This window comes from Prorops nasuta, unplaced genomic scaffold (genome assembly GCF_024137725.1).
Source record: "Prorops nasuta isolate Cenicafe-Biocafe unplaced genomic scaffold, Cenicafe_Pnas_1.2 PNAS00003, whole genome shotgun sequence".
NCBI lineage: Eukaryota > Metazoa > Arthropoda > Insecta > Hymenoptera > Bethylidae > Prorops > Prorops nasuta.
In genome coordinates, this window is record NW_027116800.1 from 11,681,969 (window position 1) to 12,679,689 (window position 997,721).

The 997,721-nt window shown below is 36.2% G+C and overlaps 54 protein-coding genes, 1 long non-coding RNA gene and 3 other non-coding genes across 100 annotated transcripts; 27 read left to right on the forward strand and 31 right to left on the reverse strand.

Moving 5' to 3' along the window:
* Positions 1 to 945: 945 nt before the first annotated feature.
* On the reverse strand, positions 946 to 31,633 carry jing (AE binding protein 2 jing). Its single transcript, XM_066747603.1, has 9 exons — positions 30,623 to 31,633; positions 5,733 to 6,135; positions 5,315 to 5,640; positions 3,741 to 4,197; positions 3,156 to 3,335; positions 1,606 to 1,747; positions 1,359 to 1,489; positions 1,219 to 1,286; positions 946 to 1,124 (listed from the first exon to the last, which is right to left on the reverse strand). The coding sequence occupies exons 1-9, from the start codon at positions 31,117 to 31,119 to the stop codon at positions 947 to 949; spliced, it is 2,382 nt and encodes a 793-aa protein (XP_066603700.1). The 5' UTR covers positions 31,120 to 31,633; the 3' UTR covers position 946.
* On the forward strand, positions 12,771 to 30,741 carry LOC136786110 (uncharacterized). Its single transcript, XR_010824755.1, has 3 exons — positions 12,771 to 12,850; positions 13,018 to 13,315; positions 30,432 to 30,741. It is a non-coding gene; the product is annotated as an uncharacterized lncRNA (long non-coding RNA).
* Positions 31,634 to 31,770: 137 nt separating the features above from the next.
* On the reverse strand, positions 31,771 to 39,641 carry LOC136786103 (bestrophin-4-like). Of its 5 annotated transcripts, none has more exons than XM_066747604.1 (9): positions 39,451 to 39,641; positions 36,572 to 36,845; positions 34,940 to 35,260; positions 34,093 to 34,654; positions 33,731 to 34,020; positions 33,593 to 33,628; positions 33,290 to 33,513; positions 32,958 to 33,219; positions 31,771 to 32,892 (listed from the first exon to the last, which is right to left on the reverse strand). In XM_066747604.1, exons 2-9 carry the CDS (start codon positions 36,640 to 36,642, stop codon positions 32,529 to 32,531), a joined length of 2,130 nt encoding a protein of 709 aa, XP_066603701.1. In that variant the 5' UTR covers positions 36,643 to 36,845; positions 39,451 to 39,641; the 3' UTR covers positions 31,771 to 32,528. The 5 variants fall into 5 exon arrangements, with proteins under 5 accessions (XP_066603701.1, XP_066603702.1, XP_066603704.1 ...); XM_066747605.1 differs by lacking the exon at positions 39,451 to 39,641 and adding an exon at positions 39,187 to 39,431; XM_066747607.1 differs by lacking the exon at positions 39,451 to 39,641 and adding an exon at positions 38,203 to 38,394.
* A 187-nt stretch (positions 39,642 to 39,828) lies between these two features.
* Positions 39,829 to 52,932, reverse strand: LOC136786100 (phospholipid-transporting ATPase VD). The gene is made up of 13 exons (XM_066747600.1): positions 52,401 to 52,932; positions 49,152 to 49,814; positions 48,807 to 49,067; positions 44,896 to 45,171; positions 44,629 to 44,797; positions 43,769 to 44,562; positions 43,361 to 43,637; positions 42,867 to 43,299; positions 42,111 to 42,796; positions 41,772 to 42,023; positions 41,582 to 41,686; positions 41,323 to 41,510; positions 39,829 to 41,246 (listed from the first exon to the last, which is right to left on the reverse strand). The coding sequence occupies exons 2-13, from the start codon at positions 49,802 to 49,804 to the stop codon at positions 41,030 to 41,032; spliced, it is 4,311 nt and encodes a 1,436-aa protein (XP_066603697.1). The 5' UTR covers positions 49,805 to 49,814; positions 52,401 to 52,932; the 3' UTR covers positions 39,829 to 41,029.
* A 245-nt stretch (positions 52,933 to 53,177) lies between these two features.
* On the forward strand, positions 53,178 to 57,525 carry Gdi (GDP dissociation inhibitor). The gene is made up of 5 exons (XM_066747611.1): positions 53,178 to 53,309; positions 53,386 to 53,770; positions 55,145 to 55,558; positions 55,646 to 56,042; positions 56,125 to 57,525. Exons 2-5 carry the CDS (start codon positions 53,610 to 53,612, stop codon positions 56,476 to 56,478), a joined length of 1,326 nt encoding a protein of 441 aa, XP_066603708.1. The 5' UTR covers positions 53,178 to 53,309; positions 53,386 to 53,609; the 3' UTR covers positions 56,479 to 57,525.
* A 20-nt stretch (positions 57,526 to 57,545) lies between these two features.
* Positions 57,546 to 61,247, reverse strand: Aasdh (Aminoadipate-semialdehyde dehydrogenase). 2 transcript variants are annotated; one of them, XM_066747602.1, is made up of 8 exons: positions 61,012 to 61,247; positions 60,688 to 60,951; positions 60,157 to 60,609; positions 59,693 to 60,081; positions 58,734 to 59,559; positions 58,505 to 58,656; positions 58,006 to 58,433; positions 57,546 to 57,939 (listed from the first exon to the last, which is right to left on the reverse strand). In XM_066747602.1, exons 1-8 carry the CDS (start codon positions 61,029 to 61,031, stop codon positions 57,562 to 57,564), a joined length of 2,910 nt encoding a protein of 969 aa, XP_066603699.1. In that variant the 5' UTR covers positions 61,032 to 61,247; the 3' UTR covers positions 57,546 to 57,561. The 2 variants fall into 2 exon arrangements, with proteins under 2 accessions (XP_066603699.1, XP_066603698.1); XM_066747601.1 differs by having other exon boundaries at positions 58,734 to 59,634.
* A 139-nt stretch (positions 61,248 to 61,386) lies between these two features.
* SkpA (SKP1-related A) lies at positions 61,387 to 63,307 on the reverse strand. The gene is made up of 3 exons (XM_066747615.1): positions 63,153 to 63,307; positions 62,549 to 62,827; positions 61,387 to 62,477 (listed from the first exon to the last, which is right to left on the reverse strand). The coding sequence occupies exons 2-3, from the start codon at positions 62,825 to 62,827 to the stop codon at positions 62,268 to 62,270; spliced, it is 489 nt and encodes a 162-aa protein (XP_066603712.1). The 5' UTR covers positions 63,153 to 63,307; the 3' UTR covers positions 61,387 to 62,267.
* An 11,992-nt stretch (positions 63,308 to 75,299) lies between these two features.
* On the reverse strand, positions 75,300 to 82,366 carry Ltn1 (E3 ubiquitin-protein ligase listerin). Its single transcript, XM_066745556.1, is given in 15 exon segments — positions 75,300 to 76,295; positions 76,385 to 80,065; positions 80,133 to 80,259; positions 80,330 to 80,517; positions 80,584 to 80,938; positions 81,016 to 81,104; positions 81,107 to 81,133; positions 81,207 to 81,233; positions 81,235 to 81,312; positions 81,315 to 81,404; positions 81,406 to 81,590; positions 81,593 to 81,686; positions 81,813 to 81,853; positions 82,121 to 82,166; positions 82,265 to 82,366. Coding segments are annotated over 15 exon segments (5,190 nt in total). The 3' UTR covers positions 75,300 to 76,235.
* A 169-nt stretch (positions 82,367 to 82,535) lies between these two features.
* On the reverse strand, positions 82,536 to 84,011 carry TfIIFbeta (transcription factor TFIIFbeta). The gene is made up of 5 exons (XM_066747613.1): positions 83,648 to 84,011; positions 83,410 to 83,561; positions 83,247 to 83,336; positions 83,044 to 83,168; positions 82,536 to 82,970 (listed from the first exon to the last, which is right to left on the reverse strand). The coding sequence occupies exons 1-5, from the start codon at positions 83,794 to 83,796 to the stop codon at positions 82,824 to 82,826; spliced, it is 663 nt and encodes a 220-aa protein (XP_066603710.1). The 5' UTR covers positions 83,797 to 84,011; the 3' UTR covers positions 82,536 to 82,823.
* A 108-nt stretch (positions 84,012 to 84,119) lies between these two features.
* LOC136786104 (regulator of nonsense transcripts 3A-like) lies at positions 84,120 to 87,139 on the forward strand. 2 transcript variants are annotated; one of them, XM_066747610.1, is made up of 7 exons: positions 84,120 to 84,730; positions 84,912 to 85,326; positions 85,408 to 85,559; positions 85,634 to 86,210; positions 86,292 to 86,563; positions 86,633 to 86,794; positions 86,871 to 87,139. In XM_066747610.1, exons 1-7 carry the CDS (start codon positions 84,674 to 84,676, stop codon positions 86,871 to 86,873), a joined length of 1,638 nt encoding a protein of 545 aa, XP_066603707.1. In that variant the 5' UTR covers positions 84,120 to 84,673; the 3' UTR covers positions 86,874 to 87,139. The 2 variants fall into 2 exon arrangements, with proteins under 2 accessions (XP_066603707.1, XP_066603706.1); XM_066747609.1 differs by having other exon boundaries at positions 86,633 to 87,139.
* A 45-nt stretch (positions 87,140 to 87,184) lies between these two features.
* On the reverse strand, positions 87,185 to 93,567 carry Cap-D2 (CAP-D2 condensin subunit). Of its 2 annotated transcripts, XM_066747598.1 has the most exons (16): positions 93,521 to 93,567; positions 93,350 to 93,377; positions 92,854 to 93,154; positions 92,639 to 92,773; positions 92,380 to 92,558; positions 92,164 to 92,306; positions 92,005 to 92,086; positions 91,843 to 91,905; positions 91,542 to 91,775; positions 89,530 to 91,467; positions 89,333 to 89,454; positions 89,004 to 89,258; positions 88,658 to 88,930; positions 88,443 to 88,585; positions 87,810 to 88,229; positions 87,185 to 87,696 (listed from the first exon to the last, which is right to left on the reverse strand). In XM_066747598.1, the coding sequence occupies exons 3-16, from the start codon at positions 92,975 to 92,977 to the stop codon at positions 87,395 to 87,397; spliced, it is 4,413 nt and encodes a 1,470-aa protein (XP_066603695.1). In that variant the 5' UTR covers positions 92,978 to 93,154; positions 93,350 to 93,377; positions 93,521 to 93,567; the 3' UTR covers positions 87,185 to 87,394. The 2 variants fall into 2 exon arrangements, with proteins under 2 accessions (XP_066603695.1, XP_066603696.1); XM_066747599.1 differs by lacking the exons at positions 93,350 to 93,377; positions 93,521 to 93,567 and having other exon boundaries at positions 92,854 to 93,276.
* Positions 93,551 to 96,487, forward strand: LOC136786108 (glucose-induced degradation protein 4 homolog). Its single transcript, XM_066747614.1, has 4 exons — positions 93,551 to 93,779; positions 94,099 to 94,266; positions 94,343 to 94,575; positions 94,642 to 96,487. The coding sequence occupies exons 1-4, from the start codon at positions 93,633 to 93,635 to the stop codon at positions 94,703 to 94,705; spliced, it is 612 nt and encodes a 203-aa protein (XP_066603711.1). The 5' UTR covers positions 93,551 to 93,632; the 3' UTR covers positions 94,706 to 96,487.
* Positions 96,488 to 96,631: 144 nt separating this feature from the next.
* Rab40 (RAS oncogene family member Rab40) lies at positions 96,632 to 100,767 on the reverse strand. Its single transcript, XM_066747612.1, has 5 exons — positions 100,356 to 100,767; positions 99,944 to 100,254; positions 99,677 to 99,870; positions 99,384 to 99,606; positions 96,632 to 99,312 (listed from the first exon to the last, which is right to left on the reverse strand). Exons 2-5 carry the CDS (start codon positions 100,101 to 100,103, stop codon positions 99,071 to 99,073), a joined length of 819 nt encoding a protein of 272 aa, XP_066603709.1. The 5' UTR covers positions 100,104 to 100,254; positions 100,356 to 100,767; the 3' UTR covers positions 96,632 to 99,070.
* A 292-nt stretch (positions 100,768 to 101,059) lies between these two features.
* LOC136785735 (developmentally-regulated GTP-binding protein 2) lies at positions 101,060 to 102,755 on the reverse strand. The gene is made up of 5 exons (XM_066746970.1): positions 102,463 to 102,755; positions 102,082 to 102,389; positions 101,582 to 102,012; positions 101,324 to 101,525; positions 101,060 to 101,253 (listed from the first exon to the last, which is right to left on the reverse strand). The coding sequence occupies exons 1-5, from the start codon at positions 102,524 to 102,526 to the stop codon at positions 101,167 to 101,169; spliced, it is 1,092 nt and encodes a 363-aa protein (XP_066603067.1). The 5' UTR covers positions 102,527 to 102,755; the 3' UTR covers positions 101,060 to 101,166.
* A 179-nt stretch (positions 102,756 to 102,934) lies between these two features.
* Positions 102,935 to 104,119, reverse strand: ND-24 (NADH dehydrogenase ubiquinone). Its single transcript, XM_066746658.1, has 4 exons — positions 103,961 to 104,119; positions 103,784 to 103,846; positions 103,243 to 103,701; positions 102,935 to 103,169 (listed from the first exon to the last, which is right to left on the reverse strand). Exons 1-4 carry the CDS (start codon positions 103,994 to 103,996, stop codon positions 102,996 to 102,998), a joined length of 732 nt encoding a protein of 243 aa, XP_066602755.1. The 5' UTR covers positions 103,997 to 104,119; the 3' UTR covers positions 102,935 to 102,995.
* A 245-nt stretch (positions 104,120 to 104,364) lies between these two features.
* LOC136785562 (uncharacterized) lies at positions 104,365 to 108,550 on the forward strand. Of its 5 annotated transcripts, none has more exons than XR_010824690.1 (4): positions 104,365 to 104,733; positions 105,217 to 105,488; positions 107,765 to 107,850; positions 107,932 to 108,550. XR_010824690.1 is itself a non-coding variant. In XM_066746663.1 (4 exons), the coding sequence occupies exons 2-4, from the start codon at positions 105,426 to 105,428 to the stop codon at positions 108,069 to 108,071; spliced, it is 273 nt and encodes a 90-aa protein (XP_066602760.1). In that variant the 5' UTR covers positions 104,365 to 104,733; positions 105,217 to 105,425; the 3' UTR covers positions 108,072 to 108,550. The 5 variants fall into 5 exon arrangements, 4 of the variants coding, with proteins under 4 accessions (XP_066602760.1, XP_066602757.1, XP_066602758.1 ...); XM_066746663.1 differs by having other exon boundaries at positions 107,781 to 107,850; XM_066746660.1 differs by having other exon boundaries at positions 107,781 to 107,850; positions 107,937 to 108,550.
* Positions 108,551 to 119,390: 10,840 nt separating this feature from the next.
* Positions 119,391 to 132,663, forward strand: LOC136785758 (probable ribonuclease ZC3H12D). The gene is made up of 7 exons (XM_066747009.1): positions 119,391 to 119,917; positions 128,178 to 128,415; positions 128,517 to 128,988; positions 129,101 to 129,386; positions 129,466 to 129,805; positions 129,894 to 130,167; positions 130,281 to 132,663. Exons 1-7 carry the CDS (start codon positions 119,900 to 119,902, stop codon positions 130,633 to 130,635), a joined length of 1,983 nt encoding a protein of 660 aa, XP_066603106.1. The 5' UTR covers positions 119,391 to 119,899; the 3' UTR covers positions 130,636 to 132,663.
* Positions 132,664 to 132,754: 91 nt separating this feature from the next.
* Usp16-45 (ubiquitin specific protease 16/45) lies at positions 132,755 to 136,054 on the reverse strand. The gene is made up of 9 exons (XM_066747008.1): positions 135,938 to 136,054; positions 135,710 to 135,877; positions 135,412 to 135,633; positions 135,066 to 135,328; positions 134,791 to 134,990; positions 133,910 to 134,703; positions 133,570 to 133,839; positions 133,308 to 133,480; positions 132,755 to 133,223 (listed from the first exon to the last, which is right to left on the reverse strand). The coding sequence occupies exons 1-9, from the start codon at positions 135,953 to 135,955 to the stop codon at positions 133,151 to 133,153; spliced, it is 2,181 nt and encodes a 726-aa protein (XP_066603105.1). The 5' UTR covers positions 135,956 to 136,054; the 3' UTR covers positions 132,755 to 133,150.
* Positions 136,055 to 136,717: 663 nt separating this feature from the next.
* LOC136785748 (frizzled-9-like) lies at positions 136,718 to 149,025 on the reverse strand. Of its 2 annotated transcripts, XM_066746998.1 has the most exons (9): positions 148,887 to 149,025; positions 148,652 to 148,792; positions 147,639 to 147,778; positions 144,853 to 146,206; positions 138,814 to 139,033; positions 138,559 to 138,728; positions 138,175 to 138,459; positions 137,907 to 138,111; positions 136,718 to 137,838 (listed from the first exon to the last, which is right to left on the reverse strand). In XM_066746998.1, exons 4-9 carry the CDS (start codon positions 145,048 to 145,050, stop codon positions 137,249 to 137,251), a joined length of 1,668 nt encoding a protein of 555 aa, XP_066603095.1. In that variant the 5' UTR covers positions 145,051 to 146,206; positions 147,639 to 147,778; positions 148,652 to 148,792; positions 148,887 to 149,025; the 3' UTR covers positions 136,718 to 137,248. The 2 variants fall into 2 exon arrangements, with proteins under 2 accessions (XP_066603095.1, XP_066603096.1); XM_066746999.1 differs by lacking the exon at positions 144,853 to 146,206.
* An 816-nt stretch (positions 149,026 to 149,841) lies between these two features.
* LOC136785745 (recQ-mediated genome instability protein 1-like) lies at positions 149,842 to 154,788 on the forward strand. Of its 7 annotated transcripts, XM_066746992.1 has the most exons (9): positions 149,842 to 149,979; positions 150,762 to 150,818; positions 151,716 to 151,784; positions 152,622 to 152,765; positions 152,825 to 153,028; positions 153,098 to 153,919; positions 153,988 to 154,314; positions 154,382 to 154,477; positions 154,546 to 154,788. In XM_066746992.1, the coding sequence occupies exons 3-9, from the start codon at positions 151,767 to 151,769 to the stop codon at positions 154,708 to 154,710; spliced, it is 1,776 nt and encodes a 591-aa protein (XP_066603089.1). In that variant the 5' UTR covers positions 149,842 to 149,979; positions 150,762 to 150,818; positions 151,716 to 151,766; the 3' UTR covers positions 154,711 to 154,788. The 7 variants fall into 7 exon arrangements, with proteins under 7 accessions (XP_066603089.1, XP_066603090.1, XP_066603092.1 ...); XM_066746993.1 differs by lacking the exons at positions 149,842 to 149,979; positions 150,762 to 150,818 and adding an exon at positions 151,458 to 151,580; XM_066746995.1 differs by lacking the exons at positions 149,842 to 149,979; positions 150,762 to 150,818 and adding an exon at positions 151,464 to 151,547.
* Positions 154,789 to 155,429: 641 nt separating this feature from the next.
* On the reverse strand, positions 155,430 to 173,393 carry fz4 (frizzled 4). The gene is made up of 6 exons (XM_066746997.1): positions 172,774 to 173,393; positions 172,250 to 172,493; positions 171,646 to 171,892; positions 170,834 to 171,071; positions 160,535 to 160,725; positions 155,430 to 156,934 (listed from the first exon to the last, which is right to left on the reverse strand). The coding sequence occupies exons 1-6, from the start codon at positions 172,968 to 172,970 to the stop codon at positions 156,186 to 156,188; spliced, it is 1,866 nt and encodes a 621-aa protein (XP_066603094.1). The 5' UTR covers positions 172,971 to 173,393; the 3' UTR covers positions 155,430 to 156,185.
* Positions 173,394 to 174,765: 1,372 nt separating this feature from the next.
* Positions 174,766 to 174,836, forward strand: TRNAG-GCC (transfer RNA glycine (anticodon GCC)). Its single transcript has one exon. It is a non-coding gene; the product is annotated as a tRNA-Gly (tRNA).
* Positions 174,837 to 174,923: 87 nt separating this feature from the next.
* Positions 174,924 to 174,994, forward strand: TRNAG-GCC (transfer RNA glycine (anticodon GCC)). The gene has a single exon. It is a non-coding gene; the product is annotated as a tRNA-Gly (tRNA).
* A 111-nt stretch (positions 174,995 to 175,105) lies between these two features.
* TRNAG-GCC (transfer RNA glycine (anticodon GCC)) lies at positions 175,106 to 175,176 on the reverse strand. Its single transcript has one exon. It is a non-coding gene; the product is annotated as a tRNA-Gly (tRNA).
* Positions 175,177 to 176,019: 843 nt separating this feature from the next.
* On the reverse strand, positions 176,020 to 176,699 carry LOC136785589 (uncharacterized). The gene is made up of 3 exons (XM_066746717.1): positions 176,545 to 176,699; positions 176,331 to 176,454; positions 176,020 to 176,256 (listed from the first exon to the last, which is right to left on the reverse strand). Exons 1-3 carry the CDS (start codon positions 176,598 to 176,600, stop codon positions 176,197 to 176,199), a joined length of 240 nt encoding a protein of 79 aa, XP_066602814.1. The 5' UTR covers positions 176,601 to 176,699; the 3' UTR covers positions 176,020 to 176,196.
* Positions 176,419 to 180,772, reverse strand: LOC136785588 (calcium uptake protein 1 homolog, mitochondrial-like). 2 transcript variants are annotated; one of them, XM_066746716.1, is made up of 13 exons: positions 180,450 to 180,772; positions 180,010 to 180,273; positions 179,755 to 179,932; positions 179,010 to 179,169; positions 178,691 to 178,728; positions 178,502 to 178,616; positions 178,267 to 178,427; positions 178,074 to 178,190; positions 177,864 to 177,988; positions 177,677 to 177,804; positions 177,513 to 177,602; positions 176,694 to 177,437; positions 176,419 to 176,614 (listed from the first exon to the last, which is right to left on the reverse strand). In XM_066746716.1, exons 2-12 carry the CDS (start codon positions 180,267 to 180,269, stop codon positions 177,283 to 177,285), a joined length of 1,527 nt encoding a protein of 508 aa, XP_066602813.1. In that variant the 5' UTR covers positions 180,270 to 180,273; positions 180,450 to 180,772; the 3' UTR covers positions 176,419 to 176,614; positions 176,694 to 177,282. The 2 variants fall into 2 exon arrangements, with proteins under 2 accessions (XP_066602813.1, XP_066602812.1); XM_066746715.1 differs by lacking the exon at positions 179,010 to 179,169 and adding an exon at positions 179,395 to 179,554 and having other exon boundaries at positions 176,429 to 176,614.
* Positions 180,773 to 181,044: 272 nt separating this feature from the next.
* On the reverse strand, positions 181,045 to 183,086 carry LOC136785728 (U3 small nucleolar RNA-associated protein 15 homolog). The gene is made up of 5 exons (XM_066746962.1): positions 182,891 to 183,086; positions 182,180 to 182,762; positions 181,897 to 182,117; positions 181,391 to 181,826; positions 181,045 to 181,316 (listed from the first exon to the last, which is right to left on the reverse strand). The coding sequence occupies exons 1-5, from the start codon at positions 182,978 to 182,980 to the stop codon at positions 181,147 to 181,149; spliced, it is 1,500 nt and encodes a 499-aa protein (XP_066603059.1). The 5' UTR covers positions 182,981 to 183,086; the 3' UTR covers positions 181,045 to 181,146.
* Positions 183,087 to 183,178: 92 nt separating this feature from the next.
* On the forward strand, positions 183,179 to 188,031 carry LOC136784909 (metaxin-1). Its single transcript, XM_066745864.1, has 5 exons — positions 183,179 to 183,584; positions 183,849 to 183,941; positions 184,196 to 184,446; positions 184,534 to 184,699; positions 184,786 to 188,031. Exons 1-5 carry the CDS (start codon positions 183,534 to 183,536, stop codon positions 185,170 to 185,172), a joined length of 948 nt encoding a protein of 315 aa, XP_066601961.1. The 5' UTR covers positions 183,179 to 183,533; the 3' UTR covers positions 185,173 to 188,031.
* Positions 188,032 to 189,614: 1,583 nt separating this feature from the next.
* LOC136783961 (intraflagellar transport protein 20 homolog) lies at positions 189,615 to 190,510 on the forward strand. Its single transcript, XM_066744383.1, has 3 exons — positions 189,615 to 189,769; positions 190,136 to 190,290; positions 190,372 to 190,510. The coding sequence occupies exons 1-3, from the start codon at positions 189,646 to 189,648 to the stop codon at positions 190,483 to 190,485; spliced, it is 393 nt and encodes a 130-aa protein (XP_066600480.1). The 5' UTR covers positions 189,615 to 189,645; the 3' UTR covers positions 190,486 to 190,510.
* A 725-nt stretch (positions 190,511 to 191,235) lies between these two features.
* On the forward strand, positions 191,236 to 193,563 carry Pngl (N-glycanase Pngl). The gene is made up of 6 exons (XM_066744355.1): positions 191,236 to 191,457; positions 191,545 to 191,786; positions 191,862 to 192,089; positions 192,155 to 192,329; positions 192,395 to 192,814; positions 192,891 to 193,563. Exons 1-6 carry the CDS (start codon positions 191,236 to 191,238, stop codon positions 193,458 to 193,460), a joined length of 1,857 nt encoding a protein of 618 aa, XP_066600452.1. The 3' UTR covers positions 193,461 to 193,563.
* Positions 193,564 to 194,036: 473 nt separating this feature from the next.
* hop (tyrosine-protein kinase hopscotch) lies at positions 194,037 to 200,722 on the reverse strand. 2 transcript variants are annotated; one of them, XM_066744341.1, is made up of 14 exons: positions 200,493 to 200,722; positions 198,665 to 198,869; positions 198,277 to 198,575; positions 197,820 to 198,179; positions 197,546 to 197,749; positions 197,165 to 197,442; positions 196,554 to 196,887; positions 196,310 to 196,466; positions 196,106 to 196,227; positions 195,866 to 196,019; positions 195,454 to 195,781; positions 194,948 to 195,378; positions 194,538 to 194,875; positions 194,037 to 194,398 (listed from the first exon to the last, which is right to left on the reverse strand). In XM_066744341.1, the coding sequence occupies exons 2-14, from the start codon at positions 198,764 to 198,766 to the stop codon at positions 194,038 to 194,040; spliced, it is 3,468 nt and encodes a 1,155-aa protein (XP_066600438.1). In that variant the 5' UTR covers positions 198,767 to 198,869; positions 200,493 to 200,722; the 3' UTR covers position 194,037. The 2 variants fall into 2 exon arrangements, with proteins under 2 accessions (XP_066600438.1, XP_066600428.1); XM_066744331.1 differs by lacking the exon at positions 200,493 to 200,722 and having other exon boundaries at positions 198,665 to 198,941.
* A 125-nt stretch (positions 200,723 to 200,847) lies between these two features.
* Positions 200,848 to 211,408, forward strand: LOC136783956 (SPEG neighbor protein-like). The gene is made up of 6 exons (XM_066744369.1): positions 200,848 to 201,791; positions 202,823 to 202,989; positions 206,390 to 206,600; positions 207,043 to 207,170; positions 207,313 to 207,481; positions 208,727 to 211,408. Exons 1-6 carry the CDS (start codon positions 201,752 to 201,754, stop codon positions 208,831 to 208,833), a joined length of 822 nt encoding a protein of 273 aa, XP_066600466.1. The 5' UTR covers positions 200,848 to 201,751; the 3' UTR covers positions 208,834 to 211,408.
* An 887-nt stretch (positions 211,409 to 212,295) lies between these two features.
* Mat1 (CDK-activating kinase assembly factor) lies at positions 212,296 to 213,893 on the forward strand. Its single transcript, XM_066747004.1, has 2 exons — positions 212,296 to 212,625; positions 212,700 to 213,893. Exons 1-2 carry the CDS (start codon positions 212,502 to 212,504, stop codon positions 213,539 to 213,541), a joined length of 966 nt encoding a protein of 321 aa, XP_066603101.1. The 5' UTR covers positions 212,296 to 212,501; the 3' UTR covers positions 213,542 to 213,893.
* A 1,838-nt stretch (positions 213,894 to 215,731) lies between these two features.
* On the forward strand, positions 215,732 to 245,699 carry LOC136785965 (protein Wnt-4-like). Its single transcript, XM_066747356.1, has 7 exons — positions 215,732 to 216,763; positions 239,169 to 239,337; positions 240,317 to 240,440; positions 241,148 to 241,305; positions 243,488 to 243,665; positions 243,806 to 244,037; positions 244,299 to 245,699. Exons 1-7 carry the CDS (start codon positions 216,687 to 216,689, stop codon positions 244,498 to 244,500), a joined length of 1,140 nt encoding a protein of 379 aa, XP_066603453.1. The 5' UTR covers positions 215,732 to 216,686; the 3' UTR covers positions 244,501 to 245,699.
* Positions 245,700 to 245,837: 138 nt separating this feature from the next.
* Positions 245,838 to 248,960, reverse strand: LOC136785964 (2-hydroxyacylsphingosine 1-beta-galactosyltransferase-like). The gene is made up of 4 exons (XM_066747355.1): positions 247,843 to 248,960; positions 247,424 to 247,766; positions 247,001 to 247,259; positions 245,838 to 246,658 (listed from the first exon to the last, which is right to left on the reverse strand). The coding sequence occupies exons 1-4, from the start codon at positions 248,205 to 248,207 to the stop codon at positions 246,105 to 246,107; spliced, it is 1,521 nt and encodes a 506-aa protein (XP_066603452.1). The 5' UTR covers positions 248,208 to 248,960; the 3' UTR covers positions 245,838 to 246,104.
* Positions 248,961 to 254,229: 5,269 nt separating this feature from the next.
* Positions 254,230 to 257,485, forward strand: LOC136784863 (facilitated trehalose transporter Tret1-like). The gene is made up of 3 exons (XM_066745780.1): positions 254,230 to 254,485; positions 254,747 to 255,009; positions 255,150 to 257,485. Exons 1-3 carry the CDS (start codon positions 254,404 to 254,406, stop codon positions 256,227 to 256,229), a joined length of 1,425 nt encoding a protein of 474 aa, XP_066601877.1. The 5' UTR covers positions 254,230 to 254,403; the 3' UTR covers positions 256,230 to 257,485.
* Positions 257,486 to 323,007: 65,522 nt separating this feature from the next.
* Positions 323,008 to 404,380, forward strand: LOC136772160 (transmembrane and immunoglobulin domain-containing protein 1-like). Of its 5 annotated transcripts, XM_066724926.1 has the most exons (9): positions 323,008 to 323,577; positions 332,180 to 332,228; positions 363,194 to 363,255; positions 383,034 to 385,042; positions 399,023 to 399,192; positions 400,292 to 400,502; positions 400,838 to 400,949; positions 401,035 to 401,213; positions 402,480 to 404,380. In XM_066724926.1, exons 4-9 carry the CDS (start codon positions 384,958 to 384,960, stop codon positions 402,587 to 402,589), a joined length of 867 nt encoding a protein of 288 aa, XP_066581023.1. In that variant the 5' UTR covers positions 323,008 to 323,577; positions 332,180 to 332,228; positions 363,194 to 363,255; positions 383,034 to 384,957; the 3' UTR covers positions 402,590 to 404,380. The 5 variants fall into 5 exon arrangements, with proteins under 5 accessions (XP_066581023.1, XP_066581026.1, XP_066581025.1 ...); XM_066724929.1 differs by lacking the exon at positions 332,180 to 332,228; XM_066724928.1 differs by lacking the exons at positions 323,008 to 323,577; positions 332,180 to 332,228 and adding an exon at positions 333,305 to 333,378.
* On the reverse strand, positions 391,390 to 392,531 carry LOC136786157 (uncharacterized). The gene is made up of 4 exons (XM_066747693.1): positions 392,469 to 392,531; positions 391,947 to 392,350; positions 391,462 to 391,782; positions 391,390 to 391,393 (listed from the first exon to the last, which is right to left on the reverse strand). The coding sequence occupies exons 1-4, from the start codon at positions 392,529 to 392,531 to the stop codon at positions 391,390 to 391,392; spliced, it is 792 nt and encodes a 263-aa protein (XP_066603790.1).
* A 6-nt stretch (positions 404,381 to 404,386) lies between the features above and the next one.
* LOC136772159 (ras-specific guanine nucleotide-releasing factor 2-like) lies at positions 404,387 to 419,941 on the reverse strand. The gene is made up of 26 exons (XM_066724925.1): positions 419,803 to 419,941; positions 418,928 to 419,150; positions 418,721 to 418,851; positions 417,167 to 417,298; positions 416,644 to 416,750; positions 416,404 to 416,551; positions 415,992 to 416,311; positions 415,647 to 415,876; positions 415,375 to 415,571; positions 415,164 to 415,289; positions 414,975 to 415,077; positions 414,644 to 414,895; positions 414,438 to 414,565; positions 413,964 to 414,346; positions 413,791 to 413,897; positions 413,610 to 413,693; positions 413,297 to 413,527; positions 413,058 to 413,228; positions 412,671 to 412,972; positions 412,443 to 412,582; positions 411,343 to 411,363; positions 410,269 to 410,665; positions 410,105 to 410,202; positions 409,703 to 409,985; positions 409,183 to 409,380; positions 404,387 to 409,092 (listed from the first exon to the last, which is right to left on the reverse strand). The coding sequence occupies exons 2-26, from the start codon at positions 418,953 to 418,955 to the stop codon at positions 408,874 to 408,876; spliced, it is 4,536 nt and encodes a 1,511-aa protein (XP_066581022.1). The 5' UTR covers positions 418,956 to 419,150; positions 419,803 to 419,941; the 3' UTR covers positions 404,387 to 408,873.
* A 2,034-nt stretch (positions 419,942 to 421,975) lies between these two features.
* On the forward strand, positions 421,976 to 424,863 carry sip3 (septin interacting protein 3). 2 transcript variants are annotated; one of them, XM_066746793.1, is made up of 8 exons: positions 421,976 to 422,493; positions 422,560 to 422,652; positions 422,724 to 422,876; positions 422,958 to 423,248; positions 423,335 to 423,549; positions 423,636 to 423,844; positions 423,972 to 424,296; positions 424,391 to 424,863. In XM_066746793.1, exons 1-8 carry the CDS (start codon positions 422,365 to 422,367, stop codon positions 424,692 to 424,694), a joined length of 1,719 nt encoding a protein of 572 aa, XP_066602890.1. In that variant the 5' UTR covers positions 421,976 to 422,364; the 3' UTR covers positions 424,695 to 424,863. The 2 variants fall into 2 exon arrangements, with proteins under 2 accessions (XP_066602890.1, XP_066602889.1); XM_066746792.1 differs by having other exon boundaries at positions 421,990 to 422,493; positions 423,939 to 424,296.
* Positions 424,864 to 426,210: 1,347 nt separating this feature from the next.
* On the forward strand, positions 426,211 to 427,692 carry 140up (RPII140-upstream gene protein). Its single transcript, XM_066746796.1, has 4 exons — positions 426,211 to 426,536; positions 426,613 to 426,864; positions 426,950 to 427,186; positions 427,418 to 427,692. Exons 1-4 carry the CDS (start codon positions 426,391 to 426,393, stop codon positions 427,530 to 427,532), a joined length of 750 nt encoding a protein of 249 aa, XP_066602893.1. The 5' UTR covers positions 426,211 to 426,390; the 3' UTR covers positions 427,533 to 427,692.
* Positions 427,693 to 427,694: 2 nt separating this feature from the next.
* Positions 427,695 to 435,735, reverse strand: twf (twinfilin actin binding protein). Of its 2 annotated transcripts, none has more exons than XM_066746794.1 (5): positions 435,452 to 435,728; positions 435,251 to 435,328; positions 434,422 to 435,081; positions 434,242 to 434,360; positions 427,695 to 428,140 (listed from the first exon to the last, which is right to left on the reverse strand). In XM_066746794.1, the coding sequence occupies exons 1-5, from the start codon at positions 435,474 to 435,476 to the stop codon at positions 427,958 to 427,960; spliced, it is 1,065 nt and encodes a 354-aa protein (XP_066602891.1). In that variant the 5' UTR covers positions 435,477 to 435,728; the 3' UTR covers positions 427,695 to 427,957. The 2 variants fall into 2 exon arrangements, with proteins under 2 accessions (XP_066602891.1, XP_066602892.1); XM_066746795.1 differs by lacking the exon at positions 427,695 to 428,140 and adding an exon at positions 433,584 to 433,965 and having other exon boundaries at positions 435,452 to 435,735.
* Positions 435,736 to 456,587: 20,852 nt separating this feature from the next.
* On the forward strand, positions 456,588 to 469,012 carry mtRNApol (mitochondrial RNA polymerase). Its single transcript, XM_066745716.1, has 18 exons — positions 456,588 to 456,919; positions 457,078 to 457,185; positions 457,252 to 457,424; positions 457,517 to 457,743; positions 461,312 to 461,670; positions 461,974 to 462,314; positions 462,424 to 462,693; positions 463,682 to 464,017; positions 464,099 to 464,275; positions 464,391 to 464,516; positions 465,396 to 465,599; positions 465,733 to 466,008; positions 467,533 to 467,778; positions 467,849 to 468,008; positions 468,075 to 468,315; positions 468,397 to 468,568; positions 468,634 to 468,719; positions 468,779 to 469,012. Exons 1-18 carry the CDS (start codon positions 456,790 to 456,792, stop codon positions 468,876 to 468,878), a joined length of 3,732 nt encoding a protein of 1,243 aa, XP_066601813.1. The 5' UTR covers positions 456,588 to 456,789; the 3' UTR covers positions 468,879 to 469,012.
* A 79-nt stretch (positions 469,013 to 469,091) lies between these two features.
* On the reverse strand, positions 469,092 to 482,531 carry LOC136784790 (serine-protein kinase ATM-like). 4 transcript variants are annotated; one of them, XM_066745689.1, is made up of 12 exons: positions 482,216 to 482,531; positions 479,869 to 479,956; positions 479,022 to 479,212; positions 478,821 to 478,958; positions 478,318 to 478,735; positions 477,484 to 478,246; positions 473,047 to 477,395; positions 472,625 to 472,945; positions 472,036 to 472,553; positions 471,010 to 471,347; positions 469,440 to 470,947; positions 469,092 to 469,283 (listed from the first exon to the last, which is right to left on the reverse strand). In XM_066745689.1, exons 3-12 carry the CDS (start codon positions 479,094 to 479,096, stop codon positions 469,105 to 469,107), a joined length of 8,607 nt encoding a protein of 2,868 aa, XP_066601786.1. In that variant the 5' UTR covers positions 479,097 to 479,212; positions 479,869 to 479,956; positions 482,216 to 482,531; the 3' UTR covers positions 469,092 to 469,104. The 4 variants fall into 4 exon arrangements, with proteins under 4 accessions (XP_066601786.1, XP_066601796.1, XP_066601781.1 ...); XM_066745699.1 differs by having other exon boundaries at positions 479,841 to 479,956; XM_066745684.1 differs by lacking the exon at positions 482,216 to 482,531 and having other exon boundaries at positions 479,869 to 480,008.
* Positions 482,532 to 482,672: 141 nt separating this feature from the next.
* LOC136785992 (transcription activator GAGA-like) lies at positions 482,673 to 486,878 on the forward strand. 2 transcript variants are annotated; one of them, XM_066747399.1, is made up of 6 exons: positions 482,673 to 482,911; positions 483,277 to 483,466; positions 483,525 to 483,707; positions 483,818 to 484,049; positions 486,148 to 486,429; positions 486,616 to 486,878. In XM_066747399.1, the coding sequence occupies exons 2-6, from the start codon at positions 483,278 to 483,280 to the stop codon at positions 486,870 to 486,872; spliced, it is 1,143 nt and encodes a 380-aa protein (XP_066603496.1). In that variant the 5' UTR covers positions 482,673 to 482,911; position 483,277; the 3' UTR covers positions 486,873 to 486,878. The 2 variants fall into 2 exon arrangements, with proteins under 2 accessions (XP_066603496.1, XP_066603495.1); XM_066747398.1 differs by lacking the exons at positions 486,148 to 486,429; positions 486,616 to 486,878 and adding an exon at positions 484,350 to 486,091.
* Positions 486,879 to 488,191: 1,313 nt separating this feature from the next.
* Positions 488,192 to 494,750, reverse strand: LOC136785991 (uncharacterized). Of its 3 annotated transcripts, none has more exons than XM_066747396.1 (7): positions 494,544 to 494,750; positions 492,486 to 492,589; positions 491,601 to 491,976; positions 491,290 to 491,530; positions 490,326 to 490,669; positions 488,490 to 488,771; positions 488,192 to 488,409 (listed from the first exon to the last, which is right to left on the reverse strand). In XM_066747396.1, the coding sequence occupies exons 3-7, from the start codon at positions 491,901 to 491,903 to the stop codon at positions 488,218 to 488,220; spliced, it is 1,362 nt and encodes a 453-aa protein (XP_066603493.1). In that variant the 5' UTR covers positions 491,904 to 491,976; positions 492,486 to 492,589; positions 494,544 to 494,750; the 3' UTR covers positions 488,192 to 488,217. The 3 variants fall into 3 exon arrangements, with proteins under 3 accessions (XP_066603493.1, XP_066603494.1, XP_066603492.1); XM_066747397.1 differs by lacking the exon at positions 494,544 to 494,750 and adding an exon at positions 492,780 to 492,870; XM_066747395.1 differs by lacking the exon at positions 492,486 to 492,589.
* Positions 494,751 to 497,137: 2,387 nt separating this feature from the next.
* On the forward strand, positions 497,138 to 613,808 carry LOC136784706 (uncharacterized). The gene is made up of 7 exons (XM_066745569.1): positions 497,138 to 497,735; positions 574,843 to 575,069; positions 588,378 to 588,522; positions 602,403 to 602,522; positions 603,427 to 603,615; positions 611,524 to 611,759; positions 611,845 to 613,808. Exons 1-7 carry the CDS (start codon positions 497,603 to 497,605, stop codon positions 613,459 to 613,461), a joined length of 2,667 nt encoding a protein of 888 aa, XP_066601666.1. The 5' UTR covers positions 497,138 to 497,602; the 3' UTR covers positions 613,462 to 613,808.
* Positions 579,367 to 581,922, forward strand: LOC136785719 (uncharacterized). The gene is made up of 7 exons (XM_066746948.1): positions 579,367 to 579,502; positions 579,812 to 580,064; positions 580,654 to 580,757; positions 580,968 to 581,084; positions 581,223 to 581,372; positions 581,498 to 581,557; positions 581,657 to 581,922. Exons 1-7 carry the CDS (start codon positions 579,421 to 579,423, stop codon positions 581,830 to 581,832), a joined length of 942 nt encoding a protein of 313 aa, XP_066603045.1. The 5' UTR covers positions 579,367 to 579,420; the 3' UTR covers positions 581,833 to 581,922.
* Positions 613,809 to 632,704: 18,896 nt separating the features above from the next.
* On the forward strand, positions 632,705 to 771,943 carry wb (wing blister). The gene is made up of 43 exons (XM_066724823.1): positions 632,705 to 633,071; positions 662,019 to 662,320; positions 683,300 to 683,542; positions 687,325 to 687,555; positions 691,143 to 691,379; positions 692,066 to 692,227; positions 692,629 to 692,925; positions 693,075 to 693,335; positions 693,445 to 693,692; positions 693,772 to 694,006; positions 694,926 to 695,152; positions 695,218 to 695,405; positions 695,547 to 695,828; positions 760,675 to 760,781; positions 760,968 to 761,151; positions 761,234 to 761,589; positions 761,665 to 761,862; positions 761,943 to 762,113; positions 762,273 to 762,436; positions 762,528 to 762,662; positions 762,925 to 763,180; positions 763,410 to 763,581; positions 763,683 to 763,904; positions 763,993 to 764,246; positions 764,324 to 764,435; positions 764,514 to 764,658; positions 764,768 to 765,080; positions 765,160 to 765,320; positions 765,757 to 765,895; positions 766,034 to 766,274; positions 766,356 to 766,529; positions 766,598 to 766,764; positions 766,849 to 767,007; positions 767,394 to 767,542; positions 767,611 to 767,898; positions 768,007 to 768,175; positions 768,570 to 768,989; positions 769,450 to 769,638; positions 769,729 to 770,060; positions 770,377 to 770,683; positions 770,778 to 771,216; positions 771,301 to 771,669; positions 771,778 to 771,943. Exons 1-43 carry the CDS (start codon positions 632,951 to 632,953, stop codon positions 771,918 to 771,920), a joined length of 9,669 nt encoding a protein of 3,222 aa, XP_066580920.1. The 5' UTR covers positions 632,705 to 632,950; the 3' UTR covers positions 771,921 to 771,943.
* A 999-nt stretch (positions 771,944 to 772,942) lies between these two features.
* LOC136772114 (patronin-like) lies at positions 772,943 to 816,867 on the reverse strand. 10 transcript variants are annotated; one of them, XM_066724824.1, is made up of 27 exons: positions 816,502 to 816,867; positions 815,166 to 815,638; positions 792,504 to 792,599; positions 791,299 to 791,514; positions 790,773 to 791,227; positions 790,388 to 790,503; positions 789,696 to 789,806; positions 788,740 to 788,821; positions 787,916 to 788,135; positions 787,343 to 787,853; positions 786,328 to 786,494; positions 785,289 to 785,459; positions 784,026 to 784,153; positions 783,804 to 783,957; positions 783,541 to 783,739; positions 783,199 to 783,431; positions 782,255 to 782,429; positions 781,882 to 782,165; positions 781,505 to 781,801; positions 781,164 to 781,400; positions 780,888 to 781,065; positions 780,275 to 780,394; positions 779,764 to 779,859; positions 779,221 to 779,319; positions 777,604 to 777,795; positions 777,244 to 777,526; positions 772,945 to 777,130 (listed from the first exon to the last, which is right to left on the reverse strand). In XM_066724824.1, the coding sequence occupies exons 2-27, from the start codon at positions 815,388 to 815,390 to the stop codon at positions 776,986 to 776,988; spliced, it is 5,190 nt and encodes a 1,729-aa protein (XP_066580921.1). In that variant the 5' UTR covers positions 815,391 to 815,638; positions 816,502 to 816,867; the 3' UTR covers positions 772,945 to 776,985. The 10 variants fall into 10 exon arrangements, with proteins under 10 accessions (XP_066580930.1, XP_066580928.1, XP_066580927.1 ...); XM_066724825.1 differs by having other exon boundaries at positions 772,946 to 777,130; positions 779,764 to 779,847; XM_066724831.1 differs by lacking the exon at positions 785,289 to 785,459 and having other exon boundaries at positions 772,944 to 777,130.
* A 1,165-nt stretch (positions 816,868 to 818,032) lies between these two features.
* Positions 818,033 to 837,046, reverse strand: LOC136785989 (protein 60A-like). Its single transcript, XM_066747393.1, has 7 exons — positions 835,657 to 837,046; positions 835,231 to 835,579; positions 828,183 to 828,366; positions 825,092 to 825,246; positions 819,066 to 819,254; positions 818,887 to 818,963; positions 818,033 to 818,785 (listed from the first exon to the last, which is right to left on the reverse strand). The coding sequence occupies exons 1-7, from the start codon at positions 835,735 to 835,737 to the stop codon at positions 818,525 to 818,527; spliced, it is 1,296 nt and encodes a 431-aa protein (XP_066603490.1). The 5' UTR covers positions 835,738 to 837,046; the 3' UTR covers positions 818,033 to 818,524.
* Positions 837,047 to 839,267: 2,221 nt separating this feature from the next.
* LOC136784918 (protein CWC15 homolog B-like) lies at positions 839,268 to 843,154 on the reverse strand. Its single transcript, XM_066745875.1, has 4 exons — positions 843,023 to 843,154; positions 842,786 to 842,930; positions 842,353 to 842,623; positions 839,268 to 842,281 (listed from the first exon to the last, which is right to left on the reverse strand). The coding sequence occupies exons 2-4, from the start codon at positions 842,914 to 842,916 to the stop codon at positions 842,039 to 842,041; spliced, it is 645 nt and encodes a 214-aa protein (XP_066601972.1). The 5' UTR covers positions 842,917 to 842,930; positions 843,023 to 843,154; the 3' UTR covers positions 839,268 to 842,038.
* Positions 843,155 to 848,340: 5,186 nt separating this feature from the next.
* Positions 848,341 to 852,568, forward strand: LOC136784712 (venom protease-like). The gene is made up of 6 exons (XM_066745581.1): positions 848,341 to 848,384; positions 848,690 to 849,022; positions 849,670 to 849,884; positions 850,437 to 850,629; positions 851,441 to 851,718; positions 852,219 to 852,568. The coding sequence occupies exons 1-6, from the start codon at positions 848,341 to 848,343 to the stop codon at positions 852,512 to 852,514; spliced, it is 1,359 nt and encodes a 452-aa protein (XP_066601678.1). The 3' UTR covers positions 852,515 to 852,568.
* A 588-nt stretch (positions 852,569 to 853,156) lies between these two features.
* LOC136785972 (synapsin-like) lies at positions 853,157 to 865,418 on the reverse strand. 2 transcript variants are annotated; one of them, XM_066747363.1, is made up of 11 exons: positions 865,395 to 865,418; positions 863,901 to 863,952; positions 863,591 to 863,808; positions 862,852 to 863,179; positions 862,445 to 862,698; positions 862,248 to 862,383; positions 859,805 to 859,909; positions 858,827 to 859,032; positions 858,200 to 858,464; positions 856,990 to 857,215; positions 853,157 to 855,871 (listed from the first exon to the last, which is right to left on the reverse strand). In XM_066747363.1, the coding sequence occupies exons 4-11, from the start codon at positions 863,110 to 863,112 to the stop codon at positions 855,693 to 855,695; spliced, it is 1,632 nt and encodes a 543-aa protein (XP_066603460.1). In that variant the 5' UTR covers positions 863,113 to 863,179; positions 863,591 to 863,808; positions 863,901 to 863,952; positions 865,395 to 865,418; the 3' UTR covers positions 853,157 to 855,692. The 2 variants fall into 2 exon arrangements, with proteins under 2 accessions (XP_066603460.1, XP_066603459.1); XM_066747362.1 differs by lacking the exon at positions 865,395 to 865,418 and adding an exon at positions 865,003 to 865,375.
* A 582-nt stretch (positions 865,419 to 866,000) lies between these two features.
* On the reverse strand, positions 866,001 to 868,394 carry LOC136785807 (caspase-8-like). The gene is made up of 6 exons (XM_066747087.1): positions 867,595 to 868,394; positions 867,324 to 867,523; positions 867,052 to 867,256; positions 866,843 to 866,968; positions 866,365 to 866,499; positions 866,001 to 866,307 (listed from the first exon to the last, which is right to left on the reverse strand). The coding sequence occupies exons 1-6, from the start codon at positions 868,157 to 868,159 to the stop codon at positions 866,099 to 866,101; spliced, it is 1,440 nt and encodes a 479-aa protein (XP_066603184.1). The 5' UTR covers positions 868,160 to 868,394; the 3' UTR covers positions 866,001 to 866,098.
* A 14,109-nt stretch (positions 868,395 to 882,503) lies between these two features.
* PolE4 (DNA polymerase epsilon subunit 4) lies at positions 882,504 to 883,406 on the forward strand. Its single transcript, XM_066747042.1, has 2 exons — positions 882,504 to 882,903; positions 883,038 to 883,406. Exons 1-2 carry the CDS (start codon positions 882,667 to 882,669, stop codon positions 883,176 to 883,178), a joined length of 378 nt encoding a protein of 125 aa, XP_066603139.1. The 5' UTR covers positions 882,504 to 882,666; the 3' UTR covers positions 883,179 to 883,406.
* Positions 883,407 to 919,289: 35,883 nt separating this feature from the next.
* Positions 919,290 to 922,555, reverse strand: LOC136785749 (G-protein coupled receptor Mth2-like). Its single transcript, XM_066747000.1, has 2 exons — positions 922,125 to 922,555; positions 919,290 to 921,883 (listed from the first exon to the last, which is right to left on the reverse strand). The coding sequence occupies exons 1-2, from the start codon at positions 922,357 to 922,359 to the stop codon at positions 920,799 to 920,801; spliced, it is 1,320 nt and encodes a 439-aa protein (XP_066603097.1). The 5' UTR covers positions 922,360 to 922,555; the 3' UTR covers positions 919,290 to 920,798.
* Positions 922,556 to 924,002: 1,447 nt separating this feature from the next.
* Positions 924,003 to 925,316, forward strand: LOC136784719 (G-protein coupled receptor Mth2-like). The gene has a single exon (XM_066745593.1). The coding sequence runs from the start codon at positions 924,003 to 924,005 to the stop codon at positions 925,314 to 925,316; it is 1,314 nt and encodes a 437-aa protein (XP_066601690.1).
* Positions 925,317 to 997,721: the final 72,405 nt, after the last annotated feature.

A 997,721-nucleotide genomic window follows, 5' to 3' on the forward strand; every position in this document is an offset into this window, starting at 1 on the left:
CAACTACTATCGAAAAATCGATAAAAATCTCGTTGGCACATGCTCGTCCAATCATCCTCCTCTTTGAATTTCATGCCGAGCTCCCTGTGACGACTGTCAACCCCATTTGGATAAATAACGGCTGCCGTCTTTCTCTCTCACCCTATCACACACTCATTCACTCGCTCGCAACACAACAGGTTTACATATTCTCTTCCGCTGCATCGTAGAATCCTTGTTTCCGTCGAGCTTCCTCTACCCTGCTGAAGATCGAGGTAGATAAAAGTCTTGTCTGAGGTTGGTATATCTTGTCGCTGAGGGACTCTCGGTTCCCGGTACATCGAACCAAGGGACACGGAAGTGCGCCATAGCCGGAATTTAGATATTAATTGATTCTTAAGGCCACCATAGTGATTATCTCCTTATAATCAATAAGCTTAACTTGTTTCTTTGCTTTTTAGTCTTGTAATAAGTCGTGTTAGGTTTCCGCCTGCTCGTCGTCACCAATCGCTCTCCAATTCTTCACACATTAATTCTATTCTATCCGTTCTTGACTTTTCTCCCCCTTTCCTTTGCCAAGGACGAGCAGCCTGTGTCCACGATATGAGGCACTTTTGTCCGGTTCGACACTTCCGTGGCTCTTCAAAATCAGAAATCCAGCTTCAGGAAAATATTAGCCCTTCTCAAGAAAATCTCTTCTATCTAAGACGCTGATTTCTGCATCGATTAGGCTAAATAAATTAGGATTATTTTTTTGCTCATCAAGCGATCCTTTGCTCGTTTCCTTAGTCGAATCTAATCTATCTAATCGTCTCCTAAGAGAGTCGTCTGCCTTACTCTGTGGTCCTCTTGAAACTACAACTCTTCAGCATATATCCTGCTATTTTTCTTTTCTCTTTTCCCGTCTTTTTACATCTTCACGATTACTGAGAGATGAATATGTTATTGAGATATCTGACCAGCATTATCACGTAATCTTCAGTGGCTTCCGTCGTTGCTTTACTCGATTCAAAGGCGGTGACCCTCCATTGATTGCTGGATACAGGGCCAAGCAGACTGCACCACCAGAATTCACCGATGCCTTGCGAATCGGCACAGTTTTTGTTTCCTGAACATCAGACTCTAGCATCCATTCATCCGGCTCTCTGTTTAAAGTCAAACATAATTGTTTTACTCTCTTTTGTCAAAATTCTACAAAAAAAGAACTTGTTGTTTGTGGATTATCAAGAAGATACTCACATGTCTTCAGGATACCATCGTATCAGTACTCTTACTTTCCCATCTATTTCTGCTCTTCGTGCTAAAACCTGAACACAAGTATTGATTACGATACAATTGTATGGAAAAATGAGAAATTACAATGTAAATGAAATATTTACTTGACTAGTTAGAACCATCGCGTCCCCAGGTGTATCTGCCAGCCGACCCTGCGTTCTCAATTGCTCTAGTTTCAAAAGCCTATGTTGAAGGCCCTCCATAACTCCATTGTCAAAATAATCGAAAATCCTCGCTGAAATTGTATACTTGGTTAGTAAAATTCTCCCCGTTTATTTTGATAGATAATTTTACAATTGTTGTTTAATCTACTAGATAGATTAAAGCAGACACATTAAACTGGTAACCTACCTGACCATGGTTGTCTTCTATATCTAAGTTTCTTTCCATTTCTTCTAACAAGCTTTCCCCCACTTTCACAGCTTCGTCTTCCGTTGCTGCTAGTCGTTTCCGGCTGATTAAAGTGTCCATTCACGTGCCTTTCCAGAGCAGTCTAAAAGACAAATTTTATTCAAGTTAGTGATACAGATTATCACTTTCCAGGGAAAGCTTCTTCCAAGTTTTAAAAGGGTATCATCTAAAATAACTTTCTCCATTAAAATTATTATTTAATCGTTATTAACACAGAACAGAGAAGTTGCAAATATATGCACAGGGCAAGGTACTCACCGCAACACTTGAAATTATTTAAAAACTACTACTTTTATAAGAAAGACAAAATCAAAAGTAAAACGGAGCCAGAGGAGATTGTGTCATTTAACAAATAAGTTAGTGTTATATTGTACGCCTTCCTCCATACCTTTCAACTTTTGGTAAAGTTTCTTTGTTTCTTTGTTTTTTTTTTTTTTTTTTTTTTTCTACAAAACCAATAGTGTACAAGTAATTTAAAGTAGTTGCTTCAAGTGCCTCAACCTGCAGTCGAGATTTGGAAATGACTGGAAGAGTATCCCGTCAAGAAAATACGATTTGATTCCGTAAGAGGGTAGAAGAGACTTCAATTACTAATGAAAAATGCTTTCCAGAAATGCGTTGGACGACGGTGGCCAGGGACAGTTAAGAAAAAATCCATGAAATCCGAAAGAGAGAAAGTCTTTTCGTATAAAATCAGGAATTCTTTGGATCTTAACCGACACATGACAAACTTACGGGAACGATGGTGCAACCAGGATTTAAGCTAAGTTACACAAATAAAATCGTTATCATGCAAGCGATGATTGCCCTCAACTTCTCAATCGTTCACAGCTTCTTCAAGAGCTTCCTTCTCACATTTGTGAAAATATAACATACTTTACCCAGGATAACGTGGAAAAGATACGAGAGAAATCGAGATTGCCTCGGGTGATCCAACGAGTTGGCACGATCGTTGGTGCAGAAAAAAATTCATTAGTCGATATTCTTTGAATCGTAGAAAAATGGGAATGGCAAAAAATGTCAGTGGTGCCCTGGAAGAAGGCGACCAAGTGGTACTGGCATTTTTCATTTCGAAGAAACTGATACAATGACCGAAAAACAGAGTCCTGTCAACCTCTGACAAGCGAAGCACACTAAACGTTAAATGATAGGAATTTGTGACGACGAACAAAGACGACAATCTTCAGAATGCTGCGATCACCGACCTCCATTGGGCTACCACGAGAGCCGGCTGGTCTTCGGCAATGAAAGACCACGAGAATACGCATTCACACACCTAATACCAATTCAGCTATAACGAACCAACGAGATTAACAATTGCAAGAATCTCAAGAAGGACGACCAGTTTAACTGGGATTAATTTGAAGCCTGGAGCCCTTCGCGTGAAGTTCCAAGCGAAGACGAGCCACTTCTCGTGTTGACATTTCAAACCATCCACGAGGAAAGAACTGTATAGAATCCCATTGACAGATTGAAAAACGGATCGCTACCTGCGAGCTAAATCTACTGCCGCAGCCATCGACGATGCAACGAAAGGGTTTGTTGCCTCCGTGGGACAAGACGTGTCGCTCCAGCCATCTTCGGGAACACGAGGTCCGTCCTTGTACTTTGCAGCCTTGCCACTGGCACACAAAATTGTCCCCACCAGTCTGCGTGTTTATGTGCGCCATCTGAAAATAGAATTCAATGTATTTTTGCTGATAAATTACTCTGGCAAGGGAGACACAGTGGACTGGACCAGACGTGGAAAATAATGAAGGAGGGATAATGCTAGCCCGAAGAAACTATCCTAGCAGAAGCCGCGATAAGGTTACGGTAGGCTAGCAGGATGTATGGTGGCTAAACACAGTGCGCTACCGGGGACTAGTTATGTGTAAAACGAAACTGATATTGAGCGTAGGTATAGCTATAGTAGCAAAGTAGTGTAGCATAAAATTGAAATTCGATACGCGACAGGTTTAATCAGGGTGTCTAGCATTACAGTCTAAAAGCATGGTTTGGACTGGGTAAAAAGGTGGGAAAGAGGAATACGAAGATGGGGAACAATTTGAAACTCGTGGATCTTGGATGTAGACCTGTAAATGTTCCAGAAGACTGCTGCCACACTCGAAGCTAGCCTCGCACTTGTCCCATCTGCAGAGGCCACTATCTGCGGAGTCTGCCCTGTTCTTCCTTGGTACTTGTGCGGGAAAGCGGATGGTCGTTGGAGCGGACAAGATGGGCGAAGGCGTAGCCTCGACTTTACTGCTCGACGAATCATCCTCTTCCTCCTCGGGCTCCTCGTCGTCGACTGCTGATACCGGTGACACTGGCTCCTTCTTCTTTTCCTCGATCTCCAACGTCCTCGGAGGACTCACTCTGCACAAGGCTGACTGACCTAGCGACCTCAGCGATATCAATGACGTCAGATTGTTGTTCTCGTTCACGTGTGGTTTCGCCAGGATGCAACTCTTCAGCTCCAACCCTACTGACTCCTGCACCGGAGATGGTGCTTCTGCCGAATCCACTTGTGAAACCTTGTCTGGTGTTAGCCTAAATCATGTTACTTGCATTAGAAACGAATTTTGTTTATAGATTTCTTCTCGACTATATAATTCAATAAATAGTTCATTACTTAGCTAATTCCAATTATACAAAAAGGGTACTTCACCATCGTACGTACTTACTTACTGTGGTACTTACAGTACTAGCGTAGAGGATGGATAAAATGAAATGTGGCATATGCTTACGAAGATTCTACGAGGATGTGCGAGAAGAGTCATTTTGTGAAAATGAAAAGTGGTTAATCGGTGACACGTACTCTTAGAAACTCACACTTGGAGGGTCCTTTCAAATTCCAGTATTAAGCAAAAATTCTTGCCTTGAAAACTAGAATTATCTTTAGATTCATAAATGATGTAATATTTTATGAAGAGAGAATTTAATTTTGACATTTCAAGTGTAGAAGATGTGAAAATAAAAGAGTTTATATTTTGGTTTAACCACCTGAGAGCAGTTAAACTACCATTCGAAGTATTCTTTCAAATTTTCTCAATGATTTTAGGATTTTTGTCATTTGGATTGCCAATTTGTGAGCCAGTAAGCTGTATTCTGTGTCTGTTTAGCAAAACGACGCAGTTCACATTTTCCATTAAATAAACTCATCGCCACTAACACAGGTAGTTCTTACATTTTCATATCGTAAATGAAACGAAGGAATAATATAGTCGACAGTGAAGGAAATTAGAAGAAATTCGATCATTTTAAAGCAACGTAAGAATGTTGAAATTATATAACGCTTTAAACGGAAGCTAAACGACGCAAGCCAAACGACGCAAGTTCAAACAAGATAATTTATAAAAAAATTAATTTTTAATCTTTCACTGCACCATTTCACAGGAACGTACAATATGAGACTTATTCAACATTGATGATGCATTGCCCGCAATGCATCAACAAAGATATTTCAAATTTAACATGAAATACAATTTAATCATATATATTAGCCTTTATAGAGTCTCGTACCAATGTGCAGTGAAAAAGTTAAATAAATATAAAATTTAAAAATGAAAAAGGTGACTTGCGTCGTTTCGCCTTGAAGCCACAGAAATAGGACTTCGAATGATATACCGGAAGAGAGAAAAGTTTCCTCCGCAGACATTCATTCTACCTGAGATTGGAGATTTTGCTAGATTGCAGTAGATGACTTTTTAATAACTGATCGGGTAGACTCGGCAATGATTTGGGCATCTTCTTGTCGAGTTTACCGTTGGGCCTCGGTACCATTGGCTGTAAGGTATTTTTTACAGGAGGCGGTGACATGGTCAGGGCCCGTACTTCCCAATCGGAAGTTATGGCCGGCGTGGTAGAAGCACCAAGATACTTGGCTAGGCCTCCCTTGTTCCTCTGGACTGTCGGCGGTCGTCGAAACTCTGGAGAATTTTTCGCTACGAGGACTGACATGGCAGTGCTGTTTTCCACGTTGGTTTTCTTCCCCTAAAATACACAAACAATAATGAGTACCATAACGACTGATGAATGTTCCTCCTAGGATGCATTTATCAAGAGAAAGAGGGACGGTGTTATACCTTGGCCTGCTGCGGTTTGATCTGAGTCTTAAAATACTCCGTAATCTTTCCCTGAGTCTCGTGATGATAATTATTGGCGTTTCGAGTGGGGGGCTTCCTGGGCGCGGGGTCCGTCGCTACGGATCTCGCGAGGGTACCAGCTTCCGGTTCCACCTTGAGGCGCTTGTAGGTCGAGCAGGCGGTGGCTGCCAAGGGTGGCGTCCAAGGCCACTGCAACCTTTGAGCAGTGGACTGGGATGTGACGGTGGCTGGCTTCGCCGCCGGGCAGCACGGCGGCAGAGGACTCCCCGTCACTGCCCGGACGGCTACACCCTCGTCGCTGCTGGTGCTGCAAGGAGATCCTGGCTCGGTGATGTCGCTCGTTCCGCTACTGCTGCACTCTCCACAGGATACAGCGACGCCACTGTGGAAAATTATCATAGATTAGTGCATGGAGGAGAACGATCACCTCGATCGAATGTTCCCGGGGAAGAGATCACCGCCGTCGACGGTTTCTATTATTACTGTCCCTGATCATGCACGGCGCTACCAATTTTCTCCGGGATCCGGTGTCATGTGCAAAAAGTCAAAGGAAACGAGCGATGGCCATGCGCATGTTTATTCAACTTGTACGGGAAAGGTCAAGAAACGCGCGGGAAACCGAGTTAAGAGCGGATGACCCCAAATTTTACCATATTGCCTCTTCTTATAATTAACTATACTGTATATAATGTTTCTGATGTAATATTCTGTGTGAATTAAAAGCGTGCGGAGGTTAATATATATATATATATATATATATATATATATATATATGTTGTTTTTCATTTGGCAAGAAGGATTAATTAGCAGTGTTGAAACGATGGTTATATTGATTATTTTTTCAAGAAAGTACAAACTTCAATGGATACCGCCACTGTTATATACTGTACAGGGCTTCCAATTAAAGTCTAATAAACCTCTCCATTTATATAGACCATTGGATTTTCTTCATTTCACGCTGGAAGGGAGCTAAGCAAATTTCGTAAATGAGGGAAATATTGAAATGAGATTTCTCCGTTGAAAATTGTATAAGGACAAGATGGCGCGAGTTGATCGTAAGGAGGGTGAGAAAGGTACATTCGACGATTTTCTAACTTTTTTCAATTCTGGATTTTAGCAAGTGGAGGAAGTTTTGGTTTTTGAAAGGAGATGGGAAGAATTCGAGAAATTACTCTGCAAATTCTTGTTGAATTCTGATGAAGCGAGATTCTAGAAATTATTATTTAAACTTTGAATTTTGACTAGAATAAAGATGAAATAATCGAAGAAATAATTCTGAAGACTCTTTGATATCACAACCAACGATATTCTACAGATTCTCAATTCAGAAACTCGTAAAAGTTTTTGATTTTAGGAAACATAAATATCAGAAAACTCCTGTAAATTCTCTCTGAATTCAGAAGCAACGAGATTCTAGAGATTCCAAATTAAATTTGGATTTTGAGAAAGACAAGAAAACGAAGAATCAAAGGAGGAATCCTAGAAATTTTCTTTGAATTCAAAAAGCGTAGGAAGTTTGTATTCGAAGGAAGAAGAACGAAAGAATGGATTGTGGTGGTTCCGAGGAGTTGAGAAAGAGCCAGGTGAAGTTTGTGTAGGGTTTAGGAATAACGAAGAAACGAAGGAACAACGAGAGAGAGAGAGAGAGAGATTTGTCTATATAAGCTAGCGTGTCGGGCTCCCTAGAGTTGGCTCCACCTTGCGGAGGTGTACCGTAGTAGTTGCCATGCATCTATATAGTATATATATCTATATTCTATAGGTCTATATACATCGGGTATGCCACCTCTCTCTTTCTCGACGGTGCTCAACTACACGCAATCCCCGTCAGAGTCCTCAATTTCCTCTCCTTCTTATTCCCAACGTGCGTCCTTCTCTCTTTTACATCTCGCATGCGAATACTTTTTCACTTTTCTCTTTCTCACTTCGACTATTATATATATATATGTATATCCCTTTCTCTCTCGCTCTTTCACTTTTTCCCTTCTATATTCGCTGGCTGAAACTCTCCTACTCTATTCTACCGCGTGCTCTCTCCCTCCTATGGCGATACACGTTCCCGAACAGTCTCTCTCTCTCTCTCTCTCTCCTTCCGCTTATATCGATTCTCCTCATCCGAAAGCCAGCCCTTTCTTTTCCCCGCTTTGTCTCTTGCTTTTCCTCAAATTCCTCCCCCCCCCCTCCACTCCTCTCCACCCATCAGCACATCCCGCCCCAAATTCGATCAATACTTTTCACCGGACGATCTCGCTAATCTCGTCGATCGAGGGATTAACTCGATTGCACGGCAATCAAGAGAGTCGAGCAGCCAAGAGAGCGGGAAATGAGAAAATCTTGGCGAACGGATCGACCGACTCTCGACGAAGATTTCCAGGAATTTCCTGTGGAAGGAAGAGTAGTCACGTGGGTTAGTCTCCCCCCCCCCCTTACCCTCCTCCTTCGTCGAAGATCGAATCGGAAAGGGCACACTGAAAAAATATAGCAATTCTTCACTCGCGCTTCCAATTGCGCGAATATAACCAAAGGTATTTAGGCGAGCCTGCATTTCCGCTCTCGCGCGCCAAACAAAGAAACCTCGGCGACGAATAGAAACGTCTTCTCTCACCACCAGTCGCCACCAGGAATATTACGAGAGAGAGAGAGAGAGGGAGAGAATTTACTGCGAGAAACACGGCAACATAGCGTTAATGTAAATTTCGTTAGCAAACTCTTACTAGGAGACAAAGAATTTAGAATTCGCTCGAGCGAATCTAAGCGCATTGAGAGAATCGATCATTATCACAGAGCGCAGTGTATAATCAAATCTTATGTAACGTTGATCCTGGAATAGCAGTGCACCGTGGCATCCGTACGACAAGATTCAATTGTATATATTAAGTATGTCTTGGTAAATTCTTCTCCACTATTTTTCTTTCAAGATCCGTCCAGACGAGGATGTATATATATATATATATATAATACTCGAGGTCATCACGAGCATGGAGGAAATCATTCATCCGTCCATCATTATTTACGCGAGACTCTTATCGCTGTCGAAGAAGAATTTCACTGTTTCCGTAACGAGAGCGTTCCAATTGAGACTGGAAAGTGACAAGAAGGGGGGAGTAGGGGGGAGGCATGGCATAACTGACCTACACCCACCCACGTTGATCACGCGAGTGCACGCAAAAGACCCTACATCAACAAGGGTTCCAACATCTTCCAGTTCACTCATCCAATCGAACCACGCGCGTTCCCTAGAAAAAAACTCCCTCGACCAGATCTACTAGTTTTACCTGACACGCTCTCAGAGTTTTTCTTTTCACTCGCTACGCACACTCGTATTACGGAAATCACGCGTTTGGTGCAAGCCAAGAGAGACTTGGTCAAAATTTTCCCCTTCGACTCGCACCGTTCGTGAGATTTTGTTTTGGTAATATTCTAGTAATTTCTAGTCCAACACGTTCTGGGAAAAACGATTAACTTGTTTGTTTTTGTTTTCGTATTGAACCAGGTGAGAGAGAGAGAGCGCGATTTGAAAGCACGCTGAATAACATTGGAACTTACTCAGAGGACATGCCGCTTCCCGAAAACCCGTTTCAAAGCGAATCGCTTTTGTGGAGGTGATCGATCGATGAAATAACTCGCTCTTCAACAGCTGTCCGTATTATTCGTCGGGGACGCTCGAAAAGACTTGGAAAACCCGCTTGAAAATTTCCTCGAAGAGCAGGAATTCTAAACACTACACTCAACCACAATTCTCCATCACAAACAGCAATATAATACTGATAAACAATAAGAAATCTTGTAAAACCACTCGATTCGTCCAGCAAAAACTCTCGCACGTTTCTTTGGTAATCCAACTTGGTAAAATCCGTTCTGGGAATCCTCGGCGAATAACGTAACTGTTTTCTAGAGATTCCGTCAATTTCAACTTAACTTTGTGTCCGGCATAGATTTTTGGGGAATTTATACATGGGAGAAAAGTGGAAATTCTCGGTACGTGTGTATGGTTGAAAATAACTGGAGAAGTGTAGCTTGGAGTAAATAAATTCTAGTCTGTCCTATCCTAGGACAGGACTGGGACTGGGACTGAAAACAGAATTGTGTGGGTCCCTTCGTCCTACGTGGCAGGCTACGATGGAGATTGGGGGGACAGGGTGTTTTTCGGGAGGGGTGCTCGTGCCTGAGGGTCGCATTATCCCATAAAGTCCCGTAAGATGCCTTCCCCAACCTCGCTGCAAACTTCAGGTACGAACCATCCAGTTTTCCTGGAAATTTTTCACTCTCGTCTATTGACTTACGCGAGTACGCTGCTCATAATTGCTTAGCGTCGTGAATTTATGTCAATAAGGAAAATTAATCTCTCAATATTCCAGTGAATTTTTTATTATAATAGAAAAATTAATGTATAAATACAGCACGACTTCTCACAGAGTAATATATATGTATATATATTTTGTAAAAAATAAGGTAGTTTAATCAATGAGTCGAGTGAACGAGAAAAATACTAGCGCGTTGACGCAATTATACGCGCCACCCTGTAGAGAGATGGCATCGGTAAGAAATGAATGAGGAGCGCTATACCGGGTGACTATTTCTACCGCGAGGAACCGTCACGCGTGACGTATCTCGTGTTGGCATTGACGTAACGCAGGGGCGTTTCCTGCTCGACGCAGCCACTTCCGGTTTACCGCCCATGTTCCACAATTAAGAAACCGTGTCCCCCTTATAAACGAAATCCCATCACACGCAACAGTACGATAAATTTATTCACGATGCCCATCGTTTTCTTATCACCAAAATCTGATCCATTTATGAAAAGCTTCTTGTGAAAAATGGTGGATTGAAAAACTCTGGTGGAGCGTACGAATTTCATACAGATCCCAGTGGAGGTGTGTCATAAATTTCGAAAGCTTACCTGGAATGGAGAAGAGGAAGAAGGATTGATTAGAAGGCAGTTGTAAAAGGCATATTTTGTTAGGAGTTTTTCGATAAGCGTTGTAGAGTCTGAGAATGAAGGAAGAGGGAGGGTGGGGGGGGGGAGAAAGATGTGGGGGAGAAACGAAAATAGGCATGGAAAGTTGTGTGCAGGAGAGGCCGAAATGGAAAAATAAACAGTAAACGCAGAGCCCTTTGGCATTGGGGGAATAGAGGGTTTTTTGTTGCCTCGCTTCTCGTCTCCAGCTTAGAAAGGGGAAGACCGCGTGCTACGCTGCGTTCTCTCCTGTATTTTGTTTCGGACTCTCCTGCGTGGGTGGCCTTCGCTCATTTTCAGAATTCTACATGTTCCAATTTACCCTCCCTCGATGAGACACGGAGAGAAGAATGCTTGGACGGATTGGGGCGAGGTAAACGCGCGAGGAGAATCATGCGCAAGAAATATATAAATTCGTCGAATGTTTTCTTTTGCTATCGGGACAAAAATAGGCAGCAGGTTGCACTTGCCAGTATCCTTATTAGCAGCGGTCGAGCAAGTTTGAAAGTGCCGGTTTTCCTATCGACATCCGCAGCATCACCAACAGTGAAATTTAATCACGTCTCTTTACCGAGAAAAACCTTATTCAACGATTATTTAACGTTCATGCGTGTCGCGATCGATCATTTCTCCTGCTCGTCGCAAAACATTGGGTTATTCTCTTCGACGAAAATAAAGTTGAGAGAGAAAAAAGTAGGAGACACGTGTTTCGTGTTATTGTTTTCTCCAAGTTGATATTTTCGAGAGTAGCTCGAGCGTTTATCTACCTACTCAACGGCACACGATGAGTCTTAATGTATGCGCAACGGGAAACAATATGGTAGGCATAATAAAAGACCAATTTTCTTCGCTCCACGCACCTCGACTAAACATTTGAGCGACGGAGAAAAAAGGTCGGGAAAGAGACGAATTCTTCGTAGTATTTCTCATGGTGGGCTTAAATCGATAATTATTCGAGTTGTTATGAAGGAGGAAAAGGTGCTGGTGTCGCTGAGGAATAATGCAAGAGAGAGAGAGAGAGAGAGAGGGAAAGGGTAGAGGGGGGGGGGAAGAGGGGAGGGAGGGAAAATGGAGCGCAGTTACTGACCTGGGTTAATGGCCTGCGAGAAACACAATGTAACATTGTTTGAAAGTGTTGGGGGGGGGGGGGGGGCAGCAGGTTATTAAACATCTACCGTATTTTTCTAGCGATCCGATCGAGTTTTGAAAAGTAAAGTACGAAGCAAGATGGAGAGAACCCCGTGTAGAATATTAATTAGTGCGCTTCTACGATCGAACGTGATAATAGGCAAATGAGCGTACGACTTGGTATTCGTGCGAGTTGCACGCTTGTCCCTGGCCCATATAGTATAAACACGCCGAGCTTCATCCGCAATTGCGCAACAGACACGGATACTCTGCAATTCTATGCCTGGTGAGAGAGCGCAGTTTTTCTTTATTTTCATTTCTCTCAGGCAAAGCGTATAATCACGCGCGAAATCTCGTGTTTTCCTTGGTACAAAAGAGCTCGGTGTCAATAAGCGCGAGAAGGTAGGAGAAACGCGCGAAGTATGACTTAACTTGTGCTGTTACAAAATGCTCTGCAAGAGACTACTTTCAATTTGATTCAAGTCCAAGTGCGGTAGTTCCGTCCGATATCCGTGGTACGAGACGCGTGAATAATGTCGCTTTTTTCTCTTAGTTCCCGGCAGTGACGAGAACGAATCGCAGTGAAGCAGCGCGCGCATCGCCCGAGGGCCGAGAAACGAGCATCAGGTGAGCCGAGCGAGCGAGGTTGCCGCTCTGTGAAACGGGTCGTGCCAATAATAGTAACCGAATAATGAAATCGAGAGGCAAACTTTCCGTAGTTATGCCAGGCTCGAACTCGAACGGAGATTTCCTCGAAATTTATTAGACGCTTGTTTATATTATATATTCGACGAAATTCGTTCCCAGTCAGGCGACGAACAACAACAGGTGAATTGCTCTGCACGGTTTTTAGTACGGCGGAGGCTCGACGGTGGCGCTAGCGTCGCTAGAACAGGATTGGATTTGGCCAAAGCAAAGCAAACTAGTATGTGCAACTTTGCACCACTCTTATCGCGATTACGACTTTTCTCTCTTCGCCATTGCGTTCTCAGCAACATTCTTTCGTCTCTCGGTGAGCCAACTCGATCCTTACCAGCGTGCGAATCTTTGTCCAATCGATCCAGCTGAGTTTTTCATTCGCCAACGCTGTCATTAATTTTTCAAGTCCGTCTCTCGTTTCTCGGAGAGGTTAGAACGAGAGATCCTATCTCCTGCGCTGATTCGATTTCGATGTTTCAGGAGTGAAAGAGACGCAGACTGGGGAGAGAAGTTTAGTCGAGCTAACATCTCGATGAAGATTTAGTCGTAACGTAGGAGGGCCCAGTCCGACGAACGTGCTACGCGAGAAGGTCAACGCACCACCTCAGGACGCCAAGGACACATTCTAGACCCACACACATCTATGCCTGCTCCCGACTCACAAACACACCCATGTATCAACCGACACCCACACAAACCGTCGATGCATTTCGTAGAAATAAGGCCATCCTTAATTCTCGCAGTTTTTCAACTTGGACCGAGTCTTTGGTAAGATAGGGTAGGTATATCATTTTGGAGAGTAGAATATATCGGTGGTGAAAGAGTCGCTAGTATTGTTTCTCTTCTCTCTCTCTCTCTCTCTCGATGCGCACACGTGTGCATTGGTGTATACAGGGAAAACATTCCTACTGCGAAAGGAGAATCCGAACAAGCACTTCTGTACCGCTGGTCATATGAATAATGTAACACACGCCTCCGCAGGAGTAAAAGACTCAACTTTGTCCACGTGTACGTGTAAAATGCATGTATCGCGACGAGAGAGTAAAGGGCGCAACTACGTGCGCCAGTGTTGTGTGTGTGTGTGTGTGTGTATGGCGAGGCAGAAGGGAAGTTTATGCAGTCTGACTGTTATAGCTATATAACGCTGTCTCTATGATGCTGCTACAGTACAGTACGTGGTGCAGCAGTACAGTACGGTACTCCGCAGCGAGAGAAACAGGTTGCGAGTCCCTACACATTTCCACGCACGCGCTCCGCATATTACGAAACACGCACGAATACGAGCGAGCCAGCGAGCGTGGCTAATGTACTGAGAAGCGTATTACTATACGCGGGAGACCGTCTGTAATAACAGAACGCGTAATAACGCTCTTTCTCTCTATTGAGACCGTAAACGAACGGCTATTTTTGCCCCTGAAGACGCACCTTCTGGGAAGTCCCGGGCAAAAAGTATCAACATCCAAGAAGGCTCTCTCTAATTCGTTGATAATTCGTCTCGTTGAGGTAGCATGCGAAAAATTGCGGGAAGAAGAAGGGAAAAACGAGAATAAATATATCCCAAGCGTGAAGAGAGACGTGCGTGCACACACTCGTTGCTCATCGGGGGTATCATCGCTGATCTTATCGACAAAGTCCTCGCGTACCTGCCTAGCATGTTTTCCTTTTGTCGAGGGTCCTTCACCCTGCGTGCGCAGTCGCGTGAGTGACCCCGTCCTGACCCCCGATCGAGCTTAACCCAAGGTTAGCTTTGAACGAACCAATAATCCTCGTCTAATTCTCAACCAACCGAGCTTTTATTCACTGTCAGCGACGTCGAGAGTAGTTTGGAGGGGGGTGGTGGAGGCTCATAGATATATACATAGAAGTTATAGTAAAAACGAAAGGATGGAAGGTGAAAAGTTGCAGCGAGGTTAGTCCGGAGGTGGACGTACCCCCTCTGTACCCTCTGGCCCGTTTGCTCGTCTCGAGGTAATTGCACCCTGCCAAGGCCGACAGCTGATGTAGCTACAGCTGTGTGCTGCGAGCACGAGAGAACATCCTGTATCTACGAACATAGGCGCTGCTACTCCAACTAACCTAACTGCGCGAGTGGGGCTGGGGTGGGGCCGGGCCTTGCCTCCTCTTTGTGACGGCCTGCTTGTGCCTGCCTGCCTGCTGCTGCTACGGGGCTCCTCACTACGTCGTCTTTCCCCGACAACATTGTCGCGCCCCGCATCTTCCCACGGGCCCTTCCAGGTGGCGCTGCCGTCCCGCGACAGCCCCACCATCTTTAAACACCTCGCGAAATCACTCGGCTAACAGTTCTCGCAGCACGCTAACCTCAACGAGACAAAAAGCGCTCTACAATCGCAAGTACGAGTGTGATGTCTCTGAGAGGTTATGTCTTTCAACAGGATCCCAGGCATCGAGTTGCCACATTGATAACGTTAGTATCGGTTTGCCAATAGTTATTTATGAAGCAGTTGGTCCGATCGACTGTCCATCATCGACCGGCTGATATGAAAAATTTCGTAGGGCACAAAGAAAAGGTAAAAAGGTGGTTAGGCAGGCAGGTAGGCGACCTACTTTTATACAGCCGGCAGGTGAGCTTCGTGAAAGAGAAGGAAGTGAAAATGGCGGCGGTCATTGGACAAGACGACATTGGCGTTGTTGTTTAAGAAACGTAAGAGTATTATCGTAGGTAAGTGCGGAGTCAATTACACAATGCCCCGTGGAAACTTAGCACGAGTGTCAATTAGACCGAGTGAGAGGAGAAAGGGAGAAAAGGGAAAGAGGAGAACTCGCCACGAGGTTCAGTTATTTCCAGAATACCCCATGGACGGAGTGGTGGCAGCAGCGTCAACAGCAGAAGCAGCAACCCAGGGGGCTCCCCCTCGCGTCTATTTTCAAACAAATCCCGCCACGGCCAGTCAATTCCGCTTCCAATTTAAGAATTGTCTGCGTATACGCGACGAACGTATTAATCAGCATTAATCATCGATAACCCGATCGAGTCTCTAGAATAAAATGCAATAAATCGTAGCAGCTGGTCGGGGGTGTGTCGATGGTAATCCAACGCTTGTCTCACTGACTCATTAAGCTTACAAGCAAAAACAAACCTCCGTTTATAGCCTCGCGTATCTGATTAATCGCGCGCAACAGAGAGATACATTGGAGACACATACAGATTCCTATCGAGCGAGTGTCAGCAACTTGACACTGTCGTGTATCATCGCCACTTCTCAAAATTCATGAAATTAATCCCGATGAATTTTTTCATCGCATTTCAACGATCAACCATGAAATTATACGGTATCATCGACGTAATAAAATAGCCTCTTATCAGTCAGATCGTTCGATTAAAACACTTCTCTCCCGCGCGCGTTTTACACTCTCGTGTCTCATATTTTTTTTTGTTTCAGGGTTTTCGATAGTTTTTCAAGCGCACTGGAATATGATTCAAGCTACTATTCAATGTCAGCCGCTTCCACATTGGCTATAGTTCTCTTGTGCAACGTGTTTGCATTTACTCTAGCCTTGTGCCTAATGACACGAGCATTAACGACGCGCGTGCGCGCACGAGAGAGATGAAAAACGCAAAAGCGAGAGAGAATTCTCCCAAATCACGTTTCAGCGAGTAACGAGAAACGCTCGAGTTTCGTTGTTTACCGGATGACTTTTCCCCGAATTTCTCAGCGCAACGGTGAATTACAAGTACCTCTGCGTATCTCACGCTACTGGCAAGGCCGTTTTTGCATAATAGCCGGCCATCTTGTAACGCCGGGGACCTTGAAAAGCGACGGAAGGTGGAAGAGCGGTAAGCAGAACGTCGTTAACATTCGTTCTGTGCAGCTTTAATGGATGTATCGACGAATTTCAATAGTCGAGTAGCGTGTTTGGCCCGGCTTTTCGTCAATACCGATGTGAATTTTTAACGATTCGCCGGACGGGAAGGAATTCGAAGGGCTTAGGCTTGGATATTGCGTTCACGTGTCTCATTTCCGCTTGACGTACGAATTCTCCGCTCGCAGGCATAGTGGTTTTACGAAAGCATTCACCGCCGGAAGTCCGCGCGAGGGTGTGGCTTTCCGTCGTTGGATGCACGCGACAAATGCGAGCACGTGCACGCTTCTTCAAATCCATAATGGAACTTATTCTCACGTACGATAATAATCTCCAACCCCCCCCCTGTCGATTAATCAATCAAGCTGATATCTCGGTAAACTTTCAACAGTTGATCAGTATATAATATAATTATAGAACTCTAGTAAAAATAAATACTTAAATTCTTAAATTTCGGAGAAGCATCGTCGAGTGAACTGTGTAAGTGGAAGCAAAGAGTTTGTTTACGTCTGACTCGTAGAAAAACGCTGGAAGAAGGAGAGAATTTTTGTTGTCGAGGGGCAGCAGAGAGAATTACTCGAGCGATGGTAAATATTGCTGGATATCTCATGAGTTAGTGGATGAAAAAAGTAAGCTATAGCGATAGTGCTTATCTGGAGAATTTTTATCAGTGCCACAGATAAGGTAAGGAAAGCGTGGAAGAGGGGGATAGAGCGAGAGATGGTGGGGGAGAGGAAGAGGAAGAGGTTGGAAGGGTCCTTTGGCAGTATCTGACGTCCTTCCGGCACGAAAGTAGTGCACGTATCGCTCGGAGGGTTCTTCTTCATCCCCTCTTTTCACTCCCCTTCGGTCCTCTCTCGCAATAGCCGACCTGGTCGATACGTCTGCACCTTCCCTCTCTCTCTCTCTCTCTCTCTCCTCCTCTCACATTCCCTCCAAAGCGAAAATTCCAAATTACCACCAGCATTCCAAACATCTGCCTATAACGATTGTACAATTTTAATCGAGCCCCTATCCACTCGCTCGCTCTCCTCCTTCAAAAATCCTTTCCTATCAAACTCTCGCGTCAATTATTTTCCAGCAGCTGCCAGCGACTCGCGGTTTCTGGAAAATGGCAGGATTATTTTCTTTATATATATACATATAATATAACCTTAAATGGTTTATTGAATAATTGATCACGGAACGTCTCCCCTTCACTCTTTGGCTTTTATCGTATTCAACGATCTCTCACGTGTTCTCTCGTACTCTTCGAGAGAGAGAGAGAGAGAGAGAGAGAGAGAGAGGGATAGGTGAAAAGAGAGGAGCCGTCCTTTTCATCCTAGCTGCCTCCGAGGCACTTTTGTCGTCGTCGTCGTCGAGTTACAACAGGAGAGACCGCGCCCTTTCAGAATCCTCGTGTCCAGATTGGATTCCCTCAGCAGACATTTTCACAGGCTTTGCTTCTTTCTCCGAAAAACCTACCTCGTGTCAATTTTTCCCCATCCCCCCCCCCCCCCTCCTCATTCAATCCCGACGAATTCAATTTCACTCGATCCTAATACCACCACCACTACAGCGATTCTCTAAATCTTTTACGTGTACGAGAGAGAGAAAATGCTCTCGACAATTATCGTGGAAATTAATTTTTTGCTGGGAGAATCGATCGCAGGTCAGATTTTCTCACAGCTCGTCGGCAGGGCATTTTTTGCGTCACGAATGATTTTTATATCCTTGCACTCGCCCCTGGTGTGTCAAGATTTCTTTTGGGAGAGACACGCGCGTCCCTCTTTATCTTTCCTCGCCATGTGCTGCTCCGCTTGGCCTCGTGCAGAGGGGGGAGGGCGCCACGTGCAGCTTCAGAAGGGTCCACCAAAACTCTCCCCGTAACAAAACCATCGAGCTTCCAGTTGTACCAATTCGGTCATGAAAATTAAGATTGACGCCGAATCAGACATTCAGGAATCCATAGAAAATCCTCTACAAAGACTCTTGGCAAATCCTCGTATACACATATGCATACACATGTATATGTGTATATACAATTTTAGCTCCGTCCGTGAGCGAGTCGAGTCGAGGAAAAGTAAAAGGTTTCGACGCGACTTGATGCATGAAATATGAGAGTGAAAATTTTGCCAATTTTTTTCCATCGGGAGGCCTGTAAAAAGATGGAGACAAAAAAGATTGTTGTTTTTTTCTTTCAGCGAGAAGCTTTTTCGCGACCCCTTGCATGGGAGCCATCACGTGTGCCTCGCATTAAAACGGAAATGCTCTCGTGCTTCTAGCAGCCATTTCATCGATCCCCCTCCCCCTCCCCCGCCCCCGACTACCACCACCCTCAACAGTACCACCCCTCTGAGCTATGAGAGTTTCGTGAAAAAAAAAGAATGACTCTGAAAATTCATCACGTAATAATGAAATTTTTCATCAAAACCCGTCAAGGTTTATTCGTCAAAATTGATTAAACATGGAGAAGCAACATGAAAAGTTTTCCAATCGCCGAACGAAACGAGTTTTTTATGCGTTTACGCCGGTTCCGGAGGAAATTTTGATTTCTCAATGGATGCCTGCAATTTTAATCCCGAATCGATTTTGTTATAAGATCAGTCGAATGGGTTTGGAAGAAAAAAAATGTCAGCTGCAAAAAAGGCAGAACGATGACTATACTTGGAATCCTCTGTCGGAAGAGATCATGCATAGCCAATGGACAATCGTTAAATTAGCTCACCCTTGTGGTGACATCAATTTCGGGGCCTTCAAATCTCCAGACAAAACCACCCTCTTGCTCGGTGCAACCCTTTTGTCAATTCCGCACCCCCAGCCAACTACTGCATTCACTCATATTTCTCTCTTGAAATCTGTCAAACGCCATACGAGCTAACCTCTATACTGTAATTATTTGTTAATAATAAAGCTCAAAGCTTCAATTATCTTTGGCTACACTGCATCATCGATCTTCGAAATCATTTCAACGGAGAATTTATACTTCTTAACATCAAGTCGATCGATTTAAACGTTTGCAGTCTCATTCGACAGCTCAAACTTTATTTATTTGTTTATGAAATAAATTAATGATTAAATTGTGTAAACATTGTGTCATTGGTCCTCGAAATGATTGAGGCAGAGAATTTAAGCTGCTCAATTTTACGTAAATCAATTTAAACGTTTGTAGTTTCATTCCGGAACTTCAACTATACCACGTTGTTTATAATAAAGATAAATTCTTGAATTTCTCTGTATACACTGTATCTACGATCCTCGAAATGATTGAAATGGAGAATCTAGACCTCTCAGCATTACGTAATCAAATTGAAACGTTTGTAGTTTCATTCGAAAGCTCAAGCTCTATTTATTTGTTTATGATAAAGATTAATTATTAACTTGCGTAAACATTGTATCATTGATCCTCGAAATGATTGAAATGTAGAGCTCTGACTACTCAACATTATGTAATCCAATCGAAACGTCTGTAATCCCATTGAAAAGCTCAAACTAACTTTATTAATAACAAAATTCTATTCAATATTCAATTACGCAAAATAATTTTTTAAAAATGAAGTACACCGGCTGTAAATTGGAAATTAGTGAAATTTTGGTTAAAAAAAAATAGTATTGTCTCTTTGTTCATACAAATCACATGTAATTAATGGGAAGAATAGGTGAGAGTAGCTGATGAAGAATTTGGAGCGACGAGGGATGATGGTGGCGCGTGAGTCATGCTTCGCGGGGGGTTCTTAAATCCCGTGCACTGCTAATGATGACCGTAGAACCCCATGGGGCTGTGTTGTGCTCCCAGCCGGGATAATCCCTCCTGCCGAATGTTCGCCTGCAACTGCGTTGCGCTTCGAGCTTTGCATCGCCATCGCCTCCATCATCATCTTTCCTCCAGAGACAATCTCTACCATCGAATCCATGGACTCGGATTCCTAAAATTAACCACTCTTCATCTTCTACTTTTATCACACTCAAATGGCCAATTTTAAATATCCTGCAATTCGACCATTCTATGACTTTTCATAAAACTCATATTTTCAAGTAGAGTTATGAAACAAAAAATTGATCGTAACCATCGCAGGATATATAAAAAAGCTTCGTTTATTATGACTCGGAAAGCTCGCGTTGCCTCGATAATAGTTTGTTGAAACACCTCGGTGTCTATCGGCATATATAGCATTCCCTCCTGCACCATTTTAAAAACAGTCATTCTTCGTCTTCCTGTTTATTTTATTCCGCCTATTTCCACATCTAACTTTGCAATTTGATCGTTTGACGATCTATATCAGAGTGATACTTGGACGTAAAATTACAGAAAATTGTTGATCGTATCGCGAGACGTACAAAGCTTCTTTTATCGTCATAGAGACTCTTGTTTCACAGTTAAGATGCTTCTTCCTGCGGAATTCATGCCTGCATTTCTGCCTCGATACCTTGCATTTTTCTTCGTGTCTTCTTTTCTAGACTCTTTGCCAAATACCCCCACCCCCCCCCCCCTCCTATATATAATTTTGAAAAAAGTCAAAATTTATTTTAAATTCCACAATTTTGCTTCATTCCAAAGAATCTCGATAAATATTGCAATTCTTTGAGTTACTGCGATCGAAGCTAAACCGATACATTGACGCAGCACGAGAAAAAGATTGGTAATCGCTGTGGTGGAGCGCTCGAAGCTTGTCATATATATAGCATCGTATAAGAAGAGGAGGGGGGAGGGGTGGGCTTTTGGTTCCCCGAGTGATTGCAAAATTATCGATCGAGGGTGGAGATGCCCCTCGGTGGTCCACGATTAATGCAGGCCGCATCTGTTCCTCCTAACACCGGCTTATAGATCAATATTGCGCACGTGGACTAATTAAATTGCGGAAAAAATCTCTAGCGCACGAAACGCGCATTTATTTCATCCGATCGACGCGAAAATCCGAAGGAAAAACCGTTTGCACCTTACGACATTTTGTTGTCGTCTTTTTTTCTCGAAATAAAGACACGTGGAGTCGAAGGATAAAAATGACGAAAATTGTCCGGGAGATTAGCGCTGTCGTTGAAACCTGTCAGCATGGCAGATTGAGAGTTGGAAAGATAAAGAAACCGAAAGGGTCAGAGAGAGAGAGAGAGAGAGAGAGAGAGAGAGAGAGAGAGAGATAGGGAGAGAGGCCAGTTTGCAAGGTGCAGCTATCAAGGCCAGGTGCAGCGGTTCTTATAATACATATATATAGAGTATATTGGCACGTCCCTGTAATTTAGCAGAGTCTGACAATAACACCGAGTCGTCCCAGCTGATTCTCCATGCCAAAAAGACCAGTGAGTGTATCATACTACGATGGACGAAACTTTTGTCAGCGGCTGTACATCGTGGTCCATATCAAACTGACGATATCGATTAGGGCGAAGGCTAGTTTCCTAGGGCAGAATATATATATATATAGAGTGGATGGAGGGTGCTGCTTCGAGGGTGATTCCATAGGGTGCATTCTCTCTCTCTCTCTCACTCTCTGTGCACTCTCCCACACAGTTCAAAGACACTCGTGACCATCGAGAAGAACCTCCCGTCAGCAGTTTTCTCCAATGAAACACACGAGAGTTCTCCGAAAGCTTTTTTCCGAGATCGCCTCGGGCAGGATTATTTTAATCCTCGGCTCCGTTAATTGGATAATTGCAATTTATAGACCGAATATTATCTCGATACGTGCAACAAGTTTCTCTCACCGGTTACCTTCGACTAGCTGCACCTTTGCGAGTCTCTATGCACGCGAATAACGGTGGATTATACGAAGGACAGCGCGCGCGCACGTGTGTGCGTGTTTCGTGGAAGGAAAACTCAAGGTTTATTAAATTTCATTTCCCACTCGTGAGAGAGAGAGAGAGCTGGAAGCGGTCCTCGGAAATGAAAAATCAGCTGATATTTATATATATATATATGATTGGGGGATCGAGGGGGGGGGGGGGGGAGAATAAAAAGGTATTTCCGGGATGCTGCACTTTCATTAGCGACTCTCGACCAACTGGCGATGCCGCCACAGGCGGAGGATAATGGTTCCCGAAGAACCACAAGCCGTGTTATTGTTGCCCGTCGAACACCGGACATTACGAAGGCCACCTTCGGGCCACCTTCGAGCCACCGCTTTTCATCTTCCAACGGATGATGATAATGACGTGAAACGGTTTCTGCGCTAATTACCCTATGCAATAGTACACTTTGTGTATTTTAGTGTTTTTTTTTTGTTACGACTCTCTTCGAAAGGTCAGTTGGCTATAAAGCATTTTTTATTGCTAATTCAGTGATAAGAGTGGAGAGAATCTCGTGTAACCCGAGCATCTAGAAATCTTGTCACAATTGTTCACCAAAATTCGTTGGACGCGACGAATGTAATTTTTCAGTTTTTAATCTTGGAAAGGATAAAATTAAAAATATAACTTTTTGTTATCATTTTATTACAAATAGCGTCAGAAACGTTCCTAAAACGTTAGAATGTCTGAGATTAAACCTTGGAAGGTTCAAGAGACACTTTTGTGACGTCGCATCTTTTATTCGAGTCATCTATAGAATCGTTTTATCATTTATGGCTTATAAATAGATAAATCGAGTAAAATTGGCTGACCAAAAACCATAGGACAAACTTAGCGATAAGAGAGGAGCATAAGAATTTTGCCATTCAAATACAAAAATAGATAATCAAAGTCCGTTGCTTCTTTGAAATATAGTCCAGAAACGTTCCAGAAACGTTTCAGCGACACCACATGCCTTCCTCGAGTTACATAAACACCATTTTATCATTTACGATCCTCGAAGAAGGGAATCGAGTAAAATTGGTCGCGGCTAAAAACCACAGGACAAACTCAATGATAAGATTGGAGCATAAAAATTACTCCTAACTGCCATTCGAATACACAAATAGAATCGAAATCCCTTGGAACTTTGAAAAATAGTCCTGGAACGTTCCAGAAACGTTTCAGTGACACCACATGCCTTCCTCGAGTTACACAGACCACCATTTTATCATTTATGATCCTCGAGGAGGTCAACGGGGCAAGATGGTTGGAATAAAAATCACAGGACAAATTCGGTGATAAGAGTGGAGGAGAAGGCAAGGAGGGCCAGAGATAGGAAAGAATTATCTCCGGATAGATTCGTGTAGATGATAGATCGAGCGCGCCGGGGGACCGAGAAAAAATGGTCCACTGCGAGGAGGGGGGAGAAGGGAGAAAAAAAAAGAGAGGAAAAAAGGCAGTTGAGCTCGTTCCTCGGCATTTGACGGAAGATCAAGATCGATTGTGTAGCTGGCGGTGGGAAAGAAGCCTCTCGCATAGTGGAGGAAAGAAGAAGAAAAAAACTTGAGCAGCGAGCGAACAATAAAAGCTTCCAATGGGAACTCTAATACCAGCAGTATATTTTTTGCAATTAGAGAAAGCTCGTTGAAACGGAAAATTGTCAATTCCCAACGCGGTGCTCTCTCTCGAATTTCGTAGTCGACTATTTAAAGGACCGTGTGTTCCGTTTTGCGAAGGGGAAACCCAAACCAGTTTTGGCCGTAAGATTGACCGGACGGACTGTGAATCGGTGGTTTTCTTCTGCTTTGTAAACTACGGCGGAGCCTGCACCACCGCGCCTCCTCGCCCTTCTCTATACATAGACACACGTAAAAGAGCGATGAATTTTTATTCATGGCACGATGGAAAAACTGTTGAGAGGAGAGTGAAATAAAGGCGCGCGCGCGGAGGTCGAACGCGAAGTAAAAGGAATGAATTGGAGCTAGGAGATAATGGATAATCCGTATAGCTTGAGGTTATCTCGATCGAGGCATGCATGCAAGCGCCAAGGCTAAGCGCGATTATTCTCTAAAAGGAGAGCTCCAAGGACTCTCTCCCTCTCTCTCTCTTTAAGCTAGGACATCCTTGGAGGATTCCTACGGAGGTTCGTAGCTTCGAGAGTCTCGTTCCTCCATAGGAGAATTGACGCGTCCGAGTGGTGGTGCTGCAGGTACCTGGTGGATCCATCCGCGGAGGATATCCTACCTCCAGGAGACCTGCAGGCTCTCCGTCGGCCAGGCATCCTTTTTGCAATTAAAAAACCGGATCGACTGGTTCCAGGTCGCTCGCTCGCTCGCGGACATTCCGCAAATTCTACCCGCGAAATCGAGCGGGGATAAATAGCGGGCTTAGGGATCCACCTCTCTATACTATATATATATATGTAGAGAGAGAGAGAGAGTCTCTCTCCTCTTCATTCACCTTTCTAACCTCATCCTTCGACTTCTCTCGCGCATCCTTTTTCAACGCTTCGCCTTCCACCCCTTGTACTCCTCCACCTCCATCTTACACCACACTCAAACTCGTTCTCCAGAGAACTATATCACACACACACACACATCACAGTCTTCTTCGAGACCAAATAGTGCGGAGGATCCCGCTCGATTTCGCCAAATTGCGCTCGGCTCCCGATCCAATTGCCAGCCAACCAGCGTGTTAATTACCGCCAACGATTAATTGATCGTTAAACGCCTGGGAAATGGCTTACGAGCGTTTCGGAAATTGTAGGAAGGATTTTGCAGGCGGAAAATCCTTGCGCAAGCTCGAAGTGGAGGTGGTGCGACAATTTCGCCTCTATATACGAGCCAATTGACGAACAAACGCGCACTTTTTCCGATAAAGCATTTATGATGCGTCACGCGAACCTTTATTTGTCTTCCTCAAAACAGGACGTTATATACTTTGCACATTTTTTCATTCTATTTACTTTTCTTGTTGGCTCTAGCCTCTATCCCACGACTACCATCAGTTTTCCAACGTCTCTCGCGGTTCTTCCAAATTTTTCCTAACGGGGCGAATAGCCATTTTTATATATTCGCATGTCAACTGTGAATAAAAATATTATCGAAATTGTAAAATCAATGTTTCGGATCGAAAATCCTTACGCAAACAGAACCTTTTCTGACGACATCCAGGCTCACGTGCCAATAACTAAACAGCCGCGCACTCCTTTCGACAGATGTAAGATTAATTTTGAAAAAAAAAAGTAGAATTTTCAAAATTTTAGAATATACGTTTCAGGTAGAAAATCCTTGCGAAAAGTTATAGAAACTATACCGTGACAATTAGGCCCACGAGCCAATCGCTAAACAGCTGCGCACTCCGTTCGATAAGCGATGCGTCGATTCTGAAAAAAAAGGAAAAAAAAGAAGGCGGGTTCGTTAGTGCGGATAAACGAGCGTCGTTCTTATCAGCACGCGACCTTTACTCGCGTGCATTGCCCCGCGCACTGGGTTAGCAGTGAATGCGCGATGATGTAGACTTGTGTTTTAGTCGAGTGTATATTTCGGTCTATGTATATGTGTACGTGTGACACGGATGCACACGTGCAACCAATAACGCAGCTCTGTCTCTTTCTTCTGCCTACGCGAGCGCGGATCGAGAAAAAAACTATTATTTTTCTCTTTTGCTGCAGTCGACGTAGGAGAATGAAAGCTGCTACTTGTATATATATATATATATATATAAACACACGTATGCCTTAGCGTGTTACACGTACACACCTCACCTTACCTTGCATGACTGCATCGCTGCTTCACCTACACCTCTGTAATCGATAAAGAAACAAAGGAACCTTGCGTCACTATATTTTTATCATCCACCAAATTCAGTTTTAATCCCATTAATTCCGCCTCCTCTTCCTCCCCCCTCGAAACGTCATCTATTACATACTACTCGCCGTATACACGCAGCTGCCTCTCTTTCTCACAACTAAACTAGTCCTTGTGTTTTTTTTTCATCAATCATTTTCGTAAATTCTGCCACGGCTGCTACGAGAGCGAGCAATACGTTTCGCAAGATACTTTACGAGCTCTCTAAATTAATCGGAAGGCAAGCATAAATTTTCTACGATATACATAATGTAGCTGGAGTGAAATCTGCAGTGAGATTGCAAGGGGCAAAACACGGCTCGTGAAAGAGTCGATTGCGAAAAGTATCGTTGCAAAATGCCCTAGGCCTAGGTTGCCGCCGCCACTGTTGCGGTGAGCTGCCTCCTGAGCGCCGCAGCGGCCGCCCGTGTGCGCGCCCGCCGTCCTCTATATGTGTGCGCCACGAGCCAGACCAGTCTCTTTTATACCGCGAATATACGCCAAACACATCCGATCCGGAGACTTTTATCCCGCGCAAACACCAGGCCGAATACCAACGCGAAACCCGTTAATGGAGAACTTGGCAATTTTAGACTCGTTCCAACTATATATATACCACAAATAATCCACCGCACAATTTTCTTTCCTATATTTCAACAACTATATTTTTCTATTGCAATAATTCATTCACATCTTGAGTTTTATATACGCTAGCTGGTTTACCAGTAGCACTTTTCTTTATTCTTCTTAAAATTCAATTGCTTCGGAAGAATTCTACGTAATTCTTTCCTTTCGCTCTTTTTCGAGAGCCTTGGAGGAATTGTGGTTTAGATATTTTTGAGGGTTTTTTAGTGCAGAGATATTTTTCTTCTTCGTAGTTGTATTCCGATCGATGAGAATATGGCACGAATGAATATTTGTTATTTTAACGAACCCCGGTAATATTGCAAGAAAATTATCATGATTATTTTGCTTCTATGCCGAGGCTCGTGAACGTTGCAATTTTTCATTCGCTGCTGACATATATGCTTGGAAAATGGTTTTCTATGAATATCGCGTGGGGAGTCTCCTTCGCGGATAATTCGTATACATTATAAGAATAGCAAAGAGACAGCTCTCTCGATTATTCGCCATTTTGTGCCTGAGATGCATAAACGAAGCTTCGCTTTGGCAATGCGACATCCATCGAGCAGCGAGAGAATCGTTCGATCGGAGAACTCGCGAGCGTTGGAAGGATTTTTCCACGGAGTATCCTTCGTTTGCGAAATGGCGAAATATGCCGTAGCGCAAATGTGTAAAGTGAAGGGAAGCATTGTAGAAAAGGTTTGCGCGGAGGATGATATTCGTGCTGGAGGCAAGAAGAAAAATATGCAAGCGTGACGACTGTGTTGGATCAATAGACTCTCCCTTCCACACGAGCTATAGACCCTTTATGCGGTCGATTTGCGCAACAAGTTCGTCCCGCCTTGTTTCCAAACAATTTTCATCGAGCTTCCTGTGCACCAATCCTGCCCGCGCACCTCAACCTTCCCTCCTAAAACTCTATAAACAATTTTCACCCGGAGCTCGACACTTTTTCCAAGAATTTTCTTCGAGCTTCTTGCAGCAACGTTGTCTGCGAGGCTCAACGTTGCTTTCTAAGAGTAAACAATTTTCATCCTAAGCTCGCAAGCTTTCCGATGAATTTTCATCAGGCTTCTGTACAGCAATTTAACCCGCGCGACACAATGTTTATTTTTCAAAACAGACATTCTCGGTTGAAGCTCAATTTTTCCGAAGAATATTTACCCCCAAGTTCATACACTAATTTCTCCCTAAAACTATACACTTCTCATGTGCAGCTCACACGTTCTCCAAACAATTTCCGTTGAACTTGGCGAAACAATGCTATCGACGAAGCTCACCGAGCGCTGTTTCTGTCGAAAACCAAACATTTCGCATCTGGAGCTTGGCGAAACAATGCTAGCACAACGAAGCTCTCCGTTTTTCTGGCCAAAAGCAAATAATTCTCAGCTGCAGCTCGGAATAATTGTCTCGCTTCCCAAGTGGTACGGTGTGCGATCTATCTGAAAAAAATGTCCGACGCTTCACGGAGAGTTGGCTTGGAGCGCTCATAAAACTTTATCTAGAGCTACGCTAGAACAACTATATCACGCCGCGTTTGCTCGTAATATCTTTCTTCGTATTTCGAGAGTGTTTCGTTTCCCTTCTCCTTCACGGAGCGCCTTCGAACGCCTCGCTCCCGACCGAATTGCGAAAGGACCAACTTTCCACCGTATATCGATTTTTTCAATGACTCTTTGGTAGAAAAACCCCTTCCGCAATCATTATATCCGGTGCATCGACGTTTTTCTCAGAACCAATCTCTTCCTCGTAGCCCATCGACTTATCGCTCTTATCGACGTATCGAGTTAAAATTCGTCATTTAACCCTTCTCGGTACTATCTATACATGAAAAACTCAATGGTACAAGCTATAACATGCATTCGAATAAACGTATAGACTTTAGCCGTCGTAATTTCGTTGAAGAATCATTTAAAGAGGTCAATGACCCTGCTAATAAGATAGCCTCGCCTTTAAATGGACTAATTCGTAAGAATGAATTTTCCGAATCTCGGGCGTGTTTCTGTGTGTTTGCGATAAACGAAGACCTTGGGACACTGAGCTTTCGTTTATTTCGGAGAAAGAAGGAAATATCGACGAAACGCACGCTTCTATACGGTGTATATATTTACGAGCTTGTTTTATTAATGTCCCCGTATTTGTTTCGTCTTGTTGCGAAGCGTTGGCCGTGACCGTGAAAGTGAAATTCGTGAATGGATGACGGCGAGTGGAAGAACCGGCACTCCGAGTGAAGGTAAAGGTTGCCGACGCGACGCGACGCGATGCGACGCGACGCTCGAATACGGGACTTTTTCGACGACGACCAACGGCAAAAATCCAATCCCCGATTGAGCTGCTGCCGCGCCAGAGAGAAAAACCTCTCTTCCAATTCTAGAGAGCCAACTGTCCGCGATAAATATAATAGTGGCGTTTCATAAGAGCGCGCGAGTGAATCAGGCCAGGATATTCCGCGAAGAGAAGAAAACGCCAATCGCGAATTCTCGCTGTGCGAGTGTGACGCAATCGATAGGCGCGCGCGAGAAGCGGCGATACAGAAGCGGAACAGAAAGTTGGAGGCCGAACAAAGATAACCGCTGAAAGGCTCATCGCGTTTATGAAATCTTGCAACATGGCCAACAATCGCGCCGCAAGCTAATATTCCACGCACATCCTTCGCTAGAGAATTCACAATTTTAAAGCAAAGCGTGTACGAGGCTTATTTAATAGTGGGACGATCGTATCTCTAATGGTGTCGTAGTTGGCTTTCCAATCGATGCGTTTCCGAGGATAAAGAGTCGTGGACAGGAAGCCTGGAGAGGTTACAGCGCGAACTGAGAGAATCTGTGAGATGGAGGGGGAAGGGAGTGGGGGAGAGGGGGGAGCACAGAGAGAAAGAGAGAGAGAGAGAGAGAGCCAGCCGGGCACCCTGCCGAATCGCAAACATTGCACGCTACGAAACTGCGACGCGAAAAATATGGATGCATTGACCCCACCAAGATACGATTAAGACGATGACGTCCCCTCAATGGAGACGCTAAAAACAAGAAAAAAGAACGGAAACAATTCTCTAGCTGTTACATTATTTGGAGAGGCTTCAGGAACGCAGCAATTAAACAGCGCATTGACTCTGTCGACTAAATTTAGGCATACTTATCGCGCCAACTTTGTAGATTTACATGGTGTATGTATATATACATTTATATATCTATATATGTATACCATATATTGCGGAGATCTCGAGGAATATTCATGTTAATTACGTGCAGCGCCACTAAGTCTATTTTGAGGATTCTCTTTTATGAGACGCGTCTCTATAGCTAGAATTACAAGAGCGTGCAAGCTATACGAGGCCACAGCCTACGAGAGTTTTACTCGTGTGCAGAGGGATCGGATCGGATCGGATCGTTTCGGGGAGCTCCGGGAAGGTTAGGACGACTCACGGCAAATGGGGGCTGAGAGAAAGATGGCACCATCTACGGACCTATAAACACGACGCAGCGCGCACAGATCGAACGCAACCACGGTTGTTGGCTCGCGTAACACGGTACAACGACCCCTAGCCTCTCCTCCACTTTTCCCCACAATTTTCCAATCGCTTCTTATCTCCAAACGATTCTTCGACGATCATCATCCTAATTTCCAAATTCAAATTCTAGCAAATATTAACAGCACCTTTTCAAACGCTTCGGAGAATGACGTCTCTGCAGCTACTGTGTTTTATCTGTTTACTTTGGAGCGATTAACAGCGCTCCCTCGAGTTTGTACACGTAAAAATTCACGTTAAATAACTCTATTGTAATGGAGCAGATCCAGTAGTTTCTCAATCGTTCGGTAGATAACAATGAAATATTAAACCGAGTACTTTCGATTTCGTTGTAGGAGAATGGGAAAATATGGATGGAGGGGCGTGTGTGTGTGCTGATGTTACAAAGGGAGTCTGCCCGACGAATCGCAGAGTAGAAATGGTTGGAGGCTGCTGTAGAATGTCGAGGATCGAAGAAGAGGAAGAGGAAGAAGAAGAAGGTGCTCCACCGTTTCTTCCTTCTCGTGCAGCTCTCTCGCTCACTTACCTGTCAGAACTCTCGGAACTGTCGTATCGATCGGCGCACCGCTTCTTGCCGCAGGGTCCGACGAGGGTATCCTCGGCTACTCTAACTCGTCCTTTGTAGGAGCTACCCTGGTGTCTCGTGGAATCTGCACCAGCACCGATATCCTCCGACGAGGATGTCGAAGAATTTTCAACTTTGTCCTCCATTTCCATCGTGTCCTGCGACACGGACGGCGACTCGTCGTTCATTACACTTTGTTCATCCGCGTGAACAACATTGGCAGCATGTTGTCCACTGGCAGTGGGTTTCGCGGACGGATCTTTGTTCGGATTCTGCTCGGATTTACGCGTTCGAGCAGTATCCATGACAAGCCGTAGGAGCTCCTGGGGGACTCGAGACACTTCCTCGGGAAGGTGTTTGGCGTCCTGTCTTTTGTGCCGCTCCCTCGGGACACGAATGTCGGCGCCCTCGGGCAGCTCAGTGGCCGCCGCGTCTTCCGCGGACGGACCGTCTGCCATCTTGCCAACCAACTATTATTGCCGGCAGTGGCCCACGAGCCACCTTCTCGGCTCACGAACCTCCTAGATTCCTTACTCAACTTGATCGCGATCGGACGCACCAACTTTTCTACCTTCGATCCACCGAGTGACGCTTGCCTCGCGACCTCTTCTACACGCCTCACGACACCTTCTTCTCCTCGCTATTCCACACCAATCAAATAATAGTCTTTTACACACCACTCCATTTGTTTCCTTTCTCTCTTTCACTCTGTCTTCTCTTCCTCAACCTTTCTTCCCTGCCTGCCTACTTACTTGACTTCCTAATGCCTACAGCACGCGCGATATTCGACCCACCGGAGCCACCGCCACCTCTCGCCGACGGCTAGCGTCAGCCACTGACAAGACCCCCACTACCCAACCGACGCCTCTTCCCTTCCCCCACGAGACAACCCGATTATTCACGGAAATACTCGAAATCAATTCGAACGACCTCGCAACACGTCGGGCATCATCGTAACACACCATCATTTTTCCCCGCACCGCCAATCGAATCTCATCCATTTCGCGCCATCTTTCGGATTTTTTCCACTCAATTTATCCAACGAGTATCGTCACTGTGTCTGCAAGATTAATAAACAAACAAAGGAAAGTAAACAGGTTTTCAGAGGGTACTGTGTATTATCAGCAGAATTTATTACTACAAAAATATAGCACCATAACAATCCGTTCCTCGACCGTAATACCATCAAACGATCAATTTACTAATCGACATCGATTCGCAGTGCATGATTGACTTCTCCAATTCTATCTATACTGTATATTTACAAGAAAAGCAAGTATATATGTACAAAATAAATATGTACAAATACTTTATAACATGTACCACCCATCATTCAATTTCCTCTATCTTTCATTTTCCAATTTACCTTGTGCGAGAATTTCGATAATGATTAGAATAACTTTTCCCCTTATTGTATTCGAAGCTTTGTACGACACTTAAAAGAAATTCATATCTTAGGCCAGTTACTCTCATCGTATAAATTGACAATATAAAAAAATACTTATTGATATTTATGCGAGGAATGTGTACGCGTGCGATTCCATCAATTAATAAATGTTATGCAAAAAACCACATAGGCACGATTCAGGCACTTTTGCGATGCTTTGGAGCACTTCATTGACTAAAATAAACAATAATTTCAGAGGCATAATAATACAAGCAGATAAGGATGGGCAGTTACAACGATTAAACGACAAAACGTCGTATAAATGTAACAACTACTATCTAGAAAACCTTAAACTCCTCCTAATGCTTCTAGCTCATCTACTCGAGAATAAAATTCACTAATTATAGCGGAATGTCTTTTATGAATGAGTAACAATTTCGTAGTCCTCGGGGTGGAATTTTTATGCTGCTAAATTTCCGGTCAAGGAATATCAGCTTTTTGAGATTGCTCTTGATTTTTCGAAGGCTGCAAGGAGCGCCTTGAAGCATCCGCCAGCTCCGCGAGAAGCATAGTTTCTCTATCCAATGATGTGGACGGTTCTCCAGTCACAGCAGAGGGTAAATTCTCCCCACTTGCCGTTCCACTACGTCCCAATATTCTCATCGCTCTGTCCCTCCTTTCCTTTTCGCGTTCTAATTTCAATTTCGTAAATTCATCGTCTGATGAGCTGTTGCTTCCATTCGTTGAGTTCTCAGGACTGCCCAAATCGTCGGCCGAAGTTCCCATGTAACTTGTCACAGGATCGTAAGCAATACTGGAACGGGCAGACTGTGTCGATCTTTGTCTGCAATTGAGAATTATCGTGAAATTATGTTGAAGCAATGAAAACTACGATTATTGAACTCTGACCTCGCAGTAGTAGAAAATCTTCTTTCTTGTCCATTTCCTGTGCTCTCAGGATCCACATTGCGATGGGCAGACACAGGAGCACTAGCAGAGAATACTTGTCCATTTCTATGACTTCTAGGAACATCGACAGGGGCACTTGGAGGCGGCGGACCTTGGGGGAAAATACTTTGAACGTGGGGTCTATTCTCCGCACGTACCGAGGTCATCGTCATTTGTTCGTCGACCTCCTCGATCACTCCTATCCTCATGGAACCTCCTCCACCTTCAACAAACGTTTGATAAACAAATCTGCCATGACACAGAAGTATCATTGATGAGCCGCTGCTGCTTACCAGGGAATCTGTTAGCGAGAGAGGCAGCAGAACTAGAATTGGCTAATCTCGCTGGTGTCTTTGTCCCACTGGACGATGAGGCGCCATCGGGTCTGTCTTCTTTACTGAAGAGTCGCTTTAATACGCTAGTAACGCTATTCACCCTCGTCAAGGATCCACCTAAATTGCTCGGTGTAGAACCACCGCTCAATGTTCTATCCCTGTTGCTAACTCTGCTCGCACTCCTACACACAGAAACGTTATTAGCGTCAAGTTCTCACTGTCTAATCAGATTAAATGATGAAAAGCATGGGAGCAAAGTACCTGATCAGTTTATTGGTATTAACAGCTGTAGCACTCCTAGCGAAGCATAAAAAGCAGATGAGGATGAATGTGCGTGAGATAATAAGGTGCGAAGAAATTAGTACACCCGAGAATGATCCTAGACCCTACAACTCCTACCTGGACATTTTCCCCGTGGAGAAATGGATTCCTGACACGGCATCGTCGGCTATGTCCGACCTAAATTTCGACTGATACTCCGGAGCCATTTCGTCTATCCGGACGGACGATGGAAGCTGCTGGGCAGCGGACAATTGTATTCCAGCCGTGGATGGTTGAGGATGCTCCTCTCTGAAAGGCTGTGATGCAGCTGTGTACGGAAGCTCCGTGGGGAATATTTCGTCCCAGTATTGATCCCGTATGAGCTCAGGGTGTTCGTGGTGCATCTCGTCCACTATAAGATAGCTCACCTGTCGTGTGCACAAAGGAGAAGATGAAATTTTCATAGTGAAGATGCAATAATAAAAGAAAAACTTGCGTACTTGTAGGTTCCTATCGATGATCCAATTGACCTCGAAGTCATCGTCGTCGTCTCCGAAAGGATTGATCAGAGTCTCGGCGACTTTGAGCCAGCCCATGTAGAAAAAGAATTGCAGGGTGGTGAACACGGGGAAGTAGAGATCTATATTGGCGTGAGTCGTGTTATTTTCGACCCATTGTCTACCCATGACGCTAGTTAAGAAATAAGTATAAACTGCCAGTGTGACCACTTGAGTGTACACCAGAGGAACACTTATGGTGTCGTAGTGAATCAGAGTACCGCACAATCCTCTGAATTTATTCAATTCGTCTATCAATGTTTTCACAGCAAAATCATCTCGGATCCTTCCCTCCTTCCTTGCCCTCGTAACAATGCTCGATGCCCAGACTATAGGCAGCCAGTGCTTACTGGGCTTTGGAAACTTTGCGTTCAAACTCTGAAATATCGCTAGCTCGTTCTCCAGTAACAAGCCCGCGTCCACAAAGTGCTCCAAGGTCGGGAATCTCTTCTTCACTTTTGGAGAAACGTTGGAAAGCACCAGAGTCAGACACACGCAAACGTATCTGAAAGAGAATTGGAGTTAATTGGAAGAAATGAAGAAGTCTTCTCTTAGATTAATTATTATGCCAGCCATAAACATTCCAAAAAATCTATGATGAATAGCTCTGAATACAATTTAATGAAGAATAACTGTACAATTTAATCCTTGAGGATTTTTCGATTTTCTATCAGTGTCCACATGGGGGTAGTAAAGGAATTTCGTCTATATTATCATAAAGAATCCTCAATGTCTGGTCTGTGCAGTATTCAGAAGATATTTTCAGGAATATTTGTGGCTGTTTTTATACCTGACGATGGTCCTTCTCATGAGTCGACCCCTCTCGTCGTTGCCATGAATAGTGGCAGAAACGAAAACTGCTATTGGATCTGGCCAAGGTATCGCTATGTACTGGTTCCACCATCTGGTCATAACGATGCTCACGTAAAACCCAAGCACGAAAGATAATGGAATCAGGTCGCTGTAATCGTTGCAGTAAGCCACGACGGATTCAAAAATTTTCTTCTGTTCTGCATCCAGTAACAATCGGTATATCCCCGATAAGGAATAATAAATAAACAGGAATAGGGCCAAATCTATCCACACCAGCTTGTAAATGCTCGCTCGCCATCTAGAAAGATTCACAAACAATTATATCCTTAATCTTTCCAATAAACGCATTTTCTTTTTTCACGTTAAACGAGTGACGAAATTTGTCACTCGTTTCCCAAGTGAATTTTATCTTATTTGCAAAGTCTGTCGATGCACTCAACAATTGTGTGTCCTGTAATAGATAAGGGCTTGCTGGAAAAGTGTTATCTATACAAGCGCCCCTGCATGGGACTGAATCGCGCAATGAGTACAATGAGATTCTTGATAATGGACACAAAACGGTTGATTGCGTCACGCCGGAACGAGATAACGCAATTCCAAATTTGATGAAAAAACAGCTTGTACGAAATAGCTCGCAAATTATTTTTTGTTCTCTGACATTTTTCTTAGACCAATCGATAGCCCGGAGTTATTTTCAGAGCTTCTGAGGTTATTGTCGCGTGACGTGGTAATTAGCGTTAATAACGACGAATGTGGTACAAGGCTCGGATGTCCAACAATTTATTAGCGATAGATGCGCGTATAATTAATGAATCGTGTCTCGAGGCCAATACTGAGAAAGATTTCCATGCAGTGGACAATCATCTTATCTTGTGAAGAAAAGCGAAATGAAAATTGCATTTTCAAGAAAGGACTCGTCGTCACCTCAGTAGGAGCTGCAAGGAGCAGTATTCAAGATCATCATAGTTAATCAACGGTGTACTTGCATATCCTCTCTTCCTTAGCTTCCTTCTTAAGGGACTTACAGTTTAATTTCTTAAACTATCCTTTGCAAGACTCGCATGTCTAATGAATACCTATACACTATAGTGCTTTAACAGTAAGTATACATAAAGAAAGGAAATTCAAAGCTTTGTGTATCCTTTTGGCCACCTTTCTGAGGGAAACAATAAAACTGTGCAATTCGAATGATAACTAAAAAAACTGTACTGTATCCATTAGGAATGCCACAACCAAGCTATAAATAAGTTTAGCACTTAGAACGTTTACAAAGCTATTGGCCATAGCGAATAAAATCTTTTTAAGAAAAAAATTGCAAATTTGTGAAATTGGTACTTGGAAAAAACGTTTGGAATTTCCACTCTTCGCATATAAAATTACATTACACCATTGTTAAGATGCTATTTCTTTAGAACAAATGACAAGACATTTTTAACAAAGCAACCGCAATTATTTACAAAAAAAAAACAAGCATCCATAAGGTAGTTGCAAATTTAAGTATCTTTGCGCATTTTGATAATGAATGAGAATTAACGAGACTTATAGATAAAAGCGGAATGAAAGCTGATGGATTGCGCAATGCTGTCCCATGAAGAACTCGTCTTGTCACCTTAGCAGGAGCTTCAAGAAACAGCCAAGGCCACGGCAAGAGGCAACTTCAGCTGTGTATGTGACGGTCATGTTGCGTTCATGCTGATAACCCGGATCCAAGGTCAGCAGTGCCAATCAGCGCTGCATCTCGTTATCCTCGCTTCTTCAGCATCCTCCTTGAGGGACTCGCCGCTATGCAACTTGGCGAATTCTCCTTTGGTCCACAGTGCCAAAAACGCACACATGCTAATTTTTTGGCAAACGCTACCACTCCATACTTTCTTCGAGTACTCCTGTAAATCAACAAAACATTATTACTCAACGTACGTAATTAGCATATTGCTCGTAAAATCACTGTAAACCGTGTAAGAGTAAAAAAAAGGGGAGGGGGGTAAAGTTGTATATACATCTCGAGGAACGACTAATCGAATTTCACTGCTCGTACAGTAATTGGAAAATTGTTTTGTTCGAATTAGAAGCTAATAAGGTTGTATCTTCACCGGGGTCGTTGAAACAGTACATAAGTGTAAAACGAGCATCGTGCTTGCAAAGACCGTGATTCTACCGGCTTTTGTCGTTACATAAGCATCCAACGATTCGCCTTGAGCTTCTCTTAAGCGTACGCTACGGTTTTCCAAGTAAACGATTAGTATAGCTCGTTGAATATTTTGCGTTCATATTTCATTGCTTGATTTCTTATTATTACGAACGTTATATGCCTAGCACGTCCTGCAGTAAAATTATCGTATTCCTTGTACGACGGTGGACGGCTAGAGTGAAGTTGTGCTGGATGATAAGAATTCGAGTATTTTATGGCTCGTAGAGGGACGATGAGTCAGAAGTCGTGCATTGTCATTTATTTGCAGTAAAAGCGACAAGCTCTCCTGGTCAATGAGCTCCTAACGAATATCAATCGCGTTCGGTTCAACAACTCGACACTCTCGCGACTTTATCACTGAACTCTCAGGTCTCTCGACTCAAATATTTATCTGCTTTTTTGTCGCTAATGCAACGTCATGAATCCTTTATAACGTCTGGCAGTAACGCTGCCGCGTGCCAGAAATAGTTTTTCGATCCCAAACTGTCTGACATTAATTGCTAGCAAGCGTCTCGGGCCAAGAGGCATCATCAATCCGTCCTTTGTCTCTTTAACTTTATTGCCTAGGTGCAAATCTCATTTAATCATTGGAGGTTCGACAGGCGGAACTGTAAGTTAAAAAACTGTTGGAACTCGATGAAGGATAGGCTTGAACAGATGTTTTCAAATATATCTTGGACTTACATAATGGCGTTGACAACAAGTAGGGAATGAGTGAGTAGTGTGCGTGCTTGTGTATGTGTGTGTGAGAGAGAGAGAGGAGCTCGTAAATACCGCAAAGCAAGCGCACTCTATGCTAATTGAATCGCGACATCGTCAACTCCGCTGAATATCAATTATCCTCCTCATGCCATAAACTTAACCTTTCTTTACTAACTCTCTAGAGCATTAATCACAGTGATAAGTAACTCCAATAGGATTAATGCCTTCTCCAAAAATTAATCCCATTCGTCAAATCGATCGACATACGAATTAACTACTTGGCTAAACAAACGGTGGAGCCGGATGAATTAATATGTTGGTTTAAGTGCTTTGAGTGAGTGTAACCTTACAATGCAATATGTGGAAAACTAGCGGCCAGCGAGTAAATTATTAGTAAGCCGACTGTTCCAGTATCCTCGTTTCTCAGGCACTAGCGAATCGTTATCTAAACATTCTAGTCACATGATCCGCCTGGTTTCATCAATGCTCGATAAGACATTATTTTCCAGTAGTTCGTGAACCGTGCGAAATATCTACTTTTCGTTGATTTATTGGTGCAATTGGGAATACCCTGTTGATACTGTTATCAATCAGCTGATGAGAATGGACCAGGGTAGTACATACCCCAACCGACTCAACGACCTATTAACTATAGCGAAATATCCGTGAAAATAGTCCCTAGGAATATTTTATGTAAAAGTTTGAGCCTCATGCTCGTGTCACTTATGAATTAAAATTGCACGATTTCCACCAGTTATTGCACTGTCGAAATAATGATTGTATATTTTTAGTTTTATGATTTGTTTGAACAATATTTTCTGTCAGAGTCTTAATCGAAATATAAAGTATAGTAGATCGATAAAACGATCATACGTCATAACGTCACTGCGACAACTCATGGGATTTCCAAGTGGCCTTTGCATTCTCAAAAAACACGTATTCGCTAACAGAGCAAACGAATGAGATATGTACTTCCTTCATGGCAAATATTTTCCTTCTCATTCCAGAGGACGTCAAGTGTCAGTCATGAGAAGGACAGATTTTTTCTTAGGAAGATTCAATAAGAGTGATACTTATACTTTTCTTCCTAATTGTTGAAAAAATTACAGGAAGAAGAGAACATATTTCAGTGTTGCCTAAAACTGAGATTATTCTGCTACATGACTAAGCTTCCAGGAAGAAATCTTGTTTATGAGGGTCCTATAACTACAGGGAGGTGAAAAGAGTGGAGCTCTCACTCAAGCTAAGGATCCTACCAACTCTAGAGAAAGGGGCATTCTATCCTGACAAAGGAAAATAAAGCATAAGATGCGTCAAATCAAAAACACTCTCACCAAAACTTAAAACGTTCTCTCATAAAAACATTCCAGCTTCTTCACTTTCTAGAATTTCTCCAAAACAATCTTCACATTGACAAATGATATATTAACAAAAAATTAAGTGCGTAAAATAATTTTGTCGATTTATGAGTTCACAAATAACTGCTGCTAGGTGAGAAATCCATATGTGGCAAGGATTGTGCAAAATTTTGAACGAAAGAGTAATATTTACAGGCTCTACTGAAAAGTAGACTGTAATGTTGCTAATAAATAGCTCACGTTTTTTGAATTTTCCACGTGCGATGATTGACGGCAGCCCGAGCAATAACTCTTCGAGTACCGAACGATACTGATTCAATTCAGAGAGAGCAGACTCGGGACTGGCTGGCTGGCTGGCTTGAGCTGAGCTTGAACCAGCAGCTATAGCCAGCCTAACGGACGTCGATTGGAGTCGGAGTCGGATGTATCGTGCCAGCACTGCTAGCCCGGCACACAACCAAAGTAACCAAACCTCAGTTTTCCCCCCACCAAGTACCAACCGCGTTTCCGCATCAAACAGTGACTCTCATTCATAACAAATCTTGGAACATTTCTTATCCACATATAAACTCATTAAAATGTAGATGGCTTTAATACTTTATAATACTATGTATTTATTTGTCTTACATTTAGGACAGTACAAAAGGGTTGTACAAAAACATTTGTTAAATTATAACATAGATTTCTATATTATATTTCAATTATTTTACAATATATTCACACAACTGTAATTCGTCCGTTATCAAAATACTAATTAGGGCACGACCAACGTGGCATCGGTAACATTTAATATACATTGATCAATTAAACCTTTAAGTAGATATCTAACATTCGTTGAAATTACAATAGTAATTAATAAGATAATGGCGAATGTAACAAAGCTGGTATATAATACCGCGTTGTAAAAACGAGGTAGCTTTAAAGGCTACCAGGGCACATGAAGAATCGTCACTACCATTTTTGTCTATTACGTATCAATGAATAAAAAGAAAAATCGAAACTTATAATGAATGGTAGGTACGAGCTTCTTTTTTGTGCGATTTGTAATACAGACTTGTATCAGCTTCAAAGTATTTTACATTTAATTAGTAAAGACGCAACAGCGTCCGTTCCTTCTTTCTACTTCGGAAAAGAAGTCAGTAGGTACTGGTATATCAGAAATGTGTATCATTATCATTTCTGTAACACGCTTACTAATTCTAGAAGACAGGGAAAAATCATTTCCAAACAATTTTTTGTGGAAATTATTTTTCTCTGGTAGTATCCAAATATCATCGTTTGAAAATAGTATTTCTTTCGTTTTTTAATTATAATAATCCATAAATTCTGCGATATCACGAACTCTACGAGTTTCTATATTATTAGAGGATTATTCGTGACAGGCAACACCAACATTACTGCCTCGACTAGCAGTCTTGGTCCCTAGGTGTCACAGCCAATAAATGCAACGAACTACATTCTGGGATTTAAGGCCACTTGCTTAAATTAAACGAGACTGTATTCTGACATCTATGAAGAGATTGCATAGATGTAATGTTGCTAACTCTTACGATTGTTTCTTAACTGAGTAATAGCATTAAAATTTACTTCATCTTCCAGAATAACTGTCGTGGCTAATATTACAGAGGATATACACGAGTTAAAATAAAACTGAAAGTAACCAATGGGTTGTTCTTCTAGTTTGTATTGGCAGCGCATTAATTAGACAAATAAAAAATCATACAGATTCGCAAGAGACTCAAAAACGTATAGTACACATAAATATTATATCTTCGCTGTGGCAGTTTTGTCAGTCTTCTTTCTGACATTCGGACACATATCACGCGACTATGGTTGTTAAGGCGTCGTTTTTGTTTGCATAGTTTCTAGGCCTGATTGTCGCATGCTGAGTCGTGCGAGACCAATCGGCTATGAAACTGGCCTCTCCTTCTCCAGAAATACGTTGCCCGTGAGAACGAATGCTCGACGATGCCTCGAATGCTGTATATTGAATTATATCCGGTGCTATTGTTGATTTGGCAGCCTTATAGGTTAACCTGATGAACGTAAGAAATATTTGGTTAAAATTTTGACAAGTTATTATTCTTTAAGTAAAGAAGCACAAATAACCACCTTGGTAATACAGCCGCCACAGCAGCTAGTCCAACGGTCAGCCAGTAAGTGTATCTTGTTATGGCCACTTCCATTACCCAAAAAGACCCAGGCAACCCCATACAATTCAGACAAACTGCATTGTAAAACAAACAAAATCCGAAGAATATACAGAATGATCCCAATATAGCACCAACGTGAATTATTGTCTGGAAAAATTATTCATTGACTAGTGACATTTACTCTGGAATAGTATTGATAAATATAAATATTAACTTACCCATGATCTAGTCTCTATTGCAACATTGATCAGCATGACGACGATGCAAGCTGTGGCAATTGTCGTTCCAAATTCCCAAATATCCACAACGGAATCGTGATAAGCCTGAAGACAATAATAATGAATTAATCCCTTATCTCATTTTTGATTAGGAAGCTTTTAAAATGTATGAAATATTTAATGTACTAACAGCTTCGGCAATGAAAAAAATGATAATGCTCTGATAAAGAGCATCTGCCATTGTAATCCAAAAAGAATGTGGCTTGTATACCAATCCTAAACGTCCTCTTCTATACAATTCAGGCATCGATAATAAAGTTCTCGGAGAAGCTACTCTGTCATAAATTCCAAGGGCAAGAGGAGGCAGTGAGGTGAACAGTAAATTGTACAGCATCAGATAAATTTGATCTATTATAACTGCACCGGAAAATCCACAGTACAACTGGACAAAGAATTTATCAAACATTATTTTAAAGTTCCATCGATCGACAAGAAAGTATATTTTAATCAATTGATTAATAGCTTGTACCTGAAACCAAAAAACCAGAAAGACAAAGGTGGCATTTTTGTAGAAAAAATAAAGAATCATTCTTGAAAGCCTGTCGTAGCACCAGTGTCCATGTAAGAGAAGTAATCTGCTGAGCATAGAGAACCTCGCAATAGCGAAATCTGACGCCATGACTGCTTGGGTTCCTTCCCTTCCTGATATGCCAACACCAACATCAGCAGTTTGGATCATACTAACGTCATTGGCACCATCACCAATCGCCAAAGTTCTCACTCTTAAAGTTTCTTTCACCACTCTGACTATGTAAGCTTTCTGAAGAGGAGTCGCACGACATGCTAGTACACTCGAACACATTCTTGTTAACTCTAAAAATGGTCCAATCAATCCTGACCTGGGATCAAGTATCACTGTTAATGTTTTTCCATCGACCACCAGTCCTCGTTGACGGGGCCATGGACTTCCTATTCTGTGAGCATCCCTTTCTGTCGATTCATGCCTCATTAAATTAGGCAAGCCTCGGTTAGCTTCTCCCATGGAACACTGAACGCCAGCACTCAAAGCGGTTTCTCTGTGAATCGCGTCCAGGTAGCCATGAATTAACGCTTCCGCGACTGACTTTGACCTAGCTTGAAGTCGCAGCAACTGCATAGCTGGTGAAAATAGACGAGCCGAATATGCTATGTTAACAGCTGTCTCTGGTTTATCTCCTAAATAAATTTCACACGTTATAATTGATTGTACAAGAATAAAACACGAGACAATGCCTAATTACAGTACCTGTAAGCACCCAAACAATAATTCCTGCATCGACAAGACTGGCAATGGCTTCGGGAACACCTGTTTGAAGTTTATCTTCAATGCCAGTGGCCCCAAGTAGAGTCAGCTGGGACTCCAGGCTAGCATAAGAGTCGCGAACTCTCCTCTCACGATTTTCCGTGGCTACTTCGGCTTCGGCGTGCCTCTGTCTCCATGCTTCATATTCTTGAGCACTCAAAGTTCTACGGGCCATCACCAAGGTCCGTAAACCTTGACGAGCATACGAGTGCAGCTGTTGACGAACTTTGGCAGTTGTCATAGGGTCGTCGTCGGTATTAGTCAAGGATCCCAGAATAGTGGAATCAGCACCCTTGCTGTAGAGGATGATTTCACCACTTTGAGGGTGCCTAACCAATATCGACATGCACTTCCTGTTCGAATCGAACGGCAGCACCTGTTGACAGAGCTATCGTTTAATAAATGAAAAATGCCAATTTGTTATGTTTGCCACTTACGTGAAGAATTTCAAAGGTCACGGTAGATTTGTCAGGCAAAGAGACAATAGCACTTCTTGGTGTACGCCTGAGTAGTTTTACGTCATAGGCTCTAGCAGCATTGACCAATGCCAGCTCATCAGGACTCTCCGCTTCATAAATCGCAGGTATCATCGGTATCTCTTCTACTTTACTATTCTCAGGACTGACAGTGCTCTTCTGAGCAGAATTAGGCGACATTTTTGCCAATAAGCCCATACCCAAGCTAGGAATCGATGTCACGTTTAACAGCTTCGGCCTGCGATTGAAAAATGCAATTAAATATTTTGTTTCATAAAAAATAAAACACACACACAGTTAACGCTACAAATAGCTGGTAGTGGGCACGTTAAAGGAAACCTTACGTGTGTAGCAGGGGAGAAAGTTTACCTGACTAGTTTGACTCTAGATCTTGGTGTATTGCCAATTGGCGCAATACCGCTGACTGATGAGATTGGTGAAGTTGATTCGTCGACGGAGTCACTCAGCGAAGGTAGACTCGTAGCTGGTGTATTGACGCTAGCATGTGACATTGCGTATGTGGTAGTACCATTTTTTCTAGGCTCCTCGATGACGCCACTGGAGTTCATAGAGTCGTAATGAGGTTGAGAATTGACCACTACGGTATTGCAAATAGCGAGTAGTAACAGAAACTCCTGAAGCCTGTGTCTGAACGTTCCAATCAACAGGTCTTCCTTCAGTCTTGGACAAATCAATAGATTTTCACTATCATCCGAGTGGCCGTAGTCTTGGCCACCGACGGTACACCTCCTGAACAACATTTTGTTCTCCGTCAATGTTCCAGTTTTGTCGGAGAACACATATTGCACCTGGCCCAGCTCCTCGGTTATATTAAGAGCCCTGCACTCTGCCCTCCGGCCAGTTTCCATGTCGTACAACGCGTTATCGTGGCCAATATGGTACACCTGGCCTACCTTTGCCATCTCGATCGTCACGTAAAGACTCAAAGGGATCATCACTTGTAAAATAATGACAAACGTCCAAAAAGTCAGGATCCCTTCGTACGTTGGATCGTTCATAATCGGCAGAAATGGCACATATGTTGACATTGAAAAAGTTGATAGCCAGAATCTGCATCCTGCAGCACCAACTATACATAGGACTATCAGGATTACAACGCACCATATTATATCCACGTTCATCTGGCTTTCTAATTTGGAGCGCTGCAAAATTAAGCACGCTATAAGATTTCCTTTAGTTTCTATTAGCTTGATAAGAACACTGCTTACTTTGTATCGAGGGCCTCCGTTATTCAGCATAGCTTTTGTCTCGTGGCCTGCGTACACTACTATACCCTCTACAAAGTCTGTATTCTTCAACAAGCATTCTCTTAAAAGCAAATTTTCCGTCGATACTGGTACTCTTCCTCCGTTTGGATGAACGACGGCACCATGAAATCTACGAAGGAAAGAATCCATTAAATATCTCTCTTTCTCCCTATTATTTCTCCACTTATCTTAGTTCTCAAAATTCAAGTAATAACAAAGATCAATTACCTATAAATTTTTGTACTGGGCTGATCCACTTCCACCACAGAACGAAATTTCGCTGGCAGAAAGGTATCTTGTAGGTCTTGAAAACCTCGTACAACTTGTCGTTGCTTGAGATTTGTTTCGCCATCCAAGTTGCAAGTATCCAGGCAGGCAAATCCATGTGGATCGCTGCTACGCAGCAGTAGTACATCGGCCGGCACTAATTCGTTGTTGCTCAGGTGAACCAAATCTCCAACTTTTACGTCCTTCCACGCCACTTTCGTGTATCTATCTCTTTCACTGCAAAAATACAATTTTATCAGTTTTATCGCTCTTTGCATGACAACAACATAAAAAAATGCTGAGGAAAATAGTATCTCAAGATATTTCAAAACACGTGTTTTCCTCATTCCTTTAATCTTCCATATACACGAAGGACTATAAAATCGTTGATCGAACAACTGTCCGCAACGGTGCGTTACAGTTAGGTGATTTGTGGGTGCGTCGCGAACGAAGCTAACCACTCGTCAAGGTAAGACGATCATGCAAAGCCATGATATGAGAAAGAAACGCGAGATCGAGCTACATTTGCATAATACCGATCTCCCATGCCCAGTGACGTCAGAATATATTAAAGATGACTGAAGGCATTTTCAAAAACTCTATGCTCCTCGATGATATCACCCCATCATTATGTCAAAAGAATGGAAAATGTGACTTGGCCGACACTCTATGAAAGTAGCGTCATGCTTATATATAGGGAATGGTACAAAAATGTTGAATGAAAAAGCATTGTTGTTGAAGAGGCAGAAATGACGAAAAAGAGCCTATGGAAAGTTTTGAATAATTAATTTTTAGGAACTCCATGTTGCAGCTTTTGCTCTTAAGAGGGTATATACGTTTATCAAAAGAATACTGCTTCATCGGGATAAGCAAAGGAAACTATGGAAAGTTTTGAATAATTAATTTAGGAACTACATGTTCCAGTTTTTGATGTTAAGAGGGTTTATACGTTTATCGGGAAGAGAACGTTTCATTGGGATGAGCAAAGGAACTTATGGAAAGCTTTGAATAATTAATTTAGGAACTGCATGTTGCAGTTTTTACTCTTAAGAAGGCTTATACGTTTATCAGAAGAATGACGTTTCATCGGGATGAGCAAAGGAATCTGTGGAAAGTTTTGAATAATTAATTTAGGAACTGCATGTTGCAGTTTTTGCTCTTAAGAGGGTTTATACGTTTATCGGGAAGAGAACGTTTCATTGGGATGAGCAAAGGAACTTATGGAAAGCTTTGAATAATTAATTTAGGAACTGCATGTTGCAGTTTTTGCTCTTAAGAAGGCTTATACGTTTATCAGGAGAATGACGCTTCATCGGAATGAGCAAAGGAATCTATGGAAAGTTTTGAATGATCAATCCAGCACAAGTGCATGTTGAGCTTTTTGTTACCGAGAGACTTCGTTTATCAGAAGGAAGACAACGTTTCATCGGGATCAGTAATATTTTACCCTCGGCTGCGTTTGAAGTAACTATAAACCTCTGACAATTGCCTGATATATTCTCAAGTAAATCTTTTTGCCGTAAAGGCCTAGCATGTTTCCTTGGGTGAGACGTAACTGTGCTGCTCATAAATAAATAGTCGATCCAGTCGGCTTCACTGGATCTCATATGTACTCATTTATTTTCCATTAAAGTCACGGTCAGCCGTTTGCACCAGAGTCCTCGAAAAGCAAACACTACCGAAAACATCTATGAGCAAAACTATTGGACGATACTAAGATGAAACGTGACTAAACTATAAATAAACTTAGGCGATAAAGAGTCGAGTGGCTGGTCTCTATGGGAAGTATCGTTTGCATGAAAAAAGGAGATTGTAATGTATATTATTCTTGTGGCTATCGTATGAGAGAAGGAAAAGAACTGGGAGAAGGGAAACTCGCGATTCGCGTAATAGTTATTACGCCGAGGTACACGTAACAGGTGTTACAGACTGAGAAATCGCTGTGGCTAGGTGCTCTCCACTCAATGGAAGCGCAAATGTTTAAACGGAGGAGTCGATTCGTTTCTCCGTGAATAAAAGTAACAGGCAGAATCGATAAATGACATCACCTAGCATAGCCAATTCGTAAAGCGACTGTACAGGATCATGTATAAAATTAAGGATTGTCTCAGTAAGGCAGAGCCAATGTTTTCTCTCTCTTTACATTTTTTTATCGCTCTGACAAATTTACAAGCATGACTTTAACTTGGTAGCCAATTAGTAGTGTAGAAAGGAAATCTTTAGTGTGTTTCTGTGTGTGTCTGTGTGTTCAATCGAGAGAGGCTCTTGATAGAATAGCAGCGAGGCGGCTTGTTAGAGTTGCTCATTGTGGGCAGTGTCAAGGCTAGCATCGAGTATGCAAAAAAATAGAAAAGTTTCGCTTGCACAACGCCGATAAGGTAAATTAGAGGCACATGGCTCGAAAAAAGCTCCTGTATCTGGATCAATGAATTTCACGTAATGCTCGGTCACGAAAGGCAGACCGTTCCAAGTGATTCGCGTTTCAGTTGTGATTATTAGCAAGAGGAATAATTCCTCGCTTCTCAGGCATTATTTTTTTTCCTCGTGGAAATCGTTCAAGCGTAAGGATCTTGCTTGACAAACTTTATTGAAATCGGTCAAAAATTGCCACTTGCACCACTTGCTCCACGATACCAATTTCGTATCCAGTCATTCCCAAGTGTAGAGTCTCTTGAAAGAAGTTCGCCAATTCGAATCAATAAATCCTACGTAATAATCGATGATGAAAGGAGGGCAAACCTTTCGAATTGATTCGCATTTCCATGGTGATTATTACAGAAAAGGGTAACTCCTTGATTCTTCGAGTGTTATCTTTCTTCTTCGTTCCAGAAGATCTTGATAGTAAAGGTGAAATGCTCGAAATTTGGCCATGGATAAATATGCACAAGACACCCACTGCCAAAAACATCCACGTGCACCATTTGCTCCATTTCTCTCTTCATGCGAGAACATGATTTATTGCTCTTTAGCCAATCTTCATCGACTGTGAAAACAAATAAATCTCACGCCTTTTCACAGGTCACAGGTGCGAGTCTTCCATTGGCTGCTACGTTTAAATGTTTTCCCTTATCAAGAAGCGTAGCACAATTGTTGAATAGAAATTGATGAACGTAACACTGGCTCGACCTGCTAATCGGCTCTCATGGCGTGCAGGAATCTAATGTAAAAGTTGACTCACTGTAATCGATAGCAATTTTATCTTGCGTTATCTTGCACGTGTCACTGATATATTAACAGCGATCAGTTGGCAAGTTTTGTGCAAGCCCCGATATGCCCTTATGCACGTTCCAGCAAATCAACGCATTGCCCTTGAAAAGGGTAAGAAGGAACAAAACCCAGAAGCAATGGTGTAGAGGAGAAAGATGAAATGAAAGGCCAAGGCTCTTGCGATATTGGCTCTGAAAACGCGACGCATCGATCGTGACTGGCTTCCGGATTAAACTGCATTATGAATTACCTGGATAGCATCAGGCTCGACCATCGTTATAATTAAGCTATCGATGCACCAATTTATATGTAGGAATTTATTCCGTACACCTCTTTAGGGCCTGAAAGTGAAAGGGATCGATTAAGATATTCGCGGTGGCTTATTAGACTGTTACGGTGAGCTGCAAGGACATCTGGATAATTGACGAGGCAAAAATGGGCATTGCGAGGAAAACGAGGAAGAATTAATGTGTTGGAAGTAACGAGCCTGTACGTGTGGAACGTGGTACAACACAAGCGTGAGTTATGCCAGTTGAAGAGGGTCATGGGCGTAAAAACTAATGATGTCAATCGAGGAAATAGATCCACCGGAGCTTCTCTCCTCTCCATTGCAGAACAGTCCAATAACGAAGCAATTAGTTTCAACGAGAGAGTCGGAGCCTCACCTGACGTATACTCTACAAGTCGAGTTGTTGACTCGCTTGTCACTGGCCAATCGCCGTCTGTCCTCAAAGTAATCCTTCAAGGCCGTGACCCCGAGCACAAATACAACCGGGATCATTGCCACTTCCTTGCCAAATGCGTTTATGGCTGGCACCCAGTTGAGCAGGACGATAAAAATAAAGTACAAGTTAGCCACTCGGTGAAATTGTTCCAGGAGGTTGCGAGGTAGGAAGCTCAGAAGCGTGTATTTCGTTGTGCGTACCCTGAAGAGAAAGTTGGAATTTGCAGGTTTAGCGATGAAACTTATTACGCACTGTACATGCTTTAACCGTATATGCTTTATATACCTGTTGTCGATTCTAGCGCCGTTGGGATGTCGCTTCTTGGGAGTCTTCGGAGGAACCAGGTGATTCGGGACGATGGTCCTAAGTTTGGGTTCATCCGGAAGTGGCCCGAAACACCTGGACCAGATCCTTCTCCACCAAGGAGGCGCCGCGCTACGTCTGATCGTATAAATCGATTCGGACCTGGAGGCCTGTCTTGAGTGACCTCGGAAGGAGGGTGTTTTTGCCGTGACGGGCCTTGGCTCCTCCCGGTGTCCAGGAGGTAGGATGAAATCCGTCCTGGAACCGACTCGGCTGTGGCCCGTCACGGGTTGACCTTGAACTTCGACCACCTGACCTTGACTGAAGGCCCTCTGGTGGCCGGGCTTCTTCAAGGCGGATGGTCTGGTCGATGGCAAACCGGAAGTGGTGCTGCCCCCTCCCGTGGGACCAGCCAAAACACCCCCATGGCTGGCGGATCTTGCGTGTGTCCTTGAGAACTGTCTCCAGGGTCTTACAGCTGACGTTTCCTCCTCCTGTGGCTTCGACGCAACGACCACGCAGCCTGCACCCTGTTGCAGCGGTTGCTGCTGCCGCATCGAAGACGGAAACACGTACAGGGAAGATTGTCTCTCGGTACCGTCGGTCGCTGCTTCCTGAGCACTGCTCTCCGACATACTGGCACATCTGCAATAAAACCACATTTATCTATTTCTAGCTTACAAAAAACCTCCATACTAAACTGATAACTCTTATCAAAGCGCTTCCAAGAATCCTCGATACTCTACTTCCGTTCGATTGATTTCAAATATTAACCTCCATTAATGTTTTGGCGCCAAAATAATGGTCAGGCTAAAATGGCGCTAAATAATTCAGGGCGACCATTGTTCGAAAAGATGAGCATTAATAATGCGGCGCGACATGCAAACATGCCCGAAACTGAATAAATCTCCATTATCGCTGCCAGATAAGCACGAATGTCAGTTTCGCGTGGGTTATCGACTTCCGAAGGACAGGTGACGCACCTCTCTTGATTACGACTGTTTGCCAAAGTAGAAATTTAACCTGACCGATAGTAGCGCCGCTCGGTGTCGAAACCTAACAGACCAATTCTAACCCCCATTAGTCACATTGGAAGGAGTTCAATATTTACTTATTTCTGGTTGGGTATTCGAGGATGCACAGTCGAATATATTACGTATAGCAAGTATACATTCACAAATTCAATCTCCATAAGAAAGAATCGTGCTCGACTTTGACGATTTCATGGAAATAACCTTGAACTTTCTTAAAGAGAAGTCAATCGATGGTGACCGAATGGTACAGGCTGCAGATTATCCGCGAAAAAATTTATAGGAAAAATTGCGAGATTGATTTTCCTAATAGGGACAGACTATACAGCATGACGGTAAAATTGTTAAGTAAACAATTAGCAGAACTGGCGGGAAACGCTCGTTTACGATTTGTTCGCTGGCGGGGTATATAATGGTGCCATTACCAGGGTTACTCGTGTCAAATGCGTGACACAATTTTTTTTATTGCATTATCGCTGCTGCTTGAACACATGACACGACTTGGATGTGCCTATACTTTCGCGTGCACGCTCGAGGATTCCAATCGATTTCAGCCTGCTGGAAAATCTCTAGCTTTCGTATACGAGCGAACAATTCAAGGTCGTGATGTAAACGCCCTGAGAACGAGAAAAAATACTCCCCCATTTTCACTTTTCAAGATTTATTTTAAACGAGTCTAACGAATGGATCGCCGTCAATTTTTATAAGACTTGTCAACGCTGTTTTGTTATCTTGCAAAACGATGATGTACCTACCATCAGAAAGTATTACACTCGCTTTACTAGGTTTAAACAGAAAAATGATTCATTCTTTCATTCTTGCCCCCCCCCCCCCCCAACTATACGCTGCATCATTCAATTATGCATTGAGCTCGAAAAAAGATTTTCAGGTCAAAGGTCACAAAAGATTACACAAACCTGTGTTAGTAGAGAAAAGAAGCTTTCAGCGTAAACACATTAGCGATAGCAACGTGATTTTTCCACTGGCTAGTGGCTGTTGCATCAGTGTAAAGCATCCCGAAAGCGTTGAGGATAAAAAATATTATTATTGATTAATCAAAGATGACGTTGATGGGAGACCATTTTCCCAGGCGAGCCATATGTGTTGATATATCTGGATAACATCGATTTTTCGTAATGGCGGATGAAGCTTTAGCAGCCATTCCCATCAACGATTTAGATAAAAATCAGAAATAAAGGTTAACGCTGGACGAATATGAAATGGACAAATAAAAGAGACTGGTCGAGAACGCAGCGTTTATTCGTGAAAAATGAATAATTTGCAGCAGCACTGACGGCATGTGAAACGAAAGCTTCAATCGATATACTTGCTATAAACAGTTTAAACGGTGTACGACTGCTCCTTCCATGAGACAAACTTTATAAGCTGTACTTTGTCAGAATAGTGAATTAATCGAAAGATATGCGCTTATTCTTGAATATTCATTCATTCCAATGGCTCGAATTTCTGTTTACCGAAAATATTGTTCTGAATATCTTCGCAATGTCGGACAAGGATTTTTCGTCGATTTCCTTCGGCAGAAGTCGTTGGAGTGTTGATAATATCTGGCCTGGATTCCCTTAATTGCTCAAGCACTCGGCTATTTAACAAAATAATCATGAATACGGTTTGAGCACTACCCGCATATTATCTAGCCTGATTTGTGGCCCCATATGCACCTCGGTAGCATTCGCTGGATGTTCCTTTAACGCACAAAACACTTCCCAGATCGACAAAAAATCTGACTGACACGTAAACGGTTTCATTGCCGTCGGCCTGGAAACTCGAAAGGATGCAATCAAGCAAATCGACCTTCGGTACCGACCAGGAAAGCGATCAGCTGTGCGACGGCTCTAGTGTGTGCAATGCCTCTCCAATCGCATCCCTTGATTCGCTCAATGTCTCTCTCAAAAAACGTTCCAATCTTTCTGCCACGATCCAGAACTAAACGTGTCAAGCATGAGAAATATATCCCGTTAAGACGAGGAAAGTATTTCGATAGAATTACGCCGTCGATTGCACGGAGATGGATAAACAAGCTTTTCTATAAAACTAAAAATAAGGATGCTGCGCTGTTGCTCGCTAGAAACGAGGTTGTAGCGAGCGCCGCGAGAGGATTCTCTGTAAACAGGCCAAACCGTCCAATCCAAACAACTAACCGGTCAGTGGTACTGAACGTAGAGCAATTTCGGAAGCTTACATTTTTTCAGGCTCCCTACGCGGTCCACGTGGCCTTGGTTTATGCTTCCTGTAACAACGATGGGATTCGGACCCTTCGCCAACGTCTTCTTAGCTCCTTCGAAGAGACATCGGAGCCTGGTGTTTTGCTCGAAAATCCCCCTCTTGCGGGAGATCTCGCCTGGATATAGTTCTCTAGGCCCCCTGTTGTCAAGAGATCTCTCTTGAGCTCATCGCACTCCCGCACATCTTTCTACGGCAAACTTGGACTTTTCACGTAAATAATCGGATTATCCTGGCGCTAAAATCACTGCCAGGCGATACACGTTCGAAACTGTACTGTTAACTCGAAACGAGTAGATCGTATGACCTTATCGCTGCACACGTATTACTGACAATTTGTACCATATCAGCAGAAATTTATTTGCTGACCCGCTGTAACTGTTGTCTGCCTGTCTAGTCTAGCCTGCTACTGCCTATTCTATTATACCTTTATACCATCCGACTCAAACCGACGAAGACCGACTAGCTATTTCTTGCGTGTTGCGTGACAGACGGACAGACATCAGCAAAACTAGCGGCCTCTGTATAACTCTATACATAACTAAATTCTCGTACCAACCAAACAAACTCCCTGTTGCTACTACTATTATCCTCAGAGAAATTCCTATTAAAAATCATTAAAACTTAAACCAAGTATTGATTTTCTAATTCATCAATAATACATTTGTTGTTTCTTTTTAACAATAGATAAAATCTCTTTTTCTTAACGGTTACTGAAACAATTTGCCTTGAGTGCTACAGATACGAGTTCGTTTGTTTATCAAGTTAAATGAGAGTGACACGCAATTGACCTTATCAATATAGAATCAAGTGTTATTCTTTAAACAATAACAATCATTTCATTGTGATATATCCGAGTTGGATTTGAGTAAAGCTTAAACTTATTAAAGTTGAAAATTTGAAGCAGCTCTTAAAATAAATTTTAAGAATATTTATTCGACTAGGGATTGTAGATTCGTGAGCAGCAACACTTGGCCATCGGTTGGAAAGGAAGATAGAGGTCTTCATTCGTGGTCTTCCGTTTTCAGCTGGTTTTGCGAGTTGGCAGCGCAGACAAGTCGCCTCACCACCAGAGAGCAACCATTTTCGCTTCTCCGAGTGGAGTATCCGTCAAGACTCGAGAAGAAAACGCCAGTTCTCTTGCTTCGTTAATCTTCCCCTAGACAACATGAATGAAGAATACGATGTTATCGTGCTGGGCACCGGTCTCAAGGAATGCATCCTCTCGGGGATGCTGTCGGTCAGTGGAAAAAAAGTGCTACACGTAGACCGCAACAAGTATTACGGCGGAGAATCCGCCTCCATCACACCACTGGAGGATCTCTTCGAGTGAGTCTTTTAAGTTATTTCGCTAATATTCTTCGATGCATAATATTTTTTCTCTCCTGGAAATAATTAGAAGCTTTTTTTTGCGTGAAATTTCTCAATTGGTCAACCATTATTATGGAATACGAATGATTTGCAAAACCGGTATCAGGCTTCAGCGTGTCATATGACGCGTTAGATCCATCAACTCTACGTCACTATCGCAAAATATTGATTCCTCTCCCGCGGCGATTCTTCGAAATTCTCCATCGCAGGAGGCAGCATTTATTGCCACGATCGATGTACCATAATTGTACCGTTGCACAAAGTACGCCTTTATTCGCTTTGCGCCCAATGTTCTAGATAGAAAGGGTGGAACCCGCCCTCTTGCAATCAAATCGAAACTTACCTCGTCCTGAATATATCCGCACACTTTTCCGCATGCTCTCATCAGTTACCCCGATAAGGTTTATAATTAAATTACGAAATAGGAAACATTTTATCAAATCAAACCGTTTCTTTTCAATTATCGCCAAGACACTTGTTCGCTTTATTCGATTATTCGATATCTCGTAATTTATGTTGATCCAAATTAAAGTCGATCCGAAAAATATGGAATTATTTCTGGAATGCTCTCAAATGGACTTGATTAAACAGAAGAAGCGAGGAACTTTTTTCTGGTTCTCTTTCGAGAACCTCGCTCGTCGGTGAAACTTTTTTCACCGATCAGTGCTGTTCACGGTGCCTGCATTTCTCGGTACATAGTCTGAAACTTTCAAGTTCTCTGACATAACGGAATGTTAAAGTAGTTCTTTGCCTTCCTTCCCCTCCCACCCTCCGTAGCTCCTTCCCACCATACTTGCGGAATTCGCAACAATCCGCCATTTTTATTTTCTTTTAACGACCGAAGGAACAAAGACTCTTGCCCCCTTTTTTCTCTGTTTATCTTATTCTCGCGACGACTCGCCACTTGTTTTTGAATAAGGAGATTCAGGGTGATCGCGTGTTTATATGTCGTTGCTGAGTTTGAGGGGATGAAAGTATTTGGCACTCATGAATAGTTTACATGCACGTGCATGTGTGCGAGTATTCAATGGGTTTGGGTTTGCTGGCTGGTATAGTAGACGGTATAGACGAGTCAGGGAGGCTTGTTAGTAGTTAAGGACAATTGTTGTCATTGACAATTGCAGCACTCGTGTATCGGACGAAGGGTCATGGATGTTTTCGCTTGCTGCTAGATAGACGCAATTTCACCGCCCACTCGCGTGCTACCTTATCAATTCTTCATGTTTATTTCCACATCGTGAAAAACGATGAAATAATGCACCGAATAATCATTATCGATTTATCCAATGATAACGAGATTGATTTTACATCCCTTGTTTGTTTATGTTTTAGGAAGTTTAAGGCGCCATCACCGGATGAATCGTACGGCCGTGGCCGAGACTGGAATGTGGATTTGATCCCTAAATTTCTAATGGCTAATGGCCTGTTGGTGAAGCTTCTCATCCATACGGGAGTGACGAGATATTTGGAGTTTAAATCTGTAGAAGGATCCTACGTATTTAAATCTGGGAAAATCTCAAAGGTTCCTATAGACCAGCAAGAAGCTCTTTCAAGTGACTTGATGGGCATTTTCGAGAAGAGACGTTTCCGCAACTTCCTCCTCTGGGTTCAGAACATGCAGGAAGAAGACTCGAAAACCTGGGATGGTTTCGATCCTTTCAGCAACCCTATGAGCGCTCTTTACAACAAATTTAGTCTAGACAAAAATACCCAGGACTTCACTGGGCATGCCTTAGCTCTTTATAGGTAAATAATATCTCTTTCATGAAACAATACTGCAAATTTTTCTAAACTACCTTTGTTGTATATATGCGACGTTTTTTTTTGTGACAGAAATGATGATTATATTAGCGACAGTGCAATAACAACGATTAAGAGAATCAAGCTATACAGTGATAGCTTGGCTCGTTATGGAAAGTCGCCGTATCTTTATCCCATGTATGGTTTGGGTGAGCTTCCTCAAGGATTTGCGAGACTTAGCGCTATTTACGGAGGAACGTATATGCTGGACAAACCAATCGATGAAATTGTCATTGAAAATGGCAAGGTAGTTGGTGTTCGCTCTGGGGACGAAACAGCCAAGTGCAAGCAAGTATTCTGTGATCCTACGTACGTACCTGATCGCGTCAAAAAGGTTGGCCAGGTTATCAGATGCATTTGTCTGCTGAACCATCCAATACCGAATACAGGAGATGCTCTCTCAACACAGATCATCATTCCCCAGAAACAAGTAATTTGTTTTTACCGATAACGTTTTTCGAAATTTACAGTAATTTAGGGAAATAATTGAAGCAATTTTGTATTTTTTGCAGGTAAACCGTAATTCCGATATTTATGTTTCCTTGGTCTCCCATACTCATCAAGTAGCGGCGAAAGGCTGGTTTATAGCGATGGTATCTACGACAGTAGAGACGAGTAATCCAGAATTGGAAATCAAGCCAGGCCTAGATCTGTTGGGGCCGATCAGACAGAAATTCATTTCGATCTCGGATTATATGGAACCAACGGATGATGGTCTCAACAGCCAAATCTTCATATCAAGAAGTTACGACGCCACAACGCATTTCGAAACCACTTGTTTGGACGTACTCGATATCTTCAAGCGTGCGACTGGCGAGAAATTTGACTTTAACAAGGTCAAGCAAGAATTGGGCGATGAGGATTAGTAACCGTGATTTCACTTGGCATTTTTAGCTAAACCGATGCATCCAGGAAGAACGTCTTTTAACGTGTGTAGCCGAACCCCAATGGCGCTCAATTCAATTAACCGGAGGCACAAAGTTCGTCTTCAAGCTTGCTGAGTTTCATGCTCTCTTGAAAAGAGGCAGAACTGAACTATATCTGTCATATAGCTTTCCTCCCTGATTTTTCAATTAAGCTTTTGTTACAATTAAATGTCGATATCATTCTTCATTCTGTATGTTTTTCTCTTCATACATTTTACGCCCCAAGTACGCAGACCTGCGCTTTGTCATAAATCTCTATATTTTATCAAGGGAGAAAAATAATTATCAAGAATTAATTAAGTAAAGTGTATAACAACATGAAAGAAAAAATCGAGATGCAAACAGCCTTGTTCCACTAGTATCAGAGATAAAGTTATTCTCTCATAGTCGTAGAAATCTGGTAATATTATTTGAGAGTTCAAGGGTATTTTAAAATAAAAATAGAGAAACAAGGAGTTATAAGGTAAAGGAGCATACGAATGCATATTAGAATTTGACATGGAATTCCAATGGCTATTCTGAATGATCTTCAAAGGCAAGGATAACATTTACAGGGATAGTTAATCCTGTCATTAGAATTTAGGATTTAAATTTATTATAATAGATATATTGATGATTTATTGAAAGGGCTCGTTAACATGTTTTCTGTGAGCATAGAAAAAGTGTTCTTCTCGCCTAAAATGGGTGCATCTTCATACGATTGTGATTAGTTAATGAAATAACGAGACAAATGGACAATTCGTCTGTGCTATATGCTCATGAATGTATATATCGCGGATTTTAGTTCACATTGGTGTCTGAGCGATTCATTCCCAAGTTTTCTTCTACCGCAATCTTTTGCTTTAAAGAATACATGGTTCGTACAAAAATTGCCAAGGGCAATTTGTTCACCCTGGGCAAACACAAATGAACTTTGTTCATCCTGTTATTCGTAAGGTAACTGTAATGCGAGAGAGTACGAAAATAAATTATATTATATTATACTGATATTTATGTATATTATATCATTACATGTATTGTTTTTTATTCTCGTTGCAGTTTTAAAATGTACAGACAATTATCTCTACAACCAACGCCAATGAGCTGGTTATGCATAATGGGAGAAGAAAATGTGTCAGCAGGTAATTTGATATTGCTCAAACGTTCGCCAGTCAATAAGTTCATAACTGTACAAGAACCGTTTGTAGAATTAACAATTATTAGATCGTCATCTATCCATGGTGTTGCGAAAATTGGGCCATCTAATTGAAATATTTTCGTTTTGGGCTTCTGTTCTACATTTTCCAATATGTATACATTTTTATTCATACTGGTAGCAATTAGTTTTTCAGAGTCTCTTGTGAAGTCATATTTCAATACCAAATGGGCAAAAATATTTCCATTTGTTCGATAACTCCATATCTACAAATGGAGTAAGATGATTTAAAGAAAAAACAAAAACTTATAAATTCCATTAGTATTTCATACCTTATAATTAGCTTCGATATTAAAACAAGATATAGTTCCATTGACAGAACAAAAACAAGCTAGTCCATTTTTAAAAACTACTGGAGCTGAAAATATTGGATCTTGAAGCTTGTGTTTCCAAAATATTTCTCCCGTAGTCTTCTTTAAAGCCACGCAAGTACCATTTAATGTACCGAATAGTACGGTATTGGTCGAAGAATGGAAGCATCCATTGCACGTGATACTGCTGTTACTAGGCTTAACTTTCCACACTTTAGATCCACAATTCACATTGAGACAATACACATGATAGTCGTAAGAACCAAAAAATATTAGTTTAGTTTTCGCGCATAATATAGCTGTGCACTTGATAATATTTTCCGTTTTATAACTCCATATTATCTGACCTGACTTAATATTTACACAGTATATTTTATTGTCGTAGCAACCTAAATTAAATTTTACAATTTTTTTATATAAATATTTTGATATTTTAATACATTAATGAAACAGAATTTACCAATGATCCCTATGAAATCATCAATAATGAGAATTGACGCTTCGATTCTATCAGGCAATTTCATTTGATATGTTTCTGCATCTTTTTCATCACTTAATTCACATGTAAAAATTATACCACTATGTGATCCAACAGTCACATATTGCTTCCCTCTAAAAAATGTTATTATAATTTGATATATTTACATAATTTTTATTTACAAACGCTTTAAATTTTATGAAATATTTACTCTGAGCTTTCAAATAATGTTGGTGAAGCATCTACACACTTTTTCAAATCATATGAATGGCAAATTGCAATATTAGATATTTTTCCATAGGTCTCATTTTTCTTGTTTTTCCGACTACCTATACTTTTACCTCGACATTTTTGCCATGGATGTGAAAATTTTGCTTCCTTCAAAAGACTATTGTAGCTGTTTCCATTATCGAATCTTATTGATTCCTCTTTACAGTAATAATCTTTTTTTTTAATTTGATTTATAACATAATTAGAACATTCTTCAAATGTGGAATTTCTCAGCATCATTCCGATTAACTCGGGAAATGTCAAATTTAACATTTCAGAAACTGTTGACGATATTTGCAAAGCATTTAACGACGTACCACCTAACTCTAAAAATCCTTTACTACTCCTTATTAAAAACTCTTCCCATAAATTTCTGAAGCATTTTTCTGCATCTTTGTTAATTGCTGATTCCTCCTCTTCACATAATTGTTCCAAAAATTTGCCACAGACCTTTCCATTTCGCGTAAGCTTAATATTATTAATAAAATGAATTTTATCTGGTTGGTATATGGATGGTAATTGTTTTAAGTGGTCCAAAATATTTTTTCTCATCTCTGATATATCATCAAAGTCTTTCACAGTTGTAATAATTAGGTGGAGCTTATGATTACATTTATCCCAGATAGAATGGCACTGCTTTATGTGGTCTAATTGTGAAACAATGTCTTCCAGCTTTTGCAAATTTAATTTATTACCAAATCTTTTTATTATCATGCCCTTTCTGCCTCTATAGAAAATTTTACCTTTAACAACTTGTACGAGATCACCTGTATCGCGAAAAACGAGAGAATTTAATGAAGTAACAGCTTCATTATCCACACTGCAGATTCTAGTATGACTGCCTAAAATTAGTCTTGTTAATTTTCTTTAATTTAGAATTGTTATGCATTCTTTAATTACCTATATAAAGACTGCCCTCTTTGCTACCATCCTTAATTATTTCGTTATTTTCATCTCTTACTTCAAAAATAGTCTCTGACAATGTTGTTCCTAAATCAGATGAATGATCTTTATCACTTAATAACAAATTAATCTCATTGATGCTTGCCCAACAAGAAATTTCTGTTATTCCATAAATATTAAATATTCGAGTAATATTTTTAAGGTGTTTAATTTTACGAATTTTATTTATGTTTGGAAAAATTTCTCCACCTAACAAGAGTACTTTTAAAGAACTGTTCTCACTGAAGATTGTTTTTGATAAAGATCTAAAAGACCATCTGTGAAATAACAGTGATGGTGTAATTTGTAAAAATGTAACTTTGTTTTTATACATAATTTGCAGCAGTCTGAAAATATTTTTCATTATAGATTCATAATGTTTAATTTACGCGCGCGCGATGTCCCTATTGACTCTAACTTACCTTTGTGGATCATTTCTTAAATTGTCAGATGGCAAGAAAAGTGTACTACCACAAGCAAAACTTAAAAAAATTTCTATAAGGCTTGGATCAAATTCCAAATTTGTAATTTGAGCAATTTTGTCACACTCATTAATTTCAAGTATTTTTTTTAAGTCTATAATATTTGGTAATATACTACCATGGGATACTTTAACTATTTTTGATTCGCCAGTTGAACCAGACGTTGCAATAGCATATGCAAAGTTAATATCGTTCTTTACAAGTTTTGTACAGTCATGTTTTAACTTTATAAGAAAGACTTTTTGTTCATGAATCACATATTCACAAATAATGTCTGCCTCATGCAAACAAGCTTTAGCAAATACGTAATTTACATTTAGCAATTGTATAAATTTTCTGGAAATAGATACCTCTAAGGGAAGATATACAAATCCATGGCCTTTAGAAAGTATCCTGTTAATTTAAAAAAATTTTTTCTTTTATTTAATAGCTCAAAAGTAAAGAAATTGTCTTTTAATATAAAAATTTTACCCCAATATTAAGGAAGGTATACAATAATTAGGAATGTCATAATTTATTCCAATAAATTGGTAATCAGTTAGGTCTTTTAAAATTTCTAATGCTTCTATGATAGCATTATTAATATCTGAATATTTAATTATTTTGCTACTTTCTATATCATAATACTCAATCGCTACATGTTCTACAGCATGTAATTTAAAAATATCTATTAAGTTCCGATTAAAGCTTTTTTGTTTTCCATTGCAATCCAATTTTCGTCGTTTATTTTCAAAACTAGAATATAATTTAATTATTAGACCATGAATTATTATTTAATCATTAAGAAATACTTACTCTATTTTATGTTCATCCATTTACTTCTCAATTATAGTCAAGTAAAATGTAAACATCCTCTTTACAAATAAGGTTATGTGCAAGTATTAAGGGTAAGCTAGGGTAAACTGTGGTAATATTTATCAGTTTGACAAAAATTGTAATCTTTAGTAAATTTTACTGAATTTCAAGCCCTCTCAAACAAATAAATTTACTAAAACATCTACCAATAGGTGGAAAAAACGACCCTAAAGCTTACTTTGACATATTTGAGAATATAATTTTTTTTCGTAAGATATATAACTATACCTCAACTCTCTTTAATCGGCAAAAATCTAAGATGCTCTTAATTAGGTGTCAACAGCAAAGTTAGCCGAGAAATGTAAAAAATGAAAAAATTTTTTAAATATTTTTATTAGTCAACCAATTAGATATACAATCAAAATTAAACAAAGCTTTGGCCCTTATTTATAAATAGAACTTAAGCTTATCACGGCTAAAATTAACTTGCCTCCCTTTCACTTTATCCTTCAATTACTATGCTTATCTCAATTATTAATAAATATTTGTAGTGCTGAAATTCGAGCTTACTTTCGTTTACAGATTAGGACTTTTATGTTTCTCTTTTAATACAAATAAGCACTGAGTAAGAATCAATTTAGATCTATAATTTATGAAAGCTTAATTTAACTGATATTATTTTATAAGCTAATATAAACGTTTCTTAAATTTCTATTTTTATAAATCTGCTGCACAGCAAGTACACTTCATCATTTATCTTATAGAATTTAAGATTGTTCAGCAACAGAGCTATCAAACACTTTAAATTAGTAATAAATGTTGCCATATTTGCAAATATGAATAATTGTATTTCATTATATATTGTGCTACTAAAATTAAAACCTTAAAAAAAAGCAAATTTGTAATATGTGTTAATTTTGTTTATTTGACCAAAAATGTTTTTTGACTTGTATTTAAACTATTTTTGCACAAGAGTCAATCTACAAAACTACAAGTTTTTTATTTCTGTATACCAATTATTGATTCTTCTTTCAATTTTTATATTAAATTTCAATTTCAAACATGATATTCTTAAGAAACTAGACTTTAGATTTAAAAAAACATTCAGTACATCAGGGGGACTTTAATTATAACAAGTAAAACTTTTCATAATATAGTCTGTATTCTTAAAAACCAAACCACCTTAATTGGAAATCTTATATTTAAAGTGATTTTACATATATGTTAATTTAGGCAGAAAAAAATATAATAGTAGTCTACTTTTCCTCACACCATTCATTCTCTTTACGAACTTGCTCTTCTTCCGAAGCTGTAAAATCATTCTTAATATTAAATGTTTTTCGTATTTCTTCCGGAGTTTTGTTCTTAATCATGTTAGCAACCGTTTTGCACGTAACATCCAACAATCCTTTAATATCCAGATAATTAGCTGCAAGTATGAGTTCAAAAAGTGTTCCTTGGTCAACCTAACAAAAACATATTAACATAGAAATCAATAATTTCAGACATGTAACATAATTTGATTTAAAGGGTTTACTTTTAAGAAATCAGCATCCCAAGAACTGATATCATCTGTACGTTTCTCTTTATTTTCATCATCTTCAGGTGGTGGAGGATCATCCTTATGATATGTTGCCCATTGAATCACTTTCCTAAGGATAGCTGAGTTTACATTTGGCAAAGGTACAATTTCTTCTTCATCCTCATCCATACCCAAATCTTCCAACATAGTTTTTATTGTTACTGAACATTTGGCTATGTCCACATCAACTTCAAAAACTTCTCCATCAGAGCTTTGCAATTTTATATTTGGCATCTGAAACAAAAGTCATGAAAGAAGGTCTATATGGTAATCTTCTGGAGACAGGTTTGGCAAGTATCATCAAGAAAAATTGTATTAATTTTTGATAGAAATAAAGCACACTATCAGTGAAAAAACACCTTTCTTTAAGAGACAGATCTAATTACTATTATTATTTTAATACTAAAAACTCAATTTCTATTACAATAGATATTTATAATTAATTAAATTCTTAGCTTTCAAATTGAACAACACTGAAAAACCGACATTTTCTCAAAATATGTTGTTACGCATTCAATAATCAAGACGCCACAGAATAAGTAAAATGTTTTTCAAATACCTTTGGCTTTTGAATATTCCGATGGATACGTGAATTTACTCACAGCAGCTAGTATCTGCCAGTATCTTGAAGTTTAAACTGCTTTACTGCTACTGCTTTACTGACTGTTCGGTTTTGTAGGTTTTGTGCAGTTTTGTGTAGTAACTAACTAGGGGTAACCAAGAGGGGTGGGGCAGAAAAGACGAAGGGAGGTAGAAATATGGCGTATGGCGTATCCCAGCGTGACCCGCCCCCAGTGTTGCGATCTGATGGGAATTTCTTCCCCCCACTCTGCTGCCAAGCGTTCTTCACCGTATAGCGTTTGGGTCATATAGTGGGGGAAAGAAATTCCCATCAGGTCGCAACATTCGCAATACTGATCCTCCCCCACCTCCCGCATTATTTGCCATGCAGGCTGCATGCAAGCGCGCTGCAGTAGTAAAGTAACATCTTTGGCTTTGGCCGCTTTGGCTATTGGCGGCGCAACGCGTAATGCTGTCCTTGCGCCATCTATCAAGACTGATGCGAAGCAACAATTGCAAAGGTTTTAACCAGATTTTTTCTATTTTTCTGAGCTTGTATTTTTCCGTGTTGTACCATTAAACGAAATTTAAACTTAACTTTGGCTTCTCTAATATTAATTTATATTATCTTAATCCTCAATAAATGTTTAACTCGGTGTTCGTTTTAAATAAGTGCTTAGCTGAGGTTCGATTTTACTTCTGTTTATTATGGTATGAGCGGACATACGAACCCTCTTCGAATAGAATACAGCTTACACGAAAAATATACTATGGTTTGCGTGAATTATTTTCTATTCTTTCTAATAGAAAATGTAAGAGTTATTAAATAGCCCTTTGCACTCGAGCGGTGGAGATACAGCGCCCGGCCGATTTGAAGTGTCAACTAGAGTGGTGATGCTGCTAGTCCATGCAGTCAAATTAGAAAATTGAATTGCAAAAAATACTTAAATGGACTTTTTTTTATTCAAAAGGTTGTCCCCCGGAGAATCGGAATCCGCAAAGTTCGAACTCCTAGGGGTTGTGCTACGGCCGCCATCTTGAAAAAGGGGTGAATTTATAGAAATAAGGATATCTCGGCCAATATTAATCGCAGAACATTGTTTTTTTTTAGTTTTATAGAGAAAAATAAGAACTAAAAGTTTTATTTGAAGTATTTGTTTGTAACTTTCCTTTAAAAAAAGTTATTAAAGAAAAACTAATACAAATTTGAGGGTTGTTTTGTTTTCCCTCTATTATCGCTCCCCCTGTTGATTCTAATAAAAAAAGTTAAAGTAAATGTTGTAGAGCATAAAATTCTCTACAATTTTCATATTTTAAATATTTACATACCTTTACAAATGTAGAAAATAAACGGCAATATAATAGCTATAAAATACTATTTTAATTTTACCCTTTTCTCCCGTGGGCCTAGCTTCCTTAGTATAGCATTCATTATATTAGCATAATTCGATGATGTGTTAAGTGAGTAATATTCTGTCAAACTCGAAGTGTTGGTGCGTTATTATATTTAGTCTGAGGATAAGGAAATGGGGAAGGGGAGCAATATACAGAAGTCGAACTGTAAGCCTGATTGTATGAAACGTTCTTGCTTCTAAAGTAAATCTGAAACTAATCTGCAGTTGCAGCATAAATTAATACATCTTTGAGTGATTGTGTTTTCATTACCAAAATTAAATTGTGAATTTGTGATAAGTTAATACAAGGGAAAAGGAGTCGAAATTACTGGAAGGATATTGTTTAAAATGAATACAAGGAAAATCAGCAGAATATCGAAAACTAACGGAAAGAATCAAGTTAGTCTGAATTATTATATTTGACTATTGTCTTTGCTCACATATTTTTGTAAAGCTTCAATTTCACTTATTGTAAATCTTTATATATACACGAAGAGATCATTATGAATAACAATATAATGTAAATTATATAATGTAGAATCTCTATTCAGTATAATTCTTGATTAGTAGTTTTATAATTTCTACATTATTTGAAATACAAGGTTTATGTTTCTTAGGAAATATGAGTCTATTTCCTAAGAAGCATAATTTTAAATTAAAATACATCTTCATTACTTGCTAATATAATATAAATAAATCATTTTCTTTTAATAATAAAATTTATCTATGAAAATACACGGAGGAAAATTGCTAACATCAAATTAATTATAATTCTATAATGTAGAAACACTAAACAGTGTAGTCCATGATTACTAGTTTCTTATACATTAATTGAAATATAATATTTATGTATGTCAGGAGATCTAAGTACATTTTCTAAGAAGCTCAATTTTAAATTAAATAATATCTCTATTACTTGCAAAATAATGAATAAGTATTTTTGTTAAACAATAAAGTTCCTTTACAAAAATACATATTCATTATTTTGCAAGTAATGGAGATACTATTTAATTTAAAATTGAGCTTCTTAGAAAATGTACTTAGATCTCCTGACATACATAAATATTATATTTCAAATAATGTAGAAATTATAAAACTGCTAATCAAGAATTATACTGAATAGAGATTCTACATTATATAATTTACATTATATTGTTATTCATAATGATCTCTTCGTGTATATATAAAGATTTACAATAAGTGAAATTGAAGCTTTACAAAAATATGTGAGCAAAGACAATAGTCAAATATAATAATTCAGACTAACTTGATTCTTTCCGTTAGTTTTCGATATTCTGCTGATTTTCCTTGTATTCCTTTTAAACAATATCCTTCCAGTAATTTCGACTCCTTTTCCCTTGTATTAACTTGTCACAAATTTACAATTTAATTTTCGTAATGAAAACACAATCACTCAAAGATGTATTAATTTATGCTGCAACTGCAGATTAGTTTCAGATTTACTTTAGAAGTAAGAACGTTTTATACAATCAGGCTTACAGTTCGACTTCTGTATATTGCTCCCGTTCCCCATTTCCTTATCCTCAGACTAAATATAATAACGCACCAACACTTCGAATTTGACAGAATATTACTCATTTAACACATCATCGAATTATGCTAATATAATGAATGCTATACTAAGGAAGCTAGGCCCACGGGAGAAAAGGGCAAAATTAAAATAGTATTTTATAGCTATTATATTGCCGTTTATTTTCTACATTTGTAAAGGTACGTAAATATTTAAAATATGAAAATTGTAGAGAATTTTATGCTCTACAACATTTACTTTAACTTTTTTTATTAGAATCAACAGGGGGAGAGATAATGGAGGGAAAACAAAACAACTCTCAAATTTGTATTAGTTTTTCTTTAATAACTTTTTTTAAAGGAAAGTTACAAACAAATACTTCAAATAAAACTTTTAGTTCTTATTTTTCTCTATAAAACTAAAAAAAAACAATGTTCTGCGGTTAATATTGGCCGAGATATCCTTATTTCTATAAATTCACCCCTTTTTCAAGATGGCGGCCGTAGCACAACCCCTAGGAATTCGAACTTTGCGGATTCCGATTCTCCGGGGGACAACTTTTTGAATAAAAAAAAAATCCATTGAAGTATTTTTTGCAATGATTTGCCACTTTCCTGTCTATTTTGACTGGACTATGAGGCGCCCGAGTGAATTGAAATCTTAAACCGAGCGACGCGCGCTGCTGGGACATTATGGTTTTTTGTAACTTGATCTCCTTATTTACGATGTGTGATAAGATATTTTTCTCGGAATGCTGAAGTCGGTCTCGGCTTGCTGGTTCGCGCAAACGAGAAAGGTCTCAAATGTAAAGGGTTAACCCTTTGTACTCGAAATAACTAATTATTCCCCAAAAATTGGTGACTGACTCGAGAGCAAGGGTTAATATATTATATTGCAACTACAAAAAAATATCTTATATGTATATCCATAGTATATGATGACATAATAATTATAGTGAATTCGCACACATGCACCACTGCATATGTACTAAATGTATCAGTTTAGCGCCTATAACCTGCACGCCAATTTGGAAAACGTAGTTGTAAGATAAATGTTTTTAAAAGTTTTAGCATCCAAACAAAACAGTGATTAAAACTATTGACGGATGAATCTCAGTAATACCTATACATAAGCCCATGTAATAAAAGCCTTCCGTTTTGTTCGAAAACTTGTATTTCTTTCCATCAAAATTTTTCCTCGTGCTGTTAAGATACTTTAGACCTTTTGATTTGGAAAACTCCGTCATTCTTACAGAGGTTTCCGTCTTTCATCGTTATTATCAGCGACAGTTTTGGCAATAACCGGTTCTATTTGTAATTCCTGCTTATACATTACTTTGAGAAAAACTGCGAAGCTTTCCATTTAGTTGTTCTGCTGTCAGAAAGTTAATAATTCTTAATACATTTTGAATTGAAAATTTAGCTAAGAAGTTTCGGTAAGGTTGAAGTATTTATTTCTATTTTACAACTTAACAGGAAATTTCTACAAGAGGATTACAAAAGAAAGGTTCTCATGACTCGTAGTTGTGTCTATCGTAAACCTCTCCCCCCTCTCCCTTAGCGCTTTAATACTTTATAGGGGAGACCGGGGTAAAATAGGGTACCGGGGTAAAACAAGAACCCATTAATATAACATAAACTACATTTCTGATTCAGTCATTAATGAAGGTATGTAATGGTGCCACTTGAAGATATTTGTCAGCAAAAATTTGTAAACATTGGCGCTTGATTACTTTCCAAACGCTTTATTTTTCATTTTTGCACATAATTCTTAAAAGTTTCCGATCATTTCGAAGTGTTCAGTACAAAATCTGGACTAATAGAGTAAATTTTCACTTAAGTCACTTAATTTGAAATATTTTTAACTATAATTTCGTTAGTCGTATTTTTAATTTACATACGATATATGTCTGTATAATATTTAAATACACTTTGTATGGTTAAGGGGCAAACCCGTACGGGGTAAAATCGGACCTCATACCTTCATTAATGACTGAATCAGGAATATAATTTTTGTTATATTAATGGGTTCTTGTTTTACCCTGGTACCCCTATTTTACCTGGGTTTCCCCTAATAGATGTATTTATTGTAAAGAAATATGCGCATTAACAAAATTACAAGAAGGATGAGTACAATGCATAAAAAATTTTAAATGGGCTCATGAAGGACGAACTGACTAGAAAATTGAAGATTTACATAATTTCTCATGTAATACATGCTAAGTTTGTATCAATTTTTTGTATCAAATTTGAATCCGTGGAGTATCCTATTTTACCCATGGTTCGGGGTAAAACCGTAAATTGTTATGTTTTTTTTAAATTAAGATTTGATTGATCAAAAATAAAAATAATTATTTTATTTTGTGTCACCACTTTAAAGAAGGTTTATATTAAATCAAAGTCGTTTTATTTTCAATTTTTTTTTTAATAATAACCTAAATATCTTTTATCCTTAAGGGTACCGTTTTACTCCGGTCTTCCCTACCTGTCATGCGTGGAACCGCTTCAATAAGTTTGAATTGGTTCGAACGACAAAACGCAGCGCAAATTCACAAGGCTAAGACTGCAATTTTATTAATTCCTTTCGCGTCTTTTTTTTTCCAGCTGTTTTTGCCTTTACTTCTGTAGTTTTGTCAACAATTCCATTGAATCGAAAGGTCTATTACTCGATGACGAAGAAATATCTGAACTATTATGAATCAGAGGAAGTACAGTATAAGATAAGTAAGGGATGATAACATTCCTTTACAAAAATAAAGCTGACCCGAAAATGAACGTAATGTGTTGATGTATTCAATAAATATAATTTTATTATAAAACAATTCTTTTTCTTCAGAAAATAAAGTGTTACGTAGCTTTAGGCAAATGGTAGAAATCCTCTGTAAAATTTTCAAGTTTCTTCATGAGCGATAAGAGAGTAATTTGCATTTTTGCACACGGTCCCCTATTCAAATTGCCTCCACTTCCTTTCTGAGAAAGTGAAATAATACAAAATCTATTGCTATTTGTCTTTTTGGCCACATGTATTGTCTCACAAGGGCTGGCTGGTATTATTAAGCATTTATAACTAAAGCTTAACGCTGTCTTCCTTAACCTTAATTTGTCTCACTTTAACTTTCAATACAATGCTTTAGTTAAGTGGTCTTCTTAGTAAATACTTAGCTCCATTTAAAGGTATTGGCCTTTGTTTCCGCATTTCTATACACTGTGTCTGGATTGTCATGATCCAGGAGGGGGTGAGGTATTGGACTAGATTTCCAGGTAAGTCCCCAATCTCTATGGCGGAAACGATGGGACGCCTGGGACCAGGCAGTCGTGATCCGCTATTGCCTAAGGGCCTGCAGTAGGCAGTCAGACGCTACATTTGATTACTATAGGAAATTAGAGAAGGTCTTATAGATACGCATGACCGCCGAATCCGAGCCGAGCCCGGTTTGCATTGTTCGCGACCTTCGACAAACCATAAAACAAAGGGATTCGAAGAAAACGGAGTCGGCTCGCGATAATATGTAACTAATCCAAACGGTATCCCTCGACTTGTACCGATATTACAAAGAAAACATTTGTCCAGTCGAATGAGCAAATCTACAATATTGTCGCTAAATTTCTCATTATTTTCAAATCCCCATAACTTTTGGCCAGAGCACCCAATTATGACGATCTCTTTTTTACATTAAAGGTCTTTTCACGTACTTGAATGCCCATATATTTAATTTTGCAATCGGGATTTCAGGTATAAAGTACACGACTTTGAATATTGGCCGATTTTTGGTAATTTTATACGTGTTATAATTGAGTTAGAAGATTTAGGAGTGGCTACCAGATAATTTTAGCACATTGTACACTCAGCTATTAGTTTTTCATCGGTAGCTCGAGATACACAAAATTGAGTATAAACGCGAAATTTACGTTATTTTTTACAAACCGTAACTTTAAGCACTTCGTAATTTATTCATAACTTTTTAAGAGATTATTCTGTTTAAAAAATAACTATTGGATGTTGAAGGTCTTGTTGAGAACTACCGTTCTGTAGTTTTAGAAATGTTGTTAGAGTCCATAAAAGCCGAGTAATCGAGCACTGAAAAATTGTATTTTTCGCTTCATTTTTTCTTTTTCAACTTGTTACAAAATAATAAATTGGCTCAAAAATATATTTGCAGGTGACTATTTTCCTGTTCACGCTTGGTTTTTCTGAGTTCTTTACCTAAAGAGCAGGATTCAATCGGTGGGATACCCGTAGCTTTCAAAAAATCTTTGTGCCGTTTTTCACCGGAAAAATATGGCTTTTTTTGTAAATTTGCTCATATATCTGCATGACGCAGCGTGACAAGTTTTGAAGCATAGAAACACTTTCATTTTTTAGGGATATATAAAGATTGAAATGCATACATTCACATAGTAATATTAAATTTCTCATTTTTAATAGGAAACGTACTAAAATTTTAATTTTTTGTAGCTCATCACAGCATCTTGAATGATGGAGGACGTCAATTCACTTTGTATACTTTGCGACAAAGAGCTTCTGGAGGAAAACAAACGAACAATTGGAGAACGCGCCATTGCTTCGTTGATCAAAGCAAGTAAGGACAGGAAAGATAAGGAGCATTTGCGTATGAAAAACCTTACATCGTTGGATATACACGTTAATTGCCATTGAGCTTATGTACGACAAAAAAATATAATTGCAGCAGCGAAGAAAGTAGCTTCATCTGCTTCGCGGAAACGTCAATTAACCAGCGAAGCACTACATTTCGATTTTCATTCTCTGTGCTTTTTCTGCGGCGAAGATGCATCCGACGAGTATATAGAAAACCGTAAGTTAAACCCGTTAAGATTTGTTAAAGTTGTATATGTCAGTAAACGCGAAACAGGTGATAATATTTTAAAAAGCATAGAAGACCGTAAATTACAAAGTGACGACTACATGGATTTAATTATTAAACGACTTAGTACCGTAGACAACATAGCAGATATAAATGCACGATATCATGTTAATTGCATTACCAAATTTTACAAATATCAAGAAAGTAATATGCCAGTGGGACGTTCTTCAAAAAATTCAACCTTATTGTGTTTAGAGTTTATTATTAATTATCTTATTGAGAATTCAGAAGAGTGCCAATTTTCTTTAAGATATATTTATGATCAGTATGAAGGTGAAAAACCGACTATTAAATATATCAAAGAAAAGTTAATTGATTATTTGGGGAAAGAAGTGGCAATTTACTCCGTAAAAAATGATTACATAATATGCTTTTTGGATAGTAGAAATAAAATTTTATCAAAGAATTGGTACGAAAACTGTTTAAAAAATGAAGAAGAGGAAAAAAAAAGAATAGTGAAAACTGCTGCTGAAATAATTGTTCAAGAAATTCGATCTAAATATTATGACCTTAGTAAATATCCATCGCCCAATTGCTTTTTAGATAGTATTAGTTCAGACGTTTCAGACAACTTAAAATTATTTCTTGAAATAATAATAAAACGTAGTAAGAAGACGAAAAATGGTGAAAAATGGGATAATCAAATCGCGACATTTGCGCACTGCATTACTTCCTCAGCAAGACCGCGGTCATTTCTATCACCTATTTTATTAGGATTATCATCCATGATGCACAAAAACACGCGTCTAAAAGTCTTATCGATAGTTTACATAACGTAGGTCTCTGCGCTTCGTATGAAGAAACGCTACTTTTCGAAGCTTCGATTGTTCATGATCCACAGCAGTATGATTTAACTGATTCGTATATTCAATTTGTATTTGACAATGCTAATCATAATACAAATACAATTGACGGGCGAAATACCTTTTATTCTATGGGTGGCATAATGTGTGTATCACCTTCTTCATCAGTTCAATCTACAAAAACAATTACTTGCTTAAAAAAATTCCTAGCGTAAATTCTACTGGAAAATTCGGTTTTATTCCTCTGCAGCATTTCGAGAAAGGTAATTCAGCAGGTCGTAAGAATATTATAATAAAAAATTTATATATAGAAAATCAAATTTCAAATGAAATAGGTATAACGTCAGCACACTTTTTATGGTTTTACGGAAAATATAAAAATTTAAACAAAACTGCCGGTTGGAATGGATTTATGGAACTTATACCGTTACAGAAAAAGAGTATACATTGACAAAAATTATTCCGTTACCATTTGTAAATGCTCCACCAAGTCAATATGACACAATTTTTACTGTATTACTCGAAGCTGATGCCAGGTACAAAGCAAATAATCAAACCCACACTTTTGTTACTTTTGATCAACCATTTTATGATAAAGCTCAAGAGATTGTAGCTTGCTCGAGAGGCGCAGAAAAGCAAAAAATTTTAGATTCTGTAATTGTAAGACTAGGAGGTTTTCATGTAGTGGTTTAAAGGCAGCTTTTAGTGAAATATATGCGGAAATATCAGCTGGGAAAGCTCTGACCGGGCATGCATTTTCGCGAGCAGTTCGAGGGCACCTTTAGTCCAACAATCATTAGCACACATCATTTTATCTAGTTTGAATTTTGATGAAAATGAAATAAACGATTTAAATAATATTCTAAGTAATGTGGGTGAGGACAATTTGCAAAGAGTTATGGAAAATAATGATTACCAGCAATTAAAAAATAAATTCATTTTGAAATTAAATAGTCTAAAAAATAATGGCCCTACTGCACAACTCTGGGTACAATATTTTACGATGCTAGAAATATCGCGAAACAGTTTATAAAAGCAGAAAGAACCGGTAATTGGCATCTTCACCTAAACAGCATGCAGAAAATGTTGCCTTACTTTCATGCAAGTGGCCACTTATTGTACGCTAAATCTAGTCACTTATATTTACAAGAAATGTATACATTATAATCTTAAATGAATGTTTTTGAATATGAAAAATTTACAAACTCTGGATACTTTACAGTTAGGCGTACAGATAAATATCGTTCGGGAATTTCGTCAGATATGACTATAGAACAAATGCTAATAAGACCTATGAAAACAAGTGGTGGGTTGACACACGGACACGGTATGACAGAAAGTGTACTTTCGAAATGGATCCTCTCAATGATAGTTTTAGTTGAAGTATCTGATGCAATGGAACAATTTTGCAACGTTTCATATGCAACTTCTGAGCAACATATTGATACAAGAATTTCCAGAATTTCTCGAGATGCTGCAGACGTACAGAAGCTCATTAATTTCTTTGATACACATGACCCGTTCCCCATAACAGACAAAATTCAATCATTTAGCAGTGGTGTGATTGGCAATGAAAATATTAATTGTCACAGGGCATTATCAATAGGCTTAGCTGCGATGGAAAAAATGATTGGCAAAGATTTTGGCATAGTGAAATTACAGAGAAAAGATAAAATTTTATCTCTCAAGGCAGTAAACTCTTCAGTAAAATTAAATAACAGCACAGAAGTCATTGATCCAACTTTGATTTTTCAAAGACTGTCATTAAATATTGAGTCAAAAAGCGATATGAAAAAATACCTGACGTATGAGCTGTCTCCTTATCCGCTGTCATTATTTCACGAAGGAGGAATGCGAAAGACTCGCAAATCAGCTTTTTACGAGAATTTCAATAAAATTTCTGTACTACCATCTGAAAATATATTTTACGTTATCGATGGTGGATTTCTTCTTCACCGAGTAGTATGGCATATTAATGAGACCATTAGTGCAATTTTACAGCAATACGTCGCATACGTTTTAAAGTATTATACAAATAATTGTTGCATTGTCTTCGATGGATACTCAAAAACCGGTACAAAATCTGCTGAGCGTTTACGTATCGTCAACAAACAAATGCAAGAACAGATTTAAATTTTGATTTGAGTACGAAAATTACTTTTTCGCAGGAAAAAGTTATACTTAGCGACCAAAATAAGTCCAATTTAATTAAATTATTATGTGTAGAATTTAGTAAAGTAGGATGCATGACCAAAGCCGCCGAGGAGGATGCGGATTGTCTTATAAATCAAACAGCTATTGATTGTAAAAGTAATAATGACAACGTTGTAATCGTTGGCGAAGACATTGACCTTTTAGTATTACTGACAGGATTGGCATCGTTAAATTCAACTATTTATTTTTTAAAACCAAACAAGGGAAAAACTGAACAACAGATATATTCAAATCATTCTTTTAAATATGACGAGTTGAAAAAATATATTCTTTTTATACACGCATTTACAGGTTGTGATACAACATCCTGCTTTTATAAGCAAGGAAAAAATAAGTTAATCAAGATATTATTAAATGACTTATCATTACAAACACTATAGCTTATAACTTTTATAACGCGAGTGCAACGCAATCAGAAATCGAGAACTGCGGCAATAAAATAATAGAAGCATTGTATAGTACTAAAAAAGAGCGAAAGGTATTGAATGAATTAAGATTTGTACATTTTCAAAAATCGACCATAAAAAAAATTTGTAAATTAGAATCGTTACCACCAACAGTCGGTGCTGCAAAACAACACTGCTTCAGAACATTTTGCCAAATTCAAACGTAGTTAGGTAATGCAGTAAATGCTCAGCAATGGGGATGGAAATTAACTCAGCAGGGATTAGAAGCTATTTTCACTGAAGAGCCATTAATTCCAGACGAGTTATTAATATCTATTACGTGCCGATGTGAAAGTGGGTGTAAAAATAAAAATTGGGGATGCAGAAAGCATGGATTACGGTGCTCACATTTATGCGCTGGTTGCCATGGCGAAACTTGCGCAAATAAAAACGATACATCGATATAAATAATCGATGAAAAGGATTTAAATGTAGATAACGATGCCGACAGTATCTTAGATTTATTACCTTCAATTCAAATATAAATGATAATGAAAACAGCGAGTTTTATAATGATAACGAGGGCGATGACGATGACCATGACGACTACGATGACGATGACATTGAAGAAAACGATAATGATTTAAATAATAGCAAGGAAGTTAGTATATGTAAAAAGCGTAGGATAAATTAATATTAGTGTAATAATTTAATAATGTAGAATAAATTGGAATTGCGATTTATATGTAATATGTATATATATAATGTTATTATTAAAGTCTTGTAATACTATATAAATAAGTTAAGTCTTTTGATACTACATAAATATTATTTACAAGGATGTATGGACCAATGTAATAAGTTATATAAAAATTTTCGATAAAATAATTTTCTATCATACGAACACCGTGGTTGTAATCATTTTTTCATTTTACCCTGAATAAAATAAATATCATTAAAATTGGATTATTAGTTCCCGAGAAAAATCAATTTTTTTTTTTATTATGCCCTTTCAATGACCTACCGAATTACTTTTTTTAGTAAAATAGTCAGATCTTCAAACACACGAAAAACACGTTATTAAAAAGACTATATTTATATAAAAATAACAAATAACTTTTGGTTGTCACAAAATGTGACTATTTTACAAGAAAGAGCAGATCGGGGTGTGTCACTAAAAATAGTATGGTGAGTTTGAAATCAATTGTCAAATAACGCCGTACTGTTGACATGTATTTACGGACTCGTTCTATAATGTCCATTTAAGGAATCTCGTTAACTAGTTTTAATCCAAGGAAGACTAAACAATATTGTTTAAAATTTCAACAAATATTCTAAGAGAGAATAAAATCGTCGATTTTCAATTAATTATGCTATTTTATATATATGTCACATCATATAGGATTTTTAAGTTAATAGGAAATTGTTTTACACTCCCTAAATAATCTAATAGCTCAAATAAAGATGATGGTTAATTATTAATAAATTATTTTTATTTCAAAAGTTTTGTAGAAAGTTCTAAGTTAACAAAATTGGTTTTGCCATCCGCAGATTATTAAAGAAAAACTGAAAACAAAAATATACAAATAGAAATTTTTATATTAATATACACGCGTCTTTTTATAGATTATTATAAGTATAACCGCTACTGTGTGAAAGATAAACTAAAGCGGAAGAAATATGCACAACCGCTACTTACTTCATAGGAACTTTCGCATAGCGTGCCATTGATTCTTTATATGAAATAAGAATAATTTATTTAAGATGTATTTTTGATTGAACATATAACTTATAAAAATATTATATCGCTTAATAATATAAAAGATTTTATTTATTTTCTTATTTTTTCTATATATAACCATTATGGAGCTTTAAAATACATTTCTGCAAATAGGACATGTAGACTTTTGACTGGTACTGAACCATTTATACTGAAAATAAAAAGAGAAATGTAAAAAGATTTCTATAATTATTGGATTTTTTAAAATGATTAATCAGAAACTAATTAATGTAAACTTACCAGACAGTGTGTATGAAATTTCTTTCTACAAGTGTGGCATGTTAGTTTTGGAATTTGATATGTGCTAATATGAAAAATACTGAAGCAAATGTAGCACTCTTCGACACCTGCAAACTTTTTATCCAAGTTCCTTTTCCACAATAAAAGCCCATCCCATATAGAACCATTTTGGTGTGTTAAAAATATAAAAAGCTGCATATGACAATTTCTCCAATTCGCTGCACCCCCGGCATGTTGACCTGGCTCAACAATAATTTGGCCTAAGGGGTGATTAGAAGGTAAAATGATACTAAGCTCTAGTTTCGTGTCGTCCATTTGGTAAATAGCAACAACTTCTCTCGCTGATGAATGAACTTTTATCTGCATATTTTTTACACCACCTGAAGGACAGCTGCAAAGCTCTTCCTGACACAACATAGGACTTACGTAATGCGTAGTAATTTTATCAACAGCTGCACTAACTCTACTGTCAGCTGTACTCCACCATTGTCTCACTAATACAGGTAAATGTCTCAGACAATTTGTATATATCCAGCAAACAATGTGATCCAGTCTCCATTCTGTCCAGCTTTCTCCAAAATTAAACGACGGTGGAGTTGAAAATATTTTTATCAATTTTGAAGATTTTGTTTTACTATCTTGATGAATCTCCACTGGCATCAATCTAAAAATATTATTCAATAAAGACGAAAAGAGTTCAGTTTTTAATATTTCTGCATATTGATAACGCAAATCCCCATGTGCATATGCACACATTTCTAGTACTGTTGCCCAGGTTAATAAATAGCATAACGTAAATGCATAAGAGTCTGTGAATGGTTGAGTTGTACAACTAATGGTATCGCATAGCTTAAAGTCCATCAACATTGCATTTACAATAAATTGTGTACTCGAGAGTGTCTCTATAAATCTCTTTATGTTCAACTTATTTGAATCGAAATTTTCCGTCTCTGTCAGCTCTTGATCTTGTTTAACAAGATTAGATATTGAATGTTTTAAGACCCAGTGTGCTCCAAGTTGAATAGATGGAATAGAAGATTTCAGCAACTTCAGTGATACATTAATCAATGTGTCTGGCTTTAGTTTTACAGTAATATTGTGTTTATTTTTATAAAATAGATTCTCATCAAATAGCATTAACGCGGAGCCCAAGTAATCAAGTATAATCAATGAGCTTAAAATAGGTTCTTTTTCATCGTACAAATTACAATAGAACATCCATGATTTTCCTATTCCCATATGAATATCGTCCGAATACACATTTTTCCATTCATCCAATAATTCTGGAGGAAAACCAGTTTCCTTATGAGCCTCATATTTATTCATTGTATTCTGGACAGCAATAAAAAGTTTACTGATTGCAACAGTAAACGCAATTACCGCTACTTCATTGTATTTGTACTGAGATTTGTTAATAGAAAGCTGCCACGATGCCAAACAAATCAAAATAAAATCCCAATTATTTGATTGTAATTTTAAAGGGGCTATGTTTAGAACTGATGTTAATGATCTTATAATTTCCAAGCATAAAATTATTTCCCCCCATTTTTTGTCGGAAATATCACAATCCAGTAACAATGATCTGTAATACTCTTTCTCATTTGAAATTATTTTTTCCAAAATTTCGATTATAACAGAATCATCCATTTTTGCTTGTAATAAGCTTCTACCTATGATCAAAGTATTTAAATCATTTTGTTGCGGTATAATATCTCCTTTATTTAAATAAGGACCTAAAATTTGAATTGCTTGCAAATATTTTTCAGATGCATCTTCATTTTCTAAAAGTGAACTATTATTGTTTATTGTATTTAAATATTCAGCACAATTGTCGTTTGCACAAATTTCAGTATAATAAAGCCTGATCATATATGGTAATATACAACTGTCTTCATAGACTTTTTGAAGCTTTTGTAAAATACCTTCACGCATTTCGTCAGAAAGTAGAATAGGCAAAAGCTGAAATCGATTTTTTAGTATTAGAAGTAGTTTGCTAACATTTTCATAATGTTTCGTCGATCGATAATGATCGCTGTAAGCATTACTTAGAATAATAACATGCATAATGCTTAATATAGGATGTGTAAAAAGAGGATAGATACTTGATATATCTGAAGAGACAATGGAAAGAACTTCTGTTACGAATGAAGCCCAATTCAAACAATTCTCCATTGTATCTGAAACTTTCTGTTGTGTAATATCAATATTGTTAGCTTGCAGCTTGCAGCTAGGACTGGCAACAAAAAAATTTCCACTGACTATTTCAGCATACATAATAACCCCAGTCATTTCTGACAACCATTTACATATATTGGATTCTGTTAAAAAGTTATTTACTATTTCATGTTTATTTTGAATATCCAAATCATTATGATTTATAATATATTCAACAAAATCAGTAGCTATTACTTTTAATGAATCTTGATTTTGGAATGTCAATAGGTTAAATATTTTTTTCCAAATAATAGCAGAAAATTTTTTAGTAAGATTTAAGAATTCAATATGTGAAAGCTTACAATGACTTTCAAACAATCCCTTTTTCCAAATATTACGAAGATCATCAACATTTACATCATTTTCTGCATAATCCCTTGTGCATAATTCAAATAATGTTTCTATTAATTTTAAAGCACCGCTTGTTGGTTGTTTATGAGCCCAAGTAAGGGGAACCAGAGCTGAGATTAATTTTATCAAATGTATTACATCTACTTCATTTGTTATGGTTAAAGAATTACAGAGAATTTCTGAAATCTGATTGATTCCCTCTATGCTTATTAAAAAGTCACCAGTGTCTGATGTTTCAAATGCTAATAAAATCATATTTTGATCCTTTATGAAATTGGAAGATTGATTATTAGCAATCTCTCTAGCTATATCAATTAATAGTTCATTTACTTTAGGTTGTGAATACCAATGTTTAACTATTTTGTTATTTCTGTTATCTTTTGATAAGCAAAATTGCACAACACTTCTGGTGACTGCTGCATCATTGAGTAAAGTCAAAGACTCTAACATTTTGTCTTTTTCAAAATCTGTTACATATTTCATTAGACTGAAAACCATTTGGATTATATCCTCCGTTTCTTCTGATGTCTCTTCTAGCCATGCTTTTAATATATCATTGTAAAAGTCAAATAATTCAGCATCTGCCTTTATAGTTTTCGAAAGTTCGATAAAAAGATCTTTATTCTCAAAGTTATTTATTAATTTATTAAGGAATTTCATATTTCTCTTAGAACCTGTTGTGCTAATATAGTTAAAATAAGCTACGCAATACTTATTAACGAATTCTAAAAGTTCGGTGTCAAACATTTCTGTTTCCACAAAATTACTTTTTACTGGTTCTGCAGCTTTTGCCTTTTGATTGGGTTCAGAAAATTGTACTTTTAAGTTTTTACGTCTATGAGTAGGATTATTTTTCAATAGAAGTAATAGATCTATTTGTGAATTATGAGCTTCGATAGCTGAAAAAGAATTTACTAATTCTCTTTCTTTGTTCATAAACTTCTCAAATGTAATTCCAAGTTCATTCCAAAATAAATTAATTAAATGTAAGTAACATTTGTATTCTATATTGTTTCGATTCTTACTCCAATATCGCACTAAATGCGAAACTTCACAAAAAATCGTTTCTTTGGCTGGAGTTCCTTCTAAAATACACATTTCTATAACAGATATTAGCTAAAACAATTGAAAACTATTAGTATATTTCTTGCTAAATTTGGATGTATAATTTATTGATACTTACTTGCTCTTTTACAAGTTTTGAGCAGAATTCTATATCAGAATTATTACAAAGAATTAAACATTCAAAGAAAGAAGTAGATACTGCAAATATTTCGGAACGACTAATTTGTACGCTTTTCACCAAAAATCTGAAAAAAAAATTGTAAATAAAGAAAAAGCAATTGCTGAAATAAATGAAATAGAAATTATTTTGTTTACCCTTGGCGCATATTATCGAAAAAATTAATATAAAATTGATTTTTATCAATATTTAATTTTGGAAATTGACTAATAAATGGCAATAAATTTGGATAAATAATAGATGCGGAAGATTGTCCACCACTACGTAAAACTCGCCATAATTTTGGCAACACAAGCTTTTCAACATTTACATGCTGATACCAATCCTACAAAATATACTAAGTAATTAGTACCTGCAACTGCTTTAAATGTAATCAATAATCAATATTTACCTCTAGTTTAGTTACAGCTACAAGCATTGCTTCCCAAACTGCAGATAATATACTAGGTTCATTTTCATCTAAGCTATTCATTATAGCTGTTAAGGCTTTTTTCTTTTCATTTAACAAAACTAAGTCAGCATGTCCAATAACAGAAGATAGGACATTGAAAAATGCTGTCTTTGTTGGAAGTGCTTCACTTCTGCTTAATTTCCAAAACTTGTTACTACTCAATATACTGTTATGAATATGGATTACTTTCTCAATTTCATGTATAGGAATTTTATTGAAATAATAGCTATAAGCTAATAAACATGATGTTAAAACTTTCTGATACCTAGCTTCTTTTTCTTCTGGAGTTAGAGATCTGTTGGTAAAAATATTACAAATAATTTGCTCAATAAATTTTAAAAATCATAATAATTATGGTTTTTTTAAATATACTTTTGTCCTGCAAATGTTTCAGGTGTTTGAATTGTTGTAATGTCACAGATATAGAATAATATCTCATTCTGACAATGAACAATTGCATCCTACAATTTTTCTTTGGTGGAAAAGTATTCTGTGAAAAAACATTGCATACAATAATTCACTCCATTATAAAATATTAAAAAGCTGTACAATTATCTACTTACATTAAAAGAATTGGTTGCAGCTGAAGCCAACAGGAGGATAAGGATCAAACTGAGAAGTAAACCATGCACCTGCTAACTGTTTCAAATACATGGCTATGCCTTTTTCCTACACGTTTGACCAACTGCTGCATGTGCTAATTGAGCAGCTTCTCTTACTCTATGCTCAATATCAGTAGCTAATGTACAATAGAAACGAGGCCCAAAATGGTAAAATTCCTTTCTACTTTAGATAGATCAGATTCTTCGCAAAGTGTAGCAACTCTTGCAGTGCCTTGTATTTGGTTGTTGCATCTTTCTTATTCATTTTTTTTAAAACAATTTGAAAGCTAGCATCAACACTACTTATTTCAATATCACTTAGAGTAGAAAGTGATAGCCCTGGTATATTGGTACATAACCCCCATCTTTTGCAGCTGAGAAACCAACAAAATTTGATATAGATGACCCTAAAAGTTCTGCACTTCTACTGCTGTTTGATGGCTACAAGCAAAATGTCAAATTAAAATTTGAATGAATATAAATGACATCTCTTATTTCTATTAAGGTTAGAAACATATAGAAATTTATGAAGATTAAAATGATAATGTTTTTTTTATTGAAACTTACTCGTGCATTATTTTTTGTTCTTTGAGCTTTTTTTGTTTTTACTCATGATAATTTTCAATTAAAACACTTTATATTATTTATAAAACACAAGTTTAAAGTAAAGACTGAAAAGCAAAATCGTCATTCGACAATCCACTGGGTGTAATGGTGTAAATGAGTTAAACAGCTAGTCTGGCAATTTGGCCAATAGCATTGGATTGTGATCGGATATTTGGTCTATTCGGGACATCGGTTGACAGCAGTGAGCAGTCAATGTGCCAGAGTGTCAAATGTATCACTGGTGTATATTAGTGATGTCTGTAATCAACTGTAATATATGTCAGTCCAGATGGTGGTGGTGGACCCTCGGGCCCTCTGCGGCAACTGCCCCGTGTTCACTCATTATGGCCTTTTAAGCCCCTTTAAGTTACATTCCATTAAAAGCCCAAGCATTTGCATGTGTATAGTGTTACATTAACTATTAAATTATAAGCCATTTGTGCCTTAAATAGAACGCGTCTATCAGAAGGCATAATGAAAGCCGTGGGAAGTCTGAGTGTTTCTCGATCTGACATAATACAGTTAACATCAGTGATAATAGAAATTAGCCCCAGTTTGGAGCAGGGATGCCAGTTTTAGCTCTTTTCACAGCCAAAATACATTACGTATCCCGTTTATATGTGATTGTGAGCAATGTAATATATATGCATGCAAACGCATATAAAATAATTATCTTATAATAAGAAACTAGAAAATTCTTTATTCATAAATTACATTGTTTATACATATAAGCTTCATGTGAATACATCAAGAAAGAAAATAGTTTTACTACTTTTATCAATTTTTTCTATTTGTCTCAGCCAGTTTATCATCCTCTTTATAATGACGATATTCAGGTTTTAATTCCCCACATATTCCTATGTGGGTTTTTTAGATTGTAATTACACACTTCGTTAAGAATTTCTTTTAAGTATACCTAAAAAATAAAATTATATAGTAGCAAACAAAATTTTCTAAAAAATATATATTTGCTTACAATGGTTGGCGAGTAATTTTCACAAGATCTCTGATATTATAATATTGATGTTTTTCGAATGCAGCAAAAAGCATATCCAAAACAGCATCTTTATCATCTCTCATTTTCTTTCCTTCCGCCTTCTTCTTCTCTGCATATTCAATCTATAATGAATTTTACTGGATGAGAAAACAGTTTTCTTTTTAAGTATAAAAGCAATTTTAAATTTGTACTTACATTGTGTTTATGATCTGATATTGGTTTAAAGTTCTGGACTACCCTATCCAATTGTTGAACTTGCTTTTGAGGTACTGAAGCTTTCTTAATACTTTGTAGTTTAAGTTTCATGTAACAATCATCCGCTTAAGTAAAAACATTTTAATGAGAAATTGGTAAAACCTAATTCAAAATAAATACAAATTTAAAATAAAAATAAATACCAAAAGGACGACATTCTAGCTTCTGTACAATTCTACCTTCCATATAAAGCTTTTCAGTTTCTGGAACAATGGCATCCGAATTGGCTGAAGCTAAAATTGTTAAAATATCACAACTATTAATATTGTGCTTTTAATATGAAATATATTTAGACAATGTACTAACGTGTTATATGAGAAAACACTCCAAGAGTTTGTCTGGTTACTGTGGTCACATCTAATCTGTGCTGTTTAGGAATCTCTGTTTCTCCTGGTTCTTTTAAAGCTAAAACAGCTTCTGATAATTTTAGAGAAACTTCTACTTTCTGTCCAGGATTCCTTAAATTGGACAGATTTTACAACTAGTTTTTGCAACATGTCAAATCATATCATAATAAAATCTTTTAAAAATCTCATGAACTCACTTAGTTATTTTCAATTTGCCTACTTCTATATTTCCAGGAGCTTTTTCCCATTTGTTAGCTATATACTTAGGAACTTTAACAAGCCATACTCCTCGTCCTGCATTACTCAAATCCAATTCTTTTTCCGAATGGAAAGTGCCTCCAGACATGATTGTCTACTTGTCCCAGTATACGGCGTTGCGGAGCAGCACTGAACAGTCAACAATGGTCAACAACAGTCAACATTCAACAACACTGATCGATCACGAATATCACCGATCACGATTCACGGCAATTCACGCCTCAGCCTCACGGGCCACAACGGGCACGGGCGGCACAGGCCGCGGACGGTCGGTTGACATCAGCGACACTCGTGCTCACTCGTGCTTGTGCCAGTGCCAACTGCCAATGGGAATTGAGATTTGAGAAATGGGATGGGATGATGGGAATTGGGGAATGGGATGGGATTTCGCAGATTGATGGCCGATTGCGACCCGAACTAGTGGAAACTGGAACTAGCACCTGACTGAAGTCCCGAACATTCCGAACCCAAAGAAACTATAGATAGCTATTTATTTTTTTATTGCTGTTTTAATGCAATAAACTAGAGTGTGACATACATACATACTACTATGTTTGTTTTATATTCGTAGTATTTCAATTAATTGCACCAGTTGAGTAGTGCAGCGAAAAAAAAACAAATTCTAATTCCTAGATCTCCTAAATCTTATACCTATGTAATACTATGTATACCTACAGAATATAAAAAACGAAAAAGGAAAATTGAATCTGTAGTAGTGAGTGCCTCTATAGCGGCGCTAGCGCTACATCTAAAGTAATCTGAAGTCTGAACATATTTCAGTATATATTGTTTTTAATGTACCCAAATTGGCCAAATTACCCAATCCATCACTCATCATCCACACTCGTCTACCCACCCACTCTAATGTACTCTAACCTAACCAAACCTAGATTAAAACTCGTGTTTTTTATGCCTGTTTTGAATAAAGTAAGATTTTACAAGATCTTATAAAAGCTTCATGTAAAATGACCGAGAAAATACAACAAGATAATAAAAAAGAGAAATGTCGGCCTATGACCAAGGTATTTCATTTAATTTTATTATATATTTCTAATTTTATTATTATTTTATATTAATTTCTAGCCTTAACAAGACAGTGAAGCTCTTTCTAATTTACTCAACAAATTATAAAATAAATTTTAAAAATCTTTTGTTGTACATATTTATTTGGCTTAGTATAAATTCTATATTTCTATTTGTTAGGTGGTTATACGCAGACTACCTCCAACTATGACTCAAGAACAATTTTTAGAGCAAGTGTCTCCTTTACCAGAACATGATTACTTATATTTTGCAAAAGCAGATTTGTCTCTTGGGCAATTTGCATTCACTCGTGCATACATAAATTTTATTGATCAACAAGATATTTTTATATTTCGAGAAAAGTTTGACAACTATGTTTTTGTTGATGGAAAAGGTACAGAGTATTCTGCTGTTGTAGAGTTTGCACCATTTCAAAGGCTGCCTAAGAAAAGGATAGGAAAAAAGAAGGATCTTAAATGTGGAACCATAGAATTAGACTCATATTATATAAGTTTTCTAGAGAATTTAAAAAATCAGGAAACTGACTCAAATGTTGCACAGCCTAAAACAGAATATTCATATCAACCTTCTGATAGTAAGTGTATTGTATTATATTTTCAATGTGTACAAATATTTTTAAAGAATACTCAAGCTTTATATGCCCTTAATCATTTAGATACAAGTAAAAAGATAACAACAACACCTCTCTTGGAATATGTAAAGCAGAGAAGACAAGAAAAGCAGAGACATAGAGATGAAAAAAGGGAAGAACGTCGACGTAGGGATCTTGAAAGACGAAGAACAAAAGATGATCCAATTATATCGAAGGTAGATCAAATTTTTTAATAGTTATAAAAATTAGGTCTGAGAAATTGATTTTTATAAACACTTCTTATTTCTAGGTATTAAAAAATCCAGATCTTGAAAAGGATGAGAGCAAAGATAACAAGGAGAATAAAGAGGATAAAGAAAAAATTTCCCCCAAAGATATAAAAACAAGAAATAAACGAGAAGATAAAATTCGTGAAAAAATATCTCGAGATCGAGATTCGAAAAGCCTAGGAAAAACTTATAGAGAAGATTGGGGTAAAGATGCAAAGCATCAAAGAAGACAAGAAGAGAGAAGATTGTATGGAAGAAGAGATGAAAGGGAAAATATTAGAGATGAAAGAAAAGATATTAAAGATGAGAGAAGATACGAATTTAAAGATGATAAGGAAACAAAGGACAAAAAATTTGAGGAAAAACGAGGTAAAAGCTACGAGAAGATGCGATTGGAGAAAAAAAGACTTGCAGAAACAAAAAAACAATCTAGTTCAGGCGGTACTAGTAGTTCTCAACAAGACTCAACACACGAAAAAGATGAAGAAGTAGCTTTAACCGAATCTGCTATGGAAAATACTGAAGATATAAGTTCAACAGTAGTAAGCAGCAAAGTAACAAGGGATTCTACTGAGATTGAAAAACAAAACGTGGAAAGTAAGTGTACGAGTAATGTTTTGAAGAAAGATTCTCAATATTTCCTTTAAAATTCTTTATTAAAATTAAACTTTTTTACAGCTGAAGAAACGCCAAGCGGGACTGAGAAATCTAAGTCCAACGAACATATAAATAACGAGGCTGTCTGTGATAACGAATCTGATGACAAGAAAGTTGTTAAAAGACGTAGCTCCCTTGAAAGCTGTGGTGAGGGAGGCACTGGAGATGGTAACTGCTTAAGACGCCATAAATCTTTGGATGGTGGTGAACAAAATAATCTTCAAAAATCTGAAAATGAGGATAAAGAGAAAGATAAGAAGGATCCACGTTTGGAACGTCGAATTAGGAATAAGGTATTCACTTTTTTGTCAATGATTAGTTTCTTAATTTGAATGTATTGTCTCAGCAAGCTCAATTTAAAGGATCGGCCTGCAATGGAGATTTATCGACCTGGAATGGGCAAGTTTAGTAAACAACGTTTAGAGCGTGAAAAATCGAGTAACGATGAACGTTCATCCCTTTCACAAAGCCCTACGCCCAGTGGAGCAGCTTCTGTATCAAAAACTGGCAAGCCAGGAAATGAAGTACGTTCCATGATGTTCAAGCGTAGTGTCAGTCGTGATATGGCATAAATTCCATATTGATCTTCGTATGTTCTAGTGATACATTCTCGTGAGGGAGCTATGAGGCTTCACCATTAGGCTTTTACATAAAATTAATAACATGTAAAAATGTATTGTGCTTGAACTTATAATAAAAATTAGCACATTACTATATATCATGTGAACTATACCATTATATCATCCGCTGTCTTCATTTTTAAAAGTTCAAAAATTAATATCATTTATCTAATGATCTAAACAGGGTATGTAAATCTTTAATTTTTTGTGCATTAGTCATTTTTAAATGGAGCATTCATTTGAAATACCTTTCTTACATAAAGACTAATTATTTTTATTGAATTTTTATGTATATAACTATGCATAATAAATTTCTAATATAATTAAATAATTCGAATTATTCTATTATTCTATTTTCTTGTAATAACAGTTTTTCCTGATTATAATTATATAAAAAGTAAAATTCTTTTTATCTTTGTTTAAAAATTATATCTCTTACTAGGAATATTGCTTTCAAATTGATCAATGCAATTATTATAGTTTTGCTTTTATTTTAGGCAACAATCAACGATCTTCTGAATTTAATTTTTTTGACGTTCTAGTTGACCTTGCTGACGTTACAGTTGACCTTGCCGGTGTTGTAGATGACCTTTCCGGTATTTCATTTGACTTTACTGATGTTCTAGTTGATCTAGCTGGCGTTTCAGTAAACCTTGCTGATGTACCAGTTGACCTTGCTGATTTTCTAGCTGCTCCTACTGGTATTTTATCTGAAGGCGAAGTACTATTTCGTTTATTTTTTTTTTGTAATGGGCTAGCGTCAGGTGATATATCATCATACTTCTTCTTTAGTATACGCGTTGAACCTAAATTAAAAAACAAATTATTTAATTATTATTAAACGTTCAATTGTGAGGTAATAATTAAAAATTTAAATATACCACGAGTAATATAATGTTTTAAATGACTTGCTACTTACTTCTTGGGGGATTTCTTCGGGGAGTATCAATGTCCGAATCGAGCAAATTACTATTGGCTTTTGAAAGGTTTCTTGGAGTTTTCAGATCGTTCTTATTTTTCGATTTGTTTTCTTTGGGCTCATCTTCGTACATGTCATCTTCTGATTCATCTTCTTCACTACTACTTTTACGTCTTATTCGTCGTACTGTTTTCCTACGAATTGTTGGTGGTGGCATCATTTGAGTATCCGTAAGTGTAAGCTCGTTATCTTCATTCATCTCCATAAGCTCTTTCATCTTTTCTTCCAATTCAATGCATGCCGCTTTGGCTTCTGTTTTTTTCTTTGTTTGTTCTATTATATTATTTAAAGCTTTCAAAACTTGCCTATTATGAATTTTTTCTTTTAATAGCGGTAAACTTTCTATTAAACGACGTATACCTGAAATAAAATTGATAGTGTTTTTTTTTACCAAGAATTAAAGTATATACTCTCAAGCGATCGCTAACGTCAAATCGATCACTATTCCTAGTGCTACAATGTCGTGAGAATTTCGTTCTCCCACTTTAAGTGCCAGTATCTGACCAAAAGTAGTCAATTAGACGTTGCTCGACGACTTGAGGGCTATTAAAGATATTTCAAAGTTATTCATACTCTTTGAATTAAATTGTAAAAGCGACAAACAATATGACAGATTACGCCATTGCAATTCTGTATTTGCTAATTTGAATCTGGTGCATATCTTGTCTATTATGCTGTCTACTTGTTTCTCTTTTTGCATTAGGCCTAAAATATATCTGAAATTACATTAATATATTATTTTAAGCTTATGTCACATAGAAAGATAATACATTAAAGGAACAACCTACTTGAGAATTTTTTGGAAGTTTTCTTCGCTTAATTCAAGTGAAGGATCAACTAATCTAGATAAAATATCAGGCATTACATTATACAATGCATTTCCTTTTCGAGCTAAGTCTTTAAAGAGCTGTTTTGTGTCTTGTGCTATTTGCTGGTTGTTATCAACAATACAAAGAGCCAATTCTGATACTTGTCCTTTTACTCTGATCATTTCTCTCATAATAAGATTTGATAACATTCGAACACAGGTAGTCCTCACATGATCATTGTTATCCCGTAATCTAAAAAAGAAAATATATTTTATATTAAATATAATCTCTCTGGCAAATGTTATGCATATATATTTTGGTTTACCTTGCATAAATGTATTTTGTCCAAGGTTCAATTTGATTAGGAAATCTAATAGTAAGATCACTTAAACCAATCAAAACATTGGATCGAATCTCCGGATAGGGAGATTTTTCCAATATAGTGATTAAAAGCTGTAAAGCCTGTTCACATAGTATAGAACTTACTGTCATCATTTTACATAATGCCATTGCTGCCGATGCTTGCAAATTTTCATCAGTAAATTTTTCTGGGTGTTGACATATCTCCAAAACTAAAGGTCTGATTTATAAAAAATATAGGGTTAAAAATATTGAAGTATTTAAAAATAATATAAACATAAAAAGAATACATACAGAAATTTCGTTAGAAGGCCTTCTCCTGTTACAATTTCGTTTTCAAGCGTAGAGTTGATAAATTCAGCATCCGCGTCATCTGCGGCTCCTAAAGCTTCTTCTCCATTATCCTCTATTATAGCCTAAATTGAAGAAATTGTCATTAATATAATATAGTATAATTAAGACTATACTTTCAATAATATTTGCTAATTGACCTCTTTATTCCGAAGGGTTTGGCCAGCACTGGATGGTGTGGAAGCTACACTTCCACCATCTTTACTAATGCTTTTAGATCTTTTACCTTTTTTCAATTCCCGTAAAACATTTCTTCGTTTTATCTCTTTATATACATTAGTGTCTAAATGTACCATCTGCCTAATAGCAACATGTCCAATAACATAAAGTAATCTCGATAAAAGATAAGACGGGACTGTATCTTCCACACACAAAGTTTCTTCTTTCTTTATAAATTTTCCCTTCTCTGAGATTTCTATAATTATGCGTTTCATCAAGTGATCTGGTTGATTAGCTATATGATATATTGCATTAATTGCATGAGTAGCAAAGGACAAATACTCATTATTTGTGGAAGTAAAAAAATGTTCTACCATCAAATCATATAATTCCTTAAATATCTCATGATCATTTGTGTATTTAATAGGTTGCTTTTCTATATCAGAGCAATTTTGATTTATATTCATGAATGCCCTACAGGTATCTCTGGCTAATAACAAGTTAGATTTTGCTCTTGATCCCAGTCCTACTTTTATTAAAACGTCCAAATTATCAGTGATTATACCAGACTCAGATTGTGCAATCATAGTTATTAATATTAAAGCTGCTCTGCTTTCTTCTTCTGTGGTATCTGGTAACTTCATAGAGAATTTTTCCCAAAGAACTTGTAATGTTTCATTATCAATCTCCTGATCTTTGTACCAACCTGTAATGAGCTGTTGTAATGCAAGGCTTTGACCAGACTCAAGCCCTTTTAATAATGTAATTAAGCCTCTGGCAGAAGATAAAGCTTTTTGACGGTCTGTTCTATTAGTTTCATGAATATTGAGATATATATCTTTGTAAACATCACCTACAGCTTTTTGTACAGACTGATCTCTGTTAAATACAAGAAGAATAGCCTTATGTACAGATGACGCAGCACCTTTTATACCAAATTGATAAGCTACACCTAAAAAGGTAACTGCTTCAACAGCGTCTCCCGGCATTATTGAAAACAGCAAGTACTTTACCATTGATATAGCTTTTTCCAACTCTTCTGCAAATTCCAATGAATTCCTTAAGTATTTTACTAAACGTTTTTTCGCCTCTAATTGATGCCTCTTTTCAATTTGTTCTGGATTTTCAACTTCTTTCGAGATCGCTTCTTCACCATTTTCTGCAATCGCAGTTTCTGGTACATTTTCAGAGTCCATAAATATTTTTAATAAAAACACAAATAAGCACTCTTCTTTAGCATCTTTATCTAACCCATTCATAGAAGGTGCATCTTTTAATTTTGTGCAAATTTTGTACAAATAAGTTACAGCTATTATCACTTTTTCTTCTAGCATAAGTTGCCTTATATGCTCAAAGGCAAAATTTGGATCAATGTTCTCATCATTTTCAATCTCTTCTTCATTTTCTTCTTCTTCCATGTCCTCAATCACCTTTTTAATTGCTTTACGAACATCAGGAAGCAGAGAATTCCAAAGATCCAATCTTTCACTATCACCTCTAGAACTATTACTTGCTAAAGCAGTTTTTAATTCTTTTAATTTTATGGTCTCTTCTTCTAAAGATTTAGAAATTTCAGATCTATCTAACTTTGCAGCATATGGATTACTTTGCAGCAATGCACGTAGTAATTGAAGAGCTTGTTTACGAACACTTGCACTTTTATCTTCAAGTCGTAATGTTGTGGTTGCTAAAAGTCTGCCTTGTCTTGCTAAAGGAACTGCTCCTTCAATGCACAAATGCTGCCACACCTGCAGTGTCTTAGAACGAACGTATGCATTGCAATCTGAAATGTGATCTTCCAAATTATTAAGGCATTCATCTCGTTTTTCTTTCTGTTCCTCTGTAAGATCTTCTCCAGTTAAAACTTGTTTTATTAAAATTTCTAATACCCCAATTGCACCATTCCTCATCATATAAAACTAAAAATATTGTTAATGATAAATAAATTTTAAATGTATGTTTCATAGAATAAATAAAATGCTAAAATTGATACCTCATTCGTTAGATGGTCAATTATATTATCTAGTAAAGGAAGTAAAAGATTAGCGTCTGCTGAAGCTATAGACTCTAAAAATATTGATATATTGCGACCATCTGCTTCTCCTGGTTCAATTTGGGCAATTTCTTTTACTATTTCCTTTATTAAACCTTTGCAGCCACAATTTTTAGCCATATATACAACACCTACTCCTAAATGTGCAGCTAATGGCTCGCACATTTTTACAAGCTGCAATGTGATCATTTTTATATAGTTAAGTTTTTATAAGAATAATATTAAATACAATAATTAATACCTGAACAAGTCTGACAACACAAATAGTGCCATAATTATATTTTTTTATTAAAACTACTAAAATCTAAAACAAAGGCAAAATTATTCAAAATAAAATTCATGAAAAAAGACTTATACTTATTTAATATTATAAGAATAAAATTTTTAATCTTATATATCTTACCTCAAAAACACTTTGCCTGACTATTTTCAACTTAGCATCAGTTGCTCTTTCCAATATTTTATAACATATTTGGCTGAAGCATCTATAAAGGTTTAATAAAAAAGTTTATATTAATTAATTTAAATAAATTTTCTCATTGGTCACAAGAATAGTGCTTACGTTATAAATGCTTCTTCAATAATTGGAGGATTCCATAATTGATGCAATGGTAACTGAAGCCACTGAAATATGATTTCTAAAGCTTTGCATCTTATATCTTCCCATTGCTCCTCAAAGTCTGACTTTTTCGCATTTCTCTTACCCTATACAAACAATATTTATATACAAAATGCATCAAATAAAACCTGATTAAAATATGCATTTGATTATCCATACTTTTGCATTAAGAAAATCATTTGATTCTGCTTGAAGCCTATCTTCAATATGTAACATATGCCAAGATAATAAATATGCCAACATTTTATTTGTACATAAAATTTTAGATTTGCTTTGCTCTTCCAACTCTTGTTTGTGATCAAAGACTTTCTCCAAATCAATAACAAGTAATTCCACAGCTAAATGCACACATAAAATTATTTATTTTAATACTTTCAAATATTAAAAAATCAATCTATAACTTAGTAATAAAACATACCTTTTATAATTCTACCAATTGATCTTTGGACAACAGGTAATTCAACTTTATTTGAATGGCTAACAACAGAAAAGAACTTGTCAAAGTGATCCAATATAAAATAAGCTCCATTTTTATTTAAACTTTCACGAGTCTCTGTTTGAATTGAAAATGTATAAACTTTAATAAATTCTCACATTGCTTAAGAAAAGGATATTAAAAATAACGATAATCACCATCAAGACTTTGAGTAATCATACGCAGAGGTGTTATATCTTCGACGCAATATTTTGTGGCATAGGAGGTTAACAAATCATCTTTGTTAATAGGAATTACAAACTCCTTGATTTCTTTCACCATTTTCTTAAAACTGTTTTTACTTTTGCAAACACTTGAATATCCTATAACTACAGCTTTTAGTTACAAAATATACGTAACGTTCATTCGCTGAGCGTCATAAACAAGCTCTTGTAAGCAAAGTGCAAATGTAAAGTAAACGTTAAAAAATATTCAAATTCACTACTGCCAACTTTCAATCTGCAAAATAATGTAAAATGTCCAATATTTATTGACTCCAAAATATTTTGTTCTTCAAATTTTATTAAAATAGATTTTGTTGAAATTTTAATTTAATGGTAAGGGAAGATTTATTTTTGCCAGAGAGAAATTTATTTTTGAAGGACCGAACCAAACGGAGTAATATATGTATTACTCTACTATATTACAACTTACAAGAGTTACAACTACAAGACCTATTCACCTATATAAACAGAGTTAAAGATACGTATGTACATATGTACATACATAACTACATAAGTGAGTATACGAGAAGAAAGAAGAGCGAAAACGGAAAAAGGAGATAAACAATATTGGCAAAACTGACATATGTATTCGCGAAAGTACCGGTAATGTAGGTTTGGGGGGGTAGTAATCGCGAATCTCTTATATGATAGTTGTGATGAAGGATTTTGCATTGAACGAGGGCCGGGATTAAGAGCATTCGCTGGGGGTGAGAATGCCGGTGAAAGTGGATGTAGTTCCTCCACCACCTGCTAATTCAAAGCAGCCAGGTGTCACGAAATCTCTCTTGTACAACGGATCCCGCTTTCAAGGCTCGCAAAAATCTAAGGGTAACAGTTATGACGTCGAAGTAGTTTTACAGGTTAGATCAACGAATTTCTTAAAATTACACTTTAAAGTCTACAAATTTACTTTGTTCTCTTCATATTTTAATTTCTCTGGAAACTATTCCCCTTTTTGCGTCCCTTTCCATTCTAGAGATGTTACTGATTATTTTTCCAAATGGAAAACATTTTGAAAGAACATTCTAGCCTTTCATATAATTTGAAGTAAACAACAGCCATATAATGCCATATGACGTTACCGTAATGCATAGGCTACAGATTTAAATGATGTTTGCAAAAGAATTTTTACTATAGGTATGCTATGTTCATCTCTTTTAGCTTTTTTCATTTTTTCAGCATGTAGATGAAGAGAACAGTTACTTGTGTGGTTATCTAAAAATTAAAGGTCTTACTGAGGAATTTCCCACACTGACAACTTTCTTTGATGGTGAAATCATCTCCAAGAAGTATCCATTTTTGACACGTAAATGGGACGCTGATGAAGATGTTGACAAAAAACATTGGGTTATTATTTCATTAATATTGGTAATCTTGGTTTGTGTAACTTTCTTAAATTTTCTTGTTTTTATTAATATTGCAGAGTAAATTTGAATCATTTTGTCAATATGCAAAAACCTTTAACTCAGACACATTTGACTATGAAGCTCTGAAAGGGACTGATTTTGTATTCATGAGGTGGAAGGAACACTTTTTGGTTCCTGATCATACAATCAAAGATATTAATGGTGCCTCATTTGCTGGCTTCTATTATATTTGCTTCCAAAAGTCTGCTTCTTCGATTGAAGGTTTTTATTATCATCGTAGTTCTGAATGGTAAATAAATATAGCTTACAATGATTATTTATAATCATATATAAAATAATTTTCAATGCATTATAGGTACCAGTCCCTAAACTTAAGGCATGTTCCTGAGCATAGCATACAAATATACGAGTTCAGGTGAAATTAATGCCAATCTCAGAATTTGAATTAACTTTTGACATTCACGGTCAAATCCATTTAGCATACAGATCTCATAGATATAAACAAATTTATTTATCTTTTGAGCAAAGTTCTCCATAAAACAGATATTTTGCCTGATTGTCACCACATTTTTATCCTATATATATGTAATACATTATTCTAATTCCCTTCTTGTATTTATTTTTCTCTTTTTTTTATACAAAACACTTTTCCATAGATTTTTCAAATAGTTAGGAGGATTCTAGTGCCTCTTGATAAAATACGCTTCCTGAAAAATATTCTTTGTAAAAAAAGTTTATAAAAAAAATCCATTTATTATTTAGAAGAATTTAATATATTCTTATTAATTCTTCAAATGTATTCTTATTGTAGTTTTAATGTGGAATGTAGAATCATTTATGATTTAATAGTTTCTTCTTGTGTGACTACTGCCTTGCTAATAACCACCAAAGCTTTGTGAAATAAATAATACAAGTGGTATACCAGCTTTCCAGATTTCAAAATTAGTATGATTAAAGAAAAACCAGTCATTTTCAATGTGTATTTCTTTTGACAAATATGAGATCTGTGTGTATGCTTTTAAAATAAAAAATATATCTTTAAAAATTGAGCAATTGACTGAGATTATAATGAGATGAGAGCAAGAAGAAAAGATATGTTGTTTGACAGTAATATAATAATCATAGAAATTAATTAAATAAAATTTAACAACTCTATACTTTCGATTATTGAAATTTAGTGAAAAAAAAAATATATATATATATATATATATATATGAATATATTTATTGAATTTGAAATTCGATGTTTAACCTCGTGACAAAAACCATTTCTAATAATACTCTGTTAACTTAATTAGAAATTAGATAATATACTTTACAACAATGCGTACTACTACTTTAATCTGGCAGCATCTCTGCTCTAACTTGTGATCAAATGAAACATTAACGTAATTATATTGTAATGGGCTAATTTCTAAGTTATCTCTTAGAATTACTATTAGTACAGGATGTAATTTCGTAAGTGTATATTAATCATAAAATTCTTCCTGTTTTTATTAGCGCATAATACGTTTGTAGATGTTACAAGAAATTGTATATTGAATCTTATTCTAAATTTTATAAGAATATATTATCCATTAGGATCGGTATATCATGTAGCAAAATTTGATGTTCGAATGTTACTTTATTTTATTATTAATATAAAACTAAATGTGACATATGTTATTAGTTTTTCTTATTTATAAAATGTAATTAACGAGAGAAATGGCGCGGATAGTACTTTTACAACGAATTTTTTATGAAAATAAATATTGTTTGTAGAACTTGCGTTACGTTATCTTTTCACTATATTTTCCGTAGAGTCCAGCTGTGTTTGTACAACAAGATATACATATATTTAGCATAGCGCTTTTTAAATTTATACAAATATTTATCCATTTGCTTGAATGTGACGAAAATTCCAGAATCTTTTCTCTTTTCGTATATTTTGATCAAGAAACCCAGCATTATACCATTTCGTTAAACTTATGTCGAGTAATTATCTCGATAAAGAATTAAGAATGTTTGTGATTATAAGATATTTTGTTGAATGGATACATAAATGATATTAAATGTGACTAAAGTGATGCGGAAAAAAACTGATTTCCCTGTAGCACAATTGCAGCAGATATTATGTTGTAAAATATAAAGATATATTACAACAATTGTGTAACTATTAATAATTTTCAAGTAAATTTAAAATAAAAGCAGTAATAAGATCTATCTATATATGTTATTTATTCACAGAGCTGATATCGTTATTCTGGAGAGGAAGAAAAGAACATTAGGTTTGATTATAATGTTATCAAAGGTCATATAGACGCGCACAAATAAGTTTAAAAGTAATATTATTGATTGTTATTACCAAATTCCAATATTAATTTACGATCGTGAATCAATCTCCGATCTGATTGCAGGATAAAATTTTATCGGCCCTCCTCGCCAAGATTCGTTTTGATCTTTTTAAGCGTTTATTTTTCATACTCGAAAGAAAATTTACCTCTTTGTTCCTTACCAGCATCTCATACCTTCTTATCATCCTCTATTTCCTATAAGGGAATTGTTTTAGAAAAACAAACATCATAAAAAAAGATATTGATCAGTTTACTCGTGTATTTAAAGAAATCTGGCAGGTAGGAGCATTCAAAATCTTTTAAGACGGAATTTTGGCTAAACGCATTTTCAAATCGCCAAAATGATGTGCCTAGATTCAAATTGGCTTCAACTACATTCGAAAACTGATTATAAGTGCTATTTGTATCACGTAATATGTTTGAAACGTTTAGTTCATTTATATCCGAGGGGTTTTCATTGAAAACTTTTTTATTCTTTGTTTTTCACACTCTTTAACGAGGGTTAAATAAAAATTTATTGATTGTGAAACGTATTTAAAAAAAATGATCAACTTAAATGCGCTACTAAAACAAATATCAAGTACTTATAAAATTGGTGAAACTGCTCGTAAACCTCTTCATGGAAAATAATAAAATTTTAAAAGATTTGTCCAGAATAGTATTGGTAATATATTGTTGCACAATTAACGAAGGATTCTCATTCTTTGTTACAAAATTTGATTTCATACATTCTCCTTGAAGTCGAGAAGTTTTGGCTTTTACTTCAATTGCATAATCTTCCAATAAGTCATTGATCGAAGTTACGAAAAAGTTGGCGGCTTCTAGTTTTTCAAAATCACCAATCTGATTTTTCTCTATACGGAAACCTTCTGTATTTCCTTGATCATCTGTCATATTTTAAGTCTTTTGGCTTTTACAGGCCTAATTATTCCAATAAATTCTTGATAAAAGATTAATCTGACCAAACCAATCATTAAAAAAAAGAAAATAAGCTGCTTCAAAAGAAAGAGTCGGCGTTGTCAACTTGTCAACACTCCCCTGTTTTTGTTCTTTTCTATTCTTTTGTATATTAATTAGCAGACAGCAGTATGCTCTACTTATATATGTACAAATGACCGTTCCGATAGATCGTGTTTTTTTCAAAATAAATTTATTCATAACTTGGTACGAGCTAATCTTTCTTAATATTAAAAAAAAACACAATTTATTTGGATAAAAAATGTATTCGTTATATACAGTAAGAATATATAAGTGAAATTTTGTTAGCTAATCTAACGAAGAATCAAACGGTTAATAATAAAAAAAGGACGGTATTATTATATTTAACTGCATTTTAGTGAATTGACTTTAGGGGCCTTAACAGATTTTCTTCAGTTTTCAATAATTACTGTATAACAAAATTTTTACAATTCTCACTTATATTAAAGCTTTGTTCCTCTACCTACATGCACACTCCTGACAATATTAATGTGATATTATACCAAATAAAACTTGACAACCTCGTCATAAACACTACCAATTCTTTTTTTAACTTACATACTCAAGGTATTTTAAGTTTATTGTTGCATTCCTTGGACACAAATGTGTCGATATTCACACACACATATAAAACAATATTAATATTTATTTTATATACACACACATAATTTAATTTGATTCTACACAATATAATTACATCTTATGTGTTTTTCTCTGGCATAATGTTCTTTGAAAGACAGTTTTGCCATACCAATCTTTTTATACAACCAGATTATACCTATCTATACAAGACATAAACATACTCTGTGCATCATTAACACCATATAGATAAACATGTTATAGCAGTTTTAAAAATAATAGCACGAAAAGACAAAAATCATGCCATTTTCTATAATATCTAGTGTCAAAATAGTTTGAATCTGGTTTCATTGCTAGTAAAGCACACAGACATATGCTTAAAAAATTCAATCAACAGCCAAAGGACCAGTAGTTTCAGCACTCTATTGCTTCTTTACCTTATGCACACTATTTTCATTCCTTAAATCGATAAATCCAGTTTTTTAATACAATAACCAAAAATAAAATCTCACTCATCACAATTTTAGGCCTATAGTCTATACAAAATAATTTTCATCTTTGTAATCTGGACATGATTTAAGCTCGAAAATTACTATTATCAAATTCAAACTCAAAAATGTAAAGAAACGCAATATATAAGAATATGAGAAATTTTTTGGTAATAAATGCTTTAAAGTTTTTCTAAACTCAAATATCAAATGCGAACTTACCACTGTTCTTGATGACTTATATCTGAATATTTATTTAGAGAATAAAGCTTATATAAACAGTACTCTGCATCGTCACATTTGATATTCAGTTCTGATTAATTTGTGTGCCACAGTAAGAAAGGAAGAACTGTGATATTTATGCACTTTATTAATAAGTGCATTGCATTATATATAAATATATATACTTAAGATATAATACAGGAGTTACGACCAGTACAACTGGTTCTAGAATTAGTGATGCTGCCTGGGGATTGCTGATTATACTTGTCATATCTGATCTTAGTATTAAGCCTGAGTTGTGGCGTTGTTGTCATCGCATAAGATTTTAAGTAAGACTTAATTGGTTTTGGCAAAGGTAACTGATTAATACCATATACCGTTGTTCTAGCTACTATTGCTCGACAAGCAAGCTCCTGAAGACTCAATACTGTACCAATAAAACATAATAAATTATTAAAAGCTACTTCAAATATTGAAATAATAGTTGTATAGTATTACCTTTATTGGATCTCCATAATCTTTCCATTCCATTACGATGTAGAGCCATTCTGGAAAGTTCAGAAAAACTTTCTCTAATATTAAAATCACAGAGAGGTGATACTTCAAAAAATGCCATGTGATTTTTAGCTGCATATATTTCTGCATCCCTTTGTCCTACTTGACGTTTAAATGCTAGATGAAGGCGGTTGCCAACCAATATTTTTGGCACACCGGGTGCATGCTACAAAATTTAATTTAAAAATTAATCAATCTATATGAAAATATTGTGGAAGAAATAATTTGTCACAAACCTCTTCAACTTCCTTAAGCCACCTATCAATACCATCAAAAGACCATTTATTAGTAATATCATATACTAAAAGTATTCCTTGTGCACCTCTGGAGTATGATCTGATTATTGTACAAAATCGACCTTGACCTGAGGTGTCCCACAACTGTAATTTGACTCTTTTTCCATCCAATAAAATGGTAGTAGTTTTATATGCTGAGATTTAAGCACACAATTAAAAAATAAACTGTGATATTTAGAAAGGAATATTACTTTAAATATTTCTTACCACTACCACTGCAGAATGGAGACTCTGAAGCTCCATCCTCTAGTCCACTCAGTATCTCTTGTTTACCTACATCACTATCACCAACTAAGAGAAACTTCAACAAATAATCGTATTGTTTTTCCTGACGAGGCTTTGCAATACTGGCCTCACCTGCAGCCATAATATCCCTGTATTGCAAACCCTTGGCATACTGCAGAAAACCTCTGAGCAATGCCTGCTTTGTTTTTCCTTATATCAGGCAATAAAAAGTAATCACATAGTATCAAAAATCCTTTGCATATTGTAGAAATCCTCTAATTAATTCTTGCTCCCTTTTATCAAACAATAACAATTAATTAAAAATAATTGACAACCTTTGAAATATGCTATGGATACATTGAGCAAATCTCTTTACAGACTTTCTATTACTTACAGATAGCAATAAAAATGATTCAAACAAAGTAACAAATCCTTGGCACTTAAAAGCTTCCAATAAGCTGAATCCTTTTTGCCTTGTATCGCACTTTTCAATCTTCAAGTCAAAACGTCGATGATTATTATTTATCGAAAAATTCAAAGAATAAACTTATGAATTCACTAGCAATGTTTGTGTTTATAACTATCTCATTGACAAGTGGACAGCTGTTCTGCATTTTAACATGGCTTTTCCCAAAGATTTTTAACCATTTCAACTTTAAAAGCACAGTAGCTCAACCTTTCCAAAAATAATGGTTCATAAAAACTTACTTAGCTATGACAAAGTTTTACTTTTGAAAATAGTGATCAGACGGACACTCTACACTACTAACAAAATACACAAATAGTCACTGCGGTTCGCCATGACCAAAATCTTGGATCAATTTTCGAAGGTCGTTTACGTTCGCAAAACCATCGAGATTTTACTAAGATAGAGTTCTTGAGATTATGGCTGTATCTCATCGTATTTAGGAACAGATGGAACAAGGAACACATCGCATATTACAATATACTCTTTTAAAAGAATTAAACGACAAAACTCTTAATTATCACGTGAAATTATTTAAACTAAAATATAATTTTTATTGTATAAGATTTTAATAAAATATTATAGGTTAATAAGTTATATAAGAGTTTCTCATATTTAAATTTGGAAATTAATATAGTTTTTCTTATATTGTATACAAAAAATATTACAAAATTGATGCACAAATGCACAATTTATTTCTTACAAATTTTATTTAATCTTCATACTTAAAATGAAAAAATTATTTTTTAAGAACTTGTATAACATCTTCATCATGCATTACATGTTGCAGCCCAACTCTTTGTGGTGAATATTTTGTGCTAGTTCCCTGCAAATGTTTATATGTTAACATAATGTTTTGGAAAAGAAGGAAATTATTAATTAATATAAACACTTACCCAAACTAGAGCATATTTAAATTGTTGGGCAAGAGTACGGTGAATTGCATGGCAAACATGCTCAACAGTGACACCTCTTCTTAAAATCAAACCATCATCAAAGTCTGGTGGTTGACCAGGTTTTTTTGTGTAAACTCTGATTAATGATAAAAATTCCCACAAGGTTTCCAAGAGAAAATCTAAATTCAGCTTCATGTTACAACTGGAAAATGTTAAATCATTATTGTAAACTATATTTAATTTCTTAATAATGCTTACCTAACTACAACACTGTTAGGCTGCCTGGCGATTCTATCAACTTCCTCTATAGATATTTGATCAATTTTATTGTAGACATATAAACAAGGCAGATAAACTCTATTGGCATTTATAACATCAATCAGTTCATCTGCACTACAATCTTCACGGAATAACACTTCAGCATTAAAAATTTTATATTCATGTAGAATCATTTGTACTAATTTCTCATCTACTTTCGTTAGTGGACATGTAGAGTTAAATGCCAATCCACCACCCTTTTTAATCTTAAAATAAATATTTGGTTTTTTCTTATTTAATCGAATCCCTACAGACTCCAACTCTTTTTCTAAAAGCTGTCTTTGTACATCCTGTTTAGTTGCGTCAAGCATCATAAGAACCAAATCTGCTGTTCTAGCAACTGCTATAACCTGTCGACCTCTTCCTTTACCCTATTTGATCACAATTAAATTATTCACAAGGTAAAAGTTGATTAAAAACTCCTTATCCTGTGAGCTTACCTGAGCAGCACCTTCAATTATACCAGGTAAATCAAGAAGCTGGATATTTGCTCCTTTATACTCGATTACACCAGGAATACAAGTCAATGTTGTAAATTCATAAGAAGCAGCTTCAGATTCAGTATGAGTCAAAGTACTTAACAGTGTGGATTTTCCTACAGATGGAAATCCTATTAAGGCTACCCTGGCATCTCCAGATTTTAAAACATCAAAACCTTCCCCTTTTTCAGATTTTTTGGAAGGCTCTAGTAGCTGTGAGCGATACTTTGCAAGTTTTGCTTTTAAAAGACCTAAGTGATACTCAGTAGCTAAAATATAAAATTAACTTGATTATTTTTGAGTTACAACTCTTAGATTGAAACCTTATTATGTTTATCCAACCTTTATTCTTCTGTGTCCTGGCAATTTCCTTCTCAATTTCAGATATCTTTTCTAATATACCCATTGTAGATTAAAATTATAATTGCTGTGTCTTAGATGCTCACGCTTATTTAATTTATAATATATGATCTTCTATTTAACGTAAATTGATATCTACTTTAAAAGCATTAAGTTCATAGTTTAAATTGCTACAAGTTAATTCTGTTCTTCTACCTTATAAAACAAAACTAATAACGCCGAAGAGCCAAGAGATGCCAGATTGCTAAATCTAGTTAGACTGCTGATGCTGAATGCTAGGTTAACTTTTTAACATCTGGGGGACATTGGATTGGAGCATGTTGGGTCAATTGCTACCAACTTTATCATTCGTAATACTAATATTGCCAACTGTACAAACTGCTTAATTAAGCAATTTTATATCTTTTATATTTTTTAATTGTGTTAATGGTACGTGAAAAATAAAACTTCAACGTTCTTAATTGATCTGCTAGCAATTTTTATATTGATATATTACACACTATTTAATTAAATTTTTATAAGTCTGCTCTAACTCCAAATCCAGGACCAGGTGGTTCACTTTTCAAAGATGTAAGTCCACCAGCAGGATCTGCTGCAAATCGAGGAGAGTTCTGGGGACCAGCTTGGGGTTTCTCACCTCTCTTAAAAGCGTCGATAATAGCTGTTGCACTTTCAGGTGTCAAATCCTCCTGTTTAAATAAAATATATTATTTCCATTCTATTAAAAAAAGAGTAGATTTGTATTAAATCAGTTATACTAACATAGTAATCATCATTGACTTGAAACATAGGTGCATTGGCACATGCTCCAAGACACTCCATTTCAGAGACTGTAAATAATTTATCATCCGAAGTACCACCTACTGCACAATTTGTAGCTGCTGTTACTGCTTCCACTATTGAATCAGAATCCCTTAGCCAGCATGGAGTACAAGTACAAATCTGAACATGGTATTTTCCCATTGGCCTTCTGTTAAACATTGTGTAAAATGTGGCTACTTCATATACTCTCATACGTGGTACATTTATAATTTCTGCAACTTTGTGCATAGCTGAAATTGGTAGCCATCCGTGCTGTCTTTGAGCCAAATCCAAAAGAGGAATCATTGCTGCACGTTTATGTCCCTCTGGATAAATTGCCAATAGGGCTTCAATACGTTTTTTATTAGCATCATTAAACTCAAATGGAGTATTTGGATTATCCTGCTCACTATCTCTATGCTGAATTATTAAGCATTTGTTATATTTCATTTATTTTTTTTATAAATCATAAAAATAATTTTAACTAAGAGAAGATACTCACAACAAAAAGTTGATCAGATGCTCTAATGCTAGATGTGTAAATACCTCTTATATTCTTAAATCCCTGCAAAAATTATAATTGATTACCAATATTTATTTACAAAATAATAATTTATAGTTATGTAAGTTTTATAGGTTATGATTTGATTAATATTTAAAATAAACAATCATGATTTACCAGTAAATTTCGTACTATGCTCATAGACGATAGCATTTTCACAAATAAATAAATATTCGATTAATAGGAAAACTATTTTTTATTTAAATCATTAGGTTAGCAATTGGGAAACATTGACATATCAGTGACTTACTAAATTATAGAACAGTAAACGATGGGATAAAAATGAATGAAGGTTAAAAGCGTCATCTAGTGACGAAACGTATGTAATTGGATTGCAATTTTCCACCGAAGAGTGATGGAATGAAGAAAAATAGACGTAAGGAAAAGGATAGGAAACAATGAAGAATACATAATACATACATATGAAAGGAATCTACTTATTAAAACACAAGCATAATAGTATATGCTGATTATGGCTTTTGTCCTTAATTCTAACCTATAAATAAGTGTCGTAAAAAGAAACACTACTGCGAATTTCACATTAGTGCTAATTAAGTGTATTGGACCATATTTTTGTGTTGTCATTTGTCACTGTTGTCGCATAGTATGTATATTTTTGATAGAAATAATGAACGGGAATCAGCATTATCGATGGAGTAAGCAGTAGGTTAGGAGATGGTGTGTTTGTTTGGCCATTTGTATTAGTGAGATGTACATATATTTATACATATATCTGTCAGTATACTGCTGACATTAAAAAGTAACAATACCAACTTCCCCATCTACGTGATAATAATACATGTATATTAAAAATGCAACGATCAGTTAGTTATTTTCCAGCAGTTTTCTATAGGTCAACAGGTGCGAATTCTTGCGAACGAAACGTTATGGTAATAGTTAAAAGTGGTCCAAAGTAAAAAAATATCAATAATCAAAAAAAGTGAATTTCATTCTTGACAAATGTCAATGGCGGCTGCTGTAGTTCATCAGACCTAACAATTATTATACTCATAAAGAATTTTAAGCATTAACCTTTTCAATACGTATATAATATGTTCGTAAACTCCTTCAATTTTTGTAAAAGTCAATAGATTTTATACTACAAAATGTTTTAAAATAAATCTATACATTAAAATATAGAACATTTTTCCATTTTCGAAAAAAAGTAAAAAGTTTTAAATTAAAAAATACGAAAACAAAAACTTGCTAAATAATATATAAACACCACGACCAATATTTATTACTTCTTTTCACTATTAAGACATTTAACAGTATTTTTCTTTTATTATTTTATTAAAGTTAAACGAGATTATTACAATATAGTACATTGTTTTGATTTGTCTGTGAAAATACAGAAATTTCGATGATTTCAGGAGTAACAGCAAGTAACAAAATGATAGCTAGTTCTACTAGAACCGAAAAGGTTAATGAAAAATCAGCTGGTGACTGCTCGCAGCATTCGCTAGGCGGCACTGTAAAGTGACAGTTAATTTTTGCGATTCCTTGAACTTTTAACCACCAAAGAATTTCCCTGGATTATTTCCCGTTTCATCCCTTGGTAGAAACTCGTGCCTGTGGAGAGATGCAAGCAAGGGAAAATGATTTTAATCAAATCCGTAACGAGGAATTTGCTAACAAAGTTCAGGTTAGTGCAAATAAATAAAATATATACATTTTTTTCACATCTATCTACCATTTTTTTTATGACAAGATTGTCCATAAAATAGTTTGGAAATAAAGGGATAGGGAGGCAGGGAGCGTGCATCACACAAGTACACAGTTACAGTAAAATGAAAATGTTCAGTAGTAGTAACTATGCATACTATTGCATACTATATATATAGCAGTGCAAACTATCGGCTAATTTTTGTACTTTTGAGGAAGAACTTTTTACATACGTATGCAGCTACGTGTTGACGCTTCATTATCACTGTATTTGCTGCACGTTTCCTTCCCGATTATAAGAACGATACGATCGCTTAATAAACGCGAAGATATTCCTTTCCACATTTTGTTAATATATATACATATATGGTTATCAAATAAACCTAATTTAGTGAATAAAAAGGACTATTTTTATTTCATAAATAAGCTTTTGCAGGTAGAAGCTAGTAAATTGAATTAATGAACAATTTCTTTGCAATTGCGATATCATAGCAGTAGTGAATAATTGTTTACAAAATGAGTTGAGCTGTGAACTGTGAAACTCAAAAAAACGTCACAATGAAATGAAAAAGTAGTAAGCAAATCGAACGAGGAAAAGAACAATGACGCTCTACAATAATTAATAAATTATGTTAAAGATAGTATCGATTATATTAACTTTAATAATATATAAGATTAAAACTATTATTGTATATTCACGTAAATAAACAGTGCCAATTTTACAAATATTTAAGGTTTAACGAAACCAAGGGTTAAATAATACGATGATAACAAAAACAGAAAAAATATACTTATAAAACGGCAACCCGCGCGATTTGAATGAAAAAATTATATACATTTTTACACTTTGTTATTCAACCACAGTAAGTATACACTATATAGCTCTTTAACCTTTTTTTATTACAACTATATATATAATCCACAATCTTCTACATACTTATAAATATTGAAAAACCACAGCCACAATTCCATACAAGGTAGTTACTTTTAATGACGATGACTGTTGATGCGGTCTTAAGTAAAAAAAAAAGAATAAAATCAGAAAGAAAAAATAATCGTAATGAGAGTTATATCCGTGTCACAGTTGGTCGTGCCATTAAACCCCATCGGTTAATGGAGTGAGGAGGTTGTATACGAGATTATAATGGTTTGAGTCAGGTCGTGCCAGATTCAGGTTTGTTGACACGGATCTCTTCTCATCGCGAAGTGGAAAGGGGAACCTTCCTACGTTCGAAATTGCCCGTCCTTTCGCGGATACTTGTATACGTGCTGCTACGAAGTAGCGTCAGAAAAAAGTAACACTTTTTCTTTTAACGTTCAACTCGCAACATACAATTTGTATAATAAAAAAATCGTAATCTTTCTCACTGTATATATATATATATATATATATATATATATATATCAATGGAGAAGCGAAGTATTCAAAGTGGGACCATTTCCACTTGCAGCATTTGAAACGGAAACTCGATCCAATCTGGACTGGCCACATCCGCTCCACGTGTTTTCATCCTGCTGTATACATAAACACATTTATGTATATGTTTGTTTTGAATATTTATATTTTTTACTTCCCCTATCCACTCTTTCATCTCGCCTGTTATATCTTGCGTCTGTTTGTTGATTCTAGGTTTTGTTCACTCCTCTCAAATATTACACGTCACTCCCTGCCCTTTTTTCTCTTTGTTGCCATCACATTCCCTCTCTTTCTCTCTCTGATTCTTTTGTCACATAGTATCCCCCCTCCATTGGCACTTCCGAGTCTCCTGCTCTTGCATGCAATGTGCGACACGAACGAAGCTCGTGTGTGTCCGGTTACATTCGGGTTATTAGGCTGGGGCCGCGCCTTACAGGTATAAACACTGGCTGCACTCACTCGTCTTTTTCTCCTGCGAGTGGAAAAAGAACGTCGTGCCCCTTCTCGATCCTTTAGCGATAGAAAAAGACACCGCTCTTGCGCCCCCCCCCCTTGCTCTAAAGAATTTTATCAGAATCACGTCTTTGCTCGAATAAAAAATTCCAATATTTTTATACATATATCTCTCCCAACGTATTCCGGTCGCTCGCAAAATCTATGCCAGATAAACCAGAATTCTCCCGCCATTCACTATAACTTCTGGCAGAGTGAACGGTTAATCGATCTATCCGAGAATGTCGCGGGATTTTTCCCTCGAAATTCTTCGTTGATTTTATTGGAAATAATTGCGGAGAAGAGTGTGCGAAAGGTTGATGAGGAAATGAATTATTTTTTGGCAGTGTTAAATGATTCTAGGCGAAGGATGATCGAGTGACGTTAAGACTGGATTTAAACTGGTCGGTTGGAGGATTTATAAGGGAAAAAGGTAAAAATGTCATGTATAAATGCAAGCTAATTGGGAATGCCAGTAGATCAATGCTGTTTACATTTTCTTTCTTGTTCGCAGAGCAGGACGAAGATTCTATCCTCACGATTCTAAGGAAATATCTACGCGAGCGGCCAGTTGCTTCATCGCTCTTAATGAGTACATTACAGCGAGGGATCCAACTTCTAGCGCATTCGAAGAGCATCGTAATGATGGAATAAAATTGCGAATTTTCTCGAAGGACCCGATAATTAGCTCATTAGACAATTCTCTACGAGTAATCATCACTGTGGGAAATTGTAAGAGTTAAGCTCAGTCCACACAGCAAAGGAAATTCTCAAATAGGAATTTTGCTTTATATATGTTTTGTTTTTATGTTCAGCAGTATAAATGCAATGAGAATAATGTATATAATTGCTTGTTCAGTGTGTTCCTTGTAATTTTGCATAGAACGTCAAGTTTAAAAAATAAAGGTGTATTGTTTGAACTAGATGTTTGAAGAATATTGTAATATAATTATGTATTCGCAGCTAGTGATTATTACTGCAAGAAATTGTAAGAGTTAAGCTTAGTCCACACAGCAAAAGAAATTTTCAACTAGGGATCTGGTTTATGCATTGTTTTTGTGTTCAAGAGTATAAATGCAATGATAATAATGTGTCGTTACTCGTTCAATGTTCGTTGTAATTTTACATCGAAGGTCAAGTTTGAAAAATGAAAAATTTATCGTTTATTGGAACTACTTGTTTTAGGAATATTGCAAAATTAGGTTGAATTATAGTAGGTAAATATTTTGTAGGAATAATTGGTTTTTAGTAATTCTAATGATTCGTGCTGTCGGAATAGCTAGGTTGGTATTGCAGGCAATATTCTCCCGGCACTTTCTACGAATTGCGTAAAGTGTAAATTCTGCGTGAAGTTACGTGCGTGATCTGCGTGCAGTCGACCGCCTTCGGGCGTGTAAATAACGTGAAGCAACGCGCCAGTTTTCTGTTCAACAGGTGTTCGCCTGCACTCCACCTTCACTTTCCACAATATTACTTTTCTTGTCAATTTCTTCATTCTAAAAAGAGCAATAGTACCTTATTATTATTATTCTAATTACACGCGAATGCAAATTGCAATAAAAATTGTGATGGTAAATAGAGTTTATTTATTTTGTAAAAATCTCTACGATGTAATTGTATAAATTTCCATGAATGCAGTATGGTATATAAAATTGGATCAGAGAGAGAGAGAGAGAGAGAGAGAGAAATTTGAATGGAGTTCTAAGCTTTGCGGTGTGTGTATTAAGAATGGGTTTCTGGTATGGGAGATGAAATTCCATGGGTAGAAAATGAGAGGGGAAGATTGCATCGTGGCAAAACTATATAGAGACGTAGGTCGAGCTTGAGTTTCTTGGACAGACGTGCACCAGGGGCGAGGACATGATGGACGAGGCTACTCGCGCGACTACCTCAGGAGAAAAGAGGATAAAAGCGATGAGAGAGCAGGAAACGTGACTCCTGACGAACACTCCTCTCTGCAACACCGCCATTTTTTTCCACTTAATATTCTCATCGCCAACATTTATTCCCTCCCAACTTATATCCAATTTATCATCTCTCTCTCTCTTCAATATTTCTGTTTTTACAATAATATCCCCCAAAATCTCCTCTCACTGCACAGTATTATTTCCAAATTTTAAAAAACCTTTATTATATGCGTAAATCCAAAAAAAAGCTCTTTCAACCATACCAATTTAAAAGAACCGCAGTTTATTTGAATTCAATGAAGAAATATAATTGGAGAACGAATATCGACGAGGGAGAAGATTGATAAAGGAAGATTAATAGGAGAGGTGGAAAAAGTATCGGTCGGTGTTGTTGAACAACTTTCAGCGAGCTTTTCATGGATGCGCGTCATTGTCGAGGACTGGCGTGAAAAGGTTTTCTTCAATGACAAATTGATCGCTGACGGTGTTCGTTAACCGGAATGAATAATCGCCAGACCACCGCCTGTCTCAAAGAATCATCAGACGTTTCATCGTGTATATATATACAGAAAGATTCAAGAGCACAGATACATGTAGGTAAATCTCTCTCTCTCCCTATGTATATATATATATATATATATATTTAAAATATTTTCTTCCTTCCAATTATACCCAATTAATTCTCAAGGATTTTTGGAAAAATTCTCAAGAAACAAAAGAAAAGAGAGTCGACTCTCATGGGAGAGAAAAGTTTGAAAGCATTGGTCGTGGGATTGTGGAGGATTGGAGGCAAATTCTTAAATATTGCATAAAGACCGTGAGTGGCGGTACGCAGGTTGCCTTATACGGATCAACGAATAAGACTTTAACTATCTTTCACCGGATGTTCTCCCTGCTGCAGGCACTGGGTCAAAATCAAGGATCTACCCAGCCAAGCGTTTTTCTACGTTCCTTCTTTTGAACTCCTCGTCGCAATAACCGATTAACCCAGAAAAAATGCGAAAAACGTTTCGGATCTATAAATAGAATCGACATGGATAAATTTAATCGAGCGTGGCGATTATGCGTGAGAGATTATAATATGAAATTTCGAGATTACACATATACAGACACAGAGGTTAATGGAATTATTGGGATTTATCCAAGTGGTTGCATGGCTGTGGCTCGTTGTTGTTGGGTGTGGGTGTACGTGTAGAAAGGATGAAGTGCATTTTAGAAGAGTGTTGGTGCTCCGGTTGTACCTGCTCTGGTGCTACTCAGGTAGCCGGACTTGCTGGTGGTAACTGGTGGATACGCCCACGATAATTGTGCCTTCGCTACTCAGCAACTTGCCACGAACTTGAAGCATCGATGAATAATTGAATTCTTAAAATAGATCATAGTCCAATTATATATATATATATATATATATATATATACAATTAAAAAAATTGTCTTTATAGCATAACTCGATAATCCTCTCATGGTCGCAATGCTAATTGTTAATACATATATGTCTAGTTAAAAGGTGGAAAACTAATCAAAGCTGCTTTAATTAATTAGGAAAATAAAACTGCGACAAATTTAAAATCGAATATTGAGTAATTCTATTTTGATTTGTTAAGGACTCTGTGTGGATTGACAATAAAACTTAGCGTATCCTTGAGCTCGTCTGGCAGGTATCCTGTTCTGGGAAGAATTTAGTGGAGGGGGACCGGATCCTGGTGGGTTTGACGCCTACGAAATTCGGCCTTGGAGTAGCCCACGACCGTTCATGGATTTCCACTCGACTCTTAGTCCTGAATTTTCAATCTCGTTGTATCGATCGCCTCTTAATTCTTGCAACAACAAGTGTCGGAAGAGTACCTAAATTTCAGTGAGATATTTCGATAAAATTGAATAAAATGGTGACGTAAGAGGAATAAAAATTATAAGAAGCGATGAGGTTCAGAGAGAAGACGAAAAAGGAAAGGGGTTCAAAATCAAGGTGCGAGCAACTTCAAAGAGTAAAAAATAAGCAATGCTTTGATTTCATTAGATACGAAGTTTTCAAATTATTAAATTGGATCAATTATTTGGAATCATGAGAAGGAAAGGATTAAATGTAAGGAGAAGATTGAGGTGAATGAGAGGGGGGGGGGGGGGGGTGAAAAGAAGAGGAATATCGAAGGAAATTGGTCGAAGGGTGAAAATATTGTGAGTTTATATTCATTGGTGGACGAGAAAAGAGTAGCTGGCGTGTAAATTTCCGTTGGAGGCGGAGTGCTGGAGTCTACCTGGAGGGGGTCAACGGGGTCAAGGCACGCGTGGAGGGCGGGCACACGAAAAAACGTGACGATCCTCACCGCGGAGGGTCTGCTGGCCTCATCCGCGGGCCCAAAATCGTGATTCGTGAGCCCCCCTCTCCCCTCCCCCTCCCTCCATCTCTTCGTCTTACTCTCCTGCCCCAACCTCACCGTCGGACAACCGAGTTTACTTCACCGTCGAATCTCCCTCGATTCCGGATCTCGCTAAATCCTGAGAATTGAATTTTGCTTATTCGTCAAAAATTTCTCCTTCCAATTATTTCCACGTTTGTCTCTTTTTGCGAACTGTGAGTCGAAATAGGCAACTTTTCGAGAGACGATATGGATCGTATTGAAGAGTTCCAGGAAGTATAAGGGGGAGGGGGGGGGATTGTTGTTGGTGATCGAAGAGTCGAAGAAGGTGAGAGAGAGAGAGAGAGATAAGCGTAGGAAACGCGTTTAAAATCATACACGTGGCTCGGTGCGACCTTTGACACGAATGCTACACGCTCTTCCTCTTCTTTCTCCTTTTCTTCTCACATTTCCCCCTCCCCCCTCTTTTTCCTATTCTTACCCGACGAACGACTCTTATCTATTTTCTCAGAGCAGTCTCGTTGCATTAAAGATTAATTAACACATTCTTTCAAAGTAATACTTCATTTTTTATGCAACGTAACACAACCCCCCCTCCTCATTATCATACATAGTGAAACAGCATTGTTGAACGCAAAAGAACAATTTTCCACGCAAATTATGTTGCACATTTTTCACGTGGATCTTTCTCCCTCAATAATATTCCAAATTAATCCTAGCAGCATTCGCGAATTGTTTTCTCGAGCAAATTAAGGTCCACGTTTTCCTCGATTAATTAACCCTTCTCCGATGTACCTAAAATTAATCGTCTTTTTGCACGGGTGAATCGAGTTTTCATGCAAATTTTTCAAGATGCTTTTCATTTCCTCCTGAAATTAATGCTCCTAGCGTTTTCCAATTGATTTTCCACGCGAATCAAGATCAACGTTTCCCTCCGCGTCTTCGCTCCCTTAATTCGTAGGCTCACTTGGAAACCGGTCACAACTCTCGATTCGTTTCAATCGCAAATTAATAGTCGTTGCATTGACGAATTTAAATTTTTCGCATACGTCAAGGCGGCTCGCTTTTTTTCTTCATCATCAATCCACTCCCGGACATCGATTGATAAACTCGACGATCATTCGAGAGCCTCGGATCGATAATTCATTTATTTAAATACCAAGAGAAAAAGACGAATAAGGGCCGTGCGATTGTGTATATAGGTAGCATCTGTGCTCCATCATTTTTTTACTCGTCTCTTCCTGCATCAATTATTATGATTATGATGACGATGACGAGGAGGTGGGGGCGAGAGGCACATGTGCGAATATGCGCACAATGCAAGCTCGAGCGAGTCTTCCGCGCATCCGGGATCACGCATACGCACAAACTGATGCGTCACTCCCCCCCCTCCCCCTCCCACTCCCACCAAATACCAAACCATGCATCATGTAGCGAGGAATATTCTCCGAAACCCCGCGTTCTCCAAAATTTTCATCGATGTTACTGAAAATTTCTATTATTTTCTTCCTTTAATTCCGTAACCTTGCAAGAATAATTCCCATTATCGATCAATTGTGAACGTCGGAATATTTTTTACCAATTGCAAATAATATTTGCCAAACTGATATCGGCCGGTATTTGTTAATGCTACATCAATAATTGTTCATTCGAAACGTCGAGATTCGTGTGTCGTTTATGAGTTGGTTCGATTACCTCGAGGATTGAACGTGGGGGGTGGAAGAGTGGGGGGGGGGGGGGGGGCTGCGTGAGGGGCAAGTACGAACTGGTAGCTGGTCGACCGGTCGGCAAAGGTCAGCCGTTGGTTCCCTTCCGTACAAATCGATTCGTTGGAAAACATACGAGCACCGATACCACTCGACAATTACACGTACCAGTCTAAGCAGGAGTAAGTTTCTACACTGTACATACATACACACTTACGCTCACAACCCAAGCAGGAATAAGCTACTCCATTATGCGAACCCGTACACGTTCCTCCCCCCCCCCCCCCCCCCCCCCACTCTACACTCTCTCAGTAGTAACCGACGGCCGACCAGGAACTTCAGACACCCAACAGTGGCCCCAACATCGCTATCCCTATCTACTTCACGATGAAATTATTTCCACCAGCCACTCACGAACCAATTCATCAAATCCGTTATAACCGAGAAAATTTTCAACCATTCGCACCTTCAACGTTCCGAAAGAAACTATTAATGGAGAATATTCGTATGGCAAATTTATTGTGTAATTAATTAATAAGAAAATTTGATTTGAAAATTTTGCTTGAATAAGTAGAAGAGAATTTTTGTTTTTCGTCGGTGGAATGGAAAAATTGTTTAGAAAATTTGTTGAAATTAGAAGGGTTTTTTTTGGTTTCTACTGGAGGAATGGATAACATTGAATAGTTGGCAGGATTAATTTATTAATTGATTTGGATAAATGGACTTCTGGTTGGAGAGACTGGTTTTAATGAAAATATCTGATTGGCGATAGAGAGCGGTCGATTGGGTCCAGTGTTGCGTGACGAGAAATTGAGAAAAGAGAGCGCCAGGAGAGCTAGACTGGGTCTCTCGCGGAAGTAGATCTCTCACAATCGGCTGAACTCTAGCGGACCGGAAAATTCCGTTCCGAGAACGGCATTGCCTAATTGATGCAGTTTGCCACTCTTAACGAGTTAATTCTCTTCTTCGTACGCGAAAAGATTCTATAATTTAAATGGAAAGTCCTCCTTATAGTTATTTATTATAACACCAGAGAAATAATTAATTATCCACTTATCACACGTATTATGCAATTTTCTAGGAATATTATTTATTAATTAGTGGAAAATTTTATTTTAAAAACGACGTTGAGTAACTGATACACTGTAATAAATTATACAAGGATTATTTACTGCATGCAGTTTTTTATTATCTTTCAATTATAATATTACACTTTGGGAGAGTTTGACTAATTATTCGCTTATCAATTATATTCTTAATTAACCAATGTAATTAAATGCATTATTTAGCTTCACAGGTTCTTATGGGACTTTTCTACTTGTAGGTCGGTTTTAGCTTGCATCGAATAATTTTGTAGGTTTAACTTTGGTGTGTATATATATATATATATATATTATTGGACGTGTTTGGTGATAAGAGATAAGCAGCTTTTTCCATATTAATAATTGACTCTGGTGAAATTGGATGCATTAATTAGTTTATAGAGCGATAATTAAAGGTATGCGTTAAGTAATGAAAGTAGGCCTGAAAAGCAGTAATTTTGCAAGATAACTGTTTATTAATTACGTATGAAATTCGTGAGTAAAGTTGGCTGGTGTTTATGGGACTTTTCTACTTCTAGGTCGATTTTATCTTGCATTGAAAAACTTTGCACGCTTAACTTCGGTATTACTGGACGCGGCTGGCGAGAAAAGATACGGTACCGGCGCTAACGGTGTTGCACCAGGAAGTGAAGAGTACGATCACCGCCCAAGCGTTTCCAGGAATCCGTTCTTTCGCTACGAACGGTCGCCTTTTAGCGTCTCCAGCTGCGATTCTTCTGCTTTCACCAATATCGATCGTAATCTAATTCCAATCATCGTCAACTGCCCCCCCCCCTCTCTTTTTCTGGTTCTCTTTCTCTACTTTTATCAATAACAGTCGTAATCTACTTTTTATCTCAACCAGTTGTGATTCTTCTGTTTCTTAAAATAAAATGTTCAGTTGTTGACTAATCGGTAACTACTAAAATAATTAAATATTTGATATTTAATTTTTTTAAGTATCGCAATATTTTTAAAAAATTATATTGTTGGTTGAAATAGAAACTTGTATACTTATTATGATTAATTATTTCTACAGATTTTATAACGATTGTTTTTGTTTTCTTTTAAATCGCAATTAATGTTTTACAGCTGAACTTTGCGATCTTTAAGATCGAGGATCATTTCTGATTCGAATGTGTTAGTGAAGGTTTAAGAGATGCAGTGAGGTACAATTAAAGTTTCCCACTAGCTTTAAAAAATGAAATATTAATTTGAAATTTGTAATTAGTGATCGATTATTTCTACAGGTTTTATAACTATTGTTTTTGTTTGTTTTTTTATCGCAATTAATCTTTTTCAGCTGAATTTTGCGATCGTTAAGATCGAGGATCATTTCAAATTCAAAATTATTAGTGAGAACTTGAGAAGTGTAATAAAGAAAAATTAAATCATCCCATTATTTTTCAAAATTTATATTATTGATAAAAACAAAAATTTCTATTTAATGATTAATTATTTCTATACAGGTTTTATAACGATTGTTTTCTTTTGCATCGCAATCCTTGTTTTATAGCTGAACTTTGGGATAGTTAAGATCGGTGACCATTTCAAATTTAAATGTATTAGTGAAGGCTGCAAAGGTGCAGTCAGAGGCAAAAACCACAATGAGCATCTTTGTAGCTTTGAAAGAGGATCCTGCAGGTGTAGGTGTATCCATTCGTGGGCGTCGCTTTCTTCGATAAGAGTGAGTCAGGCTTCCTTTCCTAATAAATCTCGGAAAAAAAGAAAGGGAAACGCGTAACTTTTATTTTTGCCAAAATATTTCAACGTTATTCAAATCTCAGTTTAATAAAAGAATGCGAAATGATTTCATTCGTGTCCAATTTGAAACATCCATCTAGAACCGATGTCCTTGTTTAATATAAATCTCGAGAAAAAATGTCAAAGAAAATAATTAGTTATATTTTCAAAATTGTATATTTATACATTTGACTAAATATTTAATTATTTTTCAAATCTGAAAATAATTAAAAACGATACAGAAAGATTGTCGTCACATCCGTTGGTAAATCGATCTGAAATAGGATTCATCTTTTAACAAACAAACAAACAAAAAATAAGCTTAAAAGTAAACAATTGAGTGATTTCGAGATAACATTTATTTTTGTCACCAATTTCAGTATTCTTCGACATTGAATTTGATAATGGGAGATCCGGAATGGGGATTTCCTTCACATCCGGTTGCATATCGACATCGAATGGATTCAGCCAGACTTTTCGTCATCGAATCTCGTTCCGTGAGTGGCTTGTGATTTGAGGTAATTGGGTCGAGCGTCATTATAGTCAATAAAGTGAATTGGTCGCTCGCTCTCTCTCTCTCTCTCTCTCTCGTAACCGGATTCGTCGCCCGATAAGAGATAACAGAATGGCCTACTTGTATCACTAAACTCCAAACACCCGTCTTGCCAAAGTACCAGTTTTCTCTACAAAATAACTCACGTCACTCGAATTAGTAGCTCTATCTCTTTCCCCATAAATTTGCTGTTTAAATAAAACAAAAGAGAGTTGATCAAATTTTATTAATATTGATAAAAAAATTGTGGATCTATATATAGAGTAATTATTAGGAGGCGAAGAAATAAATTCTAGGTTGACGTTGATTGGAATTGCGAAATAATTGAGAATAGGAATAGATTGATGAGAGTTTTGACGGGTAGGATTGAGATTTTTCAAAGGGCTCGTTTATAGGTGGATGAGAGAAAATTTTGTGACGTCGTACGTAGCACTGACAGGAGGGTATTTCTCAAGAGTGGCAGCAGGAGTAACGGAGGAGGTAGGGGTGGGGGAGGTGGCGGAGGCGGGAGGAGGAGGCGCCCGCCCGGGTCTTTGACCGTTTGCTCTGCCAGCTCGGGCAGGTGGCACCCTGGAGTAGCCAGTCACACACGCGTCCTTCTGCAACGTCTCACGCACACCAACCACCATCGACTCTCACCTACACCAATACACTTCTGATTCTGACTTTCTCGGAGTTTCACGCACACCGACACGCACCTCCGTTCAACCTTCCACTCCTTCCACGTGTTCTCCTACTCAGCCGCATAAGAAATCAATTAATTTTATCACAGACTGTAAATTAATTTCATTCATTTCAACGCAAATGCACTTGATCTCCTTCCCATTATTCTCGTTCTCTCATTCTCTCGTAGTAGTATGCTGGATAAAGACATTTGGTTTGAAAATATTTCACTGGTATGCTGCACCGAGGATACATCTTTCTTCGGCTAGAAGTGGATATTATTTTGTTAATTTGCACAATTTTTAAGTGCCTCCTTTTATTTGATCGTGGGCTGGAAGATAAATTGAGACTACACGTAGTTCGGGAAGACTATGTCGTACTCTACTTAATTCTCCCTCAAAACGGATGTGACGTGCGGACGATTTCATTGCAAACTTTCGACGCAGCTCGAGATTAGCTGGAAAGTCCAGCGAAATGCGAGAATCCCCCTGATGACGTCAGAACACATTCAACTATATTTCTTCCAACCTTTAAACTGCATTCATTTTGAAAAAAAAGTAGGCTAAAATTTTAGAAAAATAGTTTCATGGTGGAGTTTTTTTTTAGGGAGAATTATTACTATTGATAAATGGGGAGGGTGTGCAACATATATACTTTATATTAGTAAAATGTTTTTTTCGTCTCCATGGAAAAATATGGCGTTGCCAGATCGCGTGACAATCTCGTTGTCCGTTTGTGTTTATGTTTCCTCGCAATTTCACAGTCCGATGCTCTCAAGCCTTTTGGTATGGCATGGCAGCAATGTGTATCTAGCATGGCAGTGAACGTCTAATTTCCCGGCAATAAAATGTATTTGAGTCTTGTCGCGCGCGCAAAATGCATTATTGCACTTCGACTATAACCTTAACCGTGCAATTACGCGATTCCAGATTGCACGCAAAGTGGGCGTGCATAAAGGATCCGGTGCGAATTTCACGGCAAGACGGGGAATGGAGAAACTCTCCTACCTGATAACGCGAGAATTTTCAACACGCGGTCTCGATCTTGTCGCACCTCTGATAGGGAGTGTAGAAAATCGCAGGTGAAGCTGAGAAACCGATTACATAACCTTCTAACGTACCACGCCTCGTTCTCTCTTCGTTATAATGTGCACATTTCTCGCGATAGTTTACTGACTTACTCATTTCTGATAATATCAATATTTGTTTAACTGGGAAAAAAATTAAAATGCCCAAAAATGGTGTAGTATAAAAGCGAATACAAGTCTGCACGGCGAGGTGCAAAGTGAAGGTGGTCAAAGAAGTTGAGCGATACTATAACCTAAGTTTTCTGACATGACAAACGAAATAACTGCGATTCCGGGAGACTAGAGAATGGGCCGAAAAGTTGCGCAAACTATTCTTAACGCACTTAAAAGACTTTCCACGAAGGAATATCCGATCACACACATGTTTAGCTTGGGTTTGGATTAGATAAACTGTTGTTTATTGATGACCGAACGACATTTCAATAGAGCTCGGCTGCTGAATGCTCGCCCATTCGTTTCAGAGCGGAGATTGAGATCATTATCGACGGCGATGCTGTCAACAAACAGTGCGTCGTCGTAATAATGTTAAGGACAGTCGTGCATCGGATAAATTACGAGAAACTGCACTTGTTGTTCCCAACTTCCCAAATGGCTTGGTTAAGCATTTCCATCTGCGTTTAGCCAGGACAATCGGCCTATGTTATTTCTTCCGCTTCGATAAATAAATAAAAGAAAAAGATTTAAGAACAATAAAACATTTTTTGGTAATTCGAATTTAGCGCCGATCATTCTAACGAGTCGACAGTACTGACATGACGATACACGTAACAGTGGCGCTTCGGGAGAGTTCGGTTGATTCCGTGTATAGTCAGGTGGAGGGGTGGGGCAGTGACGTCGTCGCTCTCGCGAGTCGCGTCGCGAATGAAGCGCCCCTCGTTCTCCATTCACTCGTTGGCCGTTACCGTGACTGGATCGGATGTTACCGACGATCCTCGTCGATTCTACGTCTCCGGTCTCCCCGCCTGTTTTGCATCCCGAAAAGTAGCGAATTCGCCCGGACGATCCCGAGAACTCGAATGCTCTGTGCCTCTAACGGGATACCGGAAAGTGACGCGGGAAAAGCACATCCGTTATTCGAAATTAAGTCAGAGCTTCGTTTACATCCTATTTTCATCGTGAAAACTAACGTGTGAACCTAAAAATTGTGTATCCCTTTTCCCTACGAACAAATTTGATTTCTTTCTTCGTTTACCGTTCAAATTCACGCGAATCCTTTGCATTTTCAGCGTGTATCACTCTGTGTCGTTGCAGCAACGGAGAAGCTCTGTAGTTTGGTGAAGTGGAATAAGAAAAATTGCTATGCGCTAGTCGAAAATTATGTGAAAGTGGTCTCGTCTGGTTCTACTGGCAGGTTTTACCACTGGATCGTGCAACGAAATTGGAAATGACGGTTGCTGGAAAGGTGAATATATTTCTCTGCCTTGGATAATTACGTAAAGCGCGTTTCCATATTTATCTTTCTCTCTGCCGGTTTAGCGAATTGCAATGAAAAAGAACTCTTTCTATGTATTTTAGGTACAAAGATCCACGTTTTGGTAATAAAAGTGGGCAGTGAGAGTTTTTGTCGTTCTTAAAAAGACTCTCGATATCTCTGACGTCGGAGATAATAAATATGGAAAATGAACTGTGAATGATATGGGACGACGAAACCAGTGAGTTTTCCGGAGGTCAACGGACTATTACGATCTTCGATTGACAGTCATTGATCGTAATCAGATCCGAGAAATGAATCGTATAATCCTGATCGTTGTAGCGAGGATTATGCTGATCGACCTTTGCAATGAAACTGCTCTTTTGCGGCTTCTCACAGTAGTAATAGAAGACTAATAATATGAAAGATTACAGCTTCAAATCAAAACTACACGATTTAGTATTGATATCAAGATATTCTTCACTATCGCCTTAATTCAATTTGCAATAAAAATTTCACTTTTAACCAATATTATTGTCGTAATAAAAAAACTTACTTTTCTACAACAACAATAAGATCGATTTTGGATCGGTAAAAAATTTCTCGGTAATATTCAGACAAGGGCCGAGGCTTCTTTATTGACTGGGAGCCTCCAAGGAAATTCAGTGTGCGTGAGTGTGTGTATATTTGTGTGCGTTTAACGACCTGAAATGAGACGAATCTTTTGCGTCTTGCCGGATGTAAAAACGTTTCATTCCACTGGCGATCCTAGACTCGCCTGAAGTCCTTCGATACTCGTTCTGCCGGTTGCTTCAAATATTCTCCACTCCTGTTAAACCTTAGGCTTTTTTCTCTTCGTCCATTCTCCTCCCAACGATTTTTATCGCTAGAATCCCTTGTTTTTCCCTCATCCCCCCTCCCTTTCCCCTTTTGCCAGAAGCATTAAGCATTTCAATTCCCTCTCTAAATCCTTCGATCCTTTCGACGCGTGGGTGTTGAAGCGAACAGGAACACAATTCGTGCTCGTTATCCAAGATAATTAATAAATTTCTCATGCACTCTTCGATAAAGATCGATATATCGTTCGACGCTAACGCCACCCGCCATCCGATCGGCCGATCCAACTAACCTCACTTTTTCAAAACGTAAATTTCTAGGATCTCGAAACACGGGTGAGTCACGAGTTACAAAAGTATCAAAGAACTGTGCTTGTGTTTGTGTTTAGGACGAGAGGAGAGGGGGAAGCGTCGGGGAAGAAATAGAAATGTATGGGTTTATCGGGAGATTGTTGAGAACGGCTTTGAGGGGTAATCTCATGGCGTGATGCTACGAGGCGTAATCGCAGTGACGTTAAACGAGTCTATAATTATCCAGCCGATTAGCTGTCATCCGGTTTACATCGAATCGTCACTCGGCAAGTCGTTCGCTAATTGGTTGCCCGATGCGCCGATAACAACGGTAAACGGGGTCCGAGTTCATCCACTTTGCAATACCACGCAATTCCAATCGTCATTCTTCAACGTTTTTACATAATCGACTCCCCCCATCCTCACCTCTTCTACTCCTCCTCCTCCCTCTCCCTCTCTACTTCCCCCACTCCGCGAATTCTGTGTCCCCGCTCCCCCCACTCCTTCTCGCCATCCACGGCTCTGCCTCAACCGGATTCGGTTATTTATTTCACCGATTATAGAGATTCCATGGACTATATTTCCACATTAATCACATCTTCATTTATTAATATTATTCCATTCCTCCCTAAATCTCAATATTCCACTCTCTCGTTACTCCAAATCCATCCTTCCACAATAATAGCCAGATTTTCCGAAATTCTCGAAATTCCAAACGATGAAAACATAAACACAGGACGAATTCCATGAATGGATGATAAATATACTTGGTGTTTTCTTTGTTTTTCTTCTCTCTCGTGTCACGTACCCCTGCTTTATGTATACTGTATCACAATTATGATGTTCCTCGACTGAAATCTGCACTACGACGTCACGCTGGCTTCTCGTTCGATTTCTATCTGTTGTTTTTTTGCCCACGAGTCCCACTTGTGTGTTTGTTTTACCAAACTGTACTTTCTCCCGGGACTGCGACGCGCGCAGCCACAGTTTCATTGAAATTCATTCATTCAACGAATTCGTCGAGCGAGCCTCGAGCCTGAAATTATTTATGCTGCTTGATTTCGCACGAGAAAATTGGATTCAACGATGGTGTCCCTGTCGATCTTATCGGTACTCGCCGCTTTCGTTATGCCAGCTCCTCGGTCCTCTCTCGTCTCTCTTTATCTCCACCGCTTTTTTCCTCTATGAATGAAAAACGTTCGAATCGGTCAGTGTCGCAACGCATCCCAAGCGATCTCTAAGAGGGTCCCCGATTCCGACTCGTTTTTAAAACACTTCCGTTTACGTAAGCGGGACGAGTTTTTACGACTCTTTCATAAACCAACTAATTTTTTTTCATCGCATTTCTGCCACGAGGGTCTCTTGCTCATGTTTAATCAAGCAGGTCGATCCGTCCTGCAATAATTCACCATTCGACACTGTGTTTTTAACAATTACATCGATGATTCGTTGATATTACCCGGGGCCATTTTTCCTAGAAAATCTTTGCTGAATGAGCCGTTCATTTTCTATTTTTTTCTTTTATGAAATAAATTTTCTTTTTTCATTTTGTCCACCATGAGCATCTCGTGCTCATGTTTAAGCGATCAGGCCAATCCGCTTTGCAATAATTTATCGATCAAGTCGGTATTTTTAGGAATTTTAACAAAATTGTTCACGATAATATTTTGTCTATTGCTAATTACCGGGTGAAAATAGAATTTTTCAAGATTAGTGGAAAATATACGTAACAGTGTAAATGATTTTTCCAGGGAAAGTTCGGAAAATAAAGCATCAATTTTTCATCTTTTCTTTCACAAAGTAACTAATTTTAGTCTGGCTACATCGTGGATTAATGAATTCTACCAAATATTTAATAATATAATTAACATTTTATCAATTGTTTATTACGAATTAAAATTTGAATTTTACACGATTAATGTAAAGTAAGCAAGATTTATTGTATCCCAGACATGATCGTAAAACGCAATTTTTCCAGAGAAAGTTCGGAAAACGGAGCATGAATTTTCTAGTCTTTTCATTCATAAAGTAATTTTTTTCAGCTTATGTACTACAATGTACTCATGTGTAATCAATCAGGCTAATCTGTCCAGCAATAATTATCAATCAAGTCCGTGTCTTTGTACAAGAATTTTCTCAAATATTTGTGAACAATGATATTTGATCAATTGTTTATTACGAGTTAAAAATAGAATTTTACACGTTTGATGGAGAGTAAGCGAGGTCTATCGTATATGCCAGGCATGTTCGTAGAGTGCCATTTTCCTAGAGAAAGTTCGGAAAAGGAGGCGTCAATTTTCCAAAGAAAGTTCTCTCCCGTGAACTTTCTCTCTACGGCCCTGGGAAGATTCTCTCACGAGACTGGTTTCTGGCTCGTCATTGTATCCGAAATTTACCCCCCTTTCCACGCGGATTCGTCACTAAATATAACCCAAACTGGTTCCTGTGCTAGAGCTCGCATTTACCTCCATTCATTTCTCTTCTTTTTATCCTCTCCCCTCTCCCCCTTTCCCTCCTTATATTTTACCAACATCCCATCATTCTGCAATCGACCAATTTTCGCAAAAAACTCCTCTCCTATTCAACTCTATATTTTCAACTTGCTAAGAATTTTCTAAATTTTTTCAACATGATCACAAATTAATTAATTTTTTTTGGTAAAAAGCACTATTTTTTATTACTAGTTTTAGCTTTCTAGCATTTTTTTTTTAATATTAAACGTAATGCCGAATACAAAATGTTCTTTTTTAGTAATTTAGTAAATTTAAAACTTTAAGGGGATTGTTTTGAAATTTCGACTTATCGTTGTTGTTTTTATTAGAACAATAACGCGATTACTGTTTGATAGTGGGAGCCGTTTCTCCCTCTATTACTACTATATATAGCATACTACTTCCGGATGTGACTCTTGCCACGGAGAAGTCACTTCGGGGTCGTAGTCGTGCCGATCAATTCCGGTATCGACGATATCCGGGATTCTTCCACGCCAGACCCACTTTGCGAATAATTCCAGCGGCTCTGCGATTAATTATTGAGAAAAATTGCAATATGCTCATTTCCCCCTAATTTCCTTATAATTCGTACCGGATGTGCGATTGATTCGTATATTTAATCCGGAGAAATGGTTCTAAAGAGAAAATATAAACATTAAATCCAGTCGTTGGTTAAAAGTTTAGAGTTTACTAGAATTTTCTATTCGCTGCATCCTATTGGCCAATCAAATTTAGGAAAACATGGAGACCTCGTTCTGTTAGCCAAGAATGCCTCTTAGTTGAAATAAAGTACTTGAAATTACAAATTTTTAGAACCTAATAACTTTTTATTTATAGCAAGTGTACTTGTATTATTTTGCAATTTTTCTATTAATCGCACACCCTGCATATAATTATAAAGCTTCATTAATAGGATCGCTAAGTCTGCTGTTACATCACTCGATTATTTCGTAGATTATAATCAGTCGTGAAAACTGAAGATTCGCGGTATTGCTGGTCGCGTTTGGGAAGGCGTGGTGCGTTAAAAGGCGGATTCTCGACACACTTAGCAAGGGAACCGGGCCGTGCGCGCGTTTCTATGATTAATGCCAGCCGATCGGCTCTGTCCACTTTGCGCGTGAAAGGCCAGAAAACGCCGGCACTATCGACTACCCAACCCGGAAGCCCCTCTCAAACATTAACGCTCAAATCGTACTTAGCCTGTTCTTGCGAATCATTCGCTTCTATCGAGATTTCGTGTCTCTCCATTTATTTAATTTCAATATTTCTTTTTTGCAAATATTTTCTTCCCTCGCTTTAGTTTGCGCTAGAATCTTCCACGATTAAAACTGACTTCGCTACTGAGCTTGCGTTAAGTCGATTGACAATATTGGTTATCGATTTGAATTCTGTTATTTTAATTTTATCCGCTTTTTATTTAACGATTTTTTGCTCCATTCGAGCATGCGCTAGTATTTTTCTCTTCTATTATTAAAACTGTCCTTACTAATATACTCGTACTGGGTCAATTTGATCGTTGTTAATTTAATTTTAACTATTTTTTTAGTAAATGTGAATATTCTTTTCCTCGTTCGAGCTTGCACTGGTATATTCTACGAATAAAGCTCTAGTGATCGAAAATACCAACTCAGTAAGCGCAAAGCTTGAGAAGATGCTATGTGTGCGTTAGGTGACGAAACTTAGCAAATATTTCCGTACAATCGCGGAGTAAAGCTGACACTAAGGCGGAAAATCTATTTTCGATTATTACCCTCTCGTATTTACCGTGCGCTATGGTAACTGACGATTACGCGAACGAACTAGCAATAGTCAGACTCGCGACCCGGAACTTTCAGAAGCCGCCATATTTGCTAGGGAAAGTCGATCGCCGGATTTCCTCGCAGCTCCTCCAGCCATTACCGATTTAACTATCGATATACTCGTATCTATCAAAATTTCCCTTCATTTTAGTGCGCGTATGGATGGCACGAAAATCAATTGAAATTCCACCCACGTCGCTATATTCGTTTAAAAATATAACGTATGCATTGGAGAATCACTTATTCACTTAATTATTGAAAACAGCATTGAATAATTTTAAACCAAAAAATATTTGTAATTTTTTATTCTCCCCTTCAGTCCAATTTATCATGTTTTTTTATTTATACGAATTGGAATTCGTTATTTAATGGAAAAATCGATCGTCCGGTTTAATTGGATCGCATCAATGATCAGCGATGTTTTCCAGCAATTATTTCATTAATGGAGAGGATAGGACCGATCGAATGGAGAAATTCATTAACGCCATTAATTAAATTACGACGATCGGTGGAAATATCTCTTGGTAATTACAGGGAATGAATGGGGATTGGCTGGTATCTCCGTTTACATTTTTTCCCGCGGTTACTTTCGCGCAGGCTCACATCCGTGTTTGCAGGTTATTGCGTAGCGTGCGCACGCACCAACATTTCGTGCGCATGCGCGTTTCCATCGCTTTAAAGCTCTCCCGCTTTTCAGTCGGTGCACGCTTCGCGTGCATGCTTCAGAATTTACAGAGGTTAGCTTTAGTTGCATCAAACTGTATATACTTACAAATGCAGGTGTGATAGAAATTTTTAGAGCTTTTAATATTATTAAGAAACATTTCCACTTGCTACGTTCGATCATATCGATCGCCTGCGTGTAATTTGTTCGCAAGCAGCGTAACCTACAAACAAAAACAGCGATTCGAACATTTTCGCGCAACGTTCTTTTGATTCATTTTCTGAAAAGTGACAGGTTGATTATAAATATGTGTAAAAGGAATTCTTGGATTTTTAAACACTACAAAAGATTTTCAATGGTCTCAAGATTATTAATGGTAGTTTCGTGTTATGCACGAAGGATTTTCACTCTTGCAAAGTACACGCGCATGCGTCTTTCGATTCGCTTAAAAGCACTCGCGCTTTTCTCTACAACGACCTATACACTAATTACTCGCACATGGCCTGTAAAGATTGAAGATTCCAATTAAGCTACTGTGGTTAAAAGAAATTTTTTATGAATTAAAATATAACAAATATAAATAAAAATCGGTAAAGTGTTAAAACACTATTCATGCTTTTCAAAAGAGACACGCGCACTGACGGAGATTTCAAAGAGTCACGCACGCATTCGCACACGCCTATAAACGCGCGCATTAAAACACGCACGGTTACGCTAGATCCGGGACTGGTGGGCGACCACGCAAGGTTGCTCGGGAGATTAATCGCGGCCGCGAAATCCTAAGCGTTTTGGCTCACGAACACTCTCAGGATCCTCTTCTTCCTATCTCCTTCTACATTTCTCTCTTCTCTCTTCGCTCGTCTTCAGGATTCTCCTTCGAATAGCTATATTACCTTCCTTTTACACTAAAAATTCACAGCTCCTTTTCACCGATTTTTCAATTATTCCTCCAAGATTCATTGATACTTTATGTGAAGAGTGATACTCGCTAGGTCCACTTTGATTGATCCTGGATCGCCCCCCCCCCCCCCCTCTTCCAAGCTACTTTCACCCGAACCTCCGTTAAAGGCTACATCCGCTAACCTGACAGCAGATCTATGTCCCGTTTACACGTCGTTTTTCGAGCAAAGAATCACCTTCGAAAAGACACGAAATTTCTTACCCCAATCGAGGTTTGTTGATTAAAAAAAAAAGGAAACATTTCTTTAGGGATCAAAGTTCAGTCGACTATTCAATAGTCAGCCTGAGAATCTATATCTTGTTTACACGTCGTTTCTCGAGCAAAAGATCACCTTCGAATAGATACGAAATTTCTTACCCCGATCGAGACTCGCTAATTAAAAAAAAGAAAACATTTCTTTAGGGTTCAAAGTTCAGTCGACTATTCAACAGTCAACCTGAGAGTCTATATCTTGTTTACACGTCGTTTCTCAAGCAAAACATTACCTCCGAAGGGACACGAAATTTCTTACCTCGATAGAGACTCGTGAATTTTTTTACAAACAAGTCCTCTTAGATCCAAAGTTCACTCGAGTTTTCGATGATAAATCAGAGTGGTCGTGATTTCTTTGCGAGTTTTTTTCTTACTTTAATAAAGCAGGCGCAATATATTACCGGGATAATCATACGGTGCCCTCGCCAGGGTACAATGGCGCGAGTTATCTGCAGCCCACGCGGCAGATTCCGAAAAATTTCACTGCGAGGATTCTGCGTGTGCATTTGCGTGCATTCACGTGCGTGTAGCTATAAATCCGCGAGTCGTTATTTACTGCCTCCTACCCCACCACTTTCTCTTCTTCCCTGCAAAATCCCCCCCCCCCTTTTCTACCACCTTGTTTCCTCATCTTCTTCCACTTTATTTTCCTTCACCAAAACATTCTTCCTGCGATGTCCATTTTTTTAATGCTCTACGTACCCATTTCTGGTTCTCCAAGCCCGATCGTTGGTATCCTTCGCGATGTTGATATCTTATTGATAAGATCACGAGATACCTCACCCTTGTGCAAGGATTGTACCCAATGGGAACACTCCTCCCTATTTTATGGCAAACGCAAATTATGCTAGCTTTGACTTTTTTTAATGTAATTTTTAATAAATCCCGTTTATTGGTGTGGTAACTGTAATAATTTAATTTTAGAGAATAGTTAATGATATTGATGATTTTTTCAGAGGTATGTGGACTGCACAGTGCTGGGAGCAGGTAACACAGCGGAAGCCGAGGATTCGTCATACGACAGCGACTACGAGGCTGAGGATTCTCTTAGCACAACGACAGTGCACGCACAGCTGGAGCCGCAGGTCTCGACCTCCTTACATTCTGACGTATCTCGAACGACCTCGGACACCCTGGCTGCGGAATTTGCGGAGTATGTCACCGTCCAAGGGCCCTCGGCCACCCAGGATCCTGGTAAAAACCTATTTTATATTAATCTCGTTTTTACTCTTTTCTATATATTCTATTGTATAATTTTATTGATAATATTGATTCTATTTTGGCATTATTTGTAGGGTACACGGCTAGAGTGGAGTTTGCACTGAAATTAGGCTATACGGAGAAACTGGTACAGGCAGCGTTGCAAAAACTGGGCCCAGATCCAGGTCAAAACGAACTGTTGGCGGAACTGATCAAACTGGGAGCGAGCTGTTCACCAAAACTGATGGATGGTCCTGAGGAGGATGGCCTTTTAGATGGCGAATTGTCGGTAGACGAGGGCGGAGGAACGCAATTGACCAGTGCAGCTCTCAGACCTGTCGTTATTGATGGCAGCAACGTCGCCATGAGTCATGGGAATAAGGAAATTTTCTCCTGTAGGGGGATCAAGATTTGCGTTGATTGGTTCAGGGCCAGGGGACACAGGGAAATCACGGTATTCGTTCCTAAGTGGAGGAAGGAGGCATCCAGACCAGATAATCCCATTGCGGATCAAGAAATTCTTGGAGAACTGGAAAGGGACAGACTCCTTGTATTCACTCCCTCGAGGTTAATATTACAAATTTATAATTTTTTAATTACGTGCAAAAAATGTTCGATCTCTCTAGTTATATTGATTAGAGAGATTCAAAGATTTTATTATACATAATACAAATTTCAGGCTGGTAGGTGGTAAACGTATGGTCTGTTACGACGATCGGTACATATTGAGATTGGCAGCAGAGTTAAACGGCATCGTTGTAAGCAATGATAACTACAGAGACTTGGCGCAAGAGAGTCCTGAGTTTCGAAGGGTTGTAGAAGAAAGGATACTCATGTACACCTTTGTCAGCGATCGATTCATGCCGCCGGACGATCCCCTTGGCAGGAGTGGACCAACTTTGGAGAACTTTTTGAGAATTGGACCAAGGAAACTGGACCCTGCCCAACCATGTCCATATGCAAAGGTAATTTCGACAAAAATGAACCAAAGATTATATTTAGTATATAATCAAAGTCATCACAATTAATCTTGATATATTTTAGAAATGCACCTATGGGAATAAGTGTAAATTCCGTCATCCTGAGAGAGGTCCACATCCGCACAAATCTGTAACTGAAAGGCTGGTGGAACATGCGCAACGTCATCTGCAAGCACGTGGTCCAAGTCTAAGCTTGCCTTTACCAGCAACAACTTCAGCTTGTGTGATGACCTCTCAGCATCCTCCACTTTGCAAAGCGAGGTCCGCTGTGCCACCCAGCATTATTCACCAATCATTGTCATCCGTCCCAAAAAGTAGATCAGTCGAGAATGTTACTTCTGATCTATCCAATACTAGTCCTCAAATGTATACACACAAAATATCACCTACGCACGGTGCTCAAGGTGCGATACTTATTATTTCTAATAATGTTTTACCCATTTGTTCCACTGAATGATCGATACATTTATCGTTGATCATTAATGATTGCAGGATACCAGTCCCCGAATGGTCCAGTTGGCTGGGTAGCGCCACGAATAGCAAATGCAGAACCAGAGCCCGCTAATATGCACCGGAAACTACAGAGACAACTGACCTTGAATCCTGCTTGCGACCCAAGACTGTACCAACTGAGGAGATACCACCAACAACAGAATCCGCAACAGCAAGTTCCACAAACAATCGTCAGTCCATCGCATTCCACTCTTCAACACAGGCCACTTACGAGACACGCCAGCAACGAGTCTTCTTATCCAATGAATATGAAGTAATCACGTTTACAAAATTGGATTATTTAAATACTTGCCTACTTCTCTGACTCATTAAGTAATTCAATCAATGTAATTTATGTATAATATTATTTACTTTTTTTCTTATTAGCTGGGAACATCCTGATCGTTTGCAACATCATCAACACGTGACAAGAATAGCCTCAGCACCAGATTCGTACAGAGCATGGCCTCCAGTATCAACTACGGGTCTTGTTGCACCTTCCCGTGCTCAGCGATTGGGTGCATCGGATCCCCAGCTGAATTTACTGCCTTCGCCGCCGTCATCTGCTGCTTTGCATTCACCTTGGGGTACACAGGCACAGGACGCACGGAGACGTCTGCATTATCATCTAGCTAACATCTTCCCTGAGGAACAAGTTCAAGCGGCTATGGCTCTAAATCCTCATGAAACTGATCCTCAACAAATTTGCGCCGCTATCTTATCCATGTTCCCTAAAAATTAAGATACTCTCAGCGGGTAAATGTTTTGCAGGAAGTAAATCTTACTAATTCATTGGTAAAAGCTCCTAAAAATGTCCATATTTGGTATTAGAAACTCATTCAAGTTAGAAATTTAGAATCTTTCCATAAATCTTATCTATTGAGCCACATTTATCTTAAAACAGCAATAAGGCTAAAGTTTTACAAAATACTTATTGAAGATTTGTAAGCCAGTATACCGTATATCTAGACGAACCCCAAATTTAATTTGCCGTATAAGTTTTGCCTTGGATCCATTTATCTTAGGCGAAAGGGATATTATTAGATTGATAGCTCTCTATGAGAGCGAACATGGATAAAGATAAAATGTCATTGAGCTTAGTTGATATATTTCTCCGTTGAAAGATCTCCGAGATCCGGACCTTTCTGCGAGATATCATTAAGTTCAGTGACCTTCATAGGGCCAAAATGTTAAAGAAATCATGTCTGTTAACGAAGTCTTGTAAATATTAATCTCCGTTGAGAATGTATATTTTTTCCGTCGATACGATCAGAAACGTCTGCATGATTTCATTACGAAAAAGTCAAAGAATTCTCGTGAATGGGATATAGTGCAGACGTTTTATTTTCCTTTGTTTTCCACAAAATGCGAGTATCGCAAATGCGTATTCCCCCTACTAGCCGTTTAATGGCCAGTTCTGAGATGGAGAACGCTATTTAATCGACGTTTTACCGGTCACTGTTTCAATTGTTATTGTACCAGACTTTCACTATTTTTTTTTAAGGAGAAACATTGTTCCTTCGCGAAGTTTTCGCTTCAAGATCGGTAAAACTCTGTTTGCCAAAAATGCATGGAAAAATCCTGACGGACCTGGGCATTATATTTGTGGATTAAGTGAAACAAGAAGATAAAATATTGTCTGCCACAACAATTTTTAAGGTGGTAATTTCTACATTATCTGTTCTTTCTTTAATTATAAAAACGAACGTTGTGTATGTCTAACGGCTCACATTGAGCCGTTTGACATTTTTCGGAATGGCACTGCGTCTTTAATGTGTGCATGTGAGAAAGAGAGGGTTGGGGGGGGGGGGGGGGGGAATGAATAAACCAAGATGGAAAAAAATTGTTCTTCACTTACGTTGCATTTTGTTTCTAAACAGTTTTCATTGAACGATTCGCGTTACACGATTGTGTAACTTTCTTTACGCAGTGCCATTTTTGCGGCTGTGAACCACATGGAAAGCCTGTGCGACATGTGCAAATAACAGTTTAATAGAAGTTGCTCGAGTTCGTATAGCAATTACGTAAATATGTTGTTTATGTCACCTATTGATGAATCGTCATAAAATTATTCAAGTTAAAATTTAAATTTCAGTAACAAATGTTAATTGAATAACGGAAGTAAATAATTGTTACGAATTTGTTGAGGAATTTTTTTGTATGCAATCTAACGAATGATCTAGCAAAATATACTTAACACACCTTGCATTATTACTAAGCACGATTATTAAAAACAATTGATTATTGGTACATTTATTGGTGTATATTATATTATTCATGGGGACAAATAGGAAACTGATTTGCGCGCGATGTAAATGTTTATGCCAAGCAAATTTTTTGAGAAAATTATACAATTTTCTTCATTGTTTGATATTGAAAAATATAAGATTTTAATATATATGTGGCATATATCCTACATGTCATGTATGTTTACTGGGCAGCCAAATGGCAATACTATGTATTGCCGGACTGAGCTGTAAACTTTTTTTAACTTGTACGTTATATCTAACAAGGAATTGTTGTTTATTATTACAATGACGCATACAGCCAAAAAACTATTAGCTGTAGAGCGTTAGTTCGGTGTATGACGAAAAATATTACAACGTTTAAATTTGTAATAATTTTCACGGATTCATTTAATAACAATCCGTGTTCAGCGTATATTTGATTATTATTATGTTAATATTATATGAAATATTATATCTCGAGTTTGTATCAATGTTATTGCCTATGGATTGCGAAATAAATGTTTTCTTTTCTATTTACATAATTTTTCATTGTAAATAACTATTTACATTATTCACAAATTGATCGACAAAGGTTTAGTAAATAATTCTACTTATACGTAGATCTAGACCAACTACTTATAATGGTAAATTTATTATAAATGCAATCGATTACACACAACGGTTTTATTACACAGCTGGGACAATCATGGCGAAGATCTCTCAGCAGATGCAATATATTTCTTAATTGAGTCAGAGCCGTCAGAGGTATACAGAATTAAGTTAAAATATACTAAAAGTGCCTCTCATCTTAGATTTGGATATAGATGCACTCCAATTCCTTTCTCTATTTACCTATGTTTAGTTTTGCAAAATTATACAATTGAATGGTTGCTAATAGAAAGCCCAGTTAGATAAAAAGTGAGCCCTCCTTAAGCATTTCCAGAAAAAAAATCTAGTCTCGATCCTATATTGTACAAGATATTGCACCAATTTCGTAGGCTTCGCCAGATTTTCGGATATTTTTGGAACTTAAAGAATCCTCTCATAAAACAACATGTACGCTTGTTTTTCAAGTACCGATTCTTCATCAACTTCTGACACCCTGCAAGTTTGATAACGAATTTATACTTGTTTATTTATTGAAATTTATTGTAATATTTTAATAATAAAAATAAAAGATATTTACCAGCAGTCGGAAGCATAGTACCACTTTCCTGGCGGTGGTTCTATCGAATTCGTCGCAGTTGTTTCATCTTCAGAGTCAGAGCTTGAGCTACTAGATCTTTCAGCTGTTTCCTTTTCATCCATCGCCGGTAAAAATGACCAACGCGGGTCATCGGGAGTTAGCGGTTGACGAGACTAAAATTAACAGTTTTATTATTATTATTATTTGTTAGTATATGTCTATCATTACTGCTAGTAATATTATTTCTTTGTTCTGAAAGTACCTTAATATAAGCAACATAGTGACCAGCATGCAACGTGCCACTATGAGCTATAACTCCATAAAGAGAATAAATTCGGGGATGTTTGTATCCTTTGCAGACAGGAGACAAATCCAACATTAAAGGAAACTTTACGTGTTTCGTGACTTTGCGAAAACAATCCCTTTGAGCTTGAAATCGTTTCAAGTGTAATATTAAAACAGCTGGAACTTGGGAAATTAAATATTGTTTTGTATGGGGTGTACAGACTGTTTTTATAGGTGTATCTTTGCTCTGAAATAAAAAAGTTTTTTCTAAAAACAATTAAAAGAATTATCTACTATTGAAGCTGTAAGATAATTACCTTTTTCTCCTTCTTAGTACACGATTCACAACCAACTTTATTACATCCACTCATCAGTTCCAATGCTGTAAATTGATTTAAGCACGACTGTACAGATCTCTCACCTTCATTAGTAGAGTATCTTGTAGGTGATTGATTGGCATTACCAGCGATTCCTAATCTCGATAAACCAGAAGTAATATCACTGAGGCCATTGCACTCGTGATCCTTCCGCGTTTTCTCGGAGTCAGGACTGCCTTGTTCATTATCAACATTATTTCCTTCGTAATTTTCTTTGTTGTTCAATTGTTTCTCCGTGCTATTTAACAATGAAAATCCTGATTCTGGTAAAAGTGGGCCAATAAAGCTGGTCATGACTGGACTGCATGGACTCCCCTTTGAAGCCTCCGAATTGCTGAAGGAGCTCATTGTTGGCATGTCGGGACTAGTGACATCAGAATTTACATCCAAGGAACCTGACAATGATAGTCGAGTTCTGGCTTCTTCGTTTTCCGGACTGCCAGAATTCCATATCCTGTCGGTTTCAGAAGACAATCGTCTCTGTGTTGTATCACCCACGAAAACCTCCGTAGAGTCTCGCTGCTCTGAAGGTGGCCAATTAGCACTGATACTTAAACAATTGTCCTCATTATTACGTTGGACCGATACCAAATCCGTCAGATTTATAACGATCTTCGCTGATGACGTTGGACTTTCAACGATCGATGCTTTCTCCGAACCATAGCCTGATTCACCCATTTCCGGAGCTGGGTCTTCCACTTCGATATTATCCTCTATGTCGGCGTCGCTCTCTTCTATATTAAATGATCGGTAATAATTAAAAAAAAAATTGTATGAATAATTTTCCTTGGGGTTAAATAATACAATTTTCATATTTTTACCTGATTTCTGAACACTACCATTATTATCCTCAGTGTTGCTTTGGTTGTGAGAGTTGCTAGTATTAATATGGTTGTGCTGACGGTTTTTTCTATTTTTTCTTGCAGCTTTTCTTTCTTTCTTTAGTTGATGCTTTGAAGGAGGACTTGAGATACTGTTTCCCATTAAATCAAAAATGTCTCCATAGCCACTGTTTTTTCGTCTAGACAAAGAAACTCTTTAGATTAATTTGTTCTCTACACAGAATCAATATTATTGTTATTCACAAAAGCCTTACTTCATTACTGGAGGTTGAGGTTTGTCAGCCATGATTGGTAAACTCAAATCGAGGAAAGCTTCAGTTCTTTGGGAAATATGATGACAATCCAAACACTCAAGGGTAGAAACCAAAACACCTCTAAAAACTGGCTCAGCACCTAATAGTCTTGCACTAGCTTGACTACCATAAAATTTCACTTGAGACTTTATATTGCTCTCTACACAATCAGGTTTAGTTTTCCCACTTAATCCAACTTCCTTTAAAATTACAGCTTGGTACCTCTGTTAAACAATTGTTTAATGAATATTCTTTAATATAGTAATTTAAATATTATACTGTTATAAATTATTCATTGTATGCTTACTCTAAGATCTTCATTACGAATAATTTCAAGCAATGTTCGGAGCAATTCATGGGAATCGTGTTGACCACCATCAATGCAATGAACAGTTTTCTTTCTATATGCACTGAAGAGGTCTCTGGGATTTAAACTATCCTGACCATTTGAGTTTTGCATTAATTTAAGAGTCTTGCTTAAAACTTCCGTGAACCATCCTATTTTTTCTAAGATTCCCTCTATAGGAGCCTAAAGAAAATGTATGTGATTATATTGTCTTAGAAACTTTTACACAAATGTAAACATTGATTAATATCTTCTGTACCAGTTCAATTTCTTCTTCATTTTCATTAGCTTTGTACTTTCCTCCAGGCAAAACAAACTTCTGGTCTGGTGCTTGCAAGTCATCCAATATCTTGACTAAGAATGGAGTTTGTGCTAAACATTGTAGCACTGAATTGAAGAAACAAGTATTACCTAAATTTCTTAATCCCTACAAAAACATTTAATTTGATAATTTCATTGAGTAAAATTTTAAACCTTTGAAACTTACAGAAACTTTGGTGGCCATATTTATAGTCGTTACTCACACTCATTTCAGACTTGAGGGAACCTCAAGTCGAGTCTACTCGAAATTGAGGGAGCCTCCGTCGGGTCTACCCTGAGGGAGCCTCTGTCCAGTGATGGTAGATTGATGGAGAAATCAGAAGCTGATTCCGTGCGCCACCTATTATGTAAGGAATAAGCGCAGCGTAGCAAAATTGGCTGGTTGGATTTTTAAATGGTAAATAGTAAAGTATGAGACTGATACAAGGACGGGAAGGAAGAAATAATATCAAAAGGTCTATAATTTATAACCATGCTAATGTAATGCTGTCATATACATTTTGATGTTTAGTGTCTAATACTCTTTCCTTCTCTTTTCTTATACGGTTTTGAAAATGCGAGGGTCTTTGTTTATCTTCTAGTCAGAACATTTTTCAAGTTCTGTTTCCTCCTGATAGATGGCGCGAAGAACCAATTGTTCCAACGATTCTAAAAATGGATTATTTTAAGTTTCGGAAGCAGGAAAGATTCTATATTCCTTGGCATCGTAAAGTTATCAAATTAAAAATTAATTTATATTTTCTACGTCCTGTATTAATTTCATTTTGATTTTGAGTCTCAGATAAAAATCGAGGAAAGTAATCACTGCTCTATTTAGTTTTAGAAAATCTATAAGGTCTATTTTGCACGGATAGTCTATTGAAGTTTTAATAGTCGAAATTAAATTGAACGCTGGAAGGAGAATGATAAAAAAAACAGTTTTATATCAATAAAAAAGTTATCCTTTTCATTAAAATTATAGTTTATTTTTCACGTAAGAACTAACTGTACAGTATTTACAGATAATTTACAATGTAAAATATATATTCAACTTTTTGTTTTAGAAATTAAAAATACTATATACATCTTGCAGTCGTCAAGGGTCGAAGATCAAAAAAATATTTAAGTTTGGAAAGACCCACTTTGTGAGATCCCTTTAAAGCTTTCAGCTTTTCACTGGTATAGATTATTGAATGAAATATATTAACCTTGTTTAGTTTTATCAGACTTAAAATCTTTAGCACATTTTTTTAGCCAGCTTGCAATTGTTAAAAATTGATGATAAAAGGAGATCCAGGTTGTGATGGATAAATCTTGCAAATTAAATTTGGCAGAAAGTATTACAAAACTATAGTCCAGAGCTACCAGAATTTTTTTTCTGAGCTTTACAGAGGACTAGTGGATTATACGCGTGTGGCCTCCAAATATTGACAAGGCGTAGAGCAACGTAAAAATGGCCAATCCATTCACTGGTATAGATTTGTAGGTAAAAAAGTAATTAAGCTAGATTGGCCATGTCGGGCTTAAAGCCTTGAAACATATGCTGTACAATTGGCCGACCAGATTGAAGAGGCCTGGAGGGTTTGCTGGGTGCTGAGAGCAATTTGCTCCAAGCCCTACAGGTTTTGCCGGACCAGACCCACATTCCTGAGGTGACACCGACCACTAGTGACAGAAACAATCTTAGCAAGGCCACTTCGAGACCGGCCGCCCTGTAAACGGGGCCTGGTACACAATTTTGCGAAGCTCTACAATCCAGTGCTGCTAAAAGAGCTAAAGTTCTCCATCGGGGTCTAACGGAGGACTCGTGGATAACACACGCGAGACCTCCTAGTGCTGGTAAAGCGTATAGCAACGCAAAAATGCCCAGTCTTGTCATCAGCCTTTCAAGTTTTGTAGCACTGCGTCCTGCAGATCGAACTGCACGTCGAACACGAACCAAGGCAGCCCCTGCGAAGCTCCCGAAAATACAGCCTAGCAAAAGCAAAGTGGCGTGAGGCAAAACTTCTAACCATAGAGCTGATTCGTCAGAAATTTGACAAAGTCCTGTCAGTTCGTCCGCTACTATGTTCCTCGAGATTAAACTTCCTGAAAGACCAATTCATTTTTGGCGAACCATTTTTTTATATCATTTGATTGAATTTATAATTTCTTACCTCCTGTGATCAAAATAGGCAAGCCCCAGGCAGTGGCATGCAAGTAAGGAGCAATATTGTGCAAGGCCTCACTGCTCCATTCATTTCGGGCACTCAAAAGCCAGCATCCACACAACACAGCCCACCAGGTACTGCTGCACAATCCCAAATAATGCCTGGTTAGCCACCATATAGTACAAGGAATGCTTCTCAACCCATCGTGAACCTGGATTGATAAAATTTAATTATTAAAAACATATATAATTGATCAACTAATTTGTAAACCTACCGGAACGTAGCTGGGTCCGTCAGTTTGACTGGCACACCCTAAATTTTCAGGTCCAGCGGCTCCCCTAACGATGTATGTTACCGATAGAAGATTGTAGCAAAGGGCAAGAAAAACGATGGGCCTTTCCGGGTACCGGAATCGTGACGGCTCCACCCAGAAGGTAAGTAAGGTGAAGAGGGTCGATAAAAAACATAGCCAGGCCCAACCGGTCATCCATCTTTCTGCAAACCTCTTGTCTTCTGCTCGATAATAAGCATCAGTGCCACAACGTGGGGCGCAAGTAACCTGCAGAATTAAATTTTTAATTATTTTTCTGGAATTAAATGAATAAAAACTAGTTTCACGTTTCAGAAGTATGGGCCACAATTTATACAAATAAATTACCGTAGCCATGTTCGGTATCTGTACAAAATGCGGTGGACACTGATGATGTTCTTTCGTTTGACTCGAAATACTTTGCGATTGCTCTTGTGTAGGCCACGTTTGCTGCAGCGGAGGAACGGCAGGGACATCTGGTAGCGTTTCGTCTGGTGGTTGAACGCACAAGGTATTTCCTGTGGAAAAGAAAAATTATTATCTTCATAATAACTTATAATACAAGAAAGAAACAAATTTCTATATTATCGATAGAGAACATACCGCGATCGAGAAATCTGTCGCAATCGAGAAGATGGGGCCATGGTAGAGTCAGACTGGTCAATGCAGGTTCGCAGTCCTTTCTGACCGAGAGGCAAAGGGATTTGCAAGCTGGAATTTGCATGGCCACGTGTTCCGAGCATACTGGAGCAAATACCGAGCACAGAAACAACCTCAGGTGCTTCGAGCAATTATAATGCACCAGTGGCATGAAAGTCGCAAGCTGAAACAAAAATACGAATAATATTATTATATAATCTATCTGAATAAAAATTTCATTTATTTTGAAGAAACATATCCATGAGAAAAGATGTTTCTAAGGGTGAAATTATGTATGATCATAGTAATGATTATTTCCAATGCGACATCCATGACTAAAAATCAGATATTCGCTGTAGATGGGATTACGGAGTGAATAAGCAAAAAGAAGTAGACAAAGACGAAGAAGAAAAAGAAGAAGTGGCGAGAGCATGGATGAAGAATAAGAGGGTAATGCACCTAACGGGGCGGAGGAGAGTGTTCCATGAGATATAACGAGCGGTGGGCATCAGGGGTAATTATCCCGCCCATTCTTCCCGCCTGTATTCCAATGTGCCCTCGTCGGATCCCTTCTAGATTCGCCCATTATGCCTTAGTCCCTTCCCCCACCCTCGCTTCCAAATTATAGCCCCATGAAATTACGTGGTAACCCGTAACGTTGGGCCTCCCCCCTCTTTAGGCCTTCGGGCTCAGAGTCCCTCGGCTTCTCCACTTTTCATCTCACAAAGGCCACTCTGGACCACTCTTGCCAACGGATTCGCCCACCAAATGTACTCTCTGACGGCTAATTTTCTCTTTTTCCAGATTTTGTGCCGCGTGGCTGATGAGCGCTGTCGATCCTGTATCTACTGGGTAGGCCCCAGTTGCCGATTCTTCACGCGTGGCGGCGCTAATGTGACTTGCAGTAATTCTCCTGTTGATGCCGAGATAAAGCGTAAAGCTCTCTTCCTCCTTCCTCCTTTTTTTATACTGACGATGACTCTTCAATACTTGGACAAAACGTGTTTTTCAAAATCCTCAGCCCCGCACATGACTCGCGGGTGAGTAAATGTTTATCTCATCGTTTGCACTTGGAAAATGACTGATTCGAGAGTAATAATTTTATCCCTTGGTAGATCCAGCAAAATGAAAACAAATATAGCGAGCATAAATAAGATTCATACAGGTAACTAGAGGGTAAACAGAAGTGCAATCGTTCTTCGTGCATGATTTTGACGTATGTTGGAATTCTAAAAGGCTTCCATGAAGAGACTGAAATGTGTTTTAAGACGCTGATGTGAATATCGAGAGATTTGATTGTTTCGAACGAGAAGAGAGGGAAACTCGTGGCTGTCGAGGAATAAAAAACAATGGAAGAATCGAGTTCCCCGAGGACACGGGAAGACGAATAGGATCGGTGAGCTGAGTGATGCGTGTCCCTTGAAGGGAATGAAAGGTAGGGAAGGCGGGGGACATAAAGGGGCACGCGGGACAGAAATCGACTCGGACCGGTTTCTTAGGGTCGGTTCCTTCATTATTTTGCGTTTTTTCACCAGCAATGGCCAGCGCGACTGGCGGGGGCCGCATTTCAAAGCGGCTTGACGGACAATCGCTCGAAAACAGTCCGCGCTACCTAACCTCCGCTACTCCTCCTTCCATTTCTTTCCTCCGCCTTTTCTTTCTCCTCCGCTTCTTCTTCAGCTTCCCTTTCATTGCAGACATCGCGAGATTCGTCAGACTTTCCAGGATTCGAGCAAAAACCTCGTTATACTTTGTAGGAATTTTTGCTTCTACCAAATAAATGGCTTCCGATTCTCCACGATCATCAAAGGAATCTCGGCAAAATTAACGAAATGATTGTGAAAAAAAGCAACGACTGAAAGAGCCTTAATCTAAATTGAAATTGTATTTCGTTGGATGAGGTTTTTAGTTTTTTAATTGCTGGACGATAGGCCGGCCATTTTTCACAGGAATTTCAGGCCTCGAGCCCGGGACTTATCGGCGAATAAATTTCATTTTCTCGAGATACAGTGAAGATGATGCAGTTGGAGGGAGAGTCCATTAGGCACGCTTATCTCGCGCGAACACGAAAACCGCATTAAGACGATCGACTATCGATATTTCTCAACAGTGATTCTCAACCGTCTATTCGAGCAATAACAGCAATTCTACACGCAGTATCACGTAAATAAATATGTTTCAACAATAATCCATAGGATATCGGGGTATAGCTCGTGCCGATAATGATGAAATGGGGTAGGGGGGGGGGGGGTGGGATATTAGGAGTTTTTGGGTTCCTGGTAATTTGTAAGTTTCCGGGAACTCAGGATAGTTTGGAGAAGGGAGGGGGAGAAGGTGTAATTGAGAATGGCGCCTTCTCCGGATCGAGTCAGAAGGTGAAACTGGGCGAAACGTGTTCGAGCCGCAAGCTAATCCCTCTGTAATTGTCCTGGCTCGACTGCCAGCCGGATGTGGTCGTGCCCCAGGATAACTATTATCCTTCGGCTAGCTCCGCAGATGCTTTTTTGCTTCATTGAACAACATCTCTCCAACAAAGAGAAAAATCTGCACTATATATTAATAAAATCGGCCGATCCACCTCGTAATCCGAATCAAACGATTTACTCGTATTGCTGTTGGATCTCTTTGATCTCAAGATGGGATCTGAGATTGTCAGTGGATGATCTATGATCTGTCACTGATCTATGCCCGATTCGGGATCGTGAAAAGTTGATACAATTTTTGACCTTGAAGCAGAGGATATCCTAAGCTAGATGGACACGTGCACTGCTGGAGGTGGGGATAGACCGGTAGGAGTCGATTAAAGCCGATGCCAGCCCCGAGGAAGACGCTGAAGGGCCGAACGTACGCAAGACAGGTACTCGTTGAAGCACGTAGGCTTCCTCAGCTTCTTCGGCTGGCATGAAGGGGTCGGCAAGAAGTCGACGTTGCTGGATTCTTTGACTTCTCACGTTACCCGCTCGCCATGTTCCCACGGGACACCTTTGGACGTCTGTCTCATCCTCGGGAAACCAAGGTCACTCACTTAGAGTCCATCAAGTTGCTGAAGAGTCGGCGAAAAAACTTTTCATCCAATTAAGTCGCCAGTTTATCAAGATTCCAGCTCAGTTATGGTATGAAACGATTGGTTAAATTTAGAATTATTATTCGTAAAAACTTTATTTATTGCAATGCTTGCTCATTGTAATTTGTAATTGTTTCTAGGTAGAACCAGTTTGATGAGTTTGAAGAGGTAAAAAAATGGGGGGTATGATTTTTAGGATGAAGTATCTTCAGTGTGACGAAAGAAGTTAAAATCCGTAGACTAAATATTCTCGCTCGGAAACAGCTGGAATATTTCAGCAGAGTGCTCGTAGCCGCTTCTTCTACTCTGGGTTGGGAGAGGAACGTTAAGAAAGCCGTCTCTTTGTCGGCTCGTTCCTCCCCTCCATTACCCCGCAACTCCCTTTCCCCCTGTACTCGCTGAACGGAGAAAGAGAGAGAAAAGTCAAAGGAAGAGGGAAGATATTATTCCGCACGATACAAGACGACGACAAGTTTCCTGGAAGCTTAAAGGATTTTAATAAAATATTTTTTATCATTATTTATATCAATGCAAAATATACGTCTCGGAGTGAAATATATTTAAGAATTATTAAGACTTTTATCAATTCTTCCAGGATCAGGGACTTTTTCCAAAAAATTTCTGTTTTCTATATGAACGCTGTTTTTAAATACAAATGTAAGCGCCTGATTTAATGATATTCACTTCTTGCGTGCATGGCAGGAGTATTTATAGCAATCGTATATTTATAAAGTGAATTAACCTGCTTTTGGCCTAAATATAAGAGCGGAATGTCGAGATCAAGAAGTGAATTTACGATGTTTTAATCTGTCGCAGCTGCTTAAACCGCGTGACTTTGAAGAGTGTGCAACTACGAGATAAAATCCATAAAGGAAAAGCGTGTGATCCAATAACGCCTTTGAAGATGAACGAGACTAAAGTTTTGGGAAAGACTCGAATTTCCGAGCTCGTTAAGATAAATATAGAGTGCATAAGTGGCTAGACACTCCAACGATAAATAAATCAATGTAGTTTAGTCCACCTTAGGGACGTACAACTACAGATACTCAAATACATTGATTTCACGAATCCAATACACTGGAGAATTTTTTAGGAGAAAGATTGATGGGAATAGAGGAAAACCAGTTGCTGTAATTAACGATCTATTTTTAATTTAAATCGTCTAAGTGTAATTGAATGAGGATAGTGTTATATCATACGTAAAGTGTGAGTTTCCTGCTAATTAATCGGTGAATTACACAAACACAGGCTTATTACCAGTTTACCTATGTATATATATATATATATATATATATAACATATAAAGATTTGTACATTGTATTTCTATTTCTTTTATTGCAGGGGAGCACGGAACAAAAGTTATATTATTTCAAAATTAACGTAAAACAATACTAACAACAGTGGTTCAATTATAATCCTGCGAATTTACTGGAAGATTTAGTTGTAAACCGTCGCAGGATCCTGGAGGGGATTTCATACGAAAAATAGTTATGGAGGGGGGCAATGATGGCATCATGGCCGCATGAATGCTCGCTGTTAACGCTTATCGTTGGCCTTATCACGAGAATGATTTACAGAGACGCGGCTTGCTTTGATCTTATCGACAGGACTATAAACCTGCTGCGGCTGAATTCCTGTCGAGCCCAGATATCTGCCAGGCCGCCTCTTTCTCAAACAGATTCGTTAATCCAGACGATTACGACTTTTCCGACTATAGCTAGAAATATCCCTCGATAGACTTTGGTGGCTCCAGCCATTTACAAGAGACCTTTCTACAATCTCATTAAATCTTAAGAATCATACCATAGCTCTCCAGTTATTTCATATGTTCAATTAATTTCTTTTTCTCTCTGTTTATGTTTTTTTTATTCATCTCTGGTTTCCGTTTATCGGCATAGCTCGATAGGTTTCACTTTTATAATCCCTTCGTGGATGAGGAGAAAATTTGTAGCAGCAATTTATCGCGTTAATTAAGACCGCTAATTAAAAGCCGAATTAACGTTGTGCTCGAGTTTTTGTTTTCCTATTAAAGATTGTGTTTGGTCTCTTTTTGCTTATTTAGATGGGATCGAGGGTTCATTCATCGAGAAGATGACGAGAAATACACGTGTTTCTCGAAGACCCCCGTGGCGAGGAGCCACTGGGGAGGGGGAGGGGCATTGGCCAACTTGATTGTGTTCGTAAAATCTGATGAAAATGCGTTTTATCACCAGCAAATCTCACGATTCATCCATTTTAATGCCCCTAATTTTATTATAATTTTTGGCTTTCTCCGTAAGATTCGTTTGGTTCTGCAATTAGCTTGCTAAAAGTCCGCTGACGTAAAAATTAATCGATTTATTCGAGAAATGGTCCTTAACCTTACAAGACGAGCTAAATTTCCGGTTTTAAAATTCTTCGCCTTCTGTATTTCATTCGTGGCTGTAATTACGTTTGTTTCTCGGGTCGAGCATGCATAACTCGCTGAGGAATGTGGTAGCAATAAAAATTACTATCAGCCTTTTAGGTTGGAAAAAACTCGCAGGCCATTAGTGCTGCGGAAATTACAAATGGCGGTTTTTAAGGTAGAGCAAAAAAAATGGAACTTTTAAGCTGGCATAAATTTTAGTTGAATTTATTTTAGGTGAAGGGATCGGCAGGATTTGGTCAAATCCGATTAGTTTTCGGCGCGGATGTTAGTAAATCATTTTGAGACCCAGTTTTACGATCGGTCGTAATTCCTGCCTGCGTAAAGCCACAAACTCTTGACCCGATAATAAGTTTCTGTGGGTACATGTGTAAGACGGGAGTAAAATGAGCCTTGTCTATTGTAGCCGTGCAAATTAAGTACGTTATTAGTCTAATTAATTTTTTTTTCGAGCTTCCAATTGTCGTTAATTTAAATTCAATCACGTTCTACTGAAAGGAAAATGTAATTAGCTTTTTATGAGCTTAATTACCGTTCTCTCCGCCTGGTGCTGGTCCTCGTGCCCCATAAAATTTGGCATTGCTGTAAGATTGTATCGCAATCCCCTGCAGAAGGAAACACTGAGTCTCTCGCATTTGACGTTTTGCCCAGAATTCCCTGCATGATGAATTCCCCAGCCTTGTACCAGACATGTTGCAGCAGATAAAACGATAATCGTTTGAGCAAACATTTTTACGACTTGCAGCACAACGGACCTTCCCAATTTCTCACCGAAAACAACACTTAAATTTCGTATCCATTGTCTTTCGAGTCTTCTTTAATTTAATTAATACTTTATGTAAAACAAAACTTTTAGATATTTTCCATTCCTTTGATCAATCTTTTGACAATTTCTTTTGGTTTCACATTCTGACTTGTATTTGTAAATTCATTTGATTATTAGTCCACGGTCTTTTAGTAAATACGAATAACGAAGACCGACTTTTTACATGGATGCAAGTTTCTTGAACAGCACGTCCAAGCGGATCGGCTGACCGGACTGAACTGGCAATTCAGAATTTCAGTATATTCAGTTTCACAGTCAGCGCCCAGCGGTTGGCCGATGGATCGGAGAGTGGAGAGGTGCACAACAAACTTTCGTTCGAACTCGGGTGCGCTCGGCCGTTCCCGGCCTCGCTCTTGTTTTCCCCCCTATTTCTTCTCCTCCTGGACCCTATTATTTTGGGCCTGCCAAGGATATAGCGGGGTAATTTTCAAGTCGTAATTATAAACAAAGACCACGACAAGCGAATCTCTGTTAGAAAAAATTTTCCCTGGAACTCTATCTTGATTCTCGATCCTTATCTACACATCTGAGCTATGTTTACATAGTATCGTATTTTTTTCAACTATTCTCCTTCACCTCCGGATTGCTACCAAAGCATTGATAACGACACAATAGTTTTATCAGCCAATTCTTGATTGTTATCGTGGGAATAATGCTGACAGAAACGGGTTTTCTTTTTTTTAGAAGGTTCCTTCTATTTATAGGGCCAGATGTGTGTTGCAATTTCGAAACGGACAAATTTTGAACATCTGCTGTTTTCCAGACATTATCAATTTCACATTTATTAAGTTAACGTCGTAATGATCGAACTTTTCTCATTGTGAATCCTACGTAGAATAAAGTTAACGCATTTTGATTACCCAGCTGGTGTTCATTGGATCGGGTTGCCTTACATTAGCCAAACCCTTTTACCCAGTATCGTCGACCCCTTTTCCATTGGTCCTTGAATATCGTGGGTAGCAACCCTTTTGTCATGTTTTCTCTGCCAACATGCATTCAAAGACCAAATAGCTTCTAATAAAATCTATCAAGTTTGGATACGACCTTGGATCGTTTTTCCCTGCAATAAAACTTTTAGTCAAACCCAAGCTGTATAGATGAAATTAAAAAAATAAATATAAGATTACTTAATACTTATTTGGAGAATAAACTGTAAATGAATAAAGTTTGTATATAGGTGATAAGACAGCGAGAATAGCAAGGAAAGTTGGTATTTGGATGTCTTGAAAGACACAGTGGATGCCGGTAGGCACGAACGGCACAAAACGCATAATTAGCACTTTTGCGTTTGAGGGAAAATGAGACGGGGCCTTCAAAGGAGGCACAGGGCCCAACCTGCCATGCCGGTTTCTTTATTTTCTTTATTCACCGGGCTGCGGGGAGTTTCTGTCGTCGCTTGGAGTCCGTTCTCGGTCCGATGGGCGTAACGGATCCCCAAAAAGATCTCGAGAAGGCCCAAGGAAAAACCCGAAATTGTGTTAACACGCATAATGGTCGACTGTAACAATTCAAAATCCAAGCTAGCTCTCCCTAGAATTTTGACCAGGCGTCCAATATTTAGGTCGACGGCCAAGAAATTCCAGCATCCAAACCATCTTTTACGCAAACTAATTTTTTTCAATCGAGATACACCATTTGCCTTTTTCTGGAACTCCGAAACTCATTTAAAAATTCATTAATACACATTGAGATATAAAAAATTCCGTTACTTGGCGGTTTTTTTATAGTTCAAGGATTACGTCGAAATACTGCAGGAATAGCACTGTAGCGAAATGCGTATCGAAATCAGATCCTCGGGGATTAGTTGCGAAAGCTCAAAATGGCCACGCCCCCTGCTAGGTGAATCCTAGAAGGATACTTTTCAACCAAGACACGGATGTTAAGAGTGGATAACGCGAAGCGACGAGGTGTGAAGAAGAGACGGCGGTCGGCGCGGCGCATCATTCGGGCCCATTGGCCGTTGCTCACCGAACTTCTTTCTCGTCCCTTCCAATCTTTTACGGTCCCAAGATCGTAGCTTCACGCTGCATCAAAGTCTAATAAATTACAAACACTTTTTTCACTCTCACAAAATTTTATAACTGTCCCTTCCACCATCCAACACCATTTGTTTCAGAAAACTTTTTCGCTTTTCAGCGAGCACACAGTCAGTATTTAGGTTATGATTGATACGAAGGAAGAGTAGCAGAATTTTTTACGCAGCCAGCCTGGGATATTCGAATATTCCGAATTGAGCAAGCCTGCTCTTTCTTCTTCGCTGTACTCATTAACCAAGCTTCGCTGAGCAGAAAAACCAGAATCATTCCACTGTACGCCAAATTTGTGCCTTAATACCGACAGGGAAAAAATGGCGGTGCCCATACAGCGCCCAAGGTAGGAAAAAATTATGATGACGAACAATCCTTGCTCTTCTTTCGTGCGGGATGTAATTGCGAAAAGTTTTTATAAGCGGTTAGCCTGTGATATTTTTATAAATTTGAAAGTCTACCGGCCTCCTGCTCATGCAATTAGTTCCAGATTCCGATCCGCAGGAATTTCCTTTGATGCGTGGAAGACCAAGATTTCATCCGTTCCGTACCGTCAGGTAGCTGCCTGCTGCAGTCCTTCTTTAGTTCGCGTTCCAAAAATCAACCTGAAACAATAATTCATAAACTCATCCGTTAGATGGATGCGCGCTTTATGCAAGTCTTGATAAATTTTTGATTCACATTACCAGCATAAACTAATAAAATCCTTTAATATTACGTAATATCCATGCAGAGAAGAGAAAAGAAACCTAATTCCGATAGATCGTCATTTCTATAATTACGAAGACACGGGAAAATGGCGGCAGTGGAAAATTATGATTAGAATCTGATGGTTTTAAGAGCTATCAAATAGAGAGGCTGGTTTTGCGAATGAAAATTGCAAGATTGGCAAGGGAAGAGGGGGGAATCCCCTGCCTCGTTCGGTGCTCCGGTTGGCCGCGCGGCACATGCGCGGCTAATTACAGTCCCCTTTGAGAATTCGCCGACACTAACCTAACCGGCCCTCCTTCTTCCTCTCCGTCGTCGTAACAGCTGCAGCTGCACTTGGAGCGTAAAGATTGAACCCGTCGCGATAGGCTCGACCAGCTCGAGTAACGCGAAATGTTACTTCCTCTCTTAATTATTAATTTTCTAGATAAAAAAACTCGGCAAAAACTTTCAAGCAAATATTTACGATTTCAGGAGAGATCAAAAAGCATCTACGTAGCTAATACAGAAGTTGCGACGTTTTGAGAATACGAAGTTTTGATTAACCTAACCTCTCAAATCTGCCGAACATAACCTAACAAAACTTGCAGTAATGATGATTTTGTCGGTTTGATCGAACAGGTGAATGGACGTGTTTCGTGACTTGTGATTTAAAGGAGAGGGTAAGGGGGGGGGGGGACAATTCATTAAAATTGCCGAAGGCGGCGAACGATTGCTTATAGCCTGTACTTGAAGCCACGCATTAAATTCACGTTATTACAGGTTATTACCGAGTAATGAGAGGCCCCCTCGCGCCATTTACGTATCTGCTAACCCTCTCGGACTCGGAATAATCCCATCCTCCCCACCTCCCCCTTCCTTTCTTCAATGGAATATATCCTTGGACGAGAATCCTTTCCCCTTGACTGCGTCTAAAAATAAATAATAAAAGTAGCCAACAATATGAAAGTGTTATTATGGTTTAATATTCTTACAACATTTTTACTGTTTTAGGTTAGTACGTACTTTTATCGCACCAAATTGGAGCACTCTACAATTTTTACCAATAAATTTTCAACAGCAGCTTGTTATGGCTCTCACTAGACAAATCTCAGCCATGATTCGAAGGTATGGAGACTCCAAAAACTTGTTCTCGTTTTTCGCGAGCAGAGGGAACAGGATTTTCGAGCGACAGACGCAGAAAAACTTGGAGATTCACGAGCGCTCGTCCCAAACCCCGAGCACTTTTTATTTCTCACGAATTCGCGGTTCGATTGTTCCTGTGAGAAGCTCCCATCAGTAGCCATCAGTTTCGTCAATTAAACGAAATGAATGGCAGAGTTGAAGAGAACGGTTGTCCATCTTTTTGCACATTCAAAGGTAATATAAACAAAAAATTTAGCCTTATTTTTACTGATACATTTGTTGCATATCCATGTATATAATACTTAATATGAATGCAGAAAGTTGGGTGTAGTAGACCTATAGCCAGTCATCTTCTTGAGAGCTTGGACCCTTCGAGTCCCGTACTCCTCCCAAGCTCCGGTAATGATGGGTCTGGGCCTCACGTATCTCGGAGGTGTGACCTTCCATCCTTGCGGTGCGATTTTATACTAAACTCCAGCGGCGATTCGCGATCAGCCTTGCGTGCTTGCACGCGTTTAAAATTCGATGAGCTCGTGATCCTTGTGATGGCAATCCCTTCTTTCTTGATGCAAAAACAGTTTACCTCCTGATCTTCCTTGTGAATTTAAAAAATGCCACATTTTTGTCAAATTCCATTCTACCTTCCCAACGTTCAACTTTACCGTTAATGTAACACTCGGAAGAATTGGCGAGCTGATTATGAATTATAAAGTTGGTTATCAAAATTAATTTACTTTTCTGCAATATATGTTATAACTGAATCCATAATTGGGAATTTTCAGATTATATTTACCTGTGATATGTGATTTTTGTGACGTGGTATCCATCCTCTTTGCGACAGCGCGATACAGCGGTGCGCTAATAAAACGCAGCTGAGCAAGAAGCAATAAATCTCTGACGTGCCAGCGATTCTCCATAGTCTGATGGTCCTCACAGTGGAGAGTTACCATAATAACGTATATTCTCTTCAAAGGTGTGTTCATGTCTTACGGTAAATAATAAATAAAATCATATTATTTTAGTCTCCTATGAAATAATTCCATTTCAAATTTATCTTTAAGGTGATAAGTCCTAATTCAAAAAGCTTATAAAATATAATAATTTAACCGTGTAAATATTGCTAATGGCAAGGAAAATATTGTATACGAAACTTAGCTTCATCATTGTAATTTAAATTATCGTCACACTGAGAAAAATAATCATTTGATTTAAATAACTGTTTATTTGAATAGCCACAAATAAATATTTACTTGATATCGATAAAATTTAATGTAATGAATTAATATTAATTTAATTCGAGTAATTTTTGTTTCATTAAATCAATCATTTAGTAAAAATCAGTAAATATTTATTTTCGACTATTCAAATACAGATTTATTTGAATTAAAGAATTTTTTTCTTAGTGCACCGTGCACATTTTTTCTTATATTTTTATCCCATTCCCATAAAACGCAATTCGAGATATAATTTAACTCAGGGATGCGCACGGGATGCTCGTGCTACCGGAAGTACAATTAAAGTAACATTAGCGCCGCTCATTTTGCCACAACATTATTTTCCAGTAAAACATACCAGGAAATTTACTGTGACGTAATTACTATAAAAAAAGTGCGACATTGTTTAAGAATATTAAAGAAATGTATTATTTTTTAATTTATATATTTTTTTTAATTTATAAATTATTTGATTAGAGGTACATCTAATATAATTTGCGGTTAAGCGTATAGATATTCACATGAAGTATCGTCATTCCAGAGTCGAAGGTCATCAGGAAGTGAGAACGAGAGAAATTCAAAATACTCTTTTCTATACGTAAGAAAGAAATTCATTCCATTTAAATTACACTATTAAATTCTAAACTAAAATGAAAAATATATTTTTAATTATTTGTAGTGTCTGTAAAAAAATTTTTTTTAAACAAAATATGTTCGAATTTGTAATAATAATAGTTTTTTGTCAAAAAGCTGAAATAAAAGTTTTTTAGATTTTTTATTAAGAAGCTTTATAATAAAAACGCTACGAACTTATCTTACAATCAATACACGATTATCGTGTGAATTAGAACAGGATCGTTGTATATATGATTTAAATTCGTTATCGACTTGTAACTTAATAGACAAAACTCTGAAAAGCGTAAAATTTGGTTAGCAGTTCTTCAGAATTTCATTATTTATGCAATTATGCACAAGACACCTGATTTGGGAACATAAAACAGTCCGTAGAGAAAATTGTTTAACATTCAATGATAAAAATAGTTATTTTAATCGCGTATTATCTTATATTGATAAGAATCTGCTGTTACCAACTGAGGCTCAGCGATGACCGACAAGGGATAAAAACTGTTTCGATACTTTGATGATCAAGCTCGGGATTGCTGGTTTTACATGAGTCCAGGTTACAGCCAGTTACAAGCAACATTTTACTGCATTTTATTTTCTACATTTGTATACTAGAGCTAGGACTTAGAAATGGGTAGATTACGGTTAGGATGTTCAAACTCTTCCAATTTGATAATACGTTATATTCTCGACATAGAAGACAGTGAGTACTGCAACAGCATTAAGCTGTACCAAGGTAGAGGTCGCTAACTATCTAATTATGAAAACAAAGAGAGTAAACGATTTAAAAATCATAGTTGTAATAATTAGCCACAATTATTTATATATTTTTTAAACAAAAAGATCATATAATATTGTGTGAAATTTTCAGATCATCAGAGAATGAGGATGACGATTTGAATACTGAAGAAGATATTGAAAGATGGAAAATGAGAATACGGTAATGCGTTAAAAACTCACTTAACAGATCTTTAAGCAGACACTGCGAATAGTTAGCATTGCTAAGGGTCACTGTAATGTGAAGAAATTCAGGGCTAGAAACCTCAGAATTTGAAGAGAAAAAGGCAGTAATCGTTCTAGATAGACGGCTATTGCATGTATCAATGATAAATTATCACATAATTTATCTAATTTTTCTTCAGAGTGTATTCATTTCCAGCTCCCGAACATGGAAACTGCTTTTTTTTCTTCAAATCCTGAATTTCTTCACGTTACAGTGAACCTAACTAATAGAAGTATTAGAAGTGCGCAGCACAGTTCAATACTCAGCAATCGCTAACTAACGCAATTCAGCGCTGACTTGAAATGCTGCGATGGATGTTGGCAGTTGGATTGGTTAAGCGAGAAACAAGACGTCAACAGTAACCAGTAACGTGATTTATTACAAATTTTACCGCGAATTTTCACCAATCATTAATAAGGAATTTCCAAAAATATAATTCGTATCTATATATACGTATACATTTAAACCTGTCAATTTTTAATAATTTAAATTTTAATGAATATTTACAATTCATTGGAACAAATTGTTATATTTCGTGAGGAGGGACCTATGATTAGTAGTCTTAAATGATTTTTTTGTTTGATTAAATGAAATGAATAGTACATTACTCAAAAACATTAAAAATAGATTAAAAGCGGAATATTATTTGATGAACGATTCATGGCTCGCCGAATGTGTGGAGTATTATTTAAATAATGAGACTAATGTTCGTAGTTTCTGTATTAATCTAACCTAAAAATTCTGAAATTAATAATTTCAATGATACATTTTTAGGCCACAGACGATGAAATACTATTATTTGTGAAAACTCAATGGAGGCTTAACGATCTAAGAGAAACTAATAATGAACATGGATCTTTGCCAAAAAATTTAGCTCAACAAAAAATGATTATTTTACCAGGAGCATATATTTTACAGGTACGTTTTATTGAAATTTTTATACGAAGTAGAAAGTTAGAATTTCTTTGTCTTTTTAGGTAGATAAAATGTATGATATAGGAGCTCCAAAGTATAAACAATTGGAAAAAATAAGAAGTATATCAACTGCAAACATTGAAGTAACAGAAAGCGAAAATGCAAAGCCATGGGAACCTGTTAAGAAGAGAATGTATCAATTGTTTTTAACGGATGGTGTCCAAGATATTTTAGCAATAGAGTATAGTGAATTAAACTTCTCTACTGTAAATAAATACTTTGGAACTTATACAATTGTGATGGAACATAGTCCAAGATATCTGTTTTTTTTTTAGGTAACATTGTTACCTGGTTATAAACTATTAATAAAAGGACCGGTAAGATGCAGAAGGGGAGTAATTTTACTAGAACAAAAAAACTTCCAAGAAATAGGAGGAGAAGTTGAGAGTATGTTAGTAACAAATGCTGAAGAAAATGTTCTTGCTGCAGCTCTAAATCTTCCGTTAAATGAGGATCCATATAAACCTACACCAGAGAATAGCCAGTCTGTTCAAAATCACATACAGGATTACAATTCAATGGATGATGAGCTTGCAAGTAATCTGGAGTCATTAAACACTATTGAGGAAAACAGTTGTAAACAGACAACCACAAATCATATAAATAAAGAACGAAGTAGACCTACAAATGTTGCTGTTTCTAACCAGGAAAATGATTTATTGAATTTAGAAGACAATGTTTTAGAGATGATTGATTTAGATTTTAATGAGCCCATAACAGAGAAACCAAGTCATAATTCTAAGAATTTAAATGAGAAGAAATCAAATGAAATTTCTATTTCTAATTCCAATAGTTGGAATTATAATATAAATAAAATTAATTCAAGTCAAGCACATCATAATTCTACAAAGGGCACTAAATGTAATTTACAACAAGATATAGACAGCCCAATGCTAAGCCATGATTTTCCTGATGATGACTTTGACTTTAATGAATTTGAAATACAGTCAAATATTCAAACACCCCAGGCTTTCACATCCACTAAAATTAATACAGAGAATAAGAAAGAAAAACAAAATTATGGAAATTTACCATCAGCATCAGCAGTAACTATTAAAAAAACTGAAAATTCAATTAATGGATTTAAAAGATCTGCAGTATGTTATTAACAATTTAAATGATATTATTATTTTAAAAGTCGATTATAACGAAAAAATATTTTCAGCAATCAGTAGTGTCACCTCCACCATCATGTTCTACTTCGAAAATACGTTGCGTACAGACTACGCCGAAGATCAGTAAAAACCAACACAAGAAAACGCAAAATCGAAAGATTTCTGAATTCTTAGGAAAGAAGCCTGATCCTCCAATTCCAAAAATTTGTGACTTTATCTGTCATCTGGTAAAAGACCCAGTTATAAATGTTATAGTTAAGACGGTTAAAGGTAGAGTGATAAAACACGAAAATCTTGTAAAAAGATCTAATCTTTGGCATCTCGATGCAACCATTACCGATGAGACTGCAACTTTAGACATAATGTTTTCATCACAGGTAAATAGAAACATGAATCGTACTTTATAATTTGAGAAAAACAAGTAAACAACAAAACATTTTCTAGTTATTAGAAGAAATGCTTGGCTTCAGTGTGCAGGAATTCGCTGAAAAAAAGAAGCTGAAAAAAACTAATCCTAAAATAGATCAAGAACTGAGATTGGTGATTATTTCTTTTTATTAAAAGATTACACTATTCTAAAAATTAACCATTTATCGTTATATTTTTAGACTTTTCGAAATGTTGAGAAACAAATAAAAAATTTAGATGCGCTATTGAAACTGGAATTTTCGCCAAATACAAAGCCCAAACTTTTAACTATCAATCAATTGACGGAGTCAGACAAAAATATAATTACTAAAAGCTTGAAACTCTTAAAAGTGCAAAACAAGTAATAAATATTGTATAACGGTTTTTAATCGTAATGTGTTAATCTAAACAACATGTTTTAATAAATTTACTTTTAATAAGAACTTTATCAAACCAATGTTTTCCAGAATAGGCTTTTAGAATATGGGTTGTAGTAATGCATAAAAAAGTGGAACAGTTCTTTTAGTTTTATACACTTCAAAATTTCACGATTATTGGAAGGGGCGGTAAGATCTTAGTAATACAAACATTTATCTTACACATCATTTGTTAAAAAAACCAAGAGGTAAAGTTCTTTGAATGTATTTCTATTAAATTTTTCGTTTTAATTACACTTTTTACACTTTTGTTATTTTTGTTATTATCCGTTGTAAATGCTGACATCGTCAAAAGTGCATAAAGGGTAAAAAGTTTAGCTTCTTTTTGCTAAAACCAAGAGCTACAATAATTCTTAGCAGTGGTGATATTTTACAGCCTCTAATCAGCCAAATGGTGTCAAAAAGTAGAAAGTCCAGCTTTTAAATTGAATAGATTCCAAAAGGGCAAGATGCATTCAAGCGATTTTTTTTCTCTCCTTTCTTGCACTCTCTTGAATGCCACGCCTCGGTTATTTAAATGCATTGTACCAGAATGCAAGACAATCACACCTCAAATTCAGTGGCGTAAGACTTTAGATTTAACGCATTAGCATAACATTCCCAGAATCTGAGTTAACGCCGTCATTTGTACACATACAATATAGGTATACGTTTAATAATGTTTAATCAGGAATATACAAAAATATCATAAGACTCGTTAGTAATACAACATTCCTTACCTACTAAATGAACTACTTAGTAATATAATCTTATACATAATAAAAGTATTTTACAGTTTATTTTAACACATAACTTCATTAAGACTACTTTTACATACAGTTTAAATATATACAAGAGTTTGGATGTTTAACCCTTAAAGTTCCATATGGGTGTTTGACACCCAGTAGATCTTGCATATACTAGCCAATTGTGCTGAATTAAAAATGTCGTAGATAATTTACCACCGAGATATGAATTTACATTTTCCTTAGTGTAGTTATAAATAATTTAATTCTTTAATTTTATAGCAAAAAGATATCCCATAACCACATTAACGTAGATAATGAAATACCCTTAGGTGTTAAACACCTAGCATACATTTATGTAATTTTAAGGTGTGCCCTTTAAGGGTTAACATCGTCCAGATTTTAAAAATAAATACATATCCAGCACGGTGAGGTTTTCATGCTTGGCACCTTTTGTTTGTACGAATATTTTTTTTAAGCCTCAGTCTTTTGAGTAGATAAAAATAAAAATAAAAATAAAAATAAAATAAAATAGCAGGTTTCGTTTGGTAATGTAACAAACAAAAAGCTTTAATGGCAGTGAACTTTTTAAGCACTGGTTTGTTATTCATCTTTCCAGTAACAACTATCACAGTAAAGTTTACAACAAAATTGTATAAAAGTAAAGCTTCTCATTCCCTAAACTTGAGTTTCACTACCACTATGATGTTTTCTGTATTTTCTGTGTTTTTTATGAGGTCTATGAGGATTATGGTTGATTGAAGGATGAGATTGAAGAAGAGGGTGCTGAGCAGGTGGAATATGAGTAAGATGATGGATCTGATGAGGTGGTGGGCTAGCAGGGGGACTGTAGCAATGCATTACTGGAACTGGGAGTGCATGTGGATGACATTTGTGGGGTGGTTGCTTGCATGGAGGAAGTCTCTTCCAGACGTGCATCAAATTTGGCCACCAGATCCATGTTGCCGCCATGATACCAGCTCCCAAAGTGGCCACCAAGCGTAATACGAAGAATTGTAAAATTGGCCGTGCGGGTGATCTTGGTGCTGTAGAGGGTTCGGGTGCTCTTAGCCACGCCTCCCTTCCCCACCATTCGTAAAAAGTAGTGCAGGTCAAACACGCCATTACCAAACAGTAGACGCAATTAAAAAAACCAACTCTACTTAGCAAAGATTTTTGTCTCTTATAAATCTCTGCTGGGGATTTGGTCTCCCGCGCTCTACCCAACGCATTTGGATGGCTGTTATGAATTCCATTCGGATGTATCGGGTTCAAGGACGATGCTGGTCTTGCTGGCCGGGATGGCAACAAAAGCGCCGCCATTCCTATTAGCAGAAATGTCGTCCCCAGAGAAAGATACACGAACTGCGGAATCAGCACCAAAAATAGCAAAGAACGTGTACTTTGTTGGCCCACGAAGCAGCTACCTGAAATACAAATATGACAAAAATTAATCGACATTGTTCTCGAGCTGATTAGGTAAACTGCGAAGAAAAATCTTTGTACATAATTAGATTTGGTAAGAAGACGGAGGAAAAACGAAGGATTCAGGGAGTAAATTAATGGAGGAGGAAGTATAGTAAATTGACGCCATATTGGAGAACGCGTAAAGCCAGGTTTTTCAGGAATGAACGAGAAGGGTCGCGCAAAAACTGAAATAACTGCGTGTGACGTAATTCTCCTCGTCTTCCCTTACACGTATGTCAATGACAAAAACTTGTAACGCAACGTCACGTGGCGTCACGGCACGCGACTTTGTTTCTTTTACAAGGGGTCGGACAAATTCTGAGTATCGTTATAAATTTTTCATAGAGAAATTTCACCGAATAACTCTGAAACATAAAATGCGTTTATTATTTAGCATAAATTTAACAAATGAAATAATTTCTTGGTTAGAAAAGGAAATAATTGGTGGAGTAAAACAAAGTGGTCGTTGGAAAGTAAGGCTGGATAAATGGAGTCGTGCAAGGGAAATTAACATGCTCGGCCGAGACCATTTATGCGATCGGAATTATTCTCCTAGCAATTAAGGATTTCACGGAAGATTTGCCTGGCCTCGAGACAGCGCGTTAAACAACGCACAAGAAAATTGGTCAAATTGACCATGATAAATTAAAGTGATACGCGAAGATACCGAGGAATACGTGCCAACAACACTTTGTTCAATTAATTTGTTACGTCTCTTCGATTAATTCGCTACGCCCGTTATGCCCTTCGTTTGCCTCTGACCCAAAGTCCCTCCATGAAGTTTTATTACTACAATATTTCAGACGACAGCGTCATTAAAATTCTACGAATTTTATGCAAAATAACATATCAATTAAATTATCAAACTACATTCCTTTTTATAATACAAAATTCATTTAAAGAATAAAATTCTTAAATTACAGTGAGTCTCGACTGATATAAAAGGAAGTTCCTAGGTTTGCATTGTTATTGGTGGACAGAGGTATTCAAATGGCAGTGGAGAAAATTTTCTTGCCAGGCTGTACAAGAAACGCAACTAGCAAGGCGCATCTCATGAATAATTCATGAGTACCAGGCTGATCCAGGGAATCCAGGGCTACATGCCTGGATCCCGACCAAGTCGATTCAGGGAAATCGCGAGAAACCAGGTGGGCGTCGCCCGTTAATGAGCACAATGCCCACCGATTATGGCACAACGCGATAACGATCTTGCAAACTCGGGTCTACGATAAAAGCCACAATGGAATATACATCTTCTCCTTCTCGCTTTCTCGATTTCCTTCCTATTATCTCGTTTCAACCAATAAATTCAATATTTGCTAAACCAAACTTTCTAAATAATGGAAATGTGGTCAAAAAATCTTCCAGACGTTAATCGACTTTCTTGACAATAAAGCTTCAATCACAAATTACTTAAGACCATTGAGTCAAAGAGTCTTTTAGGGTTTCATTTCGTTGAATTGTCGTTCCAGCGAAGAATGCGAGTCTTCGAATTCCAAGTGGTGAGGAAGAAACTTCAGAAATAAAATGCCTGACACGAATCCAGGGAATTCTTGTGCAAAAAGGCGACAGCTGACACTCCGATCCGAGTAGTAAATGTTAATAATTTATTTTTCAAGAAACTAGATTTACGTTGAAGTAGGAAGAATAGTTGAAGAATCTGCTTGACTCTTGACTTGATTTGCTCGAACACTCGGAAGCTCGATTAATGAATTTTTCAGGAGCCACGTCGATTTAATTATTGCACAGAAGGTGGTGGGTGATTTTTCGCTCGTGCCAAGGAGGCAAGTGGCGAGTTGCACGCGGGACACCTCGGTGGATGTTAACGTGAAAATTGATGCCTCTCGCGTGGATATAAACACGAAGCAAACTGGTTTTTCGGCTCTCTCGGTTGCCTCCGGATTACTGTCATTACGATGGTGCCCTTTCTCTCTTTCTCTCTGGCCCTTGTCCCTCCCCCCTCTCCCTCTTTCTAAACTAAGCATTACAAAAAGATGTAGAATATGTATTAAAAAATATTATAAAATAATTATCCAGTACAAAAATCCTTTCTCCCTTGTTGCAACACAATCGTAATTTACAAGTGATTACTTTGTCATTTCTCCAGATGAAAACTATATTTAAAACAGAGATTGCATTGGGTCGAAAATTTCTTTGGTAAGGGACGAATTTGCTTTTAAGAGGGAATAAAAGTAGCGAGGTGGGGAAGTCAAGGCGAGGAGAGAAAACAAAAGGGATGAGAATAATTGATTATCGATGGAAAATGGAAGATAGGAATAGAATTATTTTGCATACAAGGCTTGGAAGGCAGTTGCAGGGACTGCTCCCAGGCTTAGCTTCGGACAGTGACAAGTTGCGGAGCTGGTCCTGGGATATTTGCATTGAATGTCGACAATCCCCAAGTGGTAGAGCCCAGCGTTACACAGTCCGTGCAGCTAAAAGCTATTCAAAGATTCCCCACCAAATCGCTGTTAATCCAATTTTTTTGCAATTAAATTAATTTTAAATTAAACCACGTGTAAATTAATTTTGATAAATTGAAGACTCGACAAAAATTACTGTCGTTTCATCCTTCTGTTGAACAATGCTTGGAACCTATGGACACTAATTATTATCCCATCCATTTAAAAATGAATAATGTAAATTGTGTCGAGATAAATGAACTGATAGGAAAACGATACAGGTGGGAATTAATTGATAAATGATCGATAAGATTTAATTGAAAGGAAGGAAGGAGGGATGGAAAAAATATATTGCTGTCAGCTGGAGTAATGTGAGAAAGTAGTAGGCAAATATTTGTTTGGAATGGTCCGGTAGCTGGGCATCGGAGACAAGGACATTCCCCGGCAAATTCCTCCCTCCACCTTCGTCGCGGCCCTGTTTGATCCTTCCAAAGGACCAGCGGGCCTTTCGTGTCTGATTCATTTCGCTTTTCGTTCTCCGTACCAAAATATCTTGGACCTCTCGAGAATCTCTGGTGCAACACTTCAAGAATCTCTTGTAAAACTGCGTATATATATATATCAATTTCCCACGTTTCAAATTCATATAACAAAATCCGTTAAACAAAAAAAATCGAATATTTTAAAAGCAAGATCAAATTCTCCTCAAAGTAACTTTGAAAGAATTTTAAATGATCGAAGAAGAAGGAGAGAAAAGGAATATTTTTTTAAAATAGCTTCCTATGGCGTATCGAATAATTGCGAAGCGTCAAGATTGACGGTACAGTCAATGATGCCAGAATTTGCGTTTTTGCAGTCAAAATACAATCAAGCAATCAAAAAAACGTCTATTTATTATACATACACGTATCTCTCTCTACTATTGTTTTTATTTGCAAGGTTGCTAATTCTGGCATTACTAAGTACATTAGTCGGCTAAAAGAGGTTATTCGATGACGTCATTGTTCAGGAGCGTGAAATATTGGGTCTTTGTAATACTGCGATTGTTCTGTGGGAAGATACTCAATCTTATAGAGCGGTAAATAAATACTATCTGTGTACGGTTTGTATAAAAATATTCTAATCATTCTCAGGCTTAAATAATTTAGGTCAACCGACCTGTTAATTCATCGGCATCGACGTCTCTCGTAACAAGAACTGCTATAGTGTGAGCTGCTGGGAGTCCCCATGCTATCACTGCGGCCACGGTTGAGAGCCCCTGTTGGATTCCAAAGTCCTCCTTAACACTGGTCACGGTCCTCGTCCACTTTCTGGCGACTATGCACCACCAGGCGCAAACTATCACCCACCTGTTGAAAAACAAAATGGTGTAATTTAAGCAAATCGAAATTGGAAATCTTCTTTACCGACCGAATTAAATAAGTTTCGCAGTTATAATCATATAAAATCCTAAAAATTCAACATTTCTTCGTTATCCAATAAGAGACTTGTGTTCGGAAACGTTATAAAATTAATTCAGCGTTATTTATCATCAGTCGAGCATACTTAACCTCAACGCACTAGTTATTCCTAACCTCAAAAACGAGCCAGCCAGCTATTTATCTTCGTATAATGTTTTCCTGTACAAAACCTGATCGCATCAGTGTTTATTCGACGATAAACGTTACTGCGAGTTGATTAAATCGTTTAAGAAAGGATTTTCGTTGAAGAAAATAATACGTCTACATTATCGACTGAGTTCGTATTGTTGTCATTTATTCGACAGCTGCCACGCTTTTGCGATTATTTGCCAATGATTGGAGAGAATGAAATAATTAGAACAAGGGTATTATGAACAAAAAAGGATAAAGTGATCAGAGATCGGATTAAGGTAAAAAGGCTTCTCATTTGGCTCCTAATGGGGGGAAATAAAGAGATTCTGGAGAGTTATGGTGTGAATGGTGGGATTTTTTCACGCCAAATACCAGGCGTGACACGCGAGTGCGTTTATGCGTGTTGCTCCATTCATCACAGCGAGATTCGTCGGGCAAGTTTTTGCTTTTCCACTCGACGCCAAGTGAGAGAGGCCCCCTGTCATTCGATCAAACGGGCCCCTCCGATTTTTCGACCCTCGATCCGGATACCTCCTTTGTCAAATTATTCTGAAAATCATGGCCTCTTAACGGACTCTAATTTCTTCATTCACATTTTAAAACTCCCTCGCGTTGCCTTTATTTAAATAAATTTCTTTTCGATCCATCTCCTATATATTATGCTTGCCTAAAAATTAATTTCCTACGCTTTTACCCATTTCTTTCTTTACCCTCAAAAAATAAATACAATTCTCAATCGTTTTCTCGTATACAAAAAATGTCTTGTTTTGGACATTTTTTTTTCATGTTTATATACCATATAGATTTATTTTCGGATATATCTTTAACGGTTCCCAATGTTTACCCTGCTGTTCCAAGCAAGTTTCAGTGGAAAGTTCCCGGAGTGCGAGCGGGACAATTGTTAATCGTGTAGGAGCGGAGGATCTTGGCTAACGTGTGAGCAAAGGACTACTGGTCGACAAATAACACAAAGGGGGGACAGGTCTTTCTCTCACCTCGAGTGCTGAATAAACTTTTAAGGCGGTCCCAAGCTCACTTTGTCCACTCGATCCTTTTCACTTCTAATTTACAGTTTGATGAATAAGTAAATTCAACGCTTCGCACAAAGAAAACAAACGAATGCAATAAAATCCATCTCATCGAGAGATGACTGGAGAATGAATTATGGAAAAATTTTTAATTAACAAGCGAGCAGATCAATTGAAAAGATTGCGAGTAGGGTTGCTGAGGTGAAGGGGAGGGGGAGGGAGTTCTCGGGGCCTTTTCTTGATGGAAAAATTCCTCTCAAGACCCGAGAATATTCACCCGGGGAGATTGTAAAACAAACATGCGGTAATTCGTCCATAATTATTGGTCCAGCCTCCCCCCCCCCCTCCACTTATTTCAAGCATCCAGCAATTTTCTTGCCAGCGAAATAATCGGAGATCCGGTTATTGGTCGAACATCCTTACGACCTCCACACGTACACGCATACAAACGAGTATACACAAAGAAGTGCACATATACGCACTTTATCTCCAGATGCAATTATTAATTATACCGGGCTGAGTTACAAAGCATGTGATAAGATTCGATTGAACTGGAAGAAATTATACCTTGACGAGTCATGTTACACTGCTCGATCCTCATTGAATATTTTTCCAAGAAATGATCCTTCCTTTCATTACTGACAAAAAGATAAAAATGGGGCAATTTCCTACGAATAAATGTAAAAAGTAATTAATTGGTAAACAAAGAAAATGGAAAACACCTGAGAAATATAATTAGCGAGCAGTATTGCTCGATCGATTCCCAATGAATACTTCTTCAACAGAGAAATTGGAATTTGGATGCACGAGAAATGAAACGTCACGACCAATAGCATCGCTCGATCCTCTATGAATATCTTTACGAAGGAACGTTCTACGATGTTCGAATGACAAAAATGAAGAATTCAGAAGAAATGCAATTCTCAGAATCGAAATTCGTGTGTTGCTTTTTTTCTATATTTTTTCCTGTCGTATATGCAAATCGCGTTTTGAGAAGGCGACAAATTCGAGGAAGGGAAAGGGAAGAAGTTGAAAGGGAGGGGGGGGGGGGGATATTTGTCGCCCGGAAGTGGCTCGAAGAGGAGGAAACTGAGCAGACAAACACGTGTGTGACGTGGCGGACCACCCTGGGTTTGAGCAGTCGCGAGTTTCTTGCGCAATTCCACGGGGTGCATACGCACGCACACACACACACACAAGTGCATACAATTCCTGGTGCGAGCGTCGACTAATCGTCCGCGACAACCGGACGCCGTTGCCTCGGTTTCCCGAAGGCCCTGAAGCTAACTTTAGACGACCAAACGTTATAAATCATGCTACCGAGGAAAATTAACACTCTCTCGCTCTCTCATCTCCATAATTTCTATTTTTAACAAAAGAAATCATAACTGCCGTTTCACTTTGCATCTCCTCGACCAAATACGAGTCTTTGATTCGTTAAAAACAACTTCTGGAAGGATCCTGATGCTTCTCCAATAAATCCTCTCTCCTTCTCTCTGATTGGACCCGCAGGAAACGAAAAAAAAAAACGCGATCGAGCAGATCTGCAACGACTCAATTATGAGTTTATCAGTGGGTCGCTGACGGGCGTTATAAAAACAAGGAATAAAACAATGTTATACACGGCTTGCAAAAGCGGTAATTGTATATAGTTTCAGTTATAAAGTGGAAGTACGAGAGGAATTAACCCGTAAAAAAGGGAATTGGACGATAAGAATGGTTGAGTGATCGGTGGAACAATAAGTCGCAGCTTTCTGGTAGCGCCAAAGCGACGTTGATTATTTAACCGATACTTAAAACAGGCGTCGCGATATGATGGTAGGATAATAAACACGCATTAAAAGTGGAAACTATAAAAATATTATTGCCTTGTAATAGCACCGGTCTGGCGAACTTGCTCCATTAGCTCCTATTGCGTGTTAAGTAAAAAAAAGTCCCCCCCCCCCCACCTTCTTCCCCCCTCTTCATAATACGTCCGGTATTCTCTCTTTCAATTCTGAATTGCAATTTTTCTGCTTCACACTTGACCCAACTTCTAGCTTTATAAAATTATACATATAATTTTATGTTTGCCTCCTGCAATCCTGGCAAAAAGTGTTTCGATTCTTAAAAGTTTATTGTTTCTCGTACAGTATTTTAATTAAATATACAAAATATGCTTCGCTCCGTTTACAATATTTTACACAATATGCTCGTCGTTTCTTCAACTCTGAATATCAATTTTTCTTCGTCTCGCTTGACCCATGCTTCCGGTTGCATAAAATTATATTCTCGTAGGATTTTATTTCCGTTTGTTGAAGCGGATGGATTCCGAGAGACTCGAGGAGTTTAACGGGAACGCGTTACCCTGGCGAGTCCCGAAGGCAAACGAGAAAAGGAGGTGGACGTGTGGATCCCGTAATAACGAGTCATCCTCCCCTACTCCCGACACTCCCTCAAACTGCGGCGAAATGTTAACGAGTTACCAGCCATTTTTATGACGCCCCCTCCCCCTTCTCCTCATCTCTTTCGCTCATTCTTCATCCTTTCCATCGCGAGCCTCTTACCCTGTGGGAGATCGACCTTCGGAACGCGGTTTTACATAATAATTGATTACCAGACCCGAGTCTCCCTATGGAGATTTACCCAGTGTTTTATGGGAAACTCCCCCCCCCCTTCACCCCTTCAACCACGACTTCCATTCTCATATTCAAAAGGGTAATAGCTCTAACGAGCAAAGATTTTCAAATTATTTCGTTTGGAGGGGGAAAAAGGTTTGGGGCGCAGCTGAATGATCTGTCAGGTTTATAGTTCAAAGGGGGATGCACGGTTGATGAGGATACAGGTTTGACGAATTTACTTGAAAGAAAAAGAGCAAAACAGAAATTCAAGAAAGGGAGGTGCTACTGAATAATCAGTGAAATAGAAGAGATAAAAGAAGAAAGTATACATGCATATATATATTATATGTGGAGAAGTATCTAACGAATTTCGTTAAAATAGATAAATAAAGATGAGATAAATTTTTGATAAATTATAAGATTTACGATACAGTGTAAACAAAAATGGGCAAATTTACTTAAAAAAGAAAAACGAGAAAAAAAATGTATAAATTCGGTAGGTGAAGTATAAAGATAAAAAGAAGCGGTGGAAATTGCGGGGTAATCGGCGGCGATAAAAGAACGTCGAAGGAAGGAAAAGCAGAGTTGAAGTTGGCACGGAATCCGCTGCGGGAGTACGGACGAACGTTCCCGGACCAGTTTCGATTTTACGATCCGAACGCGTACCTGAGCCGAGCGCGCTGCGAGGCAAAATGGCAAACTCGATATTACCACCTCCAAGGATCCCACCCCCCTCCCCCTCCCCTCCTACCCTCGACCCACCATCATCATCCAACCGTACCCCATCGCCAACTGCAGCTGCGTCCGAAACGAAATGCATCCACAACAACAAAAGCCATCGAGAAATCAATCCCATCGTAAACAAAATCGCTCGACAATTAAATTCCGCGAACCACTCGAACGACCCGATAAATTTACCCGCAAAGCTGAAAGAGCTTCGTGGAACGAGAGAAGCGAATAAATCAATGGAACGGATATGATTAATTAATTCTGGAAATAAGTCGGACGGTTTATGGCGTTTAAATGCTGGAAATTGGATGAATTGGGAGGGTCGGGAGAAAAAGTGGAGAAAGATGGATAGTGTATGCGGGGCCGAGCGAGATGGAGGACCGAGGAGAGGAATTCCGGGGAAGAGAATCAAGGGTCGTGCAACGTTTGCTGCGGGGTATATAATCAACGAGATGGGATGGGAGAGGAGAGGCATTGGTCACCTCGTGTTTGTTTTGTTAGTTAGCGAGTCGTTATCCCCCCTCCCTCCTCACTGGACCTTTCCTCATCTTCTTCGGCTTCTTCCACTTACCCCCTACTCCCCCACCTCCTACAAGCCCCCCCCCCCTCTTCCTTACCACCTGACCTCCAGCACGCTCATTTTTCTGATTACACGCATTTTAAACCTTCCATAGTCGCGTGGGCCCCCCATTCCGCATTTTAACATTTCATTCTCCCAATCCCCCCAACGACCGAATATAAACATCTCTTCGGCAACGAGTCTACCGTAAGACTCGCTGTTGGGGACCCAAGAAAATATTATTAATTAATTCCCCTTATTTAAGTCTCATTCTTCTGGTAATTCATATTTGTTTACTTTTTTCGTCGTAGAATTTGTAATTGTTTAATTTGCAACAACGGAAGTGGGAATATTCTTGACGATATTCGAGATCGATTATTAAAGGTATAAGCGAGATGTTTGTGTGTGTGTGTGTTGGGGGAAAGAGAAAGCTTATCTGGGATGAGTTATCGAAGAATTCTCGGATCCGGGTTCGGGGCTTAGGCCCCAGTCGGGGCCCGCGAGATGATGGATCAGCTACCTCCCCCTCTGACTTATCCTTTTTCCCTTGTTCGAAAGGCGCTCGCGAAACCCGACTCAGTAAGAGAAAATAAAGGGCCAACTCGAAACACGAAACTCCCACCCCCCTTCCCCTCTCTGCCGAGCCAAAACATGAAGAAAAAATGAAACTCTTTTGATTCCCAGTTAAGCCACTGGGAGAATCATCGACCGATTGGATCGTCGCCAAAAATTGCTGGAAAATTGTCCAAGTGGTCAATTCCGCGAAGAAACGACCGCCTTCTCTCTATACGGAGAAATGGAATTAATCGGCTCTGACGCGTAATTTTCCAAAAATGGACGCATTGCCATTCGCGACTCCTACTTTCCAAACGCTGCCCTGCCATATAGAGCCCAATTGGCGACCTACTTCATTCGGAAAATAAACAGTCCGTCACTTCCCCGAAGGAACTCTTCTAGAAAATTTTCACGAAATAATTTTCTTGGAGACAATAACTCGATCAGTTTCCTGTTTTTTCAATAAAGTTTTTTTCTCGCTTACATCGAGATACTCGGTAAATAATTAATATAAAAGCACAGTGCACAAAATTGATTCGCGTAACTTTCGGTTAACTTCACTTTGTACTTCCTCAGTCAAATTTCTATATAAAAAATTATAGCTGATAGGCCCTCGACCAATCAATTTTATACAGTATTCACAATGGCAAATTAAATCGTAATTTTTTCGTGCTACAGTGTAGTATAAGAATTTGGCGGAGAAAGTACGAAGTGAAGTTAACCGAAAGATCGTTCATTCAATTTCTCACAGTGCAAATACCAAGTTGGTAAAAAATGTGGGAAAATCGCGTAGGGGAAATTGATGGCGTTAAAAGCGAGGATTTTTAAGAGGTGAGGGGGAGGGGGTACTTTTCAAAGGGCGGAGTTTGCGACAGATATTAATTTAAGCGTCTAATTGATCCAGTTGCTCGACTGGTTCGTTGCCAAGGAAATTAACGCGTTCGTTTCAGTCTGGCCGATTGGCGCAGATTTGGGCGCCCCAATCACGTACGCCCCTGGAAACCGCTCGCTTCTGTATTGGTATTCGTGTATCTCTCCCTGTATTTGTGCGCGCGAGTGTTCCGTACAGCCATAATTTACATCGAAAGAGCCGATAAACATCGCGCCCTGCGGACACGAAGCTGGTCCACCCCCCCCCCTCTCTCTCTCTATACACCACACTTTTTACCTTTTTCCTCACTCGCTCTTCGCTTTTTACAATCTCCCCTTACAGGGTCCTCCCTCTCGTTGCTCGCTCTTTGCTCCTCGTTCGTAGAACCCAATAAACCAATAGTACAAGCCATAAATTCGACCAAAAAATCATCCTAAATTAGTGGAAAAAGAGAACGACAGAGGGGAACGGAATGAAGCTGTATAAAAAGATGTGCCGCAAATTATAGAAATACTGGCAAATCTTTCAATTCTTTCCACGAGCTGAACGGAAGTAACAGATTTACATACGGGGTACTTTGAGCGTGAAGAGAAAAGGGGGAATAATTGAATCGCGTCTCATTTATCAAGTAGTCCCTTTATTATTCATATTATCGCTTTAACGAGATCGCATTAAATCCTACACGACAGATAATCAGGAAAATCTTGTGAGGGAATTTTTTTTTATCTAATTACTAGATCACCTCCCGTTCACCCGGTAAATACTATAATGAAAGAAATTAATTGGCATGCTTGAATAAATTTATGGAGAAAATAACGATTAGAATCGATCATTTAATGACGAAAAAATTTTATAAGTATATATAAATAAATATATATGTGTGTATATATACAGTTTATTAAATTTTAAGCGGATAGAAAACACGTTTTACCTGGAAGCCAAGCAAGGAAAATCGTTTTGACATTTTTCGTTCAATATTATACTCGATAAGTAGAAAAAAAATGTTTGGTCGAGAAATTCAAGCGAATTCGACGAGAGAGCACAAATGTCTTGCGAGTTTCTGGAATAGGTTATTTCGGTCACGCGAGACCGAGGAGTCCCCGCCGCCTGCTCCTGGCTACTTTTCGCCTCAGCAAACTCGATTATCCTCACCTGCTTCACGAAATTATTTTACTACTCGGTCCTCTATGATTCAACCAGCAGACAAAACTGATTTGGGTCGAATGTCGAGTTTTCTTGCTTGCTTAAACGAAACAAAAAATCTCTATTCTTGTTTATTTTTACAGTAAGAAATTTAAGAAGCGTGAGATATACAAAATATGAACTGTTTAAATTGTCAGAAGAGTAGAATTCTTGATTTTTGTGTTTATTTGAAAGTGGCGTAAATGGTAACACGAATTTTTTATCGATTTGCACAAGTGCAACCGCAAATTGCATCCGAGTGTGTGAATCATCTTGTTGCGCGTTTCCCCTTGGCACTCGTGCGTTTCTCCAGGCTCTCCCCCCACCCAAGAACTTCGCGAAGCATCTCACCCCCACCGCAGCCCTTCGTCCTCCCTCCCCCCCCTAACTCTCCTTTTCTTCCCATTTCCCTTCTCATCTCGAGTTTCTCTCTCTCTCTTTCTCTCACTTCACTCTACCCCTCCCTTTATCTCGCAAAGTTACTCTCTCGAAGATGGAATGCCATTGACTCCATGCATATCTGGCAACAAGGTTCCTCCCGACCCTACTCCCTGCACGTACCACCTAACGGGTGGCCCCATCAAAATCCAATCATTTGCATCTTTCCATAAAATCATTTACATAAACATTAACTCGTCATTGTATTGCTACTTTAAAATCATCCGAATAAAGATGATTGACAATCACGAGTGAATACAATTGATAAACAATTAAGAAGTAATGTTAAAAAAATTCAAGAAATTATTATTTTTTACACAAAGGTTCGTGGTCCTATGTTTACATTATTTCTCATACTGAGTAAACGACGTGAGGAAAAAGTTAATTAATCGGTACTTGCGGTAATAATTTAAATAGAGCTGTAATGAAACTTGTGAATTATTTCTCTAACTGGATTGGAGATTAATTTATTTTTAAATAGACGAGGTCTTATAGAATTGAAACGATGACTTGTGAATATAAAGCTGCGTTTGTTAATTGGAAGCGGCGGGCTGTTTTCTCACGAGGTGCCTATGAGAAATTACAAGCTGTTCCTTTTTCTCGCGCGAGCATTCGAAACGAAAACACGGCCTGGATTTACGATTATTGCCAAGTACTCGATCGGCCAGGAATGCAAGATCTGCTTCGTTATATTATTCCATCCCCCTCACCCTTGGGCGGTACAAGGGCATTCGCCTACGCTCTGCTCTGCAGAAAATAACGGCTTCAATTTACAAATCCATTCTGTACAATTCAATTTCTCATCAGTTTTGATGGAAAACAAAATAATTAGAAGCCTCAAACTCACATTTGTTCAATGCTATAAGAAATAAAAAACATTAATACTGCAAAAAAAATTATAATTAAAAAATTTGCTACGATAAAATTATTATTATCCTAGAGTAAAGAATTGTTATGGAAATAAATAAATAATGTAGGACATCACTGTTGGTACGTGAATGTAAATAAATGGCAGTTTATTTTTAAAATATTATGAATTCAGTTAAAAAAAATAATAATTAGTTAATGATATCTTGTGAGAAATATAAATTTTTCTCTGCAGACGTCATCATTAATAAAGTTGTTAAAAAAGAGGACACGCAATTTTAAAATAAAATAATTGAATTATTTTTTAATATGGAATGATGGTAAAAAGTGTAGTTTAAAAGAAGCCACCCGTTACATTTACTAAGATGAACCTCTCAGCATAAACTGGATGGGATGGGACGAGATGGGAGTCAGAGGCTCGTTAGCGGCACGAGGGGAGTCAACACTGTTGCCAGATTGTTATCCCTTCCTCTCCCTCCCCTCCTTGGAGGGCCTCATCCTACACCATAACGACGGACCCTACCTCGCCTCGCCTCGAGAGAGAATCGTGTTTAGTGCTCGCAACCACGACTCCTGCACGAAAAACTGACCGGCTATCGTCCAGAAAAAATCCCATGCTACTCGCTGAATTCAGATCTTCCCCCACCACTCTACACCCTGATAATTCTCCTCCCCCCCCCCTTCTCTTCTCCCTTACCAACAATCATTACACTCATCCACTTACTTAGCGCCATTAATTAATACACCGAATTAATATTAATTAAGCCAATGCAGAAATCTCCTTCACCTATATTTCATCAACCAATTCTTAGGAATAATCATATTGCTTGGTTGTTGAATTTTCTTGGAAGAGACAAAAAAATTTCAAAATAATTCTGAAGAAAAGGGACCATTGTATCTTCGCTCTTATATTTATAAAATATAAGTTCACATTTGTAGTGATAATTATTGATGAGCAGATTGTGTTGTTAAGTTAAATAATGAATAATTGAGGAATTGACAAAAAGATGTTAATTATTTTCCAGAATAGACTTACCAGACATTGGCGGCGATACCGAAGTAATACAAAAGTAAGAAAACAATGGCACAATAAGGATTGGCGAGGCCGTCCTGAGTGAGGTATTGTTGCTGTTGTTGCGAGATGATCACCTGATCCTGAGGGTGCAGGGGTATCGCTGGAGTACACGCGACGGACAACCTGCCAGCAGTCAATCGGATCACGTAACCCACTGCGACGGCTGCGTGACAAATAGTCAGGCACGCGATTGCTTTCTCTACAAATTGAAAACAGAAACAAATTATTCCTAACCGACTTATAAAAAATTGCTATATTTAATATATTTCTGTCGAGAAACAACGACCATACACTCAATACAAATATTATTTCATGGTGGAATATGACCATAAATAATGTAATAATAATTTGAAATATTTTTTTAAAAAGTCAGAAAATTAAATTGCTAATTTTGTATACATATACTGTGAAACAGGGATTGGTATAATAATAATACATTGAATAAAACTACTACGAAAATGAAAAATGTGTAATAATATAATGGTAAATTATGCGTTTATGTTAATTCGCTTCAAAGTGCTAACAAACAATTAGTTTATCTTTGTAATTACAGTAGATATCAATTTTTTGCACAACAAAATTTTAGATCTATATGAAATTTGAAAAAGATTCCTGACAAATAATTGTGAAATCTTTTATAGTTACTGAGAGAAGTAAATAATCATGGTAACGCTCTGTAGCGAATTAAACACCTTGTATACATACAACATGTACAGTAGAAAAGGAATTGTTGGGGTATTTGTAATATGCAATTGAAATTCTGCGGTATTTACCGGCAGTGCTAGTGGTAGAACGTTGTTTGCGGGGTCTCATCAGGGTGAGTACAGCCACCGCGACGGAGATGAGGCAAACCGTGGCAAAGGCAGTCATCCAGGCCTCGGCGAGCTTCTTGTCCTTCTGGGACCATAGAATGTCGGCGTCGCAAGCAGCGGCGCATCTCCCGGAACGATTCAGGAAGATGTACAATCCAGATTTGGCGTACCACGAGCAGCCCCAGGGCCCGTTCCCGGCCCCCACAGCCTGCAAAAGCAATCCCCAAGGTCAATTCCCTTTTTCTCTCCCCTCACCTGTTCCTCTTCCACGAATTAATCCACACGAGAAAAACCTGCCACTTCCATTTGTTTTACAGAGTTAACCTATCATCGTTGTTTTATGAACACGCGCGCCACACTCCCCCCTCCACTTTATAACCTCTTCGTTTCTAACAGTGGTTTTCGAGATTTATCGTCGTTTATAAATCAGTCAGTGGGCGAGGCGAGAGAAATCTTACATAGTTTTATCTTGGCAGATTGTAGTCTAGTGGATATATCGCTTTATGGCTCGCGATTCGTTGTAAATATCTACGAATAAATTGGATGGTTGGCTGAGAGCGCTTACCTGAACCGGATTGGCTGGCCCAGGCTCCCCGGGACCCTCCATACACATGTGCTCGTGATTGTTGGCAGGTGGAAATTTAGAACAATTTAGGGCCGCTGGCCATGGAAAACCGAATCCTTGAAGGACGGGGAAACAACGGGCTCGAACTTGTTCGCATAACCCTTTGCATGGGCCAATGGGAAATGGAACTTTTTCCGTACACATTGGCGCATATACCGAGCACAGGAACAAGTGTAGTTGTGCGCTGAAAGATCGTCAAATTTGCGATAAAATCAAATTAGTTCAGCGCTTAGTAAAGAAAATATCATACCCGAGATATATTCGATCGAATGTTTATACTAACTGGGCCTAATTGTTACTTTTTGTACAGTTAAAAACTTTGTAATTCTATCTTATTGGTAAAATGTATTTTCAGTTTAATTTATCTTAACACTTGCAATCCTAATAAATAGATAAATTTGTTGAAAGTATAATGGATATTTTAGGGTTTAGTTTTCGAAGAAAATGAGAGCCACTGTCCTCACCTGCATCCGTACTGGATCAAAGGACTGAATGTTTGCAGGGTAAAATCTGCATCACCCTGAATCTCGTGTCCGACCAAATTTGGCATTGTAGTCTCATTGTAGCCTAAACCTCGACACATTTCTATCCTGATAGGCTCACAAACGCCATTAGCACACCACGTTGTTTTCACAAGTATTAACAAAACAAACCACCACATTTTGAATTCCTCTTCTTTCCCAACTTCTTAACAAGTCTCCTGTTCTTTGGTACTAACTAAATCTCAATCACCCAAACCAATTCCAACGAAATTTCTCTTGGTTTTCATCGCAGCCAATGAAATTCCTTTTCTGCTACACACCGAGTATTTTTAGATATTTTAATCCGAGGCACACATCACCACGCAACTCTATTCACTTCTCTACGGGATTCCGTGAAACATCGTTTATATTATTCCTTATTGCATTGGTAAACTTAAATTAAGCACGTGTTACATTTTCCTCATTGACATAAAGCTTTCCAAATTTTTAGAACTTTAAAAACCAGCCAATACGAAGAGTTTTAAAAAAATTGTAATGCTATTTTTCCTTTGACAGTTTGAATTTGAGAATATTTTGGCAATGTAGTAAAAAACACCCAACCACTCTAAAAGTTCGCGAGCAACTGGCGAGTGGCGACTGGCGCGACCGAACGCCGGACGATGGCATAGCGGCGGCCACCAACACCAACACTTCGCGGTGCTTCGCGGAGTCGCCGAGCGCGCGCCTCCTTCCTTATCCCTACCAATCTTGTAGACAACCACCCCCTCCCCCCTCTCCCACATCTATTTTTCAGCTCCAGCACACTGAAAACTTAATTTAAGGTAGTTCATATAGTATATTCAGACTGTAGTAGTCAGACACACTTCAAATTTAAAGGAATCAAAATTGCGTTAAATGATTAAATAAATTAATGATGAAATATTCAAAAACAGATAAAACCCAATGGAAAACAACATATTTGAATATTATATTGTCATCCATCACAACGGTATATAAAATCTATATTTTTTATTGTTTTTATTTTGCAATTAAGATTGTACTGGATGCTAATATGCACAAGTACAAGTCAAATTTCTTATTTTAATTAGGAATTTCTAAATATTTTATAACTAATTACTTAGTTATACTTTAAATTAATTCAAATTTAAAGAGTGTGTGACTTGTTCTGTCTATATTTTATATATCATCCGCATGAGTTAATTATTTTAAAACATATATACTAATTTTTTGGAAGGAATATGAATAATAAATAATTAGATTTTAATTATTTAATTCTGCAAAATTTAAATATTTTTTATTTAATTTTTAAAATATCCGGGTTTTTTTATTTATAAAGAACTTAAAAGGTGAATTTTTTTAATTAAAATATAAAATAAGTTTTTTTCGAAAACAATGGCGGCGACTTGCAGAGCACAGGGGCACTAATAAATTTTGCTAGCGGATGAAAATAAAAGATAGGTACAAAAATATAAAGATAGCTAGGTGGATAATAGATGTCGGGGACCGCAGAAAGAGAGCAGAGACCCGGAGTGGAGGGTGAAAGAGAAGACCGTCTACACATGCGAAAACAGGGGACCAAGGCCCAATTATACTAAGAAAATACAGCCCATAAAACCAACCTTAATCACCGCCAAACAGTAGAATATGATAATGAGTTCCCCGCAGCTCGGCTGCCCCATCCTTTGCGTTCTCCTTAACTCCTTTATCTTAAAGTAAAAAAGAAAAAATATCCTTATCTTTATCTTCTGTATATTCTAAAAACATTAATGGGTACTCTTTTTTGTTAATTTAAATATATCTTTCAAATTAAAATAACAATAGTTATTTTTACAGGTAGCAAAAAAAGAAAACAATTTTTTGTATTATCAAGAATTTTCGAAAGACAATGACGTTTAAAACTAAATTTCGATTTATAGTATACGTTGACAGATTGACATTCCATTATAATTAAGTTTACTTCATTTATTACCGCTCGCATCGGTGGTTCAGTGGTAGAATGCTCGCCTGCCACGCGGGCGGCCCGGGTTCGATTCCCGGCCGATGCAATTTTTTTTTTTTCCGAAAAATAATGATATGCTGTTATATGTTATAATTGACCATTATAAATTTCTCAAATTTACATATTATTGTCAGCATCGGTGGTTCAGTGGTAGAATGCTCGCCTGCCACGCGGGCGGCCCGGGTTCGATTCCCGGCCGATGCAAATTTTTTATCAATTTTTACACAATTTTTAATATGATAAAAATAATAATTTTATCTTCTTTATAAATATGAAAATTAAAATATATTATGGATTTAAAAAAAAAAAAAAGATTGCATCGGCCGGGAATCGAACCCGGGCCGCCCGCGTGGCAGGCGAGCATTCTACCACTGAACCACCGATGCTGACGTTTATTTTGTTCTAAAAACTTCACAATACTGTGAATTACTATTAAAAATAAAATATCATCAATTTTTATTATAAAATATGACATTAACGACATAAAAAGTCAAATATAATGTTTTACATGTCAATGAAATGTAAGGACAATTTTTTCTTAATTGCAATTTGTATTTAAAAAATTCAAAATTTTGTCATATATCTTCAAATCTTTCTCAAATTTTGTATACCATTTTAACATGTTTCGTCAAACAACTCCGCATAAGTAAAGTGTTTGCTCTTGGCATTTTCATCCTTATTATGGACATGCTCGTCAAACATTTGGTCAACATGATCCATGAATTCTTTTACTTCTGCTTTGCAAAATAGTGTTTGACCTCTATTGCGTTCCAAGCAAGCGGTTAACTTAAAAATAATTATGTTATTATGATGAAAACTAATATATTTAAAAATTAGGTAATATACAATATTTTACTTTATTTGTATCAAAACGATTAGTCTTGCAAGGTTTTTTTGCTTTATTAGTTAAGCGTTTCAGGCAATCGTTAACTTCATTAACATCTAAATTTTTCTTTTTCGAATAATTTTCGCTCATATTATTTAACTTTTCTTTCCAATAATTTTCGTCTTTTTGATTACATCCCGTATTTACTTTAAAAATATTTATATATGTATTTTATAATATCGTGAATCATTAAAATTTAACTTCTGCATTATAAGAAATTAATATTACCAGATTTAAGTCGTGTAAACAAATTTTCACTAATGGCCATCACATTTTGGGGTTTTATTATGTCCGCATCTTTATCGAAATTTATAGATGTATTTTGATCATTGATAAAAGTTGTTCTTTGAGTCTGCATTTTGAATAATTCAAATTTTATTACTTAAAGCTTCCAGCAATAGGTTATCGTTATAAACCAAAATGATAAGATATATAAAATACTACATGATTCGTGATCGTCGATTATTTGACTTATCTACACTTAAAAATGTTAAACATCTACAATTTTAATTATATAATATCAATGATTTAAATCCCAATAATGTTCTCCGTAATTTCCATTTTTGTTCCCCCATTTTATCTGAAAAATTTAATTTTAATTTACTTATAGTTCATTATCATTATATTAAAAGAAAGATATAATCAGTACTTTACCTTGCCTCTGTACTGATTGCCAGCAAAGTCTTTTTCTTCAAATCGTTGCTCCCATTCACTAGGATTTTCGCAAACATGCCCGAATTGAATTTTGTAAGGCTCTAATTGTTCAATGAAAATATCCCTAAACGTTATACCAGCTATCAGATTATTCGTTTATATAAGAATATTCCATTTCTAAAGTATTATATTATTTATAAAAAATTATACTTACTGGAAGAATTGGTTCTTTTTAATTTTATTAGAAGCTCTTGGTTTAAAAATTGCCATAATATTTTCGATATCTATAACGAAAAAAGAGAAGACAATTAAAAATAAAAAATAAAATTAATCTCTAAAAAAAATTAAGTTTTTAATAATTACCTGAACTCATAGGTTTTACCTGAACACTAGTTACAATGTTAAACAGAAATATTTGAAAAAGTATCATTATTAAATAACATTTTAAAAACATTGTAAAGATTTTCTTTAGTAAAACCTTTCTATGACGATCTATTAAAGTTCACTATTCTCAATGAATTCAGAACCTTTACTGAATTCGATCTGAAGTCATTCTGGAGCTCCATAGTTTTTGTTAGATATGCTCTGATAAGCATTGGGAAAGCAAGTATATTATTCATGAATCCGACGGATATATTTATTTAACGATAACTTTTAATTATTTATATATGCATAATGTTAATAAAAAATAATATTTTTTAAAATTCGCAGCGTTACATATTTAAATTATTTAAATGTTACATTTACAGCAGATATTATTCCATTACTGTTGTCTATAAATTACGTTAAAGTAAGCAATAAATATTTTTTAAACTAATGGTATTATATAGTAAACAAAAATCGTTTCAAGCAATCATGTGCGTTATGACTAGAAGAACAGAGTATTAATTATAATTAATCATAAAAGAGATTCTTTCCTTTCTAAACAACGTAAATGGCATATGATATTAAATTATTTGTCAAAATTTAAAAAGTATGTATTTCTAGCACATTTAACTACGGACTGGATTAATTTTATGAAACCAGTATCTTTTGGCTTTTCTAATCCTCTTAAAACTCTATTTTTCATTACTGCTACAAACTCTCGATTACTCAATTGGCCGTCCACTAGAAAAAAAAATTATTTAACATTAAGTATTATTATGATATAAAGTAATCTTAGTCAATTTATTTAAAACTTACTATTTTCATCAAATATCGTATAAACCACTTGTATTACGTGGTCACTTAATTCCACGTGCGCGACGGTTCTTGCTACATGCTTTAAGGTTGCTGAAAATAAAAAAAACTTATACCAATTTCCCCTTATTCCTTATTGAACAGTATGATACAATTACAATAAATACCTTGATCAATTGATGCCCCGGCTATATGATAAAATGTCAATGCTGTATCCACATCGTTAATATTGTTAAGAAAGTGGAAAAATTTCAAATAATCTTCTTTGCTAATTCCTTTTGGATTTTCTCTGAAACTATTATTCTTTATTTTTTCAATTGCTCTAAAATTATATAGACTATTTTAAGTACTTACGTTTTTTTTACTCTTTTTATAATTCTTGTCTTTTTGTTGTCAGGGTAACCAGCATAAGCTAACAGAAGCTCGGTAAAGTCGACTTCGGTGATGTTTCCATTTTCATCAGGATTTCTACGCTCAAACTATAATTTTATATAATTGTAACAAATTACAGTATTTAAAAATACAATTAAATGCGGCGAAGCTAAAATTTAATATTTTCTTTACCTCAAGATTTAAAATTTCTCTCTGCAATTGCTGCTGGAAATCCAAAAACTTCTCTATTGTTAGTTTTTGCTTCATATTGGGACCAAAGAAATATGTGGTTAATGCTGAATTTACACCCTAAACAAATGGTTTTATAAATATTATGATCTTTTTATGCCTTTCACCTTTTTTTCTTTATTAACTTATAATTTACCTTAAAAGTATTACCAGTATTAGCATGATCTCTGTGTCTATTCCCAATACTTGTTTGTTGTCGAATAAGAGTTGCAACTTTACCAAATTCCTCGGAGTCAACATCACCATCTCCATTAAAATCAAACATTCTAAATGCTATTTCAAAATGTCGTCTAGAAGCTAGAACAGTAAGCTTTATATAATTTTTTAATAATTGAAATTTTGGTAACTTATATAATAGTATAATAACACACTTGATAATACTGTTAATAGAAAGATGTAATCTGAAAAAGTTATGAGACCAGAGCTTCCCAATTTGTAAAAAATACTGTCTTCATCTAATTCTAGTTCCAATTTGTTGTGAATGTTCTGTGAAAAGAAAGTTAAATATTAGAAGAATTACCAATTAATTCTAATTGAGTTTATAATTTTGCCATTACTACCTTAGGATCATATCTCTTGTACTGATCTAACCCTAGACCTAGAAAATATGTTATTGCAATAATTAAATCATATTAAATATCATGTGTAAATATGTATATAATTATTATTACTTTTGTTAATTTTAACTTAAAATTAAATTACACTTAAAGCACATTAAGCACTATACTACAAGCACATTCAATAGTCAGCAATCTTACACATTGCCAAGGAGGAAATATATAATTAAAGCTTTGATAGAAAAATGAAAATTAAAACAGAAAATATAAGGCTAAAGTTTAAAAATAATTATGCAACAGGAGATAGATAAGGAAGGATTACCATCAGGTTGTTTTACACCAGGAGTCATTGATCTCAAAAAATCATCTGGAGTCATAAATACTTCGTGCACATCGTTATTGGTCACTTGAAGAGTAGCAAAATATCTGAAGACTTTATCCGGTGTTGAATAATGCCTTATTCGATTTTCATATTCTATTATCTGAATATTAATAGAATTTATTTGTTATTGCAAAAAAGTTGGCTATTTCATGCATCTATAACAGCATGCAATGAATAGAAAATAGTACATGAAAACTCCCTTTGGTAAAGTTTAATTGATTGGAAACAAGTTAAATTGGTAAGCCCAAAGTAACGCATCAGTTTGTTAATTGCATTTGTTGTTAATAAAGTATTTATGAAAAAATAAAAAATGATATAACTTTACCATCTGGTTGTTTCATGCCTGGAGTTATGGCTCTCAAAAAATCATCAGGTGTCATGAAGACCTCGCTACCCTCTGTACTAGTAACTTTTACCGTTGCAAAATAACGAAAAATTTTATCTGGTGTTGAATAAGCACGCATTCTATTTTCATATTCTATTATCTGTAATGATATCTTAATATTTATTATTTTATAATATTATTGTATGTCTGGATATGGTAAAAGTTTATAAAGGCATCACTTTATTTATTTCTACTAGTTTAACAGAAAACTATGATACATTGTAAGTTATAGTATCTTTAACTTATCCTACATGAAAATAGAACACTAAACAAATAATATGTTTAAAGTTTTTCATCAACCTTTCTGTCACGGAATCCAATTTTTTGCTTCTTGGTTTTCTTTTTCTTAGGTTCCTCTTCTTCAATATTTTCAATTTGGTTCTCCCCTTCTATAGATTCATCATTTTTCAGTGCAATTGCCTTTGCTGAAACATTCTTCAATTTTTTTTCATAATAATCCCCTACCACTTCAATGATACTAAAAAATAATTTAATTAAAATTACATTTTGCTATTATTACATTATTAATTTTATTACTTTCACACTTATACTTACTAATCTAATGGAGATAATATAATTAAACAGCTACCGATGACAATAAAACTTAATAAATATCTATAATAATAAGGCATTTCATCCAGGGGATCTTTTTTATGTGCAAAATTTCTGTAGTACATTCTTTCACTTTGATACATCATAGGAATCTTATATTCATATTGTTTATTTATCATTTGAGTTTGATAAGGTCTTAAGCGGAGCATTTGTATTCCACACCTCTTTGTCTCAAAAAATCTCAATGCTCGTATAGTATTCATTATGCTAAAACAAATTTTAGTGAATTAATAAAATTTTCTTTAACTTTTAATATCACAACAAAATCATTAAATAATGTAACATTATATGAATTTTTATAATAATAAGCTAAAAATCAAAGTATATCTTAGGTTATAAATTTAAAATAAGTAAAAAAACTGTTAAATTTTAATTAATAATACCTGCTCTGATAATTATAATTGCAGTTTTTTACAACAATTATTTATGAATTTTATGCATATACTGCATGTAATTTTGTCAAAAATTACGCTATCATAACGAGAGGAAAGACCTGTTCGACGTTCGATTAAGCTGATTGCAAGCTTGTATGGCTTGCACTAGTTGCACTGCACTGTTGCAGACGTTGCAGTCCGTTGCACGGAATTTCACTGGCTTGACTTGCACTTTGCAGTAGTAGTTGCAGTGCACTCAGTGCAGTGCACTCAGTGCAGTGCACTCAGTGCAGTGCAGCCTTGGCAAAGAGTAGTCTGGACTCTGGAGTAGCCGTTTTCCAGCAGTAAAAACACAACATAATTAAGTTCCTATGTAGGTGTGCTAAGTAGTAGGTATTCTTTTCTACTTGTTTTTCTGCTGGAAAATCGCTTTCCAAAGTGTAATGCCTTTACACCTACTGATAAAATATTTTTACTTGGTGAAAACAGATGAAAATTCTCAAATTGTAATAAATTTTATTTAATTTCAAGCTTTACCAGACAAATATATTTACCAAAAATTTTATCAATAAGTGGAAATCAATAATTCTAATGTTAACTAATAGACTCTATAATAAAAACACTATTTTATTTTTACAGTATATACAGCCTAAATTAAAAAAATTCATTTTATTTTACATTATTCACATTTTGAAAATTAAGTTAATCATTTTATTTCTAAATGATGTTCTGCTGCAGCTAGTATCATTTGAAGGGAACCTTGTAGTTCAGATAAAGATAAAATTAACTCTTCTTCCTCTTGAAGCCTTTTTGCTAGTAAACTGAACATTGTACGGGATTCTGTGGCAAGACCATCCAACTGTCCATCGTACACATCTAAAAATTTTGTAATTGTATAAACATTTCAGTTGCTTAAATATTAACTATGCTTTAAGTATCGTTTAGCATACCCATTAAAATATTAGCTACATCAAGTATCACTCTGCCTAAACGTACGCTTCCAATATATTTGATTATAAATTTCAAGATATTAACAAGAGGTTTTCCATCTCTCCCAGCTACAGCTTGTCTTAATCCTTGTCTTCTAATTAACTCTTGAAATAACGCAACAGTAACATGTGGAGTTTTATTGACTATGTATGGTAGCATAACACAGTCAAGGGCCTTTGAGTATTGAAATTTTCTGAGAAAGGCATCGTGTTTAGACATGGTCTGTTTAACTTCTTCCTCCACGACTATATCAATACTTGGTATATGCAAATTTTTACCAGCATTTCTATATGAAACTTTTTTTTTCTGTAGCTCTAAAGGATTCCTTTCTTCTTCCCTCCTTCTAACAGAAATTAAACCATCTACCATACCAGTAACTATCATTTCATCATCAGCCTATTAACAAAACAAACGAAAATTAAAACTGAACAGAAAAACAGAAATTTTTATCTTTAATCATGCTTACACTTATTCCCAAGCTAAGAACTGAATTGGGATAATCTAAAGTATGAACAGTATTGAAAGTTCCAGCATCATAAATTTTAACATGTCTGTCTAAAGAGCCTGATAATATTCTGCGTCCCTTAGATGCTATTCTTAGGCAAGTAACTGTTTTATGATGCTGTGAAATTTTTGCAAGTAGTTTTCCTCCGGAGAGTACATCCCATACTCTAACTTCAGTTCCTCCTGGCATAAAAAAATTAAATATTACTTTTCTAAAATAATTGTAATGAAATAAATAAAATTACCTGCAGACAAAAATATTCCACCAGAAGGCAAAAATAATATACTTTCTACAGGAGCTTCATGATTGACAGTTAGTACTTTTTTTTGCATTCTTGCATCATACATTTCAATAATTTTATCATAACCACCTGATACTAATATATTTGGAGAATTAGGACTAACTGCCCCTGCTCTGATATAGTCTGTATGCTCATTAAATGAAATAATTTGTTTTTCACTGGCAATATCCCATAAGGCTACAGTCTTATCGTCAGAAAACGATGCAATATGTAAGTTATCATTTGTGAAGAAAGTTCTATGAACAGCAGCTTTATGGCCAGAAAAGACTCGCAAAAGATTTTTTGTAGCAACATCAAATAGCTTGACTACTTTTTCCTCTCCTCCTGCACACAATAATTTTCCATCTCGTCTGAATGAGCCTCCATACGCCGCTTCCTTAAACTTGCTAAGATTCTTTATAACCAATTTAGTTATTGGATTATAAATTTGCACTCTTACAGAGCAAGTTATGGCAAAATAATTTGGCTCCACTGGTGAAAAGTCCACATAATCGATTTGTCCAAATTCTTTTACTAATACAGGAGCCTAAAAGATAAATTATGTAAAATTAGTATACTCATAACAAAACTTTTGAGGTTATACTTCGAACACGTGTCACCATATTACCTATTACAAGAATTTAACATTTTTATGTATAGACTAAGAAGGCTTACGGTGTATTTTTTCCAATATATGTTATCTGGTGTTAAATCTGGTCCAGCTCTAGTAAATATTTTATTATTAGTTTTTTTAAATGATGCCATTTCTTCAGAATTTTAATACCACATTAACCTGATCTGATGTGATCTGATCTCATGCAGTGCTGTGGCCAGCCAGATCGAGCGTGGTGGGGATAGAAACCGTCCTCGATCTGGCCAGTGGCCACACACTGATGGTCGTATTCACAGTCGTTTCTTCACCTCGACTCGAACTCGACTCAGGCTAAAATACTACAGTATATGTCACGTAAACTATAGTATTGAAACTCGAGTCGAGTTGGAGGAACGACTGTGAAGTGTGAAATCTGTGAATACGACCGTCAGACTTAAATACACATATAAGTAACGACTTGAATACCGGCCAAAGTGATGTGTGAAGTGTCAGACAATAATATGGATAATAAAAATTAATAGAAACTAAGCTTGATTTTCACACATTATTAAAGAAAAGTTAATAGCATCAAGAGTAATCAGTAAACCAAATGAGAAATATATCAAATTTTCATCATGGAGCCCATGGAAGTTGCAAAAGTTACCTCCCATGTCCATGATTTCCATACGCATACATACTATACATACATACAATGAATAATTAAAGATGACGGATTTGGGCGATTTGGCTTCAGATTTTATCGTAGTGAATGTAGCGGTGAATATTTGAAATTTGTTTATAGATATCAGTTTCAGTCGTCGATCTTTCAGTTAACTTCATTTCGCAATTTCTTTGCCAAATTTCTAGCTGAAAGGTCGCATGGGGATGGTCGGCGAAAACAAATTTTGCACAATTACATATAACAGTTATAATTAAAGTTTCGGTAGTCATGTGTGTTTAGTTTTAAGCAATTAACATAGTTTAAGTAATTTGTTTCTATAATTCTACCTTTGATTACTTAGTCTTTTTAACATTGTGTAGTTGAGAATGAGTGTCAATGAAAAACTAGAGCTAGATATTTGGAAAGGTGATTGGGGCTTACCATCAATTGATGTAACATGTCTGCAAATTTTGGTAAGTTAGGTTGAAGGTTACATTTCTTGATAAAAACTGTAATATTTCCTACATAAAATACAAACTAATAGTATTCTAGCCATAAAAATGAATGGGTCCATTATTTGATTTTAAATTCATTATTTTTTTTTTAAATTCTATTTTTTTGCAATTTAAAAATTGCTATTTACACATGAAAGCTATTTTATCATTGATCTTTTTTAAATTCATTAAATTAATGCAATTTAATTAGTAAGTATATATTGTTATTTCAGGCATATTCTAAATTTAGTAAAGCTTCCTTGAAAATAAATACAACATGTAATCCATTCAGATCAAAAAATGGCAATTTACCAGTACTCAGAACCAATCATATAGCTTTTAATGATGTCCAAAGTATGAAAGAATTTCTTAAATCAAAAAATTATAATCCAGATTCTATATTAAGCCTAAAGCAATGTGCTAATGTAGTAGCATATGAATCTATGTTATTTGAAAAACTTTATCCAGCTCTTCAATATATATGGTATGGCTATAGTATGAGTAACTTAAATACTCAATATTGTTTTTATATATCTTTGCTATAACTTTAATATCTTTTATTTATTTATAGGTGGGTAGATCAACAAAATATCAATGAGTTAGTAAAGCCATGGTATAGCGAAGCTGTACCATTTCCATTTAACTTTTATTATCCAGGAAAGTTTGAACGCCAAGCTAAAGCTATGTTAGAATCTTTATATCCTATGGAAGATGATAATATTGTTTTAGAGAATAAGGTAAAGTTTTGTACTTTTTTATTATAATATTATATATTTAGAGTAAAATGATAATTTGAAACTATCTAAGTTTTATCATTTTTAAGATATATGCAGAAGCACAAAAATGTATAACATTATTGTCTGTAAGACTTGGAGAAGATGATTTTTTTTTTGGATCTCTACCTACTTCTTTGGATGCAATTGTCTTTTCGTATTTAGCACCATTACTTAAAGCTCCTTTACCACATGCTGCTCTACAAAATCATCTAAAAGCTTGTACAAATTTAGTGAAATTTGTATCAAGAATATCACAAAGATATTTTGAGTATGAATATCAAGTGTATGAAAAGAAAACTGCAGAAAATATTAAAAAATTAAGAAGAAACTCAGAAAATGAATATCCTAATAAAAGAAGAAATCAAATATTAGCAGGGATTTTTGCAGGATTTGCAATGCTGGTCTATGCCTTTTCAAATGGAATGGGCAAGTGAGTTATTTTAACAATATTTTTATACAGGATGTTCCAATATTTGTGTACTTCTTAGGATGGAGGGCTTTTACTCCTCCCTTGAACCTAATTTAGGATTATCCTTCCTTAGACCGCTTTGTACAAAAATGGTTAAATTTTTATATATTAAAATGTTTAATTTGCAAAGTGCGTGAAATAAATTGACGTTTTTAACGTCACGCTCGACGGATAACTGTGTCCGGCCGTTATCGTCGTAATAAAAGAGAAGAATATAGGCATTCAATCAATAATTCTGCTTTAAAACCAACAAATAAAGCTTTAGCGTTAATTAGGTGGTCTACCTCGTTCCTCTTATGCCTTTGTAAAGTTGAAGAATGAATTTGATTGTTCTCAGCAAACATGGGATTATTTTCTTACATTTAATACTAGGAATTAATATTCATCAACGTACTTATTATCGCTAGGTGTTGACGACCTAAATTGGTATATATATATATATAATTAAATAATTATTATCTTTTTACGAAGCTAAACACGAATAGCAGACATTTTAATGACCAACTGAAACGATTTATTGGATGTTAAAGTTTTTTATCGCTTGTTCAACCATTGGTTAACAAATGTATTTAGATTTTATTTATTGTAACATTGCAAAAAACCTAGGAGATTTGTTCACGAAACGGTTAACTTTTTGCCCCGCTGTTCGAATTTATGTTCTATGTGTAAATGTGATGGCTTCATGAGCTATTTTTGGTGATATTCGAACGACCATTTAGTCTTCATTAAAAAGAAAATGCAAGAGAGCATGAATGAAAAAAAAATCGTTTAAAAATAAAGATCTTGAGGATTAAAGCTAAGCGTTCAAGAGATTAATTGCTTGAAATGAACTAAGGCTGTGTTCCGTTATTACTGCAAGTTGGCTGCAACTGTTGCAAGTATGCAGAATCTATACTTTATGTAACATAACTTATAGATCTTTAGTAATTGTAGCTTACTTGCAGTAACAATGGAACACGGCCTAAATAGTTTTATCGTTAGTGAGTTACTGCCATAAATGGTTGGATTCGTAAGGAGATGATTATTTTACAAAGTGACACGGTAAGCGTCTCGACGGCAAATATATACATGTACAAAGGCTATACATTCCGAGTCACGTGTATGAGCGCTCAAAGCGCTCAATTCTATAACAAATGTAACGTTAGCTATAGTATACTATTAGCGCTTTATGCGCGACTCGGAATACAGCCATAATAATTTAGGTAATTTCCTGTTACCGGCTATAGCAGCAAGCAGCAGAAAGGTGCCAAAATTCCCGAATGCTATATAAACTCTAGGTGTACTATCCATTCAGCACAAACATCAGGTTGGTACAGACCAGACTAGCCAAAGTCATCCGAACCTGTAATGTAGAGTTACACATGTAATGCTCAAGTTTAAAAACGGCGCATGTTGAGTCTGTGATCTCTGTAACTGCCATTCGAAGAGGGTTTAATAGTAAGGGACGAACCTCTTTCGGACGAATACAGAAAATTCACTTGGATCCGTTCCACTATTAAAATGTGGACCACGAGAAGGAATAACAATGATTAATATGTATATAGTTGTGCTGATTTCCTTCCAAGCATCATCCTTTAATTTTTTTAAACTATTTCTTTTACTTAGGATTCCATAAAATTTCTTTATTTTGATCAATTTCTTTGAAAAATAAACCTTACTCCTCGCTAAAATTAATCATTATTAGACGTGTTCGGTTTGCCTAAAGTTATCTAATAAAGAAAACTTTACGAAGCTAAACGGGCGATTCTCTTTGCGTTCGCAGCGGGTCTGAGCAATACTTATAATGTTATATATTACACGTTTGGCTAGCCTAGTCTGTGTCTACCTTAATTACGGCACACACAAATTGCGATCATCCTTTTTCCCCATCTCGATAAGTATCGATATTCATGAATTGATCATTTGTTCTTTTTTGTTTAAATAAGATTCGGAATGAATGAGCATTCGAAATGGCTGGATCAATCCTTATATATTCTCAGTTAAAACTTCCACAATTTTTTAAAAACTTCAGTTTTTGCTGGTATCTTCCTACACACATTTTCGGTGTTGCATCTGTCTCCTTACGTTATTACGGATACCTGGACTCTTAAGCAGCCTCTAGTGACCTCTACTCCACATCTTCACCATCCTCCTCTCCCACCTAATCTTTTACATCTCTGATCTCCTTTCCCCTGCTCCGTACTATTAAATTGTTGGTACAAGCGAGCATTCCTTTCTCGTGAACATGAGTAATGATCTCGCAAGTAGATGAAAAAACGTATATCGTCTGAATTATTTTTTAAAACTGACTAGAGACAATGTCGGGTAATTTAACATAGATAGTCATTAAAAATTGTACGTGATCCTCTAAAAGAGTTTAACTTTAAAAAACAGATACTAAGTGCATAGAGCTCCTTGCAGGAATGGTAAGCTCTAGTAAAGAATAGTGTTGTTGTTAACTGGATTTTTAAACTGAAATAAACAGAGAATTTTAAAGTAATCCCTCTGACAAAAATCTACAACACATGTACCAATTCAAATAAAAAATTTAAGAAATGTGTGTGATTATTGATAAAATTATATATTTTTAGTAAAAATATGCGAGGATTTGATATAAAAACTTATACACGCGCTAAAATGTTTAAGTGTGCGTTAATGTTGTGGAACGAGAAATCCTTCCAGTTTGATGATATTTCAAGATTTTTAGAAGAAAGAGAATGATGTGCATGTTACGGCACAACCATTTTATTATATGACTAACAAGAATATAAGTTAATTATAAAAACATTATGTTAACTTATTTTCACAAATTATTTATGTAAATAAAAATAGTGTTTTACAATTGTTTAAACGCTTTTTGTACTGAGTTAACTATTGATAAGCTGTAATGAATGATACATCTGTTTTTTATAGTGATGGTCATCGTGGGATGTACCAGCAATTCATATTCAACAACATCTAATTCCACTCAATTGGATGAAATTCAACTTTAAACAACTATTTCAAATAGCAATAATAGCTCCATACTAATAATGCATCAAAAAATTCAGTCATTACTATTGAAAATTTTAATAGTTTAAAAGCTGCTTCCATATCGGTGATAATCAGTAATCATAGTATAGGGGCCATATTTTCCTTATCCAATAAACTTAAACAATCCTAGAGAGAGAGAGAGAGAGAGAGAGAGAGAGAGAGAGAGAGAGAAAGTTCCTTAACCTTTAAATTGTTGGGTGGCAGTTGGCACCACTTAACACTAGATATACCAGTCCTTTTGTGAAGCTCGGGTTTTATTTGTTATTAAATTTCCACATACGAGTGGTCAATGAAACGCGCGTGTGTTGTGTGTGTGTGTCTTTGCAGCGGATATAATGGCAAATGTCTCAAAGACTCCCATAGACTATAAATTTCATGATTTTTATTTTAAACCTTATGATAAACTGTGAAATAGACTGAATAAAATTTAATAGAATAATCAGATTCTAAATTTATAAGGTCATTTTGTTCACGCATGATTTTTAACTTTTCAGTTATCAGTTTGCATTATTATTAGTTTTTCCTATAGAAAACTTTCTTTTCTAATACGCGGGTCATTTTTATAATTTTTGTCAAATACATTTTCATATAGCAAACTAATTGCAAAATACGCCTATATAACAATTTTTTAAAACAAATTGTTTTATTCATGTATTTAAATTTTAAACTTAACAATTTCTATTCGATAATACTTTATTTTTCTTCTAATTGTAAAATTATATTTCAACAAACTAGGTAAAAAGCTCGCATCCCTTAATAAGTTTTATATTGGCATATTTTGCAATTCATTTACGACAAAAAATTTAATTAATCAATATTTAAAAAAAAATATGCATATTATAATAAATGACGTTCTGTTAGAATTGACTGTTTTTGACACAATTATACTTGTAGTTCCCGCTTGCACCCGACGTGCAACGAAATTTACCGAGCTCAGCCGAAACTCTTTCGGTGGGAACTGGGATTACTGGGAATGACCCACATGGACGGTAAATCTGTGTGTGTGTGTGTGTGTGTGTAATGTATGTATTATGGTTGCGTTCGTTTATGTACTGCCAGTACTGAAAACTTATATTTTACGTGACATACATTGTAGAATTTTAGTACTCGCAGTTAATAAACGAACGCAGCCTATATGTTATAGCTGGATCTTTTCTTTTGTCTCTTAATTGCTTTTGTCTCAACGGTGCACAAATCAAATGACTGCGTTCCAAACTTCCAAATCCTTAGCGCTACGGTAGCGCTATATCATGATTGGTTAATTGAACCAATTTGACCAATTATGACAGGTATTTTGTCTAGCGCTACCATCTATACTATAGTGTTAAGGATTTGGAATGCAGCCAATTTCTCGCTTTGTAAATGACTGTCTAGTAGTCTAGTCTACAGTCTTCATTCAGTTCATTCTTTCCCTGTCATTTTTAAAATGGCGGACCCCATGGAAAAGTATGGCTTGTATATTGATGACTTATGTAAAATTCGCGTTTTAGAGCCTACAATCGCCAATGAGACGAACAAACTAAAAGAGGAATGTCAAAATTTTGCGTCTCGTAAGTTTATCCAACGTGTATTCCTACTTTATAAAATTAAATACTATCATTAGTTTTTTCGTTAAACCCGAAATCTACCATAATTTCGTGCACCTTAACTCTTTGAAGCACTCAGAGTTGATTCAGAGCACTTAAAATTTTCGTGATAGAGCAACGTTTCTTTCCTTTATTCTCAAAAAAAAAAAAAAAAATAGTCCTATTATGAATGGTTATAAATTAGCACCTGATAAATAAACCTTTGCAAATGATCTTTAAGCACAATATAGAAATATCAGTAAGGCTACACATTTGGAGTTTTCTTATGCACTTATACTGTGTTTCAAATGAAGTAATATGGTTCAAAATGTTATGTATTTATTTTTATAGAAATTACAGATTTTCAAAAGTTTTCGGACGAGTTTATAAACATCATAGATAACTTGGCGAATGAGGTGGAAAGGGAGAAAATGCGAACGATCGGTGCTAGAAATTTGTTGAGGTCCGTTTCAAAACAGAGAGATGCTCATAAACAACAAATCAAGGTCCATTTGTCTCCTATATAGAACCAAGAAAAAAATTGTTTGAAAACAACAATTCTGTCGAAATAATAAATTAAATTGCAGGCCCTACTGGTTGAAAAAACTGTGGAACTAGAACGGTTACGCATCGAGTTCGATTCTTTAAAAAAGATAGAGCAAGATCAATTGGAGACTATTGAACATCTAACTGTTAATTAAATAATGTTATGATATAATAATTAAACTTTTATCTGTAAAAAAGAAACGAGGGAAGGAGTTTTATTTTCAACACTAGTATACAGTATATACACAGCGCGGGAATAGAGATTCGTGTGTGATTCGTCCAGTGATGACAATAATACTCAAATTACAGCTGTCTTCCAGAGAGAACACATCACAATCAAGTTTTCATGTTCATGTAGGTGTGCGTTTGTTTGGTGCGTCCATGTATATGTATGTATCCCCTTCCACTCGTCTTTAGCTGGAAAACAGCCTTTATCAAGCTGTCACTGGGTTCGGCTAACTTCACTCTGCATTTTAACCTTTAACGTCATTATAATCTGTGCAAAATTAATGCCTTGGCATTTCTCTGTTAACTTCACTACGTATTTCCTCTGCTAAATTTCTCCATTATATTTATAACTGAAAGGTCCGCTAATCAATTTTGCTACCAATGATATTACCAGAATGGAACTTTTTTAAAACAAAAACACATTCGCATTCCCATGTTATACATATGCAGCTGTGGTATGTATCTGTGTTCGTGCATATATCTTCTCCTACCACTTGTCGCTTTGCTGCAAAAAAGTTCAATTCTGGCATCATTGAACAACACACGAATCAATTTCCCGCTGTGTATAGACATAGTAATCTCTGCCATTTATGCACTACTAAACATTCTTTAAATGCACTGTTTAGTATGCGCGGAGCGAATATTGTTTGCTTAATTAATAAACTTTAAAATTTATCATGGATGAGTATATAAAACGAAGTGTTGAATCATTAAGAGACAATGAACCTTTAATATTTGTGGAAGCTTCCAAACATCTCTCAACTATATGCAGTAATATATTGAAATTTCCTACTGAAAGAAAATATCGCCAAGTTTACCTTGGTGACCCAGTTGTGGAAGAAAAACTGTTTCCAGCAGCAGGTGCAATAGAATGTTTGCTTAATGTAGGATTTATAGAGGTAGGTTTTTTTTTCTTTTTTTCATCAATAAAATAACGTATTATAGTATACAAAATACATTTTAATTTATTTATAAATCAACAATAGAATGGAGATCATCTGTTGTTGCCGCAGAATGTATCACTATCTAAATTAAAGGTATTGTACAGTCTTGTCTCTACAAAGCCAACAGATCTAGTGGATAGAAGAAAATTTTTTGAAGCTTTGAACCACAATAAAGAATATATTACAATTTTTGAAGATGAAAAATTGCAAGAAAAAGCTAGACAAATAGTACCTATCACAGAACTTGAAATAAGATCAATGAAGACTATGAGACAGCTACAACGGTAAACAGCTGATTATAATATTCTTGGGTTTTTAATAATTGAATGTTTATATATGATTATTTGTTGATAAAATAGGAATATTAAACTAGATCAATCCAATAAATCAAAAAAATCTGATTCATCATTAAAGGAGGATGGATTTATTATTAAAAGTCTCTTTCTTTTGGAATTAATGCAATGGTTTAAATATGAATTTTTTCAGTGGTTTGATAGTCCTATATGTACAATATGTAATTTAAATTATAAACTTGAGGACACTAAATATTCAGACAATAATTTATATTCTAGAATAGAAGTTTTTAGGTAAGTCACTTTATCCTTATTTCATTCTAAAATATATGTAAAGACTACCTTTTAAATAATTGTAGGTGTGAAGGTTGTAATAAAGTAGAATATTTTCCTCGTTATGATCATCCAGAACCTTTATTAAAAACTAGACGAGGGCGTTGTGGAGAATGGGTTAAAGTATTTACACTTCTTTGTAGGTCATTTGGATATGATACAAGATTCATACTAGATTATACAGATCATGTTTGGTCAGAGGTAATTATGAGATTAATTATAATCAATATCATACAAAAATCATTAAATAATAAATCCATTTATAGGTGTGGTCTGACACAGATCGGAGATGGCTACATGTAGACTGTTGTGAAAATACTTTAGATCAACCATTAATGTATGAGAAGGGCTGGAATAAAAATTTAACTTATGTAATAGCATTCTCAAAAGATGAAATTCAAGATGTTACATGGCGGTACACACGCAATCCACAGAATGTGCTTAAAAGAAGAAAATTTTGTTCGGAGGAAGAGCTCTCTTTGTATATAGAATCGTCAAATCGTCAGCTACAGTCTGCAGTAGGCTACAGTATAGCACGAAGAAAATTTGTCTTAAAACGAAGGGCTTTGGAATTAGCAGATATGTTATTTATGCCAAATTCAAATTCAGAAAGTAACAAAAAGTATCAAGAACGTACTTCAGGATCTTTGGCATGGAGATTATCACGTGGCGAATGTACTACATCGGTAGTGTTCCTTATTCATAAGAAATACTTCAAATATTTGGTCTAAGACATTCTCATTATTTTATTTATTGTTTTAGGGAACTACTGGAAAAAAGCATGTTTGGAATATTTCTCAATATGGAGAAAACTTCAAAATGATTTATAATATAGTTAAGGACGTTTATAAAGTATTTGGAACTGACGAATCCATTCTGAATGAAGTATCAGGTTGGGAAAATGGAGTAGAACTTGCAGAAAGTATATTTCGAAAAGTGGAAAACGATTGGAAAATGGTTTACATAGCTCGTACCGAGAAAGCCGTAACGGGTAAAGTAATGTGGACTTTTGAAATAACACACTCAAATTTATGCCTGAAATCTTTTCATTTACAAGCATCGTCTAGAGTTTTCCACAATGCAAGTATTCTTTGGAAAATTGAAGCTGTTTTTGATAGAAAAGATGCAAATCAGTCCATTATAATTCCCGATTGTACAAACTTTTGTACAGATAGTTTAAACGGCGCTATAAAACTTAGTCTAATTGCTATAATGTCTGATGGAGAAGGCGATTCAGCATGGCAGCATGCTCAATTATTTCGTGAAAATTTGAACAATCTCAATAGTCAATCAATGTTTATTGCTGTTCAATTAAGAAAACGATCCAATTAGTTATTTGATACTAATGGTAGAAATATGACATAAAAATAAACTAAAGGGCTTGCTTAACGTATTGATAATATCATTTCTTTTTAAAATAAAATTTTATAAAATATTTGTACAATCTTACTTCACATTTTTTTTCTCAGGTATTCTTATACGTAAGTATATTGGTTTCTATTTGTTACGAAAATGTAGTATTCTTTTATTACAAGAGAATAAAATTTGTCAACGTTTATAATACAAAGTATATTTTTCAGCTTATAATTAGAGAATAACGTAGTTAAAATTGGTTTAAACTAACATTGGACAGGAAAAGTGTCACGTTTCCTATTAGGAATAATTTTTACTATGTATTTGCACAACACTTGTTTCAAGACAAAATTTAACCATGATAGACACAAAAATAGTTCTGTTTTACATTTAAAAAATATACTGTACATATGGACAAGAAAGTATATGCCTAATATCTAATAGTAATTTATATGTTACATATGTGGAATTAAAAAGTATAAAAAAATTGTTAAAGAAATCATAGACTAGCTGCTCTTTTAAAGAACAAAAAGTGTCTTATTTACAAATAGGAATCTCAGTATTGAGTAATCAATTCTCTAATATAGCTACAAAGGGTAGCGAAATCGGGTCTTTGATGACTGTGTAAATGCCAACAAGGATACATAAGCTTAACGTATATTGCTTGGGGGCAGGTTGGGGGACAGGGAAGACGAATACCCCTCTCTAAAGCTTCAAGTAACTCCGCACCGCCTTCCTCGACTGTTCCGTTGCCATTACTGTTTGTATCGTGACAATTTCCATCTCTACAGTTGATCCCTATACCAGGCAATTTAGGATCTTCTCCAAGACCAAAAGTCTCATACATTGTAACACCGAAAGACCAAACGTCTGACCTAGGAGAAAACTTTCCATCCCTAAGACTTTCTGGAGCATACCTGGTAATATTTTAACGTAATTATTGTTTTCTTTTTTTTTCTCAAGATATTGGTTACATACAACAAAAGAAACAGCTTTGTAGTTGCTACTTCTACTGAACGAAACCATTGATTTTCATCGGAAAATATTTAGGCTTACCATTTTATTGGTAGATCTCGATTGGTTTGTAATATATAATAATCATTTTTTCCTGTGACCTGTGCAAGTCCAAAATCACTGATCTTAACTAGATTCTCATCAGCTACTAATATATTTCGTGCGGCAAGATCTCTATGAACGATACTCTTTTGTCCAAGATAAACCATGCCTGTAGCAATATTCAAAGCAAAACTAAGCAACTTTTTATGAGTAAGACTTTGTCGATGAATCGCTAGGTAACTTTGTAAAGAGCCATGTTTTACATATTCCATTACTAGACATACTTCTGGCTCTGATATTACACCCAAGATCTCAACGACGTTGGGATGTTTCAATGTCTGGAATAATAGCAAACAAAATATTATTCAAATCAGTCAGAATAATCTATGTATAAATAATTGCCTATTTACCTTCATAATTGATATTTCTCTTTCAAAATCTTTGAGATCAGCTTCTAAAGCCCGAGTCTTTAATTTTTTTATCGCCACCTGCTGAGGCTCTACGTCCTTTGCATCGTCTCTTTCAAGTATACCCCTATATACTTCACCATAAAAACCTTGGCCTATTCGACCTTGTAAAATAACATTGCAATCTTCATTTAGCTCGAATATACCTTGCATTTGTCCCAGAGAGCCATTACCACTGTTATTCACCCCAACACTATCGTTCATACCGTTTCCACTGGTACAGTTACTATTTTTATGATCCATACAACTAAAGCCACTTGTACGTCGATTAAAACCGTCCGTGTCTCCCCCAGCTTCTGTTAGCCAGTCCAGATATATTGATAGTTCTTCGGCACTGCCCGTGTATGTTCTTGTATTGATCAATTCTTTCGTACCTGTGTACAATGTACAATTATGGATTATCTGTTGGTTATGTTTGTATAAGCTCTAATTATTGCAGCAATACGTACTATCATCCAAATCGTCCCATGGTAGGCTTGTTCGATCAGTAAACAGGCTACTGGTCCGCGACTCGCAGTTTGACGAATTATTATCTTCCGTATCGCAATCTTCTTCTTCAGTTCGTTCAAGATCGCTGAATAATTTTGGAAATGCTGTTGCATAAGCATGAGTACGTCTAGAATTGTAAACTTGATATAAAATTTGATTTATGTCTCGCATTATAGCTTGTGGCTGTTTTCGCAATCCATTAGACTCTCCCCAACATTCCGTCATTAATTTATAAACTTCTATCGGGCAGTTATTTGGAATCGGTAGCCGCTTGCCGCTTGCATAATACTATTTAAATTAAAGTCATTGTAAATTTAACAGTGTAACAAGGAAATGTATAATAGTATAATGATAATCGTATAATCTACGTACTTTCCTTACAACATTTATATCGTGATACATAGGAGGAGAAGCACCTTTTGAAAATATTTGCCAAATTGTAGTACTTAACGCCCAAACATCTGCTTGAGAACTTCGTCTTGCCAATTTTGGATTTATATACAGCTCTGGTGGTAACCAATGTACACTAATTAAAAAAGAAACAACGAATGTTGGTATATAGGTAAACGCAAAGAGCTGTATGTAAGTAAGAAGTTTAGGACAGAAACTTACTCTGTTTCCGTATAACTGAAAAGACCGGGATCTGCCAATTTAATAATAAAACTGTTGTCCGTATGTGCATGAACAAGTAGTTTTTTACATCTAATGTTTCCGTGTACAACCCCATTTTCTTCCTTCAAAATAAAGTAAAGTTGTAGGTGATTATGAATTCATCATAATAATTTTTTTTTTATATACACCGAAGAATTAACTTACTAGATGCCATAGAGCAGTGGCAAGGCAAGCCGCAGCTTCAACTAAATCAACAGTTTTAATGGTTTGTGAATTGCTTCGTAAATATGTATCCAATGGACCTAATTTTACTAATTCTAATAACATTCCTACCGCCGGCGTCACCGTCAGGCCATACAATCTTGAAATTATGTGCAAAAAATTTTATTTTTTAATTAAACTTATTGAGTACTTATTACTGTGTCAAGACTCTATCATAAATTTGTACCTAACTAGTGCACCAGATCTTAATTGTCCCCATTTACCGGCAAGCTCCAAAAATTCTTTAGTGTATCTCCATTCATCTTCTTTCAATAGTTTAATGGCCCCTTCAAGTTTTCGACCTTTTGCCACTCGCCACATAGCTCTGTAGACATTTGTAGATAATGACCTTCCTTCAGAATTGTTTTCGGATTCAGGAAACGGCTGCGCCTTGTAAATTTGTAATTGATTTGGAGGTACACAACGTGGTCCGCCTTCCAAAAGACTCGTTATTATTTCTTCATCAACCGCCACATCATTTCCGATAGTTTCGGGCAAGCAAAGCAGTAACGGCGATTTATCTAAAATATTAGATTAGCAAAATATAGCATTAATAATTTTAAAATTCATAATTAACACATTGACAGACGGCCCCGTGAAAACGCGGGTTTTAAAATGTACTACTTTACGGAAATATATAATGTTTAAAATTTTTTTTTGGCTATTCAGTGATTATAAACAAGCGAATAAGGCCGGCGTTCGGGGTGGCCGATACGCTGTCAGCGCCAGCGCTCAGGCTTTAAATGTCTCTTTGGTCACCGGCTGTCAATGTGTTAAGTATTTTTAATTTTGATATACCATATTCAGATGGAGGTAAACATTCTGCAAAATATATGGGACGTTCAGTGTCTTGATGTGAACTAATGTAATGGTTTAACGATTTATATCTATTAACTGAATCTGACACAACAAAGTCATTCAACGCTATCTGTTCTATCCTTTGTGTTATCAGCTTTATTTCTTTGCAGCAAACATCTAAATAGTAAACATTATAATGTGTTTCACTTTCCCGTAAAATATACGTTCCTGGTCGGTTAGATCTTTTTTCTTCGAGTTTTGCATAAGCAAATTCTCCCCTGAAATAATGATTTTACTGCTTTGTATCTTTCTATAATATTGGTAATATCATTTGAAGAAGGGAAATGATACCCCAGTTTTTCTCCAACTCAATTTACTCACCCTACTGGTCCATGGCATTTCAGTTTATGCAATCTTTCTAAGCTCGGTGTTACAACATCTCTACAAAGGTTAAATGTCCACTTAACTGTTAACCGGTAATATCCGTCCAACGAAGAGACAAATGACATTAATAAAGCAGCGGTTCCAAATTTTAAATAAGAAGGTATTCCATTTTTCCTTGATACTTCAACAGTATTATCTTGTCTGCAATAAGAAAAATTGACTTATGAGATTAAACAATTTAATTGAAAATGAAGGCAAGTATTCAAACTACCTAATTGAAATAAAACAAAGATCCTCAATAGCACATAAAGTATACCACTGGCCAGTCTCTGTTTCAACATATTTTACTTCTTCTGCATTCACCCTTAGTAAAATTTTTGATGGTGGGTTAGGAATACCTTTATCCATTAATGCCTTGTATTCCTCGTACAAATAATTTGGAGCCATGCTCTCAAATTGTTTAAGATATTGTTGTTTAACGTATGATGCGTCATGTCCAGATATTTTACTCAAAGCGTTATGTATTGGCTTTTTAATAAAGAATGCATGTCTTTTAATGCATTCTTTAGGTATGTATTTCTTATAATCAGATTCTACAATTTCTCTAGGAACATCTTTTTCCAGCATTACCCTATTCCAAAAGTTAATGATGTAATTAATCTTAAGTTTATCCACTTCTGAAAGTATTATATATATTATTTATTTCCAGCATATACAATCAATATTACCTGTACATATCGCTAACCCCCAAACCAATCAATTCTCTCTTATGCTTTTCATAAACAATGTCCGGTACTTTATTATTCATTACATCTGAACGAGCTTGTTGAAAATAATAATCGTAAGCATTTTCATCGACTTGCTTTAGTCTTTCTAAATTAGGAGGTTTAAATCTTAAGCGAAAATCAAATTTGGTTTTATCTTTTCCTTCTATTACATGCCCTGGTGGATACCAAAGTCTTGTCGAATGATTTCGAATACCAAATAAGTGTCTGGCCACTGGACCTATCCCAATCTGCTTGCATATCTACAATACAACATGAGAAGCAAAGATTGATTGTATTTAGAGTAATTGCTTGATACCAGATTGGTCCCATTCCAATATATTAATAATACCTTTATACATAGGTCTTCTATGGTACATCCAAATGTAAATGTTACATTCAATGTTTTTTCATCTATTGCCAAATTGATTATCGCATATCGATCGTCATCCATTATATGTCTTTTACATTAATTACTTTTTCCGTTATAACTTTGGTTGCACACTATTTTTACATTTTAACTCTACTGGTGCCTGTTTGATGCAAATCATGCCGAGCTAAAAGTAGTTAAAACTTTTAATTTAGAATATTGGTTTGTTTGTATCTTTAAATGTTTAGCATGTTCAGCTATTTAAGTCCTTGCTTCATGAAAGGGGGGAGCTCGTATCGCTGTAGGAAAAACTATAGGAGGAGGTAAACCCTACTACCATGCAGACGGTGAAGTAGTACAGGTCGGTGTAAAAGTAGAAAAAGACGGTCAAGCCCGACACCGAGTTTGCTAGATGTACACTAGATGGCAGCTCTCTCTCCTTTTCTCTCCTCTTCGTTATATTAATTATCTTTTCATTTTTTAATTATTTCTTAAAATCTTTCTCATTAATTGTAAACTCAATAGAAGGTCGTTATTAATGTTGATATTGAAAGCTCCGAGTAAATGAGTTTTCTGTAACTATATAATATAGGAAACGTAGAAAAATGATCGCATATATATTTACAATTTTAAAAGTGATTTATTTCTTCTAAGAAGACGGCTTATCTGATCGCAATTCTGCAAAATCTATTAAGCTTGATAAACCCGTCGTAATAATTACCGAATTACATACTTTTGGAAATTAGCGGTTTAGTTGACACTTTGGAAAGCTGATTGATTCGAGAGTATGAGTATTCTGAGTATCGTTGTGACGTGCAATTTACAAGCGGTATTTCGAACGACTGAGAACTTAATCAGCACCAATTTCAATGAGCTTCATAGATTTAGAATCATGCATAATGGAAGAAAAACTTGTTATAGACCGATATGGTCATTACACCCATCGTGGTTTATTAAAGATTCAATAAAAGTTTAACACCGCGCGAACAATAATAAATAAAATAAGTATATAAAAGCTAGCGTAGTAAGGTTTATTTATTTTAAAAGTAGATTTAACTATTTAAAATGATACAACGCAAAATTTTATACGAATTATAAACTCTGGAATTTGAAATTTACATTTTACTAATTGTTCATTATAATTTGTAAGTCGCTAATTAATCCAGCCTCGCTAACTTTAAAACAAGCATATAATTCGTGAAAATAATTGTAAAAAACTATAATGGAAAATATGAATGAACCAACAAGGTTGCAGAAATTAGAGAAAGATGTAAGGAAATGAATTCAGGTTTCACGAGGCACACGATTGGAGCAGGCAAGTTTTTTACAGTCAGCATAGTAAATAACATAATAAAATAGCGGATGGAAAATGAAGAAGCAAAGCAATTCTAGTTTAAGCCGCTTTGACTTTCTAATTTGAGGGTTGCTCGGCATGAATGGTGGACGGAGAAATGTTTGCAGAAGAGCTAGGAGAACTATAGCGTGCGAAGAAAGAGGGTTGTAGAGGGTTGTTGCGACGGAGGCTGCGTCTGGGGTGTCAAGAGATATTAGATAAGGCTAGGTTGAGTCAGCGAGGAGGGAGAATTTCCTGCTTTCACCCAGCCTAACCTTACTGACAGGGAGTTGCGAAGGAGTATGTACTATGTAGTTGTAGTATTAGTACTGACAGAGAGAGAGAGAGAGAGAGAGAGAGAGAGTGAGAAATGGCACACCCTGTGGTATGCTTTTGATCGCTGCTGTCTGTGCTCTTGGAGTTTATATAGGCAGGACGGGTCCTTGCGATATATTCATCGTCGACATTGGAAACTACCTAACGAAACCTCTATCTCGCTCAGACAGCTCGACGGACGACGACTCCCTACTCTGCGCGAATGTGGATGCTCGCTCGGTTCCTCCGATTCGAGATTCGGAATTGGGATTGCTATATTCGGTCTCTGATTCGACCAACGAACGTATTCCGCCATTCCTTGTTTCGTATCCCCGCATTTCGTCAGATTCCATATTCCGTGGCCAGGAGGTGTTTGTGTTTGTGTAGCATGTACACATTGACGTACACATACACGCACGTAACACGCACACGTCCGGTATCGCACCACCCTGCACACCCTGCACCCAACCCAGGATCCATCCACCACTGTGAGAGGAGAGAGTCGTGAGTGTAGTGCAGCATAAGGCTAACGACGCGAGTCGGTCGGTAGTGAGCACTCGGCACCCGACTCTGCCACCAGTCGCCACTTGTCGGTCGTCTCCGAGTAATACTCCCAACACCCAGTGTGTCAGCCTAGAGGAGAATCTTGCTTTTGCGTACTCCTTCCTTCTGTACCTACCACCCTATAGCCCCCTCTCACTCTCCGTCTTTCTCCCTCTCTGTTTCGTAGTACCAGTAAAGTTTTCACTCACTTTGACCAAGTGCGACACTCGACGGAGTGTGAGGGAAAATTCATGTTTCGCCGGGGTGCGACAGAATGTTGAGAGAGAGAGAGAGATAGAGAGAGGGAAGGAGAAAGAGAAAGAGGGGCAGAGAGTCTGAAAGGCGTTTGTATTGAGGAGAGATAGAGGAGAGGGGAGAAAATTAGGGAAGGAGAGAGAAAAGTCAGTGTTGGAAATCGAATCGGACTGGATAGCGGATGGTAGTACGGGCCGGGTCGAGTCGGGTCGGTTGGGCCGGGACGAACAAAAACGCATGGGGCAGGGGCACGCCTCAATTCGGCCGAAAAGAATTCGGGCTCGGCGTGTAAGAGGCGAAAGACGAGCGTCCTCTGTGCAGAATAATGTTTATCCTTCGAGTTATCGTTGTCTGCCTCGGTGCAGGAGATTCTTGTATATACTATACGACGGGAGCGTCTTTCGAGTGGATGTAATGCTCCAGGTCTGTGTTATTGTTGATACATGTAAAGCTCGCCTTCTTTCCTCGCCCTTTCCGAGGACTTTGACTGAAACTTCGCCAAATGATCTCTCTTCGTTAAGAGAAACCAGTGAATGTTTCTTCTCTCCTGAAACGGAAGAATAAAGAAGACAAGTTGATCGAGCGTTATCTTGAGAGCTGACTATGAGAGAGCGAAGCAAAACATGAAGGGTTTAATGTTGACCCTGGCTTTGCTTTTTGTTGGTAAGCGATACTTCACGTCACGATTGGACGATTATTGTCCGCATTTACTTGAAAATTTCATTGCTATATACCCTATACAGACGTTTCGTTTAACATCGCGATATAGAACTATAGGCAAGGAAATGGTGGAATTAAATTGTCGCCATCGAGCTTTTTACTTATCGAGAGAATCTTTATTACAGAGATTAGTTAATTGAGCATGGAATAGTGGTAGAGCTATTTATCATTTTTCGAAGGCTATTTATATATTAAATAAATGAAGTGCGCGAAGCATGTGTAGTTTGATAAATACATATTGGACGCTAGGAGAGTCTCGTGGGTGCGATAAGTCGATAATGAACAATCGATAGACAGGGTTGGGCACACGCGTACTTTAAACTTGAACGATAATCCGAAATCAAAGCTTAATCGATGATGGAAATTCATGATAGCGATCCGCGCTGTTAAAGTTTTTCATCTCTGTTTGTTGTACAACCCATTTGCAATAATCAACTTTTTGAAAGGACCGAATAAACAAAAAGTGTAGAATCCGTGAAAATTCGCACTTTGATTTGTGTCCAATTAAGAAATTCCGGATGTGAATTGTTGGGAGAAAAGCAGGCTTCTTCTATAGGTCCCTAATTATAAAGTCTACGGTTCGTTTGTTTGCTGTTGATTTCAGTAAAATTTCACTCGCGCGGTACTCGCTATATGCAGAGAAACATTCGTTTTTAATCCAGTCTTTAATGTGAGGGATTTCAATGTTTTTGCGCAATCCGCTTGAGTTTTATGAATGAATAAATAATTTTAACAACGCGTGATAGCCGTCGATATTGCGGGCAGATGGTATTAAATCCATATATAAACAGCGCGATACGCGGTGTAACATGATTGATTTGACGAGAGTGTGGTATGTAAAATGAATCCATGCGATTGAAGTTATTTGAGAATGGGGATTTATCTTTGATCCCCTATTTTTCTCTCGATAGTTTAAACCGTATAAAATTTTATACAGAGCATAGAATGTAATGGAATTGAATTGTTGTGCGAAGCTCAAAGGCCTGGTCGGTGCACGAACAATCAGGAGCATGGGAGTCGTGCTTTGGAGCCGTTGGATCGAGGACCTTACTTTGACATTTCTGCCTCGCGTAACGTGACAGCTCTGGTCGGCAAGACAGCTACTCTCACGTGTCGCGTTAGAAATTTGGGCGATAGAACGGTAAGCATAAATCGATAATTACTCTCTCTCTCTCTCTCTCACACACACTCAAACCCCAATTACTTTCCGCCCCACATCGTTTCTCTCCTGCCCCCCCTCCCCCCCCCCTCTACCCTCTCCCCACGTCCCACCTTAATTAACCACTCTCCTACCCCTTTATGGCTCTCTAAACGATCGCAATTTTTCCCCATATCTCTCAGCTTTCAATTTTCTCGAATAAATTGTTGAAATTTCCACCCACGGTAGAGGTTTCTTAATTAATAATTTAACTTTAACTCTATTTCACTGATAGAGCAGCTTGCCTCAAGCGGCTCTGTAATGCAGTATTATATTATTTTCTGATAATTAAGGAGGTTTTGGAATGCGGCTTTTCTTTGAAGCTGCACTGCTGCTCGACGGTTAAACGTTTTTAATTTAGCCCTCGATGCTTGAGAAGCTTTGACGTGTACTATATATACGGGGGAGGATGAAAAATGTATTTTTCTTTTATTTTTTATTTTTTTTGGGTTTATTCGTGAATTTGTCGTGAAGGAAATATAACCTGCAGTTATGTTTTATAGAGTATTCTGGTCCTGAGGCAGAAATTTCTTGCTTCTCTCTCTCTCTCTCTCTCTGATATTAAATGTTGCTTTTGCACGAGGAAAAGTTTGAGATATCAGCGTAGTATATGCATCAGGCAGGTGGATCAGAACGGCTAATAATAATCTCTTCGTTGTTTAGAATTACGAGTCTTTTTTAAAATGACAAAATGGTCAATGGCATGTATTATACGTCATGATTGCTGCATGATATAATTACTCGTTAAGAAAGAAATCAGAGTATATATATATAGTATTACATAAATATAAATATAAAAAGTAAAATGGCCATAGTTAATTAAATGGATGCATTAGGAGCAATAAAAGGTGTAATATTAATACTTTCTCGACTAATCCGCTGGGCAAATACAAACGGAGTTGCCCGAAGCGAGAGAAATTTCAAAGTTTGCAGAGTATTTTAAAAAGCTTAGCGTGTACGCTACGTGAATATTAAATTTTCGCAGCTACAAAGCAAAGTAAAATTCTGACAGCTCAACGAACCAATGAGCCTCGCAGGAAGCATAAATTTAATCTATCGATTTGTTTTGGATCTCGTTAATTGTGATAATGCTTTCGACGAAATTCTGACGTCGGTTTATTTTGATTTATTAGACGCATGGGAGGAGAAATAAATTCAATGAAATTTGCTCGTATTAAAGGAAGAAAAGTATATATATAGTCATAAGAAGTTTAATTCCGCAAGGCCCATTTGGCAATATCCATCTTCCTCATTTTTTCTCAGCGACGTGTCGCCGGTGTCGCCTTTCAGCCACCATCACACGCTCCCCCCCCCCCCTCCCCCTCCCCTCTCCTCTCCATCCTTTTCCTCTTTGCAACAAAATTCTCCACTTGTGATTTAATGCGACTCTTGATTAATTATGGAAACGATTTTAACGAATATCACCATAAATAACGGATTACATCATTGTTTCCCCCAGAAAATAATGAATTCTAGTCGTGAGACGGGGAATCGAGGACAGCAGTTTTCTTGTACTACATTCCATTATTAAATCATGAATAAGCTCGTTGAGTACCAGTAACAGGTTACATATACTATTTTATACATACACAAACGCGCAAATATACATGCAGAAATATACACATATACAGCAGGAGCGCGCATAATAAATATACACAAAGTTATGTACGTATATATATATATATATGTACATAAGTTTACACATGTATACTATAGCTTGTGTATAGTATATAAAATACGTGTATATAATAACAATGGAGTGGTATAAGTTTGTTTGCACAAGGCAAAGTACTGGAAGTTAGTGATCCTGGTCGGAATACGAGAGGCATGATTTCTATGAAAAGAGAACTGCTTCACCCATCCTCCCCAAGTTTGCCGAGTTCACAGAACAAATAAGTTGGTGGTGCATTCACGCCAAGAGGAAAATATTGCCGAGAGTAGCGAAGTAAAGAAGACTCGTCCGAAGCACCGGCATCAACCCTCCAGCTTTTTCACACTACCCTTTACATATTTCTCTACTATGCACATATAACATCTATAACATTTATATATATCTATAGCGTATATCAAACTAAACCAGTCCACCAGAGTGAAAAATTTTAGCCATACCATATATGTATATGTATACTAATGCATCGTTTCAATAGCTTATACATATATATATATATATATATATATATATGTATAAGAAAAGTAATCTTGCACGGTTACCTTTGACGCCTTTGACTATATTTTACACACAGACTATTGAAATTTATTCTTCTCGCGCTAATTCTTCCTCCTCGGTATTATCAAGAGAGACCTTAGTGTCTCGAGTGTCTCGAGTATCTCGGCGGAACAAGTACATGAAAAAATGGCCGTTGAGACGCTCTACCACCTTATATATATATATATATATATATACAGAGTGGCGCACCGAAAAAGTAACATATAATTGCGTATTCTCGGCAAACGCGTTCATTTGCAGAGAAATTCTTGCGGACGCGCGAATTTATGCTTCGAGGGGGAAATGACGTAACTGGATAAAAAAATTCTAACCGGAGTGTAAGATGGAGGAAGTTGCAAAGGTGCATGACTTTGACTTTTTTCAAATGTGAAACCGTCTATTTTTTATCGCGTATACTCTTGCAATTTAAAACTTTTCAAAATAGCGTATTAATTTATCATTTGGTCGAGTGGCGCGCTAGATATTTCAATTTGAAATTTCTCATAGATGTGGGTTATGGGCGGAGTAGTGTGCGCGACTCTTACGCATACACGCGTAGCATCGCTCATCCATAAGCCATAAGTTTTAAATTGAAATATCTAGCGAACCACTGGGTGAAAAGATAAATTAATATAGTGTTTTGGACAGCTGCTGAGATAAGCTGTAAAAGTGTGCAATAAAAAATGGGGGGGGGGGGGGTGTGTTTCATTGAAAAAATTCGAGATGACCTTTGCAACTCGCATCTTTCTCCTCTATAACTAGAATATTTTTATATAGTTATTTTATAGTCCCTCTCGAAGAGCATAAATTGATACGTTGGAATATTTTTGTGAAAAATGTTTGTTGTGTGCAAGCTTGCTGGAAGTACATCTGTTACTTTTTGGGTGCACCGCTCTCTCTCTCTATATATATATATATATATATATATAGAGAGAGAGAGGCACGTACACCAAGTTAGTAAATCCCCAGCTTTTTTAAGCGCTGCTCGAACATTCGTCTGACAATTTACTTTAGGAAAGTTCAATTAAACTCTTGGCAAGAGGAAAGTTAACTGTTGCTTCGAGATTGAGAGGTCGAGTTCTCTCTTTGAAGTTGATCAGGAGAAAAGTAGAAAATTTGTATCCATTCGTTGCGCAGGTATCCTGGGTGAGACATCGAGATATTCACCTTTTGACCGTTGGAACGGAGACTTACACTTCTGATCAACGTTTCATCGCTTCGCACTCGGCGAGGACCGAGGACTGGATTCTGCAAGTTAAATATCCACAGAAACGAGACTCTGGTATATACGAGTGCCAAGTGTCAACAACGCCCCCTATCGGTCACTCGATGCATCTCTCCGTAGTTGGTGGGTAATATATAGATATAATATATACACTATAATCTTGCAATTACTTTGAAAACACTCGAAAAGCTCCTGTAAACTCCTTCTGGAATAAACCAGACTCGTTTGTGTGTGCTGGGGGCAATCAATTATCCAACCTTACCACGATAACACTTTTTTTTCTTTTCTTTAAATAACTGCTCTCTCTCTCTCTTCCTAGCATTATAACTTTGCCACTTTTAGAGCATTCCGGAGTTTTTACAAGTTTGGCCATTAATATAATGATACAGTGGTACTTGCGAAAGCTTATCGATCGCAGAGATCTTTGCTGAATCTCCCTGCACGGGAATCAATTGACTCGATTTGCCGGCGGTGTTGCGTGTGTGCACGACCGCGTTGACCCGAATTTCCGGCTAAACTGTCGTTTCCCCCGATCGATAAAAATGTTTTTCTTATATGAATGCAGAGCCAGTGACTACAATCGTCGGCGAGCCAGAAATGTATATAAATAAAGGTAGCACGATGAATTTGACATGCGTCGTACGTCACAGTCCAGAGCCACCACCTGCTATTTATTGGACGCACGATCACGAGGTACGTTTCAATTTGATCCGATCAATTACCGAAGCTCCGCCGTATATATATATGTGTGTGTATACGACGATCTAGCTATGAAGAGCGATTAATTACAAGAGTGAAAAAGCTTTAAAAGATGTGATTTTCTCTGTCGGAACAGGAGATCAATTACGACAGTCCACGTGGTGGGGTTTCGGTGATCACGGAAAAGGGCGAAATAACGACATCGTATCTTCTTGTACAACGTGCGCAGCCTGCAGACAGCGGACATTACACCTGTCACCCGAGTAATGCCAATACCAAGACTGTCTCTGTTCACGTGCTCAATGGTATGTACATCTTGTCCCATCTACTTTTATCTCTCCTTCCACACACACACACACACACATGCATAGAATGGAATAGAATACATCTCTCTAACGTTCCTTCTCATCCGCCCCCCCTACCCAACCAACCAACCAAATCCACATCCCTATATATACCAACCAACTCCTAGTCTCCCACACCCACCCACCCACCTAAAGAAAATCTTTGGAAATTCAAGCTGCGTTCGAATTTCATAGCTTTTTAAAGTCATGACCTTAAGTCAATCGATAAATTGGAAGTCAGCCAGGACCTGTACTCCGTTATCAAATCTTCCTCCCCCTTCCGACAATCTCAGTTTTCTTCTCTCGATGCAGCAGAATGGCGGATATGGTGTATAGAGTAATACTGTATATATACCACGTCATATTACAATCTACGTACACTGTATATATATATACGTGTCCGTGTGTGTGTGTGTGTGCAGTATTCGTGGCTGTCCTAAAACGCCTGATCTCGATCCAGACGTTGATTTATATTTCAAGCTGTTGTATACTCTATATATATGTTGGATGGATCGCTGGCCGAAGGACCGATGACCGAAATTTCTTCTGTTTACTTAAGCATATATCTGACAAGTTCCAAAGTGCTTCGATCCAGCACTGACCTATATTCGATTATGCCTCGGCACACTGGATCAAACTACGACTGCTATTGTAATCGAGCTGTAGCTTTAAAGCCAAACCTCGGTAATCCCCCGGCTATTGACAATAACAACAAAATCCCGATACTGTTCCGCTTCGCTACTTTTAGCGCAAAAATTCAATATTCCATTGAGCGCTTTAATCGCAAACTACAAACTGCTCACTTTTCCCTCGTGCCCTTGCACTTTTTTCAGCCCCAGAATCCACTTTTCCACTCGACTCTCTTCTCTGCTCTTTTGCTCTTTTGTTTATTACTTTTGACAGATTCGTCTCGTAGATTAATTAACGATTCACGAACAGCTTTCAAAGGATACTTAATTCTATCAACGCGAGCTACGAGAGGAATCTAAGCTCCTTACAGGATTATTCAGGAATTAGTGATATAATTGTTAGAACGCTTTGGCTCCAAGCTTCAACGCTCGAATATATAAATTATAATATACTCCATCTTCGTTTGTATACTGCCCTTTGTATATATATATATATATATAGTATTAATTAACGTGCGGCTGTGTTTAGTGTGAGTATCTAACATTTTTTTTATTTACACGATCAATCGAACAATAGGAGAGCATCCAGCAGCCATGCAGCACGGTGGTCAATTGAGGATCGCCAATCCACCGTTCGTAATTTTTCTGACGACCCTACTGGCTTTTCTGAATCATCGAAATTGAAATTGATTGACATCCATTCCGGAGCTACTCTGCAACGGGTTCCATTAACCGGAATAAACGAAATCAATATACATATAGAGATTCTGTACATATATGCATAAAAATACGTATACACGCACGAGTGCATGTTATTATACATATACGTAATAAGACGTCCATATTAACGAATCTGTATACCCACGGTAAGCACATCGAGATGTAACGAGGCGTCCGCAAAAGCATACGAATCTTCCAAGTCTCTTCGATCGTTTTCGAGCACGGTGAAAGTAAATCGAAGAAAAGAACCACAATGTAAAAATACCAACGGCAGCCTGCTGCAACCTAAATTAAGCTATAATTATATTGTTAGTTGCGCGAGCATTGATAATTTACTCGACGGAGGCGAAAATTAAATAAACTGTGTTATGCGAAGAAACGAAAAAAAAAGAAAAAAAAACAAGAAATTTCATTAAATAAAATAAACTCTACAGTGTTATTACATCAATGACTCGCATGCATTTTTAACGTGTACATATATAATAATATATATATATAACTTTTTAATAATTATTTTAGTTATTTAGCTTTTATCTCGTAATAACGATGTATGAATTTAATTAAAAAGTAACTGTATGGAAAGGGGCGTGCATATCGATCCAGAGTTCACTTACCAGTTTTTCCTTTTAAAAGATTTCACCAGGGAATAACGTTTTAATTTGACTGTATTTCGCTGCTCTTAAGTCGACGATGTGCACGTTTCGATAGATTCAAGAGATTTCTCGACTGTTTAAGTATTATGTCACTGTATATAAGTCTGCTACATACCCGACACGAAACAACATATAACGTTAAGAAGATTTAAGCTGTACCAATTTCAGTCAATTATTGACAGTAATTGGACGTGTATATACTCGATAAGGCATCTCAAGACCACTTTTAATGAGCGGATTACTTTTATGATAATGATGCTGCACTGCAGTTTATTTCCCTTTTGTTGCAATTTTCTCCAAACGCCATATTATTAGACATTCTGTTTGCTATAAAAATCGATTGTGCACCGAATGACTTATTTGTTAGTGATAGGGAGGAAGTATCAAATCTTTATTATGTAATTATGATCTAACGGAGAATGTTGCCTTTCTATTTTCTAAATAGAAAAATATACTGAAAACAGCGTACAAAGTGGAAAATTTACTTTTATCGGAAGCTCGTTAGAGTATTACACGTGAGTCTATAGTGAATAGAGATATGCATATACGTATACGCGCAGAGGTGTGAGCTACGTTATTTATCGAAGATCTTGAAGATACGGTATATATACATATATATACATATATATATATATATATATATATATATATATACCAGTATATTATAGTATGCACGGGGCCCTGGTAGAATATCCTTTTTCTCTAGGCAAAGGTGGGGTGGATCTATGTATATGGGGGAAGGTGGTATAAGGAAGGCTGATTTACGTTATCCAGCGTATTCAATGAATTCCAATGTACCTTATCGTGAATTTGGATTTACACGCAGTTTCCATTTCTCTAGATACCAAGCCGGCGCTGGAAAGACTTTGCCCTTCTTTCATTTGATGCAACTTGCTTTACATGCCTGTCACGCTATAAGTGAGTGAGAGAGTGAGTGAGAGAGAGAGAGAAAGAGAAAGAGAGAGGGAGAGAGAGAGAGAGAGAGAGAGAGAGAGAGAGAGAGAGAGAATACAATATCAGAGAGCGCCGAAAACGCGCGCTTTACTCCATTTTCACACAGGCTAGGCAAAAATCAAATAAAAATAATAATGACGAGCTCACTTGGGGAAAACTGCGATAATTATAGCTACGGCGACAATAATTGGCAATTTTGGAATATTCAATCGTTTTTTTTATCGAATCCATCTAATTATAAGCTAACACCGCTAAAAACGTACGTACAATAATAAAATTGAAATTTTAACTCGACTATCGATTTCCGTTTGTACGCTTGTTATAAATTTTAGATTATGAGTTAAAGAATATTTGGGTAGTTTCCCTCCATTTAATTGTTAAAGATTGAGTATTGTTAAAAACGTTATACTCTTCGTTTATATGTATATTTATTGGTAATAAGAGTTATTGTAAAAAAATATAGTACTATAATGTATGGAAATGGTACAATTTCCGCAGGACGGATGTAAAAAACTAAAATATTTCTACAGTATACATATATGTATATATACATATTGTATGGTAGCGTATACTTAAATTAAATTTTGTGTAATGATGATTTGAACCACACACATTGGGATGTCTTTGGGCTGAAACTGGCACTGTTTTTGGTTTTGCGCAATGAAGATTGTGAAACGGTAAATTAAAATCTGATGGTTAAAAAATTTCATGGGAGAGCGTGAAAGATCTCGTTTAATTCTTCTTTGTTATTATAGCATTTGCATACATACCATAGATACATTGTTTATTTAAGAAAATGCTCTGTATTTGTGCCCTCTTTGATAAGAGTTATTTTATTTGAATTATACATACATTTTTTAAAATTGATACTTTAAGGTGACGAAACATTCGACTATAAAAAGTTATACATAAACGTGTGCCAATAAAGTGGACGAGCAGTAACACTATTTTATTATATTATTTATACATAAGGGTTTCATATACCACCCTTATCGCCTCTCCTTCCGACTTCAAAGTTTACTCCTATCCATATTGATTAAATTCAACCCGTTCTTTTTGAAGTTTTATATCGTTCAATTCCAATGCAATTTGAACTTCGTCGGTAATTAATTTAGATTAATTGTAAATAAATACACTGGAAAAGAGTAGGGATCGATGCGTGTGTGGTTCGGTTATCTTTATTTTATAACCAGAAATTATGCGGGAGATTGCTCATGGTCAGATTGGCTAGCCATAGAGTGTACAAAAATATATTCCTTGTACGGTGGCGCCACCATTTCAAACTAAGTTCAGATGAGAAAATATCCGTATGGCCATCTATTAAAAGTGATGCAAAGTGATGCAAAGTAGCGATCCGTAAGTTTCACCATACAGCAGTAGTATATGTTTGATATGTATGTACATACATACTGGTACATACAGTAGTTGTATGCATGTACTACATACACGAGTGACAGGACTAAAACAAAAGACGTATGTATGTAGTGCAAGGTCGGTTCTAGGAACATTCGGTTGTAATTTAGACATATTTCGTTAAAAAAGCTATAAAACAATAGATTTCAATATGGAAATGAAATTAGATATGTAACATTAATTACGCCCGCCGCCAAGCGCGCGCGTCGACGACGACGACCACAAGGATTTCAGTTACCTTTTGTGTGCATTACCATGTTGTATACACGAAAGAAATGTAATGTTTCAATTACTTCACCGGTAGAGGGCGCTGGCAAACATTCAATTAATCACTTTCAAAAGACATTTGCAGCGCCGGCTGCTCGTGTCACCTCGTGCGCGACCACGGCGGCTAACCACGGTGCGCAAACGTTCATCAGCGATCTCCTTTCTCATATTTATGTCTTCATTGGTCTTCGTATTTGACTCTTACATGTCATACTGTAGTGTATAGTACTGTATAGCTCTATTGTATAAGAGCGGTATCGGTAAATGAAGAGATAACCTCCTCTCTCTAGTGTTTATAATAGGTGAGGTTAGTTGAGGTGGTTTAAAATATATTATTTTATAATCATGGATGATCAAGCGTGTCCAAGATGCAAAACCACCAAATATCGAAATCCATCATTAAAAATGATGGTAAATGTATGCGGACATACATTGTGCGAGAGTTGTGTGGATTTGTTATTCTTGAAAGGTATGGTTTACGCAATTGTTATCATAAACTTGATGTGGATAATGCAACACTTTAAATTGATTAAACTTTCACAGGTTCTGGAGCATGTCCAGAATGTCAGATTCCATTACGAAGAACCAATTTTCGTGTACAGATGTTCGAGGATGCAATGGTAGAAAAAGAGGTTGATATAAGAAAAAGAATTTTGCGTGACTTTAATAAGAAGGAAGAGGACTTTGAAACATTAGAAGAATACAATGATTATTTGGAGGAAATAGAGACTATAGTATATAATCTATCGAACAACATTGATGTACTAGAAACTAATAAGAAGATAGATCAATACAAGAGGGATAATAAAGAACAAATAACAAAAAATAAATCTAAGCTTGGTAGAAGGGAATTCGAATTGGATGAAATGATCGAATTAGAAAAGCAAAGGGAAGAAGAGAGAAGGTTAGAATTAGCTAAGGAGGAGGCAGAAGTCAAGAAGAAAAAGATTCGTGAGAAGGAGGCACTGATCGACGAATTGATGTTCTCCGAAGGAAATGCCAAAAATATCGTTGAAACTTTTGCACACGCAAGGCAGGTCTCTATGGAAGAAAGTAAAAATCCAGCGGCTCCTAAAATTACTCAATTCAGTACTGGCATTAAGTTTGGTAAGCAAGGAAGTCAAAACTTTATGCCATTACCAAAGGTCGAGGAGGGTCCTTTGTACTCTTACAAGCCATTGCATCAACCAACTGAAGGTCCTACCGCGCCTAACTGGAGAGAAATTCAGTCCCGAGGCTACGTTGCACACGTTCGTGCCGAAACCACAGCTGAGAGGGCAGGCGGTTTTAAGGCTCACGTAGCCTGTCTGAGAGTTTTGCAAGAAGCCATGGCTGGCTTATACCATAATCCTTCCAAGCATCAAATAGAGCTAGCCTCTATATGATTACGTATATTTTTGTAGAATTGGTTGAAGCAATTGAATAATTTCGCGCCTCCCCAAACTATTTGCATTACACCTGAAAGAGAGCAGTGTTACCGACGGAACACGCACAAGTCACTGGAAAGATGGGGTGGTAAACGATGTGCTGTTATTGGCCGAGCAAGAGGATCGAAAGAATTTAAAACTGCTGGAAAACGCGCGTCGAATGTGTGCGATGAAAATCAAGTGCCTTTGCGCCAGTAGGGAACGATGAAAATGCCAAATACTAAATATGATTACAGAAATGTATATAAAAACGATCACGACTCACAAGTATTATAGAATGTACAATAAAAATGTAACGTGTTAATTTGTATCTCAGACAAGTCTACTTGTAACTTAAATTCCTACAATTTCCTAAAAACAATTATACATAGATCAGTCATCTACTCTTATAATTATTATATACATAGTAGTAGTAGAAGAAAGTAAAGGATAAATAGGGGCAGAGAGAGAGGGATTTAAAATTGAAAATTTTTTTTGTTTCGTCGGGCGTTCGCGCGTTTACTCGGCAAATGAACTCTACGAAAAATGTTTTCGCTTGCTTTTCTTCTTTTGGTTTCGACCGCATTGTCATCGCGGTGGTTTACACACAAACGTACAAACCATCTTTACCATTACTTTGTGCGAAGCGATGTTCACCTTCGCGCAAAGGTAAACATTTCGATACATCAAAGCAGGATCTCTGAAAATACATACACAAGAGCTTCGCGCGTGTCCCGGTCTTTCGGTCTTGGTTAAAGTGGGCGATAAACATTATTGATATATATGAGAGGGGAAGGGGGGGGGGGTAGTAAACTTTTGCGATTTGGCAGAAGATGAAGGAACGTAGGCTCGAAAACACAACAATGACCGAGAGGAAAGTGAGCTTTTGCTTTAGCGCGGGGAGCCTCGGGATTATCGAGTCGTGGGTCCGAAGGTCGGTTTTGCGTAGTAGGAAATCACGGTTAACTCTGGACCGAGAGAGAAGATTTTTCGAAGAATAGAGAAGAGGGATGCGACCGCGCGGGTCGTTACGGCGGAGCGGAGAATTACCAATTCGATGGGGATAGGAAGAATCGCGTAAACTATGAAGAGAAGAACTTTTCACATCCATTGGCTGGCCGGCTCTGCGCTTTGATAGCGACGAGTTTTGTCGGGGTTCGTTTTGTTCTACGCGGTCGTTCTCCCTGATCGGAGGAGGAATGTTAGAGGGAACGGAGAGAGAAGAGCCGAAGGGAGTGAGGCGAGGAGGAGGGGAGGGGGCGGGGGGGGGGGGGGACAAGTTGAAAGTTGGTTCTCGAGGTGTTTGAGCAGCTTCGACGACTCTGGCTCCACCAGTAGTAGAGGTATCCGAGGAGCATTGACGCGGCTTCACAGAGCAAAAGAGAGTCTCGGTGCGGCGAGAGGGCTGCGCCACATGCCTGATTAGCTACGCAGAACGAGTGGCTGAGTTTCCTTAGGGCTACAATGGCCATCGTGCCCCCTCCCCCTGTTCTGCTGGAATAATGTTTCGCTGGTGAAAAAAAAAAAAAAAAGAAGCAAAGAGTGCACTGTGGGGATGGCACGGCATGCAAAGACGGAAGTAAGCGGAAGAGTCGATGGAGAATGATGAAGGAGGAGAGGTAGGTTTGTATGTGTATGTATAAGCAGTAGAGGTATAGGGAAGGCACACAGGTAGGGGTTGAAAACTGGAGCATATCGAGTCACCGAGATTGCGTCGAGTCTGGTTTCGTCGAATCGAGTAGCTTGCTCGAGTAGAATGGAGTGGAGTGGAGTGGCGTGGAGTGCTGTAGAGTGTATAGCAGAGTGACGTGGAGAGCGGAGTGAACGGGGTGCCGAAATGCCTAATTAACACGAGTCTCGGATTCCGAGTGGCGAGTTCGGGCTTCGGAGGTTCTGTCTTGGGAGGGCCAATGGCGATCGTTCTAACCGGCGGAAGCTCCGCCTATCGAGAGAGCTCCGTTGCGTCGTTGCCCTTTTCCTCGTGACTGCTCCGCTACGTGCTCCGTTTACTCCGGTTCGCTTCGCACTGGTCTGGAGGCAGTGCAAGTTGGCGGCCGCTAGCCGACGCTGCTCGCTCAGCACAGCTCGACCGGACGGACGAGTACTGGAAAGACTGCTGCTGCCCTGCCAGTAGTGCTGGCAACTATCGCTCTCTCCGTGGCTCGGTGCTAGTGTGTGCTACTCGATTCGCGCTCTCGCTCGCCAAGCAACGTCCCAGCAGCCAGCCACCAGGCCACCACTCACCAGTCGCATCGCACAGTCCGCACGCGAACCTTCGCCGCGCGAACCTCGTCTCGTCGCGACCGCCGGAGAAGGCTCCTCTCTTCACGCCTCGCGCGCGCGCGCGCGCGCTTCCACTCTTTCTCTCCGTCAATCTCTCCGACCTTTCTTTTCGTTCCTCTCCTCTCTCCTACCCTTTCCTATCCTCTCCCCCTCCCCCCACCCACCCACCCGCTCTTTATCTCGATCGAGTGGATGGAGAAACGTGTCCGGTGTGACGGAGGATCGAGGAAAATCTTTCTTTCCGTTGCTTCCACGTTCCTTCTTCTTCCCAAACCGTACCTATCCTCTCGTTTCATTAAACTTTCTCGCGGGGGCGTAGCGAGGAAACGGCAGAGCGAAGAAGGAAGAGGAGGCGAAGGATCTACGTGGATCGATGCTCCCTGGCTCGATCGCGAGCAAGCATGTAAAACCTCGGTGGAATCGGCGGAATCAGCGGGATCAGCGCGATACCGGAGGAGCTGAGTGTGCGAGCGCGCGCGGGCGCGCTACAGACCAATGAGAGTGGCGAAGAGAGTCGCTGGCTCGGGAAAGGTAGCGGCGCTTCGACCGAACTCTTGCTGAAATCGTCAAAGTGCGACGCAGTTTTCTCGGCTGGATCTCATCTCCGTGCACGGAGCGTCTCGCTCTGCTCGATCGACGTCAGGATGAGAGTTTGACCGTCGCTCAGGATCTCTTTTCTTTCTATCTCTCTCTCTCTCTCTCTATCTATCTCGTGCTTCCTCCTGTGCGGGCGGCCGCATCTCTGGAAAAACTGCAAGGTTCTCCGCTCGATCCGGAGGATCGTTGGACGATTCGCCGTTATTATTGTTAAGCGAGGCGTGTATAGCAGGTTCCGAGGAAGATGCGAGGACCGACGAGTCTGCTGCTATTGGCTTCCGTCTTCGTCGTCTGGCAGAACGGCGCACGGGCCAACTGGTGGTGAGTGTACCAAGCAATATCCTTTTCCATACTTTTACCATTCTGCTGCTGCTGCTCTGCCACTTACGGCTCTCCCCCTCCCCCCTCCACGCTCACTAATCGCTTACTTAGTAGCCCCATTAAACCTCCAATTAATTAAACGAGCCTCCCTGCTCGACCTTCTTTATCGCTCGCATCCTTCGCATCCTTCGCTTAATCCTCCGCGCGAGGAAATAGTAAAAGAAGACTTTGCTGAACAAGGCTAAGGCATTAGGCCTTGCTCTCCCCTCCCTCTATATCTATCTATCTATCCATCGTAGAGATTAAAATACATTTCTATATCCCCCTGGCAGAGAGTTACCTTCATTAGTGACTCGGCCCATTAAACATGGTCCAAAGGGAAAAGAAAAAGCTAGCGGTTGATGGGAAGAAAAAAGGAGAGAAATCATTTAATAAGAAGAGCCAGCGATGCATTTATACTCGCGGTCGCTACTTTAGTTTAGTATATATATAGAGTCCCTCTGGTGTTGCTCGGCCTCGCCTGCAGTTAGAGCTTTGCCAAAGAGAGAGAGAGAGAGAGAGAGAGAGAGAGAATGGCATATCGGATCGCGCGTACTTTTACCGTTACACGCATGACTTTTCGTTCTCAATTTCGTCCTTTCGCGTTTCTGTTTAATTTCTTAGCCCCTCCCCCCTCTCCCCTCTTCCCACGAGAAATCCTTCGTCCCTGATGCAGCGAGACGAAAGAACGCTCTCCGAAAAGAATCAGTAGAGCCGATGAAATCTCTGGCCAGCGGACGTTTTATTTCCCGTCGAGAAAGTTTATCCTTTTTAGCGAATTTAAATATTGCCATTACTGTCAGGACGTTTACCAATGCACTTATATCTAGAAATAAGACAGCACTCGCTCGCACTGCCTACGTCGATTGCCTATTGGCTGCAGTCGGAGAGACCAGAGTGACCGGAGCCACCGGACTGTCCGGAGGGACCGCGGAGACCTTCGCGTGGAAAAAGTGCAGACGGAACACGCTCGTCGAGCTCGATGCGCAACTCTTGCATCGCCCAACATATATATATATATATATATGCGTTTCTCTCTCCTACCGCAGTAGTCTGTGAAAATCATTCCTATTAGAGATGAACGACGACGCTGCACATATGGCACTCTTCGTCTCTATCTCGTTGCACCGTGTGCTTATTCATTTTATCAAAACCCTCCTCCTACGCGAGCACTCCGTGTCCACATCCCATAAATATTTGCAAGGAAAAATCTTGCGCTTGCAATAAACATTGACTCTGCGCTGTACGTTGTTTTCTTATATATATATACGAGTGAATGACGTGGCTTCGTATTATGCGCAGTATATGTATATAAATATAAATATGAATTACAAGTTGCACGCGTCGCTTTACGAGAAATATACAAGATTAAAGGAACGTTAGCGATGAAAAGTAATGGGCCAATTTATTTCACATATTAATCGAGCAACATTCCACAGCCCGGGCAGAGTTGTTTGCACTGAAATCCGCATACCGTATTGACATACTTTCATCATTAACGCGCTCTCGGCCATTTACATGGAATCGAAATCATATGAAAATATGACACCTAGGCGCCTTATCTTAATTACTAATTTATTCGGATTATTAATTAGTCTGGGATATAAAGCGAGGGAGAAAAAGTGGTCGATACTTTATTGGAAATCACTGCTGATGGCTGCGACGGCCGTTGATCGTATTTCCTGTGCAATGCAATGATTAAATGTTAAGAGTACGATTTTCATTTAAAGCTTATTCCGATAACGGATCGTCTATGAATAGACGGCGTATCGCACCGAGATTTATGGCGAATCGAGTTTATGATTGTATAAACGCTGTGTGTATAACGTGTACACTAGCTACATACATATATATATATATATATACTAGCTGCTGGATGGACGAATCAACCTATGCCGTTTAATTCCTAATTAACCTACTGTTTATGCAACAAAGAGGATTAACCAGGTTTTTTTAGAACAATTTCTCATGCATAGTCCATCGTTTGTCGAGCTAATGCTCCCTCGATAATTTCGTAGCACCGAACAGCAATCCCTGTAAGAATAAATGATACGCTCTTGTATAAAATAGATTTCGGTGATTGTTAAATTATAATTAGAAGTTTGATCGTTCTTCGGTACTGTTGAATTTCACGTGGACGTGGATGTCGCGCGCGCGGGTCACGTGTCGCGTTGTTTATATAGAGCGTATAGGGTACACAATTATTTCCATCTCTCTCTCTCTCTCTCTCTCTCTCTCCCTCTCCTATTCCATATTCGACTCGTACACATATATATATATATATATATATATACTCCGTGTCCTACGTACGTAGCAGCAATCCCTCCTCCACCTTGGGCGAGCTCAACGTTCACGGTGCGATCCTACCGTGCGGCAGATTTTATTTCCGACAAACTGGTTCCATGGGCGATTAATCGGGCCCCGCTATCATTCTCCCGTCGGCTAACCAGCCCTCTGCCTCTGCACCTTTATACATGCACGTATACGCACTCTCCTCCCCTTTCGTTTTCTCGCAAAAACACGCGCACTCGCCTAATCGTTGCTAATTACCTCCCGAAGAATTAACCAATCTCTTTCCACCCTATTCCTGTACTATATCTTCTTCTCCTGCACGCCCTACACATTCCACCCCCTCTCTCCGACTGGATAGCAACGCATTCACACACACACACACATACGCGCGCATACACAGAGATTGCTCAGCATCGACTTTCCATTTCTCGCATGGAGGTCGTTCGTTTCTCTGTTATTCGTTACCGTGACTCTCGCGTGGCAGCCGGCAACCGATCGCCTGATTAGTTTCGCTCCCGAGGCTGACATCGATCGAGCAACATGCTTAATTTTCCACCATAAACGACTGGCACAGAGCGAAGGGTGGGGAAACATGCTATGTACACTACATAGTATTATATACATTTCGGAAGGGGACTTTTACCATAAAATACGGGAGAAAGAAGAAGAGGAAGAAGAAGAAGAAGAAGAAGAGTGAGTTTCATTGGTTGTTTAATGTCCAGGTGTAGTGAAAGAATGTGGCATTGATGCTCTTCCGGTGAGAAGAATCATATATTGGGGTGGTCGCGAAGAGAGGATAATGGTAGACGATACGCGAAGCTCTACGATAAAAGATTGAACGGTCGAGGGGGGGAAGGGTGGAGGCATAGGTTATGGGACGCACGTGCGAATCGCGTTTACGAGGACGATTAAAAATCGTAATAGCCTTCGTTTTGTAGGAGAGAGCAACTGGCCATATTGCGCAATACACGCCACTCTCCCTTTTTTCATATAGCAGCAATGTGCGCGATCCTTTTTCCAGCTGACGTATACGCGTATTATCCGACGCGCACGCACTTTCACCGTTCAATCGCCGCTGAAACTGCGCTTTTAACGCGAGCTCGTAACCTCCGAAATGTCCTCAAGTACCCGAGAGCTAGTATCCTCATTTTTATCCCCGCAGTAGTGGTGCGCGGTACACGCGGCGGCCTCCGACCAAAGGGGATATTTCGTTCGTTATCCCCCGTGCACCCGTGCAGTCATCCAATCGACCGATCGACCAATCGTCATCCTTCGCGTGCTCCGCATGCACGCTGCGGCCAATCCTCTCTCGTCACTTTTAATTCCGTTGCTCGATCCTTCCAGATGTCCTCGCAATTTTCCCTACCATCCAACCATTTTTTTCCTCAAAATTCTACATTTTTCTAAGCGTTCCATTTCTTTCTCTCATGCAATTATTTACACACATATATATAAAGATACGAGGCTGGAAAGCTATACGGTTTGATATTGTCAATCGTAAATAAGTGGCTGTCCTTGAAGGACAGCAAGCTCGGAGAAATTTTTATGTAACGATTAACGTGAAATGCTAGGTTCGAGGGAGTTGATTTAAAAAAAGGAGGACTATAATGGGGAAGAAAAGCTAGAGAGAGAGAGAGAGAGAGAGAGAAAGCGTTCCGAAAAAGAGGACCCTCGGTCTACGCGTAGGCATAGATGCTCCGAGCAGTCTTCGGTTTATGGGGCCATTGGCATTTTAGCGGCCAATATGGAATATATGGTACATATATATGTATATGTATGTGTACATACACGCACGCCACTCCCCTCATCGCTGTGTCTTCTCCATCTTTCATCCCCTTCCCTCATCGCGTTTATAATCCTCCCTCCCTCATATCTTATTCCTTCTTACAGAACGCTCGTGTTTCTTCGTCATCGAATCTACGTGCCTTATCGTTGGCCAATCAGCTCAACCCCAAAGGCGCAACATCTTCTTGAAAGGTGTTATCCTCTCGCGTGCACCTATATACGTATATGTACACTAATTTCGCGCTCGTTACCCGACAATGGCTCAACTCTGCTGCTGATTCTGCTCGATTCTCCAATGTTGTTATGTGTATATATACCTACATATATAGCAAGCATAATTGCTCGATTTATACGTGTTTTGTCTGGCTCGTGGAACGGAGCTCATTAGCGGATCATGATACGCGCGCAGGACGAGGACTTTGGCCGAAAACAATGGAATATTCGAGAGAGACGCGACATGCTGGATCCTGTTATACATTGTATAGGTGCACCCTCGTCGTCATTGACGTCGTCGAATTTTTTATAAGCCAGATATAAAATGCCCGCTATATAATGTCCCTCCATCTCGTAAAAATAAAGAAATATCGCCGATCGGAGGGTCTCCCCGAATTTCTCTCTGACGGACTTTTATTTCTACGAGACGAAAGCGATATACGTATATAGTACATGTTGCGCGCGTGTAAGGAAAACGCATTTTCCAGTAAAACTTTCGGGTAAAATATGGTAGTCCAGTCTAGACTAGGGGGGGGGGGGGGATTTATTTTCACGCTACCTCTCACTCTCTCTCTCCCTATATACCTATATATATATAGAAAGGAGATATTAGAACACACGGACGGATGTGTTTCGGTTATTTAAACAAAGGCAAAGGCCTGTCGGTTAACCAAAGCTATCCTGTAGAGTAGAATTTTACGCGTGTACTATAGCTATGGTATATAGGGTCTCCCCCTCGTCATGGATTATTGCTTAAAACGCAATACAAAAGGGAGGAGAGAACGTAACGACTAACTCGTAAAAATCTAACAATATATACGTGTGATCGACTACCGAATCTTTCCTATATAACTTTTACCAGATGCCTACGTATATATATATATATATATATATATTTATACGTAAGCTTGCTCGAAGGAGCCTCTATATCATGGCTATAAGCTTCTATAGGGAGATGAATAATAATAATAATAAAAGAGTAGTGGTAGAATTTGTTGTAATTTGTAGAGAGTGTGCGTTACGAGCGACGGAGTTTGAAATTCGCAAAAGTAAAGTAAACGCATGGGTTATTTTCCTGGAAGGAAGGAATGTTCCACGAAAGAGGAGGGGGGAGGAGGAGGAGGAAAAGAGCGTGGTGATGGCGACGATCCGTTGCTGCTGTGGTCGCGCGCGACCAGCAAAAACCTAATGGCATCCTTCCGTCTCTACTTGGTTTAATGCCTCTCGTTTTACGTGAAAAAATGGTAGGACGAGGGGCGGGAGCGGGAATAAAGAGAGAGAGAGAGATGTGGATAGCTTGGGTTAAGGGGGGGGGGGGAGGGACAGGGGCGGCAAGCCTTCTTTTTCTTCTCACTCGCTTGCTCGAAAAATCTCCGACAAAGGAGGCCGCCGCCTTCGGCTCTCCGCGCGCGATGGCCTCTCTTCTCCTCTCCCTCCTAGCAATGTTTCTTCTCGGCCTCGGATATATTGTCATAACGAACAGGCCACAAACCCTGTACCGACAATCTTCCTTCCTTCCATTCATCCACTCGTCCTGTCCGCAAGCCCTTTCCACTCATTTTTATTCATATTTCCCCCACCCTTCGGAAGAATAGCGACACATTTTCGTATTAATGTTTAAAACGAGTGAACGCGCGAGGGTTTTAGATGGGGGGGGGGGGAGAGAGAGAGAGAGAGAGAGAGAGAATCGGGATGAGGACGCGTGTAGTAACGCAACTCAACGCAACGCAACTTGACGCGACGCGTATAAGGATAATGCAAATATGTGCAATGTACGCGGTCGGTTGGAGGATGTACTATCGGCGAGGCGCACACTTGTTGAACGCGTGGTTTATCTTTGGTTATAGATCACTCAGGGTGTCTTCCGGGCCAGCAGCTCCCCCCCCCCCTCCCCCACCTCCACCGCCGCCAGCGTTTCGCTTCGATCGCGCGCGCGCACGCCCCTCTAGCGATAATTAATTATAAAGAAAGAAAAGAAGAAGAAGAAAAACACAATCGATATTATCATCGTCGGAAGGTTCTATCGATTTTCCTCGCGAAAGAATATTTTAATTAAACGAAACGATCACACATACATATATGTATTACGTATCGGACATAAAAGGGACCATTAAATCTTGTGCAGCCGCGCGTCCCTTTCGTCTTTATTCTATATATATATATGTATATACATATAGTACGTGCGTGTGTATATATGTATATACATATAGGTATACAGCGACGACACGATAACTCTGCAGGGTGGCCATAAATTGCGCTATCTTTTTATTTGCGCGAGGAAGCTGCGGAGAGACTCAAGTAACTAGATTTGATTCGAGTTTGCTGGTAAGGGAGACAGAGTTGCGGTATCGGTAGCTCTCTGGATGCGAGCCACCCTGATTCCTCGCAGAAGCTGAAGCAGAGCTAGAGGGCCACAGCCCTTCCTCCTCCTCCTACACCTCTTCTGCCGCTGCTGCCGCTTGGCGAGTGCTTGCACCCTCCGCCACCCTCGCGCAATCTCGCGCACCCTACTCGTACACCCTCGCACGCACACGCACACACATGCAAGCACAAAGCCTTAACTGGCACGCAGGGACAACGGTAGAGAAAGAGACGGCAGATGCAATTGCGTCGTCCCGCGGGGCCCAGAAGCCGGACCAAGGGCTCCTCGCCGCTCCTCGCCTCGTAACGTCAACCTGAATAATACAGTACAGCGAAACATCCAAGGACAAACCGCACTTCAAGCCCCCCCCCCTCTCCCAACCCTCCACCTTTTAACTCACCAAGATTTCACCATCCCTCGCATTTTTTTCTTCGAAACTTACGAATACACAGGTATACATATATACATATAATATAGGAGGGAAGATTTAGAAATTGAGAATAATTTGCAGGAGAGAGAGTCGGATTGCAGAGATTTTGTATGGTTTCGGTGCAGCAGGAGGGGGGATAATTTTCAGTTTCAAGAATAGTTAGGGGGTGGGATGGAAAAGTTGGACAGAAGGAGCTAGGAGGATGAGCGGAGGCAAAAAGGGGATGAACAAATCCGCCGGACATAAATTAGTCGTGGGTTAAAGCCCGTTCTAATCCATCATAAATAACTTTGTACAGATGCGTGTATATGCAAGCGCGTACTACGGGGATTCCGTCCCCTAAATTATTTCGAAACGATCGCAACCCGCGTGCAACATCACCGAGCGCGTACGTGCTTTCTCTCTCTCACATTCGCTTTACCCCTCCCCCTTACTCGCTGCAAAACTCTTGCGTTTTCTCGTTGCGAGCTTTTTGTTTTCAACCTCCGAGCCCTGCCTCACCCCCCCCCCCCCTCTCGACTTTGCTTCCCGCAATCGCAAATCTCGCTTGCATTTCTGGCCAAAAAACCATCACGTATAAATTATTAATGGATCGTATATATATATTTCTGGCTAGATTCGCGCTATGCGAGTGTAAACGTGCGATTGGAGAATTACATATAGTATATATATATTATGAAGGAAAGTACGGCGTGCGTATATAATGAAATGTCGCTTTTCCGGCAAGTTAGTAGTTAGCGATGAGCGAAGGAGGGGGTTTAATGAAAAACATACATATGGAATGGAATTGGAAGCAGTAACCAATATGAGAAGTGTAAAACAAGCGGCAGGTGCTGTCAACATTGGTTGGTAGCCAGTGGCTTTTCCCGGCATTATTATACACCGCAGGGGTAGAATCACATCTACTAACTCGGCCATTAATATTAAAGATCCGCGGGGAGGGCGCACACCGCTGCTATATATTTTGTCCTCGCCATTCTCGACGTACGTTTCACGCGTGTGTCCGCATGCATGTGTGTGTGTGCGTGTGCGATCGTATACGTGTAGCAGCCAAGTATAAGCAAACCAGTGCAATCCGAATGATTCAGGAAGCACGTCCTATCGAATGAGCTACCGGACGAGATCTTTCGCACCATCCCCATCGGTATGTGTGTAAAACATGAGATTTCCATTGGATTCTCTCGAAATATGAGCCACGCAACTTGGAAACATAAATGTGGTATTAGCAGCACGCTTGAGGTAATTCGTTATCTCGTGACTGGGGCTCCCCGTACTTTAATATAATGAGAGAAGGAAAGAGAGGCGATGTGTGATGGTGGAGAAGGGTGGGTGCACGTTTCGAAGCAATGCACGCATGTTTGGATATGGAGAGAATGAGAGGATGCTCCGAGAGAAAACGTCCTGGTACGTATGAAAGGAGAATGAGCTGAGAAAGATGCTCGATGCCGCGCGCGCGCGCGCGCGCGGGCAATGAATTCCGCAGTTATTGTTCAACATTCTTGATCGAGGGCTGAAGAAAATGTTGAAAATACAACGGGGGCAAGAGGGGCACAAAGCAGAGCGAAGAATAGAAATTCGTGTGGTACGGTAGCGGGAAAAATGGCGAAACTCGTTAAGAAACTTGGAGGCTCGTTCTACGCTCGAAGAGTTCTTCAAGAGACGAGAGGGTAAGAGACGCATAGGAGAGGGGTGAGAATACTATGTAAAAAATATATAAATGTAATGCGCGTTTTACAAGTGCATTCTACTCCTATATATTTTTTATATATATGTAACTTGTACATACATAGTTGTAGTATTCTCTCGAGATTCGCTCGCTCGCACTCCATCACGATCCTCGTCTCTGATCTTAATCCTTCCTGTTTCTCGATTCCTCTTTGGCCAATCATCGTGATTCTTTCTCCTCGCCAAATGCACGTAGTACAAGCAGTTTGGTCCTTCAGCGAGTTAGCTCTCTCTCTCTCTCTCTCTCTCTTTTGCTCTCTTTGGAGTGATCTCGAGCGCCCTTTGGCGCTCCACCCTTCCACGCACGATCCTTTCTCGAGAATCCAACCCTTTTCTACCGTCCAGCCAATCGGTGCCGGCCTATGCACACTCCACACGCGGCTTCCTCTCTCTCTCTCTCTCTCTCTCTCTTATTCATTCTCTTTCTTGATGAAAGTTTTTGCAGCAAGTCACGTCGACTCGAAGCTGATATTTATTTAACTGCAAAAAAGCATTTGGTCTGTACGTACGTCCTAAGAGATAAAAGGTAAAAGGGGGTGTAATCGCGCTCGACCGCGGTGAGAATCGCACGTGCACACTCCGAGAGAGAGAGAGAGAGAGAGAGATAATCTCGGAGATAATTGGGGTCGAAAAGCAGCGACGGTTGTTTACACACAGGTTGCAAACCTCTTGCCAGGGGCGACGTTAGGCTCGTTGCATATAGACGACGGTTTGAGGGAAGGAATAATCTGGCGAGACGGAAGAAAGGCGAGCGAACGTGAGAGGCAGCCGAGTAGGAGCGATTTTCGTATATATTTGGGAACGAATATGAGCCGGTCGAGGGACGAAAGCGCGCGGGGAGGCACTGCAAAGAAACAAGCAAATAAATAAACAACCTCCCGTTGAATTGTCTCGTGAATTTTGCAGAGGCCATATTCATTTCTGAGATTGGCTTCTTGCAGTGCCACGCCACTGTTGCTGTTGCTGGCTGCTGCTTCTGCTGCTCGCTACATAGCTATCGCTGATGGTGGTTGCGTTCGCGCACCGTCCAAGCAATTCGGACGAGAGCTCCGGAGTACTTCCGGTAAGCGAGAGGGAGAGAGAGAGGGGGGGGGGGGGTGGGAGAGGAGAAGGAGGAAAAATCTTGGAACAAAGAAAAGAGGCCAGGAGAGCGAGATGGTAAAGACCGTAGTTGGAGCTAGGAGCCGGATCAATTCATCCTGCCAAAAAACCTTTCCCGCCGAGTCGGAGCTCTCGGCATGTCGATAAGTCCAAGATGCTCCCTGCCAAAAACAACCCTGAGCTCTCCAACGACAAACATCTCCACCCCGACTCGTCGTTCCCCAACCTGCAACTATATTCCTACGTATGATACACTGCAAAAACTTTTCATCCCTCCGTATATGGAATGAAATCCTTCCATTCTATATATTTATATAACCAAGCGGAACAACTGTATCGCTTCGATTGATTTCCAATCAATTAACTATATATATATATAGCCTATATCAATGGAAGAAAATTGATGGAAAGCGCTAATTAGGAGCAGTGTACTCGTGGTTGATTCGGGGCAAAAATAAATTGCGTAGATTAATTTCGTTTTGAGGCTCGGTGCAGAATGAAGCGTACGAGGGGTGGGAAGGTAAAAATATGGAATATAGTGGGTAGTTGGGAGGAGATAAAGTTATTCGGGAAATGCATAACCGCGGGCGCTCTCCTGGTACTTGTTAGGACGGGGCTGCTTTTATCCGAGCGTATAATCCACGAGAAAGCCGAGACGGGCGTGTGATTGGTTGTAGCAAGCTCCGCCCTTAGCTAACTAACCCTCTTTGCTAATTATCGCCTATATGTGTACTACCTTCTATCTCCGTCTCACGCACACGGATACACATACAGAGAGAGAGAGAGAGAGAGAGAGTGATTCTCCACCCCTGCATTCCCTCCCATATCGCATATGCGTGTAGCTGCACGGGCCGCGTAAAGCTCTCTCTCTCTCTCCTCATCTCTATAGAGAAGAGCACCGCGTGCAAACTGCGAGCCTCCTGTTCTCCCTGGCTGTGCTCCATTGTGCTCCATTTGGTTCGCGCACGTCACGATCCGGACCATTTTACCCCTCTCGTCTCTCCTCGCTCGCTCGACGCTATACTATAACCCACCTTGTAGTACCACCACTACACGCGTACACGCCATGCTCTAGACGCATCTACACGGCTCAATTACCGCGATTCGCTCGCATTTCCCTCTCCTAGATACCATAGGTACACGTTTTTTCCCTCCTGCACCGCGCGCATCATCCTTTCCACCTATCCTACTTTCCACGCGCCTCTTCTTCGATTCGAAACGCGCAACGTTTGGACAGGCCGCCGCTGTCTCACGTTTATCTCGAAACTATAACACGACCAGAGAGCGATAGAAATATAAGATCGTATTCTCTCTCGCGCTTGTAACATAAAACCCGACTCTTTCGCGTGCACTTATATATATATGCTTCTCAAATTGTATAGAGTGGATAGCGATAAGGATGTGGTCATGATCGTCTGTTGAAACAAGCTTATTCGGCTGAAGTATAAAGGGAGAAGGAGAGGGGGGGGGGGGAGTGACGATGATGGCGAAGCACAGTGTTTGGAAAGATAAAGCGAGAGGATTATTGCTCCGGTGATTACGGAGCGAACGGATTTCTATGGAATCTTCCAAGTACATTGACATCCTCCGGCATCCGCGATTCATTGGAGATTCGCGTACGGTGATTTCCATTGGAGCGTGGAATAGCGTTAATCGAAAGAAAATTCTAATAGAGGCTAATACTGTTAGGTCGTATCGCGACCGATATGCGATCCAGCTACTGCTTTGAATCACTCCGGCCACGCAAGTGCCTATATATATATATAGATAGAGAGAGAGATTAAAATCTGAAATAGAGGATTTACTGTTGAGAGTGAAGTGGCATGGAAAATAGATGCTCGTTGATTATATTATATATGGAGCGCATCCGCATCGAGGGGGATTTTCTTCTGGGAGAAATTGGAGGATGAACGGGACGAGTTAGAGGCGCTCATCGAAGCGTGGGAGAAAAAGAGCAAACTTCTCGGAGTTTCGAGCTGGGGTTGTGTGTGCATGTCGCGGCTGGACAACTAAACGTTTAAGAGGTTTTTCATTGATAATTATGCGAGGATACAAGTTGTAGTATATGCGGCACTGGCGCGATTCCATTTGATTCGCAGTGACTCGGTGCGAGTGCAGGCCGTGCAGCCTATGGCAGCGCGCGCGCTTCCACTCGACTATATAATTGCGCGTATGTGTGTTGGCGTGTTTGCCGCGTGCATGCATGCAGCACAGTGTCGGCCGCTGTCGGCTCGACCGTCGAGTCGTTTAACGCAGTTGCCAACGCGAGTTGTGGAATTCTTTGCTGCGCGAAGCACGCGCACAATGCAGATGTGCTCATGATTTATACATTCGTCGCTGCCTGCGCGCGGAAGATTGTAAGCCCCATCGCGCTAAGATCCCCCCCCCCCCCTCGAGAGATCAACGCATAATTTATCCGAGTAAAAGGCGAGCCTCGCGCGCCGCGTTCAATGGCCGTGACGTCGCGGAAATAATTAGCACTCGATTCTTAATGAAAGTCCACGCAGCGAAACACGTGTACATGCGGGATCTCTCATAAATACAGACGTGTGCCTCTTATATGTACGCGTGTGTGCGAATTATGCTCCGCTGCATACGTGTATATGTACACGCGCGTGCTATATACTCTATATAGTATACTGCGTCGTGAAATCTTTCATTAAACGCATGGGCAGTCAAAGTTTTATCGTCCGAGGGAAAAAAAGTGCTAAAAGTTGCCAATCTAACGTTTATGAAATTACGCGAAACTGCTGCGTTAATTCGGTCGTTTATGGAGAGAGGGAAATAAAAGGAGGGTGGGGGTGGGGCGAGGAACGACACGGAGCACGAAAAATGTGGTTACGGGATCTTTGGGTGCTTAATGCCGAAGAGATAGCGGAAAGAGGATTCGTATGTAGCCGCGGTTGGGGGAGGAGGATAAAAAGGAGTTAAAGAATCAAGTAAGAAAGTAGCGAGGAATCCGGGGAATGTTTGGTCGAATTTCAAGTGGAGATTGTAGCGCAAGCTATTGGCAGGCAGCTGAGCCGAAGCGAGAGCCAGTCGGTGTGGCTTTTTTTCTTCTTTTTGCTCGCTGGTTCGCGCTTGCACGTGTGCGTCTGTGCGTGTGCGTTTGTGCATCTCTCTCGGACGGACGGACAGAGCGGTAAAGGCGAGTTGAGCGCGCGAGCGAGCAGAACAGGCGAGTTGGTTTTATGGTGAACGCGTTTTATTAGGCCCGACAGGCGCGGACCTGGCGGCAGCCTCAAAGGATCCAGCGAAACAGTAAAGGCTAGTTTAACGGTGCTAACAGCACCCATAACACGAAATGTATTACTATACCGACGATCCCTTCCTGCCTCGCCCTTCCTGTCTATATACTCTCTCTCTCTCTCTCTCGCTTTACCCCCCACACCTTCGCTCTACCTCTCATCTCTCACCACTCGGCTCCCAATCTCTACTACTTGGCTACGTTCTCTCATCTTGTGCCTCTCTTTTTCCTTTTACCTCCACGCACACACCCCCTCAAAATCTTTTAATGCATCTCTCACGATTACCGCTATATGGTTTATCTCTCATTGCCACTTTATTAACTCGCTCGCTCGGTACACGTTTCACCAATTTTCATGAAAGATTCGATGAAATTTTTCGCCGATCCTACACTGATTAAACCGGTTCCTTGTCATGAGAACCTTCCGTTAAGCTGCCTCATAGCCGCGTCCCGATGGGATGCCTCGAGAGAATCTGAAAAACTTGATTGAAATGAAAGCCCCCAATTAGCATGGCTCGTCGTATACTCTCCGAGGGACTGCGATGATAATGCTTATTCATTGCTAATTTACGAATAAGACTGTGGCATTATCCTAGATTGTTTCTACATACAATGGCACGAACGAAGATTGAGGAATTAATTGTAGCAGATTTAAATACAATGCGATTGCGTCGTGCTTATATATATATATATATATATATTGCTTTATACATAAATAGAGATGGACTCTTCTTGTCCGGCTGGGTAAGATTGAAAGCTACACGGTATAGGTTAGAGGTCATCCAGATGGATTTGTAATTGATTCGATGTTTGCCAAATGTCCCGGATAGTTTGACACTAATACGATTAAACACTCGCCTCGCGGTGTCCTCTTTCGAGACAGATACGACGACCTTTTCCACCACTTCCGAACACTCCCCCCTGAGACGTACCCCAAACACGTATCAAACCACCCACCTAGCTATTCCTGTCCCTGATGGTTTCATTCTGATTCCGAGAATAACCACTCGCACCCTCCCTCCTGGCCTTCGTTTTGCGCGAAACGCGCAGTAAAGCCTCACCCTCTCCCATTCCCTGTACTTATATATATATACCTACCATGCAGCGCTCGAATAACCAATAGATATAGGCCAGATTTTCAATGAATCCACTGGACCAAGTCCGAATATAAACGAGCCCGATGCGATTATGGCGCACCGCCGCGAGTCTCCGATATGCCAGTTTGTCGCTACGCCAATGAAAAGTATTGTCCGCCTCTGTCTCTTTCATTATTATTATATCATTAACGAGTGGTGGGTGCAGTACTCGTGGCGCGCGAGCGGATCTCGAAGGAGAGATTTTGCCTGTGTCGGAGGACAGCGTCCAACGAGCGCGTGCGCGCCGCTGTGTTTTGGTGAAATTGAAAGAAATAATGAGAGTGGAGAGCGCGCGCGTTAGCAAAGTAGCGGCCTGTGAATTTGATCTCCAAAGAGGAGGGGGAGCTGTAGCAGAAACCCCATAAGACCCGTCTCCTACGGGATTCGGTATGTCCGTTGCCCTCGAAGGGGGTAAAGCGACTCCGGCATTCGGGTAGCGGCGGCAGTGGGTATAGACAGTGGTATTGGTGTATAGCAAGGAAAAATAATGGCTGAATTAAAGAACACGCGTAAACAGAGAAAGAGGAGGGGAGAATTGGCGAGGAGGAATTTTAATAAGCACGCGAGTCGGCCAGGTATAGGTACATAGGGTTTTCGCGACCGGGATCGGCTTTATTGGGTAAATATTCGGGTAATTGGGGAAAAGCATAAAGAATTTTCCGGTAAATTGAACCGCTTCCGTCGAGATGGAATTTGCTCCCCCTACGCCCGGCGGCTTCTTGCATCTTGCGCGCTCCGAGCTAAAGTTTTCCAATAAGAAACAAAAGGGGCTAATCAGACTTTTCCGGTTAGCAACCTGGGCTCAATGGCCCGAAATACCGTGTAGACCCATACCAGAGACCCCCTCCCTGTCCCCTTGAATTCTTCTCCAACGCTCGCCCCATCTTCCTCCTCGGACGTTTTCATCTTTTGCTTCTCCTCCGACCGTTCTTTTTCCATCCCCTCCCCCCCCCCCCCCCCCCTCCTCATACTACAACGACGCGACGCCGCGCGCGCCTCGCCACGCGATATTCTTCTTCCATTCCATACAGTCTTTGTGGGATTCGCTTCATTCCGATTGGCTTCGCAGACTTCTGATCTCCTCTGGCTTATCGTGATCACGCTCTACCTCTTCTTGCCGATCACCGGCTAAATTTGCCATTCCCCAAGCCTGCTCGCTCTCGGCTCCATCTCTTCCCTCAAACCTATCCCAATCCTATATTTAGACTCTTAATGAAAAAAAAATACCTATAATGCCCGCTCTCCTCCAGAGCCAATTTTCCTTGGAGAGCAAAATCTTGCGATTCTCTCTCTCGCACAGTGGTAAATATTACGGGAGAAAACAGCTTTCGTTGCGTTTATCTCATCGGGATTATTTTATTCGAGCGAAGCGTAAACTGATTAGATGCGCGTAAATACGGAATTAGAGGCGTGAGGAGGAGGGTGCAGTACGGTACGCGCGGTGCTGCCGAGACGAATTTAGTATAATCCGAGCAAGAGGGAGTTTTTACGTTACACGCGCACAGCGTCTCTTTGTTTACTCGAGCCGTGGCGTCGTCGCGTCACACCTAGGCGTGGATGGAAAGGTGATAAAAGAACCGGTAGCTTGGCGCGATCGAAGCAAACAGTCGAGTATTCTTCCCCTTCCCGCGCTTTGACATTTTCCAATAATTACAGTATACAAACAAGTTTAACCGCGCGGCTTCCTCTTTTTCGCCGAACGCGCCGTTTCACTCGCCCCGGCTGCATTTCTATATATTATTCGTCGGATCAGTCTCGGAATTTCGCGGCTTCCCTATCAGCTGTCTCTGGCTCGTTCTTTGGAGAGTCGGTTGGTGAGTGGGCGGCAAACGGCAATTAGCATACTCGCGCGATCAAAGCGGTAGAGCACGTGTGGCGCGGGATTTAACGAGCGGCTGGCCGGAGAACAACTCTCTTTCTCTCTTGGTACGCGAAGCGCGAGGGTCCAAAGGAGCCGAAACAGGAGGAAGGGAAAAAGGAAGAGTCACTGTGCAACGTTGAAAGAGAGAAAGGAAGGAATAGCGAGAGAGAGAGAGAGAGCGTAAGAAAAGGTGCAGCGAGCGATGCATGGGCGGTGTCGATTCCTCGATTGGCCCGGCCCCGCTACGCAATTTGCCACTCGTACAATTTTATTTCATTCGACCCGCGGCTACCACAACGATACACGTTGCACGCACCTTCTTAGAATACCGAGATATTGCCGCTTTTCGAGCTCCAACGACATTTTTCTTACGTCCCGGCTGAAAAAGATCAAAGTCTTCGCACGGGCGCGCGCACTTGCCGAGATTAATCGAGTTTCGCGCCAAGTGAACGACTCCTTTCAGGGAGAAAGAAAAAGAGGGATGAAACGCGCGAGAGAGCGAGAGTGAGAGAAAACGCTCTTGGAAGATATCTGTCAAATGTCCCAAGTCGCAAGCCAGAATAAAGTGCATTTTCGACCTCCGTCGATAAAACTTCTTATATACCATTTTACAGTTATGTCTCTCACATGTTTGACTTTTACGATAACTTACGATGCCGATAATCCTTTTTACCGGCAAAATTACGGATCCTCGCTGCGTGAAACGCCAAGGGAGGAAACGCGCGATTTAACCTTAATACTCTAATTTTCTAATTCATATGTAGAGATTCTTGCATTACACACTCGTTATTTTCTGTATTATTTCCTCCGAGGAATTTCAGCGTTCTTTTCTCAAGTGCGTTTGACATTGGCAAAGAGTTGGGGGTTCCACGCGACTTATCGACATTGTTGGTACCGTAATAATAGACTTCTCCTTACTGCGACTTATTCGATCGATGGAAAATTAAGAGTTTTTGCTTTCTTCGTTTCGCAGCGTTCCTCTCTCTCTCTCTCTCATTCGCGGAGGAGCGATGCAGATTTTTCTTCGATCCGCGAATGATTATAGAACGTTAAGCGAGACGCAGCGAGCGAAAATGCAATAGAGCGGCCGGCGCAACCTTTATGGTAATGGCGAGTTTGTACGCAACTCGACGGTGAAAGGTCGAGGCACCAGTGTGAAGTTAGCACCCCAAATTTTAAAACTGGAAAAAAACCAAACAGTTCTGGTAGAACCCGGACAAGTTCTACAGTTCCTTGTTATTTTTCAAAAAAGTTCTCCAGATTGAACTCGACAAACTATAAAAGAATTATTTGGGGTGCCAAAACTTCACATTCTCTAATATTCAAACGCTAATATCCTTTAAACTAAAAGTCCTATCGATAAAATCTATTAGACATATTTATAGAACTCTTTGGGGTGCCACTGGAACTCTAGTTAAAACTCGTAAATTAAACAAAAAATTTTTTTTTTTAATTTTCCATTTTTAACTAGAGTTCTGGTGGCACCCCAAAGAGTTCCACAAATATGTATGTCTAATAGTTTTCATCTATAGGACTTTTAGTTTAAAGGATATTAGCGTTTGAATATTAGAGAATGTGAACTTGGCACCGCGCACATCATCTTTTTCTAGTTTTTCGAGTTCAATCTGTAGAAGTTTTTGAAACATAGCAAGGAACTGTAGAACTTGTCCGGGTGCTACCAGAACTGTTAGGTTTTTTTACCATTTTTAAAATTTGGGATGCTAACTTCACACTGGTGGTCGAGGCAATTGGTGGACTGGAGCGAACTCGCGCGCGCGAGTGCGGATCAAATGGTGCTTCCGGTGTACGTTGTTAGGCTCGTATGGGCGATTGCAGAACGAGGTAAATACGATACGGTGTACAATTACCTGCTACGCATAAAAGGGCCAGTACTCTATTTGATATCCCCAGGGCTTGATGCGTGCACTTTTTGATTTACCACAGGCACAGCCACCGTGTCCGTGTGCGCACAGCGAAAGGGAAACAATACTGGCCTCGGGGGAAGTTTTGCATCCCCTAATTAAGATCAGTCTTCTTTTTACCGACCCTCTGCTTACAATATTTCCCGAGAAGGAATTTCAGCGGAGAGATCGATCGTTGAATCTCCCCCCCCCCCCCACCATCGTCCTTTTACCAGTTTCAGTGGAAAACCAAAGTTTTTCCCAGCCCACGTTATACATACAAATGTGTGTATAACGCACTGTTTAGCAATAATACCATCTGCAAAAGGAATTAATCGAGCGCGAGTGTACAGGGGTATGGATTTATTATTGCGCTGCGGTAATAAGGAGAATGCGAGAGATTAGGTTTTTTGGTTTGAAGGGGGTCGAGGGAGGGGGGGGGGGTGAGAATCGAAGGTGCCCCGCGGATCACTATTATTCTAGGCTGTCGGTGGTTTGTACCTTCATCATATTCCTCGCAGGCGGTGAATGTTCCCGACATAAATAGGCCCTATCGCTGTCACGTGGACAAAGCATCGAGCGACGTGGTTATGACGGCAACGCGATACTCTTGAAATAATAATAATAATAATAACAATAATAATAATAATAATCGCTCGCGCAAGCAAGGTTGATATAATGCGGCCCCCGTATCGTGCGTGTGTGTATACACATATATATATATATATTTAGTTGTATCAGTAGAGTACGTGCTCAGGTTTACAGCATTTAGTGCTCGAGTCTCGTTGTTACAACGGCGGTAACGCTGGTTTCGCAGGTTTCGCTTACCCATGAGCTATCCTTCGTAAGGATGGTTGGTCCTCCCCCTGCACCTCCACCACTCCTCGTCATCCTCGCTATATTTCTCCTTATATCCCTACCATCAGTCACAGAAGCTCGATAGAAACGTTCGGCCTGTACCGAGCGAGTACCAGCGGCTTCCGCGCTCCGTACGTGCCTCTTCTCTCTCTCTCTCTCTCTCTCTCTCTCTCTCCGGATGCATCGTCGCATCTCACCGCGAATCACCATTCACTTTACTTTTCAGCGTCCTTCCACTCTTTTGTCGACCTACTTATAATTCATATTCCCTATTACTTTTTTTGAATTCTTCCAAGGCGACCCTAACCGTTGCTCTCGCTCCGCCATCCTCCGCTCTCATTTGTTCTCAGTTTCGAACAACGCTTTATTATTTCTTCCCTCTAAGGTCATACTTGCACGGCTACTCCCTGCATATGTGGTGCCTATTATTATTGCCATTATTACGTCCGCAATGACGCGACGATATCGATCGAATTATCGCTCGCGTTACAGCTTGACGGAATGTTATTTTCAATATTATTGGAAAATTGTGTGTCGATGAGTTATATCGGTGCAAGTTGCTCGCGTAAACATTTGCATCGATAGCAATATCGCGCAATCGTAATGGAGGCTGACGACAATGGAGGGAGCGGCCGGTGCCCATATCTCTTATATTTGGCCAGAAGCTCATCCTTCCGGTCAACATATGGTGGTTCGCCTTGCGATACAGGGAACCTGCAGGAACACCCTTCCTTCCAGCCACTTTGACTCTACACGTGTGTCAATGCCGTACGTCGATGAGTTTTCTCATTCGAGACATTCAAGATGCAATAATGATACGCGCGACTCTCTTACACACACACACACACGCGCGCGCGCACGCGTATATATGTGTGTGTTTATACTCAGAGACGCGCCCCCGTGCATAAATTCAGCGAAAGAGGAATTTTTGTTTCTCGATGTATATATATGTATATAATACACACGCTTGATTCCAAGAACTGGCACCTTATTGAAGAATTTATCGCGGTGGGAGAGATTAGTGGAATAAAAGTTTTCATGGCGTATTTTTGATGATTACCGAGAGTCTCTTGGGTCGACTAATAAAGTATATGGTTGACACGTATACAGCGTTGGCGAGGAGAGGCTTTAGGATTTTTTTCTTGGTACGAGAGAGAGTTTCGGTAATCCGTGCAGTGCGAGCCGGCCAGGGCGTTTAGGAGTACACAAGATAACAGCGGCCGAGTTGGACGGATCTTGTCAGAGTGGCCGTCAAACGCCACTCTCCGAAGGGCCGTAAAACGTAGCTAAACAAACTCGAAATAGCTAGGTCGAGTATCAGTCTCGAAAATCCCCACGCGATCTCCTCTACGCGCGCGTATTCTCACAACGATAAATAAATAATACATTACTCTGCAGGCCGTCCGGCTCTCCGTCTATCCTTATTCCTCTATAACGTCATCCTTCCTGGGAGATGATATCCATCGTCACTCTACATTTTCTTTATTTATATACATATCACCGTTAAGAAAATTCGTCCAGTCGGATAAACAGCTCTTTCACCACGGTGTGCTCTTGCTGTAGAATATAATTAAATAAATTCAGGCCAACCTTCCCATTAGCTCTTGTTGAAAAACATTCTACCACGACGAGAATTAACTATCATTATAATTGGATAACGATATTGTTGGTAACGAATGAAACGAAACAATGGAGTGGTAATTGTTGTACTACAAGCGGCTTAATTAAACTTTATAACTGAAATTTCATGTGACGATAGGTAAACAATACATTTATCTATATGTTTATATATATATATATAGTATATGTAGACAGCAGGTCATAGGTTTATAGAGGCATTAGGCAAAGCTTCGTTTAACAAAGACAGCCGACGGATCGACTATCCGGTGGTTTGCCCTGGGCCATTAACCAACGCTCCATATACTCGATAGAGAAAAGAAGCGAGGCACGACCGATAGAATTTCACGCTGACTGCATTAAGGATGCGACATTCGATTATCCTTGTCACCAAGTGGAAATCGATAGTGACTATAAAAAAATCGGAATCCTTTAACACATTAGAGTTTTATAGGACTGGGCATCGATCGTTGCGTAATTTTACATTTCACACACTGAGCGCAAGAAAGCCCAGACATTTATTTTTTACAACGCTTGCTTGGCTTTACGACAAACTGAAAGCTTATCGGAGAAAGCGGATCGTTTTAATAAGGATTCTTCGACAAAAATATTAATAAAATTTCATCGATTTTTCTTTTACGACGAGCTAATTGTCCGTATCTCTTATATATATATATATATACAAGTTGTGCATGGAGCGATAAATTTTGAAAGCTCCCAGCGTTAATTCAATTTTAATGAGAGGCTCCGATGAATATCCGTGTGTTAATTATTATCGAGAGAAAAGTAGAAATATGAGTGGGTTGTGTATCGCGAGTACACGAGGATAATATTAATTAAACGAAGGAGAGTGGACTCGAGCAGAGCATAGCGAAGATTGGCCTGAAATTCTGGAGCGGCGCGCTCGCGTCTTCGGTCTTGTCTATAAGAGAGCACGGGGTTCAGCACGAGGCAAGGTTAGGGTGGTCTCTCGGTCTCCTTGTCTAGCCCGAGTGCGATACCAGTTTGCAGCAAATGGCTTCTTTCGTTCGTCCCCGCGACTTCCGCGCCTCAGCCCTTCGTCCTTCCTTCACTCTGTAATTTTCACCCGAATACCTCTTGTAATTATAGGTGCTCCGGCTCTCTGCATGGCCCCACATTGGGAATTTCCTTCGGTTCTTTTCCTCTTTCGATCCTCTGCGACCTCTCTCTCTCTCTCTCTCTCTCTCTCTCTCGCGTCCTTCTCATCCTCACGACCAGCAAGCTTCTCTCCTCTCTTTCTCTCTCTCTCTCTCTCTCTATATATATATATGTATACCACCAAAACAGCGTGCTTTTATCCTGCACGGGCTTAACGATAAGATTCTGATAAATTGACCATTCGCGCCCAAGATTTATGGCGCGGCTCAACAGATGTAGTTTCGTCTTTCAAAAACACGCTGCGATGATGTCCATCAGAGGTTGATCGTTACATCTGCGCTTTATAATTTGCCTCGTACACCATTTACCCTGCCTATCTTTACGATCCATTTTATGAGGAATTCTCGTGACAGAGAATATCACTTTTGTTTTCCCAAATGAAATACGAGAGGCGAAATAACATTGCTCATAGGAGGTCGAGCCGAGTCGAGGCATTGGACGCACACAAAGAGTTACTCCACTAATAACGTCGTGTCTGGTCGTGGTCATCCCTTGGAGTTATTTGAAAAATCCTCGGGAGAATTGGGATGTATGAGATAGTCGGTAAAATGTGGATGAGAGTGAGGAGGGGAGGGGGGGAGGGAAGGCGTACGCGTCACCTTTCAGAGCTGCGAATGAATTTGAAAAGCGCATTAAGCGGTGCCATTGTATTATTTCAGGTATCTCGGTCTGGAACCACGAGTGGTGGGAATAGAAGGAAGTGCAGGCAATACTGTGGTTGTCGGTGCGGGGGTGGTGGGACCTGCCAGCGCCGAGAGAGGTTGTAAAAGCCTCCACTTGACTCCCAAACAGCAGGCGATATGCTCTCGATCGCCACCTGTTTTACAGGTATTTCTTCGCTTTTCTCTCTTATTCTCTCATGCCACTTGTTCGATATGTAATAGCCTGCAATATATATCATTTATAAACTATATATATTCTACTTACTATATATATATATATAATTATATATGTGTGTGTGTGTATGTGTAGAACGTGACGAGGAATATTTTTCACGCAACATTGGGAAATATACGCGCGATAGAGATATCTCCAATAGGCATCTAACGTGTATCTTTAATACCAACGCGATAAATGGATAATCAATCGAGCTGACAAATAGGAGCTAATTTTTCTAGCGTAACCATCGACGGTTCGATATTTATTGCGGTCGGATTATCTTGGATGGAACGGAGGAGGAGAATTTTTCGGTTGGAAGGTATACACAGACGCGTTGAAGGGGGGAGGGGGGGGGGTGGGTTTCCAAAAATCGCGTTTATCTTTCCCTTTCCCTAATGTAGGAATCTTGTAGGCGTTTAGGGAAGGTATCTAGAAATCGGTGCCTGGGCAAACTCTCACCGGCACAGGCACGCATCTCTTTGAGCTTCGCCGCTTTTCCGTCAGCAAACGTCCGACAAAAGTCCCGTCATGAATATTCATACAGCAACCGCTCAACGTGTACCATATATCTTCTTTTCTTACACCTCCGCGCGCGCGCGACTACCCAATTTTTCTCTCCAATTTAATCCCTAATTAAACTCACTCGGGAGAGTTCCAATCGCGTTAATTAATTTATTGCTGTATATCCATGTATATATATATATATATATATATATATATGGTATAGCAGCTGTATATAAAAATTTCCATAGAAATTTTCTTCAAGATTGAATTACGTAAATTGTATATATTTTTTTTTATTCCAAGCAGTTTCTCCTTTTTTTATCTGTCTCGCCGCGCGCAGATGCTTCATTTGTCACGATACATCTATAATAGGATAAAGCATGCAAGAGGCACGTAACGTACTATTTTTGCCATTTTTCAACAGGCAGTGAGCGCTGGCGCCAGGCTGGCCATCGAGGAGTGCCAATATCAGTTTAGGTCCTCAAGATGGAACTGCTCCGTCAATCCAGACAATTCGCATAATGTATTTGGCGGTGTGATGCTAGTTAGTGAGTATCGGAACGAATCAATGAAAAAACTATACAGTCCATGTGCTGAATGTATAATATATAGAGCAGTAGACACACATGTGTTACACTATATATATTAGGATGGTTTGTAAAAATGTTTTTTTTTTCCATTTTTGTCGAGGCACCGTCCAAATTTACCTCAAATAAATAAAAGAAAGCATTCCTGAAATATGGGCATTGAGAAAAATCCTATAGTACTTCGCGAACCTCTTACTTTTGTCCACTTAAGTAACGTGAGATTTTAACGGATTGCGGAAATTAATTTTGAATTTTCCAAAATTGTTGCCGTAAATATTTGTCAACCTCGTTAGACTGTCGAGTACAAACAAGTTCTAGTATTTCTATAAAATTCGCTAAAAGTTTCTATACTGATACTGCTATACTCACACTTGACAGATTGATAAGCAATTTAAAAATGTCTAAGATAACAATTACGAAAAATTCAAAATTAATTTCCACGGTCCGTCAAAATGCCATGTCATTTGAATGGAAAGAAGTAAGAGATTCGAGGAGTATTTTAGTTTTTTTTCTCAGTGCCTCGGTTTAAAGGATATTTGGTTTGATTTATTTGTAGTAGATTTAGAGGCGGTGGCTCGCGGTCAAAATGAAAAAACACCATTTTCAACGACCACCCTGTTATACATATATATTTATTTTGAACATTATTTCTTGGTGGCATTTTTCAGATAGTCGCGAAGCTGCTTTTGTGTACGCGATATCAGCAGCGGGCGTGGCTTACAGTGTAACAAAGGCTTGTTCGAGAGGCGAGTTGACGGATTGTTCGTGCGACAATCGTGTGAGGTCGCGAAAACCGAAGAATTGGGAGTGGGGTGGTTGCAGCGAAGTAAGTAAACTTTCTTTTTTTTCTCTGGTTTCACCGCGTTTCACTCTCCAGCGCTATATATACATGCATATGTATATAGCACTCTAACGAGTGGATGATGCTGAAACTGCTATATATATAATAATTGACGTAACAGGCTTTGGAGTATCGTCGACGGTGATTCGCATTACGTAGCGAAAAGCACATAACGTACCCTTTCTTAAACACGATAGGTTGGTCTTAGCCCTGCTCCAAGACGAAGCGCTCATTTTGTAAACGGATGCATTTCATGCGCACGGCTGAACCCTTGTAGACATTCCGAGCTTACAAGGGGATTTAGAGAGCTAAGCTTGTTAAGTTGCATCAACCCACCCCTACGCAGTGCGCCCCCTTACCCTCTTAAGCTTCGCTACGTATATGTGTATACGTGTGCAAAGAATCACTGGACGACAGATCGCGCGCTTGCACGCTTATTTCCGCGTCACAGAATCACCTTTTCTTTCGTATATGTGCGCACATATGCATACATATATATATATATACATATATGCTAGAGCGTGCTTATTTATTATAATAACGTATACGACAGGAATGATGGTTATTGATTCGCGTGGAGAAGAAGGTGAAAAACGGGGTAAATTCAAGCGTTTTCTCCGAGTATCGTTAGCCGAGGTTGGTTTTAACGAATGTCAAGGCCCAGATTCCATAACGAAGGAGATCCCGTGAGAGAAATCTCCCTGGTGGCCACGGTGACAAGTACCGGAGATAATGATGTTTGCTTTTGCTAGTCTCGTAGCGTTGAAGGGTGAGATGGTGAAACGGGGAGGGGTAAGCAACGTAAACGCAGCTCCGACGTTCATCCTTCCAACGAATCACCGTTTGCCAGCCAGTCATGCGCTGCAACCAGCTTTTTCCCAGCCTTGCATCTTCGACTCGAACCGTCGAAACGACCGATCCTTTTTATCACTGCGATATTTTTCTACGAAGAATCTCCATCCCCACACTCCTTATCCGATTAACCGCGCTAACGAAGCTGCTCACGCGAGGATCCCCTTATTTCTTCATATATTTTATTTTACTCGTTAAAGGTTTCTCCGTTGAGTGGCTATATGTACAGGGGGTGTTTCAAAAATAATAGCCATGTCGAGACCATCGGATAAGGGACGAGATTTCGAGAGAAAAACTTTAATAAAATTTGTTTCCAACACCTCTGGTTTAAGAGTAATTAGTGATTAATATGAACGTTCTGATTGACGGGGCTTATATTATTGGTTGGTATTCAAGCGCGTAGGAGGTTTCCGACGTGGATTCTGTTGGTTTAGTTAACTGCGGCCTATAAACGTTAAGATTCCATATCTCTGGGATTGATAAACAAATACACAAACGTGTTTGGTTGAGTTTGTGCCGATCGAGAACCATAAAATCTAGCAAGACAAAAACACGATCCGATAAACTCATATGGAAAAGTAAATCTTTTTCATCTTCTTTTTAATGAACTTATAATTTATATTTCTCAATCGCATGCATTTTTAAGAAGAAAATGATACCAAACATGATATAGTTATGATTTTTTTACAGTTGAATCTACAGTTTCAATTAAATACACATGTATTGCTAAAAATAGTCGAATTTACGTGGTGCTTCGACTTAATTTTACCATTAAAATGCATTCAAATAAGAAATATAAATTATACGCTTATAATACGAACGCTTAAACTGCTTTAATTTGTCATATCGGTTTATTGGACCGTGTTTTTCTCTTGCTAGTTTTTTTGCCACTCGCTCAATACTCGCTCTTTTCGGTTATTACACAACTCTATCAGCCATATTGTGTATATTTATGTATATCCATCCCATATATATAGAATCATAACATTTATAGACAAGGTGATGGAACCAATAGAATCACCACCTCGGACAATTCCTATAACAATGCCAAAATATTGATCGCTAACTATTACTAAATTAGAAATGTTAGCGTAGCTAATATTTTATTACTTTTGTTTTTTTTTTCTTAAAATTTCATCCCCTATCCAATGGTCTCGGTGTGGCAATTGTTCGTGGAACACCACCCTGTACAGAGTGAGAATCGTAAGCACATTGTATATATATATATATACCTTTAAAAATTGCTGACTCCCTTGCAGACTTCTTATCGTACTGCAGCTATTTCTCAGAGTCTCAATTTAACATTTGTTTGCAGGACATACACTTCGGGGAGAAGTTTTCGCGCGAATGGTCCGACGGGGGCGAGGAGCCCGTGAAGGATGGTATTGTGCACGGGCCGAGAGGATTAGCGGGCCAATTAATGAGGAAGCACGACAGCGAAGCTGGTCGAAGAGCAGTTCGTTCTAGAATGGAGCGCGTCTGCAAGTGTCACGGTATATAAATTATTCTTCTATATATATATATATATATATATATATATACATATACAATATAGAATGAGAAACTATACCAACAAGACTTTATTATATAATTTATCGTTAATATATTCATCGTTGCTATTATCCCGTGAAAGGTATGTCAGGTTCGTGCAGTACTCGGGTTTGTTGGCGAAGACTACCACCGTTCAGGAAGGCAGGTGCAGCGTTGGCTTCGCTCCACGAGGGTGCAGCCCTCGTCAGATTGTCCCAGCGAGGTGGAAAGAGACCAGCCAGGTTGAGACCAGCCCGTCCAGATTTGAAACGACCCAACAAGACGGAGCTGGTGTACCTCGAGGACAGTCCTGATTTCTGCGAGAGCAATCTAACGTAAGAGCTTTCACGCGCATGGAGAGAAGCGTTGTCTAATATTGATCCAAAAGATGTCTAAAATGAGTCGAAATAGGAATCGCAGAGCGACACTGATCGAGATCAGTGAATGTTGATGTAACGAAGAATATAAAGAATACCATTCGCAGAGTCTTTTGCTATAATTGATGAAAAAATGTCCTTGATAATATTTTGTTAATGATGCGAGTGCGCAATGTTCTTATGACAGCTCGGGGGATTAAAATGTCTGGATTTCCACAGGCTCGGTATCCCTGGCACCAGAGGAAGGCTCTGCAATCGTACGTCCTTTGGACTGGACGGCTGCCGTTTGCTATGCTGTGGACGAGGCTATCAAACAAGAATACGGAACGTCACCGAGAAATGCAAATGCGACTTTGTCTGGTGCTGCAGCGTGAAATGCCAGCTGTGTCGTCAGACGCGCGAGGAGCACGTCTGCAATTAAAGCCCGATTAAACTGGTCGACCTGCTCTCTAGGCGCTACTGGCGCGACTCTCGCGAGACGCTTTCGCTTCGCGCCAAATGCCAATTGCCATTATTGGCACGCGTCGTTCTCTTCTCATCAACGAGACTCGCGTCGATCGTCACGCACCGTCGTCTTCTCCCTGCATGACTTTTCTTCCGAATTAATCGCCGGGACGAGCAGAGTCGAGGATCTTTCGCCATGAGAGGCTACAACATCGTCATACATAAGTTTCATCAAACATCTTATTTCCACTGCCTGAGAGACCGTCGGAGCAAAGCAACGTATATTTCGGCCACGAGACAAATTAACGTCGCGCTAATATCGATAACTGACCAAATTTCTACCAGCCTTTTCTCATTTTTCTACAATGGTCCGACTACTCTCAGGTACCACGATATCCTCATCTAGTTTTTAATTTCTCGCATATTCTACGCGCTAAAAAGTCGCAGATATATAGAGAAATCCTGATGGCAAAGCGATCAGCTCTTTTCTATATATATATATATATATATATTACAGAGACGCGAAATGCAGCAGTCGCTTAATCGCATGCATAGACCGCAGATCTTGTCCCCGTATCGATCAAGCATTACGTCAATAATCGTGTTTTTACAGTATCGTAATACATAATATATCAGAATTTATAGATATCGTTTCACCCTTTGCTCGTAGTGAATCCTAGATAAAGGACTGATTCTTACAGATATGTTTCGCTTACGAGAGAGAGAGACTGTGAAAAAACTGCCGAAACTCTGTCGACAGCATTAACTCGATCTATTATTAAGTAGAGCGAGCGAAGGCGCGCGCCATTACATAAATGTTTCTCAAATTCGACAAAGAATTTCTCTTCTAATTTCTTGCCTCGAATCGCTTAGATTGGGAAGAATTCTGCCAATGAATGTAAATATATTTTATCTTTTACGCTAAAGATTATCGTATTGTATATACGTAAATATTTATGGTTTATATCGTTCAACTTGATTTTTCTTGTATGAGAGAGGTGTGTGTGAGCGATGAGAATGAAGTGCGGAAGCAGGTTCCTCGCGAACGACTTTCGACGCAGTCTGCAGCTTCGCCAAACCGTCATGGAGGGGGGGGGGGGGGGGAGGCTCGATACGTAATAGGGATGAAACGGGCGCACTTTGGAGCTGCCTGTGCGCGTGTACTTGGATCGTAGATTTCGTCGCACTCTGTATTATTATTCGCGACGAATTTACTAGGTAAATTCGTTGCCATTGGCGATAGAATTAATAAAATTGCGCATGCATCGACGAGCACGAAGAACCGCTGCGCAATCATATATATGCAGAATGCAGTATTGACAAATTGTAATTTATTTTCCTCATAATAATATATATCGTACTGTAATCCTAGCTTTTGTCACAGCAATTACAATCGAGTATTCTCGTAAGCATAATCATCAAGTCTCGCCGTAATGTAACTCGTAAACACTTGTATATGTATGATCATGGTAACCTATATATGTGGATTTATATTATAAATACATATGCTAAGACATTGTCGGTGTAATGAGTAAGAAAAACTGAGCGGATCTTTCCGTGTACGGCGGAGCGATGTTTTCCTCAACTCTCGTATCTTCCCTTTAGCTTGCGCGACCTGCCGCTGCTGTCACTGTTATCACCGACGCATCTACCAAAGGAGAGGAAGACGTTTCGCAGAAGGAAGCAGGCCACGGTGGATGCTAATCCCAATGCGAAGCCATAAACGAGAGCTTTCGCAAAGTCCGTGTCTTCGCGCAAGGTTACAGCCGCCGAGGCCTTCCTGCCCGCCAGCAAATCGACCTCCTCGCCCTTCGTCCTCGCCAAACGACCAAGCCAATATATCAATCTGTCCGAGGCAGGATTCTGGCTATCGCGAATGGCCACTGATACGCGCCTCGCCTTCTCGCGATACTCCGCATTCTCCTCGATCCTCTTGATCCACTGGACCATCTCCTCGCTCGAGATGGACCTTCCACCCTCCAATCTCTGACCAATCCGTAATTCCTCCACGCGTAAACCATTCTCGGACTCGCGTGCGTCCCTCGCCAAGCAAATAACTGGTGTCCCATGAAAGGCCGCTTCCAAAAGCTCCGAATCCCCACAATGACTCAGCACCACTCTCGTACGACTATATCCTGAAACACGAATTATTAACGTAACGTATAGTCCCTGAGTTATTCTCTTCTCTTGGTATTCGATGCTAAACTCTCTCTCTCTCTCTCTCTCTCTCTTTATAACACAATCCATGTAGAAATATAGAACAATCAGAATCTCAAATTGGCTCTCGTAACATAGCCTATAAAAATCCTTACGACAGCTCTGAAACTTACTACTAGCGACATCTTCCGGACCTGTAGCGACCGTTAGGTTTAACGCAGCATTATCGACGCTAAGAGAGGAGCGTGTCGATTTTGGAAACTGCATAGAATCGCATTTGGAAAGAGATTTTGTCCTTTTCGTGAAATAAATTCTCTTACCTATTAAGTCTTGTCTGTCAATGTCTTCACGGATGAACAAATTTTCAGGCAGCTCACCTCCCTCCTCATTCTTTATTTTACTTTTCCAAATTACCGCTTGGCCTTGCCTGCCCTGCGATAATCCCTCAGCTATTTCGCGTACGAGCGATTCGTACACTTGGTCCAATAAAACAGCAACCGTACCCGACCTGAACTCTATTACGGGTTTGTGAAGACTTCCATCGAGTGGCTGGGCTCCTCTGCAGTGATGACATCCAACCTGCCAATGACCCAATCGGATTAATTTCTATCACTGTTTCGTTACAACGCTCTGTACAATCTTGCGATAAAATATAAACTCATTTTGTTTCTACTTAAATCGCAACGTCAGGAATATTTGCTTTGTGACATTTTGACAGGTAAGTATATATACATTATATTTACTTGGACGAGTAGCTGAGAGAGCTGAGCGAAATCCGAACGTATAATATTATCGGAGCCCCAGAGGACCAATCTTACGTCTCGGTATAAATCATCAACTTGGACAGGGAATACTGTGTGTTTTTTCACTAATTCCTGGGCAGGAAGAACGTAGTCGTTTTTGGCAGAGGAACACGTCGACCTCCAGCCAAGTCCTGCGGAGAGTCCGGACCAAAATCCACCGTGGTGGATGGGTAAAGCCAATCCAGTATTGTGAAATACGTAAAGCTCCTCGTCCTTGTTCCGGATATAAATAACCGGTAGAGAATCAAAAGATTTGGCCCATGGTAGAAGACAAGCGTCGTGCCTGAAAGAAGAAATCTCTCATCGGCATAATGCAAAATTGTGTCCATATTTTCTTACGACGATAATTAAGATTTTACCTTAACGCGGGGAATATAGTGAAGGTGGGCTTTAATTCGTCCACTCTCTTGAACAATTCATTGCTTTGGAGCAACGACTCGCAGGCTTGCAACGCTTTCCAATTAAGAGATAAAGGTTTGTCAATGCTGCAGTTCAATTCAATCACCTCTACGTCCACCAGATTCTGATAAACCTCTTTAGAATATTTCGATGGTATCAAAAGAGTGGAATCTATGCCTTGATCCGATAGAGTGTTTGCGAGAAGCGAAAAATCGTAGATATCCTCGAATGCCACGATCAAAGCCGATTGTGGCGGTTTTGTTAAAATCGAGCCGGTCGATAGTTTTATTAAAGATAAACACAAACAAGTTTTTATCAACCACATTGCTTCGCATGCATCAAACTACTACCATTAATTCGTTAATTTAAATATTAATATCTAATTAATAATAATCTATTGTTTGCCAATGTAACCAAATATATTACAATTTTCTTTTCATCACATCGCGTCTTCTTATGGCTTGTTCAGCGGCACTACACTCCAACCAAATCATCAGATTTATCCGCAGCTGTCCATGTGGAGTTAAAAACGAACCGGTAGACGCAGAACGTTCACGGTGAGAAAACGGTCGCGTAGGAACTATCTACCGGCGTAGCATTGGGACTTGATCATCCAATCATCTCCCATTCGTCGTATGAATTTCTCTTTTAATCGTACAGCACAGTTGGAAGCACTTGATACAAAGATTGGCTCGCAATTGAAGCACGAGTTTTCGGATGCACTCAAAAGTTAAGACTTGAAATAATAAATCAACGCATCGTTTATAATAGATTGTATTATTTTGACAGTTTACATGAAATTTCCTGCATTACAGTTATATAAGACTAGATAGATAGAGATATGAGTTTTCTAACGTTTCACACGAGAGGCCCCGTCCGTATGAATGCTCCAAGTGTAATGTTTTAACGATAAGAAACCCTTATTGTACCACAAAATAGCTGTTTACCAAAGGGATTTTGGAAGAGGAGCGTACTTGACTGAGGTTAGTTGAAATCTACGATGTTTGGGTTAGGTTAGGGTGTTATTGGCTGCTGAAAGTCCAAACAACGTTATTTACCGACTGTAGGTAATGTAGGTTATTATGACCTTTCGTCGGTACTGTACCATTCCGCCCCCTCCCCCTCCCCTTTTAACAGAATGTTATGGTCGGTAAATCTTCAAGGTGGTGGTATTATCATCCGTTTGTTAGCTTCTTACGGATGTGCACCAGAAGAGGACCAGTGCATCCGCTATATCAGTGTAAAACAACGCAAAGGAACGAAGAATTAATAAAATAGGCCAATACACATTTATTTAAGGCACGAAGTCGTTGTAGACGTCTTGACAATGTCAAGATTTTCTGGAAAGAAAGTTAAGCGTTGCAATAATGCATCCTTCAATAGCCGTTAAGGGAGAATCAATTTGCAGATGGGTTTGTTTGTTTTTTTTGTTATATAAATTTACAGTGAATGGGACGCATTATGCATTTACACTTTTTAACAGGCGATAAATTAAGGAACGAGTGGGGTAAGAAGAGGACCTTGACCTCATTAAGCGCGAACTATGCAAGTTTATTAAGCTTTTAGCTTCGCTTTGTGTCCAAATGATTAAATTACTGCTATATAGAGAAAATTAGATACTCCGTTACACCCTCGGTTTATAATTACCGCTATAATTTATCCGCTATTCAAATCACTACTTATTCAAATGTACGAGACTTCAGTCTACCCTGTTAGTTGACCCAGTTTGTTCAGCTCTCCTGTATTCTTCTTCAAGACGAGTTGTGCACTTGCAAGCTTCTTGGTGACAAATTGGAATTAGTGGTAATTGCGTTAGTTTAACGTTAGTTGTTAACGAAACTTGCCGGTTAATCGAATTTATCTGACTCCCTGCTGCTATACTAAATTCTCGTCTGCATTTGGAAATTCGACTAACAAGAACGATCAGGGATCGAACCACACGATGAAATATTTGCAAATACCGGAATTCCTTTTCTCGCGGTTAATTTATCACGGGTCCTCATTGGCAATGGATTTGCAAATTTGCCATGCAGCGAAATAGCCCGCGGATGGAACGAATAGGAGGTGCAGCAGCAGCGTTTTAAGCAGCCTCTTTTTAAATATTCATGCAATCGCGTATGATTGGAGGATCGGTTTTTGTAGGATGTAGCACTTGTATGCAATCGCATCGGTGTATATATTCGGGCCGCGGCGCCGTATAGCAATGAATTATACCTAACCGGCAAGCGGGACGAAAGGATTTCGCTATCTACGATTAGAGTTGAATTACTCAATCCGATGGTAATCTGCTGAATTACACGTAAAACAGTAGATTTAGCGTAGCGCGGGGCTGTATTATTGGAAGCTATAGGTTCGCGGAGAGTGCTGACCGGGCGGGACTCGGTGGTTTGAGATTTGAGGCCAACGCGGCAAACGGCAAGCGGCAAACGGCCAACCAACCAACCAACCAGCTCAGCCAGGTACTGCTCAACTATACATTGTGCTCACGCTATGGAAAGCATAAATATCCGCTTAGCGCATACACATCGCGCGGGGGAGCGCATCCATACATTACCAACACATTTGCTCGTACATATATATATATGTACGTGAATTTCACGTGGGCTAGTTCCGCTAGTCGCCGCGCCGTGCCGCCGGCCCGCCACTATCATCATTTCTTATGGTTTCTAAGCACGCTATGTATGGCTTGATTTTCATAGAAACATCCAACATCCACCACCGATATCTCAACCCATCCGTTCCGCAAACCTCCCTGCGTGAACGTGCAAACCAACACATTCGCCTTATTTATTTCTTGCTCAGCTTCAATTCTGTTAACAGCGGATACCCCGTTGACTTATCTTTAATCAATATCGCCCGGCGTCGCTAACACAAGCGCTTCGCTTCAATTGAATTTCACAGCTTTTCCACCCTCGCGCGCGTCCTCTTTTACTATATGTTTATGCAAATTCATCCAAGACACACGTTCTCTCTCTCTCTCTCTCTCTCTCTCTCTGTCTCACTCCATCGAACCCCCCCACCTACACCACGCACATACATCAGCACATTGTATGCACTTTGCGAAACGATCGTTTCTCTGGAGGCGCGAATAACTCGACGCTGGGCAAGAAGATGACTGCACGTCGAGTGCGTGTGCAGTGTGCGATGATTCGCCGTCATCGTACGGCAACATTTGGAATCTTGCTACAGTGTGCGTGATAGATCTACGCAGTAGAGTATATAGGGGAAGCCCGGGCAAAGCGGGTACCCCGCCTAAAGCGGGTCACTGTCCTTACACTTTTATGTAAACAATAAGTGTTAATATTTTGATTTGGTGATATTGATACAACAGTTATGAATGTAAATTAGTAGCATTTCGTTGGCAGAGACGTATTCTATAAAAGTCCTGGCAATTAAATCAGTTTTGTTGACGCCGATAAAAATTTTATAGGTTAGTTTTTTCTAGATCATTTAAAAAGTATTATAATTATTTCTTTATTCTTGATACTATTTCGAACCAACGTTATTTAGCTTTAAAATAATATGCGAAAATATTGTTTTGGATAATTTTCTTAAAAGTTATAATTATTTAACTAAAAAGTGTACTCTCGGGCAAAGCGGGCCGGGCAAAGCGGGTCAAGTAAATTGATAGCTTTTGTTGAATAATTTACAGATGGTGAATAAATACCAAAGGAAAAAACAAATCAGGCGTCTTGGAGTCAAGACATAATGCAAAAGGCAATGGACGAAAGTAAGAAAGCTCTATTAGAACCGCCTCAAGAAAATATAATATAAATTACCCATACAGCACACTTGACTAAACTTTGTCTTATAGACTTCTTTTAGTCATCCAATTGACTAAAAGACACCTAAAAGTTGTCTTAAAGCTACTAGGTGCTCTATGGGTACTCCACTTTACAAAGATATATCAAAAAAGGGAACTTGTGAAAAAAAGCTCGATAGATTTCATAGGGTATTCAATGACGCTGAAGAAATTGAATTGTTGAAATATGCGTTGCAGATTACTCTGGTCGAGGATCTTATTTTTGTAATTTTTGCCAAGAATGAAATTAAACTTAGAAACTTCGTTCAATAATATACTTCATGTTAATGTTAATATTCCATTAACTTAAAATTTGATAAAATAATTATAACATAAAGTCAAATATTCAAAAAAGTTTTTTTTTATGTATCTAATAACATTTGTATGGTTTATTATAGCGGTAATCCGCTTTGCCCAAAAGACTGACCCGCTTTAGGCTTACTTATGGGGCAAAGCGGGTCAAAAACACTTTTTTTTATTCTTCGCATAAACAAAAATTATGAAATTAAATGTTGTTCATTGTTTTATTACTTTATAGTCAGATAATTACCCTGACTAATGACACCGAGAATGTTTGATTATCAATTAAAAACGCAGTTTTCTTGATCTACAAAGCTTAAGTGGCCCGCTTTGGGCTACCTTCCCCTATAGGTTCGACAGAGAGTCACAAGGACATTGGAGAAATAATTTAATTCTCGTCAGTTTAATGCATGTATATCCCATTCGGAAGCAGGCATATTAAGCGGATTAGTGAAAATTGTTGAAGCTCCCGATAGATCGGTATTGGTAGATACTACTGGGAATTGAACCGGTATTGCTTTCTAATTGGCGGAGCGAATCCTCATAATGCACAGAATGCTACTGCACAACAGCTTTCTAAAGAACCGATAAATTGCCAGGGATAAATTCCATTTAGGAATTCTGATTAAAGCTGCTCGTCGTAAGTAACCGCAACTATGGTATTTGCTTGGGAATAAGTATTCTAGCTCGTTTTATGCGATATCGCTATGGAGAATCAGAATTCAATTCGATAAACCCATTTATGATTGAATGGGAGAGTTTCGTATATATATATATATATATATATATATATATATATGTATATAGGTATAGATGCACAATTTACCTAACATTTGTCAGGAGAGAATAAACAAAAAGAAAGCTGGTATATGTATACAGAGTGCGGAGTTACGCGAACAGGCTGAAAAGAACTTTTAAACCAAGTCAAAGACGCATTAATCGATGCTGGCATGGACATGAGCGCTTTTCGATAAAAGGAAAAATGCATAAAACAGACTAAAGGACTCGTTGACTTTAAATTTTGCCTTTAACCCCAGCGTATTACGTTTTCAACTGAAACTCGGGCCATTAATATTTGCAGTGAATATTTTGTCAGAAATGGACTCGTTAGATTTTCTTCACCATGCAGACACACACTCTACCGATATTTACATTATAAAAGATACTTTTCGAAAGATTTTTATTTATTGTGTAGAAAATAGACTGGCGCTTCTATTCGTCTTTTAGCGCTGAATCTTTTTATTAGCTTCGACAACTATTGTGACGATGCTCGGTGGTTCCGGGCGACAAAGGCTGCAAATGACAAATAGTTGTTATAGGAGCGGCGACGATGCTATGCTGCACTCGTCTCTCGTGATACGGACAAACAGCATAATCGTGGCCATGGAATGGCATGGCATAAAAGAAAGGGCTACGCTAGATACAGCCACGTGACATCTTCATTCTGTCAACAGCATGAATTAACGAAGGCGAAATGAGCTCTTTTCATCTGTTCTTACATCTTTCTTTTGACCCGGAAGAGCTTTCGGTAAAGAGGACTGTTGCTCATTTCATCCAAAATCCTGCACTGATTCTTCTTTCATGAATTTTATAAATTCTTCGAGCAAACGAATGATATGAGAATAACGCGCGTACCTGTTTATATACATAATAGTATATATAGTTTCAAAGATTGTTCTAATTGAGTTCGTACGGAGCGTAATATAAGACGAGATCGAGAGATCCAAAGTTATCTCGACGTCACTGTGATAATATTGACTCGATTGAAGAAGACAGTTTTATTACTGTCCTCGTAATAATTTTTCGTGCTTCTTATTCTTCCTCGGCGCGGTTGGTTGTAACACACACACACACACACACATCCCCTCTCCCGGTATAAGAGACTTTTGCGACAGCTATATATATATATGCATGTACGGTAAAGGCAAAATAATACGTTCGTGCACACACACACACACACATACATAAACTACAAAGCGAGCGACGAGGATTCACTTTGACGAAGGGACTGACAATGAATTCTCGGTTTCCAGCGGGATTCAATTGTTGAATATGAAGGAGAGTTGGAATTATGAGACTCGAAGGTCGCGCATAGAATCAGCATGTTATTTAAGTACAGCAGATATGGAAGCGTAGAAATCTGATAAAGGAAAACAATAAATTTAACGATAAAGCGACGATATTTAAACGTATTGCAAGACTGCGTTATCTCCGCTGGTGCTTCAGTCAGTCGGAGTGGTAGGTGAACCGTGAGAGGGGCAGAAAATAGGGAATATTTGTTAAGTCGGGGGCCAAGCGTACGTGGTGCGCGCGTGGCAAACTGGCAAAGAAGAGGCCGACGGCCGAAGAGGGAAGAAGGTGGATTTCTGTCAGTTTATAGCCGGAGCCGAGAGTGAGCTTGCCCGTGTATGAGATCCAAATGAAAATGACAGACTCGGAGAAAGGAAAATATATGTCCCCGGAAGGACGAAAAACATGGGAGTATCTCACGATATCTTGCTGTAAGCATCTTTTTTTAATCTCGCTCCTCTGTCAAGTGGCAGAAAACGGCTTCGTGCTTTTTCCACGCTTCGGACACTTTCTTCGCCTTAATCCCCCCCTTTCTGCTTTTTCTCTTCACGCAACTCTCTCTATATATATCTATAACACTAGAGATTCATTGGATTGACCAACGCGCGAGCTGCCACACAAATATATTTATAAATACAGAGGGGGGGATATCGACAGATGGAGAAAATTATATAACGATCGAATAATTACAGGCTCCATATTCGTACTGTGCATCGGTTGCATAATAGGATGGAATTCTCCGAGCGCCGTGATACTGATGTCTCCGGAGTCGGAAATTCCGGCAACAGCCTCGGACGTCGCAAGCTTGATGGCGGTGTTGGCGATGGGTCATCTAATGGCACCACCCTTCAGTATTCTCGCCGTTGATAGGATCGGTAGAAAGAACACGATATTGATTAGCTCGGTACCACTGCTCGTCAGTTGGTCCATGGTGATATTTGCCAAAAGCGTCGAGGTGAGTGTTTTCACTGCGATATATATATATCAGAGTGGTGGAATTTAGGCTGGATGACCTTGAAACTAGCTCTATATAGTATACACAATATAGAGAGGAAGAAGAGAATAATGGTATATGGGTTTTTGGCGTGCGAGCAGGTGCTCTACGTGGCGAGATTTTTGGCAGGACTGACCCTAGGAGTTTGCATATGCGTTTCACCGATGTACCTGGGGGAAGTATCGTCGAGCGCGACGAGAGGTGCCGCAGGTGCTTTGTTGGCCATCATGTACAATCTGGGAATATTGGTAGCTTTCGTGGCAGGGCCTTACTTATCGATCGCAGCAATGGCCTCCTGCTTCCTCGCTCTCGCGGTGGTCTTTGTCGCGAGCTTCTGGTTCATGCCGCTATCGCCTTACTACCTGGTGCTGAGAGGACGGAAAGAAGAGGCGGAGGAAGTTCTGACGAAACTGCGAGGGAAGCCGGACGTTAGCGAGGAGCTCGAAGCGATCGTGGCTTCCTTGAGGAGCGATAATGAAAAGGGCACCGACGACGGGGGTGGTGGTGGAGGAGGAGGAGGATTCAAGCAGATCTTTAGCCTGAAGAAAAATCGTCGGGCCTTCGTCATCGTTCTCCTCTTCAACGTCATGTACAGCTTCGGCGGTTACCTCGTGGTCATGACGTATGGCCAATTGATATTTAAGGAAACCGGAAGTCCCCTGCCGGATCACACCGCCAATATCCTCGTGGGCGCGATGCAGCTCGTTCCCTCCATAGTGACCACCTTCGTCGTCGATAAATTAGGTCGTAAACCATTGATACTGGCTTCCGGCTTTGTCGCGGGACTTTGCAATCTCGCCATTGGCTCGTTCTTTTACGCCCGGGAATATTTACAGCAGGACGTATCTAGCTACTCTTTAGTGCCGTTTATAGCCTCGATGGTGCTCGTATTCTCCCTCAACTGCGGCATCAACAGTCTCCAAATTATCATCATGTCCGAGATATTCGCGACGGATGTAAAAGCGCTCAGCAGCTGCTTGCTTGGAATGTGCGGTGGACTGTTCGCTTGTGTATCCGCCAAGCTTTACATCGCTCTGGCCATTACCTGGGCTTATGGCCACTCCTTACCCTTCATTAGCTTCTTTCTCGTTATGTGGATCTCCGTCGCGATCATTCTCTACTTGTTACCCGAAACCAAAGGCAAGAGTTTCGCGCAGATTCAGAGGGAACTCGAGCAATGAATTCTCTCGACTCGCGCGATGCACTGGAGTAGCTCTATATAGCCTATATGTATATATGTATCTCTACTTTTATCGCGTACAATATGCCGTCTCGAGCTCTTTCTTAATTATCGCATATGGCACCTCGCGAGATATACCACTCATTTGTAGCTCCCCTTACATGCTATACGAATCTTACGCGCGTTTTGCATTAATTTTTTAATCGATACCCACTGCAAGATTTTGCATCGGATTGCAGCTTTATTTAGACTGCATATCTTTCGCTGGATTCTTTTTCCTGTCTTCTTGTTCTCCAATACATGTACATAGATCTGCGATTGCTAGCGAAATTTATGGATGTACTAACTTTGTGCATGCGTGAGAGTGTTGTACGTGCAAATGTGACTGTGATTGTGTGTGTATATTGTCTGCTGTATACGTCGACGTGCTCAGAACGAAGATTAAAGCTGAACGTTTGGATGTACTGGTGGGAAGCAACCTAGAAAGAAGTATATATTTGACAGTTTAATTACATATTTGTGTACACGCGTGTGTGTATATATGTGTCTGTTCACGATCTTCACTTCTCTTGGAATCCAATTGTTCGCGCTTAGCACGATAGCACATCTTGCGGGCACACCTATATCATAAAAACACCATTTATTTTACATTTTAAACGTAAACTACACGAGTACCTCGCTCAATTAATTATTCGTTCCAAGTTGTTGTCAAGTTTTAAGTATTTATTTAATATTCGATATCTCTATAGTTTTCTTCTCGCATGAAATTTTATATCGAACGCGTCTCAGTATATGTATATACACGAGTCATTTACAGAATTATATCAATAAAAATGTTTAAACGTATATATATTTTCCAATGTTTCATGTAGTTCGTAATGCACGTGTTTTCGGATCAGAGAAACACAGAGCACTAGTTTACGTCGATTAGCGGATAAGACGGTTGTCGGTTTGATGATTAAGTTTTAAAACTTGTGCGCTTTGGTATTGGAGAGAGAGAAGAGCTAGTATATATCAAACTTATATTTCGTTCGTGCTCTCCTCCGGAGTGTTGCAATGGTATTTCACACACGATGAAAGTCCCTGATAAAAATCATCGTAACATCTTTTATTTATCATTGATAAACGTTTGAGAGTATATAACTCAAGTGTAAATATTTTTCAGTCGAAATTATCCATGAAACTTTTGTCGCGCGTAAGAAAACTTTATCATGCACTATTCCTGAATTCTTATCGCGCACTGCCAATAAAGAGCAGCTTTACTCTCGCATTTTCATTTATAATTAGTACCTAATAATAATTAACGTTACTCTAGAGTGTATAAAATGGAAATTAAAGAAAGGGTAAAGTGTGTATAGGCGTATATATATATATATATATATTCTGCGGTTTTAGGAAGAAAGCGTACGCTGCCGAGGTGAAGAAGGCCCTTAAATTCTTTAAATCGGTATTCAGTCCATCAGAAATTGGTATTGGCAGAGCCATTAGAAGCTAAAATTAGTTTCGCGATTTCAGACATCTGGTTTCTGCGGAACGTGAAATAGTCGGTGAGATCACTTATCTTGCTTTATAGCGAAGATTAATTCGCTCGCGAGCCGATTTCTTTTTGCCCTATTTTCCATTCCCTTTATGGTTCTTATTTCGGAAGATGCAATAATGGCTTCTCCATGAAATATCCCTGATGGAAGAAAAAGTCTCTCGGTAAGTGATAAAACGTTTTTTTTATCCATCCTCAAAGTGCATTCGAGCACGAGATTTGGAATATTATAAATGGTGATTTTTGATAGCCATTGAAGGACTCGGAAATGCTGTGACAAACGGTGACAGGTTTGACGAGAAAGACTTTCATGATTTGACTGATATAGAGCGTTTTCACATTCTCCGTTAGAAAATCACGAATGCAAAGTTGGCACGTTCCGATGATTGGTGAGAAGTTGCAATAGCCGCAAACAGTCAAACGCAGCGATTGCAGTTGTAACGTGACCATTAGTCAAAATGAATTTATTAGTCGATGGAACTATGGGAGAGAAAAAGGAATTTCGCGCAGCTGTTTAAACGAATAAGTAATGTTGGCAAACAATAGTTGCATTGATGCAATTACTACGTTTGTCACTTGTTAGTTTTGCTGCCGAAACGCTGCAGCGGCATACCAGAGTGGAGCGCGCGTGGTGACGAACCGACGAATATAATGGAAATAAAGTTTCCCATGGTGGATGGCCATGCAATGCACCACGCGCGCGCTCGTGTCGCGGAGTTGAACATACATATATACATACGATAGAGAGACACGGTGTTATATTCGCACAAGTTTCGAAACGATCGTGCACGCTTTAAATAGATCGAGGATATGCGTGCTTTTGTTTATTATTCATCAATACTAGACGGCAAACATAATAAGGGTTATGATTAAAGGCGATCCTAGGGACAATTTGTAACTGGTATTAGCACTTTGGCGTGCTTGGTAACCGTCAGCAGAAAGCGTAGAGGACAGCCTGAGTGGACAAACATAGATATCAGCGGTACGTAGCAGTCTATCAGAGTATGAGAGAGGGCTAGTATATATATATATATATATATATAGCCATATGCAGCGTGCATGCGTACCATATACTATATCCTGCAGCATGAGCGTGTACGTGTATGCACACAGAGACTCTGCTAGCGTTGTATTGGAGAACGAGCAGAGTCCATGCTTTGTATACAATTGTATCATCGAGCCCAAACACACTAACGATCGCCGGCACACAACAAACACGTTCCGCAAACAACACCACTCGGCTATGAAAGCTGCGCTGCTGTCGTTGCTGCTGCTGCTGGTCTGCAGCAGTCTGCTGCTGCATTGCCACGTTCTAGTTGCACTGTACCACTTGTACCAGTTCCAAGGGTTCCACCGTGCCTATACCACCACCACCCATCAAAACCTGCCCCCATCCTATTTCTACCGCAAGCCCATATCCCATTCCATTGTAATCTCATCTCCTCCCAATCTTATTATCTTATCCTATGGTCAATTTGCCACCAGATCTACATCTACCACCCTCTAGGTCGCTTATCGCGTCCTATGAAATTCATCTTTATTCGAAAAACGGGACCTTCCTCGCTCTCTATTTTAGATAACAAACGTCACTCGTCTCTCCCCGATGCTTCTTCTCGCTTGATTCATGTATATAGCCGAGGTATAAGGAAACTCGTGCTTTTATTCCATTGGAAAAATTCCTACAGTGTTTTCTTGTGCGTACGAGGATCGGGGGGTGCACTGGGAACTTTGTATACAATTGAGCCTATATAGACGTAAGGTCCGTGAACTGTTTATAAGGAAATTTTCATAACCTCTCTCTCTCTCTCCTTTGTAAGTCGTAAGGTACCTGCACCCTGTCACACCTTTAAAATAAATATTTTTGTCGAGCCTCGGCTGCAGGGTTGTTCGGATGAAAACTTCTCGCGTCGATCAATAATGCAAGGAATGAAAACATGGAGTGGTGATTGAGTGAGATTGAGAATGAAAGTAAAGCGAAACGGCAAATTAGTTCCTATTTGTAACACCGTCTGATTCGACCGTTTGATTTACTGAATTAAATGATAGTAGAGCAGACCTGAAATCCCTGCAAATGGAGCTTTCTATTGGTATTGGTGCGCTCTCCCTCTCTCTCTTTCGGTATAGCTCTGCAGTGAAACCTGCTTGTTTTCTCTTTTCCACTGTTGTCAAGCGCGTGAGCAGTGTTTCATTACGCGCCACTTACTTTCATCAATCTGTGCGCTGCTCTTCCCGAAAGACAAACTTTTGCAGAAAGTTTCTCTCAGTCAACCACTCATTCAATATAATATATATATATATATATATATATATATATACACTAGGGTGGCCATAAAAAAAGAAAATTTTTTCCGGTGCTTTTATTTTGTTAAGAATGATGAAAAAAGAGGAATCAAATTTTTTAGATTTTTTTGAAGCCGTTAGATGGTGCCGATATCGTTTTTAAAATTAAAAATTTAGATTTATTGAAAACGATTAAACAAAATTATAAATTAATATTGTGCTGGATTAATGTTTTTTTTATTACATTTTCTTGTAATTTAACTAAAGGACTTTTCAAAGCACAATAGTAATTTATAATTTCGTTAAATCGTTTTCAATAAATCTAAATTTTTAATTTTAAAATCAATATTAGCACAATTTAACGGCTTCAAAAAATTCTATAAATTCGAGGATCTCTTTTTTTCATAATTTTTGACAAATTAAAAGCTTATTGGAATTTTGGTTTACATCTAACCTCGAAAAAGTGGAAGAACATCGGATTTTTAGCTTTAAAAACGATATCGGCACCATTTAACGGCTTCAAAAAAATCTAAAAAAAATCGATTTCTATTTTTTCATCATTCTTAACAAAATAAAAGCACCAGAAAATTTTTTTTTTATGGCCACCCTAATATACACATATAATACGTGTATATATATTATTGTTTTTATCTGCTCACTGCAGAGCTCTCTATCGTGTCAACGACAACGTCAACTTTTAATGATCGCATTTTTACATGATAAAGCTCTCTCCCGTTTTAAGCATTCACTATTGTATTACAAGGAAAACTAATTAAGAAAACGAGTCGTCGAAAGTTGGCGCAATAATTCATCGACGTGGTCTTTATCGAAAAGATGCGCGACGAGGAATTCGATAAACTGGAACGCGCTGGAAGAATGAAACGTGAGATTATTTTTGTCTTTCACGGACATCTCGCAAACTTTTAAATAACGCTGTGCTGGATCGAAGTTGGCTTTTCACAGGATAAATATAGCGCGAGTACATCTTTCGACCGGGCAATTCAATGTTTTGCGCAACTTTCCGCAGTTGCTATTATTTGCCAGTCCTCATTAGCGTGTCTTCTGCTTACAAGCAATAATATGCCGTGGTTCATTAGAATTATTGCGGACTCGAAGCAAGTTTTGCCGTGTTGCTTTGCAATCTCTGTCAATGGACGGGCTTCCTTTCTTTCAACCAAACTATTTAAAAGCGTTCTGGATTCTAAGCGGTTTGCAATTGTACTGCTTTTCGATCTTTTTAATCACACTTTAAACCATAGTCTCTAAACATGCTTCTGCATTACGGCTTTCTTCCTTCTTTTTAAGCGAACATTATTGTTATTTTCTCTCAACTCGTATTTTAATATTATAACTGTAAATAGGTTAATTAATTTAACACTTGGTCAAAATGCAAAAATTAAATTTAAAGCTGAAATAATACATGCGGAGAAAATTTCATTTTAATAATTACTGCCCTAAATGTAGTAACAGTGTTAGTTGTTGATATTCTATAATGACAAAATGTCAATATAGGCACGGTAATTTTTTTATTCACAAGTTTTTTAAATTTCGGTGAACATTAATTTTAACGGTGAAAATATTAATAAATAGGATGTTACTATTACATATCGTGATTGGCAGCGTAGAACAGTAAATTTTCTTATATTCCATTTGACAAATCTTTCAACTCTACGTTTGCATCATCAGCGCAATTCTTGCGGATACGATAGAATTGATGATCGAGAATTGGAAAGAGGGTCAAGAAAAGAAATAATTATCAGACAATAAAGAACATATATGTACATGCTTAAATGCTTTGTAAAATGGTGTTTTAATATTAAATGTATAGGATTTAAGTCTATATATTTAATACTATATATATATATATGCACACAGTCTCATCCAAGTTTAAAAGGTACTGGGTCAATGAGGATGAGATCTGCAGGTTTTCAAATTCCATATAAAGTGAATCCTATAAAATTATCTTTTTTTCAGACTAATGAATGTAAAAAGCTTTATAAGCTATATAATAATACTAAATGTATTATATATGCTTGTTTTTTGCCATTGTGTAAAAAGATTCGGCTTTTGTAGTGTAATGTTAATCAACTTTATTCTGCTGATTTTACCAAATTTAACGAATTTTCCTTATAGTGCTCTATATATACTAATGTGAAACAGAATAATATTGCATAGAATTTTTTTGGAAAAAAATTGAATTTTTCTCTGCACTGAAAAGATATTATGTGAATGAAAAAATATTCTCATTTAATTGGGTGAGATATTAATTAAAAGCAATAAGCATATCAGTAGATTTAGTTAACATTATTCACAATAAATATTCACTTGAATCAAAGGATCTTTTTTTCAGTTTGATAAAAATGGATCTTTGCAGCAGAATTTTACCAACGCCTATATGCTTACGCCATTATATAAAATTGTGGTATTAATTGATAATACAGTAAAAGGAATAAAATAGTAGAGAGCAGGGAGTAATATTTGAGATTATAAATAGTGCATGGAGAGATATTGGCGATGAAAGCAACGTGGGAGATTGGAGTGAAAAATTAAAATGTTGCTAAATCGTTGAGAGTGGTGTTTTGGTTAGTATAGTAGTAGTCGGATTAGAGTGTGAAACGGGGAGTCTTTGGATAAATCGGTTGTGAAAATATCGCGTTGGGTATACGCGGGTGTGTGTAATGTTCTTTTGCGGTGGTAGATTGCATTGGCAGTATGTTGCAGCTTGCAGCCATAGCAGGAAGCAGGTATAACTGGTATAAGTCAGAGACGCGCATTACTGGCTGTGCAATCCTGCAGGTATTGGCTTTTGGCTATCGAGTATTAGCCCTTTAGTTCCCTGAGAGCTTTCAGTCCGTCGCGCGACGCTTTAGCTTCAGCTCCGCAACTCCACAGTTCCAGCTTTTTGCTTTTGGCTTACACTTTTGGCAGAAAAGAGTCGATACCTTATGTGCGCAACGCAAGCCAGTTTCGCTCTCTAGCGACAATTAGTTTGCTCTTGCCGAGAGGGCCCTTGTTGAGGGACACGTTGCAACTTCCAAGCACTTGCGAGTTGCGACCTCTTCTCCCCCCCACAAGCCCTATACCAGTAAACTCTACTTTTGCTCTGGCGAGCGTCTATCGGTTGCTGCACAACAATCAATTGCAATCATTCTGACCACGACGTTCGCTATACTTTTGCTAAAATCTCTCCCTCTCTAGCATCGAGTCTCGCAGCCCCCTCTGCCTCCATTTCATTTCAGTGCCACATAAGCCAGCCATACCAAGACATTTTTCAAATTATTTCCAAACAAAGTCTCAAAAGACTCGACTTTATATATATACTTTCTTGAAAATTCCTCCATGACCTTTATTTGCTCGCGATCCACTTATCAATTCGTAAATAAGCTTCGTTACTTATAGCTAGTATTCTTATTACTCTCTGTACCATACTCTGCTACATATACGAGTCCTGTGCACTACCATCGCGTACTTTGATACGAAATAACAGTGATAAACCAGAGAGTGTGTCCTAAAAGAGAAAGAAATATATACGAGTCGCAAGAGGGACGCGAATGAAAAAGGAAAAGTATAAAAGTAAAAGGCATGATTGGGGGAGGGGAGGAGGGGGGGGGGGGTATTTTTATACGCGAGAAGAGAGAAACGGGCGTATAATGAAATGAATGGAAAAGTTGGTGGACGATGAGTATAGGCGAGCGTATATAAACACGAGCGGTTTGTTTGTTTTCATCCTGTGGGATTTCGCGGGCGTATTAGTAAAATTTTGGGACAAAAGCGCTGCGGTGCGCTCGTGGATGAGAATGGCGTGGTGGTGCAATGGTAGTGGCAGTGAATTTGTACCGTGCGAGCGAGAGTGCATGTGTATGAGAGGGGTGAAAAATGAAAAGATTTATTAAAGGTTAATGCGGTGGTAAGAGGAGAGGAGTTGGAAAAATAGGGACGAGGACTCGTCTAGGAGAATTCTTGGGAATGTTGGTCACGTTTCAACGCAGCATTTGAATAGCCCGTCGATTACCGATGTGTCATTCGGGAGTCAGAAAAGCGTGACATTCGCCATTTCCGGTGTTGGAGAGGAAGCGGCCTGCACGCTCGGATCTTCCCTTCCGCAGTGGCGAATTTTATGCCCCGTGTCGCTGCTCGTTTTGCGAGATTGTCAAACAGGATTCAGTCAGCAAGACTAGTTTTTCGGAGATTCATCAGCCGCAGCTGTCACCGATATGCTGCTTCTCTCTCTCTCTCCCTCCTCGAGCGTGCCAACGCCGCAAGCTCCGAGCACCGCAAATTGCTCGGCCATCCCCGTATCGCACCGACCACGAAACACCTAATAATATAAAGCCCATGCCACTTTTGCACTTTTCATACACAGGGGATAACTCTTGTTTTCCACCTTGGCAAACCTGCAGCTCTCAAAATACTATTCTAACTTGGTACGCGCGATCCGATGTATATATATATATATATATATAGTAGTAGTAGTATAGTATACAAACTAGTTTTCATGTTTCATCCAAACAAAACTTTCCATAATGGGTATAGTTGAGTTCTCCCTGCATGTGCAGTCGAGGCCCGAGGCTCGTCGCGAAAGCTAAATCTTCGCTTTATCCAGCCCACTCGACCCCCCGCCCGATGCTTTCATATATCAACACTTTTGACTGACGCTTGCTACTCGAGGAGAGACAATTTGTTAAATTGTTTCTTCCCCCTCCACCGTCGAAAACCCACAACCAATCACCATCCTCGTCTTTCAATATTCACGCGTCACGATATTGATACTCGTAACCTTTCACTAGGCTGCCTTTAATTCTGTTTGATCAACGCTCAATCACGCAATGCAAGTTTTCGATAGATTATACATAGAGTATATTTGCTTGAATTCATGTCAAAGTCGCATTATCGATGATGAACGAAGCGAGAAATTTGTAGCAATGTTTAATTTTAATTAGCGAGATTTGCCTGTATGTTGATTGCGATCGTGTAGTAATTTTTCATCTACTCTCTATATAGGTACATATACTAACGTATTGACGCGAGGTAAATAAGCAGTAGAATACGGTATAATCTATTTAAGCAATATTTGTAATATATACAGTGTATACGTGGATATATATATATATACATATATGCATTGTACGGAATTATACGTAAACGTTAAATTTCTAAAATGGGAATTTTTGATTAAAAGCTCGCCCAAGGAAAGTTTCCGATAGCAGCCAATTTTCTTGGCTGGCACACGCACGCGTACACACCCGTCGAGCAATATACTTATATATACCGCGAGAGTTTTCTATAACCCGTCGCGGATATGTATTGGAGAAGGGACGTTTATGCGATCCGCGAGATAGCGGATGCAAAATCCGGAGCGTAGCATGCAAAATAGAACTGCACCTTTGCTCCATAAATAATGAAAAGTTATAAATATCAACTCTCGCTCCATACATGCACCGATCCTGCAGTCGTACTTTCCAATTCTCATTATCGATGTATCTAAATTAGCCTGTGGTTTAACAGCCAATAGCGAGAATCTTGTTTGAACGTACGTTAAACAATAGATTTCACTCGTTGCCTATTTAGTAGCAGCTTGCACATGCACCCAATTCAAAGCCGATTGTTAAAAAATTTCAACGTTGATATAATATAAAAATTGAGAAAAAATTAAATTAAAATCTGGCCATATAACAAAGCGGTATTCTTGGCAGGAAGCAGCGCGAATCGATTGGGAAAAATGCAAAACTTTGATTATATTGTTGGAAAGCCTTTTAGATCGGTAGACAATGGTCGATCAACCTTTTACTTTTATGACAGCTTTGACCAGACCATCGACGAGCACTAGTTGAATAAGCCTCTCTCCAATAACTTTCCCGCAGAGATCTCATTTCAGCCTTGTTTTAGACCTTCGAGTATTCTGTAAAGTACGTTTGTCGATGTTGGACATTGTCCTTTCACATCCTGATCCAGCTTTCGCGGAAAGTTCGATGAGGTTCGAATCGAAGCGGCTGCTGCTTGGTCAATTCATTATTTTTAGGTCACCTGCTACTTGCTCTCTCTCTCTCTCTCTCTCTCTCTCTCTCTATCCCTCTCTCCATACTCGACAATGTATAAGCTATACGTTTCCGTGCACGGAACACACTTTGCCAATATTTTTCTTTTCGCTTCTTTTTCCACCACGCGAATATCCATCAGCTATTTAATAAAAAATCATGACTAATTAAAGGCGTTTGCTCGTTACGCAATCTGGAAAAGGCAAAGTTTTTGATGAATAGAATCGACTATGAGGGAGCGATAAAGGAAAAATCGCGGAGAGAGTGGAGAACGGACGATAGAGTTGTGGAGGAGGAAAGAGGGGTAGTGAGGGGGGGGGGGGGTAGCGAGCGAGAAACGATAAGAGAATCACGGAGCGAAGGGCTGAAAATAGAAGAAGAATGAAGGAGAGCGAAGATAAAAAGTATCTATAGATATACTTATAGAGCTGCGGAATATGCGTCTCTGTGTAAGCACACGCGTGTGTGTGTGTGTGTGTGCATGCATTGGAGAAGGGACGAAATGGTGAGGTATCGAGCGTTCGTAGATTTGATACGAGTACGAGTGTGCAAGCACGAGTATCCCGTAGCCAAGTATTAGAGAGACGTGAATTGGATTGACATTACGTAAGAGTCCATGCTCCAGCATCCGGCAGCATCCCTCGAGAAATCAGCACAGTGGCACTGCTAGTAGTAGCAACGGTGCAACCAGCGTGCACCCGCCCTCCCCTCCCCTCCTCCCCACCCTCACCCTCATCCTCATCTTCCTCACCTCATCATCCTCCTCCTTTCATTCCTGTCCCGTGCATAATGAGATGCGTGTCTCCCGGTCGCCTTACAAAATTTCTAGATCCCTTAAGCTGGACTTCCACGTGCACGCGTGCAGTATAAGAAAAGGAGCCAGAAAAACGTAAGACGTAAAATGTTATATAGAATGTAGTAATTTTAAATCGAATGAAAATTCATCTTCGATCGGTCGATACAGTTTCGCGTGCATGGGCGTTTACCATTGTAGCTGAGAATCATTGCAAGTTTCTGCAAAAAGTTGAATAATTTGGCAATGAAGAGTCTATAATATAGGGTCATTGTATAGGACCCGCGGTGGGTAAGATTTTTTTATATTTATACGCGCCTGTATAAAATAAGACGAGAAGACTGTATCGTTGATGAGACTACTAGCTTTAACTGGATGGAAAGCAGTAACTCACTAGACGACAGTCAGTTACGCTGGAGTACAGTGGAGTCTGTAGGGTGCTAGAGAAATCTTGGTAACTCGGCGTAAATGGCAGCGAATACTCGGCATAATGAGGGCGGTAACCCTTTTCCTCCCCCACCACCACTTGCTTCCTCTTCAACCCACCCCCTACAGCCCTATCCATACCACCACTCTTTATAGCATTCTCTCGCACGGGTCCTCGCCTCTCTCTCTCTCTCTCTCTCTCTGTCGTATCTCCACATTTACCACCTATTTTCTTTAACAACCTTTTTCTACCCTTGCAACAAAATCCTCTTCTACAATTTGCCATTGTCGCTGGGTAATAATCTATTTAGCCTTCCAACGAAACTTCTAATAATACTTGTCTCCCTCAGCCTTTACACGTTGCTACCAATTTGTGAGAAAACGCTACATATTAAACCACAAATCATTATTCAAGAATAGAATTTCAGCTTTCGATTATAGCTTGATATTAGTTGGTTATTCTATACAAGTTAAAATATGTATCGGTGGATTATACATGTGGAGCGCCAAAGCTATTGTTCTAGCACAATAATTATTTATGAATTATCGAGTACTAAAATACATTTATGATAATGCAATAAAGGCCGATAAACCCTTTGTAACATGGTAAATGAAGTTTTCGTACAAGTATGATATTTCGATCTGTGGTATGTTCCATTGTGTGTGTTTACCTATATATCTATATAGGTATATACATAGAACAGTTTGCTTTCCGTTTCAGTTATGTCAGTATCGAATCTCGTGGACAAATAAATGAAGCGTTCCGTAGTTTGCGGTTGTTCTTTGAGTAGTCGATCAGCCATCTCGTGCTATTTACATAGTCGTGAAACACATTTTCTGCTCTCAAGATGGTTTGTAGGAGTTTAAGGGATGCCTCGGGTTAGGGAGAGAGCAGGGGTTAAAGGTAGATTGAAAGAAGGTAGGGGGAAAAGATGTGGAAAGAGGGTCACACACAGGGAGAAATAAAGGATGGGGAGAAAAAGAAGCGACAGTTTTGAGAAGAAAAGTGTTGGTGGATGTTGCTCTCACCGGGTCGCGGCCAAGAGAGCGAGAGGGAGAGACGCGCATAAAACTCTATGTATATAGCAGAACTGAGACGAAGGCAAAGACATTGGGAAAAGAGTGCCGGAGACACGGAGTTTGGGAATAGTGTGGGCGAGGAATAAGGGAACGAGGAGTAAAGGGTGAATGGGGGACGTAGCTGAAGAAAAAGACAGTGGGAAATGAAGTCGTCGGTTCTTGGAGTGTAGAAAAAAATCCGAGGAGGCGAAACCCCTTGGGGGAAAAACGTTTTCACCCCTCTCGATTGCACTAGCGTCTCGTTTTGTCCTCTCCGCCAGACCTCATCCTCTCGCAAGCAAGTAATGATTTCTTTTTCTTCCATCGCGCGTCAGCCTGACAGCGAGAAAGTTGCTTTAGTTTCATTCTAGTTTCCTTATCGCAGCTGCGATATTAGCTACGTCAAAATACCGGCAGATGCTATCCTGTAATGGGACATCTTTGTACACTCTCCAGTCGATGGAATACGATTGATTTTCTTAAACTGGCGTGGGATCGACCAAGATAGGATCGTAAGTGCTTTTCTACCAATCACTGGATAAAATATCTACCTCCGGGACACCAACATTTAATTGAATTTCACTTTTATTACTATATACGAGTGATAGCTCGCGTCCTTGCTGCTTATTCTTTTTCGAGCCGCTTCCTCGCCTTGCCAGCCGAAGATAAATGTTCGCATGTAAATGTCAAAACGGGCACTCGTTTCATCCGCCTGATTTTAATTTCACTCTGTTTTCTTTTTTACTTGAAACGACGTCATTCGGATCGAAGATAGGCTCGTCTACTGCGCAATAACGCTATTTCAATATTATTCAGGAGCATATATATATATATATATATATGTATATATAGGTATACGGTCGTATATGGATAGTCGTGTAGGAGGTTGGAGAGTTTTCGTGCTCGAACATTCCAGGAAGAAAAGAGGTTCTGTGCAGCGAGAAGAGACATAAGTGGTAAAATCGTGGTAGCATCTAATTAGTAACGTTCACCGTACCGGAAGCCAACGACTCTTCGGCCTTTGCGAGTGGCGAGCTTGCAAAAATTCGTGCGCTCGCTTGCCAGCACCGCAGAAATCCAGATTATGCACTCCAAGAGGAATGATCCGAGCTGAATTCATGGAAAATCTCATCTCCGAACTAGACGCTATTTCCGGTCGCTGATTGGAAATCCTGCGCGTACTTCTCCACGTTTTACAAAGACGGCAGGTGTGCACGGATATTTCAGTAGTAAGACCATTCCAGCATCTAGTCCACGAGGGAGACACGAGGAGATGATTTTCCAATGGGAGGAGATTGCCAGCTTCTTCGCAAGGTGTATTAGCGAGCATTGCCTCTTATGCAACCCCCCCCCCCCCCCCAACCTCAGTAACACAAAAGCCCTGCGAAACATGATCTATTCATTTCTAAGCAGACCGCGCGTACGTCAGCGTTTCTGCAAACGAGAACATTCGTTTGTCTATATATATCAACTTATGCGATAATGTAACTTTTGCATATATTTGTACGACTCAATTATTGTCTATTCGCACGAACCGTATACAGCTATGCACAAACACGTGATATTCAGGTGAGAATCCTCAGTACGGTTACGCACACATACATAGCACCAATGTTATATATCGATCTGTAAATTTTGTCATTTATTTGCGTGGAATTTTTTCGTGCGTGTATAACACAGAGAGCTATAGGTTATCAATCGTTGTTACCGTGTTGGTGTATACGTATATACATATATAGACGGTCCCCCAACAGAGATGTACCCGTGCATGAACTCACGTGTTGGTAAAATTATAATGCTAGACTGGCAGATAAAAACTCTGAGTGGTTATCTCGTTATAACTTTATAGTTTCGACACGTAATCTCAAAGCTGGACAATGGCCTCCCCCCGCTTTGGGTCTTGAACCGATTCGTCCCATGAAATATTCATCAGCTTTTGAAACCCGAAGCTCCAGCTTTCACTTCTCCAACCAAAAAAGCTCTACTTTATATTCTCTGTAACACAGAGCCATTTGAAAGTCAAACTGTTTACTGCTTGCACTGTGTAAACTTTTAGATATAGGTAAACTACCGGCTGTTTCGCTGCTCCGGAATGTCCTTGCCAGTCTCGCTGTATCCACTTCTTTACGCTACTCTTGCCTGCCACCAAGTGGTTACAAGTATCTCACCGGTAAGCTAAAAAACCCCTGAATAACTACCTGTCCAACATCAGCCGACCTCTCAATCCACTCGCATTCACGCTTCGCTTACCAGCCTTCCACATGGATCATCATCTTTTTTCATTTGACCAATTCCCCCCCCACCTCCTCTCTACGAAAAAAAACTACCCACGGATTTCGCGCATCCCGCGCCACGAGAATCGTCCGTATGTATATATACATACACGCGCTTATTGGAATAATGCGCGAGAGAGAGAGAGCATCCGTGCGCCCGTGTATAGGAATAATGTTAATTCCACGTATAGGAGTGTAAATTATACTCTTAGCTAGTGTATAACGTGTATTTTCTAGGTATTTTACCGTAGCTGTGTGGAACAATCTGGTAAGTACAGCGGCTGCTCGATTAAACGGGCATTACTACGAAAGGGACGACATAATGACATCATTAACCTATATTATATTCAGCTCGGGCTGACTAGTCGCAGTGTATTTGGCAAAGCTGGCGTGCACCATCACGTGCTACATGTTTTGCCCCTTGACCCGTCACCTCGACCTATGCTCTTGCTCGCCAGCTTATAATTCCCATGCACCTCCCCCCCCTCCCCCTCCTCCTCCACCTTCTCCACCAACAAACATACTATCTTCAGGCACGGAACACATGCTGAAAGATCCGCACCACCCACGAGCAGCTACGATTAATTTTAACTCGGGCAAAAAGCTGCGCTTGCAGTTGCTCAGACCCAAGAAAACAATCACGACTCGAGCAAATATTAACGGTTGCTGAGATTCGGCCAAAGCTTCCTATCTGGTACACGTATATATATATATATATATATATATATGGTATATAATATTCTCGGTTATAAGAGAAGACATTCGAGGGTTTCTTTGCTACTATTTTTTTCATTGATAGTTGGGAGGGGAGAGGTAGTGGTTGGAATAGAAAACACGTTACTGACGGTGCGCACGCGTATAACATAATTTAAGCAGGCTGATGATAAATCGATAGTCAGTGATTAATAGATTTCGGTAGCATCGAAGGCTCGAGTTTAACGTCACGATGCAAAATAGTACATATGCGAACCAGGTTTTTCAGAGTGATTTATAAATATGCAGGTATTTTAACGCGTACAGATTGCAAGATATGCACACACATGTATACGAATATATGTGTGTGTGTGTGTGTGTGTATAAGACTTGGTTCACGCAATAACTGTGATTTGGCGTACCGTCTGTGCCGGATACGCGCACTACCACAGGTGTACACGGTTTTACATGGCATGGGCAGTAATCGTTAGATCAGCTAGCACCTCGAAGGCGAATCACAGTTTTGCACGAAACATTTCATGGTTATGATGCTTGATATCCAGCATACGCCGTATTTTCTATCCTCTTCTCGTTGAAGGGGTGCGTGGCATGTTAACATTCATCGATTATCACATAACTTGCCAAACGTGCAGGTAATTACTCATTATTATTAGAAGGAAGTATCGAATGAAGTTGTTTCTGGATTGGTATCACCTACCCGTTATTAACTCGCAATCAGAAGGAAGAACGATGTTGGCGCGGAGGCCCACTCTCAATTGGCACTTTATTCAAATTACCCCCAGTAACAACTATCCATTTCTACCGATAATACATTCGCAAAATATAACCAACCTCCTTATTATTCAGCCCAACCACTCTATTCTCCATTCCCCGCACAATCGTTTCTTGCCAATTTTCTCGAAAAATCTCCAATCAGGCGTCGATTCGTTATCACGATTACCAAATACGCCTCGCCTTGCAATTTTCCACTGACCGATATGATTTATTTCATCGAATCTCCCACCCAATTGGTTATAATACTCTTGTAATTGCGGATCATTTTCTTTAGCCAAACACAAAAGCTTTATAATGGGATTCGTTGAATCAGAACGACTCACCCACACACAGCTCTTTGTTAAAAAACAATATTATATTTATATACATTTAGGGGAGGGGAAACATACCGGGAACAACTATAATACTGAGATAAATGTGGAACTAATTGATATTTTGTAAATGGATCCTCCGTTGGGTCATGTATATATATAGGGACGGAACTTTTAGATATTAGTGAATAAAGTATATATTGCAAATATTGGCACTTTTTTTTGCTTATATATGCGTTACTAAAATTATTTAACTTTGAATATGCGAAATTGATATTAAATAAATAAAGAATTAAATAAACTATATATGTTTGCACTTACTCTACTCACACACACATACCCGAAAAGTTTTTGTGGGAAACCTCAGAAATATTGAAAATTTTCAATCAGAATCTACGCTAATCAATATATTGATTAGCGTAGATTCTGATTGAAAATTTTCAATATTTCTGAGGTTTCCCACAAAAACTTTTCGGGTATGTGTGTGTGAGTAGAGTAAGTGCAAACATATATAGTTTATTTAATTCTTTATTTATTTAATATCAATTCCGCATATTCAAAGTTAAATAATTTTGTTTTCTATGTGTGGTGAATATATTATAAATACGGTATTGTGTGTGCCGGGGCCGAACCGTTCGGGGTAAATGTGAATAGGGCCGATTTTACTACTTATTGAAAAATATTGTCATATTTTAAACGAATAATTCTTCAAAGATGTAAAATGATAATGTTTTATAAAACTACTTCACAAAAGAATATGAGGAAGAATTATGTTATTATAAATATAAAGATAGAGAATAAAAAATAGATTTTTTCTAACAAAATATTTGAATGAAAAAGTGATTGAAGGAAGCTGCGCATAAAGCGCTTAAATTATCTTGAAAAGATTCATGAAAGATATATAGCATGCAATTCAGTTAATTCCCGATATCATTTCTGTTCAAATGGAATACCCGGTTTGAAAGCTGGGTCGAAATTAAATCATATCATAAGATATACCTTCAGTCCTGAATTATTTTTTATTGAATTCGAAAATAATCTTGGCACTTTTTGCTCTAATAGTGTAAATAAGGATTAATTATGTTAAATAAAACGATTTAATTTGTCATTATTCTTAATCGTTCACAAATTATTGAAATATATCCTTGGAGGTCCGATTTGTGACCCTGTATTCCCCTATACACTATTTCTCTTTTTTATTTTTTTCAGAAAATGTCAAACTAGTTGTATATAGAAAAATGTTCACCTTACGATCTAATTATCGATAATTTCATTGTCGGTGTTTGAAGAAGAGAGAACGAGAAACCGAGAGAGGGGCAAAGTGCGGGCGCGTGTAAGAGAGAGAGAGAGAGAGAGAGAGAGAGAGAGTAAAGGTAAGAGAAATAGGGCGCGAGGAAATGGGAGAACAAAGTCAAGTTTCTCGGTCGTTCAAGAGAGTCCTGCAGCGACGAGCGACCAAACTTGAGCCGGCGATTAATATTTGCAGACAATGGACTGGGCATATTTCCATGGCATCCCTCTATCCCAACCCTTGCCTCTCATCGCCGCGCCGCCCTTTTCTAGCTGGAATCTACCGACACTGTTCTCCTATTCTTTTACCCCCCCCCCCCTTTCTCTCTCATCCCCTCTCGCTTTCTCGCCTCTATTCAACATTGTACCATCTCCCGTTCTTACCAACGTCAAAGGCACGTTTGCGTATCATACTAGTGCAATTATACAGAGTGTTTGCAAAGGTCGCGTCATTTTTATTTTTTAATTAAGTATCATAATTTTTACATATTCTTACAAGTTCATCTCGCAAACTTAAAATAACACTAATACCATTTAACTCTGGCATTTACGAGATATGTAACTTTAAAGTAAATGTAAGTGCTTGCTACTAAGTTGGGGGAAGAGTGGCCCAATTTAGACCGTTGCTTTAATTGGACCACCGACGCAACTTCACACAACTAAAAGATATTTGTAGTTTTAAATAGTTAAAATTTTTAATGTATAAATATAGCATTAACTCGCGTCGCTGCACAATTGTTCAAATCACTCATGTAATATTAAATAAATAGTAAATATATAAGGATCCCTGTGTGTGTGTGTGTGTTATATTACGAAACACACACACAAGCAAGGAAATTTTGATGATTGTAAATTCACAACGTAAATGCATTAAAAGAGGGATATCCATGATACATTTATTGAGCAAAGTTGAAAGTGTGTTCATTTTATTATTTAAGAAATTTTGAAAAAGTTGCTCAAGTTGAACTGCCTTGTAGTTTTCTAAATTGGCCATTGCCATGGCACGTCCAGTGACAAAAAGTTCAAAGCAGGTCTCGTCTTTTGTAAGGTTCTCAAAATAAACAAACAGCTGAAAAAGCTGCTATCATTACATGCTTTCTTTATAACAAAATCATTAGAGTAAGCGAAGAGAAGAAAAGTAAAAAAAAGGTACAATCGAGTTTACTTGTGTGGTATTTAATATGTGAAGCAACAAAGTAAAAAGAGACTATTCAGTGCTCAAACGTGGCACACAAGTCTAAAAAGAAAAGTGACCACCAAAAGAGATAAACATTATTACGTCAAATATCTTTTAATAACCAATGGTCCATTTTAGAATTCTATTCGACCAAATTGGAAGACCATTTTCTTTAATTAAACCAAAACCTGTAATTTTTATTTTGCGTCTTTCGTTCTTTACTACATCTATAAACAGATTCGTTGTTTTTTCTACCTTTAAATGGAATGCTCAACGACCACTTTTTCGTTCTAAATTAAATTTTTTTTTGCTCTACCATTCATAAATTGTTTAGATGTGATCCAAATTCGTCTACCTTCCTCTATATACTATATAGGTACATATAAAAGTACAGCAGTTGGAATAGTTGAACTGGACACCTTTAGCAAGAGTATTTATCTATACACGTGTGCATGTACATGCATGGGTTATAATTCTCTTTATACGATAAGAAATTTGAATAGAAATGCGCTTAATCAATAAATGCACTCTGATTATCCTTAAACGAGATAATTCGTATTCTCCAAGTACCACAATTCTCACTCGAGTATCTTGAGTGTTGAAAAAGTTGGCGCGTTCATGCAAAGCTCTTTTTCAACTTTCCTAGCTGGGAATGGATTATTTACCACTTTAAAAGTACTCCGTGTGGATTACGTGCGGTCGGAGAGCACAGAAAGTAAAAAGATCAAGGATATAAGTGTAGAATGTTGACGCAGAAGGGGTTCTTCGCGGAAAAGTAAATAGCTAATCTGATTATTTTACAAGTGGTAGAGGCCGGGGAGGAACTGCGAGATTTAAAGACGTCTATTAGTTTGAAAGGTTCATTATACAGGACATACGTGAGTATAGTTTGCTGAGAAAATCGTATAGAGGGATTTGCCGGAGCTTACAAGGACGTTCGGTGAGCTGGCGCGCGTTGGTGTGCGCTAATCTTGGGGGGTGGTTTCGGTATACTATAATGATTTCCGGGCTAGGTAGCGATGGTATTTGCCGACGGAGCCATGTGTGTGTCATGCCGTGTCTGCTGGCTAACGTACGATGCAAGTTTCCTTTGTCCCGGCTAACTCATAGCGAGCTTCAGTCTCCGCACACACCCCTACTCCTTCACCCCCCCCCCCTCCCCTTTCGTCCCGTTCCGCGTTCTACTTCATCCGATCCATAGAGAGATTGGGAAAGGAGGGAAGGGAAGGGGGGGGGGGAGGGCTGAGGAAACCAAAGGGAACTATATATATACACTCTATACTCTATGGAAGACCACTGACGACTCCAACCTTAAATATCCTTAACGGCTTGCACGCTTTCTTTTTCAGCCCCCTTAAATCACAAAGTTTCCCGCGTTCTATCGCTTTCTCCCCCCCCCTCCTCCGCCCTTCTCGATCCTCCACCTCCCAGTCTCTTCTTCCAACTTAATCGAACGTTCCACGGCCAAGATAGGGCTTCCCTGGAATCTCCAGGGTCGGGGACCGACCGAAGCCAACTTGGCCGAGACAAAGGGCATAATCGAAAGAGAGGCGAGAGAGCACGCGTCGAGTGAAAATAGAGCATTTCTCAGTGGCGCGCGTGGGAACGAATCAGTTGCGTTCCATAAAATCCTTCGGTATCTCTCGTCCCTGTGACGTTATACGCACTGCTCTCTCGCCGTCCTTGCGCGTAGAACGGATGATTCTGCGAAGCAAAGCGTCGCGTCCGAGCGGAAAATCCGCGGGTAAGCTTTGCTAATTTACGATAAAATCCTCCTCTCGGACTCTAACGATATAGCGCTCAGTATAGCAAGAGTAACCGTGAATCTAAAAGTTGGAGTTAACGAACTAACGGGAATAAAATCAACGTTTACAGAGCCGTTGAAATTGAACATTGACAAAGTTTCGTAAGATATTGCATAATTTTCGGGGGGAGTGAAAAATGGAAAATAAAATGAAAGTAACGAGGGAGCTGTAGAGTGAGGGTTAGGGGGTGGGGGCGTGAGTACTAAAATCGAAGAGGGGTGGTATTTGGTGTAGTACGTAGCGTAAGGAGGAACGAAAGTTGCAATAAGTAATGGGGAAGCGTGAGGGTGATAAGCATGTTCCAAGTGTAAGTTGGGGTGTGTGTGTAGGAGAGGAAAAGATTGAAACGCTGGTGATGGCGTGCTTGCACATAGTTATGGAGGGTGAAATGCTCTTGGCGGAAATAGGCGAATGGAAGGGATAGGGGATGGGTTGTGGTGGTAGGAAAAGCATTTCTTTAGACATCAAAGCAAAAAGATCTGCTCTGCGGCCTGCCGTAGAACCCTCAGCAATTACAGCTGAGACCACCGTGAAGCCCGAGGCCTTGCCAGCCTCGCCAGCCTGCAAGACCAACAGACTGCGAGAGAATGGATTTTCTGTCTTGATTCTCTCCTTTTCTCAGCCCCCCATACTCACCCCCCCCCCCCACCCCCACCCAACTCTCTTACGCCCCTCTACCCATCCCTCTCCTTCCTCCTGTCTTCGGTCCTGTCTTTCACTTTAGTTTACCGACTCGCGCCATGCTGGCGACGCCGACGGTGATATAAGGTTTAATAAAGCCCCCAGGACGTCGTGCCACGTTATGCATAGTATAGTGCGTAAAATTTATGTAAACAGGCCCATTCGTTCGAGGATCCCCTCTTTACGTATTAGGAATTTCCGTGTCCTTTTCAAATACGCATAATCCTCGAAGAATTTTAATCATGGCTGAGCCGACAGCAGCCCGATATATATTAATCTTGTATAACAGGTGTGACAGGGGGGGGGGGAGGGTTGGGGGTTCTGTACGATTGAAAATTGCGAGATTGCGAGTACGTGGAGAAATTAACCGCAGTGGAAAAAGGAGGATGTGGCGCTCCGGGTTGCGCGAGGCTCCTTTGCGAAGAGTAGTTTAGGGAAATGGGTTTAAGGAAAAGATAGAGATGGTTGGAAGAAGATGAAGAAGAAGAAGTAGGACGGAGAAAAAAGGTAAGCCGCGCGGTAGGTAGGAAAATCTGCAAGGCAGAAAGGCGCGGTGGATAGAGTTTGCAAAGGCTCCGAGAGGCAGGTTGGTGGCTGGTTGGCAGGCTGCAGGGAGCCAGAGCCGGATAGGAGGGAGTCGTTTGCGCCCGCAGCCACACGGATGTGGAATTCCCGTGAAAGTGCAGGCTGATTGTACTGGTGGTTGCGTTGGCTGGCCCAAAGCAGACTGTACGCCCCGTGTCGACCGTACAATGCAAACAACAATACGCAATCAAGTAGTTGACGGCTGACGTTGGTATTATTCTGCCATTGTCGAGGCCTCCGACGTTATTCTAGAATTATCAAGCCACCGCGCGACCCGGATCCGCGACCGACCGATGCGACGAGCTACGACTCTGCGTCGACCTAAACCCCGACCCGCGGCCCCAACCTTTCGCACCTCTCGCACCACGACTCGATATTTGCCACAACTCTCTCTCTCAATTATCCTACGTATAGCAACGCTCAGCAGCTACCCCTAAACCCTCCTCATCGCTCTCTCCTCCAGTTTAAAAGCACCCGAGCGATACGTACCGCTAGACGAGCCTAACCTTTCGCAAGGTTCTATCCTACACGCCCTTAAGATTCATCCACTCGAGATACGAAACGCCATGAATAAGGAAAGTACCAAGTTTCTTGAGAGCCACGATTACCACCATCTGCATTTCTAAACAGAAATAACTTAAAGATGCGTAAAGTAGACTAACTCTGTTGGAAAAACTGGGCTATGGCAGTTATAACCGAGGAACGTCATATTTCTACTCCTCTGCGATAGTCCCTTTATTTTCTCTTTTAAATTGAACCGCTTTATCTTCTTCCTCTTTCTCAATACGTCTTTCAGTTAGCTTTCAATCGAATTAATTCTTCCATCTTAATGTGGTATATCAAACGGTTTTAATAACTTTTCTGTGCATGTGCATGGTTTTTTGTAACAAGCCTGTATCGAATCGACTGCACGGGACAATCCGTGTCACTTGTATATATATATATATAAAGCTGTGAATAAAGTTTAGAGATCTAGGGTAATACACCGCAATATTGCCTGGAAATCTCGTGTAACTGCCACTTGCTTGATATATATAGATGCAGTGTGTGTTTAGGTGGTACGTGCATACGTAACGCTATTCAAACGACAATACAATCGTATCACCGAGTCCTATTAACTTCCAAGTCATTGCGGGGACGGACGTCGCTTCCATAAAGGTGCCGTGACTTCCTTTCTTATAATCTCAAGCCGCTGACCCATTAAACTCTCGGCATTAATAAAAAAGTAAAGAAAAAAGATTCGAGTAAAACAACACAAACGTGTGTACCAATACATATACCAGACCCTCGCCCTTTACTTGTAGTTTTATATTCAACGAAAAAACGTATTATACAAAATCCTACCAATCTAATTCATGCATAAATGTATAGGATAGTATATATGCATAACATAAATATATTTACAATAAATAGATTTGGATAGGATGGGTCTGAATTTTTAATGCGATATACAGTTGCTGTACTATTCTCGTCTATTCTTGAGAAGTAGGGCTTATTGATGCACATTATATGTTTATATTTAACAATATTGAGAATCATTTTTCCCATTAACACTGTATAGGTTATTTTATGTACGACAAATGTGAAATCAGTTTTAGTCAATCTTTACTTTCGCTTCATGACTGATATTTGTGATATATATGAATTGCTCAGATGTAAAATTTTAATTTTCAACATACTGAAGTATCTATTATTTTTAACGTTTATTTTAAGAAACAAGAAAGACTGATATACGTATAATCGATTAATGATCTAACGTTTGAAATATAAAATTGATCTTTAAGGAAGCAATTCAGATGGATTTTCTAAATTTGCGTTTTACCCTTTCCATATTTAATATATTTCCTCTTGCGTTTAGATGCAGAAAAGAAGCTCCAATCTTAAAAATTTACTTTCAATTTTAATTATTGATGGGGAAACGAGAAATATAATTTCTATTTCTAACTTTTTTTTCTATGAATAGTCGTTATGGATTGAAGCAATGTGATCTTATAGCGATGTGCATCGAGTTGACCTAACGATATCCTAGATATAACTCAGAGAGCTTCCATATTTCCCAAGATCATCCAGTTCGGAAGAAATTGAACCGTCTACGCTGTATATTTTACAAGTAGATTTTACCAACATTCAGTCTCGGGCTTCAGCAGTATACTCCACTACTGCACCACACTTCTTTTATCGTCTTTTCTCGTCTGGCACTTACCTCGTCCCCACGTTCCACTTACCAAGCTACGCTCTTTGATATATGACATTGCGCTTAGCTTCAAAAAAAAAAAAAAAGAAAAAAAAACTCAGATCGGGTCTTGAATTATCGAAAAAGCCACTGCAAGTCCTAAACACTCCCAGAAATTAAGTTACAAGCTCTCTCTTCCTTTTTATACTGATAAAACAAATCAATCCTTATCCTTCTTTTCCCTCATTTTTATATCAAAACTTGTCAAAAATATTGTCAAATTTTCCAAGCATTCTCTGCTGTATTACAGATATTTTATTAAATTACCCCTTGTCGATGGAAGATTATATCAAATTTATATCAAAAACATTTAGTCTGATAAAATTGCGCAAATCTTCATATTTGACTTTACTTTTATGCAAGCAACGGACGCAAAAGCCGGACGTGCTACACAGTTAGTCGTAAAAAATTTCGTGTTGGGGAAATAAATCATGGAAAGAAATCTAAATTCTACGAAGGAAAAGGCAAGTCTTTCGATAAACGAGCTCTACTTGTGAAAATAAACAAGTTTCAGCATGGCGGAACTGCTTCGAAAATACACTTTTCTGAAATCTCTAGAGTGAAGTCCATTATACGCAGTCGCTCTAGTGCAGCAATACTGCACGCGTATCCATTAAAATCTATAGATAATTTTTTATGTACAAGAAATAATAGGCTTCATTAAATATTAATCAAGTAATTCAATTAATTGGTTGGATTTAATAAAAGACGAGTTTTATTATGGGGTAATATAATTTATTATGGAAAAACAGAATACAAAATGCAACTGATGAAATGAATGGTGAAATTATTGTATATTATGCATGTGAATGATGTTATTATTGTTTGTTTCATTAAGGTCGGATATATGGTGACTGGTACTATAATAGATCCGTATATACAGGTGCACTGATAAAAGTTATTTCTATAAAAATAAGGTTAGTTTAAAATAGTATTCATAGGATAAAGAGAGCCGAAAAAACTGGCTAATTAAATACAACAAGCGAAGCGACTATTCGTGCAATAATGGTCCAAAATTAAACCTGCTCCACTCTTCATAGTTTAATCGATACATCTGCTGGAATTAAAAGTCGCACATTGATAGGTAATGAAACAAGCCCCCCCCCCCCCCCCCCCCCGGAGTGATACGAAAGAGATTGACCCATTTGCCAATACTACGACGAATGATAACTCTTTGATTGTGCGTTCGAGACGTCTTATGAAATTTTCAGATTATTTTTGTACAATATAAATATTATTACACAAACTGTATTGAAAGCTTTTAATTTTAATTTATAATCTCGCATCATGTACGCATAGACTGATGAATACTATAGCACCGATCGCACAGCTAATTATAACTATAACATTATTATATTACATCGAATAAGGAAATTCTATATACTATGCATTAATGGTGGATCATAGTGATTTTAATTAAAATCTCAATTATCCCTTTAATTAGGTTTTTCAGAGCTACAGTGGCGTAAATTAAAAATTGCTGAGGGTGGTAGGAATGGTTTAAAATTATAAAGCTCACTCTCATTTAGCGTTACACGCACGAGATTTACGAGCACGGAGTGGAAAAGAGCAATTTAGCATTTCCTTTTCGCTGTGTCATTCTTCCTAGCTTCAGCTTCTTCGTGTACTTGCATGATTTTTATTCTTTGGAGGAAGGAATTAACTTGGAGCGCGTTAATATTGAATCCACGCCTCGGTGTTTAAGCTTACCACGGTAGAAATATTATTCGTGCTTGTATATATAACTACTTTAAAAAAATTAATATAACTTTAATTGATTATGATAAAAAGGCTGGCGACCGCGAGGTAGAAATGGGGAAAAGACACAGATATATATGCATAGAGATAATAATTACATTGGAGATATAAACGGGTGGTGTACGCACACACACACACACACATACATATATAATAGTTACTGCAGCGAATCCATTTTTCCAATTGTGTAAAAGCAGTAGTGATGACGCTTACTCGACTCTTCAGTCATGTACGCGGGAATATCGCGATAATAATTTGAGCAAACAAGGCTCAATTTAAACATTTGCGCAGCTACTGAAGTCGAACTTTCTGTTCCGCTTACTGTAGCGAGCTATGCCGCTCTGCATATAATGAATAGAGAGAAAAAATGGGGTAGAGATGGATGAAGAAAAAGAGAAGGAGAAGAAGGAAGAAAGAGTGACTGAAATTTTCAAGATAAACTATATCTGCCTAATGAGTTTTATTTGAAGAGAAATCGATGTAGTTTAAACATGGATTAATCCCGTTTTCGATACTGCTCGTTATTCAACCATATATCTCGCACGGACTTGTCTCCTTCTCTCCCTGGCTCCCCCTCATATTTCAGCGTAGCAAAAGATTCTCTCCTCTATCGCGTCGTTCATTATTACATCGTTTCTCAAAGTGATTCAAAGTAAATCTCCATTCTCGCCTGATTTTCCGTCATCTGTACCACTCCGATCCTCGAGTGAATAAATAGATTTTGCTAGACTAACATCAACCTTAAGCGTATTTACCGTTTCTTATTCTTCTTCGCGAGATCGAATTACACGTTCTTATAAACTTGCCTTGATCAAATGCTACAAGCTATATTTATAGCGGAGTATCGCTTAATTAAGTTATAGGAAAACTTTTGGTAAACGGTCTATCGTTTAAGGATAAAAGAATTATTTCAAATTAGTGGAATAATTGCAGAAAATGTAAGTGAGTTTGTCGGGGAATCCTTGAGAAATAGGTAAAACTGGGCTGGAGTTTTTGCATTATAATTGAAAGAGGAGGGTAGTTTTGCAACTTTGATGCGCGTATCGATTTTCGAAGTTTAGCGCTGAAGGTAATCGGAAGCTCTCCTCTTAGAATCAGCAGACTTCAATGTATCCTTGCATAGCGTCAGTCGCGAGCAATTTTATTGCCCTTGATCGGAGATATCTCTGTCCAAAGCTGGGGCTTTGCTCATTCCGATAAGTGAAGACCAGATAATACGAGCCAATATCATTGCATTACGGGCTATTTAATTTGTAATCAAAGCCAATTGTCCATGTCCCTTCTCGCAAATATCTAACGAGTGTGCTTTTCAGATTATTTCCATTTGGTAAAATTGTATAGATCGTCGTGGAAACCGAGAGACTATTGGGAATTTTATTTTAATTTTTTTCTTTAATTTCTGTGCGTGTGTGTAGCGTTCTATCAGGTGTTGGTTAACGCAATGCCATCCGTTGATCGGTATAGGATTATCAAGATTTTTGAATCCTTTTTTCTTTTTTAAATTCAAGGCTCCAAATTTGTTTTTCTTTCTGTTTTACACATTCGCATAATTATTCTAATTAAAGTTTTCGAGCTGGCACCAAGTAATCCTCTCGGGCCGTCTCGCTCCGGCGTATGTACTCTCCATCTCTTTCTTCTCTCCCAACTTCTAGTCGACGCCACTAGGTGGCTACCGCACGGAGCATTCCCGCTATCAAGTTGTCGCTCGCGCAGTACGTGGGCCAGCCGCACCAACGTTTGCTGATCGGATCAGAATCAGCACCGTGAGTATGAAGCGTACGCATAAGGTGGCCCAACCGTGGTTTGTAGAAGTGTGTCAGAAATCGGTTGCAGAGAATGTACTTACTTCGGATACTCTGTATCTCCATTGATATGGATGGTTCAATGAATTTTTATTCCACGAGCTTCTGAGTTTGATTGCAAACTTGTGGTTTGCAGATGATTTCAGAAAGTAGGAAAATTTGAGGAAGAGAAAGAAAAGTGTGAAATATTTAACGAATGAATATATATATATTAGTAACTTTTGTACGGGTTTTTGCAGCATTAAAGTGGGCATTTGACATGCATAGTTAGCTTACAAGGAAGAGATCGAATTTTACTGTGAAAGTGGAGAATATAACGGTAGAACGGAATAGAAAAGAGTCGTTTTCGAATACAATAGAGTCTAAAGCTAACTCCATACTTTCCCGTAAAATGTTGATGTTTAAGGTGCGATTAAACTGCAGACGTGAACCATGCCTCATACTACTTTACTGTCATGCGATCTTCTTTCTGCAGTCAATACATCTGTTTATTAAAAATTAAGCAAGCTTTTGGGAAGAAAACTTTTATACGATGTAAAAAACCATAACGACGTCATAAAAACTAACAGATAACTATAAAGGGAGTGCATAAGTTTGTGTGTATCGAATAGCTTTAAAAAGGTAAATTATTTTTCTTTTATCGAAATATCGAAGAACAGAGCGCGGTGTGCGAGAGTGAGAGTGAGAGTGAGAGAGAGAGAGAGAGACGAGACCGAAGTAGATGAAATAATTGCCAGAAAAATTGTTGGTATATGTTTGAAGATTGATTTTGCGCCATGAAGCAGAATAGGCAATCTGATTTGCAAAGGAGATCTGGTATAGGAAATCGATCGTTTCACGCAAGGATGTCATTAAACGTTAGAATGGGAAAAGCATAAAAGTGGTGATCGGAATAATTGTACTTCCTCTACTTATTCGTGGAAAGGAATGCTTGCGTGGATAAGTACGGCTGAGTGGTGGGCGTAAATCGTGTCTTATACTACTTGGCGGATACTATTCGTAGGAGGCTTTCTGTGGAAGGAGCCTGTCGTAACTACTGGTAATACTTTCCAGTTTCTTCCCGCTCGTTCCTTCTCCCCCCCCCTTTCTCATTTCAGTTTACTCGTTTTTTTCCTCGAAAATAGTACATCTTACGACCCCCCCTCTCCAAAGCCCTACTAGAGCATACCCATAGAAACTACCCCGCGCTCTTCATTACGAAAAACTAAAATTTCACGGCGCACGCACGTTCTCCTTCATCATTCCTAAATGGAGCAAAAATAAAGCTCCATCCCCGAAACTTTTTCCAAGCATCAATTTCATTCCGTTCCTTCTTTATTAATGAGTCTTGCCTCCCGGAATAATAAAAGATAAGATCGGCTGTTGCATAATAAGATTGAAAATTTAAACAGGAAGAAAATTGAATTAATCTCCGAGGCAGTTAAATTTGCTCGAGGTATAGGAGCCTCGTGTCGGAATTTCGGTTCCATCTCAGACATGCTTGCTTAATGCGCTTGAAAATTTGCAAAAGGAAACTCGACTAACAACAAGATTTGGTGTAATGTAACCAATGAATTTTGCGGCTGTAATATAATTTTCGCATGGACTACGAAGATGTGCATGTGCGTGCTTCCGCGTGCGTGCGTTCGTTCGTTCGACTAAAGGTATATATATATATATATATATATACCCTTTGTATAGAGGTGTGATCCGTTGGGGGAGGGGGAGGGGGCGGGCAGAGGGTTCGTCAAATTCCCATCATTATTTTTAGTTGTTTAGTTCGTTTTAGCTGCTCGTTTCGCTGTGGAAACTTCAGCCTCGGTTCAACGAAACCCTCTTTCGCACGTTTCGACGGAAAGGCGAACGACGTTAATTGCTTTCGAAATTACGCTGCCGCCGCGGGAAATACAGTTGCATCGGTGCTAGGAGGCGCGTCCCTTCTCCACTCTAACCGAGTTGCATGTAAACGAGCTAACAACTTATATACGCACTTCTAACCCCTGCACGCTCTGTCTTTTTAACCTATGCGTCCTTCTTTAATAGAAAAACAGAAATATACTTACAACCGTGGCACGCGCGCTATTGCAAAGTACGGCGGTTTTCTTGCAGGAGAATGCGTGAAGAACACTCGCCGGTACTGATAAATTTTACGTAAAATGACGATCGTGCGGAGGACAAGGCACGAGAATCGCGAATCTCTCTTTGTTTAATTGATAATACGTATATAAATATAGCGCGTGTTAAAGGTGGTGCTGGAAGTGGCTCGATATATAGCAGTGTATATATGTATATATACGCGATGGCAGCCGGGTGTCGAGAGGGTGGGGGTGGATGGAAAAAGGTTGCTGGACGCTCGGCTGCTGCGGCCAGCGATGGTTTAACGAATTCATGAGTACATTTGCAATGCATCGAAAAACGATGGCTTTCAATTGGTGCTGCATGTTTGGGTCGGCGAGATACCGAATCCAACGTAGCTGCCTAGCCAGCGGCAGAAGTTGGTCCGTCTCGGGGCACACGCTTCCAGCCAGGGTAGCTCCCAGGGCGATGGCTAATTTAACTTTTAAATCGTTAAGCGTTGCGCGTGTTTGCACGTCGTTTCTTCCCCCAAACTGCTTCGGTATCAACGCCACCCTCCCCCCCCCCCCTCCTCCTTTGACGACTACGAGGACGAACCTCTCTCAATCCGACCAAACTGGTCCACCAGCATATAGCGTCGCTCCATCCATCGCAATTCGCGCAGCTGCGCAAACCTGAATAAACGAACGCTGCAACGCTCCCCTCGCCATTCAAAAGCTACGCGTAAATTCTATCGATACGACCAGTCGTGTTTCGAATCTGTTTGCTCCTGTCGATAAAACCTGACAATGCTCGCGCGTCCTCACCCACGGCAAAATTCAAGAGTAGAGGCCTCGGCAAGTCAGCGAGAATCAGTCGACGAAAAACCCTGTTATTTACCCATCCGTAACCTCTGTTTCAGTTATATGAATATTTTCATCTCTTCCTATTTTTTCTCTCCCCCTTTTGTTGCTGCGCATCCCTCTTCGACTCCCAAATCTCTAGCATGCTCGGGAAAACTTTGCACTTTTGCCATTGCGTTACTGTTCGAATCCCGAACTCCCGACTTCCCGAGCAGACATGCAAACTTTATTCCATACCCTCTACGGCGCTATATGTGTATGTGTGTGTGTTTGTGTGCATACGCATGTGTTTCGAGGCTGTATGGTCCTGTCAATAAAATCTGTCAACTGCTGCTGCACGTACCTCCTATGCAACGACAAGGAAATATTTACTAGATTATCCCCAAGCGTTTAATCACTCCTCATACACTGGACGCTCCGCGATTAAAAACTCTTTTTGTACAACCTTTTTCTTCGTCCCTTCGCTTTGCACCAAATTTTGTTCGTAAAATAATTTCCTTTTTAATTTAATACATTTATTTAAGGCCATCATCCGGCCACCACAGTTTTTAACCTTTTCCACGTTACGCATCGTCCTTCCTACGTACTTGTTCAAAAGTCACAAATGTAGGAAAAACTTGATATGTAATTATAACCGAATTTATGTATGAATTAATCTACCAACTGTACGTTTAAAGCTGCTTTTTAAGTTAAAAGCATATAACATTGAGATATATAGCTGTAATGTTTTGTTTTTACATATATCGAAGATGCATGCGCAGCTGTTATATATATATATATATAAATTCAAAGCTGTGGACAAAATATTGCAGTGTTCGCGGAGAGAAAAGGATCAGCATGGCGTAAAGTTTTTTCTCTTGTATTTTGAAATGATTGGGATTTGACGAGCCCTTTGTTTAGTAAAATATGTTCGCTTTGTAGGTTTCTCCATTTTATTTGCGTTTTAACATTTGCAAAGCACGAGTATCGGTGGTTTGGTCTGTGTTTACGCGCGTCGGTGTATGCGCGCGCTGGGACTGTTTACAGGATACGAGAAAGTGTATCCAGAGTGGACAAGAGTGGTCTGAGAAGCGGATAAAGTTTTCAGAGATCGTTGTTGTAGTGATATATTACTTTTATGTAGTCGTTGGTCCCAGAAACCTGCTGCTTCTTTCAGACGAGCGCGCGCGCGCGCGCGCGCGCGGGTTCTATCTACTCCCGAGGAAGATGTTGAGGAAGTAAGTCGCAAATGTTTACCCGGCAAACGTTAAAGTGGTTCAACTTTCCCCTCGGAGCTCGATGCGCTCACCCACACATGGCCACAGATATAATGTAGCATTACTCCACGCTCCACACATATGTTAGCATCGATCAACAGGGGAGCCCGGACTTGGAGCATGTCTTGTCCCAGATGTCCTTAACTGCTATTCGACTTTTAAATCTTTTCGTCTGCGCGCACATGCTATTAGGAAGTTTAATCTTCTCTCTTGCTCTTGTATAAGTAATCCGGTCAGCTACTTTTAATCCCTGCCTGTGTATGCTCGCTCCATTACAGCAATAATAATAATTCAATCGTCATTCTTATTCCATGCGTATATATACACATTGGATCAAAGGCTTCAATCTACTTCAGGCTTTTTATTTAATGACTCAACTATCTCTTTGCGTTCTTTTTACCTGGCATGAATCTGCTCCATTTTGGGAAAAGATAAATGTAGCCGCAGTTATATTACGGTATAAGTTTTTCTGGTTTTTGTGAAACTTTTATCTGCCTGTGCGATAGTTTATTCCATCATAGTATTTATAAATTCACAAACAGGCTGCTTCATCAGCGCTAAGAGACTTTTCATAGGTAAAATATCGTTTCGTCAGGGTCGAGAGATAAAATTCTGAATAAGAAAGAATATTCTACCTTCCTAATGGTGGGTATAAGCTTTTATGTACGAGTATAACATGTACGTACGAGATATCAACAGCAATCGCTTTCTTCCCTCTTATCAGTTGGATTAGCGTATACTCCACAATGAGACGCAATAATTAATTTACAAGGAGAAACGATGCGGACACTGTAGAAAAATCTATGCAAAAGTTACAACGACAGACGCAGATTACAAAGGTGCTCGGTCACGACTGTTGTTGCAATGGTCCAACCAAATTTTACGGAATATGGTTTTAAAAGAAATCTATTACATTTGAATAGGTGGAAAATAGTGGGGAAAGTGAATGGAGGAAAAAACGTCCATTGCGATGCCGGCCGACTTGGAGAATGGAATAAGACTGTGAGAAAATAAAGTTTTTTGCTTTTTAAGAAAGAAAAGGGGTAGAAGATAGGGGAACGTGCATGGGTTAGAAAAAAGTTATCCGATGATGAGATTGCATTTTAATGCCAAGAGCTCATATCGGAAAGAGATTTTCGTTTTTAAGCAGCTTCGTTTCTATCATAAACCGCAAATTATCGTCACACGAGTGCTGGTCGCTCGCGAGAAGTGCGGAAAATCGAATGATTTGTATTCTTCCCATTCGTGCAGGCTCTCTCCTAGTCGATACTCCAGCTCGATCGTTAGAGGCAAATAAGCTGCTGTTTGATAAAAAAGAGCCAGTCCCGTGCAATCCCCTACCACAATCCACATATACACATATACGATGTATCTTTCGTCGATAAATATTTATGCAGCTCTATACGTTCCGTTCCTTAATTATTTTTAAAATACTTTATAATTGCCGTAAAACTATTTGGCACGAAAATTCAAGCGAAGATCGAGATCAGTTTGCTGAGTAAAGCGCGAATCATCGTGAAACAACACGTGCTGAAAGAGAAAGCGAGTAACGTAAATAATTAGCTAATATATCGCGAGTAAATTATTCCAACGTAGATTAATCCGATGCTTTGTATAGTTAAAGCGAAAAAATACTGGTAGCAAGCTGTAATTTTAATTTGCTCTCTCAGAGACGAAGCTTCATCGTGAGAACTCAGAAGACGAGATATGGGATGAGATTTAAGGTTGATTCGGAAGCAGCTATTTAATTCGTATTCGTTTGGATGAGAAGTGGAAGAGGTAAGTACTAAGGTAAGGTGCGAGGTGTTCTTGGAGAGTTGCAGAAAAGCGGCGGTAGCAGTATTGGGGTGGTGAAAGAGAGATGGGTGGGGAGGGGAGAGGGTTGAAAGAGGAAAAGATGGGAGCAGCAGCGGAAAGGCGGTTCTCGTAGGATGCGAAGGTGGGCGGGTGGGTAAGTGGTGCAAAGACGTTGTGGCCGGACATGGAGAAAAGATTTCTTCGCAAATTCAACGAGCTCTTTGGTACATCGCCGTCGAGTTGCTCTTAATGCTGGCACGAAAGTCATTACAGCGTCCCGAGAAATAAGAAGCCGGACCAGTGACCGTGCTTCACCGAAATAGAAATACATCGTCGTGTCTCTATCTTTCTATTTAACTGCTCCTCCGCAAGTAATCTTCATCGTACACTTAGTCGCGTAGGTTCTCGCGTTCTCCAGAATTGGGTCATACCTTACGCTTCGCGAAGCCTTTTTAAATGGACCGCTCGCTCGGTGCTCGCCTGCACGCCTTGGAACAACACAGCCTTGGTGCAGCAGCGCACCCTACACCACGTATGTACCAGTTATATACCACCACTACGTGTCATCGCTTTCCTGCATCTATACGATATACACCGGTAGTAGTAGTATTGGTAAACGTGTCGCACCGACCCCTTCCAGTTTAATTTTCTTTTTCTTCCACTATCCCTTTTTTTGCGTTATCGAAACACCCTTCCTTTCACCCATTCCTCGATCCCCCCTCTCATATTCGCAATGTATATCACCTACAAACGCTGTGTGATTGCACGCATACATATAAACAGATTTTTTATCTCAACTCATTTATCCGCTAATAACACATGTAACAAGAAATTTAATTGGATTTCATGTACGTATTTATTGGACTTTATTTTAATTAGTCCGCAGTCCTGCTACTATTGAAATTTGTATATTTGTTTCACTTGTTGGTCGACGCTATTGCTGCCAGTATTTGAAGAATTTCCCCCAGTTGCAATAATAATTGAATCGGCCCAGCGGCGTAACGATCTACACAGATACGCGCGATATTTATTACCGCGCAAAGAGCTTAATAAATTTGCAGGCCCCACAGAGAGGAGCGGCGTGTAATTCAAGGTGACGAATGCGTGCAGCATGATAAAAATGATAAAAGCGGAATCGCAGGTTTAGGGTCTATCGATGGAACACGTTTGATGGTAATTTTAGTGCATTATGGAGTACGCGTGTGTATTCCCTCCATTGATATTACCTTGGTGGGAATGAAGGCCGAGAGTACTGGCCGCAGTTATTACTGCAATCCTCTTAACGACTTGTAAGCACCCTTCCATAAAATATATATATAGTAATTCACAATGTTACGCCAAGATTTCCTGTACCGAGAAAATATTTAAGATTTGTTCCAGCTACTATTTTATTGTTATATACATCTATAAAATATATAATTCCATCAGCACAAGGATGAATAAAACTCAATTCTCTCAATTCATAATTCAATTAACGCGTTAGAAATCATTCGGTGGAGACACGCTATTTTCAAGAGGTCTTATTTAACAAACGCTACATCTGTTCAGCGTGTAAATAATTCTGTCAACGAAGAGTCCAAAAAAGTCATGTTTTTCTTTAAATGAACTTATAATAAATTTACCGTGGGCCCCTGCATGGATATATATATATATATATATATATAGAAATGAGTAAGATAAAGATGGTGAGAGAGAGAAATTTCGGGTTTGTTGAACTCCCGATTAATAAATTTCAACCATGTTCGTTTATCAGGGACAGAGAGATGGTATGAAACGCCCAGGAAACATTTCTCCACGATTCTGCCCAATGAATATTCATCCGTTACTAAGCGTTGTTATATCTGCTCTCTGTCCAAGTCTGTACTTAGAATCAATTAGAATGATACATGATTCGCGTGCGGTGCCCCCATTATAAATATAAATTGCCGCTCCAACACTGTCGAAAGGCGAGCACGCAGATGTCTGCAAGGTAGAAAGCTGGGCTAGAAGATCCCAGTGAACCAGCCCCCCTAGCCCTATATAATAAAAATATCATTTCTCCTCTTTATTGCATCCCTTAAATTAACGAATACTTGTGCCAAGTGATTGATGAGGTGTAGAAAAGGAGGAATAACAAATGAATCAAGGAATACGCGTTCTAACCAATATAATATTTTGGCCTTAATCTCTGCAGCATCTTATGAATATCATAATTTAACAATCTTCCAATGCTAATTTCATCTTCTCCTGAATACAATGATCGTGCGTCAATTATTTAATTGTTTTCGTTTGCAAAGTGTACAGCCAGTTAATATGAATCATTCAATGCTAACTAGAGTATCGATTGACATGCAGGTATATGTAACGCATTTTACATGAAATCTGGACTTTTATGGATGATAAAGGAGAATAGGAGGGGAGGCTCGCAGAAGCATTTCAACAACGCATACACCAGCACTTTTGGCAATGGTCTTACATACGTTTACGCATGCTCCATCGAATAATGACGATTAGCAGAATTAGTCACGTGATTTTCACGGGAAAATCGTTGAAATCCGTGTCCGATGGGCATTAATCGGTATATATGCACCGATTGTAACGCCCATTATACATTCATACAGGAATCATTCCATAATTTCGCTAACCTAAATCCAATGGAAAGTGTAGAATATATCTATGCGAAATTGTTTGAAATTTTTATAGAAACTGTAAAGTTTCTATAGGAACCTCTGCATATTCATGTATATAATGAAATCAATATATCTGTCCAATTTAAGAAAATGATTCATTTATACAAACAAGTTTCAAAAAATATCAATAATATCGAGTAATGTATATTTGGTTCTTGATAAGTTGACGCTGATCTGAAAATACTGAATAAAATACTGGGTAGAAGACATTGATACGTTATTTTAGCCTTAGCCTCCATATTAATAAATTTATTAGCGCGGTTGACGTCATTCGTGCACACGTATTCTTACTGGTCATTTGCTATAGTCTATACAGATCGATAAGAACACGCGATTTTAAGAAATTTCAACTCGTATCATAACTTTTTAAATAAGTGCCTAAAGTGGAACAAGTCATAAAGGTTTCCGGCTCGGCGTCGAATTGTAAAATAATTTATGTACACAATAGTGAGTTACGCATATATTCGTTATAAAAAAAACTTTTATGATGTTTGAATTAGACAAGACGAAGAGTAGCTCATCTGGTATATATATATATATATATATACACATAGAATAAAACTAATCAATTGGATAAAACACTGAGTTCGTTAGCACGGAATTGTGAAGATAGGATATTCTAGACTTTTATATTAAATAACAATAGATTTAGTCTCGACACTGCGGATATCTGAATTCGCTAATCGAGGAGAAAGCTTAAATGGCACTTTACATTAATCTTAATTTGAGTTAGTTGTTTAGTTAAATTTGGGTTTAGACAGTTTGGGAAAGTAACATCGAGGCTTCGATAGAGAGATGGTGGAGTAGCTCGAAGATGGTGTGGTGGGGAGAGGGTTGATGTGACATAGATGCAAGGTAAGGAGGGAGAATGAGGCTTAAGGCTTTGATAGTCGTATACGTATCTATGGCAGTTGTTTGATTCAACCACACGTATATATATATATATATATATATTATATAAATTGAATTTCTCTTGGGCAGAGAGAAAAGGACGAGATGATCGTCAGTGGAGTGGAGCATCGACCGGTTTTAGCATCAGCTTCAATATCGAATGCAGCGTTTATTGTTGCGACGTTGCTTGGACATTGAACAACAGTTTGGCCAATCTATCCGATCGAATAGCCACGAAGCGTGGCTCGGTGGAAGTTCGAGGGGGGGTATAAGGTAGGTGAATATATATATATATAGTGTAGGGGTTGTGGACTCAGTGACATGTATGAAGGGAATGGTGGGGCGGGCGGGGGAGTACGAGTATGGGGCAGACAGCCAAGAGAAACCGAGGAGATAGGAAGTCGAAGGCTATATCAGGAGAAGTTTTGGAGGGGGGTGTGGGTGACTCTGGAGGGAGCTGGAGAAGAGATGGAAAAGGGGGCCCACCGCCGGCGGTTGTACCCGCGATCAAAAGCCGTGCATGCAGGATCTCCCTGGATAACGGTGGCATTAATTGAATCGCTATCGGACGTGCCGTGGTCTCGCGTTATTCTATTACCGAAGCAGCTATTGTCTTCTGTGGTTTATAGTTGCCCTCTCTCTCCCACCACTCACCCTTTCCCTCTCAAACGCGCTTCGTCCAACACCAACCCTAGTCTTTCTCGTACCTCTCATCTCCCTACAACCACACCCACACCAGCACCATTATCAATCGGACCCCACCCACGTTGCCCTTTCTACCAAAATTCACACTCTCACCTATATATAGGTATACAGGAAACTATTTTGCCAATTGTGATTTTGCGCTCCATGTCACTTCACCCCATTGTCCAATCAACCAGTCTCACCTTTCATTGCCGTTATCACCCTCGGTCACTTATTCATTGTCCTGCTCTCCTTCATCCCTCCCACACTTTTTCCATTCCCTTGATTATTAACGCGCTGACACGAAATAATTTCAATTCTAACGTTCCTTCATCGTCATTTCAAATTTTAGCCTCAATGGGAAAATAGATAATTTCATACTTTCCATTCGTTGAAAACGTAGGTATATATACGAATTCCCCGAAATTTTCACATTTTTTCCTTTAACCATTCGCGAATAATTCATCGATCGACGTGATTAGCTTATTTCAATAAAATATAATTACGATGGCAGAGTATAGGTATATTTATATATGTATATATTTTTGATAACCTTTAGTGATAATGAGAAGCGTAGGATAAAATTAGTGCTAACGAGGCGCATTGTTATGGCAAAAGTTGGAAATATATATGAGCCAATGGAGAATATTTTCGGAGCTCTCGCGTGCATGTGTAAATGTTTGAACGAACGATGTATGTGCACGCGCGCACGTGTGTATTTATATAATATAGATATTCCTTTATCGGAAAGCGCTCTATTTGACGTACGACAGGGCTAATGTAATAGATAAGGTAAAGCATTTGTCATTGGAGGCTTTATGGCGATAGTCTTTGCGTTTTTCCTATCTTTTACCTTCGGAATGAAGATCGTTCCAGCACCACATTACTCTACCAATGAGCCTTATATTTCTCCGGACTGAAACTTGCCAACTGCAATTCTATTCCAGCTGACGTGAACTCGACCGTCTCTCATATGTATCAGTAAATTGCTGTAGTTGGACAAAGTCATTGTTCGAACAGTGGCAGAACATTTTCTGGCTTACTACAGTGGACGAACTCTGATTAAAAGCTCTGAGCTGTTTCGAAAATGTGCTGTTCCACGCTTTGGAATCGATTTACCAGGCAGATTTAAATACGATACTGCAGTGCAGGGCTCGGCATATTAACGAAAGATCCCGAGTGGAAATGATGTAGTGAATAACTGATTTAGGATAAGTTTTGGATCCGAAAAGAATAAGTTTGTACTGAGCAGCCTAACACTGATAAGAAACTGATCATTAACTGAAAGGCATAAATTTAGTAAGGTAAAACTTATTTATAACTGATCATTTTCATATCCGTAAGAAGTTATCTTAGTATTATTAACGGTTATCGATAAGTTTAGGATCCGAAAACAGTAAGCCAATTCTGACGAGGCTAATACATATAAATAATCGTATAATCCTCTACCTATTATAATCTGAAGAACACACATAACTAAAAATCATTTCAAACATATGCATTTTACTTTCTGGTCAGTATAATTGACCTTCAAGGGGATGCATTGCGCGTTAAAAATGTACTTCCAAATTATCTTCTACAATTTTAAAAATTTGAATATTTTCATAGGGACCAAATTGACTCATATTGATCTGCTTAATTAACGTAAAGGCTTATTTTTTGGATTAAAAAATTTTTTTTTTTAAATCGGATATTAATAATAATATTTTATTTCCCATCAATAATTTCGAAAAAGGGAGCCTTTACGACGCTGCGCCAAACTTCAACGAGTAATTTAACATCAACAAGAAGCAAATATTCCCATAAATGTAGAAGATTTGCTTCTTGTTGATGTTAAATTACTCGTTGAAGTTTGGCGCAGCGTCGTAAAGGCTCCCTTTTTCGAAATTATTGATGGGAAATAAAATATTATTATTAATATCCGATTCAAAAAAAAAATTTTTTTTAATCCAAAAAATAAGCCTTTACGTTAATTAAGCAGATCAATACGAGTCAATTTGGTCCCTATGAAAATATTCAAATTTTTAAAATTGTAGAAGATAATTTGGAAGTACATTTTCAACGCGCAATGCATCCCCTTAAACCCTTATTAATAATCAGTTTCAAATCAGCAATTAGTCCTAAAACCCTGATTAAACATCAGTTTCTGTTCCTAATATTATGACCATAAACTGATAAAAATCAGCGTTACATTCGTCATCAGTTACGGATCCTGTATCCTGATCCGAAACTGAGTATTAATAAGGTTTTTATGATCAGTTACTGATTTGAAACTTAACAGAATTTCTACTCGGGATTTTCTCACTGATAAATTTTAAATACCGTCAATTGCATTATCGTTTGAATACATTGCGAGATGACAAAAGTTTTAATGACGGAAGAAAAGTATGGCCATCAATGCTGTATTATCGCAGAATGAAAGATATACACTGGGTATAGTGCTGAAAAACAAGGATTTACCGATAAGTAAGCTTTAAAGTTAAAAGTCATAATTCCTGTTTGGAGTTGTCGTTAGCAGCTAGTGGAAAATGAAAAAGTAGGTAATTAGCTTACCTTTATTCTCCTTTACACGTTGCCTAAATGATTTATGACTTTGTAAAGCGTTGTTTCACGTTTTTCTTTCGCGAATATAATTACTGCTTTCTACATGAAACCCTCTAAATCCCTTCTTTTGCATTTGGTGGCGCGCGAGACATTTACTAATTTAACTCCTAATTGCAATCTAATAGTAAGAAGATTGGGGCTGAAAAGTATTTTCCATTTTTCTACCTGTTATTGAGGATCGAGTAACGCTTATTGCACAATAGTCCCTTATTGGTGGATATGTGTGTGTGTGTGTGTGTATCCTGCACTCTCTATCGTATGGGTGTGAAAGATTAAAAGGATCGATAGGTCGAAGTAAGGCCTGCAGTGGCATCAATTTACATTTTCACTAGGGAGTATCGTTTAAAATGAATCTACATTCCTGATTCTCGCGCGCGCGACCTACGATCCTTTATTCCTATTTAAAAGTATAATTTTGCCTGAAATATTAAATTCTTGGGAAACAGATTTTTGCACGGCTAGCGGCAATGCAGATGCTCTTACCCTATTACGGCAATACTTACTTCAATTATGTATTATTTCAATTTTTATCTATAACTATAATAATGGAGCAACTCTTTTATATCCGAAAGAGGAAAACAGCAAAGAGATGAAACACCAGAAACGTATATACATATGAATATAGGCACGGTGGAATAATTTTCAACTGGTTTATTTTCACCTGATAACTTATTTGGTTGAGATTTAAGAGTGAAAAATTGAGCTGTACTACACGGGTCTGTAGAGGGTTAGATAAGTCGTGCTGAGAAAATCTTGGGTGTAGTTGCTTACTAAACGGCACATTTATTTGAATCGATTTGCTGGGCAAAGAATTGGACGGTGACCCTATAGAGCTCATTCGTTCCGGCATTTACGTTATCTTGCAATAGCACATAGGGGTCCCTCCAAAATCGCTACGTCTTAGAAATCACCGAGCTTCGCCTTTCGACCAGGCGACCTACGGCTCGAAGAGTTAAGATTGCGCGTTATCAGTCGATACTTCAGCAGATCCCAATGTTATTAGCTGAAAGCCAGTCTTTATCGTGCCTATTTACAGTGCGTAATGGACTATCGCCTAAAGCTTTAGAAAACTCGCGACAGAGCGATGAAAGGGATATGTGTATATTGGGTCACACAGTGTGTGTCGAAGAGAGAGAGAGAGAGCGCGCACACACACATATATAGCAATATTTTTCTCTATCAACCGCCCTATAGCCGTGACCCCGTTATAATTGATTTATACTTGGAAATACTTCCCTTTTGAGAAATTTCGATAAATATCGATTATGTACTTTATTCGAGGATTATTTTCCATTTTATAATGTTTTCAATTTTCTCACAATGTAACGCGAGATACAGTGAGAATTGGTTTTGTACTGTACGTGTGACGTGTATCGGAAAAGAATGTACCAACTGTGACATCTCGTGATATATATCGTATGTATTTATACACGAGCTCCACATATACTATAGCTGCAGAGAAACTGTTGTCATATTTGTGACAATTAGAACGCTTCATAGCGGCTGAATCTTCACGATCGAACATTCCGGTCGCTCGTTCCCTTCCTTTAATGCTATTTGGAGCGGATGTACATAGTACGTACGGCAAGTCATAGTGGATCAAACGACTGGGCATCTTTCTTTTCCATCGCTGTGACGCGCACACCTTTAAATTCACTCTTTCCCAGCAGCGATACCAATCGTCTCATCCTCCCTTAACTCGAGATTCAAAAAATGGACAATTTATTCCTTATACCTTGCTCCGTATACGTGCGTTTGACTTTTAACAAAGTAGAAATGTGGTAAGAAAATTTCTAGGAAAGAAATTAATCGTACGAACTTGAGGTAGGATAATATTTCTGCTGTAACAAGTATATACTATATATTATGCCGAAGTAGAATTGTAACGAATAAAAAGGATAGGCGCAGTAGTAAAAAGTAATAGATGTACGCGTTTGCGCGATGATATAGCTTGAGAAATGTATAGCATACGCATGCACGAACTAGTAATTAGCGACAGCTAGATAAATTAATGGCGAGAAGATGTTTTCTATAGGTCATAGACATAGTTTCTGGGAGTAACGGATGTCTCGTGTATTCGAGCTGCGCGCAAGAGGACGACAAGTTATTTGCGTTCCTTCGTCGGTTTTGGCTTTCCAAGTTTCAAGTAGAAGCTGCCTCGACGAGACCGCCCAATATGCAAGAAGATAGTTGATCGAAGTTCTGGGCTGTTTGCATCCTACTAGACTATAGGCGTCATAGACTAAAGAGGCCTTAAGGCTGGTAAGGTGGGAGGAATGTTAGATAAGGAAAAGCAGAGCTGCGAGAGCAAACACAAGCTCAACGGCGGACGCGGTCATGCCATACGAGCTCAGCTTCTACGTTCTACATTCTACCGCGTGCATCCAGTGCATGGATCTGGAAGAGTGGATTGTTCTGGAAGACAAGTACTCAAGGCATCGAAGCATAATGAACGATCTGTCGTTTGGAAAACGACGAATGTCTTGCGCACTACTGCCCATTGTAATCCTGATTTCTGCTCGTTTAGCTCCTCCCCACACGTACCAACTAGTTAGCGATTCCTGGGCACTTGCCTTCGATGCTTGTACTGGATTGATTGATTAGACACTAACTCGTGCTCCATTCGCTCTTCATCTCTCTCGCTCGCTTTTCTACATCTGCAATTTTAATAGCTCGAAGGTTAATGAACAACGTCGATAGTATTTTATTTGCCAAGAATTCGACGGACGGTCCATAAATCGTAATTAGAAGTGAAAAATGTGGTGTAATCCAAAATGAATATTTGTAATTTGGCAGAAAGCAAAGAAGCAAGAGATTCTGGAACTTGTGAGTTTGGAAAGTTCCACGGTACATGGCAGTAGAATAATTTCGACGTACCTACTGAATGGGTTGTTCACTATTCTTGATGCATAACTCAGCGACTATAACTTTTAAAGGATTCAACAATGCAGCGTGTCTCGAGCGTAGGTAGAGCAGAGGATTCTCCGCAGTATATATATGTATACCTACGTATAAATCTCTTAAGATCTCCTTTGTGTACCCATGCACTAATCCTATTTTTGCCAAACCGAGGATGCAAAATGAATTGGTGCAAATGGTACAGGAATTTTTCTCCATTATACGATTTCGGGGGCTAGATTTCTGCTCGATAGCTATAAATATAGAATACGACGGTAGAAACAGGAGCACACGTGTATACACGTAGGACATATATGTGTGCGGAGGGGAGAATGAGTGTGCAGACACAAGAGGGGGGAGGGAGGGTTTCGTCTGGCAATCAAGATGTCAAGAGGGAGCAGAGCGCGCGGTTCCTCGGGATCGAAGTACTTTTCATTTCGCAACGGGCTTTAAATCACAGTGGCCATGAGGGTAGGACGGAAATTCGCCCTCGGCGTACACCGTAATTTGCACGGATCGCAGACCAAGCTGCTGGAACACGAAAATGTCCCGGAGTGCACAGCTCGTAGCTCGCTGCTCGCATCTTCCATGCTGAAGAGGAAGGAACGGATAGAAGCTGAATGGTAGTTGAATGCACATAGGAGGATGAAGATGAAGGGAGAAGAGAGAGGGCCGAAGAGAAAGCAAGCTAAAAGGAGGATTAGAAGGGTCGGAGGGGTTTCACACGGAGCGCGCAGTCACATTACCATACAGTACGGTCAATGGTACCTCCGTATAATATAAAGCTGGATGCCAGGCCAGGCTGCTTGCTTGCCTGTTACCTACTGCTTCCCCTACTGCCTTGACGCGCGCTATACCTACCTGACTGCCGGCCTGCCTGCCTGCCTGCCTGCCTGCCTGATTCTGCCTGCCGCCGGACGGAACAGCCAAATTAATTGTTCCCCATCTCTCTCGATCTCTTTCTCGCTCTACCTCATCCCTTCCACCACACATTTATTCTCTCTTACCCTATATCATCTCTTCATCTTTCTCCATTTTCCACAAATTACATTGGATCATAACGTTTCGATTCTATTACTCCCGTTAAACTGCTCATATCGTGTCACTTAAAAATCTAACGTTGACTCGATTAATATGAAATCTTCGTTGAAAGTAACCTCATTTCCTATTTTCCAATGTATAAAGAATAAGGTTAATTATAAATTATATACAAAATCATTAGTGTAATTCGTATAGAAATTTGTCACTCGAAAGACATATTTTATATTTAACAGACATTTAAGTAATTTTATTTTATTACAAGCTGTGATATATTTTACTTAGCTTATTATTGATTTATTTTAAACGACATTTGACGTGGATATTCTCCTTGCAATTAAATCAGCAGTTATATGCATTTCACTTGCATTTCATCAGTTGAAGTTGTCAACCAATAATTTAGTAGCTTATCATTAAGGTTATCAATCTTGCTGCTAGACATATTGAAATGAAGATAGAAATAGAGAGGTCAGTATAGAGAAAAAGTCCTATCATTTTTAACGATTTCTTACAGAGAGTTTTATTCTAATTTCCAGGGTTAAAATACAAGATTAGGTACAAGTAATTAATGAGAGGATAGCCGAGCGATAACGACAGTCGGTGGGGTCGAATAATTAAACTCGAGTCAGTAGTAATGCTCGAGCATTAGAACGGATGATGATGTCATCAAATGCTTTCTCTTTCTCTCTCGCCTGACCCCTTCGGGAAGCTCTTCGAAGCCTCTCTCTCTCTCTCTCTCTCTCTCTTTCTCTCCTCTCCACTCTATAGATCTGCCAAACGTAACTCTCCGTCAGTACGAAATTTGCCTTCTCTGAGCACTGGAGCAATTCCCGGAAGTGATTCTGTCCCTATTACTGCCATTAATCTTCAGCTTATAGGTTGAGATCGGCACAAACGAATCTTTGGGTTGAGTAATGTTTCATTATTCACGCGGATATGCAAAAAGAGCGAATGTATTTCAGTTGCAGCAACGCGCGATAGGGAACGGGCAACGAGCGATGAAACGCAATCAAAAACTTTCCGAGCAGTATGGTCGTACTTCCGGCTAATATCCGCAGAAGCAATGGAGCAGAGATAGTTCTGCGGTGTGACAATTTCCAATCAGCGCGCGGAAATGGTGCTGTGCTATAATATTTCGTCGTAGGAGCGTCGCGTCGACGGCATCGCGGTCCTCCGGACCGTTATCGGCCGTCTCAGACGGATATGAGATTCTCCGGAGCGTGCCCGCAAAATGCCATCCTCGCCACTAAATTATTCCCTTTCCTCTTACATTCGTCCCCCCCCCTCCCCCCTTCCCCCGGCTACTCTCCAAGAGAGCCTCCTTCACTGATATATATTCTAATCTTAATCGTGCGACCCATGGGGGGCTAGGGATGAGGATCGGGCGCAAATCAAGCCCCACTTCCACAACCCCTTTCCTTTCCTTTCCCTCTTTCTCGCATCCATCTTTATCTGCTCTTCGAACCAGATGCCACCACCTTTATCCCGTACAGTCGAGTCTCCCTACGACTACACGCTTCTATATACACACTTCCACATTGTAACAGTTTCAAATGATAAATGGTCTTTCCCTGGAAAATGATAAGACAGGTCAACAAGTTATTTAACTACCGAGCCAACTCACCCTTCTAACGCGAAGCTACTCTATATGTATACACGGTCTTTGAACGGCGTCTTCAACCGCCTTAATAGAGAGAAATACTGGGGGGAATAAGCGTGCCTCGTTTCTTTGCAGTACCCCTACCCAAACCCCTTCCCCCCCCCCCCCCACCAAATTTTTACACTCTAAATCCTATTAGAGCTTGATGGAAATCATGCGTGTAAATGTAAAATATACAGCTACGTGGTTGGAAGGGACGCGACGTTAGGCTGGTGGTAAAAAATTGTACCCGATACGATTGAGATAACGTGGAAAGTTTGTAAGCTGAAACTTAAAACTCTAATCAATCATGCGTCGGACTTTGAGATAGGCTTCTTAGCAGCGCAGAATGACATTGACATCGAGTTTTCAAAGTCACTCAAGAACTTGATCGAAAGCATGGTAATAACCGCAGCTGAGTTTAGTTATGGGGTTACAGGTTTCTTCACTTTATTCATCGTTCAGAAAAATGCTCCCCCACTCCCTCCTCGCCTTTTGCCACCGTGCAACATTATTTGCAATGTACAGCTGTCTTGGATCGGAAAAGATTAAGAGAAAAATCAATAATATAGCTGCTTCATCTTCATGAAACGTGCGTTATGTTTACGTTGAAACATACAAGATTCATGAATTCAAATAAAGTCCTTTATTCATGATTCTATTTTCGACCAAGACAATCTATGGGAATCTCTCCTATTATCGTCGGTCTTTAAAGGCGTTAAATTGTATTGTGTTACGTGTATTATGTAGAGCATAACCGTGTATATGCCGTATCTTTGCTTTTCAGCTAATTTATTCATTTACGCCCCTAGACGCTGCTCAACTTTAGAATTGAAATCATTGAAAAGGCTATTAGTATTATTCGAACCATATGCCATCTAGCTCCCATTAAGCATTCAGTGAAATTAATAATGTAAGCTAATTTTAATGAGACTCGCTAAAGGACAGGAAATGAGTGGGAGAGGGTAATAAAAGGTAAAATAAATATCATTCCATGTCTCGGAACGAGTGTCGAATCTGTCAATCAAATCGTATGAACAATATTCCAGTTTAAGAGGAGAAAGATGAGTAGTGAGGGAAAGTGGTGTGGGTGTGCAGGCTTTCTTCCAACGAGATCTCTGCATTAGTTTGAGCTTTTCTTCCCCTTTATAGCATATTCGAGCTTCGTTCGGTAACCTTTATTTTAATTGCGAGTCTGATCTATCCTGACAGCTCAAGTAAATTTATAACGACGTTAAAAGTATTTGTCTTGGTAAGACAATTCTTTACGAGACACTGGAGCAACCAACGGTAAATGTCCAAATGTTCTTCTCTTATGTGGCAAGATGAACAAATGACAAAGATATAACTATTCTTATGTATAATAGACATTTGCATCAAGTTAATAATATTAAAGGAAACCGTACTTGTCAATCAATTTAAATATACCAGATCATGTTAAATTTATAGGTACTTTTCTTTATTCATTTGACACGTTCGAGCTGCTTCTGGTTCTATAAACAAAACATAAGACGATACCTATTCGGAAAATCGTTCAATATTTCATAAAATTTTAGAAGTACGCTACAAAATTGAAATAAATATTTTGAAAATTGTAAGTAGTCGTCTCTCGTGCAAATGTGTTTTCACATTTCACACTATTTTCGCTTATAATGGCTTCGTGATCCAAAGAATAAAATATTACATTTGACAAAGAGAAGGTTAAATTATTAGTATGAAGGCGCGTATTGAGATTTCAATAATTATTCTTAGATCAATTTTTAAAGAAGGAACAACATTTAATGGTCAATATTATAGAGTTATAAATACCACTCGGTAAATACTTTACGAGTAAGTAGACGTCAAGTTCAAAGCTCGTAATTCACACCTTCAGCAGCGTAAACTTCCCAAGAGATTCAGCTTAGTCGCTTATGGCTGGCCGATCGCGAGCTCAACTTTATCTTGGAAACTGCAAGCTTCGAGCGGAGTTCGATAAAAGCATCCTACAATGCTTTTTCCCCCATCCTCTCTTCATCCTTCTCCTTCTCTTCTCCGTTTTTCACCCACTTCCCTAAATAATCGAACGCTTTCCCATGTGAAATGAGATATTCGTCGGAAGAAGTCGAATCTGCTTGCATTGATAATTGACAAGTTTCGAGCGAATTAGTCGTTGTTTTGCTTTTCCTCTTACCCTTTCAAAACTTTCTCCAGGCCTCGTCGGTTTGTCAACGGCTAATGTTATACTAGTATGGATTTTCAACTTTGGCACAATTGGTCTATAACGATAAGAGGCTGCAAAGGAAGGATGAGAGTAACAGAAACGAACGAAAAAATAAATAATGAGGAAAATGAAGGCGACACAATGACCCTTAGTGATAATAATGGAGCTTTTATGAAAACCAGTCTTAGATATTTTATCAAAGTTTTTGCGCTATGTAATTTAAAAGTTTCAATTAACTTGACAAATATTTCGCAGCGTCACATATCAATGATATGTATATAAGGAAATATGTCATAGCTACTTTTGTAAAATAGATCTTTTAAATTATACTGAATTACAAAAATGTTATATTAATAAAGATTTTATTAAATATCATTTATCTTTTAATTTAGAAGGTTGTATAATTTTAAATTTAATACTTTATGGTAGCTGGGCAAGTGAAACAATCAAATTTCGTCCTGGAAACAAATATGATAGAAAATTATACGTATTTAAAGTATTTTTACTTCTTTCTGTTCTAAAACTAAATTTGAAAGTTTCATTTGTCCTCCACGGAGTATTTCACTACAAGTTTTTATAACCATACTGACCTTGTTATACAAAATTTTATAAAAAAAATTATTATAAGCTTTAACATTTGTTAAATTAAGCTCTCTAAATCAATTTCTCGGTTAGCCTATCTTTCCGTAAAAATAAAATAGTTCTGTTTAAAACTGTGACTAATGTCTCAACAAATAAATTTATTCTTTTTCTAATTTCTTGCGACAGCTATGGAAATGGATTGTATAGAGTATTGACACGTACATTACAAAATAGCACAGAAACACGGGATGCGAATATATATGTATATATATATATATATATATATATAATAACAACACAAGACAGTTAAACATATCGAGTTTAAGAAACAGGATGAATCGAGATAAAGGGTAAGGAGCGTAGGGAGATATTTCAATGGATGAATCGATGAAATAACGTCGATGTTACGTTGACTAAGAATTCTGGGACAGGGGTGCATCAGGTAAAGCGTTACGCAGGGGAACCGCGTATAAATCGGCGGCTACCTAGCGCCCGAGGGAGCGAACTGACGAAAATATAGTGGCGGGCCGCAAACTAGGAATTGTTAGTTACTGCGTCCCGCCGTAAAATATATGAGTTCAGCCTCCATGAAGCGGATAGCCGCAAGCCCTATTCTCAAGTGGCGTGCAACGAAGCACCATTCGAAAATATCCTATAGCACGAATCGCTCTTCGCGAAACGGTCCCTCGATGACGATTCTCCTACTCAACTCCCCACCCCCCCCCCCCCCCCCTCTTCTATCCCTTACCTCCTACCACTCTATATACTTACCTTTGCCTAACGAACCGATATTCGCCTCCTCTCGAACCATCCCCAAAATCATACACGTATCTCGATCTACACGTGCAGAACCTCTCCCCCCTCCCCCCACCACCTCATCCTCCCTTGGGGTTTCTACGAAAATTCATTTAAGCCCGTCTCAAAGTTTGTACCATAAATTCTACATACGTCTCTGCACGGTCAAGGTATCGGAATTGCTTCAGTCGGCTGATTCTCGCCAATAGCCTTTAGTCCCTAATACTCTCGTAAATCTGGCAAACTGTAATATAACAGCGCAGTTCCGAGCTTACTAATCACGCAAAGCAAGATAGAATTATACACAATTGATTCGCGACAAATTTTATTTACACCCCAACCGATTTTCATGCTACGAATTTTCAAACCTATAAGGGTTGAAAATTTGTCGTTTGAGCGTAAATTAAATCTCTTTGATGTGGAATTGCAATGACAGCTTGCGGTAAACGCTCCAGTCTAGCGAGAAGGATTTAGCCTGATTTCAGCATAACTGAGACTACTAATTGCTGCTTGATGCGATATTAACAGGGATTTGCTAAAATATCGTATAAAAAGAAGCTTTTTACTTCTGCCCTGATCGATATATCGGTATATAGTAGCTGCAGAATAATCGAAAATGTCATTACTACGAATAAAGGGAAGAGTGGGCGTTGAATGGTGAGAAAAGAATTTAGTTTTTGAAAGACTGTTTCTTCGCTCATGTATAATACACGTGTGTGTGTGTGAATGTGTATTTTGCCCAAGAGCGAAGATTTTAGGTTTGACTGGAGGTTCGCGCAACGCAACGTAACGCATTAACGTCGTTCTAATTATCGTAGGAGAGAACGTGAGCACGAGTCGAATGGCAAGGACCCCTTGCGGGGATGATAATGGCTATCAGAATTCTGGAGACGTGCCATTAGGTAAATTGTGAAATGCCGGAGATCCCAATTCGCGCAGCCTCCCGCAGTCAAGACACGTTTGAATTCTCACGAGTGGCTAAGTTGCGACTAAGATCGAGAAACTTCTTGGTCAATTCGATTAATTTCCGGATGCTTAATCAGCACAGGGAGGCTTAATTTTATGCCATTAAGCCAACTCCTCGGGCACATTCCTTACTTTAACCTCCTTTCGTGCAGCTGCCAAATCAGCTCCAGAAAAAAAAAGAAAGGAAGAATAAAATCGACAAACTCTATGAAGAGCGACTATCCGAAATTGCAGCCGCGCGCGAAGATTGTAATCTATCTATATTCGCAAGGTGGAATCAGGCGAGTGAAAATCTGTATAGAGTATAACAAGAAAAAGGGAAATTGATGGAAAACGAGTGGTATCGTGTAACTTTTGATCAATATAGCATATAGTTTGTCAAGAGGACGTCGCTTATCCTTATCGTAGAGTAGCGCGATAGTTTGTATTTTTCAATCGTATCGATACAATGCTCGGACCACGCGTATTTTGCGAGCTACCGAACGAGCCAGCGCGAGCGACATCAACTCTGGGAGAAACGTAAAAAGGGCGGGTAACGTTATATACAATATCTATTTATTCCCTGGCAATTTCAATGAAACCCAGTTGTCCACTAACTGCTTCTCGCTTATCCTCTCTCCTCCCATCTCTCTCGCTACTTGAATCATCCTGTACGATCGAACGCTTTTGTACATGATTCTTCGAAATCAATTCAGGTATCGAGAGGCAAACAGAACTAGCCAACAAACGCAGCAACTCTATTGTTTTTACTTTTAGATTAATGACGCCTACAATTTTTCGCTATTCTCCATCCCCCACCCTCCCCTCTCTCAACAATTCTAGAATATAAATAGAATTTCATTAGTTGCAGCATTTGGATCGATGATTTCAATGAAAAAAAGAAATGTTGCCTCGCGTTGCTGATACTAATTGTCAGTAGAGAGAAGAAAATAAACTTTGAGTCGGATCAATTAGAATCAGAGGTATTTTCTGATTTTCTATGCTTGCGTTCTTGCTTGATCGCAATATAAATATTAATTCAATTTAAACTTATGCAATCGACGAAGAATATATAATCGATTAGCATATTACAGAGGTACCGACACGTGAACAATTAATAAGCTTGAGTATAAACTTTTGTTGATTATTGTTCAAGTCCCTATACTCAACTCTCGAAGAAATAATGATTGAAAGCAAAGTAGAAAGTTTGCAGGGGTATCGGAAAATTACAGTCTACTTAAAAAGCGAGCCGATTTGACTTTTCTTATATTATATATATATAGTAAAGCAATTCCTTTTGCATATTATTTATCCATATAAAGATTGAATTTCTTGGAACATTTTATCAGGAGAATTTATTTACGAAACTATCATCATAGATGGCGCAGTGATTCGGAGTATGAAAGCTGTACAATGTGTTTTTGCAGGAATTTCCGGCAAGATTTAGAGGGATAAGTGGTATTTCAATATTTGGATGGATAAAGTTCGTTTACGACTTGCGAGCATAGAGCCGTATGTCCCTCCTGACGTAAGAGGAGTCAACGAGACTTACCAGACACTAAAATCCACAGGGTTTAGGTTGCCATTGCATCGTAAAGTGTCGCCACTCGACGTCCCGGCGGAGCGTACAGTGCAGCGCGCTTCTCCTTGTACTCTATTATTCACGAGCACCCCAAATGCCTGAAATTTATTTACACCGATCTAATGAGAAACTTAATACGTCCACATTTCTCTCGTATTTTCCACTTCGGCCTGTGTGTGTTTATGCCTTTCTAAATTATTTCTCATTACTTTGCACAACCACATATGGATAAAGTCGTGAGTAGTGACAAATTGTACCCAGCAGAAAATCATGCGTGTTGCTACGAGCTTTGCGAACATTTTCATATTGCCCTAAAACAAATGAAAGGACTGGACCAAAAAAAGGGGGTAAAAATTCAAACATATTTCCCGTCTGGCAAATGCTTCCATTTAAGCCTGTATATAGCAAACAACGCACATGGATAACGAATTTTTAGGTTTATCAACGTAGCTGAATTGCAGACTAGATGCAGATTTCAAAACGCATGGACCGTCCTGTTGACTTGGCTTTTTTCCTCATTTTTTTACTGGCGCTTTTAAGTTTTTCTTTTTTTTTATCATTATATTCTTTGAACGTATTTATTTAATCACGCATGATTTTCTTAAACGCGTTTAACATCCGCAGCGATAACTGACGTGCAATGTATATACGTAGAGATTACGGTTTACCCCCACACACACACACACACGCACACATATAGGTATATATATATATATGTAGAGAGAGAGAGAGAGGATATAACGGCTGGCGATGGATGTGTTCTTACATAGAGCTTTTAGAGAATCGAATAGTGTATATATTCTGAATTGCAACAGGTTACTTGGAGCGAATCTGATACATAGACAAGCAAGCGCGTGTTTAAGCGTATGCATCCAGGGTGACCAAACAAGAACTTGAAAAGGAATGTAAAAAGGAGGAAAAAAAAGAGTTTTTCCCAAGATTACCTTTCCAATGGAATGCAAAAGGACTGACTACATTATCCTCATTCCTTTACGCTGGCCGGAAAAAGATACAGTCTCACTCGAGCAAAAAATCTCTTTCCCGAATTTCATCCAGGTATTTTACAAAGGTTTTCCGGTAATTATCTTTCCAAGCCGGGTTACGAAAGAATAAAATTCTACCCGCATAATTACCTAAATTTCTTCTCCTCTTTCAAATATATACTCTCTCTCTCTCTCTCTCATAATTAAAAATATATATTTATTTAGTTACACAGTTTTTTATCTGCTACATTCTCCGGTGTAATAGTATTATATGGCTTTTATGATTATACGCGCGTAATATATTTTTGCAAGAAAATTAAGGAAATCTTCGTTAAAAAATGTTATTAATCGGGATACGTGAGATTATAGCATTATATCGTAAATGAGGCGAGGACAATGGAAGAATAGCGTTATACATGCAAAATAGCTTTCGGAGTGAAACAAAAGGATGAATCAAATTGTATGACGCGTTGAAATTAGCAAGAGTTGATAGGTACTCGACGGAAACACTGCAGTGCAAACTTTATATAATGTGGGATTCTCTTGGAATTCTTTTCTCGCGTATGGGAATAAAACATTGATTTTTCTTGAAAACTTGCGCGCGATGTCGAAACACTGGCATGACACAAGTTCGCAAATTGTTAGAGTGAAAGATTTCGTAAGGTCAAGTCGAAGAGCTTTTCAATTGTTTTACGTTTGGCGCAGATGAGCTGCTGCCTGCTACCACTATATGTATATATATACGGAGAGGGAGCTTTTCGCGTTTTCGTGTTCAGCTAGTGTCGAAATGCGATTTTCACGATTCCGACGTATGAAAATGCAGTCACGTTTATTCTGTGAAACTAGTAGAAAATCGATTTCCGCGTCTCTCCGCTACCCCCGTACATGCGCAACTATCAAATATTGACTCTTGTTTCATACAGTGACATTACTCGTAACTCTTTTTCAATTATACTGATTGACACCCTGCATGTTTCTTCTTCGCCCACTCTCAATATTTAACCTTTCTTAAAATAACATTTCCTTACCCGATGACCCCCCAATTTCTCTTTCTATTCTTATACTCTTGCACAACTATCAAATATTGACTCTAGTTTCATACAGTGACATTACTCGTAACTCTTTTTCAATGATACTGATTGACACCCTGCACGTTTCTTCTTCGCCACTCTCAATATTTAACCTTTCTTAAAATAACATTTCCTTACCCGATGACCCCCTAATTTGTCTTTCTATATATTCTTATACTCTTACAATTTTATACATTAGACAAACGCTAACAATTGATATTGTCAATTTAATATGTTTTTAAAGGAAAATGTAAAATGAAGACCAACTTGGTGACGTACGGATCGTTCGCTGAAATATAGTACATTTAAAATATACCCTTCAACTGTAGCAGAGCAGAAGAAGAGGTTGACGAGCTGCAAGCAGGGCGCTTATAAGCGCAGCTGGTTATTTTCACCATCGCGCTCGGTGAAAAACCGTATAGATTTGGCGTGAGAATAACGCATTCCAAAGGTATCTCGTTAAAGAGAGAAGTCAGCGATGGGATAAGATTAGAAGGTAGGGGGCATACTTGACAGTTGGTTAATTAAGTTTGCAAGGAACAAGATCGCTCGCTTGCGCGCGCGCTCGCGGCCGCCTCGCGCCGCTTGCGAGATAATAGAGTTAAATCGAGAAAGCAGCTACGTAGCGCGATATACATCTTAGAGTCATTAAATGCACCTTCCCCTAGTTTATTTCGCTTAATTTCACTAATAATCCTCCTTGGTGAGCAGCCAGCCAGGTTATTGTATAGGTATAGCAGTAGCGGCTTGGTGGATCACGCGCAGACTTTGCATACTATATAGTAGCTAGTGCTCGGTTGCTGTTGCTGGAAAGACTCATTAACCGAACGTTGATGTTTCGAAACTCGTGTAAACATTCGTCTTAGTCGCAAACAGACAGAAAATATTTCTCCACTTGATACTGGGCGCACCTGCATATGGCGCGGCCCCGAGAAATTTAAACGCTGCGCGCTACCTAATATCCCATGCACTACCACACTACCACCTCTATTTAGCCAAAGCTGCACACACCCTTCTGTGTGAAGCGCACTTAACTAGAGGCTCCCTTACCCCCTCCAAACTCCCCTCGATAACTTTCCTTCCTTAGCCAGCCTGCAGCCAGTGCACGTTCTCTCTGACTATACACAGTCTTAAATCTATTTATATTATACAATTACTCTGGCCAAAATCTACCGTCTAACAGGAATTTCCGGCAAAAATGAGCTCCCGACAAACTAATATTTATGAAAAAACTCGTTTAATTAATAAAGTTAGCATCAGTGCAGAGAAGCCATACACTGTGAGATGGATATGCTCTGGTAAATATTGTCTATATATATATATATAATAAAAATTCCATTCTCTTTTCCGATATACATACCTATATGTATATATATATATATATATATATATATATATATATATATATATACACGCGTAAAAGAAATATAACATTGCACTGTAATATAATTCTGATGGTAATTGGATAAGGGGGAGAGAGAGAGCAAATGAGCAAGGTACGATTACGAGGTAGACTTGGATCTGGATCACACACACACACACACATATAGTACGGCATAGCTTGACGTAATACTGGGCAAAGGATGAAACAATAAAGCGTTAAAGAGCATTTTGGGTGAGACGTTATTTGTAAATGGCTTATGCCATAAAGGCGCGAATGCAGACGGGGGATTCGCTTGATGAACGAGCTTAACTCATTTAACATCGCTTACTGCTGCTCCAACAGTTACCCACCTAGTCCCCTGCAGGAATACTGTATCTACTCGTAGCAAACCATACTGGACCAGAAGTCCCAGGATGAGATCCGTGTGCATCTCGGTTATACAAATCCTTCCTTCTTCCTGGGAAATCCTCTTTAGGGAACTAACCTAAACGCTTGCCTCGATCGCTCTTTCTGTCGGATCAGCTCCAGTTGACTCGGTCAAACTCGGCCTGATATTCGGCTTAAATCCCAGGCTTTTCCAAACGTGCTAGCGCACATGCATGAGCAACGCGCTTTTAACACTATATAATACACTGTATATATACCTATTATACATTTATAGGCCAAACTTGTCTTTAACTTTACGTCTCTTCGTATGCATATATAGAGGAAGAGTAACTGCATGTATATATGCCTTTATGCGTGCGTGTGTGTGTGTGTGTACAGGGATATATATAGGCACGTTGCTAAACGATGCAATTATGATTTTGATTATGGCTAATCCATATTAGATGCATGCAGAGGGAATTCCATATAGGAAATGTATGATGACATGGTGCTATATACGGCCAAGGATCAGGGTCGTTTATCGAAAGACCGTTAATCGAGAGGGTTTTCATATATATTACGGGCAAAGTTTCAAAGGGAAGAATCGATGGTAAAGGGGTTGCGGCTGCTTTATGCAAGTGAGGGCAGCTTGCAAGCGTGCCCGGGTTATTGCTACGTCGCGATTAATCGCTCCAGGGGGTCACACCGGCTATAATTAAATTAAACTTCTCAAGAATTTCAATTAGCGCCGGAAGACAAGGATTCGATCCGATCTGCATAGCGATTCTCACCCAACCTGCGAGCAAACGGATCACGCGTGCCTTGCCAGCTTGCATCAATCCGAGGCCATGTGTCTAATGCGTCAACTTCCCTTTGCTCTCCCTCTCTCTCTCTCTCGGTTCTATTTTAACCTCCACTAGCTCACACTTCAGCCTTAACGCCTTCCAGTTTAATAATGAGCCAAGATGAAATACCTCCTAGTCGTCTCCTCCATAACTCTAGTAGCTTTCAACTAACGCGTTGTTCAAAGATTGAGTCGCTTCATGGTCAAAGTGGCAGACTTTATCCAACCGACACTCCGAAGAAAGCTAATAAACTTAACACACGAGTAATGTTTCTGCAAATATTTTTATCAAAGAGAAATAAGTCACACTACACGAAAGAGACATAATTATGGTCGTAAAGTATTGTGAAAAATAGCTTAACAGCACACGCGAATAAATTTACGTACAGTAGTCGTGTTGAGCGTTTAACATCAATCGTGTAAACATGTAGATACTTTGCTGCGTTTGAATCAATCACGTTGATAAAGCTACTTGGTTTTACTTAATCAAAAGGTGTAGCTGTGCATGTATTATATTATTACTACTTTATACTAAAATAAAAGTTGACATTCTATATACGATTGTTTCATTTTAATAGAAAAACGATTCTCTTTCTCAATCAGCCATTTCAATGTTAAGGCAAAATAAATACTTGTAGAATAATTTAGACGTATAAATAAAATGTAATTGCATTTTATCTTTTTATATGTAACTTTTAAACTACGTACTAAAATTTTAGTACCTTTGAAAACTGTTTTAATAATTATTTCGTTGCAAGAAATTATAACGTTAATATATTGCCCAAGTTTCCAAGATTCCAATTTTTCTTTTACGTTCACATCCATGTTTATAACGACTTACGAGTTACGATCTTTATGACACCAGGAAAGCAACGACCATGAGAAAGCACAAGGCCGTCGTGCCACCAGAGACCGAACACTCCCTGATTAAAATGGTAGAAATTTTCATTCCAATATAGTTACAAAGGTGATTATAATACGAGTGTATGTTCCAAACATGAGTACAATAGAAGAATAATGTCCTATATATATATACAAATATAACTTTATGCGTCTTGAAATAAAATTATATAACCTTAATTCCTTTCTTATATGTTCGCGCAACTTGTACAATAAGAAAGAAAAAAATAGTATATATTTCTGAATAATGGAATAATAATTGTCGAGTTACGTTTGGAGAATCTCGCAAGCTCTAAAATATTATTGTTTTCAGTAGACTCGTAAATCACTGATAGAACGCACGATATATCTCGCAAACTTTGATGGTCATTTAAGATTTTACGCGATGGCAAATAGGGGGATGTTATATATAAACGGGTAAGAAGGAGGGATTTTTTGCTCAATGCTGAGAGAGTGCACGTTCTCAGTTCGTGAATCTTTTTTCCCCCTCGCATCGCGCGGGGCTACCCATTGCGGAAGATAAGTGGAGTAGCGATCAGTTAAATGCCCTTTAACTTTTGCGCAATTCGTTGGTTAAATCCGCGGCTAAAAAGCAGAGACTGCACCGTTCGAGGCACGTCCCGGATGTAATTTAACTTTGGGACAGCAGCTCTTGGCGATAAGTACTTAGGAGTGTAGCCACCTGCTGCTACCGTACCATACCCTACCTCGTTGGTTTCCCTCCAGATTTTACAAGGACGATGCCCGGCCGGCGTTGTTCCATTGTGCGTCACGCTGCTCCGCACTCCGATTCCCAATATTGCGCGCGCTCTGCTGCTCTTCCAAACTTCCCTCTCTCGCCATCTCCATGGGACTAATACGCATTTAAGCTCCAAAACAAGCTCTTACCCGGAGCCCAGTGCAATCGTAAGCCAGAAGACCAGAGCTCCAAACTTGCACACTCTGCTGCTGCTCCTGGGCTGGGCTGGGATAAAGGTGAAAAGTATAGAGGCGAGGACAAGCGTATATATATATATAGGAGAGAAGATTTTTTTTCGAGGTGCGAAACTGCGAGCTGAAATGGTTGGTCGAGTTATACAAGTATTTCTTTCTTTTCTTTTCTCCTTTTTTTTATCATATTATTTATAGTTTTAGCGAATAAGAGCTAGGGTGGTTACAAGGTAAGATGGAGGGTAGCGCACTCTTTCTCGTTAAAAGAGGAAATTGGAATTGCCGAGGCTTGTACTACATAATTACTGACAGATGTGTGCGAGAGATAAAAATCACGCCGAGTTCTGTGTACGAAGTAGACGGGAGCTATGAGTAGAACGGCTGCTCGTAATAAAGGTGGATAATGCAATTAAAAAGAGGTCGAGAAGCTTGAAGGCATTTATATGTATTACGCGGAACCAACGAGCGACCATTGTCCGTTCGTTGCTGCTTCTACTACTTTTGCCACTGTTGCCGTTTCAGCTTGGCTCTCGCAACACACGACCCTTTCTACGCTCGTCTACCAAATCGCGTTTCTCTACCAGCGGCGTGCACGATGCTGATTACGTTGTAAAAAAATACATGACACATCCTACTCGCATGTATATATGCTAGCTCCAAAAGAAACATGAGATATCACGTCCTATTTTTTTAGCGGACGTACATTCGTTTAATACTATTTCTTCGCGCGACTATCCGTATACTAATTGCGACGAGATTAAATTGCAAAGCGGATGATTCATAGCGGTGGCTATCGATATAGATAAGGGAGAGATATGACGTGTAAACAATTTTGGGCAATCCGATAAAGCTGTGTGGTATAGACGCGCGCTGTTTTATTGTTCCGGAGTAAAGAATTCTTCGAGTTTCTGTCAAGCCGATATAGCGAGGTTCGTAGGCGGTGCATGGTGTTGGATGAGGAATAGAACTGGCCGGGATGGAATCTCTAGCTTGGAGAGAGGAGAAGAAGAAATGGGAACGGGGGAGGGGTATATATATATATATATATATATATATATATATATAATAGGGGGTAAAAAGGGAGCATGGAGGCGTAGCTGAGAATAGGAGCGAGGGTAAAGTTGCCCCGGTAGGACTAGAGAGTGGATGGAAAATGTGTTGGAACGGACAGTGTGGCGCTGATAAAGGCCGAGGAGGAAGAAAGGTGGGGTACGGTGGGAGTGGGAGGATAGAAAGTGGAAGAGTCCTTCTCGCGCGCGCAAAGTCAGGACATTGGAATGGCGAGGCTGCGTGGTGGGGATACTGCAAGGGGGATGGAAGGCAGAAGACTCGTATTTTCCCCAGTGTTATTGTATTCGACGATGATTTACGAGGATTCCTTTCTCATTCGGGCTATACAAATTGCGATATCCGGTTCTTGCTTTAGCTCGCACGTTCCTCACCTCGCGCGTCCCTCCTCGCGGATACTCGTAAGAATTATTGTCAACGCGAGTTTGCGCATTTCGTTCTCGAGTCGAGCGTTTCAAGATTTTCCGCTCAACGGCTTTGCACACTGTACAACCTACTTTCATTTATCTCGATGTCGCTTTGTGAATTTTAAACAACGCTTCAATTTGCAGCCTCGCCTCCAAACTTGCTCTCCTCCTTCAAAAAGCCCCAACAATCCTTCCCAGCGATACAATTATTTTAAATTCAACAGACCGTCCACCGTCGGCAGTCGCGCGACGACTCTTCGAATTATAGTTTGATCCGCATATATTTGCCGATAACAGCTTCTGCACTCTACAGATGTTCCCTTTACCTTGATCAATGCTATACGTACTCTTTCGAATTTTACCAATAATAATTATATGCCATAGCGCACTTGGCACATAAGATGTGCATTATCGCGAGTAAGTCGTAACAATGGGACGGAGGAGGATGGTTGATCGAGTGTCACATCCGGCATAGATATTTGGCAGTGTCAAGCGTATTACCGGAATATAGGGGCTTCCGGTGACATCTCATACCAATTTGTCGAATATCGCCTGACGCATTGGATGTGGCAGACTCTCCCACCCTGTGGTTTCCTCAAGCTTATACGTCATACCAGTTAACGCAACAGAGGATTCTATCGAATCGGGCATAGGGAAGCCCCGTAAAACCTGCAATGGAATATCATGTAGCTGTTTTGAGTAGCGCTATTAATATACCCTTTATTATGCCCATATCCATCAATATCGATGAATAAAAATATAATAATATACATACCTTAGCCGATCGCGGTTCGTCCCCAAAGGATTTTGTCAATAAAATTGCAGGTAAAAGTTTAATTAGAGCGAATCAATTTGGTTAAGGGAAAGCTGCAGATAAATGTAACATTCTTGAAGAAGTGCGCATAAATTTCAATGGTTTTCAAGATATACTCTGACATTAGGTACTAGCAGATAAGTTGATTTTAATTATCTCGCAGGAGAGCAAGCTATTCGGGAGCGGACGCGTCCGCTTGAGATAAGAGTGAACAAATGGGATCCGAGCGACTGCGGTTATAACTAAGCGAGACTCGCTGGTGTACCACGGTACTCGCCGCGTTTATTGAAATTCTATGTGGCCTGGATAAAACGTACTGACTGCTACTAATCACCACCATTAGTCCAACGCTACGACTTCCCAGACACCATTACGGCTGGCTATTACTAGCCGTTACTACTTTAGGCTTGATCGCCACCGTGCACCGGTCGTCGTCTCACTTTCCCAACTCTCGCTGGCCAACTCTCCGCAAGCTTCACTCGCGTTCGCTCTGCAACTCTATATTAATGCCGGCTGAATCCACCCATGAAACACTCGACCATTTCCTTTCCTACTAAATATGCATGTGTATATACATATATATATATATATATATATATATGTGTCGCGAGTCTTTCAGACCTTTTTTCCAATGCAGCGCAATGTATACTGCACGTATATATACATGTGTAGCTAGTCTATACAAGCACACACAACTCTCCCTGGCTTTAATTCATTATTCCTATTAGACGATTATCGGGGCCAAAGGACTTTTATTTATGCTGTACATGGGTCCCTTGGCGTGCTTGAAATGCCGTGGAGAAATGCAACGAAGGCGCAAAAAAGGAAAAGGAAGGATGCGCGATTTATGAAACGCTCCACCTTCAAACTTTGCGGTCGAGCAAGTTCTTCGCGCCGTGTACCGGTAGCCGCTTAATGAATATAAATCACAAACGTGAGAAGGATAGCAGGGAGCAGGCCGAACCTCTGATTAGTTAGTTCAGCTACGTGCCTAAAGCTGGACATGCAAAAAATTTCAACTACCAACTTTTCATCGCCCTACTTTTTCACCGGTAAAGCGCCAACCATCTTCCTGCACCAGTGTACCTTTTTTTTTACCTAGCTGCTACGTATACGCGTATACTTATATACGTACATGTATACATGCACTCGCGTTTCCTTCTACGATAAATGACTTTTCCTGAGAATCGTGACAATTATGCTTAGATTACGTCTCAATTAAGCACAACAACCACATATTCTCTGCAATGTTGCTTTATTATGGGCATTAAATTTACCTTAATGAGCATGAAACTTCTTTATTCGAGAAATTTAAGAAACACTTAACGACCCCCTACTCGTATTCTATCACTAATGATCCCTTTTTTACTTGGTTAATAAAAATCGTCCTACCCCGTTGGTTGTGCGTGTTCGACGATGACGGCTATACTTACATTATAAAAATTATTAAAAATAATGCTTGAATGTTGGGCTTATTCGTGTAGTCTTACGACGCGCATAAGCGGCTAGTACACGCTTGATAAAAAATCATGCAACTGACGGAGAAATTCCAATTGATATGCGTTATTGCAGTGAGACTTGCTTTTTTTTGTTCGATCAAAAGAGCGTTCGTAACGCTTGAATTTTATTTAACATGATTTCGTTCATACACGGAATTCTCCCCCTGTTATAAGAAAAATGTTTTAGGTCGTTTTTTTATCTCTCCAGCATTCCTTCCACTGTAAGAAAATTCCGATGTGCATAGTAGCGCTGAATAACCATTGTAAAAAAAAAGTAAAAACTTTATCGTTATTCATTATTCCTTGCATTGGTAAAGTTCAGGCTTTATTGTCAAATATTATATAGGAGAGAGAGAGAGAGAGAGAGAGAGAGAGTTTCGAACGTCAATGCATTTCTCTAATAATAATAAGGTAAGTAATGATTTTTAAATATTGACTGCGCTCGAATCTCCTGCTCCGCTCAAATTCGGCCCGGAAAAGAGCCCCATTTCCTTTACAACAGTTGTCCTCGGCTCTAAGAGAGAAAAGACTCGCGCCAAAGATTCTTGAATATCTAAAAGGAAATAAAAATGTTACGAGGTTATCCGTTACGCATAGACATGTAAAAGTTTCGTGCATCGCTATTTATTCTCTTATATGTATATATATACACTATGTTAGACATATCCTGTAGATTACGGTAATCGAAGAGGGAGTAAAACTGGAAAAGAGGAAGCAGAAGAAGTAGACGAAGAAAACATGAAACCAGCCGTAAAATAACTTTTGGTGGTACATGTATTTACGATAAAATTTTGGGGAAGAAAAATTTCTCGAGAAGCAAATGTCACGCTTAAGAAAATCTTGGGAAAGGAGCTGATATTTGGTGGAGGACTAACGGTAGTGGTAAGAGCATATATGTATAGACAGATGGGGATGGGAAGCGCGCGTACGTACGGGAGTAAAATAAATGTGTCGAAGCAGGTGGAGGGTCGGAGGGGTGAAAGGGAAAAGTCCTTTTCGGTTTAGGGGGCAAAATCGACAAAGGAATGAGTCGTACAAGTTCAAGGATGCGGAAAGAGTGACGAGGAAGGTACTTGGTTTTCGAAGCGTAACATCACGAGTTCTGGGTACTCCCAGGAAAGTGCTCACAGCCCTACACACTGCGCCTATAACCAGCAACCAGCATCCCGCATTCGGAGTATTCAGCATCCTGCCTGCATACCTGCATCGTTGCACGCCTGCATAGCCCTGCATTCCTGCATCGCTGCATACCCGATGGGAAAGGGAAAGCTAGCACACGCGTTCGATGTTTCACGACTCTGCATTTTTCTCCCCAACCCCCTTTTCATGGTATTTCTGTATTTCGCGACGACAGTTTAAGTAGCTCTCCGTTTCTACACACTCTCTACTTCTCCACCCACCGTACTATCATCCCCTCCTTCGCTGACTCACTTACCACCCCCTATTTACTCTCTCACTCGTGCGAGACAGTCTCTGCATTGCTGCACAACTCCGCGCGATCTCCATCCTTACAGCCCACCCTCTCTCTCGTTTTCCCCTACTTCATCTTCCTCAAGCTCCACTCCTCACGGACTCTTAAGAATCCCTGATAATTCAATTTTTCCTGCCATCTTGACTCCTTTATTTTCATTAATCCAATCTTTATCTTATCCTTATCTAATCAACCCCCTCCCCTCGACCACCGGAACGAAGCCTCCTCTTCCTCGTGATATATCAACTTTTCCCTCCACTATTTACTCCAACTCGATTTTTCCTCGATCAATTACATCTATCTCGTTGTCTCTCGTTTTGTCCTCCGCGCTCTAGCCAACCAAACAAGCGCGCGAGATTGCCCTCGAATTATCTTTTTACAATACTCTCTAACTTTATTAGAATTGACAAGAAAAGGAAATCAACCTTGCGTGTATACCTATATTGCACATGGTATACCGGTATTGACGCTGCGCTACACTGCAAAAACCCAGGTGAAATGGTATGGCGCAGTGATAACCACTGGAGCCTTCGACGTATGTGACTTTTGCCGTAGGACGATATTGAACCGCTGAAAATTGAAACCATCGAATAATCCAATTCTTCCAGGTACGTTGATTCCCTTTTTTTATCAATTGAATTTTCATTCACTCCTTTGATCATCCAACCCGTTAACAAACCTGCCTGGTATTCTTCTAATTTCATAATTCAATTTTCATTAATTTCATTGGTTCGTCTGGTTGTTATAATTGGTCCTTTATATGGTATTTATCAAGTTTCCTTCAAGAATTAATTTTCCAATGTTTCATCGGTTCCTGAATTTTTACAATTTGGTACGTAGAAAGAATGCGCACGCGAACAATGGGAGAAGCAGCCTTTGAAATTTTTTCAGAAATAGGATACAGTCAAGTATGAGACTTTACAATGGAATACGAGTGCTTCGAAGTATTTATATTGTAATGTAACAAGTAAGAGCTAGGGTAGCTAACAATAAGCGTTTTGGCTTTATAAATGTACAATAATTGGCGTCAGCGCAGCTCTCGATGGAATTAGCATTAGTGATTATAAGTGTGACACTATACGCATATCATTGATGTTTGGATCAAGAAATCAGGTTAAAGACGTTGCATACAAGTATCGTAATATCTGTACCATTTGCAGACATGCAGCTTCAATTAAGAACCCATATTAAATATCTTAAGAGCTATTCAAGTGCCTGATATGTGTTAGAGCCTTTTCCTATTACTATATCGTCGATCGTTACATACATGCAATTTCATCAAATCTTTCTATATTTCTATAGCACACTCTATGTATAATAATTATATATTTTTAAAATAACATATTTTTTCTGTGCTATATCCGGGGCAGACACAGATATTGATTCCTTTAATTAAGCGATGAAAATAATCGTACCGTTTGTTTGATGCAACCTAAATTAAGAATAATACACACTCAGACATTCGACCGAACCGAGAATACTTTACTGAATATGGACCATATGAAAATCCCAATAATACGTACTGGTCTTCCGAAGAAGTAATGGAGCAACCGAGCTCCAGCCGGAAATTGCCTAGAAATTGCAGGAAATATGGAGCGATCTTACGGTCGGCTGAGCACGTTTACGGAATCGTGTTTCCCGTACCCCATTAGAACCTTTCTTAGTCTCTCAGAGAAGAGGCCATATTCTCATTTCAATAAATTATCTTTCAGCCGAACAAAAGTTCCAATGATAAATCATCGACTCAATTAGCGAATATATATATATAGGTATTTCGAAGATGCGAGTTTCGTTGCCTTATTGGATGATCGGTCTAAAAGCTGGTAGTTCGACGGACACTTGGAATTTCCATACTTTTGTCTTTTTACGAGTTTTCAGGACCTGTTGTGCGAAAGTTGTTGCTTCGATACAGCGGCGCTATTGTATAGAACTTGGACGATTGTCCGACGATAGTGCCCTCGCCCAAGTATCGTGTTTCTATAGGCGATAAGAAAAGTGTCAATAAAGAAACAAGTGGAAAGGAACGAGAGGAATATTGTTGAGCAAGTCTTAAGATGGAGTGATTTAGGTAAGCAGGCAGGGGCTGGCAGACAAGTGTGCTCTGGATCGAACGAGTATCCGTCTGGGAAGACCTAAAGGGCACGAGAGACAGGTAGCGACATGCAAAGTGGAATAGATTGCGAGGAGATAAAACGAGGAGAAAAATGCAAAAGGTTAATGAATCTCTACGCCGAGATACAGAAATGTACTGGTAAACTAGACCACTATTGATTTGTAAAACTTTTATCTCTCCCTCCATTGTGCCACGTTTGAAAAGCACTGAAAAACTTATGGACCAATTTTCTTCGAAGGAAGTTCGCGATAACGTTAAGAGTCATGCTTGTGTTCGGAGCGTTGTTTTATCACTTTGCTTGAAAACTGGGCCTCGTATATATCGCGTCATGACCGGACAGAACACGCGAGCCAAGTTGTAGGTAGCTCCCTACAGTGTGCATGTGCTATATGGCGCCATAGTCACGAGGTCGATGGGTATGGGAGACTGAGCAAAAACGCGACTTAATTATATAGGCATGATTGTTGTTTAGAAAATTGAAGAAAAATTTCTAGTTTAGAAATACGGGCTAAAAGTGAGAAAATGAAAAGCGGTTGAGAATGTGTTGAGTAAGCTTTCGAGTGTAGGCAGAGGCCTGCTTTGGCTGAAATTGGTAAAAAAAAGAAAAGAAAAAGAGTAAATGGTGGAAGGAGCTGGGATGAACTAGGAGAAACTATTATAAGGGAAGAGGGGGTGGGGGTGGGGGGAGGGTGGCTGTACCAGCTATATTGCATTGTGGCGCGATGTGGTGGGACGTACGTTGGCAACGAGACTCTGTGCTATGTACAAGGTATAGAGAGTTGGTGGTAGGGTAGGTAGGTAGGTACTGGTAGGATAGTGTGGAAGACCTGCGCGTACCGGGCAACCGGTGACGAATCAGTCGGCGTTAGAAACGGCACTCGTGTTCCACGCGTCTTTACAGCACGGAAGTAATAGCTTTCCTTACCGTCTTCTTCCCCCACTAAAATTTTCTACACCTTCGACACTTCTCCAAACATTTCGCGTATCACGAGAAATCTTCATCGGTGTTTAGTGAAATGTTATGTGATACTTGGATAAAACTTTCGAATCCCCCCTCCTCGTTCACCCTTCGATCCTTCCGATAATTTACCTAACCTTCCTACGCTCGTGAGACGACCCTTTAAAATCACGCGGTATTCACGATCGCGTAATTATCGCTCCATTCTTTTATTCCTCCTTAATGATATTACTATAAAATAATAATAATCCTAATAGAGATTGTCGTTATATAACCAAGCTCTATCGTACGTATCATCGTCACGTTCGAGTTTAACGAGATTACACATTTTAATCGTGCTCGCTGACTGTATCAATTGTACCATGTATATATGTACACGAGAGGAAAGAAAACTGTTTTGGTGATTTCATTGAACACGTTCTGCGATCGCCACTGTACGGTCTAATGTTGAGTGACCTGTGAAAACCACTGTCATTGGATCTTAACAAGATACAAATTTCTACCGATCGACCGAATCGCGTCGTTAATAATAGTAAGTAGCAGTAAACATGGAATGGAGAATAAGCATCATCTTTCACTTAACAAGTACTTTCCTCTTCCTTCTCCTTTATCAAAAACAATACGTCACAATCGATCATTGTCTTCGACAGATAAATGGATTTGCGTTTTCCAAAGGTACCCCACAGGTATCCGCAGCCATTGAAATGAGAAAGATCGAATTGTAATATCACATCTTTTATGGAAATTTGTACAATTTTATAAGTGAAATTTAAGGATTGTCGAAAAATTGTTCTTGCGAATGTTTTTGCATTAGGGGAAACGAGACTTGTGAAAGAAAGAAAAACCATCATGCGAATGGTAGTTTTAGAAGAGAAGTGGAGAGAAGAGGTTTGGGTAATGGGTGCATGTGTGAGAGGTCGATTGCTTTTAGATTGCATCCTCCACTCGGTGCTTTATTCGTAGAGACGTTCTCTCTTATGCTAACCAACGTTTGGATTTTCACTTACACATATCTCATGCCATTACTTATGACTTCCACCCTAACAATTCATTTGTCGATATATCGATCTCACTTTAAAATTCAAGTATGCAATTATATCGTTTGATCTACTTTATTAACAGTTACACCATATAGTGCAAGAGTTGTTTTAAATTCTTAAACTGAGGAATCGAGCCGAAGTAACTTTAAATAGCTGATTAAACGTTCGTTAAATTGATTATAAATAAGAGAAAATGTCGACTGGCTGCTGATGCTGAATGAATACGGTAGGACAGGAAGTCGATCAACGAGCTATAGTACGATTATCTCTCTATTCCCTCACCGTAATTACGCCGCTACAACCAGCATGCCTAATTAACGTTTGGAATTTCGAGAATCGCCCCAGCTCAATAATGCACACAGGATATTAGGAAAATTTGCTTAGGCGGAATAGGAATACGTGTTATTTTCAGCGCATGTTTGCTTTTTAAAGGATCGATATATAGCATTTCCTGTATTAGGATCCTGCTACAGCGCGCTCTGATTTCTCATCATTACATTCGTTATCCGGATAAAGTTGTATTTACAAAAATCTCTATCAATCCGCCTATAGCCGTAATGACACATCCATCTATCATTTTCAATTTTTAATCCGTACCAGACACAATGATCAATTGGCGATGGAGCACTTGCCAACTCTCTATATTTAACGGATCTCTGATATCATAGACACTAATCGATAAACAATTACTGTACGATAAATTGCGAAACAATATCACTGACCAATATATATTGGACCACTCGTGTTTCACCTCATACTCACCCCTCGTTTCATTTCATCGAATTAGCACCATTGGATTACTTTGACACATACATATATATATATATATATATATACATGCACCTACATACTTAATCCATTGATTAAAATTGCACTGAAATTTTGATGAGCCCGATCGCGATATCTACGTCTGGATCTGGAATCTTTCTTCTTCGAAGCGTCAACAGATGGATCGACCAATTTAAACTGGACGATTAGATGGGGCTCCGAGGAGAACTTGGGTCTTAATGCGAACGAGGTCATCTCGAATCGTACTACCGATTCATCAGAAGATCTTTTAAAATTCAAATGCGAATTCAAACTGACTCAAGCATAAACTCTTGTAGGAATGAACAAGAGGATAGTACACCGCCTCAGGCAGGCCAAAGAATTTCAAGAGAAATCTTACCCTGCAGTGCCGAATAAAATATTAAGTATTCACGCTTGAAAAAGTCTTTATCCCATTTATTTAATTTCATCAATTTTATTCACTCTTTACTTATTTCACCGACGTGGCTTAATTTCATTCCATCGGGCGCGCGTCTCGACTCGATCCTCTTGCTGTTAATATCCAATTTCTCTCTCTCTCTCTCCCTCGTTTTTAGCATACGGTATTTACAACGAGCCACGCGTTTTCCGGTACATCCTAAAGACATTAAATTTCGAAAATATTCGTGTAACGATGTTTTTTTTCATAACACATAGGCTGTTACACGCTGGACCCTTCATACCCTTCACTTTTTCAACGACGCATAAAAGAATTCATAAAGCGCGTGTAAAGTCACGGTCGATAAAGCTGATAGCGGTATGAGTTGCACGCGCAAAAGATAGAACGCTGTAGAACGGAGAAAGGGGGAGAGGAAGAAAAAATTTCGATAGTTTCATATCACGTTTACGAGACCATCGCGTCAAAGATTTTGCTGTGATGGGAGAGTAAAGGTGGGAGGCTGTGGAAGGACCCTCCGAGCGAAAACCTTTTTCATCCTCAAACACCGCGGCACCGGTTATATAAAAATATTTTATTACGATAGTATTCGGTTCAGTATTATATCAATATAGGTATTTGCTATCATATCGCTCTAGCTCTTCTATATATATATATATCTATATGTATATATAATGTATTATTATACGAGCTTCTGTGGTATTCCTACAGTCGATATTTCCAACGATACCCACTTGCCCGATATCATCTCAGGGATGCCACAGGATTATTAAAATAATGAGAAAAACTGTCTCTAATAATTTTTGAAAATTACCGTTGATCTCAATTAATTATATCGACAGTCTTTTATTTTTGTAAAGCCCCGACTTTTTCTTCCTTTCGCTATAGGATATCGATAGGGAAAAACATGATTGGAAATGAAAGATGAAAGAGAAGAAAGGGAAATGGTTATTGAGGCTATTTGTTGAATGTGCTTTATTCGTAGGACCACGATTATACGTACTATATACAGGAAGATGCCTAAGTATCAATGTTAACGGCGACTACATTTTCCAGCGAGCCCCGAGCTCGTCACATATATACTTTGATACGCCCAATGCTATTCCCGGGGCTTAGTTCTAATGGCGGATTCTCGCGGCTCCTCCCTTTAGACCGTTATCTACGATTCTGATCCTTCGTCTGAAACGAGCAGCTGAGCTATGATAGTTACTCAGCTTCCGCAGTTGCTCTCCTCCACTGCCGCCAAACACTATCCGAGCCACTGGCTCAGAGAGAATCCACCCTTCACGAATTCCCATGTGGCCACTGAGTGATTCTTCCTGTTTTCCTTCCGACGCTTACCATCTACCTCTCTCTTCCTCTTCACCGTGCCCTTATCTCCTTTCTCAGTTTCCTCCCCCCCCCCTCCCTCCCCCTTTTCCCATACCTTCACCAGCGTACTCAATTATGCTTACCTACCTGCTCTTCCACCCTGGAGCTCAGCTGTAATAATACAGTTTATTTTGAAGAATTGTTCAATCGACGTGGAATAACAATCGATAAAAACTGTTTTTCTCGAGGGTTCCAGGGACACAAAGTTGGTTAATCGAGTAGATCCCTGATGGTAGTATAAAAGTGCAAGTCCGAGGAGAGCAAGGTGTCACCGCCCCCCCCCCCCCCCCCCCCGACCTATGTACTCGTTCAGTCGTAACATGTACCACCACTACCACAGGGATTGTACGTTGCGAGTGGGAGGGTGGGTGTGGATATAAAGTGGTCGAGGAGGAAGAGGAAACTGGGATTTGTGTGTAGGTTGGCGTCTGTTGGTTAGAGTGTGAAGACATAAAGTTGGCGTATAGTGGAAAGCTGCGCAGACAGCGCATATGTATACGCGATGCTCCTGCAAGCTCGGAAGAGAAGCTCGCAAAGTTGAGAGACGAGCTTCTGCGGAAATTTCGATCCGCCCTTACACTCGCATCGATTGATGGAGCGCATCCCAAGTTGCACTCCACGAAGCATTCTACTGTAACGCCCCAAGAATTAGTCGAAGAACCAAACTAGTGATGTAATGTTGTATTACTGTCGGAGCTTTTTATACCTGTCCAGCTAAATTTTTTATTCCAAACGAACCTTAGCTTACCTGCAAAATCACTTCTTGCCAAATTTATCCCTCGACTGTTTCGTCCTTCGATCAACAAGTAACGGCCACTATAGTTGCCGTTATATAGTTTACACAGAGAGGCACAAAATTCTACTCGAGATTCACTGCTAAAACATATACGAAGCTCCAAAGGCGAGCAAATACAATTGTATAGCAACACGCCACCGCGAAAGGATAATGGTAGTATAGAATATATACAATGTCTTTCTAATTTCGTGTCAATTCATTGTCAAACATGACTGACTTAATGCTAGGTAAATATACCGGTTCTACGCGCGTTTGTAAATTAGCTGATAATTAGTTGCTACCGTGTCAGACACCAAATATTATCGTAAGTCTGCGGGTAATTTCGCGAGTGAAGCTTCCACAATTTTTGCGCTATTAAAGCTTTCTTGCTGCTATTCTCGTACTTCCTTAATCGAGCTTAATATGACGAAGAAAAACGTGTGATGACGAGAGTGCAGCAGGATTTTCACACTCGACGCAACAAAAGTTCCAAAGCAAAACTGACACGAGCAGATGATGGATGAGAGATTTCTGCAAAACACAAAAACACACTGATTGCAGTAACTGAAACACAGTCATTACTCAAAATTACAGAAAAATTCCAAGAAAATATTGCGTGACTTCTTTTGGTCTTTTCCTGAAATTTAGAGGACATATAAAAGTATACGGTAAAATTGTTAACCCATTTTTCTTCTTTTATAATAAAATTTCTTATCAATATGTAAAATCACAGCATTTTAGTGGCACACGTGTAATTTTTACATGAAAAAAATGAATAAACTACCATCGAGAAAAAAATTTGGCTAATATATTTCAACTATAGAATTTACTCTCAATTCTCTTAAAATGATAATAATTAATTTCTTCATTAAATTTTCACCATATATATTCTTCGTTGAGGTGAATGACGATGTAGTGTTGAAAATTTGATCAATACTTTGGTATTTACCATTATCAGATATTTACTCGGTAGGAATTAAATTACTCCTGGATTTGGTTAATTGATAAACTCATTTGATTAATATTAACTTGTGCAAAAGTATCGGAGATACAGTGCTGGCAATATAGTTTTTGTGAAAATTGTTCTGATTGGTCGCACCAGCCAAAATGTAATATCGTTTGAATTTCAGTAGGAACCACAGCTTGGTGGTTGCGTTAGCCACGTTACGTCTACCCTAGCTAGATCACTAAAATATTCCTGCGAGCTTTAGTCACTGCCAATTTCCCCTGCAAGCGTTGATCGCCTGCACGTGGTCTCACTCCGTTGAATAATAAATTTACAGTCCTTGTCACGCAGTATCTGCCAAGCAACTGTATTTTATTTCCAATGAAATACAGGTTTTGATCATTAGACCAAAATGAACTTAAACCTTGAACAATGCTTAAACTTTCGTGCTGTACTTATTATTCCTGTCCCGTACAAAGCAATCTCAGCAATGTTAAATACTGTGAAACGTGAGGTAAGACGTGGGTTGTTTATTAGACGACACACATAGCTATACGTACACACGCTGGCGAGCACGCACACCAGTGAAAACACATGCATGTTTGAAATTACCCTTCGTTTAAATTTGCCACACTCTCCCGTCTCTGATTGCCCTGTCGCCGTCAAGCGTTGGTGCTGCCATGTCATAGTGCAGCTTTACTTTTTTATTACATAAAATCTTGCCAAAGAAAAACGTGTTCTTTTTGTCCCCTTTGACCTGAAAGCCTGTAAAACACGACAACTTTGAAATATTCCTTCGTTAATAGGAAAGTTGGTCAAACTTTGAATGGTATAGCAACCTTGTAACATTGTATATTGCGATCAGCACAATTGAAGTAAATCAAAATGGATTCTTATATATATTAGGGTCGTCGTTAAAAAAAAATTTTTGGCGGATCCTTAAAAAACACTAGTATTTGATGAGAAACTACAGTCGTTGAAACCTGCGGCCTGACAAATGATGGAAACACGTGCCTCAATGCGATCAAATACAATTTTCGAAGAATTTTACAGTTTTTCGCAGATAACTCATTAAATATTCGATTCAAAAAAAGATGCACATAGCCATTTCTCTGAAGAATTAAATTCTACATAATAAAGGTTCTATATATTTTTCTTCTAGAATGCATACTAATCGAGATATTCCTGAAAAATCGATCCTCTTTTTCGTTTATACACATTATATTGATATGTTTATATGAATAATTATTTTTAGTTTACCGTACAATTAACATATTTGATTAAATTAAGAGAAATAAAATGTGTAACTACAGCGAAATAAGAATAACTACTCATATGAGCATGTCAATATAATGTGTATAAACGAAAAAGAGGATCGATTTTTCAGGAATATCTCGATTAGTATGCATTCTAGAAGAAAAATGTATAGAACCTTTATTATGTAGAATTTAATTCTTCAGAGAAAAGGTTATATCCATCTTTTTATAGAATCGAATATTTAATAAGTTACCTGCGAAAAACTGTAAAATTCTTCGAAAATTGTATTTGATCGCATTGAGGCACGTGTTTTCATCATTTGTCAAGCCACAGGTTTCAACCACTGTAGTTTCTCATCAAATACTATCGTTTTTTAAGGATCCACAAAAAAAATTTTTTTTAACGACCACCCTAATATATATATATATATATACATATACAGGTGTATATTGGGTATTAATAAGGTACGCGTAGCGCGAGTACTCTTGTTGAGAAAAGTAATTAATTTGCAGAATATAATTTATTATATATATTAATATTATCTTGTACGCGCTTTAGCGCATCGAATAAATTGTGCAATGTTATTTGTATTTATATACATACGAATAAGGTAAGGGTAGATTTTGCATAATTCTTTTCCATGGCTGATATCACGGTACATGGTAAGCTATATAGGTTGCGTATGTGTGTATATGGGTAGGTGCCATTCTAATGAATTAGAGTAGCGTGATTAGAAATAATTCTTAAGAGGTGGAGCGATTTGAGGAGAGGCTAAGGTGTAGAATCGTCGGCTGTTCAAACCAAGTTGCGTCTGTCACGCAGGGAATTTAGTGGTTCTCGCGGCAAACTGTGTAACGAGACGTTAATATCGACGCCGTTTCGCGTTACAAAGAATAACGACTTGGACGAGTACGAAGCGGGAACACGCGAGCCAGACTCACTGGCTTTCTGCTTTGTCCGCTTATCTCGAAACTTGCAGAAACGCCACTTTATGTGCCGATTTGTGATTGTGATAACTCCTTACAAGAATGGCATTTCGCCTAATAACGCGCTGTATTCTGCACGCGACTCTCTCGGTTTTCTTCATCACCATCCGAAATTTTTACCTCTTCGGTCCCCGCGTCCTTCCCCCCCCCCTCCTCCTTTTTTTTTCTTTCCCTACGTAAAAAATGTTTGGAAACGAAGGGGTTCTAATATCTCCCCGCTTTGGTACATAATTACGAAATCATTCTGCATATAGTACTATTATTAATATCGAGTGACATTTTTTTTTCAGAAAATGTAACACTAAAATTGATTTAATTATTCAAATTCAGTCTTCCAATTATAGGATTTAACTTGCTACGTTTTAAATCATTCGAAGATTATATTTCTCTTATTTGTTCGAATAAAAATCTAACTACTTGCGCTATCTGATACACGTAGAGGTTTGTGTTAAATACACTCAAATTATGTTTCGCAATAATTTGTACTAAATGAATTACGGTAACCTTTTTTTGTAATAATATCCTGTCGCGTATTATTTATTTGACTTATCTCTTTATATTTTTTATTAGACTCGGTAATAAATTTGAATCTCATGCGTTTAACAATAAGTATTTAATAATTTCGTATTATAAGCAATAAATTTCAAGGGTCTTAAAAGCTTACTGCGTGCATTATTATGCACTCTGATACCAATTACTACTACTAATTAATTTTATGGCGCTATAAATTGATCGTAAATCTTGATTTTATAGGTTTTATGTATCTTTTTATTATTAAAAATCCGAGCGAAATGTAAATAGCTATAAGCATGCAAGGATTCTTATTTCCAGAATTAAATCAATAGGTGAGATTAGTTTTTATTGTTTAAGGTAATCTGAGATTACCATGGTTTTTCGCTAATTAATTGACCAAATTGCTAAACGAAACACTGTTTGATTGTGAAAGACCGCGCTATAATTCCCACTGATTAGTCTAAATTAAAGGAGTGGACCGAATAATTAATTAGCAACGTTAAATGTTGAAGGTAAATTAATTGGCGATTGTGAATGGCAGATGTAGAAGTGGAGGACGCGCGCGGCGCAGCACATATTCAAGCAGGAGATTTCCAGGGATCGGTGTTCAGGGTGGTTAGCTACGTCTTTATCGATTGGTACATTAGCTCGACGGGCTTGGTGGGTATACAGCAAGCAACGGGCAAAGCCTTGGATATCGCATATGTCCCCGATACGCGTCCGTAAACGTATGCTAACACTATATTTGCGGAAATGTGCATACATAATATTCTAGTTGCTGCAGTCGACCAAGTAATTTACATGATAGCTAGAACTATCGTTACAACAATTTATCATCACATACCATACCTATAAAGAGATATCGTTTCTATAACTTATCATCAAACTTATTTACTATTTTACATACCATAATACATTTTGTGATCACATTTAATCCTTCGTCGAGTAGATCCTATATCCTTGGTCAATACACGTTAGCCTAATTAATACAATCTAATATAGCCTCATCCCCTTTATTCAAATTGCTTCATTTTTGTTGCAGATTGTTCAAAACTTTTAATCCACCCATTCATCCCAGTTAATCCTTGCTGGTGAGTTTCGTAATAAAGCTAGTACAATTTTTTGCATTTTTCCTTTTTTTTATATTATACCAATAACAAAATACGTTTCAGCGTGTCTTTCATTCATCCTAGTACAATTAGTATATGTGTGTGATCATTATAATAACAAGTTGATTGTACTCTCGCAGACTCGCTTGTTTAACTTTGATATAGAGGATATGCTGTAAATCAACCTGGCAGGATCCTCCTGGATGCTTTTACTATATAATACTACGGTTTCTATTTTATATATATATATTCATATATATTTTTACAATCTACCAAGTAAATTCTCCCATTAAAATTCACGAATCGTATATGTAGCTATATATATTTACGACGCGGGATCACAAGCTAGGTCAAGAAAGGCTAAACCAGTTTCTCACAGATGTTATTGGCAGAATTAGTTCACATGTCATAGTCAAGGGTATATATCCTTGTCGGGATTACTCAAAGATTAAGTGTTTATCAATTTCCAATAGTTACATTGGTTAATTCCAAATTGCTATCTAGTTTCCTAAAATTGAAGCCATTGGAAATGTTGCGTATTAGTTGATTTCAGGAAGGTGATCGCTTAACTGCTTGTCGTCGAATCGTTCGAGATCAGGTGTGATGTTTTTGTGCTGATAGATCGTTGTGTTTATAGAGAAAAGTTTTAGGAAAGGAAGAAGAAAGGTAATCAGGTTTTTAAGGTGGTTATATAGCTACCGAAAGAGGTTTGGTATGGGAGAGTGGGTAAAAGGATAGGAGGGGATAGTATTCTCGTGTCCCATGTCTTGTGAAACGTATGGCCGCATTAAGATTCACGATATAGCCGTGTTAGGTGGCAGGTTAGGCTGGGTTCGAAAAGGATAGACTGCTCGTAGGCGGCTGTTATTGGCAGAATTGGTGCACGCGCCATAATACGAGAGAAAGGGGATCAAGGGGGTTGGAAAGGGGTAGAGAAGGCATGCAGGTATGGCAGAGCGTAGTACGTATACGGATAGAAGACGAGCAGAGGTCAGTCGCATTGGTTCGCTTGTCTGCGTTCACTTACACAGACACTTCGTATTCACTTCAGCCTAATGGATCATAGCACCATTTAACACTACTCACTACAGCAATCAATTCACCCATTGCTGTTATGTATATTAATATATAGGTACGTGTCTCTATATCTATATATCCATATTAATCTAGTCGTCATTATTTAAAAAGTCTACACAAAAAAAAGAAACTATACTTTTATCGTACATATGTATATATATTCTCTATTTTTGCATCGATCACAGTAATCGATTTCGATACGATGGCTTACTCATAATACATTTGTGGAGAAAAATTGAGCCAGATGTCGATAAAAGAAAGCCTGGGTTTTCTCGTCACAGCCCTTATTCCATATGGTGCGCGCGCTAAACCGATGGAGTCCTCACTTTGCTCTGGACTTGAAATTATTCCTGTAATACTTGGTAGCATATGTTTCACATCTCTACTATATTGTTTCATCAAAAACATGCGCCAACCGCAGAAATAGATTTCCTTCCAGTATCCTTTCGAGCTCGCAATCTTTTTTCATTACTCGTAGGATGACCGTTTGAAGAAATGGATCAACATTTTTCCTGCTTTCATAACGAATAGCTAATTTTTCACCCCTGTATCGCGCTACGTCGAATGTGACCCAAATCCTTCACCTTGATTCATGTGAAAACATTTCTTTCCTACATTTTCGCACACTATATTAGCTACGCATTTGCTGATACCAACGTACAGTCCTCTTTCTTTATTTTCTACGTAACTTTATTTCAACCCTTGTAAAATCAAGCTACACTTGTTGACCGATGAGCGGTGGACAGCATGGATAGTTTCGAGGATAGATAAATGAATCGAGATGAAGGAACAGGAAGTGTAGGTCGATCAAGAAAATGAGCGAATTTTCAATCAGAGATCGAGAGACCGATCAGAAAAGTTATATGTGTGTGTGTGTTGTGTGTGTACAAGGTTGAAGCTAAAATGGAGCCTAAAACGTAGGTGGATAGTGGGGGGGGGGGGGGGGGGGTCGATGGGTGTGGAAGAGCCCGGCCAGTAAAGGATGGAAGAGGGAATTTGGAGAGGTAGGTGCAAGCAGTCGCTGAGCAATAAAACACAGAGAGCGATAAATCGTAAGTGGTCACAAGGGTGGTCGTGTTGGTGTCGCTGAGCGGGCAATAATGGGTGCCTCATGACCGGGCAAGCCATCCTAGTGCCTACGGCCGAATAGTCGAGTGCCAGGAAGGTATACTTTTGGGCCCAGATACGATGAGAATGAAGAGTGAGAAAGATAGCTATAGAGGTTAAAAGAGAAATCCTTGTCTGGCCAGTGTGTAGCTTCATACACTGATCTGTACCACTAGTCTGATCCATAGCTCTGGTCTCTCTACTGATGCCATTGCGATAGCAGCACGCGATGCCACACCGCCCATCCTATCCTCCGGCTATTTCCATACTTTTGCCCTCCTCGCCCCCACCCCTCACTTCTTCTTTTATTCATCCCCATCACCTCTACGCAAACTTCTCCTCTCTCCCACACTATCCTCTTACGTATATATTCCTTTTATTCCAATTGAAACATTCGAGTTATCAACCGAATTTATAATACTCTCTCTCTCGCAATTTATATTACTTCTATCGTGCAAGCAATTGACAATATTTACGCTTCTTTTTCCACGTTTTATTCCTTAAAGCATCACGCCTTTTTAAATTCATCCCTCCCTCTCTCTCTCTCTTTACTTCACGCTTTGTTACTTAAATTTATTTAAAGCTTGTACTCTTTTAATGACTGCCAAGTGTTTTCTTCAATTAGTAGCACCTGTTTTTTAATGTCAAATCTCGTGGTTACGGCTCGATCCTCTTACATTTCGACCCTCTTACTCCTTTATATTAAGCAAACCTTTGTGCACAACCTTTTAATATTATATAGCACTGCGCTTACCCTTCACCCACGCGCGTCTACCCTTCCTCCAGTTTTATTCTTTTATGCACTTGCCTTTGTATATCTGCTGTAAAACGAAAAGAATGATTTATTTTCAATTTTTTCGAATGAATATAACGCTTTGTACCGATCTATTGTGTCCGATTCCCTTCCTTCCCTACTGTATTACTTTGTCATGCCACCAGCCTAGCTTGCGGCTATACTTCAATTTTTTCCCTCTTGTCTCTTTTTTTTCCTTCCCCCCAACGCTCTACTTCTGTACGATTCTTTCTTACCCCCACTCGTTTATTTTTTCACGGTTAAAATTCTCAATTTTGTTTCCTTCACTTTATTATTCGTTACAATACTGAAAAAGTCACGAATTTTCACGCTCTTATGATGCGAATAAAATCGTTCAGAGTAGAGGGCAGGAGAACTTTGGTTGCTTGTATTGCTGCATTATTAATATTATTTTTACTTTTACGTAAACTGCAGACGAAAACGATCGAGATCATTTAGTTTGTTATCTCCTGATAAAATAGCAGACTTTAATAGGACAAGGATTCAATACACATCACAACAGTAATAAATGCAAAGATATTGAGAATTTTGCTTCTATTATTGAAAGCTTAGGATCAATTATTACGTTGAATAACTTCCGCCTCATGGTCGAGTCGCTTGATCTTCGGGTAACGAAAAGTACCTGAAGAAACTCGATAAGAACAGTAAAAAGATCCAACAAGATTCAGCTGCAGTAATTGATGGGGCATACTCCTGTGTCGCTATTCGTTTTATCAAATTGTTCGTAAGCGGAACACGGGGTGTACGAAATATAATTTACATCGGGAGTGATATTCGCGAGGCTGTGTTTATAAACGTAGGGGTTAGTATACGATGTCCCGGAGAAAGAGGTCCGTTGATTCATTATACATTCAGGTTTTCTACATTATTTCACAGTTCGGCAAGTGCCGCTTCCCGAAAGACGTCGACGTTCGTCGCCTGTGTTTACGAGTCTCTCGACGAAAATGGAAAATGTCGAGAATTCTCCCTGGCACAAAACACCCCCTCTCAGTGTACGAGGCAAAAGCAATCTGCAATACTCACGTTGCATCGAGAATAGCTTCCGCTTTCTGCATTTGCCTCTTATTCTTTCTTATACTCTCAAAAAGATCAACTCTTTTTTCAACCAGCTTCTACCACCTCGTGCCTCCCCCCCTTCTCTCATTCCATAATATGTACAACTGCTGCTACTGCGGCCAATGACCACAGCCCCTCTATAGCTCCTGTATTTTTTCTTCTCCTTCGCTCCCTCCTCTCTTTTTTTCACTCGGGCTTCGCGAACTTTAGCCTGACACCTCGTCTCGGTACAGGGACTCCAATATTTTCCTCCTCAGCAGAAAACGTGGAGTGAACTTCAGGAGAGCTGCAGGTGTATTTTCAGCCTCCTCCTCCTTCTCATCCTCTAGCCGAGAGAGCTAAATATTCTCTGGTTACTCCAATCAAACAAACACGTGTAAAAGTTTCTTGGGCGACGATTACACGATGCCTCCGAGAGACTGTAAACTATTACTCGTTCACGTTACAGCATTGGTAAAGTGCAACATAAATTAGGTGTAGTTATACTAAATACTGTCTGGGGCACTAAAACGATAAGGTAACAACCACGTTATAATTCATTACGATAAGACCAGCTTGAAAGTGTAGAAAGATGTGCAAATAAATATCCGGCTGGCTCTATTTTCTAGGATCATATCCCGCATTTAGCGAAGAAACAATTTGCCTAAAGCTCTCTATCTCTCTCTCTCTCTCTCTCTCTCTCTCTTCCACTCTCTTTCTTGGTGCAAAGTACCCGGCTTCACCTTTGCAGCATTATCTTCATAATAAAATTATGTTTTCATGTCTGAATTTATTATCTCTGCTTGAAAGTTAGCGTGAATATGTTGAGAGAGAATAGTCGCCAGCAGTGGGCCGCTAGGACGACTTTTAACATTCTTATATAGCATGGAATATTCCATAAGCTCTCTAGGGTACAGTTTTCGTTATTGCTGATCCTTTGCCAAAACGAATCTGGCTTGCTATGCTCCAGTGTCCCATTTCCAAAAGAGCTTAAAAATTTAACGGTCAATCGAATTACAAAGTTACATTAAATCGATTTTCCTATTTTAATCTCATCTCCGTAAAATCATTTAATTCGCGATGATTCCGTGCATTGCTTGGGGAGGTATAAGAGTCAACTAAAAAAAAAGGGAGGAAAACCGGATAGAGATGTTACGGAGATTAATAGTCCGAGGGAATTTAAAAATCAGTGTAGAGAGATATAAAAAGATCGAATGAGCTAATTTCGAGGTAAAAATTGCCTGAAATAACGCAATTTATGGTTTCTAACGTGGCGCGCTGGTGAATACGATTTTTACGATTGCAGCTCGTTATCTTTCTCCATTCTGGCGTGTTTTTCACTCGAATATACATTCTCCGTCTCTCTGCCTCCTCTGGTCACTCTTTTTATTCCTTTTTATCGCGGATAGCGGCGTTTCAATCGAGCACTCATTGATATGTACATCAGAACTGTGGAATTGCAATTGTATAGTCGAGCGCGAAAGAGGGAAAGGAGAGGGGAATGAGGGGAGGGGAAGAGGAAGGGATTGCCAGTGGAGGAGCGCTGGCTTGCGCACACGTGTCGCTGGAACAACAACAAGGCCGTAATGTAAAGTAAATATCGGTCCACGCGCGCGTCGCAAATTCACAATCGCGTCATAACGAATCGAACGTTATTCCAAACGTTACCTGCACGTTCGCCCGCTAGTTAAATGCCTCTATATTCATGCGCCGGTAAATAGTAATAAATTTAGATTGAATTGGATATTTACAGGCGCGTCGTAAATAATTGAGATTGGTTTACGCATCATCGTGTGCCGAAAAAGCGATAAGCTATACTACTGAACGTCGGGCCGGTCGGTATCGGTGCTGTGCCAGTGGTTCTACTACTGGCTGACTGGAGACTGGCCCTACTCCAGCCCGACTACTGTACGCTCTCCGTTACCCTGTAGCCTAGTGGAAAGAAAGATATGAAAACGCCAGCTGAGAAGCGTTCGAGCAAATTCATCGTATTTCCCGAAACTTTTTAATCGCTTCTACCCGTTGTGCTGTGTATATACATAGCTACATTATATATTCTCCATCAATATGGAATTTTCCAGCATTTCTCTCATCCTCTCTCTCTACATACGTCCATCGCTCCATAGAGTTGGAAATTTCCATAGCTCGATCGCTAATTTTTGCCCGTTACCTCCTACCCTACCCTTATTGCTTCACCAGACTAAACGTTAATGCGAAATCGCTCGCGCGAACCTCAATCATTATTTCACTGCAAACTGCAGATCCTAAACAGCAATTGTGCGTCAGGTAGCTGCCACAGGACGCGTGTAATTTCACGTTAGTTATACCTCTGAATGAAACGTGGAATTAAACTTCGTTGACCCTATAATTGTAGTTTCTCAAGCACAAATTCATATATATATATATATATATATATATATAGTACTTTGGTTAATGGAAAGAACAATTAGCTATAGAAGAGCGAAACCATCTAATCCGGTGCAATATTCATAATGGGCATTATTAATGAAAAAGTAAAGGGAAAGTTATGATGTTTTTCAATTGCGAGTGGACTCGTTGATATTACAAGACCGGCAGGGAGCAACTACTCTTGATAGCTAGATTGTTTGTAGCTGAAGCGCTGAAATGCAAATTTACTTAATGCGAAACACAGTAGCGTCAGAGTAGAAAAAGATAAGAAGTCGACGCTCCCGAATCTTTCTCCCATTAGCAGACATTGCTTTGCTAACGAGTGTACTTAATTCTACGTTGCCCGTACTGCCAGTGACATGAGATTAAAAACGTTTACGCGAATATAACCACGTGATATAATTTTAGCATTCGGCTGCATTCGATTTGCATGTACAAGTACTATATACGCTATGATATATGTAGTATATAGTGTTCGCACAGTAGCATTGACATATTTATACGTGTTTTCGTTTAGCCATTGCTACCAAAATCTTCTTTTTTTTCTCCTTTCATTTATTAAAAATGTATATGCTCGAATTTATCAATTGGTGTCCCGTTTTGAACTTTCAACTCTGGAATAAATTAAGCTGGGTTAGGAATATATAGTACGCACATCCCCTTATTGATTTATCGTGCTCCCGTTTACTGGCATAAATCAGTGGAACACGGTACAAAATCGTAATTTATTAAGTAGGTAGTAATGCTCGTTTTAAAGCACTAAATAAAATAGGGAATTACGTTTGAGTTTTAATCAGTGATGTAGAATAAATGAAATTAAATCTTTGATGATTGCTAATCATATTTTACTCATTACTTTTAATTGTATCGTATATTAACAAAATGCCAAGTATTTGCCCTAACGTATTAATAAATCAGACTAAATTTCTTATATTAAATATGAGTATACTAAAGTTACTTGTGCAATCTCAACATTCAAATAGACCTCATCTCTTTGAGCGCTCATACGCACGTCAATCTGACTTGATATTTGTTTAACGTCGAAGCACGAATGCTGAACGTATTACAGTGGGTATAAATTTATAGCTAGTATTACGAAAATTAGTGTAGAATATTAATGCAAGTCGATGTGCGGATAAAGATAAGTTATATAAATAGTATATGATCTATTTAGTGCAGTGCTTGAAATAATTTTACCGAAGAAATATATTAAATATATAATATCTGTTACACGAATAAAGTTTCCTGGAATGTAACGACCTTGATCATCAAACGATATCAAACTTTCATCTTGATCACATTCGGTATATACTATTGTATAAAGATGTACAGTTAAATTCTAAACCACAAAAGGTATCTGTTAAATGGAATACTTCTCGAGTAAGAGTATAAAAGTATCAAGTGGTTAATGTTGAAGTGGTTATCGGCATAAATCATTGTAGAAATTAAAAGAGATTCTTCAGACATACCGTGATTTATTATATATAAATAATGAAATAAAATTGACAATCCTTTTTTCTTTTTAGATGTTTTTCTCATGCATTACTAAAATTATCCGTCTGCTTTTGTGTGCATAAATATTTCATCACCTATTCTATACAGCAGCAAGCACATAAATGTTTCGAAATCATGCAATTAGTTAAGACTGGTCTATATTTACAAAAGCTCTTATTTTTATTAGCTTCTTGCCAAACTTATCCAGCGGTTATCAGAAAGAATATGTAGCATTAATTTTATCAGTACAAAGATGACTTTCACTTTACCGTAAAGCCATTACAGTGAAAACCGAGTATCTTTTTGCGAACCATTATGGCAAGTTTCTACATAAAAACGATAAAGTTGTGCGTTTCTCTTAGGTAGGAAAAACAAAGAATGCATAATAAACACTTACAAATGTGAGGTGCCACGCAGCTAGTGCACTTTAGCAATTGTTTTCGAAACAACTTTAGCAGGGGTTTTCAAAACTTTGGAATGAATCGAATAATTTGCTAGGAAATAAAGTGTCTAAAAGAAATTTACATACCATCTACCATTTGACATTTTTCTAAGGATTAGTTTTCACTCCATGGCCCTTTAGCAGAAATTCAAAAAGTTCCATCGTCAGCGGGAACAGTTTAATTAATGAAGCCACCCGTCGTAACTGAAATAGTTTAATTTAACTATGGACGAAAAGGGTGTTAACAGAGTTTTCAACTATTCATAAATAAATCAAGTCTATTACACAGGAGGATTAGACGTAGTTTCCTTTATCAGGATCTGGGATGACTGGTAGGAAGGAAGAAATGATAAAGGAAAGTAAACAGATAAAAAAGAGTAGTTGAAAGTGGGAAGTTGGTCGATGTTGGACACGCTTTGGCACGATTTCAAAGTAGAAATGAAAATGCTGTACACTGCGCAGAGTCATGTTTCGCGACGTCCACCGGCCCTAGAATGTGCGAAACCAGTAAATTTATTATAACTAATCAGTGCTTACGACGATTATCATCATAAATAACGAACGCATAAATTTCTGCATGAGAATTTCGAAGATGTGTTAGATTCGCATGGAAATACTGTATGTAGCAGTTCGTGCATGGATTGCCCATGGTTAGCCTGCTGGGCAAGAGAGAGCCAGCTCGTAGGATTATCTATCAATCACAGCCACGCATACCAACGCGTGTACATTAACAAGAATGCGCGTATGCACATAGATACATGCGTCTCTCTCTTTGCCCATCCCCGTGTTGCAGCCCTCGCAGAGGTCGCAGTTGCTAGCGTTCTCTTGTAGTATTGTTATAGTGCTGCAGTAATGCCCAGTCGCGCCACAGCACAGCTACAGTTGATCCTACGAGGGATCATCCACCGAACGTGATAGGTTTGACAGCATCGATTTCATTAATTCCTAACATTCTAACTACGGTGATAAATGCGCACATTGCGCCATATCAAATTGATATTACGAAACTCCGCGTTGTACCCACTGTAATTAAACTTTCGACGGGAAACTCATTAAAATTTTCTATCTGTATCCATGCCTCATGATATTTATGTACAAAGGCACTGTCCTACAAAAGTTTCCTCGTGCACCAGAGTTGCGGCAAAACAAAAATTATGACTCTGCTTGAAAACGAGAGATAATAATCTATCGTGTCAAATAATAATTTAGTACGAATTTATTAAATTATTTCACATTAATTAAATCATTCTATATCAAAGTTTTTACATTCAAGTTCACAAAAGCAAGAATTCAATAATAATAAAAAGGAATTTAATAAAGTTTCATTGTATTAAATTAAGTTAACGGAAAAAGAATCAGGTTTAATTTCATGCATATACAGGAAATAACGTACAGAATTTGCGTTATGCGAATTCTACTGCAGTTTCATATAAAATTTGTTGCTTGTAATTGTTGAAAGGAATAATTAATTTGTTGTAAAAGCATTATAAGATGAGAAAACATATATATATATATATACAATATTAGAGAGAGAGAGAGGGAGGGAGGGAGAAAGAGATTTAATTAAAATATAAGAAAGTTAGCGTATTTGGTGAAATTCAATTAGATTCTGGTTTCTGGCAGGGATCAGTGCAGGATAAAGGAGAAGGCAGGCAGTCGGGCAGACATCGAAATCGCCGACATAGCTAATTTGTCGGTTTATGCAACCCTCCTTTATTCAAATGTCATTGGCATTTAATCCGAAGAAACTTTCATGTATGCTAAAGACATACGTATATACTTTCATTCACCTTCTGATTCGAATAAGTCCGTACGAAACTCTGCCCGAGACCCTAATGGCCCCCAACGGGCCTTTCAAACGGTAAACGCATCTCGCGCGCACACGCCCTAGCCAAGCTTCCTAGATATCCGGTTTATTCTAATACGAACCGCTCGCTGTATCTATGAGAATGCATAAAATATAAAGCCTCTCAAGCGAATACCATCGGAAGCTTTCGATGATGATAACGCGCTCATGCCTATATCCTACACAACCTCTTTTTCTCAATCTATTTCTCCATTTCTTTTTCTACTTACTATATACTATCCTACCTCCCTCTCACCCTCTTACACCCCCTTCTCTTATTATTCGTCCTCTACCTTTCTCTACCCCCCCTGCTCAATGGCCACTTACCGAAACTTCCACTCGGATCACGATCTTCCCCTTTAGATATCATCATTCCATAGAATTTATAGTGCCTATGTATTTATACTCGACTGCTAAACTTTCGGTACTATAGCAATTGCCTATATATTCCACCCATCAACAGGATTTTTCCAAAATATACTTGGTCCACTTTAAAGGACAAAGCAACGTCGATTCCCTGAAAAAACGTTTTATTTTTACCGAATTCAAATATATTAATATATAGGAATCATTTAACAAAAGTTGCAAAACTTTTATTTCTTTCCTCTTTCAATATAGTACAAGGAAAATTCTCGTTTGTACTACTCGAAGAATTACGTGAATCTTATCGAGTTTCATTGAACCGGAAGACTTGCTATATTTGTGCTACAATACGCACGAGAAAATCTTGGATCTAAATGGTTTTTTTGCAAATAAATACCCGCTCGATGTTTGTGCAACAAACATTTTTTATTAATGGAGATGATTCTATAGTCGGAAACACGTAATATTAATAAATAATGAGAGCGTATTCTCGACTTGTATAATTCGTCGTACAACTGTCGCCTACGGGAATCATATATATATATATATATATATATATATATATAAATATATGTGTACTAGTCATACACCGTAAATAATGCTTAGGTAAATATGTGCAAGAAATTGTCTAGACACCTTTTCATTATTTAACGCCATTCCTAATAACATCCATGGAGAGAATATCCTGCTGTCTTTCGATATTATAATAATAATCTGCCGAGAGGATGACGTACTGACCTGAAATGTAAATCAATCAGTGTACTCTCTAATTTGTAATCAAACATGCTTTTTTAAATAAATGTTGAAGTGTGCTAATTGGGAAAAAATACCTTGCTTAGTACATATTTTATGAATCCTAAAGTCAGCTATTGGATAACGTGTTAGCTATAAAAATATAATGTTAATCAACTTACAGCTCGTTATTGACTTTTGGAATATTTAGACTTGACAACAATTAAAACTAACATTCATCATAACGAGATATACAGAGTACCTTTATTAATATTAATGCAATGACAAATTTGATGAATTATTAGTAATGAAATTCGGTTTTTACCAGAAAGCTGGATCAAGCTTGTAGAATTTTTCTAATTTCCGTGTTACCGAACCCATTATTTAGCCTCAGCTTAATTATATTCGTTGCAGCAATGAATAAGCCAACCAGCATTTCGTTCTCATTCGTGGTATTACGCTAACAAACTAAAACGAGCATGCTTCCAGCTAACCGTTCGTTTTTCAACCGGCACTCGCTCCAGAGCTCTAGCTACATGTTAGCATAATTCATCGAATTGCAAATCTCTTGCGCGTTAACCAAATTATTAATACGTGCGATCCTGCTCAGTTGAGAATTATTATTAAGTAATCCATATAATTATATAGCTTGAGGGATCAGTAAATGCAAAACAAAATTTTCCTGTTTAACAATCCATTCCCTGCTATTTATCCATTCGAAGAGAGAAAACATACTTCTCTCTCTCTCTCTCTCTCTCTCTCTCTCTCTCTCTCTCTCTCTCTCTCTCTTCTCTTTCTCTTTCTCTTGTAAACATCATGTAATAATTAGAGGAAGATGTAAATTTATAATTGTGTTGATTTACACATAGAAGTAAAACGGCTAATAAAATTTTGTCATTAAATAGATGGAATATCTGAAACGTGAATATTGTGTAATAAATATATACAACACTTGACACAATTAAATTGATACATGGTGTAATCAAATCCGGATCAAATGTACGCCGTGCACGCTGCTTTATATTTTAAGATTTGATAAACAGTAGTTATAAAATACGTGTTATGAAAAAATTGGTACATATAATATTTAAATAAAGTTTTGATTAAAAATTGAAATATGAGTATAACAAGAAAAATATTTCTTTAAAATTGTTCCTAAACTAAATATATAATTTTGAGTAATTCAGCTCACCCATGTGGGTTAAGTGCACTATTCTGTAATTAATAAAATAACATAAATGTTCTGATAGCACATTTTACAAATATACATTTTCCCGTTAATTTTAATTCCTTATTTTATCAATACTTTAATGATAGAAATTTCCTATTTATTATCACTTATAAGCTTCTTCTTGGTATTCTTGCTTTACGTACAAATAAATTACCAACAGTTACATTTATTAACCCTTACATGGTACATGGTAGTCAAACTAACCCCAAGATTAATTTGATTCTTACCAATAGTATAGTTGTAACATCTTTTATCTCTCGGAATATTTTAGGAGTAGGTATTATAATTCGAACTCTTATTAAAAAGACTATTCCATTCTGAATTTTAGATCTTTAAAACCTCTCGAGTATTTTCTTAATTAGTTCAACTCGATATGTTTTCATCGGAAATTATTGGGGGGGGGGGGGGGGGGGAAGGATTGGCAAGAAACCCATGCAGTGTCCCCAGTATACCATCTATATGTTGTACTCAGATAGTGCGCCACGTAAGAGTTAACGTAATAGGGAACAGATCGAATTGGTCTATTGTTTAATTTTTGCAATACATCACGTAGTTTACCGCACATGGCAAAAAAGCATTACATTGGGATGAGATATGGCGTCGTCTTAATGGTCATGCCACACAGAAAAACTTAAGCAAGACTTATGCGCAGTAAGATGGAAACGGACCTACCACAGTTGAAAATTTGAGCAATGGCTAAATTGTGATTGGTCCGTTTTTATCTTAATGCTCAAGTTTTGCTTAATTTTTCTGTGTGCCATGATGCTTGTATCCTCATGATTATATATACCGATTTGAAAGGAATTTCAATCAAATGGACAATAATAGACATGGTCTGACAAAATATATTGTTAAACTACTATATGTAAAATAAAACCATTATATGTTGTAACGTGACAAATCCAGACGGGATTTTGCCACGTTAAGAATTCTGAATTTTCGCGCCTAGCGGACGATTGGTCGTATGTGAGAGTTTTCGCACAGACCCCAGCGCCACCGCAAGCACGCGGTGAGGCCCAGTCATGTCTAGAAAACCGGCAAAAGCGACAGACGTAGGTGCGAGGACTGCCGATAGAACCGCGTAAAGGAATAGACGTGTGTAGTGTTGCCTGCAAGATCCTATAGAAGGAGCATCTTCTAGCTAAGACGCTTTGCCTGTACCAGCGCCGGAAGAATAAGTCGACCAGGAGAGAAGGCAGATAAGACGATCGCTTGGGAGATCGTAACTGGAGCGCGATCCAGTATAGAATTTTGGAAGCCAATACCTGCGTCGATGGAGAAGTAAGAAACGTGTGTGCGTCCTGGCCAGGAAAGTACATGGTTGCTTGCTTAGAACAGGGAATTATAAGGTATGCGAATTAACCTAATCTCGCTAATGCGGTCTCCGGCCAAGTGTATGCCAATGCGTGGAGGTGACACGTAGAAATTAAGCGGCAACTAGAATGAAAGAATTGTAGTATTGGCTAGCAACAGAGTTCGGCACTCGGGCGACTCTGAGAAAATAGAATCGCTAAGTCGGGAAACAGAAAGAGAAGTATTTCGGTAGAAAAATAGGCCATTCGGGTGGCCCACAGCGGGCCTGGCGCCCAGAAAATTGTAAGAAATAGAATTAGAATAAACCCGAATGAGTCGAAAAGCACTTAGTAGAAGCGGCGTGTAAAGAATATTTGTAAGTTTCGCGACGATGGCCTACTGTATATTTCCCTTAAAGACGGTCGGGAGAGGCCCTGGCGATAGAAGCCACTGTAAATAGTTTATGTGTGAATCTTGTATAATAAGCACCAAAGAGTTCAATATAGTAGTTGTGCATTCTTAGTTGGAAACGTTGAATGTGCTTATTTATTTCAAAGAAAAAAACCTCTCCCAGAAATCGCGCGTTACAATGTATATATGACTTATATCATTTTCGAATGTAAAAGCTGAGCTGAACACAAAATTTTCTCTAGTGCCAAAATCCAAAGGTGAAATTTATGAAAGTTTATTTGTGGAAAAACTCAATTATTACACATGGACTGTAGATAGGAATGGATACCCAGAAATTGTAATGTAGAAGTGATGACATGGCTCGATGAGAATAATTTCTACTCTTCACCTTTCGAAGATATAAAGAACGTGCAGACTTGCCCAGAATACATTGTTACCTAGCTCGTATGACTCTACTGGTTTACTCGATTGTACTTGGGTGAGATTATAAATAAACACGCGTAACAAGTTGCTCGATGAAATAGGAGTTTGAACGATAGATTTCCTGTTTTTTCGAATGGGTTTTGGTGAGAAGAATGGCTATAGAGGCAAGTCCGAGCGAGAACAAGTCGTGGAGAGGTCGAATCCTGGAAATGGTAGGAAATGGCATGCATAATATAAGTTGAAGCGGTCGTTATTCGTGATACACCGTTTCCTTTGCGATTCTCTAGTAGTGTGAGAGATGCTGAGGTAGCAGAAGCCAGAGGAAAAGGGGTGGGGGTACAAGTAGAAGAGACACGCGCGAGCTCTTCCCGAGCGCAGTCAGATCGGACCACGGAAATGTCCTCCAGGTACTCCATGCTCCTTTAGGATTACTTCAATCTGACTTTATTGTAACTGCTCTGTGTTCACCTCTTTCCTTCGTTCTTTTCATTCTTCTGTTTTCAACAATTTCCTCCTTTCTCCAACCTGCAATCCCCCCTCTTCGTCTACCTTATCGCGCGCGCACGAGCCACTTAAATAAAACTCTCAGATTAGATTTCATCTTATACTGCTGGGAGGCCCCATCTTTTTACCTCACCGAATAAGAACGTGTTTCGTTTATGTCCAGTTTCAGTCAGGCTTGATCAGATTTTGAATATAAAAAAAAAGAACTATAAGCAACTATATAGCTACTCCTATATTACTCAAAGGTAACAATTTCACGTTCTATGGCCTATTGTTTGAGAAATATTGCTACCTTCTCTCCATTATATATATAGTATAGAATAGACAATAGTAATCATACAAGAGAATATACAAAATTTCTTAATTAACGCTTAACTCTTGCTTGACATAACATAATACAAAATCACAATTTCTGTTGACGACAACGAATAACGATGGAGATGTAAGAAGACGTCTTGTAACAAGATGCGGCAGAGGGTTGTAAAGAGATAACGAAGACTGCACAATGAGTAAAGGTAAACGCGCATGTATGACGGTGGAAATGCAAGCAATTATGGTAGCCGCAAGCCCGCAAGTATCCGAGAATAGCACGCAGAGAACTCTCTTAGTACTCTCTCTCTCTCTCTCTCTCTCTCTTTGTCATATATATATATATATATATGTATATATTTGTGATCTTATACCAAAAGGAATATAATTAATTATTATTAACGAGATATTATCAAACGAGGTTGTCAGACGTTGTTACAGGTATAGCAGCTTTAATTATCTGCTCGCCTTTAATTATATCATATAATAATTACGATTCACAGGATTATTAAGCCGGTAGGCAATAAGAGATGGCGATATTGATTTATCGCAAGGTTGATCTATTAAACGATACGGTAAGGTACGTAGGGAATTTGAGAATGTGCTCTCTGCATGCGAAACGGTATTTACGATCTACCTACATATTATAATAATGGAAAGGAAGCCAACAGCCATATCTATGAATGTTTATGGGGAAAATGCGTCGCATAAATCGTCGAAGAGGTGCAGTGATATATCGAGGGCGATTATGGTAACCCAGTTCCAGGTGTAACTGCCAGTCCTCATTTCCTTTTTCTAGCCTCGAGGCTCCAAGCTCCAGGCTCCAAGCTCCAAGCTCGAGTTGTAACTCGTGGAATAGGAGCAGCTCTCGTTGTAAGCACGATGGTGGAATCGCGTAAAGCACGTGGCAAGGTGCCAGTTGAACGCGACTGGAATGTCACGTTCGGAGCTGCAGCATCGCTTCCTGTGAGATTTCTCTTCGCACTCGTGTCCGGTCATCCACACGAGGACACACCTACACACCAATGAATCTGCAAAATGGCGCATGTTACTTTTACTCACACTAGAGGGGACGCTCGCCAGCGCACGCTCGCGTACCAGGCAACGTAGCGAAGGGAAAATCCTTTTATTCTATCCTTTACCTCTTTTGGCACATAAGAAAAATTCGATCTCTCTCAACATAGAGCTCTTTTCTTCATTAAGACTTCGAGTCTCTCCCACTCGTCACACATATATAGCCTTGGCTGTTTGCCCTGCTCTACTCGGATTTGCTCCCACGATCCGCTACCGCGTATCAGCTTATGTATATATATATATATATATATATATATATATATATATATACTTTCCTATATGAATTTTCTAGCAATACTTGACGTCAAAAATAATGATCTATAGCCACTCGAGGACATTGGATTTCTTATACACACCTATACTATAGCTTTCTCGTGTATACTAGCGCTGATAATGATAATTTGTTTAAAGTGCGCTGCTCGTCTTTTTATTGCTTCTAGATAAATTATTGCTCGATAAAATAAGGCTGTAGGGTAAAATAAATTGCTAGTGTATATACGTTGTAAGTACAACTCCAAGTACAGCTGCAATCCGAGTTTAGCCGGAGAGCATTACGCGAAATGTAAATTGTTCGCTATTTACGAAGAACGCACACGGACGGAATAATATTCCCGTAGTCGGTCGATAAAACAGGCGGGACACTTTTACTGCGCGATATAAATATTCTGGCCAAATTAAAAGCACTATTTTATCATGAAAACACGCCCGGTACCTCGTCCCAAGGATGAAATGTCATAATTCGCCGAGCATGTTGGCTTTCGACTGTGACCGATCGTTAATCATCCGATTCTCCATCTCCCATCAACGACATCGTCTATATATATAGAGAGAGAGAGAGAACGTGCATATAGTATTAGCTGTATAGTATGAGTATAAAAGGGGGAGGAGAAACAGAATTATCTTCCACCACATCGCGCGGTCCCGACAGAATCGTTCTCTCGAAAAGTGAAAAGCTATAAAATCTCGACGGAAAAATAAGGGATACTTTCGCTCCAAATGGTACCTCCGGGAGACTGAATTCCAGCACAATACATTGGAATAATTAAAACTTTTTTTTTCCATTAATTAAAATTCGAGACCCGATGAAAATTGCTTTCTCGAGTTTCACTAATAAAGGAAATTACCATTTTCCGAGCTTCCAACGCATACATCGATCGGTAGGGTGTAAGGCGTTTTTAAGTAAAAACTCTTAACAAGATTTAAAACTGAGAACTACTGAATGCAACTACTAACAAGAGGGGAAAAAAGTTGATCGGCACGGTGGTGTAGTTTTCCACGAAAATGGAGAGCGGAATAAGCACTGCGAGAGTAATTCCCTTGTATGTGGTGTAGCGTTGGATTGTAGTTGTGCAGTGAAGACGAGACAGGGGGATTGTGTGGAAGGAGTGTTGGTGCACGCGTACATGTTTGTGTGTGTCTCTGCGAGAGTATGAGAGAGAGGGAGAGTGAGTGAGTGAGTGAGAATATAAAGAGGGGAAGGACGTGAACTAGTCCTGCGGCTAGAGGAATTTTTTATTTCTCTCTCGATCTTGTTGCCGTAGCAATCTCTCGAGTACTTTGTGATATATTGCTCTGCTTATACCGAGAAAAGCTGACCAATAGCACAGCATTCCTCATTTTATTCAGGAAGAGAGACGAGGCGTCTTTTCTCTCATTTCCTCTGCATCATCAATTTTTATTGAACTTAATTATCTTTATCCACTCCTAATGATGAATACTTTCCACAAAATTTCAATCTTTTCATTTTATTACTTTAATACTTCAAGGTCCTCGAGAACATTTTCTCAAATATTCAATAATATTACTCCGTTATCCTCTTTGTGTCTGTCACTATCGTTTCTTCTTTTCAAAGTCTTCGTATAGGTATATGTATAATGTATATATATATATATATATATATGTTATTACTCTTGTTCCTCATCCTTCTTCTTTTTCTCCTTCGTTTTTTCTTCAATTTCCTTGTGATGGTAAGTTGCTCGAAGCCTCGTGTTTTTCTTTGAGTTCGTTTCCCATCAGTGTACATTTTCCCAACGCATCTGCTCCGACCGATAATGGGGCGACTTTGACGGATTGCAAAATGTCAAACTTCCTTCCTTATTTTCTCCTCAGACTTTTCATTTACAGTGAGATTATATATAGTGGTTCCTGTTTGCTCATTTCTCTTCGCTTTGTCGCGTTCGCCTTATCCCGAAGCAACCGAACTCTCATAATTGCATCTCGTGCACGAAACAATAGCGTTTCCGCGAGTGTATGTAGGTATACCAGGATTTTTGATCGTTAATCGACAAGCTGAACGAGCGCTATACTTTTACACAGATACTTGTAAAGCGCGAGCTTCTTGAAACATTTGAAGAGATTCAGAAAGCAATCAATAATTTTCCACGGACCTAAATAATACAGGAGTCTCAGTTTCGACATTTCGGATAATCAGCTTTTAATGAAGAAAGGTTCGCGTTAATTATAGAGGAGTTTGGGACTTTAAAAGGAAAAGAGCAAGTGCAGCTGCGCGAGGAACTGAAAGTTCGATACATATAAATTCCAATCGAGTTTCATCGATAATCGGCTGAATCACGTATCTACTGAATCCATAGATAGAACATGGCAAGCAATATCCACGGGCATTTAATCTTCTTCCAACTCACCGCTACCCCCTCCCACTTTCTCTATCTTTCTTAAAGAACGCGGCTATCTAAAAGCTATTCTATCAAACGCATAAATCCTATTTATCGATCCGCTCATTAATCCCGATTCTTCAAAGATACGATTTTTCGCTTTTCAACTCTTCAGCCTTTTGTTGACCAAATAGTATATAGTGGACCACTTACGTGCAATCAACCATTTATAGATATGGACGCATCCTTGCCCACCACTACACTTTCCTAACTCAGAACTGGAATAGCAGCAGTGATCACTGCGGCATTCCTAGTCTGCTATATGTATATATACATGTGTTCATGCTCAGAAACTATGGCCAGCGTAATTGAAAAGTTTCTCAAAGCGAAGAGTGACCGCTTCCAAAGGCAACGATTTCACAAGAAAAACTGTACCAGACTTTACGAGAAAAGGACGCTTTAATCGAATCACGCTACTCCCTCGGAGACTTCTCTTAAACAGCTCCTTTCTTCCCTCGCAATACTCTCTCACAAATGAGCAATCCATGTGAGTTTTACACTTTAATTACAGAGGGTAGCACACATGTCCTATAACTGTAGAGAAATGTTCATAAATTGCATTGGGATTTCTTTTTTTCTCCCTTTTTTTCTATATAAATAACATATTCGAATAAAATCTACCAGATCATCCCTCCAAGTCTAATTTTCCGAAAAGATCAAAGTTCTAGGGAAAATAGAAGGGTTTATTTGTGCGAGTAACTGGGCGTAAACATTATATTAGCTGAATGATTGCACGTTGGAGGATACCCTTCCGTTCGCTTTCATAATACTGGAAACTGTACCTTTACTATAAACCTATACGTATATATGTGGTATACACAAATACCTACGACGATACACATAACTGGGGGTTTCCTACCAATACATTATACAACTTGGTAATATCGTATGCCATATAAAGACAGTATGGTAATCTAGATATTGGATGGAACAGCTAAAAAACTTCCTTTTCATAGCTGTCTCTGTAGAAAAATATTATAGATATATAGAAATCATCGAGAGCGGGATATCGATGCCTATGCATTTGAAATGTCAGGAAAACTGAATTCGGTAAAGTCTAAAAATATACAATATTCCGCGTACTCTTCTTGTCCCTTCGATCTCAAATTAAACTGCGATAAGAGGAAAATAATTTACATTTTATGAAAATAAATCAATGAAAATAGTGCAAACCGTTTGAGTATCATCCACAGGTATTTTAGTGCCAGATACCAGCGTATACTACAGTGCATTATTACGTCATGACCTTGTTGCATTTGTTTCCCCATGTATTTTCTCCCTCTGCTCTTTTTTCTATTCGAATAAAAGACACGCGCGCGAATATACCTTTTTATTCGTATAGTACAATCATCCAAAGGTGTCTATTTAAATAACCATGAAAGTTTTCAAACCCCCCTATCACCTTCCCCTTATCTACGTATATAAATATACGTAACATTTTTCCTTCACATACACACACACACACACACACAGTCGATTACATCGATATTATTTACAATCATGATGATAAGCATGGCTTTCCCCAGTAATTTATAAAGTTTGTTAAAATATTTAACGTCATTTGACTGCACGTATTGTGTTTTCGATTATGAAACTTGGTAAAGTTTTAATGGAAACGGTAACTATTGTAACTTGACGAAATAAAGGATGCTCGTTGGATAAATTTCATTCAATGTCTTCCTTCGGTGCTGAGGCGTAGTTATAGGAGGCAAACCGTGGAAGATTCGAGAGAGTTGTGGTTTATAGGACAATTTTTTATAATACGTACTATCTCTAAAATATAGTAAATGTCTCATTCCCTATTATATTGCTCCTCATATTACGTTCGTAGGGAAATTTTGATGAATATGGTTGTGGCTTAATACAATTTTGCTTACCTCAGTTGCAATACAACGCAAATTTATGTGCTACACTAAGAATTACCTTCAAGCTGACCAACGAGAAAGATTTACCTTTACCTAGAAATTTATTTCAGAAATGAAGATAAAGCACATTCAGTTTATAGTAGTTTATTTAATCACAGCATCCGAACAGTGATTATAAAATAGTGACATAATATTTTTATCTTCATAGGTCTGACCAATTGATTTGACTATTTATCGTTGCTTTAACGAGCTCGCTCTTAACCGTGAAATAATAATCTCGTTAAAAGTTGGTATGAAGCAAGTGAAAGAGGGAAGGCAAATATAATTCATCCCTCTCTCTTTTTGTTTGTTTTTTTTTTTTTCAAAAGTTCCAGTCAAAATTTTGACAACGTTTTGCTCTAATGATCAGGCTGATCACACTGGGAGCTTTATTAGCGTACGATAGCAGCCAGTATTGAATTAAATTAAAAAGCAATTAAGGCGAACTGCAGCGTCCCTTAACGATGATAGATACAGTGCGAAAAGTGGAAACACTCTCGTTAAAAACTCTTCTCACCTCGTCTAAAAAATTTTAATTGGCTCTCTGCCTCGGGTCTTTCGTTTTTCGCCTCCAGCCTCATCGATTTCATTAAAACGTTAGTCGTAAAGCATTATGATCGAACTTGATCAAATATCTATCTATTATTAATTATCTCTCTTGCAAAAAACCCAGATTTATCCTGCAACAGTTTACGACGAGAAAATAGTTAATCTCTGATATTTAGAAAAAGAACCATAGCATAAAGCGTGCGGGTAAACCGCGGCACGTGCGTTTGCAGAGAAATCGCATTGTAGGTTGAAACTGAGGTTGAGAATGCGAGAAGAAAGAGCATGTAGAAGAATAAGCGAAGGGACGATATGAATTGTTGGTATATCGGGTTTTTTGATAAGGAAATAAAATTTATACACAGCGGCATAGCTAGAAGCCGTAAAATTTTCACTTATCCTAAAGCGAAGGACAAATTGGATGGTCCGACGAAAGGGAGAGCGATTCTGTGTTACGAGAGTGGTACACGATGAGGAAGGGGTAGTGAGGCATGAAGAGTGAGAAGGGAGAGAGGAGGACGGAGATGAAAATGGGAAGCTCCCAACTAATCTGCAATGCATAGTAGCGCGCGAGAGCTCGGCCCTACTCGCTTTCGGTTCTCAGTTCTCTCGGCTCTCAGCGGACGCATTACGCTATCCCCGAGCACCCATCTTCAGCCCACCCACTACCACCACCATTCCTCCCTCCCTACCTCCCATCGTCCTCTTGGCCCTCGCCTCCCTCACACCCCCCACCCCATTCCCAGACTCCAGCTCTCCGACACCCTCAACACCCACCACCAACGAACGCTTAGCGAAGCTACTCTTCTGATAATAATCCCCCGGCTACCATGCCTCTTACTTTTGTCAGTTCTAGCAGAACGACACTAACTACGATCCATTCCTAACGCCACGTTTTTCTCATCCCTAATCCCTTCATTAGTACACCCTATCGTGTTCGGTTAATCTTTTTCTTTTTTTCTCCCCAGCCTCAAATCCGTAATAGCGATTGCTTCCAGATCATACCAGATCCTATGCCGTGCTACTTAGCATTTATTTTCACGCTGGGATAAATAAGAAAGAGGATATATACTGTATGGTAGAGTGGACGGAATAAATTTATACAATAGCTCCCTTCTCGAGAGTAGTACCTATACTGATTGTTTCAACCTGTATATAGTCTTTCTCAAAATGGCGAGTCAAATGGTTGGAAGGCTCTTGCTGTATTATGGTATGCCCACCACACGAGTTTCCGGAAAGTCCTTTTTAAGAGGAGAGTATTCAGAGAGAGAGAGAGAGAGAAATCAGTCTGGAAACAGGCCGAATAATTCTCATCTCTCGTCTCTTCTGTCCTTTGGGTTCGTTGAGACAGTTAAGAAGCATTGTAGATTTCGATGAGAAAGGTGAATAGCAAATTTCCGTAATATCCTACGAATTCGGAGTGTATCTAACAGATGACTCGGGAACGAACGATGACTTAGCTTAGTAGTGGGAAACGTCGAGCTTCTATGGTACCAGAGAGAGAGAAGGAGGAGTACTCGAGAGAGACAGGTAGCATCAAATTATTGCAAACAATTACGTTTAATGAGAAGGTTAACGCTACCAGCCGAATACTGGCGCGAACGTGGATGCAAATGTGCCGACGTCGAGTAATTAGCAAACAGGCACATCCCCTTACCTCTTAGTTTACCTTATACCTTACTTTGCCTTACTTCTCACTGTCTCAACCGTCATTCTCTTTCTACTCTAGTATTCTCAAGCTCGTTCTATACACATATATCACAGTATAATCTATATTTGGGTCTTTTACAGTTTTGTCACTTGTTCTATATCTCTGCATGGCATCTCTATCCCCACGCCCCCTCTCTTACCCTCTCTATTTCTGTCTTTCACCCTCCTCCTCCTCCTAATACCATTACCATATACCAGTTGAGCTTATACTTTTCAGAAAGCAGGATGCAGTGAAATAGCAGACTTCGCAAATAACTATGCATTTACGTACATACATACAAGCGCGAACGCACGCGCGCGAGCTTACCGATATGTATATATACCCATACATATACGTGCAAATATGTATATGCATTTACGTGCTTGAAGAGGTAGAGAGGGAGGATACGCGTACATTCAATAAACAGATAGATATTCAGGTAGTAGCGCTTCGCACTCGAGAATTCAGATCAGATATTCCAAGTACGGAATAAGCCCCTGGGTGTTTATGAAATCATTCAAAACATCGTATTAGCACTGATATTATCCAAATATCAGATTAGTCGTTTTCATGATTATTGCTGGCAATGATTGAAATTAATATTTTATTGTGACACGAATACTAAATTTGTATAAGAAGGGATAACGTCGAGACAAGATCAATACGAGCATGAAAATTTCATTACCATATTTTTGAATCGAATATTACTTCAGCTGGTGAATGAATTTTTCATTGAAAAGCGACTGCTTTATGATTAATATACAGATTCTTAAGTAATTGTGCACACTGAATAGTAATAAAGATATATAACTTTAACGAACGAGTCTAAAAGCATGTACCTATATTCTGTATACAAGACATATATACACGTGTCAGTTTCATTGATACAGGAACAATAGATATCCCATTATTATCAAACTGATGAGGATTTGACTGAATGTGAGGAGAGAAAAGGCCAAAAGATTTTTCTCGTTTCATCGCTGCTCGCAAATCAGATTTGGCGCATTTCAGGAAATGTACGTGCAACGATATAATCCCAAAATGCGGTAGTCTTGCTAGTTTTAATTAACTCGTACAATTGACGCTGTGCAGCAGAAGTAGGTCATCGATTGTGGCCAAGTTAATTGGGGTCAAAATACTGACCAGGTAACATGGCTCTGAGTAGAATTTATTTCATTAAATATTTATTTCCCTTGAATTACTATCCTTTTGAGATGACTTTAATTTTCACAGCTTTCTTCCACTTTTAATACTAATAAGCTGGCGCAAATGCCTCAATAGCCATTAAATTCACGCTTTACGAGCATCGCAAAGTAAACTGTAACTGGAATAATGCTACTTTACCTTTATAATTTTCAAGTACCGTTAAAATACAATTTTGTATCTTTCTATCATATTACCCGTCGAAATTTACATTCCCATTATTCATTTAACTGTCCTTTGGTTATCGCTCAGGGTGAAAAAATGCTAACGACTGGAAATATAAGTATAAACTTGGACGTTGAAATTGATGAAATACGTAAATTAGTCGAAACTCTATATAATGAGCGAAAAAAATAGTATTCGGTAGTATGTGTATATGTGCAGACTCGTTGAGATTGAGAGTGATGCCCATGTGTGAGATCTCAAGAATGATTGAACCGAATAGAATTAAATGAGAATCAAAATATAAGGCACAGGGCGAATTGGGACGGAAAATTTGATTACGTGAAATTGAGTAGAATTTTTCTAAAGTTACATTCGTCCCAGACTTTTAGAGTACTCTAACGGTTTCCATATGTATCCACATAACTCTTCTTACGAAATACGTGTCTTCTTCGCTGTTTATCATGTGCAGCTAGTATAACGTGTATCTCGCCTCTGATTCAAATAGGTATACACGGGTAATAAATCTCTCATCCCGTTTCGTTCTTTTCCCATCTCATCTTATCCTATCATATTCCTTCTTTGCCTTTCCTCTCCTCTCCTCTCTTTCCTATTCGTTTCGTTTCGTTTCATTTTTACCGGTTTCTGACAACAAAGTTTGCTTCGAAACGGAACAGGCTAAAACTTGAAAACTTTTATACCACTCGTCGCTTTCAAGAATACGAAAGTGATCTCCTACGAGCGAAGGCTGAAACGTATGTTTGCATATATCCACGATTTCACGGAATAGCCAACAATCTCAAGAATAACACTGCCAAACATACGTGTCTGTGTATGCTGTATATATATTTATACCTGTGCAGCAGCATCTCCTTTGAAGAATCATAGTTAGCGAACAGGTTTAAAGTCGACTTTATAACTTATCAGCGCATACAGGGTTTACTGATGCACATATATAGGAGTACACGGAAAACAAAAGATAAAGAAATAGTTATATTCTCATCTGTATTGAAGTATTTATTAGATATAATTATAAACTCTAATTAATATAATTAGTTTGTAAGAAATTAACAATGAACACGAACTGAAACGACTAAGTATGTGAATAAGAGTATACGCGTATAGCAATTAGTTTCTGTTACTTATGTCACAGAAACAACATGCACACAAAAAGTTAACTACGTTTGAGTAATTGATGCAATTGTCATACCACCATAATTTACACTGTAGATATTTCACTTATCGTTATGGTGCAATCATTATTCTTCCTCTCTGCTCAAAGCATTAATGAACTTGTCTGTATATAGTACCAAACCATTTACTTGCTGCGTATACAGAGACTCGGGGTATACCCTTTCAACCCCTATTCTGCTTCACTGCAATAAGGAAATGCAACATTTCAGAGGACTTTGAAAACTTTGCAAGTATTTAGGTTTGCAAGGTTTTTTAGGATTCGAGAGTATCCTGTACTGAGTTTAACCAACTGAAAAATAGGAAAGAATAATGACACAAAGCGCATAAATGTCCAAGACAATATTTTGCAAGGAGAGCTAAATCCTGGCACCGAGAGGTGACAGAGGTAACGTTAAGAGAGGAATAGAGCAATGAAAAGCAAAATAAGCAACACGAGAAGATTTAAAAGAATGAGGAGTAAAGCGAAGAGAGACGCAAAAAGCACAGACAAATTCAGGATGATTTATAGGATGGACAAATAAGTCTGGCAAATAGTATAGAGTAGAAACGTAAATTGTTCATGGTTTAAAAGTTTCGAATTCCCAGCAAACCTATAAGCTGACACTGATGACAATTAAATGGAATGAAGCAGGTTTTTAAGCACAGAAAAGACGAGGAAAGCGAGAGAAGGAGAAAAGAAGGTATAATAGAAAGTTTCAAGCTACATGGAAGTTGGAAAGTAATTTGGTGGATCAGAGGGGAACAAAAAATGTGAATGATTGAAGAAAGGAAGTTAATAATGCTAATGAAAGAGACGCGGGCCTTGGTAAGAAGGAGATTTAAGAGGTTAGGGTTGAGAAAAAGAGGGAAATGATAGTTGAGGAGAAAGTATATATATATATATATAGGATAAAGAGCTGCAGGGGGTGATGGGGAGACTCGAATATATATATATATATATATATGTACATACACATGTACAGTCAACGAAATAAATTTTCGGGATGTTTAGCCTTACGACAAAGAGCAGAGATTAAAGTAGGTAAGGGAATACATTGGTAATTGAGGGAAAAAATGAAGGGAGTGAAAGTGGTTGCGAGGACATGGAGAAAATAGGAGAATAGGGAGCGAGTTCGGGGACTGTGTGTAGAAATCGCAAAGGGAGCTGCTGCTATAAGAGGCAGCGTAAGCAGCTTATCTGTTGATGATGCACTGTATTTTCTACAGGTATATACCCCTTCATCACCACCACCAACTGGCAAAAGTCGGAGTGTTCCAACTTGATAGCGTGTCGTTTTCTCCCGCATAACCCAACCTTATCCCCCCCACTCCCCAAAGCAAACCGAGACCTGCTTCTTTTTCACCCCTTTACACCCCTCTCCGCCCCCCTTTCATCTCAGTCTTTTTTCCTTTCTCCCCTTTCCCTTCTTCGAACCTTCACATATAAACCCTCGCGTAAACGCACACACTAAACCGTCCTCGATTTTCTCTCACTTATTCGCGTATCGTTTTTACACTCGTCATCAATGCCCTTCTACATATACACACCGCCTATTTTTACCCCATTTCCCTCCTTGCTATTTATCTCCCCCCCCCCCCCCCCCCACCCCCCTCACCTAGTTCGACTATTCCATTTTTACCACTGAGTTATACCTGGTACTTTTTCCTCCCTGAAAAACTAATTATTCAATTTCAGTAAATTCGTTTTTTATTTAATGCTTGACTTTACACAGCAGTCTGGAATGTTATCATATTACTTTTACTGGAATTTTCTTGCGAGTGATGCATGCATATCCTAACGCAGTCGTAAAATTTTTGATATTACCCAAGGCATAGAAGGACCTCTGGCCTACGCGTGCTCGCGCGCGTAGATAAGGGAAAAATAAAACGCTTTGCGCAAATAACGGGCCAGTTGAATATAAGCTCGGCGAGGCAAGGATTCGAGCGCTCTCGCGGCACTCGCGGCCCTGGATGCTACGAATACTACGATCCATTTGTTTAATTGAAACTAACGTCACTCAAAAGGGAGAAGAGCGTTGCGGAGACCGAGCGCGTATTTCAAGAGATCAGACTAAATTGACCAAAACGCTCGCAGGCTATTTATTTTCCAATGCCGCTGATTAACCATTCATGCCGCGTTCTATCGGCGATCATGCGATATATATACTATATGGCCCGTTCATTCCGCCTGCCAGCATTAACGCAAATAATTATCAATTTGCGTCCTACCCATTGCGTACTTGGCTTTTCAGCGGACCACTGCTATACATCATTTCCATCCTAATGCGACATAACCGAATCTGAAAAATTTGTTTGAAAATCAACGAAAAAAAAAAAAAAAAGAAAAAGAGAAAAATGAGCCGTCTCTGGAAAATATTGACGTTATTACAAATGCGAATAATCGTAGAACGACATTACGAATAATAAAGCAGTAACGACACCCGATAAAAGCTATTGTACAATTACGTGGCACCAACGAGTAACGATATTTCCTACCTCGTTTCCGTGACTTTTTACAGAGAAACCCGTTTCGACGCGGAATAACGTCCGAACGCTGCTCCTTCTTTATTCAAGTAGTTACAAATTAATAAAGGCCGACGCGTTATTTTAACGATCAGCGCGCGGTGTTATTGACGACCGGGCGATCGGGCGACCGTGCCGGTACCACTTGAAGCAGCAATTACAGTTATACTTTCTTCGATGAATGGATCGAGATCGGCCGTTTATACATATAGCTATTGGAGAAAGTTGGCTGCAAAAAGAAATTCTGAGTGCATGGGTCAAGGAATTGGCTTGGCAGTGGTTTTATTGTGCATACGAAGAATACATATAAGCACGCGGTATGCTGTGCTGTGCGTAACACTTCCCGTTAACGAATAAAGAATGGCACAATGCACCAGCTGCGTCGGATGGGTCTTGTTGCACGGAAAACGATGTGCAGCGGACAACGTGTCGGTGAACGAAAAAAAGCCTAAAAAAAACAAAACGAAAAAATAGCTGGGGGAACGGAGTAACGTCATGACCGCTTAAACCAAAGCATTATCGCGATAAGTGTTTGAAATGGTAACAAATTTTCTATACCCTGTATACTCTATGGGCCGTGCTATAAAATCCGTGGATCGGTCGACCGATAAATCTCCGAATCAAAGACTTTTTGTCCAAGTTTTTGTAAAAATAAAATTAATCTACAAGCTCACAGCCTATTGTAATAATTGTAATACATATACGTTATTAAAATTCAATCCGCTATTGTGATTTCTCGAGAAACAAATGCGTCTAGTTATCGAACGAAAAATGATCGATCGAGCAAGCTGAGTCTTTATATTGGCGGAACTACATAGTTGAACTATACAGATGAATAATTGGGTGAGTAGATTAATGAAAAATAAAATAGTGTAAATATAAATTATGCTCTATGAAAAATTCACTGTCGAACTTGTAAAAGCTGGATTAATAATGTGTGCAGGGGCTCGGGCTGGCTTAATGAAGGTTTGAAACATTAATTAATGTTTCGTCGGATCGAATAGTAACGGACAATTGTATCCCGAGCGGAAAATTAAAAAGTTAGGGATCAAAATGAGATTATTACGAGGAGTTATTTTGGGATTTTAACGAATTTTGAAATTTAAATGGTATGGGGGTGACAGGAGGGAATGTGTGCTGCGGGTTAGAGTAGGGCACAACTCGAGTGGAGTGGAGTGGAGTGGAGAGAGAAAGAGAGAGAGAGAGAGAGAGAGAGAGAGAGGTGGACCAGGACCAGGGAGGACAGGAGAAGAGGTAGGCAGAGCGGCAGATAACAGACCGGGACAGAACGGGACAAGATAGGACGGTGGATAGAATCCGATATGCGACTCATGCAAAATACGTTAAAAAAAGCATGGCTGTGCCACTCGAATGCCATCGAAACACACGGAGGGAGAGCGAGTGTCGGCTCATTTTGCGCACACTGCAGACATCAAAAGCAGCCAGGGCTCGAAATTGCTTGAAATAAAAGGCTCGGCTTGCAGGATAAAAGAAAAAAGAACGGCACGTGCGACGCGTTCCACGATCGATCTAACAATTTCACTGCTGCAACATTTGACATGCTCGATAATCCAATAATATTAATTAAAGTAAAAAATTTCACACGCGCGTCTCTTGTATCTCCTCCGTTTTCCCTTTTCCCTCTTTTCAAATCTCTTTCTCTTCCATTTCTTCTTGCTAAATTGATGCAGATATACGCCACTTATACTTGTATATATGTTTGTGCAGCATTTCTTTTTTTAACTGTATTTGGTTACTCTGGAACATCGTGTTTGTCGGTGAATAAAGTTATCAAGTCGATAAAAATTTTCTCAATTATTCCAACCTTTCCCTCCTTCTCTCACACTCTATATAATAGCTCTAGTTTTCTTTCTCATTCTCCACATACATTTAGAAGTTTTTGCACGTTTCGAGTAACATGAGATTGGAGTGGTAATCAGAATAAATATTACGAAGCAGAAACTCAAGTTGGAAAGTACATACCTTAAGCCGTCGCTGCCATGCGATGTTTACTAAATAAGGAGCGATCTTTAGAATTCACCGTTTAAGAAATATTAAGTAGTACGATTTAGCTGAATGCTCAGTATTTGCAAGTAGACGTCATGGCCTAGTTGCTATATTTTCCTTTTGGTAAATTTGTAATTTTACCAATCTCTCAGCGCCTTGAGTATTTTTTTACCCAAATGCAGCTTTTTCCATTTGTTGATCTATATCAATATTAAAATTAATCGCACAATAAAAATACGATCGTAACCTGAATATTGATAAATTTCTCAGGAAAATCTGTTTCAGCTGTCATTTTTCAAGCAGATTTTAAACTCGAAGCTTGCTTTCCAAGATAAACTAATCTTTTACCAAACGTAGTAGCTAAACTATTCAAACATTCCTGTAGCGTGCAGCAGCACAAAATCTTGACTGTTTACTTTAACTGTAAAAGCAATTTCATCGAGTAACAATGTTCCGAAAAAGATTAATGGTGGTTTTTTGTTTTTTTTTTCTTTTTTTTTCAGGCAGCTGCAACCGGAATATTGTAAGGTGGAAAGGATTGGCCTCCTACTGACGTTTGAAACAGGTAATAACACACTAGTAATTCAAGCAAGTAACCGCGTATTTTCATAAAGTTATATTTTCTGTTATTATTAGGGTACGAGAAAACAATTTGAATTGCAGTAATCTTCTTTGAGAATTTATAGATGTACCATACACATATATAGTTTAGCAGGAAAGAGAGAAAGAAAGAGTGAGAGAGAAGAAAAGTTTGTTAGAGTGAAGCGATGGGAAAAGTATATTGATAAGTTAGCATAATGGAGTAGGAAGATAAACAGAGGGATGTAAATCGGTAAATAGAGAGGAAAATAGAAAATAGCACTGGAAAATCGTAAAAAGATATTCTAGAAGCTTCATCTTAACGAATGTTATCTCTATGCAATTTTTCGAAAGTATTAGGATATTGAGAAGGATTAAATACGAAAATTGGTTGAAATAAAAGGGCGTTGGATACCGGTGGTAGTCAACTCTAGCAGGGAGACAACTTTAGAAGCAATCGATATTTATCGAGTACTTTGTACACATCGTTATGTATACGTCTGTGCGGAATTGCGAAGAAAACAAAAGAGAGATTGCAATCGAACGAGAGAGAACAAAATGATCGCGTAAAACTCATTTTTCAATGCAATAATTAGGTTAATTGCGAAATGCGCAACAGAATAAATATGAAATAAAAGTAATTAGCCTTGGCATCATAATTATTTCAATTGTCTGTAAAAACATGAGGTTTGTAGATAAGTTTATCGCTTAATTTCAGGTTTCGTTACGGTATAGCTTTTTATTGTCGCAGTCGTGCAATAATGATATTTATAACAATTAAAAAGTTTTTAATAATTACAAAATTTTCGCATTTCGTATTTGCATTCATCGATAATTCATACGAAACATGAAGCTTGACGAATGTGCTAATGTGGCATTAATTTGGAATCAGTAATGCATTAGTATCAGTGATCGTAGCGAATGAGCTAAAAAAAGGAACGAAACGAGGACAGGATTCAATTATCGGAGCTTTCGGTCTAATTATTAGTCGTTAATTGTCAGTGATAGGAAACAATCCGTCGAACGAACCAATTGCAAAGCAGCCGCCACGACTACCTTCATACGCGCTACGTGATTTAGACTGATTAATCGAAACATTGGTAAACAAGACGATAGTGCCATTTACACGCTCGTACGTTTGATCTACTGTCCCTTCTGCCTGCTATAGTAATGCAACTGCAGCTTTGCCAGGCATACACACACACGTACACACCTCGGCATGTGGCCCCCTGTACAGAGAGAGGATTAATGATAATGTAAGTTCACGTCTGGCAACCACAAACTCAGATGTCCCTATCCCTCCCCCCTCGTTTACTCTTACACCTCCACAGCGAAGCACACAGCTTCTATGCTCGCACCTACCTACCTACCTACCTAAGCAACTACTTGGCTTCCCAGACCAGCACAACCCCCGTTGACCTCCCCTCCCCCCAACAAACCCACTATCCATAAATGCTCGATGTGCCAACAGCAAACTCGTAATTTCTGGCAATAATCCAGATTCCGTTTAACTCGTAAAAACTTCGGGATCGCTCCATAACCCCCCGTCTAATTTTTATGCGTTCAAGATAGAATACTAATTCATCTCCGTTAGAGCAAACTTAGCCCGTGTCATTTTTATCATTCAACTTTCGGCTTATCCGAGAGAAACTTCTCGAAAGAAAAAGCTCCAACTAAAAAGTTTTTTCTTCTCCGCGAAAGCCTCATATTATTTGCCAGTCGGCCATTGATTGAGAAACGTTGAATCCAATACTCATTAATTAAAGCTCTGTGATTTATGAATCGATAATTGATGGCTGTGCAAGAGAAATGTTCGAAAGGAATGTCTGGACCGTTACGCAATGCTTTCCAGCATTTATGTATATAAATATATGCATGCATTTCCTATTTGCTGCTGCGCAAGCGAAACAGCAGCTTTTGCATTATGGGCATGATAGAGTGATCGAAAACATTTTGAATTTAAGCCAGTGGTGCATGAGGACGAAGTACAGTGCCGATAGTACAGCCATATAATAGCTAGTTTCCAGCTCAGCAAAACTAGAGCGCCGTCTGTGCAACTGAGTAAAATCGAGTTTAGATTGTTATTGGATACACATGGTTTTCTACATGACTGCAGCATCCTTTCTTTCTCTCTCTCTCCTCCGCAATATCCTATATATCTATTCCTTTACTATAGTACGTATATGCCAATGCATATTTTTATATCTACCTATTCAACAATTTCTGACGAGAGAAGCCATTAACTGCTCTTCCACCTCTTAATAATATAGCATCGTGTATTATTTCTCTCAAATTGTGCGAGATGTTATATTTGGCAAGGACATACACAATTGAATTTTCCCAAAAATACACGTAAAAGCATTAAGTCCACAGCATCGAAAAGGTTTTTTTAATAGGATCAGGTAAATTTGACAAATAACTGACTGGCTTAGTCTAATATGCGGCGTTTAAATATAGCCAAATATCTCAAAAGTAGCAATTAAGCATTTTTCGATAGAAAAATATTTTAAATTTCATTTAAAAGCAAAAAAAATTGTGCTAACAACTACTTACCGGGTCTGTGCTTCATAAGATTGAATAAAATATGCAAATATTAATTTACGAAAAGCAACATTTTTATGGCATGGTAACGATATCGTGATATAGTACATGTAGTATATAAATAAAACACAGGCACAGCAAATGTAGCTTTTCGTTCAGATGTTTTGTTCTCTTAAATGGAATGTAAAATATTTTTCTATTGAGAAGTGCCTACACGGAGAAAATATTAAAGTAAATTTTACTACGTGTCCTCTCAGTTGCGCTATCATATCTTTTCATTCCCAAGAAAAATGATTGACTTTTTCAGGTCCATTTTAATTGTCGTGCAGTAATTTTAAGTTTAAATTTAAACATTTTTGTTAAAAATGAAATGATATGACAGTACAATTAAGGGTATATAGTACAATTTTCTTTAATTTTTTTTCCATGTGAGTTCTGCTGTTTTAGTTATATTTCTATTTTTTTAAATGTATATGTTATACTGATCAAGTCAATTATTTGTCGAATTTGTTTGATCCTATTTGAAACCTTTTTGATGTTAAGGACTAGTTTAATTGTTTGCCCTCTTCTTTTTATGTGTTTTATAGGGCATCTCAATATTAAATTATTAATAATTAATATGTCTCAGGAAACTTTCTTAGTAATAATTGAATAAAAAAAAAAAGATAAATTATAGCCGTTTATATTATAATCGAATAAAAAAATAATAATACGACGTAAATATAAAGTCAAACACATTTTTTACAATGAATACAATAAAAATGTAATCTAAAGGAGAAAACAATGTAGCTCATCTAGGTGGTCTGCGTAAGCTTAGAGTATGCTAGTATATAATTACCTCATTGTTGTTTTCTGGAATAATCTGCAAAATAGGAAAATATAATATATTAATAATTATACTTATACTATATATATAATGGTAAACTGTAATTGAGTTAAAATTGGATGGTGAAAAATATAATTTAACTTACAATCAGTGTTCAACTATCTAGTATAGGTCATCTTAATTGTCTGCATATGCTGTTATTTAAACAACTGTCCTATGATTTGATCCCTTTGCAAACTTCCTAGATTTAGTCTCTTCGCAATCATTATCCTCATTCATTCTATAACCTTCCCATGTGTAAATGTTCTTTAATGGTCAACTTAGTCGTTCATAATTATTTTTTGATACCTGTAGGAAATAAAAGACCACAAACTATAGGTGCTTCAATACAGTATTATGCTATGGATTATGTAATAAATGATACTTATCCAATTTGCTATTATATCGCTACGAAATAAATGTACACAATTATAAATGAGTTAACTTTGAATGCATATAGTTGTTTTTTGAAGATCACATATGTGCTTAGTGATCTCAGAGCTCTGATAATCTAATTACTCACAAGAAACATTTGCTTTTTTTACTCATTAGACACATTTCTCTACAACAATATTATTTCTGTGAAACGTATATGAGTAATACACTTAGAGTATCGACACATATCAACGGAAGCTATGTATTTAACTCATACTAACAGTATCTTAACCATGTATATTTACATTTATTTATTTTGCTACAGCAAACTATGTACGCATAACTACGTACAGTACGTTATAGGTAGATGCATAAATACACAGCTATCAGACACTGCACGCTTATTGTTTACCTAGATGACGTCGATTGTGTTGGAAGGGTGGGGGTAAAGGACAGAAGATATACCATAGAGGCTGCAGATAGGTTTCAAAGGTGTAAGGGTGAGGGTTTCGATGAAGATGCCACATTTGCGGACGGCAGGAAAGGTTGACAAAAATAATAGTTGAAGAATATAAATCTTAATATATCACAGCGATACATAAATGGATTTGAATTTTTGTAGTTTAGACTCTATTTAGTGCTCGGCCATTTTCGTCACATTTTGATTTTAAATGTTTTATTTCTTTCGTGCATAGTATATATAGGAGAGCTACAGTGCATCTATTTCAACGGATAGAGTAGGGAGCAAGAGGAGAATGTGCAAGTAGGACGTAGATCGGTTTGAAGAAGCTGTGCGACCGGATATCGATATCAAGATGAACTAAATATGTGTAATTTGATAAACGAAAAATTGTAATTTTTCCCAATGAAATTCGCCGTTATACAAGATACTGAAGGTTCTGCGATACCAATTTTTCGTTTTAAATATACCAGATGAATATATAGATATCTTTAAACGACATTTTATTTTATTATAGCAGATCATCTTAGACATTCAGAGATGATAACGTATTTAATTGCATAAAAGAACAATTAAAAACTCAAATCTCAACGGGCCTTAAAATAAAAGCTTTTAATTCTATTTTTCAACAGACAAATTTTAACTGCTTTTTATTTTCGATGCTTTTAAGTAATATCTCGAGATCTGTATTAACATTCTATAGTCGGTAATTTGACGTATCGGCATTGAATATTGTAATAAAGCACGTATTCTTTTATATATCAAACGAGCGTGTATAAATATTTATAAGAGAAGTTTCCTTTATCAATTTTGAATATAACCCTTAATGAAAATTGTTTTAAATTAATAAATGATATGATTAGATCAATTCGCTTATCATCATTTATTAGTAAGAATTGGCGAGAATATTCCTCCAATTAATATGAATCCTTGATTTAATCAATTTTTAAAATTCTTATTAATTTTTCAGCACCTATAACGGCATGATTTAAAAATGATGTAGAAAGTATATTTACTTGGAATCATATATCCATATACTATCGAGCGATTTATCATACGTTTGACCATAGTTTTAATAAGGTACCTAGAATATTATTCATAGACAGATTGAAAGCAGCTATTGTCGAAGAGAGTATACACAAACTAGAGAATATAAGCTTTAATTAGATGCAGGTTTTGACAAAACCCAGTATAGAAGAGGAAAGGTGGAGAAAGTGTTCCAGGTCGAGGTCTGATAGAAGGGAGGGAATTGGATGCGAATGGAACAGTAATGAATATAAAATGTAGAGAGTTGGATGAATTGAGTGGTGACAATTAGAGCGAAGTCTGTTCAATATCGGCTGACACTCGAAGCACACGCGTAACGCAAGCTGCAGGAGAAGGTAGGGTATAGGGTATGGCGTGAGGAAGACTCGCTATTTGGAGAAATTAGAGAAGGCAGGCACGGTCGAAGTCGGCGTAATTAAATGCTGATTACACGCCATCCTGGAATTAAGTTTCTCTTCGTTGGCACGTCGATCTCACTTCGAAGCCGACGTTACGCTCTCTGTTGGTAAATTTCTCTCGAGTCTGCGCGAGAGCTACATGAATTCCACACGCCAGCGTTTAATTTTCTAATAAGCCGTGCTCGCTCCCCCCACCACCTCCTTTACCACCCGGTCACTCTGTCGACTACTCCCCCGTTGCATAATGATTAATCAATGTCGCGAATCTCTATTATCAACTTTTGTTATGTTGGCCAGTCTCATTAATCGCAAAAAGTCACTCCAGCGTCTGAATTACGGAGCGTGGGGCAATGATCAGTGGACCGTAAAGCGTCCGCGATGATAAAATTAAACGGGAAAATGAAAGAAAGGTGCAACGCTGCTGGTACAACGTAATCGATTGAAAAGCTTAAGTGGTAGATATATAAACGCCTTGAGCAGGCACGAGGTGGAAATCGAAGAAATATCCCGTCTACACCAATGTCGTTAATGAGGAATCTGAATTCACTCGAGCGCTTTTCTCCGGAAATGGTAATGAGACAAGTTTACCAAGCGAGGTTGGGTTTCTTCAAGGGGAAAAATTGAATACAGCGGTTTAATCGTGTTTAATTCACTAATGACAGCTAGTATACGTATATATAAGTATATAAAGAGATTTGAAAACGTGCGCTGGGTTAATCGTCTCGTTGAAGTATTTTAGTGCCTCGATCCCCACCCTACATATGGAGAAGTGCAGGCAGCATTGCTCATTGCGATCTGCGGCATTACACCTGGCAGATGGTGCGAAAAAGCTGCGAAAATGCTTTGCTACGTCACTCGACACCATAAAACTTTCATCCAAACTCGTAGAATCAAAGAGCCAGTTGATATCATCATTTCTAATTACCTCTTCCCTTTGACATGGCATTATATTCGAACTCGCTCAACCACGTTAGTTTGCTCTCTTAAACGCAATGGCGTAAGAGCGTAGCAATTTATAGTAGTTTGGATATTCGCTTTGGATTCAACGCTGAGATCAAAGCGAGAAGGACAAATTGGTGCCGCTGCACTCGCTTTATTAAAGTTTATATCGAAACTCGGTCAATAAGTTGGTGGTTTTGGTTGAGGTGGAGGAATAGGAGGAGGAGGAGGAGGAGGAGAAATGGCAAACCGAAAGTCGAAACTATAAATGCGGCTTTGGAAAAATTGCTTTCGTCGCAAGACTGAAGACGAGAACTGTCGGACGAGTCAACAGAGGGGGAGGTAAGGGACGCGCGAATCTTACAGAGGATCCTGGAAAAAAAACCTTAGGGTAAATTGTAAGAGAGTTTTCGACATTTTTGACTTTAACGAGTTGCAGGGGCTTTTGGCTATGAGATTTCATGGCGATTACAACTCTTGCCTATAGCGAGCTTCGAAGAATCGAACAGACCAATCCTGGCCTTCTCATTGCTTGCAATTTTCAGCTCGCAGACGATTACTGCCAGCTGCTGCTGACCCATCTATGCTACCCCAGTACGTACCTCTCTCCACCGTCTGGCCACATCAAAATTTCTTACCTTTAAACAGTTCACCCCTTCCAAGATCCATTACTAAACTACCTTGTTTAATCGCTCTCATAATTAAATCACTAATGGCAGAATCAATCAATTGCCAGTATACCTGGTATTCCACTCTTCCCTAAGGCTCGTTAATTTAAATTTTCATCAGTTTCAACGAAACATTCGACGTTTTCATTAAACCATCGAAGCTTTAATTACCTAGTTATAGGTTTTTCATTTTGAATTACGTTGAATTTCATGAAAAGTCTGATTTCGTTAATTGAAATATTTATATACCTATATGTATATCGTCGATAGGTTATTTATAATGTCAATATGTCCATTCTGTCTGCGGGGCAAATATGAATTATATCTACAAGATATTATCCTCCTTTTCTCTTATTTTGTCATTCGCTTTGAAAGGGAAGTTTATCGCTCGATACTGCGTACTTATCACACGAAGGTAGCGATAAATACTGGGGAGGTCGTGAGGTTCACGCTCTGCTTTTTGTTGTCACGATTGTTTATTACTAGGATCGGCTTAGATCTTTATCATGGTGAAATTTAACAGACTCCTGAGTAATAATTCGATGTTTGTTATCGGGTTAATACCGCTAAAATCTCAACGACAAAAACTTCACGGGTGGTATTCTAGAAATAGCCCGGTAAAAAATGCTAAAATCTAAAATTTTAAATATATCTAATGACTTTTTTTTATACGTGGACTAATTTTATACACACTGAGAAGAAAACTGGCTAAAATCTATTAAGTATTTCTTTATTATATCGACGACAACTATTCAGAAGATTTGATCAAAAAAATTGTTGGTTGAATTATACATTCTTTATAAGAAGAAACATGTAATTAAATCAACAAATTTTGTGTTTAATTCCACCGAATAATTGTTTGCGATAGAATAAAGAAATACTTGATTGATTTTAAGAAATTGCTTTCTCAATAAAAAATAAGAAAATTTCAGAAAATAGCCTCATAAAAGCTATAGTTTATAATCGAGAAGGACGAAAGGGGAAGCAGGGGGATGGGGATTTTAAGCAAAAAGTAGTGCAATATCCACCCTCTGAGTGAGAATAATCCTGGCTACACCATGTATCCTTATCCACTTACCTGACTGTGCAGGTAATGCTGCAAAAAAGTCTTGTCTTTTTATCCAACTACTGAAAATTACGCTTTAATAACGAGGCTGGCGCTCCCACCTTGCATTTGATGCCAGAAATTACCTTTATATCGTTGGTGCAGTGGAAGACCTCTCGGTGGCCACCACCGTTATCATTTTATCTGCTAAGCATAAGTGGCGTCATATTGGCACGTACGCCCCGCTAGGATTTACTCCGAGGATCCACTCTCCAAGTCAAAGTAGCCTCAGGCCCCACTATATAGCTTACCAAAAAAAAAAAAAAAAAAAAATAGAAAAATAAAAACCAACGAGTCCCGTAATGGATTCTTCCTTCGCGTACAAGTATATTGCTATCTTACAGATTGGATTAAAACTCTTGCATGAATTTCCAATTAAAAGGAACGATTCAAAGCGATCAATCACTCAGAGTTGCTTCTGGGAGTGGACGTGATAAGCGAGTGTTCTTGGCAAGATGCTAAAAGAAAGAGGAAGTAAAATGATGAAAGGGTGGTAGAAAATAATAAGTGAAAAAGGATATAAATAATCGTCATAGAAGGGTAGAAGAGCTGCTAGAGGAGCGTGCATTTTCAGGGTAAATTGCTGGTCTCCAACAAACGGAGAGCTGTGGGTTTGCCGGGAAGCAATTAATAACTTCGTCCTGGCAAGAGTAGGCAGGCAGGCAGGCAAGCACAGGCAGACAGACAGACGGACAGACGGACGGACAGACAAGTAGGCAGGCAAGTAGTGCAGCAGGTAGAAATGTTTGTGCTACCAGTAGTTATACGTACACATGACCATAGGCAAGAGTATAACGTAACAATAATGTAGCGATCGTACGTAGCAAATATGTTATATGCTCGGCTTAAACTATGTTATAATAATGACTATGATGCGACGCTCGTCCTATTAAACATAATTAGCTAATGGGACCCTAAGCGAGATACCTAAATTCGATATCTACCTTTGATTATCTCTACCAAAAGCTAATCAACCATCGAGCATCGGTTTTATCAAACCCGACATCTGTATAGCGCAAAAATAACAATAAACCTCCCTCGATCTCATTAGCATTTTTACTAAAAACTATATACACATTTTTTTCTAATACTAAATTTTAAATACACAAAATACTGATAATGGAATTTTAGCCATGGAAAAACAGCTCGAGTTAGTTTGAGAAATAGAATTACCGGTGCTTTCTGTTGCAGGCAGAAGATCAAAGATCGAAAAAAAGCTGTAGCACCAAAAGCTCATGCTGCGTTAAACTTTCGCTCTTTTAGAAGATCCAGCCAAGATAAATCCTGATTAAGCTTCTGATAAGGCAGAACGAGAGAGCGAGAGAGAGGGAGAGAGAGGGAGAGAGAGGGAGAGAGAGGGAGAGAGAGAGACTCTTTTACGGACAGATTTAAGCTTTCCTGAAAATCGATGAATTCCAAAGCGGCAAGTACTCCAAGTGCTTTGAAAGTTTCTCGCTGTGATATCGTTTCCCTCTCTAACCTGTCTTTCTGTTCATACTCAAGGCATATATTGCCTCCCGAGTCCTCTTACCTTAGCATTATCTCTATCGGTTTCTATTTCCTACTGAGAATATCGAGAGAATTCAACAAATTTATCTTAACCACACATTACGAGTTCATCATACTTTTTAATACAAAGACTTCCGGTGCCGGGTCGATCCGAAACCTCTTTATTTCCTTATTTAAACGTCGATGCGGTCTTTCCTCGTGAAACAAACGTGACTGTCGTTAAAATACAATAATTGCGTTGCAAATTGGAAAATTCAACTGCAGATACGAATTGGATACAACAGCAGATATTGTAATAATTCAAAGATATTTCGTAAATTGTAGATTTATCGCTATTGAGCTGTTCTTTTACACTGTGCGAGTAATGCATATATTAATCTATAAATATAATATCTCTTCTATAAGATTGCTTGTACCTCATCGTTTTAATCTCTCAAGATTAGCTTATGATCCTGGTAAATTTATCTAGTCGTAACGGGGTATGTGTGTATAATATTGGTAGATAGATGTATACGTGTACAAGGGGAATACACACATGTGCATTGGATATATACAGCATATGTGTGCATGCATATATACTGTATAATAATGTCAACAGAGTAAAATCTGCTCATAGAGACGGTAATACAAGCGTCATGCAAGGCGATGTTTACCCGTGAGAAAATTTAGCTCGCGCCTAGCTGTAGTACGTCGAACGCACGTTGAATTAATTTTCACTTGTAACTTGAACTTCTTAACTGCTGACCCATGCGCATCCTTTGAACTTTACTTGTTACACGGAAAGTACTATTACGTGGCTCCTCCCACCAATTGTTTAATGCAATTATCCTTTCCCACTCTGGAAACATCAAACGTTCGGTTTGCGGTCAACAAAACTTTTATCTCCAGTAATGCTGTGCTTCTTCACTATCTCTTTTTTTTCATTTTTTTTTTTTTTTTTAGTGATTTTCAATAGCGCGCGCGAATTAACACACCCATTCGCGTATGCGCGTCCCCTCGAGAGGAGGAAAATTATCCGTTCTATCGCCTCGCATTGAAACTATAGTTTGGCGAAAGCATTTCTTTGGCTAATAAATTCGGCTGGTTAGAAGATCGAGGGGATCAAGGATGTACTACAGTGTCTTGGAATATATACGAGCACCTTTGTGCTACAATAGTTACAGGATCCGGGACATATATCCGTGCTTCTGTATAAAGGAGCCTGGGGAAAAAATTGAAACATTACTCACGCAGCACTATTGTTCTCTCCCTTTCGTGAATTTCTACATGCAAATGGTAAAATTTTCTGCCCTCGTGTATTTCAGGTTAAATTTTATTCAGAAATCTAACTTGCAACGCCCATCCCTTATCCTCGAACCTTACCTTATCTGATTATGCAAGATTGATGCATACATCTCAATTGAAAACTACCAATTTATAAGATTTGCCAGTCATTATAATCAGCAGTTTGCATACGATGGATGTTGAAGCTTTTAACTCTGCAGATAGAAAGGTAAGATTTTCTAATTCGCTGGGACACTAAAGAATGTACATATTTTTAGGCGAGATCCAACGTCTGCGCGAACGAAGACCTCGGTTTCAAAGGAATGCTTAATTATCAGGCTCTCTCTCTCCAGTAGAGCGTATATATAGGTACAATTCCTATTCTTTTTTGGATCGTTAAAAGTCCACGAAGAGGAGAATTTTCCTCAAGAGTTAATAGTCGGTGTTGTTGAAGCGAATATTTCTAAAAAGAGTTAGGAAAAATTGAAAAGCATGCATATATCGGAGGAGAAAAAGAAATAGCACGAGCGATTCTGTTTGATGGAACGAAATTTTGGGGAATGCAGGATAGAAGAGGAAAGAGAAACTGAACTATCGCGTTTCCTCTTCATAACATTCACATCCACGCATTTGTCTTCATTTCTTGCGCTACTCTAACTGGAATACCTAGTTATGATTTAAAGCTTTAGTTTCTCGGGAAGGCAAGGCAAGGGGAGCGAGTCAGCCGTATAGTCAGCCGTAGGCAGGATGGCGTCGCGCGTCGCTGACATTGCACGTTAGAACGGTCAAGAAAAAAGATCTCTAGCACGACTTGAATCTAAACCACAATCTAACCTAACTCGACTTTACCGACATCTACGACTCTTACTACAGTATATATATATATATATATATATATATATATATATATATAGTATAGTACTCTCGAAACAATTGGTACTTCAATTTCAATTTATCGTGCCAACTTCTATCTTTGAAGATATAATGATTTGATCGTTGGTAGACATCGTGACATACTCGAGGAATAAATATATCATTAGGAGGACTCTGCCGCACGAAATAGAGATTTATATAAAACAAGAACTATCGTGAGACACGAGAGAGAAATATTCGTAAATTACAAAAATGGGCTAAGCACGTTCGGAATTTTTATCAAGGGCCTATTATTGTATACCCGATAGTGATCAATAACAAAAGGGAGAAAAAGGTCCGCGGATCGTGCAGGGAGAATAAATATTAAATCAATAAAGTGTCGATAAATAGCGAATCGAAAAGGGATTGCTATACTTGATCACACCGTCCTGCATTCGCGTCACGTGGTCTAGAAAATCGATGCGTTTATCAGCGGGCTCGAGTGATACACAGTGCGTGTATGTACTACCACCTATGTGTGTGTAGTGTGAAAACCTCTCCCCACTCATTGCTTGAAATAATTTCATTCTAGCTCCACCGCGTGCTCAAACTGAATTATATGCAAAGTAACAACGTGAAGTCACAACCGTGACTAGAAAGTGATTAACGTACGTAGGAGCAGCGTGTATAGCCAAGCAATACGGACAGAGAGATTAGCAACATTCTACCATGACGATATACGCGTTTAAAATTTAATAAGAAAAACTGGCCGAGTGGTTTGATGAATTTTAAAGAGCTCCGTGCAATATCGACAAAATTTGCCTTTCTAGCTTGCGCTGGGAACCTGGGATTTTGGCCTTAAAAAAATGCAGAAAAAACATTGGAGTAAGCGGCAAGCATGCAATTTAACGTTGTATCAAGACCGATAGCATGATGCTCGAGGAAAGTTGCGATGCCATTAAGATAATCTTGCCTCGTAGTTGTATTATGTGGTACCGGGGCGAATAGTCATGAAGAGGCTAAGGCGAGAGAGAGAGAGAGAGGAAAGCATATAGCCTCATCTCGTTGGAGAGGAGAGCAAAGGTGAAAAGGAGGGGATTAAAGAGAATAAGGGAGGGTTGTGGAATGGGCGGAGTGAAAGGGAAGCTCGGGTAATAAGGAGAAGTGCGATTACGCGGCTAACTCACGCCTAAGATCGAGGCGGCAGGCGTAATTAAAGATAAAGTGTAAAATATCGGCGCGAACTTCTTTTTAACTGGAAACCACCGCGTTCCTTGCATTCCCCTATCCATGAGACATATGAGAGTGTCGTTAAAGTACTTTAACTTAGGCGTAAGCCACATTGCACTCGGCTGCAAAGATTCTCTCACGATAAATCTCTCCGAGACTTTTCCAATGTATTTCGCGATTTTTCAGCCAGGCCTATATAATTACGCCACCATTATTATTCCCATCGACAACGCACTCCCCATCATGGAGTGTTTGCAAACCAAATACGCAGCATCTGCCTCGAGCAGATTGTTATTAATTTATTGGTAATTCCAATTGAAAAAAAAGGATGCTTCGATTTCGCCAATACCCCTTTTATAGCCACTCTCCTTCTTTTTTTTCCACCTTTACCCTTATACAGCTAGTTTTTCAACGAAAAAGTTTTTCCATTAATCACTTTTCCCTGAAACTTTTTGCAAACTTTATTTTACATCTGATTTCAGGCGTATGTTTAGTTTAGCAGTATCTGCAGTTTTACACTTGGCTACTTCTTTTCCCAAATAGGTAATATCGGTGATAGAGAATAACGTAATATTACAAGGTGTTAAGTTGTACTTGCAGATAATATTAGTTATGAGGTGCTGAAGGGACTTAAAGTTAAAATCGTTTCAAGTGTATTTTGTGCGAAATCCTTAGCCTCCGCACTCGTATAATCCGAGAGGTTGAAGCCGTATAGCAACCAATAAGCTCTCGGTTTTAAGAGATTAACGATTCAAGGTGATCCTAAACAATCAAAACTAGCTATAAAGCTGATCGCTCTTGTCGAATGGGGCAATCACTCGTAAAAATCTTTCACTCGAGGATTAAATCACTATATATATATATATATATATATATATATATATATTGATACTATGATGTAATCAAATTGCACCTTTTTATTTGACGTCAATATATAAATTCGGCTCGGTCCCCCTAATCCATACATCAATTCAATATCAGTAGAGTTTATTAACCGTTATTCAATTTTCTTGTTTATCTCCATAACTCATATCATGACTGAAACTCTTTTTTAACTATAATTTTGTTGGAAAGTACAAAGTTCGTAGACTCGAACGAGAAAGTCTTTTCGCTTTATCGAATATTCGCCGAATCGTGATTAGACTGCGAATAAAGCAAATATTATTTTCTCTCTCTCTCTCTCTCTCTCTCTCTCTCGAAAGATTCACTGGAAAATAATTGGCGCGCGTACATTTGTAAGACTCGATGAATTTCACTTATAAAGATTTACTGCACGCAGTAATATCAACGTTAGCGAAAAGAGTTTATGCAAAGGTACTGGTGGAAAACATTTGACGAGAGTAGCTAAAAGAATTGTAAAATGTGAAAAGAGAAAAATAGGAGGCAATAAGAGGGAGGGGGAGAAGCTGCACCTGACGTTTTATAGAGAGCGCTTTTGTAAGAAAGTCAATAACTGTGAAACGGCGTAGCTCGTTTCCTGATACATCACCATTAGGCAATATACTTAGTTTGAAATACTCCAAACTTTCCGGCTTCTCCATTGAGGCTTGCGCGCGGCGCGCATATACGCACACCGAGACTCGAGAATCGCTTTAATGAAAACACGCATACGTGCATGCTTTAGGTTAGAACTCGTAATTTATATCCATTTTCATATTCTATAGCTTATTTAGCGCGTATTTATCATTGTAGTTGAAAACGATTTACATAACCTCAATTTCGTACTTCCGGTAGCCAGGATTCGTCGTTCCGCTATATGCCGTGCTGCTTCCTCGCCCCTCGATCTGGCCGCTTTAACTGTGCTCTCTTATTGTAAACACTTGACACTGGTAATAAAGCAAAATTGTTTCATTTCATTCCGAGCGCTAAGCTTTTATCAGGGGAAACCGGGAGCTCTCGCTTCGTAAGGGATTTATCCCGGGCTGTTTGCGCAGCATATGAAAAGCACCGTGCATTAGCATAATAATGAATGAAAAAATTAATTATGGCCAACATAAACGAGACTGGGAAACCTCAGATTAGACGCTAAAAATAATTTCCAGCCAAATCTATTTCTTGCAATATTAAAGAAGAGCCGTTTCTATACTAGGTCAAGGTATAGGGGCAAAAGTTTTGCACTACGTACAGTGAACAGTAACTATTCACTGCACTGCTAGCTGTCATTCCCTATACGCTGGATCAGCTGGATGATGCTTCTGTGTGATGGCTGATAGTTGGCCGGGTCGAGCGCCAAGGAAATCAAAGAGAGACAAATAAAATGCAATGAAGGAATGTTATATCAGGTCAAAGCGCAGGTTTCCAAATATTGATTCCGCGAACAACGGAATGTATACGTCGCGGACGACAACCGAAAAATTATTCCCCTCTTACATTATACATTCTTTTGCCGGCTCGGTTTGGGAAAAAAAGGAAAGCCTGCGCATGCACACGCACACACTCACACATGCACAATTTATTCGAGAAAGCCACCTCTCTCAGCCAAAGGGAAATCACTCGATCGTCTATTAAGACATATTTCTCGAGAATATAGCCCCCGTTCGACTGTATATACGATACATAAACTAACCTCGTGAAATTTCATATTTCCATCACATCGGCAAAGTGATAAATTCTCATTAATATGTAACTCGATTAATCTGCTCTTAATAATTTAAACCTTTCAATACCTCTAACATAGCCCATTAAATGTTTAACATTGATTACTGTGACAGACGATCTATCGTAAGAGCGATCTACGGGAATAAAATGTCGAGGGCTCGTATTAATTCATAAATGTCGAGTGTAATAATAGTACAGTCTTGCATATTCTATACGTGAAACGTACGGTACGGGACGATGTAATTCGCTAGTAAAATGTTTTTCAAGTTTTGTTAAGAAACATAAAAATGGTAAATTTGTGTTGTGTTTGTACATAAGGCTCGGTTCAAACTCTAATGAATTCAGCGGTAGAGCGACGTTACTAACGTAGTCAGACAGCGATGCTCGCAGTAATAAAGTTAAAAATTTAAAAGAGATAGGTGAAAATAGGGAAGAAATGTAAAGCTATATATATACGTAAGAACAGCTGCCAAATTAGTAAATGAAGCTTTTCCGTTAAAGTGATTAATAATGAAATATTGATTTTTAATCGTGTTACGAATTTCAAATTGCAGTTTATCGAATATGTTCGCAATGGATTATTAAGCTCCTCCAGCAGAACTGGGAGTTAACATAAAGAGTTACTAAACTCGCCGAATAGCTTTCAGGTGAACGAACGTTTAAAATACATTGGTGGCAATGGGGTGTTAAAATGGATTGTACACACACACATATATATATATATATATAAGGGAAAGAAGGTTACGACAGGCAAAGGGCCAAAGGGGTATAGAAGAGAATTACTATAGGAGAGTTTAGGCTGAAATAACAGGAGGAATATGTAGAGTGTGTAAAGAGGAAAGGATGATTGGACCGAGCGAAGAGAGAGAGAGTGGGAAAGGAATCAAGAGTAGGAAACAAGTAAAAATACAGAAACTGTGCTGGATGGAGAATGGGAGAACGAGAGGCACGAAAGCGTATGAATCGATCTGGAATGGTTGGAACGAGGAGGAGAGAAAAAATGAATGAAAACGGGTTGGAATGGTTGGGATTAAAGGGAGAAAAAGTCGAGGTTGGATAGAGGGTGGTGGTGGTGGTTTGGAGCGAGGCAAGGTAAGGCGAGGCAAGGCAAAATACAGGCTGCAGGGAAGAAAGAAAGAAAGAAAGGAATAGGAGAAATGGGACGGGGAAAATCGAGAGGGGAGGAGAGGGATAGAAGAGAATAGACGAACTGACTAGAAGTGGTACTGTTGGCGGTAGATAGCGGGGGAGGGTTGGGGGTGGATGAGAATGTGCAGGACGCGGGGAAGTTGTTTCTATCGTGGGGGGGGGGGGGGCAACGGACTTGGTTGGGGAGGGGGAGTTAGGTTGTAGGGGCAATGGTGGGGGCTGACTGAGACTGACTGAGACTACTGGGGGAGCATTGGTGGGGGAGCTGTGTGAGGCAACGAGGCCTTGGAACTGGGGGTTGAACCGGTTGAGGTGGCTGCCGGAAGGACGAAGGGAGACGACGGTTGTTGCGTTCGACGTTCGGACAGCGTGCATGAGAGCGCTCTGGCGGCCGTGCTTCAAAGTGCCGAAGGGGTTTCGCTAAAACCTCCCTCAGTCGTGGACTAACCGCCACGCGAGAGTAACGTTCGTCTAATATTCTATAGGTACTCGTATACCACTATTCTGTCAGATTCAGCCCGACGTAAGTGTGCTAGTGATTGTTATTATCCATAAACCCAGACCAATCTCCAATCTCATCAGGCTCGTTTCGTGGGACGAACAATTCCATGCGGTTTATCTCAAAGCTCGATTAATTGTTTGGTTTTTTTCATCCTATTTTTAAAGCTACATCAACGTTAGATCTACGTTGTTTATTATCCTGTGTACCTGATATTTATGTATAAATTCTGGCTGATAAAGTGTCGCTGTTACTAAAGTAATCAAGGGATATGAGGGGGTGAAGAAGCGATGGCGAAGGGAAACAGAAGATAAACGTTATGCAAACAACTTGCAATTTAGCATGTCAGAGTTTTCACGTAGGAAAGGAAGTGCTGCATACTGAGATGCTGAAATTTTGTCACGAATCTTAAATTCTACCTAATGAGAGGTAGTACCTGGTACATTTAACTTTTATATATACGTGTACACGCGATTTAAAAAAGAAAAATTGAATGCGATGATAATTTTACGTTTCTACGTTCGATCTACTATCGGAATTTATTGCTATTGAAACATTTCAAGTGAAATTGCCCTCGTTTCATTATTAGTATTATAGTATTGGCTCGCCATACGATATTATTCATTCTTTTGCACCGGACGAAATTGTACTATTACGTTCATGGAATATTTCCGAATTTGTATGCATTCGAACCGAGAGAGAGATTAATTCGACTGATATAATACACGGTTTGTAATTAGTTCCGCTTTGTTTGTTAATTTGCAGGAAAATGATTGATAAGATGCTCGTGAGAAATTTACTTATTTCTGAACGATTTATCGGCGGCAATTGTGTGCAAGGGTGAAAGCACGAATTGCAAAATAATTCAAGGTGATCGCGTGCTGCGAAATATTAAAGAGTAATTAATTTTTACACTCGCTTTACACGATTCATTGGTTACGGTGGTCCGTTAAACATCATTCTTAACGAACAGTTCATTTTTATTAAGGTTAATATGGTTTAATTGCTGAAGTACGGGTAGAGTGAACGAATAACAGGGAGAAAGTGTAAAAAATAAATGCTAGAGAATGACAATGGGCTAATGAAGGAAGAATTGAAAAGGTTTTTAAATGACATTCTAATAGATGCATCGTCTCTGACGTTCGCATAACGCGAAGCGGCACTCGTAGATACAATGTTGAAAATTATTATTGTAGCAAGTTTCGAACACTCTGGTTAGCAGTTTAATCCGTGAAACTCAAAATACCTGGCGGAAGACGTACGCCATCCACCGCCACGTCTGGTTTCAGCTGCAACGAAAGACCCAATTACATCTAGTTCGAGTACAATCGAGCGAATTCATACAAGGCGCTTAACACGCTTTAACTGCCAAGGGATTTGTGTTCTCCCTTATTATATCCCTTCCTCCCCCCCCCCTCCATCTCGTCCCCTTCCTCCCACGCAATCTCATCTACCCTGTGCCAGAATCCCATACCCAGCATTACCCTTCCCTTTACCTTTTTCTGTCCAACTCGACCTTCTTTCCTCCCCGGTTTAACATTTATTTCCTACCAAAGCTATAATAGTTCATTCGCACCTGCAAATATAACTCGGGAAATCCTCTTAACTCAGCTGCCCTATCCGACCCAACATTTGCACAATCACGTGTGCTTCGCCTCAATAATAATCAGCCTGCTATATATGTATACTTTGCTCCGCAGAGTAATCGAGATCTGCCTCGACTGTCGAATAAAATATGCTAAGAAAATTTGAACGATGATAAACTTGCTCGGTTCAGGGTTCAGCTTCTGTGCCAAGCTACATAGGAATTTAAAAAATTTCTACGACTCTGACAATTGACAATTGTCCGACAATGATTTTCCATCGTGTTTGCAGATATTGCATTTTTCTTCTCTCCCTCTAAAATCTTGCTTGATTCGTTCAGATATGCGATTGCGATAAATCCAACACTGAAACGTGAAATTATAATACGTTTGTCAAGGAGCTGCAGTGTAATTATAACGGCGTTTAAAATGAAGGATACTCGGAATAGTTTTAGGCAGAGCACAGCAAATTAACGATGGAATAACAGAGTGCTAATTCAAGTTTAAATTCTTTAATCCGAAATGTGATTATTTGGAGAATGTTGGGAAAATTATGCAAACGCGTACCGTGGGGAGGTCAATATTATTAGTGGAGGAAATGCGAGAATTAGCTGGTTTAATGTTGAAATGATCATAGGAACAAGCGACTGACCGTGCATTCTTTGCTTTTATTTTGCTTTCAGAGGTAAAATAACAGCTCGTGGAGAAGAGAAGGAGGATGAGGGGCCAATCCAGTTTCAAGGATACGAGACCGGACTTGGAATCAAGCGAGTCGGCGATGGGGCATGATTTGTGAAAACTGGCTGGGAGGCGAAGGAGCATTTCGATACCGCTGCAGAAAAATATTGAAAATTGAGACACCCTGACGTATTCGGATCATGAGAAAATTTGTCCTGCCCGGCAGAGTCAAACGAAATCCATTAAACGCGTGCACCGTGAAAACTTTTGCCAATGGATGAAAGTCAATTGAATTACGAATAAGCAACTCCTTTATCGATAACCTGCAGAAGGTATAAATAGAAGCAGATTCCATTACTAAAAGAAAGGCGCCTAAGCTGCTCATAAACTCCAGTACTATCCGTAGAGAGAATCTCAGATGCTGCGAGAATTTCCAATATCTTGAGGAAAAAAAGGCTCGAATCGTAAAATAAAGTGACGCTCAAAGAAATGTGTGTATTTGTGAATATACGAAAGTACATGTATATGTGAAAGATCGAAAGGACCCATCCAAGTGTTTTATAGTAATTCTATTCATGTACAGTGATGTTCAAACTGCTGCACGGTGCATAAAATCGTTGGGAGATCAAACGGCGGCGTTTTTGGGAATATTGTCTGGTGTGTATCAGTGCGAGAAGTGACGGATCATTTTCCGAGGGAAATTGAGAATAAACCGATTGGAGAAATGGTAATTGGAATTAATCAATTCCAGGATAACGAATCGCCAATGTGACTGAATTTGCCAAATGAAAAATGGGATACGATACAAATGGTACGTTTTGTTTCGGATAACGATCGTATCGGGAAGAATCGCGATGTGACTTAATAAAGAATATACGTTTCCCTTCTCGAATTGAGATTATACGAAAAACGAATCAGCAGGGGTAGATGTACACGTACAGACACACATATACGTATATACATGTGTGCACTACACCAGCAAAAGTATATATATATATATATATATATCTATCCAAAGGAACCGTATAATAACGAAAACAACGTTATAAGAGAGACAATCTCAATGGAATATAGGATTTCTCAGTAATAAGAAAAATCCAAGTGAAATTTACGTAGGAGTATCCTTTTTGTCGAGTGAGTCATTAAATCTCAAGATTCGAGCGAGAGATTGTTGGATCTCGTGGAGAATTTCCAGCAGCAGCAATAGCACAGCGTTATCACAGGGATAAAAATAGCGACGTTTAGGATCTTTAATACGAAACCAATGTTTTACGATCAAAGAAAACCCGGACGTGTTTTAGAGCCCATAGAATTTTCAGACTTTCAATGCCTTTAAATGGGTCAAGCATCCCTTTTTCCAAATAAATAATTGATGTGCAGGATTCTTCCATCTCTCTCTTTTCCTCTCTATCCTTTTTTTCCTTTCTTTATTCCTTCAGTCGTATCGTCCAGCTCTCATGGCAGAACCAAGTAACGAGCTGGTCGAGTCTGGTCGTAAGTGAAATTGACTGTTGGTTACTTTTGTAAGAGTGAATGAGAACCGCGAATGAAATTGTAACTCTCGTTTAAAAAGAAATTCCAATCGGAGAGAGAGAGAGAGAGAGAGAGAGAGAGAGAGAGCAGACACGTATATACATATACAAAGATACATACACTCGTCTCTCGCGAAAAATGCTCCAGTGTGCAGGAGAATACGTGCAAAAAGTGTGATAACGATGTAAGGTGATAAAAATGTAAGGCCATCTAATCACGAATTGTATAGTCGCGTTAATCCGGTTACTAACTGCAAACGAGTCAATTAATGTGAGAGCAGTGAGTGTATCCAGGAGATGAAATAGCGTTATGTGTGTTTTATTTAACAGTGACCAACTATAAAAACTCTCCGGGCTTTACGGACTATCAGCAATTTCACGCCAAGGAGTGGTCACTATGTCGAGAAAAATCATGAAGCACAATCCACAAAGATGGTACTTGGTCTTCTTATCTGCGCTCACACTCCTCTCCCACCAAATCGGTAAGTCCAATTTTACCCTTCAGTACTAAATTCACTTTACGAACCCCGTGCACTCGTCTCAAATCGATTTCATCGCTTTCACGCGTTTCACTCCACCAAGCTTACGACTCGATCGCGTCTCTAATTATGCCATTGCTTCGTACATTTAATTCGCCTAATGCAAATCTCTAATAATATAACTTGCTTTTTCTCGCGGCTTTAGGTATAGATGGAAGGAAGAGGTTGAATAAATTTCGGAGTGCGCGGCGCGTGTATCGGCAGAGTATCGTGTTTGTATTTTTCTGTGGAGATGAAAATAAGAGAATGACGCACGGGGAGGGGGTTGAAAAGAGAAGGCGGAGAGATATTTGTTTTAGGCACAAGGCGCTTTAATCTTTCATCCAGTTTCTAACTAGGATCTCTCTATGCGTTAACCCACTTTTTTCGTCCCTCTCCCTCACATCCGCCGCGCACACTCGAGCATATTTCACTCGCATTATTTGACTCTACCCTCGCGCGTACTTAGGTATACACTTTTACACCCCCTGTGCATCAACATTCAACCATTACTTTAATCAGAAAAATATAATCCTCACGCGAGGATCTAAGCTGCCTAGACGCTGTCAGTTTGGCAAAGCTGCAGCAGCGCTGGGCGCTGGCGCTGAACATGCCAGACGTAAAAAAAACTTGGAAAACAAGCAGCGCGATAATATTTTGTAATTTATCACTCACCATACACCGGATATTCCGCCGCCTCACCTTTTCCAAACTCATAGAGTTGACTTTCAGGCAACTTTCCAAAAGTTTCTACCTGCACACGTACGAAAATTGATTTACACGATATAATATTATTATAATCTAAGGTAGAAAATGATTATTCGCCACGTTATTAGGAAAGTTCTCTGCTCCAGACAAAGTACATTGATCAGTTAATTAAAATGTTTTGTCCGATCGATTTATTGCGCGCTATCGAACAGATCTCGATAATTAGCCAGGTGTTTTGTCGACTTTTTCCTCCTGCAGTCTCTCCCTAGCTGTGCCAGCAGGTGACGGTAAGGGGGTTAGTAAGAAATTCCAACGAGGAGAGAGGAACTTTCTTATGAACGGCTGGGAAAATTGAATTTTTAAGCGACAGGTCCTTTACGTGTAACTAAGTCCGGAAGTTTGGTGTTGACTATCCCTTTCGGATCGGAATCAGTTATTTGCATAAGTTTTGCGATTCCTTGGCCGTTTTCTTTCATTTGTCGGCTAAGTGAGAGAGAGAAAGAGAGAGAGAGAGAACTCAATTGACGAGTGACGAGAGAAGGCAAGGTGGATAATTGAATTTGATCCGAGTCAGCCAACATTAAAATATGCCCAGCTGCTCGACGCTTCAATTGAGTTTTGCCAATTTAGGTAGAGTATTAAAATTTTTCAAGCAAATTATACTGTTCGACTAACTCGGACAAAGGTGTGTCTCCCCTCGAATTCATAAGGATTGCATATTCTCAAACGAAATTGTATATACAATCAGTCCTATATATATAACACGTTTGCGGAATGCGCTTGATTGTGTGTCTCGAACCCAATTTGCCAAACTCAAGTTCGTCCTCGAAACAGGATGATCACCGCAAGGACGTCGCCCTCTGTTCTATTGAAGTTACAGTGCGCGCGAGATGTTATTATCCCTCGTTGAGGTGGTGCTGCGGATATTGTGGATTTACGATGCCCGACAAAGATGCTCTTCCAGTTCACCACCGGATGCTTTCCACTTCGATATACGCTTATCAGCTGCTCCTCTCTCTCTCTCTCTCTCTCTCCCTCGCATTCATCTCAGCACGACATTCATTCACCCGCACCAAAATTAAACTTTCCCTCTTTACGCCTCCCACACTGCACCATGGCTACTGCAAAGAAAATTTCTCTAATTATCAACTGCAGTTTCTCCTGACTAATTTCGTAACCCAGAAGCCGTCCTCCCTTTAATTTACATCACTAAACTATATCAAAGGATAATTTTACAGTTACCACATATAAACTTTCAAATTATTATCAGTTGATAATTAAATGTAAATATTATTTGCAAGGGCGGTCGTGTCATCGGTTACAAAGCTGCCCACGACTCTCGTTGTAATTTTATAGATTTTTTACTGTGAACTTTCAACCTACGATACTTTGCCCGAACAAACATGTGCATACCACATATATACTATATAGATATATGTATGTTTCTTTCATTCAGATATATACTGTTGAAATTGTTTCTTATTCGTTTTATTCACATTAAATAGACGTTCTAAGATGACGAGAAAATCGATACGTCGTTCTTCCATTTTCCAACAACTTATTCTCTCGGTTTATTTATAGGAAAATTTACCCCTTTTCGATTATTGGTGATTTATGCTAATACTGTGACAATCATCCTGCTTTATTAACTTGAAACAAGTGGACTCTCGCTTTTTTACTGTATTTTTTCTCTTTAGGTAAAATAATAACAATAATGCTTTGTGCTCTGTAATAGATTGATCCAAGTGCAACAGACAGAATGGCTACTAATGCAAACTATTAGCTGTAATCCCGAAACATTATTGAATCAATTCTCCGAACCATCCGAGGCAGTCTCTCGAATATTATGCTTTCCCAGCTCCTGGACTGAACGAACCTCGTTCAGCAGCTTTATACTTTACCTCTTTCCGCCCGGAAACTATCTCTATTTGTTACAGCTTGCATTTTCTTATAATTCTGCACAGTGAAAATATATACTTTTTCCTCTCATAATCTTCCCAATAAACACCATTGAACCACCATCCCTCGCAGATTACATTTTACTCTTTTTAATTATACGCTAAAAATTATATGAGATATGTAATTACTATATATACCAAATTGTGCTTTCTACGGTACCTAATATATAGTTTACTTTGTTTTTTCTCAAATTTATCTATCGCGTTTCACTGTGAGGGTATAACGAGACAAAAATAGGTTCCGCATTGAGCATGCTAAACATCGCTTATAGAAAGAAAAATCCTATTTGTACAAGAGAATACATCTGTCAGATATTCGGAGTAATCGGTGAAAACAAGAGCTTGAAAAGTCTCTTTTTCCCTTTTCAGCAGTCGTTACTACTGACAACGTGATTCAATTTCGTAGCTTGGCCATAAAATATCAGTTTCAGTGTCGAACACCGATGGCCACAGAATACGAAAAATAGTTATGTAAGTTTGAAAACCTTAAATTCACACACACACAACAACAAGTCTAGATAATCCAGGCTAAATTTTGACACTAAATACACAGACTATATATATATATACATGGAAGGAAAATTTGGAATAGTTCGAGTCATCTCTATTGAGAATACAAATTCTTATCTTTGTGTTGGAATCTTGAAAGCCAACCTCAAGGCTATAGAGTGATATACTTTTCTAATTATTTTTCTACTAAAAGCGATGAATTTTTAATTCAAATAAATATATTTTTGAGAACCTGCATGTATAAAAAGATATTTTGTTCGTATAAAAAATCATCTAAATAGTAAAAAGTTACATTTTATATGAAACATTTTGAAAATTGCGAAAATTACACAATTTTAAACAAATCACGAAATTTCAGCACTCTTTTTTTCGATTTAACTATTTATTTTGTAAATTAATATGTAGGAGGTTTCATCATCAACTGCGTCATAATTTTATTTACGAAGGCTCAATCAACGTATTTGATTTGGTTCAATACTTTTATTGAATAGTCAAGATTAGTTGGATATTGAAAAGTGATATATACATAGGTCACACAGTTGACCCATTGCATGTGGCGTAGGTATTTGTATATCGAAAGTCCGCGTAGTTTAAAGGTAAAGAGTTAGTAAGAAAGAAGAAATCAATTCTGATTCGGTGCTTGAAAATTACCAAAAAGTCATGTCGTTAAATTATTAATGACTAAAATACCAAATATTTACGCAATCGTGTTTTCAGTAGAATTCTATACTTATACTAGCTTTTATTTGACAGAAAATAGCTTTTAGACACACAGGGCTCTGCGAATTATTAATTGAAATTTTTATCAAACGCACAAGCTGTTAACGATGCACGTTGCATTTTTTTTAATACTTTGATAGTGGTTTTCTTGCTATAAGATGGATAACAAGAAAATTAATCCTTTCGATGAAGCTTAATATAATAATGAAACCGACGCGATAATAATGCAAACAATATTATTTTTAGAAGAAAATAAATAAATAGAGAAACATAAGAGACGATCTACTTAAAGAGTAACTCGTGTTCGAAAAACTTCGTCTAGTCATGGTAAGGGCTAACATTAGCTAATGTATGACACGGTTTTGCAGAATTAATTGCCAGAGTTCGATTTCGCCAATCCAGTTTAATCTTCATAGAAATGAAAGGTAAAAATTCGTTGAGCGTTATTTTCGTTGAAATATCATATTTACAAAAAACTTCCATTTGACCGATTTTATTCGAGTATTTATCGATATAGAAGAGCATAGGAATTCAATTTTATTAAAACCTCTCGTAGTAAAGTAGAAGATGTAATGTATATCATTCTTTTCGATATGAAAAGTGCGTATATAATAAACAATTAGCAAAATTGGAAAGCTCTTATCAGATATTTGTAAACGTATATGTATATAGGTATAGTAAGAATTGTTAGTCTTTATTTGTAGGATTCGCAAGGCTCGGCGCATTGCGGACATTAGAGATACTGGAAGAAAATTCCAATGGAAGTCGTAACTCTAATTGATTTTTCCAAGATCGAAACGCCTTGCCACGAATTTCACACAGCCAGTCACATAGAGATTTTTGCTTGAATAGCGATTCGTGCCTAGACTGTAGAAGATATACTTTGGACTCTGTAGTCGCAGTATCACCTGCTTAATCTCCAACGCGTATTTATTTTGAATTTCTCCTCTCTATTTCCTTAAAAAATAAAATTAAAAGACACCTGATACAGTTATTGCTACAATATTTATTATAACAGAGTTTTGCTTTTTTTATTTTTTTTTATAAAAACTTGTGACATTACAGGAGGACATGGATCGGATAAATGTATCTATATATATATATGTAATACTGTGCATGGGGAGAAGAGATTTTTCTCGACGGAAAGGTAAAATTAGACTTAAGAATTATCAATGGGATTACAGGTTGGAGAGGAATGAAGGGAAAATATGTAAATGTGGAAAAAGCTTGGTTCGAAGGATCGGGCGTTATAAAAATGTAGCGTCAAGCGTGTTTTATCATGTGTGGTTGGCAAAACGCCATGGCCACGAGCGACCTCACATTGGTATTTGTTGGTTTCCGTCTCGTTAGGTGGAAAATCTATTTCTTTCCCCGACGTTGCGCAAACCCCTTGCAGCCGTAGCCGTCGTTCTGCTCTTCATCCCCTATAGCATGCAACGCCATGCCAGCCCATGCGAGCCAAGCTAGCTAGCTACGTCATGTCTTGCTTGCCACTGTTTGCAGTGCTCCTCCTCTCTTTCTCTCTCTCTCTCTCTCTATCCACCACACGCCGCCCGCTCTCTTTTACCCCGCGAAACATCGTTTTACTCCGTTTTCTTCCGCCGTTATACAAACGTGACAATTGCTCGCGCCAATTTTCCCCCTCTCAAGCGCTTTTTTCACCCTCGTCCAACAACAATTTCCATTCCTGCGGAAAATTCGAAATTTACGATTCCCCGCCACTAGTCACTCTCCACATAAATCTCATGTACACACGCGCAGCCAATAATCGTTTTACAGCGTTAAACCTAGTTGTCTAGCAACGTTGGCCGATAAGATTTTCCAAGCGCTGTATATAGTATACGGTTGATAAGCGTGAAACGACTTTTTTTCCTCGCTGGCTATATTATTCGCAAAGGGGAAGCCCCTCCGACCGGCTTGAGCGAAGAAGCCTCGCGCGCGCAAAGAGATAATTTAACGGAAGCAAATATTATACAAGTTTCTAAATTGCCCGTTATAGTTATACGTATCGGAAATTGGCTGGAAGCGGCTATTTTTCACGGAGGAAACTTTTGTGGAAATAAGGGAAGCTCGCGCGCGAGTTAACGAGCGGTCTGACAGGGGGGTGGTTTCGGACAGGGGGGTGGCGAGGAACAGCGGAGTAATTTTGGACAGGAGGATCGTGGAGGAGGAGGAGGAGGAGGAGAGCAGTGGAATAATTTTGGACAAGAGGGTGGCGGAGGACGGCGGATTAATTTTGGACAGGAGAACCGTGGAGGACAGCGGAATAATTTTCGGCAAGGTGGTAGGGCGGTAGGGGGACAAGGAGGACAAGGAGGAGAAGAACAGGGCAACGATTTCGACGGAGCACCGCAGCATCTGTACGGCCACTCGATGAATTCGCGAAACACCCCACGTCGGTTCTCGCGAACCAATTTAACTAGGGCCCGCAACACTCGGTCATAGTCGAAGCACATATTCGCCCTCCTGCATTTTTTATCGCGCAACTTCTTCTTGCCGGTAAAATCAGAGCACTCGGTCATTCCGGAGGAACACTTGCACATTAGACAGTCGCTGGGAATCGGAGGTGTAAAAGTCAAGCTCCCCCATCGGCCAGCCTCCAGATCCTCTTTCTTTATTTGTCGACATTGATAAGGATGGCATTGATTGGTCTCCTCCGACACGAAAAACTTTTCAAACGTGCCCTGCTCAACGTTCATGTCGGTTATCACGCTGCTCCCGAGATAACTGATTCGTACGAAGAGCTCGATCGTCGAGTCGGTCAGTTTCGAATCGTCGTTCAGCAACGGATAGACTCCCTTCATGGACCTTGATTGGGAGTTGGAAAGACAAGGAAAACGGGCTGTAGAGGGGCAGAGATATAGATGAACCTATCACGTATGTGTGTGTGTGTCAACAGCTGTATATACATGTATGTATATATGTGTATGTATGTCACAGGTATAATTGGACGATTGTGTGTAGCACAGTACCTAGATATCGGCTCTCGTTCGTTAGGGACCGAAAGATAATCGGCTAATTCTTTGCGTTCTCTCAACTCCTTAATGATGCCATTAAAGAGATTATCGATCGTAACCAGAGTAAAACCCACGTCCTTGCCAAAGTTGCCCGTCTCCAAGTATTCGCTGACTTCTTTGTGAACGGAGAATTGTACGTCGACCCCGTGCACATCTTCCTCCAAAGTGGCGTTGGGTATCGCAAAAACTATGGATTTTCCACCGTAAAAGGGCTCCCTCTCAAAATTTGAACCCCGATAAGATTTATTATCGCGACGATTTGGCATTAAAACGGTCCATTCATCGTCCAACATTCGGAACATGACTCTCGTCTTCTTCATAATGGCCACATCAAATTTTGTCGACCAAGGCATGAATAACTGCCACAGACATTATTCTACGTTTGAAACCCTTCAAGATTTATACACGCCTAAAATTCTAACTTTAACCAATGTTATCATTTTCTATGGTCCATTCAACAATTGGAACGTTACTCACGTTTTCCACGGCAACCTCCATCATCATTAAGCAAGAATCCTGCGATACAATTAGCTGCGACATGACTCGCTCCTCTTTTCTTCCAACGTTGCTTTGCCAATTTGAAATTTTCATTAATTTTAGGGTTAATTTTGGGAGCGGTGTGCCGAAAGTGTCAAGTGACAAATTATCGTTGCATGCTCGCGTCGAATGTCGATCGCGAGTATATTTTTTGTTCTCCTTTTGTTTCTCGACTACTTTCTACATACGGTTGTCTCGACATGTGTGTGCGTGTGGTTATTATTACACGGTGGCTCAACGGTGAAAGGGGAAACTTTGAAAAAAGAGCAAGCTTGTCCCTTTTATTCAATAAAAGCGATATCTCAGCAGCGAGGCTCTGTATTTTTTGGTATTTTTAGATTTCCCGTGGATTTTAGCCAGGATCTAAGATCGTTTCAAAGTTTTTCCCCGGCTTCGCTTTTACACTCAAACTTCAATCCACCAGGGTCGACCCATTTGGCCACGCCATTCACCGATTCGTCATTTATATCTGGCCAAATCTATATCCGTATATCTCTATAATGCATACAAACGTATATATATATATATATATATATATATATATATCGCATATTCAACCGAACAGCGCAACTAACTATATATAGGCAACAGTTAATCGATCGCGGATCTTCTCTCCATCTCACTTTAACCCTTTTGCACGTTGCTTCATTTGATAATTTATTCGTTCATCGGCGGACAATACATTCGCCTTTGTCGTCATTCAATCCTCATTGTCGATCCTTCTTTTTATAAACGAAATTCCGCTGACGATCATGTTGGAATAACATTGGATAATCGTTCGATAATATTCGACGATAAGAGTAAAAAATATGAGCAATATAGGAAGAATAAACTTTTTGCCAGCACGAACGATAAAAATCACATTGTCAGTCAGACTGATATACAGTAAATTCGTGATAAAGCTGGATATTTCTGCTTTATGACTGTACACTGCTTTATTCTTGTCCCTCTTTCTTCTCTCGTAAGATTCATTCTCGTCTACCAACTGATACAACCGGATCCACGATTGAACGATCGAGAACGAAAAAAAGAGGAGATCGAGAGAGGAGGAAGAAAGAGAAAGAGATCGAATGAAACGAGAATGACCCGAGGGGCGAGGAGTAGGTAGTAATAAGTAGCGTAAACGTTAGAGAGTAAAGGAGCGAAGAGAGGGGTAGAGAGAAATGGATGGAAACTTGCTGTGATTGCTTTTGCCCGGCAAAATGTCGATGTCGTACCACTTAACGGCCGAACGATCCTTTCCAACGATAGTGAACTCAATTCAGGCGCTTTGGATATGGAAAGAGGAGGGGGGGGGGGGGGAGAGAGAGAGAGAGAGACTATTATAATATATATAAAGTGATTACGCTTCCACGGAAATGTAAGCGAAAGTTCACCTCGAGGAGTAGAGGTTTCTATGAGGTCCTGCGCGACAAAGTCAAAGCAGATTCGAGCCTGAGACAGATCGATTACTTCGCAGCTGAGATTGCATCCAGATCAACTGGCTCGATCCATGCGAACTTTCGACTTTAAATCCACGACAAGTGTGGCATCTTCTTCCAACTTTCCATCTTCTCTATAATGATTTATTAGACTTTAAAGAAACTTGCACTTTTTCTCCTTGACATATCCATTCGTCGATCCCCCTTTCCATTTCTTTTCCTCATCGTCCTTGTCCTCCTCCTCCTCCACTCTGGAGAAAAGGAATCAGCAATTTTTATGCCATCCAGAATTCAGCCTCCGTCAATTCGCATAATTATTCTCCTTGGCGGAATAAAGAAGACGAGGACTTTTCTCACCTTGGTGCAATTAAAACACTACGGCCGTAAAACATCAAAATTGACTCATCGTAGCGTACAATTATATGACAAAAATGTGTACAATATACCGCTTTCACAATTGGACTCTCAATCAAATTAACGAATAATTGAGCGTAAAGGATTCATCCAATTTCACCGCAGAGCCAAGCTCAATCGTGTCACAGCCTTTCAAGCGCGGCCTATTTCCTGCTACGCAGGAAAGGATAATTAAATCTTTTTTTTCTTCTTACTTTTATTTTCCACGTACTTTTACCTCTTCCCAGTCATATTTTAAAACAAGTATACGCTTGATGGCTTCCGCGCACGTACATTCGAGACTCGACCAAAATGGTATACCCTACTAAATTTGTACACCATCTGATTCGAATTAATTGCTGGACTAATTAATTACGTAATTTATCGAGCGTCGAGATAAAACACCGCCTGAACTCGGGCTGCGGAATGGATTAGATCAGAAATGGGCCTGTGAGATATCGAACGGGTAGGCGATCCATCGAACCTCTTACACTTTTTCCATTCAATTATTCACCAATTACGTCCGAGATAATTTAGAAAATCGCCAAAAGGTGCAATTTATATACAATAATAATAATAGGTTCGTGCATACAGATACGAATAAAGCTGGTAAAATAGAGATTTTAGATTAAAGCATATATATATATATATATATATATATATATATATATATACATATATAGCACATCTATATGTATATAGAAGATTGAATATTATCCAACATGATCCAGTGTATTTGTAATGGGCTGATAAAAGGGCCAGTAGAGTGATATTTATTTTGCGATCGATATGGATCAGAGGTGGACGAGAGGCACGTAGCAGTGGATATATGGAAGAGGTGAAAGAGCAAAGAACAAATAGACGGTATAGGAAGCGAGTAAGCAAGGGTGCCTGCCTGCCTGGCCGACTGATAGAAATCCTTTTTGGTGCGAAGCGTCGCGTCGCGTCGCGTCGCCTCGCGTCCCACGTATTTTCCTCTCCACTCCCAGCGGATGGAAAATCGATTTACGTGTCGCATTAGCTTGTCAAGTGTACACAACGAAGCATTTCACAGCACCGATATCGCCGACAAGAATTCACGACTATAGTGGATGTCCTAACATAACAATTCTAAACCATTTCCCACGATGCTTATTATTATATTCCTTTCCCGTTCGTTTCTCTTCCTCTTCAACGTTGACAAAGTCAATACTCGCCTTTCCAGCCTATAGGTATATACCAGCAGCTACCCTCGTAAAATATTACCCAGCCCATAAAAAATCTATCCCCCTTTGATCGAAATCTTACAAGACGTGTGTGCAAATCCCCTTTAAGCTTTTAGAATCGCATACAGTATCTGTTTCGTTATCGCTCTACGGATTGTCACGTTTATGTGCTCTGATAAAAATGTACAGCGTACCTATATTACCATTATTATTATTATTATTATTGTGTATTATCGAGACGATCTATCGCGACGATATATATATATATATATATATGAGAGAGAGAGAGAGAGAGAGAGAGAGGGACGAAGGGGAAAAACAACGCGGATCGATCTTTCCCCAAGAGAGATATATATATAGATGGTGGCTTGCAATATTTGACAATGATTTTTCAAGCTTCGTACATGACGCGCATAGTGTTTTGATTCTATTCGAGGTAACGAGAGTTTGTCGTGTCTGCAGGTGCTCGCTAATGACGTACAGCACGCAATACGCTTTACGGGATTCAATACGGAACACTATAGAATTTGCGGTGTTCCTCTATTTCGTACTATCACCTCGGGAAAGCGAAGCCATCAAAAACCCCGTCAAGAGGAAGCCTTATATAATTTTATAATACCTACAACGTAGTGCTACAAATAGATTAAAGCTATTCCGAAATGCGATCGCTCGAAAGCCCATCATCCGCATTATTTTATTATACCATCTATATACATATACACTTCAATTCGCTCTCTTCATTTCTTTCATTTCTCGTATTTTTTATTATTCATTTTCATGTACATTGCACAAATTTTAATATTGTTATATAGCAGTTTCGAATATTCGTACTTGTATAATTTGATCGTGGAGATGAGTCGTGTCTTTGAAAATGCGTCATAAAATAAAACTTGATTTTGCTGATAAATCAAATTAGAGGAAGCTTAATAATATCTTAGACGTAGGGTGGTGGAAAAATGGGGGGGGGGGGGGGGGGGAATTTAAAAGAGTACGAAGGGAACATACGTGTATTATGAGATCAACGAGTTCAAAGCTCGTTTATTAAAATTCCATGGGAAGGGACCGTATTACTTGCTTAAGGCAAAAATCTTCAGCAAGTAATATCGAAAGCCATATTTTCTAAATTCAATATCGAAAATTGCCGATTTTCAAGTATCTAATTTACATGATATTCAGTCCAATATGCGATGATGTACCTTTATACGACTGCTTCTTAAATCGTCGCTTTGCTATTGGATATGGCAGTCTTTAATAAGAAAAAATATCAAAATAATAATATAGACTGCACAGGATATATCAACGCATACCTATATATATATATATATATAATGCAGAGTAAAAAGTACACTGACTGGTAGAAAAGTCGGATAGAATGTAGAAGACTATAAAATATTGGCCAGCCGATAAAAATGAATGTCGATAGAATGATATTGTCGAAAAAATTAAAATTCTCTACCATAAAGCTTCCTCATGAATTTCCTTCCAGCCTAAAACCGCGTTGTATAGGTCGTTGAAGTTTTATAAATAATTTATATAACACCTTCCTGAATGGAAGCTCTGCCATATTATTAATAATACATTAATATGTGCAAACCGTTATTGAATAATCCATAAAATATTGCGTTTTAAAATATACATTATTAATTATGACCAGCGCTATAATGTATAATAATACGAATGATGTGCTGTTTTAATTAGGAAGAGAGAAACTGATTTTTCATAGTATACCGCGCGCAACAATGATAAATCTGTGTGCTAGTCTAACTCTCGCGCGGGAGCAATTTAATAATTCAACTTTGATTTCCATTGCCGCGAATGTAACTGCAACATTCGATATGAGTAATTCATATCAATGTTTTTGCATTATATTTTTTTCTATGTTACCGAAATCCCTATCCATCGATTTTAATTAAGCCTTGTGCATTTTTAATTGTGATTTCAATCTTTGTGCAAAATGTACACCCGGCTTCAATATCGTATCAGTTGCGTTATTAGATTAACGTCACTCAAAATGCAAAAGCGCTCCATGTGAATGAAATTTATTGAAATAGTGACATTTATCAATAAACAATTTTATAAAATAAATTTTTAAGAGAGTCTAAGCACTTAAATGCTTTGCCAGAGTGGCTAATATTGAAGTATCCGTTGATAAGAAGATTGGAAATTATATAGGATAAAGAAGACTGACAAGTTCTTTATTAGCGGGGTCAGTAAAGTTTTGAAGCGATTAAAATGTCACAAGCCATAACGATATCAAGAGATAAGGGAATAAGATGGGCTGGGAGAGATAGAGTACCAAGGGCTGCTTTTAGAGACTCTTACAAGGTCCTGGAAGCTACTAGATCGACCTTCTAGATTGCTTGCTTCTGGATGGAGTCGTGCTAAGAAACAAAATAAAAAATCGAAATCTTAATGAGACTTTATATATACTATTTCTTTCTTTTAAAAATTGACCCATTTGCGAGCTGCATTTTATAGCTTCCCAAACATTTTCGGCAGTCTAAATCGTTTGATCCAATTGCTTTATCAATTGATGAAACGAGTGAAAGCGGTGTAACATTTTAATAATTCGTAAAGTCTACAGTCGAAGCACCCACAAATACATTACTTTTATTATTAGCTTTCCGATAAATTATCTTGAAGATATTTTCTACTAAATTTTAAATGAGAATTTTTAGACAAAAATAGCAAGATTCATGTAATAATGGACGTATTGTGAACATAACTGAAACCTGGATATAGACAAAAATAAATTTAAATAGCTGCTGTGTATTATGCATAGACACAGAAGTAAAAATTATAATTAAACTTTCTAATATAGAAATTCTTTCCAGTCTAAAAGTAAAAATAAATTTGGATTTAAGATAGTGACTATTTTCGCACAAAATTGTAATCTCTTGATAATGTTAAGCTGGATAAAATACTGAATGGACCTGCAGTCATATTGGAAATAGTATTTCTGTAATACTCTTCAAGTTTCATCCACGGAAAAACATAGAGAAGGGACTATATTATTTAATCAGCCAAGTAGAAAAAGCAAAGTTAGTTTAATGATTCCTGTCGTAATCATGCAATGACGTGACAAATAAAATCATACACAAAATTATCAATTCTCTCTTATTGGTGTCTCGATTAGTTTTAATACTTTTGGTCTAGCAGATTTGATGTCACGTATCGACGCTTAATTCTGAGTATCCCATTTAGTAGTCCATTTGTGCTGTCAATCGAAAGAAAAGGACAAAGCACTATCTGTACTATATACATATAATAAGCTAGGAGATCGATTTGTAGGTATTCGGGGATTACCCGATGACGTACAATATCATCAGAGATATGCTAGGATGAGGTACACGAATACACACGTATAAGCATAATTAGCTCGCGTTGGTGGATTTATTTATTTATTATAAGTAGGATATATATATATAAAATAACACTATGAAATATTATTAATGCTGCTTTCTACCTTTGACAGAATGCGCAGTTAAGGGCGGTGGATCAGTAGTGGAACACCATCAGTCTTCGTACTGGGAACAACCCTTTAGCCAGCCTTACTTTGAAAATACGACAAAGAGGGAAACCACGACCACTGTCGGCCAATCCGCTTATCTGCATTGCAGGGTGCGCAATCTTGGTGATCGTGCTGTAAGTTTGAAATTTCCTACCGTGTAGCCCCTCTGGCTGGCTGGCTGGCTAGCCTCGTTTCCTTCCCAATCTTTTCTTCCACCTCAGCAGTTGAACGAGTTATCCGCAATGATCAAAGCATTATTCATGCACGCGCTATTTTTGCACCCATCGCGCCTCTATACCACCGATACAATTAAATTAGCCCACATTTCGTTTGTCCCTTCGATCATTATATATATGCAGCCTATTCCCACGATTACCGCAAAGCGTTATCAAATTATCAAATCCCTATGCCGACTAATGTGATTTTCACTGGATTAAAGCAAACTGTTTAATCCATCCGGATAATTAGCCAAATAAGCGTCTATATGTTATACTATATATGTATATGATTATCTATCGAAAGCTTATTCGATTATCATGAATTAAACGCCACGGTAATTGGATGATTTTTCGTGATATATAATTAATTGAACAAGAACAAATGAAATAAGTTGAAGGACGGACGTTTCAATTGGAGCCAGCGTACATATAATAGGAGAGTACATGAATTGATAGGGGTGAGTAGGAATAATTATTGTTGCAAAGAACAATTGAAGATAATGGCAGCTGTGCGGCGGCGGTAATGGTTATGCTAGACACGCGAACTCTAATGCGAGGTAATTTTGTGGACAAGCAAGCTTGCAGGGAACATCCTAGGGTCTGGCAAATATTGATACACGTTATCAGTTTTACTCGTGCGTTACTCGGACGCACAACTGACTAGGCTACCAATGATTATAATCAGCCTTCACACGTTAATCAGATTTTCGTGTCCATGAACCACTTGTGACATTGTCAGGCGTTCCCATTTATCCCCTTTCTCCCATCCTGCAAATTTCCTCTCTGATACGTCCACGTATATATATACACACACACACACACACACATATATATATATATATATATATATATATATATATGTAATTAAAGTATATAACCCTATACATTCCTTCGCTTTAAAAATTTGTATAAATTTTTTAGTTTAATTCTTATTCTCTGTCACACACACAATCTCTTTCTTATTCCTCCTTAATTTATTGGAAATAATCATTCACCTTGCCAAATCTGTTTCCAGGTCGCATGGATCAGACAACGAGATCTGCATATTTTAACCGTAGGGATTCTCACGTACACAAATGACCAACGTTTTCAATCACTGCACAGTGACGGAAGCGACGAATGGACTTTAAAAATCAGTTCCCCGCAAGTGCGAGACAGTGGTATTTATGAATGTCAAGTGTCAACGGAGCCAAAGATCAGCCAAGCCTTTAATCTAAGCGTAGTTGGTAAGCCTCGCACAAATATATAGGTATATGCTGTAATTAATGAATTTAGCAATTGTTTTATTCGCCACTAAGAATCGAGCAGCAAGACATAAATTGTGAGACTCGAAGGTGCAAGAGAGAGACAGTTGGCAGGATGTTTACCAATGATACATCGTCAGCTGTGCAAAAAGATTGATTGCAAAAGTTTTCCATTCTCTCTTTCTGTCTCTCTTGTTGAAACTTATTAACTCTTTTGTTTTGCTCGTAGCAAGTTTCATGACGCATACAAAGTTTCTCTCGGAGAAGGAGCCCTGGTCATTTTCAGTCTCTAATGAATCTTTTCATTGTTCCTCAAGTGTCAAAAGCAAAGATTAGCGGGAACTCGGAGCTGTATATTAAGAGTGGCAGCGATATCAACCTGACCTGCATCGTTCTGCAAACACCTGAACCACCGTCCTTCATTTATTGGTAAATCCCCTTAATATTTTTCCTTCGCGAAATGCCCATCGGCCTGGCTCGCACAGGGAGTAATGCTATTTGCTCTTTGTTCAAGGTACAAAGGTGAACACGTGATAAACTACAGTCAAAGGGGTGGAATTAGCGTCGTGACAGAGAAACAAACACGAACATCGCGTTTGCTGATTTCGAAAGCGCTACCCGCTGATTCGGGCAACTACACTTGCGCACCATCCACAGCGGAATCAGCCAGTGTCCTGGTCCACGTACTTAATGGTGGGTGAGTCGAGCGTAACGCTAATTTAGCCGCGCAACCAACGAAAAAGCACCTTTCAACGTATATTATTTGCAAAAAAAGAAACGTTTGGCGGACCAGGGAAAGCTTGCAAAGCTGCGCTTAGTCGAGTTTATTGGACGTTTGTGCATGTATATACACCTCTGGGGATATACAGGGAAATTATTACACTTTGATGGTTGGAATTAATTTCTTTTAAAATTCCACTTGGATATTTCTAATTATTCCAGCAACAGCACCGTTTAATTTTATCGAGAATAATATAAAGTCTATATGCATATATACACTGCAGCAATAAAAATAAGAAATTTTTCATTACGTCATCAATTGGCTCGGTCTCCTAGCTGCTCTCTCCAACTATAACGGGTGGCTTCATTGTTTTCGAAAGTTTGCGTTACTCGATCGCGAGAAAAGAAATGGTGAGAATGAGACGTCAGGAACAATATGAAAACAATGGGAGGCAGAGTCAGATAATGCCAGTTGTACTCGAGCGTTGTCGAGCGCGCACGATTTCAACAAGAGCGTAAGAAGAGTTCCTGCCAAGAAACGGGACGAAACTAATACAAAGCCATTACCAGGGGTTAACGATTTGCCGCAACGTAGCCACGCACCAAGATTTATTGTCTTCCCTCTCGCGGAGTGTAGTAAAAGGAAAAAAAATAGAAAGTAGAAAATGGAAAATAAAAAAAAGATAAAAATGAAAACAGAAGCCCGGGCGCGAAAGAGTCTTTCTCTCAGCCGCCAGCTTCGAGTTACTTCGAGAGGTCTGTTGCACAAAAGGTCCTACCCGGTCCATACCAGTCTCCGCTTCCGTTCTATTTATCTTTCCGGAGACTAAACTTTCAAAGGATTTTCACCCACCTCCTTTCATACTATATTCGCCCCCTCGCTTTCCTCCCCTCGCGTATATACCAAAGCCAGTCACCCCTCGAAAAACGTTTCATTAACAACAGCCTTCGCTAAATTTATATCGATAGTCCGACAAATCTCCCAATTTCCCAGTATTTCTCTCCAATTTCTCCGTGCTATTCACTTAAAAATAACAGTCGACATCCGATCTCTCGATTTTCCACTCCCGCACCTGTACACTTGATTTATCGATCGCTACTACCTCCGATCGACTAGCACCCTATTATGTGTGTGTGTATCTATAATAATAATTGAATATATCGCGAGGCGAAGCATCGACAATTACGGAACGTTGCGAACGGAATTATATATAATAATAGGTTTTCTCTGTTGCGCAGGGGAGCATCCAGCAGCGATGCAGCATGGCAACTCGAGCAACAGCGGGGCTGCCACGAGAACGCTGGCTCTTCTGCTCTTGCTGTTCCACGCAGGCTCATTTGCGAGGTGACTGATCACTCTCGAAACGGTGAACGCTCAAGAGTGAAGTTGGCGCGAGCAGCGGTGGGTGGGACTAATTTCTACTTGGTGCGAAACTTGCTAGGGGAAAAAGGTGGAAAAGAGTGAGGAAACACACATACACTTGTGCGGGACACGACGACGACGACGACGACGCGCGATCGAGCAGTCGCAGTACTCGCACTTTCAACCCGACGCGACGGCAGGGATGAAATAACAATAACGCTTAATAAGAATTAAGGGACCCTCTTACCAGCGAGTCTTCTAACTCCTTTATCAGCGGTCGCTGCGCGAGAGGCGGATCACACGTACACTTATCCAATCTCCTTAAAGGAGAAAGCGTTCAAGTTGGAGGATTACAACGTCGAGATTGCGGATTATGAATCTATATGAATGGGTATATATATATATAGGGAGAGAGAGAGTCGTGAAATATCAACGATTAAAGCTGCTCGCTGGAAATCGGCGCGGTGAACCGAAACCTTTGAAGAATTCACCATTGTCGTTACCACAAGTTTGCCCATTCGCTTCGGGGATTAAAAAGCGGAAGAGGATGGTATATACCACCATAGACTGTAATCATAGGATGAAAGAAAATACGTGGCGGTTTCTCCTCGGATCGGCCAACTGGAATGCATGTCAATCATATGTCCATTATAGATAAGTTGCGATGGAAATTTAATTAAATCTTCGTTTCTGCAATATGGACTACGCCCGGATGTATAGTTGTCTCCATCGTTATACTATATATATAGTATACAGATTCTGATCAATCGTGACGCAAACTTTAATGTAAATTCCAATGCACCTGGCTTTTTCTATCTAGACCTATAGGACTAAAGGAAATATTTCCAACGCGAAGAATCTCCTCGAGCGAGTGCTTTTTATATCCGATGGACGGATTAAATAGGTTTCTACCAGGAGCCGGAAGCCAATACCTACTCCTTCGAATAGCAACAAGAGAACCGTTCGTAATAGGAATGCTAATTTGTGAAAAGTGTGAGATAAATAAATCGCTCGGTGTTAGTTTGTATTTCTAACGAATAATTGATGATTATTCGTTTATCAGGCACGAATGACTGAAAATCACGCGTGTGCAATATACATGTAATATATAATAACATTGGGTGGGAGGGGGATGAGGAATAACAGCCCAAACACACACACACACAGGGCTGATCTATTTAAAGTCCTGCAATGTACGGGATGCCAACACAATCTGGTTTTAACTTGAGTTTTCATCGAACACACAAAGATCGCTTGTAGCACAAGACGCGAGCCCGTGTTTCTTTTATAATGTCAATCATGACTATTGGTTATAAAACCCATGTTTGTTTTCTAATGTCAATGATATTGTTATTATTAATCTGTGCTTCGAAACACAAAAGACTGCGTTATCATTGTTGAGTCGTTATATGAATTGTATAATAAATCATTCAATGGCATGATAAATCAATGTAAATATAGTGAAATGGCCATAAAAGAACCACATTAGTTATTTCCTTTTTAATCACCCAGACAAATTTTCCCAATTTTCTTTCGCTCTATTTTTTTTCTTTTCTGGTCTTAGCTTTATCGATATATAGTAATATATACTACTACTCGTAGTATATACCTTATAGTTATCAACGGTAGAAAAATATTACCTATGATGCGGCGATGGCAATGACGGCTACTCTGTCGGTAATATCACCCAATCTAATATATATATGTGTATGTCCCTTTTAGATTTCTGTTATTAATGTAAAACCGATACAATATTTCTGATCATCGATTGATTCATTTTTCAAATTATGGACAATTTTAGAGTTCAATGATTTGTAAAATTCGTGAATATAATAGAAATGAGAAATAAAAGAGAACAATAAGTTGCAGAACACATTTTACAGAAGAATATGTCTTTATTATTCTATAGAGATGGACGATATCAAATGTTTGATAGACATCGTAACGATTTATTAATATAGTAATATTTAAAGATAGACATTACTTTCTCTCTCTCTCTTCTCTCTCGTGCTTAGTTCAGTTTCTTTGTTCCTGTTGCAAGCAAACTGTACAAATAGTACTATTTCTCGTTATAATCACTGTATGTCTTTTATAAGATGTAACACTTGGATCACCCCAGAGTATGGAGCTAAGAATTCGTTTATCTCTGAAACTGCAGGAAATATATCAATTTTTTGTGCTAATCATCTCTCAGGATGCAATAGAGGAGATGCTTCAAGAAGATTCCATGAGAAAAATTGATATCTCTTATTTACGGAGATGAGCGTTTTCTTACCTCCGTATTTTGGATCGACTCAAGAGTTTCACAATAATACATACATCACATATTTAACATGCAAATCTTAAATGATTTGAAGATAGGAAATTAAATAGATTTGATTATATAGTATATAGATTTCTCTTTAAATCCATTAACAATCGTATGTCTATTATTTGTATATTCTTAATGCTTTAGTTTAAAAAAAGATATGAGCGGCAGAAACAGACACGCTATTCAAATTATTTTGATATGTTTTCTAGTTTAGTTTTTAAATATGTGAGATAAAAAATATTAACGATTCACGGTAACATTTCCATTAAACGAAATTATTTCTTCTGATGTCGAAATGCTTATACTATCGAGTATCTTTACAAAGAAAACCGGTAGTGTCTCGACAGCAAATACATGAGAAAAAACTGTCGAGACTAATTAACTCCCTTATACAGCACAAGTTTGTAAACGTATAATACTATATCCTTACAATAATCTTTAATAATTCATCATTATTTATTCACAACCAACTGATGATTTGTGATTGAGTAAACCATTAGCTTCATCTCCATTTTGAAAGACTATCAGAGCTTATTATTAATACAAACACTTATTTAGTAACAGGTTTCAGCTTCTTTTCATCGCGTATTGAATTTTAGAGACAAGCAGAAGCAGTTTTTTTAGAAATATCTTCACGGTATAAGCATCAACTTACGTCAATTAGTACTATAAAGAATCTCAAAGAAAACTCGTTTTTTTGTAGAGTATACTGGGACGAATCGTGACATTTTAATAGCCGGAATCTTTTTTCCTAAATCTAATATTATTAACAATTGCAAATAACAGAGAGAGAGAGAGAGTCCGACGACTGTATGACGTGGATACATCGAGATCAATAAAGCCCATCTACTATTAATTGTCAAACATTTGTAGCTGCAGATGCATTTCGATCATATGCATAAAAAAGTCATCATGTCACGAATAGCCCCAGTCTTCCCTATTTCTTGACTTTCGTTTTGATATAATAAGATCCTTCTCGTAACAATGAACGAGTCGTATTGAAAATTCTTAAAATCTATACAATTTTTTTGTACTAAACATAAATTATTTACAACTGAAGATGTCGATAATGTTGATCAATATTCGAATATATATTTAATTTCTCGAATTAAAGCATTAGTTATTTATCCATTAAAATCTCCTAATTAAACATTCACTTCTAGGATATCGCTATGTTCGACAGATACAAAGAAACATTTATCTGCGACCAGCCTTATATATCCCACAAAAGTATTTTAACCTGATGCACACATACACACAGTCATAAGTGGAACATACCAGATCACCGACAGTTTGAATTTTAACCAAATCAGTATGTACAATTAATGCTTGATAAATTCTTATGAGAAAGATATGCAAATTTCAGGCATAAGCGGGCACTTTCATATTCAGGCTTTAAGTTGACTCGTAGTTCATTTTCAGCTTTTACGTATATAATAGTTATTGCCTATTCTAATTCATAACAGTAGTTGTGTTATGCAAACTCGTTATGGGGGAGATACAATTATATTCTTGTAATAATTTTATGTGATTTTTTCTTTCTTTTTTTGGAAAATGGAATAAAACGGCATCGCGTTCTCACAGTTCTCAGTACTAGAGACTAAAAGTCATGGGATATCGAGCATAATTTCACATAAAGAAAAATTCACGATAGTACAAAAGTTTACAGTAAAATTGGAGCAAAAGCTGCTTAACAGGTTTACAAAATTTCATTGATTTTGGTATGCATTCTGTACAGTTAATCATTAACGCTTTCGACGAAAAATGCACACTTTCTTCAGTAATATAATCAACAATAAAACTTTGGTAACCATAAAAAAGCATTGGACACGTGTCTGTAACATTTTTCATAGAAATGTCTCGCGATGCAACTACTCCATAAAGTTTCTTACGATATCTAAAGGGTAGAAATATAGTACAAGCACAAATTTCAACAAGTCGCAATGTTAATTTGACAAGGACAAAATTTTTGTAGTATGGCACTAATGTGTCTATGAAAATTTCAGCAATAAATAAAACAAAAATATGTATAATAGACGTTTTTAATATAATAACAATTATTAGGCTTTGATATTGACTGATGAATTCTCAATTACCTAATTTGCTAAAGTATTTCTTTGTTTAGTTATTTGATTTTTTTTCTTTTTTTTTGCAGTTTTTAAATTTTTTCTTTAATTTGCTCAATGCTTAATATATACTTATACACAGATCAGTATGCAATATTAATTCGCGCAGTGAACGATAGTAGAAAATTCTGTCATTGAATGCATTTATGACGTAATGCAAATGCATGAATACATAGCAAGAAAACAGAAAAGATCGGAAGACATTTCTAAGAGGTTCCCAGTTTTTTTTAGTCTTTTGAATGTCATCTACATCATGACTCTCGAACTCCTCTTCTTCTTTCAGAAGCATTAAATGATAAAAGTTGTTTACATAGGTACGTGCTACAAACTAATGATTGTCAATCTGTTCAAACAGATCTTTTCAGAATAAGTAGTAAATTAAGTTTCATATAGTATTATATCGGCTTAAGTTCACTTTATATGTATAATAGTGAACTGAAGCCATCCCCTGTAATAATAAATGCAACTTGAGCACATTTATTTGAGCATTATGATGGAACGTCTATTCAAATATTTTCATTATCAATCTGAACATCGAAACTAAATAAATAGTTAGAATCTTTCTTTCAGTGCTTGAAGGAAACTATTACGGTTTTTCTTCTCACATGTTTATAATAATATTCTTGAAATTAAAATATATAGGTACTACATTATATTATTATATTGGATTACGACGATGATTAAATTTTGTAAATGGTACACGTAGAAATCGTAATTAGTGCCATTGTTTATCAAATATACATTAAAGCACATATATGAAAATTTTAATAGATTAGAAACCTTCGAGAAGTTTTTGTTTCAGGTAATAGCAAGTATTTAAATCAGTTTTAGCAAACATTAAGTTTGGCACATGAATGATTGCGATAGCACTTATCAAGTAACAGTTTCATATCATGGATGAATTATATGTGTAACTATTGATTAACATCTACGGAAAAGAGATTGTGAAATAAACAGCTGATACGCTTTTGTGCAGGATATAACAGCGGTACAATTTTAAACGATCTTTAAATATTTCATATCCTATATTCTAATTATTGGCTTAATACCAATCTACGAGATCGCAAATAATTCAAAGATTTACCATCGACCAATATCCATATCCTTCAGAGTCCAGAATGGGTGCGAACACTTATTGTGTAGAATGATTTTCGATGAAATTGAAAGTTTGCCTAACAGGTTATAATTTATCAAACGCTGTGGAGAAATTTTGTATCTTGTATTTAAGTTGCAGAAAACCTGTTGTCTACTTTCTTATCGGGATTATTTAAACTTTATAGAATAGTGCCAACATTTTTAATGTCATTTTTTATATGGTAGATATCACATTTTGAAGACTTTAATGACTTCTAGTATACTATATTATATGGATAAAGTTCCAGTGTGTATAGTTATTAAACTTTATGAATTATTTATATTTCTCTTTTAAGCGAAGCATTTCAGTAACAATCAATCAATCAATATATATATATAGAGGGAGAGTAGAATTCAGTTGTGGAGTAGGAGCTTGATCGAAGCTACTAGTGCTTAAAGGCGTTGAGTAAATTTGACTCAATTCCAGTATTTACTTGTAGAAATAATTGTGGCACGATTTGTCGAGTTTTTAAATTACCTGATGGACGAATAGTATTCTCCAGAGCCACGATCAGAGATGGCAACAACGATTCACGATGTAAACGTGAATTATCAGAGAGGCTTAGTCTATAGATATTGGATGTTTTCTTAGTTTATGTTTAGATGTACCTTTGTGTGTGTGTGTCTGTGCTTTGAAGGATTCATAAAATATAGTAAGAATGATTATAGATCTATAGAAATGTTGGAAGACCAAGCGATTCACTTGATAGACGTTTGGCTGATGGTTGATGGTAAGCCGACCAAACCCGAGCTACTTAATCTCGAAGTTCTCGGCTCGATTTCTAAAGACAGCCGATACAGATCTTTCTCGTTTAGATGTAGAGATGTATCTAGCAGGTAATTCGTAACTTTACGTATCAGCTCGATCTTGTACGGAGTTTGCTGGAAGTGGCGTATCTCACGGATCACATGAGCTATCTGTAAGGAGAAGCGGAGGAAGAATAAGAAAAAGGAAGATTTCTAACCCCGAAAGAGCTCGTTTACGATAAATTATCATGCATCACTTACCATTCGCATTTTTGAAAAGTTCAGTAAGCCATCCTCCGTAAAGTTTGGCGTTCCTTCCTCGATGAAGGAAAGATCGGTCAGATAAAGACCCAAATAAGGTATGCAAGGAGGATCGCACCTGTGCAGGGCATCCCTCAGATTTCTGAAGCGTCCATCCGACGACACTATATTTTGCAGTCTTTCGATATTCTGCTTCGTCTAAAAATTCAACCGTACAAGAATATTCAAAAAGTTCCTCTTATGCATTCCCTAATTGCACGCATTGAGAAACAAAATCCTTCAAATCAATTGAATCCTTTTTTTACTGCTCTGACAAAGAAATAATCAGTAGAATTAATTAGAAAATTGGTTAGTTCAATTATGCATCGTTTATTACAATGAGAAATGCTTAACTGAAGAAAATTTTTGCTTGTTTTATTTTACTGCAGAATATTTGCTTTTACGAGAGAAGAAAAAAATGCTTAGTTGTTTCGAAGAAATTTTTGTCCGTGTGCACTGTCCAAAAGTAAGTATACCATACCGTTTTCGACACTTTCTCCCAAGTCTTTTTGAGTCTATAGACGCTACTGTTTGTGAATGCTGCACAAATCTGTAGTACCCCGTTGTAATTGTGGAGTACCCTGCTGATATCAGCCACTGCAGTCCACTTCTCGATAGCGGCCACTCTCGAGGACATATTGGACCTTCTGACGATCTCCGAGACCACCAATTGGGACACTTGGTTGAATCTCTTGGTCATTAGAAGTATGTGAGGTGCCCTCGTCGCTTTATCGTTTTTCATCCAAGCCTGACCGAGGAACTCCCTTAAACGCAATAACCACCAGAGAAGGCTTAAAATTCTGCCAATAATCACATTGGAACGCTCGACTATTGCTGCATATACATGCACATATATAGTATATATATATATATATATACATACTCGCTGGCGATCGACACAAAAATCTGGTGATCCAAGTACGTCATCTGCTCGGCAATTTCCAGTGCTGACAAGGTCTCGATACTCTCCCTGCTTTGCACCTGCGAATAATACAAATTTGCAGGACATTTTTAGCAAAGCTTACCAACGACCTCGCGAGGACTCACCGTGGGTGGGTTTAGTAATTTTTTCAAGTCCACGCGATTGCTCTCGCTCTCCTCCTTGCTGATGAGTCGCAAAAGCTGAGTGGCTGCTTTGTGCTCGGCCGGAAGTAGATTGGGACTGTATATGATGTCCTCGAGGAACTCTATGGTCATGCTCTTGAGTTTCTCGTCCAATTCAAAGTCCTGGGCGTGTTTGGATACCCAGTGCCGAAGGACGTTAAGGACACGCATGGTGGCTGCCGTCGACATTACGGATTCCTTCCGTCGATTCTTTTCTCGACAGGAATTGCTGCGATTGTTCTCATCGCTGAAACTACACCTTCCTGATACCTTGTCCGGTGGATTGCTCGAGGCGGAAGTTGCAATGGCGAACGCAGTGGCCGCTGTAGAAGTGCTGCTCCTATATAGTATACCCATCGAAATATCTTGATTATATATTCTAAGAGAGTTTCCTTCGGACTAGCCGTACGAGCTTTCCACGCAACAATGCTATTCTAATCGACTCGAAACTATTCTACGCCATTCATGTCAGTGAACACTCAAATGCTAATTTGTGCTCCAAATCCCCCCTCCCCATTTTTCCTAAAGCTTCGGAATTCAATCTATAAAGAAGACATTTTTCCTCCTTCGTTCTATATCGATATAACCAACTTTGCTATATGCTCCGAATATATAGGTAATCATCTTAGTCTCCCTTCTGAGTCTCTGCGCTAATGCCTCGTTTCAGATCTAATAATAACGAGCCAATAATAAAACTCAGATATAATTATCATACGCATCGCACGGGCCTAAAAGATTATCCATCGGAAAATAATGTATTCATGCAGAAATAATGCAAGTTAACTATCTGGATATAATTGCATAAACCTTCGATGCCATCGTTCAGATCGATTCTGATTGGTCGATGAAATAAATCAAAATCGCAGGAGGAAGGATGGACGAAAGTGTACGTGCTTTGGAAGGCCAAGAAGGGGCCATGCAGTACACTCATCAATCGACGCATGCAATTCTATATGGTAAGAGGTATATATATACACATATAATGTACATTACATACGTGTAACGCCAAGTACTTACCAGACGGATTCAGGTCCAAAACTATGAATGACGCAAGACAACATATGAAATTATGTTTATTGAATCAACAACGGAGCTATGTTTGCTTGGAAAAAAGTTTCATGCATCTCAACGCTCGACACTACTTCTCTCACGTGTTTCCTTCGAGTAGCACGCGCTACAGATATAACTTCTCGTTTCTAAATCTTATATATCACAATTGACAGAAAGTTTACTTGTTCAACACTTAATTACACAATCAACAATAATAAATCCTGCAAACATCTTTCTTGGCAGATCAATATTTGTCAGAGACACAAAGTTAAGGTATAAGAATGCATCAAGCGTCCGGCAAGCCTCAGACACGCCGACGCTTGGTCTGCATATTCATATCTATAATTGGGAGTTGAGAAAAAGAAGAATTTTTAACGGTTGCACGGATATCAAAAGACTTGTTCCATTTATTTTCTTTTTGTCACATGCCACAGTTGAATCAATATCGTTCAGAAGGAATAAAGAATTTAAAATATTAGAGTATAGTTTATATTACAAATAAGTGAATTAGCCATATATTATTTACATGTATTTTATGGGTAAGAGTGGGATTCTTTGGTGGAAAGGATCATTTGTATATGACCTATAAAAGCTGTAGCTATAATAGTAAATTTTATGTTTGTCTGTTTTTTTTTTTGTTTTTTTTTTGTTTTTTTTTTTTGTTTTTTTTTTTTTTTTAATAAAAATTACATAAAAGACCAATGACGGTTCATGAAAACTACGATAATAGTATATGAGATCAATAACAGTGTCCATGCTTAATAAAGTCGTTTTTACGACACTCAGCATTCAATAGCAAAAATCGAAATGGAAAGGAGAAGAGACGAACTGCCGGTACATTCTGTAATTGCAATGATCGATCTCTGCCCGTATTCCTGCGAGTACGAAGACAATGAAATTAGCACTTTTATAAATAAGAATGAAAGAAACGATTGATATGGTCGCAGACTGAGCTACCCACACTGTTCCTCGATAATAGATATACATAATTGATAGGCTTGAATATGTTGGATATTAAGAAGGGATGGATGGTAAGAAAAGGGTAGAGAGAGAGAGAGTTAACGAACCTCCGATGACTCTGACGAAAGCTTGTGATGACCACACCGGCTTTACTGGAGGCTTGAAAGCCGTCGTGCTGTGAGCCACCTTGCATCGCCGATGAAGAAACGTCAGTCTCTTGAAAGGATCTTCTGCTCATCCAGTAGCTCTTCGTGGTACAGAGAAAAGAAATAATTCTTGTTGAGAGGTATCAGCTGCGATGTGAAACTTTTTGTCAAGTGAGCAAAAAATCCTACCCCTGTCATAGTTGATATCGAGCTACTCCTGCCAGTCGACGAGGGTGGTGCAGAAGCGATGGAAGCTCTGTGCAGCTCGCTCTGATATTGCTGAAATTTGCGCTGATAAATCGTTTGCGCTGCACGCGGCACTTCCCTCTCGCTGCTGCTCGCTTTACACTCCTCCGATAGAAGCAAACTTTTCGCAAACACGTTCGATTTCGGTGATTTTGGCGATGGCGATGGAGACGGTGATCGCGACTGCAATCGTGATCCAGACGGGGATGACGTTTGTTGACACTCGCTATAAGTGAACTGCTTCTCTGTAAAAAGAAAAACAAAATAATCATAATAAAAGCTGCAGACAGCGAGTTTTGTCTTAGGACAAAGAATTATAAGTATAATTGCCTTCTATAAATCGAGGCTCCGTTGCAATCGGCGTTGTGTCGGTATCCTCGGATACAGTGCGAGATATAGAAGCATCTTGTGGACCATGATCGGATCCTGATCCGGTGGACCCTACCAAAGTCACCGAACTTAGATTGCTCGGCGAGGATGGTGCGCTGATCAAAGTGGCATCTGGAATTAGCGATAAACATCATGAAGGATCGAAGAAACTCGCGCCTCGATTCGTATTTTCGTAATACCTGTCAAGGTCTCCGAGCTTGAGGAAACTGCAATGACCTTGGGTATCGTTAGGTGTCGACCATTATCAGCCTTCCCAGCTTGATCCTTCCGCGAATCAGTTCTTTTCACTGCTGATGGAGTACCCCTTTGCTCTTCGTCTCTCACGGTTTCATCCGAACCTCGCATCAAGGTCTCGTGCTTCGTTATCGAGGGTGTCTCCGGTGTGGCTTCCACCTGCTGCTCCTCGTCCACTAAAATTCAATCGTAACGATCTAGTCATTGCTGTGTCCAAAAATTAACTGCGATTATTTATAACGAAGAATAACATTTTACATTTCTTACAACCCTGTCGCCAGTGAGTTTTGCTATTGTACATTGCAGAGGACTCTCGGCTCTCACTGATCTCGGATCCATATCCTGATACGATGGTACACACAATAATAAATAAAGCTGTCATTATAACATTATATGAAAATCGTATATATAGGAGACATTATTGAAAAGAGTACCGTACCAGAAACCGAGCTGGCTCCACTGGTTCTTCGCGGCGAAGCGCTGCTCCTCCTTCGTGAGTCTAAATGAACGTGCAAATCGCCAGTGACTCCAAGAGCGTCCAATGATCTACGTGCGAAAAAGAGTGATTAAAATATTTCTGAAAATGAGAACAAATCTTCGATCGGCACTTACACCAATGAACCGGTAGGAAGCTGTGCATCCGGTGGCTCTGCCTCGTAAAAAACCTTCTTTAGGGCCTCGAGAACAGTAACGCCGTCCGTGAAGACGCGATAGGTTAAGAGGAAGGTATTGAGAAAGTCGATACTGAGGAATCGAAGATCTGTTAAACGTTGCAGAAGACGCTCGGGGGTGGCGTAACGAATCTGGGGCACTTTGCAGGAGTTCAATGTTCTGCTAAACCTGATGTCAACGTCGTCCTTAAAAAGTTTCGGATCGTTGCGAATCGATTGGGGCATCGTCACCGAGCTCGTGTCCGATAACGAGCCATGCAGCAAATCATTAAAATGCACGTTGTCCATGCACTGACTTATGTCGCTTATCCAGGCTGCCTTTTCCTGTAAGAAAGATTAACCACCATTTAATATATAAGTAATTAATTCTATGGTATATATAATCGAAGCTTCTCTAATTCTATATACCACTCACTTGTATAGTAGGTGCCACTAGATGAACGGAAATTTGAGGTCCACCGGATTTCAAGTCGAATCTAATCTTGAAATCTCGATTTTGCGTTCCACCGATGCACACTCCACTGGCCTCGCTCAAGCTTGTTACTAAACAAAGAGAAACAAATGAATAAACGTGTATGTCACTTGAGCAAAATTTTATTTTGAAAAATTATGATAAAGTACCATCGTCGTCGGTGTTTGATTGGTCACTGGGGTCTTCGATGAGAACAGCGTCAGACAGTGGAATTTTTCCAATTAGCGGTACCAAATTTAAACGACCATCATCGTCGGATTGACGAGTAGCAAGGATCAAATGATTGGAGAACAAAAAGCACTGTCTCAGTGCTTCCTTCTCACTTGCAATTTTATTACCAAACGTTGCGCTTAATCTACTGCGAGCACCGCGTGGTTTATCCAAAATTTGAATGAGGGTACCTGTAAGGATTCAGTGTTGTGAGAGATCCCTTTATTTTCAATGCAGTCACTTCATAGAATTTTGCATCGACCGGCTTACCTTGTCGAACAAATACTTGATTCACGTCTAATAATATATCACAGCCCTCTATGATCATCCTCTCAACGGCCAAATTTTTTCTCAAGTTTTCAGTCTCGCTGACCTGAAACAACAACAAAATACGACGATCGGTCATGTGGCAGAATTTTTGTCATTCTTTCTTATCGAATAAATCGTCGAGCAGACAACCTCGTCGTGCATCTGCCTAGATAAATCTTCCAATTGCTGCGCAGCATTTTGCAAACTTTTTCGCTCGACGTGATCGTAAGGGGTGTGAGCTAGGAGCTCGTGAAGAGTGATGATATACCTTGGAATCTGAAAGAGATTGTTTCCAATCAGAATTTGCAATTGTGTGATATTGATATTACGTACGAAGTATCTAAAGAAAAGAAAACAACACCTGATGCATAGGATAGGTGAGAAAAGTTTCCAAGGATCGACCATGACAGGCAGATTTGTTCTCCAACCGATTGAGCAAAGCTGCAAACGGTGGTGAAGATTGCTTGCACGCTGTTAGAACTTGAAGGCTGTAGTGATGATTGCGTACATATTCTTGATAAATCGTCAGCATTGGCAACAGCATGTCAAATAAATCACCTGTAAAGTACAATAATAATATAGAAATAAATAAAAATGATGGAGCATTCCATCGACATTATAGTATATCCATACCCAAGACTAAAGTTGGCCAGCTTTCCATGCGTGAGGTTAAACCTTTGAGGAAGATCTGATGCAGAAAGAGAACGGTCTCGCTGTTTAAGAATATACTGTTGACGTCTTCGTGACTGCACGGTGGTTTCTTTGAGCTCGCAGCCATTTTGAACGGCCTGAGAAAGCAGCTGACCAGAATCTCCATCTGTTCCTTGTATTCCTCCTCGGCTTCGACCATTTGAAATACCAAGCTGCGAATATATTTTCCAAAGAAAGCATCGTTAAGATTGTTCTTGAGGAGGTACAATAAGACACTTGCATATATGTATATATATATAAATATATGCTATAAAATTGTAGATATACCTATTGCGTTTCCTCATGCTCTCGGCGTGAGGACTCTTTATGTATTGCTCGACTATTTGCTTCCAGCGTCTGCGACAAAGCCAGCCGCGAAAGAAGCTCTGAACTTTTTTGATCTTCTGCATCTCGATCGAACCTTCGCCGATCTCGCGAAAATCGCGCGTCAGCGTCTCTGCGTCGCCCATTGACTTTTGTCTGCCTAAGACCGAAGACTTTGAGCTCAAGGTTGCCGTTCCTTGGGACATGGCACGTTGCATGGCTGGCCTTCTGACGAATGGGACGTGTGGCACGGACGGTCTCAGTTCCTTCTTCAAAGCACACAACTGATGCCCATGCGGACAGAAGGACAAGAATTAATTTATAATTTCGCCCCCCCCCCCCCTCTTATCACTCAATATTATATATAGTCTTGTACCTCGGTACGAAGCTTTTTTATCTCCGTAGCAAGTTCCTCGCATTCTTGCATGTATTGCCATTTGGCTGTCTTCTCGCTCTCGACAATTTGAAGCAAGTGCAAATGTTTCTGTTCCAGCTCCTCTTTCTGCAGCAACATTTTATTGAAGCTAAAATAAATGGTTAATGCAAAAATTAATGATAATAATCCTCCCTGTTTCGTCCACCATCAGCAATGTTCTATCCAATCCTCGTTGCTTACCTTGCTTCCTTTATCGCATCTATCCACATCTTGCATTCTGTTTCAGTAGCTGCTTTCAATTCGTACTGACGTTGATTTTCTCTCCTGTACGATATGGCAAAACAATGCTGAAAAAATCAATCCTTTTGAAGCTTGTTCAATTTTAAATAGTATTTGGTTTGAACCTTGTGTGAGAAATAGATAGTTGTTGTTCATGGTAAATAGTATTTAATTTAACACTATTTCTACCACGATTTTGTGTTTACTTATTACGACCAAAAGATGTCTTATTTAGATCCAGAATGAGGCGAAAGAAAATGATACGTCTAAATATTTAAAGTAAACAACTATTGCAGCATAAAAATTCGAAAGAGTAATCGAGCAAAAATGATTAAACCCAGAAAAATATTTAAAGTTAAAATTGTTAAGGGTGTCTTTCGACACCTTTGGTAGAAATAGTGTTAATTGTAATTATTGGAAGGATAACATTGGTTCGTATCTTTCTCAATATTGATATATTCATATACCAAATGTCAATACATACTTTTATAAAGCATACCTGCTTGTCCAATTCTTTGCCTTTAGCAGTAATAAGTCGATCGCAGTAACAACCTTCTAGTAAAACTACACCGCTTGGTCGAGAACACGAATCATTCTCGTAATAGAACAGTAGATTCTGCAACAAGAAGATAATTCCTGCCAATCTCATATATTGCTCCGAAAAAAAATATCCCTCTTTATCAAACGATCTTCGCGATTCTTTGTCACTTGATTTTCGTCGAATTACCAATTCCCTGTACGTTTTTATTCGAACAGTTAAAGTAATAGTAAGGCAATTTTTTGATGATCCATGAAAATATTGCATACGATAATCTTATTATTGTATTCTATTTGGTCGTGATTGCAGAAATAACTGACATAGCAGAAAATTTAGATCGTGCATTGTGCCTTTTTCCCTCTCTGTATACTCCAAATATTTAGATTGGTTATTGATTTCTTGCAAAGATAACAAGAGAGGAAGAGTGAATCGAAAAATATGAACGAGGTAGCAGGACCATAATAAGAGAAAGTCAAAGGTTGGGCAGTAACGGTTGAAGGAGAATAGAAATTGAGAGAGGCAGGAGTGAAGAACAGATAAGATTATAGAAAAGGGATGAAATATATATCTTTATTGAATTTTTACATAGTAGCAAAATCTATAAAGTAGGTACATTGAATACAAATCATATAGAAAAGACAGCGAAAGAACGAAAGAGTTAAGTGTAATATATAAATGCTTTCAGTAAAATATGAAATCCTGTGGTAGTACCAGTGAAAATATTCTTATGCGTTTATAAAAATCAATTTTCATGTCTCTAGTCGTAATAGGAAGCTGGGCTAGCAGAGCCATCTGGGTTCGAAAAGGAGCCTTAACTGGCGGGCTAAATTTGAAATATATTTTCAATCGATACATCTGATAGGTCTTGCAAAGCTATTAATAAACGTTTGTCGTGGTAAAATCACACAATGATAATTACAACGACAGCAAGGTATATAAATTGTTGCAAATCAAAATGTGCGAATCATTGTAACAGAGATTAATTTTTATTTTCTTTTCTCCATAAATATGTCATTTTGACACAATTCTTTATTAATCTTGTTCTTTTGCTATTATTATACTAGTGTTGTTGTTATAACAATCACTGGAGCTCGACAATTGATTTTGAGAATAAGATGTGTGTTATGCTCGAATAGCTGCCATTGCATCAGTGGTCAAAGGAGGCGTTCTGCTGGCTGTGGGAAAAATATCCTATTGACCGCGCGAAATAGCCAAACAAGGTAAGTAGTTACACACATGCGTGTGTGCGCGTATGATTGATTCTCGAGAACAGGCAGGATAGGCAAGCGGACGTACGGACACACACATGTATATAGAGACACTGTATAAGAGAGAGAGAGAGAGAGAGAGAGAGAGACTAAAGAGACAGGCAGGCAGGCAGGCAGATTGTAGCGGAAGGACGGAGATGCAAAGAGAACCAAGTGCGAGATATAGATAAGTCTATCAACTCAATTTTTTCTAAAACTACTTAGACCGTTGACAATGAATAACATGGCTCACCTGATACAAAATAAACCAACGCAATTGCCATTTCGCCGAGTCCGCAGTTCTTTTGTGCAAATATCCACTTTTCGAATGATCGTAATGAGCTCTTTCCGACAACATCACCAACTGAGAGTCATTTACCCTAACTGAAATTTAGAAAAATTAATAGTTTTATCCAGTATATATTCACTTTTCTATTCTTCTCTTTCTCGCCCAACTTACCGGTTCTTTGCATCTTGGGACTCAGCATGGTCGAAATATTATTAACTTTAGGCTACTATCCTTTAAGTCTCAGGATTATATTGATTGTCCGGGGTATCTTATGTACTTGTTGCGAATCAACCTATGTGCATTATGTACACGATTACTGTAAAATCTCTCTCAGCCCTCTCTTCTATCTTCGTAACATCGTTGTAACGAAGAAGCTTTGCGTCAGTTCCTCCACCTAATGTTACATCGATATAACCTATATTAATCACAAATTCTGTTAAAAAATTCCCGCGATTTTTATTTTCAAATCTTCTTGTACCGAATTGTGTTTGCAAAATTGATTGGTAGATAATATGTGCCCGCTTTTGTATTTTTAATGAGACAATCGTATCGCAATTTGTCACCACAGTGATCATTCGAATAAGAAGAAACATTTTAACGCGTGGATTTTTTGTTAACTAGCTAATAGCATTTATCACGTTTCAGTGATTGTTCGTTTTCTTAAATCTCAAAACGCTAGAAACGTCGAGCAGTAATATTGTTCGAATAATATAATAAACAATGAGAGGTGCGAGCAACAAGTATAATTAGAGCGAGTCAGAAAAAATGTCGATCGTCTGAATCGTGTTGCGAAAATTTCCAAAAGAAGCGTCAAGTTTTCGAGATGACGATTAAAGTAAGACAAACTTTTCGGGAGCATCGAGATAAAATAATAACGCACGAAATACTCCCGCAGTGTTGCTATATGATTCAACAGGGATGATAATTTTCAAATGACACTCTCGACGTTCTTTCAAGGACGAAAAATTTGCGTAATTGTATAATGAGAATGCAGAGAGATGAAGAAAGACGATCCAAAAGTTGATGATTCCTCGAATATTACCTACCAGCATGATCGACACTGCCATATCGCGTTATCGCACAAGCAACACTTGTAGCACCAGCAGCACTAGCAGGAGCAGCACTGCCAGCACTGCCCACTGGCATGAAATTCAGCCGTTCAGCCTCCTCTCGACTCTCACCCTGCTCACCCTTGACCGCGCGTTACATCTCCCCCGTGCGTCATTTGAAAACAGGAGGAGCGCACCTCGAAAACTCCAATCAACTTGACGTTGGCGAATCTTCCCGAAGCCTCTCTCTCTCTTTCTCTCTCTCTCTCCCTCTATGCCCCTGAAGCAGCCGAAGCAGTCGAAGCTCCCTGCAGTCGAGTCATTCCCGAGTCGGATGGTCCAATCCAGAGAAATTCACATCCGGCGAAGGAACCATAAGAGTTTCGGAGAGACGCAGTGTATATATGTATCTCCTCTACTGATGTAAGATTCGCTCTCGTGAGAAACTCGAGATGACGTTTCCACGGTTACTTGGTTCGATAAATATGGACGGCAGCGAGAAGCGTGGAAAATTTCCAGGATTCGGGAGAAACGAGCAGAATTGTCGGAGCATTTTTGGGGGCTCTACTCCCAGAGCGGCTCTCTTCCTCTCTCTGCTGGATTTTCGAGGAGAAAGTAGCAGCGACAGGGAGAGACTGATGAGCGGGTGGGAAAACTCGGAGGGAGATATTGTATATATATATATATATATAGTCTATAGATTGACCTCGCGTGCAGGAAGAGATTAAAGTTCCTTGCGATACGCCGATACGCAGCACGGCTACCTCGACTGCTGCTGCTTCTGCCGTTAGTTTGCTGCTGTAGATGCTACTCAGTGCTGCGTTATGGTGCCGATAAGAAAGACACTCGAGCCTCGAGCTTCAAGGTGAGAGCGAGGGACGGGGTTTCGGGGCTTTCGCAGCATCGCAGCTACGAGTGTCGACTACATGGCTTGCGTTGCGCCACTTGCGCCGCCCTATCAGCGCGCAATGCGCAACCCTCCGCTCCAAAAAACCACCCCCAGGAGAGAACGCCGATCCCCTCGTCTTATACTCTCCTGTTACATTTTACCTTGGACGAACCAACAGAATCCCATCCGGACAAAATCCTTCCCCGTTCTATATAATTTATAGTCTTTTTGCCTTTTTGTCGCCTGCATCCTAACTGCTCGGTTCAGTTTTAGATATATAACGCCAATCTTGGTCAATTTTCTTTGTACCTTCTCTCCGACGTCCTTGTAGAACTTGCACCATTTATCCATGCACTGATAAATAATGCTGATGTTATTTAATATATGATCAAACTATTTTTATCAATCACTGAAATACATCTTTCTCGTTGCAGGTGTTACTTTGGTACCGAAGGCTAAAATAATTAAGTGTGAATGCAAATCTTATATAGTTTTATACAAGGTGTGTAAATCGATCCTTTTATCCGATTTATCAGATTCCAAGTTATCGGTATTGTTTCTAAAACTTATTTTTTCACCTCAAAATATAATTTCTTTCGCACGTACTAATATTTTACTATATACTATAAATTATATAACTTAACCAAGGTGTCGTCTTATTAATGTTAATTGAGACTAAAAAATTAAAAGTTTTATTATAACCATATGCTAAAATGCCATAAACGATACATTCCATTCGCAAAACACATTTTGCATATATATATATATATATATATATATATATATATATATATTGGTGTATTTACACTAAAAGAATTATTAAAAGAATTGGAAAGAAAGTAAGAACTTTTTAAAAGTGTATTCCGTTTATTTTAAAAGAGGCGGAAATAAACACGTATTATCTTTTGATTCGTCGCGACTCAAATTCTGTTCGGAAACATGTATATAACTTTTATTTGCATTGTAATCACGAACCGCGCGCTTTCGAAACATAAGAAAGGAAATTTTAGTAGAGAATATTAAAGATGCCCTTGCTTTTATAATAATGATACTGTCAATTGTTTCATATAAGAATTAATTGATTGTGATATGTGTGTGTGTGCGTGTGTGTATTTTACAACGCGTGCAGTATTCGATTTCGGAACACACCGAAAATTTGTTGTATATACTACTTGTATACATATGTACATATGTAGAATGTGTGGACTGACGTTCCACTGAGTTCCACGGTTCCATTGGTTCCACAATCCAGTTGGATGGTTGTGGATATTTGGATTGCTTGGATTGGATGAATGCAAATACAATGGAATATGGATAATATACTTCAGTTTCATAAGTTCGATATCTCTCTCTCTCTTTCTCTCTTTCTCTCTTTCTCTTTATCCACCCTAAAGAGATGCGTATTTAGATGTACATATCCACATAAAGAAAAATTAGATATATTGTCCAACCAAGCTACGTTACTATAGTTGCTGAAGGCTGTAGCTGGAGCTGGCGTAAGTGGCGTAACTACTGTTGCTCACTTTACAGCTGTTGTGTCGATGAGAAACAGCTAAAAACCTGCAGTCGAATAATTATTAAGTGACGTTATTTGTAAATTGATCAGTGGTCGTGTCAGAAAGAACGAAATTTGCTCGATCGAATAGTAATAAATTTAATAGAACGAAAAGATGAGAGAAGCTGGTATAATGGTCATTAGCACAGCGCTAACCTGCGCTGTTATTGGGAATGCCTATTACCAAAGAAAACAATTCTATCCGACTGTTGTTCACATAACTAAATCTAATCCCAGTATGACTGTAAGTTGTTAAATGACTGTGTTAAACACTTGAAAGCATTGTTTATTTATTAAGCATTCTTTCTAGGTAATTTACGCACAAGGATTGATCCTTGTATTCATGATAAACACATTTCTTAGGAAGATATTTTTTGGTACACTTAGGGATGCTGAATTAGAAGTAAGTGAGATACTAAAACTGTGATTACTTTATGGAAAGAATGCACTTACTATCCTGTTCCATACTTGCAGCATTTAATAGAAAAAGTATGGTATGCAGTGACGGAGACCTGTTTAGCTTTCACATTATTCAGAGATGATTTCAGTCCAAAATTTATAGCATTGTTTACTCTTCTTTTATTTCTAAAATCTTTTCATTGGTTAGCAGAGGAGCGTGTTGATTATGTAAGTTCTCTTTGAAGATATATAAAGAATATTGTTTTAAATTAAATAAATCTAATTTAATAAATTCTATTGTGCTTGTAGATGGAAAGAAGTCCTGTCATAACGTGGCTGTTTCACTTAAGATTAGGGACATTGTTAATACTCTTATTTACCATAAATCTAACTATGATTCATTATGCTTATAATACAACTGCTATGAAAGGTCCATCTGTACAGCTTGTATTTGGCTTTGAATATACTATATTATTAACAGTGGTCTTTAACATTTGCGTCAAGTATATACTTCACACGATAGACCTACATAGTGAAAATCCTTGGGACAATAAGCTTGTGTTTTTATTATATACAGAATTAATTATTGCTTCACTAAAGGTATGAATTATTATGTACGATATTTTATTAAAAATGGAATTAGCTGGTTTTTGAATAATCTTTAATTTGCCTATTTTTAATTTTAGGTCATCTTATATGTTGCCTTTGTAACATTAATGATAAAATTGTTTACTTTTCCATTATTTGCACTTCGACCAATGTATTTTACAATGCGAAATTTCAAGAAAGCATTCCATGATATAATAATGTCTCGAAGAGCAATCAGAAATATGAATACTCTCTATCCAGATGCAACTCCTGAAGAGCTGGCTGCAGCTGACAATGTTTGCATAATTTGCAGGTGAAAAAATTATTTATACAAATAGTACAATTGATGAAAGAGTAATTTAAAAGCTGTGTATTAAAAGGAATTTCTATAAATTATAGGGAAGAAATGGTAGGAGCTAGTAAAAAACTACCATGTAATCATATTTTCCACACTGCATGCCTTCGTTCTTGGTTCCAACGTCAGCAGACCTGTCCAACATGTAGGTTAAATATTTTAAGACCAAACAATGCAGGTACCAGGCAACCAAATCAGCAACAAGGAGCTCCAGCTCCTCAGCCTGCACAAGCAGCTGGGGTAAATCCTCTTGGTAAAATAAGAAGGATATAATATTTTCAATAAAGCTTTTATAGCATAGCTACAAAGCCAGTTAGTTTAAACATTTTTTGTATCGTTTAATACAGGCCAAGCCTTTCAATTACCCGCTTTTTGGGCAGGTGTACAAGCTGCACCTGGTGCAGCACCCCAGCGAGCTCAAGGTCAAAATAACACCCCGAATCCGCCTATAAATCCATTTCAGAATTTGCCTTCTAATGGAATGCCTATATTCACCTCCCCCTTTTCTCCTGTAATACCTTTACCACCAATTCCTACACCACCACCTAACCTGACAGAACTCTCTGAAAATGAGCTAAGGGCAATGGAAGGTAATTTGAGGCAAGCAGTTGAGGCAAGGATGCAAATATTGCAAAGAGTTCAACTTTTATTGGATGCAGCCAATACAATGATGAATCAATATCAAGCAGCAGCAGCCACCGCCAAGTAAGCAATATTTTTAAAGTTATTTCATATAAAAACTATATACAACATAATTATTCAAAACTTTACATTAAATATTATGTAATGACTATTTTAGCATACCTAGGCCAACAATAAATATTAATGGAGATAAAACAGCTACTACATCCAGAGAAGGTGATGGATTAAATTATAAAGGCGCATCTAGTTCGAGAAGTAATGAATACTCACAAACAGAGAGTGAAGTAAATAGTGCTACTGCAAATATGTCTAATGAGAACAAAACACTGTCTTCCAGCGCAAATAATAATAAAGTGCCATCGGAAGCAGCAAGCAGTAGCATAACAGATTCTTCGAATGAACAAGAAATTGTAAGAAGACGTAGATTACAAAAATTTATGGCACAGGCACCAACAGAATAATTAATTTGTACATTGCATTGTAAACTTGAATATATCACAATCTATGATTCATAGTTAACATTGGTCTTTTTAAATCATAAATTAAAAAAAAAAGAATAACTGTCTCACAAAAGTGACTTCTATACTCTTTTAATAATTATGTTATTAATAAAAACATTCTTTTTATTTATATTATATTCTCAACTTAAGTTCTATTAAGAAATATATGATAATTATTGTTTTGTTAAAAAGCTTTCATTTTGTTTGTTATCTACAAATTGTTTTAATAATTATGTTCTAAACGCAATTCTTCAAATATATAATACATCTGTTTAAAGATTACCTCACTGGAAAATGCAAAAATTGAGTTTTTAGCAACTTTTAATAAATTTGTATGCTTTTTACAGGTATTATTTTATTATTTGTTCAACATTTGTAAAGTAGGTAAAATAATATGATAGAAATAGATCAAAGTTTAAAAACCATAAAAGAGACTATTAAATAATTGAATATTATTTTACAATAAATCAAGAACATAAATGTAAGTTGCTTTGCACGTAAAAATTTCTCTTTCAATGACTTTTAATGTTTCAGCGGCAAAGCGTATTGTAATTATCAATTTTAAAATTTTTAAACTTTGACTTAATTTTAAACATAAATCAGTCGAAAAAACTCACTGCATTAATAAGATGGTTTAGAATATAGCTCCCTAAATTTTTGGCTTTCGAGTTGTCTTTCAGAGTTATATAGAAGAGTCGAAAGTCTGGAGTGTCTCGACTCGGGACAGTCGGGACTCATGTTTACCAGATACAATCTACACATATTTACTATTATACGAAGAACACGATTCAATTTAGGACATTCCATAATTCCATCTGATATTTACAATGCTTCAATTTGTATAACGTGTCATACAATCTATATATTTAAGAACGTTGGAAACATGAAATGAAATGCGTATCATTAGTATGTCTAATATTACTCCTAGACTTCTCGGTCTCGAAATGATGACAGCAAATACATTGATTGATTAACAGTTTTTCGCATAAAAGGAATTATGGTTCTAGATACATAGGACCGTGCTGTGGATCCGTGCATCGAACCCGTTTTTCATTATTTGTAGCCTTGATTGAACTAAAACAGTAATAGAAACACAAGCTTGGCAGCGATGTGGACGTGTGGACCCCGATGGGATGGGCCCAATGGCCCCAATGTCAGTAATGTCACCGCCCACCGGTGGTCGGCGGTAGTCACCGGCAGTCACCGGTACGGTCAGTAGCTTGTATCGTATGGTGAGAAGTGTGAGAACACTGAGAACGTGAGGAGAGAGGGTGGCCGGCCAGCAGTGGTGCGCGAGCGTGAACTTCGCGAAAATTTGGATAAATTCTGCTTTATCTGTTGCTGTTAAGTGGCCGGCGGCAATGGCCGCTACCGAGTACCGATAAGGATAACAACAGTAGTAGCAACTATAGCAAGACTGCAAGCGTAAGATACCAGCACTTTCGACGGCTTCGTCGGCTTCCACGTGAGTCGTAACGTAACCGTCGTAACACTCGTAACCCATAGTGTAAAACTAAATATGAGACACATAACACACTTAAGTTCTTTACTTACATAAAATTGAAGAATGTTTATCTTGAGAGATAATATTTCTGACAAATAATGCACATATTATTATTTATTATAACTTTAGTTAGCAAAAAAAAATTGTATAATAATGTATTGGATTTTTGGAAGGCCCTTATTTTTGTGCGGAGGCAGTTTAATTAGCAGTAAATATGATGTGCCTCCTGTAATTAAGAGTGATGATGATTATAGTATAGATACCGGTTTTGAGAGATTAAAACGCCTATTTTTTTCCGAGTATGTATTATGTTTTTGTACCAAGTTAGAAAAATCTAGCAGTATTGAGACAATTCTCTCATTTTAATTCTTACAGTGATCCAAAGGATAGTACATTGAGGCATGTAATTCTTAATTCTTCCACACTTGTGTTTTTTGTAACTGGCATTTCAGGTGGAATTAAAGGGTCTCGCTTCTGTACTCAAGACTTTAAAGAGTTTAATCAAGCCACAAAATTTCTGAGTCATTCGGATGCAATTAAAGACATGCATATTTACTGTTTTGGAAAGTTTGCTAAGGGTTGTGTAAAATATAGTATACTTCCATCATTGTTTACTTTGTCTTACCTGTAAGCAATTATAAGGCATTCATTAATTATTTAAATATCATTAACTATTAACTGAACAAAAAATTTTTAATTTAAATTTACATAGGACTGCATCTATATGCATATATACTTATCGAGGACACTCTGGAATGATAGAATATTCTTTAGCTTTTTCAACTTTAGGAGCTCTATTTAAATCACATCTGGGCCTTCGAGGTGCAATCTCAGGTGGAGTTTTTGGTCTAGCTTTTGGAACTTTACATGGCTTGATAGCTAACACTTGTAATTTAACATACAATGATCTGAAAGAAAGATTGCAATATTTAAGGAGGAAAGATGACAAGTAAGATACTTTATACCACCTTAAGGGCTAGTTTTTGTATCTATTTGTAAAAGTTACAAACTAGTATATATAAATTCTAATAATTCAATTTAAAGATTTACCAAATAGATAAATACATCAAGAATTTTACTAATAGGTGGAATAGCCAATCTTAAATATAGGATAAATGATAATAGATGTACTTAGTGTGAAGTATCTGATAGAAATAATGAATAAACTTTGTCATTGCAGGAAGAGAAGGAAACAGTATCAGTCAAAACATATAAAGCCAGAAAATATAACACCAGAGAATATAACAACAGAAATGATGAATGCTTCCTTATTGGGAGACCAAGAAAATGAGTAGAAACATAATTTTATTATAGATTATTGTTGTAATAAGAAATTATTAATTCTAAAATGTAGATTGAGATTATAAAATTAAGAGCTATGATAATAGCTAATCTCTCTCTGCTTACCAATTTTATTATCATTTCAACAATGATATATAATTGTAGTACACACAAAATAAAATTATATTACCATTGTTTATTTCATTTTATTTACAATTAAAAAAAAAAATCAAATCAAAACGAAATACAAACATTGATAAGATAACCAAAGTTTTAAAACCACAGAAGAGACCTGATGTTTGGTTAAAGTACCCATTTTAAATATAATCGATAGATACAAAAGATTTAAACAAGCTTGGCTAATTATATATAAAATAAATTAACTGGAACCATAGGAATTGATAAAAATAAAAACAATAATAAATTAATAATGAGAAAGTTAATTTATGTTGCTGGCTTCCGGTTCTGGAGCTGGCAAATCTTGAACCTTTGTTAAACGTTTTGCCCCTCTACCTGGTGGGCCCTTCGGTTTGGCGAATTTCGGGCGATGTAAATTGACTTTTGGATGTAATTCCTCTTGTAAAAACTCTTCAGAAAGTTCCTTTCCATCATCTATCTCAAGCTATGCAATCAATCAAATATAAACAACAATTATAAAACATAGGCTTTTACTGTGCTGATTTATACATATCTATGTATATATAAACTGTTATTTGTGTAGTTAATTTAATAGAAACTAAAAACACACTTTTGCATCAGGCCTTTTCTGTAACACAAACCAAATTGATACAGGATGTAATCATTAATTTACATACCAATATGATGAACTGATTATTTTGCAATCCTTTGTACCTATTAAGTTCGAATAAAAAATTAAATCAGATTGAAAAACAAATATCAAATTGAAATAATGAATAGCTGATAGATAAAATGGCATAAAATTTATTATTAAATTGTATTCAATAGTGAAAGATGTACAGTTTTAATTCCGTTTAATTAACAAAATATAATGAATTTGTTTTGCAAATACAATTATAACTAGTATCCTATTTACAGAATAGGCCTGGCACAACTATTAAATTCAATGCATCCAGGCAAGAACGGTGTTAAATTGCATACAGTGCAAATAATATTGGAATTTTATACCTTTTTCCTCAATTATTGTAAATATTTAAAAAAATCACATTTCTTGATAAATTATTAATTTTTGCAAATTAAATTAGGAGGAAAGTTAAGAAATGATTAACTTTTGTTTCTAAAATGTTCATTGGTCATTTGTGTGTCTTATAACAATAGCTTGCAAATAAAGAATGGCTTGTATACATTTTCTGTGATTGAGCAAAACAAAAATTGAATAAAAACATTACAATATTGGTTGGCTATGGTTTATTAAAATATCGCAATTTTTGAAAAAGAAAAAAAATATATATTTTTTTTATTTTTGTATAACTAATTATATCACTTTGCTTATTTATCACGTCACAGTTTAATCATTGTCGTTTATATATTTTTATAATTACTAATTTGCATACTCAAGCTTTGAATCATTTCACGAATGAACTATTAGATTCATAATCATGTACAAGTACAGAAAATAGTACGTTCTTTTATTAAATATAACTTAAATAAAAGACATGTTCTTTTATAATATTAAACTAATCATTAAATAATAACATGATCAAACGCCCCATACATGCATGTTAGAAAACGTTATCTTTACATTTATTAGAGATATCAAAATTAAATTTTGCACATGATCTCTCTAAGTTCAAATAGTTAAATTGTTTGAAAATGCCTTATGCAAAAGCTTGATATATTTTATAGTTACTGAGATGAACGCATTTTTGCATCGGTGTTCTGGGACGTTACCTTAGGAGCATTTTGAAAATCTGCTGCAAACATTAACCTTAGCAACTGAATTGCAGAGCCTGTTGGCAGTCTTTTAACAGGTTTTTAATTGTCTGTATAAAGACGACTGTCGATAGTCTTCTGCGATCAAGATTTCAAAGGCAGATTCACTTCTTTGTCGGAAACAGGATGGTTCGCGCGGATTTGCAGTAAATTTTTAAATTACTCTAAGGCTTAATTGCAGACTCTACATACGAAAGGTGACCAAATTTTTACATATACAGTTTTTAATATTCCTATAGTAAATGGGCTGTACAGATATATAAATCTAGCAGCTTCAGTCTTAAGGTACGTACACACTTCCAATCGAATGGAGACCGTACTTTATTGCGTAGCACCCTTATAGGCTGCCGGTTCGATGTGAATTGTATCAAATCGAACAGACTCTTATATGTATATAAGTGTGATTCGGGACAAGGTATGGTTTGCCGTTCGGTTGCAAGTGTATACGCACCTTTACAATATACATTTGTGCATAAAGCTCTTAAAATATATTTAAAATGAAATAAACAGCAAATAATTATAATTTAATATACATTTAATAGATGTCTTATAATATGCGCGCATCAAGTTGGCTTGTAAATAATTACCCTACTATCTGTGTTTAGCTAAAAATCGCATTGTTCATAGATATTATTTTTATCACGTGTGCACGAAAAGTGATTCTTCGGTGTAATTTATCTGACCGAAAATGACTACTTTCACGACAATTTCAGTCATGCATAGCACTAGAGTTTTTCTTCATTTTCGTCTCTTCGGAGAAACAAATTCCCGCTGCTTTGCGCCGAAATTGAAAGAAAACTCTAGAACCCATGCTCGGCTACAAGACTGACCAAAAAACAATTTTCAGCCTGGTAGTTAATTGTGGTAAAAAGAACCATTTTCCATACATTTGTGATGAAAAGTATCGTGTATAACACGGGATGAAATAATTTGACGATTACACTCGTGTGTGCAATAGTTAACTTTCCTCCCTTGTTATACAATATACTATTACTTGTATAAAAAAAAATTACGTAAGCTGTTTGTGTTATGATCGCTCTGTAGACGTTTACTTAATTCTCTGAAAACCACATACAGTATGTGTTTTACTGCAAAGAGCTGTTAAGGGGTAACCTGCTGTCAGTAACTTTAAAAAGATCGATTTTTCATTTCTTCAAAATATTTTCCTAGAATTTCATGCTTTTCCCATTAACATTAATAATTTTCCATCTTGCATTGTATAGCATGGTAATAGCTTCTACTTATTATCGGATTGAAACAGATAGCCGCTTCTCACCCACCCCTGTTTTTACGTTAATTGGCAGCTGAGCCATCTGCGGAGAGGACGAACTAATACTACAAACTTCTATACTTGCATTCAAATATTTCGAAAAGTAACTGCAAATATGCAGTTTGCTTTAAGTAGTTTATATCTATAGAATATTAATAATTATATTGTATTCACTGTCAATGCTTTAGGAAACGGGAAGTTTAAACGCGCTTTGGCAAAGTTTAACGAGTAATTCAAGATTACAAAAAAGCAAAAACAAACAAAAATGTAGAAGATTGTCTTGAAAAACTGATGTAACCCTATAAGAAGACAAACCGACGCAAAAGTTCAATAATTATTTAGCAAAGGACAAGCGTATGAGCCCTATCACTTCGAGGGGGAAGTCTGGTCAATCTGGGATATTTATTTAAGTCAATAATTTTCATACTTCCAATCTATTAATGTTAATATAACTTTGTATACGTATAAAGATATATTTCGAGAAGAAGAAACCATATTGAAAAGTATACTTTAATGTATATGTATATAGGTAGAACGTTTTAAGTCGTAGTCTGCAGCAAAAACGTCGAGAAACATAGGGACCGTCAAAATTTGTAAAAAAAAAAAGAAATCAGAATACATTTCATTTGTGTATGATTATAGTATGTGCATGAACCTCCAAAATCCAAAAAAAAATTGTATAAAATGGCGCACATAAGATGAAAATGAATGATAAATTATGCATTTCATTTTGCAATAACTTTTTACGATATTATTATTTTTCACATTTTTGAGGTTCGCGCGCACAAAACTTTTATTAGCTTTAATTTAAGACCACGAACTTGTGTATAAATCAGATAGAAATTCGATTTGCTATTATTCCCGCCAGCTTGAAAAACATATAGTTTCGAGAAAAACGTGTTTAAAGTTTTCGGTTATATTTAACACTTTGCTGCCCGGTGACGAGTTAACTCGTCTTTCCATGCACATATACGTTATACAATTGCCGGTCAACAAGATGTGTTAACAAACGCCACTTTGTTCTAGCTGATTGGCGCACACCACTCCGCTTCTCCCGTTGTAATTATATTTTGCGGTCGAATCGTGCCCTATAACTGCGAAAATGTGTTCTCCACACGTGTATAAAAATATTATTAAATAATAAAAGAAAAAATCGATTTTTTTCCGTTTGACCAGGCTCCCCTTTAATTCACAGGAGTATCTACTGTCTGCCCACTATCTCTTGACAATCGCAAGGGAAGGATCGTATCTTTAGTGTGGCTTGATAAATATAAGAAAGCTGTTTTTTGCCAACATTTTCGCGAGATGTTTTGAAAATATTTTGACAGATGTATAACGGGTTTATAAAACTTCCGCGAATGAAATCATAAGAGAAGAAATGGAATGTGCAAATATTAAATTTAACTTTCCAGAAATGGTACATGTGGAAGAAACACGTGTACTTTTCGCGTGTCGACGTGACTATTCTTGCGGAAATATCAAGCAAAATGGATCATCGAGACGTCAGTGAAATCGAGTTTCAATTTACAATTTTCAAGTGTTTGAGTAGGGCGGCATTATTAAAACAGGTACAAGGGAAGCAATTATCAAAATAATTACGAAAGTTACAATGTCTTATTATGGCATTTTGCTTCAAAATACTACACAACGTCGATTAAAAATTATTTACCCGGTAAATAATATTGTTTAGCTGATGCTAAATACAGTTCAAAAGTCTAATAATTTTAAATATTATTAAAATTGCAGCAAACATCGCTTAACACCCTCTTGCTTATTTAGTCCATTCGGTCCCAATTTACCTTATATCTTAATAATGTTGTTATTATTAGAATTCTTTGCGCATTTATCACAAATGTATGCGAAACGTACAACTCTTGAAAAATGTTTATTAACTGAAGTCATTTTAGGAGTCTGGGACATAGTGTCTCAGTGAATCACAATGCAAGCTGTCTTGCACGTTTTTATTTTCCACTGAATACATTTGAACTTAGTTTCGGATATTTGTCCTAATAGAACATATTATATAGAATCGAAAGGGTCAACGAATTAATGAAGGTTTGGGTAGTTTTAACTATTACGGCGCGTACATATCCACTTGCAACCGAAGCGCGAACACTTTTATTAAAAATCACAGCAAATGCAAAAAAATGACAAAACGAGATTCTATTTCGAGATTTAATTGCAGGTAACCCCTTAAAAATACTATATCCCGCATTAAATCTCCTTTCATTTATACTTAATAAATTTGGAAATAAAACCTTCAAATATTTTATAAAAATATTGTAGAGATTCATAAATAAAAGTCCCAGGTAACAAAAGTGGTCATACTGACATCATCAAGATAAAAAATTCGGTAGTTTTTACGTCATCGGGATAAATTTGTTAATGAGAATTTGAATAAAGTATTACTAAATATAATAGGAAACCACAAACTCATATAATTGACTTTTATATTCTCTAAAAAAATATAAACTCTTTTATTATAAAAATACAAAATAGTAAAAATAAGATATCTAGTCTTTTTATTCTCTACCCTTAATCAATCTGTTATCAGCAAATTGAAAGTATTGCTCTATTTTTGGCAATTATATAATACAAGAGATTCATAAATTGAAGGTTTAATTTTCAAATTTATTTTATGCCACACATTAATCATATTTAAAAAAAATTGTAGAATACATAGAAAAAGTGGCTTCTTATAGTTATCCATCAATCGTTAGTCAATTAAAATTACCACCTTTAAAAGTTATATTGTAATTGATAGAATTATTTACCAAAACTTTCTATTTTTGTTTTTAAAATTTAGAAAAATACATTAACGTTTTACTGTGTTGGATGTTTATATTAATTATATTACTTTTATAAAATAAATATAAAACATTATGAAACAATAAAGCATGCGTAACTATTAATTTGTTTTAATATGAAATTTTCTTGACTTCAATCGCACTCAACTATTTATGAGTTAGGATAATAGATTGACTGATGTTAATATCACAAGTTAAATATGTTGGAAGAAAAATATTTTAGATGAGTTTTTAGTTCAACTTTATATATGGTACTTTTTAAAATTACTGAAAAGAAATGAAAACTAGAACTGGTTAACTCAATATACAAGATCGCTTCTGCTTAGACTTTTTCTCTATTATAGAATGAATAGGAGCACAGGGTGTCGTTGGAGTTGCAGGAGTTATAGCAGCTGTTTCTTTTATGATTGGAGGATCTTCCAACATGTCAGCAAGTTCTTCACCGCTATTTACTTCCAACTGAGATTCATTTTACATAAAACATATATTTTCTAAGAAGCTTAATATGAAGAGATTGATTTACAAAAGCAGCAGCAGAGAAATAAAAATTGTATAGCATTAGCAGAATATAAAATTAACCAGAAAAAAAGACCATATACAAATAATACAAGCAGAGTTTTATAATGCAACATATTAAAAATATACTGTTGTGTTATTTTACATCACAGTTTGCGTTATAAGTCATTTTACATTGCAAGCACCAAATTTCATATAAAAGAAATTAGTTTTACTGACCTTTTTAACTATGTGTACTCCTAAGGATTGAATAAGATCTAGTAGCGGTGCTTTACATGAAGAATATAACATCCTTTCTTTTATGCTACAGTTATAGCCAGGCATACTGTATATAAACACTAAAAAAATCACAAAAATATATTCTCTCAGTAAATAAAAAAGTAAAATAAAAATATTTACCTATAGATTCCATATAATCTCCTTCATGAGTGTGTTTAAAATTATACAGATGATATCTTGCAGAATCAGATGGAATTTTAGTAGGTAATTTATCCAAAGAAACATCACAAGCTGTTTCTAAATGAATTTTTTCTTCATTTATACCAATTTTTAATTGAAGATATTCATAAATTCCTTTTCCTAAATCAATGATAGCTTGTTTTGCTTCATCAGTTACAGGAAAAGCTACTCCACTTAACGTTTGATGCCTTGATTCTACACTATAATCAGTGGAAACAGAAGTTTTCTTAAGCTCAGCTAATTCTTCTTCTGCAGTGGTCAGAGGTACAGGAGCTGCGTCATTTCTTTTATGTTTACGATAGCCATCTAAGGTTATATCTTCAGGAATAGTACCATGCAATTCCTCCTTTATAGAGCCAGTACCAAATTCCTGTTTCAAAGTTGCTTTTGTAGATGCATAAAGCATTTTTTGTCTAACTGGCGCAATATCAGGAGACCAAGATATAAATAGCCAATCATAACCTGAGTCAGGGGACCTAGTATCAAGTCTATATAAAATATATGCTGGTTGATTTTCAATAATCAATGGTTTAATCATTTTATCATAATCATCTTGCCATTTGCCTATTGGCTTGGAAGAGCATGCAGGAACCAGTTCTTCTAAAATGAAAAATAAAAATAATTTATCTCAATTTGTTTGAAAACTATAATAACACATGGGTAAGTTTTAGTCAGATTTCAAGTATGAAAATTATTAAACATGACCTCAGCCTAAGGTTTCTTTCGAATTATTAATAACAAATGATAGTTTAAAAAACTGTATACATACCATTTTCTATAGAAATTTTTAGTACTCTTATCTTTCCATCTCGACATTTAGCAAATATCTTTTTCAGTGCATCATTTGCTGAAAAGAAATAGTAATAATGAAACATCAAGTATATAGTGGAGGTTAGAATATTTTGATTGAATTAATACGAATGCTTATTAAAAGCAGAATTACTTATCATGACAATTAAACATTTTATACCTTTTATTCCTGTTTGATGTGACATTTCCTTATTAGAGTTTATGGGTTTACACAAGAAATCTCCGCTTCAATTTCAGAGTTTATACAATTCTAAATTCTTGTCAATTGAATGAAGCAAATAAATTAGGTGCTTTTAGTGCCTATTTATCTAGTGTCTTTAGGTTCGGCGACACTTTTACCCACTTTACGTCTTTATGTACAGTTACTTCGTTGTATAAAGTTGGGAGCACTGACAGACTCTTTCCCAATTTGGTCCAATCAATGCTCCATATTCCATATGGTCCTTGCCTGGGGTCCGCCGCGCCCCGCCATGGGCTGCAACTTGCGAGTTGCGAGGCGCGAAGTGCGAATCACAAATCTTTTACACCACCGGCCCGCGCCCCGCGCCCTGCGGCCAGTGCGGCCTCCTAAGCAGCGTTGCCAAGTCCGCCATGTTGGAAGATACTACGCTGTATAGTTTGTTGGCGAGAATTGAATATACCACGCAAAATGTATAGTAAGTGTGATTCACAGAGAAGAAACGAAGTATAGTGTTTTAGGTATAATAAGCTCTCAGTGCTTTCGGACGTGTTTAGGCCATTAAAGGTACGATTTCACTTGTCGCTCGTCGCTAGCGACAAATGGTCACGTGGGATAAAGTATACACTTTCTGCGACACTGAAATAAAGTTGAATTTATCCAACTTTTCAGCGACATCGCTAGTATCGCCCGTATCGCCTTTATCACTGCTCTGTATACTATGTATTCAACGGAACGGAACAGGCGGATCGTGTGAATTTTAAATTTGAAAAATGGATGGAAATTCAAATTGAAAATACATTTGTCACAATTATAGCAAGCCGATACATATGAAGCTAAAATAATATAATGAATAATTATTGTAATTAATATATAAAAAACGTTGAATATAATTAAGCCAAAAAACAGGCTTTGCTTGTAAAATAATACGGCATATATACAGAGTGAAGCTGTTATACCGCCCTAGAATATAGATGCGGAAAGACGAGTATCTCTTTAATTATAAAAGATATTCAATTTGTGCATAGGACATTCTCGAATCCTCTTGTTATTTGCTTTCGCAAAGGTCATATAAAAAAATTGAATATCTCTTATAGTTAAAAAGATATGCATCTTTTTCTACTAATGTTTTGGGGCGGTTTAAGTTCCTCACCCTGTACAGATTTCTTACTAAAAACAGAATCTTAAATTGTAACATTTTTATTACAAAATAAATTCAATTAAGTTTTATTATGAGTAACATGTAGCAACAATGAATTTTACTAATAAAATTATCAAACTAAGGATAATTATAACTTTACTAATGTAAATTATTATTTTCTGATATATGAACTATATAATTTTCATCCTCTCATGCTATATAGGAAAATGAAGGAAATATTTTCATAACAAGGATTTAAGAAAACACATTCATTTCAAATATATATGAAACCTTTATTAATTCCTCATTCAATATATGTGCATACCTCATAACTTTTGATTATTATTTGAATATTCACAATTTTTTTATACATGCAAATTAAATTCAAATGTCATACACCATAACACGACACCACAGTCACTACCCCTAAGAAACCATTATGCGATTGCTGCTAGCGATTACCCGTTTCCTTCGTTCCTACATTCAGAACCCGCCTCAGAATATGTCGCTGCTAGCGACGAGCGACAAGTGAAAACATAGGAGAGATAAACTGCATATTCTGTCGCTAGTGTTGTGCAGTTTGAAAAATCAGAGTCTTTTAGTGTCAGTCGTGAAGTGCTCGTCGCGTAGTGCGGTTCTCCTGCGTAGTGTTCGTTAAAAAGAAATCGCGTAGCGCACAGCTGCTTCAAAAATCCGAGTCTGTAGTGTCAGTCGTGAACTGCTCGTCGCGTAGTGCGGTTGTCCCGGTAGTGTACGTTTAAAAGAAATCGCGTAGCGCACTGCTACTTTAAAAATCCGAGTCTGTAGTGTCAGTCGTGAACTGCTCGTCGCATAGTGCGGTTTTCCTGCGTAGTGTACGTTAAAAAGAAATCGCGTAGCGCACTGCTGATTTAAAAATCCGAGTCTGTAGTGTCAGTCGTGAAGTGCTCGTCGCGTAGTGCGGTTCTCTCGCGTAGTGTTCGTTAAAAAGAAATCGCGTAGCGCACAGCTGCTTCAAAAATCCGAGTCTGTAGTGTCAGTCGTGAACTGCTCGTCGCGTAGTGCGGTTGTCCCGGTAGTGTACGTTAAAAAGAAATCGCGTAGCGCACTGCTACTTTAAAAATCCGAGTCTGTAGTGTCAGTCGTGAACTGCTCGTCGCGTAGTGCGGTTTTCCTGCGTAGTGTACGTTAACAAGAAATCGCGTAGCGCACTGCTGATTTAAAAATCCGAGTCTGTAGTGTCAGTCGTGAACTGCTCGTCGCGTAGTGCGGTTGTCCCGGTAGTGTACGTTAAAAAGTAATCGCGTAGCGCACTGCTACTTTAAAAATCCAAGTCTCGAAGTGTCAGTTGTGAAGTGCTCGTCGCGTAGTGCGGTTCTCTTGCGTAGTGTTCGTTAAAAAGAAATCGCGTAGCGCACAGCTGCTTCAAAAATCCGAGTCTGTAATGTCAGTCGTGAACTGCTCGTCGCGTAGTGCGGTTGTCCCGGTAGTGTACGTTAAAAAGAAATCGCGTAGCGCACTGCTACTTTAAAAATCCAGGTCTCGAAGTGTCAGTTGTGTAGTGCTCGTCGCGTAATGCGGTTCTCTCGCGTAGTGTTCGTTAAAAAGAAATCGCGTAGCGCAATGCTACTTTAAAAATCCGAGTCTGTAGTGTCAGTCGTGAAGTGCTCGTCGCGTAGTGCGGTTCTCCTGCGTAGTGTTCGTTAAAAAGAAATCACGTAGCGCACAGCTGCTACAAAAATCCGAGTCTGTAGTGTCAGTCGTGAACTGCTCGTCGCGTAGTGCGGTTGTCCCGGTAGGGTACGTTTAAAAGAAATCGCGTAGCGCACTGCTACTTTAAAAATCCGAGTCTGTAGTGTCAGTCGTGAACTGCTCGTCGCGTAGTGCGGTTTTCCTGCGTAGTGTACGTTAAAAAGAAATCGCGTAGCGCACTGCTGATTTAAAAATCCGAGTCTGTAGTGTCAGTCGTGAACTGCTCGTCGCGTAGTGCGGTTGTCCCGGTAGTGTACGTTAAAAAGTAATCGCGTAGCGCACTGCTACTTTAAAAATCCAAGTCTCGAAGTGTCAGTTGTGAAGTGCTCGTCGCGTAGTGCGGTTCTCTCGCGTAGTGTTCGTTAAAAAGAAATCGCGTAGCGCACAGCTGCTTCAAAAATCCGAGTCTGTAGTGTCAGTCGTGAACTGCTCGTCGCGTAGTGCGGTTGTCCCGGTAGTGTACGTTAAAAAGAAATCGCGTAGCGCACTGCTACTTTAAAAATCCAAGTCTCGAACTGTCAGTTGTGTAGTGCTCGTCGCGTAATGCGGTTCTCTCGCGTAGTGTTCGTTAAAAAGAAATCGCGTAGCGCAATGCTACTTTAAAAATCCGAGTCTGTAGTGTCAGTCGTGAAGTGCTCGTCGCGTAGTGCGGTTCTCCTGCGTAGTGTTCGTTAAAAAGAAATCGCGTAGCGCACAGCTGCTTCAAAAATCCGAGTCTGTAGTGTCAGTCGTGAACTGCTCGTCGCGTAGTGCGGTTGTCCCGGTAGTGTACGTTTAAAAGAAATCGCGTAGCGCACTGCTACTTTAAAAATCCGAGTCTGTAGTGTCAGTCGTGAACTGCTCGTCGCGTAGTGCGGTTTTCCTGCGTAGTTTACGTTAAAAAGAAATCGCGTAGCGCACTGCTGATTTAAAAATCCGAGTCTGTAGTGTCAGTCGTGAACTGCTCGTCGCGTAGTGCGGTTGTCCCGGTAGTGTACGTTAAAAAGTAATCGCGTAGCGCACTGCTACTTTAAAAATCCAAGTCTCGAAGTGTCAGTTGTGAAGTGCTCGTCGCGTAGTGCGGTTCTCTCGCGTAGTGTTCGTTAAAAAGAAATCGCGTAGCGCACAGCTGCTTCAAAAATCCGAGTCTGTAGTGTCAGTCGTGAACTGCTCGTCGCGTAGTGCGGTTGTCCCGGTAGTGTACGTTAAAAAGAAATCGCGTAGCGCACTGCTACTTTAAAAATCCAAGTCTCGAAGTGTCAGTTGTGTAGTGCTCGTCGCGTAATGCGGTTCTCTCGCGTAGTGTTCGTTAAAAAGAAATCGCGTAGCGCAATGCTACTTTAAAAATCCGAGTCTGTAGTGTCAGTCGTGAACTGCTCGTCGCGTAGTGCGGTTCTCCTGCGTAGTGTTCGTTAAAAAGAAATCGCGTAGCGCACAGCTGCTTCAAAAATCCGAGTCTGTAGTGTCAGTCGTGAACTGCTCGTCGCGTAGTGCGGTTTTCCTGCGTAGTGTACGTTAAAAAGAAATCGCGTAGCGCACTGCTGATTTAAAAATCCGAGTCTGTAGTGTCAGTCGTGAACTGCTCGTCGCGTAGTGCGGTTCTCCTGCGTAGTGTTCGTTAAAAAGAAATCGCGTAGCGCACAGCTGCTTCAAAAATCCGAGTCTGTAGTGTCAGTCGTGAACTGCTCGTCGCGTAGTGCGGTTGTCCCGGTAGTGTACGTTAAAAAGAAATCGCGTAGCGCACTGCTACTTTAAAAATCCAAGTCTCGATGTGTCAGTTGTGTAGTGCTCGTCGCGTAGTGCGGTTCTCTCGCGTAGTGTTCGTTAAAAAGAAATCGCGTAGCGCAATGCTACTTTAAAAATCCGAGTCTGTAGTGTCAGTCGTGAACTGCTCGTCGCGTAGTGCGGTTCTCCCGCGTAGTGTCCGTTTAAAAGAAATCGCGTAGCGCACTGCTACTTTAAAAATCCGAGTCTGTAGTGTCAGTCGTGAACTGCTCGTCGCGTAGTGCGGTTGTCCCGGTAGTGTACGTTAAAAAGAAATCGCGTAGCGCACTGCTACTTTAAAAATCCAAGTCTCGAAGTGTCAGTTGTGTAGTGCTCGTCGCGTAATGCGGTTCTCTCGCGTAGTGTTCGTTAAAAAGAAATCGCGTAGCGCAATGCTACTTTAAAAATCCGAGTCTGTAGTGTCAGTCGTGAAGTGCTCGTCGCGTAGTGCGGTTCTCCTGCGTAGTGTTCGTTAAAAAGAAATCGCGTAGCGCACAGCTGCTTCAAAAATCCGAGTCTGTAGTGTCAGTCGTGAACTGCTCATCGCGTAGTGCGGTTGTCCCGGTAGTGTACGTTTAAAAGAAATCGCGTAGCGCACTGCTACTTTAAAAATCCGAGTCTGTAGTGTCAGTCGTGAACTGCTCGTCGCGTAGTGCGGTTTTCCTGCGTAGTTTACGTTAAAAAGAAATCGCGTAGCGCACTGCTGATTTAAAAATCCGAGTCTGTAGTGTCAGTCGTGAACTGCTCGTCGCGTAGTGCGGTTGTCCCGGTAGTGTACGTTAAAAAGTAATCGCGTAGCGCACTGCTACTTTAAAAATCCAAGTCTCGAAGTGTCAGTTGTGAAGTGCTCGTCGCGTAGTGCGGTTCTCTCGCGTAGTGTTCGTTAAAAAGAAATCGCGTAGCGCACAGCTGCTTCAAAAATCCGAGTCTGTAGTGTCAGTCGTGAACTGCTCGTCGCGTAGTGCGGTTGTCCCGGTAGTGTACGTTAAAAAGAAATCGCGTAGCGCACTGCTACTTTAAAAATCCAAGTCTCGAAGTGTCAGTTGTGTAGTGCTCGTCGCGTAATGCGGTTCTCTCGCGTAGTGTTCGTTAAAAAGAAATCGCGTAGCGCAATGCTACTTTAAAAATCCGAGTCTGTAGTGTCAGTCGTGAACTGCTCGTCGCGTAGTGCGGTTCTCCTGCGTAGTGTTCGTTAAAAAGAAATCGCGTAGCGCACAGCTGCTTCAAAAATCCGAGTCTGTAGTGTCAGTCGTGAACTGCTCGTCGCGTAGTGCGGTTTTCCTGCGTAGTGTACGTTAAAGAGAAATCGCGTAGCGCACTGCTGATTTAAAAATCCGAGTCTGTAGTGTCAGTCGTGAACTGCTCGTCGCGTAGTGCGGTTCTCCTGCGTAGTGTTCGTTAAAAAGAAATCGCGTAGCGCACAGCTGCTTCAAAAATCCGAGTCTGTAGTGTCAGTCGTGAACTGCTCGTCGCGTAGTGCGGTTTTCCTGCGTAGTGTACGTTAAAAAGAAATCGCGTAGCGCACTGCTGATTTAAAAATCCGAGTCTGTAGTGTCAGTCGTGAACTGCTCGTCGCGTAGTGCGGTTCTCCTGCGTAGTGTTCGTTAAAAAGAAATCGCGTAGCGCACAGCTGCTTCAAAAATCCGAGTCTGTAGTGTCAGTCGTGAACTGCTCGTCGCGTAGTGCGGTTCTCCTGCGTAGTGTTCGTTAAAAAGAAATCGCGTAGCGCACAGCTGCTTCAAAAATCCGAGTCTGTAGTGTCAGTCGTGAACTGCTCGTCGCGTAGTGCGGTTTTCCTGCGTAGTGTACGTTAAAAAGAAATCGCGTAGCGCACTGCTGATTTAAAAATCCGAGTCTGTAGTGTCAGTCGTGAACTGCTCGTCGCGTAGTGCGGTTCTCCTGCGTAGTGTTCGTTAAAAAGAAATCGCGTAGCGCACAGCTGCTTCAAAAATCCGAGTCTGTAGTGTCAGTCGTGAACTGCTCGTCGCGTAGTGCGGTTTTCCTGCGTAGTGTACGTTAAAAAGAAATCGCGTAGCGCACTGCTGATTTAAAAATCCGAGTCTGTAGTGTCAGTCGTGAACTGCTCGTCGCGTAGTGCGGTTCTCCTGCGTAGTGTTCGTTAAAAAGAAATCGCGTAGCGCACAGCTGCTTCAAAAATCCGAGTCTGTAGTGTCAGTCGTGAACTGCTCGTCGCGTAGTGCGGTTGTCCCGGTAGTGTACGTTAAAAAGAAATCGCGTAGCGCACTGCTACTTTAAAAATCCAAGTCTCGATGTGTCAGTTGTGTAGTGCTCGTCGCGTAGTGCGGTTCTCTCGCGTAGTGTTCGTTAAAAAGAAATCGCGTAGCGCAATGCTACTTTAAAAATCCGAGTCTGTAGTGTCAGTCGTGAACTGCTCGTCGCGTAGTGCGGTTGTCCCGGTAGTGTACGTTAAAAAGAAATCGCGTAGCGCACTGTTACTTTAAAAATCCGAGTCTGTAGTGTCAGTCGTGAACTGCTCGTCGCGTAGTGCGGTTGTCCCAGTAGTGTACGTTAAAAAGAAATCGCGTCGCGTAGTGCCTTTTGAATAATCCGAGTTTCGTAGTGTCAGTCGATAAGTGTTTGTCGCGGAGTGCGGTTGTCCCGCATAGGACACGTTAAAAAAAATCGCGTCGCGCACTGCTGATTTAAAAATCAGAATCTGTAGTGATAGTCGTGAACTGCTCGTCGCGTAGTGCGGTTCTTCCGCGTAGTGTTCGTTAAAAAGAAATCGCGTAGCGCACTGCTACTTTAAAAATCCAAGTCTCGAAGTGTCAGTTGTGAAGTGCTCGTCGCGTAGTGCGGTTCTCTCGCGTAGTGTTCGTTAAAAAGAAATCGCGTAGCGCACAGCTGCTTCAAAAATCCGAGTCTGTAGTGTCAGTCGTGAACTGCTCGTCGCGTAGTGCGGTTGTCCCGGTAGTGTACGTTAAAAAGAAATCGCGTAGCGCACTGCTACTTTAAAAATCCAAGTCTCGAAGTGTCAGTTGTGTAGTGCTCGTCGCGTAATGCGGTTCTCTCGCGTAGTGTTCGTTAAAAAGAAATCGCGTAGCGCACTGCTACTTTAAAAATCCGAGTCTGTAGTGTCAGTCGTGAACTGCTCATCGCGTAGTGCGGTTGTCCCGGTAGTGTTCGTTAAAAAGAAATCGCGTAGCGCACTGCTGATTTAAAAATCCGAGTCTGTAGTGTCAGTCGTGAACTGCTCGTCGCGTAGTGCGGTTGTCCCGGTAGTGTTCGTTAAAAAGAAATCGCGTAGCGCACTGCTACTTTAAAAATCCAAGTCTCGAAGTGTCAGTTGTGTAGTGCTCGTCGCGTAGTGCGGTTCTCTCGCGTAGTGTTCGTTAAAAAGAAATCGCGTAGCGCAATGCTACTTTAAAAATCCGAGTCTGTAGTGTCAGTCGTGAACTGCTCGTCGCGTAGTGCGGTTGTCCCGGTAGTGTACGTTAAAAAGTAATCGCGTAGCGCACTGCTACTTTAAAAATCCAAGTCTCGAAGTGTCAGTTGTGAAGTGCTCGTCGCGTAGTGCGGTTCTCTCGCGTAGTGTTCGTTAAAAAGAAATCGCGTAGCGCACAGCTGCTTCAAAAATCCGAGTCTGTAGTGTCAGTCGTGAACTGCTCGTCGCGTAGTGCGGTTGTCCCGGTAGTGTACGTTAAAAAGAAATCGCGTTGCGCACTGCTACTTTAAAAATCCAAGTCTCGAAGTGTCAGTTGTGTAGTGCTCGTCGCGTAATGCGGTTCTCTCGCGTAGTGTTCGTTAAAAAGAAATCGCGTAGCGCAATGCTACTTTAAAAATCCGAGTCTGTAGTGTCAGTCGTGAACTGCTCGTCGCGTAGTGCGGTTCTCCTGCGTAGTGTTCGTTAAAAAGAAATCGCGTAGCGCACAGCTGCTTCAAAAATCCGAGTCTGTAGTGTCAGTCGTGAACTGCTCGTCGCGTAGTGCGGTTCTCCTGCGTAGTGTTCGTTAAAAAGAAATCGCGTAGCCCACAGCTGCTTCAAAAATCCGAGTCTGTAGTGTCAGTCGTGAACTGCTCGTCGCGTAGTGCGGTTGTCCCGGTAGTGTACGTTAAAAAGAAATCGCGTAGCGCACTGCTACTTTAAAAATCCAAGTCTCGAAGTGTCAGTTGTGTAGTGCTCGTCGCGTAATGCGGTTCTCTCGCGTAGTGTTCGTTAAAAAGAAATCGCGTAGCGCAATGCTACTTTAAAAATCCGAGTCTGTAGTGTCAGTCGTGAACTGCTCGTCGCGTAGTGCGGTTCTCCTGCGTAGTGTTCGTTAAAAAGAAATCGCGTAGCGCACAGCTGCTTCAAAAATCCGAGTCTGTAGTGTCAGTCGTGAACTGCTCGTCGCGTAGTGCGGTTGTCCCGGTAGTGTACGTTAAAAAGAAATCGCGTAGCGCACTGCTACTTTAAAAATCCAAGTCTCGATGTGTCAGTTGTGTAGTGCTCGTCGCGTAGTGCGGTTCTCTCGCGTAGTGTTCGTTAAAAAGAAATCGCGTAGCGCAATGCTACTTTAAAAATCCGAGTCTGTAGTGTCAGTCGTGAACTGCTCGTCGCGTAGTGCGGTTCTCCCGCGTAGTGTCCGTTTAAAAGAAATCGCGTAGCGCACTGCTACTTTAAAAATCCGAGTCTGTAGTGTCAGTCGTGAACTGCTCGTCGCGTAGTGCGGTTGTCCCGGTAGTGTACGTTAAAAAGAAATCGCGTAGCGCACTGCTACTTTAAAAATCCGAGTCTGTAGTGTCAGTCGTGAACTGCTCGTCGCGTAGTGCGGTTGTCCCGGTAGTGTACGTTAAAAAGAAATCGCGTAGCGCACTGCTACTTTAAAAATCCGAGTCTGTAGTGTCAGTCGTGAACTGCTCGTCGCGTAGTGCGGTTGTCCCAGTAGTGTACGTTAAAAAGAAATCGCGTCGCGTAGTGCCTTTTGAATAATCCGAGTTTCGTAGTGTCAGTCGATAAGTGTTTGTCGCGGAGTGCGGTTGTCCCGCATAGGACACGTTAAAAAAAATCGCGTCGCGCACTGCTGATTTAAAAATCAGAATCTGTAGTGATAGTCGTGAACTGCTCGTCGCGTAGTGCGGTTCTTCCGCGTAGTGTTCGTTAAAAAGAAATCGCGTAGCGCACTGCTACTTTAAAAATCCAAGTCTCGAAGTGTCAGTTGTGAAGTGCTCGTCGCGTAGTGCGGTTCTCTCGCGTAGTGTTCGTTAAAAAGAAATCGCGTAGCGCACAGCTGCTTCAAAAATCCGAGTCTGTAGTGTCAGTCTTGAACTGCTCGTCGCGTAGTGCGGTTGTCCCGGTAGTGTACGTTAAAAAGAAATCGCGTAGCGCACTGCTACTTTAAAAATCCAAGTCTCGAAGTGTCAGTTGTGTAGTGCTCGTCGCGTAATGCGGTTCTCTCGCGTAGTGTTCGTTAAAAAGAAATCGCGTAGCGCACTGCTACTTTAAAAATCCGAGTCTGTAGTGTCAGTCGTGAACTGCTCATCGCGTAGTGCGGTTGTCCCGGTAGTGTTCGTTAAAAAGAAATCGCGTAGCGCACTGCTGATTTAAAAATCCGAGTCTGTAGTGTCAGTCGTGAACTGCTCGTCGCGTAGTGCGGTTGTCCCGGTAGTGTTCGTTAAAAAGAAATCGCGTAGCGCACTGCTACTTTAAAAATCCAAGTCTCGAAGTGTCAGTTGTGTAGTGCTCGTCGCGTAGTGCGGTTCTCTCGCGTAGTGTTCGTTAAAAAGAAATCGCGTAGCGCAATGCTACTTTAAAAATCCGAGTCTGTAGTGTCAGTCGTGAACTGCTCGTCGCGTAGTGCGGTTGTCCCGGTAGTGTACGTTAAAAAGTAATCGCGTAGCGCACTGCTACTTTAAAAATCCAAGTCTCGAAGTGTCAGTTGTGAAGTGCTCGTCGCGTAGTGCGGTTCTCTCGCGTAGTGTTCGTTAAAAAGAAATCGCGTAGCGCACAGCTGCTTCAAAAATCCGAGTCTGTAGTGTCAGTCGTGAACTGCTCGTCGCGTAGTGCGGTTGTCCCGGTAGTGTACGTTAAAAAGAAATCGCGTTGCGCACTGCTACTTTAAAAATCCAAGTCTCGAAGTGTCAGTTGTGTAGTGCTCGTCGCGTAATGCGGTTCTCTCGCGTAGTGTTCGTTAAAAAGAAATCGCGTAGCGCAATGCTACTTTAAAAATCCGAGTCTGTAGTGTCAGTCGTGAACTGCTCGTCGCGTAGTGCGGTTCTCCTGCGTAGTGTTCGTTAAAAAGAAATCGCGTAGCGCACAGCTGCTTCAAAAATCCGAGTCTGTAGTGTCAGTCGTGAACTGCTCGTCGCGTAGTGCGGTTGTCCCGGTAGTGTACGTTAAAAAGAAATCGCGTAGCGCACTGCTACTTTAAAAATCCAAGTCTCGAAGTGTCAGTTGTGTAGTGCTCGTCGCGTAATGCGGTTCTCTCGCGTAGTGTTCGTTAAAAAGAAATCGCGTAGCGCAATGCTACTTTAAAAATCCGAGTCTGTAGTGTCAGTCGTGAACTGCTCGTCGCGTAGTGCGGTTCTCCTGCGTAGTGTTCGTTAAAAAGAAATCGCGTAGCGCACAGCTGCTTCAAAAATCCGAGTCTGTAGTGTCAGTCGTGAACTGCTCGTCGCGTAGTGCGGTTGTCCCGGTAGTGTACGTTAAAAAGAAATCGCGTAGCGCACTGCTACTTTAAAAATCCAAGTCTCGATGTGTCAGTTGTGTAGTGCTCGTCGCGTAGTGCGGTTCTCTCGCGTAGTGTTCGTTAAAAAGAAATCGCGTAGCGCAATGCTACTTTAAAAATCCGAGTCTGTAGTGTCAGTCGTGAACTGCTCGTCGCGTAGTGCGGTTCTCCCGCGTAGTGTCCGTTTAAAAGAAATCGCGTAGCGCACTGCTACTTTAAAAATCCGAGTCTGTAGTGTCAGTCGTGAACTGCTCGTCGCGTAGTGCGGTTGTCCCGGTAGTGTACGTTAAAAAGAAATCGCGTAGCGCACTGCTACTTTAAAAATCCGAGTCTGTAGTGTCAGTCGTGAACTGCTCGTCGCGTAGTGCGGTTGTCCCGGTAGTGTACGTTAAAAAGAAATCGCGTAGCGCACTGTTACTTTAAAAATCCGAGTCTGTAGTGTCAGTCGTGAACTGCTCGTCGCGTAGTGCGGTTGTCCCAGTAGTGTACGTTAAAAAGAAATCGCGTCGCGTAGTGCCTTTTGAATAATCCGAGTTTCGTAGTGTCAGTCGATAAGTGTTTGTCGCGGAGTGCGGTTGTCCCGCATAGGACACGTTAAAAAAAATCGCGTCGCGCACTGCTGTTTTAAAAATCAGAATCTGTAGTGATAGTCGTGAACTGCTCGTCGCGTAGTGCGGTTCTTCCGCGTAGTGTTCGTTAAAAAGAAATCGCGTAGCGCACTGCTACTTCAAAAATCCGAGTCTGTAGTGTCAGTCGTGAACTGCTCATCGCGTAGTGCGGTTGTCCCGGTAGTGTTCGTTAAAAAGAAATCGCGTAGCGCACTGCTGATTTAAAAATCCGAGTCTGTAGTGTCAGTCGTGAACTGCTCGTCGCGTAGTGCGGTTGTCCCGGTAGTGTTCGTTAAAAAGAAATCGCGTAGCGCACTGCTGATTTAAAAAGCCGAGTCTGTAGTGTCAGTTGTGAAGTGCTCGTCGCGTAGTGCGGTTCTTCTGCGTAGTGTACGTTAAAAAGAAATCACGTAGCGCACTGCTGTTTTATAAATTAGAATTTGTAGTGACAGTCGTGAACTGCTCGTCGCGTAGTGCGGCTATCCCGGTAGTGTACGTTAAAAAGAAATCGCGTCGCGTAGTGCCTTTTGAATAATCCGAGTCTCGTAGTGTCAGTCGTGAGCTGCTCGTCGCGTAGTGCGGTTGTCGCGAGAAGTGTACCTTAAAAAGAATTCGCGCAGTGCCGTTTAAAAATCATTTTTTCGCGAGTGCATAACGTCAGCGTCCTCATCTCCATCGTCATCATAAACGCCATTATCATCGCCATCAACATCACCATTCCCATCTTCGGTATTATCGCAGAATATGTATGAATTATGGCTGGGAATTCGCTGAATGAGTGAGTCCCACGGGTAAAACCGTGGAAATTTTTTTTATTAACTAAAGAATGACCAAAAACCTATCAGTAGGTTACAGTTGGCCATTCTTCGGTTAAAATCATTTCTTGTTTTGTTTTTAATGTTTTTCAGATCCTCCGTATCGTCTATTTCTATTTTGCGCTTATTTTCTGTTTTTCATTAGGTTTAGATTGGCGTTATATATAGGCTTTTTAGCTTTGTGAATTAGATAGTCATTATAGTTTTCGGTATTAGGTAGGGTATCATTTTCAGGTTTCTTAATTCCTTTTAAAATAAAGGGAATCACCTCAACTTCATTTTCCACGGAGATTCTATCTTCCCACACGTCCAGTTCAACTAATAAAGGCACATCTTAATTGAATTAACGTTCACTCTCTCGAGAGAAAGATGCATCTCAATTAATAACTAGAATCAAATACCATTTTCCCTTTTTTTTTAAAATCGTATATTTTTGGTAGAATCTTCGTATTAAATACCATTTTTGCCAGTTCTTGAAATTCCAAATTATAAAATGAAATATGGAAATATTTTGTTTGAAAAACCTTCCATATTTCAGGTTAAATACTCGTTTTTTCAAATTTTATTAACATTTCTTATTTTCAGGTGGAGTGGAAGCGGACTATTCCTAGTGGCAAAACAGTCCAATATCGATATATATTCGATATGGAATTCATACCAACCCTGTACCCTTTTCTCCATCAGTTGGAGAAAGACAAACCATTATTTGGAGTCAAACCGTCATCAGAGGAGGACGTACTGACAAATATCCTAATTATTTTTCTACTTTTCATACTTGCTTAATTTTTTTAAGTTTTAAGAGGGACAAGTATAGGGCAAGGCTGTCAACGAGTAAGGCTTAATTACCTGTCCGTTTACTTAAGTCCACATTTATTTAAATAATTTCAAGGATAGATAAATTTAATCTTATTATTTTCATTCATTGTTAATTCAAGTACAGGTGTTTATTGAGAAGTGGACTCTCGAGTGTCAACTGGCTCGGGCTGATCCTCCTTCAGCGACTATCAACCCTTACTTACTTTGTCCTTGTGGACTCTCGACGTTGGCTCAATAAGTTCACCTAATAGGGGTCCATCTTTATTGATGTATAAATCGTTTCCTCGACGTAGTAGTTCTTCGTGTGACAACTCGGATCCACACCAAGGGACAAAGAAAGTAAGGGTAATTAGTCACTGAGGAGAGTATCAGTCATGATCTGGTTGACCTTTGTGTGAATTAACATTCACGCTCGAGAGGAGGAAGCTTTTCAATTAACCGCTGGAAAGAAGTAACAATTTCGTTAGCTTCTGTTTTCATTCACTTTTTGTAGCATGCTTTATTAATTTATATCTTTGTCTGTCTTTGAAATTCCTAATTAGAATCTGAAATGTGGGAATATTTTCCTTGAAAATCCTTCCACATTTCGGGTTGAATTCTCGTTTTTTTCCAAATTTATTCTAATTTTTTTGTTTGTTTCAGGTCGAGCGCTAGAGGACCATGGATAGTGACCCCGTATCCAATAACGACATAAACCCTATAACGAATCGACACCAATCATGCGCCATTACCATCCTGGGTTGGAGTGAGTCAAACCATCATTCGGAATCGAGCCGTCGTTGGAGGAAGACGTACAGGCAAATACATTCTTTTCTTATTTCTCATACTTGTTTAATTAATTTTATGTTTTAGGAAGGACGCTTATAGGACAAGGCTGCCAAGGAGTAGGAAGTAAACACTCTCCGTTTACTTAAGTCCACATTTATTTAAATAATTTCAAGGATAGATAAATTTAATCTTATTATTTTCATTCATTGTTAATTCAAGTACAGGTGTTTATTGAGAAGTGGACTCTCGAGTGTCAACTGGCTCGGGCTGATCCTCCTTCAGTGACTATCAACTCTTACTTACTTTGTCCTTGTGGACTCTCGATGTTGGCTCATTAAGTTCACCTAATAGGGGTCCATCTTTATTGATGTGTAAATCGTTTCCTCGACGTAGTAGTTCTTCGTGTGACAACTCGGATCCACACCAAGGGACAAAGAAAGTAAGGGTTATTAGTCACTGAGGAGAGTATCAGCCGTGATCTGGTCGACCTTTGTGTGAATTAACATTCACGCTCGAGAGGAGGAAGCTTCTCAACTAACCGCCGGAAAGATGTAACAATTTCGTTAGCTTCTCTGTTCATTCACTTTTTGTAGCATGCTTCATTAATTTATATCTTTGTCTGTCCTTGAAATTCCCAATTAGAATCTGAAATGTGGAAATATTTTCCTTGAAAATCCTTCCACATTTCGGGTTGAATACTCGTTTTTTCAATTTTATTTTTGTTTTCTTTCTGTTTCAGTTGGAGCGGGAGAGAGCCATGGATAGTGACCGCATTTTCCCAATATCGACATAAATCCAACACTAATCATGCGCCATTGCCATTCTGGGTTGGACCAAGTCAAACCCTCACTTGGAATCCGGACATCATCGGGAGAGGACGTACTGGCAAATAATTTATTTTTTTATTTCTCATACTTGTTTAATTTATTTTATGTTTTAGGAAGGACTCTTGTAGGACAAGGCTGTCAACGAGTAGGGCTTAATTACCAGTCTGTTTACTTAAGTCCACATTTATTTAAATAATTTCAAGGATAGATAAATTTAATCTTATTATTTTCATTCATTGTTAATTCAAGTACAGGTGTTTATTGAGAAGTGGACTCTCGAGTGTCAACTGGCTCGGGCTGATCCTCCTTCAGCGACTATCAACCCTTACTTACTTTGTCCTTGTGGACTCTCGACGTTGGCTCATTAAGTTCACCTAATAGGGGTCCATCTTTATTGATGTGTAAATCGTTTCCTCGACGTAGTAGTTCTTCGTGTGACAAGTCGGATCCACACCAAGGGACAAAGAAAGTAAAGGTTATTAGTCACTGAGGAGAGTATCAGCCGTGATCTGGTCGACCTTTGTGTGAATTAACATTCACGCTCGAGAGGAGGAAGCTTCTCAACTAACCGCTGGAAAGATGTAACAATTTCGTTAGCTTCTCTGTTCATTCACTTTTTGTAGCATGCTTTATTAATTTATATCTTTGTCTGTCCTTGAAATTCCCAATTAGAATCTGAAATGTGGAAATATTTTCCTTGAAAATCCTTCCACATTTCGGGTTGAATACTCGTTTTTTCAATTCTATTTTTGTTTTCTTTCTGTTTCAGTTGGAGCGGGAGAGAGCCATGGATAGTGACCGCATTTTCCCAATATCGACATAAATCCAACACTAATCATGCGCCATTGCCATCCTGGGTTGGACCAAGTCAAACCCTCACTTGGAATCGGGACATCATCGGGAGAGGACGTACTGGCAAATAATTTATTTTTTTATTTCTCATACTTGTTTAATTTATTTTATGTTTTAGGAAGGACTCTTGTAGGACAAGGCTGTCAACGAGTAGGGCTTAATTACCAGTCCGTTTACTTAAGTCCACATTTATTTAAATAATTTCAAGGATAGATAAATTTAATCTTATTATTTTCATTCATTGTTAATTCAAGTACAGGTGTTTATTGAGAAGTGGACTCTCGAGTGTCAACTGGCTCGGGCTGATCCTCCTTCAGCGACTATCAACCCTTACTTACTTTGTCCTTGTGGACTCTCGACGTTGGCTCATTAAGTTCACCTAATAGGGGTCCATCTTTATTGATGTGTAAATCGTTTCCTCGACGTAGTAGTTCTTCGTGTGACAACTCGGATCCACACCAAGGGACAAAGAATGTAAGGGTAATTAGTCACTGAGGAGAGTATCAGTCAAGATCTGGTTGACCTTTGTGTGAATTAACATTCACGCTCGAGAGGAGGAAGCTTCTCAACTAACCGCTGGAAAGAAGTAACAATTTAGTTAGTTTCTCTATTCATTCACTTTTTTTAGCATGCTTTATTAATTTATATCTTTGTCTGTCTTTGAAATTCCTAATTAGAATCTGAAATGTGGAAATATTTTCTTTGAAAATCCTTCCACATTTCGGGTTAAATACTCGTTTTTTCAAGTATATTTTTGTTTTCTTTTTGTTTCAGGTGAGGCGGCGCCGCCTCCCTCCCCGACGGTGTGCCACCTTGTCGTGGTGGGGGGGCTCACTTCTACAAGATCCCTTCCGATTAGTAAATGATTCGAATTAATTTTCTGATCTTTGGGAATCTTGTAGAAGTGCCAAGAGCACACCACACCTTAACGGGAATCCATATACCAACATTACAGGGCGAAAACTATTTCGCATGCAGCGTCGTCATTTGTTGACGGATTGTAAAGTTATTACAGGTTTTTGGAAATGCCAGAAGCTTATCTACTAAGTTACGTTAGGAAAATTAAAAAAAAATGAAAAAAATTTTTTGTTTAAATAAATATATTAACATTATTGAGAAACAACATTTAAATCGCAAAATCCCCCAACGTACTTTACTAGATAATGTTCATACGTTTCCAAAAAGTCCACAAAAATGCAAATCTGTCAAGAAATGACGATGCTGCATGCAAAATAAATAATGGAAGAATTTCGTGTTCGGGAAGTCGCCAACACGAAATTCTTCAATTATTTATTTTACATGCAGCATCGTCATTTCTTGACAGATTTGCATTTTTGTGGACTTTTTGGAAACGTATGAACATTATCTAGTAAAGTACGTTGGGGGATTTTGCGATTTAATTGTTGTTTCTCAATAATGTTAATATATTTATTTAAACAAAAATTTTTTTTCATTTTTTGTTAATTTTCCTAACGTAACTTAGTAGATAAGCTTCTGGCATTCCCAAAAACCTGTAATAACTTTACAATCCGTCAACAAATGACGACGCTGCATGCGAAATAGTTTTCGCCCTGTAATGTCGGTATATGGATTCCCGTTAATTATACTATAGTTTTCTTTCCCGGGTTGAATTATATTATTTAATTCATTACTACACTATCTGATGCCTGAGCTACATATGATTTAATTTCCCATTGTGTATATACGAGATAAGCGAGGATGAGTTATACATAGGCGCGCGTATTAGTACTACATAGTAAGAGCGCTGGTGTCTTTTTAAAGCAGTTCCTAAATGCATCGAAACATTAGAAAAAGCCATACCTGGCATTGGTTGTATCCCGCAAGGACAGAAACTGTAGCGTAGGATCTCGCAGTGAACAGAAACTATAGCGTAGGATCCCGCAGGGAACAGAAACTGTAGCGTAGTATCCTAAGGATACTACGCTATAGGAAAATTATACTACGGTTAAGTACGGTAGTAATAATTATACTACACTTGGCAACGCTGCTCTCCTAAGTTCCTAACCAAGGTTGCCAAGTCCGCCATCTTGAATAGTACTACGCTCTATAGTAAGTGAATTTGATATAAGGAATGCAGACTGCACAAAGTATACTGCCAGCGGAAATACGTCAGTAGCCATCTTAAATGCAGAACGTAATATATCAAAAATTATATATATTATATTCACAGCCTGTCACCGTGAACGGCGTGAACGAAGACAAATGTTTATTATACGGAAAAATAAAGTGTAATAAAGAAATAAGGAGTAGTGACAGCTTTGATCTATCTGACAGCTGATGTACTTATGGTATAAGTGAATAAATAAAATAAAAATGCTTTTCCTAAATTGATTTTTAATTTTGATAAAATGGTCAAATGTAGCCATTAATTAATTAGATTTGGTAATAAATACAAAAAATGCGTTTTATTATAACAAATGAGTTGAGGTAAAATAAACTCAATGTTTTTATATTAATTTGTTAACAAATGGATTTTTTATTTATTATTGAGTCCAATAAGTTAACGGTTATTAAAAAAAAAATTCTTTGTAATGAAACAAAAATGAAAAAATTTTAATCTTCACCAAGACTCGAACACGAGCCCACCGCATGATAAACGGCAACCTTACCGCCTGCGCTACAGCGCTCACTTGATGTACCAAGAGCAAAACAGCCTTTTTAAAGACTGACTACAATTCTTTTATTAATTCGTCATAAATGATCAAGAATTAGCTGTAATAATAAATACATTTATCTACATAGCATTATTGTACTAAATTTATTGTTTTTAATTTGAAGCATACATTTTGCATGAAGATATGATAATTTAAGGGTAACCATTCAGTACTCTATATACAAAACTATTCATATGCTCAACTATCATAAATTAATTAAGTAATATTATAATATTTGTTATATGTAGTCGAATAACTATGATAAACCAGCATATGAATAGTTGTGTATTTAGAGTATTGCATGAACACCCTTAAAGTATCGTATCTTCATGTAAAATGTATGCTTCAAATTAAAAACATAATAAATTTAGTGCAATAATGCAGTGGAGATAAATGTATTTATTATTGCAGCTAATTCTTGATCGTTTATGACGAGTTAGTGAAAGAATTGTAGTCAGTCTTTAAAAGGCTGTTTTGCTCTTGGTACATCAAGTGAGCGCTGTAGCGCAGGCGGTAAGGTTGCCGTTTGTCATGCGGTGGGCTCGTGTTCGAGTCTTGGTGAAGTTTGAAATTTTTTCATTTTTTTTTGCATTACAAGGAATTTTTTTTTTAATAACCATTAATTTATTGGACTCAATAATAAATTAAAAAATGCATTTGTTAACAGATTAATATAAAAACATTGAGTTTATTTTACCTCAACTCATTTGTAATAATAAAACGCATTTTCTGTATTTATTACCAAATCTAATTAATTAATGGCTACATTTGACCATTTTATCAATATTACAAATCAATTTAGGAAAAGCATTTTTATTTGTTTTGAGTTTTTAGGTAAACGCAGCACCACTTCACACGGATAACACGTAAAAATGTCACGGTTAGCGGTAGTCGCTCTTCTTCTAAAGCCAATGTTGCCTGAAGTCCAAATCACACCTATGCTCTCCAGGCATAGTTGTGTTTGTACCGCTTCCCTTTAAATTTTCTATACTCCTGCTGGCTAGCGCTTATCTTCATTTTTGTTGCTAAAAGCTTGATTCTGGCATCACTGCCGTGTGGAACTATTAGTTTGCTAATAAAAGCAGAGGCTTAATTTTAAGAGATTGCAACATATAGTAATTAATATAGTTACAATTGTAAAAAAAAAACAAAAATTTTATTTTACATATATTAACTTTAAATAAAATCCCACAAAGTACTGTAAAATATCTAACATGTTATATTATATATCTAATCTGTCAGCTTCTTTATTTTAATATTCATCTCAATTATCACAGTTTGATCCTCAGCGATGACACAGTAACCACATTATGGTGAATCTATTCTTTTTTTTTAATGTTCGATCCACATAGCTTCATCCTCAGCAGTGATACAGTAAACACACGTACATTACTATAATTTAATCTGAAACAAAATCCCACAAAGTACTATAAAACATCTTACATTTTATATTATATATCTATTCTGTTATTTTCTTCATTTATTATTGTATTTACCCAAAATGCTGACTCATTTATTTTAATGTCTGTCTCAATTAACACAGTTTGATCCTCATCAGCGATGACACAGAAACAACATTATGGTGAATCTATTCCTTTTGTTTTAATGTTCAATCCACATAGCTCCATTCTCAGCATTGACATAGTAAACACTTTACAATAATTTAATCTGAAACAAAATCCCAAAAAGTACTATATAAAATCTTACATTTGAAATTACAAATGTAATCTGTCAGCTTCTTTATTTGTATCGTATTTACCCAATGTGTTGATTGTTTATTTTAATATTCATCTCAATTAACACAGTTTGATCCTCAGCGATGACACAATAACCACATTATGTTTAGTCTATTCCTTTATTTTAATTTTGAAAATCTGCATAGCTCCATCCTCAGCACAGTGACATAGTAAACACATTACTATAATTTAATCTGAAATAAAATCCCACAAAGTACCACAAAATATTTATATCTTACATTTTATATTATAAAATTTATTGTTATACTTATCTAAAATGTTCAATCCTTTATATACTTTTAAAAATTATTTTTATGTACATTTTACAAATTTCGTCACTTTATTTATTCACTTATACCATCAGTATATCAGCTGTCAGTAAGATTAAAACTGTCACTTTATTTCTTTATATTACTTTATAACTTGTGGTATGTATATACTAACATTTGTCTTGGCTCACGGAGTCACGGACCATGCATTATGTATTTTGAAATTAGTAATTAGATATATCTATATTGCGGTCCCTCTACAGTCTCTACCCTCTGACGTATTTCCGCCGACCAGTAGTATCAGCAGCGACTATAGCGTAGTACCCAAAATAGTACTACGCTATAGGATATGTCGCTTTTGGGTACTACGGTAGTACCGAAAGTACTACACTTGGCAACCTTGTTCCTAACTCATCTCTTAAACGCCGGTGTCCGATAGGCGGCAGTCCTGTGCTCTAAAAACATGGTTGGTTGTTCAGTTCAGTTGTGTCGTTGTGAAAACGTACCTACCTAACCTTTAAACTCTTTAAAGTATTTTGTGTAGTAGTGGCAACTGGTGGCAACTTGGCAACTTCATTTTTTAAAGATGTTAAGTGGAAGAGGTTATGAAATAAGAAAATTTAGTTAACTTTAAATCCTGTTAATGATTATAATTTTGTTAATCATATATAATGTATAGGTTTCTTAAAAGTCATAGTACTTCGATACATAATGTTTATCGTTCGTCATTACCTGAAAATATGCAATCGTCTACAAAAGTGTGCTCCTTTTGTAATTTTTGTCATCAAAACTTACTAAAATGTATGTATAAAATTGATGTTAAATCTAAAATTTACTCTTAATATAAACATTGCCTTTTTATTTTACTATCAAATGTTATTAAAATATTATTTAAAAGTTATGAGTGCCTTTAAACCTTACCATGAATAAGGTTTTAATACACAGGATTTATATTTTAGATAATAAAATTATGCAACAGAAATATTGTTCAACTGTGCCAAATAAACCAGAGTTGCTGATCAAGAAAGAACTAAAAAAGAAAAAAAAATTTGCAGAGCTATTGGAAGGTATGTCACTTAAAATAATAAATTATTTGTTAATAATTATAACAACATAATAGCTTTTTTTTTTAGTAAATGATCGCACAAGTTCAAACATAAAAGCATCAGTAAAAAAATTAAATGCAAACTGTATATCATTGCTTATAGATCATCCAGAAATTGCTCTTGATCAATTACATAAGATAAATAGTTCTAGTTCAGTCAAATCTGCCAAACAGCAAATAAAAAGAAATGTGAAAAATAAGGTATGTGAACAGGAACTCGTTTATATAAAATAATTATTAATTATTAAAGAGTATAAGTAAATAATTAAACTCATAGTAATTTTTTATCACAGAAAGACAGAAAACTTGGAAGTGACAACGTTCAGTTAACTGATAGTAATGACTTATCTAATACAGAGTCCTATATAGACAAAACGAATGATTTGAATAATTTTAGTGAGGATATCTATAATAATGATTTATTAATGAATGATTTGATGAATCAAATAGAAGGTTTAAATGCGGACATGGAGCAAGAGGACTTAAAATTGATAAAAACTGGTGAATTGAAAAAGAAACAGTAAGTAACATTGCTTTTTACTTATTTTTTTTTGTTTTTGTGCTTAAGTAGCTTTGCTGCATACTTAAATATATATGTTAAATAATTCTCAATTTGAATAAAACATTAAAGTTCATTACTTGGGAAGATGTGTTTAAAAATTGTGTTTTGTGAGGAAAAAAGTTGAATAATCTTAATTTAAAAGTTTTGCAGTATATATTACATCCTATGTTTGGTTGCGTTAAACTTCCATTTTTTAATTAAAAAATCATTAACAAGTTGACTGCCAGTCTATGTTTTAAATTAATGTAATGAGAGGGCTCGATATAGGGAGAATTATTTGGAAAATGTTTTCCAATAAAGAAAAAAAAACATTTTACTGTACTTTTTTATTGTGAGTTCACTGAAAAACTCAGTAAGAATATAAAAATTATAAAATTGTAAGTGACTACCATTACAAGCATTTATTTATATAAGAGAAATACAATCACTTTTGATTAATATAGAACTGTTTTAAAAACAAAACTTAAAACTTTTATATGTAACATAAATTTATTTTCATTAAAATTTTAATCAACCATGTCCCTCAACACCTTTTAAACAAGAAATTCCGGATAAGATTATGGCGGTATTTGAGGACTGATTTGTAACCCACTGTACCATTTTAGTGACGTCGCGAGCTGCTTTATATGGTAAAATAGTTACATTCTTAGAAAACAAAACACAGATTTTATATACATTCTTAAAACACTATTGCTGGTTTTTAAAAAATCTGCCTAACTTACCAGAAAAAACAGCTTAGGAAGTCACAAGAACAGTATAATTGAGATGAAAATCGGTTTTCAAATAACGCCATAATCTTGTTAAAAATTTAAATTTACTGGGTGCTTGAAGGATCGTGTTAATATGCTAGCTTCGCTATATAGCTTCAGAACGGTCAAGTTACTTTAATATAGATATTTTTAATGAATAATTGTTTTATGAAATTATATATACATACAGAGTTTTCATAAAATACTACTTTATTATTTTAAAAAATACGCTGTTTCTAGAAACTAAAAAGATACGGATTTTTTGCTTTTTCAAAACTTTAATATGGAGGGTTTCATGCCACCTCGAAAGCTGATGCGATAGTTATATAAAGATCAATCCGATTTATTTAAAATGTAGCCCTTTATTTTTATTGCATATTCTTATAACTGACATTGAGAACTTTCTAAACACCGTAGGAATTAACCATTTCATTCCATCATTCACTAGATATTTCTGTTTGAAATTGCATATAGATGGTATAGATTCGACTAAAGCAATGTGTGTAACCGTCAATCATACATGAGCATAATTGCTCATCTATTTATAATTTCATGTCGAGATATCTAGTGAATGACTGGATAAAATAATGAATTTATAAAAAGTTTTGGAGTGTTCTTGAGATAAGTTACAAGAATATACAATAAAATAATAGAAGGTTCCATTTAAAAAAATCGGTTTGGCTTTTATACAGCCTGCGCCTAGTGTTCCACGCTCAAATGAATATTACCATAATAAATTTTAAGAAGAGCAAACAGACATGTGTTTATTTTTGTGAAAAGTGTATATTTTTCGAAATAATAAGGGTGGTGTGAGGGCCTTTATAAGTTTCCTATTAGATTGGTCATTAAAAATTTTGTTTTTTCACTTTAATCGTGGATCCTTTCAAATCTACTCCAGATAAATAAAGAAAGATATCCTTTAGACCTGAGCTCTGAGAAAATATCCTAAAGTACCCTCCGAGCTGCTTACTTTTTTCTACTTAAATAATATGAAATTTTAACAGGCTGTGGAAATTAATTTTGGATTTTCCGTAATAATTGTTACCTTAACAAATTTTAAACCATATTAAACTATCCAGTATTGGTGCTAGTATTTGCAGAAATTTGTATCGAATTTTCCTTCACATATACAAGGATAGGCATATTACTGAAATCAATTAATAACCGGTTTTAGTGTTGATTTAAATGATGTACTAATTTTTGTAGGTAAAAGAAAATTTGCTAAAAATTTCTGTAAATACTAGCACCCATACTTGATAGTTTAATACAATTCAAAAAAATTTCAGGTAACAATTATTACGAAAATTCCAAAATTAATTTCCACGTTCCGGTACAATTACTCGTCATTTAAGTGAAAAAAAGTAAGCGGCTCAGAGGCTACTTTAGGATTATTTGTCAGCGCCCAGGTTTCAAGGAAATCCGTTTTTACTTAATTGGAATAAATTTTTTTGAAAGGTGCATCGACCAAAATGGAAAAACACCATTTTCAACGACTACCCTAATACTTTGTATAGATGAATAGTGGATACCCTGAATACTCTAAATGTTGATTCTCCAATAACTTCAGTTTTTTAATAAACAAATTGCATATGTTATGGCCAATAGTCCTGAAAATATTATAAATACTAAATCTGCTTAAAGGTTGTAGCATTCATATATATAAGTAAAATAATTGAGCTTCATTTTACTTACAAAGTTTTATTGCTTTTGTTAAAAAAAGTAGTAAAAGGCACATAGAGCGTTTGGAATTTTCATTTCTCGAAATTTATCATTTTTTCCAACTGTTCACTAGACACTTTGAGTTAAAATAATAAACAGGTGAGTTTGAGTGAATATATGTATGTGTGCGTAGCTATTGCACACAACTTCCGTAAAACTTATATCTATATGCAATTTCATATCTAAATAACTAGTAAACGCTTAAATGAAATAATAAATTCATACAGTGTTTTAGAAAGATCTTAAAATAAACTATTAGAATACGTAAATATATATAGGGTATTCCATAAAACAAGAATCAAAGTGACCTTCAAATAACTTTAAAAATTAAAATCATAATTATATAAATTGGTCTGTGGTTACACTTCCCCTTTAAAGGGTCACAAAATATATGATTTAACGGGATCCCTCACGCCTGCTTTATCGACAGTACAAGTTAATAAACAATTAGTTTAATAAAATTCAAATGTGAAGAAAATTGAACAATCGGGCATCTTTAGGATAAAGTGCAAGTCCTAACGAGTCAAACGAGTTTAATTAAAATCATTCAAGTTGGATGAAGAATAACGCTGTACCACTGTCCCGCGTTCTTGAAGAGAGGTCACTTTTGGTTATTTCCACTTCAAGAACGCGGGACAGTGGTACAGCGTTATCCTTCATCCGATTTGAATGTCTTTAATTAAGCTGGTTTGACTCGTTAGGATTTGCACTTTATCCTAAAGACGCCCGATTGTTCAATTTGCTTCGCATTTGAATTCTATTAAACTAATTGTTTATTGACTTGTTTTGTCGGTAAAACAGGCGTGAGGGATCCCATTAAACAGTTTTTTATCTTTCATAATTTACAAAATAATCAGCCGAAAAATGTTCAAATGAATATTTTTTATATATTCACTGCTTGCAGAGAATAGTTTTTCAACAAGCTACTTAAGCTACACTGGCTGCTTAATAATAATTATTAACTTAAGCTTAAAAGAAAGCTAATTTGTATTAGCTTAAGATTTGAAAATATAAGTGTAAATCTTGTAATTTATATTTAGATTGAATTTTTTTTTTAGGCCAAAACTGAGTGAAGAAAAAAATGCTAATGATAGGGAAATATTGTCTACAGAAAATCTAGATAAAATATTAGCATGCATTCAAGTGTACATAGATGTTGGAAAAGTTAGGCGGGCAGAATACTTATTACTACAGCAGAGGAAACCAAATAGAAAATTGTATAGAGTTGATTCAATGTCGGGTGAATTTGTAAAGGGTTTTAACTTACTTCTAGATTTTTATGCTGCAAAAGGAAATTTAACAAAAGTTTTAGAGTTATACAAGTTTATGAAAAAAGATTCTAAGCATCCTAATGTGCAAAGTTATTCCTATATATTGGAATGTATTGGGAGAAATGCTCCCAATGACACAACAACAGGTACAGATTTATGATAAAATTCCGATTGGCAATAAGTTTTGCCTAAAACCACTCAGAATATGGACGTAAGAAAAAGTTTTTCTCTGTAGTTATTTGAGAAGTCAATTTTTTGCATAGGAAACTTGTGTGAAAATCATTTTTATCAAAATGAATAGATATCTATGCAATAAATTAATATTTCTTCCCTTACAGAGATAAATTTGTCCTAGCGCGTGTACTTTGAGATGTTTTATGTGAAACACCATAAGAGTTATATTTTTTATTTATTTATTTTTTTTTAACATTTTCTTTACATTTTGACAGAAATATTAAGAAGCATTGAGTGTGATATGAAAGCTAAGCAAATATCATTTAATAGTATTTATACGAAAACTATTTTAAAAAATAATCAGCAAGAAGCAATTCTAAAGGCAATTAAGCAATTGGACCCAAATTTCAAACCATTATCTCATTGCCCAGAATTATCTTATGATTGTAGTTTATTAAAGAACATTCAAAATACAAAAATATCGAAACCAGCCGTAGATTATATAAATAAGACTACATTGCACCATGCCTTAAGAAATCAGATATGTGCAGAACGTCAAGGGGTTGTTAAAGTAAAGAGTATTGTAAATAATAATTCATCAGAACATGAAAGTCGTGTAAGCATAGTACATTTTAGTGGATTAGCTTTATATTTAAAAATGTTGATAATTTTAATTAATTTTTTTTAGTTTTTTATTCATTGTATATCATTGTTTAAAATTTTAGAAGAAAAGAATTGAAGAATTGGAAAGTAGATGGGAAAAAAAAGCTGCTGAAGCATTTGATCAAAATTTGTTTTATTTAAAACAGCAAGAGAACTCGCCAATTCTCAGAACTTTAATTTTGCACCCTTTTCTAGAAATATTGCCAAAACCAGTTTATGTACATGCGATTATGACAGAAGTTAAAACATTAGCGGATAATGACGGGACACATTCTAAATCCTTAATAAAATGTTATGCAAATTTAGGACTATATATTTTTAAAAAATATAAGGTAATGTTTAATTATTATATGGATACAATATTTTTATTTCTATAACATATGTATTTGTACGGTATCCTAAAAGTCTACACTACCTCAAATAACTTTAAGAAAAATCGTTTTAAAACAAAATATTTTATAGAAAAGTTTAATTATTAAAAAAAAACTAATTGCCAACTTTATTAATTTGACCTTGAAGTACATTGCAAAAATTACGTCAAGACTACCTTAATTTGTTTTAATGAGACACCGTATACATTATTACATATTATTGTAGCCAACATGAAGAGCTTTCTAAAATACTCTTTTTGTCTTTTTATTTCATCCGATTGCTTATGAAGCATGTTGATTTGGAATTATACGTTGGTGAGCGATTAAAATGCGTCGCGTAGCGATTACGGACACTAGTTCAGCCAGACCTACAACTATGTACAGTTTCAAATCCAAATATCTCGTGAACGACTGGATGAAATAAAAAATAAAAACAGGGCCTTGGAAAGCTCCTGAGGTCAGTTATAAAAATATGTCAAAACATACAGAATGTTCCATTCAGGGTCGGTGTCTTTGGTCAAAAGTGTGGGGGTTAAGTAGGTGTATACCAACCTCATTTTTTGTTCACGAAATCTCAAATATATTTTGTTTTGATAGTTTAATGCATGAAATTTTATATGTATGAGATTAATTAAAAAAAAAACATTTCTAGAGGAGAAAACATTGTGAGAGCTATTATTGCTATTAAAAATTTAAGTTCGTACACTTGCTTAATCCTGACTTTTAAGGAAGGACTCCGACCCTCAAAGACTCAAGCTGACCTTGACGTAACCTTTGCGGCGAACTTCAAGGTTAGACTAATATAATTAGCAGTTAGGTTTTTTTTAAGTATTAAAACTTTTGTACAAAATATTTATTTTTGGAACCGGTTTATTTTTAAGTTATTTCAGAGGGTTCAGACTTTTTTAGGACACTGTGTATTATTTTTGAAAATAATATATTATTTCAGCTCTCAAAAGCAATTCAGGACGGAATTTTAGATAAAAAGCTAGATGCTTATTTTAAATATTTAGATTGGTATCTTGATGGAAAAAGTGGACGGAATCATCGTTTGGAATGGCAGAAATGTATTATTGAAACAAATAATAGTGAAATATTAATGACCAATTACTTATTGCCGTGGCCAAGAAGTATTTGCTTGCAGATAGGCGAATTTTTGTACAATATCATCTTTAATGATTTAAAAGTTGAAATTAATAACGACGGTAAAGGGAAGAAGAAAGTCAGCAGCTATCCTGCATTTTTTGCTGTTGTTAATACTAGCGAGAAATCTTTATTAGAACAGGTTTTTATTTTATAATATGTACATTTATTTATTAATCCTAAGGCTTAAATTGGTTAGATATTAAGATTTGATGACTTACAGGTGAAGCCTCATCCGTATGTTTCAAAGCAGTATAAGCAATCTGTAAATATTTTACCAGATATAGAATTTACAACAGATGTGCTACCATCGCTAGTACCTCCCTGTCCGTGGACAGGCATACAGAATGGTGGCTATTTCTTTACACCATCAGACTTTATGAGAACAACGGCTTTTTCGGTAAAATATCTCTTCTTATACAATTATTTGAAGAAAAAAAATTATTTAAATGCACTTTATTTTGTCAGAAGTTTCATAAAAAATATGTACTATTATTATTATTTCTTGTTTATAGAAAGCATGTTACAAGCGATTATACAAAACACCACCAGAACAATTAAATCCAATATTTGATGTGTTAAATCAACAAAGCTCTGTACCCTGGAAAATAAATACAGACTTACTCGACATTGTGATAGATGTAAGTAATTTAAAATATGCTTACAAAGAAAATATTTCAACTATCCGACTAGACTTGAGGTGGCTTTTTTAGTGTTTTAAATATCGGTGAACCGTTGACGATTTCCTAAACCACAGCTTCTAACAATTTCCCTATTATGTGTAAATAGCATATAAGGAGGCATTATACTATTTCGATTGATATTTTTAATCGTTTATTATGGTTACTAAATTAATATTTGGAGTACGTAATTCTTTCAGACATATTTTAAACCTTTACATGCCGGAAAACTTTTTCATATAACATGTTAAATAAAATTTTATAAGGCTATTTCGCAGTCTCGTAGTAACTATTTTTACCTGCTGATACTCATTTTTGCCGCGAATGACGACCTGTAAAAGATAATTACAAATTATCCCTAGAAAAAATATAACTATAGTTATAGTGTACAATTTACTTTTTCTACTTTTTTATAATTTTGTTTAATTACTATTAGCAAATACTTTGTAATGATTTACTTTTGTTACTTGGTGCGAGACTACTGTTTCTCTCCTGATATTTATTTATACAGATTTCAAAATTGTTTATTCGTGTCTGCAATGTTAAAAACTTGGTAAACGATAAATAACCTGATATATATTGCATAAAAATGAATTAAAAATTAGTTTTATACAAATGAATGTGTAATGTTTGTCACTGCCTTTTGGAATAAAAATATTCTTTAGGCATGAGTCAATAAGAGTTGGAAGTTGAAATATTTTAACTCGTCAATGTTTTATCTCTACTTAAAATATATTAAAGGCTACTCCAAATTTAGTCGGACGATTAGCATACTCTCCTTGTTAGTGAAGTGTGTTTTATGTCTAATGTCATTAATAGATAATGTATTATAAAAAATAGATATTCAGAAAAGGGGGAAACGAAGATTTAAAAATACCAAAACCTATAAATTCATTCCCGCCATTTGAACCGAAAATACCTGATGATGGAACATCGGAGTCTAAGAAATCTTTGTATAGCGAAAGACTTGCATATATCAACGACTTACAAGATTCATATTCTTTATGGTGTGATGCATTGTATAAACTATCCATAGCCAATCACGTAAGTTGCATTAATATATATATAGTCAGTAAACATTTATTTTAAATGATAAATAAGTTATAAAAGATAATGAAAATTCTACCTTTATTGTTCACTTAAATGTGATTGCTATTACTTTTTTTAATCTTTATAGCTTCGGGATAAAATATTTTGGTTACCACAAAATATAGACTTCAGAGGAAGGGTATATTCGATTCCACCTCATCTTTCTCATCTAGGAAATGACTTAGCACGCTCGGTACTTCTCTTTGCAGAAGGGAGAAAATTAGGACCCCACGGCATTGATTGGTTGAAAATCCATCTTGTGAATTTATTGGGTTGTTTAAAAAGAAATTCCATTCAAGAACGTCTGCAATATGCAAATGACCATATTGATTTAATTCAAGATAGTGCCGATAATCCTTTAACGGTAAGTTTTTCAACTTTTTATGCTATCTAATAAAGGTTTTTGAAACCATAGTAAAATTTTTTTTTTCTCGGATGGTAACCATTTTTAAGCCCATTATATTTCCTCGCGTTCGCAAACATTATTTTGTTTCACTAGAACTTTGAAAATCCCTTGATACTGTGAAATACCTCAATCAGGATATCCTTATCTCGTGCGCAATTTTCCGGATTAATTCACCAATGAAACACATCGATTGGACGATCAATTAAAAACTAGGAGGATGCTTTACAAGGTCGAAACTCCTCTTATTGGTTCGGATAGTTGGATGAAAATTTTGTTTTTTAAAACCATGAAAGGAAACTCAAATTTCCTTGACTCCTTTTATTTCAACATTAACTTCATCATGAAATTGGAGGTACAGGATAGAATCTTCTTCTTGAATGTGCTAGTAAATCAGAAAACTCACGATACATTTTTGGAGAGAGAGTAGCAAATCTATGGAGAACCTATTCACACAGAGAACTACCTGTTGCCCTCTCCTATCAAGACCCTTGGCAAAAATAATTAGAAATCAGACCACTCATCTACGGAGTCCATATGATTTCCTCTAAATAGCGAAGTTGACACAGTTCAAAGTGTCTTGATTGTCCTTCCTCTAAGGTATAGCAATATAGCAAACCAGATTGGTAGAATACTTCGAATGAATAATATTAGTACGATCTACCAGACTCCGCAAGAATTGGCTGAAGTCCTTTCTAACCCAAAGGATTGAAAACACCCTTTAACCGTTTCAGTCTAACTCTTCGTTTCGCAATGCATAAAGCTTTACAATCATAGAGTACATTATTTGTTTTGCTGTAATGGAGAATTAAAATAAGCATGATTTTGTTTTCTAACTATTACAGTAACAGTAGTAAAGATTTCATATACAATATTAAATTGAAAAGTTACGTGTCTTACCAATATTTGAAATAATGTAGTCAGATTGTAATGACTGTCTTTTTAAAAGACTGAAACCGAAAGGATTAAACATAGGAGGCACTCATAAAATACCATATGTACTCGTAAAATGTACATTGAAGAAACCGAAAAAAATGAGTACATGGCTCAAATAACATTTCTCACTCAGTCATCACTAATTGAGCATAAGCTAAAGACTAGACACAAAATATTTTTCAGTCAAACTACAATTTGTATCCGCTTCGTAAGATTACATTCTTAGAAAGTACGGAGAAGTCCTTAAAATCTTGAAATACCCTAATAATCTCTATATTTGATTTGTAATCCTTATAATTTTTTAATTGATCGACTAATTATTGTCAATGATTGGATAACTTGTTTCAAGACCGAGACGGTGTACACATACATTTAAGGATGCACTAATGGAAGAGAAGTATATTTTCAGCATCATGGGTTGCTCAAATGCTAAGGAAATTAACTGAAATATTTAAGAAAAGACGACAGAATAAAATGCTTCAATGAATCTACATTCAAAAGCCAACATTTTATTAAAATAACTTTTTAAACTCGATTGATCAAATACAGGGTAAAATGTGGTGGACAAACAGTGACGATCCATGGCAAACTTTAGCAGCCTGTAAAGAAGTTGTAGCAGCATTAAAATCTCCAAATCCAGCAGAGTTTGTTAGTCACCTTCCAATTCACCAAGATGGTAGTTGTAATGGTTTGCAGCATTATGCTGCGCTTGGCAGGGATCAGCCTGGTGCAATAAGTGTAAATTTGGCACCATCTGACGTTCCACAGGATGTTTATAGTAGCGTAGTAACATTGGTAATATTATACATTTTAAATTAAATTGTAGAAATGTGCAATATTATATTTTAAAATTGATATTTCTTAGGTTGAGCAACAACGAAAAATTGATGCCGACAATGGGAATAAAATAGCAAATCTCTTAGATGGTCATCTTAATCGAAAAGTAATAAAACAAACTGTGATGACAACTGTCTACGGAGTTACGCAATATGGTGCTACCATTCAAATTCTTAAAAGGCTGAAAGGTTAATTTATAATTATTTAGAAACATATAACCATTAATTTTTAAGTACAATTATTTACGTTTACAGAGAAGAAACAATTTGAACATAAAACCTCATTTGAAGCTAGCCGTTACTTGGTAGAAAAAACTTTTGGCAGTTTAAGAACGATGTTTAATAGCGCAAAACAAATTCAAGATTGGTTTAATAAATGTGCGAATGTGATAACGAACTCTAATAAAGAAGTAGAATGGATAACACCATTAGGCCTTCCAGTTGTACAGCCGTATTTTAAATTATTACAATATAATTCCAATAATACTAGTAATCTGTAAGTGCAGTGTTTTCTATAAAGTTTCAAAAAGTATTATTTGTTCAAGCAAATTTATAAAATACTAAATTTATTGTACAGAAAAGTTGATAAACCAAAGCAAAGAAATGGATTTGCACCAAACTTTATACACTCCTTGGATTCTAGTCACATGATGTTAACTAGTTTGCATACTTTGCAAGAAGGGATAACTTTTATATCGGTTCATGACTGTTACTGGACCCATCCTTGCACCGTGGATATAATGAATAGGGTAAGGAATTAAATAATTTAATATAACATTGCAATACCTGAATGTTTGTTATCGAACTTTTCTAGATATGTCGAGATCAATTTATCGCCTTACATTCAGAGCCTATACTTGAAAACTTGTCGAACTTCTTTAAGAAAACATATGGAGAAAGGTAGTCAATATAAATTATTATAATTTACTTAAATTAATTTAATTATATATTTCTTTTAGCTTATTAAGACCGGGAGAAATAAAAGTATTTGACAAAATACCGAAGAAGGGGACTTTTGATCTAAACCAGATACGATCATCGGTTTACTTTTTTTCATAAATATATTTAAAAAAGTTGTTATAAAAATTACACTACATAGGCCGTTTATAACTTTAATATGTACAGCACCAACTTTTCAATGTTTATATTCAACAAACATTGAATAAGAAACTAATAAAAATGAATATGTGGAATATGTGAATATTTTTATTAAACTATAACAAAAACTAGGATGGCACTTATTTCAAAAGCTTAAATTTTAAATACTAAAGTTACTTAACAGTAATTATAGAAACGGGCGCCATCCAACAAATAAGCGGCACAAGTTTGAAGGATCTCGAGCTTCTTGGATGAGCCTTGTAACCTGACCAGAAACACTTGTAGCAATTCCTTCTTCAGTACCTTGTAGCTTTTGCTCAACCCTTAAAATTGCTCGTTGAGCAGTTTTATTAGTTTTAGCAGTATCTATATATTACAAAAATAAATTAATTACCAAATTTGTCTTGTGTCACAACAATTTTAATACTAATTATTATATACTGTAAATAGTTTGTTTTTATTCTTGCAATAAGTCATGCCTTGCTTTAATTATAAGGTATATAAATAAACATAATATCTTACAATTATCGTTTCCAGACGGATTCTTGATTGCTCCGCTTTGAATACTATAAGCTTTTGCAGGTGTAATGTCCCAGGCAAAAAGAGGATCATATTGAAGTACTTGGAGAAGTGTTATAATTATTTGTTTTTGGTCCCGCAATACGGTCATCGTTTCTTCACAGCAACGTTTCATAGTGCCTGCTACACCTGCCACCCCCATCGGAGCAACAATTTCTCTTGTTAGTCTAAATGGGACAGTTTCGGGAATTCGTAGAACTTTTCCTTGTTCAAATGCAATGCCTAAGTCAATGTGGATTACTTCAGCAGTAGTTTCATCAATTAAAATATTATTTAAATGCCTATCCCCCAATCCTAATATATATCCAGCTATAGAGGTTGTAGCTATACTTCGCGTATAAGCTAATCTTCTTTTAAACCAAATTTCAGGAGATGGATATTTTTCTATAAAGAAATGATGAAACACTGGCCGCATATTATTACAGCAATCTATAAACATTTTAAGTTTCAGTTCATTTGGCTTATTCTCAACGCTCATCATTTTTTTCACGCACATACGTGAATCGTAGTCATCGGGATAATACTTTTTATGTAAACCTGACACAGTATCAGATCCAATTAAAGCTGTTACGATTGGAATGGTATTATCACACCATTCAATTACTCCTGATCTCTGTGTAAGAGGTACAACTTTGTAAGTTCGAATTCTTAATTGTCGGCGTTTAGTTTCTTTACAGTTTTGTAACAGAGTATTCATTACTCCAAAAACCTGCTGCATAACAGCATCTTGCCTTAAATCATCTACTCCCTTCACTAATTGCGTACGTTTAATACCATCTGTACATATGCAAGTAACTTTCTTTGGTGCTGATTTACCTCCAACAGAGTCATATGTGTTCTCATATTTGTAAATTCCAACTACATTTTGATAGTTGCTACTGGGTCGAACATCCACATTTATTGTGGGAACAAATGCTCTTTCCAAATTGGATAAGCGCAAAATTTTTTGATTTCTATGTATTTTTATTCTATTGGTAGTTTGTTTTTCAGGTGTTCTATAGTTAGCTAACATTACCAAAGCCTCCGAAATCTTATTCATATCCTTAATGATTTCTCCCGTATCGGCTTGCTTAGATAGCTGGTTTATTAGCTTTTTACAACCAAGGATCCTCGGTTCTTCTACTTCTGGAGGCTTTTTTGAATCAAAATAATTATAATCCTCATACAGATTTGCTAAAGCTAATAAAACTGGTAGGGTATGATGTGGATGATTTATACTGCAACGCTCTAAAATTTCAGCAATTTTAAATACAAAGGCGTCAGGTTTATCATGCATGTGTGCTGCTAGCTGTGGAATTAATGGAATATATTTATAGCTTGGAATTAGAAACAAATTGCTCATAAGTATACTCTCTACTTCGTCACAACATTTGTTGTTTAACCAAAGTGCTATTACTCTAAAAATAAGAAGGTTGTAGTCATCACTGATTTGTAGTACTTTTAAGTAATACCTAAAAGTTCAATTAATATATTATTTAACAACCATTTAAAATCATTTATTTCAAACACTTACTTAAGAGCTAAAGTTAAATATTTATTCTTCTCTTTTTGTATATTTTCTAATTCAGCAATATCATTGTCATGCTGTTTTTTACTTGTTATCACAGCAATTCGCAAATCATGATCCTCCGCGGTATTTTTATCCAATTTAACGTTACGTGAATATTCTACACATTCTTTAAAGCTTTCAAAAGATGGCGATTGCATATATTCACATATTTGCTGATACTGTAAATCTGCAAACTGAGCTAATGCTATCTCTGTATTATACAAAATTTTCTCAGTTTCTTTTACTGTATCCTTTACAGAATTGATAATATTTATAGAATCCTGGTAATATTCTTGTATCACCTGAAATATTAAGTAAAAAATACTTTTATAATAAATCTTCTACAGGGCTTTCATAAAGGACCACTCTCTTACTTCGTAAACAATGCATGTTTGCAAAATAGAAACATGTGTTTCTTTTACCTTTCCTAAACTATATAATGGCGATATTTCTTTGACTTGTGGAAAGATCTCACAAAGGTTTTGCAAAGGTCAACCCAATTTTTGTATCGCATATTCTTATAGTTTATTTAGGCCTTACCAAAACACTTTTGAATGTATCATGCCATTCAATCGTTTACGAAATATTTCGATTAGAACTGCGTATATGTGTGGGTTTAGCAGGAATAGGTATGCGACCACTACACACTCAAGCTCATACAATCAGTTATAATTTCAAATCGAAATATTCCGTAAACGACTGAATGAAATAATAAATTCAAGAATGATTTGGAAAGCTTTAGAGATAAGCTATGAACATATTGAATAAAAACTAGGGGCTGCATTTAAAAACACGGATTGACCATTGTGTGTGTGTGTGATCTTTCAATATAAAATAAATACCATCTCAATAGAGATTAAAAAAGATAACAAAAATAAACACGCGTTTTTTTATTTATATCGAAAATGCATCGCTTTCGAAATAATAAGGGAGATTAATGAACACCCTGTATATTCGTTAAAAACTTTAGTTTTCCGTCATTTACCATACCTGAGGATTTTCAAATTTTGTTTCCACCATCCAATCTCCATATGTTCTTAAAATTTTCGCTTTTAATAGTGGCTGTAGGGTACTTTTATGCATCAACCGTTTTAGCAAACCTGAACTAACACCATAGTCATTTTGATTCCATAATAGCAAACAATCATGATATTCGATTTCATTTTGAATATTCACTGAAAGCCCTGCTAATTTTTTCAAAGTTCCCAGTGCTAATGTAGCAATTTGTGAATGCTCTTGATCATTAGCTACTTTTGCTATATCCATATAAGCGGATATAAGAGCATGCTGAATATCAGAATTATTGTGTAGCAAGTGCTTCTTTAGCATGACTGTTCTTTGAGTCAAAATTGGTTCGACATATTCAAATTCATTAGAATTAGCAATATTATATTGCTTCCAATTATTTAAAATTTCGCTAAAATTTTCAAGATTTACGCAGTTGAATTCTTCGATTTCTTGTAGCATTTGGAGTTGAGCTAGTTTTTCATAAAGGGTTTTACTACTTTCTGAAATAATGTTTGAATAGAAATTAATTTAGATTATGGAAAAATTATACTAAATTATATTCACAAGTTACCTAGACTAATACTGCAAAGAACTTTAACAATGCTCAAACGAGCTTTTTCTACAGCGGTCTTCACTCCTATATCGTTGCCTTCGTAAAGACATTTTAAAGCTTTATAATGTTCTACGTGATACTCAAATTCATACTTGCTGTATAGCCCATTCTGGGATTTTACTGAATGTGCATTTAATATATTCCAGTTTGAAAGGCGCCAAGCACATTCGTACTCTAACTCATAATACTTTTCAGTTTCTCTTGTTGTCCCAGATAAAAAGTGGCCAAGTAAATAATGAAGACCAGAATGCCTTAAAGCATTTGTCATACCTACATGATCTTTAAAAATCAATTTTGTACATTATTATACAAATATGTTCAAAAAAATATTACCAATAAATATTTTAATTTTATTAAAAAAATCATAGACTACATCTTACTTCTATTTGCTAGATGATTGTCAGAATGAAGTTCAATATCTTGTATTAACATGACTTTGTCCCATTTTCGTGTATGAGTATAATATTGAACAAGAGATGACGGATCTTTTAAATCTAAGGATCCACAGCCATGTATAGCATCTGGGTCGCCAATTTTCAAGTAAGCATCTTTCAAAATATTTTGCAATAATAATCCTTCTTCAGGGTATTTTTCACAAATATAGTCAATTTTCGTACTTGTTGTAAAATCATTATCAGACTGTTGAGTTAATTTTTCACACATTAATTCTGCATAAAATAAGGCAGTGAAGAAAGCAGAACAATGCTGTGCTGCCATAGCAATTGACATAAACTTCAAATTGAAGAATTCTTCATTTCCAATTTGAATTCGTATAAAATTGGTAACATCAAGCATACAATTAAGAGTTTCTTGACTGCAACTAGGCAAATTGGTGGGTAAAGACAGTGAACTTCGATTTAGATTAGTTGATAATTGGAAATGATATTCAAAGAAAACATTAATGCAATTACAGACACAATCAAGTTTGTTATCTAATATTGTGATCAAAAAGATGATTCGGGGTAATAATAGTTCACAAAATTTTACGTTTAGTTTGCAAATTGGCGCTAAATTTTCTAAGTAGCATCCAAAGAAACAATCAAGTATACAACAAGTAGTCGCGGCAATCCATTTTGAATATGTTTCGTTTGATCTTATGCTCCAGATTGGATTAGAACTACTGAAACACTCTATGCATCTGGAACTATTAACTCTAATGGCCTCTTTTCTGAAACTTTGTCCAATAAATGGTTTAATATAATCTATAGAAAAGCTGTCAGAATCTTTTGTCAGCTTCTGAATTTCTTTGAGTTCTTTTTCATTCAAAATAGGCTTTGTCAGAGTAGATGATGCTATAATAGATAGTGCTTTAGCACTTTCTTTGCGAAGCTCTATTTCACTGCTAATTACAAATTGAGCTAACATTGTTAATAGCTTATAACATAATATCTCAACAGAAAATTCATTTGACTCTTTAAAATATCCTTTCCTGGGATACAATATCATTGTCATTAAATCAGTTGGTCCTAATTCTCCTAAACATTTTGCTGCCGCTATTGAGTTTTCCATATTAGAGGATTTAATTAATTTAACAAGTCTATAAATTAATTGGTGAATTATACTATGTGCAGGCTCATTGTTCATATCATAAAATATCTGAAGTTTGTTGTAAATTTCTTGCAATTCAATTTTGTATTCAGATAACTGATCCTTCAAATGTAGAATCGAATCTGGACTACAGTGTATATCTTTTTCATTGGTTGCATTTAAAAAATGTTGAATTTTTTCTTCCAAATTATAAGTACTTTGTTTATTCCTAAGTTCGTTATAAACTTCTTGTATATCTTTAAAAATTTCATTGTTGTGGAATGAATTTAACTTCTGAATAGCATCCCTTAGTAAACTTTTCTGCTCCACAATTAAAAATTTTAAAATTTTAAGCACTATTTCTTTTTGTTTGGTCGCATGTTTTTCACTGATAATAGCAATTAAAGAGGTCACATAATAATTCAGTAATTTCTTAATTTCTGTAACTTTATATGGTAACACCGAGTCTAAAAATATTTTGAAATATGTAGAAGCTGCTTCGGAAAGTAACTCATTATTTTCTTTCATAAGATAAAGTAACGTATAGCTGATTTCCCTTATAAGATATTTGTACACAGAATTGAAACCGTCACTGCCAATATCTTTAATCAGTATTGAACAAAAAAAAGTATACTGATGAAAAGCCTTTAACCTATGATCTATAAAAATTGTTTTATATATGTTATCTGTTAATTTCAGTAATATTTTTTGTAACATATTTGGGCATAAGTTAAACAGAGTATATTGTAAAGGTCTGTTTCGTTCAAAACTGTTTTTCTCAACAAAATTTAGGCATATATCTACACTGTTCTTTGAATAATATGGTGGGGGATCTGTTATTGGAAATACAATATGCTGACAAAAAATATGAGTAAAATTTTTAGAATCATCCAAATGTTTTATAATATTAATGATAACTTCATCAAATTTTTTATTCAGCAATTCATGAAAGTTTTGTATGTTTGAAAATTCCATTTCATTTGACATCAGTCTTTGAAACATTGATTTTATATTATTTTGTATTTCTGAATCAATTTCACATTCTTCCATAATAGCTTGTAACATCCATGGTAGGACTTGTGGAAAAACATTTTCAAAAATCTCAGAAAATTTTAAGTTTACTCTTTCACAAATGGCCATTGCACTTGTTATATCCAAATTAATTATGTGTGTAGCTACTATATTAGTAATGTATGTTTTATAGAATTTTTCTTCTGAGTCACATTCAAATAGCATCCATGGAATTGTATCCAAAGAGCTACTTGAAGTAACCCATCGGTATAACAAATAATTGATATTATCTTCTAGAAAATTAGAATTATTAACATATTTCTTTATAGTTCTAAATAATTTTTGTGCTATTTTAAAATCCACATTTTCCCTGTTTACAATTTGTAATAAAACAAACAGACTTCGATTTTGATAGCTCCCATTGTTACAGATTATATAAGCATGTGTTAAAAAAGCAGTAATGTTCCTTATTTGCAATTCCTCAACCATTTCAGTTTTGTCTATATCATTTTTCAAATCTCTAAAAGCTACAAATATTTTACCTTTCAAACCAATATTAATAGTCTGCAATGCAAACAGTTTCTGTAAACATTTTGCCACTTCCAAACGTACTATAAAATATGGATTAGCTATATTTAATAATAACACTTGGAACACTTGTTCAGTTGCCTGCTTAAACTCGTTGTAATATTTAATTTGCAAGAAGCTGTGGTTAATTTCGATAATATTAATGTAACATTTCATATATGCTGCATAAACTAAATGTCCATATCCATTTTTCTCTAATCTCTTTCTTATCATAATTAAAATTTCCAGAAAAGGTTTGAAATTGCATTTGTGGGCATATGTAAATAAACGTGGAAGGATATTCAATATGCAACGAGCAAAGTACTCGTCTTTATGAAAATATTTACATAATGCAGCTAAAAATTCTATTACAGTATCCCCATAATTTTTCTCTAAATCATCTGGTAAATTTTCTGTCACTGACAATAAAACAATCATTGCCATTTTAAAGTCTATAATTGAGAAATTCTCATATATATCTATAATTAAGAGTTTTTTCATGAGTTTAATTTGTATCTCATTTTGTTCTGTTCCGGCCATGTGACAAAAATAAGTTAAAGCTATCAAGGCTTGACCTCTAATTGTACTAGAAAAATGGATATTAAATTGGCATTCTTCGGTATCTGTTTCTGGATATTTCTTAGACATAGGTTCCAGGATAGATGAATTTTTATATGTAGTATCATCACAATTTATCCAATCATAAACTTTACTTAAAACATCCTTTGATGTCAAACAAATAATTACATTTACTATTTCTGAACAATAAGCAGTTCCATATAACATAATAAATGCTCTTGCAAATTGTATCAAATTCGAATCTATAACTTTTGAGAAATCATACTTCACAAATAAAGCATAAGCTGTCTTTAAAGAAGAACCAAATATTTTTATAAAATTTTGCTCTTCTTCATGAGAAATTTTTTTCAAGTTCATTAAATGCGTGAAAAATTTAGCTGCAAATGTAATTTTTATTATTAACGAGCAAATATGCGTATTTTCAGTTCCTGTTATAATATTAAAAATATAATCTTTTAAGTAATTTAATATTTCTTCATCAAAAAATGTATTAGTTATATTATTCTTGTTATATATTAAAGTTACTTTCCTTGTATCAACACACAAATTTATATCAAATGTGGTTGATTTGTAGGAATCTACTATATTTTTAATAAGTATTTCTTCATTGTTTGGCATATAAGCTTTCAATTTAGCACAATATAAATCATGACAGCCACAGCTTGTAAATAAATCATCTTCTGATTTATCCTTAGTTTCCGACTTTAAAGCTATTCCCATCAGTGTATTACATAAATCTTCTAATAAACCTTTCTTATATATGTTTTGCCAAGGTACATTAAGTACCCATTTTAAAAGATGTTTTTTAAAAGAATCTGTTCTATGCAGTATTGAATTATCATTAATATTAAATCCTGAAGCATTATTGGACAATGATGTGTTTTCGCAACAGATCATTAATGTCCTCACGCTATTGGAAGACCATTTAATTGTTTTTGAAGAGTATAGTTTAAGCAGGGAATCAAGATTTTGTATTTTATTCGTATGCATTAGTAGTTGTGCTAATTTATGGCCAGTTCTTTCATTTTGATTTAAACTTAAAGATCTGTAAATGTAAAATACAATTGTAATTCTAGGCTATTATTTACTATTGAAATTATTGAAATTTTATAAAACCGAATTGTTTGTCATACCTCAATACGATGTCCCATATTTTATTCCAATATTCATGCACATTTTCCCAATATTCCAAGAATAATAAATTTTGTTTCTCAATATGTAAAATTACAGTCAGCAGTTCATAAAAGCTATTCATAATGTTTTCGTGTGTACTGACATTCAAACAAAATAAAATATTTGTCATAGCTTTTATAAAAGTCGTATATTCAGTGGGCTTTAAACAATCAGGATATTTTGAAAATAAGGTGGTTAAAATTTGTACTATAGGCCATGACTCTTCAAGAGTGATGTTTTTAAATAAATCAGTGAGCTTTTCTAGTTTACCTAAAACCTTTCTTCTTTTTACTGGCTGAGAATAAGGGTCATCATCATTTGATTTCACTTCTACAGAATATTCAGGAACCTTTAATGTTTGGTTGAATATTTCAGATGCAAAATGTAGAAAACTTTCAGATAATTTTTCAGATTTACAATCTCTCATAATAATAACATACATGCTTTGAATTATTTTTTTCCATTTATTCCATTCAGAAGCATGGGCTACATCTTCATCTAAAGTTGCTCCATCAGGATGATGAATTTGTACCAAAAGTAGCATAAATTTATACTTTTCAGCTGAATTATTTAAGCTAATTATACGTGGTAACATTTTCTTGCTAAAATCACAGATAGCAATTCTACAGTGTACAGCAATTGCTGCGCACACAGAGTAAGCAACTTTAAATGCAGGTATGGCTAATAGATTTTTACCAGAAAAAACATCTAAGAAAATACTTTCTAAAAAAGAAATGAGATAATATATCATTTTCACACATTTGAATATAAGGAAAAAATATAATAAGTTTTACCTAGGAAAGGAAACATTTTTTTAACTTGAAATAATAAGTCTGACTGAGAACATCCTTCTTGAACAATTATTTGAATACCATTTAATAAATTACATTTGTCAACATCAATAGTAATATATTTGTAAAGTTGTATCAGTGTTTGTAATAATTCCTTCCATTGCTCTGAGGTCAAAGCAATTTGATATGTTCTTATAGGAAGTACATGCGTGGTTAATAAAATTATATATGTATGATGATAAAAATCATATAAATTTGATTTCAAAACTTGAAGTATTAGAGGAATTAAAACTGAAGATTTTATAAGGGGGATGTCATGCCTGTTAGCAATACGAGTTACTTTTATTATTATTTGACATTTACTTTCAAAATCCTGTATAACTTTAGGAGTTTTCTCTTTTTTAGAAACTCGATCAGCTTCCTACATTTAATAAAACGTATTAATAGGAGATACTGATTAGTTTCCTAAATACTATAGCTTCTCTACTATTTAGTTACAAACTTACATTTATTAGAAATTTATGAATGGTATGAATAATACAAGCCCAATTCATAAGTCCTGATTCATTATTCTCTGTGTTATGGTCAATTTCATAAAACATTTCTTTATTTTCTAGCAGTTCGGATAATTCTAAGATACTTTTCTAAAAGAAATGAATAATATCATTTCAATATTTATATTTTAAGAATTATATTTAGAACAATACCTTTCTTTCAAGGGCCTTATTGCTATTAACATCTCGCATAAGTTGCTCAAATCTTCTTGAGTATTTTGATGACATTCTGATTTTAATTAATATAGACAAAATATATTTTTATCAATTAATTCGCTATTTCCTTCAAAAATTTCTTTTATTACTTGCATGAAATTTCAGTTTTAACTCTTTACTTTTCATCACTGTTGATAAAGAGACAACTATTATAAAATTATTAGTTACTATGGAATGTATAAAAACAATATTTATGACAAAGATGGTCCACAAGGGGATTTTTGGTCCTGAAAATGAAGAAAACATCAGATTGATCACTTATATGAATTTTTTATACTTAATTATTGTAGTATGTATGTATTTCAAATTTTCATCAATGTTATTTATATTATTTTATTAATGCTAAGTTCCCTAAAGGCTACAAGATTTACAATTTTTGTTGTCAAAATTGTACCCTTTTTTTCACACAACCTATTTTTATATATGAGCATAGCATTATAAAACTTTTATCTTCATAATTTGTATTATAGTATATTTTATAATATACTTCACCTAGGTTTTACAAACTTGCACTCACTAGAAAAGTAGGTTAAATCTAAAAAATTAAGAATTTTTGCCACAATTATAAAATTTTGAATCTTTAGGTACCTATGGAATATATAATTACTAGAATAATTTAATATTAATATAAATTTAAATTACAAATTTTCAAAAATAATTAAGTACGAAGTTTTTTTTTGTGTGATCAGTATATTTTCTTCATTTTAAGGGCCAAAAAACTCCCTAATGTACCTTCATACATAAAATAATATCTACTTTAACCACTTAAATGGTAAGATCAAACCTTTCAAAATATTCCATTGTCACAATAAAAAAATGTTGCAATTCTGGTAAATCAACTAAATTTAACATTTTCAAACTTTTTTCTCGGACTGCACTTTGCATAAATCAGGGGCAAATGAGTAGTTTAGTTTATGGCTATGCACTAGTATTACCAGAGATGAAACGGGAGATTGCTCATGCGAGGTCCCGAGGCAATCCCTACCGGTAGGCGGCGCTGGTGTTGGCAAACGCGTGTCTCAGGTCCATCTAACCCCTAACGCCATCTATCGGAAGAGACCACGAAGCACGAGCGTTAAGCTTAGAATAGGGTAAAACATATATGCATTGTTGCCAGAAAGCGGAATAAAGAGAGAGCGGAGATATTTTCTCGGACCTCTCTGTCTTTCTCGCTGTTAGCTTCTAGCAGAAGAGTCGAGGCAAAATCTTTCCGTTTCGCTTTGTCGAAAATCTACCAATATTCGATGTCATTTATATTTGCAGGCCAATGCCTTTATACATGATTTTTTCAGCATATTTATTTATCAGCATTGACTTATTTAAATCAATAATAAATTAAGGAAATGCGTATTTGATATATAATAATTATTTTAACTATAATTTCATCGTTATATTTCGCCTATTTCCGTAAAATCTGCATTTCTTTAGTTTATTATTGATTATTGTAAGTCAATGGCAATTTAAAAAAATTTAATCTTAAAAAAAAAAGAAAAGTACCGATCAGGAATCGAACCCGGACCCACGAATCGCCACGCGATTACCTTACCTCTTAGACCACGAGGCTTCTTCAGTGCACCGTAAACAGATAGTCTTTTTAAGGGCTTGAAATCTTCTATTGAACCATATAAATAAACGAAGAACCGACATCTTTATTCATTATTATTCTATCATAATGGTACACAAATTAAAGAATAATTATATAATGTAGATTTTCAAAAGCTTTTCCAATAACCAAGAACGGAAACTGCGAGCGTTGATTATTTATCTTCGTTCTTGGCTAATGGAAAAGCTTTTGAAAACTATTCAAAATATAATTATTCCTTAATTTGTGTACCATTATGACAGAATAATAATGAATAAAGCTGTCGGTTGCTCGTTTATTTATATGGTTTAAAAGAAGATTTCAAGCCCTTAAAAAGACTATCTGTTTACGGTGCTCTGAAGAAGCCTCGTGGTTTAGGCGGTAAGGTAATCGCGTGGCGATTCGTGGGTCCGGGTTCGATTCCTGATCGGTACTTTTCTTTTTTTTTTAAGATTAAATTTTTTTTAATTGCCATTGACTTACAATAATCAATAATAAACTAAAGAAATGCAGATTTTACGGAAATAAGCGAAATATAACGATGAAATTATAGTTAAAATAATTATTATATATCAAATACGCATTTCCTTAATTTATTATTGATTTAAATAAGTCAATGCTGATAAATAAATATGCTGAAAAAATCATGTATAAAGGCATTGGCCTGCAAATATAAATGACATCGAATATTGGTAGATTTTCGACAAAGCGAAACGGAAAGATTTTGCCTCGACTCTTCTGCTAGAAGCTAACAGCGAGAAAGACAGAGAGGTCCGAGAAAATATCTCCGCTCTCTCTTTATTCCGCTTTCTGGCAACAATGCATATATGTTTTACCCTATTCTAAGCTTAACGCTCGTGCTTCGTGGTCTCTTCCGATAGATGGCGTTAGGGGTTAGATGGACCTGAGACACGCGTTTGCCAACACCAGCGCCGCCTACCGGTAGGGATTGCCTCGGGACCTCGCATGAGCAATCTCCCGTTTCATCTCTGGTATTACATGCGCGAGCGCGGTGCGTCAAGCGGACGCCGGCAACACTACACTCACTTCACTTTACAGTTTCATCTATCGAGTATCGACACGACCCTTAGTATAGTATGTACATAGGGTAAAAGTATTGTGTATAGTATACATCGTACCTTCGTGATAAAGAACTATATAGTATACATGATGAATGCATTCTTCATGGTATGTGTACAATTATCTATTAGTGTAAATTACGACAATCAAAACTTCAATAATGACTGCTATAAATACAAATAAAGTTTCAAAAAAGTGAGGAATTTTTTATAACTTTTCTAATTAAATAATTAAGACTCCAATAAAATGAATTTCATTAAAATCTGTTAATATTGTCCTGTCAAAACTGAATTTCCTCTTATTATCATTACTGCTGCAATTATATTACAGGGCTATATAACAAATAACATACGATGCTACAAATAAATAACAATTAATGTATTTATAATTCCCGCCGGTTTTTTTTTTATACGATGTACTTTGTTATGTGCGCAGATGTCAGTTAGTTGCGTTTTTTATTTCTCTCTACCTTTTTCTATCTGTTATTGGTAACTTCCTTCTCTATATCTTATTGTAATAAACCTAATTTTTGTAAAACTGTTTAATAAAAGATTTACAAGAACAAGATTACTTTGTGTCCTAACTGACCTGATTGAAAAATAAAACTACTTTTTTCTATACACATAATTTTAGTGAGCGCTGTCTGCTTCAGGAGCAGCTAGGTGCTGCTACCAGACAGAGAGAAAGGTGCTTGCTTACTATATAGCTGCAAGTTCTGTTATAGTTACATCTCTCTCGCCTACAATATCTGTGTGTGTGTTATACATCTGGTGGCGTGTATATACTGTAATGTTATATGACTGTATGTGAAGTATACATATATGAATTTCAGCTTTGTGTGCATACAATATACATATTTTTTATTTCTACCTTTATTAGTGCGTTTCTATGGTGGCAGCACAATCTACAATGTGACGTATGCGATATGCGATAGTTTCTGACAGTGTTTGAATCTCAATTTACTTTTGTGTACTTCATCGCACTAAGCGAAGTAACTCTAAATTAACAATAAAGTTTTTACAAGCCATTTGCAATATTCATTATAGTGATGTTAAATGAATTTTCCATGTCTTTATTCAAATAACATTTTGGTGTGATACTTGTTAACCTGCCTTAACTTTCTATCCACGAACTTTCACTCGAATTCCTTTGAAACAAATACAAGGTAATGTCAGTTTTGTACAATAATCTTACATAGAGTATTTTCTATTAATTACTTATGTGTTATGTGAAGTATAAAGTTTTAATATTAATAGGTTATCTTAAAGAGGACGCCGAGGAGATTTTTAATGGGGTGGGGGGTATTAATTGAGAGAGATAAGAGGAGAACATAATATGCATATATACATGGTATATGAATATATACATATTTGTTCCTTACAAATGTAGTTTTATTAAATTTTTTTTTAAAGTAAAAAATTCATTGATATTTAATAGGAGAGCTAATGAGAAGCCATGCAAATTTATTTTTAAAATAATAAGTATCTTATATGTTAATTAGTTGCTTATAGTTTTATTTATATATTTTAGTATGGGTAGCAGCAGCCAACTTTATAGTTTATCCTGGGGAGAATTCAGTTCATCTTTGGCTTCAGCTGTTCAATTACTTCGTGGACATGGCGATCTCGTTGATGTAACTTTAGCCGCTGGTGGACGTAGCTTTCCTGCACATAAAATTGTATTATGTGCAGCAAGTCCATTTTTATTGGATTTATTAAAGGTAATTTACTTTTTTCTACAGAATGATTTAATTTAACCGTCAACAAATTTTTATATAGAGTACACCCTGCCAACACCCTGTGGTAATGCTAGCTGGTGTTGAAGCAGACGATTTGGAGTTGCTATTAGAATTTGTTTATCGTGGAGAAGTAAGTGTAGAGCCATCACAGTTACCTTCTCTTCTTCAAGCAGCTCATTGTTTAAGTATTCATGGTCTAACCCCTCCAACAATATTAACTGAGGTAAGATTTATATTTCATTTTTTTATGACCTAACAATATTAAAGAACAACTTACTTGTAATATTTGAAAATTTAAATATAATTATTTCATACTTAACATTGTTGATTTAGAATGGAGAAGAAGTACCAGTTTCAGCTATACCAGCGACCAATGATAGTTTTAATAAAGAAACTGCTAATTCATGTCTTCCTATAAGAAGAAGAAAGAAAAGAAGAAAATCTACATGTGGAAAGTGGCAAAGAGCAGTGGGTGCTGCTGAAGTGGAACATAAGGAAATGGAGATAGATGATTCAAGAACTAGATACCAAAAGGAGGAAGAGGCTACAAATCATAGTGATTCAGGTAATATATTTGTTCGAAAAGCATTAGTCCTAAGTAGCTTTCTGTAATATTTAAACATTATTGTCTCATGACACCAGTTTAAAGAATAGAAGACTATAAAATGTTCAATTGCTTTATGTCCGTCAAATGTTTTTCGAGTATAGCTTTTGATAAACTTCTGTTACAAAATGGAGACAAGCACAACCATCAAACGGGATGAACTGCAATAATTGGACATGTTATACTTAAACAAAATTATTTCAGAAAAAGTGAAATCAGTTCAGCCTTGCATGGCATCATTGTGTTTGTGTCTGTTAACAGCTGATCGGTCCGAGTTATTGAATCATCGAAGTTGCCATTCACCAGCATCACAGCAGGCAGAACCAGTGGTAGCAGAAAACTCACAGTTATCCCAAGAGGTATCAGATAGCGAGCCTAATCTGCATACACTTTTACCAATGCAGCAATATTCACCGCTGCATATACCTCAATTTCCTGGCTCCTTGAATGCAACCTTTTCTGGATCTCCACTAATGGGTAACTCAACTTCAACTTCAGGAGCTTCTTTAGGGCAGCTTAACTCAACAAAAATCCGAGGAGCTTCGGACTGTCCTGGTATCTGTCCTCTTTGTGGTGCAACTTTAAGACAAGCAAGAAATTTGCGTAGACATCTGCTCTCATCTTGCAAGTATAGGTTTAACAGCAGTGCTAACCAAAATTCTGCAACAGATCCTATGATGATTGAGATAAAGCCGGAAGTCGAACTTCCTGGATACACTGGGCAGTCAAACAGTTATGGAGCTGATGGAGCAAACAATTGCGAGCAAATAGTTTGTAAGCCCAGTCCGCTCCCTTCTCCTACGTTGCAAACCTCAAATGTTTCACCTCACAGTAACATTCCCTCTCCAATAGCTAGATGAAAATACATTAAAAGACTGAAAATAAAAAAATAGCTGTTATTTTTTTATAACAAACAGTGCTGTGCATATTATTGGAATAAATATTTTTTAGTAAATTTGTAAATGCTGGCGATTAATGAAGTAAGTTATTTTTAACCAAATCACATACAATATTTTTTCTTAACTTAAATTTAATAGCACATATGTTATTAATATTTTAATTAATTTGCACAGCAGATTTAAATATAAGAGAAATATAATTTTTACTTCTCAAATACAACAAAATTTTTCTTATTTTTGCAAAATTATTGTGCATAAATCAATTTGTTATTTGAAAGATTTTATTTCTTAGCATATTCGGATAATTGTTATGCTACCTGTATAGTTTATGAATTTTTAGTCTCATTATGAGAATTTTTTAAGGGTATTTTGCTTGGTAATAGCGAAGGCAAGTGCGATATTGTATTTTAATATTTAGTTATGCATATTATATTTGATGTTCTTCCATCTTAGTGTGTAAGATAACTATCGACTATTTTTATTTTTTATGGAATAGCGATTTTTATGTTTTATTTAAACATAAATGCTACATTTGTAAAATAACAGTTATTAAGCTTTATAATGCTATATTTAAAGATTCAAATAGACTCATATTTATTTCTGTTTCACATTTATTTAATGGGTATATACAATATTTTTAGTATTTATGTGAATATAATTAGTAATAATATTGATAAGAGAAAAGATTTTACTTCCAATGCTTAATTTGATCATAACATTTATATTATTGGAAAATAGGGTAAGCATTACATGTAAATTACATCATCCATTTTGCATATGTAAATAAAAAAACATTTTATTGTATATGAAACTCTTATTTGATATAATCCTAGGTTATGCTGAGGGTTAATCCAGATTTGAGCATTTTTGCGTGCATGAACGCTATTCGTGCGTCAATACTTTAGTATTCTGTTACCTTTTATGCACAAAAGATTTATACAAACTAGGGAATTAGAGCACGAATGGCCTTCGTACGAGTACAATTACTTTAATCTGGATCTACCCTAATGAATTTAGTAATTTTGTGACAAGATTAATGAAAATAAATATTGACAGTAGAATATTAAATGAAAATAGGAAAATTATAATCATTAAATTGTTAAATATAAAATCATATATATAAATTCTTTTTTTGAGTGTATATTTTTCCAAAATTTTAGGGGAGGGCCAATCCAAAGGAAGAACTGTATCTGATCAACCAACGACGTGTCCATTATGTGGTGCAATTTTACGTCAATCCCGGAACTTAAGGAGACACTTGGAGCTATTACATTTTGGATCAAGCAATAAATCCATTTACAGGAAAATAGAAAGACATTCTGATTTATCAAATTATCGATTATTAAAAAGAGCTGCTGAGGTCAGCCTACTAAGATCATCCGAAAATGTTTCTGGTTTATTATGTAATACGAATTCTTCTACGTCAAATTCTAGTATTCCAGGTGAATAAAATGCTTGTAATAATTAGAACAAAGTTTATGATTGTTTTAGTATTATTTGTACGGACCATTGTATCTAAAATTCATTAGACTCTGTTATGCGATATAAGGAATTGTGCGCTTTAATTAGCTTCTCGCACAACATATAGTAAAATTATACATTATTTAACTTTTTAACATGTTACTTAGGAAAATTACCAAGTACAATGCTGGGATGCAATAATCAGAGTCACCCAGGGATATTGGCTGCCAGTAATGCTTCAATATCGATGGGCCCACCAAATAATGGAATATATTCGGAAAATATGATAAACTGTTTGTTACCACCGCTACCATCTGTAAATTTAACAGCGCACAACGCTTTTCGACACGATGATTTCTTACGTGCTGGAGTCTATCAGGATGCATTCAAACAAATGAGGCACGAACGCTCGGACCTTGTATAAATTGATTCAATTTATAAAGAATATAGTTACACTGTTAATTTAGGGGAAAAAGTTAGCAATTTCCGAAGAGGTGCAAATTTGGAATGCACGAGACCAGACCGATACCCGAGCCGTAGGCGAGGGATATTAATGTAGCAGAGTGCATTCAAACTTTGTACTTTGTCGAAATTGATCTCTCCCCGCGGTTAACATACTGTTTTTCATAATAAGCGAGGAGAAGTACAGTCTTCCACACATATTTCGGTGGGATGAAAATAATTTACTCCTCCCCTCCCCCTCCCCCGCTCAATATTTCCTCCAATTGGACTACTTTTCGCTCCGCTGGAATTACTTTCCCCCCATTTGTCGACAAAACGTCATTTTCATTCCTCAAAATAGGCATGAAAAGCTGTACTTTTACTTAATGTGTTATCAAAATAATCTTATAAATAGTCTTCAATATTTCACTTTGAAAGTAGCTCAGCTATTCGATTAAGATTGGAAAATTTGAGGAAGATGTAAATTTAAAGGGTTCGACAATTTAACAATTTTTAAAAAATAATTTTTTTTTTATTTAAAATATACTTTACGGATCACAAAATTAATAGTTTAAAAATTATTTTATGAAAAAACGTTTAAGTACTTTCGATTCGCACACAGCGTATATTCTAGCATATACTCTAATCAAATATATACAACATATATCGTAAAACTTTAAAGAGAAGTGGAATAAAACTTCGATCGGCTTGGTAATTTAAATATATTTTTAGAGCTATTATCTATAGAACTACGTTGGATTATTTCATTATGTTGCATAGTTTTCATGTTATAAATATTAATTGAGTACTTTTTCATTAAATTTTTCGACATTTTTTTATCCACAATGTGCATTATTTCAACAGAAATCAAAATTTCAAAAAGATATATGTATATATGGAAAATGTCGCTTTAAGAATGACAAACTTGACCGATAGATAGTGCTAATGATGTGCATGTGTACCACATATTGCCACATGGCATTGTATAGTTACACTATATGCCGGGCTTGTTGGACAGTCGAGCTACTTAATTCAGGTACACAAATACATATAGTTGTATTTTTAGTATATTAATAGACGTAAAGATTATTATTATTAAATTTAACTTTATTCATCCATAAAATGAATAGAATATATTGGACAATGTTTCAATTATTTCAATACATTCACACATTTAAACACTGAAACTGGTAATATTTACAAATTTGTTATATTGTATGATAAAAATAAGACGTAATAAAAGTTTAAATTTGCTGATATAAAATTATGCAGTTTTTTCTTATAATAAATATATAAAAGAATGTATAATTGATGAGTGTATTTGTATTTTATATAACCAAATTAAATTCTTCTGAATGATAATCAGCTCGACCTATGGCGAAGGGCCAATTTCTTCGGGAAATTTTATCGAGCTCCCCTCGCAACATATTTAATAAATCATCGAGATATCGCACTTCGTGAATATCTTCATGCAATCTGCTAGCATCTAATCTCAGATTTGCCAGTTTTTCTTCTTCGGACTAAAAAATCAATGAATTTCTCCTTTAAGATTATGTTCTGCAAACAAATCAAGTTGTTAAGTTTAAATTAAAGGCTTTACCTGAAAGTCCTTACGGAGAGCACAGATATCCTTGTGTATATCTTTACTGGTATTTTGGAGTTGCTGAATTTTTTCACGTAGCTGTTGAACCATGAGAAGCTCGGTATGGTTCGATGTGGCTGGGGTATACCCATCCGTTTCTATCGCTAGCGCCAGTCGAGTCAACTGATTGTGAGGAGAGATTTTTCCAACGAAGCGATCATCTTCCAGAAGTACCGTAGCTATTCTAGGATCACGTTCCAATCCTCTCAGGATAAATTCAACTGGATCGATACCCGCGTTCTTCGTGTATATAAAACAAATAGTGTGCAACACTATAATAATTGAAGAAGACATAACGTACGTAATATCGTTCAAGAGCTATTGATTTGGATGTCTACTTTTGTTCATTTTAAATTTAAACACGTTTGTCCAAAATAGTAAATGTATGACTGTATGATTGCCTTGAGATGAATATTCGGGTCGATGCAAAATAAAATATAAATGAAATACTGCAACAGTCAACCTGTAACTAACAAAGTCGGCATGGTGTGCATGGCTGCGACAATTCCAGCTTACATATATTGACTCAAATTTATAAGTCTTCTTACTTTTGCTACCAATTAACATGCCAGGCATACGATTGATCATAGTATTTTACGCTACATAGCGATAGGGAAATGTATACCCACCATCCCACTTTCTCTAACTTCCACAAAGACTTGTTTATGCACTTCACATCTAATAATTCAATAATAATAACGATATAAAAAAGTGAATCGTATCTTAAAATTGTTATCTTGATTACATTTTACAATCAGAAATTTACAACACATCCAATCCATATGATCTTTAACTAGAATCGACTGAAGCACGTCTGAATTCTATCATCTTTCGGGTGGCAAAAATCAGTGCAATAGACGTAATATTTAATCATCATTTGACGACTTTGTGTTGTATAGGATGAAATATGAAATATAAAGATATTATTTAGAATATTTCAGAATTAATAATAAAAATAAAATTGTAATTATGACATTGTTTTGTGGTAGTAAGATAGCTTGACCACATATGTTTGTTGTTATATACTGATAAATTAGCATGTCGGTATAGTTATAAAGGTTAAGAAACTTTAGAATCATCGCGCTTGATGTTATGATTGAGATAGTAAGATGATTGGGACAAATGATTAAACTGCTGTTAGAAAATTAGAAATGAGAAGGAGGAAGAGGCTATTTGATGGACGACAAAACTTTCGGCACTGTACATGTATGAAAGAACTGACATGTGCTCTGAAGGTTGACGATAATGGTGAAGAAAAAGACTCTAATGAAGGAGAAGAAAGAACGGAGCAGTCCACAGGCGAGAGCTCAATCATGAATGTTAGAAGCTTTATAGATTATAATTGAAATTGAGAATAAACGTATTTTTGTGGAAATCTATCATTGATCTATCCTACACTATCGGATGACGTAAGTCTTTTAAATACAAAGCGTATATATATAATCGCAAAATTTCCCTAATACCACTCAACTTTTAAAGACGTTTCACAGTAATATTGAGGCGAAAAGTCTTTACAAGTTACTGTGTTGTTACATCCATTTCCAAAGTGTAATTTAACAAAAGAGTAAATAAAATTGATAACATAGAGTGTATAATAAGAGCAATAAACCATTTCTATATTTTTTAGCCAGTATCTGAAAGAGATTCTTTTCACACACAATATCTAAAACATTTTACAAGCTATAATTTTTTGGCTATAACAGCTTATATGCAAATGGATGCCTGGTATAGTCTTTGCGTGTTAAGATACTATTGTATTTAATTGAAGCTAAGTGTTGAATATTATACGCGTACTTTGTAGAGATTCCGATGATTCCTAGAGCTCGGTGAATCTTCGTAGCGCGAAATGGAGTTAATGTGCGTGTCGCTGTGATCCTCGAGGCTCCAGTCGTTGCTCTGGATACCAGAAGAGTCCTCGAGGGAAGAATGGCCCGTCATCGACTTCTCATAGCTGAGTTCGTAACTGGATACGCTCCTTGGTAATTCCGGACTGAAAGACTTGAATGCTATTTCCTCCGTGTGCTTGTTGGCGGAGCTCGTTCTAGAACCAGAAATGCTCCTCCGTCGTCTGGTCTCCGCTGCCAGCCTTCGACATTCCGGTACGTCAGGATTTAGCAATGCCTTTAACTGCGATGCTCCTAATACATGTTCGCGAAAAATCAACGGGACAGAAATCATGCAATTTTTCACATTTTCACATATAAAACTTGTGATTTTCTTTCAACAATTTAGGGATGAATCGTGCGAGCATTTGGAGCAACTTTGATACGAGAGTATAATATACATGGAAATTAACAAATATCAACAGGAAGGTTTCTGGAGTTGCTCAATTTATAATTGATACGTTATTGAAACGTTATGCACATATTGTATGTGTTATTAGAGCATATAGAGATAACTAGGGTGATATTTGCATCCAGCAGAGTATATTAAGCTACAATGCTGCGCTGTATAATACGTACCCTGTAGTTTATCAAGAATAAAGCAAAGAGGAGAAAAGTGGAATAGAAAAATTTCTCAGTTATTTTGTCGGAAGTGTTTGAGACTTTAAAGTGATTTACGTATGAATCGTGAGCTAATTGGAAAAACATTTGACACGAAGGTGGGTTAGTAGGTGCAACCAATAGGTGGGGTGATATATTTTGTCGCAGTTAGCCTCGGTAACCTTGGCTGTGCGGAATCTGGAGTATCCTGTTGCATCTCGAAAGAGAATCGTACGTGGATCGCTCGAGGGGATAAGAAAGTAGCTCATGCGTACCGACTTGCTTCGAGTCGATGAGATAGTTAAGCCGCCGCCGGCAGCGACGTGCCTTTCGCGAACTTTCGTTATCTCCCAATCCTGAAGAAAACGACATATAGGAAGTAGCCGATATGCTGCTACTGCTGCTGTACTCGTAAAAACGGGCTAACCTTTCCTTGCCAACACTTATATTTTCGCTCTTCCCAAATTTCCCTTCGCAGCTTGAATAAACGTTCTTCTCTGTTTTCACATTATTTTCCTGAAACACAATAAAATATATTCCCCGTTTATTTCTAACCTGCAGTCGAGCCTACGAAATATAACTACACCTTATCATTGTTCGCTTCACAGCTTAGAATGGACAAATCAATTTTTTCAGCATCAGAACTCTCTTGCTCCGTGTTGGATGAATTTTCATTCAAATCATAAGACTGGTTCTCCTCCGAGTCCTTGTGCTGGAAGTTGATCGATGCCGAAGAGCTCGGGGAAAATCCAGATCGTAGGTAACCAGAGATATTGTGCCCTGGAAATCTTTCCTTTTCACCATCGCTCAACCACCAGCCAAATTCATCCCCCACTACTCCAGATGAATTTATTCTCGGATTTCCTACACTCTCCTTCAAAGAAAACATTTTCCTTCACTCTTCCGCACCACTTTCAGATTTTTCTCTTCCCGATTTAAATCCCGACCTCTAATGGAATCACCTGTAAAATATAGATGGGACTGTTGAAATATTTTCCGGATTTATTTTAAACGCGAGACACGTATGCATTTTTTCATTATTATCTATTTTATTCTCTTTTAGGTGGATCCAATAATGACTACTGATGGCATGCGACTCGCACGAAGTGGATGCTCGAGGCCGAGCTTTCTCGCACGCACTTGCTCGGTTTCATTGAATTCGTTCAAATGAAATTAGTGAGAGAAATATGAGTTTTTAAGATTATTGTTGATTTTAATTATCATTAAAACATTTCCAATTGTCATCACTGGTAGTATATGTAATTTATGTGTAATGCGGGTATTCTCAGAAACGAGCTTTCTCCGCGCGCACTTGCTCGCTTTCATTGAATTCATTCAAACGAAATTAGCGAGGCACGTGTGGTCTCTTAAGATTACTATTAATTTTAACTCTCATTTCAGCAGCTCGAACAGCCACTATCGATAAGGTACGACTTATAAAGCGAATGGTCGGGGAGTTTCTCATACGCACTTGCTCGGCTTCGTCGAAACAATGAGCTTAGTGGTTTCCGCGCTATAAAATAGGTGAATCTCTCTGTGGCCTTAGATTTTTATTCACTCTTGACATAAGAAGCTCTTGAAACAAAAAATTATCATAATACTTATATAATTATGTAATAATCCCAAAGTGTTTTTTTAAATAAACTTGCAACACTTTAGTTAAAATATCACACAAATCAAAATTTTATTTTAAAATAAAAAAATTTTCAAAAGATTATCGTTCAAGCTCATTTTGCTTATTGTGATCCAAGACAAGTTTGCACACCTTAAATTCTCCGTTCTAAATCCAACTTTGGAAAACATGTCTAAACAAACTAATTTTAATTATAAAGAGGAACAAATTTTATCTTGGCTTTACAATTATTTTTTTCATCCATCTGTCGCTCAGAATCACCTCTTTCAAAATGTAAGTAAAAGAAGGGTCCAATAACACATCAGCTTATAACTGCCTTCCTTTTTTTTATACAATTGAGTATAAAGACGATAATTTATTATAATCTCCAGTCAAAAATAATTCTTTCTTTCAAAAAATATAAACGTTAATGTAGCCAAGATAATATTTCTTAGTCCATCTATATCAAAAGTTGCTTTAATAAAATTTGCCAACATTTCGATTAAACGATTTAAAAAATTTCAATGAGCTTACAGGGAAGTGTTAATTCGAATACATAAATCGTCCAAAATTAAAAAAATCTGATTCCATAGACAATGAAAGCAGCTTTAACACAATGTGCCACTCGAGCTCTCTTAAAAAAAAAGCCAAACTAATAATTTCTTGAATTTGATTTTAATTAAAGTCGAGTGAACAGCTAGATCTTTATCGACTGATTCAATTAATTTACACCCTATGCTTCTCAATATTTCTCGAGTAGAAAACAAAATTTTACTGTCAAAAGTTAAAAACAAAAATATTGTCCAAGGTCATTTTACATAAACTTATTTTCTGCTAAACTTTTATAGAAACAGCACTAATCATTTTGTGAGGCAAACACTCATGCAATTACAGTTTCATTGTTTTGTACGTATATAAACAGTTGTGTATTGTAAACTACTTCGTGGGTCATCTTCTTGCACGCGAAAAAGGTAATTGCACGACGTTTAGCAATTCTTCAAATATCGCTATGTGACCGGACGTTCGGTCAACGCCACACTGTGCGACTATTTATCTATCTCTTTGAGGATTGGTTGTCATGACAACACTAATTTAATAATATTCTTCATGCTGATTTCTCGTTCACGTTCCAGTAACCACATGTAATGGTTAAATGGAAAGCAAGTCGAGGTTTTATTGCGGTTCTACTCGACACTACGGATAAAAGTTGTTTCTTCATTTTTGTAATTTCGTATAAGTAATCTATTTATTTACTTTACTCGGTAATTCAAGAATATTAGTAGCGCCGCACGCGTATTTACAACGTTAATTTATTATTATCATTCAGCATGTATAAATGTCTATCTTACGACCTGTCAAATAAGTTTACTTCGTGTATATAGAGAATTTAAACTGTTATTGCACACACACAAAAACAACTGTTTTATACGTAGTTTTACTACATAACATCTCACAATGCTTTTTATAAGAGTGCACGTCGATTAAGCTGAATGGTTTATAGTAGGTAAATAGGTTTTATTAACAAAACGTTTAACTGATTCACACAATATTAATATTATCATTCAGGATAAGCTAGTAAACACATAACGTTTGTCAAGTATTTTTTTAGTCGTGAAGAATGTTATTCAAATTGTTATTGCACAAAAATAGTTATTTTATCAATAAAGATTTACTACATTTAATTACATAATGCTTTCGCTGACTGTATTAAAAAAATGTTCTTTTCGCTTATAAAGAAGTTTAACGAAAAGATATTATAACTCATTTATAATATTAAATAATTAATTATTATTTAGGCTATATATGTAAATTTATAGCATCTGTCAAGAGCACGTTACAATTCGTGAAGAATATATTGAAACTATCGTTGCACAAAAACACTTATATTACAGATAGCTTTATTAACTAAAATCTCACCAAGATATTATTACAGAACACGCTAATGTTTCTTCTTCACTGGTAAAAAGAGTTTATGAAAAATTGTTTATACACAAACTGGAATTTATTTTTTTTAAGAGGAATTGGTAATATTAGCCACACTTAATACACTTCATCACTAGTATAGGAATACAGAGAAAGTTGGATACGTGTTGACACTTCTGTAAACAGAGGAGGAAAGGGCAGGAAAGGATAGAGTGATGTCTATTTACTTCTGAGTCAGGTTGTCGACTAGTAAGAATATCTTTACTGAGTAAAAAGGAGGCAAAGCTTTACTCAGCGATAACTCCCTGACCTTCTTCCCCAAATAGCAGCAATTTTATATCCATATGTTATACAAACTGCAATCATTTATAAAAATCTATCATTTCAATCTATTTTATTTTCACATACATATTCATATTATATATCATCTACTCTTATAATAAATAATTGCAATTTAATAATTGCTCTAATACCTAAAGAATCGGTTTAAAATTCAGAAGAGCTACGAACAAATTTGGACTTTTATATTATGTTGTTTATGATCGCTATCATCAATTTTGTAAATAAGTTTATTAAATTTATTTGTCACAATGTCACTTTAAATTTTACAAACAAATGACGAAAAATTGATTTCGAGCAATTACGAACTATGACCCACGTGTTAAAGAATATCTCTGGTTTATATAAAATAATTAATCTGTTTACGCACACCCCAAAATAACTTGTTAATTAATTCAAAATTTTCTGGGAATGAATTACTAAACTTTTAAATGCGTTAAAAAAAATTGTGTTATTATTTTACCATATATATATAGTATTTGTAATATATGAAACGTAAAAATTAAATCAGTGCTATACTGACAATATAATATGATTCCTCCATTGCTCGTTATGAATAGTTTTTCATCAAATATATCAGATATCACGTTACCAATAGTGTGGTAATTATTTTTCATGAAGTTTTAAAAATTTAAAGGCAATATGATTCTACTTGGAGAATTATTAACGAAATTATTTGTTATATAATATTATATAATTGACATTACTGAATAACCTGTAAGAAAATGGGAGAAATGGAAAATTGTAAAGCCTTTCAAACCTTGATTAATTATTTAAAAGTTTTATACAAGGACTGCCAGTTTAAAATGTCTCACAACATAATTGTAAAAAGATATGATCTCCATAACTGTAAAAGATATTACATTTTTGCATAAGACCTTTTTTCGAAGCCTTTTTCTATTTTTAATTAAAAAAGGTCTTATAAAAACATGGCTAATTCTATATATATATATATATATATGTACGATAGCTTCAGAAATACACGTCTCCTGCACCTGTACCTTTAAGTGTATTATAGCCGATGGACTCTATATAATTGAAACTATTTAAAATGAATTGGCGTTGCAACATAAATTAAGCAGCGCTATCTTTAGAAGGCGCGTCGATACTTTATCGGTGCAAGATCAATCATTGAAAGTGCCTGTTGATTTTCTTTCTTTCAAGAAGTCAGCTTGTGGTCTAGGTGTACAGTTTGTTATATTATATCCTGAGCTATGGATATTGCTATGTATTCGAGACTTCTCGCTGATTTTCATTTTTTTCAAGAGATTTTTACGTCCGAAGTTCAGCAGTCTCGTCGAGAAAATAGTTTCGGGATAAGTGTACGAAATCTCGGTATAATTTCGTTGAAATATTCATGACCCTGACGTAATATGGCCTCCATCGCTGAAAAAACTGTCATTATCGATGATAGTGTTATCGAGCGCAAAAGAAATCTGCAGCATAGGTGACGCGCTGAATTCACTATTTTTCTCTTATCAATTCTCAAAGCAGGCAGTTGTTATATACAAGTTGAGTCACTCAACACGTCGTATTATAAAAAATAATTTTCTTTGATTTTTGGTAAAATAAAAAATATGCGGTGTGATAAAAATAGCTTCATAGGAAATTAATCTAAAAACAGTCAATAGATTACGATAGCTTCATGTAGTCAAAGGATTGGAGTTTCCTCCAAACTTTTTACGAATAAATATTGTGGATAATATTTTGCAAACGCGGTACGTATATGTAAGATCGGCCAGTTGAAACGCCGCAGATTATAAATGTAGGTAGACGTGAATATTTATAACCATAATAGTTATCCAAATTTCGCATAAGAAGTTTTAAATGCAAATGGTGGGCAATTTGAAGATAGAAAAGGTCTTATCCAAATTTTTAAAATCTCTTATAGTTACGAGGATACGCGTCTTTTTGCAACCACACGCTCTGGAGCGTTTTAACTGGAAGAACCTGCAGTATCCATATATGTATATTTTTTAATCATTAATAAATGTTTTTACTACTTATAAAAGTCAATATTACAACTTGGCGCGAGGTTCTGCTCAGTCCTTTTTCTATATAACTGTGAGGGTTGAAAGAACGATTGGAGAGTAGGAAGAAAAGAAAAATTGATTGTAAGAGAGTAGATTTGAAATTGGGTGACAGTGGCGACGCGAGGAATTTTACGCATGCGCAAGATGGCGGTTATTGGTAATGGCGGGAAAGGTTGTAGACTTGTAGAGTAGTAGAGCAGTCAGCAGAGTAAAGGAGAGCGCGAGTTGGTTGGAGAATGGGGTGGATTCGGCGATGGCGCGAGGCGTGAGGTGTGAGAGGTTTGGCGGGGTTTGGTTTGGCGGTGGATCGATAGGACGCACGCACGAGAGTGCGCGAACACGGTCATCGGCTGCTTGGCCTTCCACGAGTTTCACCGACGGTGAGGCGAGTATTCTTGATGTCAATAGCGTACGTGCGTTCGAGTGACGAGCATCAATCACGATAGCTCGACGAAAGCCGGTACCTTCACGCACTCCGTTTCCGTTTCCGGCTCGGCTCTCCTTGGTGTTCCATCACCCCTTTTCCAGAAAGGTGCTTGAATTCAGTCCCTAACCTCAACGCGAGCGTACCATTCGCTCTATGCCTTTCGGCTTCTTCCCTCTCCCGCGAGTGTCTTTTGAGGTTATGTCTGGAGGTTTCAGTAAAAGCTGGAATGCTGGCGGAAAGCCTCGCTAAGGATAATGTCCGTGATAAAGAAAGGCTCGCCCTGGTGCAGGCCATCGCCAGGGTCGAGCATGAATTTCTTGCTTTTGGCCATTGTTCTTGTCGCCGGTTTGCTGCCGGGGGGCGCCGTCGGAGAGAAGAGCAAAAGATGTGAGTAATTATATTCTCTTTATTAACATTTATCCTTTCTTCTTTAGCCCTTTATGCAGAATGCACAAGTTTAAGCTTTCTTTGGATAGCTACAGCGACAAAGTAAATCGATAAAACGAATGTTCCTGGTCATATAACACTACTCGAGTACTTAAAGTACAAACATGTCGTAAAAATTTGCATGATTTATTCTCAGAATGCTCTTTTTTAACAGAAATAACAATTTAACAAATATAATAACATCCGTGTCTTTAAGAGATAACTTGTTCTATCGTAATAAATAATATGCTATATTCATTCTTGACTGTATTTTTACATTGCTGCATTAAAAGTTTATATAACGAAAATCATTTTTCCGTGAATGTCAGTATTATCTTAAAGGAAAGTTAGCAAAGAGTATTTATTGTGTTAAAAAAATATTTCAGACTAATCTGCGTGTCCACTTAAAGTGGTTGTAGTAGACTCGAAAGTAACTGTTTTTCTCCTTTTGTTCTTACCAAGCATTTTACCGTTTTACTAATGCTTGTAGCTCTGTTTTGTCATTCTCTATCATTTCTTTCCACGTCGGTTTATTCGGACTCTCTCTCTCTGTTTTTGTTAAACCTCCTTCTATCCTACTGCAAGGGATGTTTTCCTTTGAGCATAATAGACATTTCCATTATTTCTTATCTTTTTCCCGTTTGTCTTTCAACATTTATAAGCATGCAACTCTTATCTACTGTTCATGATTCTTTCTTTTCTTTCAGTTAAGCTGAGTTATTTTTATTCCAGATTTAAATGTGAACTTCTATAAATAAACAAGTATCTAATGTTTTTTTTTATTTCACCTTATTTCACTTAGTTCTTTCCTCGTTCCTCTTTTAAATATAAGTTTCGCAATATTACAGACAAGGTATGTGAGATTCACGAGAAGTAACCAAATAAATGTAATAGAAATAGTAAATTGGAAATGAGTTCTTCAATCCTAAAAGTATTAAACATGTAGTACATTAACACACAAATATATTAAACACACTTATTTATACACCTATAGTGTTAGCATTAGAAATAAGTTTCGAAAAAGAAATTGAAAGTAATATCTGCATAATGAAATATTTTTCAGTATATACGATTAACGATAGTTACCTGCATATATTCACGAAATATATGAGAAGCATTTCTTTTCACATGACAAAAATAATAGTGTTAAATTATAATTAAATGTATTTCAACAGTTATATCCTAATAGAATGTATGTAAATTCTCCAGCAGTAGAATTACCAGAAAAATATCCTCAATGTAAAATGTAGAGAACAATTCGTAAAGCTATACTTAATCAAGATAAATATTTATATTTAGAAAAACTGTTATAAAAATTTTTTTTTCTCAATCAATAGTTTAACGGTTTTGTAGAAAAAAGGGAATATATATGTGGAAATATTATACGTTCGCTTTAAGATTATGTTGAGGCAGCCCCCCAAGAGAGACCCCGGATTTAACGACTCGAAAGGTTGAAGCCACGATAAGTAAATTTAGTACACCATTTGAAGTGCTTTGAAACGACCGAAACAGCGTAAGTTTTGATTCTGCCACACGATTACACTGCTGTTTTGAGACTATCCAGTGGCAATTAGCAGACGCTTCTAACCTTTAACTATGACTTTTATGAGTATTATAAAGTGCCCTCGATCGAACATTGTAGGCAGGAAGACCGCTGGTTCCGAGGCTTTGCACAAACTGCAGGTAAATATTTTTCTAGGATTATGTGCGTTTGTCTCTTTTTGTCCAGTATATATTCATGCGTCTGGCGACCTTCGATGTCACATTTTCGTTAGCTCAGTGTGAAATTATGGTGGCGTAACAACCGCGTTCGGGAAACGAGCAGGCCGCGATGCGAAAATTGCGGTAATCACGGCAAAGTTACCGGAACAACGTTAATTGTTTGTAGCATGGGGATTGCTACGCCCCTGCAGCTCGTACACGACGAACGCGGCTTGGCCCGATAAACGAAGCTAATTACGACAGTCAAATTAGTCTGTTCCTATATAGATTCTTTCGTAAGCATCGATTCTCTCGTTATATTTTTTATACAAACGACCCAGAGACTCCTTCGGATGGTAACCGATCGAGCTTTACGCCGCCGAGCTTCAAGAAATTAATTAATGTATACCGTTATTCAACTTGGATTGTGTGACTGTGTTCGAGATTTGGTCCGTGCTAAGCCGAACGCGTCAGGGTAATAGATTTTATGGGGAAAACTATTATAAAAATGTATCCTTACCGATAATCTATTCGCTTGCATAATATTATGATAACACTGTACGATCATCTTTTCCTCCCCCCCCCCCCCCCCCAAATCAATCACGAATTCTGTGCTGCGCTCGATCTATTACCTATACCTGTAGAAATCCACTCGAGCTGCTAGGAGTCGGAATTTGTTGAATTTCAAGTGGAAAGGGAGGGAGGGAGCACTGAAAGTTTTCTGCTTCTAGAATAAATCGACAAGAAGTGTTCTGCCGTTCTGCCGTTCTGCCCCACTTTGATTTTTCTTAAAGGGTTTTCGTCCTGGCCCTGACATGGCTGTGATCAACGTGTTCAATACTTCCGGGTTTGACGTGCTGGCCTTGATGAATGATTGCGTCGAATGAAACATCGATTTTGAGAAAAAAATGAAATTAAGGAATTTTTCAGTTGTTCGAGATTGTTGAAGCTTTAACGCGGTGTTAATTTAAGCATTTGATATACATGTATGTGTGCGTGTGTATATATATATATATAACTATAAATAGCTTATCGGTAAATAGAGAGCTCGGTGTGGGTGGTAACATATGGGTCGTGCGGTTATAAATCCACCACTTCCGGCCCATGACGGGAAGCAATATCGAAGTCGGTTGCTCTTGTAACCACAGATCCTTTTTTTCCTCGACACCTCCCTTCGATGCTGCCTTACCTCTCGCATACATACATACTTCATTCGATACGCACGCGATATATCGTTGGAAGTATGTCCGGGGTATCCTAAGAATTTATTTACACCGGCATTTTCCGCCTCGAAAATATTATGTTTGGCTGACTCTTCAAAGATAATAAATAAGTCAGGAAAGTGGCTATTAAATTTTCTTGTATCATTATTGTCTATCAAGCCTTGAAAGCTCTAAGTAAAGTTTGTTTTCTGAGGAGAAAGCCTTAAATACGAGTATTTATCGGCTGAGCTTTATTCCAGTCAAAGTTGTACATAGTCCTGGTAAACGAACAGGAATGTCAAACCATATATTGGCCCGGCGATGGTTTTGCATCGAATCATTGATAAATCGTACATTCGTTAATTACAGGGACTGGTGGAAGTATGAAAGGCAGGTTTGTATATTGTAGAGCATAGTCAAGTTTAAAATAAAAAGAGGATTTTTATTCAAGATTTTAGAAGAAAATTTGACGCGTTAAATACTGAGACTTTTGATCAATTTAACTGTACCATCTGTGTGTGTGTGTTATAGAATATAGACATAATGGCGAAGTGGAGGTAAACTCATATTTCTTTCTGACCTACAGTTGCTTTTTTTACCAATTTAAAGAGGCTATAAAGTCCTTTTCTAGCTAGAGCACTTTACACCTCGAGTATCGGCATCCACACATTCACTTGTGGATCCAATACAGCGTTTCTTATTTCTCTGTCAACCACGATGGACATAAAAACTCCCCATTTAATCATTACTTTTCATTCTATCCTTATCGACCTACAATGCATTTTTCTTCATTTTTAACTTTAATGTTTGAACACATGGAATGCTACTGCTATAGGCAAATCAGTGTCTTCACGCTGAGCACGTGTTATTGTTTCAATAACGATTATTTAGTAAGTATTAAGAGTAAGTAGGAATTTTATAATTTTATTGGAAATTGATCTTTGTGGAAAGTCTTTGACATTTAAGCATGGCAATAGGGGGTAAGTAAATAGGGGCATTAAGGAGCGAGTTATTCGTATTCGGTCGTGCGAGTCTCTTAGCAAGTAAGTTTAGCAAGAAATCAAACTGCCAGACAGTGACAAGGGTTTCCTCGGGCTGTAAGAAAGCTCTGGGCGCGATCTTGCTTAGTGGCACACGAAAGAAGAATTGTCTAGGATAGAAAAACCGACGGTGAGCTTTATTGCTTCCTCTAGAATTTTCGGGATGTTAAGAGATTAAGTTCAATAGGTAATTACCAATAGGCTTCAACTCATAATTTGTTGGATCCTCATGGTTTTCAGCCTGGCGTAACTGTTTACTGATTCGAATGATGAACATTTTAAGGGGGCAATATGTCAAAAATGACCATTTTTTCTCATTTTTGTTTTGATGAAATGGGAAAGTTTTTTAAATTCTATATACATGTATAATAAGTTTTAAAATTTAATGTATCAAGTGATTTTATATTTTAAATTGTCTAGAATGTTTCATCTTATTTTTTTTTATATATGAGTGTCCCAAAATTTCTGCTACATTGGATTTCTTATTATTCATTGTATCTAGAGAAAATTAGTTCATACATACTTTAGTAAATTTAAACATCTATGAAGTGCTTATATTGGCTTGATCCTAGGAAAACATGAAAGTTACCTTAAGTTCTATAAATGGAACTTCCTACTTTTTATTATTTGTTCTTGTAACTTATTTCAACATTTTTCCAAAATCTATTTTCATTTTTTCGTTTTATCTATTCGTTTACGAGATGCTTCGATTTGAAAATATACGTATAGATAAGCGATTACGTATGTCTCTATGCGTGGTGGTCGCGCGCGCTGATTTAGCTACACCCATAACTACATGCAATTTCAAATCGAAATATTTTATTGACGACTGGGTGAAATGTAAAAATGAAAATAAGGGGTTGAAAAGTGTTTGAAATAAGCTATCAGAATATATGCAGTCAAAATAGGGAACTCCCCGTAAGAAAAAAAATAAAGATGATCTTCGTGTCTTTCAGTACGCCTCCCAAGGTCAAACCAATACATGCGGCTATCCGATAGATCTGAAAAAGTATTAAGAAAATGCACGAGTTAATTATTTTTTAATTACAATGGGTAAGGAGATATCTCGGGTAACACAAGTTTTGGGACATTCTATAGATCGAGGCTGAAGCAAAACGTTAGAATCAATATTTTAGCGAAAAATTTGTTGAATTTTAATTTCTATCTATATTAGAATTAGAACTGCCTGTGGGTGCTGCACACCCCGCAAATTTGATGATATAACTTTGAACAGTTGTTGCGTCGTTGTTTTAATTTTTGTATGAGAGGAAATAATATTCCGTTATACATTATTACTACTTGACACATTTTATTATAACCTGTCTATTTTAAATAGACAAAAACTTTCTCATTTGTCGAAAAAATCTTCTGAAAGAAATGATAATTTATACAAGATGCCCTTGTTAAAATATATAGTCAAATAAGAAGCTTTTTTTTTTCTGATTTTCTTGTATCTTTTTAGCATTAAGCAAATTTTAAGCCCGACTACTGCAATATCTCCTAGCGGTCTTTTAAATCAAAATCCATATACACGCCTCTAGCCTTTCAGGGTTTTTAGTATTCTCAGCTATGTATCTTATCTCTCCAAGCTTTCTTTGCTCGTTTTCTTTTTCCTCGACTTTCTTCTTTCTTCTCGAATCTACACTTCCGCCGTCATAACCCTTTTTCTGCAGTCGTTTTACTATCCTGTCATTCCTCACCACTCTGTATGCAATCAGTGTCCCGATGCATTGTGAGTTTCTGCTCGTTTATTCCACTCTTGGGAGCGATATACCTACCTCGAACGAAAATATACTTAGGTGCTTTGTAATATTTCTTTCGCCTCTGCCAATTTACCTTACTCTTTATTTATTTAAGATCTATATAGTCACATTCAGTTTTATTGTATTCCTTTGAAATGAATTCAGTGTGCATTATGAAATGCATCAGAAGCAAAATTTAATCAAAGTACAATTGGAAGCTCAGGTATAGCTTTACAGGATTCGCTGCAGTTAGTATCTTTTTTAACCTATTAACTATTACATGAACAATGATAGCTTATCAGCAAATAAACAGGGTACTCTATCTTAATTTTATCCGCTTAAATATCTCAAAAATTTGTAATATTCTCATAAAAAAACAGGTTAAGCAAAAGTTGTTTGACTTTGAGGAAATGCAAAATATGATATCATTGGTTGAACCTTGAAATATAACACGAAAATCACTTTGAGTTTCTTAAAATGAAACTGCTACTTTTGATTGCATATTCTTGTAGCTTATGTCGAGAGCTTTTTAAAACAGTAAATTAATTTATTATTTAATCCAATCGTGTTCGTTAGATATTTCGAATTGAAATTATAAGTAGATAAGTGATGATTAGATGTATATGTAGAGGCGTAATGGACGCGTATGTTACTGTAGCCTAATCCACCATTAGAATACGTAATTTTAAATTAAGACATCCATTGAAGAACCGTGCGCGTGCGCGCGCGCGTGTTTGTGTGTATGTGTGTGTGGATGAGCTGGTAAATTAAAGGTTTATTTTAGAAAGCTTTTTAAAATTAGATAAAAGAATGTAAATCCTTCCAAAACCCGCCTAGCCTGTAATAAAAGAGCGGCAAGTATATAGAAATGTCAGTAGTGTTAGTATTCTACTAAAAACAAATTTATTAAATGGTTTTTCACGAAAACCAAAAAGGAGTACCAAATTTCTGCGAACACTTGCAGTAAATTTTGTTTTACAGATGAGGCCTGCTTCTTAAAGTTATATCACAAGGTTTTCTCTAATATAATCGGTGTTTTCTAGTCAGATTTAAAACTGAAATCAAACGATGAGCTTTTTCACTTTCTTGAGGGATCTGGAATGCTGGCTTCTGATAATAACAGTACAAAAATTTCATTATTTAAAATCCAATGTAAAAAACGTTGCTCGATTCTGGTTAAAGCCGATTTGGCTGTAAATTGCCGCATTTTCGCAATTTTTACTACACGTAGGTATAGGTATTGGAGACCACACATATCAGTAGACACTTTAATCATTTCTCAATCCCTACATTTCTTTAATTTAAAATAAAAATTCGTTTGAAGTGATTAAAGAATGAAAGTCATTTGATTAAAATCATGAGAAATGGAATATTACAAAAAAAAGTAAATCGCCCTTAATATTCAATCGACTTAGAAATATCGACATCGTCTAAATAAATCGGTTTTTCACGTTAGGGCGACCAAACTTATAGTATAAAAGATACTAGCGCCAGTGCCTCGACGATTATCTATATTTTAAGAATCGCCGTCGAGACACTACCTTGTATCTTGATAAAAAATAGATGATTCCATTGGAGAAGTTCGAGATAACTTTCAATGGACCTTCAAATAATGTTTCAAGGTTAAAAAAATCATACCATTCAGTTTTCCTCTCAAAGTCAAGTAACATTTTATGATATGTTTTTTTTTATAATTATAAGCAGTTTGGAGTTATTCGAGCAGATTATTTAAAATAAGAAACTCTGTACATGTTAGAGATTATTACATTGGTTCTTTCTTATTATACTATATATTTAGAAGATACTTTAAAAATATAAAGTGCTTATAGATTAAGTTTCCATAATTTCTATTGTATTATAGTAGAAGATAATATTTGACAAAATAGTATATATGATTGTCATTTTGCAACTCTATATATAGAAGCATATTGATATTTTGTATACACAAGATATTTTATCCATTTGTGTATGTAATGAAAAGGCGGTTATAAGTAAAGGTACAATCAAAGGCTGACGATATTGGTAGTTATTAAAGACACAGAGCTTATGAATGACAATGTACGCTGGCACTCTGTTCTCGTCATTCATATACTAGGTGTAAGATTAATTTGTATCGAAAACAAAAATGAGAATTCTAAAGCGATAATAATAATACTCTTATATAATGTTTAGGTCTAGCCATTATTAAAAAGTCGTAAAGTTTTAAATATTTTATTTTTAATTTTGACCTCAATTTTACGCGTTAGAAGCAAAAAGTATATATATGCGTATATATAGGTATTAAATAAACTGGTCCGTTCAAACTGCCTGCAGTGCATTTTTGGTTTATTTTTAACATTTCGACTTGGATAGTCAAAGGGGCTGAGAGAAAGTCAGTATCAATACCCAATCAGTAGGATCTTCCAATATAATAATTAAAATGCTTCCAAATGATTAACTGGAAATGTGATATTCTTTATGTACGTTATCACGATTAAATTAATCCAATTAAAAATAGTGCGGTGAATACCTACCTTAGACGGTAAGTTACAGCACCTGATACAATTTAAGCGAGTAATTTGCAAGTTATTAAATAAGATTCCACAAACATTGGAAATTTGTTGATGAAGTAAATTCTCTTAGGAAAGTTTGGGAGCATCCGAAGTTAAAGGGATCGGGCCAGGTACCTGGTACTAAACACGTCCCTTTTACGAGCAGTAACTTTTGCTGCGGGGTCTCCTCGTTAGCGATTGAAGCGAGGCGTCACTGGGGCCTGCGCAGTGCTTCCTTCTACCGTACTAATTGCACTTTGTGATGCTGCCACGCCGCTGTGCTTCCGAAATGCACTTTTCTCACTTTCCTTCTGCCTCGGAATAAATTTCAGCAGCCGTAATGTCGCTGCCAATCAAGCTAGCTTTAGTCATGTCATCCGGTTCTGCCAGCAGCCAAAAGATTCTTCTTTTCAGCGCTCTAGTCAGCGGTGTTGCTTCGGGCTATAAAACACATATACTTATGTTATTTGACTCTTATTAACATTTTTTTAAATCAGTAAAAATGGCTTTTAATTATTTCTTCCTGTTTAACGGCATGAATTAAATACTCGCAAATAAGTAAACTTTTTTCATTTTTCATTATGAATCAACCAAATTCGACAGATAATTCTTTTTAACAATTTTATAGTGGTAATCCAAAAAGCAGTGATTTCAATATTTAGTAAACATCTGCATTCTCTAAATTTTTTTTGGTTATATTTCTTGAATTAAAATTTGCGCCGCAGCAGCTATATTTAGTAAGAGATAGGTGCCTCTATGCTTTTTATCCACTTTAGATATTATCATCCACTTCATCTACATACATATATATTAACTCTCCCCCCCCCCCCCTCCTATTTCCTCCTCTCCCTCATTCAATCGCTTCCTCCTTGATTCTCACGAAACTGCACATACATAAACAATATATGCATGTACCTATACATATATAGTAATTCGTATTCTGACATTCCCCGGTAAGAACCTCTTGAATTTCTTCTTCCATAAATAAATGCATCATGATCAATGAGACACTTTCTCCAGAAAGATCGGCCTATAAAATATTTATCCGAATCATCTGCGTCTTCATAAATTTTTATTACGTACGTGCAACCAGTATCAAAGAAATTTACTAAAGACGTTAAACGCAATCACATCAGTTTATGCAGTTTATTAACTCGAATCACGTTTTGGTGCGTTTCTTCTTAATATCAATATTGGAAAGTTTTTTTATAACCTTATAGCATATTGCAATCAAGCAATAAGACACGTAAATAAAATACTCGTTTTTAGTCTATATATATAGTCTACTATAGATATAATTGAATTAGAGTTTCCGATGTTTATGTATATATATATCTCTGATTGCTCTTATGGATTGGTGGTCATATATTCTTATAATTTAATATTTACATTTTGCTACATAATAAATTATTCAATTCAGGATTCTCTAGTTTTGTACGATATTGGTGCAAAAGGGAATAAATTGAATAATGGCTCTGATGCTATTTACTGAAGATTGTAGAGACGAGCGAGCGAAGAAACTGAAGCCCGTATAAAATGATTCAGCCTGCTGGAAGATGGTCTTCAGATCAGCTTTATCTTGCTGGCCGATAAACGCGATATGTCCTTCTGTGAAACCTTTCGAAAACGTCTTTCAGCTACGTAAAAGATAGGCCAGTGCTGACGTATCCTTTGGATAAGTGTCCATACAGCGTAGATGGCGTAGAACATATCATATACATAAATATATACGAGGACCCAGTGGTAATTTGGTCATTTTTAATATTTCATCTATATATAAAATATGAAATTTTTATGTACGAACAAAAATTTTGATGAGACTCCATCATTACATATAGTATCTTCAATAATATTAATTACATATTTTTTAAAGTAACACATTTATTATTTAACATTTATATATTAGTGTAGACTTTATTTTAAATAAATTTTATACAATCCAAATTATTCATATGCGTAGAGCAAACAAATTATTTTTATTTATTATAGTTATAATTGTAAAGTGACATTTTATACAAATTTTAATTACTGGATTGGGACAGGGATTGTTAGCTGTGCTCGTTAAATATGGTGTAGGGCGATGAGCGGCGCAGCGATAGACAGTCCTGGGTTCGCGCCCCACTGCAGGAAGAAAATTTCATTGGTTTTTTTCTTTCGTTACTTTGTCGGAATGTTATACATATAAGATACCCCACAGTCCAGCTCCATATTTGCGATTTCATGGCATATAGTGGCGTTTCTTACTGTGGAAATAAACTACTGCTGCTCGCTATGTTCTGAAACCCATTTCATGGTTCCAGTAACACAAGGCGCAGTTACAAATATAGTTTTTTTTTTTGTAGATTAGTTTTATCACATCACGTTATATAAAATAAATATTTAAAAATACAATAATACTAGTCAAAACTTGCACAATAAATAACAGATACTATACTTACATAATTTGAAAAAATATATAACAATGCTACACATTTTATTAATAATGTGAGAATAAATATAACAATGAATCGAACTATTATATTCATATTGTACTCGAAACTTTCTTCTTACTTTGCAAATTTGCCTAATAAAAAGAAAAAGGTTGGAAAGTATTTTTTCATTTTGTTTATAATTTTATAGAAACTTGTTTTTTGCAGTGCCCTTTGTATAGTTATAATATTTAAGAAATGATGCCATCTGACGAATTTGAATATCTCATAGGAATTTGCTATGAAAAAATATTTGAAGGTATATTTTTTCTTTGATTATTTAGCAGCAGCTTATAGTATACTTAATAATTTACAGCAAGCCATTGAAGTTTGTTAGATTCTGGAATTCATTTAATAAATCCAATAACAGGAAAGGATTAATTGCTACTGTGCTTATCTTTTTAACACATGTATTATATCATTTTTATAGCTATACAATATTTAAATACATACATGCAATATACGCTATAATCCAACTAAAATTTGCATACAGTAAAATCTTCGATTTCGTCAAAGTTTAGAAAAAATGCTGAATGAGGACAATTTTAACTTAAAGGGGGAACAAATTTAATCTTAGTTTCAAAGTTACCTCTCCAAGCTAAAATTGGCCCGTTTCAGCATTTTTTCTAAGCTTGGACGAAATCGGAAATTTCATGAATTGTAAATTTTAGTTTGAAGATATCGTATGTGTATCACCAAAGGCGCATCAAAGCACGAATATAAAATCCCACATATACCTATAGAACTTTACAGATATCATTTTTTTGCTTAAGATCTCTCAGAATACAAATTGAGAAGGAGTTTCGAACAAGTCGTGCCAAAAATTTAATATCTTATATTTATTATGTGAATATAAGTGAGAGTTCTTACGCCTTATGCTATAATAAGGTGCTATCAGCAGTACACTTAAACGGTTTGTCAAAAGTCCTGGATCCTCTAAATATTTCAAAAAATAAGCGTTGTAGAAAAAAACAAGTTTAAGAATTAATTGGTAGTAATTCTAAACATCTTCAAATAATGCCTTCGGTTTAACCTTGGGTAGATAATTGTTTATCAATGTGGAGGTCGCCTTTAGTTTATCAAATGCAACTCCCTATATATTATTGCCTATCATTGTAGTTTATCTCAAACTTTTTTTAAATGTCCTTTGAATTTATCATTTCATCTAATCATACACTAGATATTTCGATTTAAAATAACACATAGGAGTCGATTTAAATGAACTAGTGTGTTTCATCGCTATACGAGTATACATACGCAATACGCATAGTCGGTTCTTACCATGAGCTGCAATAATATGCAATAAGAGATAGCTAGTTGCGTTTAGACAACTGAAGAGATGGTCTTCATATATAGTATGTGTGTATAACCTTCTATTCTCCACCCAAAGCTTAAACAGAAAATACTATTGGACAGATTTGTAAAAGTACTACAAATTATTCCATAATATTTTTTTAAACGCTTAGCTTTTGAAAAATATATAGTGTGCCCAATATTCTTGACACGGCCTATATATGCAAAAACTTATTTCAAATAGTTTAAGATAAATTTAAAAATAAAATACAGTATGATAATAGCGGAGAGTCAAGTTTCCAAGGTAAAGATCATATTTTGCATCTTTCAAAAATTGATATCGAATAAGCTAGGCAATAAAATATTCCCAGTGATAAAGTTTGACTGGAAATTTATCAGCATCGTTGAAAAATTCGTGTGCATCTTGAAAGATTGAAAGTTGAAGGAAAAAGGGGCAGGGGGGAGGGGTTAGGCACAGATGACATTGAGAATTTTGCAAGAGTATACGGTGGGCGAGAATGAAGAGCTAGGGCAAAAATCCCTCACTCGGGGCAACCTCCCAACATCCAATATGTCCGTCCGACGACTTCGATTTTTCTCTTCTATATAGGTCACGAAGGTTATTACGTCGTGCTGTTCCCTATAACCAATCTCCTGCACTCGCTTCCCTATGAAATCTGCAATTATTACTTTTTCATGCGTCCGCTTTGAGAAGCCTAGGTTTACCCAATACGAACTATTTAAATATTGACGAAAAACAACATACTTTCAAATAATTTAACAGATATTTTAAAAAAATGATAATTACACCAAGATTTTGATATAAGATTTGATAAGAAACGCAATTGGTAAAACTATATTTATTTATTTTTCTCTATCATTAATTTTTCTAATCTTTCGCGTCTCACATCTCTTCTTCTTGACCCCCTATTTCCGTATCAACGAATGAACCAGCCATGAACAAGGCACTGGCACCCATTGTCTGAAAAGTTCCATTGAATCTCGAACTCCGTTGGACCCACAAAGGCTTCCTTAGCGGAATTAATGCAAGGGAAATGGAACTTTTATCACTATCTATATGTATATACCCTCTCGTATCCCAACACACATGCGGAATTAGCTAAGTTCTCAGGACTGCACCAAGAAATTCGAACTTTTTATTTAAACCATCAAATAGCTTCCATAATAGTCATCTCGACTTTTTACATTTCCCAAGTAAACTCTCTTTATACATTTGCTGCTCGAGATCCGAATTTTAATTGTTTTTTAATTTGCACTCTGTTTCTCTTTTAACGGTCAAAGAAAAAGAGTAATTATAGCAGTTAGATACTGCACAAATTGGACGAAATGATGAATCTTTTGGAGAACCTCTTCGGTTTCATTTTCTGCATTCACAGAACTTTTCGAGTGGAGGAATCTGGTCGTTTTATCAATTTCCCAGCCATTCTATCACGCGACTAACAGTGATTTCGTGGCTTTTTATGTGTAATTATATTATTTCATTCTGTCTAAGAAATCTTGGTATTTACTCGAATTATTAAACTTCTCTGTCCTTTTTTATCTGTCTTTTTGATGTCATAAGTTGGTACTCGTCATATTTCTCATTAAAAGTAAAAAGAAACAGAAGATATTAAGAAATATACAATATTCTCTACTATAGGTTAGTCTGGTAAATTTTAATTACTTTTTGTTGGCATTACTTGCACGGTTTTAATATCGTTTAGTATGGATATATAACAGATTGAGAGGGAAGTGAGTTAAGTCGCAAAAGACCGCATAGCCATTTTAATTGAAATTCGTGTTAACAGCTAAGTTGTACGTAGGTAACCATACAGTACATCACTGCTTATTAGATACACGCGGTCGGCTTATGACTGTTCAATGTTTCACAGAATTAATATACTAGCTTATATCCAGATCTTTTGTCATCTTTATTGTTCAGCGAATAAACTCTAACCATTATTATTTTCATAGCCCATAGTTGTTTCCCACCTTAATAAAGTCGTAAATCCTTTCAATGCTTTACTTAATGGAAAGATAAACATTTATTTATTACTTTTCTTCTCAATTCCATCAACCAAAGACATAAAAAGAAAATAATTGGTTCTGTACGTGTTAATGTTTAATAACTTCTTAAGAGTTTCTAAATTTTTATTTGAACTTTTTAAAATTTATATTTTATTATTCATCATTTTATATATGCCATGACATATTTATCTATTGAAAGCAGGCTCTGTTGACAAGCTGTATCTCTTTGCTAAAGCTATGAATCTTTACATCCCTGGAATATACATTGCTGCAGCTTACAAACCAGTTGTATGTGCCTGTCTATTTGGTATCCTTCCAACGGTATTTTACCCAGGTATTGTGTCGTCGTCGTCCTGGTATTGCCTTTGCAGGTGTGTTATAAGATAATGCGTCCTTACATTTACACTCTCATCCTTTGTCAAATTTCACAACCCCCCCCCTTCCTCTTTCCTTTTTACCCGTCCATGATTATTTTAATGCATTTTCTGGATCGTTTCAATTTTATCAACAATTTAAACCTTTTATTTTATTTTCTCGATTGTTCGTCTATATAAAATTCACATTGTTCCGATCGATTCCATTCTAATTTGTCTGATGGAATGATATGGTTTATATTTTCATATATATAGTAGTGGTTTCATGAAAGTGATGAAAGCGGCGAGGAAATTTATCGGAATTCGAGGAAAGCTCGTAAGTTTTTGTATTACTCGCAAATCCATACAGCCGTTAATAGAAGGATAACGCGATATCCATTGGAATTATCGCGGCTTACGTGCTTTGTAGTTTTATCCCAGAAATGGCGTCGTATTTATAAATCGCAGCCACATTGGTGTTGGCGAAACTTGGCGTGATGCACGGAGAATCTGGTTAAGCCGATTTCTAATACAAAAGGCTGTTAAGAAAAATTATTTGACACTTTGCTATTTACATGTAAAACTTTTAGTGATATATAGGATGGAAAGGGATAATTTTTGTCTGCCTGCTATTGGCAAGATTAATCATATACTTTTATAAAAAAGAAGCTTTCAGAAAATGGTAATTATAATTGGTGATTATATAAATATAAGGTTATCCTAATGCACGTATTTGTTCGTCTTTTTAAAAACGCATAAGCGATTTTAAATCATAGTGCTCAATTATTTCTAAAATATGATTTGGTCACAAAACTTTAAGTTTATGTAGGTCTTTGTTCAAACGGTCTATAGGCCCTTTGGGATCTTTCAACAGGATACAGTAAACGGAAGAGAAAATATTGTCATTCTGCGAGTAATAATTTACTCCTAAGTACCTTATATAGAAGTGTAATTATTTTTTAAAAATATTTTAATAAAATGTAATTGACAGAAAAATTAAAGATGCACGATAAAATCACATCTAAGTATAATCGTGAATTTATAGTTCTGACAGCTTACTTTATAATTGAAGAGTTGAAATACGAAAAGAGGCAAGTGCCACTTTTCATAAGACGAGTTTTTGCCTGAGAAAATTAGTAAATTTTATACTGAATATGTCAGGAAAGGACTTAAGAGCCAAGTATATAAAAATGCTCATTCCACAACTTTTAAAGGATGAGATACTTCTCTCATAATTTTTTCTGTGAAACACATTTGCGCTTTAATCATTATCTTCAATAATATTTATTTTCGATAACATTTTTAAAAAAGCTTAATCGATAGAGAAATTAAACATATATTACAAGTCCGCGAAAGAATTAATAATACATTTTCACGTACCTATAGCTATTGTTTCATAACAGAACATTAGGATTCGAAGGAGGATATGCACTACATTTTCACATAAGTATTATTGTTTCAGAGAGCAGGTAAGTATTGTACTGAATTTCCGAGGAACATATTTAAGTATATATATATATATATACAATTACATTTTGCAGCATTTTCAAGGTATTACGTATATTTCAATTATTATTTATAGGTGTTTTATTAATCGTTTTTATGATTACTCAAATGTCTTTAGTTAGCATTTACTCTTTTTCAATTTTCCACTCTTCGATCATACTCCATAGAAACGCAGATAATTTGTAACGATTTAACAATTGAACCTAATTTAATCATTCAAATAATTATATCGATTGTGATTACACGTTCCAAATTGCCTGCATTGGGGAGAATTTGTTTATGTATTGGATAACAAAGCGAACTTGACTTCAAACAGATTCTGGCTTGCCGCAAACTCGCTAAGGTGCAGACGTACATACGCGTGTATAGCGAGGTTTACCGCGCGGTACAATCAATTTTACCGAAAACTCAAATCGACACTTTAGCGTGGTATACGCTAGTGCAAAGTGCAACTGAAATTGGCGGTAACGCAACGGTGCAAAACGATTTATCGTATGTCGATCCGTAACTGTATTAAGCAATAAATCCTAGTCAGATTTATAGGCTTCCGGAATATAATATGACCGTCTATACCTTTGACCCTTACATTCGACAAATTACTATTCATTTGTGTCAATGTAACAGCAGTTTGTCCAAGCTTTCTAATTTTTTAATATCTAACTGAATGAGTTACGTATCAACGTACCGCTTTAAAAATGTATATACCATTCTGAATTTTTCAGTTCTTTTCATTTAAGATTTTAGTGTAGTTGATATGTTTCCACCCATGTTGAAAAGGTCATATAATTTAAAAAAAAAGTCAATTTAAAAAATATCCCTCCTGAAACTGAAAATATGAATTGATTGGATATTAATCTTTTATAATTTAATATGTAGGGTTTTTGTTGTTTTTTTCAATTGACTGATTCAGTTGATATAATGATACAGAAAGTGCTTGATAGCTATATCAATCAATATTGACATTATGCCTATGCTTTCGTGTAATTAAAATGATACAACGTGTATATATAGTTCATTGTTCTTGACGGTATATCATATTTCTTGGTTTACTTCCTTTCGCCTCATTCAAGTTGTATTTATAATATCATTTCAAAACATCGTAGATCACAAATTGTTGCTCCTCAAGATTTTCTATACAGGGTGTCTTAGCTATTTAAACGTTTCCCGAAAAAATTTATTGCCTCAAAGGTCCATTGATTTCGTCTTGGATGGGGTAGCTAAAGTAATTTCAAGGTATTTTCTCAATTTTTCAAACGTCACTCCACATTTTTTATTAGGTAATGCTTCATAGTTACAACTTGACTGAAGTGATGTGCAATATGCATAAAGACGCGAATTCACTCATTTACAGAGCTGTCGTGGAAAATATTAAGTTTTGCTCCTGAAATAGTGATGTAGAGTGCAGATTATTGTGTTGTAGGCGTTGATTCGCAATGTAACTGTTGCACGAGTCATTAGGCGCCAAACTGAGGTCTGGACTCCCGAGCCGAAAAATTTGCTAATGAGTCAATGTCAAACAATACCTACTACACGAGTAGTCCTGACAACAATACGCACCCTGTAGCCTGCTGTCCTACGCGTAAGAAAATAGAATCTGGCCGAATCTTAATTTCTCTTCCTTATTTCCTTCGAACAGATAACTGGACAGTCAGCGATTTATACTACTAAATTCGGTTACCTATTATTTCAAATATAAATATCTCGTAGACGATTCGAAATAAAGAATACATTTTATTGCATTTTCAAAATCGGCTACTAAGAAGAACAGAGAATGTATCAGAATTAAGAAATATTCAACTGGTTTTACTGTCACCAACTTATGTTCCCCTTTGAACCAATAAAATTTTGCCTAAATTATATTTGCTTACAAAGGTTATTTTTCGAGATATTTTACCGTATTTTACTGTCTGGGTTATAATGATACTCCCTGTGTATTTGCTATGCTGCTTTTCGTAATTGACAAAATACCCCCATTGCCTCGTACAAATTTATATATCCCATCGAAGTAAGATTTTCAGTTATATAAGGGTCAGTTTTCATGATATTTTAGTGTCAAAAATAAAGTAAGACACCCTGTATATTTACCATGTCCTTTTTCATAGTTGCTATATATTCCCCTCCATCCCCTGTTACATACATAAATCCTATTAAATTTTCCACATTTCTCATACATCCTCTTTCCTTCGTGCTCCATCTTGGTTTAACCCTTTCCTTCTTTGCCCTTTCCAATCTTTTCCTCTCTATCTCTCGCTTCATCTCTAGTCGAGCCCCACCGGAATTCCGCCTGAGGAAATAAAGTTGCTACTCCAGAGATGAACCGTTGAAATCTTCAAGAAGCAGTTTCACTATCGCCTAAGCTAAAGGCAGCATCTCGCTTAGCAGATAGTGAATGTATTAAATAACGTCAAGCAAAAAACTCGTAAAAAAATACTTTTCCAGGCTCTTATTGAAGAAGAGAGAGTTCCTCCTCTTTATTAAACTATATGTGAATTACCCAGAGATCTATATGTATAAAAATTATTTGAATGATACAGATCTATGAGTAATATCTCAAAGAAGAGTATATAATTTTCGTGTGTGTGTGTGTGAATTTTATTTTCAAATACAAATATATTGGAATGATTGTTTGAGACCCCTTACATACAGTTTGAACCTATATAGTACAAAGTACACATTGTGTGTGTGTGTGACAAACAGGTTCCTACAAACCTTCCAACATATTAAATTGAGTTTGTGAACGTTTTAGGCACGTTTCTAATGATATACACTCGGATATACATATATGCTATAGGGGAGCGAAGGTATGAATTATGACGAGGAATGAAACAAATTGCTGCATAATTAGAGTTACGAGCATTATTAGTGGATTTATGAAAGTATTGAATTCTGTTGATTATTATTTTACTTATAGGCTAGTCATTATCTGATGAAAAATACCTTAAAGGAAGTATGTAATTTTTCTTACGCGTTTGCATTTTATTTTCAAAATATAAATACGTTAAAATAACTGTAGTACCGGAATACCTTTTCGACTCTATTATTATATAATAGATTATACCTACAAACTAGAATAATGATATACTTTATACGTAAGTGCTAGTTATTATAAGAAATTAAATAAAATAATAAGGAGTAATGAGAGCTGCAAACATTAGCAATGGAATCATGAAACTGCTCGATATTGAGATTTCACTTTTGGATTAGTCATTAGATCGCGTGTCATCGCTGACCAGTAGATGATGCATTTTCATCTACTGATCAGCAACACGATCCTGGAATACTTGATTATCCTCCCTGATTGATGTACCTACTGCTGCTGATGCTGTGACATTTTCAACGAGTAATTGTCACTACTCGATAAATGCATCTTGTCACCAGAGGATCATTATAGAATCTCGACTTTTCCTATCGTTTTTTCACATTTTTTTAGTCAACAAAATCCAGCTGGATATCAACCTTTTAGTTTAGGGATGTGTTAATTTACAAATGTAGCTATACAGACAGGTAATCTATCATACTACCATTACGTAATACAATCTTTACAAGTTTTTTACATTATTTATTATGAAATATTGTATAATATATAGTGTATCTCATACTCAGATTTTAAATTAAAATAAACACCAATGAATAATTGAATATTAGAAGAGTGCTATAGGCTGAAGAAAGCACTAATGTAACTGAAAAATCAAATAGTAATTCCATGAACTCTCTCTCTCTCTCTCTCTCTCTCTCTGGATGTAGCTGAGTTTGTTAGACTGAACTACCTTGGAATCGAAGATTTAAAAAAAATCATTGTTTGTTACCATTTTTAATTTTACAGTCACGCACTGAGTTGTATTACTACCAGTAAAGTTTAAAAGAAGAATTTTACAAAGGTTTATTATTGATTAACCACTACAGCCACTTCGATTAATTTATGGGATTTCTATAGTGTATTTATTTTTACCCTCTAAAATCATATACTTTAAAATATTATAGGCATGAATACTATCTTAATCTTTAATTCAAAAGAAAAAATCATTAATTGCACAGTTAAACAATTTTATAGATGGTTAATATAATTTAAATATTATATATTAAGATAAATAATAACTAAATATTTTTGTCACATTTTTTTACATTATAGAATTTTTAAATTGTCCAAATAAATTATTGATTTGTCGTAAGGGCATTATGTTGCTTGACTTTAGTATTGAACTACAGAAGACTTCTTATTTCCTGGCAGAAACAGGAAGTACGAAGCTTAATTGGGCTGAACAGTAAACTCTGTGAAACTCCTTATAGCAATCATATTGATTCATTAAACGCTATTTGTGCAGCGAGACCGATGTATATGTCCAATTTAACTTATGGTACGATTTAAAAATACCTCCAACTGTTATATTTATAAATATTTTTTTTCTGTTTTTAATTAATTGTTTTAATTATTTTTCATTTAACACAAATTGTGGAATATGATCAATATATATGTCAACATTTATTTGAAAAGCGAGTTAAAAATGTATCAAAATGTTATTTTCAGAAAATCATTTTTTTAAATAAAATTTCGTGGGTTATTAAACATTTGATGGATCGATTTAGATTAATTTTTAGATTTTTCAAAGACGCGATTTAGAAGCTTGATTTTAAAATACATTATTGATTTTTGTGAGAAATTTGAGATCAAGAATTTATTTTTTATAGTTATACTAAATTACATACGATACGCCGCCACCATCTACAGTGTTCGAAAATACACATATTCCAGCGGGCAATACGTTGCGGGTTTTCATTTTGCTTGCACTATTACTATATTAATTTTATCAAACTAAAGCTCCGCAATTAACGTTAAACTCATGTTTTTGCTTTTCGTTAAACTTTGTTCTATTTGTTTTTGCTGGTTCGTTTCCTCTTTTATAACCGTGGAAAATGTTAATCTTGCTTCGTTTCTTCATGACTTTGTACCTTTAATTATCAATGTAATAAAATATAATCTGTAAATAAATAATTGTAGAGGAGCACACATAGGATGAGAGACGTTTTTAAATATAAATGTACCTTCTTATATTGGTTTGTTTGTTTAAAAATTTGTGAAATTTTAACTACCTCTGTGGAGTATTCAGTTTAAGGGGACTAGCCCAAAAAATTTGTAAATAGATGATGGAATTTGAAGAAAATAACTTGCCTAAAATTGCAAAGTTTAGCTTATATTAAAAAAAATCTACTCATCTATTCATTATATTAGATTTCACTAGGGAATCTGTTGATCGGTAGAATGGTTGGAATTGAAAAATCATTGATTATTAATAAGTTTTTAATTAGGTGTTAATTTCGAAAAATGTTTCTTTAAAATTCCGTTTAATATTGATTTTTTGTTTTGTTGTTCTTAAAATGAATCTTTGTATCAATGATAAATGAATAAAGAGAAATAAAAGAGAAGTGTGTTTGAGAGAGATAAGGAGGGGGGAGGTTGAACGAGTTGGTGTTGAATTTCAAGTGCTATAGGAGAATTCAGTGTAATTCAGTGCCTATAAAGTGATATTAAATCCTCGATGAAAAGGAACTTCGGGAACTGGTATAAGTTCTTCGTCTGCCAACAGTTATGATGAGTGAAGGGAGGGAAGGAAGGGTGGAGGAAAGCATCTAAGCTCCTGTGATTGCCTCTCTCTGAAAAAGGATCATGACGGTTTTTTGTTTAATTTTCTTCTTTGATGGACAGCTGCTCGAGCGTCAGACACGTTTTTCTTTATAATGCTATTTTCTCGGGTAACAGTGTTGTTCCAATACGATTTGGCGACTCTAACGAGCGTCACCACTCTGGAAGATCACGATAGAATTGATTAAAAAGTAACAGGAAAAGTTGGCTGTGAAAATCTTTGCATTTAATGAATGAGCGAGTAATATATGAAAAACTAAAAAATATTTATTCGAGTTCTCTACAGTTGCAGTGACTTTTACAGTTTTAAAGATGAAGAAACGGAGTGGTAAAAATGCGATCAAACCTTGAAGGTGCAGATGATGATGAAATAGAGAGAGAGGGGAAGGGGGGGGGAGGTAGGCTAAGGTGTGGGTCTTCTGGGGTAATAGAAAGACGAATATGGAGGGGAGGGGGAGGTGGGAGTGAAGGGAGTTAGTAAAGTTAGAAGGATCCAATCATTGTAGGATATTGTGGGATCATAACTCTGCTTCCAGACGCAGGACTAAAGGACTGAAGCAACCCCTTGACTCGTGTCTACTAGTCCCCTTTTGCGAATCCTTCGCTGCCGTTCCTGACCAACTCATCTTCCATAGAAATTGTCTAGGTTTACTCTTACATTTTATGATATATCATAATCCCTCAACATTTTTACCACTTCATCCCCTATTATCCAGCAACCAAATAATCTCCATTTCCCTATACTACTCCAATTTCATGTTTCAATTAAACTACAAATTTGATCAAAAAATGAATTTGAGCCGCTGCCATTTTTTTTGTAATGAACGAATTTCGACAAATACAGGTATTATATTTTAGCAATTTAAAAGAATCGTGTTACAAATGGAAATGGACTAATAATAATGTTCAGAAGACTCACAAGGGAGAGCTTTCATGAAGCTTTATCTCATATGGTGAACAAATTATTCAATCTTTTTGAGTTTCTTCATATAAAAAAGATGTTTAAAGGGGAATTATATGGTAGGAAAATTTTTCCCTTTTAAAATAATGCAATTAATGTTTTTGCTATCATTCAAATTGTCGAATATCTGAAAGTAGAGATATTAATCATAAGAGTCTTCTTTCACTTCTTGTCAATTGCATGAAACGATTCTTTACTCTGTTTGCTTTCTCATTGTAACCTCTGAATTGACGATGCAAGAATCCAGTAATGGTAGTGGTGTTAGCTCACTTTAAATTATTAATATTTTCAGAAAGTTTTATGCTGAAAATTATTGACAATTAAGAGGAACGTTTCAACAGTTCATTCTCATTAAGCTCAAGAAATAATTTCTGAAAGTTTAAAAAGACAATTAAAGTCTATCGCCGTAGTTTTGAATTATACTATATTACAGGTCTCTAACTAAAAGAAGTATTTTCCTAAAATAAGTTTAATAAAAGTCAAAGTACCATTTATTTATACTTGCATAAATTATTCAAAACCAATGTCTGAGTATTGGATCTTATTATATTAGAAGGTATATAATACAGTATTATACAGGAACTATATACTTGCTCATAAACAGCATTTTCATTATTATTATTTGAGCAATATGTGTGATGATGATAATATAATAAAATAGATAAAAGAGGAAAAAGTGTTACGTAAAAAGAGGAGTTTTTATAGATAAGTTTTGGATAGTGTTTAAGAGAGAAATAGGGGATAAGTTAAAAAAGGACGAGTTTGAAATTTGGTCGCGGGGTTGTTGGTCGTTTTTCTTGGACGGTAATCTCGTTCCATCACGATATCGCTGGCAAATTGTTTTTCAGTGGAGGGACGCTGTTGTGGAAAGGGGGTAAGATGGTGAGGGGAGGCAAGTGGAGGATTCCTGTGGGAGTGGAATTTCACAGCGACGGCTTTTACAAGCTTTCGGGGTCTGGCTGGCTGGTGTACACTTTCGTAATCTGCACACGCGCGCTGTTCGGCCTCGTAAAACCGCGGTCCTTGTACTCGTAAACATTCCTGGCGACCCTTTTCTCCACGAGTGTACGGCCCTTCTTACGTTACTCGATATATATCGACTACTTGCAACCTTTCAGTTTCTCCACTCCATTTTCGTATATATAAATCGAATGAGTAACTTCCTTCAAATTCTAAACATTAACTATTACCAATGTAACCAATTTCCATCGACTTCACCTACTATATCCACGACGCTGCTTTTCCAAGTGTCTCCAGCTGGTATTTATAGGGACCTGAATATGGAAAACCTTTGAAAATTGTTATCCTCCTTTAAGAGTGTATTCAAACTTTCTTATTACGTTACTCGATCATTAATTTGAATTTGGTATTAATTCAGTTTGGTTTTCAAATCGGCTAAAGGTAGATTTTTTGAGATAATAATATTTCTTTTGTTCAAACTATAATGAATAATGTTATTTATACATGTGTAGACTTGTACCATTTTGAATTAAAACGATTTGTTATCAATTACTTTAGTTTCCTTTTAGTGTCTCCACTCCACATTCGTAAACTGAGTAAACAACTTCTTTTAAATTCTGTGCATTAACTATTACCAAAGCTTTCCGAAACATAAGCAGTTGGTTGGTTGTTGTATCATGTCGAATGGACATTCTGAATAAAAATCTACGAGTGTACAATACTTTTTTAGTTTTATATATTCCAAGTCATTATTCAGCTTCTCTAATTTATTTTCTTGAATGTAAATAGCAGATTTTTGCAAATTCTAATATGTAATTATTCATGATTTTGTATTTTTAATTTTATAACATTACAGGCATAACGCGTTGAACAATAATTAATTTTCATCGACTACATAGCAAGTATGTCGAAGCTTTCCCAAACATCTCCAGCAGTTTGTTGCACAGTCCTGAATGGACAGTCTGTGAAAATCGCTTTTCTCGTTTGAGCAACCAACTTCTTCCTTCCCCTTTCATACCCTCTTCCATCACAACCTTACCACCAACCCTCCCTCATCTTGCACCTTGGACCACGTCTTACTTTACCAACTTTTGGCGTAATGCAACACTGATGAAAGTACCTCAAGATCTATCGAAGTCTCACCTTATCTCGAAGTAAAAATAAAAATAAGGTCGGTATGTAAGAGGAAAATGAGAGAGTAAATGGGGCAAATACACAGTTTTTTCAAAAAGGTTGTAATAACTTCAATCAGTATGCTATAAAGTAAACAAGTACATAAATGTTTCTAATGAGTGATATTTTTCATCATCATATTATTTACTATATGAAAACATTTATTAGTTGTTTTTGCCCTCATTTTTGCCATATGTTCTCCTATCTGTCAATTCAATTAATAAAAAGTTTCCATATATATGTGACGTTTCCAGTAAAAAACTTCTTTCATGACAAAAATGAAACTATAGTTCTGAGGTGAAAAGCTGATGAAGAAAAGGAGGGAAAAATAGAGACATAAAAGTTGAGTGAAAAGGATTGAAGTTAGGGTGGTTTTATAAAGTGTGGATAAATGCGTTTAAGTAGTGGGTGGCCTGGAGAGAGAGAGAGAGAGAGAGAAAGAGAGGGGGCAATGACGAGCCAGATGCCTCGGATGAAGCCAACTTCGACGATCTGTGGCAGGCGTGGGTGAGATGGACGGGCGACATTGGGGCTGAACACTTTATGCTCGCCACTCCATGATTAATACATGAAGCGAGCTGTCCTAGGCAAGCCAGTAAATGCGACGCTTCTACTGCAAATTCACATTAGTGAAGCACTCGCTCTTGAGTCAATGAAAAAACTAACAAGGAATAGAGCAAAGTCAAACAACCTCGCCTAATCCATTCCTTGATTCTTCCGATCATCCTAAATTCATCTTATTTCACAAATCTTACCATTACATTTGCAATCCGACCATTCGGGTTTCTTCCGTTTAACTTACAGTCCCAGAAAACATTGATTTACCCTGAGGGATGAACAAATTTCGTTGCTTTTTTTGGTCGAGCGAGGAATTTGCGTTTTTGGGCAGATACCAAGGAAATCACGAAGAAGGAATACCTACGCTTCTTGCATTTTCTCGAAGAAAAATCTAACGTCACGGATACTTTGGGATATTCCATGAATGCGAAATACCCGCGGAAAAGCTACTTGTCTGAGCTGGTTTTCACTTTGACGTATCGACAGCTACTGCAGCTCGTAGACTCGTCAAGATACTTGCACAAAATCTTACTATACAATTTTCTTCATTATAATATTCCTAAAATCTCCTTTTTTATCTATCTCGAATAAAGTCTGCGATTCAAATGTGTGAGTCCTTTTGCAGAGATATATTATATGAGACTTTCACAACCTAGTAGATTGAATGTACAAAATTAGGATTAAGAAAAGTTTATGAATTACTTATATTTAGCAAGTTTCCTAGCACGAGTGGAATGTTACACTTTTTATGAACCTATACGATGTAGGAATTGTACTGGTATAAGATACCACAGTCATTCATTAATAATACATTTTGAACTTTTAGTTACAAGTATTAACCAAATTATGTAATGGAGTTACATACTAGGATTAAAAGATGTTGATGAATGAGGGGTCTAGGAACTTTCATGGCAAAAGGCATCAGTCATTAATAATACATTTTCAATCTTTAGTTACACGAATGAAGCAGAGATTGCGAATTGATGTTTTATGGAGCAGCGACATTGGTACACATTTTGCTTGTCGACTACTACCCTAGGGTTATTTATCGTTTCTAGTCCTGTTCATAAAATTGTTGAATTGGCGTGATTTTTTTCTGCCGCCTTTAGCTAAAGATTTTACGTTTTTTAATATTCAATGCTAATGGAGAGATCATATTTAGTCTTATTATTCCACTCTATTATGAATTATGATAAAAACGTTTAATATTGATAGATTTAACAATATTCAAAATGCAAATTTAAGTTCTCTGGAGCAGCTACATTGACACATTTTGCTTGTTCACTATTCTGAAGCTACTTATTGTTTCTAACCACTATTAGGTTCTGCCAATAAAATTGAATTTGCATAATCTTTCTACATAGCTCAGCTTTACAGATTTATTATGTTGCCATTGTGAGAATAATGTTAAAAATATTTTTTATTGATAAAGTTTAATAAAATTATGCCTTTAGCTAACGAATATTTATATTATTCATAACTATTATTTTAGCTTCTAGTCGTGTTAAATGAGAGCGTTGCGTTTAATATTTTAAGATTACAGTAAGCCATAAATTTGTATAATATTCATTTATACATGTTAAATAATATTGCCGATTTTGCAACATGAGAGAATTTTAATGACGATAAATACTGCTGGTGTAATACAAATTTAGTAACTTTGTGTTGATATATACATATATTATTAACAAAATTATGACACTTTTCAATCAGAATTGGATGATTTAGTTTTATATAGCATATTATACGATATTAAAAGAATTATTATAATATTTTCAAGGATAATACCATTATTACTATAGATGAATTTATTGCCCAGCTGTGTTTGTTTGTGTACAGTTCCCAAGGAAACCGGAAACTGCAACGTCGTGGTGAAACTAGTTACTGAAAGTTAGGGGCTTAAACATTCCCACAAGCCAGTGTACTGCTTTTTCGACCACTAAAATTTTTATTTTTCAACTTGAAATTTTGAATGAAATAATAAATTCTTACATTTAAAGCTGTACACCAATTATGGTGATGCACTATCTAGATATTATTATCTGTTTTCCAATATTTAAATAACATACTGAGGCCTTTGGAATCAATATAAATAACTATGTAATTAAAGTGAATAACAAAATAATGAAAATACAATTGGAATCAGTTGATATGCCGATAAAAATATTTAATTTGATATTTTTAACTATATCACATTGATCAATTTAAACAAAGAATACTTTTTTCATTAAAATATCTTAATATGATTTTTGATCGTTGAACTCTACAAATGGCTTGAGAAAAATTTGTTTCTACATATGTGATCACTGATGAACAATACACATTGGGTGGCTATAATATGAGGTAATTTTTAAAATGTTAAAGTTATCGACCAATGCGTCGAAACGGTGATGGTTTTGTCAATAAATGAGATACGTGAGGGTAAAAAGAAGCAGCTTATGTCGAGAAGGGGAAAAACAAGAAAGCAAACGAGACTCTGCCACTTTCTAGAGAAATAACAAGTTTCTTGGCTTCGCGATCGATTTGTACAGAGAAAGCTGGCCTCTTGTAAGATGGTATTAATAAGCACTTTTCCATTGAAAGAGTCTTTTTAGTTCCTTTTTAACAAGTGAATACAAAATCTTATCCTTTAAGTAAATTAAAGCAGTATTTCGATCAACCTTCTGCTATGAAGCGAAATTAAAATTTAATGATTTAAAGAGAAAACGGTATGTCCTCCTTTTTAATTAAAACAGTATTCTATGTTGAGCGTTATTTTTCAATTAAGAGATATTTAAATTATCAACGAAACTCTGTATTATTAATTGAACTAATGTTTAACTTCTTCATTGTGCAACGGTATTACATGTTTTATTATACATGCCATTTTTAAATTGTTACAGGTGAGTTGAATAATTTAAAAGATTTTTCGTGGCGATGCAGAAGCTGTAAGTATATTATTGGAATATTTCATAGCTTGCAAGTTTTTCGCAATTTACCCTGCACTCTTTCATATTTTATACGAAGAAAATCTTTCGTAGCATAGAGAGCACTAAAAAATGTTTAATAACGAGATTTTTCTTTTTGGACAATATAATGCTGGGAAGCGAGTTTAAAAATGTCTTAAAACCTGCCATCGTAGGGAAATGCCATAAATATAAAAGGGAAATTGGCAAGAGTGGCGAAAAATGGTCTAAAAATACTTTTCCCACGCTTGTCTGTTATATATTTCAAGGATATATATATAACATTCCGGAAGTAGCGTGATGTAACGTGAGTTTAACTTTGAATTTTTACGAGCACACACGGGAGCTCTTTTGGTATGCAGTTGGTTTTCCCAGTTTGTCCTTAAGAACATTTTGTCATGTGGCAAAGGAAGATCATTGCGAAAGTATGCCAACTTACTCTGTTCTGCTCTAAAAAACGAACCTCATCCACTTAAAGAAACACAATTTAAGGTGCACTGTCTCAACACGTTCTACTCGCTCAATAATTTGCCTTGAATATTTTCACCTTGATCATTTAAACGAGATTGTTGTGAATGAAAGCAGTACGGAAAATGTAAATAATAATATAGGAAATGAGTGAAATAATATTAACAAAGTTTGCAAAAACTTTTATATAATGTCAGTTACTGCTTGCAACAGTTCGTAACAAGTAGCACATCTGTCTTTTGCAAAACTAGGGTTGATATTATTTAAAGGTCTGGGAGTGCTTCACACTCGAAGATAAATTAAGCGAGTCTGTCGCACGTGAAAATAATACGGATAATAATAAATAATAATTTGATAAATGAGTGAAATAATTGCAAAGGCTGATATATTACACCAGTTTTTGTATGCAACAGTTCGTAACAAGCAGCATATCTGTCCTTTGCCAAACTACAACTGATATTACTAAGCTCCTGGAAGCGTTTCACACTTGATAAAATCAGCGAGATTGTCGTAGTTGAAAATAATATACAGATGATATACATTATACTTTATAAAATATAAGCAGAGCAAATAAAAGAGTTTACTATATATAAGACTGAGTTTCAGAACTTTATGAAAAACCCTTTTAAACTATTTTTAGACCTAATGGCTTCCTATGTAGGATTGGCCATAGATATAGCCTTAAACGGTCTGATTTATTTTTAAATGAAAATTACTTTTTATTTAAGCACCAAATTTAAAAATGTTACGTCTTAGACCGTGCGTATGTGTGGTAGTGATGAATAGGTACGGTACACTGCACAGAATGTCCTGAAAGTATGGATACACTTAAATATTTTAAAAAGAGTAAGATTTTGTAAAAAATAAATAAGGTTCTCTTACTATTTTAGAATAACTACCTCGTGAATCGTGATTATATTTGCAATGTCTTTAAAAATACTATGAACTTTATATTACGTTTTTTTTAATAAACTCCCTAATTTTGTATTGCATATTCGTACATGTAGCTTAACTCGAGAACTTTGAAAACAATATGAATTTATCATGTTCTCCAGACGTTCACTAGATATTTCGGTTCAAAACAGTATATAGGTGTGGGTTTGGTTGAAGTAGTACACGTAACCGCAACGTGTACATGCACAGTCGCTCATTTATAATTACAAATTAAAATATCAAGCGAATGGGTGGAAAAATTATAAATTCATATAGTGTTTTAGTATATGAGCTACAAGAGTATGCAATAAAAAATAGCGAGTCTCACTTTTATGGGCCATTTGACCTTCAGACTACTTTTTAAGCTTATTATATACAAAAAGAATCAGAAGGAAGCTCTTTGAAAAGTGTTGTATACATGATTTATCAAATCAAGAGTAGGTAATATAAATAATAATTTGCACAAAGAATATAAGTAAAATAATATACAAAAGTTGCAGACTTACTTTCCAAATATATATAGAGAAAAAATCCTTTATACTATGTGACGAGGCGTTGTACTTGTCACAGAAAAATTCGAATATTGTTTATTACACACTAGTGACGGTAAAAGGGAGGGTGAAGCGTCACCTGCCTGTACTCGCGATAATTGCTCGTATTACGCTAAATCGCGGATCGATAACTGATCTATTCGCGCATGCGCCGATCTGATCATCTTGGGTGCTGTGGTCGCCTGAGACACACCAAATTTGGGTCCCGTCTGGTTAAGACGTGTGTGCAGTCTTTATTTTGTTTTTCCTCATGTGTTAATTTGTTTCCCGTTGCATATACGGTAAGGGTATTGCCCTGTAGTCAATTTCCTATTTTTATGAATTAGTAAGTGAATATAACTTGATAGTAAAGAGGAAGTATAGCTAGAATGCAGTGGACAACCTAGTAGTGGACTTCTTGCATGGACGCATGCAGCAGTCTCCCCCCATTATCATTCGCAAGTAGCTTTTGCTCTCATGTAAACTTGGTTGTCTCTTGAGAAGAGGCCAAGGTTCCTTACTACCTAATCCGTTGTCTTATCTCGAGTTCCGTCCGGCGTAATACGAGTCGGTTTCTTGTTTATGATTAAATAATTATTGCGGTTATTACTTTTTCGGGAAGGGTTTTAAGAGCAATAGGCTAATGTTTGACAGGTCTTGAATCGTGTAGGGATTTCCTGTATTCTAGGAATACGTTGTAGGACGGGGTGTAGTCCCTCGTCGGAGGAAGGCGATCCAGAGCCTTCTCGAAGTTTTCCCGACACGTGTCCGTTCGAATCTCCTTACCCTAGCCGTTTCCCCGTTATTTTAAGTAAAATTTACAAAGCGTCTTGGTCCACGCATGAGACGAGTCTCCAGCCGGCCAACCGCGGAGGTACATTTAGAGAATTCCCTACGAACTGGCGCCCAATACCATATTATCGGAAAAATATAATCGACTAAATTAAGTTAAATGGGAACATAAAACTCACGTATAATTTCATCTTGTTAGCGGGAATAAAATTGTGACTTTCATATATTAAAAATTGTACCGACATTTCGTTTAATATTTCCTGGCCATAAAACCTCGGTGTGTCTTGTCGTCCGTTTCTGGTCCCTGCCCTCCCCTGGCAAACCAAGGCCGAATAGAGTTTCGTAAATATTCTTTTTAGGTAATCCCTGGCGTGAAAACACTATTCGAGGCCGAGCCGCGAAACAAGACGTTACAATTATTTTTATATTTCGAACTTCAGTTATAAAATATTACGTTAAAAATACAAAACTTCCAAACTTCAATAATATTCTTGCAAACTCTGGTCTATTTTCGATCATTATAATAACTTTTAAATCAAGGACTAAATTTAAAAATGGTGTAGAAGTTACTTTCCTGGAATTATACATTCTGTTTGAAATTTTCGGGTTAGCAATAATTGCGTGGCCACGTTGTACAGTGTATCAGTTTCAGTATGTAACAGTTCGTAACAAGTAGCATATCTGCTGCCCTTTGGAAACTAGGGCTGATATTATTTAAGGTTTCCCTGGACTGGGGTTGTCCCGAGGGCTTCGCGCGAATTTGTTGAGGGGAGGGAGGTGCGTGAAGATGGTTACAGAGTTGCAAGATAACCGAGTGCCTTGTCTGTGTGGTAGCCTCCTCGATGACGTAGAGTTCTGCGAGGATTTATGAACGCGTAGCTCGACCCCGACGAGTTTACATGGTATGTGTTGCCGTGTTTCCAGCATATTACATCGTGCCGAGCGTTGCTGCCATTGCTGCACAGTTGCGATACTCTATCAAGCAACCAGCGACTGCGTACTCCCCCCCCCCCCCCCTCCTAATACTCCAAATCTTACAACAATCTCTTTTTCACTCTCCCTTTATAATCATTAAGTCAGCTAAATACTCTTGCTGGCTCAAATCTCTCATTGGTACTTGCTCCAAATTAAACGAAAATTGTGGTAATAGGCTTTGCAACCCTTTTCGTGAAATTACAGTAGCAGAGTTTTTACTTTTACAAATGAAAAAAAAACAGTGATTTAGTACTCCGTGAAACAAAAGTAAAACCCTCCCTCGTTACACGAATTAAGTTTTGTCAGATTTATTCTGCGGTAGTTTTAATTTATGCGGGGTTTATGATGTTAGAAGGTGAGTTAAGCTTACATTGCGCACGGGAGTGTTATTAAAACGGAAGAATGTCAAAGGTCAAGAAGTAAAAAGCATGGCACGCGAAAAGGGCGTTTACCGATGACCAACCCTTCTGTTGTTTCCACAGAAAAAAGTATGGAAATTCGAGTGACAATAATTTTCCAGCCTTGTTTTAATTAATCGAACTGAGTGTTGAGCGAGCCCAGTTGTTGGCAGAATGGTCATTTCTCGTGGCAAAATTTTAAAGGAATTTGACGAAAAGTTCTAACGAGTCAAAGAATATTTTTAGAGGCGTGTAAATGGAATTTATTATAACGAGAAAATTGTGGGTAAAACAAACGTTGCGATGACTGGAGTACGTTATGTAGAAATTAACTAGTGAGAGGTGGGGGTGGCTATAGAGTACTGTATATACGTATGTATAGATAGGATGGGAGATAACGCGTGTTTAGCGTTAGCGCAATAGCGAGATGGGGCTGAGTGTTACTAAAGGGTGGGAAGTGATGGAAGGGAAAAGGGTAGGGAATGTACGTATGTGCCGCACTTCCGGTCAGGAACCACCCGCGCCATTTCCTGGCGATGCATCATTGGTGCACGATAAACTTTGTCTCGGAGAGGCAAAGCTCCTAGTGCAAACCAACATCAGAGAAGCTTCCCTTTTACCGAAACAACAATCTCTTTTACATCCCTTCCACTTAGTCTCTTATCATTTAGAAAATATAAAAATTTATCTCAAATATTATAAGAATATTTATAGAGTATTTTATATAAATAAGCCTGTAAATATTCTTACAATATTTACAGGCTTATGTGTTATCTGTATAAAAATTAAAAAAAGTGATTGCAAATATTTTTATTTCCTGTTTCCTATACTTCTACCTTCGGCATATAGCAAGTTGTTTAATTGTATTTTTATCTATCAAATAATTTATAGTTTTTAAAGAACCACTTTTGTCTTTTTAGTATCAAAGACATCATCCAATATTTTTGCCTAGCTTATTTAGTTTAAAGTAATAGATAAGTTCATTTTACGTTATTCTGTAGAACAAATGAAGGAGTTGATTCAACAATTTTCGAAGGTAATGCGTATTGATATAATACTTTGCTCGTACTTCCTACCATTAAGTTATGGTTCTTGATGAATAGCGAAATGGGGTTGCAAGTTCAAAAATATTATTATCATTATAAAAAAGTACGCTTGTGTGATTCATTAAAGAACGTTTAAGGTCATATTTCCGCGTTTTTATCTACATGCTTCATTAAAATATCTATGCGAGAATATCTGAATAAAAATGAATGAATTTGAAGGAATCAGAAGATTTTTTCATTTCTCTCCTCCATTCATATTAATCTATCTCTTGTTCTCGCCGAGTTTTAGGCCTCCCTGTGCATTTGCATGTTATTCACCCGCGCCCCTTTTTTACTTGTATACCTATGTCTTTCTGTCACGAGAAATGATCGTTACTCAAGCACCCTTCAAACATTTTTTATTGAGTCTCTTAGTCTTTCTAATGAATTTGTATGTCCAGTTATTTCTCATTCGATTCTCTCTTCCTTTATCGTCTCTGTAATCTTCTATTCCATATTGATGTACTTCAACAACATGTATTTCAAAAAAATATTTCTTACTCGCTCTACAACTCGCGAGCAAAAATCAATATTAATTGTTTTTTTTAAACAATTTCAACTATAGACATTTTTTGAATAAATTTATCACAGATACGATATGGATCAACTTATGGATCGGTTATCCTATTTGCTTGCCATTGAAAGCCAGTTATTTTTCATTCGTTTCCCTCTTTCCTTCTCGTCTCAGTAATCTTCCATTTCACGTTGATGCAGCTCAGGAATATTTCAGAAAGATCTTTTCCATATTCTCTCAAATTCACAGATAATATCGATATCAGTAGTATCTTTTATATATATAAAAGAACAACAATGCTCTTTCAATAGAGAAATATTCAGAATAGATTGATCATACTGCAATATTGGTATAGATCATAATTTATCGATCGTTTATCTCATTTGTCTGCTACTATACAATTTTTGAAGAGTGATTAAAGAGAGTAAGATTCATTGTCGTATCGACGTGGTAGATTTGGTGATAGTTAGCAAAACTCGTGCGAAAGTTTTATGGAATATTTGCGAGTTCGAGTGGTCCTTTATTTGAACTGGATTGGATTGATTTTGTCGGAAATATGTGTATTTGGCAGCTTGGGCAATGACTATTGTGCGCAAGAGTTGCTCGTAGTCGTATATCGTGTCCCGTCACGAGAAACGATCGTTAGTCGAGGACCCTTTGCTAGACTGCCGCGCTTCACTACTCACTACTCTAGGGATTATCGATTTACCGGTGTGAAACAGGTGCGACCAGGCTCGATTCCCACTTTCCAGCAGGCAGTGGCTTCGAAGAATCGTACGTGCCATGCCCAGCCTCGCAGCAAGCGAAAAATATCGACGCCACGTCGAATTTTTCAACTTTTATTAACGTTTCTTCTCAGTCAGCTGGACGTCCACGGATTGTATATACAGGGTTTTCGAACAGTCTGCTTGTACAGTCGAATAGATCAAAAATAATATTTTAGGGCTAGCAAACAAATGTCCTGCAAGTAGTTTGATAATGTGTTAATTTGATACTTTTATTACTTGATGGTAATATTGGATTAATCTTGGATGGAGTGTTAAAGGGTGTGTGAAGGTTTTTATACTTTAAAAAATATACTAAAGTTTCTATTAGATTATTTGTAGTTTATTTATATAGAGCGTTAATAACAGTACTATATCAAAGTGTTTACGAGATATTCGGTTTGAAATAAAAAGTAGGTGAGCTATATTTGTAGCGACCGTGCCGATTACTTTGGTCAAATTCATCTCTCTATATGCAGGAGTTTTCTCTAACCACGTCATATAGGTATCATGTTATTTTGCTACAGCACTTATTATTTTCATGTCTAGTTAAACTTCAATAAAACCTTGATTTTTCATTATTCTTTTTAGTTTAATAATTTGTACTATTTGTTATATGATTGTTAATTTTTCTTTAAACTTGGTCATTATGATAAGTATTAAATTAAACCAAGTGTGGTTATTCTGAATTTCACATTTAATCAAATAATACAAGATCTTCTCATTAGAGAAAAATCCCGCATATATACCGAATATATAATTATTAATTCCTGCCAATTCGAATACTACTTAGAAAAAAGGAATTTATAAACGTAAAAAGACACAAAAAAATTAATAGAGCGCCCCCTTACCGCAGAATTTTTTAAACATTGAATATCCTATAATTTGCGGTATCCTATTGGCCACACAGTGGTTTAATAATATAGTTAGGCTGCTCTACTGGCTGATCACTGCTAATGCAATCCCCTGATCACAGAATAATTTAATTAAACAATTTTTAATTCCTTATAACATTTTAATTAACGATTAATTCATATTTTTTTAAATATATATATTTTGTACTTGTGGAATTTGCACCAATTATTCGCATCTCTTATGTAGTTTGTTGAACTACTTAAAAGAAATGTTAAAAATCAATCTCGCACGAGAAGTACACAAGTACTTCTACGAAGCTTAAAAAATCTCCAAAGTAGTATATCCAAACAAATGTATATAAATAACAAAATCTTGTTCCAGACACATTGGTTTTATGAATGAAGGGTCAGGCAATATTGAAATTTGTATAAATTATCGTTTATACAAATTGCTTAAAAAAAATCTTTAATAATTGCATATAGTATTTACTTGTTATTATTTGAGAAGTTGGTAAATGCGTATGGCAAATCGAGTTGATAAAAGTAAACTGGTTAGGTGAAATTGACTCAATGATAGAGAAATAGCTAGAGAAAAGTTTGGTAAACTCAAGAGTGAATTAAAAGCAGCCATATTCCTACTAGCTGCTCGAACGAGCCATACTCGAGAAATGTAAGAAAAAGGTAGAGTAGATGTTCGTGGGAGTTTAAAAAGTGTGTCATGGCTTAAAGTAGAGACTTTAATGCTCGGACAAATCGAAGTTGAGGGATCTAGAGGCTTCGGTGAGTAAGTGTGGAGAATTTAGGTCGGGAATACGTGGAGCTGTGCATCAGGAGAAGTGGAAGGGAAGAAAAGGAATAGAAAAGAGAAGAGAAGAGTAGAAGCAGAAGGAAGAGTAGAAGAAGAAGAAGAATAAAGAGAAGAAGGAGAAGGAGAAGATGGTAACCTCTTTGGAGAACAATGAGGTATCAGGGACTCCATTACAATCAGCGCATTATTGTTCCATTCTGTCATTGAGCGTGAAAAGGACTCGGGATTAACGGCCCAAGACCAGAATGAAATGCGAATAGAGGCAAAGGCTCGAAATTATAGTGCCAGAATTTTGTACTGAAAATTTTTGGATTTATCCCAAAACGTCCTGAAACCATTTAAAAATAATTCTTTCTCTCGTGGCTGGGATTAAGGGTTTTCATCGGAGTGTGTAGCTATGTTAGTGGGTTAATTTGAGAAATATTTAGAAATTCTGTAAGGAAACAGTGGTAGGTAAATGTGGTTGCTATAGTTGCTAAGTGCACTTCGCCAACAATTACCGTCCATTAGCCAGATAATTCGATTCACCGACAGAACTCGTAAGAGCTTCCCACAGGCGTTACACTCACCCTTACTAATCATCTTATCAACGATTAAATAATTTCTGAATTGAGCAAGATCGCGCGCTCACACGTTGTCGCCTGCACCTCCATAAACGGATTCATAGATCGTTAACTGTATAATTGATTCATTGGTCAACAAACGATGCAGCAAATTACGCAGCATAAACAAAGCGTATCCAGAGAGAATTACGCAATTGGACCAAGCTTGCAACAATATTAATATTATCCATCGGTTCAGCCTTTCCACACAGATCGATTGGTAATAATGATTTAAACTCTACTCATGATTTTTATACGAAAGATGATTCTTGTTTCAAAACCAACCTTCCACCAAGCTTGGTCTCAGATAAAATTTTTAGTGGATTTCCCATGTCTCAAGGTTGGACTAACTTTAAAAGATCATAGGCAATATACAACAATTTTACAAAAGAAAAAAAATTATTGCTATTATTTGATTAATAAATAACATAATGGCCCAAACACTTGACGGAATTGGCATTTGAGACAACAATTTTTATAATGTTTCATCGTGAAAATGTTTCTTTAAATATTAAAGTTCACTCATTCGTTAGAAAACTTAAAACGAAGAATAAAATTTCACGCCCAGACATTGTTTTGACGAGAAAATGGCAAAAAGAGGGAAGACTCGAGTATTTGGATTTCTTATTTTTCTCAACCTTATCAGTTTACCCAATGTAACGAACGTTCTTTCCATTAATAAAGCTGACATGGCTAATTAAATTTATCGATCGTATTCGACTTATTGGATTGATTAAACGGGATCCATTTTAGACGTCATTCGGTTGATTTATTTAGAGAGGGCAATTTGTTTTTCATAGACAAAGAGATGATTATTAAATCCAACGTTGGAATATGGATTGCAGGATGTGCATGTATGAATTAACAATAAATTTCATCAGAGAGTATAATCTAAACAAAAGTGGGAGGCAGCCTGGTGATCGATAATTACCTATACATGTACACTACATACAGGTCGATAGCGAAGCTTTGGATTCGACTCGATATGCAAACGAGGATAATCTGGTCTGAGAGAATATAATGAAGGGAATAGCCGAATTAATTTCTCATTCGCGCCATCTCGGAGATTCTCCATCGACCAATTGTTCTCATCGTGCAATATATTCATTTTGGAAAAGCCCTGCGCGCATCTATTTCGAATAGGTATGATATATATATATATATACTATATGTATATACATAATCTAAAATTCAAATTTTTAATTCGATCGCTATGAGCGAGCGATTTATTTTCAAACTTTGAGCCTCGGGCATTTTTCACGCATAATTCAACCATCTTTTACACAAACGAAAACTTTGCTTTCGTTTAAATTTCCAATCTTCGCGAATAGTGTATTTTCCTGAAAATCTATACCTTATAGTGTACGCAATCCAAAAAATATATAACAGAATGACATATTTTTTTAATAGATCAGAGCGTTGGTTTGGTTATCAATATACTATAATGACTATTGTTGTCTAATTAAAAACTTATACTATATGTTTTAATTCGGTACGAATCGAAGCTTTTATCCAGAAAAATTTATGTTTATTTAATTTTATATTACATCATGTGTGTGTGATTCGTAGAAAATATTTAAAAATTCAAATGCATGTATATGTATAATATATATTACTAACACAGGTTACAAAATAGGAATAAAGTCAATAAAGATAAATAGTTTCCGGATAGATAGAAACAATTAATAGATGAAGTACAAAATGCAAAGGGTTTGCCACTGTTGCGAATACAATTTACATTTCTGAATCAGTACGTTGGAAATAATCAGGGAAGTATTACGTATATAGAAGGACAGGAATTACTTCTCAATAGCAATAAACTGAAATATATTGGAAATATACAGATAATTCTATGTCATAATACTAGGCAATTTTACAATAATATCTTAGCAGTATCATGTGTAGCAGTAAATTATCATTATAATCTCCGCGCTCGTTTATAATTGACACGATGCATTTCTAGTACTTAAAAGCGTGCATACTCTCTCACATAGTCGTAAATTACATTTGTGTCGGCCAACCGTTTGAGCTTGACAAAAATCATCTTTCAAATAAGCTGAAAATGTTTTAATTTTAGCTTCATTTTTCATTTGAAAAAATTTGGGGTCTTCAATTGATAACAATTGAAAATAATAAGTGCTAAACTTCATCGATAATAAAATATATACAGATTAGTATGATAGGAAATATAGTTGGTTGTATGTAAATGACGTCATTTATTTAATAATATTTTATGTATCTGTGTGTGTTGAGGGAGGGAGAGAATGATCTAACTCTGAAACGTCTCTCCAATGTGTATGTAAATATATCAAATTATTGTTAATTTGTTAGCTAATTTTATGAATATAAATGAAAATTATTTGCATTGATTCTAAACTAATTAGTTGACAACTTTTAAATTTTGTATATAATAATTAAAATAATTGTTTTTGAATTATATATGCATATAAATGAACACATGCACTCGCGTTTCATGTTTACTATTGTTTAATAAACGCGCACACTATCAGAATAATTGAACCTTATTAAAAGCATCTATTTAATTTTAGAAAATTGTGTCAAACTTGTAGCATATGAATAGGTACTACAATGGTATTTATATGTGTGAATTTTTAAATAAAGCAATTCATAAGAATAAATCTATCTTTCCATTATTTTGTATATAATAAAATATTTTTCTATTACATTTTTACCAAACAATCGTTAACAAGAGCAGAATTCGCAAAGTATTTACTTAGGTACCTTTGCCTTAATTATTGGTTATACTACCATCCGGTAAAATTAAATAGAAATGTTGAAAAAAAGTATAAACTAAGGTATAATAAAAAGCAAGATATCAATACTTTGTTTGTTTCTGTAGATAAAATAAAAAAAGGAATACTCTCCATGAAATTCTAAACTATAGGTATATCTGGACGATTAAATAATGGTTCATTAAAAATTAAAATCGAACAAAAAATATAAATTTTTCTCATGAGAATAACCATATAAGTTCAGAAATAAAGATGAAAGCATGTAGTCGAAGATAAAATATAACCTTCGATGAAAGTACAAAAGAAAATTTCTTTATTTTATATTATTGTTCACAATTAGCTCTCAATCTACCAGATGCAATTATTTTATTATAAAATCAAATTTTGTTTATTTCAATAGTAAAACATGTCTATGTAAAGCGGTAACGGATTCCTGACGCCTGATATTGATTGGTAGAGGGCTCAAAAATTTAGTCCTAGAGAGAGGAAGAGAGAAAGAGGGATGGAAAGCTGTGGAACCGTGTTGTGCGCGTGAATACCGAAACAGTGAAGTTTTCCAGCATTGTAGCTGGATCGGGCTTAAACGCAATGAAGTAACTCGTTATAAAATACAGTTTTAATTCGCGCCAGGCTTGCTTTAATATTCCGGTTTTCCTATGCGCTGTGCATATAGCAATGTAGATGAGAGCTAGGATCACGAGTATCAAAAATTCAAGAAAAAGGGGTCTGAATAAAAAGTAACGAAGGAACGAAAAGTAGACCACAGCTACAGGAAGCAAGGACATATATGACCGTTGTTCAATATTACAGTTTTTGGTACAAAAAAAAATACGTAGTCAAAATATTTGCGATATTATAAGATTCGTATTGTCGCGAATAAAATTTTTGTTTAGCTGAAAAAATTATTTAATTATTTAAAATTTGCTTTGCAGAGTCAAGAGAGTGAAGGGATATTTATAAAACCATTGAGAGATTCGATATAATTATGACAAATAAGTGGAACAATCGAATAGATTGGTGTTTGTGAAAATATCACACGAATTTAAATAATATAGTTAATTAATATTATAGCGCATATAAACATATTGCGGAAAATGTGTTTTATGCAGTTGAGACCACGTGGTACATTATTCGATATTACTTTGTAGTTAAAATCAAAGTAATAGTGCTTACGACATGGGCGATTTCCTTTTGTGACGTTTAAAACAATTGGGTGTACCATATAGATTTAAATGACTATTCGCTTGCTCGTTTTACCTGTACTGGCTGTACTATACTCTCTGAATTTTCACTGTATCTTCTTTATATAGATTGACACTGTAAAAAGTGCAGCAGAAAGCAAAGCTGAAACGAAATTCCTTATTCAGAAAGAACAACTGAATAGAGTACCATTTGCGAAAACAGAGTTAATTTAAAATTAATACATTTGTCTCAACGACTAATTTTAACCCAATGCATAGTGAGATGTGTGTAAAATACAATATCGATTTGTGAACAACTTTGTATAATCTGAAGTCTAGACTACTATATAAATTTATAATTAACCAACAAATGACACCTTTGTAGCTGTTACTATGAAATTGTTCATCCATATAGTTTATATTATAAAGCGAACTATCAAAAATCAAATTTAGTTAATAGTATGAAATCATTAACTATTAGTCAAAACAAATTCATAACAGCTGCCGTTGTGATTTTAGGTATTTTTTTTTCATAATGTAAGACATCCTTGGATCACGTGGTTTGATATCGTTTCAAAAATTGAGATTAATCTCGGCTAGATCGAGACAAGAATAAATTAACTTTTATCGAGACCAACCGAGATCGAAGCCATACATGGAACAAATATATTATATCTACAATTTTTCCTGTATGAATGTGAAACCACAATAGTTTTACAGTCAATTTGTTGAAAGAGAGGGGTTGTCGGAAGCATTATACTTGAAATGGCAATTGATGCATTAAAAATATGAGTTTTGCGGAAACGTCGATGGTGCTTACAAATAATTAAACACTTGAGTTTACGCATGGTTTCTGGCGAGCTGCTAACGTTCTACAACGATTCGTACGCTCGCTTCTCAACTTCCTATTGCTTTTTATAGACAATTCCCAGTTGCATCCCGCAGCATCCATTACGGTTTTACGAGAGAACGGGATGCCGGTCTTCGTGGTCGATAGTTACTGTGGATCGTCGTTTGTCCATGGTTTAATGCCGACGAAGCTCGTGTAAACGTGTAACACCCTCGATTAATCCACTCCTACCTTGTTAACAGTGTCGATTTTACCAGAGGATTCTAGATATTTCTTTTACCTACAACCATCTTCAACGTATCCCTGCCTCTTTTACATGCCTCTATAATATGTATAAAATTAATGTGAAAAACATTAAAGAAAATAAGGCAATTTTCACACACATCTACAAAACTTATATCTACTTTATTGTTGAGTAAACTTATAGTTGTAGTAGTAAAAATATTGATTTTACTAGAGGATTTTAGACATTTTTTTTACCGTCATGAAACATTTTTAATTTATCCTTGACCTATTTATTCATTTTTATAAAAGTAGTAGGAAAATTATTGAAGAATATTAGGTGATTTTTCCTAAATGAAGTTACAAATTTATATATAGATGTTTATGTAAGGTGCTCCCCCCCATTTAAAATTACATTTTGAAATAATTTTTGTAATAATTACTTTTTATGGAAAAATGTTTCGGGCATCCTTACCTCTCCTTTCCACCCTCATCCTCGACAGAAAAATATATGGTCGAAGATATAATTACCACTATATTTCTATTATATCTTCAAAAAATAGAATATATTTAATACTATATAAAAATATATAGGGCATTTTTTTAAAAAGAGCAACACGATCTTAATGGAACCTTTAGGTAAATATTCAAGGACAAATTAATGAATAATCTCATGTCCCCCTCCAAATGATAAATCTTTTACTTTAGATATTTATTTTATTACCTATTTGTTAGTAAAATAATCATGGATAGGGAATCTTCAAATGAACAAACTGTATTGAAATAAGTGGGTATTTCGGACAAGATACCAAAATAATGCATCTTTTATGGTATTCATATTATAGCTATATGTATAATATTAGGATTAATAGAATTTGAGATATTATTTGTATAATATTTTAATGGAGATCAATGGCCCCTATTAATTTTCAATCGACTCCCGATCGTTTTAGCATCATTTCGATTCAATTTCAGATTGCACTCCGATTCAGTTGCAATTCGCTGAATATATGGTAGATTATCCCATAGGAGTAAATAACGAAGACAAATGCCACAAAACAAAGGTAAAATGTGTGATAACCGATGAAACTAATATACAAGAATTTGTTGGATTGGCTAAACAGAATTAATCGGTTTCGTTTAAAAGTTAGCCATTATTAAAACTGAACTATAAATCAATTCAGCTTATACATTCGAAAATGGAAGAGATAGAGCGAATGAGAGAAAAGGGCGGGCAAGTATCACAGATAGAAGTTTGTAAGTTCGTTGAAAGTTGGTTCTCGAAAGTCCATGGTTGAAGCACTTTTTAGAACAATTTAAATCGTACCGTTCAAATGTAACCCAAAGTTTCGTTAACTTTCGATCCCAAATGCAAATAGACATCTTGAAAACCACCGAGTGCTGTTGAAAACATTGAATCTTATTAGAATAATATATTTTAGAAAATAAAATAAAGTACAATAGAGGTACGTATTATACGACTCAATTTTTAATTAGAGACATTAAAAATACTTCAAATCTTAACAATTTTGATTCTCCAAATTTATTTCAAATGTCGATTACATGGAATTATTCTTTTTTTCTCTTTAGTAATACATATTATATATTATTTTATTTGCAATGCTTAAATAAGTACAAAAATTTGTAAGAATAATGTTAGGAATGAAGAAAAGGGGTATTTAGTCAGGAGAGAATGGATTGGGTTATTTTGAAGAGGATTTCGAAACTAATGGTACTGTAGAGGAAATTGTAGTAAAAAGTAAGAATGGGACAATGGTCGTAGGTAGGTTTAGTCCGACAGGTTTTATCCACTTGGACATTTTCAATAAAGGGCGATGGCTCCTAAACCACTCTCAGTGTGTACCGTAAGTGTTCTAAGCAGTTGGATCGCCTATGGCTAAGCGACAGAATCCCATCGAGGGACTCGAACTCCTTAATTAATATCCTTACAGCTCTCTATACCTTGTCGTCTCATCTTATTAGATTGTTATCAACCGACTCCCCTATATCCTAAGCCTCGTTACATTACATCTAATCAAGTCATTGTTTATCCAATGTCGTGTATGCCCAAAGAGGCCACATCACTTTATCAATTTGAAATACTACACAATTTATTCTTATTAAAGTTGTACTTTCAACAAACCTAGGAGCATCATGATTGACAGTTTAAGTAAAAATTATCTATCTCTGAAATACTGAATAGTATACAAACATACATTTATATACACATATCCATTTATCTTCCAATGTTCCCATGACAAACGATGCAGGAAATTACGAAGCAAGAACAAAGGGTATCCATGAAAAATTTTACAATCAGGCCAAGCTTATGGATCAACATTAGTATTCAATCTTAGCATTAATATTGGTTGCACTGTAAGAATGATAACAACTATTTAATACGTAGCACAATTTGAGCATTTCTATTGATAAATCATTCTCAATACGCCGTATGGCAATTATTTGATTAATGGAAAGACAGGATTTAAGGTATTTTTATCCTCTTCTCTGCTTATGGTTTAAGGGTTGGTACGAAATAATCTCGAGCATTGAGTAACTATAGCATATATGTCGATAGCTACGAGTGACAGAGAGAAAAGCGAAAGGCGAGGGTGTGAAACTGGGGTTGAGATATAGAAAGGGGATGGATGTGGAGAGGGTTAGTTTGGATTGATCGTGAATATATGCTTCAGGCTTTGTTGGCCTTGAGCTATAATCGTGCCTCTGCATAACTTTACACACGCATCTCGCAATGGCTATATATGCGAGTAACATTCTACACCCCGCTATTTATCGGCTTCCACTCACCCCAAAGCGTCATAAATTAAGCGCCGGATTATTCGAATTACGCTAGCCAGCCGTTCAATTTGTCGTTCTTCGTCATCAGTTTTCGCATTTTATCAAGTTCGTTCTCCGAAAACTGAGAAAGCCGCAAACTTTTGTTCAAATCATCGCAAATAAGTGTATATATATATAAACTGCTGGAAAGTATTTCAATTTAGAATTTCCAATGCGTTTAAAGGGGGATTCCTGCTTATATAAAACTCGAATTTCGAATTATTGCTTCCATCCTTTTATGCAAAATTGTTAAGGTTTATCCGGACCGAGTTTACCCCTTCATATTACTCTATATTTTTAGTATCAGTATGTTTGTTTTTTATTTGAAAATACGTATGATATGAGAGAGGCCACCTGATCAGGATCTTATCAAGGGAAGCGTTACATTTTTTTCCGTGTGAACGTCTTCTTCATAAGGGCATTTTTTATGCTTTTCAGATTAATAATAATACTTTGGCTGATGCATGCAAAGAAAGCAGTCAAACTTTTTGATTCATCTCGTCGGAGTCACAATTATTTTATCTCACGAGTGGCAGCTTTTAATTTTATATGCTATAGATTGGTATAGGGTAAGTACAAACTTGTATATACTTGCTCACATACACGAATCAATTTTCCGCACTGTACACCATTTCAACGAGATGAACCGAGCTGATTTGAGAAGATTCTAAGCGCCAGTTGCAAAAATGATATTTCACGGGAATTAAATGCGTTTACAGTTTTTCAATCTGATTATATGTACTTATTAAAATAATAAAATTTACGGTTAATCATATATTCTAAATAGCAAATAAAATATGATACTGTATTATAAAAATATAGTCAGTTGTTTTAGAGAAGTAATTAAATATTAGTCTCTATAATTTATTAATATAATTTTAAAAAAAGGGTTTCGTTTATCACATTTTTAGAAAATTGAAGTGGTATATTTTTTAGAGTATACATGCAGTTACGATTAAAGTCTTACCAATAGTTAAAGCCGAAACAAATCTCTAAATTTTATATAATAATTAAGTTATTGGAAAAAAAAATCAAAAGAATTTATGTTTCAAAAATATATATAGATAAATTATTCACTAACAATATAATATTAAAATACTTTTTTTGTTGTTTTTTAACTATTTTTGTATATTTTCTAAACCTCTTGAGGACGGGCATTTTCCCTTTAAGTTGACCTTTTATTTACCGTAAAATTACTCTGTTTATAGGATGTACATTTTACATAGAACATAGAACAACCTAGTGTATGGGTAGCCACTATGGTCGCTAGAACCGTCTCATTTAAAAGTTAATATATACTTATCCAATTGAAATACAAATTTGTTTTTCCTTCAATTTAAAAATATGTCTAACTAATATAGTCTGAATATACCGCAAATTAACCTCTTTAATTAAAGATTTATAGACTGAGATAATTTTACTTATTTAAAATTTTATTACATTACAAATGAACCTTCAATTGCATGATTTCAAATTTATGTTCAAAATAATGTATTATATCTAGAACAAATTTAGATTTTTCAAAAAATGATATAAAAAAAATTCTAATTTAAGTGCTTATTAAAATAAATTTAAGAATATTTGTTTCTTCATTTATTAGTCCATAACGATAATTAAAGTAAATAAAACACAACTTTAAAAAACATTCTCCAAATAAAAATTATGAAATTCACTTAACGGTTTAAAATATATTTTATAAGAAATACAATAAAATCTGTGTTCTCCACTTCACAACACAAGCACCGCGAAAACTCGTGTCAATTTACATGTCTGCTACAGACACGTAATATTAAAAAAATTTGTTTTGTTTTAATTCTTTACAACAAAACGAAACTTGGAAGTGTTCAAGAACCATTAAAAATTTGTAAGAGTTATTATAAATTTGGTTTATAATTCATTTTAAAAATAACGTATCATTTTTGATAAATTGCGCAAAAAAGATTAAAACTTTTTATGAAACATGTAAAATATGCGTTTAATTACATAATGTATTTTTTATAAGTAATTATTAATTATTACTCCATTCCATCGTACCCTCAGTTACCCATTATTCAATATCAATAAAACTATTATCAATACTGGTAAATTTAATGTCACAAACTATTTTCACATTAGTATTACAATGTTTTCTGCGGATTTCCTCTTTGATAACTGTAATAAAACTTTCCCTAGTATAAGCAAGGGATGTTTGGTTAAATTATGCCAAGCAGACAAATTTATATAGAGCAATTAATTTTTAGAATAAAATCCTCATTTCACTGTTTCATGTCTATACTAAAAAATAATTAAGAATTACAAATTCTTCGCTGCAAAATTTTTTATTAGCTTACGGATTCTCCAAGCGATGGTCGATCAATGGGAGAGAGTCATCTGATAGTTTTACCAGTAGGAAATCTCGAATTAAACATTTGTAATCTTAATGATTTTCTATCTAAGGATTAGATAAAAAAGGTTAGTACAAGATTTTTATTCTTAAATAATTACATTTATATGAATTCATGGTTTGGCATGAAGTAACCACATTGCAGTCATGTGTAATAATAATTGTAGTCGTTTTGAAACAAACCATGGAACATTTATAAAACATACAAACCAAAAATGCCCAGGTTTAAAATTCATGTTAGAAAATTGTTCAATTTCTCATGCTTATATTAACTGTTTGCCTAAAATGAATTCTATTTGAAAGTAAAGTCCTAAATATATACGTATTGATGTGGACATAAACATCGTTATACAATCCATATAACTTTTCAGCAAATATTTCTCATGCAAACACTCGTGATGTTTGCTTTTGGCTGGTACGCGTGTTATTTGAATTTGTAAAATGCGAATTTAATCAATGCGAGCTGGGTTCGTTCGATTCTCCTCATCAAAACGTTCCGCTTGAATTCCAAACAATTCCATCTATCCCTGTGAATACTGCGAGTTCGACGAATAGAAGAGGGTGTTAAGATTATATGAAAAGCTCTCAAAAATAGTAACAAGACAATCTTATACGCTAAACTGTAATTTAAGCAAAATTGTTTATTGAAATAAAATAAACATATAATCCACTTTTTTGTAATCTATAGAAGGTTATAAGAGTCAACTTTTGGGACATATTACTTTTTCAACTTGCTTAATGAACACCTACATACGTAATCTCGAAATATTAAAAAATGTTTTTATTGATCGAAGTTTTTCATAGACTCACAATCTTCCATTTTTTGTTGGTTATAATTACTGCTTGAAATTTGCACATGTGCACAATTTTATTCCTTTTAAATTATCTAAACTTGAATTTATATTTCTCTCAAACACGATTATCAATATAAATAATTATAAAAACATGGGAATCAATTCTTTTTTCAAATTTGTCGTACCTTTTTCTATAAAATATTTAACAAATAGGTTAAATTACTAGACATAGTTTTTATTAAATTGCTAGTACGAATATTTATCAAATCTAATTTTGTTATTATATATATCAAACGAAGTTAAGAATGGAAAATTCAAAAATTATTATTTTATACACTATATTTGCTATATTTAATACCAATAGACTATCTATAAATATAACTAACTATGAATAACGGGCTGAAAATAGATAACTTTCTGCAGTAATAGTAAAATGTTTGCAATTTTCAATAGAAGATTTGATGAGAAAAGAGTCGTCTTCTAAAGATTGATAGGTAAATAAGAGCATTCTTGCGTAGTATCGATAACTGCACGTCTATAAAAATTATTGGAATATTCTTACAAACTTTTGAAATCCAATTTCATTTTATGCACTAGCTTCGCGCCTCATTTTTAACTTAAAACTATATGATCAGTATTCTCTTTTACTCGACACCTTTTTATCAAATCTTTCAGGCGAATTTCGCTTGAGTTAACGGGAACAAATTTGGTGTCGCATAATTTCACGAAATTTCAATTCGCGGAATTTCTTTATGTAGCTTCGCTAATGGCTTCTCTTAAATCCACCGACATTTTATTACACTTAAACCCCCTACGGCATCTAATTTTAACGCTCGCTGGAAAGAATTATTTTTAGACGAGCAAAAAGATAGCTTAATTATTCCCAAGCTTAACAAACTTATGTATGATGGTTTTATAAAAGCTCGTGATCGTACACGTATGATACACACTAGCGCAAGGACGTGGGAACACGGATTTGCACGAAGCCACATTGAAACTGGAGGAAATTTGTCGTAGCTGTCGGGAGCTGCATTCAGTTTATGCAAATATGCATTACAATATAGCACGGTATCTATCCAGTATTGCATGCATTTTTACATTTTCATATACGTATTTACATGTACACAGAGATTCACCTACACATACACAAACTTCTGTTTCTGCCATCTATTTTCTCGTATATCTTCTCAGCGTTTCTAAATATCAGTACAAAATAAACCGCACTTTCATCTAAAATTACAGCTGATTGAAAAATAATATGGAAATTTTCATATTGTCCAAAATATAAACGGTCATATTGAACAAATATGTTAAGATATAAAAAGAATAATGACAGAATCTGAAAGAGAATGCTCCAAAATCGTAAGAACACATGCGACAAAAGGGGATCTTTTTATGTTTTCCATCATTTCCAGTAATCCAAAAAGAAAAAAAAAATGCGTCGTTTTGCACCGAAAAGGGTTAATTTGATAGTTTATTAACCAAAGTATCAAGAGACACGGTAGTGTCTCGACGGCAAGTACAGAAAAAAGTAGATAATGACATGTATATACGGCCGTCGAGGCACTACTCTCTTATACAGCAAGTTTGGCTGTCCTAATTTTCAAACCGATTTTTCTTTGTGAATAATCCACTATCATGATTTAAGCAAAGCTTTTCTTAAAATGGTTTTGAACGAGCTTTCATTATAATATAAATGACTAGTAGCCGAATTTAATATCAGTAATGAAGAATATAAATTACTATTTTAATTATAGCTTTCATATTTTACGTATAAAAATTTTATCAAATAAAGTTATTGTCAGTAAATTAGTGTTGTGTGAAAATTGGAGATGGGTCTAGTATTAGCTGCTTATTAAGAATCAACTCCTCTGATATTATATTTACAATGATTTAATCGAAATTAGATTAATAATAAATCTACCTTCACTTTTAAATATTGTTAAATTTGAAATAAATAAAATATGTATGAATTGTGCGAAGATAACAGACAGAGAAAAATAAATTTCACGTTTACCATATTTAATGACTTTTCATGACTACTTAGCAGTTAAGTATCCCATTTTAACGTTTTTAGCATTTAAAGTAATTTAATTAGGCTAACTGGAGAGCGATGGTAGAGTGAGAAAATCAAATCATAAAGCTGATATACGTTCTTAAGCCAGTCAGTAGGGATAATTTTCTCGAAATAACGAGTGCGGTACTCCACTTTGTATTTTGTACACGAGTGGAATTTAATGGGCTTTTTCCTGTACTTATACATGCAGCTTTTGATTGCTCTTTCCGCCATTAATTGGATTCTTTCTTTTCCTTTTCTGCATACGCAAGCAAAATAGTAAGTATTATGCCCATTCTAACCATAGAAAGCTCCAACACACTGCAATGCACAAAGTATAATATATTGTTTTTATAATAATACATGGTAAATCATCGTATTTTATCATTTTTTTCATAGTTTTTCATCATAAGGTCGTTGAAATATCCACATTTAATGGCACAAAACAAACAAGTATTTTCAGATTAAACATTCGAACTTATTTTATTGTTGGTTCTTCTCGGGATAGACCAATTAAAATTCCTTCGATAGAAGATCTTAAAAATCGAATATGAGTAAACCACGATAAAATGGTTCTTTCGAAAAAAGCAAAAGTTAAACTGTTTCGGACAGACGCATTTGGTCAGCTAAGCATTTATCAATTTACTATAAAATAAGAGAAAAGAAAAAAATTTGTAACGCATTTAACTTTGGATAATAGTAATTTAATGAAAGGGTATTTACTCTTTTGGACGTGGATTAGATATATCGGTCACAATGTTTTTTGTAGGATTTCTTTGATTGCTTTCATAAAAAATATCACCTTATTTGTTTTTAACAATTTTTAGAAGTTTACATTTAAATAAATAAGCATTTTGTGAACATTGTATGGTACACCACGTCTCTTTAGAGAATAATTCATATTCGTTTAAACATATATTATTAAATGATGTTTAATTAAATAAAATTATAAATTTTACTTATATATAAATATACAAAAACCAATATAATATACGATAAACTGATTATCCAAATAAATATGTTTGCGCAATTCGATAATTTGACAGACACATTTGCATTATTTTATTTGTAAAATAAACACTATTAAAGTTTTAAATATATTTTTTAATATTAGCTTATACACTATCCAAGATATAAAATCAGGTTTCTGATCTATCCGATATCTGCAGCATATTACATGACTTTTTAAACGTATGTGTGCTGGAACGGACAGGTCTGAAAAGGTTACATTAATGCTAGTTGCACCAATAACCTTTAGTTAATTTAAGTCACTCACCTTAACATAAGTCCATTCTTATGCATTTTGAAGAAAAACAGCGACAGGCATAGTTCAATCGTATAGCGTAGCTCAATCTTCAAAACTGATACTCTTTTTCGGCACCTTCTAACCGCACATATGGGTCATTCGTGCTTATGTCAATTCAATAATCTAAAACTGTACTATATAAAATCTAAAAAATAATTATAGTATTTTTTCAATATCCTAATTAGTAGCTTAGATATAATTGTAATACAAAAATATTATTCATTAATTGATAATTCAATAATCGAACAAATTTAGTTGAAAAAATATATTGTAACATTGAAAAACTCGTGAATGAAAACAACCCTTGTGTCCGATTTGTGAGTTAAACAAAATTGTGATCATTTAGAGCTTAAGGTTGTTATTTATAAAAAAGAATTTATAGATGGTATAAGAATATGTTTGGTAAGTAATCAAAATAATAGAGATTTTAAAAGCTTCCAGGAAAGTGGAAATGGAAGAGAAATGTAACATACACTTGGATTTGATCGCAATCTCTAGCTGCAAACACCTGCAACATCCAGTGATATTTACCTAGATCGATGTGCCCGAGTTCCAAGTCTTCACTGGCCAATGACCCTACGTTACTCCGCATAACCACCAAGTGACGTCATTATCGAATCTCACACTTATCACGCCCCTATATCTACTCTCGCCGTTTCCATGCCTTCAAAAATTTTCGCATCAAATAAATTTAACTCTCATCGGACTACGATATGACTTTGAAAAACATTTAAAGAGACATTTTTTAATAATTTCATATTGCATTTCAAAAAAAAAGTTTTTAGGTTTTTATTTTTAATTAACAATGAATGCTAGAGGAAGCATTTGTAAATTTTGAGTTAGTTATGACATTAGAAAACTTTTTCACATCATATAGTAAATGATTCATCATAAAAACACATGGTACCTAGCTAACGTTTATTTCACTCCGCTTTATTTACTTTTTACATAATTTAAGAATTTAACGAAGAGCAAAAACTAATCCTTTCTTTCTGTACAATATTTTATACCGATGGATGTTTAATTTTTAATTAGTACATTGGCGAAAGATTAGCAATGGGTGGATATTTATCAAATTAATATAAAACTTTAATAGTAAATAAAAAAATGGACTAATTTTTTATTCGAGAAACATTTTCAATCAAACTCGTTCTGATTATGAATTTTTATGCATTAGCAAACAGTTTGCATTGGACATTTATCAAATTAATATTGCGGCAGCAGGTGTTTTTTCCTGGAGAAGCTATCGTGTACGTATCATCAGAGTTTATGCCGCATTATTTAACCGGTATGGGTGGTTAAAAAGCACCAAGCTACTCACACACATGAATACATGTAATTTTCAGCGCTTAATTCCGCGTAGCTTATGCACTAGCCAGAACTTGCCGTAACACTTTGGCGAAAATTCAGCATATTTTTGCATAAAGCTCAGCCCTCTCGCTTTTACGGCCCGATAAAGCTACGAGATTCTTCGAAACTTTCCTCCCTTGACTTTCAAACCTGTGCTGTAGCTTTTGCCTCCATCATCACAAAGTCTACCTTTTGCTTAAATCCAACTTAATTCTTCCCCTTAATTTATTAGAAATTTAATTAACTACTTCTATCCTGTGGTCAGTGAACATTATAACAATTTTCAATTCAGAGAAAATCATTCCACCATTGTTTTGTACCCTTTCACGTATGCCATCATAAATAATGACGATAAATGGACTCTAGTTGAGAGTTTAATGTGGCAGAAGTCAATTTCGAAAACGATAATTAGTCTTGCATTGATAAAATACATTTAAAAGCTCGTTTTGCATTGGTACATATTGAAGCTTTTAACTCGTAAAGTGCCATCTGCGTGTTTGACCTTCAATGACTATTTTACGCACTTACAATATATTTTATCTAGTTTATAAATAAAAAATTGTATTATCAAACTGTACTGATAATAAAGGAGACAGTTAAAGATTCATGCATTTAATAATTTTTTTCTAATAAAAAGATAGCCTATACTTTCAATTCACATATATAGCATAAAATTAGACGCTTACGCTTGGAAAATGTTCTTTATGTAATTTTAAGGAAGAATGCCCTTTAAGGGTTAAGTGAGAATAAATTGTTCACTTGTGACTATATACTGTAATAGATCCTATGCGATTGAAAGCAAACAAGGCCAATAAACGTTTCATCAAGTAACGGGTCTAACATTCGTTTTAGTTAACTCGACGGCGTGCGTCGTGGCGGTGCATGTACTTGCCGTCAAGGCACTAGCGTGTCCCCTGATAGGTATAGGAAAACAAACTGTATTTAAACCGGAAAAGGTGACCTTCAGGAGTTTCTTGTTCCGGTTGTGTAGCAAAGATAATTAATACGTTGTGCACACACGTGTCCTTCTAGTATGATCTTTATAAACTTAAGAGAGGACTTCCAATTTAAGTATCTAATGTGATAGATGTGTTTTAATATTTTTCTTTTAAGGCGCAAGACTAATTTTGGTGAGATTAGAATAAAATTGCCAGATAGCTACAGAGTTTGGTTAATTACCAGGCTTGGGATTACTTCGTGCCAGCCCAAACAATCCAGAAATAGGGAGGGTATTTAACCCTTACATGGCACATAGGGGTTAGAATGACCCGAACAATAATTTGGTTTTTACTAAAATCATTCACATTGTATTTTCTTTCGGGTCTTTTGAAAGAATGTAAAATTAAGTTTTCGTTTAAAAAATTAATACATGCTGAATTTTGAGATTTGAAGAACACTCGAGAAATTTGTTATCTTGTTTAAGTTAGTATTCTTTTTTCGGCGATGATTAATTTTCATCAGGGCCTGCGATGACCCCGGTATATTACTAACCTTTTACTGAGACATTGTTCTACGTAAGAATTAAAATATAGATTTATATCATTTTTAGCTCCATATATGTCAGTTACTAAAATTCTGTAACTATATACTGGCAGTAATAAGCGACTACGTATTTTTTCATTTCGGCCTTCCAATTAGTTGAATATCATTCGGTACAGCGAGTGCCCCAAATCGCTTGTGTTTACACTTTTTTAAAGTGTGTATACGAAATTAAAGATTTTAAATTGATCAAAGACATTTCTTTATAAGCGTATATTCTGTTTATTTAATTTATTGACTATACTTTCAACTTTCGATTCAAATCGGAAGTGGTTTCTTTTTTAACACAACCTTTTTTTCTAAGAGAAGATGGCTTTTTTATTACAGGTTTCAGTTCTACGTAGAAAATAAGAACTACATTTTGTATGAAATTGTTGTTGAGAGAATTGTCAATTTTAACCTTCAAATGACCTCCGTAGACCCGTATCACCGCTTTTATTGCAGAACTACAAAAAATTGTGCAGTTTTAAACCGGATGTTGACAATATGACCATGAAATAGAGTAAGATTCGTTTATAAATGACTGACTTTGACTGGCTGAAGTTATGAAGCATTTTACTTATTTTTGACAAGGTAATACGGGTTTTCGGAGGCCATTTATTTTATTAACTTAGAGCTGGTATATTTTTAAAATAAGTTTCAGATAAAATATTCTATTTCTTCATGTAGAATCAACATTTTTAATAAAAAAATATCGTGTTCTGTTTAAAATGATGAACTCCCAGTGGAAAATGCCTATTTCCAGTTTGAGCCGGAATTTGAAAATAGTAGCCATTCAATAGAGCGCATGTATACTTTATAAAGTCTTTAGTGAATTTGAATTTTTCAATTCTATATATTTTTTAAATAAGTGATACTTGAGGCTTGGGATGTCCTGTATACAAACTGTTAACTAAAATAGAATGCCTAATGTTATAGAATTGGGTTAAATCTATCAATTTTAGAATAAATTCTTTCTGAGGCTGGCCTTCCCCCTTGCAAGATTTTGTTGATATGCAAGAATTAATCTTAGGTCCAGTATATTCTCTGAAACTACATTTTGTTTGTAGACTTAAAATTGGATATTTAAATAGATTTTCTAAATGTGTGATTTTGAAACTAATTTAATTATTTTTAAAGAAAAGCGTAGCTTCTTTTTTGTTAAGCGAAAGACCTTTGTTAAAATATTTATTTATCTTGTTCCGGTAATATGATCAAATTGGCTTACAGTGAAATCTTTAGATTCGCTGCTCTTCAAAATAAGAAGTTAATTCCTTGGATTGTGGTACAACAAAGATTCTCCAAGCGGATCAAAGCTAATAATAATTCTATGAAGTGAGGTCATAGAATAGAAGAGAACAATATGTTGTTCTCTCTATTGAGTCTATTCGTACTAGCGAGAAAACTACTTTTCGTGAATTAGGGATTAAATATTATTTAATCAACTCAGTACATTTGCTAATTAACATTAACCATGTTGATAATTTGTCATATTAATTTGTTGGAATATTATACTGAAAATCTAAATGCGAAAAGTATTATATGTTACAAAAAATAATATTTGATGATCTTTATACGAATAATTATATTATTATTGATAGAATATATGAGTTTTTGAACTCTATACTATACAAAATTATTTAGTGTCAGTATGTAAGATATTTCGATATAGAATTATCGAGTTTCCTTGGAACAATTCAAGATAATGATGCTATAATTTAATAAAGGTCAATTCATTTAAAGGTTTGCATGCAACAGCTTTCTACGTGATGAAGGGATAGGATGGGTAACCTAACCCTTCTTCTTCTTCTTCTTGCTAGTCTTCAACACCGGAAACTCGCAATTCACCTACATCCCTCCTCCCATCTTCCGTTTCCTGTGCAAGGATTTCCAGTGCAGACTTACCTTTGGTAAAGCTAATTACTGCTTTCTCCGCACTCGTGTTCCACTTAACATACAAATTCCAGTTAGGCAACAAAAATTACTGCTGGATCGTCTGACAATTTTATATTATTATTATAATCTATCAATAATTATATGAAAGAGAGGACAAGAAGGAGAAAACGCGTAAGTCTATGAATATTATTTATGCAAGTCAGAACTTGATTACTTTCTTAATAAACTTTATTTATAATCATTTATTAATGACACTTCTTTTGTAAGAATATTTTAAATATGCTAAATTATTGTATTTAAAAATATACAACAAAAATGAATAAAAAAACAGCACTTTTGGTAGAATAAGTATAAATTAGCAATAGATAGCAACATTATATTTTATTCCATTTGCGTGAGCGATAGGTGCCCGTACTAAACTTCAACATAACTGAGTTGAGATAAAAATCAATAGAAAATTTTGGTACTGTTATATTACTTAGCTTTTTTTTCTCCTAGTAAAGCTTAAGCAAAAGATTTTTATTCGTTAATCGCGGGATTAAGGTCTTGGATTAGGAAATACGCAGCGCATTTTCCTACTGTATAAAAAATCTATTCTGAGCATGATTAAAAAAATTGCTGCTTTCCATCATCCATACTGCATTCGATTTTAAAATAGCAATTGAGTAATGCTTTTGTTATTAATCACAAAGTGAAACTCGTCGAAGCTGGTTTCATAAAACATTACTCATTTTTGATAAAAAATTCTGATTGATAACTCGACCTTAAATAAAATATAATACAAAATATAGTAGTTCGTGGAAAAGACTTAAACAGTACATAGGGGTAACAATCGAGAAAAAATCTTCGAGAGTTTTTGAATAGGAATATCAGTAAGACTTACATCCGTTTGCCCATGCATGAACACTGAAAATCCTTAGCTCAAGTGATTTTCCCAGGACAGTATTTCGCGAGTTTTAGTATATATACTATATATTCAAGCAAACTTAATTTTACTGCGTAAGCCTAGTAGATTCTACTATACCTGTACCTGGGTATTATGGTCTATAACTTTTGGAGAATTACTGAGAGAGTAATAATACAAGTTGCACAAACGTCGAAGTAAGGCCGTTAATTAGACAAATGCGAGCATGGTGTTATCTGATAAAACTGCATCCTTTTGGATATTATATAAATACATGTGTCTATATATATATATAATAGATACACATATTTCATCCTAATTAATTAATGCGACGCATTAGATTTATCCAGCGAATAAATGGTTTAATGTCCTCCTCAGCATCGTTATAGAATTTACATCAGTGAATGGAACGAAGTCACAGATATGTGATTGATAGTGAAATGGTGTATGTGAGGATTTGGGGAAGGAATGAGAGAACATTTCTAGGATGTGAAGAAAAATTGATATAGAAAGTGACCGCAATTAACTCATACTAAACCGACAAATGTCAAATATTGTGAATGTGATTTTGAGAATAAAATTATTATAAAGAATTTTTTATTTATAGCTATTGATTAAAAAGTTATAATGATTTGAAAAGTTTTTAATTGGGGACTTCCTATTGGTTGAACTATTCGAGGACCTTTTCTTATTGGTCAGGCATTGCTTTGCTAATCCAAGGACTAATAGGAAGCTTCGAAGCAAGGAATTTTTAATCCTGATTAACTTTTTAATTAAGGGGTAGATAAAAAAAGTGTATAAAAATGTTATTCTTAAAAGCCATCATTCTACATGACTTTATAAGTTTGACATGAGTTAAATGGACATCTTGTTACATATATAACAGATTGAGTTGGTGGTGAGAGGAGATGAAGTAGGATGGTAGATTAAATGGGAGGGGGGTAAAAAGGGATGAGTTGGTCTATGGAAGGTAACGATACGACAACGAGGGTATCTGAGCCGGTAGTTCATGGATAGAATACCTTTGGGGTAGTTACGTATGCGGGGAAACCGCAACTACGGTCGACCACCTGCTCCAATTACGCTCGTTAGGGCTAGGTCACCCTCTAGGTACACGAAGTACCCCTCAATGACACAGAAAAATAACTTTTACTCGCTCTAAGATCAGAAAACCTCCTTCTTTTTTTACAATTATCATTACGACATTATTATTATTTTTTAATCAATCTTGTCATTTTCCCTTTATTAGCTCTATTAAGTAAAAATTTAATTAAATGCAAATAGCAATTCTTCACTGATCTCCATTATCATTACTATTTTGGCCCCTATCGTGATTTTACATCAAGTACTCTGTGTTTGATTTGCTATCGTTTTCACGGAAAACGAGCAATGAAAGGAAGCAATAACGACGGACGTTATTAATTGAGGAGATACGTTTTTAATTAGAAAAGGTGAAGGTGAATTACGCGGTCCTTAAATTTTGTCGATGAATAGCTACGTTGGAAATTGCATGGCGAGAATGGTAATAGCATGTCGCGGTTCCAGTTGCTAGAAACCCTTACCAATACAGCTGTTAGCTCGATAGTGGTTTCTAAAAGTCTATGAGAAATCTCTTTCATGAAATTTTATCATCATAAGAGGGTACATTTAATAAATGAAATTTCGAAAAAAGTTTACTTATTTTTTTCATTTTTAACAAAACCTTATCAAAATTATATTTAACTAGTATTTACTTATGACAAATTGATTTACAATACAGAACAATAAACAGTATATATTGTTCTGACGAATAGTAGGGGTGAAACGGGGGAGGGGCATATTTACAATATGAAGATAATACCGCTATAGCTGTTAGCTCGATAGTAACATGGAAACTCTATGAGTAGACTTCTTCACATAAATTCGTTAAGTTAAGTAGCAAATGTGTACTAAATGTTAACTCGCTGAAAGTTTATTATTATTTTCTTGGATAACTGTTAATATAATAGCTATAGAGATTAATTATCTACAACAAATTGTTTAGTATATTTTATTTTTATGAAAACGAGGTGTTGGGAGAATTTAACAGAGAAGGTCTTTCCTAATAAAACTAATAGTTTTGAAAAGTTTATGAACAAAAACCGTTCGTTAAAATTTGATCAACATAAGCATTTATAAATGTAATAAGAGAAATGTTATGTTTAATTTGACAGTGGCATAAGGTTAGTTTAAAAAAATGACTAAAGCTTATATATATATTTGTGAGATTTATGTTTTCCTTTGTAGAAATTATTATGAATAAATGTTGCAAAAACATTGACTTTTTCTACTTTCAATTAAGATAACTTGAATTTTAGTAAAAGATTACTATTTTTTTCTCATGCTCATCCATATTGTACTTAATTAGTAATTATTTGAAAAGATGTTTCTATACTATATTATTATTGTGAAAAGAATGTGTGCAGAGGTTGATACGGTATATAGACTCAAAAATAAGAAAAAAATTCTTGTTCAATAGACTTGTCAGCTCAGTAATAGTTTTGGAAAGTCTGCGAACAAACTCGTCCATGAACTTTGATCAAGATAAGCAGCAAAATGTAATAAATGTGAAATCACGTTGAAACTTTATTATTATTTTCTCTTGTACTTATATGAATATTGAGCTTAGATGATAATTATCTGTAAAAAATTGGTTAATATACTTTATTATTCTGACGAAAAGAAAATAATGATTTTAGAGGTAGCTCTTTAACAAACAAAAAAAACTTTACCAATACAGTTTTTAGTTTGAGAAAACTCTTGCATGAAATTTGATCAAGATAAGCAGCAAGTTTTAATGAATCATATCTCGACCAAACTTCATTCTTATTTGATTTAATAACGTTTTCTTAATATTGCATTTTATATGTAATTTAGCTAAAAAAATGTTTAAATTGCACATTTAATTAAAACATAAATTATTCGAATGAAAAGAACGAGAGAATGAACTAAACTCGTGTCAATATAGTTGTTTTAACTGGATGAGATAGTTTTGGAAAGTCTGAGAGCAAACTTTATCATAGGATTTGATCAAAATGCGCAATAAATTAACCATAATTAAATTACAATTTTGATCAAACGTTATTATTATTTTCACTAAAGCAATAACTTATCAGTTTTGTATTTAATTGGTTATTAATAGCAAAAAATGTTTTTCACAGTATAAAATACAAAAACTTTTGATATTGATAAAAAATAGGAGGATTTGAGGTGACGGTTTAAACGATATAAACAACTAAAGAGTATAATAATGAAATATTGCTATAATAGCTAAAAATATAGAAACCTTGCCCAATACGTACAGCTTATAGTGGTAGCGACTTGAGAAAGTGTAAGAGTTTGAGTAGCCACTATAGCAGCTCCTTTTCAAAGAAACTTCACAAAACTTTTGTGAAAGAAACTTTGTCACTCTTGTATTTCTTCGCGATCCTCGATCGATATACTATATAAACAGACCAACTTGATAATATTGGTTCCCTTATAATGTTTTTTTAATGATAGATAAGAAAATTGTAGCCTTCCTCAAAACTATACAAATTATTTAAATTTATTATGTTACGACTAAACTAACAAATTGTAGATTTAAATGATTCGATAATTAATTGAAGTTTCCTGAACGTGAAACAGTAAAAAATCTCTGCTCTTATTCGTGGCTTGTGGAATTTTGTAAAGATATAACAATAAGTTTTATTACGAACAGAAGGAAATAAAAGGGTAGCCAGTGAGACGTATATGTAGTAGAGTTTCAAGTTGTTATTTGTACGTGGAATTGTTTCTCAATATTTTCGCGTTCCTTCTGTGTTGGTTCGATTTTCGTCTCGAAATTGTTTCGCTGCTTTCTCGTCTGTTCGTTTTTTCTTTCTACAAGTGAACGGAATTTCGTGCTTCACTCGCGCGATATGAGCATTGTGGGAGGATTTCTGGCAGTACTGACCCGAGAAATTTATGACCAGTTGCCATTATCGGGGCTGTTATTGGTGCTTTAATCAACGTACAATAATATATCCGCTTCGCGTAACATACCTCGTAAAAGTGAAAATATTTTACCAGCAATACCCAACTGTGTCGCCCTGCAAAATATTGCATGGTTTATCACGTTGAACTTGTCGTTACGATAAAAACCGTGGTATAATCCCACGTGGAAATCGTTCAAAAGCTACTCGAGAGAACTACCCTAGCTATACTCTATCGGTAAATATTTATCTACTTACGTAGGTATACCAGCTTATCATAGAAAACATCATTTTCAATTTTCCAAACTATAATTTAACGTTTTCTTAAAAATCAGAATAACTGGCAAATGAGAATATTGAATTTAAGAAAAAATGAAGCCGTGGTAACTGCAGGGGTTTCCGATATAATGAGGGAAATCTGCGGTTTATCTAATTATTTGGGTGAATTTTTAGAAACTTTTTAGAGCGATGCCTAAGAGAGAAATCCAGCTCGATAATGTCCCGGAAAGTTAGTGGGTAATTTGATTGCGCCCTAAGATACCGGAACCAGCGGGCTGATGGAGTTTTCGAGAGGAGGTTCTCCCCTCCAATCCCCTATGAAGTCCCTTCTTATACCCTTCCTTGGCTCCCTCCCATCTTGCCACTAGCTATTAACTTAGGATCCACCCCCGCAACACTGATAAACTGTCGGTTGCCCCTTCAAAAACGCCAACTTTTACAATAATAAAGATCGTCCATTATCACTCTTAGAAAAATTTTATCAACTTCAAATAGTAGAAAAAAATACATAAAAACAAAGGGCATTCTTGTTAAACATATTAATTGAATGAAATTGAAATTAATATAAAGTGTTAAACGAGAAAACGATCAAAATATAGTTGACTAAGCTGTTTAATCGTAAAAAGCGGAATTTTTTACGAATATATAATTCGTAATACACCCAGTTACACGAAGAATTCTTTTGGAATTCCTTTTTATGGCAATAAAAATAAGCCTTCTCTCTAGAACTCCTGATATCTTAGAAATCTTAACAAATTTGAAAAGGAATTCAATTTTACCGCCATAAAAAGGAACTCCGAAACTGTTCTAAAAGAATTCTTCTTGATAGCTGAAAAGTTTTTACTTAGATCAGCTAATGCATTTCAATAGTTTTGCAAAAATAGGTGATAGGCAATATTAATGGTTCAATAAAATTGTATATAAAAGGGAAATTAAAATAATATGATAAAAGAAAGAGCAAACGAAATATAGTTGATTAAGGTGTTGATTCATGCAAAACTTTTCCTCGATTCAGTGAAGTTATTCAAGAACATTTCTCAAGTTTTTAGTTAGATCAGAAATCTGCCAATAAGTGGGCAAGCAGTGGATTAAGGGGTTAATGGGGACTGGTCCAAGTCAGTAATCGCGCAAAAAAGAAATACGGTGAGCGGAGTTTGAAGAGGGACAAAAGCAATTAAGGGATGCAGAAATTCGTGCTCGGCTCACAGTGTCGTCTGTTGGGCGGGTGTGACTGAGTAAGAGGGGAAGGCGTTACCCTCTCTCTCTCTCTCCTACCGGTAAATGGAAAATCCTTCAATTGGCTCGATAATATCCCCGGAAAGTGAGTTGGTAATTTTATTGCATCTAGATCAGATGCAATAATCTGTTAGTATCGCCTGATAAGCTTTTAATCGAACAGTATATAAAGCTTACAAAGCAAAAAATGAACTCTAATCCTTTCCTACTACTGCCTCTTTATTTTCCACAATATCTTCAGTTTACATTTTCGTAAAAATTGATATAGGTACGTAAAGAATTTTTCAATACAAATTACCGTCGATTCTCTCTATAAACGTAAGACGTTTCAGTTCTTCGACTAATATTACAGGCATTTTTTATAGTTAATATCAAAAAAGAAAAGAATCCTATGAACTATTTCGATATATTGGAAATCGCGGTAAAAATTATTCAGTCAGCTAATGGCACCGAAAAAATTGAACAATTTTCCAAAATTCAACTTCACAAATTATCCTTTACTGATAGTTAGGTTTATGAAAATTGCTATAATTATTCTCGCGAAGCTGAGTAATACAAAGAGTACTAAAAGTGAAAACAATTTGTAATGTATATTTTACACCCAATCGTTTTTTCAGTTATTTGATTGTCCTTTGTTTTGTAAGGTTCCTTGAACGAGAAAGGTAACTGACCTCAAGGTCATAAAATATTACAAATATATTTTAGTAAGTTTACAATTTTCACTTAATATTTATAATGTTTTCTTTGGACGTATTTATTATTTATGGTTTATGAAGTTAGTCAGCCTGTGTGATTTTTCGTATGGGTATGCATCCACGCTTCCACACCTTCAAGCATATGCACACTCGCCAGTGCATTTAAAGAAAAATTGTAAATTTTAACGCTAACATGATAAAATCTAATCTTAAAACAATAAACATTAAATATTTCACGATGTAGCCCGTGATTATTATAATTCAGGTAAATGTTACCATGAATTTAACATTAAAATTTACCAAAAGATATTTTCTGTGTAATTACGACTAGCTTCGTATAAGAGAATGTGTCTATATGAATAAAGGCTCTTGAGGGATATGAGACGAGAAGGTAAGAATCTACCCTAATCTTACTAATACTCAACGAAAATCATTTATTATTTTCTATGAAAGCTCGGTTTTAGATTTTATAAGGGTTAGTTCGTGATTACGTTTTCTATTTGCGATTTTTAACTTTGTACGAACAACCGTCTGTATAGAAATTAAGATTATTAAACAGAGAAAAGACACCGAATGAAACAGACAAAATTTACTCCAATCGTTTTGAAATTTTCTTTTCTTTTTTTTTCTCAATAATACTTTATTTTATATTTTTCGAATAATCCGTGATACGTTTAATAATAATTACAATTATGTTATCTTTGTATGAGAAACTATTTTTTATACATGAATTAATAATTTTGAGAGGAGACGTATGCTTGAAAGAAGATATAATTTCATCATGTAAATGAATCGATGGATTCGGTTTGTTTTAGTAAGACGGAAGAGTCCAGCAAAGAGCAGTCTTGATGAACTACGTCTTTTAATTAAATGTTTTAAGCTGGTGTGTTCGGAATGTGGGTGAATCAGCGGGAGCGACGGGCCTGTACGAGCCAGGGCCGGGCAGGTACTTCGGAATCAGAGCCGGCTGGGAAATTAACTGGCCGACTCAAAGTTGTAACGAGTTTCAAGAGTGCAGTCCTCGTTTACTCTCCATCCAACCATCCCATCCCCCCATTCTCGTTCTGTCACAGACAGACCCTGTGCTCGCGCTAGTGTTAATAACAATTAAACATCCCTGCGAACACATTCAAAAGTCTCGAAGATTATTTTCATAAACGTAATTATAACAATAATGTCTTCTTTCCGTGATATGTTTCTTGTCGATTAATAATGATATTGAAATATTCACACAGTTCGTCAAATAAATTATCGTAGCTCTAAAAGGTTTGCTTTGTTTTATAAATAACATGAGGCGAAAAGTGCTGTTTTTCCTGAAGGTAGAATTAAAAGGAACTCAAGTTGCTCTAAGATACGTGTTAAAATTGAAGGTTAATTGGATAGTTCGTATATACGTTTACATTCCTTTAATTTTCTAAAGAAAGATATTTTACAGTAATCAAAGTGAAAAGTGAGATTTTTCCACTAATGCAGGATTCGAGTGAAGCTGGGACGCTCGAGGGTGTGGGCTAAAATTGAAGGTTGCTTGGGTAGTTTTTTTGTTGGGTTTTAATGCCCGTGGCAAACGGATCGAGAAAGTTTTGATCGAGGAAACTTGTAGAACCCGCTGTACAATCGTGATTCAATTGGAAATTTCACGTTGTAACTAGGCGATAGCTGGCTCGTCTACAACTCCTACTCTGTATTGCCCATAAACATCTCGTAAATTCGCTCTTCTACAGATGAGTCTCAATAGCTAATGTACCAAATATCGAATAGAAATTAACTGGCACGCTGTAATTCTCGATATAAATCTTTTACAAAAAATACAGAATATCCTGCGCATTTTAACCAACAAATAGACGAAAACGGGAAAAACAACTAACCAGTTTTATCTTTCAGCTGAAACTAAAAGGGAAAGGCTTTATTTCAGTCCTCAAAACCGAGTAGCCTTATTTTCTGCACGAGCTTTAATTAATAACTGAGTTAAACAAGTTTCGTTGGAGCTTTTTTCGTGGAGAATGAATTTGGCACGGTACGCCGGAAAGGGAGATGCAATTTTGCTTTGGAAAACCGGACGTGCTCGCAAAGATAAACAAGAAAAATAAAGCAAGAATGAAAAAGCTTTATTTAATGACACTTTCTACAGCCACTCTATTTCCCTTTGGCCCTTGCATTGCCCACCCCCTCTCCCCCGAAAGGGTAACTTATGCCCTAACTGAAATTTAATTAAAACTCATATTGATCGGGCTGAAAAAAATTAGGGCAAACTGACCGAGTATTTTTATTCCTACCTCTTATTAATTTTAACTATAATACTATTACTTAATATTTCTCCTTAAAAATAATTTAACAATTTTGTAGTAATGATTTGGTTTGGATTTGGTTTACTGCTCCATATAATATTATTACGCTCTCTAACGAGAATAGCGTAAAACAGTATTTTTAAAGTAAATCAACGACCCGAAAAACTTAACGTAAACCAGAGAATTGATCAGAATTCTACTTGAAAAAATTAATGAATTTACGAAATTTTTGCTCGCTGTATGTGTACGTCTGTACTTAAAAAATATTGATCGCAATTTTCAACTAAAATTGCTTTACATATCTAACGAAATATGATAGGCATCTAGAAGCTTCGATTGTTTTAGAACTGGCTCTTATTTTACAAAAAAACTTCATTTTTCATTTTGCAAATAACTCATGATACGTTTTACAATTGCGATTAATTTTTTATGAGAAAATGATTTAAATAAATGAAAATTTCTGAGGAAAAACGTTCCAGAAACTAATGGAGTCTTCCAAACATTTGTGTATTTTAAAAATACACACGAACATTCAAACGATATTAATTTGATGAATAATTGAAACGGTTCGAAAATTTTAAACGAAATTGATGAAATTCACCCTATGTAGTAAAAATAGACACAAGAATTATATTTAAACTATGAAAATGATTTATCTCGATGAACGGAGACTTAATTAAAAGATGTATATAATTTAGAAGGATTTTGGACGTAGTGGAGGGGGAAGTAATCGGGAAGTCAGCAGGGACGAGGCTTAATAGTTAATAGGACTGTAATCCAAGGTGGAAGCCATTCGTAGTTTAGGAGAGATAACTGGCGAGAGGTAATTTCTCTGCCAACGGGCCTGAAGATTAAAAACTTTTTGCAGAGACAGCGACAAGGGGAAAGCTTGTCTCGCGTGCCCGTCAAGTCTTAATGTAGCGCCACGCCGCCAATTACAAACTTACACCTTGTGAAATCTTCAATAGAATTGGTTGTTACCATTCGCCAAATTCTCATATGTATAAGAAACGTCGCACAAAATTTTAGCTGATTGACATTGAATATAAATTGAAGTTGGACTAAAACAGTTATTATGCGATGTTGCTCCTTTGGAATTCTTCAGCATAATTATAGTTTTCATCATTCGCTAAATTTTCCGAAATTCTAAATGATTACAATTAAACCTCAATAGAAGTTGAATTGCAAACATTAATGTAACGAGACACCTTTCGAAATCTTCAACACAATTAGTTGTCGTCGTTCACTAAATTCTCATACATAAATAATTGAAAAAACTATATAAAATTGTAGGTCGCAAACAAATGTACGATGACGATATACTTTCCTAAATTTTCAATACAATAATCTACAGTAATTCATTAAATTCTCATATTTAATACAGGACAGAAAGTCCTACGAAATTGGAGCTGATTGCAATTGAGAATAAATAGAAGCTCGATTGGAAACTGTTATGTGATGTTACATTTGAGTGCAACGCATGTTTACCATTGAAGTTTGTGTAATGATAGGATCACCGTACGGCAATACTCACGCTGGCAAACAAGCATTATTTACGTCCTGCCCATTCGTAATCTAGTTCGATATACATTGAATACTTTCTAGAAAATTGTATGAATTAACTTATATAAAATGCTGTGTGAGAGCACGTATTTCTCATACGAATTTCCAAAAGAATTAACTAGTTGGCACAATAACGTCTCTTTAGAAAAAGCTTTTTGGGGAAAGTAAGATTGGAATGTTTTTATTATATGATAATGGTTTTGGGAGGAAATTAGAAAACAAGTAAAATTGATATAAAATGTACAGAGGAATAATAATACACAGGTGGAGGAATAGATATGTAGTCGAAGAGAAGGAAACGAGAAGTGGAGGAAGAAGTAGAGGGTGTATGTATGTATGTATGTGTGTGTGTGCGCGCGCGCTCGTGCGTGTATGTGTATGAAATTGGAAGGGAGTGCATGTGCATAGCAAGTGAAGAGTGAAGAGTCGATATTGGAGGGGTTTCGGGGTCCGTGCCCTTTTCTCGTTGGTGAGTGCTTAGTCTCTGGTGGCCAACAATGAGCACGAGTGTGCGTGTCATAGTATGAGTGAGCGGCAGCGTGTTGGCGGCGTACTACGAGGTCCTTTCACCCCCGAGGAAACTACCCCCTCTGCTCCGGCGCATCCACACCCTCGCCCGAGGCGCAAGCGCGCATCCACCTCTCATTGGCTTCGCGCCGAAAATCATGACAGTCACGGTCCAACCGGCGCAGAGACTACTTTCCGCTCTCTTCGTTACCCTTCGATCAGTCCTCCTCGTTCTCGTGCTATAGTAAAATACACAAATAATCCTTTCAATTGTTTAACAAATACCCGTCTCTCCGTTCGCTTCTATAACGAGCAACTCTTATTATTAGCATTAAGGATCTCTTGAAACTCTTAAAGAAACGAGCTCTGCTTTCTTTCTGCCATCAGGATCATTGACATCGTTAAAATTGCTTTCACTCCATAAGGCTTATATTGGTAGAGTAGCCCATTTTTCCTGCTTTTTAAGAGAAGCGATACTCGAGACCTTTCAAAGAGGGTAAAGTTTCGGTTTCTCCTTTCGACTCTCCATTAAAGTATCTGTCAATTTTGCTCTCTTTCACTCGAGACACAATCTCGTAAAAGGCTATTTATTGCAAGATAATAAAGTTTCAGTATGTTCTGTGACTGTATTTATTAGGGTTTATATGTATAGATATTTATTATGTATATATAGTATGTATTTCTTAATAGGTATGCTTCGGGCATCAAGCTAAAGCCAACGCGACGTGTGTTACATGTAGAGTATACATGCGTTCTTTTAATTCAGGCGAATCACCGTCCTTTTCTCTTATTCAGCACGTGTCAGCATCAATTTGTATGCAAGCAGAGAGCTTCCGGAACTTTGATTTATCATTGTCGTTCAATTTTAAGGGATATACGAAGTACGGATCATTGTGAATAATAATTTGTGAAACCTTTGCGTGATAGTATTTTTCGAAAATTTTGAAAATTCAGTTACAATGTTGGACATAAGAGAGCGAAATATCGTCAAGTTTTTTCAGGAGATAGAGTTAAACGCGTATGGAAAAGTGACTTATAAACAATTTGAATAATGTTTTATTTTAGAAATTGTTTAACCATAGGAAGAAACATGAAGTTTAAAAAAAAGACCCTTTTTAAGGGTAAACTGATCAGTGAACAGTGGATTTTATTTTAATTGAGTGAAAAATGGCTTATTAATTATTGTCTTCTGATCATTTTGTGTGATAAATAAACAATCTGTTCGGTGTTAGTTTTTGCCTTTCGACATGTGTTCGTTGTACAAGTTTGCAGCTAGTGTAGGGCTGCTACTTCTATTGATACTGACGAATATCGATGCCAAAAATGAGAAATGTGAGTATTTAAATATATTTTAAAAATTGATCAACGTCTCTTTTGCGGTAAAGAGTTCTAATGAATAAGAAGGGATCCCTAATCATTGAAGTAGATTTACTTTCATTATAAATACTGAACGAGTAAGTTTAAAAGGCTCAAAGCTTTCAAACTTTGGCCAATATATTCATTAATTTTAATCAGATGAATTTCTCAATTATCCAGCTGTTTGTTATCTATATAATCTAAATGAACAATGATAAACATTGATATAGTATAGTACTTTCATCAGTGTTCAATAGTATATGGATAATAGAAGATCTTATTTTCTAAAATGTTTTTAGAGGGTAAGACTTTTTATTTTCTTAAAAATTTACATAAAATACTACCTATCTATAATGCTAAAAAATGTCACTCAGAAATATAATGATATTCTAAGGAGTCATCTCTCTCCTCAACAGTATCACATATTCAGGAAAATCTGAAATGTATATCAACAGTGAAATAGATATAATTATTTTAGAGATATGACTCGACAAGAAAAGACCCTTTGGAAATAAGCTTTGTAATTGCATAGCGATATAAAAATTGCTTTGATTTTATAAATACAAACCGCAAGGGTTTGCAAGAGAAATGTAAAAAGAAAAGGGAGCTTTGAGAAGAAAAATAGGAAATATAGGAGGGGGAGAGGGGATGTAACCATTGAATAGGTAGGGAATAAGAAGTAAGATGGAAGTAGAAGCTCTTGGGTGAAATTCTTCAGTTAAGTTCATCCCTGATTGACGTTGCTGGCATAGAAGCACGTGCAACCAAGCACGAAAGGCGATACCGACATAGAAAACTCTCGGCTATTGGGAGATGAGTTTTCCAACCTTTCCATGGTTTTTACATTGGGTAAACAAGTAAAGTTTTTCCATTTCTCAATTTGTTTGAATTCTGTAAAATTCTTTATTACTCGCGGATTTGATGAGTTCAATTTGTAGCCGTAAATACTCTGTGTTAATTATTTAATAACAACGCATCCTGAAAAACGAAGAGCTGTGAATTATTTTGTAAATTAAAAGTATCCATATTATAAACAAAGTATGAGAGAGAGAGAGAGGAAAACGTCTGTTGAAAAAATAGTAGTAAAATGGAGATAGCGTAGTATAGTTGCAATAAAGAGTGGACTTGGGCGCTGCGATGATCACTCTGTTGGTAACCCTTTGGTAAGCAACTACCCTCCCACAAGGGTAGTAAACACCCCTCACTCTTCACCTGCCTTCATCTATTCACCCCTCCCGCTTTCTAACAAATTTTACCTTCAACTTCTCTCATCCCTTTATTTTGTTCTTTCTGTGATTTCTTTCAGCCTTATTTTATCATTTACTTAAACCAATTAATTCATTTAATACTTCATTTAAGTCCCACCTTGAAAGAATTTAATTAATTATCTCCTTAAATAATTTCCCTCTACACCAATTTTCAAGCACTTTCCTCATCTTTTTCTATTTTTTTGTTTACTCGTGTACCTTCCATGAAGACAACAAGCTTTTGTTATAATTTTCTTGCATCTTTCTTTTCGCAGCTCGACCTTTTCCTTCTCGAGATCCACAGAACTTATTTTTCTTGTCCCGTATATTTTTTTTCATTCCCGTTTACAGATTCATCTCATTTGGTGTCAGGTTTTTCATAATTTCTTTTGTCCTTCTCTTATTCAATTATTTTGTCGTGTTTTCTTTCTTTCTCCCGTTTAATCCCCCTCTTTGCCACTCCTCTCTTTCTCTCCAGTAATCCCTGTTTTCTCTTTCGAGCAGTCTGCCTCTGTTCGCGCGAAGTAGAGCCTGCTTGGTCGATCAATATTACTCTCTTGGAGCGTAGCACGGCTCGTCTGAGCACCAACCGAGCGTATTAAGTTTCGAGCGAGCACTTTGCTCGGTGCGCGCCAACCGCAATATGTACCAGCGTCCGCATATTTTGTCCGTTTCATCCCTACTTTTATTTTTTAACCAAATGACAATTGATTTTGCCCTGATTTTCTATAGCATGAAAACCTTCTCTCATTTTCTAACTATTATTTTTTTTACTTCTAGCATTGAATTATGTTTTCCACTCAGTCTTCTTACTCCAATTTTTTTCACGTATTCGCACATTTTGCCTGCTTTGTCACTATTTCCTTCTAACCAAATAACGATTGATTTTGCAAAACATTGCTCTTCGATCCACTCTTCTATTTCTTTTTCTTATATATTTCTACTTTTTCTTCGCTCATGGGACATTTTACCTTGACGATTGGAATGGGAGCTACGTTTCGCCATTATTTTTAAAGCTAAATTAGATATTCTAAGTTCTTGCATGCTATTCATTATATATTTAGGAATATTTAAGATTTTTTTTTCATTTGATTTTATTCACTGTTTTTTGAAGAAAACTTAGATGTCGTAACGCTGATATAGATCATATTTCTCTAATAGAAACTAATGTAACTGTAAAAAACATCTGAAAAAATCAATGAAATATTTTCATGATTTTTATAAACGCTGTAGTTTAACAGATTACAGAAAATTACTTCAGATAATATGTAACAACACAGCGGATTTTAAACAATTCAAATCAATTTATTTGATATTTTTTAAAAATAATTTGCCTTTGATTATAAAAGTAAGTTGTATAGATATCCATTTCATTGTAGTTTGTTTCATAAAGAAAAGACTATACTTGATGAAAAATAGAAGAAGGTGATATGATAAAAATTAAATGCTCTATCACTTCCGCCAGCTCAAAACGGAATTTTGGGAAATATACGTTTAAACTTTACAACTTCATGTAATAATATCTATGTAACAATTTAAACTGACTAATAAAACTCAGTTTCATAAACTTTCAATTCGATAATTTAACAAGATATTCTACATACATAAGGCTATTACAAAAAAAAGCAAAAAAAATCGAAAATTTCAACTTGACATAGGAATAAGAATGTCCCTTTAGCACAACAAAATTCCCTCTGCTTTACTTTTTTCACATGTCATTCTCTCCTGAAATACAATATCTAGAAATTCCACCTTTTTAAGTCAACGTTTTTCTGTATTTTTTACTCGATTCCGTTTTTGATAAGAATATACGATAAGTGATAAATGATTTAAAGCAAAATTTTGTTCTTAATAAGAATACTATACTATATATAGGATTAAAGGAATCAGAAAATTTATTGTATTTATGCTGGAATAAATTTCACTAAAATATTTTATTACAATTGCCATTGAAAGTATATTTACAGTGGACTTAGTGACATGGATCAGAATAGATTTTGTTACTTTGTTGAAGCCGAAGCAAGTTTAAAATTTAATAATAAAGTTTTATAGCTCATTAGCTGAAAAGAATAAACTAGGGATACACTGAATTTGTATAATGCAAGATTGCAAAATTCGGAGGATATTGGCAGAGAGCTAAATTTCAATTTAAATTAAATTCGTTGAGGGGAAAAGCGAGTCTTTTTTTAATGGAAAAACGATTATCACAAAGGTTTAAGTGTTCGAAAAGAGCTTAACTCCTAATGTCGAGTCTCGGTCTAATAATTTGATCGATTTTCATCCGATTGACTCGTCTATTGTCGAGATAATGGGGCGAGAATCCGATCTTGATGCATCTTCGATTAATTTCAGTCTACTGCATCTAATACTGGATAATTTCAATTTTTATTCCTCCTTTGGCTGGTATTCAATATTTCATTCCATAGAATTTTATCCCTCTATTAATTTTTCTGTTTACCAGCGTCCTATTATTAATACTTTAAATATTCTTAAAAATATATATATATACCTATGTACAGACTTAATTGCAAATATTAAACAATATATTTAAATACTCTTGATTCATATATTTTTGATATTTCTTTTATCAGATTAAAGATACCTATACAGTTTAAACTTTGTGGGATAAACTCTATTAAAAAATAAAACATAGTTTAATCTTTAAGTCAATAATTTTAAAAAATATGAAATAAATTATTTTTTATAAAGTTGATATGATAATTTCTTAGATTATACTGCTAGTGCATGTCTTATTATCATTTTTATTCGTAAATAGTTTACTAAATTTAAGCTGGAATCATGATGTTCTACTAATGATTATCAAACCTATATACATTATATGATAAAAACAGCTAACATTGTTTCAATCATTACACAAGTTTACACAGGCAATTTTATATTTGCCATTGGGCAATAATTTTGTACGTCTAATTTTGCATGCTGCAGACACTGAATCAGGATTTACGATTGTTCCATTAGGCCAGGTTTAAACAATATTTTAACTTATGTGCAAAAATTCCTGTTTTCTGTTGTTTGTAAAGATTTTTTATGTAGAAAATAGGTCCTTTAATTTTCCCAAATAATACTAAATTATATGATTTAAAAAATGTGTACCTTACGTCATTATAGTTTTTTGGTTTGTTAAAAAACGTAAATGGGTGTTTTTCATTTAGAAGTGACTGTAACATTAACACATCAAAAACCTATGAAATATATACTACAGTTAAAATATAAAATTACAACAATAATGCGATGCAAATTTTCGCCTGTGTCTATTAATGTTTTAAGCGGTAATCAAATTCTATAAAATTACTATAATCCATACAAAAATCAATTTACAGGGTAATGCAGTTTAGGTTACCGATTTAATTAATATTCATGAACAAAATTATAAAAAAAAAATTTTTCACACAAAACCTGTTTTACCGGAAAGGTCGTTATAGTATGATATTGTTGAGCTGACTTTGAAGAATAATTTAAACACTACAATAAAGTGATCTTAAATTATTTTAATTAGAGACTCTTATTTTGTTTAATATATTCTTACAGATTATCTTGAGAGCCTTCCTAAACACTATATGAGTGATCAATTGATTCAATCATTCACTAAATTTTTGAATTTGAAAATGTATGCGGGCGTAGATTGGCTAAAGTAGTGTGTTTAGCCCTTGCGTAACATATTGTACGTAATCGCTAACTTATAGTTTCAAATCGAGACAAATAGTGAATGAGTGGATGAAATCATAATTTTATATATTTTTTTAGGAAACCAATTTTTGAAGCAAGCAACAAGAATTTAATTTGCAATCAAGAATAGGAAGTTCTGCTAAAAAACTCATTATGACCTTCAAGTAATTTTCAGGGTCAAATCAATGACACTATCTTATGTTCTCCTTTCCTTCAAAACAAATAAATTTTATCTGAAACATTTTCAGGCATAAGATTTTTAATTTAAGGTAAACAACTCGATCACTTTAACAGAATCAACCTGTATATTTATATAACTCCCAGTTAGAAAGCATCCAATTTGAGATTTTAACTTTAGGAGGTTGACGAAATGATAATAAAAGTACAAGGTAGGCATATTTACTTTCAGATCACGTATCTTTCGTAAGTTATAAAGCTCGAAAGATTGTCTGTACAATAACTGAGCTATCTGTGCTTTATAACTTTTGAAAGATGCGTGACTTACGTGTGACCTTTATAATTATGGCGACATTGAAAGTTAGGGTACACTATAACATCGTATTAATGATGCCTATTGTAATATTATGGTTTTTTTAATTTATATTTTTATTGTCATGTTGGTAGTTTCCAAAAGTTAAAAAATCAAATTTTTGTTTCCTTGGGAAAGAAAAGTGACACTGACACAAATATTTTTTTTTAATATAAAACTAGGCTAGCGAAGAAATTATCATAAATTCCTAATTATCTTGCAACTGCTCCTCTAATTTTATAGAGCTTTAATGTGCGTCTAATATAAAAATCAAATTAATACTTACATATAGCTCCAATTGTCCTGTCACAAATCCATATTTCTTTACTGAGCATTGATGATTACACGAATTATCTACTGTGCGTGACCCTAATCTGTAATAACATTCTATAACTTAGCTGCAATTATTTGCATATTCTTCTTATGATATCTTTTGTTGTAAAATTAGTATTTAAAGTGCATGAATTTGCTGTAACAATTTTCAATTGCTACATGGGACTCATTTATTTACCTTTTATTTTATTTCCAATGCCATTCGAAAAATAATTAATTTAAGTTACACGGAACGAGGTTTGTTTATAGTGTTTCCTGAATTGTTTCGCAGCGTCGAAGGAAAATAGATGCAAGAAAACAGATAGTCGACAAGTTAATCTTTAGCGTTTAACAGATACTACACAATTTGATAGAATTCGTATACAGGAAATTCGTTTAGTTAACTATTCGCATAGGTTTTGAGAGCTCCAAGACATTGCTGCGAAAAGGGAACCAATAAACAAGCTTTTATGAGAAATTCAGTGGAGGAAAACTTAATGGAAAAGTTTGCTTATCAGTAGAAAAACATTAATCGATTTTTATAATATGTTGATGGAAAAATGTAAACATGAATTTTTCTGAAATAACTTTAGGAATTAATTAAAATTTGTTACTAAGATTTTGATTGATTGATGTTATTTATTTAGCTGTAGGAGAGCTACGTTACTGTTAATTATAGTTGATTATTTGATATATACATTAACGACAGGAGTACGTATGTGTGTTTCCTCTCGTAAGGCTTGTGTTGTTATCACCAACGTGTATTACAACTACTTCATTTTAACTTACAATTTAATTATATATACTATAACCGGGGGCCTATTAAATTAGTACTCCCAAACTGATTATTCAAGAAATAAATAAAATCAACGTTAAAATACAGGACACTTACTTTATTCACAAATATCTACGGAACGGAAAGAAAAAAGGGGAGAAGCTATACAAAGTAAAGGGTAGCCCTGCCAGGACTCACGCACACTTATTATACAATTCGGTCATTTTTCGTACTTGCACTCAAGCAATCAGAAGGGACGGAAATAGAGGTAAAGGGGATTAGGCTGGAGAGAAAATGGAATACGCGGGGAAGGACGGAACGGTATACGGGAGGATAGGCAAATCAGAGAAAAAAGGGACAGGTAATACCGGCTACTAGACTCTTTCGTGGGTCCTCAAACGTCAGCAATCTTAATCTTCGACGGCGATACAATTAGACAACTCAGTCGGTTGATCTCGGAAAGCCCCTTACAATATGGCACCACCGCGGAAAAGTACAGCACGGTAGCGGAATCGACAGTCCAGTCGACAGTAGGACGGCGTAACAAGGAGTGAGGCTTGTTCCTTCTTCTTGGCTCAATTACCCAGTTCCGTGTCTTCCTCATTTACATAATAGCCAATCAATCGTCCTGATGGATAGATGACATGTCGCGTGATCCAATTAATCCAATCAATAGTCAGGATCGATCCTTGTTCCAGTCCATTCCGGAGTTCAGCACGAAACTGGGTTGGCAGCACTGCTTGGAGATGAGGTGGTAGTGCTGACTCTGATTGCGCGGACTTCGAACGCCGATGAGTGCTGGGACCGCTAGAGTACGAGAAATAATATAGGGACGGAACAGGGACTAAAGCAGGGGGGGGGGAAGGGGGGAGGTGGATTACTGGGACGAGACGGGGACGGAACAGGGAAGATATGTACAAGGGATATGGAATGGGAGAAGGGAAAAGCTATGTACAAGGGATACAGGACGGAAAAGAGAATGGAGAAGATAGATCAATTTCATATTAACAGCCACGCATCCATACTAATTCCTAAACATTCACTCTTCTCCCGCGTGCGGTAGTTACAATACTCTTACTTAGAGGACTACATGACCGACACGCGGGAGATTGTTCTCTCGCATACACCAGTTAAAAAAGGGGACGTAAATATTTACAACGAGAGGTCGGGCGCGACCTCCCGGACTCCATGCTACGCCGAACCAGGTAAAGCTACGCGTCTCTACGTTATACGCAATTTAGATAATTTGGCACTTTGGGTATTTATTCCCACTCAGGAGGAAGTAGGGTGGCATCGAAATAAAAAGAGAGGGGAGTGGGGAGGAGCAATGTGCTTAGTAACGTTTCACCACGTTACAATACATATTTGCTCAAATATTTTACACTCTCTGTTTTAAACTGGACCCAAGTTTTTTTCTACCTAAGTCAAAATATATATAAGCAGGAGGATATTTTAACCTGAAAATAATTGTAAAAATCTTAACTCCAAACTTTAATTAAAAAGTTATCTAGAAATAAAAATTTTTTATCAAGGCTCCCGATATTTTCAAACAATTTGGCTACATATTCCTATTGGCTAAACATAAAAATGACAATTCAGCAAGTAACCCATACACATTTATACTAACTGGACTTGTTCCCTAACGATTATAATTTTCTTTCCTATTTTCGTACTTCGTTGTAATAAATGTAATTATAGACAAATAAAACGATACTAGCTTATTGACCAATGAAATTACGTTTGATATTTTCAGATCAGATGAGTGATATTTGCAGCAAGCAGAACTTTATGCGAGACGTATATAGGAAAATCGAAGGTGCTGTGCTAACATCTCAGGACGAACGGCAATTAGATTGCGTCATCACGTTTCAAACTCACAGTATCCTTCAGCGTTTCATGCTGAGATTCGACCAGCTTCAGTTGGACTGTAACGACCACCTCTACATTTTCGATGGAGCCCACATTGTTGACCACTACAAGGTGAGTAGATAGATACTAAATCGCTTTTCACGTACTGCACAATATACAAATGAAATCTCCAAAAGGCAGATGCAATCAAAGTTTCCATCAATTCTCCCAAGATTCGTACGTGTTTGGTACCTACAGACACATATATCAAATAATTAATAGAAGTTAATAAAAATGCAATCTTTCAAATGATTTTTAATATACAAAATATTTAATATTCGGTACTAAATAATTGCTAAATTATTAATATTATCACAATAAGTTGGAGGAATTTGCATTAATAGTGAGGATATTTTTTCAAATGTGATAACTATTCGCGCGCGAGAAAAGCATATTTTTGATATTATATTTTTATAAGGGGAAATGAAGGACACGTAAAAAGAAAGAGAAAGAGGGGTGGGGATTGGGAAGATGGTGGAAGAAACGAATCTTGATTAATGGTGCAAGTTTGCACTAACCTGTCGTAGGAGAGCCTGCTCAGAATTTATAATAGTCTAGGTACATTAAAATTCAAACTCACGCCCCTTACACCCTCCCACTTTTGAAGAGTCACTGTTCGAAAAAATAACACTGCCTTTCCTCTGTAATTAGTCACCGTTTCACGGTTGCTCATCATTGCGACTTGATTAAATAAACAAAGACAATAAACAAATTTTGTGTTGGAACTTTTCACGATGCTGCTACTATACAATCGTTTATGTTCGTTGTATACAAGTAACCCCCCCCCCCCCCTCCCTCTCCCTCGCCTTCCCACTCCCCGCAATAAGGCTAAACACCATCATGTAAAATCAAAATATTTACTACTTCGCCTCGAAACTTTATCTTTCATATAAATACCAACAGTTTTATCACTGAAATGCAGATTCTACGATATATTTGTATCAGTGGCCTAGAAATTGAAGAGCGGCTGCTTTTAATAGAGCGAAGGTGGAATGACCGATAATCCGATAAAGGAAAGCGATATATAAGCTGTGATAACAGTGATACCCTGCTGAAACCATACCAATAGAATAAATAAAACATGATTCGATGCTTTTAAGATTCGTAATTGAAGAATGACAATAAATTTTCGAATGAAAGTGGCTAAACCTAATGACAGGCGAGATGCTGAAGATTATAAGGTTGTACAAAAGCAAATAACTTTTGGTACAAATTATTATTAAGTGAAATAAAGACACGAGCTGCTGGAAAGTTGGTCAAGGTTCAGGGCAGTTTTACGAGAATATTTCGGCAGGATACCAGTCGAAACTCGTGAGTTACTTGAATGATTCAACCTTGAAATGACATGTCCTTGGGATCTTATTAAGATACTAGTTTTACTTTTCAAATAGCCTGCGTGTAAATTAAACGTATCACCGAAGTTTTTGATATACTTTTGATGAGTTCAAATACGTTAATTATTGTACATACACAGTTTTACCTCCAGAGTTTGATATTAGAAAAAGTATTCATTCTATAAATTTCTATAGAGTAGATACCTATGCTTGTAAGTGTGATACGCTTGATTATATAGTCACTAACTAAAATAAATCTGGAATATGTATGTATATTATAAAGTGGAAAATGGTGTATTTGTTTGTGATTAGTGAAATATTTTATATTTTATCATATGTGATTTAACACTTAGTGTGCTTACTAGGTTACTGTGACCCCAAATTTGTATTCAAATTTAGGGTGGGTTTATTGACTTTTAGCATGTTTTTCGACGAAATACATGCATATTTTTTTAAAAGTCAGTTGACTTTCTTAAAATTTAATAAATTTCGTAGAACAAGCATGTGATACGTTTAAAAAATGTAGTTGCAGTCGTATGAGATAATTTTGTACCAATATGAGCATTTAAAAATATGCTAAGGAGGTTGCAGAGCAAGTGTTAATGCTTCCAAATATATTTCATGATTAATTATTCTATTATACAGGGTTTTGGATATATATGTATAAATAATATTTGATTGATTTATTTATGTAAGATTCGCCAATTAAAACGTCTGAGAGCAAAGATGCAAGAGGGCGCGTGTATCGGAACAATAAGAGATTTTAAAATTTTGCATACGACCTTTTTGAAATGTCTTAATATTTCCATTCATAAAGATTTTATGCAAAATTTGATAACTCTGATAGTTAAGTAGAGACACGTTTTCTTAAATGCATACTCTGGGGCGTTTTAATTGGCGCATCCTAATATATTTAAGGAGTTATTTTAAGAATATATATAAGATTCAAATTAGTTTTTTTCGTCTAGTCTTAATTAAAAAGTTATTAAATATTCCTACTCTTGTGAAACTTCCTATTAGTCTTGCAGAGAATACCAGAAGCCTTTTGAATCAAAGAATTTATAATTATGAATGTAAAGCCTGTTTGACTATAAGTGGATGAATTTAGTTGTCAAATCTCCCTATTAAATTACGCGTCAACTGGACTATTGTGACTAAGTTTTACGAGGAATCGAAATGTGTTGCGATAAATATCGAAAATGGCTCCCCAGTTGCATATAACTATGATCACTTAAATTCTCGTCAAAGCAATAGCGTTAGATGAATAACAATGTTTATATTGGGGAGAGGTAGTAAAAACTGAAGGCACGGATTTGTGTGAAAGTAATTGCACATGTGTACATATAGTAGCAATTACGCAGTGAGAAGCAAAAGCCACCAACTGCTAAACACGATTGTAGTGACAATTCTGTAATCCACCATCCTAGATGTTCTATATAATAATTCCATACAAGTGACAATTTTAGTTAAGGATCTTAAAAGGCATAACGATTTGAATTTTTTAAAGGCATCAGAAAAACTTTATTAAAAATGTATCTGATATAATAGTTTTTCTCTGTGACCATAACATGGTAAAGTAAGAAATTATGTTTGAAGTAATGACTGTTTTGAACTTTTTGTTACGAAGGACATCTGTCGTAAATGAAATATTGACAAGACGAATTCGAATTATTTAAAAACATAATAAATGAAGAATTGACAGCAGACTTCATTATTGATTTAATTATTAGCAAATTCTTAAGTGTGTAATAGAGTGCTTTATGATACTTCTATAATTGTCACGAGTTATCAGATTTAGGAAAGGGAACGGGTAGTAGTAATGTCGTGGAAGAGGGAAGTTTTTCCCTTGGGAGAATCATATGCTCCTCGATAGAGCCATATCGTTTAAATGATTTAGAAAAAGCCAAGTATTGACAATAATAGGTATAAAATAATGTGTTATATGAAGAAGTCTTTCTTGTTATTTAGCAATGAGATAATATTACTATATAAAGAATGGATTCAATGTCTGCCTCAAGAGATATCTATTCCTGTGAACATTTAATTTTGACATCTTGATTTTATTCACGTGTGCATTAAAAAGATAATATCAATGGAGTTGCTATCCTTGAAAAAATTAACTATACCCGACTAGCATTGAGATTGAATGATTGTGTGTATGTCCAGCTTTTCGTACTACTTTGGAAATTAGAAGGAAGTCACATTATTTTTTTAGACGATAGCATTGTTACAGCTATTAGCTATCACCTCATTTATCATTATTCGTATTAAAACTATAACCATTTATCAAATTGACAATTTTTAAATAAACAAACATGTATAAAAAACCGGTTCATTGATTTAGCATTAATAGTGCTATTAGTTATTTTTATTCCTATAATTACAATTTACAGAATTACCAGCAATCTTTCCTCCTTGCTTAATTTATTGAATCTACCACCATAAATTGTAGGATTTACACTTGTCATCCAATCTCACATAATTATTCCTCAATACGAGTCTTTCAATACAATTAATCTTAATTATATATAATCATGAATCGAAAAAGTCCATCTGAAATTGAAATTTCTATTACAAAAAATTATTTTTATTGTTTTTATTTACTCGCTGTCTTAAAGTGTTCACACAAATCTGATGTTACTTAAGCAAATAGTTTAGGTTTTTATTGGACAAAGTAATTAAGAAAATTTATAAGGAAATATCTTGGGCTTTTATTAATAATATACGAAACAAAGCGTAAATAAAAGTAATGATCAAATAATTGAAAACGAAGTGATAAATTTTATATTAAAATAAATAAAGTGTTGCACACAGCCAGACAGACAGATAAAAGTAGAATTACACACAGATCTCGTAGTTGGTGCATAGTGGACACACACGAATATAGCTGAGAGCTAGAATGAAATAGGAGATGTTACATACAAATTACGCACTTGTGTCTACTTTGAAGCTGATAAAACAAACGGTGCGAATACTCGGTAGAGCTAGGAGGTCGTGCCCCCCTCCAGTTCCCACCGACTGTACGAACCTGACCCGCTGGCGAGTATAAAAGATGCCATTGCCAATTGATTCACACAAGATTTTCCAAGATGATGAAGCTACTGCACGCCAACTCAATCGCTTGCCTGGCGTTGATAGGTCTCGTTTCTGTCGTAGCTTCTGTCCATGTTGGTAAGTAATTCGTTCACCAAACAAATTCATTTCTTTCATTTTGCAATCTGTGCTCGTTTTTATCTTTTTTCATCACTTTTCGCTACGATTTTTCTTTCGCGAAAATAAAATTTTAGCTTATTAAAAAACGTAGATCCATTTGGTTGACGATATTACTATAAAGTTTTTAGAAATTAATAAATGCTCGATTAATTATTAAATATTAAGATTAAATAGCGAAGGTTAGAGAGGTTTCATAAATAAACGTGTGCCGGAATCGTGTAAGTGTGAGTGATTAAATTTACATGAATCCTATCTCTATATATATAGATATAGAATGCAACAAAAGAAATTGTGGAGGTCCTGTGAAGTATTACGAAAGTTTGGGCTGCTCTCCGGTGTACAAGAACCCTGGGGATTGCTGTCCTGTGAAGTACAACTGTGATCACTTGAAGGCAAGAGATCCAAACAAGTGTTACGTCAATGGGAAAGCGTATAGCATGGGAGAAGAATTGAAGGTGGAGGACAGGGCACCATGTGATATGGGATGTACTTGCCAGAATTCATATCTTGATAGAGGAGCGTAAGTATTTCTTTCTGTTTCCATAATATCCATACTGTGCGCCTGAGAATGTTCCATTATGCAAACTAATTACCTATAACAGAAATGAGTGCTTTGAACTCTTTTTTTAAATTTTCATTTGAGTAGACAAAAAAGAGCATATTGACATTTCTCATCAGTGTATTCTGAATCTTTATGTAATATTAAATTTTTCAGAAATTTATCCTTTAAAATTGATTTTATCGATGTAAACTATTTATCAAATTTTTTCAAATTGATGCAGCTAAAATTAAAAAATCGGACACATTACAATTTTATGACTTATTTTAATCTAATAAATTTAATAAATAGATCTATTTTGAATAAAGTAAATTAGTGTATTGAAAATGTAGGTTTATTTTATAAATAGGTAAATTAACTATACAGAGTGATATAGAAAGTATAATATGTTTTTGTAAAATCAATTATAATTCCTTGATTTCTTTCATTTATACACATTTATGATTAATAAAGCCAATAATTTTCTACGTGTAATTGAAATTATATTTCCATTTGCTGTAGCAATTACTAAAGTAACAATTTTTCACTTCAAAATCAATATTATTTTTAGAATGTCGTTTATATGTGCGATTGTCGACTGTTTCGATGAAGCCAGCCCCGGCTGTTATCGAAAACACAATCCAGATGAGTGCTGCGGAGGACCACAAGTATGTCGTAAGTAAATCTGATATTAATCTTTAAAGTTTGACGAGGACAATTTTGTGGATACCTACGACCATCGTTAATAGTTATACTGCTTTTTCTACCTTGAGGAATATTTAGAGTACAGTTAAATGGAATAAATAAATCGGTAAATAATTATAAATTTAAAATACTAACATGATGTTTTTAAAATAAAAAGTGGATTTATTTGGATTTTATTAGCTGATAGTCCAGATCAAATACCAACTTGCGTAGTAAATGGCAAGACTTACAAAGATGGTGATTATTTTGAGCATCCAGTCGATGAAAGATCTTGCTACTGTGGCCCCGATTTTTCAAGTAAGTTTTCTTTATTAACTTTATAGTGATTAAGGAGGTTTAATTAGTTTGTAGTCAACTTGGAAATTTTAACGATGATTTATTACAATAATACGAGGACGGTGATGATCATTTTCATAGCAATTTCATATTTTTCAGTGGAGAAGATCGATCAGTTCTGCAAACACGCCAACCGATCCTACTGTGATCCCGAATTCAACCATAGAAGTGCCGTACAAGGACATTGTGCCCCAGTTTATTATTACGAACAGTCCCTCTTAAGCAGTTGTAACATTGCATACCGCTGTCGTAAGTTTTGTAGATTTCGCAAAGTTACCCAAAATTTACTAAAATCACAATTAAATGTATTATATCTATAAATTATTTTTATACCACTCGTATATCCTCAATTTCTTGTACAATTTGTGTTTTAGAAAGTCCCAAAGATAAGATCATCAACGTGAGCAAGAGCACGAATCCAGAAGATGACACAGGTAAAATGATGGTTATGTTTCGAGGGGACTAAAAGAAATAATAAATTAATTTTTTGTACGATTCTATCTTTGGTTTATGAGAATTCTTAAAATTTGCAGAGGAAATGAAATGCCGATATGGAGATATGTTACTGAAACGTGGCGAGGAATTGAATCAAGCAGTGAATTACGATTCAGTCTGCGTTAGATGTCGCTGCGACGTTCCACCATTGCTTTCTTGCCAACGATTGTCGAACGAAGAGTGTGACGTCAGAGAACATCCAAATTTTGATTGATACTTTTAATTAGTTCGCACCAAGAATTTGTTTTTATTTTTTATTGTTACTAGAACTTAGAATAAATTTTGACATTATTGAAAAAGATAAGCAATCATTTTATTTGTAACATAATTTATTTATATCCTTAACCTTAAAATATGTTTGAATATTATTTGTTCATTTAAACTAGTTAAATGATAATTGTTTTTTATTTCAAGTGATCATAAACAGGTAGGGAAAGGTGTGTTTGATAATTAGACAGTAGATAAAAAATTGCTGATGCAGGAAACATTGAATATCTCTGGTTTAATATTAGATATTACATAACATAATATGGCACTCTTACAAACTTTACATTAAATAACCATAATTTTTAAAAATTTATCAATCATTAGATATTTTTGAAAATTTTTGTTACCATAGAATAATGTGATGGTATATTATACCAAACGAGCAGACATGGTCTAAATACTAGCATATACTACCATAAACGTACAGCCATTGGTCGGAAAGATAACGTTTAGAAATTGTTGAGATAAACGATTTGGCAATCGGGACGAGGTGGTGAGAAACCTTTTTAAGTAGAATTATAATCCGCTTCATACTTTGTCACACCACCGGGGAAATAACCAGTTTACATACTCGACAAAACAATCCCCGAGCAATCCTGGACAATGTCCATCTAGCTGGCATTTATCCACAAAACAAAGTTTCTTGTTTCCTTGGTTAGAGAGTTTCCTATTTAAACTTGTAAATAGTTTTATAATATATTAGCATTTGTGTGTCAAATCTTACTGATCATTATTTCTTGATAAAAACATCATTTTCTAATCAATCACCTATTTTAACACGCGATGTTACGTTCTTTATATATTCCCAGCAAGATCTTAAATCTACACACACACACACACACACACACATTTACATAATATATTATTATTAGTATCATAGATAAAAGAACTACAGTGATTTGCCTGCGTAAGCTATTCTACCTCCAAAAGTAGAAATAGAATAAGGATGAAATAAAATTGTGTGTATAACATAAACTATTATTAAATATGTTTTTTAATAATTATTTACTTTCGGTTGAAAGTTATAATGAAGTTTCAAATCTGGATATAAGTCACATTTAGGCTGGGTAAATATTCAGATAACAATCAAAATAACAAATGTAAAATATTGATGAGTTTTTTGTAACAATAAAAATGATATGTTACGTTCGATAAATGGCGTTAAATTTATTACAAAATATTCTCGTTATTCCGTTTTGCCTCAAGTTCCCTTAAAAGCCCCTGCACACATTCTTATAAATAAAATAATGTAAGTACTAAATACTAATTCAATTTTACTAATATCCACTATTTATTTTTACCTTCTTATATAATTATAATTAATAATGAGGCTTTATAAAAAAAGGATTTACACTATAATTTTGTCATATTTTAAAAGAATAAGAAAGTTTTGTTACAACGTTCTCGTGATAATCGATTTGTCGTAATTGTCGATTAAGAAGTTGCTTAATTATAAAGTACCAGAGACCTTATTAAGCGAAAAAGTATACAGTGTCCCTGAGTTACAAGTTTGTATTTCTTCGAAAACTCCAGAGCTTCAAAGAATAACACTGGATATTTTTTCAACAAAATTAATATCTTACTTTTGGCATAAACTAATTGGTATAACTGAAGCAAGTTCTGTTTTTCAAAAGGCGATACAATACAGTATTTACACGAAAATATAGGGTTGCATCATACAGTAACGTTTAAAAATAACCTTTAAAGTTTTGAATCTTCCTCTTCCCCAGTCCATAGTAAAATATATGTCTCGAATATATACAGAATCATTTAATCAGTCTGTGGAATGAAAAATTAAAAAGGGCGTGGTTTAATGAAAAACAGTTTCAACCCACAAGAGTTTCGAATGAAACCTTTGCGTGTGTAGTGGAGAATATTTCATTTACCCCAAACTGAATGGGTTTTTAGGATTTAAGGCGCTGCAATGCGTAAACGAGTCGCCGTAAATTTCATTTTAGACGATTTCATTCAGTTTTCTAGTTTCCAGGCGTGGCTATTATTCATATAGGATAAACAAGTTATGTCAGCCTTTTAGCGTGCAAGAAAATCTGGCTTTGTGCGAGGAATAAATTCAAAAAGTAATAAACACGTTTCGTCAAGAAATATTAATCCTGATGCTATAGATTTGCTTGAAATTTTTATGTATTTTAATGAATTTGCGATAAATATCGTGCATGCTTTCAGCAAGATTTTGATGAGCTAATCCACCGTTAGTAGAATTTACAAGAAATTCGTCACAAACACTGCAGCTCACTTTTATTTGTTTCACTGCTGGAAGCTAAATAACGTTTCACGTAAACTGTGTTGTACAAACAAAACGTCAATCAATAACTAAATTTTTTCAAATATAGATATTGGATATCACGTGGATCAAACAAAACCGTCGAAAAAAATATATTGAATAAATAAAAGAAGCGTTTATTAAAAATCGTTGTAAGTATTTGAATGTTAAATTGGGTACAAAGAGTTGAATGAGTGGTGTTTGAAAAATATGTGGAAATAAGAGAGAAAGAGAGGAAAAAGGGGAAATGTGTACGAAGAGTAAAAATAGGAGGCACAGGAGTTTATAGGATATTATCGTGTATTTTGACGTAAATCGGTTAATGGAAGTTGGACATTGGCAGGCGTAGATCGTAGGTGGCTTGGTAATTGTTCGAGCTCGATGAACCCGTTGCTGAATCCGGAATATTCCGGATTGCCTTGACGGATGAGCAATCCATCAGGTAAACAGTTGAACAGACATGCTGCTTGGATCACGTCAGTTTACATGCGGGCACCACTACTACGTGTGGCTAGCGCGGTGTTTCAATGAAATTTCTCCCTAACTAAGCTTGTAGTCAATGAGTTAGTACTGACTGTACTCGGCGTGAAGCTATACTATATTGGCTACAATTTACTCAGTGATTTCTGTGATAATAATAAATAAACAAATATTCTGTGGAAATTTCGTCTTCCTCTATTATCTCCTACACGCATATTTCCCAAATATCCTTTTTTAAATCAACTGATAGCATGCTGTGTCCACTGCCTGTCACTCAACGATTCTACACTGTACAGTTATACATATTTTTTCCCCGAGTATAGATATTAAATAAATATGGTTAAATTAAAACTTAATGCTATCGTCGTAATTAAAATGATATTGAAGAGGTAACTTCCATTAAACATTATTTAAATTTCTTCATATGTTCAAGTTTTCGCTGAAAATACGTAATACTGTTAATATATTTAAAAAATAAACATTGACATAAGTTTAATACTGAACAAATTTCAATTGAAACATTTTTATTGAAGGCATATGATTTGAAGAAAATTGTTCCGCATATTCACCAGTTTTCTTTCCATTTGAGCTCTTTATATTTATATGATTGTAGCTGTTTAAAAAAAATGCAACTTATAATTAATATAAAATACAATTTTACACACGCAGCAATATAATTATCCAATATAACATACAATTAGATTATTGTCGATAAATATTGCTGGGAAATTGTGAAGGTGTATCAGGAAGTTTTATGCTTTGGACGTATCGTGATACGAGTTGTCGCTGCAGCTGATATTTGATCCTTGTTTGAAAAATTATTGCGCTGGCAGTTTTCAAGCATTAGCCGAGCTGAGAAACAGCATAAAATGGAAAGGTAGTTGAAACACTGGGAGATGCAATTATGATAAACGCAAGGGCTTTTCCCGAGAGCTTTTCACGTGTTGTACAAAGAATAGCACGACATGATGCTTGGCTGACCTCGATTATACACGAACCACTTTATTTTTCGACCTTTTTCTCATCTCGGATTTCTACATTTTTTCCTCATTTCTCTGCTTCAATTATAGACCCCCCAACAATTATACTCCAACTTGTACGTGTTCGTGTGTGCCCAGCCTGTACATGTATAAGTATTTTGCGTTAATATTGATGATTGAACTCCATTAAGCAATTAGAATTTGTAAAAGACTCTTTAAAGAGCGTATAACATAAATATCGGACGGAAATGGAAAACATCGCGATTGATCGGTGAGCGTCGATTAAAATCATTGATTTAGCAATTTGAGTTTCCGATGAAATTCATCAGCCTGTCACAGGGGAGCAATTTGATGAATATTTGATTGATCATAAATCGAGAGATGGTCGATTGGAATCTCGACATAAAAAAAGCATCAGCTAATGCAAAACAAAACTATATATACTGTGTGAAAGAGTCGGAGCAGTAGGGATGCGCGCGCGTTATAAAATCAGATTATTATTAATTACTTGCGAAGTCTTTGATGGATTTAGCTGCGATTCGGTCGAATATCGTTGTGATCTTGGTTTATGAGACCATTAATTATAAGTGTCGCTTACCTAACTTCATATAACAGCGTTGGTCGATCCACCTTCTGCTCGGTAATTGGCCGGTAAACTCCCTGAAACTTGCACTTTCGACGTTTATACACTCAATGGCACGGAATCCTTAGTTTGGAGCACGAGAAAAAACAAAAACTTCAAGAGTCCAAGAAACGCGGCGAATTTCTGCAGCAATTACTGAAAATAATTACAGACTAATCGTTTGCACAAAATCTACTTTATGTGAGTTATTGCAGGGTATCGATTTAGAAAAAGGTCAAACGTTCATACAGGGGTTAAAATAGTCATTTATATTATTAAATTTATGGAGAGATTTTGGGAGGATAAAATGAGAGGATATCATGCATATCTATACAAGTGAGAGAGAGAGAGAGAGAGAGAGAGAGAGAGAGAGAGAGAGAGAGAGAGAGAATTAACAAATGAAAATAGGGTAAGCTATTATTGATTTGTCAGGCAGGAGTACAGCATGTAAAGGCTTGATTCGCCATATAGTACTACTGAAAAGGGGGCTTTCACCTTTGCGCCAAAGCCTGAAAGTCCAACATGGATCTTTGACTGCATTTTGGTGCTCGGTAGCTCTCTGTTTACGTAGGTCTACCATTTCATTCATCGATCTTCTCAGCTGCTATTCCAATACTATTTGTAATCGGTGTCATGGTTCCTCATGGCTCTCCCAACAACCAACCATTTATACATAGATTATCCGAATAAATGTAATATGTAACTGACTCCCTTTGATGAAACTCGTGTACGAGATACCCTTGATCAGAGCAATATTCATCTTTCACAAGATTTACGTAAAAGTCTATACATGAGAAATTAATTCTAAACAACTTTATACCGTTTGAAATATTTTGGGTAGCTGCAACACTTGCAACCGAGCAAAAAGAAGCTTTATCGGATCCATTTTTCAAGGAGGCGAAGATTTCATCAAAGGCGACTCGTATCTGAAAAACCCTTTTCACATCCCACCATAAAAGGGTGGATCTAGGACGTGAGATGGTAATTTCGAAAGAGTAGAGGGGGAGGGGTATAAAGCAGAGCAGAGAAATTCAAACGAGGTCCAGAAAGTCCTGCAGGAATTGAAAAAGGACACTTGGAGGAAAGGGATGGGGTGTGGGAGAGGACGAAAGATGGTACGAGAGGAGATTAGATACATTCTTTGAAGCAACTAGGATGAAATAGCACCATGTCTAGGAGAGGCTGTAGAGCAAGGAAAGCGATCTGCATTTACATAGTCTACCCCTCCATCTGCTACAATAGAATGATCTTGAAGCTTCTTGCACGCTTTTCTTTCTTCCTTGCTGGAAAACACAATGGCACTTTAGGGTCTCCGTTCACAAAAAACTGCAAAAGCATCGAAAAAATTTCCATGAAAACGCAACACTAGACAGTGCGTGTAATATATACCAATTTCAATTTTATCTCTAGCTGCTGAATTGTAGTCGTACTATATTGCAAAATAATATGGTCCAGCAAAGTTAAGAATAATGTTTTTCATCATGGACGCAAAATGTCGTTTCAATTTTATTATAAATCATAATTTCAAAAGTTATTATTATATCTATAAAGAATCCATAACAAGTTATTAATGGCGCACATCGACTGAGAAAGCCTGGACTTTTTTTATGTTTCAGTGGATAATCATAAAAAGTAGGTATAAAAATAATAGTTACGACATATACAATAACGTTTTAAGATAGGGGGTAATGGTCAAAGTTTTTCTACCCCTGCTTTTCTTTTTAATGTAGAAAGGTCAGCGCTTTCATTAGCGGGTGTTGTAAGTTACCTGTCACTTCTCGCTTAATAACTGTCTTCTTTCAAGTCCAATTAGCACCTGGACGACTAATCCATATTTAATGCCCCCTCCCCCTCCTCACCTACCAGTGTAAACCGCATCGAGCAAAATAATTGCACGTTGCAATTTTCGCCGATTCGCCTTTCCCCATGAAAATAATTGCAATTTTCCTAATTACGTATCCTATACAGATTCGGTTAATTTAAAGAGCAAAATTCATTAATGTATAAAATGATTTGGAAATTTTAAGAAATGGAAAAGCTTAATTGGAAAACTTAGTTTTAATGCGGAAAACTATAATAATAATAATAAATAATAGTATTTTATCAAATTTGTTTTTATTCTGTTCCAGGTCGATCTGTCTTGTAGGAACACAAAACAAACGGTGGGTGCAATTTACACACGCACCAATTTTGTCACGTTGAAATATGTTACCGATGCTTGGGGTACCAACAGAAATGGTTTTAGCCTCGTTATCACTGCGGTCAAAGAATTTAGTAAGTACAAATTTAATTCGATCAACTCTGGTCTATAAATTGTAAAGCTATATAATCATTATTGAGACAGCAATCGATGACTCAAAAATTTAAACTTTCACCAGTAATTCTGGAACAATAAAAATTCTACATATTTTGTACTTTTACGAAAACGCTTTTTTCAAAGTATCTAGCTGATATTATTTTAAATTAAAAAAAATCAATTAATTGATGCTGAATTTGTATTTATATCTATTTACAATTTTGTTATTATCTATAGTTATTTATTACATTTTATAAACAAACCTACTGGTGTGAGGTATTTTATCATAGGTAGAAGTACAATTGTAATGTTTCCTACGGTAAAAGCATATTTTCCGGGCTTGGGAAATGCGGAGCGAAATGCGAACGTGTCCAGCCTTGGCAAATATCAATTAATCATAGCGGGTAATTAGTGTCGACTAGAAAAAAAAGAATCGTTAACGCCCACGCAATAATTACCTTCCCCATACTCCCCCCCCCCCCCCCCTCTATTTCATTCACGAACCAAAGCATCCGTCCGAAATGTTTGATGCTACGTGAATGTTCAAGCTGAAATCTTCCACATTTAAATGTTTGTTTCAATTTTATAACTATAGCTGCTTGATTTAGAATACCGATATTTAAAAAAAACTCTCTGAAAAGCCCTAAACCATCCTGAAATCTTAATTAAAAAAATTAGTTTCATTAATATTTTGCAGCCCTACTCTGGAATATTCATGCTCTCTTACAATTAACAATTTTCAGAAATCATTTAATAATATTAACGATTTTTACATTTTTTCCTTTGGAATTATCCAGTATTGAAGCCTGGGCTCGAGGCACACTAAAGTTCCTCTCTATTCTGAATATACACGTACATCCTATTAGTTCGGTAAATTTTTTATTCAATAGTCGATACGTCAATCTGAATTTCAACTAAATTATTATATCAGAATCCAAATTTAATCGTAGAGCGATTCTTCCATTCTTCGTTCGATTAACGTAAAGCAAAAGGGATACAGAGGAAAATCGACTGAACGAGTAAAATAAATTAATGGAATGAATAAAAGAGCGTAGGTATAGTACCTATATGTGTACAAGGTGTCCAGTTAACTCTTGCCAAACGTAACGAGCCCTGATTTTTCGGTATTGTTACTGGAATGGAGTAAAGTATACTAACACATTTTCGTAAGTATACACAGGGTGTCCCCCAGCATTGATGATCAAGATAATTTAAATTTTTGTGTGAAGAAAATAGTCTTTTAGTATTTAAAATAGCACCAATGAAAAGTTAAGAAGTTTAAAAATGAATGCCTAAACGTTCAAGTCGTTGTTAGCTTAACGTTTACCGTGGATGTGATGGGGTAGAGAATATTTTTATTTTTAATACATCCTAAACCATTAACGACTCACTGAGAGAAATACAAATAACAGCTGAACTGTATAAGCTTAACTATAAAAAATATTATATCAGGAACGATATTATTATAGTTCCCATGTATACTATCAATAGTAAGGCAAAGTATAAAAATGCAGTAAAACGTAAGTTAACTACACCCTATAGTTGTAATAACATAAAAATTACTGAAAGTTATTATAAATGTAGTCTGCTTATGCCGGCATGGCAACTATACTCTTAAATGAAAACACAAATGCCCTCAACTATTCAAAATTAGTACGTACTATTAACTATATTCGTTGCGTGCATACTAACACAGTATTAAGATGCAAATGTGTATGAACACTTATGCATATATTGTCAGAACTATCCGTCAGTAAGTTTTGTCATTTCTATACTACTTTTTTCGCATATTCATATAGCAAGTCACATTTTTACTCTATTGTGTTTGTTCTGATATGCATTTTAAAATAGTTAAAGACTTTCCGTTTGAGAAAGGTCTAAGCTAATACCCTCTGGTTTTGGATTGGCCACCAATTCTGGGACACGTTGTATACACTTGTATATGTATGATGAAATTAGAAAGCATTTGTTTTTCATCGAAAAATCGGTAAAGATTAAGCGTCAGAATTCAATTTAAATCGTAGAGCGAGTCTTTCATTCTTCGTTCGATATTCGTAAAACCAATGGATATAGGGGAAAATAGACAGAACGAGGGAAATAAATTAATGCAATGAATAAATGAGAGCGGGTGTAGGATATACAAGGTGTTCGGCCAACTGATGCCAAATCGATGAATGCATATAAGGGGTGTTTAAAAAATTGAGATCTGTAAATATTTTGAAAAGTAAGCGATTTAGAAAAAAGATCTACGGACTTCTAAAAGGTATTTTAAACAATCTACAAGATGGTGTCTTTATTTATCCTTCATTGGAGTTTGGAAGTTAATGCAATAAGGTTTCTTTAATTTTTTTTAAATAGCATAGCTACTATTTTGTATGTATATATATTTTTAAAGCTCATGGTAACAGCTTTCTAAAACCCTGTTTTCAGTTTACTTTTCGTCCAGTCCGTTTACGAGATATTTTAATTTAAAAATATATACGTGAGTGTGACTATTCATTTGTATGAGTATATAGCGGTCACGTACGCCCATTCAGCCGAATCTACTCCCCTATAATTTTAAATTCCTAATTCTCGTAAACGACCGGATGAAATAAAAAAATTACAGGAAGATCTTGGAAAGCTTTTTTAAGACATAAGTTACAGGAATACATAATACAGTTACACATCCTATATAGGGTTAGTAGGTTTGAGAATAAAATTCTCATATAGCTTTTGATCATGTTCTTATTCAAAAAATTATTAAAGATTAATAACTGCTTACTTCGAAAATTTCTATATTAATACACTAACATTGTTCAATCGGTGGTTGATCCATAGATGGTAATCAACACATATTTCTACCAATAGTACGCCATAAATAAAGAACTGTTTCTCCTATATTACTTTTTAATTGATCAAAAATCTTGTTCGAATATTATTTTTCTCGGCCTATACAAGGTGTATAATATTATTATTAGTGACAGATCACAAACGTCAACATTCACATTTATCTCCGTATCGCTCTATAATATTTAAGAAATATCAATGTTTTACATGCTATATACCTGAAATTCCTGTTTATTTAGATTCGAAAAATGAAACCAATTTTTAGACCAAGACTCTAGGGTGAGTCAAAGGATTCAAGATAAATTTATGCATTTGGCAGGAGCAAAAATAGGACATTGTGTACATTTATTGTATTCAGGATCTGTCGTTTAAACACCCTAAGGCATCGATATATGAAAAAGCGCATTCCCGTTGTAATCAGATATATAAATTTTAGTATTTATTCAAAACATCTTTCAACTTGCAATAAAAAAAGTTTTATGTAAAATTTTTAATTCTTTAGTAGACTAAGATAAACATATATATATATTACATCCGTGATTTGGAGGATTTGAAGTATTGAACCTTAGATAAGAAACAGTTAGAGAAACAGATCTTGTTCAATATCGTATGTCCGAGGAATGAATCCTGCAGCAATAAGTTTGAAAAGGGGTTATATAATTGGGCCCTCCAAGCAAAAGTTACGAGTGATGAATGAAATATTTCGATCATCATGATTTGCTCTTGTCTTTCTCTTATTTTTCAAATGAACCCTATTATTTTTGTCGCGAATTCAATCGGAAATATGATTCATATGAGACTTCTTTAAAGCTTTCGCACTCTTCCTGCCATTTTCTCTTCTCTTTGCTTTTTACTCTTTTCTCCCATTTCGATACCCTGTCCCCTGCCTCTACTCCCTTCGATCCATTCTTTCATCTCTATCACTTCCTCCTTACGAGCCTCGCACTCATTTCAACTTCGACCTCCCTACTTTTCATCCACTTCCTCCACGAATACTTTTTCCAAACTTTTTCTTTCCGGTAACCCCTCCGTCTTGCACGGCAGGCCCTATTTTTCTCTCAATCCTACAACCTCGTAATTTACACCCAAGACTATGACGCCTCTCAAATTGTCCCAAGCAGCACTTAAGATTTCAAGATTTCAAGAATCTGCTACAATTTTACCTTCTAAACTCTGCTGCATGGCGGTAACCCACATTATCACCTTAATTTCCTCAACTTTTTGCTACTTAACGCTTAATTGATGCATTCCGGTCAGTCTTTCTTTAAGTATTCTCTTACGAAATTAATAAAAAGACAGAGAAACGCTTGAGAAGAAATAAATATATTGATTGTATAAATGTTTTCTATAAAGTTATTTAAAAAATGACCATATATTCCAAATAAAGGGTTATGGGTAATATTTTTTTGTAGACAAATATCTGTATACAAGAAAAATGCAGGCATAGTTCTTATGACCAGTGATTACCAATTAATCTAAAGTTTCGATAAAAAATTCTACATTGATGGTTCCAATATGATGGAAAAATTGTTAAATTAAACCGGGTCTGATTAAATTTCAACATTCATTTGGCCTAGATTGGATGATCCGCGAATTTGGAATTTCAGAGTTTAACTTCAGATTCGCAATCAGCGATCCCAAAAATACCCCGTGGAACAAATTGCAGTTGTTCTACTTAACGGACAAATATATGCTTCAAGTATTATTATATAAATCACACTTTTGCTAACATACAATTAGTAACACCAAAAGCCTTGAGTGTTCTTTAATTAAAGTCATAATTTAATAAACAAATGCTGAATATGAATCCTTCTTCGGCCACGTCCCCACGTCCCCCAGAGTTTTCAAGTAGATTTGGTTCTTGCCAAAGGACGAACGAACGCACTTCCAATCTTCTCCTTCTTCTTTTGCAATGTGAGTTTCCACCGAATATCGATTTCCATGCTTGCTGAGTCTCAATATGACGCACGCTTCTCTCCCACAAATTCTTTTTTTGTTTCCGCCTCTTCTTGATTTTCTCGTGATTTTTCACCGATTCAGTGATAGAAGCACACATATCCACCCCTTTGCCTCTTCGTTTCCTTATCATTTGAAAATTTGCTTTTATCAGGACCTTTTTCCTTCTCTTTGAAAAATGTTATTCTCCTCTTTACTACCCTAAACGATCTTAAGGATTTTGCTATTATATTTTGATAAAATTACGACATTTTTATGCCTCGTTTATGAAAGCGAAGGAGTTTTTAAAATATTTTTATTCGAATGGATAAAATTGCATGTAGTGATGACAAATTGATAAACGTACATTAGTATGGGAATTATACCAGAATAACACAATTAGGTCGAGCAAAATTTCAGAGATTTTTGAAGGCTACAGTAAGAACGTAAGGAATATTTGGTGCCTTGCATTACGTGATAATGACATTACGGTTCATGTCTGACTTTTACCACTTGGTGTAACCTTAGTCTTCTGATATCTTACTGCATATTTGAAAGTTTTAATACGTAATTTTATTGGAAAAACTAATTTGAGGCACAATTTTCTTATACGTATACATGTGCAATTAAACTAGAAAATTTTATTTTTCATAAAAACATCTATAAGAATCGAGGGAAACAATTCGTTTGGCTTGATGAAATTCGCAGAATGGTTAAGCTTACTTTCGCCACTCCATATTGATCACCTGCTTGGTAATTGAATTTTGTCGTTTTTCACTTTTATACTTGCTACATGAATATTATGACGCTAGCGGCTCTTTAAAATTCAAATCAAGACGAATATTTTTTCCTTTTTGTCGACATTGTTACTCTCGATTAATTTTTCTCCTTGCTCGGTAGGAAAAGTGATTATTTTAGGGAGTGGCTCGCTAATTTGCAGCTTCGTCCGATTCTATGGGAAAAAGTTTCAACTGTTAATTTCTAGAATATTGTAAGCGAAGGGAGTACGAGAAACGTTTCTGTGGTCTTGGAATTACCTTTTAAAGAAATAAATATTTAAATATGATTGTGAAATAATAAGGACGGTATAAAAAAATATTTAAATTATAGAATTCAATTATATGATAATTCAAGTATACGAAGAAACCTTAATTAAAAAATATAATTGTAATACAGTGTAATATAGAATTTACATTGGCGAAGAGTTGGAGATTGTACAGAAAAGTTTTATGGCTGTTCTTATTGAAATTGTGTATTTCTTATTAGGCTATGAGGGACGTTTGCGAAACATTTAGGGAACCGCATGTGTCGCACAGAGTTGTGTAGTTGTACGGGAGACTGGACGAGTATAGTTTTGTCATTTGGCAAAACTTTAGCAAGATGGATGGTGCCATTTCTCCACTAACGTTGATGAAATTCTCCTAACACTATTTCACCCACACGCCATCTCAACCAACAAAATAAGCAGATTCATTTTTTACAGTTTAAAACTCCCAAAGCACCTTGCCACTAACAATAAATTTTTTACCCTTCTTTAAAATTGACAAACTTGTCTTTTTTGTACTTTAGTCATCTGCTTATCTGAAATAATGTTTCAGCAAAAAATTTACAAGTCAAATTATATCCATTATCCTCTTTTATTTTGATTTCATTATTTTCGATAAAGTAAATAAGAATATTACATTTTATTATTTTCAATTTAAACGAAAATTAGATAATTAATGTGTGTTTAAACATACAGCGTGTTTCGAAAGTCTCAGGACGGTCGCGAATATCACTAAAAAAAAATATTTTAGAAAAAAATATCCGAGGAATGCTAATAATGACTTTTAAAAATCTATTAATATAGGTGTCCTTAGTTAAATCTTGGGCAGAGTATTGAACTTCATATAATCTCCTTGAATTTTTTAGATGTAACATTTTAATCCATCCTGCAGTCGTTTATGAGATATTTCGATTCGAAAGTTACATAGTCGAGCGACTATGCATGTGCGCGTGTACTGTGACGCACACTACTTCAGAACCAGACCTACATCTATATATAATTTTTCAAATCGAAATATTTCATAAACCACTGGATTAAAGGTATAACTGAAAATAGATGTTTGGAAAACTCTGGAGCTAAGCTATAAGAATATGTAATAAAAATGAAGGGTTTTATTTATAATTCCCAAGGTGACCTTTAATACTCTATCCAAAATTAATCTAAGGAAATTTCATGATAAATTTGCGAATGTATCTTTTACAAGTCCTCAGAGATTTTTATTCTAAAGTATTTAAAATATTCCAACATCCTGGAACTTCCTATAGCCATCTCTCTTGTATGTAGTGCATTATATATTATAAGTTAAAAAAAATTTTACTCTTAACAATATGCTAATTGTGCTGGATAAATATATTAATATTTTTATCAAAAAGGCCATGTTTTGTTAAGATTAAATTACTATATAGTCCATACCGATGAAATTTCTTTTTTTTTTTTGTTGTTTTTTTGTAAAAGGACATTATGAGCATCAACATGAAAATTATTTACATAAGCCCTACAACTAAACCTACTCAAGCTGACATTGTTTACAACGTATAAATTTAAATCCATGTGTAAATTTAGTTTATTTGATCGTAAAAGTAGAGCTTACGCATAGATTTAGGGGATCAATGTAGTAAGAAGTACTAGTACAGAGTAAACCAAAAGTATAAGATTAGTGCATGATTCTTAACATTTGTATCTATTATAAAATATAAATTAAAAGCATTGACATTTATATTGATAATAAATATTGACATACAAAGATTATTTATGAATTAAACTTATGAATTATCTTCAATTGAGTGTAATGTAAAAAGTCACGAACGTGTGGTTTTCGGTTGTATGGAACTATAAAGAGTTTCAATGAGAAATCAAGAGTGTACAGAGTGGGGGTCAAGTGAATTCCGAATTAATCTGCGCTGTAATCGAAACAGGAGAGATAAGTCTAGCGTTTCGTGTATAGCAGCAAACGGAAGGGGTGGCCGTAAAGCTTGTATATATCAGCGAGATCTACTCGCGCAAGCTTGTCTAGGATAGGAAAGCTCGACTGGCGTGCACGGGATCGACTTTAATGTCCGGATTAAGGCGAGACTGGCCAAACCCCATGGATAATCCTGAGAGAATGGAGTCAATTAAGTCGAAGTAAGACCCATCGCGTATCGCCGGAAACCTCTGGCTAGACTCCGGGATTAGCCACTTCCGGGAAGACCACCGATCTATTTACTTTCGATTTTAATTTTACCCTAGCAGAAATCACTATTGTTCAACCGCCCAGCTAATTAAATGCTTTCTTCATCACCTCGCCCATTAATCTTCCTTACATTCAGCTATACCGATTACAAATGATTGATGCAATCGTCTCGAAGAGGTACCAACGGAAAAAACAATTTATTCCCAAGAAACGCTGCCTTGACTCGCAATTAACTCAATTGAACGAAGAGATAACTGGATTATTTGCAATTTCGATCTGACTTAGATTTACAGCCAGCTTCGTTTATACTGGGATAGGAGATAATAGTCCACGAAACCTATTTGAGATCCTGTCAATTCGAATGACCTTGCGAATTTGCATATACAGGGTTTATCAGTGACACGCGTTAAAACTTTAAGGGGTTCCAGGCTTATTAATTTTTTAGCAACTTTTCTTAATAAACTATATGGGTCATTGGGCTGCCAAAAATATTTTATGAAAATTTAACAATTCTGTGTTTACGGCGTGAGTGCAGAGCTCTAATCAACACCGCATATGCATAGAAAATTAAATAGTCGTAACCTCTAGAGATGCAGGTATCTAGACGTATATGTAGTATTATTTAGGGCTCAGCCTGCACACTAGAAATTATTGCAGAATTTTCACATTGTTGGTAGTCAAGTGACTCATCGTGTGTTAATGGGACAAAGATTTTAAGAGTGTAAAACTTTATTGAATCAATTTTGGACTTTTTGGGTTCTTTTTGACAATTCGTGAGATTGAATGCGATTCATGGCATTGTTGAGTTCACGGGGTATAAGCTGGTTAACGCAAATGGACGAAAAGCTTATTCGGTCTTTGCAATTTGGATGACCTTGCAAATGTGTTATCGAGTGACGGGGAGGAGTATGGAAAGTGGGGCGGATTAGACAGGATAAAAGGATTATAGGTGTGCAAGTGTTTCGTGGTCAGATCGACATTGAATTAGAATGAATCGTGTGGGATCGTTTCCATATGGATGGTTCTCGTGCAATTCACTGTTTACACCCCTTACTACAATTCCTATTATTTCAATTGACTCATGGATTTATTTGTCGATTTTTTCACTTATTTGGTAATTTTGGCCGATCTCATTGCTATTCGCAAGTTTAGAATTGAAAAAATAACTAAAGGTATGCAAGTGTTATGTAGTCAGATTGAAAAAGAAAACATGTGGAGTCGTTATTCCAATTGGCTGCTGAATTGGAATAAAAACGTGGGTTTATTTAATTTTTTTTCTCATTCAATTGATATAGTTTTTTTATTTAAACGCGATTTGCAAAAAAGATAAAACAATTAAGGGTTTGTAAATGTTTCGTGGTCAGATAGACATTGAATTAGGATGAATCATGTGGAATTGTTCCATATAAATTCGTTTCGTGCAATAATCTTCCTACGCCCTCTACTCACAATCCCGACTGATCCAATTGACATGTGAATTTATTTATGCATTTTTTTTCAGTTACTTGATACTGTTTCTCGATTTAGTCGCACATTGCAAATTTAAAAAGGACAAAATAATTATAGGCTTGGAAGTGCTTCGTGCACTGTCGACAGAGAATTGAGATACATCGCTTAGAATCGTTACTCAAATTGACTACTCAATTTGAATTGTCTCGTGGATCCATTTCTCCTTTTTGTCACTCTCACTGGATAGTCCTTTTTGACCTAGTGGCATCTAGTATATAGCCTTAGAAAAAACGAATTAAAGGTTTATCAGTGTTGCTCGGTTATGAGAATTAAAAGATAAATGATTTGTATCGTTTCCACAGGGATGATTTTTGTGCGATCTATGTCTTGAAACCACCCACATAGCCTACTTTCCTTATTAATTTATTCGATTAGTTAATTTACTAAATTTTTTCATCCACTCGGCAATCGTTTTCGATTTTATTACCATTCGCAAACTCAGAGGTAGATAGGCTATAAATATATAATAGGTATATATGAAAGAAACAAACTGAAATAATTATTTTGACACCTTCAAAGTAGTATGTACAAAAATACGAAACTTAGTAATAAATTTCTATATCACTTTAAGTTCTCTTTTTTTACAACTTTATTACGGAAATATAATATAATTTTTGAATTAATTGTTAATACATTTTCAATAAATGATGTGTTCATCCGTTCTTGCATAGCTTGGTCGAAATAATAGATCGGCAAAGAATTAAACATGCAAGTAGATGAAAGTGTTATGTCACAAAAAATTAATAATGAGATAATTCAATCTTTCTCCACTTACTAGTTTACTACCACAGTAGCAGCTAAACATATTAATTTAACTCCTTCATCAACTAGCATTTTCCAGTGTAGAGCAAAAAGCTTCCTCCAATACATTAATATTTAAAATAATATCTAATAAAATATATACATATATGTTTCATATTACTAAATGCAATATGTTTAAAACCCTGTAAAAATGGTTTTAGCACATTTATCTACTGATATCTTCAATTAAGATGAATCATGTACGATCATTTCCATATGGATGTTTTTGAGTAAACCATCCCACACCCCACAATCCCCATTATTCCAATTGACTAGTCAATAGGAATTACCTTGCATATCTATAGTAACTTTTCTTCTTTTTCTCCACTCACTTCACATTCCTTTTCGATCTAATCGCGATTCGCAAACTCACTGACTCCAGCTGGAAAAATAAATTTATCTTCTCACGATAGAAGTTTCATGCGTCGCGTCGCTTTGTTGCATTTGTACGAGAAATTCGAGTCGATCGAACGCAACTCGAGCAGTGTCAGGAATTCCAGTCGATCGAGAATTTAAAGTCTCGAGGATGGACTGAAACGAGAATAATTCATTCGAATTGAGAGTGGAATTTTTACTCGATACTACAACATACTTGTTCGGGGATGAAGGTAGATTTCATTTGGTCTTTGTGTCCCTATCAGCACGGGAGAAATTTGATTCGCAGCTGGCGTCATAAGCAAATAATGCGTTTATGCATTTGCATGATGCTCCCGTAACAATCTGAAACATCCAGCAACATCTGTGTTAGTGTTAAAGCATCAGTGTCGTTTCTGTTCAAGGATGCATAAGCGTTTATTACGATGCTGTAGCGTTTTGCACGCGGGAACCGAATAAAACGCTGTCAGTGTGTTGGTCCGACTGATTCTGATTGTGAGATCGCTGACAAACCACGCGAAATCTCTCTGCACGCTCCTCTCCATTTCAATGTGGTTGCGTCAAATTATTGCTTAAACCTCTTCTGCACCGTTTTCATTCTTGTATTTGGATTTGTACTTCTAACGAAGCGTTACTGTACTAGCTTGCAGCGTTTCGTCTGTGTATCTATCTCATTAAGAAATTATTTCGATCTTCTATTGAATATAGTATAACATATATATAGCTTCTGTATATGTATTTCTCATGCTCTTTTATTATTATTTATATGTTATTATATGCTTGTACTATCAGAGTGAGTGTAGACTTGGGGCTTTAGGGCAATGTTTTGTATCATCCATGTACCTATTTATCTTATTGGAAAATTACTGCAGCTTTAACCTTCCATCAAATGTAATACATTTTTTATTCAGTATACTTTTTATTAACGTATTGCAGCTCCCTTATTTTCTAGTTTTGTGTATCTGCGATAATAGTGAACAGAGTTTTCAGTACAATATTTTCTGCAAATATAAACTCTTTAATGAAAACTACAATGCGAAGTTAAAATAACACATCTTTCTTTGTGTAAAATTGTTGCTATAGAGGTTTTTACTAAAATTGAATTTTCACTACATATAAAACATTAATTTTTCCTACAAATTTATTAGTCAATTGAATTGTAAATTTAAAATAAAATTGCTTAAACCTAGAATCAATGTTTCTTTTGTTCTGTTAGTGCATGAACAATGATGTGGCAGCATTCGGTCAGTGTGTAGTATAAACTGGCTAGAATAGTATTAGCATTGACATCCTCTATTTAAAATCGGTACCGCCGGTTTGGGAAAACGAGAGTGTGGCAGTTTCTATTGGTGTGTCAGTGATTGCACTGGATGTATATGTATATATAGCATCACTGCAGGTTTACGGGCGGTGATTTCGCCAATGGCAACGACATCTCGGCGATTCCAGCCGCAATCAGATACCGCATCATTCCCCCTCCCCCTCACTCTATCACTACCTCTATCTCTCTCGGCATTGCTTTCTGTGATTGCAAGCGTCGGTAAAATTGTATTCCCACGTTTTCCCCACCCATTTCCGTTCATCTCCACATTCTACCCCACCCTCTCCTTATAAACCACATACTACATGAAGAAATGTCACTTGGAAAACTGCTAATAAGGATGGCCATCACTGTTATTATAATAGCATTAAACGGTTATGATTTTTGTATCAGACATGGAAGGCATATGCATTTTGTTATAATTTCCTTATTTTTCATGCGGTATATACACATGCATATATACGTTCGAAGAACTACTTAATTTAAAACAGTTATTTCCCTCCGTATACGAGTGATTAGTAAGTTGATATTTTCGTAGGATTTTCGAGGTCTCTGAGTAAATTGGAGGAGTTTCGAGGGAAAATTTTGGAGAGGGGAGGAATAGTGGAAGACAGAGATTTAATGGAACGGGAGGGCAATACTCGAAGCCTTTCACGAAATGTCAATGTTAGTCTTTCCGGATTGTCCAATCGTTTAACGCCAGATATGTTCCGAGATGTGGAGAATGTCAACGGAATTAACAGAGCTACTTTGACAAATGGGCGAAAGCACCCTCCAGTAACGTTTGACCGCTCTTGAAATCAATTGGGTACATTTGTAGATACGATCGAATCAGCATTGATTTGTCTTGTTGGTAATCAATTATTTTATTTATTCGGCTGAAATATTATAAATATTTGATTAAAAACTCTAATAGTTTAATAAGGTTTATTTCTTGAATTAATTCCACAATAATTTACTACTTATTTTACATGCACAATTTGAAAGCTTCATATGGACTGAAAACACTTGACACTTGTGTGGGATATAGCCGCATGTACACATTATACATACATATACACACATACATACTAAAGAGAAAGGGTAGTTAGCGAGCTTCTACGAATTCATGAAGCTTCTACGTTTAAGCTAATTTAATTAATTAATTGTACGTCGTCTCGTAGAACCAAGTCGACAATAGCACATGCAACCCTCGGCTCACTGTCACGTTTTGGAGATTATGGAGTCTCTTCGTTCTCTCCACTATCTCCCCCCCCCCCCCTCTCTCTCTTTCTCTCATTTTGTAATTCAACTTTTGAAGAGAAATATCTATTCTTTATCATCGGCTTTACCAAGCATAATTTCTATTCTCCTTGCAAGTAATTCAAATAGCATTATCGTAACTTACTTAAACTCTTATATAAATAATACAAGGTTTAAAAAGAATTCAATAGATATATCGAAGATTTTCTATTGAGAAAATTCAAAATTTATGTGAGATACCCAATAAACGAATTCTGGCGAATTTCTGTAAGCTACCATTAAGAAAATACATGAATGTAGATGGAAAAATGTGAAATATGTTGATTAGCAAGTAAAGGTAGTGAAAGATTAGAGTGCATCTAGGAAAATTCATTGGATGCTTTCTCGTGCTTTTGTAGCATCAAGTCCCATTTGAAAATCGACTCGAAATGCAGTGGATTCTCCAACTGGCTTATCGTACAGGCCCCAACTCCTCTTCGAGGGTTCTTCACCCTCGAGGATCGCGACGCCCTTCAGGTTAAGCCACCGCGAGGTGATGCTTTCACTCCCTCTATACCACACTATAGGTACCATTACTCTCCCTACTTTTTCTCTCTTTCTAACCACTCCTTTCTTTTTCTATTTACAGAACATACTTGTAAAGACTTCCGGTGTACCCAGAACAAATTCTGCATCGCAACTGATTTATTGTGCGACGGTGTCAATCATTGCGGCGATAGCTCTGATGAGACATCGACCCTCTGTTCAAGTGAGTACTTTTTCTAACTTTCCTAAACAGTTTGAGGTAACAAGTTTTACTCTTTCTGATTATTCAACAGCTAAGGTATTCATGCAGAAATAACTATTAAACTATTTTCGAAAAAGAATTTCCTTAATTTATTTTTCATCTTCCTGCAACGATAGACAGATTCTTAATTTAATATTAAATGGTTTTAAAATAAGTGAATTATTATTCAACTATATCCCCTAAAGGGTACACATATGAAAATTGCATAAAGTGTACTCTAGCTTTAGGCATTCCAATTAATGTATCGATACTGAGGGTGTAGAATATTTTTATATTACAAAATTTATTGAAGTGAACCGTTATTTCTAACCTTTTAAAACTATAAATATCTTATACCAGTAAAGTTACATCGATGGTTCAGTTAAATCAATGGTTTACACGATGCTCTCCTCTCCTATTTAATACAAAGTGATAATGATGTATTAATACGATTTAGTATATTACATGAAATTATTATATTTACTTCGGTGATAAATAAGAGCGTTCCAAAATAATTTGTTTCTATATATTCATTTCATTCTACAGTGTAATGCATTTTTTACTATTCGTATTATGGGATAATTCACACTATGATTCCTCTATAGATATGTTCCCGCCTCGCCGTCCCTTCTATGTATAACATAATAGACATAAAAAATAAATGAGCATATTCATATACATAGTTATCGTTCAAAGATTATTGTCTCGTAATTAATTTTTTATGTAAAAATATTTTATCAAGGCAAGAACACACGTCGAGAAGGAAATTATAGTATGAATCATGCTAAAGTACGTAGAAAAGATGTGTAACGAGTTTTGCAATTTCACGACTCAAATAATGTCTAAAATTTAAATTACTCTTGATAATGTATACATTTTTTCACAGACACTGAAGCCTCGACGATTTTAGGGATAGAGACGACATGGTTCGCTGTTATTTTGGTTTTTCTCATCCTAAGTACGGCTGGCTTGGTCGCTGTTGGTGTTCTCTGCTTTTGCAGGCAACGCGTAGCCACACCGAGGCATCCGCAAAACGCACACAATGCCCAAACACACCCTCCAGCCAACTTCCCATGTGAGTCATCAGAGATCAATCAAAATAATTATTTCGATCTCATTGTTCTTCTTATTTTGCATAAATATCACTCTTCTGTACTGCCGTGTTAATAATAGAAGTCGTAATTGACATTTATGATATTTCGAAATAATGTAACCTTTACAAATTAAAACACATGTCCATGCATGAACAATTTACAAAAATTTTATGCGATATGAATTATTTGGAAAGGAAATAAGATGCAACAGCGGAGATTTCACAAGTACATATTTAGAGTAAAGATGTAGATATAGGTGCAGAAAAATAAAAATATAAAAAATTGCATATACTACTTCTATTCTTAATATAGCAATATAAGCTTCTAAATCTGTATAGCATTTTTCATTACTCATTATTCATAGTGTTTTTGTTATATGTACTATTTTTAAAATGTTATAATTACAAATTTTTTATTCATTTTCTAAAGTTATTATTCTACTATTATCTCTCTGTCACTTGTTTCTGAAGGCACTCAAACTTTAACGAATTTTCTTGTATTCATTTATTTACGAATCGAGAGGTCTGACCAATGACGATCTATTTTTAATATGGTCCTTTTTCGGATATGAGTAAAGTATTGATTACATAGATTTAAAAGTTTTCTTAACACTGCCTAATGAGCTAAATTATTACTATATGAAGTTTATATGTTAAATTCATTTTAATTTTTTTTTTTTTTTTTTTAATTTATTACTATTAATAATTTATATTTGACAAAGCCAATGTGTTCTAATTTTCAATGCACAGACACGAATAAGTAGAATATTAGAGCATAGTATATTTTTGAAATAAGAGTATAGCTCAGTTATCCAAAGTATAAATAATTGATTGGGCTTGAAAATAAACTGGTAGTAAGAATTACGCAAATACTCCTTTCACAGCGACCCAGTTTGCTTATTTATGAAATCTGCTGATATAAACGAGTGAAACAAGAGGTCAATGAAGGTATAATGAAATTAAGGAATCAGGTTTTTCCGGTATGTCTATGGGATAGAAAAAAATAACCCAAATGCCATATTAAGGAATTTGCGCATTGACCGTGTTACATTAAAAAAAAGGGACAGGTTTGACTAGAAAGTAGGTAAATATTGGAAGAATTACGCGGTCACCAGTTTTAGTACTCATCGCTGAAGCCTAAAAGGAAAATCCACTTCCAATCAGCATGAGTCTCGCAAGATACTCGTAACAGTTACTATGCATTCAAGTTATGCAAGATTTTATTAGATAATTTGTATTATTCTATATGACGTATCTCAAACCCTTACCATATTCTCTACACGGCTTTGAATGAGTCGTAAAATTGAAAAAAATATTTAACAAAATTTTCTTACCGTTGAACTTGAGATCAGGTTATTTGACATTTTTTTCATGTGGAGTGGCAATAATTTTTTTATCAGAGATATGTTTCTAAATTATTAGCGAGTAAAAAAATAGAGGAAATGAGAAAATATATGTAGGAAAACTACACTTCCAGACGAGACTGGAACAGAGAGTGAGGTGACCTTAGAGGCAAGAGTGCTAATAAATTTCAGAACGTTCGCTGTTATCAAGTCGACACGCGCCATTAAATTTGCACCCTTTCGGGATTGGCTCTGTAGGGAAAACATAACATGGACTTGTTAAAATCTGAAAATATACACATACCGAAACTTTTAACCCTTCAATTAGACCATAAACCTGATGATTACAAAAAACTAGTTGTAAAAGCCAGTTGAAATAAACTCATTTATCATCCGTGAACAATGTTCTATAAATAGTTTTCCGTGTAATATTTTTCTCTGATAAAAAGTATGAGAATTGCACAAGGTGAATAATATTTTTTTATATTTTTTAATATATTACATTTCCCGATAATAAATTCATGCTTCGTGCATTATTCTTATATTGCAAAAGTTTTTGATTTCTCAAAAGTTTTTCAATTTGCAAGAATGATAGCTCGAATGAAATATATATAGAATTATCACTGCCTCTCTACAATGAGTTTTCAGAACTCAATTTCCAAATGGCTTGTACGTGTGTTATGTTTAGCTGATTATCATTGAAATTGGTTTTATTCCGAGTAATCAATAAAGCATGACAGATGCGTCTCTATACGTTTCGTTCGTACACAGAGAACACACACATTTTAACAGCACTAATACCAATTTATGTCTGCTTATTTAAATTTATTTTAATAATAACCAAAACTTTCTTTCTTCGTTAATTAAATGTTCATGCAGCTTAATTCAATGTTTGTTACAAACCTTACAATCGTTCATCAAGACCCTTGCTCTATTTATAAATTTATTATAATTATAATGTTACATTAAAAGTGTATTTTTTTTAAAGTTGCTCCCAATAGTCTCTTCTAGTTTTTGCATTCCGCTATCGACTTTGGAGAGCATTATCCACTTCGTCGAGCCAGACGTTTTATCTTTTTCACGGTCTGGTGTTCGAATACTTTGCTCTTTTCCCCCGTTCCTTTTTCTTTTTCTTCATCTTCCCCTCCCCACACCGCATACATGCATAATGCGCCTATACTACTTTCAAGATGCACGAAAATCCTGATGTTTCCACGACTCTTGTATTCCCTGCAATCTAATAAACCATGACACAAGTTTCTACTCGAATACTTCAGTCTTTTCTTACGAGCAAAAATATTACTCTTCTTCCATGTCAGATAAACCAAATTTGAGAAATAAAAAGAAGTATCTCAAATGCACACAGCTCTTAAAATTCGGTACTTAACAGTTTATTTTTCTTTTTTAAATTAATTATTATTTGAATTACATTGCATATTTTTCACGTTTCTCACACAAAATGGCGCATAAATACGTGGTTAATTTATTTATAAGAAAATAAAGAAAGGTTGACTGCTAATGTAAACGAAATTTTAAAGAATGCAGTAGCATATCCCTGAATCCTAAAATTTTAATTATAATTATAAATTATTATAAGTTTTTGATCACACAACGACCGTCTACTAGCGCACGTTACATATATTTTTTCTCACATTTCTCATAGTCCGGCGCGTAAACGTGCAGTTGGTTTGTTTAAAAAGGAAGAAAAAAACTTGATGCGCACGAATGATGAATCGATTTCACCGGGCTTTAACATGGGGGATGGAGAAACTGTATCGAGGAAAGTAGAAATAGCGGAGAAAGAAGAAGATAACGATTTCGGCAAGAGTGGATGAGCACGAATGGACTTTGGCCCGGATCCAAAAGAACGCGATTTTACGGTGCCTTTTTACATACGCCGTAAAATGGCCCAACCTAGCAATACTTCCTGACTTTCCAGCTCCACACGTTGAATTTCCGTTCAGTTTAGGTAAATACCCAAATTACGACAAACATTAATGCGTATGTATTTTCTTGTACGTTTTCATTCAAATCGATTGACTTATTTTTCAATCAACACATTATCAATATAGGGTATTTATTCCTTTTTATAGAAGAAAAATAAACCAGTGATACAACAATGAAAGCGATGGACGATGGAATGACTTTTCTTAAGATCAATTTTCTTGATAATTACGTAGGTGCGCGTAACGGGGACAAATATTCAGATGCGTTCCTGCATCTTAACACACACATCTCCGATAGTCATTCTCATTCCAAACGCATGCAGAACGAAAGTTCAGAATGTTTGGGAAGCTTCTGTGAAATTGAATGAGGTTTCACCTTCTACTTATATCTTTCTTCCACAGGAAGTACTAAATACTTTCGCGTGCTCTTATTAACTCAAAATATATAATCAATTTTCAAATCGAAAACCAGTATCTCTTTGATATTCCATAAGAATATTAAGTGGCTTTAATCAGGACACTGATTTCAGACTGATCGAGACGGTAGTAAAATATTTAAGGATATTTTAATGCTATCAAATTTGACGAGTTGCATTTTAGCGGACATAGTCATTTCCTGTAACAACATAATCAGTGCACTAATTTCCAAATCAAATTTGAGAGCTAGGCAAAAGTTTGCACATTATTCAAAGCAGCCTTCGATGTCAGTGATGCTAGTCACGCGATCAACTTCCGCTATCTTGTCGGTGCCAGAAATTCGAAATAACTTTTATAATTACCTTAATTGCTATTCTTCATTGTAGATAAAATTTGGTAGTCATTGAAGATTTTCCGCAGTGGAAATGTTAAGATTTTTTGCAAAATAAAGGAATAATGCTTAAACGATAGTTGCACGTAGTTTTAACTGAAGAACATTGGCAAGTACGTATAAATAATAATAGTGTGTTTTTTCAATTGGGCGTCATTTTGCACTTAAATAAAAAATTTCAAATATAGACAAAATATCTGCCCAAAACATAATCTATATACGCAATATAAAAACCGTTCCTACATAAAACGTTCCAACCTCTCAAATTGAGGCTGGGAACGCAATAGCAACGTTTTCGACACTCTTCTGTTATGTGGGAGACTTGTGTGTATTAATATTGGCCGATGATATCGGCCGATCGTTGTCCAAGGGTTATGAAAAAAAGATGCAATCGTCTGACAATTTTCCTCCGATTATGTCCTAGTCTGTACGTGACTAAAAAGATACAATCATACAACAATGTTCACGTCGATCGTGTCCTGACCTGTACATGGCTTTAACTGAAAGAAACATAGGCGTTATAAAAAATTAACAGATTATATAAAGTCTATTAACGAGTAATAATTGTCATTCTTATACATCTAAGATACACGAGAAGAGAATGTAGTAACAAAGATACCAAATTGTTAAGACGATTATACATGACAATGTAGCCAGGGCTCGCTAATTTCTCCAAATACGTTTTTGGTATAGCTAATATAAAGGGTGACATATTTCAAATAGTACACAGTAAAAAATCTCGTGTCTGTGGTTTGAAATAAAAAATTATTGAAAACAAACATTGAATAGGTCTGGTATACAAACGGGGGGGGGGGGGGTATGAGATATTACAATCATTAGTTTAGATTTGAACAGTTGTTTGCACATCACGTGAAGGAGAAATTAATTTTCTTAAACTGCCTCCCGTATTTTTTATTAAATATTGATGAAGCTTATTTTGAGAGCTATGATGATAATGATGAACCATTTGATTCAGGCGTTTATGAGATACTTCGATTTTAAATTACAGGTAATTGAACAAGTGTATAGCGTAATGGCTGCGCACGCATACTATCTGAGAAAAGCTCAAACTTTATTTATTTACAATTTCATGAAAATTCATACATTCTAAATACATTAATGAAATGATACCTTGTACATAATTAGAATATTTTGGAAATCTGTCGGACTAGGTTATAGGAACATGTAATTAAACATAATAGGCACCTAGGGTAATCAAAAGCATGCAGATATTACCTTCCCATTAGCTTCAAAAATGTTCAACATCAAATCAATGCTACCATCTTATGTTCTCCTCGAAGTCACATCATTTTTCTGTGAAATGTCTTTTCATATTTCTCATTTACGAGATTTCTGACAATATTGTTTAAAATGGCCAGGCCTTTGTATTGTTGACGCTTCATACTCGAAAGCTTATTATAACGACGCCCTAAAATGTTTGAATGTGAAAATGAATTTATTTCTATATAAGCCATCTAAAGAAATAATTTCTTTCTTAAAAACAGTTTTTCGAGTCTATATACAAAAGAGCTTTGAAAAGGTTCCAATAAAAAAAATTGACATTTCTTACATTTAACAAAATTATATTTTCTTATGTGGTATTCCTCTATACTTTGAGATATGTTAAATTCTTCACCCTGTATATTAGACTTTTATACATCTCGAAGCGAATATATATGCAGTGCTGGTGTAGAAAAGCTTCCGGAACGATTAATAATATTGATTATTTTGAGAAATGTTAAAAAGAAAAATACCCAATAAAATCTGTTATTTCGCTATATTTGTTTAACTTTAGAGAACATACTGAAGGCCATGAGAAGGATACCTTGAGTTTTTTATAATAAAATCACGTAATTCTTTTCCTAATCTCTTGTAGGTTATCTCACGTGTTTTCTAAAACCCTCTTTTCATTTTTTTCTTTTATCTGTAGTCTTTTACGATATTTTCGTTTTGAACATATACGTAGGTGATGAAAGACTACGTGTGCTTATGTGTAGTGGTCGCGCACATTGCTCAGCGAAATCTGCAACTGTATGCAATTTCAAGTCAAGCTATCTCATAATCAATTGGATTAATTAAAACATTAAATAGAATATTTCTGAAATCTCCTGAGATAAGCTACAAAAATATGTAAAAAGAAATAGGAGGGTTCCTTTAAAAAATTGTAGGTGACCTCCATATGCCTTTCAGTACGCTTCCCTGTAAAATCAATATAGCCATCCAATACATTCTTTATTCATTTTATTTGAATCATTTTTCAATAAATCAAAATATTTTCTAAGAATTTTAACCATCCCGGGACTTTTTATAGCACCGTATACAATTATTGTATTTACATACGAAAATGTTCTGTCAAGAATGATAAAATTTTAAATGGTGCTGATAATATACTGAACAACTAGATATTCTCGTTTCAATGTCATTGGTTAGAGTATACAATTCCTAAATTTTAGCTTTATACGTCTTTTATCTATAGTGAGAAAATAGATGCAGTACAGCTTGTGTAATCGACGCATGGCCAGATGAATAAACATAATATTAAGAATGCGAGGGTTAGCTACCCAAGATAATAACTTAAAAGAATCTAATGAATCTCAGCTGTCACTGAACAGAAGCACTTAGCATACAACTGTTAATATTTCAAGTTGAGTATCGAAAGTAGCAAAAACCAGTTCTCCATGCATAAAAATTGTCTGATGTACTAAAATTGTTTATATTAGGTTTCTTCCAGCATCTCACTGAAATTCGTTCATTAAACCATCACATTTTTGCGCAGAACCAGGAATTGAACTATGAAAATTGATTGATTTGTGCATTGAAGGATTCTCAAGAATTTTTCTAATGCTGGAAAAAATTGATGGAACACTCTCTTCGATTTCTAAAAAAATAAAAAATATACAAAATGCGTAATTATCTATCGCTAGCCGTAAAGTTGCATTTAGATATTGTAACTTGGAATAAAATGTTTAAATACTATTATTTTATACTGTTAATATATATTTACCGAGCTGCATAACAAATTATGTAGCCTTTTAGTTTAAAAATAGTTTTTCATAACTCACACACAGTAAATATTAACAATAATAAAAAATAATATAAATTTTTTATCGCAGATTACAATATCGAAACTTTATTTTGCATTTGACCATAAATAATCACATACCTTGTATAAAAAAAATTGTAGATAATTTTTCAAATTTAGTATCCAAAATGCTACAAATCTCTTCTTTAAATATAAAAATAATCCTATTTTCTTAAATTCTTGTCGTTTACAACAAAATAATTATTCAAATGTTAGAATTTAAAATTTAAATTCACAAGTACTATGAGTTTTGTTTGCGCAGATTATCTCAGCAAATTATTTGTGAAGATTTAGTAAGCAATGTGGGAATAGGAGATTTTAAATTTAAAAGCGAGTGTGATAAGTGGATCGAGCTTCGATTGGATAAAACATGAGAAAAGTTTGAAGAGTTTCATAGAGACGTAGCATAGATTAGAGGGGACTGTATTGGAAGTGTAGCGTCATTGGTTCGACCTCCGGTTGGGTAGGCAGTGGTGGTCAAACGATAGACTGAAAAAACTAAGATCAATATTAACGCTGTCTGGCATGCCTCTTTAGGAATTCAGTTGAGTTCGCATTGGCGATACGTGTGTTTGCTGTTGCCGGTGTTTTCGACTGGGAGCCTTCGGACAATCGTATACTGGCCAGTTTCCCTGCAGACTTCAAACGATTCAGTTCTTACGATTGTGCTCACTTACAAATACTGGCACAATGTACAGCATGCTTCTTTAGGGATTCAGTTAAGTTCGCAAGGGCCATACGTGCTTTTGGCATTGCTCATAGTGTCTCCATCTGGAAATTCTTGGACAATCGTGTGTTGGCCAGTTTCGTTGCAAACTTCAGACATTCCAGTTCTTAATATTGTGCTCCGTTCAAAATACTGGAAAGATCAACTAAGCCTAACTCATCAGTGTGCTCAAAAATCCTCCCTATCCCAATTCTTTAACTTTAAGGCCTTTGAGAAACTTGTAAATCCTTTGAAAAAGCTGCATTCGAATTGCATAGTGAATTTGTTATCGCCAGTGTTTCCACATGGAGGTCTTTGGACAATAGTGTACTGTCTGGTTTTTGCTGCAGTCTTCATGCTTTTCAATTTTCAAATATTGGAAGAACCGATTTATCCAAAGTCAGAGTACTCAAAAATCCTTCCTATCCCAATTGTTAAACTTCAAAGACTCCAAGAAGCTTCTGAATTTGTGGGCAAAGCTACGATCGAGCTGGCTAACAGTTGGCATTCCTCATCAGGCTTCCAGATGCAAAGTAGAGAAGAGGAAATTTCAGCGTTGGCGTCTAAATACCGAGACACAGTGTTCCATTCTGCTGGCAGCATTTGAGTCTTGGTTGCAGCTACAGCTGAAAACGAGACGGGCAAAGCTATCGAATTCCCGTGGAAGTGAGCGGTGCGAGCAGGAATTGCAACTCTGGCAAGATCTGATGTTGCAAGATCGCAAGTTTCCCTTGGCAGTTTCGACGCATCACCAGTGGAGGCCACGTGGATTCTCATCCCTCTCACACTCTTGGCTATTCAGCTGTCAGCCACAGCCAACCAATCGAGTTGTATCGTATTTCCACGCAATTAGCCGAGTGTCTTTAATATTTTTCTTGAAAAAAATTCATTGGAAAATGTCGAAGAAAGTAATATTCACTCTTATGCTAGTGTCTGTCCTGATGTGTTTGATCAGCTTTTCCAGTGCGATCAACGATCAATCCTACAAAGAAAACAGCGTAACTTATGAAGAATTTGTTAGCAGAGACTTCTTCGTCGGACCTTGTTTAGTGAATACTCAGAGAACCTGTCCGGATCCAGAAGTCAGCTTCTACTTGTATACGAGATTCAATCCTACAGAAGGGCAAGAGATTCTGGTGAATAACACCGGATCCAATTTAGGTGACACTAATTTTCTACCCTTTAGACCAACGAAGATCGTAGTTCACGGTTACAATTCGGATATGCAACTGTACTCTTTGGTGGACATTAGGAGGGAGTATCTGAAGAATGGGGAGTACAATTTGGTGGCGTTGGATTGGCACAGATTGGCCGTATCCCCCTGTTACCCAGTGGCAGTGCACAATTTGCCACACGTTGGCGATTGTTTGGCTCAGCTGATCGAAAGAATGAGGGATTTTGGTGCCAGTGACATTCACGTGATTGGATTTAGTTTAGGTGCCCACGTGCCAGCATTCGCTGCAAATGTACTAAGGCCCAATAAGATCCAGAGGATTACTGGGTTGGACCCAGCCATGCCGCTTTTCGTTACTGTCAATAAAGATGAAAAGCTGGACGCAGGTGATGCTGATTTTGTGGATGTTTTCCACACGAATGCCTTCGTTCAGGGTAAACTGGAACCTTCCGGACACATAGACTTCTACATGAATGGTGGGATCAACCAACCAGGTTGCTGGGAAAAGAAAAACCCATTTGGTTGTGATCATCATAGATCGGCCGAGTACTTTTCCGAGTCAATCAACTCTGAAGTTGGCTTTTGGGGTTGGCCCTGTTCAGGATTTGTCGCTTATCTGTTGGGACTTTGCCCCCCTACCTTCCCTGAAGTGCTGGCTGGGGATAAGGTCGACAAGAACTCTAGGGGATTTCACCTTGTAAAGACCAATGCACAAAGTCCTTATGCCAAAGGAATGTTTCCTGTTAATCTTCGTGATATGCATCAGTGATTCAAGTTTAACGAATTTTCTGCAATTTTCAATACGTTCCTCCTGTTTATTCTCCATAAACATTTTGCATGGACACCTGAAGTGTTATTTTTTAAATAATTTGCTGCATCGGTTTTAAAACTTATCTAATCTAGTCAATATAGATTTATTTACCTTATGCTGGTTCCCTAGGTATTATTGATAATAGTATATGATCGATGATAAGATACAGCTGGCACGTTCCTCTTAAAGATGTTTCATTTATCGTCATTACTGAGTTTCAAATATTTATGTACCTTCGATGAATCGTTTTGTGTAAATATAGAGCTGTATATAATTTAGATGATAATTATCACAATGTAATAAAGGATAATAAATGTTACTTGTTAAAATTTTCAAGAATTTGAATGAAATTAATGGAGCTTAAGAATAATAGTTTGTTATAATGTTTTACTTTTTTCTATTTCGAGTACCTAGACTTTTTAATGAAACTTAATTTTCAATTAAATTTTTTAGAGGCTACTAACTTAATCTGTTATATATAGGTCAATTTGAAATTTATATCAACCTACTTTTATACCATTGTCTTTTTTCACAAATGAAAGAGATACAGTACTGCTTATAGAAAGTATATAAAAAATGTTAATAAATTTATTAGTATTATAGTATCGATAAGGGAGAGTCAATTGCAGCTTAATTCAATACGAAATTTTTGTAACCTATATGTATAAACTGGTTTTCCTATGTCGCAAAGTAACATAATTAACATTGCATCATTGAATCAAAGTGGTATAAAAATATTTGTGCACTACTTTCAATGACCTAATATTTTCTGATTACCAAATCCTAGGTAAGAAATATGTGATGCAAAATTTTAATATAAACTCCACACTAAAGTTTCGTGCAACTTTCTTCTCTTTGGAATTTTAAAATTCTTTGTCAGCATAAATAATGTCAGATATTTCAAAGAATCGAGAATAACTTTAACGCATAGAAATTTTTAAATCTGCTCGAGTGGATCTTTGCACATATATATTAATATGCTTATATTATAAGATTTTTTTAAAATTATGTTTCCATTTGGTTTACAGAATATGTTTATGTGTGCAAGTATGTTTTTATCATTTTATTCTTAAAGAGTTCATAAACAAAAGGTTTGAAACGACGCTCAAGAGTATTTAAGATGATCCCGTTACTGGATTTTGAGTAACTTTAGAACGGTGAGAAAATTTATAAATTGAAATGAGGTAAGAAGAATCTAAAAAAAAATCATATGTAAATTTAGTAATTTTTCTTCGTAGGAGGAACTTTAAAATTCCATGCAAACAGAAAATGCACCAGATTCCCGGGTGACCTAAGTTTTCCTGGACGTAAGTCTTCTCGTCGTTAACTTGACGAAACTTGAAAAGTTTCCTTCGCCATCCCACTCGCGCTTCTTCCCCCTCCCTATCCCCACGCATATTCGATCGAGTCGCCGGAAGTGAAAACCGAGATATGTCGCTGCGGTCATATTAAAACTTCTCGAATTGTTTAGAAGCTCTGGCACACAATTTAAACTTATGGCGCATCTTGCCAGACGCTTCTCCTCAGGGTTTAATACAAAATTCAAGCCTTCGGTAATCGAACCGAAAGCTTGCTGAATTTGGTTAATAGCGGAGTTTGCCTAATCCATCCTATGGATAAACTAACTTTGTAATGAATCATCTATAAAATTTCACAAAAAATTATATATCTTCAATGAAAAACTTATTATTATATGGAACTTAACCTCTAGAATATTTTGGAAACTAGTTGATTAATAATTTGAAAGTTTCATTAAATAATCATTAGAAATTGTAATAAAAAGAGAAGGTTATTGAGTTCTTTAAAAATGATACAAATTAATATTCAAATTTTCTCTCCATTTACACTTGCATATTACATTTCATACTAGCCTCACTATTATCTCTCTGTTCTGATACCTTCGATTCTTCCGTGGACTCGGGAGGCTTCCAGCATGCAGCTCGCCTCAAGCGAAATTGGTATTCCTGCATATCCAAGCAACATGGCTATAAATTTAAATTTTACGCTCGACACTTGAAAAGATTTCAGAAATTTCAATTTGCTTCTCAGCTGCTCCTAAAGCTCTGCAGATAAATAATATTCTATACATAACCATACTATTCGTTTTTTTTAAATGTAGGATCAAACTTTAAAAACATATTTTTATGAAAAAACGTTTAAATACAAACGTGTTACATATAATATAATTTGGGAAAGAGAGGGAAAAGCTCATTTGTTTTTTGATGTTACATTACATATATATAATACAATTTATAGCAAAGAAGGTACTGAAATAAATGTAAAAGTATTTCCAATAGGCTTAAATAAGTTTTGTATGTTTTTAAACAGCAAGAAAATTTGACATTTCTTAAGATAATAATAATTTCAGTCTTCAAAAAATCATGATTATATAATGATTAATAAATACAGATTAGCAATCAATTGACAAAATTGTCGAATAAATTTATTTTTAAGAAGTGCTTTAAACAGTTATCATCTTCAGTAGATAGCATAATCTCGGTTTTGATATAGATATTAGGATTTAATCCGGTAACACAGAGGAATTCGCGAAAAGGCCAATGTATAGAGGACAATTGGATAATGAACGTTCTTCAGTAATGAGCTCAAACGTAAATTGTGCGACGAATTGCCCCTCTGTACTGCTATGAATAATTACTATTCGTCGATCGATGGTAGTTGAACGATATAACGATAATAGTTTCAGCATTGCTGCGTCCGATAGGCCACCGCTTCTCTTCAATTTCCTTTAAACTCTTTCCAGATTTAATTCATTACAGTCTAATTCTGTGCATCCTCGGTCAAAACTCTCACTCTTATATTGGCTTTTTCACTAGATTAAGTGGGACACTGACTCGATCTACTCATTATTTCTTAGCTACCTAGTATCAGCTATTATTACGGTCATTTGAGGTAAGTGTGCCCTGCTGTTTTCAATTTTAATAAGGTCTTATACTGACATATTAATTACGATAAATTTTGAAAAAAAACGGTAATATTTAGATAAAGTCTCTATTAAAGATCAAACTGACTGTATAAGTATAAAAATGTAATTATCACTTTAAAATATTTCATACACTTAACGTAAAACCATTGACGCAGATTATACATACTTGCTTTGCTCTTTATTGCGAGTAACTGTTCAAACCCATGAAGGGTGAGTGTATATGCACACCATAATCAATAGCATGACGTATATATATAAATATATATTGATGATAATTTGAACATTTGTTAAATTTTAATACTACTTTTTCTTTTGTTTAATAATGTTGTAACAGCAACAATTTGTTGTTTAATGATATGGTGATAAATAATTAATGAGTATATCTAATCATTTCCAATAACAAAAAATTATCAGGTATCTTTTCTGATTTACATTTTTAATGTCATACGATAATATTATTTTTTCAATCGCATATTGTATCATTTTTAATTTTTGACCGTGAAAAATATATTATTTTGTTTTGATAAAATTTGATAATGAATGATATTTTTCTTTGTGATAATTTTTCCATCTTTTAATATTTAAATTAGACGTAAATGCTAACTACGGAACGCAAAAACTTTTAAATAACGTAGGAATAAAAAAGGTATGCGAGGTATAGTGTAAGATTGTCAACAGCGGAAACAAAGAGAGGAGTAACGATGGTTTCCAGCTAAAGAGAGGGGCGGAGGGGGGTGGAGGTTGCGCCAATTTTCTGTACGAAAGTGGATTTTCCGGGGTAGAGCAAAGGAACGCGTGTAGAACAGATCGGAATATGCATGAGTCGGTATTTCGTTGTCCAGAATTGAAGCTACTCGCAGTTGGAGCTTTCGTGGATTGACTACTAAACGCACAAGGGAGTGAAACGGATATGGCGAGCTTGCAACTTCTTTGTCAAGCTATAGAAATGCTCGGAATTAACAAAACCACTCTTTAAAAACCATAACTAAATTCCCCCGATAGTATTTTATCGTGAAAAACACAGTCACTGAATACTAAAATATTAAACGAGTTAAATTATATTCTGATAAATGAATAACGACTCCATTTAAATGGTCATATATATTTCATTCATATTATGAATACAATAATCTTTACTTCATTCAATAATTTGCTATCTATCATATTATCGAAATTATTAATTGATATTAGATAATTGTCAATTATTTAATTGTTAATTCAAATTTTGTATGAAAATCGTTTTGTACGCACTATTACTCTACAAGTGAGACGCAGTATTATAACTCCATTCCTCCGACAATAGATATAACAGCATTATAATATTCATATACCATTACTAATACATGAGTACACTAGATCAGAAACCCACTTCATGAAAATTTGCAAATCAGCCTGGAGCAATTTACCGCGAAATTTGAATTCTGATAAGAGTAAGGTGGAATTTGTTTAATATATATCGAATATCAAAGGCAGTTGCGGATTATGGGTGAAACCGAGTGGAAGAAAGATTCAGCGAAGGGTTGATAGAGCTCGATAGAAAACGCTGCATGGGAAGCTAAACGAGTGGAAAAGTTGAAAAGAAGCGAGAATTGAGAATAAACAGGGAAAATTTGCTTGAAATTAAAGAAAGTTTCTTATTGTTCAAGAGAATGAAGCAATTAAAAGATTCTAACGAGATACGAAATTGGTCTGTAAATGGCTTAAGTGAACTTGTAAAATTTCCTGGTGGTTAGAACAATGGATGATTGCAGGAATCTTTCACGTGCTCTGGTTCGAGCAGTTTTCTCTCATCTCCACGTCTTCGGCATATTTTTCAAGGAAGTTTCCAGGCATGGAAAAATCGCGGCACGTTAAACACATTCTCGTGATGGTTCGTAAAGTGGTGAAAAATCTATTTGACCCAGATACTGAGCTGAGACGCATAATGCTATCTTTATCTAAGCCAGCGGAATATGTGCGCAGCCAAATAATCGACGTAGAGTAGACTGTGTCTTTTTATCATTTCAGTATTATACCTTAAAGTTTGTATTCATTTAAAAAAATCTTTCTCTTTGTGTATTTTTTATTGGCGAATAACGAGGCTTCAAAGCTAACAAGCTGAAATCTTTGCCATTTTATTCCGAAACATCCCTTGACATTTGACATAGCTTCAGTCTGTCGCTCGAATGATTTTCAGCTGCTTTTTTAAAGAGCTTGCATCTTTACAAAAAATCCTTTGGCAAGCCCCGACAAAATTGTGCGATTAAGCCGAGCTTAAGCCCCTATTAGATATTAGTAATGTTTTACAGAAGCTTTTAAGCACACGAGACCTTTTTATAAATTATTTTTCACGATTTGCATGAGTGTAACGGTGATATACTTAGGGAAGTTGGTTGAGCGATTATGCTGAGTTTGAGAAATCTATTTGAAGTACGCTAAACCGCTTTCCCGCAGAACTAACGTGAGCTTCCGTGTTTTTATAGAAAATACTTAATTTAATGAAAATATTGAAGAAGGGATGGGGAGGGAGTTGAAGCTGCATTTCTTTCGTATTTGTAAAATTACGATTTGAAATTGGAATATTTTTCTTAATCCATTGAAAAATAACTGAAGGAGATATGCGGAAAGTAGCTTTTCAAATTATTCACACGTGTGATTTGTAATTTGCATTTGTAAATAGATAAATATTGACGGATGCATGCATCTCGATGAATATATCGAGTAGATAATCTTCTTGTTTGTAAACATAATATAAACTTCACTGGATTGGTGTACTCTACAAATATACTTTTCGTACGTTCTAATCATTTTCCATAGGCATGGCTTATACAGGATAATTGTTATTTACTCATTCTCATAACGAAGAGACTATGCTAAAATCGAAACACTAAAACTAAAAAGTGGCTTATATACTTTAAAAACTATTGGACAAAAATGACAAATCGAATTATTTTTATTTGTAACAAGCTTTATTTTCACATTAATGTAAATATAAAATATAAATCGCATTATTTTAAATTTAATGAATAAATTCTTAAACTTAAAAACAACGTGTAAATCTTGTTGTTCACTTATTTCCACAAAAATAATAACATTTGAATTAACTAACTTTCCATGCACTGCGCCCTTTATACGAGCCCACTTCGTAAATTTTGACCACTTCAGTAAATCATCCCGTTCGTCATTTGGATCTTATGCTTCTTTACAATAAATAAATATATTATTTTTTACAAAATGAATCTTTCAATATACGCTACGCAGCACAGTTCTGTATATAGTAACTTATATTTTTAAGTAATCGACGAATAAAATTTTACGTTCCAAATATGACAATAATTTTCAACAAGTAGTCAAATCGGGGCTATTCAGTTTTGCCCCGGCGTACGTAATAACATATTTATAATCATTGCACATTTACCAAATAAAGTTATTTATTTTTTACCATACGAAATTAACCTTAAATAGGTAATGAGTTACATAATTTATATCTGTACTTGATTTGTCTATATCAAGTTTTTGGCACAACAGACTCCAAAATTATTTGGAAATTTGCAATTGTAGACCTCCTCCTCCTACAAAAATCAGTACCAACGTTTATCTTAACTGATTGAATGCGAATGTTTACAATTTTTTATTGACAAAAAGTACAACGGTTTGGTCTACATTACTACTAATAATACTGCATATACGGAATTTTAATGGCATTATGAATTTATACCGCACTACATCTGTCGCATTATAATTGTGTTTCTTTCGAATACCGATCATATAAACAATACAAAGTCATGAAAGCATATTTCCACCAACATTGCTTTTGAATCAGTGGAAACGACAGATTCGTAATTGTTCGTTTAATTCTCAAACCATGAACACTCCGAAAAGAAATATGCTGAAAGAAAGGCCTAAAAAACATGGGCATTCTTAGAAGTGCCAAACGTGTGCTCCTGTAATAAATTTGACACGCATTGGAACATTTTAAGAACGTTTTTGACACTATACTTGATATAATCAGCCAAACTTTTATTTAAAAACTGGCAAGAAATTTTTTTTTCAATAAATGTCTTTATACACTATGAGATATATAAGTTTTTACCGACAAATAAATGTTTATTGAAAGAGATTAAAAAAGCTATCGAGTCGTAAGGAACTAATTGAGGAGTTTGAAAGTGGTATGGCGGGACTGATGGGTGTTAATGGGTTTCCAGTGCAACAGATGTACGGATCGAACGGGGCTTCAAGCGGCCTGCCAATGGGAATGACGCAACTGAAGGGCAGCGGCGTCGGGGTGTTGGGTCCAATGGGGAATTTAATGAACAACACGGGGTCCTACGGCCCCGGGATAATGGGCGCCACGACGCTTCCCAGGCCGGGAAACTGGCTGCGCCCTGCGGGCCTCAGGCTCGGGCACAGCGTGGTCCGGGTCCGCCTCTACTGCCAGGCAAAGTGAGGAGCCATGGCTCCGATAGGTCAGTATGATCCAATAATCTCTTCAAATCTATCTTCTCTATCCAAACCGCCTATTACTTACTTACAATTTTGTGAATTTTCATGGAAATAATACTCACTCCTTTTTGGTAATTGTATGTGTGTGTGTGTGTGTGGACACGTACAAATTTAAAACTATAAAAATTATTTCTTTTAATTTTAACTCGATTTTTCAATTCTATGATTAATGTTCAAGTCATTTTAAAATCGTGTCTCAATAACTCCTTAAAAATTGATCTTGGGATCTTGTTCTACCCTGTATAATTTAACATGAGTATTTTAATCTGTCTCACAATAGGCACACATAAAAATTAATTTCACTGGATTACCTATTAGAGATGTAACATTTTATCTCTTTACCTTTTTAAATCTAAAGAAAGAGGAATTTTGAAAAGGTTCTATGCAAAAATTTCATTTCTTTACATTTACGCAGATAAGTAAATGTTTATGCTTACTATCTGGAACTAATTAAATACCTTACTTATATTTATAACAATAAAAATAACAAACAGTCCCCTACAGATTCGTGTATTTTCCATTATTATCCTTCAGCTTGTCTAAGGTAATCAGTTGCTAAAACTCGCTGAAGCTAATAATCATACGTTTTGAATAAAATTTATAATATTTAACGAGCTGGTATTAATTAAAGTTTCGTTAATTTATTTTAGACTCCCTGTTGCTCTCATTTTAGCAATCCAGGGGCAAGCTGGCGATAGTCGTAAAAGCCAAAAAGTATCGCGTTATTATCGCAGTCTGTGCGCGTGAATGGGTTAACTTCTAATGGATCCTTTTTACCGGATATTCGCCAAGTTCCAGCCGAGTTTGCGCTTTAATGGGGCTCGTATGAAAAATGTAACGAAACGGAAAAGCAGCGGAAAAGTGACATTTCCTCGCCTACGTAAAAGATTTTTTTTTCTTTATGTTTTTTTTTTTAAAGCCACGTGAATCGCTTCTGCTTCTGAGAGCGCTCGAAGAAAATTCGATAAGACTGCCATTATCGTTTTTTTCACTCTCATTAGATGCATTCCATTAATTACCACCCCCCTCCCCATTTCTCTCTTCTATTTAACTCTTTAAATGTGTTACACTATCTCCATTTATTCCCTCTGCACTATCTTATCCAGATTATTCGCTCTAATTCGATTCAACGCGATCAACAGATTTTATGCCAGCCATCAAGTTTTTCACTTGGAATTTTCTGTTAAAATTTGTCAACTGTACTATTTTTTCCCGTTTCGTTCACACTACAATAATTAATTTGTTGGAGAATGTGGAATATTTAAAATTTCAAAGAAGCGTTACGATTTCGTTGGAATTCCATGGCAAGGGAGATTTGTAAATAAAAATATATGGTTCGTGCAGGGAGCTTCCTGTGCAGCGTATAACGTTTAACGGGAAGTAATTGAGGAGGAAGGTTTGGCTGTTTTCTACCTTTTCGTGCAAATAAAATTGGATGAACCAATGGGAAGCGAGGATTTTAGGATTTTATTCCGTGGCCGAGGACCATGGGCTCTTAAAAGACCGTTACCCATCTCTCGTAAATTCAAATTGCGATAAGATTGCTTATGCGAGTCTCGAAATCGATAGATCCCTCGACCAGAGATTGGAAAACTTTCGAATTTGCATTAGACGTGCGCGATTGCCGTTGGTATCGCGTCAATTAATTGAATTCCCTGTTTCCTATGCTCTATTTAAATCGGTTTCGCATAAACCACGGTATAAACTGACGCATAATACGATTAATTACCTCTCTTAGGCGGGGGTAATTAATTACATTGCCACGAACTTTAATCAATCAGAATATTTAGACATGATTTATTCATCAAGAGACACGGAAATGATTTTTTAGTCAGCAAGTTCATTCCTAAAAATTAACTCACTGAAAATCATTTATTATAAGTTTAAGAAATTTTTACAACTGCTAACTTTACTCTTTATTAAATTGTTTTAGCGACATCTCTTCCAGCCAAAAAGACGAATGGTTCGTGTAGGTAAGCAAATCAATTTATTTTCTTAAAAAATTCAGATTTGTTATTTGTCTCGATGTATGATTATTTTGTACAAAATGGGTAACAAACATGGTTGGCCAATTATAGGCATGGGTGTTTTGTATAACTAAGAATAAAACAATAAGAACTACTATTAACATATCCTAAAAATGTTTGTTGCTCAGTTGCAACTCCGATTTAAAACGAATTACTTGTTATATACTTGTGTTCAGTGGTGATAATTTATCGTACATTACCCATCAGTCTGTGTAAATAGGATTCGTATGCCTATTATTTCAATAGAGTCGTATAAATAATTTGTACGGTTAATTAAAAAGAAAAATAAATTGTTTTAAAATTTTTCATTAACTAGTTTACGTGTTTCAATTCTTTGAAATTTTATTTTATGAAGAAATAATTAATTAAAAATCTAGAGTTTGAAAATTCAATAGAACGTTTTTAAATAATAATTTAAAACGCGCGTTTTATAGAGAGCACTTTACTGATTAATTTCGCACAAAAATATTGAGATTCGATAAATATTTTACAAGATACTGCTACTGAAAGTCGAGAGAAAACTACAAAATATCTGAAAGTTAAAAATAATTAATATATTTTGTCTTGAATAATTCAATTACTTTAAAAAGTCAACCGTAACCTGCTATTATATTTGTTATACCTTACATAACCATTTAACGAGTTAATGAAAGTATAGTAGATTCTCAAACGATTTTCAGTAGATTTCATTTTTTTTTTTTTTTTAAGAGATTATTTGCAAATGAAAATGTAAAAGCTGGTAATTGTTGGTTTTTCAGAGGCAGGCCTGGACCAGAGCCCGCAGGGTGAAAAATTGCGGTGGTGCCCACACCGCTGTCCCAGAAGGTGACCAAATGGACGATTTTAACAAAATCGTATCTGTCGCGATAGAAAATCGTTGGTCGCACATATAACGATAAAAAAAGAATTAAAGTAAAGCCGTCGAACACACCACAAAGACCATCACGACTATCCACAAACGACAGAATTCCATGCGAAAGGACTCCAAAGCCGTATTGAAAGATCACAGAAAAGTGAGAAACGCTGCCGTATCATAATTAAAATTAATTCTTAATGTTAACAACTGCCATTTTACAAAAAGTGAGAGCATAGAGTAACATATCCTTGAATATCTATAAACATTATGCAATCGAATCATCGAACGAAAAACAAGACTTCCCTTTGCATCGGGAACATTGACACTCGAAGGCAAAGTATCACAGTAATCTCTACGTTTTTACAAGCTCATTTAAAAATGGAAAAGACATAAAATACAAAAAGAAAAAAAAATTCTAATATTGTTGTCAGGGTCTTTTTGTTGATTCAAGATCAAAAATAAATTTGAGCTTGCAGACTTCGAATTTATCTGCATAGGCTTAAAGCATTGAGAGTGTGATTTTTCTAAAAAATCACAGTTAAAGATTGATTTACAGTTTATGTCACAAAGTAAAGAGAAATTTGGATAGAGGAAGGCTGGGCAGAGCGGGAATCTTTTTCAGGCATTAAACTCGATTTTGGATGACATATTGACAAATACGGTAATTGGAACTAAGAAAGAAACGAGAGAGGGAGACACGCGATTTGAAAGATAATAGAGAAAATTCATTGGAAGAAAAAAGGAATAAAGAATAGCATAGATTTTCATCTCGTTGCGACTTACATGCGTGAGTGATTGCTCTCATGCATAGGAGGTTGAGTTTGTGTATGTTTGTATGGGTTTGTTTCATGTGTATGATCGCGTTTGATCGTAGGTGAGATAATTTTTCATTACGTAGCTAGTGTCATTATACTATATAAGCCAGCTGTTTTTCGATGTGTATTTTATGGAAGAGTATAAAAAACAACGCATGGGCGCGCGCGCGAGAGAGGGAGAGAGAGAGAGAGAGAGCTTGATATTATTTAAGTTGTACTAGAGATTCGGATCAGAGACTTTTCTGTCAACGATATTGCATATATTCATAAAGTTATAATCATCTAAATATTTAATTTAAAATTCATGTGTTTTTTTATTACTACAATTCAAGTACCTATATATAATTCTTCATTGAAATGTACTAATTTGGTTAGTGACCTTATTGGGTACAAAATTATTCATGCACAAAGGCAAACGAATAATTTTTAAATAATTACAGAATTGTTGTTGAGTTAAATCTTAGAACGAATCTTTTGTACAAAAGTGTGGATCAATTGCATCTTAACAGATGCGCTTTAAATACATATTAAAAAAGCATAATAAAAAATTTACAAGTTTATCGCAGAGTCTCGGTAATTTAGACAATTAAGAAAGTTTAGCCCAATACTCGGGTTTCACTCTCAACAAAAGACTCGTAACATTCTAAACTCCAACTTATTTATCAAGAAGAATCGCACAAATTATAAAAATTTGCCTATATACAAGTACTCATACTATAATAGAGAACTTTTGTCAATTCTGATTTCCTAGCAGAGATTCTGTCAATTTTGGTCATTCTAAACTTGCTCATGTGAGTTTTTTTTTATCAAAGCTCTCAGCTAAATTTTTTTTGTATTCCATAAATATAAACGTCGACAAGATTTATCATAACAATAAGTTCATCGTTACTTCTAGTAACGTATTTCAGGGGACAATAATCGAACTTTGCTAGGAACTCAAATTTTTCTAGTTATATTTCGTAAATATCCTTCTATCTATTATATGTATATTGCTCATTTGTATTTATAGGGGTGAAATGCGAGTATAGAAAATCTTTATACACGTGTACATGTAAAGTACTTGTAATAATTATTATAAACATTCAGCTTTGTGCCGTCTCCATAGATGGATTATGAAAGCGAGAAAGTACATGTCTAACTATAAGGACAAGTTCGATCAAGGAGCGAGTAAGTAAATATTAAATGAAATGAATTTATTTCAGAAAAAGTAGTCTTCAAGAAACTTGATGTGGATAACTTTTTCGCTTTACATAATCCATGTTTTTCTAGTAGATAAAAGGTTGTTAAGAGGTTGGGTCAGTTATGTGGTATTTCAAAGATACAGAATAGGAGACATTTAATAATCATATGTGAAAAGTAATAATAACACTATAAAGATATAGCTTATCTTAACCCTTTCACTGTGGAGACAAAAATGCATCTAGGCTTACAATTTTTGTGTTGGGAAAAATATCGAATTTTATTTATGATATTATATAGTAAAGGTTTTTGAAGACAGTCACTGAATTCGAATTTAACTTCAAACTTTAAAAACTCAAAATGGTACATGAATATGATAAAAATAAACAGTTTTATGCAAATAAGTGTATGCACATTTTTTTAAATTGATGAGTGTACTTCATGGTATAAACCTTTTTTAATTTATCAAAATGAAGTAGAATTTTGAAATAAAACAATTTAATATTATATAGCCCTTTGCCGATCTTAAAGTTACAAAAAAAGGATACGAAGGTTTTGCTATATTTTATTTAATTTTTGGACCTACCATGTTAAACTTTTCATAATTATGATATCAAATACAAATTCAGCAAACTTAAAACCTGAAGTACTGAAATTCCTAATAATCTGATAAATCCGAATACAGCGACTTTAAAAACACGTACATTAGATACATACTTTTCCAAGTATCGAGGCTCTATTTTACTATTATTTTTATATGATTCTATATAAAAGTAATCCACACTATAGTAACACAATTGTTTTATGCTGCTATTCCAGCATGTAGGATGAAGAGTTTTTTCAGACGACTTTTGGAATTCCATTTGACGAAACTAAAAGCGGATTCTCTCCTAAACTCCTTAAGAATTCTTAAAATTTTTTAAAAATATTAAGAATTTAGAAAGAATGCAGTTTTTTCTCACAAAATAAGACTCCACAATCGTTAGCTAAGATAGGGTTTATCCACAGGGAAAGGGTTAATAAATAAATTAATAAATTAATAAATTTTAATTGAATTTCGACCAAACCTAACTACTGACCACCAAAAATTTGTTTGCTTTGGTAGATGATTATTAAGTATTTTTCAAATATATAACCACTAAAAAGTTATGCGTTATTAATGTTTAAATATAGCATTCTGCCTGAAATTCATCTAACTAAGGATAAGTGTGTGTGAGAGACGGAGAGAGAGAGAGAGAGAGAGAGGCGAGGGGTGATTATGTATGTACTGAAATGGGAAAATCTAGAGTGTCTGAATGAGAAAAAAAGAGAATTGGAATGAATGATTTTACAGTCCGTTGAGGCCAAAATGGCCGTGATTAAATTGTAATAGAATAGATAAGGTTCTCCGATTGTTGGATTCGGACACACGGAGCTAGCTAAAACTGCCATGGAGGAACTGAAGCTTAGAAATGTGACATATGTAAGAAATATTTAAACGAGTTTGTTCGATGTTCCATTTCATTAATTCAGCTTCAGTTATTGAAAGACTGTTTTTTCTTTACTTTCTTTTTTATAAGAAACATTAATTTCATATTCTCGAAGATCTTATCAATATGCAATATATCATGTAGTTCATGGGATGAGCGAGTACTTGAAGGATTCTTATAAGAAACAAACGTTTATTATAATTGTTTTTAGAAACTAAATTATTCTTCTTGTAGAATTATTTAATTTGTTATTTGTTGTATAACTGCTTAAGTGAAGTAAAAATTGTGCATACTTCTCTGTAACATATCTAATATCATCATATCATACATTAAGCATATCTTTGATAACATATCTTAAATTAAAACAAATGAACAATAACAAGAAAGATATTTTCCATTAAGAACTCGCTCATCATGAATATAATCGAGAAAGATTAATTATAAATACTTTGATATCATACATTTTGTCAATTTAATTGTTATAAATAATCTACGAATTTTTCTAACCATTATGCAAAGCAATACATATATGCAAAACAATTTAAATAAGAAGTATATCTAGCGCTAGTCAAAGTTTCGTAACATTTGAAAAACCGTTAAAAATTTGTAGAATAAATTGGTTATGGCGAGATTAGATGAACTATTGTTATTGTGTAATGTCTAATATTTACTTAGCCATTCTATAAAATGGAATTTGCGCCATGTAAAGGATGACGATAGTCGACTTATCAGACTTGTCGATTAATCGTATTATAATTGGCCAGCGTAAAGTGTACAAATTTATTAACCGCTGTGCTCGCATAATGAAAGTTCGGAAAACATAAACGTTTCTGTGAAATATCGAGATAAGCACGCAAACCTTAAAACTCATACGTATATTTTAACAACTTATTTATAAGCGAATGTTTGTTTCTTTCAACTAAAATGTATGTTTTATATTGATTTATATGTTAACAAGGATTCAAATAGTAAAGGCACATCTAATCCTTGTTTGTGTTGCGTGTATTTTTCGTACTTTCCATTAAAAGTGTATACTTCGCGTGATATATAATATGCATTTTTAACGAAAAGTGCAGAAAGTTCAAGCAAAATGAACAAGCTCCTAGAATCGGTACTCAAGTCTTTAAAGATTTCATAAAATTAATGATTTGAATATTAAATACAAAAATTTGTATAATGCGTCACTCGAAACTTGTCTAATTTGTTAAAAATTCGGTTGATATTAAAGATTTTTGTTTTTAAATAAACTAGATCGGATTGACTAACAGATGGTACATCTTAAGGCTGGCTTACTGGTAAAACAGTTTGTGCTTCATGCGCACCGATAAAGCAGAAATCTATGCAGACCATAAAAGCCTGATTCACACAGGCAAAAAATGAAATTTTGCTTAAAAATTATAAGGAATTATTGTTTTAGTGATGTGATCAAAATAATTATTATATGTTATAACCCGTTACGAGATATGTACACATGTAATAATTATTTTTTATTATATTATTATAATCGTCGTTCTCAGTGTCTCAAACTTTAAGCTTATCGCTTTGTTGTTTTGATTTTACTTGTATAAACAACGTCGGGTCGTCTAATATAAGGATTCAATGTCTGCTATATTTTTGCCGAGACGCAAAATTGTTAATCAAGTGTCGAAGGAGAATAAAAACAGGAATATTTGCTTTCTACGAGCATTTATATAAGTATATATGTAAAAAGAGACCTCGTTGCACACACGCGAAGGTCAAATGATAGGTGATAAAGCTAGTAGATTCAATTAATTGCAACTGATGCGCATTACAGAAAGGCTTTTGTCGTGAAAGGTGTGATCGTGAAATCTTTATGGAATTTAATAGAATTAACCAAAGTGATTCGGAAAGTTGCAATGCACGTGCAAACTACGATTTATCAATGAGGCAGATCGATAGTCAAAGGACTGAAATAAATAATAACGAATAATGGAGTAAATTTTGATGACTTAAGGGAGTATTTTCAAAAGTTTACTCCTAACTTTATCCCCCAAAATGTTAACGGACAATAATACATTTTTCGAATCGATTCATCCGAAAACATTGCACTCATTAAAAATATCATAAAACATGTAGAAATTACACCGTTTCGACAATGCAACATGGAAATACTCCCATGAAGAACATTTTTAACAAGTGTCTATTAATCATTTTTTATCCTATCAACAAAATTTCACCGATTACAACAAAAATCCGCATCGAATGGAAATTTTTTTCTATCTTCCTAGGCTGTTTATAAAAAAAATATATGAATTATTTATATTATTTTTTCCTGAAAGCTATTTAACGAAGCTTGTTAATATTTTGTTTGAATATTTTCCTTTTAAGTCGTTCTTACTGAATCGCGAAACGGGGTTAAAGTCTTGCAAAGTTTCAAGACCAAATATCATTTTTTAATCATTGCCATGCAGTTTCATAATAAATCATTCATTAAATAGGGTTCATTGTGCGCATAATACAATATTTGTAAAATTCGTATTCTTAACTGGATATTTCGGGTTTGATCTACCAAGAATTGTTTCGTAACTTGTAGCTCTAGCTAAAGTTTCTTTATATTTCAATTTTTAAAGTAAGTATTCCTGCAATAACTGGTACAAATATGATTGAAAGCTCTTCTCGAGAAATTTTCCTTTACAATTATGAAAATTCGCATGTTTTTATCACATTAATTGAAAAAAGGTAAAGCAGTCTTTGGTAGAAAAATCCCGAAAGAAAGCGTAGTTATATATAAGCAATGGGAAACAAAACGATAATTTTCATACTATTTTTACTTTTTACTACTATGATTGAGTATGACTGTAAACCGTTATTCTAATCGTGTATTGTGTATATTAAGCGGCGTGAGCACCGAAAACTATGCGAAATTTACAAAAGTACACGCATACCGACATATTATGCTCTATAGTTTGTATCTATAGTTAATATGCTCGATTATCACAATAATTAATAAACGAAAACGTGAAAGATAGATGCCTGTGTCTTCTCGTGTGCATGATAACAAAAATTCAAACAAGCAACTTTGCTTCATTTCTACCAAAACACTTGTATCTTCGAAAAACTCAACAATTTCTTTTCAATATTTCCATGTATTGTGCGCATCGACTCTCAATACCTTCACATATTGATTAAATTTCTATCGAATATCAAGTACTAAAAACGGATTAACAATATATAACTAATAGATTCGGTGAGTCAAATAAGATACAGAAATAGTATCAGGCTTATATTAATTTAAACAAAACAAAGAAATGAATAAATTGCACGAATTCTAATTAACAAGCGAATTAATATCAATGAAGAAGTTGGGATTAAATTGTAGAAACGAAGCAATAGCTGGGCTACTTGGCACGCGTGATCGATAACGACTCGAAAGTCAATAGAAATAGCAATTATTATAAACAGTTATTGTAAACAATTAGAAATTATTGTGTAACTGGCTGGGAGACCAGCTCTCCAGACAGCTGAAACGACCACGTGAAATGGTGAAAGAACTTCGTATTGCTTAGCAAAAAAGGGAAGGGATGTGGAGGAGGAGGGTAAGAAATCAGTGCTACCAAACCAAAGATTAATAATGAAGGCAACACTAATTACCTATACCCATAAGTATCCTATGTACCCAAAAAAACGAAGAAATAAAGCATTGTAACCTTCTAGAGGCAAAGAACGAAAAACATTAGAAGTACCAAATCTTGTATAATTTAGTTCGACTACTGATTTGTCCGTGTGTGTTCGTTATAATACTGAGACATGTTTCTTTAGTAAAAAAATCATGGAAAATCTATACTTACATGTGTGTTTTTATTAAAATCCCTTTCATAAAATTTACATCATATTTTATTCTACTTTTCTTTCATTTTTTTGCCAGAAAAAAAAAGAGTAAATAGTTTTTGAAGATAATGGGTCTGATTAAAAGTTCTTTCTTAAAAAGTATATAGGTAGTAAATTTACTTTCCTAATACGCTGATTGTAGTAGTCTTAGAGAAGACGGGCCTACAGTCTTAAATATTATATGTACTCTAAAGTATAATAAAGCATTGTAGAGCCTTCTAAAGGTAAAGAGCAATAAATATTAAAAGTACCAATTTAATTCGATTATTGCTTTGTCGGTGAGTATGTATGTTATAATACTAATCTCTCTATGCGTTGTTTGTTTTTATGAAAATCCTTTAATACAAATACATTTTGTTTTGGTTTACTTTTCTATCCTTTTTCACACGAGAAAGTAAAGGAAGCAAGTATTTATCGAGGATAATTGGTCCGATCAAGCGCTCCTCTTCGATATAAGGTCCGAAGGTAGCAGATTTATCTCTGTCACAAGTATACTCTTCTAGTTATATATTTGTTATCTATAAATTAATAGGAATATGTCGTTTTCATTATAACTTTTTTCATAGAAAACATATCATATATTTTGTTTTAATTCTTCTTTCTTCATTTGTTTTTCAGGAGAAAGTGAAGAGGGCAACCGTTTCTTGAGAGTGATGCAGCTGGTTAAAAATTCTTTCTCTAAAAGCGCGCAGGTAGCAAATTTATCTGTAGGATACACTGCTTCTGGTAATGCTAGTTATTTATAGATTTAAAGGGGTACGTGTGTTTTGATCAATTCCTTCAAAAAAAATATATCATGTTTTGTCAAATCCCTCTTTCAATTCTTCGAGAAAGTGAAGAGAGCATGTGTTTGTCGAAGATAATGGGTATGATTAAAAGTTATTCCTCGAAAGGTGTGCAGGTAGCAGATTTACCTGTCGAATATGCTGGTTCTGGTGATGTTTGAGGGGCGGGGGTAGAAAGAGAAGCTGTTAACGGTGGCTCTTTGCTCTCTCAACAGCTTCAGCTGAAGTTCGTCCCGACCATCCACGACTGCCTGGCTGCTGCTGCCTGTGTCTGCAGTGTCTGTAGCCGTTCGATTCTACCCAACTAGCGTTGCTTTTAGCCTCGAAGCTTGACGCTCTACTCGGCTCAGCACTCAGCAGACTCAGTTCGCTCGCGGCGTTCGCACCGTTCGTGCCGAGTTTCTTTCGCGTCTCCGTTTCTCAGAAATTAACAAAAACACCTATAAATTGATACAAATTAAATTGACCAATTAATCCAAACCTAAAAAATTATTTATAAAAAAAGTATACTTGTGCTAAACAGTTTTATCTCTTATGGCGTAATTTGTTCAGTAAATTTAATTCTTTTTTATTTTAGTTTATTTATCATAAGTTAGTACCAAATTACTGATTTTATTTAACGTTTGGTGAGGAAAGCTTGAAATCTTTCGTGTTTTCGTTGGAAAAAGCTGATCGGTTCGCTTCAGAAACGCACGTGGTGATGGTGCAAAAAACAAGGGCGTAATGTTGACATTTTTGTGTTGGTAATGACGAGGAAAATAAAGTGAATAAGAATTAAAAAAATATAAGGTTTTATTTTGTTTATTGAAAAAATAAAGGTTTTATTTCAAGGTGTAAAGTCAGTTTGACGATCAAAGTCTGGCAGCATGGAAAATATATGGAGTCGTAAATTATCAATTAATGAAGCATGTCGAACGAAATTTTAACGAAAGAACAATTCAACGAACGACGGACATCCAGTCAGTGATTTTTGATCGTTAATAATAAAATCGATCTATCGTGAATACGTGCAAATGAAAAGTGGGAAAATTGTTGTGAATCATGGCATCCGATAAATCAGTGTGCATTTTCGTAGTGCAGTTGTTGTTTATTTCAATGCTAACCTTATCGGAGATACAAATTGTTAATGGAGCACGTGGTTCTCGAAGGAATCTCAAACCTGGTAAGTTACAGCGATTACAAAGAGTTGGAACTTGTTATTTTAAACGATGAAAATCATTACACCTATTACAAGCGCCTATATATTTTTTGAAGCCTCAAGAGTGAGCTAGCAGAAATTGAATTGGATTAATTACAGTAGTCGAAAAATTGTTAAATCACTATTATAGAATTTTCCATTATAATTGCATATGTTTGGACATGTACCTTCAACACAAATACTCTAAAACTGTCAATCTTGTAGAAGATTTTCAGTATATCATGCTGAAGTATTGCAATATCACAGATACTTTCCAGATATATCAGTGTAGTATGTATCATTCAAATTCAAATCAAATGATTTAACAATTTTGTTTATCTTTGCATGATTATTATGCAGCATAAAGTCTCTTTTTTGAGTTTTGAATCCTAATCAATTGAATCACTCTATTTTTTCATTGAAATTCATCAAAGATCAGTCAAAATAAGAAAATGATTACAATACGATTTGATTTTTTTTTATTTTTTTATCCTCATCATCGGATTCACGCGAAAGTTTCCTTCATATATTTATCACCAATAAGATGTAATTTTCTAGGAATCATTCAAAATAAAAAAAACTTATAGATATTGGTTTTTTTGTGTTTTATAACAAATTTCAAAAAGATAAACTAGTAATCTTTAAGAAGCTTCGCATTTTTTCTTTACAATTAAATCGATATGAAAAGGTGCACGCAGTACTATAGGCCTATCCTTATACTAATCATAAGCACTTGGATGTGACTTACTCCTATGTAGTTTATGAGATACGAAACGGAATTGCAATACAGAATAGTCAAATAAACATAAAGTGGTGCAGATTATGCAAATCCTATGATTGTGCAAAATTTATTTATAGCCTTTGCAGCCTCTTATTATAATACAATGTGAAGTATCTTTTTCGATTTTCCAACTCTTATTACTTGAATCACGAAATTAACCCATGTCATTATATAACCATTAGATGAAGTTGGGAAAGATTTGTTAAAATAAGAATAAAATTAATGATTCTTGCTTCATGATGTAAATTTAAAGCGGCCAAAACTGATAATATTTGGAAAAGATGCATGGAGTAACGTGGGACTTTCAATATACCAATTACACATTTTTGTACAGTGTATGAGATGAATGTAAATATACGTTTGATTACAATATGACACCTATTTCTAGATTTAGAATCCTTATTGAGTAATTAACAAAAATTTATTCGTTCCAATCATATTTGTCAATGAGAAGAAATTCGCGAAATATCAATTCGTAATATAGAAAAAATTGATATTTGTTTTGCTTTATAATAAAAAATTAAAGAAAAATGACAGACAGGTGATCCTGGAAAGTTTGCGTTGTTTTACAGTTGAACCATTGCATGGAAAGTTGAGATGCCTATCAGAGATTGTGCTGAAAGTGTCGTTATAATTATCCAAGGGCGGATAGACAGTCGTAATGAGAATAACTAACAGATTCATAAATCGCTGTGAAAATTTTTTGCGGTATAGGCGGCGCGTGTGGTCCTTTAAAATATTGTTTGAAAATTCCAAGGAATCCCTGCGGTCTCGTAAAATCCGAGTCTGCGTATATTAAGTGCCATGAGATTCCGCACCTCCCGGCTCTTTGCTTTATATTTAGCGACAAGTCGAATCAACTTCCTTCTCTCGTTCTCTTCTCTAGCCTCCCCCCCCCCCCCCCCCCCAATACTTGTCTATCCCATCTCTTCTCTATACTCTCACTTTTGTTTCTCTTTGATTCTTCTTCTCTATTCCTATTTCTTATTCTCTCTCTCTTTTTATTTCTTTCACTCGCAGGTTTAAAAACCCTTCGACACTCGACACGACCACCATCAAAGACTTCGCGTTGCCCCTACGTGATCGATTTTTTTATGTATACTTTTTCAACACCGGAAGTCTCTTCGCGCCTCGGTTATACTCAAATGCGGAGAAGGGATAACGAACGGTCGTCCGGATCCTTTTACCCCCTCTCGTTCAGTTTTAAGTTTTCTTTGAAATTCGTGCATGGAATGAGGCGGGAAGAGAACAATAATACACTAGAAAATAAAGATCTTGAATTCCAATATCCGGTGAATGTTACTAATATTACTATTATAAAAGCTGCTCTGACACTTTGGCAGTTTCTGTCGCGGCAAACGCCCTCGGTCAAAGAGCCTCTTAAAAGTTGCTGCTTGTCCAAAAAGCCAGCGGCAAGCAGGCAATTAACGCTCGAAACGTGATCACCAGCTGATCCCTGTTAATCGCTCGCGACCATCTCCCCCTTTCTGCATCTTTTTCTTTCTTCCTCTCTTCCTTCCTTTTTTTTACTCCTCGCCCACGCGTCACGCTCGCTTTCATTCATTAAAGCCTTCCGTTTTTTCATTACTTGCTCGCGCTTGTAATTAAACTGCAAATCATTATCCAAAGAAAAAAAAACGGTGGATGATCAGAGGGGAAGGGGGAATTGGTTTAAATTAACGGCTGTTGAGTCGAGTCAATTAGGACTAGTACGATCGTAGCCCATTTCGGTCTGATATTTACACAGGTTTTTCTCGGTGCTCTGCTGTATACGATACAAGTATTGGCGTATTTCATTTTAAATTAATGTTCTATAGCAGAATTTTAAATTCATATTCAGATTATAAACAAACAAAAAATATATATATATATTTATTTATAATTTTAGATAATTCAACTCATAAAGAAAAATATGTGATTAATGTATTCCAATGGCAATAAATTGTTACATTTTCAATAATATAAAAAAAGTTGTGAGCGTCGCGAGTGAAAACTTTACATATACTTTAATAAAAATATTTTTTAGTCAGGTTTAAATGATTTTTCAGATTAGGCATGGTCGAAAATTAAAAAAAATATGTAGAGTTCTTGCTTTAGTTTCTTCGCGTTTTTGATTACTCGCTCGCAATTTAATCGAACAACGAATCATTATTTTAAAGAAAAAAGACGAAGCGGGGGATTACAGGGGATGAGAAATTCGTTTAAATTAGCGTGTATTCTGTCCAGTTAATTAAGACTAGCCCAATCGTAGCACAATCAGTTTGACAGTTGCCCAAGTTTGTCGTCTCCACGTTCAACTATATTCGGTAGAACTTTCTCTGATAACGAATCGATCAAATAAAATTGATTAAACAAATTAATATGTTCTAATATGAAGAATTTTGTATATTTTTAACGAGTAAAATCGAATATAAAATTTAGATGTTCTTCAATAAAAATATCTTTTTTAAGATTAGGTATGGTCAGGAATTTGAAAAAGAGATGCAGAGTTCGGATAAAGTTGAATTACGGTTAGTAATTAAGGGCCGCTTGGTGTGAGAAGGATTTGTGGCCAGGCAGGCGTGTTTCTCGAAAGTGCCGATCGAATCATCGAGATACAATATATACCGCATATACCGTGTGGTCGAAGTTAGCTGCAGCTAAACGTATAAATTATATAGGATAGTATGCATAATTGTAAGAAAGTGTACTTCCTAAATATTTTTAATTATAGTATTTATGTTGCAGAAGTTATTAAGGGTTAAAAATACTTTGATTCGAGGCTTATTCGTGGTTTGGGAAGCGTGCTTGCAAAGTTTGATCTGTCGAAGAAGATCGGTGGATTACTGTACCAATAAGAAACCCTGAATAACGTAATTTTAAATCTTTAATAACTTCTTAATTAAGGGCTATGTTTGAAAATGGTAAACACAATTTTTTCTTATTAGTGTACTCATACTATCCAATGTTATAAGATTGGCCCTTGTTAATCAACCACCCGGTATATACACACAGAAATCAGTCTGGCCCGCCTTAGATCGCTTCCTGTTTCTGCAATCGCTCTGGCAAACACCTAAAGCGCCATAATTTCACCGTGGAATTCGTGCGCGCTTGCCATAATCACAGATCACTCGAGTAAAGTTTCCCCATGAACCGTGACTATGGGAAATTGGAACGAAAAACCTTCAATTAGTCACCGTCCTACGATGATCGTGTTGAAACTACTCGCCCAACTTTTCTTGCGAAACACCAAGGATGTACAATTATACATATATTTCCTATCAAATTTTTGTAGTAAACAAAACTTCTATTCAATATAATTTCTCGCTGCTTTTAAAATTATATTTGTTAAATTTTCTTGCGAAGTACCGGTGATGTGTAATTATATACTGTGCTTCCAAAATTTCCATAAGAAAGTCTTTTAGTTATTATTTCTGGCCTTCAATGTGAATTTTTCTTGTGATATAGATAGAAGGAAATCATTATATACTTAGATCACACTATACATTAGAATCCTTGTAAATAGTTTATAAGTGGATAGATTATACTTTTTGAATTTGTCTGTTGTTAATTGTGTATGAATAAATAAAAGATGATCGAAAATGCACTACGTTTTAACGATCTCCTTTATCAATAATATATACATATATATGATTACATGTTTCCTACAAAATTTCCGTAAGATTCAATGGTTCCATTCAGTACTATTTCTTTCTTTCAATATTAATTACCAATAATTAAAAATGTGGAATAAAAAATATTAGACAAGTTTTTGGACTTGTTCAACTTTGGTTTAAGAGAAACTCAGCAAAAGGTCGACAGTCACAGAAAAGATATTAAGACACTGTTCCTATTTGATATTATGTATAGCCACTGGGTGTAGATTAAGATCATATATGTCGCAAGAATAACCAGTATCGCCCTTATCAAGATCAAACTGGACGCGAATAGCTTCAGTTTCCATTGATATGCTAATTAATGCCCACTGCACAAATATCCACTATTCATTCTAAAAGAGCCTCGGAACATCCTTGACGATTGTTACATCAGGGAAAACCCAAGACTGTAAAGTATAAATAATACTCGAACGGAGGATGTATTTATATTTTGCATTAAAATTCTCGTTTCATGCATGGTGCACATAGATCAATAACTTTCCGAAAATGTTGCCAGCTACAATTTGACATTATGTAGAAGAAAGCTATCATTGTTATTCTTAAGATGCAGAAGTAAGCAAGGTGCGAGCAAAATAGGGCAATTAAAGCTCTTTCCATAAATATGTCTGCTGATTTTAAAAGAGCACATTACAATCATTGACAATTATAAAAGACTCAAGTGAGTTAAGCATAAGTAACTCTTGAACGAAGGACAAGTTTCGATTTTGCATTGAATCTATTCTCATATTAAACATAGTATCTGAAAATTTCGAAAACGTTCTCGGATTCAATTTGAAACATTGAAACATTTTAGAAATGTTTCTAACACTTATGTGTATGCTAAATGAGAAATGACTATATATATATAAGGATGGTTTATTGATTTTGTGACTAAATGTGCACCAAACGAGTAAAACGGATATTTATTTGTAACTGCATAAATATCAATTAGTGATATTTTAGAAAAGCTCTTAAAAATCCTTGATGATCGTTCGATCGTGGAAAATCCAAATGACTTAAGGACTTATAAAAACTCTTGAACGAAGGATGAATTTCGATTTTGTACAAGGACTGTTATCAGTATTCTGCAGTCGATAGTACGGAAAGACGAGCTGTTGAATTCGTGGCTAAAAGTGCAACAAGTAAGCAAAGTGCGGTGTAGCAAAAGAGGCAACACGAATGAAATCATCGGTTTCACTTTAAACGCTTAGATAAGAATTTCATGATAAGCATACGGGAGTTGTTATACAGACTGAAAGGCTTGAAAAGTACAGTTTCTCCGAGTTTCTGTTAGGAACAAGGAGCATTCACGTCAATCGGTTCGTTTAAATCCGACCCCATTCGCTGAAACTAATTAAATTAACGACGCATGTCTCAATGGTAATCAGATAAATTCTGGAATGATCTTTGCTAACAATCGATGTACAACATGTCACTTTCATGTTACATCTTTTAAATATCTTCAACCAGAGTGTGTTTTCCTATTGTTTCACTGTCTTTTTCAATTTCATCGAAATCTTAGCATTCATCAATAAAAATTATTTAATTGGTTAATTTGTGAGATAATCCTTACCAATAATTGATACGTGTTAGTATAATTTCTTTTTTGTTCATCTTCAACTCGAAGAGTGTTTTTGAATTGTTTAATATTAGAAAAATTTATTAAAATCTTTGTACGCTCCAATTACCAATTAAAATTTGATAAATATGCTTAGATGATCCCCGTCAAGTGTCAAAACAAAACGTCTCTTTTTGATTCCCTTATTTATCTTCTTTTTAACGTTTATTTTTCAAAACTCACCAATCATTTGTTTCTTTCACTATACATTCCTTTTTCTTTTTTAAAACTCTAGCCTATCCGATCCACTTTCATTTTCGTAAATCAATAATAATCAATCTTGTAGTACACAGTAATCCACGAAAAATCGTATATTATTATTAATTCTGAGATAGCACAAGCAAATCGTTGGCATGGCGCTCTCGAAATAATCTCATTCTCAGTGTTTTGCACGCTTCGTTCATTTTGCCCTTATTTAAATGCCGCCAGCAGGCGTATGCAAAGTGACCGGTCGGCGTTTCTGCAGGAAGAGAGAGATAGTGGAAGAGAGGACGAGAAGAAGGAGAGATCGCAGGAGAGAGCGAGAAAATAACATAAAAGTAGAAATTTCTTTAACGAATCTTTTGGCTGTTTCGTTGAGCTCTCCTTGAACCTGAAATCGTGACCTTCATAAACCATCGATTAGTGGTCAATTTCTTTTTACGAGTTCTATTTATACCCTACCCTGATCACATTTAATACAAATATAAGCTTTAGAGTATTGAGTGAAATAGGATTCTCTTTGAATTGTAATTTTATGAGAGAACCGACAAATTTGTATATAAATTTGGGGATGTAAAGAAATCGACCATAAATGAGAAACTTTATTCGTAAATCAGTACAAAAATAATCGGAGGTTCTTTATCGAAAAAAGTTCAGAAATGTGGTAAGTATTTATAGACGGTAAGAATAAGAAAACCAAAACAATATTTTAATGAGAAACAGAGATGTAAAGAAAGTAATTTTGTATAATTGAAAAAGTTTAAGCTTAAAAATAATACGGTGGATTAGTAGGGAGATACAAATCATCCAAATTTATAATTGTAGTTTATTTCTAATAATTTTTTAATATTCTCTCTAATAAAACGTAAGATTTAATGATGGAAGCGGTGGTGAAGGAGGGAGGGGTAAACAACTGAATGTTGAAAGATCGCATTCAAGGAATCGATCATTCATTCCTGATCAGTCAAGCTTCGGACACGATTCGGGTCTGCTCGATCCAATTTGGTTCGTGTTACTTAGATCTTGCCTTCCGAGAACCGATCACCAAACGTGAAAGATAAAGACTCCCGATCTACCGATCCCTTTTCTTCTTTTTCTTTTATTCGCAACTAAAAGAACCATAATACATCCAACGAACCTTTCCAATATGTTTATTTTACGGTAATTGGATCCCACTTCGTCATAGTATTTCATCGTTCTCATTTTATTAATTGGAATGCCTATTTTGAGAATTGGAACATCTCTCGTTATTGGTTATTACTAGAATCCATAGAAAACTATGTCACTCACCTATTATCGCGTTTGGGATTTCTCGCATTTTCTGTGACGAATCGGGGAATTGACTAAAAATTTTTAGCCGTTTGTATAATTGAGAAAATCATTGGAATTAGCTGTTGCAGGAAGACATACGTGGCCGGTTTTGCCTGCTGTAAAAGAAATCGATTCATAAATAAATTGATACCAGGAATAGACCAGGAATAGACCAGGAATATCGATAATCGATGAACTCAAAGATTGATTTATTTCTCAATTTTATTTGTCTATCTCATGAATAATATATTACCTATTTAAATTTTAATAAACCAAATTTTTGTTTACAAATATTTTGATAATAAATTATAAATTACGACTATTGTTATGCAACTTGAATGAATGTAGAAACAGCATAGATACAAAACATATCACAAGAATTTGTTGTAATAAATCGTAGACCTGTTTCAATTTCGATGTTCTAACAAATTATAAATTTGTACGTAAAAAATTTTGAAAAATTGGAATAAATTTGTTCTTAATGTCTTTGCAGATTTACATGTATTCCTATCTTCAATATACTGTCTTATTTTTAGTTTTATGCAACTGTCGAATAAATAAAATCTAATATAAAAACTGAAAAAAAAATCGATAAGCCATAGAAATTGGTTAAGGTTCAGTAAAATGGAGCGAAAGATCCAATAAATAATTGCAGGTAACTGCGATATTTGTAATTAGCATACTGTTAATTTATTACAGTGACGATCTATAATCATCTTACTGAGCCGGATGATTAAAGGAGAGCAATTGGTTCTTGTGCTTATAGGAAAGTTGGTTAGATTTGATTGTTAAGATAAATGACTGGTTGTCATTCTTGAAATAAGTTACTAATGGTAGTCAGCTTTTCTTTTCTTTTGTGTATTTTTGTCCCTATTCGAAAGCAGTGAAGAAAGACTGGATATTTTTGCTTCTCACAGGCGGAATCTTTACAGATTCTGCGTGTGAGTGTCTTTTGGGATCACCGATGTATCCGGATCTTCATCGTATCGAGTTTCACATAGCAGTTTATTCGTAGACTTTAAATGAGTTTTGCTGGTCGTGTAAATATTTTCCATTCCTTACTGTGATTCACCATTTTCCTGCTTTGGTCACTAAATTGATCGTAATTCAGCTTTCACCCGACCTTCCGTAATTTCAAGTCTCTTAACGACGATTCTAATGAAGCATTCCATCCGCAGTTTGACTTGGCAAAAGCATAATTCACTTATTTTTACATACTTTTTTTCCTTAATATTGTCACACATCCTTTCAGAATAGACACTATCGTTTCAACGCGTTATTGACGATTCTGTTTTGTTTCTAAAAACAGTTAAACTGAAGACTGGTGTTTTATAACTAATTTTTAAAATTCTTTTTCTCTATTTTAAAGTGAGTCAAATGATAGTAACTGAAATGCATCCGACGACAGATTTATTTTACCGTTCGAAGGAACATAGGCTTGAATTATTGCGTTGCCTCAACGAAAAGTTAACTCATTTATGTGTGCACTTTCGCTTCAAAATGTTTGATGGTACAAAACAGTGATTGAAATTATTAGAAAAACTAATTCAATTAAATCATTTTTTTTATGATAGTCTTTAATTAGTATTTTTTTTCATATTCAATCAATCAAATTTAATTATTTAGTTACTATCAATTTTGTTTGTTTTGATCAAACGTGATTCGGTTAGCTTCATCTATATTAAACAAGTATGATTAAATCATTGATGGCAGATATGGAAATAACAAAACAGATGATTAAAATTATACCATAATATTAAGGAATAATGGTAATAATTTAAAGTTTTCGATAAAACAATTAAGGAATTTATGAAATTGATGATTGATTAAGAATTGGAGAGCTAAGTATATACGCTGGAAATAATTACGATTAAAATAATGGCAAATGTCGATAATAAAAGTAATTCGTAAAACCATTAGTTGAAATTGTATATAAAAATAATGAAAAAAAAAGTATACTTATTTATAATATAAAATTGATAAAAATGGTTAATATTCAAAGAGTACTAATTAAGATACTTATATACGTATTAAAAAATTACGAGAGAATCATACGCTGACATGAATGGTGGAAGTAAATAGCGAGACGATTATTAGTTAAAATATTATATATGATAATATTAAAAATAATAAATTCGTTTACACAAAACATACAGTTATAGCCTGAACTTTATGAATCGTTAAAATTTGAAAAGTTAAATTAAATACATATTTAAAATAATTACGATTAAACTAATGTTGGATATCGATGGTAGATGTGAATGGTGAAATGGTTAGGTGACATTATTTATGTTTCATGGCCGGAATAGCCGTGGCCGTGATTCATATAATACTTCTGTGGAGCTCGACGAGTTGGCGTTCGGCTGGCGACACTCGCCGATTGCAATGTCGCATTAAGCCAGCAAACTCTCTGCTCTCGTAAGTAAGTAGAGGCTATTTATATCAGATCCTCCACCAACTACTCTCATTTCCCTTCCTTTCCTATCTCTTTACATCCTCTTCGCTTTCTCCCTCTACTGAAAACCTAAGAAAAATCCTCAAAGAAAATCACCATCGTGCAACATATATCTTGATCAATTTTCTACGGGATAAATCATTCTGTCAACAAAAACAATATTGACTTAAATTTTTATTATTAATAAAATCTGTTGATTTCTATCCAAATAATAAGCAATCAAGTTAGATTTTTAATTAACAGTTTTCAGAAGTATGCAGTGATACGTTTTAATAACATAGCTATATCTATATATATATTAGGTATAGGTATGTACTGTACAATTGTCGAAGGTAGACCATGTTGGCTTTTAAAGTAGTTATTATGGCTGTATCTTCAACTAATTGCACGGTATTCTCTGGTACAGCTCAATGGTACTTATAACCTGCAGGGTACGGTATTTCCGGGTCCAGAGTGTTCTTCCACATTTGTTATCCGTATCGTGTTACGTTAAAAAAGAACACAAAAATTGTTATAGCCACGAGTATTGCCTCTTTTATTCATTGCACTAATAAGTCTTATCTTTTTATGTATAATATAATAGTGTGCACAAAATAATCGACAGTGGAAGCCCTTGAAGAGCTGTTTACACCCAACACTTTGAAGCGATTAAGTCTTTTGCTAGTCAAGTGCATCATGAGTGCAGTCAAGTGCACCCGTTAAATGCACTACGCTATACTATAGTAATTATCGTGCAACCGATTGCAGTCATGTCAATTGCTTAAACGCAGAATTTCTTCTCGTTTCACAATATAAATACAAAGCATTGACAGTACTGTAGCAATATTAAAATAGATGAAAAAAAGAAAGCTCAAAGGCAATAATTAGACTTTTGTTATATCGTATTATATGTTTCAAGAATTTATGATATAAAGTTTATTTCACAAAGAAGGTCGGAATTTGTAAAAGGATATTTAGAATTCGGAGTCTACGCGTATAATTTTATTCTCTAAAATTGGTCATATTTTATGGTATAAGCGATCAAAGTTTGAACAAATTCTTAAAGAATTAAGGAATTAGAGGTTTCTTACAATATTGACAAATAAATTATGTGTAGACTGAACTGATAACTATACGTCTACGCGTACATAACTCCATTGACGTTTTACACAATCATATGAAGAATGTTTTCAATGTTACGAATCAAATTTGAAAAGATAGTTAAGAAACCAACGAATTGGAGCTTTCTTACAACGTTGATGAAAAAAATATGTGTAGATATAGCTGAGCTAAATTTGAACATAAAATACTTAGCATTTTCAATAATAATAAAATTGTAGTTACTGCATGGAAACTATGACAGATATTAAATAAATTTAGACTAAAGAAAATTAAATAATAAAAGAAAGACTACGATCAGTAATCGTCTTAAAGATGTTTCTCGTCGTGCAGCGATCAGAGGCAGTTACCGAAAATTCGCGTGATGGAAGGAAGGAATTCTGCACTTTGAAGCAAAATGATTCGATGAGATTATGGGGGTGAGACTGTTGACGACAGCTTGTCGATCGTTATCGAACTTAATCGTGTGTGTCTTCGGGACAATTTGTATTCCGACAAAGCATGCTTCGGTGTTTTCTGCCGACAGGAACGGATAACGATCACATCAACGGAGTTTGGAAAGTTCTACGACTGCTATTAATATTTCGCACATAAGCCAACCAGATTATTAATCACCAAATTTTCCTCCGAGCTTCGTAATTTTCAACTTCCAAAAACGATTCGATCCATGTAATGAATTTTATAATCGATCGGTCTCTATTCGCTATGTGCATATCAACATAGTAGCATTATAATGAGAATGTGTAGCGGTGCATATATGCATAAAATTGACGCTACTTATCGGTAAATTTTTTCATTTTTCTAGAAGACTCTTCGTATACGCACGCGCGCGTGTACAGTTAGATATTATTATTCGATTATTATTGTGTCATTATACATATATGGACATACGAGATTAAATCTTTTGAGGATCATTATGAAAGAAAGAACATACGTTCCTTTGTTTATTCTCGTGAAGAAAACTCGCGCGAAGAATTTATTTATTACATTCACAATTGAAACCCTCAATGATTTAAAGTTTTATGCGTATCAGAATATTCATCATAAAATAATTCACCTTTTTTGTTTACTATTAGAAACAGCTGATTGCCTTTAACTCATTCATCAGCTAATATATTTCCGAAGATAAATCTGAAAAACCAAAACTTTATTCAATTCGTTAGTATCTGAAAAAATCTAGATAAAACAAGGTCTACTATGGTTAAAATATGTTCAATTTTGAAAATTATCACTTAACTCTTTTATTCACAGATTTCTGCAATTTTATTGTACCAAATAGTGTGCATAAAAATTAATAAATATTGTTAATGCTTCGTATAAAAGTATTTACTCTGCAGCATTTCCTTTAGGTATATAAATATATAGTCTTTCAAGTGAAGACATGAATTTTTGTTGGCAGCTTGTTGGTACTCTCATTATAAAGTGTGAAGGGAAAATCTTGGATATTTTTTCAGAGGTTTTCATTGCGGTAGTTAGGGAATGGAGGCATACTGAAGTCAGTCGGGAGTAATTACAGCGCTGGAAGCGTATGTATAGTCGAGTGGTAGCCAAAGCCTCTTTAAGTTTCCTCTATCGAGTTTAATCACAAGCATTAGACTGAACAGGTCTGAGAAAGATCAAGCATCTGTTGTTGCATTCCTTCAGCTATTCTTCTTGGATTCATTTGCAAATTAAAATAGAAATTTAGTCAAAAATAAATGCAGCAAATGCTGTCATCTTTTCGGTTTACCGTTAATTAGTCTGATATCTCTATGTGTATAATAAAGTAACAGTCTATTTAATGAATGTTCACAATTTTATTTTTACATCGCATTTAGAATATAGGTATATGGGAATATAGATAAACTTTCTTGGGTATAGTAATTATTTTCCTGAAACAGGAAAAAGTACTTTAATATAGTTGTTACAGCCTGCATAAAAACTTTTGTGAATTTTTACATCAAGTTTAGTCACTCACTCCTTCTTTCTCTGGTTTTAAATTCAGGTAATCATAAATAGAAGAAACTGTAAAATTCTTGAAAAAAGGGAATGGCTTATTTAATAATAGCCCTGTTTATTTGTAGAACGTTATGAATCACAGCGATCATTAAAGCGGAAAAGTCGCTGGAGCCAAAATTGATATTACAGCATGGCATATAAAATTCTATAAAAATATAATGGGCCTTGAGGAGAGACAAAAATCAGGCTTTCTGTGCTTTGCGATATAGTTGTGCAGTAGCGGAAGTTCTCAGTCTTCTTTTCGTCGTTATTATTTGATTGTACCGGAAGTCGAAGGTAGCTCGGTCATAAAGGATATTCGCGAGTGTCTCGTAAATGGGGCAGACCGGAAGTGTTGCCAGATGCTCCCGATACTCTTTATTTAAGAATTTCTAAACCTTAGATAAAAACTTTTACAAATATTTTATTCCTATTTCTATGGTTATTATATAAAAAAAACAACAAATCTTAATGTATTATTCCAATATTTATATTGATTAGACAAGATATTAGAAAAAAATCGTGATAAATCGTATACTGTAAAGCAAAAGTGTAAATTTGCAACGTTATAGTTTTGATCATTTTTGTAATCCAGACTATTCGGAGTGAGATACTTAATCCTCCCCTCCCCCCAGAGCACAAGCACAACTACATAAGAAAATTGCTTGACCTATAAATGATGTCAATTCTTTGAATGGTACAATTTTAAATTTCTTAATATTCACATTCTGAGAGATCTTTCGTTAAAAATTGATATATCTCTTTTATTTACAAGGCTAAATGAATTTTATATTCTATCTCGAGGCTTTATCTTATTTGTGTATATTAACATTTGATTATATTAAGGCATAATTTATGGTTATATCCTTGTTATTAGGTTATATATCATATAACTTATATCTAAAAAATTGTTCCTTAACAGTTTACTTGGACATGAACTGAAGACAAAAATAAAAGAAGGAAATAAATTCGATTTATGTACAAATAATTTAATGAATTTTTTCAGAATTCTATATATTATCCCTTAATGAAAAGCTATAATCCTCTTAGATTTCTTATTTCCTTTGAGTTTTCTGATGCCAAACGCGTTATATGGTATATAATATATACAATACGATAAAACTTTAGTGTTAATTAACTTAAAATATTGAAAATGTAGCTTAACTCTATCTTTCAAACATATCTTCAATTATATTATCACAAAAAATGTTTATATTTATTTATTAGTATGCAATTTATAATTTATAAGTTTTACAAAAAAAGCTGAAATACTTTTGTTTTATGGTATACGAAATAATAAAACGGGCAATCAGTACCTTAAATAAATGTATTAATTACCTACTCAATGGCATATTTCTTATTTTTTTGTTTCACAACAGAAGATTTTTTATCAATATAAGGTTGCTCGATGATAGCGAATGACCAGTGAGGACCTGATTAATCGGATGGATCGTCTGACGCCATGCATTAATTATAACGTGGACAGGTTTTCATTTTCAACCCGATATTCACTGCGGGAAGCCCCAGTCGTGCATCATTAGTCGATTTCTCGCAGAATATCCCAGTTTACGCTGCCGTCTCTCACATTATTCCTCTTTAAGCATCAAGCTTTTGCTCTAACCTATTAGAAACCAGACACTCATGAACTTTCAGCGACCTCCTAAATCAGGTTTGATGGCGATGATAAGACTAAAAATACCGAACTGAATTTCTACAAATCAACGCTATTATACTCTTAGAAAATAATTTATCTATATCATCTATTATCCTGCTGTCATTTTTAACTTATCTCTCTCTATACAGAATATTATTACTAATTATTATCTATGTGACAAATTAATTATTCTAATTTCTTATTATCGAATAATTTTTGTTTACCAAACTGCTTCGTGAATTGGAAAATCATATGAGAATTAGCAATTTTACTTTTGGATTATAGTTTATCTATTTATTTATTACGCCATCTCGTTAAATCATTTATAAAAAATAAAGGCGCTAAATATATACTTTTTTATCATAATTATTAACCCTAAAGTCATGATATTATTTAATTTTTGTTGAAATAGTAAATTGGTATATAGATAAGAAAACTAAATGATAATATATTTAAATATTCAGTTATAAAATTATTTATTTTGTAACTATTATTTAATCTTTCTTGTCATTATTATTGCAAGTATCAATGGTTATTGTATTACATACAATATATAATAGACTTATGGATGTGTAGAGCTCGTTGTAGATTATTTTTCTTTCCGATTATTTGCATAGAAGTTTAGGTATTGAAACAGTGCTTACAATATGAATTACTATAACGTATAGCTAATTATACGGTAATATGAATGATAGTGTGACTAATTCCGCGAAGAACCTCTAGCAAGAAAATATTAGAAGATCTTTCATTTGATGATTTAGTAGCTGCTGCAAAACGAATCACATAAGAGGTAACTCAAACATTTCCATTTCTCCAATCGTAAAAGGATCTTAAATAAGATGATAAATTGAGTCTGTTATCGCTCCACTTCAAAATATTTACATAAATTTTTGTAGTTTAATAATAAAAATATATAAAACTGCATAAATTGCTGCAAAAAAGCCCATTTTTATCCTAATGAAAAAAGAAATTATTGAATGTAACGAAATATTCTGTGAATGTAGAGTATATACATATTGAGAATATTCTAACAGGTTAGAATTGATGGTGGCGTTGTTATACTGCCCGCGGTAAGAAAACTCGATGATCTTTCACCACGAGAAATTAATAGCCATTATAATATAAATCATGAGTGTAAAATTCAGACGTCTCTATTCCTCCAATATTGATACAATAGAAACACCTGGGAAGAATGATTGATCGATCTGCTGATTATTTTATCCGGTAATGTTTATAATTAATACATCAAATTTAAAGATAATTGAATGAACTTTAGAAAGGGTTTTATGAAAGAGGGGTGGATAAAGTATACTTTGAGGAAAGCAGAGTGGAAAGGAAGAAAAGGATTTAAAGGATCTATAGAATTTCTATTCCTCTCCAATCTTGATAAACAACACAATAGAAACCTCTGCATGGGAAGAATGATTAATCGCTTTAGTAATTATTTCACTGGATAAGAGTTAAAATTAATTAATAAAAATTAAAGGTAATTGAATGAACTTTAAATAAATCTTTGTATATAGAAAGAAAATTGTTAATAAAGTTTTATTTGAAAATCTTAGGGTGGGAAGGAAAAGAAAGAGAGCACCGTCAGAATTTCTATTCCTGTAATCTTGATATAATACAAACCTTTAGGAAGAATGATGAATCGATTTGATGATTATCTCAGTCGTTAAACTTTATAATTAATTTAAATAAATTAAATATCGAAAGAACTTTCAGAAAGGGTTTTTTAAAAAGGCTGAGGGGTGGGAGATGAAGTATAATTTGAGAATGCTAGGGTACGAAGAGAAAAAAAAGATCCACGGTAATTGCATTCCTTGGATAATCGAGTAGGTGCATTGTGCGACAGTTACGGTGTAGATAATGCTGTGTTAGTCATTTGTGTATGTGTGCGTGTGTGTAATCAGCCACTTCGCGAGACTTATGGGGTCCTGCTCCTTGTAACAAGTGGTTCTCAAGCGGATAACAAGCAAGCAGCACCATGACTTTTCCGTGGGAAGAATTACGTGAAAACGATAAAGCCTGACATTTGACATTCTGCCAGACTGATGCAAAAACCTCCCATCTATTGCCTTAGGCTAATCTAAATCAGCTCATTCCCCATAATTTTCCATTGCAACTCTCTGTAATTTTCTAACACATTTTCCATCAAAATAATGCAACTACAAAGCTTACTCTTCTTATTCTTGTCCTGATAAATCATATTGCAACGAATGACTTTAAAAATAAATATCTCATACCATCTTCTATTTAGCCTATAGAAACACTATTTTCCAGATTGTCCAAACGAAGTCTGGCCAATAGTAGCAGGTAAATAAATAGCATTAGTAATAGGAATCCTTGGAATAAGGAATTTTTAATACTTAATAACTTTCTATTTAATTGTCAAATAAAAAAATAGTACAAGAATTTAATTCAATGTTTCGCTTTATATTAATTTGTCGGTTAGCTAAGAACTAATCAGACACCTTACAAATTCATAACATTACGAGTTTTATATTTTAACAGGTATAGGTATAATTCTCTATGTGCACACCTATACAGTAGCATTAGATTATGAATGTGTAGTGATGCATATGCATAATATCAGCGGTGCCTATCGGTCAATTGTGTCACTTTTGCCGAACTATCTTTGTTTATGTATACAGCTACATATTCTCATCTGACTGCTACCATGTAGATTTTCAAGGCCCCGATAAGCGTATTAATTGATTTATGAATAAGAATGATGAACTACGAACTCAGATTTTTTTTCTTATGCTACAAATTGAAGTTAGAAAAACAGTATAGTGCAAAACAGAAGCATAGCCGAAAACGAAGTAGGCTGACGACAGGTAGGAAAGTCTTGAAGTAGGAATGTGGATGTTGGCAAGTGAAGGAAAAACCGTGCAAAGATCCGGATACATGCAGTAGAGAGGGTCGTAAAGTAAAAGGAAAATCTTTGAAATGGGCAAAAGTGATTTTCAAGGTGCATTTACAGGTAGCGGTAAATGTTGCAGGCACTGGGTAGTTTGAATGGGATAAGAGTGTCTTTAAAGTGTTTTTAGGATCTTAAGAGAAGGTGACGAAACTTTGAAGTATTCTTTGGACGCTCGGGGTCTTCTGGTTCTGCAAAAAGGAATGAGGGATAAGGTCGTTTGGTAGTAGAGGGGAGGTCTGAAAGGCACCTTTGGTCTTCTCTAGATAGGTTTAAGGACCTTCGAGGTGTTTCTCCCGGTTCTCTATGTATCCAGAGATTTCGGAATTCCATTCAGACTGTACCAAGGGGGTCTAAACAAAACCTATGAATCTCTATAGCTACACGTGCCATTCCATTATATTATTACGATCGTGACTAATTTCCAATTTTTCGTTCTCTGTAAAATCAGTAGATCCCTTACTTAGTTACTTTTCTACGTTCCTCTCTTAGTATTTTCTAGAAAGATTTAAACAACCTTCAAAATCTCTAGATATTTTCCCGGTGCCTTCAGTGTCCATTATGACTTAAAAATTCTAGAATGTGCAAGTGGGATCAAAGAAAACCCAGAGATTTTAATGACTACGCGTGTCCTTCTTTTACATTATTGCGTTCGTAATCACACACACACATACACACGGACTTTTACCATTTTGTATTTTTTCTTTCTTCCAAATTCAGTAGAACTCGACAGTAATTTACTACTCTTTACTTACGTTCAAATCTCAGTGTTGACCAGATGGATTTAAACAGTATTTAAAGTCTTATTTCCTAGAAATCTGCAGACTTGAATTTCAGACCATTCAATAAGGAGTCTAATTAAAATTTTGATATTTTTATGTTTGCATATGCCTTTCCCTTATTGTATATACTCTACTCCTGTACTTATACGCTCAACCTTTTCAGTATTATCTAGTAGGACAGATTTAAGCAACCACTGAAGTCTCTATTTCTTTAGTGTATCTCCTTAAACTTCCGAATTCCACACTATTCAGAGAGGGTTTAAGGAAACCTTGAGATCTCTATGGCTGTTATTGCATTTGTGACCAATTTCCCATTCTTCGTCTCTATAGACAATTTTCCACGGTTCACGATCCTTTACATTCACGATCTAAAGAATTCTTCACAGATATACCTATTCGAGACCGTCTCCGTCGAGTCAATTTTCTTCATTCAGACTGGCGTGCCTCCTGTCATCGGCTCATCTAGTCAAGTACCTCCAACACCCACTACCAACTTCCACTGTTTATCAGTGTCAATTACTTTCTATAAACATCCACTGCGATTCAGTAGCCAGACACATGCTGCATCCTCATTGCACTCTCTGCATAAAGCAACTAACTAAATGGCAGTAAAATATTCAATGCTTATAAGTTCAATCATTCATTGCCAAATTTACAATTGCCTAATTTTTCGGATTATCATTATAAAAATTTCATGTTTTAGATATAGAAATTAATTGATCTTTGCCCAAATGACGGACGACGATAAAGTGATTTCTTATTAAACTTGTTTAAATGAATAATATACATTTGGAGAATGAGAGACAGAGAAACACATATGAACTCCTACTGTATCCTTATTGTAATCTCTGCACACAAGCAAATAATCAGATTCTGGAAAGAAATGTAATGCTCGTTAATTTGATCATGTAGATTGAAAATCTCGTAATTATACAATTTTTTATTATATTATTTCTTCGATTTTTAAGATATTTGGAGACAAAACTTTTTTTAGACTAACTTGCGAGCGTTGAAGGAATAATTTGCTCGTTAAATTTGTTGCATGAAATTCTTAGGACAAGAAGGAGAGATAGTGTTTATGTGGTGATTTAGTGTGGGTAGCGTGAAAAGAAGATAAAAGATGATAGTTCACCAGCGACTCGACGTCGATTAATCCATTTAATTGCCTCGTTGTCTGATGTCAGTTCGCTTCTAATTATCGATGCTACAGCGTGCGACTTTAACGTGCATCCAATTATTTCGCGACGATCGCGAAACATCTGACTACCACGTGCACACTTGACTACTACCATTTTTCAGAAAGTGTGATTTATCTTACGAATTTTACTAAATTACTTAGTCGACGCATTAAAAAGAAATAAAATAAGAAAAGAATTAAGCAAGATCAGTGATTAACAAATTATTCCTAAAAATATTAATAAATTAATATTTTTGTAGGCTACAATTTTAAATTAATTAACATTACATTGATATAAAGGTGGAGTAAAATAAAGAAATAGGAAACATAGAGAAGTGATCGCGTTTGAGGAAATCAAAGGATAAACATATATTTAAGTATTGGTAGTTAAAATCTGGATGAGAAGCGTAAAAGCAGGTAGCAATGAGTAGGGTTTCTAGTGTGTAGTTAATAAAATGCTCAATTATTGTTGGTATCACGTATTTGAGATTTGTAGGATAGCTGTGGTTGCAAGAGCGTGAGCTACAAGACAGGAGTCTAACACTTGAAAGGAATGTAAGAGTCATGCTCAGGTATTGCAACTTAGCTTTGTCGGGACTGCAATTAAACTGGCAATTCAAATTAGAAGACTCTCGATCAACAGTTTCCGCTCACGCATATGAAATATTATACCTTTATCCATATTTAATCTATTGTATACAATACGCTGCCCTATTTTGTCTCTTGCTACTTTCTTCCTCTTGATGAAGAATTTTATCTTTCTTCATATTCATTTAGGATATCCCATAATATTTTTGCTATTGGGGGTGCTCTTTTTGAACGGCAAGTAAAAGATTACGAATCAGGTCGACGAGTGCTCCACAGTTTCTGGTAGTTTTCAGACTTATACAACAAAGTAACTTCCAGACCATTGATACAAAGCAAACCGAAATCGTAACATTGTATCATGTTTCCCATCCCCGTGTTCATCATAGTCGGTAAATTTGTGAACAGGAGAAGGAAAGTTTCATGCTGCCACAAGTATGTCCACAGGGGGCATAGCAAGTGAGAACTATTCATTTTGGTAATGAGTTTTTCTTCGAGCGACGCCCTCGGGTGGCCCAAGCAGTCGTGTGGTTCAGCATTAGCGCGCATTCTCTTATTTAACCTGGTGGTTGCATTAGGGATCACCAAATTAGTTAACAAACAGAGCACGGCTGCAGTTAAGGGTTTTATATAATAAATATCCTATTTACTATCAGAATAAACGATGTGTGTATCGAATCAAGAAATATCCAAATTTATCCAGGCATCTCCTCAGATGGTGCTACTGCTGGGGCGAAAGTTTTCAAATATTTGGGTTTTATTTAAATCCGTTGCAAAAGCGTATAGGTCTCATACAACTACAATTATTCATTCATCCAGATTAAACCTACATAATTAGTTTCGCAACTTCTTAAATCGTGCGCTACCCTTCTACATAAGTCTATATATGGCGCTTATGTGTTACGTGGTTTTTTGAAAAATTATGGAGTGAAGGAAATAGTTAGTAAGATAATAATTATTTAGTTTCGCTGGATAACAAATATGGCGCATTAGAAAATGTATCTATTAAAAGCACTAAAGCTTACTTTTAAATGACATGCAAAGTTTTGCGACGTCTTTTTCTAGCGAGTTTTAGTCGCTACAAACCGTCCGGTTCTTTTTGACTGAGAGGGATCAAAATAATATGGACAAGCTCAATGTTCGGTTATATAATATAGTTTATCATATACTAAGAAATATGCACACGGTATATTACAAAGCTTATACAATTACTTAACCTATTCGTGTTTATGTGTGTGTTCTGCAGCTGCAGGTGTGTACTTACAAACTACGGTCCGGGTTTTATATATTCGCCCGCGGGTGGCGCATTTGTCGGTAGCCTCACGGCGGGACTACGGTAGGCGGCGGGGCGGTCGGTGGCCACACGGAGGGGCCTTCGGTTGACAGCAAGATGGCGGCTTATGCCATAACCTGAAAATAATTGCCAGCGGTCCGGAGAACTCCTGGACATGGCGTTAGTACGGCGGGGCGGTGGTCGGACCAGTTCAGACGGTGCAGAGAACTTCTGCACCAGGACTGCTCGGAGAACTCCTAAGCGGAGATAGAAGTACGCGGAGAACTCCTGCGTGGTCGGGGATAGGACTGTATCCGGAGAGCTCCTGGATACGGGACGGACCTCACGGATGGCACGGACCTGCTGGCTGCTCGCTGGCCGCTGCTCGGCTCAAGCTCGGCCTCACTCGGCTTTATATGTATACACGTCCGAGGCTCGGAGACGGCGACGGTGGCGCTCCGAACGGCCAGTCTGGCAAGGTAGGGAGGTATACTCCGAGTCCGTTATACTCCGCACGCTGTACAGTGCAGGCCGCGGTATCGGCACTTGCACTGTAGACTCCCCCCACTACGCGGTATCGTACATGGAGTAGCAGCGGAGTAAACGTCTCGTTACAGTTTCCAAAAAATAAACAACGAAGTATGTCATATTGTAAAATTAATTTGCAAAGTGAAGTAACTCTTACTTTAAATGTTGTCTATTAAATATACAGGGTGTGATTATAATTAAGATCTGCAATAAACTGAAAACTGCAATAATAACACCTAGTATATATTGGATACAAAAATTTATATACGAAACTTTAATATTTTAGCAATTATTTCGATAATTGCATAAGTCTTTTAAAATACCTGATCGGTGTTAACTGGATTGTTTTCCCCTCGCTTTCTCATTCATCCACTAATTTTAAAATAGACGTACCGCGCCACAGCCGTCACAGGTGGAACAACCACTTCTATGTATATGCTAAAAACAAATGGTAATCAAACCATCGGTGAACTTTTTCAGATGTTAATATCCTAAAACTACATTCTTAACGAACAAGTTGAGTAAAAATTTACATTTCCTATAATATTGTTCCTCGTTCAAATTTCTGACCTCCACGTCAATAAAATTGAAATACTTTATTATTGGCTGATTTTGCATAGAATATATGGATAATTTAGAACAATCGTTGTCGGGCAACGATCACAAGTAGGATTAGTGATTTCATAATAATTTCAGGCATCCATGAAAACCTGGAAATCGAGTGGGTTTCGCTAGTAGCTATACGGATGAAACGTTAGTATAAGGAAATGGGAAAATATCGCGTATGCAACGGCCTACAAATACTGTTTACGAGGTTGCACCTTATTTCATCTTTTACTTTTATAGATACTCCGATCTCAATTTGCTCTTCTCTATTACAAATAGTCTTTGGTTTTTCATAAATAGTGAGGTACATAGGATTTAACCATAACATTACTCTCTATAATAATAAAGAGATTTATGTAAGAAACCGCATTTAAAGCAATTTAACATTGGGTTTAAAATTAATATGATTCTAAAACTTTCAGTCGTGAGTTTCCCTCCGTAGTCTGGAAAATGCAAATTTTACTACTGGTTTCATTAAATATTAACTTTTTCATTCCCGGATACTACTATATATATATATTATAAGTGATGGAGGGTGACTGTATTTTCTAAGTTTAACCCATGCAATGACATTGATAAAAATGTTTTCGTATTTAAAACAAAGAAGGAGTTAGGTGAAAACATTGCCGGGCTATAAGAACTTTGTTTCATTTGGACTTTCTCTGAATTACGCGGAAGTATGCCTATCTATAATGATGTACTTGAATGAATAGATTTAATTATTAAGCAGGTACTACTACAGCCTTAAGTATAAAAATCATCAAAGGGGCTGAAAAAAAAAGATTCTCTTTTTTTGTTATGTCTATCCAATTAAAATTTATTACTCAGAAATTTTTGAGGTGGTTGATTGCTAATTTAAAGTTTAAAATTGGAATATTTAAAATGATTGTTGTTCAGTTTGATCCGATTAATGATGAAATTTAATCAGATTTAATTTGATTCTAATCACTTTTTCTCTATATTAATTCTGCCATTATGAAGTGAAAAATTGAAGTTTTAAATTTGTAATCAGCGCTATAGAAAGTCTCCAGTAACAAATTGCATTTGAATCTGAATACTTTTTAACATATTCTCCACCATATAGTTAAGCAGATATTTTAAATTTTGAAAATCTAATATCGCATTTGTAATCAGCGATTAAAAAAACTGTGGAATATTAATTTTGAAGTGATTATCACAAAAGGATTGTGAAAAATACATTTTTTCTAAGAGACTCCAGTATTTTCAAGTTTATTTATAGCCTTTATATATAATAAACAGTTATACCTTCTCGGTTAGTTGCTTATATTCTGCGTGTCTTCTCTCTTATCATTAAAGTAACACAATAGTACAAAAAGTATGACCTGAATGTGTCAACTATAAGTTAAATAAAAAAAGTGTGATGAAATTGAGGTAGTAGCGTGTCTCAAAACATTAAATGGGAGCTTGTTCGATGAGAATGTGCATCGTCTTGAAATGGTAAAGTGCCTACTGTCAACAAAGCATCGTTTTAACGATAAATAGGTAAAGGATGCCACAGTCAGAAACTGAGAATTTCGCGCCATTCCTTTTCCACAGTTTCCACGATGCACATGGACATTAGTCGAAGATAAATGGAAATTTCAAGCGCAACAACACTCTGCAGAAATGCTATATCCTTCATAAAGGCGTCCATCATGTGTGTTCAACTGTGACTTTTGCTGTTTTCTGTGACATTTTCAAATCGCAAAATACAATGCAATGTTTACTACCACCAAAGCACAGTTTTAACGAAGTAAAACACAGAAGATGCAAATGATGCAGCAAAAGATATACAGCTACAAAACGCATATAGTGTCACAAACGCTTCTAACAGATTCGTAGAATGTTCCAAAGAGTCAAAATGAGTGTAGGAACGTTTTAGGAATGTTTCTGATCTGTTATGCATACATCAATTGGTTTCAAACTGAATGTTAAGCGCCATGTCCATTCGAACCAGAATTGCCAGACAAGAAATTGGTAAATTCTTCAGAGCGGCATTCATCATATGGGGCCAATTGTGAATTTTTTATTTTTTTGTTCTTCTATGACGTTACATGTAGCTCACCAACTACAAGCTATTCTAATAATCAATAACCTAACAAGCTGTTATTTCGTCAATTTTATTTAAGCCATTTCTATTCGTACTTTCTTATATAAATATTTTGTAGATTTAAAAATCTTCCGGAAATTTATGTGATAGGTAAAACGATAAATTTATGTATATAATATGGCTTTTAAGTGAAAAACATCTGGATATTCATGTTACACTATTTATTTCGGTACGATCAAAATAAATTCATGCTGAAAACGAAGGAGAAAAATCTGGGAAAGTTTATGCTACTAACGATAATAAATTCTATCGTAAAGAAGCGAGACTGAATCGTTTTGCTGCATGCTGTCAGTCAATTAACTTCTGTTTAGGTGAAAATAATGCTGTTTCTCAAAATTTTTTTGAACTAATTTTCCAGACAGAGAAAATTTGTACATCAGTATCAACTTCATTTTATCCTGACAATGGAGTTTCTTTGATGAATATAACAAATATTAATATGAAATTTTACTGATCACTAAATTCTCACATTCACATATATTATTCGCATTCTCGCTTCTTAAAATAATGATTAATCTGAAAATATAAATTGGACATTATGACATCAAATTTTCATTGTATATTTTACAAAAGTAATTCAATCAAAAGCTTTATGTACAAATAATTGATGTATTATAAAGCGTTTATTGAAAAATTGTAAAGTGCATTCGTTATTGCTCCAATGAATGATTACCTATTTATTCTCGTTGAACAAATGAAATTGATCAATTCAATACAATTTCTTGCTGTATTTATTCCGCTATTAATTGGATTCAGTGAAAAATTCTTCAGTCACAATATTCCCTTACGGAATTGCTGCAAAATGTATGAAAATGAAAAAAGAAACATTTCAAAGATTTTGTAAGGTAATATTGATATAATTAAGTAAAGAAAAAATGGTCGAACTCCTGCTGAGGAAACAATTTCAGGAAAATTTATGCTCTTGTCGGCGATAAATTAAATGGCAAAGTGGAAGGGTGGAACGTTACTGCGTTGACCCGATTAGCCTCCGGTCAGGTGAAATCCTTCAAGAAGAGGGCTCCTCGAACATTTCATCGTCCAACAAACCGTAACCGCATGACTCATACGCTGTCGCCTAGAATATTTTGCTCTCCTTATTTCTGCACGCGATCCTTTTTTCGCCTAGAAACCAATCTCGTAAACGCTTCCTGTTCAATTATCAACGCTCGATATGTATGTATGTAGTTGAACTATTGTTAAAACACTTGAAATTCTATCGTATTGTGACAACTGCGTCACACCCTCTACTCTAGCTCTCCACTCTAACTTATCATACCGCTCTGTTGTGAAACAGAAACGAACTCTTCGATAGATACTCAACATTGCAACAAGGTTGCATAAAAGTCATAATTCACCCGAATTAATTTTTTAATTTTATTAGAATAATAAATAATGAGTTTTGAAACATTTTTTAAAAATTTAGCAAAGCGAGGTTATTAAATATGGTGCATTTTCGTTAATAAGAGAGATTGGGACGCAAACCTTTGGAAATTTGACGAGCGAAAGAGAGGATTTTTCTATGAAAGGCAACCGACTAGAAGGTTTTAGTGTTTCTTTAAAAGGCCGAAGTGGTTTGGGCGCGACAAACTGTTTACAAAATATCCTGGCGAGGCCAGGCCACATGCCAGGGGCCACACGCACGGTGGTCCTTATGACTAATAGTCCCATCGTTCCTGCTATGTTCCACCAGGAACCAGCAGGAACCACCGGCCACTGCCCTCCGGACGGACACTTCTAATGGCGTTATGAAAAATCACGAAAGAACATTCATTCACCTGCACTTCTCTGTATTCTTTATTCTTTCCAAATTCCTTTCAGTCACAAATAAATCTAACTCTCTTTATATACTAAACAATCAATAAAATATATCAAAAATTTTATCAAGATAATTTTAAAATATCCTCTATTGCAGTAAGATAGTATAATAATATTTTATATGCATAATAGTAATATTATTGATAATTTTATTATTTAATCTTACTCATTACAAATTTAGCTCGATCTTTAATATTTTGTATATTCTCATGATTAGTGAAGAGATCATCGTTACAAGGGATATAATGAAAATTTTGTTATACTGGGTGTCTCATTGTTACCGTTTAACATTCTCAAGGTAGACAGCGTGACGATGCGTGGGTTTGCACGCACGTGGACACGCGCCAGCCAACGGAAGATGGAGCATGGCTATTTCTGTCGTAATCAGTCACTCGTAGCCGGCTTAACTTCCCGCGACACGCTAGCTGGAATAATCGCGAACGCGACCCCAGACACAACACAATGTCCACTCCTTTTCTGGATTATATAGTACTACGCCGACTACTGAATCGACTCCACCCTTTATAGTAGCTTCATATGAGAAAGAAATCCACAAACTTCGTTTCTTACTCCTTTTTATAAAAGTACAATTTTCTCAATTTATAATTCTCTACTGGAATTCAATTCATTTCATCCTCTTTTCATTTCATTTAGGGTTTATGTGCCTGACGAAAGATCTTTACCTTTGCAAAAACAATATGTTTGAAATAAATCAATTCACTTATTTCCTCTTCGACATTTACATTCAATTAATAAAATTGAATACAAATAAATGGTTTATTCTTATTTTTTAAAATAAATAATATTTACTGGTCTCAACATTTATTTCTAAATTCAGGTAAATTTCAATATCAGTAAACTGATCTTTTTATTTTAAATAAGTTCTATATAAATTATTAAAGAAATGATAGCTTATTACGTGTTCTTATTGGGTTTTTATATATAGTTTATGATTAATTGTTTGTATTTTTTTATTAAATCAATGACTTTACACCTAGGTATACACTTTCGCAATTCGGTCGTTAAAATAGTACTGAACAATGCTAGACAGAACAATATTCCACTTTTTTTTCTTCGATGCTTTGTATAGTTCTACTATCCGTAAGAGAAAAATCTTTGACGTTCTTTACTTTCTGATAAATTGTTATTTCTCTCAGACGAACGACTTCCAAGAGGAGTGGCAGCTACTAGTATTAATCAAAAGAGTCTCTTTCACATTAGAGCAAGGAACCAACCTTACCATATTAGGAATCTTGGATAATGTAATAAAGAGCCTGAAATATCTTTTCTTACATGCTACAGCATTTTCATTTGAAAATATACTTTAGAATATGCATACGTGTATATTTAAACTTATTTAGCTAATTATACAGTACGTCATTCTAATGTTTCAATCCATATACTTGTAGCATATCAAGTTATGAAAAAAAATGGTTATATATTTATATTTTTGACTTACATCAAATTACATGTATCGTACAGAATTATTCCATTATTATTTCTTCGTATTAGCTTATTTAATTAAATCCTACCTAATAAAGATTAGTTATTGTCAATTTATCATTGAGTTAAAATTTATATATTTCTACCTACGTCTGTGTACATATCAAAGCTTAACACATTTTAGTAAATTTCATATATGATTGATCTATCTGACAATAAGAAATGAAAGAGAATAGTCATCAGTTTTACAGGTTGATGTATCGATATAATGAGTGCATCTGGATGCACTGAACCTGTTTCAGACACTGTAGCGTAGTTACAGCTTGTTTGTGCATTTTGTGTCTCGCGATTGCCGCGTTGCACTCTATCATGTGTCAGTTTGCTGTCATCATATTCTTTGTCAAGATTACGACTTTTAAAAACTTTTCATTGATTCTTTCAATATGAACAGGTCCAGAAAGCTTGTCAATGTAATTAAACCTTAAATATACAATATTTACATAAATGCGTACATACAAATATTTAATATAATTTTGATACAATTCTCTTATGTTGTAAAATATTAAGAAATTATATAAATATTAGTAGAGATTTGAAAATTTAATATAAAAATAGAAATTAATAAACTGTAATATGTATAGGGGAGGCTGGAGCTAAATCGGGCTTGGGTCAAAGTCAACAATTGGAAGTAAAATATGGTCATATCAATAATGTTATTGAAACGTTTTCATTATTAGTATACATATTACTAACAAAATTTGATTTGGTTCGAAACAATGTCGTTATCTGAATATGGTGAAATACTTTTTTATTAATTATATTACAGAAAATTGTACATGAAAAAATCAGCCGATTTAGCTCCTGTCTCCTATACTGTTAATTGATTTAGTATACAATTTTTATTTTATTTCAATCAGCTTCACTTTGATTATTTTGTAGATATTTCTGTGATTTTATTTTCAGCCCAAGGACACTTGGTAAGCAAGAATACAAAAGCAGCGGGGTTATTTCCGTCGGCGTTCAACGTGGCAGCGAAAGCAGAAATTTTCGTGAATGCAACCTGTGGGGAAGATGGCCTTGAAACGTTTTGCAAACTTTCGGAGTCATCGAGGTGTACAGTTTGCGATGCCAGAAGTCCGGATCCTGGAAAACGACACAGTATTCATCACGTTTTGGCTCCGAGTCCCGGTAGATGGTGGCAAAGTCCGACTCTCGAAAGGGGTGAACGCTACGAATACGTCACGATTGACCTGGACCTTAAACAGGTACCTTCATCCCTCTATTCATTTATCTTCTATTTAACGTCGATAATCAACAATAAATACCAAATAAGTGTCTCCTTTATTGTCTAATCGTTAACTTCTTTAATCGAACAAACCTAATTTATAATTACTATAAAGTGCAAAACTTCATTACAGTAAAAAGATTAATGTTTTATATTGAAATAAATGTTTTAGTAAAAACTTATGTAGATTTACTTTATACTTAACTATACAAACAGATGCACAACATTGTCTACTGGCATGTGTGTGTATAAAAAATTTTAATTGTTTAAAATTGTACCTAATAGTTATATACAAAAAGAGACCAACGCTACAATACAATTTTTTTTATAATTGATATATTTGACAGCTAGAAAATGTAAAAGCAAATAGAACATTTGTAACATATCTTATTATTTTCATTATATTTATATCTTATTTTTTTATCTATATAAATATAATATTTTTAATCCAATTCTATAACATTTGTCGTTAACTGATTTAAACATTGTGCAGGATTACTGTTTTCTTTGTGCATAGCTTTATGCCCAATATATTTCTTACGAGAATTTCTTTGACCGAATAGCCGACATAATTTCCTTAAATAATGTTCAACCGTTTTTAGAAAGAATAAGGATCGATAAAAATGAATGTGCTTGGAAAAAAAATTAAATATTATTTAATGATCCTTTTTAAATCTGAAGAATACGAGATCCGAGCACCTCTCACGCCTCTTGTGCACTTATCACTTTAAAATCTAAATTAAAAGGCAATAACTCGTCCCTAAAAAAGGGGACCTAGCCCTATTTTCAGGAAATTGATTTCACGCCCAGAGTCACCCTTCTCTCTCCCGTTAAATTCCAATTCTAATTTTTCTCACATTTATTTCTCGAGTTTTGGTGGAGCAAAGACTTGTTTAAAAATAACTCTTCAAAAAAAGTAAAAGTGAATAATAAGATAATACAAAATTGATCAATAAAATAATAAAATAAAAAAATTATTCCTAAGATTTGAGGTTATTTAAAAAGAAGTGAACAAGTTGAAACAAGGGAGAATGCTTTCCCCTTTTCCAGGAAATCCAAGCAGCAGGTAAACGGTCACGGGCGAAAAACGCGCCTTTAACAAAAACATTTCCTTTTCCTAAAGGCTGTCAGGAGCATTTAACAGGTGCTTTCCAAATGGACCGATAAGAAAACAATATTTCCAGTTTTTCGTCAACCTTATATAACAAAAATACACTAATACTTTCTTCTTCAATAATAATTGTTGGTTATGTGTGTGCATATATATTGATTTTTAATATAATTATTTTATACTGATGTTATAGATCATATAGTATTTTATACACACAGAGTACAGGTAGATCAATATCATATTATATTTTCCTCAACAATGGAACGAATATAGACTGGTCTCGAAATGATAATTATCGTTTGACAAGAGCAATAAAAAGGGTGATAGAAGTAAATTGGAGGAATGATATACTGTATGTAGGATAAAAGTAATTTTATAATAATTAATGGAGTTATGGCAATGCACCGGACATAGAATAATTGACACATTAATCTCGAGACTATAAGTTGAGCAGTGAGATAGGCGAAATTTCGAGGTATAATTAGGGTATATACGTAAAAGGGATGGAGGGAGGGAGAGAGGTTGTGGGATCTCCAGGTCTAATTAAGGACCAATTGCTAGTCTAATTTCCGTTGGAGATACACCCCCGTACTCGAGTAATCACAGGATCGTGCACGCATATTAATCCCTGTTTACTTCTACCTTATCATAATATCCTTATAATAAAACCACCGGGGCCTCGTTAAGACGAAGCTCCAGCAATTCTTTAATCGACCAAAGAAAATTTTCCACTCGAAACCAACTTGACCCCCGCAATTTATTTCATCGCCAATGAATGAATCGGCCAATTATTCTGCTAACTCGACGCTACGTTAAACTCCTCATAATTTTAACAACCACCACTAATGTTGCCCGTTACTCGTAAATAATTCTCAGCGTATCATAATTGTATTCGCAACGTCTAATTTGCTCCATTCTCATCCAATTTAACGTGGGGCATGACGCTGCACGTTGCACGTAAATAATATAGTACTGTATACAAATAATTCCTTTCGTATCTCAATTACGAATTCAATCGTCTTTACATGTTTATATCTTTAAATTCGATAAGCTTGTACTCATTGCATTCTACAATAATGACGTTGCAGTATGCTGCCATGAAGACCGAGAAATATGTGCAGTATTAAAGATTAACATGGTAGATTTGATACGGAGTTACGAGTTATAAGTATATGTATAATAAATAATTAATAATTAATCAGAGATTTATATGTACACTGAAAAGCTATACCTACATAAACATTATAGTGATAATAAATTTATAATAAAAAAATAGTAATTATGTATTAAGTTTACACGCAAGAAAGCAATTAGTTGAATCAATTAAAATTTAACTGAATTAAGTAAAAATTTGTTCATTTGAGTATATCTATGTGGTGTAATCGTGGATTTCGAACATTAATTTATTTGAATGGTAGGAAATCCAAAAAAGTATTTCAATAATGCAAGTAATTATTTAAGCAGTTTTTTTAACGATAAAATAGATTAAGTAGAACAAATATTCATTGATTCGGTATAATACTTATAATTTATAGAACTAGATATTTATTTACTTTTTATAAATATTTAGTCAATTCCATGAAATACTTTTTATTCATAAAAATCTATTATTGATTGAGATAAATATTTGTTTGTTTCGTAAAATATTTTGCCATTTCATTTTGCTTATCGTTTATTTCTTTGACTTTTTGAATGTCATTTTATTAATTTAATGAAATAAATAATTGATATTATTAATTTTATTCATAGTATAATAACTTGATAGATTGGTATAAAATTATAGCTAATAAACATAAATCACACATAATAATTCATATTCAATGATATTCTTATGATAGCGATACTGACGAACGAATTGGAAGGCCACTGAAATATCATGGTAATAATAATTGTGTGTGTGTGTGTATCAAAAACTGACAAATGTATTAAAGGATAACACGGTAGATTAATATCGAGTCCCGGCTGATGAAGAAAATGCAGTAGTTGCGGTTCGATAAGCACTCTCGTGCGGATGGTAATTAATGAATTGAATTGGTTTTATACTCCGCATAAAGCCCGATACTGTTTGTCTCGCCCTTCGTTGCTGATAATTCTCGAGCAGCTTTGCCCGTAAAAAGGGGTGGTAAGGGCAGACTGAGGATTCATTGGGAAATTTTTCAATCACGAGCTCCAACCGCTCACTTTGATTATGCTAATCGAGGGATAAGCAGAGCACGTTTATTTATGACTCTCGTTAACGTTCATTGCACTTATTAATTTTAAGAGTCAGCCTTCCAGCTTTGATTTTTTCTCCGCTTCGTTATATGGCGTGCCATTGTAAGCACAACTGCTCTACCATTGTTAAACTGCCTAAATTTATTACTATACGTCTGGATGAAGAATTTATGATGCGAAAAAATCTTTCAGATATCTTACACTTGCCCTTATCAAACCAAGTTTTAATGATAGTACTACGAAAATTTGTCATCGCAGTATACAGTAATAATAGATTTTAAAATAACTATACTATAAAAACGGGTAGAATCGCGTATTCATTGCAGTGTAATTTATTCTGGTAAATTAGACTGACAGCGTAGGAAACTTAAATAATTTTAATTCATTGAAAACATCTTAAATTTATTTATGTCTATATATATATATATATATATATAGAGGTCCTTCCTCACTAACTGGAGCAACACTACTGCCAGTAATTGACTCTTTGACCACACTCTCCTCTCATTATTCATATACTTACAAATGTACAAAACATTCTATCCCTAATACGGGCAGTCGTTCAAATATATGTTATACAACCTACAGACTTTTAATCAAAAGCGCAAGTGCAAAAAGTTTTGAAAATAAATATGCAGACATTCTGTAAAACACGTACCAGGTAAAATTACACTTGCAAAATTGTTTAAATTATTAAAATTTAGTGAAATTCTTTAAATCTCACTCAACAAGAGAAAATCTCACATTTAGTAAGTTGGTTGTTAATTCGTTTTTAAGCAATAGACTCGAGAAATCGTTATTTTGAGGTCATTGAAACTCCTGGCTTGATAATCATTGAAGAAATAATAGTTATTTCTTAACGTCCCAAGAACGTACAGGATTGGTTAAAGTCCGACAAAGGCTTCGAAGCTGTAATCCATTGGAAAATGATGGTTGGCATCGTTGTCATCGTAGAAATGAACGGTGAAAGGGGGAGAAAAGATGAGGCTGTAGTCGATTGGCTCGGTCTGCCAGGCAGAACCGAATGTCCTTCATTGTTCGTGGATTAACGAGTCAAGTCTCGCTCCCTCCAGAATTTCACGGTCCTCGACATGCCGAATGAATCATCCTCTTCAACGTCCACCATCGGCGTGATAATTGATAAATACCCAATCTCTCAATTTCGTCTCTATAAGCATCCTTGATTTGCAGGCAAAGTCGTTCAAATCAACCAACTCGTATATACAACCTTCCAATTCATATCTCTTCGATATAAATGTTAATAAAAGCCAACGCGTTAGCATGTTTTCACAAGCAGTCAAAAAGATCTGAAAACTGACAGATGGATTGTTAGCTTGCACACTCTTTCGATTTAAATGATAAATAAAATCAATATTTGCAGCGATGTATCGACGCAGCATAAATATAGTTAAATTTTGTTCATCATTGATGCAGGTTTCTTTTAAGTTTTTAAAGTGTGGAAAAGTAAGTTTAGAACTGTGAAATCGTTGGAGAGGGTGTAAAAAATATTGTAGGTGGTAGGAAGATGTTGCGAGAAAAGGGGGAAAAGGACAGAGAGAGGAAGAGAGCATGGTTTAGAACGTCAGAGGACAAAAAGATGGCTGCTGCTGCAAGAAGCATCGCACCGGCCTGTAATTATCGCCAGTGTCCGTGGGAATTGAATTACGAGGTAAATTCGTAACGCGCTTTCAACAAAAAGCCAAATCCTCCCCACCACTACTCTTAAAATCGCGCCCCGAATGACCTCACTTTCCATTTTTTTAACTTCCTTTTCATCTTCCATTTTGCCCCCCCCCCCTCAAACATCTTCCTTTACGCAATGCTTACGAAATAAAAGTCCTTTCATAAGATTTAATCCGACGCTTCTCTTTCATTTGCACAATTTTTCTTGCCTCCTTCTCTCATAAATCTTTTATAAATTTATTATCGAGTACTTTTCGTAAATCTTTTTATATTTACGTATTTCTGCTAAGTATACCTTTCCGTATAAAAATTGTTACAATCAAAACCCGCTCTCTTCTTCTCGTAATCAGAAATAGCTTCTAAATTTATTATTGTTGTTTGGAAGTTTTTCATTCTCCTTTATCTAACATTACAAATGTTAACAGATACTTCCGCAATTATCTCCAGTGATCGTGGGAAACGGTAAAACGGCACACACAACGTGACTCTGCAGAAAATCATTTGGACAAAAACGAACGAGCATCTTGGACTCGGGGACTCATTTCAAGGGAATTAATTCTCGTAATTTTGCCAGGATAGACAAAAAAGTGTTAAACGAGCATAGTGTTGCTCAATCCAGATGATTCTTATTCGAGGAGGATGAAATTTTAATCAAGGAGCGATATTGTGGGATAGGAACATGATTAAAATGTTTGAAGGAAAACTTGTAACAGTAAAAGAAATGTTCCGATAAATGAAAAAAATGTATATTTAGTAAATTTATCATGTCTGTACCATAATTAGAACAACGTGATAAAAAAAGTATGGAAAACGAAATGATGAGGAGATAAAGAATTTTTTTCAGAGAGAGCGAGTGCGAGAGGAGCAAAGAAAAAAAACAGCATATTTCGTTCTTCACCTTTCTTTCTCTTCAGAGTCTTTCTGCTCCCTGGGACAGCTTTTGTTTCCTTTGCTCGGTGATCTTGCATTTAGCTTTACGCATTCCGTGAGGCCCTTTTCTTCAAGCCTCCCCTCTTGCCCCCTCCACCCCTCTTTTTTCTTCTTAATCTGCTGCTCGTGCTTCGCGAGCCCCAACGACTTGAATTATTATCTCACGCTGATGCGGCTGGCACAAGGTGAGGCAAGAAGAGAACGAGGGCTTAAGGAGAAGGGTGGAGGCTCGTTATTAAGATATTTCGGGGCCCGGTAGATATTATCCACGTTCGTTCAGCTCATTGTGCACGAGGCTCAAGCCGGGAAACTTCGTGACTGGCCAGCGCCAACTCGGAATGCGAGATTATCCAGGGCGAGAACGTGCCGACGGTAGATCATGAATTCACGCGACTAAAATCTTACTCTAGCATCGAGAACCAAACCCCTCTTTCGCGATTTCTCACCTTTCAATGAATTAAGTATAAACAATTTTTTTTAAACATTATTCAAAAACAGTTTACACAAATTTGCAAAGTTAACTTTATTAAGTAGGAAAGCCAAAGTAATTATTTGGTTCATAATGTTCAAACTAATTCTCATGATTTATGAAGAAAAAAAAACCTTGTTGTAAAAATGTTATATCGATACTGCTATTAAGTCGATCAGATTTAAAGAACAGCAGTACTAATTGAAGATTTGTTGTTTGGCATAAATTAATCGCGCCCCGTATGGTATATGGCGCAGTTTAGTTTTTGGCAATCTTTAATTTATATCGAGGAAGGATAAGTGGAGACCAGGCCCATAAAGTGCACTGGCTCAACTTGATTCAGTCGGGCTATACTACAAGGAGGCATTTAGGCTTACCGTGAGTACACGGTACTCGCATACTTGGGCCGTCCCTCCGGCGAGCCTTTTGCGTTCCTCGAGAAAGTGGAGGGGACGAGAGAAATAAAAAAAGAACAGGAAGAAAGAAATCCTTCGAAAGTTAGCCCGACCAAAAGACTATTGCTAATGGCATACAGCGAAATCCATTATTAACCTGTCGCGCCGGTTCCTTTTATCCTGAACATAAGTCCTTTAAAATTAAGTCTGATTTTTCGCTAAGGATCTCGGTGACAATTAGATTCTGTGATTTGACTGAATTGGCCACGCCTGGCCCACTTTCCAAGCCCTGCCCTCTACGTCCATCGAATCGAGTCGTAAAATCTTTCAACCGGGACCACCCAGCTCAGCTCCCGATGCAGAACCTGGAATTTCGTTCTTCTAATGAACAATTGTTCGCTAACGGTGCAGCATCAAGCATCAAAACTCCATGCCCCAAATTATAAAGGAAAATTTCAGCCTCGAAGTGCTTAATTCTCTATGCAAAATATTTTATTTTTAAAACATTCTATTGTTTTTTCTCGATGGGTATAAATATGGAAGCGTAATTTCAAGAAATTCAGCTTGCTCGTTTATCATCAAAAGTTGTCGCTGTCAGCGGAAATGAAACTTAAACTTGGCGTAATGCAATTTTAGCGATAGCTCTGTTTCGGTACTCCGGCCAAGAGCAAATTGGCAAAAGTCCAGAAGGTGAAATCTTCGCGGCAGACCGCGTGGTGTCCGTTCGGTAAAATTCGCTTAAAGTACTTCCGTAATAAACTACAAAGTTATTTAATTCCCCAAAACAGTCGTAAAAAAATGATTTAAATGCATTCAAACAATTTTGCGTTTTTTTTTCAATTTTCATGGTTTAGAGTTAATTTGTGGAAATAGAAATTTAATTATATTATGTTTTCAGATGAACATTAAATTAGGGTTTTGAGAAAATTATTTAAGTGTGCATTTAATTGGGATTTTCCGGTGTTATCCTTTCATTTTCATGGATTGGGTTAATTTTTGGAATAGCAGCTTTAATTTCATTTTGATTGTTTAATATAGCATAAAAGTAAAATTATAGGGTATATTAAGAAAATTGTTTAATAGTATTCAAATGCTATTCCTAATATTTCGTCGATTTTCCTAGAATTTAATTAATTATTTGAAAATAAACTTTTTAATTATTGACTTTAGTATATGTGCCTGGGACGAAGATAGAAACGGGAAAACAGGTATCTATCTTGGACTTCACATTCAAACCTCAAGATTAGCAGAAAAGCAATTGCTGGTACTAGCAATGAGTATTTTAGATTTTAGTGTCTTGCGGTTCATTGTGTTTTCTGCTTGCTTTATCTACTAAATTATCATTTTAACGTCTTATTATTTTTGCGGGAACCGAACAATCAATGGAAAATTTTAACTCTGTGATAAAGTTTCCTTGAATATTATTTTTAAATGGATTAATTAAATTTAAAAGTTATCATCAAAGCAAACACATTTCCTACAAAATTTCAATAGTGACGTGGAAGGCAAAGTGTGAAAATATACGTATCTAAAAATGTTTATGCCGATATTCAGAATTGAATGCCTTATTGGTACAGCGATCAAAAACAAACTAATTTAATATGAGCTAGAATTATGTATCGCACTTAGCACAAGCTTCTCCTGTAAAAAAAGGCAGCTAGCACATAAATCATCCAGAAATAATAATATAATAAATAAAATATTTCAATTAAAAAAATGAGTCAAGTACGAATAATATAGGAAAGTATATATTTTTACCGTGGCAAAAGTTAAAAATTCGGAACAAAAAATAGTAACACAAAAGTTACTTGCCGAACCCGCAGTATACAGTGGCATTAAATAACTACATTTTGAAATTACGAGCCCTGCATGCAAATTTTTTCTGTTACTATTTTTTTATTTGTTAAAATTTTCACTTTTTCCACGGTAAAAATATATACTTACCTATATCATTCGTACTTCACTCATTTTTTTATTTGAAATATTTTATTTTATTATATTATTTACATTATAGACGATTTATGTATTTGCCGCCTTTTTTTACATACAAAGCATCTTTTTTGTAGGATACCACATTACCGTAGGAGGTGTGCTCAGTTTTAAAGTAACTCTAACTTCTAAGCAATAGTATGTATAACGTTTAACCCTGAATATGCTAATTGTAAAGTGGTGCGTTACAAAATAGGAAAAAAAATTATAAAAAGACTCATTCTATAATTCTGAGTTTTCCAACATCGGTAGCTTTAATCAGATAGTTTAGTCAGCTTGATTTACAATGTTTACATGATTCTTCTGCATTGAAAGACTGTAAATGTACTGTTGCAGTTCGATTTGTCATATAATTTGTTGGCGGTTGGACACATCGATATGTAAATTTTTGTCCTAGTACTTAAGATCATTATAAGTCATATAATTATTGAGGCTTATTTATTTTCTCTTGTACGAAGGATTTGATATGGCTGTAGAATTATAGGATTGCCATTTTTAACCCAGGGCGCATTAAATAAATTAAAGTAATGGAGAATATTTTTAATAATCGTTTAATAAAAAAAAATGTTACTTGCTAAACATTTAATAATGTTATGAAAATATACAAATGAAGTTTATTTAAAATTCACTTTAAAGACGACCGGATGTCAAACTTAAATATGATTGATTGCGGATAAGGGAATGTAAGTGAATCATAATTTTTTCAGCATAAAGAAAGAAAGGGATAGGCTTGAACAGCTATAATTTTCCTGGAAAATGAATTACATGTTAAATCGCAAAATTCTTCAATAGATGTAGGACTATGTGGTGCATTTAGCATCTGTCTATAAAGTTATGTGACAGAGTCAACTTGCTGGCAAAATTAAGATCGTTCAAAAAAATCTACCTCTTTCTCTCTCATTTATCTTCCGGGAAACGAAATTTGAAAATGGCTGAAGTATATTATTATTTTTGAGAATATCTGATAAATCTAAAAATTAAAGGCCATGCCATTTGTCATGTTTTTTTTGTATTTCTTTTTATAATTAAACGTAAAATACCCACCTATTTTTACCTAACTTTATTCTAAAGCAATATTGTTTACACACTTAGTGTCTTCCTTAATGAAAAATTAGAACTGCTAAAGAGCTGCTATTTTTCATTGTACTTGTTATTTTAACTGTCTTGAATAGATAACAATACAGTGCAATATGACAGAACAGTACGAGATATCTTAAAAGAAGGAGAGGCAAGATGTTAATTGTAAAATATCTACACTATAAAACATATACATTTAAAAGGAATTTTTATATATTGCCTTTTTGTAGTGCTCCATATTTACACTAAACAATTTTGCAAAAAAAGTTCCGTAGGTTTGACACTCCTCATCATGAGTATTAAGATTACTTTTTTAGATTTTTCTGGCAAGTCATACCATTGATTATTATAGCTAAAATAGCATTGTGTTAACTGACTTGAAAATAGAAATGATAATAGGAAACTTTCAAGAAACATGAGTAACGATTTTGAATAAAAAAAGGCTGTAATAATGTGATTGTTGCTTGATCGTGGACATCATTTCACAAATAATGTTTAGGTATTGAAATATTGATGTTTTACATTAAGTTTTTTGGTTTTCATTTGTATATGACTTAAAATTTTAGCATTAAGTTAGCACAGTACAATATATATCGCTATAGAGTATAAATCTTTCAAATCTTTACTTTACCAATTACTCTTACTCCTTGAAATACTATTAATAAATAAATTCCTCATTGTTAAAACTTGTAAGAACTCAAAAGTTTTACCAGCATTATCTTACGACGAACCTTTCATATTAAATCGTTGCTGATGTTCCTTAAAAATAGAACTTACGCGGCAAGATTAACGTAATTGCTATGGTCATTTAATAATTGGCCTAAACAAGAAACTGCAAAAATTCTCGAAGTTTGACTTAAATATATCAGACCATATTGCAAAAGCTGGTCATAATCGTTAATGCTTTTGATGAACTACATTATACGTGAAACAATCATTACTAAATGTGTCAAATCTGTACCATGTGTAGATTACACTGATAGCAGACCTTAAAAGCTGCTGTACTTGTGAGTAAGATTCCAAAAAATAGATCAGACATAAGCGGCATGGTAAATTCAGAGTTCAAGCGTTCTGCAAATCTTTTAAAACAATATATGAGATTGAGAAACAAAAAAAAGTACTGATAAAAATCAAACTTACCTGATGCATCTTAAATGTAATTTAACACATTCGGTCAAACGCAGGTAATCCATGTCATTTGTGATTACAAGTGTATTTCTTTGTAAAGGCTTATATTTTTTACTTTCAAAATTATTCATTTCTAAAGTCTTTAGTTTTTGACTAAAAGTAATTTTCTATCCTGAGTTTCATCTTACTATAAATTTGTAATGAAATAATGGCGGATATGTAATTTGGTATTCTTACCTTAAGACGGCAAACATTCCACAAATATGAAACATAAGTGTTATGAATAAACAATCAAATGCGTATACGTAATAAGCAGCAGCACACATTCCGTATAATTCCATATTAAGAATAAGGAAATAATGACCCTCTGTATGAATATAGAATTCACCTGGGAATATTAAGTTACGTGACCTGGATTCATTCAGAGGTAAAATCAAATCCAAAATCGATGGTATGCATGAAGAGAGATAATAACCTATCACCAGTAATTGCAAAAAACCTGAAAATAATTATTTTGATGAAATGTCGATTTTCTTGAATTTTAACTGTGGAAAAAATTAACTCACTACAACTTATAATCGTTATTAGTTTGCCTGTATTTCTATATTCTTTGATAATTGTCGATTCAACTTTTCCATAGTCACAAAATTCCTAATCCCGTTTTATCTGTTCGAAGAGTATTTGGACACCTATCCCAACCGTTTTCCGAACGATTAATAATTAAAACATTAAAATGAATGATCTTTACTAATTTTCTCATATATGAATTCTTACATTATTGAAATGCAGAAAAATCGTTTTGTTAAAACCATTTACTGCTCCAATAAATAATGGTAAACATTCCATAATAGCATCATATGATTTCGAACCTTTTTGAATATTTATCCACTGTTGATAAACCACATTTTCATTAATGAGAAAAACATAAAATCACTGATGCCAATATTAATTCATAGATTGTTGTAAAATAGTCTACTGCAAATTCTACAGCTTTAATTTAACACAAATAATGCGTGTAAACTTTTAGCTATATTCTATAAATTTTAACACTAAACCTACCATTGAATGTATGGCCTCAAATTAACCTTTTTAAATGTATAATTAATATAGGAGTTTATAAAAAAATTATACGTATGTTTCGTATTAAGATGGGCTATTTTCCACACAATTTGCATAATTCGAAAACATATTTTTCTGTAAAATCCGTCCATTTAATAAAATAAATCTCTTAAACAATAGTTTTATAATTACAAAAATTTATAAATAAAGCCACATGTCTTATGATAGATATAAAAAGTGACTACAAGCTTTTGTGTTAAAATAAAACTTTTGGATTTGCAATGTACACCTGAGGTAGTAAATAGAAAAAGAAGAATCCATTAAAAAAGATCACCCTTAGGATGAGGGTCTTGCAATTATTGATTTGATAGGGCCACACGCCGCAGATAGTGAGGAGTGTTTTTTGTACTTTAAAATAGGAACTATCAAAGAAGTCCATTGTCACGTTCAGGCGGCAAAAATGCTTGTGACGACTCCGTACTACTCTGTAGTTGTAGTAGATGAAAAGTGATAATGATCTTCATTAACAATTCTGTTCAGCTGCCTGAAAGTATACAGTCCCTTTTTAATTATTAGTAAGTATTTTACTTTCCAGTATCTTTATAAAAATCTCATCTCTCTCATTGTGCATCGGTAACTACTAAAAGAATATTTGATCACACAGAAACGTATTATTTTTTGGTACGGTTCTAAAAGTGATAATTATTAAACAAAGAAAATGGTAAAACCCGTAAGATGTCTTACTAGCTTTCGAATTAAATATTAAAGTCAGCAAAAAGAATTTCTACTGAATGCTCAGCTATACATATAGTTAGTTGGTTATGCGCGTAATGTATGCGCATTGTACATAGGCACTGTGTGGAGAACGTTTGTAAAAATCAGAAAAAGAAGATAAAGAATACTCACCCCAGATTTTAAGCGTTTACTTCAGACATTTTAGTGTTACATTTTATATAGTTGTTCTCAGTATTGTTCATATGTTGAATGTGACACCAATACACAATTTTTATCCTGACGCTCAGGATTAAATTAACTATATGTATAAATTATGAATTCAAGTGCTATTTTTGTCAATAGATATTGATTCTATGGAAACAATAATTGGTTTTTGCATTGAGTCTAAATGCATAACACTTTCGATTATTAGTATACATCTTATTGTTACTGTTCCTTAATTGTTAGTACTGCGTAATATAATGCATAAGTACGAAATAAGTAATGAAACATGAGGAAATCTGTTTTAATAAGAGAGAGTGAAAGAGAGATAGAATTTAAAGGTGTTCCTTGAATATCGTTCAGTGCAGTGTATTTAAAATAATAAGCATGAACGGCTTATTGTGAGATACTACAGAAAGATTAAAAACTAACCAAACATCTGCCAGGTTTAAAATTGCAGAATCCTTTATTATCCCAACATACTAAAAGTATTACCGAAATTTCAACAATATTCAACAGTTACAATTCAACCCTTTTAATCATACAGAGTACGTATAACGTTATCCTTTGAAAAATTAATACTAAAATTTACATATTAATTTTAAACAATTAACAGTAGTAATATGCAACAAATTTACGCTGTATATAGACTCCTCAAATGACATTCGAACTAATAAATAAATATGCATTATTTATTTTTACTTACAAAGAATATTTTGATAGATGGATTATAAAGTTAAAAAATAAACTATATTTCCAGAGGTTCGCTTACATTTGATATGTTGTGTAGGTGCGAGTATAGAAGGGAAATTGCATTTTATGAGTGAAAGCATACAATTAAGTGGAGTTTATCAGGCAATCCGAGATAAAAAATGAGTAATCGCGATCATTATGCCAGCCCGTAAGAGCAATTACAGCAAGTTACAAGCACCTAGTTACATTGTCTCAAGGTGTAAGACTACACCTGCAATCACAGTACTTACCGTAACGATTTTACGGTCGTCGTATAATTACAAGCGCTAATCCTGGCGCTGGTACTGGTAATTTTTATGGATGCCCAAGGGAAAAACAGAAGAGAAGCAAGAAAAAGGGTTATTGTGAAACGAAATGGACGCGTGCTGCATCCTGTCGCGCGTTACAACATTACGAGCCACCCTCGAAGATCCTGTCAAGGATAAGAATACCATGCGAGATCTGTTTACGATATAACAGGCTCTCCCGGGCCTCTGTTTCTTCCCAGACCCCCTCCCCCCTCCCCTCTTCCTCTCTTTTACTTCTATCACTCTTGTTTCCTATTTCTATTGGTGCTGTCCTAGTACGTCCTGTGTGCACCGAGTCAAAACATTTCTATCATTACAATATTCCCTTGCACGAAAGTCATCGTGAAAACAATTCCATAAAAAAAGTAACATTTCGAAGTTAAATGTAAAATAAATATATAAACATTGCATAATCATATATTCTTTAGAGACAATAAATAAGCATATATTATTAATTATGTAATATAACTTAAAATGGAATTTTAGACAAGCAAAAGCGACGAAAAGATATTTAACAATTAAATACTAAAGTTTATATTCACCGGAAAATTCTTTTTCTACACGATATATAATTTCAGTTCCTTCTATTCTTCCCATTCTCCTTTCTTATAGTTTTACTAATGAAAAATCAACTTCTTCGATTTATTATACCGCTTTTATTTGCTAATGACTAATGACACCCGAGATGCCGCTCGTGGAGTTACTTATCGATGCTATCGCTTATTACTCGTAGATTCCCTGCTTGTTTTTCCTTGTGGTATAAATTTCACTATGTCAATGTCAATAATGAGTTAGGGATCCGGTTAATTCTACCGTAATAAACAATATTTTCTTTTTTTAATTTCAATTTTTTGAAAATAAAATTCTGTAAAATTGATAGACTGACAGTGATTGCAATTTAAATTTATATTACAACATTTTTCTAATAATTGTAACAATAATGAACTAATAGTTATGGTTAATTAAAAATTGTATTGCTCAGTATCAATAACATTTATATATTACATATATATAGAAATTTTTTTTTTCTGTAAAATGCTATATCGTAATCATTGCAGGAATGTGATTAAATAGGAGTTTGTTAAAGTCTAGTGAGCTGGTAAATGCATTAAGTTTCTCAGGGATTATTTTACTGGGTTCGATGGAGGTCAAGAGATCCCCTTAACAAAAGGCGAGGGAGCAGCACTAATAAATTGGCGTAGCGCAGTATCTGGGCAGGTCCGTAAATGGTGTGTACCCCTCGTGCGCAAGAAAATTTACCGAACAGCCGGTTTCTAACGCCGTTAAGGAGCTCTCCGACTCGTTCCTCAGGGACATGCACGGAAATGAGTGGATTCCCGGTATTCCCGCTCTCCCGAATATGCGTCATCCCACAGACAATCCAATTTTCTTCTCTGTTGTTGCTCAAACCCCTGCACTCATCTCTTGCAACGTAATATCCGAATTAAAAAAATCGAACAAAATTCAAATTTCATTAAAAATAATTTATTTTTCTATAAATAACTAAGCTTTAACAATTTTCAATAAAAGTAACTCCTGTTAGTATTTTATTGTGAATTTATTTCTAGTTGCAAGATCATTTGATTGGATGAATTTTTATGGCTTTTAACCCCAATGCGAAATTATCTGGTCTATCAGAATTATGAATGGGGGTAGAAGAAGGTTGTTTGCGGGCAAAAGTGTTGATTGTTCAGGAAAAAGTAGGAAATTGGCGGTTGATGATGAGCATCGAGGATCGTTATCGGCTTTCCTCATCAAGAAGCTTCGGCTATAAAGCCATTTCTGTCATTTGATGCTAATAGCTGCCGCATCCTTACAAGGACCTGACCTGGACTCGTTCAGCTTCGAAAGAAGCAGGTCGTGGGAGCCTTTCTGCACGATCGCTCTGTCGCTTCTTCAAGAACTTCCAGCCACCATCCAACGAGTCCCTGCTGTAACCCTTGCCTCCGGATAACTACAACAAAAAATTACATTTCTCAGATCAACCTTAAATGCCCAGAGGCTCTTCGCTGAAACTCTCCTCGCGTTCCAGCAAATATTTCACACACTTCGTTTCGGTTAACAACAAAAAATAACTCTAGATAAAATTCCATTGGACGAACTCTTCCTGCTCATTGAAAAAGTGATCATTCTAATTTTTTCAGAATTCCATAAAATCAACAACCTACTCTTTGTTCCATATTCAATCGTGGATTTATTTAAAAATATTATAATCAATTTTTTGACAGTGACATTGTTACGTATTTCATTTTCTAAATATCTAAGTGTTTGCGAGGGAGAATTTTGAGACCTAACAAAAACATTTTTTTATAGACATTGTTTCACCCAACAATAAGAAATTTATCGATAACCTCCCTTCGAAAGAAGTCTTCCTTTTAATAATTGATCATTCTAATTTTATCAAAACTCTCTACAACCAACAGCTTGCCTTTCCTTTCACATTCAAGCTTGATTTTTCTTTAGAAAAAAGTGTTCAGCCTGCTTTTCTCCTTCCGCCTTTAAGGCTTGACTGGGGGTTTAAAGTTACAGTATTATATATATTTAGTTTTTTAAGTGCTTCTCGCTGGTAAGATTTGAACTCCTAACATGGGCCAGCTGCAGTTTCTCTAAAAGAGAGGTGCGTGCACGAAATTTAACACGCCCGCTGCTGTGCAATTACAGAAAACACGACGAGGTACGTGTCAAGCAGCGTTTTCAGGGTTGTACTTGAACAAGGTCGCTCAATCAAGGCTTAATTTGCTTTGAAGAAAGCGTGAAAAGTTTTATTACTCTATGACAATTTCGATCGATCAAGGCTCGATTTACTTTTAGAAAAGCGTGAAAAAGTTTATTATTTTATGACAATTATTTAGAATAGAGAAAAATAGTTTAAACGGTTTAGAAGACACCGATGATTGATTTATGTTTTTCAAAGGTTAAAAGTTGAAATTTTGGAATTTCAAGGAAAAATATGAAAAATAATGTTTACTGTGTATGTCGGAATTGAGAGGTGCTTTGACTTGGCTGCAGCTGAGCACGCATGTGTGTGTGTGTGTGTGTGTGTGTGAAAGAGAGAGAGAGAGAGAAATTCAACGAGTCACAGTGTTAACACTGACGAGTGGAGGTGGAGTAAACATCGATGTAAAAGAATGATGTATGCAAACAGAGGGCACCACATGGCATAAATCTCGCTCGACTCCCCAGCCACTGTTTGGATATTCTATTTTAGTTGAAAAGGGTGTTTAACCTTGAGATCCATCAGTGCTTTCGCGACCTACCCTATGGTGAGCCATCTAGTACTAATATTTTAATGAAAACCCATTTGATCTCAGTAGCGTGATTCAATTCTTCAATATCAAAATTAAAAATGATAAATTGAATTTTAAAGAAAATGTGATACATAATCAAAAGTATTTTAAAACTTATGTGGAAAGCGGAAGAACACGCAAGAAAAAAACAGATGAAAAAAGCGAAGGAAAAAGAAAAAGGAGAACTGGGTAATATATATGTATATATATCTATTAGACCATCTTATTATGAGTCACATACTTTTGTCCTAAAAATGATTCTCTGGAAAGGTAATAACTTTGTATATACAATTATTTTCAGAGGTCTTGCAACGAAAGTTTCATTTTTCCATTTGATTAACGCGTATAATTTTTCTTTATATTGTTTTAGGCGTATTAAACATTATTGTATACAATATATATTGTTGTAATTTAGTAAGAAGTTCGACTATACATTCCTTGAGACTATTTAGTTATTCATTTAATTATGTCATTACCTTTAAGCAAAACGCATCATGATGCAGTGATCTCGTACATAGCATACCCTACATCCGCTATGTCCTATTAACCCCTTATAGCGCGTTTCGTCCACGTTTAATGGTTTGTAGTGTCTCATCCACGTTGTATTGCAGTTATCTCGCATCTAATTTAATCCATGTCCTATTGGTCTTGCATAATGTCTCGTCCATGTCTTACTGGCTTACTACTCATGTGTAGCATTTTTTCAATTACTTATTAACCCTTTGTATCATTTCGTCCATATATTCCACTATATTCCCATGCGAAGTCTTGTAAAAATCCTCTGATTACTTAATATTTCTTCCATAATCTATAATGATTCTCTATAGCGCTTCGCCTGTATCCTATCAGTCATATATCCTAATGCAGCAAAGCTATGAAGAAGAAAATCAGTATAGGTAAGAGTTTTTGCGACGTTTAAGTGGGGAGGAAGAATACAAGAGAGTGCAAAGAAGATGATAAAAAAATGGAAGAAGTGAAAGAGGGTAATATAGGGAGATGAGCATGCGCTGTCCGCGTCTTAACAAGACGAGACGGAAAAGGACGTAGGAGAATGGGATTGGTGTTTTGGTCCTGTGTGGCGTCTCGTTCATGTCCTAGTGATCGTGTGTCCGTATGTTGTACGCTGAATATATGTTAACGGGGCGGCATTGTGAAACGGTGCGGCGGCCGACGCCCACTTTCGTGTAACATAAAGACAGATCGCGTGTCCGCGATACCGCCGGCTCCGCTTCCTTGTAAGGACTTGGCCGGAACGGCTGATTCTCCACTCTCGAGGAAGCCGACTTCAATTATCCGACCCTTTTACTCTCCAAGCTGGACCACGCGCGTGAGCACACGTGTGCCAACCTTACCTCGCCCGCCCAGCTGGCGCTACGCTCAAATCTAATTCTTCCATTCCAAGACAGAAAGGACTCCTCCTTATTCGCAAAACCTTCCCACTTATCGCATCTCTCAAACATTCTTTACGCCCCATTCAAACGCACTCCACATTTTCCTCTCCTTCATGATACTCATCCTATCCCGTGGAGAAAATTTGGTTTCAAAATATAATGAAAATCTTCATTAAAATACGTTTGATCCATGTATACAAGAAATGGCCGAAATGCTATATTTAAGCATATTTTTATATATCATCAATTAAATTTTTTGCTCCTTCAAATATGATATATTTTTAAAGATATAATTTTAATTATCTATTGAAGAAATGAAACTTATTTTTAGGCCAATCCTCCTATATTTAAATATGTATATTTCTATATAACTTTTCCAATTTACTATCATTTCAGTATCTTTCATCATTAATGACTAATATACTATACTTTAAACGCATCGTCAAGTACTTTTTATAATTTCAATTCATGATGCTAAAAGCTACCAAAGGACATGGAATGAAAACTATAGGAAAATTTCGATGTATCACAGAAATAATTGCAATAATTAAAGAGTGTAATCTATTAAATTTCAAACTGATAAATTAATAACAAAAATATTAGGATTACTTTCAAATAAAGCGATTTATTTGCTAGCAGAGGCATAACAGTAATTATACAATTCAGGTATATAAGTAAGTATATATTCATACAAAAATTAATCGCAGGGGGTATCTGATAATACACCAATGTCGAAGATTATCGAAGGAAATTAAAATGCTACACAGTAATACCATTGATGCCTAATTCAAAATGATATAGAACACCAACAGTTTATTGAAATCGATTTTTAACACAAAACTTATATCACGCAGCCATCCAACAATAGCGCTCTGGTCAAATCTATAATTCTTTTAATTCTCAACATACTCATTTATCGCTTCTCTCAACAACTTATTACGTCCCACTCAAACGTGCTTTTAAATACTCCCTTATTAGCAGTATTATAACATCACAGAGGGTACCTCATTTAATATCACGAATAAATAGAAATAATAGATATTTTAACACATCAAAAATTTTTGTCGCATTCCGATTGAAAATAGTAATTTGACGGTATTCATTTAATTTCTAGTAAGCCTTCTATCCATTACGATTTTTCTTTTTATATACCAACATTGTTCCAACTTTCATCGTTGCGATAATTAAAGCTCTTCTGCTTTTTTTTTGGCGTCACATGGGATCTCGCAAGGAGTTTCGCAATTGCAGAATCCATTTAGCCACACGAGAATTCCCACTTTTGACGTGACGGCTAGGTGATGCAAGTGACTTGAGCACGTTGCCTTTCAGGTTTTGCCCCGCGGACAAAGTTTCGTTTTCCACCGGTCAACAGTCGTATCGTATGAAGATTCCCGCAGATACCCCATATGGTGCAATGAAACTTTTCACAAAATAATTAACTCGAGGCACGCCGCGGGTATTGCATCTGATATAAACCGGAAAATATTAACCTTCGCTGAAATCAAGAGTGATTGTATTATTTGTGACGCTTCGATTTATTTTCTTGATCTGTTACCTTAAAAATTCTGAAAACAAAATTTTTAAATTTACATTCGTCATTTGAAACCAGGAATTTGATAAATAACTATTAAATTGGTCCTTTGTAGTAGAATATATATATAAAATCACAATGATAGTCGTAATGGCCTATTACTGTTGTTATAACTTTATGATAATTTTATTACAATAGCATACCAGCGAATATAATAGTAGTTAACTATGGTTCCTCCTGTAGATTTAGATAGTGGGATAATTAAAAGAAAGAAATACTTTGTCATTTTTAAATTCAACCCTTAATGAAGTAAAGAAGTTAATGATTATTAAAAATGGCTTCAATTAACACTTTTTACTGATAGAGCAATTCCTCAATCTTATATTGGTAAGATTTCACCATAATTGCTTTCAGCACATAATGAAGCCTTGAACAATGTTAATCCTTAGAATCTTCTGCAGCAAGGGTTTAACTTAGGAATAGTACAGGAATTTTCAGAGCTTTCGCTTATTCACGCTATATGTATACCACAATCTATATACATTTTTCTATGATTCATCGACCACCCGATATATTGTTGATTCATAAAAATTTGCTCATATCGACTCAATATTTTTATTATATTGAATACTCTCAAAGTCATATGGAATATTAATAAATTTTGATCTAGACAATAAAGCTACTAGATGTAGACGATTTAACGAGTTTTGTTATTTCAGGTCTATCAGATAGAATATGTAATAGTGAAAGCTGCAAATTCACCGCGGCCAGCTGCTTGGATCCTCGAAAGATCCATCGATGGAATCAATTTTCAACCTTGGCAATACTATGCACCAAGTGATGAGGAATGCTGGACGCGATATTCCATGCCACCGTTGGTTGGAAAACCGACTTATATTGACGATGATGAACCTATTTGCACTAGCATTTATTCCAAACCTATCCCTATGGAAAATGGGGAGGTGAGATATTTTGATTATTTACATTATACTACTTTTTACCCTAACAATTGAATAAGTGATTAACAATTTTTTAAATTAATTAATTTCATAACATTCGTTTAAAAAATGTCATTAGCTGTTGAAAATTGTCGACAAACATTGCGCTGAGTTTTCACAATTTTCACAATATACGTACAGAATATTTTATAAATGATAAACTGAACAGATTAACTGATTTTGTTATTCTTCCAAGATGAAATTTATAGACAATAATTCGATTAAGAGTCAAAAATTTGGTTACATTACATTTACTTAACTATGTACGTAAATTTTTGTTTGTTGATTCATAATTTTTCATGCTAATATAAGAAAATGTCTGCTAAATATTATATTAGAAAGTTGGAACATGAAAGGGATAAAAACCAAGAAAAAATTCTCATAATTATCTAATCTTATTTTTTAATTTACAGATTAGGCATGAATTACAGATTTTCTGAACAAACCATTTTCTCAGACTGGTTTCAGCAACTACAAGTCCTTGATATAGTACAGCAGTATATAATTACTTGTGTTTTTATAAGAAACTGACTGACAGCCTTGTTAATAATTCTTAAGAAAAAATTAGCACGAGCCTAGGTGTTATTACTCGCAGAATAATAATTAACATTCATCTTGAACCAAAGTTGGTACGATTATAAAATTGGATAATTGGTAGTCTATCGCTTTACATGAAACGCTACGAGCTTGAAAGAAGCTTCCGGTGCATTTCTAATGTAATTTTTAGATATATCTAGGACAATCTTTATTAGAACTTGATACAGCCAAACTACAGATCACGGTTAATCAAATACGAGTTTTCTGAACAACAGACAAATTTCGTTTGGATTTCTTAAATTCAAAATTAAGTATCAAATAATTCAAACAAATGACACATTAAATTGCATGTCTGTTGAGTAATTTATTAAAGTGCTTCGTGTGTTCCTAATCGAAGCAGGGCAAGCAAAATTTTTCAAAAATGAAATTGATTCTGTTTTGCCTTGAAGAATATACAGATTTTTCTATTACAAATTAAACAAAAATATTCAAATCAATAGCACAGATATGCATTAAATTGTTGCTAAAAAATAGGAGACTGCTTCACGTACTTCTGGAGCAATAAGTTGCGCAGAGAAGAATTTTCAAGAATAGGATTTCTCGATGCTCATAGGATTTCTTCTGGTTTGATCTGTGCAAGCGCAAAAGTGGCAACCCCCGTTTGAAGTTGCGTACGTGAGATGGCCATATAAGGTCAGACATCGCCTTAAATGGCCGGAATGTAGGGTTCCCCGTTTTTGTTTCATCGATTCCTTCTGCCCCCTTCCCCTTTCCTCCCCCACCCCTTTTGTACAGACGGTTTCCCCGTCTCCAGAAGCTGGCGTTTGCACGAAACCGATCACGACAGCGCGCCAGTACTAAAGCAGCAGCAGCAACTTTAATTAGCCCTGCTCTTCCGAGAAATCGCACAATTATTGCCCCTCCTACCCACCCCCTCGATTCTCTCGTTCCCCACTTGCTCCATCTCACCCCAATGACCACACGATCGCACGAACACTCGAGACACGCGAACGAATTCTCCACCAACTCTTCCCAATATTTTCCACGACCAATATCTCCAGATACTCCATAAAAGTTCGATCACTAATAATTAATGTATATATCAGCTTATGTTTTTTAAAAGTATATATATATATATAAATCCTAAATATATAATACAAGGTGCTTCGTTAACTCCATACCAAACCGATATATAGATTGAACCATTTTAAGAAAATTAAACTATTATATATTTTAATTAAATTTTAGTTTTTATGTTTAAATGTTGCTTACTTCAAAATTTGTTATTAGTTACTGAATTCCCTAAACGATGCCTCATTAATAGCAGAGAGTCATCAAATAATCTTTTCAAATGGAAGATTAACATGAAATAATTCCTAATCTTTGTTAACTTTTTAATTAAGAACTATAGTAGGAAAGCATAACATTTTTTTTAATCATTGGATCTATATCAATTTATAGGCTTAGACTAGCCCGAAAAGAACATACAGAGTAAAAAAGTTTATGAGTATTTATAAAATTTAAATAATTCATTTTAATAACAATTGGAAAGACGTTTTATTAATAATAACACTGCATTCCGTTTTGTATCATGTGAATATCTTAATTTTTATCTTCGTGCTTCTTTAATAACTGTACCCAAATTTGTGCAATAAATATATTTTTCAACACCTTCTGAATAAAATATTTACACTTTAGATATCTTATTAGTCCAATTCATATGCAACTTTTAAATATTTCAATTTTAATAAACTATCATATAGCAGCATAGCTTTATACATCGCCTACGATAAAATGAATAGTATCAAAATTATTATTTAGAGAATTTAGTCTGTCTCTTGTAATTCAGTATTACATATATAGTTACTTGTTAGTTTTTGAAAATCTCTGTCAGTAACGTTTGTGATATTATTGAAATCCAAAGATGCGCGCGATAAAGATTAAGTAATACTTGTTAATATCTATTTTAGGAGCCTTTATATTTTACATTAAAATTTATTATAGTTTTTATCAGTTTCTGAATAATCAATTAACGATTCATTTTATTATAATTGTGAACAATACCGATTCCGCTCGTAAAAAAGATTTATCACCTAGAAGGGAACTAATATGTTATTCATAAACATGATTTATAAACAGTTTTGGAAAATATGAAGATTATAACCATGAGCTCAGGAGGCCAATTTTGGTAAGAAATTGGTGTTAACTGTGAGCGATTAGTATCGCAATGTCTTAACGATCTCACTCGCCATTAAATTCGAGTAGAAAATCGTCTGACTATAAATCATCCGTGAATGGCGCCGCGAACTAATGCAAGAAAGCAGCGCATAAAAGGATCTAAGTAAAGCGGCTCCTAATACGGAACAATCGTTCAAGTTTTCAAATGAAACTTATGATTATTTTTATCATTCTCTTATCGCTCAGAAGTAATTCACTTACCATATGAAGAGTACACAACAAACAAATAATAATAGTCCAAACATATTTATTTATTTTAATTTGATTAACTATATAGCGTGGTGTTTTTTGCAAATCTTTTATCCGTAACTCATTTTGAAAAAATTGACTATTTCTTACTGCAGCTTAACTACGTTCATATTTGAAGATTAATAATTAAATTTGTATCGCGCAATTGAAATCTATTCAGTTTAATATTCTCTCTATTTGCCTCCATACATATTTAATAAGTATAGAAATTATATTACGTCGTTGTCTTTTTTAAACAAGTATTTCTTAAATACTAAATTATCCATGAGTCTGAAATTTGTGACTCCTCCACTTTCTTCTTTCTATTTATATTTTTCACATCGAAGATTAATTGAAGCCAAATAAAAAAATGTAAAAGACAAGAAACTTTTAGAACACAAATTGAATTTATTACAATTTTAAAACCACCCTTAATTATTAAAAGTTATTAACGATTAAAAATGCTGCTTTATAGATTTCGCCAACTTTCGTTTCCTAATCAAATATTATGGTTCAAATGAAAAAATCTTCAAGTGTTAATAATTTTTTAATTAAGAGAGAGAGAGAGAGAGAGAAAACTATAGTATAAATATTCTTTAAGTGTTTTTTCCCCTCTTAAAATCCATTCAATGCTCTGTTAGACCATAGTTAATCTCTCTTTTCCCGTATAAGATGTACGTGTTATCATTATTGATGCCAAATTTAATATGGTAGTGATTAAGCAACTCCGAAAATATTTTCAGATTCACACGCATTTGGTAAATGGAAGAGCTGGTGCCTTGAACCACAGCTTGGCACTTGAGGAATTCACACAAGCGAGATACGTGAGGTTGCGTCTTCAGGGTCTCCGGCGTAACGGGGAGACCATCGCCGACAAAAGGAGAGCCTTTTATTCGATAAAAGAGATCAACATCGGTGGCCGGTGTCTCTGCTCCGGACACGCATCGCGCTGTAGATACAGTGTCCATCATGGAGTAAGTTTCCGAGATATATGACCAAAACCTATATTCTATTTATTCTAGCAAAAATCTGGTAATATAGCTATCAATAGATAAGAAATCACCAAAAAGCTTTTGAACAATGCCGGGCCCACCTTGCTATTTTTTGTGTTACATGAAATGTAACAGTTTATATAAAAAATTGCTTTAAATTAAAATACCAAATATATGTTACGTTTCGCAGTTATACACACGCAGTAAATTTTTGTAAATTTAGATTATAAATTGAAATATTACTATAATTTCATTTTGATACTCTCTTTACTTACATTTTATTGCACCACTGAAAATGGACGTAATTACATAATTTTTTATTTGTTCTTCCCAAATAATTAAATTTAAAAAAGCAGAGCCGCTGAACATTTTGCTATACTATTTGGAATGTTCTTATGGGAATAAGAGGGAGATCCAGTTTGGGCGAGCTGGGAAATAAATCCGTCGGAAGTACCATAAAGTTGTCGTACCTTTGTTCGGCAACGGACCGCCAATAGGAGGAACTGCCTTCTGTTCAAAATGCCTATCTCTGTTTAGGACCAAAATTGCAACAGGGAATTTCAGTTGCGTAGTCGGACTAAATTACTTTAAATAGCGGTAGCAAACGTTAATTAGAAATATTGATAAATCGTAATGTTAGCAAGGATTTTAGATGAAACATTCAATAAAATATTAAAGAGACAGGTGAAATATGTCCTGATTACTTATTTAATTAGAATCGTGGATAGCTTACAATATTATAGCAACGATTCGAGCTACAATTGAAGAGCTTTGGAGGTAAACAGAATAAATCCATGCATTCTTATGAAAATGTGTATTTGTGGTGGTTATCTATTAATTTGTTTGTAAATATATCATATACATAATTTTTAACAACTTCGGATAACTATACATCTTATATTTATTTATTTTTATTAAAAACTATCAACTTAACTAATGGTAAAAATGTAAAAAAGAATAAAATTGTATCGCGAAAGAATGAAACTTTATATTCTTTATTAAAACGCACTGAACGCCCCATTTTCTCAATGCAATATTTATCATTTAGAATAATCTTTGCTGATATTACGAAGTTTTACTGTTTCTAATTAATACAATTTTTTCTTTAAAATATATTCTTATTATTAAAACATCGTGGTACGATAAATTTGTTATCACAGAATAATTACTTGCTTTAATTGCTCCATGCAATTGACTTTCACAGGTTTAACGGAAATATCGGAATAATGTAGCGGTAAGTGCATTTCTACTAACGCCACAATATCAGCTGATATGCAAATATTTGCGATATTACTGTTGGAGGCATTGGTTCCTGTTTATGGTTATCGATACAGTAATCGGTTGCTGTGCAAGTCTTTTATACGAACGTAAAAGCCAGATACGACGATGGCCCTCAGTTTTATGATGTGGGATCCTCGTAATTTTATGGCAACGCATAAAATTGTCTCACGTATCAATTCCCATAAAACCTAATTCACCAACACGTTTTAATAGCACTCACGCTTGCTTTCATTCGATTGTCTCTGTAATTGTCCATTGTTCTATACTCAAATGCACTAATACTTTACTCCAAAAGTAATGTCAAACATTTCGTATACTTTTCGCTGGATCGTGTTAAAAGCTTCTCAGAAACACGTTGAAGAAAAAGTCGAGAACATTTATTTATGGCTATTAATTATAATATTGGATTGAAGTCGTGGAGCGAAATAATATCAAATTAGTAAAACTGAAAAACAAAACCTTTTAAATTTTTCGAAAGAAATTTTATTAATAAATCATGAGGGATCGCGATGGGTCAATTTTGGTTTTACTAATACTTTATTTCCAAAGTATTGTCAAGCTCTGAGAAACTTGTTGAAAGAAAAGTTCGACAAAATTATTTATAGCTATTAATGAATATTGTGGTTAGAAATTGTGGAATAAAATAAAATTCATTTCATAATGTTGAAAAATGATATCTGTTAAAATTGAAATTAAATTTTATTGACGAATCTTAAGATGTCGTTAGATCAATATTAGCTTTATCAATGAATCAGTCATTGAAAGAGTGCTGTATAAGCAGAGAATTAAAAGCTGCAGTTCTTTTCTGTGTCGCTGTTGTACTGGTGAAATATGTTGAAACGAGACAAGTATGTATTTTCTCAGTGTAAGTTATTGCACCAGTACCGCAATGTATTAGCAGTTCGGTTAAAAAGAACAAGCCCTAAATTTGATTCACCACAGTCTGTACCGTCAAAAGTCAATTCTAATAAACTTCATCGTAAGGATTTACAATACGATAAAAACCTTCATTTTCTCTCTGCAAAAAGTTGGATGTTGCATCAAAACATGATAAAAAAGCAAAACCACAAAACTGCTCGAGCTGTAAAATGATAAAAATATTTTTCTTCGAGCAACTGGTTCTAAACAAAAGAAAAAAATATTACCTTGCTGTCTTTAATTTTTGTACAAACCAGTTTACGATAAAGGGTATCTAAAATCTGCATATCTCACAAGTGTAACTTAATCCTTGAAGTCGTAAACCTAAACAAAGAACTTGTAAAAATCCAAAAGAAAAAGCAAGTTACGCGAAAATTCTTTTCGGTATGAATATATATAACTCAATTTTTTAACGTTTATAACCTAGTTTATTTATATGAGTATATAGAATAATCATAGCATTTTCTTTATACATAGGTGTAAAGATTGTACTTGTGTAGTATTGTAAATACATTTATACATTAGATTTGCTCACACACACACACACACACAGTGGAAATTTCTGTACTAGCTATATTAACGGTTAAATGCTTGAGAAATTACCAAATAAGGCTCGTAACCTTATTTGGACAACTCGTCCTTCTTTCAGTAAGAGAATATCCTGCTAATGCTGGTGACAAGCTATTAATCTCCCGAATCTTCTTTCTTGGCTTTTACTTTCGTTGATCGCACAAATAGCTGATGTGTGTGTGTATGTGAATCATAATACCAATTTATACTTATACTCATGATAAGATTTAAGGAAAATATTGCAATTAATCTTATAGCTAATTTGTAATTTGACATTATTTATGTAAATGATTGCTTGATATTTTGCAAATAATCAAGCAGCCTTTTTTTAAAAAGATTTTTATACAAGTTTGGTTTTTAGAGTCTATTTTCAATAAAATGTTAAAAGTGTACATAATAGATTTTCAAAGAAGTCCTTTTGTGCAATAGATATACATAATGTTTTATAACTTTCAAAATTAAATTAAAAGGGTGTTTTGTTAATTTTTGAATTAATAATTTGTACGTTTTGGTACTTCATATTTTATTAAATAAATTACTATAAGGTTAAAACCAATAAGCCTGTTCGAATTTTATGTTGAATCTGATTGTTTCGAACTTAATTATAATCGATAATATAAGTTTCATTCTTTTCAAGCTTTGCCAACAATAGATACATTCACTTTTATTGAAAATTGCAATATTGACGTATCAAAGAGCCAAAATAAAAGGAGATAGAGATCAATAGAAAATAAATGAACGTGATGAAAATGAGCGATGCGTAGAATGAAGTGTTATAACAACCATGATTTATTTTATAGCATCAAGCCTGCGAATGCGAGCGGCACACGTGCGGGGAAAGATGCGAGAAATGCTGCCCGATGTACAATCAGATGCCGTGGAAGCCGGGTACAGCCGGTAAGGGCTTTCACTGTGAGAAATGTAACTGTAACGGCCACGCCACCTCCTGCACATACGACCAGGAAGTTGCTGACAAACGAATGTCCATGGACATTCGTGGAAAATTCAGGGGTGGTGGTGTCTGCCTTAATTGCACGGTAAGATTTTAATCGCTTAAATCATATTAATATTCGCTTGATTTAATTTTATCTACGAGTTTGGCAGTTTCTAAAATAAACTCAAGTAGATAACAAATGATTAATATTAAATATTAGGCTGCGCAATTTAGGATCATGTAGATTCATAATTGGTCAATAACTTTCACTGCTAAAGTCACTGAGATCAGGATGAAATAAAAAGTAACAAAATCTTTGTTACGAATTTAACAAATCCTAAGATTAAATCGATCAGATAGCTAGCAGCTATCAATACCAAAAAAAAAAAAAAAAAATGCAGCCTATGAAATCTATTATCATCTAGTATCACGCAATAGATAACTCAGGTGTATTATTGTAATCCGTGCAGGGACCAAAATTACTTTAAAGGAAGAACAACAATGAGACATGCATGATAGGCTTATGAATTAGAAAGTGATATTATAACATTAGAGATAATACCTTCATAATCACCAAAACAAATCAATCAAGTTACAAAATAGATTATCAATATTATAAAGTGAACTGTATAAAATTTAGAGGTGATTTCGTTATATCGAATATAAATGAAGTTGCAGTGAACTAAGAAGGATCAACGGTTGATTTATAATCTTCCGTGTGTCTTTGCTGAGTAATTCTTGAATTTTTTGCTATTGGAATATATATTTGATAAATCATCTTCATTGCAGCAACACACGACTGGTATCAACTGCGAGAAATGTGAGATCGGTTACTACAGACCAAACGGAGTTCCGCCAGATGCTCTTGAGCCTTGTTTACCATGTGATTGCAATATTCAAGGTAGTACCGGCGATTGTACGCCTGATGACTCTTATACATCATTAGGGAAGGTAAGCAATTTACATGGAGTTCGTTTATAAACTGATCAAAAAGACTCACCAGTAAATCTCCTAGCCTAACAAGATTTCACTATATTTTTCCATTACTCTTTCATTTAATATTTTCCTTTGCTGTTTACCTCTAACTAAAGATCTTTGGAAGTTAGAAAAATACAAGAAAGGATATTATAATCTATAACAACAATCACTTCTCCTATTTGAAATTTATTATTTTAATATTTAAGTAAAATATATACTACTTTCACAATTTTTCCTTTTCTCTTTATTGTTGTATACAAACCTATTAAATCTTAGAAAACTTCAATAAATGATATTATGACCTAAAATATATTCTATCTTTAATTTCTGTCGACGTAATTTTTTAAATTAAAATTAATATTATAATATTTCAGGTAGCTGGGGCGTGCGAGTGCAAAGCAGGCTACTCTGGTCACAAGTGTGATCAATGTGCAGCTGGATATCGTCAATTTCCGGATTGCATGCCATGTCCTTGCGATTCTCGAGGGATCTTACCCTCACACGATTGCGAGGGTGATTGTATCTGTAAAGCAAATGTAGATGGAGAATTTTGCGATCACTGCAAATCTGGATTTTTTGCATTAACTGCAGATAATCTCGATGGGTGCATGCAGTGTTATTGTTTCGGAGCCTCGAGTAGCTGTACCAAAGCCAAACTCTTATACAAATCGGTAATGGAATCACTCTCCATTTAATAATTCTTATAAATAACTTAAAGCTTTCTTAAATAGTGAAAAATCGTAAATAAATTCAATCAATAATCAGAAATTAAACCAATTTTAGTTTCAATTTGTTTTAAAGTTAATCTTGATTTTTTTAGATTTCTACACTAGATGGTTGGTTGATAACTGATATGAACGCATCGAGACCAGTCGTGCCAACTTTCGATACCGACAGTGAATGGCTCACGATAGGAGCATTCGAAGTTGATTACGGCAGTCCTTTTTGGTTGGCACCGAAGATTTATTGTGGAAATCGACTTGCATCCTACGGAAATAATCTCACATTTGCCGTTTCTTGGGTCGTGCAGCGAGGTGATACCAGCGGCAAACCAACCACCGGGCCCAACGTCATATTAGTTGTAGGTTCTCCAAGCATCTTCATTTTCCCTTAAAACTTTAATTCCAATTTTATTATACTTGTTAAAGAGCATAAAATATTTTTACCAAATGTTTTTTATAATTTGCCAGGGCCACAATGGTATGAGAATAGCTTATGGCGAAGAACATTATAATGGTCAAGAAGCTCAAATCACGGTAAATTTCCACGAAAATGGCTGGTATCACGTGCCTGGCAATATTCGAGACATTCCAACCAGATTAAAAAGAACAGAGTTCCGTGGCGAAGCTGTAACCAGATTTCAAATGATGGATGTCCTGGCTGATCTGAAATACTTGATGATAAGAGCCCAATATTATTCCGAGCAAATAGAAGGAAGGTAAGAAATAAAAGTCTGCAAATGGTAAAAAAAAAGCAATTAACAAATTCATCGATTGATTGATTTTAATTTATGTTAGTCTTCAGTCTGCAATTTTAACTATTGGGGAGGCGATGGAAAATGGTGAAACGCATAACTTGGTAGAACAGTGCGACTGTCCTGAAGGATATACTGGATTATCCTGCGAGAAGTGTGCATGGGGTTACGTAAAAGCAACCGCAAATGGACCGGATCATCAAGATCATCATATCTGTGTTAAATGTGACTGCAACGGTCATGCTGGGTCATGTGATCTTGTAATGGGTGATTGTGGTGTAAGTTTCGTGTTACTAGAGTCATTCTTAACTAATTTTTTTTACATTAAATATTATTAAAATTATATACCGTCAAGTACTGTAATAATAATTAGGTACACGCATTTGCGTTTTATTTCCCTTTCGGATATTGAGAGACTTTAACGTAAATATCTGCACAAGATATGTCCGTTAATTGTTCAGTAGAAGTAAAGTATTTGCACGGTGTGAATCTGACTTTAAAACGGGTAAATATATTGGTTTTATCATCTGTACTCAACGGATTGCTAAAATAATATATCTTCTCTGATACGGAGGAAACTATCCATTAAAATATTACATTTTTACGAAAGTAACAAAGTAATTTTTTACAAAAAACATTATTTATCTTGATTTTTATGCTATAGATAAAAGTTACTGAAAGTTAAGCTATGTCCCTTTACCAACATTACAGATCGGGAACCAATTTTTATGAAAAATATATTACTTATATGCATTAATACTTACACTCATAATGTTCATTTTTCTAAAATTAGTAAAAAATAGCAATTTCCATAAAACTTTAATTTATTTATTAAGAAGATGTCTTTGCGTAGGTAATGCAGAGGCAAATTAATAATTTACGTTCTCTCTGCTAGATGGCGTAGTAGTTGAAGTTTAGAGAGTGTACAGTGTTATTCTAATTTTTTAAAGGATAACATGAAAACGGATATTTCTTTTTAAAGCAATTGTGGCAAAAAATATACATATATAAAAATATTATACATCCAAAAATAAATATAATAATAGAACCCAATTAACTTATGATGTGGATTATATTAATATATATTCTTTTAATATCTTAATTGATTAAATAAAAGTAATACATTTTTTAATCGTCCATCAATATAAAGACGTTTTCAACATATACATTAATAATATGTTTTTAATTGTTAAATAGGCTTGTGAACATAATGCGATAGGGGCAAAATGCGAACGTTGTAGTATTGGCTATTACGGTAATGCTACACGTGGAACATCAGAGGATTGTAAAAAATGTGCGTGCCCACTTTTGATCGAGTCAAACAATTTCAGTCCCAATTGTCAATTAGATAATCCCAATGATACCGAAAGTGGATACATTTGCACGCAATGTCCTGAGGGATATTCTGGTGACCACTGTGAAAGGTAAAATTTATTATTTAAAAATATTGTTACCAATCAAAGTACCTAAAACAAAACTCTTGTTGCAGTTGCGATCTAGGATTTTACGGAAATCCTCTGATTCCTGGAAGCTTTTGTCAACCATGTCCTTGTGTGGGGGGTCCTTGTGATCAAGAAACAGGAAGATGTCTGGAGTGTCGTGGGAATACCGAAGGTTGGAAATGTGAAAAGTGTAAAAAAGAGCATTATGGAAATCCTTTGGAGCAGAATTGTATGCGTAAGTGTTATTGTTTTATTGAAAAAAACAATATAAATACTATTGCAAAGATGGGAAATTAGAAATAAAGAGGATTGTTAGCTGCATTGAAGCGACACTGTATAGTCTGTGGAAGTAAAGTAATTAAAATGATTGTTTCAGGTTGCAATTGCGATATGTTAGGCAGCAATTCGATGGAATGTGACGAGAAGAGCGGTCAGTGTCCCTGCAAGCCTTTGTTCACAGGTCGTGACTGTTCCTCCTGCATCAAAGGCTACGGGAACGTGACTGCAGGTTGCAGGGAATGCGATTGCGACGTGGGGGCCATCGACGGGGATTGCGATTCTGTAACCGGAAATTGCAGGTGCGCCTCTGGTACCATTGGTTTCCGCTGTGATCAATGCGCCGTCGACCACTACGGTTTGTCACCCGAGGGCTGCATAGGTAAGTGATAATTTTCATAATTAATCGTATACTCTTGCAAACTCTATAAAAGACAAGGGATAGATTTCATACTATCAAAAAGTAATAATTGATATTAGTGTTGGTGAATAGGGTTGGAAAAAACAATTGCATGCAAAAAGTGTTAACAGAAGTTATTCCAAGCGCACATGTTCTACTTTAATTTCCTAATTATATATTTTTCTTTACATTTTTATAAGCTGTTAATTACTATTCATCCGTTTAACCTTTAGATAGTTGAAATTGTTGGGCGCTACTTGAGGGCGTGAACCATTTGTCACGACTTTTCAACATAAACGTATCGTTAATAATCAAAGTAGTCCTAAATAATTTTCAGTCATTCGTTTATTTCTAAATGATATTCACGAAACATTAAATTATAAAATAATTATAATGCAAACGGCAATTTAAATCAGAGAATATGTAGGAGAAATTTAACAAGTAACCACCACCCCTTCATCTAATAAAGTCATTCGTTGCGTTTATGAATAACCGCTTCTGAAGGATTATTATGAAACAAGGAACTTTATTTATCAAATACAAGACTGATTGATAAAATTAAATTCGTCTAAAATTGTTTTTATACTTATGAATGATATTTAAATATAAAAATAGGCAAACTATAGAATATGAAAATAATTATTATCCAAAAAGGAGATTAAATTAGAAAATAGAAGAAGGGGAGAAGTTGAACAATTAAACTCGTTACGCAAGGGAGAAATAGCATTTCACCTCAAATAACCGGATGAGCGCAAAGAATAATGGTGGACCACTCATCTCACTCTAGCTTCATACTGCATAAACTCATGATGTTTATCTCTCGGCTCCATAAATGCGGGCCACTTATCGGCCTAGACGGGAGTCGTGATTTTCATTCTACACTCGAGATTTACAAGGGCCATCCTTCCCTAAATACTTCAACCTAACGACCGGTAAACATTAATTGTAATTTACTAGTCACGATTTCTGCTCATTTTCCACTTTCCCAAGCTCGAATCTTGAAACTACACCTGATTCGGAAATGATAAAGATCGACAAATTATTACAAGCTCGTAAATTTCAATACCACTGGCTTATCAAAGCAATCTATGGGAACTGATCAAATTAAGACTGCGACAATTTTCTATTTTTATCAAATATATGTTTTAATCCAAGGTAATATAAAATAGTATTTACGTTAAGAATTAACTACTGAAAATAAATTAACTTTCCGAGAACTCGAGCATTGATCTTTCGAAGTAGGACTTTCATAAACTAAAATCCACTTTGGCGAACTTTTAACGATTGCACAGTAACCAAGTAAGTTTCCTTCGACCAACAATTCTCTTTTCAGAATTTATGTTCACTGCTTACGGCAGCCGTTACAAGGAAAACCAAGCGTATGTATGTCTTAGTAAACACGATATTATACGACTTTAAGCTTAATACATGTCAAGGCTTTGGTGTATATGTAGAAAAATTTCAACAGACGTCGCAGAATTCAACGCGTGGTCTCGATTTGTTGTGGCGGTACCTTAAGATCTCCCTGAATTAACTTGATCCGATCGGCTATCCATAAAGAAGCTTCGACCGTTCCATCTCTCGCATTGCTGAAACAATCTCTCTACAGCACTGTCTCTAAGTTCACATAATTGCGTTATAAAACACTAGTTCGTCCAATTAAATCATCCATTGATCTCATCTTGATTAATATTAATCTATTGCACTGATCATTTGATAATTGTTTATCCGACGGCGCATTCGACCCGGCAAGTCTATCAACTTTAAATCCAATCATTGATATTATTCTGAAATTACGAAATAATTCAACTCGTAGACATAAATTCTACACTGTAGGTGCTCATAAATATAAAATTTGTATATAGTAAATTAAAGTAATAAATCGATATTATATATGTTATTTTAATGCAATGTTTAACAATGCGTTAGAAGACTTAATTGACAGCATAAGCTGAATTGGTGTCTGAAAAACACTTTAAGAGTTAAAGATCTGTAATATCGAGGCTTGAATATATGCTTTGATTCCAATCGTATAAGGCTCACTATGGCACGTTTATTAGTTGAGCGATTGGGAGGTATTTGGAGACACGTAATCCTATTAAAATATTGCTCTGGATCAATCGATTTTCTTATAGATATTATTACGAACGTCGCTGATTTTTTTATCATTCTTGAATCGTTGCTCTCGACGTGTAAGCAGTTGTAATAGCACCCCCCCCCCCCCCTTCTTCTCTCTCTATCTAAAATTCACACACATCATACAACTTTGAGGAGCTCTATCACGTTATACTCTTTCGCTTGAATTCTATATAAGTATATATTTATAAGTGCTCATTGCAATTAGCCTCTCATTCATGCTCATCAATGCTAAGCATTATTATACCTTTAAAAGTTTATTTATTGTGCAAATTTTTCAATGAAAAACGGTAATTATAAGCCTTACAGAAAGACAAATTTTGAACATTGAAAGAATCAAATTTTTTCACACGTAACCAATCCCCATTACGAACTAAAAAAGAGGTACGGTAGTGTTTCGACGGCAAGTGCATATATATGTACACCGATAAGGTTATATATTTCTACAATAGGTTAAAATGAAGAAAATTTAAATATTTGGAATGGTTTGATTACAAAACATATGTCATGACTAATAGAATGTATTGAAAATTATGTGATGAATGAACGTTAAAAAAATGTAGCGTTAAAGATTTAATGTGACTTTTTGCAATTGAGTATGCATTCACCATTATCCTACTTATCCTGCCTCGACCCCTCACCTGCTTATTTACTTGCCCACGCACTGAAACCACTCACCTACGCGAATTACTGAATTTATTCACGAACAAATCGGTAACAAATTTCTATGACTCTATACATAATCCTTGAAAACTAATGCAGCAAAGGTTTTCAGTAGTCCAGTTTATAGAAAAATTCTATGATTTACTACTGAAATAATAAAATTGAAATTGCACCACTTATAGGATTGAAGGTATCTCCGAACAAATTTTGCAATGAAGAATGAATTTTGAAATTGAGGAAGTTTTAATTATCGGTAAGATTAAACAAGGTTTTGCTTACAATATGAAACAGTCGGGAAAAAGAGGAAACGGGAAGGGAGCATAAAATATATAATCTATGCAAGCTATAATAAAGGCTTCAGTATTCCCATTCAATAAAAAAATTGTATGATATACTGGCATAAGAAAATTTAAATTATATTTAAAGGATTAAGCTATCTTGAAATAAATTTTATAACGAAGAATGAATGTTGAAATTGGCGGGGTGTTAATTATCGTAAGGTTAAACAAGGTTTTTCTCACAGTGCGAAGACGTTGAGAAGAGGAAACGATGAGGGACCATAAAATGGAAAAACAGATGGTATCTCGAGGGTATCAAGTGGTATGCGGATACAGAAAGATATAGCTAGTGCACGCGAGATACTAGCTTATTTTTTCACCGTCTCCCACCTTTCTCGACCACCCCCACTCTCCTTTTCCTTCTCCATTACCTCCTCCACCTACAATCTGTCCGAGATGTTAATTAATTTCCCACGTCCATGAGATGCCACTTTCTTCTTTCTCGCTCGCAAATGATACGGTCCGTTTAGTGCGTAGAAGCCACGTTTAAGTATGTGTGACGCATATGCTTTTAGATTTCCGCAAAATCTACTTCAATTTGCATCAAATGCAAAAGTCTAATACTCGCTATCCTTTATGACAAAATCTAATCTCTGCCTTCTTTATTCATTAATCCTTCCAATTTATCAAAGTAAATTATAATCATCACTTCTCTCTATTCACTAATACTGTTCATCATATACATATACATTTAATAGACTTTTTACACTCTTTTACTTTATATCTGTGTAGGTATTCCATTCCATTAATTTATACAGTCGAGTAATTTATATTTCATTCCTCTTATATATGTATTTGCACTAATCCCTTTTATCATCAGTCCATGCATTCACCATTCATTAAAGGTATAGACATTTAGCATAACGCAATTGGTGTTATAGTACTTTATTTATTACGAAATAAAATGACAAATATTTGCACTTTGTGCATGGGACTTAAACCTGTAAGCTTTGTTTTATGTTATACAATTAATTATTTTTGTGTACTAATTTGTATTTTTAACCTCTTTATTATCACTCATCGTTGTTGTTATTAATAATGTATTTATTATTCACTTATTATATTTTACCATAATGCAATATATTTTCGTGCAGCATAGTTTTGATTTACCGAAGGAATCAACAATGTTTTGGCATCTTGTATTATTTTAATCTGTAAATGTGTTATATAATTAACTGTTGAAATACTTTTAAAAAATCAAAATAAATCTCGACATCCTCCAAGCTTCCCTTGGTGAGGTACGAGACTAGCTGCAGCACACATAAACGTTGTCTTAACCCTGCAATAACCTCTCTCGTGCTGATAACTCGACGAATACAGCCCTCCCCTCGCTTCATCACCAATGATGCATGCTTCAAACAGCGTGCTGAACGAGATCGCACCTGCAGAAACTAATATACTTTACTACATATATAAACAAAATTGTTTGACCTCACATACTTATTTACTTATACTTCAAATCTTAATCAGTTACTGATAAATTTTTTCTATTATAGTATGCCGTAAAACAACAAACTCTGGCATTTGCTCTTTTATTATTCGTAAATACATATTTGACGCGATATTTATACAGAAATATGTATCTTTAATTTAGATGTTAATCCTGAAAAGTAAAATATATTAAATATCGCATTTCTATGAGAGGTACTGGCAGCTGAACATTTATCTGCTGAAAGAGCTCGACCGCAGGTATAAATAAATACGATAGCCCTTGAATTATGTGAGTCTCACGCAATATACACCCTCTCTGTATGTATCGATGCACGCTAATCAAACATGTATTCACTATTTCTTTACGCTTAGTAAATTGTCTATCCATGAAAGAACTGTATAGAGTAATTCGTAGCAAGAGTACGCGCATATGTATTTTCTTTTATGCAATTATAAACAGCTAATCTAAAGATACAATCAGGATTTCTTTTATCCTTTTCTTAGAGTAAATGTAATATATTTATCATTATATTGAATACGCGTTTAACCAAAACTTTAATGGTATTTTAAAAGCAGAGCTTTAAATTTTGTTTGCAGATTGCCACTTTAGAGTTGTGTGCTCTTATACCTACACTATGAAGAAGGAATACTATATGCATACGTACTCCTTCTTTATACAGGGTGAGGCACTTAAGCCGCCCCAAAGCGTCGATACAAAAGGGCGCGTATCTCTTTAACTATAAAAGATATTCACTTTTCATATATGACTTTTCTGAAAGCAAATAACAAGAGGCTTCGAAAAGGTCCTATGCAAAAAGTGAGTATCTTTTATAGTTAAAGAGATAAGCATCTTTCTGCATCCATTATCTGGAGCGACTTATGTGTCTCACCCTGTATATAGTATAGGTAAGATCACGCAACTGAGGACTGTGGAGTCAAAGTATACATTAGAAAAATATGAAGTTTTTTTAATAATCAATATGAACGTTACCGTATATTGTCAATATAAGAATAAATATAAATCAAATGATAATTAATTTTATCACTGACTGCAGTCTTCTTATTTGATTCTTTTTTTCTTTGTTTTTTTATTTACACATTGGAAATTTGTGTGCGTATTCCTTCTGATTTTCTTATAATTTCGCAGCATTGCTAAAACTGTTACGAATAATTTAATATGACTTACTACATGAAATATTAATAAAATGAAAGTGCCAAATATACAATGTTGCTGCCGTAGTCTTACCCTTGCAGATAGAAATTTTGAATAATCGATTATTTCATTGGGCTTTAAAATTTAGTGTCTTTAGAGTAACCATACACACAAAAGGTATGTAAGCAGCTTGCAGGTATTAGCTAATCTATATTAAATACAGAAACTTTCCCTTTTCTTATGTATAAAATCGAAATTTTACTAATTACATCAGTAATCAATTTCAAATTTTTACCTAGTATTTCATAGAAACAATAACACATGAATATCATACTACATTGATTCATTAAAGGCATTCAATTATAACTCTAATAAGATATCATAAATATACTGAAACATCCCCCATCCCCCATTCTATAATGTTCAATCTCTGCGTACTATTGCCTGCTGCGTTTTCATACCCTAAGAATGATTGCATTATAACCAAAAAAACAGGTTTTACATGTTTGACCAATTTTATTAAAAAATTGAAACTTTACCAAATTTCAAGTGAATTATATAATAAATATGATTAATCTCATGTACGTGTATTACCACTGTAAATGTAATTTTCACTTATATACGCTGATTTACATTTAAAAACTCAATATCATGCGAAGAATGAAAATTGGACTAAGATAAAGCGTCCATACAAAGGATAGAACTTTAAAAAATGATATTGAAAGATGAAGTATGAAAGAGATGAAAATTGAATGATTAAAGAAAATAAGTTGATTCTAGATTAGGGGTAATCAGCTTTTACGCTCTTGGAAATGGCTTGTGAGACGAATGGGGATGAATTTGCAGAGATTAGACGATTGACTGGTATTTAAAGAGAATATTGAAGACTACAGAGAGTATCGATAGGCCGAGTTGCAACGCCCACGCATTGTCTGACGTTGAGGCACAACTTTCAAACTGCGATACGAAACGAATTCATGAACGTTCACGGACAATAATTTTGCAAGATGACGATGCTGCCTGGTACACCTGGATACATACACTTATTCCTCTTCTTACCTTAAGTTCTACAAGCTTATATAGAAAGAACACTTCATTCCACTCTTGCACAATAAATAATTCATTCCTTTTCAGGAAATCCAGATCACATAGCATGAATAGTACAACATATAGGACATGATATCAACAATTTTCTTAAAGAATGTCAACGTGTCAAATTGTGTCCTAGCACGTTTAAGGAACATTTCATGTACTATATGTCCTAATTAAATAACATTCACAGAGGGATTGTGATAATAAATTTAATACTTATAAAATTTATTACTATATATATTCAATATGGAAAGTTTTCTTCTTTTAGACAATTTTCTGAGCACAATTTATTTGTCCAGAAAAGTAATAATTATTTTAAGAAAAGACTGGAAGCTTCAAGAGTTTGAAATTCAATGGTTCTGAATTTTATATGCCTGATAGGATAGATGGTTAGGATTGATAAAGAGTAACGCGTGGGTTGATGGATTATAACTTTTGCTCCGAGAGATCGCGATATCAGATAGAAACCTGATCCTGAATAGCCAGGATCAAGATATTTCCAGAAGGACGTTAAACCATGAATGGAAGCGAATGCAGAAACTTTTAAGGACCCTTTTGGATTACTAATAATACGATGAAACGAGAAATTCAGTGGTGCTTCGTGAAAAACGCAATGATTTTTTACTCGACTTTGTACATTGGCGCAAAACGTAGCTACAACCTTAAAATCATATTAATTTCTACGGTTATTGTAATTAACGAATTCATTTCAGTGCTTATAACCTTTGTTGCGATGGTAATGTGCAAAAAATTGAAGTTTCGAACGACCCTACAGAAGTTTACCAATAAATATACTTCTGTTAGTATGGTTATAGCAATGACTAATCATCGAAGAAATACGCTTAACCCTTTGAATAGTTTTGTCACGCGACCTGCGATGCCCCTGTATTCGTTTATTTGTATCACCCGTTCCTAAATAAGATCTTCATGATAAATTTGGCCCACTCACTTGCCAGGTGCACTTCTTTATTTAAACATTCATAAAAGAACAACAGAAGCAAAGAACTAAGTCTATCTTGAGTCTACACAGGTGCAGAGAAACTTTATGATTAGATGGTTGCTGTATACTGTAAAAAATGTTTGCAAAGTTACAACACAATTGTAGGTAGCTTTTATATATATAACCCTGACTATCATATCAATTTTTCGTGCATTATTAAAAAAAAAATTTCATATAGTTATTAATAGAAAATAATTAATTATTAATTCAAATTAATTTTACAACTACAATTCTATGTCACTAAACTAACACGACACGTTTTTTACATACAATTCTGTTTACTGCACAATACAAAGAAAGAGTATTTTTCGCAAAAATGGATTAAGGAAGAAATATATCAACTTTTTAAATTAATTTTCATGATGGAATCAATTATGTATTATCAACAAAATGCCTATACCTTTTAGGGCAATGTTGTAAATAGAAATCAGTTTTTTTATCGTAAATTATTTTGCATTATATTAATGTACCATTTAAGCCTAACCTTTATAACACGTTTGAATTTGTTTCAATCTCATAAAATTAGTCCTATTATGAAATTTAATATAATTACAAAAATGACTTAATCACTGTTATATTACATTTCTAAGAAATATGTCTTTATATTTAGTTACTTGGACCACCCTATATGTATATGGAAATATTTGCAAGATCAGTTTTGATCAAGTTTGAAGGATTCGTAGTTATTATTTTGAATAATAAAATGAGTTATAGGTATATAACTATACTCTATATATGTGTAATATAGTTGGAAAAAGGAAGAAATGAGCCGCGCCCGCGGGATCGAAAGGACAGGAAGGACGACTTTCGATATCGGTATTCCGGGATTCCGCGCTGAAGAATTCAGTATTCGATAAGATCTCGCAAAGGGTTCACCATCCCATTAGCCCGATCGCATCTCTCGCGGGAATCGTTCGAACCTAAACTATCTTTAACCTCTCCCTGAATCAGCCGACGATTACCCGGTATAATTTGTCCCTCTATGAAAGTACCCAGTCTCCACCCATTAGCAATTAGTTAAACGAGGATTAAAACTCCATTAGTATGTGTTATATAACTTCTATCGCTCGTTTTGTACAAGTTAACAATTAGTGCGAAACAAGCGACCTGCATGAAAAATAATGTCTTCCTTATCAAAAATTTTAACTTGATTACGTGAAATATTAATTCTTTACGGTCTAAATGATTTTCTGTGTAGTTTTAATTAACGTAATAATTAAATAATAATTATAAAAAAAACCCTGTTTTTTAAATTATATAATGCATTTGTTCTTATTTTACTTACATTGTATATAAAATATTAATACTAATTCAACCATTCCATTCATTTCATAATTTTTAGGGAAGATAACTTGCTTTTTTTTATCTCGAGCCCCGTGTATAAATTAGCAAATGAAGCTTTGCATTGAAGCCTTAAAATGGTTATTAAATAAGGAATAGCTGATTTTCCATTTGTTTTAATTTAATAAGCATGATTGCTCATTGTGTAAATATGACTTATTGTATTAAATAATCTCCCATATCATATTTAATACAAAATTTAACGAAATAGGTAATATAAAGTCCTGCAGTTAAATAACATGCAGTTAGCTCTTATATAGTTTGCCCCGTTAAAGATAACCTGTATACGGTGTAGGTAAGAAAAAATCGTGTCATGTAAATTAATGTTTTTTCATTCTAGTTTATTTTTTAAATTATATTAAACCCTGATACACGTTAAGACAAATAACAGACATTATTATAAAATTTTAAGAAAAATAGTTTTCCACTTTGTTGTCTCGAGCCCACCTGTAAGAGCGCGAATGAAGTTTGCAAGAGAAAGCCTTGGGGTTGTTGGTGATGGTGCGGGTATGAAACAAGGAGATTCTTGTAAATTTCCCGATGCCATCATCGAAGTTATAAGAGAACAGTGTGTCCCAAGCCCACGATAAGGGGTTGAAGGCATTCAGGATGGTCCCGTAAGGAAAGCCTTAATCGAAACTGCGTTGACTAGGCAGTACCTAAGCAAGAAGAACTCGAGTGTCTCGTCTCGATCGAGATAAACGAGATATATGAACCTACCGAGCCTTCCTTCCTTCTCGTGATCCTCCCAGCCCTCGGCGCAAACGCAATTGCACCGTCTCCACATCCTTCGACAAATTTAAAACTTTCAAATACCACGATTATTCGATAAATATTTTACACAAATAATTATACTTTTATCATTTAATCTGATCGATATCTCAATTTGTAATAAAACCTTAAAATCAAATTTAGCAAAAATAAAGTTTTCTCTTAAAAATCTACTATAAAACTGCTTTTGAACGTAGCGAAGTGTATTTAAGAATAATATATTGATCAAAAATATATATCGAAAAAAGAAGACAAATTTAAATAGCGATTTGTCATCGAGAAAGAATGATATTATCAACACCATATCATTGAATAAATGTAAAAATTTTTAGTTATATATATATATATATATATATATATATATATGTATGTATATATCGTGAAATTAAAATTTAACAATATTACATTTTTCTTAAAACTCCAGTCGGGAAGAAAGCGGCTAAAGTTCAGCATGGCGTCTAACAATCTATATAGGAATCTTTGTAAAATCACTCTTCTTGGTAAATACATACAAACAATCATTCTGAATAGTGCAATTTGATAAACTCTCCTTCAGTCGTAATGCCGAATCATCGATTTAAATTTTAACAAAACAATTAAATATTCATAAAAAATCCAAACAACAAAGAAAAGGGGTTAAAGTTCAAAGTGGTGTTATTTAATGATCGAATTGTATGAAATAAACTGAAGGAAAAGATCGAGGACCCGAAAGGAATTTGGACTGCGCGTTACCATCGACGAAGATTGAAGACTTTTTAGCGCGATTCGCCAAATTTGGTGACATCCGCGCTCAGACAAAGAAAAAGGCCCTCGCTTTCCAGTCACGGAGTTGCGGCTGTCTCAAGCAAAGACTTTGATGTATGCAGTGTATTTTACGATTGATCTCCAACTATATTCCGACGGATAATTTTATTATGTATGGTAATATTTAAAAGTGATTACACTTAAATTTATACACGCGGAGAAATATTAGCTAATATTGATTAAAAAACGTTTAAATTTTAATCAAATCGGATAATTATTTAGCATTAAATAAATATCTATTTGCAAATAGTTAAATTTTATTAAATGAATTCTAATAGAGATAAATTAAAAACCATTAAGATTAAATTATAATTAAACTTAATGGAGCATGGACTTTCATAGGTCCACAGTGTCCAGCAGGTAATATAAAATGGCTCGTCGAGTTGGTTCATAGATAGTCGTTTTTTGATTAGTGATTAAGGTACTAGCTAGCTGAAAGCACCCTCGGTGGTCCCGGGCACAGCTCGAACGTGTAGCCAATCAATTTCATCCATCGCGTTAATTTCCATAAACTGGCTGTACGTGCATCGCTGCTGTCTTACGTTTCTTCATTTTTTTATCTATTTATCAGTGCGTAATTCTTCGACTAGTTTGTCTCTGCCTTTGCGTTCGGATTTGTGACTTCCGTTCGAATTTTTATATTTCATCACACGGCCTTAATGGGGCTTTATTTTCAAGGTATTTAAGTAATTCTTCGTTAGTAAAGATTCGTTGTAACCTTTTGTTTATTTTTTATAGATTTAACATTTTAACACATTCTTTTTATATTTCACTGTATATATAAATCTTAAAAGTAAACGTGCTGATACTCAGATGGTCGTTTGTTACTTATGTTTTAAAGTGGCTGCTTGACACTTCCTTTTTTTAATATAGTGACCGAGGAAGATAACATAAATTTAAATTAAGTTTGAGCAATGACTATTAAATATCGACCAAATTTTGATATCTTCAAATCACTGTTTCTAAAGTATAATATGTTATTAAAGCGTTTATTTAATATTTTGCAATAACCACTTTTAATTAATTTTACTGACAACGTTTTATGTATGGTGGAGAGTTAACGCGCGCGTTATACTCGACGGATTCTTTTTGATCTTCAAAGATAAAGCACAGGAGGATAGAGTTTCGCGCCAGACTTTACAAGCTAAGTTGCAAATCGTGGATGTAGCTCGATAGTCGAGTGCTTGGTTCATGCAATTGGCTAAAAGATCTACGGATAAATCCTTGAGTTTGATCAAATTAACGTTGCATAATGAATAAACGATGCCGCGTTGCTTGCACAAATATTTATTCACCGGTCAGTAATGTTTTATTTTGGTTATAGAAAATACTACAAGTTTCTTTATATCAAGTAAATATTTAGCTATTTCAAAAACATATAGGATTAATTAAATGACGTATTTAATTTTTTTCATATTATAAAAATTGTTGATTCTATATTTTATATAGTTAACTTTTTGCACTTCGCTGTCGCATCTCATGGGACATAATACTCCCTATGTGAAAACAGTGAAGGAAAAAGAGTTAAATATTAACAAAATATATCGTAAATCGATTTATTTCATCTGTTTAGCATAACCCAACAAGTTTTTTTTACAATTAAAATTATTTTATTAAAACAATTGTAAGCATGGGTACATTGAAACAAATATTAAATTGATATTATATAAAATAATATAATTGATTGATTTAAATTTTTTTTACTGAAATAAAAATACACTTTTCAACATTAAATATGTAAATCTGTCTTTCAATGAAAACTAGTTACGATGAATCGTCCGTTTTTTTTATCACAGCTATCATAAGTATCACATTCAACGGACAAAACAATTATTATTTTATACATTCATATTCCTTAATGTTTGTAGCCCGTATTATCAGTAAAAGTTAAAAATTGAACACGATGGAGAGAATATAGAATATACAAGAAACTCCTTTGTGTGTGTAATGAGTGTATTTTTTATTACAATACTAAATGTTTCACTTACAAATACAATTGCGAAACGCCGCATAGCGGCAGATAAACGTACTATGATCCTTCACGTGTGGAGTTTTATATATACAACTTACACGTAGATATTTTTAAGATTTAATAAATTGAAGCAATAAAATCTATCCATTGCCGCGATGGAAATATTTATTGTAATTATATATTTTTTTAATTTTCTTGACGAATTGGCAGATGCCTCATCAAGAGGCACGGTAGTATTTCGACGGCAAGTATTTATAAAAGTAGATAAAGCCATATCTATACCGCCATCGAGGCACTACTTCTCAAGTACAGCTAGAATGGCCGTCCCAATTTTCGAACCAATTTAACGCCGTAAAATTCATTGTCATGATTTAAGTAAAGCTTTCCTTAAAATGGTTTTCAACAAGCTTTCATTTGAGCCCATGAACATTAAAATTGGTTCATGCAATCCGGAGATATCATGCTCTGTTAGCTATATATATGTAAAAAATGTAAGATTCTTCTCCTTCATAATCTTCTTCAGCCAGAGTATACTGTATACGTCCCGAGCTGAAGTTGGCCGCTTGAGTGACGTTATTTTCCCATTACTACCAGTATCAACCTGATTTTCGACTCTCAAAATTTGTCACAACAACCAATTTAATTTTGAGCTGTCAAAATATTGTCGGTTGCAGTCAGTTGCAGTGTTTATAATATAATATTATATTTGTGTGTATGAGTGTGTGTATTGTGATGTAGTTGTTCACCCATTATAAATTTAAAAATTTCTTAAATTCAAAAATATATCCAATTAATAGTGACAGAAGGAGTCAACAATTAGATAAGTGATAAGTATAATATTACATTTTATAATACAGGTTGAAAAGTACTTTGTGGGATTTCTTTTACAGATTATAAATATACATATAAATTACAACAAAATATTTATTTCTGTATTGTTGAGGATCGAGTTCCTTGACTGGATTATTTGAGATTGATATGAATAAGATTGACAATGGGAAGTCTATGTTCAACATTCAAGTACATGGCTCATGATCAAGGGTATATTAAGCAATAGAAACTGCTAAAGTAATTGAAAATTATATGCAATCTTTTAATGTATTCAAACCATTACTAAAGTGTATGTGTTGTATCTTTTCTTAAAATTGATATCAATATTAATTTTGTAAAAGGATATATGATACTTTTGAGAAATTTCTCATTGGACAATGAAAACTTTTTATTGATACAATTTGAGAAAAGTAGATAAATATATATTAATCGCTTTTGAATGTTCATTTATAATATATAAAGACATTCAAAATAAATACTGACCTACTTTTCCCTAATCTTAGTTATAATAGGTTATTACCGTCTCCTAAAAAAATTAAAAGTGCAAATAACTTAAAGAGCTAGTGAATATCATGAAAAAGCATCTAAAAGCGCAATTTTGGTAAGAGCTTTAAAATTTTTGTATTTGACAGGCATACTTTGGATAAATTTATGAAAATGAAAGCAGTATACATAAAAACAGAGACTTTTATCGCATTAATAAGTATATTTCCTAGTTTATATCAATCAAAGGAAACTAGAAATAAATCCAGTTTGAAATAGACAGAGCCATAAAGCAAAGCTGATATTGAAAGTAGCAGTTAAGAAACAGGATCTAAAAGGGGTAAATTTAATAGCAAGCTGTTGAAAATGAAGGGTTTTTCGATGATTTTAGGCATAAAATCTTAAAAATATAATTCCAATAGTCAGCAAATATTATGATAAAAGCCTCTAAAAGTGTAATTATGATAAGTATTCATCACTTTAATATTTTGTATGTGACAGATACACGTTGGATAAATTTATGAATTTGAAAGTAATTTACCTAAAAGAAAGAGGCTTTTATTGCATTATTTGGTATATTTCCCAGTTTTTAATAATCAAAGGAAGCCAAAAATGATACTAGTTTGCCAGAGAAAAAGCCATAATGCAAAATTGATGTTGAGAGTAACCGCTAAGAAAATGATGGAAAGAGAGGTAAAATTAGAAGCAAATTTTTGAAAACGAAGGGCTGTAATGTGATTTTGGACATAAAATGATGGAAATTTAATTTATGTAGTCAATGAATATTTAGATAAAAGCCTCTACAAGTGTATCTATGAAAAGAAAACATCACTTTAATATTTTGTATGTAGCAGGCATACGTTGGATAAATTTAGGATATACTTAATATGTGTATACCTAAAGGGCTTCCATTGCACTAATTGATATATTTCCTAGTTTATATCAATTAAAGAAAGTTAGAAATGATACTAGTTTACCAGAGAAAGGACTATAATGCAAAGTTAATATTGAGAGTAACACCTACCAAAAGGTAGAAAAGGGAGGGGTAAATTTTAGAAGCAAATTTTTTAAAGTGAAGGGTTTTAAAATGATTTAGTGCATAAAATGATAGAAATACAATTCAAATATTCAGTGCATATTGTGACATCATAATCCTCTAAAAGTGTAATAATGATAAGAATTCATCATTGTAATATTTTGTATTTTATTTAATAGATTATTAAATTAATATCTTGAAATGAAGCTTTATATTTTGGAACGATGAAGACATTGAAAAATTATTTTATGATTGAATTCGATAAATTAATTATTTACCTATAATTCCTATATTCTTAAAAAACTTCATAAAATTCCACAAAAAACAAGCTTCGCTTGTAAAAAAAGGCAACAAGCATATAAATTGTCTAGCGTATAAATAACATAGTAAAATAAAATATTCGAATTAAAAAAATTAGTGAAATCCAAATGTTAGGCAAATATTTATTTTTACTGTGGTAAAATTTAAAATTTAAAAAAAAATATTAATACAAAAACGTTACTTGTCGAGCCCGTTGTATGCAATGGCATTAAATAGTCACATTTTAAAATTACGAGAAAAGCAATGCTTATATTGTAAGATAGCGATCTAGGTTCTTGTGGGATTATTCCCCACTATGCAGCGAAGTATCGTTTCTTTCACTTTCTTTCATTCCAGAGCATGTACTTAAAAATTCCATCATTTTTCTTTCAAATGGAAGGAATATGCATTTTTTCATAGAATCTTCTTAAAAGTACTTTCTACTCAGATCCAAAAAGAGTTTATGTAAAATATTGATATATCTTTTATAGTCGCAAAGATATATCAATCTTTACGCTCACGCTTCAAAATGAATTAAGTAAAACACACTTGATATAATTATGCTACAATTAATTATTACAAGTAATTTTTTTATATTTATGAACTTTTCAAATTTTAAATACTAATAATTATATATTTTGGCATTTGTAATTTCAGATAAGTGTCTGAACTTCTAAATGATATAAATCTCGCTTTATTTCTCTTATTGTACTGTATCGACCCGAAAATATAAATATTTATCGGAAAGCAAAAATATTAAATAATCGTATTGAATAGAATATTAAAAAGTTCAGCGGTGGAGAGGAACGTTCAAAATTATACGAGTGACTGTAAATTTCATGCCAGATAAAGTCGGCAATGTTACTCGCCGCTCTTTTTTTACACCCCCCCCCCCCATTTCCTTTATATCTCCTGCAATTTGTCGCGGATACTCCTGTTCCCATAAAAATCGGTTCCAGCAAAGGGCAATCTTCCACTACCACTTTATGTGGCTGCTTTACATCGAAATTTAGGCCACTTGAATTACGATCTTCTCAAAATGCTTGTTCGCTATTCGCTCCTGAAAGTATCTTTTCGTACTAAAAACTTGGATGAAACGAAGTAAAATTCGCAATGGCTTCAATAAACAAACAATGTTTTAATTGCTTGTTCATAATTTTTATAGTATATTGCTTTTAAGTATAATTGATCGTAGCGCATTCAAATGCTATATTATAAATCAATTTCATTAATTGATCAAATTAGTTATACTCACCGAAGAAATCCTCCTACTGAACCCTTCTAATAAACACAAACGGACAAAGCACTAAAAACATTTTTAAGGGCAGTAAAGAAAAAATGATAAGGGTTTCCAACTTAAAATCTACATAACTATCTCTCTCAAAGGATTCTAGGTCGACGTTAACTTTTAGAGTATCCTGTATAGAGTAACGAATAAAATAATTTATTTGACGTATGCGAATATTTTGTAAGAGGTTATAAAAATAGTATTAAATGAATGCATAAGTTGTGATTGATCATTATATAAATAAAGGAATCTTGTAGCGCAAAGCGAAAGAAATTAGTATCGTTAAAAACAAGGTGGACTCCAATATTACAGAGCTATTCTACCTAAAGTCTTATTAGGAAACAATGTTATTTAAAGACCGATTTCAATTTTGGCAATTGCTTTCGATTTTTCAGAAAAGTATTTATTAAATAAAACACTGAAATGAGGATGTTAAATGTAAGTCAATTTTTACTTTCAGGATGGAACATAAACTACATATTTTCTTATAGAACTTTTACTGTAGATCAGAAAGTGATGCTCGTTTTACTTTAAACAATAAGAAAATTACAAAAAAATTATAATACTTATAAGATATCTATTAGATAATTATGGTGAAATGTAGCAATTTTTGTAAATAACTTAATATTTACTTGAAATATTTCTTTCGTTTTATTAATTTAAGTATATAAATAGTATATTTGAAGGAGAGCTTTCGAAAAATAATTACGAACATCATGGACGAAGTATGGAACCAGTTAAAGGCTGCGCTTGCGGATATATTGATAATTAATTCAAATATATTTATATAATTCAAATAAATTATTATAAGAAAAATTGTATTTTTGTACCTTTTCTTTTAATCTTTTTGTATTTTCTTCAATGTTGAAAGTAAAATGAACTTCACAATCTGATCCTACATTGAAAATATTATAAGAATCATGCCTAGTTTAGTTTTTAACCCAGGGGAATAATCGACCTATTTTTAACATCCTTCTTTTGAAATAACATTGTTTTTGAAAAATTAGATTTCAGATGAAAGCGTTCTGTAATGTCTGTATACGCCTTCCCGTTAATTTATAAAATTGCTTAGAGCTATTCGCGTCTGACGCTTGAAACTATACGCGTAGTAGTGTGCTTAATGATGAAATAGCATCGCAGCTACTGCAAGCAAAGCAGGAGCGAACTAACGTTTCTCACGTACATTAATCTCAAGAGAGCAACTTACAGCTGATTTCCTTATATACTTGCAATTTCCCTATAAATACATTACAGATAACCTCATTTGAATTCTACTATGCAGTTGAATTCATCTAATTTTCGAAAGCAGCTATCAATTTTCTAGCTATATATTTCCCTGTACTTAGGCCCTTTTATTTCAGTTCATAAAACAAGAAAAAACTCAATTTATTAGCCTGCTCGATACGCTCTATAGATGATAATAATCAATGGAACGTGAATCAATAAGAATTTTTCAGATTTTGTCACAAGATTTAAGTGCCCAGCTGTCCTGTTAAATATATTTTTGAACTACTATGGTACCTATCATCCAACGAAAATTTTATTTACATTAAAAACAATTAATTACAGTAATGTAGAAAGAACATTTTAATTAATGAATCAGCGAAGAATGTATAATTTAAGATCAAATTTTAGTTGGTAATTCTACGATTCTAGCTTTTGATGGAAAATCTTCAAAATTAATTTAACCGGTTCATTTCAATTTTCTACATCTATACTAATAAAAATCCTATAACTTTTTAAATTTGCATTATATATTATCACTGAATATTATTGAAAAAATATAGTTTTTTCGTCCCATCCAGTTATTGCTAGCGACCTGGAATGAATGATTTACTTTGGTCGATAATCTGATATGCAAATTATTCTCGTAAGGAAGGGATCACTTACCTGCAGCATCTGTAAGTAACTTCTACATTGAATTACTTCTACTTTATTATTTCATAAAAAAATTCTGTATACATTTATATCTCCATGTCATTACACATGCCTTCTATTATTTAAAAATATACTCGTGTCACGGAAGAGTAATACTATGTAAATATACAGAGTGTTTAAATATAAAAGAGGTTCAAAAAAGTCCAGTGAAGAAATGGAAATTTCTTATATATATATATGTAGTTACTGAACTAAACGAATTTTTAGATATACGCTCTGAAGCTAATCTAAGAAAACACCCTGTATACTATATTAGACTATAGAGATGAAGCATAATTCGACTTGAACGCCGAACATGACGAAAATATAGTGAGCTTGCTTCTGTTCGAATTCACAGATTACATTAATTATTCGGATTCATGAATTCCGTTTAATTTGTAATTCTAATGTAAATAACACTTTGTTGGTTTTTCGCAATAACTTCATGTCGAGGAGTACATGATAATTTTCTCCATCATGAAAGTCTAAGCGATGATGGGGCTAATGTATAAGGTACTGGAATAATATGTAAATTTGTACGTGTCGTGTCGGGGAGTAATTGTTGCCCGGTACGCGATACCGAACTTTTCTTACGACTTGATGAAGCAATTTTCGACTTCCTCGTAAAAAGATTAACAAACTGTACTCGAATTTGTCACTTACCTTTGACACATGCCGCCAACAAATCCAATTTTTCCCAGATAGAGAGAAGCTTCGTAACATTCAGGAAAAATTATTATCAAATTATAGACACGTGTGTTATATAAATACGAAAATTTTTCAATATTAACACTTTCAATAAGAAATGTAAACACTTTTTCAACGATTATCCTCACTATTTTTATAACCATCATTTGTAATAAGCAATGAGAACAATAATAACTTTATTAAAAAATAAAGGAAGATTTATAAATTAGAGGGCTAGAAAAAAAGACAAAATATATTTTTCTGATAATGTTTTTCTGTCCTAAATGTACAATAGAAATATGATTTATGAAGCAATTTTTCAGTCGATTAAATTATTCATATATTTATAAATTGCATGAAAATATTGAAAATGGTAGCATAAGAAAAATCAGGCAATTCAGGTTAAAAAATGTTTAAATAAATATTATCGTACAAATGAAAAACTCCAAATCATAAAAAATTAAGTTAAACGAAAGAAAGACTTTTTCGAATGATTGGGAATAAAATTCCTGCGTTATCTCTTGTTAAGAAAATCGGAAGAAAAACATGCTAAACATTGATGAATCATAACATGATACAAAAGAGGTCGGTAGGTGGAGATGAAATAACTAGAAAACATGAGTCTTCTAAGCTAATAATTTTTGAACGAGAATGTACCAAATAATTTTTACGATAATAAACAAAATTTAATAAATAATAATATTATTATATGAAAATTTATATTTTACGTAATTACATTGGATGCTGCATTTAATTGATCGAAAAGATTATTAAAAGAAAGTATGAAAACTTATATTGTGTGTGTATTGCTGGGTTCTTAATAATCGTAACGGGTAACAAACTGCCATTTTAACATTGGGATCGCAGGTATATAACACTTGGAAAATTTAGGTGGAGGGGGAAAATGGCCAATCCGGAAGCCAGTTAGAGTTTTCAGCCAATAAGCAGACTAGATGGTTTCTTCCCTTTTACGCCACATTTTCGAGGACACAAAATAATAAGACAATTACAGTCATAGAATTATTAGTCATTCTCTGTTTGAATCTCAAGGCCAAAGGTAGTCCCTCGAAAACAAAACGCTCATCAAGTTTTTCACGCGACAAGTGAAATTCAAAATACAAGTGAATTTTTCCGTTTACATTCTGCCCGAAAGTCGAAATCTACTAACATGGAAATCTCTAAAGAAACTACAGAAGAAGTAAGTTTTATAAACATTTATTTAAATTATTACTATTGAGTTTTACTATATTAAATACATGTAAATTTAATTCTTAGTAAATTTATTAATAATAAAATTGTAGTAATTTGAAATTAAAAGAATTATTTAATGCACCAAAGCTTTGTCTGATATATAACTTAAGCTCTGGTCTTTGTTATTTCAGTTTCTATCGTTGCTGGATGAAATTATCCCTTCGGATGAATTACAAAACGAAGAACTTAACGTACCTAGTTATGATCTCAATTTTGTAATTAACAGCGTCGATGTGCCTACCTATAATCTTACAATCGAAGAGATCGATAGATATTTACGAGAAAGCTTCAACGACTTTGATAGTGCCATCACTGGATCTCGAACATATTTGGCGCCTCTTCCAAATGTTAATCAGAAATGTTCATCGGAGCAAAATTGCCAATCTCGTTATCAGAATAATAATAACAACGAATTCGCAGTTCCAAAGATTTACGTTTGCTTTTTTTGTACGAAGAAATTCTTCCACGCAGCTTCCAGAAGGAAACATCAATCTCTTCATAAAAACTTCTTGCAAGCCGCAAGAGCCTATTAGTAATTTTGTGATTTTTATAGATTTTTAGTCAAATAAAACCCCAGTTTGTAACAATAATGTACCTGTAATAGTAATAAAGCTAGTATTAATATGACAACTGCTCCAGGAAAATATAGTATTAATAAAGTTTGCTCTTGATCGATATTTGTAATTATAACTATAGTAATATTTTTCGAACTGAAAGATTACCTTAAAAGGATTGTTAACCATTGAAAAAAAAATCCCGGTAAATTAGAGAACACAGTGCTGTCTTACAACGTTTTAGACTTATTTGTTATTATATCAACTCTATTGTATATCAATTTTATATATTACAATAAGGCTCCATGTTTTAAAGATATAAATAAATCTTCTAATTTTGTATATCCAATCTATCTCGAAACTTTTATTGCTTTACCAATCCTCTAAAAACGAACGTATCTTATTATAAAAAATAAAAATAGGACAGTGATTTCTTGATTTTAATATAAAAATATATTATTTATTTCCATGCAAATCATATTTACTTGCAATTAGTTGTAATTTTAGAATACTATTTCTTCTTTATAATTACAAAAATACATATCTAATTCTTATCTTATAAGCTTTTATAAATACATTTCTTATCTTTATTAAACTTAATAAACCATTATAACACAAAATGTGATTTTTTCACCTTGAAGCATTTGCTAAAGTGATACTTCTTCAATTCCTTCGTAGGAGTAATTTCATGACATCTTGCACATCGAGGAATTTTTAAATGATGAAATACATGTTTCCGGTATACAAAGTAGTTATAGAATGTTCTTTCACAAAACTTGCATTTGAATTCCTTGGGTATAGCAAAGGAGTAATCTTCATTATTGGTCCTATGGATGTTTTTTCGAACGAAGGTTCCATTTGACGAAAGGTCTGGTTGCTCAGGATATCTCTCGGAAGCTCGATTTATAGCACCATGATGTATATTTGCCACTGCACAGCCAAAATCGAATCTTCTTGATTTTTTAATCAAACATCGAATAGCCCACCGTGAAATTTCATCGTTTAGGTCACTTTTCACTGGAATCTATAAACAACCAAAAATAAGAATTATTATTTTTTCTTCAATGAAACATTATAATTATAAAGTTTTGAAACAGAAATGCAGATTTTTAAAAATTATTAGAGAAAAATAAATTATAAGTAAAACCTTATTAATTATGTTGTATATCGTCACCATGTTCGAAGAATATATATTCCGTCGGTGTGCTCCAGCAGATTTGGTTTCCATATTCCAGCAATAGTTTTGAGACCGGTCGAATAAAAACTATTTTGCACACAATCAGAAACGAATAATTCATTGTCAGTATGGTCATCATATTTATAGCAATTGCTGTCATTTAAGTTCTACATCCTGTAATTTTCATTGGTTATAAACTTTTCTATGTCTAACTTTATACCCAATCGGTTCAACCTATTCCCCCTATACGAGCAACGGGGTGGGGGTAGTCGCGTGGCCCCAGCGTGTATTTTTCCCCTCCCTCAAACTATAGTTTCACCCTCAAGCATTTTCAATATGCTCCTCGTTGACTAACCACTGAGCTTTAAATCATAATGAATTATAAAAATATAATGTAATATTTTGTATTATTTTTCAATTTTGTAAACATTTAAAAAATTGCTAAAATTTGTTTACTAAATACTGCAATGTCTGTTAAAATAAGTTTGAGTAAAATATGTTGTGACTCTGGCTTATACAAATTCCCTCCAAAACGAATGCTTCTGGCGTCTCCCGATATTTTTTATTACCTGTACTTGTTACCTGTTCTATGCCAGAAACAATAAGAAACGAAAACATTTCAACCCTGTGACTATACTTTTCTACCCTTTATAGTACAGTGTGACCTTTCAATATACATTACCCACGTATTATATCAATTTCTGGTAATAAGCGAGCAGGTAGAATTTTACTTTCCGAGGATTAACTGTTCTTCCATCACGACGCGCGGCGGTGTAAACGCGGTAAAGCAAGCTATATGAGAAGTATTAATATGTATTGTCTGATTTATAGAACTGCCTCACATTGTTTTCATTTAATACCAGTTAATGCCTCTTTCAGTTTCAGAAACAGTGCATTCGATTGCCTTTATAAATATTGCTCATTACAGTGTTTAGTATATAGCACTGTGTTATCCTTTAACCACATTGTTCTACTGCCTTTCCAATTTGTACCTGCAATCCCTTTGTAGTAAACCGTTAGTCAATCCTATACAAGTCACCTCTAATTGCAGTTAATTCACCTGTTTATCGTCAAAACTTGACTAATTTAACTGGTAATTTTCGAAATGTTAAATTCCGCGAAAATTTAGATATTATGCAGGTGTGTTTTTTTCATAAACTTAATAGATGTACAGAGCGTCTTAAGTCTATTATATATAACAAGAGAAATGGTATAGTGTGCCTTGACGGTACGTATATATATATAAACATAGAAAGAAATATTAATTGTAAAGCGCGATTGGAGCATAGGTATTTATTATTATTATACAGACTGTACTGGAAGGTTTGCGTGATTCAGGGTACTTCTGGAGGGAAGCAAAGCTAGGAATGTAGAGTACATTTGGATGAGAAAGAGTATTAAGTGTTGCGAGGCCAGCTTAAGCTGGGTAGAGGGTCTTCTCCACGGCAATCACCTCCTGGGTGGTCCCCGACGGGTACCGCCATGGGCCATTCTCGCGGGCCTTTCCCTCTCCTCTCTACTCTGGTATTAAGTTATTCCGCGGGAGCATGTACACGAGAGGAGAGGGAGAGAGAGAGATGAGAAGGAAAGAAAGAGAGAATTTCATCTTTTTCACGCAGAGATCTTTATGATGCCATCGACAGGATCGTGTACGTGGAAACCGCTCTGTCAACTTCCGATAACCACCTATCCTACCCTCTTCTCCTATATATACTGTTCCAACACCACTATAATTATCTTTTTAACATATAACCGCTCAATCACTCTGAACTTATATGTGTTTAATCAGTTGAGAACTGTAAAGCTCTCAGAATATTTTACTGAACAGATATTTTCATAATTATATAAACCAACCTTCGTAAATAATTTGTTTAGTGGGCTATTTATTTATTGAACTTTTTTTAAAATTTTTATCTTAGTTATAGTTTGGCAGAATTTATTTCCTACCTCTTTCTCTCTTCACTTTCTGTTCCTCCAACTGAATTTATCTTATTAAACTCGGATCATTATAAAAACTACCCCTATCCTTCATTCCTCCTATTGCAGTTTCTTCGTGGAATGTTTCTGCCTCCAGATCCAAAATTGTAAAGAGACTGCGTGATCAACATTTTATTAGTCATTAAAACAAAATAGATTGGATTGTTTGTTTAATAATCGGTCTGCAAAAATTATTTCATTATTTCTCATCGAAAAATATTTAAAGGAAAATAAGTCGAAAATATTTTAAAATTTTGAAAAGTTGAAAGAGGGATGAATTAGGTTGAAGACAGCATATTATTGCAGTGGTCAATATATTTCTACAATAAACCATTTGAGGCAGTAGGAGTGTCAGAAATATCGTAATTGAGGCAAATTCGTATATTTAGTCTGGCGAAATGAAAAAGCGCTGTGTAAAATTAGACTTTATAAAAGATAATGTACAAAAGATCAAAATTAGATGATTCACAGTCGGCGCGCTTCGTTGAAGGCAAAACCTTAGATTTTAGAAAGGTGTTATCATGATTCGATCTTACTTCGATCACTTCATTAGCATAAGCCCTGGAAGGCTGGATTTTTCTAGACTGACATGATGCTCAGAATATTTCGTCTAAGCTTACGCTGAAGGCATATATATAGCTTATACATTGGTAAAATTAGGTTCGCTTTAGATACAGAAATTTTTCATATAAACTTATATAAAACTAATACCAATCCAGTTTAAATATAAATATAAAGCATAAAACGTTTAAATTGTTGATCATTTTTTTATTAACGTAAACATGAAAAAATACTTTAAAAAGCATTTTAATGATAAGCATAAATTGCAGAGTTATATTCTTCTCATCTTGCTACTAATCTTACAGGATCCTTGATAAATGCGATTATAATTACATGACTATCATATCATAGTAGTCTATAGTTAGATTACTCTCTTAATCGAATTAAAAAGAAATAATAATAAAGTTGACATAGATATATATATATATATATACTTTTACACTCTTATCTTAGAATTTATAACATCATATTAAAAATCAGCAACACTACTACTATTCCTACTGTCTCAAATTAAGAATGAAGGCTAAAATGTTCAGGTTTTAAAATTTTGCAGTCGTAAGTAAAGATGCAGATTGTGTAAAAAAAGATGATTCAACTTGGAAATTGTTCGTTTCCAGCTGGTTTTTGGATATCAATGCAGGGAGACACTAGCTATTTCTAATATGTTTATCACACATTTTCCTGTTGTCATGTTCTATTCATTAGATATAACAATAGATCGCAGACATTTATACAAAAATTACTTTCATTTTTTTAAATTCAGCTGAAAAGAATTTATTTTCGACTTGCCTTAAAATAGAATACTTACGGTAAGCAGAATCATCAGATTTTTTGTATTCGAATGGCACGACGATTGTAAAACTTACTACACAGACTCACAACTTTACGTTGAAAGATAGATATCCATCAGCACGTAGAGATTTCCTCCTATAAGTACGCGATGCTCTTTAAAGGGCTGGCAATTTCCTTTGTGAAGCCGCTCGTGTAAATCATTTCCTCGGTACTTTCTGCTTTCGCGAAGATCCTGTTAATGAGTCGATTAGAGTCTTGTTTATAAAATTCTGTGCAATTGTATAATGTACAAAATGGAAGATATATGGTGAAATATCGTCTACGAAAAATTAGAGTGAGAAAGAATGAAAGCATAGATAAAGATTTAAAAATATTTCATTAAATCTAAAGTACAAAAATTATTATCGTTTTTCCTGAAACGATAATTTAATCCATTATTTTAAAAACTATACGTAAATTCTACTTATTATAAAAAACAATGAATGATTAATCTACTCGATAAAATAATTCCTATGTAAATAGAAGAATTAATGCATTCACACCAAAAATCGAATATCTTGAAATAGTAAATGTTTCCTAGTTTGTTATAAATTGTGGAGTTTGTAACTCACATGTGGATTTTTAAATATTCCTAAAGATTCATACAGTGTTAGTAAATTATATATATTTACTTAATGCTAAATAAATCCTTAATTTAATTATATAATTTATACATTTTTTCAATTAAAATTAGTTAATATTATTTTTAGTAGGCATAAATTGATTGAACAATGAATGAGAATTTGTGCTTCTTCGGCAATAAATAATATAGTGGCTGCTTTGGCGTAAAAGGAAGTAAGATGAATGACGATTAGTAGCAACTGGTGGGTAGTAAGAGCAGGTCCTATAATATTGCAAGTTTACTCGTGCTGTGTCAGAAGTCCAGAGACTTCTCGGGGCCGTTTAAAAGGTCGAAGACAATGAATTCGGTCGTGAATCTTCTCGAGGACTCTCATTACGCTCAACATGCAGGATTTACGTGCGCATACCTATGGCTTGAGACGTTTCGTGCCAATGAATGATACTAGCTGGCCCCAGACAAAGGTGAAAGCTAACATTACGCCTAATGTGCAGATTATGGCATTAATTAAATTGCCACGTTTGTCACCTCCACACCTATTACTCACAATATCAACGATACAGCCTTGTTCGAACGGAATCTTTTTAGTAAAAAAAAAGTAATCTGTATAATTAAATTATAATTATCTGTAATTTTATACAATAAGAATAATATTGTTTTTAATTAAACTTTATTTTCTTTATTTTCATTTGGAAATCGAACAAGCTAAATCGATTAGTCGGCATGAAATCTTTTGCTTCGATTATAATATGACGTAGCGTAATTGTCGACATTTCTTTTGCACAGAGAGATCTCCGATCTGGTATCGAAATTTGAATGGGAGAGACCAATGAAGGAGGAGGGGGGAACCTGTTGGAGTTAGCCGATCGTCAATCATCGCGTATAGCGGCACTCATTATATTTTACGAGTTGGATTTAATATTTTTATCGAGGATATTTATTGCAGCTGGACAAGCTGATCAGATTGGTCAGGTCACAGCCACATATCACTCTCCACCATCGATTCATCGGAGATTTTCGGATCTCGCCACTTTTACACCTAAAAACTTATATTTTTATAGTCATTCTATTTTCTTTTCCGATTATTTAATTTTACAAGTTTATTATATGTCGTTTATTGTTATCTGTCAATGCTTTTTTATGCGAACAAGCTCAGTAGATTGGTTGGAGGCAAACCCACCAATTTTAAAAAAGAGGTTGTAAAATTACAATGTGTCAGTTTTTATTAACTTATCTATCATGCCTGATGTTAAAAGTATACATTGTTAAATTGTAAAAATACAGTGTAACTTCTACTAATATAAAATTGCTATAAATTTATAGTCACGTAAAATAAAAACTTCAATTATCGATTACAATGTTACCCTGTACGACTTGTAATTTTATAAAAATTGTTTTTAACGTATATCATTGTTATCCAATATCTAATCAAGAAGTCTTGAGTCCTATCACCTTTATATGTGAAAATTAACTTATATTTTCACAGTTGTTCGATTCTCGCTTCTCGATTGTTTCATTTTGCATAATTGCTGTTTCTCCATCCATTTTCACGTGGACAAGAGTTAGTTGCAATGCTTTCACGAACTTTGACAAGATAGATCTGATGTGATCAAGCACGGAATAGCAAGTCACTAAATCATTTGGAAGATAACTCGAATTTTTTGCAATGAAGCGGACCGTAGCTCGAACTTGATTTAGCGCGCGCGCGTTTTTGCGTGTACGTGTTCGTGAGATAAAAAGAGATTGAAACATACAAGGACCAAAGGACAAGACAAAGATAGATAGACTAAGAGGAATATTGAGGATACAAAGACCAAGGTGTGCGTTAGTTGAATACGTGCACCTGCAGGTTTACTTGCCGTAGATGATACAAAGCAGCCGCTCTACACTTGATTGAATAGAAAAACCAACCAGCTGCCCAGATACAAACAAGTAGGCGTTTTATTATGATCTCAAGCATAATCGACTTGTTACAAACGACACAAACGGTATTTAACACCTGTAATCTCTGCTTAAGTCTACAGCATTGCTTTATAATAATAGCACTTTTAACTTTACCGTTTAAATTTTAAAAATTAAGACCGCCACTTAAAACGTCCCAGAGCATTAACATCAGACAAAGCTTATTTCCGTAATCAGAAGATTGATTAAAATTTTGCATTGACTCTTTCCAATCTTTTTTTATTTGCATTCAGAGAACTCTAATGCAAAAAATTGATATTTCCGATAGTTACGCAGATAAGCGTTCTCTTATGTTAATGGTGTTTTAATAATGCTTTTAAGTTTTATCATGGGACACGAATCTCTCGATGACAAGTAATTAAATAAGGCGCTACCATCAATGAGATAGTACTATATCTTTTACTCGATGATTGATGCTCTAATTTTGCAATTTATTTTATTTTCAAATATACTATAAATATTTCACGACGTCTTTTGAAAAGACATGACAACTATTGCTGTTAAATAATTATTTGAAAAGACGCCACTAGTACAGAAATTACCACCTCTTGCACGAAGATCAATTTTCCAATTCTTTAATGCATTTTGACCTAAAAATATTTCCTGACTAATATAAAGTATATATCGTGAATTGAAATATCAAATTTAACCCTCTCAATTCAATTCTTTCATCATTTCCAATTTTATTGGAATCCTCGATCAATTATAACATTTTATCTTGCTGTTCCTGTTTCACCCACTATGAAACTTGTTATCTCGGTGATTAAGATAGTCCTCAATCGCGTGATTAAACTTCAATCAGCCACGGAAAGCTCTTTTTTAACATCGAAGAATTTACTTTTTTTTTAATTCTCGGTTTATTGAAAGATCTGGTTCGTGGAAATATCAGACATCTGGTTTGGAGAAAGTGGCAGTTTGCGTTACTTTGAAGTGGAGGCGCGAGGAACGGAATGGCAAATAGCGGAAGATAAAAGAAACACTAGTGAGATAGGCTTATCGATATGGGTCTCGATAACGGATGTTCGATCGTTTTGCTGCAAATTTCTCGTCAATCGTGTTTATGAGCTCCTCGTGAGCTTTGCGTTTTTTTCGCCTTGCAAAAATGAAGTATCGTTAAATGGCAATCAAGCTTTTTCTCATAATTTATGAATTTGGATTATCATAAAGATGCTTAGTGCTCCACGTATAAAATTAAAACAATGAGAGAAAAGTAAAATTTTTCTACGTTGCTCGCTGAGTTTCCTGAGGCCAAAAACTGTGTTAAAATTGGGAAGCAGAGGGGACAATAATAATGAGTAGCTATACAGCAACGTTTATCTCATGGGTCTTACAAATGAATAGTCGTAGCTTTGTCAGAGGATATAAAATTTTACGATTGAGTGGAAAGTGATGAATTTACATGATTTGTTGGATTTCCTAAGGCCAAAAGCAGTGTTAAAAATGGAAGTGGGGGGAGAACTGTAAAAAGTAAGTAAAAAAGTGACAAAAATATATAATACGAATTTTATCTGGTGATTTTTAAAATTGGATCGCCGCAGTTGTTTCATGAGATATAACATTTTAAGAATGAGAAGAAAGTCGAGATTTTACCTGGCTCATTGGAAGACGTGGGGGTGGGGGAGGGAGAATATCAGTATGCGGTAGCTGAAAAGCGAGCATGGCTGGAGTGCAAAATTGGAGTTAACGAGAAGACTCGTGGAAAGGTGATAGTTTGAGGAATGAGGGGGGCGTTGGGAGGGTGGTAGGGAGCAAGGATAGAACTGAGGCAAGTAGGGGGAGGAGGAGAGGGAAAGGGAGGAAAAAAGAGTTATCTTACTTTACACCCACGTGCGTGGAATAGTAAACACTGAGATTCGGTGTATCTGCTGGAGAATTTTTACGCTTGTTTGTAGGAGTGAGGCTGTAGGGAGAGTTGGGTTGGAGGGGGGAGAGGTAAAGAAGAAGAAGAAGCAGAAGAAACATGGGAGGAGGAGTAGGAGAAAGAAGAAGTTGAAGACGCGGTGAGAGAGAGAGAGAGAGAGAGAGAGAGGAGAGGAGAAGGCAAAGCGCGAGCTAATGGTAATGGTAGCAAGCCAGCAGTGTCCCTCCAACCGCTGCTCAAGCCGGTACCATCCACCTCCTCCTCATCCACGTGTGTTCCTTTATCCACTATCTATCAACCCAATTATCTCAACAAGTCAATCACATCGATCGTGAAAAAAATCTTTCGAAATCACTGCTCCATATTTTGCAAAATTTAATCAATCATGTCTGCATAAGAATTACGTCCATTTAATTCACATCACGAGTTATTAAAAAAATATATATATTTTCTTATTTTTTAAGTATATAACATTTTTATTGCTTTTGATTTTTAACGATTAATCGAAGGAATCCGAGTTTGGCAATAAAGGATCAGTGATTGTTGCTAATAATACATATACATCAACTTGAGTTTTATTTCCGTATTTTTTAAATTGACAATCCTAAAAAAGACTTTTTCTGCTCGATTCATTTGATTCTTATGGATTAGTCGTAGAGTTTGTATTAGGTAAGATTTGATATGATGTAGAATCAGTGGTTAGTATCAGTGGAACGTACAAATCGATTTGGAATTTATTCGACTTTCAAGCTTCGTCAATCGTGCAAAAATTCTTGCAATGGTTTAGAGTGGATGATTTAGTGAGCAATGTGCGAAAAGCGGAGTGAAATTGGTGTGACTATGGGGTAAAATGTACCCCGGAAAATCATCGTGGGCCCGGGGCATATTGGCCCTCGGAGTGGGAACCCTATTCATACTGGAGATTCTTCTGGCGATGCTATGGGCTCCTTCTGTAGTCGGGGAATCACATGAAGAATCACCATACTCGTCGTTGAACCACCGGAATACCGACGATAAAAAACCTTTGCGGGAACCACAAAAATATTCAACTTTAACGAACTATGAGCAATTCCAAGACGAAACCGTTGAAGAAACCGCCAAATGGAACAAGTTTTTTTTTCAAAATAGTCCTGAAATTCCCAAGAGGTTTTTTCAAGATAACTATAATCCTATTAGAAATTTTGAGAGTGAATATGACAATTATGCAGCTAACAAGGAAAATTTGTCAAATGATAATGAAAATTTCGCGTTAAAGCAGCAAGGAAATATTATTGAAAAGGAAGATCTAGAAAGTTATGTAAATAAAAATTTGTCGAGTGATAAAAGTACTGAGACTTTAGCACTGAAAAAACAAAGAGGTATTGTTGAAAATAAAATTTTAGACAAATCTGAAAATTATGCAGAGAAAAATGAAAATTTGACAAACGTTAATGGTAATGAAACGTTGATACTAAAACAACAATGGGATCCTACGGAGAAGGGAAGTTCAGAAAATTCTGCAACAGCATCGAATAATGGCATGCAACGAGATTTAGAAGCTTCGAACGCTTCCAGCAAAGAGGAAATAAAGGTAGCTAGTAAACATTCAGGAATTGACAGAGATTCGTTTGTTAAATTATTGGAAAGAAATAAAAATTTGGCAAGTTCGCAAAGCCGCAAGATGCTTGAGATGAATAGCAAGGAGAAAAGTTTGTGGTTAAACAGTCGCTTGCTGGTGAAGGATAAACATCGTATGTACTGGGACATCGACCGCAGGGAAAAACGCAGATTGAAAAATTACAGTCAAAATTCTTCTAGGAATAGAAAGCGTCGTCTAGCTAAACTGAGTTATTTTCACAAGTACAACCTGTTCGAGAGAAAGAGGTCTGAATATTCCCAATCCAATTCCAAGAATTCAGCTCGAAAAAGTGTCGAGAATAAACACGTTAGCATCGGTGAGTCAAGCTCATTGAGTGCCGAGGATAGAAACGGTAATACAAATAGCAAACATGGTGCAACTGCTGAATACGATAAAAAGTACCGTAAAAAGCACACTAACATCGTGAAACATCTTAAAGGGAATCAAACAACTTTTAGTCATTTTCCTGAAAATAAAACTTTTTGGGGTGAAGGGTCGAAGGAAACTGTTTCCTCTCGTAATGATATTTTAAAAGAGTGGAATGAAAGTTCAGACAAGAAACTGACGAACGTAAAAATTCCGTTTTCTAGTTTCAGTGTTAACCTAAAAATTAAACCACAAGATGGATTTTCGTTGAAAGACAAAAAGTCAGAGAATGGTAAGGAAGTGGTTTTGGTGGACGACGATAGAGGGAAAAGATATACAAGTAACCAATATCAAACGAATTCCGGTTCACCGATGGCCTATGTCCACATACAATCTTCCCTTCCGGTGCAATCAGCTTCAAACCGGAAGTGTGTTAGGTGTATGGTGGTTTACAAACCGTGTACCTCGGGACCTATGTCCCCACCCAGAATCACCTTGCCTACCTATAAGTACCTGGAGCCCGCAGCCAGCTGGCAGGGCCTCAAGCATGGTAAGTCTGTGTCTAGAAACAAAAATTTGAATCTTTCCTAAAGTGAAAAATTAATAATTAATGCAAAAATTAAAACTGAGTCCAAATTTTACTTTTAAGGATAACAAAAAAAGGGATACCAAATCAGACGCTGTTTTTGGCAAAATTATAAATTAAAGCAATTTAATATTTAGAATTTTAAATATAAATAAGATCTTTAGTTCTCTCTCTCTCTCCCTCTCTTTCTCTCTCTCTTGTAATTTTCATAAAATATATAATAAAACTAGCTTTATTTTATATTGCAAAAACTGATGATTAGACTTTAATTTTTGTCCACTCGAGTTATTCTCATTAAACCAAATAAGCTCTATATTTAATTCGAATACCAGAAACATTTTTTAACCAAACAATGATTTGGAGTAGAAAAATTTAAATTCAATGAGTAATGACTTTTATCTATCGTTATCATAATATGGCATAATACTAAGAACGACTAAGATATCTACTTCCATCAATCACGTATTCCCGTTGTATTATAATGTAGATTGATTTGGATCCACCCAGGTCCTTCGTATCCCTTGCAGCTTCGTCGGTTTATCATGATTAAAATGTTAATAAAGCTTACTGAAATGTTAAGTGACGTATTTAATATCACTGTACAAAGCTTGATAATAAATCGCCAGGTATATTTCATCGAGTAATCTGTATACATGCACCTGTTATATTTTTTCCAAACGACTATAATACTAAAATGCACACACAATCATATTAAATAAATTATTTTTTATTTATATCCATACGTAAGTGAGGTAACGTACAAATATAATCGAATACAGTTACGCTGTGATCAGATATGATAAGTTAAAAGTGATATTTTTATAGGGGATAAGAATGTATTGAAACGATCTTATTTATAGTAATTGAGTCTCGACGAGGCAGAAGCTGACTAACTGAAATTGCGTATTGAACGATGCGTTAATCGATTGGGACCTAGTACTAGGAAACGGAAGTCAAAGATTTGACCTTCGATCTTAGCAAGTTGATCTTCAGGGATCGTGAGTGTTACTCATTAACCGAGCTTGATGCTCAAACTTTTCATTGCAGAAAATAATCAGCGTGCAATAAATTGCAATCAAGCCTATGCCTAAAGGAGCCTTTGCACTTGTAAACTTACATCAACCATCTCCTCTCCTAGCTTCTTCAAGTCGTTTCTTGCTTATGTCGCCTATGGAGTGCAACCCGCCCTCCTTCTTCTTCTTACTATTTCTCCTTCATTCTCATTATCCCACTACAACCTATTTTAATCTCGTTGGCCTTTTTATTATTCTTTCATACTTTTATTCATATATATACTTTTTATTTCTTCGGAATCCTCGCATGGGCTATCATTTTATTCCATACATGGTATCTTGTAAATTAAAAACGAAATCTTCAATGCATATGCGAACTATGTGTTATTACAAGTATGTGAGAATTTGTCGTTGTACATACACGCACACACACATATTTATACAGAGGCAGAGGGAGAGAGAAAAAGAAAGAGAAATAATCATCATCTTTAAGTTCAAACTTGATCATTTATTTTTTTTAATTATTAATTTATATAATTAGTTCATAATATCATTCCTTCCCGCTTCAACTCTCTTTGGTTAATTATATTCGTGCAGTACATTACTATAAACATCATTCGTCAATTTATTATCTGTAAACTTTGATTAACATTTGCATGAATTAAAATTTTATCCTTCCAGACAAGATTAATACTATTAGTAACCAGGCTCTGTTTCATTTTATTTCATGAATTAATTCCAAATGGAATTTAGAAGCGAGTACTCCAGTCCTGTTCTGCTTATTAATTGAGTTTAATCTGTGCGACGGATGGGATTACGACAAAAATATCTCTGAAGTGTCAGAATAAGCATTTTTTGTTTGCCTTACCTAATCACATTAATCTTTCATGAGCCAACCAATATTCCGTTATCAGTTTACTTTATTTCATTGTCGACATGCAAAAATAAATAATTTTTATAGATCATTTAAAAATCGGTTTCTTTTAACTTATGTCTATCTAATTATTGTATTTTTTCTGCCTCTATATTTGACTCTATGAATAAATTATAAAGGAAAATCTAACACGTATAAGGTATACATATATACCTTAGCAACTTATTAGACTCCAACTAAAGTACGTTTCTCCTTTTTCGCAGGAGCAGCAAAGGCAAATACGCACCGTATAATTTTCGCACAATTGAATACATGCACGAACGCCTGTATAAATATGTTATATCCCTGTTCACTAAGTCCCACTGATACTACATTTACGCACGTGCTATTTAACATAACCTTGTGGTGCCTTACTATCATCTTGTTTTTCAAATCAGAAGTTCGAAAATTTTTGCAAATCGGATTTACTATCTCTAATCTCGATAACAATAATTAATTTAATAAAAAATTGATAAATTATCCCCATAAAAAGGAGTAAGAAACGTATCTTTAATAAAATACCCTTTAATTGTTTAAAAAAACAAAGTCTATTGTTTGGGAAGAGACCTTCGTGCTGAGAACCGAATGAAATTATTTTGGCGAAATTGGTAGGAGCGTTATTTTTAAAAACAAAAATAGTGTATAATTAGAGTAGTTCGTGTGTTTACCAAAGAATTTATCGGCTATAGATCGAAATGATCGATCACGAAGAAAAGTGAAAAAATGATAAAAAAAAAAAAGAAAGAAGAAATATCTCAATCGTGTATTCTCATGGAGCGAAAAGCTGTCAGGGAGCGTCTAGTGCGTGAGACACGCAGGATAAAAGTAATTTGCCATACAAACATAACCCTCTAGCCTTTTATTTCTGCCCCGGTGGCTTTGCTGGGATTTACCTGACACATTTTAGCATTTCGTTTCTTCTTTCCTGAATCTCATCTCTTACCTTAGATTTCTCATGTATTTCCAACACTTTCATTTTCTTGCTTCTTTTTGCAATAATAAATCATCACTGAATTTTACTTGAACAAGCCTCATAGCTCAGGAATTTTGCATATTTCCCTCATCCCACCTTTTCATGCCCTTTACACCATCTTCCTACCCTCGGTCTTCGTCTATCTGCCCAAGGGTAATGTTTTCTCACTTTATCTTTTCATTTGCTCACCTAGCAATTAATTCCATGTACATTTCAACGTCTCTATTTTATTTTATTTAGAGATATATTTTTCTTTATTATAAAGTTTCTGTTAGACTGAGTCATTGTTAGGACGTTCAAATATCATATTATTACACTGTTCAAAATTGAATCATGTACAGGTATAGTTTCTGCTTCCCTATACTATCTTGTAGCAAAAATGCTTCTCGCAAAATTGATTCATGTCCATCTCAACTCCCCTATGCTATCTTATAGCAAAAATTTAAAGACAACAGCAGACGAAACGTGACATCGGCACATATGAAGATGACGTTTTGGACGTAGTAAAAGTATTATCCAAAAAGCATATTATTTATATTGGAAACGTAGGGATGTTGAAAAATGGAATGGAAACTAATGCAAATATGGTGCATATATATAATATTATTTATCAAGTATAAAAAGGAAGAGATCGGATGTAATTTTCAGCCTATAAAGAGGAAAAAGCATCAGATAAGTATCGGGAATAGTAAATCAAAAGAAAGATTAAAGAATATTTTGCTTTGTTAAATTAGTCTTTCTTCTGACTTACTGCTCCCGATACTTATCTGATGCTTTTTCCTCTTTATAGGCTGAAAATTGCATCCGATCTCTTCCCTTTTATACTTGATAAATAATATTATATATATGCACCATATTTGCATTATTTTCCATTCCATTTTTCGACATCCCTACGTTTCCAATATAAATAATATGCTTTTTGGATAATACTTTTACTACGTCCAAAACGTCATCTTCATATTTGTCGATGTCGCGTTTCGTCTGCTGTTGTCTGTAAATTTTTGCTATAAGATAGTATAGAGGAGTTGAGATGGACATGAATCAATTTTGCGAGAAGCATTTTTGCTACAAGATAGTATAGGGAAGCAGAAACTATACCTGTACATGATTCAGTTTTGAACAGTGTACTTTTATAATACTAAGGAATTTAAAAAAAAAATCCCACTTTAATTCTTCGAATGAAGTGAATATCAAAACGAGGAACGTAAAATCAGCAAGCAATAAATTTGCACCTGCTTAACTTATAAAAATAACAAAGTAGCATTCGAATTTTGAAATGTCTTGGTTAAAAGAAGAATTGTATAGTTATATTAGAAATAAAGACAACTTTTTGAAGCAATGTTACCTTGATATTTTTTCTCTTAAACTTAACGATGCAATTTGTTCGATAATCATTACCATGTATACTTATAAGTACCAACTGACCAAGTGATTTTTTACGATCGCCAGGTAGTCTGGACTATTATCGTTATAGGGATAAACAGGATAATTTAACACAGCCATTAACAATCGCTCGGTAAAATTGTTAAAGACCCCGTCGTTGGATAGAAACAAGTTGGAATGTGGCAAGTAAAAAAGGGATTAGATTTATTTACTAGCGAGTTGAGTTTTAAGAGAGCGGAAAGCGGCAGCTGGTACAGGGGTATCGTGCAATGATAATGAGAGTGAGAAAATCGAGCTAACAAGCGTATTCGAAGCCCGGCGCATCCAGGTAATAGCTGTTTAACCTGAGAAAGCTGCGATTTATCGCGCTCTTCCAAGACAACAAATAGGAATTACTTCGCCTCTTTACGATTCAATCGTACCACGATTTTAATCCATTCAACAATCTATATTCTTTGTTTTATATTACATTCCTTCGTTACAAATTACCCTACTGCATTCCAACGAATCAATTTCAGCATTGCACCTAAAACCGCACTTGCAATACCTTTTATCATTGAAAGAAATTTATTATACACCGCAATTAAAACATTACATTGAAAATTTAACCAGGATGCGTTTAATCGGTTCGTAATTAAAATGGAAGGTCTATCACACAATGTAATAGAAAAGAGATAAAATATTATATGGAATAAAAGATAGAAGCTGGTAACGAAATTGGTCCATTATATGATATTATAGAATGAAATTTTTTCCATTTTGCTCATTTTAATTTTTTTTTCTTAACGTGCAAAGCGTTAAAATGGTTAGAACTTGAGACTACAAGGACTTTTTTCACAATAAGTTGAAAACACAAAAATGTACTGATGTGATTACGTAGAAGATACAGAATATCTCCTTATACGTTTAACTCTCAGTTACATTACTTTATTACATTTATGATTTTACAGCACATAGATAAACCTATCTCAACATTTTTAATTGTATATATCTTTTATATAAGGAATCAATTTTTAAGTTCTTTCCTTAATTTTTACACCACGTTATAAGAAAAATAGGAAGGGATATGTAAAATCACCGTAATTATACGAATTCTTGTGGTATTTTCAAAAGTATTAAATCGAATAAATTCCAAACTGTAACTCTATATCAATATGCTTGATTACTCTAACCTTACCTGTAGCTAAGGGTTAAGTATTAAAGTAAATATATTATAACATATCTACAAATACGCATAAGCTGACATGCATTTGCGTTTTGTTTGTCCCGAGAGATACAAGATTAGATGCCTCGCCAGGTTCCTTCGCAATATTTCATTTGATTATTACACTCAATGCATACGGCATTAAAATTATCAGAGTTCAAATCAAATAGAACTTTTCTAAAAATTATAGTTGGTACAAAATAAAATAATTGTTTATGGTGTGTGGAAAATATAGTGTAAATTTTCTCGTTTGAGTGTTTTAAGATTATATATCTTTTTCCACTCAATATGCATGGTGTTAAAAATGTTAGAGTATGAGACAACATGGTCTTTTTCAAAACTAGTTAAATCACACAAAAAGTCATTCGTATTATTACGTGGTATATTCAGCATATACCGCCACGTTTAAGTATTGGAGTACGTAATAACGTATCTATGTACACATAAACATGTACGGAGCAAACACGCACTTGGGTTTTGTTTGTTCCGCAAGATGCAGGATTAGAGGGCTCGCCAGGTTTTCTTCGCGCTGCACCTGTTATTGAATAATCATAGGTAACGTGGTATACACACACAGTCAATACTCGAGGAACTCTTCGACTCTCTGCTCTATCTTAGCAGTTTCCTTGTAGTAGGTAGAAGCCATTATTACATCTCTCTTTCCCTATTTCTCTTTTGTAAATCTGTTCATTCATTTACTTTTACTGTAGATATTTGTACAAATTTTGTAACTCTAATGTAAGCATATAGTTTATTACTGCAATGTTACTTTTTTCAGCAAAGGGAACTGCAAATAATTGTACTCAGGGGATCTATTGTCTTACTTACCCCTTCCACAACTTCTCCAATCAACTTTTCCTTTTGTACATTTCTCATTCCACCCTTGCTAACCCCAATATTTCACCATAGATTATAATTCTAACATATAGTTGCAGCTAATAAATGTCAAACCAACGCATATCCAGAACTATCTCAATCGCAATCTTCATTGTTGATTTAACTTTCAATAAATTGCTATATTTCTCTAAACCTTATTCCACCTATAGCTATTTTATTTCGTATTCGTAAGTGAGAGGAAGAGAGGTCGAAATAAATAAGAAAAAAGGTATGAAAGAGAAAAAAACAAGAAAACAAGAAGAGAAGGAAGAAGAAGACAAAGAAAAGTAGAAGAAGTTCAAAGCAACCGCTAAGCGATGCGGAGTCCCAACGCCGCTGGCGTTTGCGATGCATTGTTGAACACTTTCCTCCTCTTTCTCTTCGATCTCAAGGTCAACGATCTTTCGATCGTCCAACAACGATCACGATCTTCCACCAAATTTACTCTCAATCAAAGGATCCATACAATTTTCTTCCCTTTTTTCTCCATCAATTACAACTAGTTTTAGAAGTATATACCTACGTGTGTCAAACGATTTATCGATAGATTTCAGCAATAATTATTCATTCAATTCGGATATATGTATAAATCACACGAATAAATCGTTTGTAACTTATTGATTGACAAGATAAGTAAATAATGTTATCATTCCATATTTTGCAAGAAAAGACAGTTTAATAATCTATTTTTTAAATACATCATTTATAAATTTAATTCTCTGTTAAGAAGAACCTTCTGCCTCCATTGTCCCTTGTTAGCTTTCAGATGCTGTACATTTCATATCCAATTTCATGTTAATAATTTAATCAAAACGTTAGAAATTTTGCACGAATGTTTTGTGCATAATTATATCAGGAATTTGTTCAGATGATAAAACTATCTTCCTATACTAATTGAGGATTTATCTTTACTTTTTATATCTGATTTTAATCAATTGCCCCGTGGTTCCATACTTCTTCCCATGTCAGAACATATTGTCTATTAGAAGAGTACTGTTTAACTGCAGACATTGTAACTTTCATTACTGAGGGGTGTCCACCTTTATTGACTCGTCTTTTTCTCTCTGATATCCCCACATAATACTACAAATTAATTTATGATTGATTGATATAAATATCACAATATATAATATGTATACAGCTTTATTACAGTATGAAATTCTTCAAAAGTATACATTTAAAATGATTTTCGTCACAATAATATATTTTAGCTTATTCAAGAACTAAGTTCAATGGAAACGGAATAAATTCAATCTGTCAAATACTTCTCATCGATTTATGAAATTCATCAAGCAGCTTTTAATTAATTAAGGAGGTGTGCGAGGTTTAAATAAATGGAAGGGGGTTATATTATTAAAGGGATGATTATAATAATGTTTCCCGCTGCGATCGAGAGAGTAGGATGGTCCGTCGAACATAATTAAGCGTGCGTAATTAAATACTACCGTGCAAGCTCTGCGTGATCATCCCAGGAGGCGGCAGATTCGAGTAATTTGAAGGCCACAGCTCAGGATAATCCGAGCTTCGCGATCGACGATTAATTATCTTATCAGCGATATCCCTGAATAAGGATCTCGATCACGAAAGATCTAGATGCAGGTGATCCAAGGTTTAATTACGGCAATCATGAGTACAGGATCTATTGATACAATATGGTTGATTGTTTATCCTTTATCTATTCTCTTAATTCATTAATTATTACTCAATTCCTGATTAATTATCGAAGTAAATAATATAAAATGACAGGACCATTTAATATCATTGTGTGCAGTTTGAGTAATTGAAAACTTCGTAATTTTAAAGCTTCACTGTGTCTTAGAAATATTTGTTAAATTACAGCCACAATCATAACTTTGTAATATACAAATGTCGTCCTAAGTTTTGTTTTTAATTTCACAATAATTACGGAGTAATGGCTATTAAGTTGATTGTTTGTAGTCCAGTTATAAATTTACTGCAATAACGTGAATTATACAAAACCATGACTATGTGTGCATGAATTCTAAGATAATTACCTTATCAACAACGTCCTGAAACAAAGATCTCTATCGCGATAGAGCTAGATAAAGAGTATTACAATTAATTGTTCATTATTTGTGTCCAGTCTCTAAATTTTGCTAATTATTATTCAGCCCTTGATACTTTTTACTAACATACAGAAAAAATACAAAATGAAATAAAAATCTCTGCTCAGCTTCGATAATAGAAGATTCTATATTATTTTTATAAAACTATGCACCCCTGTGTGATTTAAATATATCACGTACGATCTTTCTTTATTATAAATTTATTCTTCATGGTTTATAAAGTCTGTTTACTAGCTAATAATATATAATTCAATTCATTCGATTATTATCAATGCAAAAAAAGAAAAGTGACAAGATTCTCTATTCAGTCTTGGTAATCGGAGATTCCGACACTGGGCAATAAAAGCGGAAGTGAATTTTCAGAGGCATGGGTGCGGTTTGAGAACCAAGAATGGCTACCGACTGCAGTTGAACGCCTGGCGCACCTTGCGGTTTCTCCGGCAAATTCTTAACGAGTCTCCACCATACGTAACTTTATACATAGAAGCGATTTCACGTGTCGCATTACACGTTTACTCGACCGGCCAGGCAATTCTCCCCGGACTCAAGTCATTTTACTACTCTACAAATCATATTTTCCTACCCACCCACCTAAGTAACCTATACATACAACCTATATACCATATCGTATAACTATATGCCAACATTGATATCATTTTTCTTGGAAACTTCACTTTACCCAACCAACACAATTCCTGCCAAAAGTCCTTATCATTGCAAATTATTAAAACTTTTGATTTTCTGTTTCTTTTTTGTTGCTCTTTGTGTATATTTTCTTAAATCTTTTCCATTCTCGATTTTAGTATTGTAAGTATAGAGAGTAAAATTTCTTTTTTTGCAAGTGTCACATTTTTCGCTGAACGATACTCGTAATTTCATACTTAGCATAATGAAGAAAAAGATTTTAGAAACACGATTTTAGACACGAGTAATTAAATATTTGGGTCGTTTCCGTTTGCCTACGCACCGTCTCGTTTTTTCCTAGCAAATACTCTTGTCGATTTTGCAATTTGTTAGGATACATTCGGTTTGGTTTTAAAACATCTACGAAAGTCTTGAAAAATTGTTAAAAGTGAGGACTATTGAAGTTGAATTGTTAGAGTTTTCGTTCAGAATTGGAACCAAGCGTGGAGGGGAAATTGAACGAAGGGACGTACGTTAAACGGCGATTTGCGCTCTCCCGCACTTTTATCCCTTTCTTAATCTTAATTAATTTCAGCCGTTTATTAACTACCAGCCATATGACCTCGAGCAGAAGACCGTGGAAGCTCGCCTTAGGTCAACTGTATTTTCGCCAAAGTAAAGCTGTATCGCTGTTCACTTAAAATCACTTAACCTAACAGCTTCTTGTTAAATAACCATAAAGACACTATGATTCTTAAATCAATACAGATTATCTCAATAAAGATTATGACCATGCAAATCTAAAAATTCTTACAGTTAAAGTTTTATGATGAAAATATAATGCCTACTGAATTTAAAATCATTAAAAAAAATTTTTTGTAACGGAGAAATATAGATATTAACAAATTATTTAATAAAGATCAGATGAGAAGAATAGTTTTGTTTTGGTGACAGTGTATATCCTGCGTAAAATCATATTTAGTTTTTCTTGAATTAAAACACCTTATTTTAATTTTAATACTTTTTAATTTAATTTATATCTTTTTTTACGTTAAATATTAGTAAGAGAAGAATAAAATACGCCATGTTGGAATAGTTCCTCTTATTTGGTAATATGTATAAGATCATTGAGATCTACTATTTTATATATTTTTGTTTATCTCACTGTAGATGTTCTAAGCACAACAATAATCAAACTGATTTTGTCAGGCTACTCAAAATTTTCATCAATTCAATTGAATATCTAAATTAATCTATGTTATTAACACAAGCGCGCGGCTTAATCATTTTATAGTATAGTTAAAATAGCATGCGATGAGTTTTAATTGCTGCTAGCATAAACTTTACATCTTCTACTTGGTGTGCTTGTAAACGGTCACGATTGTACTACTACTTTTTCAAAATATAACTTTATGTTCAAAGTGCAAGTTTCCGAACAAAGTAATATTTATCTTTGAACAATTTAATTATTCAGATCGAACTTTTTGACAGCTTCATTCAAATAATATTAAAGGAATGTTAATTTCTCTATATTTGTCATTTACCATTGATAACATTTTTAATACTTTTAATTTCATCCGAACGTCACGAAAAGTTGTTCATTAATTTATGAAGAATTTTGTTCTTCTTTATACATAATCGTGCAAGTTAATCATTGATTTACTGGTCGAAATTTATGCAGGTCGGCTTATAACTTTTTTTCTTTATCGCGATTGGTCAGCTTCGGTATCATGATGGCTCATGCCAGATCGGATAATCCAAAAAGTTATCGACAGCCATCGAGAAAGGAGAGTGCGCGTTTGGCATAACCTGCACCTGTTCCTGTTTTATTACACATTACAGATAGGGAGAAAAAGCTGAAGCACTAGGCGGGAATAATTAGAAACATTTTTTACTGTTCACTTTTATTATATACAGATGAAAATATTGCCTCATTAGGACTGGATGGTCGAATAGGCAAATCCTTCAGTCTGGCACTTTCACCGACAACTAAACTCGTACCAATGTCTGACGTTAAGTCGATGATCGTTATCGTTATAATCATGTGAGTGCATTGATAATTATTATGCATTAACGAGTTGACGATTTTCAAGTGCAGCTTGGTAAGGGACGGAAAAGAAATAGATACTGAAAAACTGGGAAAAAAGCGAATAAATAAAGATTGTCACGCATGATTTGTAGAGAAATAAGGGAAGCGGGTGAGGCAATTTGTTTGCGAAAGACAAATGAAAGGAAAGGTGAAATTAAAATTGAATAAGGCAATTCGGGAGGTAATAGTTAAAGGTATAATAATTGTAGGAATAAAGCGATTTAATGCAGAAAGAGGAAGTGGATCAAATGAAGAGTAGAAATGAACGAGAGATAAGCGAAAGAATGTGAGAGGAACGAGGAAGCGAAGAGAAATAGGAGGAGGATTAGTAGCAAGTCGAAGGATGAAGTAAGTGGAGGTAAAAATCGAAAATGTGATTTTAGAGAGGAAGAGTAAGTATAGGAGGGGAATGTGTGATTTGTTGGAAAGAGAGAGGGGAATAGCAGTAAAATTGAATGAGGCAGTTGAGAAAAAGGAAGAAGTAAACGTTTATAAATGTACATAAAAAAATAATGCAATGTAATGAAAAAAAAAAGTGATAAAGTGGAAAGAGAGGAAATAAATGGAGATAAGCGGAAGAATGCGAGGGGAACGAGGAAGTGGAGAAAAAGGAGAAGGATTTGTAGCGATTTTGAAGATGAAGGAAATGAAATTGAAAAATTGGAAAAGGAGAAAAGAGAAAACGATTGGTAAAAGGATTATGGGCAAAGTATGAACGGAGTGGAGGAAGAAAGTAGTTGATTGAAGAATGAAGAAAGCGCCAAATGGAAGACAGAAGGCGGAATTAAATTAGCTATTACTAAGCTCGTAATCTGGTCGTAGCCATCTCACTTAAGGGCGGTTATTACGCGAATCAGTTAAGCCAGTAAGTGAGGGAAGTAAGTCTGGAGGAGGAGGGGGACATTGGCATTTCTGAGCTATGGTCTCGAGCGCCGCTAAACCTTTGCAAAAATCTCAAATACCTGCGATAACGCTTTTTCCTCCAATGAACGTATCACTGGATGCTTCGAATAATTACGCAATCTCGCTCTGCCGACAGAAACGATTCATCATTAGCTATATTAAGTCATCTATTCCCTACTGCATTCCTCCCAATTTTTAACCTTATCTACAGCAGCAAAAAAGTTAATTGACTCGACGAAATTGAATGGTAATCTGATCATTTTTAAAGACAACGATAACTAATTTTTAATATCGATAACAGTTATGCTCACATATTCAGCTACGATAATAATTAAAAATTAATTGTCACAAGTGTATTAAAGTCATCTTACCTCTATAAATACATTTCTCCAAATTTCGAACGTTATTCATAGTAGTGCAAAAATTTATAAAATTAATGGAATTGAACAGTAGTCTGAAAAACTTATAAGCCACAAGATTCGTTTACGATATGTATAAATTATGTTCGTGAAGAAATGAACTACAATAATTAGTAAGAAATTAATCCTTTTCTTTATTTGTTCACCCACCTCTTCAAGTTGTTGGTAGAACCAATCTATCAACTGACGTCCCACTAATGCGGAAAAATATTTTCCATACTGTGGCAAGACGTACTAATTAAATGAAAAATGGACCAAAATTGGCTGAAATGTTAATGAATCAATTTCCCCAAATATTCTCAGCAACAGTCTCCCTTCTTAATTTCTAACGTTATCTAAACTATGAAAATATTTTAATATTTCATAAATATAATAGTTCTGTCCATAAACAAATAAATATAATAAAGAGGAAAGTTTTGTCTCACATAACTTTCTTCATCGGTCATTAAAATTCTGAATAGTATAGTAGGATTATTATTATCGCGCCCTTTTTCATGGCTTTAGAGTCTACTTAATCATTGGTTACTACCGTTTGTTCAAACTTTCAAAGCAACGGAGTGCAAAGTAAACTGATTGTTTTGCAAGAATTTTTTATGTACATTGCCCCCCAGTTAATTGTATATTGATAAAAGCTTTAGAGTTGAATTTATGGAAATTTGCCAAGTTCACCAAGTAGTCGAAATCATTTAAATTTTGGCATTTGGAAATTTTGTAATATAAGTACGAATATTTGCTACTCGTGCTTGACCCACGGGTTCACTGCATAATGATGATGAAGAGGGAATCACTTGAGAATACAGGGAAGTCGTATTATATTTATTGCAGATAGTATATGTATATATGTATAAAGGATACCAACCAAGCATCGAAGTAGATAATTTTACGTGGGACGCTCGAACTTGGTGATTTTATCGGTCGATTTACAAACGGGAGTGGCTCGTAGGTGGAAATCGCTTCAACCAAACCTATTTATGCTGACAAGCTTTAATAAACTAAATGCAGCTGGCACCAATCAAACATATAGCTACAAATATCTACTAAAAGTACTCCACGTTTTAAATTTATTTCACAAATCTCTTATTTGTCGATGCTCCATTATTTTGCCAATTTATGCAAATCATTATTTCAGCAACAATCAATTATACCTACTACCTAAAGTTTTTACCTCCACTTTACATATGTATATTAACAGTTGAAAAGTTAAGGTTGCTTTTTTAAAACTCTTTAAACTTAAGTTTATAGAAACATATGTACAATGAAAATATTGGAGCTATTTTCAATATTACTAAATTAAGTTTTATGTCAAAGATCTGCAGGTACAGTTACAAATTTAAAGCTATTGTTTACTACCGAAGTTACTTAAATTAAACAAAGGAGTTAATACTTACCACCCATTATAGAAAACTGTGTAAATAAATCTTAAATATTCACAATGAAAATATTGTATATTAAAAAGTTAAAAAACTTTTTAAACCTAAGAGTTTTTTGTCTTTCGAGCAGGAAACTAATTATGGTAAAATGAATATATTGTAAATATACTATATTTTTCATATATTAGACACGTTTCTTAATTTCCTTTCCTAAGAAACACATTTCTACACACCAACAACGACCAGTTCTACTTTCAATTACATTTTGTGCTAGGTTTAATTAATCTGAGTAAAAAAGATAATTAAGATTTTGTCGACACACTCAGGTTATACCGGAAATAATTAAACTTTGAATTATTTCGCAATACGAAATTAACATTACCGTCTGAGAATATACTGCAGATTTCAATCTCTCATTTAAATCGAAGTTCAATAATTATAGTCTGTAGATTGATTAACGACAAGAGAAATTATACATTATACAATTTTTTGCATTTACTCACTACTGTATCTATAGTATAATAATATAACGATATCAATTTGCTTTAGCTCTTCGAGCAATGAGCTTTGTTTTAGAAAGAAATCTGAAATTGTTACTACATTCTCCCAAACCATAAATGCTTTTATGATTCTGATTAACGATGAGGGAAATTATGCATTATGCAATTTTTATCACCTCTTTACTGTACGTAGTGTAGCGTAAGGAGATCATTTTGCTTTATTGCTTCCCGAGCTATTGTCTTTTGTTTTATATGTACGAGAATGCCATGTAACGTTTGCACGCAACATTTCCCCCAAACCCACACCAGCTTGTGAAATCTAAAAATCTTAGAAATGTCTGGAGTAAACGACACATTATTATGATACTTTGGAAAGTTCTCTAAAGTGCCTATATAAATATAACAATTAAAAGACATTTACACGACTTTTAAATCAACTTTTTAAGTTATATCAATAATAAAATTTTATGTTTTCTGTCAAACCATAAATTTTTTATTTGAAATTTTTTGTCATAGATGTTCTGTCCTAAAAAAAGGAATCAACTATACTATTTCAAATGGGACACCCTGTGTATATGTTTGTTTCCCTCCATTCTTTCCGAAGAAGATTCGATGAGTTCCCTATTGCATCGGGAAAAGCCAAGGTTCGTGACCCGTATCCACTGCAATAGATTCGAACGATTATAAGGATCGTAAGACAATCATGGTCACGTTTGCTTCAGCAAAGGCATAGGTTTAACTCACTTAAGTTTCGTCTAATACAACAATTGTTCGTGACATAAAAATCGGTAAATTAGAAGATTTAAAAACTCCTCTCTCTTAAAAATATTCTTTTCTAATCTACCTCCAGCCTCCCTCTCCCCAACTCTTTAAAAATTTTATAATAAAATTTGTTCAGCATAGGTAATATACTCAGACATTACTCTGGAACTCTTAGCTTCCCCTTTTCACTGTCTCGATAAAGGATTCAAAAGGAAATCAGTGTATATTTACGTGGCGTTGATTTGTCTGAAATTACTTTAATTTTTTTTCTCTTACGGTTTAAGTTTAATTTATTAATGCAAATATTATTTAAGACGTCGCACATCTATCGTCGAATAATACTGAATATAGCTTATAATTCTCTTACGCTTAAACTGTAATAGTCTTTCGGATCTCACACATTGGTTCGGTTGTACCATTTCATAAATATTATTCGTAAACCGTCCGAGTTTATAATTTTATTGGCTCGTATTCAGCCAGTCTGATTCATTGATTTGGTTTGGTAATTTTCACTCGCCAACTGAGCCAATTATGTCAGCAGATAATATTTCACGTGCAATTTTAATTTGACTTGAATCACAAATAAAAGTCTGTAGAGCCTTCGGGACCATTGGGAATGCACACAACGAATAACCATGCGAGATATTATCGTAGATTATACGGAAAACACAACACACGTTGGAGCTTTTTTAATTGGCAATTTAAAAAATAATTTGAGAAGATACATGACGGATAATCAAAAGAAAACGTGAAATAGTTTGGAGAAAATACCATCCTCGCGGGAGTTTTCGAAACAACTGAGAAGTTGAACAATAATTTAAGAATTCACAAAAATTTACAATCTCGAAAAAAATTGTTATAGCTAATACTGTAGAAATCACGAAGCTCGTTGGAATTTTCATAATTAGCAATTTATAAAATAATCATTTTTTTTTACCGATATTTCGACTTTTAATGATTATAATATTTCTCATGATTGCTAATTAATAAATTTAACTGGTTTGCTGGTATTAGTCTCGTTGTATAATTCTTAATACAATCTTGTCTATAAGATAATTTTCTCATAGAATGAATGAACTTGTGATAAATTAAAAAATGAAGATTCCATAAAGAATAATAGGTTAAGTTTCGAAAATAATTTGTGGAACTATTTCCTTATAAAACGTCATTTAGCCACGTAAATTTATCAAATCATTGTGATATATGATTTAAAATGCACAATGATAAAGAAGCGAAATAAAATTATGAAGCTAAAGAAATTCAAGTACTTTCCACGTAATCGACACAGAAAATATGTTCTTTGAAAAATTACGATTGTATCAATTTTACATGGTTATTTTCCACGATAGGAGTAAATGCAAAATTTAACTGAATATAAAATACGTATAAAAATTTATTTCCTATATCATTTATAGATCGTCATTCGAATAATATATATATCTAATTGAATCTCTGTAGTAAAAATCTCGTTGAAGCATTTCCAGCTTCCATCAATATTCATATAAAATTTATGAGCTTAATGGAAAACGATTTGTAAAAGTCGGCTAATAGATATTGGCCGAGGGTAATAGAATAAAACAGAATGTGGACTCGTTTAGAAATTGATAAATCCAACCAATCTAAACGTATATGCGCGGCTGGTGTGATCTAATTTGTGTAGAAATTAATAATTAATCTTGATTAGAAAATATTGATTATCTCGATAATAATAAAATGCCAGCAACAATTTCATTTTACTGTAAGCAATTAAATTATAGCAATAAATAATCGATGAATACTGATAAATCCATCAGAATATGGCTCGATTAACTAATGTAAGATCTGGAACCCATTATAAGCCCTATTATACTGATCTTTATCGATCAATAGACTGGCGTTGGAAATATTTTTCTCGTGTCACGATAATTAGCTTCGGTCATTTATTACGTCATAATATACAGATGTATCAATGAAAAGGTACAATATAGTTATAAAGCTAAAGGACTAGTATGTGAGTTTAAATTCGAACAAGAATCGAAGTCAAAAAGATAAAAAGAGAGAAATCTTAAAATAATTCTTTATTTTTTTTAAATGTTATCAACAATTAGACTGTGTAACTAATTATCGAAGTTGCTTCAGTAATTCTTGCGATATAACTTTTCAAAGTTTATATTTCCGCTTTATTACCCTCTGCTCTTTCAATTCTTATAATAATGCACGTATGTGTCAATTTTTACTGTTTACACAAATGTCTAGGTTTTTCATTTACCTATACTGTGTTGTGATTATAATGAATTAAAACAGCGTCATACAAGTTTTGGAGCTTTACAAGAGTTTATTGGTATAGTCATGACAGAGAGAGGTTCATAGTTTTAATCGAGATGATAAATTAATTGACTTTATTATCAATGTAGTTTGCTCGATTTATTTTCAAGGGATGTGCTTTATCACTCGCCCTTTCGATTTATAATAATATATGTCTCTTTTCTACTAATGCCTGATTGTTTTATAATACACTTTTCATTTAGAGAAGAAGCATGAAGATGTTTAAAGCTTTATGGGAACTTCAAACGAAGATTTTATCGTTTCAATTAAGACAACTAATCAATTAAATTTATTTACATTTATTAATTTCGAATTTTTCGTTTACCCCTTCTTAATCGAATGATGTTGGTCAGTCTATAAAAAAGAAGCTTCAACGCTTTATGAAAAGATAGTTTTATTTTTTTAATCAAAATAATAAATTAATTGATTTAATCATAATTTACTAATATCCAGATTTTTCATTTATTTATAACTTATTACATCGCATGACGTCACAATTTGAAAAAGAAGTTTCGAAAAAATACGGAGCTTTACGAGAGCTGTGTAATCACGAAGGTCTCATTGTTTCAATCGAAACGATAAATTAATTGGCTTGATTATCGACGTAGCTCGCTTGGTTTACAACACGGGGGGCCTCAGGGCTTCTCTCATTCATCTCTCATCGCGCGTAGCGCATAGCTATTATACACCGGGTGACGCAGAGATACGTGCTAAAATCGAAAACAAATTTAGCGTTCGCTCGATCGTTTTACGTGGCACGTGCATCTTTTTTATGACGAATACAAAACTTTACTCAGTACTCGAACGCTGACGCTCAGATCAAACGCGTACCGCCAAATTTTGCACACTTCATAAGCTTTTATGAATAAATCTTTCTACTCGCATATGTTAGCGAAATTCGCAAATACAATTAACTGATTAATGAAAATTGTAAATGTTCTAGGTGCCTTTTATTGCATTTTTAGAAAATCAAAGGAATTGTCTGAGTCCAATTGTGTAATTCAGAAACTTTAATAATTGCTTTTTAATTGGTATAGTATAGGGATATAATCTTTTATAATCTATGTAATTAAAAACTAAACACATATATTTACATGATATAAAAAAAATAGAATTGGCAAAAAGAGTCGCTGTTTTAAGGAAACTGGCAATTAGAAGGTATGAAATTTTTACTCTTCAATTAAGTTAATAAAATTATCTTTTTTCCAAAAGTCTTCTGCATCTCTTCGCTATTTCTTGCAGTTTAACACGAAATTTGTTCAAAATACATCAAAAATTATTTTTATAATTAAACTACTAAGTTACATCGCGACGTATTTATCAATTTCATGTAAAAAATTAATTATCTCAGTTAAGACAGCAAAATATGTAAATTTTAAGAACGTTAGTAAGAAAATAAAAATTTGTTAAAAATTATAGATAATATACTTACATTAGCTAAGTACTCTGTTCCAGTTGATAAAACACTTCTATTTATTTGTAAGTCTTCATAACTCCGTACATAAAAGAACCATGGATGAAATATAGTCTTCATTCATTCTCTTTAGGAGCCTATGTACCAATGTTAATTTTTATTCGTTCATAAAGAATGAACAGTGAAGACAAAAATTCATTAAAAACTTAGACAACTTTAGTTTTTTAAAAAACTTTTAATCATCTTTAACAATAATTAATTTTTCGTGACTAAAAATTTATTATTATTATTGAAAATTATTTGAACTGTTTTTATAAATAAGCAACACTAAAATTTTCAAAATTTTAAACTGCTCCATTAACGAAAAAATTAGTTTTAAAATGTTAATTTTTTGCTGAGTATTCCGCGAGCGAATCAGTAATTCTTCGACATTATTTGGATGTTGATTTTCGCAGTAGCATATACAGGAGGAGGGTGTTCGTGCCAACGAGAGGAAACATTTATGTGTTACTTTAAAATCGACTAGAATTTTCGTGAGAAGTCTGGAGAATAGCGCGAAATGCACCTGACTCTTGCCTCGTTTCATATACGCAACAGCCGTATGAATGAAAAACGATGGTGAGCGCGAGCACACACGTTGTAGATTTTTTAGGGGATGGGTCGCCCGAGGGGAGAAGGGGAGAGAAGGTACTTGGGGAAGAGTACGTTTGGCACTTATACGTATGTACTGGGTGTTACGTGGGCAGCAGAAGAAGGATCAATAAAAAGGAAGTGCCGAGGGAGTTGTGGGGGCAACGCGAACCAGTCTTCAGAGTTTCTATACCCCCCCCCCCCCTTCCCTGTTCTCTTCCGTCCATTCTCCTAGCCCACTAAACTCTTCTTCGACTTTCTTCGTTCACCTTCTGACCATTAGAGAACCACTGCAGGCCTATACTGATATCAATCGTACCCCTCACATGGACCTTTTCAACTAAAAATTGATAGATTTTTTTCAAAATATCTGTTTTAATTTTGTTTTCGTAAATATCATTAAAAATAATTGAAATTAATATTTTAAAATCAATTGAAAAAATTTGAATCCAATTGCTGGTCCCACTTTAGGTTTACTGAGAATCACTGCGTATACCTTTCACCGTACTGTCCGAAGTGCCCTTAGCGTGCCCCGTGCAAGACCGCGTGCCATGTTCATCCTATATACTATAGTATATTTATATGCCTTCCCTCCGCAAAGGTCCTTATTACCAAGTACGGAAAATTGCCGCGTGGAAAATCAAGAGATACATCCAGTAGTGTCTCAGCATTAAATCTTTTTGGCTTTTTATAATTATTGTTTCGTTATATAAAACGATTCTGAATAAAAAATTAATTCTATTATTTTACCATAATTGTTTATTTTAATGAAATTCTGTTAGAATTTATTAATTGCAAGATTGATTTGTTTGATAGATCCAGGAATGTGTAATAGCATGCATATACATAGTATCAAAAATGTTCCTAAAATGCTTCAACGTGTAGATTCAAGTTCTGGAACGTTTTAGGAGTAAAGATTCGAATGATCGTGTTGGTATAGTACTGATGCGAAATATGCTTGGGCAGAGCTACGTTGCTCGGGTATAAAGGACTATCAGAATTGGCATGGTTGGCATGAAAATATGAGCGGCGGTAAATTCTGGCCAGCGGCAGCTCGTTCTCTTCTCTCCTGCCTCACCCCCTCCACGTACCTTCTCACGCTCTCTCGCCATCCGCTGACTGATTCCTCGTCGACGGATCGCCTTAATTCATTGGCCTGCCTGCGTGTACCGCGATGTACGTTGTCCAGTCAAGTGTCAGTGTCAAGAAAACAGTTAAGTTCTCTAACAAATATCGCGTGATAAACACCCACCCACCCTTATATATACCTGCCACATTTCCTCGTCAACTCTGACCAAAACCTCTGTACCTTAAAAAACTGAATAATCAAAAAACCACAAGAAATTCTTTCTTTTCATTTTCTGAAAATATAATTATGGAAAATCAATCTTAACCCTCTCTAAGACATATTACTTTCTACAGTTTGAAGAGATCAAGGGTTTGTCTGTTGTGTAGCCAAAAGGCACTGCAAGTCGAAAAACTACAAATAAATACTAAAATAGAAATAATAATAGGATGCAGAAAGTGCTTGTCTGGCTGTTATCTTAATTTTCCTGAAAACGCAAATATTATTTTATGGAAAATTAGGCTGAATAAGCTAGGATAGACAACTTTTTTTTGTAACTTAATTTGAATAAAAATGTAAATAGCTATATGATACACATGTATAGTCTGGCAGATACGTTCCTGGAATCAGTTTAACACATTAGAAACATTTCTAACATTTTGTGCGTGCTTTGAGCGATTAGCGATAAATTGCAGCTAGACTTTGAAATCTCCTTTCATCTGGAGGTAGATCTGATAGGTTCGAATAATATTCCCTCCAGGTGGTTGAATTTTTTTATAATAAAAAACTGCAGTATTTCCTGCACGAAGGAAAAGATTACGTTTTACTCGTTATAGTGCAGATTAATCAACGAATGGAGACTGTGCGAGACTGTATCAATGCTATTAAACTGGATATAACGCATATAATTCTGAACTATGCATTACGAATAAAGCGATTCGTATACTTTCAATATCATTGAACAAGGAAGGAAGGGAAGTTTGAAAATGATAAACGTGACAAAGGAATATAGTGGCAGAAACGTTCCTGGAATCAATTTAACACACGTTAAAACTATTTCTGACACTTTGTGCCTGCTTCACAGATATAATAATATAATGGTAAATTGCTTCTTGACTTTGAAATTTCTGTTCATCTCGAGGTAAGTCTGATCGATTCGAATGATTTTCCCTCCAGGTGAATGAAATTTTTCTAACAGAAATCTGCGCGGCATTTCCCGCATTAAACCAGATATAACACAATTCTGTACAATGCTTTACGAATAAAGCGACTCGTATACTTTCAATATCATTAAATGATTTGATATCTATTAAAGCGTTGGAGGAAAGTTTGGAAATAATAAACGTAGCAAAGGAATATTGCTGCCGTCGCTCGTGGCTAATACGTTTTATTGCGCGTGCGCAAATTTGCATCTACCTACCTATATATATTAGTGATTAGCATATAAACATATACACAATCTATGTACGCGTTCAAACAGTAAATTACGCTGCCGAACTGTCCAGGAAAAAAGCTCCACTCTAAATTCTCAATTATCTCACGCTTGATTTCTTATGGTACCTCTATATATATATATACATACCTACTATGAATTACGATACTTATGGTCAAATCCCTTCAACAGTTTAAATGGAAAATGCGCTCTTTCCTTGGCCTTGCATTTCTATACCGTACGAATAAAGTAATAAATATGTTATTTTATACTAAGTTTAAACAAAATTATTTCCAAGTTATATCTATTAAAGAATATAAATTTCTGCTTATACTAAATCTGGATAATCCTGCAAATTATTATAAAAGTATGTAAAATATGGTTAGGCTCTATGAAAGAGAGAGAGAGAGAGGAGAGGTGAGGGGGAGGGGGTGGGGGATTTTCGTACAACAGAAAGGTAGGGGGTATTTTTGCACCTTCTTTGAGCAAAACGAAGAAGTTATGAAAAATAAAATATGTTCCAGATCGGATTAAGAGAGAAGAAAGAAGCAACGGCGAATAATCTGGATTTCGTTCGTAAAGAACGAGTTCCATTGATTACACAATATACAACGTTCGTTTTGTCGTAGATCGCGATTCGCCAGTAATAAAGTGGTAACTAAAATAGTTGTTTCTCGACTCGTTTATCGCGTATAGGCGTAATGAGGAAGAAATCGCACACTGATTGTTCGACCTAGCGATATTTCAAGCAAGTTTATCGGAACAGCTTTGAGTCACGTAGCGGCTTACGATATTTGTTTGAAAACCAATCTCCAAAGCTCTGGTATTTCCTGGAAACCAGTCTGAGACCATGAATATTTTCAAACCTTCGGCGAAACTGTAAACTTAGCTATATGATTTGTTTGTAGATGATTTTCTGGAAACAGGTACCTCCAGCTAAGAGACTAAACGCAAAATCAGATGCGATACATAAACTTAATATTTTATTGAAATCTAGTCCAAAAATTCATTTGCGCGTTGATATAATATTTATTATTATTATTATTCTTACTGTTTTTATTATTATTATTATGTGGTTGTGTTTGGAGATCTGAAATTACACCGGAAGTCTTCTGTAAAAAGATCAATATTTACACGAGATGTTTTTTCTCGAATGTTCACGGTGTAAATCAAGAGGGTAAAATCGCATATTTCTGGATAAAATTGAAGGTTTCATACTACTTTAATGATGTGTTCGCGATATACTCTGTACGTGAATAGGTATAAATGCGTAGGAGTCTGACTCGTATGGGCGGCTCGCAGGAAGTCCTCCTCCGCAAAGAGTACTCATTCTCTTTCCTGCAATCTCGTAAAATTCAAGATGATTCTTTAATTATACAACTTCTTTTTCTTCGGGATAAACCACAATATTCAGTGTTTTTCGCATTTTCTACTGTTTATTTATTCCAATCTGAACATATGATATTGCGGCATTCATAATTTCTTGGCAAAAGTGTCATTAAATTACTAACCTTTTCTTCCGATATATAGATATGTGTAAAAAGTCAGGATCAGTGGGGTTAAATTCCCCCATTATCAACCATTTATTTATTTATTCAAAATTAAACGGAGTGTTTCGTTATTCACGCAATTTTTATCGAAAATAAGCGCAACAAATTAAAATTGAGTAACATTTTTCCATAGAGATAAACAATGAGGATTACGTTTCCTCATTAGCATCCATTTATTGATTGATAATTAAAACTATTTTTTCGACATTCGTGAAATAATAAATGCAACACGTGCGAGATATTTTTTTAACTCCATGTGGCTGATGTGGCTACGCTTCTGCGACAAAGCTCACACTTGATAAAAAACACATGCCTCCCGTACTGGTTGCATAATACACTATTTTGAAAAGCTATGCAAAAAAACCTAACTATTCAGACAAGGCTAGTCATACATAGAGCGGGGCTGTTTTAGGTACACTTTTCAAACAAGTGCGCGAGCAGTAATAACTTCTCGCACACGTTTAAAAAGAGTGCGTAAAGCGGCTGCTATACAGACTTTCCATTGCTTTGCATGAGAAGTCGAGTTTCACGCACAGCATGTCAATACCACCTTTTCTTTGTGACAATCGATAAAAATCAATAGGTTTTTCATTATACTCTATTTATTTATTTAAGTCTAATTGAAATTTGTTGAAATTTGTAGAAACTTTTGTATCCAAGTAAATGTGAAAGAGGAAGCTGAAAAAATTTTAGATGTAGAATTTTTTCAAAATCAACGACGATGTGCAGCATACTCTTCGCTTTTACTATTATAATCTGTTCAAAATAGAAGGAACTATTTTAACATTCGTACAGGACTTTTTTCTTCAAACGAATAACCTGAAATTGCAAAAGTTTCAGAGGCAGCATGAAAGATTAATCGAAGGTTTGTGGTTTTGCGTTTGGCACAAATAAATAATCGACTGGCAATAGCAGGCACTATGCACTCTCGGTTGGTATACATACTGGATCGCGAAGATCCATAGATCACGCTAATGCTGTCGCTACGGTGGCTCGTAGATCATGCCGATCCTCCCACATGGTGATAGTCTCTCTCGATAAGAAATCATTGCGTAAGTGGCCTGCGATTCCCACTATAACGGATACACTCCTCTTCCGTGAAAAAACTATCGATGAATCGAATCCTTCCCCTTATCATCAAATATTTATTACTTGAAGAGCTTTGATGGAAAATCGAATAAATTTATTTTTATGAAAACTAGACATCACAATAACGAGATTTATAGTTAATTATTCAAAATAAATCACACAAGTCAAACAGTTTTTAATAAAACCGAATAAATTAAATTTATGTATTTGTGTGCTTTTCTATATAAATTTCACCATTTATAATAATGTATTCTAATAAATTAAACAATATAACCACTGTACTGACATACACTTTCATAAAATTGGATTTTTTCGGTTTTTCTCCAAAGATCCTCAATTATCAAATTTTCATAAAAAACCAAATATCACTACAGCCAGATTTTTTAATTATAACGAACCAACATTTTTATTTTCTATTTTTAGTTTAATATCGGAAGGAAACGGTGTAACGAGTTTCGGGCTTGTTAATTAATTTCAATTAAATTATAATTGGACCAAGTTATTGTGGGAACGGCGAATTTGAGAGAAGAAACGGGTAGCGATATTGGGAAGAATTTTTTGATGCTCTTTCTGGCGAATAAATGTACGTTTCTGCGTTGAAGAGAGGAAGAAGCGGCTCGTTTAGGTTGGGCCTGTCGAATCGATTGCATTATCGCTCGACTCGCCAGCTTTTTGCGTCCCGACTTGCGTCAGATACTCGAAAATGAAGTTTGTGCGTCGATATGGCCATCTGGCAAAATCTGCCTATACTCAAAATAGAAGAACTCACTGTCCCAGCATCCCCGAAATTCAAGCAGACAGACAAAATGCCTGTAAATATAAAAGAATTAGACCAACAAATATTTCACTGCAGATCGGATTTGAAAAACGACATTAAACATGCTGCACTTTTATGCTAAATTATAAGTACACACACACAAAATGGCTCTTAATACCAATCTATACTGTCAATGCATTAGAGAGGAGGTCCGTGAAAATGCTAAAATTAATATAAATTAATATTATACTTAAAAAAACATCAAAATTTGATTACAAAATTAATCATTCTAGACAGCCTATTATTATGACAGTGAGAGAAATCTAATGATGAATAAATTAATGCCTCGTATGCTTTCTTCAAAAATTCTTGCAAATCCTACAACTACTGTCGTATATATATAATAACAGTTATAAATCAAGGAATCTAACGTTAATTCATTTTCGTAACAACATGATTTTTTGATGATGGAACTCCTGGGTGCTTTAACGATCGTTTAATTGCCTTGGTAAATTCACAAGATGGCTGAAAAGACGGAGAAAAGAAACTTTTCCTTGACTTACAGGGCAGCTAATGATTGCTAACAAGCGATAATGATGATTGATGTACGAAAGTGATGCTGCTCAATTTGCCATTTTCTTCTTGATTAACAACAAGAAAAAAGTAATATAATGCAGTAGCAATAAAACTGATTGAAATAGACTAATATTGTTGTTATAACAAAGTTGACAAAGTATTGTGAAAAACTTTAATTGGTTGCTAAATAACACGATATTTAACAGAGAAGTTACAGTATAATAATAAAACTAATCAGGCTAGAGTGTAATATTGTTAATCACGTCATCGTCGAACGAATATTGCGTAAAATCAAATTAGGTACTGAATAATACGATATTCGACAAAAAAGTTAGAATAAAAAGTTGTTCAATCCACACTACAATACACTGTTATAGATTGTTTAAAATTACGACGACTATTGTTGACAATTCACTTATTGAGTCAATAAACTGTCGTATACATTTTATACATTGAACTATCAAAATATAATTTCATAGTTATACTGCTTTGAAAATATTTCTCCGCTTCGTCGAAATATAACTATATCTAGGATATTGATGAATGATCAAGAAACCCCGTTAAATAGTTATATTAGCGTGAAATTATCAGTAGGTATGATGATAGTCGTTGTAATATTGATGATATTTTCGTTGCACAGTTGCTGTGCCAAGGTTGATGGAAAATTGTGACAAGCGCAAAATTGGTTGCTATATAAAATTATACTCTCTCGTAATTAGAATTTCTTTAGATATTTTTTTATCTCTGAAAATGAGATTAATGGAGGCATTGCGGAATTTCACGCGTTTATCTGCGATTAAACGAGAGGATTCCACACGATACGATATTATGTCCCCTACGTATCTCCGAGTTGGACAAATTGTGCATCAACCTAATGCACTCGGCATTCAAGCGTAAATATAGCCGGTGGTTTTTGCGCTTATCGCCAGCCGTCATTTAATAACTCTGTTGATATAGCGAGCTGTTTAAAGGAGAATTTTTGCAAATTTGTCAAAGCTGTGGAATGCAATTGGAACAACTTGAAAAGAAATGTTTTTAGAAAATCAATTTGTAGGGGTAAACGTGCTCAAATATATATACAAATATTTCTGATCCGAGAGAGGTTTGAGAAATTAGAGGCAAAGCTGAAGTGGTCGCACATAAAAGGTTTTGCAATCGAAGGAAAGGATTCGAGTGGGCGTTCAGTCCAGGGGGCTCAATTGCGAGAAGCTCGATTCGATAATAAGTTTACAACTTCCGAGCTTATCGATGATAATTTCATGCCAATTTCTGTTTACTCCCTTTTTCAGCATCCACCCACCGATCCAACACTTTTTATACGGTTCAAACTTGATTCTTGCAGCTTTGCTTCGCTCGCTCGACTTCCAACGTAACACACTACTCACCTTTCTCCACTTAAAATAGACTCGCATTAACGTTCATTAGCAAATGTATAAATTCACACTCATTAGCTACGAAAAGCTTTTTTTTTACTTATTGAAGCACCTCGTTCCAATACCTTTTTCTAAAAATCAGTGGCGGACTGTGTAATTACTATTTTACCCCTTATTATTATAGACACAGTGTCAATAATGTTCCTAGCCTAATTTAATACGTTGGAACGTTATAAGAAAGTTTTAGACACCAGGTGTGCTAGATGGGTAAATATCATTGATAAATGTTATTATCAATAAGCCGGTGTAAGTAGCTCACATATTCTCTGAACGGATTTCCCGTCAAGCCATAACTGGTTCCTCGACACAATTTTCCATTCATGCCCCTACTAATTTTTCACGCCAAACGCAGTTTATATTCGTCGTAGCTAAATTGATAAAATCTATGCGATCGTTTATGTTTCTTGATTTAAATTCCGGTTTAGGCAAATAAAAAAATCGTAGAGCAAAATTTATATTGCGACTAACTACTTGTAATTGGTCACGCTATGTGTATACATAGGTCTAGACATAATAACGTTTTTATATCTCAACTACTTCTTTCTGTTTCTGTGTTTACCTTAAATCGAGCTTTACCAAATTTTAATAAACCACTGAATTCTATTCAAAATTTTTAATTTGCACATGCCATCGTTCACGTGTCTCGATTTAAATTTCAGAAAAATCATAGCCAAGTTTATTCACCATTAAATGACTAAAATTGAACACAAGCTGTCAAATGTATAGAGGCTTCAATTAGCATATACTGTTTTAATTCCTTATAATTTAAGTTTTTCCCAAAAAGGTTCCGTCATCAAATTTTACAAAATCACATAATTTTATTCAAAATTTCTATGGAAAGAGTATTTGTACAAACTATCAGATTTCGTTCTACCACGATCTCTATTAATTAATCATTTTAATTCCGAGCTTTATCTTCGAAGATAAAAAACTTATTGATTAACAATTAAAGGATATTATCTGTAACAGTAGAAGAATGCGTTATGTGGCAACAAATAGTTTATATTATTTATATTTTTACTTTTACAAAAACTGCATGTTTTATAACAAGCTAACAGTTGCTCAGAAATTATTTAGTATTTTTATTTCTTAAAACGAACTACAATTTAGCTTAATCCCCAGGGGTGCCTCTATATGATACGGCCCGTCCTGGTGAAACCACCTTAAATGGCTAGTACTCGTTTATCATGTCCTGATGTACATATATTATTTCTTTTGTCAGCATTCTCCGTTACATTCCAATTTAACAACAGTTCGTACAACAACTTCTTTCATAGGTCTGAGCATTCAAGAGATTTCGTTTCACGCAGTGTCAAGTCATTCATCTTCTTAGATGATCGATCTCCTTTTAACACACTTCAAACCTTGAATTCCATCCATCCTTAAATTTTCACTTACGCAACGCACACCTTTCCATCTATCACTTGTTAGTCTTCTCACGATCCAGTATAAAAATATGAACTCTCTTAAAAATGTTCACGAGTCGTTAGATGGTCATATTTTTGGCTGCCATGCGAAGAAAGATTATTTTTACACCGCCGTGTCTAATCTAAATGTGTAACTGGAATAATTACACGAAGAGAAACATAAGCTAAGATATTAATTTAAAAAATGTATAAATTTATCATTGTGTCACTAGATGAATATCTGATGCCAGATAGTAAATGTTGATTCAATTAATCATGATTTACCTAAATTAGAAACATTTATGATTAAACGAAAAAAGTAATTATCATTTCATGAACATAAAAATACTAAAGCCATACCCACACCATGCAGCAAAACACGGTTTTATAACAGACTGGTTTTATAGCTTTGTTCTATTATTTTTTACATAATTTGACAGAATTTAGTTGATGCAATAATCTGTTTGACAAAATAAACATAGATTTTCATTTTAATGAAAATGCCCAATGTATAAATGATGTAACATTTGTCAGAAGCAGCTAGCTTTCGTAATTTGATCTAAGCAGTGATCAAAGCCTAAACGGAAATTTAGTGTAGGAATGTTTTTTGTAATTCTACATTTGTTACTGTTTTAACAACATGTTTTTAAGTTTAGACAAATCAAGAGCTGTTTTCTAATAAAGTTTTAAAATATTACTTGGTCTTTATTAACACCTAATGAAAAATGTTGTATAACAATATATTAAAATATTTTTCATTCTATTTTATATAAACAAATTATATATCTTTGCTATGTTTTGTTATATAGTCTGGACATGGATTAAGAAAGTTATTTTCTAAATAATGAATCATTCTTTTCGTGTGATTGTTCATTTAAGCAAAATTCCAATTTAGTTATTTGACAACGTATTGGCAAACAAATTGGTTATTTCATGCAGTAGAACAGTAATTATATGTAAAGTAGAGCAACTTGTTACATTTCTACCATCCCTCAGACCCTTATAGAGTGTACACAGTGAGTAAAGCCCAAGGAAGCGTGTAATTTGGCTGCTTATAAATGAAAACTGGCTGCCTGCGATCAATTTCTCCCTCGATATCGGTTATAGTTGCGTTTTGAAGGTAGTATTACGCACTAAGTGATACCTGACCACTTGTCGATTTATCGCTCGATAAATTGCTCTCCATTACCCTCGATCTCCTCCATAAACCTTTCAGCCCCCACCATGCTTCGTCAAACTGAAATTCCTATTTAAATCAACTATAACATCACTCAAGCCTTTTCAACAATTTATACACATTTATTTCTAAAAATCTAGACTGGTCACTGGTCGCTTCGTTTTTTATATTAAACTTATTTATTCATTCAATCTTGTTTCTTTTGGAAAGAAATCTTCACTGTAATCGTGGAAGATAATAGAAATGTGATAATCCTTTATATATATATATATATATATATATATATATATATATATATGTGTGTGTGTGTGTGAAAGGCTATAGTAATGGAATGTTTGTAAATTCTTCATTGGAACAGATCGGTATGTAAATGCTACATTATGTTCAATTCATAAATTTATTAGGTAGAGTATTGTTATAATAAGTAGAAATCCAAAGGTTTATTCGTATATAGTTGCAGTTGTCCTTTTACTTAAAAGCACATTATTTAGGGAATTATGGTTGAGTAAAAGCAAATAAATATCATGGAAGAGCACTATAGACGGTATCGATTAGAATACTATATCTGATTTTTCTGAAAGATTCTGCGTCAGCTCGCTTAATAAGTTAGCAGCACAATGAAGATAGAGGTAACTATATATGAATAGTTATAGGAGGTCTTAATCATTATGGAAGAAAAGCTTAGTTGCTTGTTGGGGGGAATATAGTGAGCAAGCGACACATGATAAATTTAGCCAACTGTTATGAACAGGCAAATATTATAGTCTTTTTGCAACGTCTATGTCCAAGTAAAACATAAATAATGATCTTACGCCTTTAATCCCTTAATACATTCATACCCCCCTTATAAACTACTCTTAAAAAAAGTTCTTTTATTTACATTTTCTAAAACTCCGCCAATTTTAAGAAATTTTATTTCAACTGAAATGGACAAATATGAAAAGCACAAGTACTATTGCAAATTTTTATACTTGACGTTTTTTTCATGGAATTATCCAATAAGGCGTTGGTCAGTCGTGATTGGGGAAAAGCTTTCATTTCGATTTGAAACGATTTCTTTTGCTACAGTGTATAGCACTCTGAGCGTGTCAAATCGCATTATCATTGATCGGAGCGAATCGATGAAGAAGAGTTTGAGAACCGGTCCTGCCTCACTTCATCCCCCGATCTCAATTCTTGTGCAACAAAAGGAAGAGTCATCGAGCCATCTGTCATACCGTTCTACACCTTGACAGCTATTGACACAATCGTTCAATTTAATCCGTATAATATTAGCCACTTTCCTAGCAACTATTCTCTCTATTTATTATTATAGCTATATGATAGCTCAACAAATCATATCAAAAATAATATATATTAAATTATAAACAATCACTGAAATCGAATTCTGATTTATACCGTGATCAATAAATTATAAGACAGGCAGAAATCTCTTGTGTGTCTGATTATATATATATTAAGCCTGTACTTATAAGAATATTAGTAAAATGTCATAAATGAAAGGATAATTCACAATTATTTGCCGCTGCAATAATTTAGCAATAATTAAATGAAAACGATAAACTAAATAAACCTTAATTAATTAATTTAAACTAAACGATTTTTATTAGTTTTGTATTATATTAAATAAATTACAAGTCATTTGTGTACATTCCGTAGTTAATGTTCAGTATGATAATTTGTTCATATAAATGTAATATCGCGATACCTGCAAGTTTTATCGTGTATATAAATCATATTCGACAAAAGCGATTAAATCGTCGATGAAGTTTAACGATTAATCATATATTTAAAGAAAAGTTGATTTAATCCAATAACTGATTGTTAAGAACGATAAATAAATTAGCAATTAGGAGTAAATAATGGTATTATGGCAATATTATGGCAAAATTGGAGTCTTGAGACGGCAGAGGCTGAAGAAGGAAATTGGAGGAGGTTTATACGCGCGCTTGTAATTATAATATTTGTGAGACTCGTCACTCGTTCAATTTATTAGTTTAACGAGCGACAGCAGCAAAGCTGCGTGATCATTTGCATAATTTAATACGGCAGGCTCGGTCAGGGAAACCTATTTATCGACAAGTCTCTTAACCAAATCCGATTAGGATTACCTTGCTTAGGATTATCTTTGGCTTTAATAAGCCAACCATGTTTGTTAAGTTGATACTTCAGTACTTTATTTGCATAACTGTAAGCTTATGATTTTTCTGCTTCGTCCCTGATGGACCAATTTAGAAAGTTCATAATTTTACATTTTTAGATTGCAAAATAACAATAATATTCTTATCTTTTATTATTGTTTCTTTTTCAGGCTGTAAATGCAACGTGGTTGGCTCCATTAACTCTGCATGTGACATTGTAACTGGCCAGTGCCAATGTAAGCCACAGGTCATTGGCAGACAATGCAATCAGTGTGAGGTAATTATATCAATCTTGAATAATTCCTTCTCTTTTATCTTTTTTTTCTATATTTCATCTTCTTTAAAGTTACGATAAAAACAATTTTAAAATAATTCTTTGTTGTTTTTTTTTAATAATTTCCTTAAACTCTACTCCTATTTATTATTATTATTGAAATTATATTCTATTTTATTCTGATTTTAGGCTGGTTATTGGGGAGTTGAAAGTGGTGCAGGTTGTGCACCTTGTGGTTGTGATCCCATGGGTTCGGTTAATAACACGTGTGATAGCAATACAGGACAATGTTACTGCAAGTCTGGAATTGGTGGACCACATTGTGACACTTGCTTAACAGGATATTATGGATTTTCGCCAAATGGATGCCATCGTGAGACATTAATTTATTTTGTTTTTAATATAAGAAAACTTTCTCATTGCATTGTTATTATTTTTCATAAAAAATTATCCAGTTTGCGAGCCATGCATTCGTCCAGGACACGTTTGTGATCCTGATACAGGAAGATGTATCTGTCCGAGTTTGGCCTTCGGCGAGAACTGCGACAGGTGTAGACCAGGTTCCTGGAATTTAGTTCCTGGAGTTGGATGTAAACCATGTGGCTGCACGTTTGGATCAACCAAGTCTCAGTGCGATTTTGATGGTCAGTGTCCTTGTAGACTAGGCTATGCAGGACTCAGGTGTGAAAAATGTGCAAAAGGATATTACGGTTATCCAAAATGTCGACCTTGCAACTGCAATTTTAGTGGGACTCAACCATGCGTTGATGGAGCTTGCGACTGTGACGAAACTGGACAGTGTCCTTGCAAGGTTCACAGATTTATTTTGGAATCAATCAAAACTTACTTGTATTGATTCTAATTTTTTGTATGTATTTTTTTAAAGGAATACACGATTGGGAGACAGTGCAACAAATGTAAAGAGGGTACTTTTGGATTGTCTTACGATAATCCGAAAGGTTGCACCGAATGTTTCTGCTTTGGCAGGTCTACTTCCTGCCAGGAGTCAGGATTAAGTTGGGGCCAAAGAAGACTAAGACGCCCTCGGGTTCTCTATCTCAATGATACAGTTGATGACGTCACAGTAAGGATTTAACCGATTCATCAAATTTATATTTCTTCAACTACCCCTTTCTGTTTTATAATATCGTTAATTTTTGACAGATTTCTTTACATGGCTCGGTTATCATTATGCCATCCCTAAATAAAGGATTAAACGTTTCGAATGGACTTTCGATCATTCCTGGTACGGATGGAGACGTTATTTTACCTTTGAATCTTTATTATAATTACCCATTATACTGGAGCTTGCCTGATTCATTTTTGGGAGACAAGGTACAAACGATTAATTTTCACTTTACAAGTAAAATTATAATTGATTTCTTCATAAATTCGTTAATTAAACGGTTATAATGACATCGGCGGTTGAAGCGGTTGTTACAAAAACTATATTTTATAAAACGACTTTAAAGAATAAGTAACTTATTACTACAGGTGGTTTCTTATGGAGGATTTTTAAGATTTAAAACTTCAACTGAAGGTGGAATACCTATAATGTCAAACTTAATATATCCAGCTGTACAATTGCAAGGAAACAATAAAATAATTCTGGAGTACTACCCTCTTTTGCCAATTGTTGATAATTATTACGAAGTCAGGTATAATTTTGATTTAAGCTCGCTGATATTTTCTAATTCCATTTCAATTTGTTTAATTTACGATATAACACGTAATATATATTTTTTTCAGATTACATGAATCATTATGGCAATTGCATGGCAGGCCAGACTATAGAGTTAGTAGGGAAGTATTTATGGTTGCTTTACAAAACGTGCAGTATATACTTCTAAAAGCGTCTGATTCTGCTGAATTTGCCAGAACAAGGTAAGTTTCTTACACAATTAAAAAAATTGTTAACTTAAACATTTTAATGTTTACTTAAATAAAATGTTACTTATTTTTAATTTATAAAACATAAAACGAGTAAATATTTATCTATTCCAAGCTAAATTAATTAAAGAACCAAATGTATATGTAAGAAAATTAACTGGTTTATTTTAATTGTGACATTATTATACTGCTAATAGACTAACTATAGTAGCAATTTTTTATTGTTATTTAATTAATTTATTTGGTCAAATTTCAGTTTAATCGAGGCATCCCTAGATGCTGCTGTCTTGACTCCTACTCATTCACCGCCATTGGCGACTGGAGTCGAAATTTGTCAGTGTCCTGCCGAATACAACAGTACCTCTTGCCAGGACCCAAGTATAGGTTACTTCAGATGGTACAGCAATACAACTGCAACTTCTACAATCGTGATTGATCTTGTTGGCAAAGCTAAACGCTGTCAATGCAATGGAAGATCTGAAATTTGTGATAGAGAAACTGGATATTGTTTGGTAAATTGTCTATTTTCTTTTGCTGTCCATTTCTCTTTATACATAGCACTTGTTCCATAAACCTTTCTAAAACGTTACTGAACTCAATTTCAGACATTGGCATTTTTTTGAAGCGTTTTTCAAGCGTTTTTGACACTATGTGTACCATGTGTTGGTTTTGTCCATCTTTTTACCTCCTCCTTTGTATTAATCATATAATAAAATATTTGATATTTTTATTAAATGATAGAACTGCAGAAACAATACAGCTGGAGCCAAATGTGACGTTTGCGCGGACAGCTTTTATGGTCATCCAGATTTTGGTGGTTGCAAATCTTGCCCATGTCCCCAGGCTGACAAAAGATTTTCCAACACTTGTATCGTACGCGAGGATAATGAAGCCATTTGTCATTGCAAACCTGGTTGGTTTTTAAATTCATGAATATATTTAAGTTTTTTTTTATAAAAATACTAATTAGGGAAAATTGAACAATATTTATGCTAATGTCACTGTACACGATAGGATACAGTGGTAAAAGATGTGAAAGCTGTGCCTACGGATATTTTGGCAACCCTGGTATACCTGGAGGAAAATGTGTACCATGCAATTGCAATTTGGCAGGAAGTACGAATGATGAGTGCAATGCAGAAACTGGTCAATGTAATTGCAGATCAGACTCAACTGGCAGAGATTGCTCAGAATGCACGGCTTATCGTCATGTTTTTATTGACAACGTTTGTTCATGTAATTAATTTTTTTTACTACTGCAAATTAATCTTATTTTATGTTTGAATATAAATTTAAGAAGAAAAATTTAATTTCTGTGTTTTAGCATGTAATGATAATTGTACTGGATTGCTATTGAACGACATAAAAGAGCTTTCTGAAAAATTAGCACGAGAGACAACTCATATAGCAAGTGGATACATTCCACCTCCATGGGAGGATTTAGCAATCATAGAAGAAAACACCACAATATATTTCGAAGAACTAAAAATCCTGAAAAAAATAAAAGAAAGGTTATCACAGTTGCCTTGGGACGATTATAAAAGATATGCGGAAACTGCCGAAAAATTATTAACAAATGTAATTAACTTACCTTTATTTTTAGTTGCTTAAATAACAAAACTTTGCTTTATTTTATATAAAATTTATGTTCACAGTTCAATCAAGTGTTTCATCGAGCGAATAGTCTCAAATCTAAAAGTGGTGATTTAAAGAATAATATTATAAGTGTTAGTATAGAGCTGGAAAATAACAAGAATAGTATTAAAGGTATTGTATATACTAAATAATAAATTATACTCTGTAAAACTTACATTTGTTGTTGGTAATACAATTTCTTACTTTCAGAAATTATCTCTGCGTTGACGCATTATGCCAATGAAAATAAGAGGATTGAAGTTAAGAAAGCACTAAAAGAAGCTAGAACTATTTTAAATAATTTAAAATCCGTTCATTTATCAAAGAAAACACTTGAAATTGAAATGTTTCTAGAGTAAGTATATTGATTATTATTATCATTATTATTAATCTGTTTAGAAAGTTATTGCCAGAATAATTAAATGTGTACTAAAATAAAATTCTGATTTACTATTACAAAACAGAGACGTAGGCGAACACATGGACCGGTTGCAATCTCTGTTCCAAGCAATTGAGCCACTTACGAATGCACAGGAAGAAGCGGAAGATTACAATGTGAAAATAAACGATCTACGAACTCTCATTGAGGATACAATGGAAGATCTGTTCACCTACGACGGTTTTTACAATGAAATTAACAAAACCAACGCTGAGCTTCAACACAAACGTGGTGACATTCATATTTGCATTAATCAGATAAACGAATCTATAAACGATGGTAATACGAAGAACGAAGAAGCCAAGGGCTTCGTTATTGATATGGAAAATAATGTCCAGGTACGAAAATGAATATGAGGAGAAAGCATCCTTTAATTTAATAATTCTGGAAAAAAATTAATTGGTTTAACAATTGCAGGATTTTCCAGAATTGAAAAATCAATTGGAGTATTCAAGTCAAGAGTTAACTATGAAAGAGGAACTTTTGTATTGGCTGAATTTAAATTATAGTGAGCATTACGTGAAACCAGCAATCCTTCATGCAAAAAATTTGTCAGCATACGTGGACCAATATGTTGGGTAAGGAATCACTTAATTACATATTTGAAATTTATTGGAACAACGATGGTCCGATTTTTTATTTAGATACGGCAGTATATTTTGAACAAGTTAATTCTAAAATTTGCGTTCTTCTGTAAGAAACGTTTCAAAGTAATATCTACAATAGTTTAATATTTTAGCAAAGTCTAATGATTTTAGCGCATGTTTGTCACTGTTTTTATTGAAACATAAAATATCACATAGGTTTAGTTGTTCGTTAATTTAACCAAAGGATGGCGCAATCAGATTTGATTAGTCGAGGTAAAGTGGCATTCGACAGATGCAGTGTTTTTCTTATTAATTTCTTTACGTCAATTTTGATTTAAATAGAAGCGAGATAGTTTTATTGTCGTTGTTTTTTGTAATTGATGTTGAATGACCTGATAAAGTGCGACTTGGTGTTTCTGCCGAGCAGTCTATTTTCCAAGACGCGAGTTATAGCTGCAAACCCACTGAAGGCCAGCCAAGCTTACAAAAACATCGTTGATTCATTGGTATCTGCAAAAACCTCAGCTATTACTGCAAATCGAATTGCTGGTGAAGTTTATTTCAAGGTAAGATCGATTCGTAGTTAAATTGATTACACTCAATTTTAATAGTTTATTTCTCAAGTTAATACATTTTTAACAGTTCTATATTTGCATAAAGATCCACAGTCTAGTGATCAAGGTCATTATCATTTGCTCTCATAGGTTTTTCCTCATGGACCTTACGCAAAGTCTCTTCAAGACATCACAGAGGAAACAAGATCAAGGTCACGCAAGCAATGGGAAATGGCGGTAAAGCACGAAGAGCCAGTAAATCAAGCCAATGCAGAATTGGAGCTTCAAAAAAAGGCTATTGTCACCTTGAAGAATTCTTTGAACAGCACCGGTATCAAGGACAACGAAATAAACGTAAAATTACGCGAGCTTCAAAGTGGGACTAAAACATGTATTAAAATTAACTCAATGTTTCAAATTTAATCATGAAGTTTCCTTTTCTCTAAGTATCACTTTGTATATTTTTTCATAGTACACGAAGGGTTGCAAAGAGTTTCTATCGAAAATGACAAGATTTACGATTCAGTAGAAAATTCGAGAAAAATCATTCACTCCTACAAAGAAGGTATCGCTGGTCAATTGAAGCCACAACTCAACGAATTGAAGCGTGAAAGCGATTCAAAAATTAGTTTGGCAAGTGAGAAACGTAAGTATTCAAAGCAATAGTTTGCAGACTGATCAAATAACGATTAATTATTCGGTAATCATTTTTAGTTACCGAAGCACTGAGCAATATTAAAAGAGCCGATGCGAAACTTATCAGCTTATCAAATGCAGCTATAAAACGACAAGACGAATTTGATAAATGGAATAATACATTAGCAGCTAAATTACAGAATTTGAAGAATAAAATTGCTGAAGCTAGAAACTCTGCTGATGGGGTAAAATTTTTATATTATAAAATTCACGAATTACACACATATTCTAAAAAATATATTTAATGTATTTGTCGTTTATTGATTTAGGTAAGAATATCCTTAAAGTCTGATCAAGGAAAAAAATGCATCAGGTCCTACAGACCAGGGGGATTACAGCCAACGACGACCAATTCAATTATATTGACTTTTGCCATTCCCCACGAAAGAAGAGATGGTGTACTATTTTATTTACCCAGCAGCATTAACGTGAGCCTCGTAAAGTCAATAAATAACCCTCAGCTACAGTGCTGTATTTGAATTACAATTTTACAATATGTGGGTTGGACTAACCCAGTATTTTCAATAGTATATGTATTTTTACATAAGACATCAATTTTGAAATGAATTCTTTTTAATTTATTCACCTAATAGTAAGAAAAAAAATAAATGTGTGACAAAATTTTAATTACTCAAGTGCCTGAGGTATATATTTTAAAAATAATCAAATTAAATAATTCAAAAATTTATAAATTCTATATAATACATATTGGATCACTTTAATCGAGTGCTGTAGCTGAAACTTAACGATTATGGCAACTGTAATAATTTTATGATGCAGAATATACATGAAAGTTAAACTGAATAAATTTCAGGATGATTTTCTCGCTTTGGAAATGATCGATAGGAAAATAAGATTCGTATGGAATATTGGTGGTGGAACAGGAGTTCTCACTCATCCAGAAATTATCGAGAGTGGGAGCTTCGATGAGGATAGTAGTTGGTACCGAGTTGAAGCTGAAAGGTAATTATTCTATTTAATTCTAGAAAGTTTTACCACAATGTTTTATTCACGAAAATATTACATTGCAGAATAAGACACGTAGGAAAACTGAACGTTCGAAAGCAAGCATCAAGATCTGGAAGATATCTTCCTGTGATGAATTCGACTAATTCCGAGTACAGTCGTTTTGATGTTGGAACTACCGATCGCATTTGGATTGGAGGGATTTTAGAGTCTCAGCGAAGACCGTCAGAACTTCTGGCTATGAATGGTTTACCTGGATGCGTTCACCAAGTTATACTGGATGGAAAACAAATTGGTCTGTGGAATTTTGTTTCTTCAGCACCGGATTCCGCTTGTATGGCTTGCACGGAAGGGTGAGATCTTTAAAAATAAAGTGCTCCTTTTCCTGTTCGATAATCTTAATAAAATATCACATAGCATTATTTCATTTTTATTTTAAAAGTAATGTTTGTTATTCGTAGGTTCGAGGATGCCAGAGGTGATATAGCTTACAGCTTCAATGGAGAAGGATACGCTATTAGAAATAGAGCATTCTCTGGTCCATACAACAAATATACATTCGGAGTATCAATCAGCTTTAGAACATTCGACGAAAATGCACTATTATTTTTGGCTATTAACCCTACAAACGTAAGACTTTATTTTTATTTGATTGGACTGTATAACTTTTCAATTTATTTCAAAGCTAAAATTAACATTATGTAATGAAATTTTTGTCAGGTTCCTAATTAAATGGACTGATCTCTATATATACCCATCAAAAATAAAAATAGGCATAATTCATTCAAATCAAGCGTAAAAATATCTTAGTAGTAATCTCTGGGACTTTTTTAAAATGACTCGCCATGTTTCTTGATTGCACATTTCTCATTAAGATCATTTAAGATTTTTATCCTAATTTTTGTTCATAACTCAAATTAAAAAATGCGCTTATAATTTATTTTGTTGATTAGTAATACAAAATTAAATCTCGAGTTTTAACTGAAATAGGTGTATAATGTGCATGTATTGGATTTTTATGCAGAATCAGCATGTAATTATTTCTCTTCGAGAAGGACGGATTGTTCTTTATATCAAGTATGGAGGAAACGTCAGTTTGGAAATGTGGTCTAATCAAAAGTATAATACTGGAAATTGGACTAGAGTCGACGCTTATAGGCAATATCAAACAAGGAAGAATATTGAAAAGTGTAGTCTCAGTATAGGAGGAAAGAATGATGAAAAGATGGGAGCTCCCACTCCACAACCAAGGAAAGAAGACATTCCCGATTTGTCTCAAGCTAAATATTATTTTGGAGGCGTTCCACCAAGTTTTCACGCTGAAAATGTTGTTTTGCCTCTTCAAACTTCGTTTCTTGGATGCATGTCTAATATTATAATTCAAGAAGGTTACGATCCGATGGCTGAACAATTTTATGGAGTTGAACCCAGCTGTGGCAATAAGGTAATAATATATATATATATATATATATATAATTTACAAGATATAACAGTGATGTGCATTAAAGATTTAAAGGTGCATAAAGAACCTCACTGTGAATACATTTTATTAACAAATTTTTTCTCTGATGCCTAATCGCAGCTTCAAGGAAGCTAGGTTCGATCGGAAGATCAAACATTTATTAATAAAAAAATGTTTATTGTAATGTTTTGCATGCAGCTTTAAACTTTTTCTGTACCTTCACTGTAACACCCAGCATAATCCAAATAATTGGATGGGAGTAATGAAAAAAAAACTGATGATTTAAATTTGACACGATTGAGATGGAAATATAATATTTCTAAATTACAAAATTTGATCTTATTGAATCATTCTTATAAAATTGTAAACATGTTTTCGTTTTGCTTTGTCATGTTAAATTTATCTCATAATTTCATTTTATAATCAACTTTTACATTTACAGCCATTGAGGATTGTTGGATTCTTTGGAGAGGGATATTTAGAGCATTCCAGCTACACTTTACGAAAAATTAACTCCGCAATTAATTTTTCATTCAGAACTATGCAAAAGGATGCAATATTAATGCTTTCCACTTTCCAAGGTCAAGACGATAGGTTGAATAATTTTAAGAACGAAAATGAAGAACTTATTGTGAGTCAACTATTCCATTTAATTAGTCTATAAGTTTATTAATTACTAATGAGAAATCGTCGCTCTATTAAAATCTCGTTATAATTACAGAAGAATAGTTATTATTCAGTTTCCGTTGTAAACGGCCAAGTACAAATCAGATTAAATGCTGGTAAAGGTGAACTAATTTTACAAACGAATAACACTTACAATGATGGAAGGTATCATTCAGTGACGATTATTAAAAGAAGGAAGGAAATAGAGTTCAAGATTGACGATGCTTACCAGATTAGTGGAAGAATGCCTAGTAGCGCTGCTATAAAAGGTCCAGATTTTGGTGGCCTGTATTTTGGTGGATTACCAGCACTAATTAATAATACTAAAATGGTTGGCAGTAGTGTTCCATTGTATGGATCTATAAAAGACGTAATCTTTGATGATAGGTAAGCTCCTTTGAAAGTATATAAAATACAGGATTTTCTATTTAATCGCACATAGGGTAAACGGATTTATAAATAATTTATGTCCAAATCGTTTATTAAACCATTGAGTAAAAATTCACTGTAATAACAATCATATTATCTTAAACTCCAATTGAAAACTGTAATCAAAACCTGTACTTAAAGCTGGTTTAATCTTAGAATCATTCGTTCTTTCCATGGCTTTAAAGTTAATTTTTACTTAGACACTTAGTACACAAAGTTAATCGTATATTTACCTCATACATACCTTTAATGAAAATGGAAAACAATCTTTTAGAATTCTAAGATTCGACGAAGCAACCAGCTTCGATCACGCATTGATCGGTAGACAAGGACCAAGTATGGGAAAAGATCCTCCAATCTACGTACCTTCCTCCTCTTTATCAAGAGGAATGTCAACACAGCCGGAAGGATGCCAAAAAGTACCATATTATTCTTTAGAACCAGGAGCATTAAAATTCGGTGACAAACCTCACAGTCACACTCAGCTTTATTTGAATTTCAAGAAATTCTGGGAAAAAAAATACACCATAGAATTTGATTTCAGAACTTATTATCCAAATGGATTACTTTTCATTACACCGGTAAGTTTTATTTAAAGTTATGAGTCTTTCCAAAAGTTCATCAAAACCATCTTTTTAATCGTATGATAGTAAATTAACAAAAACATTTAAACAGGGGCTAAAATTGAAGCATTATCTATTGGTTACTATAAGAGACGGGCAACTTTTGCTACTAGTTAAGAGTAAACAAAAGAAGGAGATTCTATACAAGACTCCTTTCAATGATGGTAATTGGCATCACGTGGTCTTATCTCATGAAGAGAGAAAATTAACGCTGGTCGTGGATTCTCAAACGCCACGAACGATAAAAGTGCCAAGGAAAATTGGTTTAGCTACTATGATGTACATAGGAGGTCTTCCGGAAAGTGGTACACCGATACCAGAACAAGTTGTGGTCAAATTGGAAACTCTGAAAGGTTGCATAAGAGGCCTAAGAGTAAATGGTAACGTTTACGATATGGTAGGTTCCACCAGCAGAGCTTTCCATGTAGGCCAATGTTTCCCTAGTGTAGAAAGTGGAGCTTATTTCCAAGATGAAGCTTATGCTGTTTATAGTAAGAATTTCATACTACTAATTACACCATAATATCTTGTTGTTTAATGTATAAATTATTTGCTACTAATATGTTTAATCTTAGACAAAGATTTTGAACTGGGAGCAATATTGGAGCTGCAACTGGAATTCAGGACATCCGAGCTCTCAGGTGTGCTTTTGTCGATAACAGCACCAGGAGGTTCTCCATCCCTATCACTTGAAATTAACAATGGGAAAATAATTATGTCCGGTGACCTGGGTGATAACAATCCATCGTACGTCGAACAATCGTTCGCCACTCCTTATGCCATTTGTGATAATCGATGGCACAGGATACAAGCTGTTTACAATGATGAAGAATTGGCTTTAAAAGTCGACGAGCTTGATCAGAAATATGGCTTACCTGCCAATGTCAATTACCATTTTATGGGATCTACTGCTTCTAGTCCTTTGTATATCGGTGGTTTGCCGGGTAAATCAATTATAGAAAATCTATATGAATTTAATTAGAAGGCGAAATTTCAAAATAGTATGATATCCTGCTTTATTATAATATTGAAATCGATTATTCCTTTTTTAGCAACTGCTCCAAAGGGAACATTAATGACACGAGATCATTTCAATGGATGCATAAGGAATGTTATGATCGGAGGAGAAAGAAGAGACTGGACAGATATGGCTGAGCTACACAACATTCATCTAAGCTCTTGTCCAATACAATGATAATTAAAAATATATAACATATCAGGCTTTTTCTGAGATGCCTATCAATTGTTTCCAAAGATGGATTACATTGGATTACTTGTGAATATCGGTTTCAGCCAGATATAAGATTCCGTTTAACTCATATCTATATGTAATGGAGTTTTCCTTGAAATCTTGCCTACCCGTACACAAATACCTTTCGGGTATTCTCTCGTATAAGCTCCAAAGACTATGTAGCCTCAATCTGAAGGAAGTGTTCAAGCTGCACCGAAAAGTGCCATATCCCAACGAAAAATATATAAAGATTAAGACTTAACAAAGCCAAAAGATGCTAAACCACTAAATTGTATTAGGGTAAAGCTGCAAAAAGCGGCTCATTGGTCACCAAATCATGGCACAAAATCAAGTTTTGACCTACATAACGATGTAATTAATATATATTGAAGCAGCAGTCACTGCCATATTATTTAATTAATTTTAATACATTTTAAGTCGACTTGTACATCAGTATTTAACACCGCTATTTATTATGATATAAAGAAACTGGACAAAACAAAGAATATGTTTTACACTTTTATGAGCAAATAACAAATTAAGTGTTGTAAAATTACAATCGTATAATATATTATTTCAATTTTCCGTAAAACATCAAAAAAATAATTCAGAAAACATTAATTTTGTAAAAAGTGTCCTTCCTAGTGAATTAGATTTAAGTAAAACCATATATATTATTCAAAGGATATTTTAATATTTATAATTATATATAATACTCTTTGTATTCATAGAATTGTAATATATGCCTGTGAAGAAAGTTAACAATGCCTTAGCAATTGTGTAAAAATAAAAGGAAAATTCTCTTAAAATAATCAATTTATTCTAATGTTGAGTTATTTGGACGTCTTATATTTGTTGTGTGTTTAAAAAAATTGGAACAAAAAATTTAAATATGTTATTGAATTTTATTCATGACATTCGCTAACAGTAAAATATGACCTAAAATTTTGTCTTCGTTTATTCAATAAATATATATATTAGAATTATAATTAAAAATCAATTTTCGACGGGGAAACCTATAAAATATTAATGTTTGATGAGAAACTAAATGAGTTTAAATTTTAAAACGTAAAAATCAAAAGAACAAGTGTCTCATTACAGTTAAATAGCGTTTTTTAAGAAATCTTGAAGTTTTCCGAACGCAGCTCACTTATTGAATTTTGTTAAAAGATATGTATATATATATATATATATATATATATACATATATAACCTTTTCTCTGGTGAATTAAATTTTACATAAAAAAGGTATTATATATTCTCTTCAAAAATCTCATGTTTGTTCAAATAACCCTAACAAACCAAGTAAATTAAATTGAAACTAAAAGCGCCTTGTATAAAAATTAGAACCAATCATGTTTCTTCAGTTTTAGCCGATGGAATAACTCTTAAATATTCCTACATTATAGTAATACATTTACATTTTTATACAAAAAATGTCCAACATTTAGAAAAAGGAATTTACAACTAATTATTTCGCTTGAAATATATTTAAAAATATGCGCTTTATTAAAAAGTGTATAGAATCTTTTTATATAACATTTAAACCCAAAAATATTATATATATTTGGACTGTGTTATACAATAATGAGTCAAGTCACAATTGTGTACTGTTTTAAGATAAATAAACAAATAGTTGTGTGTGTGTGTGGTCAACATATACGTATTAACGTGATTGGCGAAAAACTAATTCGTTAGCAAGTGGCATTGTGACTCAAGTAAATTTTGAGACATTTTTGTTCCTTATAGGGTAATAATCTGTAAGCATATACAACGGCCAAAATTGTTATTTCTGAAAATATGAATTAACACACATTATTGCTTAACATCATCCATATGTTTCCAAAACCCGCTTATATTATGAACTAATTTCGAAAAACTTAAAAATTGATCGAAAAACGCAGTTTAATAGAAATAAGGTACGTGTTCTTTTGATTTTTTCGTCCCAACACTTTATCCCATCTAGTTTCTCTTGAAATACTAGCAATTTATCAGGTTCAGTCGAAAATTTATTTTTTAATGATCATCCTAATATATAAATATATATATATATATATATATATATATGGATTAGTAGTTTGTAGGTATATAAAAACATAATATTTACAGAGACATGGATAAATTGGAAAGTCATTACTTCACAGTTGTCTGATAATAATGATAATGGGCTATTACATAAAAGTAATCGTTTATTATTAGTAAGCGCGATTACAGCAGTGTGCAAGTTACACCGCCACCTCCTCCTTCTTTAATTAAAGATTTTCTTCCTTCGTATTATTTCAAATTACGCATTACACAGCTCACTAATAATGTATCTCCCTCAAAATATAAATATCAAGCACAAGCAATCACTTCCCTCGGCTAAATATATATACTTTCTTTACATAGCATCCGTGATTTTTTCGTGTAAACAATTCTCGTTGACTTAATATTAATGACTATAATATTAACATAATTTCTCTCTTTTGCTTATTCGGCTCATTACGACCTGTATCTCCATCACATTTTCACGTGACATCTCAATTATTTACTTGCCATTATATTCAATATTGTCGTATAAGTCAGATTGTGTACGTGTACTTAATGGAAAATCACGAGTCACATTCCTCATTTCCTTACGACACCGTACAATAGAGATTTACAGCGCGCGCACTGATGAGAATGAAATAAATTATTCTTTACTACTATCGAGGGATTGAAGTTTTTTGCTGAGCTCAAAAAGATCCAAATAAAATTTTACTTTAAAATGCAAAATCGATATTTTACAAGGTTTTTAATTAATTCTTTTCTTTTTATCGTTAAGGAATATAGTAGAAATTCAATAATTGGATTGATCAATAAACTTATTCAAGGAAATAATTTTAAACATATTTTTTTTAAGTGCATATATAATTAAGTTCAATGTATTAAATCAAAATTGTTGGGCTTTTATTTTTTCAAACTGATTAGTTTATTTCAAATAATTCATTGTGCCAAATTCAGAATTTACTGAAAAAAAAAACAATTATATTCCTCCATATTCCTTTACATCTTTGAAACTGCACCTTGCTTAAATAAAAAAATAAACTTCAACCAACGTAAATAATCTTTTTTTACTTTCTGTGTGAAAGAAATCAAAACTGTCCCTTTACGAATAAGCTTAAATTTATGGCACAATAAATAGGTCTTTCTTCATGTTATAACGTTAATTATTCTTCATATACATACAAGCCACGCTGTTAAGTCGTAAGAAACAGCTTTGACTCAATTCACATTAAATTCCTGACTGTATAATTCTCCTCTGTTAAAAAATATATATTATAGAACACTACTAAGGAGTAAATCAGTAATTTAAAATAAATTAACTGTAGTTATTTTTAGTCAACTTCTCACGTATAAGCAGATTACTCCAATATTTCTATGTTAACAAAGTGATAAAAATAATGTTGAAGATATACTTTTGAAGACTGACTTTTCTCACATATTATTGAAATGATTATCAGGGTTTCGAAATACATTTTAAAACAGATTTTAAAGACAACATGCTGCTAAATAAATTTTAAAGAGATAACTATTAACAAAATATTCTGCTTGCATTTTAACGAATTAACAAATTTAGTATGATTATCCACAATTTGCAGAATTTCGAATTATAGTTATTAGTTAAATAGTGTTTAGCTTCAAATATTTAATTACACTCAAACTTACCATAAGGCTGTTTTGGTACTTTTTCCCCCTTTGTTAATCGCAATGAAACTATTTATTTACAAAGCTATCCGCAAGCCAACTCTAAAAGTTTTAGATGAATATTGTACAAAAGTGACAAAAGTCACGATATTACGAAGTAATGAATGAATTTCTCATATGGTTGATCAAATAACGGATAAAATACAATAAAACATTTGATGCTTGAAGAGCTCCTTAGCTTGTTAATTCAATAAAGTTAGTTTTAGCTAAACATTATTCAATTGGCTAAATATTTAGCTAAATAGGAGCGAATAGTCGAATTTTTCTCCTGCAAATGTCATAATCATGCTCTTGTATGCAAACAGGCAAAGAACTAGCAATTCAGATGAGAAAAATATTATTAAATCTTTACACATTCAATCAAAATTTTGCCTAACAAACATTCATACCAACATGAATATAAAAATAATAGAATAGACAAATAAAATACTTAAGTAAGATATGTTTAGTCATGTGCGGTGCCTTTTGGCTATTAATCTGATACAAGTATGACAGCTTGAATTAAGTAAAATTTTTGTTCTTTATCAGACTTAAAAGAATGTTCTACGCTTTATCGAATTAATTGAATAAATTGGACCCTTTAATTTAATCAATTAATTTAATGAATTACTAAAGTTAATTTAATAAACTAATACATCTAAAATACCAGTTCCTTGCGCTCCGCAATAGTAGATAAAATGCTTTAATCGAGATTCAGAGCTGCAATTCGTTAATTTTAACAATCTCTTGCTCGTTTAGCCGATAGAAGACGCTATTCTATAAACGTAATACTTTCACATAAAGAATTGTTAACAATTTTTCTGTACGGAAGATGGAAATAACTGTGCAAATTGTATTATTATAAATAGAAGTTTTTCAGTCAACATAATAAATCCTCATCGCCCTCTTTGAAGAAATATTTTAAAATCAATTGTTTTACATCAGTCATACGCATTTCACTTGCAACATAACAATACACACGATTACAAGGTGACACATGAAAGCTCATTCGCATGAGTTGTTTACCGAACAAACATGTCATACTGGTAATCGTATAGGCTGATTATCGACAAACCTATCATACTGGTAATTATACGTAGTCAATGCTAGAATAGTGAAAAGAAATGAAATTCTGAACATTTTTTAAATGCAATTGTCCCAGAATTGCATTTGTACAAGCCAGCACTGACCAGGGATGTCTTTATAAAATTGACTAAGAACGCAACATTCGCATTAATTCGATATAGACCTGTATTAAAATAGTAACTATGAACAACAGAGGGCGTATAGCATAATATTAAATGTGACACTTGTGTGTGTAAAACTATATGACGAGAGGTATGTCCTTCTTGTTTGGTAAGTTCACCTTTTTGCCTTGCCAGAGACTGTTGTGTATCGTGAAGGCATCTATGGTTACAGTCAGATGCTTTGTATGAACTTGAGAAAAGTATTTTCCTCCAGAATTATATCTACAATATAATTAGGTTACATATAGACATTGTATAAATCGCCTCTATTAAAAAATCGACTCGATATTATTATGCAGTGACTATTAAAATAATATTTGACTAAAAAAACTTACTTGAAAAATTTGTCGAACATTTCATCAATGACTTGCTTAGGTCCAATGCCGTAAAGTTTTGAAACTTCTTCTCTAACTGGACAATAAGAATAAAGAGCTCGAAATTGACAGCCGGCATCTCGGAATAATATGAGAAAATGTTTGCTTTCTGATCTTCCAATTTCGTCTAATACTCTTCTCTTAGCTTCTCTATTAACAGTTCCTGGGAAAACACAATATTCCACGGCATTCAACATAATTCCACGATTTGATTTCGTTGTTGGTTGTTTGTACAATCGTGGACCTAAAAATATTAATTGGATACATTACAATAATTAATTATACGTAAATCAATTGAATACAAATTTATTAATAAATTACCATTGTAATCCACCATAGAACTAGGCGTACTGCTAATGTCACTACTACCGTCGTCGAAAGCTCTTCTTTTTGTCATGAGACCAGGTGGAAGAGATCCTGGACCGGAAGGTGATGGAAGATGCTTCATACTGCCCATACCAGGACTAGGCGCCCTTCGTGGAGGTGTTGCTCTCCCCAATCCACTATCCGTATCTGTGCAATAAAGATAAATTATTATACAAACTAGTAGTATTAAATCAGACAGAAAAATTAAACTTGAAGAAAATGAGGATATGACAAAATTAAAGTCTGGATAATTAAATTATATAAAGAACCAAAACCTTATTATTCCTTTAACCCTACAAAATAGCCACCTTATTTATTTTAATTTTCGAGTTAGTTTAAGAAAGACTAGAAAAGTTAGCTGATTAAACATATAAATCTATTCACTTAATATAAACTTAACTCCACATTTTGCGTTCATTAATGGGTTATTCTCGCAAGAATATGTATATGAAATTGTATACTCCCAGACTATAAGCTTGTTATCGTTTATATTTAACTTGGATCTATAAAATAGTTCTCGAATGCAAACTATACTCATGTCTTATATATATTAGTCAAAATTAAATATAAATGAGAAGAGAATAATAAACACAATATATAATAGAAAGCTTATTGACAAGGAACTTACAATTTTAAATTTTTTATAAGACTCAGCCTAATGAGTTTAACAAAAACTTATATTAAATACTAAGAAAATTGATTTTCCTACAAATATTAAAGGTATATTTGTCTATTAATAATATAAGTAATTAAACTTGATTCTAAATTATTACGTGATTCTATTCTATTTTGTCGTTTAGAATTTATGTCACATTTGAAGCAAAAAATGGATGGCTTTATGAATAGCATGATACCATCTAATGATAGTTAACAAAACAACATTAAGTAGATTAAATTTGTATATCAAATTCAAATGTAGGTTAAATAGAACATAATTATCAATAAATTAAAAATATTAGGCTTGAATTTGTTATACTTTAATTTTAGAACCTGTAAACAGAAAGGAATACACAAACTAAAACAAAGAAATCATAAAAACGACATGAATTTTATATACAGGACTTAAATTTAAGTTAGAGTGAAAAATTATTAGACCTTGGATCCACCGAGGATAATCTGAAAATACTAAAAGTACCTGCTCCCGCAACCAAACGCCGACAACAATAATAAGCTGAATAAGCCTGAACTGAATCTTAATCTACAATGGCAAATGAATGTCCTGTGAAAAAAGTCAAAGTCTCACCTGAAGCCCAAATGAAAAAATATAGCATTGAAGAAAAGCTTTATGTATGGCTATCAAGAATCAATAGCTGTTTCCGAATCCCGATAACCAGTAAAAATGTAGTAATTATAGTTTTTATTGAAAAAATTAGAATTGTGAGAAAACTTTGACATGTACTAGTGATGTATGTGAATATGTGTCTATAATAGATGTCAACAATTCTTAGATCTGTCACCATGCTATTACTATGTGATAGCAAATACCTACATACAGTGCATGGTATACAGTAAGAAAATTGCGATATGAGTAAAAAGAGGGATAAATGTATTCCAAATCGCAGTGCTTCTTACCACACAAATTCATCAAGGAATTAGATTTTCTCCCTTTAAAGTTTTGGTAAGTCGGGTATTTAGGCCTGCCTCTAACCTGTTGCTGAGGCTCCTGCACATCTGGAATAATGCAACGTTTACCTTGTTACACTTAACGCCATGTACGATTGAAAGATGATAATTAGTAAGGAATGCGTCAATCGTTGCATCTCAGGGTTTAACTACGAGCCATGTCCACTGAGAATATAAAAAATTCAAGTAGCTGGTGCAGTATGGTGCAGAACAACTGTTGCGTTCCAACTGAAAGTTTTCTACAGAATACTACATAATGAAAAGAATTAACTTGTCAATCATTAAATAATAGATATTAACGAGTTAATTTGAATAATAATTCACAGACTAATAATATATATGTATATATATATATATATATATAAATTGTTTAAAAGGCTTATAACAGCTGCCGTGAGTGATATATCCTGCAAGAATTCTACTTCCATAGAAATAAAACGTTCTGAAGAACATTTAGTCATTCTTCGAAAAATTGACAGATATTATACCAACCTCTTGAGGTTTTGTAAGAGCCACGTCGACCCAATTGGTTTACACTTCGACACGGAGACGAACCTCTACCATCGTCTGGTGAATCTACGGAAGATACTAAAATAGGTTTTGTCTATTACAATCATTTAATTCACTCCGATTTATAACTATTAAAACTAAATCTAATAATTTTAACATAAATATACTACTGTGCTGATACAAAATTACTTTCTGGCATGCCTTATTAAAAAAATTATGCAAATTCTGAACATACATAAAGATCATTGTAATTAGGCAGTCTAACGTGTGTCTGTCTCATATCACTGAATAAATTAAACTAAAGATTTTGTTATCATGTTAAATAAGTTAAATTTTGAAAAAAAAAAACAAACAAACAAACAAAGTTAAAAATAAAATGTACAAAAATTTTGTGCGATTTGCCTGTCCGAACTAACATATTTAGTTTTAGTGTTAAATTTGGAGTGAGTATAATATGATTATATTTGTTGTGAAGTGTGAATACTGTGCATACCCCTGAGACTGCCGCCCCGATAAAGAGGGCCGGATCGCCGATCATCAATGTGAGCAGCTGTGAGACTATCCTGAGAACCACGGTAGTAATCCCGCTTCATCGTGGAAGAGGTCAGCGACGCTACAGTAAGTGTGTTAGTGCAACATACTCTGCTAGAAATCTCTGTTCTATTCTAGTTTATTTTTTTATTATTTTCCGTAATTAAATTATTTATATATAATTGAACCCGTTATGGGTAAACTAGCATAGACAAAGAAGTCTAAAGCCTGTGAATAAGTGACTGAGTGGAAAGAAAAATTTAAAAATTGAGCAAATAACAATACCGCAAATAAAAAATAGCTAATAATAATAGTCAACATGCAAATAATGCAATTAAGCAACAATTACAACACTCGAATGTTTATATTAAATATAAAAAAATATATACTATATGTAAAACTTATCGAGATTAGGTATACGTGATGAGATTAAACTTTCCTTTTTGTAATTTATCAATTTAATTTTGAGAAAAATATACCCATCACATAAATACATCCACCGAAACTTCAATAATTCAAGTATATATTAATTTATATCACAAAAAAAGTTTAAATAAAACCTAATATATATATACCTGTACTTAGATTCGAAGATGAACCTTTTTTCCCTCGACTAGGTGTAAGTGCTCCAGAATCCAGATCTGCACCAGCATCTACATGAATTGTTTTGGGCCTTTGTCGGGTTGCTGTAGTTTTATTTCTTAATTTAGTTGGTTTTATTGCATTGAGAAGTTCTTTATCAATAACTTTTCCCTAAAAACAATATATATTAATGAAGATATTGAATTGAGTGGTATTAATAGACCACGATAAAAGATAAAATCAAATATTATTTTTTGTTTTCTATTTACTTCTCTTTCTGCTTCTTCAATAGCTTTTTTCACTTTGTATTGTTCTAAAATTGCAGCTCTTCTTTGTCTATCCTCTTCTTTTTTTCGCTCTCTTTCCTCAATTTTTAATTTTTCTCGCTCTCTACGAGCTTGGGCCTCTGCCTCTTTCTTTTCTTTCAATTCTTCCTGCTGTTGTCTTCTCTGTAGAGATAACAACATAATTTTTTCTTTTTTACGCTCCATTTCATCTAAAGAATTCTGCATAAAAGTAAAAGAAATATTACTTTACACGTCATTGAATAGCATAATACATAAATTATATTTACTTTAAAAATATGTTACTTTTAAGTGTAATTACTTACAGGATCAGGGTTTGCTAGTTGATTTCCAATAACTAAACCTACTCCGATCGATTGTCTACCGTCGGCATTACTATCCCTTTGTTTTTCCCTTTGTTGACTTCTATCTATTTCTCTTTGCAGTTCCCTATTTCTCATTTCTTGTCTCTGAATTTCCCTTTCTTCCGTTTGTCTTTGTCTTTCTTTCTCTAAATCTCTTTGAGCTTCAATCTGTTTCTGTCTTTCTACTATACTGGATGATGGAGAATCTGGTCGAACACTAAAATCTTCTTGCTCAATGTATGAGGAAACACTTCTTTCCTATAAACGAAAAAAAGAAAAAATAAAGTCAGTTAAACTGAAAAGATTACGAAATTTAACAACAAGAAAATCAAACTTACTTTCTTGGGAGACATTCTTTTTATTCGAAGAGTTGGTTTTGGTTTTTTAGGTGCGTCGTTATCGAAGGAGATATAAAAGCCCTTTTCACCAGCCTCCGTAGAATCCAAAGGCGTAACTTCAGGTGTGCACGACGGTGATGGAGTTGTTTCTCTTAACGATTGATGAGGTTGGAAGGAGTTTCGTGATATCGATGGTCTTGTTGGGGAAGGAATTCGATACGTACGACTGCCTGACGTTATATTTAAGCCTTTTATACCTTGCGCAAGCTGTTCGTCGTCATTACCTTAAGAAGTTTATAAAATTTATTTACATAGTTACAATATTATAATAACATTTTAAAAGTTAATAAGAAGCAAAAAATGTAAAATCTACCAATAAATGAAATATTTTGTGGCTTCATATCATCAACAGGAGGTGCTGGAACAGGAGTGTGGAGAGCAACATTTTGCCTTTTTTCTGAAGGGCTTTCACAAGCGATTGAAGCGTGGTGTGCAACCGGTCTTTTTGGTTCTGGGCCTTCATTCATCAATTGACTTATTCGATGAACCTAAAATAGATGAAACAAACTTCCATCATCATTTGTGGTATATTTATACACTATTACTCTTCATTAAGTAACAAACTGATCTGAAATTTTGTTTGAAATTTTTCGGAATTAATGTTATATTACTTCGTAATTCCGATTACGTGGACACTCTTCATAAGTCACTTTCTACCAAACATGAGTACTTAGAGGTTCTGGTATTGAATAGTTAATTTGAAACAGATTTTATCTTAAATTTTCATACAATATATGAAACGAGTTTCCAAACAAACTAGGAAAATCACAATTAAAATTACCTTATCACTGTAAAATTTAGTTTTATTAAGAATAGATGAAGAAAAGTAATACATATTTCAAAATTAAATAGTTAACTAAAACTGCTTATACTAGATTTTAACCAGTCTGTGGATACTCGAATACTAAACATTAGTGTGGGCCGACCGCTTCTACCTTGTTGGGTATCAGCGACCGTCTATAAACGCGAATTACATCATCAACTGGTTTTTAACTGAACACACACATCTTTGAAACTATTCATTGAATTGTGATGTTTTAACCGTTCATATACATACAAGAATATAACAAGTTTTGTACACACAGAAAGAACTAATTATATCACCCTATTTTGAAAAAATAAAACTACATTATACTCTTAACTTTATAAAATTAAAATTTTTTAATTTTATATCACTGATTTCTATATTTATAATCTTTCTTACATTTAATAAGAAGAATGATTTTCCATTACAATTTATTTGAAAAATCTACTTACGGCATTACGATGTTGCGGACTAGCAGACGTTGGTGGAGTTTGGTTGAAGATTGTTGAAGATGATGGATATGTGGGCACAGGGTGATTCATTTGATTGTTACAAAGACTGTGATCACCACCATTGAGATATCTTGATTCCTGATGAGCGTTGTGTAAAACAAATCCTTTCGACTGAGGCTGATGTTGATTCCATGGCCTTGTATCTTGATATAAACGCATATCAGGTTGATAAGCTTAAAGGATAAAAATTGTTTCATTAACTTATTAATAATACTTATACATTATTAAGATTAAATTAAAGATAGAAGCATCTAAAAATACTTAATAATACAAAAATATTACCATTTGGCTGTGGACTGAAACGAGAATCTAAAGATTGTTGATATCCAACTGCTGCCATTTCATTTGCCAAATTTTGTGCTGATACTGGCTGGGCCCATGTTCTCCGTTGTACCTGAGGATGATCGTGTAAATAAAATTGTGATTGCTGTGTGTCTTGAATTCTAGGAGTCATTGGATTAATTGATGCCACTCCATAATTCTGAAAAAATTTGCTTTATTGATTAAAATATATTCTATTTATGCCTTACATTATTTTTTTATACCTGCATATGTTGTTGACTTAGACTTTGAAGTTGTTGCAGTTGTTGCTGCATTTGTTGTTGTTGCTGAGCCATTAAATGCTGTGTTTGGATTTGATTTTGCTGGGTGGCTAAACGTTGAATGTCAGCTTGTATTTCACTCAAGCTACTATTCATTCTATAAATTAAATTTAATATTTGATTTAAAAAGCTTCATACAAATTTACAAGATAATTAAACACTCACTGTGATATAGACTGCTGATATTGTTCCAGGTCCATGTTTTCAATATCTGGCGTCCTTCTGGTTTCAATGAAAGGCGTGCCATCCTCAAGCCACTTATGTTCAACATCTCTCACATCTTCACTTATCTCCTATAGAGATTAAAATGTAATTATAATGTAATAGTATACAAAGAGTATAATGTTATTTCAATAATGTTTACAAAGTAATTCAAATTTCAAATACTCCTTCAACATTATATATGAATGTTTCACTTCTTGATAACATTTAATTTGTAATTATTTACTTTATCTGCAATTTATTGCACAAAAAAATTAATTTTTATAAATTACAAATGTTACGTTAGAAAAATAAACCTACCTATTAAGTAACATTAATAACACAATTCCATACTTATGACAAAATGTTACAGTGCATAGAATAACAGTTCCATTTATCTATTTGTTTGATCAATATTTCTTATATAACCCTGAAGGTCACCAAGATTTGTATATTAAACTTATAATAATAATATAGACATCTTAAAAATTACATTTTAGTGTATTAGTCTTAAATTAAAATTCACTGTATAGTTAAAATAATAGTGCATTTATAAGCAAACATAACAATGAAGTATCACCAAATCCACCACCCACACTAAACACATTAAGCCTTCTTCACTAATTATAATAATATATAAATTATGAAGAAACAGTATCAAATCTTACTAGCATTAAAATGAATTAAATAAGTTTCATCAAAATAATTAACCTAAAACTTTGTCTGTTAAGATTGCAGTATACAACCTATGTAATAAAGTAATGTCTTGATATTTTTTTCCATACTTCATCTGAGTGTATTTGCTACTGTGACAACGGACTTGTTCGTTTTTTGCTGTACTTTCATCACTTTTGACATATTTATCTCAATTGTTTGTATAGATAGACATTGTAAAGTGAAGGAAATACAGCTGAAACAAAGAGGCCTAATATTGTGCTTCTCAATTAAATTCTCTATCGTATAAAATTGATATAACACATTGTATAGCAGTGATAGCAGTTGAAATCTGTTTTAACTGCTATCTTTCATACAAATGACTATCTACACTAGTAATTAAAAATCATTTATACTTATTTACTTGGCCAGTGTTATTGTTTTTATAATTTGTATAATCAAATGATTCAGCTTAAAAATAATCTGTAAATTCATTGATTTAAAGAGAAAATAAATCGTCTATCAAAGCATAGTTTCATTTTTAACTGGTAATTATTTCATTCTCAGTCATACCTTTAACGAAAAGGGTCTCTGTGGCTTTTCTTGGGGCTGTTGTGTTGCTGAGGACACCTCGGCAACACTAGTAGGGGTCTCCCCAGAAGATCCGGAAGTTACTGGGATAGGAGGAATATCTCCCGGACTCTCACCTCCGGATGTCGACGAAGAAGGAGACTTAACCTTACCCTGAAACCAGCCCAACCAGCGTGCCTTGTTAACTTTAAGACTTCACCACCCTATTACCAAGCAACCATCCAATTTTTCCTAAATGAACTTTGTACAACTATCAGCACAATCAAGTCATTTCAACAAATTTTGTGGTGATAAATTAACTTACTTAATGCTGTTCTCTATACATTTATCTGTTTGCTAAAGATTTGATCAAAATTAAATTTTCTGCAGTTTTTAACCTTTAACAAACAAATAAAGTCATCAAGAGATTTAGTACTATGTGATACAACCAAAATATAAATGTTAGAGTTCAAAAGAAATTTAAAGAATAAGTAAATTCTAATATATCCTTTACCACTATTCAATATCATGTCTACTTTTTGTTGCAGTACTATTAAACTGGTGTAATATGTTACATGATAAGTTCATGCTTATCTCGCACCTTCTTATTGCAGCAGTTTAACAGTATAACAGTGTAAAACAGATTTATAGTTATGACAACAAGGTAAGAAAATTAGTAAAGCATTAAATATGTGAAACATTAATGAACACAGCAACAAAGGAATAAACATGTGCAGAATAAATACAATAACAATTGTTTATAACACGAAGCTGTATAGGTTGTGTAAAGAATATATAAATAAACAAAATAATTATAATAGAAAAATTTTAGTTTGGTATTAGCATAGGTTTTATTAAGCTATATTAAAGTTTGTATGTTTTAGGACATTAAATTAGGGGATGACTTCTAACATCACAAATAATCCAATATATATTAGTCATTCAGGCTAGATTGAGTAAAACTGTTAAAATTAATGAATAACCATGTTCCCTTGTAGAAATAACCTTAATAAGTTATTATTATAATTAGTTCCAATGTTACCTTTGTAACTGCCTGCAAAAAAGCAGCTTTTCCAACTTTTTGTCTCTGTTTTGACATGACAACTTCCATTCTTCTCTTTTCATTTTCTATTTGGCGTCGTTTTTCTTCTAGTATCAATCGAATATTATACAGTTGTGAAGCCATTATCGTATTTCCTCCATTTTCATCTGGATGTATCAAATAATTTAACGATTATTAACATTATTAGTATAATACATCATATGGCTGGTTAGTTATTACAATTCAAAATATTATAGACACTTAAGGTAATTCTATTGAGGCGTTTTCATTTGCAACGTCCGATGGGGATAACACCGGCGCCAAACTTCCGTAGAAAGTGTAACATTGCACATTGAGACATATGGCGATTCGAACATTTTCGCGTGATATTTCTTTAATATATAAGAGGGCCGAAAAGGCAATAAAAGAGCGAACGCTACGCAACATACTATGAGCCAGGATTTGTACGGACAAATGTTGTAATTGGAAACGCGGCATAAGATAAAATTTCTATGCCATTTGTAAATCCACTCATATATCTGATTAAAGAAATAATTAAAGATTTTAATTCGAGGCCTTCTCTTGCCACTAGAATATTCCAGCGAATATTAGTGATATTTGATCAATAACCTCGACAGATTATTCTGTCTTGAACTAAGAAGCTTTTAATACTTAATATCTCTTTATTGGGACCTTGCAAACCTATACGTTGGCAGTCAGGTGAGAATGTGTAGTTGTACACATAAATAACAAAAGTCTGTCAAAAGTGGCAAAATTGACCGATAGTCAGCGTTGATGTATGCATATGCATTACTGCACATTCATAACTTAATGCTACAGTTTATGTGTGCAAATAGCGAATAATTAAGGATTAGATTTGAAAATGGTGCAGGAATTTTCCTCTTAGAATAATCTATATTATTATAAGCTTTCTGTCTGATAAAAACTAAACTGCCACAATGTATTTAATAAATAACTATATTTTAAGTCTACATGCATAATAAACTTTGTTTACCAGGTGCATGGTGTTCCATTTGCTGAGAATGTTGGTTACTCTGTTGTTGCCATGTCGTTGTATTGGGCAGTGTAGCAAAAGTGGTTTTCTTTTCTTGGATTCCATTACCGTTCGTTTGGCCATGTTTTTTATTCAAAAAGCTAGATTTCACGGACATATCATCTCTATCTTGCTCAGTGTAAGTGAAATTGATACCTTTTTCCGAGCTTTGTCTACTTAGGTTCGCAAAGCTTGCTAATTTTGTGGTATCACCATCAGCGTGATCACTTTCACTGGAATGTAAGATATTTTTCAAAGCAACATTATCCAAGCTAGAATTTGAAGTTTGTCTTCGTAGTCTTGGTGGTTCTTCGACGTTGTGTCCATTATCCGCTAAAATAAGCTGCACACCACTGCCATACACGTCTTGAACGCTGGAGCGCGCAGGTACGGCTGGTTCAGCTACAAGTCGCTTTCCTACGTGAGTTACAAGCTCTTTGTCAGGATTTCTACCAAAATTATGGAGGTTATCCTAAAACAATAATTGCATTTGTCAAGGGCCATATGATTCGAGGAAATAAAAAGAAGTCCTACCTGTGAGCCACCAAAATTTTCAATGGTTAACTGTGAATCGTCTGTAACGCTATTCCTTCTAGACCTTCGACCAGCATATGAGCTTCGTCTTTGGTCTTCCCAATTGCTTGGCCGACCAGCGGCTTCTGCCCTGTTTACAGATTTTTCATCAGCTACAGAACTTAAAGTTGGAACACCTTTTCCACGATGAACAACAAAACTTTCCTCACTGCCAGCACGTCTGTAAAACGTTCATTTATAAATGTAGATAATATATAAAAATAAGTGGAAACAATGAAATGCAAAATCACGTGTAAATGCAAACAATTTAAAAGTATTACTTTCTTCTCTGATTTGATTCTGTGTAAAGTCAATTCTCTAAACTGGGCGAAAGTACGTTCGCACCACTGAACGTAGTTCTTTTTGCAATCAGAAGATAACAACGACCGAACAAAGTAAGACAAATGTATAAAACTTTTATAGAGTATATTAAACATTTTTAAACTGGTGCTACTACCTTATTACATTATCATAGTTTAATTAACAGTGTCTCGTAATTCATGATTGAATTAGAAATCCTAGGCAGAAGAGTCAATTCTGAGAAGGAAGCCTTTATACAAATTTTTCTCGTTAGCTTTTAGGTAAAAAATTGTTGATCGTTGAAATGTTTCAAATCTTTGTTTTGTTACTGATCTGGTGCAGCAGTAAGAATTTTCAATTGGTTGGATCATCTTAGTAAATCAATACAGTTCAGGTTCAGCCATGACTTATGAAACACTGTATAGTTATTATTTATACGTATATGCACAATTAAAGAAAACATATTAATATATTAATATAAGTACCTATCGTCGTAAGAATAACTCTCAGCAGTTTGTTGCAAAGACTGAGATTTTTTTACCGAGCTAGACGGCGACGGTTTCGTAACTAGAACAGAAACGTATCGTCAATAAATTATTACAGAAATATCAATTCAGGTAACCCATAACATAGGATGATTTGAAACAATTTCTAATCTAATAGTAAACAAGATAAAAATTCTGGTATCTACATTTTTTGGATTTTTGAATAATCTATTCACATTAAAGATATTATAAGTTCTTTACTGTACATCATACACCTGTAAATAAAAATAGAATGACAAAATTAAAAAAATCTATGTAAAGTAATAAAAATCTGCAAAAATAATATACAAATCAAACAAAATTTCCATGGATGGCTGAAGCTGAATACCTACATTTCATGAATAATTATAATAGAAATGTAAATTAGAGAATAAAAGAAAAACGAAGATTATATGTAAGGACAGGCAACTACAAGACCATAAAAATGCAATACATGCGATTATTTTGAAAAGCGTGTGCTTCGGATAATGATAATGATCAGATGTTATGTACAGCTTACGATTAGTACAAAGTACGACTGCCAAAATGCATAAGATCCTTATTAAGTGTATTTTAATCTGATTTCTGTATTAAATAATTTAGAATATTGATAGCAGCTCAAATTTGGGCTTTACTTTATATCTTTTTGCTTCCTTCGATATTCCAAACGTGCGTAGGATGATATTCGTGTATGGCTTAGAAGATTTTCTAGTCACGTTAAACTAGATATTACATTAAAAAAAAACTAATGGTAAACACACGAGTAAATTGTTATAACAAGACGTAACTATCTAACACTATCAACAAAACATTACAGGGTTTTTGTAAAAGTAGCAATCGGGGATAATCGCGTTGGGATTTAATCTGCTACAATTTTTTGGTACTTCAAAAGCTTTGAACGATTCATTTTTGGATACCTGTGAAACCTGGCGCGGAAACGGAGAGGTTGCTTCTTAGATCAGGAATCGGAGCAATAGATTGTGGCAGACTTCTCTTATGAGCTACGCCGTGACTATTGCGCGGGCAAGCTGCACCCGCCATATTTTCATCGGCAAATCGGAAGTTGAAGAAAGAAGAAGGCGAGGATAGCGTTGTTGTCAAGCATCAAGAAGGTTACACCATAGAAATATATGCAAATAGTTCCTTATTTAGTAGAAATTCCCTTTCTCTCTCCCTCTCTTTTACTTTCTTTTATAACCTATTATGTTACACTAATTAATTACTAAAAATGAATTTTATTATTTTCGTTGATTAGCAACTGGAACTCGTGACTGCAGCGTATGTATATGTGTATCTTGACACCGATAAAAAGCGTGACTCCACTCCAATTATAGAGAAATATTTTTATCAAATCAGCTTGATTAAAAAACGCTATATGCTACTTGCCTTATAATCATGAACAATGAATGACAAATGGTCATTTATCGATAATTGAAGTAGAGTTTTAGGGGAAACAAAATTACAATAACTAAGATATGAAATGAAAATTGTAACAATATATGTTTAGCAGCCTTCACCAGTCGCAATATTCCGCCACCTTGCCTGGCCCTTACTTAAGATAGACTACGTGTCATATTCGATAAAGAAAACTTTTCAGGCTCTAACGTACCATCCAAGAATTGCATGGCTCTTTCTTCCCCAGGGTATCGCACGCATTTTGCTGGGTGAATTTCAAGAACGTTGTACATGTCTGCTAGAAAAACGACTAAATTTTGTTTCATGGACCTGTAAAAAACAAAATTTTGAAATATTGAAAGGTACCTCAAGAATGCACAAGCAAAAACTATCCTAATGTCACTTAAACTATACTAGTAAAACTCTAAATGTACAAACGAATCTACTGAATTTTCACCAAAGAAAGGTAGATCAAATATAGCAAATGATATTAACGTTACTTCTATTAAACTATAAAGGATAAAAACAAGTATTTCTGGTAAGTAATTGGAGTTTTTCTTGAATAAAACATTTGTAAAAAAAATAAAGATGGACTGTACCCTCTCATATAGGTAACATCTTCGGGTTGCATATGAAAGATTGAGTAGGGTAGGCATCGTAAGCAGAAAGAATGTACGAGGGAGAGATTGTGAAGCGCATCGGCAACGGAGGGTCTTTTGGAGACGCGAATGTCCATCCAATTGAGTTCGGCGGGGCAATAGAAGGCAACTACGGCGGCCAGCCCAACACCATCGCAGAGAGATTGGAAGTCCTTGGCAGCTGGTAATTCTGGCAGTCGCGATTTGTCCCCAGCACCCTCCTCCGTTTGGATTTTCGCGATCAGAGCTCGGGATGCATGGCTAATCCACAGGAGCAATCCTCCCTCGTGATCCATAGGAGTATCCACGCTGGCTTGTGGCTCGAATCTTCTAATTGCCGACACCACTCGGTCACCAGTCACAACTTCCTTAGCATACAAGACCATCAAGCCTTCTATCACAGCCATATGCGCGGACTAAAAATAGTAATTAATGAATTAGAGTTAATGATTTTTAAACTTGTTTATTTATTAATAAAATTAATTACCATCTTCAATGGAGAATTTTGAATAAGAATAGTTTCGGTAAGCTGAGTATTATTGAACTCTGCTACAAATACACCTTTTCTGGCAAGAGCTTGGAGAATGCCCCAATGATTCTGATTATGATAATTAGGATCCGAGTATATATTAGCCAACGCCAGGCAGTACAGCTCGGCACTTGAGAGTGCGTGGACAATCTGTGGCTTTAGATGTTCCTGGTCCTAAAAAGCACAAGTTAAAATTATTACAAATCTAGAGATAAATCAAGTTTACTTTTTTATGCCAAAGTTCGTAAAGAAAAAACGTTACATTATCGAATAAATTCCTTATGAAAAACTAATAGTACACAGTTTAGATAAAATTGAAACATTAAATTAATCAAATTCTTGCTTACATAAACCAAAAAAATATAAAAACAGTTAATAATCTCAGCTCCCCTTTTCTCAACTATCCTCTCATCACTGCCAGATCGTGACTTCGTTTACGAATAAACAATACTGGGAATCTACTAAATCGAGTTTATAAAGTGAGAAAGTCTAAATTATATACATTAGGTATACCAAATATTATTATCAACCTTTTATGGAGCAACTTTAATTGAATGTGAAAAGTAATTAAACTCGATGATTATAATTTGTTTACATAACAAACGTTCACTGTTTTGTCAGTCATTATTTGCTTATCAGTTCGTTCACACAGATGTTCCCCGAGAAGAAATGTTATAATAATAAATGCTAACTAGTCTAAAATCAATATTAAGTAACGATAAGAAGAATATTATAACACGAAATTAGCTTTTCAAAGTTGAAGAAATTATATTATAAGGGTTCATTCGCATACTCTAAGTCTGCCCTAGATAGCTCTTGGCTCTCTCTCTCTCTCTCTCTCTCTCTCTCTCTCTGTTCTTTATTTGAATAACATAATAAACATAAGAAATGAATGTAAGCGCAATCTCAAACTATCGTTGTTATCGCTCAGATACTCATCTCATAAATTGTTTCTTATATGTAAAAATATCTTATGAGAGCAAGAACATATATATCGAGAGCGGCCTTATTATAGTTTGAATCAAGCTTAAGTCAGATTAAGCCACGAGGGCATAGAACTTTAGCACAACAGCTGAATAAATTCTCAGGCATTGGATTTGAGGAATGGCATTTTTAAAACGATAAAGCTGAAAGTGTGAAGAAACGAGAAAAAGTATACTCACCTCGTGATCACGATAATATGGCTCGCGAAGATTTTCTGGCACACGATTGTTGTATGCTTTTGACAATAGCCATTTTACGGAGGCACGTTGTTTGGCCTGCAACAATAGAAAAATAAAATTAATTTTTTATTTTACTTGAAAACTCATTAAGATCTGACGATGTGCCAAAACACTGCACTCGTTCCAGAAAAAATTATCGATTAACTCGTTTGATTAGTCGAGCTTCCAAAGCAATTCTTCCATATCTGAATAAGAAGTATTACAAAACCTTCGTCAGCTATTTCATTCAGAAATACGAGAGTGATGGAACATTTTTTTTAATAGACAATGATTTTAAATGTACTGCAATTAGAAGTCAACATTTTGAAAAGGGTAACAATGTATTTATTGTAGAATGAAAAAACACATATTAACCTTTAACTTAATTACTATCAATTGAAATGAATACTCAAGAAATAGCTATAATTGAATGTATAAAGTAAGAACAAAGGAATGCACAAGGTAGAAGTTGTACTATAATAATTGATTATTGGTTACACCGGTCAGCCAAGTATAATATTGCAGATTCACGCCTCACTCGAACTTATCGTTTTTAGATCAGATAGATTTTCCAAATGTCAATAAATAAACATCTTGGTGAAATGCAATTAAACTGCCTTTCTCACCTTAACTGAGAATCAATAAATATAAGAAATTTTTCATTAAATTAAACAAGGTATTATCATTTGTAATAAAATTAAGATTGAATCAATTTGAAAAGAAAGAAATAAGTTATGGAAATTATTTGGCCTTTAGTATACCGAGGCACAATTGTCTTGTTAACCTTATAGAATTATTACTAAATCAATTTAATTAATTATAATTATTATTTTTAAATTACTTACTGAAGTAATGATATTGTTGCAATAATGAATTAATTTTTGTTTGAAATTTATGCAAACTAAATGGATAACATACATATGTTTTTAAAGGGATTTTATTCCTTTAAAAGACACACAGATTTAGCTTACTTGTAATAATTTTAAACAACTCATTTTATTGGTGTCATCAATAATTGCACTCCGAATGATGATGCTTAAATGAAGTATTATTTTAGGATGAAAGGATTTGGTACTCGGTGTCCCGTGAATATGAGTAATTAAAACAATATGGTCAAGGCATTAGTATCCTATTTTATAAGAAAATCAAGCGCTCTAACCCAATTCTCAATTTCGGTGTATTTTATTTGAAAATTGCAATCTCGTTAAACCAGTTGAAGCAATAGAAAAATAAACAAAGTTCTTAGAGGAATACTAATAAAATTAGAATAAGCAAACATGCGTGAACATTGTAAAAGCGAAACTGGTTTGCATCAATGAGATACGTTGAATGATAAGCCGACAATAAATAACGCAGGAGAAATTGTGACCTCCGCTTTCACCAGATCGTCAATAGCCGAGAAAAATAAATAACAACGTGGCTCGAAGGAAGAATGGAGAGTGGTGCAGCTCGTGTGCTTTTCAGTATGTGCAACCGAAAATCTCTCTAATATCCTCGACATTCAGCATTTCTTTGTAATTTATCATGAAAATGTTCGTATCTCGGTATATGTAGAAGTAGTAAGAAAATAATCGTCAAATGATATCGTTTATTAGATAAAATGATAAATTTTATTATTAAGCTGGAATTTAACAAAAATATTCTTACTAAAATTAGGTTTATAGCAATCCGTAAAATCTCAACGTGGTGGAAACGGTAATCCAGCAAAGCAAATCGAGACAACGTGAAGCGAAGTGTGAAATGAGAAAGAAATTCTGTAAAGCTTCCTGATATTTCTCAAGGTCGATTCTGGCACACAATTCTTTTAACAAATCGACGAATTTTCTTTCTATCTTGTATTTTTCCTGTTTTAGATAAACGATAACTGATTAAAATTAAACATTGTAATAGGATGAATATTTTACGCATTTTTATTTCATAAAAATGTATTAAATATACGAGGATTGAATGAAGGAAAATAGGAGATTTTTGAACTTTTTCTAAACGAATTTTAGTGTTTCAATTTCCTCCTCGAGTGTGTCGCAGCGGAGAAACGCATAAGTAATGATTCACGAGGATTACGTAATGCTGAATGTCACATGTGTGCTTTGATTAGGGCTGCAATTAAGCACAGATAAACGTCATAAAATGAGATTACGAGGAGAGGAGAGGGGAGAAAGCGGTTAATTCTTTGAAGTAAGAAAAAAAGGTGACATTGATGTGCTTTAATTATATAATTGTATAGTTAACAAGGTAAATAATTAATTAATTATTTAATTGAAAAATAAATTATATCTTTGTGCAATTAGTGAAATAATAAAAATATTTTCAGAAACATTCGATTGATTTTTCTTCATTTTACTTTAAGTATGATTCCAATTGTTTATCAATTAAGCACAGATAAACCCTCGGATAAACCTTATATAATGTATAATTAGAAAGAAGGGGAGAAAGTGATTGATAATTTTTAAAGTAAACACTAATGACATTGATATTAGTTATATTTATACGCCTATGAAGGTGAATGCTCAATTAATCATTCAATGAACCAAGAGTAAATTAAAATTCTATACGAATCTGTATATCACGATTTATATTAATTAAATAATATTGAAATCGTGCAAATAATTTCATAAATAATCGTTTGAGTCTTCTTTATTTTATATTATTATTATCGCTAAGGTTTGAACACTGTTGAACTCAAGTGCTGTATGTCAAAACGTCGTACGAGCAATAGTAAATGAAATAAATGATCAAACTATGATCGAGAATCGAGATGACTGTAAAATGTCTCGGTTGGATGATTCTCATACCATCGCCATCCGCGTCATCCATCTTTATTAGATCGTGCCAAAACGGTGCTCTTACTACTCGAGTATCATCGTTTTATCGATTTCTGCCTCAGCATTCTTAATATCTGCTGCAGCAGTACGCAATATCAACAAAATTCACCATCAAAATAATTCTATACCAAACAATATTTTGCTACTCAATTCTTTGAACAATTTTACTATTTTTTTATCACTTCTAACAATTCGTTTTTTATTACATTGTATCTACTTTTTATTACTTATAGTAATTAAGTTTGCTATCATAATGTCAGATAAGGATGATAATATAATCCAAGTAATAATAAGAAGCGTATCCCACGATACGTGGCAGTCTCTAATATCCGTTAAAATTGATATATTATTCTATAAATAACATTTAATAAATCTGATTCATGCTTCTATTATTTAGTTAGATAATACTACTCCATGGATTGGCATATCAGAGTTATCGTTTTACTTTTGACTCAAACCGATGAAAATTTTAGTTACTTTTCCTAATTACTTGTGTAAATAAATACAAAAAAATAGCTAAAAATGTAAACAAATTGACAGTGTTCAATGACAATATACCCTTTTATTAACGATGCACTGTACAGTTTGCATACCCATTCTCTTCCTTGTTCAATGTTATAGTAAAATACTTTATAGAAATGCTTACTATTGTATCGTTTATACCTCCTGATTGGTGGTTACCGTTATTTGCGCAATTAGCGAGTGGTCTTCGTTATGTAGACAATGTAAAACTTCATAATAAGCTGCGGCAAGACTAGAACTCTTAGCATGTATTCCGGCCATGGACGCTACCCACATAAAAACCTTATGCGTACACGTCGCTTCTTGTACAGATTTTATTTTAGTATATAGGTATGTATTCGTGCGGATATCCTTTACAAAGGATTATACGAAAAAGATCAAACAAAAAATGTGCCAAGTTCCAGTCAGAAATTAATCGATAAATCAATTTTTTACAGTTTTTTTTTAACCATCAGTTACATCAATCCTATATATATATATATATATAAATGTGCCTCGGCAAACAAATGTAATATTTCGTAAAAGCTTTATGCACAAAGAAAGAGCCTTGGGAAATGGAATATAAAAATAATTAAAGGGTATTTGGTTTCCTAGAGAATTTATAGGATAAAATACTTAAAGCGAAGTATAAGGTAAGCTGTACTGTAATAGCTCCTTATCCAAGTGTTACTGCTCAGTTCAGTTGCGATAGCAATCTTGTGATTTATCATGTAGTCAAAACGATGCATTACAGAATGTAAGCCAGCAGGTCATTAAATTCCAGCGTTTACAATTCCATTCCCAGCGTAACGAGGCCACTGGTCCATCCGTATGACTTATCCACGCCCAATATTTTGCAACAAAAACAATGAATAACAACACCGGGAAGATTAAAACAACTTACAATCGGAATTATTTATCAAATTAATTATAATGAAAAATATTTTCTCCGTGTGCTATTCTAATTTTTAAATGCAGCTCTTAAGGAAGAAGTTATTAACGATTAAAAATTGCTTAATTGAACATTTTATTAGTAGAGCCATTAGCTGCTTTTGTTTTATAATCAGATTTCACTACAAAGTTCCTCGCACCAGTATGGTGCCTCGAAATAACCATCAATTCAATCTTTAATATCGTCTTCGACAATGACTAGATTAAAGAATGGTATAACAAAATTTGTTCTTTAATTATTCACATAGAACTGTAATTTACAAGCCTGACCACGTATAGTTAACCAGTCGCCCGGTATAACATAATACGACAAAAAATAGATAAAAGTAAAAAGAGAAATTCTATAGTGATTGAGAATATTACAAAATCAAAATAAAGATACTAGCGTTTATTTTGATTCATCTATATGATCTATCCTCCTCAAATATTTTGCAATAAAAGAAGAGACAAATATACAGAAATTGAATATAATAAAAAATAGACCTTGTCAGTTAAATAACGTAAATAAGGTAGGACAAATTGAGTATAAACAATAGCGGGAAGGAATTCTAGAATAAGGAATTGTATAACAAGTGAAAAAATAAAGATGAGTACGTTTCTCGTGAAAGGTTATCGTTTTGTTTAATGACTAAATTCGAGGAAAACGTGTGCCGTTTAAAGCACGGTCATTTTTCTTCGTTCGAGAAATTCTCGGGGAACGCAGGATGGGGAATTGTACCAAAAAAGGAAACGCGAGGCATCAGTTACTGGGTAATGTTTCTTGCAAGTGTGGCTAGCGATTTACTGGAGGCATCTTACAGACTAATGCAACCTACCAACCTACTCAAGAGGCTCGTGTCTTCTATCGTGTTTGAACTGAAAGCCACGTTCCTGTCGCTTCGCGTTTACCTAGAAAGCGCCACAGGCACGCCTCCCATTCCCATCACAAGTATATTCTTCCTTCGGAATGCCAATTCGTCAGTTCGCTTAAAGCTAACTCACCGATTTCCTCAAAACCTTAACAACCTAACACCTATTACACGCGACTATGAAGAATTATGCCAATAAATATTTCATTCAAATTAATTTAATTTCATTGTAATTGTATAGAAATATATTATCTTAATAATAGTCGAAGGATTGATAAGAAAAATTATGATAAAACAGATTAATAGAGAGGATTTTTATAGCTGCAGATTCTCATACCCTTCCATTTGTAACACTTGTATCCTCCGTAATGCTAATTCGTTAATTTACTAAAAGCTGTTTTTACCAATTTGCTCAAAACATTAATAACTTAAACTCGTAACACATGACTGGGGAACAATCAAAATGATTACTTCAATAATATTAATGTAATTAATTAATAATTGTACTAATTTAATTTTTCTAACAAGAATTCAATGTTTAATGAGAAAGATTATAACAGAACACACAATCTAAATTTAGAATAGGATTGATAAAGGTGATTTTTATTAATCTTTGTTTTTACTGGCTTTTCTTACTCATAGTGTTTCTGAGAACAACTCAAGAGCTTCCAAAGACAAAACATCCGTCTGACGGTTTAATAAACATACACGCACGTGCTTTGCTGAAACGAATACCGCATAGGGAGATCGAAGTTTTTGCGGGGCTTCTTTTAGTCTTTGACGTACAGTAAACTTCGGCTTCCTTTTTATCCGATAGTATACTGGAAGAACTCTATACGCGGATCTTTCGTAGAATTTCCAGGCTTAAATATTTTATTCGCTTTATTTATATCCCACTCGTTTCTTAAACACTACCATCCATATTTTTTTTTAAATTCCTACGTCGAAAAGCCAAACGTTACACTTATCTTTTAAAGCTTTCGTAGAAAAAGATGATAACTACAATTGATGATAAATCATTTAGTATGACAAGTGGATTTAAAAATTAGACAACACGGAATGGATTATGACGTTGGAATTTTAATGAACAATAAAATCGTTTAATTAAAATATTTGACATTCTTTTGTTTTACATAAAAATTCTTATAGACTTCCATAAAGCATTAACTGATTCATCGAACTAAATTCGAGGAATATATTCCTTAAAGGAAGCAATAAAATCTTATGTTTTCTTCTTCCATTGGAAGGTTGCAAGCAGCTAACGAGAGTAATTACGTCCCCTTGGTAGAAGTAAGAAAGTAAAAAAGCGAAAAATGGGGCCAAAGTTGTTAGAGGTTGAGCGTCGCTGATGTAACAGCTGCATTATTGTAGATATTGTCTTACATAGTGTAAACATTCCGAAACATTCCTTGTCCATAGATCAATTTTAATACGATCTATAAACTTTAGTCTGGTTATAAATATGATATTCGTATACTGACTTTAAGAAGCATTGCACGTTTCAAATTCAGTCTTATGTAGGACACATGATGTTTCACGGCTAAATCAATATTATAAATGGAACATAGGGGAGTGAGAAAAAAGAAACTAGGTTTGTTTGAAACAAACTGTCGATATAAGCCCAAGCTTTATAATTCATGATAAATTTAATTACTTTTTTTGTGTTTAATGTTAAAATTTTAAACGTAAAAACCTTAATAATGCATTAAATGTGTAGTGAAATCTTTCCTACGTTTATTGCTAATGATTGATAGGTCGATGTGTCATATACTGATACAAATAATACATAAAAAAGAATTGAGATAAAAAGAAATTATTGTAAGTAATAATCGGTTAATGTAAGAAAGGCAACAGTGCTATTAGCTATTGCATAACAAATAATATTATTGGTTTATTTATATTCTCAAGGTATTCGTGTCCACATATCACTCTCTTCGACAGAGCGTGGACTCGATAATTCAACTTCATTAACGTCATCAAAAATAGAAAAGCAGGAAGTATTTAAATCATCGCGTTTTATTTATTGTAACGTCATTATCATAACACAATATTTTCTAATTAGGAATCCCAGTTTTAAAGATTCGTGTTTGTAGTTAAAAGTATTTTCAAAAATGAATAGATGTTAACATTTTCTTGAACATTGTAATCAACCGGTAGAATTTTTTATGTCCTTTTGGTAGTTCACGTTTCGCCTCAATTACATTAAACAAATAAATGGATATTGATCAACTTTATTATTAAGAAAAAAAAATTAGGTAAAACATTGATACAAATCACGAAATACTTTTCATAACAATTAAAATATTCATAAAAGGTTGTAGGATAATCATTGTTAATTAGTATTGTTTAATAGTACAAAAAGTATCATCTGAGCCAATTATTTATTTATTATTCCTGTGGTTAATTTGAATAAACACTTAATAAGTCTAATTTGCATCGAATCAAGATAAAAATAGAAAGAAATTTTAGGTTGACCTTGAAAAACTTGAAAAATGGACCACAAAATAGAGATCGAATAGCTAGAGCTGCGAGTACGTTGACCGCTAACAGCTTTCATGGCTCGAGTTGCCGTAGGTCAGTTACCTGTTCGTTGCACGTTTATAGCTGACACACACCACGCGATAATTCAAAACTGACCAAAGAAGCATACTATACTTTATGACAGCATCCCCATCTTGACAGTTTTAGGAATTCCCTTCCCAGTTGAGAAATGTATTCTATGATTTATGTATATATTTATATACAATATAACGCGCGAAAACTTCCTTGTCGATATAATTATACTATATAATATATAAGATCCGCCACTTGAAACGTCCTACATCATTAATCCAACAAGACAGTATAATTATAAAAAATATGAAATCATTTAATTAGAAATTTTCAAAATCTTTTACTACTTTATTCACAGAAATCTGCTGCAACATTATGATACATTTAATAGTTAAGAAAATGAACAAACTTTTCCTTACGTGCATGATTTGTAGCGTTTTAAATGGTGGACTCTGTATGCGTTTATATATTATTTATTGTTTCCTTCTTCCTTTATTGCTTTAAACTTATAAAACAGGGTTGCTGTGTTTATAGATAGAACTCACCAAAATGGGCCGCAGTATATAAATCATTCCACTCAGAAGCTCCACCCAAACTTATCCAGTCATGAATAACCACGCGTTTTGCACCAATAATCTTTTGAACTCATTTCTATCACGAAATCTTTTTATCATTCACTAGCTGAAACCACATCCTTGAACATCACACCAAACATTTTTATCTCTGGTACATACATTTTCTTATTTTATGCAAAGTCATATATTGCCAAAAATTGTCGTAATCCGATCTAGTACAAAATATTAAGGCATAGAAAAAACATTTATCGCTAGAAGCAAACGATAAAGAAATATAGATCAAAGTAGATGCTGTAATAGGGAATTTTTATTTTAAATATATACTTAAGAAAAATATAATTTTTATTATTCGGAAAGAAAACGAACACTGGCAAGAGAATTGAACGGGGTTTGATTTAGTTAGGAATACGAACGCGAGTAAGATTCAGGAACGACTGGAATTGCACTAAGGAGGTAAGAACTTCGCACTGTTTCATATGTGGATCGTGATGTACGCATCGATGCCGACGATAACCGCTTAACGCCAACTCGTTAAGTCCATTACACAATGCAACGGAGGAAATTCCCTGCTTTAAAGAAAGTTCACCATTCATCATTAACTTATTTGACCTAAGAGATGAAGATTCACTATCAGCACTAGTCATCAACTATTTTACTTCATACAACATGTATACTTTAATAATTCTACCCACAGACTGCAGATTTAAAAATTCACTTAACTCAATAATTATAAAACACATTAATTTTTTCTATGGTAGCTTTTGGAATTGAATATTTTATGCAGTGTCATTGTGAAGTACAGTATGGGGAAGTACACTTACTACATTCCAGCTTTCGGAATTTATCAACTTTTGCACACTCTGCTCTTTTGTTTTTAATTTGAAAAGCAGTTTCTCAAAAAGGTTCTGTGCTAAAAACTCATTTTTCTCTTAGTAATACAGATAAATGCCAGCGGATGAAGATATTAAATAACATTTTTAGAACTTTAAAGATATTTTAATCGTAGGTATAGAGCGTTTATTTTATCTAGTTTTTTTAGATATCGACGAATCCAATGCAGGTTTTGTTTATTTGGTCAATTTTGGGAAATACTATAGTTGAGGAAAGGATTAGGGTGATGGAAGACAAATCTATACAACGAATGTAAACGCGTTTGAGGTATCCAAATCTGGAGTGCAAAAAGCATACTGATTTCACACTGAGTTTTCGTGTGTTTTGAAGTGTTTACGATTTCATCCACTGAATCGTTTTATCTACCACCATCAAAAGGATTTATTTAGCTGTTTATATAATAATTTCTTAATTGATATTAGCTAATAGTTTTCTAATGTCAGGTAGTAATAGAGACTTCAATCAAATATTGCTCAATTTTAATCCAATGATATGTTATAGTTAGTTTTTAGTAAAATATTACATATCAACTATTATTGAAGCTAATAACTTAGAAATATATGCATTTTATTCGAATATATGAATATGTATTGGACGAAATATGCGATATTGAATAGTGACTTTTTAAAAAAATTATGTCCTTTTTTTATTCTTTTCCGGCATTGCAGATATCTCTCCCAAATTCTCTGGCCGTCCTAAGTGGCGAGTCGAGTGTTATATTGGCACTGAATTTAATATTTCAGCAACATATTCAAATCTATATATCAGCAAGCTTTATTTAAATAGTACCAATTGCCACCTAAGTAATTTGTTTCGCTTGTCCAATAATAAAGATTTCAAGCTAAAATGGAAGTTTTATCATTTCGTGACTAACCGTTAAAAATTATCCATTGATACATCGATCATTTCTTTGATAAGATTACAATAAAATAATAAACAAAAGCGATATCTTAGTTTAAATTTAGATAAATTATTGAAAAAAATTCTATTTATAATTTAGCCATATTTTAAATTTTTTCAATAAAATTGAACTCGAAAAATAAAACAAAGTATGAACTGCTTTCCGTAATGATAGTTTCTGCGAAACTAAGCGCCAGTTTTGCCCAGCCAGCTTATTGAGTCAATTGACATGTGTGTCCATGCGTTTCACGTTCAATTAAAGTGTAAAGCCTGCAAAATGGCATCTGGCCCGACGACTTTCTACTTTCCTCTCGCGTTGAATTACTGGAGTATCGCCAGTTCCAGGATCCCAATCCACTTGTGCCATTTTTCAGAAACACTAATGTATCGATGGCAATTGCAAATGAAAGGCGAACCCATCTCGTTAATATCAATGCTTCCATTTTTTACGAGGACAAAACCGAACACTCTTCTGACCACAGCTGTTTTATCACAAAATATAATTATAATGTAATTTAGGTGAATTTTAAATACAAAAATTTCTCCGGTTAGTCAATATTGCAACAGAGAGTGTTTTCGTTATTCGGTTTCAAGGTTTTCAATTTAATAAATCCCCTTCTCTGGAGAACTGAGACGGTTTAAATTGTTTAAAATTCACGTTTATGCTCATTCTTAACATTACAATACTAGTAATGAATATAATGTTCTTTTATAACTTATAGATTAATCTGAGTTTGTGAAAAAAATACACCAAGTGTCAGAGTCGAAACTGATTTTTTTTTAATTTTCAGCAGATTGTAAATTATATTTATGATTTAAAAAATACATCTTTACGTAAAACTCCTTCTTTTTGTTTGGGCATTGCTACACTAAGCGATTGCCCACTAGATGCATGTGCGAAACTTAATTTATCGTTCAAAAATATTTAGTGGCTTTTTAAAAAATATCTGTTGGCCATATAGGCAGATTAGAGTGTTTTCTCAAATTAGCCAAAAAAAGCTTTTATTTGTTCTGGAGTTACTATTTTTTCAGTTTAATACTTCAAATGCATTACGAAAATCAGTTTTACGCTTGACATGCATTTAGTTAATATAAGAATTGATAAATTATGTATTGTAACTGCACTTCTATCCTAGTCGATAATTCAAAAACGAAAGACCTAAAACTGTATATGAACCAATCAAATTGACTGATTTGGGTTTGGTAGCTCTAATGTTACAGCTGTGATTGTTCGACCATGTCGTCTACTTCTTCCTTAATTGACATGGGTTAATGACCGAACAGCGTATGTTTTCGCGGTAAAACTGTCAGGAATGAACTAATCGTTAAAATTTTATTAGATTTTCACGCTTTTCCATTTTGATTAACCTAATTCAAGAACCGGAACCATGAAATGTCAAACTTTGCGTCTCTTTTAAAAAACGCAAAATGACTTAAATTATATTCGATCTATGACTTCTTTGTCTTTAAATATTTTTGATGAAATTATAAAGACCTTCGAGGGATCAATTTTTATAATGGAAAGTAAAAATAAAAAAGATAGGGGAATCGTAAATAAATTATAGTGTTGTAAAAGCGAAGTAGAAGAATAGGAGTTTTGGTAAGTTTTATAAAGAATGAATGACTATAATTGAGAAGTACCACGTCAAAAGGATTTATCTCAATAAAAGTCTAACGGAGTATTAAACTCTATATAAATAATGATTACTTATCAATTTGTAATATTTGTGTAACACAATATTGCTTTTAACTAATCTGTTATCTGTAAACACCATATAAGATTACCAAACATTATCAATTCAAACTATTTCGATTTCACTTATATTGATATTGTAAACAAAATATCATATTCGAGATAAGTCACTTTGAAAAAAAACCTCCTCTAATAGTTGTTGATGAAATGAGTAAAGATTTGATAACGTTTGTATAATTTAACTATAAAGCGTAAGAAAAGACGTGCAAGGTCTTGTAAAGCGAATGAATTTTTTTCTTCCTGTATTATCGAATTCCCTCAACGTGCAGAAAATTCTACCACTGCTTTAAGCAACTCGCAACAATCTTCACGACAGATTCACCGTTTCGATCATCAATTGTCGTAGATGAAATATCAATTTGTTACTAGGATTTGAAATTCCGTATTGAAAAAAAAATAATTGTAATTAAAATTACAAAAGACACGTCTAATTACTATAATATAAAATTGAAAAATAAGAATTAAAATTGTACACTATCTTAATATAATTGTACATAATAAAAGTACGTGAAGTTTACGTGTAAAGTTATAATTTTCTTTTATTATCTTAAAATGACATAAATTGAAAATATCTAAAAATTAAAATTGCAATAGCATTTTGCCTAACGCTGGATTAAACGGATGATTGAACGAGTAAGTGGCAACCCATCAAAATATCTGTATAAATTTAAAACTGAAAATTTAGCGAGATCTTAGCACAAGCTGAATGAATTTCCTGTCTGTATTGGCTAGGTATTGGATTCCTCCAACACACACACGTGAAAGAATTCTCTCCCGCTACTTGAAGTATCTTGCAACAATCTTTACGGCAGATTCACCGTTTCCATCATCAATTATTGCACGTGTAACGCCAATTTGTTTCCTACTAATCATCAAGCCTCTTGGAACGCTCGCCCCAACCGCGACAGAAATAATGACCAGCTGAAAGAGGAAGTTTCTCCCAGCGTAAAATCAAAGCATTTCTTGTACCAATATGTTTCACCGGCATATACCAATATTCCAACAGTTTTTTTTAACATTAATCTCTTCCAACAATCTTACATTTATACCCAATGTGTCACCGAGATACTCTATTAAAAATATTAATAATTTATAAGCAGTAATACAGTCTGTTTACTTGAAAATTTTTATTATCGTTATCACATTTGGCCTTTTTTTCACTCGCTTACAGTTACATTTGAGGCCATTTTAGTGAAAAAACCAAATCTGCTTGTATATTTTTTTACGTATCCGGAAAAATCTTAATTTGATAAAAAATGTTAAAGCCAGAGAGATATAGCACGCATATGCATTTTTTTTTATTAAAAATATCTGATTTTTGGTCAGATTTTGTGGAATAAGAACTAAACCAGATCTAAATTAAATTTTTTATTGCAGTTTTATACATAAACTGAAGTTATTTTTCGACTTGGGGAAAGAGACTATCTAGTTGTGCTGTCGAATCTTTTCTTATAAGAAAGACTTGTTTCTTAAAAAAAAAAAATAATAGGAATATTTAGAAGCTTTTGATTTATAACAGCACCAAATCATTTCAAAAGATAACGTCACTTCGCTTATATTACGTGTATTCAGGTGCAACGATTGTCTCTCATACAAATACCACCTCCGATTTCCTAACCTTCCTTTTTGGTTTTCATCACCAGTGTGAAGTTAGCACCCCAAATTTTAAAATTGAAAAAACAACCAAATAGTTCTAATAGAGCCCGGACAAGTTCTACAGTTCCTTGCTATTTTTCAAAAAAGTTTTGCAGATTGAACTCGAAAAACTATAAAAAGATGATTTGGGGTGCCATCAGAACTCTAGTTAATGCACCCTAAAGAGTTCTATAACTATGTCTAATAGTTTTTATCGATAGGACTTTTAGTTTAAAGGATACAAGCGTTTGAATATTAGAGAATGTGAAGTTGGCACCCCAAATCATCTTTTTATAGTTTTTCGAGTTCAATCTGCAGAACTTTTTTGAAAAATAGCAAGGTACTGTAGAACTTGTCCGGGTTCTACTAGAACCAAACTAGAACTGTTTGGCTTTTTCCCAGTTTTAAAATTTGGAGTGCCAACTTCACACTGGTGTTTTCATCTCCTTCGTTTCGCACACTTGTACATATATTTTGATTTAATAATGAATAAATAATTATATTTAAAAAAAATCAAACTATACACAAGTAGAATATATAAAGAAAACTTTAACAAAAATTGTACGATCAAGGGGGGAAATAATTTAATATTGCTGATTTTTCTTAGCTAGTGAATTGAAGGTCATGTGAAGAGATCAAATCATTTTTCTAAACGATAATCCCTATTTTTACTGTATATTTTCGTAGCTTATTTCAAAAACTTTACAAAACACTTAAAAAATTTATCATATCATCCAGTCGTTCACAAGAAATATTTCGCTTTAAAATTACATATAGTTTTGGGTTTAGGTGAGATAGTGTGCATGACCATTACGAATACAAACGCATAGTCGCTTACCTATTTATAAATTCAAATCAACGTAGGTTGAACGAAAAGTTTAATTATGTTGTTTGAATAAATATCACGAGAGTTAAAGTTTAATTAGGTTAGTGCTATTATAAAATAGACTTTCATTGTTTCAAGTAAATCGAGTGTATTTAAAAATTTTCTAACTTATAACTGCATTGCACCACAAATCATATATATATATATATATATATTTAAAAACATATAATGATACTTACTTGGTAAACGTGTAATTTAAGTGGATTTTGAACGAAAAGTTTTTTATGGCGTTTGGATAAATACCGCGCGAATTAAAAATTAATTAGGTGAATGTACGATTTTTGTAATTTACTCCTCACACCCCCGGAAAAAAGGCTTTAAAATCTTGCAAAATGTGGGACGTCCATTATGAGAAAACATAGGTGTGGTTGCTAATATCATCAATCATGCAAGCACAGTTTTACTACTATCTTACTCTCACGATTGGTTATCTATAAAACCCTTTACAAATACTGTGTCATGGATTGTTTAAAAACGATTTCATAAAGTCATTATTTGATATATACATAATAAGATACTAAAACATGATATCGACTTTTCTTACATCTTTCGATACTAACAATTTCAAGAAAAGACAAAAATTGTTTGATACTTGTGGAAAGACAACTGCAGTGATAATTTATGCAAACCTATACAGGTATATGGGTATAGATAAAAAAATCTTACCACGAGACAAACCGAAATATTTTTAGAATACTGCTACTGATACATTTATACACAATATAAACTACAAACTAAACATGTAATATGATAAATTTGTTTAAAATTGAAATATTAAAAGCGAAAATCAAATAACTGATTTTATGCTTTTACCAGATAAAAATTAACAACAGTATAATTTTGTCAATCTCATCGTTCGTCGTAATATTAGTGAGGTAATGTCAACAATAAGGTTCTTATAAAATCAAACATTTCCCAAGAGGCTGTTCAATTACCATTTTCCCCACTCCCCTTTGAAAGGAGTGGTCAGGAGTGGTCCTTGTTCATAGCAATGTTTTTACATGAGATTTTAAAAAACTGTTTTACATTTTTTTTTTATTTGAAAGAAAATTATTCCAGATATAAATGTTAGTTTACTTTTGCTACAAAAACAAGGCAAATGAATATTTATATGCTTTTATTAAGTGACGTAGCACATAATCGATCAATGCGTGTGGTCAAGTTCACTTCCCTGATGTTTTTTAACATTTGTGTAATTAAAAGGAAGCAGGAAGGTTATTCTTGGTCGTTAATTAATTCCCTAGGTTTCCACTTGGTGTATGACCATGCCTTTAAGCTGATGAGTAAGCGCAGACTTTCGTGCTTGCTTTATGCCAGCTGACTTTTGGTTTGGTCTGAGCTCTGAGCATAGTCTATTCTGGAAGTTTGAAAAGCAAGTCCAAAGAGAGCATAATAGCTAGATGTTTACTATAGAAATACTCACGAAATACTCCCATAGGAAACTAATTCTAGTATCATCAAATTAATGAAGAATGAATAGTCATGTAATTTAATGAGTGATAGAATTATCGTGAACTTTAAATGAAAAATTAATAGAGTGAAAAACTGAATAGTAGTGAGCAAAGATCAAAGTGATCACGATGGGTAAAGTGTAAAATTATGAAAACTTATTAAAATTTGAAATAATAAACGAGAGACTCGATACAATTATTATAGCTTATGTGAAAGATGAAAATCAAAGCAATAAATAATAACATGTAATTGCACCTACACACAACATTCCTTTAAATCGCATGCAGATTGCCAATCTAGAATCCGTTATACTTCCTGATTATGTGTTGCATAATATAGAATAAATTGATTTCCATGTTAGGCCAAACAAAATATATCAAAACTATTAACGATTAAAAGGAACTCCTTATTGAAAAAAGTCAAATTTGCATAGTGATTTTTTCACTGAATGCTAAAGAGACATAAACATTAGGTGCTTAGATATGAATTCACTGTACAACAATGGAAAATTGAATGGGTCACGTGGATTTAAATCAAAGCTGCCGACTGATGATAGCTTTTGGTAAAGGGTGGAGAGATTTGGAAAATTCTTGCGAAAGTCAGCAAAACAAGTGAAAATTAAATTTTCGATTACTTCTCGTTTTCGTACTATGGAAATAGAGTGGAAACAAATGGTGAGACGACTAAATTGAAGAATTCGAAAGTAGTGGTCTCCGAGACCGAATAAGGAAACGCACCGTTTTCATGCTTCGATCCGCCCACAAGCCTCTAAAGGTTTAACGGCGAGAGTGAATGTTTCATTTTACAAAATGAAAAATACAAAGAGAAAACCTGGCTTGTATGTTGCGGTTTGCTTATAGTTCCAATAAGATTTAAACATTTTTCACATTCATATAACTGTATTTTTGTTTATATTTCTTTAATAATCGAAAACAACAGCTGCAATCAATTTTAAAATTTGCTTTGACATTTTTTCGGTTAAAAATAATTCTATCAGCGTCTTGAAGACAGGCAATTTTTAGAGAAATTAATTGATATTGTTCGTGACAAATGAAAGCAACAGTTGAAACACGAGTGTTTGCAGTAAAAGAATTTTATAGATAACATAAAGCACCTGTTGACTGATTTGCAAGTACTTTAAACTTCTCTGTGAGTATTTGAGGTTGGACGACCCGACTGAATTTATTTTAAGCTTCTTCTTGGAAGTAGCTAAAGCTTACTTGTTAAGAAAGCTCCAGCCGGTTGGGTTTATTATACACTTTTGTCTGATAAATAAATTATATTTTGCAACAATGTAACAGTTAAAAATTGAATGTAATATGGAAAAGAGAAAGTAAAACTTTATTATTAAAAACTAATAATCTCCCATGAACCCCCCCCCCCTCCTCCCCCTCCACACAATCTATAATTACTATGAAAATTAGAATATCTGCAGGGTAGAAAAATATAAAATTCTAAGGAATGATTTTTTTTTTAAGTAGTAACAAATATAGTAATTCCAACGTTATGCTAGGTCACTGGTGTAGATACAACTTTTATATGAAACTCATATGAATGAAGTAAAAGTATTTGTAAGGTAAAAGAGAGTAAGAGTTACTATTAGTAATAAGATAATATTATTGATAGACTTTGATTTTTGTAGTATCCAACTGGTGGTTTGTTAGTGGGCAGTTAAACATCATTCCGAGCCTACGCGAAATCGACAATTCTAAACGAACAGAAACGAACGTAAAATTTGCGTACCAGTAACGCGCAAGTGCACACTGCCTATTTAGCATACGTGATTAACCTATTAATTTCTTCTGCGACCTGCCAGAGCATGCGAAAATTAATTAAAGCTCGTTCACTTTAAAAACATTGGAAAAAATCGTTGCTTCTTATACCCTACTCTTTTCTTAACTATTAATCGCTTTAATTGTGCATTCGAGGAACTCTGATCCCTCGGTAGCTTCTGAACCATGTACAACACCGCAGTAATACAATATAGTATAATCCGTTGAGAAAAGTGTCAGAAAATGAAAGACTTGGGTGAAAAACCTTTATACTCCATTCACCTCGAATAAAAAGAGATTGCATAAAAATTCTGACAAAACTATTTCATCCCCATTCGTTATGAATTTACTGGTTCTTTTTAAAGCTTATCAACATTAGAAATCAATGATATGGGGAATCCGCATAATTCACATAGGCACAGCCATTTTCCTATTGTTATCGTTGCTGTTTACGATCCGTGACTGTTGGATGGGTCGAGAGCGAAATCTTGTCCTTGACACTATTGTCCTTCACAATTGTATACATACGTCCAGTGATATTATACTAGTAGGGCCATTCGCCATTGTGGCCCATCCCTGTTTACGTCATTAGAATTTCTTGTATTTTAGTCGACGACGTAGCGTCGAGATATTAAAACAAAGCGATAAAATATTGCTCAATATTGGAGAGAATAGATATTTCATATACTCAATGGTAAGTACAAAGCTGTGGTTGGAACTGAGTTGGAATAGGGCATTCGTTAAGGAGCCATTAATTTTTTCGAAGGAGTTGCCGGACACTTACATAAATTGTAGTGACGTTTGCATTTCTAAGCATGTCCCTGACGTCCTCCAAGTCGCGTTTGGATGTTCCTGGCGCCGTGGTGGGCGCCAGCATCACTTCGCTTGCCATTGTGGTGGAGTCGGCCCTTAGGTCAAAGACTCGACCAAGCAAAATATCACCAAATAGCACCGTCATACACAAATCCACCCGACACCAAAATTTATATTCAACGAGTAATCTCCAAAATTTCACCTATAACCCACGATCATTTATTCCAGAAGCACCCACGTGCTCGATTTTGCATTATGCTGTAAACAGTTTCACTTTCTAAAAGACCTCTTCGATAACGAAATCAGTCGTTTCGCGCTTAAAACACTAAAATACACCTTCGATCACCACGTCCCACGTGAATTTTTGTAGCGCGCCATTAAAACAGTTTTACTTTCCGAAGACCTTGAAAATTAAATCACTCGCAGGAGAAACTCGAATCAACCTACGATCGACTCCTCATTCAACACTCGATTCTAGTTCACCAACACCCACACTTCATCTTTCATTGCGGAATAACAAGTTCCACTCATTTCTTGCCTTTTTCCTTATCTCGCTCGTCGCTTTTATGCAGTATAACAGAATTTTCTCCTTAAATCGACCTGCAACCACAGAATCGTCGATTATGACGACTATTGGATATCATTGCACTCACAAGGGATCATGGCACACAAGAACATTTTCAACTCCAGAATCAATTATAATCCAGTTTCAAAAAAACAAACCATTCGACTAGAATCTTTTCAAAACTACAGCAGCAATCGTCGTTACACGGACAATCGAATGTGAATTAATATTCTAAACTGCACATGTGTGTGTGTGTGTTTTATAAGAAAACAGCTTCAGTTGGAAAATCAATTGATAAATGAAATAAAAACTGGTATTTTCGGGGAGGAAAGATTTGATCAAATCGTAGAGCAGTGTTTAAAATAGGAAACATTTAATTAATCTACAACTACTCGTGTCCTCGGTCAAACAGCTTTCATTACAGAAAAAACAAGAGTAAAATAAGGGTTTAAGCTGTACACATTTTATGGAAGAAGTTGAGTTGGAAAATAATCACACAAATGGAAAATCAACTGGTGTTTTGAGAAAGAAAAATTTGGTAAGATTTTGAAACTGTTGTGAAAATAGTAAAGTTAAACGTTGAGGTTTGTAGCGAAACACGACTTCATTCCGGGAGTAGAGACGGCAATCTGCGACCAGTTGTATTGTGAGTCAAGCAGCTTAGTCACAGTTAGTTCGCAGTCAGTCAGCTGGCTACTGTATTAACACAGCAACAAATTCAAACGTATCGGTTACATGTATAGAGCGAATAATCAAAACTGCCAGCGATTCTTTTTCTAGTGTTTTCAAAGTGACTTTACGAAAACGGGAATGTTGACAAAGTATATTTTTATTCCTTTCCCTTTATCAACCTACCTTTTAATAAAATCAAATATGCTATAATTTTAAAAAATAATTCCTTTTTACGTTTTTTTTTAAATGTAATAATACTTTAACATCGAACTTCTTAAATCAGCGATAAAAATATGAAACTTTATGTTTCAGTAGTAAATTAAGGCTCTCTGACTTATTTTGAAATTTAAAAATTATAAAGATACTCTCACAATACACAATCGCAATTCGGGGAAATTGCTATTAGTCACAGTTTATCAGTCAGCTGCTGCAATAAAACAACAACAAATTGCAAAGAAGAGCGATACTAGTTTATTATTTCGTTTTGTGCTAGATATGGCTAAAGAAAAACGAGAATACCCATAAGAAATATTCATTCTAATATCACATTCTGCTCCGATTCTTCGTTCTAATACATTTTTTACGACTTTTTGTATGATATTGTAAGATTGAATGGAATTTTTGGTAAGCCGTGAAAATATGAAAGTTCGGAATTTGCAGCTATACATCTGCGATAACTCGTATCTTGAATGAAGTAGTTATTTACCTCGTTTTGAAAGATAAAGAATAAATATACACGCAGTGAACTACTGCAACTATACAATTTTGCTTTTAGTCACAGTTTACAACCAGTCAGCGGACTGCTGTATTAACATAGCAACAAGTTCAAACTTGTACAAAACAGCACAGTCACAAGCGCCACCAATCCTTTATTACACTCAATATGACTACACAAAAATAAGAATATCCATACGAGCCCTATCGTCATTCCTGTATCTCCACAACCTCTATAATCCCTATTCCCAACAAGATTACATATTCGAGTTTCCCATAAAAAAACCCTCTAAAATGCTCATATAATAACAATTTACACTCCAATTATTGCTTAACTTGGCATTGAAATTAAAAAATTCCATTCAAAACTTAATAAAACGAAACACCATTAAAATTTCTTGCAAACAATCTGCATGAGAAATGATTAAATTGGCCTGGATGATAATTATTTGAAAGGAGAAGACAAATGCTATGCGTGTAATTAATATTTTTATGCCTTTTGGCATTCCTGCTGGCACGCACATTTCTCACAGTTAACCAACTTTATTACGCGCAAGGTTGTGCGTGTGAGATGATGTCGCGTCGAGACTGTAAATGCAGCTGTCTTGCAAGGAAGAAGAAGGTGGGAGGGAGGGGACCTATCCCATGCCCCCAACTCAACGCCTCCACCTTTACCAGCCTGGGTCCTCGCTTTCGCCTTGCTACCCACGTTGATCCTCGCCTTTTTCGTCCATGTCTCTTTATATACCTCAAGAAAAAAATCATACAATCAGGTTGATTTCAAATTCTTCGTTTTGCATTTCCTCCACTGCATTTTTTCTCATATAATTTCAAATCTTTAACGAGTTGTCATTGACGATCTCCTTCATAATTGTTAACTTCCCTCGTCGAAAGCCCAGTTTTTCATAAATCGTAGTTCCATATGACCGGATTCAGCGCTGTTTCCTTGGATCTATCTACGTAATATTGCCTGCCTCGGATTGTATTCGGTGTAACCGATAGCCTCTGTGCGAATATCAAATGTGCTCGTGGAATCTCGCCTTACTCCTGTACGAATAAAAAAATGAACTGCACAGGTGTCTGAGGAAAACATCGAATCGATACGACATAGGAAACTCGTCTTGACCAAATATGATTGAACTTTCAAGGTCAACGAAACAATCGAGTCGACCTCTAAAAATCTGCGTTCAATAAAACATCTGTGCCAGTCACGCGAAGCGTCTTTGGGTATGTTAATGACTCCTGCTTTTTTATCTTATTATTGAATGCAAATTATGTAGGTTTAAAAATAAAGCTGAAATAGCTTTTAATCGGAAATAATTGAAGAGATATTGAGTACAAACACACGTTAAAATCAATTCAATTGTATACTGATACAGTCATAATACTTGCAATCGGAAAAAAGATACATTGATTATGCAATGATCAATTTTGTGTAACCTTTGCAAGGAACAACAGTTAGGTCAATTTTCTTTAAGCATATATATGCCGAAAATGAAGGATAGGGCGGATGCTATTTATTATAAAAGCTGCCGCATCTCTTGTAGACTATTTTTGGATTTTGGATTCGGAATGTTGTGAAAAATAATTAAATAAGTAATTAATTGAAATTAAAACAAGGATGGGAATGATCCTACGTACACAACAATAAAATGCTATTCCCGGCCTGTGACGGTATGGACTAATATGGCGTTCGTTTCCTGTTCACAAGGTTATTTATCGCATGTGCAAAACTGATGCAAAAATACACCTTTTCAGCTTTGAATCCCTGAGGAAACTTTCCTCGCTTCGTTGCATATTACCAAGAATCGACTACACTTAATCGCTTAATTGGAACGCACCGTTAATTCGATAAAAAATGTTCCATCAGACTCAATTTCCATGAAATTCATCCTTGTTCAAATTCCGTGTTTAGTTATTAATCAATGCCCAAAGTTTTCAATCAATTAGGATAGTCTCTCGTACAATCCCGCTTCAAAACGCTCGACTATAGAATAAAATAATATAAATATAAACAATGTGCCGTATAAGAGAGATATTATCTCAACGTCGTTGTGGTTTGACGTTATCTTTTGTGTACTTGCCATCGGCGAGACTTTACCATGTCTCCAGAGCCATTTGATAAACATAAAAATATTTTCTTTTTTACCTGGCTGAGAAAAGCAACGATAATGATTAATTATGAATGATAAATAAAGAACTGTAAGATGAAAAACTGGAGAACACAGAGGGAACCCACCTACTTTTATTAAATACAAAAAGCCTTCTTCAAAATACAGACAAATAGTAAAAAATGAAAGAAAAAACCATAATTTATTACCTGGCGGGAATCATGGGTATCGGCGTGACGTTCCGAATCTCCAGCAGCAAGCTGCTCCCCGGCATAGGCATAGACCTTACGTCGATCGTCAGCCGCGTTACGATCCATTGCCTCGGAAACATGGACGACCGTGCTGGACACACCGTTGCAGGACCGATCCTCTGTCCTTGAAGCCGCTTCTTCTGGCTTACTGGGCTTGAAGAAACGGGAGATCGAACTCCACATTCAATAATCACAACGACAGCTGTTGCCAGAATTCAGGGGTCCTTGTACACCTCATAGTTACACGGCTCTCTCGCAAGTTCAGCTGCTTACCTCCAAATTTTCTCCAGCCACCAAACACACTTGAGAACTCTTTTTATAATTTGTGTCGCACTAGCAACGAGCTTTGGCGGAGAAACAGACTCACAATCCCTTCTTGTCCTCTCTTTTTATCTGGCACCAACGAAGACTACCTCTAATCACATTTCTTGCTAAACAATTTCATAATGTTCAACTTTAGTATTCCGTTTAAACCTAATATTAAATGAAGCACATCATTGAAAAATTAATTTGCGAGCCTTTGTGCACTGAAGCAAAAGTACAAGGCTCAGAAATTCACTTACTACATGCTGCTTTCAATTGCGATACGCCAAACGGGGAGTTTCTTACTTGAAAAATGTTTCGCGAGGAATGATGGGTTTGCTAAATATCATTCTAATATCGAGTGGATCATGCATTATATTATACTATGTTTCGCTGATTTTAATTCTGAAAAGCGCTCTTTCTTTTGAATTTTAAACTCGAGGAAACAGGGTGGACATAACCTTTGTTTACTTAATTCTACTTATGTAGGTGTTTACAACTAAAAGTGAGGTTAGTTTGACACTGTGAATCCCAGTTTCCCTGCATCGGATCTTGGCATCTTGGCTCGCAGCAAATGGCACTTTTTCACACGCAATATAATGGCACACGCGTCACATAAAAAATTAAGATCCAATTGAATTAAAATACTTTACTAACCAGAAAGCGATGAAAACTAATTTTCCCAATTAAACTTTCTTAGTGCTAAGTTAATGATGAGAATTGGTAAATTTGTAAAAATAAACCGGTTGAAAAAAAAGGAGCAAATAATCCTGCCAGAAATTAGCTATTTTTGGCGACTCTGACCTGATACTCTGTAGGTAACTGTTTATTGATTTTATAAGAAACTTCGAAAATGTGTGAGCCCATTTAGAAATTCAGTCAATTGTCATGGGCCAAATTGGAAAAATCGCAATTGAGAGGCTGCAGTATATAGTAAAGAATTTCGATGTTGTAGAAATGAAATTGGCAGCTGCAAAAGGGGCGTACCTACCGTCACATTAATTCTTGCGGTCCAAAGGGTTCCCTTTTCCCTACTAAACCTTCTTTAATCTCTTTTGAAGTTATTGTTAAAAAGATCCTTTCTCCGAGGAAGATAAGATTTCCGGTTAGTTGACAGTAAAATCACGGAAGGATATCACTACAGGCACGAACACACACACATACACAAAATTATTCTCAATGTAAGCACGTTTTATCAGTCAGTATAATCCAGTTTGGCAAACTTTTACGCTGTACAATTGGATGACGTGAAAGTTTAGTTTTTCAAGGGCAGTATCTGATACCGAGCCCGTGGTCAATGCGAAAAACTTTTTCTTAGAAACTACGAAACCACGGCACGTTCTTCGCCGTCCATGGTGAAAACGACCATCTTTTTCGATCATTTTCGAGATATCTCGAAACCGCAATATCTCGATTCGCCATTTTGAACTTCAGCTGTAAACCTCTTAACTCTAAACTATCTTCACGTTATTCTATACTTATGACCACCGTCGTGCTTATGACCTATTGCGGATGTATATGTAAACGTAAATGAATCTGTGTGTTAACATTATTTACACAAATGCATAGAGGTATGCGTAATCAAGAGATAATGTGGAAAAGTGTAGGTGATAGGGCTCTGGAGAGTTGGAGAGATATATGGTGCAAAGGAAGCGGTTATATATTTTTGTCTCTTTTGGCCTTTTCTTTTAATTAATTTCTACTGCCTTAGTCATATATCAATACTTGAGAATGTGTAATAAAAAAGGCACACTGAATAATGTTTCAACGGTTTTGAGGTTTGAGGACTTTGAGGCTACTTTACGCGCCATCTATTGCCGGTATGTCAAACTGTATAAAAGCGATTCCGTCGGTATTCGGGTTTCCTGTTTAAATATAGGAAATCAATTAAATTTAATATTTTATTGAAATTTCCGCTTGTATCAATTTTTATCACACGTTTACTTAATAAATTAAAGAATAAGAGATGACTCTTATACCCATTGTGTAGGCCCTATGTCGTTTGTTTATATCTAATACAAGTAATTTTTTTACTTAATCATTTTCGCTCGTACATTTTAATCAATATCAATCAAGATTGAACTAAAAGATCGATTTCAATTGGGTGTACAGACAAGCATTATTAAATGTAGTGATGCACTCATATATTATCGGTTTTTTTACATCGTTTATAATTATTAAACCGTTGCATATATTTTTAGATATAGTATATATACAACAAATGATTTATTTATGTACATGATATTAGAAAATTAATGTTAGCATTATTACCAGACGTGTGCATACGTACGTTATAAAAAATCCTATATAATAATCACGTATAAATTAATGCTGTAAATTTCTAATTTCTTTGAATAAGAGTATTATACAACTATTGAAATGTAAATGATTGCTTATCGCAAGCAAAAACAATATAATACGATTAATGATTAAGAAAGTCCTTATAGTATTATTATATATTACCGACAAAACTTTGCACAAAAACTTTTCTGGGTTATAAAAAGAAATAAACGTGCAAGAAAAAACTTACAAATATATAGTTTATACCTACTGTAATCATAAATATGACTGATTACATAAATTAATTGCATTGATAACAAATTTTCATATAAAAATTATATTCGTTAGTACGTAAAAAAAGTTTCCTACGTTTATTTAAATAGATGATGAAAACTAGAATAAAATCGTGGCTTCCATTATGTGATAACTAGCATTATTATTATAATTTGCATAAAGAATTAAAATATGCGAAATCTGGGATGAGACCGGTATGAATTGAAAAAAGGCGAACGATGAGGAAGGGGTGAGGAGAGAAAAATAAGAATATGGCACTTACAGCTCGTTGTCGGCCATCTTATACAAGTATAACGTATAGATTATAATTATTTCGTGGGAAGAGAAAAATCTGGACATTTCACCGTTGATTAACATTTCAATAATTGTTACAGTGTTGTCTTAAGAAATAGTAAGAGAAGGTGACGAGTCTTTTGGATGAGAAATATTTCTAGCTCAGGTTAATGACAACCACAGCTTTTGACAACCATATTCTTGTACTTTTTAAGTATGACGTTGCTCTCGTCAAGAAAGTACAGGACGGAGACGGGGGAAAGTTTGGTCGGTGCGCAACAGGGCTTCGGTACTTTTCCTGGATTAAGCAGGTGAACTAAAGTTTGCACTATTGCATGATTAGTGGCATTCATGTGTGCATTTAGTGGAAAATTGCACTCGCCACTACAATAATATGCGTCGTAGCCGTCCGGCGCAATAATCCAATCCTGCGGCAAATCAATATTCATTATTCGATAATAAAATTGAAGATAGAGATTTTTTACGATATAACATTTGCATATATCTAACAAATAGTATTTCTCATCACCTGCCATTGCAGATCCTTGAAGCTCACGTACAACGTTTGGATCTTGCACGTTCTGGAATTGTACTGGACTACCGGATCTGCAAAGGTTATTTTTCATTTAAATAACTCAAAGTTACCATTTAACGCCGGGTGAATATTGAAAAAAAAAAAAAAACAAGAGAAACATTAGTCTTTAATACCTGTATAAGGATTAGTTCTATAGTCCAAACTAGACGAATCGCTCTTCTTTTTCCTTCTGGCGTCTCGTTTTTGTCGAATCTTTCTTTCCCTAACTCCAGAGCTCTTAAAATATCCTACCATAAAGGGTTGTTTATCAGCATCACCTCTGAATCCAACAATCCCAACGTCCTCTGGCTTCATCTCGTGTACTGAAATCAATATCGAAATGATTTATTTTTAGGATCGAGCAACCTATGCAGTATGGAAAAATATATGCCATCAACGGATATATAATTTCCTCGCTTTGTTATGATGATATTTATAGAACGGACGCCAACTCATTGTACCGTAGGTAAAAAAGAAAGAGGTAAGCAGAAAAGAAACCATTTAGAAAGAGGAAGCGATGGATTTTTATAATATCTGAATATCACAATCACATTCGGTGAATTCTACAAACTCATTTGCCTTCGTAAGTAGAATGCAGGCAAGTATTACATTTGCGCGCATGTTTATTAGAATGCCTCGCTTCTTAGGATTATTAATAGTCAACCTTCATGAATATTAAATGTTTAAGAATCCCAACGCCCAAGTCAGCCAGCTTGGAACCCGTCAAGCCGTTCACTTCAGAAATAAATGCGATTATCCAGCAACGATTTTCCAATGCATTGGCCCCTTACACTTTACCTGCATAACTATATATATATATATATATATATATACACTCGCACAAATGTTATAGAATAATGCTTTACAAATAACATTTCCTAGTGATGAAATTGTCCATCGCTAAATGTTACGCTAAGAGTTATAATATTAAATTAAAATTTTTAACACTATCAATGTTAAATCTTTCTTTTTTGTGTTTTAGTCGAGTAAAAAAGGTAAGTATTGGTAAACTAACTTATTTATCATTGACCACTATTAAATCAAAATACGATAAGAAAACTCAGCTAATAAATTATTAGAGGTGAAACGCTTGTGACATAGCTGGTGTAGTAAGATTAATTACAAATCGTTTCGAGGAAATACCATTGATAGCGCTGAATATTAATCTCGTATGGCGCTTTGCCTGTTGTTATTAATCAGCTAATCAATAGTATCATTGACGGTTCAAGAGAGTTCGCTTCGGCAACTTGTAGCACAAACTAGGCATAGTGAGAACCACATAAAAACAATCATTACAAAACTTATACGCGTCTAACCAAGTAATTATCAATCCCAGATTTACGTTAGCCATTATGTATATTCATAATCTCATACTAAGCTACAAAAATATTAACTAAATAAAGATTTGATTAAAGGATCACAATCGGTGCTTCTTGCAATAATTTAATTTAAACCTAAGTTTGAAGTTTTAACGTACGGACTTGCAGTATAGGAGAGAAGCATTTCTTGCTATTCACCAAGTCTATTATTCATTCCACTCCTTTCCATGTTATTCGTGTTTCGATTGTAATCGCTGTAAACTTAAAGAGTAGCGCGAAATCTTGATTTTTCCTAATTTATTTACTTGTTTCTACATTCTCTTTATGTCAAACTCATCGTCTTTTTGTAATGCAGCGTTAAAAATGTTTGAGGAACATGTTAGATAAATTGTAATATTTTTTTGGGTCAGAGATTGAGGCGTGGAAAGGAAGTAATGGAGGAATATAGGAGGATGTTGAATTGGGAAAAGTAGTCGGTGGCTTAAGCCGTGAGGGGGTTTTGTAAGGACGTGCAAAGTGCGCATTGCAGCGGCAGGTGTCCAGCGCAATCACAGTAAATGTGCATTCTTGCCGGCCAATTTACTAGCTTTCTCGAGAGCTCGACATAGCTTATGGCTCACGGCAAAAGCCGTAAGAATGAATATTTACATATGCAGTCGTGAGATGCTGTTGCAGCCTAAGGAGAATTTGCCGCAACGATCACGAACCAGCCATGCACATCGCAAAATCTCTTCCTCCTTATTCCTACTTTTTTCAATTTTCTCTTCATTTTCAAATATTCCTCTGAAGAACTAAGCTATCATCTTTTGTCCTTTTCACCAACGAAATAAAGACAGAGGATGAAAATTGCAGCTGAAATTAGCAGGTTCTCCGCGTGTTTGCTTCACGCATTGTACGAGACACGAATGAAAAACGAATTCAAATGAGAAAATCAGCTATCGGAACTGAAAAGATGCTCTTCTTGAAAGGTTGCAGAATCGACGATCATCGAGGCCATCCAATGTTTTATTAATTTCTTTCCTTCGCTCTTTAAGTTTTTTTGTTATGAAAACCATACTATCAACTTGCTTCTCTTTCCCATTTCATTTTGACTCGAGATTCAAGGACGAATCTCGCGGTTACTTCTCTGCTGAGTTTCGCAAGTCTCTGTGAGAGTCAAGGACGCGTCACTGACTGATTCTTTCGTTAAGACTGCCTACTGTCTAGAGCATTGCTTTAAGCACGATTCGTTCGATGTCGGTACATATAGTCAAAAGACTCGTGCAGCCTTTAAGTACGAACAACGTGCAGTCATACGCTTTGGTCGCGGATCGTCCAATGTCGACTCGTCAAACAACTGCACAGTTTCAAACACACACACACATATATATGAACTCGATTCGTCCAATATGTTGGCGTACTTTAAAACGATCCATGTGCAAATATTGTCAGTGTACGTAAAAATGCTCCAGTTCGAGTACAAACTTTGTGTATTGAGTACATCGAAGGTGCTGTACGGAAAACAGCTAGATTGAACTAGCTTTTCTATTTATTGAAAAAATTTATCTATTTGGTATAATTAAATGAAAAATTATAGTAAATTTTTTTGAATTTTTTGAAGCCTTCCAAAGTCGATAAATTCAGCAAGATGTTTACCAATAGGTGGAACAACCGGCCGTAAATGTCGCAAGTGAAGCAGGACGTCGTGTATAGCGTGGGCTTACGTTAGTCGGCTCGGCTGTTCGATGGAGCTGTGCGCAGTACACTCGACTGACGAGTCAACGCCAGGCCACTTTCGAAACAATCTGGTTTTCCGCACCCAACTTCCTCCCGTTAAACGACCGTCACAAAATTATTAAAATCGTGCAATTTACATTTAACAATCGAAAAACACCAATTGGAAGTATAAGTAAAATTTTCAAGAAAATACAATTTTCAGGCGACATTATCCTTGATTGATCCATCTATTGGTAAACTTATAAAATTTTGCTTGGTAAATATTGAATATATTTTATTGCATTCTTTCTAATTTGCATTAAGTGAATAAGTGTTATTCCTATTGGATATTTAAATAAATTAGTCTTAATTAAAATTGATCTTCACTATTGGAATTTGACATGAAAGAAGAGTGGAGGAGGGGGGGGGGGGGGCAATATGGCGGGTGCAATTCACATACTATCGTAAATTGCATCGATAAAAAGTAAGATATGGTAATTCTAACTTTTTCAAGCCTCAACAAAAAAATTTAAAAATCCAATACAACTTTAATTACTCGTTGTCCTGATTTTCCAGAATTACATATTAATTTACTAAATAAATATTTTTATGTATATTTCAATATACTTTCACTCAAATCAATTTTCATACAAATTTCTCATTAAACTTGCATGTATTACTGCCATTATTTACGAAAGATGAATACACTCATTATTTCCCTTACGGAACTTTGCAAATTGTATCAGCTCTATATTGGTCTCTCCTCTCTATACCATTTCAGGTATATCCCAATACGTTTTGTCTATGTTTCATACCCATTCCCTTTATTGTTTTATCAGTTATTATTGGCTTTTACAAATTATGTAATTCTTTAAAGTTAATAAATAAATTGGCAAAGAATTAATTGGAACCGGTATTGAACAAAGGCGGTAGACACAGCAAGAATGAACTTTTATTAAGAAAATAAATTATAGTTGGAGGGAAACGAAGCCTATTTCTTGGCAAACAGCCACGGTCCTGTCATCCACTATATTCATAAGATACGTGGTCACGAATCATTTTCCTGAACTGTAATAGAGAAGAGAGAGGAAGGGGGGAGGCGTGTGCGCAAAGGTGTGTGGCTCCTTGATGTGTTTTATATTGAATGATCAAAGGTAAACCGGTTGTGCTGAGGCACGGAGAAGCATGGACTCCAACCGCAAGAGTAGGATTAAGAGAGAAATAGAGAAAGAGAGGGAGAGGGAGAGGGAGCACCAGGTGAGAGAGGCTAGCAACAAAATGATCTAGGCGCGGCAAACAACAAACTCTCTACACACTCCAATCTTAAAGGAGCTCCCCATGTTGGATTTTATGATCGAACCATGCATAGACCAATACTGACGGCTATTCAATCAAGATTGGCCCAGTGTTGCAGCATTACTTGAGACGATCTTGGAAAACGTTATGATAGTAACGTCGTCCCAGCATTCGACATAAATGCTGAGCCTATGCGTGACTGCTAATATTAAGTCATGCATGCGCATAGGAGGATGAAACAAATTATAATGTATATTACTTGTTGCTTTTTACAATTTTATAAACTTCTGTAACTTAAAAACATTTATTTTTGTTTTCTTCTAATTTGGAAGAGAATCCCTGTGATCATACGCTCAACACTTTAATCTCTTACTCACTCGGCTAACCTATAACTTATGTCATTTTGATTTTTAACTTCTTTTTTAAATTTAAGCTATACAAGTTGACATTCGATTAAAGTACTGCATCCTTATGAGATCACAAAGAACGTAGTTCATAATTTTTATCCTGGTGTTTTCTTACGCGTTCATACAGAATCAGCAGAGCAATCCATGTTGGAGCTACGATGTCAATTGATGGTCGAGTATTGGGCCAAGACAGGCAGATGATAGATAGACAGACAGTATTGGCGTGCATGGTTGTCAATTTCAGTAATTTCTACGTAGGCCCGTATTTCACTAGTACAAGCTTCATGAAAATATTCTAGGAACTTTCTGAATATATCTACATGTCCAAATGATGCACCGAGGATGTCCTATGGATATTTTGTGTTATTAGGATTAAAACTAAAGGTGAAAAAGTGAAATTTTCTTAAATCCAACCTTGATCATACTTTGTTTTTATTCGTACCATTTACGTAGTACCACGATAATTCATAATAATACTGGATTTTTAAATTATATTTATAGAAAAATTTCAAATTGAATTCTCAAAAATTCAAAAAGTGTTTTCTGAAATTCTATTTGATTCAATTCTTTCTGCACTTTCATAATTCTCTTTATTCTTCGTATACGATGGCACCGTAACAATGCAGAGGCAAAACGATAACAGACCTAACCATTTTACATTTGTGTAAAGGATAAGGGAGTAATATGGGTTTGGACGATGGGCAGTTGGATAATAACAAAGAAGTTATTCAAGGCAAAAGATTGAAAATCTGTTAGACGAGGAGCTGTAACAGGTGTAGTTGGACTATCAAGATCGGGTGGAGAAATCTTCCATCTCGTATTCGGTGGCAGAATTGAATCCAGGAGAGGCCTTATCGTACCATCTGACTTTATCCTCTCTTTTTGTCCTTCTCCTTCCTCACTGGAGAAACAGGCACCTTCATCTTTCGATGCCACCGCTGCTGCGGCAAGACAAAACGACGCCAACACATCTCATCCTCGTCTCTCCTTTCCTCTCCTCCTGTATCTCTCTCATTCATAATATATTCAAGAATCCTCCCATTCGTGTGACAAATGGATTCTCTATTCTAAAGATTATTTGCTTTTCCCATAATCTTTATTTAAAACTTTCCATGTAATGGCTTTGATTCTTATGAAATAATTATATCCTCAGTCAAATATTAAGTTCACATTACATAAACAACATCATTCAGCTATCGCGAAGAACAATTTTTTTTTTAAATTTTGAAATACAGAATTTATATTTTAAATCTTAATTATATTCTTAATTTAAATGAATTATGATTATTTTAATTAATATTTAGGTACAATTTGAAATTATTTGATTAATATAAACGTTTTTCTTATTAATATCAATTAATATTCCTCTCCGTTTAGGTACATGTTATTTTTGTTTACAAAGAAGTGTTGGGAATATGAATTTGATGAAACAAAAGTACTCACCAGAACGATCAGCAGGATGAACAGACAAATAGAGTCCTCGATTCCCTTCGGGATTGTTTACCCAATGTTGAAGGGCTTCGGTAGCATTTAACGTTAGCCAACCCTCTCGTCCTACAGTTGTATTTACTGCATCGACATACTGCAATTCTCGCGTCCTTAATAACACAAAACAAAGAGGTGAAAATAAAAAAGAAATTAATGCAGTATTCAAGATTAAATTCTTAAATAAAAAGATTACGTATAACATTTTTAGCAATTTATTTCTCAGCAGTACATTCCACCCCCTGCTTCCACTCCCTTTAAATATTACATTTATCAGGGGTATAATTTAATCTATCAGATTAATATTTAGTTTTATAAATAATATTATTTTAAAATAATCCTGTGCGTTAAAAAAGAAACGAATATTGTGTTTCTAAGAATTTTTAATACAATATCTTGATTTTTCTAATGGATTATACTTGTAATTTTTCAATTTATTTTACAAGAATAAATTCTATATTAAAGTTGAAAATAAAAAAAAAAGAAAATAAATAAGAATTAATATTCAGTACACTATAGAATGAAAATATCGTAGCACACAAATGTAGTAAAAGTTAGATAAGTGCAAACAAACGTATATGTATTCAAGTCGCATAAAAATAGGAAGCACCGCAGCTAGCAAAACTTATTAAAATTATATACAAAGGTATAGTAATTCTCGGCTCGGTAAATGAGATATAGAAGAAAATTTGAAAAACCAACTCATTATACCCGGAAACGCGTTGACGCCATTTATCAAATAACAATTTGAATTTTAATCGTGTTGCCGCAAGGATACTGCTTAAACGTTGAACAAATTACTTTTTATCATTTGCGTGAAGGAAAAAAATGCATTAAATTGAACAATTTTCGCTTTTTGCTCAACAAATGACAGATTACTTAATTGCATGTGAAGTGAAAACTTCAGATCAGCGCGTAGATTATATAATTTAGTCAATCAAAAGAATAAAATGAAATCTTTCAGTCCACATTATTCAACAGTTGGATCATATCAGTCACGCGAAATTTGCTATATTAATTAGATTTGTGTTTGGTCAATGAATTTCATTTAAACGAGTGACTATCATAACGCAAAATTGCGTCTTAGCCTCTGCAATGAATCTTGTGCAAATATTTGCAGTGATTTTGTAGATTTTAAACCGAAGATTCGACTAGACACAATTTCAATAAAATGCATCGATCAATTTTCAACAATCTCTGTCGTAGCATTAATATATTATTATATAACAATTTTCTTAGGAAACATGAAAATTTAAGCCCGTGTTAAGATTCGATGTTTATAAACAATTTCTAACATAAGGTATTGATACAAGAGATATTTATGAAAATATTTGAGAGCTTAATGTATGAATATTTCTCGACGTGAGAATTTTACCGCAGGAAGAAGAAGAAGAAGAAGGCTTTGAAGGAGAATTCTTGGATAAAAGCTGCTAGGTACTGACGAATATGCTTAAATGGAAACCTGTATACACGCGTAAGAAATAAGAAGCAGAGTCGCCAGTTTGTCTCGGAACGAAGGTAAAAGGAGTGGAGAAGGAGGATGACGAGATGAGAGGCTGGTGAGTGGAAGGGAAGGGAGCAGGGGGTGGTAGATGCGTCAGGAGTTTGACGGAAGAAGCCAAAAGAAGATGCTGAGGGGACTGAAGGAGGTCGTAACTGCGTAGGCATGGAGTAACTCGCGTTAAACTCCTCGGACTCTCCGTCTAGATATTTAATTTACCTCAATTTGCGGAATAACGTTTCCTGCGCCGGGAATTTATTTCGGTCAGCTCTCTAAAAAAACCGAAACTCAAAGGAACAGATTTAAAATTTGGCTCCACCTTTTTGAATTACCACATCTCTCATTCGATTTCTTCAATCTTTACGACCAAAATTTGTATCTTCGACTTATTCATTTATGAAACGAGACACGCGTAATTGCGGGTAAACTCGACAATCTCGATATCTTAGCGATTTAAATTCGAGATATGAGAGAGATGAAAATAATTCTTAATATCAATGTAATCCATTTGCAGATTTCAACAGTTTAATCATCAAGCGAAGAGTAAACATTAATGTTATTGTTATTGATTGAATTGTTCAGAAAATTTTATGTAAAATTATGAAAATTTCTGACATTGGAATATCACAATTTATATAAATCGATTTAACTTGTACGACGTTAATTCAATCGTCGTCTTACTCTTTTTTATGGCAAAAAAAATAATTGTATGTGTGGATGAAGTCAATAATTTGAGATTTCATGTAATTTGAGAGCGAGACTAGGGTTTTCTTTGTGTAACAATATTGGTTCGCCTGATATTTGACTACTTTTCTTATTACGTAATGAATAAGTTTAATTTTATTGAAAAGTGTATAATGTTCGGACGTAGGGACGAAAAAATACATGCAGAGTGGAAAAGTATTTTTTGCTTTTTTATTAGAGGTTTTCAATTAGGGGTATATCCGATTCCCGGAAAAATATTCAGGTATTTGTTCTACCTGACGAAGAGATGCTGGCTACCATTCGGGAGACGAGTCGAAATAACCTTTAACCGTTCCGAAGGAAGAAGGCTGCTGCTGGAAAAACGGTACTCCGAAAAAGGGGCCATCTCTTAAATGGGAGGGGGAAAAGGGGGTCTATCCTAGACCAATTACGTGTCCCTTCTTAGGAATCTCTCTATTTTTTGACATAGTCATCATGCTCCTAATTAGGAACCTCTCAAAGTTGCCGAAAAAAATCTCAGGTATTTGTTCTACCTGTATGGACCATCCTCTCTTACTCCTCCTCATCTTTATATATTCTTCTTCTACTTTAATCGTCGTTTTTTCATTCATGAAACGCCTCCTTCAACAGGTACCAAAAACTATATGGAATACTTCTTTTCATGTTAATGTATATTATAAATAATTTATATTTGAAATTATTTTATTTTTCATCTACTTTAATTCTCCCTTTTTTATTCGTAGGAAACGTTTTCCTAAACTATCACCATAAGGATTATGTAGTATTTATGGCAATTTATTATGAATAAATTGCACAAAAAGTAATTTTATTATAAAGACTCACCCATCTTCGGTTCTGAGCACTCTGTAGGCCGTGACCATGTAAGATCCACGGTATCTTCTTTTAACTTCCATGTTACGATAAAGTCGAAGTTCAGCCGCAATTATATTCTCCCCTGCTGGCACCTCAGATACGTCAAACCAGAGTCGTTTACCACGTTCGTGCCGTACTCCAGGAACACGATGATCTGCAGAAAGGAAATGACAAATCTTGTACAATTTTTCATTTTACAATTTATGCGGTAAGGCACATTTTGCGTTGATGCCATATCCCAAAACATAAAATGCTTTGTGGAAATAGGAGGAAGCCAATGAAAAATCATAGTCAAAAATTATGCTTTCACAATCAGGCATTATTATTGATTAACAAAATATATAAACCTAGCTTTTTATGTGTTTAATAAATTCAATTAAAAAATAGGCTTTTGGACCTATTTGTATTCTATATAATTACTAAAAAATTAACCCTAAACCAAATCATATTTTGGTTAAAAATATTTCACATTATCCGGATTTTAAAATCATCGATAAAAATAAGCTCATTCATTTTGTTATGTATTTAAAATACAGTAGCAAGGTACGACCAGGGTTGTCTTGAATGCGTAAAAAAACTAATGCGCAATCAAATTGATAATTTTTTAACTCTAGCTTGTACGATTTTCAATTGAGCCTTTTGCCAAAATAAATTTAAGACTTTCTTTTATAAGCGAAATAACGGGTCGAGCTAAAACTCGCATATTTTTAATAGTCCCTTATAATTATATAAATATATATAGTATTTGCGGAGTAAAGATATAAGGCTTAGTTCGAAAGCTTCCCCCGTTAAGACATTCCTGAGGAAGAGGCGTGACGAAGCAAGGAAGAAAGTGCAAAGACAAGAAGAATTTACGATGGGCAATTAACCTTTTCAAATCCTCAATAAGCCGCTTGTTATCTTTGCTAGTAGATATAGATAAAACGAAAGTTTTCACAAATTTCGGACTATTTCCCGAAATTTTCAACGTGAAACTACTCGTAGCAGTGGGTCCTAAGGTCATCCATCACTGATAATCCTACCGGAAGTAGCTTCTGGTTGAATTGCACCCTGAAGAGTTAGGCAATAGGCAGGAGCAGAAAAATCCATTTGTGAAAGTATTTTTTGTTTAGTTTTTTGTTGGGTCGCGTTGTCTCGAGGGAAAATTAACGAAGGCTGATGAAATATCTTTAGCCTGGAGAGATATGATAAGGAAGAGCGTTAATTGGATTGATAAGTAGCGATTCTTGGATTTGCTGGTTCATGGATTTATACAGAAATCATTTTAACTGTGAGACGACAGTTTGTGGAGTGACCAGAAACGAGGCATGGCCAATTCGCAGCATGAAATCATCCTTTATCCAGCCTCATCAGCGTCAACCTTTCAGCCTAGAAAGGTAAACCGAAATAATCTGTTATCTAGCCAAATTTTTAGCATTTTTTAACCTGAGTTTAAAATAACTTTTATGTTTGAAGACTGTAGGAAAGAATCTTGATAGATATTTTCATTTTTTATAATAATTTGCCATTAAATTTGTATTTATTATGAGAAAACAGCGTAAGATTCGAAGCCCAATTAATAATGTTGAATCTTAAAATTAAGAAGAACGTAATGTATCATATAGAAAAAGTAAAAGAAAATGTAGATGCTAGAAAATTAATTTTCTTTATTTTCAGTTCTTTAAAGTGATTTTATGACAACTGAAGTCACCTAATCGTGCAAAGTAGAAATGGTTTTAAATCATAATGAAAAGATTTATAAGAATGTTTTAAATTAGAAATATGATTTTTAATAACAGTTCAAATGAAATTTTACTATATAACAATCACAGTATTTTAATTACTATATTATGCGAATTTTATGCAATTGACTTATGTAGTTTCCACAAAAATCTTAAATATATATGATAGCTATTTTACATTTTATGAAAGAAATATCTTTTAATTTAATTCAACTATGACAATACTTTCCAACAATTTCCGAAAAAACAAATTGATACTATCCAAATTTTGTTTTTTTATTTGATTTCAGTTTAGAAGAAAATTAGAGTATATATGAGTGGGTGGTGGAATAGTGAAGCATTGGTTGGAAGATAAAGAAGAGGAAGTAGCCGCAGTGGTGGATGATAGAAAGTAGAGAAGGAGGGAGGAGTGGAGGGGACGAGTGGATGAGGGCATAAAAATTAGTTTTGTTTCTCTCAGCCGGTCGCATTCCAGCGGCAACTGATTGCCGCGAGCACACACACACACACACACACACACACAGTTCCCTTTCTTCCCTACCCTCTCTACCCGCTCACCCGACAGATCCTTGCTCTCGGGGTGGTCCCGAATAGCTTCGAACCATCCTGGGACCCGGTCGGCTCTCTGACTTTTGTTTTTTACCCCCTCCCTTTCCTTCCTCCTCTCATCATCCCACGAAACCACCACAAAATCCCAAACACTGCATGCTTCCTCTACTCGCGAAACCCATGCCAATTACTAAATCACCATAAAACTCCCTTAATAACGATATTAACTAACAAATTATTCTTTCAACCCCCCCCCCCCTCAATCATACAATCAATATTTATAAATACTTACGCGAGACATGTTTGAAACTTTAGATGCACACTACTGGGGTACAATACCTATGTAAGCATCGGTAGTTGGTGAGCCCCATGCAAAAATAGCATAATCCATTCAATAACGGTGTAAAGAAAAAAATTATTCTTCCTTTGTCTTTCCCTTTGCATGGAACCAATAATTACAGATGTATACATATATACACGCTTACCATACATTCATTTTTTCAAGGAAACTGTCCTCTTTCATGTAAACTCTATATATAAACTTGATTTATGTGTTTGTAATATTAATATATACTATAAAAAATTAGACTTTTTTATTAAACACAGGTTTAAATAATATTAGCGTTTATTTCAATGTATCCAATATGTGCGAAGTAATGGGTGCAATCTTAGTTAGATATTTCAAGATTAAAAATTGTCTATGCAAACAAGTGTAAAACTACTGAACGAGCGTAAACATATTTTTTACGCTCCTTCGAGTAATATGACGGTTGGTATCCTATTTACAATATACAAAAAGCCAGGTCAAAATCGACCCTAATTCAAAAGCAAATTGCGATGTTCAATCTGATTAAAAAATTGTGATACACCGACTACTAATTCACTAGAATAGTAAGAGGGGGAGAGGGGATTTTGTAGGACATTACGCAATAAAGATGCTGTTCACACGAGCCATCGCTGGAGAATGGATCCTATTAGCCGAGAAGTTTGCAAAACGATTTCTCATGCGAGTAATCGATGAGCCGCGATCGTGACCGCAGTCAGTGAATTTCGAAGCGCCGCACACGACGATACAAACACACACGCACATGTAAAAAAGAAAGAAAAACACAATTCCCTTTCTTCTTACAGTTCTGCTTTCAGCCCTTTTTGCTCGATTTTGCGAAACGCTGCCCATTTCACCCATCTCGCCTTTGCATATTCAGACCCACCAGGTCTTTCTCCTCCCGTGTCAGCACCATTTGAAATCGACTAAAAGGCCCATCATGGGTAGCACGAAAAAAAAAAAACATTCGAAATAGACCAGGTGGAATAGAATTCAATGGGTTCCAAGTTGAGACATTTTTACTCTTTACAAAACGCTGTCGCGTGGCTGGACAGAAACGTTGCCTCAGTTTATATTTCTCATTTATCACTTAATTTAGGATTTTTTAAACAGCTTAAATTATTATTATATCGAAAGAGCAGCTTTCACTGTAAACTGGAAACTTTGACTCCATTTTTTGTGAAACGTTGGCAATTTCTTTCAACTTCTTTTTGCATTTTGCATATTCTGAAGCACTGAGGTTTTTTTCCTCCAATGTCAGCACACTTTGAAATCGAGTAAAAGTCCTATCATAGGTAGCAGGGAAAAAAATTCAAAATAGACACGGTGGAATAGAGAATTCAAAGGGTCCCAGGTTGAGACATTTTTACCTTCCATAGAATGCTATCGGGTGGTCAAATAGAAATATTGCCCTTGCCTCTAGTTAATTTATCATTTCTTCATTGGTCTCGTGCATATCAATATAGTCACATTAAGGTGAGAATGTATAGTAGTGAATATATGCCATACATTTCGTTTACTTTAATTTGGCTTAGGTGGCGGAACACAAATTTATTTGGTCCACATAACTATAAGAGATTTAAATTTTTTGCATCTAATTGAAAAAGAGTTTTAAAACTGTTCCATGGCAGAAAATTGATATCCCTTATTACACGAGAGTGATAAATAAATTGTTATGCTCACACACTGGGGTGTATTAAATCATATATATATTTTGTATATATGACCTAGTACACGAAAAACCTGTTTCCAAAATGACAAAATTTAAAAATAGATAGTGCTAGTACTTCCACAATGTAAAAATAGTTTCAACAAAATTGCAATATATAACAATTTTCTCGTAACTAAGTATTTTCGGAATATCTCCGGCACTATATATACGTCGATACAGTATAGTGTACATTATCATCTTAATATTATTATGTAAGTATGCACGCAGCAAATAGAAAATTTAACGAGATGAAATAAAATAAATTCATTTTTGCTAAATTAGAGAATTCTACCCGAAGAGCGTTTCTTGCAAAAGGTTGAGAAAAACGTCGAGGCTTACTTAACATTGGTAGATGTTGATAACTTTTTTGAGGAAGGATAGAGGCGCATAAATCGTTCAATTTGATCGATCAATCGAGAAACGCAATATATATAACAGAAACCATTTATTTTATCATGATCTTTTTATAAAATGCCTGTATACGAGGTGAGTATTTTTAATTTAGAAAGTTCAAATAACTTAAAAAGAGTAAATAGTTTGGAGCAAAACATTTTAGATAAATGTTGTTTGATTCTACGGGAATCATAAAGTAATCTATGTTTCACCTTGAAGGTCAATTGAAGATTATCAGAAGGTCATCTTAAGTTTTTTAAATGGGACTCTCAAATTTTAGTTCTATTCTTGTAACTTATCTCAGCAGCTTTTTAGACCTGGTTTTTATTTTTTCATTTCACTCAGTCATTTAAGAAATATTTCGATTTTAAATATATTACATACGGTTGTGGGCTTGGCTGAAATAGTGCGCGTGACCACTGACAGCTTTGTGTACACGCTGCACGTATAGTTGCTCACACGCGTATACTTTCAAATCGAAATATCTCGTAAACGATTGGATAAAATGAAAAATAAAAACAATATATAGGACAGTTCTTGTGAATAGCTATAAGAATATGCAATACAGAATTAGTGATCTCTTCTTTGTAACACTGAAAACCACCTTTGTATGACCTTCAAATGTACCCCCAAAGTTAGATCAGTGGCATAACCTTCTTCACCCCTAAGAGTCAAATAACTCTTATCTGCCAAAAATGTTTTTGTATAGTATTTACTTTTCAAACTATTTTGATATTCCAAGTTAAATAACTCAACCTGTATATAGATCTTGGTACCAAGTTGGCTATACAACCAATGGTTATATATGGCTATCAATTTCTATGCATGACGCATATATATCGAAAAGTCTGAAACATTTTTCAAGTCCAAGAACCTTTTCCAAGAACCCACCGTAGTCCTACAAGGATAACGAGATTAACACGCAACACCTTTTCAACCTAATTCTTTACCTAGAAGGATCCTAACTATCCGTAGCCAATTTCCCATTCACCACTTATCAGTGCCTTCTTCCTACCTTTATCAAATGTCACGGATGTCTCTCCCGATTCTACTTTTTATTCGACGAAACAGGTTTCTGCAATTTAAAGTTTTAACTACGAGCTTTGACCTTTTGACTGCTTTTTTCATGTCTGTCGTATTATTTAGTTAGGCAGTACTTTTTGTTTTTGTCTAAATAAGATCATTCAGATTAATATTAAACACGATGCATTTGGAAGACAAATATTTGTTAATCGCAAAAAATTAAAGGAAAAATTTAGCTTTTCTAAAGTATAAATGAAGCGTTCATTTGCAAAACTTGTTCAACGTAGAAAACATTATTTTAAATTAAATGACAAGCGTATTTTAATTGTAGCAAATGGGTTTTTGAAATTTTTAAATGATAAATAGGAATTTTATATGATATATCTTGTTCATTTTTATACTGGTTTCATTAAATACAAGTAATATCCAATGGTTTGAGTATTTTTGAATTTAAAACTTTTTTTAAACCAATGTAACCAATTTTGCAACACGATGTCTCAAATATATTCACTCTCGATTAACTATATCGAAATTCGTATACCGATTTCGATGTTCATTTACGAGTCACACTCGTGTGAAATCTTTCAAAAATAACTTCTTTCCCTTTCGAGAGTTTCCAACCGAAAGTTCAATGAACTTGCCAGAAGATTGGCAATTTAGTAAATAAAAGTTTACAAAAATATCAAATCTTTGAAGATGTTGGTTACTACAAATATTAATCAACGAAGGACTTTCAGATAAGACAATTAATGAGTATGTCAATTAATTAATTAGAGCATTGTTAATGATTCACTTAATTAATTTCAAGGAGATTTTCATTAACAACATTTGAGAAAAAGCACGCATCGAATAGTGGAACGAAACAACGAGTTGTAGGGCCAAACCTCTCTTTGGAATTTAATTCTTGGGACTTGCGAAGTGTCCTTGTGAGATTTATTTTCCTGGAACTTTCTAGAAGAATTCACGTTACTTCGATAAGATCATTCACGAGTGGCATCCTAGCCAGTAGAAAGTGCGTTCACACATTTCCAAGTATTCAACGAGGAAGCTTCATTTAAATTATCTTTTAGAATCAATCAAAACATTGACTAGAAGCTACGTTTCTCCCCTCTTCTAACAATTAACGCGATTCACATTTCCTTTCGTTAAACAAATTCAATTGATCTCTTCTATCACTTGAAGATTCTACATTTAGCAATGGTAATTGGGATAAGAAAACGTGATTCTTCATGAGAATAGGCTTCTGGTATGGAAACGTATGTGGTGCATCGATGGATAATTGGTACGATCGCTTACTATGCGCTGCAAAGGTCATGATGACGTCACTCTGGTCGATGGCACGAAGATCCTGACCACTGAGGTCAAACTCGCTGATTTTGTGCTTCATAGGTTTATCATTTTCATCCTCTTCGAGGGCATTCTTGTAGATGTCCAGAAGGAACTTTGGAGCCGACCTCTTCACTTGCGGACGATCTCCGTTGACCCCATGACCTTTGTGGCTTGCGCCACGAGGTCTTTCGGGTAATCCCAGCAGGTTCAAAATCTCATGTTCGACTTCGCGTTTTTCACGTTGGCTAACCACCCTATGTACCACCGTCTGGTCCAATCCATTATCCACGTACAACCCACTGATCCTCTCAGCTCTCTGAAAAAAAGAAGAATTCGTCTTAGGAAAATTTGGTCGTCATTGGTGAACCAATTAATCGAAAATTAAGAACTTACGGTGATGGTTGGACCATAATGTGATATTAACATGTTGAAGAGGACTAGGGTGAGGAGTGAATGGTTCCATCCAGGCGACATGTCGCCGGCCTTGACGCCGTGGTGGAGGCCACCAAGGGCCACCACCAGCAGCCTCTACCTCGTCGCCACAGCTCGCTGCACTAACTCCTTATTCCTCCTCCTCTTCTTCTTCTTTTTCTTCTTCCTCCTTCACCTCCTCTTCACAATTTCTCAACTTCACACTTATCTCTAATAACAAACAAACTTCCGATACCAAACACTTCTTCAACTTTCAGCTTTCAACAAACACACTTTTCACACTGTCAAACAAAATTTTCCGAAAACTACTTCAGCAGTTGATAGTAGTATGATAGCATTCACTAAAACTGCACTTTAATAAAAATTTAGAATCTCATGAGTTTTATGTATTTATGAGGGAGTAGAGATTTATTTTGATAGATTTTAGGGAAGTTGTGTTAAGGCGATCAAATTGTAACTGGATTGCGTTGTTAATGTTTGAAATGAAGTGGTAGCAGGAAGAACGGCCGAACTGGCGAGAGAATAGAATTTGACAAAGCACTGTTCATTCCGTATCTGTCCAGCACTGTTTCTCATCCGGCTGGACTCTCTGGTCTGGTCACTCTCGTTCAGGCAGCACTGTCTCGACTCGGCAATCTCGTCGACTCCCCCGTCGTTGACTCGGTCGATCGGTACTGGACCTTACAGCTCTCTGGCTTTCCTCTAGCGTCACTCTGATCACTCTGGTCCAAGCAGCACTGTGCTCTGCTCACTCGACTCTCCCGTCAGTCTGGTTTACTCCTTTGTCGCGCAGTCAGTCGATCGGTACTCGACTCGACTCCAGTACTTTGCTTCTCCTTTCTAACTCTATCTTCCTATTATAAATTTTTGGCTTTCCTTCTCTTCAACTTTCGAGTTCTTTCTATTTTTCCGCCTTTCCTGTCTAACCCTCTGGATCTCTTCTTTAACTCCCTAGCCAATGGTTCACCTTTCTAAAACTCTAGCTCTCCTCTCCACTCTCTATCTCTCATCTTCAACTCTCTGTATGTCCCTCCCCCCTCTCTTTCTCTCTTTCCTCTTTAACTTTCTAGCATTTGGCTCTTCTCGACTCTAAGTCTCTGATTCTTCTATCTAGATCTCTGCCTCTCCTATACGACTCGCTGTCCCTCCTCTCAAACGCCCTGGCTCTCCTCCAGCGTTACTCTGGTCCAGGCAGTACTACTGGTCCGACTCGACTCTATTCTCTATCGACAATCTTGTCGACTCCCCTGTCGTGCGTACGGCCAACCAGTGCTCGCCGCTCGGCTCTTCTCTCGCGTCACTCGAGTCCAGCCAGGCATGCAGCACTGTCCCGACTCCCGAGTCCCGACTCGACTCCCTCGTCGCGCACTCAGTCGATCGGTACTCACCTCTCCAACCCATGAGCTTTCCTCTTCGCGAACTTTCCCCATCCCGACCTGAGCCGTTCATCCGCCCGTCCATCTATCCTTGCTACCACCGCTGCTGCATCCAGGACTGTATCTTTTCAAACTCACAAATCTCATAGTTCCTCGTTAAAGTCTCCAACTACTCTCTCTCTCTCTCTCTCTCTCTTTCCCTTTCCCTTTCCCTTTTTGCGTAGAGAGAAATACTAGTTAATATTTCCACCAAAAGTTTATAAATTGATCAAACTAAAGAATTGATTGACATTAGGATACTAACTGATTGCAAATAGTAAATGTTATTTCATTGAATTATGATTTACTTAAATAAATAACATTTAAGATTAAACTACAATTTAATTATTGGTTTAGGAAGATCAAAAAAATAAATACTTTCAATACTGAAACAGTATTTTGTAATAATGAAAGTCTCTTTTTGGTTTCGCCTGCTCTCTCTCTCTCTTTCTCTCTATTATTTAATTTCTTAGGTGCTATTTACTTTTACTTTCATGGCTGCTATCATTATATTATCTATTTATATCTGAGTTTTCATCTTATTTTTCAAGAATTTTTAAAAGTTAATTCATTATAAATCCTCTTTGGGTAATTCTTTTTATACATACGACGCCTGACCTAAGGGTATATGAAACATCTGGAAACACCTGAATATCTCGAAACTTAAACATTTTAAAAAATAATCTACAGGGGAAGGTGGCCCACATTACGAATTACTTAAAGTTTATAGATCAAGAAAACTGCAATGTGACTTTAACTATAGTAATGATAATATTTATTGTAAATACTTAAGGGTATTATCCAACTCTAAAGCATTAAAACATTCAACATTATTTAATATCATAAGTTTTTTTTATACGAAAAAAAGTGTCTTTGGCCCGTTTTTCCCCGTATATAGATAAGCCTAAAGTGGATCAGCCTTTTAGGCAAGGTAGATCAACGCTACAATATAAACCATAAAGTTCATTTTGTCTATACAAATGTTATCAACCACAGAAGATGAAAAAGTATTAAGAAATTTGACAATTTTATCGTATATTAAAATATTTGTATTACGGCTTAAATAAAGTGAAATAATACTAATTTTAAATGATACTAAAAATAGAGAGAAATTTTTGTAACAGAGTTTGAATTATAAGATTAACCTACCTTCTACATTTATATCGGCATTGGCAAACATAATTTGATTGTTGAAGCTTTTATGTATAATTCGTCTTTCACAAAGAAATGCACCTAATTTATATTCGTATATATACATTGAACTAATATGACTAAATGAAAATATTGTCACTAAATGTTTAAATAAGAGTGTAAACATAATGATCTTCTTTAGGCAGCGTACCTGGTTTATGTCATATATTCCCCTTATAGAATTTCTATAACAAATATTTTCAAAAATATATCAGATGGCTATATATTTGCTCCCTGCATCCACACACAATGGCAGATAAGCGAGAATATGTAACTGCGTGCACGTATACGAGAAACCTCCACCCTAAGTAACTAAAAAGGAAGGATAGTACTATAGCAGTATGCATATGAAGTACTAACGTCCTCACATGAATTTAACTGTGTTCAACTATACGGAATGAATACACTTTGTGAGAGAAATATCTATTGATGCAAATAAATATAATTACTTAATAAGTTTTAAAAAATGTTTGTTCTAAATAAATAGATATTATTTCAATCAAATCAATTTTAGTCCATTTAATTTTATTTCATCCAATCCTTTAAAAGCAATCTCGTTCTAAAAACATATATACGTAGAGGAGTAACTATATATGTATGTATGTGGACGTGTAGCGGCTATGCACATTGTTTCAGCTAAACTTACAATGATATACAATTTTCGATCTAAATATCTCATAAACAGTGAGTTGAAATAAAAACAATGAATATATGGATTTGGAAAGCTCTTGAAATAGACTTCAATAACATGCAATAAAAATAGAAGATTCTGAATAAAAAAAAAATAAAGCTGACCGTTGCATGTGCTTCATTACACCTCCAAAGATCAAACTAGTATAATCATCAAACAGATTTTTGAAAAAACTTTTTAGAGGTTTTATGCAGATGTTTTTAAAATGCTTTACCTTTGAGATGACCAAACTTTTTAAACATCCTGTACAATAAAATAGCCAACGTTTCTATACATATATACCGCTCCATCGGTAACAATAAACTGCTACTAAAAAGGGCGACGATAATTTTTATTCAGGACAATTAAAATGTACATATGTATACTACTGTAATACAATGCTAATTTAACGATTACGCGCGCGCAATATCGCCGACCTAATAACATTGAATGAACGCCAATCACTATCGCCCAATACTCTTTTTCGGAATTCTTGTAATTCTATTGCATTTTCACTTGTAGTAATTGCTGTAATTTCATTTCTAAAAATCCACAATGTCCAGTTCTACGGATCATAAGTCCACAATAGTCAAATACAGATCACAAATAGGTGCTGCTCAGTTCTATAGATAATATTATATATACATAATTTTAGCCCCACACACTGATCGCTTTTAACGCTAAATATATTTGTATTTATCTGTCGTTATTAAACTGATTAAAATTGACCCTCGTGAATTTAGACTGGCTAATCGTATATTTTATTAATAAGATAAACAGTTGCCAAAAAAGTGATAGGAATTTTATTAAGCTCTTAACCTGTAAAGGCCCGGAAAATCAATATATTTTTTCAACTTTTAATCGGCCTTTCTATGTAGGTAATGAATCCATGGTATTAAGTATTTTTTCAACCCATTTTCTAAGGGTCGTATGTCACCTCAAATCCTGGCCCTCTAAAGGTTAAGGAACAAAGTAGATACCAATATATATAACAGAGCAGATTTACTTGAAATCTTGATTTTCGAGAACAACTTTATTTGCAGACCGATTTTAATTTCAATATTGGTTTCTGATTCGCAAGAAAAATATTTGTAGTATAAAATAACAAAATTTATTATAAAATGAAAAAAATAAAAATTATTCAAAATACTATTGCTATACTATAATAATAGAAACATGCAATTTGAATTTTTAAAATTAATATTATTAAATATGCGAAGATTTGTAAATAATATGTTGAAACTGGATCAACTTAACGATTTTACCTACGATGTGGATATTACTGTAAAGCTGGAAGGGTGAATGTGAAACAAATAGGGTGATCAGAGGACCTGATGAAGTGAAAGCAAATCTAATTTTGCTCACTTTCAAATTAATCATATAGAATTCTTGTAATACTACCTAAATTTCTTTAATGGAAGAGCAGATATTTTACTATTCCAATGATTATTGTAATGCCAAATTAGTAATTTGAAGCTTAATGTAATTATATATTATTTTTAAAGCAGATAATATTATTATAAAATGTATGCTCAGTGTCAAGATTTTATGTAGAGAGGAAGAATAAAAATTACTTTTCTCTTTCTTTTCATGTTTCTTTTCCTTAAAGAGTAATACAGTTTGTGCCTTTCCTCCTTTAATTTTTAAACGGATTTAAAAATGAATAATTATGTTTCTAATTACATACTGTCCCATAGACAGTCGACATGTACGATTATACGTATTGAAATTGTCGAGATTCTTTTACATACAATTTTCCTATGAACATATTATTTCTTGATAAAATTTGGAAGAGGTACTACTTTAATAACGTTGTAAAATAAAGATAAAAGTTAATTTTTTACGGGGATTCGATAACGTATGGGCATCTTTTATAGTTTATAATTGTATGAGGAGAGGAATTTTTGTGGTAATGGTTTTGAGGAATGGTGTGAATCTCCTGGCAACAGGAAAATATAGATAATTAAATAGGAAGCCGATCTAAACCTATATACTAACGAAAACAAGCCATTTCAATTAATTTAACTAACATGACTTCACATCTTTCATCCGAGGAAACATGGAATGATTCAATGTTTTATAAACAGTAGATGTAACGTTTTCTTATTATACATCAATTGCCCAAAAATATTTTAAACATGAAAAAGTATATATATTTAACTATTCTTTATTTTAAATGATGTCGTGTCATTATTAAAAACAATTGAGAAATATTGTATTCTTTCTCCTATCCTTTTTAATTATTTAATTTCTAACAATTTCTACCATTGTTATAATATGCTTTATTTCTTTTACTTATACTATGTAAAAATTGATTTATGTGGTTCAGCTAGCATAACTCTGTACTTTTTCAACAAAATGTATACATATACATTACAGTCGAGCCACATACTAATCAATTTGCCATAGCATACTTAATGTTAATTATGATAATATCTAAATGTAAAGAATTTGTTCAATACAAACGTATGTAAGGTGTTTAAATAACTGCTGTTAAGATAAAAATATACATAGCAAATGAATCAAAGAATAAAATTCTTAAACAAATTATTTTGTCTATCCCTTAACTAGTAAATTATTATGGGATTAAAAATTCTTGGATTTAAAATATTCTATAGGTAGAACTATTAGATAACCTTTCTCCACAGGTCAAGCATCACTCGAGAACAGAGTGCGCTAATAAGCAGTTTTGAAATCAGGAATTTTTAATCCTATATAATTTCAAAATTAAAGGTTAGACACAGCAACTGTAAAAGAAATTTCACTTCAAATCATTCACTCTAGATGCATCTATGTTTTACAGAAATTAATCGAATACATTGTATGTTGTCTGCTAAAGTGAAGTATATAAATTTTCTAAAAAAAATAGAGTAGAGCTAGCCAAACAATACAAATCAATTTCCTGCTATGTATATATTAACAAAATAGACTAAAGGAAAAGCTTTAACTTTCACATGGAAAGAATAACACTCATCTTAAATAATTTATGAAATTACTTAAATTATTTAAATATAATAGCTTATCATATAAAGAGTTATATGTATATTGAAGAAGTATTTCTATTAAATTACTTAACATATTTTTCCATAAATTTACGATGAAATTCACTTCTCAAAGAATCATTGATAAACAATTCAGTTTTCTTTTTTGGTTCTGATCTAGCACAATTTTTGAATACCACATCATCATCCCATCGTCTTCTAACTTTCATATCGGTTCTTCCACTCTGAGCAGCATAATTGAGGAGGGGATTTCCGGATAAAATATTTTCCATTCTTATTTTCTCCTCTTCTTGTTTTTTTTCCAATTCCTATTTAAATGAAAATTTGATTTAATTAAAGATATTCTTGATTATATTTGTATTAAATTAAGTCAAATTACTTTTTGAGCTTGCTCATCAGCTCTTTCTTTTCTTATTTTATTAAGTTCATGAAGAATTGCCGCAGCATTATCCTCTTCTGAATCTGAATCCGAATCATCCTCATCTAGTGGATCATCTGCATCCAAACTTGCTGCTGGTACTTGATCAAGCTTTAGCCTTTTTGCACCACTACTATTTCTAGTTACTGTTTCCTTCTCCCTTTCACGTTCTTCCAATTCTTTGCGAAAATCTCTGTTTCTGAGTTCTTCAACTGTCCCTTGTCCATGTTCCCTATGAAAACATAAAGGAGAAAGTTCCAAGAATTTTAATCTTTGAAAGGTTATTTTCGTTTCTATATTATAAAACTATTATTTTAAATGATTAATTTTTCAATTTCGAAATATAAGCTATGAAAAGTATACATCGACGGATAAATGAAACTTATGGTTATACCTGTATTTTAATTTTGTGTGGGAAGGTAAATCTCTGCTGCTGTATTGTTTGGAAATTGCACTCAAATCTTTTTCTCCCCGACCCTGACCACCTCTTGCAGGATCAAAAGTTGGTCGAGCTGCAGTTGTCATATTCTTGTTTGTTTCTGCCAAACGAGAATAATGGATCAAATCAAATTAATTGTCGTTTTTAATCAAAACCGTAAAAATTTAATAGTTTTGAGTTGTTAGTTATTACCAGACTGTAGTCCACTGTAGTCGATTGTATGTACTGATTGGTTTGGTTGGGTTTGGTACTGATTGTAGCAGTAGCCGGCAGTAGCGCTAGTAGCGGCGGTACCCGCGGTGGCCGCGGTAGCGTTGGTCAGCGTTGGTTGGTGCCTGGGGAGTGGGGGAGGGGGTTGAGGTCTAAAGGGGGGAGATTCTTCACGGTTTGTTCCTCGGGGTTATTTTCATGACTCGTCTCATATGTTTGCCTCATTATAACATACACCTAACCGGAATTAAATGTGCTGGCGCCCTCTTCGGACCATACCATTAAACGGAACTTTACGGGAAGGCGTATATACCTACATTACAGAGCGCTTTACTCGGCTTTAGTTATCAAAAAACAAGATTATTTGTAGATCGATTTTTTACTTTTGGCATCAACAACTTTCTTATCCTTGAAGAAGTCACTTTCGGATAAATCGATGAAATTTGAAATAACGTTATCTATGACAATTTAAACATCAGGCAAAAATCATTCTGTAGTGTCGGTATACACGCGCGCGCGCATTTTTGTTAAGGGAGCGTTTTGATCAAACGCGCAAATAATTTAAATGTTCGCAACCTCAATAATTTTTTGATACTAACGTAAACTATATGCATTCGGTGGATAGTATTTGTAATGATACTAATAAATTAGTGAAATCAATAAAAACCTGTAATGAGAACACGATTACATGTGTTGACTTATACACATATGGTTTACGTCATTATTAAAAATGATTTAGTTTGCATAAGTTTAGACATTTGCACGCTTGACTGACACATACCCTAAATTACGATTTATTTGTAAGCTCTCGTGGCCTTCGTTTAAGTCCACTACGTCAAAATCTGTAGCGACTAACATTAAAATTAGGCATACACTTTTCAGTGTGAGCAGAAGAATCCCCAAAAATAGGAGAACCATAATAAAATGAATCTGAATTGTCATGTATTTTTTTTCATTATAAATAAGATAAAAAATAAGAAACTGTTCTTATAAATAACAATTTTTAGTTTCTGTAAGAACCATTGCGGATAAATAAACTGCAGTAAAAATTTTGGTCCAGTTAGTTTGACAGATTTTTGGATATCGAGATAACCATTTAAACAAATTTTGTTTGAAAATAAAGAAAAAACGATTGTAAATTTTAGGTAACAAATGTATTATGTAGAAAATTTATACTTCATTATTGAGTTGTGATTGGCGCACTAAAATAAATTGATGTAAAATTGCAACGATAGTCGTGGACAATTTTGTAAGTTACGTTTGTCGTTGTGAATCTATATAGCTCTCCAAAAGAATAATTTAATAGTTATTACTGCGAAATAATTGATAAAATAAAAATGTGCATTTGAAACGATAATCGTTATAGTTACAAAGTTGCCCGCGTCTGCGTTCTAATTTATTTACATAAAGTTTTTTACAATGCGTATATTTTAAATCTTCATCTTCGTAGACATCATTCTCAGTGGTTGTATCCATTCTGTGATTTTTTCCTGACATTTTTGAAGCATTAGGCATTGCTATCTCCGCTCTCGACTCTCGCTCGTGATCACGCAACTCAGCTTACGCAATAAAATGCGGGCCTCTTTTGACACTCGCTTTTATCTCCTTAATTTTTTAAATGGACATGAATCTCTCAGTACAGATATATGCATCTCCCTAAGTAGTTATTTGAATATTTTTTCTAATGAAAATTTACTTTGAAGCTCAATTTCATATGTAATGATTGAGACTCTCGTTACTATTCTGTGTAACAAATTATTTTTCTCTCTCATCCAATAACATGAAAATGAAGGATTATAGGTGACACAGTGCATCGGTCGAAGATTTATGTTGAGAGTAAAAGGGAGGCAAGAGAATAAAGAAACCGCCTATATAGACTAAAACTGCATCAGTATTTTGAATTTCATCTTAAACTTTTCACTGTGTACTGTCTTGTTCTTCTATATAGTGGTTTACAGTTGGAAAGGTCTTTCACGAAATTTTTAAACAATATTAAAAAAAAAGTTTTTTCGATTAATTATAATAAAATAAAACTGTGGAAGTACGTACAATCTCGATCATTAATATACATATTTTTCAAAAATGGTACCTTTCTAAACTAAAAGTCAAAAAGCCATGAAAAATTACCTGAAAATTATTCATTATATATAATGAACTATAGGACAAGATTCAACTCTTTAGCAAGTTTGCTCGTTTTGAACATATATTGCCATGTTAAAACATCTTTTACGAATAGACGATTTCTTCAAAATTTTGGACAGCCCTAATCGCTTACCTTTTCTAGAACCGGAGACTACTTTTCGATAATGGAGCAATCTAGCAGCAGGGCTACTCAGGAGAACTTGCTGAATTTGATAAATTATAACTCACTTTTAATTGATCGCTTACTAATAAGTGCTTAATTTCTTGAGTGCAACCAGTGTTCATTTTTTCATAATTAAACTTTATAGTAAATATATAAAAATATTCTAATAATAGACCGGTCAGCTGCAAGTTATATTTGTATAATGGATTTTTTCTAAAAGAACATAGCTAAATTGTTATGATGGACATTTAATTTTGACGTCACTTTGAAACCAAAAATTAGTAGGAGGGATCGTCTTTTTTGTGTTAAAGAAGCTATAGGAAAGACCTCTATTTAGAAGAAAGGAGGAAGAACGTCGGAGAGAGTGAGTGAGTGACGTCGAGAGCAAAGTGTGTCGAGGTCTTTTCGTGGGCAGTCATACTTAAGGCCTTCTACCGTAGAATATGTAAGAATTATTGTCAGCGTCTTCCTTTTATTGCATCAAAAAATTATATTTTCCAATAATCCAAATGTTTTTAATCAACTTGTTTTGTACACCTACAAGTTAATTTTATCTAGTGATTTATATGTCTTTCAAACTTTAAATGTTTATTTTCTTAAATGACAAGTGACTTATGCTGAGCCTACAGAGCTGGTGCTATTTACAAAATTGTACCTAAGGTGTTCCGTTACAGCCCTTACAGCGTTAATCCATTATTTTGACTAAGATGATGACACCAAAAATTTTAAGTAAGTTATTCAAGTTGATAATAAATAAAACCTGCTGTTTAGTTATTTTATAAACGATACTTTTATTATCTATATAATTTCTTTATGATTTAATGTAGGCGGGAAAAGGTTTCTAATTTCAAATAATATTCATGATATCTTTATTACGTTAAACTAACAATTTTTTTATACTTATACTGAATTACATGAATAAATTCATTCAAAAATATAGTTGTTAATACCACTGTAAATCTAGTGTAAATATCCAAATTTTGTGAAGCTAAAATTTTAAAACGTGTTTTGATTGCATCATTATGCTATTTATTGAATCAAGAGATACAGTACATTGAGAACAATTTTTCTTAAAATCAATTAAATATTTGTTTGCAACAACAAAAAGAAATATTTAATGGATTTAAAGAAAAAATCTCATTGTACCGCGTCTTGACAACAATTAATTTTAAAAGCCATCGAAACACTATACCTTTCAGATGAAAATTGGCGCTCACCTTTTTTTTTATGCACTTATTTTGTTGAAAATCTAATGAACTTTTATTATATGATATTATTGAAACATTTCAAATGAGATCAAAACGTTCAAATCGGATCACGCAATGCTGCATGAGAACATGCGATCATATGGCTCGCCATTTCCATCGTGCTGAAACTCTCTGTAGCTATAAAGTTATTCAGTTTCAATACCTTCTCTCTCTCTCTCTCTCTCTCTCTCTCTAATGCATTAATGACGATACAGGAAAGCTCTATCTGCCTCTCTTTCTCCTTCCTTTTATAGGCGCTTATAGCGGCAGCTGGGAAAATTACGAGAATTTCCGATTTGGGTAATTAACGTTAGTTTTTTTCATGGTTTTAATAATTATTAATTGAATATAATAAGCGTAGCTTATCACGAGGAAAATGATAAATATTTGTTATTGATATGGTGTAAAAATGAATCGAATTTTTGGTTAGGGCATGCATAATATCGTTAAAAGTTCCATTAAATAATTATGAATTACAATTGTCAGTTTTATTATCAGTAGTGTAACGTAGTGAATAGATAAATATTGTTTAATAAATATCTCTATATCACTTTAAATAAAACTAGATTAAACCAATTGAAATCTTCAATTATTTACTGAGAAAGCAAATTAAATAAATATATATGCAGATGAGTAATTTATAATTATTGCATAGATTTAAAATCCAATGAAGTTCGATTATTTCTCATTGTTTTTATTACAGGTACTTTTAATACTGGAGAACTTTAATAAAAGGTTAATTTACTCTGTGGATCTTTATATTAGAATTACAATGGTAAAAACAAAATATAAATTTCAGCATTTACATTAAAGGTGCAAAAAATACAAGAAGTCATTGTAAAGTTGTCTATTTTCCACATGTCGAAAAGACGCTAAAAAGATGACATTCTATCCCGAATTTAAAAAATTTCTTTTTCGAGTCATGTTTTCGACTTGACGAAAATGCCCGTCAGAGTTTTTATCGACGACAGGACTCTTTCTCACTAGGCTTAAACATAAAGCGCTTGTCAAAAATAGTACCATACTTTAATTCTATGCATACTTGAGTTTCTAAACAATATTTAATTTTTTCAGACTTGTATATAACATGGAATATTCTGGTTGGGTGCTTGGTATACACCGAAGAAATAGTGCCTCATTATTCGCAAAGTAAGTTTAATATTAAAAATAAGAAAAACAATAATAATTAAGTGCCCACTTTCTGCGAAGACAATAATGCGTTTACATTGAAATTTTAAACAGATTCCTACTTTTTTATACTCATTATTTCAGGTTTTTATGTTTTATTAAAGTTTCATTTTCGTTGTTTCTGCATATAGTGTTTGACAGTGTAGGGAGTTTTCTATAGGATATCAATAATTGCTTTATAAAAACTTACCGGTAGATGTAAGTTTTCTGTGTGTTTCACCTCACATAAAATCCTAAAAGAAAATAAATTTATATGTAAGACACAATTAATCCAATTATTATTCAAATATATTAAAGACACTTTATTAACTACATTTAATAAAATATAATAATCAGACATCACTGAATCGTTTGCTCCCACACAAATACAATTTCTTACATACTCAGTTCCCGAAGGAAAGCATAATGCACATGCGAAAACGACGGACGCGAGACGGTATGTCCACTAATTTATTTTTAGTTTTTTACACTCTCGGCAGTTCTTGTTCTTTCTTATTACTTACCTCTTCAGTGATAGATGATTCCCATCTATAGCGGCGGACTGCTCAGATTTCACTAAAATGAAACTCTCCGCTGATGCGTCTCGCTTTAAAAATCTTATAGCGTAATAACGTTGCTTTTTAGAGGGCTGTCATTTCGGTACCACAGAGTCGATTATTTCTAAACTCGAGGGTTGTCATCGAGACAGCCATGTACACCCATCTTTAGGGAAATGCAATGATTTTATTACGCCTTGTATATCTTTAAAAGATGACGCTGATCTCTTATTCCTAATCAATGCTATGAATGGCTATACCTTTTCCCGCCCTCTTCTATTCCTATACTCATTCTATCAAAGTTTTATCACTTATTTTCTCTACGCACACAGTTTTACATGATTTAATTAAAACGTATTATTTTTTTATATAGCAATACATTTTTTAACTCTCTGTTTCTGTTTATTTTAGGTCGTAACGTACTTGAAAATCTCTCACCAATAATAGAAGGTCTTGCTTCCCCTGTAAAACATGCACTATCAATTGTACCCGAAACAGTTAATTCAAAAGCAGTGAATGAAGGTCTTTCTAAAGACAATTCTATTTGCTTAACGGCGGAAGGTAAAAAAGGAAAATGTCAAGATCTCAGTAGCTGTCCACAATTACTGCTGGATTTAACAAAGTTAAGGCAATCCCTATGTTTTAAAAGTTTATTTGTACCAGGAGTTTGTTGTCCGATAAATAAAACTGAGCATGGATCTGACAGGTATAGTTATTAAAATTTATAAATAAGGTGAAAGCTACTGATACGATTATTTTACGGCTTTTGCAAACTGAATAAATTATTAAAAGAGATTCTTATATATATATATATATATATATACATTTTGCTTATATAAGTTTGTGTTCCACACACTAAAGGTTTAAAATCTGTAAAAATATACTTATCTTTCTGAAATACAAGTGACAGCTAAGTAACCTTGACGGTTTTCATGATTTTGGGTCATAACCTTTTGAATGACACCACAAAAACCTACCTATCATGTGGGGGCCCTTTTCAAGACATATACTGCACATAATATTTCGCGAGGATGCTTTTGCTGTTGGTATTTTTATGTACTTATCGTTCTTTTTTTACAGTTATATCTTGAACAAAGCGAACTTAAGTTGAAACAAAAATCCAATTCAATCTTCTTCTAGTAAAGATAGTATTGTCGTTTTTTTGACTAAATTAAGTACCGCCGTAATACTATTGTGTCAGGTGTTTTTTAATTTATATGTTTTAAAACAAATTTCTATAATTGAACATGTGTACATTTACACATGTATGTTTCTTACACAGATTCATAATCATAAAAAATTACATATTATACTAATTTAATAACTTAATACATAAGAAATTTTAATTTTTAGTGTTACAGGTGAAGCATCAATAACTGAAACTACCAATAGGCCTAATCTGGGACCAACAAGACCATTTATTTCTCAACCTATTAAATTACAGCATATTCAAACTACCTATCGTCCTAGTTTGGAGTCTGTGACTGGCTTAAATATAATTTCAAATAATTTTAGTAATTTCGGTTCATTTGATATATCTGACAATAACGATCTTCAAACAGACGATGGTATTTATAAATACAAAAATAAAGTCTTTATTTTATAAAGTTTCCTGCACATTATTGGTAAAATTAGAAGCGACCAAAACGTATAATTTTAAATAGCCTAAAGTTGACATTTATAAGGATATTTTTTGACTGTTAGCAATACCAAAACTCTTCTGTCTCGTGCTATTTTAATATATTCGGTTTACAAAACAATCTCTGTTGTACTCCAAAATTCGTCTTTTTAAACATGGAATTACCTACAACAACCTTTTTTATCAGAATTATTGGTTTTGTTGGTAAAATAGATTGAGTATTCTCTTGTATAAGGAGTAGATAATTAATAACAAAAATATCTTTTGTCGAAGAATATTCTAAAAATTTGTCTTAAAACTTGTTCAATGATATCCTTGTCGAATATTCTATTCCGACTGTTTTTAATTGTACGTATTTCGTAATAAGAATATATTTTTCGACTACGCTGTTATATATAGCGATTATTATATATACTGCATATATTACTTATTTAAAATTGTGAAATAAATAAATAGAATTTAACATTTCATCTTGTTGTAGAATGTGGAGTAAGAAATTCTGGAAAATATCGTATTGTTGGTGGTGAGGAAGCTTTACCAGGAAGATGGCCATGGATGGCTGCGATCTTTTTACATGGTTCCAAGCGTACGGAATTTTGGTGTGGTGGATCACTAATTGGTTCTAAATATGTACTCACAGCAGCTCACTGTACTATGGATCAACGTCAACGACCGTAAGTAAATATTTGATTTTTTATTTATACTCTTCGAGGAAAATTCAGTTAAAATCCTTTGTATATAGCCATTAGATTATACCAATTAATAATAAATAGAAAATATACGCTTATTTTTTTATTAAAAACAGTGTCCCCTACCTTGAAATTGACTGTAAACAATTTTCCTAACATTCAGAAATCTCTCTCAAATACATCCTACAATAAAATACCCTCTTGACGTTTTTCTGTGTAACATAAATCGATTAGTTTAAGTGTGTACTATACTGACAGCCCACCAAAGCATATGCATAGGACTTCACTTTATGTCCACAAAATTATATAACATAAAGTCTCGTTCCCTATTTTGCTTTTCGGGACTTTCTCTATACGTAAAACTAGAAATCTATTTTGTCTTGGGAAATCTATATTTGCCCATTCCAGCCATCACTGACGAAACGCGATACTGAAAGAATAAATTGTAAGTTTATTCTTTGAGAACTGTTCGTTTATTAGTTTTATTAAACTAACTGAAATGTCAAAGAATGTTTTCCAATTTGATTCCGTTTATTGTAGTCCGATGTCAACGAGTCTTACACAAGATTGACATCCTAACTGTTCAGAGTGTAAATAATTGAATGTCGATCCGTAACAATTGGCAGTCTCACACAAGGTGGTTAGCTCTCTTTCAATAACTCTACGTACCCAATATAGCATTCGTGTTAGTCATTACATTAGAAGATCGTACTAAATAAGTTTTAATTCATTGAAAATTTTCCCTCACAGAAATTATATAGTATTGTAAGAAATAAATTTGACAATTTCTTTGCAGGTTTCTAGCACACCAGTTTACTGTGCGTTTAGGCGACGTCGATCTTCAAAAGGATGATGAGCCTTCATCACCAGAAACTTATGTAGTCAAAAAAATCCATGTGCACCCGAAATTTTCTAGACTTGGGTTTTATAATGACATTGCAATTCTCGAGCTAAATAAACAAATAAAAAGGACGCCATATATAACACCAATTTGTTTACCTTCGGCTCGATATGAAAATGAACTATTTATTGGATCAAGACCAACTGTTGTTGGTTGGGGAACCACTTTTTACGGTAAATATTGTAAACTATACACCTAATGTTAGGATCTAAAGTTAAAATTTAAACTCTTAAGTTCAGGCATTGCGTTGGTTGAAATATTTGAAGCATATCACGTAAGTTATAAATTTTATCCGCTTCTACCAGCTGAAGTTTGAGTTCAAATTCCACGATTAACCCTGGCATAAATCATTTTGTCGATGTCCCGTTAATGGATTTTTTACGGTGGGATAATTTTTACGATTAGCACAAAAGCGAGAAAGAATCGGTTGGCTGTATTAAAGCCTAGCTCTTAATTTTTTAGTTATAAGGATAATGATGTTAGGCCATTATGAAAGAAGAAAAAGAGGAATATTTTAACGTTTTCTTGTCGAGAAAGTGGGAACAGTAGAAATTCTCTGTACATACAATTTTTTAAAACTCATCCCACTTACTCAATAGAACTGCTATAAAAGCCAGATCTCATATTAGAATTATACAAGTCAGCGTAAAGGTTCATTATGATTATTTTACAGGAGGAAAAGAAAGCACGGTACAACGGCAAGCAATTTTACCAGTGTGGAGAAATGAAGAATGCAATGCAGCATATTTTCAACCTATTACTAGTCATTTTCTTTGTGCTGGATACAATCAAGGCGGAAAAGATGCTTGTCAAGGTGATTCTGGAGGACCTCTTATGCTCAGGGCAGATGGACATTGGATGCAGATTGGTATAGTTTCCTTTGGAAATAAATGCGGAGAGCCTGGCTATCCTGGTGTATATACTCGTATAACAGAATATGTAGACTGGATTAAAACTGTATTTACATAATAGTTGGGACCTTCGTTATTAATTAGGTTCTATTTTTTGTATAAATAATAAACATGTAAAGCAATAGCGTCTTTCTTATTATTTCATAAGTCGAAACAAATTCCTTTTATTAACTTAATAATCTCATTGTTCTTATTTGCAACATTTTCTTATTTACTCTGTTATTATAGGTGTTTGATTTTGATAGTTATCGATTCACAAATATTCAGGTTGTTTTTGAAATTGGAATGAGATTGGGGTATGAATGTATGTGTTGGCTTAAGTATGTGGTTATATTTAATTTTACGAGCTTCAGGCTGATTAGTTTTCGAAGCCAATTGGTTTGGCAGAGATGTGTGATCTGATTGGTCGAGAATGGTCTTAAAGACCTGCATTGTTTGTATAATTGCAGGAATATAAATGCTTTAAGAACTTGGATATTTCACAGAAATTAAGTATTTGCCGACTAATTTTGTTTATAAGAAAGGACAAGGGTCAATAAGAGACTTTTTTCCCTAAAAAGGAAGAAAATATCAGATTGATGGCGCGTATGAAAGTGTTGCATTTAATTCTTTTAGATTGTTTTATATTTTTGTATGATTTGTATCACAATATATTTTGCAGTATATTTCTACTATGGTTCTATTCGTCAATAAACTAGTAGACTTTTCAAAATACTGATTTCATTTATTGTAGTTGACAATGAAGATTTACAATAGATAGATGAAATACAATAATTAAGATATTTTGAGCTTTGTGAGAGAATCGATAATGTGAATTGTCCGATTATAAGTCTGTTATTAATTTTGAATTAGAGGTTCTAAGAAAAAGATGTTCATCTTTTCCTTTGCAACTATTGACTCAAACTAACTGTTAGGGCTGAACGCTTGTGTCTTCCACCCAAAAGTGCATCATTAAACGTTATTATCTTATATGGTAAGATTTTTGGGCAAGCATGGTCAATATATGCATCCATTATTTTCTAACGTTCGATTGCTATCGATGCTCATTGGCCACTTGCTATTTTTAAGGCCTTAGTAACAAGGCGAATAATCTGGCGTCAAATTGGTTCGGGTTACACCTACACTTAGGAGTTTTATCTAGTGGTGTTTTATTTTGGTGTAACCGAAGCCTTTTATGGAAATGCCATTTTAACAGTTTTTTATAATTAAGCCAGGGATTAGACATTTTTGCACTTATCGACTTCTCGCTATAGTCATCAGTAAGAATGAGTTTTTATTAGTGACTGTAGTAAGCAGTTTAAATGTGAGTAAAAATATCCAAGCCCTGAATTAAACTGTTGAGTTTAATTATAAATGGTAATAATGCTAATGATAGTAAGAGTGATGGTATCAGCTATGTATCACCCTGATGGGGAAAGGGGGTCGATTAACGTTACTCGTTGTATGTGTTACTATATAAGCCACTAAGCCTGCTATCAGAACTATCTGACCTGAATGTGCAATGCATATTAGTATTTCTAAGCGTTTGTGCACTCTAAATCATTTTTTTTATTTTTCTTAATTTTAAAGTTGTATATATTCTTACCAACTATAGAAAATGAAATTTGTATGATCATAATTTATTATTGCTGGTATTTGCACGTATCAGACATACCTACACTCTACAGTATTGTTGTATATATTTAATGCATATTACTATATCACTTAGCAGGCACCAAAAGTATCTCAGCACATACTTTTATTATTATACTACCAAATTACATGTACATATATATGTATATATAAAGTAAGCTACATACACATACAAATATATAGCGACCAGACTGCGCATCTATAGGACTATATATATAGGCAGTCTAGTGGTCCAGTGTTCAGGCGAACTAAAAGAACGAGGGTACAAAAGTGGGCACTATTAAAGGATACAAGGTAAGTTTTTCACGTGTGAAACAGTAGGAGGTCCGATGAAGACACCAAACTGTCGGTCGAAAGAATTTTTGATCGGAAAAAATTCTGAAAGATGACTGTTTGAAAATACAAACGCTAATATCTCAAGATTGCGTAAATCGATTCGGTCATTTTTAATCTTATTTAAAAACTTAATGCAAATCATAATATGATGATAAACCAAACTCTATTTTAATAAATTATTCGAAAAAAAGTGAAATCAGAAAAAAATTGTACCTAAGGGCGGTACTAATTGGTATAAAAGTATAAGAGCTTGAGTTCGCGCGGCTTTCTTATTTTAATTATTTGCTGTCGTCGCACTACCATGTTACTGATTCTAAAAAAATCGATTCCATTGATTCCGAGATTGTTTCTCTTTTCTTCATGTTACATTGACAGTTGGAAGGAACTGATATTTTTTCGTATCATCGGGTCTTATTCTAATCAAACGATATTTACTCTGATAATGAGTAATTAATTCTAGTATCCAACCAACTGCATTCCAATATGCAATAACTTATGTACTATATCTAATCTATTTTCACTTTATAGCCTCAGCACCATGGTATACATACTTTGGAATTAGTTAATTTGGCTATAAAAATTAGAGCTATTTTTCAGAGTGATGAAACAAATGTTGGAGAGTAGTATAAACAAAATTATACTTATTGCCGATTATTGCTCAACATATTGTCCGACATATTGCAGATGATGTTTTCAACTTTAATAATGTGGTATTCGATTCGTATATAACTAGCGATCCGTATACCCGCTCCTTAACAAATTTGAAGTGATTATCTCAAATAACATCGTTAGCAGTAAATGTTTTAAGAAATAATCTCATTTTTTCATGTTTATTTATTTATAACATGTGTACAATAAGTATTAACGTCTACTCAACAGTTTTTCTATGATCTGTTATCATTAAAGTAATAAAATATTGCAGAACACCCGACCAGAATGCGTCAACTAGAAGTTAAAATACCAAAATACGAAGAAATCGAGGTGATAACTTGAGTTATCACCATATTTCAAAGGCTTCATTAAAATAATAACTAAAAAAGTTTCTCTATTGTTACATTAAGTACTACTGGATCTTAAAATTTGAACATATTTTAAACTGCAAATACATAAATGTTGAAGTTTGTAGGTTATTGAAGAAGGTCAATGTTTACAGTCTTCATTACTATTGTGAAATCCAACTGTCAATTAAAAATGTATCGCTTCATTGAAAATGATTTTGCTTATACTTTTGAACATTGTTAAATATTCTTTTATATAGCTGTTGGCATCTACATATCGCCAAATATACCAGCAAAAGTTTTTCTTAAATTTTTCATGGTGTCTTCGGTATCTTCTCCTTGAGTTTGAGATTGACTACCTTGTCTATAAAATGGAGCTCTAGAAGGCGCAGGATCTTCTGGCCGGCGACCAACTGGTGCAGTACTTGTCGTTGTACTCGATTGAGAAGCTAAAAAAAAGTTTAGTCTTTTAGTTACTTTACATATTTTTGTTGCAATTTATTTAACCGTAAATTTTATTCTCAACATTTATCGATATGATATAGGGTGACACAGGTAACTCTTAACACACACACACACACAAATGTTCGAAACTTTTAAATTTAGAAGAAATTATCGTGTAAGATTAATGGCAGTCTTCATAGTCAATAACCATAAGAAAAGTCCATATTAGCGATATTACAGATTAATATATCTAAACTGTAATGATATTATTTCTTGAATGACTTTCATATTTTTTCAAGATCTTTGGAAAAACTAGAAGCTTATCTATAGCGAAGTATTGAAAAATAAAATAATTGAAATACATTGATATAAAAAAACTACAATAAAATTAAAACATTTTCCAAGTTTAGTAAATAATTTCCTCAGGATTCTAAAGAGCCCTATCATATTAAAATCCATCAAAAGATAACATCGTTAAATTGGAAATAATAATTTGAAGAACGGGCTTCTAAAAAAAACGTGTCAAATCAGCATACAAGGGCAGTTGATCCGAAGTTTCGTCTAAGAGTCGATTGCACTAATCCGAGTTAGTCTTTGGTAACAGCAACGTACTTCATATGTACAACAGGAACTACTGTTTAATCTGAATTTAACGAGCTAAACCTTGATTAAAGAGATAATACACCGTCCCTAACTGTTCCAATCCCTGAAACAGCTTATCGCATAAAATTTCAATTCCCTAATTAACATCGTTTAAGAATGGACGAGGGTTGGGAGTGAAAATTTAAAAAGTTATATCTCGAAAACTCTTTATCGTACAACGTGGGGCAAATTAGTGTGTAACACATCAGGGTATCTATATGTTTTACTGTTACTTATCGAATGTTTAGTTTCTCCTCTCTATTTATAAATCTCATTAAGTATATATACCAATATAAACAAAGCTACATTATTTTTTGAAGGAGTGATAAAATTTAATACGCAACTGTATACGCCCAATTTTTATCATAATTAAATACTGGAAACTATAGAAAAACTTTAATAGAGCAGATCATGGCCCTATTATGTTACATAAACGTTAAATAAAATTAATTTATAAATGTTAAAATATAAAGGGAACAACCTTTCGAATCACGGCGTTGCAATTGATGATAACTGTCCGAAGCTGTAATTCCATCTGTCGCTGGACCAGTGGATCCAATGCTACTTATCGTTGATATCGAACCCAAACTATTATGCGACTCTAAATGAGCTGCAGCTTGGTCTTCTGCGGGGCTTGTTACTTGACTCGAGCTCGACAGAGACCCTCTTGGAGCTGTCTTCGTTGAAGTAGTATGTCGACAATAGACCTGTGAAAAAAAGATAAATATCTTCTCTTTTAAAACCTTTATATTCCAAGGAAAATTAATTTACAGGAGAAAGAAAATTTCTATATTCGAGCACCGTGATAAAGAGCTTCGACGAATTAATTATTAATGACACTGTATATATAGCATCATGTAAAACGTGACCGCAAATAACTAACTACGTGGTATCATGAAATGAAATATTTATACTTCTTTCGAGAAGGAATTGTGACAAAATCGATATTTTCCTCCTATTTTGGGAAGTCTTATTTATTATGAAAAAATTGATAGTATTTGCAAATGTTTTCATTCGTTATGATTTTAATTATATATAGACTTAAATTGTTAATTTCTATCTAATAAATAATTGACAAAAATAAAAGACCTAGCATAAAACCTTGTGTAAAAAAACTTCCTTTAAACTTTTGTAATTTTTAGATATGTTTTAATTTTTGTGATTCTGAATAAATGTCTCAATGAGAGTGTAGTCAGATGGTAGAATTATGGTTTCTACGTTAGGAGCTAAAAATATGGAAAATCCCAGTTCTTAAGATAATTAGAATGCATTCAAATATTTGGGAAACAGTATGCTTTAGTGGAAAATTCTTAAGAACGATATTGTAAGGATATGAATGCTTCGTCACATTTTCAGTAAGTAATGTAGAAAATTATTTGGATTTTTATTCGTAAAGGCAAGAGCAATTTCGCAAGCTCCAAACAAAGAAAACCTTGAGAGATCTGTAAACTGCACCAAGTAGTATCTTCTTTTTGCTCATGAGAGAGATGGATAGCAGTAGAAGTTCCACTTATATGGAACATAGAATTTAATTCGGGGTGCAGGGGAAGAAAACAAACACAAGGATGCTAAAAACTAATTTTAATAAAGTTCATTGCACAATTTTTATTTCCACGTCCGGGACTACAACCAAGCGATTTTTAAGCTAAATTGTCTAGGTGCAATGTTAGAGTAAACTTTGTTAAACGTACCTGCATTTTAGCTGCTACAAGATCCGCTATATGACGTCGATCCTCTTCTTGGGAGTCCCCTATTAAAGACAGAGCGCTATCGTTGACTTCGATGATATGTTCTTTACCATCCTTTCCTACCAAAAGCTCTATTGCACATATGTCTAACCCCCCAAATAATTGCGCAATGTGATCAAGCCATGTACGATGTCTTTCGCTTACTGCAAGCTGTTCTAACATAGCTGATCCTGTATTAGACTTCCAATTACCACTAATACTCTTCCGCCTGAAATATGTATAAATGTTATTATTTATAATTTAATAAACATTGAGAAGTTGCGATATAAATTTTATAAATAATACACCAATCACCATTCTTCGAGCTATCATATAGGCTTTTCCACGCAAAAAAGAACGTATTTTAGATTATTCATGCAGTTTTCTTTAGATTTCTAAGCGAAATTGAAGAATTTTTAATGTATTACCTATATAGTTTTTGAGATGCATCAAGTTAGAAAATATTTTTAAATTAAAAGATTAAAATTATCGATACATTTTTACGTGGAATGGCTGCCTACGTATACTTTATTATCTTTTTATTTAAGCAATAGCAGATTATACGTTACTGTTAGTTCATTCTTTACTTACATGAAAGCTTTGTAATTATTTCCAATTTTTTGAACGTGAACATCGTACTTAGTATCTATATATGGCTCTGCCGTACAGTATGCATTCGTCAAAGCAGCAAGCGAGGCTAAGTCCAAAAATTCTTGGTTTGTTTCTGCTCTCGCCTTACCAACCCCCCGATGAGCATGGCCTAGTTTAATCACTACAGGATATCGCGAAGCAGTTACCTATGATCCCATAAGGTATGTAAGTAATTGCTTTATAACAATATCATATAAATTATTACAAAATATTAATAAGCAAAAAATTTTAAATCTGGTTTATTTATTATACATGGAACTTTAATGATTCAACTACCGTGTTCGCCTGAAATATTTTTTGCTAGTGAATGAAAATGAAGAATTTTTCTTTTTGTGGTATTTATAAATTTCAGGAGGATATTTTATAATGATGTTGGATTTAGTTGAAATGAAAATATGAAACAATAATTGGAGATCGAATTAATTTTTTTAAGTAAAAACCTATAATTTTTTGTTATAGAAGAAAAAAATACAGCCGAAAATAGGATAATTATGATGAAAAACTTTTTAAATTTAGAACGAATTTCTGTATCATTCGAAAGATATGCAACAAAGACTGCAGAACTGTTAAGGTCACTTGATGAATGTGTGTTGCTCAGAAATTATATATACAACTCAAAAAATTGTTAAAAATAAAGGTTAATAATTAAAGCAATGCCGCCCCTCCCCCACTTTTACCTCGCGAACTGCTTATCCACCTGTCTGTATGTTAACGCGTCAATTAAACTCAAAAGTCCAAAAAATCAAGTTATTAAGCGCGAAATATTTTACCCTTGCAACTTTGCAAGGGTGCGTGTGATCGCCTAGTGACCTCAAAGATTGCGTAGTTCTTGTTATATGAGCTTTCGACTGGCACAAAATACGTTCCGAATTTGATAATTTATTTTTAAACTATTAACGGAAGTACTTAAATACTTACCATTTCACGATAGTCAGGATAATAGGTTTGTTGAATTAATGGGAAATTTTCTTTTCCTAAACGTCGTTGTAGGCCCAATAAATGTCCAAACACCCAAGGCTTATCCTGTTAACAAAGATATAATCTATGTTATAAAGAGCACAACAATAATCATATTTTGGCTTCATGGATAACATTTCTGAGGCTAATGTTGATATTTTTAAACTTTAATCTATATATATATGTATATAAGCTAATTATTCAATGTCAAAGCCAAGAGCAAAAATATCACTTCTTTAGAATTTAAACAATTTTTTATTCTCATTCTGCTACCCGAAATATAGGATGATTTTGTTTATTTTGTAATATAAAGAGTAGCCACCTGTACATAAGAATTTATAGTTAGTGCATTTCTGGAGCAATTCTCAAACAGAGTGTTCATTGCTGGCAAATGAAAAATAAAATTTTTTAAGAACAAAACCAAGTTAAACAAATCATTAAAAAACAAGAATTAATAAAATGACATTCGACGTAAATATGAAAGTGAAATATTGTGTTCTATATTGCAATCAAACTATTACTTGATATTTCAGCACTATTTATTCAATTCTAAAGCAGAATTTTGTTTATTTCAAATTTAAAACATATCTGACTAGTATAGTCTGAATCTCTCCTACGAAACACCTTAGAATTCAAAGGTCCAGAAACTATTCTTCGCTTAAAAAAAAAGTGCACGACAAGCACTCGAGCGCAGCGAAAGCTAAGCAATCGAGTACTCTCATCACTTTCTCAACCGACTCTTTCTACTTGCGCTTAGTCTAGATTTTCCTGCTTTGCTATACTGGATGGATCTTATCGATGCGCGTGTAACGATAGAAAAGATACCAGATGAAGCATAAGTGAAAGTGGACGATGTAAGAAAGTGTGATGAGTGCTCGACTGCATAGCTTTCGCTGCACTCCACTGTACATTCCATCTAAAAATAACACTGAATCCTAACAATCAATAACTGAAATTAATTCTCTCAGATATTTTGTAGAAAGTTTCTGCTATAATTCAAACTATTAACTGTTTGAAATCTTTGAAAATGATTCCAGAGCTCCCGATGATTATTCATAACGAATATTAACGAATGGTGTTTTAAATAGTAAATATAATTTTTACGAATTCGGAATTTTACCACTTCTGCAACAAACATATAAAAAAATTAGAAACCTTCTAAAAAAAAATTTCAGTATTTAAATATGTAACTGTATACTATACGAAGTGTTCTGGTATGGAAACAGGAAAAACCAATAGTATTTTATATCCTAAGCAGAGTTCCTTAGAGTTCCAAATTTTATACCACCCTTACAAACAACTAAAAAAATTAGAAAATCCCTTAAACCCTTGACAGTCGAGTACACTGTACCGAATTGATTCGTTGGCCTTTCAGATAACTTCATTCCGTACTTTCTTTGTCGATCTTTTATATATCACTATATTGCTGAAAGATGGACACTTCAGTACGATACATGGGCTTGTGCGTAGATGCATCATGAGAGTCGCCTCTCTCTTTTATGATCGTATTCTTACACATGCCTCCATGTCGATTCAGCTTTAAGTACTACAGTATATGTTACGAGAACTGTGATATCGGACCGTCGAGCCATGTGAAGAAATGTCTAAGGGTACGTTCGGGTAGCCCACTTTTTTCACTACCAACACTAACGTTATCATTATTGTTCGTGAAACAAAGTAACTCTATATAGGTACTGCTACGCTACCCGAACGATATGGTTGTGGTAATTTGGTAAACAACGTTAGTTGCATTTGGAAAAGATGCTATTTTCATTATGAACAATGCTGCGCGTAGAAAATTGCTTGAAATGTGTGCGCAGTAGCGTTGATAAGCTAATAGCACGCTCCTTGAACTTGCCCGAAACAAGGTCAGCAGGGAGAAAGATTTTCATTTATTTATATCCAATAAAAGTTGGTTGATATCATTAAATAAACGCTTACGTCACAGCACTGTTCATTCGTGCTACAGCGTAGTTTCGCAAACGGTTGTAGTGCAAAATAGCGTCATCCCGAAAGTACCCTAAGGCCCGGTCTCACAAGCCTTGATTAAGCTGGATTAAATTAAGTATGCTATATTATATGTTACACTAAATATAGCATACTTAACGCAATCCAGCTTAATCAAGGCTTGTGAGACCGGGCCTAAAAATTAGATTATTAGCGTCGTCGAAAGTGGATAGCGCTACAGTAGAAATGTCAGTTAATTGGATAACCCAACGTGGAGCGTCGAGTACGCGCGCGCGTTCACAGATTTTCATCAAATCCTTGTATAATTAAAGTTGGAAAATTGAGTTTTAAATTTGAAACAATCCATGAAAATTTATTCCGCTAATATTATCCACGAAATAAATGCGCAAGTATAGCATTGAGAACACATCGTAAATAAAAATAAAATATTTCTCACCTGAAAATTGTAAACAGCAGTAAGATTGTTAATGCTTGGAATTCCTCCATACATGAATCCCAGAAGCAAGTTCTTATAATCTTCGCCAGCATCTCGTAAATTTTGACGGATTAGCAAAAAATCCGGTTTGAAGGATCTATAACCGTAAATTTATAACATTGGAAAATAGATTATTTATAGGAGATAAAAAATCTTACCGAATCACTTTGGTTCCATTGCGATATGCAGCCATTGAAACTATAGTTCCGGCTTCACTTCCAGTTAACGAAATTTCACGGAATTCTGTCTGTTCTACACGTATCTCATAGTCACCGTGCAATCTGCGTCCTCGAAAATATTTACTCCAATCGGTATTCTGATCATCGATCACCAGTAATATATAGTGCTTGTCTTTGCTATATGATTGACTGCGCGTAGCTCCTGATACAGCTGCGCCTAAAATAGAAGCTCCCTGAAAGAAAAATATCCTTTGATTTTATTGAAGCGTATACAAATATTAGAGGATTTCATATGTGAATCGTTTCTTATAAACTTTATTTGATTAAACAAAGAAAGACTTAATTTAAGTTTATTCGTCTAGACAAAAAGTTGAATTTGTGTTTACCTGATCTCGTGCAGCTCCTGTAAGACTGTGAACTCTCTGAAGTAAACTTTCTCGTGTCTTCGCAGGGGATGAAGGAGCACTAGTGGTTTTTGATCCAGATTTTAAGTTAAGACTGAGATCAACGTTGACTGTTTGCGAAGATCCACTTGGTAGTGCACCAGATACCGAAGATGGATTTAACGGTTGTATTGGCCCGGATTGGGACTTAAGAGTCCGACCTGAAACCTCTTGATATGGCTTCGATGAATCCTCATGGGCCATAGAGGCCAGCCCGGATTCTGAGTGTGGTTCATCGTCAAGCTCCGAACTTAAGTCTCCTGACGAGAATCTATAAAGAATACAGGACAGTTCTCACTTTCGTAAAATTTTGATTCACGGTCTAATTAAAATTAACATTAGATGAAAAATCGAAAAGGCTTCGCTAACAACTAGCTCGAGAAGTTAATTGGATAATTTTTTCTATTATTTTTTTAATCGAATAGAATTATTAAAATTAGTACTAGAGTACTCCAGAAGTATCCTTAACCAAGTCATAATTGCATTGAAAAATTAATTTCAAGCCAAATATTTGTCAGCTTCGCAAGTCCCTTTTCAAGGACATGTTGGGGACTTGTATTTTGTAATAAATTACAAATAGAATCCGTGACGGTTAACTTTTCACGTTCTTACTTTGCTATATACTTATAATAAATATTGATTAATGGCCAAATATTATTTATATTGGTAAAATAAGATTTACCGTCGCTTCAGGTAATTAACATTTGAAGTGAAAGATTGGCGAAAGCTGGAGAAGGAAATGTTGCTGGTTTTTGATGCAGTTCCACAATTTACCGCAACTGCTTCTGACGTTAATTTTAAGATAGTCCTTTGAAACTGATAATGTTTAAATTAAATGACAGCTTTTCCTCCGCTTCAAAACAGTTTTGAAGAATAGTAATTCGTTGCGATCGTCGATTACTGTAATTTATATTGTAATATAGCTTTTCATATTTATTAATCGATAAAGAAATAACGAAGAAAAATTAAACATTTCCATAAATTTTACATACTTAACGTTTGAAGGTTTCTTATTTTCTGGATTTTCTTAAGCCAAGTAAAAATCTGAAAAGGACAATATAATTATGGCAATGCTGCAAAATTTATGGACTCGCGTTTACGTACCCTATTCCCTTTTTATTGCAGATAAAAAAGTAAAAATAAAACTATTTAGCCAATTTTCTACACATTATACGAGCTAGTCATGCAGAATCATATAAATGCAATTTGTTTCACTGAGTCATGTCGGAACTTTAAGGGGTTGTAAGGCTAATATAGGGGAGTTTGCTCCCAGCAAACTCTTTATAAATCATATAGGTTCTTGAGTTACTTAAAAATATCATATATTCGGTATGGTGTAAATTTAAATGGCGTTAGAATATATAAAATCATGACTATAATATTAAATCTAAGGAATAAACAAAAGCTTGATTATTTTATAACGTGAACAATATTTTTTCTTAATTTCCGAAAAAGTGTAATCCTTTTCGTCCTTTCGTGTACGACAAATGCTTCATTAATATTATTATTTCTCAAGTTTCCAAACATTCATGATAAATTTTACTCAAATTTTAATGAAATTAAGAAACATTCTGTATGCAACTCGTACGTAATTATATATATGTATATATTTAGCATTACTAGGATTTCATTTTTTATTTAAATTCGAAAATTATAAATATCCGATCACAAATTGGATAATATACATTAATGAGGACATTCATCTTATGTCATAAAGTTCTTTATTTTAATATCCATGCTTTAAAACAATGATAAATCTCAAATGTAGTAGTATATATGTATTAATAGACTTGCATCGTCTATATTCAAATATTTTGCACTATTTTTTAATATTGTAATTGTTCTTTGCTTGATATTCCATATGTTAAATAAAACTATATTTTTAATTTCTAATAAAACTAAAAATAATCTGCCGAATAAAATGCTCCGACTTGTACAAATTTAGTCAACGGCCTACCTATTGGACAGATAATTCTATGCTTCAATTTTCTGGATAAAATCTAAAAGTGATATTTATAGATTTTACATTCATTAAAAGAATATGTTATAAGCTTTCAAAATTTGTTTCGATCGGGTAATAGAAGTTTGACGTACCTGTACACAGTGTCTGTCCTATGCACTAAAATACTTGTGAATTAGAGTGAGGTTCTATGAGAAAGGGTGTCGACCGACGGGTGGGTGGTTAAGGATCGATAAATTTGTCAACTGCGCGCGCTTGCGCTCTTAAACCACCATCTTTAATATTTTCACTTTCTATTTCCTTATGCTTTCTTTCTTCAGATAGAAACTTGAAAAACCAACTTTCACGTGACAAGGAAAATTATGTTTTTTCTGAATTGTCGCGCATATGACATCATTCGTTTACTCTTTCATAATAATTATAGTAAAGAGCTAACACAGCTCTTTATAAAAAATTTTGTGTGTGTTGCTATAATTTTTATTAATAAATTAATGTTAACTGTAGTAAGCTGGGACAGAAAACCAACCTTTTTGTATTTGAAATTTTGAAGTATATATATTAGTGCAGAAAAGTTGTCTCTGGAAAGAAAATATTGGACAAAACATATATATATATATATATATATATTAAAAAGTTATTAATATTTGACCCTAAGAAATAAAAATTAAAGTTTTTCATTTTTTAAAAACTCTCCTGATTTTAATTACCAAGTTGAATTATAGTGCGCGTTCATGAAACACGTTTTTAGCACCGTTAACGTTACTGCGCATAGAAGAAGCAGTTGAAATTGTAAATATATAGGGATGGGCAAGATGGGCTTCTCGATATCTATACTTAGAGATATCGATACTTTTCCTTAAACTATCGAGTATCTGGGAATCGATACCAAACGGAACAATTTTCAAGTATCGATAGTTACAGCTCGATCCAGAATCGGCTATCGATACTTTTCCGGCAAAATTTGTTTATGCAAATAATATGAATTGACATTAAAGACATTCAAGACTCAAGTTAGTTGTTGAATTTAATGAATTTACAGAGCCGCTAAGCCCCCAGGATGCTCCGGTACACCCATACTTACTAATTCCCAAAAAGTATAAAAAAATGCCATTACTTAGATTTTATAAAAATATATTACTTTATAAAATTACACACATAGAATTTCAAATAATTCTGTAACAATTCATTTGTAAAACCTATCTGCAGTTTTAAATTTATTTGTTTAATGTTTTATTCATTATTTTGTGGTAAATAACTAGGAATTAAAAAGTCTTTTATTAACCGGTTATAACATACTTCAGGCAACTGAGCTACTGGATTTCCTTCGTGGATTCCTCTTTTCTCTTCTACTGATTTTATTACTTCTGATGTAAATGCGTGAAAGTTGATTGGGTGGCCTTTTTGCAAAACACGGCATATCTCTTGAATAAACCAAGTTCCTGTATGATCAGAGTAAATAATATAATAGTTTTCAATCAAATCAGCTTACAAATTACCTTCTACTTCATTTCGCATTGCTTTGTAGCCTCCCAGAGTTGCTTTAAACATACAAAAATTTTTAAAGCGTGTAACATCTGAACAAATTGTTTCATTTATCTCATCTGTTGTTAAAAAAGAGTCCGGTGGTATTCCTGTTATAATAAATGTATAAAATCATCATTATGAAAGACACATTTTTAAATTTATAAGTCATAAGCAGGGTTCTTTTCTACTAATGGAACATAGTATTGAGTTATTTGACTACAGCACTTTCTAGCATGACATTTAATAATATCTTTCAAACCACTAATTTCATGTCATATTAGTTCAATAATTATCAATGATCATTGCATAGATATCACTTTTACTTAACTGTTCACAATTGTATTATTTAATATTACATTAAAGGAGGATATAAAATATTGAAGTACTATAGTTATATAACATAAACTCATCTACTATTCTACACTTTAGAAAAATAAAGTATACTATTACCTGCAACTGTCCCTTGGCAAGCTTGGATAATTACAATTTTAATAACATTTTTTAATATAGATGAACAAATCTTATCATTCATAGTGTCAAAAGAAATTTTTCCCTTGTCTGAAGCTACAACTCCTCCTGTTTAAAGATATGAAATAATTAATTAAAAACAGCTTTTTATTCAGAAAGTCAACTTCATTAGTTATTTTTAATAAATTTACCATTATATCCATGGGTTAATATGCAAAAAAATAAACAATCATATGGGTCTTTTGGATTTTCATAGATTTTATCTTGAAGATTTTCCATTATATTTATTAATTTTTCTCTCTTTATATCATTATATATACATACTTCAAAACCAAGACCCTTAAATGTTTTTTTTAGATTTTCACAATCAAAATTTGTGCCATATCGATCTTTATACTGCAAAACAAAACATATTTTATATTTGAATCATAACAAACTTATCAAGTTATAAGTATTTAAATACCTGGGGTCCTAAAAATAATTTTTCATTGATGATGATGCAAAGTCCTTTTTTAATATTGTATAGATTTTTAAAATGAGTAGGTACCATTCTTATATTATTTAGCACAGATTCTTGTTGTTTAAGATCTTCACAGATAATATTTGCTAAATTTAATTTCTTTAGATTTTCATATAAATTTTTAATATTTACATCATTGAAACCTAAAGATGGATAAGATAAATATGATCATAGTGAATAATACAAAGAGAACAAAATAATAATATGTGTATACCTGGTAAAATATTGATATATTTTATATCATGCCAAAATAAAATATGTAACTCTAAAGATGAAATATTTTTTAAACCAGAGTGATATTCAGTTTGTATATCTTTCTTGATAGCTGCAATTAAGACATTTGTTTCATTCTCATTTAATTGTTCACATAGATTATACAAACATTTCTTTAGGGTTGAAATGTGCTTGGAATATGATAGTATATTTGGAGCATATAATAAGTGTAACGGCCTTAAAGGTATGCCTAATTTTTTTATTATTTTTTTATTGTTAATCAAAACAATTGCTTCTAAAAGCTTATGTTTCCAATTTTCAAAAAAACAATGATTTAATACAAACTGAGTCAAAATATTATTGAAGTCACTGGTATTATTAATACAATGAATAATATCTTCCACACTTTGGTGATTACACATTAAAAACAAAATAGATATTTTTTCATCTATATCAAGATCTTCTTCTATGCTTTTCAAAGAAATAATATTCAGTCTTTCTTCTATTGTTTCAAACATATTTAAATTGTTATGATGGATAGTTTTAGCATCTATTTCTAAAGCCATAATTCTCAATTGCTCAAGAAGTACTGTATTAGAGTTTGCTTGAAAATTCTGTCATTTTTAAATATACATATTATAATAACAATACTAATTATTATTAAATATGACAGAACGTCCAATGGAGTACAGAACAATTGTCTTGTCGGTTGTCAAGTCGGCAATCTTTGGGCTGCTTTGGGCGAGAATGCATGACAAGATTGGGCAAGATTAGCAAGTTCCTGGGATGGGGATGGGACTGGATGGGACTGGCTGGACAGGCTGGACTAGGCTGGCCGGCTGGACCAGGCTGCCCGCTGGCTGGACTATTCTATTATAAAACACCGCACAAAACTGTTTGAAATGGGTGCGTTCTGCTGTTGCATTGCCAGTAGTGCCAACTCCTACAATAGAAATTACTTTGCTGTAGCTATAATGTATGTACACTGACATTCATCGAATCTGCTCGTGAAGAATGGCCTACTAGATTTGTAACTAGCTGGACAGCTTCAGGTCTCTAGTTCTCACCAAAGCGTAAAACGTCACGGTGACGTCAGATGACGTCACGATGACGTATTGGAGTCGTGGTGGGGAGAATAAGGAGAATCTGGTAAATTGCATATACTCGAGTGTAGCGGTTGATCGTCTTACTTTTGTCAAAAGTATATCATCTCGGGATAAAATGGTATAGTAAGAATTTTCTTCTTTCTCTGTCTAATAGCATAAGAGTGAGAGAGAAAGACATATGATACCCCATGTGCCCATTGATTCTGCTCGAGCACGTTTTTGGTATAGTGATAGGAATTTTGGTATACTGATAGAAGCGGTAATAATATAGTAATCAAACGACAGATCAATAAAAAGAAGAGGGCATATTCCAATGAGTGAAGTGTCAAAATGTGCAACTTAACCTCTGTAATTTGTATTAATTTATTAAAATAACTTGTAAGTGATGAACTTTTAATAAAATCATATTAAGTGTTATAAATTTGTATAAAAAATATGTATTTTAGTTTTAACCTATTATTGTGTAACATATGGTGTATAAAAATAACTGAAAATATATATTTTAAATTAAATTTATGTTGTTGATATTTTGTCAAGAATAACACATCATTAACTTTTATATTAATAATAAGGAGCTATATTCTTGAGTCGTAAAGTCCATTGGAGCTTGCAAGTCAACTATGGATCCCAAGCTTACAGCAATAAGATTCTACGAATAAAGAAGATGCAATTCATTATTAAAATAGATAATCGTTAACTCAGATTTTTTTGCAGAAACCTAATATCAATAGTGACAAGCTTTCGTATCTATTTCCAATTGGTGATGCTGGAAGAGAACCTCTGAGAGCTCCTGACAGCTCAACTGCCACAGGTCCAAGAAACAGCTATTTACGTAAATCTGTCCAGTGTCATGCAATACATTATCCAGAAGCCATTCTGCTATTATCCAGCTAATGTTTCTACGCAATATAATTAATTACTTATTAATTTTCAAATATACTAAATATGTAAAGAAGAAAAAGCCAATATATTAAAATCCATTTACTTACACTACATCTCATTACGTAACCATGAGTGAATATTGTTGAATGGTGACAGAACAGTTTATAGTTGCAGAATCAGAATACATTCCTGTTGTGGGTAATGTTGCTGGGTCCTTTTGTTCTTTCGCAGTATCCAAAAGCAGCAAATTTGCAATGATTTTACAATTATAGCCTATATTCGAAGAAAACTTTAATACTTAAACTTAAATTGAAGAATATTCAAATGATTAATAGTAACTCCTTACGGATTAAGATATCTTGCATTATTTTCAATTTCTGCTACCAGTGCGTATAGGCAAATTCAGTGGTAAATTGTTATTCTCATCACTTAGAGCTTGTTAATCCTGTAAGTTACGTAGCACTTTAAAGTGGGCAAACAAATCCTTACGCTGCATTATATTAGTCTTCTCTTCCTTCGCTAACTTTTGAAAATTCATATATTACTGTTATCCACGAGTATATTTACCCAGTGGCTGAAAAATATTAGAAAGAGTATGAAAATTCATTCTTAAAAGTAAGCATAAATTATTTCCATATTCATAAAGTTATACATACCTATTCTATTATTTAGCTGGATGTTAGCTGCCACGAAGACATCCATATGTAATGTGCCTGCCCTCCTTCCTTTTTAATCCAGTGTATTATCCTAATAGTTTGCTGCAGGACAGTCTTAAGTCAGAAATAGATTGAAGTGTGATAATTCGGTTCTACTTTCTCTTTACCCTGGCCTACCATGAGGAGATACTCTTTTTTATCTTGATTTTTCATAACGTAAATGATAAATAATTATTCCTGAAATAAAAACGTGCACACACACATATATATATATATATATATATATATATTATTGTCTTTTCAGATTATATACTCTATTTTTTATCTTATATAATTTATTTTTTTTTTTTCTTTTTTTCAGTACTCCGAAAATTGATTTACGTTAAATAATATTGGTGGCCCTGAAAAGGGCCGATTTTTGGATCCGACACGTGGCAGAGCACATTCCTTTTTTATACCATGCAATCCGATCCATCTAAAAAAATACCCATTCGAAACCAACAACAGTAAAGCTCATTCAATAATCCGTCCAGTAGCCATTCCGCTCGATCACTTGATTAAGTCGATTAGGTATCGAGTTAGTCAAGTTAGCTAAGAACTCTGGGTCAGACCTAAGGCCTTCCCAGATATTCTTCGCTTGATCGAGAATCGCTGCCCTCGTCCTCGCGCCTGGCTCTATCCATCGTCTGGACATCAATGCCCAGACGTTCTCAATTAAATTGAGATCCGGTGATCGAGCGGGCCAATCCACCACTTCCAACTCCGGGTGTCGCGCAAACCACGCTCGCGTTTCGCGTGAGGTATGGATCGCTGAATTGTCCTGCACAAATCGGATCACCGGTACTTCATCCGCGGGATATACATTACGCACGCTTGGGAGAAAAATTTCTTCCAAGATGCGAATGTATTCCCGGGAATTCATACGTGGAGAAATCTCCACAAGATCACCGATATGTTCACCGGAAATCCAGCCCCATACGCCACACGATACGCGTCCAGACCGATGAGTCTGGAAGACGTGGTTTGGCTGCAACCGGGTATCGTTCGGGCGCCACACGTGCAAGGCCTGAGCCTGAGAGGGCAACGATATGAAAACCTTTTCATCGGTCCATATCGTAGCCTTCCAATCTGCACGGCTCCGCGAAAGATTCGCGAGGGCATAGCCAACTCTCTGCTCACGGTGAGCAGGAGTTAATGGGATTTTACGCGCTGGACGACGGCAGTGAATACCTGCAGAGTGTAAACGCCGCAGGCCGGTGGTCACTGAAGCTGGATAATCTATCTCCTCCACTATGTCGCTGACACTAGCGAAGGGATCTTCTTCGATCCTGCTCAGCAGCTGCTGGTCATCGATCTCCGAAGTCCTTTTCTGCCCTCTGTTCTCCGCTCTCCGGTCACGCAGTGCGTGGTCTCCGCCTTCGCGGTACCGACGTATCCAGCGCCTGACGGTGGTCTCGTGTGCCCCGCAGAGTACAGCGATCTCACTCGCGCTTTTCCCGCACTCAAAATAGCCAATGGCTCTTCCTCTGGTAGCCTCACTATGCTGTGACATCGTCGACGTATCCAATAGATATGAATGTTATAACAAATTAACGTTATTATCGATACTTCTAATTCAATAATCGAGGCATTATTCACTTTTATCTATAATAACGTTAATTTGTTATAACATTCATATCTATTGGATACGTCGACGATGTCACAGCATAGTGAGGCTACCAGAGGAAGAGCCATTGGCTATTTTGAGTGCGGGAAAAGCGCGAGTGAGATCGCTGTACTCTGCGGGGCACACGAGACCACCGTCAGGCGCTGGATACGTCGGTACCGCGAAGGCGGAGACCACGCACTGCGTGACCGGAGAGCGGAGAACAGAGGGCAGAAAAGGACTTCGGAGATCGATGACCAGCAGCTGCTGAGCAGGATCGAAGAAGATCCCTTCGCTAGTGTCAGCGACATAGTGGAGGAGATAGATTATCCAGCTTCAGTGACCACCGGCCTGCGGCGTTTACACTCTGCAGGTATTCACTGCCGTCGTCCAGCGCGTAAAATCCCATTAACTCCTGCTCACCGTGAGCAGAGAGTTGGCTATGCCCTCGCGAATCTTTCGCGGAGCCGTGCAGATTGGAAGGCTACGATATGGACCGATGAAAAGGTTTTCATATCGTTGCCCTCTCAGGCTCAGGCCTTGCACGTGTGGCGCCCGAACGATACCCGGTTGCAGCCAAACCACGTCTTCCAGACTCATCGGTCTGGACGCGTATCGTGTGGCGTATGGGGCTGGATTTCCGGTGAACATATCGGTGATCTTGTGGAGATTTCTCCACGTATGAATTCCCGGGAATACATTCGCATCTTGGAAGAAATTTTTCTCCCAAGCGTGCGTAATGTATATCCCGCGGATGAAGTACCGGTGATCCGATTTGTGCAGGACAATTCAGCGATCCATACCTCACGCGAAACGCGAGCGTGGTTTGCGCGACACCCGGAGTTGGAAGTGGTGGATTGGCCCGCTCGATCACCGGATCTCAATTTAATTGAGAACGTCTGGGCATTGATGTCCAGACGATGGATAGAGCCAGGCGCGAGGACGAGGGCAGCGATTCTCGATCAAGCGAAGAATATCTGGGAAGGCCTTAGGTCTGACCCAGAGTTCTTAGCTAACTTGACTAACTCGATACCTAATCGACTTAATCAAGTGATCGAGCGGAATGGCTACTGGACGGATTATTGAATGAGCTTTACTGTTGTTGGTTTCGAATGGGTATTTTTTTAGATGGATCGGATTGCATGGTATAAAAAAGGAATGTGCTCTGCCACGTGTCGGATCCAAAAATCGGCCCTTTTCAGGGCCACCAATATTATTTAACGTAAATCAATTTTCGGAGTACTGAAAAAAAGAAAAAAAAAAAATAAATTATATAAGATAAAAAATAGAGTATATAATCTGAAAAGACAATAATATATATATATATATATATATATATGTGTGTGTGCACGTTTTTATTTCAGGAATAATTATTTATCATTTACGTTATGAAAAATCAAGATAAAAAAGAGTATCTCCTCATGGTAGGCCAGGGTAAAGAGAAAGTAGAACCGAATTATCACACTTCAATCTATTTCTGACTTAAGACTGTCCTGCAGCAAACTATTAGGATAATACACTGGATTAAAAAGGAAGGAGGGCAGGCACATTACATATGGATGTCTTCGTGGCAGCTAACATCCAGCTAAATAATAGAATAGGTATGTATAACTTTATGAATATGGAAATAATTTATGCTTACTTTTAAGAATGAATTTTCATACTCTTTCTAATATTTTTCAGCCACTGGGTAAATATACTCGTGGATAACAGTAATATATGAATTTTCAAAAGTTAGCGAAGGAAGAGAAGACTAATATAATGCAGCGTAAGGATTTGTTTGCCCACTTTAAAGTGCTACGTAACTTACAGGATTAACAAGCTCTAAGTGATGAGAATAACAATTTACCACTGAATTTGCCTATACGCACTGGTAGCAGAAATTGAAAATAATGCAAGATATCTTAATCCGTAAGGAGTTACTATTAATCATTTGAATATTCTTCAATTTAAGTTTAAGTATTAAAGTTTTCTTCGAATATAGGCTATAATTGTAAAATCATTGCAAATTTGCTGCTTTTGGATACTGCGAAAGAACAAAAGGACCCAGCAACATTACCCACAACAGGAATGTATTCTGATTCTGCAACTATAAACTGTTCTGTCACCATTCAACAATATTCACTCATGGTTACGTAATGAGATGTAGTGTAAGTAAATGGATTTTAATATATTGGCTTTTTCTTCTTTACATATTTAGTATATTTGAAAATTAATAAGTAATTAATTATATTGCGTAGAAACATTAGCTGGATAATAGCAGAATGGCTTCTGGATAATGTATTGCATGACACTGGACAGATTTACGTAAATAGCTGTTTCTTGGACCTGTGGCAGTTGAGCTGTCAGGAGCTCTCAGAGGTTCTCTTCCAGCATCACCAATTGGAAATAGATACGAAAGCTTGTCACTATTGATATTAGGTTTCTGCAAAAAAATCTGAGTTAACGATTATCTATTTTAATAATGAATTGCATCTTCTTTATTCGTAGAATCTTATTGCTGTAAGCTTGGGATCCATAGTTGACTTGCAAGCTCCAATGGACTTTACGACTCAAGAATATAGCTCCTTATTATTAATATAAAAGTTAATGATGTGTTATTCTTGACAAAATATCAACAACATAAATTTAATTTAAAATATATATTTTCAGTTATTTTTATACACCATATGTTACACAATAATAGGTTAAAACTAAAATACATATTTTTTATACAAATTTATAACACTTAATATGATTTTATTAAAAGTTCATCACTTACAAGTTATTTTAATAAATTAATACAAATTACAGAGGTTAAGTTGCACATTTTGACACTTCACTCATTGGAATATGCCCTCTTCTTTTTATTGATCTGTCGTTTGATTACTATATTATTACCGCTTCTATCAGTATACCAAAATTCCTATCACTATACCAAAAACGTGCTCGAGCAGAATCAATGGGCACATGGGGTATCATATGTCTTTCTCTCTCACTCTTATGCTATTAGACAGAGAAAGAAGAAAATTCTTACTATACCATTTTATCCCGAGATGATATACTTTTGACAAAAGTAAGACGATCAACCGCTACACTCGAGTATATGCAATTTACCAGATTCTCCTTATTCTCCCCACCACGACTCCAATACGTCATCGTGACGTCATCTGACGTCACCGTGACGTTTTACGCTTTGGTGAGAACTAGAGACCTGAAGCTGTCCAGCTAGTTACAAATCTAGTAGGCCATTCTTCACGAGCAGATTCGATGAATGTCAGTGTACATACTACCATGGAGGATACGGCGACACTTTACCAAACGATGTTGGTAGTTTTGTTATTGAAGGTTGGCAACATTGAGACCATAAAGCAAAATTGTCAAGATGGAAACCTTAGTCCCTCTGCCATGCGGTAATATTTTTTCGATCATGCCCACATATGCAAATGTGTGTGTGCCTCAAACATGATTTGGAGCAGTTTTGAGTGAAGATTGGTTAAAAAGAATAGCATTTAAAAATATAATTTAATAAAAGTTTCTGATTTGTAACTTCTTCAATAAAGGAAAGGATTGAAGAAATAACTTTATAAAAGAGAGAGCTTTTAATTATAAAATACTTTAAAAAAATTTCTGCGTTAAAGTGAATTAAAAGACAGAATTATTATCAGATAAGTTTTCATATTCTTCTATAGTTATTGGACTAATAATCAAAGTAGGAGCAAAATTCTTTGTTAAGTTTTTTTTCCTTTCGCAGGCTATTTTATATGAAAGTTTTATCATTCCCAGTGATGTGCAAACAATAAGGATAGGTGACATCTCCACTTTAATCTCTAATGGATAATATTGACAACAAATGGTGGCAGCATTTTAATTTCTTAATATGCCAATCAAAACATTATTACATAGAGAACTGAAAATAGGAGTAATTAATGCTTCTATGCGTTACAGTGTAATTGGATTTAACTTTTGGAATCATCAACGTATAGTGCAAAAATGATTTTTAACATTGTTATGCATAAGTGAGTATATAAACATGTTTATATTGCCACATTTATTCTTTCATTATTATAAAGATACAAGACTTAAATATATAACAATAAATAAATATGTAACTTTTGCTGTAAGGTACAATAGAAATTATATACTTAAAATATAAAGATAGATGACATTCAATTGCTTTTAGAATCATTCTTATTAGTTACCATAAGTATTACTTCATTAGAATTTTGAAGATATTTATTTTTGATAACAATTAATTCATTTAAAACATTGTAAGGATTGTCTTCATCGATGATAATTTCTGGAATATTTCCCTTGTTGATTTCTTTTAATTCGATTACTCTGTTGCCCATATTTTTTGCAGCATTCATCATATTTAATCTATCTTGTTGAATTAACTCCTTTATGCTAGTGAATTCGTCCATGAAGTTCATAATTTGCAACAAACCTTCTTCATTATCTTTAGTTTTCTCAATATAATGATAAAATTCCATTATTTCATTATTAAAATCAATATCTTTTTTTTTCCTCTCTCTGGATTTATAAATGTTACTTTTAATTTGTACTATTTCGTTTTGTTTTTCTTCTAATAATAGTTTTATATAGCCTTAAAAAGAATATTCATATTTAAGATTCTTTTTTGATTTTATGTTCCAGGATGAAAATGAATTAAAAATTGTTAAAACAATTACTGCAGTGGAAATAGGATTTAAATACAATGGGATTGAAACAATTCGATTAAAAAATAAGTTAATGGAAAGTGAAAGAAGTTTTATAATAGTTAAAGACTTACTCATTACGATTAAAGGATATCTTATTTCCAACTCTTATAATGATATATTAATATAGAAAACAATTTACTTTTAATATTACTTATAAATTGGTAAAGAAACTAAATACGTTATTGTTACTTACTGACAAAAGCATTTATATGTGGCTTTTTCCCTAAATATTTATTCATCCTACTGTTATAACATTCAGAAAAGTTGTTAGTTCTATTTTCCAATTTGAATACAGAAAAATTTTCAGGTTTAATTTGTTGAAGCCAGAACTTTTCATAATAGGAGAAATAATTTTGAAATAAATTTCCAAACTGGTATTCAGTCTTACTTCGTATTAAATGAAAAGCATCTATTATATAATTGTATGGTAATAAGGCTAAAAGTATAAGTTTTCTAATAATCAGAAACCTCTCTGGGTATACATTTTTATTTATAGTTCGGCTTATTATAGAAAAACTTTGGGCTTTCTTTATTAATGCCTTAAATATAGAGAACAAACAACAAATTTATTATAATCTTAAATAGCTTAAATTTCATGAAAACTTGAATATTTATTGAAAAATATGAAAATCTGAGAATAGCTCGAAAACTAAAAGTTTCAGGCTAAAAGTAGATATGTATTTCTTTCATACTTTAAGAAGCGCGATGAAGAACGTAGAAAGAATACCTTCAGTATTTTAAATAGAATTTTACATTTTTATTGCATGTTGTTCTGTAGCTGATTTCGAAAGGTCTTGAAGACATTGTACTATTTAGTCATTTCATTTAGCTATCAGTTAGATAATATAATGATTACATATACAGAAAACATGATTAATTATTCTTTTTCCTGAAAAGGTTTCTAGTTTACGAAAAAATCTAGGATTTTCATACTTTTATAATATTCTGTATAAGCAAATGTTTTTCTCCTCTCAGTTCGTGCAAAGTCAACCGCAAAAGGACACATTTTTTTTGGTAGCTATTGTTACTTTCAGAAACTACACGAACAATTATGCAGCTAATAACCGATACTGAAAATCACTAGTTTTTATATGATTTTACATGTCATGTTGAATAACAATGAAAGATAATTTAAAATATCTGTAAATGAAACTTACTTGAGAATAGTGAAAAAAACAGTGTGTGATTCTTATATTCGGATACACTATCCTGATAGCATTTGAAATAGCTTTTTCAAAATCTGCCATTATTATTTTTGGTTTGAAGTCTATGAAATGGGTTTTTAAAAACTCAAACACCTTCAAATAATCTATTGTGCGTCGATTTTTCATGAGTACCCAGAAACACGGAATAGCCTAGGTGAAATAATAAAACATTAAACTATATTTTTGTCTGTCATTTTGCGAAAATTATTAAGAGACATCTTACTTTATTGGCGAGATCACTACTGATAATTGAAATTGTTAATAATTGTAAGTTCTTTGCTTTTAAATTGGAAACTGCTTTAAATGTTCCATCCACAAACATTAAATCTCCATGTATTAATTGTTGGAAAAAATGTTTGTCATAAAAAATTATATTTAGCATTTCTTCGCTATTATTTTGTAACACTGTAGTATTAAGACCAATCTTGCAATTTGTTTCGTTATTATTATTTAAATAATCTGCCAAATGTTCTAGATTATATTCTTTTAATACTATATTTGGTTTATTTTGATTTTTTTTAATATACCGTTGTATTGTTCGCCTGCAGGCGGCGAATGGTATTTGGTTTTCAATACATGGGTTGCTTTTAAATAATTATATATACATATTTGTAAATAAGAAAACACATTATTTTTTGATTTACGAAATATTAACATATAACTTACTTCAATATCACTGAATTATAAATTTCCTTAGGTTTGCAGTCTAGCATTTTTGCTTTATTTTTCATGTCATTATAAAGTAATTTTTTTTCATTTTGTTTAACGTTAGGCTCGTGGTTATGGGGAATAGTACCAGGGTGAAAATTGTTATTAAAATATTGCCCATAAGCCTTACAACCTAGCTTTTTGTTTTTTAAACAGTATAAATACCTGAAGGTAAAATATTTTTACAAAATATATACTATAATAAGGCTACTAGAATACCTGAAAAATATTATATACAATTTATGCTTATTCCTATTTTTTATAAAATATCTAAAATCATTAAAAATCCACGTTTTTCTCTCAGATTTATTTGACATTGTTTTGCTACACAATAAAGCACTGGAAATCGTGAATAATTGAAAAAGAAGCGTTAATGTTGCTATGACAGTTTATCCACCTTTCGACGTACAATAACATGTAGTAACGTGCAGTGCAATATGTATAAAAAACAAATGAAGGGTGTACATACTATTTTAATCTCCCCATGCAAATATATATGTCGAAAATTGAACAAGTTAAAGAAAAATATTTAAGGCAGAAGCTGCAGCATTTAAAAAGGAATGGATAATGGAAATTTGATATCATTTTCGGTAATATCCTACTTAATTATTAAAGAATTACATAAAAATCTTCAATCTATTTTTAAAGGGCACCCCATAATTTTATCGTAAAATTTTGAAGCTTATTTTAGCAGCTTTCTAAAACTACATAAGTTATTTAACATTTACCAGTTATTTGTTAGATGGATGTTTATATTATTAATTATATGTATATAATTATGAGTTTGGCTATAAAAATAGTATTTACGATAGTATGCATATTTCATATACTTGATCATTTATTTGTATTTTGAAATCATAATATCTAATGACCAATTAAATGAAATGATAAATTCATAAAGTATTTTGAAGAGACCTCTTAAATACGCTTCAAGAATCTTCAATAAGAATAAATAAGCTGGTCCGCCCACTAAAATAGCCTCGAAAACTTTCATATGACTAATACATTTTTAAATGGAATAGTCAAACTGATATCATATTTTCAACTTCCTTTCCCCATTAAATCTTACAAATTTCATTTGCAATATTTTCCTGTATTTTGTTTTCATTTTTCAAATATTAATTGCACTGGCTTCTTAAAATGGGGCATATTTTGTGCATACTGCTATCCGCTATCCCATACAATTCTTATTGACATGAATTAATTTTTGCAACGTTTTTTAAATGAGAATTATCTTTAAAGAAATCATAAATATAAATGTCAGTTTAATGATTAAAAAGAAATTTATAGTCTATGGCAGATAAAATATAAGTTATATATACGTAATATAGAAGTAATGTAATCGCGAATTCGAGTACCTGCACTAGTGAGCACTGAGAATATCTCTATCCTCTGCTTTCATATTAATAATAAAAAGATAGAGATACACTCAGTATGCACCAATGCAGGTCTCCGAATTCACGATAAGTGAAAATTAGTTTAATGCGAATAGTCTATTTAGGATATAAGTTTGATGAAATAATTTTTTTCCTACTTTCAATTTTTATCATCAAAGAAATTTAAATAATTAATGGATTAACAAGTAATACACTTAATCAAAAGGCCATATATAGATTAAATTTGGGGGGGGGGGGGGTTGTATCTCTCAACTCCCTCTTAGATACAGCCGTGCACTTAATTAAAAATCATGTTAGGTTCACCATTTACAAAATAATTGTACGATGTCATTATTTTGTATTAAGAAAAAAAATATAATGTAGCAAACTTGACAAATTGTATTATCAATATACAGAACTATAAGAAAAGATTATTCAAATAGCACAAATGTCTTATAAAACATCGAAACATAATTTCTAGAGAATATTTTAAACGAAATACTTGTCATTAGGACATCATTCAGACACACATTAAACGCGTGTTCTGCATGGGTCAATTTACATATACTACGGTATTATGAAACGATATAAAGATTATAAAAAAAATATAAATTCTTATAACAACAATTCTCTCATTATATGGTTGGACACAAATAAAATAGTGAATAATGACAGTTATTACCTAATTAAAAGTAAAAATAGAGAAGTATAGTGATCATTTGAATTACGTCTAATGAGTTCCGAATAGTATTTTTTCCAATATATCTTACAAATATTTTATATTTTGTTCTACTTTTTGTTGATTAATATATTTTAAAATTATAATAGGAATAAATTTATGAAAAGGATTATCCGAAGGTAATTCGTTTTTTAAAACTGAATTTAACTTCAACATAAACATTAAAGTCCCATGTCTTTAAAAAGCTTAGTAATAATGATTAAAAAATAGCATCATTAAATATGCTAAAATACACATTACTCTTTTCATTATAAAGAAGTTAATTCATTTAGTTTGTTTTTCCTAAGATAATAATTATAATATAAAACAAAGTAAAAATTAATCGTAAAGATTAATAAGCTATTAGCTATTATGAAACATTCTTTCAATTTCCTTTGAGTTGTTTCTTATAGTTGTTTGTTCAGAGAAATAATTCTTTCCACTGTATTTAAATCTAGTAACCAGTGAAAAATAGTCGTTCCTTTAATATATAAATTACCCTTCTTTCTGTAACATAAAATCAAAACTGAATTTAAAACATTTATTTTACTAAGAAGAAAGTTTATGAGAAAATATTAATGAAATCTAATATGTTACAATTACAATTTATAAGATTTCAAGAAATAAGAGGAAAATAAAAGGTAACAAAAATGAATATACATCAACAAAGTAAAATTAATTGAACATATTACATAAAAAAAATAAAATTAATTTTAAGAATTCCCCCAATATTGTACAAAGCAATAATGAGCCAGAAAGAGATATTATATAAAGTTAATACTGTCATAAAAGAATATTTGAAAATTGTAGTTTTGATAAGTACCAAACTATGATACTTTAAAGAAGATATCACTTAAATTATCGAAAAATTAACTTAAATTAAAGTATTTTTCTATCACAACGTTAACTTTTTATTACTCTTTATGATTCAATATTTTGTAAAATTTTAAGTTAGTATTTTTGTTCCTTTATTTATATATATTAGTTCATTTCTGTTATAGATACTAATATTAACATTTTCATATACTCACTTATGAATAACAATGTTAAAAATCATTTTTGCACTATACGTTGATGAATTTCCAAATATTAAATCCAATTACACTCTGTAACGCATAGAAGCATTAATTATTCCTATATTCAGTTCTCTATGTAATAATGTTTTGATTGGCACATTAAGAAATTAGGATGCTGCCACTGTTTGTGGTCAATATTATCCATTAGAGATTAAAGTGGAGATGTCACCTATCCTTATTGTTTGCACATCACTGGGAATGATAAAACTTTCATATAAAATAGCCTGCGAAAGGAAAAAAAACTTAACAAAGAATTTTGCTCCTACTTTGATTATTAGTCCAATAACTATAGAAGAATATGAAAACTTATCTGATAATAATTCTGTCTTTTAATTCACTTTAACGCAGAAATTTTTTTTAAGTATTTTATAATTAAAAGCTCTCTCTTTTATAAAGTTATTTCTTCAATCCTTTCCTTTATTGAAGAAGTTACAAATCAGAAACTTTTATTAAATTATATTTTTAAATGCTATTCTTTTTAACCAATCTTCACTCAAAACTGCTCCAAATCATGTTTGAGGCACACACACATTTGCATATGTGGGCATGATCGAAAAAATATTACCGCATGGCAGAGGGACTAAGGTTTCCATCTTGACAATTTTGCTTTATGGTCTCAATGTTGCCAACCTTCAATAACAAAACTACCAACATCGTTTGGTAAAGTGTCGCCGTATCCCATGGAGGTACGAAGTACCATACTACCAAGCTCGAATCTGACTCCGTGCTATAGTTGATGTGACGGGGACTATAGTCAAAATTGGAAATTTTGTTCAGTTTGTTCAATCTCTACTCGGATCGGAAGTTTATTGCCAGGAATGGACCGAAAGAGGCGAATGGCCATTGGCCAAGTAAGACGGAGACCTATTGGAAAACTGGATTTTGATGGTGATGTTGGCCTTATTATGCAGTAGTTATGCACTTATGCTCCTTAGGCCGCCTTAATAGTATGTACTAACGTGAATCTCGTGAACTGATTAAATTGGTATGTAAAAGAAAATATGTCAAATACGGAAAATGAAACTCTGACTGATACAAGTCATGATGACAGCTATACTACTCCCACAGTTGAAAATGAGGAATCGCAAGAAGAAACTGAAAATTCATTCCATGGCGATGAAGAGCAAAAAGAAAAGTTGCTAAGGTTACCTTTAGGAAGAGTGAGGAATATTATAAAAACAGATCCTGATGTAAATATTATTAATCAAGAAGCAGTGTTTTTAATTGCTAAGTCTACAGTAAGTGTGAAAGTAGCTGTTATTTTTTACAATGTTCAATTATACTAAAGTTTATTATATCAAATTATAATTAACATAACCTTACTAATTACTGCTAGATAATGTTTCTAATTTCATGAATATTCTTATTTTAGGAACTATTCATTGATTCTCTTGCTAAGGAAGCTTATAAATATACGCAGCAAATGAGGAAAAAGACTGTTCAGAAAAGAGATATAGAAAATGCAATCGATAATGTTGATGCATTAGTGTTTTTAGAGGGTATGATAGAATAAGCAAATGATTAGATTTAATATAAGGAAAGAGATATTTCTCTCTTAGAAAGTTTTTGAATGTATTTTATACTTCTCAATAATAGTTGTATGAAATGCCTATAATTTTGAAACAAAAGACGCATAGTTTCAAAAGGCCAAAAATCTTGTAATAGTAGAAATGACTAGAACTGCTAATAACAATCTCTTGTAAAAATATTTTTTATAAATAAATTATTGGTTAGTAAAATATTTGGAAACATTTAAAAGATATTCTATTAAAATCCTAATGGTCAAAGATCTTGAAAAGTTAATATTAACTTAAAATCAATTAAATAACAATAAAAAATTTTGACTAAATATAGTGTTTTTATCAAGTATTGATCAGAATCATCACCTATATTAATGGCTTAAACAAAAAAAAAAATCTCTGGGTTATCTTTGCATTAAATAAAAAATATATAGTGGTTTTTATTTAACAGCAAAGTTACCACTTGGTGGTCAAATGACTTTTTTTAAATATAAATGTATAAAAAATCCTGTGTATATTTAATTTTAATGAAACAATTTATTTGCAAATGTTCTGTTATAAACTTGGATCATTAACTATTATATATTTTACTAAACATATAATTTGGCAACATATCTATTTTGTGTTTCGCCATGTATACACGGCATCTGTGTTACTCTTTATAAAAAACTTTTAAGACTGAAATTTTATTTATTGCCAGAATCTTTTCTACATTAATTTTGCACTTTCCGCACGAGTGTTCGTGGTACATGTAAATTTTTACAGCTGTCGGCAGAGAATGGGTGTTCTTACCCATTATATGAGAGTAATAATAATATATTTTATGATCGATGTCTGTCATGAACCGAGGCACTACGGCGAGATCACGGGAGATGCGTGTAAGTACAGGTTGAACGTTTTGAGCACGAAAGCGCGCCTGACATGACGTGACTACGCTTTATCCAGGTGAAAGAGTATAAGCTCGTCTGTTTATACACAACCCGCCAAGCCGTATATCATCGCTCTAACAGCCAAGGCATTTTTCCAGCCGGAAGAAATATAAACGACACGTTTTCAAACCTTTCCACCACTTAATTTTTCTCCTTATATTATTAGAGAGAAATTAATCCCTACGAATATATATAAAAGCAAACAAATAACGAGTCTTGGAAAATACATAAAAAGAGAGCAGACTACTGGTTGGAACGGTTTATTTAATTTGTGCATAAAAAAGAGCGCACACATTGGTAATGGTAAGGAGTTTAAATAGGACCTATCAACGAAGAAATGGTATTAATATGCATCAATTCCGTATCACGAAGCAGGCGATGCTATGGCAGTGTGTAAACGATAAAGGTACAGTACTAGCTACGTTCATAGCCATCAAGCACGCGACTTAAGATCCGATATTCAAGAATTGTACACTGCTCTTATCTGGTTATTAAAAAGATTTATTTATCCAAGTCAGATATTTTTATTGTTTTTTTTTTTTTAGTAGCTGTATAAAAAATAACTTGATCTGTCTGAGAATATTGCGACATAAAAAATTGCAAGAGAAAGGGGAGAGGTGAAAGGAAGTGTGCGTAGAATAAGAGGAAAAGAGAATGGAGAAAGCAAGTAATATTATGCACGTCCAAATATAGCGCAATCCAAACAGAGGGACGGTTAAGCACGTGGGCTGGACGCAGACGGATATAATTGCACGGCCGGAGTTAATAATCTGTAATTAAATTAAAGCATCTCATGGGATTGCTTCCGGCGATCCGACACAATACGTATACGCGTGCAGCATACGTATATGCCGTACATACCGTTTGCTTGGCAAGCTTCCACGGAGTTGCCATGCTCCGGTGCATATCGTACGATGAGAAGAACCGGGATAGAACGGGTCAAGAGAGAGAGAGAGAGAGAGAGAGAGAGAGAGAGAGAGAGAGATACGCGGGATACAGAATACAGAACCGGACCCTTCTCCGCTGCTTTTCCACCTGTCCAGCGAGCTATTTACCAGGCAAATAGCTTTCTTCCCAGATATAAGCTACCGTGCGAGATGTTAATTAAATCTAGACGCGCGCCTTCTCCTCACGCTCGTACCGTTTTCTTGTTAGCGTAACGCCGTCCGACCGTAACGGCCTGTATCTACTTCTTGTCGCGCCAAAATCACGCTATAACCCCTTACTGGCTGCCCTTATGCCAACATTGCCCCAAATAAGCCGCTGTTCAACTTAAGATTTCACTAAAATAACCTCCTTCAGGACTCTACTGAAGTTATATATAAAATCGTGCAAAAACACGGAAAATAAGAAAGAGGCGATTTTTATCCACCCATATATGTTTCAATAAACAAAGAAGAAATAAAGATCGATAGATTTTATTGTGTTGAGGGGACTATACCTTATCGGGTTAAAGTTTTTTATAATTTTTTTGTTGCATGCTTATATAGGTTTAACGGTATAGAATATCGTGTTAAAATTTCAAAGTTAAATGTTAAGAATTGTAGTTTATTTGAGCGAGCTTGGATGCTTGCACAGATATCAATACACGAAGCTAAAACTTTCAAAAACGTTTCGTTCCAAAACTATACATTTTCGAGTTAACCGTAAGTAGTAAAGTATATACGCATTATTAAACGTAATACCTTTCATTTTCTTATAACGTTTTACAATATTTTCTACATGGAATAGACTAAATCGTATTGAACAATATAATATACTTTTTTCTTATGCAAGATAAATTAATTTTAATTTTTCAAAGTCCGCTGCTTTATTTTTTATCCGAATTGTTTATTTCTTGTCTATATTCCATAACGAAATTTATAAGGATCATGAAAATATTTTATTCGAATTTTTCAGCTGTCTTTTACGCGATTACAAGAGAACTTCCTTCAGGAAACAATGTTCTATGTGCAGAAGTTTTGGCCGCCTAAGTTTTCTCCACATCCTGTCAGTAAAATCGACTGAAAATATTCTTAAATATATACTTTAAGATATAATAAATAACATGTAAGAATTTATATCTATCTGAATTGGATGACAAAAAAATGATGAAACAAATTTCTCTCTTATTTCAACTGACAAAGTAGAGTGTTATTATAAACTATACTTTCCGAGAGGCTATTGATTTTGTATTAATACCATATATGTAATTTTGAAATAATTTGCACATGATGTATGTGAAATTTACAGAAACACATGTACGATAATGATTTTATTCGAAATCTAGCGTTTTAATCGGTTTCTTGTTGGTGACAAGCTTTCGCGGATGAGCAATTGCTTCATTATAGGAGTTATTTTATCGGTCGAGCTGGCGCGGTTGATTAGGCAAAACATTGTAATCGAATTGTGCCATCGTGCACGCCAACTAACGTTTAAAAGCAAGACGTGCAATCACGTACGTGTCGTAGATTATTTGTCAGCCATATAGGAGCAACGCGTGGTAGCAGAGAATGCAGTAGTATAACCCTAATGTTAGGACTGGTAGTAGTACTACATACTAGTAGCTTCCCAATGTAGCAAGTCAGACAATTTGCACGATATCGTGGCTTCATCAAGAATTAGCGCGATCCACCGCTCTATATGCACTTTTATCGACCACCCCACCTCCCCCCTTGTGTCCTTAATCGTAATAAATTGTATTCACGCTTTAACCAATAAACTCGCCTGTTTTTACACTCATAACTTATTGTCCAGAGTAAAACGCGAGAAAGCCATTACGATCGCTTTTTGAGCCTTCGCCGCAGCACTTATCCTTTGCAATCGCTCCATCCATGACACATAGGTTTTCACGTACGAATAAAATATCATCGAGCTAGAAAAGATCGCGCAATAGAGGAGTGTTGGATGAGGATTAGGTCGAAGGATAATGGCTTTCGCAGGATTGAGTTGTTCATACGGGAATATGAAGAGTATATAGAGTTTGTCTCTCGCAGACAGATGAGTCATTGCGTGTCTTTAGGGGGAATGGCGGCTTGACGTACAGTTGGAATGTGGTAGGGTAAAGATTGCGTGGGAGGTAACAGCTGCAGTAAAATTTTACCCCTTTGCTTTACCTACCCAGTAGTCGTTAAAATTACCGTGTAAACATTATTCCTGCGGCTGTAACAGCGCAGTGGCTTCCGACGTACAATTGTCAGCAAGTAGTCGAAATTGAAATTTCTCATACATACATTATAAGTATGCTTTACATATAGTGTAAATTTGCAGATTTTCGTGGGTGGGGGGATTGGCGAGGTCGCGTGGAAAATGGAGGATTTTTAATTGGCTATTGCGTTGGGTGATTTACGATGAACAAGTACGAGAGGAGGGTGGCGCGGGGAGGGGGGATGATTCAGTTATTATTGGACCAGTTACCTGCGAGAAGTAACGACTGTAGCAGAAGGCACGGCGATTAAGGATGCAGAGTTTTAGGGGAGTGGGCGATGACGAAGGGCCATTGGTCCTCTTGCAGGGTTCGAGGCTCGAGGAAGGGTGGTTATTGCCAGCAATCGCACAGGTGCAACGTTAGCCTTGACCGTCGGAAAAGGGAAGAGGGTGGGGGTATATATCCTTTTGCTCGACGCCCGGAACACTTGACGGGACTTGGTGCATAAAGCACTACACCACAACTCCTATCTCCATCCCCTATAAGCTAAACCGACCGCCACCACAGTTTCCTTTTCAAGCTTTATTATCCTCTTACCGCGCGGAGGGACGAAAAGATTTATTGCCAATTTTAAATTTATTATGCACATCAAATTTTTTTTACATTCCGAGGTTCCCATGAAATATCTAAAGGTTCCTTGCAAAAGTACAGCAAAATATTTTCGTCAAATTTTATTTCTTATTAAAGTGTTTCTTCAAGGTCAAATTTGAATTTATATTTACGAGATTCGTCGCAGATAAACGCGTCTGGAATTGGGAACTTCATTCTGGTATTTGTCAGTGCGACATTGTATATATGATTGTATCGGGATAAGCAGACACACGGTTTAAGTTCTGATTTAAGCTTGCCGCAGGTTGCACGATTGCAACAGTAGTTAGAACCAGACCCGATAATTTTGCCGTATAGAATGGTCCAAAATAGCGGCGACTATTACGAAATAAACACGCTCGAGAATACTCTCTACTCTAATGCAAATATTATTATGAAAACAATTATATTATGCAGCTTTGCAAAGGCAAATGTTAATCAGTTTTGAATTATGTTGTGCAAACGTATATAAAGTGGACAAGTAGATGTATATACAGATACAATATTTGATTGAAAATTTCAGTATATGTAATAATAAAATAGCAGACGCAATATCGAAGATGCAAATGAAAGTTCGAGTCGTCGTATTATCGAAATTGAATTGATCGTGAGTAGAATCAGTCGTAACTGGTTCTAGATTCGTTAGAGATCTCGAAACGCGACTCTCCCCAGCAGCTTTGATTCAACCGGAAATTACGTGGAATTTACTGGCGATTATATCTTGCGCTTTCGGAGCGACCTCGCTGATTGCTTTTCGATAAAGGCCGACAAAATTGTTTTCGGAAGAGCTGGAAGGACTTTTCGTAAAAGCATGGGATAAAAGTGTCTCCGCTCGCGTGTCAGCCTGTCAAGAGGAGGGCAAACTTTCTTTGTGCATTGAAATACGATTAATGCGTGAAAATCGAGCCTTTCTACGTTTTTACACGATCCAGCTTCGTTTTTACATGCAATGTGCAGAAAAATATAACATTGTGGAAAATCCTCGGCTTTTGCCAGAAGAGAGCTTTTCTTTTAAAAAGGAAATTTACGAGTCGCGAGCTCGTGACGCCTGACTCACATATCTAAAGCGTAAATATGTATCCAGATGATCCTGCATACATCTGACGACAGACGTGCCGGTACTAACAACGAAGATTATGCTGCTCTACTTAGATCGTCGCACTTTAAAAGCATTTTTCACCTTAGGCTCCGCTGCGTGAAAATTCTATTCTTCCGTCAAATCGTTCCTCGCGCGATTTTCCCTTATCTCCAAGAATGACGTCACGATGGAAATGCAATCGAAAGATTTCAAAGTGTTCTTCCTCGTTCAAACTTGTTCCGATTTGACAAGAAATTTTTATAACGATCGTTCTTTCATCTTGTACGTGAGTGTATATATATATATATATAGGTACATAACTGTCGATTACCAAATGCTCGTTTACGCGAGGACCAAAAGTGTTTCAGTGACTGAGAAAAACCGAGGGAAATTGCCATACTCTAATGGAAAAATTTTAACTCAGAGTCATGGAAGTGGATGAACTGTGTTTCTTAAAGGCAAAGTTAGACCGCTCTGCTAGTTTTTCTCTATGGCAAGGAACTGACGGCGAATACGATAAATCACGGGACGGGACAGGACGGGACGCCACTCGTGCGAAGCTTTTCAATGTAGAGACGTGGGACAAAGTTTTTCAGGAAATTCCTTTGACCCAGTTGCTACTACTGCTGCTGCTGCTGGCGCCTCTCTATAGATTCGCATCGATAAGTGGCGTCGCGCGAAACCGGTTTATCGTATTTGAATTTTTTCAAAAAATAGAACGCCTTATTTCCTGCAGATTGAATTAGGAAGAATCGCGAAACTTGCTAGACTTTACCTGGCAGGAATAGCGCAGCAACCGCAGACCTTTCCCCTTTCTAACTATTCTTTCTATATGTTATTTGGATAATGCTAATACCATAGATAGTGTACATAAACATAAAAATGCAACTTTGTCTGGAAACGAGGTCAAAGCGTGTGTTTTTTGGCAAAACTTTCGAGAGTGAAGAGATTCTTTGAGACTCGTTTGAGCTAGAAAAGTCTGTATTTTTTTTTATTGGAGCAGGAGCAGGAGCAGGAGGAGGAGGAAGAGGAGGAGGAGGAGGAGGAGGAGGAGGAGGAGGAAGAATTGAAGAATGATCGAGCAAAAGAAGAGAAAAGTGGTATCGGGGGAAGAAGAAGGGGGTATGGTGGATGAGCAATGGGGTGAGATTAGTTGGCTGCTATTGTTGATGTCTCTCGGCTGTGGCAAGGCAAGGTAAAGGGACTGAAGAAGCTGGTATCGACTGGTGGTATCGACGTTACGTGTCCGACAGTGCACAGCGAAGATCGCCTAGCAACTTCTCTGGCTCTCTGCAGCGTCGCCTGGCATCCGCAGCACGCTGGATTTATCTGCAGGATTACATCGTCCTGATAAGCCAAAACAAAATAGAAGGTTTTCCTTCTCTACCCAGGGTAATTTGTCTGCCGGACTTTTGGACGTCGCCAAACGCCCAGATTGATGGACCAAGATTGCCAAAAGCCACGACACGCCACCTCCTCGATGCGACTTAGCCAAGCTCTTTTTATCCTTTTATACTATACTATATAGTATAACCCCTTCCCATTCCAGAATCAATTGTTTTTTTCCAGACATCAGCTCGAATCTCTCTCCTTTTCGGGAGAAAATTTATTCCCTTGCTACACACCCTTCCAAACTTATTCATTCGCAATATTTAGTAAGGAAAGAGAGGACGCAAATAATACAGTTTACGAACGGTATATATAAATATATGTTCATACAAATGTTTAATAAATTGTAATCATTTCATTTGTAAAATGAGAATCTTGCATAAAAAGTCTCGAGGGAATAAAGAAAAGAGAGCTATTAATAAATATTCACAATAATAATAATTGTTGAAAAAATATTTTATCAGATTTGCATATTGCGATAAATCGGAAATGGTTGTCTATCGAGATGGTTGATGCCTGCAATATTACTCGCATTAACATAACACGTGGGATATAGTGGAAATTCTTCTCTATATTAACAATTTTCCAACACATTCAGAGTTATTTCGAATAGTTGATGCTGCAGGAAAGAGGAAACGATTGCATCCGCTATGTTTGAAAATCCGTTCATTCGTACAGGTACGAGTTTATGTGTATGTATTTATTTCAGTAAACATCAACTCAGAGAGACGACACGATATAGTGGTGACCTATTTTGTAAAAAATTTATTTAAAAATTAAAAAATTACAACAGTAATCATGAGTAATTCATAGCCCGCAACTGACGTTGCAAATTCGCATTTTTAATTTAACAACGATAGCAATTTCACAATAATATATTAAATAATTTTCTGAGTTTTATATCTGTAAACTTACAATAGCAGACGTATATAGGTTACAAAGTTGCCCACGACTCGTTCGTTGCAACTTTTCAACATTTTTTACAGTGATAGATCCACAACGGTAGTTTGCAAAGCCCCGGAAGGTGGTCTGCTGTATAACCCTATGCGTTACACGTGTAACATAACACGATAGAGAGAGAACGAGAAGGAAAATGTGTTGATAGTTTTACTCAGTCGGATACCAGAGAGTTGCGAGATAATCCGTGGATTACTGTGGGCACAGTGGCTTTGGCAAGATTTGAATCCGCAAAAAAGGCTGAAACTTTCATTGAATATCGGAGAGTGGCGCCGGGGCGGAGTCGATTTTCGCGGAAATTCTTGCCACGTAGACGAGGTGCTGTAGTCATAGAGCTATACACTATTATATAAATATATATGTATATATAGTATAAGCTGTATATATATATATATATGTATATATAGACATAAACATATACTATAGAACGGTATTGGTAATGTGTCCCCGAGAGGACTAGTGAAAGAGAGTCACGAATTCCAGCACATTGGGGGATCAGCTAGTCAGAGTATCTTTTTGAGCGGTTCAATTTGTATTCAGGGAGTTACGGTCTCTCGTGGAGGGATCGCAGACGGCAGTCGATATCCTCCAAACAAACTGGCCTCTCGCTCAACTCTCCCCCCTCCTCACCCCCCCCCCCTATCTCCACGCTTCTCTCACGTCGCCATCACCAACTTCACGCTGCAATTTTTGCATCGTGAAATCGGCTAGCACGTTTATGTCCAGTCCTAACGACAATTTGAGAAGAATCGGTCGATTTATTATTGGTTTATACTACTAGTTATGACTCTTCGGCCTCTTTTACTTCATCAAAAGTAGCCTCTTCATTTTTGCAAAATTGTGAAAATCAATGAGAAGCTAGGAGACGCTTGTTTGAATGAGAAAGTCATCAGTGAGTTGAGTTCTGCTGTCGGTTCCATCGAGAATTGACGCCAGGAGCAGTGCGCGCACAGTGCACGTACTCAAGCACGCATTTACGCACGTACGCACACGTATGACGACACGCCGGAGGTTATCTCGCGATCCGAAACTCGTTACTGAAATTCGCGTAGACGACGTATCCTAGGGGTTGCACTCAGACGGACTCTGAGCAAAGGGGATTGATAGGGGTGGGGGTAGGTATGGATGGCAGGCGTCTCGTTCCCAACTTGAAAAAGATACTCGCGCGTCTTCCGGAGCCTGCGGCCCTGCGTATTGCACGCACGCTTGCACTTTCACTCGTGGCCCACGGCAAACCTAGCAATCATCCGAAGAAAGAGAGCTCTGCGTCGAGTTTGCGACTCTCTCGCGTGTATCACACCCCCCCCCCCCCCAATCGTGCAGAAGCTTCTAAAAGAATCCTACAAAATTCCTCCCAGTACGAGATTCAACTCCCCACATTGCTTTCCTTCGCAGAGCTCAAACTTATCCAACTTCAATATACATTCAATTTGATAGCAGCTATTAAGGCACAACGCTTTTTCTCTATTATATTGTACATTATAGAAATAAATCTATAGTCGATTGAACACGAGACTCGCGAAAGAGCGCGAGCAAGTATTCGAAATTGAATGGGGCCATGGAGGTTCTCGAAAATGGAACAAGCGGATATTCGTGATAGAATTGTCGCAGGGTTCAATAGTGTTTGTGGGATGGGTGGGAGGGTCCGAAAGCGAGTAATGATAATGGGTATGCAGATTGGGGAGAAAAAACGGGTAGTATCGTTGTCACGCACGAATTGCCTTTTATCTTTCAATTCGTATTAATGAATTTATGCTGGAAGGATAGTCATAATTTGTGTTGGTGTGGGGAACGATATCGCATTTCCATGCTAGGCACGATCGAGCCAATTGCCAAAAACATCCCCTGTGTAGACAGTAGAGAGTAGACAGTTTTCCATGCCGGACTTACCCTCCTGGCTCTCGCAGCTTGTTCAGTCGCTTCGCTAACGCACGCACTTGGAGGCTAGAGGGGGGAGGGAAGGAAGGGTCACAATTACCCTGGGTTCCTGCTGCTACTGTTTTCCCTCCTCCAAACTGAGCTGGCTAATTCGCCGCTACCTGCTACGTATAACGACGATACTCGTTTGTATACATCAGCAAAATTGCCAAATATCTCGACGCCTTTAAAAAGAGCCGGCCCAATTTGCCTTCAAGTAATTTCTCTCAACGCAATTTCGATGGAAACTGCAAGGCTAAATTAATAAAATAAATTTAACTTGTTACAGGGAAATACGAATTTAGTGCTTAATGATCTTTACTGGAATATATAAGGCTAGCTTTGTGTGCTTGCTAAAAGTAGATTACCATCTCGTGCAATTAATGCATAGGGGGAATGAATTTTCGATGCACGGATAGGAACTTGATTACCTATACTTGATGATGCCATTAGCGGATTGTCGTCTAATTGATCATCCGTATCCTCCAAATGGAGCTGTAATTGTATTAACTTTAGTATCGATCAGGTTATCGCAGAATTATAGGGCTAACCTCGTTCGCGCAAAGATTTCAAAGCAGATTGAAATATACAACCTGTGTGTTATACAATAACGGTGTATCTTGCGTATTAGGTATATATATATATATATATATATATATATATGTATAGAGAGCGCCGCGGTGCATATGGTAAAATTGCATGTACCGCTTAATTTTCGTATTCTGAGCGACACTTTTATTACGAAGAAACTTACGAGAGAAAAGTGAAATTCTAGAAGCTGGAGCGAAAGTAAAAGTGTAATATTATATTATTAGCAGTAGCGCGCGATACTAAAGAAAGAAGAATATATAGTCAGAGTATAAAAAGCATATAATAATAAATAAAATTTTATCGGCAAGTAAATGCGTTACGGTGTAAAACAGAAATGTGTAATCTTTCATAGATCGACGTATATGTATATACAGGTTTTTGCAGGATGACTGACTCGACAAGTTTTTTCGTGAAACGAGAATTTTTAACGTAAGGGATTAAAAAGAGAAAGGGGAATTTACGAAGAATGAATCTCGCCTGATAGCTAGAGGACAGTTGGATGAAAGCGATATTCAAACTTTATGATAAAACCATAAATATCGCACTGTTTGGCTAAGCTTCGAGATATTGCGCTCAATGATGCATGGCAGCCCTTTAACCCGTTAAAGGGGAAAGCGTCGATTGTAGAATAGGCGTTAAGGCTCTTTCACGCGTTATATTAGCTCGTAAACTAACCCGTTTGTTCTGTCTCTGCCTTTTGTCTTGGCGAGCATTCTAGGTAGTTCTACTCCTCTTTCTATGAAAATGTATTATACCATACTATTATATAAAGTAGAGAGTATATATAGATATATTATAATAAAGGAGTATCTTACGAGAAGGGCATCTTTTGGTAGTGGTGGCAAATAACTTTGAAATACTTGTAGTAGGAAGCTAACTCGGGCCTAGTATTATATGTACGTATTTGATTTATGAGTAAAGATTGATTACTCGTTGCTATAAGAGTATACAAGGTTTGAAAGCTAAAATGACTGAGAACATATAGATCCAATATTACGCGTATCTCTATAACTATAATAAATATTAAAATTATATATAAAACTTTTCCGAAATATCTTATACTACTTACGTTTATAAATATCTTGTGCAAAATTTTGATAATTATAATAGTTACAGAGATACACGTTTACTTGCATCTATGCTCTGGAGTGTTGTAACTGGGGGACCCTACCCCCTAGAAATTTGTCTCGGTATGCGCTTAGTAAAGCTAGAGATTCGCTAGTAATTGACAAGGAGTTTCCTGACTATACGTGCCTTTATAGAACCACGCTAGTTTTTAACCAGTAATAAAATATTTCCTTATTGTTACTTGAAGATTTATTAACCAGATTTTCTCTAGAGGTTGAATTTTTCTTACCTGTAATATTTTTCTTACTCTTCTCAAATCTAATTATTGTATAGATTTAATAGAATATATCTAGCTAAAAAAATTAAATTATTTGACTTAATTTACTAAGCTCTTAAGGGGTAAAAACGAAATTTCTATCAAATTTACTCAGGGTGTTTATTCTTTAGATTCTTTCTTGGACAAAATAGTAAATAGTTTGAAATTTAAAATTTGTAAACAATTAAAAAAATTGTTGCTGTAGTTTCTTTTTAAATCCTACATAAACATGTGTGTGTGTGTATTCTTATATGAATATTAATAATTTAAATTAGCTTCACTCTAGAAAACGAAATTACCTTAGATGTGTGTGAAACTTGAATCGAAGACCTTCGCATAACAACTATTACCTTACCCACTGCACAATGCAGTACTTGACAAAATTGTCTTTTCGGATTGGATATATATTCTATTTCTAACTATTTAATGCATTCCTCAAAATGAATGTAAGGAAAAAAAAATCTAGAGTAACCTAGATAGACTTTGATTTTTTTCTTAAGAAACTTACTAATTAAGTCAGATAGCTTAATCCAGTCAGAAATATCCTAGGAAAACTGTACAATTGTCGAATAGGTTTAGGGAGGGAAAATTATTAAAGGCAACAGACTGCTTTCCTCTAAAGAAGCTAGTTAGTGGAACTTCAAGTAAGAAAATCGAAATAGTGTTACTGTTCAAAATATAAATAGCGAGATTCTCTGTAAAGATATGTGTATAATCAAGAAATTCCTTGTCAATTTCTAGCTTTACAAATAAGGACATAATACTCTGACAAATTTCTACACGAGTATCGATACAATTTATCCAAAGGAAATGGCAACATATACATTGCTCGTTATAATTCGATAGATTAAGTAGTAATTATAAGGCAAAGCTTGTAGAATCTGTTAGTTGGTTTAGTCGGTTCTCCCAACATAGCGTTAGATAACGTTGAACGCAGAAAACGAGTCTACATTGCAGGGGTTGAGGATAGAGGGGGACGTGCGCTTGATGCAAAGCTACGAGATAGGATTAACGGTGCACCGAATGAAAGGCGCGAATTGCAGAATGTACCGTTGGGGATTTGTGAGAAAGAGCAAGACGGAAGGCAGGCAAGTTGTATATATATACACGCAGAGACATAATTATACTTTTCGCAACAAACCTCTATTGATATAATAAGCTTTAATAATATGATAAATATATATTTATCATCGCGATCAGAGCATGCGTCGTGTTTCGAGAAAGAAATGAATATTATTAATTTTTGAGAATCGCGTGAATGTATTGAAATCAGTGTGAAAATTTGGCGTTTCTTCCTATGCATGTGGAATGATTATAAGTCGAGTCTGCTAATTATGTAAGTTAAAGCGAGGCTGCATCCGGGGAGCGCGGAGGTCGCGTTAAGTGGCGAATGTGTAAACAAGCAATGGAGGGAGAATTGGATGGCAGATACTTTGTATTAATGATGGCAATTCTCGTGCATTCGCTACAGGAGTCTCGCGGCCTTCGTAATAGGGATTACGCTTAATTACCAAGTGGCGTCCAGACCAGGGTAGCCTCGTCGAGCGGCAGTTATCGCCAGAGAGATTCTACCTTGTAATAACGTTGATTCCAGCACAATCAATAATAGAAATAGTCGACTGGTAAAATCGGGCGGCGGCGGCGAGTCGAGGTCTTTCCTAACGTCGCTCGGCTTAACGGACTCGATAAAACATGAAATGCACGGAAGCGTTGAGTTGGCTCTGGGAGGAACTTGCATTTACAGGTTAATAAAAGGGAGAATCGTGAAGGCGGATAGAACGTTAACTGGTTGGGGCCAAATCCTGCTAATATATTTGTGAGTCTGCGAAAGGGTATACGTGGAGAGGAGTAAGAGCGTAAAAGGGTATAAGGGAGGAGAGATAGCGTATAGAGGCTGGTGCGAGGGAAAAGTGGTAGAAAAAGAGGGTGCAGGGCAATCGTTGAGGGGGTGGCGGGTGGTCCTTATGACACCGATGAGGTATAGCAGTGGAACGCAGCCGGTGCTCCTGCTGGGTATTACTGGGAACTCGGACCCTCCGGGCCAAATGTCTCCGGCCGGTCTTGTATTTATTGGTACCATTTTTATCCCCCATAAAAATGTATTCAGTCGTACGTTACTGGAAATTACTCCATTTCAACGATCTCGCCTCTCACCTCACCTTACCTCTCCACTAGCCTCTTACTCCGAGGGAACCAAAACGATACTCGACACTATACCTCGTTCAAATTTCGATCTCTATGCTTCCAGACAGAAAGATTCGCTCTAATTTACAAGGCTGATCAATCATTTGCTCTTTCCACTTTTTCAACGCTCTTTCTCTTCAATTTTTATCCTCACAGAGATTTTATGCCGGTCTTCAAAATCTGCCATAAACGCTAGCTGCTTCAACTGCAGTCTCGTTTAATGCTGTAGGGGAATAAGGTGCCTCAAAACGAGTCATTTAAGGTTTACAGATCAAGAAAACTGTGACTTTAATTGTTAATGGAACGTTCATTATATAATTGGTTAGGGCAATTAGTCAATACTAAAGCGAAACATTCATTATTATTTAATATCATACATTTTTTTGTAGAAAAAATAAAAAAAGTGTTTTTGACCCGCTTTGTCCTATAGATATGCCTACAGCGAGTAAACCTTTTGGACAATGTGGATTAGTGTTAAAATAAACCTGATAAACCATAAAACACATTTAGACTATACAGATGTTATCAAACGCTGAAGAAGAAATTCAAATAGATAAAAAATTTGACAATTTGGTCATATATGTATTATAATTTTTCTATTACATTTTAAATTAACTAGTTATTAAAATTATAACGTTAATTACATTAATGAATAAGGCTCCTAAGATAAACCTCATTTCTAGGAAAAATCAGAAAAGTAAGATGTTTTACCCATGTAACTATATATAGTACAATATCCATTAGCTAAATTTTTACATTCCCTTTTTCTTATATCTATGCTTCTTGCGGGAGATCAACTTACACGTTACCACAAATAATACAAAAATATTCTTTCACTATTTTTTGTTTCTTCTCATCTATTAACTTTTGCATTATTTCTTGGTCCAAGGTGCTTGATCAGTTTTCTTACATCTTTATTCATCATCTGCAAATTATCCAATCATAACTGTTACTTTGCCTGGCCCGCTTTGTTCGGTCTGCTTTGCCCAAGAGTACACCTTTTAGTTATATATATTTGGAACTTCTCTAAGACAATTATTCCAAATAATTCTTCCACGTGTCATTTAAAGTTAAATATAATACTGGTTAGAAATAATTGTACTAAGAATAAAGAAATAGTTGTAGCAGTCTTTTAATCATCAAGATAAACTTACATTCTAAATTTTTATCGACGTCGGGAAAAATAATTTGATTACTGAAACTTTTTTGTAATCCGCCTTCCCCCCAAGCAATGCAACTAATTTAGACTCTCACACACATTGGACTAATATATATATATATATATATATATATATCCAAATGAAAATATTGACACTAATTGTTTAAATAACAATGTAAGAGCAATTACATACCTTGTTTAGGCTAGCTACTATAGCTTTAGGTCATCTTCCCCTATATTTATAAATTGCGTTGTGTTCTCGTCCGAATGAATTAAAGCACCCATGTTACGCCATCCGCATGATTCATGCCGTTATTATTGTTATTAAAAACCAGTGTACGCGTATAGAATTTACGCGATTAGAATCGAATTCAAATGAAATGCATAATCGCGAGTGTTGAATAGGTGATCTATGGTGTACTGTGAATAGAGTTAAATCTGTGTAGCGGTGATCAATGAGAATCGCTTTGGCCGTGAATTCGCTCGGTGAAATTCATATATGGTCACTATATATACTGTAAACTATATCGATCGTTTGCGAATATTGCTTTGATCGGTTATTGCTCTTCAGAAACAAATTTCTTCCAATTGCATCGGGTCATCTGTTATGTACTTTCGGAAGCGAAAGAATAAACTACCGTATTTAATGGAATCGTACAATATAGAAGCTGCAATTGTTCAGCAGCGCTCTTAATTCAGGCATCGACATGAACTTTTATCTCCGTAACGAACACCTGGGGCATGAAACTGGTCATTTGGCCTTTTTCAAGGGCCAGTACCTTTTCTTATTGTGGGAAGAGATTCAACGATAAGCAAGTTGGTTAGTTGAGCTTTGCTGAATCGTTCGGAGCAGAGAAAATGGAGGAGCGCGCCGAGAAGAGAATGAATTGATCCATGTACTGTAGTTGTCGAAGTCGTTAAAAGTAATGGATTGGAGGTCTTTGTGCGCTACACTAGCGTGTCCTTGCGCGTTGCGTGTGCCAAGCACAATGACAAGAGCCCGCGTTTCTTTGTTAGCCGGAACAACGAAGGATGTAATCTTTTGTGTGTTGGAAAAAATAGGACACCCGCTTTGTACACGGAGGAAGTAGAAGTAGAAGAAGAAGAACGCGTGTTCCTCCATATACGTATAAACATGATCGAAGATTTAATATTGCTAAGTGGAAGTAATGCACGTGCGATCTCAAGTACCCCCCTGCAAACCTTGTTCAGATTATATGTATACAATATTTGCTCCTCTCTAATAAAAACGCTCCTTTTTAAACTTATGTACCCCCGCTTTTCTTTATATAAAACCCATTTAATTCGAAACTTAGCCCGAGTACATCGTTCCCCAGTACTTATTCATACTTGATAGTCCTTTGTCATTTATACACATAAATTAGTAATTTTTCGAGTCGCGCGAGTATAAACGATGCAGAATAATTGAAGCAGTTTTATCGATAAATCTGAAAAACACGTTGGTACCATATAATAAATTTTTATTTGGTTTCAAAAAATGGGTTTGCTCTGAAATTTGATTGCGATATCTTTTACTCTACTCTGCTGCATAACATTTGATGATGTTATCTGATTTTCGTTAAATTGACGGGTGTGGCAACGCGGTTTAGAAATGGATTTCATCGAATGAAATGTTAGCAGTGAGTATGCTCGGTTTGTTTGCATGGTCGATAATAGGAGCTCAATCGGGTCGCAAACAGATTTTTCTTTGCGGACGTATAACGTTAGTGGAGTACGTTCACCTTCCGACACGAGACACGATGGTCATTATCCCGCGGGGGCACGATACGTCTCGAGATCGCATCGATGATAGGCCTTCTTCGGGTCCTGACGCTCCCGAAGCCGATGATCGTGAGAACGCGGTGTCGGCTCCACTAAAGTTCCTCCCTTAAAAAAAGAAAATGCAAACAAAGATACTAATACGAACAAATCCCTCGGCAGTGCGACAATTACCCAAATTAAACTCTTCTTTCTTCATTAATTTTAATTGTTTCCATTTAACGATGGAACCTCTTGCGTCAATCGATGAGATTACATATATACAGATTTGCTCGATTTAAAATATATGAGTTTAAAAAGCTGTGAAATGAAATAGCCGTGTCATTCGAAGGCGTGATTTTTAATTGTATTTGGTGAATTAAAAAGTCCTTGGTATGCAGTACTAACACTAGAATGACACGTGGTCATACAAGGACAAAAAGTGAATCGAACAAAGAGTCTCGTTTTTTTCTATCTCTCCGATCGAAATATCCGACGAGTGCAAAAGAGATGGGACGCCCGACTTTGCTCGTGGCACATTTAATTGCCGCGCCTTTCTTTGCGTATATGGGACTCGTATTGACAACAAAGTCAATGTGATATTAAAAGCTTATCGTCTGGATATATGAAAATAATGTTTAAAGACATATTTTTTCGTCTTGGTTTTTTTTTTAGTTACAGGGCTGCACACACAATTATTAGTTTACAGAGACTCGAGTAAATAGTCGAATAGCTGGAAAATGGAAATATCTAAGAGATTAATGATAACCCGGGAAATTATAGTTACTATTTCGTAGTTGCGTTGAATAATGTATCCATACATACCTTTGGTGAAGATACATCAAACCTATACATATATATATATATATAGTACAGGTGCAGCAGATTCAACGATCGGATACTAAAGATGCTGGAGGCTACGACGCGAGCTCCTATCAAGCGTCTTGGAAATGCCTTGCGCTGCTAAATGATCCGTACAAATATTATGATCTATGCCCCTGGTGGAAATTCATTTTTTCAACCTTCCTGCAGCTTTCACAAAAATTCAAAGTCCCGATGCGAATGAGATATTCCGACAATTTTATTGGCTTTATAGTAGGTATAATGCTCGTACCAATCGGTGATATACTCGATCAAAGTCCAATATCCGAAGATTGTATATCGTTAAGATTTCCCTAAACTCGTTCCGAGTTCTGCAATGAAATTCAATTGCAAAGCGCCAAGTCGATCGTCAATGGAGAAAACCGTGACGAATGAAAATCTCATCTTATCCCTCCAAGGAAATAAAATTTATAGGAATTACGTTTGAATTTCCAATATTTCTACATGACTTTATTAAAACTCAATCGTTAAATACTAGAGCTATGTATATACAGGGAGGGGATTATATTAAAGCAATATATATAAAAAGAGTGCGAAAATATTGAATAATTAGCTATATTCCGGTTTAAATCCGTAGAAAACGCGATTGGAAAGCATTTGGTTGATAAAAATTGCAAGCAAATTTTGGTGCAAGTTGTAAAAATTCAACTCTACAGGATTCGGCATAGCGAGTTGCGAAGTTGGTGGTTGCAATGGACTTTGCAGTGTATGCGTGCATGTGTATACGTAGCTGGTGGGAAGTCGTGTGAGTAGTTGGAGGGTCAGATCGACAATATCTAGCTTGGCCAGGCCGAGAGAAATTTCCTTGCTGGTTGGCTGACTGGGGTTTTCGGTGGTCCATGTATACCGTTTATAATCCTAAAAAATGGTTCCCAACAGTAATTCACCTGGCGAGGCAGTATACTGGCCGCCAGTGAACCGGTAGCACTTTATAAATACTATGATTTATTTATCCTATTGGATCTGTTAATAATGATTTGTGTTACCCGAGGCCAAATGGACGGGGAGCAACATTGGACTAACTGCTTTCGCGTCAAAGAAAGCATGGAATCGTCTCGCCTCGGGTAATAAAAACTGTGAGATAAATTTATTGTACGTGCATGTGTAGCTAATAGGAGATTTGCATGGAACGAACCAACAACGGATAGTCCGCCTTTTCTCTTACTGTATAGGCATGCAGCAATTAATAATTACATCGATATAAACTCTTCTTCTTCTTGTTTCATCATTCGTGCGTGCAATGGGAAATGAAGCATTGATTTACGAGAACTCGTAAGGCGACTGGAACGGTGATTTACGTCTGCGGCAAATTTTATCATTGTTGCCATCTTAATGCTAATTACTTGCTCCCTTCGTTTGGCGTTTGAGTCGTTTGGGAACGTTTAAGAAAAGAAAGCGAAAGCTGCAGAGAGGAAGGTCTTTTAACGAACTTAAGGGCAGCGAGTAACCGTTACAACTCACGGTTGTTGCTGCTTGCTGGTTGTTGCAGGCCACTCGAGAAGCTGCTGTGCGCGTTTCAACGCGCTCGTTCGATATAAATCTCTAGTGCTCACTTCCTCCGGCAGTGAAGGTAAGAGGACAAACGGCTGGGCAACACAGCCATTCAGCGATTGAAAAATAAAAATATTAGAAAACAATCTTCAATCTTGAATGGATCCTCGAGCGATGGGAGTTTACATTGTGTCTCGAGTGCCTGGGCGAGTTTTAGGAGGCCAATTATATCGTACCTAAGCTTTGCCATTGAAACCGAGCATTCCCGAGGGCTAAATTCCGCCACAGCTATACGAGAAACAGACTGCCTGCGATCTTTCAAGCATAATTTTCAACAACCAACGATATTTGATCCTTACACTATTTTCTCTAAAAGCTCCATTCGATCGAACCTCCATGGCCAATCACGCCTGCCCTGGCAAAATATCACTAGGCAATTTCCGACTTTTTTGGCTCTCGATATTATATAGCAATAGGAATAAGAAGGAAACTGGGGAAGGTTAATCGACAGATTTAGCAGAGGGTGGCAGTTGGAATTTGAATGGTGTGGCATCCGTGGAGAGGGTAAACGGTGGCTGTCGCGACTTCTCACTGGCGTCTCTTCCAGAACTATCGCCTTATTGGTTAGAAACGTCAAAGGGATAGAGTGGGAGAGTTGAGCGAGGGTGGTGGGCTAGGAACGGGACCGGTGGTTAACCGCTCATGCATCATCCACCGCAACGGCAGAACGAGGTAGACAATGAATGGTGTAGAAAGAGAGATCCGGGGGAGGAAGTTGTATCCTTCTCTGTGGTCTTGGTTGCTTCGTGTTGCTGGTCGTTTTCGTGCAGGTCATCCTCATCTTCGCAGTCATCGACGTTCTCGTGGTCATCGTCGTCCTGGTGTGGTTCGAGTCGTCTTCGTGCATGGTCGTCGCGTAGACCGGAAAACACTGGGCCATTACGTAAGGTGCCGAGGGGCGAAGGCGAGGGAAGCAGAGCTCGACAGCCGCAACCTTGGAGCAATGGAGGAGATACGATTCAGTCTGGCCGTTCGAAGCACCAGCTGCTCGCTTTCTACCAAGTTATTATTGGCTACGTATCGTTCAACAGCTTCCTTTAAACTGCACTATACCCCTTGCCTTTACCTTTTCGACTCGTTGATCTATTTTTCCTCGTCCCCAGCCATATAGATCGATAAAATGGATATAACTCTTTGCCAACTTCTTCTTCTCGTTTCTAATCGCGACAAATACACAATTGTTAACGTAAATTTGACAAAAGGAAAATCTACACTAATCGTTTGTGAGAAAAACTCGGTAGCTTCTGCCACTGACTCGCGTGTATTGTGAGGAACTATTTGTTAGATATTATTTCGTAGAAGCGTACAACGGTTGAAGCTGGATCCGAAAAAAGCATTACGAATATAGTTTTATCTGGCTTAAAAAAGCTGTTTACGCCAAGCGGAGAGGTGCGAGAAAATCATATCTATACTAGAGTACCCGTAGGTCATCGCGATAAATGAAATCTACAGCTGACTTTGGAATTTAATGCTCGCGGTAAAAGTTTTCACTTTACAGCGCCTCGAGTTTTCGGAGCATGAGGCACGGTGAAGAGATACCGAGCTCATGCACTGCGCTTTTTCTGCTTAACAAAAGTGGGCATACTGTTTTAATATAATTTATTATTCTCTCGCAAATAATAAAACAGAGAAAACAAAAAAATAGAGGACCAAGTATTGTATATATAAAGTAACTTGTATATAAACCTCACTCGTGGTAATTGTTCAATGATTGATTGGAGCTTTTGATTATACTCTTGCCACGCTGCTATGGGATTAAATTTATGGTAATTTCGTATTGGTATTGCGAGGGTAGAAGAGGATAATAGATAGAATGACAAAGTTTTCACGAAGAGGATTGGAAAGAGTAAAAAAGTTTTGATGAAGATAATTATTGAAGCGCGGGGTGGTGGTATAGGAAGGAGGGAGGAGGGTGATGGGATTAGGGTAAAATGCTGGGATGGCGTTTCATAGGTGGATCGGTGCTTCGGTCAGGCAAGCCTTGCACGGACGTTCATTGATATTCGACCACTTTCTGGCAGTCGTAAAAGAGAGCCCTCCTTATCCCCTGGCCTGTTAGCAATATTAGCATGGAAACGTTATCTCTTCTCATAAAACTCAAATGCTGGAAGTAAACCGTAAGTACAGGACCGTGCGGGTATGTCATCGCTAGCTTTTGGGAGCATAATACCGTCTAAAGAATATTGCATGCTTTTACGATATGTTAGTTTATGTCTCCATTAGATGGTTTTAACGCACCTCCGTGTAGAGTCAACTTGAAACAGAATCATTTCCAACACTGTCAGCAAAATCTCGATATTAAATCTCTTTTTAAAGCCTTTGCTTGTCTCGTCAGTGTATGTGTGTGTGTATGTGTGTGATACAAAAGATTGCAAACGCTCAGGGCCCCCACTCTGACCCTCAAACCCATATAACTGTATGGATTTGGGGGTCAGAGTGGGAGGCCTGCATGGGTATTTGCAATCTTGCATCAGCTATCTCACATATGACATCAGACCATCAAAAAACTTCTATTTCTATAAATAATTTAACACAAATCAACACTCTGCATAATTAATAGTATTTAATCGGAGTCTTTGATCAACATAAGAAAAATCGACTTTTTAATTATAGCTCGATCTGCGACTCAGAGGATGAAAGTGTTGTCGATAAACGTGTAACTATGGTGGGTCGTGTGCAATCAAGGTTTTAGTCGCAGCTGAGGCCACCCTAAATGGAAGTTACTGAAGACACTGGATTACTTGGCTATAGTCGTGTTCTCGTACGAGCCAAAAGGCTCAACTTCCTTCCAAATGGCTGTTCTGCTACCTTGCTTTAGATATAAACCTTGTCAAATATCAAGTCTTCCGTGTACGTAACGATCGAACAAAGGTGAGATAAATTTTTGTACCTTTCTTACGTACGTTAAATGCAAAGAATGCACTCGATACAAACAAAATTCGTACAATCATGCATATATAGCTATCATAACATCGACTAATGCATATTTATATTCCATGATTCGAGATAATCCGCAGTGTAAATTGGATTTATTATGTTTTTGTCGCAAAGTCATTGAAGTTTCGTTGAACTCTGCGAAGGTTCGTTATGGAGAATGGGGTTTGAATTGGGAAAGGGGAGGAGGGACGGGATGGAGGAATTGGCGAATAGAGCAGGCGATCCACGTTCGGGAGGGCGACACCCCAGTAACTGGCTAGGAGATTTGTTGCCTCCACGCGAAGAGGGACAAACTTATCGATGATTTATCTGCTTATTTCTTTTCCCGGACTTGGAGCATTCGGCGGTTCCTGAAATTGCTTGTCAACGGTAAATGCCATCGTATGCAAACAAATCGTTCGCCATACAAACTGCATTGGCCGTGTTCATACATCGCAGATCTGAGAAAGAGTATCGAGCCATTTTTCTGTCTGATGCTGGACAAGATTTCACCTCGTGGTTCGCGCAGCCAAGATCAATGCCCTTGAGATGCGAAAACGAGATTGTTCGCTCGTACACTCGCCGTTTCCATCCTGCATGCGCTACACATTCGGAATTATTTCGCATCATATTTTCTCCTTTAGGATTCCATTCTTTTCAGCATGGCGGGCGTAGCGTGCGTCTGCAGCTATAGCTCCTTCGACTTATATCGAAGCAATTCTAGATAAGTAAGCGTATAGCTATACGATTCTCTCAATTTCCGTTTGTTAAGGGAAAGGATTATGGTGGAATAAGGAATTAAGCGGGGAAGATTAAGAAGAGCTAGCGTCGAGAGGTTTGAGATAAAATCGTTGGGTATCGACTAAGCAATTTCGGAGCGCAGCAGTTAGAAGTCAACAGACGCGGTTCGCACTCTAATGTCTTATCCTCGAGCACAGCGATGCCAGCAAAGAGGAGCTGGCTGGCAGGGCTGGCAGAGCTGGCAGAGCTGGCAGAGCTGCGGCTCCCTATCCACTGACTCTCCTTTTAGAGTTTGCAGCACACACAACTGTTTGCACTATCGATTGTACAGGTACGTTATAGGCCAGCGGCAACGAACCTGTACCCAGGCTTTTGGGCTTTACTACTTGCTTTAGAGCAACCCTTCCTTATTTGCACACGAATTTCCTTGTGTACACACGTGCCTATATACAATGGTTAGATCTTCCGAAATCTTGCTCCCATAAGAAAATTGCTCGTGCAAATATGTTTCTATTTGTTCAACCACCTATCGTTTATAATCTACACGTATAATTATAATTTCTTACTTTATTCAGCTTCTTTCTCTCGCCATTAGTCACACCTGCAGTTTTCTTCCAATAGTGCACATAAACTGTACCAACTCACCGTATTCCTTGGAGAAACTTCTAGTTTTCCATATATAGCTGATGAATTATAGGAAGAATTTTTCAAGACGAAAACTGGCACCGCGAGTGTCGAAAAAAAATATGAGTGCATAATCAGTATAGTCGTGGAGTCGTGGAATGATCAGTATTCGAGGTATTTAATCGTTATTGATGTTAGCTCGAAATTAATGGGAATCGGTGGTGCCACGTGACAATCGGTGGCTCGCACCCCTCTAGTAAAGCGAATGGCTCAACATTGGTCATATCGCTTGCAATGGATTCCGATGCTGTTTCCCTGCGTTCTCACACATGCATATATACTATATACGTTTATCACATGATTCATCGGGGACAAGTATGTTACAATAAGGCTCTCATTGCATCGGACGATTATATGGACTGCCTCGTGTAATCGACAGCTCAAAATTGCATCGAGTTATACCCTTCTATCTGTAAAATATAATCATCGGAACAAAATTGCATCGGCTCGATCCTCATTTAAACTTGATTCACATTATACCTCTGCTCCCGACATGTTCTCCATTCAATAAAATATTTTTCAGCCTTTAACACAAATTATAGGATCAGCATTTCAGCTACAACGATACAGCGTGTGAATATACGCTCATTTATCTCTAATATTTATTATGAAGGAGCAAGAACGAGAGCCGAGAGGAGAGATCTAAAACAGCTAATAACGTGAATGACTCTTTAAGTTTGTTTCACACTGTAATTCGACTCATGTGATATGTTCTCGCTTCAATAAAATATTCTTACAGGAGTAAGAAATTATGATATTAAGATTTGAGTGATAACGATAACATGGGCAAGTTTGTTCATTTATGCATGTTTATTATCGTTATTAAACCAAAGCCATATTCTATATATAGAGTTTACGTTGGAAATTCAAAAGTTTTATCGTAATATATAAACTTAAAGTCACTTATTTGTACACATTGTGAAATTTGTTATCCAATATAAATTTACGTAATTAGATCACATTTCAAAAAGTCTATTTAGTTAAAAGAATAAAACCTTTGAGAACCATAACGTACAATAATTACACATAATACAAACGATACATAACGTGTATGTAAATTGACTAAAATTGTTTATTTCTAATGTGTCTAAAGCATAATCACAGTGTGAATGGAGCTTTAAATTTGGTCGTTCATTGGAAAAAAGTGTTGAATTATTTTTATGACCATGCTCGTAATAATAGTTTCGACCATAACTACATGGTGTATGAATAAGTAATAATCGCGTTAAGCCTAACCGGCGGCTTCTTCGCAAGATTCGATGATAGAAGTTGCAGGTACCTATACATATATGGTAAGACACCGTTAAAATGAGCAATGATACGGCACTCTTCTTGCCTGAATTACTCCATGCTTCTTGCAAATACTTCCCATCCAGCCCGGGGCCACCTTCCATTTCGCAGTACTTTCACGTAACATTGTGTTCCTAACTTCGCGGGGTAAGTACTAAAATTACATCCCCCGGCTGTTCGACCCTTGAAACGAAAGCAGGGTGCCGGGGATTCCAGCCATCCATATACATTACGGGATTCCACGCTTCCCCGTCGCTTAACGATCTTTGTTTTAGTACCCGCGGTTCCCTATTTAATGACGCCGTCAACTCCCAGGGATTCCCAATTTTTCTAGTCTCCCCCCTCCCCTACTCCCGTCCGGTACACTATTACGAATTAATTGCTCGCCGACTCCTCTAACCATATACATAACACTCTTAATGATCTGCACAATAATAAAAAGAACGATTATTACACACTTTGGACAAGGTATATATGCCACTATGAAAAGAGAATCGTAGCGTAATCTTTATAGCAAGTACGTAAATTGATAGTGCCACATAATCTGACATTGACCGTGTTCGACTGGCGGATTTTAATGGATGCGGTGAAATCATGAACGGAAGTCGCGCGAACCGAGTTCACCGCAACGTACGAGCGTTCTGCCTGTTAATTCCACGTGCTCGCCTTGTAGCGTTGCTCGTGAAACTTCTAATGGTCATTGTTGTGTATTATATATATGTATAGGTAACAGCGTGTACAAACCGTCGAGATTGCGTGCGATCAGCAATCGCGCTGCGTCGTTCGACCAATCGAACGATTAGCGCTGGATCGTTACTTTTAACAACTGTTCCGTCATTAATGGGCTCGTTCTCTTTACGGCCGTTCCGCATTAAACATCTCGATCGCCTAATGAATGACCGCGTAGTCATTGCGAGTGGGTTGTCCTTTAAAGGACACGAGATTGGCCTCCGCGCGATCCATGCACGCATTCATCCGGCCGCGTAATATCTTAACAAAGTGTCTCTTTTTGTGGCTTCGAGGTGAAGCTAAACATTTATGTGTGCCATTTCGATGGCAAAGTACTCACACGAGAGAAGAGATTCAGGTGTGAGGTCAGGCGGAACAGAAGTAACGACATTGAACCTTTGACACTGCTCCATAACGCATTTAACCCGCGCACCCGTGCTGCTGACCCTGTCTCTTCTCGGAGCCGCTTTAAATTCCACCATCTTCTCCATGAATATAACAGTCTATATTCCAGTGAACGATACTTGGCTCGCATTTAAACTCAAATCGTTCTTATATAGCTTTAACTTATTTCTATATATTTATACACAGCCTAACTTTTGTGGCAATTTTTCTTAAACTATCACGTACTTTTATCAATGTAATAAATAAAAGCACTGGAATTTATTGAAAGGGGTGATAAAAAGTAATAATAAATTCCCTCGCTCTCTCGATTTTCCATTTTTATTCTACAAACTGAGTTCGTTCAGCAATAGAATTCTCATGAATATTGCAGAGCGTAAGACAGCCTGGTTATGATTTCAATCTATTCTTCTTGTTTCGACTTTGGAACTTTTAATATTCAGCATGACAGAGGGTAGAGGTAAAAATTTGTCTGTAAAGTTTGCCACCATGCCTCTTGATAAACGAACGTATGCCGATTTGAGGTAAATAGTTGGAATAGGGGGAAGTATTATAGATATATATATATATATATATATATATATAGATGGTTGAAAGAAGAGAACAGAGAGCACACACGAGGTGGTTGGCTCTGGATCCTGTGGATCGGGCCTTTACGTCCACTCGGGCAAAAGCTCCTAAACTAGGAAGCCAACTGGCATTAGTTTGCGGTTTCTAATCCATTAATCCGCTCATTAATCACACAAATCGCACTTTGTGCTAAAGTCGCCGGATCGAGACGATATCTAGAGAAAGCAATAGCCGGACTGGCCAAGCGTTAAAGGGTCTGCCTGGTCGTGGTCACATCTAACCGCAGAAATAGACCGAGCTCTACCAGTTATGATTTCACCCTAGCTCCCTCGACCAATCGCACCGTTAACGTGGGCACACTGCTTATTTATAATTAATCCCAGCAAGAAATTTCCATTGTCTTCGTCGCACACCAATACTGCATTCGGTACCTATACCTTTGCACATCGATGAAAATTTATATCGCTTTTAAGTAACCGAATCAATTATTCACTCGATGCTCAATTATACATATACCTAATAGGATTTATACGTTGTATATATGCTGTTGCATACTGTGCGAACGAATTCGGCTCCATACAAGATAGTCGCGCGGTTAATCAAGACTGCGTTCCAGTACTTAAGTGACGTTACATAATGCAGATCGATCAGATTCGATTATAATGTAAAAACAGAAGGATAATTTTGGTAAAAAATGTAGTTTTGGTAAAAGTTAACATAGGTTTTAATGGGGTCTAGTTGGTTGTCATAGGAAAAAAACTTGGAGATCGCAATTTCTTTTCAATAAGTGCGATAACTTTTGTTATATTCTATATCACTACAGATTTGATGTCTTTTCTGTTTTATTTATTTTTTTTTTAAATTGAATAAAGGTTTTTACGGGCTTAAATACGGTTTCACTGAAACTACAAACTAAAAGTAGATTCAAGTTGGAAATCTCATCGTCTGGGTGGTCTACTGCCGAACTGGATATCATTCCTAAATCAAGCCGGGGGAATCGGAGCGTTTACGTGTTTAGCGAAAGAAGATTTGGGAAGTTGGCCGAAGACAGAATCTATCCAAGAACTTTTTTTCGTCCCTGGTCTTTCTGATTCGTTTTCCGTTTCGCGTCAAACTCGAACGGTTTCTTCGATTTTCGTAATCCCGCAAGAGCTCCTGCCAAACTATCTCAACTTGTCTGGAAAACAGTGGAGGGGTGTAGTTAACTGCTAGGCTGTTTCGGAAACAGGAATGGAATTCCGAATCCTCCGAAACTGTGAAAAAATAAAACGGAAAGGATCTATAATTATAAAATAGACAGAGAACCTTTGAAGGTATAAACTAAATTTAAAATCACGTTTCGTGGAACTGTTATTGTCAGCTGATTTCGTAAGAATAAGAGAGACTAAATGCAATTGTGCATTTGAAAAGAGTGAAAAGTGCGAAGGAACGCGTATAGAAATGAGCGTTTCGTCGAGAAAATTCGAAGAGTTCTGAGAGGGTGGTCGTTTTGGTGTTTAGGCCCCTCCGAAATTGCTAGCACGAGGAATAAGAAAAGCAGGGAAGAGTTTGCGAGAGGGGAGCATCCGACAGCAGGAGGAAGAAGTAACCTGAGAGAACACCGAACGCCTTCTGAATATCGAATAAGAAGAATCGGATAGCGATAAACGATGCGATTCAGAGAGTCCCTCGTCGAATCCGAGTTTGGCTGAGCCTCCGTTAGCATTACTCGTTCCTTCTCCTACGCAGCTTAGAAGGATATAGATGAGCCTCCACGTATTTTATTGCTCCTCTTTACGTCCCATCTACACCCCCTTCACCCACGACCTTTTATTTCCTCCCAAAATAGTGAGGCATGCTAATTTTCGTTTTTCAATAAGAGAAGAGCGATTTGTTGTTGATTTTAAAACATATTCTTTCTCAACATGGTGTGGAGATTGAATATATACCTTTTGTTGGAAGGGACATTTATGGGATAACCTCGAAAATGCGTCCATTTCATTTCGCACGATGGTGCTTTTGCTAGAAAATTCTAAGATTTTATATACAAGGCTGCTCAGATGGTTTGGAATATTTGTTACATTACGATAAAACAAATTTGTAGACTCCTTTAACGAGTGGATATACCGAGTGCCTATTAATTTATGTTATATGTTTCGTACAGATTTCGGAATACGTTAATAGAATATGGAAACAAATTGTCATGATTCACAAAAGAATATAATTTCTGTCTTTATAATTTTACTGATTGATTGAATTTGCTTTATATGCGTCTATTTTACTTGAATTGTTAATAAAGGCGCTGTTATTAATAAAGCCGAGCTTTGGCGCCATTACAGGCAGCTCAGTAGTGTCCATTGAAATAATGTCAGAGGCTCATTTTAAAGCTTGGCTCATTTAATGGAACGACCGCTAAAGCGCAGTTTCTTATAGCCAATAACCGCGTTGTCTAACTACGCGGGCTCCTAGATTACTGCATAAAGTGCGCGAAACTTTCATAGTTTTAATTTCTCCCTCGATCCTCCTTCCTTTCTCTCTCTCTCTCTCTCTCTCTCTCACTAAATTGCCCGTGATCCTTTCAACATGAACGCTCGTTACTTATTCCATCAATCATTTTACACTGCATTTATTTCAAATGGAAAATCGACTTTAACGAAAATGTAAAATTGATCAATATTAAAAGCTGCCAATTATGAATTTAGCTTGCGATAAAAGCTTTCGAAAATTCTACATTTAGCAGGATAAATTTTTCAAGATATCAAACTATCACGGGAATAGCAACATGAATAAAGTATGAGAGAGCTGTTGGGTATTTTGAGTGAATTTGATGCATACATTCATTAAAACTTTATTCTGTCGTGGCTGCGGAAACATTATTGAAAGATTGTAAGAGGAAAATATAGAGAGTGGTATTGAATATAAAGTAGATTGTAGAACCAAATCGTCTTTATCCGGAAAATATCAAAATTCTTCGGCGACCGAGGGTATATACATATATTATTCAACGGGTCTGAGAAAATTTCGCGTTGTTCTTCAAGTGGATAAAGCACTGATTTCAATAATGTACCCTGAGAAGGAGGAAGGGAAGGTCTCGCTCGTGGTGAATCAGAGTCGATAGTGGAGGAAGCTGAGCAGGGGTCGAGAAGAGCGCGAGGGGCGAGGGGCGAGGCGAGAGACGTTTCGCAAAAATCGTTGAAGGCTTTTCGCAAGCTTACACGTCCTTTAGCGCACGTAGATTTTCGCTTGAAACTTTCGCTCTTTGCTCATGCAGGTCGCGCTACATTCTGCCTGAGTTATTCTTTCGGTTCGTTGTCTCACCATTGTGTTATGTAGACGTAGACGTAGACGTAGACGATGCTCAAACCGCACGCTCCCTCCACCGGCCTCAACCATGCAGCCGCGCGCGCCTTCTCCTCGTGCACTGATGAATGCTAAGTGAGCAATTGCACCTTTCTTATGCACCTCCACTGCAACGCCATCATTTTATTCCAAGCTTAAAGAAACACACCACGAAAGTTCTATTTCACCCTCTGAAATCTCGACTAAAAATATCCTCCATTTTCTCCTCCAATTCCTCTTTTCTTTCTATTTACAATTCGAGTAAACTGATAATTAAGACCCGTTGAAAAACATCACCTCTTATATATGCTTCCATAAGCCAGAGTCTCAGCTAACTGCATTATCATCGTGTTGTAAATTTGCCAATTTACAATAGGACACCGGATATTAATGCAAATTGTCGTAGGATTTTCTCAAATATTGAAATTCAGCTTTAACGCATCATTTGTTTCACTTTCCGCTTCTATTCGATTTGGGCTGAGATAAATTGAGAGGAGGAGGAGGAGAAGGTCGACCATCTCCCCAGCGCGAGCAAATCTGAAAGGGATACTTTGCTATTAGGTTTTCGAATAAATTCGAACCTGTGTCCCCTGGCCGAACGGAGAAATTGGATAACGGGCTCGGCTCAAAAACCCTGCAAGGATCGATACATCCTCGTTTAACAAAATTTAGATGTACGACTTTAACGTATCTTAAACAACTAGTAGACTATTACATAGCAATGCAGCAGATAATGTAATTTATTGAAAGTCTCTGTCGCGAATGATTGAAATATATCTCGTAGTTCGAAGAGCAGAATGTAGCGGATAAACGCATTCATTTTTCTTTTTCTCTTAATACGCTTCGTTACTTATTTATATGGTTATAAGCAGTATATAATTACTGATTATACTTACAATTCGAGTATGTAATTAAAAAATTCATTGTTATATAAAAATTAAATACAATAGGTATATTAGTATATATAGTTATACATTAAGCGGAGGTATAAATACCTGTAAGATGCATATGCAGGCAAATAATAATTTGATGAAATTAAAGTTATTATTAAGATATTAGGAATACGTATAAAGATATTATTTTGATATACTGGCTCGTTCAGGATAAGACTGTTCATTTTTGTTCAAAACATATAAAAGGTGCAAAATTGATTTGTTAAGTCTAATTCACTGTTCAAGGGGAATGAAAAAAAATTGCAAATGTATTGCAAGTCGGATTTATATTGCTAGCCGCGAGGATTCATCAGGTACGTCCCATAATTAATTGCATGCTGCTGCGAGAAAAACTGATTGCTTCAATTTAACATTTTACAGGATTTATTTATTCGAAAATAACTTTAATGTTTCATTTGAATAATGGCTGGTAAGGCAGGTGAAGTAGCAGTGGAGACCGATGATCCATCTTGCGACTCTTGTGATCCTTCCTCGTAAACTCGCATTAATTACGCTTATCTATACAGGGTGTACCAATATTCGTGCGTTTCCTTCAGAGAGGCATAGTCTTGGGTCTATATTTTAGTACTATACTTCCAGAGAGCACTTTTCATGGAAGTAAGTAACGTTTTAGCTAATTTGCCAAGTGTGTATGTGTCGTAAAATAACGCATAGTTTTATTAATTGCAAGTACTGGCAGGACTGAAGTTTTTATAATGTATTCATATTATATTGTAATTTCAAAACAGTTGGTACTAGCAATTATTAAATAAATGTAGTCGGCTCCTAAAAGGCAGTGCCATACAGTATTTATACAAAAATAACATGTATATTCACGCAACAATTCTACTTCAAAACCAGCGAATAGCTAGTTAATTTAGTTGGTCTTCCTAGTTCGTCTAATGTTCTCTTAAAATACAAGAATTATTTTTTATATTTTTAACAGCATACACAGGAATCTCATTCATTATAATTTTTGTCTTTTCACATTCTCCACGCACTTTCATATTTTGCTTATTATAATTAATTATAATATTTTCATTAGCACAATGTGCTTAAAATTAGTAAGAAAATTATTATTGTGTCTTCTTTTACAAATTCAAAGATACGTTGTAGGTAATTGCAGTTTCCTAACAATAAAATTATTTAGAGAACGTTTTCAAATGAATCATCGATTAATTAACTAAATTTGTTAAGGCTTTTACTTTCCAATAAAATTCAAAGGATATTTGTTTTCAATTTCACTTTGTTTCATTGTTTTATATTATCTTTCGGACCTGGGTAGAAAAGAAGATGTAGAGACGCAAATGTGTGAATTATATATATCATGTCGTGTATAGCTGCGTATTTAAGCGTATTAAAATGTTGTATTATTACACCTTACAACTACTAATGGCTTTAATCTGGTTTGAACCCTGTGTAACATCATACGTCTCTATGACTTTTTCTCTGCTCAAACTCTTATACCTGAAGAAGAAATGTGAAGTTTCTAATTAATAGGTGATTAATCGAGTGATTGATAGAGTGAATACATCCACCAAATAATTTAAGTTAGTCTGCACATGTGTGCCATTCTCTACTGAATAATAATTATTTTTCTACTAATTCTACGAAAACAGCACGATTATAAGTATAAATATTGATTGAAATTAATCAATAATAAGAAACATATAAATTGTGCGTTAACAATATGGAAATAAAACATGTATGTATTCTGTAATTAATGAGGTTGCTGCATACTTAAGGTTAAAAATATTATTCGCTTCTGTGATTTAAAAGAAAATCAGAGGAGAGGAGAATAGAAACTAAATTAACGTTGAAGATTTACTTGTTAGTTTTAAAGTGCAATTATTGAGTCAGTGGCTATTATGATTTCATAAATGCGACAACAACACTGCGTTATATCGATGTCATTTGTCTAGCATGACGTCAGAAACGTCATGTTACATCACGCACTCGGAAAATAATAAAGTTAAGTAACTAAAAAATTACGCATTTCCGGGAAAAATACTTGTGAAAGGATAGTCACAAATGAGTCCGAGAGTATTACTCCTCAAGGAAGTACGCGGATATTGGTACACCCTGTATGTTTATCCACCCAACTATGACCCTCAATGAATTATTTCTTCCTCCCTTCAACAAATTCATTCACGCGTGCACGTATACAAGGATCAACCATCGCATTCAATGTAGCATGTAGCAATATGGAGATAGCAAATTCGATACTCTATTCCACAAATAATGTCACTTCCCAATAAATCAACCTGGAGAATGCATTAAAAAATGTTGATGCAATAGAGGTAATATTATTTGTGAAAAATTCAAAGTTGATTTTGGGTTACAACAAAATTTCAGTTCTATCAACTTCAATTCGATGTAAAACAAATGCATATAAATTAACGATTGTTTTCCAATACCAGTAATAGTCTATGAAAAAGAGCACAGTTAGGGATTTAATTTCTGCAGATTTTGCAAGAAATAGTAATAATAACAGCATAAATAAATATAGATTTACAGGGACGTATCGACGTATATGGTCGCAAATCACTATGTAGTAACTATTTTTATTACGCATCGGTTATATTTATTTTGTTCAGAAACTCAACTCGTAAACCGTTTTATCTCCATAAAGACGAAGAATGTTTCAATTTACGAATACTCGAAGCGAAAATCGCTGTCAAGGCTACATGTACCGAGATCCACAACGTATTACGGAAAGTTATACGAGAGCAATTGATCAAACATTAGGGATGGAAGAAATTCCGGCTGTAATTCCGGTGTTAATAGTCTGGTGGCTTTTAATTTTCTTGACTCGCGCCCACTAAGAACGAAAGTTAGATTTATGTACGGTTCCGAAAGTTGGCGATTTTACGAGGACCTGGAAAATCTTTAAGTAGGCGAGGAGTAGAGACCTGTAGCCCGTATGGGAAGATAGTAGCCCGCTTCTTTTGGTTATGAATATTAAGAGGGCGAGAAGAAAATGCGGGGCTTCCGTTAGCCGGAAAGTTGGCCCACTTTAATTTTCCGCTGGTTGCTCGGCTACAAGCTTCCAGCCAACCACTACACGATGGATTCTCGATGTACCAGAACCTGGACCCATAGCCACTTTATCCCTTCACAACCTATGGACCAACTTAACGTCTGATATCGTGCCTGCTGCTCAGACTTTTAAGATTTTCATCGCGTTACCCCATCGATAAAAAAGCTCCATCTCTTCTTTTACCTAATCTTCAAAATCCTCATAAATATAGAACAATTTTTTGCGATGGAAACTATATCAGAGTCATTTATTATTTTCTAATGTAGGAGCTCGACAGATTTGCTTGGGAAGGACGTGATAAATCGTGCAGTATTGCTTCCAGCAAGACTGAGTGTGAATGTCGACAATTGGTAAACTTGAGCGACATTCCGTAGCTACCGGACGACCTATATTTTATGGATGCACGAGCCGTGAAATTATTACCACAATGTCGTTTCCGGGACGACACTGTGAGAATACGTGGCGAATTGCGTAGCATGCGTTACCAACAATCCTCGAGAGAGACAAGAGAGGAAAATGAAGGGTTTATAGGGTAGGCTGCGCTGAGCTTCGATTCCGATTTCAAAGTGACATACACGTTTGCTATTGTCATTCTCACTCACCTTCTCATCTCTCTCTCCCTCCCTCTGTTATAACTTAAGTCTCTTTCTCTTTCTCATTGTTCGTTCAGCTGTTCGACGCAGATTTCGGTCCTACGGAGAAATAGCTAGGAAAAAAACAACAACACAAGATCCATCTATGCTCTATCTTGAACGCATTTACAGAAAACCAGTTTGAGCCTGGGATTTTCCACTACAGTCATCTCATTCGTACGCTGCTCCTGCTGATTAAAGCCATAAGCCATTCGACGAATCGTAACTATTCCAGGGAAGTTTCTGCAAATCGGCGAAATGTAAGATTTTGCCGCCTTATGGAGGATTTTATGGTCCACAGGCTTTACGCCTGTGAAAAAAGTTCTATTGGAATTTTAACTGGAAATACGAGTTGGGGAGAAAAAATTCAATTTTATCAGTTAAAAGAATTAGGTGACCCAGTTCTCGAGTCTGAGCGGAACCTACGCTGTAAATGCTTGATAATTAGATTTGTTGTTTGGCAAGGAATGGTGGAAGTTGGGGTGGTGAGTCTTTGGAAGCCTGGAGGCGAGTTACATGGGAGGAAATAGCGTTGGTGGGTCATGGGAAGTAGAAGAGAGTCAACCAAGTTGTGTGAAGTGAGACGCGATGATGACGGAAGAAAGAGTAGTGGAAAGAAGTGGATGGAGAAAAGTGGAGGAGCAGGCGGAGGAAGAGGATCGAAGAAGAAGAAGAAGAAAGAAGGAAGGGGGTAGGGCACAAGGGGTGGAGAAGCGGCTTACGGCCCGCGGTTATAGGGTTGGGGCTTGTGGGTAATCGAATTTGCCGATTGATTCGATTTTCAATTTTCTCACCCCCTACACCTCCCCTTAACCTTCTGGAAACCTACGCAGCCTCGTACTCTTGTAAACGTTCTTCCGATTCCTCTCTCTCTCTCACTCTTCCTCTCTTTTGTAGAATCTCCGCTGAATTCCACCGAATAAAAGTCCCACGTGAATTTTAAGGCGCAGCATGCAAGTAAAATATGCCTTTAGCTTATAAAACTGAGTGGGAAGGAAGGAAGGAAGGAAGGAAGGAAGGAAGGAAGGAAGAGACCCGATATGCTTTTCGAGAGAAGCATGCTGATTTACAATTTTTACTCCTACTCCTATAAAATTATTCTTTTACAAGCGAACAAAATTAAAAAATACCACTTTTATCACGAAAAAACTTTTCAGTTATCTTGTGATGTTCATTTTATTGACCAATTCGAATAGTCGTACTTACAACATAGGCTAAAGATCTTATCTCTTTTATGTACTATGAAATTTATCTAAGGAAGAATAAATTATAACAAATGAATAGAAATATGGCACTCGTTTTTATTCAGCAGTACGTGTATCAAGTATATAAGATGTGATATTTCGTTACCCAAACTGTATTTTTGTAAACGATTAGTTTTCTTAAAGTATTATATTATTAATAGGAGATTCGTTTACGAAAATTATTGATAAAAGGTGTTTTACTCCTACATCCTAAGCTTTGTGTTAATCAAAATATGTCAGTCTCTTAGAATCATTCACTGTGCCTGGGTTTCATGAGTCGATTGTAAGGGAAACGAAAACTTTTTGGACAGAATTGCGATTCTAAAAAAATTCAAACGCTTTTTTTAAAAAAATTATCGCGGGTTGAAATATTTTTATCCGAATTTTACTATTTGCCTTAATCGAAAGCTTCATAAGTTAGGTTATCTCAGCTAATTAATATGAAAACTTTCGCTAGGACATGTTCTAAGCAAAATAATCAAGGATAGATATTCCTGTTAGTGTATCCAACGAACTTTCCGATTAAACATAGTAATAGCTTTTTAACCAAGAGCTAGAGTCATAAAATCATCCCTTTTTTTAATGAACAGTGCCATCTCTGTTAAATAAAAATAGCTGACCGTGAACGCGCTTTAATGAACCCGATTCATCGAAAGTAAAAATAGTGGTATTTATTTTACGTTTGAATTGATAAATTTATTAAATTATTTTTTTGTTATACATTATCCTAAGATCAATAAAATAAATATTTTTTTTCCATTCTTTTTGTAATAAATAATTTAACTGTTAATTGTGCTCAAATAACTTGGTGAGAAATTTTTTAAATTGAAATATTTTCTTATTTGATAACACAAATAATAGTGGATATCTATATATAATCCATTCCACTTTTAGGTTGTTTAATCTCTTAAAGCAATTTAGTAATTATACCATTGCCGAGTTATATGCAACGATAGAAATAATTCCAAATCCGAAGTAAATATTCCATATCACTTTTTATCCTAATTGAAAGTCGATTACGTTCAGCTTTTAATTAAAAGTCTATTACAATTTTTAATTCATTAATCCCTTTCTTAATATTGGCTGGAAAATCCGACGAGAAAATCGTTACTCGTGACTGTTGGATTTCGATTCTTTTGGCGTTCATAATAGCGAGAATAATTTAATTCGCTGAATTCGTCCAATGGAAAAATTCTGGGTTCACGAAACTTCGAGGAGTTAGGACATTTTAAATATGTAATAGTTAAGCTAAAAAAATGCAGTCAAAATTTCTTTCAAAGTGGGTCTTTCCTATCAATGGTTCTCGGGATGGCATCGACTTATGAGACACAGGTATATGTTAAATATTTTAAACGTATATGTAAAACACGTTTCGCCGAAATGAATATTTCATGAGGATGTTTGATTTTGTAATTTATGTTAAAAAGTCTCGCTACTATTATGATTTAGACGACGCTTCCCTTATTAGTGACTAGCAATTATTACTGATAACAAATGTTTCGTAAAGTTTAATTATCTTACAATAAAAATGGCACTTTTACACTCAACACGGTATCCTTTGTCACAAATCTACTGTTGGCTTGAGCACTGTGGCAGAAGTGCGCTTTTGTCGAGAATTCGATCGTCTCTTTTTCCTTTTAAAAGCGTTTATAAAGGTTCTCCTAGGTATGATGGCCATGAGCATTAAAATTGGCTGAATCATTCTGAAAAACTTGACGATCCAGAGATTTGGGAAAGCAGCGCCTACAGCACCACTGATATAAGCCGAGTCCATTAGTAGATATAATTTGAAGAAAACTAAGTAATTTTTAGTTTTTTTCTTACTGGCGTTGTTATTCAAAGCCAGCGCGTTGGCTCTCTTGGCCTGGTACAATTTCCAGGAGGTAAAAATAAAGAGAACGGTATCGGTTAAACACACGATAATAGGTATAACAGTAAAATAGATGTAGAAAGCTGTATTGGGGTTATAAAAGTTGTGAATGTTTGGCCTGTAAGGTGAATTTTCGGGTAGCCATGGTACCAGGTCTAAGACTACCACGAGAAGACTCGGTATCAAGGGCAGCCCCCAACAAACGCAGCTGTACATTAAAATTTTTCTAAATTCCTGGTCCCTGTTGTTATCACCTTTGGCAACCCATCGGAATCTCGTGATGACGAGAGTCATGTCGAAGCAGATGATGAAGAGCCACAAAGTCGACGATACTGTCAGGTACATCATGAGGGTTCCAGTGACGAAGAATTTCAGTCTCGAGATCCTTTTGTAACAAAGAATCGATCGGCCAAGATCGATCATAATGGCATTTTGAACTAGCTGGGCGAGATTGTAACAGGCAACAGCTTTGTTGTAGGCGCGTTTTCTCAAATCGGGTAAAATCACGTAACACGACACCACCAACACATAAGGAATAATATAAATGATGTTGGCGAATATCACAATGCTCGCACCCCAATATTTCAACGGCGTAAATACACTGTCACATCGATCAGGCCTCAGTGCCTTGCAAGTTACGGCGGATCCATTTCCTGCTACGAGGCTGATTTTTAGACCAACCGCTGTACCATCCGGCAAAACATCCAAGCACCAATTTTCAGGTCTGTGCGTCAGCGTGTTATTGATTGGTGCCGATAGGTAGCCTCCATCTGCATCTAGAAGATAACAGGACACATTTTAAACAAACTCGTTAACGCTTATATCTCGCTACGCACGACTCAAAATTAAATCCACGAGTTCGTTGACTAATCTGCATACATACAGGTTTCTTCCGATATAAACCGGTTTTTCCGAATTCACAGGGAAAGAAATGCAGCGCAGCTCGGTTATGTTTAGCAGAGTTTTTCGATTAATTGGTCGAATAGAGAAACGAAAGAAGGTAGAAGGGGTATTTACCCATGAAACACGTGGTGTGGTTGACGACTGCGTCTCCGGTTACGTTTAGAACGTGGAAAATGGTTTTGGTATCATCAGCGTAGCTCGTACAGGCAAGGTCGTAGTAGAGAATCGATCCGTCCTTGCAGCACTTGATGAAAGATGACGTTTCGTATGGAGAGCGATTGTTATTGGCCATGACTGTACTAATCGTTAAAATCCACGCAGTCAGTGTAATGGCGAGTTTGGCCAGCATGTTTCGAGGAATTCCAACGGTCGTGCCATTCAGGCGAGAGTCGTAATAGCGAAAGAAACTGGCTTTGCTATACCTATACCTTCCCACCACTTTCGAAAGAGTGTCCAGTGTCGCGTGCTACTCTCTTGCAATGATGGAACCGCGAGAGTCTCAGCGTGAACTTAGCACGCGCCCCGGCCTCCGATAGCCTCCAACCAGTTCCGACGATCGACTTACCGACTCGACAGTCTGACGAATAATATTATACTGGACGTTCCCATTCCCCTCCTTCTTTTCTCGACACTTCTTCCTCTTCTTCCACTCTTTTCCTCGATCTTACCGGCCTTGCCTCGAAGAAATCTTCTTTTTCTCATGATTCTATCACTCGGACTTTGAAAACACCGTTAGCCACTAAATTCTTTTCCATTGACTTTCCAAATTTTGCTCATACTCGACATCCACTTATCATTTTTCACAATGTCCATTAAAGTCCTATGATACACGAGCTCGCATTATTCTTCTACTTCACACTTTTCATTACACTTTGGTAAGTTCGATATTTTCTTTTTTTAAACATAAATTAAACCTACCACTTATTTCTCTTCTAATATTGAATCATAAATTTTATTAAAGATTATTTTAAAAGAGAGAGAGAGAGAGAGAGAGAGAGAGAGAGAGATAAACTGTGTTTATCAAACAACAAATAAATATATTCGCCAACAGGATTTTATTGCTCATTAGTAGCAACGAGTTTGGCTAATGAATATTAACGAAGGAAACAGATCTACATTCAAGGTTGCTTTTTAATTATTAGAAAAAAATATAATCCAATCAACTGATTGTTTACTAGTGAACAATAAAATTTGCTCTTGTGAATTAAGCAAGAGTCTGATTTCATCGTGACGTCTAAAATAACCGCAGAGTTAACATCACGTTATACTCTTCAGCATGTTAAAACCGTAAACTGATATAAAAGTACCGGGAAGTAAGTGGTATAAAAAGCGACCTGTACATTGTCCATATAAAGTTTGCTAAAAGTGTTTTTCAACTACTACGCGAGCAAGTGTTTTAAAAGTATAAGTATTTTTTTTAATTTTTTTTTTAGTTACAGGTAAAAGCTTTAATTTCTACGGTAGAGTTGTGATATAATTGAATTTGTATCTAAACTTTTTTTATCGTCGTGCTTGGCAACCACGATTATCGTTGATAAGGAAATGAATGAAAGAATACATTAGTCACACGGCTCTCATTCGTATTCCTCAACGATAACTTTCGCAAAGTCCGTTTATTATGGTTGAGTCACGTATAATTGCATCAAACCTAATGTCTTCATTTTTCGAAATTAAATTTTCTAGTTAACAAAGTTACTTTTATTAAACGTGCAAGACGAAGAAACAGTATCAGAGTTCGTTATTTTAGTCGCAGTACTTATAGAAAGTTCGGTAATGAGCCTCGCGCGCTTAGTGTAAAAATTAAATTAGTAGCAGGCTTCGGATATCTCGAAAAAAATCAATCAAGTATTACCAATTAATTAACCATTATTATGATAGTGAAAATTCTGATTTTCTCAGTAAAAGTTTTAAAAAGTGTATGTTGCACGAGTAATTGCAGTAAGAAGCGAGGAAGGCCAAGGGAAAGTTATTCAACGAATAAGACCTGTGAAGATGACGAATTGCAGTGAGATAATCATCGGATGCATTGTTTTTGCTACTCTCATGTCGGACATCTCGGGCCATCCTACTAACATTGAAATGCACAAAATGGACGTGCCGAAAAAATGTTGTCCAGTGGGATACCTTTTCAACGAGAGTCTCGTCTGTATAGCAAATGATAGTTGGAGTATCTCGCAAAGTGATACCAAATATTTGTCAAATGATGCAAATAATAATCGTATGTGCCTAGTTAACGCCACGTGGATAAATAATCCGCTCAGATTCTACGCTGCTGTTCACGTACCAAATCAATATTGCATAGAGATAATTGTAAACGGTACAGGAATCGTTTCAAAGTGTCCAGAACGATTGAACCAAGTTGAAGAGAACAAAAATCAAACCCACGAGGTTCCGCAACAATACACTTCTAATGGAATAGACGCTATATTTTGGGGCCAGCAAATTTACATGCCCATGATTCTAATTCATTTTGTTCTGTGCGCCATTATTTTGATAGTATATCTGTCGGCTCGCAATCTATTCAGAGGCTTGCATCATCGTGCAGTCCTACGACACAATCTTTCCCTGATGATTTTTAGTTTAGCAGTTTTTCTTTTGGGCTACGGCCACATCTGCCACTGGCCCATGAGTGATACAACGATTGTCCTCTTTTGGCTAGCCTCGCAATATTTTTCAATCGCCTCTGTGTTCTGGTTAAACGTGGTCTGCTTCGACATGACCTTGGGCATCACAAAGTTCCGCTGGATGTTAGGATCTGGACAAATGACAGAGTCAGAGGAGTGCCGGAAGTTGCTGCTCTACGGGGCTTTTGCGTGGGGCGTACCTTTGCTTCCCACTCTCTTAGCTGCCATTTTTGAGTTTTCTCCAGGAATATCCAACGATTTCCCACTCAAACCCAATTTCCTACGATACAATTTAGGCCCAAATCCCATAGTGAATTTCTACTTTTTTCTCCTACCATTCTTCACCATGTTCTGGAACAACGTTCTGTTTCTCTACACAACTTATAAAATTGTTCAAATACAAAGGAGCACCGATATAGCCATGAATATTCACTCATGCGTCTTGAGGAGGAAATACTCTTTACTTCTGAGGCTGTACTTATTGATGGGAGCACCCTGGTTTTTCGGCTTGTTGCTCGCCTGCTTAAACAATCTCGTATTATTGAAGATCTGCAGATTGATACAGCCTGCACTCTGGCTACTGATGCTGAGTGTCCGTAAAGAGGTGAGAGATAAGCTGAAGAATATACTTCATTGTTGTGGTATGTTCGCGAAAGGCCGTTTTATAGCGGTCAACACCTAATTCAGAAATGATTGCTAATTAACTAAAAGAGATTGAGTATATGTGAACAACTTTAAAGAATAATAAGTGTGAATAATTTTTTGATTTTTGAATGACAATTATTTCTGTCACGACCCATGTACAAATATCTTAATAATTAATGTTTTGCGAAAAGGTATGAAAGATTGATTGCATAAAGCACCTATTTCAATAACTAATTTTTGGAAAATTATTCAAGAGAGGATTAAGAAGTTGAGAGCTTTGTTGGATACTTTGAAGAGGAATACTTTTTCACGTAGACGTTGATCAATTAATGAGCTATTGGGAAGACTACCGAAAGGATTAGTGGAGAGGGGAGATGCCTGTCTATTCCTGGAGCAGGAGAGGAGGAGCAATAACTATCAACCGGTTAGGTTTACTCTGTAGCGCTTTACACATCAATTTGCATTGCCGTTGCGCAACCAACGTAGCTCATGGAATCCCCGTTGAGGAAGATTCTTTATGTGGAGTGTGCGATATTACTTTTAACGAGCTCTCATACAAGCACCTAACTAAATCTGTGACAGCTGTACTACACTATGCGCTACACGTACAGCCTTACGAGAAGATGCTAATCTTAAATTATGTCCACGATTCCATTTTATTCTTAGATAATTACGCGGCTATTTACCCTCCACCGTAAATTGTATTTTTCAAATGTAAATAAACCAAATTTTCCACTTGGAATGACAAATCAACTTCTAAGAGAAAATATTTATAACGCAAATAGAATTATTGGAAATAAGAAATCCATAAATTAATGAATTTAATTAATGTTACTTGTAGGCATTTCTGCTTGTATATATATATATATATGTTTAAACTGATAATAGATAATTTTAGATTGTACTGAAAATAAATACTGGAGATATTGGAAATATATTTCAGTAATTTAGTTCTATATTGTCCTTCCTGGATACAAACCTTTCATTAAGGTACTATGGGGGTAGCATCTCCAACAATTATACGACCCTCTCTTGTCGTTGGATGATGTAATACGTTTACCGGTATTACGCCTCCGTGATATTAGTGTCTCCTTTGGTATTGTATGCCGCCTATCAGCTGGGATCCCAAGGGTTAACACGATTTCAAATTTTCAGATTAAAACAAGAAATTTTCCACTATAACGATTGATCATTATTTTCAGTAGAGAATGTCCGTTCGTAGGTTATAATATATTATAATATTTGCACAGATGACAATTTAATCAATAATTTCTGGAAAAAGGGATGTCGCCGATAGGACGTGGTCGAATATGTTATATCGTGGCGTGTATATGAAATGCGTATCTATGGTAGAGAATAAAAAATCATGGCAGATTTATAGTAAACATGGCTGTCTAATCCTGGCGTGCATTTCATTATCCATGTTTATTAGCGAGTTTCAATTGGGCGATCGGTGATGGATCGTCGTGACGTCACTGCGTCGAGGTTCAATCAATCAAAGGATAAGCGGATGAAGCTGATTACGCGGTCGCGGCCGCAAACAACTACCCCGGATTATGGATTCCGATTTGATCGAAAACTTTTCTGACTGACTGAGTTACGCCACTATAGTCGATGGAGCCGGCCTATGAATTACCGTTCGTGACATTACTGCAATCGAACAGGAAAGACACGCTCACAGATATATGCGCATAATTCGGCCTAGGGATCATTCACTTCCACAAGAATGATTCATCATTTCCACTTATCCTCTTCGTATTCGCTTTTCAAACAATTTTTTCCCACATCCCATTTTTTTCGCCATTCCCCCGCTTAAAATGCATACTTCATTATCTTCAATGATGTTCCTCGTCGCTCACAAGTGGAAGAAAACTCATTAAAGCGTATTCATAATTACAATCATTCGTAATTATACGACACTGTCGAGGAAGATTTTCTCACCTTGCTTCTTGCCTTGAGACAATAAGCTCCTTAGCTTTCTCTACAAACTTTCAAAAATATATATACTGTATTATATTTATTATCGTTTAATTATGACATCGATTCACATAAAGTATATACACAAGTTGCATGATAATTACCTCGAAAACAGCTTTTTAATTACTAAAATAAGCTTCGCGCGAGTTTACACGCATATATATAAAAGAGGTTATGGCGAGTTTGAGAGAAAGTTGTGAGGAATCGTAGGAATTACACGGTTTTCTCGAAGAGTGGTGCCCGTGTGATTTTCACAGCGAGCACCGCGAGGCGTCTCGAAATATAACTATATATCGGCTACAATAAAAGGAGTTTATTCGTATCGTTAGCGAGAGGCTTCGGTGATTCACGATAGTCGAGTCTCGTGGATCAAGGTGTTTTATCGCGATTCTTCTCGGGTGCAATTTTCTCGCGCGTATAGGCACCTACGCAAACGCGCGAATAATCTGCAGAAGGATTTTAATAAAGGATACGAGAATGCCCTGTATCTCACGGTGCCGCGCCGCGCAGCGCCGCGCGGACAAAGTACTCGAGATTCTTGGATGCTTCGGAATACCTGGATCCGCCTGAATGAATATGCAACGAATGCAAAGCAACTCGCCAACTTCCACCGACATTGATTTGCGTTCGCCATGGAACAAAAGAGTTGGCTTTAGGTCAAACTATACCCAGGTTCGACTGCACGGCGCAAATATTCCCTCTGATTTCGACCGTCCTTTTTCTATAATGCGAAATCTTTCTCTCAAGTACGTACTCAAATGTCAGCAAGAAATCGCTCTTGCCCATTCGAGAGCAAATTCAAAAACTGCTGTTTTCGATTTATTAAATGCAAATCGAATCACACAATATCCTTCCCATTATATTCGAGTTTTTCTCGAGTTTCGATGAAATAAAAGCCCCGACGCGAGATCTTCGATGAACTTTATATTATAATGCTTTATTTGAATTATCTTATCAGTTTTTAATAATAGCTATTGATTATTCTACTTTATAGAACATTGTATATGTTTAAAGTGGGGCGATGAGTGGGGTCGAAGCGTGTTATCTCGAAATTCACGCGGATGACGTAGGTGGTACAGATTCGAGAAGGCGAGTCGCGTTGTGGTTTCGCATTATGATCTAATTACAATTTATGGGACGGGGTTTCACGCGTGTACTCTGATTTGGCATTAACTCCTGTGGCGTAGCAGCTAGGTCCGAGGTGCAGCGTAACGGCTTGCAGAGTGCTGTGTGTTCCGTTCTGTTCCGCAACAATTCTCCCCAACACATCTTCTGCTAGTTCTGCTTCCTCTCTCTCTCTCTTTGGTAACCAGCACACCTGTACTAAACTCCCACCTCGAGCTACCGCATGCTGCTGCTGCTGCTACTAAAAATATTTCGCGCTCTCCACGGAACCGATTGTGATGTATAACCATCAACACTCAAGCCTCTTCTTCTCTCTTCATCATTCCAGACTTTTAACAGGCAGCACAGGATCGCAGAAACAGAAATGCGTGACGAGCTACGCCTACGTTTACAACGCGTCGCGAATGCATGTTAATTCATAAGCTTGGCGTATACGAGGCGAACACGCGTAAACCTGCAACCAGCGACTGGTAATCCGCGCCCTGCTGTACTTTAATGGAGCGATGAATACTGAATTATCGCATACTGCTGAATTGCTGAGTAATGTAACGATATTAGGAACTATTATTTACGACAGCGCCATATACTGCTGCATCTTACATCTCGTGAGAGAGTTCTCTGTGGAAGAAGCCGATAAGAAAACATCGGGGAATATATATATATATACTATAGGACTCGTATTGGTTCTTATCAGTTTCTTGGGAAATTGCAGGAAAAATATATTTGGATAGTTGAGGGGCCTACATATATTTTTGTACGGCGATTCGATGGTTAGTGATTCGAGTAATCCAAGTGCTTTCGGGGAATAGGTCAAGCAAGAGGAGTTGGAAGAGGAAGAGTGCTTTGGTATAAGTGACGACGACTGTGCGAGGATTGCTAAGGGTAATATTATGACGTCGTTAGCCCAGCAATGCGAGTTCCTCGATTGTTGTATGACCGATGGGATAGTGGAACTAGTTTGAGCGATAAATCGCACTTCGTGACAATGGAAGTTTCTACTACTCTCGTTACCGCTGTCACCTCTTGCCTCCTCCGCTTTTACTCAAGAATTATCGCTGCGAGCATGTGTGCGTCGGAAATTCCTCCAAAAGGAAAATACAAGAGGAGGATCGAAGGAACGTCGTTGTAGAGGTGGGGAATTTAGTGTACAGTGCGTTTCATAACTCGTTTGCTGACCTGAAAACCCTCGAAAGAAGGGCTGATTCTCAAACGAAAAGTCTTATAAATCTGCTTAATATTTTCGATATTTACCGAGTATCATAACAATATCTTTAACCTAAGAGACTCAATAAATTGTTATAAAGCTTGGTAAATATTGGAAATATTTATAAGAGTTTTCTTCTCAGAATCTCTCCTCGAATCTAAAGTTTTCAGGGCAACATAAACTATTGAAACATCTTATATAAATCGATGTTGTATCTATAGTAATTAGAGAGAGGAAGAAAAATAATATGAAGGTGCAAGTTGAAGGGAGGGTAGCGGGGGGGGGGGAGATAAAGGAAAAACAAAGGCGATCAATGTTGGTAACTAGTATTTTCCAAGGAATGGGTATAGGTGAGACGCAGAGGTGACAGGGCAGATCGAAAGACGGTAATGGTTGGATGGATATAGAGTCTCGTGTAGTTCGCCAGAAGTTGGTGGCGCAGAAGGATAATGAGAGCAATTAGCTCATCCACTGTCTGGATGTCTCTCGATCTTTCTTCCTTCTCGTACGACTGGTTAGATGGAAATCGAATGTTTCTCCAACTTCCCTTAAACTATCGCCAACGTACATGTACGATCGTCAATTTCTATTGTAAGAATCAATGAATTTTTGAAAGAATAATATCGAAACAATGCACAGATACTCACCGTATCTTACCAAAGAAGCAAGCTTGGAATATTTTTGAGAAAAGACTGTGCAAAGCCACAAAGTGATCGATGTTCAGAGTAATTACCAAGAACTATTTGCTGTCCATGAGTGGACTAGCTACTGCATCTTAAGGATGCCACATTTTGCATATTCAAGCGTCGTAAAGGTGGGTAAGTGGTGGTAGACGGTGGTGGCAGCGGTTTATTAGCGAACCGATGCCCAAGAGTTCATTGACCGAGGTCTATTGGCCAAAGGGAGAATATTGAACTGGTGAAACTCCTAAAACAGTCCCAAGAACAATCGAGTGTACCCAGCAGGTTGGTGAAAGGTGTTAATCATATTCGGCAGAGTTCCTTTGCGCGCAGGGCTCTCATAGGCACGAGTGGTTATTACAGTCTGGCAAAAAGAGAATGGCAGCATGAGTAGGAAAGAGAGAGAGAGAGAGAGAGAGAGATCTTAGTAAAAGTCAATGTGTGCCGAATGGATCTTTATAAGTTTCGGTGGCAGCTTGCGTTTATCGTCATCCCGAATCACACTCGTTCGCTGGGAGAACGATTCCAGAAGCGAGTTTTACTTGGGCAAACCGTCCGGAAGGACGGAATACATTAAAACATTAAACGCACAAATATGCGACTCTGTCGTTGCGGCAGTTTGGGTACGCCTAGTTGCACTTTGTCCATGTAGTCGAGATATACAGGCTGTACACAGTATACAGGTGGTAGTGTATATACGTGTATATAATATATACTCTAATAGTTCCTTCTTGAATAATGCATCAGTCAGTGTATTTGCATCAAACTTCAAGCAGTCGCTTGCCTGCCCGCCTGCCAGTTTCGCTCCCTTCTGCATGCTTAGCCTCCGTTGCTTCTCGTTCTCGCACCTCCACTCCTCCACCCCCCCTCTCTCTCTCTCTCTCTCTCACTCTCTCAAAATCTACCTCATCCTTCGTTCCTCTCACAGGCCATCTTTCTTCTCACCGAATCTCTCCCGTCCTCAACGCGTCCGCCCGTCTTCCGACGCCCACGAATAAATGATAATTTTATTACCAGCCCAAGGCATCGAGACACTGGAAGAACTTCTCAACCCCAAAAACGCCAGTTAACCTTCCGCGGTGCTACGTAGCTGACTCGAAATAACAATGTGCGGACCTATTACCAGCGTCCCACGCTCCGTGTGCCACTACTATATCGTAAGAACTTTATGTACGCTGTGCGGGACACGCGCTGTCGGACTCCAGCCAACTTCATTTTTCTCATAGAACGCGCACAGACACTCTGCTAGCTCTTCTTCTTATTTGCCATCCCGAGCGCTCTAAATGTTACCAAACGTCTTCATCGCTTCCTATTGAAATAACGCTCTGATTATATACTCAGTCTGTTAATTCGTCAGTTTCCTTTGATCTCGTAACGCCGCAAACAGCGCGTTACTTTATCTCGGAAGATCGAATTTGATTGAATCAGAGAAGTATAAATTTGTTTGGAAGTTTCGATATACGCGTTGCGCATATATACACAAAGGTCGTTAATCTCCAACTTATCGCTGAACGTTGCAGCAAAGGGTTTTAATTTGTCAGGATAGGATCGTGGGAAATCAATATCGCGCGCGAGTGGGCGTTCTTTGATTTTCGGAGAAATCGTGGAGATAGATAGCGGGCGTCTAGACGAGAGAGTATTTCTATACGGGCCGATAACGAGGAACGATTCGCTGGTCGGGTGTACGAGGCCCTTGGGCGTCATGCATGCGCGTATACTAACTGCAGTACTAGGGACCACCGCAGTTGCAGGAGGAAGCTTTATGGCTGATAGTTCCGTAAATAACTCCTAGTGCCATCGGCATTTCCATGATGCGTTTTGCACGCACAAGCGATTCCCCGGACCATTCATCCGTCCAAATAGTTTCCTAGCACCGCGATAACTCTAACCCTGTCGATCACGTCGCTCCGCTGGCGCGACCCACGCCTCACCTAAAATATGTTTATACCGATTCTACTTCCGTCCTTCCTCTAGCTATTCCACTCTCGCTGAACGCGTCTCGTTGTTTCGATATATTTTCCACTCACCCCCTCTCCATTCATCCCCACTCTGTCAAAACTTTCAAACAGCATCTTCCTTCATATATTTCAACGATAATCCTTTCGATATGGACCAGAATCATTCATGGAATCATCGTTTTTTTTCTATTATTAGAGGGACTGAAACTTATTTGAAAATGATTCTTTTATTATTATAGAAATTTTATTCAATGTGTGTGTGAGTGCACGTAACGTGCGAGTTTTCGTATTCTTCTGTAGAGGCAAATGATGTTTGAATATATATCGTTTGTCATTCATGAGGATTCTTCGTGGACATATTAATATATTTTAGCAATGCGATGTTTTCGTCGTGGAACGAAATGAGATTTCCCGTCGTTGGTAAGCGGGGAGAATTTTCATCATCGTAGACCACGTTTTGTTTTCCCTTTTTACGAAGAGACGAGAGTACTTTCGATTTTAGCCAGGCAACCTTGTGCCTTGGCCAGGGGGGCACATACCGTCCGTGTATCACCGGTCACGTTAAGTGCTCCCATAAATATCAAATCATTCTGGACTCTCTCGAGCCTTTGCCTCTCTCTCTCACTCTCGCGCTCTCTCGTACGTTTCCAGTATCTTCCTTCTACCATGCGTGCGCCATACCATCACCTTTAACCCCCACTACCATTCCGACCGAACCACCCTTAGCCATCCTTCCAAGCAGACTTCCACACTTTATCATTCACCCTGTTTCTCTCTTTGACTTTTTCGGTACTCGGATCTCCTAGCCTGTTCTTTGCCTCTCGTTCCTTTTTAAACCACTTTCTCCCAACAACCTCTTCCCTTTACCTCTTTTCCTTCTTTTGCTGTGCCTGCTTGTATATTTGTTTTTTCATATATATCTCTATCTTCCAACTCTTATAGCTTCTTTTCTCTCTCTCTCTCTCCCTCTTACTTTCTCCTTCAATCTCTATCCTAACCGTCTCTTTTCCGAAACTACTTTCGATAAAAACTACCTCGTAGAATTTTGTTTTAAATTTGTCATGGTTTATTCAAATTAGAGTGTGGTATTGCCTTGCGTGGCATCTTCTTCCATCTTCGTTAAATTTGTTTCTTGCGCGAGTCTGAAAAGCGGTGGCATGGGCTGTTTACGTTGAAACCGCGGCATGGTGTGTCAGGTCTGCTTGTTTCGACTATTTATTTCGTCGAAATGTCGCTCGGCGCAGGGATGTCTGGTCTGAGAAAGGGAAAGAAAAGTAGAGAGAGAGAGAGAGAGAGAGGAAAATGGCAAAGCAAGGAGGAAAGGGAGCTTCAGTTTTTAATCTCGCGCCCCGACGGTAGTCTCGCACGTCGGTTAAAAAAGTTTGCTCCTTTCTTCTTGCCAGGCAAAGTTTCGCACGTAACCGACCAGCACCCGCCTGTATTAAGACCCGTTCACTGCGAGTTGTTGCCAACTTTATCGCTGCTAATTTCTAACTCTTACGACGTAATTCGTTCCCGAGCTCGGTAGGGCATCGCCGTGTAACAACATTAAAATGCGAATACACCTTGCATTATTTCGTTCAACCAAACATTTTCCAGCCCATTCAATCCCGTAAGAAAGATTGTCTCTGCATCGTGTCTATATATAGCTACGCAAAAACAATAATTCTCTTCTCACATTTTATTATAATACCACCTGTATAGTAAACTATATTACCTACCTGCTTGCAATGAAAAACAACTCATCGTTATTAAACTTTCTTTGACGGAAGGAAAAAGTTGCGGGCAGCGTCATTTGGAAATTACAGCAATATTCAGCTTTGCGTCGAGTCACAACCGTGCTTTGTACATTATTTATGAACGACTTTTGGTGCAAAATGGTAAGAAGAAAAGTTTCCTCAAATACGCTATTTATACGATATAAGTTATAGCCATTAATGCTTTGTGGTTTCATCCAACTATTTATTTGACTATTACTTTGGAGTAGAAGAACGGAGCGAGGTTTGTCGAGAGTCGTGTGTACTACTACAAACTGCGAGTTTGTACAAGTGAAATGGCTGATCGATGGTGGTGCAGCAGTTGATTATTCGCATGGCACGAGCCAGAGTAGCATGTAGGTGAGTGGTCAGGTTTGTCGAGGTAGGTGGGTGGATAGGGAACATGAGAAACATGGCTGGAGGATTGGTCCCCGAGTTGCGGGGGAGAGATGGCTGATGGTACTTCGCGTGTTCCGTCCATTGCGAGTTCGCGATCCGTAACTGCAGTGGGCTAGTGTCCTGGGAGCTTGTCTGGCGTGGACGTGTTCATGGTGGACTTGAGGGACACGCGTTACCGGCTGGATGGTGGGTGTATCGTGGTGGAAGCTGATGGAGGTCGAGTCCGGAGCTTAGCGCGCTGCAGCAGCAGCCGGTGGCCTCGACTCGATCATCTCCGGCGTTGTGATTGGCACGTACGTGAGTCGTATTCCAAGCTGGAAGGGCATACGTGCGTGCAGTCGCGCGACTCACCGCTCACCGCTCACCGCCAAAGAATGGAACGGTAGAATACGGAATAGGATATAGAGGGGGGGGGGGGGGGGGAGAACCCAGAGACTCCGGCAACCCAAGCAAGGCAAAACCGAAAGAGGAGGGTGGGTCCCGCAGTCAACCGTCTCTTCTCCCCGACCTCCAAATCGAAGCTGCGAGCTGCGAGCTGCTTTACCACGCCAGACAATCCAGAGAGAACAAATTCGAAGCTTCCAGCTACTTGCTTCGCCAACCCCGACAAACTGTTAATGCGGATAAGCCTGGCTGGGAGAAGGAATTTAACTATTTTTCTCACGTAATATTAGACTGACGTCAAATCTAATATATTTATGCATATTATAGTTAAAATTTAACCTCCACTTTTAACATCTAGAGTATAACAGAACTTCTTTAAATACTTCTATGTTCTCATGTGATTTTTAAGATTTTATAAATACTATAATCAAAATGATTAGAACCGCGAGTGGCGAAAATGGAAATATGTACCAATTAGCAGGTCTTAAATAGAACATAGATGCCGCACTGTCATTGGGTCGCGGTCAAAGACATAGATCTCAAGGACTCTCATACCCTGCTGTAAGTTTCATTGACTTTACAATAAACCCGAATAAATTGTTAAATATTAGCTTTCTGAAAATTAATTAGGTGCTTTTAACTCCATTCATAATGATTTCTCGTATTGCGAAGAATTGAGCATAAAATCTGTGAGATGAAAGTGATCCTTCAACGAGGGACATTTCTAATAAAAAATTAGTCATTGAGAATTCTTACAATTTTTGAGCGATTGAAATCTAAAAGCAGCAGTTATTAAACGAGGGTTTTAGGTATGATCCTAAAATGAAATGAGCAAACACGCATTGTAAATTTTTTCAATACAAGTGCTTTTTAAATTTTCCAACCATTAGCCTATATTAAAGGTATGTATAGGTATATCTAATGCTAAAGAAGCCCGGATCCTTTCACAGAAAATATCTAATGAAGAAAGAGCATAGGTTCTTTTATCGCAAGCGTATAGTATATAAGAAAAGATAGAAATCGATCGTGGTATTTTTAAACAAGCTAACCTCGTAAAAGCAAGTGCGAAAAAAAGTGAGATTTTTGCGCTCCTTCCGTCAATAGACGGTGTACGGGAAGAAACTATTCTGACAACGCCTGAGGGAGAAGGCAGGTACGTATGTTGTAGTTGGATTAGTTCATCAAGCGCAAGACTTTCGAGAAAAAGAACTTTGCTAGAGGTTTTCTACCAGTGGAAGTGCTGGGTGGTAGAATAAGGTCGAAAATGAAACGGACATATTGGTACTTTCAAAGTATAATCACATATTTACTCAACTTTCATCATTAACTTCCATATCTATATGCTATTTTAATTCCAGAATTGAAGTAATTTTTTTTGCTTTTCCCACTCCGGATGGAGAGGTTGAAACTTATAAAGGTGGGAGGGAAGAGAATTTCTGCAAAGAAAATAGTGAATTTATTGAGATAAATAAAAGTTACGTCGCATAAATGATTTAGAAATCGAAAGGAGAGACGCGTAGCGAATAATCCTAGTCGATTAAGGAAATGGCAGCCAGACATAATAACTTCTCGTTATAATACGACCTCATAAGCTAGTCGGTTAGTACAAGGTGCAATGTATCTTACGATTCGAAATCTCATAAGATCTCATAATAGGAGAACGCACGTATATGCTTTGTGTGGATCTTGCGACTGACCAATGTGCGCGAGCTCTATTAGTTGGTCTCGAGATTGCCATGGTATTATGGGATACTATATATCTGCCTTATCAACGAATCTAATGGTACCTACCCGCATCTGAAATCGATTGTCCTTTACTGCCGCCTGGATTAAACACTCACTCCCAGTCATTCTCTAATCAAATGCCCAACTTTGATGCACTATCCAAGCCGACAAAAGTCAAGATCTATACACGAGATATTGCATTACAATGGATAAACTAAATGAATTATTTTTAATTCGCCATTGAAACCTTGTAACTTGAAAATTATTTTAACTTTCAAATATCATCATTCTTTATACATATTTTGAACTGAATATTAAAAAAATGTAAACTTTTATTTTTGCAGCAAAAATTGGTTGACAGCATTTTATTAGATCTTTCTTCCCCATTGGGAACTGCAGAGTTTTGAAGGCACATGCATATACTACCACGCCCTTTTTGCTTTGAAGATTCTTCTCAGTCGAGATTTATAGGCGTGTATCGTAGAAGGAGGAGATTTTGGGAGATGATAAAGATTGTAAAGCGAAAGGAGTGTGTTGTTCAATGCTGCGTTATCGATCGTTTAGTGAATTTTGGTGCGAGTACTAATTTAACGCAAGCCATGCGGAAGGTCTCACGGCGATAATACAGCTGCCGGAACAATATACTCTCTTGGACCGTGTCATTGAGATCGACTGATATCCGAGCATTGTGAATACGATATGCAGACGAGAGCACTCACCGGGTGTTCTATTCGCGATCGGATCCTCAGCATCTATCGACAATTTTCCTTCTCCCCTGTTGTTTGCAGATCATCGACTAAAGTCGATCTTCAATCTGGATAAATAGCTCTGTTATTTGCTCTTATCGTTCCTCCATAGCTAATCGTACAAAGCCATTGCAACAAAGCAGCGCTTCACCGAGATTTCACGCTCCGAACAATTAACGTACTTCGTCCTACATTTTGCGTCCTAGACAATAAAATTTATATTAACCAACAACAGAGAAAGAAAGGCATGCTTGTTTAAAAATATCTATATAGTATTCCCGAATCTGCAAGTTAAATTGAACCATCGACGTATTATTTGCCTAGAGCAGGTATGCGTAGAGATGTAAAAGAGAAGATGAGTGCTGTTAAATTTAAAGTGAGCTTCCCAGGAAGAGTTTAATTCGGTCGAAACGATGGTGGATAGTCGTATCTTCGTCTTGGAATTTCACGGTCTTTCTTGCGAACGGCTGGTTGAATCTTTGGAAAGGTTCTGGGCGGAAGGAGAAGAAATAAAAGCACTGGGTACCGGTCGAGAGAGGGGGAGAGAGAGAGACACTCACAATGAATTACCCTTAAAGACTAACGAGCATAACAAGCGGCCGCAACAGGAAAATATTTGGCTAATGGTTATAATCCCTGCGTGTAGGACAATAAGTTAAGCAGCCGCCAGTAACACTCGACCACCCGTCACCAACAGTCTCCACTCTCTTCTCCTACCACACGTACCCCCCCCCCCCCTCCTCCTACTATTTAGTACAGTAGACGATTTCGCAGCTCTCTCGCTCGATCCTCCCTCCAACTTTTGCTTCTCTCTCTTTCTCGCAGTCTTTCCAACATTTCTCTCCCTTTTTCTCACCCCGCGTTATAGTCGTAGCCCTTTATTTGCCTTCACCCCTATCCCCTCTTTACTTGAACCCGCGAAGAAATTATTGCGTGTATCTACTTTCCACGTTACACAAACTAAGCTCTCCTACAAACCTACCCTATAGCTCAGCCCCCTTTCCACCATTCATTTCCGCCTCTCTTTTGTGTCCTTTTTTGGCCTCGCCGACATTGTTGCTTCCTCACTCCCATCGCGCATTCATAATCTTTACGCGCTTTTTCCGTTTTCTTTCTTTTTTACCTCTTCCTCTCCCTTTATTATTTGTCACTTTCTCCGTTATATTCGCGTAGGGTGGAAGGCGCCATTTTTCTCTCTTTCGTCTTTAAAGCGTTCATTATTTTGTCAGGAGGAACTGTTGGGTGCGTTATTAAGTAAGTATGCCTGCTGCTTCTTAAATCTTTGATTCCTTTTTTGGCGAGCGAGGCTCGTTTGTGGTTGCTCGTGCTGGCGCACACGACACCTTCGCCCCCGCTTATATTGTCCTTGCGATATCTTTCCTTTTCTCTCCACTCCTCCCCCCCCCCCTCCCTTTGACCCTGCGCAAAGACAATATCATCATTACACGAACCTGTTTTGCACATTGCACATTACAAACTGCGTGAATGTTTCAGTCGACTAAACGGCCAGCCTACACTACGCCCCCCCCAGTGCGGTGAGTCGATCGCCAAGTGTGGATCAAAGGATGATTCTCGCATAAGCCACTGGTCGCCAGGAGGTGTCAAGAGGAGAATTACCCTCTTACAGCTTATTATAAATAATCCTCATAATCCAAGAATGCGCTTGTTACCGTGCTGATCGAGTCATGCTGAATAATAATATGCCAATCAATCATGCAGCCTCCCCTTTTGAATCTTGTTATTCCTGTCCAATGCGAAACTGCTTGTGTGTTTTACGTCGAAAAATAAAAGCTTCATTCAACTAATATATTAATGAAAGAATTTAAGAAGAAAATATCTAATAAAAAAATTAATAAATCAATTTGATTAAACTAAATTGTCAAATGTATACTGCAAATGGTCAACCCGTATGTGTGAGCTTGGTGTATTAAACCAGTGGAGCCCAAAGTGTAGACATGCAATCGAGTTGCTCGAGGCTACCAAGTTGGTGGCTCATTAAGCAGCTATTAACGTAACCCAAGCTAAGATAGTTATATATATCGTCCAAAGGTACCGCGCAGATCCTTTTAAGAGTATGCAAACGATGCCTGGCCACCCCTAGTCATTCTGACAAAAACTTATTCAGACACTAAGCAAAAAATTGAAAATGACGGAAAAGCATAAAAATGAGGTAAGCCATACTGCAAGCTTTCCAACTCAGTATTAATTCATGAAGAAAAAAATAATCACCCAACTTTCTTTTCACTGCGTTTTCATAAACATTTAAAAGATTGAGTTCTACGCTGTAAAATTTGTAGAAGCATGAGCTTGAAATTTGTATGATTGAATTAATGCAATTTAACTCATACCAATTTGATGTCACTGTAAACATTTACTATTTTCCAACGCATAACGGCTGGTAAGCAATGTTTATCTTTCTTTGGTTTTGTAAACAATTCTTTATGTATGAACCAGGTTTTCACAGAGGTCTTGATAAAAGTGTAAATTAAAAAGTTAAACAAAAACAGTATTTCCTAGAAGCAGAAAAGTGGAAAATCTATGAAATTCTATTTTAGGACGATGACAGCAGTATTTCGCGATAAAAAGAGTTTATTATTGTTATTTAAGTGTATATATCGGTGATTGGGGGGAAATACTGTAAATTCGGTCGTAACTGTTGAAATTGTTTTTGTCGTTGTTATAGTATGTATTTAGCGAAGAAAATGTGGTTAGGGTTAAAGTTTGAAGGAAGTGGCGTAATTCACATGCATCGTTAAACACGCATTCACCTTGGTGAAATAGTTTGCAACTATCGCGCAACGGATCCCGGGGCGAGACCGAAAGATCTTTAATCCATATTAGCAAGAAACTTCAGCTTCAGCTGTAGTTCTGTAGCTGGCAACCGACTTAATCTCCGTAGAGTTGAGTAATTAGGAGTTAAGCAGGAGTCCCCGGCGTACGCTCGAGCTTCCTCACGTTTGCCACAAGACACTAATTTAATAACTTGGCACGCTTGTTAGTCACTGCCCACGCGTGTGTTGGCCCGCGTGCAATAATATAGTCCAAAGCCAGTGAAACGTTACTGATTGACTAATTAGCGGCGTCCAGCTTCACATAACTTAATCCTAACACGAGTTACCTACAACCCGCTTATCGCTATACTTAACCCCATTAAATCACCACTGCCCAATGCAGCCTGGTGTCTCCCAGGTCTCGTCTCTGTGTCTCTTGCAGAAATCACCCAGCATTTATACGTATCAAATCAAAGAATAAATTGTTACGATAACTATAAAACTTCAACATAGCCGTGTTGCCTCGACAAAATTACAAGGAACCTTTTACCGAATAATTTGCCCCGGAACATACAGACATCGATGGTTTTTTTATAACTTGCGAAGTATAAAAAAGATGCAATTTCTTCTCTCCGAGTGCAAAGAGAAAAGAGCATCGAGAGGATTCCATGTGCAAGAAACGGCTGCCTTTCGTGATTATGCTGACAAATAGATTATTATAGGTTCGTGCCTTGCTGAAAATTGAAGAATATACACCTTGTATGTAAAATTTGAAAGGTAGGAAAAATGGTGTTTAGACAGGAGATTCTCGAGACTGGGTCTGCTGCAATGGATTTAGAAGAGAAGATTGCTAGATTTGTAGGAATAGATTTCAGTGGAGAAGAGGAAGTAGGGGGGAATTCGTTCGATCAATCTGCGGTCAGGAGAACAAATGTAGCGAAGAATATACTGACGCGTGAAGGGGTTGAACCGGGTAGCGCCGACGGGCCGGATAAGTTGACCGGAGGTGAGCGACTGGAAGCGTATACAATGAGGCATCAGGTGATCCATCATCGGTGAGTCGAAGCGGTCGAAGCTGGCGAGTAAGGATGCTAGGAGTGCGAGGGGTATAAGGGACGCAAGGGTTGTCCGTTGCCATGCATCCAACGTGTGTCGTTGTTACTGTCGATTCACGGACTAACGGGAATTATTGCAGCTGGCCTATTGCGATGTCCTTTGTCTCCCGTTCACCTCCTCTCTCTCTCTATTCGGGCGCTATATATCCGCCACTAAACTCTCTACACGCGTATTAGCATTGCCAGATCGCCCTCCCCCTCGCTCCCACTGTACTTCAAAGCCTCAATTAAGAAACTTTCGCGGACACACAAGTCTATCGTGACTGGCATTCATTTTTTATTTGGCCGGATCTGAGATGCGACCAACTGCCACGATCGCTGATTACCCGACCTTTCCTCACCCCGCCCCCCCTCCCCCCTCCTTTCTCTCTTCACAATGAGTCATCGATCAAGCAAGCGGCAGCTCACAAAACTCGCTAATTGAAACGTTTGCAGCCACTGCAAGCTCCACGTTGTTTTCCTTTTATTTTCTTTTTCCGAGTATGTATTAATAATGGCGCAGGAAAGAAACTAATGGAGTTGCATGAAAAATGTCCTAGATTTAATTGCTGCTGGTCACGAAACTTTCTTTAATATGAGATAAATTCTAGGATCTCTGTGTTCGCATTGAAAGAACAATTGAAATGATCCTGCGTACTGTTTTCGATCATGGACTATCATCCGTATGCTATATATAGTACATAATGACGAGAGGGGATTCTTCTCGATTGATTAATCGTCTGGTTGGTCATTAAGAACGCGAATTACCTCGCGGAGTTATTTCTATTGGAATAGACGCGTGTTGAAAGGACAGAGGGCGGGGCAGAAGGAGGGATCGCACGAGCATTAAACTAAATTCGGGTATTAAATTAAAGCGGCAAAAACGCTCTTCAACGAAGCAATCTCGTATAATCGGTCCACGGGCTTAGGTCTCGAAATTGCATTAGCCTGTAATTTTCGACACGCTATAATAGGAGCTTGAGCCCTTCGAACGTGCGCCGTATTGCAGTGTACATTCTAATTTGGTTACGCGGAAAAAGCTGAGAGGGCGCAGTTACCACGCCACGGGGGGTTTCCTTCGGAGTTCCGAGTGTTCGGACGGTTCGTTCGTTCGTATATAGTCGTTCTGCGCACTGTGTCGGGATGGCCGGGAGAGCCCCGAGACGGAGAGAGCTGGATAGAGCGCGGATCTAAAATTAGTGGCCAAGATCGATTTTGGATTTGGGTAATGCAGATGGAAAGGTATTCTCCGTTAATTCGCAGCGATTCATTTTAAGTCTCGAGTCGCAGCCGCAGCAACCGACGTAGCCGAGTATATAGAATCGAACTGGGAATAGACTTTAATCGGTTGATCGATGCTCGGATTAAGCTCCTTCGTGCCGCTTATTTCTTCCAATTACTTTAATTTTCGCCCGTAATTTAGAACGAAGCCTCGTTCGAGCGAGGCACGCCTCCGGGAATTTTATACACACACACATATATATATATATATATATATACATGTAGGAGAGTCCGCGCGCGCACCGTGGAAATCGCAAATTAGAGCTAATTGCGCCATCCAATCGTGCTTCTTATTATTGCGCGGAAGGATTTAGGGATGACCGTGTTTCAATGGATAATGCCAATATTGAGGTCGGAATGACATTTAAATTTTTCAGCAGGCTTTGATCCTTCGGGATACGAGAGAGAAGAAAGAGGAATCCGTGTGTAATTGAAAGCAAATATGACAGAGAATCGTGTTTATATTTAATGCTGCTATAATATAAATGAACCTGGTGTGTTTCTGTATAGTCTCTTTCCTTCTCCCCCATGCATTTTCAGCTATCTTCATTCTTCATTTGACTATAGAACGAGACGAGTTTTACGGAGGAAACGATGTCATCTGACAAATTAAATTAATCATTCGTAAGGCACTCTTTGCTCTTCTCAGACAAATTTTCCTCCGAATATCGATCGACGTTTGACTTTCCCTTATTTATAAAACAAGCATGGAAGTTTCTGCGCGGAATGCTTCGCTTCTTTGGAAGATATTCAATTGAATTAAGCGCGGGCGTAGAAACGAGTTGAAGGCTCTCTTCCCGCTCGAAAGATTTCGGAAATCCATGGAGGGTTAGGCCGGTTAATTTTTAGCGAGTGCGGTGATTGTTTTTTAGCAAAGATTGCGGTGGGGTTGCTTTTGTTTCTGTCTCTTGGAAGTATGGTCGATTGGACGCTGAAAGGAAATAAAAAAATGGAGGGTCGTCGATGTTGGCAGAGACAAGGAAGAAGACGTTGCAAAGAGGAAACTGGCTTTACGTTGCCCGAGGCCGAGCAGAGGAGATGGTTGGGAACCCCCCCTTGCCACCACAAGCTCCTCGCAACTACTCACTATTCAATTTTCTTGGAATAATGCATTATTCAGCGCTGCGTCAAGACATCTGACTGTCTCTATTTCCGCTAACCCGTAGACTCGGTTGGTACTTCAGGTTGTACAGTAGGTTCCTTGTTTACCAAAGAAGCAAATAATTGAAGATGGAACCTCTCTCCTTCTCTCTGATACACACCTTCCCTTCCATTCCTCAAAATCATTGAAATTCTTAACGCTCTAGCAAAATCGTCCTGTTTAAACTGATAATCCTCGAGTAGTAATTTCCGTACCAGTCGTTATTACGATGGACCGGTATAGGTAACTCACAAATTGTACATATTTACTGTAGAAAATTTATTCCGAACCATTGATAACAACGTCTGTTTTTCTTAATCCAAGATTCATTTTTAGAAGATTCGATAAATATTTTTTAAAAATATTTCTGTGTTATCCAATACGTTTAATTATTTATCTGTAGCATAATTTCAGCAAATACCTAATTGTCTATGTATTTGTCCAGTGAAGTCGTTAATTTGGTTAAGACTTCGGTAACTAATTGCATTCGCTCTAAGATTTCCCAAAGATCTCGTTTCATTCTAGTCTGGCTTGAAAAAGATGCAGAGTATTGTACAGGGTAATGCAACGAATAAGCAATAAGGATTAAGATGAAAAAAATAGTTTGCGCTCTAATTTCCATAGCTTATTCCAAAAAGTAGATTACAAAAATCCCTGGTACAATATTGCAAGGATTTCGATACGTTTTTCAATGCCCCGTTACGAGTTATCTTATCGCTGAATCGATTGGATTTACCTTGTAGTATTACGTGGGTTGCTCTCGTTTCTATCCCTTTGTCCCTCGCAAGTCGTGCAATGGACTTTACGTGTATTACAATTTACTCGCATCTTTCTCTTTCTTATTCCCCCCTTATTGTAGCTCGATGACGATGGTTACAGTAAAATAGCGTGATTCCCAAAGGCGACGGATGCGTGGGTATCGCATTTTAGCAAGACCGTTAACTAGCCCCGATTAATTATCCTTGTACTGAATATATCTAATCCCCCCAGCAATGAAATATATAATATAACTCATCGTACATTGAAGCAATTAGGCGAATATCCACTGACCCTCCAGCACCTGGACTCTTTAGAAAATCTTACGACGATTTCGTCGCGTTCTCTCCACTCCATACGATATTCCAGCTGAGTGTTTGCATTTCGTTATTACCGACTACTGTCTCCATAAGACAGCTAGCAGTGTACTGGACAGCTCCACAGGTCGTTCATTAACGCCCAACAAGAAAAGCCAAGCAAATGCGAAATACGCCAAGTTTTATTTTCTCACTTCCCACTTGTCGTGTGCTTCGCTTGCTTTTAATTCTTTAACTTCGCATTAACAACCATGTGTTTATTATAAATATACATATTTGTACGGTCCCACGAAGAAAACAGAGTCTATGTATTCTGGATTGGATAAATACGATATTTCAATTATGATCAGTGTCATTTGCACCGTGCTTCGTTGCTATTATTTAGTCGCCTTGATATTATTTCACCTGGTGGGACAGCTGATAATTAATTGGAATTTTCAGCTGTCAATGCATTCCAATAGCAGCTCGTGGTTTTATTCAGAATGAAAAGCATTTATTAGTCTTGCATCATGCGCAGAGTTAATGATTCGTGTGAGGTAATGGAAATATTTCTAATTGGCGGAGAATGAAGATGCGTGGAGGTATAATTTCGAATGGCGCGAAAGAAAGGAAGGGAATGTACGACAGGAAGCACCTAACCGAAGACGATTTAGTACTATACGGACACGCTGGCCTGGCCTCGTCTGGTCTAGCCTGGCCTGCCTGCCACTGGCATAGATCCTGATTTACGCATCTAGCACGTAACCGCGGTAATAACAATGCGTCACTTTTATACGTTCGCATAAACAAGCCCGCGGACCTCCCACGCGAACACCACCAGTATACCATTGGAATTATTTCTCTCGCACGCCGTCTTTGTTTTACAAAAGATTTTACATCCCAACCATCTCTCATGCAAACGACCGACCAACATTTCATCCAAATGCTCCAGCCTCATTACCTTCGAATTTCCCTCGGATTTTCCACGGATTTTCAACGAAAGTGCCAACTTTTTCATGTAACAAGAACATCGAGAGTGTCAAGTTTTAATCTTGAATATTTCTTAAATTTGCAAACCTCGCCTCTATATAGGAGGAGAATGGCTCTATCAACACTCCCTAAAGAGTTTTCATATTACACATAAGAGAACGCGAAGCTTTTGAAATTGAAGCTGAAGCAGTTGGATTGCTCGAGAGAGGGGAGATACGATTAAGTTGCAATTCGCATTCATGAAACGGTTATTTGGGAAGTAAGGGCCGCTTATGTCCATCTCGTATCAGTATGTGTGTGTGTGTGTGTAGTCGTTTACAGGGCGGTTCTTCAAGAGGCATATCGAGATCAGGAACGAGGAAGCTGACGGTGGAGAAGAAGAATAAGAGCCAGATGGTACCGCTTGGCGAGAAGAGAGAGAGAGAGAGGAGGGGGGGGGGGGTCTACGTCAAAAGTCTCCTAGCATTTTGGCACCGGCAATCCAAAGTTTCTATATGCAAATGTGCATAACGTTCACCGCATGTGCATGTTCTCCTTAAGAAGTTCTAGCCGTACTTTCGTGACGAGCACAAAAATGGAAAGAGTGGGAGAATAAAACACGTAAACAAAAGAGGGAGAGAAGCCAGTCTACCAATCGAAACTCCTGACTCTTATAGTCGTCGTTGCTTATATTCGCGTGAGTCTCTCAAGTTACAACTATCAACTTTTCTATTACAATTGCCAGCATAATCATTCCGCAACGATTAAGCTAATACGAAATTCAACATTATATACATACGTACTGTGCCAAGATTAATGCATGGCGTTGAATTTAATCGCGTCGCACGTTACTCTCAGCTAGTAAACTTGTTAAAAGAATTATTAATTGGAAACAAGGCAGAGCAAATTGCTGACTCGATTCTTGCGATAATTATGCTTTAAAAGCGTTATCTCTTTTCAAATGAATAGCTGCACACGCTTGCGCGCATTTCGCACTAATTATTGGTTAAAAAGAAAGGAGGCAACCTGCGAGCTCAGTGCTAGCTTATTCCTCGAATAACGAGTCACTTTTTCTCTTGTTCTTTCTCTCTCTCTCTCTCTCTCTCTATATATATATATATATATATATGCGCTATACGATCACGCACGTCATATACTGCAAGAGAGCATTATGCCCTCGGTATGTACGCATATTCGCGAGATGCTATAGCATAAGCTCAGGTTCGGGTATCGAATTACTCGGCGCCGTTGCAGGCACAAATCATTTTAATTGCAGCCACGCTAGCCGAACTCTACCCTCGTGCTCGTTTTCTTTGTTGCGAATTTTAATTACGGCGGGTTCCTTTCGCGGATGACGGATAGGGCACGCTGAGCCCCCGGGCGGCCAGTCTTGTCTCGACTATGGGGAAAATTACAAAAGAACCTCGCATAGGCATTTACCTTCTTCTCCGCGTCGTCATTCAATTCCCGAACCAAACGATCGTTCATTGCCCGAACTAATGAAGACTGCACGGTTGCTCGTCTTTTATCTCTCAACCCTCTTATTTCCTCGTACTCTCCTCTCATTCTATTTTCAAACCCTCCCCTATATCTCTTGCTATTTCGCTCTAATATTGACACATTAAAAAGACCAGCGAGGAAAGCTAGCGTTCGGCCAATGAACAAATACACCGCTCCCCTTCCTCATCCTGACTAACTTCCGTTCGCCAAGCTGCCACTATCAATCGACGAGGAAGAAACTGATTTTATCGCTTTAAAACGCGAACCATTCAGAGCAACGTTGAAAACGCTCCGCGCCAAATTAAATGTTATTTTCACCAGTGAAATCAGCCCGTTTTTTTTTTAATACAACAATTCCAGTAGAAAAACGAATTCTCTTAGGTCCGATACCGAGCACTGTCATTTTCAGCTGGTTATATTAGAGATCCAATTTCTCTTGCTATGCCCGCGTGTCGATTACGCGTCTCGTTTCTACCAAATTTATATATGTATATTCCTTCGTCGACGCGAGACGCTTATCTATGCTTTCATTTTTAAATTAAACAAATACTCATGTTGCTTTTATGAGAAAAGCGTAGGAGGAGTGGGGGAATAAACGTGATTCGGTCAGAAGCTTCGGGTCGTATATTGGGTTGAGAGGGAAATTGGATTATTTCTTCGCGTGACGACCGATGCGAGCCGCGAGCTTCTAATTCGGTGAAATTATTTCTTGCCGTGTATGAGGCCAATTATCGTGGTTCGGATCTCGTAATTGCGGCGTGGACGGTGGGAATGCAACGTCGATTGGCAGACCTGCGGTTTCATGCCAGTAACGCGGTAATGGCGAGAATACGGATCTAGCGACACGCGTTTCTTCCCAGCGGGTAGCGACAAATATAACCATGCAGCCACCTTCGCTATTGTACATTAAACTCGGCCAGCTCATCGCGTCGTGCAAAAACTTACACGCCTACTATACGATCGTGAGTCACAAGTCGAGAAAAGACTCCTTCGTAATAAAATAATTAACGGTACTTGCTTGCACGTGCTCCGTAAAGACGATCTGCTTTTACTATATTGTTTCAACGTTATTATCACATGTTTCGAGGCATTGTCAAGACAATTGGAAAAGTTGTAAATTCATGCGATTTTTTAAAATCTCTATTTAATACGGAAAACAACAATAAAACGCGGTTGACACTTCTCTCTTTTCGTTAATCGAGAACTGCCTTCTCACTTTGGAGAGTGAACAAGAATTCGCAGTAGAGTTAATTATATCAACTTCGATCCGCTTATCTTCACCGACTAATTACCCCTACTTTCTTTGGCCTCTTGCGTTAATTTGAGTTGCCTTACGAAAAATTACTACGTCGTGGTCTCACGCGTAAAGTGCCCCTATCAGCTAAACTAAATGGACGAACTAAGGGTTTCAACAGGGCATAGTAAGTCAGGATTGATGGCTACTGAATAACGAACTGTACCTCCTAGTTGGCATTCGAGGCAAAATAAAAATATGTACCTGTTTTTATGAAATTCATTACTCATATGCATATTCGGGATCGCTGAACACAGGTTTGAGGTCCAAGTTGAGAAATTCAAACTGGCCAGTGAAAAACTGTAGTTATTATTATGAAAAAGAGATAAAGGCAATGCAAACTTTTCTTCGAATTTCAAGTCGGTGGTGAATCAAGAGAGAAGAGTCGTCTCTTTGAGGCTATAGAATAGTTGCGTTAGCTGTGTATGGTTGCAGGTATTGCCGATATTGAGTGCTCAAATTTTACAAGAAACGTGACATAATACTACCCAAATCAAAATGCATTTGAAATAAATGGTCGCATTTTGCTATGCTGCTTGGTCATTTTCGCTGCAATTTCCTAAAAATGCATCATTAATTACCGCCAAGGAGCTGTAAATTTGAACAATTATAAAAATCTTAGAAAAAATGTCGTTGTGTTGTTAGATGACAGTTGGCTGCGTTGGGAGCAACGCGTCGTGTATTTGGTGAAATTTATCGGTCGCGTTCCATGGAGTACGTTTGCTTGAGGGAGAATTACGACGAACGACTGGGCCTGCCATTCCGTGCCGGCTTAAAAGCATCGGACCACCTACACGTGCTCCGAGTCTTCCACCAAATGGAAATTTGCACCGTATAACTACCGATTTACGAGACCTTAATTTATCCCACTTTTAACACTTGGCTTACACCGCGCGCTCTCCAACCAAGTGTCGATGAATGCCTCCGGCAAACTACTATATACTTTGCCGGAAGTTTATGTACACTGTACACACATAGAGACTTTCATTAGACACTCGTTCGGTCGGTTTATCTCGGTGCATGGAAACTTGTGTGACTTATGACACGAGGAATCCCGCTGTGCGCATTCGGCTAAATGATTCTTTTAGAATGCGCAGTGTTCTTTGAAGATTATTGTTAGACGCACTCGTCTTACGAGTTTATTACACAGAGCGAGCAGTTTGTTTTCAGCGATGGTGAGGCGAGTTATGAGGGGAGTCCGCGGCCTTTACCGCGACCGGGGGTACCGGGGACCCATGCGAGCAAGACCACCTACACGGCGAATCCTATACTATAGCTCGTTTGTCCCTCTCTATAGCCTCGTGAATCGGCTTCTCGCTCGAACTTTCCTCGACCCACTCCCATATTACTCGTTCCACACCATCCTGTGACACTCTGTTTCTTCTTCCTTCTTCCTTCCTTCCCTTTCCACCCTCACCCCGTACCACCTATATCCATCTCTTCCTTCATACCGGATTTTTGCTAACCTTTTGCATAAACGCAGTATGAATTCTGCAGCTCATGCTCCTCGCGACGAATAGCGCAAATGCCTCTTTCAAATGTGACTGGCAACTTTTCTTTGTAATTTTATGATAAATATATGCTGCATCGTCGAACAATGAAATTGGCACAAGGGGCCAGGAGGATCAGCCTTTGGGTTCCAGCTCTGAACAATTTTGCAAGCTTCAATTAGATGTCTCTTCTCTCCGGACAATTTTTTCCTTTTCTACATAACAAACAAGAGTCACGTTCTCTCTCCCTCTCTCTACACGCAGCATAATAATAATCAGCGTTCGTTTGTGCCTCGAGCTTTGATCCGAAAGCTTTTACAATTTCCCGAACTGATGCGCTCTAGATAACATTAGAGCGAAGCTTCGGGGATGTGCATCTTTGATAGATGCATAAATCCTGGAATAGGTGCACCAATAGAGTATAGGTATAGCGCTATGAATGCTGTTCCATGACTTTATGCACCAAGGTTTGCACTATTTGCAAATAAACAGGAATATAGTTTACGCAGCTAAGTGCATTGCTCGAATGTATTTGGCGAGTGCACGCTCGTTTCCTCTGATATACACAGGCGTGGATCGGAGATGGTGTGTATAGGCAAGTTTATATTCCGGTAATGGTGTACGTATCATAGCAGCGCCACTTTTTCCGTCTTCCATCGTATACTTCGCAGACATAAATATTAAATCAATCAAGTTTCGACAGTTTCCAGATCGTTACGTGCAATTTTCTCTCGCTTTACCGTCCTTTCTGTTTCGCTGCAGTTTTCTTTCAAAGACGAGTGACTCCTCGGTCGGAAAATACTACCCCTCGTGCTTCTTATATATATATATATATATGTGTAGGGGGTTCGTGATCACCAACAGGATATAAGTATATGCTATACGTACATATATATACACAAGTTATTCCGGTGGCTTTTCCCAGACTGGAACTTTCCAGTATTATAGCCCCGTGAGTTGTGTGGCTCGTCATAAATTACGACAAAGTTCGGCGATACGCAATTTGTAAGCGGAACTGGTCCAACCTGGGCCACGGTTTCTACGACAATTAACACGTCCGTTATCGTCAAACGAACCATTCTTCGTTCGTACACGGTACACGTACGGTACACGTTCGCGCTAATAAATCCGCAGCTGACTCCAAGATAGTTGCTGGGAACTGGCGCGCATTACTCACGTGCGTTTCTCAGCTTTCTGACGTACGCCCAAGCAAGCAAGCGGTAAGCACGGCTCGCGTGGTGTGGTGTGGTGCTGTGCGATCGAGATGCTCTCTGTCACTCCCATACGCCCTCCTCTCTTCTCAATCGTTCCAGATTACCTATACGCATGTGCCTGTCAGCCATTAACCATTTCAAACTGTGTATAGCTTCCACGCACAATATTGCCCACTAACAAAGCTCTCCTCCCTCCCTCCCTCCCTCCCTCCCTCCCTCGTCGCTCTCCAGTGTGTGTGCGCGCATACTTTCCATCCAGCTCGCTGGCATTATTTAGAATTATGATTAAACTTGACTACTTATTAAACCGAGCATAGGAAAATCAGCGGAATTCGCTCGACAATGCGGCTCCTGCTAAAGTTCATTATTTTCTCCTGCTTTCTTGCGATTTGAGTAAATGCATGGTAAACATTGATTTACCAGACCCTTGTTAATTTTTTTGATAAAATACGTGAAAATTAAAAATTGAGGTCGTTGCGATACACACAAGCATACGTTTCGTATTGAGAGGAGATGGTTCGGCCCATGGGCAATTCCAAGCTTGCGAAATTGTGAAAATGAAAGTCGAGAGGTATTATAAGAAATCAGATGGATAATCTGTATTGTCGTGCATCGGCTTCAGCAATAGCCTATATATGCTATATCCATCGAGTCTAGTTCATTGTAAATATATAAAATTCAAATCTTATTTGCAACAGCTGAGCTTTCTTTGCTAAACGAAACATTTCTAGTTGATGCGAAACGTGTAAGGTCGTACTCTTAAATTCTCGTATTTCTCCCTTCGAACGAACGGCATTAAAAGTTCGATAAAAATCACATTCGATGGCTTGTAAACAGAACCATTAAAAATAGCAGTTTACGAGGCAATACTATCCATGTAATTGCATCGCGATACTTTTAAAACGCACATTATACTTTATTTATTCAATAAGTTCGCTGTATAAATTGTGTGAGTTGGTTTAAAGGTATGTTGGTGTAAAAGCAAAATTGTAGGATAGGAATACCTGAAAATGATAAATATAAGAGGTTTATCAAGAGCTGATAAAGATATTATGATGTACGAAGTGACCGTTTGCATTCGTAGCTTAATATCGATAATGTTCACTTAAGTGTACAGGAAAGTTAGCGAGGTGATAAAATTGAAAAGTAACGAGCGATTTGAATGAGAAAGGAACACGGTTGAACGTACTCTCGGTGACAGGCAGCCACGCCATTCTTTCTTATCGTAATCGCGAGTAAGCAGGCAAACGGTCAAGCCAGCAAGCTCTGAAAACTCGCGTTAACTTATGCTGGTACTTGACTATTTAACCGGCTAACAAGGGACAGCGTAACCGTTATATCTACCGTGTTTCACTTATATATTGTGCCGGGAACGATTATCAGACAATTCGAGGCACACGACTACGAGATAACTCTCTGGATAGGATTAGATAGAATAGGCCACATTGAAGCGAGTTGCCGGGATGCTTCAAGTACTATTAAAGCGAATTAACGATTCGTCGTTATTGGCCATCGACTCCGCAAATCGGGTACTACGGCAGGCAAATTGGTGAGAACTGAGATTCCGATGAGTTCTGAGCAACCCACCGCGTCCTTTCAATTTACCCGATTGCTTTTAGTACCGATCGATTTTGTAGAGTAAAAGAAAAAAATTGCAAATGCGCTTTCAAGTTGACTCGGAAGCTTATGAGTAAGCTCGAAATATAATGCTGCGTTAAGTAATCGACGATTATCTTTATAGGATCCCTTGTAGAAATTTGCAGGCGAGCCTAATTGAATTAGGAGGAAGAGGGACAAGGACCGCTGAGTTAGCCTTGAGAAGATGTCCCCTGGTGATGGATGCGCTGTTGGATAGTGGTAGTATCCAACGAGACTTTCATTTCGTTCCAGAGGTTTTCACATGATCGATCGATCGTAACGTTAATCTCCTGTTTCTCCCCAGTTTTCGTACCGTGAATATAAGCTTGCTTATGCGTAAATGACACTCGATGCTTTAGCCGTATAGTGTACGTACAGTGTGGATAGGACAATCGATAAACACGACAATCTCGTCACATGTCTTTCCAAATGTAATTGAATGAAACTTCAGATTTATATTTGAACATTATCTTTCTGATTAAAAATATGGAATTGCTCGACCATTCTTCAAATATTTACAATAAAGAGCTTTGATGTTATTGAACGTTTATTTATTTTATTATAGTCATTTCTTAGCGATTGCTCCGTGCACCAGCTTTGTTTATAATCAATTTTGAAAGCAAAAAAGAGAGATTTTCGCTGTAAGGAAATGTTAGCCTGTGAAAGAAGAAACCCATTTTCATAAAGCCCCGGTGCCGAACGATAATGCATAATTATGATTGACATATTGTGATGGAGCTAGGTACGATAGCGTGGTGTAATATCAATGCATTATTTATAATGCTCGTAGGTTTGACGATCCGTAAACCAGAGGGTGCAACAATTTCGAAGAGTAGTATACAGATGTTGGTGTGTAAACGCTTCTCTCTGATAACTGCGAGTAACTCTTAGTATTTCACTTCATTTCTAAAACTAGTATAAGAAGTATTATCGATTAGGTGTTTAACGTAAAAAGTGGCAGGTGGATAAGATACTTCAAAAGTCATGGTTAATTAATTGGGTTTCTTTTTCGATGCAAAGTCCCCCAAGTTCTTAAGGTCTGCAAATGAAACAAAGTTGGAAAGAGTAACCGAGGGTGGGGTTGAAGATGGAATGGAGAAAACCTGATGGGGGTTAGAGGGATGACACAATTTGAAGAGAGGGAGAGAAAACTAGCTATATTAAGAAGTTGAGTGAGAGAAAGAGAGAGAGAGAGAGAGAGAGAGAGGAGGGGGGGGGGGTATAAAGGGGCGTAAATAAAAGGAATAAAAGGTCGACAGTCAAAAAGAGGAGGGTACGATGAGTCGGCAGAATATCTGTTTCTTCTTGCAAAGATCTGATGCCACGATGTCAAATAACTATTGACTTAGAGTAGACATAAACATTAAAGTAATCTGATCCATGGTAGAGTGATGCAGTTATAATAGAAAATGATGTCTCTCGTACAATCTTCCTCTTCCTCCAAGAATTTTATTTTTAATGCTGCTGTCCTAAACTGAAGAGAGCTCCTAATTTAAATATTATTAAACAAATGTGTTGAAATATTTAAAACATTCGTGTTTCTGTTATTTGCTTTGTGTATTCAAACGTGTCAACCTAACATTGAACTTCAAAAATATGACAAAGTGTGCGACAAATCCTTTGAAGGTGTTATTGAGCTCGTAGAACTTTTTATATGGGTTGAGGAAATGGAGCAGCCACGCAGACACGAGTCTTTTTCTTATGAAAAAATATTTTACCATAACCTACATAATACGCACCTTATTATACGATTATATTGCAATAGACCCCAGATTCTAGCGCGTATTATGATTGATAGTGCTTGTTGTGCACTAATTATGCATGTTATCAGGGTGAAGGATTAGCATCTCACTGTCGTTCAATTTCAGTTTATTTTTACACCTTTATAAATTACTATACAATTTATGTAAATTGATCGATTATAGTAAAGTATTATGCTCACCTGTCGAGTTCGAGTTTGTTCCACAGAATACTTGTTGGTCCAAGTACTCTGTCGTTTCTTCGCATATTTGATACGAAATCTGTGCCGATTTATGTATCACGTGTTCGATAATGCTTACTCAACAATAGTAAAAATACGAATGTCGATATCCACAGTGTTTTTTTCTTATTTGACCTAGATATTAGACGTTGTACGCGAATATAATACTGTTTAAATAAGAAATGTACAACTCTGAATTATATGAATATGTACATATTATAGTGTGAGTAATTTTTAATCTGTAATACTCAGAAAGTTTCTTCTTTTTGATTGTACAATAATACACTTCAGATTAAGTAAAAGGTTATTTAATTGCAAACTCTGCACATAAGATAATTTAATTTATTGCATCTTAAGTAATCATTTGAATATTAAATATTCCAGAAGTTCGATACTTTTAAAATAAAGCCTTACATGGCACGTGGGTTCAAAAAACCTCAACATTAATTAAGTTTGTTCTAATATCGCTCTATAGTATTTTTTCTACAGAATTTTTGGGAATTATTATAAACGGAATTTTGATTAAAAAAAAAACTCTTCTATACTGAATTTTAGATTTCGAAGAGCACTCCAGGATTTTCTTAATTTATTCATTTGAGTATTTTTTTCCCGGTGATTACTTATTTTCATTAGGGCCTACGAGGACTTTGGTATGCTATCTACGTTTTACTTAGTGTGCTATGTAAGGGTTAAAGCTAGGACACACAAGGAGCACTTGACAACGATGCGTGGGGCTATATACATCAGTGTAGATTTGGCCTGAACTCTGGCATTACACGATTCATTATTACTACTAAAATAGGTCAATTCTAAATATAATTAGTTTTAATACTGGGCCCGACTTTTTGCATATTATCTCACTCAAAGAACTACAAACACTGATTGATTTCCATAAAGCTGCATGGTGAACAAAGACCATAAAGGTTCATTCTAGTTGCAAAGCAATAGCTGCACATTTAACATTTCGCTACATGTGCAATAATTTCGCATGCAGTCAAAGCAAAAAACAAGAACTGACGGGTGCATCTATTGACAAGGTGTACCGTTTAATCTCCCCAAAGCATATAAAAAATACGTCTCCCCGTTTAATTATAAACGATATAAATTTGTAATAAAATCCTTACGAGGTTCCTTAGCACTCTAAAATATTGCAAGCAAAAAATAGATATCGATTAGTTACAGTGGAGAAAATTAACCGAATTTTGACAGCGATACTCTGAGAGATTTGAAGCGGTACACCCTGTAGACTTTTCCAACTAAATACAGCGGTTAGGTCAGGCATAATATCGGTAAGGATTTCTCGCTGGCGCGCTGAATATACATATGACGGTTCGTGTCGAGGTGTACTTAGTATAAATTCGCGGTTGGTTATTCGAAGAAAGGAGCTGGTGTAGTTGGGCGCGAGAAATGTGGTGAACGAGCGGTTTTCTCGGCGGTGCTTTTTGCTTATCGATGGACGGGTCGAGGCAATATTATTCGCGAGTGAGTAAGATATGGCAGTCTAAGTACACGGCGCGGCGCGGCGCGGCGCGGCGGGGCACACGCGAGACGCGAGATGGAAACGTAAGCCGCGGGAAAGCCCGTCGTAGCTGTCTCATTGAATTAACATTGAACGGCACACGCGTGCAACAGGCGGAACGTTTACTATCGCGTCGAACAAATATCGAGGCAAACCTTGTCTGTATCGAGCGACGGTGTAGGCGCAGATATACCTACGATGCCTCCATCATTCTCCAGCACCACGCAACGTGGGCGATCTTGTGCATATACACAGAATATGGCTGCTTCGTGTGAGCCAGTCAAAGCTTCATCTGCAACGCGCCTATACATATATATATATATATATATACCTGCAGGTTTTACAGGTCTATAGTTTATGGCAGACTCTGTACACTCTAACCTTCTGTGCTTTGTCCAACACTTTGCAGATTTATGCGCATCGCTTTGGATAACTATACTATCACTCTGTTATATCCCAATTTATCTTCGTTCTATCAAACAATATATAGGACAAAAGTCAATTTTCGCGTAGGCTGATCCATTAGACATTTCAAGGACAGTACAAACTTTTATCCAGGACGCGCATTCCTATTTTATTGTTGAATTTAACCGATCGTTGTTGAAAGTAATGACCGTGGGAGTGATTTCACTCTAAAACCAATATTCCTTGCGATAACTCCTTTATTTTCAGAATTGCAGGAATTGCACACTTCTCGGTCGATGTAAATGGTCAAACGGTTGGAATAAATATGTTGATTCGCGAATAGAATTTTCGTTAAGGGATAATAGAGTGCATAAAAGAATTGTAAAAGTTTAATTTATGTATTTTCAATGATATCGAGAGAAGTTTGCAATAGCGGATCTCACCTTTCTATTCTACCATTTCTTGCAGCGGAACGAAATAGATTTCGAAATTCCTTCAATGGAAAATGGAATGACAGGGAAGCGGATGAGCGTGCAAAGTGGGCTTCAAGTGATTTGATGAGGTTTGATGTTGTGGGACAAGTAGATTTTTTTATTAAACGTGTCAGTTGGTGACCGTGAAATTGCCATTATATATCGTACATACGTAGGATCCGACATTAAAGGAGGCATGTTGAAGCTATCATCCGTACATACAAGAGTTGCTTTTATCGCGTTTAAGAGGTTCGTAGCTTTAACCACATAAGCGTTAGAAATTTCAACGACGAGAGTGAATGATAAGTCCGGGCTTGTAGTGGGCCAACCACCTTTTTTTCACCTACTTAATAGTGTTGATAATGCGTATATATGTATAGATGGAGCATCCCTCTTTTTTTTCCATACGCTCCTGCGCGATCCTGTCCCCATGCAAGCGACGTGACGTGGCGTGACGTGGCGCTCATCTCCACGCACATTTCCGGTTACGGGTTTAATACTCTTACCGTCTCCGAATTGGCCCAAGTTCGTGAAATCGTGCGGTATTACGTTTCCGTACTTAACCTTTTCGCTCGAGCCGTCTGCTCCGTGGCGTCCGCGCGTGCTCAAGCGCGAACTCAATTAGCCGTCTTACAACACCGATGCTCCCTCCTCGATCGTCTTGGCCGCTAATTAAACCCTAACAAAGGCCAATTAAACCAAATCGGTATGCGCCATAAGCAAATACAATTACGTCTCTGATACCCTTATCTGAATATCTTTTAACGACAAGCCGAAATGACGATGTTCTTTGCTCGACCGAACTCTCTGTACAGAATATTAATAGGTACAGACTGCGGCAAAAGTTTCGCTCTTCGCCAATGAGAGTTTTCAATTAGAATCTTCTGGAACATTAGCTACATATGTATACACTATATAGGCTTATGAAATTTTTCGCGTTTCTCATATATATATGTATACAAAGAGAGCGTCGTTTCTCAGGCTAATATTTGTACAGTTTGTATAGTAATGGTAGCATAGGAGGTTTGCGACGGAAACTATGTTAACTATCTCGAGTAGGAGAATTGTATATTCCCCAGTTCCAGCTTCAGTTTCATCCCCGCATCAGGCTCAGTCTCGAATCCAAGCCGCTGGCATCGGCGCGCATAAACCCCCGAAGGGAGAAAGCGAGGATCGGGCTGTTTTATTTAATTAAGCGCCAGTCTACTAAGCCGTCCACCGCCAACTCTGTTTATGTCCCTGGAGGATCCTGGCTTACCAGCCTTACAGCGTTGTTTCTCCTCCTTGTGTGAACGAATTAGCGTTCGGAACGATAGCGCGCCTGCTAAAATGTTACTGCTCGTTGGCTTGGGAGTCGGTCCGAAACAACACCGAATACGAACGAACCTGTCCAACAGCCAGGGTATCCTTGTTACACGCAACTATACTATTATAAGGGTAAAGAGACCACCTTGCATTTCCCTCACGATTCTTCCTCACCCCAAAGGCGAGAGTATACGGAAACTCTGTAGTATAACGCTCGCCTCTCAAAATTCTTTTTTTCTCTCGGACATTTTCCTCCCTCTCGAATCCTCCGCTCTCCTCCTCCTCCTCCTCCTCCTCCTACTGGACTCTTAATTTCTTCATGCGCAGCCATTCGTCAAGCAGCGCGCACTGTCCGCTTTGCACGGAGACGCTGATTATGAGGATTCCTTGGGTAAAAAGCTTAACCCTGGCCTTCTCCTCCATTGCTTCATCGTGCTGTGCTTCGCAATCAAGTTTTTTTCTTCGACAGACCGCGCTACGGTATAGCCGGGGGTCTGCAACATCTGTAGGTGGACTCGAACGCGCAGATTTACGAGGAAAGTTTCGCGTGGAAAACAGGGATACACACCTATCATTGAAGGGGGGTCCTGGACTGCGATAAATTATCCGCATACTCGTGGCTGTAGGCACCCTCTGTGCCGCGATGGACCCCCCCCCCCCCCCCCTCCTTTCTTTTCCCACGACACATCTCACCGACGTTTTAGGAAAGCGTAGAGTTTCGTGAAATTATTGCAATTCCTCGTCGACTGCGCGATGCGATTATGAGATGGGATCAGGAGGAAACCGTGTTTGTGTGTGTGTGTGTGTGCGTGCGTTCGTGCGCGTGAAGAATGAAACGAAACGACGAACCGGTCAAGATAAAGTGGAAAGAACGTAACGTGGGCGAAGGTGCGTAATATTATCAAGCGGAATGGTCGTGTCGATCGTTGAAATGACAAAGTGCGTGTAACGCACCTCCCCCCACTCCTACATCGATTCGCTTCGTCTATTTGTCTCCTTCCGTCAGGTTAAATGGCGTCTATCCATCTCGACGCTCGCTCGTGGAGATTTCGCGTGGGCGATCGACACGAGGCTCTATCGCGAAGATACTGCGCGGCTCACGCGGACTTTCCAATCGGGCTCACCGTCATATCTTAAGGCACTTTTCTTTTTCTCAAATACAATGATGTATACATGCTGTAATGCGCACCAGTATCGAGAGTGCATTGGCTGGACGACAAGAATTTGCTTTAAAATACAAGTGCTGGAAGCTGAAAGAGCCAACGCGGTTCCGCAGCGCTCGTGATTTATATAACTTTCACGCCGCCGCAGCCTCGGACCATCCCCCCCCTCCTCCTCCTCCCCCCCACTCCCTCACTCAAAATTTATGAAATATCTCAGCAGCCCCTCTTGGCGAAAATCAAAGGAATTTCATTGACTGCGTGCGCTGTAATCGTTAAAAATAAAGCTTCTTCGATAAATCAGATAAGACGAGTGACTCCTCGTCGTAAATTTCAAGATTTATTTCAAAAAGAAAAGGTTTCCTCATCAATGGTTTTCACCTTGTACGAATAATGTGTATTTTAGAATTTTAAGGAACAGAGACGGTAATTTATGGCAAGGATTTATTTGAAAGGACTATATTGATCTGATAATGCCGGTATATGATTGTATAGTATGTATATGTGTGTAGCGAGTCAGGTTTCAGGCGGTATGATTTGGATTGAAGAATCGTGTAGAGCAGGGGACGAATATCGTGTGCGAAAAGATGTGCGGCGCCAGAGGTGTCTCCGTGAGGTGTGGGGGATTCGTTTCTCGTTGTTGCTGCTGCACAGGTATATCTACATGTATATGTGTTTGGATTTTCGATGGCGTAGTGGTGAACGAGGCTTGGCGAGATGGTAGAAAGAGAGTTAAGAGTGGGATTGGGGGGGGGGGGGGGGGCTATGCGCGCGTTGTTGACTCAGTTGGAGTTTGACGATTACAGTCACGTTCCCGCGGAAGCCAATGGCCGATTGTTTCCAGCATTTCCTGTTGGAGCGTCACCGCCGCGGTTTCGCGATCAACTTCCCGCTGGACGTTGAACAAGCATTAACGGCAGTCACTTGATGGATGCTAATGGATCATTACAGCTAATGCGATGATGATCGAGAGGATGTCGTCGGAACGTTTCTGCGCAAGAAGGGTCGCTGAAGGGACACAAGTGTCGCGTTGCGTTGCGTTGCGTGGTGTGGCGTGGCGTGGCGTGGGAAGAGGAGAAAAACGAAACTTGTCTAGCCGGTTGTTGGTTGTAGTGGAGGATTCATGCAATAAAGATCCTTCTTGCGCATTAAAACGGATGGAGAAAAATTGTCATTCGTCCGATGGACCACCTAGCCGGGTAACTCGCTTCACTTTACGAGCAGCATGCATTTTAACAGCTAAAGTCTGATAAGGTAACCACGACGAAGATTCATGAGAAGCTCGAACCTCTATACATATATTTTATGGCGATTCTTAAATTTTCCATGATACCGCAAAACGCTCGGGAATGTAAATAATTAGAAGAACGGGGCGTGGTTATAAATCTTTCAATAGCGCAAAGTTAAAGTAGCCGGCAAACGACTATATCTATGTAGGCTAATTAAGAAATCAGGCGTAAAACTTTTGGCACTGGGTTGAGTTTTTTTCTCCTGGGAATATCCCTGCGCTGAGTTGCGTTTGGAATTTCTTCAGCGAGAGAGCCGTTGGATCGATGGCGGAGAGAGCCTGGCTTTCTTGGTATATATAGGTGTGCTGGTAATTAGTTAGTTTCTGGGAAATACCTTAAAAGGTTGAGAATAACGCATTCGATGGAGAAATATTAGATAGGTGTGGATCGTTCTGGTCCACGAACGCTGTTATGATTAGCAAACTCTCGTTTCTCGCGGCGTATACGTGCACGGTGCACGGTGCACGGGCCTGCCGTGTTCGTCAACCGTGCTCGATACCACCAGTCTAGCGAGCGTAACGTCAATTACAGATGATTTATATCCATTCCGCTCGATCCTCAAACTGAAATTATGCGCTTCTCGGCTGGATGGAGATGGCCCTTGCCTGGATTTGCAATTATTGCCGAGCCGCTTACCGCGCGCGTCGATTGGGTCGAAAGATCGATACTTCTATAACGAGCCCGTTCACTCCTTGCTTGTATTTCCATGGAGGCACTCTTAAAAATCCACTCTTGCCACCGACCCAAGTGGCTTCTCGCTTCAAGAATACTGCCCACTATTCTAAATCTACAGACTGCTTTTCCCTTATATACGCGGATTATAATGCGAAGGTAAATAATTTTCCAAATTTATTCCGGTCAGTTATTGGTATATGCCTTTATTATATAATAATGCTACCAATTCAATTATTGGCATGTATCTTAAGATTAACAGTGTCACTATAGGAGTACACATGTAGAGTAAGCCGTTTACTCTAATAACTATCCGTATACTAACTGGTCAAGAAAATACAGAACGAGGCATTTAGCAATCGCTGAATCTTCATCACTATCATTTTTTGGAAATGATCTACCAGTCAATATATATAGTGCTGCGAATAGGTCAACGACATCGCTGCTACCATCTTAATCAGTAGAACAATTTTTTTTTTACGCAATTTGCACTATTTTCATTACCACGTGAGACTGAGTATACAACAGGATACCCATATTGAGGCGGCGAACATTTAGGATGCAACTAGGGGCTCTAAAATATAACTGAAAACAGATTTAAGTCGAGTGTGCATGGTATGAAGAATGAAGCTATTCCTAATTTTAATATTTTATAAATCGACAATCTCATAAAAGCTCTTATTTTAAGAGCTCGTGCGGGAAACGGGCAGTGATGCAATGACGTCATTGGGGCTCAAGCTTCAGCGCACTCATTGATTCGCCAGCACTGTAATGTATCCGTATATATGTACCTATACTGCACCTTCCTTTTTAAACCTTCCTGTCTGCGACATCCAGAACAGATTGACAGAAGAAGCTCAACTCGTAAAAAAATCTTATGGCGTTGCGTGATGTCACTCGAGAATATTGTAGCCAATTGTATCGCACCTTGAGATCTCCTACCATAAATATTTATTTGCAAAAGATTTACTTCGTTATTACAATACTCTCCAATGTTATTACGGATCTAACGCGGCCGGAGCTAGAAGCTTCTTCTATTACGAATATTATGGAAATTTTTGCATTTACATTTAAAAGCTTTTCGACTAATGTATACATTATGACCAAGCTTTCAGAATCTGGGTTTTGCTAAAATTATTACTCGCGCACTGTGTTATTACTGATGAAAGAACGACTAGGGAGGATTCGACGCTTTTATGCGGAATTATTATTAAAACGGTATCATTCAAATTCGACATTTGCGTCATATAGAAATTTCGTTCCGTTCAAGCATCGAGTGAGTATATAAGTAGCTTAAAAACTTATTAGCGCAGTGCGATGCAGGTCAATGGGGTATCCCTTTTGTATCAAGAAGAGTTTGTTTCGAACGGAATAAACTTTTCAATCGCACATGTTAATATTTTCCTAGTGGAATCTCTTCGACATATGTTACTCAAAGTTTAATCCGCAAAGTAGCTTCATCATTTGGATCAGAGGGAACAGTGAGCACGCAGTAATTAATTCGGATTGAATGGAAAACGTATAAACCTGCGTATAAAAAAGTAAATGTGTTGATTCTGCCTTTGTGACCGTAGATATACAGCGCTGGCTGTATAATGTATTCTCCTGCGATGCAACTTTATAAAAGCAGCATTGGAATATCAATATTATTGTTGTGTAAGTTTAATCTGTCTGGGTGAGCGATCGTCGCGAAGAGGATTCCGGCAAAGGAAAAAAGTGGATGGTAAGAAGAGAGGAGAAAGAGGGTTCGGGAGGGGGACTTGTGGACCCGCGGAGGGAGAAGACGTAAAAAAGTGGCATTGAGAAAGAAAAAGAAAGGAGAGACGAGGAAGTCGAGCATTGTAAAGCGATAGCCCGGATTACGCGTTCTCGCGCACCAAGAAAAATACTGGAAGCGGGTCTGGGGTCGCGCCCCTCGAGCCCACTTTTTCTCTCGGCCTGTCCCAAATGCGCCAGTAAAGGCAGAGGCAGAGGCAGAAGCTCCACTCTCCAGCAGAAGCAACAACGTCTTACAATGTTTTTTCTGCAGAGTAGCGCGCCATGAGGTCGCTATTCCTTCCCGGACAGTGGTAATCCGTTCAGTTGGATCACAGGTGGACGCGGACCTTTCCTTGTGCAGCTTCATTGGTGCGTGTGATGGAACCTGAATGACTATGGGGGGATTTCGGCTTGTTGCGGATCTTTCGCTGCGTCCGAAGGACGCATAAAAGCTTCCTCCCTCCTCCCCTGTCCTCTCTCCACAAGGAAGTATTTCTTTTACGCCCGATTGGTCACCGTACCATTCCAGTATACATCGATATTCCACGAGGCTTTTGTGAGATACTCGTGACCTTTCGCTGCTTTCTCCCTTTTTTCTCACCGACCACGATATTCTTCCAGCCGTCACCAATTTTCTCCTTTATTCCAAATTATTTCAAAAACCTCGATAATGCGTGCAAGCCCTTGTGAAATATGGAACTTAATAACAAGTGTCAAAATATTTCTTCCCAACGTTTACAGAGACCCGAGGGGAACAAAGAAAATCGATGAAAAATTCGGTTTTGGAAGATATACAATGGGATGTAAAATTTATTTTCATTATTTCCATCGCGAGTAGCTACAAAATAACACATCTTTTATCTGTACCGAAGGAGGATGTTTTGTACCTGATGCGAGTGACATTCGCGAGAGGCTAGCGTGCCAAGGGCGAAGCAAGCCCAAACAAATATTTTTCTCAGGGCAGAATGGCCAACGAGAATCATCGATCGTTAGCAGTGTGAACCGAAAAAAGTTATTTACACGAATCGTTGACCAAGCCACTTTACCATTATGTGCCTCATTGACTATTTCAAGTACCATTCGCCACTCGTGCTTTGCAATACTCGAATTATTATAACTCTCTGGAAAAAATAGTTCAAATATATTCAGAGATTTCTCCCCCACGCTTATTTATGTACCGGTTAATCACGGACAAAAAGAGACCTAATTTCGAGGGATTAAATGGAGGATGTATAAATATTTTTCTTCTATCTGTGCGTTGGGTCTCGCGCGTTTGCTATGCCTGATGCTTAACAGGCTTTTAAAATTGGTCGAACAAAAAAGGGTCAGGGGTCAGGTTATTGGTGTTGGTTTAAACAGGCATAGTTGGCGAGCGCGGACGGATGGTGGTCGAGGAGGTTTGGTTGGATGAGAGGGGGGAATTGCTCAATGCTTTATTATACGTATATATATATATATGTGATACAGGAGTAAGGCAAGTTTTGATGGTATGGCACGACGTCAATGGGAAAGAATAGCTCGTTTGGAGGAGATGTTTCGTAATGCCTGTATTGCGGAATAAATAGGATGTACGCGTGTGAAACGCACCAGGTAGTTATAAGAAATAGGGTGGGCTGGGAAACTAGGAATGTGAACGAAAGTGCGCGGTGGTAATAAAGGGCTTCGTATGATTTTGTAGATTCGTCCGTGCGCGAAACGTCCGTCGAGGAAGAGACATAATAGCACCGTTGGCGACCATTAATAGGCTTTCTGTCTAGACGGATCACTATATTATTCGACGTATAAACGCGTTCCGTCGATTTGCTCTTTTAAACTCTCCTACTAATCGCTTTATCAACATCCAATGTATCTAAACTTCTCTCATTCTCTCGCAACCCGCCATCACTGTATACTACAATCAGCGTTCGATTTGTGAAAAAAAACAAGGCGTTGCGCATTGCGTATTATATTTTCCATTAGTGGATAACAGCACACACTGCTAATTATCGTGTTGTTGGAGTAATATTAGCATCTGAAAACAGATTTCCAACCCAGAGTTACCGGAGGAAGGTGCTTGCTGCTTCCTTGTCAAAGCTGTCTCTATGAAGATGTGAAATAATTTTTTTTTAGACTTATTTTTAATTAAATGTAAAAATTTAAAAATTTAATTCATATGGCTGAAGATAAAAAATAATAGAGATATATGTATTTAACTCATTCAACAAAATAGGTCACTGAATAAGATCAACTCTAGTACCATTTTTCTACATCTCTCGGCATTTTAACTTTATAATTTAACTGGATTAGGCCAGAACTGAAAAACTAAACCGTTGAAATATACATCAGAATTTCTGTACGGATCGTTCTTTTATTTGCGTCTATGTATCCCCCGATACTGGCCTTTGGCCGTCGTTGTGTCTGCTCTACGTTATATAGCTACGCTAACTCTCGGTCCACAGGAGTCGCAATAGAAAGTGACATCAAAGGTCATAAAAACATCGAAGCTTTCGAATGTTACATATCTGCGACTACACTACTCCTATTGGCTGCAACAATCGCAGTAGGAAGTTAGGTAAAACCCGAATGTCAGAAACGCATCATAGCGCTGCAAAAGTGTACTGTAGCGTACGACAAACTAATGCCATCTGTATAATACTGCGCGTACTGACAGTAGATTCCCGAACGCAACCAGCCTTTTGTTAAATTGGATAAATTCTTAATTTGAAAATATATACTCCTACTATTACATTACACGTTATTTTATCGGAATTTCAATTAATTCGCAAAACGGACGGGCAGAAAAATTTTGCTAGATTCATTCATTCCAATTAGTACATGATGAAAAATTAAAATAACTCTTTCCTCGTATAAAGCGACAACTCTGCTAGCGCAAATCTCGATTGGTTTATGCGATTCTTTTAAATTATTAAATATGTAATGTAATTCAGTATATTCGTAGATATATTCTTTATGATAATTGTTTTTGAAAAATAAAAGAGTTTTTCGTCGAATTTTAATATATTTAATTACGATGGATGATCAGTAAAAGTATAACAAGTTTCGATATTTTCACGTGTAAGATAAATGAAGCAGTGCACTGCACTTTTTGTTTTAATTCCGCTGAGCATCTGTAAACGGACGTATATTCCATGCATCTATGTCAGAGATAATAGAAGTATGCAATGTGAATATACGAGCGGAGAGCCATGGTTGTAAATAAAGAATAACAAGGTAAAAAAGTTGCGAAAGCACGAATAACGCGAAGCTTTAAAACGTACCACCGGATGCAGGATAGATCGTTCCGATAAATCGTATCGGGTAAGTCAAACGTCTCGAGTATCACCGGACGCTTATGCTAATTCAGTTTCCGGAATAAAAGCGTAAGGTTGAGGCCAGAAAAAGGAAGCTTTGGAATTCTGTCGCTTTATGATGCACATAGGAGCATTGGAGCAGTTGTAAGCTTCCAAGTTGAAACTTGTTGAATTAGATCAGAAGCTGTGATATATATGAAGCAATGGAAGCAAGATAGGCTCTTATATATACGCGGTTGTATATAGATGTTTAATATTGGAGATTCGGGGCACGAGTACTCGCGTATACGAGAGGGTGAGGCACTGAGGCAGATTAGTTAAGTGGCGTAGGCGCGATTATTTAGCAAAGTGGTATGGGTTATGCCAGGTGTGTGCACACACGTGGATATATGTACAAGTACGTGCGCGAAGCTGGTGCGAGTGGTCCGGAGTTTCATTCGGCTGAAATTCGATAAGTGTATCGTGTTTGTATGTAGGATGTGGCCCGGTATATATACGTGGTTAATCACAGTACTCTTGTAGGTGGTAGGTAGAGGTAAGTCCCGATTTGTGTGGTCGTCCGTGCAGGTTAGAGATCGACTTTGTATGTATATTGTCCGTGCGCTGTCTCTCCCATCGCGCACACTATGTATAATGCATACTACGTTTATCCTTGGCGGAGGAGGTGGTATCTTGAATCTTAACGGCGCTATCTTAACGCATCTTTAATTACCTCGGTTGATTTATCTGCCGCACTGGGAGATAATTGTCTTTAGGTTGGAAATATGGGACTCCCTCTTTCTTCCTCCTCCTCCTCCTCCTCCACCTCCTCCACCACCTCTCATACACTAGCTAGGTCTCCCTTATTTCTTGGCCCTAGCTTCCAACGCTCGCACTATACCTCCTCTCCTAGATTCCAGATCTCTAGCCGTTTCCAAGATATATGCAAAGTGAAACGACCGATAACAGCGAAACGATAAATGTATGGGAAGTACGAAGCACAGGTGCGCATGAAGAACTGCGGATGAGAATCCGATTTTTGTCGGGAAACCAATTTCGATATAAATGTTAAACTGCTAAAAATATATCGGCTTTCCGAAGATACGCTTTGCATCTTTCATTGCAGAGATATATCTATACAGTATATACATATACGCAATGCAATAATTCTTATAGCACCGCGATTTTTCTCAATATTAACGAGATTTTTGCACAGGTATCGACGCGTGACTCGCGTGCGTCGATTGCGCGAATGCTACGACGGCGACATATAGCCGCAAGTGCAAGTGGAAAATGCAACATCCGAGCTTAAGCATTTGTGCGAGACTCGGGGAAGACTGATAGAGCCAATTGGCTAAGCAAATTATCCATTAATTAACTCAGGAACGGAGTGTGTCCTTTTTCATTGTGATTTAATTAAATTTGTAATTGCACCGTAGCCAAAGATAATCCGAGTTTTTGCGGAATTTTTCGAGAGCCATATTACGCCGGTGTGCTTCACACGAATGAGGTTATCACTAATGGTTTCACTCACGCTCGAGTTAATATTCCGCGCGAAACGCGTGGGCTATCGATCGATTTCAGAAATTGGACGAACTGTGTAACGGTGTCGCCGTTATTACGGCTTTGTTGAAAATTATGGCTTTACGGAAAGAACGGAATCGACTGTAATTGAACTTTCAAGTAACAAAACCTGTTGCTTCCGCTTAGTAGGTGTGTTCTATTTCCTCGCTTCTCTATTACCTTTTGTTTTTCATAAATTGGCTGAAACAGGTAAAACCCGCAGTGCCATTTGCAGCACGCGATTGAAAAGCCACCATCGTACGGATCTCGTTTGATCGAGGAGCAAAAAAAACTCAATCCCCTTTCAACGACCGATTGAAAATTACCAGTTTCCTGCAATAATTAACGTAGCTTTGTGCCAAGAAAGAACTTTCCATCCGCTTGCTAGCTCTGCTCCTTATTAAATAAAAACTCACCAGATGATTAGTATTCATTACGAATGAAAATGGAATGGAACGGCGCTGAGAAAGTATTACCTTTCGAATGTCTGCTTTGACAAACTTTTAGCAGCTTCTTCAAGTTTTACCGGCGCGGCGCTCCAGGGTTTCAAGGTTTAACAAATTGAACGTCAAATTTTGAGCGTCTAAAAGTGATCGAACGGCTCCGACTCAACTGATAAAGTACTGTCGATGGGAAAATGCATGGGGTAACGCGTAACTCGTCGCAAAGGACGGACAAATAATGATCCGTTGCTGCGGAAACTTCGTATAAGCTTCTTAAATTTTGAATAAAGCCGGAGCCATTAATGCCACCTTACCAAAGCTTACAGAGATTGCGCGCATACAGAGAGGCCCGCTCACGCTCCAATGCGTTACACCACCATCGCTCCATTTCTACAGATGCATGCGTCTGGAATGACAATTACTCCTATACGTTGGGACCTTGAATTTCCACAAGGGCAAGCGTAATGTTTTCACTGAATCTTTCAATGAACTAATGCAGCAGTCCTGCACCATTTTTCCTCGTTCTACGACCGAGCAGCTGCAGGAAAATATTTTCGTCGAATAATTTATTATTGATAAATTTTAACGCGCAACGACAGCGAAGATTCGATTAGCCTTATCGGTATGCTAAATGGAGACCGTATACATACGCGTTTCTTTCGCTGTAATGATCTTTATAAACCACGTGGTGGGTATCACAAGTGGTAAATTTATGCATGTAGTGATTTCAGTTGGTGGACGCACGGGTAGTGGTAGTGGTAGTAGTAGTAGTAGTAGTACTAGTAGTTATCAAAAACGATGTGTTTGGCTCGAAGGGGTATAACGAAGGATTGCAATCGTTATTGATTTTTTCATCTACGCGAGCGGACAGTCACTAATGGTAAACACAAAGTGCGGTATACTTGGAGTGGCCACGGACTATCGGCGGTCAGCGATCTCGCGGAACCGACTCTACTCTCCATAATTAATCGTTTGCAAAAACGCACCGGTCACCCGATCATAAATCACCGTACTAAACTTTTATCTATGCGTGGCCCTGGTCCATGGCATAATGCATCTACCGTGTCACGTTCAATGCCACGCCAGGTAACGCGCTCACGCGTCTCTTTTTATCCTTCGATCTTGGTTGCTTTCTTTTCTTTCTCCCTTCACTTTTACTCCTTTTTTTTCTATTATTTTCTCCAAAAGTTTTTTGCCCTAGCATAGCTCTTGTCCAAGGATACTATAGCAGTTTGGTCCAATTGTTATATTTTTTAAATAGCGTTATACACCTATATAGCCAGGACAGAAATAATTATCTGCTTCTTATACACTTTTCACAACTACATGTATATGCTTATTACTCCGATATATTCATAAATGAGACGTGAATTGAAAGCAATGCTTTTAAAAAGTTTGAATTTATCCAATTTTCATATTATAATGCGCCTTGGTTGGTTTAAATATGCATTATACCTTACGCGGTAAAAAAAGAAGGCTTTTTATTTTAAACTAATAATATTCAGTTAAACTACCTTAAACTTAAAAGAGGATTAGTAAAGTTTCTAAATCAGTTTCAGCAAAGTTCTAGCTCGTGGATAACAAGGTTGAAATTCATGTAGGATAAGAAAGGCGCTTATTTTAAATCCTTTGCGCATTGATTTGGTGAACCGATTGTCATTTCATAATTGACTTTATTTTAGAAGCCGTTTTTCTAAAACTATTCATTCATTTGGACGGCGTTTGATAACGAGAGAGTCGGCGATCCACTGGAGAGGTTTTTCTGTGCTGAAAGCTTGGGCTTTTAATCATTTACCTCTTTTTTGGTGAAATGGCACTCGGTTAGTAGAATTAACATTCATATAATTATACTGAATAGGAGTCTGATTTCTAACTAAATTTGAAAATGAATCGAAGCATCGTATAATACGAACCATTTTACTTGCAGCGCTTTGATTTTAGAATTAATGTATTGCATTAATTCAGCCTAATGCGTCAGTATATGACAAGGTTATCCATGCATTATTGCGTTTGCTTGGGATCGTTAGAGATCCCTCAACGGCATATGATCTTTCACTGGAAACGTCGGATACGTCGGATCCTGGAATTTCCATGGGATTCATGACTGACGAGCTCACGATAATAGATAAACAATCTAGTGCTACTTGCCTGGTTAGGTAATTTCTCCAAGGGTAATAATATCGCAAATTGATGAGAATTTTCGCCAAAACATTCGCTATTATTATATTGGAAAATTCATTAGGGAATACGTCGACTATTTAACTATTTAATGAAAATTTGAAAACCGTATAATTCCCAAAGTGAAAAGTACTGTCTATTTTACAACGCGTTCCAGAGCTATGGGAGATTTTTTCGTAATTAGTTTTGTGTCAAGCGTGATCGATTTGGGGAGTGTATATTTGTTGATTTTATGGAAAGCGCAAGAGAGTAGCCCGTTCGAAAGCATAGGACTTGTGATACACGGGTCAGAGGACTAATTAATAACGCTGCACACGACAAATCCATCAAGCACAGAACATAACGTATATAATTTTGCACAGACAGCTTTAAGCCTGCCGAAGTATACGCAGCGTATATCCCGGCGCGCGATGCATCCTCTGTGCTTGTACTCGTCCCGACTCCCGTGTGCCTGCTACATATACCATACAATATATATATACATATGTGTGTGTGTGTGTGTGCGCGTATGCGCACACTTGTTCCCGCGTTCCCATACTCTTACACCGAAGCCCGTGCTCCCCGTGCACGTATGCATCCGATATGTGCAGTCTGGCATCCGACTTTGATTTAATGGCTTATTAACGTGACTGTTCTGTCCATGTGTGCGATTTCGCTTATTGAGTTTGAACCCAGCAGTCACTGACAGTGCACCAATGTGAAAATCTGTAAGCAATCTCCTGGATTAAACACAGTGTTCAGTGCTATAGTTACGTTAGGACTGGCGGCTTAGCGTGTCTATGTACGCCAATCTCTCAATTTTCCCCTGCCTAATAATCTGCAATAGTAAATATAGCGATATTAATAGTAATTACGCGCGACGAGAGGATGCCGAGTCAATGGATAGGAACTTTGAAATAATTAATCGGCGGGGTGAAATTGGTATTTTTCAGAATAATATTCGCTCGCGGGAAGAAGAGAGTGCTGTGGCGTTAGCATGGAATGCCGAGTCAGTAGTTTTGTTATAAACGAGGTTTCCGGATGTCTTGGAAGGCAATCGCGACCGTTCGTCCATAACGCGATTTTACGTCCTTGCAACCTGCGTACCACGATAGATCTCTCGCGCGCACACACAAAAGGGCATATAGCATTTCTTTCTCTTCCTCCCGTTCTCTTTCTTTCTAACGCGCACGTGGCTTATCTTGCCGTGCACTGCTTTGACCTTTGGTAGCTGCCCTTCCGATTTACCACCCTCTCTCCGCTTTCGCTTCACCGAGCATTCTTCGGTTCTTCCTATACTTGATTCGCTTCTCTCTCTATAGTTTTAGACATTAAATAAATCGTCTTACCCTCCTCCCCACTCTACCCCTCGCGCTACCAGCAACCCAATCTCTGCCTCTTCCTCAATTTATCCCCCCCCCCCCCCCTAGGCCCCTCCCCCCATCACCTATCTCGCGCCTCAGACTCTTTAATCCATGGGGACACCTATAACGAGCGCATTAATAACCAAACCCAGTGGCTGCCTTCTTCTCTTTGCTGCCGGGCCAGCCACGTACATACATCTTGAAAGGCGCGCGATACCAACTTGATACGTACGACGACGGAACGACGCGACGCGACGCGACGGGGAAAGGCAAAAAAATAAAGGTCGATCCACCATCCGCGCTTCTCCCCTCTAAACGAAGCTTTTCTTCCGTGCGGTTGCCTGCTAAAAGCCTGCACACTATCTCGCACGTTCAATGACAATTTTAGCAGGTTTATATATACGAAACAAACACTGAAAGCAAGCGCTTGAAAATTTATCACCCTACTGCTATGCAATTAAACTGCAGCTCGCTTCTTATCACTACTAAATCGATCATTCGCACAGTGCGATCTTCGAGTTGCCAGGAGCAAATATGTGGGAGATATTTGTTATTAAATATTAGCGGGGTATTAAAGCTGGCGGATTTAGGTAGAGTGTGGCAAATTATATTAGCGTCGAAATATTGTTTCAGTGACACGTTTTATTATAACACGGGGAAAATTCCGCGTTTTCCTTCTCGCAACTTTCGAGAAATTCCTTGCGTATATTGCACATAATTTGAGGGGAACAGCCAGTCTCCTCTAGGTAATCAAGAACATCCATTGCGATCCTGCGACGCTCCCTGTTGTAAAATCCACCGACAACTTCATGAATGTTTTCCTGGGGTCTCTCTCGCAGCAGATATCTGGGCATAGTAATTTTTAAGTAGGTACTGTGTGCGAGACTCCCATGACTCTTTTTATCCCTTTATTACCGAGTGTCTAATAATTTTTAATGGTTTACCTTAGCAAAATCGAGATGAAACCTTTGATCTCCGGATGAGCGCTCAGATAAATCTCATTCTCCTTTCGCTGATTCATTTTTGCTCGATTTAAAGCCTTCTTCTGATCTCTCGACAGGGCGCCGAGATCGTAATTTTGCATCCCTTTCGGTGGATCAGCTGGATGGAAAGGATGACCAGCTTCCGGCGGGAAATTCTCCATGATCACTTTAAAAATTTTCAGGCTTTAATGCGTTCTTGCCTCGTCGCTTATTTATCCGTCACGGATAAACTCCTAGATATCTCTGCATCGTGAGCAGATACTGCATCAGATACGAAGCTAAACTGCTGAAAAATGAGGGAAACTAACCTCGCAGATTATTTTTGATCGCGCGTTGAAAGATATCGAGACTCGTAGATCTCGCTTAACCTCTTTCTCCACGAAAACGATTTCAGTTATTCTCTTCTCCGCGCTGAGGTATTCCTGGCATTTGCGTTTCACCACTAGGATTATTTAAAAAGACATTTTATCTTTAGGCATTGGCAACCGCTCGAGCGAATCGACCAGTGACTGTTCTGTTATATAGGAGGCATTGCATTTTGCGATAGCGTTCGATACTGACATAAGAATGGAATCGAATAATATCGATCCGTATCGAATCAAGATTTATCCCCCCATGTGCATATTCGCGTGGAGTAATTCCCAGTGAGATAAGATTTGCTAAATCGTGCGATTCCTTCTTACGTTTATCAGTGTCCTGAAGCAAAGCAAAACATTTATTCAGAAAAGGTATATAGAAAGCGAATGGTGTACGACAACCATGAAGATATGTATATTCTCTTTTACAAATTCTTATATATGTGGTATCAACGTTCACTTTATTGACCGAATTTGCACAGTGTTTCCTTCTCAAAGGGACAACAACTACTGCCCTCGAAAATTTCGGCAGGTCCCCGCCTATTGCCACCTCTGATACATACATATAAATATACACGCTTATTAGAATACATTAGCACGCATTCGCCGTTATACTACATATATATTATCCTTGAAAATCATGCTGCGGTGGAAAAAATTGGCTTTTCAGCGTTCTTGGCGAGTTTAATATTTTTGCTTAGATCAATGTTCTGTTTATACGAGTTTTCAAGTGTAATTCTCAAGGAAAAAATCGTTTACCGTATATAAAAAAGGTATCATAACTTTACAAGTTTTTGGATAAATCGTACGGTGTATAAAATAATATCCCTCTTCCTCTCTCTTTCGATGGAAGCTAAGAGTACTTGGTAGAAATGGAGAAAGATAGCGCGGCCATTATTTTATTTCTTTTTCAGAAAGTGTTTCGAGAATGGATGGTGTCGTAAAGTTAAATTTCGCGCGTCAGCACTGTCTTACCATTGGGATATTTTCTGGCCCTACGTGCCGCAGGTCAAATTTCAACGCTGATCTTGCAATCTATCCGTAATGCCGAGTTCGTTTGCAGATTGTTAATGAACAATTCCTTTTTGCAGCGCTAAAATCTAGTGGATTAGAAAAAATAGAAGTTTAAGTTTGCAGAGTTGGAGTGTTTAGACTCCGCGTAAAATGCACGAAGCGTGAGTGGTCTTCAAATAACATTCGAGGTAGCTAAGTTTACGTAGAATCCCTTCAAAACAATAGCTCGCGAGTAATTCGAAAAGTTCTCTCGTGGTGCGTTTAGTATTCCGGGCAAGTAAGAATCTAGGGCCCAGCTTCCTGCAGCTGACCCCGGTCCACGTTTTCCCGATACTTCCCCAACTTTACCAAAGCACATCTCGTGTTCGTGAAACTTCCGTCAACCGAGCATTGCAAATCCCGGGGATTTTACATTATTATTTGTCATGGTTCTTCGCTCTGCTTCGGGTAATAGATTCTCTTATACAAACATTTCGAAAGCAGAAACGTATATCGACAATGTACATACAAAATATACTATTATTCCTCCATTCTCGAATAGGCTTCCTGCAGTCGATATTCAAAGTGCAGACTCTGCTAAGAGTTTTTTCAGCCCCACCGGCACCCACGAGACTTTTCGAGAGGCTTGTTGCGCCCGAAGAGAGCGCCGCAAAAACCTATAGCAACTATATCTCGATCTTTTCGGCTTCTTTCCAAATTCAACGTCCGTCGTTTTCAGCTCGGTGTTAATGACCCCCTAGGATAACAAAAGTCGCGGCCTCTCCTGTTCTCCCCGCTGAATAGGCGCCTGATTGGCCAGTTTTGACGGTGATTTGTTACCATACCACAATGGATACGCGATTCTATAAAAGCTGTTTCAGTGATTTTCAATATAAAGCCTGAGCATCTTTTAGCATCTCGGTGAATACGTACAGCAAAATTTTATTTAAATGTCATTAGCATATCTTGCGGGAGAAAAAATAGCGTGATACAATAACGTAGATGATTACTGTGTGGTCTGAATTAATGTTTATCAACGGTGCAATTCAATCGAGGCGAATCGTTTAGGGTTCATTGTACTGCTTACGTACTCCGTCATATATAACAGGGTAAGATTTGGGTAAGGTGTGCAAATTGCTGGTTGATTCCTCGTTGTGCTAAAAATTTATTAGAAATCAAACTGGCCAGTTTATAGTTATAGGAAAAATTGTCGACGAAGAATTTTGTTTAAGTAATTAAGGTTGAACTTGAAATAAATCGCTGATCGATGTAGAGCGGGGTGGTTCATTTTGTACAACGAGTGCAGCAGGTTTGCTTATCGATTGCTGGAGCTTTTGTCTCGACTGATCGGCGGGAGAGATAAAAATGTAGCCTGAGCGCCGCGTGCGTAAGCAACTTTATACCATATAACGCAATATATATATATATATGGGCAGATGGCTCGCGTAGCCCCCCTGTGTATATCTCCAATCTCGCGATCTGCACTTGGATCCATACGGACCATTCCACGGACACAACCCGATGATCGTTTGCTACTCACCAGTTCCACTGTCGGATCATTCGAATATTGCTGATTTAAGCCCTCTCATGCGTTATTAATTAAAACCATCCTGCTGTGCCATCGTCCTACCTACCCCAAATTGGCCCAGAAGGTAATTAGTGCTGCTGATTTGTTTCGCGTTATTTGCGCCGTACGACCACTACAACAGATATTACGTTGCACGCATTATAGGATGATTACAGCGGAGCTCAATGAAAATAAAACGTTCGTACGTCAGGTCGGTGCGGTTTTGCGTTCTGACGCACAATGGACCGCATTGTACGCCAAGTTTTCTATGAAAGCTGCAGTTTTGCGAGGCATCGGATAAGCCAACTTAATCTAACCTGGGGGATGAAATTTCGGGAATGAGATAACATTGTCGCGGTAGCGTGTATCGTCTGGTATATTATACCCTGCACGCGGCTTGCCGTCCCGTTCCGTGTCCTTCCTATGGCAAACTAACCACCCCACCCCCCTCCCCCCTTTTTCCATTATACCTACCCAGACCGTAATGAATTCTTATGCAACGTCAGCATTCGCGCCTTACTTGATTACAAAAAACCTAATAAGCTATTCGTTCAACCTTATATTACTTAACCCGGTGCTTTCAACATTTTTCACCGCTTATCTTTCTCAATTTCTCGTACACTCGCGTCGATAATTAACTTTCTGCCATTAAATCTCCATCATCCGATCAATTGTGCAGTCCATTTATTAAGGAGAGAAAAATTGCTCTTGTCTACAATATATTTTTTATGAGTTTGAAAATACGAGAATAAAAAGTATATAGAAACACCTATTCGGCTCTATATATATATATATATATATATATATATTTCATGTTTTTTCTATAGAGCTGAAAATACAAATTAATCATCGATATTGCTGTATGAACAATCAACCCCCGGAGCGAATCCGGATACGGTTGATTATTGGAGCAGACGTACACACGTATTTCGATATCCATGCGAGTTATTGCGCCAGTTTTTTTCGAATCTCGTTTCGTGGTGGTTCTAGGTGAGAATCGTTTGGATTTTTGCAGCCAGGCAATTTCCTTGGCTTCGTCCAACTTTCGACGCTTTCTTGCTGGTTGTGAATATTGCCGAAGCTCTTGGAATTACAGAGGAGGAAATTGCGTGCACCCACGTAGTCCGTTTATGCGTCCAATCTATAGGCAGCCCGGACGTGAGAGGCTTCGCTAATGTTGATATTCGGACAAATTTTCCAGCTCTTCGTTCGTAAAAACCGGACGTTGCCAGAATGGTCACTCGGCTCGATTGAAAACACAAATAATACACAAAGTGACAACTGTGCCGAGCCAACAACACGGACGGTTTTTCGATGGAAATTATGAATGGCGAGGGGGGGGGGGGGGGGAGGGGGAGAAACGATCACGAGGTTCGATGGTGGAAATAATTAGGGGTGCAGTATATCGGTTATAAACTATATGCATAAATCGATTGGTGCAGAGAGAGAGAGAGAGAGAGAGTGGGGGGGGGAGGATGCACAGCAAAGGTTGTATTTGTAGTGTAACCCGATAGGCAAGCTGTTCTGCTGCTCGTACGTATACAGTGGGGCACTCGGCATGTGCCAAAGCGAGTCGAGCGAGAGTACGGGAGTAGATATGTGTGTGCGTACGAGCACGCGTGCACAGACGTGACCTTCCGCCTCCGCACGAGATGCACGCTCTGCTTTGAGCAGCTGTCGGCTCAAGAACAGTAGGCATCTGTAAATCCTGACAAGCGCGATGCTTCATTCCTCCTCCGCGTCTGCTCGGTTCTCATTGCGCGCCAGTATCATACACGTCCGGTTTTGCGTAAAATTAGACAGCGAGACTTTAATGGCCTCTATAGAACACGAGAATAATTGACTCGTTACAGCTCATCCATTTAACGAGTTTAGTCTACTGCTTTTCTTTTCACACTGGCGCGCGGGCGCCTTTTTTATTCTTCGTAAAATTAGACCGCGCCGATGCGGCGCATGAGCGAGCGAGGACCTCGCGCATCCACGCGATCAAAGGGATCGACGTCTATATATATATGTATAGGTGTAGGTAAAGGGGCGGTGCGCGCGATCCAAGCTACAGCTTACGGACCACGGCTACCGTACGCGCGACCGTCCTCACACACGTAAGCAACTTAAGATAATTAAATTAAGAGGCGTATAACGAGTCGATTGGACTACGAGAGCTCCTATGTCAAACGCGACTTTTTCTTTGATATCTGACATGGCCTGGTCAGGCCGAGGGTGACAATGCGCAATTTGAGATTTAATTAGGGCTAATCCGACATAACGGGGACGTAGCGAAGGGCCACTTATAACCTGCCTGTGCTATTGTTCCTATGCTTCGACTGTCGATGATTGGCAGGATCCTGGGGATTAGTGTCATACGGATTCGGCAAGGGTTTCTCGGAGAATTGGGATTGTGCCGCCGGGGGTGAGCGCATGCCACAGACAATCCATTCCCAGTCTCTCCCTCCTCTCTCTCTCTCACTCTCACCCTTCCTTTTACCTTTCTCTGTTTTTCAATCTCTCATTCAATCAGCTCCAGCAATATTAGATATATTAATATTATTCTCTCCTTTTCTCCAACTTCTTCTTCCATATATACTTCTTTCTTATCGATCTTATATATATATATATACATATATATATACTTATCACACATGAGTGCACACCTTTTTTTTTCAAGTCAGATAAATTGCTTTACACGCCAAAATTTGTGAAGCTTGGCTTCGTTAATAATAATGAAAAATGGAGAGGCATAAGTCCTTCCGCAAAAGATAATTTACGAGCACCCAAAACTTTCTACAAAAACGCACAAAAGTTCCGAAATGGTGCAATTTGTCACGATGGAGTCGTATGACATAGAGGTGGTCTTACCATTCCTTCAAAAGATTCGAACCAGATGTGACTGGAATATGATCCAATAAGTTGTTAGGTCATATCGAGGTCGACTGGATGTCCCTTCTAATTCTAAGACGATCGGAGACTGTAAATAATGACTGAACCTGCAGCAGATTCATAATCGAAAATCAGATTTCGGATTATTCTGCGAAGGCATTGATCGTGAAAAGTTGGAATAAAGGTGGGACTCTTTATTAGGCGTTATAAAACTATAACGAAAGATGAAATTGGCAGGGTGAGGAGCAACGGCTCAATCGAATGATACGAGTTCCCAGGCGACTCACGTAGTTCACTGTGATTTCCCAATTAACAAGGAGACAGATCAGGAGGGTTGACTTTGTGTGTGGGGTAGAGAGGGGGAGGGGGGATGCGACAAGACAAAAGGAAGAGAAGAAAAAGAGCAGAAGTAGAAGAAGAAGAAGATACGAAGAGATTCCAAGTGTCACCAGCCAGGATACGTGCCGAGGACGAAATAAAAAGTCAACAAGCCGTGGGCAGTTTTCCTGGCAGCTTTGCACATGTCCAAACCCCATGTTGACCTTAGGAAATGTCTTGTCTAAAAAAGGAAACCAACTACCCTTAGGTTTGTGTTCGCTTCTCGTGTGTGTGTCTCGTCTCTCTCTCTCTCTCTCTCTCTTTCCACTATGAGAAAAGGGGAAATGATGTGCTTGCTTCTTGACTTTAACGATCAGCTTTAAACCGCGCAGATTTCTTTTCACGGTTTAATTGTAAAAGCCCGAATCAACGAGGATCTTTGGGCTTAGCACACGCTTAATTAGGCAAACTGCTACCGCATTACCGAACATTTGCTCCGTTCCGCTCGGTTTGAACTAACTAAGCCACAAGTTAATTTTGCGCTCACATATTTACCGTCAAATTAATCAAGCCGCTCAAACGCGGTTACATCACTAGTATTCCCAGCGTTCGGTATATTTCTGTCGAGCTTCCGGTTATTTACGGAGGGAAGTTTGCAATTGTTTGGCCAGTCGGTCCATTTCCGGTTACCGGTACCGTCCTGCTCGAACCTTCGTGCCTTCATCCCCACCATGCATCAGAGCCGACGCCCTCGTTCACTGGTTACTCCATTGTGTATTTCTCTGATATTTCACTGCCCTTGCCCTGTTACGCCTTCAATTTATTTTTAATTGTACTCATAAAGTGTTAAAGTACCTTGCCCAAAATTCGTTCGGTTACCCTATCACCGCTCTCTCCACTCGTGATTCATCTTTTCATAAACCACCCCCTCCCCTTTCCCATGCAATAAAATCACTTTCATCAGATTACATGGCAGCAGTAAAATTTTTGTTGATCAACAAATATTCTACAATAAATTAATCGCATTTTCAAGCATATGGAATTTTCAGACAAACGTTATTGTTCACTAAGGTAATTCCACAATACTGCTGATATTTATATAATGTTTCTTTTTTAATTGTATTGCGCCATTTATTAATACATTGTTCATACGAAACGAGGCAAATGTTTTGATAACCATTTAAAATTCGTGCTTACTCCAACTAAGCTAAATACAGTTATTATTACAACATCGACGTTTCTCATTGGCTTCGATCTGTAACGTACATATGAATATCGTTCCCTATATAATTAGCAATATGGTTTTAGTTTTCTCATATTCCTGTCTGCAGCACAGGTAACACGATGCTCGTGTTCATATCCGATTCCGAAGAGATAGCTCATCAATTTATTTCTGATAAAGGCAATTACTATATCGCTATATATACCTTTATACGTGTTTATTAAAAGGTTTCGACGGAGCGTATATATACGTTGGCTTCGGTAACTGCTCGTTCAACGATTCAATGCCCAGTATTATCCACGCGATCATACGTATTTTTTTTTATACTGTTTTCTGTTAAAAGTTATATAGTATATCTACAATAATGAAATGCTTCTTCGTCACACAAAATCATTGGCACGTGCTTAGCCAGGCATTTTGCTTGTTTGCATTCATTAGCGTCGAGGAGCGATCGACCAATAAAGCCCATATTCTTTTGCCTCCATTAAATTCTCATTGTTTTTGCGCACCGGGGGAATCACGCACCACTGTACAGAACGTTTTTGTTCTAGTAAATAGATGCACAGGGTGGTCCTCTGTGCCCCGGTAGCTTTTGGCACGCGAGTCATTTGCCGAAATTTTACTGGACGGTCGGCGCTGCTTCAAAAAGAAACTGGTAAAAATACTCATTTCCAGGCAGCGCAGGCACCTGTCGGGGGCGTCCCTTTAATACACTATATACTATACCTAGTTGAAATACCTTTCGTGCTGCATTTCATCCAGAAGATTAATGGAGTTTGCGCTAAAAAAAATTTCCCCGTCGGCCTGAAATTCTTGCTCGAATTTTAACTTGGGAATTATCTCAGGAATGAGAAGAGTGCTCGTGCTCTTAATTCCGAGTAAGATCATTTTAGCGAGAATAATAGTATTAATAATAAATGATGTTCCGAGATTCGTAAGTTTATTGGGTTCTGCGGAGGAGCAGAGATATGCAAGGGAAGAATTAATTTAAGGCAGCAGCGGCAGAAGCAGCAGCAGCAGCAGCAGCAGCAGGAGCAACGAGACATTCTCATGGAAAACTTAATCCGGCTTGGTATCGTGGAGGACGGGAGGACTCACGGGACTTGGGCGGCATTCTTCATGGACCGTGCGCGCGCTCCGAGAGATCTTCGAGAAATTAATTCCACACTCGGTGTACGCGATCGATCCTTCCAGGATGCCCAAAGGGCAAACCGCCGTTTACCAACTATTTCCTCATTACGTCCAAGATTCCCAGTATATTGGCTGATAATGTATCCGTTGCTCAACCGCACAACCTTAAATATAGCTTGCCTGAAATTCTACGATTCCATCTTTTCGCTCGCTTTTCAACTATATATGGTTCAATAAAATGAATCCAAACGCGATATGAGTACTCTATACCGTCTGACGATATCGTCTCGATAAGTATATGTGTATAGTTATATATATATATATCGATCGATGTTTGTAGGGGAATTTGAAATAAAAAAGAGAGGTTAGATTAAATTATAATATGAAGCAGTTTATCCTAATACAGCGTGTTAACTACGATCAACAAGACAGAAAGAAAATATTGTGCGAACAGAGGCACAGCCTGCTGGTGTTGAACCATGTGAGGGGAGACCCGCACACGTATATCTCGGCCCATTATGTACCTATTTATCGAAATAAAATTTGTTAACCAGGAAGGGGACAATTTTTGGTATTTTTTGGAGACAATTCTTCTACCAATATTCACACCCATTGTGTGCACTACTACTACTACTAACGAAATAGAGGAAACGGGAAAATTGAAGGATCAAAGGGAATTTAGTGTTTTGAGTATATTTAGCAAACATGAAGGTAAAGCCGTCGGAAATATGTTAAAAATAAGAAAGCAGATGAAAACGAATGCGCGCCAGGTGCCTGAGTGGTTTAGAAAGCAATTGCTCTTGAGATTCGTTAGAGCGCATGTAACGAACCTTTCTATCCTCTTTAAAGTAGGCGTGGGTGCCCATCTGCTCGGCAATAAATATATTCGGACTAAGGCTTCGACTTACCCCAACTTGCCTAAGTGTTTCCACTACTTTACACCTTTTTTCTCCCCAAAAACTCGTTTCCATGCTACACCTACATTCTTCCTTATTCATTCGTATATCAACAAACTATAACGAGAAATAATTCTCTTATCCTTACGAACACCAATTATCAAACAAGTGTATTTAGATTATCTTGTCAATTAATATATGTCTCGATCTACCAATAAGTAGCTATAAATTATATATATATATATATATGAATATTTAGAGTAAAACATTATTCTCCAGATTTGGACAATAAGCTTTAGCGTATATAAGTTTGGATTTAATTAGTGGCAATAGTTAGCTGGCGCAAAGTAATTATATGGGCAGGATATAGTTGATCGTAGCACTGTTTGCTCTAAATTAACATGTGTAAAAATTTATTGTGGAAATTGGCTTTGTCAGTGATCACGGTTGAGCGGTCGATTATAATGAAAAGATTGCGTGACATTATCGCGGTTCGATTAAGGTAGTGCAAAACGGAAGGGACCAATAACGATGTCGTTTACGTGGACGCGTGGCTCACCAGTGCGTAACCGACTGTGTACGCTTGTATTCCGGAATGCGATCCTGGCCAACCTGCACTCGCAAAACCTCTTGACAAGCCAATCTATCATTGTCGCTGAAACGCGAATCGAGCGTTGACAGAGACTATTAATAAATGGAATTTTACAACTTTTTAAGCGCTCCTCCCGAAAAAACCAGATAAAATACATAGAGCTTCTCAGTTTTTCTGCAAAGGCAATTCATCAAATGAAACTATTCCCATCCCATGGAAAGCCCAGTGAGAACGTAAACGGCTTTCTTAGTAATATGGACTGCCACGCCTGGCAAGTTTTAAATTACATTTTATATTTGCTGTATAAAAATATCGATCGAGCATTAAAACTTTCGATGCTAATACCGCCAAAGGCCTGATGTAGTATTCCATTACTGAACTTGGAAGATACGGATCAAGCTTTCAATTTAGTTTTATCGAAACGAAATTACTTGTTTAGCTTGCACAATGAAACGCAGCTTTATAAATATATATATATATATATATATATATATGGAGAGAGATAAACAATCGAATCAAATTAATTACCTTTTCTTTTAATTATCTTTTAATCATCCATTGGGCGTCCCTTTGTTTTGCATCCTTGTTTGCAAGCAAATTAATCAATTTCTCTGTTTATTTAAAAATAAGACCGTGTTTATTATTTTAGTTTAAGCTGTACAATTCTATCCCACGTTTTTCTAAATGATAGCAGTTTTTTCCTCTTTTTCAGGGATTAGCTAGTTTTAAGCTCGCTGTGTAAAAGCATGTTGAACTCCTGTCCCATTCTATTCGGAGAAAAAGAAATTATTTTTTTTATGGACATATTTAATCCTTTACATTACTTATGGTAATCCCCTTTTTATGCGAACCGAGTGCTACCGAGCTTACACATGTTGTTTCTGGAATGGGTCATTCGTCAGAACGCGATGTGTTTCTCGCTCGACTTTCTATTGGATCCTAGACACGGACGGGGTGAACTCAATCTCGATACGAAAATTCACTTTTGCATAGCTATATAGTCGCTGATAGTAATCATTCCAAAGGGAGTCGTTATTAAGTTTGAAAGCGCCATCCCTTTGGAGCAAATATAATCGCGCCTATATATATATATGTTGGAAACTACGTTTTCCTTAATATCTTACCCCTCTTGAGAACATTTTAAACTCGAGCAATAATTTTGTAAAAATTCTGACAAAGCGCAGAATTTCATTTAATAAAAATAAACTGACTCTCGCTCTTTTTTCTTATACCTCTCTTGAACAAAGCATAAATTTGATTTTTCCCGTTAGTAAAAAGTTGAAAAACGAACGCTGGAATTTAGTCTAGCTAAAGGTAAAGAAAAGTATTAAATTAATGTTAGGAAACTCGGTACAGTTTATACTTCGCGCTCGGTGAAAGTTGCTTTTTGTTTGGTTTAATTGTGCCGTTCATCGAAGTGTATTTGCATTTGCAGGCGAACAATTTGGTAGTGAAGCGGGCAATTCGCGGAGCGGACTCTCCAATCGAAATGTTCTAAAATCTAAACCAACCGAAGTTGTTGTGTTACGGTAGCGTTGCATCATTGGCTGATTGGTCAATGGTGAGAATTACTGCGATAATCGTTATACGCAAGTGGATATAACGATTCGATAGGTGCTGCCGAGTGTACTGTCAACCGTGCGAGGGAGTTCTGACCAACGGTTTGTACTATACGCGTTTGAGAAGGTCAATGAACGCGAAGCTCGCACTACCATCCAACCGTTAGTTTAGGCTTTTCAATAGAAATTATGTTAAAGGTGTCTATCTGAAATTGTACACTATACTCTCGTTTACTTTAATCTCGGTCCGTTCAGTTATTACGGAATTAGGATTTAGGTACGCCAAATGAATGATTTTCTAGTCTGGCTCAAACATTCAGGAAAATTTATGTATATGAGATGCAACGATCAAGTGCCGTTTCTTGGAAATGACACCGGTGACCTCGCAATAATTTACATATTTTGCTGGTGCATTGGATTCGGCTCGCATGGAATTTCCAACTTGTTAGAAGCAAATCGATAGATTGCTCGCGACATCTATAGCTTCTTCGCACAGAGTCTAAACGCGTGCCATCGCACTATCGAAATAGAGATCCTGAGAAACTACTCTTCAATTTTCCCCCACAGTCTCTAACCTTCTGCATTTATACTCAATAATTCTACGTGATTCACTTCAACCAAACGCGCGACCACAAAAATCTTTATTCTTCTTAACTCTCTTTTACACGGTTCTCATCTATTTATACGCAAACATTTTTAATAAGGCCAAAACTGTAATTTTCTCGAGATTTAATAATTTAAAAAATAACAGGGACACTTTAAACTCCAGTACTGTTGGGAACTATTTGCATCGTATATATATAGTACTGGGTGACTAGATTATGATCATCACCAGAATTCTTGGCTTCTGCCAGAAGCCCATTTTTTAAGATATAAGTGTTTGAAAAGGCATACTTTTTCAACTAAAGAATCCATCTTTTATAATTATTATTTTTTAAGACTAAAAAAAAGTTAATGCCATTTAATACTCTAGGAAGTCTTTATTAAATATATATGTACATATACATTTGCATTCTTATCAATTAATATTACACATAAATGATAAAACGTTTATAGTAATAACCAACTCATCCGTAATAAGCTATAAATAATATTTAGTATGGTCTTTCAATCATCGCCTGTGAATTCCGTATAAAACCAGCGGTCACATTTTGAACACATCTGAGTTCCTAGTCAGTATTATTTCTTTAGACTGAAATCGAGAAAGAAGTCAGCACAATATATTCAAGCTGCGTCGTCAGCTTTATTGTTTGCACTAACAGGATTCGCTGATGTATCATTAGCTTTCATAGCAATCGTGCATGAGAAGATGGCACACCTACGCTAATCATGCACCACACACCGCGTATGCCATCCCGTACAAGAGCACACACGCGAATGCTCTTACTTTTATCATAAAAAGAGGAATTCTTATATAAGAAACTAAATAGTACATTATTTTAAATCTAAAGAAGATATACTTATAATATATTATGCGGAAACTTAACCTACTGATTTTCGCGCATACCGTTTAACGTGTATTGTCAAGTGAAACATTAGCAAATGGCTTATTGCATCTTTTTTGTGCAGCATCAATTTAACGGCGTCAAATTTTAATTATCTATTGATGAATACACATGGAGGATAAAATCTCACGAACTATTCCCCCATAATTTTGTATAATCATAAATGTAACGAAATAACTTTTATTAGGACTAGCTTCAGAACGATCTAGGCCAGGTCAGTCTTCAACACAAACAGGAATTGCCAGTCATGGAAACGGAGACAAACATCAACCGAGGTATGGCTTACAATGAACAACGACTATTAATCAAGCGATTGTGGGCTAACAATAAATGGTCATCATAAAATATGCATCAATCGGCAAATGCTTGACCAATTAATTAGCGAATATCTGGCAGATAAATAGCGAAATTAAATTCATTTAACGAAAAATTATATTTCGCACTAAGTTTAATGTATGGATGCAGTCACAATTCCGATGTGAGGTTTTAGTTCCAATTTCAGTATATAGGCGTCACGTGAGCGATTCTATCTTGCTGCTATACTGTAAAATAGGAATAAATATACATATATAGCCAGATAATATAAAACGTTTTAAGTGGACTTTGATATCGTAAATTGATACTGTTGAGGCTATCTGTAGTTGCTTTGTTGTGCTTGTATCAGATTATTCATATTTAAACATTCAATACTTCTTAATTAAGATTGTAAAATCTGCAGTGTTCAGTTTCTATACGCAATATAATATTTGATTATAAAATAATGATGTATAAGTTAACCGTAAATTTTTAATTTTATAATATCCAGTCGGCTCTATAACTGAAAGTTTGGGCCTTTAATGAGCTTTTTAATTATTGGGCCTATTTTCTTTGCTTATATACTACTGGCTCGATGCTATTATCCAATAAACAGGCAATTATATTAACCATCACTGGATCGTTTTCCTATTCCTGCTTATAGTCCAACAGCCAAAGGCAAAAAAATTGTTTGAATTTACTAAGCCTAGTTTTTTAATGGTTCATTATAGTAGTTGTATACATAAACATACTAGGATCAACCAAGTGAAACGTGGAACAGATGCCTTAGATACGCTATCGAAGTTGCCGTACCTGCCTTGGTAATAAATGGAATTTACTAAGGCTGAAGATTGGTATAGTGCTTTCTATATACTATATATGTATAAAGAAATGTTATGTCACAGTCAGTCAGCTAACTGTGGAGGCAGAGCTGGTTTGTTAGCCGTCTCGATCTATCGCGACGTCTCGTATTTTTATTTTAAAAAAAGCTATTAAGTACAGAGATTCTAGGTTTGAAATATATACTCTTTTACTCGATTGGATTTTATATTTAAAATTTCCAGAATATTCAAGTAATATAATTTATTTCTCATATATATTATATATTTATTTAATATTTAATGAAATTGTTTAAGTATACATTTTTCGATATTTATCTCAAAGATAAACTGTACAATTTTATTAAATGAGTAAAATAAATAAATTTCCTACGTGATATAATTAAAAAATAAAATATTACTATAAATTACAATTCTAAGTAGAATCTGCTTCCTATATATTACTCGTTAAATAATAATAGAAAAGAGAGCAATAAGCCGCCGTCTTGCAACGATGCTGTGTGTGGCGCGCATGGAATTTTTATTTATTTTTCCCCTGGCTGACGAGTGTTACTTCGACATTTTCTATAAATCGTTGACTGACCACTTAATTTATGATCAATATAAAAATAAACACTCTCTCGAAATTTTTTAAGTATGGTAAATGAATTGCGAATTATTAGTTTTTCGCACATACTTTGTGGCAGATTGATCAGCTCTGTCCCTATACAGTCAGCTGACTGACTGACATAACTTTTCTTTATATACATTATAGAATACGTATACCAATTTAGAGCTTTAGTAAATTCTATTGATTACCTGGGCAGGTACAACAACTTTGATTGCGTATACCTGAGATATGTAAATGTTGTACATTTAACTTGACTGACCTCAGTACGTTCCTGTACACAGCTACTATAATGAACACTCAAAAAAGTATGCTTATTCATAAATTCAAACACTTTGACTCTAGCTCTTCATCTATTAAATATTAGACCAATAAGAGGAAGAGAGAATTTTTGTAGGAAAAGATACAAATTTTCTTACACAAGTTTTACCAGAGGCACAACGACCGGTGTAAAGAGTCGAAGAATTTCGCAAGTTAAAAATAGGAGGAATGAATTTAAAAGTAGAAAGGTATCATTTAAAAGCTCCTACGCAGAGGTGCTTTTCCCCACGTACGCTATTACCATATGCAGGCAAAAAATAGAAGCATATATACCACATCGCGATTATTATCGTACAGCGCCGCAGGCTCTGCAATCAATAGGATACGCAAAACTTTAGCATCACAAAACTATCTTGTTCCTTTGATTTTTGAGGAAAAATCTTGCACAATCCACCCGTTTTGAATGTTTAGCAAGAAATTAATCCACGCGTATAAATTTTGTAAGCAGATGAGATTAGCAGAGAAATGGATTTTTAAGCTGGAATTTCTGAATTGGTGATGGCGGTGGTATAAAGAAGGATTAAACGAGGTTAAATATAAGAAATATACGGGAAAGTGGTGTTTGCGAAAGGGTATATATACGTATGTTGAGGTAAAGGGTGAAAATTGTTCACGTAGGAGTCGCGATTTTGCAGCAGCTCGACGGGTGGTCTGACATTCAGTGGACGCGCGGATGGGTTGTAGGATCTCGGGAGCATTGGTCGCTCGTAAAGTGTGCGCCAATGTTCTCCAGCTTCGTGGAACCGTGGCATTTCGCTTTTCAACCCGTTTCATCCCGTGGCGTCCCATATACCGTGACCGTCTCGTTTTCAGCTCGCTTCGGAGACCGAAATTTCGCTCTATTGTTGCGCAGCGCATTGTCCGACGCTACCCAGCAGGTTACGCGTCTGCTAACTGGTCCACCAGATTACGTTTTACTACTGTCCCCGCCGATTCGAATCGAGCGTAGTGGCGCCGCGACGCTCCCTTTCGTCCGCTTGTCCCCGCATCGTTCGCCACTGTCCTTTCTATATCGTTCCCATGCAGCCACATTTACACCCCCACCGCGTACCGCATTTTCGCGGTTTATCCACACCTTTCGCCCGACTCATCTCGACTCCAATCCCTGGACCCTGAATCCACGGAGTTGGTCATTTCGCGCGATATACCTTGCCCAGGAAATTTCTCCATCGGCTGGATATATAATCTCGGCTAAAAAAGCCCTAGCTGTCCCTTTCCACATGCAGCTGCGGCTCTGACACCTTTATTAGTTGGAGCGACCCTAACGCACAAGAATATGTCTCACTTTTATTCTCATATCCTTATCGGCTCGCGTGTCGTACGGGAAAATATATAAACGGAGCAAAGGTTTTCACTGGAAATTGAAATGATTGGATCGTGGTTCGACAGTCGGTGATTCCATTGTAGGAATATCGCGTGGCGTGTTTTGCAATGTAGCTTGGGAGCACGGCTCGATAGTTGGATCGCGGTTATAATGGCAGGAGTTTTATTGCGACGTGGCGGTTTCCAATGAAAAAGTAGCGAACGCTTGTCGATAATGGATAAAGAGGTTCGTGCTGGGATATAAAGTATTCTACGAAGCTGGCGGGATCGTCGACGTTGCGTAAGCTTCGCTTGGGTTATACATGCCACTGGAAGCAGTCGTGCTCCCTAGATCCATGAGTGATCGTTAAGCGCTCGTTAGAAATCTATATAATCGTGACGGCTGGCTTATACCTTCCACTCCAACGATCCGCACCCATGACCACCCGTTGTCATGTCACATCTCGGATAGATTAACGATATTATCGAATCTCTCAGCTTTATTCACCCCAACCTTTCCAATCCACGGCAGACCAAATAATTCTCCACATTCTTTTCTCCTGGTACACCGCAACAACTCGCTTTTTCTCTTTAACTTTATTACACGCGAAGCACGGCAGACGCGACCGATGAACCGCGGATTATATATGGAAATATTTTTTTTTTAAAGGATATTACCGTAATTAATCAACTATGTATCGACTGGAGGTTGAACTTTTTTTTTTTTGGTTTTAACCGAAAAGTTGATGGGTCAAGCTGTATATGCGCTTGGTTAGGAGCAGATAGCGATGGAGTTTTAGGTAGCGAAGGGGAAACACACAGGGCGAGTACGTCTAGCCAGGTGCAGCCTCTATGGCAATCTCTGTCTCTGCGTCAGTCTTTCTATACGCTCGACTGGCGCCCGCCGTGCGCCAACTTTTAACTTATTGGTTCTGTCCTGTCTGCGGAATTTCCAGCCGCGGCAGTAATTGAAAAATATCACCCGGCTCCGCAGACATCGTGCATCGCTCTCGAATAAAAATTTTGCCCTTTTTCCTTCACCCCCAGGGCTCTCATGCGTTACCCCGTGTCTTTACCTTATGTATATAAATATACTCTCGTTTCTCCTTGCGAGACAATCGGTCTGAGAGAATGCGAGAAAAATGGAATGGAAAAGGGAGAATTCGTAGTTTGGCTGGTTTTGTAGAAATTGTGGGATTAGCCGGACACCGGGTGTCGCTATTAAATGGCATTTGTTGGTCTTACGAGTAGAGCGAGGGATTCGTTTTTCTCGCAATATTTTCTTCTTATTGCGAGGGAGCGCATCGTCGAAAGCACGAGGAGAAAGCGCTTTGGGGCGTGATTGTATGTGCGATGAGCTTTCTAGAGAAGCGGCCGGAGGAGAGGGTGAATCGTGTAATCTTCGCGGAGAAAATAGTTTTCAAAGCGTCTGGGTGTACGCTAAAGGAAGCTGTATCGCGAAGTAGGCGTGGAGTAGGAAGGGACTACTTAAAGAGCGCGAAGTAGTGGCGTCAAGTTGTTTCGAACGCCACGCCACGCCATGCCACGTCGACAGCTGCAAACGTGTATCTGTTGTATCTCGCGTACAATCTCACTATAGAAAAGTTGTTGGCGGGCTGGAAAGCAGAGCGGAGCAAGTTTTATGCGGTAAAAACGCAGTGGAGTTACAAATGGGCAATAAGCAGATTGGATTCACCTGGGCTAGTCGCGCCAGTCGCGCCAGCGTTCCAACCTTCCCAAAACCACTTGCCAAATATGAAAGCTTCAAAAAGAATCGCTGCTATGGCTCCCAAGTACGCGCGCACCATGCACCTACGTTCCTATCTATATCCTATAGCTATATATATATTTCTTCTCTCAGTTACGCGTTTCAGCATTTACCAAAGCTTCCTGGACCTCTCCCAAAACTCGGAACGGACACTGCGCCAGAAGGATTCGACAAGGAGAGAGATGCACCGACTGGATTTTATTTACCGTCCTTCTGATCAATCGACAAAATCTCTCGAGCCTCCCAACCCCCCAGCTTTTGCTGTAAATAGTAATTTTAATTAAGATAGATTTAAGCCTTTCCGTTTGATTAATATTAATAACAAGCTTCTTATCAAAATGTGAAATATTACCGAGCAAAGTTGGTATTAAAAGTAATACTTTTAGTGGAACGAGGTGGATAAATGTTTATAATGCTGATAATAAGTATGGTAAAGTACAGTGATATTGACGGTGATAGCGATAAACTTATAATATTAAGCAATCTTAATAGTTTCATCAAGTTCTGTAATGGTTTTAGAGAATAAACCACATTGACACGCACGCAACGTAAAGAGTTATACATGTATACGCGGATATACAACTCGGTGTAATATTAACAACGATATTTGCAACGATCGATATATTAATATGGCCTCCGTTTACAGTAGGTAGTGGGAAAGGTAACGTGCCGCAGCTAGAGTATTCATGAAGTTAAACTCTATTTATAATTTGTTTTCTTTAGAAATATTGGAGACCCTTCGCGTGTACTGCAGTTGCTTCCCTTTGACCCTGCATGCGCAGAGGGGAGCACGGCGCGTAACTTCCGGTCAGAGTGTTCCTGTCGATCATTCGAAATCCACAGCTGATCCAAATAGCATACTGATCCAATAAAATAACTCGATAAAATTGCTCCCAGAAAATGATCCGTCTTCTATATATAGACAATAATGTTCGCTCTCTCCCATTATAAATTCTCTTGATTTCAATAGCATTATTATTACTGCTGGAAAAGTTATTACTCGAATGAGTCATTGAACGAGATGCTATCAAGTTTGCATTCACTGACCGCAGAAAAATCATCCAATATATCATTACAGATATCATGTTTCGGTAGGAATGTGATCGTTATTTCCATAACTGTTCTTCGTGTCTTTAGAACACTGTACGGACATATCGGGCGAAGCGCAGCAAAGCGAGTTTCTCGGCAGTAAAAATTTGTCCATCGTTAACAGAAGTGTAGCAAGGCTAGAAATAAGTATACCGCGATCAATTTTCTTCCTTATAGGCTAAAATGTTTGCCCCGGTATATATTTATCGGTAAATCGACTCGGGGGCCTATGCAGGGCGTGACCGAGCGACACACATTCGACTTAAAATTGTTTTGCGAGCGCCACGCCGCGCCGCGCCGACAAGGCTGCGGCCAGTGGAAGCACCCACTTTGGGACTCGCGAGATTTCAAGAGCCTGGAAAGCACGAGTCCCCAGCAGCTGCGATACTAAGCCTTGTGAAAACAACAAATCCTGAAGATGTGCCTCGACGATGTTGGCTTTGTAGATTTTACGATTTTCTCTGTAACAAAGACCCTTCTTCTTTACTCGGGCGCAGGAATCATAAAAATGATCTGCTCGCAGCTACCTCGATAAGGGATCTTTAAAGCTTATTGATAAACGTTTATGATCCGTCAAGATTTTACGCTTCTTTTATTCTTCTGCCTGACCCTTTGCTTTTTTTGGGAAATTCTTATCCTTATAAATAGCTCAGGGCGATAAATAATGTTTTATTCCATATTTCTGATCTCTCGAAGCAACGATTTTTGTCAGTACTTTACGACTTCTGCTTGATTATCTGTTTGAACAGTGAAAAAGGGCTGGCCAAGGGATTGGAGAATTAGGATCAAAAGCTATTCCTCTATTGAAGAATGAATTCTCGTTTCCGATGCTAGCAGGACTATTGCACGATGCTTGGATGTGTGCCAGACACGAGTATTTAGGTTAAACAGGCCTAGTGGTAGTGCACCGTGTTCTTCATGATCAAACGAACCAACGGGAAGTTTAATAAAAGCCCGGTATATTTCCGCGTTATGCTGCTCAGGGTTTTCCATGAATCACCGAGGAGCTTCGGAACAATGGAGCTATTATTTCCTCTAGTAGCAATTGGTAATGCGTTGTCCTAGCGAACATACTAGAGAACCATATTTATGGCTCTTGATCCATATCTTACGTGTTGCGACTGTCAAACCGGAGATCTCAATCCTACACGAGTTTGAACGATTTTCAAAACTGCAACACTTTGCTTAACATTGACTTTATCACTCTCTCATAGTGTCGTAAATCTTGCAAGGATATAAAACAAGAAAGAATTAAGCAGGAACTATTGCTTTATGGATGTTTTTTGATCGCGCGTGCTTTAACGTGTCGAAGATAAATATGAAAGTTTAGCAAGGAGCTCTATGATGCTGTCATAAATTAGCGGACATAAATTTCGGAGTCGGTGCTTTAGCGTAATTATTGATGAGGAGAAAGGATAGGATCGAAATGGTAAAGAATGTATGCACGAGAAGGCAATCGCCAAGTGTGGGTGGAAGATTAAGCGAGCAAGTTGCTGGTTACGAACTGTCGTGGTATTCCAGTTTTACCAAGTAAATTGGTCAGAAGATAGTATACGACGTAGAGGGAGTAAAATGCTGAGAAAGGTCCTTAATACCATCTCCTTGAAATATACACTGGCTGATCTCGCGACAGTTTGCAATCGAGCATGCATCGCATACATTTAAATGTAAATGTCAGAGGCCACCTAGTGATTGCACTAGCTACCCTCTCTATCTCTTTCAAGTTCTCCTGGTCGTTTGTCGTTGGTCGATCCTTAGATGGACGCATTATTACAGATTACACGGTGAACGAGGCCAAATTTATGTCCTCGTAACGCTTAAATTTACAGCCCCACGCGAGACCACTCTTGTATTATACCCCCAACCCGATCGGTCATCCTCTCTTTCTCGCACTCGATCTTCACGGTCCACGATGCATTAGCACTTAATCTCCTGTTTCGTCTCGAAACTCACGTTTTTAAATATTATTCTATAGTACACACACAATACATATATAGTACACATTATAATTAAATACATAATTTCTCACAACAAATTAAGCACAAGAGGAAGGCAATATTTTCATTATTATCATAGTTAAAGCTTCTAAACTTATTGCTTTTGTTTTCTTAAATTTCGAAGGAGCTCTTATATTTACAGACTTAGATTTAACGTTTATCGTTGGAACTTTATTCTTTTGGAGGATTGGTTTCATCACTGAAGCCACTTGCAACCGTGGAACAGTAGTGCAGGCATTGATGAAATTGTCCGTTGCTTCACGATGGGAGGCTGGAAATAGTTGACAGACTAAGGAGAAAGGGTCTATTCTCACAATGCTATGTCTTCATTTTTAACAGGACAAACTTTCCCAACCTGAAAAATGATTTTCAATTATAACTCTACGACCTATATTAACATAACCTCTTATATTTAACACCATAATAAATTTAAAAAAAAAACTTTTGACAACTTTCTTCTCGTAACGTTCCTTCATCGAGCAAATCTCACTGAAAGTCATCAAAGAGAAATATGCACACGGTTCATCATGAAGAAGAAACATCAATAAAGCATCGCGTGAGTCATGCGTGCAATAATGTTAATGAGGCGTTTGGTAGACTCAGGACTCAGGACTCGGTAGGAGTACGAGTGAAAGGCTTTCGCATTCTCGATAGTCGGATCATTGCGCCGGTTGAATTTTTTCGATAGAGGATTTTTCGTCGATCTTGATCGCGCAGCTGTTGCGCGCGTTGTCTCGGAGCCTTGGACGTATCTGCGTCGATCAATGGAAGGCCATAAGGTAGCTGGCTCGGCCTCGTAATCAGGAAACCGCATCGAAAGGTGGCGGCGCGTGAGGCGGCGAGATGGAGGAGTCGGCGGAGTCGGCGGAGGAGCGGTATGGTGTAGGAACCGTTGCAGGCTCTCTTGCATGCTTTAATAATACTCGCTGTAATTCACAATGTGTGACAGTGGGTGCTGGCTCGGCTCGGCTCGGCTCGGCAGGCATTGTCCCGTCCCGCTAGTCCCGCGCAAGTTCCGCCAGTCTTGCCAGTTGTGCCACCAGGCAATGTCTGCTCTTGCACGAATGCTATGGAGAAGTTGCGAGCGAGCGTGCATGTGGCCAGCCGATCTGCGTGGGCGTCGGCCGTCTATCCGGGAGTTGACGTTTAACTGCTACGCTCCGTCCCGTTTCCAATCACCTTTCTTCATCGCACCCAAGCGCAACCCCAACCCAACTATCGCGCCTCGTCAGGTGACTTTAACCGCGCGCGATTCTCCCCCCCCCCCCCTCCCTCCTTTCAAATTTCATCAACGAAAATCCTCCCACAAATTCATCAAGAATTCTCCCCCCCCCCCTCCTCCCTCCCCCCTCCCTCTATACATATGCCACGTACGTACGCGATATTCGACGAAAAATCTTCGCATAAAACAAAAGTAATTATAAATCTCGCGGTTTATAGTCTCGTTAAACGTTTGCTCGCGTGAGATTATAGCAGTACATTCGGACCCGTGTGTATTTCACTGACTTATTATTTTAAGCACATTCTTTGCTCGCAGTGTTGTGGGGTCGCGAGTATATATATATATATATATATACAGTATATAAGAGTAGTATAGGAAGGAAAGAAGCACCGTTCTCCAAGTTGAAAGACAAAAGAATACGCGCGAGTATTGTTGGCTGTGTGCTCGAGATTTTATCACACTCGTCGTAATTCTCGCGGAATACGTAGAATAAAATTTCGAATAACGCGCGCGTCTTGCTCTTAGTCGCAGTCGGGCTATAAATAAGCAGAGATAACATTACGCTTCTCGTGAATTATATCCGATGTATATTACCCCCACTTTCGAGGGTGCCCGTTGCCACCGGTGGCCTCCGCTGTTGCCTGCTGTCTGCCGCTGCACTCTGTTGCCCGTGTTCCTTTGCCAATTCCGAGTCGCTGGCTTGACTTTCCATGAAACGGAGGGCAGATTGTGCTTCGGCTACCGTCAAAACCGCTCATAATTTCCATGCCACGGGCGAATCCCGCGAAAATACAACAAACCGCCAGGTGAACACTTTGGAACTTCCCGTTGCATTTCCCAACTATACGTGTACTTTGTGTTATGACTGCTCGACGATTTGACCTGTGGCTAGATGCGCTTAAATGTTAAACGTCGAAATAACAATTAACGCGCCAGCACCTAAACTCATATAGACCTGTTAATTTGTTATGTTATGCAATTTATAAACGTGATACGAGCGTTTCACTGCGGATAGTCCTCGTTTAAAACTATTATACAAATTATTTCATCGCTATACACGAATATGAATTGACATTTGCTTTCGTCGCTTTGAACGCATATCGACGTTGGAATAACAAATAAAGAAAGAAGAGCATTTTTTAGTAAACAGTAATATGCGAGAAAGAAAATATCATGGGAGCGTCTAATGGACTTTTAATAGAAATAACTGGTACAGTTAACAACATAAACTCCAGGCCGGAATGTTGTTATAAAAGAAAGCACGCGGGACGCCTACGCACGTACAGATTTCAACAATATTTATCTCCGCTTCGTGGTCTATATGTATAACTGTTCCAGATCAAAGTGCGAATGTTTTGCCGAAAGGGTAAATATTGATAGAAATATAAAAGGTATAGAAGAATCCGTAGAAGCTAATGAAACGTGACAACTTTCTTTTATCGGCATTTTAATAAAGTTCGGTTTCTTTTATGGCCGATAAAAAGTTGCTCGTAGGAAATTGCAAATTATAAAAGAGCGAGAAAAGGGAGGAAAAAACAGTATTAAGGGGGAAAGAGAAAAAAGGTTCTCAGGTGGTCAAATAAATAACGTAAAACAATGGAATCGATATATAGAATCGATTGGTCAGACAACTGAATAGTTCATACGCTAGTATTTTTTGTAAAAAGAGAAAGCAGGGAATATATAAGAAAAAATGGCGTATTGGGCAGAAAGTTGAGTCGGGTGGATGTGGGGTTTGGCGGGTGGGGGTATCAAGGCGTTATCAGCGTACGTGTGGCACGCGATAATTGAAATAATACTAAATAAGCCCGTAATTATAGTCTACGAGTGAGAGAAGCTTGTGGAGCGTTGGTTCGCAAAGGATAGACGGACAGGGTACCCTGCCCCAGGTACACATAGGTGTGCGTGAATGACGCGCGCGTGCGTGCCTGACTGACTTGAACTCGGTTAACTTGGTTGGTCTACTCTGTCTGCTCGACTTTGGCCGTGTGTGTGTGCGTGTTCCTTTACCCCCATATATACTCCATACATGAACGGCCGGTGTAGCAGGGTGCAAATGTGTGCACCTCGCCTCGATGAGCCGTAATGCACGCTCCTTCCTTCGTCTACGTGTCCCGCGATATCGCGACCACCTTATTATACCGAGGTTATCTTACCGCATAAGAGTGTATTTCCTTTTCGTTAAGATAGTTCCTCTCGTTTAATTAGCGCTTTCGAATCGTTTCACCCACGATCAGATTTTCTTTC

Coding starts and splice junctions, on each gene's coding strand:
- PolE4 (XM_066747042.1), top strand. CDS start 882,667: ATGTCAAATACGGAAAATGAAACTCTGACTGATACAAGTCATGATGAC. Junction 882,904..883,037: donor TTTTAATTGCTAAGTCTACA/GTAAGTGTGAAA, acceptor TTCTTATTTTAG/GAACTATTCATTGATTCTCT.
- LOC136785972 (XM_066747363.1), bottom strand. CDS start 863,112: ATGGCCCATGAGGATTCATCGAAGCCATATCAAGAGGTTTCAGGTCGG. Junction 859,910..862,247: donor CTGCTGTTTACAATTTTCAG/GTGAGAAATATT, acceptor CTTTGTTAACAG/GATAAGCCTTGGGTGTTTGG. Junction 858,465..858,826: donor AATAATTACAAAGCTTTCAT/GTAAGTAAAGAA, acceptor TACATATTTCAG/GCGGAAGAGTATTAGTGGTA.
- hop (XM_066744341.1), bottom strand. CDS start 198,766: ATGGATGACGATCGATATGCGATAATCAATTTGGCAATAGATGAAAAA. Junction 195,782..195,865: donor ATATAAATGTTGTAAGGAAA/GTACGTAGATTA, acceptor TAATTTAAATAG/TATTATGCAAGCGGCAAGCG. Junction 194,399..194,537: donor CGAGATCTACCAATAAAATG/GTAAGCCTAAAT, acceptor AAATATTACCAG/GTATGCTCCAGAAAGTCTTA.
- LOC136785748 (XM_066746998.1), bottom strand. CDS start 145,050: ATGTTTGCTCAAACGATTATCGTTTTATCTGCTGCAACATGTCTGGTA. Junction 139,034..144,852: donor AGCACCAGGCGGAGAGAACG/GTAATTAAGCTC, acceptor TTTTTGTTTCAG/CTTGCGACTTTCATGCCACT. Junction 137,839..137,906: donor GCCTATTTTGATCACAGGAG/GTAAGAAATTAT, acceptor TTGGTCTTTCAG/GAAGTTTAATCTCGAGGAAC.
- LOC136784790 (XM_066745689.1), bottom strand. CDS start 479,096: ATGTCATCAAAATACTCAAGAAGATTTGAGCAACTTATGCGAGATGTT. Junction 478,247..478,317: donor AAAAATGTTTCCTTTCCTAG/GTAAAACTTATT, acceptor TTTCTTTTTTAG/AAAGTATTTTCTTAGATGTT. Junction 469,284..469,439: donor TCCGTCTGGAAACGATAATT/GTAAGATATTAT, acceptor TGTAATATATAG/ATACTGCTAAAACTAATAAA.
- LOC136784863 (XM_066745780.1), top strand. CDS start 254,404: ATGAAAATGACAGACTCGGAGAAAGGAAAATATATGTCCCCGGAAGGA. Junction 254,486..254,746: donor GTATCTCACGATATCTTGCT/GTAAGCATCTTT, acceptor GAATAATTACAG/GCTCCATATTCGTACTGTGC. Junction 255,010..255,149: donor TATTTGCCAAAAGCGTCGAG/GTGAGTGTTTTC, acceptor GCGTGCGAGCAG/GTGCTCTACGTGGCGAGATT.
- jing (XM_066747603.1), bottom strand. CDS start 31,119: ATGGCAGACGGTCCGTCCGCGGAAGACGCGGCGGCCACTGAGCTGCCC. Junction 6,136..30,622: donor AGTTCCGAGAGTTCTGACAG/GTAAGTGAGCGA, acceptor AATTTTCCACAG/TGGCGTCGCTGTATCCTGTG. Junction 1,748..3,155: donor GCAGTAGATTTAGCTCGCAG/GTAGCGATCCGT, acceptor TTTGTCTTTTAG/ACTGCTCTGGAAAGGCACGT.
- ND-24 (XM_066746658.1), bottom strand. CDS start 103,996: ATGCTATCGTCTATGAGCATAGTACGAAATTTACTG. Junction 103,702..103,783: donor CATCTGATCAACTTTTTGTT/GTGAGTATCTTC, acceptor TTAATAATTCAG/CATAGAGATAGTGAGCAGGA. Junction 103,170..103,242: donor AAGTCAATGATGATTACTAT/GTTAGTATAACT, acceptor TTATTTAAACAG/GAGGATTTGACACCTGAAAG.
- LOC136785964 (XM_066747355.1), bottom strand. CDS start 248,207: ATGTGGTTGATAAAAACTTGTTTGTGTTTATCTTTAATAAAACTATCG. Junction 247,260..247,423: donor TCTCTCAGCTACTCGTCCAA/GTAAATATAATG, acceptor GGTCATTGGCAG/GTTGGATGTCATCACTGCAG. Junction 246,659..247,000: donor TGACAGACAAGACTTAATAG/GTAAGAGAATTT, acceptor TTCGTGTTTCAG/GATATAGTCGTACGAGAGTG.
- LOC136784918 (XM_066745875.1), bottom strand. CDS start 842,916: ATGACAACTGCAGCTCGACCAACTTTTGATCCTGCAAGAGGTGGTCAG. Junction 842,624..842,785: donor CACACAAAATTAAAATACAG/GTATAACCATAA, acceptor ATGTTTTCATAG/GGAACATGGACAAGGGACAG. Junction 842,282..842,352: donor CTGATGAGCAAGCTCAAAAA/GTAATTTGACTT, acceptor TCATTTAAATAG/GAATTGGAAAAAAAACAAGA.
- LOC136785992 (XM_066747398.1), top strand. CDS start 483,278: ATGGGTAGCAGCAGCCAACTTTATAGTTTATCCTGGGGAGAATTCAGT. Junction 483,708..483,817: donor CTCCAACAATATTAACTGAG/GTAAGATTTATA, acceptor TTGTTGATTTAG/AATGGAGAAGAAGTACCAGT. Junction 484,050..484,349: donor TACAAATCATAGTGATTCAG/GTAATATATTTG, acceptor GTCTGTTAACAG/CTGATCGGTCCGAGTTATTG.
- LOC136784706 (XM_066745569.1), top strand. CDS start 497,603: ATGTCCGTGATAAAGAAAGGCTCGCCCTGGTGCAGGCCATCGCCAGGG. Junction 497,736..574,842: donor CGGAGAGAAGAGCAAAAGAT/GTGAGTAATTAT, acceptor TGATATTTTCAG/ATCAGATGAGTGATATTTGC. Junction 602,523..603,426: donor GACATCGACCCTCTGTTCAA/GTGAGTACTTTT, acceptor ATTTTTTCACAG/ACACTGAAGCCTCGACGATT.
- Rab40 (XM_066747612.1), bottom strand. CDS start 100,103: ATGGCTGCAGGTGAGGCCAGTATTGCAAAGCCTCGTCAGGAAAAACAA. Junction 99,607..99,676: donor GGCTTAAGGAAGTTGAAGAG/GTTTGTGACAAA, acceptor TAAATTTTGTAG/CATGCACCCGGTGTGCCAAA. Junction 99,313..99,383: donor ATTATGGAGATCCAATAAAG/GTAATACTATAC, acceptor TTATTGGTACAG/TATTGAGTCTTCAGGAGCTT.
- LOC136786108 (XM_066747614.1), top strand. CDS start 93,633: ATGCCGGTGAAAGTGGATGTAGTTCCTCCACCACCTGCTAATTCAAAG. Junction 94,267..94,342: donor ATGTTGACAAAAAACATTGG/GTTATTATTTCA, acceptor TTAATATTGCAG/AGTAAATTTGAATCATTTTG. Junction 94,576..94,641: donor TATCATCGTAGTTCTGAATG/GTAAATAAATAT, acceptor AATGCATTATAG/GTACCAGTCCCTAAACTTAA.
- LOC136785749 (XM_066747000.1), bottom strand. CDS start 922,359: ATGCTGGCCAAACTCGCCATTACACTGACTGCGTGGATTTTAACGATT. Junction 921,884..922,124: donor CCACACCACGTGTTTCATGG/GTAAATACCCCT, acceptor GTTATCTTCTAG/ATGCAGATGGAGGCTACCTA.
- LOC136785562 (XM_066746660.1), top strand. CDS start 105,426: ATGCAAGCAAGGGAAAATGATTTTAATCAAATCCGTAACGAGGAATTT. Junction 105,489..107,780: donor AATTTGCTAACAAAGTTCAG/GTTAGTGCAAAT, acceptor AAATGATTCTAG/GCGAAGGATGATCGAGTGAC. Junction 107,851..107,936: donor AGGATTTATAAGGGAAAAAG/GTAAAAATGTCA, acceptor TTCGCAGAGCAG/GACGAAGATTCTATCCTCAC.
- Cap-D2 (XM_066747598.1), bottom strand. CDS start 92,977: ATGGTGAAAGAAATCAAGGAGTTTGTAATTCCTATTAACAAAGATGAT. Junction 92,307..92,379: donor ATGATTTTCTTAATGCAAAA/GTATGGATAATC, acceptor TTGTTTGTATAG/GGTAAGAGAAATGCGAAAAA. Junction 87,697..87,809: donor CCGAAGAAATCCCCCAAGAA/GTAAGTAGCAAG, acceptor TTTTTAATTTAG/GTTCAACGCGTATACTAAAG.
- Pngl (XM_066744355.1), top strand. CDS start 191,236: ATGGATGAGTATATAAAACGAAGTGTTGAATCATTAAGAGACAATGAA. Junction 191,458..191,544: donor TTAATGTAGGATTTATAGAG/GTAGGTTTTTTT, acceptor AATCAACAATAG/AATGGAGATCATCTGTTGTT. Junction 192,815..192,890: donor GTGGCGAATGTACTACATCG/GTAGTGTTCCTT, acceptor TTATTGTTTTAG/GGAACTACTGGAAAAAAGCA.
- SkpA (XM_066747615.1), bottom strand. CDS start 62,827: ATGCCAAATATAAAATTGCAAAGCTCTGATGGAGAAGTTTTTGAAGTT. Junction 62,478..62,548: donor GGGATGCTGATTTCTTAAAA/GTAAACCCTTTA, acceptor TGTTTTTGTTAG/GTTGACCAAGGAACACTTTT.
- LOC136784909 (XM_066745864.1), top strand. CDS start 183,534: ATGACGGATTTGGGCGATTTGGCTTCAGATTTTATCGTAGTGAATGTA. Junction 183,585..183,848: donor TTATCGTAGTGAATGTAGCG/GTGAATATTTGA, acceptor AACATTGTGTAG/TTGAGAATGAGTGTCAATGA. Junction 184,700..184,785: donor ATATTGTTTTAGAGAATAAG/GTAAAGTTTTGT, acceptor ATCATTTTTAAG/ATATATGCAGAAGCACAAAA.
- LOC136786104 (XM_066747609.1), top strand. CDS start 84,674: ATGACCGAGAAAATACAACAAGATAATAAAAAAGAGAAATGTCGGCCT. Junction 84,731..84,911: donor AATGTCGGCCTATGACCAAG/GTATTTCATTTA, acceptor TCTATTTGTTAG/GTGGTTATACGCAGACTACC. Junction 85,327..85,407: donor TTCATATCAACCTTCTGATA/GTAAGTGTATTG, acceptor TTAATCATTTAG/ATACAAGTAAAAAGATAACA.
- TfIIFbeta (XM_066747613.1), bottom strand. CDS start 83,796: ATGTCTGGAGGCACTTTCCATTCGGAAAAAGAATTGGATTTGAGTAAT. Junction 83,562..83,647: donor GGCAAATTGAAAATAACTAA/GTGAGTTCATGA, acceptor GTCCAATTTAAG/GAATCCTGGACAGAAAGTAG. Junction 83,169..83,246: donor GCTAGAATGTCGTCCTTTTG/GTATTTATTTTT, acceptor TTTTTACTTAAG/CGGATGATTGTTACATGAAA.
- fz4 (XM_066746997.1), bottom strand. CDS start 172,970: ATGTGGTGGTTTGTTTTGTTAATACTTGTGAAAACAACGTGGTGTGCT. Junction 171,893..172,249: donor GGCCAGCCAATCCGGTTCAG/GTAAGCGCTCTC, acceptor TTGCTTTTGCAG/GCTGTGGGGGCCGGGAACGG. Junction 171,072..171,645: donor TTCTACCACTAGCACTGCCG/GTAAATACCGCA, acceptor TTCAATTTGTAG/AGAAAGCAATCGCGTGCCTG.
- LOC136783961 (XM_066744383.1), top strand. CDS start 189,646: ATGGCGGACCCCATGGAAAAGTATGGCTTGTATATTGATGACTTATGT. Junction 189,770..190,135: donor ATGTCAAAATTTTGCGTCTC/GTAAGTTTATCC, acceptor TTATTTTTATAG/AAATTACAGATTTTCAAAAG. Junction 190,291..190,371: donor CTCATAAACAACAAATCAAG/GTCCATTTGTCT, acceptor ATTAAATTGCAG/GCCCTACTGGTTGAAAAAAC.
- LOC136786103 (XM_066747604.1), bottom strand. CDS start 36,642: ATGACCGTCACATACACAGCTGAAGTTGCCTCTTGCCGTGGCCTTGGC. Junction 35,261..36,571: donor TTCTTGAAGCTCCTGCTAAG/GTGACAAGACGA, acceptor GAATCTTTCTAG/ATGGCGAGCGAGCATTTACA. Junction 32,893..32,957: donor AGATTTTCTACTACTGCGAG/GTCAGAGTTCAA, acceptor TCTCAATTGCAG/ACAAAGATCGACACAGTCTG.
- LOC136786100 (XM_066747600.1), bottom strand. CDS start 49,804: ATGTCGGAGAGCAGTGCTCAGGAAGCAGCGACCGACGGTACCGAGAGA. Junction 45,172..48,806: donor ACTTGTAGAGTATACGTCAG/GTGAGGCTCCGA, acceptor GTATTTTTGCAG/TGAAAGAGATAGATACACGA. Junction 44,563..44,628: donor ACGGAGGCCCTCGATACAAA/GTAAGCAGTGTT, acceptor TTAATTTTGCAG/CGCTCCAAATTAGAAAGCCA.
- LOC136786157 (XM_066747693.1), bottom strand. CDS start 392,531: ATGTCGCAGCTAATTGTATCGCAGGATTCTTGCTTAATGATGATGGAG. Junction 392,351..392,468: donor TGGAGGTTGCCGTGGAAAAC/GTGAGTAACGTT, acceptor TGTCTGTGGCAG/TTATTCATGCCTTGGTCGAC. Junction 391,783..391,946: donor GAACGAGAGCCGATATCTAG/GTACTGTGCTAC, acceptor CTCCCAATCAAG/GTCCATGAAGGGAGTCTATC.
- sip3 (XM_066746792.1), top strand. CDS start 422,365: ATGAGAGAAGCTGGTATAATGGTCATTAGCACAGCGCTAACCTGCGCT. Junction 422,653..422,723: donor TTAGGGATGCTGAATTAGAA/GTAAGTGAGATA, acceptor CCATACTTGCAG/CATTTAATAGAAAAAGTATG. Junction 422,877..422,957: donor CAGAGGAGCGTGTTGATTAT/GTAAGTTCTCTT, acceptor TTGTGCTTGTAG/ATGGAAAGAAGTCCTGTCAT.
- LOC136785745 (XM_066746989.1), top strand. CDS start 152,440: ATGAATAGTACATTACTCAAAAACATTAAAAATAGATTAAAAGCGGAA. Junction 152,766..152,824: donor CAGGAGCATATATTTTACAG/GTACGTTTTATT, acceptor TTGTCTTTTTAG/GTAGATAAAATGTATGATAT. Junction 153,029..153,097: donor GTGAATTAAACTTCTCTACT/GTAAATAAATAC, acceptor TTTTTTTTTTAG/GTAACATTGTTACCTGGTTA.
- 140up (XM_066746796.1), top strand. CDS start 426,391: ATGTATTGGATTTTTGGAAGGCCCTTATTTTTGTGCGGAGGCAGTTTA. Junction 426,865..426,949: donor TTGTTTACTTTGTCTTACCT/GTAAGCAATTAT, acceptor AAATTTACATAG/GACTGCATCTATATGCATAT. Junction 427,187..427,417: donor TTAAGGAGGAAAGATGACAA/GTAAGATACTTT, acceptor TTGTCATTGCAG/GAAGAGAAGGAAACAGTATC.
- LOC136784712 (XM_066745581.1), top strand. CDS start 848,341: ATGAAACTCTCCGCTGATGCGTCTCGCTTTAAAAATCTTATAGC. Junction 849,023..849,669: donor ACTGAGCATGGATCTGACAG/GTATAGTTATTA, acceptor TTTAATTTTTAG/TGTTACAGGTGAAGCATCAA. Junction 849,885..850,436: donor CGATCTTCAAACAGACGATG/GTATTTATAAAT, acceptor ATCTTGTTGTAG/AATGTGGAGTAAGAAATTCT.
- Gdi (XM_066747611.1), top strand. CDS start 53,610: ATGAATGAAGAATACGATGTTATCGTGCTGGGCACCGGTCTCAAGGAA. Junction 53,771..55,144: donor CCACTGGAGGATCTCTTCGA/GTGAGTCTTTTA, acceptor TTTATGTTTTAG/GAAGTTTAAGGCGCCATCAC. Junction 56,043..56,124: donor TCATCATTCCCCAGAAACAA/GTAATTTGTTTT, acceptor TATTTTTTGCAG/GTAAACCGTAATTCCGATAT.
- LOC136772114 (XM_066724824.1), bottom strand. CDS start 815,390: ATGTGGAGTTCGATCTCCCGTTTCTTCAAGCCCAGTAAGCCAGAAGAA. Junction 788,136..788,739: donor AGTTATTCTTACGACGATAG/GTACTTATATTA, acceptor AACGTTTTACAG/ACGTGCTGGCAGTGAGGAAA. Junction 783,958..784,025: donor TATCAGCAGTCTATATCACA/GTGAGTGTTTAA, acceptor TTTAATTTATAG/AATGAATAGTAGCTTGAGTG.
- Mat1 (XM_066747004.1), top strand. CDS start 212,502: ATGGATGATCAAGCGTGTCCAAGATGCAAAACCACCAAATATCGAAAT. Junction 212,626..212,699: donor GGATTTGTTATTCTTGAAAG/GTATGGTTTACG, acceptor AAACTTTCACAG/GTTCTGGAGCATGTCCAGAA.
- LOC136785807 (XM_066747087.1), bottom strand. CDS start 868,159: ATGGCTTTAGAAATAGATGCTAAAACTATCCATCATAACAATTTAAAT. Junction 867,524..867,594: donor ATATATCAATATTTTACCAG/GTATACACATAT, acceptor ATCCATCTTTAG/GTTTCAATGATGTAAATATT. Junction 866,500..866,842: donor TTGCCAAGGGACAGTTGCAG/GTAATAGTATAC, acceptor TTATTATAACAG/GAATACCACCGGACTCTTTT.
- Usp16-45 (XM_066747008.1), bottom strand. Junction 135,329..135,411: donor TTCGTAATGAAGATCTTAGA/GTAAGCATACAA, acceptor ATTGTTTAACAG/AGGTACCAAGCTGTAATTTT. Junction 133,224..133,307: donor TACTATGCTTCCGACTGCTG/GTAAATATCTTT, acceptor TCAAACTTGCAG/GGTGTCAGAAGTTGATGAAG.
- LOC136772160 (XM_066724926.1), top strand. CDS start 384,958: ATGTCGAGAAAAATCATGAAGCACAATCCACAAAGATGGTACTTGGTC. Junction 399,193..400,291: donor GCAATCTTGGTGATCGTGCT/GTAAGTTTGAAA, acceptor ATCTGTTTCCAG/GTCGCATGGATCAGACAACG. Junction 400,950..401,034: donor CCACCGTCCTTCATTTATTG/GTAAATCCCCTT, acceptor TCTTTGTTCAAG/GTACAAAGGTGAACACGTGA.
- LOC136785991 (XM_066747395.1), bottom strand. CDS start 491,903: ATGTTTTCTTTGAAGGAGAGTGTAGGAAATCCGAGAATAAATTCATCT. Junction 491,531..491,600: donor GTGAAGCGAACAATGATAAG/GTGTAGTTATAT, acceptor ATTGTGTTTCAG/GAAAATAATGTGAAAACAGA. Junction 488,410..488,489: donor CTCTCCGTAAGGACTTTCAG/GTAAAGCCTTTA, acceptor TTGATTTTTTAG/TCCGAAGAAGAAAAACTGGC.
- twf (XM_066746794.1), bottom strand. CDS start 435,476: ATGTCACATCAAACAGGAATAAAAG. Junction 435,082..435,250: donor AAAAATTTCTATAGAAAATG/GTATGTATACAG, acceptor TTTTCATTTTAG/AAGAACTGGTTCCTGCATGC. Junction 428,141..434,241: donor GAGTACACATAGTTAAAAAG/GTCAGTAAAACT, acceptor TTGATTGCATAG/CTTGAGATAGATGATGGAAA.
- LOC136785728 (XM_066746962.1), bottom strand. CDS start 182,980: ATGGCATCATTTAAAAAAACTAATAATAAAATATTTACTAGAGCTGGA. Junction 182,763..182,890: donor TATATTGGAAAAAATACACC/GTAAGCCTTCTT, acceptor TTTATCTTTTAG/GCTCCTGTATTAGTAAAAGA. Junction 181,827..181,896: donor TTCTTAGCTTGGGAATAAGT/GTAAGCATGATT, acceptor TTTTGTTAATAG/GCTGATGATGAAATGATAGT.
- LOC136785719 (XM_066746948.1), top strand. CDS start 579,421: ATGATGAAGCTACTGCACGCCAACTCAATCGCTTGCCTGGCGTTGATA. Junction 580,065..580,653: donor TCATATCTTGATAGAGGAGC/GTAAGTATTTCT, acceptor TATTATTTTTAG/AATGTCGTTTATATGTGCGA. Junction 581,085..581,222: donor CTGTGGCCCCGATTTTTCAA/GTAAGTTTTCTT, acceptor CATATTTTTCAG/TGGAGAAGATCGATCAGTTC.
- wb (XM_066724823.1), top strand. CDS start 632,951: ATGGCATCCGATAAATCAGTGTGCATTTTCGTAGTGCAGTTGTTGTTT. Junction 760,782..760,967: donor GACAATGCAATCAGTGTGAG/GTAATTATATCA, acceptor TTCTGATTTTAG/GCTGGTTATTGGGGAGTTGA. Junction 765,321..765,756: donor TACGTGGACCAATATGTTGG/GTAAGGAATCAC, acceptor TCTGCCGAGCAG/TCTATTTTCCAAGACGCGAG.
- LOC136785965 (XM_066747356.1), top strand. CDS start 216,687: ATGCGAGGACCGACGAGTCTGCTGCTATTGGCTTCCGTCTTCGTCGTC. Junction 216,764..239,168: donor GGCGCACGGGCCAACTGGTG/GTGAGTGTACCA, acceptor GTATTATTTCAG/GTATCTCGGTCTGGAACCAC. Junction 240,441..241,147: donor TGGCGGTGTGATGCTAGTTA/GTGAGTATCGGA, acceptor GGCATTTTTCAG/ATAGTCGCGAAGCTGCTTTT.
- LOC136785589 (XM_066746717.1), bottom strand. CDS start 176,600: ATGGCAATTTTTAAACCAAGAGCTTCTAATAAAATTAAAAAGAACCAA. Junction 176,455..176,544: donor AAAAAGAACCAATTCTTCCA/GTAAGTATAATT, acceptor TATAACGTTTAG/GGATATTTTCATTGAACAAT. Junction 176,257..176,330: donor GCAATCAGTACAGAGGCAAG/GTAAAGTACTGA, acceptor TAAATTTTTCAG/ATAAAATGGGGGAACAAAAA.
- Aasdh (XM_066747601.1), bottom strand. CDS start 61,031: ATGGATGAACATAAAATAGA. Junction 60,082..60,156: donor TTAAGAAATGATCCACAAAG/GTAAGTTAGAGT, acceptor AAATATTTTCAG/ACTGCTGCAAATTATGTATA. Junction 58,434..58,504: donor TGATTTCATAGGGATCATTG/GTAAATTCTGTT, acceptor AATTTAATTTAG/GTTGCTACGACAATAAAATA.
- LOC136785758 (XM_066747009.1), top strand. Junction 128,416..128,516: donor CTCGGCCACCCAGGATCCTG/GTAAAAACCTAT, acceptor CATTATTTGTAG/GGTACACGGCTAGAGTGGAG. Junction 129,806..129,893: donor ACCTACGCACGGTGCTCAAG/GTGCGATACTTA, acceptor TAATGATTGCAG/GATACCAGTCCCCGAATGGT.
- LOC136785735 (XM_066746970.1), bottom strand. CDS start 102,526: ATGGGTATATTAGAAAAGATATCTGAAATTGAGAAGGAAATTGCCAGG. Junction 102,390..102,462: donor CAGGACACAGAAGAATAAAG/GTTGGATAAACA, acceptor TTTATATTTTAG/CTACTGAGTATCACTTAGGT. Junction 101,526..101,581: donor CCTAACAGTGTTGTAGTTAG/GTAAGCATTATT, acceptor AACATTTTCCAG/TTGTAACATGAAGCTGAATT.
- LOC136783956 (XM_066744369.1), top strand. CDS start 201,752: ATGAAGGGTTTAATGTTGACCCTGGCTTTGCTTTTTGTTG. Junction 201,792..202,822: donor CCTGGCTTTGCTTTTTGTTG/GTAAGCGATACT, acceptor TGTTGTGCGAAG/CTCAAAGGCCTGGTCGGTGC. Junction 202,990..206,389: donor GAAATTTGGGCGATAGAACG/GTAAGCATAAAT, acceptor TTCGTTGCGCAG/GTATCCTGGGTGAGACATCG.
- mtRNApol (XM_066745716.1), top strand. CDS start 456,790: ATGTATAGGTTTCTTAAAAGTCATAGTACTTCGATACATAATGTTTAT. Junction 462,694..463,681: donor ATATTTTTAAAAAATATAAG/GTAATGTTTAAT, acceptor ATATTATTTCAG/CTCTCAAAAGCAATTCAGGA. Junction 466,009..467,532: donor GTGCCGATAATCCTTTAACG/GTAAGTTTTTCA, acceptor GATCAAATACAG/GGTAAAATGTGGTGGACAAA.
- LOC136785588 (XM_066746716.1), bottom strand. CDS start 180,269: ATGAATACTATACGAGCATTGAGATTTTTTGAGACAAAGAGGTGTGGA. Junction 179,170..179,754: donor TTGGATTCCGTGACAGAAAG/GTTGATGAAAAA, acceptor ATTAATATTCAG/ATAATAGAATATGAAAATCG. Junction 177,603..177,676: donor CGGGGCATCAATTGATCAAG/GTATTTATTGTA, acceptor TTTTATTTTCAG/CAACCTTAAAGCATGTAGCA.
- LOC136772159 (XM_066724925.1), bottom strand. CDS start 418,955: ATGCTGAGTCCCAAGATGCAAAGAACCG. Junction 412,973..413,057: donor GGAGCCTCGATTTATAGAAG/GCAATTATACTT, acceptor TTCTTTTTACAG/AGAAGCAGTTCACTTATAGC. Junction 412,583..412,670: donor CGATATCAACTATGACAGGG/GTAGGATTTTTT, acceptor TGTACCACGAAG/AGCTACTGGATGAGCAGAAG.
- LOC136784719 (XM_066745593.1), top strand. CDS start 924,003: ATGACGAATTGCAGTGAGATAATCATCGGATGCATTGTTTTTGCTACT.
- LOC136785989 (XM_066747393.1), bottom strand. CDS start 835,737: ATGTCGCCTGGATGGAACCATTCACTCCTCACCCTAGTCCTCTTCAAC. Junction 828,367..835,230: donor CATGACCTTTGCAGCGCATA/GTAAGCGATCGT, acceptor TCCTTTCTGCAG/ATCATCGTGTTCCTGGAGTA. Junction 819,255..825,091: donor TCATCCTGCTGATCGTTCTG/GTGAGTACTTTT, acceptor TATTGATTTCAG/TACACGAGATGAAGCCAGAG.